Here is a 968,920-nt window from a genome sequence, read left to right on the forward strand (position 1 = left end):
GTGCTCTCAGCCGTGCCGAATGGCCCCGCACCGTACCAGGCTCTCGGCCGTGCCGGATGGCCCCACACCATGCCAGGCTCTTGGCCGTGCTGGATGGCATTGCACCGCGCCGGGCTCCCAGCCATACCGGATGGCATTGCACCGTGCCGGGCTCTGCGCCGTGCCCTCCCGGGGGAACGTGCACACTCCTTCCATCAAAACCGCTCTCTGGCTTTCATTAGTTGCCCGTTTGCTTCTCCTTTGGCCCGTGCTGAACTTTGCTCGTGGAGCTGGTGGGGGATTTCATTTCGCAGAGAAATCCATGCCATGTAGGTTTTCAAACGAGGCTTATTTTTACCTGATTGCTTTTTACCTTTTTTTTTTGGTTGTTTTGAAAAGGGCTTAAACTCAGCCTTTTTAATATGTGGTAGAACAAGTATTAACAGGGATCCTCGAGTACTTATGTGTTTCCGTGAAACAGGATTTGATTGCAAGCGATTTTCCCAGGCTGCTGCCCCGGTAGGGATGTGCGCACAGCCTGCCGGGTGGGCAGAGAGGCAACGGACGAGGGCTTGGAAAGACGACTACGACAGAAGGGCCTCATCCTGCACATCCTCCGTGCCTGCTCTGAATTTCTATTTGCCGGTAGAAACAACTGTAAGTTTTGTTTCCGACTGTTCACTTCTCATCCTAATTTTAATGCTGTTGTAGTCACACCTGCAGTCACCGAGTAGCCGCCTTGCCCAGCTGCCGGTTCCTATACGGTGAAATCCCTTTGCAGGAGCCTGGCTGAAGGCAGAGCTCAGCAAATCCGCTTTGGCTGAAGTATTTATTTTTGTACTACGCTGCAACGCCCCGGTCCCGCGGCGTCGGGGAGCCTCCGGGGACCGGCTGGGCTGAGCCGCGCCGGCAGCTCGCGCCGGGGAGCAGCGCGGGAACGGCCCCGGCGGCCTCGGCAGCGCGGCTCGGCGCGGGGCGGCCGCCGGGCCAGCGCCTTCGCCGGGCGAATCGGCAACTGCAGCAGGGCGAGAGAGGGGGGAATCGGGGCCGGTCCCGTTTGGCGGCGCGCCGTGCCGTGCCGGGCAGCCGTGCTGGGCGCTCAGGCCGGCAGCGCAGACCCGGTTACGGCCGCGCGCTCTCCCTTCTGTGCTTTTTAAGACCGACGTAACGTCTTTAGGGGAGCACAAAAGCCTTGGGATTGTTTTTAACTGCCTCTGTGCTGCTCGGGGCGGTCTCGCCGGGGGCGAGCTGGCCCGCCGCGGCAGCAGAAGGCCCCCTGCACCAGGCGCGTCCCGGCTAGGGCCTCAGCAGCACCCCACCGCCGTTGTCCTTCCTAGTTGCCCCGTCCCGGATGGCGGAGATGCTGCGGTAAAAGCTGGCGTCCCGCAGCAACGACTGCGCTCTGCGGTGCGAGAGGGCCGCCCGGGAGGCGGCCAGGGAGGGCTCGCCCCGGCGCTGCGCCCGCTCGCCCAACTTTCCCGGCGCGCCCGGGGGCGGGAGGTGGCCGCGGCGAGCGGGCGGCAGCGGGTCGCCCTGGCCCCGGCGTGTCCCGGTGGCCACGAGCCCGGGGACGGCGGGTGCACGGGGACGGACCGTCCCCTCCCCAGGGCTGCCGGAGCGCTGCAGCTCGCTGCTGACATTTCCCACGAGCTGCGGTTGCTTTTGCCGCCGCTCCTGCGCCCCGAGCGGCGGCCGGGGTGGGCTGTGCAGGCCCCCGCGCCCCGAGCAGCCCTGGGCGGGGGGATAAAGCGTGCGGCAAAGCCCCTGCAGGTCTGCGTGCTGCGCGGCCCCGGCGCCCGGGCGGCTGGAGAGTGCTGTTCCCGCTCTCCGGAGGCATTCCCGCGGTTGCAGCGGGGTCGCCGTCGGGCTCATCTCTCCCTCTGCTTCCGTGCTGATGGGTCTGGAATAAAGCTGGCCCCGTGCGGCGGCTTCCCGGCAGGGCAGGCGTCGAGGAGGCTCTAGCAGCTGCCCGTTTTCCCGTGCGGCTCGTCCTGGGCGCGCGGGCAGCGCCGGCCCTTGCCGGGCGCTGGGGCCGCCGCGCTTTATTCGTTCATTCATTCGAATAAAAGCACTCAGGGCCCTCTCTGCATGAACAAGGAACAGCCCAAACTGTTTTAAGGCAGGAAGAAAGCTGATGAGGCCACGGCTAAACGAGTGGTCATGATCTGACTTTGCCGACGGGGGGCACGAGGCGAAGAGCAGCCCGCTCGGGGTATGTGCTGGAGTCCTTTCGAGGCTGTCAGAGCTGAAAATTTGTCTTGCGAGATGAGCACCGTCGTCGCAGGCGGGCTGCAGCGGGCTCGCGGGAGCCGGGAGCCGGTCCCGGGAGCGCCGGGTGCCGGCCGGGGCAGCCACCGCGCGCCCGCCGCCGCTCTCCCTGCCGGCCGCAGCCAGGCACGAGCTTTCTGCTTTCCTTTTTGGGAAATCCCGACGGTTTTGCTTTTCTTGGCATCCTCCCAGCCCCTCGCCGGCATGGCCGCGATAGCGGCGCGGGCCTGGAGCTCCCTGGCTCGCTGCCGCCGCGGAGCGGGGCTGGCGGACGGGGCTGGGGAAGGCCCCCTACGCGGAGCCGCTCCTTTAGCCTTTCGGCTAACTCGCGCCAGGGCAGGGCTTTGCATCTCTGCGGATTATCAGCAGCGGCTTCGCGCCCCGGTCCCGCAACGCCGCTTAGCGCCAGATGTGCAGCGGGGCCTCTCGGGCGCCCAGATGTGCTGTCCCCAGCCCTACTTTTTTCGCCTTATGACCAGCAGCTTTCAATTATACAGCGCGCGGCGGCACTCAGCCGCGCTGTCTGCCAGGGGCTGCAATTTAAATGAGTCGTCGCAGGCTCTTATGTCATGTTGACGAACACCCTCCCCGGAAAGGAGCCGTTCGCACGCGATGAGCCGCTCGGCTCCCGCCGGACAGGAGCTCCCGCTCTGCCCCGAGGGGCCGTTCGGGGGCTCGAGAAACGGCGTTTCCCACCCTTCGGGGAGACCTTACATATACACCTGGCGGTCCAACGCTGGGGAGCAAACAGCCCCAACGGCATGCGCTTATCATCTACTCTGTAGATCTTGGGATTTTTAAACAGATCTGGGGAATTTTCAGCACGTCTCGAGATTTTGGGGCCTGATTTTGCCACTCGGCGTTTTGGAGACAGTATGTCGTTGCCGATCTCGCCGTTGGCTGCAGCAGGTCTCCTCTCCGCAGGGCTGCTTGGGTTTGGGCTGGGCTGGGGTTTGGGCCGGGCTGTTTGCGTGCAGGGGCCGGGCTCGCCGGCGCGCTCCTGTTCCAGCTCCTGCTCCTGCCCCTGCCCCAGCTCCTGCTCCTGCCCCTGCTCCTGCTCCTGCCCCTGCCCCTGCCCCTGCCCCAGCTCCTGCTCCTGCCCCAGCTCCTGCCCCTGCTCCAGCTCCTGCCCCTGCCCCTGCCCCTGCCCCAGCCCCTGCCCCTGCCCCTGCCCCTGCCCCTGCCCCTGCCCCTGCTCCTGCCCCTGCCCCTGCCCCTGCCCCTGCTCCTGCCCCTGCCCCTGCCCCTGCCCCTGCCCCTGCCCCTGCTCCTGCTCCTGCTCCTGCCCCTGCCCCTGCCCCTGCCCCTGCTCCTGCCCCTGCTCCTGCCCCTGCCCCTGCCCCTGCCCCTGCTCCTGCCCTGCCCCTGCCCCTGCCCCTGCCCCTGCTCCTGCCCCTGCCCCTGCCCCTGCCCCTGCCCCTGCCCCTGCTCCTGCCCCTGCCCCTGCCCCTGCCCCTGCTCCTGCTCCTGCCCTGCCCCTGCCCCTGCTCCTGCCCCTGCCCCTGCCCCTGCCCCTGCCCCTGCCCCTGCCCCTGCCCCTGCTCCTGCCCCTGCCCCTGCCCCTGCCCCTGCCCCTGCTCCTGCTCCTGCCCCTGCCCCTGCCCCTGCCCCTGCTCCTGCCCCTGCCCCTGCCCCTGCCCCTGCTCCTGCCCCTGCTCCTGCCCCTGCCCCTGCCCCTGCCCCTGCTCCTGCCCTGCCCCTGCCCCTGCCCCTGCCCCTGCTCCTGCCCCTGCTCCTGCCCCTGCCCCTGCCCCTGCCCCTGCTCCTGCCCCTGCCCCTGCCCCTGCCCCTGCTCCTGCTCCTGCCCTGCCCCTGCCCCTGCTCCTGCCCCTGCCCCTGCCCCTGCTCCTGCTCCTGCCCTGCCCCTGCCCCTGCCCCTGCCCCTGCTCCTGCCCCTGCTCCTGCCCCTGCCCCTGCCCCTGCCCCTGCTCCTGCCCTGCCCCTGCCCCTGCCCCTGCCCCTGCTCCTGCCCCTGCTCCTGCCCCTGCCCCTGCCCCTGCCCCTGCTCCTGCCCCTGCCCCTGCCCCTGCCCCTGCTCCTGCTCCTGCCCTGCCCCTGCCCCTGCTCCTGCCCCTGCCCCTGCCCCTGCTCCTGCTCCTGCCCTGCCCCTGCCCCTGCTCCTGCCCCTGCCCCTGCCCCTGCCCCTGCTCCTGCCCCTGCTCCTGCCCCTGCCCCTGCCCCTGCCCCTGCCCCTGCCCCTGCTCCTGCTCCTGCCCCTGCCCCTGCCCCTGCCCCTGCCCCTGCCCCTGCTCCTGCTCCTGCCCCTGCCCCTGCCCCTGCCCCTGCTCCTGCTCCTGCCCCTGCCCCTGCCCCTGCCCCTGCCCCTGCCCCTGCCCCTGCCCCTGCCCCTGCCCCTGCTCCTGCCCCTGCCCCTGCCCCTGCCCCTGCCCCTGCTCCTGCTCCTGCCCCTGCCCCTGCCCCTGCCCCTGCCCCTGCCCCTGCCCCTGCTCCGCCGGCCGCCCAGGTTTGTCTCGGACTCGCTGCCCGCCGCTCAGGGCAAAGCCCTTGGACGCGACGCTGTGGATCTGCAGCGTTGCTGGGGTCGCTCGGACGGCGGGCTTAAGGCAGCAGCGAGTTTGGCCCTGCGTTTGCGCATGAGAAGCAGGAGCGGGGTAATCTGTTTATGGTTTTACAGTGAATGTTAATCTTGGATTTGGTGGCTCTTCCCGGGGGCTGAGCTGGGGCGCTGCAGACTGCTTCTGCCCCCTGCTCTGGAAGCGTCGGAGCTGGGTTTTTTTCTTAAAGAGCAAGTCTAGTGTGTTTATAAATAAGTGTGAAACCTGGAACGGAGCCATCTGTGGAGCCCTTTGGAGAGGAAATAGCGGTGTTTTCTGAACGGGCTTGCAGCGGGTCCATGGCGTTTGGCCCGCGGCGGCGCGGCCGGCCCGGCTCCGGCCCGGCATGCCCAGGGCGGGGGCTCCGGCCGCGGCGCGGGCGGCAGCGGGGCCGAGCTGAGCGTCGCCAGCTGAGGCGAGAGGCCACGCTGCGCCCCCGCCTGCTCTGCAGGGCTGCAAAAAGAAGATTTTAAAAATCCCCCAAACAAAAAAATAATTAAAAAAAAAAAAGAGAAAGAAAAAGCCCTTGAAGGGGGGGTTTCCAAGAATGTTTTTAGATGAAAGTGGTTCCCAAAAACGTTTTCTATGGAAACCCAGGTGTCCTGTCTGTGCACAGGGACGCCCGAGGAGGCTCCGGCTCGGCCGCCTCGTCCCCCGGCCGCGCCGGGATCCCGCCGCTCCGCCCACGATGCTCTTCCCAGATGGTGATTTTTTTTTTTTCCTTTCTCTTTTTTCCTCTTTCGCAGGAGGGCCGGGGGGGCCGCGGCGCCGCCGAGGGCCGTGCCGCGATGCCGTGCCGCGGCCGCCCCGGCCGGTGCCCGTGACGCCCGGCTGGCCCCCCGCGCCTCCCCAGCATGACGAGCCTCTTCCGGCGGAGCAGCAGCGGCGGCTCCCGCGGCGGCTCCGCGGCGCCCGAGCTCAACAACAGCCGGCCCGGCCGGCAGGTCCGGCGCCTGGAGTTCAACCAGGCCATGGAGGACTTCAGCACCATGTTCCCGCGCATGGACTACGACATCATCGAGTGCGTGCTGCGGGCCAACCGCGGCGCCGTCGACGCCACCATCGACCAGCTCCTGCAGATGAGCCTGGACGGCGGCGACGGCGACGACAGCTCCGACTCGGAGGACAGCATCCCCCCGGAGGTGAGTCCCCGGGCTGCGGGGGGCCCGGGATGCAGCCCGGGATGCTCTCCTGTCGTGGGTGTTTGAAAAGCGCTCGCTCCCGTGGGGAACGCGCACGCCTACGGGATACGGTGGCTGACACCAAAGGCTGCTGATGCATGCAGCCGCGGGATTGCTTTTAGCTAGCGCTGGCTTTGACCTTCGTGATGCACGCTGAATTCGGAGGGCGTCTCCGTGCCGCCCCTTGCGTCTTGCAGCGTCCGGTGGGGCGGTTCGCCCCGTCCCCGGGCGCGCGGGAGCAGCAGCAGCAGGGGAGCAAACCTGCCTGCTTGCGGCTTTGAGGTGCAGGCGCTGGGGCGTCCGATCCCGCGGGCGTGCAGGACGCAGCCTGGCCGGTTGGCCCGGGGGGTGGTGGAGGCTGAGCCCGACCGCTTTCCTCCCGTCCTGGCCCCCGAGGGCTGGGCGAGCGCAGGGTGCCGGCGGCGCCGTGCCGTGCTGTGCCGTGCCGTGCTGGCACCCTGCTCCTGCTTTGCACCGGGAGGTTTTGCCCCATCTCTCCTTGCAGCTGCATTTGGCAAATGGCTCCCCGGTTCGCTCTCACCCCGTCTTTCCCATCGCCCAGATCCTGGAGCGGACGCTGGAGCCGGACAGCTCGGACGAGGAGCCGCCTCCCGTGTACTCCCCTCCGGCCCACGAGGCGCCGGCGCTGGGCAGCCGCCCGGCCCCCGCGCCGCCCGCCCCGCCGCCCAGGTGAGCGCCCGGAGCCGCGGCCGCCGGCGCCGGCGTCGTGCCGAATGCCCGACCCAGCCTCGCGCCGGCCGGGCCGCGCAAACGGGCTGTCGCTGAGCCTGACCCGGCCTCTCCGAGGGGCGTCTGGTGTCGCTGAATTAGGGCCGGGCGAGACGAAGCCAAGGGAGATGAATGAAGCTCGCAGCTGGCTGCAAAATGCCGGCGGGGCGCTGGGAAGCCGACAGCTGCGGGGCCGGGGAGCCGCTCGCGGGCCGAGGGGAACGGCAAAAATCAGCGAGCGGAGCCGGGGGAGCGGCAGCCGCCTCTCGAAAACCCCAGGTGGCTTCTTCGGCGGAGCCGCGGCTGCCCGACCTCGCAGAGGGCCGGTGGATCGAGGGCCCAGCTGGGGACCGGCGGCGGGAAGGGGGCGTCTGCAGGCCCGGGCCGGCGCCGGGGGCTCGCCGCCTCGTTTCCTTGCCTCGTCAGCGTGGCGAGCCTTGGAGAGCTGCTCCCGCCCCGAGCGGGGCGTAGGGGCGTAGGGGCCCGCTCGCGGCGGGCGCCGGCCGCAGCATCCCGCCGGCCGGCAGCGAGCGGCTGCCCCTGCCGCCTGGCAAGCCCATGCTGCGGTGTTAGAGCGCCCGCGCTGCAAAAGGGAGAGGCGAGGGAAAGCCTGGCCTTCCCGGCTGCGGAGGAAGGCTCGGAAAGCCATTCCCAGAGAGTGGGGACTAAGGAGAAAAGCCCGTCACTCTGGTGGCTTGACGCTGACTCGGTGGGTCTCTGGAGGCAGAAGCGATGTCTCGGTTCCCGGGACGAGGCCCGGGATCCCGGGGAGCTGGGCGCCTCGTGCCGCGGGTGCCGGCGGGGTTTCGCTCCGGCCGACGGCGGCTGCCTGCGCTTGCCCCGCAGGACGGAGGCGCCCGGCGGCGCCCAGCCCCGGGGCCGCTACCGCAACTGGAACCCGCCGCTGTTGGGCAACCTGCCGGAGGACTTCCTGCGCATCCTGCCGCGGCCGCCCGCCGGCGCCCAGGTGAGCGCCGCGCCGCCCGGCCTGCGGGCTCTGCAGGGCCTGGCGCTGCGCCCGGCGCGTCCCGCGGGGCCCCCAGCCCGCCCGGAGCGGGGCCCCCGCGCTCGCCTCTTCCCTCCCTTTTTGGCTCCGGAGCAGGCTGCCACGTTTCCAGGAAGGACTGCCGGGAAGCTCAGCTTCGCCGGCTCTATTACCTTTCTGGGAACAGGAGCGTGGCCAATTCCTTCGGGCTTCGGCGGGGGGAGAGCAGCAGCTCTCCTTTCCTCTCCTGCTGCTTGCACGCTTTTGCTTTCTGTGGCTCGCCGAGAGCAGCTAAGGAGGCACATGGATATCGCCATGCAGGGACTGCTGCTGCCCGGCGCGGCTCTGCTCCGCTCGGCCGCGGAGGGAGCCGGCGGCCGGGGCGCTTCTGGGTGGGGGGATAAGAGCAGGGATTTGGCTGGGGGAGACCTTCCTGCCCGGCCTCGCCGACAGGCTTAGCCCCGGCCTTTCCATGTGAAGCATTTGCAAGGCGAAGCGGGGTCCCCAGCTGTGCCACGCCGGCTCCCAGCTGAAACAGCCTCCGCTCCCGGCTGGAAATACCCTTGCGCTGCTGACTCTCGCCACGGCCCGCGGGCCGAGCCGGCGGGAGCTGGGCCGCGGCGCGGGGCTCCCCACCGAGCCGCCCGCCGCGGCCCGACGCCTCCTGTGCCTGGCTCCGTGCAGGGCTCCCGCGGCGGGCGGCCGGCGGTGCCGCGCGGCCTCGGCCCCCGGGGCCAGGGCGCCCTGGAGCAGGAGCGGCGGTGGAAGCAGTACCTGGAAGACGAGCGGATCGCGCTCTTCCTGCAGAACGAGGAGTTCATGAAGGAGCTCCAGAGGAACCGCGATTTCCTCCTCGCCCTGGAGAGAGGTGCGAAGCCCCGCGGGGAACCTCGGTCGGGGCTTGGCGGGGGCGCGCGTCCCGCCGCGGTGCTGCCCGGGGCGCCGCGGGAAGGCTCGGGGCGCTGCCGAACCGCGAGCCACCCGCTGCTTCCCCTTCGCTTCCCCAGCTCTCCGCAGCGGGGGCGTTTGTCCTCCCCGGAGCGCGCCGGAGGCTGGGAAAGCCGCTCCGCAGAGCAAGGGTTGAGGTTGCCTAGCCGCCGAGCGGAGGACGGCTACGCGGCGGGCAGCCCGGCACGTCGCTCTCGGGGCTGCACCCTCGCGCTCGGCGATTCCCGAAGCCTCCCCCCAGCTCCCTGCCCTGCCGCAGGCCCCGTCGCCCTGCCGCTGCCCGTGCCCCCAGGGCTGGCGGAGAGCAGCGCAGGGCGCACGCCGCCGCCGGGAGCCGATCCAGCGGGCTTTTTCTTTTCCAGATCGGTTGAAATATGAGTCAAAAAAGTCCAAGTCGACCAGCGCTGCCGTCAGCAACGATTTTGGTTTCTCCTCCGTAACGCCAGGTAACTGTCGAGATGCGCGTGAGCGTCGGGCCGCCAGGGCTGGCGTGCCGAGGGCTCTGCCGGCGGCCGGGCGACCTGCGCCGTGCCCGAGGCAGCGGCGGCCCCGCAGCTTCCCGGCTCGCAGCTCCGGCGGGAGGGAACCGAGCGGATTTTTGCCTGTCGCAAAGAGCCCGCGAAGCGAGCGGGAGCGGGGCTGAGCGACGGTGCCCGCGTGCGACGGCGATGCACGCCGCCGCGGGGCAGCCCCCCTGCCCTGCCCTGCGCCGCCGCGGGCGCTGCCCGGGGGCAGCTGGGGACGGGGACGGGCCCCGTCCCCGGAGGAACAAAGCCCGCCCTTGTCTGGGCCCGAGCGGGGCAGAACGGCCGTTTCTCAGTAATCCCGCTTCAGGCCGGCAGCGCGCGAGCGGCTGCCCGGGGACAGGGTTTGAGCTGGCGTTTCGAGGGTGCCGGCCCCGGGGAGGGGGCACGGCCGAGGGCGGCGCGATGGCGAGGTCTGCCCCAGCCGCTGCAACGCCCAAACTCTCCCCGCTCCTAACGAGGTGGCCCTGCCGCCGCTGGTAACGAAGCCGCTCCGGGGCAGGAGCTGATAGCCAGCGGCGCGCTGCAATTAGTGCAATTAGGGCTGGGCTCGTGCTGTCCGTGCTGCTTGGCTGGCGCTGGATTTGGGTCACGGACGTGGTTTGTCCACCCGCCGGCCTCGGGCGCGTGCCGCTGACCACCCGGGTATTTGCCTCGCAGGCGACGTGGCCCCCGCGGGAACCGGCGAGGCCGGCACCGCCGTGTCGGACGATGCCTTGTTCAGAGACAAGCTGAAGCACATGGGGAAATGTGAGTTGCTTCTGGGGCGCCGGGGACGCCGGGGGCTTTGGGCCCCGCTCGGCGCTGTTGGCCCGCCCTCGCGCCCGTGCGTTTCGTGGCGTGGATCCCCAAGGCACGCGGTGGTGGGAGCAGGGGAATTTCTGGGCCATGTTTGTTTGGCCCCTGGAAGAGGGGGCAGAAGGAGCTCGCTGCAACTCCTCCTTTCCTAACCCTCTCCTCCGAGCACGTGGCGGCCGGGGAGAAGATTTGGGATTAGTTGTGGTGGGGAATGTCATGGAAATCGTAGGGAATGGGTAAAAGCATGAGTGCTCCGCTCCAGGGGCTGACGGTCCGTGTTGGTCCCCGGAGCTAGCTGGCTGTGCCTGCAAGCGTTTCGCACCGCGATGCTCTTGGGTGTCGCAGGGCCGTGTGCGGGGCTGGGGGCTTGCTGGCGGCCAGGGCAGCCCTGGCGCCTCCCCTCGGGACGGGCCGCCGGGGCGAGACCTTCATCCCCTGCTTCCTTCCAGCAACGCGCAAGAAGCTGTTCGAGCTCGCCAGAGCGTTCTCCGAGAAGACGAAGATGAGGAAGTCGAGAAGAAAACATTTGTTGAAGCACCAGGTGTATCCTCGAGCGGGATCCTTGCCATCTGCCCCCGGCAGCAGCAGAGCGGGGATCCTGGCGGGAGGGAGCAGCCGTGGCCCGAGCAGCTGGAAATCCCTGTTATCATGAGACCGAAGGCTCTGCTCTCCCCCGAATCCCCCCTGACGGTGCCAGGGATGGTCTCCCCGAATCCCCCCTGATGGTGCCGGGGATGGTCTCCCCGAATCCCCCCCGACAGTGCCAGGGATGCTCTCCCCAGATTCCCCCGACAGTGCTGGGGATGCTCTCCCCGAATCCCCCCCGATGGTGCCAGGGATGCTCTCCCTGAATGCCCCCCGACAGTGCTGGGGATGCTCTCCCCGAATCCCCCCAATGGTGCCGGGATGCTCTCCCCAAATTCCCCCCGACGGTGCTGGGGGTGTTCTCCCCTCATTCCCCCGCTGATGTTGCCCTCCAAGGCACCTGCTCAGCCCTGGGGAGCTGCTGGTGGGGCAGTGGGTCATGCAGGATGATTTATGGTGTTGCGGCCCCATCCCAGTCCCCCAACTGATTTTCCTTAGCGGAGCTGTAGGCTGGGGACAGCAGCTTCCACAGCAAATCTCCTCGATGACGTGGAGGGACACTCGTGCGGTAAGAAACCCCCAGCGGGGCTGAGCCGGCCATGTGCTGGGGTGCTGCCGCCGGCGGGAGCGAGCGGGATCCCGTCGGGTCCGATCCGGGCTGGTGCTTGCCCTGAGCACCTGGGGGGTGGCCCAGGCACAACCGCGTGGCGGGGACGAAGGGACACCGCCGTGGGCCAAAACCGCCTTCCAGTCTTCCCAGGTGCATCCATGCAGGGAGCTCCCCCTTCCCCATCCATGCGGTATTTTCCGCTGGGATGAGGGATGTCCTGCCGGGGGCGCGGGTGGCTTCGGTGGCGTGTGCCTCTGAGCCCGCTCGGTGGCCTCCTGCCTTTCAGACGAAGATGTCCAGGCGCGGCGGCAGCAGCTCCGGGAGGAGGAGGAGCCGCCGAAGGACGGGCAGTAAAGGGTGAGCGAACTCCGCTCCGGGAGCGCGCGGGCTGCCCCGTTCGCCTGTGCTGCCGATGTCCCGCGTGCCACCGCCGGGTTGTCCTGGTGGCCACCGCGAGGCAGCTCTGACAGAGCCCGCTCTTCTTCCCCGCCATCCGGCCTCTCTCCTAGGTGCCGGAGCCGGGGTTTATTGCTGGAACAGAACGTGTAAAAGGCTTAACAAGAAGATGGCTGAAAAGTGCAAAAAAAAAAAAAAAGTACCTGACTACAAATAACCCAGATTTTGGCTGTTCCCCTGCTGCTGCTGAACGCCGCTGAAGTACAAGGACCGAAGCGAGGCACAATGTTTTCTTCCCAGAGGTTTGGAAACAACTTTTCCTGTCTAGCAAATCAGCCAGAAACCCCCCAAACCTAGCAGCTGGTCCGAGTCACTGCGGCAGAGCTGGTGGATCTCGGATTCGGGAACAGCGGCCGGTGCCTCCTGCTCTCTCGATCCAAGCGGCGTTACAGGAAGGATGAAGATCAGCCATGCTAACGAGGATGCGTTCGAGCGCGGGATCCTGCTTGGCTGGAGCATTCCCGAACATATCTTTGTAGTGATCTGATATAACTTACTCTGCGCACGCAGGAAAAAAACACACGGAAAGGAGAACCTAAAAAAACACTTATTGCTATGAGTAACAAGCAGAGATTCAGAGCAGGTAATAGTCAGAATAATATAAATTGTTGTTTATAAGAGGAAAGGCCTTCTTTTCCTAGGCGTTTCACTTTGAATTAAACCTTTGCCTTTGGCATTGCTAAACTGCCTTGAAGTATGGACGCTCCTCGGGTCGGCGGCGGCAGGGAGGCAGAGGGGTTCGCTTGCTGCCTGCGCGGTCCCCGCCGCCGGGTTTGCCGCCTGCGCGGGGACGGCTGCGGCACGAGGGAGCACAGCCCGGCGCGGAGGCGAGCAGGGGCGCCCGGAAAAAGGCGCCTGAGTCCCTGCCGGCCTGAGAGGTGCGGTCGGGCTGGAGATAACGCCGCAAGCGTGCTCCTTCCCCGCACAACCGCGGCGTGACGAGTGCTACGTCGGAAATCGGTCCCGCCGGCACGTTTTCTCCTCCGCTCTCGGTGCGACCTGTTCGAGGGGAAGGCAGGTTTCGCCATGCCGCGTGGCGGCTCCGGTGAGCCGGTGCGCGCGGTGCACGGCTGAGCCGCCAGCGCGGCAGGCACGCGCACACGGGCGCTCGCCACGGGGTCCGGGAGCCCTGCCACGTCTCGGCTTCTCAAACGCAAACCCGCGGACGACCCACCCGTCCCAACTCCTCCGGCGGCGGTGTCCGACGCGGTTCTTCGCCAGGGCGGCGAGAGGAGCGTCCCCGAGGCCGGGCCGCCCGGCTGGAAGGAGACGGGCGTGCTGCCGGCTGGGCACCGCGCTCGCCGGGGCCGGGGCGCTGCGCTGCAATGCGCTGCAACGCGCGGGACGAGGCTGGGATTCGGGCAGGGTGTCCGTCTGTCCGTCCGTCCGCGTGCAGCGTGCACGTGCGCGTGTGCACATACAAAGTGGCTGCCGTTGCTCCCTCCCCATCCGAAGCAGCTCGCTGCGTATTTGGAAGAAAACCAAGCGTGGAATTGGATCTGCTTGTAAATGCTCCCGCGGGCTTAGCTCTCGGCTGCGTTTCCGCGCATGCAGAAGCACCGGCAGGCAGCCGAGCGGGAGCCCTGGCTCTCGCGGGCGGGCAGCTCTGCTCGCCCCGGCAGAGCAGGGCTTTTACGGGCCGGTCGGCTCCGGAGGCGGCCCGAGCCGTCCAGGCCAGCGTGGGTGAATCCGCCTGGGCTCGCGGGGTTGGGCAGCAGCTCCTCTCTCCCATCTCCAGTCTTCACCTTCGTTGAGGCGTCCCCTCCAAGCCGCCTTCGTGCCCGAGCCCTGGTTACGCCTCGCCTTTCGCTGTCCTTAGCCGCGAGGAGGCTGCGGCTGAGCGTGGCCGCGCGGGTCGGCGCGGGCTGGCGACGTGCTGGCTCGCTGGCTCGCGCCTCCCGGCACCCCGCCGGGCAAAACCCCAGCCTGGGCGCTCGCAGCCTTTCGGGCGCCGACCCCCTGCAGCCCTTTCCAAGCGTCTCGGAGGCACGAGGTGTCGCTTTAATGCGGGGTGAAGAGCGATTGGTTTTATTTCCCTTTTTTTTTTTTTTTTAAATCGGGTCTAACGAGTAGAAAGGGCACTAACACAGGCTTGGAAGCCAAAATGCGTTTCTTCTATAAAAATGTACAACTCTCAGTGACGTTTGTACCACTTCTTTACAAAACAGTTTAAAAAGAGCAGGACAGAAAGAAAACTGCTGTGACGTTTGTGAGTGTTGCTATTTTAGAATTTATTACCATAAGTGATTTTTTTTCTTAAAGACGTTTAATAGTAATTCGTATAATAAAGTCTTGTTGTTACTCTTAACACCGTGGTTTGTTCTGCCTTTTTGCTGCCGTTTCTTGTCTTTGCCGAGGGAAAGCGAGCAATGCCGGGGGGGGACGGGGTCTCCCTTCGCGCCAGCTCCGCCAGCTGCCGCCCCGCTAGCATCTGGAGGACGCGAGCGCTGGGAAGAGCCGCGCGCTGCCGAGCTCCTTCTTCCCACCAGGACCGATTTTGGGAGAAGCTTTTCGGCCGCCCTCGCCCGGTGGGCTTCGCCGCCGGGGCCGCGTCCCCTCGGGGAGCGCGAACTGTGCGAGCTCACAGCGCCTGCGCGGCCCTGCTTTTGGGGAAAAAAACCTGCCTTTGAGGGAAGAACGGCAAAGGCAAAGTGCTGCGGCTTCCCCGCTCCCTCCTGCGAGCGAGGAGGCTCTGGGGGCCGGCCGGGGGTGTGCGTTCGCTCCCTGCTGCTCCATGCTCCACCGCGCAGCCACCGCCCCACCGGCAGCCCGGCTCCTTCGCCGTGTCTCCTTGGCATGGAGATACCTTCTTATAAGGAATTATTTCTGAAACGCGGGCGATGGATCTCCAGCGCGTTGCGTCGCGTCGCTGCGCCGGTGGGATCCCTCCGGCTGGATGCCCGAAGCATCGGCAACGGGGGAGCAGTTAAAGTCTGGCAGTTTGTAGGAATCGCTTCCTGGGGCTGGTCTCAGCATCTCTGCTGCGCCCGTGCGGAGCGCCGGCCCGGCGCTGGAGAGCCGGCTTGAAACGCCGGCGTGCACCGGCCCTGCGGCGTCCCTCGGGTCGGCTCCTTCGCTCCAAACCCGGCCTTTTCTTTCCAAAACATGCGCTGAAAAACAGCAGCTGAGAAAAGCCTCGGGCTGAAAACTGCTTGGTCAGCTGAGGATGAACGTGTTGGAGGTGTTTCGGCCTGGCCTCCCGTACCCATTTGCTGTCTCCAGCGGAAACGTACTGCCCCCTTCCTCTGTAACTCAGGGAGGTGGAAAAAAGTGAATGCATTTTTTTTTTAATCAACTCGTTCCCAGTCTAAGGGCTAGGTCTAACGAGCCCACGTTACTCGTTGGGACGTGCTTCTTAGAAGTCAGGTTCAGGGAAACGGCGGAGCTGGGGGGAGGCTGTTTACACAGAACGAATAACCTTGCTGTCGGTGTTGGATTTCATAAAACGTGTCAAAAAGCGCCGGCTCGGGCTGGACACTGTCTGCTGCCACCTCCCGGGCTGTCGGGGCAGGATGTGGCCGGCGTGGGGCTGGCCGCAGCGGTTGTCCCCTGCTCTGTCGCTGAGGCCGGGAGCCGTGCCGCTGTCCCGGAGCCGTTCCTCTATGGAGGCCAGTCTGGCTCCAGGGAGGGAGCCACGGGCTTGGGGGCTGCGATGGCTGTGGGGTCATGGTGGCCACAGAACCATGGTGGTTATGGTGACCTCAGGGCCGTGGTGGCCTCAGGGCCATGGTGCTTGTGGTGGCTGTGGTGGCCCCAGGGCCATGGTGCTTGTGGTGACCATGGTGACCTCAGGGCCATGGTGGCTGTGGTGGCTGTGGTGGCTGTGGTGGCTGCAGGGCCATGGTGCCTATGGTGGCCTCAGGGCCATGGTGCTTGTGGTGGCTGCGGTGGCCCCAGGGCCATGGTACTTGTGGTGGCCATGGTGACCCCAGGGCCATGGTGGCTGTGGTAGCTGTGGTGGCTGTGGTGGCTGCAGGGCCATGGTGCCTATGGTGGCCCCAGGGCCATGGTGGCTGTGGTGGCCGTGGTGGCCCCAGGGCCATGGTGGCTGTGGTGGCCATGGTGGCTGCAGGACTGTGGTGCTCGCGGTGGCCGGGGCTGCGGGGGCAGGCGGAGGGGCTGCGCTCCCCCGGGAGCCAGGGCGCGGGCCCGCCCGTGCCAGTGCCGGGGGGCGGCGGTGCGGTGGGGCCGGGCCGCGGCCATGGCGGCAGCGAAACCTCGGGCACGGGCCGCCGGGCCGAGATCGGGCATCCACCGCCCCCGCCTCCGCTCGGCCATCGGCTACGGCTGCCTGGCTGGGCCCTCCTCCTCGTCGGCGGTCTATCGGCTCTTGGCTGCGCGTCCTGGCGGCCGCTCGTTCGAGGGCTCGGTAATCGGCTGGAGCCGAGTATTTCCGCTTCCGGGCGAGAGGGCGAGCGGTTGCTGCGGAGCGGCCGTTGCTAGGGGAGGCCTGGCCGGGTCCGGCCGCCGCCGCCATGGCGGGGAACCGCACGCAGAAGATCGGGAGCGTGTTCAGCCGGTACCGGGCGCGCGGGGAGGCCGCCGGGGGGTGCGGGGCCGCGCCGGGCGGGCGGGCCGGGGCCCTGGGGGCCGCTGAGCGCCGCGCTCTCCGCCGGCAGGACGCGCAACCTGCTCCGCGTGGGCCTGGTGCCGAAGCCGCTGTGGTTCGACGTCTACGCCGCCTTCCCCCCGCTCAGGGAGCCCGTCTACCGCACGCCGCGGCCTCGCTACGGCAAGGTGAAGGACGTCGTCCCGCCCGTCTTCTACCCGGAGGACGAAGTCCGCGCGTGAGTTTCGGCTCTGCCGCCCCGGAGGGCCCCGCGGCGGCGCCCGAGCTCTGTCTTCCCCCCCCCGGCGTGGCGGAGCAGCCTGGGCTGGTCCTCGGGCGCTGCACGTTCCCCTGGTTTCCCTTTTCACGTTGCTTCTTTGGTCTTGTATATGTACACGCACAAATGTGGCCCTGGGAGGAAATACAGCAGCCTTTAACAGCCCCTGACCCTTGGAGCAACATTTTCGCGCTTGTTTCTGTCACGGTGGAACTGCGTTGTGCAGCTTTACAGTGTTGTCTTGAGTGTATTTGCAGTCACTAGCAGATATACAAAAAGCTTCTTTGCAGTAGAAAACTCTGGCCCCTGCAAATGGCTTTTGGACACAGAACTCCTATAAACCACTTTGTGTGGCTAGGATGGGCTGAGTTAACCTTTCTGTGAAGAGGGTATAATGGTCCTGTGGGTTGCAGGTGGGTGGTAAAGATTAACTAGAATTTATTAAAATAATTTAAAAATGCTGGGATGAAAAACTCTGTATAATATGAAGCATAATGGGAGAAAGTGAACTAATTATTTTAATACTTTCAGTTGTAGCCAAATGAACCTACTGTGATGCTGGTTAAATACTCAAAAACATATTATTTTTTGATGGGATGAAAAGCTACAGTGTTTTGTGTTTTGAATAGGAGGTTTTATAGAGTTTATGGGAATGGTCCAAGACCTTTTGACCTGTCACAATCAAACTTCAAATCCACTTGTCAGAGGTGAGATTTATTCATGATTAAACTGGAAATACTTGTGATGCTTGTCCCTTTCTCTGCTGAAGTCAATGAACCAAAAGATTATTTATAAAAGTAAGCATGCATTCTTCAAATCTAGGTTTGTTGAGAAATTCAATCAATTGAAGGAAGAAGGAAAAATCGAAGAGGACAAATTGTTTGAAGAAACAGGAAAAGCTCTTCTAGCCAAAGGGATAATTTTACAGAGAAGAGGAACAGAAAGAGTAAGTATTAAATATTGAGGAAAATTAATTGGCCTGTGAAGTCATAAAGTTTCGTTTCTAGGTCCTTAATATCAAATGCATCCAAATTCCTATCATGATAGTGAAGTGTGTGATAGTCATAATAAAAATGTCTTTGCTATGCCAAGTAAACTCTTCTCTCAGTTCTGAATGGGACCGGCCAAGGTTAAGGCTCTTTTGGGAGAGAAAAAGAACCACTTGTGTTGCTGATGAATGATTCTCAATATTCAGTGCTTTGAACCCAACCATTGGTGTAGGCATATAAACCATTTGGAAATCTGTCTACGTGTTATTATATATGTGTTACCTATGTAACATGGAGGTAAATCAGAACCTCTACTTACCCTAAGTTAACTGACATATTTTTCCACCCCTCTTTAATAGTTAAATACTCCTAGTGCATTTTTACCAGTTGATATGTGTTTGTTCGCTAACCTTGATCCTGAACTGGAAATTTTTGAAGGAAAAAAACCTGCACTTCATAAAAAGCAGCAGTATTGAAATAAGGTTTGTAATTTGTGTTTATTTTGTTATATTTTTGTCAAGAAAATAACTATGTAAAAGAACTGTCCAAAGTGTCCTGCCACTGGTGGAACGTGCTGCTTTCTGGTTTTACTAGTGTGAAACAGAGGAAATGGCTTCTGGGTATATGCAGTCTAGTTCCTTGTTGTTTCAGACAATTGTTCTGTGACGCTTTGTCATAAAATGGGGTAAAAGAATGAACCTCAGACACTTCTGCCCTCTCCGATAGGTAATTGTAGGATATAGCTGCTTTATAAAAGTTCAAAGATTCTAACTATCATGTCTAATTAAGAACTGTTTCATCTAAGAATGTCGACTGTTTAGTTTAAACACCATCAAAAAGTAGGGAGAAGAGCTAGTTATAAAAACCACAGTTCTAAACTTTGCTGGCTCAATTCATTTGTTAATCTATCCTGTAATGCACTGTCCGTTCTCCTCCTCATCCAAGTAGTCCTGGACTGAGCATCAATAGCATTTTTCCTCTATTAAAGAGGCTGAAGAGGAACAGAAATTGGTTCTGGTTGAAGTATACTAACTGAAGAAAGAGTGTGGAAAGATGAGATCACTAACATTCTTTCATCTTTTTAGCTGGACGTCAGCAGTCTTATTTTCTATTTCTTGCCCTGGTGAAAGCTTGAGAGTCTGTATCTTTGTAATACTCTAGGCATGAGTTGCTGACAGGCAAATCTGTCAGCTTTTTTGGATGTGCAAACTGGAGCTGTTGCTTTCTATTGCTCTCTTTAATCAAGCTTTGTCAGAAATCCTTTGCAACCCTGCTTTTTTGGTGACCATCTGCCTTTAACTATAGGTAGCACAACCCGGTCATCAGGATACTGAAACCAGAGATTCTGTATTACGCATGCAACTTCAAACCGTGTTGGAGGAGATGCAGGAAAAGAAGCAAGATCAAGAGGAGCAGCAGCCTGAATTGACTGAAACACAGAAGGAAAATCCCTTACCATCCTAACAAGCTGTGCTACTGTCTTGGTGCATACTGCAACTTAATGTTACATGTCTGTGGCATTCAATGGCTCAGGAGCCAGTATTTCTTTCTGCACATCCCTATGACTCGGAGGCATTTACAGAAGAGGGGTATGCTTCAGTTACCCTGCTCTAGTGCCTTCTTTGGTCTTGTGTGTGAGACACATTCTTGTTATTCCATCCTCCCATTTGTAAAATGAGAAATAATCCTTTCCTCTGAGGTTTGAGTGCCATTTCAAATCATGAGATGGAAAGTTTGACACATACTAGTGGAAAATTAAACATTTTCTTTAAAACTTGAACTTCTGTGTCTTCAGGTGTGTTATTTGCAGTAGTAAAGAACAGTCCTGCTGTTGAAATGGCATATACTGTTTGCCTGATACATAGTAGCAGCTGTCTAAAGTGACTCTGAAAATGTCATCTTTTTATAGCTAATCGAGAAGAGTTGCTATTTATATACTTAGTATGCTCTTTCCCTTCCAGCATTTGCTTAAATTCACAAGATGGTAAAGTATAACAGCACCAGATAATTTGGGTCTTTGCAGTCTTTCAGTGACTCTCGATGAAATCAGTGACCTCAGCAGTGTAAAAGATATATTCAAGCTGGAGGTTGAAGAGAAAGTTGAGCGCTGTTGCAGAAATAGTGGCTGAGACTTTGGCATAGCACAACTTCAGGAAGTAGCAATCAATGTTGTTGCACTTCAGAGGTGATTAGAATTCCATTCTTCCCATGTCTGTAAACTCTAGTGCCTAGCTTATTTTTTTATTAAGGAGTTTGTTTTTGGGCTAAATGAAAAACAATTACTGTTCTGGAAAAAAAAGAAAGGTTTAAGTCATGTCAAGCAAATCATCTCTTCTTTGTCTGGCCCTTCCCCCAAAAGGAAGGGGCAAGATTTCCTTTTTGTTTCATACCTGCCTCCTGGACATTCTCCACAGCTCAGTTTTGTGCTGGTACTGCACATAAATGGTGCACACATACTGTCTTATGAATATGTATTATATGGCAGTTAAAAGGGTAACTTTAAAATGCCCAGGATTTGTTTTTGTATGGCGTGATTCACCTCTTGATATCAATGTAATTACAGTAGAATTATTTGGTTATTCTTGGAAGGTCAAACTTCATTAGAATTACAGAGTAGGATTAGGAATAAAGTGCAAGATTTTATTACAAAGAGCAAGAAAACCTGAACCCCTATTTAACTTAGCACTTCTGTAGTTGTAACCACTAGAGGATCTTTTTCTAAAGCTCCCACTGGTGGCACATATACTTGTCTGTGCAAGGTTCTTCCAAGTGGTGAATGAATACTGTCCGAATTGCTAAATAGATACAGAGAGGCCCATACAGAGGTGAATAGCGGATGCACCCATCTCCGATATCCAAGCAAACCAGCTCTGGGAACTGTTGTCCTAGGTCAATGGTGGGAGAAATTCTAGTGTGAATGATGTGGTGAGGAAGTAAAATCGATTAAAATGGGTTTCAATCTGAAACAGGATTGGAGAGAAGAGACATATGTAATAACTGAAAGTAAAACATAGAGTATGTACTTTAATCATCTGTAGCCCACCCTAGAATGAGGTTTTTGGATCACCACGTTCTTCTGTTTGCATTAAGACAGCTAGAGGCAAGCTGCCCTCATTAGAAAAATGCTGGCAGCTGTGATTAAATTTCTGTGTGCCCAGTTTTCTTGCTGGGGCCAAATGATTCTTGCTAGCCTGACAGAAGAGTGACTGACAGTTCCATGTCTCTTGCACTGCAGCACTGTGTCCTTCCTTTTAGTGGGTTTTAGAGGCATATTTTATTTCGAGTATCCTATTCCAAGTTTATTACTGTTGATGAAGTTTCTAGCTTGCCAAAGGTTGTAAGTGGAAGTGCTTTAAAATGAAAAATAGTGCTATGAGGTCAAATGTAATAACATATGAGAGATTTCTTAGTCACTTCATTCCCAGCTTGGTGGTCTCCTCTATTTGTTGTCACTTCTCTAGAAAATTGCCAAAATTACAAAAAGAGCCTTTGCTGCTTACCTACTACAGTTAGGTTCTTCCTTGCATCTTTACTGAGCAGCTTTGCTATGTCATCCTCTAGTGTTCTAAAGCACGTTGAGCAATAGCATCCGAAACGTGAAATACAGAATAGATTGTGGCCTTGCTGTCTGCCCTGGGTGAGTTCCAGGGCCAAACAGACAAGAGAATAGCTTGAGAGTCAGAATTGATATTCTCTTTTATCTTACATTTGGAAAAGTTACTAGAAGCTGCTCCCCCAGGCAGAGTATTCTCAGCTGAGCAAGCCGTTTGGGGAGGGAATTTGGGCTCTTTCGTGTTCCCTGCCCTGCCTGGCTTCCCTTTCCTCTGTGCTTTCTTGCAGTGCTGAGCTGCTAGTGTTTGCCCTGTGTGTGCAGTTGCAGTCTAAGGGGCAAGAGTAAGAGACCCGCTATGTTTTTCCTTCCCTTTATATGGCTAAATAATGGCTGTGACTGTTGCGTTTTAAAGTTTTCATGTCCACATGTCAGAAGGCGTATTACAACTTGTTTCTGTAGTGAGTCTGCACATAGCCCAAACTTGGTATGCTTTGTAATCACGAAAGGTACAAAGAAACTTTGATTTATGCAGTAGCCGTATAACTTGGCTGTCAGATTTGAGAGTGAAGCTGTATTTCACACTTTGCTGTACTTCTCTTTAAGTAGCTGTAGACTTACAGCTGTATAATTCATTGATGTGTGTGCGTGCTGTTACTCTGAAGCAGGTAAATGGTCCAATTAGCTGGAAACATTGGAAATAGGTAAGTGAGTGTATGCTTTCATTCAGCCAGCCAGCAGGGATGATAAAGGAGACTGGTCACACTCACATGGTGTAAATCAGAAAATTATTTCTGGGGAGCATGGAGGGTAGAGGCTTTGGAGTCTCAAGCAGGTTGTTGGCTGACGTCAGTGCTGAAGGAGCTTCCAGGCAAGTAGTTCTAGACAGACAAGTAGTTAGTGATATCTCTGTGCTGTGAATAGGTAACAGGGAACTAAGAGTTCAGCTGTTAGTAAAGGATATGAAGTTAAGTTTTCGGTGCAATTAGGGGAAAATACAATTAAGATCAGAATTCTGTGGTTTTGGATACTCCCCATTTGATGGTTATATTTGCTGGGCTGGGATGGAAATGCCAATCACTGTTACCTTAGGGTAACTCAACTATTTTAATTAAAAGGTTCTGAGCAAAAGCCTGAGGTGAGCTATTTATTATTTATCAAGCATTTACCTTCCAGTGTTAGCAAAAGGTCAGTAGCTTTGCAGGGGAGGGCTCATTGGGGAGCGTAGTGGAAAAGATACACGATCAATCACTTCTGCCCTGATTTTGTGTGTATGCAGGTCACTACCGATAATTATTTTGGCTTTCAGTATTCTTCCACTAAACATGCAATGAGCATGTGTCCCTCGTTGAGATACATTTCCACAAAAACAAACACAGCCTTGTGATTACGGTTAATAATGAGATATTGATTGTTAGCAAATGTCAGTGCGGTTGCTTTTCCGTGCTTGCAGCGCTCTCCTGGCTTTTACCCACTAGATGGAGTCATCGCGTTTCTACTGTACCTTCCCTCTTCCCCAGATTCAGAGGCTCAGCTGCGCTCTGTCAGCTATTACCAATTTTTAAGGTCATTGAGTCCTCGATGGAAGTTCTTGACAAAATAAGGGTCTGAAAGAGTGAAATCTTCGTGAGTCTTTTCTGTCTCTCATCATCCTATAGCACACACTTAAAAAGCAGTGTGCTTTACTGTCTTTTGCATGCCTGTGGGTTGAAGTATGCCGTGAAGATGCTGTCTCTTGCAAGTAGTGCCTTTATTTGTATTTTCTGCCCTGTACTGCAAGGCTGGAGGGTCTGACTGATGCCAAGCAATATGAAAAATGTGTGCAACAGTAACATTGACCTTGCCTTTTTCCTGCAGTCTGATACTACTGTGGAAAGAAGTCCAAATTTTCACCAAGAATCTTTGAAAAGAAATCCAAGTTTCCTCTAGGAACAAATGGGATATATGGCTGAGCACAAAAGAAAGTGGGGATGGGAAAGAGAGAATACCAGTATACTAGTAAGGCACAGACCTGCTAAGAAGCTGACCTTCATTCCCTTATCTCCTTAGGGAGATATCTGCCACCTACCAACTATGGTGTGCTGAGAAAGGCAAATGCTTCTCCTGCTTTTTGCAGGCAAGAGAAGCAGATGTGACCTTGTCATTTGCCCTCTGCCTTCACAGGGCAAATCATGCATTCAGGTAATTTCCTTATGCCTGGGCAAACCTGTCTTCTGGTATTGTAACACTTGTTAGTGACTGGAGCAGAGCTTTTGCTGTCTCGCAATCCTACCCCCTGTTACAGAGCAGCTGTATGACCTTTGTTGGGCTAAATTGCTGACCTCTTTCCTCTTGGAAGATGAGTGGTGTGTGTGTGCGTAGCAGTTCCTCTCTCTGATTGCCAAGCTATTTTTAAGTGACAATAAATGCCAAAGTATCAGTTACAAGGTTCCTTACTCCTTGAGGCATCAAAGCAGAAGACAATTGAAGGCAATAAGGAACCCCTTCTGCTTCTCTGAAAGTCAGGCTAAAGGTTTTTCAAGGCTAGTTCCTAAAATTGTGGGCCCCACCTGAACATTTTAGGGTGAAGAATTCGCCTTAGTCTCGCAGCAGATCCCATTGTAGAGTCTAGAAGTATAGATTCACAAAGTCCACTGCTTTTATTGCCTGATCTTGACATCTGTACTTTGGACCTGATGCCCGGGTTGTTAGTTTGCCATTAGAGCGTTAGCAGTGAAATCATCTATTCAGCTATGCTGCAGTTGCAGTATTTGTAGTGCTGAGAGAGGAAACTCCTGCCTTTGCCTGCTGTGTGTTTGTAAATTCAGTGCGTCTGCTATTCAGGACAGCTTCTGACCTCGGACAATGGCATCTCATTTAGCAATGTGTTACAAGCACGTCCAACTCTGGGGCTTTTCAGATAAATCACTGAAGAGACAGCAAACTATGCTGGTATGTTGGTGCGGGAGATAATGGGAAAGAAACTTCCTGAAGATGTTATAATGTTACTTAGATCAGTACTTTACTGAACAGTATCAGTACCTGAGAGGGCTTGTGTAGAGGAGATGTTCCACTGAAATGAATGTCTCTAGTCACAGCATTAAGGGCAGTAGGATTGAGCCCTCAATTGGGGTACTTTCTGAATCAGGCAGTCGAGCCCTGAAGGTGATTTACAAGCAGTTCAGCAGCCTGCCCAAAGCTGCGCGTGGGGCTGGCGGCAGGGGCAAGGCTGCTGAAGCCTCAGGATCTGATCCCCGGCTCCACGCTGCACAGAGCTGGGCTCTGTTAGCGCTTGGGCATGCGTTACCGAGCAGTAACGCATCTCGAACTACGCTGTTAGTCACACACTAGAAGATTAACTGCTATTACATGTTGAGGGCGAGGGAAATAAGGATTATAGGATCAGGTCTTACACTGGGAGCAGCCAAAATAATTCACCAGCTTTGCCAGAAAACCAGGTGATCTGACCCTGCCAATACCAAGCTTTATAGAGAATCAGTAATAAAGCATTTCACATTTTAAAAATGTAGCTCTAAGTAAGATACTAAAATGTTGGAAGTATTCTGTGATTAGCCTCTGTGTTTCCACTTGCGATGCTGGAACTGAGCTGAATGTCTTCCAGAGGAAGATAGCTTTGTGTAACGCTCAGACATTGTTTTTAGATAGTCTAAATACACAGCAGAGTCCTCGGAGTGTTGTTGCTGCTTCTCCCTTTCTCTCTTCTCCCACCCTTGCCCGCGCACACACACACGCAAGCATTTACTTCAAAGCCTCTGGGAAATTGTTTTCGCAGGGGCCTTTCTTCCTTCCCCCCGTTTTAAGCTTTGGAATGTTCTGGAAAACGGCATCTGTTAGTATCTTAGCTTGAATTTATTGTGTTTTCATACTTCCCTTATTATACGATACCTGATAAAAGAAATGCTGAGATCTATCAAGGAGGATGATGGCCTTTGTAACCCAGGTACGAGACAGCCTCATTGCTTGGTACTTAAATCAAGGCAATAGCCTTCTTTGCATCACCTGAATTTAGAAAGGTTTTATTTGTGTAAATTGCTGGCTCTCCTAGAGGAACAGGGTTTGGTTCTGCTTTCTTTGGGAATAGCACGTTGTGATTAGGTTCTGCAGCTGCAATTCTTTAGGACTGTTAGGGAAGCTAGACAGACAAGCTGGTCATTTTACACTCATTTGTCAGGAAAATGTATGCGGCATCAGAGCAGGTCTTTAAGGCACTATCTACTCAGGGAAAGCTGCAGGTTTCTGTGTGTTGAATTTCCACATTGGGGAGGAAAATGTCACACAAGTGGCTCTGCTAAACCTGTGCTTTCAAGGAGGATTTTGCAAAAATTCTGTGGCATCAGTTCGCTACCACCTTCCTAGTTTTGTTTTTAAATGAATAATTTTTTAACAGCGGGGTTGGGATTGGCCCTCTTTTAGCATTTTGGTTCTGCAGTACCAGAAATAAAAAGAATTCCCTACCCACCAGTTCTCAGGTGAATAAAATGCAGGACAATAATTCTGGGCAGGGCAGGAGGGAGTCGTTGAGGAGCAGACCAAGAGTCATAGCATCCCTGGAAGAAGAGCAAGATCTCAGTTGTAAGCTCAGGATGAAAAAGCTGGCTGTTGCTTTCCCTCATATGTCGGTAAGTCTTAAATACTTCCAGGACCTGACCCAATCCTTGTTCTATTTTTAGATCAGTTCATCCAACTACTGACAGTTTGGATAAGCAACTGGTTTGGGCCTGGGTGGCCAAGGAAGCTTAGAAGGCAGAGCCACAAAGAGAGCCCAGCTGCAGAGCTAGACACGGTGTCTGTCCCACTGGGCACTGGAGTTGCATTTTTGGCTGCAGGCAAAAGGAGCGGGTACCTGCCAGTTTTGCCCAGTGAGAAGATTGTTGCTTTGCAGTTTGGTGGGTAACAGACAGCAATCTGCTCCCATGAAATCAGATTCACCGTGGGGTGTCCTGAGACACCATGTAGCCTTCAGGCCCCATTTAAATCTGCCAAAAAAAGCACAGAAAGGACATAAGTAGATGCAAGGCCCTGGCAATGCATGCTCTGCTCCAGGCTGACTTTCACTCCAAGGTTACTGCACAGTAACTGGAGTCCTTTAAAGCGGGTAGCCTTTATCAAGGAATTTTCCAGGGAGAATTTTTTTTCCTCCTTGTCTTTATTTTAATGAAGAGGGCTTTGATAATCGTTCAAAAAAGGGTAGGTTGTATTATGCCCCCGTTTAAAGGAAGCTTGTTCGGTCTAGACTTTGAGGACAGATGCTCCAGAGCATGAGAGCTTTACTGGCCGAGACTGATGTGTGCTGTTGACACAGCCCTAAGTAAACCTCTGAGACCTGTCCCAGCAGGCATCCGCCTCGTGTTAAAAGCTGGGCTGGACTCTCTGGGGCAGTCGCTTTCTTTGCCTGCTTCCCTTGAGCAGGGATTTGAAATCTTCCTGGGGCATGCCAATGCTCCGAGGATGTCCCCTACTGCTTTGAAACACTGAGCACCAGAAATATTTTGGAGGGTACCCACAGGAACTGAGGCGGCTCAGCTGTCCTTGTCTCTGTCTGTCTCTCTGTGCTGCTGCTTGTATGCATATTCCAAGCTCATTCTGATGTGCACTAATGCTATTATCCTCCAGAAATTGAAATCAAGTCTGAACCTATAATGTTTCACTGGGAGGGAATTGGGGTTATATATTCCTGTGTACAGCAGCATTCTATTTCAGTCATAGCATTTAATTATGATTGGTGTGTTAGTGCCCACCAGAGCATAACAAATTGTCATTATGTTATTCTGCTGAGTCTAATTTAATTGGCAAGTTGTCACAAAAGCAATTATCCATCATTTATTTTGTTGCCATAACCACATCTTGGAGAGCACCTGCTGTCTGAAGTGGAAAGGCTCTGCAGTCTCTTGGTCCTGGATTTCTTCCACTTGTCTGACACAAAGACACCATTTCCTCCTCTTATTTAAAAATATGTCCCTCATTTCCTATTGTGGGCTCATGTGCAAAGTTGGAAATGCCAAAGGAAATTCACTGGGCAGGTAGTGACCTGTTGGAGCAGCTCAGCATCCTGTTTATTCACCTTTAAAAGAGGTTTCCCAGCAGAGACCCGCTCGCTGTGGCGCGCGGAGGCTGTTTGCCTAGCAAGTCACCCGTGTGCAGAGGCAGGTTGTGGGACAGCAGCGTGGACGGCTGGAGGCCAGCGCAACACGCTGCTTTACCTTCGCTAATGACCTGGCTTGAGTTTGACCTTGAGCTTAACTTCTCTATAAGTCAGTTTTCACCTTTCTGTTAAGCAGGTACAAAAACGCTTATCTTATTCTCAAGAGTTATGTGAGGCTTTTATGGGAATTGCTTTGGGTGGCTGCTTGGAGATTCTCAGATGAAAGACACTTTCTTCTGCACAAAATGTTGCCGTAAACTGCTAGAACTAATGCATCTCAATCTGGCTAAGCAAGAAAATGCGCCCTGTGTGGTCATTTACGCTAGCAAAAGGTGGATATAGAAGATTAGCAGATCTGAGAGTTGCTCTAAACTCGCATGCCAGAGTGGGAGCATGAGGTGAGTTTCAGTCGGGACTCAGCAGGGAGAGCCTATGACACCCCCATGGAGGCGTGAGGGGAATCGAGCTGGAATTGTTAGTGTGGCAGTCGTGATGCTCGAGGCTGCGCTGTTGGGTCTCGACAGCAGCATCCGCAGGAGGAGCACATGCAGGTTTCTCCCATCGGGTCAGGCGCAGGAGATGCGAGGAAGTGAGTCATCCTGGGGAAAACAATTAATCTGCTCAACAGCGAGAGTGCTGTGTGGCACTGCAGCGGGGGACCCAGCGTCCGCATGGAGCCCGAGGGAAAGACATAAATTATAGAGGCTTGTCCCTTTCGGAGGATTCAGAACCAGCTCTGTGTTGTGTCTGTAAGTTATGGTCTGATGAATAAGTCATGGGCCCTGACTATCTCTTCACTTCTGAAAAGTCAAAATGAAATAATGAGAGAAAGGAAAGTTTGAAGATTCGAGATTCTTGGCCTACCTTGTAAATAAAATACTCAGCTTTTTGCAAACCGTTTTTGGGCAAAAAGGAAAAAAATCACTGGGGGTTTATTTCAGTGTTTAAATATACAAAGTCCTTCCTATTGAAGGATGGTAGGAATGTGTATGGAGAAGTTCAAAGAAGTAGAAAGGATACGTGGAGCTTTTCCCTGGGAGGTTGATCCAGCCAGACCCTCTAGTCCTAGCGCTGTCGTCGTTTAGCCAGCACGCGATGAAGTTGCGAATGCAGTTGAGGTAAAGAACAAATGTCTCATGGTGTTTGTTGTCCTTTTTGGCCTTCTCGGACCGCTGCATGGGCCATGGGGACCTCGCTGTTCCTGCACCCGTAGATGTGCTCACATCAGTAGGGTTGCTCCTAGCAAAGCACAGAGAGAAGGCAAAAAGGGACGCTGCCTGCGCCCTGCCCTTTCTGCGGCATGTCTGAGGACCTGGGCTGCTTCCAGGCCAGCCGGGCTGGGTGATTCGGGAGCTGCACGTGCCAGGATGTAGCTCTGCTCCCTGCCTGCACGTCATATAGCAGGCTGGAGTCTGAAATTTGCTAGAAATCATCATCCAATCTGCTGCGATGCAAGTCGGGTGCTTTTTAATAAGCAAGTTTCTGATAACTTATCTGGGTTCCCATAAAGATTAGGAAGCTGGCAAGTGAAGATTAGTGGTTTCTTATAATCTAGCAGGCAAAGCAATATAAGACTTCCAGAGGCCAACCCAAAATTGCAGATTTTCTCCTTCCTGAGACAGCACATGGCTTTTAAGCTATTAACTTTTTGGATTTTGGAGAGGGCATCCCAAAATTCTGCAAAGCTAACACAGCCTTGAAGGAACTTGAGGCCTGTGCCTCATTGTGATAAATGAATGAATAAATGAAAATCTGTTTTGATGTCTGTATTTCTTTCAGTTACTCCCCTCTCCACCCTGTCTGTAATCTCTTCCCCTCTGGTAGTTCTGATTAGCTGCTAATGAGGAAAGATGATTTTTGTAGTTAAAACACAGAGAGAGGGTTTTGTTCCTAGTTCTGCTGCAGATTCTGAACAGTTTATTTTTCCCTTCTCTGCCTTGGTTTCCCCACCTGTAAACCAAGATACTATTTAAGATAGACATTGTAAAGTTAAATTAATCAGTATTTGCAAAGCAATTTGCTTCAAAGGTAGCTTACAACTACTTAAAAAGAAAGGTTAAAACTGAGTAATCTTAACTTTTTCTTACCCTTGTACCTTCTGTGATTGAAGTCTAGAGCTGGCTGTGTTTCATTTCGCCAGCAATGAAAAACCTGCCATTTGTCAAGCTCTTCACCTCTCCTCGCATTTGCAAAAAGAGCGTTTGAAGGTTTGTAAGGTGTCCTGATGTCACTCATATGTATTACCAGCCACTTACCAGGTTTTCCTCCAGTAATGGAAGTTATAATCAAAAGCCGAGGTTTTCAGAGGGACATGCATCCCATCAGCTGGCTATATCTATGTGCAGCAACTGTGCGCGTGGGCATCTGTGCAACCCGCTCCTGCAGGAGGGGAGAATTACATGCGGAAGAGAATTGGATGGTGACAGTTTTATCTGTCAGTGTATTTTAAGGCGGAGGTTAGGAGAGGGAGAGGAGAGAGACTGTTGATGACATCCAGACTTCCCTTGCCATCTCTTTCAAAAGATGAGTAAAATTTGCTGTCTTTCCAGGCTGGAATTAATCAAGGGCATAATCTGCAGAAATTCTGTGTGAACATCACAGGTCTGACTCAGCCCCGGGGGCAGGTTTACTGGAGGCAGACTATTATCAGAGGAATGTTTTTGGCCACATCTATTTGGAGAAGGTTGCATGGCTCTTGCAAAAGGTAGTGAACACCTGAGAGTGAGAGCAGGGACCAGTGGAGTCAGGGCTTCTGGATTTGGGACTGCTGCTTCATGAAAGCAGGTCACAGGTCCTTCCTGAATCAATGTGATATAAGAAAACAAAGGCTCAAGGAGTTAAAGTCTCCAAAGCGTTCTGAGTGTCTCAAGTGGTAGAAGTAGTAAGTCTGACAAAACAGTTTTAGAATGTATGATTTGAATTAAAATCTTGGTTTCTCCTTTCTTTGCTTTTTTTTGGATTGTGGGGCAGGGAAAAGAGAGCAGCCTTTGTCTGATGAGAATCGCTGTGCCTACGCAGAAGGCTATAGCGCGTGTGCTGGAGTGACAGCCTAGTACTTCCGCAGTTGTTGTTCGTGAGAGACAAAGATGAGAGAACTGGTTCCTTTGGTTTTAAGTTGGAAGCTCAAGCCAGTGTTCTGTGGTAACAATTTTGAACAATTTGGGTCTCAGTCCTGTTTTCTTTGCCACAAAGGGGACATTGGTGGGTGGAATGAGAGGAGAGCCTCTCTGCAGACAGTAATGTGTCTTGACAGGCCGGTTCTACTGTTGCTGAGCTGGAAAAATTTGATTATAGAAAATGCACACTCTCCATCCCCAAATTGCATTTCCTTTTTATATCAGAAGAGCTCATAATAATAATGGGCCAAGAATTGTCAGTCACTGACTAGACACTGTTCAGTGCAGCAGGGCTGAGATCTGAACTGGGACCCATGGTCATTACCAGAATGTAAATTGTGTTTTGATGACACCTTTTGCCCCATTATTTTAGCGCTCTCTACAATTTCAGAGCAGCCCCCGGTAGTCAATATTATATAGCGGTGAAACTGAGGCACAGGGAGAACAAGTGACTCACTCAAACTGTGACTCAAACTGCAGAGTGGGAGCAAAACCCAGGAGTTTGCCTGTAATGGTAATGCTGCAGCATAATTACGGCATGTGAGCCGGGTTTCAAACCTGGAACGAAGACCTGAGGAATTCTTCTCTGCAAATACAGTTTGCCAACTCTTTTCTACTGAGTACAGCATATTCAAACAGTATCATTGTCATCCAAGAGCACCAGGAGATCTTAGTAAAGAAGTAAGTGGAGCCAATGAGAGATTTTTCCTTTTTTACTGAGCTAGGTGACAGTTAGGATGATTAGGAGTTAGATTAGGAACGGCCATCTGCTCATTTGTCTCTGTATTATGGGTGTTATGCATGCAAGCACTTACTAATCTCTTCCTTGCTTTGTCCTGACTGTACCTAGAAAGACAGTCACCACTGCATCCTTTTGCAAGGTGGAGAAAAAAAAGAAAAAGGAATCTTCTCATGCAAGTTTAGGGGGAGGGAATAAAGCTAATTTGAATAAACTAATTTCTTTTTCCTATTGAGTGACTCAGGCTAGAATTCCCCAGCTACCTACCCTGGAAAATTACCAGCTTCCTGCACACATGCAGAACTTACACAATCCGGCATCGGCGCTGAATGCTGCAAAGCTAGCTGGGCTCTGTCCACGCCGCCCGGTCTGTGATGAAACACAGAGCACCCCCTCTTTCCCCGCACGGCTGAGCACCACCAGGAGCTCAAAGAGGCAGCTGTGGGGATGTCGTGAGCAGCTAGCATTACTGTAAATGAGGTCATGGCAGCACAGCGTGCCTTCATCCCGCTCATTGTCTGCACAAGGGCCTGGCTGAGTCATCTCCTGCCACGAGGTGTTTGGAACAAACAGTGCTGCTTTTTGGGAGAGCAAGCGCAGGGGGTAAGAAGAGGTTGGAGATTTCGTTTAGAGTTCAGCAACAGCTGCCACAGAGGCACATCTTGGCCCCTCTGCCCTAGAGGGGACAAAGCTGATGCAGCCTGTAAAGCAGGTGGAGGATGAGTGTGGAGAGACTTCAGCATTCGGGGAGCCCCCACGTTGCGATGCGCTGCGCAGGAACCGTCTGCCCTGCAGCACATCCACCGACCAGCTGCACTGGGCGGCCAGCAAGGGAGGGGAGTTGTGTCCAGCCCTCACTGCCCCAGAAAGGAGCTACGAGCACTAAGGAGAGAGTGGACTGTCGGAGCTGCCAGACTGCTGCGGAGCAGGCGGAGGAGGAGGGGCTGAAGTGACTTTTCCAAGATCATGTGAAAGATCAGTGGCTGAGCTGCAAAGAGAGCAAGGAGAACCCAGCCCACTGGCCCGTCCGGAGTTTTCTACTCTGGATACACCTACATATTCCCAACAAACATCCCGCAATGGCACTTGTATGCACAAGTGCAGATGATTGTCCCACTGGGACATACATATAAATGATTGCGCATGTGATTTGGCTTGTTTTATACGTTGCGCTTCTGGCCACATCACTAGGTCTGCTTCAGTGTCGCTGAGCTGTGACTCAGATGGAGGCCCTGTATTCCAGCGTCTGGGAGAGCTAGGGAACTGCGGCGTAGCTGCGGCGGTGCCTGGAGTGGGAGGCAGGGTTTTGCTGTTAGGCTATGGGAGTTCGAACTGTACTTCCACAATTTCCCGTGGTGCTGCTGAGCTTATCTCTCTGATGCCCCTTTTCAGACATCCTGGTACAGGGCTGCTCTTGCAGGCTGTGCCAGGAGTCCCAGCGAGAAGCTTTAGAGCAGCACTTGACACAGGGCTGTTTTGCCACGTTTCTCTGCCTGGCCCAGTGTGGCTCTTCCAGAGGCACTGCAGCATTTGCGCTTAAATCACTTCTAGTCAGCTGGTTCATTTACAAACAGTTCAGTTCTCTAGTGCTGACAAAGCTTTAGTGCCAAATTTCCATTCCCTACCTTGCTTTTCTCTCTTTTTGGCTCTGTTTCAGGTTTGGATCACTTCATATTGCCTCATTCATGCCTGCCATTGTACCAGCTGTCTCCTGAACCCAAACTCCCTGTCCTGAAGGTAAGCAAATACACACACATGCGGTCTAGGTTGTGTATTGGCACAGACCTCTTGCCAGCTTGATCCATTGCCACGTATTCAAATCCACCGTCCCAGATTCCATTCATTTGTTTCTGAAAATCTTGCCAGCAGATGGTAAAGGTTTAGAAGTTAGCACTCAAGGAGTTAATGAACGTGATCAGATTCACTCAAATGTATGACTTGGCGCATGTTTACACCCAGAGTACTTTACTAGTATAGGAAAGCTAAAATCCTATACCAGCAAAACTCTTCCTCCAGATGCAATGTCCTGGCAAAAACAGCTCTTCTCCATGAATGCAGACGCACACGCAAACAAAACAAGCCATACGAGTAGAAGCACAGTTTTGCTGCTATCGGAATGTCAGCAGTAACTTCTGCTTGGCCCCACTCTGCTGAGGAGGAATCATGGCTGATATAGACATGCCAACAGAAGCCTGAAGTATAGTATAAAGTACCTAGGTTATTTTTGCTTTGTGGCTTATCCACATTGTAAAGTGGGTGCTTCCAATGTCTTCAGATTGGAGCTCGTGCAATTTAAAAACCAAACAAAGAAGAGCAGAACAGAAGTCCCTTTGTTCCTCCCTTTTTAAGAGCATTTGAAGTATTTACAGATTTACAGGTGTCTAGGATTTTTCTCCATTGGAATGTGCCCGGTAGCTGAGTGCCAACATCTGTAAGCTTTTACAGCTCTATAAAGAAACAATCAGATTTCAACCCCTGTTTGTCAGTTATCTGGCATGACTAGAAATGATTAGGCTCACATCCTAGTCACAGGGCTAGGCTGTCCCTTCTAATAGTTGTGATTTGCGTCAAGCACAGTGGTGCTTAAGGAATGGTGCACATCTGGTTTGGTGGTACCCAGAGTGAGAAAATCTGTGACAGGTCCGTTCTCTCTGGGTCACAGATTCAGATACAGTCTGTGTGGATAGTGCTCAAAGGTCAGCAAAAGCTTTGGCTTGTATAGAAATGTGCTTGGTGGCCTCCGTCCAGTCCCATTATGGAGAGGTCTGCATGGCCAAAATCATTGGCACCGATTGCCTGTCTTGTTAGTAGCATTGGCAGGGAGGCCGTAGGCTGAGGAGCGGACTCAGTGCCATATCTCTCAGACGACTGATCACAGAGAACAGGGGCAGAGCTAGTTTTTCAAGGGACCCTTTGCATGCTCCAAATATGAAGCTGCTAGAGGCATTACAACAGCTCTCTGCAAGTTAAATAGAATACAGGAGAGAAGTAAGTATGTAAATGTATTGTCCTGTAAATTTAGGTCTCAACTCAAACCAGTAGTTCCTGTTACCTTGTTCCCTGTCTCTAGCCTGGAGAAGCTGAGTGCCTGCTAGGGATGGGTGATACTGAATCACATCCGTACTCTATCTTGGGAAGCATGATCACCAATGATTCAAGCCACTTCATTTTGGCAACAGGAACCAAACTCAAACCCGGCTATAAAGACAGGTCAGAGATATGCAGAGTTATTATACCCTTCTGAAGGGAAATTCCTTGTTCAGCATTACAAACAAAGACTGCACCAAAGCTAGGGAGCAAACAACATCCCTGGATAGTGCTATCATCACATTTAGAAAGTCCTATATGCCTTACCTTCCCCACCAATTTAGAATCCACAGGAAAGTTTAGGAAAGTGCTTAGTGTCATTCTAGATGTTGTCTCAGAGCTTTCTTGGGATAGGATTAGAGTGCAAGGTATATTTGAACCATGTCATTTGGAATGGAGATACTTTTGCGGTGTTCATCAGTGACTCACGTGATCTCACTTGGAAAGCTGAATACTGTCTCCCTAGCTCCCTCAGGCTTTGTTCTTTGTGTACTATGTGATCTGCAGTGTCCCAGAGAAGCCTCGCTCTCTTGATAGTTCACAGATGCAAATTTGGTTTTTGATAGAGTTAGGTTCTGAGGCACTGAAGCGCTTTGGCCAAAAACATTCGGCCTTCCTCACAGAACTCACCAGTCCTCCAGGACCCCTTTCTATCCCCAGAGCACTTATTTCAATGTATTCTATTTTCATTTACCTCTCAGTGCCATTTCTGCTTCTCCCACCAATTTAGTCCCTACAATAAGAGCAGGAGAAATGGAGCTCCAAGCAAAGCGTTCTCTTTTGCTTTCTTCTTGCGTTGTTTTTGTCTTTTATTATTTCTGTTCCCCCTTTGCCCTTTGGCTGGCATCCACAGAAGGACCACAAGGAGAGGAGTAATAGAGACATAGCTATCCTGGGGCAAAGAAATGCTGTTTAATTTAGATGATGGGTCTTAATGCAGCCTCACAGCCAACTCACGCAGGTGCTGGGCATGTGAATGAAAAACACGCTCAAAACTATGGCAATGCCAGCCAGATATTTGTGCAACTGATTTATTAGTGAAATTCCTCAGGATGGAGGGGGGATCACGAAGCTGCCGAGTGTGATAAATAACTCATTGTAATGTATTATTTAGAAAATTATAATGAAAAGCAGAAAATATATGGAAGGGAGCAGACAAATACATTCCCTAGTTGGCAAGTTATTGACTAGTTAGAGCCAGGAAACAGATATTTAGGAGAGTTTGGGAATTTCCATGGCTTCCCCTATGAATAAATCACAGATCTGTAGACATATTTATTGGGTGTCCTGCTGCTGTATTTGATTCCAGGGGACAAAATTACTCCAAGTTGGTAAGAGGCTAGCAAGCTCCTCAGTTCTTGGTTGCTGGTTTGAGTACAGCCTGTCTGAAAGTTGTATTCAGCTGCTAGCTGTTGTGAAATGAGTTTGCTGGTTCCCTGCTTTTCCAACCACTAGGACAGTTGTCTCACTCAGGTCACCCCTAAACCTAACACTGATGAATAGTCTCAGCAGAGACCCCAGTGCCTGCAAATAGACTGTTAAAGGTGGAGTTGCAGCTGACTGATAGGGAAATTTGCACTGCTTCTTTCTTATGAGGAGATTTCATCTACCTGGACTGTCAGTCCCACACTGAGGGGGAGCATTTCTTTATAAAGCCATATTAACTAACCCTGCAGTTACATCAAACAAGGAAGGATGGAGATGGAGAAAGGAGTGTGTACACATGAGAGGCAATAGCATCAAACAAAGTCTAGAACAGGGACTAAAATATGGACTTCCTCTATTTCTCTTAGGTTCTCCTTTACTGTGAATGTTAAAGGGACTTTGCTGTAAGGGATATTCTAATGAAAACTGAAATTTGTGTATAATATTCCAGAGATTTTTTGGAGATATGAAAGGTCATGCATTTCATTGCAAGCAAGATTGGAAGGTTATTTTTCAAAAAGCTTTTTCTTGGAAAAAGTGAATTGCAAGAAGCATTTGCAATTCCCCAGGAAAGTGAGGAAAGAACCCTTTTGTTAGCTTTTTTTGCGTGGAGCTGCCTCAGCGTGTCATAACCTCAGCTAGCGTTAAGACTAAACATTCATTCTTATAAAGTCCAAAGACAAACTATCGAATCATAGAGACAGGATGATTAAAGACTGCAAGATTTAGGGAGTCCTGCTGTACCGTGTAATCCTACTTGCCCTGCATCAGAGCAGGTTTGTTTTCTTATTAATTATTAGTTAGCATCAGTTTATTAGAATGAGTGGGTTGGTGGATTTTGGCCCTGCATATTCCCACTGCAGTCTAACTGAAAGTTGCAGGGGAAAGCTTTCCAGTGAAGCTCTGCACAGTGTAGAAAAGGACAAGCTCAGTTTTTTATACCCAGATGTTTGCCCATGAAAGATTTTTTTTTTCATGTAAATGGCATTAGCTTGTGCAAAAGGTGGGCTAGTAGAAAGATATTTTTCATGCACTTCTGGGACGCACATCAGTTTGAAATGACAAAAGGTCAGTTTTCCTCTTAGCATTTCTGCCGTTCTGGGGCTGGGATGCCACTAGAAGACTAAAACTAACAAGTTCACGTTCCACCTTTCTCTTCCCACTACAACAAACATCTCATTGAAGTATATATAAACCCTGTAAGACAAACACAGAAGCAATTTATTTTTCTATAACCTCTTTTTCATTCCAGTTACAAGTTCTATGCAGATTCACCCATTACAGCTCCATGACTGCTCTAAGAGGGGGTGTGAATATTACTTTTTTTAATCTGAGAAAAAGGACATGGTCCTATTACATCTTTTACCTGTGACCACAGAATAAAACAGTGGCACAGTGGGGACGAGAACTCAAATCTCGCTCCTTGTCTGGCTGTAACCTTGTGTAACCAGCAGGACAGCAGCCTTGCCCTGCTGCGGCCATCATCCACTCTCTCTTTCCCAGACCACACAGAACACAGCCTTAGATTTCCGTCCTCCTTTCTCCTTCAGTGTGACAGTCAGAAAGGATATGGTTACAAACTGTTGTGTTATGCACAATAAGCTGGGCAGGCAAGCTTTTGCATGCCTGGCTCATAACATTCATAAATTGGTACCTATCTGAGGCATTTGTGTGGGCATATGTTTGAGTGTGAGAAAACAGAAGATTTAATTTCTCTTATGGCTCAATAAAGTTTTACCAAATAACCAGCCAATTTGCTATTTCACTTCCAAGCCTAGCTCAGCATAATTCCCTAGCTACTTTCTTGTGGGCAGAGCAGACTCTGCCTCAGGAGAAAAGCAGCTGTGGCTGGAGCCTGTGCCGAACAGGCCACGGCCGCCTGGCCACTCGCGCCTGCCCGCCAGATATTGGCAGCTGGGCATGGGGCTGCGGTCCCGGAGCAGAGCCGGTGGCACCAGGGGGTGCTGCGCACTTGCAGCTCGGCTGGCCACCGCTCCCGGGGCTGGGCCACAGACACTGCTGATGTGAAAATGGAAATAACAAGACAAGCTTTTTTTTTTTTTTTTTTTTTTGCTTGCTCCCTAGTCATATCCTGGGGATGATGAAGATGTTATTAGGGTGATGTTTCCCTTAGCAACTCAGAACGCGCTCTCTGCTCCTTGCTGTAGAGATTTTTAAACTTCTGTTATCTTGTGGGGAAAAATATGTCCTTGTGTTTGTGACCGCTGCCTGCAAACCTGAGGCCTCAGTCAGGGCTGTTGTCTGATGAAGATCCCTCTGCTAGAAACAGCCTCATCAGAGCCCACTGTTTTGAAAGCACATGGACAGCTCCAGCCCTTCCCAGTGCTAACGAAGGGACAGGGCAGCCCAAACAGCCCACAGCTGGGCTTCTCCTTGTGGGATGCTGTGTTAGCAGGTTGTAGGAAAAGAGGTGATGCTGAACCCCTCTGGGCATCAACCAAAGAGGGAAAGGCTCTGTGCAGGGTCCCCTGCCTTGTGCCTCCCACGTTTTCTCTTCACATGGAGATACCAGTGAGGTCTTCCAGGTCAAGGAAGGGAAGCGAGGCCTGCAGTGAGGAAGCAAGAAGGAGCCACATGTCTTGGGATTTTTATATACTCCCAAATGTCGTCTGTGACGTGAAGCCTTCTGCACAGCTGTCCGTTTCACGTGAATACTTAGTGTTGGCAGGGATGCCACATGGCGTAACAGAAGAGCTGCCAGCCTGTGAGATGGAGAGAAGCTGCCTTAACCCTTTCCCCAGTGCAGGCAGCCCTGTTACTTTGGTGTTGCTTTTTCAGTACTTTCCAGTGTTTAAAGCCCCTTCTGTGCTTACAGCGCCCTAAGCATGCTGAAACTATACCCGCTTGGTCTGGCTTGTGCATACAGCTGCTACTTTGCTGTCAGCCATGTCTCTCATTTCTGCAGCTTGTGGCTGGTTGAAGTCTCTCAGGAACCCATCGCAGGGCCTGATCCAAATCTCTTGAAGCCCAAGGGAAGCGTTGATGTTGTTTCCAGTCATGCAAATAGGCAATGAAACCAGGAGATGGTTTTGCAGTTCACGATGCTCTTAAAAAAGCAAGGCCAATAGTTGCTTTTGGAGTAATCGGGAGGAGAAACGAGGACAAGGAGAGCCTGGGATTAATGACTGACTTCTCTGCCAAGCAGAGGCGCTGAGTCAGACAGGAGCATGTGCGTGTGGCTACTTCTTCAGCAGCCACAGAGGATCTCAGAGTCTGTCCCTGCCCCAGTGCTAGGCCCAGCACAGCCCACTCGCAGCCATGAGGAGGGGTTATGCTGGCAGTCAGCAACAGCAGCATCATAAAGTGTTCACGAGCAGAGGCTGGTGGTGAGACTGCAGAGACAGCAGGCAGAGATGATGAGGAAGAGGAGGAGGATGTAGCGTGGCTTCAGACTTCACGTGGGGCTGAGAACCAGGGTCTCTTGCATTGCAGCCCCAGCGATGAGCTGCCCTTGCACTCCATTCCTGCCCCTCTGGCTTGCTTAGACGTCATTAGCAACAGCACCGTTAGGTCGAGTTACCCTACAGCAGTTTTTGATGTCCCCTTTGTGCTCACTTCAAAGCTTAGGGAAATGCTGCTGCATCAGTTGCATCAGTTGCCGCTGTGCTGGCACTTCCCTGCCTTTGGAAGGACGGGGAGGGGGGAAGGATTTGTCTGTTCCAGCCTCTTGCCAGTTTAAGGTACAGCCTTCTGGTAGAAGGACTGACAAACAGACAGTTCAGTCTCTATGAAACTATCAATCTAATCATCTCTTCCCTTCCCTCTCTCCCTAGGTCTCCGATGATTGTGCCCGCAAAAAATTGCTTATGCATTTTTATAGCCTCTGAAGTCTTGATTTGTAGGCACAGACACATAAGTGCTATACAATTAACCCACACTGTTTGCCCTGTGCAGTAATTTGGCAGTGCAAGATCAGAGGCTACTGATGAAAATTAACCATTTGTGGTTGGAATCATTAAGCCCTCACAACTGCACACTGGCAAAATGCCTCCCTCTGTCCCTGCTGCGTGTGCCTGTTGTCTGTCCAGCAGCCCTATCCAAAGAGCTGTATTTAACTCCCTTACTCTCCAGGCCAGTCCCTTTCTCTTCAACCCTGCTGCAAATTCACGTTCAGCCTTAGGCATCTCATTTAGTAGGGGAAGAAAATGATATTGAAGTGCTTAAGGATGAGGGAAAGTCTTTTGCTTCCTGCCAGGTCCATGCAGTGAAATTTGCAGGAAAGCCCCTAGCCAGTTCCCACTGTAGGGCTGAGATGTGCGAATTGCACCCGGTGGAAGAGAAAAGAAGAAGAAATCCAGCTGACATTGACCTTCCTGTTGAGTGAGCGTGGCTCCCTTTAAATCCAGGTGGACTTTCAGAGAGAGGTAAACATGAGAGCACGTCTCATTATTTTTTGAACTCCTTTCAAATTATTTTTTTCCTCTCATACAAAAGCAGAGTTTAATAAACCGGAGAAGAATAGACTAAAACTTTTCCAGCAAGGTTACCTCAGCTTATATATACCATGAAGGCAGATAGCCCCTTGATTTCTGCCTTTCTCTTGAAGGGTTTGGGACACTGGAGTGAGAGAGAGGAGGTCTGTTTTCAGTTCAGCTTCCAACTCTGCTACCAAGGTCTTTTGTGAGATTAGGTAAGTCGCTTATTTTCTCTGGTCTTCAGTAGGTAATAGCAATTTAGCCTCTGCTTCGCTCTTCCCAGGAAGACAATAAAGATTTATTAAAATAATGGCAGTAATGCTCGGTAGTGTTAGATGCTGGAATTATGACAGTAACAGAGTGGATATAGCCATAACCTTCAGAACTAAGGGAAAGAGCAGGCTGGACAAAATGCAGTTATTCGCTATCATCCCCTGCATGTAGTACAAACAATTTTGTGTTAAGTTTCTTCTTGCTTCCTGTTGCATCCAGGAGCAGAAGTGATGGCACACAAAAGGCAGCTGCTCATAGAAGTAAAGATGGCAAAGCATGCTTTGGCTTTTGAAAGCCAAAACTGCACCCAGGTTTGATCAGACTTTCATCTACCAGATTTTTTTTCCAAAAATCTAGATGACATCGGCAACTCTCCCTCCAAGCTAGGCCCTGTTCTAGATCCGAAAGTACCTAGGACTGGATTTATGAGAGCATAAATGCATGCTATTCATGTTCCTTGGTGATTTTACTGGCTGCCTATCTGTCTGCAGTAACCTCTTCTTTCTATTTGTGATCTGCTGTGAGCTTATGTTTTTTTATTCAGTTTAAACTGTCAGAGGCTATGGGTGAAGTTCAAGCGTAGCTCAAGAGGTGCAGGTCGGATTGTTCAGTTGCTTAAACTGAGTGCAAATCACTGAGATGATCAATAAGGTAGCATCGCTTGGACAGGTGTGGGACCGCGGCTGTGTGCACAGAATGAGCATAACTGACTGGCAGCAGAGAGAACAGGGGAGGGAGCGTACTGCAGGAAGTGTGAGGAAACTTTTCACCTAATGGAAAAATGCTTTCAGTCTGCCACGGGCAACCAAGGGCAAAAGCTGGACAGGGGGATGTTCTCCTTGCTCCCATCTTCATCAGCAGCCTCAGCCATCAGAGCCCAGCCCCTTCTAGCTGCACCGCATGCTCCGCGTTAGGAGCCTGTGTGGGCAGAGACCAGCCAGTTGCACGTGTGAAACAAGTGATCCAGCGAGCGCCACTTTTGCTGCACTGAATGCTGCTGAGCAGCGTTCAAGGGCAAAGCATGGATCACAAACTCCTGGGAGGAGATGATACTAGTCGTCTCTCAAACCGTCATCCGAGGCAGAATGAGGAATGATCTTCTTATATCAAGGTATTTTTTCACCTTGTGCTGATGGAAATGCAGCCTGTGGGGAAGATGGGAGGTCCCATGTGTGGGTCCCAGGGCTCTGACCGAGGAAGGGTGTGGGGCAAAGCAAAAAGAGGGAGCAGGCCTCAGAAAGAGCAGGAGAATGAGGAGTCTGCCAGGGCTGAGCCACAAGCCACAGGCCCCCCGACGCGAGCCTGCTCCCTTGGGAACGGATGTTCTCCTGTCCCTCCCCTGCCCCAGCCATGGCTGTCTGCCCGAGCTCGCTGGGTTATATTGGTCTGCGGAAAAGGGGAGCTGTAGGAAAGCTGAGAGTGATTTAATAGTGGATAAGTATGGAAAAAAGAAATGTGAATGAGTTTGGGCTGGGGTTCAGGATCACCAGCAGCATGCCTATGGCAAGACTTGTGTTCAAAGTGGAGGAATATTGGTGGGATACACTGGTTTAATGAGCATTTTCCCTGTGGTGAGTCACACCCAGGGGAAACTCAAGACATAAAAACCCCTTTCTGGTGTGGAAAATAATGGCTGTCAAGATTTGGCCTAAGGCGTCTGTCTGCCTAGTTCTGATATTATTGGTGGAATTAATGGGAAGTCAACAGGAACCCATCGCAGAAATCCAGTGTATTTCAGGACTGCTTTTGGTACTTTGAGCAGAGGGATGTTTTCTGGTTCAGGTGCTGCACTAGGATTAGACGATCTGAGTTCAGTTTTTGGCTGCACCATGGGCTTCCTGTGTGACTTTGGCAAGCTACTTAATCTCTTGGGTTTCAGTCAGCTTCCCCTCTCAGAGGGATGTTCAGAGGCTGCATCACTAACGCATTTTACACCCTTAGCTAAAATGGTAATATTAGACCTGGGCAGACAGAGGGACTGAAAGAAATAAATAAACCCATCCTTACAAATTTTCTGTGGACCATGGAAGTGCCACCTTAGGTCAGCAGGCATCCAAGAACATTTCTACTTCACTAGAGTGTAAAATACATTTCACCTTGAAAGAAGTAGGTGCTGGGTTTAAACAACGAACTTTCAGCTGATGACAAGCGCAGTACTTCAAAGTTCTCCTTTTGACTTGGATGCCATCCTATCAAAATGATCTGTGGATTACCACCAGTTGGGTTTATCGGCAGCAAAGATAATGTAGGTGTTTTCAGTTGTACAGCGGAAGAAAAGATAAGGGGAAGGAAGAGCTGGGAGAGAACTTGACTGAGTGACTAAGATAAATTTACTGTACTACAGGAAATCGAAATGTGAAATAAAGATCTCAAACAACTGAAATATTTAAAAAGATATAGAAGTTAGGTGCACGTGACAGCCATTCTGAGCAAGGCAGCTCCCGGCAGGATGGTCCTTTATCAATCCATCACCCAGCTGGACTGAATATTATAAAAGATAATAGGGTGGAGAAAGAATTGAAATAGAAACTAACCATTAAAGGAAACTGAATGACAGGTTCTCGGTACAAAATAGGATTATAATTAGCAGGAAGGGACAGAAAGTTTTCCTCTTTCTGCTGCTGTTTGTTTTTCTTTCTATCTCAGTCAAGATTGTCTCGGGGTGGAGAAACAATCACTGTTATTGAGGTGAGCTGTGTTTTTCCCAAGATTTGGGACTCAAGATTGGGTCAAATCCCAAGATTCGTCTCTCCAAGACATCTTTTCACAGCCCTTGCGGGAGCACAGCTGCAGACAGCGAGCAGGAACAAGGGCTGTGCCTGCCCCCTCCCTGCCCTGCCTGGGGGGCCGTGGCAGCAGGAGGGAGCTTGCTGCCCACGGCAGGTTTATCCTACCATCTCTCCTTTGGTCTCTGCTGAGCAGTTCCTGATGGCTTTTCCGTGTTGGTTGCAGTGTTGAAGCCAGCTGTGGTGGAGCTTATCTCACCCTGAGACTGTGACACAGCACTCTTCTTGTGGTTAAGGGCTAGCTATCAACCAGGAAAGCCACCTGCAGTCCAGGACTGGGGAAACATGTGCTCCACATCTGGCCAGGTCTTTGGGATAGCCTCTCATGTACTAAACTGGCCCTCTGGGCTCGGTGTCCTCAGGTTCTAGCTCACCTTCCCTGCTAGTTTTCCCTCCCTTAACTCATCTCCTCCCACTACCCCAAGGTGCAGATGAGCAAACCCTCACTGCCATCACTGTGCTAGCACAGCGTCTGCAGACCGTTGTCCTGTTCCCTCCAGGTACGCGTTTTATACCTTCTTCCAAGCCCTTTGAATGGCTTGTCCAGTATGACCTCTTCACAGCAGAGACTGTTTATTTGTACAGCACTTTGCTCCCTAGACATGATCAGATAGATATAATAAATAATAACCATTATGGAATCTCACAAGGGTGGTCAAAGCGTGGGGAGTGGCTCAGACTTTTAGTATGTATTAGTACCCGTGAATTTTAGATGTTAGCAAGCAGTGTTGAAAGGAAACCACACTTATTCAACTTCAATATGTAGCTTTACCAACTGGCTGTAATATCTAAAGAATAGGTACCTTTGCCACATGTAAAAATTCCATTGACTGAGCACTAATCAAGTCAGACAAAGCTTGATATATTCCTATGGGCCATCTGCTGCCATCTAGATCGGTTTTAATTTTCTACTGTGCTGATTGTCAGATGTTTGCAAACTTTCATATTCAGCCTTTCCTTTTTGTTGCTGCCTCACAATCCCGCTCTCCTTTCACATGGCTTTCACAGGCTCTAAAACCCACTGGAAGGAGGAAATCCAGGCTCTCTCCCGTATCATCTCCTGGGAGGGAAGACAAATTTGTCCGGGCTGAGATCCAGTTTGCCTTTCCAAGGATATCTGTGGTATCCTTCCACATATAGTTTTTGTGACCATTGTGGTCCTAATGGCGTTTTTGCCCTTTCTTTGGGATTGTCTCCTTAGTGCTACAGCTGCTTCTCAATGTACTTCATGTGTGGCTTTACAGTAGGGCCCATCAGTACGGCAGCTTTAAAACGGTATATATGCTTTTGCAATTTCTTGGCATAAGCAATGGTTTCTTGGTCTCCATCTCTTGCTGCTAACAATTCTTTATTTTCTCATCGCAGGACCTCAAAAATTATGACCAAGACAGGCAGCCCACCCTCCTTGGGACATCTGGGATGATTTGAAGAGTAAGTTACATGATCTTAATGTCATAGCAAACTCTGCTCCCTTTCATTTCTGGAGGGAATTTCCATTCCAATACCAGCTTGTTCTTTCTCATTCAAGTACATTATAAAATCTTCATGAACTTCAGCTGGACCAAGATTATGTTCTGTTTCTTTAAAATATCCTTCAAAATATAAATGCCAAGGTGAAAACATTTTAGAATGTTTTTTTCTTTTGGCCCTTTTAATTTTGAAGCAGTGATAGTAATGCTGTTCATACTATTAAATTCAATATTTAGAATTTTGAAATTGTAGTATAAATAAAAGAGTTCATGAAACATTTTTAGTTTCAGTGAGAATAGATTTGGTGGATCTAAATGCTGGGAGCTGAAAAACTGTGCTCATACATGAGAAGCCTGAAAGTGAAATTGTCTAGAAAGAATAATGAAGCTCATGAGTGAAAGGGAATAGGAGGAGACAATGGGCTTACAATGTTGGGAAAGAAATCATCATAATTTGATTGTGTTTAGTAATCCGAGATGTAATTAATAACACGAGAAGGGACATTTGAAAAAAATATATATTATGTCTGTTTTGAAACTGGCTGTCTCTGCATTTATTGGACATAATGTTTACCCTAAAGCCAGTAGGAGACTGAATTCAGGCTCCTGATTCTGCCTCTACATCTGATTTGTTCAGTAACCCAAGGCAGACTCAATACTTCATCTTCCTGGAGCTCTACTTCCAGTGAGAATGTTGAAACTAAAGAGTTTGGAGGATTTTTAGACAGATTAGTTAAAGAAGACTAGGTCAATCCATGAATTTAAACTAAGCCGGTCACTGGGGTATCAGCCTATCTAACAATATAAAAAGAATTGTTTGAATACAAAAACATCCATCTGTCTGCCACTGTTACAGAGCCTAGCAGGTCATCATGCAAAATGCTTAAATTGGATCGTTTTGGAGATGAGACAACCTAAAAATGTCCAAGATAGAAGAAATTGATACATCATTATTTCTTGTTATCTTCCTCACTGAAATTACCCTACGTGTTGGAATATGGTTGAAGAATGAAGTATCAGTATAAATGCACTGAGGGAACTGGAGCCTTTCAAGCCATGCTGTTGAGCTGCCTGATAGCCTTTATACTTCAGAAATTAGGCAAACAGAGCTAGCATGCTGATCCAACATATTAATTGTTTGTTAACCTTTGCGTAACCTTTAGAAAATCTTTGGATGTGTGAATTCAAAGCCCAGAGTACACTTAGTGACTCCCGGGATACAAAGCAGCGTTCACTTGGGGTTAAGATCCTCAGACTGGAGGAAGAGTGAGGGATGCATACCAAATGTGGCTTATGTACACATCCTGGCAAAAATAGCCCTCTGTAAGTGACAGGCGCTGGAGAGTTTGATCGGAGCAGGAAGTGGTAGCATTCATGACCAGCCTGAAAGAGGAGTAACCTGCATGCTGACAGGTTTCTGCAGTGAAATCCTGTAGGTGTTCTGTATTTCCCATGCTGCAGCCCTCCTTCCTTCACTGCAGAGTGTATAGTTTTTCTGTTTTGCGGCTTCCATTCGCCCAGGCTCGTGGAGCCAAATCTCCTGTTTGCATGAATAGATGTAGATGGAAGGATTTTGGTGGAACTGCATAGCTTTCTGCCAGCTGACTATCTGGCCCAGGCTATGCAAGCTTCTCTGCTCTAGTCAGCAGTTACAACGGCCAAGTTCTGCCCCAGTGCTAAATGAGCCAGTCACTGCAAAAGATGTGTGTGAGCTACACTGGAATAGTAAATAGCCATTAACGTAGGGAGCAAGGGTCAGTCCCCAAATCCTAAGCTTTGATTTACACTTGGGTGGGTGTTTCCCCATAATGATTTGTTCACTTCTACTTCCCAAGTAGAGTCAGGAAGCTTTACATGCAGGTGCATCGCCCTCTCCATTAGTCTGGGTGGCCCTTGGCTGTCTCACAATGAGTAACTTTGTTCTGAGCTTCCTGGCACATAGGGGGCAAGCAGGGGAGCTGGCAAAACTACAGCGTGCTCTCATTGTTGGGGCTGTCGCTGCCTGCACGCACCAGAAATGACATGGTAGGAGCCTTGTGCCTGCACGTCTTCTCCCCTCTGGCTTGCAGGGCCCTGAGTTGGTGACGGTCTGGCAGTAGAGAGGGTCTGTTATGCCTTTGCTGGCAGGGTTGTCTGGGAGGTCCTTGGGATGATTTCTGTAACTGAGGAGCTGGAGGTCATTCACTCTGTGAAATTACATCTTACATTTGTTTAATGCCTTCTGAAGCTCACGAATAGCTTCATTTAAACAGCAGACAGCTTCGTTACTGACAGAAAGGAAGAAAGGAGCGTATAAAAAAAAATCTGCCAGGGCAAACTCACTTTTGCCCCCTTAGTCCTCTTTCTATTGCATGATCTTTTTCCCTCCTATGCCTTGCCTGGGCTGTCCAGGAGTGCTAGTTTTCAAGAGACAGCAAATGCTGTACAGCAAACAGCAGACAAAGCCTCTGCCCCAGTGAGCTCACAGTTGAAGAAAGTCCTTAGAAAGTGGATGCAACTAACCAAACGCTTGTTTTTTCTGCTCCCTTCCATCACGTTAGAGGCAATCAAAGCTCTGTGCCGCCACCAGATTGCCTTGTCCGTTCCAATGATCTTTAACTCCATTTTTTACTGAGCAATCAGAAGCACTTTCTCTTCGTCCAGGTGGTCTTTTCCCATTTTACTCTTTCCAGTCCCAGGACCCAGTGCAGTCACATCTCATCATGCCTTTTCTCAAGCCATTTGTACATCCTGCTTTTTCTGTTGCCGTCAATTTAGTCACAGCCTCTCTTCCTTGTTCCACTCTCTTCCATGCTAACCACAAGTTATTTGGGAATGAAACTCAGCCTTTAGAGCCCTGGTGAATGCAAATGCAAATCCCCTGCATCCTGCAGTGTGGCTTTCTAAACATGTGCCTGTCAGCTTTGTAGGAATCAGCCGTTGCCTGATATAAAAAGGGATAGAATTCTACCCCAGTTTGCACTCAGTGCCAGTCCCAGCTCAGCTTGCATGTGGATAGGAGAGAGGACAAGGAAGCCTGATAGTTGCCAATTCATAAAAGAATGATGCCGGCCTCAGTCCCTTGGAAGTTTGCCTCAGATGGGGCTAAACGAGCACCACTGGCATGGAAGGGAGGCAGGCAGGGAGACACAAGATGGGGCAACTGACTGATTCCTAGTTCTTGAATGATAGGTTTTAACAAACTATTTAAAATCCTTTTACTCTCAGAAGCCAGTGCTGAGGGGTTTGCACTGAGGCATATTTGAGAGAGAGAAGAACAGACAGCTGTAAGCCCCAGTGCAGAGTCATGCTTCTTAGTCCCTCTCGTCAGAGAACATCTCACCTGGTTCTTCCAGTGGTTTAGCTGCAGCACGGAGCGCATAGAACGGAGGCGTTCCAGCTCTTTCCAGATGTGGCCCTTCCCATTTTCCGGGGGACTCAATCCCTTTAAAAGGCTTCGCCTACAAGGACTGTTTCAAAGCAGATAGATACCAATGTGGGTTTTTAGTCATCTTAGAAGAGAGCTATTGGCTCCTGGGGGAGTAAAGATTGAAAACTGCTGATATAGAGTGATACTGCCCTCCTGAAGGCTGAATGTATTATTGTGAAGGACAGTATCCTTTGCCCATTCAGGCTCTGACCCTCCCAGTTCACCATGTTGTGCGTCTTCCTGTTCTTTCCTGGTTTTCTCTGGGCAACAAATCCCTGGGTGTCTCGTCCCCCACACTGAAGGTTTTCTCTGCTCCAGAGAGTCTTTCCTGCTGGTCTCTGGATGCAAGTCTGTCCCTCCCGATAAGGCAGTCCCGAGCTGCCGCAGCCCATTGCTCTCCAAGCTCCAGTCCCTTCCCGCAGGCTATTCCTCGGCTTTGACCTTTTCTGCCACCCTCCCGCCGCCAAGACCACTCTCAGCTTCCACCCAGTTCAGCTCATCTAAGGCTCAAGTGCTAATTTTGTTCACGCTGCAACTCTGGTGCTGCGAGGAGGTGAGCTGATCACTCGAGGACTGACAGCCTTTCCACTGCCCACGCGTGTGGAGGACAGGCACGTCTTCCGCTGCGCCCCGGGAGCGGCTCGCCAGTGTCTCAGGTTAGTGTGGCAGAAGGAGCCCTGTCGCGTGCCCCGCCAGCCCTAGCAGCAGCAGCAGGGTATCGCAGCATCTTTGGAGGCACTGCAGCATGCATCAGGCTCTGCTGTGTGCTCACCCACACCTGGGCAAGCTCGCCTTCACCCTCACTTAACCAGGCAGGGAGGGCATACTTATTAAGCCTTTCATTGCAGTAGCAAAGGGCCTGGGCTGCAGCATTTGCCCCTAAACTTAGCTAGAATACTTCTTGACCATCAGGGGAATTCGGATCTCAAGTGTTGAGATCCATGCTAACACAACATCTTTTTTTGTCCTTAGCTTACTCAGATTTCAACTTGGACTAAAAATCATGCAGCAGTAGATTTTAAAATACAGGATCATCTTTACTATGTAAAGAAAAAAAGAAAAATAGAAAAAAGAAAAATAAAAGTAAAAAAGAAAAATAAATTATATGGAAATATGAAGTCGTTTAATAGAAGTCCTGCTTTTTTCAGGTACACCAAGCACCAATTGAAAAAAATACTTTAACCATGTGATTAAATGTAAGCTTGCTCTTAAGTTTGTTGCTGTTCAGCAAAGCAGTCTAGCATGCGTTGAAGTACTTTGCTGAACTGGGCTTTTGTGATGTTTCTGATTTTCCCTGGGCAGAGGAATTAAACTGGAGTTGGCGTCACCTATTAATAAGGCAGCAAGTATCCGAGGCAGTACTTCTGCAATGCAACAGAGCTCATCATTTTTCTGTATATGAGCAATTAGGCTGTACCAGGAGGCCTATGTCTTTATATCATCACCTAATGACAGTGCAGAAGTATGCAGGGGAAGGAGAGGGAAAAAAAAATCACATCCATATTTAATTGGCAAAGTTATCACCTTCACTTCAGAGCCCTAACTTACAGCATTTCTGGCCAATTTCCAAGTCAGTTCCGTTTCCCCAGACTGGAAAGCAAGTAAAATGTCCTTATATTATACTTCTGCAACAAAATACCATTTTAAAGCTTGTGAACATGCTCACAACTGCAGTAAGTAACAAATAGTCTCTTTTCTTTGCAGCATACAAGAATACCTTTGAGTTGTTAGATCCCTTTTATTTTTTTAAGGAAATTGTTTGTGTTGTTATTATTATACAGCCCCACACTTGCCTGTCAGATTAAATTTTTTATTGCACTAAAACAAAAAGCCATCTGGAGCTCACTGCATTCTGCTATCAGTATCGGAGAGCAGCAGCATGTCCCTTCTCTAAACCTGGTGTTTTTATTGCTCCCAAGGTCTTTTTTTTTTTATTCACCACTTGCTTGTTTTCATCCTTGTGTCCCCTAAGTCCCTCTAATTCTTGATTGTGTTTCTTGGGTCTCAGCGCCTTTACGGTAGGTTTCCAGTCCCTTGGCCATGCATTTCTTGGGGTGGCAGCATAACTGGAAAGCGAAGCACAATATGGGCTGTCAGCTTTTGTTAAGCATTTGAGGAAATCCATTGCTATTTCAGATGACTGTATATGTTCAGTCAAATACCTCATTTACCAAGTTCTTCATTTTGTTTTGTAAGCCCTGAGGTCCTTCTTTACGTTTTCAACACTTTGCTCAGGCCCCAGGTTTTAACTGAAGCTATTTATCTTTTTCTCCCTTTCTCTCCTCCCTCTTCAACTAGGAGCTAAACGAAAGGCATGTAATGGAGAATGGCTGGATTGTCAGGTTTCATAAAGTACCTTAGGAATCCGTAGCTGCTTTAAAGTGTCTGTGTCAGCTCTGCTCTGCCTTCCATAACCGAACTAACAAGGTATCTCGAGGATAAACTGGTTGAGTATTTGCAGCATAAACAGGTGGCTAAGAAATGGTGTTGAGTAGGTAGTGCCAGGCCCTTTGCCTTAAGGACTTGAGTTTGAAAGCACAGAAGCAGGAGATGGGTTTGGGCAGCCTTGATGTGGGTGAGTGGCTAAGGCACAAACGAATGTGCAAGACTGAGCCCCGCAACTTTCTTGGACAAATCTGCAGCTTTTCTGGGCTTCAGCTTCCCAGTATGTGACAAGAAGGGAGCGTTTTCCAAATGCTTCTGTTAATCCAAAGAGGATCAGCTATTCAGTTACATTTTGATGGTGCCAAACTTGTCTTCAGAAAGCATAGGCTGCGCGCTGAGAACACTTGTTTACTTCCTCGCAGTGGGAGAAGTGTTTGGGGACGTTCCAGGGACAAAGCAGTATTAACGCGCGGCATGCCTCATGTTCCTCCCAACATCTAATAGGGAGCTGCTGGGCAGTTTGCCACTCTGTACCCCCACAGAAATCTGAAGCTTGGGCAGTTTCATCCCACAGGTGCCTGGGATAAAGGTTAATGATGAAGGACAGCAGCTGCGTTTATACCTGAAGGACCATCCAAAGATCCAGTGAAAGAACCAGTGCAGCCGAGTATTCTTTCATTTCTGTCCCTGTCCCTTCTGCTTTGACACACAAGGCTGCCAACACTTGGACACACCATGAGTAACCAAGAGAAATGTGCTTTTGCAGGAACGGCCTTAACTCTGTCCCTGAATGTCCCTTCAGAGTCACAAGTAGCCATAGTTCCCCTGCTACTTCCAGCCGGGCTAGAACAACTGCTTTGCACTCCTGCGGCGGGGTTCGGAGCATGGGAAGGGCAAAGGCCCTCCTTGGGAGAGGACAGGCCTCCTGCTTTGCCAGCCAACACCACTGGAGAGAAGCTGACGCCACCTTGCCGTTTGTCCTAGGCTTATGAGATGCACGGGGTCATGTTCCAGCCGTGCTCCTCTCCAGGGGTAAGTACAAATATTTTTTTAGCATGCTCTCCCACCAAGCTCCTCCCCTTCTTCCATTGCCAGCGTCCCCTCCTCGGATTTGAAGTATTTGAAGTCTCCTTCTGACTGTTGACCTTGAGTCTGTATCAAATGTGATAACAGATACCCTGAGGTAAGTGTTGTTACTTTTACTGTGAGGAAACAGAAACCAAGGTGGGAGGAAGAGGTTAGACCACCCCAGGTAGATGACATTGTGAATGACCACAAAAAGCCCTACCAGAAAATAGAGACCCTTCACGTTTACCTCGTTTTAAGTTTGCACCGTTCCATAGCAGAGGATATTACTTTACCATCTGTGTTCTGATGAGACAGAGAAAGAAGAAAAGACAGAAAAAGGAAAGGAAAAATATCAATAACTTCTGTCTCCTAAAACCCAGTAACTAGCCTTTGACACTTCTCTGCCACTTCATCTTCACAAAGCCCTGGCTCTCTGAAGATTAATTGATGTAGGCCACTCAACCTATTTTCAAATCCCTTTCAGTTACCATTTAAAACCTTCTGATTTATTTTTTTTGATAAAGTCACCAAGGCTTTTTATGGATTCTCAAATGATTGTCCAGCCTGACAAATTGGATTCTTAAAGCTGATTCTTTAAAGAAAAGGATGTGGTTTGACAAGACAAGAAACAGCTCATCTTTGAGACAGGAGGATAAATAAAAAAAAAAAATCCCCATTCTTCGATTTCAGTGTTACTCAATGGGTGTCTCACTCGTCACTGATAATCTTATCTGTCTATGATAGGTAGGGCCCGGGACAAAGGGGCCCTGACCAGGCTGGAGGGCTGATACGCCTCTGATTAATAGAACTGTCCAATGCACGCAGAGCCTTTGGGAAGGTGATTAATGCCATTTGATACGAACTCTGACCCCCTCCGCCTTGCAAACAACGTGCCCCTCCGCCTTGCAAACAACGTGCTGGGAAGCAAAAGGGGCACCTTCTGCCTCCTGTGACAGATTGATTCCTGCCTCCCTTTTTGTGTGCATGTTGGAACTGGCAGGGTTGTGGCAACTCCGTGGTCACCTCTGACTTGTACTGAGGTTTTTAAGGTCGTATTGCTCCTGAGTGCTTCAGTTGATGTTTCTGATGTAATTTTTATTGTCAATGCTCAAACCCGGCTTTCTGCTAGAGTCCAAATACCCAGCATCTTGCCTCAGGCTTTGCAAATGGCTAAACAACATTTGCCTCTAGCTTAGTGGTGGGGCAGAGAAGCTTGCACTTTGCCCTGGAGCCTAAGTAATGCATTTCTGAACTTTATGAACCCAAACAAGGATTCTCCTACAAGATTTATTTGCATACACGATTGGAAATTACTCTCCTACACCCCTATGAATGCAGATGTCCTTTTGGATGTGCCAGAATAAAACTTGCGTGTGGAAATTTCGTCAGGGTTGTTGCATCTCAAAGAGCAGTTGTATTAAAGCAAGGACCACTGGGAAAGCAGCAAGGGCAGCATCATTCATAACATCACTGCTTAATTAATGCTGTCTGTTCTGACCACTGGCACTCCACAGGTCTTGCTGGAGAGAGCTTGCACTAGAAGAACCTCATCTTGTGACATGAGTTGAGGCTGCTCCGTTCCTCACAGAATTGCTTGGTGCTTGGTGAACAAGGAGATTAAGAACCACCTAAAAGAGACCCAAGTTATGTCTGCATTGCTGTTAGAGGTACAGCTGCAGCAGTGTTAATATAGCAGAGCTGAGCTGATAATAATGAAACCCCAGCAACACATCTTTCAGCAAGTCATGGTTGCGTTGCTGTTCGTACCTAAGCTAAGCAACATAATCTGCTTCAAGGGTGTCAGGGACAGCAGTCCTATCTCTGACTGCACTGTCCACTTGCAATAGCCTGGAGAAAGGAGAAAGACATCTCATGAAAATCCCATGAACTATTTTGTTTGGCCAACAACTTTTCAAATTCTGGTTTTCTTTGCTGTACAGTAGGAGTCCAAGGTCAGGAATGGAAGCTCTTGTGGGGGAACAGGCCATAGTATGTGTTATGCAGTGCGAAGTGAGCTCTTAAGAGTCCCCTGAGGGATGAAGATGCAGGAGGCAGTGTGCGGAGAGGGACAGAACTATGAAGCTGACAGAGGCAAAGAAATAAAAAGAGCAGAAAGAGAAATAAAAGGGGCTACCTTTGCTAAAATGAGTAGTAATTGTTGGTGCCTAGCTAGAGACCTGTCTGAGAGGGCCTGGTTGCCCTTTGAAAAGCAGGCCCTCTAAAATGTGTGCAGTTAGATCGCAGACACAGAAGCACTTCACTGCATGAGTCACTTCAGAAAATTAGTATTGTTACTAGCTCTGTAATGATCTGGGAGCAATATTAGATCATGGTGCTGTTTTGACATGAAGATACTGGCCCCTGCCAGTGAGTAGCTCAGAAATAAGCCGCAAGAGTTTCCTTCTTTTATCTTCAAAGCGTGTGTGAGATACAGGCCAGTGGGAAATGCTGCCCATACAGCGCGTTGGGGGAACCAAGCGATTCAACGTTTACGAAGAGCAGTGCCTAACTTTTCCAGAACCCGGGAGTATTTCTCTAGAAAATTAGAGCTGCTGTATGCAAATCTATGTCATGCTGAGAGCCCAAGCAGCAGTTAGCCCTGCCTGTCCCTGAATTACCTCCAGTGCATACTTGCAAAAAAGACGAGGGAGATGGCTCCCAGGCAGAGCACCCCCTCGCAGCTAGTGGAGGCTGCACTGACATTGCTTCTTCTCTACCTGAAGGTATAGCTCAGTGGTACTTGAAACTCTCAGCTGAGACAGGCACCAAGGAGCCGCTTGGCTCAGGCTGTGCCCAGCTTGAAGGACCCAGATGGGTCCTTCAAGACCACAGTGGGCTTCAGTGGCAGGTTTGCATGGAATCGCACTTCTGACTTTTTAGCGTAGGCTGCAGGGAGAAAAACAGAGATGAGGAAAGAGGAACTTAGAGCTTCAGTGCTGCATTCTAGTCAGGAATCAGAGTATTTGGTCCTTCTAGGCAGGACAAGATATAATCTCTTTCTATTTAAATAATATTTTCATAGTTGATTTTTACTTTTCTTTTTTTAATTGCCTACCTCTACTTTGAAAATCTCACGCCTAGCAGTTGCTCTCAGTAACGGAAATACATCATAACTCCTACTTGTTCCTTATATTGTATGACTCCAGATGATACTTTATATCTTACTATGATTATTTATTATGATGTTCAGTTTAGTTCTGTAGCACAGGGAGATCATTAACCTCTTCTGCAGTAAAGAGAACTCTCCATGTTGTTTTCAAAGCCATTAAGACTTTGAAAACTCCTCTGTTTTTCCTTTCTTTTTTTTTTTTAAACTAGAAAACCTACAGGGCTGCAGAATAAAATGCTGACACAGGTCAGCTAATGCAGAAGGAGCACAAACCCTCCCGCTGTGTCTTACTGAACTGCAAACGGAGCTTCAGAATAAGGAACAAGTCATTTGCTTGTTAGAAAACACACTCATGTGCTGGGGGTCTGGAAGCAGATTTCAGGGATGCTGATTTGTGCCTATGGCCTGATTTTTTATTGTTGTCCACTTGTCAACCAGGCATTTTGTGACTTCTTGGAGAAAGAAGTTAAACAGGCAGTGCACTGGCTAAGTTCAGTGGGAAATCTTATTTACGGATGGCTCCAGTCCTTCACTTGTATCATCAGTCAATTCAGAGGCAGGGACTGAGATTTCAGGGACACTGAGGCAACTGACAAAGAAGCTAGTGTCTATTTTTATGGGAACTCTGATACTTAATGGTCCCAAGTACTAAAAAAGGAGGATTCATACCATACTTTACTGACAGGCAGCCACACCACAGGGGAAAGGTGGTCCCAGGGGTGACGAGGAATGAGAAATCCCAACCGGGGGTGTCTTAAGAAAAGAAGCGTCCTGAAGCTGTGACTGTTCAGGCTGAGCAGAGGTAACAAGTGGTGGAGGCCCCTCTGTGTGCTGATCTGCGGAGGTTAACAGTTGCTTTGGCACAGTCAATACACTTCAAAGTAAATTCTCTTACTCTTCAAATAAAGCCTATAAAAGGCCTCCCAGGCTATTGTCCTTTTCCCCTGTAATCTCAGGACCCTACTATTAGCTGCATTGTTTCGGGTGCTTTTTTCTGCTGGGTTTACACGGCATTGTGCCTGCCTTGGTGAGAGTGAGGAATGTCTTTTACAGATTACTGCTTTCAGCAGCTGCATATGGTCACTTAACATCTATTTATGGCCCTCTAATACTATCCACAGATGCTGTTTGTGGTTGCTGGGTCTGCACATAGTACAAATGGGGAGAACCTCTTGATTTTCCATGGCTGGCTAAGGTTTCAGCTCAGATATGTTTAATTGCTGGACACGCAGTTCAGCCCACTGGGAGATTTAATTTGTTGTATGGGGAATTAATCTGTAGAAGATGGAAACAGATGCTCTGTCTCCCACCCAGCCAGGTAGCTCCAAGAGATATGTGTTCACTCTGGAGACTGCATTTTGCTCAGGATTGAGATGTGATCCTGATTAAAATACTGTCTGTGGTAATGCTGGTAGAAGAGATACTCACTTCTTACAAAGTCACCTTGCTTCCAAAGTCCATGTTGTGTTCCTTTTCACCCCAAAGATTCAGAAATAAGATGTTCCCGATCTCCATGTAACCACAGGCTACTTTAATGCGATGGCTGATGGTAATAAAGCCTTTGTAGATGTCCCTGTTTTTTGGAAGCATATCGTGCTGACCATATGGCTGGGGAATACGGAGGCTACATTCATGATGGGATGCTAATGAATTGGTAACTTTATCTGATCTGTCTGTACTTCTCAAAAACAAGAAAATGCTGTTCATTAATTCTTGTTAAAGTGCCATCATAAAGAGAAAAGCATCTCTATAAAAAAAATTGCTGCAATTTCTTATTATTCTCTTTCAGAGTCTTCCAGATCAAATTTTCTCCGTTTGCAAACCAGGAGATGATTTTCCTAATGGCTGTAACTACATTGCTCATATTCTGGCTGCACAGACCTGCTCCTATATAGCTGCAGTACATCTGGGAGGAGGTACGTATTTGCTTTTGGACAAAGTGAACATTGTGACTTGAGGGAGTAGTGAGAAGAATTAGGTGCTGTTTTCACACAGCCACTTTCCCAAAAGTAGCTGCAGCTCCACGTACGTGCTTGCAGCAGTGTCCCAAAGAGCTTTCTCAGCTGTGGAGTACTGCCTGAGAATGAACCTTCATAGCCCACAGAAACATTATTGGTTCTATTTAACAGATTAAGGTGTTGGGGTCCAAAAGAAGCTGAAGAATTAGTCTACATGTGGGAACAGAACCCAAATCTCCTGACACTCACCTGCAGCTTTCTGGTCACAAGACCAGAACGTCTGTCATCTCAAGGTTAAGCAGGCAGACCCTTTTAGAGGAGTTTGATGGTAAGCAGATGAATAATAATTATGGCATATTAATCTTATCTGCAGAGCATCCATAACTCTTTCAGTGGTTCATATGGTCCAATGTTTCTGGCCTGATCAGAAATCACCATTGGCTCCTTTCTCATCATATGAGCTTTCCTCTTTTCTCATCATATGTTGCCCAGGTGAGCTGGATAGAAATGTCTGCAACTGTGAAATACAAATTGTTGTAAACAGCAGTCCGCTGACCTGTCGGTCGAGTAACTCATGAGGGATGCAGTGCTTTGCTTTAGTGTTGGTATGCTGACATTGTCTTCCATTGAGCTACAAGGAAGTTTAGCTGTAGGTTATTCACCATAACGTTGAGAAAGCTCCAGGCTAGTGAGGGCCGCAGAACTGTTCTGCTCAGGCCTTCAGTCCCAGTTATTTTACCCACTGCATCAAACTGCTGTTTTTGGTACTGCCTCACAGAGAGTGAAGCTCACAGAAGGCACTGCTCACACTGCTCTCTCTCAGTGGATTTTCGCTAGTAGAAGTTATGCTAGATTTTCGGAGAACAGAGTGCATCCCACCATTGGCAAATATTACTCTGGTGCCACAAAGACATCCTACATACTTTAATTAAAATGCTGGCAGGGGTATATTTCTGGTTGATGAATTTCATTAATCTGAGTTTTAAAAGAAGTAATGCTGAGAAATGTGGAACCTGAATGCCCCCCTTCCGTTTTCCCAAAGAATCTTTAAGCACTAGCTCCTAGAGGGGCATCAGAGATACAGACCAGCGGAGAGGCTGGGAGGGGGGAAGATGAAGGAGGAGGGTATGTATGCATGTGTATTTTGGGGCTTTTTAGAAGGAAAGATCATGAGTTTGAGTTTTGAAAGAAAACTAGGCCAAAAAATGCAGTAGATAGTTTCTAAAAGGATGATTCAAGCAGCTTTGATATGGATATGTTCCCTTGCAAAGACACAGCACTGGAGAAGCTCTTTATCAGTGTCAAATTATGACAAACGACATTGGGGGAAAGTCACAGGGCTGCAGAACATTGTCGCAGCTGCAACACCTTGGAAATTATACAGGTATCTTTACTGTTCCATGCCTTGGGGTTCCATTCTGGCCTTAATTAATCACAGAGAAAAAGGATTGTCTTTTCTCCTGTTCTTTTTAAGTTCTTTTTATAGCACGATAAATGAGGGAGGGAAGACGAGGAAGAGGAAAATTGCGTGTGGACAAATTTGGGCAAGATAATACCCTATCCTTGGCTTGTACACAAAGACATTATTGCCTTGCTGACAAAAGTCATTAGAAAATGTAGGGCCTGCCCTCGTGTCAAGTAGAATGCCGTGTAAAAGGAAAATTGAGGGGAATGCGTGAGCGTGGGGGGAGAGAAAGAGGAGAGGGGAAGCAGCAGCAATCAAACAAGGGCAATAAAAGCCGGGGACATTTCCTGCAGTGTGTTGCTGGAGGCCATATATGGTACAAACCAGCATGACTGATTAAAAAAAAAAAAGTGTGTGTGTGGGGGGGAATCAAGCCAGAGTTTCTTAACAGTACCTCCAGTCTCTTTTTTAAGAGTTCCCTTGAAGACTTGTCTATATAAATGTTGAATTATATGGTTCTTTGACTCTTTACTAGAAATTGCTCTGAATTACTTTTTTTATATAATCTGTTTCATTTCCAGCATTCTGCCGTATCTCACAGAGGAATATCTGTAGCTGTCAACTGGCACATTCTTCTGTTGCTAGACTGCTGTGCTGTGTCTTCTAATAAAGTTGCCCTCTGTTCCACCACAGGGCAGTAATCTGTAATGAAAATTTTATATGAGTGGTTAGGAAATGGAGTTTGAATCTGGGTTTCAAGTATGATTTTCATAATACTCTAGGCATATATGCACACAATGTTTGGGGATTTAGAAATAAAAGGGATCGTTTCACGACGACTCTGTTTTCTTTAAACCTCTTCTTGATAGGATCATTGGAAATATTTGCAGCTTTGATCTCACCCCTTGTAAGCCTCCCCTGGTTATATTATAAATTTGGAACTTGGAACAATTGTCAAAAAGGCCACTGGACCTTTTCAGAGGCCGTTGGTCAGAGAGGAGATCACGTTAAAATTTTCTGCTTCTATGGTATTTCTTGCTTCCTCTAGATGCGAAATCCGCGAATGCCTATGCGACATGTCATTTATTGTATTATCAGTATAAGCCTTCTTGTATACATTCAGTCCTTTAATGTGGCAGTATCTCTGTCTAAAGAACGCCTCCTTATAATGTTTGCAGAGCTAGTAGTGGCGTAGACACTCGGGAAGCTGAAGCTGTTAGCAGAGCGGGGTGTCAGTCCAGCTCTCCTTGCAGTGCACGGGGAAGGTCGGGGAGCTTGCACGCCTCTTTCAGCTCGGGTCCTTGCAGGAACTGCAAGGATCTACTCTCACCTCTTAGAGGGAGGAATCTGCCTCATCTGATCATGCCCAGTGATAGGGTAAGTGACCTCGCTGAGCTTAGGTACGACGTGGCCATTAAATTCGGACATCGTGTTGTCACAGCAGTAACTGAGCCCCTTTGGGGGCTGAAATTGCGTAGGTGGGGAATGGTGCCCCTGTTTCGCAGAAGGGAAAACTGAAGCACAGAGGAATTACATGCCTTGCCTGTGATCATACCAGATGATGGAGGTGTGACCGCCCCCCCCATCTCCATGCCCCAGCCCAAGCCTTAGACACAGAGCTGTCCGTTAGCCAGCCTCTGCCTAATGAGAGCCCTCCTAATGAAGGGCCTCAGAGTTTCCCTACACCCCCAAACTCCTCGCAATTCAGATTCCTGTGTGTTGCCCACCGATGTGCAAGTGCACTCTCTCTGCATACCAGTAGGTGCCTCTGCAGTCGGTGGGAATTAAGAAGCACGCAGAGGGAATGGCTCGGTCGCTGCGTTTTATGTTTGCAAGGGTGCTGTGGGGCAGGCAGGGATTGTTTTACCCCAGATACCTGAGACAGATGTACCATCTCTCCCAAATGATATTGCTTCTCTTCGCCCTGAACACATAATACACACAGCACAATTCATAGGCCACTTAGAGCATTTCACCGAGCACTAAAGGACTAAAGTTATTTCATTTTCTTGGCCTTGTTTTTGAGGTATGAAATCTACTCAGCCTTTGTCAGATGATGGCAACCCCGCTAAATCCCAGAGCTCTAGCCTGATGGTGTAACTTTAATTACTTGGCGGTGCAGTTGTCGCTCTCATGGAAACTGCGGGTATAAGGTTACAGGCGTTTAACGTTCTCTGACAAAGGCGTCTCTAGAAGAAAGCACCAGAGCTTTCCGCCTTCCCCCTCCCATGTCCGCATTTAACTCTTCTGTAAGGTTCTTTAAACATCCTCCACCGGAGCTAGGGCCTTGCCTGGGACGTTTCCTAGGATGTTTCTGCGACGTTTCTGTTTTCCTGAGTGTGTGTTTTTGTAAACGAGGCGAGTCGGTGCGTTCCCTAGGCCTGAGCTCTGCCCCTGCGTTTCCAGGGTGCGATGAAGGATCCATCGCTCAAGATGTCCCACCGCCGGCCTCCTTCCCGACGGAGGCAGCAGGCTCCCAGAGCGATCTGCAGTGAGAGGGTGCTGTTTCACGGCGTTGGTGGCACTTGAATGGTGAAGGGCCTTTCATTGCCCTTACTGATTTTGGCTCGTCCTCAGTACGTCCCGGTTCTGGTTTAACCCAGTGTAGCATTTCTGATGTTCTCGTGGCCCATGAAGACAGCTTCTGCGATTTGCTTCACTGAGTCGTCGTTGTTGGCGCCAAGGGTTTGTGTGTGCGCGTCGACGCGCTGAGATCTGTACTGCCACTGCGCTGATGTTTTCGGTGGGATGTACAAAGCAGAAGCGCTCGGGAAATTGAAGGATTTTGACCCGCTTACCTGTGCCCCCGCCGCACAGGGCAGCCGCGGTGGCGGCGGAAGGGGTTGTGCGTGCGTTTTGCGTGAGCTGAGCAGAAGGAGGTCCTGCGCCGGGCGCCACGGGGGCTTTGGTGCATCTACAGCGACTAACTTTCTTTCCTTCTTAGTCTTAAGTGCCCTCCTCTGTACTTGGTCTTTGTTGTTAACGCAAGTTACTGGACTACCAGCCTCCTGTGAGGCTCCCACAGCAGCAGACGAAGCAAGCCAAAAAAATAATAACCCCCAGAATGGCTCATTTTCTTCCTCGATCCCAGAACAAATAGAAGAAATATTTGAAAAGCGGCTGCAACAGCAGCAGCAGCAGTGGAACAGATGGTGCTTTTTTTTGGTAGCACTATTCCTCTCAGAGGTTTTTCCGCCGCTGCCTCTGCGCAGGCTCCGTCCCTTTCCAAGCTCTCCCCGCGGTAAGTGTGACTGGTGCCGCCGCGGATCTTATGGATATTGATTCCATCTCGCAAACATGTGTCGCAGCCGAGGGAGTTCGCCCTGCCGACCTTCACCGGCCTGCTGCTGGGAGCCGCTGACGTCCGAGCGGCGGGCCGGCAGGGAACACGTTTGCTGGTCTCGTTTCACGGAGGAAACTTTGCAGATGAAGGCGGTTGCCGGCAGCATCACGTAAAGCAGACGGCTGCAGCCTTTCGGGCAGGGGACCCTCCCGGACGCAGGGCCGGCGCAGAGGGCCGCGGCTCTGCTCCCGGGGCCGGGGTTTTGCTTAGACGTGGGGGAGCCGGGGGTGAAAGGGGGCGTCCCAGCGGCCCCGGTGGGGTCTGGCAGGATGGAAAAACCTTTGTCTGCAGGTGGTGAACGTCTCCCCGACGGCGGCCGGGGCAAAGCTGGGGCTCCTGGGCCGATCCCAGAGCAGAGCAAGGCGCCGTTTCCTGCCTGAAGAATAAAATTCAGCGCCGTGGTGGGGTGCCGCGGGCAGGCAGGAAAGTTAGCCGGGGCGCTTCGGTCGCGTCCTCCGGTGCCGGCACCTCGCTGCCAGGTCGCCGGCCGCCCGGCAGCGCGCCGCACCGCACCGGGCCTGCCACGTGCCAGGGCCTGGCGGGAAAGCGGCCCCGGCCGGCCGGCGAAATCCCGCCCCGCGCCGGGAGGGAGAAGGGCGCCGCGCGGCGCGGGGACGCGAGTCGCTGGGCTCGCAGGTCTCTGCTCTTGTCGCCGGACACGACGGGGGGGTGAACGTGCAATGAGGTAGCGCAATAAATACGGCGGAAATGTCCTCTCCGCTCGTCTGTGATGATCCCTGTCTTCCCCCTCTCCCGTACGGCGTTTTTCTTGTTGTTGTTGTTGTTGTTGTTATTATTGTAATTATTCTACGAAAACCAATTAAATCCCACAAGACGGAAACACAGATGGTATTTTCCTCGCTCGACTCCGGCTCCTGCCAGAAGCCCAGCAGAGCCCGGGGCCGGCGCGGAGCCTGGGGCCGGCCTGGAGGTTCCCGGCGGCGCTCGGCGGGCGCCTCGCCGCTGCGCCCGTGGCGCCAGCCCGCCGGCGTCCAGCCCTTTCGGGCTTTCGGGCTTGCTGTTCCGGTTTGGCCCGTCTGTGCCCAGCGCACCGCTTTGGGCCGCTCCAGGGCTGATCGATGATGTTCAACGTGCAGTTTACAGAGATTGACTTGAGGACGCATTTAAAATTGGGGCGTTTTAGCCGTAGGTGGCAATTTCTGGGGCGCAGCAGGAGCGTTTGGTTGTTCAGAGCGCTGGCATTTTGCACAGGGGAAATAACCCGTAGGAGCGGGGGGGGGGGCCCGCTGCAGCCCCCTCTTTCCCTAAGCTGTTGACCTTCCCTACCCTGCGGCCCAGCTACCGACGCGTGCGTGTTGGGGGGGGGGGGCGATGCTATTTAAATCCCGGTGAGAGCCCGTGATGGACGGCAGGGTTTGGGGCGCTGGGGACCCGCCGCCGAGCCGTCCTGGCAGTCCTCGGCTGCTTTCCTCTCGTCCCCCAGCCTTACGGTCCCGCTGTGATCTGTTCATCTTTCCTAAAGCAAGGCGACCGGGGTACGGGCGTTACGCGTGCACACGATGCGCGCGCGCGGAGGGACTCATGAAATTGCTGTTTTATCTCGGTCGGCTCGTGCTGCGAGCGCCGGTAATAAGAGCTGGCAGCTTTGAAATAGCTGAGCCAGGTCGATCCGGACTGTGAATGCCGCAATCACGGGGGCGTCGGGGCCGTGGCACCGAATACGGTGACTTTCCAGTTTATGGTCCGGAGCCTTCTACCTAGCGATGTGAAGGACAGCGGAATCCGAAGAGTTTTGGCGTCCAGGGCCGCGTACGCAGCCAGCGCTCCCGCGCACTTGTCGGCGTAAAAATCAATTCAGCCGTAAATGAGAAAAAGAAACTCCGCGGCCGGGGTCGTTGAAGGCCAACAGCCGGACGGCGCGCGGCGGCCCCGCGCTTCGCCCCTCCGCTTCGCCCCTCCGCCGCCTGCAACGGACAGATCCGGCCCCAAATTCAACCCCTCTGTGTGTTCCTTAGGAGGGGAAGGAAATCCTTGTAATTGCCTCTATTCCGGGGAGAAATTATTTCCCTTCTTCCCCTTTATCTAATTGTTCTACTAAGACTTTGCTCGGTTTTGTATAATTAAAAGGCCTGAAAACAGCTTGTTTCATATATGGAAAAGGAGCACAGCATATGGTGGTGCCAGAGCTGTTCATAAATATGAAGGGTTTTATGCTTACAAAAAGACAAGAAAGTGGGCGCGCGCTGCTGGACCCGTGGCGGGGCCCGGCCGCCCCGCGCCGGGGGCGCGCGCCCACAGCTGCGTGCTTGCGCTAAACCTTTAATGCCCTCGCGGGGGGGCGGGGGGGGGGGGAAAGAAAGAAATAATTTATTTGCCTCAGCAGCGCGATGCACGCGCGCCGCCGGCCGCGCTCCCGGCCCTCGGCCAAGGGGAAACTGAGGCAGGACGGGCCGCGCAGCTCGGTCGCGGCGGGCTGCGGTGGCTGGGAGAGCTCCTGGGGCCGGCGGGACGCCGGGCTGACGCGCTGCGGCGGGGCCCTGCTTGCGTCTGAACTAGCACAGGTGAAAAAATAAGGACTTATTTCCCTTTCGCAGGCCTTGGTTAGCAGTCACGTGCGTGTTCCCGGCACCTTCGTCTGCAAGAGGAGGGCGGTTTCCCGTGCTGGATGCTGCAAAAGCGGCACCGGGAGGGGGTGGCTGCTTTGGGGGGGTCCCATGCGCTAACTTATACCTATTTTGGTGGAACAAGACCCTTCCCACCGAGAGGGCTGCCTGGGCTATGGCCAGCCCGGCGCGCGGGGCATCCCGGCGGGTGCTTTCCGTGCCCAGATCGCGGGAATGGCGCGGTCGTTCCCGGTGCTCCCTGGCCCGGCCGCCCTGGGGACGCGTTCGGAGACGAGACGTGACGTCGCCGTGAGCTCGTCCCCCGGCGCGGACGCCGCGGTTTTACAGACGTTACTGCTGAAGGGCGTAACGAGGGAAGGCGCCCCAAGCTGGCGGCCCCGGGGCTCGCCCGGGTTTCGCTTGAGCAGCGCGTTAACCTGGTGCTTGTATTCGTTCACCGCTTACAACGCCTCCGCGGCTGTCGGGCTGCCCGCAAGTTTTGGGCCGTGCAAAAGGCTCGAGACACATAATTGCCTCCTCAATTGCCTCCGTTACGGCCCGGCCAAACCAGCCCCGCCGCCGCGGCCAAACCGCTTGCAGGGTGTCCAGCGACGGTGCCGCGCTAGATGCCTGTAGCTCCTCGAGGCCGGCGGCGCCGGGGTCCGGGCTCGCCCGCCGCTCCGTCGGGCGTCCGGCGGCGAACCCCTGCCGCGGGGCCTGGGAAACGCGCTCGCGGCCAGGCCGAGGCCAGCGTCCGCCCGCGCCTGCCGCACGAAACCAAACGCTCCGCCTGGGGCACCTGCCACGGCCTGCTTCTTGCGGCCCTGGGAGGGGAGCGGGGCGCCCAGACGCCGGGGTGAGGGGCGCCCCCGCGCCAGCCAGCCGGCACAGCGCCGCGAGAGAATACCCAGAGGAAAGGGGAAGGAGAAAGGAAAAAAAAAAAAGGCTCTTCCCTAAGCCTTTGCAAAGCCACAAATAATGCACTCCGGGGCTGAACAACCGGGATGAAAAATAATTGCTCTCCTATTTTTCTCCAGCTTTTCTTATCAATGACTTTATCACCTTTGGTTTTATTTTACACCTTATTTAGACTTTACTGTAATCCCAGCTATTTCACCACTGACACCTCCTTAATACCCTGTCTAACGGCGCTGACACCTCTGGCTAATGCCCAGGCCCTTACCCAGCGCAGCGCGGCGCCGGCGCGAGGAGAAGCGCTCTGGGCTCCGGCTCAGCCAGAGCAGGGGGCCGGGGCAGCCTTGCCCGCCGGCGGTGCCGTGTCCGGAGTCGCTCCAAGGGAGCCTTTTCCCGGCGGGTCCTGCATGCAGCGGGGGCCGGGGCCTCCTGGGCCAGCTCCCGCCTTTGCCCTGGCCAGAGAGCTGCTAAGGAGCCCTCCAAACCGCCTCTTTTTTGGGTCGGGAGGAGACCGAGGCGCAGAAATCAGGGCTGAACGCCCTCTGCTCGGCTCCTGCTGCCCGGGGAGGCGGGCGGCCGTCGCCCCGAGAGCGGGGGGAGCCTTCCTCCACCTTCACTTCCCCAAGCCCTCGGTCGCCCCTTTTTTAGCTGTTTTTGCTGCGGCGCCGGTGCTTCCCTCGGCGGGGGCTCTGCGCCTTCCCCGCGAGCCGCCGGCAGCGCCGGGCAGCAGCGCCGCTGCCCCACCGCGGAAACTCGCCCCCTTGTCCCCTCGCCGAGCTGTAACGGGTTTGGCGGGGCTGGAGCTCCTTGGCAGGCAGCGCGTTGCAACCCCAGCACTAGAGATAACGCAGCGATACGCTTTTTTTAAAATTATTTTGCTCTGATCTCTGAGCCTAAAGACTATTGCTACATTACCTAGATTTAACTACCCATTACACAAACTGTATCTCCAAAGCAAGGGATATGGCAGCTTTATTATAAGTTTATTACATGCTAATTCAAGCAAATAAATTTGCTCCAGCTGTGGAGCAAAGGAGATTAATAACCTCGAAGATCACTTCGCTGCTTTGATGAGTTTCTTGAACAGAGTAGAGTATATTTAGGAAGAGCAACTAGATTAGTCAAAAAACCCCTTTAATTATTAGTGACACTGTGCAAACTGCTTCCTATGAGTGGAATACCAACTACTTAACTCCCTGACCTTATTATTCAAATAAACACTTCTTATTATAGCAACATGACTTGCTCGTCAACACATCAACTCAGCTGCCTGGGTGGTGGCGGTGGCCGTCCCGCTGTGTCAGCACACAGCATACGGACTGCATTAAGAGCCTAATAGCCTTAAAGGTGCAGGCGCCGCTTCGCAGCCGTCCCGCCGGGGCCTGCGGCGCGGCACGGCGCGGCGAGCAGAGCGGGCGGTCGGGCCGCGCGGGCTCCGGGCCCCGGTGCTTCCTGCCGGGTTTTTGTTCCGAAGCCGGTTCAGGTTTGCTGAGAGCAGGGACTATCCGAATGTACCTGTCGTTACTGACGTTTTAATGCCTTCTCCAGCGCGTGGGGCCGTGAACCGCAGCGCTGGTAGGGGCGCTGGGGCTGCGGCTCGACCGGCCCGAGCTCCTTATGGCCCCCGTTTGCTAGCAAACCACGGCAACCCGAGCGCGGCCGGAGGAGCCGCTGCCGTCTCGCTGGCCGCGCGCGGTGCTGGCGCTGGCCACGCTCGTGTGCCCCCTCTTGCAGGCTAAATTAAAAAGAAAGCGGGGAAGAGAGGCTGCCAAAGACCCCGAGCCAGGGGGTCCCGTGCTGCTGCCGCCTGCCACGAGGGTCCTATTTGTGATCGTGTGTCAGGGCCTGGATAAAAGAGGGCTCAAATGGCATCTGCTGGCCGTGCACGGTGGTTAAGCCGCCCCGGCGCAGCGTGGCGTTTCGTGCCCTTGGACCGCGCCGGCCGTCCCGGACGCGGCTGCGGGGCCGGCGGAGCGGCGAGGCCACAAAGCTCCGACCTGGGCTGCGTCACCAGGCCCTTTGCTTAATTTTCTCTGCGGCGATCCTGTTTTATCCCCCCGAGCGCTGCCTGGAGCGGGGCAAGAGGTGGCCGGGGGACCCGGGCGCCACCGTGGGATAAAGGTCCCTGAGCGGCGACCGAAACGGGCGTCCGGCGCCTGCGGCCCCTTTCCGCAGCAAAGCCGAAGGGCGAGAATATTCTCCTGCCCTTGTGCGGCTGGCTTTGTGCGCGGCCCAGCTCCCTCTGCCCCAAAAGGCAACCCGTCTGCCTCCCAACAGTTTCTATTATATGTAGCGCGAGCAAAAAAATGATGTGTTAAATACAGGCCAGGCTGAGGCTCTGAATCAAATCAATTCTTTTTTGATTCCCTGAGCTTTTGAATTTTCAGCCCTGCCGAAGAATTGTTAGCAAAAGAATAGGGCTGAAGGAGCAATCCTTTCGGATCACTATTGACTCAATTATTTTGCCTCTTGATTTTCTATGAAGCGGGCGGCAAAGCGGCGCCGATATGCTGATTGCTAATGGCAGCGCATTGTGCAATACCTCGGCGTGCAAAGCCTTCGTCTTTGTCCTCGTCTTCGGCTGCGTTTGGGACCTCGTTTTATTTTGATTGATGCAAACTGCGATGCACGGAAGGACGAGCCGAGCCGGCTTTTACCCGGCGGCTGCAGGGATGCACCCGGCGGCTGGTTTTGCAGCGAAGGGTTGCACGTTGCCGCCTGGTCTGGGTTGCATCAGTGGCCTTACGCGGCCCGAGCCGCTGGCGTGCGCACTCGCGCGCTGTTCCCGCACCGCCGCCGGTCGCTGCGGCGCCGAGAGCGCGCGCCGATCCCGAGTCGCGGCCGCCCGTGCCGACAGCTGCCGCGCGCTGCCGGCGGCCCGGGCGCGCGGGGGCCTTGCATTGCCAGGGCCGGGTCCGGGACGGGCTGAGCGGCGTTGTGGGCGCCAAGGCCGCCGCGCGCGAGCAGCAATCCCGCGAGAGCGCGGGGACGCGGAGGTGAGCGCGGGCGCTCCTCCGCTTGCTTTCTTCCACCTCTTACAACTACACACCTGACGCACGGCTTGGAAATGACAGACTGGGGACCTTTTTTTCCTAAAATACGCCTGTGCTGTGCAAGACTCGAAACGTTCCCGGCGGCAGAGACGGCGCAGCAGCGGGCGATCGCGGAGGACGAAGGCGCAGCGCCGGCGCCTGCAGCAGGGGCGCCGGCCCCGCGCCGGCTGCGCTTGCCGCCTGCTGCCTCGCGGCTGGCTTGCCCCGGTTGTGCCCCGTCCACGGGGCCCCTTCTCAAAGCTGTCAGGCGCTGCAAGCGCAGTCGGTCACCGGAAAGGAGAAACACTTTTCTTCAGGCCGAAGCTGAGCAAACCGGCTTTTGGCGGCTCGGGACCGGGCAGGGAGCTCGGCCCCAGCCCTGCGCGCGCGCCGGCCGCCGCTGCCAGCGGGGGGACGGGACACGCTGTAAGCGACGAGTTCGTAATTGCTCCGGTCTCTCTGCAGCTGCGTCTGGGGGGCCAGGGCGGGGGGGTCACGCGGTTAATACACGCTTCAGTCTTCATCGCCTCTTTAACTAGCTTTTAATCAGTACTGACTGCCGAGCCGGAGCGGCGGCACGGGCCCCTCGCCCGCTCCCGGGCGAGTGACGCGCAGTATGTGACGGCACTCGGCGCCGGGCCGGAGGCCGAGGCCGCGCGCGGGCCGCCCGCTCTCGCCGCTCCGCAGCACCCGGCCGCCCGCCGCGCTGGCGGCTCGCCGGGTGTGCCGCATCTGGCGCCGCGGGCCATCCCGCTGGGGAGCCCTAAGGTGCTGCCAGGCGGAAGTCCTGTCCCGCCAATATGTGGCTCTGAGGCCGCGACAGTCCTCATGCGTTTGTGATCTGCGTCGCCGAGGGCCTCGGGTTGTCTCAGAGCGCCACGATTTGGCCCAAGAGGCGCCTTTTTCCCTTTCTAGCTAATTTCTTAATAGATAAGCAGATAACAAGCTCCGAAAATCCGTGATACTAACATATATTAAAAAAAGAGAGGGGGAGAGAATCCTTATGGTGCTCTTACCACAAGACACAAGGCAAAACAAACAAAAAAAAAATCTGCGAAAAGCTGATACAAACAGCTCCGGCGCGGCAGGAAGATGTGTTTACAGCCACGTCTGGCAGCACGAGGGAAGGCGCCTGGCTGCCCGCCGCAGATGGCTCTTCCGGCGCTCCTTCGGCTTTGCACGAGCAACCCCCCCCCCGCTGGCACCCCCTCACTGCTCTGGGGTTTGGGCCACCCCTCGCTGGCAGCGCGGGAACCAGGCACCAGCAGCGCGGGAACCAGGTGCCAGCAGTGTGGGAACCGGGCACCAACAACGTGGGAACGAGGCACCGACAGCGTGGGAACCGGGCGCTAGCAGCACAGGAACCGGGCACCAACAGTGTGGGAACTGGGCACCAGCAGCATGGGACCCAGCCACTGGCAGCACGGGAACCGGGCACCGGCAGTGCGGGAACCGGGCACCGACAGTGTGGGAACTGGGCACCGACAGCACGGGAACTGGGTGCCAGCAGCGCGGGAACCGGGTGTCAGCAGCGTGGGAACTGGGCACCGACAGCGCGGGAACCGGGTTCCAGCAGTGTGGGAGCCAGGCACTGACAGTGCAGGAACCGGGCGCCGACAGCGCAGGAACCGGGTGCCAGCAGCGTGGGAACCGGGCACCGACAGCGTGGGAACCGGGTGTCAGCAGCGTGGAAACTGGGCACCAGCAGCGCGGGAACCGGGTGCCGGCAGCGTGGGAACCGGGCACCGACAGGGTGGGAGCCGGGTGTCAGCAGCGTGGGAACCGGGCACCGACAGGGTGGGAACCGGGTGCCGGCAGCGTGGAAACTGGGCACCAGCAGCGCGGGAACCGGGTGCCAGCAGCGTGGGAACCAGGCACCGACAGCGTGGGAACCGGGTGTCAGCAGCGTGGAAACTGGGCACCAGCAGCGTGGGAACCGGGTGTCAGCAGCGTGGAAACTGGGCACCAGCAGCGCGGGAACCGGGTGCCGGCAGTGTGGGAACCAGGCACTGACAGCGCGGGAACCGGGCGCCAGCAGCGCGGGAACCGGGCACCAGCAGCGTGGGAACCGGGCACCAGCAGCGCAGGAACCGGGCACCAGCAGCGCGGGAACCGGGCACCAGCAGCGCGGGAACCGGGTGCCAGCAGCGCCTGTTCCCCCGGGCAGGGCCACGGGAACCCCCCCGGGACAGCTCACCTTGACACTGAAGCACAAGCTCGCGCTGTTCCCCCGCTCTGGCCCGTGTCTTTCCGGCCGTGCGGCGGAAGTCGGGCTCTCGCCCCGCAGCAGGGTGTCGGGCCGGGCCGCGGCGCGCGGGTCTCCTTTCAGCCGTCCCACCGCCGCGAGGAGAGCGCACGGAGCCCCGGCACGGCCCTGCCCGCTCCCGCTGGCCAGACGGGCTTTCACATGCACTGGAAAGAAACTTTAATTTTCTTTTTGTTCTCCCTGCACACAAGAAATTACCGGGAAGCGGATTCAAGTGCCAGACACCGGCCCTGACCTGTGGGAGTCTGAGCCGCGGCTAATTACAGCCGGCTGCAATGGAGGTAAATAGCGGGGAAATCAGGCTTCGACTGATTTGAAAATGAAGTCAAGTATCGGTGCCCTTTGCAAATAGCTAATGAATTACAATCTCTCTCACTACCCAGGCGCTGACTTCACATTGCAACCAACCAAAAAAAAAAAAAAAACCCACAGCCCAGGCGCCCTTGAAAGCTAAAGCCGTGTATGACGCTTCGTGTCTTACGCTACTTGAAATAGCTGCGGGCAGCACAGCAGACAGGGTTGGGGGGGGGGTGCCATTTGCATTGTAAGCACGGACTCAGATTTAGGGCGCTGGGTGGTGCTGCCGGGGCGGCGGGTGTCAACGTGCTGCCGAGCAAATGCACTGCGAAACACGCTCCCGTTTGCTGGGCTTTCTTACGAAGGGGGAGGCCCTCGTAACGAACGGAAGTGCTTGAGCGCTGGTGAAGAACGGCTGGCTGGGCTGCTGCAGCCGCATGGCGGTGCGGGGGGCTGACCCGGCGCCCCGGTGTCCCAGCGTCCTGGTGTCCCAGCACCCCAGAGTCCTGGCGGCAGGGAGTCCCGGTGTCCAGGCTCCCGGCGCCCCGGCGCCCCGCTGCCCCGCGCCGGCTGGGCTGGGCCGCCGCGACGCCCGGGCACGGCCCCGTTACGCCGAAACCCCGCCGGTACCGCTCAGCCGTAAACGTTAATGACAGGAGGAGCGCGTGGTAACTCACCTTTATATCCCTCGTTTTCGTTCTCGGGGCACTAATTTGACAAGGAAGGGAAACGTTTGCTTACTTTACAAGCCGGGTTTTGGCTGCTGGGTGATTTCAGTAGCTGGGAGGCGAACGCAAACGCTCGGTTTGGGTTTGGCCCGCAGGCGCTCAGCGCCGCGGCGGATCCCAGCCTCCCGCCGCACCACCGCAGTCCGGCCGGCTCCTGCAGCCCGCGCCGCGCAAGCCTCTTCCACCGGCAGCAAACGGGACTTCCTAAACTATTTTCGTTTGGTTTCCTAATCTGATTTTTCCCTCGGGGCTTCGCTTATCATCAATCCCATTAAGGGCTTGAAGCGTTGACTGCTTGCCAGCGCCGAGCCGGCCGCCAGCGCCGCCGGCCCCTCCGCGCGCAGCCGCCCCGGCCAGCCGCCGAACGGGGAGCCACCGGCGGGGACTGACACCGGGCAGGCAGCGCCCCGCCGCCGCCCCGACCTGCAGCGCCGGCGGGGCAGCCGGGACCCCGAACACCCAGGCGAGTGCTGCTGTCACGCGGAGGCTTGCGTCTGTTTTTATAACTAAAAAAATAAAACACATACATACACACACACATATCCCATGCGTGTTGTGTGTTTGTATGCATTATTTTTGTGTGTGTATGTATATATATAACATACATAATATATCATTATATATGTGCATATATGTATATGTGCATGTGTGTGTGTGTATGTATGCATATGTATGTGTGGTGTATTTTTGTGCATATATTATATATATATTATTTCATATATTAAATATATATAATGATGCTATATAATACATTATATATATATAAAACATACATATATATGTGCGCTCGTGTATGTGCGCGCGCGCGCGCGTGCGTGAATACCACCAATGCCTGTTGGGGTCGGTGGCAGCTCTCCAGGCAGCCGGGTGTTGGCCGGCCGGTGCCCAGCGCAGCCCCCGCGGCCCGGCCGGCACCGCCGTGTGCCGCGGGCGCTGCTGTGGCTGTTGCAGACCCCAGCGCCACCCTGGGTACAATCTCATGACCATTTGAGATAAAAAGAAGGGGAGAGGGGGAAAACAAAAAAAAAAAAAAAGAAGGAGGGGGATTGAAACCTGGTGCTGCAGCACCAGAGCCGTGGCACGGGGGGCAGGGGGTGTTGGCCCACTCAGGACTCAGGTTTTGTTTTATTTTTCAATTAACCTTCCCCCCGGCCGCTCCCCCGACGGCCCATCGGACGGTGGCCAAAGCCCGGGGCCGGTGCCAGCGCTCCGGCCGGCTCCCGCGGCGGCCTGGCTCCCGCGCGCCGCCTCCGTCGGCTTGGCCGCCGCAGCTGGCGCTCTTCCTCCCCGGCCTCCTCCTCGTCCGCCGCCGCCGCCGCGCATCGCGCCTGCCCGGCCAGGAGCTGGGCGAGGGCGACGCTGCCTTCCTTGGCGGCTGCCTTGCCCCGGGGACGCGGTGGCGGCCGGCGCCGCGGCAAAGTGCCGGGAAGCAACGGTTCGCCCGCCCCCAAAGAAAGGGACTGCGCGGCTCTGTTCAAAACAGTTTATTGTTTTTTTTTTTTTTTTTTGTCAGACAAACACATTGATTTCTGGACCACAGTAGAGGATGGAAACCTTTCACAAACTTATTTATTTGAAAATACAAATATAAAATTATACTTTCCACATCTGTGATGTGAGAGACCCCCATCCACATAGTATTTTACAACAGGGCTTCAGAAAGCCATACACAGAGACCTGAAAGATGCTTGATATATATAGATACATATATATATGTATATATATAAAAAAAAAAGTCACTACCAAAGTTCTCATCAGTTCATACTAAAGTATAAAAGGAAGGGCTAGGCCTGCCACTGTGCCAGAGTTTATGTAGGTACGTTTATGACCACCCGCAATGCTAGACCCGCACTCTAGTACTGATGGAGCTGGGACCGTGTACGACACAGGACGACGCAGACTCGCTACCTACTACGGTCACGGCGACACAGAGCGATCCCGCGCGGCGCTACGCGTATGTACAGAGCTCGGCTTCCCCTAGCCGGGCGCCTCCTGCTTCTCGGCTTCCTGCTCGGGTTTGGGCACTGATCTGAAGCGAGACCCGCTCAGGACAGCACGTTCTGACTGCTCGGGAACCGTGAGCCGATCTACTCTCGCCAACGACTTGGTTCAGTTTTTGGTGAATTGTGTTACAGTATTAAAGTATTGCTTAGCTTACAGAACCTCCTGACGTAGCGTCCGCAGGCAGAAACGGGCTGGAGCCAGATTCGGTACGTATGAAACTCTACAGCGCAGGCAGGCAGCCCGCCGTCGGCCAGCGCGCCTGCAGCGCTCGCTGTCTCTTACGCTTGCGCTAACTTTTGCTCGCTGTTTGAACTATTTTGCTTAAAAAACAAAACAAAACAAAACACTGGAAAAAAAAATGCAGAAAGTTCCACCCAAGAGACATTTCCATAGCATAAAAGACAGCTATGAGTTAGTGTTTTCTTTGTAAACAGTTTCATATGCAATATCATACATAACCATGGCTGGCCTTCAGTAAAAATGTAGTAAACTATATTGCTTTATTATTGATTATGTTGCATTGAGTGAATGGCAAAAACGAAACAGGAAGGTAACTGTGGCTGAAGTCACTAGCCCTCATTCACACTCAAGATGAAAACAGCATTACAGGTTTTATAGCAGGTGAGGGAAGAAGAAAATCTGAACACCTTTCAGGTCATTATTACCAACAATCACCCGATGATTCACCTAGTCTAGCGAGGTGCGCGACGTGCACCGGCGGCACGCCGCTGCGCGACGAAAGAAACAAACTGACAGCAAGAGAGCCATGCTACCTTAAAGTCCAAGCTACAAATTCAACTTAAAATGAACATTTATGAAGTAGAAGAAACAAAAAAGGACAGATCAGGCTTCATCTTAATCAAGCCAATCACCAATGACTTTTTTTTCGTTGTTTGAAGCGGGGGAGGGTAGTTACCCGGTCATCTAAATTCTTCTGGATTTCTACAATTCCTGCCAAAATTTACGCTGTGTTTAGCAATCAAAATTGTCCCACCGCCTCGGCGGCACGGTAACGCGGCCGGAAACCTGCCGCCCCGGCGCGGCCCAGGCTTTGGGGCAGGGCTGGAGGTGCTTTTGGTGCCCATGTCGCACAACTAGATAGAAATCTGTCTGTCTGTCTGTCTGTCTGTCTCTCTCTTTTTGGTCGCTCCAGGGGTAGCGGGTCTATATGAGATACCAGGAAAGAAAAGGGCAATAGCCGTCCAATCTGTGCGTTCTCTCACTGTGCTTGACTAAAATAAAGATGTAGCTGAACCTTTGTGCTGAAAATTTATAAAAAACCCCCAAACAAACAAACAAACAAACAAAACCCCCTCTGAAATGGAGTTCTAGATGAGCGGGGGACTAAAGTGAACCTTAGTCTAGGTAGCCACATCGAAAACATATCGGATTCCACGACATTTGTGCTATGGGCCACTGGGACTTTTCAAAAGGTATATAAACATCTAAAACATATTCACACAGATTAGCAATTTCTTCTGAGCATTCTTAAAAAAATATTTTTTTTCTCTTAGTAAAATCGTTTTAATATACCGTGCCTCCCTCTTTTAAAAAATAAATTAAAAAAATCCAGTTTTGCATATCTAGCATTAGCATTTAAGGTAGTATGGCACATCCCCTTTTCAAAGTCAAGGGTGGGGATCTACAAAATGCCTTAAGAGTTTGCCAGCATTTTTAACAATGTGAGACCTTTGGTTAGTTGAAACCGCATCAGATCAGCAAAAAAGAAGAAAACAAGAGAAAGGAAAAAAAAAAGAAAAAGAAAAAGAAAAAAGGAAGAGAAAGAAAAGGAAAACCTTCCCAAAATTATTAGCATTTTTTTTTTCTTAAATAAGAGAAAGTTCTATCCTTACTGGTCCTAAATCTGAATAACTACATCTAAATTTTTAACCTTAATTACGATACACCTACCAATATGTACTAGAAGAGGAGGAGAGAAAGAGGGGGGGAAAGTCACTACACTAGCATCAGGACAGCACTCTTACAAGATAGCCATTTTATACACTATTAACATACAACAATGATCAACAAAGAATAGTCTATGAGGTGATCGGGAATGGAGAGGAAAACCAACTGGTAGTACAGTACATCATCAACATTGACAAAATAGCAATAAAAAATTCCCTGACTTATACATTGACTTTCAGGGAATTTGGTTTGTTGTTTTTTTTAGTTTTTATTTTTTAAAGAATCGTTTTATTTATTTTATTACTTGATCAAGTCTCAATATTTAAAAAGCGTCCAGCATTTTGCTTAAACCTGGTTGTTCTGAAATAAGAAAAAAACCTAAAATATTACACAAAAAAGCATGATTCTTTTTTAAAAACAAGAAAAACAAGGTTTTCTCCTTTCCGTTAGCAGTATGGTGCCTTGTTTTTGTTAAAGATGCCTTGCTCTACCTTGTCTATTGAATGTCTACATTAGTCTACTTGTTAGTAAAATTTACAAAAATAGGAGTGCAGCAGCTCTTTTTAACAAATGTCGCATTCAGTGTCTTATACTGGCTGTACCTAAAGTACCAAATTTATAAACGTAACAATTTAAAAAAATATTAATAAAACTTGTCAATATTACGTTAAAAAAAGAAGAAATATATCCACACTACAGTATGTTCTTAATGCCACCTACCATGTTGTACTTCTATTTTGCTGTTGCAGGCCTATTTACCAATATTAAAAAAATTAAATTAAAAAATATCCTTCATAAGTTTCCTCCCCCAACAGAGGACCATATATATAACAGCCAAATATTAAACATGTGCAAATAGGAAACTGTCAGTTTTTCCCCTACCAGTCACAGTGCAATGATGTTTTATACTTTATTTTTTTAAAATTCTGTTTACAACTACAATAAATTAAAATCTTCCATTGCTTCTAGGGTGATACTTGTAGCACTGAGGTATTCCCAAAAACAAAGTTGCTTTCCTAATTTGTTAATACAGAAAATAATGGATAAAAAAGGTAACAATGCAAGCTTTAAAACCGCTCTTCCTACAGCACGTTAAACACCGAAGAGGGACCTCTTCCTGCCAGAGCTTTGTAGGATGCACAGAGCAGCTGAAATGACTGGACAGCAAGTTGATCTAATTTAAAATAACAACTAAAAAAAAAAAAGTGTGCTTTGAACTTTAAATGCGTTAAATATTAAAACCGTAGCTTCTTTTTCAGTCTTGGGAAAAGCAGTTCTTAAATTAAAAATATAACTAGACTGTTACTTTTTAAGCTGTGCACATATGACTAGATAATATGCTGGTATGACGCTAGGACAGTTCGAAGGTCTAACACACCTACAGAGCAAGCTAAACAGTGTTAATCTAACTCCTATGGGCCAGCTCTGGCAGTTGATCTAAAAGTTTAAAACTTTAATTTTTTTCTTCCATTTTAATAGCGAAACTGCCTTAGACTGACTCCATCACAAAAATAGTTTGTATTTCTCTTTCTTAATAGTTTATATGTAGTTAATGGAATTGTATTTACAGTATTTTTTTCAGAATTCACAATTTCAAAAAACCTTATATCACCTCTTTCAACAAAAAAAAGCACTTATAGAAAAAGGACCCACAAAATTTTGCAGTCCTTACCTTATTGCCGAAAATAGATATAATCAGGTTAACAAAGACATCACAAACGAAAAGACCGGCTAGAGAACCTGCTACTCAAGTACGCGCTCGGCTCCCAGACACGCAAACTAGAGCCTTCCCGTCAGCCCGCCCGCTGCACCGCGCCACCGCCAATTCAGTGTGTGCCTCCACCCGCCAGGTTTACCGCTGCAGAATTGGTACCAAAAGGCTGAGAATCGCGTTACCATCTCAGCATCCTTTAAGCAACAACAACTACATAAAACAAAAGGAAAAAGGGGGGTGGGGGTGGGGGTGGGGGGAGAAAAAGAAAGAAAACTCTTAATATAAACAGTTATACTATGGTTAGGCTCTTCCTAGATACACAAAGAATCAGAACTACATGACTACGAGACTATGTCAAAACGCTACGAAAAAACGTGATTTGAATAGGTTTAAAAAGGGGAGGGGGGGGGAACCCATCAAGAAAATAAAACGAACAAGAAATGGATTCTATGTACATACTTTAAAAGCTGTTGTTTTTATAGTACAGCAGATTCATGAGATGATGAGAGAGATTTGCAACAACCTAAGTCCGTAGAGTGCCACCTCCAGTCCGCGTGATGGGGGATGATGTCGCGCTCCGAGTCCGACGGCGTCACCCAAGCGTGGGACCGCTCAGAAGCTTCGCCCTGCCTTGCCCGGACATCCCGACAGACCCTGCGGGGGCACAGCCACACACAGCACGCACAGGAGAGAAGGAGCCGTTGAGGTGCGCCGCGCGGACCCTGCCGCCGCCGGCCGGCCCCGACCCCGCGCGCGCCCCTGCCTCGGGGCCGGCGCTCGGCAGCCCGGCACCGCGCCAGGGGAAGGGGGTCGGGGGCCGGCCGGGCCGGCCTGCCCCCCCCCCCCCGGCCCCGTCGGGGTTTTCGCCCTGGGGCCGTTCGGGCACAACGAAACGCGGCGCCCTAGGTCAAAGGGGGAAGCCCCCGAGGCGCCCGCTGGCCCACCGGCCGCCGAGGCCTCGGTTCTCTCTTGCCCGCGGAAGGCCCTGGAGGGCGGGCGCTGCTTTTTGGGGGAAAGGGGCGGTTTCCGGCGCCGCCGCGGGGCCCCCCCGTAAGCCGACGGGCGCCGTCGCGGGCTGCAGCCCGGGGCCGCCGCGGGGCGCGCTGCCACGCCGAAAACTGGCCCTCGAGGGTCCGATAATAAGGCTCCTTTCCTCCTCTCAAAATCTGTTTTAGTTAGTAATGAGCAACGTTAGAAGCGCTTTCTGTTTTTAAGTCATTAATGGTCTGAGCGCTAACGCTGGCCAGTGAACGACGGCTACAGTTTGATGCGTTGCGGGAGGGGTAAAACGATTATAACGTATTCGCCTGGGGAGCGCCGCCGCGCCGGCCCGCCGGTCCCCCAGCGCGCGCGGATACGCGCCAGCGGGAACGAGCCTTACAGCAAGGGTGCTTACGCCTTTTTTTTTTTTTTTCCTCTTTTCTTTCCCATAAAAAAATTCCTTGGTGGACCGAATCAATTCGCGCAACAGTTTCAGGTAACCTTGTGCGTACATTGGGAGATGAAGAGTAAATACTGAAGTTTTATCCACCAGTATTTACATATAAATCTCTTTCTCTACAGTTTAAAGCCTCCAAATGTTTTCCGTAAGTACTGGCCAGCTCCCAGCCCCACAACTAACTGTAATTCCCATTTCATACGCTGGTTTTGAATGTAAAACCAACGGGCCACTGATCAGGTAGCGCTGAGCTAAAGGCCGGGAAATACAGTTTGTCGTGCGCGTTACGGTTGCCTGCACGGCGAAAGAGCTCAGGCGGCGAGCCCGCGCGACTCAACGGGCAGAGCTCTGGATTTCCATCTCCTGACTTTTCTCACCTACGCTATTCGCAGTGTAAGAGTATTTGTTTGCAGAGATGAATATGCCAAAGGCCAAAAAAAAAAAAAAAATTTAAACATTTAATTAACTTGAGCTTAGTTCAAAGGGTAGGAAACTGGCAGCGATCCAAGGATGCATTACTCAGGTAATGTCTTTAATTTAATTTGCTTAGGTTTAATTTTTTTTTAATCTTGATAATTGCTCTATGGTTACTAGTTACAATGTTATCTTTTAGCTTTAATATTTGGTACAGCACTTAATTAAGAATGATGGTTTTCTCTGCAATAAAGCAGTGGGGCTCGTCTATTTTTAGCTCGCTGCACTCGCAGCGAATCGATAACCCTCACGGTGATGCTGTCAACGGACGCCTGTTTGTTTCCCCAAAGGTTTCGGGGATCTCCGTTGTTTCTGGGGGGCTTTTCAGCCTCCCACGAGGCTGAACACAGAGAGCTGACTTGGCGAGGTGTTAGCTCCTGATCTGCTCTCCAGTTTCCAACCCCTGAGATTGATTTAAATAAAATAAATCACAAAAAGGAATGATTAAAGGCCAAGGAAAGACGAAATGAAGAATAAAAACTGTTCACTTAAAGTAAATATAAGGGAAATGGTAGTTTAGCACAAAGTACAAATGGTATATACTGTAATACCTCCAAGTGAGATGGCAACCAACCATGTGTAACGTTTCAATGGTATCCATTTGTAAAAGCCGTTGCAATCAAAGGTCCCTAAAATTGTACAATTGTTAAGTTCATCAGTGCGCTATACATGGGAACAGATGATTATTAATTTTGGCAAGAAATTATCAAAGGACTTGAAAGACTGTGTTGCCAGCATGAATATGTATTTCGGAAAGCTGTTCTGGTCACTAATGACTCGAGGGGCTGAACTCGACGGTTACCTTTCCGAGACCGTCATCTTCTCGTTCCCCCAGTTCCAAAAATAAACTTTGGGTTTTCCTTTTTTATTTTTAAATCAGGGTTAGTAAATGGAGAGTGTTAAATGCGTGTGTGTGTGTGTTTGTGCGTCTGTGTGTGTGTGTAAAAAAGGCTACTGGATTCTTTACAGTTATTGGGGGACAGGAGAAATTAAGAGGCTGCCAATCTGCGTGTCAAACACAAAGTAATTCTTTGAAGAAACGTTAGTGCAGACAAATCAGGATACCACGAATTGCATCTTGTGTCTTATTACTTGAAAAATCAAGATGTCACTGCGGTCAGAGAGCGCAAGTTTTCAAGAACAAACAGGGCTTTTTCTTTAGGTAAAAATGGAAGGAAGGGGTGTTTCAAGTGGTGATAGATGGCAGTTTAAATTGATGCAGCTCTTAGCAGAATTTCACACCAGGATTGATCCAAAGGCTCTCAAGGCATGTAGGTGACCTTATGAGGGAACCACGAGTTCAAACAGGAGGGCACAAATGGAAGGCAGAAGATTTTTCTAGGCTTTTTGGGGGGAGGGGTGTGCTCATTTTTTACACCATAAACATAACGTAATTCAGTTTCGGGAACTTTGTCTGCACTCCCAGCTTACCCCCAACTCATCCAATTTGGTCAAAGTACGATATCCTCTATTTAGTCTGAGGACTCGTAGGGGCGTTCTCTGTGCTTTGACATGTCTAATTTACAGGAGGAGAAAACAAACAATTTCTCATTCTCGCATTAAAAAAAGGAGAAGAGCCCTTTAGGTTGCTGGTTTTCCGTTTCAGAGACTGACAGCCACTACAGAGGTTCAACCACATTCATGCTAACGCACACAGGTAAAACAACACAATCTGAGAAACAGCATGCAGTTTGGTTAAGCAAATCGCCATCGCCCATAATTAGTTAGATTACAGAACCACGTAGCATTAAAGAAATATTTTTCCAGTGACTTGACAACAAAAGGGAAGTGACTTACTTGCGACCTGCAAATTTTAAGGACCGTTGGCAGTACAGTGACTGGCCAGGAGTTATGCACGAGTTGGGCAAACGAGGACAGCTCATGCTAACTTCCACCCGCCGATGCCCCCTGAACCCGGGGGCTGCGCGCAGCGGGGCGGGCTGCGTCCCGCCGGCCGGCCGAGCCCTCGGAGCGGGCGGCTCGGCCGGCGCAAGCCCCTCGCTATTCAGTACGGCCTTTTGCGACACGTCAAGTCCGGACCGCAGCGGGAGGCGGCACGCCAGCGTTTGCAGCGCGGTTTGCGATGCAAGCGGCAGCGAGGGCGACCGAGCGCGCCGTCGGGAAAGCGGCCGGTTAGCGAGGCGGGCAGGTTAGGCCCAGCGGCGGGGCTGAGGGGCGCTCCGCACCGCGCTCGTTCGCAGCAACAACGCAACGCACCCTCAGCCTCCGAGAGACGACATGCAACGGGGAGCCGCGTGCCGGGCAGCGGGCTCGCGCGCGCGCCGGTACTCACCGCGATGCCGTGGCCGAAGCCGGAGCCGGGCTGCGGGCTGGCGGCGCTTATGTAGTTGCCCACGCCGGAGTCCTGGCTGGCCGTGCCGTAGAGGTCCGCGACGGGCCCCGGGCTGTTGGCCCCGGGGAATCCTCCTGGCCGCGCTGGGGTGGAGCCTGCCGGGGAAGCGGGTGCGCCAAAATTCGGTTGAGCACTGTAGCTATTCAAGACTGGTGTGCAGAGAATAAAGCTGGGTATGAGGCCGGACGCCTGGCATGCACCGTTATTACAAAGCCAAACACTAGAATAAACAGCCTAGGCCCAACTTCTAACACTTAACCAAGGCCATGCGATAGGAGAGCAAGGACTCAATAATAGTCAGCCCGGACTACTACGAAGCTTAGAGCTCCAAAAATATATATATGGATATATATAAAAAAAAAAACAATCATTCAACACACTACTGCAACCAGAGACTGTAGGTGCTCGTTTTCACCAAATTATCACAAAATATAATAGATATTTTTCAACATCTGACTTGATGCTCATGCAGTAGTAACAAGTTCTCTAGGTCTGGGCACGCCGAGACAGCATTCACATCCCATGCAAACTACAAAGGAACTAGTTTGAGACTACACATTGTGGTAATATTGATATTAAAATGTTGACAGCAAATAAATAACTTCAGTCACATCTAGAAAAAATTGGTTTTGGATCCATTCGAAACTTTTGAAAAAAAACCCGCCCTTTTAAATCAGTAAGCTGTAGAAATATTTCAATAGCTGTTTTATTTTTTTTCCCTTTAAATGATATGGAATGGAACAGTTTGGATTTTTTTTTTTTTTAATATGACCAAGGAGAGTGTTGTTTTATTTAATTTTTTTCCCTTTTTATTTGGAGAGCGAAGACCTACCTTCGTCTCCAAAACCATGCTTGGGACATCAACCAAAATTAAACAAATAAATAAAGATCAAAAGCAAAAAGAACTCCAGAGGGTGTATGACGACTCACCTCCTAACGTGGAAGTAAAAGAAAACTTAATTTTTTTCCTCTCTTTTTATGGCTTTTTTTTTTGAGACAGAAAAACAATGTAAATAAGAATGAGACTAGAGAATAAATTTAGATATTAAAGCATGTTAGATGATCAGGCTTCTGGCATTTCTCACAGTCACACTCGGATGTAAAACTCATGAGTAAAAGGTCTCGATGCAAAAGAGGAGTTAGCAGACTAGGATGGAAATGGCTTGCTGGAGCTGGGAGCTAAACCCTGCAGGGTCCCGGCCACCCGCACCCCCGGGCCCCCGCCGGCCGGGCAAAGCCCTCCTGACCTGCCACGGCTGCTGCCACCCCACGGTCCAAGCCCCAGCCGAGATTTTATTTTTCCCCCTCGTCTTTTCCTCTGGATTCAGCTTCCCACGTAGCTCCGTCACGCGCTAAAAGGGGTCGGCGACACTGGCCAGCCTGAGCGGACGGAGGTGCTGGGGCAGAAGATCAGCCCGAGGACAGCCCCGCTGCCGGGGGACGCGGGGGGCCACCCCGTCTCCTTCCCTCCTGCCCTGCCCGAGCACAGAGACGTATTTTTCAAACGAACGAACCAACTAGCCCAAAAAGTCAAAACGGCAACTGTTGCCTCTGCGCTGACAGGAGAGTAAATTTTATAAAGTAAATGATTTCATGGGGCTCTAAACCGGTAGCAGGGAAAGTAAGTAGGTCATCTAAGCAAGCAAGTTAAAAGAAATAAGGTATGAAAGAGTAAACAGATTATTTTGGAATTCACTGGCAAACAAAGCACCTTTTTTTTATTATTAAAGATAAAATGTCAAGATAACATTTGGCCTTCTCACTCATGAAGAAAAATATCCTGCTGAGATGTTCAAAAGCCCTTTATTACTGTAAGCTAGCACCTCTTTTCTCTTTCTTTTTTTTCCTCCTAGTTCAATAAAATAGATATGGGTTTTACTGCCGTGTCACAAAGAAAACCCAGCTCACCCATTTGAGCAAATCCACCAGCCTCTAAGAGGGACATGACAGCCAAGAACCTGCCCTAAATCGTCAGTTTTTGCCAAGAATGGCGCAGGACCTTAGGCAAGGAGGATGTCAGGACACGTGTTTTAGACGCCGAAATGCAGAGGGCAAGAAAAACCCCAAATCATAACAATAATGTGCAGAAGTGATTCCCCCAAAATACACAGCTCTCACCGAGAAATGCATGAAAGATTTAATTAAAAAAAAAAAAACGCTCAGGTGTAAGGCCAAACTCATCCCCGCTGCTGCCCACCGAAGGCAACAGCAGCACCAGCCACGGCCGTTGCATCTCCCAGACGGCTGCAAACGCTGGCTTTCACAGCCAAAACAGCTGCTTACTCCAGCATCCTTCTGACTGCGGGTATGTAACGAAAGGACAAGGTCATTTCCTATCTGCTGATCACCAGTTTAATGCTACTCATGATGGGAGAGAAACGTGCCTCCTGCGAGCATGCCCACTGACCAACCACCCTGCAAATACTCTGCCCAGGTCCGGGACGCTCGGGCACAGATACCAATAAACAAAATAGAAAAGCTCTCCTGATTACGGGGAGATCAAACACTTCTCATCTGTTAATGATTCATTCAAGCTACGATGCACTGCTAAGTACTCTTCCTCTTACAGTGTCTGTACCTACACTCACCTAGAGCTAGAAACAGTTTTAAGATGACTTTGAACCACCACGAAAGGGACCTCAAATGACTTGGAATTCCAACGCGCAAAAACGTGATGCATTTTGAAATACCTGGAAATAAATTTGTTTAACATAAACATGTGAATAATCTCAGGCTAAACTGAAGCAGGAAAAACAAAAATCCTCCAGACACTGGATACTGTCTCAATCCACAAAAATAAGTAAGACTTGCTGGAGTGACATAACTTTATTGCAAAGTTCCTGTTGTCAGCTCAGTAACCTGAGCAAGCAGAAGCCCTCCAAGAACTGCCGTCGCCAGGAGCTGCAGGCATCGGAAAGCACTCCGATTAACACCTTCCAGTTGGAAAAGAATCTGAAACTTCCACAGCTACTTACAATCTGTGGTCAAAACTGGAAATAATTAGGGGAAGGAGAATTTGGGAAGCATACTGCTGAAAAACCAGCTGGGGATTATATTGTCCAAGGAGAGGGGAATGAACCACCTCAAGTTTTTTGAGGTCAGGTAAAGGAGATCTGGAGCAATGGCTTATCCATGCTTCCTCCCTGGTCATGGCAGAGGTACCAGCAGAGCTGGTGCCAGCTCCCGCAACTATGCTTTGCCAGAAGGACCAAGTCTAAAGATCCAGTGTTGCTAGTGGGTCAGCAGAGCCCTCTCCTCCCCTTTTGAGGCCCTCCAGTACGCAGGGAGTCTCGTTAGTCAAAGTACCCATTTGCAGCATGCACTGAAAGGTTCAGGTCCAATTTACCAACCAATTGCACAGGAAACCATCCTGCACAGGACATTTCCACAGCTCTAAGCTTCAGCTCAGTACCTCCAACTTCAGGGTTTCTTCTAGACGTGATTTACAATCCCAAGTGACACCAGGGAGCCTTCCAATAGACAAGGTCAGGAGAGATGCGGAAAAGATTAGATGCATCTGCAAGTCAATGCTAACCCACTTTCATCCGCTTCAGGCCCAAGTATCCCCCACCCTCCAGACAGGCCTACGGAAATAAAAAACGGCAGCCCACGGAGGTGGCAGTGAAGGGAACAAAGCATTTTAATTCTGTGGGCGCTCCACTTTGAATTTGCTGTGCTTTTTCTTACGGAAAAGACTCCGAGCCCTCAGATCCGGGGCTTTCCCTCGGTAGGCGAACGCTGGCCTGCTGGCCAGGGGCGCGGGCAGCCGGCGGCAAGGGCCTGGCAGCGCGGTGCCGGCTGCTTTCCGCCCGCGCGCGCCGCAGGACGAGCGATGAGCCCAGCGCAAGGCAAGGGCGGGAGCTGAGAGCCCCTGGGCACGCCGCCACCGCGGGAGAGCCGAGCGGGGTTTTCTCGCCGGCGCGGGCCAGCTGGGCCGAGCAGAGCCGGGAGCCGCCGTGCGCGGCGGGCACAGACCTACTGGAAGAGCCAAGAGAAAAAACAAACATCGTCTCCATCTTCCGGAAGTGATGGGAAGAGACAGAAACAGCATTGCCGACAAGGCTGGAAAGGGGTTAAAGGAGCCTCCGACTTGGTGCCTCGCCACCAGCGACGGTCGACGTTGGGTACGCGCAGCAGTCGGGCTTCACTCTTTCTGTGCGCCGGGTAGGCGAAAGACAGGATTTGCTCCTGGAAAAGCTCCACTGGTCGCTAACGCGGCCGAAAGCTCTGGAACAAGCCCCTTCAGCCTGGCAGTCACAGGCTTTCCTGAAGTCCAGATAAAGCACTATTTTTGAAACAAGCAAAAAAAAAAAAAAGTACAAACAAAGAGTGATGGATGCCTTTTAGGAGGCTGCTTTTAAACTGCGGTCATAAGGGCTGGGGGCCGAGGGGTCTATCGGTAAGAGAAGATGTAATCTTCAGTCTAACTGGGCGGTGGATCGAGCTCGCTGTCACAGACGGCCCGTTCAGCCCCGGCGGACGCAACGCAAGTCCGCGTCTCCCGTCGCTGCTGGGGATGGCAGCCCCTCACCGGGGCGCCCGGCCGCGGAGCTCGCGCTCGGCGCGGGCCTGGGGCCGCCCCAGCCCCGCGGGATCACCTGCGGCAAACGCGCTCAGAACGAACGGTTTGGCCGGCGAGCCTGCAGCTCCGAGCTGTGACGTTAATTCATATGGCCTCCTTATCTGCACAGAAAGTTACACTGGCTTAGTTAAAGGGGGTGAATTTAAGCAGATTTAGACAAATCGTTTCCCGCCCATGCCTCGACAAGCTTATTTCTTTGTCGCGTAAATTACTGACTAGGAATCCTTTTGAGCCAAGCCAAAATAAGCCATTCTTACACTGGGATAAGGAGCATCCGTACTGGGCTTGGCAGCCTCCGCGAACAAATTCCATTTAAGCAAGCGCTGCTCGTCTAAGCAAAGCTTATCTGTGAGCGCGGCGGCCCCATCCACGCGCTGCGCGGACCTGGATACGGCCCCGGGGCAAGGCAGCGCCGGCCGAGGCGAGCGGGGCTGGTCCTGCTCGGCCGCGGATGCTCGGGGCTCCCGCTCAGCGTCGCGTCCAGGACCCGGCGCTGGGGCTTGGGGAGACGCTGTCCTTCAGCGGCAGCGTAACACGGGCTCCAGCTGCACCGCCAAGTCGGAGATGCCCACAGTACGTTTCAGAACAGTAAAAGGGGGGGAAGCATTTTGGTGAAGCTGCCCCGCCGCAGGACGCGGTCTCCGCGCCCCAGGGCTGTGCGGGGTCTGCAGGGAGCCGAAGTCTTTCGTGGCTGCTATTCACCGGGGACGGCTGCGTTCCTGCAGCGCCGCCGGCCGCAGCATCACCTGCGCGCGGGGTTTGTCTCTGGGATGCACTGGGTGCAACCAAAACACAAACTTGCTACACCGGCAGCCGGGGACACAGCGGGGTGGGGGGACCGCTCCGCACGGGGCAGCGGCACGAGCCAGCTCATCGAGGGCTTTCTCCCCAAAACTGCCCTGTTCACACAGGGTCCGCTCACATTTTAATCCAGCGTTCAACAAGAAAAGTCACCACTGACAGCTAAACTCTTTCGATAAACTCTTGAGAAATTTCTACGTTGCGACTCATTATGACTTTTGCCTTAGTATATGGGTGTGTTACACTAACGAGGGCTCAACCGCCTCTCTGGGAGGGCAGAGCGGGCAGCTGGGTAAAGAGCAACAAGCTGGGCACTTAAATCCCACCCAAATAAGCTCAATTCAACAAGAGAAAGAGGGAGGGGAAGGGAGCAAAAATGGAAGGCTTTTGACATTACCGTCCCCGCAGGAAAGCCTGCACGATACCCGACCGGTGATCCGCCTGCCCGGGGCTTTTGGGTTCTGCGGAAGTGAATTACACGTGATGACAAAATAACGCTCAAGCACCACCAAAACACCTCGTACTGCAACGCAAACGGACACGGCGGGACACGGACCGAGGCGTAAGACAGGTGTCGAACGGATGCCTCTCTCGGCATACAGTCCACATTTAACATCCGGGAACAGCTCTCCCTGGCCCAGGTGAGACCCCCTGGCACCAAAAACGAGAACTAAAAATACATGCAAAGCAAGAGAAGTTCCCCAAAGTGATTAACATCCTTAGCATTTAATGTCCTGGGGATAAGTTAACTCAGGACTTGATCCAAAGCCTGTGATAAAAGAGTTAATGCTTTATCCATGCAGACGTGTCCCTGGTATCCGCACCGGACCGGCAGGAACGCCCGAGCCGGGGCGGACGGAGCAGGGACCCGGCGCCCACCAGCCCCCGCGGGCTGCGGACGGGGCCCTGGCAAGAGCCGACGTCCCGGCCTGACGTTCGGGGTTAGAGCAACGTCGCCCAAAGGAGCGGGGCTCCGCGCGCCGGGACACAAACCTCGCGCTTCCCGCGGCGGGACGAAGCGCTGCACCAACCCGGGCTCTTGGCCGGGAGCTGCCGGCCGCCGCGGCAAGCGGGGGCGCTTGGCAAATCAGGTCAGCAGGTCATTTTTTCGAGCAGACCCAATGTGAGAGGCTTTAAAAAAAAATAAAAAATAAAAACCCACCCCCCCCAAACAGGCAGGAGCCCCGAGGGGAAGGGACCGAGCGCGCCGGCGCGGCTGGGGGGGGGGGGGAACGTTCCCAGCACCCGCAAACCTGCCGCTTTCCCACGTTACAACCGGCTCCCAAGCGAAGCGGGCGCCAGCCTCATCCCTGCTTCCGGGGGAGACGCGCCGAAGGCGAAGCCAGGCCCGGCGCGGCGCCCCAGCACGACGGTCCCCTCGTCGCTCCCCGCGCGTGAGCGGCCGGCCGGCGCCCTGCGAACCCAGCGGTACGAGGAGCTGGAGGAAAACAAAGCCAAGCGAGCCAGCCGGAGAGCGGCTGCCCTCCCTCCGCGCTCCACGGCTGCTCCGAACGCAGCTGCTTCTGCTCCGACATTTCCTTCTCGTTTCACGCCAAGCATTTTCCACCGGTTTTTCCTGTTCCGGGGCCGGTCATCTACCGCACGCCTTTTCGCCAAGGCCCCCTCGCTCCTGCTCTCTCCCGTCAACCCCGGCGGTGGCTTCCCGCACACACAAGCTTTTCCACAACTTGTTGCTCCCGCGCTCTCATTTCTGGATGACTATCTCATCTGCCATAAACAGCCACGCACAATTTGGCAGGCATTTCTACCATCAATGTTTATGATAATAACTACACGTGCTTGAAAGCAGCAGGAAATTTTCAATATAACTATCATTAAGACAAAATGCTTTAAATCAAAGCCATTACCCACTACCCAGACTCAAAGCTCACAAGATTAGGCTGCTTTTTATCTTTATGAAAAATTCATACAACATGCTGCAAACATCTTCCAGCTCGAAGGAGTCAATGATATACGAACGTTTAGCGCTGCCGATGCAGACGGGGAGGGCGCCGGCAGGGCGATGCCCGCGCCAGGGGGACGCCGCTTGGACAGCGGCAGGCAGACCTGGCACAGACAAGCCGGAGAGGGGAGAGCGCGTGGTTCCCCGAGCCCGGCCGCGGGGACGGTGGCAGGTACACGCGTGCTGTGGCCTCTCCTCTTTGCATGACTTGCTCAACGCGTGCAGTTCGGAGCTCGGGTCCCAGCGAGCCAAACCGGGGCAGGGAACCGAACCACCCCCAAGCTTGGGGGCGTTGGGTCTGAGGTTCTCCCGAGTCCTGCTTCCAGCTACCGAGAAAAAGGAGGAGACAGAAATAGGTGTGTTTGCTATTTCTATAGGGGATGCAAAAGGTTGGCCATCTCCATTTTTCAGTGCCATCCAGAAAGCCTTCTACAGGGGTCTTGGCCAGTGCTGAGTTGCCTTCCTGCCACAGGCCAGATATGCCCCAAATCTCTGCTTTCGTGGCAACCCACTTATAACTACCGCAGGGGACATTACGACATAGCCGTGGCTACTGGTGCACCTAAGGTCGCTCCATTCCCGATTTCTTTGGGATCTCACGTGTCCCGAAGCCTGAGCGCTATGCTATCAGCTGCTCCTGAGCATGCACGGCTGCAAGGCCAGCACTCAGTACGCTGCAGAGACTTTAAAAAACAGCTACAGTATGGGCTATGGTAAAACTTCAGCACCATATACAAAGCTGAAGCCATTAGCGCACAGAGCCGTACAAACATGACTAGCCAGCACTGCACCCATTTTACAGAGACCCTGACTAATTCTTTGAGCACTCAGAGCTGAAGCTAGTGGGAGCTTGTGCCCTGCTTTTCAGAGATGCCGACAGCCAAGATGCGATTTACCCGTGACTCTACGCACAAATTAATGGCAGTCTGAAATAAGATGTCAGTGCTCCTGATCCGTGGTTGCCTGTTCAGGCTACAGGAGCGCACAGACACTGGATTGAGAATTAAATGCGAACTTTCTGGCTCTTTTGTCATATACCACCCACTGCATACAGGTGCAGCTAGCGGTACAGGCGTGCTCGTTCGTGCTTGGGCTGACCCATCAGAAGCATTACCTTCCTGCAGCTTTTACACACAATATTGTTTTATGTCTGAGGCAAACTGCACCCTGCACACTTCAAATGCAGATCAATGCTCACACTAAAAAAAGTCTCAAAAATAACGAGCTGGAAGCACGCGGATATTCTGGAGACTAACGATGTACAAAGAGCTCCCAAGTAACTGAGGCAGAAAGCGTGAGAGATCCCAGAAAAACGAGTAACCCCACAAGTGTCACAATTAGAGGCTCCATTTAGTAAATCTCTTGTGGAGACCTGCACAGTGCAGCACTTAAATCTTGTTCTTTCTGAGCAGACTTAAAAAGCAAACACCCCCCTGGAAGAAGCCTATGGCAGACAGTTCCTCTATGAGTAATAACAGCTGAAGACATTTTTCTTATGTCAACACGTTCAATCCTGACTCTGGGGGGGAAAAAAAGCATCACCAAACGGCAATCATCCTGCCTTCGTGTCACCCCAACACGGCTCCGTAACGGGGAGCAGCCGGACAGAGGCAGGTCGGGGGAAGCAGCTGTCCCTCCCTGCAGCTGTATTGGCCCTGCAGGGGAAAAAAAATTAAAATTAAACAACTGTCAGGCTCATCAGTTAAATAAGTAGTGATGAGACCAAGAGACAGCGAGAGCAGCTCTCTGCTGTAACAAGGTACTATTTGTATGTTATTTTCCATCTGCAGTCACACTTTAAAAGGTTGTTCCGTCTCTGCAGCCCCTTCGGAAATGGCTTCACACATCACAATATCGCAAGGATAACGACAAAAAGCAGCGGGTGGCGAGCAGGTTCCTCAGCTCAGCAATCACAGCTGCGCTCTGCAGCGCTTCGGAGGGAAGGGACGCCTCACCTCCGTCCTTGCAGGGCTGGCGCCCGAGACCGGGCTCCGGTTTGGTGACAATTATTAGCACTTGTCAGGGCCGCATCGAGGAGCGATCCAAGCTGTTACAAACCAAGCTGGACACGTCCGTGTGATAATTACAGCTGCGATCTCGGGGCAACTGCTCCTGTCGCAGTCCCCGCGCCTCCCCTTTTTGCTACAGCGCGGGGACTCCTCCTTGTGCTCTGCTATCAATGCTAACGCCGAGCAGCTGGCACGCGTGCAAAAAGCGCGGACAACTTCCGAGGTGCATTAGAGCAACAGAGAGCCAGAGCTGGGCGGTTTCCACAACTCGGGTAAGCTAAAGATTCAACTGGCCCAGGTGTCTTTAAACCACCACCGCCCCTGCCATGCAGGCTGCAAGCACGTCGGCAGCACCTGCTCCCGCTACGCAACGCGGGCGGCTCGTCTGAAGCATCCGCCGCGTCAGGAAGCTGCAGATGGGCGCTGATTTGCCGAAAGAGACACAGATTTCACCGCGTTCAAGCCCGCCAAGTCCTGCAGTTACATACCAGCAAAAACATGCTTTTTCCGGCTTAGGTGCAATTTTTTGCAAACGATCAGTATTTATTGCCTAATCACATTTGCCGTATTGCGAGTTAACGGTGTCACTCTCGCATCAGGGCAGAGTGCTACACGGAGGCCACACAAAGCTCCACTTGTAGGAGCTGCAATCAGGGAGCCAGCTCTTGTCACAGCCTTACAAAAGGATTTCCTCTCGAGCGGCTCATCTTTAATCATTATAAAAGCACAGAAGTTTAATCCATTTTTGATGTAAGCGCTAATAGCTTTGTGTCCTTGAAGTTCAAAGTGGTCTTCGTGCATGTCGCTAATTAGCCGAGCAAGCAGCCATTCAGCTCCCTCTCATGTTTCTAATTAGATCCTTAACAACAAACAAATGTCGACCTTACAAAGGCTGTGCTACGTTTCCCTCCATTAGTTAAACAGTTTGGGAGGGATGTAGCTTCCATTTCTCTGCAATCGTCCCCCCTTCCCCAGCGCCCCCCACACCAACCTCCTCCATCTCACACTGGCACCTTCCCTTATCTCCACAATGGACAACGCGACCTGCTTGCGATACAGCTGAGCGCCACGCTGGGAGACCCCAGGCGCATGGTGCCTCAGCCGTTCTGCACGTGGGAGACAGCCCCACGTTTGCAGCCGGGAGGCCCCGTACGGGACAAGGAGCCGGCCAGGAGAAGCTGCAGATTGTATACAGAGTGCTCCTACCAAATCCAAGGAGCCTTTGAAAGCCCATCAGTCATGTTGTCACTCGAGGATTTTGTGCAAGGGAAATTCCCTACTGGATGCCTCTGTTGCCAATTGGAAGAGTTCAACCTTATCAATATTATTTTCCAAAAGTGCTAAGTGCTCACAGGTGCCTTCGACAGCCACGGGGAGTGTTTCAGTTGGCCAACTGAAAGCTAACTCAAAGCATTAAGAGCTGTTGAGCATTGAGTTGGCCAGCTCAAAGCATGGAGAGCCCAACCTCAATACTGAAGCTACATCAGTGTCCATGCTCTGCCTCTGAACTGTTCCTCCCTCCGAGCCACCAACGCTCATTAGCAAAGTTGCAACAAGCAAACAGGTAAATAAATCCTATCCCCTCAGACATCTTCCTCACAGGTTTCTCTGACATTTTAACTGGTTTTGAAGTTAACTTAAAATCTAATGTATTCTAATTTATATACTTCATATTAAACACTTCGGCTTATCTTCTGTCACTCTTTTTTCACTCAATGTATGTAACATACTGAACTGTAGCCATTTCAGCAGAAATATATCTTAATGCGTTCAGATTTTTCAAGCAAACTCTTTGGCCAACTCTTTGCTGTTGTGCAGCACGTGATGCCGCGGCATCCCCCAACCCATGGCCTGGTGGCCCCGCACCGGAGACCACACTGTCAAATGTCCCATGCCTCCCTGCACACTCCCCCAGCGAGCATCAGACTAGCCAGAAAAAACACGAGAGATTTCTGTATCAGGATGGATGGACCCCTGCAAACATCTGCCTGCGGGAACCGCTCGGCACAGGGGCTGCTGAGGGCACCTGGTGCTTTGCAGGATCTGACCCCCGTGCTGCACTTCGTGAACGTGTCTGCACGTTAAGCCTTAACGGCTATTACCATCCTTCCAACTGGCCAAAGCTTGGGATTCTGTGCCGACACAAAACTCTACTATTTTTTCTATTTAAAGTGAAGGCAGAGCTAAGCTCTCCGGCATCTTCACCTCTTGCTGAGCAATAAGAAATCTGTTGCTACTTTTACCGTGGGCAACCACATCTGCATTAATTGTTTACCACAGCCTGGACAGGTCTTTTATTAATATTAATGAGTAAGAGGGAACAAAGGGCCCCTTTATTTTTAGCCTACTCTAATTGCGTAGTAATTACTCATCTACAAAACAAATGAGCCGAACTCCATTGCCATGGCAACAGAAACTCCGGCCTCCCACTGTAACGCATTAACTGGCTATCACTCCTGTTAATTTTAAATTGAAGCCTTTTGTACAATAACAGACAATAGAAGAGGAAAATTAAAACAAAAGCAGGTCTTTGTTTCGCTGCATATTTTAAGCCGCCAGAGCGGCGGGGGCACTGCCCAGGTGGGACCCGGGTCCCACGGCTGCGCGGGACGAGGTGCTCGCGGGCTACAGCCAGCCCTCTAGACCCCTCGCGCCCGGCTTTCGGGGCGAGAACCGCCCGGTGCGGGACAGCCCGCTGCCCCAGCGGTTTGCCCAGGACACAGGTGTTAGCGCTTCAACCCGCGCTGCCGGTCAGCCCGAGCGGGGCTCTGCACGCCTTCGCCTGGCACGGCCACCGAGGAGCCGCCCCTGCCCTCCCGGCCCGTCTCGGGCGAGCGGCTCCGAACGCGCAGCCCAGCGGCTGGAAGGAGAGAGCAGCCCTGTCCTGCCCGAGCAGACCTCGGGCACGAGTGTCGGGGCTGCGCGTCCCCGCGGGAGCTGCTCACGCGGACGCTGCCCCGGCACAACCGTCCCGCTCGCTCGCCAGGCTCCCGCCAGCGAAAAACGACGGCACGCACGGCCAGGCAGCGGTGCTGGGCTTTGCGCTGTAACGCCCACAAACGAAAACGTGAGCTCACCGAGGAAGGCACAAGCTGCTGGTGTCTAACAGTCGCTGCTCCACCGTTAACAGCCACTATTTTTCACAGGGGTGTCTTTACAGAGCCCCAAAGCAGCTTGCACACGGCCACAGAGCCCTCCACAGCCCAAAGCTCTGGGTTTTGCTCTCTGCCTTTAATGATCAGGAAATACTGTTAAAAAGACCCAGCTGTATGAATTTATTATTTTTAACTAGCTCAAGTTGATGCACCTGAAGAGCAATTTTGAATTCCCTGGCTATTCCTAATCCACCATGCTCCTCCAGCTAATACGAAGCCAGATGCATGCTAACATCTGCTGTAATGAAAGATGCCACTGTCTCTTTTCAATCTCAGATAGCAGAAAGAGGAAAAAAAAACAGCTGTAATTATGTATTTACTTCTAAAGCATTTTGGGATAGAATCAGCATGAAAATACTCACAATAGTATGTCTGTAAAATATGCGCTGCATCGCATTTAGTGGTTGCTGCGCTAATGGGGAACAGCCTGCTCTTGCTGCCAGACAGGGAAGCTGCTCCTGGAGCGCAGTGAGCACGGCACGCTTTAGCGATTAAAATGCATGAGACGGGCTCCTGTGCTTAAGTATATTATTGCGCTAGATACCTCACGCTGAAGGCCCTGGTTTAAAACTTTGCAATGACTCGCCTGCACCTTGTGCGAAATAAAGTTTAATTACAACAACCAAGAGCTCTGTCCCTCACCTTCCACAGGGGAAAGAGAACACCAAACGGTGGTAATCCAGGGCTTTGCTAGGCTGGAGCACGCCCTGCCTGGCAGCGGCCGCGCCGCCCCTCGCACGGGTCTGCAGCCCGCTGGAAGGCCAACGCAGAGCAAGCCTGCGCGCCGTCACCGCCTGCCACGTGCCCCGAGAGGCCCCTGGGAAGCCCGAACGGTCGCCGTGCAAGAGTGTTTTCCCATTGAAAATAATTCCACTGATTGAAAAGACTATTAGAAGTTAGCTACTAAATTCATTAAAGATTAACTTATACTGTACTTAAGTCTGTACTTCAGAGGTGGTCACTAATTGCACTGGAGATGATTTATCAAGTGCACAAGATTTTCTATTACAAAATTATTGACTGAGGCTGATGAATTTTAACCACAACAGACTTCAACCAGGAGCCCTGCAAAACGACGGCAGCTGTGGTCAAGGCCTAACAACAGCAGCGCCAAGTTGTTTTAAACGTACTGAATTTTTTTATATGACACAGTGGGAAGTTCAGTCCCTCAAAGACTTAAAAAAACACAAAATGGCATCCTACAGTAAAATAAGATTAACAGGTACGGCGTGCAGCCCGAGTTCTGGAAAGCACGTCTGTGTGTGCCTTTCCGTAAGGGGTCTGAAACTACCTTGGCTCAACATACGACCTTGCAACCGTAACAGAACTGATGCCACTTTCATTTCTGCGATACTCTCAAACGCAGCCTTCCTCTACCACGAAGATAAGCAAAGGATAAAATCTTACGCAGCCACGAAGGTTTTGATGTGTCAAGGGCGCGGAGCGCCCGTCGCCAGCCTCCGCCACCTAATTACTGGCTGTTCCAGCAGAGTGAGAAATCGCAGCCTGCTTGCTTCTCCCAAGTGGTCCACTTGTTAGGTTCAGGCTTTTGAGACTACATCGCTTAGATTAAATTTTATGTACTTTTATATAGTAAAATAAAAGAAGGAGAGCAATTCCATCTGAGCTGCTGTGCCACGAGGGAGTCCTCTCAATGGGCCGTATAAATCCCAAATTGGTTCATCACTGGATCTTTGAAATGTTTCTCCTTACGACAGTTCTCTGCTGATGCAGGCTGCTCTCCTTCCACACGCACAGACCAACCGTCGTCCCACTTTTTATGGCTGTAATTTGCTAACGCTATGGGTGCTTAATGACAAGATTAAATTTTTAGAGCACCTTCTTTAAGTGTAAAACAAGGATTCCTAAACCCCATGCAATTTGTCGCTCTGCTAACTTTTAGATACATCCTTCTCTTCATCATATGCCTTGCACATTAAACAGTGGGTCCCCCCGTCTCCTTGGCAGAGATTGAGATCGAAGGGGGAAGTTATTCTCCCCCTTGATGCATAAGTGTTTCAGCTCCTCAGTAGCAATAAGGCAAGTAATAGGGGTGGCTCGAACTGCCTTGCACAGGCGTGCGTCCTGTCACCTCCATCCAGGCAGTTGTTGGGTTGATTTACTTTATGTTCTATTAGAGGTAAGGAGCGGATACAAATTCTTAATTACATTTTGAAAGCCCATTCTGGATATTTTATTTCCTTTGAAAGCGCTTGCTGAAATGAGTGCATTAAAGACTGCCTTGAGTATACCCAGCGGCGTAGGACCGTGCTCCAAGCCAAGCACACGCAGCTCGCAGGGGACAGCCTGGCCGCACGGGCAGGGAGGCCGAGCGGGTGCCCGTGACGTACAGCATCCTTTCTACTCCCAGCAGGATATTTTCTGACCAACAACAAACTAAAACAAACAAACAACAGCTTAATCCAGGATCTCAGCTGCCGTCTATTAAATTTGCTGACTACAGCTTCCTTTGTAGAAGAAATTTAGAAGTTCAGCGCACAAAACAGGACACAAGAAGCAAAGCCATTCGTTGGCTCAGTGGCGAAGACGATGAACTTGTCTTGGAACTCCTAATGCTGACATCTATGAAACGTTAAATCTTAATTTAAAAATGTTCCCTTAAGCTCAGTGACATGGCAATGACTACAAACCACCACTAGCTCAGAGTCTCTGTTGCATCACAAGATTTAAGGTTTATCACCTAAAAACAATTGCTTTATGTCTCAGGCCCGCCTGTGGGAAGCTGTTTCACACACATGGTATTATTTAGATATCCGATGGAGTGATCGGCGTACAGCACAACTGGTTTCAAAGTGCTAACGATGATTCTATGGGCTAATATGGACGCGTAACAGGCTGATGAAGAAACCATGATTGTAAAATGATTTTTAAAAGATCTTAAATTCTTTTTAAATACAAAATAAAAATAATAGAATATAGTTATAGTCAGTGTTTTAATTCCTAAGGGGGTTAATTTGAAAAAAAAATATGGTAAATTTACTCTCAACAGAACAGCATGTGCGGGTTCTTGTAACGGAAGGATGTAGGTTACCTACAGCCATGGTCAATTTAAACTTCCAGGTAATGGGATTTAACAAATACGATACTATGGATCCAAGCCTTTAGCAGCTCTCTGCTTTATCGATAGCCCTACGCTTTCATTCAAGCCAGCGCTATGCTTTTAACTGCCACGCTACTTCCAGTGGATGATACCTGTAATATCAACTCACCAATGCATGTTCTACGACTACATCTACTGCTACCAGTACGACTACTACAGTGCATGCATTTAGTTCAGTCCCACAGATACATACACTCTAAGAACAGGCAAGGGGAGATGTGAAATGTTTTACGGGACGACAGGTGTTTCGTTTTTTTTAAGTAAGGGAAATTAATAAAAACATCAAAAGAAAGAAAGTGTACAAAAAAATAGAGACATTTCTCGAGAGTTGATATGAGTCGTTTCTTGAACCGTTTCGTCTGAACAAGCAAAAAACATGCAACCAGCTGCTACTAACAAGAAGCTGGACACGGAGAGAGGATTAATAGGTGTGGACAAACCTTCCCGCTGAGGGCGCTCAGAAGAGTGTTTGAGAGGAGGTGTGCACGTCCGAGTGTAAGAGAGGCCGGAAAGTATGCCTCAGAGACACCCTCTCTCACAGCAGCCCCAACCAAGCAAGAGAGAAAACAACAGAACATAACTGCTCACACTCACCATCAAGGTCAGTAGCTCGCGTTACTGGGTGGGTTAGAGCTGGCAAGTATAAAGTGCAGTAAGGGGTTGTCGGGGGCTGCCGACTCAAAGGCAGCAGTGGCGGCCGGCGCGCCGAATGCAGCGGGGCCGGCGAGCGGGAGCAGCTCTCGCGCCGGACCACGTCCCGCCGCCCCGGGGCCTCGGGCCGGCGGCGGCACCGCTCTTGGCGGCGCCCGGCAGCGGGCTCTGATTAGCATCGCTTTTGTCTCCGGACATCAGGGAGGAATAGGTGATGGCAACGGGTTGGAAACTGGAAACATCTAAGACATGTCGATAAACCAAAGAAGAAGGGGGGAGGAAAAAAAAAACCACCACAACCCCCTTTCCTGCCAAATTTGCACTTTCCTTCCAAATTAATCTCTCCCATATCAAATGCAACATAAAAATGTCCCCTTACCCCCATGATTTTCTTTTAAAAAAAGCATTTACGAGACAAAAAATGTTTTACACTTAAAATATGCCAGGTGAATTTAAAAGAAACGTGACATTGATAGTGAAGTTGTCTAGGAGGAGCTTGCAGCATTCAGGCTTTTCAGTTTGCTCATTTGCCATGGCTCAGGTCCCAATTCATTAAAAAAAAATACAAGAATGGATGAGGTTGTCAAAACCAGCTGAGGGATTCGGCAGCACAGTTCCACTTGACGTGAACGGATGTGGCCAAATCCCCTAGTCAGCTCCGAAAAACCTCCGCTACTGCCTCTTCATTGGGATGTTGATTGGGCATGTGATTTATAAAGAGCAGCATCAACGCACTTACCCTGCCGGCGCGGGGAAGGCTAAGCTCAGCGTGAATTTATGAATGACACTGAACGCAAGCGGAGGGAAAAAATGTCCCTTTTTGCCGATTACAGGAGACAGCTGATGGGGACGTGTTGGACATGAAGAGGCTCCCGCTTTCTGCAAGGACCAGGATGGGCACCGGCACCCGGCCGGAGCAGAGGCTCGCGGGTGCGCCCAGCCCAGCCGCGAGCACGGACGCCGGCGCTTCGCTTTAGCCTCCAGGGCCGCTGCTCACGGCGAGGACGCGGGGCGAGAGCGTGCGAGGCAGGGGCTGTGCAGAGGAGGAGGTCGGTTCTGGGTGACCTGGTGGTGACGGAGCTCTGCGTTATCCGCAGCGGGGCGGCGGGACGCTCCTGCCGGGGTGGCTCCTGCCTCTTCCCGGCTGACGGGGGAAAGGCGCCCATGAGCGCCAGCGTGAAGAAGGGCTCTGCAAATTTGCAAAAAGGGGGGGGAAAAAAACCCAACCAAAACCAAGAAAAAAACCCAACCATTTTTCTTGTAATGAATCGGGCCCGCACACGGTAACGCAAGACTGCTCGTACTCTCCTGCTCCTGAGTACAATTCACTACCATTGCTGGATGGAAGCGGCAAACCCAGGATGTCCCTTCCCCAAACTGCCCTCGGATGGAAATGGCTGTACGTGAACCACCGTCGTTCACCGAGCGGGTCTCACGGCGGATGCCAGCGGTCCCGCCGCACGCACTCTGACGAACCCACCTTCCTCCTTGAGATCTCGTGGCCAGGGGTGGGGCAGGACTGTTTTGATTCGGTTTTGGGGTTTTTGCCAGTTTTGTGCACACAGGCAATTTTGAGGCTTGAAAGACATTTCCAAACACCATACTGCTCTTTAAACTTGCCAGAAAGGGTGTTGTTAATTTAGGGTTAGGTTTAGTTTCGTATTGCAAGTTCAAATAAAAAACGAAAACGAAAAAACAAAACAAAACAGGAAACCCAACAAAAGAAAAACCAAGAAACACTCAAATTAAAGACAAATGATTTTCAGGCACAGAATTGATCAATGCTCAGTTCAGTTGTAATGGGCACCAAAAGCACTCCGATTAAAAAAATAATAATAACCAGGGAAGCAACGTTAATCCAGCCAAACCCTCTGTGCCTTGCCAAGGGGCAACTCACCAGGTCTGTTTGCACGTAAAACACAACCTGAAGGGCAAAACAGGAGGAAAAGGCAGAAACAATGAAGTCCGTTTTCCCCAAATCATATGCAAAATCAATCTCTGTTTTCTTTCGTTTTGTATTTTTTTAATTATTAGTCATTTATTTTCCTCTGTTCAGGGGGCAGTAAGAAAAGACGGGAGATTGGGCGTCCCCACAACCAGTCTGGCAAGTCACCCCTTAGGCGCTCTCTACATGCCACAAAACGAAACTGGTACAGAGAGTCCTTTGTAGCCTGCAAGCAGTGCCAGTTTGCATGGAACGGAGTTCTCCCGAGGTCTTGCTTTGGCCTCCACGGCGTCAGGCTCACGCTCGAGACGCCCTTGGGCCTGCGCCCTCCTCTTAACCTGCTCCTCGGTGACCGAGTCAGCCCCGTCCCAGAAGAGCCTCGTTACCCCGCTGGGAGACCCAGGAAGGTCCCCGAGAAACCTCCCCCCTCGGACCGCGTCATGAGTGAGCTGGAAGCCGGCCGCCGGCGGGTCCCCGGCAGGCGAGGGCGCGCGGGCGTCTGCTGTGCGCGGCGGCCAGCGAGAGCGGGGCGTCCTCGCTGCCGGCGCCCCCGCGCCGCTCGCCTCCCCGTCCCGCGGCCGCCGGCTCCTCCGGGCTCTCGGCCCCGGCAGGGCTGCTGCTGGCGGTCGCCAAGGCACAGCAGAGGCGGGGGGGCGCCGGGCGGGCGCCGCCGGGTGAGCAGCTCACTGATGACCGTGCCCCACACTTCATTACCTAGGCAAAGCGCTAATTCGCCGTGTTTATCTAAATTTAAAACCTGAGGTAGCAACGGTAATTGGTAACAATTTATTTATTTCCCTTAAGGGGAAAAAAATAAAAGTCCGCAGAAGGACAGGAAGAAAAGCTTTAACGTTTCTCATGAAAACTGGGCCAGCGTTTGCAGGAGGTGACGGAAGCAGTCGCCCGAGCAGCAGACGCGCCGCTTTAAACGCCGGCAGGCAACCAGAAGCGACGCGCTGCTCCCGGGCCCGCAGCGGCACGTGGGTCCGGCCGCGCGCCGGGGCAGCCGGCTCCTTTGCAGGGGAAGGGCTTTTTTGGAAGGGGGAACAGCAGGAGCGCCCGCCACGGGGCCGCTGGCGAGGGCCGGGCCGGGCTGAGCTCGCGGCCCGGCGGGACGGGCGCCAATCGAAGGGGCTCCGGCCGCGGCGCACGGGAGCGGGCGCTGCCTCGTCCCCCCCTGCAAACTTTCCATGAGAAACGAAAACTTTTTTTCAAAAGTACACTTTTTTTTTTGGGGGGGGAGGGGGGTTGTCCTTTATAACCTCGAATTTAAACCAAAGGAACGAGTAAACCAACGTAATAAAGGAATAAATAAAGAAACAAATCAGAAAAGCTACCCTGGTTTTGGCCGTTCTCGTGCCAATCTCCTGCAAGGTGCTCCGGGCCTCACGGCCTCTGCTTGTAGTTTGGGTTTGGTTTGGTTCTGCGATTTGTTTCGCTTTGTTTTCAGGTCCCCAGGATAATAAGTGTGAGGAAAATCAGAGAAATGATGGAGAGCTGCAGCCACACAGAGTACCGACAGAGCTTTTACCTGACCCTGCACTGTGAGGGTTTGCTCTTCCGCGGGCCCCCCTACCTGATCCTCTTGCTGCCGCCACGGCTGCCGCTGCTACTGGTCCATAAGCCGCTGCCGGAAAACCTGGCCGTGGAGAAAAGGAGAAGGGTGAAGAAGGAATCCAGCGGGCACCGCGAGGCCCTGCGGGGCGCCGGGCTCTCCCCCAGGGCGGCCGGACCCGACTCGCCGTGCCGGCAAGCGGCCTCCTTTCCGGGGCCGAGCCCGGGCCAGGCGGGTGCCCTTGGTGGTCGCTGGTGGCGGCTCTTGGCCCAAACCCCCTCGCAGGGGATTTACACGGCAGCGGGGACCGCTGATGGCCTTTTGGCCCGTGCATCTGGCCGCTGCAAGTTGTTAAATGCAAGCTACTAGGGCGAACAAATTCACAGGGAAACTCGCAGTGCTCAGCTTACGTCTTCTTACGTTCAAATGCTTAGGGTCAGATCGCTTTCGCACAACAATGAGTGAATTTTGTTCTTTGCTTATTTGCAAGTGATAATGACGTGCTGATCTACAGACATAGCAGTAATGGAAAACAGGAGAAGGTCCTCATGTCAAGATCACAGATTTGCTGGGATCAAGCAGAAAAAAAACTCACTGGAATGTAATTTAAAAAAAAAGAGAAAGAAAGAAAAAAGCTTTTGAAAGCAAAACAGCCTCAGATCAAGGAAGTCTAAGAAATACACCCTGCTAGAGGGGGATTGAGATGTTACAGATACACGAAATGCTGCTAGCAAGATTTCAGATTTCGTTTCTTTACTTAATTAATATTAAAAAGTTATCTGCCAGAGGCTCTGACTTTAAATATATATTTTAAGAGGGCAGTGGCAAGGTCCAGGTATCAACAAGAACGCAAAATACCCTTGCTGCAAAGTCAACAAAACACTCAGAGGATTCCTGGGCTTTGAGGAGCTCTGACTGTTGCTGGTATTAGAAAGGACAAACTCTGGGGTAGTCACTACCACGGTACCTGCCCCTTGAGCATGCTCCGGGACTTTGATCACAGCTGCTTTGCAATGCTGAAGAACCACAGAAAAACAACTGAGACAACAGGAAAGCGAAAACAGACTAGAGAAACGGAGACAGAAAGAGATCCCGAGAAGTCAGCAGACTACAAGCCCACTACCTCTAGTGCTACCATCTGAGCTACAGGTCATCTACCAGGGGGAAAATAAACAAAGAACAACTAGGCTAGACTTGAAGCTACTTAAAACATCAATTAAAAAAAGACATACTTGCATTTAAATATGGTAATAGGGCTGTTGGGGGGAAAAAAAAAAGTCTAGGTAAATGTATGCACAGCTACCTCGGGCTACCATCTGATCCTGCGCCCAACGCACAGCACCCACGCGCAGCACACCAAACCCAACTGTGACTGAACGCCAGTTCAGAATCTGTTTGTTCTTACTATGTGGCTGAACGGTTACAATCGCTGAGAAGTGAGATGCAGGGGGGGAAGACCATCCAGATTGGTGGAAATTACAATCAAATATCCAAACTCCAAATTTACTCCATCTGGTGATGGAGATGGGAGCTTAGGTCAGCCTCCCTCTGATACACAGACAGGGGCTGCAATATTCTGCAGAGTCTGAGAACACCTTGGTACTAGACAGCCAAACTGACCTTCACCTTGCTGGGAAAGCATCTGTAGGTCTTGGGGCGAGACTCTGGGGCTTCACTTTCTTGCAGACATGCCTAAGCCAAACCTTGATCTCAGACCACTTGGGATGGAGCTGTCTTGCTTTTCAGCTCAGGAGCACCTAAAGCACCCTAAAGCTCCTCCTCCTATCTCTCCCTACAATGGTGCACATCCCACTCGGACATCCTGGGAGCAGCATCCTTAGCAGCTCCCTGTCACGTTCAGGACCAGCTGGCCACCAGCAAACCTGCCAGCTGGAGGCTTTGGGGGCTCCCTAAACCATTCACGAGGGCTCAGAGGAGCTGTTGATATTCCAAAGCATAAAATGCCTCTGCCAAAACCAATCAAATACCCTTCAAATCACCAAACCTCCCCTGAAAGCAGCATAAAAAGCAGGGCTGGAAAGTTTGTTTCTCTTGTTCAGCTGCCAGGGACTCTCAGTATCTATTTGAAATGCAGGACAAAAAGTTTTGTCATGCAAAAGAAAAATGAAATAACAAGGGTGGAGAAGGCAATCCATAGAAAGAGCCTGAACAAAAGATGTATTGTTGCATTCCAGAGTGCACTTTGGACAGATGTGTGAAAAATTAATCCCTCCACCGCCAAAGAAAGCTTTTATCCTAATTCTCAGAGAAAAGCATCTGTATGACACGGCACTCCAGACAACTCAAGTGTAGTCAGGTCTGCTCGCATTCTGCCAAGGAAAGGTGCTATCAGCGAGGTACAACTGTCAGCAGAGGAAGACTGGTATCAGCACGTGTGCATGGCGGTAACGGTTGCAGAAGTGGGAGAGGGAAGCAGTGATTGATTATCAACATTGGGAAAACCTGCTTCCCCATACAGACTCACAGGCCGGCTCCATCACCAGAGGATCCCTAAATCAATCCAACACACTGAGAGTAATCAATCCCACACTCTGAAATTACATTTGCCAGGCACCACATCAATCAGCTCGCTCAACTGAAAACAAATTTGCCACTCATCACACTGCTGAACACATTAATGCTATCCAGCATGCAAGAACGGTGCTCTCTTAGTTCTGTACTGATGAAGCTCTTTGCACCCGTGCATCTCAGGAGTGCCCTGCTGCCAACACCCTCTCCATTTCCAAGATGGGATAAAACAGGGCACCGAGAAGCCCGGTGATTCGGGGAAGATCATGTGAAGCATCTGCAGAGCCACGGATGGAACCGGGCTCTCGCACGTTCGGGTCTCGAGCCCCACCACTAAATCTCTGTAATTCCCTTAGGACTAATCCTACAGTATTATTTAAGTACTTTTGGTCACCCTCTGCTATGAATAATCTTCCACTGTCTATAAACTTCTAAATCAGTTAAAAACTTAAAGAACGTGATCTACAGTGACAGCGCAATAACTAATATTGACCCCATCCTGTGTCTTACAAGAAACTTCTGCCTTTCTCATCCTCTTGCCTGTGACGTCCCATCACTTCATCAACATACGAGAGCTGAGGCACGTGCAGCTCATTAGCACCGAGGAAAACCTCCGCAGGGGCTTCTGCGTGTTTCCGTGGCCCCAGAGCCGCTGGCCGGCCCCGCACGCCGCACCGGCGAGCGCGCGTCTGCGTTTCAGCAGCGCCAGAAACTTCCCCCGGCCCCAGGGTTTCCAAGAGCACGAAAGACCGCCGAGGGGACGCAGGCGGCGGCGAGCCCCCTCCGTCCTGCGCCGGCCCGCAGGAGGCTGGCGCGGCGCGCCGGCAGCGCCTCCCGGCCAGGGGCTGCGTCGCCTGGGGGGCGCGGGCCGGGCAGGAGGGCTCAGCGGCGGAGCCCGGGCTGTGACGGGCCAGACCCCAGACCCACCTCTCCCCAGGCCTTCCCTGGGCAACGTCTGGGGAGCGCAGGCTGCTCCGGCAAGGCTCTGGCGGTCCAGACCCTCCGGGGACCCAGGGCTCTCCGCGCCAGGAGGGCTGGAGAGAGCCTGCGCCGCGCCGGCGTTTTGTTAAAAGGCTGCCTCGGAGGCGACCGCCCCGGCGCGGGCGCTTGGGAGTCAACGGGAGCCACCGACTCAGAAGCCCACTTCCGGCCCTCCGACTAGCAGCTATTCTACAACAGAGGTTTGGCGCGGGGCTCGCGGCGCCCCAGAGGGCCCCGGGGCCTCGGGTCCGGGTCACGCTGCCTTACTGCCGGCAAGAGCCGGAGCCGGCATTGGCCGTCCAGTTTTCCACAGATAACGTTCTCCCGCACCAACAGCCTCCCCCCGAGCGCGGAAGCGGCCTCGCGCGAGCCGAGCCGGACCCCTCCGTCTCCAACGCAAACCCCGCGAGCGGCCGTTCCCTCCCACGCAAAACCGAGCCCGGGAGCGGCCGGGGCCGAGAGCCGCGGCCGCGGGGCCGGAGCAGGCGGCTGAACCCGGCCGCGCGTAGGGGGCTGGGGGTCTCCGCGCCCCCGAGTCACCAGCCCAGGGCTCGGTCTCGCAGGTTTTCTGGCCGCCTGTATGGGAAATCGCTAAGGAGGGCCGCTGTCCCCCGGTGTTTCGCGCCCCGGAGGGAGCCACGCCGCCGCCCTCCAGAAAACGCTCGGAAAACAGCAGCCAAACCACCAAGGAGTCACGAAGATCACGGAATTAAGTTCTTAAATCAAAAAGCATCTCCCAGAGAACGCCCGCTGCTTCCTGAGGCTGGAGCTTTAAACGCCAGCAATGAGCTCGGGGATTTACGACGAGAAGAAAAGCAGAAGCTAAGAGTCTCGCATCCTCTCCCGACTCCAGCACTGGCCTTCGGAAGAGCAACCACCATTAGGAGACACGCCTAACGGAGAGTGGGAAAGTCACCATGAAGCTAAGCCTGGCAAACAAAATAATTTCTCCTAGTTTACTGATGCTTGGCATCCCCGGGCCGGCAGGAGCAGGGGTGGGCGTCGGGGCCGCGGTTACATCCCCCGCCGCACCCGAGGACGCCCTGAATCTCCCACCGCTGTTCCCAGCAGCGGCTCTTTAGGAGGCTCGCTTGGTCTCCTAGGAAAAAAAAAAAAAACAACTGTGAAGTCTAGAATATAAAATTGCCAGTAGGTTGAACGGGAAGAAGAGAGGGGGAAACCGATATCCTCTTTTCAAACAGCGTTACCGGGAGCTTTGATCAGCCCAGAAAAGCTTTGCGAGGCTCACAGCTGTCATTTCAAATGGGTTCGTGCTTGCATTATTCTTTCCATTAGGCAGTGTTATCCTCTTTGTAGGATCTTTAGGCTTCATTTCAAAAGTATCAGAGACTCAAAACCATGAAGCAGAAGAGTCCAGTAGCCTTTTTCTCGCTCACTTTTCTTTTTTTTTTTTTTTTTGGAAGGCAGGCAGGCGTGGGTCCAATTTACTGGACAAAAATGCAGTCTTTAATGGTGAGCACGCATATGGGAAAGCTCCCGTGCAAGACAATCCCTTTATGTTTAATACCTTTATCTTTCAGCCCTCTCTGTCTCAGTCTCCCCCCTCGCTTTCTATAAAGAAAACATGAATGAGAAAGGAAAAAAAAAACCCTAACATTTCAAATTTTAAACAAACAACTAAAATGCCCAGCATTTAGAGAAGAAAATAATACCCAGAGAAATCAAACTTCATCTAAAATTGGTGAAAGAGCTGCGTTCTGCCGGAGCACTCACAGTACGTGTTCGTGTTTTAGTGGTAACTCGCTTGCTTGGGTTTGCAGGGAGGTGGAGGTGGAGGTGGAGGTGGAGGTGGAGGTGAGGTTCTCCCGACGCCCAGCAAGACGCCCCGCGGGGAGGCCGCCTGGTCCCGCTCCCAGCGCCGGGCGCTCCCCACCACTGGACCCGCTCGGCTGGCGCAGGCGCCGCGCAACAGCAAACGCAGGGAACAAACAAGCTACAGGGCAGACGGCCGCCGAAATGGGAAATTCGTTTCCTAAGCTTCTGATCAATTCTATTAACACTTTTAACATCTTCCAGTCTGCTCGGAGCTCTTTATTGTGACAGCCACATTAAGTGTTTCCCTTTGTCTTTAAATGCTGTGTTACATCAAGCTTATTAAAATCTATTTCACCAGGTCAGAAAATTAGCGAACTTCAGATCCAGCACATCATGCATAATGGAAACCTCATTAAACAGCCCACTGCCTTATTCCAGGCACAGTCATCGGCTGTTTAACATGTACCATGCGTGGCCAGACTTTGGAGGAAAATTCTCACCGTCAGACAGCCGTAACGCACTTCACACGGGACGCGTGTTTGCAGATGGATGTTATTATGAACAAATATTTCTGCTTTGGAATTTCAACAAAACAATACAATCCAAATATAGTTAATTTAAAATTTGGCACTTCCACTTTATGTACAGTAAACGACCCATTTTTCAGCTGTTTACCACTCAGGCCGCGGCTTTTAAAATGAGAATGATGCACTTTTGTCCAGTAATTACTTTATGCATCAGTGAGACAAAGCTTTGTTTGTCTCCAAATTACCGTTCTGTGTCTTCTCGAGTGTAATAGCCCTTTGCCATTATTTCACCATACAGAAAACTGGCAAACTTCTCAAAGGCAAACGGTTCATTCTAAGAAAAATATTTATTAAAAAAAAAAACAAGCAGAAACGGGCAGAATTTTTTTTAACCCTATTTAGAAACTGCTCATATCCTATAGGAGCTTTAAGGCGTTCACTATAATTCTCAAACGTGTCCTAGGAAAAACTATGCCTTCCGCCTCCAGCACTCTCACTCAATATGTAATTTGGATTCTCCCTAATTTAGCAGCCGGTGAAACACAGAGAATTATGAGCTTCAAATGAATGCAGCTGAGGTGGAGGAAAGAGAATCGTTACTAAATCACTTTCTAAAAGCAAGTAATTCTGTTTAGTACTAAGTTGCTCACTCCGATGGAAGCGTTTCTCGTTTTAAAGCCCAAAGCCAAACAACTACCACCGACATTCAATAAACAAGGTATGTATTGAGGAAATGACCGTTGCGGGGGCTGACTACCGGCGCAGTCGCTGTACCCCGGCCTGGCAGGCAGCGCGGCAGCGCCGGCCTGCGGTCCCGGCTGCTGAGCGAACAAGGGCAGGTTACGCGGCAGAGCGTTAAGGCATATATTTCAAGTTCAGCAAAGTGGCACTGATTTGCTTCAGGCCTCATTTCAGTTGCTTCGGTGGTATAGAAAATGAGCTATTTCGTTTAAGCAGCTTGCTTAAATTTTTATGAATGATCTCAACTCGCTGGGTAAGTATTATTAAAAGACAGATCCTCAACTAGGAGCAAAGGCATAAAAGGAACTCGTATCTGGAAGCTGCAGCTAGAAAAATTCAACAGAGACAAAAGGCAGCTCTGGAAAAGAGAAGATAATTAATCACAGGACAAGGTTATCAAAGGACAGTAAACTCTCCACATCCTAGATGTTTCTAAGTTTGGAGTGAAATGCCTTTCCAAAAAACCACGCTTCACCGCAACGTACAGACCTCAACGGAGCCCGCGGGCAGAGACGGGGAACCTGCGCTCCTCCGCGGCAGGACCTGCCCCCGTCTACTCCACAACGCCCCTTACAGGAAAGGTCGGAGGAGAGCACTGTGACGCTGACCCTAAAGCCCTTCGGGGTGGCACTGGAGGGACGGCCGCTTCTGCGCCAAGGAGGACTTGGCAGCTACTTAAAACTTAATTGCGCAGCTTGAAATCCTACTAGTGACTGTGACTGAAAAACATTCACGTTTCAATGTTTTTGTGCATAAAGACGACTAATCTCCAGAAGCTTTTTGTTTCTTTTTGCACCCTCCCCCTTCAATTTTTAATAGCTTTACAGTTAAAAATCGTATTTACAGAGGCACTTGCAGGCTAACCATTGCACTTTGGCTATTTCAGACCCTGCAGGATTTCTTCCAGCAGAACTGGCGTTACCAGACCACATTATTCTTTGCATAGGGTAATCCATGTTTTCTTCCATATTTGCGTGTTTGCGTTATGCCTCTTTACTCTTGTGAGCAATTATTGTGGTTTACGTTTCCCAGTCACTGCAGCTGTGGCCAGTTCCCAGCAAGGATCAGTTAGGAGCTCTTTCTCTGCAGCATCGCTCAGAAACCCAGAGAGCTCACGAGAGACCATGACAGTGGCAGGGTTGGGTTTTTTTCCCTTTTCCGTCCTCCCTGTCCCTCTAGGATCACTCATTTTCAGGGCAACAACCCTGACTATTTAAAGCTCGTCACAAGCTCCATGCCGCGGATCAGCGGGCAGCTAGGAACAGGAGGACAACCAGCATTTGAGAACTTCAACGTTCAAGATGTTCTTATTGCTCACGCAGCTATTCGGGGCATCAGCTCAGAAGACCGCAATGAAGGAGCTGTGAGCTGCCCGGGGCAACCTTAACGGAAACCGCACACGCATCGAGGCTGTTGCATCGACGCGGCGAGAGGATGGGGGAACGGCGTTTTTACCAGCCAATCTCAGCTGCCAGGGAAATTGGTGGAAGCTGCACCACTCATTTAGATCAGCAGCTCATCGGTTGAAAATTCCACCCAAAATCTAATACTCAGGATATTATTGTAAGGGGCAGGGGAAAAATGAGAGATGAAAGAGGAGACTTATGCAGTTCTTTCCTGCAACATAAGAGAAGTAGCTTGCCTAAAAGGCAAAGCTGCATGAGCTCTGCCTGCGCTCAGGGAACAGCTCCGGATGAGATTTTTCCTGCATCAAAACAAAAGCTCTATCGTCTAAGCAGAACTTGACGGAGTACCTTCTGGTTGGAAATGTATAGGCTTTGCAATATCAATCCTCAGTTTGTTGACGACAGTTTCAGCTGCCCCTCACTCCGGGGATGCAACTGCAGCGCGAACGGCCCCTCTTCCGCCTGCCTTCTGCCAGCAAAAGAAACCCAAACTCTTAATCTTAAAACAGGTCCAGGCTTTATTGTTTGTTTTCACTGATGGAAACTGAAACTGAGAGGTTTGAAGAGTGATAATTAAGGTTGTTCTAGCAGATTTAATATGCACTTTGTAAAACATTTTATGCCATGCAGATGCAGCTAATGTGTTTTAGGTGAATAAAGGCATGCAGCGCAGGGATGATTAGAACAGATTTTAAGCAGTTAAGAAAGGGTTAGAGGAAGGAGCGAGAAACAGTTCCAACTTCGATCAGCATCTCTTACTGTGACGAGCTTAACTAACTGAATAGACAATTTTAAATATTTTTTTGCATTTCCTCCCGGTTTTGCAGCTGCCAGCAAATTCTCCTTCCTTCTTAACGTTAAGTTTGATAATAAGGTATCATGACCAGACGAACTTTGCTCCCATTACCAAATGTTATATATAAGCCTAGTCTTTTAAGGACTTGCCTGTTATTTATACTAACTTCGTTACTCCCTCCTGGCAGAGCAGCCGCCATGCGCAGGTAGCGCTTCCATTTTAAAACCTCCTTCCATCAGCAGAGCAGCTCAGCTGGGTGCTGTGGTTCATGAGAAGCTGGCTCAGGGTCCTTGAAGTGCCACGCACGTCCCGTCTGCAGGCAGACCTTGGCTGATACAGCCTGGCAGAATTACAGCTAAGTCCTGGGCGGGAAGCTAGTCTACGCGCTTCCCAGCGAGCTGAACGCGCTCCCAGACCTGCTCTACTGCGCTCAGCACGTTGCAGCGCGTCGCCTGCATCTGCCGGGGCTGGCAGCAGCACAGCTCACCGCGCGCACAGCCGCCAGCTCTGCGGCGTGCTCACGTTACAAACACCCTCCTTCCCTGCCAGCCCCACGGCGCTTCCCTTAGGAAGTTACTCGCTAGATAAAGGAGGGGGAAACCACGAGCGAGAGACCTGCAGGAACAAAGCCAGCCCTGCAGCTGTGTAATATTTGCTGGGAGTCCTAAATGAGAGGTCGATGAACTTCCTTCCTTACCTCACCTCCATCTTTCAGACACTAGGAAAGAGAAGCCTTAAGTACAGCGTTATTAGTACAGTCGCCCTTGTCTTTGGTATCAGCTCCTGTTCTTGAGTCAGAAAATAACTACTGAACTCACTAGGCAAGCCTCACAAATAGTCACTTTTACCTAAGAATCCCTTTTTGCCCAGAATGAACGGCCTACAAGCGAGCAGTTTGTGACTGGTAAGAGGCAAGAAATTAAATTAAGCCTTACAGATTAAAAAAAAGTTGGTTTAAGTGCTCTCATAGTAATGAAAAACATTAGTTTGGACTTTGAACTCATCTTGTTTTGCATTTCCACAGCACCCGGCACTGCATGACCCAAGACTGGGCTTCTCCGAGTGACTACACAGTATCATTATTAATAAGCAAGTGTATATCTCTGAGCTCTGGAAAGTTCATGAAAATATTTGTTTTTCCCACCTCTCCCCATATGCAAGGGCTTTAATAAGCTTTAACAAACATACAAGCAAACAAACCCTTAATCAAAAAAAATTGAAATTCCTGAGCTGGAGGCTTCTGAGCAACTTGACAACCCCCAGCCATCCAGGTAACGACGGAAGAACGTACACCGGGAGATAAACAAGGCGATGGCAACTTCCACCCTCCCCAGGCGCAGTCAGCGGCCCCCGTCCCGCCGCGGCCGCCAGCCCTCCAACGCAACAGGGTTACTGGATTTTCCTTTCCACTTCCAAAGAGCAGAAACAGATCCCCGCACGTCAGTGCTGGAGAGTTTGCAACAAGGGTTTCTAACACGTTTACGGGTTTGAGGCTGAAGCCCGCTTCATATTAACAACTGCGTTGTCTTCTTTTTTTAACTTTTGCTGCAAACACACCTCACAGGCAACCTTCCGTCTGCAGGCTCTTCAAACACTGGGTCACACACTTTGCGCATTGGTTGTTTTATTCTTTTATTAAATTGTCATTGGTACTGGTTATTTGGTGCGTCCAAACCAAAATATTAGAACTGCAAGCTAAGAGAGCAGCAACACAGCATATCCGTTGTAAACAATTTATTATTATTTTCTACCTCAGTTACTTACAGGAAAAAAGTCATAAAAAAGAAAAAAAGAAAAGCACAGATGGACTATTTACAAAAAATGAGAAAATTCACAATAGCCGAAATGTTTGCAAATCATGCACACTAAGACAAAGTTCACAAAAGCAAAGCAATTCATAGCAAAAAAACCCAAACAAAATAATAAGAAGCCATACAGATTAAAAAAAAGCTATCGCCTGCAGAAAAGTAAAAAGAAAACTAACCAATTATTACATCAAGCATCTTTAATGAAATGAACAGCATAGCCGTGTATTGTAGCGCCTTTGACACTGACATTTTAAACAAGTGGATTAACAAACATTAAAATGCATTACAGTTCTACTGTAAGCATGCAATTTACTTCTCACAAACTTATAAAATGGGTAGAAGCACTTAAAGAACCCAGAATTTAAATACAATGTGTGCTTTTTACCCGCCGGTGCAGAACCGGGTCTGTTTAAAAACAAAGCCAATGGGCAGAGGCGAAGTGGAGCGGGCCGGAGCGCTGCCGCTCGGCCGCGGCTTCAGCTAGCAGCTACAAGCTCGTCCCTCTGGCCAAAATTTACACAATTGGCCCATGATTTGCAAGCAAAGTACGGAAGCAAAAGCGACTGCAGCAGCCGGGCGCCGGAAAGCATCGGCTGCCGGGCGAGGGACGGGGCGGCCGAGGCCCCGGGCAGGGGCGCGCTCGGGTGCCGCTCGCCGAGGCCCCCGCCGCCGCCCGGGGCAGAGCTCCATGATTACGTCCGCCCCGGCCAGCGCCGCCGAGACGAGGCAAACGGGGCGCGCGGAGCCCGGGCGGCCGCCGGCGGGGCCGCCCCCGGCGCGGGGCCGCTCTGCTTTCGGGCCGCGGAGCTCGAAGCCTGCTCTGCCCGGCCGTCCCAGCGACGGGCCGCTAGCCTCGCTGCCCCGCAAGTACCATTTTTACTACTACTGCACGTCCACACGTTAAAAAGCGCCAGCACGCCGCTTCGGGGCTGCTTACGGGGACCCAGTCATCATTTTTGCTTCCTGAGTAAAAGTCATTTCTAAAAAGTTTGTGAGAAGTCATGCCTCCAGGACGCCCCTGACCCCCATCCGTGTAAGTTACATTCCAAGTGGGCATTAAAACTCATAACAAAGCAGAGGAAAAAAATTAAAAAGGAAAAAATAAAAAGCAAACTCAAAGCAGTGAGGATATGGAGCCTTTAAAAAAAAATAAAAATAAAATAAAAAGTCCAGTCAATCAAACCAGCCAGTAAGAGCAGCATTTTTTCAGTGGACATTGATATTAAACATGGACCACCCAGGCTTTTTCTGTCTCTCTCTCTCTCTCATTAGCACTGTAGTAAACCCCGATTAATTTGTTATGCATCTTTAAGAACTAGTTGATAAAAATTATGTCTTGTGAAATCGGCAAATAGTCTGCAAAGTGAAATAAGAACAGAAATTAATAGATTAAACTGAAAAGATAAGTCCCAGAAATTAAAAAAAAACGACACAGAAAGGGAGTGATTGCAATTAAAAAAAAAAAAAAAGAAAGAAAGAAAGGAAAAAGGGCTGTGCACTGAGCTGTAAACGCCTAGAGGAAAAACGTAACTTGGTGGCAGAAGGCAGGAGAGCGGCCGGAGCGACGAGGGCGTCCCGTGCCGTGCGCGGGGTCCGGCGCAGCCGCGGGCCAGGAGCCGGCCCCGGCGCCCGCCTCGCCCAGCCGCAGCCCCAAAACGCGGCGGGGGGGGGGGGGGGTCACGACACCACCGGCACCCTGTCGCTGTCACCCCAGCACGGCCCAATTTGGCCCGGCGCGCAATTTCTTTCTTTTTTTTTTTTTTTTCTTTTTTCCCCCCTGCACACGAGAGGCGGGAAGGGGCTGCGCGACCCCGGCGGTTCCCGCTCCGCCGGCGCCGGCTCCTCCCGCCCCGGCCCCGCTAGAGCACAACGGGGGCCGGGGTCTCCCACGGGCGGCGGGCCGGGGCTCTGCCTCTTCTGCCAAGAGAGCGCGGGCTGGGCGGCAGGCGGCCCCGGGCGCCCTCCCGGGCAGCGCCGCGCGCTCCACGGCGTCCCGAAGGCCGGCGGCGGCGGCGAGGGGGCAGGAGCGGGCCGGGCGCCAAGGAAGGAGCATGTTCTTTCAGTGGGGGCGGAAGGGACAAGGGGGCAGAGCGTGAGGCCAGGCAAAGCCCAGCAGCACTGGAGAGGACTTTCATCAGCTCTCCTTCAGAGCCCAATTTTCGAGCCGGCCGTCAGTGCGGCAGGCACGGTGGGTGCCTGCAATTAAGCGCACCTGCTTTTTAGAGGTGACAATTCACTTTGATTTTCTTTGGTGTTTTCAAGCGCGGCAAGAGACTGAAAATAACTAGCAGATAACTGGGAGGCCTGTTTTGAAAAAACCAGGCCCTTAATAAAAATATATACGATGAAGGCTAGACGGCATCTCTGCGTTTAACTGGTAGACGTTTCCTTCTTAGACATGTTTATAATTAAAGTCATCTAAGCTCTGCCAATTTTCATCATTTAGCTTATCAGAGCTGTCTGTCGTTTAGCTGCCTTCACGCAGACCAACCGGCAGAAGGAATCCCGAGAAGCTGGGAGGAAAGCGCCGAGACGACACGCAAACACCCTCGCGCCGTCTCCTCACGTTCAAGCCTTGCTGGCCCTGGCGAGTGCTAGCGCGCGGGAGGGCATGCCCGCGTTTGACGGACTCGCCTACCTGAAGGAGGTTTTAGAAACACTACGTATGCGCTCAATAGCTAGGGTTTCAGGCCAATTCGGTGGAGAGGGGTGACAAGACTTGTAATTACGCTTTGCAAGCCAGGGCTGCTTCCTCCAGGAAAGCGGAGCTCCTCGGGGCAGCAGGAGGAAGCTTGCACACGGCGAGGGGTACAGCTCTCTCCCCTTTATGCCGAAATTACTGCTTGCTGCCGGAGAGGCATGGGGGAAGCAACGCCGGGGCCCGGCCCCAGGGCGGTCCGTGCCGGCGCCCCGGGGCGCTCTCCGCGCCGCGGGGCCCTTCCGCTGGCCTGCCCACCGGACCGCGCCGCAGGAGCCGAGGTCTCTCCTCATTAATTTTCCACGGGTAGGTGTCGCAGGGCTGCCGGAGGGTTAAACAGGCTGGGTAAAGGCAGCACGTGGCGACTGCAGGGCAACGGAGGTGACTCCCTCCTCCAGCTAGCAGGAGGTGGTGCCACCAAGGAGGTGGCTGTCCTACCACGAGTAGCACATTCACCCTCCGCTACCCAGCTGGCCAAAACCCGAGCGACACCAGAGTCCAGATTTTGGCCTGCAAGGGGCATCTGCCGCCAGGGGCAGGAGGAAGACGGTGCTGAGCGCCGGGTGCTGCTCGGCACGCATGTGGCCGGGGCAGCCAAAGCAGCTCCACCTGCAGCCCCAGCATCCTGGGCAAGACAGCGCTTGTTTTATTTATTTGTATGTTCTTACAAGGATTTAGCTCAGTTTGAGAGCGTGGTGGCACAGGTGGGAAAGAGGTAGATGAGTTCGAAATGGAGCCTTAACATCTATAAAGTTTAGTGATTAAAAAAAAAAAAAAATCTCACCCCACTGCTTCCCTCCCTGACATCAGTCCTGCAGAAACCAGTTCTGAAGAAACTACAGTGCCGGGACATTATTCCGTCTTATGGATGTTAATAATATGCACCCAATCTGTGCTTCATCCTAATCATCCGGTGTTTAATATGAGGATGCGTCTTTGGCCCAGCGTGCCGGAGCGACAGTCAAGCACTGCTCCGCGTTCTCTAATCCATCCCAAAGGACCTGCCCCGTAAGGTGCTTGTTTCTCCTTCACTGCTAAGCTGCTGCCCCTCTTCTGTGCCTGTAGCGTGTTCAGTAAGGAGATGGTTTAACTCAGTTTCTTAATTAACCTGAGCAAAGCTGTGTTTCCACCGTTCCCTTTCTAGGCAATTAAAGAAGGCAGCACAGGACGGAGGAACTGTTCGTGCGTGACCCAAGTGACAAGCACACTAATGAATTTAACGTATAGCACAGAGAAATTTTCTTGCCACGGTATCCAGGTGGGCTTTCGCTATTAGTAAGCAATAAACACAGCAGTCATAACTCGGCCTGTTAGAGCTCCCTGAGAAATCCTAAGGTGAAACAAAAAGCAGCTCTCTCTCCTGCACAACTTCAGTTCGGAGCAGCCTCACCATAAAGCCAACGGCAGCGAGACCTAGCGCCAGGGACGGCCCCTGGAAAGCGCCTGGGGCGCCGCTGAAAAAGGCTTTTCATGATCCACGCTGCGCCGCGCAGAAAGGCAGCCGGCTCCCGCGCCCGGGCAATTACGGCCGGCGGCGGAAGAACTTTCAGGGAAGGGAAATCACTAAATGCAGCAAAAGCCTGACAACCACGCCAAGAAAAGGGAGGAAAAAACTAAGCAGAACCGAATGATCGACACACTGTTAGAAGCTACTCGCTATAGAGGACACCAAAGACATCTGTAGAGAATACATGAATGTTGGACTTTTTACCCCCAAACTGCGCTTCTAATGAATATAAACTTACCAGAGAATAATATGTGAACGTGTGTGTGAGCCTCTGTGTGCGCGCGTGCGTGTGTCTGTGTGCATGTATACTTATCTAGTATATATATAAAAGAAAAAAAAACCCATCAAAGGGAGGGTAATAGCTCTTAAGTTATTTCTGTTGCTTTATGTTTTAATTTAAGAACTTTGTTTTCAAATAACCAGTACCAATTTACACATTAATAAAAATATATTAAAAATATGTATCTCTACATATTTATTCTTTCTTAAAAATAGTCAAAAAAAAGTTGTTGTGTGAGATGCTCCCTGTAGACTTTCCTGTCTCAACTTGCAGCTAAGTTTTTTTTAAAAATAAGGGAAAAAATAAAGAAGGAAAGAAGGGGGGAAAAAGTAAATCTGCAAATGAAATGTACATACCTGGGAATTGATAGCTGTAACTTGGGGCAAATCCAGGATATCCTCGGCCATACGTTGCAACAAAATTTGGGTAACCTTGATCACAGAAACGTAAAAATAAAATAAAATAGTAAAATAAAATAAAAGAGAGAAAGAGAGAGAGAGAGAGAGAGAGAAGTTTGAAGATTAGTAAGGGTTTTTTGTTTGATTTTAAATATAATGCAAAATTACATGGAGGATGGCTGAAACTCGATTTTACAGAAGCTACTGAAAAACAAGATTTACTCTCCTCATGCAAAACCACAGCAACATTTCATTATCAGCCTGAATAGAAACATCTAGAGATAGCCTGCTTTCCTGACCGCTTGCCTGCCTGGCGTGGTGCACGAGACCTGCCGCACACATAATTAACATGCACTTTGGTATCTGCAGCCCAAGGACTGTGCATACTTTTTAGCTGGAAGAGTAAATGCCAAATGCTAAGGCTAAACACATAACACAGGTTTGCTCTGACATTTGGAGAGCTTACAATGAATGTACTTTGCTTCAGAGCTATTGACAGTTGGAGATTAAGGTAGTAGTAATTCTTTATCCCAGGAGTGTGAAGGACAACAGTTAACACATCAAAGAGTTAGAGGCAGCAATAGCAATGAGCCAGAGTCAAAGAGCTTCTAATTTTTCAAGAAAGTAAAACTCAGACATGAGAACCGTTTCCTAAAGCAATTTCTAGGATACACACAGAAACACATCCAACCTCAGGCAGCTTTTGAAGTTTTATTGTGAGAAAAATACCATTCAAGACCATTCTGTTCACAAAAGTGCCTGAGTAATTGCATTAAGTAGCAACAGTGCCCACCTTAAGGTAGTGAATAGAAGTAAAAAACGATGTTGCTAAGAGGGCAAGGCCGTTCTGACGAGGGTGGACGCTCGAACGAGGCTGGGCTACGGCCACGAGTGCAGGTCTGCTCCAGCCCGCTCCCACCTGCAGCTAGCCCAGCCCAGCACGCAACCCACATGGGCGCCAGTGGGCTGCAAGAGGGCCACGAGCAAACATCTCATGAACATAGCTACCACCGCTCGCTTGCCTAACCAGCAGGTGCTCGGCCAAGAGTCGTACCGCGTTATGTAGTACACGTCTTGCCATGCACAGACCTATTGGTGCTCTTTGAGAGCCACGACAGGTGGGTGGGAGCTCCTCGGGAGGAGCACCCGCCCTGCAGCCTCCTGGAGCCAACAGCTGGCCATTCATGGGACCCTGGAAAGGATCCACGATCTTCAACACGCAGTGTTATACCCAGGGGGCATAGGGCATGGCCCATCAGAGACTCAGAGATTAAAAAACAGGTTCACTTCCAGCTGACTGTTCCAAGTGATTTTGCATTAAAATATGTACCAGTTCTATCTAGGCAACATCAAAATGTCTCCGAAAACCATTAAACATGCAAAGGCAGAGAGATAATTTTCTGCCATTTAGATAGAGAGGACTTCATTATCTCTTTGCAAGCATCTCTTGTCCGGTCCCTTGCTCAAATTGATGTTTAACAGTGAAGACCAGGCCGAGGAAGAGAGATTTTACTCTTATGGAAGAATTGAGGTTTGCTTACTTGCTAGAGGCCGAGCTAGGTAGGGTTTGTCAGCACTGCTGTGACAGGGCTACACGCATTGTCCATCTTTCACTTCTCGGCCCTGGTGCAGAACCCCCTCCTCCTCAGGCCCCACTAGGGCTGGGTCTTCTGGGACCGAATGCTGTTCTTTACCCTGTGGAGATCCCCTGAAATTGGACCCTCCCTCATGCTCCTCAGAGCCTGCTCGCTCACTTTGCTTAAAAACCGGAACTGCCCGTTCCCATCGCAATGCGATAAATGCCACAAAGCGTTGCCTTTGCGCATCAGCGCTCAACGGGCTGTCCCGATATCTTTTGGAAAATAACTCTCTGGACCAAAAAACTATCATAAAAAGTTTGTTCTCACTCCTTCTGAAGTCAACAGAAACCTCTGCAGTGACTATAATGGCAACTGGACTGGAACTTGAGCACATTTTTAACAGCTGAGTGACTCTTCCTGAAGTCTTATATCTCTGCTTTTATTTAGCCCTTAAAATACTAATACACTGTGTACAATTATTTTTGTGCCACAGCAAGTCCCTCCATTTCTGACTAGATTTATATACACATATAACTTACTATCATTCACAATCTAAAACAGGAAGATAAAAAATGCTCAGATGAATTTGGATTACTGGATTAAACAGCGTCCGGGAAGAGCGGGCCGGCAACGCCAGCGCAGGAGGCCGCGGCTCCGAGCGGCCATGCACACGCGCCGGCCAGTCCTTGCATATTTATGGCACAGCTGGATTCCCTCAGAAATTAATCACTTCTGTCATTAAATCAGATCTTTCACAGGTAAGCTTTACAAGACTTTTTTCCTTTTTTTTTTTTCTAAAACAACAGTATTGATAAATGGATTGTTTGCTAAGTAAGTAGCGCCATTAACACCACCGTGAACCTCGCGATGAAAAATCACTGAGCAGCGCCCAGCCACAGACACCCTCCTCGGCGCGCTCCCCGGCAAAGCCCGCGTGCCCGGCGCAGCCGAGCGCACAGGGGCTAATCCCCATCGCCCAGCGCTCAGCGCTCCCTCGGTCGGGCAGATGAAATCATAAATTTATAATACAACATTACTTCAATTTTCCTCTTCATTTGCTGCTGCAGTGCCCAGCTCTGCTCTAACGAGTCCAAGCCCGACCTGCACAGGGGAAACTGGCTGGCTGAATATCAATAGCACATTAACACCATGCCCGTGCGGATGCTTCATCAAGCCAAATTACGGCCATGCTGACCTACCCACCGTTTCCATTAGGTGCCATTCTCATCCTGCGTTGGGCGATGAACTATTTATTTGCTTCAGTACTCCTCGCAAATGATCGATCTCTCTAATTAGCTCTTGCTGCTAAACTAAAAATCAAAGTTTTGACTGGATTACCTCCCTCGAAGTGAGACCCTCCTGACCATGGAAGTGCAAACTTAAACCAACGGCAAAACTGCTTTCACCAACCACTTTTACTGAGCTCCCTACCGCACCGAAGAGAGCAGGACCTACACGTGCCACCTCGCCGACCGGGCGAGTCGCTGGCCGGGAGCGCAGCGCAGTGGAAACCTTGCCGAGACCCACACTCGCACCCGGCCAGATCCTCGCCCGGGCTGGAGCCTCCCGGGGCCGCGCTGGCCAGGAACGGGCAGTGCAGATGCACAGCACTGCCACATATCGCACCTTCACTTACAGTTTATTTAAGGGTATCACAACATGACCAGTATTAAAGTCCGTCATGGTGAGGGAACCGCTACAGGCGTTTTCCAAAAGGCAGAGCGGGGCGAACCACGCGGTCTGTATGCCTCGGGTGGGACGTTCCTCTCTCCGCCTGACAGCGCTGCTTGGAGACCGAATGCCCTGGCTGACCTTTCCCCAAGCGCCTCTGCTCTGTGCAGGCCCAGCGAGCCGGGAGCATCCGTACCGATCTGCCCTTCCTCTGTTACACCCGGGGGAAACCGGGGCCTCTAGCAAGAGAGCTGCTTGCCAGGGCACACGCAGAAAAGCTCTGGAAAGTCTCCTGCCCAAGCAGGCCTCCTGCCTCTGCTCTATCGGGATGAACGCCTCCATAGAGAGAAACGGCTTCTCTGCTCCACGAGGAGGAAGAGTCAACAGCCACAGAATCAGGCCATGGAAACGACTTTTAATTTTTAAGTAAGTTTTGGCCTGCAGGATGGTAGTTCGAGACAAACAAACCTCATGGTTAATATGTGAACACACTAAGCATGCCAGGGCCTGCAGATCTCTGCCCTAAAATTTAATTGAAATGTTCCAATCAATACGAGCAAATTATGGTCTCCCGATGCACCTCGGAGCAAGGAGCTCCAGGTTCTTTGCGATGACAGACGCTCTGACCTTTTCCCAAAGCTCAGTCCCATGCTACAAAAAAATATGTTCAGGGTATTTCAAAAGAAACTGGCTGTGATGTTGACATAAGAACCCACAGCACCAGGGAGTGCAGAGCAAAGAGCATCTCCCACAGGCACACAGGGGTGATCACATACGAGGGAGCAACCACAGAGAAGAAAAAACATCTGCTGTAAAAGTTTCTCCCTGGGTCAAAAAAAATTGATCTCTCGCTTACATCAAGGGAATTAAAAAGTTAAGCTACAAATGACTGCAGCTGCCTTCATCAGGGCGAAGGCGACGCGGGGTGCTGCCAGAGCAGCCCAGGATGGTTCTGCGTGTTCTGCAAGACTCCCAGGAAGCGTGTGTCTAGAAAAGGTTCCCCTTCCCTAATTCTGCCTCAGAGGCAGCTACTACTCTATCAAACAGAGTCTGATGGAAAAAAGGAATGACTTTCTTTGAAGGGCACTAGCTTCTTTTATGCATGAGTTCAGCCTACTAGATTGAACGTGTGCAGTAATGCAGAGCCCCGGTCTGGCTTGTGCAATGATATAAGAAGCCTGCTAGAGACTTACAGAAATTTCGTGCTTATATCAGACATTACTTCAGCAGTCTCGGGGTATAAGCTTTATGGGCTGAGCTCTCCTATCTCTGGAGAGGTCTGCAAGTTAAAAAGGGCCCAGCTTTATTATTAAACACCTGCATGTCTAAGATGCCCATCACTGAATGAAGTGAGTGCTGCAGGGCCCCAGCTCAGAGCAGTCAGTGCAGCAGTCACCTCCCAAACCCGATGTGACTGCCAGGACCGCCGCTCTGGCGGCTGCACCCTCCCAAACATACGGGGTGGCTTCAGATGGGAGAGCCAGAGAGCCAGAGAAGACCTGCTGTTAATGCTGCCCCTTGGTTACTTCTTTCCTTTTCTCTCGTTTTTCAAGTTTTCGGGATTAGCTACCAGGAGTGAAGCCTCTGGGTGCATTGCAAGTCTTAGGGCAATTGAACAACGGTTCCTATTCAGCTGAAAATGTGTGCGTTCCCTGCTGGGAGAGACACGGTTCCCATTCACAGGCATTCATGGTGCCGGAGAGGATGCCGAAGAGTCTCACCGCTCCTTCCTGTGAAGTGGGTTGCTAGGGAGAAAGAGATCGTTGGAACTGAAATCATTCCAGCTTGTTCTTTATGCAGAGTGGCTAATTAATGTTCCTAATCTCCCCTGAGAACGTGCACTTTCCATCAGCAGACAGCGACTGAGACAGCCCAGAAGCAGTCCTGGCAAAAGGCTCAGTCTGCCTGCGCTCTTGGAGTCACAAAATCCTTTTCAGAAGAACACTTTAATTTTGTTCCAATCAACCAAATCATCACAGAACGCAGCTGTCGATGTACCTTTAGACCCCGGTTGCTGCGGGATCCTCGGGGAGGCTATGATTAATGAAAAAGACCAACTTCCTTAATAGCTTTGGAGGAAGTCACTCTCCACTCTTTCCTTTGGGTTGTCTGGTGCGTTCTTGCTTCTGATTTCCTCCTCTGCCGGCGAACAGCATCTGGAGAAGGTGACCTTGAAAAAGGGCTTCTGGAAACAGGTATAAAAATCTTTCAAGAGCAGCTCCAATTCACTCCGTTTCAGCCCAGCTAAATAGCTAAACGAGTAACGGGGTGATTCTGACAGAGGCCTCTTGGGATCTTAACAAAATATTCGGCTACTTCAGAATCTCCCTCCGGCAATATGTTACTTTGTACGCCTCATTGTTTGATGGGTTAATTATGCCCTTCTCCCTCCCAGGGACAGGGCCTCACTGCTGCGCCGTTGCCAGGGCTGGGGAAGGAAAGATGCTGGCTCCACGCTGAGACTTTGCTGATGTGCCCAGTTTCCAGCCTTGAAGTGAACCCTTACAGGCAACCTTTGAAAACGGGGATTTATAATGGCCATTCAGACAGCCTTGGACTTGTGTGTTGTAATTTTGTTATTCAGCACTTAATTATTTAACACGGTGCCACTGTAGCAAGCAGGAACTTGGAAGATGAAAAAAACAGCCAGAGCAGATAATTAAGCATCTGGCCTTCAACACGAATCAATCATTAATTCTGAGCAAGTCGCTCTGATTTGAAATCTAGTAAGATCACGTTAAGAGTGAAAACCAGTGGAACAGAACCAGTTTGGCTGACCTAACGAAGGCAGGCACCGCCACGCCTGATGGATACCTGCGTAGCAAGAAAACCATTTGCCAACACACACCAACATCGCTTGCTTCCCGCAGGAACGGGTACGCTCGCTGAGACGTCCTTTCGTTACTTCTTAAAGTTTAAAACAACCTTCTTCCAAAGAGGCAGTCCCAGTGAGAACCCATCATGGGACGTCTGCGGGCTGAATCCTCCTCTGAGGTCCCGGGGTGGACCCTGGCTCTGCAAATTTCTCTCCACCTTTATTGCTCTTCGCTCCACCGAGAGCCAGACGGTACAGTCAGTGTTTGCAGTGCTGAGCAGAAGAGGGGTTTTGCCCTTGGTCCTTTTGCCTGAACCAGGGCTCCACACTCTCTGCTCTGCAAGCGGCTGCCTTGCACGAGTAGTTAGCAAGGCTGCACACAACCAGCTCCCAGAAACCAGAACTTAAGACACCACAAGAATAAGGAAAAAATAAATAAGGAAAAAATATATGCTCAAGCACACTGAGAATATACAAGTGATAGAATAACAGACTTCTTAGAACAAGCTGAATATTTTAACCCTAAAATGTAACCTCCAAACGCTACAGGGAGGGTTGGGGGAGAGAAAACGATGGGACAGAAAAATAGATGATCAGCTGAAATAACTGAATTATAACATCCCAGAAATGGATTGCTCCAGCCACATGAACAGCATTACTATTAATTCAGAGATAAAGCAAACATGGCAGGAAAGTTTTCCCCATCAAAGTACGTCGCCTGAAGTCAGACACCTCAGTGTAACAGCCTGATTTTCATAGGAACTAAATACTCTGACCTTACGCTGAATTCAGAAAGCCTTGCGGGTCTTTCAGCCTCTCCAGCAGTAAAGCTGCTTATGGATCTGCTCTGCCGAGCTCAGTAGTACTACGGATGCAGCTTTCAAGGCTTGTTTTTGTGCTCAGCTTCTCGGAGCATCTAAACTTTAGAAAATTTCATCTTCAAAAACTTAAGTGTGTCTTGCTTACGAAGCACTAAATGAAAAGGCTTGCTGGTGCAGTCGATGTTTTACTCTTTCCACGGATGGATTTGCCAGAGATTATGACTTTCTCTTGACAGCAAAGTCCAACACTCTCTTCACGGGCTGGTCCCAGCAGAGCTAAAGATGCCCCGTGACGTACCTACCGGCTGGCTCCATGCAGAAGCGGCCTGCAACAGTGTCTGAGGACCTTCTGCCCCTCCCTCCTTCTGCTAAAGGCAGCAAGTGTCAACATTTCTCTTATTCTCTTCTGACTGGGATATACAACAACCAGTGTTCCCCCGGTGACTATTCCTAACGCCGATATTCAGCAGCCCAACTGTTCAAAAATCAGGAGTCAGGCCCTCCAAAAGTCACTGGCTTGGCCTAAATACCTTGACTTCTGTTTTTAACAACAATTCACCACAAATGGTATCAGTCTTGTTCTGTCTTTGGCTTTGGGGACTTTAAAATGACCAATTCCAAGCTTGCCCCATCACCAGAGCCTGGGCGGGAGGTGGGACCGGCGAGGAGATGCAAAGTCAGCCGGGAGGAGAGCGCAGCAGGCTCACCTTGGGCAGGCCTGGGCGAGGACACCGGAGGAGCCGGCGGTGTTAACACCCCTCTCCTGCTGATGGGTGTATTCCAGGGAACAGCTCCGGTGGGAAGACAGGAAAGAGGGAAAAGGCTCCGGACTGCAGACACAGCCCAACTGCTCCGCCACGGGGCTCTGACATCCCCGACCCCTCTCCTCAATCGCCAACCCGCCTTCCCAGGGACAGAGCATTCAAAGCACCCAGCAAAGGCCACTTCCTAAGGACCCCAGGCTAGGACAGGCTTATTTCTGCCTGGGAACACCTCCAAAGACCCTCTCGTCCATGCACGCTTCACAGACACGGCAGGTGACAACCACGAGATAGCCCACTACCGCAAAGGGAGCAGGTAGCTGAAAACACATGAAGTTTATAAAATCATGTTGGCAATGGGTTAGCAGCATTTTGGCTTGGCAAATCTGAGGACAGCGTATCAAGAGGCTGTCAGATTATACAGAAAGAACTATCTAGGCTGAAACAAATGAGAACCAATTATAACTAAACAGACCTCACGCACAAATGGAACTTTGCGATTAAGTATCATTTATCCCATTTAATTAGTATTTTCTGGACACAATACTCCGGACTAAAATACTGTTCCATCTCCTTGAAACGCGTAATTATTGTTGCGACCTATACTGTTACGCATCTCCCTGCTTTCTCCATCTTGCATGCCATTTAAGAACCAGCAAGATTTTCAATTATCTATGCCGAACTGTCAAAGATACCTTTAAAAGAAGGGGAATAATGTGTGACTCAATTCCTCTAAAAAAGGGGAGAGATCATTTTTAGTCAGAATGAACACACTGCATCTTTCATCATTCTATTTTTGTGAGTAAAACAGGCTATTTAAGACAACCATTTAAATGCAAATTTTTATATTCCAGGAAGGGAGGGAGTTAATCATTTACCACAGACAGGATTATTTTCCCCTTTCCACCCCTGCTTAAGTTTTAGACTCGCACCCACACAAGCGCAGAGCTTTGCTCACCACTATGCCTTAAGCGTTCACAAACGAGGGAGACAGACAACACAGGAGCTGCTCGCTCCGCAGCCGTGGCCATTGCACACTTACCCAACATTCCCATCCCTAGCATAAAAGCGTCCATGGTATAGGGTAATCCACGTGCCCTTCCTCTCGTCCCTGGTGGAAACATCACTTCTTTAGGTTGTGCTTTCTTACATTCTACCTATTGAGCAGAAACATGTACAAATGAGATGCAAATGAATTCCATGTAAATGTCAAATGCAGAACTGAGCTAGTTAAGGGGGGAGTTTTATTTTTAGCATTTTCCTCCCCACTCCACCTCCCCCGAAAGGTGAATTTTAAGAATAGTGTAAACGGATTTAAAAGAGTAAATGTGTATGTCTCTTTAAACACACATAGCAAAAAACACCGTAAAGATGACAAAAATGCCGATTTAAGAAGTTGCTGCGTTCCTGAAAGGAAAACCTGGGCTGTGTTTACTCTCAATGATACTTTGCGGGCGTGGGATGAATGGAGGAAAGTCCTCAGCACAGCTCTATTACAATCGATAACAGAAAACGACTCTTGGTGATCATTACATAAAGCTCCTTTTAAAATAGGAATAAAGAATCAATATTTCTACCCAGCAGAAAATTTCTGCAAACCCTACTAACAAATGATCTGCATTCTTTCACTCCCAGGTACTCCTGCTGCCTTTTGAAGTTTCTTAATGCCATTTTAATCCCGTTACAAGGCTCCAGCCAGCGCTCTGAGAGACCTTACCACCACGCGCCTAACCGGCAGCACAGGACAGCACCTGCAACCCGCGCAGCGCGGGCCCGGCCCGCGGCCCGGAGAGGCCCAACCTCCCTGTACGGCGCTGCTTCGCAGGCTCCTTCTAGATGGGAAATGGGAAAAATAAAGCAGTTTTCCATGCTCGGCAGGTCTGGCCCTTCCCTGTTCCCTCGTGCCCCCTCCTGCACTAACTGCAGGCGAGAGCCGTGCTCAGGAGCCCGGCTGGACCAAGCTAAAAGTGTCCCAGCCCAGCCCACCTCTACGTCTCTACACCTTCATCCTCATCCTCAGCAAAAGGCAAACGGTGCAGACACGTTGCAGCCCTGCACGCATCGAGATCCGCTGGTCTGACGGCAAAGGTCTCGGCTGAACCTGGAGGCCTGGGCTGGATGCCCCCACGCTGGTTCCCCGGCTCCTCGTCCTCGTTGCGTGTCCCCTTCCCTCCCGGGCCTTCTCTGCCCAGGCTAGATCGAGGACAGAAACGCACCAAGGCCGGGGCCGTGTTCCCTGGGTTACACATTGGCACGGTGCACGCGGCCCTGCTGCCCTCTCTGTGCTCATGCGAAACGCACCCCGGACCCTGGCCGCGGGCTGGCCGGGGAGGTGGGCTGGCCGTGGCCGTGGCCGTGGGCGATCCGCGATGTCGGGCTGCCCGGAGCAGGGCAACCCCTTGTGCCTGACCCGCCGCTGGCGCAGCAGGCAAGGACGGGGTGCTCCCGGCGTGCAAATGGGCAATGGCACCAGCCCAAGGCAGGCAGGGAGGATAATATGGCTAAACGTCTCTGCTCCTAATAGCCCGATCAGTGACTGTGTACTCGCTGTCTTAGGAAAACCAACCGCCTGTTCCTAGGCAACCTGATCAGTAAAAATTTCAGGTTTATACAATTTCCATTTAGGTAACATAAAGGTTAACTGACTGTAATGGGAGTATTTTAAACAAAACCACCTACTCCTCCCCTTTCTGCTGCAAACCTCATGGCAGACCGTATTTACTTAGCTCGCTCGCAACACTTCCCCAAGCTACAATGCTCAGATACAGCCAGTGTTGTCAAAACACGCACTTCTCGCAAACAAACTGCCAGAATCTAATGAAGTTTGGAGTCAAATTCTTCAACAGTTCAACTTCTGTTACTGTTTTGCCAAGTGTTTGGGTCATTACAGGAATTAACGGGAGAAGGGCTGAGAGGAAAGAGCGAGCCGGAAGGATTTGCTTCTGGGGTCTGCGGGTTTACACCACGCAGAGCGAGGAGACCTAGGCGGTGCCTCCGCAGACCCCGCTGGCTCCTCGGCTGCGCCACGAGCGACCTGGCCAGCGCGCCCGGGGGCTGCCATGGGAAGGCACATGTGCAAAATCCCAGCCGGGGCTCCCTGTCTTCCACCCTGCCCTCCCGCTTTGCATGCACGCACACACACACGCTTGTGCTCACCCGCGTGCACACAATCTCACACGCACACGTGCAGCTGCTAGCTCATAACGCCGCAGGCTGCATTACTGAGAGAGACCCAGTGCCTGACTGTTCATTAAAATAAAGAGAGAAGGAAAAGGAAACAGAAATCTTCCCACCGATGATTTCAGCGAGCACTAACTTGTCCTGAGGGCACCAAGGCACATGCCAAGGGGCCAAGGGAACTGAGGGCACAGCACGGTGGAGGCATGAAGGCTGAGCAGGAACACCTGCGTGCAATGCTCAGGTCCATCATGGATGGGGATGGGATGCCCACGCGGCCCCGGGACACCTGCGCGCAATGCTCAGCTCCGTCACGGATGGGGATCAGGATGGGACATCCACGCAGCCTCAGGGCAGGAGGGAGCTCCTGCCCTCCAGTCCGCTTCCTTGTCCCACAGGAGAAGCAACTCAGCCCATGTCCTTCCTGGCAAATGCTTTCTATGCCGCTTATACAGCCCTCCAGGCATCTGTCCAGCAGGGCCCTGTAAAATCACTACCGTGGAGCACTGCAACCACCACACGAGAGCAGGGGCTGCGGGGAGAGCCGCGCGGGGGGCGACGGCGGTACGCGACGGCATGGAAACCCCCTCCAGCCCCTGCAAGGGCTGACTCGTGCCTCAGGGCAGGGAAATAAGCTTTGGGAAGACATTGAAAACATCAAAGGGCCTGTACTAAGCAATTGTGAAACTCGAGCGTAAGCGCTACTATCATCGACCAAACCTCCCAGCGCGTTGGCCGGGAGCTCTAAGCCCAATTGCAGACGGTCGGCGTTCAGGCTAATTGCGTTCTGCGCCCTGCTGCCCCTGCCCTCGCCAAAACCGCCGTGCCCCCGAGGACAACACGCTGCAAGCCCAGCAGCCTGGCGCTACTTCCCTTCGTCTCCTTAAACTCCTTCAAGAAGCATGCGCCTTAAATGAGCTAGAGCCGCCGAAGAGAACCGCCGGCCTCCCTGATGACTGCCTCCCGCACCAGACAAAGCCATTAAGCGATATTCTCTGAATCTTTCCTTTGCTTATTTTTAATCAGAGGGAGATGTTTACCAGGAGTATGCCACTCGACAAATCAGAGCCATCACCAGAAGTGTATCGTTTCATTTCTCAACATTTGCTTCAAGTCCGGCACTGCTCCAAATGCCACGGAGCCATTGGTCACACCTCAGAGCCACCTTCCCTGCAAACACTCGCAATGATAAAAAGCCTCTGGCCCACTCCATGGACAATTAACAGGAAAATGAAGTTTGGATTAGCACCCTTAGAAACAATAACCCAGTAATTAGCTTCTGCAACCACAGAACAGACTACCGCTGCTCTCTGAAAGGCTAGCTTAATTTACGATTTTCACAGCACACAGGGATATAAAGAGAATGGTAGTGAGCTGCAAAGACGTTTTAACTCAGATTTAAAGGGGAAGAAAAAGCCACCAGTAGGAAAGAAAAATAATTCCTAAGCCTTTGTAAACAAATATACCCCATATGGAGAGCTCAAGTATTCTCCCTGATGCAGGAGAGAGGCACCCTCGGCGCGAGGGACCGGCAGCGGCCCCGGGCGCAGAGCCGCAGGGCCGCGCTGCTGTCCTCGGGGCGGCTGCCTGCCCCGGCCCGGGCTGCAGGCACGCGCTCCGGCGTGATTTTGCAGCGGATCTGGGCCCCGCACGACGTGCGAGCGGCCGGGCGCCGGAGGGGAGGCCCACGAAAGCCTGGTGACCGCAGGCAGCGGGAGGCGTTGGGGACAGCACGCGGCGCCGCGTCCTGGGGCCCCCGTCCACGCGGCACATGGGCGAGGGTGTTTCACATCTGGAGAGGGTTCACATCTGGATCGAAGAGTTTCTGCTCGGGGCTACCCCAAACCGCCCCCCGAGCCCGCTGACACGCAGAAACCTGGCTCTCCCATGCACTTTTCAGTTCAGCATTTCTTAATAATTTCCTTTTTTTAACAGCTCCCCTCTATGAGTGATGTTCTTCAGTTTCAGCTGCCCAACAAAGAAAGTTTTAACTCTAAGACTGAAAAAAAAAGGCAGGGAAACTAAAATTCACTATTTTTGTTTAGTCTAGTTTTGAGAATTAACATTACACTGGGGTATTCTTGGTCAGGACAAGCAGTCAGACCCACGAGAACGCGGATGGGCGAGATGGGGAGTGAAAAGCCTCTTATGCCCAGCGCAACAAAACAGGCTGTCAGCTCTCAGCACCAGGACGTTTCAAAAAAACATGGCTAACAGCTTTCCAGGGAAACCAGAGCTATTTTGAGGGAAGCAGAGTGCTCACATATTCACAATGCACAAAAACCTATTTTACCACCTAAAGACAAGGCAACTTTGTCTTGCCAGCAAAGTGCAATTCACAGCTAGTTGAGATTAGATTACTTTGGAGACTCCATGTCATTCATGCAATCGCAAGCCAAACCTATTGCTCCTGGAACAGAGAAATCTACAGTCACCTACGAATGCTGCAAAGCCAAGACTACACCAGGAAACAGAAGAAAGGTTAAAGCTTATAAAAAAGAGGCATCAGATCTTTCACAAAGCCGGGGCATGGAGAATGGGATAAGAGGTTGCTTACACTTGCTCAGGCTGCAAGAGATTTTGGGGAAGTCAGCAACCGGGGGAAGAGCAGAGCAGGCTGCCAGATTTCCTCTGGATTCATCAGTTCAGTTGGTCCCCAAAACACTTAACAGCTCCCAGCACTGGGCAGCTCCTCTTGCTCGTTCTGCTCAGGGGGGCAACGCTAGCCTGTCTGGAGAGCCCGGCTAGCAGGGTTATCGCTGCACATCTCACAATCCATATCGCTTAAAGCATGTTCAAGATCAACATCATAGGAACGCATTCAAGTTGCACGAGGTCTGCAGTCCTCTTCAGCTGACAGATGAGTCTTCCAGAGCTGTCTCACCTTGCAGTCTTCATGCTTCTACCTAGCACCACAAGTTCTGGAGAAAATCTGACTACCCAGCACTGTCCTTCACAGGGTCCTAACACCTTCACCCCTGCAGCAAGCCCTCTGCGGAGGGCAGCTGGCACCATGACCACCAGCCTCTCCACACTGCAGTCCCCAGCAGCGGCCACATACGCTCCTCCAGAGCCACTAGCGATGCATCAGCCCCCAGCTCTACAAGCTGGTAAAGTAAACCTAAAACAGGAAACAATAAGCAGCAATTTCCTGTGACTTGTTGACAGCCACGTCCCCACAGTCAGAAACATTTAAGAGCCTTAGCGCCTGCCGGCCCCATTTGTGACGACAAGTCAATTTTGGTAGGCCCTAGAGACATGTAAAATGAAGGAACGTCCCTGCTCCGAGGAGCTTGCCAGGGACTCCAGGCAGGTGCTGGAGCTGGAGTTGCTGCATTTAATGACTGGCTACTGGAATTGCTTTTTGACTCCCTGGGTGCTTGTTCTGAGTGTGAAGTGAGGGCTAGTGCCCGTAAGGAGGCCTGGAGGGGTCAGGGAACTGCAAAGTGTTATGAGCATGTGAGCTTTGCGGATTTTGGACAAAACAAATCAAAGCACGTTTACGGCACGAAAATGAGCTGCTCACAGGGAGAAGGGTGATTTCTGGACTCAGATCAAGCACTTGTCCAGAAGCCAATCTCCCATGTCCTGTAATTTTCCTCGTTGTCCCCTGCCATGCCTTCTGGGCAAGCCAAAGCCACATGTCAGGTTTAGCCCTATGGCCGGTCCCTGAGCCAGAAGGCTTGCACGCAGCGAGGGCAGGCTCAGCCGGCAGAGCCTCCCTGCAGGCGTCTGCTCCAGCATCAGCTGCCTGCAGCCCAGGCGCGCGGTGGGCATTGCCCCGCGCGGGGGCCGAACGCTCGCTCTGCCTTGCGCGGTGGCCAGCTGCCGATGAACCAGGGCTTCTTCAAAACGCCCGTGCGAGGCGGGGGCTGCGCTGGCCGCACGCCTTGTCTCACCAGCCTCGGAGGCTGCTGGTCTCGTGGCCCTCCTGCTTTCTGCACGTGCTGCGGGCTGAGCTGGCCTTCCAGAACGGAGGTGCCTTAGGCTAGGAAGCATTCGGGGCCGCGACATGCGCCACCTCGAAAACGCGATGAAACAGCGAAGGCTGTCAATGTGGGGGGGGCTGGAAGAGTGCTGATCCACTAAAAAAAAAAAAAAAACCACAAAATCCCACCACGGAGAGCAAACCAGAACTCCAGGCACTATACAACATAAAAGCCAGTTTTAAAACATCCTAATGTTTTTGTCAGCCGCTCCGCCGTCCAACTGGAGACTCAACTGTGTGCGAGAGCAGCGGGCTCAGGCCTGGCTCCCTCCAGCGGTCGGGCACTTGTCACGCTGTACCTACCGCCTGAGCAACACCACCGCAGCACAGCCCGAAAGGAAATCAACTACTCCATCACCCCGTTATTTTCCAGCTATTTTGGGGCACCCCGCGCCGAGCAGCCTGCCTGTGTAAGCAGAACAACATCCCCGGGACAGTTTGTTTGGGCGCTATGAATCTGCCCCCGGTGTTCGGCGAGAATCTTTGCCTCCCACACAAACCCCGAGTTTCCTTTCTGAAACACCTCGCCGGCATTCCCCTTCCGCTCCCCCACCGCTCGGCTAACATCCCATTTGACATTCTAAGCTTTGCGGATGGCAGCAGCGGCAGCGCGGGTGGGCTAAAAATAACCCGCAAGGGAGCGGGGCGGCTAGAAATAGCTGGCGAACGACGGCGGCCCCGTACCCTTTCCTCCCCCTGCGCTTTGGGAAACGGCAGCGCTCAGGAGACGAGAAGGAAGGAGCTCAACGCCGCGAGCCGGAGCCGGCGGAGCCGCAGCTGCAACCGCCGCTCGGCCAGCGCAGCCGGGGACGGCGCGGCTGCGGCGCGGGCGCCCGAGACCCGCGCTAGAGCGGGGCACGTTAAAACCAAGGTGGAAGCGGTCGGGTCGGGACCCGCCGAACCCGACGCGCACCGAGCCGCGCGGCACCGCCGGCCGTCTGCACCAGCACGCTGTCGCACAGGCGTGCAGCAGCCTCCTCGCTCCCGCCCGCGTTGGGGAATTAGTCTGCAGCCACATCAGCAACACGATGAGTCAGTCCCAAGACAGGATCACGTCTCACCTCCTCCCTCGTGGGCTGCTTTTAAAATTAGCGCTGCAAAAGGAATGACAAGAAGAGACTACTCAAAGCATCGCGGCACTTGGATCGGGCACCGAGTAGGCACAGAGGGCCGGGAAGAATATATTTTAATTATCCACGACAACCAAACGGTAGCAGCCCACACACCTTCCTCCGCTCTCTGTGATGTTCCTTGCGGGTTTTGGCCCCGTCCCATGCTCCGTGCTCCCTGCACTACTATTACCTTGCCACGTCGCCTTCCATCGGAGAAGAAATCCTCCGCACGGCTCTCGCAGCCAGGCCTCTCCTCGGGGGCTGCGCGAAGAGCGGGGCAGGGTCCGCACAGCAGAACCGCAGACAACGCGCGGTTCGGGCTGCGGACAGGGAGAGGCAGCTGGGGCTCGGCCCCGCTCGCGCCCGGGGGCGAGCGTCCCGCGGGCACGCGGCCTCAGCGGCGATGGCCCCCGGAGGCCGGCGCCGTGCTGCCCTGCTGTCCCAGGCCAAGAGCCCGCAGGGTGAGCCTTAGAGACAGGAACCGTCACCGGGGGAGACGCAGGGGCCGTTTGGGGCCCCCTCAGGGAGCCCGGTCTCTCTGGGCGAGGTTGCACCGTGGCATCTGAGGAGGGACGGCACCGCCGGCAGCGCTCGGCCCTGCCTGCGGCCACCGCAGCCCCAGGGCTGGGCGCTTGGGCCGTAGCTGCCCGGCCGCTCCGCGCTCCCGCCGCGGCACGCCGAGCAACGCAGCCCGGCCCTGCGGCTCCCTGGCCGGCTCCCGGCACGCGCCGCCGCACCGCGCCAGGGCCATCGCGGGCGGCGCTCGCTCAGCCGGCCGGAGAACGGGCCGGGCTGCGAAGGCAAACCCGGGGCGGGAAGCACCCGACCACGCACACCCGGCCCTGCACGAGCGGGTAGGAAACCTTGGAGCGCAGCGCTGCCGCTTCTCCTCCTCCACTGACAAGTCTTCCCTACATCTGTACTTACAGTGTTCATAATTTACTGCTGGATGGTTTTTTTTCCAGGGTGGGGGTGTTTGGGTTTATTTTGTTTGAAGTAAAGCGATGAATCAGATTAATCAGCATTTAGCAACTACAGGAGGGAATGAAGTCTCCCCCACAGTCCACATTTATTTCACGCTATGTAGCACTGGTAGCAAGAAGGAAACTGCGGAAGCAGAACTGGCTGGAAGAGGAGACCGAGGAAGCAGGCAGCCGCCCGGGGCGGCGCGAGGCCGAGCCCGCGTCTCCCATGGGAGCCGGGCAGACCGATCCCTGCTGGGGAAGGCGGGAACTGCCCCGGCCCAGCCCTGACATCGCAGCAAAGAGTTTGCCAAAGGGATTGTTACTTTTATTTCAGACGCATATTGCAGTGAGGAACAATATGAAGGATATTATTTCAGTGCCCTGGGAAAAATTAGCAAGTCAAATATTGAATCAGGCCTCCAGCATATGCCAAGGAGATTGCTTTGATCTTATCCACACTAAAAGCTCTATTATTGAATTTAAAGTCTGTGAACACATATCAGACCAATATACAATGCATATCTGAATACACATTTGAGAAGCAAAGGATGTTTTGACAAAAGGAAAAAGAATATTTTAGCTGAAAATATCAAAGTTATTGCATCAATTGAAATACAAATACCCTTTTTCCTCTGGCTCAGTGGCTTTACTGACAGGGCAACCCATAACCTGGGGGGAGACTGTAACTTAGGGGAAACTTCAAGACAGGTCTGACTCCTGGCTCAGGCGCGGGGCGGACGAGCGGAGAGGCAGGGAGTGCGGCTTGGCGGCAGAGACCGCGACTTCCCGGCGACACTGTCAGCACAGGCAGCAGCAATGTAGGAGCAGCATTTGGGCTCAGGTGCACAGGCAGCTTCACCAGAATAGCTATTTTGGGAACATTTAGTCTGTAATAGCTATTCCAGCCCATTGCCCTTCTGATAACCCTTAAAGCAGCCATTCAGTGGAGAGCCACAGGGTGGGTGGGAGCCGGAGGGTTTCTCCAAGGCTGGCCAAGAAGCTGGGTAGCTTGACTGAGGCCGTCTTCAGCCCTCTGCTTCCCGCACCAAACTCCTGCTCCCCGGCGACTGCCTGACCCCGGAGAGACAGCCCCTACGGACGCGGGGAAGGACAGACGTCCTACCTGCTGTCAGGAGGGGGCCAACACGGGCCATGCCCGAAGCTCAGCACGCTCAGCCGCAAACTGAGCCATCAGACACACCGTGTCTACTACCACCGTGGAAAACTTTTATGGAAAACTTTCCCCCAAGGCCCACCCAGGCGCAGCATGTTTCTGCAGCAAAGGGAGAGATGTCACTTCCACCGACACGCATTTTGGGAAGAAAACTTACCATTTTATTATTGATTTCGTGGAAATGAATTTCACAGACTTTTTCCACCACGTCTTCATTTTCAAAAGTTACGAAGCCAAATCCTAGTTAATAAAGAAAAAAAAGGAGGGAGGAGAGGAAAATATTAACTATGTTAAACAAATTTCATTTTAATAAAGCATTATTTAGGCAGTTTGGATTTTTGAGAACTTTCATAACAATATGCACGTGTAAATACAGCTGCTTTCTATGGAGCCGTTGCTGAACCTATCATAGACTAACGGAGGGAAGAAACGTTGTCTCAGAGAAAATTCATAAGGTTCTGTTATAGTCCTTCCATAGGATTTAATGGAGAATTAAAACCTCCTCATAGATTTTTTGATCCATCCTAAAGAATTTAATGGATAGTTACATCCCTGCTACACGACGGCTCAGAAACTACAGTGAGGCTATATTTTCTTTTATATATTACAGGTTTCTAAGAGTCATCTGTGCAAAACCCAATTATATTTCTATGGAGCTGTATCGATTTTATCTCTTGTTTAATTCCGTGGGACTTCTCCATCAGGGCTGACTCATTACGTGCCCAAAAAAGTTTCAGGGCGAGAGGGAACGCTCGCCCCTTGCCTGCGCGCGCCGCAGCCAGCCCGCCGCTCAGCCCAGAGCCGGAGGCGGCTCTTTGTCCCTTTCTTCCTGAATTACTTCCTCTAATACCTCATCAGGACATCCTGAGGCCTTTAAGAAACTATTAAGTTTAAGGCCTCTGATCTCATCGCTCCTCTCTCGGCCGCCGCTGCTTCAAAGGGGCGGCGGACCTGGGCTGCTGTCAGGCCGGCTGCTGCACGCCGCCTTTGCTCGGCCGGGTCCACCCGCTTGCAGAGACGCCGCGCTGAGACCCACCACCGCTGCGCACGTTCATCTTCCCTACTTGTTTCTTTAAAAGAAAATAAAATCACGCTAACCAACAAAAACCAACCTAACGTGCTACACTCCCGGCAAAGGCTTGATGAATAAACATCAACATAAAGCTAATGAAATCCTAACAACGTAACAACAGAATGAGCTTCACCCCCAGCTCCAGCTCCGCGCCGAAGCCTCTGCCGGCCTCGAACCCCGGCACAACCAGCCGTGCCGTTTCCGCCGCGCAGCGCCGCGCAGCCAGCCGAGAACCGGGGTGCCGGAGCGCCGCGCGCCCTTCGCGTCCCACCCAGACGACGCGGGAAGGAAGGCCGCGAACTCACGCTGCCTGGCTCTACTTTATGCAGCCGCTTTTGCCCCGCAACCGTCTCGCCCCTCGCGCACAGCTCCCGCACGCCCGAGCCCGCTGCGGGAGCCGCTCGTCTCCGCTGACCGCACGCCGCAGCCGAGGCCGCCGGCAGCGGCCCAGGGCTCCCGGCGAGGCCGCGGCGGCTCGTCCAGCAGCGCACGGGACGCGCAGCCGTGCCGAACGCTTCCCTCCCTCTGCGGGCCCTCCTTTCGGGGGGGCACAACACTCGGCACGGCCTCTAAATCTCCTGCAAGGCAGGACACATGCCCCGGCCCTACATCACACGGGAACCCAAGCTCCGAACGCGACCGTGCTTGGCACTGCAAGCACGTAGCAGCCTGCCCCGTTCTACCTACCCTCGGCCTCGTCTTCGCCCTCTAAACTGCTCCATCTAACTGCGCCTCCAACAGACCTGCAGGTAACGCTGCAGGCTTTGTGGCCAGCCGGCTGCAGAGGGCATCCCGGGCGCCCGGCAGCGCCGTCCGCCCTGCCGGCCGGTTTCACCCGCGCCGGCTGCGAGCGGCTCCTCTCCGGACAGACGGCCGCCGCCGCCCTGCGCCGCCTCCCCAGCGCGGGGGCCGCCACCCCAGGCCGCACCTTAACCCAAACGAGCGAGAGGAAAAAACCCAGGAAAGCTGACCGGTAATGGGCCTTTTTTTGTTCCACTTTCCAAATATCAGATTCCAACTTGCAATAGCTGCGCAGGCAAAAAAATATTGCTGCACGCGTGCCCTTACTAGTCAGCGTAATGAACACCCGCTCATTTCTGGCTTATCGAAACTGGAGAAACCTTCCTGGGCTGAAGAGACAATTATTTCTTACGAGGGGTACTAAGAGTCGACCAAAAAAAAGGGTCCTCGGAAAGCGTAAGAAGAAGATTAACACAAAACAAAGAAGGCTGTTTAAAATGTGACATAAATAGGATTCCGGTTGTCAAGGAGCACACGTTTTAAAATGAAATTATACTGCATCCTTCTGAATGAAGCTATTATTGGAAGCTAACAAGCTCTATTTAAGAGATAAGCATTTAACAGAGTCAAACGGTTGGTCTTTTTATTCAAATGAATAAAACTGAATATTCATTTGAATAATCTTTTCTGTAAAAGAAAAGACAAAGAGGGGAAAAAATAAAATAAGAGGCGAGCAGATGCCCCCCGACGAGAGGCTCTGAGCCGAGCGTGACCGCTTAAGGAAGCCGAGACGTGTATTCGCGACCTTCAGGTGAAAAAGCCCTCCTTTAGCACCTGCTCCAAAAAAGGCGTCGTTCCGGCCTGCCCGCCGGCCGGCGAGCGGACGAGGCCAAGCGCGGCAGGAGGCCCCCGGGGCCGGGCTGCGCTGCTCCGAGGCCGGGGGAGCGGCTGCAGCCGGCGGCCCCCCCGCGCCACCTCCCTCCGCCCCGCTCCGTCCCCTAACTAGAACAGCACTAACAACAAAAGCGAAATAGTCTAATGGCCTGCTAAAACATCTGGGAGTCGAACACCAGAGGACCCAGCTACCTGCAGCTTCTAAAACAAGTTGAAGGTACTTGGTACAACTGCAGCTCGGATTACTCTTCCCGGCTGCCCGCACGGCAGAACTGTGCTTTTTGAATAAGGAATCACAGAAGGGGACTTTTTCACCAGGAAACACATACGAGGGCATTATTCACAGCAGCCGGCAAGATCTGGTGAAATCTACTCCTTAGGGAAAAGCAGGATACCCTCAAGCATCCAAAGCACCCCGAGCTCCCCTGGAAACGTTTCCAATACACCTGCAAACGCCAGCCCAGGATGCCTGACGGCTGAGGGCCCTCGACACGTCCTCCGACGCTCCTCCATTACGCTGAAAAGCCTCCTCTGACCCAGACCCTTGTCGGGCCAAGAAAGCTGCACAGACCTGGGGGTCGAAGGCTCTGCGCAGCACGACAAGAGCTCTTCTGCAGCACTTTCTACCACGGTAACCCAGAAATAAGAGAAACACTGTTCAGAGTCAGTAACCAAAGGCGTAACAAGATTTAAAGCAATTTAAAAAATCGTTAGAAACCATAAATAATAAGAAGCCATACTAAAGACACCAAATGTCAAAGCTCCTGTGTTCTGCATTTTGTTTTTTCACACTCGAATCAGCTACATTTCGCACCTTTGTCATCAGTTGAGAGGTTTTATGTCAACTTCGGTAAAATATAGCTGAGATGACGACACCATCGCTATGAAATATATCTGCTTTCTCTTGTTCGTTGGCAGCAACTTTTGCTCCGCCAGGATTTCATCTGTGCGTAGAGCTACGTGCGTGACAGGTCTGTTTGCACGCGCAGAGGACGTCACTCAGCAGCAGCACTACGTGAAAGCAGCTTAGTGCATTAAAGGTCTTGGTCTCTCAAGTCCGTACGCGCAGTGAAGCAAGCGCAACAAGGTGATTACGTCCTGTGCCAGGACGTACAACCAGGCTAATGCGGGGGTTCAGCTCCCAGAGGGCTCTGACGGACAAACTGATGCAGGGGGAGCCTTGCCCCGTTGGGCGTCACCACCCCTCCGGTGGTCAGGACAGCACGTGTGCCTGCACCCCTGGCGCTGAAGCACAGCCCAGCATCCCAACAGCACCCTGCCTCTGCCCGGCTCAGAGCGAGACCACGCGCTGCAGGAGAAGCAGCGTGGCCAGGTCCAGGTCCTGGTCGGCGGTCCTCTGGTGGCCACCCTGATCCCCCTGGCCCCGGGGCACAAGCCACGAGCCCAGGCCACGGCTACCCAGCGACCCCGGCTCGGCTGACGGATGTCAGTAGCCACCTTGATCCCGCTGGAGCAGCACAGCATCATAACAAGGATATATTAGTTCAGACTGCATTCTCCTTCCGGGTTACGTCTTGGTACCTGATCTTCTCGTTTGTGCTTGCTTTATGCCTCTTCTTTTTTCCCCTATATTTAAGTTACTTACGCTTTGAAACACAAAAACCTCCAGTCCTGCTGTGGCATTATTTATGCACCTGCTTTCTTGTTTACACCCATAGTTTTGGCAGCTGGTTGCTGTAAACTGTAATAAAATGCCTTTCAAAAAGTTTAAAAAAAAAAAAAAGAAGAAATGTGACCAGACAAGCCAGGCATAATAATATTAAAGCCCCTGTCAATTAATTTTTCCTCTTCTTGATAAATGAGCCCCATTCCATTCATTAATAACGAGGGAAGAAACAAGAAAAGTTGACACTAGTTTAATTTATTTTCTCAACTTGCCTGGTCATATTTCTCCCTGTTGCAAAGCTTTCTGGTGCTGCTGGGAATTGCAAGTGGCTCCCACACAGTCGATGCATAGATTGGTGTGAATCAATACAGTTCTACTTTATTCACACATCCCTTGTAATCAGAAGGGAAAAAGTTACTTAGTAAGCTATCTAGCATCTGAGTCTGTCAAGTCACCTTATAATAATAGCAAACCTGCACGGGAGGGGCAGGAGGGGAACTCGGAAACCAGGTCTCGTAATTGCTGTCACCAAATCCTGTGTTTGTAGACAAACGGGCAGAACCGATGGACGGGCCAGGGCATTTTAACTGCTAGGACAGCAAATCAGGGAGGTTTCCCACTCCTTAAATCCTGTTAAGGTAATTCAAATCGTTATGCTGAGAGCCAGGAATAGGCACTCTGGGGTTTAATCCTGCCTCTGGGAACAGAGTTGTTTGTTCAAACACGAACCCAACAGTCAGGACTCCCAAAACTTAGCCCCAACTTTGCCACTTTCTTACTTTCTGTCTTTGGACAAGTTGCTTAAGTCTTTCTTGCGCTCCAGTTCCTGCTTTTCTTCTCCCACAGATTTCTATTACTGTCCAGCAAATCTGTTCCTATGACGCCTTCACCTGAGGTACTGGACCTTTCTCCATTAAAGCTATCAGAAGTGTTCAGATAAAAGCTGTCCATTCGGATTTGTTAGCTCCCGTTATTTCTCTTTCCTGTGCTACAAATACACAAAAAAGAGAGGCTTTTATTTCCGAAGAAGTCACTCTCCCTAGATTCACAGCCACCTGCACACACCACGGACCAGCCTGGGACCGGGTGGTTACTCCCCGGTGTTCCCAGGATTTCTGAAGCTCCAAGATCATCCCCACTGTCCATGACCGCCACGGCCCCACATCCTGGTGCAAGTGGCAACCTCACCCTAGGAGTTGCTCACGCTTCCGCCACCACGCACGTCGAGCTACTCGGCCAGGTGCACACCAGGCTTTCGATCACACACAACCTCGTGCAACCGCTTGCAAGGTGAACGCCTGCTCGCCTCTCCCTGCAGAAAGCCATACCCCAGCATCAGCTGAGGCTAGCATGCACGGCTGGGACAGAGAGAAGGACGATAATGAGGAGAGAGCTGGGAAGAGAAATCTGGTGACTTTGGTAGAAAAGATGAATCCGCTGTTATCTGCAACCTAATGGAAGCTGGAGCCTCCAACCAAGATCAAACCAATATCCATGGCAAAATGGCAGCTCTCAGTCACTGACGCTCCAAGACGAGATCCCTTCACGTCCTGACAAGCAGTAATGTCCATGCACCTCGCCTATCCATCAATCAATAGAGATAAATATGTAGTGAGAGACGCGCACGCTCCTCAAATTTTATCTCTAACACACACACACATCCACTTTCACCCCTCCTCCTCTGTCTCGAACGTAATCCCGGTATGGGGACGTATGCCTGGAATACTGATGATCATACTCCACGGCGCACCGTGCTCGGCCGAGAACAAAACCTCATCCCATGCTAGTGAGAGCCAGCCTGGGAGCAGGGTGACCGGAAGAGTTAGAAGGAGAAAGAGAAGGTTAACACCTCTGATCTAGGGTAGAAAATACCATCCTCATTTAAGCGTAAAGTGTGCTCTCTGGCAGCGCTTCTGTGAATGATGCTCATCAAGTCAGATGATTAGCCTGCAGATCCGTTTGGTGTTTACGTGCATCTTGGGTTGGGTAAGGAAAATAGTCAGGTTCCCATGACAGACATAGGCAGGTATTACTGCTGTTTAAAGTGTCAATATATACTCCATGACATGAGAGTAAATTCTCAAAATTAAATCAGCAGGCAACTGCCTTAGATCAAAACCTCCACACAAGGTGCTAGTGTTTCAATACTAGCGAGGCGGGAGAGCAAAGAGCTGAGGTCAGCCACGCAGCTGGATAAAGGGCACCAGCACGAGATTTCTGTGCTTTTCCTTGGCAAACTGCAAGGCGCAAGTTCCTCACTCTGTCCTCCCCACGGCTACGTGGCATTTGCAAAGGGAGCATCGGTCAAAGAAAGCCACCGGAGAAGGTGAAACCACAGCACCAGGTAGCAGTTCGCCTGTTTAAATATGGGCAAAATCAATTCAAACTGGTTTGGGGAGTTATTTTCTGTGAAGGAAGGACAAAGGGTATAGGGACTTGTCCTTCTCCCAGAGGACACATTCTGGCCACGGTGACCAAGCTGGGGGAGCTGGAGGTGCCAGCTCGCTGAGGTGTAACGCCCTACTGACCACCTCATGGGGAAGCACGGTGCGAGGGCGGATGAGCACATCAATCCTTCCTCACAGCAAGCAAAGACCAAAAGCGAGCGTAGTGATCACAAGTCCTTACCAGCTTCTGTTCCGATCACTAGACAAACTCCTCTGCTTTCCGAAGACCTCTGAGAAACACAAACACCCTGGCAAACCTGGGCTGGCTTTGTGCTGTTTTCTCCCTATTCAACCAGCCCATGCGGAGGCAACGCGAAGCAAGCAAGGATGCCTGCTCCAGCCAAATTCCTCCCTGTCCCACGAGTTCATTGGGATCTGCTCCTGCAGCTAAGCAGTTTCCACTAAAATCTATTCATGGCACACGGTGTGAAAGGGGACACTTCATTTCATGTTACAGCCATGCTAATGTAAGTGGTACCTGAACTTTTCATAATAAATTTTTCATAACAACAAATCTTCATTAAAATTTTATTCTATTAACATTCTGAAATCAAACCAAAATGCTGAGTACATAATGACTAAAACGCACACCACACAGCAACTTAATAAATGCCAGTTTTATCATACTGTTAATTAGCAGAAACCATTAATTATTCACAGATCGCTCACAAGCATTAACGGTGACCTAAGAAAAACTGCATGTACGTGTGCTACACTCATGTTTGCGTTTTTCTGCTTCTGAATTTTCGACACAGGAAGTCTCAAAATTCTCTCCTGATTCTGTTTCTCTCTAGGTTGGAGGCAGCATGTTTAAATGGTCACCTTTTTGTCAGAGGCTTGAGAATTAATGCATCAGTCTGATATATGAGCTACTGAAAGAGGAAGATACCTCAGTCAGTGTTTGCTTTTTGGCCAGTATTTAACTCCGGCTCCTCAGAAACATTTGGGAGCAGACCCATCACACCTTTCATTCATCACACCTTTGCATTGCACCTTTTCCTTCAGGTGAGGATTTTCTAGTTCTCTTATTAAAGTATACATGTAAGATGGCAGGGGGGAAGCTTGATATAAACTAATGGATTTATTTTTGCCATCAAAAATGAAAACCCCAAATGCTTGCAAAATCCACCTACCCTGTCTACAACCGGAGTGTGAACTGTGCATTTCAGGTGTGTGTGCTTGTTTCCGTTCACGAGCAGGTCCTGCAACATGCAAAGTCAAGGACAAATTTGAACACCATGAAAATGCTCCCCCTTCCCAGTAGGCACCGGCCATGCCCAGCCCTGCTGCCGGGCAAGGGGAGTTTGCTCGGGGCGCAGTTGGTGCCCCACAGCGCAGCCAGGGAGGGTCACGCACCCCGAGAACCGCTCAGCTTTGCCAAGGACAACCCAAGGGGACTCTCCCTATCTTACAGATAAAACTGAGGCACAGACATCGTCGTGGGTGACGATGTTTCAGAGCACCTTGGTAGGAATGATGTTTTCTGCTTTCCAGCCTCTTTAACGTCTAACCAACTTCCTTGCCTAGGCTCCTGCAGGGCCTGCTCCCGCAGGCGCCACAGCCCTTACCTCTGCGGCAGCTTTTGCAAGAAACCTAAGCAAACTTTCATTAGAGCTCATACAAGTCTTGCCACCTTCGCTACAGCCAGGACATGCCTGGACAGGCAGTGAGCCCAGGGCAGAGCCCAAGCGTCCCCGTATCCCACCTGGGAGCCAGCAGCACGGTGGCGGTGGGGCTCCGTGGCGAGAGCCGCGAGAAGCGGCTCGGGGAGAAGGTGCCTCTCCCAGCGAGCCCCGGGACGAAAGGCCGTCGCTCCCCAGGTTTCCGTTCACCGGGGTAGACTCCCTCATTAGAAAATGAAGTTGCTCCCTAACTCGACAGCAGTAGCCGCTGCACGCTGCGCTGGAAAGTCCTGCCATTTTTATCTGTTTGCCTACAGGCGTCAAATACTCTCTGCCTGTCAATTCTTCTACAGTTTATTACCAAATTTCTAAAATATTACATTTTTTATTATATTCAAATTCACTTTATTGCATTTGACAATACAGATAATCACATACCATATGCTCTAATGTTTTGAAACCAATGCATGTTGACAGCAGTTTTTATTCATGATGCATAATTCTATCCACGGCTAACAAAAGGCGATGCAGCGCCAAGCTTGGTGCTAAGGTTTTGTTGTTGGGTTTTTTTTTTCCCTTTTCTTCATTTTAACAACAGATTTATAATAGTGGAAGGAAAGATGTTTTGCTTTCAGTTGAACAGGAAACGGGCTGAAAAGATGGGCTTATCAAAGAGCTGTCCTCAAAACATTAATAACTGCTGGGGGTTGGTTATTGTAATTACTTGCATCTGAGTCTTGCTGCTACGAGGCGTAAGGAAGCACAACAGCTCATCCCCGCACGAGGGCAGGGCTGGGCTGGCAGGGGGCACTGAGGCTGGTTCTCCACGCTCCTGCGCAGCTTCCGGTGGGGTTTTGGCCATGGTTGCTCATCTATAAAACTGAGACTAACTCCTACTCCTCCTCCTCCTCAGGGAGATGCTGTGAAGATAAATGTGCCTACATCTTTAAGGTCCTGCAAGCACAGTGAGCACAAGCTCCTAACTCAAATGATGACGGTGAGTAGCTCAGAGGTAGGGCAAGAAGAAGGAGCTCAGGTGTGAAAGACAAACCCTGCACCCAAGCTCAGAAACAGCCCGGGTTGAGCGCCAGGAGGCCAGCAGACCTCCTACGGTATTGCACCAGCTGCTGGCATGCTTTCTTGGTGACCTCTGTCAGGGTTTACCAGTTCCAATGAACTTCAGTGAAAATCTCTGCATCAGGCCTTTGGCCTTCATAAAGAGAGAGCTCTGCTGAAAAACAAACCAGTATTTATCACTTGTTTACCAGTGGTGACCATACTCCCTTCCCCCGATGACTTAGTCTCGTGATGCCCATCTGAATGCACCACCTCAAAACTCCCCAGGTGACGTGACTTGCGGTGGCAGCGATGACGGACCACCAGAGCAAGCTAGCCACCGCTCCAGCGAGCGGGGCCGTACGCATGCACGCACGCACGCGGCATTCGCCTCTGAGGCGAACACAGCGCTCTGTCACCAAACAGCGAACATGATTTACAGATTACCTGAAAGCTCAGGAGTCTCCCTTACATGTTGCTCCTAACTCTGCTTTCCTACCCGCTGCTGAAACCCGCCACGAGCAGCTGCCCACCCACCAAGCCCCGTCACCTCGGGAGGTGACGAGGAAGAGAGCACCCAATAACGTGGCCAAAGGAATTGGGGGCTCATAGCTCCGTGCAGAGCTACGGGCTAAGATTCCTTTTTCATATTTTAACCAGCAAAAATTCAAAATAAATTACACTCTTTGCATGTCCTCAAGCAGTTTCGCACCTTGCAGAATGAAAGGAAGAATGATATTTAAATCAACAGCAGTAAACGACATGACACCTCTCACTCTGAGAAGCACTTGTGGGAAGTATTTCAGCAAATGTGCAATATTCCTCCACTGCTAGCAGCTGATTAAAAAGACCTTTCAAGATTGTCTTTCATACGAAATACAAACCACCCCCAATGCCCGTACGAAGCCAAGAGAGGGCCTAGACTCTCCAGCAAAGTCAGCGCTCAGTTCCCGGCGTTAGCTGCAGCGCAGCACTAATGTCTCCAAACCATTCGCACTGGCTTCGGGGAGAAGGGTGCCAGGTACTCGGGTCTTACCACCACCTCACAAATCCCTAGGACAGCCCTAGGGACTGGGACCACCTCGGGCACTCTTGTAGGGGTGTCCACCCTTTGCTCCCTCCACAACAGAGCTGCAGTAGCACCTCGTGCTGGGGACCCATGGTGGGACGCCGGCATCTCTGACTCCCACGGGTCGCCCTCCCGCCAGCCCTCCTCTCCTCCCAGCCGCGCTCGCTCGAACGGCTCTCCTCCGACCTACCGCACCGCACTGCCCGACGCGCAGGAATGAGATCCGGCTCCAAAGCGGGTCCACAGATCACGCAGCAGGGAGAAGCAGGAGCCAGGTGCCTCCAGAGCAAGGCACGTACCCAGGACCCCCTTCTCTGCCGACACTTAGGGCTCTTCTCCAAGCTCCGATTTCTCCTCAAGTGCCGTCTGTATGGCTCTATTTTCCCAACACTATGTGGGATTAGGGACAGTGCCAGTATTGGCAGAAAGCAGCTCCGTGACTGTCCTCCCTGCTCTGCCAAGTATTGATGCAGCTTTGAAAACGGCTACATCCTTTAATCCTTCCCTTCACTCCCTCAGCCCTCACCAAGGAGCCTGTACACAAATTACACAAAAACAGTTTAGCTGAGGCCCTCCTTAAATGGCTGGGATTGGTTCTGAAACGATAACCAGAGACAGTGACAGGGAGAGGGACGAGAAAGCGGGTTGCAATCAACCTGAAAGCGGCACCTGGAGCCGCAGCTCCCTCCGCACTTCTGCCCTACGAGCGGTTTGCTTCCCCGGTCCAACGAGCCCTGCAGCAGCAGCGGCTGCGCCGGAGCAGGCTCTCTTTGAAACGCTGCTTCCTTACAAACCGTTATCAAACAGAGGCAAGCGGAGGCTTCCTTGGCACGGAGGTTTCCTGGATCAGTCGAGACTATGGCGAGCTCACCCATGCACTTCAGACAGCAGCGGCAGGTTTCTGAAGTGTTCGAGCCCTGAGCAACCTGGCCATTGATCCATTCACAAATGCCATTACAGTCACATCTGCGTGCAGGAGGCAACTGCTGCCCTCAGACTTGATATTTCATCACAGAAAAGCCTTCCATTTAGTTACTTCCTAACAGGGTCCATAAAGCAACCTCACTGCCAAGACACAAAGCAGTTGTGGGTGTGTTTGCATACATATATATACACACCCCTCTCTATACAAGCATACATACATACATATTTATATATAAAAAACGAAGGCCGGTATTGCTATCCTTGCCTTGTCCCATTGGATTAAGAAGCTGCACAACACCCAGCACTGAATAACGCAGTAGGCAGTAGGCTCCTGTGCTGCTCAGCTGTTGGAAACGACATTGCAATATCCTCCCTGATTAACTCTTTTCAACGGAAAAACACCTCAAATCTCTTCAAGATACTGGGCAACACGAGCAGAGCTGAAATACAGCCTCATCCAGCAGAATGAGGAGAGGAAATGCTTGATCTAAAGAGGCATCAAGAGAAAAGCTCTTTCCAACTAAAAAGAAAGCCAGACAACGGTTATTTAGTACATTTATCTCGTATTTCTAGGCCAGCTGGGCCAAATCTCTGTTGAACATCACAAAAAGAAAGAAACAAAGAAAGTTAGCAGATGCCACCACTTTCTCTCTACAGGCTGCAGCAGATGCGTCCATGTTGCGTTGACATTGTACGTGTACAACTCGCCTGCTGGCGCTCTTTCTGGGCCAAGAGACAACAAGTCCCAACCCAGAAGTTAAGCTAATATTCAGCACTGATGCTGCAACGCAGGCCGAGGGGCTGCTGCACGTGCAGAGGAACCCTCCACCAGATACAGCCGCTGCCTGCCCCTTCAAGCCTTGGAGCAAGCTGCTGGGTCGGGCTCTGCTCTCGCAGCTCCCGAGTCCCGACATACACGTGTCAATACAGCACGCTGGTCCCTCAGATATTTAAAAGACTTTGCAAGCCACAGCTTTTCTGCAGCAACACATCAGCAGGGCACGTGCCAGAAGCATGCCATTCAAAGAAAGCTCTTAGCCGATGCTCAAACCCTGCCGATTTGAACAAGATGGGAAATTAAACACCGGTTGGGGCCTCGGTTCTTATCATGTCTCCCTTCTCTCCTTGACTCAGGGCTTGCGAAAAGCACAAGCCGCATGCACAGCTGAAGTGACAGGCTGGAAAAGCCACTCGTCCCTCTCCCTGCCGTGACCATCCGGACCTCCGCAGGCCACGGCCACCGAGCACCCACAGCGAAAACGCCTGCCCAGTCGCTGCGAGCTAAAGGCACGTCGAGACGCAGGAAACGCTCAATTCCTTATTAAACTGCTTGACAGCTGGGAGAGAAGAAAATCAAGCAAACCCCAACTCCCAACTCACAGTGTTCAGGCAACAGATTCAACAACGTGAAAGATGGCAACGTGGTGCAAACCAAACAGGATGCTATGTCTCAATTAAGCTGTAATGACCTGCTCGGAGGTCTTTATTAGTCAGGTAATGATCATTTAAGAGGAGGTTACTATCTTGAGCCAAGGGCACCTGATACTGTTACTGAACTTGTTAAAACCTGCCAAGCAAGTCATTATTTCTAACGTTATTTCTTTTTCTCTGAGCGCAGCTTTCTGCCTCTCTCCGTGTGGGGCTTAGCTGTACATGAGAGAAAGTGGCAATCGCATGGGCTTGGCCACCCGTCCTGGACGGGCTGAATTCAGCGCTCGCACCACAAACAGACTGAACACGAGATGAACACACCACTAAAGGCATGCCTGAAAAAGCTTGGACTTCACCAGGCCCACAGGGACACAAAGCAGGACAGGACAAGCAAGAGTCGGTGGGTGTCCATGACGTGAGTCGTAGCCAGTGTCCTCTCAGACACCGCTTGACGCTGTGCACAACTTACGTCCTGCGCGGACTGCCAGCATTTCGGTACGAGGAGAGGCGCTCCGACAGCAGCGCATGCGCAGCGCACCAGCCTGCGAGGACTTTGCAGAGCTCCAGCTGTGAAGCACGGGCTCTGCGGCCGGGCACGGGCTTCCTGGCGAGCGATGGAGCCGGCGCACAGCACAGCCCCGTGCTCAGCGGCAGCTCGGCGGCTTGTTCGCAGCTCCAGCACAGGGCTCCGGCGTGCAGCCGCTGGGCACCACCAAACAGCTGACTGCCCGAGAGCGAACAAGGGAAGAGCGGGAGAAGGAGGGTACTGACAGCAATAAAATCCTTCATCCTTATGCACGAGAGGAAGTTTTGAGGAATTTTACCAGTGCACCTGGTGAAAAAAGACAGTTTTCAAACATTTGAGAAGGGGAAGAGAGAGGCAGGGACAAGGCCAGCAACCCTTTCTAAACGTCTCCCCAAGCCAAGAGCGGTTGGGTAGAGAGGCTGCAGTGAAGCTCATGGCAGAGCCATTGGTGGCTTGGAGGAGGAGGAGATTTCACCCTCGATACACAAGAAATGGTGGGAATGGTTCAGTGGGGACTACCAGAGCTCTGGAGGTGCAAATGGAATGGATGGAAGGCAAACGGGAAGCAGAGAGGCAAACAGCAAAGTCGACAGACTTCATCATCTTGCGAAGAGTAGGTATCAAACAGGACAAGGGACGCAGGGCTAGTCAGCGTGGCCGAAGAAAGGAGGAAGAGCTCCTGCACGCCCTCCAGACGCATGGTTTGTCATTTCTCAGCAATGCTGTGCGAGTGTCTCGCAGCCGTGACAATTCACTACAAAACGTGCCCACGGGCCAGTTGTCACTTGCTGCTTCTGTGCTAATGCCGCACGGCCCGAGAGCTGCCACCTGCCCCCTGGTCTCCTCCGAGTGCCGGAGAGCTCTGTGCAGAAGCTGCCACCTCCACTCCGAGTCTCCCTGGGAGGAAGCCATGGGCTGCCGGGCTGCCACGGCATGAGCCTCTGTTTTAACTGGGAGCATCACCACCAAGAGACTCCAAAAACTGGATATGTATTTTGATGGAGATGTCTCAGCGTTTGCGACCATGCTTAATGCGAACCCAGCCCGAACGGGCCCAAGCTGGCGGGCACCCGCCAGGCTCGCGGGAGGCGACGCTTCAGAAGCGGTTCACGTGGTTCACTCAATTCCGCTGCTCCTCAACAGGGATTTAATGGTTTACCTAAAGCAGCAATTCCGCATTCCACCTTGAAAAGGGATACGCTGGCCACCATCAAAGCATTTCCCTAATTGCCCCAGTTATGTCCTCCAGCAAAATAACCGTTAATCCCCTATATCCCCCTTATCCATCCTTCAGGCCTGCAAAAGCTCACAAAAGGGGGGGATAAAAAAGAAGAAAAAGAAGCCATACAGCTACTCTGTGATGTTAGCCAGAACCATCACCATGCAAACAGAGCACCTCTGCGACTCTCCCGGCGCAGAGCACCGTCCCTGGGGCGATCCCGGACACCCGGAGAGCGGCAGCTCTGCCCGCAGAGGAGCTTCTGGCGGTGCGACAAAGCCAACGGCAGCTTTCAGCTGAGCAGAAACAGGACCCACCTTCCCCAGTTCTGTGCCTCGCCACAGCCGTGACAGGGGAGAGGACCTGGCGCAGAGGCCCAGGCGCTCCTGGCCAGCAAGGAGTTAAGGCAGCTACATTTCACCGTAACCCGGCGTGGACAATATTATGAATGACACAAGCAAGCTGCCAGCCCAGGAACTCATTACTGTCAAGGTACAACATGGCTGTCTGCCAGGCCCCCAGCTTTCACACTCGCTATGCCAGAACATCCACACACAATTTAATTGCATTATAATTTCAAAAGTGCTTTTCAAACTGGAAAAAGGCATTCACTGATTAACCAGCGAAGAGCAAAATTGTTTATGAAATTGAATACAAAAAGCTACAGAAATGTAATTGGGTCGTTCTAGCACCTAATTTTCAAGCCATTTTCCCACTTATTTAATCACGAGACACAAAAGGAACTAGTGAATTGACTTCATACTAATTAGATTACTCCCCGCGATACTCTAGGCCTATATTCCAACTGGTTGATAGCGCTGTTTTAAAATGAAACAAAAAATGTAGCAACAGCTTGTCTGGGGCCATAACGCATTTGTTTCCCATCAACCCTCTCTTACAGGAGGGCCATAAAATCCAGGCCAAATTCTCCCTAACCTGCCATAGCTAGTCACCCAGAAACTGCAAACTTTCCCGTAAAGGAACGAGGAACGTTTGCCAAACTGTTACAGATGTTCCCTCATGCACAGCTAAATTGGGGCTGAAAACCTCAAGCTGCTGTGAGCCGCCGCGCTGCCCCAGTGCAGCGGCCGGGCTGAGCGGGAGAAGGCAGGTCCCGGCTGCGCGTCTGCAGGGCACCTCCACCTGGCGCCATGAGGCTCTCCCCAAACAGCTGCCCTGCAAGGCACCTCGCGCTGGTGCACATGCGCGTCCTGGGGCTGCCCTGCGAGCTGGGGTCCCTGGGGAGTGACCTGCTTTCGGCCCAGATCAGTAGAAGACCTGAAGATGTTGCAGACGACGGAGGAGGAGAAGCTGCCCAAGCTGGCCGAGACACACTGCGCTCAACCATACTGGGCGCTGAGGTCCCCAGAGGAGGAAAGAGCAAGTTAACGGTGGAGTGAAGAAATTAAAACCGCCACTGGCAAAAGTGGGTCTCAGCAGAGGTACCCCTCCGTGGCTTTTAGGTTGCTCCCAGTGATAGGTGTAGAAAAATGCCAAAACACTGAGCGCGCTTAGCTCCAGCTCCTCAAGGACAGAGTCTAGTGAAGGGCGAGAAAGTCCCTCTTAAAGCTGTCACAACATAAGCTGCCAAAAAGCACTAGTCAGATGTAAAAATGCAGCGTGAGGTGTAATTACTTGTTCAGAAGTGGCCAGAAAATGTTAGCAAGCTTGACGGCAACAACCCGAAGGAGTGATGGGGGACGCTGTGCGCAAAGGGACATTTTGCACCTGATCTCACCACCCCAGGCATGCTGTGAGCACCACGTGCCGGCAGGACCACGTTCAGACGCACAAACTCTAGCCAGGTCCAGGCCTGGTTCCCCGCGCCCCCCTGTTCCCTGCATAAATCAGCCGTCCTCAGTGGCAACACCCACTGCATCCCTCAAATTACACTCAGGGACTAACAGGAGCTCTCAAAATTATGCCAGAGAGCCAGGGGACGGGCAATGGAAAGCTGCAGCTAACTCTGGACTAGGAAGCACGAGCAGGAGATCTGGAGCAACCCTTTCTGTACCCAGGTGGCACCCGTGTGACCTGAGACCAACGTGTGATGGGCTGGGGGAGAAACCGGTCCTGAAAAAAGGAATTAGAGGAGAGAGATGGCCTAGATGAGGTTTTAAATGAACTCTTAAGTCCTTGTGCATAAACTGTATGAGCTACACCCTGGCTTTTCAGTTCCCTTTTCAGGACAGCTATACACTTGTGAACTTCAACAAACCTAGTAGGAGCTGTAGACAGCTTAATTTATTTTATTTTAAATCAAGTAATTAAACAGAAATGCCTCGCTGAACCACTTCCTTCCGTTTACTTAAGACCAGTACTTTTGAAACTACGTGTATATATACAAATATACTCCTTCACAGCTTAAGATGGCAGAAGTTTCTTTAAACATATCCAAGAACCATTCTGTACCTGATACAATCTGTTCAGAGCTTTTTCACTAATTTTAAACTTTATTAGGTGCAACATAATTGATTACATAATCAAATGTAGAATGTACATTATCAAGATATTGTAGCAATTCACAGGCCATTTAATCAGCATATCTGGGACTGTGCCAAAATGAATTAGCTTGCATTAAATTTCAAGTACATATTATTGGTTGTATTTGTCTCTATGTTTAAGCAGGCTTTTGCTCTTACAAAAGAAATCTGAAATCCTTCAATTACAGAAATAGATTATAAAATACAGGGAAATGGAATTTCCCTCTGAATAGGTGGTGTGCGTTGCTACGAAGCCAGACAATAAAGGAGCAACCACCGGTGGGACAGTGCTCCCTTGCACAGTACTGTGCTCCACAGCTACTGGCCACCTCCCTTCACGGACTCTAATGTCATCTTTCTATTTAAAAGCCATGCCAGTGCATAGGTCACCGAACTCGCGGGAGCTGTGGGGACCTGTGCCTCGCTTCGGGAGGCAGGAGGGACCACGGCCACCGCACTTCCCCAGCACGGACCCACTGTGCCACGGGTCAGTGAGGCTCCAGCCTCAAAGGCCACGTCACCTGCCATCTTGCAAAACCGAGGAACTACCAAAAACGTGCCTGAAACCCCAGAAAGGGCAATCGCCCTTACACCGCAGCCTTGCCAGTGATGCCTACCAACTTGAAAATGAGCATACCCTGGCCACTGCCGTTCCCCATGCGCCGGTACAGAGCCTGGTGACTTCCATCCTACCCGGAAACGAGTCTCCGCAGGAGCAAGACGCCGAGGCCACGATCAAGGAGCAGCCGGGCACCAGCCCTGCTTCAGTCCCGTGTCAGCTGGGCTGTCCAGCTCCCCCCGAACGAAAGGCGGGAACGCGGCGAGAAAGGGATTTCTGCTGCTCTGCACTCGATGTAACGAGCGGAGGAAAAACAAGAGGCAGCTCCTCGCCGCAGCAACCAGCTCCCCCACTAACAGCCCACCACTGACACCTACTTCTTTCCAGAGCACAAGTCAAACCAAGAAACTTTTCATTGTTCTTGCCTCCGAAATTTAATTACTACCACCTGAGAGGCTCGGCAGCTGCAAGAGGCGCCCCAGAGAAATGACGTGTCTACAGAACGGCGTTCGCACAGGGAGATTTTTCAAACAGCTGAGACACTGCCGTCAAGGTGACTCCTGCGTACTCGGTTAGGGCAAACAGCACGGAGACAGGCGCGGGGCTGCAGGGAAGACAGATTCCTGTATCCCGCTGTGCAGGGCAAAACAGGAGCCCCCGCAAGAGGAAAAGCAGAAATCTGCTTTGAGAAAGCGTCACTTCACAAATCACCGCTGTAGTCAGCCTTCGGGGGGAGTTGGCTGGGCAGTCTAAGTCCTGGAGAAGGTTATAGTTTTTCCTCCCAGCAAGCAGCAGACGTAACACAAAATGAAGGACGCTTTCCTAGGAACATGTAGGCAGCATCTTAGTTCTCTCGTTAATACATAAACATCAGCTAAGATAAATGAGGAGGCAAAAGGCCATACTTTACCACGGGGCAACCTCCAGAAACGGAGTATCGTAATACAGCTAGCAGCTGTCACTGCAATCCTAAAGCAGAGCACCCATTTAGGACAGTATTTCTGTGGAAGACGTCCCCTCCCGATCCTGCATTACCCATCAAAAAAAGAGGAAGAGAAGAAATACCAACAAGAGGCTGGTTCAGCCCAGAACATCGCAGCTTTTAATAGCCCAGTATTCAGCTGAACCACTGCATGCACTGCTAATATGAAGCTCTCGTGAATACGCACAGGAGAGCACGGTCCACAGACCGCCCCTCCGCAAGGGACCCTCACTGCAAAAAGTCCTCTATCTCTGTTCATCCATTTTGTGCAGCTGTAGTTTATGTGCTACATTTGCATCTCAGTTCTGGGTTACCTGGTCCAAACGTCGTTGCATGCAAAAACTGATGAAATAACCAGCAGCACATTTTCTTAAAGGTCTGCATTCTAGACGGACCTTGTACCCCTCTTGGGTCGCATCCCAAAACTTCTGCAAGCTTTGGTAGCGAAGGTCAGCGTGGACTCTCAGCTGCCCTGCTGTCTATATATCATAATGTGAAGGAAAAAAGAATTAGGCACCAAAACCCAAAAAACTATTCAAGGAATTGAATAAATACTGACTAGGGTCAAGGGAAACAACAGCAAAAATGAGAAGCTTGGCCTCAGGTTAAAGCAACACCTTTGAATTGCGCAATACGACCCCCTTCAGGCTACAGCTTCAACAACGTACAACGTTCCTGTGCATTATTAATATCCTTGGCCAAGACTTTGTCCCTACTGCTTACGCACCAAATCAGGATTTGCCTAAGCAAACAACATATACCACTGCGAGAAAGAGTGTCTGCCTCGGACAGATGCTTTGAGTATATGCACCATTTGTTCCCCTGGATGCACAAGTGAAAAGCCAACTATTTGCTGAGCTGTTCCTGGAAACTGGATCCCACCGCTGAAGGGAAGTCAGCACTGGGCAATCTGGCCGAGGGGGCAGGCCACGGCATCGCCGCGGCCCCCCGAACAACTGCAGTGCACAACGCAGGCCCACAGGCATCCTGGCAAACGCTGAAATACCCAAAATAAATTTGGGTTAAAAACCAAATAAAAATCCAAACACCTCTGGTGTACAGTCTCTAGGAAAGCTCAAATCAGAAGAAATACGGAGGTGACAGGGGGGGAATTCATCCTTTTTTAATATAAGCTTGAAGACGGTGCTTAATTGTTCAGGCAAAGAGAGAGATGACATCAATTCCTTCAGTACATAAATGCTTATCAGAGCAAACAGGTTCAGGTTTAGCACGCACTTCAAGCAAATGATGAATCACATTAGGATAATCACTTCCTTAGATATATATTTTTAGAATTGGAGTATGGTGGGGGGAAGACCCACATCAATTACATTAACACCATTTAAAAACCCATGTCAGCTTTTACTCTGACAACGTGAGAATCGCCTGTAGATTTAAGTGATAGGGACTTGTCCCAAAGGCACCTTTAATGTACATTAACGCGTAAGCGGGCTGTGCGGAAGAGGTGGATTTCCTCTGCAGCTGTCAGCCAGCGCGAGGAGTGACGTTTCATCACTGCACCGCGCTGAAAGCGCAGGCATCTCTGCGGGGCGACCATCCGCTGAGAGCCGAGATGAACGTGACTACGACGGAGCGAGACGCGTCAGCGAAGCAGGCAGGATCGCTCCTCAGCACTTACGGTAACAGCGCTCACCTCTTTACTCCTGCGCACACAGGCAGCCCTGTGTTTCCCTTTTCTCTTCCCGGAGCGATGCCTGTATCAAAAGGAGATACACTTTCTGAAAGAGCCTGCGGTCAATTCCCAGGGCCCTTTATCGCACAAAGCCGGGGTTTGATTTCAATGGTAGTACACTTTTTTTAAAGGCACTGCATAAAGAAGAAATCTTCAGTCACTGGACATAGACTCTTTTCTTCCCCAGCAAGCCAGGGCACAGCCCAGGGCGGGCGCGCGAAGGCCTGCAAGGGGCACCTTGCACCCCAGGGGAACAAAGGCCACACACACAGCCCCCCGGCAGGACCGACGAACAGCCAGCAATACTCCACAGCACACGCACTCATCGAATTCAAACCCTGCCTGTTCCCCGAGCCTGGAAAACACGCTCCTCCACCGAGTCAACGCAGCAGAAACGCAACTTCACGCAGGTATTTTTTTAAAGACGGCGACAAGAGGAGGAGCGGTTGGGGCCGCGCGCTCTGGGGACCCCGTCCCGGCTGCTCGGCCGGCGGCGCGCTCCGCAAGGGTTTCAGTCCCACGCAGGATTTGGCGGCTGCGAGGCCTCCCCGGGACCCTGCTCCCGCCGGGAGCCCGGCCTGCTGCTGCGGGCGCCTCCGAGCCTCGCGGCCGCCCGGCGCTCAGGACCCTTCCTGCACCCTCCCCAGAGCGACGAGCTCCCCTCCCCGCCGGGGCGGCAGCGCTCTCTACCCGCTGGACCCACCGCCCAGCCCTTCTCGCTCCGGCTGCGGGACAGGAGGGAGCAGGCGCCCGTGACTCCCGCTACCGCGCTGCCTGACGCAGCGCCGGCACGGCGGTTCCCGCGCTCACACCCTGCACGCGCGCAGCCCCCAAGCCCACCCAGAGCTCTACGGCCTCCTCCCCCTTCCAAATGGGGACCACCAGCTCAGTCGGTGTGATGATAGCTTCAGCCCGGAGAGGTCACGAATTGCAGGTAGTGGGGGCTGGGGGGGCAGCGCACACTTTTAAGAGGGCATATATGTTTTTATACGCGGCAGAGACGCAGCCCTCCTGACACCCGATCTCATGGACATTCAAAGCCAGTACCTAGCTCCTGAGGAAAGCCAAGTTCACACTTTAGGCAGAACTGTTTTTAAGCCTCCGCTCACCCTCTTCCGTCCTCCCTGCTTTCCCTTGTCCCACCGGCAGGACGCTGCACCTCGGAGAGGAAGCGAGCGCGAGGCTCAGGGCCGCGGCGGCGCGCTCACGGCACGAACCGCGACCGCGCTGTCCCGCCGGCATGCAGCCAGGCTCCGGGCACTGGCTCAAGCCAGCGCGTCACCTTTGCCTACCTGAGCTGCGCTCTGCTAAACGGCGGCTGCTTTGTGCTGTTTCTGCTGTCCGTCCTGCAGAACGGGCACGGACGGGGCGCGCGCACACCCCTTCGGCCTCGCCGGAGAAAGCGGCTAATCCATTTGCTGGAAACCTTTGCTGGTATTACAGATCTTCTGCTGAAGTGACCAGAGTAAACCTAACATATCTTAATCTTTTTTTTTTTGACAGCTGGGAGCTAGGCATAAAAAAATTGGACGGTGTATTTTGGGAGCACTGCTGGAGAGATCCCATTGTTCTTTGCTGCATCAATAAAACCAGTTTTGCTGTTTGATAGTATAAAGTGTTGGCGAACCAGATGCAACAAAGAAGCAGAATCACTCTGGGAAAGAAATCTTTAATAGGGACCACACAGAGCTGAGCAGCTCTATAAAACAGATCTGCTGGCAGCAGAATAAGAAAACAAGGCTCTGAGATGGGAACACGGCAGGCATGAAATCCAGAGCCTTTGCTAATCATCACCTCTATAATTTTGATATGCTTCTAACACTCCTCAGATACGGTGGGATGTTTCACTTCCCCTGCAGCTGCTTTTAGAGACCACACGCTGATAGGCAAGGCAGAAATCGGTGCTCTTTGCTGAGCACCCTACCTCAAATAATCACCATTTTGATGGCTCCGGACCATCACAAGCAGCTATTCCCTCCTAAGAGTTGCTCCCTTTGCCTTCGCTCGCTCCCGGCGCTGCTCCGAGTGCAGCCAGAAGCCGAGGGCGAGCATCACCCGCGGAGGGAGGCTCTAAGCCCCGGGGACCAGACCCCCAGCAAGGGCCAAGGGCACAGTGACCCTCGAACGCCTTCCCGCCAGAGGTGCCCAAGAAGAGCCACCAAGCTACTTTTTCACCGCCTGTGACCTCCCGCTCCAGCCCCAGCTCACCCAGAAGCAATCCCCAGCTGCGCAGGCCAAGCTGCGCTTTACTGAAAGACTCTTCTCCTCCTTCTATTTTTGGTGACATTGTTTTATGGATTTCCTCACACGCTCAACCTTTGTTCAAACCACTGGGGAAAACTCTGCAATCTTTACACTTGAAAGCAAACCTGCCACCAACCGCAGTCACCGGCGGTGGAAAAGGTGAACTAATCACACCGCTCCCCAAAGCGTTTTCGCAGCCCACAGCCTGGGCGCTGCCGGCCCCGACCTCGAGCCGCAGCCCGCTGCGTTTCCACTCGCCGCGCTCGCATCCGGCCCGCCGGACCCCCTTCTCGCCCACCGCGGGAGCAAACCTCTCCAGCGCCGGGGCGCGAGGCCACGGACCCGACGACGGGCACCGAACGGGAGCGGCGCGGGGAGGCACGCGGGGCGCTGCCGCGCAGGCAGAGCAGTCACGTCAGCATACGCTTTGCTTCCCGGCTTTCCAAACCGGCAAAGAAATCGCCCTCGGAGGAGCGGTGTTTCTGTGGTGACCTTTTCCCAGGGTGTCCGGCGCGCTCCAGAACGAAGCCGTGGCAGGATCTCCCCGCAACCTCGGGGTGTTTCGAACGTGGCTGTTTAATTACCACTGCAAAAGCTGGGGAGGCGGTTCAGGGTTTGGCCTCTGCTGGTGTTATTTTGTTTTAGGTTTTTTCAAACAATTCTGAAGAGCAGAAAAATAGAGCAACTGATAAAGCCTGACATCACGAAGGAGGCTCACGATGCTGTTTCCAGCAACCAGCTCAGTGTCTGCGGCATTCAAAGCTTCAACCGCTGCTCTAGGACTTCTTGGCAAGTTTAAATCCAATTTTGTACAGGGTAAAATAATCTACAGCGTGCAGGTATTTGCATACACACGCACACAGAGACTCGTAACAGTTCATAACGCAGCTCAAGCACAGTGAAAATACACTGGCGAGGTTTCACGGAGACACGCGCCCTGGCCTTTCGCGGCGTTCGGTAGCAAACACCAGACCCCGGCGCCGCGAGCTGGCAGCACTGTGCACTGGTTATCCTCGCGGCGCCCTGACGAGGGACCGAAACGTCCTTCTGCAGAAGGGGCACCTGCATAAAAGGCCAAAGACTTGCAGCACCTTTGGATTTGAATTGAGCCCTTGCCTAGAGGGAACAGCCCCAGACCTATGAGAACAGGAACCGCTATTAAAGAGATTATTATTGCCAGATGTAAAGTGGAATAATTAGCTAGAGCATGTAAAATGTGCTATGTTTGTGAAAAGCTGTAATGAGCTATGGTCACCGTACGTTGAGTTTTTATGTGTTACTGACTTAACAGTAAGTCGGTTTACATTAGGTAGGAATCAAACTTCATAGTTTCCAGACAAGACCGCTCAAAACAAAAGCATTTTGTTCCCTCTCTTCCTTTCTGCAGACTTACATTTGCTCAAGGATGTTACTGTGTCACAGCATTGTGTTATGAAGACCAAGGGTTTCCTCAAACTAAGTTCTTGTCACTTCGAAGTCGAGCTGAAGTTTAGAAACGCAGATCCTGCTGCTGCCTCAGCAACGTCCAGGCAGAGAGCCCAAAACTGCCATCTCCAAACCCGCTTCTCCTCCAGGAGCCTACGTTCGTACTGCAGCTCGAAGCACAACCAGGCAGCTTCTGGGGCACCGCGCATACAAAAGCTGCCTGTCTCACTAATTAAACCAGGGCTGCCCCAGCACTGGGGACACACGTGGAGAGACGAGCCAAACCGGAGCAGGACCATCCAACGCTGGATGGACAGAGCCGCCAACCGGCCTCACCCCGCCATCACCCCCCCGTGACCTTGGGCACCTCCAGCGACGCGGGACCCTCACTTCCCACCCAGAAAGGGAGGGCGGCATTTGTAAGGCTGCATCCGGATGAAAGGAGCTATGGGACAGATGGAGGAAAAAAAAAATAAACTAAGAAAAGCGTTGCAGCTCTGCGAGGCACGCTACAAAAGCCTTACTGCCAGTCAGCGGGAGCAGGCTACTTACAGCTGAGGATCATTAACTGTATTTAAGAAGTTTGACGTTCTCTAACAATCTCCGTCATTTCAGAGCGCTGGCCTCCCCCGACAGCCGGCTGATAAGCGGCGCGGCGGTGCTGAGCAGCGGTAATCGCACGCCGGTTCTGCGGCCTGCGCCCGCGCCGCGTCCCCCGGCCGGCCGCACTGCACGCGGTACGCGCCCCCTCGCAGGGCTGCGCGGCCAGGAACAATGCCCCCGTTTTCAACAAAATTAATCACCACACCCCCAAAACGTGCAAATTCCAACCTACTGCTGGAAGATATTAAAATGCCAAGTGAAGTGAAGCATCTCTCTTTTGAAACGCTCACGTGCGTCACTTATTTTTCTTAGCTGCACCAGTTGCCGGGCTATTAAGGACGAGGGGAGGGGAGGGGGCGCGCAGGGACGGTGCCGGCGACGGTGGACGGTGGCCTGCTCCTCCCCGCCGCTCTCCACCCGGCCTCTCCACGGGGGCTGCGGCTCCCGGCGCTGGGAACTGCCTGCTCGTCCCGAGGCCGCGCAGCGATTCGGCTCCCCTGCCCCGCTGCAGCCTCGGGCGCCCGCCACCGTCGGAGGGAGGAGGCCTCACCGGGACGGCAGGTCCCCTGCTCCTCTGCCACGAGCTGCGCGAAGGCTCCTGGAGCCAGGAGCAACGAGGCGCGCCTGATCCCCCCCAGCTCCAAGTTTATCAGCTTGAGAGACACGTCCAAGCAAGCAAGCACAGATAACGTGGTGCCGATTGCTATCGCCAGGAACGTGAAGCTCTTGTGATGTGACACATCTAACATATGGTTTTTAAGACTTAATGTTTTTGAGCCACTACATGATGCCATTGTCATTTCAGTCTGGCAAGAGTGACATCCACCTGACTGCACGCTCGTGTCAATCCCAGCCAACCGCTCCATCGCTTGCCAGAGAGCGCAGGCCTCAAAGGCAACGCCGCCGCCCCCCGCGCTCCTGCGCGCTTCCCGCTCGAGGCAAGCGTCTAACATCATTTCCTTCCTTCAGGGGCCGTGTGGTCGGGAACTGCGTAAAAAAAAAATAAAAGCTACTGACTGTTCTGACTATTTCAACATCTCCTGAGCCCGCTTGATGTTCCCGCCGCTCTGCCAGACCCTGTGCAACCTCGGACGCCTCCCCCAGCGCCGCCAACGCGGACATGCGAAGCCAGAGAGGGCTGCAGGCCCGCGCCGGGCGGCAGACCCGGCCACGCCGCGGTGGGGGCAAGGGCCGAGCGCGCCACCCAGCCCCCCGTCACCGGCGAGCCCCGGCTCCACGGTCCGGGCGGGGAAGGCGGGCCGCCGGCGGAGACCTGCCACCTGCCTGTCCCGTGCCTGCCAGGGAGATGAAAAGGGGTCTTTGGGCTCTTGGCTGTCACTCTAACATGTCCCCCGGCACTAGTTTTACTGCACCATGCTGGAGGATGAAAGGCAGAGGCCAACGGTCCTCTGCGTTGGATGGAAATTATCGCTTCCACCTGAGCATCACATTGTTTCTCCTCATTTAATAACATCTGGCACTTGCAAACTGCTTTAAAATCATTTAAGGAGCTCTGAGCAGCTGGCAAGGACATCGCTATCAATCACACCACACAGATGAGGCAAACTGAGGCACGCAGACACCAGGAGACCGGCCACAGGCGCTCCGCGCATCGGCAGCAAAGCAAAACCAGACCCTCACTCAGGCTTCCTTTTGGCTGGGCTGGAATATGAAAGCAAAGCGCCAGAAAGGGGGACACAAGGGATTTCGTGTGAGCCATCACATAGCACTTGCTAACTGGCTGCATTTTGACTTCAAACGTCAGACCCCGGCCATCAGGAATTTGCTGTGCCCGTGCAAGCCGTCCACCGGAGGAATCTGAAAGCCACCAGCAACGTTAGGTTCGGGTTTAAATTTCAGCCAGCCTGAGGATCCTGCCCAAGACTGGTCTGGTAGTGCAATTTTTTATTTTTTTTTGGAATGCAAGTTTTAGGCTTTGATTTGCAGCATAACCTTCGCAGAGGGGAAACAAGAGCTCTCCTCCCAAGCGCCAGGATCGGAGACAGCCCAGAGCCGCGGCCCATCTAGACGCGGGGACGTTTCTCGTGGCTACAAAGTGCCCTTTACGGGTCCTTTCAGCCGGCGTCCCAAGAGGAGGAGGAAGGCCAGGTCTGGAGAGCGCTCAGCCCCTTGGGCCTCTGGGCCTGGCGGGCAGGACGCGGCGGGCAGGACGCGGCGGGCAGGACGCGGCGGGCAGGACGCGGCCGGCAGGACGCGGCGGGCAGGACGCGGCGGGCAGGACGCGGCGGGCCGGCCGAAGCTCCTTCAACGCGGGGCTGGAGCGCGGCCGGCCAGGCTCGGCTCTGCCCCAGGCGGCGGCGGCGCGGCCCAGCCTCCCGCCCGGCGCCCGAAGTTTCAGGGCCACCAAGGCCGGCAGGACGGCCGGCGGCTCCCGCCTCACCCCGCCGCAAACGCGGTGCCTTTTACAATTATCTTTTGCCCACCAGCAACACGCGCACAAGAGCTGCCTTTCTCCTAGTCAATAATGGAAACTCTCAACGGATCAGGAACGGAGAAACTTTCAGCGCGTTTCAAAGCAAAGCTGGGGAGCGAGGGGGGAAACAGTCACGTATTTCTGGCATTTTTGGCAAGTGGTGTTGGTAATTTTTCCATCCTCAATGCAAGAATAAAAGGGATTTTTTTTTTTAATAAATTGCACCTACGAGGTACGTATTTTTTTCCTCCCCAAAACCTTCCTCCGCAGAAGACCTTTCCAACCTGACCTGAATCTGACCAGAAAAGCGGAAGGAAGTCGTTACCTTCAGCAACAGCCGAAGGTCAATGTTTTCTTCATCCCCACGCGCGTACCCAAACGTACACAAATAGATGCCCGTCCTCGCGGCGGCTCTCGCCCCGGCCTGCAGACCCTGCCTGCTCCGGCCGGGTGCCCCCGGCTCCGGCCCCCTCGCGCCTTCCCCGGGGCACAACCGCAGCGCTGCGAAGAGCGGCAGGGACCTGCCCGCCCTGGCGGCCAAAGCGCTGAAACGAACCGTTCGCCTAAAGACACGCCGCAGCCGCTACGTTTCGTTCTCCAGGGATACTGCCGACGCGGAGGGAGAGCCGCGGCGGGGCGGCGCGGCGCCCCCCAAGCCCCCGGGCGCCGCGCAGGGACGCCCGGCCGCTCACTCCGGCCGGAAACGACCCCCTCGCCGGGGCAGGTGCTCGCAGGCGTCCTGGACGAGAGGACCGGTCCCCTCAGTTTTTTCCGCCCTTCTGCCAGGTTCAGCGTTCCCTAGGCGGCTCCTCAGGGGCGCCCGGACCGTGCCCGCCCCGCAGGACGCCCGCCGGGGGTTTCGCGGGGGCAGAAGGGCCAGCGTCGCAGCGGAAACCCCCGGCGCCCCTGCAAGGTCTGCTTTGGGAGCAAAATGAGGAAATTGAGCTGTTTCCCCCCCGGCAGAGTGCTCCACCCGTGCAGTAGCCCGCCGCCACCGTCCCCCCACCGCTCGCAGTCACCAGCCTGAGACTTCGCAGGAGCTAATTTGCCGCTCAAGGCCGACATTAGCAATGCCTGTCTCTCAACTAATCAGCAGACAATTAGCTGGCAGAATTCAGGATGAAGCCGCAGACGAAGAGCAAACCGTCAGCCACTAAATTCCATCCTCAAATAATGAGACTTTATTTTAATTTCACAGTGATAATACTGCACAGCATCCCCTCCCCTTATTTACCCCCAGGAACTAACATTAGCATTAAAAAAAAATTCCCGCAACCTGCTTTCACCTATTCCTACATATCATTCATCATTTAATTTGAGAATTAAGCTCTGTTAATGGACGCAAACTATCATTTTGAGCATGCAGGCAGTGTTAATATTTGAATAAGCTAACAACAACAACAAAACATAGAGGACTAATACATGCACGGTCATTCTTTCTAATAGGAAGGATTCAGTTTTAATTTTCACAGAATATTAAAACAAAATTTTAATTAGCACTTGCACTAGTGCCTCCCTAATAAGTAATTGCAAGGGGAACTCCATTGTGCAGGAATATGCTCCACAATGGAAAGAGAAAGAAAAACTTCCCCCAGTTAAGTAGCTTAATCACCGAAGTGCTTTGAGGTGGTTTCTTTTTCTTTTTTTTTTTCCCATTGTATCCTTCTCACACTTTGCAAAGAGGTTGTCAGAGACATTTAGTCATAATCATTTCTCTGGAAAATGAAAAGTGAGCTTGACAAATACGAGTGAGATCAGAAAACGGGAAAAAAAAGGAAAGAAAAAAAATCCCTGTCAATATATGAAAGACAACCTGTTCCTTCCCAGTGACCCAAAACGCCAAGGTTTGCCACTTTAAAAAATAGAAAAGGGAACAATCTCCAAGGAACAGCTTGTACGCAGCTGAGACCAGGGCCATCTCCATTGTGTTTTTCTTTAACAGCGAATCAAGCCTCTTGTGCACTTTTGCTACGAAGGGGAATTCAAGGCAAAACAAAACAAAAAAGGCAAAGAAGGTTAAATATGTAGGTGCAGCCCCACCCCGGGTAAGCCCACACCTGCCACCGAGGTCAGTGCTCCCGCAGCAGCAGCGGCGGCGAGCCGCGCCGCGCACGGCGCGTTGGCTCGGCTTTGTACAACATTGCTCCAGGACATCTCCCTCTCCCCCTTATTTTATCTGGGCAAACGGAGGGGTATCAGCCGCTCATCCCTCTTTCCCAGGTCTTGCAGCTTTCTCTGCAGTCCAAGGGAAGTGGACAACTCAACACATCTGAAAACCAGTACCTAGATATAATCATCTTATCTCCAGCCTTGGCAGAGCCTGCAGCCCTGAGCTAGCTCCAGCTGGGCACCACCCCGTCGAGCTGTCTGCTTCCCAAAGGGCCCGAAGCTTCTCCGAAGCAGAACTAACCCCTCGGAGACGCTGGAGCGCCCAGCAGAGCAACAAGAGAATCAGGCCCTGTATGTAGAAGAGCATCCCTTTAGCATTAATTTAGCATATCTGAGGAAAAAAGGAGGAGAACCGAGGTCCCACCCAACCTCTTTTCCAGATCATACAAGGTAACGGGGAAAAAGGTTTAAAAATAATCACTAAGCGTTCTAATTCTAATTAACAAAATCTCACCAGGACTGAGAGGGGGGAAAGCAATTATACAAAATCTGTGTTGACACAGTCCTGTGATTACAGGTTTAGCTATCAAATGCATGCACCGACTAGAAATCTCTCCTCTCCTTTGCATCCCTTTTCCAAAGCGAGACCTTAGAAGCATACAAAACTAAACGGGGAGTTAAGGTAAGACATAAAAATTTTGTCAGCTAGACCCAACTTCTCTTCTAGGTTGCCTGTCCTCAGCAAACACTGACGAAAGACAACCCAACACCCAGCGATCGCTCACACAGGACAGAGCAACTGGGGATTTTACCCCTCTCGCCGCTGCACACCTCCATCGTGACATTATGCAAGCCATATTATGTTTCCCAGGCTTCCAGTCTCTACATAGGATGTAAACTACTTAATCCTTGCAGTACTTCTGAAAACGAAGGCATCTCTGTATGTAAGCGTCCTGAATTGAATACTCAGCTTTCAAATGCAATAGAGAAAAGCTACGAAATCCATCCATTAACTTGGCAAATAGAAGCCAGGAGGAAAAGGACCGAGCACTTGGCCTGCTGAAAAACAGGTCCCTTTTCAGTGCCTCAAGTTGAGCATCCTAAAAATCATACACAGCTTCCGAAAAGCCTCGGCTGGCAGCCGCTCCCGAGGCAGGAGTGGTCATCGAAAGCCGGCACGCTGCGCTAGAAACAGCATTTTTCTGCCTGCCTCCTAACGTTCGAGAGGAGGAGGCAGAACGCCAGAGGCGGCAACAACAGATCCGCAGAAAGGGACCAAAACAGCACGACAGCCCCAAACCTTTGCCTGAAAACAACGCGGGGCCACGGCTCGCTCGCCGCCCAGGTCTGGCGTGGCAGCACCCGACCGCTGCTCTTCTCCCCGGAGCAGCCGCCAGGGCCCCGGCAGAGCCGCTCGCTGGGCCACGCAGCGAACAGCGAACCCGAGCCGGGCTCCGAGAAGCCGGCCCAAAATCCTACCCTGTGCAAAAGCGTGTTTCCGTGTGGGTGACGAAGCACAGCAGCTCATCCAGCTCCGGGCCAACCACACGCACGCCCCTCGCCCAGGGGGCCTGCGCCCGTACATGTGACCAGCGGCCTTCTTTCATATGTTTTTCTCCCTTTGTTTATTTTTTCACTTTTTAGTCAGTAGGCCCCAGTGTTTACAGCTCACTACACCACAAATCCTTATTTCATGTCACCCACTGGCCCAAGCTGTCCCCACTCACTGTTTCTCGGAGACAAGTTAATAAGATGGAAGGCTCCCGAGAGGCCTCGAGCCAGCGAACATTATCACTTGGAAGCAAGGCAGAAATACTGACACATCGGAAATGACTTCAAGCCTATTAATTACCCTTTCTTCTCTGGCAGATCTTCGAGAGAGAGCTTGACAAATTGAAAGGCAGGCCAGATCATCCCCCCCGGCCCAGAAAAAGCCCCCGTCACACTAACAAAAGCAGCCCCCCACTCCCCAAAATCCCTCTTTATTATCAATTAATTCATCAAAAATTAGCTGCAACAGAGACTGGCTGTTAGTGACAGATCTGCCCTTTTCCTTTGTTTCCCATTTCCCTGGGGACAAAGGCGGCGGGATGGTGTTTGCTACCGCACAGCAGTGCGGCGCCGGGCGGCTGGGCTGGGGGAGCCAGCACCGGAGCATCCTGCTGCCGCCGAGCACCCTGCCATCCCGCCATCGATCGCGGGCGCTGCACAGCACCTGCGCCTGCACCTAGACGGCAGGACTCGGTCCGGAGCTTCCCATCACTCAGGGTCGATAATCTCCATTAATATAATCAGACCTGGTACCCGGGATGCACTTCAATACCTTGGTGAATACCCCTCAGCCCGTTTTTCCCCTCCCTCCAAACACATTTTAAAATCCTTGCTGGTATAATTGGTCCTAATTATTCTAAGCATTAGATATTAAATGCATTCCTACATGCAATGCGGCTTCAACTATGGGCTTTCAGCAAAGTCTATTGTATAAATAAATGATTGGATTTCTTATTCAAGACCTTCAGATTTGACAGTATTAATTTTGATGCAAAGTAGACACACAAGTCTAGATAAAGTCACTACCTCCCACTATGGCTTTATTTTTAAGGTTATTTTCATAATATCTGGTTTAAAAATAACTGTAAAATAACTTGAACAAAATCTTTAAGCCATTACCTAGAAAACTATCATTAAATCATTTGTTCATTTTTATTAGTATCATTGTAATTAAAGAGAATCATATTTCAAAAATATATCTTCAGCAGCACTTATCAAAACCCATCCCTGCAGCCTATCAATTAGTATTACAATAACCTCACTCCCTTGTTGCCTTTGCTATTAGCATTTTGATTGAATGTCTGTTGAAAAGTGACTGGTAACAGAAGATTGTGTTCAGAAAGTAATGTTTCTTTATTCGCTTTCATTGAAGCTTGTCTAGTTGTCTCCAGTTCCTACTCAAAAGAGACAAGACAGTTCCAAAAGCAGTAATTTTGATGCAGGATTATTTTTTTTCTTCTCTGTGAGGTGAGATAGATTGGGTTAGGCTGGACACAAACGCTATGAAATCACTTGACAGCAGATTTGGGGTCTTCTATTGGCTCTGACCTAAACATACTCTAACCCACGCAAACTACTGGCAAGTTGTCAGTGCTGAAACGGCCCATAAACGTGCCCCCATGAGCTAGCAAAACCGGTACTACAGGTCTTTGCTAATGACCTTTCAAGAGGCTCAATAATAATAATAATTAATAATGCATGAACTACTCCAGGAAGTTTTTGTCTACATTTTTTACTAATAGTAGTGAATGTAAAAGGCAACAATTTATGCTCTCACCCTTTGCACGTTGGAAGCGTGTCACCACAACTCGGGGAGAGCGAAGTTCTGCCACGTAATGAAGCCCTCTAACAAAGGAGAGATCTGTAACAACGTCGTTAGGAGGGGAAATGGATGCACTCTGCAAGTACCATGAATTATAAAGACAAGAGTTCATTAAATCCACTGTATTAAAATAAAAATGACCTGCCATGTCAGACAGTTCTATTTACTGATATTCCCACTGCTGATGCCTTTCCACTGACAAATTGCATTCGGCAGGCACGACAAACAGTTATCCAAAAACATTTCAATTACTTGAACACGCCGGAAACTTGCAAGCAACGCCGTGCTGCCGCGTAAAAACACCACGCGCCCGAGGTTCGCTTCTCCGGCTTCGAGGGGGACGCGAGCAAAGCCCTCCACCGAGCCCCGGCCGCCACCGCAGCAACGGGCAGGTCAGCAGGGGGGAAACAGAGAAACGCTCCCGTATCATCACTAGCGCTCGGGCACGGCTGGCATCGGCCCTAAATAAAGTACCTGCCCCCCCAAAACGCGCTGCGGCGGCGGGCAGGAGGGTGCCGCCAGACGCCCAGCCCGGCCGCCGCAGCCCTCACCCTCCTCCGGCGGCTCCCGGAGGGCTCTCCCGTCTCCCTTCTCCTCCGTCCGCCTTTCTCCTCTGGCAGTCAGCCAAGAGTGTGCAATGGTGTCAGGTAGCAATTTCATTTTAAAAATGCTCTTATCAAAGATTTAAGGTGAAAGATAAAAAGAGCATACTAAATCATCATAAAGGAAACACTGTATGAGGCATAGTATTTTACAAATCAAAACAGTTATCAAAATGAAAAGGTATGAATATAAAAACAAATGGAGCCAGCACTCAGGAAAGAAGGGGAGGGTGTTCTCCAGATTAAGGAAAAATTGATCAGATTTCAGGTTTTCTTAGGCAATAGTCCCCGAAAGACCGCTAGGAACTGGAGCAGCAACATTCGCATTGGCATTTTAAAACAGAAAGAAAACGCCAGGTACGTCTACATGTAACCACGTACGTGCGATACACACCCGCCCCATACCCAAACACACATTTATTCATGTGCCTTTTCATATAGATAGATCTATAAATACAGATATGTATTTTTCATACCATTACCCACAGTTGTTGGGTGCTTTTATCAAAGTCATCTGACCTGGAAAGCATCTGTTGTTAATACCACTGTTTTATTATTTATCAAATCCATTTCTTCATCCCATGAGTAATGTGGTCCCTGCAGCTGCTCGCCGCCGGCGCAGCCGGGCCGGGCTCCGCGCTGCCGCCCGCTGCGCTGCCCCCGAGGCCGGGCTCGGGCACTGCGCGGGCTGCCGCGTCGCGAAACGAAGCCACGCGAAAACCTGTGGCACCTGCGGGAAGGGACCGCGGCCTCGCCGGGCAACAGACCCCCCCCTTCTGTCATCTGGCGTTTCCATTTTGCTGCCGGTACAGGGAACGTCCAGAGGCGGGAGGAAAACAAATGCTTTTACTTTACCGGTTTGCTTTGCAGGCGACAGGAACGGCGGGGCGCAGCGGGCGCCCGGGGCCGGCGCAGCTTGGCGTCGGCTCCCACAGCCGGAGCTCGCCGGCGGCCCGACAGCGAAAGGCTCTCATCTGCACCAGACGCTAGCCGTGAACTCGGTCGGACCGAGCAGCGCCGGCACGCCGGCCGACGCGCAGCCGACCCGGCCTCTGCCTCCTCCGGCGGGGAGCGGCGCCCCGGCCCGCGCTCTGCACGGGGACGGGGAAGGCAGAGCTGGAAAAACTGGCAAAAGCCAAGCCCACCTCTAACTCTTGCAGCTGATGCTAACTCATCAGTACCTGCCTTAAGCTGAGAGCGGTATTCGTTGCTACAATTGCACCTAAAACGCATCCTCCTGCCAGGCTTCTTCCTCCGTCCCCGGCCCCCGTTGGGAGCGAGCTACGTGCGTGTGACGGGCGCGCTGGGCGAGGAGCAAGGGTTTCCTTAGCAGAGCCTTGTTGCCATTGAAGTCAATGGCAGAAGTCTCAAATGACCTATACTGGGGCAGGCAATAGCCCCATTAAGAGTAAATATGGAAAGCTGGTCCTGCAGTTCACGTGCAAGTCTTGGAGTCAGACCTGGGCTCTGTTCTCCGCTCTGCCAGGAGCCTCCGGCAAGTCAATTAACCTTCCCCTGCCCCTATCTCCCTACAACTTATCGACTTCACAGGGACGGTGCAAGGCTTAATTCACTACACGCTTGCAAAGCGCTTTGAAACCACTCGATGGGAAGCTCCATAGGCTAAGTATTATTACATCTGTTTGCTCTTGGTCTTCTTCCACAGCAGAAAAATGAGGAAATAAATTGTTAGCATTGATAGTGTTTTAAAACGGAGAACAATCTGCAAAGTATTACACCAGTTTAAGGTGCTCCTTCTGGTCCAGGAAACATCCAATAAATTAAAAAAAAAAAAAAAAAGCCCAAACTCCAAACCAGCCAACCTGCAATTTTTTGGAAGAAACAGTTTAACTTATTTATTTTATCAGATCCAGCAAAAAAAGTGCCAGATGTTCTTACTTCAGCTTACATATAAAAATATATAGTATAAGCAAAATCACTCCTTGCCAGCACGTATTAATCAACCTAATTAGAGAAACCGTGAGTCAAAACTCAGCACTTTGAGAAAAAGAATTATATGTCCAGAGTACAGGTAACAGGACGCTGATGAGAAACTGCATAAACCACAAAAGCTACCTCTAACTTAGTTTGTGAAACAAATCATCTGGCGTTGCTCTTTACACCTGGTCCACTGCAAGAGGCCGTGTCTAACGGGCGCGAAAACTGGATTAGAGATATTGGGGAAAGCAAGTTCAAAGGGTCTCACCTGAAGGGAGGGAAGAAGGGGGAGATGAATCAGGAAGAATCACTGCTTTTCAGAGACTCTCTGTTCTTCCCCTGTCGCTAACTGTTGATGGGGAGGTGAACGCACAGGATTTCATGGAAAATAGCATCAACGCTTTGCCTTTAGGCCCAGAAGTAGAAAGGAACCAGCTGAAGAAAGGGGCAAGGCTGAGCTCATACAGAGCCCAGCGCTGAGCCTTTTTCCCTGCAACAAAGCAGGAGTCAGAAGCGAAGCTGCCAGCTCATCCCGGCAACGGGAGTCGCAGCTCTCCCGAAGGAATCTGGAATCCAATCCCAGGAAGTTGGCTCCAGCTCTAGTTTGGGGCTTTCAATTTGCACCCTCTTTGGGGGAAAAATCCCTGAAACGCAGGATACAAGGATGCAACCATGTCTCCGGGGAGGAGAGCATCCGCCTCCTGCAGAGCTCTGCGCACGGAGCAGGCAGGACCAACCCTTCAGCGCAGGATGCCTCAAAGCCCGCTGGCGGGCAGCCCCGCGGGGCGGCAGAGCGCGCTGATCCTCGCTCGGAGGAGAGACCCAGACACTGTTATTGCAGTACATGTTTTACATAGCTGAGCTAGTAATTTTAACAGCTTCTGATTTGCTAATACAGGAGGACAGATTAGGTGAAACGTATCTGTGCAAGAGCTGTAAACCGTTAATTGTAGGGTAGCAACGTTCCCATTTACACACCCCACTTCCAAGCCCCCTTTCAGCAGCCGAGTCACGAGAAGCTTCTACCTCCCGGAGAACAATCCTGGAAGCAATTTCTGCTCCCCAAACACAGACCGGGCCCCCGGTTCAGCGACGCACCCGAACACATACACCGAAGCCCGTACAGCAGGAGCACGTGCCTGCCCAGCCGCACCCTAGGGCCCAGAGCAGCCTCCCCGCTCTCCCCCAAGTGCCGCTGCTCGGCGAGGCAGCGGTGCCGGGGTGACCCAAGGGGCCTGGCTGCAGCGGGCAGAGCGGCAGCGCGGCCGGGGGCTCCGGCGCGAGCTTTGCCCTGCGCTGCCAGCGTTATTTGGGTAACCCACAGTTCTGCTGAATCTGATCTGCGGGGCAGGGGACGTGCTGCCTGTTTGTTTAAACAGATCACCAGGTGGCTCCACACATGGCAATGACCTTGTAAAATCAAAGGCTGCAGTACCCCTTCAGCAGCTTTTGGGTGTCGGACAGGAGCGGCGTACCGGGGGCAGAGGTGATTTACTCCGCGCGCTGCACGGGGCCGGCAAGGCAAACTCACCTGCTTTCCGCGAGCGACCGCACGCGACTAGGGCTCAGCCTCTCTCAGCCTTTTCTCGCTGCTTACAATTTCCTCCTCATATTCAGTAAAAGCAGAAGTGCTCTAAAAGCTTTATTATAAAAAATAGCAAAGATAAAACGCAGATATAAAATAAATAAACCGCACCACTCACTACGCATATTTGAGAGGACTTATCCGATAGGCTTTGTCTTTAAGTAACCCCCCCCCCGGGGAAAGAAAACAACACACGAGGGAGTGAGAACAGCGCAGTATGTTTCAATATTTTCACATTACGCTTTTCGGCATGGGCACGCTGTGAATAGCTGCCTATTTTCTCAAGGTCACTATGCTGATTTTAATTCTGCTCATTGTATTAAGACTGCCCGTCTATGTAAATGTTGCATTTTGTTCTCCTCCTGTTTCTGGCCTTTCCTCAATTAACATTTTCAAGTGGTCCCACAGGACTTGAAGAACTACCTGCTAATCACTTTGCTCTTGCATTCTGGGAAGCAAAGGTTTTTGGTTTCATCAGCTGACTGAGTTTATTCATAAGCAAGAACTTATTCACGGCATTTAGGGTTTCCTTCTGTTCACAGATCATCAGGATTTTTGCTAATTTATCTGTCACTCAAAGTAGCTGCTCAGTAATAGCAACAAAGATGGCAAGCTCAACTCATGCTACAATGACCTGCCTTCTCAAAGCAGCCTCAGCCGTGAAGATTATGTTGTCTCTCTCCAATATCAGCATTCGTTCTAGCAGAGCTCAAGCACACTGACTATCTGCAAATGCAACAGAAACTTTATCATGATAAAAAAAAAAAAAGTCTTAAATATTTGCACAACTTGCTTCAAGTTTCCTGAAGAACCTTTCAAAGAGATGAGAAAGGCTACGCTGATTTACTTTGGGCTCTCCAGGACAACGGCAGTCTAATTACAATTACATTGATACCACTCAGTACAGAGTGAAGAGGAAGATTTTTCTGTTTAAGACAGTGGCTACCACGGAAGTTGTAAGGGAAGGCAGCGCCCAGCTCTCTGCTAGCAGTCTTGCCTACTTCTAGCCCTGGCTTGCCGAGCAGACACCTGCGAGACCCGCACTGCAGTTTCCCATCTCTCCGGGGCTCTGCTTTCCCACCCACGGCATCCAGGACGCGGCCACCTGCGTTCGGGAGCGTGTGACACCGCTCTGCCCCCGTGGCCTGCGCGGCGCGACGGACGCCAGGGCCGCCCGCCCTTCGCCTGGGCCCGCCCCGGGCAGAGGGAGCGCGGCCAGGACTGAACGATTCAGGCAGCCTCTCCTCTTGTTACTGCCTGTGTTAAGGCTAATCGAAGGGAGGCTAGATGAATTAAGGAGGTCGAAAAGGCCTGGCCGTGTACGGCTCTCCCTCTGGGGAGACAACTAGATAATTTGTTCATACATCTTCGCTATAAAGACAAGAGTTTTACAAATCTACTGTCCTTTACTATATACTTTTAAGTTGATATTTGCCTTCAAGTCTGTGTAGCTAGCGACTTCCAAACTAATTGCTGGGCTTCGTTTGCAACCTTTACTTGGGGTTGGAGGGATTTTTTTTTCTTATTATTATTGCATTTGTTTGTTTAACAAGAAAATAAAAATGTCAAGCCACCTCGCGAGCGCTGCTGGCAAGCCGATTCTCTCCCCGCCTTCGGAGAAGGCATTTGCACACAGCTATTCCTGAGGTGCGGGCTGGCCGGTGCAGCTGTTCTTTCCTTCTCCTCCTCTGGATGCAATTTTCATTACTGGTATAAAATTAAGCAATAAGGTATGACAGACAGTACATGGCTGGGCAATTATTCCAAGCCTCAGGTGGCGTTATGCAGCATGAGGCTGGGGGCAGAATGACTCTAACCACCCGAGACGTTCAATAATCGCCTTGAAAAGCGCGGCCAGGAGCCTTATTTGCTATTCTGAAACAGCGTCTACTGGGATGCCGGACTCATACTGCCTTGAACGCATTTATTTTTACACTTCACGTAAGGTGCCCTGCTGCAGCAGCAACAGGCCCCGGCCAGGAAATTAAAAGACAAGGGAGATGGATCCAAGAAGCGGCAACTCGCTCTCCCTTTCTGTTTTGTGTTTATTAACGCAGAGCCAGGGAGCAGCGGCAGGCGCGCCGGGCCGGGGCGGCGGGCACGGCCTCGGCAGGAGCCCCCGCGGCGGTGGCAGGGCCCCGGGGCAAAGGCTGATGCCACGCGGAGGGTGGCGGGCCGCGGACGCCTGCCCGCGGGAGCCGGCCTCCAGCCAGGACCGCCGGCTGCAGCGGCTCCCGCTCCCAGCTTCCTTCCGCCTGGGATGGAGCCGAACCCACGGCACAAAGCAGAGACGCGATCATTACTTTTCGGCGCGGCAGCAGTTAATGTGCATTATGACATGAACATTTATAAATGAGGAGGCAATACTGAAAACGTACATATATAAAATATTAATATGGCCCATGTCAGAACTGCAATCTGAATAGGTATGAACGACAGCATTATAGCTCAGCCATCGCTACTTTCCCTGATGGGTCTGTAAATGGTAAACAATATTAAGTAATGAATCTTCAGAGCCCTCATCTCAAGTTTTAAAGCAAATATTTGCTTAAAACTCTATTAAAAAAAAAAAAAAAAAACCTGTCTGCCACTACTCTTCCCTCGGCTCTTGTGCAGAAGATAAACACGCCGTGCCTCTACGCAGCGCGGGTTGAAGTCTCTCTCAGTGTCGCAGAACCTACATCCCTAGGACGAACGGCACTAGCTGGGGAGCGCGCGTCAGGGAGAGCCCGAGCGCCTCTCTCCAAACAACTGCGCTCTCTCCGGTCCCATTTAGGAAGTGATAAAATTGACAGGGGAATAAAAGCTAGTTTCAACTATGAAAGCAATAATAATAATAGCACCTCCATTCATATCTTATGTCATACTTTTCATGCAAAGCCCTTGAAGCACTTTATGCAATAAAAAAATATCACCACTACATTTGTGGATGCTTTTCCAAAATCCTGTGGGTCAAACGTGGCCAGGCAGGAGCTCTCCTTTTAGCCCCGTCCACTCTAACAGCAAAGCTATGCACACAGACTGCAAGGTCCTTCCTAAGCTCTCCTCAAAGCGCACAGTACTATCGGCAGGTTGCTGCCAAGAAAAGCTACACTGAAAATGACCAAATTAGGCAATTATTTCTATATATTTTAAATTCTCTTTTTTCAAAACTGCCTGGGGATCTATTTTTAAATGCACATGACCTTGCTTTATTTGAGACAGACAGCAATAAACAAATAATTGCAGCGATTCTTAATTATATTTATAGCTCATCTATAAAAATGTCAATTAAAACTTCAGAAGTCAACTACAAAACTGAGTTTCTGGCAGTGGGACGGAAAACAAAAGGCTATTTTTCTCCCAAGAAAAGCATCATCCTTAGCTGAGGCATAGATGATATCTTAGTAACAACATCACTCCCGTCTCTTCCAACAAACAGGACGATTAATGCCAACCACTTCTACCTGGACAATTACTTTTATGTACTGAAATCTGCTAGATGGGGAGAGGGCAAACGTCAAGGCACGGCCCTCACCTTCTTCCTTACACAGGAAAAGGTGGGAAGGGAGTCGCAGACGTTACGCTCCCACGTGCGTCTGCTGAGGTCTCGGTGATACTAGCAAGCAGCACTACAGAGAGCCAAGTCATACCTAAGTCACAGTTAAGCCTCTGCCACAATAAATGCCTGCCTTCTGGAGATGTTTTAACCCCTAACACATAGGATGCATGATGTTTGCAGACAGCCTGGCTTTCTTTAATTTTGTTTAGTTTTCAGGTTAAAGAAGCCCAAGTCACATGCTGTCACCTCCCTCCTCTCTCCCCTTGCCCTTGCTAGCCATGTCAGAGAGTTAATTGATATGAAAACAACTCTGGGGGCTGTATGGCTTTGAAAAAACATATAGCACTATGTTTAATACCAGCAATCACAACTAGGGAGAATCAGTTGTTCAAAATCTTTATTTTCCTTTGTGCACGTTCGACATGTGGGACTGGTGCAATATATGCAGTAGGCGGGGAGCGGACAAGCACAGCCCAGAACAGGTAGATGGCGGTGGAGAATATTTAAGGCAGCGATCAAGAGCATCGCATCACATTAACCAACCAATATATCACCTTCTCTTGACTAATCTCTACCTCCACGCTTAACAGTTGCAGAAAGAAAGGGGAGTTGCCCAACAAATTTATCAGGAAAAAATTCACTCCACTGCATTTTCCGTTCCACTAAATTTAAACAGCTTGGGAAGAGCAGAGCCCACTCCTGCACTCTCTGGTTCAGACACCTTTCATCTAACACTTCTTTCCTTCCTTCCTCCTCCTACGCAGCCAGCCGCATGCAGCAGTCCTCCACAGCTTTGATGGATACAGCAAACAAGCCTCCCGCTGCTGGGACTTGGGGGCTTGCCCAGCATGGGGACACGCACAAGGGCCACCCCTTGTGGGGTGGGGAAGCCACCCCACCCAGCACCGTCCGTCTGATTTGCCAGGCTGCAAATTGGTATGCCTTCTGGAGCTCCCTTACATAATGAAGTTAGAAGGACATCATCATCTTGCAAGGCTCCCTCCAACCCCAAAGATCAATAACTAATGCTGAACTCAAGATTTTATCTGGAGCTTGCAAGGGTAACAAAATAGCACCACCCTCTTATTTTTTTTTCATCTGCTAAACCCTTTCAAGACTGACCCGCTAATTTTCAGCTCTATGAAATTTTAGGCTGTAAAGGGATGCAAGTGATCTTCCAGAATGCTTAAGAGGACTTCTGTGTTTTCTTCCCCTGTGCAGAAGTACAGAGCAGTGTACAGAAATAGACGACTAGCAATATTTTCTTTCCAGTAAGAAATTACTTCCCTACGGGATTTTTGCCTTCTCTGCATGCGTTCATTGGGCGCCCACTACCACAGCTAAATGACCAGGCTAAAAGGAGAACTGTTGCGAGACAATACTGCATCCCAGTACACCTAGGGATTGTTTTACCTACAGTACTTCAAAAGCTAACCACATCTTCAATTAAGCACTCACAGATTTTGTGGCCTCCCATTAATATGGCCAGGCAGATAGGGATGAAATGGAATAGCTCTGAATCTTATTTTCATTAGAAAACATCTAGGAATTGCTTGTCATTTAAAAAGAAAGGGCGGGGGGAAGCACCAGCACAGGCAACAGTGGTTAGCTAATGACCTTTTTAATGCTGCAAATGAATATGTGGCCAATTGACAAGGGATTAAGTTTTATTTTGGGTGGAGTTTTAAAGCCTTCCCAAGGTATTAATAGCCCTGCTCAACACTGAGCAGCTTTGAAAATGCCTCTTACTATGTATGGCTGGTGGAATCTCTGTATTTCAATTCACAAATCCACGCTGTTCAAGGGCTGCACGTGTAGACAAGCTGCACCACATCAGAATATACACATGAACAACACACACATGCCAGAATTATGTCAACAAATATTTTCAATTTGCTGCAATGAAATTTATCTCCCCTCCTAGCAGTAGTGAGTGAATTTTAATATTTTTCCTTTCCCTTGCCTACGTTGATTAGTCTAGGCATCTACTAACTAGAATAACCTCAGTGGATATTTTATCTGCCATTGCTCTTTCCCTTGGCTGATTTGAAGACACAGATTGTAACTCGCAAGTGGTTTTAAGAATTGCCATTAACGCTGTTGCTGCACACTACTGCATTTTAAACATGTTTCCAAATCCAATCTAAATGTCACCATTTGTAAAATCTGGGGTCATTTTATAAACCATCAATGCAGCAGAACTGTCCTGGTCACAACAACCTACTACACGGTTTATTAGCCTAATTAGCCATAGCTACCTGTAAAAAGGGGGGGGAAATGTTTGAAAAGACTTGATAAAAATATCAAACATGAAGATGATTCTCTACCTTTCATTTTACGCTACATTTGTTTTTCCTTCCACCTTTACTTGGCAGGTCTAGAGATCCAGAGCTCTGAATTTCTCGCCTCTTTGGTGCTGCTCCCGAAGCACTACCCTGCATCATTCGAACGCTTCACCCGTGCAGAGGCATTTTGACTAATCCTGGATGAATAAGCAACAGTCATCATCACTCAACTAACAAAAGGGTAAGCCTGTTTTCTGGGAAACAGCCTCATAAACATCGCTGGTCTTCTAAGGTGCCGAGCACCTCCTGAAAATTGCTGGAGCCTCCTCCATCTAACTCTGGATGGCACAAGCAAGAGGGATATACCCAGTTCCCAACACCCAACAGACCCAGGTCCAGAGCCTAATTCAAGTGGAGCAACGGAGGCCCAAATAACGTCATTCCTATCTAACAGCACTTGGAGTCTGTACTTTCAGCCTTTCGGACTCTTCACTGTAGTTCCTCAACCGTTAGATCTCTTCCAGCTGCTTACACAAGGATGCCAACGTGAAGAGAAACGTTATGGAGCACATGGAGCAAAAGTAGACTATAAAAAACTTAGCCAATAAAATAATTCACGTAATTGCTGGAAAACAAGGAACACTGGTTGCCTCTCATCTTCAACATAAATTGAGCGACAAAGATCCTTTGTGGAAGAAACAAAGGGTTTCACAGAAGCTAAGGCGCCCACTCCATCTGCTGCCCTCAACTTCAGGCATCATGGAACTTTTCTTCGGAAAGATGTTTCGAGAGAATCCATCCTCTACGGGCTTATCTCTCGGGGTCACAGTGGGTAGCGCAGGCTGCCCAGCACACTCTTCCACCTTCCCCTACGAGCACATAAAAAGAGCTGAAGCAGAGCTGTGAAAGCACAGATCAGCACTAGCACAGAGCACAAACATAAATGTTTCCCAGTGCCCTCATGTCTTGGAAAGTGCTTACAGCAGCACAGTGCCACATGGGGGACAAAGCAAGGATCACCTTGAGGTCTGTACAGAAGAGCGAGTGTCTTGCTTGCAGGAAACAAAGAAAGGGCTAACATACCACTGCTCTATTTTTGATGCCCCTATACAGTCTCTTCTCCCCCCGTCCACCTGGAGCCACCTTTGGCTCCAGCCTCCTGTGCTCTTGGATCGAGTGGCACAGACCACGCTTCCCGGGCTAACAGAGCAGGTTCCTCTCTGTGCAGTCTCAGAGGCAGGAACCTGCAGGTCAGGAACCTCCAGAGTTCGGTTGCAAAAGCCTTGAAAGGGCAGAGAACAGAGTCCCTCTGAACACCGGGATGCATTTCCAGCCTCCACCGCATGCTGCATAAACTCACCAGGTTAAGAGGCAGTTTAAGAGAAGAAAACAAAGAACACAAACAGAAGCAGGCAGAGGACTCACTGAAGCACATACCCAGTGGCCAAGTCTTGAGTGTGAGCCTTGTGGGAGACTCAGTCCTGCGGCTCTCCTGAAGCCAGGCCAGAGGGGAAACGCAAGCCCCTTGTTGTGTCCAACACACACGGACTGTGTAACCCAGCTCTTAAACGCAACAAACAGAACACCAAGACCTTGGCTGGAGAAGAGTATTTACGGCCTCTTTAAGGGTGGTTGGAAAGAAAAGGGCTGGAAATTTGCCAGTGATAAGAGGACATTGTCAGGAGTTGAACTTTCTAAACTCTCTAAGTTTTGAACACTTGGTTCCCATTAGAAAACCGATGGGCACTGGCTGTTCAATTGCTTCCTTGGCTTGGAAGACTCTTATCCTTCCAAGCAAGACTTTTGCTCACTGCTGCTGAATTTTTCTGGGTCCTATGATCCTCGACTTTAGAAAGGAATCAGTGGCTGGGAGGGAACGTTGTCCTGGAGGCTTGCCCGATTCATCCAGCCATCGGCACTAAGTTACTTGTTGAGGCAAATGTCAGACCAGTGAATACTTCAGACAGAGACAGTCATGAGTTCAAGTCTTTTGATTCTGCCATGGAGACAGAAGGCAGGGTACCATGGCAAGGGCTGGTACTCCGAGCTGGGCAGCTCTTCCCTCTCCAACCTCTAGTGCTTGCGCCATCTCCTGACTTCACTTAGGACCCCCTACGCATTTTGGCAGCCTCCCTAAACAAATGGGCTATATATACTACTCCAGGAAGCTGTCACACTGTGGCCAAGACAATAACTGCATCGATCAAGCGAGCCCCCCCAAAGAGTAAAAGTGTGCCCGCTTAAGTGCCTGGAGCGAGAAGGGCAGACGGAAGAAACCTCCAAGCTATATTTCCAGGCTGCCACATGGGGACAGAAGCCACATGCTGTAGCTGGCTTTCTACACTGCCTCCTAACATGTGCCATACTAAAGTGGGGAGATGGTAGCATAAACTCAGCCTCATACAGAGAGGACAGAAGAGGGTCGCAGAGACTGTCCACGCTGCAGTTATCTGTGCCACTTGGAAACTCCAGGTACTTATAGCCCCACCAAGCTAAACGGCAGTGCTACCAGACTGGGATCTGCCTGGGAGCTCAGCATCTCTGCTGCAGCTGCAGTGTGAACGAGTTCACCGAGAGACAGAAGCACATCATTTATTTCCACTGAAATGAATGACCATAACATTGAAAATAATCCTCAGCTTATTTTCACAGAACTGCACAAGCAATAATGAAACCTTATCTCTGTTGTGAAATATATGGAGGGAAACTCCCCTTCTGGAGATCCTGCTTCTTTCTGAGATACCATTATCAGAGGAGTAGAAGTCCTGAGCTTCAAGACACCAGCATGCTTGAAACCCCAATGCTGGGAAAGCATTCTTGCAGGACACCATGAGCACAGGTCACCCCTATTTTACTGCTGAGGAAACTGGAGATCTAATTGCTGTGTTTTCCCCAAAGTCTGGAATGCAAAGGGTGGTTAGAAATCTGGAGCTTCTGGCTCCAGATTCATTCACCTTGCTGGATCACATACATAGCCTACAGGAAAATTAATAAAGTGAGAAAACTGGCTTTTAACCCCCACGTCCTGAGGCTTTAGAGGATTACATTTAGCATACATTCAAGACAATCTGTGTAGCACACAGGTCTTGCAAGCAAGCAAACGTACTGTACCCAAGATAAATGATTGTTAGACAAGACACTTATGGTCAGACAGCAAAGTGCTGGCATAACTGCCCACCATTTTTTACAGCTGTACAAAGAAATAAGGAAACAACTGCTCACTGTAGCCATGATTTGTGATGGCATGTGGATTAACACTAAACTAGGAGCAAATAGCACCAAAATTCCTGCCAACCTCTACAATCCCCAACCTCCAAATTTAGCTTTGGTCTAGAGACTCCTTTCCAGCGGCACCAAGCAACTGTTTGCACTCGCACAGCTTCCCATACCATCCACAGTAACAAGATTTTAAGACCTTAAGTTTCTAGTGTCTCAACTTAACTGGCCTTACGCCCAGCTTAATCCAATGCTACCCAATTTAGCACAAACTCTGCATGTATCCTGTAAGATGTGTGTGGATTGACAGAAGTTCAACCTTTGGTCCTTGTACCTTCTTCCCAGGCAAATTGAGCAGCTTTGCTGTTCTGCACATTTCCTACTGCACTGGCTGCCTCTCCCTGGTCCACAGGCCCCTGAACTCGCTGCCTAGCCCCCGCCCCGGGGAGCTGCGAGCGGAAACCTGCAGCCAGCGGCCGAAGGGCAGCTCCAGCTCCACACTTACCCGCAGATCAGGAGGGTGAGAATCCAGGGACTGGTCACGGCTTGTTGCAGGACAAGGCACTTTGCCTGCCTGCAAGCCAAGCACGTGCACAGCTTCTCTTCACTGAAGTAGGGGCAAGCTGTACACACCTTTCCTCCAGGCTCCCTCTCCTGCCTAGATGGTGAACTCTTTGGCGACAGGGATTTTTCTATGGCCGCTTACCGCAACGCAATTTTGGTCTCGCCTGGGAGCCCTATAAACGAGCATGCTACTAATAAAGTATCACAATGCTTTTGGCACAGAGAGGAATAGGATGGAGATCACAGCACGGCTGAGGTTCCCATCTCACAACCCCCCCCCCCCCCCCCCAATCCACTCAGGTAATTCACACTTGGTCTTATTTGCTGCAACCTTAGGTAAAAATTATTCCAGTTGAACCAGCAGCCACCTGTTGACTGGAGGGGTCAGGCCCCACAGGCTCTCCAGGAAAGCCACTGGGCAAGGAAACGTCTCAATTATAACGTTAAGTCACTGCCTCAAAAGCATGACAATCTTTCAAAAACCCTGAAAAACAAAGCCCTGAACCTGGCACCCCACAAAGTGCTGTCAGTATTGCCATACCTCAACCAGTCACAACAATGCCTGGCATTTGCACAGCGCCTACCACAACAGGACTCCTCATCTGTGATGGGGCTCTCTGGAGTTACAGCACTACAAAGGATCGTCTTCATCTGCCCCCATGAGCCGTGCAGACGCAGGGGCTCCGGCCGCGAGCACAAAGCTCGCATACACATGTGGACATGAACGTGTCCCCTGTATGTTTACATGTTTGCGAGCCCACAGAAACCAACTGGCACCTGAGCCACTGAGCCTGTGCGGTGTAAAAGGAGAAGAGTCTTGCTGGTCCCCAAGGGCCAGGGGGTATCTCGGAGCAGTTCTGGTATCTAACACGCAGCCTCAGGAAGAAGCCACGTGTGCAGGTGCCCAGTGGGCTGAAGGCTCATGCTGCAGGGCTGAGGCTGGCCCATTCGGATGCGCGTCCAGCGGGACCAGCTGTAGAAACACAGAGACCTCTGATGTTTTCTTTCAATTCTAATTCGGGTCTCTTCCCACAGCCTCACCTCACACCAGCTCCCTGTGCTTTACTATCTCCAGGGACACCACAGAGCCTAACAGGGATCCTCCCAAAGTTACGTCATCAGACTGACCAGAAGAGTCATCTCCAGTAAGATACTCCACATCATGTGTGGCACTTGGTGCCAAACAGCCCTTCCTCTGCAGCACGTGCAGGACACAGGGAGCTGTCTCAAATCCAGATGTTCTCCTAATTTAGCACCGCTGAACTTAGCCACACAGGTCACTGTGTCGACACGTGCTCACCGTACAGAAGCTTTTATAAAATGTGATGTGTGAGCTCCAGTTCTCTCTTACCTCTATGCCTGTTGGTAGTCTTGTCAAACATAAGCATGGCATCCTCTACCTGCAAGACAGAAGAGGGGAAACGCAGGCTTTAACACACCAGCTGCACAGTTCACAGAGACACAAACACACAGGATTGGGAAGGAGAAACAGAGGCACGAGCAGTCTCAACTCAGGTACAAACGATTCATCAAATCTCCTCTCTTCTTCTTGGAGTCAGTTCCTGCTTTTGGAAATCTGCTGCTTTCAACACACATCCTAGCTGGCATTTGATCGTAAAGCAGAAAAGTGAACTTAAGAAGTTTGTTGTCCTAAAAAGCCAAACATCTAAGCAGCTTTTCCAGCTCTCATCTGTCCCTCGCCAGCCCCCATCTCAGCCTTCTTCCCTTTTGTAGTGAGATAAGGAAGGGCCAAGAGAGGAACTGTGGATGCAAATCAAACCCATGCCTTGCCTTCTCCAAATGAGAGTCACTGTCTTGGCTGAGAATTAGGAGGTTTCAAGAAGTATGAGCAGGGCAAGATCTGGTCAGCCAAGAAAGGTATTCAGAGTTTTCAAAAGGCCTTTTGAAAAGCTAGAGGAAGAGGGGAGAGGGAGGAGGGAGAAAGTTTAATTCGCATCAGGCTTGGCATTTCCACTTCAGAAGAGAGAGATGACTGATGCAACGTACTGAAGTGCAACCAAATTGCTTTCAACTTTCATTACTATTTGCATGATTTATTCCACCTCCATTTAATCTGTGCAACCACACCTAAAATTTTACACTTATTTCAGAAGGATGCTGTAACTGGGGTTTATTTGTCAGCGTTATCACATTTTAAACTGCTGCTCAGAGCCTGCAGGAGCTGAGGCAGGCCGGTCCCGCGCGCTGCAGGCAACGTCCTGCACAATCTTTCTGCAAAAGTTGTAGACTTTCTATTGCTTGTTTTAAACTAGGGCTTGATGAAAACCTGCATCACCGCTGAATTGTGGCAGATATTGGGGGAAGGAGGAAGAACTTTGAAGAAAAGCTTTTATTCTGTAAATTCTGTTTTTGTAAATTCTGATTCTGTTTACTCTGTAAAGGATTCCACTGGTTGTTTGGGGATGTTTTTTGTTCTTTGCTTGTTTATATTTTTTTTTCAGTAATTTCTACAAGATTTTCATTTTCTTGTTTTCTGGATTCTGGAAGAAGTGCTGCATGGAAAAGTGGGAACACTTTAGTAGCAGTGCCAGCTTCTGCTAGCTTAATATGATTCTGGAATTGCAGCAGTATTTGAAAGCCTCCAGCTGGTTAAAATTCATGGTTCAGGGAGTATAGTCTGACTGCAGTCCTCTTATGCAGGGGGCACACATTCAGCACACTTTTGTGCCAAATTACAGTCCCATTCTTGGCTGGGCAGACACATATATTGGGGTAGGTAGTAAAAAAACCCAACTTCAGCTTCTCTTAACTACTGTATTAAAATATGTTCCAGGATATAGTAAAAAAAATATAGTGCAACAAAACCTTACACTAGACCTAGACTCATTTGAAAACCTATCTGGTTAACTTGTTCCTACCTTTCTTTAGTCAAAGCGGTTTGCAAAATGTTTTAGCAACGGCCCGAGATGGAGGAGAATAATATGCCTCCCTAATTCTGTTTAATCCTTAATATCCATCTCAAATGAGACTTAAAGACGCTGACGTAATGAAAAATACAAACTAAATTAAGCACAGAGTCATTTGTCCTGCTGTCTTTCTTCACTTCAAGGAGGAAAACTCACAGGTCTGAGTAACAGCAGAAGGCAGATAAGGACGAAGCTACCCTTTACCTTCCCACCACCACTTTTTTCTGCTCTGGGGTTACATTTGCACAGTAATGTTTACTTTTCATTCTCATAGGTCTTGGCCTCACCGGAACCAAAAATCCCACGATACACCTAATGCCATTTCCTAGAGCATCATAACTCCCTCTCAACCTCAGTCCACGCAAGTGTGCTGACCACCCTTGCATCCCCATGCTCATCAGTCTGCTCCAGAGGTTTTCCAGTGCAATTCTTCCACCATAAACTCCTTGCCTCAAATCCCATACTAGGGCCAGAGGAGACCAGGAAGGTCTCGGATGCATCGTGGTGCAAACACGGCCACGCTGGGGAAGTTCTCTGCCCTAACTCATAGGCTGCAGCTGTGAACAGTCTCACCAGCTACATCCGCGCTGAAAAGGTACATCACTGCAAAATGACACCTCCTCCTGGAAGGTTATGAATTACCGGGGACTTTGAAAAGCCGGGTTTTATTACTTCTAGGGGGAGAGGAGAAATAAGACGATGCATGACAAGACTCTAATCTCTTTTTGCTTTAGCATGGTTGTGTCTCATCCAGAAGCCTTCCAGCAGGCGGAAACCTGAACTGCTGCTGTTTAAAACCCTTTCTCAGGCTCAGCTATGGCTTGCAGCAGCAACACCACAGGTTTTAACCTCTTATGCAGCCTCATCACACTCCTCCAGGCAGAGAACGGACAGGTCCTGGCCCTGGATGGGGACTCTGGACGTCTGGTACAGTGCCAGGTTATATGGGGACCTGCAGCTTGGTTCACCTCTCTCACCTCTACAACATGATGTGCCTTCTCACCCATCAGATGCAGGTCCTCTGGGCAAAAAGAGCTTTGTACCTTGTGTACTAAGGCCCTGCTCCACTGGGATGATGATCTTGGCAGAGATCTTTTTAATGCAAATAAATTCTTATTAGCAGTTACAAACCAAGTCTGCATGGGCTAATCCAGGAGATTTCCATCACGCTGGCTGCAACCCAGTACACTGCAGATACCCCCCAGAGATGGGTGCTTTATTCCTCCAAGGAGGGATATCTACTTCTGGGACCCGGACCAGGCACGCAGCTCTATAGGAGAGGGCCAGTCCCACAAGTTCAAATCTGAAAACCTGAAAGCAGTGGAGGAAGCAGGCCTCTGCAGCTGAGTTTCAGATTTGGACCAAACATTCCTTTAAAGAAAAAACATAATCAGTGGGGTGTTCTTTAAGCCAGCTGGTGCCCTTTCAATAACGTCTAATTGGTTATCTTTTCTGTTTCCTAAGGTCAGAACATTTTATCTCCGTCTCTGCCCTTTCTGAGTTTACCCCACCCTGCGTTATTTTTTAGGGCAGCCATTGTAACAGAAGAATAGTCTCTTTCCTCCATAGTCCAGTGACACAATGAGACTTCTCGAAACCTCCTGAATAGATAAAGTGCAATGGCTAAAGAAAAATTCTATTAACGCCTTGCAAAATAAAACATCTGAGAGCTGGTTAGACAAGCAAGAGGAGAAAATCAATATGGAGAGGGCAGTGTGCTTAGAAAAACTTTTCACTAGTTGCAAAAAGGTGGCAAGGGTATGGGAAGGAGGGGGAGAAAGAAACTTATTAATTCAGAAAACCCATCAATGGTATGGAAATCTGGCAGAACAGCAAGAACTGAAACTAGAAGAATTTGAATATACAAAGGGCTGAATAGAATGAAAAAAACCACACTGCCTCACACACACAGCTCGTTTCTCACGGTTCTCTGTGAATCAAACACAAGCGGCTTGTTCAAGTTTTCATCAGGGAGAAATAAGGGACACAGTCAAGGTAACCGGCAGTAAACCCTATAGTAAGCAAATTGATCCCTTAAAAAAAAAAAAAGATGAAACTCAAGTAGATTTAGTAGCTGTGACTGTCCACAAGTTAACCCCTTCCTTCATGATGAGGGTCCTTTGTTTGCCCAGTGTATTAAAGATGGTCGGACAGCAAGTTTTCCAGCTTTCCCCTAAAAATATGCAACTAATACCATGCTTACAAAAAAGGAGAGTTTTATCCAGGGGGAAGAAATAGGACCGGAAGATGCAATCTCTCCTCCTAGTTTTGGCTGTGCTACTGCTTCTCCACTACAGCCAGGACCAGTCAGTCACCTATTGTACAGCATCAGGCAAACCAACAGACCTCAAATGCACTTTTTAATGACAGAAAAACACTACCCCCCATATTACTGAGAGGGAAGTTAGCGCAGGAAGCTTTACCCAACAGGAAGATCATCCACCCATGCTAATGTGCAGGGACCTTACAAGGATCAGGCAGAGTTTCAGGTTCACCTGCATCAGCTAGGAAGTGCTGCTGAAGACCAGAGTAACTACACTTCCTGCAGCATTCGCGTGAACAGCAGCTTCACCTTCCCATCAGTGCTGTAAGCGCGCGGGGTCAGCGCAGAGCTGTTCTGCCCACTCTCAAATACCAATGTCGGATAAGTCTGCTGCACCCCAGGCAAGCACCTCCGGAGCTGCAGCTCAAACCGCACAGACTCAAGGTTTTAGCAGCAAGTCCTGAGCTCAGCCCCGGGACCAGCTACGAGGGCAGCCCCCTCTGCGCAGCCCCCTCTGTTCCCTCTGCGCATGTGAAAAAAACATAGCAAAGAACTAGAGAAGTCGAGCCACCAAACACAAAGCAACATCGCACCTGGCCTGTGTGGGACCCTCGTTAAACTCTATGAATCGAGCCTAGAAATTGCCCAGTCTAACCACTGCCCCAGCTCTCTCACGGGCTTCCACTGAGAACGACGTTATTCCGTCATTCAGCTCTGAACAGTTTGGGAGAGCAAATGGAAATCCCATTGCTTGATCAACGAACAGAAGCAAAAACCAAACCAGTACAAAACCAATTCAAGTCATCAAGAGATCAAAAAGTGCAGCCATCCGGTGCCTGCTGAACGATGGCGGTGGAAACGAAGCCTCCGGCTTGCAGTGGACAGGTCGGTGCGTGCCAGAGCCGGCACCGGAGCAACACCTGCACGGGGAGGTGGGAGAGGGGCCTGACGCAGAGCGAGGGAAGAGGGGCGAGGGCGGCCACGAGCCCCACGGCAGAGGCCTCCCGCTGCTGAGCGGCAGCCCCGTGCCCCAAGGTGCCTCGCGAGCCAGAAGATGTAGATATATTGTCCAACCCAGTAGGGCTCAACACTGAAGCTTAAAGAAGCTGATTAATCCAAACTAATTAAGAGCATCAAATGAGAGAACGTTACAAAATGAACAAAGTCTTAGCACTTAAGGAAAAGGGAGGGGAGGGGGGAAAAAAAAAAGACTTGCCAGATAATACCAGTAACAAACGGACATGTCTTAAGTCCATACGACTTCTCCCCAGTTCCAGCACATATGCACACCCAACTCAGACCCCGAACAAAACTAAAATTAGGTTCTTACATAAAGCCTAAGTAACGAGTTTTCGTTGATTTCATTTTTTTTCAATCCACTAGGGGCTGTAAGAAAAGGAAGACATATGCCATTTCTTTAATCACTGCCCAGAAGGAGGAATAGGGGAAAAGAGGAGGAAAGAAAAAAAAAACTGGAGGAGCCAAAGGCTTTCATAATGCTAACAGTTCCCAGGGTTATTTAAAATATGCCCAATCTGTTCACAAAAGGATCCACAGAGATAAATGTACTTGATTTTTTTCAACTTTAATGGAGACATATATTTAAAGCAACAAAACCAGGATGACCTAAATAAAATGACTATTAATTGTACTTGGAAAGGCCCTGAATTTAATGCAACTGGTCTAACCCAGTACAAGAATGCACCATATTCTCCATTCATTCCTCCCACTTTCTTCTTAAGGGTTTTTAACTCCTCTCTTTTTCCACGGGGCAGGCCTGAGCAGTCAGAGAAGATCAAACTTAGTGCTGGCCTATCACTACTCAAACCTTAACGAAAGACCTTCTACACAGGCAAGAAGCAAATCAATAAGACTCAGAGACAGGAATTTCAAAACCGTTCTCCACAGGTGCTTCCACTGAAATCAAGGAAAACCTAGCTAGAAAGCTGAGCTGACCAAAACAGGGTATTTTCTGGAAAACTTCATGCTCAGTCTTTTATTTCTACAATCTGGATTTACATCCCAACTCAGCTGAAATCAAGCAAAAAGCACAACCAGTTTCATGGGAGCCCAAGGGAAATCCTGCAGCACCTCTTCAGTATGGGACAGCTGGGCACAAAGCCATCAGGAAAGCCCTGGAACGGACAACCGGAGCGAAGATACAGGATAACCCCTCCCTTAAAGGGAACAGTTTGGGGAATAAGGAAGGAAATACAAATATGGGTCCAACAGCCCCCCCTTGATTTCCCAGGCTGCCAGGTGGAGGCAGTTTGGGCACCCCTTCCCCTGCTTGCATTGCTTCTTGTGTCCTTCCCAAAGGGAAGCAAGAGACAAACGACCATGCTTGCCTCCATGCCTAGCTGTCCCCGTGCCTCTCGCCCCAAGCGTTGAGTGCTGATGCCCCAAATTATTTATCTCCAAGTCTTCCTCCTCCTTTCCAGGGAAGGTTGCAACGACTCCCACAAGGGGACCACTCCAGCACCCGGAGATGTGCACGCTCGAAGGCATCGTGATACTGGCCAAGGCACGGTCACCATCTGCAGACACCGTGAAGCTGGTGATTCACAGAAGACTTCCCTGTCTCCCGCCCTGCTGCCAAGCGCCCTGCTGCCCTCTGGCCGAGCCACGCGTGCAGGATGGGCATGTGCACCCATGCAGGAGCACGGGCTGTTTGTACAGACTGGAAACCCACGGAAATGATGTAAATGCAGCTTATGAAGTGGACATTTATTTCCAGGGTCTCGGCATGCACACACAGGAATAACAGCCACTATTTCAAATTTCCAAGTTTGTTTTTTTTCCATGTAAATCAAGTTCACTCATTCAGTAAAACCTTCGTGAGCAAACTGCCCGCTTGCATAACCCTCCCTAATGAGCACACAGCACTCTTTCTTCTTCACATTCCTTCTCATCAAGTCCAGGAAAGTTTGCCCTGATTCAAAACCCGAGTTTCTGACGCATCCAGCCCAGGTCAAGCACTCGCAAGCACGTCTCCCCTCCAGCTGCCTTCAGCCCGAGCCCGCTGCCGGATCGAGACGGGGGCCGGGGGAAGGAGGGGCTGCTTAGTGCAAACACTGCCGATCACATTGAGGGCCATGTTTTTCATCTGTTCAAGGGACAGAAGAAATAGGCCAGACAAATGAAATACCGCGCTATAATCTAATGCTTTGGCAATTCAGATTAGGTCCTACAAAAAAAGAAATTAAACAAGGATGACATTCAACAATACACATCTGGGTTGTGTTTCTGCCCTCTGTTTCTCGATTCGTAAACTTTACAGATCTATCAAATCTTCAGCTCTTCCTAGAAAAGTGTGCTGGATATTCTGGCCTAGTTCCTCAAATTATTTATACACACTGCATAACTCCTACAATATTTTGCTTTCTGAAGCAGAAAAACCTCTTATTTGCTAGTAAACTGTCAGGTGCTATTATTTTGAATACTCCTGTGAAATCTAAGAGCCAGCAACATGCTCCTGCAGATTTGCAACCTCCTCCCCTGCAGAAATTAAGATGAATGCACATAGCATGCCAGATAGTTAGGAAAAAAAAAAAACGTTCCCCATACCAGGCCTCTGGGTTTGATTACAAGGGAATTAAACAAAGCAACAAATATTTTAACCTTTTCCCCTCGTTCTGTCATGAACGCCTTACCCTCCTCCCCAATGCAGCTCCTTCCCCTTTCTTAACGGGCATGAAGTGCCATTCACTGATTACCGAGATGCCTTCAAAGCCAAGCCAGGTCTAACTCTTCAGTTCAGCCATCTGTGGCCTCGAGCCTAAATTTGACAACAGGGCTCAGACCTTCCTCCGATCACACCTCCATGCACTGTAGCGGACCTTGGTGCAACAGCTACGCCAGGGTAACCCAAAATCACAGGGCACCTTTTGGGGGGTTCGCTTTCTGCTGGCCTGGCTCCCTGAACCAGCTCAGCAACGGGTTGCATGAGCCGGGCTGGCACGCGGGAACGGTAAGAGCACACGGCCAGGACACAGAGCCAGGCTCGGGGGCCACTGCTTTTGGTAGCAACGAGCCAACGAACCACAGACTCTACAAAGTCTGCAGAAGCAGGCCCTGCCCTTTAGAGGCACGTCACTGCTCAGTCCCTTCCCGTCTCAGCCCACCACATCGTGATGGTTAAAGAACCATGTCCTGGCCCAGCACAAATAAACTCACCAAACTCCAGAACGTGGCCAAACCCCAGTTTCCATACACTCCTACTACGCTGAGGGCACTACTTGAGGACCCACCATGATAGCTAGCACCTTGGCCGATGCTCCAGGGAGCGAACTGGAGACCTCCAGGGCTAAAAGCATGAAATGCTACACCTTCACTAGCTAGCCACAGCTCCCTGGCTGAGTGGCAGCAGATCCACATCCTGCGCAGATCGGGCACAGGACGTGTAACACCCCTGGGAGTTAGCGACATACCAGCAGGTCCCTCAATGAGCGCTTCCCAGTGCATCACAATGATGACTCACCAACCAAGGGCTAACATGTTATGCTCCACGATAATAATCAATGCCATACTGTGCAAGAACAAATTCCAGGGCTAGTAATTTTTCCCCCCAGCAGTCAAGTCTTTAAAAAGTCTTCTCTAGCAATTATAGTTAATAAAACTACAATTTTATTCACACACACATATCATTGTAACTAATTTTGCTCCATCAGGGCTGAAATTAAAACAGTCATTCAATCACGTTAATCTCAGGGCTCGCTCACCAGCCGCGACATGGCAGAGAGTATCGCAAATGCTTGCCAAAAAGCACAGTGGCTACCCTTGGACTTCAAAATGCTCTAGCAAAAAGCCAACATGTTACTCAACGCTTAGTCTACCAAGGGAGATGTAAGAATGACTAATGCTCTCCAGAAATAACAGAGTTTTCCACAGCAGGACAAATTAAAGATGACTCCATAGAGACAATTTCTCACACATTCTTTCTTTGGCATTAATAACGTGAAGCATTGATGAAAATAAGGCAGTTTGCCACACTCAGATCAAGTTATAGACTACACAAGGGCTCTCAGAGTTTTCCTTTGACCTGCTCTCTTGTCTGAGAACTTGCCTTGTCTTCATTAGATTTCCCCCACGCATCAGCTAACACCGCCAAGGAACACCTCTGCCACCACCAAGTGGGAGGACAAGGGTCTTGCAAAAAAAATTCGGAAACATAAAGGTAGTTCTGTCTTTGGCGTGGCGGGCTGCTGTGCCGCTACCTAACCAGCAGCAGGGAAGGCAATGAAAACAGGTAAGGAAAACAGGTGAGGCCAGTGCCAGTGAGATGGAGGAAAGTCAGCCCGGGTCGGCAGCAGTCTCGCTCTCCATTGGGCAGAAGGGACGCGTGACAAACTCCGGGGACCCGTCCCCAGAAGGTATGACACACCCCGCCACGATACACCACCAGGGAATGAGGCAGGACGAGTCCCCGCGAGAAAAAGGAATGCAGAGCAAACCACCCCAGCAAACAGTCATTAACAGCTCATTAATTCACACAAGCACTGGCAGTTACTTTCTCCAGACAAAGCGGTCCTTATCTCCCAGAACTGAGTGTAGCATCAGGTACTTCAGGGATGCCTTTCACAATGGAAATTAAGCTGAGGACAACAGCAACCAAGAAAGCATAGTAAAACCATCATAGTGTTATCCTCTCCTTGGCTTCAGGGCATGTGTGTGTTTGCTGTGCTTTTACGCGGAGACGGTAGAGCCTGCCTCAATCCCAGCAAAGCAAGCCTTGGGCCTGGTCTGATCTCCTCTGCAGTCACGTTCTGGGGCCAGGTCTAATTGCCCAGAACAATTTATGCCCGCCAGCACATGGGCAGCTGTCCCCTGGGTCTCCTTAGCTTGATGGAAAATAGGTCCGTTGCTGCATTTTTGAGACAAAATAATAGAGTTTGAGGAGCTGACACTGAGACCGTATCTCCGGGAGCTCTCTGGAGGCAGTGAGATGTACCAAATCCTCTCCCAGGCGAGCACTTGTGCAGCTAGTAGGGGCCCCACAGCTGCTTTACCACCCCATGGCAGGTCTTTGCTCCGAGATGCTGACGGAAAATGGCAAAGATGACTGACAGCACCCACCTCCCCCGCAGCAGGAACCACTGCCTCCAATTCATGCAGTCACTAGCAACAAACACGTCCAGGAGACAGCGATAAGAACAGTTTGCTTCATGCTGTGCTACTTGCAGCCCTGCACGGATGGGGATGGGCACCGACAAGCTTAGAGTTTGGCTGCAGAAGAGAGTGGCATCTTACCCTGAGGACGAGCACAGCAGTTAAGGGATGCGCAGCACTCGGTGACACTGCCCGCTGCCCTAAATGCTCACGGACTCGGTTATCTTTAAGGACAGCCTCAGGTCCAGAGTGCGGCACCACTCAGGACTTCCTACGTGCTCAAAACATGCTCTGGATAGCAACAGAGATAACACATGCTGTATAAATAAAGCAAACGCAGTCTGGACGACCTCTTTTCATACATCTGCACACCCCGTACCGAGCTGCCCACCAAAGGCAGTATCCGAGCACCACGGCATTTCTATGGTAATTACTCTCACAAGACCCCGATGAAGCCCCATTACCTCCAGTATCAGACAGAGAGACCAATGCACCCTTGCTGCAGCATGAAATCGCGTGCAGTCGAGCAGCTCCTGCGGCAGCGAACACCAAGGGAACGGCCGCCCCGTGCCGACGCAGACCCTCGCCCACGTCTGGCCCAGCGGATGTGCCAAGCCAGGTAAAACCACGCCTGCACTGCTGGGCTTCTGCCTAGGGGCAAGATTCAAGGCAAGGACAACACACGCTGTTACTCCAGCTCAGCAAAGGTCCATCCATAGGGACAAGCAGAAGAGGACGGAGGTGTTTGGGTGAGCAGGGGACTGACCCCGCTCTCCCCCGGGCAAGTCCCTTTCCGCAGGACCCCGGAGGAGCCCACGCAGCAGCAGGAATCACACCCCGCTCCTGAGATCGGCTCTTTGCTTTAACAGCGGACAAGCTAACGTAAGACATGAAGGACACAAAACAGACATCCACACTTGTTTCTTGAAGCACACTGATCTAGTGCCACACAATACACGTTTACACGAAGCCGTAGCATTTGGTTAACAAAGCGAGCGTGCGAACTCGAGCAGCGCTCCCGTCCGCGCTTCTGCCAGCAACCTGCGCCACAAACTCCTGCCGTGATCAAAGCTGGTCCGTGCTGCAGTATGAGACAGGGAGCAACTGACCAACTTTAAAACATATGTCATCAGCTAAAAACACTTCAGTTTGTATTAAAAAGTGTGAAAAGGGGCATATTCTGATCTCCTTCAACCAGAGGCTGCTATTAAATTGCGGGGCTTCTGCTCGTGCCTTTCGCTGGAGAGGCAAAGTACAGGCCCTCGTTGCAGACGCTGGCCGGAGAGCCTCCAAACCCCCCAGACCTTTAGCTCACTCTGCCTCAAAACAGCTTTGTGTTTTACCCATCTCACAGACAAGGAAGAGGGTGGGACTAGAAGAGAAAGTAAGGTACAGATGTTTTAAGGGACCCGTATGTGGTCCCAGAGCCAACCACGCTCCTTGAAACCTTAACCTTGCTCCTCTGCTGCGATCAGAGGACCTGTTCCTCACGTGCTTGCTTTTCTGTCTCTTTATTCAAGTCTCCCTGTGCACATCTATGCGCACATGCTCGTGCACACACACACACTCATGCATTATTTTCTACTAATTTCCCCAATAACTGAGTAACTTTTCACAAGTATTTCCCCTTTTTCTCCTGAGTTCCACAAATGAATGAAGAACCCAAACTCCATCCGCTCTGCTCCCAGCCCCTTCCCCTCAATACCTACCTGCCTACAGGAGTTGCTACCAATTACAAACATGAGGCAAACTATATATTTTTAGTTTTATATATATGTGAATGTATATACACACACAATTTTACAATGTTCTTTTCTGGCCTTCACGCGTGATCCAGTAGGGTTTACATTCTTGAGCTTCTCCAGCTGAAACATAGGTGCACTTACTCTTCTGAAAGCAAACGCTGAGAGTTAAACATAATCACATCACTCTGTGAACTGAAGCTTAAATATATCGAATATCACAAGGGTCATAGCAGAACCACAAGAGCAGACAACGCTGAAGCTCCTCTCAGCTCCGTTCTTCAGTCGGATGCTCTCAAAGACTCAGCCCAACTACCCCCACCTCCCCGCCAGCATTCAAAAGTTTTCCCACACCATTAAATATCCCGAAAGGCGCCATGGCAAGGGAAGGGAAGTTTTCCTCTCTCCCTGCAACTGAGGCGAGGCCACCATGGGGGTACCGGCAGAACATTGCTCCTTCAGCACTTTCGCCAGCCAGGTGCGAGGCAGTTTGTGATTTTACTTTCACGGAACATTAGCTGCCGTCAGCAGGAATAATTCTTCCTCCTGCCACAGTGCTCGTTTGCATATTAACGCTGCAAAGTTGCAATCTGTTTTCCTTTCCAAACAATACTTAAGACGCACTGCCTATTAGGCCTGGTCTGCACAGCCTTTGCAGACCGCTGCATTGTCACGCCGCAGCCTGGTGGGGAGGTCGCGCTGCTAAAGGGTAGTTCTGGTGAGCGTGCACGTACGGAGACGGGCACAGAGCTGTAACGCCTACGCGGCCTTCCCAGCCGAGACAGCTATCTATAGGGGTGTGTGCTGCTGTACGCTGACACAACTGCACCCACTTAAGGGATACTGGCCCACTTTAACTACACCGCGCCTTTTAAGCGGCATCACTTGTTTGTCAATATGCAACGCTCCCCAGTCAATAATCTCTCTAGATGGGCTTTAGCTATACTGAACACCACCACTACTTGGAAAGCCAACAGCTCCAACATTTGTCCTCCTTTCCGGGCTGCAGGAACAAGGGCATCAGCATTTAGTTTAATTTCAGCATCATTTCAAACTCTGCCCATCTCTGTTTGCTGTTCCTGCAGCAACGGGAAGCGGCTCCCAGGACGAGAGGGCACAAGGCGCTTTCCACCCTGAGCGTAACTCAGGTTTTACACTTCTGCGGTCAGCTGAAGGCTGGCCCCCCGCTCGAGCGGCTCAGCCGTCCCCTCCTCACCCGCCCCGTCCCCTGGGCTCGCTCGCGGGCAGGCAGAGAAGAAGGAGGAGACCGAGTCGTGCGCGCTGCAGCCCGCGCAGCCCGGCCCCTCGGCCACCCCAGCTGCAGCTGGGCCAGCAGCTCTCGGCGTCTCACCGCTGGCCCCGAGCAACACGCGGCTCCTTGGCACGGGAATTAGACTTAGGCAGTTATTTTTAAGATATGGCAGGCACCTTTCGATCCAGTTTTTCCCGCAGTACAGGGAGGGGGAAAAGGGGCCGCCAGCAGCTCTAAAGAGACAGAGGGGCGACCCACGGACGCGACGCCGCGGGCCGTGCAGCCTCCTCGCAGCCCCCGCCGGACGCGCGGGAGCTCGAGTCAGCGCCTCGGCCGCGCCAGCGCCAGCCGCCGGGCCTGCCCGCAGCCGGGCCCAGCCTCCTCCGGGCGCCGTGCCCGCAGCGAACAGCGCTACAACCTGCCGCAGCCCAGGAGGAGCTCAAAACATTTGTGGAGCGCTTGCAGGTCTTGGGACGAAGCGTGCTACACAAAGCATGAACTCTTTTCTCTCCAAACCCTGCGTTTTCCCAACCGACGCAACAAGAAAGCCCGAGCGGCTGGTTCGTTTACTACAAACGAACATCCCCAACAACGAGATGCAGAGAGAGCACTAAGAGCCGCAGGCCTGAAAGAGATCATCGGAAATCTCTCTGAAGGTCAGGTAAAGCAGAGCACGAGCACCGACTTCTTCAGGAAAGGTCCCTGATACATGGAGACTACTATTACGTGGGGCTCAATTTTAAGCACGCAGTTTAAGTCCAATTAAGTCCTTCCAAAACGTGTTTTTTGAAGGCGACAACGGCATTTTCACTCTTTCCTGGGTCTGCAGATTTTTAAGCACTTTCTGGAATCCAGGCTTAAGGCACCTACTGGTCAACACACAATTAGTAACGTGTTAATGCTGGGACTGTCTTATCATATTACTTTAAGCAGAAAAGAACAAGTTCCCGTTCACCCGGTCACAAGACCTCCAGAGAAAGGAAACTAGCCACGTGCATCGCCAGCACGCTGGAGAGCGTTAAAGCACAGAACTTTCCTAGCCGCTAAATGAACCGTACAATCAGTCCATACAGAAAACCAGCATGGAATCCTGCTTGTTATAAAGAAAGTATCTTGAGAAACATCATATTCACAAGAAATCAGGGTTTTTTCTTTTATTTTCTTTTTTTTTTTCCCAGATGCCTTTGCACTACAATCCTAATGTAGGACAGACACAGGTAAATAGATCTGATTAAGAGACATCCCGAGCAGAGTGACAGGATGGAGCTTAAAGAGTTTCCTACTGCCCTTTTGTAAATACTTGCTGAATAAGTGTGAAGATAAGACAAGTATTACATTACTATGTTTCCTGATGCATGAAGGGCTTTTTTATTGCCCAGAGTTTAAAAAAAAAAAAAGAAAGAAAGAAAAGAAAAGAAAGAAAGAAAGAAAAGAAAAAGAAAAAAAAGAACAATTGCCACAGTCAGCTTCAGAAAAAGGCTCAGCTGCAAAATGAAACAGTGTAGTTTATTAGCAAAGAAAAACTCATCTAAGTTTCCCTTCACTGTAATGAAAAAAGTTTCATTTTATTTCCTGCTAGATCCTTTTGCCTTTTATTGTTCTTTTCATATACTGACTTGCATATTAAAAAATATTTTTCCAGGGCTATTTCTTCTGAGTAGAATTCTCTCCTCCCTTCTCCCTCCGCGCCCAAATCAAACAGGGCTTTTATCTTCACGTTCGTGGTTTTGATTTTTTTTAATTTATGGAAAAAACACCCAGAATCCAGATGCTCGCTGTAACAAGCCTTGCAAGCTGCTGCACTGGACAAAGGTGCTCAGTTCACTGCTCTCGACTCTAAGGCCAATCTTCATGGTAAACAGGATGAGAACTGTGCTCAGACCAAACTTATTACACTCAAAAAAGCCGATATGCCCACAGTCACAAATTAGTGACAAAAAGGGGAGAGAGAACACAAGTCCCTGGATTTGCTCCAAAAGACAAGAGCTCTGCCCAGCTCCTACACAGCCAGGGCTGGGAGCACGAATCCTCCTCGACTTACAACCCAGTTCACCTTCCTAAATCACCGTCGCATGTACCCCCCCCCCCCCCCAATAAAGACAGGGAAAATACAACTGGAGCGCTAGCTCTGATTTCTATTGTTGGGGGGTTTAGACTCATCCTTTAACTCTTTTAAAATACGCCAGAGAGTCCTTGATTAGAGGCCAGAGACCGTCTGTGGGAATGCATCTTTTTAATCTGTTCGCCACAGAAGAACATCATTACCGGTAACCTTTGGTGGTAATCACTAACACCGATTGCTCATCAATAACGCACCACCCAGCGCGCTCTCCGCCCCAAGTGCTTGGCAAGAGGAGAAGCGCTGGGCCTGAAACGCAGTCTGGTCGCTCCAGACCTCGGACGCGCGCTGCAGCCTAGCCCCATCTCATTTGAGCTCAATCACAGACCTCAGATTGGAACAACAGTCTGCTCTGTCTAGATGGATTTTTAAAGAAGTACCTTGATTTTACTCCCTTCAACTCCACCCCTTCCCTCTCGCTGGGCAGACTTCGGAGTCTGCTGTAATAAATTCTGGGAAAGGCAATCCACCCAGAGCAGGCCATTAAGGCTGAATACAGCATTAAAAAGAAAGCAATTAGCGATAGGGCCGAGGTATGCCAGGGATCCTGCAGCACCCAAACCTCCGGCTGCCCCTTTCAGCACGCCCCTAGGGCCCTGCTGTCTCGAGAGAGGTTTAATGCCCGCAACCTACAGTTCCTGGTGGGTAAACTGAGTTTTGCACATCTCAGCAACGCAAGCTCTCAGCCTCACCTAGTCGTCTGACAATAAGCTTCAGCTGTATTTTTTTTAACTACCCTTGGACAGCACAGGGATTGCAGGCATAATCATGACATCTAGATTTCTTAAACCGCGTTATCACTATTTTAAACCCTACTGCAGAAAATACAATGTTTTCTGCTGCGAGACTTCTGTTTGTTTAATAGCAAGTTGAAGGTACTCAGCCTCCTGCAGGCACTGAGATCAAAATGATGTGTGTGAAAAAGGAAGCATTTTCTTTCCGTTTATAAGTAGAAATTAAAAGACGACCCTCCTCCAGCCTTATTACCCACAGAAGGGGTCTCAAGGTGCCGGCAGAGGGCTAACGTCAGGTGCAGACACAAAACGGTCGAACAGCGCCGCACACGTGAACGTGGCGGAGGAGCATCCTACCGCGGGCTGCCAAAGACAGAGGGCTGCCGGCGCCATGGGCAGAGACACCCTCTCCTCAGGGCAAGGAAACCCTTAAAAAACCAAGCGGCTTCTGGCTACGGAGATAACGGCTGTTAACAGGTGCGCTTCCACGGCGGGTCCTCCCGGGGGCCGCGGGGTGCTTTGCGGTCCCCTTCCCGACCGCGCACGGGTGACCGTCGGTCCCCGCCGGGGCCAGCGGAGGAACAAGCCCAGCGCCTCCGCTGAAGCGCCGCTCCGCTGCCAACACCGGGCACCTGTTTCCTGAAGCGCAAACCTACAGAATTACCAGTTTTGCGCCTTGCTGCTATTCGCTTGTTAAAAGGACGGCTTAACTCTTGCTGTTGGCCAAAACAGGCTGTATTTACCAGAGTTTTCCAAAGGTGCCACCTCCATCTGGGTGCGCCTGGGCGCGGGCGGCCGCCCCAGCCCTCGCGGCGCGGTGCATCGGCCCCAGCGCACCGCTTCGCGGGCTGCCGGCGGCTGCTCCCCGAGGCCTGACGGACGGAGCCGGCCCTCCCCGCGCCTTCGGCGGGATGCGACAGCTGTTTCAGCGGCCGGCTATTTCCAAAAGCACCACTCGGAGCCAAACACCTGAGCAAAGCCAAGCCCCGCCGCTGAACCAGGCGGCCCAGGGACCGAGTCAGAGCTACTCCCCGGCTTGTCAAAACAATTAAGCCATGTAAGAGGTTAGAAGCATAGATGTGAAATAAAATCGGTATAGTAATGAGATTGTGCTGACACTGACTGGTTTAAATCAGTCGCCCTCAGCCCCCACCGCATTAAGGCAGGGAAGGGGAAAAGGAGAGCAGCGCTCCACACCTAATTGCAGAGACGTGCATATAATTGCGCGCTGCTAGGAAAACAGCACTGAGAAGGAAGTTCCCACCTTTTCATCCCCTCTTGTCTTTTAAGGCCTGAAGAAAAGGAGCCCCTCCCGCGGCACCCTCTGCGGCGCCCAACAGCGAGCTGCCTTGCAAAATTTTGTTTTAAACCTCCTGGCTTCAAACGCTTTTTTCTTGTCCAAAAGCTATTTGAATGGATTATGTCCCAGTGATGAATCTCTCCTAGAAACGCTACAAGAGACTCTTGAATCACGGCAAACAGGCTCTGTAAATCAAACAAACTGCAAAAACGGGCAGAGAGAGGATTCTGGTGTTAAGAGTAAGGTGACAGGTCCCCACATCAATTCCAGATGACTGACAAGATGTCCTTCTGATACACGTATGTATTTTTTAACTTCGCTTCACTGGCTACGCTTTATTATGCCGAAATAACACAAGATACAATAATTAAGCTCCGATCTCGGTGGATTGTTCACAATGATAATTCCACCTTTGTAATTCAGCTCCCAATAAACCCCCTTTGTTCTGTCTTATTACACAGATTCTGGTATCATTCAAGTATATTAACTGTAGCCTATTACTGTCACACAAAAATGCTCCCTGAGCCATAGCAAAAGGCTCCCCAGACAAAACTTTATGTCATGTTAATCCAAGCTTTAATAACTGTGAGGATATATAACTGTATTCTAATTGTGCTTTGTGTTTCTGCATACAAAAAACACAAGATATCAAAAGTGACAGAGGCAGCTTTCTTCAAACAAAGCACCAACTCCTCATTCTGGATGTCGGCGCGTCTGCGGCACAGAAAAGCGTTTTCATTTAGAGCAGCGGGTTGAAAAAAGGTTCACACCAAATCACGGCTCACACCAAAATCCAGTCTCGGGCACGGAGGGAAAACTGGGCTGGCGGTGCTAAGTGCTGCGGCTGCTATTGCACAGAAATTAATGCTCTCTAAAATAGCACTTAAACGAGGATAATCAGTATTATGGAAATTGTACATATTTAATTCTTGAGTGTCTGCTGAAAACATTACATGATAAAGGACTGTAGTAAAGCAGAGCATTCATTTTGTAACCAATGCTTTGAAAGAGGAGGGAAAAAAAGAAAGATAAATAACCTGGAAATAACCACCCGAAAGGTTCGCAGATTTATTAACAGCGTGTTTTCAAACAGCAGTGCAAGCTAGGAAACGCTTTAAGGAAAGGTGAAAGGCTCTGTGCCATCCCCGGCGGGCTGAGGGTCCGTGCCGGGTTCCGCTTGCGCGTCTGCTAACCCCGTTTTAGTGCCTTGAGAAATGAGATTTATACCCCTCCAGAAGTAAGGGTACAGTGCTGATCTCGCAACTAAACCCACAGTTGACTAAAAGAAGTGGGCAGGTTTTAACCTTGCTCTTCTAACTGTAGGACACCGGCCCTATTAACCAGCCATTTTCTCTTTTAATATATTAAGTGCAAAGCTAAACCAAAAGGAAAAAAAGGACACCCCCCCCCCCCCAAAAAAAAAAAAAAAAAAAGGAGTGGAGGAGGAAACGGAGACAGAGCAGTGACTCGTTCCAGGTCAGGGGACAAACCAGGGCCAGAAGTAAAACCTGGTCTGCTGCTGTCGTGCCACGTCTGGAAGGCGGTCGCTGAACGCTGAGCATCTCTGCGGGTCTGCCCGCAGCCCTTCGGGTGCGGAGCGGCTGGAAACGCTTCTCCCCCCCCGCACACAACTTACAGAACTTGCGAGACACTCCTCGTTTTCTCTTCCTCGTTACGCCTATTTTTTTGACCATTTCTGTAACTCTTATCATATCAGCAGCTCACTTTGCTACTCCCTTCCTCTAGCGCTGCGCGCCAAGGGCTCCGGAGACCTCCCTAGAGGAACTTCTACAATGATTAGCCAAAACGCTACCAAAACGCAAGGAAACGTGAAGGTTTCCCCTTCCGGACACTAACCACGCACCCCGAGGGCTTTCCCAGCTCTTTAGTGTCAGGAGAAAATAGCTAATAGAATAAACGTTTTCCGTTATTTGCTTGTAACTGATTTATAACCCTTAATTACCAGGAAGGGCCACGTTGCAATGTCACACAGCCAGACCCGAACGGGAAGCCAGGGCAGGAGGAGCTCTGCCAGGCCCCGCGCGGCACCCCAGCCGCTCCCCGGCCGGACGCGCGGGCCCCTCCGTCGCCACCTCCGCAGGCTTTCTAGAGCTACGCGCCGGGCCCCAAGGGAGACCGTCAGGATCAAAAACACATCTGCCTCGAGTGTCAGAAACTCAAAAACAGCTCCTTAAACTCCCCAGACTCTAATTAGCTGGAAACTTCCAAACGCTTCCTGGAGTGAGCCCAACAGGTACAAAAAATTGTACATTTTAGTGACAGAAGGTTCTGTTTATTCATGTGAATTAACCTTAGACAAACTTGGAAAACTTCACTGGATGTGTTAAAAACCACATATATATAAAGATTAACTGAGGGAGGGGACTCGGGCAGGGGAACTGCTCCAGCGCTGGCGTTTTAACCTCTTCCAGGCAACACCGGCACTGGAGGACGGGCAGGCAGGGCTGAGCTCCGAGCCCAGTTAGGCTTTGCGAGGACGAACGCTCGGCCGCCCGGCCAGGCTACGAGCGCACATCGGCGAGGCTGACGGAGAGGCGTTTTCTGCGGCGGCGGCTCTGAGCCGCTCCCACGGAGCGTTTTCCTTCCCAGGGGGCTGGGGGGGAGCTGCCGGGTCTCCCCGACTGGGTCAACCTCTCCAGCCGCTAAGACTCAGCCGCCAACGACTGTGTTTCACTCGGCCAACAGCAACCGACAAAAGCATTAAATCCCGCGCTGCGTTTGCGGGGGCCGGTTCGGGGCGCGGGCGCCCACCCCGGCACAGAGCCACCACATCGCACAGCCCCTTAGCTGCTTTTATCAGGAAATTAGAGGAAAAAACAGTGAAGCTCAAATAGCAAGGGAGAGTGAGTTAGACAAACTGACCATGTTCTTCCATGGAAACCATCAAAAAACCCCCAAAACTAATACCCTTGCAAAGTTATCTTGCTCTCTCCCATTCCCCGCTTTGCATGGACTCTGACACTCCCCAATCTACTGCTGCCAAATCAGAAGATGCCTTTAAAAAGCCACAAAATTTTAAAAATAATATAGTTGAGGATTTAATTAGCTCTCTGACCCTAGAGCCTTTTGGTTTCACATTTTGAGGCTTCTTCCCTAAACACGTGATGAACAAAAATGAACAGTCTTGTGTAAATCACAAGACTCCAGAAACTGGAGTATGGGGAGGGGGGGGAGGAGGAGGAGAGAAGGGAGGAAACACTCAACAGCCTGAAATTCTTGATAAATTGTGAAATTTGGCAGCACCCATCTGACAATGTTTATATTTTCCCCCCAAAGTTGTACTATGCAAATCATTAGATCAAAAGAGTTGTCTTTGGCAGACACAGGTTCTGCTCTGTGTCCCCCTTCTCCCTGACACACCATATGGACCTTTCCTAATGAAATATATTTTGGGAGGGATATTAAACTAGCTCAGCACTGGTCTAAACACCGCCTTTCTGGAAGTCAACAACTAAAAACATCATGCATTTTGGAACTATCACTTTTGATTTACAAGCCCTTAAAAGCACAGACAGTGAGCACAGATTAACACACCAAATAAAGGCTTACTGATATAAAACATATATACTATCTAAAAATTAAAATTACGACTATTCTTCCAAAATGCATTATAATAGCACGCTATTTAAAAAGCCCAGTGAAATCAGGAAAACTGGCTTGAATAGGTCCAATATAGACGAGATCACAGGAGAAGAAGAAATTTATTGAAAAGTGAAAGGGCTTCTTGTTCTGCAGCAAGGACAGGAAGGGCAGTTCCACGGCTTGCAACCTCCGCAGAACATAGGTACAGTGCAAAGACGCGGCAGGCTGTAAGAGCTGTACGGTTGCAGGAGGTTATTCAGGGAGCTAACGCGTGTGTCAGGAGCCTGCAGCTGATGGAGGTGCCAGGACCAGGGCGCGCACCGTGGGGCTCGCAGGACTTTGCCCCCACGGGAGAAAAGGCTAGCCAAGATTTTGTACCTATTCTCTGCTCTTCAGGGATGATCCAGAGCGGGTGCAAACCAGCAGTGCCCGTTACAGCGCGGGAGCGCTGGCCTCCAACGCACGCCGCAGGGCCTTGTGCCAGGCAGCGGCGAGGGCTCCCACCAGCGTGTGCCCAGCCCTCTCCAGGAAGGCACTGCTCGCCCACACACAAAAGGCTAAAGGAGAGTCTTTATAGTAGAATGACCAAATCATCCATCCATGAGCCTACACAGGCTCCCTTGGGATTTCTATCGACTTAAAGGAAATCTGCCAGTAATCCAATCAGCAGCAGCAAGGCAGGAGCCTCTGCTGCAGAACAAATCTTTTAAGGAGCAAAGTGCTTTTATTTTGCGGAAAAGATCTGCGTCAAGTTGCCTTTAGTTTCGTATTTCTTCTCTCCCTCTTCTTTCTTCCTCCTCCAGCAAGAGGCAGGATGGACAGGCACTATCTAAAAAAATCTTGCAGCGTAATGTCAAGATCGATATGTTGACCTAACAAGTAATGCCAGCTTTAGTAGTGTCTTAATGATGTGATCATTATCTTCTTACCTGAAGTAGAGCAGCGGGTGCCAGCAGGAAGACTTAAGGCTATTCAGTGCAAAAGACCACAAATACTTGCCCATATGTACAAAGGTACTTTTTGCAATTGGTGTCTCAGGGAAAAAAAAAACCTTGCTACCCGTACTCTCAAACATTCATAGTGGGCTCAATTAACCAAGCACAGCAGAAGACATGCCACTGTCTTGGAAGAGTGGCTGCTTCCCTCTGGGTAGCGTAGCTTTAGAGACTTCCGGTCATTGGTACTAAAGGTCTCCCGTTCACTTTAGCATGCTGAGAGATGGCTAGAAACTCATGAGACATGCAGAAGAAGGCAGAGAAAGAAATGCTGCTAGTTTGGAGACCTCTCTCTCAGACTTGGTTTGTTATCGCTTGACTGAATATAACTGCATTTCATGAGCCTGGTGGATTTGCTCTGTCTTATGTTCTATTCACGTATGAAACACTCAACATTTCTGTTAAAACACAGAGACACACTGTAAAACTTGCCTTGTCTGGCTGCTGTGCCTAAGATAACTAGAAAGACTCACGGTTTCCAAAAGCATTGGTTTTTGCAGAGAAAAAGGAGACTCGGTCAGCTTTTTAAAGCTTTTCACTTTGCCCTCACAAACATTACAGACTACGTGCTCTTTTCACATGCCCTTTCTGGGCGTTGGTGGCATCCACCACGTGGATACGCTACCTTGGCACAGCACTATCGTCCCGTGGACAAAGACACGAGCAGTTTGAGCACCCAGACACGCACCTGGGAGCGAAGAGGCCCAGAAACGACAAGAATTAAATGAGAACCCTGAGAAAGGAGCTTCGCAGCTCTGCAAAAAGCAAACCAACGAGAACTCAACCAACGACACTTCTTACAGAAATGCTGACAATTCAAACTATCCTTGACCACGGGAATATCCTCCTGCGGCAAATGCCTTCATTTCTTAAGTAACAGCTGAAGAAAGAAACAAAACAAAAGACACAGTCAACATCAGCAGAGATTCCTTCCCATCGCCACCCTACAAACTCACACCACTCATGCTGCTTTGCCCACAAGTTGAACGAGCTTGAAACAGTGAAGCTTGTAACTGACACTTGAACGTTCGCTCTGCCTTCAGAGGGACTCAGTTATTGCCACCAGCCTCCCAACGCACGGTGCGCCTGGTAAGACAATACATGCAAACAATCTACAGATTAGCAGGAACGCAGCAATCTCTCTGTAGATTAATAAATTATACCAAAACACCCCTCAAAACAAACCGAAGACCGTGTGCCCTTCTTGAAAACAGTAAGTTAGAAGAAAACCCATTTTCCACAAGTAGCTCTGCCTGGCCATCAGAAATAGCAGAGTGCGCAATAACACATAAACATTAAAGCAGACCCAAAAGTTAGCTTTCAGACTGCTGTGATTTGTCTATCTCCAGAGACAGACAGAGAAGAGATGCCACTAAGACAATGCATACTTAAACAGATTTCAAGACTGAAATGTGTGATTTTTGGTCTAATTCCAAAAAACGTTAGCTAGCGTGAAACATCTCTTTCAGTTGTCTGCATTGGATCTCCCTGGACAGCGCTAGATAAAGAGGCAATTCATCATTCAGCTGAAGGTTGTGTGCAATGTATTATCTGCCTTGCACAAAGATCGGCGCGGTTTGCGCGAGCCCCGCGTTGCGCAGAATGACCTCCAGCCTCCATTTTGAGGTGCCATAGCAACATGGAATTAACACAGAAAACTGTTAAATGAATAATTTACTGATTTCATAAGAACCTGTCTTGCAATTTATAGTTCTATTATCTTTTATATCCATGTCTTAACTCCTTTTGTAAAAAGGCTGCAATCAAGCTAAATAACATTTGAAAGATCTAATAAGCCTACGCAAGCTCCCCGCTTGTTGTCGTGTTCACGGTGGGCAGTTTGCTCCGGCCGGCCGAGGCCACCTTCCAGCACGGCACCGGCAGGTCATGGGGAATAGCTTTGCATCCATCCCCTCCCCTCCCCTCCCTTCAAGAGAAATGTTTTTCCCTTCCTCACTATTCAGGCCCAATCAAGAGAGAACCAAGGAGCATTCAGGAGTATTATGTGGCAGAAGTATCTCCATCTTCAATCTCCCAATTGTCATTTTAAATCTGCAGCAAGAGAAGGGGAATGGAGGCAGCTCAGATAAGTACAGCTGCAATGACAATTGGGGTATAAAATGTATTTGAAAAGCCTTCTCAAACACTATCAGAGATGCTCTTCTAGCGACTCAACCACATCTTGTCACTCAGACTCAATTTAAAAGATATTTCTAAAGACAATACAATGAGAGACTTATTTTCAGACTTATTTATTTGGGTGGAATAGGTTGGATTATTTTTGTTATATGCTCTTCAGCAGAACGGATATCTCCATTCGATATACATTACAAGTCACAGATGAGTTTCAGAGATGCTGCAGGCTGCAACTTTCCAGGCTTTCACACCAAGAAGATTCAACAGTTTAAAGAACTGGATACAGCAGCCCCATGAGATTCCCCTAACCAAACATGCCCAGAGAGCTAGGACAGCTTTCCTTTGATTGCTTTGTTTTTCAGTTTCTATTCCTACTGGAGAGCTACTCTTGGGGTTTAAAAATTAAAAACAGCACAGCTACTAAAAACAACGTTTCTGAAGTAGGTGGAGATTTTCAACAGGAGATTCAAATGACAACTTCCAGTGGGGATGAAGTCCAAACCTGTCTGGGGGAAAACAAACCAACCCATCCCAGAAGCTGGCATCATCTGCAACCCCTTAAAACTTGCTCTGAATGGTCACTATGCAACAGCACAGCGTGGTCAAAGCATGACCTTCCCCTATGGCACTGGCGTGGAGCTTGGTGACCAGTGTACTGCACTGAGACCTGCACCATGAACACCGTCTCCCACGAGGGCACGGTCATCTGAGAGGGACAGGATAGCACAATACTACTTTTTTGGTATTTATGGTCTGAAACAAAAACAATGAAATAATTCTCTCTCATCACACACGGGCTCTGGATGACTTTTTAAAGTGAGATGGAACAAACAGGGCAACTGCTGCTGCTGTAACGTTGCGCAGGCTTTTCTTGGGCTGGCTTCTCAACTCCAGGACGCTCATGAGCGCTCAGTAAAACAGAAAAAACCCCAAACCATATGTAGAGAAGGGTTTAAGTGGAAAAGATTCACCTCAGTATGATAACATGTAGAAGACTAAAAAGCCAGATTGTATAACAAAACCAAACATGCAATTCTGCCCCTGACGGATTCCTTCGTTTTCTAACAAACAGTATAATGTCACACTGCTTGTGGGAAAAGAAAAAGGGTCAGAGGAAGGGCTGGGGAAACAACCTGCAAAAATACGAAACACGGTTATAAAAACCGGGTAAAAAACTTTCAAAATGCTGACCTGGGACAGTAAAGTCCTGCTTGCAGACATCATTACAAATCACATTAAACCAATCTTGCAAGCATTTCACCCCAGGGTCTGAAGGCAGGTTTAAGGAGCGGCAAGCAGAGAGCATTTGCTGCACGACTTGGAGATAAGATTTTCAAAGCCACCTCGGACAGAGAGGCGCCCAGCGTCCCATGGAGCTGCGGCTGAACAAAACCAGCATTAAACGGCCATGAATACATTTAGGTGGGAAATTAGGAGAGCTCAGAGCAGAAAGGTGTCAAACAGGCTCTCAACAGTAATAGAGAGGGTAAAAAAGTAAGAACTTTTAGGGCAGTACTCAACCGAGTATTGAAAAGGCCACAGGATGAGGTTGCCTAAGGTGGCATGAAACTCCGCTCAGGAAGCCCCTTCCAGGACGCTGTTCCCAAAAGCCCAGGCTAAAACACTGTCGGCAAGGGACCATCAAGGGTTATGAAGTAAATACAATACACTGACATAAGGAGTGATAATCGTTTAAAAAAAAATTCAGCACATTCAGAAGATACACACACGTGCATATATATAAAAATATATAAAAAGCAATAGCAAAAAAACAGAACTGCTTTGAGCAGCACTGAATGTACCTTGCTTTGTTATTTTTATTAACATAGTTGGGAGTGAAAAGCAAAATTTGTCAGATTCCAAGAACCAGGAATAGGAAGGAAAGAAGCAGTTCTGTTTCAAATCTCCACTGCTTTCACTGTTTATTGTTCCCCCGTCTCTGTTGCTGCCTCAAACACAGCTGGACAATAGCAAACAAAGGCCTGTTAAATCCTGCTCTTAGCACTCTATTCCCCAAATACCCATCGCCTCCAAGAGAGCGGGGATAAAAGCGAGGAGTTTGACCTGACCAGGTTGGCGGTGCAGTCGCCTCCCCGCCTCCCCCGCCGTGTAAAAGAATACCAGGAAAGCAGACACATCGGAAGAGAAATCTGGAAAACGACTACAACAACAAAATGAAACCCAAGACCTAAAAGCTGTCTCCACTCGAGTAAAGTCCCTCGCCCGGCCCTGACCGCACAGGGCTAGCGCTGGGCACGGCGCAGCTCGCGCACCGGCAGCCAGCGTCAGGCCACGGCAGAAACGCGCCACGGCAGGCAAACGGGGCTTGAGGGGATTCAGCGGCGCCACGGGACCGCGCTGCTGGGCGCTGCACAACCGCTAACTGCCTCACCCGCTACGCCTGCACCGCTGGCAGGTCTGCCCTGTCCCCGCAGTCCCAAAGCAGCCACCCCCTGGGCGCTAACCGTTGCCCAAAAACGTCCACAATTACTCAGAAAAGAAGCAGTTCGTTTAGGAATGGTTTCAGATCTTCCTAAGACAATAAAATATGGATCTGACTTCAATTATTTTCTAAGAAAGTCATGCGGCGGCACAGCAAACATGAGAAAAAACTTCTGCAAGAATCCCAACAGGCGCACGACGAGGGACGCAAGGGTGCTGCTGTGCGCGGAGGCACGCACGCGCTACCAGGAACGCCCTTCACCGCCACACAGCCGCCCACGCGCCTTCCTGCTGCTTGCTTGAAACACCTCCAAGATTAGGAGCAGTTCTGGTTCACGTTCAGCAGAGGATAAACCGCTAGCCCGTTCCCAGAACGGCTCCACCATGGCCCTGGGTTGGCCGTGACAGAGACAGCGCCAGGCAGCATTGATTACATGCTACGAGCCAGTTCTGCGTCCCCCTTTCCCTCGAATCGATACGAACTCTTCAGACACCCTCTCTGGAAGAGCCGCCATCCCTCCTTGGCTGCTAAAAGGATGCGGAGCACTTCAATGAAACCAAGAGGACAGATCTCTGCTATTACCGACTAACCTAAAGGTTAAGACATGCTGTTATATTGTTCACAGTACATGCCCAACTGTTCTGCTTTTATAGCTCCTTCCAGGAGCTGCTAACTGCCAGCCTCAACCTCGTTGAACGCCACCTTGGAGGACACAGGTAGGGCCACAGGTGGTCCATGCGGCGCTGCAGATGAAAACATGCAACGCTTGCAAAAGGCCAGGCTGCCCAAGGGGCTGCCCACGAGCCCAGCATGGTGCTGTCACCCACTCTCAGACCCACACGGACAGGACCGCTCCAGCCACAGACACGTATCCCGGCCTGCAGCACGCCCAGGTGTTCACTGGCCAACACGGATAAGTCACCCCTAGAAAAACGTAGACATCTTTGCAATTATTCTGAGAAGCACCAGCGCACGCAGCGCATGTTGAGGAGAGTGGCCTCTGCAGCTCAGCCCCTCTTCACGCTGCCGGTGCTCGTGGAGGTGCCTGCACCCTCACACGACACCCCACACCAGCGCCCCATCCTTTCCCTTCCAGCCCCCTCCGCTCTTCCCTCCCGCCCCGCAGTGGTGATGCTGGGCCTGACCTGTACAGAACAGTAACAGCGCTCCCCTTTCTTCCCAAGCTTTTACTGAATCACTAGTGCAGCAAAAGGAATTAGAACAAAAGGTTAAATTAACAACTTGGCCAAGGTGACTGCCTTCAGTTTCCGATGGGTTTTAGACAGCCTTTCTGAACACTTCAGGTTGAGCAAGACTTGTGCAATAGCCCACAGCACCTAGACTGGTATTTGTACCACCATCCATGACGATGCTATTTAGCCTACTGTGCTTTCCAAGCAAGTGCTCTCTTTTTAGGGTGAAGGACAGGACAGGACAACCAGATTAAACTGTCTCCTTCCACCTTTCCAAGAGCCTACTCCAGTCCTCAAAGAGAAAGCTCTTATTGCTGCGGTACAAGGCTTTTTATTAGCGTTCTTTTTTAAAAAGTGATTCCAGGGTAACTACTTGTACATTTGATCGTGGCCGTTCTCAAAGCAGAGGCACAAAGCCAATCACACATTAAAAGACGACCCATTTCTGATCAGCAGCGTCAAGTACTTGTGAGCAGAAACTGTCTCATTTGCAGTCAGCATCCTACAGACCTGCCAGATCTCACATCCACTAACAACAATTTGCATCTGGACGAAGTTATACACCACTGGAAAAAAGTCTGGGGCTGACTGTATGGATCACTTAACCTGCAGACTCCACGCTTACCCTCCTGAGCCCAAGCAAGTGTTCACCGAAACATGCTTTGTACCCGCAGCGTGGGGGGTCACCCGGTGCACAGCCAGGAGAACCCCGGGAAAAACTCGGGATGTAGAGCACAGTTTGGAGGACGATACTGCAGTAATAGTCCAAAACATGCTATACAAGAGAGGTACTGCAGAAACGGGAGGAATTACTGTAAATGACTGCACTGGATTTTAAAAGAGTGGGCGTATGTGTGTGTGTATACACATATACACGTATAATGGAATACTTTCATTTAAAAAGTTTCTTTTCAAAAATGAATTTATTGCTGCTTTGATTCAATTCAAGAAGCTCCAGAACATCTACATGCTAATCAAAACAAGATTTAGGGGTTTATAATCTTTGGAGAAGCAGAAGAGGGAGGAAAAGAGAATGATATGCTATGGGCCAGGACTGTATTTCATATGAAGCATGGTACAGTTTGGCTCATACCGTTCTTGGTCCACAAAGCACTTACCAAAGTCACCCACTTCATATAGCACCTAGATGCAGCTGCTGGGCCCTGAACCCTGCTTGAAAATCCCCTCGCTTAGACCAACGCACGCGCTCCGCTTTGAGAAACGTCTCTCCTGACGCTTGGACAAGAAGCGGCAGCTCAAGACCAGCACATGAAGAGCACCATCCAGCCACGCACCCGCTCATCCTTGACCTTCCTCAGTTTGCAGTCGCAACGCACAAGGTAGTAGGTCTGCTATCTGCAGCCCAGAAACGTACAGCTGTATTTCTTGCAGGAATAGCACCAGAGATGGAGAGGGCTCCTCATTAGTTGCTCTTCTTGCGCCAACAAAATAACTTGCCGCACTATGTAATGGTTGAAAAGAAGATGCAAATCACAGTATATAGCCCTATATGTTTCTGAGTAGCAAACGATTCCAGTTTGTTTGACAACTGCTCCTTAAGATGCAGCTAAACTGCCCTTTTGTGCCAATTAAAGACTCACCAGAACAGAGTCTGAACATACACTATTGTTTAATAAAAAAATAAATTAAAGAAGAAACAATTTTGCTTCCTTTTTTTAAAATATAAACATCTTCCTAAGGATTCTTGTGACAGGTTGTTTTTTAGTTCATTAACACTCTCAAACAATAACCATGATAAAGGACAGTTGCTTCTCTAGGCATTTCAGAAAATGATCCTCCTTTCAGAGGCCCAAAATACACATTGCAAACATTTCTCAACAAACAAGGTTTTCTAAATAAAGCATTGCTTCTAGGTTAGGTGCTAATACTCTGGAAATCAAAAAAAGACAAAGCAACCCACACAGCCCAATTCTTCCAACCATTCAGTGAAGAAAAAAAATCTACTAAAAGTGAGGTGGGAGTTTTGTGTGGGGTTTGGATTTTTTAATTATTTTTCCTTTTCACACAACTCGGGTGAAGGTGCTATATCAAAAGCCCAGCATATTTAAAACAATCAAAAAATATAACCACAGCAACCCTGGAAGAAAAAACAGAACAAAACAACCCAAGACCCAAAACATCACAGCCTCTTTGCAGAGCAGCAGAAATGGATGCATTGCAGCGCTGCCTCCACGCAGGGGTTCTCAGATGAAGCAAATTTAAGTGTCTTTGACGCACTGAAATACTGTACGCCTTGTCATGAGCACAGCTGATGATGCTGATAGTGTTTTTCTGCTTCCAGTTTGTATGAGGTTATTTCCATTCCTTTTATTTTTTTAAATTGTTTCATTATATTTGTATAAAACATGTTAAGGGCTGTGGAAAAACAAAAGCAAGAACAAAAACAATTCAAAACCCTCAAAATCTTCTTCTGGAATAAAACAGGAAGAGAGAGAGAGAGAGAGAGAGAGAGAGCGCGCGCGCGAGAGAGAGAGAGAAAGAGCGCGCGCGCGCTCAGCAGAGAAGCTGTCCAGGGCTCAGCTTTTGGCATAGCTGGAATTACCAAATGAAGACTCTTCTCCTCCACCTTCCCTTCTCCCCTGTCCCTACCTTAGAGGCCTCCACAGATGCCACCAGATCCTTTCTGCTTCCTGGTGGGGCTACTTGGCCTCACACTCACGCTCGGCAGGAGTCACCTCGCCCAGGATGTGGCACCAGCCTCCCTTGAGGACCACCACTGCGCCTGCGCTGCCAAAGGGACAGCGTGGTGCCGGTTTCTTTCCCTGAAGCCTTTCTTCAAGATGGATAGGAGCAGAAAGCTACGTGTGGGCGATTATATAGGGTGGTTTTCGATTCTTCCCTCTCTGCTAGCAGAGGGCACACTGGTAGCAAGAGCAGTGGCTATGGATACTGTCTGGTTGCATCAAGAGAGGAGCGTGGAAGAGAAACCTGGAGTGAGCTCTTCCCTTGCCCAAAAGGGCAAAAATGAAAAAAAAAAGAGGAAAATAGGCTTGTGTGAGAAGACCCTATCTATTCACGAGATTCCAGTCCAAACCGCGTCCCTCGAGCTATGGCAGCAGCCCCTCGAAGCTCAGCTGGCTCACCAGCTTCCACACCAAAACCAGCTTTGAGCTGGCAGCAACCCGTCCCGGGGACTGCTGGTGCTTCCGGGCAGGCCCACCAACGCAAAGCCAGCAAACCAAAGGGAGGAATTCTTTCCCTTCCCGTAACTGTGGTCCAAAATTATGAAAAACCTTTTCCTGTTTCCAAACACAGGTACTTTCCCAGGTGCCTGCCTCCAGCATGAGTCTGTACGCCAGCCCAAACCAGCGCACTGTGCACACGTTCACGTGGCCACACCACGTCCAAGGCGTTCCTCTGTGCCCTTAAACAACGGCTCATTTCGAGTTTCAGCTGCCTGCAGGCTGTGGAGCTTTGGTTCAGTGTAAGTCCATAGGGTGTTTTTATTTATATATACTTATTTTGTGTATGTATATTTTTTCCCCTTTAAAGAAAATAATTCCCGCTGGCCCACAGATAAAAGTGCCCCATCTCAGCAAATGTTTCTTTTGCTGTCAATGAATTTTACTTATGGAAATGGTTTAAAGCTGGACATATTCCATACAGAAGCTAACCAGAAGCATTTGTTTCTCAAGTAAATGTCTCAATTGGGACAGGCTATATATAAAATATTTTTAAAAGAAAAAAAAATCCTTTCTTAGTCATGCAAGTCAAACGCTATAAAACAGGAATAAAATTTAAGTGTGGAAGTCACGGGAACTCACCATGGGAAGGGACATCTTGCATCTTACAGTCCTTTGCTGTCTCTTAAGCAGCAGCGTGTGTGTTGTCCCTTTCACTTACTGATAGTTTGAAACTCAATTTCAACATCCAGGCTAAATCTACTAATTACCATCTTACTCCCTTTTGCTCTTTGTTGACGCTGCTCCTTGGTCAGATAATTGTCCTTCTGGTGCTGAACCCCAATATGCCGAAAGAGAGGCCTCATCCTACTTGGTTTTACTAGACTAAAAATTCTTTTTTTCTCTCATTTCCTCCAATCTTCTTCACAGCCCTTTCCTGCAACTCTTCCATTAGGATTCATTTCTCTTAACCACAGGTGATAAGAAGTGAAGTCCTGTGCAAAGGCTTCAGGGCTCCCCTTCCTTTACCAGAAATGCCCGGAGAGGTGCACCTTAGGACAGTGTTTGCTCTTGACTGCAATACATCAGCGGGTCCTGCTCCCCTTCAAACTCAAATCCTTCTCATAAGCTTCCTTCCTAAGGCCAATTTTGTTCATGAGTCCCTTACAGTGTTTTATTCTATTAATTTATCCCATTTTACTATTTCAGTCTTCATTCCTCACTGTCACCTCTAACTGGCCCTGTGAGATAGGCTGCTCCTCTGTACCAACAGTGCTCTGCCACGGTGAGTCACCAGCAAAGGCCATCGGTACAGTCCCGGTTTTCCTCGCAAGCCTACTGCTGACTCGACCACGAACGCCGGAGGAACCGGCAGCCGCTGCAGGGCCCTGCACACTTCCCAAAAATACTGCTTTCCTAAAAATACTGATTTTAATTTATTTGAAAATAAAGAAACGTGCCTCTGAATTTGGCACTCTCCCTAGAAAACTTGCAGCTTGACCACTGCTCTGCAGTACGAGCCCTAAGAGCTGGAAAGCAAAGTCCAACAGTGCAATGTGAGTGAAATGCAAAATGCAACCAAAGAAACTCAATAACGTAAAATAAAATTATCAAGCTTTTGGATTTAATCCAAACTTAATAGCACAGAAGGAAGCGAATGTTGAACTTGTGGATTTTTAACCTCAAGTGCCTGTTTAATTTTAAAAACAGCTGCTGGCTACATATTTATGCGCTACACTTTCACACAACACGCACATCGCCTGCAAAAGTTTCATGCCTTGGAATAAGAATCAGACGTAACCAGCTACCACAGTAACGAAGACGACCTTGCAAAGCCTCGGCTCCTGCCTTCCCAGCCAGGGAAACGCTCCCGGGGGACCCCCGGCCTCACGCCCAGCTCGCCCCAGCCTGCTCCCTGCACGCGGCCTCTGGGAGAGCGAGAGCTCGGGCGGGCGGGCGGTGGTCCGGACGCCCTCGCCCCAACATCCCATTCCACAGCACACAAGCGAGGGACCCTCCAAGGAGGAGCGGCCACGCAAAGCACGGGCAACCTCTTAACCCTTCCCTGCCCTTCTTCGGAGGCACGGGCACACAAAGCATCGCCTGGAGAAAAACTATGCTCCAAAACAGGTCATCTATTCTGTTCCGTTGTTATTTGCAGCTAAGTATAATGGAAAAAATTGACTGTTTGCTTGGTGCAATAGGGCATGACTCTGTTTACACAGAAATAATAGCTAAACAGTGATGGATTCTAAATCTCCATTACAGTGAAAGATTTGAAGGAGTAAAGCAGTTTGAAAAATAATTGGTTTTCTTGTTTAGTTTTTAAAAGCCTTTACACATTGCCAAATTGAGAAGACTCCTCAACTTACTCTGTTTTTCTTTCTTGGAGAGCTGGGGGCATTATATTGACAAAAGGAATAACAACCACCTCAACCTACATACGGAAAAAGAAAGGCCTTTGACCTTCGCTGTTAAGCCAGAAGGTCAAGGGTTGACAATCCTGGGAGATGCAGGAGGACAGTTCACAGACACCTCTGCACTGCTTCGAAGCAGCAGCAGGGACAGGGAACCTTCCCGAGTACAGAAACTCCTGCTCGAGAGTGAAAAGGCGCTTCTCGGTCGTGCTGAAACAGGCAAGGCAAGGCTGGAATGAAAACGCAAGCCAAAAAGCGCATGCGTGCACACGCACGCTCGCTCCCCGGCACGAGCCCAGCCTCAGGAATCCCAGCCTCCTGCGTTCCCTTGGAGCTGCAAGGCACAAGGTAATAAACACGGCTTAGCACTCAGCTTTGGGGTTTTGCTGTTGTGGGGTTTTTTTCTGTTTTTTGGGGGGTTGGAGCTTTTGGGGAGTGAAACAAGCAATTACTAGAGCAAACAGGAAACTCTTTCCCTGCCCAAGTTTTCAAGGAAAAGAGCAGAGATTTAAGGATATTCACTGAGGGAAAGTAATCTGTATGTTCTGATAGGCTGAGGTCCACACTCTCTATCCCCCATGCTTCTTGCAGAATTAGAAACTGAGGCAGGAAGCAGAAAGACCACTCGAGGTGCTCCATAACCACCCGGCTGACACGGCAACATCTCCAGCGACATCCAACTGTGCGATCCAACCTCCGAGCCAGCTACCAAACCACAGCCTCAATAAAACTTCAATCTGAAAAATCTGAGCTTTCAGAACTTGCTGAAAGAAACCTCTATTACTGACTTTCATTAACCACTGACCTCACCCAAAGTGAGTTATGAAATAAAAGTGTTATTGCCCTGGGGTAGCAGAAATCTCTTCATTGCTCAGACGCAGGAGAAGCAGGCTCAAGAGTCATAAGGATTCCCAGAGCTCCTCTCTTGCAGCAAAATGAGAGCCTGTGCTAGAAACAGCCTTAATGCTTCAGCTGCCCTTTCCGCCTGCTTTCTGCTGTGCTACGTCCACACCAGACCCCCCCGGATAACAGCAGCAGCTCTGGAGCGGGCTTCCGGTGGGGACAGTTTTCTTCTGCTACCCTCCTCTTCTTCCCAAGGCAGGAGGGACCCCCCGCTCCTCTCCCCAAGCCTGGCGCTCCCCAGCCAAGCCGCCGGAGGAGGCAGCAGAAGTCCATCTGTCCTGACGGAAGAGGTGCACCGAGCTGGCTAGAAACTTTCAGAGACAGAAGATGATGACATGCATAGTTGGGGCCAATCTAAAAAGCAAGCATTTCCAACACCTTCCGTTTTAAAGCCAGGCTGAAAAACCAGCATTGGCTAACTGGAAATAATGTAATAATAACAGGAATAAACACGCAGGAGTTCTCTCTAATGGGAAAAAGGCAGACACTTCTGAGCTCAGAGCCCCCTAGGATGCTGCTGAATATTTTAAAAACTAAAAGGAGCGGGCAGAAATTTCAGCGTTTTCCGAAGGCAAAGACCTTTCCCCTACCCCTGAATTCCTTTGAGGCAGCTCTTTAAATTATTTAGCAGCGCAGTGATTATGTTTGGTGCTGGAGGAGAACGTGACACCCACAGAGCGGGATGTGGGAGAAACCTGCTGGTGACATTTGCAGCATCTATGTGGAATATTTTACAGCTCCAAAGCTCGCCTGTTTGAAATCTCCCGTCTCTGGCAACAATGGGCCCAGGAGCTCCCCCCACGGCTTTAGGTCGTATTTACATACAAAAGAGCAGCTGCTGTGCAGCTATTATGCTACAAACTTTTCAGCGGTGACCCATGGCGGTTTGGAGAGGGGAGGTTAGCAGCAAGTGTAAAGAACCTATTGAGACCCCATCAATTTTTCAGGAATTCGCAGGCCTTGGCCTTCACAAAGCCTGGCGGGGGGGAAGGAGGGAGAAGAGAATCCCAGCGCCATGGAGAGTCGCCCCCGCAGCAGTCCTTTCCCCTTCGCACAGTTTTGTCAAAACAGAGAAATGAATAGAGGCTGATCTGAACTCATCTTGTTCCTTAATTAGAAGGAAAATATCCTGGGTTTCTGATTGAAATGACAAGCAGCCCTTCTCCAAGAGAACCGGCTCGAGCCTACTAGCACACCACATACACGCGCACGCACACACGCAAAAAGAAGTTTCTCTCTGCGGTCCAATTTCCGGAAATTTATTCCGGTTGTAAACCATTAGGTGCCAATTTTTCAAACCAACCTTACGATTCAATAGCACTGGCTGCCTAATAGACTCTGAAAATCTTTTACTGGCTCGCAGCTGAGCAAATGTTATCTAAAAACATCTTAATAAGGCTCTTACTATTCTTCCACCTCTCTGCTTATTACAGGGGAGACAATTTAAGGGAACATAACCCAGGTGGCTGGGGAAAGAGCAGAAGAAACCCTGGCCAGGAGGTGACCTTCCCCAAGAACCGCATGGAGTGAGCGTGACCAGCCAGTCTCCTCTGGTCAGCCCCACCAGCGGCCGCCGACACGCAGCCTTTCGACGCCGGTTCAATCACAGGTACTGACCACCCTTGCTTCGCAGAGCCCCCATGCCCAACTCTTCCCTTTCCATAAATATTTGCTCAAGGGAAGGGGTACGGACTTGGAAGACTCCTGTGACAAGCGTTAACATTTCTCTGACTCTGAACACTTTGGGACAACGACCATCTTTCTGCTCCCAGCCTGGGCAGCAGCACTTCACACAGAAAAGCCGTGTGTGGTCCCTGGCAAGGGTTCAGGGACACTTGCACCATAAAACTTAACAAGGAGAGAAAAAAATTAACACAAAAGTTAACAAAGGATGTTAACTACAAGTCAACACTCCTGAAATTTCAAGCAGCTAAGCAGTATTTTCTTCTACTCTCAGAGGGATGGGAGGAATAGCAAGCAAAACTTGAAATCATCTTTGTATTCATTGGTTGCTCATTTTCAGGAATGCAGTAATTTTTTTAAGCCAAGGCAAGATTGTTTATCTATGTGAGCACAGGTTTGCCCTGTTGAGTAGTTCTTCCTGGTCTACATCACTTCATCAACTCCTACAGCATACGGAACGGAAGTTGATCCTTTGTATGCTCCACTAAAGAGGGGGAAGGATCGGGAGAGAAATTTCAACGACTTCCAATGCCTAGAAGGAAAAACGTGCTGCAAAACAGGAACCTGGTGTTTTACAAGTCAGAAGAGCAGAAGACTAATCTGGCAGCGGAGAGGGGGTAGCTCAGGCTGCTGCCGAGCGGCCGCTCAAGTAGAAAGCTGGCGGCACACCTATGCACACCAGGACAAACTGCTGCTCTCACACGGCTCCCTGCCCTGGAAAAGGGCACTTCGGCGAGGCCAGCACTGCCATACTTGGCTGTTAGTGCAGCCAGAGCCTCCACCCAGGGAGGCCACGTAACGTGACCAACACGGGAAAAGCCATTGCTAACAATACCCAAATGCAGACAAGGCCTATGGTGCCCCCTGCGCACCATGACCTCCCAGGGGGTCCTGCTCCCTGGTTCTTACCAAAGGGCTGGGAAAACAAACAGTTTCTCTGCGGCATGGAAAGAGGTCTGGAGATGGGTCCCTCTGTCCCTCCCCATTACTGCCCTCTGCCACCCCCCCCCCCAAAAAAAAAAACCCAGAAACATTTTTCCCTGCTCATTCCTTTGCATTACAAGGCGTCTGCCCTGAGGGCGTCTGGCTTATCTGTCAACCAGCCGACCACTGGAGCACAGCACCCACGTCCCCCTCAGCTGCTGAGGCACGTGATCCTGTGATACTGCTGTGCGATGGGGCACATTTTGCAAAGGAGGAGCTGTGGCATGGAGCAACTCGGGCTCTGGCTCCCGTCGAGAGCGGCTCACCTCGGGGACGGCGGCAACAATGCCTCTGCCACAGCCTTGGTCCTCAGCGTTCAGCCGCCAGCATGGCCATGGGGCAGCCGCTCAACTCCTGCAAGTTACTGCTCAACTCCCAGAAATTACAGCCCGGTGAATTAAAGAAAACCAAAATCAGCAGCATTTTAATCTTAATATTCCTGTCTGTATACATCAGCAGCTCAAGATCATGCTGGGGGCGAGTGCTTGATCGGGACACTGAACATTGGTTCCTCGCCACTGACCACATCTCCTCTCCCCAGTCCTCTCCTCTGAGGGGCAGGTTAGCTGAAAGGTCCCTCTAAGGTTTCAGTGGGCTGCTGTCTAGGAAAGTTGAAGCAGCATTGTATACAACAGTCACATTACCCAGGCTGAGAAGCTAGTAAGCAATGACCCTTGGTTAACTGAAAGGCCTATGCTCAGGATGGAGGAAAAAGATCTAATATCCTATCTTCACATATCTGAAAATGCAGATTATACATCTAATACACCTCATGATTTTTCTAGCTATCCCTGGGGCAGTCCAATAGCGTGCATCTTCCCAATATTTTTATCGTTAATAAAAAAGCAAATATCTTATTGGATCCCTTTAAGAATTCCTGCACACAACTTAAGGAAATAAATATCTCATTCCAAAATCTACCCCTAGGCTCACCCTATCCTCCTATACTTTGCATGTAATTTATATTTAATTGCCTCTGAAAACAATGCCATGAGGGTCAGAGAAGGGTTTTGCCTTCTTTTGTAAGAAGCTCTTGTGGTTTTACAGAATGGCGCACACACACAACCATGAAAACGCAGCAGCCAGAAGTTCTCAAATTTGTTCTTACATAAATGAAACGGTTGAATGCTTTTTGAAGAATGCTCTGAGAGAAGAAAGCGTGCTCACCAAGCTTTAAGCTCTGAACCAAGTTTTATAAACCAGGATCTAAAGCCCCAAAGCAAAAAAAAAAAAAAAATTAGGCTTATAATGTTAATGCTGACAGATTTACCTTCCATTTTAATAGAACATCTCTGTACTTCAGCACAGAGAGAGCTGCACGCTATAATCAACACTTGCACAATATCCACTTGACTGTGTGAATATCCCGACTCTGCTTGTACGAGCAGCTTATAGGAATTACAAAGGCTGAGCCAGCGAGGAGAGAAAGGATTAGCGGAGGGCCACAGTTCATTCTACTTCTGCATAAACAAAATATGACCTTGATTAAATTAATAATCAAAACTTAACATTCCCATTAAACTGCTGCCGGAGAGCAGCACAGGCCAGAGAGATAACCACCCATGCTCCTCCAGCCCCAGTGGACAAATGGACACCCTTAGGCTTTCCATCTCAAAAACGCCTAAACAACTGCTTAGCAGGATTAATTTTTAATAACTCAGCACTTTGTTTTTATGTACTTATTAAAATTTAAGACACCAAGTCACTGACCCCTGTAATTTTTCAATTGTTCAAACCATGAAGTCTGGGTTGGCTAATTACGCCTGAACAGCTGTTGGAGACGACCTTGTGATCAGTGGGGAAAAGTGATGCAACACTATCAGTTTCCTAAGACCCACCATGGTTCCTCTCCCCTCCACCTCCTCTTACCATTTTAAATAAGTTCATGAGTTAATTACACAGAATAATTCAGAGGGTTATTTCAGCAGACAAACCCTCTTGATAGTCTAATAAATGACAACCACAGTTACATGCATTTGGGATACTTGCAAACTTCACTTTCACTGACATCATGAAAAATTCAGTATTCATGTGCCAGCCCTCCTCTAAAAAGCAAAAAAGAGGAGGAAAAAAAAAAAGCTAAAAAAGGGGAAAAAAAGAAGAAAAAAAAGACTAGAGGAGTCAACAGCACCCAGATGCAAACCTTCACAATGGAAACACAGGGTCACCGTGGCTATTAGCACCTACTTCGGTCCCTGAGGAAGAATCTCCTGAATTTGGGAAGGGTAAAAATAAAAGCCAAGACTGTGCCGATGGATGACCCAGCAGAAACTGAAGAAATCCCTGTAACAACAGCTGTAGTGATTGAAGTGTCTGGTAAACAGTCAAAAATTCTCTAGAGATATCAGTCTCCAGCAGTTTCTGGACAGACTTTTAGGAAGGAGGAGAAAACAATTCCTAGAAAAACAACTAGCAGAAATTCTCAGTCTTCAGGCAGAGGGAACAAATCTTCAAAATGAGGTGAAAACTAGAAGGAGGGGCAAAGAAGAAAGGTAATTATTATATGTATAAATAAAAAGCTTTGCATCTATTTACCATGGCTGCCTGGGGATAAATGAAGAGCAACATGAGAACACTTGGTGCAGATTGCTTCCCAGCAGCGCCTTGCCAGGAAGGTCAGGATCCCTTCCCTGATCCGCTGGCATAATTCCAGCCACCTCTGCTAATGCTTGTCTATAATCGAGGGGAGATTTACACACCTATTTTTCTTCTATATCAGAAAATCTTCCTGTTGGACAGACCAGGGCTCAGACACCTTACGGAGCCACTGGCAGACTGTGGGATTTTAAGCTGCCACGTGGGACGGGTCACTCCACTGCTGCTGCGACGGAGCTGTGCCCCTCCGCACCCACTCCCAGTGCCGCCTTGTCCCCCCAAGCCAGCACTGCCAGCCTGGTCTGCCATCCAGCCAGGATGGTCTCCTGATGCTCACCTTGGCTTCCTAGCCAAGACCAGGAAACATTACCGGATTTTAAAAAGCTAAGTTTCGGTCAGCATACTTATTCTAGCTGACGGTGCACCATCCCTGTCCTCTTCCAGCAGCTGTACCCCAAAAACATTCACACCAGCACACACCAAATCTCAATAGCTCCCAGTTGAAACACTACTTAACTGCAAAAAAAATTAGATACCAGACCCACACAACAGCCATTAGGAGCCTTCATGCTCCTGGGAGACCTAAACACGCCTCTGAATCTGCATATTCCTCCATGAAAGACACTATAACTGCACAAGGCAACTGAATTAGGCTGCTATAGTTGTCTAAAAGCAAACAGGAGCACTACGGTTGCCCAGCACCTGGCCCCAGAGCACTCTGAATTCATGAATGTTTCCTACTACCCACAAACAGGACACATCAAAAAAAAACAAAAAACAAAAAACAAAACACTAAGAGCTTGAAAGTGATGGTTTCTAGAGCAATCAGCAGCAAAGCATTACGAAAGCTAGCATGAGGGACGGCCAATTTGAGAGAGAGCAGGGAGAAGGAGGACAACTCTGACTCAGACGCAGGACACAAGAAAACAGAGTGCTGCATTTCTTGCAAACGCTTGCTGCCTGCTAGTCTTTCCAAAACTGGCAGCAGCTGACAAGAAAATAAACTACATGCTGTTAGAAACATGCACAGAATAATTAAGGTAAACTGGACTTCCTTCGGAAAGACGAAATAAAACATTGCATTTGCACCACAAAGCACATTCTTATATACATTCCAAGACTATTATTTCACAGCAAAACTTTTGCTGGAGAAAGCATACAAGAAACTGGGGTTTTCTCTGTTTAAATTACTCCCACATACTGGTATCTGTGTACTTAGTAGCTGAACTTATTCAAATGATGAGAACACCAAATGGGGACTTAATAGACAACTGCTGCAATCAGTAGCCCAAGCAATCGACTGAAGTTTTCCACTGAACCACACAAGAAAAATTACTTACTGCATGGAGATTTTGAAAAATACATTTCCTCTTTTGCCGACAGCCGTGTTTATAAACTTACAGAAGCACTGAAAAGGCCGTAGGGTTTGTTTTCGCCAAAAACAGCAATAGTCAACAGAGACACCATATTTCAGCATCATGAGCTCTCACAGGTTTCTATTAAAATATGAATTTTCTATTATTACATACAATTTATAACTACATATTATATAAACACACATACGCATTGCTACACACACACGCACCATGGTGAAACCAGTGCTCTCGAAAGCCCAGCGGTGGAGCGGCTTAGATGCCCTTTTGTGAACTCTTTACTGAGGTCAGTTGGAACGAAGAGAGTGGGCTTTCCTTTCCAGCTTTGTTTTCTTTCTTTCTTTCTTTCTTTTTTTTTTTAAAGCAACGCAATAGCAGATGTTGTGCTGATGGTATTAAACAGTACTGAGTAGTTCAACCACGCACAAACAACAGCAGCTTTTCGCAGTTCATTACGCTGCCGGATCTGCACATGTGCATGTGTGCTGCTTCAGATCCAGTCTCCACATCTGTCATTGATGAGCCTGTGTGTTTATATTGGAACAAATGTATGCAATTTTTATTGTATTATTTCAAATGTGCCTTGTTTAAAAGATGATATCCTTCCAGGTGGGTGGACTCTTCTATTCCTCGTTGTCCTGCATACAAATACACATGGGGGGCGGGGGAAGTGCATCCATCGCCTTCGCCTGGGTTGCTCCGAGAGCAGCTGCGCAGGAAGCAGCATGTACATGTGTCTTTATAGTGCCCTGCAACTCGGGCTATGGTTTCAGATCCTCTTGTGAGCAAGGAACTGCTGTTGACTGGCAGGGGTATGCACTTCCTTCTCCCCTTGATTAAGTGCACTGGTCTCCTCTGCACCACCATATTGTACTGAGGTTAAAAGATGAGCCCTTTGAGGTCCAGACCATCTCCTCGCTGGGAGGAGTAAGATTTGTATCACAGTTTATATAAAGCTGAGCATAAAACATGAATGCTACTTATGGTCATGGGATCCTTAAGGAATTCACAGATACATAAGATATACTTAAATTTTAGGATGATGAACCTAAGAGAAAGGTTGTGTGAAGTTTGGCGAGGGGGGACTGAGATGAAGCTACAGTCAGAAAAAGCTAATTTTATTGAACCTGAATTTGTCAGTTATTTCCAAGTACCTCCAATAAAACATGAGCTGCTTTCTTAACCTCTCAGAGTTAAGAGAAACCACAGGCGTCCCGTGGAAATCCTTCTCATCATTCTTGGCCACTTTCTCCTCCACTAGAACCTTTTCCTTCTGTCCAGGCATGGCAAAGTGGGCCTCAGCGTCCCTCTCTGCTTAGCCAGCAACTTCCATGATGCAAGTCTCTATCTGTTGGGAAAAACCTCCAATCATGCCACTACCCTAAAACAAAAAAGGCTGTCATCGAGATCACTGATATGCTGACTTGCTCCAGAGATTGCTCTCCTTCTCTGGCATCAACTAACCGGCCACACAGTAGCTGCTGGGAGCGCTCTCCCCCTTTTGCAGTCTTCATCACCACAGGATGGCTACTGGTCTGGAAGGTTAAGCGTTTTCCAGAGATCAGCCACCTGGATCAGCACCGGTTTCTTTTCACAGGGTTAACTGATGGATTGCAGTTGCAAAACAGAGGGACTTTTTCAGAGATGCTGAGGCCACATATGTAAAACATGCCAGGCGAGGAGAGAAATCAGTGGCACACACGTAGGCTCACATTTGCCCTGAACACAAGGCTGACCAGCCCAAGGAACCTAACTCAAAGTTTCTGGTGCAAGCAGGACTCTGAGCCCAAATCTTCAGAGTCCACCAAGTGCCACCCCAGTGACACCACATGCTGGGGGCAAGCCTTGGATCTCCAGCTGGCCTGCAGACCAGGTGACCTTAGCGTGCAATTTCACGTCCCATCCTGGGGCATTCCTCCCAGACTGCATCTCCTCTACAATTTGAGCACCACCGTATGTTTAACGGTGCTACTCAAAATGCCAGAGATGTCTGCAGTCTCCAGAGATACCCAGTGAATGTGTGCTCAGCCTCACGTAGAGGTCACAAGATGGGGAAGCCCCATTTAATGGGCTGTTAAGGAAGAGATGAGAGAGAGAGAAGTTAGTAGTTTCTTTTTGAAAATAAAACAGTCAAAAATCAAAGCAGCTAGGTTGAAGTCTAAACTCAAAGCAAATGAGGCTGAGCAAACAGCAGCAAGGGGAGCACCTCTGTTGCCCAGAGAGGACAGCACTGACCCAAGGGCTCAAAGTCCAGTTCTCACCCCCTACAACAGCCAGTAGAGAGGTCAGAATCAAAACTCCTTTCCCAAAGCAGGGAAAGTTAAAGCAGTGATACCAGACAGAGCATGTATGGCCCCTGGTCACCTCTGCTGTCTCTCAGTCACGCCAGGGCTGTCACGGAAAGGGCTGGGGCGACCATGAAGCTCTGCCTGCTGATGAGCGAGACAAAATCCAAGCTACGAGATAAGCAAAAGGCTCCTAAAGGCACTTATATTCAATCTCCCAACGACTGGCTGAGTGACAGCAAAGTACAAGTCAGAGACTAACCTGAAATCGGACTGCTAGCTATAAGGACAAAATCCAGCATTCATTGAAGCATACTAGACAACTATGATTTCAAACAGCCACAATGAGGAGAAGGGTCAGTATGTAAAAGATGTCTCTGTGCCCCAGCCTGCATCACGATACTCCCACAGAAAAACTGACTCAAGTTCGGATGCTGCTCTGAACATTTTTTCTTCTCCCAGCATCCTACCTGACACGTGACAAAGTTAAGCTCCTGGCTAGTGCTGCTACCAGGCACAGATTTGCATACAAGTCAGAACGAAGCAGGAAGCAGACTTGAACACAGCTCTGTTGGCTCTGCAGCACCAAAGGCAGGAAAGCTCTTTTATTTGCTTTAGGAAAACTAGACAGATGTGACTCAGAGGAAACAGTTGCCAAATTTTGGCTGGTGGCGAACCCCACACACGCCAGCAAACCTGCAGCCAACAGCCAGAGCAGTAAGTAGCAGGGGCAGCGACCCAGCCTCTGGCTGCCCTCCAGTGACATTCACGACGAGATAGCTCTGCAGAGCCCCGGAGACCGGGACACACAGACATCCAAGCACCAGTCCTTAGAACAGGAAAAAAAGATCCACACCCTTCACATACCTGCACTACTTGGGCAAGGAAGAGCATTTCTATTATTATAAAGGATAATTTGCCAGTCTACTTAGGCTGGGCTGAGTTGCTAACCTTGCTCTAACACGGTGCCACCCCTGCAAAGGTGTGCTGAACTAACTCAGCCTTTCCACCCTTGCTTTTCTGAACGCAAGTCACCTTTGGAGAGTCTACACTTAAGAGAGGAGAGAGCCAGAAAGCCTCATTCTCCCCCTCTGCCTGATTCAAAGCACTTCAGCATAAGACAAAAAGCCCTCTTCTCAGCAGTCTAAAGAGCAAATAACAAAGGCTGCTTGGGTGCCAGAAAGAAACACATTATCCAGAAAAAGGACTAGGATGTCATTGTGCAGAAATCTCAAATACCTGCTCCAGGCTTGCAAATCCCAAACCTTTGAGATCCATTTCAAAACAATATTTTATCAAAAACAATGATGCTTTTACCTGAGGCCTCTAAGCTGAACTTAATTTTTATTTCCAAGATGCTGCTCAGTACCTGTTGCAACAGGGATGCATTCAGCTATCTGGAAAGGAAAACTCTCACGTAACTACATGCCCTTGGGAATTTGGGTGTCGCAAAATACACTTACAACAACTAAGTTGCAAAATACATTGCAAGACCCAAAGTACTACTCCGTCTACCCACAGTTAGTATCCAATCATGCCAGTACCTAAATACTTCATAATCTGCAATGCATGTACCCCTATGGCAAGGGCAGCAACACTTCAACCACATTTTACAGACGGGAAACTGAAGCAGAGAAGAAGTAAGTGACATGTTCAAAGTCCCAAAGAAAATCTGTAACCAGGCTGGGACTTGAATCCAAATATTTTTTTTAAACTTCCAGGCACTTCTGAGCTCTCATCCTGCCCTTGGGACCATTCCTCTTATCATCTGCACAAGTGAGGACAAACAAGCAAATACATTTCTTTCTTTGAGGCCATCTAACAATGATGCATTACTCCCCAAAGAACGCTTCCCAACCTTGAAATGACCAAAAAGCTCCTTACAAGATGCCTTCACATACTTGTTCTTTCCTCCATTTATTCTGCTGAAAAGCTGTATTTAAAAGATTTTTTTTTAAATGCACTTGAAGACGACAGCTTAACTGTCAAAGGGATCAAGAGCAAAAGCTCCTGCACCTCCATTAAACTAACTGCTCAACGATTCTGGCAATCTGCTCTGAGGACTCCTGACAAGGGGGCACACATAAAACACTCAATCCCATATGCTTTTAAATCACCCAGAAGCAGCATGTTTCTGTGACACTCCTCCTCATCCTCTACTAACTAGATTTAAGTGGTACTTCCATAGTAAGAGTGATTATCACTAAAGTTTTAATGAGTTGCCATCTGTACCCTGCACTTCATAAATGGAGAGCGTTCCACTACCATGCTGTCCAGGAACATAAAACGTGGCGACAAAGCATTACAAGGTGATCTAAAATAATTCTTTCCTTCCCTCAAAATTAATGGCTTTAACTTGGCAAAGAGACACACAGCAGAGGAGCAAATGAGGACCACATTTTGAGCCCTAGAAAATATATAAGAATGCTTTAATTAGCATCATCAAGACTCATGGCTCTTATTTGGCTGGATGTGAACTTCAAAATAAAATTATTAAGTATCAGGAAACATGATAAATCGAGTATTCCATCTGAGACGGAAACCAGAGTTACCAGAATATGCTCAGCAAACTGGCTACGGAAAATGTAGTAACTATGTCGATAAAAGCCTCTCAATTTTACGGACAACAAAAGCCTACTCTTTTTTCCCTAGAAAGTTCACAAAGTCATATATCACCCAGGCTGGCGTATTTACTCTTGAAGTATCTAAACTGTTGCAGCTGTCCCAAAGGATTTAGAAAACTAAGAGCCGACAAAGAATTTTTCATTAACAAGTTGGAGAGGAGAAATCAATGGTCCCCGGTGTCACGTCGCTTCCCTGGGCCGGCGGGGGAGATGGGGGAAGAGAAACGCAAACAACACCCAGCCGCGGGCCGGTGGCGAAGCCGTGGCGCGCATCCCCTTCTCCTGCTCAGGCCGGCTCGCCGCTGCTCGGCGCCGCAACTGTGCCCCAGGAATCACCTACCTGCCCACGGAGGAGCGCAACAGCTTTGTATGTTTATTCGCACTTTTGCATAGGCACACTGCTGACGGGGGGACACTGGTGAAGGAACGCCCAGCAGTGGCGTTTTCCTTCCAAGAGAGCCGGCCCCAATCGGTCTGGAGAAAGGGCCGGGGAGGCTTTAAACCTCCTCTACATTCAGCCCACGGCTGCCTCCATGGAGGCTGCTGCAGCCTCCCGAGATTGCCCAGACTCTCCTACGGGCGCATCCACGGAGATGACGGCCAGGTCATCTGCTGTGCAATGACACGTGAGCAGGACAGCACAAGGCAGGGGTCTGTGCGGGGTCCCTGGCCGAGCGGGGGCTCCCGGAGGTGGCAGAGTGGCCGGAGCTTGCCAGAGCTGGTGAGGCGCAGGCACGTCGCATCAGTGGGTGACGTCTCTTCAGGTGATTCTTACTACCGTTATTTACTGACAACCAACACAGACATAAATATCCTACCGTAGCCTTCAGACAGCAGAAACTGTCTCATTACCTATTCAAATCAAAACAAACACCCTCCTGGCCCAGGCACCTTGGCCCGTCGCACTGCTGGTACAACCCGAGCTGGCGGTGCCAAGGAAGCCCCGGACAGCCTGGCGCTGAGCGGGCACCACAGCAGCCTCCCCAACGCCGCGCTCTCCTGCGCGCGCTGGTTTGCCAGCGGCTGAGAGATGAAACTGGGGCAGTTTAACGAAGGCCAAGAAGGGAGCAGGAGCAGAGCTCCCAGTTCACCTCACTGTATCAATGCAAAAAACCAAATATAACATCCTCCCCAAACAGAAGGGTAATGTTTTACATCCCCTTTGCACAGATGCCAATAACAACATGAGACAGAAGGCCAGAGAGATTCAAACTCCTTATGATCTACAAATGAAGGCTGCAACCCAGTCTATATGCAATAAATATAAAACGACACTCCTGCTAGTTTCAAAGGCTTTGCTCATTTGAAAGACATCCCCTCTGCTCCTCAAGAGGGAAATTGGGAGGGGGGGGCAGCGTTAAATCTCTTCACAAGCTTTTAAAACCAACCAATATACAATTGCCAATTAACGCTTGCCATAGAAGTAGTTCTTGCTTTCTAGGAAACTACTATTTCTATAAAGGAGAACTCCAAACCAAAACTCTCATGTTTTATTCTATTTCAGCAATCCAACTAGAGCAGGAGCTCTGGAAGCTTTACACTGAAGACAAGCAGCGCTCCAGATGTACTCATCACTGCACCATGCCCCCTATTTATTTTAATGGGGTAGAGCTTGCTTAACATTCGCCTCTCTAAGCCAGCCCTGTGGCACTGCAATAAAGCCGAGACGAGACTGTTCCCGCTTCCGCACCAGGAAGACAGACGGTCTCTTTCTTCACCATTTGGCCAGCCAGGCTTGCACGAGGGGCTCATCCCACCTTTCATTTCGGAAAACACAAGTAGCAATAGCAGAGATGAGGACAAATGGGATAAAAGCAGAGGACTGAACTTGTAGAGGAAATACTGGGGGGAGCCCAAACTCTTCAGTCAGTCCTCTGTTAGGATTACATAAAACTTGCTGAGTGTTAATATATGCTGCCTCCATTCTCTAAACAGCTTATGAACACTATAATTTTCTTCGCTAAAATACTGTTGTAATAGCACCAATCCCCCCTTCTAATTATAGACGTCTCTTATTCATGATAATCTTTATACAATTAAGCCCACTTAAAAGAATAACTGATTAAATAAAAAAGTGTTTAAATAACACACAAGGTTGTGATGCAAAATGTCAAAAGCTCAAAAAATTGAAAACTAGGGCAGAAATTCTACCCCTAAATGCAGAGTAGTGAGTGAAAGAGCAGACCAAACTTTCACACCTGCACTGGCAGCTCAAGGTTGAAACGTTAATATAAAAACCACTCTCCATTAACAAACAAGAAAAACCCCTCACCTGCCCTTATACGAAAAGGGCACAGAAAGACGTAATCGCCTCTCAATACGCTCTTTGGAATAAAACCAGTTGGTTTTAGTTCAAGTGCAAAAAGCTCCCACACAAAACGCTACTGAAACTTCATGTCTAATTTAGGTAAAGGGTCCTCTAGGTAAGAGTATATTTAGGCAGAAAGTCAACATTTGCTGGGAAGGCTGGAGTGTCCCTGAACCGCTCTGCAAACAAACGCGGATGCTGCAACTGCCCGGGCCCAGAGCCACCGGCCCCAGGGAAGGTGACGGGAGCCGGCTCCGAGGGGACCATCACGCCTTCCTGCCCTCGCTTTGCCACTCCCCCCCCGCGCTTTCCCTCCCTCCACGGGCATCTCTCCTCTTGTTCCCAAACAGGAAAACTCCAGTTTTGCTCAGGTACTAGATTCATCCTCTTTACTCAAACCCCTCCTTAAAAGCCTCTTTTATTCTCATTGGTGCTCGCTTTTATCAGTACAAATGTCATCCATCAAAACTTTATAGTACTTCGCTGATTATTTCCATTGCAGAAGTACCAGATATAGATCAGAACTGAATGTGCAAGTGACTGAACACCAAAAAGATCATCCCTGCCTGGTAGGTCCTAGAATTAAACTGATTATAAATATCTAGATTATAAACAGAATAGTCCTCAGTGCTGGCTGGACAGAATCTCAAAGGAAAGAGCCCCCAGACACATCCCTTTTTCGAAAATATAGATTAAAAAACCACAACCTTGTCCTGGGGCCCCATATAATTAAGACTTAATTAGATTACGTTTCAGCCAGAAGCAGATATTTAGTTTGGAGCCATCGTTTTCTATAAGCAGAGGTTTGCGATGAAAGCAGCGGCACAGGTTTGGTTTTAGGAACGCAAAAGCTCGTGAGCATAAATTCTCCCAAATATTCTCTAATTTAGAGCAGGAAGCTGGAAATAGATCAGGGAGGGGCAAAGCCTCACCGTTAAGAACAGCCTGTCCGTGCAACGCGCCGACCTGCCCGCCCTGGTCCGCGCCTGGGCTAGCGAAGCGGCGAGCCGGCGTCCCTGCCGACGAGCAGGGCAGGACGGCCGCTGCTTTACCGCGGCAGGCGAGCGCAGCTAACGACCCCTCGCCCGTTAACGCCGGGCGTGCGCTGGCGAGCGGGTCGCAGCTCGGGGACGGCTTGTACTCCCTCTCCAAAGCGGGCGCTCCGCCGGGCCGCGGTCTTGCCCGGAAAGGGGTGCACTACCCCTCCCCGCCCCGCTCGGCGGGGACGCGGGGACCCTGCCCCGAGGCGGCTCCCGGGCCGGGCTGCACCGCCGCTCCGCGCTCGCCGACACCAGACGGAGACGCCGGCGCACCGGGCTCCTGCTGCGGATCGTCTTCCCAGGCCTCCACGTTCCACCAGGCCCAGCGCCTTCCAGTCGTTCCTGCTTTCCTTCCTTCCCGACGTTGCTTAATCGGGAGCGAAGCCACCCAGGTCTCCGCCGTTACCTTCCGTCTATAAATCGGAGGCCTGGGCTGCAATCGACGGGCGGCAATTACCCGCCTGTTTACATGGCGCCTCCTTCAGCCGCCAGCACGAGGCCGCCCACGCGTTCGCCGGGCATCTCGCAGCGCGAGCAGAAAGGAAAGAGGCAGCCGCGTTGCTCGAGCCGCGGGGGCCGAGCTGCCAGCGCGGACGCTCTGAGCCACGAGGCTGCAGGTGCCGGGCGCGCGTCGTCCCCGAGGCCGCTCGCGGAGAGGCAGGCTGCCACCGCCGCCGAGGGCCTGCACTCGGCACAGGCCCGGAAGAGGCTGGGGGAAAGCAAGGAAGCGCCATCCTCAAAGTCAAACTGCGAGCGCCCGGCGCTCCCCGTCCCGCGTGAGCCAGCGAGGATATTTAAGCACCCAGAACCTCCCGAGCTCTGCCCAGCGCCTGCGCATGAACGCATGTATATATATGTATATATATAAAAGGTGCAACCGCAGACAGGCTGCGCCATTCGCTGGGGGAGAGCAACGCTTATAAACAGACAGATCTATTTTTAAGTTGACCATCACTTAACGCAGTCAAACTTCCCACCCCTCTGCTCCGCCGCAGTCCAAACCCGTGCTCAGCTCTCCGCTCCTACGGCGGGGCATACAGCGCCGGACGCTGGAAGCGGAGCCGACTCGCCACGCGGGTGAACACCTCTGCCTTAACGGTGCGCTCCGCAGCGCTACGCCCTCGCACCGTTCCCTCAGCCGCGAGCTCTTCGCTGAGCTTCGGCTTGCGAAGCCCCAGGAGCAGGCAGCGCTGGGCCCGCTGCGCACGGGGACGCCGCGCGAGGACCGGTTCCTTCCTCCGCGCCAGCTCCCTTGCCTGCTGCCCACCAGCTTAGCCACGGGGAGGCTCGGATTTATTCTTTGCTAGAACTACACGTACGAGGGATTCCCCCCCCTCATTGCATATTGTAACTAATATTATATAAAACTGGAAAGAAATTCAACTACAGCTTTTATTTACCATTGTGCATATGGGCTGGTGGCTATGGCAGGCTACCAAGTCTGCTGCTAGGCTGGCCAAGTTTGCTTTTATTACTTCACTACTAACGTGCGCCTCGCTTAAGAATTAGGCCCCGCTTCCACCGCCAGTCACGGGGGGGACTGTGGCAATGGGGACGGCAGGGCTGCGTTGCTTTGCCAGTCCCGCTGGGTCCCGCTTTGGGAGGGCCGGGGGAGGCCCAGAGAAGGGCCCAGCGTCACTGCTGAGTTACTGCTCTCCAGCCGGGAGCCGTTTCTTCACAGAAGTTTCATCTTCTGTGATCAAACCGCAATAGCGCCCAAAGCAGCAGGCACAGGAGAGGCCACGTCCCAGGCGCGGGGCTGCACAGAAACACCAGCGCAGCACCCCGAAGAGCCTCGCGCTAGGAACAGCGGCCTGGAAAGAGCAGTGGAAGAGCGCTGCCAGCAAGCTCACGGCCTCAGCCTTCACCTGAAACAGGTCAGACGAAACCCCGCGATCACAGCAGACAACTCGGAAAACCAGAGCCCGGGACTGCTCCGTTTCCAACTGAAGCCCCTTACTCGGAGAGCAAGGCTGACCCACAGCAGGTAACCCGAGTCTCCCCAGGAGACTTGGGGGCATCGGCGAGTCTGGCAGCACCGGCCCCCTCTCGGGGGAACGCACAAGCGGCTGAAAAGCTCAGATACGAGGGGCCAGGCAACACGTTGAAGACCCAAAGAGAAGAGGCGTTTTCTAGCAGCCCGTTCAGAAAGGGGGGGACACATCAGCTTCGCCCCGGTGGGAAGGGAGCCTACGTCTCTGCAGCAGCCCCGGCACTTCCAAACTCACGCTAGTAAGCGACGTTTCCCCACTTTGCAGAGTGCAATGTTTCCCACTTCCTAAGGTTGCCGTACTTATTGGCTTGTGCACACTAAAAACAAACAAACCAACCAACCCCTCCCCGCTCCCCCAAAGACTGAACTGTTGGTTACGTTTTTAAGCCAAGTTGTTCCTCGCTGCATTGTTATGACCTTCCCTCCTTCCCCTCCCAGTCATGAGCCATAGGAATTAAATTGATTCAGTCTATCAGTGTTCTGCATCTAAGTGATTAAATTCAGCCACTAGAAAAATCTGTTTTGTGCTGCATCTGAGAAACAGAAGCCCTGTCACCGGCTCCGACGCTCCTGGCCTTGGAGGCAGGCAGACGGCAGCACGCCGAGGAGAGGGACAGAAGGTAAAACACAGGCTGGGTCACTGCGGCGTTATCATATGTGTAAGCTTCCCTTTTTTTTTTTTTTTCCCCCTTTTCTTCTTTTAAGCTGGCTCAGTCACCAGATGCACCCTTAAGAGCAGCTCCCCGGTGAGAGGCCCGGCCCAGACCCACGGGAGGGAAGCGCTCCCCCGGCCAGCCCCAGCGCAGCACCGGGCACCTCGGCGCTCTCGACCTGCCCGCGACCAGTGAATTATTGATTCCCGGACAGATGCTTTGAGGAGCAGAGCGAGACGGCCACGCTGGCACGTAGGGCAGCTCCCCTCCTCGGGACAGTCTGTCTCTCGCACACGCAAACACAGACCAGTACTAGTGCTGATTTATCCGGCCTGATGACCGGCCAGCATTCCTGGGAAACAGATGCCATGCTCTCCAGGCAAATTCCAGCCTCTAACAACCAGCTGACCATCTATTTTAAGCTGTTCAGCTGGGATTTTACTTCGGGACATCCAAGCCGAGAGGAGCATTCTTCCTCCTTCCCTTCCTTCTATACGGCAATTATGTAAGAGTTGGAAGATGAGCCACGTTTGCAGAGCTGCCGCCTTCAAATAACAAGCCATAAGGGAGGAGACGGACCCAGTGGGTCTGAGAAGGAGGAACTGGGGAGGCAGGAGTGCGAGTTGGAGGCATCTGCGTAAGCGCCAGGTGATCCACCGAACAGAGCAGGGGAGCAGGGGAGGTCCCAGCTCTGCCCCCGCTGCCTGGCGTGCGCTTTCCACCCCGCCGCACGTCCCCTTCTCCAGCTGCCGCCCGTGGGTGATCCCCACCTGCCTGCGAAACGAAACGGCACCGGGCTGCTCCCCGCACCGCAGAGGACCTGACCCCTTCTGTTTCAGAAATTTAGTAAGAGAAGGAACGCGCTGAAATAGCTGCCTGCGCAGTCGGCACCCTCCCCAAGTTCGCCGCTTCCTGCATCTGTGGGATTTCTGGCACAACCCGAGCTCCGACCTCCCCTGACCCTGCCCGACTGCATCAAAGGGCCTCAGCGAAATAGGTCACTCCTCGCAGCGGGGGGGAAAGTTCAGAGGCAGCTAAGAGACTTACGGGCTGCCTTAATCATCAGCACCCCCCTCCGCCACCTCTGCCGGCAGAGAGGGAAAAAAGATCCCCACAGTGGCAGAGACAAAACGCTATGTGGGAGCTGAATTTTAACCAGTACAAAGTCTAAGAATACATCTGGAATCACACATGCAAATTCTCCATTTCTAAAAATAAATGTCTCTGCTGTATATTATTCTCCAGAGCAAAAGAGATGTGCTAATATTAATTGAAGCTTTTTGTTTCTTTCGTTTTATTTTATTTCTACTCAAGATCAGAGCTAGTAAATTACTTTTTAAGAAATCACACAGATAAATTATTTAGATAATTTAAAGCATTATATACTTAAATTAATATTGCTTATAACAAACTACCAATCTGCCCCAGGCAACCCACATTACCAACAGCTTTGCTTTATTTTTGAGGCCAACATTCCTGCTTTGGAATCAAACGCCCTTCACCTCACCTCTGCAAAATGCCACAGCCTCTTTCTTCACATGCTTTTGCAAGGTTTAGGACTAGCAAACCCGCCGTGGGCCAGACCCCCAAGCCCCCGTCCTTCAGCAATGCACTCAATGCTGATTTACATAAAGAGAAGCTGTTGCCGTATTCTCCCCACCGGTTCCTTAGAGGAAGCTTACAGACTTAATTCCCTCTTTACGTTTGCTTGTTCGAGTTCCAGCTGCTATCTCTCTCCCTAATGTCTCTTAGGGTGGTTTTTTTAATTACTCTTCCATGCCATCTGCACATTCTTTGCCAGGTCCTCTTTCCAAGATCTTAGGTCTACCTCCTGCAACCCCTTTCATTAAGGGCATTTTCTTCCTCTCCTTCCGCCTAACATCGCCGCTGCCTAACATCTGCGTGCCAGCACTTCTTGCCATGTGTCCGCAGGCGGCACAGCTCTGCTGATGTCCCGCGACCATACCCGCAAGAGGCAGGGAGCACGAGGACAGACAGTACAAAGCAAATGGGAAGTCAGGCTGGGCGTGGAGCATCTCATTCATGAGCATTACGCACTTGGCTTAACGACAATTTCACATTACACATACTGTCCTTGAGACTGTCATAAAAGATTAAGGAATATAAAAACAAACTGCTTAATTGCAGGCAGGTGTGCAAACCCATGCCCTCCCCCTGCACCTCATGCTCTTCGGAAATACCTTTTAAGACAAAAATCCTGGGAGAGGTTATATAAGGGAGAGACGCGAGGTGGAGCATCCGTGGCTGCGCGTGCACGACGCAGAGATGCAGACGCCACGGCACCAAGAAGGTCCGGGCTCCACCGGAGGACGAGAGGGATCCCCATCCCCGCACCGACAGCGAGCAGAGAGCCAGCTTTCGTGAAGAGCTCTCCCTCTACTCCCCAAGAAGTCACGGTGTGTTGCTGGTCCCTACCCCATCCCTGTTCCAGTACTATGGAAAAGTCAAGAAAGATTCAGCTGACAGCGCCCAGATTTAACAAAACGCACCGTGCCCCAGACCCGGCAGGCGGTGCAAGGGGAATTTCACCCACACTAGAAGGAAATAGCTAACAGCACAACTGCTGCGGGCCATGCCAGAGCACACAAAGTACATACTGAGCCAGCACGTGGCTAAAAGTTAGCCAGGTTGTTCCATGGCAGAAAAGCAAGCTCATTTGGAGAAGGTCTACGTTCCTTTAGATGTTATATAGCCTGAAAAAAGGGGCATGCTTTTTCTGTAAAGCTGTGCTCATCTTTTTTACACTGCAACACGTAAAGAGACATCGCTCTTCCACTCTGCTTAAAGATCATCTTTTCCACTACCAAGATGACAGACTGGAATCGCCGTCAAGGCACACGGGAGAAATCAGTTTCCTCCCGTAGTACTAAGCTGCAGAAAAGGAATTCACCCACAGACATAGCTGATATACTGCTGTGAATTAATTCAGGCCAATATCCTTCTAGTTTAACTACACATCTCTGAAGAAGACAAGATGGATCAGTTACTATTTGGACAGCACTTTGAAAATGTAAAGTGCTATATAAGTACTATTATTACTAGCAGGCTGTCGAGGATGTCTCCTACATGTACCATCTGGGAAAAACAACTACTTTAAACGGTCTGTTTGAAAAAGTCCCAAGAGCAGTTAACGTTTTCCAAATATGCTCCCCATTGGCCACAGATGATGCAAGATGGTCAAGCTCCTTTTCCCAATTCACTGTAGCTCCTAGGAATCTGGGGAAGGGTTAAAGCCCAAAACGTTAACAACTTCCATACCCTGGCTACCGAAGACCCTTCGTGTCCAGCCAGCATTGAGCACCGTGCCAGCCAAAAGGATTCAATCACACGGGAGGCAAACATTTCCCTTTACAAACCACTGACACCATCACACACCATTTCTCTCTCTTCAGCCTGATGTTCGGTTTAAACTGGATGATTTGTTCTGCATTAATATTTCAGTAGTGCTATACGCAAATGAATGGATTTTTTCCTGGGCTGTAAGCAAACAAGCAGGCTCGTTCAGGATACCGCACGAGTGACTGCTGCCGTGCCCGAGCACGCGAACGTGGCTGCCTCACTACTCAGCTCCTGTTTGCAGAGGCCACGATAGTACAGAGGAGAATGGGACTTGAAAGACGACAGACAGACCTTTCATTCAGCAGGAACAGCTTTTTCCAGCCATACACCACTCAAAGTGTCCAATTCGCAGCTCGTGTAAATCAGCGCAGCTCTTGGGACTGCTGACGTCCGGATTACACTCATTCACACACTGTGGGTGTAAATCAGCACAGTTCCTCTCATTTCAAGGAGTTTTGCCAGTTAACAGCCACAAACAATCTGTCTGGAATCATCAATTACCTCCAATTCTTTTATTTTAAGAGCACTTCCCTTATCACTAAAGGCCATGGCAAAATTGTACTACACATTTGCATTTTACACAGTGTTATTCCTGTGATAGGGCTACACCGTCCCTTATGCAAAAGTTAGCCTGTTCTATCTCCACAATCCTACTCCAGTTTGATTTACACCACGTAAGGGGAGCTTAAAACCAAGCCTCTGGTCCCAAAAGAAGCATTACCTCAGACTTTTTCACCTTCGTTAAGTTTTACGGCATAAATTTGTAAGTCGAGGAATAGTGTATAAACCTACCCATTTAAATAGAAAAGCAGGAATGGAAAATATGACCTACAAATCAGCAGAACAAAGCCGCTTACGTTGCACCAGGAACCCATTTCCTAATTATTGATGAACAAGAAGCAGTTCTGGATTACAGAGGTTTTCATTTATCTTCCTCAGCTGTTTTGGGGATAGCAAATAGTCAACAATTGCTACTTCTTTACTTTAGAAATGCCACCACAAACGGCAAGGGTTTTTACAGACTAGTCTGTTGACGACACTAAGGTATTTAAGGCAGTGGCACTCGAGAGGTTAGCTTGCCAACCCAAACCAAGTCCTTAGTGCATCAAGCCTCACACTTTGCATCTGGCAGCTGACAACAGCCGTGGTGGCAGAGCAAGGAAAAGAGCCTGTAGAAACCCAAACCGATTCCAGCTCTTTGCGCTCTCCTGTGTCTGACCCAGTTAGTCAGTAGTGTCGCAGTCGCTCATTAACCTATTCCTGAATTCCGTTTTGCATCTGAAACGATGGAAATGTTGAGGTTGTAATTAATGTCCTGACCAAGCCTGGTCATTTGCACCATTAAGCCTCTCTGGGCAATAACAGTCTCCCTAACTTATCAAAAGGAGGGTAAAACATGCTATGTGATGTGCTTGAACACATCAAACAGTGGCAAAGGAGAGGCCGTCTTCCTGCAGATATGATCCTAATTGCTGATTTTTGCTTTGATAATAAAAACCTGGCACACATCCTGCGCCAGTCTCCAGGAAAAGCAAGCTGAACTCTTCACTGAAATAAATGCTTTAGCCCCATTCCCTCTCCCCAAAAAGCTCCTTTTCCGGACAGACCCCGCTGCTCCAGGACAGGCAGCTTCAGGGCCGGGGACACAAGGCGGCAGCGGGGAGGCTCTTCCTGCGAGAGGCGTCAATCCCGACAGCGCGGCTGCCGTGACCGATGCCCAGCAACTTGCAGCTTCAAAAGACAAGGTCACATTCCTGGCAGTCAGAAACCCAAGACAGAGCAATGTTTATGTTGATTCACTTGCTTTCGCGATCGCGGAGTATTTAATCTTTGCAGCTCTCTCTTTGACACAACGGGCTCCTCCGGAGCCATCACAGCCTTTAGAGTCTATCAAGTAAATGAATCCAGATTTCATAAGCAGCCGGAGCCGCTCACTCCCACATTGCTGGCTATTGATAGCTCACTCCCATCTTAGCAGGCAGGCTTTCAAAGCTCCAAACAGGAATAAAAATTTCAAGTGACCAGTTAAGTATACAAGTACAACGGAAGCTTGATGGACCCAGCAGCCCACCCAGAACTGCAGCACTTGGAGCCGGCAGGGACGTGGGCGCAGCGTGCAGGGGGACCACGGCGGGGGACCACCACAGCCCCTTAAACAGAAGGCACGCTTTATCTTTCCTTCTCTCTCCTTTCTTTCTTCCAATTCAAGAATCTGTTGCTGGGCTCGGAAGTGACACAACCTAGGCTTTACAAGATATTTTCACTTTCTCAAAGTCAAAATACAGTCAGAAGGTCAAACGAAATACAGTTTTCCAAAGCACCTAACTGACTTTGTACACTTCAGAGCATAAATCTAATTGAAGATGACGAAAGGGGAGGGGGAAAATCAATAGTTGCTACTTCTAGAATTTGACTGCAGTTCTCCTCTCTGTCTGATCGTTTCCAGAAAATACAGGGTGGGAAGGAGGAGGATTTCAAAATGTCCATAAATGCTAGAATTTGTCTTAAACAAACCTCTGGTTCAAGCTGCCATGAACTCAAGATCGGTATCTACTCTGTATTATCAGACAAGGTCTGACTTTTGATCCTTCCCTTTTATTTTCTTTTTTAACAGTTTATTTTTGAAGGAGGACTATATATAACAGGGCCTCCTCCATTTCCAGAAAAGTAAACAAAACCTTTGCAAGGAGGATCAGGGATGAAGGAACAAAGGCAGCTAGACTAAACTGTACAAAGGTGAATTTATCTGTCATTATTTGATATCACAATAGCACTGTGACGTTGATCAAGGTCAGGGCAAGGTGCTGTACACAGACAAGCTCACTCCCTCTCTCTCCGAAAGGCCTGCAGTTACGGCAGCAGGGAGAAAGCATCAGTCACAGACCGCAGGTGGGGAGCTGAACAAGACCAAGAGTTACACAGCAAGTCTGCCACACCCACTAAGCGACTCCCAAACCTTGGTCCCAGGCATCAACCACAGCTCCACCTTCCTCCTCAATTCATCTGACAGACCCCATCAGCTCAAACCATCATTTTTCCTTGGCACAAACTCACCTGAAGCCTCCCGCTGCTGGCAGCGCAAAGTGCCAAAAGGCTTCGCCCCAGGGCAGATGGCAACCGAGGCACCAAGGAGGACCTCAGCAGCGTAACACAAACACCCAAGTGCAAAGACACTAAATAAGGTCTTTGGGGAGGATCGGGGGGGGGGGGGAGGAGAAGGCATCTCTAGGACTTCAGCAAGGATCTTGCCATCCTGGGATAGTTTCAGCCAGGCCTGACTATTTAACATGGAACTTTCTTGCTTGGGCTAAGAGTGGCCCTCAGTCCTTGGCGAAGACTGAGGTCCCTGTGAGACTTTATGCACGTTTATGAGTCTCAGGGTAGCTGTACGGCAAATTCTCTGTGTGCAGACAAGCTTTTAAACACAAAAAATACCAGGTGGGGAACTCTTAAAACCAGAGCAGGAGAACCCTAGGAAAGCCCTCAGCTACTGCCAGAGCTGGACCTTGTCCAGAGCGTTCAGGAATAGGAAATTAAACAGAGAGGAGAGAGAGGCCAACAATTTCTTTAGCCTAGTGGGGACAGGAGCAAGCATGATAAATATTTAAGTTCCTGCTTATTAGGAAATGCTTGGCAAATAACGTGAAGCCTGAAGGGGATGTTAAAGAGAAGTATGTTCAGTATTATGGGAAAGTTAATGAGAAACTGTAACCATTATGTATGTATCATATATGGAAAACTAGGTAAGACCCCTATAGACCATTACATACTGCATGAAACTTTACAGACACTGTAATGCATTATTTTTAATGATTCCCTTGCCTACTTCAGGCCCTAGAAACCAAGAAGAACTTGCCTAGTTTCCTGGTGGTATTTTAGCAATGATACCTTGTCTGCTGTTAGGATCCTGGTTTATTTTAATGAGGAATAATTGGGTTACTTTCCACAACGCTGATATGAAACGAATAGAAATTCTGAGAAAGTCGCGTGCTGTGTTGCAGTGCTCTTTGCATCCTCCACCTTCCAGAGGGTTACTTCCCCTGGCAAACAATTTATCTATAAATATACCAGCAGAAACATTGGCACTTCTGCTAGTTCAAGTTTGCATTGTCATCAACCATCTCTAGGGAGAGCCCGGCCACAGAAATAACCAGCTGCAACATCACAACGATTGCCCCTGCAGGAGATGTATATAATGAAAATTGAAAGCTGCAGGATGAACTTCTTACATACTTGTCCTTTTGGTTTATTCATCAGAAATAATTATCTGTGCTTGCATTCACAGGAGCACATACTTTATGATGTACATTAAAATTTAATGGATTTTTAATAATACTCTAACTACAGCAGGAGCGGAAAAAAAGAACAACATTAAACCATGTGTGTTGGGTAAACGGTACTGAGCAAACATCAACAACATGTAACTAGTTTAGGAACAGTGAGGATGGGGAAAAGGAATTGGGATTTTCAGAAGGATATCTGAAAATCCTAGTGTTCTTCAAGTCTTAAGGTTTAGCTTAAAATCACTCCTAGTCATAACAGAAAAGGGTCTTCACACAAAATGAGTAAGCGTGAATTTCAGGAACCTGCAATTGAGACCCGAACTCCCTAACTCAGTTACTCCACCTGCAAAATAGAGAGAAGAAATACAAATGTACCTCACAATAGCGTCATGAGAATGTGTCTGGCATCCTGACTGCCATTATGCCAATTAAAGTACTTTCAGTATTTTAAGAAAGTATTAATGTCTATTATTATTAAATTATTCCTCCAGCAGAAGAGACTGACACTCTGAACGCTTTCCTCAGAAGCTACTATACAGAAAACGACTGCAAAGCATCACCGTGTCACCACTACTCGGACTGACATCTATTTATAGACTAAGAAATTATATATGTGGTGTCCCCACCAACAGTGGCACATCTTCATTCAGGCATGAGTCACCTATTCATAAGCATGTTTCCAAAAATAAATTCTATTTACAAGAATTAAATCCCACATGCTCAGGAGAAAATGTCTCCCCCGCCAAAAAGTCAGACTACCGAACAATAGCAAATACGCCCTGGAGCCTTCAGCCGGCAGGTCTTCATGTTTCGTAAAAGCACGCTGAGACTGGAAACGTTTAAGATGTAAAAACGAAGACGGTCGTATGTTCTCATTACAAACCGCTGCCAAGGTCACCAGAGTGCTACCGTCCAAAAGGAAATATCCAGAACATTTTTGGCAACGCGTGCTTTGTAGAAATAGCAAGTATAGCGCAGTTATTAGAGAGAACACAGTAAGTGCCAAGTAATCCCAGAAAATGTACTGTTAAATAGAGGGTTCAAACCACAAAGCTGTTGATAGGGAACGTTAAAAATGTCAGCGTGGCTGAAAGACATTCACCAGTGGTGACTGTCAAGTAGCAAGCTACTGTGCAGCAGATGCAAAAAAAAAAAAAAAAAAAAAAAAATTAGGGGTACTTGGGTAATGGTACCAACATTACAGTTGTTGATACAAATTATATCCAGAGAGCAAAGAAATAAATGGATAAATAAATAAATAATGCAAAAATGGAACAAGTTCAAACTTCTTTTATAGTAATAGTCTCCAGTTGAGCATAATCACCAAAGCTATAGTGATAAGATTGCCAAAACTAGACAAACATCTGTGAGATGAATTCATCTCAGAGGGGAAGCCAACAGCTTGTTATCATTAAAGAGGCAATGCTCTCTCTGCGTTTGAACTGCAGGCCGCCTTGTTACTGCGTTTGCTGAGGCAATTGCACCAGATGTTGGCAGCTATCTTCAGATGGATGACAAGCACCTGCTGTTGGGGAAATTAAATGCTCATCGGCCTTCTCTCCTTCAGGCGAGGGTGGGCCAGAGGGGAAGAGGGGGAGTGGTGATGGCTGACCCTCTGAAATAAACCTATTTATGCAAAGTGACAGTAAGTGCTGGTTTGCCAAGCAGAGAAACAGAGTGGAAATTCATTGGATATCTTCCATGGCCCCCGGTGAAATCTGCTCCTCACCCTCCCCGGCCTGACAATTAACACGGCACCGCTCTGAACTTGCTAAACCGCTCCGAGTAACAGAGTCAATGGAGGGACCTTCTCCCAAAAAGCCACCACCCACACAGCGCCTTCCCTGGGAAGGGAGCACGGCTGCAGCGGGCCCGCGCCGGCGCCGCTCCCAGCACGCGCGACCGTGAGGCCGCCGACCCCAAACCCCTCCGATCGAGGCCGTATAATGCCGGTGTTAAAATAAGGAGCTGCTCCAAGCGGAATCGTGCACACCCGGTCACTGATTAGAAATCGAAGCCCCGGGACTGGGACCCGCGTGTCGTCTCAGGCGGGCGCGCACACGCAGGGCTCTTCGGCTCAGAGCAGCAGTCCCCAGGATCAGGGGGAACGGTGCAGGTCAGGATGGGCGCTGTAACTCATTTTGAAAACAGAAATACATAACTCCTTTGCTGACAGACTTGCTAGTTTTCCGTCTTCCATGACAAGAAAAACTGCACGTTGTGAACTGATTTTAACATTAGCAATCTTTTCATTTAGCAATCTTTTCATTGCAAAATGTCCAATACTCTTATTTCTTTGAGCTTCCAAAGAAATGACATTACGGCTGAGACAGCCCACGATACATTCTGCCATCAACGCCAGTCAGAGCCGTATCACTGTTTCAAAAACATTTTGCCCTGGACAATAAATTGAAAACACCATTGTTAACTGCTATTTATACAAAACCTCTCGCGAACATCCCTGACGGAGACAAACATTTGTTTGATCTAAAGTGACCACATGCATTTTAGGTATCCTTCAGATTAAGAGGCAGTTAATCCTCATTCTGCTTGGATTATCTTAATTGGCTCTTCATTTGAGCTACTTTGCCCTTGTCCCCATTTCTGAAGATATATTTATACACACATATACTGCGCCACACACATGTTACAAGCACACAGGTCTCTCCCTCTCAGCACTGGCACCTATTACACAATAGCATATGATTGTCAAGAGGCCTAAAATCGAACAACTTGCCACGTGTGGCTACCGCTCCAGTTCTACCAAAGCGCCTCCAGACACATTTTTTCCTGGAAAAACGAATACTAAATTCCCGTAATAGAGGTCTACATATGTTAGATGGATGTCAAACGAATGTCATATTCTACCTCTGCACAATTAGTGCAAGTTTAATTAAACCCATCATACCTCAATACTGCATGTGTGCATAAAGCTCAGTTGTTTCACCTCTAGGACAGGAAATGGAAAATCATGGAAATAAAAAGGCAATAAAAAAAAGCAAGCATACAAACAAAATAAGTACCACCAGGCTTTGCACAGAACTCTCCATTTCTTCAGAGAGCTGAAAACAAGTTTTCCATCAGAAAAGTGCAACAGGTTTTTAAAATCAAGCTGCAGATCAAACCAGGCACGTTGTTAACATTTGGCAGGAGGATGAAAGAGAGGCCTGACCAGCCCCACTGCACGGCGGTGGGCTGCCGCGCGCCCGCGGGGCTCGGGAGCTCGGCGCGCCGAGCCGCACGCCTGGGCACGGGCTCGCGGCAGGAAAACCGAGTCTCCCAGGCCGCGAGCGACTGCCCGGACGCCTCCCGCCCTTGCCCCCGCCGCCTTCTGCGTGCAGGCCCTTGAACAGGTTAGGAACGAAAGATTACGGCCATTCCTTTCCACATGGAAAACATCTTATTACACCTCTACCTCTTTCCAATAACGTGTGCTCTTTTCCACGTTTGGAAGAGCTTATACGAAGTTCCTCATAGGAATTTTTAAAAGCCCTTTTCTTAGGTGCTCAGACTCAAGGCTGCATTTCAAAAAATCCTCACGTTTCTCATTGCGTCACCAGATACTGGTGTATTTATTATGCCATATGACAACACTGTGACCAAATGCACACTCCCTAATCAAATGTTTTAACTCACTCATGTTATCTGATGAGCCGCCCAGATTTGCTAGCGGTATATTGCAAGCTTCAGTTAAACCATACAAAGTTTAAAATAATTGCTATTTTTTCTTTTATGAACTGATGTTAAAACATGATTTTTCCCAAGGTAAAGCTTTAGCCCCCCCCAGTTGTAGCTACTCAAAGAACACAAGTAACGTTCTGGACCTGGGTTATCACTTACATGGATGCCAGGGACAGTGTCTCCAGATCAAAATAGCTTCCTAGAGAGTCTAAGAAAACTGCACTTCAAGACAATTACTAAAATGGAATTGGATGCAATTTCACAGAATATGCTAGAAATAGCTGTCAAGGAAAGTTTTAGGTCACTCCTATTGCTGCAGTTTAATATCCCTGTCTCTGGCCTGACTGAAGCTCGCTGGGACAGAGACCATCCTGCTGCTGCTGTTTGCACAGCAGTCAGCCCCGCAGGCCCTGCTCCGTAGCAGGACTCTCAGGTAGTGCCACAGCACAACAGAAACCATCATTTGCTTCCAGCGCTCCAGAGGAGTTTGCAAAAGCCTCAACTCCACAACAAGACCATCTCAAACCCATCCATCCCCACTGAGGCACGATCCAAAACCATTCCAGAGATACTTGGAAGATGTTACCCAAAATGATTATCATAGGTTTGATGCATGGTTCATTGGTTTGGTATATGAAAAAGTAGGGGAGAGAAGGAGAAAGCAAAATCCACTTGTATTTAGTCTCAGGTCATTCTTTAAGTAGCATTACATTCTTACGGGTTTGAATCAGCTGTAAAACTGATAGATAGACACTGCAAACATGCATTCACATGCAGACTCTTTAATTACAGTGTAGACACTGTTGGAGGAAGAAGCATGAACGTGTTCCTTCACTTCTTTCCCCCCTAACAGCCCCTCGTTAGTCACTGATTTCATTTGGGCTCCTGGTGTACTTCCAGGTCACCAATGGTGTATCGTATGCTTTGCAAGTTCAGGATCAAAACTGCCCCCCTACTATTACCAGCATATACAAGACAGAATATAGGACACCAGCCACGACTTCATGCAAAATAAATAAATAAATAAATAAATATGTACATTAAAAAATATATTTTAATGTCTTAAAAAATACATTTTAAAGAACAGATGCAGGCCCTGCCCCTCCTGCTTTTAGGAGCAGAGGATGCTTACGTTGCTACCGCGGCAGTTAGGTCACATGCTCAACCAGAGCTGTTGAGCCTGGACACCCGACCTCGCTCAGGAGCTGCTATCGCAGAGCTTGGTCTCAGCTAATTTCTGTTGCTACCAGGGTGTTTTTTGCAGTCTCCATCAAGTCCACACTGACGAAGGCTGCTAGTGACATGAGTGCTGGCATATTTACATTTCCCGTGCCCTTCAGAGCTCACTAAGTAAGAAAGGCAAGGAAACGTAAGGCAAGATACAATGGCTTGCCCAAAGTCAGACAGCAAGCGGGTGGCACAGCGGGAAACCCAAGACAGATGTTCTGGGCCCCCACGCTCCACCACAGCTACCTAATCTCACACCAGTTACAGTTCTCCAGCACAAAAGCTTCCTTGCCATTTCATTTAACCAGAATGAAAAAAGGAAATAAAGTAATCCTTTAAACTTCTGCAGAGTTCTGATACAGCCTTCTTGCCCACAAATCCTGCCTTAACATTTCCTCTTTTCATAAAACCCAGGTAGAAACCAACATCTAATTTATAACAAAACCACTTCCACAAACCATGTGTCTTATTACAGACCACCTAAAAACTGACTTCCTGTGTACAAGTTTTCATTGAGAGAATGAAAACACTGACTTCTTAAGCAATGACTGAGTTTCTTGGTTTATTAAAAAAAAAAAAAAAAAGAGCATGCGTGGGAGGGAGAAGATATAATTAAAAAAAAATGCTTTAGGCCATGAGGGACCACTGTATCCCAGATCCCTTTGTCACAACCCCAAGTAAAAATTTAAAGGAATACTCATTACCCTTTAGAAAATCATGGACTTAATATTCAGGTTGGGAAATCCAGAAAAACTGGAAATTTAAAGCTTACGCAAAGGACAGAGGCAGCAATATGAAAAAGACTGAATGCTGTTCTGTAAATTGTAACAGAACAGCCCATACAAATTGTCTTTCATTATCCCAAACTGATCAGAAGCTGCAAACAATGACATATTTGTCCACTGCTCATTCTAAGGAGTTGCAATAATTCACAGTAAGCAGTCTCTCCCAAGGTACACCCAGGTATCTTAAACAGAAAGAAGAATATAATGAACTAAAGGCTATTTTGTATCAGGCCTACAGCTCATAACTGCTTTTGAAGTGAGTTGTGAGGTTAGCAGTAGTTTAAAAAAGAAAAAAAGTCCACACATTCTCTGTTTTATGGCATATTAAAATATTCCTGGAACTCAGGCTACTGCATACTAGAATGTAAACAAAGTCCAGATCTGTCCCTTTATTTCATAAAATCTAACCAATTCACAAATATTGAAACTGGAAATACAGTACTGAAAAACGTAAAAAGCTAACTTGTCAAATCAAAACTCGACTTTTCTGCAAAGCAAATACCTTAAGAATAGATCATCCATGTATCCTATTGACCGTTAAATCTACATATCAATGTCCAATAGATGTAACAATACAACTCAAACTGTATGCCAAGACTAAATTAACTAAGCTTTCACTTTCATAAAGCAAAATTCCTTGCACCTACTGACTCTGGCCTCAGCCACAGCTCCACGCAGACTTCCAAATCCCCCTGAAATGAACCCATGGAGAGAAAACCACCTTTTCTCATGCTAACAACTCTATTGTAACGGCTTCAGAGGCCATACCCAAGGTCTCAGGGAAAAGTAAACCGCTGGAGTGCTTAATACTCCAACGGTACATTAACTCGTTCGCACCCAGACAGCCTTGCCAAACAAGGAGGAGATTTCTCTCCTGCTTTCTTGATTTATATTTTCGCAGCTGTCAGGGAGAGAAGCATGTAGGAAGCCAGTTATGTAAAGCACTCGATTAGGCTAAAGTCCTTAGTGTAGATCACTCCTCCGTCCTTCCTCCCCCTCCCATCACAGTTAAACACAAAAAGCAGTGGGACTTTCTTGTCTCTTACTCACAAAAGATTTTTTTCTGTGGGTTAAACTGGTCATTATTTGCATTGCCGCCCTTGATCTAATGCATGATACTGTACAGCCGAAGATGGAAAGTCTGATTGTTTGTTACTTGCAGCCTCGCTGCTTTCAGCTTTACTTTTCTTGCAACACAGCATTAAGGCTCTGCTAAGATATGCCTGAAGCAAGGACAAGGTTTGAGAAGTTACTCTCCTCTCACTTGGTTAACTAGACAATAAACCATCATTACAGAAGAAAGATATGAGAAAATTGCAATCTTTCAAAAGCACAACAGTTTTGCAGGAAAAACATCAGAAGCAAAACATTATTTATTATTCCACTGGTCTGTTTTGCTTCTCACAGGAAATAACAAACAACTGTATAAAACATTTCAGATCCCAAAAGGTAATTCACAAATCCTGTCTTGTTTCAAGTTTTGGAAATTTTAAAAGCCGTTCTTGAGGAAACGGCATATTCCAATCAAAGTTGAAACACGTCTACCATTTTTTCTGAGAGACCTTGTGCAAGCCAGAACAGAAAATAAAATTAATGCATACTGCTCTGTTCCCATCTCATCTGAAAGTTAAAATAAAAAGAAACTACACAGTCCCCTCCTGCAAAAGTCATTTTAGGATTGCCGTGAAAAAATAGAATACAAGAGCAAATGCTCCCACTTCAATATTTTTAAAACAGCTAAAACAGGTGGGGCTACCAAGATTAGCACTTTTTTTCTAGCAGTTTAAAACAACAATACGTAAAATATTTCACAAAAATATTTCGCTTATTTCCATGAGGTTTTTTTTTTTTTTTCAAAATAAAGTATAACAGTATTCTCTTCCACACAAGAAAATATGGATTTTCTAAAAGACCAGTCCTATCTGGACTGATCTAATAGTTCAAGACAACTAAAACCTACCTTTAATATAACTGTTCCCTTTGTCCTGGTAACATAGCCTGAAAATACACAGTAGCCTTTTCATGCATGGGAAAAGACTGTTCCCATAAAGACTGATTACGGTATTTCAGTAAGAAGATTTTTACACAGTTCTCTTTCAATAACTAGGTCCAACAGTGTATCTGGAGCCCAATCACATTAATATATCAATTAATGACCAAACACAACCTTTTACATTTGTAAGCTCAGGTGGTCTCGCTGACCTACATCTCGAGATTGGCTTGCACCATGCCAAAGCAGCTTGAATTCAAACCAACTTTCTCAGAGGTAACTAGTAGCTTGGGTATCAAAAGGGTTAAAATACCATGTCAAACAACAAGTCCTGGCTCTAAACCAGAAGGGACATGGGAACCAGGGCAGCTGAGTTATAAAGGCCTTATTGTAGCAGCCCACTGGATTGGAAATGACTTGTAGGCCTAATGAAACAAAACTTTGGCAGTAAAACAGAATGAAAGGAATGAGACAATAAAAGACAGGAACAAAGGGAGCAGAGTTGTTTCAGCTTAGAAAAATAAGCTCACTTTGTTGTTGGGAAAAGCCAAAGCCGATTAGGATAAACCAATGACTAGGCATAAGTCTTCCAAACTAATTACACAGTTCGCCATGTGAAGTATAATTGCAAGTCGCAAAATAAGGACTACATTACTTTCACAGGAGCTCTATAAAGGGAGCAGTACCTAGTAAAAATCTGAACCCTAAGAAGTCCCTTATCATCAGTTGCTTGCAGCTTAAAAGGGGCAGAACATGCATGTCCCCAGAAATGCAATTCATTAACTTTTAGGGGCTTTCTTCTGCTAATCACTATGCTCTAAGTGAGGCTTCAAGAGGCTGTTGCCTTTTTTTTTTTTTTTTTTTTTAAAATGATACCAGAAGCCTTAAATATACCAGCACATCCTCATCTCAAGAGGACAACGACCGAAGTCGGACTGCAGCCTTCTAGGGGAAGGCACCAAGCCACTTACACTCAGAAAAGCAGGGAACAGGTAGATAACAGCCACAGGGCTGTTCTCATTTAGGCCAAGTCCTGCCTGTAGGCAAGCGTATCCGAAAGGGAAGGAGACAGGAGGGAAGGAAGCTCCGCCAAAGCAGCGGCTCCCGCGCTGCCAGGAGAAGGGGCTGCTCTGCGCCGGCAGCTCCTCGGCCACGCGGCGGTGCCCGAAGGCAGCAGCCATCCTGCATCCGCACGGCTATCTCACCGCTGTTAGCGGCGTCTCAGCTAAATTCTTGTAAAACCTGGTCTTCGTAGACAGCTTTTCACACATCAGCACGAGGGCAGCGCTACAGACCCCGGATTAGTGAACGCTGCGGGTGAATGCGTTTTTGTTTGCAAAAACGTTTGAAACAGCTTTTACTGAAATAACAGAAGATCACAGAAACACCTATTAGAATATTAGGAGGAGGTAGTAAAACAGCAGCTTCTTTCTCATCTGGTTTTAAAGGTCTGGGTTGGTGGGTTGGGGTTTGTTTGGTTGGATTTTTGCTAACTTACCACCGCTCTGGTAAATCGGACAGCTGGTTTCAGGGAGCCGAGCTCGGCTCAGCTCCTCCGGGAAGCTCGGCCGTTGGCACGCTCGGTCCCAGCCCGCGGCTGCCGGGGACTCCGACGGGACAGGAGCTTCCCTGGGGGACAGCTGGGATACCCCAGCCCGCCCCGAGCGGTTCCTGGGCTCCCGCGCGACCCCATCTCTGGTAACGGGCTGGTTGCAGGGAGCGACGCTGTGACTTTCTCTTCCCCCTCCCTGCCGCACGGGCAGCCTGCTGGCCCAGCTCCTTACGTGGGTCGCGCTCGCCGAGCCGGCCCGAAACGACCGGCGCGGGGAGCCTCAGCCCCGAACGCTCGCCCAGATGCGCCGCCGGCCCGGCCTTGGGCCCGCGCCGCCCTTATCTGCGCGTCTCGCCGGGCGGCTGCCCGCGCGCGGGCGCCACGTGCTTGGTCTGCCGGGGCCTCGGAAGGGCCCCCGCCTCGGCCCCCGGCCCCTTCCCTCCTCCCGCTTGCAGGCAGCATGGCCTTATCTTGCTACAGCCTAACTTCGTTGCGGGGGAGGCTTCAATTAGCAATTTATGTCCACATATTCAGCGTTACCAACTCCAAGGATTCAAAAATCATGAGGCTTTTAACTACAACATTTTTGGCTCATTCTGCTGAGCCTTTTCATTTTATTCAGGTAATTTTTTCCAGTTTTCCTCTGCAGCTTATGGCAACTAGGGACTACCCTTCTTTGCTAAATGAAAGCTACGAGTCTTAGACATCCCAGGCTTTACAGAAAGAAAAAGTAATCGGTATCAGAAATTTCATGATAAAAGTCTCAGGAGCTATCATTACCACATATCCTGGCGTTGTACCTGGCAGGCATGTGCACTGGTGAAGTCAGGGAAGAGAGTTTATTAATGCACTTTTAATTGGAGAAAAGTTTTCTGACATTTACTTTTCAGAAAGAAGCGGTTTCAAATTCAACACTTTAGGCCCTTTCCTGCCAACTCCATTTAAATTAGTGAGTCAGCTTGGCCCAAAACCTGATAGCTGTTCTAACCACCTAGTGTATTTTGAGCGCTACCTCAAGTTACCAAAACAACCTCCCCTGGTTGCAAAGCTCCTCTCTGCAGCAAGTACGAACAGGATTTCGAGAATCACATCACTAGTGAAGCAATTTTTTCCACTCCAATAAGCAAGCTCAACATTTCAAAGAGCACGTCACCTGAGATGTTCTTATCAAACATGGGCGGCTCCTCTGGATTTTGATTATATAATGCCATTTTATTTATTTTAAGGAAGTGCTAAGCTAATTCAAACCTTGCCAATCTATCGTGATGCATTGCTTGCATTGCAGTGGCTTCACTTGAGAGGGAGGCTTGCGTGCTAAGCGTCGTACAGACGCTTCGCCAGAGACCCTGCCGCACGGAGCCTGCAAGCTCAACACATGAGGCAAGGAAAGGTCAACGATGGGAACAGCCACGGAGAGGGAAGCAAATCCTGCAAGGCTCACAGCAGACCAGGGCCTGTCTGGGGTGACTCTATCTGGATGCAGCATCCCACCTGCTGCAGTGCATTAATGAGCCTTTTAATTTAGGTGGACCGAGCTCACAGTTCCTAGGGACGTTAACTAGCTCTGCATCTTCTTGCAACCAGAACCTTGGGCAGCATCACCTCAAAACACCCCCTTAACTGGGCAGCTTCAGGTGATAAACAGTAACGCGCAGCAGAGGGAACCTAACTGCCTGCACGCAAGGTCGAGCAGCAAGTCACAGCGACAGAACCAAGATGCCTCTTCTCCAAAACGCCTCTGACTTCATCGAACTCTCATCTCCTTTTCACAGGCTGGAACAGGGAAGCATGAAGCAGGGATGCGACTGGAAAAGGCCACTGCCAGCACAGTGGCCAAGTCCTGTGAATCCTGTGTCCTGCAATTGCTGAGCTCTAACTACGGGACCACACAGCCTCAATAGGATGGACTCCAGTGCCAGAGGAATGGGTTTAAGCCTTGATCCCGACTTGTGCAGTTATTTTCAGGGCTTTAACTTTTAGCTTTCAATTTAAGATACTTGATAAAGCATTTGATTTCCCAGAATTGTTGCTTTTTGAAAGTCATACATTTTTTAAGCTGTCTCAAGAAAGGCAACAACACAAAAGCAGAAACTGAAGCATCCCAAATCACTAGTCACTACTGAAAAACGCAGCCCAGTGGTCTGCATTCTCAGAGACTGTAAAATTGCAAGCATGAAACCACCAGATGGTAAAATTAAAAAGACTATATTAAGAGAGTATCCAGACAATATGCAAAGCGCATATACTGAAACTGTTATTAACTTCAAAAATACAGGTTAGAGGAGTTCTGCAATTAGAAGCAACTACAGAAGAAATATCCAAAAGCTCATGTAATCCTTTAATAAAAGGCTCAGCAGGCTGTAAACATCCTGCCGGAATCGAAGATTATTATTGAAAATAAAATGGATGGTTTGCAAAACAACTATCAATCCAACACAGGAACAATTTATAAACTCCCCTCCTCAGCTCTCAACAAAACAGTGCCTGACCCAGCTTTTTCAGGGCCAGATAAAAGAAACGCAAACTAACTACAAGGACTGGGAGCTGCTTTGCTTTCGGATATCCTGCTGCGTCCTCATGCAACCATGCATCTAAATCATCAATTAACGCACTACAAAAGACAGGAATTCAGTGCATGGAGCACCGAAGGCTCAGCGCCTGTCAGGAGCACTGGGGCCCCAGGCTCTGCCCTGCGCTCCCTTCCCTGTCTCCAGCTGACCAGCCCATCCTTGCAGCTCACACCCCAGGAAGCCAACCCACAACTCATTAGCAACACAGGTTCTGGCTCTGCTGTTTCCCGCAGACAGTGAAGCACAAGCTAAGTCAGGTCCTCACATCTCTTCTGCCAAAGGCACGCACACACTGGGGCACCCAGCAACTCTTCCAAAGAGTTCTCTCTTCCAGAGAACATAAAGCTGGCATGACCCAACTGTGTCTTCAAGATCTCGTTTGAAATGGCTTCCACTCCATGCAAAAGCAGATTCGAAAGACAGCACAGTCGAGTGGGATCGGCCAAACCTGCCAAAGAGCGCTGGCAAACTACTGCGGACTTTGGGAAGAACAAAGCACTTGGGGAAGGCGCTGTAATGCTGCAACTAGTCAAGTTAGAAAAAAGTAACAGTTCTTCTGGTGGTAAAAGGTTATACACTTGTCCCTGAACCCTGATGCCACCCACCCTCTGTAGTTTTAAGATGACGATGTTCTCTTCCTTACTGCTCCGTGAACAGCTCCTGCCAACAAAACCAAGCAGAACAGAGAGCAGACTGCCTTGAGCCAAAGCAAACAGTCCAGCACAAAAGTACAATAAACAAGATTCAGGGGGAAGAGGGGGAAGAGATGCTTCCTCTTTCAGTCTGAGGGACCGCCATAAGAGACGCGGTAGAAAGCGGCCAGAAAGCAGTAGATTTTTCAGCTAAGTCTCCGGTGCCACTGCCACCACGGAAGGGGCTACCGCGAACTGCTCTTAAAGCATATAGCTCTACAAGCTCCTCACCTCTTCGGGCTTCTGACAAAGCACCCAGAAGTCCAGGGGACCCAAAGTCCCCCAGAGCTGCTTCTACTCGACGGACCCAACCCTTCAACAGGGCCCTGAGGACTGTGCACTCCCTGGAGGTCGGTGGCACAAAGCTCCAGCCAGATACTCAGCTGTGTGGTTTAAGTAATTCATTTCATCATTGAAAGAATATTCTGGCAAGGTTCAGATTTCCTTCAAACAGTACTAAATCGTTCCATAAACTTGTCTGTAATTTCAGGATTCTACATATATTTCTAAAGGATCTTGCTTAAGGATTTTTTTAATAAGAAATTAAATGGATATTCTAGTGACTTCCATATTACTCTTGCTATTCACATGCTTCCTTTAGGCCTTTTTCACAACTTAATGAGCTCTCTCAAATATGTATATATGATCCTTTCACCACCGGAATCAGGGGAAAACAGAAGGCTGATTTTATGGAGTAGACAACTATGTAATCATTCAGCTAGGGGTGAAATTCTTCCTAAAGATACACAAATCCAACTCCCAATGTTGTTTTTTTTTAATTATAGTAAACAGTGCCAGTGCTGTACACATACACATGCAACAAACAGAAAGGGAATTCCAGAAGTGATTTAAATAGTTTTTTTAAAAATTACACTGAAAGGCAGAAACTTTGGCCTCTTTGGAGCACAGGCCTCGCTGCACTTTTGTTTTTCAAAACGCACAAGAAAGAAAGAAAGAAAAAATTCAAAATATGTACTGCTCACTTGGGCAGGAACTTACCTTGCCAAATTGTTCAAAGTATTGCTTTACGTCTTCCACTACTGTATTAGCCGATAATCCACCTACAAATATTTTCTTTGTTCTTGTGACCATCTGTAAGAAATTACAAGACAAGTATACGATTTAACCAGATTATTTCAAACAATATTTGGAAAAAAGAAATATTTTTCAGATGCCATCCCTAACCCAGTTAATGAGAATATTTCTTTACAAAAGCAATTCAGATTCTATTTGATTAGATACTTTTTTCTTTGTCTTGTTTTAATTTGAGAAATGGCTGAGTAAAGGCACTCAATAACAACTCTAGCCCCCGGATATTTTTTTTTAATAAATGATTTTTATTGTGCTTCTCAATGCAAATATAAGTTTAAAAAAAAAAGTCTAAGTGTAGTATCGTCATAGCTGCTGTCTCAAAAAGACAGGCCGTTTCCCCCCCTCCCTGCTTTGTTTTTTAATCCTAGAGAAGTGCATGCTCTTCAGTAGACAAAAGATAATTATATCAAACCTAAGTGACGTGTTATTAGGTTTCCATGGGTTGGTTTAAAAAGAACTTGCACAGTTTCTTTTAAAATAATCAAATGACGTAAGACAGCAACAGCTACACATGTAGTCCTCTGGCTGCCGCAAACCCCGTTACCACTGCAATGCCCACAGCATTGGTGCTCAGCAGGGCACAGCCAGCCCCCGGCCGAATCCCGGGGCTCTCCATGGCCCCTACGGACCACGTGGCTTTTCTTGCTGACCCTGATCCCCCCCCCCCCCCCCCCCCAAGTTTGGTCTACACAAGGCAAAAGGGAAGGTGCCAGGCTCCTTATAGAGCACGTACTTGCAGATACCCCAGAGCTGCCCCGGCAGACAGGACCTGGCCGGCACCCTGAGCAGCTGAAACCTCAGCGGGAAGGCTAGTGGCTTTGGTAGGCCAATCCCAAACTACTCAGAGGCTTACAGGCCACCTCAGACCAAGTGCAGATCCAGGACAACACCGTTAACCTGCTCCCGGCAACAGAAAAGGCCACTCTACCATATGCTTGAAGAGGGAAACGCTCCAGCTGACAACAGGCAAAACTCTTAGGACTGGAGAAAACATCCAGCCAACTATCCCACCACTCACAGACATTTCAAAGTCTGCGTCGCGTGTTAACTCAAGAAACCAACGGAAACACGCCAATAGGAAAGTCACGTATTAAGACACTCAATTTTGTTTTCTGTATGACAAACCAGTTGAAGCAGTCAGCTTACAAAGACTGAAGTGAAAAAACGCCCCATAACCTGACAACAAGGAATAGCTTGGCCAGTAAACGCTGAACCAGTAAAGAGGAAACACCACCGGACAGTCGGCTGGAGAAACCGCTCAGACCAGATACAAGGGCCTGGACTGTTCTCACCTTTTTTTCTTTTTTTCTTTTTTAAAGACTAGATAGGCTGTGTGACAGCTGCTGAAGCTTACGGAGGCGCAGCCGAGCGCCCCGTCCGCGCGAGGACGGAGGTGGCCAGGGCCGCGCTGCCCAAGCTGCGCCTGCCCAGCGGGGCCCCGCTGCACGCCGGGAGCCGCACGGCAAGCCGTGCTGCGCGGCTAAGGGCGACGTCTTCTCAGCACGGAGGCACTGAACAAAAAGCCTGGAGTGGCCCCAAATTCTCTCAGCGCAGAACAAATTAAACATCGCTCCAGTCTCCACTGCCATTCAAATTAGCTAGGACAGATATTTCCCTCAATCCGCCCCCTAACCATGCTTTATAGAGCTTCCCTTTATTTTTTTTTTTAAGTTAGAAAGAAAAGAAAAGAACAGGAAAAAAAAGTGTAAAAATTCAATTATTTTTTCCTGGCTGCAATCTAAGACTCTGAAATTGAAGCCCAAGCATATATTTTCCTGTAGAAAATTGTCATTTACAAATAAAGAATTGGCTAAAGCCGACTTGTAACTAAAGGATTTAGCAGGGCTGTCAAGAGCCCTCTGCCTGCCAGCATCTGATTTAAGATCAGGCCAAGCTTCTGTTGTCATACAAAAGAGGGAAGAAAGCAATTATTCTGAAGCAATATTTGAAATTATCATCATTTTTATATTTGACCAAGAAAAAAAAAAAAAAGAAAGCGAGAGCTACTTCTTTTAGAAACAAGATTGAAGGTTAAAAAAAAGGACTACTTTGTTTCAATAGCTTAAGTCAAAGAAAATATTGGTAATGACAAGCCAATTCACAACATTTTAATACCTAGAGATGTGTTGTGGGCTTGGAAATGGTTTCAGAAATCAGCTCTTTGGTACAGAAGAGAGGCACAAAATTAAGCCTGCTTTTGCAGTCTGCGTTTTCCTGACGAGTTGGTTCAATCGCTTTGTTACACGCGCTCCCGTCCGCAAAAGAACACGGGTCGCTCGTAGCCTCAGCGGGTCTTCCCATCCCGACGCGCTCAAGGCCGAAACTTCGCCGTCCTCCTTTCGCCCGCAGCGCGAGGGACCGACGCGGTGGGAGGCCGCGAGCTTGTTTTTACCTTTTCCCCTCGCTGCGCCCACCCAGTCCGCGAACGCGAGCGGCACGGCGACGCGGCCGCAGCAAACGAAGCCTTCCTGGAGAAGGGAAGGGCCCCCGCCGCGGGCACGGGGGACAAGCCGACCAACAAGCCACCAAGCCCCGGGGTTGTCCCTCGGCTCTGACAGACCCTCGTTCTCCTGAAACCTCTGCTCTAACCTGCACATCCTCCCCCGTTAGCCAAACGGGCGAGTTCTGAGGCAAAACTTCGTCGGGACGCAAACAGCCGAGCACCAGGGTCCCGGCCTGCGAGCGGGGCCGCGGCGCCCCGAGGCAGCCCGGCCGGCGGGCGCCGGCGCTCGCACCCGCAGCTCGGAGCCGAAACTCCCTCCAAGGACGCGAGCGGGGGGAGCCAACAGGATCCAAACAAAATCAAACAAACTCACTCACTAACTCGGAGTTTGACTACATCAGAGACGCTTTCTGTAGAGACTCACCAATAAAAGAGATTTTAAAGCAGGCTGAATCGCCACAAACTGTTAGATCCACCTAAGGGTTCAAAAAACAAAACACAACACAAAAAACCCACCCACACTAGACCGCTAACTAGACTGTCCCTAAAACCCCCTGCTAAGGGCTGCAGGGCACCTAGCAGAGAGCCGGCTACACGCAGCTGCTCCTCACACTCGTGGCCCCAGCCTGAAGGACCTCTTCCTGTCTCATGTCATCGTCTTCACCACCCCCGCCCCAAACCTATGCTTCCTTCTGGGCCAAAACACAAAGGGTTAAAAAGTATTCAGTCAAGGACATTGAATGACATTGTTTACTAAACTTTAAAGATTACAAGTGATCAGAGGCATCCAGAACAGAGCCCCCTGAGAACTTCTGCTTGTCAAAACTAAAGGTTTTTTAATGGTGACTTCTCATTTCCTCGGGGAAAACAAGTTAGCACATCTTTAACCAAAAAAAAGTATGTAAATATCTAAGAAAAACATTCTTTGTCATCATTTTGCACCTACTATCAAAGTCCCAACAAAAACAAAAACAGTTCCCAACCTGAAGTCCCTCCAGTGAAAGTCACCGAGTAGCTTTATCACCTCCTGTGTGTAAACTTCGAATCTACTTCCTGGAGGCTGCTGGGGGCACTCTCAAAAAGAGCTGCCTTAAGCAACTAAGAGCTCGGCCACCTAGACAATAGCTCCATCTGCGATTTGCCTGGGGTGGGGAATGATCGTGTTTGACTAAGGGGAGGTTATTTGTGTGTATCAATCACAAATCCCTGTTTTACCAATGACTCCCAGAGGTCTAGGTCATTCAGAGGCCTCAATACTTCTGAATTCATGTCTTTGGTTTTAATTTGCAGATCATTCACTATTGCAGGACTGCATAACATCTAGATACTAAATGTTTTAGGAGCCTTTGTATACCGAAGGTGCCTCTCTCTAGCTGTAGTAGGAATCAACGGGAGAGTTAGAGCTAACACTGTTTTAAAGTCCGTTAATTGCAAGTACCTGCAGAATTGCTTTGTTTGTATACTGTGTTAGTGTTGCAGTTAATCAAAACACATGTGACTACTACTGCGAAGAGTCATTCAAGGTTACAATCTCTTTATTGGCTTGGCTTTCGAGAAATACATTTGCCTTTGCATTCTGAAGCTGAGTAAATTGCAGTTAGTGCAGAAGTTGGAAAAAATACTGTGCTTTAGCAAGGCATTTTCTGGTTTTATGCTTTTTTTTTTTTTTGGCAAGGTTAACGTTGCAATCACATTGGTTTGGGGCATATCAGGTAAATCTTCTCTAAACAATAGACTGAAACAAAAATCTTACCTCCCTCACCACGAGCTAAAACTAATTGACTAACATGTAAAATGAGGGAATTGTAGCTTTGCAAAGTTAGAGCCTCCAGTTCAGTGTCCTTTAACTTTGCATATCTACACCAATTTTGTTCTTAGATTTCCTGTTTCCTCCCCCCCTCAATGAAACTGCCTTATTATCCCTATTATCATGCTTATTAAAAAATAAAGGGGATTTTAAGGTGATGAACGACTGCACAATTCTAACAATTCCAAAAGCACAAGCCACAAGCATCTACCAATATGTTCAGATAAGACAAGCCCAGTTTAACACAGGGGTTACTTATTTGACTTCAATAATAATGCTTTTAAATGTCATTTCTCTGCCACTCTTAAAACAAAAGGGGGGGACTGTATAATCTCATTCCCCCTACAGCCGTAGCGAAGGGCTCCTGGTGCAGGAGGCTGGGATCGCTGGGAAGATGGGCGCTTACATCCAGCTAGCACAGAGAGGAGACTTAACTGTGCCACTGAATTTAAACACTTCCTGTGGCAGAGTAAAATGCTCGTGCTTTGAAACTGGGTTGCCTACAAACGCAGGCCTCTTAAGAGTTAAAAATGACCTGCCCAAAAGCAGATGGGAGCTGAGCCAGAAATGATGGGAGTATTCTGTAGCCTGTTTGCTATGTCATCTTTCCTTGAAATGGGATTACTTTCTCCATGAACACGTTTTCAGCTTGGGAACTCAAGCACTTCCTAACGTAACGTCACAGCGCTCAAGCGACAAGCTGCCAAGCCCATGGTGTCTCCTGAGGTGCGGTGGGGAAGGCTGGGCCAGCAAGGTCAGGCTCAGCCCCCTGAAGGAAGAGCGCCATCAGGCCAACGCTCACAAGGGCAGAAATTGCCTTCTTCTGGAAAGCAAGAGGCAAAGAAAGATGCTGAAGCAAACCAGCAGATACAAAGCTCAAAAAATGCTCTGGAAACTGGTGTTACAAACCCAGCTCGGTGAGAGCCTGTGGGGAGTTTATTAAGGCTTTTCAACCTAAACATTTCAATATGGTGGAAGTGGACTAGAGCACTAGCGGTGAATCTGCATCACAAATTGCCAAAATTAGCATTAATTTCAAATGAAACTAATTATGCATTTATAACTGTTTTCCAGAGCACCTTCTTGTATTAGACAGCATATGTGTGGGCACATGCGTATTATAGCTTGCTCACCTAATCTGCAGTTTGACATTTCATCACTTCTAACATATCCACCTTCTAAATAGGTTTATAATTGGAAAAATCATCTGTTGCATACACGCTGAACTGCATTTTATACCCCATTGTCTTGCATGTTCAAACTATACCACTACCTTTAATTAAAAACAGTAATATATAGGAATATAGGAAATGATCTTGTTAAATAAATTTCTAGTCTTCTTCGGTAGAACCAAATCATAAGCAAGAATTCTCAATTTTTTTTGCCTCCATGGTCCTCATAGCAAGTTCTAAAAGGCTATTAAAAAACAAAATAGAACACTGAAAAGCCCACTACAAAAAAGGCAACATTCACTGAAAGCTGCTAAGTTTTCTCCATTCTCAAAGTAAGAGAACAGCAGACTAACCATCCCCTTCCTCAGTACTACTATATGGTTGACAAACGATAGCTTTTTTTGCTGAGCACTGCGTACCACTACCTAGCAAATATTAGAGTCTCAAGCTTCCACACAGCAAGAGAAACTCAGTCCTGTGCAGAGAGGCAGCACATGGCCTGACATGCCACATACAACATGCTTATGCATTCAAAACAGGATTTAAGCAAGACTTAAATGGTGCAAATACCTTATGCCTGGCCTCTGCGTCAGCTAATGTCATCCTATGAAAACTGACTCAAGCCACAGAAAGGTACGCGGGGATGAAAGAGTTCTTCAATCCAAGCAACGGCCATGGATTCAAAGCTGGGAAAATCAGTTCCATTGATTTCTGCAGACAACGCGAATGGATTGCATTCATAAACGAAACTTAACTTTTTTTTTTTAAACTTTGGGATTGTTTCTTTTTTTCTGATGACGATTGTATCAGCAGGAGGCAGAATAAGCAAAGTTCAACTTTTATATGATAAATTGAACTGACAGCACTAGCCAGAGGCATCCTCGGAGTTTCACAAGCAAATCTGGCCTGGGGTCCAGCAGTGCACTGCCTGGTCATCTTCCCGACTATCACTCAACCTCAGCTCCCTCACTTGCCACCCCTCAAGAAGACAAGCCTTCTGTTTACCCACAGGTAGGACGGGAGCAGTGGCAGCCCGTCAGGGGTCACAGCTGTCCTTTAGGAAGGGCTGTTCCCAGAAGAAGGGCTTGCTCTCCACAATGAAGCATCCTTAAGCCTTCTGTTAAGCATGCTTCACAACATCCACTGTATCTCAGCTACAGCAGCATGTTTTGGTGCATGACCATGAAGAGCTCCCTTCATGGGAGATCTGGTCTCCTGAAAATTAGCTCCAGCTGTGAGAGCTCAGCATTTTTTGAGCAAAATCTGGCTTCAAGCTTCAAATCAAAAGATACAGTAAAATTCACCAGAGTCAGACTTCACACCCTCTAGAGAACAGGAATAGATCACAGCCCTATAGTCTTGCTAAAATCAGTGATATTATATCCCTTAGGGCTGCTCTCTACTACCCTGCTCCAGTTAACTCTTTTATGAGTTAACAGAAGCAACATATAGAGGCAGGAAGAGGGGAACAGAGAGAAAAATCTATTTAAATTCTCTTGGTTACTTCAGCTCCTCAAGCGCTGCACGGTAAAGAAGGCAACTCTAAATATTCCTCTGAGTACAGACAACTTATCTAACATGCCAGCCTGGTGACTGCTCAACAATGCTTAAAAACTGCATTAAAACTTTAAATGGAGATAATTATTTCGAGAGCAATATATCTCAGGACCACAAATGGATATCAGTGTCCAGTAGGACTACATACTAGGGAAAAGATTTTTGCAGTAACGTATGCATGTAATTTAGGGACAAAGGTCCGAGAGGGAAGCAACTAAGACTGCGTTCCTAAGCCCATAGGCTGCTTGCAAAACTTTACCTTGTACAGGCAAAAACAGAGAGAGAGATGGCTCTTTGCCACAGAGACCTCACATGCAAAGATACAGCAGGAATATTTGGTGGGAACACAGCATTAACCGACCGTTATCAAGGTCCATCAATGCCATTATTTATACTATACTATCTTCCAGAAATAAACGTTATCTGCCATATCCCAAAAAACAACCAGAAAACCTACGTCCTCCAACAAGACATACAATTGTAAGAGAGCCAGTTTACAAGGGCGTGTTCACAGCGGATTTGGAAATAAGGCTCTACAAGTGCAGGAAGCAGCCTTTCAGGTAGGGGGACTAAAGTAGGCCAAATTGGGAAACCGAACTAAGCAGCTTTCCAGAACATACCCAAGTCCTCAGCTTGCATTTGGAACAATACATGTCGGAGGTAACACAGCTACCAGCACTCTCAACTTTACCAGACACAGGAGGGGCATGCAGGAAGACAGACACTGCATGGGAGCTGGATACGGCAGCAAATAGCACTTTCTTCTGACAAGCAGTGGGCTGCGCCCTCAACTCAGACTGAACTGTTGTAGATCTGCCGAAAGCAGCAATTTGCATAGGACTTCAACAATCAAGAGCAGCTGAAGACCTGCCCCAGAGGGCGGCTGTCTATTTGGTGATGACCACAAAGGCCAATAACTCCAAAGCTGTGTGCCTCGAGTTACAGTCCAAAAATCCCAACTGAGGCATTTAAATGGCCTAATTTTTCCAGGTCCTGCAGCTCCCATCGACTCCAAACCCTCAGCCAAGAGTCCTCCCAATATTTTTGTGATTTGAGTCATACCAACCCAATTAAAATCTATAAATCTCTTACAGCAAAAGCACTAGGCAGAATTGAATATGTATCTTTGATTGTTGCCATATTTGCATACAGCTGCAGCAGCTCGCTGCCCAAAGCCCCGCCAGCTCCCAGGCTCTGCCGGCACACGGGAAATGCTCGCACTGGCCAGTCTCAAGCCCTTCCTGAGGATGAGAGCCAAACAGCTCATGGAAGTGTAGGCAGACTGAGACATGTTCAACCAAGAGCTGCTACCTACTCACAGGTGGGTTGTTTAAGCCCGTAAAAGTCACACTGCCACATCACAGCCGGCAGATGCGAGCCAAAAATCGGATCTTGCAGAGCACTCTTCCATCAGTGGATACTGCTGCTGGGCAAACTGTCACAGAGCAAGGTGTTGCAACCCATCAACTGATTTGCAGGGACACAATCTCATTTTACTGGCAACAACTATCACTTTTCTTTCTTTCGCTGCCCCACGCTTACCACCAAGGTTAAGAACATACACAAGCAGTTATGCTGTTTGGAAAGCCATGCCTTTTAGCATGCAAGCAGCTTGCTCTGTCAACATGCCCAAAAGCACCTGGTTCTGCAGCTAGAATGGCTTTTATGGGGCTGTCAGTGAACCACTCTTTAAGCATGCGCTTACAAAAAAAGAGAAGGAAGAAATATATTTGGAGGTTTAACACAGTCTTTAACAAAATCCAATAGCACATTCCAATTCAGAGACAAAGAAGAGCTCACATTCTTTAAGAGTTTATAAATTCTTCCAGCTCCAAACACTGAGGTCACACCAAAAAACAAAGTTTGTTGCCTCTATGGTGCAGAGAGCAGACACAATTTAAATACTTCTAAGTTAGCATCAACTGATTTTTCATGATAACCCTGAGAAATCAGTGATGAGAGCTCTCTGTTAAGATTCTAGATAACGTTCTGCTAAAACAAGAAAGATTCATAAGAAGGAAAAAGGCATGTGTAAAGCAATTTACCTCTCTCCCAATGTACTCCAGATGATTTCTCAGGAAAAAAAAAAAAAAGGAAAACTTTAACCCTTAGCCTTGATTAATTTCATCTACATAATACAGATGCACATGGCAATCAGTTACTGATGAGCAAGTTTTGCTTCATTTGCTGAGTCAAGCTAATGTCTATGCAACACACTGCTTTGCTTTTTCACAGAGGTGATCTTTTCCTCTGATGCAAGACCACTGAAATCTTGCAAAATGTCCAGGTTTGCTTATTACTCCTGTGGAAATACTTTCACAGTTTTATGAAATGTTATATTTTCTTTTATCCTCTTCCCTATGCCCCCCTCAGGCCCCCACCACATATGGGTTGGTGAATTGCAAAAATTACACTAGTGCCGCTTTCTTCCCCTAGAAGAGGGATTTTTCCCTTGCCAGGAAGGGAACCCACCAGCCATCATAAAAGCAACATGTTTGTCGCTCTAAAGCGGATCAAATAACCCTTGACTAGAAATAAGAGGGCCCCGAGGAGCAGCATCAAGAACGAAGAGCGGAAGACAAGAAAAAAAGCATTCATAGTTTTTCCAAAGTAAGGCAGCACCTTACAGCTGCAAGAGCTCTGTCTCCCCTTTGTGATGTTTTCTCAGTTTACTGACCACGGGGCAAGTCATTTTAGTCTCTGTAGGGCTGATACATTAGAGTCTTGGGAGAAACTCAGCTAGAATCTGCAGGGCTCAGCACTTAAGCATACATTTTAACTCACAGCATTTGTGGAAGCCTCATTAGGTTGAGTACGTTGCACAGTCGAGTGCTATGTGCCTTGATTTCCACGAAAAGAAGAACAAGAATATATCCCCCCCTATTCACTGCAGCCTGTGAGGCTTCACTCATTAAACATCTAACCCGCTGAAAGCCTGATTTGAAGATGCTGAAAAAGTGCAAGACATTGTTACTAACATAATTGTTGTTATTAAAGGAGGAATAAAAAATATTATTCCTAGCCAGGAAGGTCATACCAAACTACCAAGCAAGAGATAAATCAGCCAAGGGCTCCAAAAAAAGACATTATTTCTTCTTTACTCCAACATCTTAATGTGCATGACTTTTTTTTGTGCTGCAAATATATTTCTATAAATCCTCCTCTATAGAAAGCTTTGCTTTCAGAGGGGGAAAAGTAGCAGATAAAATACGACCCATCAAAATGAACTCAAGTCTCTAGTAACATAACTAAATGTGTAATGTTACAGATGTTTTATAGCCAGGATGTCGGTTCCATTTAGATCATTTTTACAAATCCAGCAAGAAATATCTCCCCAATGCTGGAAACCACGCTAACAGGTCTTGGGCCAATTGTTTATCGAAACAAAGACGCAGTCCGGGAACAACAATCACCACTGACCAAAACTTGCAGGGCTCATTTCTCAGCTTTATATCATCAAGTCCAAAAGCTAGCAGAAGACGCCAGCCTGAGAGATGAGCTAGTTTTCAGACACAGGGGCAAGAAAGGGGGTCAGTGTGAGAAAAGAGTGACAAGGGAGTAGGGATGGATTACCAGTAAAAACAAAACTAAAGCAGGAAAGACTGAGGGCAATTGCTAAGCCATTAAGAGTATAGGAGAAGAGCATGTAGCTGCAGTCAAATAATTATCCCCTGCCTCTGCTTACGCTGCACAGCTGTTGTCTCTTCCAGGCTCTGGTCCCCTGGGAGTATCTCTGAGCAATCCGGTTGTAGTTGACAGGAGACCAAATAAATGGAGCCACCTCGTTTTTACAGGGTACTCCTCTTCCTCAGTAAGTCATTATTGCTGCACGGCTGGAAACCAGAGCACTGGTGCTGTGAACTGCCCAGGGGGAGAGCAGGACTCTAATCTTCCAATACCAGGCAGACCCACTTTTTCCTAAGACCCCCTCCAACACCCCTAGCACTTTCAAGTGCCAGCCACCCCATCTGATACCAAATACAGTCCCCCATGTGCTTGAACTGCTTCCGCCGGCACTGTGTCAATTCTGCCCATGAAGGGCTTTCAGTCCCTTAGGTCCTATTGCCCCTCAGCAGGGCCCAAACCACCTTCACACTGCTGGGTCCTACAGCCAGAACACCCCAAAGCCTCAGGAGAACTCAAGGCAAAAAGCAGCCCTTTTTCCAAGAGTAAGTAGATCCAGCTCCAGCTTTGCCACGGAAGAACAAAGAAAAATCAGGGAAGCTTGATCTGTTTCAAACTTAAGTTTATCCAGTTCAGTGACGGTGGCAGAATTTAAATGGCTCATTTGTGCACAGTATGTTCAGCCCAGAAGCTAAGATACCTCCTTCATTCATTAGACTACAGAAACCAATGCTCTTCTGCTACTACCACCACTGAAAGAAACAGACTGCTGGCTTCTGCACCCGTGAGTCCTGCTGAAACGAAGGAGCAACAGGCAGAAACAATGTGACAACACTTTCGAGGTCTGGTACATCCTATATGCTCCACCAGCGCGCTCACGTACACCAGCACCCAGAGAGAAGAGCATGACTTAGGCACAGCTGGAAGAGGTTTTACTCTACAGCTGCCTCTTCCTGAGCACAAACCCATCAGCTACCTCTAACATATGTCTGGGTACACAAATGGAAATCATTAGTGCACCACATTAATAGCTATTATATTACATGCACACACATTGTCTGTGCACATGCTGCCTACCCAGGCTGAAGGCACACACTGACTGACATATAGTTTTATTTTCAAAGCCCATTAGCAAGTGGTACCCAACACTGAAAGATTTATTACCCAGAATGATAACTGCTACATGCCACTTCTTTTGTTAATTGCAACTAGCTCTGCCTTCAGAAGGGTAGGAGTCTAATAAATCAGTTATCTCCAGGAAGAATTTATTTAAAGTTGTTAACATTGTAAACCCAAGTACTTGGCAAGAGATTCTAAAAAAATGGATGTTTATACATTAGCATTTGGATGGCAGAACATACAGCATGACTCAGCGCCCAGACTTTTTAAAGAGACCATCTTTATGCAAGAGCTTGATGGGTTCTACGAGATTTTTGTCTGTTAGAACAGGCCAACCCTTTCACTTAGTTCTGACCTCCCGTGATGGGGGGTGTATGGACAATCGGAGTACCACACCCCAGGCAGTGAATTTACAACATGTGAACTTTCCACAGACGCTCAGGGCAGGGCTCCTCTCCTCCAACTTTTCTCTATCAAGAAACAAGTTGCTCAGCCTCAGCCAGTCATTCATGCTTTCTACACCCCCTGGAAAGAAAGACACCTCTGGAGGATGGCGGCATCCTGAGACAGGCGAGAGAGGTGAGGACGGCTCACCCTTCTTGTACTTGTCTCACTCCATGGACTACAGAAGGAGCTCAGATATCTAGCTTAGGGTTGACATTGCACATGCAGACAGTTGAAGCTGTAGGAAACAGTCCATCTATTCCCCTCAGTTGCTCTGCCTGGACAGGGGGCCCCATCACGCTCACCCTACTCAGAGCATCATCGCAGTGGACACTGCAGAGCATCTGTCATGCTGCCAGCTCACAAGCTGCTTTACCACACATCAAGCTCGAGGTGTAGGTGGACCAAAGCAAAAGCGTTGGGCAAAAGCAAGAGGGAACTAACCCTGACCCAACTTCAAGCATATGTAATTAAGTTCTGGTTCACTTGCAGCCGTCCAGTGGACACAGCAAGGCACGTTGCGAGCTCTGTACTGTTAACCAGGGGTGGCAACCATGGTATATTTGATCCTCAGGATGGCCCTGTCATAACTCCCTGTCCTTAAGCGTGGATACGGGGAAAAGAAATACACAGCATGGAGGAGAAGACCCTAGCACAAAAGGCAGAGAGCCGGCGTGCTGGACCACAGTTCACAAAGACTCCCTGCTCTCTCTCGGCCAAGCCCAAAAGCCCACGACAACGTACAAACAATCTCAGCATCTCACCAGGCAACACCTCCAAGGCTGAGCACAGCAGACTGCAGGGGGGCTCTCTAGAGAGAGACGCATTCTCCTACCTCGTTATAAGGGAAACAAGAACGCGTTCCCTGCAAATCACGATATCAAAACCACAGAGATTTTTGCCCTGTGCCTCTCTCTTCTCAAACGTAAGACTCTCCTTTTTCCAAATCTCACAAAATGTGGCACAGGGAGTGAATTAAAAGTAAACTGCTGTCCTGTTGACAGTCTTGTCACTTCTCTTCCTCCCTAGAGCTACAAGACCTGCAGCGCTCCAAGGAATCACTGAATTGTGGCATTTCAGTCACTAGCTTAGACTCTGATCTGCTGCAGGATAAGAGCAGGGGCTGCTGGGCTCTCCTTTCCCCACCGAGGATCCGCAGCACAGTGTTGTGCTATATACAGATGGCTTAATGGCTCCCAGAGCAACGGCTGCTACCATGAAGGAACTCATTATTACCCAATTTATATCACCAACAGGTCACTAATAATTATGTTACTGAAAATAAGCAATTGGCTGGAAACACACTCCTCCTCTGTTTTCACCAGCATGAGAACTCCACCACTGTCAAAGACTATCACAGCTCAATACACTAACAGACTTGAAAGTACCTAGTTCATTACAATCCTGTGCCAGAAATCTTGCATAAAAAGGCCAAGTCACTGAGATGACTGGATTTCCAGGTCTGACAGAACATGAAAAGCTGGGCCAACATCCCATGAACAGCCACTTGTGTAGTCTGACTTGGGCCAAATACGAACGCCATAACATCTACCCATTAGTTGATAGGTGGGAATTGAACCGAAGACTTCTAAAGCTAGCTCCTTCAATTTGAGTCTAAATTCTGTCGCAGGAGAAGAGATACAGATGATACAGTCCAGGGAGGAAATCACCAAGCCCTTGCCAGCAGATACTTGTCAATAGGCGGATGTGCTGTTGGCACCGGTGCAACTCACCTCAGCTTCAAGTCCCATGTTGCACGCAAATTGAATATCACTGTTCAACTCTCTGCAATGTGGTGGTAGGTTTCATTTCTAACCAGAGGAGAAATCCCAAGGTACGGAAGTATGCTGGCTGTTTTAAAACGAAGCTAGAAGCTCCGTGCCTAGCTCTGACTATGTGAGCCAAAAAAATACTCTAATATTAATAAGAAATAAACTGTGAATCATGTGAGCATCTGCACAGCACACGCATCACCCCTGTGCAACAATATGGTCCATATAGGCCAATAACAAAACATTTCAGGGAGGTTTAAAACCCACCCCCCCAGTCTCTTTTCTTGAAAAGGATATAAAATACATAAATGAGCTTTCCAGACTGAATTAATGCAGGGAAGACATTTTCCTTTTAAATGAAGGATAACACCATCAAAATAAGAAGGTCCTCAAAAGGTCATCCGTCACAAGCTGCAGCCCCAGCCACGTGAAGCTAGTAGTGAGTCGGACTCTATTCCCTCCCACCCTCCAAAAGGACTTAAAGCCCAAAGGCCACACTGGAGAATTCTGGGGTAGCAAGAAATCTGCCCTGCCACTTTTGATGGTGATTTGCTACCCACTTTTATGAACTCTGGTGTGCCAGTCTTTCTAGTTCTCAAGCTCTGCCCTGAAGGCAAATACACTGCCAGCTGTGGCAAGGTTTTGATGGATCTTCTCCTGGAAGAAGGGGAAAGGAAAAAGGAAGGGGTTGCAGATTTGAAAATTTCAGGTTATACATTCAGTTCAAGTTCAGCAATCCTTCATCCACTGTTAAATCACAGACCACATGCTGAGAGTTAAAGACTTATATAGGACTCCAGGGACTAATCGAGGAATGATTTCAGCTTCTAACTGTGCTCTAACCAGGCACTTAGGATGCAAAGCACAAGTTTGTGATACTATTGTATACTGCATCAAAATGACTTTTGGATACATTTCTGCAAATAACTAATAAGGAAAAAAACCATGACCCTGGCATTTAATGTAATTCTTCCCCTCCATCCCCCATTCTTATATTCACATGTGACAAACAGCTTCTGTCTTCAATTAGGTCTACTTTATGCATGCATCAGGCCCCCAAAATAGGAAAGCTTTTACACAACAACAGATTATCTAATGTGCACATATTTTGCAAAAGAGTACTTTCAAAATACCTAGCCACAGAGAAAAAAAAGCATTCCATTCAGTAAGTGAGAAAAGGGAGGAAGAAAAAGCCACACACATAAAAGCAGCAAAAAAAGAAACTGAATGCATTTTTATATTAAGCAATCAAGTGCTGTCACACATTGAAAACACAAAGCATTGGAAGTTTAAGTGGGCATACACTAAGGGCCTTACCATGGGACACACTTTTTCAGCAATACAGAAAGCACTCCCTTATCAACGCACCACAGTAAGAAGCAGGATCTCTGCCTATTTAAAAAAAATCCAGAGAAATAACTTCTCTTGACAGCCTGACAGCTGACATTCTTAACTGAAAAAGCTATGTGCCAAGAATTATCAGGCCTGGCTTTTCTCTCCCTGATAGATGACAGAGCGAAAAACAACAACGGCCACACACATCTCATAAATCACAACTTTTATTGAATGCCTCGCCACATAATAGCAACAGTCAAACTGAATAAAGACGCTTTTCAGTGCTCATCTGTAAAATACTAGGGGAGAATAGAGATCATTTCTAGCACTAACAGCATATCCCAGCGAGAGCAGGTATTAATATCAGTGTTGTGGTATTTCTTATCCAGCTACCTAAAAAGTTTAAATTTTTAAATCTTTGTTTTTCTTTCAGTATTCTTTTTTTTTTTTTTGATTAAAAAAAAAAAGGCAGAAGAGAGAAATAGAAGGAAAAAAACTAAAAGCTTTGAATAGGTAAACAGAGAAGGTCCTATTGCTGATAGTAACGTCTTGTACTGAGAAATGAAGTCTGGCCTTGAGTACAAAGTGAGTCCACAGAGACACAACCACTTGTTGCAGAAACTGCTACCACGTGCCCAGGTTCTTCTGTCTGGAAGCACGAGGAACCTACCTACAGACTTTTAGGGACTGGAAAAAGATAGGTGAAGAGAGAATATGGGCATGCCAGATTAGGAGGAAGTGAAGGTCATGGCCCTAATCAACAAAAATTAACATGATCTCCCAAGACAATGGAGGTTAGACTGAAACAACAGTAAGAAGAGTGGGAATGAAGATGAATCCTAGATGGATCGGGAAAGGCGAAGGGGGAAGTAAAGGATAATCTAAAACAGAAACTTGAATCCGACAAGCCGTGATTTAAGGAGAGCAGCCCCCGGACCACCGTACCAGTCTGCAAAAAGCAAAGTCCTTCGGACTACGATGGGGTGACTCCCAAGTAGGACATGTGCTCTCCTACTGCATTGAAGACAAGAGATCTCCAGGTCCCAGAAGACAGTTTCTGGGCTTTCTGGAAGATAAGCAGCTTGTTTAATGGCTCTTTCTATAAAGATAAGGGCTAGAGTAGGTCAAATTTCTCTCTGGCAAAACACTCTGGGTTCAATGTTTGTTGCTGTTTTTGTTTTAAGAATTTTTTTTATTTTTTACTAGAAATTTTATAGGAAAGTAACAATAAAAAAAAAAACTTAATAATGCTTTGAAGGAGGAGGAAGGGAGGAGGATGTTTAATTTCTGCAAGCAGCTGCAGGTTAAATACACTTCAGCCGCCCCCTCCGTTTGGGATTTTCCTTGCAGATGACAGCTGACCAGCAGCTTGCCTGGCAACATTGGAAGGAGGACAAACCACCAACAAGATGAAAGGACACAGTTAAAGCTAACTCCATTTCAAAAACCTAGGCACACTGGTTACAGCAGCCCTTTACAATATGCACAAAATAGTTCAAGGTTTAAAGATATGAGATACTGGTGATTTTTTTTTATTATTATTTTAAATATCAGCTGTGAAGTGTCAGCTTCTAGAGCAGTTTAATCTCACTTTCCAGCAACAGCTTGATTCTTAAAGTTTCCATATTTGCCGGTCAAAGCACCTTATCAGCAAACTGCAAAGACTAACTTTCTTACACAGTATACTGCCCCTGTAGGGGCACCAAGAGCCCAGCTGGCTGAATGTATCAACTACCAGCAAAAACATCCGGCAACACAAGAACACAGTGACATTAGCACAATCTGATTATTCTCGATATATCACAGATAGTTATTATTAACAGTACTAATATCTACTTCTTTCACTTTTCAATAGTCACTCCAGACTTCACCAGGAGAGTTGTGCTACTGCTTCTGCTCTCCAGGGGTGGGAAACAACAGTGACATTAGCACCAGGCTACATTTCATAAATAGGATGCCGCTTCCATGAATTCAGGTGTTCCTATAATATCACATGCAAAAGATTTAAAAAAAAAATTTAAAAAAAAGCTACTGTTCATCTGAATAGTCTAGGGCACTTAACTTTTCGATTTCAAGAAAATCCTAAAAACACATTTTAATTTCCCCTATAATAGGAAAATTTCTAATATAATTTTCCAGTACATAAACCAAAGAAAGCAGAGGGGCATATGTATATTAAATCAATTACCAAAACTTCCCTTCACCCAAGCTAATTAAAATTTCATGTGAGTCATACCAATAATAGCATAGAAGATCACATATATTCAAAGTCTAATGACAAAATAAAATACAACGGGATCCTGGTCTGCCACTCTATTGCTACATGACAAATACCAAAAATAGACACCTAGCTCTTACTGAAATTCAAGTCAGTGCAAGTTTGACACCTAACGCCTTTGAAACTTTAAACTTGAGCATAATTTCAGAGCATCCAAACCCCCTAGACTAAAGAGCCTACAATTCTCACCACAATGATCCTCCAAACACCCGTGGCCAGATTTATGCAAGTATTTGATCTGCAGGTAAATCAGGCTCCAGGTCTCTCAAGTCTTGTTTTCTTTCTTGTACCAGCATTTAAGTGGCTCGCATACACACAAGCACAAAATATTTTCAAATAGGTAAAAGCCTGACAAGAGTCCGCTCAAGGCTTTGCAGGAACAGGAAGAATCAGCTTGGACAGACAATCACTGTGAGGCTTTCCTGTCTTCTCCCCCTTACCACATGAGAACACCACTTTGACATTTGCAAGGGTCTGGCGCGCTTGTTGAAACCTGACTTATTTGAAAGTGTCATGAGATCCATCAGGCTTGTAAGGAAGTCACAAGGTTACTTCGAGGAGAGGAGGCAACGCAAGGTCAGACAAGGCCAAGACAAAGAAATGGAGCTCTCAGGTCAGATAAGCCTGTGCTCAGCCACCACCCCGCCGCCTGCCTACCGCTACCAGACAGGTATTTCATTTATGTATTAGTACTGTCATATCACGCGGGAAAGAGCACACCAAGCACTAAGTGACATCAGTGTCTGTTAACTAGGGCTCACCAGAAATGAGAAAGCCTTAAGCTTGACCAACGGTCTTCCAGGATGAAAATGTTTATAAAGGCGGCAACCATCAACTATTTGCCATGTCCACAGGGTTTAAGAGTATGAGAAAAACATTACCTGAACCTGCAGGACAGTAGATTTAACTTGGATACAAGGGAAAACTTGTTAAATTATAAGGTGACTCAAAGAGACTGGGAAACCACTCTGATTTCAAGTCTCTGAGAACAAGTTACACAACTACCTGTTGGTTTGACCTTGTTATAACTGATCCTACCATTTCTGCGACTTCTGAAACAAGCGTTCAGCACAAAACGACTCAGAACATCCCCCACTGGCAAGACAGCAGCAAAAGCTAGGAAGGAGCTGTGCCTTTGCTCTTCCCATGCACGAGTGCTCCGCAGCTCTAGCTGCGGTTTCCCACCACCTGCAGGCTCCTGGTGCTCTGCAGCCTTTCAGCTTGGGAAAGCTGCTTAGTCCAACGTGGTCTCAGAGTCATGTTGCTCTCCGTGGAATCCCAACCAGGTCAAGTTTAAGGCGCCCCAGACCAGGCTAATTGAAGAAAGTTTGAATGAAAACTATCCGTACAACACTAGTCCCATTCATAAGTGAAGGCATTCAATCCCAAGAAATACCATATCTTCTACACAAAATAAGACCAGTCTCTCCTTACAGTTTAAAAGGTTTTCAGCATGGGATGTCCTAGCACATCATAACTCCTTACCTCTGAGACTCTTACAACCTGGTGCTAAGCAAATGGTGGACATCTGGCTTTGCTCCTGATGTATCTGTCAGGCTTCAACACAGGGCACAAACTAAAAGACCAGTTTTTCTCCTGCATGTCAGCTTTATTTGGTGCACCACTGCCCCACGGCGAATTCTGTAAGCTGCCTGGAGAGTCTTCAGCTGGGACTCGGAACAAATTCTGTTTTTTTTCAAACCAGAGGCCCTAACCTCAAATGTTATTAAGTGCAAAACCCTTTCTATGTCTGCTTCCAATATTATCTTTTTCAGAAAACAGAACGAGCATATGTTCTTGAGGCTTTCACCCACACAGTGGGTGGGTGCTAAAAACAAACATCTATGCAAGATGGGTACCAAACGAGTCTAAGCACCTAAGGTGAACTTTTTTTAAAAAGACTCCAGGATTAGTGGAATTAGGCCAGTACCACAGTTAACGAGACAACTTCCAGGCTAAATCGGAGCTCAAATTCCCAAGTGAGCTTGTTTTCCCTACACGGGTCTCCTGAAGATACAGATTCTGCTTTATGCCTGGTTGCAACACTCTGACATTGCTAATGCAGCACTGCTACGAACATAATGACAGTGCCGTACCCCAGCAGTAACTGCGTTTCAATCGCAGGTAGAAACAATTCATGCAAGTTATGAAGCACGCTGGAAGATTTGCAAAGAGATGCTGTGAGAAGTGCTTTTATTCCTTTCCAAAGGAGCGCAAGAAGGCAAAGGAAGGGGGTGGGGTTTTTGCTTCCAATATCCATCTGCTCCTGCTGCTGTTCTGCATGTAAAAATCGCACTTCTGAATTTGTGACATCCTGCTTGGTTGCTGTGGAAATAGCTACGCCGTCACAAGCAAAGGCCAGTTCCTTCAGCTTGGGAATAAGCAGTAATAAAGCTAACGTGTTCACTTAAGTGTTGCTCTTAAATAAACAAACAACCAAAAAGCCTAGATAAGAGGGGAAAAAAATTAGAGAGAATATGATGACTAGAGCAGATTTGCCTATAAACCAAATGTTTTCAAAGTTTCCCAGTAAGGCATTAGCATCTTTTTAATCTGCACTTTTTTTTTTATTTTGTTCCATTAAAAACTGTAAAATCCAAAATTTATGAAAATTCAAACATGTTTCTGTTCACTAAGCATGTAGCCATAAACATCAGCATGTATTTTATTATTTCTAATCTGCTTCATGGGACAGAGACACGTACTTGACTAAGTGCTGCGTCATTCTTTCTATGTGAGGGCCCCATTACCACGCTATACTTATTTGCAAGTCAAATTTTGATGCCACTATTTGAATACATTTTCAATCTCAAAACAAAAAACAAACAAAACAAAAATCAAAAAAAAAAATCCCCCAAAAATCCACAGTAGCTTGGGCTGTCCACAGCTAACTCAACCCGACAGCCACAGCACTGATGCCTGCCAGGGCTGATTGACTGGTTGGATATATTTAGGGACAGGAGAGAGAGAAAGGGGGAAGGGAATAGTTGTGTTACTGAACTCAAGTACATTGCTGGTAACCAAAAATAACAAATACTGATTCAGCTACATCACTCAGAACTGATTCAGCTACAACATTTAGAACCCAGCTAATGGAGAGTTTACTACCACAAGGGCTGCGCCAGAAAAGATGTGTAACACATTTAGAAGAGCAATTAAGGAGACTGGGTGCTGGGCTTAAACACATACACAATGAAATAATCATTTCCCCTTTGCATACATCCTCTGAAATTGCCTAAAGAAAGAAGAAAGTGCAAAATTTGAAAGTCAAAAGTTTTCTTCTTTTTTTGGTAAAAGACAAAAGATTATTATATATGCAGGTATAGATAAACAGTATGTTTTTATATGCATGTGCATACATATATTTTGCATATATGTATTTTGCATACATATTTATATACACAAAAACATATATTTATAGTCAGACACCCTTTCTCTCTCTCTCTTAATTCTCATCCTTGTTCAAAACACTTATTTTGAGAAGGAAAGTGCCACCAGCTTAGGGAAGAGACTCTCTAGCGTTAAAGGACAACCAGCAAAGGGTGTTTGAAGAGCTGGATTCAATCTTTTCTGCCCCTTCTCTGAAGCGCTAAGCTAAACTGCAGAGAGTGAACTGTATTTACACATGTCAAACAAAAACACACACAGAGAAGATATTCCTGATGCATCTTCAGCTGGAAGGGAGGGGAAAACAGCGTTTGTTAGTTCCCTCCGCTGAGCTCGGCAAGCAGGCGGAACCGCGCGGCAGCGCTCCCCGCAGGGGGCCCCGGCGGCGCCCCCCGGCCGCCCCAGCGGCCCCCCGGCCGCGCGCTCCCCGCAGGGGGCCCCGGCGGCCCCCCGGCCGCGCGATCCCCGCAGGGGGCCCCGGTGCTCCCGCGCCCGCCCTGGCAGCGCCCCCCGGCCGCGCGCTCCCCGCAGGGGGCCCCGGCAGCGCCCCCCGGCCGCCCCAGCGGCCCCCCGGCCGCGCGCTCCCCGCAGGGGGCCCCGGCGGCCCCCCAGCAATGCCACAAACCCCAAGCCAGCCCCGCAGCCCGACGGGGACGCGCAGCCGTCCGCCACGGCCCTGCCCGCTGGGTCCCCTGGGCTGTCCAGCCCAGCGCTAGAAAGCCCTGGCAAAGCGGCACACCGAGCTCTGCGGTTCGCTCTTGCTGACAGCGCGGTCCAAAAGCAGGCAGCCAGCTTTAACCCGCAGACAGGCAAGCTGAAAAAGCAAGAACCGAGAGAGATTATTTGACTACCTGCCCCAGAGCACAGGGAGGTCCAGGGGCGCCGAGGCCAAGCACCCTGGTCCAGTCGCGCGCTTTACCAGTAAGGCAACACACCTTTTCCAGAACGACACACACATACGGAGAACGTAAAAGAAACACCTTTTCTACTTCACATAAGAGGTGTGCAGTTCTCAAAAATTAAGCCCAGCCAAAAAATGCATGCCAGCTTATTAGGAACATTTTCAAAACACTGATAAAACCTTTAAATTTAAAGATTTTGCTTAAGGAAAAGAACCTTTAAATGTAAGCAGAATCAGGCACCAGAATCTTAATTTATCACTTAGATGCCATCTGTGGATTGTGTTCCTTGAAGTAATTGTTGAATTTGAAAATGCACTGCTGCTTTACAAAGTTTCTGCCAGCCTTGCTACCATTTAATTAAATTTCTGCACTTAACTTTGATTGCACTGGAAGCACTGCTGGTTGCTGCCGATTGAGTCCCTTAGCCACCTGCTGTTAGATCTAACCATGTTTCCACAGTTATATCAAAAAAATTTTTTTTAGTCTCGTCTTTTTCTCAGTCTTCACAAAAAGGAAATGTAATAATAGTAATTAAAAAAAAAAAAAACAATGATTCTAGCATGCTAATGCCATAAATACCCAGTATGTAAAGCAGCAGCAACTTTTATGCCTCCCAGCAAAGGCTAATGTTTTTCCCTTTTTGTTTTACACTACAAAACAAGTGTCTGGATGTGATGGATTAATATGTTGCATTTTGCTTAAATAAACCAAGCTTCCTGCGCCTCCTCATTATATTTTTATACATCTCTTGTATTTACATCTACAGATAGAGGCAAACATACTAGTAATTTACATACATTTTACACACACAAATAAAAATCAGTTGTTATTCTGTCCTTAACTCACAGCACAGTCTGGGAAATAAAACTTCAATTAAGTTGTCAGTTTAGCAGAATAAAGACCCCTAAAAGCCTACACACGCCACCGAGGACGGGGCCGCCCCGGCAGCCTGCCGGCACGGGGACGGACACAAGGCGCCCCAGCTACACACCAGCCAGAGGTAAAGGTGATTATTTAAGTGTGTTTAACTGGTCTGCATTCACCCCAGAAGAGAAAAAAACTGCAGGAAAGAGTACGCTTGCTCATTTTCCTCGGCTACGACCGTTGCTGGGCCGGTCTCTCACCCCTTCCTACTTTCATATTTGTTATAGCAACAGGAGGGATAAAACTGTCAATGATGTGGAAGTACAAAAATGTGTTTCACTTACTAGTGCTATTAAAAAAAAAAATTTAAAGCCAACAAGAACAAGCCAGTGTTTATGTAGGGTCTACGATTAAGGGCATTTCACTGGTGAGCCAAGAAGGGGCCAGGAAACTAACCAAAACCGGTTTCCCGGACTTCGCTAGGCCAAAGAGCAAGTCATTTAGATATTTGATTTATTATTATAATCTTTCATAGATGGTTGTGAAATATTTATTAGCAACCTGTGGGGCTGACTAGCACTGCTCCAAGAAAAATACAGATTTAGGCAATTTCCTAAAATATGTGTTCTACAACTCGAGAGGCTGGAATAACTCTTTCAAACCAATATAAGGCATCATAAGGTTTTATGATGCATTTTACAGAAAATTACAATTGCATAATTAAGTCTCAATAGCAACTCTCCAGTTGCTACCTCTGATTAAGTCCACACAGCTAATTTGGTGCTGACGAACGGAGCCGGACTGCCTTCTCCATAGCCGCAGCTCTGCCGCGCAGGGAGCGCTCAGAAGGACGGAGGGTGCCCACAACGCATTCAGCCCAGGGCTTGCATGAGGACGGTGGAGAGAGATTCCAGCTCACGCTCATGGGGCAAGAAGGGAACGGGGAGGATAACAAAGTCGTATTTTCCCTTCCACAAGGCTGAGGCCATCTTGGATCTCTCCTACCTATGCATTTATACAGTCCCATTCTTCTTCCCAGCTTCACAGCATCGAAGGCTGCTATCAATCTCAGCAGTGAGGAGAGAGTTTGTCCTTGGGAAAACTTTGTTCCCGTAACCCCAATCTGAATTTATCCATCATTTTTTATAGTCTGCTGTGCCCAAAGCCAGCATGAGGCCAGGGCTTTCCTGGGGGAGCCAAACCAGGAGCTCGCCCTTGGCGCAGGCAAGAGTTGCACCTTTCAACTCCCACCTAATCCTGTGCAGCCAGCATGGTTGGGACACAGCAGCTTTCACTGCTCCCAGTAACAACAGATAGGGTTCACATTTAGGCCTAGAGGTTTCTTCAGTCCTCATGGCCAGGTAGCCCTTCACATAGGGAGTGATCAGGGATAGGCTTTGAGTCTGGCTCTGGGCTCGTGCCAAACTCACTCCTCTAGACCTGCAGAGAGTAGCCTAAATGTCTTCTCTGCTGTGCCTTCCCAAGTAACCTGCCTGATTTACACGTTGGCTACCCAGGTCAGATTTCATTAGCTTCGTTTTGGACAAGAACGTGCTCTAACAGACCTGCTTTAAAACCCCTGAATATAGGGAACTTTATCCTGTTTGGGCAAACCCCTTCAATTATGTTAGCACAGCACCCAACACAGTTAGCTCCACTGCCTGATGCCAAGTCTGGCAGAGGCTTCGGGGTCAATCACATTACAAGGAGGTAGAGGAAAAGAGAAGACACTCTTGCTCTTCAGTTCTGCCCTAAATTAACTTTTAATATGGAACAGAATGTCACATTGGCTTCTCCCCATAATCTAAAAATTTCTCCTTATGCAGCAGCAGTAAGTAGGGTTTTTAAAAATTAAATAGAGCTAAAAACTATGCAAGGGTATATTTCATGACCATAAAAAAGCATTTAAAATGTAGAGTTAAAAAGGTGTTTCAAGTGTTTTCATCAAAGTAGGGGAAAATGGAAGAAAAGTAGGATTAAAAAACCTTCAAAATCAGCTTCATGAGTCAGAGCAGGCAGAGACCTTTTTGCTAATATGAGAGTCCTGGATTTAAATCCAGTCAGCATTGCACCAGTTTGTTGAGACTAACACAGCAATTATCAGTTATACTCTGCTCCTATGATGCAGTTTTTTTCTGCTATATTTGCCTGCTCTTTCACCCTCTGAGGCAGTGATTCCCTTCTAAAAGCAAGCATGCAGGTCAAGGCCTTCAGATACTAACATCCAACAAGACAATGATGCAAAAAACAAACAAACAAAAAAAGCAAAATGACTTGGAAAGCTCAATCCAGTCGTTAGCATGCTCATGTTCACCTCATCATAAAAACCCTCCTAACCCAAACTGCTGGGTTTTAGAATATGTCACAATAGTATTTTTCACTAATGGATGCGCACAACCAAGGATTAAAGCTGCCACTTTCAAGAGCAACAAGGCCTGTAGGCAAGAAACTTGCTCCTTCCTTTTTGAAAAGAAATACGTCAGCCTCAGGGAAGTGTCAGTCTAGAACTTTTCAATCACCAGCCTATTGTTATTTAATAAATAATTATAATAATATTTCAGACTAAGCATTTTGGTAATGGTAGTGCTCAAACTGCTCAGGAGCGTTCAGGGAGGGGAACATTAACGATGACCCTTACCTGCTGCTTTGCACGGTCACCATCTGCAGCCCTCAGTGCACAGTCAAAATTTAATCTGACGTTTCTTTGCAGTTCAGTTTTATTTTTAAGCCCATTTCCTAACAGTACAAGTTAAGAGTGTTTCAAAACAGAGCATTTGCTGTTACCAAAGTTAGAGCACAGCCATGCAAAAACCGCAGAGCGTGCTTGGAAAGGATGCTGCGGGCAGCAACTGGGGTCACTTTAGGATTGTTTAGAGGCCTTCTCTATTCCAGCAGGAGGTTCTTTTCTGTCATTTGGCCACACTATAGTGACAAAATACATGGAGAACAGCAACGAGGGTATCCTGCCAGCTCTGCAAGGGAACGCTCAAATTGAGCCCCTGCAGACAAATCGGGGAATTTTCTCGCAGTGGAGGCTGCAGCAACATTTGTGTCTAACTCAACTACACGTTAGGAGAAGAAACCTCTTGCCTGGCCTCGTTCCTCTGGGCAGGTTTCAGTTACCGAAATGCCAAAAACCTACTGGCAGGAGCGTGACTGCAGAGAGCAAGTGCTTTGCGAGGGGCGATGAACGAGTGCAAAGCACAGAGCCTTGTACTGGTGCTGTGTGGACGCTGCCTTGGTGGAGTCCCCAGTGCAGATGTATTTTCCACATACTCCAGCCCAGGGTGTGATGCAGTTGCATCAATGCAGCCCTACTGCAAAAACAGCAGCAGAAAATCCTTTAAGTTTTGACAGGACTTGACTGTCTGCCAACTAGTAGCTGGGGAACAGCAGGTTTGGATGAGGCTGCGCTCACCCCTCCGAACAGGAAAAGGCCTAGGATCCCAAGTGTCATTTGTTGCGTACCACCGGGGCATGGGCACACGTGCGGGGACATTTCGCAAACACACACCTACACAAGTTCAGATTCTAAGCAACAGCACAGCACATTGCATTTAACATTAAGTGGCTCACGTTCGAGTACTAAGTGCTTCCAGATTTAAATAACCAGAGAACTCCTGCAGGCTTGTACAATCCCACTGTAGATAGCAGTGGGACAGTCTTCCTTTATACGAGAGAGCCGATGGAAAACATGTGTGCTACCTGCTTCAATAAAGAGATTAAGACTAAGCAAAATTAGCAATTGCATAAAGAAAAGCAACTTCATTACACTTCTCAGATATCCTGTTTAGTAAAACATTTGGAATTATTTTCCCCTCAAAATACCTTTCCCCTTCTAATCTTGATTTTGTTTAAAAAAAAAAAAAAAAACATGGAAGACTAATCAGCATGATCCGATACCTGGAAATTTTCAGCAAAAGAAACCTCTGGGTTCTGATCACAAGCCTTCACAGTCAGCTTGGCTGCCGTTCGGTGGAATTCCACAGATGTAATAGCATTTGCTAAAGGCTAAAACATCAAATGACACATCATGCTGCTACTCAACAGTGCCCTGTAGTGCTTCTTCCCTCCATTATTTTCACTTAGGGAACCACAAAGTCTATTTTCCTATGTTTTTGCAACAGCTCTTACAAAAAAAAATATATACAAACACACACGTATATATTTTATATGTATATGTATACACACGCATACCCCCACCCACCCACCCTTGAGCTCACCATGTTTTAATCAAATCCTTCTGGGCATCTCAGATCTTTACCATCAAACCTCTAGCTGAGCATCCAATAGTAAATCAAGCAGAGCAAGCACCAGTTTAGCTCTCACCTTAAATCAACAGGATGTAACAACAAAAATAGCCTGGTTTGGTTGCCTGAAGCAAGTAAAGCATCCACGTCACAATTAGACAGTACTAGCAACATATGCAAATCAACATATATTACCCACGTGGACTTTCCTTCCCTTAGGTAGGGCAAAGGGCAGCTGAACAGTGCTGAAATGCAAATCACCCAGAGCAGAGTTTGGGACACGGAGGAGACATAAGGACTTGGCACCTGCATGCATTCCAGTCTGACTAGTTGCAAACTAAGACAACACTCAAGAACGCGCATGAAGAAGCCTTTATTTAAAAAAAAAAAAAAAATCTGTTCTTTTTAGTTTAATAATAGGAATGATGCAATTATGAAAAGGTGCCAGGATAGCCCCCGGCCCAAAATACTGTTCAAACGACACAGAAGCTAGAGAGGAGAAAGCAGAATTGCTCCGATCGCTCCTGGAGAACAGCGTGGAGCGAGTCCAGCAGCCACTTGGCCTTTTTGAGAAAAAAGGCAACACAGACACTAACATACACTGAAGATGCACTGGAAACAGAAGAGCTCAGTTGTGCTAGCTGCTTACAAAGAAACTCCATGAGACAACAGCAATCAGACCCCACACGTCCCTGCAGCATAACCCAAGGCCACAAGGATGTTCTGAGCTCAGACAAAGTAATGTAACGTCAAATGTCTCCACTCCCAGTTAATTGATTAAACGGAGAGTTATCTATGGTTTCAAAAGATTCTATAGCCTAGATTTCTTCATTAGAAAGAGGCTACCAAACTACCATGTAGGGATGGAATAAGAACCTGAACAGACTATGATGAACTCTCCACTGCTTCGAAAGAAATCAAATAAAATTTGCAGCAGGAGGGCTGTCCAAGGAAATTGTGAATCAGGAATACTTCATGTATTAAGTATAAGGGTAACCATAATTTTTGACCTACACTATAATGAATTTGCAAATGACTAGTAAAACACAAAATGGGAAGAGAGAGCCTCAATCGACTGCTAATCTTTACTAAATAACTATATTTACATATAAATGTAAACATACATACAAATTTACATTGATAAAAAGTTTTTGACAATGCAACTGTAAAGCCATGTCATTCCTTTTTAAAGATTCAAATTCCTTTTTAAAGACCGAATATTGTAGCACATCTAATACAAACATTGGAAAAATCACTTGGCACAGAACATCATTCATTGGAAATTAACACATACTTTTCCTCCTCTATAAGTCATCTGCATATTGAGACATGCAGCTAAATCAGCTAAAGCACAGATCTAATTAAAGAACCTAGAAACTGATTGAACTAAGTAACATATCAAGGGTTGGTTTTTCCCCCTTCATTTTTTTATTTTTTTAAGAAAGATCTGGCCTGAACTCTTACCAGTCCCACATATGCTAGAATTAGTCTCTTCCTTTCTGTCAGATGGAAACTATGTCTGCAAATTGTCAAACGGAACTCATGCTCGAGACGAACAAAATGCAGCTGCCTTAATCTGTTAGATTATATTCTGCGCTTTCCATTATCTGGAGACAAATTGCAGGTGTAGTGCTCTTCAGGGCCAGACACTAAGACATAAAATAGAAATACAAGTGGTTAAACTGAAAAAAGTTACATATCTCTTCCTTTAAGCCAGGTGTGATGACCTGGGAGTTTCTCTGATGGTCTGACGGGAGCACACCACGAGACCATGGCTCTGAAACATCACCGCTAGCTCGCTCCACCTCCTCCCTCTTCTGCATTCCAGGCTTTACAAAACTGTAACTGAATAGAGGTCTTCCCCCTGTGTGCTTCCATGCTTCAGTCTAGACTTCGCCAACACTTACCTTAGCAGAAGTGCTAAATAAAATTCCATGCACGCTGGCCTCATCTTAAAAATAAAATAAAATAAAATTTTGGACCAAATTGCCCAACTTAAAGAACCACCTGTTCCCCCATCAATAAATGCCTGGGGAGTAATTTCAGCTCTAACTTGGACTGAGGGTAGCAAGAACGAAGATACGATCAGCCCATGCCTAGTCTTATGGAAAGAGGCCAACCTTAGAAGACCAGATACTGTGGGGGAGATCAGAGGTAGGACCCGAAACACAGGAGGTTCACGCACTCTGCAGGAAACAGCAACAACTCATTAGAAACGTAATCAGGAAAACAATCTAGTGGCACCAGCCATAGAGCACACATCTTCCCTGCAATGTTAGCTCAGGTTTCTATACGTACAAAGGAGGCTAGGCGGCCTTGCTTGCAGGGAGACAAAAAAGGGAAGCGTAGAGATTGGCACCCACATTCTGCTTTCACCCACTTGGCAGGGTGAAGCACCAAGCACTGTTAACTTTTCAGCACCTTCACACAATTCCCATCCTGTACCAAGACACACAATCTTCCATCCCTATTAGGGAGCCAAAGAGCATCTCAGCCTCTTGCACAGCACAAGAGTGGGGGGATATGCTTGCAAGGAGTCTTTGCAACACCCCCAGAAGCTCAGCAGCAGCAGCACAAGCTTTGTAACTGAAGTCAATGCAGTGTCAGCTCATCCCACAAAGACTCAGTTTACCCAGGCACCAATCACCTGATGTAACCCTCCAGCAAAGACATATTCCTCAAGGGAAAATTCACCAATCTGCTGCAGGCATTCAAGCCATCACCAACAAGGACTGCCATAAGAGGCAAGGCGTTAGGTCATTTTCATTTTAGAACATTAACTACCAAATAACAAATATATTTGTTACAGCATCAGTTTGTTATGAAGGATGGGAAATAAATAATTAAGCAACTCTTCTTTGATAGCTACAAACAGTCCATCTCCACCATCCTCTCCCCTGCTTCTGCGCTAGAAGCGCCCCGGGCAGGAGGGGCGAAGGGCGGCGCGGAGGCAAGCCGCAGCCCAGCAGCCCCCGCTCCGGCCCGCTGCCGCTCGTGCTCCGCAGCGCCGGGCTCCTGCACAGAGCCCAGGGAAAAACACTTATGGTTTATTGCCTCTCTTTTTCTCATTTAGAAACTTTTGATTCATCTGTTTAGACTGGGCTTAACACAAAGGCTTACGACGCTGGCGGTTAAGGTCAGACGCACTTTAACACCACATATTGCAATTTTAAAACATGTTGATGCTGCTCTGAAATAACATTTTACACTTGCATCCTAATCATCATGATGGCTTCTGACAAGTTTTAAATACAATAGCATTAACTGCAATTAATTCATTTGAAATTGATGTGGATGTTGCAAGCACTTCAGCGAGATCTCCACTGCAATTCACCACTCATTACCGTACCGTTATTTTTTAAGTGTTATCCATAAAGCAAGCTGCCAGTGCACTTGCATTCAGGTGACAGAGGGAACAATAAATTAGCACAAAAATTAAGCAGAGGGAGGAGGGCGAGCTACCGTAGCCCGCCGTCTAAGTTTTGATACTCCTAATCTCTTCCCGCTGCCGCGGAAGGAGAGCGCAGGCGGCCCCGGCCGCTGCCGAGCCCAGCGCCGCCCGGCCCTCGCCCCGGCCTCCCTCAGCAGCAGACGGAAAATAGACAGTTTTTTCCAACGCAGCCATTAAAAAAAGCCAGCATATCCGGAAAGTAAGGCACAAATAAAGCATATCAGACCAGTAAATATGGCCCACAGCAGCACTCCTCCTCGGGCCAAAAAAAAAGTATTTCGTGCAGTTAACAGCCATTTTTAGAGCATTAATGACCTCAGCTGAAAACGCACTGGTCATTAACAACACGTTTTAAGGGGATTAACGACCATCAGAACATATAAGTTACTTAAACTAAAGTAGTTCCATATGGTTAATTTATAATTTCCGAGGTATGAATCAGGCAGCAAGCTCTGATGGTCCCCAGGTAAGGGGTGCGAGGGGGCGAGCCCCCCGGCCCCCGCGGAGCTGGCCTCGCCGCAAGAGCCGCCGGCGGAACAATTCCACCTCTCAGCTTGCCGGCTAAACTGCAAACAAAACTGAACCAAAAAACAGGAAGATAAATTTGCTTATGATTAAACAAATGTGTTTTCAGCTTTCGGCAAAACTTAAAGAAAAAAATGAAAAATTTTATTTTGGGTCAATTCACAACATATTGTTCTAACTCTCAACAGAAATGCACTGCTTTTTATTTCCAGATCATTTAACCCCTTTTTAACCTTTTTCTTTTAGGCCTACTTTTAAATCTGGAAGAGCCTTTCCAGAAAAAGAAAAATAAGTTGGAAGTTTGTTTTAGGAAATATCAACATTGTGACCTCAAATTCAACTCAAATTTATGTCTGGTCTCCTAAGTTCCTCTTCCCACCCTTTTGGAGATGTCATTTGTGGAAAAAAATTCACCCAAGTGTACCTGCAGGTTTTTCTAGGTACCCCAGGAGCAGGATTTCGGTGCCATTTTGAATATCCAAACTTCTGCCAACAAGGAACGGCAAGGCAAGCCCACGCGACAGAAGCCACCTCGAACCACCGATGTATTATATAAACCAGAATATAATAGTGCTTACGAGCAACCCAACAAAATAAAATACTCTGCCTGGTTGAGGTCAGCATTGAATGCCAACCCCATCAGAGGCAAGAATAAAATCCGGATTTCCACTGCCTCCCTACACCAAATGCAGACAGCACACTGCAAGCGTATCTGGCTATGCCCAGCAGCGCCTCCAGGCACACCAGTCTTTGATTGCAATCTGAAAAGTCCCTGTCTGATAGTCCAGAAGGGAATGATTTACTAAACAGGCAATAAGGGAGACCCGGAGCTGAGAAGGATCTTATGCCGATGACAGTGCTTCAGCCCAAATGAGCCTTAGTATCTGCTGCTGCCCAGCTGGCAGATGCCTAACATACTGATGTGCACAGATGGAGGGGGAAAGTGGCTGCTTACTGCAGAAGCAGTTTGCAGCCAACATTCATGTGTCTGTGTTAGGAAATTTATACAAATAGATAGCTCCCACCCAGGTCGATCCCTGAGCAGCGGCTAGCTGTGCGGGCAGGCAGATCTGCTGAGCGGCAGCGGTTCAAGGGACACCAGGAAAACACTACTCTGAGCAATGCCTTGCACCAGACCTAACTGGGACAGAGATGTACCAACGCCTCAGAGATCAGTCCAAACTCAGGACTTCAAGATACGCAATACAGACTAGTGTGACCTGCTGATGTATAAGATACTAAAGAGCATTAAACTTGTACTAGACAAAATAAACAAATCTCAAACCAGAATCACAACTTTAAAGATTGAACCATCGTGCGTTTGTAAGCAGCCTAATGAAAATACTGAACGTGGGCACATGCCTACCCACTGGAAGATGGGGGAACAAACATACTTGAAAAGTAAAGAAAATCGAACTTCTCTTCATTGCAAGACAAAAGCCATTTAAACAACAAATATATTGCTAAATACACACTCCCTAGAACCAAAAGTCATTAAAAATGAAAGCATTCTTTCACCTCTCAAAAACTTTCAGGGAAATTTTTAAAAGTTCACTTCATTGTCGTAAAACAACAGCTGCATCACACTGACACTTTACAACTTGTACAACTCTGCAAAGGACCAACAGGTTTGAATCTTAAATTCATACCATAATACACTTAAATTCTGAATAGCTGAATTTTTGCAGTTTGTAAAGTTCATCTCTGGGACAAAGAAACACATCTTTCTTTGCTGAATTTCCTAATACCTCTCTCCCCACCATCCCAGGGCACCCATATGGGATTCAAATCAAAAGGCTATCCAGTGGGTTTACCTGAAGCAAAGACTTCTTCAGCAATCAAAGAGAGATCCAAATAAAGTTTTGAAACTTCAGAAACTTTCAGACTACAGCAATCTTATTTCAGAACCCAGGGGTGGGATTTCCAAGGCAACCACCATCTCCCTAACTTCTTCACCCCATCGAGCAGACACTGAGCCTGACCTCGATGCCCCTGGAGAACCCACCTGAGATGGCCCTGAATGAGGTGTGAATGATGTGAAGCCTCCTCCAACATAAACACTGATCAAGGAAAGCTTCCTGGATGTTTCTAGGCCTAGTTTTTATTCCAGTCTGCTCAAACATTAAAATCTGTTTTAACTTTTTTTTTTTTTTTTGGGGGGGGGGGGGGGGGCAGGGGGAGCAGAAAGTCCAAGATCAAAGAAAGGAAGAAATTCAAACTCAGTTTAGTTTAGCTTAAATCTCTGCTTCACTAAGGTCTGGACTAAGTATTTTTAGGGGAAAAAGAAGATCTAATCTCTTCCCAAGGTCATTTTAAGTTTTCCATACCAGCAAGAGAAGAAGAATTTGAATGTGCCAATGTATTTCGTGTTCAATTGGGCAGGTAAACAAAAATAAAAAACAACACAACTAAAGGGCAAATAAAGTGCCTCTTTCGCCTGTTAAATGGGAGTACAGGACGTCCATGTCCCAACAAGGTGTTGTGCCAACATCCCTTAGAGCTACATCAAATATAATTTTCAAACCAATTAGCTCAAAAAGCATCAACACCAAAGCAATGCCTTCCACATTCTAATTACTAGGCCATCCTATTCAAATCTTAATGAGAGAAGAGACAAAGACAGTATATGTATTGGGGTCTACTTCAAGAATTCTTTTTCTTTTAGCAAACAGATCCTCTTTTGTTCTGGTTAAACACCAATTACTCCGTTCTCTCTAACATGCAAATCAGCTGAAAATAGGGCATGATGTATCTCGATCCTGCACCACTACAAGTTTGAATGAAGGGGGAAAATAAAGCAACCCTCTAGGGGTTTTCAATTCCAAGTACTTTGTACTCTGATAAAGCGCTTTTCAAAGAGCTTTTTGTATTATCTACAGCAGTTCCCATAAGCAGCGATTTTGCCATTATGCCAAAAGAAATAGCACATTTAAGGTGTACAATATAAGCAAGGAAAGTAAAAGTAGCCAACAAAGCTGTTTACATGTAGCTTTTAGTTGTTACGTCCCCACTGCAAACAGCACAACTCTGGAGCATTATGAGTATTACCACACCTAGGGAAATAGTTATAGCAGAAAGGAAAATAAATGAAAAGAGTCAGAACCCAGATTCGCAACACATTGTTTTGTACTAGCTGGAGCATCATGAAAAGATGCGGCACTGACAGCCCTGAAAAGGGGAGCCCTTTCTGGACAGGTAAAGCACAGACTGTAGGGTCAGCCACGTCCTTTGCTCTTCTGTCTGCTCGTCATACTTGAACGTGCTGGTATCAACCATTCTGCTTACCTTCGATCATAAAAGTTTTAAGATAAGTCTCCATTATTTTGGAGCGCGTTCATTTACCACACTTGTTGGCTTCAGCAGAGTTTAAAGGGAACTGCTGATGTTGTCAAGTCTCTTCAGCAGCACAAGGAAGGCTCCGTCCTCTCCCGGCTGCAACCTCCAGCAGCAGCAGCCAGGCCTGCGGTCAGGCTGAGGACTCCCTTTGGAACTGGGCTCACATCTTCTGTCAGTGCTGTAGTTATTTCCTAATTGATAGCTACACTTAAAGAAGTTAGAAAAGACTTCCTATTTCTTTGTAAACACTTTAAGCAGTATCAATAACAACTTAGGCAATGTTATATACAGACACACACGCACAGTTCTGTATAGAAAGATACATTTTTAAAATTGGAAAGTTATAGCTCTCTTTAAGAGGACTTGAGCTCCGGCTCTGCTATTGAGTTTAGGAGTACAAGCTGTGCCACACAAAGCACCCCTGAAGTGAGCAGGGATTTGAAGGTGCAAATTTCTTCCCCTGCAAAAAAGTCCCGAGTCTCCAGTTAGGGAACGGAAAGGGAGAAAAGGGAGGGGAAAGGGTCTCTATTTTGCACAACGCATTTTACAAAATGCATCACAAGGCAACGGTTGTACCATATTCCCAGTTTAGAAAGAAAGGGTATAAAGTATTTTGACCCTAAACAATCTCCTTACATTTTAAAGGCTGACTCTCCTTGCTCAAGCTGTCAGTAAAAATCCTCAAAGTCATGGACACAGGGGGCCAAAGCATCAGAGGAGGAAGCAGCGGCTTTCACCGATTACCCCACACCATGCCCTTTGTGGTGTGACTTGGTTACACAGAACACAACCACATAACTAAATTTAAAAATGCATTAGAAGGGGAAGAAACATGCCATTAAAAAAAACTTGCTAAAGAGCAAACAAATTGAGAGTCAACTCTTTCTGATCTACTTGGCCTGAATACTTCTATCCCAGCTGCTACGAGACAAAAGGCAATCATCAAAACCTCTTGGCGTGCTTCTAAGTCCCTGGTGCACCTTTTCAAATACTAGATAGCACAGTTTATCCAAAAGGATGAGCAGGTACATACAGTTACGTGCCTGTATGAAAACATATACACAGATGTGTCTGTACATGTATCATATACAAATGAATCTACATTAAAAAATATTATATGGTCAGCCCTGTGGTCAGTAACAGGATACAGAATTTTTTGGCTAAGGTTAAGATAGCTACTAAGTGCAGTTTGCACTACAAAAATAATTTTATAATTGAATATTCTATATAACATCGTAACTGAAGTTATATAATGCAGCGTACATATATTAACATAAATTACATATATTAATACATACAATGTTATGCACACACACAACCAGCGCTACTGTTTATACACACCACTCGTTTCAAGAAGAGGGACCCTAGAGTATTTCTCAGTTATAAATTCAGCCAAAAAACACAGCGTATGAGCCTTTTCTGCCAAACATTATAGACAATCTTCCAAAAAAGTTTTAGTCTTTTTAGTCTGCTTTGTTGGCCTTTAATATATTTTTTGATTTATGTCATTTTGAACAGTTTTTCCCTTCTGCAGCTCTGTAGAGAAAAAAGCATTCTTCTGATTCCAGATTCAGGATTTCTTTAAAGACACACCAAAAGTAATAAATCTGAAATGTCATGCTGCTACTGTATCACACACGAGAGAGAAGTATTACAGCATGCATTGACTATAGCTTCCAAGCAAAAAATGTATTAAGTAACAGTGTTTTCTTACATTATATGTTCTTTTTATTGCCTGAAGAGCACATTTCCTCAAGCTTTCACACAGATATTCTTCATACACCAATATTTTACACGTGCAGCAAGTTGCTAAGGCTCAGGATCTCTCCCACTGCCTTCTCTCCATGCAAATAAGTGATACAACCTCAGGGGAAAGACTTGATTTAGGAAGCCCCAACAGCTATGTGCTTCTCCTTATCTTTTCACGGTTGCGCCTACAGCCACAGCCAACATCAGCTCTCCAGCATGCTATTCCTTGTACAGTTTCTACCTCAAACTCACTGCAACTTCACAAGTCCAAGACAGAACGTGGGAGAAGAAAGGCATACTATTAATATCTTTTCAACAGGAATGAAAACTAACCTGCCATTTATGCTTCTACATATTACTAGTATAAAAAGGCCAGTTTCTTGCAGATAATTATCATGCCTGTCCAAACCTGAACATAGATGTAATAGTGTCACTTTAAAGCTGTCTTATTTTTCTGAACAGAGCACAGCATGCTGGTACGAACAAGCTTTTACAGTATATGCACACTATAGATCAAGTGGGACAACTTTCTAGTTGAGAAAACTTGGACATTGTGAGATGAAGACCTGACCAAATGCACGAGCAGCTCCAAAGCTTATAAAACTATCCTGGGCTTAAAGCAAGACACGCATTTAAACACTTCTAAGTCAGTAAATTCTCTGCAAACCAAACCTTTTCTCTTTTTTCCAAGGGAAGCAGCTCTCTTAGCTATCACCTGCCCTGGCAGCAGGGTAACATGGTCAAATGCTGAGTAGCACGTATGACGTACAAGTTTCAGAGCTAGAGTCTGTGTCAAAAATCAACTGCATGCAACTATAGTACCCTTCATTTAGGTCAAAATGAAAGGGGAAGGAGAGTAGCCTGAGAGAAGCCTGAAAATGGAGGAGAAAATGAGCAATAAACAATGTAATGTAATAAAAATGGCAGTTAGTCTAGTAAGTACATAGATATCAGACTTATTTCAGTTTACTACTGAGAACTAAGGATAACTGCAGGGCACTGTAGAAGGTTCATTCCTTTGCATTAATTGCTGTTAGAGTCATGGCTTAGTATTTCCTACCAGCCTCAGCTTGCTCTAATTTACTTGGACCAGGATACGAGAGAGAGAGAGAGAGAGACAGAGAGAGCGCGCGCACAAGCAAGAGTGAGAGAATGCTTTCAATGATTATTTGAGAGACTATGTCAGAAGGTATTAATGTTCTGCAAGACACAAAGCCACTCCTGCAAGCATCCTACTTTCTACAGGACATGCACCTAACAACATAACTTTGATACGGACACAATGACGTCTGAGAAGAGCCATCTTCCACCCACCACAGCTAAAGACGTTCCCACTTCTGGGCAGGAGATGCACAAGTCACCTTTCACGGAAACGCAAACAAGCATACGTTCAAGAGAATGCCTGCAGAGAGCCTGCAGAATGCGGTACCTGTGCCCCACGTTACACGGTTCTACGCCCATAGTTTCCCACTGTTCTTGAAAACATGCACAAATTTGTGCATACCTACACACAAGCAAAAATAGCCAAGTTCTGGATACAACCAACAGACTCCACTGCTCACACTCTCCCTGTGGCTAGGTGCCAATGAAGTCAATGCAACTTTTGCGACTGTATCAGAAGCAAGGTTGGAGCCCTCCAGAAACACGATAGGCAGCAGCACTTGCTACCTCACCATTACTGTTGTTCACTGGAGGCTCATAAGAAAAGCATTCCTGCTTTTAGAAATAGCTTTGCAGAACCAGCAATGAAGTCTCTGACACAGGTCCAGAATACATAAAGAAAACAATGACAGGCCCCAACAAGCGTTTTAATAAAAAAATAATAAAAATAAAAAAGCAGAAACAACCTCAATACACCCAACAACAAACAAACCACATGCACAAGAAAAGCAGATTCCCGAAAATCATATTTAGACAGAGGTAATCATAGCATGCCTGCCTTCAAAAGTGACTGACATCCATCAAGTCTCTCCATGTTCCAGGAGAGGAAGCACAGGACCTAAATGCCCCAGACACACAAATACTAAATGACCTGCCAGGGGGAGGGGGGAACAAAGGAGAGAGTCAACTAAACGTTAATCATAAGTTATGAATACTGAATACAATATGTAAGAGTTGATAGTGCTGTTTTCAAACCTGTGTTGCCAGACTCTGGTAATAGTCTCATTACCAAATAACTGAAAAAACAAAGTTTTGTTGTCATCTCCCTTTCCTCTGAGATTAATCCTGCTGGCACTAGCATACCTGCCTCCCAGGAGGAGGACGGTTTGGTGTATGGTTTTATTTGCCTCAGTTTTCTGCATAACAAGAACCCCCCGAACACAAGTCAGTGCCATGCATTTACAGCTGTGTCAGTGTGGGGCAACCCAGTTCTTCATGTTGCCTCCTACAGAACTTGGGGAAAGAAAAAACACTTCACGTTCTTACATACAACTTCATTTCTATGTTAATGTACCTAGTTATACAGGTTACTACCGAATAACTGCATTATAAATATATTTACCTACCCATAAAGCATTAAGAATCAGGCAAGCACCAAAACAGCTTACCTAAATAAAAAGGGCAAGTAAAAGCTTTTACAAAGCCATAAAAAAAAAGTCCAACTCCACACGGAAGTACAAGTTTGCTACCTCGAGACTAGAATTACAATGCACATTCATTTTATATCCTTTTACATGAATGATATCTCTGAAATGCTCTGTGATGTTAAATAACACAGCTGCACATTTTAATGAGCAATAGCAACAGGGAAAAGCTGTAAAGGAAGCAAAAAGTAAAGAGAGGGCAACATGCGATTTTTCAAGTGAAAGTTAGTGAAATGAAACAGCAATGAAGTAAGCATTATACAGGGAAATCAGTCAAGATGGTAGGGTCTTCTAAGGTAAAAAAGCTCTGGGAGAACAAGGCAACAAATGAAGCAGATTCAGTCACTGGTCGGTAAAACTAAGCGGTTTTTTGAACTTTCAGTAAAGGAAGATGCCCTGGTTAGAGGGCTGGATTCTGAAAAGCCAGAGTTTGGTCACAGACCTCCTGGGTGACCTTGGGCAAATTTCTTCACCTTTCCTTGATTTCAGCTCTCCTTCCTGTAGTCAGAGATAATGTCAATTCCTTTCTCCCAAACATTTACTGCCAATTCCATTTACCTTCAAAAATCTCTTCACCTCTGTACATGAGCAAATAGCAACGTCCCATGCCTGGAAGCTGATACATAGCAGGCAAAAAGGGAATGAAAAGGCAACATTTCATAGGGCAAAAATGAGCCTGAAGTTTCATTTTAGGGAGCTTATGACAAACACAGACTTTAAACAAAATATTCTACCAATAAGTCATCCAATAATTTATGTCAGTGCTCAGCACTATTACAGGGTTGCAGACTCATTAATGCTCTCATTTACAGTATATAGTTCCCGCACTGCTTACTCCCTGCAAGGAGCTGGAAACTCCAGCATCCGCCCTCTAAAGTTATTATTCAACAAATGAGTACTATATTTAGAACTTTTTCCATGAAGTAGCAGTATCCAAGGGCCGTTGAGACAAGAGGCATTCAAAGGTTAAACGAGCCTGTCAGACACTCCCCCCCGCCCCAAGGTTCTGTATGCAGGTTATATTTCAGAGTAATTTCTTATACATGCCTTTTAGTTTTATAAAGTCTCTTTGATCCAAGGAATGAGATACTGCACCAAAAATTATCCTCTCTGGTGCCTATACTTGAGTAGCCACCTTACAATTACAGGAGCACATACACATAATTACCTTGACTTAATTTTAAAAGGCTTTGCTAGCAAAGATGAATTCAGTGCATTAAACAATCATGAAAAACTCCACACAGAACCGTACTTCTTCTTCTCTCAGCTACTTAGGTCAATACTTCAGCTTCTCAAACTGCTCTGAGCAGCACATTTTTCATTCTCTGATTTTGTTCATGTTTTAAGAAACAACTGTTAGATCACGTAGAGATTTAGATTTTATTCTCTGCAAGGAAGTGTGGCCTAGCTACCGAAATCTCTTAGCTCCACTGGAGCTGCATGTAGTCTTCAGGAAATTAAAACTGTCTCCACCACCAGTCGTCAGCAGGGTTTAAAAACAGGGACTTTCAGCTCTTTAACACAATACCCTATCACTTGAGCTAAAAGAGCAGCATGACTAAACGGCAGTAGGAGTATGCTGCTGTCCATGTACAGAAGCCACGTGGGAGGAAGGGTATAACACAACACGTTTCAGAAGTGCGTTACAAGGACAGTTTCTCTGTGCATCGTTTCTCTATCTCCTTCTGCCTTCAAAAAGATAAGACCTTGGTACTTTTCTTCCAGAGGTAACGTAAGACTTGAAGTGTCCTATCAAAGTGTATTTTGCATGCTACAACAACCAACATAAAGACTTATAAAAATTCAAGACAAATGCATAAATGTGCAACAACAGTTGTGGTCTGTTAAATTAAAATAACAGATAGAAGCAGTCTGGTCACATTAATAAAAAATATCTACCTTGTTAAGCAGACCAAGCTAAAAAGGGAGTCCGGCCCAATCGGTAACTTCAGTGTCTTAAATTTTTGATCAAGTTTCCTCCCAAGCTCTTATGAAACATGACCAGCAGGGTTGGAAGACTCAGCATCCAAGGACAAAGAATCAGCAGGCATGTAAGCACCAATATTTGTGTAACGTATGTCATGTTCACAGCCACAATGAAATCATTGTCTTCCAAGGGGTTTGGCATGTTTGGAGCATTTGTTTGTTATTTCTGGAGATGCAGGGTGCAAAGTAGTTAAAAATAAAGAGGTCACCACATGCAAAATTAATCTTTAACTGCCTACACTGCTTTACGTGACTTGTACGGATTATAGTGCGCTCCCCAAGCTGAGAGCACCTTTGTTAACGAACAATTCCCCCAGAGGTGGTGGAGGGTAGACCCCTAATAAAAGTCAGCTGGCGAGTTTTATCAGCTTTCGCTACTCCCAGTGACTACTGGTTCAGTGATTTCGAGTGGCAGGCACGCTGCCCCCGCACACTTGTTGCGCGGCGAGCATGAGGATGGGTACGCTCTAGGAGATTTCACAAACTCTGGCACGTGTGGTGTTGCTTGAGTGGCAGACAAGACAAAAAAGTCCTACCCCACTTCACAGCCTTGCCAAAATTCACGTTTAAAATGGAAGAAATGGAGTCTTGAATGAATCTCATTCCTCGTTCAAGGAGAGCGCAGAGGTGAGTCTTCAAATATAAACTGTGCAAATTGTGGCAAGTAGAGTTGACAAATGCTTAACAATACGTTATGTGCAACATGGCTTTAAAATGCATGTTGCATACATAATCCAGCCCTGAAGAAGAGCAAAAAGATGCACACTGTGGATGTACAGCTTCTTCCTTCAATAGCAATGGACTGTTGCTTATTTCCTAGCTTTTGGCAAAGAAGAAACTTCACGATTGGCAACTAAGGTGCATCATAAAAATTTAATCCAAAAAGTAAACCCATACTTGGCATCTCAGAGGAAGAGGAGAAGCTATTAAGAGTCTAGCTCTGAGATTCGTGACTTGTCAGATAAATTCACAGCAGACAGTCTAAAGAACCCTCTTACAAGTAGGTATTATAAACATATGTTAATATAAACATAGAAGCCTGTTGTTACTCTAGGAGGCCATCCATGCATTGCTTCTGGCAGTTTTGCACAAGTCACAGCACCGTGTCTCAGTTTACCTGTCTGTAAAATAGGAACAGCACCTTCCTAGCTCCCGGCCTGTGCTGACGATTCCCATTTCTAAAAGCACTTGTGAATCAGGACAATTCTCTTTATGTCACCATCCTGTGCCGAATGAGACGAAGCAGATAACCACTGCAACATTCAGTATTTCAAAGCAGCCTCCCGACAGACCCAACAGCTCAAAACTCTGATTTTTCTCTGGTACAAGGACTACGGATACAGCTACCCACTTCGTTCACTAAAAAGTGCCTAAACCACGTCAGCTGTATGTGAAGTGGCGCACTGCACTCCAGACAACTGCCAGGGTAACAAACTGTCACCTAGGTGACAAAATAATGACCCTTCTGTGGAGCTCTTGCAGCGTCTCCTGGCCATAATTGGACACTGCTGTTCAAAATGCTAAGTGTGGGAGGGAATGAGATGGCATGATCATGGATTTGGAAAGGCTGCAAGCTAACCTTTGGCTCAGCAGGCTAAAACGGACTGCCGTGCAATGCTGTACTCGAGAGATCATGAGCAGGGCTGGGCTGAGGCTGGCTGTACCACAGGCCTGCAAAGCGCTGGGCAGCACGGGATCACACAAACAGGCCAGGGATTGCCTCTGAACGGTCTCAGTCACTAACTCAGCTTCCTTTTACATGAAAGGGTAATGCTACTAATTGACACACCTCTTATTGTTGTCATTAAAACACACTGAAAACATTAAAAATGAGACACCCGCTAGGTACTTATCCTGCTCTGTATAACACTGCTCACATATTTAGCACCTTGTAAGCATTACATCCACCTGGGAATAGCCTACACCAGCACCAAAATAACAGGAACAAGGCTATGTCTAAACATAACAGCAGAAGGGAGGGAGGGAGGCAGGGGGCAGAAAATCTGAAGAAAGCAAAAGGAGCCTTTGAACTCCAAAGTTTCTAATTTTCCAACATATAGTCCTCTAAAGATAGCATAGTAGCATACTAGTTTGCATAAAGGTAACTACATTGATTTCCATCTAAACAACGGATGGCTGTGCCAGTCCAGCACCAGCCTGAAGCTGCCACTAAAGGGAATAAAAGAATAAGCATTCCTTAAAAGCAGTAGCATCTCCCTGCCTGTGGCAAGTAGGGGTGTATCAGACACCAACAGGTTGAACAAAATTGAGCCGCTCGCATTCATGAAAGCAAAGGCAAATAGGGCTGTCACAAATCCACAAAGATGAAAGTAGCGGAGACGTAAGTTACAGCCCAGTCTTTGGCTGCCCAGAATCTCACGTCTCCGGCCCCAAAGGCAGGAAGAGCCACAAGACAGAAGGAAGCTGGCTTAAGTTAATGGATTCTAATTCACAGTATAACAAACAGCGATAAGACTTCACAGTTGTCGTTACTGAATGAGCTTTACAAACATTTCTGTTTGTAAAAAAAATGGGAAAATGAGTTTTCCCCAGGAATAAGCACTTTCAATGAAGAACTCAAGATGCAGTGCTCTTCTCCGAAGAGGTGGCCACAGACTGCCAGAAACAAGGAATAAGGCCACCAGGTCTTGCACAGGTAACAACTTGCAGCTGCAAAGTCATTCCAAACACCTCCGGCTCGGGGAAGAGTTACAACCAACCTTCCTGCTGTTTGCGAAGCTCGACAGAATAAGCTTATCAGCTGCATAAGACTTCCCCGATGCAATGAGAGGAAGAAAATGCAGTATACGATTCACCTAGTTGAAAGAATCGGGTTTAGTTCCAGGTTGGCTGCTCCAGCAGACTCACTACATCTCTGCGTCAAGTATGTCTTCATGTCAAGCCTATTAGATTGGTTGTAACTATTTAAAGTGTTCAAATACATTTGTTAAAACAATGTAATGCACACACTTGAACCCCTGCTTTCTACAGAACCAGATCCCTGCGAGCAGCCGGTGCCTGAACTCCTGTCACACTTCATTAGAGTTAACTGAAGAAGATAAGCAACCTCACTGTAATGCCGACAGCCTGGTCAAGTGGGCTAGGAATGCTGTCCTCATCTGAGAAAGAGCAAGCTTTGGATGAGAGACAAAATGAAAGCCCGTGAATCTAAGTTTAGGCTCATTAACTTGGAATGCAGCAGAGCAGCTATCGCGCCGGACGCGGCCAGCCTGCCTCAGACAGCGCGGGACAGCCAAGAGCTTCCACCCGGCCCTGCAGCACAGCCTGGCCTCGTGCCAGCTGTGGCAAAGAGTCATGTCACGTAAGGAGGAAGTGGAAGAGCGGGAAGAAGGAAAGTGGAAAGTAATAAAACAACAGATAATAAAAATATTACAGAAAAAAAAACCCCACTCTCCATGGCTTCACTGAATGGGACACAAGAAGGCCCTTCCTTTTCCCAACCTTTTGCTGCTCATCACAATTCCATAATGAATGCTAGATAAAGGCAAAGCAAGATCATCTGCTCAGTGGAAATACCGTAATTCAGGGCCAGGAAAGGCCTAGGAAAAATCTGACACCAAAAAAAAAAAAAAAAAACCCACACACACACACCCCACACATACCACCCACACACCACACTAAGAACACTCATCTCTATTCCTCTTGGCTTACTCCTGTACATCAACTTCTAAACAGCCAGGAATAGTTTCCATTGTGTTTCCCCATAAATTCTGCTTTGATCATTCAGATGAACATTTGTTGCCTTTCCCCTGAAACAAGAATAAACTTTTCCGTCGGTGCTCATACCAAACCCAAACGTCTGACAAATGAAGGCACTGAACAGAAAATATTTACATAACCAGGAGCAGGTATGGTTCCTTGCAGCCATCGGGGTAATGCAATAACAGGAGTTACATCAGAAACTTAAGGCGACGGCAAGCTATAGCTTGAAATAAGCCATGGAAGCCCAATGTAACTCAAGATGAAATGGAAATTGTGCTCTAAGTGGTTTAACCAAGATTAAAATGGCAAAGGAAAAAAAAAAAAAAAGCATTGCTCAGCTCATCTTGCAACTCTCTTTTCAAGTCCCATCACATCTGCCCTGGCACAGTTGTACATACCACTAGACAGGCTCAAGCCAGGTGAGCAAAGGCAAGATAAAAGCAGATGCAAGAGAAAAAAAGTGTAAGTATATAAAAACTTCCTGTGTTCAGGTCAAGCGAAGATCAGATACAACGCTGGGAGGACTGCTCTTCTTTCTACAATAAAGGGATATTTCCATGATTAACATTTAAGAAGAATGGTTTGCTTGTTAGGAGATGAAAAAAAGGTTGGATCCTTTTGATCTTTCTTTTTACCCTCCTTGATAGAAAATTTAAGTCATTTTCCTTGGTGAACTTGTGGCATTTCTAGCTGTTAGCATACAAACGCACATCCTCAATAGGACTACATAAGATCCCAGGTGGGACAGAGGAGAAAGACACTATGATACTCAATGCTTCTAAACAAGGTTGTAGATAATTATAATAATCATGTATACCTTGGTGCCTTGCTTTTCCTGTTCTCTTCAAATAACATTTCCTGTGGCTATTGGCAAGTTTTTGTTTTGTTCTTCTGTGATTACCTAGAAGGTCCCCTCTTTCCAAAAGGCAAAGCTGGAGACTGTAATCACTAATATCTAATCCATGAGCCAATCCAATAAAAGATAATGGGAAAAAAAAAAAAAAGCACTGAAGAGGCGAGGGGGAAGCACAGGAATCTGACAATGCTCCTATCAGTGTTACCAGCAGGCTAAAGAACAGCCTCTGAAGGATGTCGTTTCTTTTCTCTCATTATCGTCATGGACATTTGCACACCCAAATCTTACATTAGCCAATAAGAAAACCCAAGCACAACAGCAGAACAGCTCTAATTAACTGTCTTTGCACACCACTGTCCCTATCACCAGGGGGTCTCGGTGCATGACTTGGCAGTACAAGAACTGTTATTAGCAAGCAGAGCATAGGAGAGCAGGAGAGCAGAAGTCTCCAAACCATTTACTCAGAAAAGCTCCAGAGTAAACTATGCATAGCATGAACAAGTGGGTTATCACTTGGTACCTATAATGCTACTAAATGAAGGATAAGAGACAGGCTTATACAGATTTGCTGCCTACCTCCTGTGACAATTTAGTAAACATTAGGACATTTACATTTAGCAAATCAGCATCTTAATTCTAACCAGAACAGGTGTTATAGCCTGTAAGCACCCTCTTATAGCCTTTCTGAAGTCTTAGTTCTTCATGCCGTGCTCTCTGCAAGCGCTGAGGCAGAAGTTTGTGGATTTGGTATTTAGAAGGTGTGGCTGTGTAAAAGGTTAAGTAACCTTTCTAATCACAGCTGTGGTAAAGTGCATACCCACATGCGGTCACCACAGACTAGGTGATGTTCTGCAGGTTCACAACACCTCCTTGCTGCCAGTCATTCATTCATACATCGAAGCTCTTAATTTCTAAAGAGGTATCGTTCAAAAAAAACTAAGCACCTGCCTCAGTTTTATTTTGAGGCGCCAAGAAGAAGGAGATTTACTGAAGCAGACAAACCTATTTATTCAAAAAAACCCACTATTTTCTTAACCTTGGACTTGAATGGAAGGTTTGACTCCTGGGAAGTCTATGAAAACACCACATACAGACACCAGTGCTGCAACTAACTTCGGAGAGCAATAGTTAGAAAGAGGCCATGCTCAGATGGAAAGCCACAGTTCTGAATCACTTTTTCATGCAAACCCCTGCAGTTAACTACTGAAATACAGACCTCTCCATCGTCTCTGGATTCTTTATGGTACCAAAGACTTAGCTTTCACACAGCCCAGGCGGCAGAGTTAGCCAAGTCCCCGAAGCCCCAGAAATCTAATTAGATAGAATAAAAGTCATAAAAGCCTCAAAATACTCCAGCAAAGGAATTTTGGAAGAACTGCAGTAAAAGAAATGCTGCATAACCTTTTGGACTCAAATCAGATATCTAAAATTGGATTTATTTCTTATTTTTAATGACCATTAGTTGGAAAGCCCAACATACAACAGGAGGAAAGAGAAGCACATTTCCAGAACGTTGCCAGAGTAAAAACTTTCATTACACAATTAATAGACAACAGTCAAATTACAAGGATGCTAATGTATGCCAGGAGGCTAAATTTCTGTTAAAAATAAAAACAAACAAACAAAAAACCCCCCCACAAACACATACCACACACACTTCACTGCAGCACTCAGACTGACTTGCAAATTTGATTAAAATTTTCCTAGTCTTTGCTTTCTAGACAAGGACTCAGGTTTTACAATCACAAAGGGACAGTTGTGCCCTGAGTTGTCAGCAAGGGGGTTGGTGGTTTGAGAGTGGCATTTCCCACAAGCTGCTCTACCAGCCAACCTCCCCGCCAAGGTCATCTCTGCCATCCAGACTCCCCATGAGTTCTTCCTCAACTCACCCTGTCCCCTCAGCGTGTTCTGGGGAGGGAAACACATGGGATGAGAATCCCAAATGCCTGGGGCCAAGGAGCAGGGGTCAAACGCCTGTTCCTGCTGCAGGTACTTTTGCTTCTCTACAGCTATTAAAGAACTGCGCCTTGCCTCGAAGCCAGGGCCATTCCTCCCAAATGATTATATAGGAGCCAGATCAGGGCTAACTGGTAATCAAAACAAGATGGTGGCAGTGCCTGAAGATACTAGTTAAAATGGTTTAATTATCTTCCAAATTTAGGTTTACAGAGGAAACCTGACTTTCAGTTCCTCTAGAGACCCCCAACACCTTCTTTAGAAGCCAGAAAATGATCTTCTACACCTACTGACCCCATCCTTTACTCATTTAAGCAAAGGCAGATTTTTTTCTCCCTACATTTCTAACAGGAAACAAGCCAACGGGGTTCTCCTTCACCCCCTTCCCCGAGGGCCAGAACCTCCCAAAGCATGCAGGAGGGAAAGCCGAGCATGCAGCAGGGCTGCTCACAGGGTGTCTGGGCTTTCTGTTTGGAGGGGAGTTACTATCTCAGATCAGCAGTTAATGTAGGCTTTCCTGCTGGTGAAGGATTGGCTCAGATGTTCATTACTTTATAGCCAATTAATGAACCAGGATTTACAGGGACATAAAATTCACAAGGAAACTTAACAGAAAAACCAAATACTGTGTAAATTTACATCCAATATGTTTGGAACATGTCAATAAAATATTTATCATTACATTGTGCCTCTCCCAACTGTTGTGTTTTCCTCTTGGCAGAGGTTAAAATGACTCCCCCTCACCATCCTGTGTATGTGTATATATATATATATATATATATATATATATATATATATGATAGACACGCTTTCAGAACTGACTGCCAGTGGGAAACAGCAAATTTGGTTCAAGAGCATACTCTTTAAAGTATAACTTTCGGACAAAATTCAGATTAGATTAGGAGAGCAAATATAAGTGTTTAATCTTCTCTTGCAATTCTTGATAGCGTTCCTTTAGGAAGAAGAGAAATGCACTGCAAATCACTTTTGCTCATAAGTGTTAACTGAAAACAATTCAGGACATGAAAACCTGGCAGGTGAAATCTGAATCCATCTTAATAGTAATAAAAATATGTATCAAACCACCTGTACCTCTGTATGGCATTTTGGGTTGGGATAGTAACATTCACAATAGCTTGCCACCTGACTGATAAAACACACCCAAAGAGAGAAGGAATAGCAGAAGGAAGAGGACATACACACAGCATCACACTCAGAACACTAACCTTATTCGGTAAAACATTCCTTAAAATAGCTTGGAACCACCACGTATGCATTTGTATGCCAATTACTAAAATATACACACACACACACACACACAGAGTATATACACGCATGCACAAAAATATCTATCATTTATGCAAAGCCTTTTACCCCAAAGGATTCCATTTGCTCCTCAAAGCGAGTCCTGGTACCTCTGCAGTCCAATCGGATCTGATCTGCACCATCACCTCCAGAGCACAACACAACCATGGCTTTAATGGTAAGCCAAACAACCAGAACAGTGAAGGAAAAGAAGAGGAGGAGGAGGAGGAGGAATTTTAGGCAGGCAGAGTATTTTATTGATAAAGTAAAATTCAGACTTCTTTTCAGTGCAAGGACCAGGGAACCTCAGAAGGCTGGTAGTCCACATCTTATCCCAGCACCTCAGCAGCACCTGAATAAATATCCCTTAGTTGTCTCCTCTGGCTAATGTCATCGGAAAACAGAAAAAAGAAAACAGAAAGCAAAATCAACCTCTTTCACCCTCAGCGTTTTGCAGACTCACTTTGGCTGCAGTAAGAGACAGATCCATTCTTCTAATTTACTTCTCTTAAATAACACTTATGCCTCTCCTCCTCCCTCACAAGTGCCCCGTTCAGAAGGAATTCCCCTTGTGGGCTTAAAAAAAAGAATAAAAAAAAAAATTGCCTGATACAACTTGAACCTAATTTTCTTTGGGTAATTTTCCTGAAAGAAAATAGTAATAACGATATGGGAGGGTCTTGCTGAGGTTAACCACTAATGCAGTAAAATAAGACAGAAGGCAAATGGTATAAATCCACTCTGAATTCCGATCAGAAACTGGGGAGTTATTAACCGTCAAACAGCCTGGGGCAGTTACGCTGCTCCTTCCCTTTTTTTCAGCCACTACCATAAGCAAGCTACAAGCTTTACTATTCCACATATGGCCTCAAATATATATGTAACAAATCCTGAAAAAATGAGAGGCAGATAAGCAGTCTTAGTCCAGTGCTAAGGGGTTAAAACGACCTCAAATCATGAAGTCTAGTATATTTAATCTTTGAAACCAGACACGTTAAAAAAAGTCACTATCGATCAGCCCTTCATGCCAGCAGCCCTCCTGTCACAGCGGAGGTGCCTTGCTCCAGAGCAAAACCAACGATCAGACTGATCTATGGAAGGGGAGGAGAGAACTGCTTATGGAGACTTAATATATAAAAGTCAACAAATGAGCAACATCATCCCAGCTTTCATGAGAGAAAAGAAAATATTAGTTTTATAGGGTGGGTAGGAAGATCAGCTTCAATCCCTTCCAACTCGTATTGGTTGGGCTCAGATCTCCGCTGTTAACAAATGGGCAGTAAGCCATACCCTGGCAGCACAAGTCTCCAGCACAGACTGCTGCCATGCAAAAAAGCTAGAGGAAGAAGAGTGCATTACACACTGCTACAGCCACTGAAGAAAGGAGAAAATGAGAGAGAGGAGACTCTTTGCACCAAGCCTAAAAATAAGTTCTCAGTGGCCCTGCCACTGAGCTCTGGTGTTTTCATTAGCTAGCTTTTCTAAAGAAGGTGCTAAAGTTGCTCCTCACGTTTCATTAAAACAAGCTCAAGAGGTTCCCTTCGGAGTTGGCCTTCATGCTGCAACATGTTTAACCATATTCCTCTTCCAGATCTGGGAAGGAAACTTTTCCTCTTTTGGACTACACAGCTTGTGCATCAAGGAACATCCTTAAACAGGTAGGCCGGATCCTAAAGCTTGGGCTACAAAGAGTTTAGACACCACTTGCCTACCGTGCGCTTCATTATGTATCAGCACAGTCAACATCTCAGCAAAGACCTTGTCTTTCCTGGCTCCTTGAATGAGGGCTCCAAATCCCAAGGTCACTGTTGTTTATGTTTTGGCAAATATCCACATTTCCCAGCAAACCAAGAGTTCAGAAAACATTCAGTTCAAGCCCAACCGTGCTGCAAGGAGCATCCATTCTTAAACAAGGCAAAAGCCATAAAAAAAACAGCATGCAGAAGAGATGTTATTTGCTTAACATCATACATAAACAAATGGCAAATCTTAGCATCAATGCAGGTCTCCCTCCTCCCAAGAGCTACCCTTAAGCACTGTTGCGCTAAGCTTGTAGGTCTGGGAGTTACTTTTTATTTTTCGTATGTTCCAAAACTGAGAATTTCTTGCAGGGTCCTGATTGTTAAGGGGCAGAGCCTCTGAACTTTTTAAGCAGAGAGTCACATTTGAAACTTCACAGGTTGAGCTTCCAAAATTACTGCCACTTGAAAAGTTTTCCCATAGTCTTTAGCAACTCCGAAGGGTCCTGTGGCACTAGAAGCTACCCTCAGCCCAGAGGGCAGCCAGGCAGCCTCCCCTTCCACTGCCTTACCAGCATCGCAGCACAACTTCAGGGGACTGCCTCCATGAAGGGAAAGTGCATCTCCCCCTCAGCGAAGGGCTCTGTATTTGCTCTCTTTCCTGAGACTCAGCAGGAGCGATTGCTCCTAATAACGAGCGCTTGCCCCTACTCTTCCCGAGACCTGACTCTTTAGTGAAATACTTAGCTATATCAACAGCACTACACAAATGCAAGCAGAACGGGCCGGTATCTAAGGTCACCACCTCAGAGGGTACCAATGTGCCCTTGGATCTCTCAGAGGGATCAGAAAGGGAAAGAAACAATGAAAAGGAATTCTCAGCACCTGCAAAAGGGAACGCATCTTATTTCCAGTAGCAATCCTGCTGGCTCGAGAAACAAGCTTCCATCTGTAGGATGGCAGCTGCAAAGCAACACTTCAGGATGCAAAGGAATGACAGCGATGGCATCAAAATTACCTTGTCCCATAAACTTTAAACTATGTTGGGGAGGAGACTGGAAGGACAGAAAACAACATTAACATACACTCAGATTCATTTTTCATAGAAAGAAAGCTTCGTCTCCCCTCAACATCACCCAAATATATCAAAGTGATGGAAATTGTATTATGATAGATAGATCAGTCACTATGATATATATGTTTATCGTGCAAGCAGCTAATTACAAACATTCCTTTCCCTACCTTTCCTTAGTTTCCATTCCTGGATCAACCACCAGACCCCTCTAAACCTGAAATGACATTCAGCAGGTGACCTCAAAAAAACCAGGTGAACCACACATGACTTCTTTCCATCCCAGTATTTCCATACATCTGGAAACCGTGGGTCTTTATTGCAACATTTTTAAAACTCCCAGCCATTTCCCTGCATTATGGATTAAGTTGCCTGCATTATTTTCCTTTGGCACAAACGGAATTCAAGTTGCATGCGTGTCAAAAGGCGTTTAAAGACACTTTCATCATCACTGTTATTTTCCTCATGTTATGGCAGCATCTACCGAGGTCCTGAGGAAATCAGGGCCTTACCATATTAAAGCACTGCGAGACTCCCTGCTCCAAAAAGCTCACAACCAGAGCAGACAAGATGAACAGAGACAGGAAAGAACTGGAGGCACCAAGCGGACACATGACAAGCCCAAACTCACGCAAAGTAAGGAAGTGAGTACAGGTTCCCAGTGTGGCAGGCTGACCATTGAACCCTGCTGCCTTTCTCATTTAAGCTCAGCTTTGATAGTCAAGCCTTCATTGCAGAGTAGTCTGAAATCCCCTGGTATCTGAGGTGCTGTACACAAAGTAAAGGCTCGAAAGTGAAAAGTGAGACATAGCTATTAATACACACACACAAGACCCCATGCTATAGCAGCTACTCCATTTGAGAGGGGAGAACAAGCCACATGTTTGTTTCGCTGTCAGAAAGTTTCAGCAGAAAGCATGTCAGTAAACTGTATGACCTCACACAGTTATCACAGCCAAGTTTTCCCAAGGATCTGAAAATCCCTACCAAACATACAGAACTACAAACATACCCCAATATTTTTTCCTCTTATTTGCTAACTTGCATTCAGAGTATCTAAAATCTTGAATCTGGACAGCTCAAGGTAATGGGCAGCAGAACACATTTTTAATTGTCTAAAATTCAGCCTTGTTCAATAACAACGTGAAATAACTGCTGCCTTCTACCCTGCCCAGTACCCTTGCAAATGGAGTTTGAGTGACCTAATGTTTTCTCTCAAGGGATGGGTAAGGCCCAGCCAGAAACACCAGCTGGAAACTTCAAAGACACCAAAGACAAAATAGTTTCCAAAAGAGAATTTCTGCACTGACTTCAGGACTTCGCTATTACTGCAGCAATCAAGTGGAAGATCCCAGATCCCAGCCCCACTAACCTGTGCACACGATTCAAATAGAGTGAACTCAGTATTCATTTTCATTACTAATTTTATACTGCTTCCTATACACAAAGATCTCAATGTCTTTTGACCCGCTGAAAGCATGGAAAGGGACATGGAAAAAGAAGAAAACTGAAACATCTGGAGTGGAAGCATGTGGAAGCATGCCAATTGTTCCTGCCATTCTCCGAGAGGAGAATAGAGAATGGGAAGAGGGCTATTGCATGCTTAATTTGTCATATTAAGACAACTGAACCATCTACCCCTGCCCCCTTTTTTTGTTTTTGTTCAGCTCTAACCCAAATTTGAGGCTTCAAAGAAGTTTCATATTATACACATACACACATGTGCATTGATCCATTTCTGCAAGAAACCATTCCTGGTTTCTGCCATGTACTAGCATATTTCAGCTTTAACTGTCCGTGTTGGATTTTTAGCAAATCTTGTTATGGATCATAAATTTAAACTCGAGGGGGAGGGACAGAAGGTGGTTTGTTTGAACTCAGTCACAACACTGGTCTCAGACTCCTGCAGCAGTAACTTCCAGCCTGTCCCTCTTTAAGCAAAGAGCAGGTCTTTGGTTTCAGATTGACTATTCTTGAACTTCAAAGTATTTGCTTCCTGTAATATTCAGTAACAGATCTGAAAAGAAAACAAGAGACCCCTGAACCATTTTCAGTATGTCTTCCATAGTTTTCATTAGCTCAAGTCAGTAAGAAACAATAAAGTCTAGTTAACAGAACTCGCGTTTCAACGTCAGGCATTCATATTTAAATATGGCTCTGTCACTGATTCACTGGTCCAGCAGCTTCTGTGCTCTGGATTTCTGTATCTGTGAAATGGGGCAATCATCTTTCCCAATGGATGATTAACAGATTGCATGTTGCTTTCAAAATTAAGGCTATAAGTGTACACTCACCATGTCTTAATTCCCCCCACCCCAATTATTCTAGTTTTCACAGCATCACTGCACAGAGTCCACCCTAGCAACAAGTATAATTCTGATTGTTTTCAACTAGGCTGTATCTTTGAGGCAAAGCAAGGAGAATCACTGCCTCATAAGACAAAACTTCTGACTCCAAACACACCTTTTCTTGTGCTTTTGTAATGACCACAGGAGAGAGGCTGAGACCATCAGTGTACCGAAGTCCCCATGTTCTAGGACACTTATTCTTCAATAGTTTAATAAACACTGGCATATGTACATGGCTGCAACTCTGGCCTAGGAACTTGTAGTCAAAGCTGCATTTCTTCAGTCCTCAATCAGCAAACAGGTTATCTAAAGTTGTAGCAGACTCCCTGCTAGACGGAACACCAACATCACATTTTATCAACTAAATCTGAAGTTCCAAATAAAAATGCTCACACCATCACCAATTATTTCCCGACTGACATGACTTCACACAAGGCAGGTTGCCTTAGCCAAGACCTCAGCTGGGACACCAAAGAACTTGATCCTACTTGCCTAGCAGGACTTCTCCCTATAGATTAATTTACCAAATTCCCCAGGTGATTCTTGAGAGGTCTGAAACAACCTGGGGGGGGGGGGGGGATCACTAAACACAGCATCTTTATTTACCTTTCCGGTGTTTGTTCATCCCTTCCCCAAGAGGGCTAACAACGGTCCAAAACCAAGAAATAAAGACTACAGCATTCCTCGCACGTGGAAAGCGAGACTGAAAGCAAGAGGGGAAAGACAGAACAAGACAGCACGAGCTCAGAACAGGCAAAATTGTCACCGAAGTCACTGTAGCACCTGGACTAATCTCCTCCTGGGCCCCCCAAATAATCACTGCCCCATGAGATCAACCTTTTTCTATCTTCGAGACTCGCCTAAAAGAAATTTTGTTTGGCAGATAAGCCGTTACTCAGACCTACAACAAGTAAACTCCTTTTTAGAGGGAGAGACAAGAAGAACAAGAACATTTGTATTATCTGCATGGCTTTCTCCCTTTTTTCAACTGTAGTCTTCCTCCCTCCTCTCTCCCCTCCTTCCAAATCAGCAGAAAAAATTAAAATCATGGCTTTGCATAAGGTTTCTCCTTCACTAAGCAGAAGGAGCAAACCTTCCCTCCAGAGCTTGCAATGAAAATTCAAGTTGTAAAAAAAAAAAAAAAAAAAAAAAAAAAAAAACCAGCACTATTCATTATGTGTCTCTGCCACACACCCTCCACAAAAACAAAGCCTCAAAGGGCACTCAAAGGAAAGCCTCCACCCCCTTCACTAGCCCAGCAACTCCTCCGTCACCAGCCTGGACGGCAGCGCGCCCCGCGAGTTATGACCTGGGAGCAGGCAGGCCCGGTGGCAGAGCTGTCTCCGGCTCTCGAGCTCCCTCTCCCCACAAACCCCACTCCGGGGCCGCGCGTCCGGCCAGGGCCGGCACCCCTACCCCATGGGGACTGCGGCCGCTGCAGAGGCTGCTCCAAATCCACGCAGCACACCCAGGGCTACCCGCCCCTGGCGCGAGGGCTCCAGGGAGGTGACCCACAAGGAGCCAGCTCCCACCAGCTCCATGGAGCCCTCGAGCACAATCCCTGGACTTTCTCGGCTGTTTTTGTTTTAATTTTTATTTTAAGAGGAAACATTCATGGTAAGTATATTGCTCTCAATCACAATAGGAAAAGACTCCAACTGGCAGGAAACCAAGAACTGCAATGTTAAAAAACACCACCACCACTAGTTTTGGCAGCTAAGTACACCCACATCACGGGCTGGAAGACAAGAAAATTTCACTGGGACTCAGGAGTCCTGGATCCTTCTCTCACCTGATGAGCTTCAAACAACCTTCGGTGAGCCACTTCATTTCCCACTTGTTCACCTGCACAGAGGCAAAACTTCCTTCATTGCGCAACTCGGGACAGGCTCTCCGCAGCCTCGGGCGCCTCCAGGGACGAGCACGAGGCAAGCGAGCGAGGGCAGCAGAAGCCCGCTGCAGGGTGGCACCGGCCGCGCGTGCAGTTGTGCCTCAGGAAAGCTGGGGGCTTCCCCCTCAGCAACCGCTGGAGGCCAGCCTTACCCCCACGCAGGAGGGCGGGCAGCCCCACCAGCGCCCACGTGAAACAGCACTGGCCGGGTTCACCTCCTTGTACCACCCGCAGCTGAAATGCCACCCTTCCTGTAGGCAACGGTCCGATATAAACTGTAAGATTAACTGAACAGCTATCCAAGAAAGTCTGCTTTAAATAATCCAGATGGAAGCTGGTGCAGGTGACAAATTAAGAAGAATAATCTTTTTGTGACATGCACAGAAAATGCCCATATACCTTTCTTTCACACCCCTCTGCATGTGCATGCACACACACACACACAGAGCTTAATTTCTAATTTTTCAGGAACAGGGCCAAACTTGACAGAGACACACCAAAATCGGAGCCCTGATAAAACAAGGACTCAATAGGTAGCCTTGAAAGAAAGCCATGTTATTCAGGTGGATCGGCCCCAAATGGCCATTTTTAAGCTGCGGAAATAGAAAGACACCTGAAAAGAGCTGATAATTGTCCTCCAGAACTCAAAACACCACTACAGTTGAAAGAAATTCAACCACTGCAGCAGAATAATCACCAGCCCCCAGTTAAATTGTTATTCTCCTCCCCCACAACATGCAGGCTAATTGCCCCCACAAGAGCGTTTACCAGACGCATGTATTTGGCAAGTCAGCAAGCAGCCTTGCTCCAGGTCGTTAGCTCTCCTCTTCCGACATGTTTGGAAAGATTCTCTTACTCATTTCCGTGCACATCCTGCCCAAGCCCAGATCTCTTCTCCCGGCATGTTCCGCTATCTGACTTCATCGTCACATCATCTTGAAAAAGAATTTGCAGACACGTTTTACAGGTTATTTCCACTTGGAGAAAAAGCAAGTTGGAATGGGTAGGAAAAGAGTGGCATCTTGTGCCTCTCTCCCTGTTCAGGGGATGGGGCAAATTCTCATTCAAAACGGCTTAATTCATTTTAAACCACTGCGATCGCTTCCCCCAGGACATACTGGGCAAGTCTGTATTCCAGCTGAAGCGTCATTCAAAAGGGGATGTGCACGCTTAGCACCGTCCGGGGAAGGCCCCCATCTCGCAGTGCGAAAACCCTCTGCACCTTCAGGTTGCAAGCAGCACAGCTGAGGACTAATCTTGGCAGGAGTTGTACCTACTTCTGTCACTGATGGCTTTGGACAAAAGACAGAAAAACAGCAGAGAATTTCTGTGACAAAGGTCCCAATCCATCAAAGCAACAGAAGCTTAAGCACATGGCTGGACTGGAACAGCTCAAGGGCTCAACTTACACACATACAGAAACCGTGGCAAAACTGGGAACTGTTTTACATCGTGGGGAGGAGCGTTAACAGTAGATCCGCTTCCAGCAGAAGTTTTATTATTTGTCAGTATCAGACTGAGTCCAACATCCAAAAAGCGTATTTAAATAAAATGAATGGACTGTGAGAAAATAGTAATTCAAATGCTATTTTAAATAAGCTTAAGTACCTATGTAAAGATTTCAAGACTCCATCACGACACTATCCAACAGAGACAAGGGAACAAACGTTAATCTAACACAAGATGTATGCACAGTATAAATCTCTCAATTCATTGTGCAGAGACAATAACATCTTCCCACAGCTTATACTTGTATTTAAAATTCATTTATGTAAATTACAATAGCACACACATGATAAAGTTGTTAGAGCAGAATGTGCCCTTTACTCAAAACAAAGGGACCAAAGAAAAAAAGGCATTTTTAATAATAATATCTGTATCTAGCTCAACTTAAAGTATATATTCTCAGTCACGCACTTTTAGTTTTCCCCATTTATTATGAAGCCAAAGGCAACAAACTGCTACTATGGAAGCAATGACGAAATCATCATTTCCAAAAAAAAAAAAAAGGGGGGGGGGGAGGGGGCATTAAGCAGGCAGTCAAGTTTGACGAACAGTGAGAAGGAGGGCGAAGCCCATGATAACATGATCTTGGTATGAAGAGTTATAGCACTGAAGAGAGACAGTAGAAAGAGTTTAGAGTCTTCCCATAAGAAGAAACATTAAGAGAGACATTCTGTTTATGAAAAAAATATTTTTAAACTAATGTATTGCCCACCTTGTGGTTAGAATCCTTGCAGGAATTCGAGAGGGAAGAAGGGAGTTTATTGTGGGAGACTTCATTCAATTGCGTTTAAAAATGAAAAAGCACCAAGCTCTGGAGACAATGCCAAGTTATATCTGGTTCCAATGAATCTCTAACTCTGAACTCTGAAGTAAGATATTAACTTAGAACACACTCATCCACAAAAAATCAGAAATAGAAGCATTGCGCAATTAGGCCAGGTTCTCACTGGCTAATGATGTCCGAATACAGGCAGGACACTGATTCCAGCCACTTTAGCAATTAATTCTTCCTTTAAAGCCATAAAAGCTGGCTTGTAAGGAAACAGAAGCCACTCACTGATATGTGCGTTTAGCAGCCCACAGTAGCTTTGCAGAAGAAGCTGACAGCCTCATATGGAAACGAAGCCGCTTTCAGGAAAACCCAGCAGGATCCAGTAAACCTCACCGCTGTTTCGGAAGAGACAGCGTGCATATGCAACTACTCACACCAAAGTTTTTCCACTGCAGACCAAATCAGCAAGAGTTGCTATTTACATTAAAAAGCAACTCTTACAATATTTTATCCACGTGAAACTGCTTCCCTTCAAATTGCTATTTCAATTACTCTGCATATAGTCATGCCCCAAACACAAATGAAAATCACCAAATCAATGTCCATGAAGCAGTAGCATTTTATGTCTATTGGTACCGGGAGCACAGGCGGCAAGTGAAAGAACACTAGCCACGCTTTTTTCTAAAGTCAAATCTCTCTATAGAACAAGGAACATGCATGTACACCCAGTCATGCAATACCTTCTCTTCCTCCCACCGTTACTCCAAAGACAGACTGGCACGGGGCAGATTAATAACAACAATTACGCTCACCAGATGCTAAGGAGACACGTCTCTGAGTCACTCGACAGGCTCAAAGACGAAAACGTTTCCCGAAGTACCAGCTGAGGGAACGTAATCAGAACTACAAGTACAAGAAGAACTGGCACTGCAGGGAAGGGCAAATACTGCACCTAGTTAGAACACAATGTTAATTTTTCAATGTAGAATTAAAATATAAAGTTATACTTTTCATTCTCAGAGAGATTTTCAGAAAGATTTTTTTCTTTTCTCAAACCATAAAAGTAGCTGTACAGGTTTCAAAAAGTCAAAAACTGCTCCAGTTTTGGCTCCACGTTCTCAGCTCCCTCCCCCATCTTAACACAAAAAGCACAAAGAAGAGTGAAAGGCAGTGGGGGAACAATACATTTTGCAATATTTTATCATCAAAAATAATTTGGATTAGAATAGTTTTCATGGAAGCTCTCAAGCAGCCTTATCAAATGTGACATTTCAGCCCAGATTTCTCAAAAGCACTTCACAACAGAATCCTTGAGAAGAGTGATTAATCGTTACTCTATCCATTTAACAGATAAGAAACTGAGGCATTGAGGTCTTCATCCAGAAAGCATACAGAAAGACGGAACGACACAGAAAACATTCAGGGAGATTCTTTCCCATGGAAACACCGTATCACCAACCAGGCAGCAGCTTCCACGTGGTTAAGCTGTTGCACTCAGTGCTTGCCACGAGCTGATCCTAAAGTTTTCACAACTGTATGAAAATATACACTTCTAGCCTTTTAAAATAAAAATCTGTATGCATTTACACCTCTCTCTCATGCAAGCGCTGTAAGAACACCACAAGCGGTACAAGACTCAGGGAATCCTCTGTGGCACTTCCAGTCTGGAAAGGCACGGAAGCAATTTTTGTTTCATTCTGCTGAGGAATTCTATTCATTTTTGGGAAAGTATTCAAAATATCTGCTTTAAAATTTGGCAAAATGTGCTATCTCTGGGGCTTTTCTTCCTCCTACACCTTAATTCATACTACCCGAGTCACTTCCACTACTTGACTCAAAGCACAGCGGTGTGCTAACCGCCCTCCGCCAGCATGGAGCGCTGATACCGCTCGCCCTGCTACGAGGTGGCTGCAGACGCTCAGGGTTACACCAAACTACATCCAGATCCTCTCTCAGCCTCAACACACGTGCTGGTAATCCCACATCTCTCCCCACTTCCCCTGCCAGCTTCTGACAACAAATATCTGTTTAAACCTAAAACCGGAAGCCCTAAGTGTGACTAACTGAAGGGCTGTACCAAAGCAAACACGCTGGAAAGATTTATGACAAAGGGTTGCTGGACTTCTTCCCAGTATGGGGAATAAAAAGGTCAAGTAGATATTTGATTTCTGCTAGGAGATATCAAGCTTTGCACTGTCCCCCACCAGCCGTGCACATGGACACCCACCATGTTCCCCAAGTAGCCTGAACAGCAACTGAATCAGAACAGAGAAGCTATAGTATTAAAAGAAAACAAAAAAAAGAAAAGAAAATCCCAACTTGTCTATCTCCTGCAAGTGCTGGAAGAGATTTGTTTAGCACAGCATGCATCAGGATACATGTGCCCACATGAATGCCTGAATTAGAAAAATTAAGCATTCATATGCATACCCATCTATTCCTAATACATTTTCCTTCACTGATTACATATTTCAAATGAAGGCAACAGAGGGAAGAAAAACTTAGAGAAAAATTAATCAATCAGCTACTTGAACCTTTTTACGCTTTCACAAATAATCAAGTAATGGTGGCAAAGTATCGTAGAGCATTTTCCCCATCACATGAAGGCAGAAGTATTCAACTCCGCATCATGATGAGCCGAGAAAGGTTGCATCGCAGGGCAAGCTCCCCAACTTAGAGTTGGTTCATGTGAAAGCTACAACAGCAGGGAGCAAACGGAATAGCTTAAAGTCACGTTAAAAACTGTGTTTTCATATACGCACACAGGTACACCCTTAAAAAAAGAAAGAAAAATAAAAAATACAAGCTTTTTTTAGCACTGAACATCCACCCACGGTAACAGGTTACTCTGGCCCAGAGAGCATACAAGCCAGCCCAGAAAGCTGCCTGTGTACACCTATGTACAGGCTCTTCTAAGACAGTTTCTTTTAACACAACCCCCTTTTTCAGTCTCGGATGCTGGGCTGAAGGGTGAATAGAAGACAACCCACTAGCAAGCAAGTGGAGAAGCTCCAGGGAACTATGACTTCTTGTTTGTTATTTGTTCACATCCCCAGGGTGAGATCCCACACCACCAGAGCTCCAACCCTCCTCCTCTGCAAGTCAAGCCATTCCCTGCACAGCACTGTTAAGTTAGCCAAGAAAATAACAAGCCACACATGCTGTTTTATGGAAGCTGCTGCTACATGATGCAGCAGAGATGGGATAACTTGCATCAGTATATTAAAGTGGACTTTGTTATGGCATAAGTTGACTTAACGTGGCATTAATGGTTATGGAAAATACTCCCTCCCCCAAAGACAAGAGAGGCTGATCAGACCAAATAGAGCTTTGTTTGTAATGCTGCTTATTTCACTTAAAGCCTTATTACAGTATCATAGTGTTGTTTTGCTTTCAGAGAGAGGGATGTCTTTACAGCATTAAAAAGATCTTGTGTTTAATTAAATTAGCTGCACCTGTATATATTATGTGCAATAAATCAACTATAATTTGCTACCATAGGTGGCTATTAATCTTCCCTGCATTATTTATTGCTCAGCAGCATTAGTACGAAGGCTCTTCCAGGATACAGTAAGAAATAGCAGTTTAGGGACCAAAAGCTATAACTCATTTCCCTTTCCCTCTCCCTTTTTCATTGATGTCAATCTAGTTCTTGTACACTTGAACAGGAATATGTAAGTGATTCTGGCATCCATTGTGTGTGTGTATACATATAAATATATATACACAATAAAATTAATGAACACAGTGTTCTGCACTCATGACTTCTACTTGCAGACATCTACTAGGAAAGAGACACAGCCCAAAACGTTCAGGACTTTTTTTAAAATTTATGCACTTAAGTCTTGCTCTTTCAGGTTATGCAGAGAAATAATGCACTAGTACTGCAGCTATGCCACGTACCTTCTCTGAAGACAGTTTAGAGACCTATTCACATAGGGATCACAGACTGCAATCCACCACTTCAGCAAACAGCAACAGCTGGCTTTTTTACCATCACTTTATTTTTATTTTATTTTTTTTTTTGGACACAGAGGCATACTGCTGAATTTTGCACAATATGGCTCACAGTCAAGATCATGACAGCAGTATCAGTTTTGATTCATAATTTACTTGTAACCACAGAGTTCAGGAAGGAATTGTTAAATACTGTCTCTGGTGTACAAGGTAGCAAGGATAATACTTACTTATATTTGCAAAAGAAATTAGACATACCAGTCCCTCCCACTTCTTTTCCCCCCCACCTAGCTACTGTTCCCCCTTCCTAGTATAAACCATCATTTGAAGTAGTAAAAATAGATCAAGAACCTAGGAGATTAACACCCAGAGCACAGAATCCTCTACCTGTAAGTTCAGCCTACTACCAACGTGTTTTCAGGAAGCAGTCTGCACATACTGCTCTCCGTTCTTCATATTTTTGTTTTTAAACAGCTGCTACACTGCACCGATGTTCACAATACATTAAATACTTTCCTTGCAATATTTTTCACAACAGCTTTAACTGGCATGAGAATGTTACGCAACAGCTAATGTTAGAGAAGCTGTCTCACTGAAGGCAGGCAGAAGTATTTTGAGCGTTTGGGGTTGCTGGTAAATCACAAGTGCGCTCTAAACATACACATCCTGTGGTTTCTATTTGACTCCTAGACTTGGTCTGAAAGAATCACATTTCAGTTTCCACTCCCCTCTGCAAATCTGTGTATGTGTATGCATGTGTATATATATATTTATATATAATGTGTGTGTGTATATATATATACACACACACATATATCTACATACTTTTTTCTAAATGAAAACGATAGCTGGCATTGACATAATCAGAGCTAGGGCTTTCAGAAAAATGCCAGACATCAGGAAACATACAGGACATTAGTGACAATCCCAGCAGGAGTGGAGAATTACTGCAAAACCACCTACTTACGGAGGTCGGCATGAGGAAAAAGCACTGGCATCCTGAATCACACAGCCCTTTAGCTTTCAAAAATACTGCTGCTCTGCCTCCACAGACCTGCCTGTCTTTACTACACGCAAGAGATCAAAAAGAAACAATGAAGATTAATATCCTGAACTTCATTTTAAATAATTAAAACCTCAATATAATATAAAACGACTTTTAGAAATAAGCAAACTACATTTCAGAAAATTCAGTCCAGCTAATAAAACTATGCTTGCAGAGAGCAGGACTCCAACCAGGAGGAGCCAGAGACGGCCAGCTGCGAAGTTCAAAAACTTGTATCTCGTGTCTCTTCTATCTCACCTTCGACATCAGCTTTATCACGCTCGCCACAGAGCTGATCTTCTCTAATTGGGCCTCTGTTCTCCCACACAGCCCCACGAGCTCCATTCATGGATAAAAACAGCCAACTCCTCTCGTAAGCTCCGTCTCTGCCCTCCTGCCTCCCTCCCCCCATCGTTTTTCCAAAACTGTCTCTGAAACTAGCAAAGAAAACACATGTGAAAAGCTCCAGGCTGGTGGTGGAGTAGGAAGTACAGGCGGTGGAGAGTTCAGAGAAGAGGAATGAACTCCGCGGCATGCAGACCACAGAGCCTTGGAGAGAGAGCACGCTACAGTAAGAGAACTATTAATAAAGAGAAAAATTAAAAGGACATTCAGGAGTATTATGAGCCAGATTGGAAATTTTGGCACCGGATGGGGCTCAGGGAGTCCTGACATTAAACCCGAAAGAGATTATGTAACATAAGCTGTCCAGTCATCATCTGTTCCTCTGGTTTTGTTTTAAAGCGGCAGCGTGGCTAACAACTGACTCCAGCGTGAAGCTGGGGCTGGGAACTATTAACTTGGTGTCCATCTGCATTCCCGAGACTCTCACAACCGCCACCCTCTTTGTGCACTTTGAAACACACAAGCTGTATTATTCCCCTTTCTCCACTGCAAGATCCGCTAACACCACATTTTATACAGCAAGTGACCAAAAAACACACGTGCAGGGCTGAAGTTGGTTCTGTTCCTGCCATTTAAACCCTGCTTGCAAATCCCTGCAGTTAGCGCGGGGAAGAGCGAACCCATTTCTCCATCTCAGAAGCATGCGCTTTCCTGCGCACAGCGTCACTTCCAATCCAGATGAACAAAATGAAAAACCCTCATTATTTCTGCAGAATGCTTCAGCCAAGACAATGTGCTCAGCTCCTCCACCTGTAAAGCAAAGCAAGGGGAGTTTAAGTGGCTTTGCCCTGCTCTCCTCAACCAAGATGACCTACACTACAAGAGAAAGGCATGCCCACAGGATAGTGGGGTGTTTGTCAAAAAAGCTCCTACTCCCATTTCTTCATGGTCCGGGATCAACTGCTGTTCTGCACCTAGTCGTTAGAAAAAAACAGTCAGCCATCATCACCTCTTGCCCCTCTTTACGCCTCAGTCTGGTAAGACTCAGTACAGTCAGGAAACGAAGACAGGCTGATGGACACCGGAAGGTTTGCTGAAACGGAGATACAGCTTTATTAGGAGACAAAAAGAAGAAAGTAGGGAGGCAGGAAGGGGAGAAAGGTAAGCACGCAGACATTTTGAGCGGCCTCTGCTTCATTTTAAATACAAGCTGCAAAATTTTAAACACACAAAAAACACTTCCCCTAACTGAACAGACAAGTGGGCAAGAAAAACATTTTGAAGCACATCTTTAAAATAAAAAAATACAAATAAAGAGCAACTATTGCACGTGTTCAGACTAAGTTCTGCAGGCTGACGTAGTCAGGCAACTGCTGAAGACGGCACTAACTTGAGGCAAGCGCCGAGGAATTCTGCACTAACTCCCGACACGCCTCCCCTTCCTCCTACCTCGACCGCCAAGCCCTGACCTCAGCGTCTGGTTTTGGCGGGAAAGGTCAGCGGTATAATAGCTTCTGTTCATCAAGCCCGAATACCAATAACTTCGTCACCTCAGAGAATTGAGGGTACGGGAGCTCAAAACCCACCTGATTGGTTATGTCAAACTTTGGAAGACTCTACCCAAATCCTTGCGGAGCAGCAGAAAACAAAAGTGGTCTCAGCATGAGCAGGGAACAGAGACTTGATTATCTGCAATTAGCGAATCGATGATTCTCTAAGACACTGATTTAGGCCAGCACTTCTTATTAGCAACAGTCAAGGAAAGCACAAGGGCAAACTGCATCAGAGCTGAGCCCAGCTCCCAAATACTTCCTCCTTTAAAAATTCATATATAATTTTGCAAGTACTCAAATATATATATGCACAGCAGCATCACTTAGATTAGCCTGCCAGGTACAAACTGAACCCAACCATCAGTTAGGTGGCCTTAGTCACTACCACCATGGAAACAAGTAATTTTATTATTTTGCTCCTAATATATTGGTATCTCCAGTGGTTTAGATGTTAACAGCCTGTTCTTGCAGATGCATGCACATTTGAGTAACTTTGCTCATGTTACACATCTGCACCCTTACTATAGTGAGGAAAAGGCCTAATGCAAAGCTTAGTGAAGTCCCTGGGAAGATACCCACTGATTTTGGATTAGGTCCTTCTGTTTTTAAATATATGATCTAATTTTGTCTTGTAACATTACACAAGAACACAGCTGTATATTTAATCCAAGAGTTAAATCATTAATTTGCAAATTACAATTGGGTAATACTCCCTATTAATCATGCCATTACATGGGTTATGCTCATTTTACCAAGAAGTTTAAACACAACAGGTCTCGCTCAAAAAGCTTACAAATTAAACCATTAAGTCCATTTGAGATCAGGCATAAAGATAGGTATGGTGTAAAATATACAACAGCAGACAGCTTGAATATACATTTTACTTTCATTTGTCTGAGATGCTTGTGCCAAGAATCCACTTGTGTCTGCTCCTCACCCTGTTTCAATACAATTAGGGAGAAAAAATTGTTTTTAAAATGATTAAAAGCATAACACTGCCCAGTGTCACGTACCCTCCAATAATCTTCAATTTGTGCGACTGTTTTTGAAACCGTATCAGAGTAGTTTTAACACTCACAGCATGTATTTTTGGTTTACTAATCCTTATGCTTCCAGGGGGGCTGCTGGAAGAAAAAAAAAAGTAACCTAATTATTTTAAAATAAAAACAAACAAACAAAAATCTCCATGTAGATATTTTAAGTAAGAATCAGACAGGCCTGAACCCTGCTGGAGAACAGCAAGAAAAGTTCTGATTTATACCCTAACGTGATAAAATTAAAAAGGCTGAGATGAATGTCAACACTGTTACTTAACAGGCTTTATACATAAACACCTCAAGAACAATGCAGCAATTTAAAAACCACTTCCAACAACTCTGTTGCAGACCCAGCAGGCCACGCCACGCTGTGCAGAAAGTTGCTCAGTTATGCTTTCACAGAGACAAAAGGACGGGCGTCTTAATTCCTCCCCCTTCACAAGCCTAGATAAATTCCAGCCCTGAAGTACAGGAAATTAAAATAGAATAATAAACTAAGAAATGCTTCAATCGGAGGAGGAAATCCCGATTCAGAGGCTCGTGCCCTGCAAAGAGTTAAAAGGGAGTCTGTGTGCCTGCACCAATAAGAAAGTGCCTCCCCGAATCCTCCCCCAGCCTGAAGGGCCCTGCTGATTTTAGCACAGCTGCTACCTGCAGCCACATCCCCTTGGTAGCAACGCACAAGGGGAAAGTGCAATTTTGAGCTTCTCTTTTCATCTCTATGGTGACAAAAAGCTCTGCAGAGGGAAATCAGGGTGCCTTCCACTCAAAAGGTTTCTCATTTTCAATGACTGCCTTTCACAATATTTTAATTAAATCTCTGGTGGGGAAGCTTTTTAAAAAAATTTTTTTTTTGCAGCTTGTGGGGCTCATTGACAATAACAGCTATGGTTTAAAAAAAAAAAAAAAAGAGGGGAAAAATGTAGTTTAAGCATTTTTAAAATAGAACAATTCTGTGGCTGAAGACGTAAAAATAAATATACCAGCTGCAAAGTTGTACAAACCAGCATGCAGAGGGGCTGAAAAGTCTTTCGATAATAAAAATGTTCCATACAGCAACACGTCGCACTCGTATTTGAGCAGAAGTTAAAGGATCGCACAGGAAGGCGCCGTTTGAACAGGCGGCTGAGCACAGCCCAGCCACGATAAGGGCATCAACGGGAAGGCGTATTTTAGAGGAGCCCCTTTGTTCACTGCGAAGCAGTAACGCCATGGCGCGGTACGCGGCAAGTCAGGAGACACAGTAACACGTTGGACTGACGGCGTTTGAAGACTGCAGTTTAAAAGCAAGGTCAGGGGATTTATCTCCGTTTTTGAAAACCTCAGTTCACCGCTACCAACAAACACGGAGACACCCATATTCTCAAAGGAAGGGGCAATTCCCTTTCACGAACCTGCGCGCAATGGCGCTCAAGGAGCGCACGCACAAAAGGCTTCCAATTTTTCCACAAAAATAACTAATCAGGACTTTCTCCCAGCAGGAAATTCTGGAGAAACAGGTATGCCTACCATCCCTATGCCTCAGACCCATCCTTCTTCCAAGAGCCCAACCTGCAGCTCTCTTCCCCCAGTGGGTCACCCTAGCCCACGCCAGCTGGGGACACAGGCAGCAGCAGAGCAGAGCAGAGCAGCAGAGCTGGCACCCGGCTGCTGCGGCACCCAGTGCCCCGCCAGCGGCTGCGGCCCTCGGAGGCGGCAGGGCTAGCCCGGGCCCTGCAGCGGGCCGGCCACCCTTCCTCGCTGCGGGCACCGAGCCACGGAGCAGGAGTTTGCCGCTGTCTTCGCCAGACAGGCAGCCCCCACCACCAGGAGCTCCCAGTGGAGGCAAAAGCAGGCAAGGGCTGCTCCCCAGGTCCAAGAGTCAAGGCTTCCTAACACAGCCTAACGGAAAAGTGTGTTTAATGCAAAAGTGATGGAAACGCTGAATACATACTAGAAAGTTAGTATTAAAAAAACCCACATACACACACAGAAGATGAAAGAGGTAGAACATTACAAGAGCAGTTTGGGAGACTGTGGTTATGGAGGACAGTTTAAAAAAAAAGGTCCTGAAAAACTGTCATTAGAAACCTCACACACCAAAATATTTCTCTAGGACACTTGTTTTAATAGCAAGGGAGAAGCAGTTTAACATGCTAAAGATGCACAGTGCAGAAAACAGATGACTCTGCAGTTAAAGTCATGTACAGCACCAAGAAATCCAAGAGTGTTAACAAACGTAAAACTCTGGGCAAAGCACTTCACCTCCCATCCAAGTTCTCTTGTATAATGTGGAGATAATACCACATCTTTACCTGATATAATTACTGAAATAAATTCGTCCTGCCAGGTATGGTGAACTCCTTAGAAAGCAGGCTCTATGACAGTGCAAAGTTTTCAAATAAGAGACAAATCAGGACAAACACGTCACCAATTTTTTTTTAAAGTTTAACAGTCTGGTAAAGTGAAAAGCAAAGTCTAACTAGACATGGCACATGAAATATTTTCATCTCTTTAAAACAAGAATTTAGGCACGGGGATGACACAATAGTCTAACATTCAAGCCCAGATCCCCTGAATCCCAGACCAGTGCCTTTGTCATCACACTCAATAGAAAACACAGGTTATTCAGCCAGGCTGGCTACTTATCCAGCATTCCCGCTTGTTCGCTAGAAATTGCTATTCTAGGAGCTACCCAGTCTTTAACAACTTCTGGACTAGTCTGCATTTGATTTCAGGGCAAAAGCCAAGCCAAGAGGGAGACCCCACAAGGAACTCCTCCCTCAAATTCTCCGTTCATTTTTTAAGGCTGTCTCAAAGATGAAAACAAAATGTTTTAGCGCTCACAGGGGCTAAATATCTGGAGTTCCAAAACGAAACACAACCTCCTTCCAAAGCCACTGAGAGCCAGAAGTATGTTCTTTAAAATAAAAATGCTGGGGGGAGCGGGGAGGCAGTCATTCAGGACCAAAAGTTTCTTTTAAGCTGACAGAAACAGAACTGCCTATTTTTCATGTAAATTATTATTATTATTTTTTTAATCATAATCACTGCTTCAAGTCCAACTACCCCTCTATGTAAAACCTTTCCACATACATATTTTCCTGGGGGAAAAAAGGCTTATCCCCACAAAGGAGTATGAAATAAATTGCTTTACTGAAGGTTAATAATATCCTGTCGCCGTGGTAAAAGACTCAATTACAAAACCTTCAGAAGAGCTCCCAAGGAACTCATCTGCCTGCAGTGACAGAGGCTTAAATAGCCAAAATACACAGAAAGGCTAAGCACTTTCCAAAAGAGAGTGAAAGGGGAAAAAGATGGGGGGGGGGGAGGTTAAGTAAAAAAACCTCAGAATTGGACACTCAAGGTTATTAAAAAAGCAAACAAAAAAACCCCAACCCCAAACACATACACACACAACCACAATTCTTCTCTGCACACACAATTCTCTATAATCTCAGCAAGAATTATGGCCTAGGGAGACCAGCACTAATTTTAGTATCAGATTTATTATGCAGCAGGGAGCAGAAATCAGTCAGGCCCGTCTCTCACTCCTAATGGGCAGAACTAGATCACGCTCCGGGAAGGCTCCACTGAAGAATAGCTTAGGCCTGGCGAAAAACAAAGCCCCTGGGGCTCTCCCGAAGCACAAACACACTGCGTTCTTAGAAGCCACAATAAAACACAATGATACTCCTCATTTCTACGGCTCTGCCTGCCAGAGGATCCCAAAGCACATGAATTAAAGCTTGCAGCATGCCTGACAGAGGAGCCTGCAGCGCTGAGGGACGACAGTAAGGTCTTTTGGAGATTTGGGTTGGGAGCCAGAAGCACAGACTATAATTTTTCCTTCTCTATAGACTTGCCATATCGACAAGCTCGCTGCGTATAGAAAGCACCTGTCCTACCTCGCAGGGGCAGCAGTCTGCTCAGAGCGCGCGAGGTGCTCAGGACTACCGCGGCCGCGGCCATACGAGCGGCGTTTTACGGCTATGGAAACGGACACGGAGGTGAAGAGCGCCTCAGAATCAAGCATGGAGCTGCGACTCGCACTAGCTACCGCACGGCACCGTACTGCCAAACTCCTCAGCACCCAAATTCACCAGGAGCACACCCTAATGGGGCGAGCCCCCCCCAAACTGGCATGCCTTCCCCAGGAACTAAATCAAACCATGGTGAAAAGCTGTACTCTTTGCTTCCCTTTTTTGCCCCATCCTATTACAGTAGTTGACGGCAGGTTTTGAAGCATTAGGCGAGCATCAGATAGGTGCGCTACGCTCAAGTAGCTCTTCTAGGCACTTGCCCCTTCATCTTAAACGTTTTAGCCTGCCCCCCCCCATCTGTCTGTGTCCCCCTCAGACTCTGAAGGCCACTAGCATCATCCTTCGGATGCTGCGAATGCCCTGTGAAACCAGGCCTATTTGGAACAACTGTTTCCATTAAGCCACTATTAGCTACAAAAACCCTTCGCAGAGGGTTTTCATGACTGAATCATGCCTGTCTCAGCTCAGAACGATCCCAGTGATGCAACAGCATGGCAATCTTTGCACAAAGCTTTCGTCACCTTGTGGGGACTGAAGAAAATGCAGAGTTACTCACACAACAGAGAGGACACACACTGACCATGGCACAACGCAGACATCAGCTTCTCTAACCCCATGTCTCCTCGCACCACAAACAGGAAAGCCTGAAAATGCTCAGCACTGCAGGTGTAGCTTCCAAATTCCTGGAGAGAGGAACTACCTAAAGCAGCAGCAGTGGGTTTGGGATCACCCTCTTCTGACACACAAGCTATTTTCACTGTTTTGAATATTTCAGAACACATGAGCAGCACTTCTGTTTTCCACATCCATAAAACAAGGCCGATGACAATCACTTACCTCATCTCCATGCGATAAGAGTAAGGGTCAGATTTAAACCAGTTTAAGTCATTTCAGCACTTGAATCATTTATGAAAACAATATGCTGATGTCTTCAGAAACCTACGTCCCACAGACTTTCAACTACGTTTCGAGTAAAGCTTTTCCAAGAACTAGTTTTGTACTGGCATCTTGCTAACTAAAGATGAAGACCAGAAACTTTCAAAACATCACTATCGCATTTGGATTTTAAGTGGAAGACAGGCAGGTAGGTGTCTCTGAAAACCTCATTACCTTCTTCTTTGTGCATCTAGGCACTTCACTGTTTTCCATTTTTGCTTTAAATATGGCCTTAAGTGTATTAGGCAATTAAGAGCTTTGCCTTGACCTGCTCTAATGGAAGTCAGTGGTTAATTCCTGCTGACTTCAATGAAAGCACAGACAATCAACAAAGTATTTTAGAAAACTCCACCAGCAAGGTACACAGTCAGTTATGGTTTTCACCTGGTCCTAACTCAGTGCTAAAGTAGATTTAGAAGTTTTGGATTCTCCTGCATCTGTTTTCCTCCTTCAGAATAGCTGTACTTTGGCCTCCAAATTTCATAAATAAATAGATAAATAAAAACGTACGACCAGTTTCACGTTCAACAAGCGACTCCCCTACCCAAAAATCTGCTCATCCACAAATCCATTATCTTCTTCACCTTAAGGCCCAAACTCTGCATCTATTGTTTGTTAAGAGACATCAGGACTCCTGGCTTCTATCTCATTTCTTCCACTGACTCTCTGAGTAACCCTGAGCAACTGATTTCAATGAAAATTGTTTGAGTTAGAAATTGACTTCAGGCATTTAACACACCTGCCAGAAAAGCATGAAAAGCAAAAGAGCAAGGGGCAGAAAAGACAGCAAGCAGACCCTAGCAATGCTGACCTTGATCAAATTAACTCAAACCATCTAAGCCTGTGCCAGTTTTGGGATTGCCAACCTCAATGCAAGATACTCAAGCCCTGCATATACTGCTACACCTATCACTCCAGCCACCAAACAGCAGAACATCGCTCACAGAACACTTCTTAGGGCAGAGAAGACCTAGAAGCCTCCTTACAAAACGGGCACCAGTTTACAGTTCAGGAATGCCACATTAGATTTAGTCACTCAATCATACCTGCTGTGTAAGTTCTCCTTCCACAGAGCAACACCGTATCATCTACACAACCCTCTAAAGTGCCCAACAAGGACACCAAAGTCTACTAGTTAATACCGTGACACAGCCAAGCACCAGGAAAAGTCTGGCATAAAACAATCAAATTACCTCTTTCTCCCTCTGCCTCTTTACAGATCAGAGCACATTTTCACCTGCATAACCGGCACCAACAATCAGGCCAAGCAATTCAGAACCTTCTCTCTGGTCTCTGTTCCACCTCAAGCGGCGCTTGGCAGCACCCATTTGTCTGCCTTGATCCACGATCTCCAGTTCTAGGGAACTCAAGACAAAGAGGTGCTGTTATTCTCCTCTCAGCTGGAGGAAATTTAAAACATTTCAAGGAAACAAAGGGAGACACCCTCCACAGATGAAGGACTGCACCTGTCAAGACACCTACAAACATTAAGAAACAGCAAAATTGCCTTTGATCATCTCCACATAAGATACTTAACTCTTGTTAACCATGTTTCTTCAATTGTAGGCTAGAGAAAATAAAGGTTATGTTCTCTGCAAGGACACTTGCCTCTTCCTCCCCCCACCCCCTTTTTCTTTTGCCATCATTTTCAAAAGAATTGACACTTCATTTAACTTTCCACATGTTGCAAGACATCAGGATTATGTAGCATCAGCTGAATAAAGCTCTGCACACACTCCCATCAGCTTCACGTATTCAGATGACAGTGATGGGGGCTATAAAAGCATGAAGACAGATTATCACAGCTTATATCTGCAATTATAGTTCCAATAAGGTTTCTTCATGGTTCTTCAGCATTAAAGCTTTTGGACTGGTAGCTACATTTTTTATTCTATATTTTGTATTTTCTCTATTGGCATACACACACTTTTGACTGAGAGGGAAAAGAAACAGCCCTACTAAAATATCCGCTGGAGACACCTACAAAACAGAGGCCCAGAAATCTAAACTGGCCTCTAATTAACCAGAACACCAACAAAATCAAAGCCATGCTCACAGAATTTGGGGGGAATCTTCACTACAGAGGACTTTCAACTACCATTTTATTTCATCTGGAAAATTAATGATACAGAAGATGTGACCAGATTAAAATATATACATCTACATCTCGCATAAGAGGACCACAACTCCCTCTTCATACATAAATTGCTGGGCACATCGCATGCATAACCTGCGGCTTTGATCATAGTTCATGGTATTAGGCGACTCAGGAATTTAAAGCATAAAGATATCATAGCAGCAGACTCTCTCCAGCTCCTTTTCACCACCATCCACCCACCCCTGGGATCCTGGCCCGACTACGCCAGGAAATCCCCGCTCTGCAGGCAGAGGGGGAACAGACGCATACAATTATGATGCAACTCATCTCCGGCGCTGCGCTTCTCCGTGGAAGCACGTCAGGACACACTCCTTATTTGCGTAAAACGGAACCACCGCAGTCATCCCTCCAAACTCCAACAGGGAGAAACGACAGGCCACACAGAGAGAAATGGGCACGGTCTTGCAGCACAAAGACGAAAGCCAGGTCCCAGGAGCTGGATCACAGGGGTGGCGGAGCGTCCGGCATGGCTGAGCGCCCAGCCCTGCGAGGAAAAGCAGAGCCAACGCTATCTGGAGGCAGCGGGCCTCTAGGACACCTGCAGTTCAGCATGCTTCCTCCTCTCCTCTCGTTACTGAGGGCACCAGGATCATCCCTGCATTGCAACGCACTGCTGAGCTCATTTAAATCTACTGCCAGTCTCCCCCCAGCCTTTCAGCGCTATTCACACCAGCCCTTCACCCCACCCCCAAGCTAGTTTGTAACTACCATGTGACAGGCATTAGCCATAATTCATACCACAAACTACCTTTCACATGCTGTGGCCCAGCATCCTTATCTCATTTCCCCCCTCCCCAAAGCCTCACCCCACTGCAGTTATTAGGAAACCCTAGCATGCAGCAAGACTTCAGGATGCAGCAGTGACAACCTCCACCATACACTAAAGCACTGGCACTCTCGAGCCTCGGCCTCCTCTGAACTTTTCAATCAGAAGTCAGTTAAAACGAAAAACCTCAATTTAATCCCTCAAACAGGAATCACGTAAGCCTGAGTTAAATGCTGCTTCACTTCACACGCTTCCTTTCCAACATGGAGGGCTGTCGTCAACATCTTCAAAACAGAGAAGACCGTTTACCTTGTGGGTACCAAACCTGGAATCAGGAAACGGCTCTGTTTTCTGCCATGCTGAGATACTTCGGATAACCCCTTTGCACCCTTTTTCCTCCAATCATTCACCTCTTTAGGCTACGAGGCAGTCTCCCCCTCAGTATCAGGCCCACCATAAAGTATCAGGGCCTTATCTCATTTGGGTTCCCATGAAAGACAAATCCTCTCCACTGAGCGCTAAGCTGTGCTTACCTTAGCAGTCAAACCCAACGAAATAGTGGTCGTGAGACATTATCATTACTGCACAGACAGCACAGAAAGTCGTGCAAGGGGCTGTTTCACCAAGGACAGTTTGAACAGGGTGGAATTCAACATTTAGATATGCCGTATATTCAGCAGGCCACCCATCCAGGGCCAGAGTTACGACGTTGATCTGTGAAAGTGACTGGGGAGGAAGGTGAGCTGTCTGGTACAAAAAACACCAGTCAAATGAGGGGAAGGGTTGGGGAGGAATAGAGAGAGAGAGAGAGAGAGAGAGAGAAGTCTATAGTATAGACTTTAGGGAGGGGAGGGAGCAGGATGGATAAGGAAGCCACAGCCATGAGGAGATCAACATCTTTCACTGCAGTTGGCTCAGCCGGGCTGGTTCGGGACTGGCATGAGAAATCTGGAGGGATCTTCAGGACACCGCAGAGACGATACAGTATCATTCAACAACATGACAAAATTAGCAGCAACCAAAGGGTGGTGTGTTAGCCCCAGTGTCCTCAGCAAATTCCTATTGTACTTTACATCTCAACAGCAACTTCAGATTTCTTGTCAGTTTTCTGTTCCTTTCCACAATTCACTGAGCACAAAGTGTTGCTACAGGCTTTGTAGGTCTGCCAAATACAACACCAGAAGTACCCACATTTCACCAGCAAATGAACATCTTTTATGCTCATCTACAACACTTTGCAGTCCTTTGGCAAAAGGATAAATGCTCTGTATATGTATAAGGCCTACTGTTACAGCTCAGATGCGAACACGGAACAGCAACTGCATGTCTCTGAACATAAATGATTGATAACGTGACCAAATGGAAAGCTATACAGAAATTTCGTTCTTTTAGTAGGCGCTCCAGAAATCACTAGCAACGTCCCCTTCAGCAGCAGCTTTTCCTGCTAGCGCAGCCAACAGAGCACCTTCCGCTACTGCTGGAGACTTGCTACTGACAAGCTGCTGCCGCAAATCAGGCCTCTGACTTGAGCGGTACCTCTCGGTCCAGTGGCATTTACAGATGCTTGGGACGAACACTCAACTCCTTCTTACAACCTCTTTACGCACTACATCAAATCGTCCTTCAAGAAAATTCCTGAGCAATGTTTATACAGCAATTGCTATAAAGACCTCTATTAACTCTCTGTCTAGTGGGCATTCTGTTTCCGTCAGCATTCAAGGAGCTGAAAGTCTTACTGGCACTTCACAGTCCCTATTTTGAATACAACATCAAATCTTCAGAGCACTTCAGGCTGTGCTCCTCACCTTTCTCTTTGATGCAAAACTGACCCATAGAACAATGTAAAGACGAACTCAGAGTCAGGAATACTAAAACACAAAGGAAAATAACAGAACATAGGTCTGAGGATATTTTAGAAGGAAGCAGCAAATCTTATTAACACAAGCAGCAGAGGAGGAAATTTAAGGTTGTCACCTGAGATTTTAGGTTTCAACATTTCACAGCCTCTGGGCAAAGCCAGTATTCCCAGTGACCTGGGCCTGAACCACAAAGACTGGAGCTGCACCAGAACTCAGCCCAAGGTGTCAGCCACCTGGATCCAACGGAAGAAGCACAAAGGCCTTGCTCTGGCTGCGTCTTACAGTTATGAGACACACACAGAGGAAAACAAAACCAATAAGACTTAACAACTTCAAACCCTGGGAACTACTTAATTCACTAGATATTAGTTTCTCTCCCCCACCCCACCATTTTCCCTCCCACCTGCCAGGCCACCTCATTACTGTCACTCTGCATCAGTTCTTGCTACAGTAGTTTTCTTGGACCTTTGCCCCTTTAGTCAGCTTGAAACCTCTTCCCTATTGTACATCAGAGTCAATGGGAAACTAATGCAAGTCCTTGCTGGGGGAGGGAAGGGCGGAGGGAACGATGCTTTCTGGTGCTGTCAATGCTTCTTCTCCTTCACCCTTCTTGCCACACACACTTCACCAACATATTATGAAGCCTTGTTCACGTTTAACTTTACTTGCTGAGGTCTCAAACTGTTCACCATCTGTAAAATTGCATAAATCTTAGCATGGCAGGGTCCTTGCTTTATAATAGGTTCCCAAAGTACAGTCTTAATACTTAACTGCAGATGTCCTAGAAGGAAGAATAACTGAGTAGGAGAGAAACAATTCCCAGCATCCTTAAAACTTCCTCTGCACTCAAAAAATAACGGAGACATCTTCAATAGGAGAGCAGCAAAATGCCAAAGTTTAGAGGTAACTTATTAATACTGCATGTTGATCTGACTACAAAGATTCATGTAAACTTCAGAATTACTCAACAAATCACCATTTCTACGGTAGTAATGTCTTAGAAACCTAAGCCACACTGAACACTACTCACGTAGTTTACAGAATTATTTCAGTGACTAAGGCAAACAGAATGCGTGATTGTAGGGCTAAAGACTAAATTAAGCTCAGTCAATGACTTTTTAAAAAAGTCGGATGCTACGCTGACCCAGCTTCATGCCGGCAATTGCTTTTTTTTCAGGAAAGAGCAGACTAATATTTTCTTGTGAGAGAGATCCTCTGGTAGAAGGGAAAAAAAGAGAGATGAAACTGGCTATCTCTGAAAAAGAAGTGATGGAACTGACCATATACAAAGTACTGTCAAATACACAAAGTAATCTTTTAATCTTTTTCTGCTACAGGCTCCGCAGTTCAACAAAGCATTTAATAATGTGCTTTTAGTCCATCCTGATTCAGCAAAGCACTTACCCACATGCTTATGCCAACTTAAGTATATGCTTAAGTGCTTTTGCACAATAGGGACAGAGAGGATTCGGACCCTGCAGATGAACCATTTTCAGAAACAAGCCAATTTTTTCCCCCTAAGATGACTGGCTCTATTTACAGCTTCCCCTCCCTTTACAGCATGGTCCAAAATGTGTTTAAAGAGAACACTCAAATACAATTGAAAAGTCAAATAAATATTAGGAATAGCAAAGACATTTGCATATGACTTAATGAAACAGAAGAGTTGTTCTTTTTCCTTCTCAACATATACTTTGATCTACACACACATCACGTTATCCTGTTTCAATAGTTCTCCTCTAAAAATAAGTCACAAGTTCCCTTAATGCTTTGGATTTCACAACATTTATGAGACTATCACCAGAGTCAACAGGCTAAAAAAAGAATCCATTAGCATTAACTGGCCTGTCACTGGCAGTGACAAATAAATGAATTTGATGGTTTTAGATCAGTCATTAGTAGACCTACCCCCGGGCTGATAAAGGCTCAGCACTTTGCAGACGAGATGTACTCAATCTGGAGGCAGAGAGGAGAGTACAACGGTTTTAGCATGCTGCTCTTCTTTCATTCCCCTGATCGCCCCCATTTCAGACCCCTTCCTGCCATATCCAGGCAGCTAGATCTTGGTGCAGGAATGTTACCTTATAGACACCATTTAAAAAAAAAAAAAAATCCAACAATACAGAAAAGCATGGAGAATGAAGACTCTCTTTAAAAAGCAAAACAAAACAACAACAAATCACACAAGCCAAGTGATGTTTAATTTTAATTTTTAGTTAGCACTGAATCAAAGGGAAGGAAACTACATTAGACACAGGAGTATTCTTAACATGAAAGATGTCCTTAGGAATTGATAATGCAAAGACATACATTTTACACAAGTGCAAGATGGTCTCTGGGGATCAAGGACAATGTGAACAATCTACCTCAGTGGTTGAGGAGAAGAAACAAATCTTTACATCTCAAGAAAATAAAAATAAATAAAACAACAAAAATCCGGCTCCACTCCCGCTTCTGACAAAGCTCACTATACTCCAGAACGCTTTGCACAGCCACGTTATCCTCTGACTGCCTGAATTAAGGAGCAGGGATCATGTCCTGCCTCAAACAGATCGCAGAGAGCAAGATGCTGAAACCAAGAATAATGGGTTTTAAAACCCTGATCCTTTACTGTCTGAGAAGACCTGGATTTACTAGGCAAGACAGTATGAAATTCATCAACTTTTGCATTTGACTGTCCGCTGCCAAAGGGAGACAAATTCTAAGAGTGGGTTACCCAGGACAAAGAATCCAAACACCAGCCATCAACTGCAAAAAGAAGTCCTGAATGCCATCTGGGAGGGACTTCATATTACTCCTCATGTAGGAGATACACATACACACATAGAAATATATATGCCCAATATCAAGGGCAGGAAATACTTCCTCTCTCACCACTTTCCAGACCTGTAAATGCAGAGGAATAAGAAAAGGGGAAAAAAATCATAGGGAAAAAGTCTGACTTCGCTGCTCTTTAAAGGCTGGTGGGGAAGGAAGAGCGGCAGGAAAGGAAGAATCCTGAGTTCTGCCAGCATGTTCAGTTCACATTCTTTTCAAAAGACTTCAAAGTCTATCCTGTACTTAAAATAAGATAGGAAGTAGTGGGACTAACCTGGAGGAGTTTAGAGGTAGAAGCAGAGGAGGAAACAAACAAGAGAATTCTTGATTTTCAAGGTCCTCATTTGCTTTCAGATAAAAGAGCTGTCTGTTACTCTAGCTCAGGTTTATCAGATATCCAAGGGACTCGAGACACCCCACACACAGTTAACTTAATTGGAATCAGACATCCAGATCCACTGGTCAGCTTTAGAAAAATATCCCAGGTTAGCCTGTGTGTTATTCCAAGAGGGCATGCCCTCCTCTTACTGCTCTGGAATAGCCACCTTCAGGTGGATTTAATAATGAGCATCTCAAAAGAAAAAGAGTTGCTGATGCCCCCTTTTTTCCCCAAGAGGAAGGAACAGATGCGTGCATCTGTACCTCTTCAGTCCATGCCCCCAGCCAGACAAGAAGGCAGCTAGTTCCACAGACCAGGTATCAACGGTTTGCAGATAGACTAACTGGCGGGAGCACAGAGATGCTAGAACTAGTTATCAGTTCTGCACTGCCCTCTGTTTAAATAAAACACATGCAACAAAAACACTGGTGTTCAGCATCACCATTTCCCTATCAGACAAAAGGCTTCCCCCTCACCAAACAAAATCCTTTCGCTATTTGTAATAGATGGTCACCAGAATACTGTATCCAAATCATGTAGATTAGATCCCAAACTAAAATAGGCAGTCTTGAGAACAATGACCTCTGCTCTGGGTCGTCAGCAGACATAACACTGGACATCCAGCACCCAGTGCACAATCCGCTGCCATCCAAGCTACGGGAGCAGCTCCACCAGCTAGCAGCAGTACTTGGCTTGCCCTTTTTATTGAATACCTGCTAAAGAGGAAGCATACAGACTACAGTCACAGGTCACATACACAATGCTGCTGAATGCCACTGAACGCTACGGCAAGTAGTTCCCGACTGTTGACTTGCCGGAGCAATTCCCATCCATGTGCATTATAGCCCTGTAGAAAATGCTGGCAAGAACAAGCTCTTCGGTCCCATCCTGCAGGAACTTGAGCAAAAAAAACAAACAACCCTGTGGTAGCCTCATTAACTGTAAGCTTAGACTGAAGTTTTACCTGCCTGTGTTTCATACATTGCTTTGCACAAAAAGGCATCTAAATTTCTATGTCATTAAGTCACACAAATATATTTTTGTGGCAAAGGAGCTTTTTTAAGGACTGAGGCTGTTACGTTTCTGCTTTTAAGATTTTTTTTTAACAATAGTTCTCAAGAGAAAAAAAAACACTTACATTTGAAAATATCTAATGAACATGCTAAATTCAATAAGGCTTTTCCAACTTAGTATAGGGGGTGATGTCAGAACTGATAGGCTGCACATTAAAAACTTAAATTACTGTAATCTTCAATATTCAAAAGGGAAGACAAAACTTTTTTCCCCCCCACCATCATGTCACTGCTGCTTTTTAAGGATTTTTATGCCAGCAAAGCTATAAATGATCAACTATTACAGAGCTCCTTCCAGCATTTGGAAGTGAGGTAGATATTTATCAAGCAACGGCAGCTGCGAGAATGCTTATGTATATTCTTTTCATCTCACTGTTAGCCATATACTAGAGCCTCAACAAGTCAAACCCCTGCAGCAAATTTCCTAAAACAATGGTTTCAAGTTATCCTAGACTTCATAAGAAGAGCAGGATTATACATCACAGTGTAATCTACTGGAGGCAATCACATAGGATTTTCTGCTAGGGTCATTCTTAAAAAAAAAAAAAATTAATAATAATCAGGGAAGAATTCTCTTCTGTTACAACCTGCCGCTTCTTGTCAGTAACCGATTTGCATCATCAGAGAGGTGTCAAATCCTGAAGACGCAGTTTAAAAGCCTGAAAGAAAGCATTTTACTGGGATTCAGTTTGAAAGGGGGAAGACTAGCCAATTTAAAAAAAAAAAAAAGCATAATCAGAAAGGGAGAAGGAATAGACACAAACTACTCTGCACACACAAATAAGCGAGCATGACTCCAGAGATCACAGCAAGCGTGTGACCCGGCAGTCGACGAGCGCAGCCCAAGAACTAGCAGCGCGGAGCTCTGGCTGGCAGAGCCGCTGCTCACGAAAGAGTTAAGCGAGCCGAGGCAGGTCAAAAGGCCTCCCGAAGGAAGGGGCTCGAGCAAAGCACTGCCAGGAGGTCTGTGGGAATGACAAGGGGGAACGTTCCCGCAGACCAGCTTCCACCTCGGCACTCAGTTACAGCCATCGGGGTAGAAAGCCAGGAAGACCACAGGAAAAAAAAAAGTTCAATCCACGTTTTGCTAGACATACCAGGAAGGAAGACTACCTAGGAAAAAAAACTCCTTACACCTAGAGAGAGACAGAGATATTTCATTATATCCCATTAATCTCCACAGGCCCAAGCATGAGCTAGCTAATTGGACTAAAGTACAGTCACATTTTAACACTGAACATCCACTATTCAGCTGGGACAAATGAACAACTAAAGTCCAAAACCTTAATTCATTATTTAATAAAAAAACAGAAAACAAAAAAAAAATCCAGATTATAAAACGCAAGAAAGAATAATATAGCATAACTGATATAAAATCTGTTCTTTATTGCATCTGATTTTCTCCAATTTTGTTTTAAGCTCCTTTCATTCTTAAGACTTTTTTTTCCAGCAGCAAAAAAACCCCACTCCACAGAAACCCCAGCACCTTAGAAAGCACAAGCGAGTGACGAGCAGAAACAGTCACCGCGCTGACCTCTCCGGAGAGAGCGAGCTCCTGCTCGGAGCGAAATCCAACCTACGTCCCAGGATTCGCCCCACACATGAAAGACCTCTGTTACCAAACTCCCTCCCCCCTCCCTCCCCGCCCAAAGTACTACTTGGAGAAAAACAAAATCCTCTTTGTAAAAGTGACCTGATTTTGCATTCCTTAACATGAAAATTAACACATTAATATCTACAGCATAAGACTTGCTCCATTTTTTTTATTGTTTTAAAAGAAATCGTATGGGACAGTTTAACAGCTCCGTTGATAAGCATTATAAACTTTTACAAATAACACAGAGATACAGGTAACTGGTAACTGAAGACAATTTAAAATTCAAATAAGCCTTTTAAAAGTGTGTTGGAAAAGGAATATCAATCACAGTGCAAGATTGTCTCCATACTTTAATTATGAAACCATTCAAAATTTTGGTAACTTTAAAAAAGTATCTGATGGTACAGACAGCATTAATCCAACCACATAATCCAGAAACCCAAAACCCTACAAACTCTTGGCTTAGCACAGACGCAAGCCAGCAGCCACCTCATTATTTACTAATTGGTTATTAGATATGTCCTATGAAAACAAGGACCCCTAAATTCTTAACTATCTTAGTTTGGTTTAAAATTCTGCAGGTAGGCTATTGGATTTTGGGGGGAGGGGGGAGTTTTTTGTTTTGTTTTTTTAAAGAAATCACTAGCCCCTCTCCTGCTATATGCATAGGGCTCCTAAATTACACACTGTTTTTCCTGGATGCATGTTTTACACAGTAAAGTTATAGTTCCACGCACTATTAAATTGCTTGCTCCCATAAGGAACTACATAAAATAAAATTAAGTTAAATTTGTTCAGGTAGTCTCATGCCATCAAATTTCAACCACGGTTCCCTATTTGCTTGCATCCACAACTTTGCATTTCTTTCCACTTTTTACAAGAATGCAGAAGCAACCCAAGATTATTATAACGTATACAACAAATGGTATATACCAGCTAAAAAAGTTCTTCCAATAGACTCTCAGAAACAAATAAAAAGAGACGAAAGTCAATAACTAAAGGGTTTTTTCAGCCTTTGGCTTTCAAAAAAAATCAAATACAACTAACTGCTCGTTTGGATTTGAAAATCGATCTGCTGTTTTTGTTACGCACAGTTCTGAAGAGCAACAGCCATTTCTATTCCATAAACAGGTCCTGCAGAAGGAAGGGCACCTAGCAGTATTTCAGAGTGAGCATGCAGACAGAAGTTTCTCTGCACACGGCTTAAGTGTCTGTCTCAATGTGGAAACCGGCCACACTATAACAAGAGCTCCATGGAAGAAGGTCACTTATCCAACCAGCCTGATCGGATAAGAGACTTAAAGCTCATTGTTTCACTGTTCTTGCAAAAGAATACCCTGTGGCCTGAAGAGTTCAGAGCTTCATCAGAAACTTGCTATCCAATGCTTATTAGTCTCCAAACACATCTCAGAAGTTATACAAAAGAAAACTTGCAAACAATGAAGGCAGAGATATATTCCCATCCATCACAACCACAGAACTGAAAGCTCAGCTCAAAACAAGCCTGAAGTCTGTGCTTAATCCAAACACTCCTCATAAACTCCATGCAAAACATATCGCGTAAAAGAGTAAAACAAATGCAAGTAATGCAGCGACAATCTCCCACTAGAACTACAGAAGTCTCTGCTTTTCAGCCAGTCACCACTGACCGAGACTCTGCAAGGAGATGGTTAAACTGGAGACACGTAATATCACACAAAGCAGCTCTCCTGTAGTTTCACAGCCATACGCTGATACCCTTAAGACGCCATGCACTCCGGCTTTAAAAGCTTTCATTGCCAATTCCCTGTTTGAAACCTGAACTGCCTGGCAACAATGATTCTCTGTGTGCCTAAAATCCTATTATCGATCCTCCTACTTACCTTAGGCTGTGCTCGCCGGGGAAATGCAACTTTAGGGTCAATCTGAGGAAAAAGAAAAGGGAAATCAACAAGATAGCTTTTGTTGGGTTTTTTTTGTTCGTTTGTTTTTTTTAAATCACTGAATTATTAATCTCTCATTTCTCAGGCTTGTAATTCAGCACACTAGGTCATCTAAAACTACTCTGGAAGTGATGGACCACAGACTGAGGTTAGTCTAGGGGCTTTCTGATGGTGGAGAGGGGTCTCGTCTGTACACTACCTACATTATCATCAGGGCTGCACTCTCCCTTGGTACACAGGAAGCTTTCTACTCGTCTCCGGGTGCTGCCTCTACAACCAAAACTGCACGTTAAACGTTATCTGCATACTCTGAAGGCTGCACAGAAAGACGGCCGGCATTCTTGATCAAGATCTTAACCTGCTGGTTTTGACACCTGTGCCTTCAGTTGGGTTTTGGGTTACTTTGGTTTTGTTTTATTTCATTTTTGTTTTTTCTACTTTCTTTTATCAACTCTGACTAGCAACACTACACAAAGAAGAAATACAAAACACTAAGAGCCAAATCATTTACATTTCAATTAATTATAAAAAATACCCGGTTAGAAGGACTGCAAGATTATCCTCCATAACAACATCCCTAATTGATCTTGGATACAGTTCTCTGAAAGAATTTAGGTGGGCAATGAAAGATTATTAAAGGGTTTTGTGGGGAGAGGAGAGAGAGAGCAAAAATGAAGAAAATATGCAGGTATTTTAAACCAGAAGAAATAGAGTTCCTAAAAAAGAAAAAAAAGTTCTTCCACCACAGGAGTCCCCTAAAGTATACTTGAAGTATGCTACCATAGAGACAAAAAGGAAGAAAAAGCATCTCTTGTTTTATCCCGTGCTACCTTATTTTAAGATGCAGCACCGACTTCCATTTCACTGCGCAAATCAAAAAGCGTGTCCACTCTGCAATTCAAAATGCTAATTTTGAAATTTTAGAAACAACTTCCACACGGGCCATCTTTAAAAAGCAACTGTGTTCTGCCATTCAAAAAAAAAAAAAATCACTTAAAAGCAAAAAGACACCACCAGAGGTGAATGGCTAGATATAAATAAAAATCATAGCTTATAAACAAATGCTGGTCTTAAATCGTCATCATTAAAAAGATTGTAATAAAATGTTCCCATGCTGCTGATTTCATCTTTTTCATCAGCATTTGCACAGACATGTTCTAAATAAAGAGTCTGGGAAGGGATGTTTTAAAGGACTAAAATCTACCGCAACTGTGACACTTCCAGCTTCTTTACCTATTTAACAAACTTCCACCCTGATCATTTTAAGGTATGCCTAGAAGTAGAGGCCTTCTTTCCTAATTTGGGTTTCTTTTTTGTTGTTTTATTTCCCCTCAAGATAACCCTGATCAGGAAAAGGAGATGTTTCCATCAGGTACTGTTATTCCTGTGGTGATGTTACTGATGGACAACCACGAGACAACCTTTAACTAGCAGTTTTACTCAATTAACGTGTCAAAATTGCAAACAGCACAGTCATTTGACGTGCAACTGATTAATTAGTCTACATTAGATACAAATGTAGTATTTTTAAGACATTCCTGAGAAATGAGTGATTAGATGCCACTTTTTGTTCAAAAAGCATAAAAAGTCAATTTTTTTTTTTATCTAGAAAGCTAACCTTTTCATAGAGATTAACATTATCTACAAATATATTCCGCACTGACTAGACATTTGTCTACCAGGGAAATACAACAGGTATGGATTTTCCAGTGAGATTCCCAAAGGTAGAGGCAAATATGCTACATTCGCTTTCAAAGTGAAAGTTTTCTCAATAAAGCAGAATAAACTCCAGCCCCACTAGAATGACATTACCGCAGAAACCCACTAACAAAAAGCTGGAAGAGCCATTAAATTCTAAAGCGAAATACTCATATCTGAAGGTCAGTTAAAAGACCAAGGGATCCTTTGCATCACAGCAACAGCACTTCTTAAGTAACTGAATTTTCCTTCACAAAAACTTTTGGGTAAACATCATTAGCGTTTTAAGGTGAACACAAGCAATTAGCATGGCAGATCCATACCTTTTGCATATCCCTGTCAACTATTTAAACAACAACAAAAAAAAAACTTCTACGAAAAAAAAATGAGTTAGTTAGGTACAATTCTACTTACTGTATCTACAAGTCCTCTAGGAAATGACTATAATACTATTTCTGATATGAATGGCCATTACCTAAACAAAGCTTTTAACGTAACTGTAAACAAGAGCGACGTTTCCATGCCAATACCCAACCGATCTGCCTCCTGCGCTGAACGTTGAAACAGAGTCAAATGCTATGTTATACTAAAGAACAGTTACTATAATATGTCTACAAGTAAATGGCTGAAAGGAAACCTGGCTACTTTCATGTTTTACTTTTAAGCTGTATTACTGATTCTAAGCTCGATTTCTTTTTCATTGACGCAGTCATTATCACACAATCAAAACTGGGGCAAATTTGTCCTGGTCTGGCTTTTCACCCTTCCCCCAGTAAAGACCAAATTAACACACTGCAGGGACCAAACTGTGATAAAGGGAAAAGCTGGGGGAGGCCCTCACTATTGTCAGAAATACAACTGGGTGTCCTCCTATGATTTTTTTTTTTAAACTCTCATTCAAAATACTGCTTGCCTTTGTTCCTCTTATCTAAATTTATCTTTAAAAACACACAGAGAATATAGCTGTACACGAAAAGTGTGGTGAGTTTAATCTCAGGAGCACAGTTGAATCAGTTATCTTATCATATCTGATTAAACCTAAAATCAAATTATTAAGGAATGTGAAAGCATGGGCTACGTGTTCAGACAAGCCCAGCAGAATTTGTAGGTTGAATTAAAACACTAGATTCCACCTGCTTCCACAAAGGCTTTGGGTTTTTTGTTTTCATAGAAATTACATTAAAAATGATACACTCATGTTTGCTTCCTGCCTCTTCAATTCTTCATTTAACTATATACATCTCATACACACAGGCACACACAAAATGTACCAGCATTAAGAAAGGATTCCTCCAAACACTGTTCTCACGTTAAAACAAAACATTTAGGCTCCAGAACACATACTATAAAAGACAGTTACAGCAACGAACACATTCGATACGGTCAGCAGAAGCTCTCTGCCAGACAGTTAAACCGATACGATCCTTCCCTTCCCAAAACACGACCCCCTTCATGAAGACCGATCAGTACCAAAGCAATAATGACCTCTACCAGTGTCCTTCCCCCACCTCCAGGTTTGCTGAGGCTTAAAATTGAAACAAAGTGAGGGACACGCACACACAAACTTCATCCTTTGGCACGGCCTTGACCGCAGAGATAAAAACAGGCCCTAGTGCTACACGCACACGCTTAGATACCTATTGTTTGACCCAATACTGAAAACGCAACATCGGGTCAAGGGGTTAATTTACATGGCAAATAAATAAATTAATAGCAGAAACATAACATTCATCAAAAATGGATCTGCTGGATCTCTTTAGCATTTTCCTCATATTATCGACTGGAGACCGAACGCGGCAAAAAGCTTTGCAGAAACAAACTGACAATTCGGGAGTCGGGCTTCTGTAGCACCTCCGCTCTCCGGCTCTCACAGAGCTGTCCGTAAGGTAACGCGTGTATTTCTTAAAACCCCCTCCTAGCCTTACGGGTGAGGGGATTCTCTCCAAAAAAAAGACTTAGGGAGGTTTCACTAGAGGAAGCTTTCAGGACTCGAGGTTAAGTCATTGCTACCTCGAAACGCACACAACGCCACAAAAAAATGAAAAACAACAAAAAAAAGCAAATAAGAAGTTCCCTGCGGAAAGCATTCTGCAGTGTAACACCAAAAAAGTTATGTTTTACTCTACGATTTTTTCAATGTCACAGCTCAATAAAACATAAGGTTGGGGGAGGAGCCATTGCTGGATACGGGTAAAACAGGATTTAAAAAAGTTACGGCTTTTTATAAATTAAAAGTGAACTCCGGGGGGGGGGGGGGGAGGGAGAAAAAAACAACAACCACCACCACCTCCAAGCAAATTGCCATTTCAATGACAGCCTGACACGGCCGGCCGGGGGGAACGCGCAGCAGCGGGGGAAGCGACGGGAAGGGGACGGTGCCTTTAAACGCGCCGGTCCCCGCCGGAGGGCTGCGGGGAAGGAGGGCGGCCGCGGGCAGCCCCACGCGCGACCTACCGTCTTGGAGTCCAGCTCGTGGTGGGGCTGCGCCAGCACTTTGTCCACGCTGGCCGGATCCGCGAACGTCACGAAGCCGAAGCCTCTGCGAGGAGACAAAGGACAGGGAGATGGGGCGGCGGGGGGGGGGGGCAGAAATGATAAGAACTAGGACAGGAGAAGTCATAAAAATAAAGGCAGTTTCCTCCTTTTCGCGTGTGTGTGGTCCGTCCCCCCCCCCCACGGACACTCCCCCCCCCCCAGGACACCCGCGGCTCGGCGGGAGGGCACCGCGCCGGCCGCTTTGTCTGGCGGGGGACGCGGCGGCCGCCAGGCAGCGGGGCAGGGTCACCTCGCCGGGGGCCGCCGGTGCCCCGCGGCGCCTCGGCCGGGCCGGGCCGGGCCGGGCCGGGCCGGGCCGGGTCGGGTCGGGTCGGACCGGCGGCGACCGCCGAAGTTGGGCTGCGGCGGCGGGCGGTTTACCTGGAGCGCTTGGTGGTGGGGTCCCTCATGACCATACATTCTCGGATTTCGCCGAATTTGCTAAAATAGTCTCTAAGGCTGTCTGCGGAGAGAGGGAGAGAGCAGGAGAGAGGGGCAGGAAGCGGCGCGGGGGGCGCGGGGCGGCGGCGGCCGGGGAAGGGGGGGGGGGGGCGCGGGCAGGGCCCCGCCGCGGCGGGACGGGCCCGCGCGGGGCGGGACGCGCGTGGGGGCCCGCGCGGGGCGGGGAGGACGGGGCGGCGGGCGGGTGGGAGGCCGCGGCCGGGCCCTCCTTACCTGGTGAGGTTTGCCAGCTGAGGCCGCCGATGAACATCTTGCTGGAAGGAGAGAAGGGAGCGGAGTTGAGCGCCGGTGTGGGATCGGCCATTTTGACGGGGCACCTCACGGCGGCGCGGAGGGGAGCGGAGCGGAGCGCGGCGCGGCGCGGCCCGCCCGGGGGAAGGAGCGGGGGGGGGGGGGACCCGGCGGCCCGGCCCGGCCCCGCGCCCCCCGCCCTGCCCGCCGACTTACCCGGGGTCGTGCTGCGCGTCGCCGGCGCTCCCCGAGGTAGCCTGGCTCCCGTCCGCCTCCATGGCCGCGCGGAGCCCACAGTGATCCCGCGCCGCGCCGAGCGAGAGCCCCTGGAGAGACCCCCCACCCGCCCCCCCGCGCGCCGCTCCGGCTTGTTTTTCCTCCTTTCTCCTTTTTTTTTTTTTTTTTTCCTCCTCTCTCTCTCTCTCCCCGTCCCTTCCCCCCCCTCCTCCCGCTGCTACCGGAGGATCTCACTGGAGAGAGGCGCTGGGGAAGCAGCCAGATCCGTCACACGTGGGATCGGCTTAGCTCAGCGCCGCTCCGCGCCGCGCCGCTCCTTCCCTCCCTCCCCCCGCCACCATCCTCTCCTCCCTCCATCCCGCTCCCTCCTCGCCGCCCCCCGCCCCCACCCACCGGGGCGGCGCCTGGCCCCGGCCACGGCCGCGACGTCAGCGCCGCGCGCGCGCCCCCGCCCCGCCCCGCCCCGCCCCGCCGGCACCGCGCGCGCTCGGGGCGCGGGGGGGGAAGGGGGAGGGGGGGCTGCCGCGCCGCACCGGCACCGGCACCGGTACCGGTACCGGTACTGCTGGGCGGGCACCGAACCGGCACCGGTACCGGCACCTCTGGGCGGGCACCGCACCGGCACCGGTACCGACACTGCTGGGCGGGCACCGAACCGGACCGGTACCGGCACCGCTGGGCGGGCACCGCACCGGCACCGGCACCGGTACCGACACCGCTGGGCGGGCACCGAACCGGCACCGGTACCGGCACCGCTGGGCGGGCACCGCACCGGCACCGGTACCGGCACCGCTGGGCGGGCACCGAACCGGCACCGGTACCGACACTGCTGGGCGGGCACCGAACCGGACTGGCACCGGTACCGGCACCGCTGGGCGGGCACCGAACCGGACCGGCACCGCTGGGCGGGCACCGCACCGGTACTGGCACTGCTGGGCGGGCACCGCACCGGCACCGGTACCGGCACTGCTGGGCGGGCACCGAACCGGACCGGCACCGCTGGGCGGGCACCGCACCGGCACCGGTACCGGCACTGCTGGGCGAGCACCGAACCGGACCGGCACCGCTGGGTGGGCACTGAACCGAACCGGCACCGGTACCGGCACCGCTGGGCGGGCACTGCACCGGACCGGCACCGGCACCGGCACTGCTGGGCGGGCACTGGACCGGGACCGGACCGGCACTGCTAGGCGGGTACTGCTGGGTGGGCACCGGACCAGTACTGGACCAGCACTGCTGGGCGGGCACTGAACCAGCACTGGCACTGCTGGGCCGGCACCGGACTGGTACTGGACCAGCACCGCTGGGCGGTTACCGCTGGGTGGGCACCGAACTGGTACCGCACTGGTACCGGCACTGGCACTGCTGGGTGGGCACCGGACCGATACCAGCACCGCTGGGCAGGCACCGGAGCGGTACTGGACCAGCACTGCTGGTGGGCACCAAACCAGCACCGGCACTGTTGGTGGGCACTGCTGGGCGGGCACCGGACTGGTACCGGCACTGTTGGGCAGGCACTGACACTGGCACCGGCACCAGCACCGGCACCACTGGGTGGGCACTGGACCGGCACCAGCACTGGCACCACTGTATGGGCACTGGACCGGCACCGGCACTCGCACTGCCGGCACCGCTGGGCACCCAGCGCCGGGCACCAGCAGGCGGGCGACACGGGGCGGGCAGCGCCGGGCACGCGCAGCTGAGGCACCGGGCACAGCCGGGCACACCGCGGCGGGCGTGCAGCGCCGGGCGGGCAGAGCAGCCGGGCACACCGCGGCGGGCGTGCAGCACCGGGCGGGCAGAGCGGGCAGAGCGGCCGGGCACACCGCGGCGGGCGTGCAGCACCGGGCGGGCAGAGCGGCCGGGCACACCGCGGCGGGCGTGCAGCACCGGGCCGGCAGAGCGGGCAGAGCGGCCGGGCACACCGCGGCGGGCGTGCAGCGCCGGGCGGGCAGAGAGCTAGCAGGGGTGGCCGCCCGCGCCGGCGCTGCTGCCCTAGCTGCGTAAGGTCACAGCGATCGGTGCCGCCCAAATTAAGAGGTGCTTAGCGCGAAGGCCGGCTGCCCGCCCCGCGGGCCGGCCGGCGCCTGGGGGCCAGAGCAGCGGGACCGCCGCGCGCCCGCCCGGCCCGGGAGCCTCGCAGCACGGGCTTCTCTCGCCCCTCTCAGCCTCCCCCAGGCCTTAGCTGCTTTTCGGAATAATCGCGGGGAAATGACTAGTCAGAAATCCGGTTCTTAAGCTGCTTCGGGCTTCAGCCCGGCTGACCGTGGCGCAGGATTTCGGAGGGCCCCCGGAAGGACGCATCGCGGGAAAGCGCCGCTGCCGGACGGCCGGGCTTCAGCGAGCTGATCGCAGCTGAGACAAACGTCTGGATTTCTACATACGGGGGGGGGGGGGGGGCGGGGATCCCTTGGTACCGTCGCATCAGTGACAAGAGCAGGTCGAATGGGTTTTGCGAGACTTTGCCGGCACTTTTCCCTCTCCGCCCGTCCCGGCGCCGTGGCCCGGCGCGGCGCAGCGTGGCCGCCGAGGAGCCCGCGCGCGCTCGCCTCCCCCCGCCGCCACGTGGGAGCTGCAGCCTTCACATCCACTTTCTACCCGTTGGTGAAACCATCCGTCGTCCTGCCGCGGTCCTCGCCGGCAACGCGGAGCCCGGCCTACGCGGCGGGGAGGAAGGCAATGCCAAAATACCCTTCGCTATTGCTAATAACTCGCATTGGCTTAATCCTCAAATAACACCAGTGATGGCCTATGCGCCGGGGGGAGCGACGGCTCTCGGGGGCGAGTCGGGCGCCCAGCGCGCCGGCGAGAGCAGCCCGGGCCGAGCCCCGGGCGACGGCCGCGGCGCGGGTGCTCCTGCGGGCGCCAGCCCGGCTTCCTCCCGCCGCTTTCCTGGCCCGGGAGAACAACCGTTTGCTTCTGTCTCGCGCGCCACAGGCAGGAGGGTTTGGGGCTTTTTTTTGTTTTTTTTTTCTTTTCATCAGCAAATCTGTGCTTGGTTGACTGCTTAGTCCCAAGTGCTGCACCAGAGAGGAGCGAGGGTGCAGGGCTGTCAGCGAGCGGGGTTCCCCCCGCGCGCTAGTACAAGTTTGGGGCTACGTTCGGAGGAACAAGCCCCAGCGCGGAGCAGGCAGAGAGGGGAAACGCTCGGCGAGGGCTCGGGACGCCCGCGTGTCCCTCCCCGGGCCGTCCGCGGCCAGCAAAACCCCGGGAAGGCGGCGCTTGGCCGCGTCCCAGCGAGCGGAGCCCCCAAGCGCCTCGCCGCGCCGGCTCTCAGGGCGAGCTGGTAGCTGCAACCGGCGGCTGGCACCAGGGCGCGATGCTCGTTCCCGCGGCGCGTGGGGCTGCGCAGCCGGCCCCGGCCCGGCCCCGCGCCGCCCGCTGCGGACCTTCTCCGGCAGGGTCCGTCCACCATCCCACCAGCAGCATCGCCCGCAAGAGTCGCGTTGCTCTAAGCGCTCAGGAGAGAAAAAGAGCACTTCCGTGCTCGCCTAGGGCTGGCAAGCCCTATACAAACCCTGTACCTCCCCTGTGTAGGAACCCGTGAGACTTCTACCATGATCAGTAGACAGCGTCGGTCCCCGAAGATCGTGTTTCAGCCCTAATCCCCAGCCATTTTCCCAGCCCAGGGGGAGGTTACAGACTTGCCCTTCGCTCTCCTCCTCGCTGACCTCTGATGTTCATGCTAAGACGCTGAACTCCCGCCAGACTTCAGGAAGGAGCTAATGACCTGTGAAGCTGACTGCCACAACCGCTGGCCGGCGGTGACTGTCTCCCTGGCTGCACAATTAACAGCTGGAGTGTTCATTCCAGTAACGAGGGAAGTTACTGCTCGTGATGTGAACCAAACCGAATTCTAGATGGTGCCACTGCAGGGAGCTGAACGCAGGGAAGGTCCACGTCTGGCCACGTCCTCCTGCAGCACCTGCTTCGCATTAGCAGGTTTTGGTCTTGCCGATTCCCCCTTGACGTAGGCCACCGTCAACCCCATTTCACAGACTGGAAAGTGAGATGCACAGTTTAAAGTCAATGTTTGTAGGAGGCCTAAGTAACTCGTGACCCTACATCTCACCGAAAATGGAGCAGAGAGCTGAGAGCCCAAGCGATTCTGAAATAAATAGCTCTTGGGCTCCTAAACCCACTAGGCACCAAGTAGGGAAGCTGGCAGCTGAGGTCTGCATCTCCCGAGCCCCGGTCGTGTGCCCGCTCCATTAGGGCGTCTTGTCTGCTACGGGCAGCGATGTTGCATGCATCTCACTTGCGCTGCCTGGAGAACGAGAGTTCATCTATCTAGTGCAGGAGAAATCTGCATTTATGTTTTGTATGCTCTATAAATTCAGTGTCATAATAAAAAGGGGCTAAATCTTTACTGAATAATTCATTTTCATGCATAAGGAAGAAATAATGACTTACATTATATTCCATCTATCATTTAGTAAGTTCTTGAGATTGATCGGCTGGTGGGTTTCAGAAATCCCTGATCACCAACTCCGCGCCGTGGACTGGCCTGCCTGTTACCCAGATGTGGCTTCACCTGACAAACATTATTTAGATAGCATTACTGAGGGACAACACACCGGGGAGCTGCCAGGAAATCAAAGATCGTTTAAAATGCAGAATGTGTCATTCCAAACAATTGGTCTGGTTGATGTAGCTCTGCCTTCGGTGCTACCCTCCGTGTCTGCAACAGTCTGCATGGGCAGCGTACGCTGCGCCAGCCCGGTCTCGGCGAAGACACGGCCGCGAGGGCGCAGGAGGCCTGGGGGGGCTGAGGTGGCAGCAGCCGTGCACCGGCGTGGCCAGCCGGCCAGAGCGGCCCGCCGGCGGCAGCGCGGCCCAAGGCTTTCCAAGAGTTCCCAGCACGCCGAATGGAGGAAAGACTTTGAAGTGCACAGCAGCCGACAGCGTTACTGCAATACTTGCAGGCAAATTTTTAAGAGAGTATAGACTTAAGGAGTTAGGCTTTTTTTTTTTTTTTTAGCTTATCCATTTTTTAATATGCAACTGCAGTTTAAGTAGTTTAATCTTCCCAGGTTCCTTGTTACCAGCAGCTAAATCACGTGCAATGAAATCACAAAATCCAGCAGCATGAATTCTACCCTCACATGGGGTTTGCGCGTAGCCGAGCTGCGACCCGGCCCCTTGCTGAGAGCCGGCCCGGTGCACGGCCAGGGAAAAAGCCAAACAAAAGCCACTTGAGTTGGGCTGTGGACAGAGGAGTTGTTTAAAAACACAGTGGCCAGTTCCTCAAGTGAAATAAGCTCCCCGTAACTCTAGCGGAGCGACGCCAGCTCGTGCCCGGTGCCGGTACGGCTCTGGACGCCTTGGGTGGATGCTGAGGTTTTTCTCTGGGGACGTTCTGGATCTGCATGGAGCCATTTCAGCATCTTGCTAATAAAGACATTACACTGACCTTATTAAAAATATCAGGATTTTCGTCTTAATTGAGAAAATGACATTTTTCAACTGTTTCAAAAGAAGACTCAAAAACAAACGTTATCAGGCCCATCTTTTAGATGATAAGGGAGGGGGAAAAAAAAAAGGCTCTGTGAGGAAAGATTTCAAAGCCTGCTTTGTTTTCATCAGCTTTGAAATCAACAGACAGCCCTGAAAATTTTGTTTTTCAGAACTACAGTGTTTAATGCTATTTACTACTTCCAGGCAATTCTATATATATATATATATATATACACACCAAAAAAACCAACCAGACCTCTTTAAACAAATCCTCCTGCTTTTTTCAGATGTGTCATTTCTCCTGCGGGGAGGATTGCAGGATACAGATCAATTAAGTTAAAAACAAAACCAAAAAGGGGAAGAGAGGCCGGGAGAGCAGAGGTGGCTGCTGTGGTTTGGAGCTGCTCAGCTGGCCCTGCTCGAGCGGGCTAAGGTGAGCATCTCGCAGGCGCCTTTCATCCAAATAGTAATTTAAAGGAGGGTTTCAGGTAAGAGTTTTTCAGTTGCCTTCACTCAGCTCTGCCGGTGTCCAGAGGCTGCCGCCGGCCACCTCGCGCGGGACGGGCTGGGCGGTCGGGGATCACCGCCGAACTGCAGCAGCTCGCCTGCCCGAGTCATGCGGTCACGGCTGCCGCGTCGCGGGGAGATGCACTTTTTGGCCCACAAATATTTGTGGCTAGGGTTATGCCAGGAATGTGATTTCCTTCACTACCCGATTAGTGGTTAGCAAAGGCCTTTGAGATCCTCTGAAAAACTGTGTTCCAGAAGTCCAAGCTCATATTATTAGCTACGAATCTCCTCCTATAAATAATTCCCAGAGGTAGATCAATGCTACAACTGAGTCAGTGGATTCATTGGAATCATTTCTTCTGTTACTCTGGGATTTTTTTTTTCCCCTGTTGCTACTAATGAATTATGATGATAAAACTACCCTGGAACACCCCTAAAATAAAGATAAACAGCGTGTATTATCAGAGACCGGGGATATGCCCGGCATCGACGATGTGTTACCTTCTCTGTGGCACATTTGTTTTCCCCTACAGACAGTAAAGAAAAAGAAGGGAGGCACAGTAAATGGATGGTCTGGATGCAACACAGCATTAATTCCCTGACCTTCTGCGTTGAGTGACTAAGAATCTCAATCTCAATTATTCCTTTCGTGATGGAATCTGAAATAGACACAGCAAGTTCGACATTCTTGCTCAAAACCAAGAACGGCAGAATGAAACGAGCCGGCCCAATCATTCGGTACTGAAACCACGTTCATTATCAACTTCACGTCACTCAAAAAAATTGACTACAGGAGAAAGCAAGAGCATCCAAGGAGAATTACTGCAAAACGGGTGCATGCGATAGCTGTATAAACACAGACAAGCATTTATATACGCATAAACGTTTAAAATTCACGAGTCTGGAGCTGAATTGGGGGTAGGAGAAACAAGCCGCTCCCTAGAGGGCATCATCAGTATAAATTTCCAACAGGCAGATCAAAGGAGATGCAAAACAGCCGGAAAGGTCCGTAGCCCAGAGCGACCCTCTGTCCGCTGGCGGGGATCCTGCAATTACGGGCGATCGGCTCCGCTAACGAGGGCTGGCCGGGGGGAGAGCCCCTAACGAGGTCCAGACGGGCCCCGCGAAGTGGCCGGGCTGCGAGGGGAGACCGTGGGTGGTGGGGCCCGAGGCAAAGGGAACCCTTAATTCAGCTCTCTGCAGATAACCTCTGTTTCATTACTTTTATGGAGATAGTTTAGCAGTAAAAACAGGAGCGACTCCAAATTTGAAAGGAACACGGAATTTTGCTACAGAAAACATCACCGTCCCCAAGAAGGAGCGAGGTAAACGATACCGTTTCTGACTTCAAGTTATTCAGCGGCTTTATTTCGCTGTTGAAGTTTTTCTCCTGGGGAAGCAGGGAGGGATTCAGACCCCGCGAGAGCCAAGGCTGCATGGGGCCTCAGGAGAACCGAGCTACACAGGACACCTCCTCGTCCAGAGGCGGGTGCGGTGAGGCGCGCAGCTCTGCCGGACGGCGCCGCGGGAGGCCGTGCGCCCGCGCGAGCCCGTCCCGGCGGCGGCGTCCTCGCCGCCTCGGGCCCGAGCTCGCCCGCGTCGGCTCGCCCGGCTGAGCGAGGGCAGGCGCTGCCCCGGCCCCTCGTCCCCTTCCGACATCAGGAGCATCCCTGCGCCTCCGGCACACTGGGGAGCGACAAAGGCATCGATTTCTGGTGCTTCCCTGCTGCCTTCGGAGAGCTAACGAGTTCGTTTAATTCTCTCCAGTTAATCAGGTAATTCTTGCTGCTGATCGGGCCCGTACCCTGACCGTTGCGTGCACTTCAAGGGAAACGCCAGCAAGAGAGCTGCCCTGAAGTCAGGCTATCGCCGCACGTCCTCGGCGGGCATCGAACTGCCACGGTTACACCGGCAGTTTGTGTTGGCTCCGGAGCAACCCCTCGCGCGCGCCACTTGGAGGGCGTTTTCCTGCAGCTCGAAAGCACGGATTAAAAACAACAACAACAAACAACAACAAAACCCAAAAAACCCCCTCAGCCCAACTGCCAAACTGCGCAGCAGGCTGCGTCTCAGCCGCGCGCGGGCCCGGCCCCGGCCCCGCAGCCTCCGGCCGCGTCCGAGAGCCCGGCGCCGCGCCTCGGCAAGCAGCGGGCCTGCCGGACCCGGCTGCGACTAGGGTCGAACGCCGCCATTCGATTCGACCCGCGTCGTTCCGGCGGCGCGGATCGGATCGGGGGCGGCAGAGAGCCCGGACGGCGGCCGTCCCGTCCCACCTCCAGACGTCCCGCGCCCTCCGCACGGCTGGCGAGCAGACCCGTCCCGGCGGGAGACGTCCGGCCGCTCCGGCCTGCCGCGGGGCGAAACCAGCCCTCCGAGAAACGCCCTGCCGCCGGGGACGGCCACGCTTCGTCACGCCAGCCCGTTGGGCCCTCCCCTCATTCCTGTTAAAAATGCCCCGTCTTCAAAACATCCTCCTTCTTCAGATTTAAGACATGGGACGCTCGGCCCGTCAAGGTGCCGGCCTCCCGGCCCGACCTCCGGGCTCGGCCCACGTTAAGCCCTGCGCGCCCGGGCAGAGGTTGGCGCCGGAGCTGCGCCCACCCCCTGCTCCTCTTCTCTGGCTCGCCGCGGCGGCGGAGGGCGGCTGCCAAGGCGCCCACCTGCCACCCGCCCCGGCGTTTCCGGGGACGAGAAGCACAGGCTGCTGGCGAGGGGAGCCGCGGCGGCCCCCGGAGCAGCGCTTCCCCGGGAGCCACGTCTCTCCTACGGCTCCATGGAATGAAAGAGCAGAGGGAAGTCACTCTCAAGGAAGTGCAGCTCTGCTGCAGTAATTCCCACGTAAACATAACTAAGCAGCGAACGTACTCGGCCCTTCTTGGCCAGAGCGCAGCTGGAGTTTTCATCAGTGTGAGGATCAAGTTACAGAAAGAGTTTGAACAGGTTTTTGTCAGAAAAGTAAGGCCTATAAAAGAGGTTCTGGGTGACAAAATCCACAGCAACGGTCCCCTTGCTCCTCCTGAGCCCGAAGAGAAACTTCGGGTCCTTCACGGCTCTTTCTCCATCACCGTCCACCTGCCACACGAAGGCTTAATGTCCTGCCGGGGGTGGCGCAAAGCCGGGTTAAAACCGACGGACGGTCTTTGCCGGTCCGCTTTCCTGCTGCTGCCGCTGCCGCCCTCCAGAGCAGCCGAGGCGGCGGCCGGGGAAGGGACCAAGGTCCCCGAGGGGCCTTCCCGGCTCCCCCCGCCCCGCGGGCTCCGGCGCCCGGCTCGGCAGGGAAACAGCAGCCTTAAGGCGAGATCGTCGCCGTGTTCCGACCGAGGCCGCCGCAGCCGCGGGCCAGCGCTGCAAACGCGCACGTGCTGAAGCGCCAGCGATTCGAAACCGGAGCGGCCGCGGGACCGCGCGTGCAAGCCTCGCCGGCCTGGTTCACGCCTGGCTAGCCCGGGGCTCGCGCGCACCGACGCCGGCGCTCGGAGGCGGGGAGGCGCGCGCGTTTTCGGTAGGTGGGTTTCGCACAGGCACAATTACAAGCGTGCGCTATTTACCCTTGCGGACTGGCTACGGCTCAGCAGAGTCGCGCGGCTCTGGAGCGGGGCGCGCTTTCGCGGTGATACGCAGAGCCTTTCCCAGCGGCCCTGGGCGTGGAGTCATGTTCTAAAAATGCTCTGTTTTTTCTTTTCTCTTTGTTTGAAGGCGATGCCCAGCCTTTGAAGTTCCAAGGAAAGAACTTGAACAATGTGACCTTTCAGGCTTCGATACTGGACGACAAACAAAAAGAATCCAGATGACAAACCCTTTAAAAATACCCTTGGCTATTATTTAGCGAGCGGAGAAAGGAAATAGGGATGACATGTTTTGCTTGGATGCCGAGACGAACAGCAGGCCTCTACGCTAGCTTTAAAATACCGGTGGGGTGCTCGGAGTCGCGGGGCTGCGTGACCTGGAGCCTGCGGGTCCTGCGCCAGCAGCTCGGTCCGGGGCTTCAGCGGAGCCGGTACGCTTTGCTTGAGCGGGCTCCTGACGGTGCCGGGCGCTTACCTGGCCCTTGGGAGCATCTGGGGTCACCGAACGGGAGTCTTGGTCGCCCTGGGGAGGCCCGCCAGGGTGCCCAGATGCCGTGCTTTGGTCTTCTGCTTATCAGGAGACTCTTTCAAGGAAGGGAAAACACTTGGGAAAGTTAGGCAATACTGAACTGGAACGGGCAGAGCGTCCTGGGCTGGTCGGTCCCGGCTGGGGCCGTTGCAGTAATGCATCATCCCGGCTCCGCTGCCCTGGTGACGTGTGAGGGTGATGCATCACCAGCGCAGCACTGCTCCAGTGATGCTTGGCTCCCGTCACTTAGCGTCAGCCTCCTACCATCCACACCTCCACCAGCAAGAACATGCTCGGGACAGCCAGTACATTTTAATTGATTATTTGAAAAACTTTTGGAAACTTGCACTATCTATTCTCCAGCTCGGCTTTCTTTCTTTCTTTTTGGGTACCCAGCTAGGGTCAGCAATCTTGTTGTGAGAGCTTGGGAGAACAGCTCTCACTCCTCGAGATGGCTCTGCAGGCTTCGCTGGGTCACCCTCTTTATGAAGGTGAGAATGATTTGGGGAATAGACTGAAGTCAGTGGAAACCCCCAGGCTTTCTTTACATTTTGCACTGGGTACGCTGGCAGCCCAGCTGCGTTACGGTTCCAGTTTATCCGAAGCACAAGTCCTGCATGGACTGCGGCCCCACAAACTTCCTCAGCCCTCCAAGCCCGCCAAGCGAAGCTTAAAGCCAAGATTCAGAAATATTTCCAAGCCTATGGCTAACTTATCCTCAGATGCCTCTCTTGAACTCCTCCACCCTTGTCGTGCAGTAGACGGACCCCTGGTCCCGCTCTTTCGGCTGTATTTCTGCTCTGAAAGACCCTGAATAAACACGGATTGCACTGGACAGGCCCAGTCCGGCTGCCTCGCTCTTGGGGAGCGAATCCCAGCCCGGCTCCATCCTGCCGGAAGCACCTCCGTGGCCAGTGCGAAGGAAGCGTTACGGACACCGAGGTGTCTCTGCCAGCTGCCCACGGGACTGCTGCAAAAAAACGTCATCTGGGCAAACAGGCAACAACAAAGCTATTCAGTAGACTACTTTAAATTTAATCTGGCTGGAAAGTCTGACTGGAAAGATTAATCACAGCAGCCCTATCCCACTGTTTTGGAGACAAACGTCTGAACTTCCCCTTCAAGCGTCACCTCCTTCGGCGTGTCGCTGGCTAGCGTAGCTACCGACCCAGCAAGGCACCCGAGGCCTTTCGCTGGGGGAGGGAAGGGTGGTTTGCTGCATTTGAGTCACCTCTGGGGCGGCTAAAGGAATAAATATGGAGGCCAAATGTCTATAAAAACCTAAAGAGAGATGTTTCACGAGGTGTTTGTTTTTTTCTTAAATCCATTTGGCTTTCATTTTAGTACAGTAGCTTCTATAAGACCAGCTGTGGGCCACGCTCCCCATCGCGCTGGAGGATGCGCGGATGGAGGAAAAGCAATGCAGGAGCTGCCACCGGAGACAAGAAGACGTCTCCACGCAGCCCCGCACCCTGTCCGGGAATGGCGGCGGCACCAAGCGCTTCGGCAGGCAGCCAAGAAGTAATGCTGGACGTAGCAGCAAACAATTCCTCACCGTCAATGAAGAAGCTCTGGTGCTTTAGTGCTTGCGTCCCTGGCAAATCTGTTGTCTGGTTACGACTGTCCAAATATTCCCAAGCGATGCAGAGCCGACCCTTCCAAATATACAGAATAGATGTGGATCAGGAAGGCGAGGTTATATCTGACCCCTTTCTGCCATGGGGCTGTAGCTCAGGACCAAGCACGAGCAGTCCCGAAGCCAGATTCACCGTACGGTCAAACCACAGCTGGGGAAAAAGCCCCAGAAACACGGCGCGGCGGGGAGGAAGGGGCTCGAGGGGCCGCAGACCTCGCTGCTCTTTCGGCTGCTGCCTCAAGCGTTGGGGGACGCTGGACAAGTCGCAGCTCCCCCTGCCACCTCCCCTCCTCCCTTTTGCTTCGACCTTTATTCTTACTTTGGGGTTATCGCCTACTGCGCAGCCGAGCGCCTGGCAAAACAGGGCTTCTGCGGTGGAAAGAGGAGCAGTACGGCTCGGCCCCTTCCAGGCCGGCAGGGCTCCGCGCCTCTGCCTGGCACCAGCGCGGTCAAGGTCCCCAAGTCGCTAGGAGTCCCCCGAAGGAGCAGGTGACGGGCAATAACAATTACCAAAGCTTTAAAGACCTTTAAAGGTCTTTTCTTTTTTTGAAAACACGCAGAAGTTTTAAAAACTTTTTTCTCCCCTCCCTACGTCGCCGCAGTTCATCACGGCTGTAACGCTGCTGGCTCGAATCAATACGGGGACAACGTTTAGCTGTTGCATATCAACAACAAAAAAAAAAATAAATAAAACAACAACACAAACTTAGCTGAGAAAGGAATACGAAGGCAAACTCAATTACTGTTTCATCTGGCGTTACTGTAGCTTTGCTGCTTTTTGTCAGGGACTTCTTCCAGGCCAAATCGGAGAGATTATCTTGTCTGGATGTTATGAAGTAGCTAATCCCTTCCGCAAGGGCAGGAGAGCCAAAGGCCTCACGTTGGGCCAGGAGAAGGGTGAGTACGGAGAGGAACCGCCGCCACCAGCGGCCGGGGCAGCCTCTCGCGAGGGCTTTGCCGAGCCCGCGTCTCTGCCAGAGGGACGGATGTCCCCACGATAACCTGAAAGTTTTCCCCTTTCCCAGCGCGGGAGGGAGCGGAGCCCACGGACATCCCGGCCGGCCCCGGGCCACGGAGGGCGCTCGGCCGTGCCCAGGGCCAGCAGCTCCCCGCCGGCAGCGCTGCGATTCTGCTTTCCCTCTCCGTTGTTGCTTGCGGGGAACCAAAGGGAAAAGGTATTTTTAGCAAAGGAAAAGGCCGCTGTTTAATGTCACTGTGCTAAATGAGTTAGCTCAGCTCCAGCTCTCCCAGCGGCAAACATCTCGCCTGCACCCGGCGAGCGGCCGCTGCGCTGTCTGCCGCCGGCCAGCTCCGCTCGCAGGAGGGCCGAGAGCATCCCGGCAGCCCCCGGCCTCCTGCCCTCCCCGCGCGGATAGCCACGACCGGCTCGACACCTCCTTCCGGGCAAAATGTCCCCACAAAACGGAGCGGGTTTGAGCCCGCTGCGCAGGGAGCGGAGGCGGAAACTGCTGTTCCTGCCTGCTGCACTGCGTTGCCTCCCGGGGCCCCAACCCCTGGGCAAGCCGCCCGTGCAATGCCCCGAAAAGCCCCCAACCCATGCAACGCCCTTGCAATGCCCCAAAAGGCCCCCAACCCATGCAACGCCCGTGCAATGCCCCAAAAGGCCCCCAACCCATGCAATGACCTTGCAATGCCCCAAAAGGCCCCCAACCCATGCAATGACCTCACATCACCCCGAAAGGCCCCTGACCCATGCGGTGGTGGGAAGCCCAGCTGCCGAGCACGCGGGAGACCCCTCGAGAAGCCGCACCGGGGAAACCGGCCCATGAACACAGTCTTCATGAGATTTTAGGGGGCATATAAACAACTCCAAGCCTGTTGCTTCCAGGAAAGACAAAGTCTTATTTTCATGTGAGAACGGCTACGTTTCATCACTGCAAACTCAAACGAAACAAAGATAAACTTGTCTTAAATTGAAATTCATCAAGGTCTGAGCTACCCAGGGCACGGCGTTTATGAGCCTTCAGCGCGGGGGGAGAGCTCTCGTGCAGCCCTCGTGCAGCCCCAGCCCCAGGACGAAACGAGCTCGTCGCCCCTCTTCCATCATGACAGCAGGGAGAGAAAACAAATATTTCACTTGCCCATCCAACACCCTCCCGCCTGCGCCAAACCCACAAACTCGGGCAAAAAAATGTGCAGAGCTCGGGGAAACGCAAAAGGCCGCTCAGCTGGGAAAGCTGACCATCTACCCGGCGCTGCCTATATACAAAACACATATATTTTTTATGGTAAGTACTTCTTTTCAGCAGCAAGCAGTGCCTCTGTAAAAACCAAAAATGATTTTGCTATTCCAGCATCAGGAAATCTGCAAGTCAAAGGTGAGGGAACGACTGCACCGAGCAGCCAATATTAAAAAATCACAATCTGGCAGACGGCGGCAGCCCGCCACTCCTGGATTGCCAATCATTTTTATACCTCTGCGCTTTAAATAGCAATAATGTGTTGAATGTGAAATTGGCTGTGCTGATGCGGTTTGCTTCGCGCTATTAAAATACAAGCGTCGGGACACATATTACACGTTTTGCGATTCTTCAGAGACGTCGTAGGGGAAAAAATACAAACTCAGATAGAAATTTATGGGGGGAATTAAGAGATGTGGGGGGGAGACCTGGACGAGCAGGGCTCTCAACGAGCACGCGCGGAAGACCGGGGGGCACGGCGGGGACACACCGTTTAGCTCCTCTGCGCGCGCCCAGGAAAGAGGTCGCTATCGCAAAGTCACAGGAGCGCGCGGGGCGACGGCGACGGTTCCCCATCACGGTCATTCCCGTCGTTTTGCTCCGGCTTGGCCCATTCCAGCCCAACCCTCGGCCAAACTCCTGAGCCCCTGTTTTGGGGTTAGACCCCTCCTGTGCTTTCCTGCAGCGTTTTCCCGTTACAGAGACGGAAGCACCCCCAAAAGGGGGGTCGGGAGCATCACACCCGTCTCAGGGAGGCGCAGAGCAGTTCAGTGACGGACCTAGGCTCCCGCGGCCCCGAGCGCAAGGCGTAGCAGCGCTCCTCTCGCCCCCTTCGTGAGGGCAGCCAGCCGGCCTTGCTGGGACGTCCCCTGCCCGGCACCTTGCTGTGCCTCTGCACAGGAGCGGTTTTCCTCCTGGATCACTACGCGCTCTGACAGCCACATAACTCTTTTTGGCTGAATAGATCCCTTAATCTGTGATTTTAAAGTCATATATAGATACATGTACACATATGTAGCCACATATAATGCATAATTGTATAAAAAAGTACCGAAGCCATTGCTGTGTAAACACTAAACTCCTGAAAGAGGAAAAAAACCTGATGTGTTCACAGCGTTATTTCTGTCCATCTAAAAAGCCACAGCTGGATTCATTCATCTCCCCCCTCGTTTCTGCTCCCCCCCAACACCCCTCTCCTCCGCGGACGCAGCGATGGCCCTTGCTCGGCCACCTCCCCGGCGCCAAGCCCCTGCAAAGGCTTTCAAGAACAGGACGCTCCCAGCACAGACCTGCACAGAGCGTGGGCCCAGGGTGAACAAAATAAGAAAACCACCAGCCTTTAACGTTCTTAAGATTCGTTTTTTCAGAGCGTCGTCCAGGGACCTGGCCGAAGCTGGGTCCCCGCGGGGCAGGCGCTGCACGAAGCGGCCGCGGGGACGGAGGGTTTTGCCCTCCTGAACACCGCAGGAGGGAGAGCGGAGCAGCCTGCGGCAGGAGCGGCGGGGGGATATCGGGACATGCGTTTCACAGGAGGGGCACAAAGCAAAGAGATTTAAGGTCCTGTCATGTTCAAAAATTTTATTAGTCTTTCTGCTGCAGTTATAGATCTGATTTTATTATTATTTTTTAAGAGAATAGGCCTACCAGTAAAGTTCTCATAATAAAAGGTGCCAGAATGGAATAAAACCTGCAGTATCTCTGTTCATCACGCTCATGGACCCCATCGTGTTTAACCAAGGTCACAGAGAAGCAGCCCTCGAACCCGTGTTGCTCCAGGCCCTTCACTCTTCAGTAGCTCCCAGCGCCCTCCCACCGTCTCAATGGCACACCGTAACTATTTTTTCTTTACTGTGCTCTTTAACTTCACAGGACTTTGTTAGTGGCAACAAGAAGTGACTTCACCTTGAACGGCAGCTTTTTACGTGCATCCTTCGGCACGCTATCGCCCACCCACGAGACCAGCAGCAGAACGGACAGACCGCAAACCCAGACAGCCAGAGAGCACAATGTAATCAAAATAAAAAGGCTGAGAGAATTAACTTAAAAATGTTAAATGAGAAGAACAAAGACTTTAGACGTGAGCTGGAAGATGAATGGCCCTGGGAGGAGAAGGCAGCCGGGGCGGTCGGATGCAAAGGCGCTGTGTTTACAGCGGTTAGAGGCGCAGAGGAGATGGCGAGCGAGATATTGATTTGATAAGCAGATGAGCTGAAACCCTGAATGCATTGGAGATGCCGATAGGAGAAAAAGAGGGAGATGGAGAGACAGGGGAACGCCAGAGAAACAGCTGTGTACACTGAGATGCATGAGATGTTATGGAAAATAGAAGGTCATCATGATCCATGAAATTCTCAAAAGGAAGAGGAGCCGTGGAGATGGCGGGGCGACGGCAGGTGTTTCCACGCCAAGACTCTGATGGAACCGTAATTACAGGGAGACGGAGCATCCTGCCTGGGCACGGCAACTCGGAGACAAAACGACCCCCGGCCAGACCCGTCTGAGCAGCACCTGGAAAAGGCTGCAGGAAAGTCACAAGCGCTCAGCCCTTCCACGCGCAGCGGCCAGGCCAGGGGAAGGAAGCGGGCACCGCCGCGCGAAGAACACCAGCCACGAGGCCAAGCCGTGCGTCTGCGCGCAGCCCTCGCTCCGGCTACGGCCGGCGGCTCACAGAGCCCCGCAAAGCCCCGAGCGGGCTTTCTCCCCGTTCTCAACACACGGGGGTGGGATTTCCAAGGGGCAGGGGGGCAACTGCTGCCTCGCAGCTCCTTCGCAAGCCTCTGCCGAGGGGTCCTTTGCAAGGGGTCTCCCACGAGGTCAAAACACGAGGGAGCGGCGCTGCGTTTGCCACCGCTCTGGAGCCCGCCGCCTTCGGGCGGGGGAGCCGGCAGGCGGGTTGCCCGTCGCTCTCCAGACCTCCTTGCGCGCCTCAGCCCTCCCCTTCCCCCGGGGATTCTCCGCTTCTTCCTCCCTGAATGACAAGAATGAGTTTGAAGTATTTGTCAGGTCTTAAAAAATAAAGTGAAATTACAGTTATGATACATTGCACCTTTAGCTTGCCAAAAGGCTCCTGTCTGTGCCAGAGTAATGATATAAGCTCAGGTTGCAATCAGCCTCTAAAATATAAATGGGCCTGGATAAATATGAAAATGAGGTTTGAGTTTATTGCTAATTAAGCAAAACAAGAACCGCACTATATCTGCAGCATCTGAAGAGGAACGTTTCCTCCTGCCGCATCCACGCTTGTCAGGCTGTTGCCTCCTTAAAAAGTGCACTGAACCGCGTCTTCCCGGGCCCACGCGCAGAAGTGCGTGTTTCAGTGCTGCACAAGGGGCTCCCTTCGTTTTGGCTGGGGAAAAAGAAAAAAATAAATGTATTTGACTTGGCGGCAGGGGGAAACACTTGCTTCTCAGCGCCGCGGCAGCTCTGCTCTGGAAGGCGGCCACCGTCGAGAAACCCCCCGGCAACTCAAGGGTCGGTCCCCGCAAGGGGAGAGCGGCGCTTTTCCTTTATCGCCGCAAGCCCCGACACCGCGTAGGGGCAAATGCGGACAAGCAGGGAGAGAAGGGGGCCCGCGCGGCGGGGGACAGTCGGCGCATGTAAGTCAAGCTCCTATAGACTCATCCTATGGCTCCGGATTATATTTCTTCCGCCAAGGACAGCGAGCCCGATGAGCCGCGCGCCAGAAACCACCCAAAGCTGCGGCGCGGCTCCGCTTAGGCTGGAGTGCCACCTGCTGCCCCGCGCGCTCCAGCCGCGGCCCCGTCCGTCCGTCCATCCGTGCGTCTGTCCGGCTGGGGCGCCTCTGCTGAACCCGCGGGAAGCACCCGACACCTGAACCCGAGGAGGCTCCAGGGCTGGAGGAGGAGGCTCCTCCGAAGGAGGAAGGTGACCCGTGGCGGGTCGAAGCCGGGACCCGGACTGCCATAAAGGGCGGTCCCCCGCCGCGCTGGCCCCGCTCGGCCCGGGCGGGCTCCCGGCGCGAGGCTTCGGGGCAGGGGCCACGCACTGCTCCCGGTGGCGGCTCTTGGGTCACAGAATCGCAGAATGGTTTAGGTTGGAAGGGACCTCTGGAGATCATCGAGTCCAACCTCCCTGCTCAAGCAGGGTCCTCTAGAGCACATTGCCCAGGATCACATCCAGGCGGGTTTTGAATATCTCCAGCGAAGGAGACTCCACCACCTCTCTGGGCAGCCTGTGCCAGTGCTCTGTCACCCTCACAGGGAAGAAGTTTTTTCTCAGGTTCAGGGTCAACCGAAGGAGCGAAGCTGGCGCGCGTTCGTCTAAGAGACGCTGCGTGTCTAGAAAAGGCAGAGCGGGGCGTCAAGGGGGACGCGGTGCAGAGCCGCGCGCGCACAGGGAGCCACAAAGCCCCCGGAAACGGCCGCTGGGAGCCGAGCGCGGCAGCAGCGGACGAGTCCGTGAACTTGCCACCTGGACGGACGAGCCAGGCCGGGGGCCGCTCCTCGCCTTCCCGCGGGAGCCGAAGGCTGGATGGTCCCGGGGTGGCTCCAGGCAATTTAGCAAACAAACAGAAGTACGTTTTTCACCCACGCGCCGTGAAGTCGCGGCACCTATCGCTACCGGATGTTGCGGAGGCCAAAGGGGTAACGCCAGGTCGCCGAAGGCCGTTGTGTGGGGCTGCCGCAGGCCCTGGCCCGGCGGGGAGGCGCCGGCGCCGCTCGCTCGCTCGGGGCCCAGCCGCCCCTCCGGCCCCAGGCCCACCTAGACTTCCCGTCCCGCGGCCGCTCGCATCCAGGCTTTCTAGTGACGGCGCCGAGACGCGGACGGGACATATTCGTGTGCCTCAGTAGTGATAAAATCAAGTGGAAACCTTTTTTTTGTTGTTTTAAATAGAAAGCAAGCTGCCCGTGAAGTTGGCCCCCTGAAGCTGAGGAGCCGGGCGGGTCGCCGCCGCGCCGGGCTGCACACGCAGCGTTCCCGTGCCGGCGTCGGACGGGGGCTCCCCGCGGCTCCGTCCGCTCTCGAAGCCCCTTCTCGCTCCTCCCCTCCGCGCGCACGGGGGGAGCTGCGGAGCCAAGGGAAAACCGTCCCGGTGCCGTGCCCGAGGAGGGGCCCCAGCGCCCCCAGAGCCAGAGCACGGCCGCGGAGCAGGGAGGCCGCCGGAGAGCCGCCCCCGTCCCCAAAAGGGCCGAGCCCGGGGCTGCTGGCGGAGCAGAGCCAGAGCTCGCCTCGCGGCCGGGAAGCGATGCAGACGGAAGTTATAAATTAGGCATCCCCAGAGGCCTCGCTCGTTTTGCCCATAATAAAGTTACCGCTTTTCAAAGGGGGAAGCCCCTCTGACCGGCTTCGGCTGAGTGGACCCCGCGGGCCGGCTCAGCTCCGACGCAGCCCGCTCGCCCCCAGGGTCGCGGCGCCGGCCGGGGCGGCACAGCCCCTTCCAGACCCACGGCCGCGCCGCATCCCAGAGCGCGGGGAGGACGCGACCGCGACTCTCCTCTTCCGTCCTCCCTTGCTCCTCTGCTGACCTCTGCCTTTTTCCCTGCTCTTTTGCAGCAGGCCATATTCACCTCTTCCCCATTCCAGCCAGGCCGTTTCCCCTTGTCCCTATGAAAAGGGACCCCCACTCCTTTCCCTCCTTCCTCCCTCTCCCTGCTTCACTGCTCCAAGATTTAGGATGCCAGTGAGAAGCCAAGTGTTTTTTCTGTTAAAGCAGCCAAAGCTGCTTTGTACCTGGGAAATCAGGATACAGCCACCCCACCTCGTGGGCTGCTGAGCAGGAGCTGCCCACCAGCAAACTGGCCTCCAATAGCTCACAGAACAATTTCCAGGATAATAATTTCTGCAACACAGCTGTGGAAGCTCATAACACCCATACAGGCTGAGACTTTTCTTTTTTCCATGAAAAGAAAAGGGATGCCTATTTGGTGACTGCCAACACCACCTGATTTTGGTTAATCTCACTCTAGGATGTTCCATCTATTACAGCTTATAAAAAACACAGCCTGCAGCGCCAACAGGGAAAGGAGCTTCTCCCATACCGTACAGGCGGAAGAAAACAAGGGACGCAGAGCAAGTGCAGGAGAAGGTTCCCACACCAAGCTGCCAGTAGCTGCTGGAGATTGCTAACTTTGGCAAACCACCCCAAAACAAGGGAAAACACAGCCATGAAGGCGAGTTACTAACCTTCATCAGGAACAAGGACAGGAACACCTTCATCCCCTGGCACAGGGGGCACCACCCCAGCCACTTTCAAGCTTTATTGCTTCATCCTCCCGTGCCCTGGCAAGGCTGCAGCTAGAGAAAGCTGCAACAGTTCTCTCCTTCATGCATATCAACAACTGACAATTTCTAGTCCTCTATCCCACCATAAAGCACGTAAGGCTTCCTAGAGTAGAAAAAAGCTTTAGGAACACATTCACAAACATAAGCAAACATTTCTGGACGTGGCGCAGGCACCTGCATAAAGCTGCCATTGGAGTGCAGAGCTCTTCATCTTCTCTTCACCTTACATCTCCAGCTTGGCTCATATTCCAGATGCTGGCAGCAGAGAACTAACCAGATCACTGCCCTAGGGCTGAAATGCAATCCCTCACCAAGAGATTAGCTCCGAACAGAACAGGTTTAACTAGGGGAAGACATCACCTAGCAGAGGTGTTACCTGGCAAGGCACTGTTGATCTGCTGAAGCACTCAAGTCAGAGTTGATGACCAGACAACCTCCTCCCAGCTCCAGGGTAGCTCTTTTTCCTCCCCTTAGTCAGAAACTCTGTCCAGGAAGAGACCGCTGGCAGACCTGTTGAAGCGGCAAATCCAAACAGCCTGCCTGGAACTCCAGTAGAGCACCTCTGTGCACAGATAACTTGAGCGCTACACACGGCACCAAAGTGCTATAGATTTCAGTAGCGCGTGACCCGGAGTGCAAGAACTTTGCTGTCAAATTTTCACCTGGGAGATCTCACCTGATGGTGAATGCCATCTCTCAGAGGCTGCAAGGATTGAGAAACCCTGTGAACAGAAACCACTTTTCTTGGCATGAGCAGAGGCAAGAGAAACGGACATTTCTGAATTTCTTCGCCTCCAACCCACTGCCCTCCCATCAAAAACCTGGATGTGTTAAGCTACATCTACTTCTTGCCTAAGCTGCACAGAGTTGTAGTCCAGAGCATCCAAAAGTTGTCAGTAATTCTACAGTGAATACAAGGAATTGACTCTAATCCTTGAGATTGGGAAGATGGACAACTGTATCAATGAAAAACTGTGTTCCCATGTGTATATGTCTCAAGACCATAGAGGCAGTACTTTGAGTTTGGCACACTTCTATTCTGTGCAACCCTAGAGGAGTCAGTCTGTCCCAGGCCGTAGTTGCTTTTTCATCCACAGAGTGAGGATATGTCCTACTGCAAGAATAAGCTTTCCTAGTTTCAAGGTGCTCCAATACTAGGGTAAGGACTCCCAAATTTCACTTTTAAACACATGAATATGACAGCAGAGCAATTTCCTGAGGTTACAAGGTAAATTAATTTCAAACAAAACAGTCTCAACAGCCTTGAGTAGCAGTGCTTAGACTAAGGGTTTATAATAAGTAACTCATCTTAAGAATAAATCCAGTTTTCAGCTCTTCCACCAAATTTGAAGTAAAAGAAACCCAAGGAGTTTTGAAGCTTGACCTTTCTGCATCTGTTGAAAAGCCATCAGGATCTTATCTCACCTGCTTACCCCACTGAGCTCCCTTCCCAACCCTACATCACAAGAGATCTGGAAATGAAGGCTCTTAGTCATCACAGTTTGATTAAGACGGCTTAAAATTCGAGCTTTAATTGAAATGGAAAGAAACATTCCAAGAGGATATATGTTTTATAGATTTAACTGAGTTACCAAATTTAGCTTCCATTGGACATTATTGCAAACATGGACATTAAATCATAAGCGCCGAATAGGAGAGAACTCAAAAAAAAAAAAAGGATATAACCATACCATATTGGAAGGGATCGGACCAAATGCTTTTGTAGGCAACTATCCAGACGTGTGGTACACTGACATGTTAGCTCACAAGATGTAAAGACATCCCTGAAATCACCTGAAAAACTTTTTGGGGGACTGACTACGTCAACATTTTCCCGGCAAGCGTCTTCTCTGCCAGCAATAAATCCCAGCTCAATACACATCTAAAATGATATACGTTAGAGGGGCATGTGTTTAATAGTATTAAGTCAGTTTAAATTACTTGAGCAAAGTTTTAAATTCCATATGACAGATATCTAAAAAGGAGCAAAAAAAATTGAGAGAGAACACCACTGCAATATTAATGCCAAATTGTTAATTTTCTTTTGAAAACAGATCTGTACAGCAACATTGCAAAGAATGCAGTGATCACAATTCAAACCAGACAGCAATCTAAGGGAATGCTAATCCTGTATACAGCAGAGCAGAAACACTCCCACATTCGGATGCTCCAAATATGTCAGCTATCCTAACGCACTCCAAACCAGTTCTACCTACATAGGACATTTTGGTGTGAAAAAGTTTCTGTAAAGTTCCCTTTGTTTCCAGTGTTTTTCTTGTACAAAATATTACAATGATATTTTTTATATATATTTACAGACTTGCACAGCTAGAAAAATACAAATTACAATTGGGCTTGGCAATCAGTTCTTTTCTTTAAATATATGATTTGGAACACAGATTTCAGAGCAATAACTGTAGTGGTAACATATCCTGCGCTTTAAGCATCTGCACAGAGCAGCTTTCTTCCTTAAGCAGATCAAGCCTAGAAAACATGACTGCAGTGAGACATGTGCCACAGTAAGTGCAATGAATGCAATTCATCTACCTCCTGGCATCAGGAAGATCCCAGATGAACGCAGTTTGTGCAGGCTGGTGGCACAATATAGAGAAATCCATAAACTGAACATTAAATTCCTTAACATCCATTGGTTTCTTAGGCAGAGCCTGTTAGAAAAGGACAGTCAATGTAACTTTTAAGAAAAGCAGACACTGAGTTCATGGGGTATTATACATATTGAACAGACATGCAACCACAGTTAACATTTCAGGGGCATTTGCTAGCGTCAAGCAAGCCCCAAGGTTTTAAGGTTTTTTTCCATTCTATTTTGAGAAGAGGTCAGGGAGAATTTTTTTTGCTTTAAAGCTACAGTATCTTTCATTATGGCTTTTAACACCCCGCCTTTCACTGAGATGAGGTATGTGTTTCTAGTGAAGTGGTAACAGTTGAGCAAAACAAGTTTCAATGGACCGCAAAACTCTGTACACAGGTGTAAACAGTTCTTCCCAAAAGGGGTTGCCAAACCAAATTGTAACAGTGCAAAAAAAAAAAAAAGGGGGGATTTGTTTTGTTAGAAAAAGTTGTCGAGGCATCTCGGACATTGCTAGTAGCTGTCAATCCACTGAGCAAATCCTCTTTCCACCAGAGCTCTGTTTATCGACACCACCTAAAGGGAAGGTTGGAAAGAGAGAGGTGAACAAACCACTAGCCAGAAACATCACCAAGCTCTTAAATCACAGAGGGTGCATAAACTCAAACTGTGATTGAAAAAACTAAAGTCAGCATACACACCTCATCTCCCATCATACTCCACAACTGTATCAGCGGCAGACCAGTTGCACTGTCATAATTTGTGACCTGGAAACACAGAAGAGCATTAGGGTGCAGCAATCCTGATCCGAGCCATGCCAGATACAAGCTGGCACCATTCACTGTGTATCAGATACTTGATACATGAACTTATGTGCAGGCCACAGCGCTCAGCACACCACTGGAAACGTACTGCTGCCACCACGCAGCTGGGACGCTTTGTTAGTAAGTTTGCTCTCTTCCCTCAAATCTCTACCACGGCTAGAACTAGAGATGCTCTTGAGCACTGGATTGAACCAAAGGAAGCTATGGAGATTGACTGTCACAAATGCCATCAGGTTCCCACTTGCTTCAGTTAGCTTATGTGGATTGCTCCAGCCACTGTCAGAGGCATTTCAAAGAGGTTAAGAACATTAACGTTAATAACCTCTTTTGTTAAGATCGGGCACCTTGTGTGGAAGTCTCTCGGATACTAGCAGAAGTCCTGCTTCTCCCTTTCGTCAGCAAGGGGCCACATCTTGGATGTCAGCATTGCAATTGCCCTGGAGACTGAGAAGCTGTGCAAGGCCAGGTGAATACACTATCCGCTGGACAACCTCACTCCATTTTGTGCCTTGCAAGCCCATTCAGCCCTCCTCTCTCCCTGCCCCCATCACCTAGCAAAACAGTATTGCCCTATTTTGTGCATTCCTTGGAGCCACACGCAGCCATGAGTGGCGGTGACACCACACAAAAACAACTCACAGCCTATTCTCTGCGCTGAGATTTCTCTACAGGAACTCTGCCCAGCAACTGGGCTGAGAGGCCCTGGCTTTGTTTCTGATTTTAACATGAACAGTATGCTGGGAGGCAGAGAAGATAACGATTACAGTAAAATCAGTAAGGCTTTTCCAGACATCTCATGTACCTGTGCCAGTAGTGCTGTCCCTCTGGTCATCTCGCTAACAGCTGCATCAGCTTCTGATGAAAAATGATCCTCGTCTTTGGAGAGAAAAGAATAGCAGAAAACAAATGAGACATTCACAGGCTTTAAAGGCCAGAAGGGACTATTAAGCTAATCTTGTCTGACCTTCTACATAAGTTAGGCCAGAGAACCCTCACCCACTGTTGCTGTAGGCGTTTGCAGAAACCAGTTTATTAAGCTGAAGATCACACAAGTATTACGCCTGCTGTGTTGCTGAAGGGAAAGGATGAAGCGCTTTTTAAAGCTGCTAGCTAAGTTAATGTGAACATAAGTGGCTGATGAATTAGAAGGCTCCAGAGACACAAGAGTATTCTTCTGCAGTACCTTTGAGCTTCCATCAATATTTTGATCCTTAATAAGCTAAGTTCTGGGGCCCCAAGACTTTGCTGACCCTGCACAGAGTACAATCCTGTAAACAGAACTCAAAAGAATTTGTTCCACAGGCCGGCTGGCACCTGAACAGCGCCAAACATGCTCTAAGTGTTGGCAGCTCACGTCTCTCAGCTTGAGCAGCACAGAGGGGTCCTGTTGCTAAGTCCACATGTAACGCTGCAGGAAATCCTTGTGTTCCAGCCAGCAGAATTACAATCTATACTGTGAAGATGAGACAGGACACGAGTGTTTTCATTTTCAAGGGAAGTTGCTTATTTCCAATCAAATAGCTGCAAAATAAAGTTTCTCCTTTGTCCTCTCCACCCTGACACCATCTCTGGAAGCAAGTAAACTCCTTACACCTCCATAAATACTGAAGGAGGTCAATTACCTCACGCAAAACACTGAACTCTGCTAGGAACAGCTTACATTTTGCCATCCATCTACAGTTTTGGCAGGGGCTGCATCAACTGAAGTCCTATCAGCCCCACAAGTTCGAGTGATGAAATCTAGCTTCATCCCTAGTTCCTACAACCCACCCCTTCAGCACCCAGAAGGGCAGCTTTTTAGACATAAATACAGCAAGTATCTTTAACAGCACCAGGAAAAAAAAAAAAAATAGGAAGCCTTCCTAGGCAGTGACTGAGTTTTCCAGTGCTTGCAGGGCAGTTTTTAGAATACAAGACCGTACACAGTCATTTCAGCAGGACAATGTCCGATGTTTGTTTAGCAGATTAAAGACTGTGTTTGCATCTGTTTATTTACAGATGCTCAACAACAGAAGGCAGAATAGTTACAGCTACAGTATACAGTTCAGTTATATCCTGACAGTTCTGCTAACTTGCTGTTTAGGAGAACAAAATTAATTTTCTCTTCTAGGCAGGAAAAAGTCTGGACATTTATCATCTCCCCCCCTCCCCTCCCAAGTCAAACTGGTTGTGCCATGCTAGCACATACAGAAGAATAAAGCGCATTTTTTCCAGTCCTTGCTCTAGTCACCCGAGAGGCTGAACTTGCAATGGGAGGGAGAAAGTTTAGGCAGAATCATTGCTTGTACACAGCTGGCATCCATTTGAACCAGCGGGAGGAGGAACGGCAACAGTATGCCTTGAAAGCTCCATTACCTGGAAGTGGCACCACGTTGTCTAGCAAAACTTCTGCTCCTTGGAAAGGTAGTGTTACAAAATCAGACCTTAAAGAGAAGGGAATCAACCTGAATAAGAATATAGCTTTAAAATTACTTCTGTATTCTCTAACATTGATTAATCAGTTGGCCTAAAAGGAATTAAGTTTTAAATTGATAACTGTCAAAAATCAGTCAATTTTTTCAACAGTCTAAGCAGCAGCAATAAATTTTGTGATTAGCACGCCACATTGAATTGGGCTCAAAGTAAAGATCACTTCCATAATGGAAGATGTGCTTCTTTTCTCCCACCTGTAGGGCACTCCAGCTGGGACAATCAAGTACTTGTGGGCCTGTATAAGATAACCCTCATTCAACATGTCTAGCCAACAGGTGCTCAGGCACAGGGAATGTGAGTTTTAGTTTTTCCAGGAGCCAGCAATAACTACTCCTCTGGACCTCCTGAAGGCTTCCTTTTGCTCAGCTTCCACACTGAAGTGGCTGAAATTGCAGTCCCTCACCCCTCTCCCTCAAAAAAGCCATGCAAGAGCTTGCTACGTTCCTGAGGAATCCACACCCACTGTTGGGGCAAACCATTCCACTGATTCCACTTCATCTCAGTGCTGAAAATCCCGTGAGCAATTCAAACGATATGGCCGCCTATGATGTAGGCTCAAGCTAGATACAGCCTCAGGCCATGAAAGAGGAGCTGGAGACCTGATTTGTCTGAGTGTGTCAATTTTCACTCTCTCGTATCCTCCATAGTCCACATATCTGATCTCCACTTCACTGCTCTCTTTGAAGTAGCCAACAACTTGCGCTCTCCACCACGCCCCATCCAGACCTGGAGCCGCACAGATAACACCAACTGCAAAGCACAAGAGAAGAGAGAAGAAAGGTTCAGCATTAGGGGTTTTCTAGAAGTCAGCACTTCAAGTATTGGCAGTGCTGCACAATTATCTACTGAGAATTAACAGCATTTCTTATGCTGCTTCCATCTCCTCTCAACAATTCCCTCCCCTTGGGCTCTCATCAGAAGGCTGCCACTCGTGCAATTTACTGCTCTATCCACGTCTCCCGTTCCCTTCCAGCCTTTGGTCACTAACAGTGAGGTCTGTGACAAGGAAAGCGTGCGATAATAGCCCCCTCCATATGAAGGGCCCTCCACTTCATGCTGTGTCCAAACAATGACACTACGGAGATTCAGGAATAGCTCTGCACTGTTCGTTAGTAAAAATACATCAGACGCTTAGTTGGTTAGAAATAGTCCGAGTTAGACTTAGTTGCATATTGAATTCAGAACGAGATAAGTGGCCCGGAAGGTATTCCGGGGATGAGTGGCATAACAGAAAGTAAATAAATAAATATAAAAAACAAAAAAATCCAAGTGAAATGCCACATTCTCATACACTGGGAAAATTCCAAGGCCTAACTTGAGGAAGTCCCTCAAGTGAGCAATTTGTGAGCAGCTAAATTACTTGCCTTCTACAGGTGTTGGCAGGGTTGGGATTCCAGGTTGAGAGTAGCAGACATACATCTGCTGGTCCAGGCTACGCAGGACATGGAAAGTGGGGTGCGTATGCTGCTGTACAAACATGTGCCCTGCATTGACTTGGTTAACCACGATCACTTCTACAGTGACTCCATCTGGTAGCATCAGCTGTCATAAGGAAGAGAGATTCTCATTAGCATCGATTGCTCAAACTAGACATACATATCTTCCTGGGTTCCACCAGCAAATCCTGAGGCTTACAGCCACGGATGGGAAAACCCTGGCACTCTAGGATTATGTACTTCCAAAAGGCTGCTTTGAATCAGGATGAGGAAAAGTACTCAGTGTTGCTCTACGTTCTTCTAATGGACATCAGATTTGGAGAAGGGCTCATCTTGTACACAAACAGGCTATAAGCACAGAGCAAACTTATTTACCCAAAAGAACGGAGAGCAATAACGCAGCTCAAGTCATGCTGCGCTATCTCCACAGCGCAACCTGAGATCCCCTGCCCTCAGGGTTTCTTACATCAAGGTAATCTTGGCAGAGGCTGTTCAAATTAAGATTTTGTCACAGAGGTCTCTTATTTTGAAGATGATTTTCCCTGGCCACCAGAGAGCCACTGTGTTGGGTAACTTCACAGAACTTAAGGCATTGTCTGCTCAGAACACATCTAAAAGGCCTTTAGTTTCACAGCACAAACTCAGTTTTCCAGAAAAGCCCGATTTAGCATCCGTGATGAGTTATACGCACAGTTACTTCACAGATTCTGATGCACAATGCAAGTAAAGGAGTGTTTCTAAATACCTGGAAAGCAAAAGCAGCATAAAAACTCTTCTGGGAAACAATGACACAGAAACCTCCTCTAAGTGCAATTAAATACCTTAAAGTAGTAAAACATTGAGAAGACTAGTTCCAGGATTTCGGGGCAATAGTGGCAATGAAAACTGATCACAGTGACATTTTGATCACCCAGCAAGTGGGCCTTAAGCAGAGCGGGTAGGCAATCCACACAACTGCAGCCTGAAGCCTTGCTTCCTCAGGCAAATGCATCTGCCTACAGGCAAAAACCTACTAGGCCAGATGTGCAACTACAAGAAACTAACCCAGGCCTGGTGGAGCATTCTGCTACAATTTCCAGCTCAGGCAGAAAGGAAACAGTAACAGAACAGTAGGTGGATAAAGTCTGATCTGCAGCAGTTGCACATAAGCTGGGCAACAGATAGCCACACAAATCAAAAGACTGTTTCTGAGGGAATCTACGAACCAGCATGCTCCTACTGGAAGAGGGCCACATGAATACAGCCTGCCATGACGACAGTGACCAACAATAGCCTTCCACTCCAACATCAGCATAGCCAGCAAGCTGGGACTCACCCAGGAAGTCATAGGGAGGGAATGAAGCGTCAGTGATGGGGGAGGTGGAGCATATATGTTGGTGAGACTGAGTTCTTTGAACTTCTTACCAATCAGACTCAGTGCCTTGTCTACATGATGCTGGGATCCTGGAAGACAGAAGTCTATTAGAGAAAGTGCTGCACAGACATGCTAGGGACACGTACACACCTCCTAAAAGGAGCAACATAGCTACCAGAAGCATTCTGGGCTATATCAACAATTCAGAAGTTTTAAATTGTTACCGACCATGTAATCTGATGATGGGACCCACATACGCAATTCAGGCTGACAGCCCCCAGTTTCAACAGCTGTAGCATCTGGTATGAACCCATTTAATTGACTGCACTGATATTTTTCAGCCACATTTAGTCTAACAGCCTCCTCAGTTCACATTAGCAGAAGATGTGCCACCAGGTTCCATTTGATATAATATCCCACAGCCCCTGAAGTGATCCTGCAAAGTGTTAGTTAAACTAAACCAATTGCGGAAGTTAAAAATTCACTCTAACCTCCAGTATAGAGGGGTCACATGCCAGGACATAGTAACGGTAGATGCCAAATCACCTATAACGGCACTGTCCTCGAGCAGAAGAGTTTTTTAAAGCAATGGACTCTGCGCCACTAAACCTGTTTAAATTCCTTGCCCACCTAATTAAGAGCCCCCAAGCTGGATATCAGACCATGAACACAGAGACATCTCACTTACCTTCTATATGGCAAATCTGGAAGTCCTGGGTATAAGGTAGTGTTGAGATATAAATTTTGGCACCAGATGTTTGCTTCAAGAAGCTCACGTACCTTCCTTGTTTGCCAATCAAGCGGCCAACTAAGTGCTTTATCAAAGAGAGAAGAAAGCAACAGTTAGGAAGAGAAATGCAGATCTAACACCGCTATTTCCACACTCCCTTCTCTTGTAGGGCATAGGGTCAGGCAGAATACACAAAAGGCAACACTGGACCAGTGCAGAGTTCGACTGGTCTGTAATAAATCAAGGTAGATACAGGTCAGTAAGCCCCACTTATTTTTATACATCCATGTAATGAACGTAACAAAAATACCACGGGACAAGCCAGGCCTGGTGAAAGTTATTGTCCTCCTACAGTCAGTGAAGTCGCATCCTCTTTGAATCCGCCCCTGCCCCCCTTTTTCAAACCATGCTACATGTATCTTTCATTTAAAATATAAAATATAAAGTCTTCTCACTTTAAACACAGGCTAACTAGATTATAGAATAGGACTAGACGAATTCACAGGAGAGGAAAGCGGGCTATTATGCCTGTTAAACTAGAGAGCCCCTGGACTGTTCTGCGCAGGATGACAGACATCTCTGTTGTCCCTTATACTCTTCCACTGGCACCTGCCACCACTACTGTCAGAGACCAAATACCAAGGCAGAAGTGCCGGGTCCAAGTCAGTATGGATAATCCTACCCGATTCAAAGCCAGCTACTTCAGGGAAACAGTGACAGCCCATCTTCACTAACCAGCGAAACATACTCTCTTCTACTGCAGATCTGCTTCCTTAGGCCTGTGTTTTACTGTCCCATCAAAGTGTTTGCTACATGTCTTCACCAGGTGCAGAGCATCCAAGCACTCAAGGCAGCATGCTCATCCTGCTGGGAGCTGGTATCTTATGTCAGCAGCTGCCAACATTCAGGTCTGCTCAGGAGCAGAACTCCCAAGAGCAGTGTTGTGCATGGCAGTCATGCGTGATTTCACACATACAAAATAGGGAAGAACGGATGAATATAGACAGTCTTAAAAATAGGTTCTCTCTCAACCCAATAGAAAGCCCACTACAAAGAAAAGAGGTGCAGTAGCTCCACAGAACAGCTCAGATCAGCATTCAGCCTGTGAACAGGGGTTCAGACAGGCAGTTGAAACATAACCCTCCTATGTAGGAGGAAAGAAGAATAAAAGTCACCCGCTCTTAGCACCTCTGCACTCTCAGGGCCTTCTGAACACTTTCAGAGCATCTAAGACACTGGGGTAGAAGATAAAGGGAAACGATGAGCTTAACGGCCGACGTGACCCTGGGCACAGCCTTTACAGACCTCTTGTTTACAGGTGTGTACAGGCTCTTCACTCCTGCCGAGTTCTAACGGGAGATAAAAGCTTAAGTCTTTGCTGATCTGCTTGGAATGGCACTGAGACAGTAGCAGATTGCAAGAACCAGAAGATTGCTACGTAGGGCAGGGCAGGAAGCGTGACCGGGCAGACAGCTGGTTACCTTTGGAACCTCTATTTCCCAGATAGTGAGCTCAGACTTGCTGGATTCTCCTCCTGCCTTAGAGTTCGGGTGAGTCTCTGTCTTCCCCAGGGCACAGCCGCTGTCCACAGAATCCATACTATTTACATCCGAACCTACAAAACACATGCACATCACAGCATTCAAACAATCTGCAGAGTCAATCCAGCTACTAGACACAAGGCCAAGAAAATACCTCACTTCATAGAAAGGCTAGGTTGAGCTTTGCCTACGCATTCACACAGGACCTTTCTATGTTACAGGTCCAGTATCTAGCTGTATTTCAGACAGTAAAGCCCTGTCACACACAGCCTACTTAAAGTTTCCTTTTGTTCCCGAAGAAAAATTTGAACAACAGAAGAAGCCTGAATTCAGCAGGAGACCCTCAAACATGATGACACCTTACACAGCAGCAGAGATAGGACTCTAAAAGCCAAAGTTACCACAGAAGGGAATGCTAGCATCATGCTATGCTAACATCAACACCGAGCTGCCTGCTGCTCTAGCTCAGATATTTTGCATTTCCCCCATGGTTTGAACAGGGCTCTTCACATGGAGCTCAGCATGCAGGGAAGGACATGCAACCTCTTCATCAGGTTCCTGTACTGACATCACTTTCCCGCCTCAATAGGGGCTGCACAGCAACACAGAAACCCCTAAGTGTGAGGCGTGCCCACTACTAGCGAGGATTAGGGATTGCCTCTTGCCCAAATTTCTCATATGCCTCAAGAAGCAAGGTGCCAGAGCTGAGCTACACTTTGTTCTCAAACCAGCAGCCAATATCAGGAACATTCCTACCTGGGAAAGGCAAGAACTTCAACAGTTTCCTTCCTAGATCTAAGATTTAGTTGGTGCATCACAAGGCTGATCCTTCCCCCAGATTAATCAGCAGGAGCATGAAGATCCTTACTTGCTCGTAAGTATTCAGACCGTCCAGTGCAAGACCAAAAAGACAAATGATCTCAACAGCTGCTTTACGTTTGCCACACCTGAACCAGTCACACAGCATAGACACTTCGAAAGTCAAAGGCCGACAGTAGAGCTGTTTGCCCTAGACTTTCTAAGCAAGGAGGAAGATTTAAATCTCACAGCCAGGGCGTAAAGGACAGCTGTGGGACGTCTTTCCCAACACAGTCACATTCACAACTTTCCCTGCTATCTGTCCTCTCCCTACCCTTCAGCTATCTTTGGACAGAGCACTTTCAGTCCTGGTCATCAGACAGGCTCCACAACACATTCTTACATCTCCCCATCATACCAGCATTCACAAGGCAAACCCATTTTATTCCTTTATTTACTATCACTAGTGAGATCGTTTTGTGGAGTTAATCCTAAATACTTGGTAACTCCAATCCTCATGTTTTATAAGAGGCATTCCCCCTAGCTTTGTAGCAAAAGACATCCTGTCATTAAGAGCTGTTGGCACCACAGGGTCCCATAAAGGATGTTAATATCCATCTCCAAGGTCACACGGGTCAATATTCATTCATACAGCTTTGTATTCTGCCAGGCACACACTATGCAGCATCTAGAAGGCAAAAGCAATGCAACAAGACAGACGGAGGAAGTCCATGAACATTGTTCCCTGGTGGGGTTTCTTGGCATGCACCTACCCTTCCAAGCAAAAAGCCTTCTGGGTTATTGGTCTGCAACCAACTGATTTTATCACAATTCATCGGAGCACTTCCCCGATTCATGCAGCAGCATCTCCAAAACCTGCCCTACAGCCTCCCTTCAGCAGCAGCCCATAAGCAGAGGTAAGAACCCAGTGCCTACCAGGGGCTGCCTGAACTGAAGCAGAAGCGATTTGCTTTAGCAGGTCTCAACCCAGCAAGGTGTTCAACGGCCTGACCTTCATCCTGACATGCTCCATTTCACTACACTACTCAAGCACACAGTTAACTTTAGACAAGCATTGTGCTGAAAGGGGCCAGACTGTTCACTCCCTTTTGACATATCCTGAAGATCATCTAGCTAGCACTGGATCCTACAGAGATGGGAATTCTGACAGTAAATGCTTGGATCAGTTATATCCACCTGAACATGAAGGGCAAGGATTCATATACTGGGGGAAGTTTAACATAAGGAGGATTCATCTGATTATAGCACTGCGAATCAGAGGTGTTACAGACATAAAAACCCTTGCTCACCATGTTTTTGTAGGAGGCTTCTCATATCCCTTACCTCCTGAATGATCTCCATCTGTCTCTGTTGTCCAGTTACTGTCGTGACGCAAGTCTGGACTGTCTTCTTTCAGCATCCCATTACTGTATGGCACTTTACTGTCTTCAGGTAGCTTCGGGGTGTGAGGCTTTTCGCTTGGTACTGAGCTCTGCTCAGCAGATGTGTCTTGGGTTGCAGATGTGCTCAGTGAGTCCGAATGCTGGCCTGATGTGACAGACAGCATTGTGTTTTGCAATGGATCCTCAACGCTTGTCCCATCTTCGGACGCACATGTGCTGCACCCAGAGTCCTCCATAACCACATGTGACTCTCCCAGGGACCCTCCGTGGTTTGCAATAGGAGTCCGACCAACTCCTGGGGACTCACTGTGTACACAGTTCTTTACCTGACGCTCTTTTGGGTCTCCCTGAACTGGGCTGGATAAACGGCCGTGTGTTAAACAGCTGGAATATGTCACACACTGATCATGTTCCTCTGCTTGCAGGGATGTAGATACCACTGCACCACTCTTGGCAGCAACATGCTCATCCCCTCCCCTAGGTTCCACTGCAAGCATCTGATCAGAAGCAGCAATGCTTGCCCTCTCCAGAGGCGTCTCAGCTCGGCTGGCTGCAGCTTGACAGATCCGACTGGACACGTCACTTACAGAACCAGACAGCACTTCCTCGGTTGCTGCCAAAATGACCTTGGAAATGATCTGTATTGCTACTTGCTCAATTTTCTCAACTTCTTCCTTGTCTAAACTCACTCCTCCAATCCTCTCTCTTTCCAATTCATCTCCTTTTGGCTGTGCGTCCTCCTCCTGACACACAGGCACAGTACTGTCAATTGACTCAGACCTTTCTTCTTCCTTGGACTGCTCCAAGCAGGCAGACTTCATACAACTATCTGATAACATCCCAACTACAGAATCCCTGTGACCTGATACAGCTTCTTCAACTTCACTATTGAGAAAGGCTAGTGGGGTACTGGCTTCCTTCTCCAATCCCAAATGGAGGGCTGTCACAGAGCCAGTATCTGATAGCACAGTTTCTGGCATCTGGCTTTCCTTAGGGGATTTAAATGAAGAATCACTTGACTGCTCTGCATTGCTGACCTCCTCCACGACTCCCGAAGACTCTTGTGTTAGTGTCACCGATGCTGATGGCCACTGACCTTCGGTTGCACTAGAGCTGGAATCCTGCTTAGGGCTGATCACAGCACTGATGTGACACTTCGCACTCTTCGAGACCAAAGGGAGAGAGACACAAGCAGGGACACTGCTTTCATCTTGAGAGCCTATTCTTTCCAGTTTTTCACTGTCGTCCTCAAGGGTGCTGGACTGAATGGTTGTTATTGCTGGGGCTGGAAGGTCCTGCGAGAAATCTAGCCTCTCGTGAGTCTGATGCATAAGAGAGGGCGTCATCGACCCTGCTGACAGCACGGAGGTCGAGGTTTCATTCTCTGGGTGTTCCTCTTCTGAGGAGAGAGGCAGTCCTTGAGGAGCATGTGCTTCTGTTCGAGGTGATGAACCATTCACAGGCAGCTCTACCTGCTGCTCTTCCGTGATGGCTATTGCTCGCCTGTCATGATTGTTTCCATGCTCCTTTTTACGGGAAAAAAACCACCACCAGCCAAGAAGTGCCAGCACTCCAGGTAAGGCATATGGGAAGAAAGTGCGGAAACGTAAAGCCATTTTACAGAGCCTCAGCAACTACACCTAGAAGGGGGAACAGAAAGAGAAAGTGTTAAAATAGTGAAGTCAACAGAAAGGCTAAAACTTCACAGATGCCTCAAGCTATTTCTAACAGTGTGGACAAGCTTGTTTTCCAGCCACTGTTTAAATTTGCATCTCTGCTCTACCAGCAGCCCATAGAACAAGACCCCTACCTAGGATACCCAGACATCTCACTGTTACACTTATCTGGGCAAACAGTTTCACCTCCCTTCTCCTTTCTCCCCTTTATAGGTCAATACTATACACATGGATCGCGTCCAGCACTGCAAGTTTCTCCAAAGTCAGACTGGGTCCACAGTACAGCTGTACTACAAACATTCAAAGACTCAGATCTGATGTGCAGCGGGTCTCCTCCAGTTCTCAGTTTAAAAGGTAGCATCACATTCCTGAAGCAATGTTTTATAGACTGACAATGCTTATCTCTAAAATTTATCACCTCACGAAAGAAAAAATACTTCTGCACATGTTCTCACCCACAGTTTTACAAGAGGCTGGTGCCAGAATGACACTGGAATCTGCAGTTCATTATGAGCAAAGCAGCAACACGTAGCTACTCCATTTACTTTTATGCACACACTGAAGTAATTCATAAGCAAAGAGGGACCGCAGCCTCATGAAACAAGTGTCTCCCAATAACCAGAAGTCCCCCTCAGACATTTCACTCTCCATGGGAAGCCCAACATCGGAATAAGGACTCTTTTCCCTACGTAGCCATTAACACTGCAGGATAGGTACACATTAAAAACCAAGGGACAAAGAGCCCAGCATTTGCTGACATGGTATTCTCAGAGCTCACACATCTTTCCATCCTATACAGTAATCAATGGATTTGCAAGCTAAGCAGACTAGCAATAAGATCAGCGTCAACTTTCCCATCTACCTGCAGTTTGGTTTCTGCTTAAAGGACATAGCTGTATAACGGGAGGACTGAAGCTGTAAATCAGGTGACAGCAATAACAAAAGCAAGTTACTTTCCTTGGAGAAACTAACCCCCAATACAATGGGCATTATAAGACTAGCTGGGTATGACCACCACATCCCACAGAGGCCTCCGTGGGCAAGAGAATTACACTGCCCTGTTGTGGAAAGATGTCAACATATACCACTAAGAGAAGGCTTTGCAGGATTGGCTCCTAAGCACAGATGCCTGGGACATGCATGAAACCTGACCTCGATGGTTAAGTGGCTGAGACTGAGGAACAAGATTTGCAAGCTTTTATGTGGATACATGGACTGACTTAAAAACGGGAAGGCCTGCAGTTGAAGATAACTTCCAAAAAATTTGGGCTACAAAGCAGCGTGCCAAGGATTAGAGGAACATCCTGTGCTTTCAGATGCAGCTACTGGATACAAGCAAACCCTCTGAAGGATGATTTCAGGGCCTTGTGAAGCACAAAACGGCTGGCTCAAATGTCTTCTGAAACAGCCACTCAAAGATGCCTAAACGACAGGTTTCAAAGTCAGGACTGCAAGAGCAGCAATCGTTTGGTCACTGAGCCAAGAAGTAAATGAGAGAGTTGTGCGTTTCTAGGGCTAACGAAGACAGAGCAAGTACTTGAACCCAAAGCCTGGAACCAATAACTCCAGAGAAGACATGAACTCTCTTTAGGATTCAAATCAGTTTCTAAAGCAGTTTAGGAAGAAACATCCCTTTAAGGCCTCTCCACTCCTCAACTTCAAGTTACTTGCATTTCCCTGTACCTTTACACATCTGATACTGGCAGTGCCAAACAAGATTTGCTTTGCAGACCACTTGTCTGTTCCACTACGGAAGTTCATATTCCTCCTCAAAGTCTGATCGCTCCTCATCAGCTTTCTCATATGCCCTATCAAGCAAACCCCCCTCTACAGTTGAGCCCAGCCTGATACACTAGGCTGATTCTAGCTAGACACCTCCAAACATACTCCCCCTTTTCAAACTCTCATCCTCATAGTGAATCTCCTTTAAGCGGCACTGAACAGCTTAAGAATAAATGCATGCACACAAGGAAGTCAGTTCTCCTGCATGCTGAATTCTGTGCTGCAGCAACTGTTTACATTTCAAAAAGACACCACCCCCATCAAAGTAAGAGGTCGCCAGGCCTTTTACTGCTGACTGGTAAGTCAGCACATGGGTGCTTTAGTAAGGTGCTAGTGAAAAAGCTAAAGACTTCTCCCGTCTCTAGGGGGCAAACCTTTTTAACCTTGTTAGAAGAATCCCTACAGCTCATTTTGTGAACCCTTTCAGCAGGAATCAGCCTGTCATTCCAACTGAAGGGGAATCAAGGTTCAGTACTTAGGAGGGAAGAAATCAGAGACATACTGTTTGCCTAGTGAAATGCTATTTTAGTTACTTCAATTTCACAATACATTAGAGGGAGAACAAGCAAAGCACCTTCTCGTGCCTCTAATGCCAAGGGAACTCCGGCTGGGTTTGAGCTGCCCACAGCTTGCAAGAGCACACTATTCCTGATCCAGTGCATTACAGTGAGCAGCAAGATGACCTTGAAGTTTGCTTACACTGATCTAAATTACAGCCTTGATACCATCATTAACAGGACAGGCAGGAAGAGATAATTTAGTCAGGACTGCGCTAGCAAAAGACATCACTCAAGATATGGAGGTTGCATGCTGTTTTGAACCAACTACTGATAAATGGAGACTCTCTTGCCTTCGAACGGCTGACTAAAGTCACAGCAACAAAGAGCTGTTAACATGCAGTAGTTGCCTGGGAGCACAGCATCCTGAATTGGTGGCTGCAGCCTATTACACACCCTTCTGGAAAAATACTGTGAATTTCAGGAGTGTATCTGCCCATCTGCACAGGGAATACCACTAAAGGAGGCAACAGTCAGACCTGCCCTGACTGCTTCAGAAATGGTTCCTTCTAGTCAAGTTTAGGGCACACACAACAGCAGGGCATGGTGTAAAGACTTGGGCTGCATTTTTTGAATAGAGAGGACAAAGCCCTCCAGGCCTCAACATGCCACATCATTCACCAGCACTGCTCACCCCTGGAGAGTAGTGCTTATGCTATGATCAGAATCCAGGGCATAGGCACATTTTTAAGTGATACCCTATTCAGCATGTTAATTGCAGTTTCAGTCTTTTCTTAAAGAGGGTTCTGTGGGTTTTTTAGGCACTGAAGCAGCTTAGGAGCATGCTTTCATGTCTATAAATAGACCAGTAAGCAATATGGCAGAATGCTTTGCCTCTTCTCCACATCAGGATGGTGCTTGCATAAAGGCAGATACCATTATGAATCAGTTCCAATGCATTAACAAGTGTCTAGAGCATGCAAATGGCTAAAGCATTTCCTGCTCTTAGACTGCTCAGGGCATTTGCTCCTGTTGCTCCCTGGAAACAGGCTACCGAGGAAGTATTGCACAGGGGATTTTCAGAGATGCTAGGCCCCTGCTGCCTACACAGCCTTGGGTACCTTGGAGCCTGAGCCAATGCTCTGCTTGTAGCCTTTTCTTCCCTCCAGGCCTAGATGGATCCACTCCCTGTCCAGGCTGCCAGTTACATTAAGCAGAGCAGCAAATGTAAACTGACACAAGGAGCTTTTAAATTCCAGCTGACTTACAAATCTGGACCTGCAAGAGTGCGCACTCCCCACGGTCAGCCCACAAGCTGCTCCGCTGCTGAGGCTGCTACAGGTAAAGGGAGCCTTTCCCTGTCTCAGTGGGGCCAACTTCTAACCTCATACTCCTGGTTTTGACAAAAATCCTTAATAATCCTAATCCAATTTCTTCCTGAAGAAGCTGAAGAGCTCTCTGCAATTCAGCTCAGTACACTGCCAAGACAGACAGTTTTTGCTGGCCAGTGGACCTGTAAGGGCAGCCCACGATACGGCCAAGAAATGAATTTCATGCTTCCTGCCTTGACTTCCAAATCCTCTTGTGCCACACAGCAGTTAGGAAACAGTACCGAACATGAACAAAAGGACACATTCACTTTTTTTTTTTATTTGAATTGTGACCAAGTTCCACTTTTTCCTTCAGCTGCAGTTATTGGCCTCTTTAGTAGGCTTTTTACTTCATGTTGAGTGAAACCAACACCTTTTCCTCTCTCAGCCTCCTAGAGATGAGTCTTAGTGTTTAGAAGAGACAGGAACTGTGCTCCAATACCCTATAATACAGTGATCTTTGTCTAGCAGAAGCAGCCTGGATGGAGATCCTGTTATTTAGAAGCCCAGCTCCAGCTCTGTTCCACATCTAAGTTTACTAGGATGACAGCTGTGACCCCTCTGACTTTTGAGAGTTGGATGCTGCTTCTTTTGTTCTAAAAAGTGTGTGAACCCATCCCTGCCCGGACGCTGCTAGACACTCATGTCCCAGCTGTAGTCACCCACTTACAAACCTAATTTGAGTTATAAGAGGCAGGGTTGACATGCCTTTCCTTAACAAGGATCTGCACTGGAACACAAAGCTAAACAGTTATCCAGGTCCCGAGAACAACCTCACTGCAAAGTATTTACATTTTCACTGAGCGGGAATTAAAGCAAAACACAACGTGCCTGACAATGCTTATACACTACAGACTTCTCCAAACAGGCGTCAAGACTTTTTCCAATGAATGACAAAAATAAAGATTGTTTTTAGGAGATAGCAAAGTCATGGAAATGGGAACCACCCACTGGAAAAGAGTATTATCTATTTCCTTTTTAGAAGCATAATATTTCTTATACAAGAGAAGACAATCAAGTCAGTCTGTGGACTATGCTTAGTCTGTCTCGACCGGAAAAAACTTGTGTTATCAAAGCAAGCACTCTGACCACAGTTCCCAAATACAACTCCTCATGAAAACTAGGGCCCTGAGAAGAGTTGATTACATATTAGCTGGGGGGATTAAAAAAAGCATGCCCCCCTTCAAGCTCAAACGGCACATCAAGTCTCAGATATTTTAATATTCACTCAAGATCTCTCACCCCCAGCCATATCCCCACTATCCCACAACTTTGAGCTAGCTCAGACTCCAATCTTGCTTCCTTGTTGTCTACTGCAGAGTCCTAAGAACTGAGGCAAGTAAATGAATGGCAAGAACAGAGACTAGAAAACTTTCTTGCTCACTCCCAAGTCAGATTGACAACAGACATGATTTAAGAAAAACAGAAACATCTCCAGAATACCATGAATGAGATATTTATACAGTTCTGCACAGGAAATTACAGTCTGCATTTACTGGACAGTCACATCCAATTTCTTCTAAAAATCCAAGTCACTTCCAAATTGCTTTATACAATCAGGTAACAGGCTCACTGCTGAAGATAAACTTAGGGTTAGTGGTAACATCTGAATTCTTCCTTAAACTAAGATTTAGCATTTCAAAAGAACAATTCTGTGCAGTAACTCAGATTTTTTTTTTAAACTTGGTAAATGGAAAGGATGAAGTTCGCACATTCCTAAGACAAAAGGTTCACATTTATGCCATACAATACAATGGCACATTGTGAACCACTGCTAGTGCTCATCTGCTGTCCGCTCAAGTTTGTTATAATTAATGCAGAACCACCCCACAAGCTGTCTCACAGGCATACCACAAACTCAAATTAAAGTAGCTCACATAAGTCCATTCCCAACAAGCTTAAGCTTCCATGATTAAACAGACAGCCCTATTATTACCCGATTCTCTATGAAGTTGCACCAACTGTACAAACAATAGTCCCACACAGTTCTGCAGTGCAGGAAGATAGTAGCACGATGCCCTACAGAGGGACAGGCCTATCCCGAAAAAAACTGTTTAGTCTGCCAGGCTTTAAGCATCATTTCAAACACTAAGATAATTTAAGATCGAGAACCTCACTCTCACAGCGGGGATTGCTGGTTTAGCCGACTGCTCCTTGTGGAGCTAGTTTAATTTGATGCTTTTAATTTGGCTAGTTTTAGCAAGAGCTGCATTACACTATTGGTGACCACGTTAAATGGGAATTCCACATCCCTCCTCCTGTCAACTAGAAAAGGAAAACAAGGCACTCGTTCCGCACAAAATGCCAGCAGACATCTTAAAAGCTCTGGGTTGGCTAGGTGACAGCTAACACCAACAAACACCTCCTTAAATAAACACGATAGAATTCGGTGGCCTGATTTTAGCATACTGGCCACAACGCCACTTTTGATGTGATGCCCATTTTGATGTGATGGCCCATTTTTAACCTGCTCAACTGAGTGGTGCCACAAGAAAGGCTGCAACATGCAGTACATACTTCTCTCTCATTTCTACTGTAAGAGAGCTCCTAAAGCCCACACCCACTTTCCAAAGCAGTTAAGAGCAACAAAAACCTCTCTCCATTACTAATTTGACAGCCAGTTGAGGAGTGCAGGGGCAATGGGATCATTTAAACACACGGGGGAAGAAAGCCTGGGATTTTCCCATCAGCAGCAGAGCAGAAAATGGCAACTCGTCAAGTCACATGGCCTTAAACACTGCCAAACTGGATGGAGCCTTGCCCTACAATCTTTGCACTCCAGAGGCAGGAGGAGTCAACCAGGAAAGTGCAACAATTCCAGAGGCTTCAGACTCGGGTCTATTAGCTTGCAAAAGCCAGAACCAGCGTGAAGCGCTGGATGCTCCAGTCCTGTTCCCCAGCATGCAGATCCCATGTGCTCCTGCACCAAAAATAGAAGTGAGCTAGCACAGAGCTCACACACTGTATGCACTTGCACTGCGCCACTGACCACTTCCACTTCCTGCTGGCATTTCAGGAATCTGGTCTAAATGTCACACCTTATGTCAAGGCAGGGCTGCAGAGCTGCGGCTAGGACAGACTTTTTCAACTTGCTCAGTAATCCCCACATTAGATCAGGACGAGATTAAGACATCAAGGGGAGAGTAGGGGACAGCTCTCCAAAACCATATTCTGACTTGACTAACATAAAATTCCCAGTAAGGACCGGGAGGCGAGTACAGTAAGAGTGAAAGGTAGTGAAAGGTGTATTTGCCTACCTTAGAAAATCTGAAGACAAACTCATTCCGCTTGTTTGCATTAGGGTCCCAGAGCAGTGTTTTAAGCCACCTTGTTTCTCCGGCCAGGACAAACAATCCTTCAGTATACACATCCTTATAAGGTTAGAAATGTTCGCAGCACGAGGTTCACAGACAAGCCAGATAACTCATTCTTAAGGTCCAAAAGGAGAGTTCAGTAAGCATTCACTCCAAACGCTTTTCAGAGCTTTCTATACTCAACAAGAAGATCCGTTCTGTGGGTAAAGCCGCTTCAAAGCTTTAGAAGGAGAGAGACAAGGACCATTCCTAAGGAACCAAGCCCCCAGCAGCCCCATACTCTGCAGCACCGGCAGTCCCCACCTCACAATGCTCCCCTTCCATGAAGGCACCCTGAGAAGTTATGCTTCAAGACCCTCGAGGTACAGGAAAAATCTTAGGCTGGAACTGAAGACTGTCTGAAGGGTCACAGAGCAAGCGAGCAGCTAAATTGGAAGTTCAGCTTCCACAGCAAGGCCGGGATGCCTCCCTACAAACCCTATAGTTAGTGATACAGCACTCGGGAAATAAATACTATCTGGGTGAAAGAGAACTGGACAAGGCTGGCACAGTTAAACTAAATGGGACCACGTGGACTCTTAAAATTTTCCATGCTAAAAATAGCTAGTAGCACATGCTCTGCCTTTTAAGAGGCATAAGAACAGCAGTTGACAAAAATCTAAAGGACTAGAGGCCTTACCAGCAAGATTAGGAAAAGAGAAATTACCGCAAAGAAACATGCATGAGAAGACCTACCAGCACTTGCCCCACGTTCAGCAAAAGCCAGGTACGCCTACCCTAGAGGACTAGGGTCTCACGAGAGAGACCATTCAGATCAGCCTCTTCACCTTCCCAGGAGGTAGAAAGCCCACAGAGGGGCTACTCATCTCTTCCATTTCCTCCTGGGAAACCTCTTAACCTTCAGACTCAAACCCCTCATTGTCCCCCAAAGAGGTCTCCTACCCCAGGCAAGAGCACATGACAAAGACCTCACAGGATGGATCTATGAAACCACAATGGTCTGCGGTGTCCCTGAGTTGCAACCCCTTGCCTCAAATCTTCCTTTTGAATGCCAGGGTGTCAATCAGCTCAGCCACAGGATCTTGCAGCATTTACGATCCCTGTCTTTCCCACCCTTTTCTTCCAGCATATCCTGCTGTACCACAATCAGAACATCACCCTTGTCATCAAGAGGTGACAGCTCAAAACACATGACTCAGTATCTACAAACATCCAAGGACAGGGAAGAGCCAGGTAAGTAAGATCTCAAACTGGAGGGGACTTATTTTAAGGAGAAGTGAACAGATTAAGTTTCTCTGTAGTTAACTAATTAAGTTCAGAGTTCTGCAGTAATTCCTGCTTCAAACACCAGTATCAAAAGACAAGAAGAGCAAGAGATGCTCCTTAAGCAGTACCGCCTTTTCAAAGCCCAGTTAACGTGGGCTACACAACTCACAAAGCAGTCATGTCTACGGATGAAAATAAGTAATAAAACCACTCCACATCCTTAAAATATTTAAGAATTGATAGTACTATTTGATGAAGGATAAATTACAACATAAGCAAAAAAACTGAAGGAGCTGGTTGTTGCACACACCAAACCAGAGCTCTGGAACAAGAAACACTACCAGGACCAGGCCGCCTCTTATCTCCAAGATAAAAACTGCTTTCAGAGTAATCAGCTTTAGTGATGTTCCTACAACAACTCCCTCCCTTCCTTTGCAGCTGAAGCTGCTATGCTGACGGCCCAGGCTTTATTAATATTTCATTTAAAAGTCTCTGCTCCTCTGCACTTTCTCCCACTCAGGTGCTCAGGACAGGTCCAGCAGAGCTCCAGAGCTACAACAGTATCACTCTCAAGCCAAAGCAGGAGGACCCAGAACAGTTCATATTTACACACTTGAAAATAGAGGTTTACAATAAAAGCATCAGCCTAGACAAAGTACAGCTTTTCTGCATATGTCCTTCTGAAACTACCAAGAAACTCGCACACATGCAAACACCCCTTACTACCCGCACTGCTGCACGGATTAAGGCAAGACCCTGAGCTGACCATTCCTGCTGCACAATAAGTCACAGGTTACACTTTGCAATTAACATTAACCCTATCAGCTTATCAACCTCCTTCCTGCACTTTATATCTTATTACCTTCCTGTTCCAATTGTTTCATTATTTAGCTTCCTCAACCAAGCTAACATCTCCCCATGAATCCTCTACTACAGAGAAAGGTAAGATACCTTTCTAGAAAAGCCGTGAGAAATTTATCCGAGATACTGAATCAAACTTCAGAAACAGCTTCTGTACTGTTTCATCAATACTTTCTTTGCTATTCCTCAAAATTTGGTGGATTTGTTTGCCAGTTTTGGAGTCTGCTCCAGAAACAGAGCCAGACAAAGAGTTCTACTGCTTCAGATTAGCCAGGAAAGGTTAACAAACGAGCTGGAGGCCACATGACCTTTTCATTCTCATCCTACTTAAAACTGCAGAGAAAGTCCTCGGATTCAGACTAATCCTCTCAGTGCACAGGTATCCCTGTCTGGGGAATGAGCAGCACTTCTCACAGCCAAGGGGCTTAAATACCAGTTGTTGCTTCTCCTTCAAAGATCCCCAACCAATGGATCCACACAAACATAACTCCCTCCTCACCTGCCAGGTACCTGCTGGGACTTGTCTTGCACACACTGAGCTGCAACCAGCATGGTTGCTTCAGCTGTGCCCTGTCCCTTACTGTGTTCCTCAAGTTACTACCCAGAGGTTTGGTGGATTATTTCCCCCCCTCACCCCCCCCACACCGTCTCTCTCAAAAAATCTCTTTCCTCCCTGACACACCCACCAGTCCAGACTTAACTTTTAAAAAGTGTCTTGCATTAAAGAGGAAAGAGAACTGGTCCTCTACAACACAGGCAAAGCAGCTTTTATTACCTTTATAATCTACCACAGTGCTGCAAACCTTTTCCAAAAATCCAGATTTTATCGTCTTTCTTTCTTTCTGCATTTTCACCCAGCTTGGAGAATGAGACAAATCACTTTCCAGAATTTCAGAACAAATACATCTTATGCTTTTTGTGTTTGCTTCTACACTGATGAAACAAAAGCAGCCTTTGCTACTGGAGACATTGTCTGAACTTAGGTCCACTAAACACAGCTTATAAATGAAAATTTTAAAAAGCAACTAAATCAAATGCCTGGCATCTGCTTCAGTTTCCACAAAATATGCATTCACAACACCCAAAAGCAGAGACTAAACTAACCAAAGGCTTCCAATATACTCCGCCCACAACGCAAAAACAGAGATCTGAATTTTCAAGGAGAAAGAATAGTGAGGTTTACATCACAACACTGATACTGCTGTAAGAGAGAGTGAGAAAAGAGGCAGTGTTGAGACCAAACAGGTATCCAGAGAACAGCATCAAGACCTACTCACTAGAAGGTTTACTGTGCACAGCAATGAGACCTTGATAAACAGCTTCTCAAAACAAAAGCTGGACTAGACAAATAGAAAAGCTAAAAGCAGTGTTGTTCAGTTGAAATCTTCGCGCACAGAGCCTGGCTTGCTAAGAATAAACTGCAGGAGTGCAGAGAGAGGAAGGCTATCGGGCATCTGTGAAAAAAGCACTCTATATTCATCTACGCTAGGAAGGAACAGCAAAGGTTTCACCAAGAGACATTTGAACTGAACAAGGAGGAAGATAACTCGTATGCGCTAACAAGCTCACTACAAGAGGTTATACAACATACTTGAGACCTAATCAGAGAGCGACAGGCTTCACTTTGATCTGTATTACAGTAGTACCTACAAGCCCTCGCCCAAATTACGCTAGGGGCTGTTCTCATACACAGAAAGGCTTCCCCCAACAAAGACTGCAGGCTGCCTCCTTTCCTCTGCTTTTGGCAACCCTATTTCAAAAGCAAAGTTAAAAGTCTTTCAAAAGCACAGATTAAGTGAGCTTCCTACAGTCACACTGAGTTGGAGGCATCACAGGGAACAGAAAATAGGTCTTCTGGCTACAGACAGGAGCCCATCCTTTTCACCTGGCAGTAAACAGTATAGTAAGTTACATTCAGCTTGGAATATTTTAGGGAAATGATGTGTGAATTTCTTTCCTGCACCCATGAACACCACAAAATTCTTCCTAACCCTGAATTTCAGTAGGAAACGGAACACAAGTCCAAGCTCACTACAAAAGAGACTCTTCTTTAAGGAAGGGCAAAACTGCAGGATCACAGCACTGAATTTTACAGGGATGCATACTCCAATCTTTGTTCCAGAGACTTCAAATTACCAATTCACAGATTTATCCCCATGCAAAGCTAAGGCCCCCAACAGAAGAGGCACATGGAGATCATAAGCTTTTGCCAGGAACTGGTGCTATTTATACACATGGAGTCAAACCCAGCCACAGCACATGGTAAATTTCTCATCCTCATTGCCAGGTGGCAGCAGAGGTCAAAGGCAATTTCACCAGGACCTCTTCAGGTCTACAAGCAGTGATTTGTCAGCTGAAGGTGTATTTAAAGTGACCTTTTTCTGAAATAACTCTGCCAATAGTGATGTACAGATCCCATAAATTAATAGTCAGCTTCCAGCTAGTGTATAAAATGCAGCAGCAAAGTTGCACAGAACTCCTGCAGGGGACAATTAATAAGTAGAGCAGCTGAACACAGACTGCAAAGCAATGAGTTACATGCAAACCTATCACCTTCTGGGATCCCTGCGAAAAGCAAACTCAATAGCCTTAACTTCCAGGAAATATTAAGCACCTGCTGAATAAAACAGCTCCTTACAAGTATTTCAAACTGGCTGCCTGAAGTTACACTTCACAAAGTTTAACCAGGCCATTTGCGTGAAGAGTTCCACACGAGCACTGTAGTTAGAAATCACAGTTTAAAGAAGGCCAGCCATTAGATCTCAAACATTAAATAACTGAAAGTAATTCATGTTTTTTAATTACTTCTAGATGTTGCGGAGGGCACCTGGGGATACCAAGCCTGATTTTATTACAGTCTCCATGGACATTAGAAATACCTTAAATAAATTGCTCACATTAGTTAAGCGCACATGGAAGATGAGCGCTATAGATAAGTAGGGTATGTTGCTTTAAAAGCATTACGCTCTTCAGATAACTCTACTACTGCAAAAACTAGACTTGTTTCAAATATCCCAAAAGACAGCCTGCAACATTTTTGAAATGAGCACAAGAGTCTCAGTGTAGCAAGTCACCTGCTTCTGGCTCTGAACAGCTTTGGCTGCAATCCTCAACAACCAGACTCCTCTCATAGTTAACTCCTATGAGGACCTGCAGGAATTAGGAACCTATGTAGCATGATGGATCTGAACTACAGGTGCCTTCATCTCACACTGTGGCTGGCAAGGGGAATTCCTGTTGTCTAACTTCAGGCTTTGGGGAACGCCTAGGTTAAAGCCCAGGCTTTCTAGGCAGTTGATGAAAGAGGATAGAGACAGACTTTCAACGTAGCTATCCCAAAGCACCTCCAGGTAGCTTTAAGATGGAACATGGATCCTCGGCCAGGTATCGAAACTTGGTGCGACTACAGAGAGCACACCTAAATAAGCAGCAGCTACAAGAACACACAAAACCTGGGTTCCTACAGCCCTCTCATGCAGCTCCTCCAGAGTCTAATGATATCCTTGGACAGCCTCTTCCAGGATTTTGTTTCACGTCTGGCAGAGCAAACAATCATTGGCCCCATTGGGCAAGGTACTGTACCACCACAGTGAGGTTGGCGTGCCCAACTCCCCCAAGCCTTGCTGTCTCATGAGAGCTTCTAGAAGTCCTTGGAGAGCTCAAAGGAGCACTGGAAACAGAAGCTGTGGGACTGTCAGGTGAGTGGTACAGAAAGTTATGTAATGAAAAGGTGGGTTCTAGTAAGCTTACAGCATAACTTGAGTTCTACAGGTTTCTTGCTCCTTTTAACTTACTAAAGAGTTTTAATTTTCTTCAGCATTAGGTGAGCACTTACATGTAAGCCAATTAATCAAGAATAAAACTGTGTAATCAAGACACATATAGTGAAACTGCACTATCCTTTTTTTCAGGCTACATCATATGTACATTAAGATTACTGGATGAAAGGCACATTAGGTCAGCTGAAGGCTACAGAGTATTTCACCCATTACGCAGGTAGCTCATTAAAGAATGAGGAGGTTAAGTGATCTGAGCAGGGTCACACAGTGACCCATTGGCAGAGGAGCCAATGCCACTCAGCTCCCTTGCTCTGACAGCTCCAATCCACGTGCTACCGAGGAAAAGTCACACACCCCTTACAAGCAGTTGTGCTGCACTCCAGCAAGTCACGTGCTCTTCCTTGGCTATACTGCACCCAGACATACGGCTGTAACTCAGTAGATCATTCACAGGCACAAAGCAAACAGGAGAAAAGTAAAGTTACCTTCTCCTGCTACCACTTTCCCCAGCAACAAGCCACTTCCTTTCACCTGAGACAAAGTCCACAGCAATTCTGATAACACCCAGCAGGTGTAGGCACAACAGCCAACCTTACGAAGGCAGCACACGAGCCTAGAAACGCAGAAAGTCAGAATTACTTCCATCCGATGGCCCCTTACTTTTCCTTGCCATGTGGATCGTGGCAGCGTGCAGCTTCAGTTGCTGTTTCCTATCACTGCAGATCACCTGCCATGAAAAGGATGCCCTTAGCGAGATGCCTACTCATTCTGCCCTGCCACAGCTGCAGCTTCATATTATGCTTTACCAGGTTGCCACAAAGACCTTAGAAAGCCAGACCCAGACCAAGCTGCCCAACCCCGGCACACAAGTAGCTTAGACTTGTTTCCCTCAAGGAAAAAATAAAGAGCAAAACAACAAAACTTCTTCCAGAAGGGCAAGGACAGTAGGATATTACTTCCTGAGGAGAAATGCAATTTAATTCCTACAGCCTTGACTACACACCACGCTATACACTGCCATAAAGACCAAAAAAACAAAAAAGGCCAATACACGAGAAGTTTGTCAATACCAGCTTGACGGGGCCTTACCCGACTATGAGTGAGTTTTATCGCACCGCAGACAACGCGAGACATCCCCACCGGTAGCACCCAGCCTGCGGCGCTCCGCTCGCCCCCTGCTTTCCTCTCCGAGCCGCCGCCGCCGCCGGGGGTGACCCGCGGGCCGGCCGGCCCCGAGCGCGCCGCCCCTGACCTTGGCCCGCCGCGGTCACCGGCGCGGCCTGGCTGCCGGCGGGAGCCCCGCGCCGCCCGGCCCGGCCCGGCCCGCTCCGCTCCGCCCCGACCTGGCTGAGGGAGCGGCCGCCAGGCCCGCGCCGCGCCGCGGAGGCCTCCCGCCGGGGCGGCCTGGCGGCTGACAGGCCCAGGGAGGGGGCTGAGGACGGGGGGGGGGGGGGGGGGTGCGGTACTTACAGTGCGTGCGGCGCGGCGCTCCCCCTCCCCCGCGCCGGTGCCCGGTGCCCGGCGCCAGTCCCGCTCCCGCCCGCCCCCCGCCCGCCGCGGGCCGCGCCGTCCCCACGTGCCGCCCGGCCGGGCCCCGCCGCGCACTGGCGCCTCCGACCTGCACCGGCGCCCGCCCCGCCCCGCCCCGCCCGGCCCCGCCCCGCCCGGCCCCGCGCGCCCCGCCCCGCCCACTCTCGCGAGAGCTCCTCGCCGCGCGAGACCCGCCCGCGCGCCTGCGCACGCCCCTCTGTCCCCTCCCCCCCCCAACCGTCAGCGCAGCGGCCGTTACGCGCGCGAGGGCCTCGGCGGCCGCCGGCATGGCGGCGCCCCCCCCACCCCGCGGCGCCTGCGGAGGGGTAGGACCTGCTGCGCCTCCCGCTGCCGCCGGGCTTTCGGTGGCTGACTTCCCTCCTTCAGAGAGCGCGGAGTCGGGCGCCTTTGTCAGCCCTGCCCCCCGCCGGGACTGTGCGGCTCTCCTCAGCCCCACAGCCGCAGCCTGTGACCGTCCCCTCATGGGGCTCGGCGCTGGCCACGGCCCCCAGGCCGTTCAGACGCGTAGTCAGATCTCTGCTAGGAGGCAAAGTGTTAGCCACGTGCTGCCCGGCGCCCAGCTGATGAGGAGGTGTTAAATAGTAAGCCGTCGGGTAAGGCAGCAGCTATGCCAGGCCGAGTCTCTGCTACCACGGCTGAACCGGATTGACAAATGAAAATCCATGTTCAGCGAGGTAATTGCTTGGAGGCAGTAGTGCTCGTTGGGTTTAATGAGGGTTATGTTTTCATTTCATTGCTAAACACTTAACTACATTTCCCCCCAGAGCTTTTTACATCCCACCGTGAGCATTTTGCATCCCTAAGAGAAATACGGTGTGTAAATGACTGTTGTGTCCCAAGGAATCTTGGAGGATTTGGGGAGGGGAAGCGCAGCTGAAAAGCGCCCAGGAGCGGTGTGCAGGGCCCGGTTCTGCCCCTCGCTCTGAGGGTTGCTTGCAGGACAGTTCTGGGCAAGTCACTTGGAGCAGAGTGCGAGAAGTGGTGGTCGTTACTCTAAGGAGCTTGGGAGTTTGCACTGCGGACTGGTATGGAAGAGGAAAAGGATATAGGGTGCGGCCTGAGCAATCTGAGCCGCGGCCATGCCTTCACCATGCCGACCTTAATGGTGAAGCGTTGTTAATTTCTGTGTTAATAAAACTGTTAACACCCAGAACAGGAGGAGCGTGGCCTCCATGCCAAGTCTTTGTGGGAAGAGCAGTTTGGGAGTGGTGAAGCCTCTCTCCAAATAATCCAGCACAGTTGCATGGAAAGGCAAGGAGTCACGGGAATCAGTTTTTTTTCTACGATGCTTCTCTTTTCCATGCAGCCTAGCAAAGTTTTTGCTCCTGCTGCAAACCAGAGGGCACCTGCTGCATCTGGGCACTGAGATGTACTCTGGGGAAACCGCTTTACTTGCACCCATTTGGCATTTGTTTCTATGTTGTGAGAAGAGAAAACTGGTTTCGGTTCGTCACTGGAGCCTTCTTGGTAGCAGAGGTGGCTCTGGATTTCCCAAGGGGATGACTCAAGCAGCTTTTTATCATTTTGATACTCAGTGGCAAAGTCAGAGGGAAGAAATAGGCAAGGGAGAGATGGCTCATGCAAGCATGCTTTGGGGAAGAAGAGGTAGCAGGGGACAGCAGAGAAAGAAGTGAGGACTCGGCCATTAAAACAGAGTAATTCCTGCTGATAACCAGCAGGAGCTGCAGCAGTATGTGAAAGCCTCAATCGTCATCCTTAGAGTCTGCGTACCTGTGAGAGCCTGTTTGTCATCTTCGTCTGATAGCAACAAATTGCTCAAAATTAGCCTCCTTTCTCCAGTAACCAAGGTTTCATGCTACATAACTTCTTTCAGTTCTTATATTGCCCAGCTGTAAACAGCATGCTATAATAAAAGTTAAGTAAATGATGCAGGAAATCTACTGTTGTGAACACTTTAACAATCGGATATCAAGGTAGTTTTATTGGCCTTACTAACCAGTTACTGGTTACTAGTAACTGGAATTAAAACTGCTCAGTTGTTCATTTACATGTGTATGCAGCAGGCAGTTAGTACGTTTGACAGTGTAAATGAGTAACTTAGAAAAAAAAAATCACAAAATAGTGTCTGAGTGGGATTGTCTTCCCAAATTACTCATTTGTATAAGTATTTTTCTATGAAAAGTTCCTGGTTTGCCTAAATCATTTTCTTTTGTTTAGAGCAGTCATAAATTAGAAACATCAGTTAACAGATGGTAAAATGCATAACGTGTGAAGTGGAAAAAAAAAAGCCAGCAACGCTAAGACTTTGCCCTTTTAATATATTTAATCTGAAAATCTCAGAAGATTGTATAAGAATTCCTGTCAAGTGACTGCAATCCTTAACTGAGTGAGGCAATTCAGGTATTGAGATGTTAAGAGATTTATCCAAGGTCACGAAGACAATCTGTGTCAGCCACAAGAAGTGACTGTAAACATTTTAAGTTCTTGGGGCAAGGACGATATCTTACCCTGCATGGATTGCATAGCCTAGTGGAGCGCTTATCTTAGTTGAAGTCTGTAAGCTTTACTATAGTGAAACGAAAAAATAAAATTCTGTTGAGTAATACGGAAGTCATAACTAAAAGTCAAATAAAACAAACTGCTAATAGAATGAATAACTGCCTCTGTGGCTGATAAGTCACATTTTTCATGCAGAAACAGTACATGTTTCTGAGTTTTCGATGAGTGGGAAAATGTTCTAGGTGGCTTGTTAAATTTTAGTGATGTTTCTGGTAAGAAAAATTGGCCCCATACAAGGAAAAAGGGATTAGTGAAACCAAGAAAAGAACAGATAAGTTATGTCAGCATCCTCAAGGCTAATTTATTCTTGCTTTTTTTACCTATGCCTTTGTTGTAAATCACGGGTATACCCATTAACATCTCAGACAGAACTGGAAAATTAAAGCCAACAGAAGCATATTTGCTGAGTTGCTTTGCAGGGTATGTGATCCAAGCGTCAGAGTGATACAGCAGGTTCCCTTCTCTTAGCCCAAGCTTGGTTTCGCCTGTCTGTAAGTGGGTCATTGCTCCAAATGCTGCAGTGCAGAAGAGTCCCACTCCCACAGCCACGACAGACCCCTCATCTCCATGCAAAAGGCAGAGAGCTACCATGGGTGAGAGGGTGTATCACTTCTGAGCGCCATGCCTGTCTCTGTACAGGAGTTCCTCGGAGTAGTGCAGCCATGTGGGCACTGTACTTGATGAAGGGAATAGCAGTAATTTTCCCTCTTTCAGGAATTGTATGAGACCAGGAACTAGAAACAAGGATGGGCCTGGCTGTGCGGAGGAGCAGAGAAGAATAAGACCTGGAGAACAGATCCAGTGCAGCTTTCGGAGGGACAGAATGCACAGAGCGGGGTGATGGCCCCTTTTCACCTTTGGGTGAGCTGCGTCTCACGTGAGTAAGTCAATATTCAACAGCACATACTTTTGCTGTTTGAGCCCTACTGCACTGAGGCGTTAGATGCTATATGTTCTGGGTAAATTAAGAGGTTCCTTCCCTCACTTTGTTGTCCTGCCCCTGCCACCTCAGTGGCCTCCTTGTGTTTGTATTTTGGAGACTTGGAGCTTTTGTATGTTTTGTATTGCTCTGAACCAGCCTCTTCTTTGCCTTAGTGTTGCTGTCTCTGCCCTGTCTCCAGCCCACGTTCAGTCATGTCTGTTTACAGATAGTTGGGTGGGTCTCTCACACTGCACAGAACTGTTCCTTGCCTTCTCATTGCATGTGCTAGCTGCTGTGAGGAGAACTGAAAAGCCCTTTCTTTTACTTGCTCGACGCTGTGCTAAATGCACTCCAGGCCTCTTTCTGAGAATGACTGAGCTCTAGTAGGGGTAGGGAGCAGTTAATAAACTGCCCTTGGAGGGTTTTCTCCACCAAGGAAAGGAAAAAAAAAATTCCATGGCTGCTACTGTAAGGAGCGGGGGAAGCACAGCCAGCAAGTGGAGGAGCTTCAAAGAAAGCAAATTAGAGCAAAGGCAATGGAGCCCAGCAGAGCTAAGGCAAAGGTAGTCACTGCACCGTGGCCTGGAGTCTTATGGCCATACCTTAAACATAAGTAGCCTTTGGCAACTGAGTCAGTAAACCAGAGCTTGGAAAAGTCAATCCCAGTTAGGCCTTTTCCTGATAGCTCTCTTCTGGACCCAGCCATTTGATTTTTCCTGTGTTTTCGAAGGCTGTGGAGGAGGTCTGGATGCCCAATTCTTGTTCATCTCAGGAAATCTGTTCTATAGGGTATCCAGATCTCCTAGCCGGATCTAACGCTCTAAATACATTAACCAGGAGGTAAAAGCAGCCTAACAGATCGTGCTAGCTTTTCTGAAGGGCAGTCTGCTACGAGGAAAAAAAAAATTAAATTACAATTTAATAGTTCAGTGGGAGTTTCTTTAGCACGTTGCTAGACTTACTCTTTCCTATTTATAGCCCTATCATTTGAATATCCCCAGGGAGACAATCATCAGACTTTTCTTCATTATTGCTTTGAAGAACAAACCTGTACTTGTTTTAACAAGTCACATCACAGGAGACGTTATTCTACACTCTCCACCCACACAACCCTGGGATTTATTTTCATTTGAGGACTCGTTAAACATACCAGCAGTCAACCGAAGAAACCAACGTTGCAAGGCACATAGGATTCACCACCTATAAATCATGAACTTTACTTGTGGGAAAGGAACGTACTTGCTTTGAAATGGAATGGTCACTAGTACTCTTCATGGCTACAAGAGCTTGGCTTTAGCTTTTAGTTCTGTGACTCTGAGTGACTAATCATAGTGCCATTACATCCGTTTAAGTTCACGTGCTTTCTCTCTACCTTTCCTATACAGATGAGTCTAAGAAAAAATAAAGAAAATAAAAAGCAAAAGCGTTTGATAGCCACTCAAGTGGCAAACGTGCAGTAGAATTCAGTCCTACGGTAGGACCAAATTTCACCTCATATTACATATTACGAGTGTTTTTATCTGGAGCAGCAGTTAACCCACAACAACATTTGGTCACGTTAACAGATGGTTCCAAGCCATTCTGGGATTAGCCAGCAAAGACTAGGACGTTTTTCCTCTCACCCCTGCTTCCTCACAGCAACTTATTGTGAAAGACAGGCTAGCTATTTCCCTTATCATCTGATGCATTTTCTTAGGCCAGTTGCCCACAGCTAGGAAGCAGACTGGGATGAGGCTAATCCTAGCAGTGACATTGAACGTCTGAGGCATCAAATGCATCATAATATTTGTGCCATAGTTTCCCCTAGCAATAGCATTCCACCTGCCTCAGAAAAGGGCTTTTGGCTTTAATGTTGTGACTATTTCTTTGCAGTTTTTTCAGTGTGTATAAGGAAGTCTCACATTTTCATCAAAATTATTTTCATCTGACCCACCCACGTATGAGCTTTGCCTTTGTCTCACTTGGGTGCAGCAAGCCTCTGTATTTTCCAATTATCTGGACTAATACTGTGGTTACTGTAGAGAGCAGGAAAAGTCTGCTTTATCTGGGGAGGAAGTGCAGATCTTGCCTTCTTTTGGCTAGGTACCAAACAAGAAAATCCAAAAGCCTCCCCTCAAAAATAGTTTCAGAAACTGCTACTCTTCCATTCATACAATCCCTGTCTACTGGCAAGAGAAATGTTAACAGTGAATCAGCTGGTCCCTGTTTCAAGGGCGTATACATATGTACATACATACGTACGTGTGTGTGTGTATGTATTTTCAACTGAGCAGGCCCAGTAGTGTTTAGTATGCAGAAACAATAAGATGTCTCAGAAGAAGTCAGTGCAGTCTCACTTTAATGTGTTTTTACATCTTTTTAGGATTCACAAAGCCAGAATATAAGTACTTACACATTTTAAATAGGAAAGTAATATATTCCCTAAAAGAAAAATAATTTGATTAATCAAGTTTGTCATAAAAGTGGCCTCTGATAGTTGAAACTTCAAGCTTCTAAGCTAAAAAAGCCCAAATAGACAAATTATACTGAAATCTTCTTTAAAGACCAAGCAGCTGTTTTATTAAAATATTAAATTTACATTTTAAAAAGAAATATTCTGATTATTTCAATTATGATAATCTTATGGAAGTGACATGAAATTCATGACAATAGGCATTATTCTGCCTTTGGATAACTGCGTACAGAATTTGGCCAATCAAGCTTTGCCATTATCTAGAAATGTGCAAGATCACATACAGAGAAAAAAACATTGTGGAAAGACAAATCCAAGATACTGGATTTCAACTTGATTCTGATTTTTCCCAGAGACAGCAGGTTTTCACGTCTGGGACTAGGATGGGATCCAAAGCCTGCTGTGATGAGGCCCTTGGTTTAGACCCAAAGAACCAATCCAAATCTTACTGTTCCAAGAAACAGAAAAAGGATTTGAGAAAATACCAACTTTATCCCAGAACACAACAAGTGAATGACCTTCAAACAACTTGGAGCAGGTTGAATTTACATTTTACTTCAAAAAAAAAAAAAAAAAAAAAAGGAAAGTACATACATGAGGGGAAAAATGGGGTGAACAACAATTATCTGAGTTTTCTACCGTATTCACCTACAGTTACCAACTGCGTTTGAATCAGCAGGGCTCTTGCCAGCTGTCGCACACTTGCTTACAATATGAACAGGATTGTGTATCAAGGAAACATTTTCAAAGTTGAGGCCCAAATGGAAATAGTAAGATATCATACACAGTGTAAGTTTATAATACACAGCTTTTTTTTTTTTAAATGACATAATGCAACAGCAGGAAGGAGAAGTAGTAGTTAACAGTTACTAACACTAGAATAATCAAATTTGTATGTTATACATATACAGCAACTAACTGCTTTACAAAAAAGCAAAATAATACAATATATTGTCACATGTATTTACAGTGTAGTAAATATACTTTTCTGTCAAATTTTACACAAAAAGTATTTACAGGTGAATATACTGCATTAAAAAAAATTGTGGGACCAACACTAAAAGTGACTTTCTGTGGTAAGTTTGTTGCATAACAATAAGACGTGCTTCATTACATTTGAAAAAAAAAAAAATTAACCTTAGAATGAAACAGAAAAAGCCCTAAAACCTACAACCCAGTTAGGAATAGAGCACTGGAACGCTCCTAAATGCTCAGTCCACGATACTTATTTGAAATGTTTCCTGTTCTTGGAAACCTCATGCACATTAAAGCAGAAACATTGGCATAATTAACAGGTAGGTTATGCACTATTCAAATACTATTGAATTATCTTTAAGTCAGGGAAAATACAAACACAAACAAAACGTTAATCATCTTTACAGTACTTTAACTGTAGTTAGTGCGTAATGGATAACACGGTCTAAAACAGGTTCTAAAACAGGGGTGTCAAACATACAGTCCCCATGATGTATTTATATGGTCCACATGTTAAAAATCAGATTTTTCTGAATCTAAGTTTTCATTTCAAAATGCACAGATTCCATGGCTGCAGAGCTAATCTTCAAAAAGTGACTAGAGTAACCACTGCAATAATGAGTGTCCTAGTCTGCCCTAGCCTGCCTCAGCCTGCCTGCAACAATGACTCGAAGCTCTGAACTCTTATGTCTCCTGTTTGTTAGCTCAGATTTCAAGCCCATTGATCCTGAAGCATTATCACCAGCAACTAACTGCTGATTACTACACAAATGGAGTACCAGGATGAGGAGAGAACCAAAGCAGACTGGACTGGGAATGGAGAGTGGTGCTCACAGGAACGAAACAAGAGAAGGATAGAGAAGATTCAAAGCAGGAAAAGGTAACAAATGAAGGAGAATGTGAGAAAGAAAACAAAAAAGGCAAAATAATAGCTAATAATAGGCTATTATATGGGGCAGGCTTTCTGAGTGAAGAATGTGACTGTAAGGCACTGAACAGCCAATTACTAATAAAAGTTTAGTCATTAAAGAAAGGCCATGTTTTTTCCCTTTAAGAACAAGCTTCCTAACTACTGATACTGGAGATTACCTTGCTCTGGGTAGTTGAGCGTACATGGTCCTGAATATAAACCTTGGCCACAGGCTGTTTATTACACACAAAATTCAGCTCTCTTCTCCTAATGTGTTTGACACCCCTGCTCTAAAAAGTTCAGGTCCTCTCACTGAACCATGCAGTGAAAACAGTAAATGACACCCTTCCCCCCCCGCCCCTTCCAAGCAATAGAAAAAATGAGTTTTGTTGACTTGCTTTATGAAGGTATCAGCTTTGGTCAGCTAGGACTGAGAGCTTGGAGTAGTTCTAGTTATCACATGAAAGAATGTTAATCGCTGTCTGTTTTGCTTTCACATTACACATTTCAAAGAACTTATTAATTTCAATTTGGGGACATCTTTATAATTTTATAGAGGTAATCCAAAATATTGAAAAATATTGAGATGCACTCAGTCCAAACAAAACTGATTGGGTAGTTAATCTGAATTTATTTATTAAGAAAATCTGCTCATAGGTTTTAGTTATTTGCTTCTCCTATCTTTTTCTAACAGCAAATTACCTTTATGGGAGGTTCTTTTTTAAACTTCCTGTCGACAGTGAGAACAAATTTTCAGACTTCTACAATTCACTGTCTTAAGCAAAACTGAAAGGGCTGGAATTAGCTTGATTCAATATGATCAAGTGCAAACTGACAATGATATTAGAATTGGCTATTACACAGCTGATGAATGGGATGAGAAGGGTTTCTAAATCAGCGACTCCTAAAGTTATAAATGCATAGCAGCTTAGAACATGGCACGAGTCACTGCTCTATTCCTAAATTCAGTTCTAGCCTCATAATCTATTTCATAGATTTGTAGCAATTGAGTAACCACATTTCTACCGCAGTTCCTGCACAATCAAGAATAAAAAAGTTTGTTTAATTGCACAAGTCTTCATATTTTCCAATATACCTATTTCAAGATTAATTCTAAGTTTTCCTCTTGTTTTGGCAAACTATTTGCATATTAAGTTTGTGTTCATAGTTTTTCCAGGACTGTAAACAAATTAAAAAAAAAATTAAATTGTTATTTTATGAATCAATACAGTAAAGGCATTTTTTATTTACATAAACATGTTACATTGTTACTATGTGGATAAATGTGAATTATGTGCTATATCAATAAAATCTGAACACTTAATTGTACCATTCTCTAAATAATTTAGCTGTGGAGTTTGATTTACTGAAAGCCACTAATAAAATTGCACTGTAGGATTTTTTTTTTATTTATATAGTGGATAAACTTTTTTCCTTTAAAGCCACTTAAGGAGTGTTAATTTCTACCATACAACAGGGATCTGAAACTAGGAAGTTTAACTGTTCTTTAGCAGTAGATACACTTAGCCCTAAAATGAGCACCCAGATGACAGGCCCTTTTGTCAGAATTTATATTTATCTCTGAGATTAAATGTTCTGCACATTTTTAGTCCATAAAGGTAGTATCTGCAGCACGTAGTGCTACATCTTTACATGTCATTCAACATAGCAGCATATTATCACAGTCATCCATTGTTAATATACTACTGTAGTTGACAAGTCTTTCACAGTGATAGCAATTTCAGTTTCTTATAACCCCCAAACATTAACCCTTGCAAACTAAAACCCCTTGAAAGTTCTGCAAGATAGATTTGACTGCTATTGTCTATACTGATACCAGAAATTGCACTGCAAACATTCAAACGTAACCTGGATTTGACAAAAGTGTCAGTTATCTTGAAATTCATGTACCTTAAGTGAAGATTACTGTTTTTAGATCATTGCTTGGGCAGCACAGAAGCAGCTTTGCCAAACACAGAATCACAGAATGGCCAAGGTTGGAAGGGACCTCGGAGATCATCTAGTCCAACCCCCCTGCTCAAGCAGGGTCCTCTAGAGCACATTGCCCAGGATCACATCCAGGCGGGTTTTGAATATCTCCAGCGAAGGAGACTCCACTACCTCTCTGGGCAGCCTGTTGCAGTGCTCTGTCACCCTCACAGGGAAGAAGTTTTTCCTCATGTTCAGATGGAACTTCCTGTGTTTCAGTTTGTGCCCGTTGCCTCTTGTCCTGTCGCTGGGCAACACTGAAAAGAGTTCTCCCAGAGTTGGAAGTTACTTCACAAAATTTCCCCCTCCCTACCCCAATAGTTATTCTGCCAGGAATTTCTTGAAGGTGCATATTGTAGGGAAGGGTAAAACTAAAAGTGTATGCTAAATGGAAAAAAGAAGCAATAAATTTTCAACACTGCTACAATAACAGTAGAGTCAGTTCTTGATGATTTTCTTTCCACTATACAACCTTTTTTAGTGCAGTTAAAAGTACAGCAAAAAATCAAATTTGCTTTGGAAAAAAGCCAGTTTGTCCAGTCTGGTCCATATACAGTCCAAGTATGTGAAGCTATGGTGTGGGGAATGAAGAGACTCACGTGGCCTCCTTGTCCTCTTAAATTTATTGCTAATTACTGGCAACTTAATCTAATCAACCATTTCTGGTTAAGCTCATTGTACTGCGGCTATCATAAGTTTAAGTATGGTAAAAAAAAGTCCACAGCTAAAAATCTTACAGGTTTGAATTAAAACCAGGATTATAACAACTTCCCCTGGCTCATAAAGCCACTACCTTGAAAGGTGTGCAAACAGGATTAAGTATTAACACTTTCCTTTACAGAAGAAACAAACAAGGCATAAAACAGACGCAGGGTAGAACTGTCTACAAGAAATGGCTTTCGTATTTGGACATGATACGGTACTGCAGCGTTCCAGAACTCCTCGCTTTCCTCGGCTACAAGGTCCGTCAGCACCTAGAAACTGTTCTGTCGATGGTTCTGAAACACTGGCTCAAATCAAACAGAAGAAAAGAAAAGAAGGCATTAAAATTCAGGCAATGTTTCAAGAGTTGATCATCTGGCAACATGGCTGACAGGATGGGAACATTAAAAATTAAGTGCAGCATCACGACTGGTGGAGGGCCCTTTGCAAAAGCCCGCATGTCAGTCAGTCTCCAAAAAGAAAAAAAAAAAAGAAAGAAAGAAAGAAAGAAAAGCTTCACACAATCTTTTTAATGCTATGACGTTTGAAACTGCCGGCGCTTCGCTGCTTTTGCACTTGGCTTGCGGAGCCGTGGCGCATCCTCCCGCTGTTGGAGTGTCCGGTGGTGGGCGAGAGCTCCACGTTCTCCTTGTCAATCCCTGAGGGAACACACAGAGCAGAGCGTCACCGGCCACCCTGGCCCGGCCTGGCACCCCACGCCCGGCTCTTCCCGCCCGGCCCGGCCCCTGTGGCAGCACGACCACGGAGGTGCCGCCGACTCTGCAGCAGGGTAACGCCTAGGGAATAAACCACCCGGAAGAAGAGGCGGGATTGCATACTCGGCAATATTTACAAGCGGCTGCTCAGAAACACAATGTGTCCTAACGCGACTGTCACTAATGCGGCCCTGTCCTGGAAGGTGGTTCAGAGGTGTCCTTGTAACTGGCGTATACAATGGCAGCTCTCCTAAAATTATGAGTTGCACGTATTTTTAAAATAAGATGCCAGACAAAATCTCTGTTGATGTCTCACAAATGAAACGTGTGGTACAGCTATTTTGCCTGTGTAATATGAAAAATCACTTTTTTAAGGGTCAGAGGTGTGAGCCTGTATTGGGTGGAAGCACAGATCTTGAGGAGAGGAAACACATCCAGGTGCCCATCTGTGATCCATACGCATCCACACGCCTGAGGATCTGTGCACTTGTCTGCACATAACTTACCAAATTTCATCATGACTTATTAAAATAACTTCTGTAACAAAACTGCTGATCGAATTTGATGTTAGTTTAATTTGCATCCAAGATTAAAAGACAAAATAATTTGGTTTATGGGCACTGGCTGACATTTGAATCCACAACACTTTCCCATGACAGATGAAAATATATAGGGGTATGAACTGTTTACTCAATTCATCTAGTCACCTCCTAAACAGATAACAAAAACTTTATTTGATATAGGAAACAGCATATGCATTTGTGAATAAAAAGGGGATAGCCAATATGACTTAGATGGATGACCTATGGAGACATGCTGAGTGGCTTTGTGCTTGGAACATTGCTAAATTTTATTTTCAGAATGTATTTTTTTTTTTTTTAAAGATTCTGTAAAGGGGGATTATCTGTTTACTTCAGCCAATGTACATTAAGGATCTGAAGATATATTTACCTCTTCCATCTTTCCTTTTTTTGTTAGTTTTCCCTACAGTCTCAGTTGAGCAGCACCATTAAAATTAAGTGCTAACAATACCATATTCGCAGGGGTTCCAGCTATTCCAAATCGCATTGTATTACTGCCTGACACACAGGGCCATCTGGAGAGAAATGTGTATGTTTAAGATGAATATTTAACTATTTTCCAAAAAAAATTTTCTGCTCTGAAAAACGCTGAGGAATGTCACGTTCTCTTGCTCATACCACGTTTAGTACACCTTTCACCAAAATGTAAAAGCAGCTAATACACAAACATTTTTGGAAATAGTTGCTAAGCACATGCAGACCGGTTTGTTTGAACTTCTCATCTATCGCGTGTTCCACGGCACATCCTGGGCCACAAATCCCATGCGCTGACTAGAGCCGTGGGATTATGCCTGCAGTTGAATCATACTGTTCAGTTAATATATACATATTGCCACTATAAATGAATAACATTAATATACATAATAACAGGAAAAAAAAATCACTCAAAATATGACAGGAACTGCCCTAGTAACACATGGGCCAGTGAGATTCAGGGGTCTCCAATTTATGAGGTGGGTGGGAGCCTTCAGCTTTGGCAGCTGCTGTGGCACCTCTGCAGCTGACAGCAGCATCAGCGCCCGTCCCCATGGACGCGGGCTCCTCGCTCACAGGCGCTCATGCCAAAACGCTCTTGGCAGAATCTACATGGGTACAAGAAAATAAAATACTCTCGCCATTATCCTAAAACGCAGTACTTCTGAATTACAAGCAAGGCAACACTAGGAACAAAGCTTGGACAAAATTTGCATTATCACTTTTCTAGCCTGCTCTTTGATAGCACCTTTTGTGAAAAAGGGTTTCTCAGCCAGCCAAGAAAGTCTTGTTCTATAAACTGCTAAGAAATAACCAGAGATCTGTACTGAGCAGTCTATAAAGTTACAGCACATTTGAACAAAGGGCACAGATGTTCACAGTCGAACTCCAGGCACCCACGGGGGGAAGCCCATCTCTGAACAGCAGGTGGAAAGAGAGCACTACTGGGCGGCCAGGAGCTCAGCAGAGGCACCTAACTTTGATGACCTGACCTGTCTTTGGAGGAGACCCCTCCCCTCCCTTCCAATAGATACTATCACTGCAGAGCCCTTACAGTCACAGGTTCTTGCCCTAACAAGGCATCAACAATCAGAGAGGGTGAAACGTTGCTGTCAGGATCCACTTCTTGTTTCCAGTTGAGCTACACGTGTAATTACAACCATATGCAACAACAATGCAAGAGTTTGATTTAACTCCTCTCAGAGCCCAAGCTGTGCTGGGATATTAGCACATTTGGTTTGGCCTGGGGACGACCCTCTGGCTTAAGGCCTGCAGATGACTGGCTATAGGAGATAAATGTTAACCCAGTAGATACAGGGTTTCCCTCCATCCTCAAAACATTCACACCAGTATCTGTACTCAGAGATCACTGAAAACACTGAATGAAAGTCTCTCTCCCAGAGCCCTGTTTGGCTCTAGTTTTGAGAGCATCCACTGAACAAACTAAAAAGTTGAATTCAAGTCTCTTCTGCCCTTTGCATTCCTTGAGAGGGAGAACTGACAGACTGAACATCTGCCTAAACTACAGGCTTCTTCCAGGCAAAAACGTGTGGCTGGCATTAAACAGGGGGATGGCTGTGCAAGGAAGGCTCCTGCTCGAACCTGCAGAATTTTGTTTTGACGGCAGAAGCCGATTCTTGCCATCAGAGAAGATTTTTGGTATACAAGTACCAACTCCCCCTCAATACTGAAATCCCTGCTCACAAACAGAAAGGTCAGAACAAGTACATAATATACAAGTCAATAATACTGAGAGGACTCTGCCTCGCTGCTAGCAGGAACAGGAAATGAAAGGTTTGTTTTACATACATCAGAAGCAGGACTGATGCAGGCTATCACTTGAAGAGTTAAATGTCAAAGTGTAGACACCAACTACAATGATTGAAATCCTGGCAAATCAAGATTAAAAAAAGGATCAACAATTAAATTTTAACAAGGAGAATTACAGAAACTGTTTTCTAAGGCTGTTAACAGGAAACATGCACAGAACGGCCGAGTCTGGAAATCTTTACAAGAACTGCCCTCGCACAGGCACAGCTCCACCAAACAGAGGCAGGAGGAGGCTCGTAGAGCGCAAGGCGAGGATGAAACCAGACAGCATTTATACCCAGGCGTACGCACCTTCCTAAGAAGCATGAGATGTTCCCTGCAGGACAAGGTAACTGTTAGTAGGGTGTGCTAAAAGAATCACAGCAAACAACCCTCAAAAGTGAACTGCGTTTGTGTAAACTTCACACTGGCATGACGACAACACGTGAAGGCTTTGGGTTACAACATCTTAGGGCACGGCCAGTCATTTGAAGATATACAAGCTGAAACTTCTGTTTAACGCAGATGTGCTTCCAGTCGTTACTTTTATACTGATGCCACTTGGACGTAATCGCTCCTGTACCACTGCCTCAGAGAAACAGAGCTTCTGCCACGTTACTTCTGCAACAAAACGAGTATATTCGCTGCAGGCTTATTAACACTCTCCCTGCTTATGTAAATGTGCGGCACTGGAGTGAACAGTGTAAGGAAAAATATTTTACTGGGAGAGGCTAAGAGCATAATCAACAGCAAAATTTAGGATGTATAACAGTGAATAAAGAGGTTTAGGCAAAATCCTACTATATCTCCCACAGATTTTTGTCTCATTCATATAAGAAATTCATTCTCATTTGCATCAGCAAGAACAGGGAATACTCTTTACTGTTTCACACAGTTACAGGGACAGTTTCTAAACTGCAGCCGGAAGCTGGCTCTGGGCTACGTTGTCCTTCCCCTCCCTGTGAGGGTGTGAGCTTACAAAACCCCAGCTACGAGGAGAAGAGGAAGCAACCCACAGGCGGGAGCAACAAAAGGCTTCTGCAGCTTTTTCTGACATCTCCATATAGAAGCAGAAATCAAATGACGATGATGAATATCCATGTTTTTGAGCCTCCATCTGCTACAATTTAGTCCAACAAACTCACATGTCTGCGTTCTGCTGGTGCCTGACAGATGTTAAAGCTGACTTCTTATGAACCAAAAGAGCTCAGATGAAATAAATTCTATGCTTTAGCTTAATACTTGCAGCAGAAAAGCTTCCTATACCAAACTGCCCATTCTCTATTACCATATTTTTCTTATTCTTAAGGATGCGACTTTCTTTGCCTGCTATATCGTCACATATTAACATTAGCATCACACAAGAGATGCAACAGCTTAGCACGTATACTGAAGCCATTCCCGTGTTTAAAGGATTAATAAATTACTTCTCATGCCACAAGCCCAACCCTAAAGCAGATCAAGCAGAATCTCGTGCAAATATGATGAAAACAGAGTGTACCTTGATGAGGAAGCTGCATGAAAACTGCAGATTTAGAGCAAGGCAGAGAAGCTTCACAGACACAGAATGAGAGAAAAAAATGTAAGTGAATAATGTCCATGACAAGGGGAAGGGGAGGGAGGGGAGAAGAGATGACGACAGACAAAACATTTGTAAACAATGATTTTGCCTAGTTCTGTATCCGGAAGCAAGAAGTGGATTTTTTCCACATATCTGCAACTTTATATATTTGTTACCATAATAATAAAAAAAGAACTCACTTGGATGAAACTGTTTCTTTACCTCAATGTGCTAAAATAACTCAGCACTGCTAAACACTTGATTTGCTTGTTCAGTGGTTCTCAGATCAGAGTAAGTGGATCACCCGCCTGCAGCCCTTGCTAGTAACCGCAGCTGCCTCGCTCTTTCAAGAAACCTGTGATTCGCCTTTACTTCATGTTCTACAACTCTTTCAGTGATAATTTTTTTTCTTGGTAGATTGTTGGGCTTTCACTACTTATGCTCTCACTCTTGTCAATACGGAGAGGAAAGACCAGGCAAGCGTGCGCAGCAATGATAATGCCACCATATCACTAGGCACAATACAAAGTGGCCAGAGAAGACTGATTAAATTTTTAATACAATTACACAGCTTAAAAAGCAAAGTTTGTTCTATGCAAAATTGTACTGGCTAATATGACAGCTTAAACTAGTGAAAACTGTATGTTGACTAAAGCCAAACAACGTAGTGACAGTGGGATGGAAGTGCCAAATGCAAAGCTCCTTCTTGTAGCCTGGTCCACAGTTTGAGAAAGCTGGAGAGCCCTGAGCGAATCTCCAATCTTCTTTCTGTTCAGACTGCTAGAATGAGGTGAGGACACTCAAGGAATTAAGCGAGACACTAATAAGCAATAAGAGATAAAGGGAAAATGCCACTTAGATTAAGCATTCAGCACTGGCTTTCCTAAAGTAGCAACCACTTCAGGCTGCGTCACGTTTAGATACACAGCGTGAAACAGCGACGACGGCTCATCGTTGCGCAGCTGCCTTCAGAAGACCTGTCTTGGTAAAGACACCTTCAGCTTGGTTATACAAAAATGGAATCATTAGTAATTTTTTGCCTATATGCAATTTACAGTGTATATCTGTTTTCTTAATAGATGACTAAGTCAAATGGGATACTTCATTATGCACTTTAAATGTTAAGAAATAAGTTTTAAAAGATTTAAACGCATCTCCTGCATCAAATAATTATCTGCCAAAATTCTTATCAGTGAGGTTTCAGAGGAATAAGCTCCACATATAAGTTTAATAAAAGTACTTAAAGAGAAATAACATCTAATAATTTAAAATATTAGCCTGTAAAATAACGCACAGTCAAAAGTGACAAACCTGCAAACCTGCTTTCTAGATTTTAGAGGAATTCAAGTCTATCCAAATAAGCAGTTTTCATAGGCTGAAACTTTTGAAAAAAAATCCCACATCTAGAAAGACAGGTGCTAAGATTATTTGGAAATTATGCCTGCTTGTTAATCAACAGCTAAATACACTTCTTTCTTTCATATGAACGTCTTGTGATAACAAAGTCTTCCCTTCCTAATCACCTGGCCTTTGTAACGGTCTTTTAAATTTATGTTTCCATTCAGTATATGCCTGCAGCGGCATGAACGCATTATTACAGATCCACGAATATCCTGAATCATTTAGCAAGGTCACTAGCTCTCCTCTGTTTCCCGAGATGGGACTTTTGATCAGCACTTGATAAAGTGGGGCTGTCCGTGGAGTATTTGCAAGACATTTTCAACGAGCTGTCTTAATTCCTTCCTCTTGGCTAAACAAAGGAGGAAGGAATAGAAAGTGAAGGAGGAAAAAAAGCCACTTGCACAGCATGCTTGTTTTCTCCAGGAGGGGGCCTCATCCTGCAGCATCACTTCATCCTTGGGAAAAGCTGTCAGAGCTGCCACAGATGCTACATGCACAATGGAAAGATAGATGCCCATAATGTACTTATTCTCACACTGACAGCAGGCGCTACTTTATTTTCTTCTCTTTTCTATTTTTTAAAACTCTTTAATTTTATCTACCCCTTTGTTCTAATATCACAGACAATTTTTAGCTGTACAATGAGTTGAGAAAATTTCATTTAAACCACTTTTTTTAATATATAACCTTGGATCTTATCTGTACCTGCACTCTATTAGGGGTAGTTGTTACAGAAATATTTCTACATACTGCCACTCAAAAATATAACGAGATTGCTATAATTAAATTGCAACTACTTGCAACTGCTGCTTTATCGCATCACTGACAAACATTTACTGAATGACTACAAAAGCTAACGTCACTTTTAAAATACATCGGTAAAAAAGGCTATGTAACAAGAAAAATCGAATTCCTGTTATATACCTATTTATAACAAATAATTGATGTTGTAAAATGTTAAATAAAATAGCAATCTTTAAAACTTATTCAAACTCATTTTTCACCTGTTCTTACTGCTCAAATACAATGGGATACTTAAATGCAGCCAGTAAGCCTGTTTCAGGCCAAAATTCTTTTGTTATTTATTCCCAGGCAGGAATGCATAACACGGAAACAGTACCAAGACCATAAAGGTCTCTGTAAGGATAAAACGTGCTTTTAATAAAGTAGCAGAGAGAGGCATGACTGTGGAAGACATGCTTCACACTTCATCTCCTCACTTGGGACAACACTACTTAATATAATAAATCATTTTGACTTGGCAGAACGCAGAGAAGTGAATCCTGCTTCGAGTATACTTAGACTGACAGACTTCTTACAATATAATCCTAGAACTGAGCATCAGTATATCAACAAGGTGATCTAACCAAATTGAAACTATTTCAGTTGGCTTCTCAGAGTCTGAAAAATACTTAAATAAAGTTGTAGTCACTTTTCACTGCATTGAAAAAAAAAAAAAAAAAAAACAAAGAATACCACTGTTCCCAGAGCATTCAAACAACACAGAACAATGTCTCATCCTTGCCTGTTGAATACTCACTATATTCGACAAAAATTAGGCATAGCGTCTGTGAGCTGTGATGATTTGGAACACCAGATTTCTTGAGCAGAGCTTAAGTACTGCTAAGTCAAGCTTATTTGGGGGCTGGGAGAAGCTAGGCAACAAGAGAGTCAAAAAGCCCTACCATAAAAACCACGTTTATTAGATCTAAATGCAAGTGGTTACTAACCTTCCCTCAAGGCTAGAAATAAAATAAAGAAGTTGTTTACTATTTTTAGTGTTCAGAACTACTGTAGTTAAAATACCATATAAGAAATATCATACAGCATAATTCTTATGACAAAGAGCAGCAAAGAATTTCCTCGATGTATAAGCCAGTAATCCAAAATCACTTCAGAAAGTATCTTCATAGAAGATTTCTTTGACATACATTCTGTTTTCTTCCTACATTTCATTTCCCCTAGCTTATGCTCCATATACTATAGTGGATACTTTTTGCTTGCTCTCATTTCTCACAAAAACCTAAGCTGTTAAATTTAACCTCTGCATCTCCCTGCAATTCCCATCTCCCCAGGCCAGACAAGATATTCCATGTTTCTATTCAGTCTTTTCCTGCTTTCGATAACTGTTTTTTCCTGAACGCCTTCATTTTATCACCAGCGTATTTTTGGTAACACAGTGCTCTGAACTGACCCAGTATTCCTTATGTATCTACAGGAATGCTTTTCTTCTTCAGGGAGGACTATGACCTCCTTATGGTGCTGCCCGTGTAAGTGTACTGGACTTGAAACAGTCAGCTGAAACTGAATCAGCCCCTACACTCTCTTCCACTGAACAGAGTTCTGGATTATTTCTCCTAATGTGTGCTAGCTTGTAGTACCCAAACAGATATTATTCTCACTGCAAAATACCATGATTATACATTTATATTTATTAATCTTCTAGGATCCACTGCTGCATATGTTCCATATTAAGATGCAGCTGTTGTTCATTCTGATGCACTTACTGTTATCTCCTTCATGCATAACAACTTGGAAGACAGCTTTTGTGATGGACAAAATCCAACATCTGAAATACCAGTGTAACAGCTTAGTCAACAATTTAGTATTCATTTGACTCAAGAACGCAATGATGCTTGATGCATAAATACACCCAAAAAGTCAACAAGACTGAGTATTTGGCTAAAGAAACACTAAATTCAGTACATTCCCCTTACCTATGTAATATCAGAACAGCTACTGACCTGGGGAGTGCTGGGACGTTGCGAGCGAGGTCATGGAATTGGAAAGGTTAAGGTTAGCAGTAATGCTAAGCTGGCTCTGCACTGCAGGAGGATACGGAGATGTGGGTGTCAGGAGAGATTCTTCACTGGTTTCCTCATCAATTCCAGGCAAATACGTGTCAATCAAGGCATCAAGAAACTTTACTATGAGCTCAGCATAGTCTGGGATCTGTGTTTGCTGTGGGTAGGAGGAGAAAAAAAGATTGGTTCTTTTCTTTCTACTTTTCTGTCATTATGAGCTTTGTCCCAGAATTATTCTAATATAAACTGGTTTTGCCTGTAAACTTTGAAAAGCATTTGATGTGAATATCTGTAAAAGTCTGATTTGGGGTCTTTTCCAGATTAATCTAAATGTACACGTTAAAGATGACTTGTAGTTGTAGTTGCAATCACACTAGGAACTACTGAAGTCAGAAAAGAGGAGCAGTTTTATTCACAGGGTGAACAGCCCCAGCTTAGCTGAAGCTCACAAGTTACGAAAAGCATTAGCTGTAGCCCCAAAGCCTAACGTCCAGAGCACCACCTGCTCTGGTCACCTAGTCCTTGTCACAATGAGTAGAGGGAACAAATGGCAGTACAGATGGACTGATTTGTTCTGTTTTAATATAAAATTTATCCTTATGGAATTATCGGTTTTATCAATTCCATAATCCTGTAAACTCTAAGATTATATATAAAGATTTTCTGAATGATACTGTATGTCCAGGACCATTAAGTGAACTCGGAAGCACTGAAAAGGTGCATTTACCCACCTGACAACTTTGATAATGTGACAGTAGTTACCATCATATTTTTAGTATTCCTTTTACAGAGTCAATCAAAATCTCTGATGCAGGCTAGAAAACTATTTATTGTTTTAACCACAAAAGAGAGCCTTAGATGACTAGCTTGCTCATATCAATACTATATTTTAACATTTATTTGCATCTTTACTGGGGCACCACGGTACTTTATACAAAGAGCAAAGGTAAAACATTGATAAACTTACATACAGAATATCATTCTTACCTTAGAAAATGGGCCAGCAAACCTCCATAACCCATTAAACCCAAAACCTGCAACAAAAAATTGAATGTTACCACAAAAACACAAGTCTCATAATTGACAGAAAACAACTAGAAATCACACACGGTAGGTCACCTGGATTTATTTAAGCATGGAAAAAAAAGTATTTTGATTTGGGGATGCAAGCATGATCAACTTTCTGAAATGAGACAACTGAATGACACTATATTTTATCCAAAACATGTATAAGGCAAAAATGATGGCATTTTAATTTGCCTATGAGATACATCAGTTGTAATAAACCTAAAAAAAACCTCAGAACTGTCATGCAAGAAATCCTTGGTGATATTTTAGATGGAAAATTCAGCATATGAACACACATCTCACTTCAAAAATTCTGTCAATGTTTACAAGTCTCTCTGAACTATCATCTGTTTCTTATGGATGTTCCCAGAAAGTCTTTGGTTAACAGGTTTTAAGTGTTATTTGAAATTGGAGCCTGGGCACTCTAAAAAAAAAAAGTTACCCTGCGGAATTTACGAATAACACCAGATAATTAAATCAACCCCTAAATTACAAGCCTAACTTAAAGCTTCATTTATCACCACCATTCGTGTTTTGTACTTCCCTTAACTTGATTAGTGGAAACAGAACGCTGAATTTCAACTTCTTTTCTACTGTTTACTCATGTGGATGATGTTATACTTCAATTTTTGATGTGCAGCTGCAGCAGGAGTCTTAACATTCATGTTAATAGCTGCTTAATATATGAATACTTTTCATTACTAGGATTTATAAAATCAGAGAGATTCCACATAACAAAGCGATTATTTTATTAAGGCAGCAATAATTCTGACACTTTTTTATTAGTAAATCTAACATGGAATACAGCAGCTTAAAAAAAAGGAAGGTATTTACTTTGTAGATAAGAAGTTTGGTATTGGGGTGGAGACTCTTCATGGTAGACAACACTCTGAACAATCCCATGAATTGGATTCAACAAATTTGGATCCTGGCACAGTGATAAAAGGGTATTGATCTTGGAATCCAATAAATTATGCCTAAAAAAAAGGAGCAGTGGTTTATTTGTGTTCATTAAATTAAACAAAGCTGTAGTTCACACCTGACTTTAACGAACTGCTATTAAGGTCGGATTTTCAAAAGCTCCCTGTAATTTTAGGAGCAGAATACAATTCAGTAAGGACTCTTAAGACAGCAAAGAACTGTAAGAACATAACCCATGAAAGCATTCTCTTTACCTAGCGCTGTAAGTCGCAAATATTTTAGTTATTTTCAACTGAAAAATTATCACTAGATACTTGCACATTTAAAGCTGGAATTTCAAAGCAGCTTCATAAACTTGGGGTGTACTTGAACTCATTTGAAAAAACACACCTTTAAACATACTATATTACTAGAATATGTAATTCCCATAACATTTGATAGTCAGTCTAAATATACACAGAAAGGACAGAACAACATATGGTAACTGCACTCCATGATTCAGCTGCAAAAAAGCATGGGTGGTATTGGGTAGTATTAATACAGGCAGTTCAAGTATCCTCTGAGACCTCATGAGCTTGGAAGAATTCCCATAACGGGCAAGAGCAGTCTAGTCAAGGCTTCCTAATATACTTTTTGAATACAAACCCCAGCTACCTAAAATCGTGATTTCAATGACTCACAGAACTTGTCTGAACTTTGAGTATTATTTTATAAAGCCAGAAAAAGCTGGTACTCTTTCTAAATCAGGCATAGGTCAGCTTAAAAAATCTACTCAAATTAACATCTGATAGCTGGCGCTTTACTGACATGCACCAACTACATTGCAAATACTGCTTTTAACTGATACCTAAAGAAATACATTCATAGACTATCCTGAACTGCACTTTAAATCAGTTTTCATATTCATCTGCAGTACTATTAAAAAAAACAGGTCTGACTGGGGAGAAAGGCTATATTGGCTTGTGTAGAAACTATATGGACACATTAAAATGTAATTTGTTTCTCTGCAGTCCCAAATAACTGCTAATGCCATGCTAAATTGCTAGACTAGACTAACGGCAGCAACGACAATGAAAGGTTTAGGAAGAAATCGATGGCTGAGGACAGGCACCCTAGCAACAGCAGTACAGAGTTCTCCCACACTCTGCCAACCTGCCTAAAAATCTGACATTGAAGAGTACTTTGGAGTACCATCTGTAGCAGTGATATCTGAGGATGCTTGTTCTACTAAGAACATTAAATTCATTTAACATAGGGAAAAGGATAATTCTCAAATTGCTACAGATATTTATCTCTACAAGCCAAGGATAGATTTCAGCTACTAACCAACAAATTAATAATTACCTAGTACAATTTTATTCAGCTGCAGAGATCTTTTTAAGCAAGGACCAAGTACAGAATCATCATATAAAAAGAGTTTTAGATACTTACACAACAGGAAAGACCTTTGGGAAGACAACACTGGCTTCTGCTAAATACTCGTAAAGAATTCGCTGGTCAAATTCATCAGTAGTGTACTTCACTAACGTTGCCTGTTACAATGCAAAGGACGAGATCAGCATGCTTCTAATTGAATTTGAGAAGTTACAGGGTTTTTTTTGTTTGTTTTTTGTGTGTTTTTTTGCTGTTTTTGTTGTTGTAGTTTAAGGTTTTACGATCTCCAGACTGCAGAAAAGCAGCACTATGAAAGATTATGTCGTGTTTGGACATGGAGTCAGAGTATTTTATGTGTAGGTGAGAAACAAAAATAGTTGGTGACAGTTTTTATTTTAGCAAATATTTTGTGCAACTGAGTCTTGAATTATTTCAGGAATGGGAACTATTGGTATAACTTAAGAAAGCACTATCATACGGGAAGCTTTATTACCAGTAGCTAAACTTTAAACTGAATTATGCTGGAATTCCAACAATTTTCATTTCTTAACTTTTTAAATACCATATATAACATCCTCTTATTATATAAAATTAGTTTCTGTTATCTCTCCCCCAGGAAAAGGGGACAACTGTAGGACATGTTCCACAGAAAAATACAGAATAATAAAAGTTCAGTATTTGCTCTTACAGATTTTGTGATTCATCCCTAAAAGTGATTCCTAGAAAGTTTGAAGAATGGCAAGAGAAGAATACCATTGCACATCACATACTGATTCTGATCCATGTGAATTTAGATATACTGTAAAGAACGCGTGCTTCTTTTGAAGATAAAAGATCATCAGAAAATAATGCATTATAATATGCAGAAAGTAGGCTTACAAGAACTGTAAGCAGGAGTGCTTGAATTTTTGGGTCAGTCAGAACTTCTTCATCTAGGAGGACATTTGATTCAGAAACAGAAACTTTTCGTAGATGTGGGTGTTGCTGCGGTGATATTCTCTGGGTTTCTGCCAGATAGAAAAAGAACAACTCATCCAAAGTGCAATAAACCAAAACCAAAATAGAATTAGTTCTTGCACAACAACTTCAGTCATACATAAGCTTCAGAGTTCACCAGTCTTTTCATAAAGTGTAAAAGCAACAATGATGCTGTAATACTAGTAGTGCTAGATTGTCACATGGGATGTATTATTAGATGGTAAGCAATAACCCCAATTTCCCATTCAGTGAAATACAGGCCCAGGGGTGATAATTAACATGTTCAGGGTCAGGCAGCAGACCAATATCAGACACACCAGAACCCCCTGGTCTTGCATTGCAATTGGGGGTGGGGGCACAGGAAGCAGATGGGGGAGAAGATGAAGAGAGGCATTCTAGGCGTTAGGTCATATTGCATCTCGTGCAAAAATCTGCACATAGGGCTTAGTCACTTATAGAAAGCCAAATTTCATTTCTTTCATTTCACTCCTGTTTGCTGTAATTTATAGCTGCCCCTTATTCTGGATCTGCAAACTGAGCAAACTCTAATTCAAATCTCAATTGCCAGTGATACAGAAGACTGCACTCTCCAGATGCCGTTAAGAAAGATACTTATCCCTTACCTCGTAGTAACCCAGGCAAATAAACATTGAATTTAGAAATAATCCTTTGTATATATATATACAAGGCATTTATGATCAGCATTATTCTTAAAATGTGAGTCCTGTTTCTCACCCATTTCATAATCATTTTCGGCTACTCTCCTCATTTTGGGGGGCGTTGTGATTCCAGATTCCATGTCTTGCCTTTTAGGAGCCTTTGTGTCCGATATCAAATGGTCAAAACTTTTCCTTGTACCTAAAAACAATTTATCAGGAAATTAAAAAACATTGAAGCTAAATCCATACTGTAAGTGTTTCTGATTTGCAGGATGTGTATTTTTCTGGCTAAGTTATCTACAACATATTGATAGGAATCTGGGGACATTTTCACCATTCTCAGTGGTGGTAGAGAAAATACAGTCACACCATGCCGCTCTCCATCGCAGTTTCCAAAATGCTTCACAATACATATGAGTATAGCATGCAATTTATTCAAATATGTAAGCTATGGGCATGCTATGGTTTCCTCGGTAAACACGTTACATTGAATAAACATGCCAAAATGTGATTACTGAAAAGGAAGCAGTAATAGGATTGTGATGAGAGAAGTGCCTCCGTTCTTCCATATATAACATACAGTGTAAAAGTGTAACCATAAGTTATGTTAAACAAGTCATCTTGTCTCTCCAATATTAAGATTTTGCTTGCAACCCTGATGCATTGAGAAGCCATGAATAAAAATTAGATTGCTTCCAAAACTTCTAAAATGTTTTGGAACCATCTCTTCTAACATAAGCTAAGGTATTCAACTTACTGGCTTTGCTGTAAGAGGGCTGCTGGCAAAGAATTAGTACTGTGACTCTTTAACATCTGGAATATCTTTTTTTTTTTTTTTGTCACTTCAACATGCGCATTTTGAGTGTCATGCTCCTCCCCTTTCTCTGATCAAAAGAACTGAATTTGCTCTTTAATTGTACTGTGTTCTGTAATTTGTATTTTATAGAAACTGCATACATTCCTTTGAATTAGGAATAGGCACTTAAAGTCAGAACAAATGTAAGAATTATTTTTCTCCAGTAACACTTCCTGGGATTTTCTGTAGACAAGTTAGCAAATTAGGTATCTTAACAACCTAGAAGCTTTTTAGTGTTGGCTTGTGAAGGCTGCCCCATATCCAAACTCATGGATTTTCGTGTTCGAGGGCTTATCTGTCCCACTGTCGGGTAACTGGCAGCCAGATGTCTTTCTGACCCCTTTGGTGATGACCATGGTTGATTTTCCTTTAGTGTCCTGAAAGGGCAGAGAAATTAAATTGAGAAAACCCTTAAAACTGTGCAAATTTAGGCATAAATTTTTCAACTAATCAAAGTATCCTTTATTAAAAATATCTTTCCTAACAGAATATTCTCTCAGAAATACATATTAGGAAAGAGCAACTACTTTGCTTACAAAAATGTTCAAGCAGGTGAAAACTAACAATCCGATATAAACGAAATGCAAAAGAGAACTCAAACAACGAAACAGAACAGATGCAAATCAATCTATGAGGCAAGATGAACAACATTTAATTACCAGCTACTCCATACTGGATGCAAAAAAAATAGACTAATGAGAAAATCAGGCTCTCCGTGTCACTTACAGGTTGATTCCCTAGCTTATCTCTGTGGCTGTTTATAGATAGGCTATCAGATGTCAATATTTTCTAATGAAAGGCAATAAGTGATTACTTAGTATTGGCCTTGAGGCCCTTAAAAGGGCAAAGAGAATTTGGGTTTTAACATATAGATGAAAAATAGGGTGAAAAAGTCTTGTGGAAAGAGGTCAGCAAAAAGCTTAAGAACCATCAGACCAGTTAAGCTCTGAAATAGCTTTATGGATCTCAAAATGAAGTCTACAGGAATTGGCTACCCAAATTTCCCTGTGACTCTTGAGCACAGTATAAGTAGCATATTGGTTTGGAGCACTAACATGCAGCTGTATGTTAATTTATGGTTATGAACATGGGTTCTAGTTTTCAACATACCACAGGTTACCTTTAGATAACTTAAAGGAAACAGACATTAAAATTTGGATAACTTATCTAAAAGTGAAATAACTGACCTATAGCTAGTGTCACTGTGATGTATGGGATATGTATCCATAGGAACATTTTCCATTGAAACATCTGTCAACAAGAGAGACTTCCTATGCTTTAGGCTGCAGCGACTTCGAACTTCCTCAGATACTGTCAGCAAAGCTAAAAATTCAAAGAAAGCTAACATAAGTTTTCCAAGACAGAAACACAGTGAAGAATGCAAACAATACTCCATCAATTGGAATTTTTTGCTTAATACAAAAGTCTCTTGAAATGTAACCATAGCTTACTGAAACGTATATATTAAAAACAGGTGATTAAAAAAAAGTTTTATTTCCCAACCAGTTAGAATTACTGGTTTAAACATTCTCCCTCATATGGTCAAAATTTCCTATTTCTAGACAACTAGAAATTTGAATGCTTTAAGGCACACACTTAAGTATTTAATCCAAAAAACCCTCAGCCTCCCTGAAGTATTTTCAAAGTTGCACGGTAGCTCATGTGCTGAGCTCACTCAGCTGGTAAGCCTTCAGTACGCAATGAGCTTCTGCTGATGCACCCCAGCCTAACCCAGGCTCTTGTTTGTCTTCAATACAAGTGACGTTGATGTACAACGCTGGTAAAATTTTATCAGCCTAAAACCACAAATGATTCCCACAATACCCCATTCCTTTTCAGTTAGCACAAGTTTAAATGTATGTTGCTTTTTTTTTTTTTTTTTTTTTTTAAATTTTACCTGCTAGGTAAGCCACACTTTGGGTGTTCACCTCAAACTTGTCACAATTCCTATGTTTGTTAACCAGGGCTAGTAGTGTATGTAAAATCCTTACAGTTCTTGCTACAGTAGTAGGAGAAGGATGCCTGTACCCTAAGAAATGAGGTTAAGAAACCAAATACTGTGTTTAATTTTGGAATGAATATTTATGAAGCATTAATATTTTTAAAATACTTAAAATATTTTTCAGTATGTTCTCAGGAAACTTTATAGAGAGGGCATGCAAGCAACACTAATAGAAACTGCACATTCAAGAAAATATTTTTTATGTCCCTCCTCCAAAAATCACATCATTTCAAATGTCTGTGCTTATATCTATTTTCTCACAAATCAATCTCCTATAATAAACAGAAAGCCTGAATACAGTCAAACACATGGAGAAAGAAAGCATTCTTAAAGAAGGAAGTGAAGAACAGCAGCAAATGCAGTCACGCATCCCATGACAGTTCAGCTGCACTAAAAACCTTGGTAGGACTTTTATAAAGGGACTGTGGCAAAGTCCTTTAGTCAAAGGACGTTTAATTTTGTATCTACTCTGCAATCCAAGCAGCTGGAATAAATTTCTTAAAATCAACCACATAATTTTTCCTTCCTTTATCCTTGGGCTTGTTTTTGTTTCTGAATTAAGAGTGTGACATGTAAAATGAAAAGAAAAACGTGCTCTTACCTTTCAGAAGGTGTCCCACTAGCGCAAAATTAAAGTTGGAGTTGAAATTTAGCCCAACAAAGTGATCCATCTGCTTACAGTGCCATTCCAGTGGTCTCCTGATCTCCATAAACACCTCTTCTGGGCTCTGACCCAGGCAAAATAAAATATAAGAGTATCTCATTGAAAGTTAGTTATACCTCAAATTTTTGAAAAGTGACAAAATATAATAATTTTAAGAGTTTACCTGAAAAAAACAAATACAGTCTTGACTAGAACATACCTATATATTTATGTTCTAGTTTGGAACAAATACCACAAGCTTCATCTCTACATTGCGGTTTTACTTTTGATGTTACTCAAATGAGACTTATTTGCAATGCAATTTCCAGTTTTAGTTGTGTAACTAGTGATCATGAGGACAAAGAATGTTCTTCCCTTTTAACAGATCTAATTACTTACATAAGCTAAGGTTTAATCACAGCTGATTACTAACAGAGGACTTGTTTACCTTATCATTGAATACCCGAAGGCTATCCAAGGTATGCAAATTCTGTTCAAGTAGCGCTGTACCTGCTGAATACAGGTTTACTTCGTCTAGCTGAAGTACTGCCATAGCTACCCAAAAGAGGGCCTTGTGCATAGGAGAGTCCTAGAAAGCAAAAGAAAATATCATGATTTCATTTTCATGTCAGCTCCTATAACTGAAAGAGAAATAGTACACTAATACATGGTTTTGTATATGCCATACGTTACTATCCTTCTTGTAACAAGTTCTCTCCTCAAATACATCCAACCTGAGAACAAAATGAATGTTCCTATGAACCTGTAGTCTTGATGCACTTCACAAGTGAAAGTTCAAGGTAAATCAATTTCTTTTTTTTTTTAAACCATTGCTTCTCTCTTATACCCCTTCCCTGGCTCACAAATACATCAGATGCATATTGCACTGCGCCAGACTGAACAATAATGCCTCTTTCATTACCAATTTGAGCACACATGAAAATAGATTGCAATTCTGCATATATAGCTCGCTGGCAATTTCATCTCTAAATCTGAAAATGTATGCAGAAAGAGCTGGCATTCAACAAATCCTGGACCCTTTCTTTACTAACAGTAGATGCATAACGCTCTTCATTGTAACACTCTCTACAAAACACTATATACGGAAATAATGTGCGATACTAACAGTGGAAGACCAGGATGGCTTGTAAAGGACAATTAAGTCAGCCAGCTGCATTTCCAGGGTAAGCTCATGGTATACTAATAGGAGGGAAAGAAAGCATCAGAAGTTCAAGCAGCATATCACAGCTGTTACCACTGGGACTCACTGTTAGTTTTAAAATGCTACAATGCTATCCAGATGGCTCAGACAGCACTGTCTATGCAAAGTTATCAAGGAAAGGGCAAAACAGAGTGAAATCAAGAAGATTAACAAACTGTGCTTAAATTTCTTGGCTATGTGAATAAAAGCCAAACAGGCATATTAAACAAGCCTTTCAAATGCCCTTGCCAAGAATACCAAAGTTACTTTCTTTTTTGAGCACATTTGAAAATACAGTAACAAATGGGAAGCTGCCGACTCAACCGTGCTCTCTAAAAATCCCTTTCAAGAACTTGGCCCTTCTTTTAAACGTACTGGGTCCTTTTAGCTGTGTGTGACAATACAATTCCACAAGGAAATTTCAAGCTGTTTCATAATGGTGTGCCTACTGGTATGCTGCTATGCTTCAAGTTAAGCACTTGAAAGTAATATACAGATGGCTAAATTATTTTCAAATCAGATGAGACTAACATTTATTACAAGCCATGATCCGAAAGGCATATATTAGCAGTCATACATTTGAAAGCCACGACCAAAGAGTTTTGGGGAGGAATGAAGGCAGACTGTGGTATGGTCTTTGCCTACGTGGCTACTGCCCAGTTTGACGAAGCAGAACGGTACGTTCTAAAGCATTTTTAAAGCTTTTGCAGAAGTCTCACATTCAAGCTTCTATGACATATTTCCCATACGTAGGACTTTAGAGCATGAGTCGTGGCAGTGAAGTGTGAACTTTGGATACCACATCACTAATTTATATTTTTTGAGGTGACACCCATAATTATAATTTTAATTTATAAAAATTGTTCCCTGTTTACTCTAAAGAACAGTTGTTTACCTTATTAAGAAGAGGCTGCAGCTTGGTGAGTGCTATAACCGTAGCTTCTATTAGAACTTGGCTGTTGTAATTATCAGGGCCTTTTAAACAGCTCTCAAGTCCCTTTTTGTAGAAAAAGTAATAATAAGAAATAGAATCCATAATTAGATTTTGCTTTGTAAAAAGAACATCAAAGTTCTAAACAGTAAGTGTAGCTCTCAATTAGTTTACAAGGCCTGAACTCATTTTAAATGCATTCTCAAGGAGTTTTACCAATTAAGATACAGAGAGAAGTGATATGTGTACTGTTGAAAATAATTGCACAATGTATATTAAAAAAGTGAGGGGTGAGGGTGCAGGACAGGATGTAAGTAGTAGAGAATAGCTCTCCTACAATTTAGACACTATTCAATTAAATTTTCTGTCTATAAAACTCAAATGAAATACTTAAAGGAAACATCTTTAGCACACTGTTCACCTGCTATGTAAGATAACCTTCTTGGTCTGCTCTTTATTGCATTTATTTTTAACGCATTACATTATGAACTTCCTTAAAAAGGAAGCTGTAAACAATGCAGATGCAGCTAAGTGTCTTAACATTTCTCATTTACTCAAATGCTGACTTTTCTGGATCAATCTTAGTGTCTCAAATTTTAAGCTCAACGTTGACAAATACTACTTTTATTCTAGAAGCAGCAGCACTGATGAAACTTACTGCCGCCAAATTGATTTAAAGTAAAAAGCTAGGGCTCCAAAAACTAAATTTCCTATTAGGTAGCTTTGTGTAAGAATACATGGGAAGAACGTACTTGTCCTCAAATTATTCCGAGTTCTACATTTCATGGTAAGATAAACATTTTTAGTTATTTTATGAGTCACAAAGGAAAACAGACATAGACCCATATACCTTGCTAAGAATTCGGATTATTTGTTTTATTTGTCCATGAGACACACGTTTACTTATACAGCCAAAGACAACAAGTGCTCTTGGCTGCAGGGATGGATTATATTGGAATGCAAACCTGTGAAGAAACAAAGTACACTATATTAAACAAACACACAACAAACAGGCTGTATAATAAAAAGGTGAGAATTGTAAGCGTGCTGCACAGGCAGGTAGGGTTTACGTTTTGTGATCTACAACGTACTTTTGAGCTAGCTCAGTCCACTGGTCCAGCCACTTGCACGTTGGAATATCTCTCATACAAGCCTAAGAAGAATTACATTGTTAGAATACACGCAACATTAAGACAAAGTATTTTTTAAATTTAGAACGTGCAGTTATTTTAGCTCTCCTAAGTCAGTTGCTTAAATATTTATTACCACATCACGGGAGGTACATCTCACACTTTCATGCAGGCAAACAGCATAGTAAGTAATGCCATTCAACCCTAAGGGAAATTTCCTTTGTTTTGAACTACATACCTCCATGATCTCCAACAAAGCTTCAGTAACTGTTTCCAGCGAAGTCAGTGCGAAAGTCTCCCTTTCGTAGGAACCGGGTGAAAATGACCTATCTCGGTAGCTGGATCGGAAGGCAATGACTGCTGCTGATTTCACTTTGCTGATTCCAAACAGCAAATAAAATTTGGGCAGAGAGAACTCGGTCAAACTCAGCCTTAACACTTGCTTGGTCTCCTCTGTTGGATACATTTTTTTTTTTACATATTAGAATTAACGCACTGAAATTCAATTCACATTTAAACACCGCTAAGCTCACCCTCCCATGAAAACAAAAGGAGATAATCATCCTATATATCATTTTGTGCATTCCAGTACTGTTTTCTTTGCTACTTGTCTCCACACGTGCCACAAGAACCGTGGGCTACTGCACAGACTGCTGCACCTGCAGGCACCAGGAATGTGCATTGCTAAAACAGGTAGAAAGGAATTTGATTAAAGAGGTGGTTCTATGAGGTTTCTCCTCAAATTGGTTCCCAAAACGGAAACCTGGAGAGTTCCTGGCTTGAAACACCAACAGTACTGGGAGCTCAAACTGCAATCAAATTCTGTTTTTGGCTCTGTCACTAAAGTGAAGAAAGCCATTTAAATCAGAGGAAAATACAGAGCTGAGCACTTGGGAAAATGTAGGTCCTGCTACTAGCGCTGAATATTTTTACAAATCTGAACTTTCATTTCATTTCAGTGTACTTCAAATTCATTGTTTAAATAGGAAGGCTTGCCTTTCTCTCTGGGGCTCATGGCAAAGCTTGTTTATTTTTTATTTTTTTAAATAGTGAGTGAGAGAGTGAGTGTGTGTGTGTTTCTCTTTAGTCACATGCAGATGCTCTCTCGTTCTCTCTCTCTCTCTCTAAAATGAGCCTTCAGATATTAAAAAAACAAAATTACATAAACATTTAAATATTTCTGCACAAAATCTAGCCTGGTTTTACACTGTACTTCTGTGATAACAAACAACAGCTATATATTCACTAATATAGGCGTTTCAATTTTAATTATTTTACAACCGCTAAAATACAGCAATATGCAAAATACCTGCTTTAACAGTATAGTTTCACAACTGCCTTATGTAAGTGATATTTTTGTTATCACATTATGCAACCATTCAAAAGAGGTACATCAGCCAGTTTTAGCACAACTATTTTCTCCTTTATCTGCATTACAGATACTCATTGATACTTCCTCCTTCCCTTTTTCAGAAACCAGTTATATAAACAATTTTAATTATGCACCTGCTCTTAACCAGATAGTCATATTTTAACTCCATGCTATCTATTCTATTCATCTATTCTAGCTTATATTCTTATTCTGGTGCAAGCTGAATAGCAACACGGTATTTTCAAACTTTCAAAAAGATTTCCTAACATCACTGAAAATTAATCTTCACCACTCACAGAATGCTTCTAGTTAATTGCTAAGGCTTACTAAACCTCTCCCTTCGTTTCAGTTACTCATCTCAGCAGCTGTTTTATCGTTTTATATGCTGCAAAGCAATAGGTTATTCCAGAACTGTTACGGTAAAGGGTAAATATTTCAACTCATTTATATTTTTTAACTTTTGGTAATCACAGGCACACAGGTTGCCATCAACATTTTTCCACCAAGCTAAAAATCAATCCCAAAGCAACTCTGGCCTTGTCTATCCTAGTCTACATTAGGATTTTTTATCTTCAGTGTCAACCTGAAAAGATATCTTAGTCCCATTAGTGGTGCGATATACAATGACTTCATGAAAGTGAGGAAAAGACACCTCAAATATTTCTTAAAACAAACTAAAGCAGCAATCATCTTAATGTAATATCTGACAAAAACTTACCACTAAAGTGAAGCTGTGAACAAGTGCACAGAGAATGGATGATGTTGATAACCAGACCATGAGTGGAAGCTCTGAGAGAAAGGGGACCAGTAGCCACCAATAAAGTGACCACATGGAAGAGGTAGGGGAGATGTGCCGCCACATCCAGAGAATTGTTAAAGGAGAGCATCAGCATGTAACGTGCTAGAATAGCAATATCATCCCACATTAGGTGCTGCTCTAACGTAGGAGTTGGAGACAAACAGGTCTTGTCGATTATTTTACACATCCTTCCAATTACCTGAAAGAGAGCAACCATTTATTTTAATCAAATGAAGAGCAGAGCTAAAAACTTCAGTCAAAAGCCATTATAATTTAACACTGGAATTATTCTGTTGCTAGGAACACATTTTATAACGCTTGTTGCATTATTGCCTGTACTTAGTTATCAGAAAGCAGTGACACGTTATCATCTCAGGTAAAATTACTATATAGGGGAAATCAAGCCAAAGAGGCACTCACTTTGCTCGAAACCAATTTCACATTTCCAGAAGCAAGAGCTACAGCTGTGTCTGCCATAACCTCAGCTTTTATGGATCCTAACCCTCCTGTGGCACTAGTTTTGATGAAACTGTCCAGCACTACATCAAGCAGATCTGTTATCTGTTAGAGAAAAAAATTGTTAATAACAGTTACACTAACTTCATTTTTCTGCAGTAATCAGCTTTTTGAATAAGCAATCATTCATTTTTAGCTGCAGATATATAACTAGCATAAACTAAAGCATGTTATAATGATTTGTTATCCTTTTGGAAAAAAAAAAAAAGTCTAGTTTAAATAGTAGAAGCATAAAGATTAATTCTATCAGAATTTACTCCAAATTGAAATGCATGCTTCACAACTGTGGAGAAGCTGAAATTTGGGTTGTATTATTTCTATTTTATTTTCCATTTTAAATTGGAACTATTCATAAAGTACCGGTCCTAATAACAAGAAACTGAATTTGAAGGGGGAACCCCAACCCCATACTTCCAAGAAATAACAAGATCTTATCAATCAATATTTTGCTTAGAGGACTAGCCATGCATGAGTACAGCTACCAATAAACATGTTCCTTATCAGGTACAAAAAACCCCACATATTTAATATATGCAGTTAAGAATCAAAGCTGAGTAAGTACACAGAGAACTATCTGAATGTGATATGTGGGCTAAGATTAGTTCTATTTCAGTACAATTCAAATTCAGCTTTCATTTCATTGTTATGTGCATAAACTTGGTTGAAATTCTGGTCAACTAAGCCAATGATAAAATTCCCACCAACTTCTGTGGAATATTTCATCCTCTACTTTCATGTTCTCCACATTTAACTGTTAATATACTTTCATACTGGATATGGCAATCAAATTGCTCTCAGCATCATTCAAGTTTGCAAAATTCATTGATTTATTAGTCTAAGTGGACCAAGCAAAAAAATGAGCTCATGCATTCATTTGAGAATATCCCCACATTCTCCAAAAGTAATTTTGCAATGCTGGGCTGTATCAGTTTAGAGAACATGATAGGGGGGGAAAAAAAAAAAAGGTATGATAACAAAGTTGATAAGAAGCTTGTGAGCAAGCATGGTCATAGCAAGTAAAGCAGGTCTCATTTCTCTGGAAATTTCCTTCATGAATTGCAGCTTTATTTTCTTTTCTTTGGGAGCAGAATGGATAGAAATTGGTAAAAGTGTTAATTTTAAGTTAATGATCAGCAGGACAAGGCTTGACATTCTATTAATTTTATCCAAATGTTTCTGTTTTAAAAGTTCAAACAGCAAAACAGAAAAGTTCTTTCATGCCATAAACCTAACATACCTCTGAATGCACAAGTACTTTGTTCTTTCGATTCAATACCCATGCATTCAGGGGTCTTGATGAAATATTTATGACTAATATCAAAGACTTTCAATGTTCAAATCTCAGTAGGGGCCAGAAACATGTTCCTAAAAGCCAGAGTTGAGTAATTAATCATTTTATAAAGTATTTTATAGAAAAGAAACTTACACTCTTCTCTCCACACCACTAATATACTTTGGTCCTGTCAAGATCCATTTTATTTTTAAGTGATTAAAAACACTATAATTTGCTGCTGGCAAATAAATTGCAATAAATTATGGAGAATCTGTACCTGTCCAAGACTTCCCCATATCTTAGCTTGAATGGAAGGATACATCTGCTTTTCATTTATAGTCATTGTTATAAGCTTATCAAGGATAGCAGTGACTCGCTGGCGCTTGGCATCATCATTGTGTTTACAGAATCGGACTAGATTTGATAACCAGGGAGTCATGTACTCCAGACAAAGATGTTTCAGTTCAATACCTGAAATAAAAATTCACTTTGTAACACAAAACCAGCACTGGTTTCTATTTATATGCAAATAATTATTTGCAAGCACTTTTCATTTCAATTTCATTGTCTAAAATAATTACTATCTAAAAATGGGTGAATGCAAGTTGGTGGAACACCTGATCAAATACCACTGGGCAATCAGACAAGCTTCAGAAGGAACGTACTCTAATAATGACATCCAAGAAACTTCTGTAGGAATCCAGAAAGGAGACTTGACATTTTAATATCCTATTAAGAGGTGAGAGGTAAAGATGTGTAAACTCAGTATTAGACAGGACTTAAGATATTTTTCTTTTTTTTATTTTTCTTTTTTTTCCCCCTTTTCTTTTCTTTTTTCTTTTTTAAACTCTTGAGAATGTATTCTATACCGCTTTCTACACTAAAGTTGAGGTTGTTTTATGCCTGGAAAACAGGACAACTAAAATAATGCAACAGAACCAGGTTTACAATTAAAAGAGACAGAAATAATCTGAAAGGATTAATATCAGTGTGACTGAAAAGTCTTGCAGCTCTCATGTATGCATCTTCTAGAGTCCAAAACTGTCACTATAACGGACAGACTGAGTATTGTTCTGCAAAATTTCTGGTGAATTAACAACCACCTGATATGGATCTATCCAAAGTACATACTGTACAAAACTATCAACTGCCATATGAAACAAATAGCTTGTATTGTGATCTCTCTGAATTAACCTACTCATTCCAAACCATTGAGATGTCTAGTGAAGCTTGTTCCAACATTCATTTTGAAATTAAAAAGACGGATTTTTTTTAAATCTAGTTCATCAGATATGAAAGGGCATATTCAAATGTGCCAGTGAAGCAATGTTTTTGCTCCAACAGGTTCTAGTCCATTTCATGATACTGCTGGGCTTCAGAGTATTATACAACTTGGTTATTAAGAAACAAATGAACAATCTTGAAAACCCATCTAAACCTGCTCTAGAAAACATTTGCAATTTAACCTTACTGTGACTCAGTAACATTAGATAGCTTAATTAACAAAGACAGACAGCTACCAACTTAACGCTTTTCAAATTCATGGTTAGCACTAAGGAATACTAGTGTTACTTACTAGATTTGCTAAATCCAGAAATACACTCTTCCAAGAACTCTAAGGTAAGGTGTGGCTCATTAGCTGCAAGAGTTTTACTAATAGACACAATAAAGAGGGTGTTGTTGGCAGGAATACACAGACCTGAAGTTTCCAGTAACTGGCCCTCAATCTTTAAATTGAAAGTACAGGTTAAGGCACACAGAAGATTATAGGCAGCAGACCTGAAACAAAGCAGACAATGCGACTTGTAATACTTTTTTCATATGTCTTAAACTATTGGCGTCACACTAAAACATCACAGCAGCGATGCCAGCATTTTAAACATCAAATCAATATTGCTATATAAGGGACTATACTTAAACCCTGAACTTTTTCCCTGCACCCATTAAGGGTCAGAGAAAACAGCATTTGCAGAGGTTACTCCTCCACTTGTTTTAAGTGATCTCTGATGAGGTTAAAGAATACGGTTGAAGGACTCTGTACTGGACTTGTCAGAGCGGCATTCAGGCTTGGGAAAGTCTAAGTATTTCTAAGTGCACCTGAGCTGCTGGGAGAGAACTAGCCAAGGGCCCCAACGCTTCCACCGAGCCAATATCCATTTTGAGATGGTCCTTTCTGACAGGAGCCTGTCCTGTTCTAGGATATACAGCTCCCAAGGTATTCAGCAAGAAGTTCAACCCTATGAAAATCAAACCTGCCTAACAACCATATGTTGCAAAGAATAAGTATTTTTCTTTATAACTAGAAATTAAACTTCCTAAATCCCTTCAGTTATTCAGACGACACGAATGTTTTTCTTTAGCTACAGAAAAGCTGATCTCTTCAGAAAAATCTTAGACTTATTAAAAAGTACGTTTTAAGTTTGTGGAGCTGTGATGAAAGAAAAAATTGTTTTGCTCAAGAGAGATTTGTTACTCTCAAGAAAAACTTGGAAAGAATTCACATTTTTGACCAAAATTGGTATTAATTTAAAAGATCTGTACCGCAAACTGGGGTCTGAACTTCCCAGGTTGAGCAGTGCTATGTTCAGTAGTGTTCCAGGAACATCCTTAGGGCGAATTTTAGTATGCTGCGGGATGGAGTCCGGTTGCGACAACTCCCACCGTGTCCGTATATGAATGATGGACCGAACAATGGCTTCACACTCCTGATGCATGAAAGTCAGTGGCGTGCCTTGGTTGGCAATGGTCAAGGTAAACTGGTTCTCATCAACAAGACATATTTCCTCAATTTCTGAGGCATAGTAAATATCGTTTAAAAATACTGTTTGTCCCAGGACTCTTGTTCGTTCTGCTGATGTCACCTGCACAGCTGTAGATCCAACCTTAAAAAGAGAACAGAAGAATGTTTCAGCACCATTGGTTAACAACACAAAGAGAGAGGAAAAAAAGTTTGACACTTCTATTTTAGAAAGTTAAACATAAGAAACCATAACAAATGTTACACTTCCTAAAGTGGACATACTAATAAGTTGGGATTTCTCCTCAAAAACCTTAGAGAGAAGAATTAAGAGACAGTAAAATCATATTCAAACCCTTATCAAAATATAACAATTCACTAGGAACAGAGTTAAAGAGACCTTACTTTAATAGAAACTTTGGTGTCTTTGTGAGCCAGTTTGAGAGCGTTGTGAAACACTTTCAAGTCCTCCTCCAAAGCCAAGGTTGCTGCTGGGAGTTTCTGCTGGTCATGTTCAATGTGCTCTGCCAATTTCCCTGGAGAGTCTATGAAAATAAGTCTTTTGCTTCCTTTTAAACCTGTCAGGAGCCTTTCATGGTATTTGGTGTATTCTCTGACCCAAGAATTGCAGTTATAAATAAAAACTGCTGAGACATTTTCATAAGCAAAGCCTGGAAAAACTACAAACCATTTAGAAAGAAAGTCTGTTTTAAAACGATTACTGGGGCCAGCGTGTGTGAGGTCCACTACAATTTCATATGGCTTTGCATAGTATGGCTTCAGAGTTAGCAGGACATGGTATATCAGTAAATCCCCATTGATCTGACCAGTCTTGAATCTGTAAGAAAAGAGGAAAGACATTGTTCACTTGTTACACCCACATCACAAATATTTGAGTGGTATGTTAAATGTACTATTATACTAAAACAGATTGATCTTTAACAAAATCCTAAAAATGCCATAAATCCAAAACAATGACATTGGACTAGCACTAAAAGCATAAAAGCATATGTTATTATTCTGTCATGGCTCATCTGTCATAGTGGGCGTTAAACTTGGTTAGAGGGCCAACTTCGATACAGATTCAATTCACGTTCATTTTGAAGTGCCATGCAAGCCACCATATAGCAATCTCCAGACAGGAGATTTATTAACAGGAGGTTTATTCAGCTTCTCAATCAAAGGCAAAAAATAAAATCCATGCTGGAGACCAACAGCGCATCAATCAAATCAAAACTGGATTACAAGAAAAGAATTAAGAGTCTCTTTAAAAATAAAAGTAAAATACTATAGCCCTTCAAACTCCAACTTAGTCACCCTTCTAGGGATTCAAGTTACATCTATTTTTATACGCGGAAAAAGCCATTTATTTCAGTAGCCTTGTCCTAACTAAGCATCCACACACAAAAAAAGTCATCTCAAAGGATCTCCTACTCATTCTATTTGCTACAGACTGCATTCCAATGCTTGGTTGAGCGTTTCTAAGAACGGCCCTCTGTGTAGGACAGAGGATGTGCCTATGAACGACCTCTCCCAGAAAAACATTCAGGTAATCTACAAAGATTAAGAACTTTTTGTTCTTATTTAATGATGCTCTGAATTTTATGAGATTGGACATAGGATGTGCCTAAACCAACCAAGTTTCCAGAGATAGCATAGCAGGTAAAATTCAACTGGGAAGAATTAATTAAAAAAAAAAAAAACACACACTCAACAGTAGCTTGTGAACACCTAAAGTACTTCTAAACACCTATAACTGCTTCAAATGAACACCACCTTAAGTCTTTCAAGCAAACCAACAGACTATGAAAAGAGCTAATATATACTTGAAGAATACAGGTAGTTTTGATTGCAGTGGAACTCTGCTCTTGATAACCCTGGAGGAAAACCACCTGAGCACAGGATAACGAGCGAAACAAATTTCATAAATGTAGAATACTCGTCTGCCTAAGAGACCTTTTTTTTTCCTCTGTTACTTCCTGTTGCTCCGAGAGCTAATTTGGGCAAGCTGGTGTTTTTCCCCTCTAACATGTCATGGTATGGTTGTTACAAAAAGGAAGTGTGTCATCTCTGTGGTTTTAAGCTCTCCACTTAGAGTAAACGACATATAATTTCAGTTACAGATTTGTTTAAAAAAAATACCAGCATCGTCTAAGTTTATTTGCTTTACATTAATGGTCGCATCCTGACAGCAAATATATACACAAAGAAATCTTCTTGTTAAAGTAGTAAAAATCTGCAGCACCACTTTTATTTTGACTACAGCTTGACAAGGTAAGTGAACATTTTTCTTCTCCTATTTTAAGTTAAATTTCAAAAGTTTCTTAGATTTTGTAGAAAGTTATATGCAAAGGTGTTTTTACAATAGTTCAAGTAACTCAAATACACTAATCTATGACAGTAGCAATAGATAAAAATATTATCATATATTTAAGGAAGCTAACATAACATTTGTATTTTTAGTAATGTTAAAGATTTTTCACAAACAGACTCCAAAAAAAGAAGTAACAGTGACAGTCACTACTTAGCTCCGCTGCTCCTATGCACTGCTGATCTTACTGCGCAGTGACAGAAGACCCTGTCAATACCTATGCACAAAGGGTTGAGCTGGGAAGAACAGCTCTTTAACGATCAGATTTTTTCCTCTGATAATTTTAAGTGAAGCCCTTAACATCATCAGTTTGTTTATTTTTAAGAAAAGCACATCTGGTGTGGAATACTACAATTAACAGTGGACTTACTGTACTCTTGGAGGGAGCAGGCAGAAACCCAGTTGCAGCTCTTGGGCAGTAACATTAGATGTTGGAGTGCATATGTACTGTACTGGCAAATGAATCTCAATTTAAAAAATTCCAGTCCATGCCATACAGAAAATTTCTGAAATGTTCCCCCCCCCCCCCCAAAAAAAAAAAGTTTGACCTTTGTTGCCTTTTGTTTTTTTTTGTTTTTTTGTTTTTTTTTCCAAGTATGCTACAAGGCTACAAGTATGCTACAACCTGCACCACATAAAGATAAAAATTCTACCTGGGCTGTAGTTGATTACCAAGACTGTTTCTAGTTCAAACTTAAAGATGAGATTCCTCTCAGAACTGAGCCTAGTTTTAACTTCATAGGTAAACTGAAAAGTAAAAGATACATATTTCTTCTGCTGTTCCTTTGTCATGTGAGCAGGCAGCCCCACATGTTTATCTTTGGTTACATATCAGGCATATCACTGGAGGATTTGCTGGAGGATTTTGGCAATATGGCCTGCCGCTCAGATTTTGCAAAGATAGGCTAGATCACCTTTCTGATTTCTGAGTGAAGTTCTTTGGTAGGCATGCTAACTTTTCACTGTGACAAAAAGCAACGTTATCTAGCATATTTCAAGATTACCTAAACTTAAAGTAATACCTTTGGAAAGAAACGTATTTGTGAAAATAGCACTTTTACTACTGGTCATTCTTTATAGTATTTATATTTGAACAAGATATAATACGTAACACTTGAAATCAACTTTTCATTCTATTAACACAGACAGGTGAAAAAGACATTTGAGGGCACAATACACCCTAAGCTCTGAAGGTGCCTCACTTGCGCAAACTTGAAGCGGCAGCTTTGGAAGTGGTTCACTACTTGCCTAATCTGTCACTATTATTTTAAAGTTATTACCTTTGCATCAGAGTGACCAAAAGATCAGTTTCCTGTCCTCCAGGCAGATTCTATGGGTAAAGATTATGGTACAAACTTGCATAATCCAACAATGGAAAATGGAACACGCTAATGCTAATACCATCGGCATAATCTCAGAAGTTTTAACAAAAACACAGTCTTTGAAGTGTATCTGTGAGAAAACTCTGTGAGAAGTACATCTGTGATATACTGCCCGCTGGCTCTATATCCTACAATAAAGCAGAATAATTAGAGGAGAAAGTTGTTGCTAGGCATTTATGAAATACTCCAGACAGCTACACTAACAATAAGAAATGTAACCAGTTAAAGTAAGCTACTGCTGTCACTTAGAGGAATATTTTGTAAATTTTACATAGGTTTCTCCCTTCACTGCGTAAAAGCAGAAGTGATGAAGTTAAAGACGCAATATGGTTAGCTTTAAAGAGAAGGAACTACAACAGTCTGCATCTACATTTACACATCACTGAGTACTTCACAGGAAACACTTTCCTGCCTCTGCTTCCCTCCATGTTCTCTTTTAATCTTCGTATATTTTCTATGAGCCTCATATTGTCAGAGGTTAGCAGTCTCAGAGATGACGTTCCAGACCACCTACTTTTTATAGCACTCCAAACAGCTGAACTCTTCCCACGTCCACTAAACATGTCCAGTTACAACACATATCTGTCCATCGAAAGAGCTGTCTACTATCCCCTGAGAAGTCTGACTCAAACCTCTAAGATCTAGAATTTACTAAACTAATGCTATAATTTATATTTTGCAGGCAACTAAACAGGAAGACGAAGACAATGAGACACAGAAAACAACATTTTGCTTTCTTTGCTGTTGTAATCTTTTCTTTCTGTTTGCATATAAGTGCAAATCATACCGATTATCCCAGGGTTATAAACGACAGCTGGAATTCTACCAGCCCAAACCCAAGTGGAAGCCTGAACACAACTGAAGCTAACACAAACTCGCCTTTAAGCACCAATTTCAACAGTAAAACAATGACTACTTTTGAAATGCAGCCAGCCGCCTCTCAGTCCTCGTCTTCAACAATGGCCCCAAATCCTCCAACATTTTCTCCTGCTAGAAGTGCCGTTTCTGCCAATGGAGGACCTAGGAATACCACCAAACTTAAGACTACTACAACAAAAGAAACCTGTGAAGACAACAAGCATCTTATACTAATTTGCTTCATTGTAATAGCAGTACTCATTCTTATTTGCACCTTCTTATTTCTGTCAACAGTCGTAATAGCAAACAAGATGTCCTATCTCAAAAAAACTAAACAAGGAAAACGTATGCCCAGGAGCAACGGTGATTTTCTGGCTACTAACAGCTTATGGCCGACTGCAGCAGGAACATGGCAGAGGATGCCCAAGGAGGCAATTGGAACTGACTTGATAATGGAAGACTTGATATCAGAGAGAGATGCCATAATGCAAAGCAGAACTGAAGATGGAACTACTCAGAAACTCACTAAGAAAACAGCTAATGAACAGGAAAACAATGAACCAAAGTCACATGAAAGCATTTTAACCAATTTTGTAGTTGAGATTTAAAATCGTATTCAGGTAAAAACTCAGCTTTTACCTTTTTACCTCATTTATATGAGGCAAAAATTCAGCTTTCAAGTAACAATATGAATTGTAACACACGAAAACTAAGTTCAGATCTTACATAGGGTTTTTCGTTTTATGATAACAGGAATGTTGCAGCATCTTGTAGTTCTAGAAGGGAGTAAGATTGTTTTTGAGTAGCTTTTAGAAATAGTGTCAAGATTGGTCCTACTCCTTTGACCAGAAATTATGGTTGAAGGAGCTGAACAGGGTAAAATAACAGGACAGAAAATTGCCTATTCTCAAATATCATTAGGGGTAAAAAGGAAAGGACTGTTAGTCTAGTAGACATACCACGCCACAAAGTGCTACATAGGGGTACCCAAGGGGCTATTTTAACAGAAGCATAATGCAGTCACTCTTATTTGCTGCGGTTACTGAATCAGGAACTAGCGTGTCTCAAAATGCCCTTTCAGTTTTTTTCCTATTAAAAAGGTCTAACCAGCTTAACTGCTCTCAATCTGGTTCAAAAGCAACCATATATACTGTGCTTTGAGTCCATGCATGGATATACGTTTGTTACGATATGTTAAAACATAAGAATTCTTTCAGTTTGTTATCACCAATAAACTAACAACATAAGTTCACATAAACTTACGTTATTTAAAAACTTATTTCTCTAATTCATAATATTCCCCCCAAAATTATTATGGAAGACACACTTAAAAGATTGTATCTCTACAACACTTGCTGCAAGTCAAAAAATGTTTTCTCTGTTGATCAGAGGTGATTTCTTACATCATGGGTCCATCCATATGGAAACACACTCCACTTTATCCTAATACAATCAATTAGAACCTGCTGAAAATTTCTTCAAGAACTACCACAACTTTTAGCTACTTTATTCTGCTAGAGACTTTCCCGTATTTCCGAGATTTCTGTTTCAATACAAATAAAGGACAAAAATGTAAGGATCCGCTCTTCCACTTGTGTACTTTTTGTTAAGTGTGTACCTTGCTAAAGATTTTCTTTTCCCAGAAATATAGCTATTATGCATTAAGCAACCTCTATGCAATCACAGCAAGAAGCTTGAAAATAGCTAAGCATCCCAAGCTAGGAGAAGGGCTTCTACTACCTACATGCTACAAATGGCAACCTCTGTTCCCAGACCTTGTAAGCAAAATGCCAATGTTATTAATTAAAGAGTATAGTTAAAAACACAAAACACCAGGAGTGTTCTCCCTGCTTGTAGGTGTGCTCTATCATCCATAATATCGTCCAGATAAAATTGTGTCAAAATGTCCATTTTTCTGGGGAAAAAAAAATCAAATAAGGATAAGGGAGCAAAGGCTTGCATTGAGGAAAGTTTTCTCAAAGCTGAAAGCGAACAGAAGTACATGCAGAGAAGCATATTCCCCACCACCGTCCCATACACACAGGCTACTTCTTGGGTTAAAGAAGATCAGTTGTAGCATGGTTACAAGCGTTAAAATAGCATGATGACAAAGTTCAAATATCCTGAAATATTTTTGACACATGAAGTGGTTGTAAAAGTCTGAAAGAATAACTAAATCCCCAGTTTATCTCCCATTACCTGCCCATTCAGGTAAGCTTATGGGTGAAGTAAAGAAGCAACAGAGAAGCAAGAAGACAGTATCAGGAAAACAGAGAGGGGCAAAATCTCAAAATAAAATGCAACTGCCTAGGTCAAAGACAGTTGGCGCAGTAAAGAAGATAAAATTGGAAGAAGGTTGCAAGCCCAGGTCAGAACTGGGAGTCATTAGAAAGCAAGTTTAGCGGAGACGAAAAATAAAAACCAGATTAGGAAGGGTTTGGGATGAAATTACAGGAAGAACCCCAAGAATCTACGTAATCAGCCTATGTATTCAGAATTTCAGGCTGGAAGGGAGATGGGGCAATAGAACAGGCAGATGGGGCAGGAGACTAGGTCAGGCATTTCTAAAACATAAGCGGAAACAATAGGAGAATAACAGGGGGAAAACTGACAGATCAGCGACGCAGTCTAGTATTTGGAGACTATCACAGAACATCTTGCCTTTCCTGCAAGAAAGAGAGCTAAAGGCTGGGGGATGTTGCATCATAGTTACCTTTTTCTTCCAAAAAAAAAAAAAAAAATCGTGAGCACATCAGGCAACAGCAGAGGCAGCACAAACACTAGAAAGGAATCTGAGAGTGTAGATGGGGGAATGTGACCTGGAATAAAACTGCCCATGGCTAGGAAGACAACAGAACTCAAAAAGGAGAATGACTCTGTAAGCAGAAATAGGCAGCCTGCATACAGGAACACAAGTTGTTAGTGAGCAGCAAACAGAAGTGGTAAAAACATCAGTGTCATGAAAAAGGCAGGCAGGGAAAGAGTCATGATCATGTCAATGGAAGGAAGAAAAAAGGGGAAAGAAAAGGAAACAGTGAGAAAGGCAGCAACGGTGACAAAAGATAGGTAGAGGCTGAGAGGTCTAAAAAGAACGTGGATAAAATGAAGGACTCAAACAAGAAACTGAGTTATAATGTGAATGTGGGATCAGGATTTGTGTTTGCTGCAGGACTGGGGAGAGGCTGAAAAGGACAGAACTAATGAAGCCAGAAACATGACAATAGGTACTTGGTACTGACAGGACACACTTGCAACACGCTGTGAGAACACATTTGTGGAGGCTTCTTTTGCCAGGCAGCCCGTCTAGACAAAAATACTTACGGAGACAAACGAAAGCAGTTAGGGATGCACTACCAAAAGGTATGGATAAAGACAGACGGCGGGAAAAGAGCTGCTCAGAGAGCACAGTCCTCCAGTAATGGTTTCAGCAGCTACCAAAGTTGCCCAAATAGAAAAATAATATGAGGCATAGGGGGCTGGCAAAGAGTGAACTCTGTAGCTATCTGCCATTTAATGTAACCAGGCAAATGAAGATGCACAAGCAAGCCAGCCAAGCATCCTGCGATCAGATAGCTTTCTGTGACTCACTGTAACAAAGCTAAGCTTGCTTTTTGCTAGTAATCCTGACAGCTCATCAAAACCATCACTGAAATTACATCTGTAAAATTCAAATCCAATCCAAACCTACATAGTTATAGCTACTTCTATGTAAATCAAAAATTATGTTCAACAAAGACAGGCAAACAGGCATTTATTAATTTCTACATGCTTGGCACATGCCAGACAAAAACCACAAACATTTAAATGTTTGAGTTTTATAAAAACAACAGCACTGAAAAGTCTGCTCTTAAAGCATGCCACCACCTCTGAGCTAAAATTCTTAGTCATCTCCCCAGTCTTGACACTTCCTGCAGCAAGCTTTGGTAAACTTCCTCCTTAGTTACAAAAACCCTACTTTAACATCAGACAAGCCATTTTAAAGCTGCTTGACTTTTAGCACACGGTCTGTCTTCCTTAGGCTTCAAATGAAAAAGGCGATACAGTGTTTGCTTATCAGAAGATAAACGTGCAGGTAAGAAGCAACTTCAGCACGGAAAGGTTTAATATTTGTATTAGTATTTGTTTTGAAATAGAACTGCATTATAAAACTTGTATACAGTGTTTTCTACGTAACTACTTTATGGTGCACTCAAAGCTCAAGCAGAATATCTGTACCGTCCATGCATTACCGAACACATTTCATTGCTAAGATGTTGCCACTGTGAACCATCATGAACTCTACACGTAAGTATTATCTGAATATATTTTGAAAGGAGGGGAACAGAAGAAAATGAAACGGAAACATTTCTACCTGTTATGAACCTAACAGTTTAGATCCTAACGTTCTCAGAAGCATTAATTTACTACTTATATGCATTTACATTGTTGCATCTGAAATTTTTAGCATATTTTTAAAACCACAAAGATTTATGTATATCAATTTTCCAGAGACAGTTTCACATAACTAGCAGTATAGTAACTAATGATTTAGCTCAAACTGCATGAAACTAGCTTCAGATAAAAAACATACTATGTAGTGGACATATTTTACATCACTTTTCTCATACTGAGATATGCAGAGACTTGGGGGAAAAAAAAATCTGTTCTGTTCCAGCAAGTTAACATGAAAAAAAAAAATCTCTTTCATTACAAAAAAATCATTCCATGTACAGGAATTTGTTTATAAAAAGTGTAATATTAGAATGCAGTTCAACTACAGCAGCAGTAGCTGGAAACTTTTTTAAGAATTATTATGCTCTAAGCCTTAACTGCAAAAGGGAGGCGAGAACAGGAAATAAAGTTTAAAAGAACTGTAAAGACCTTTTCACCTAGGCCTCCGCTTGGCTCCCTCGTAGAGGATCTCCTCTACTCTTGTGACAACCCTTGGGCAATACTGCTGCGACAGTGCCTCGTGTTTTGTTTTAAGTGCATTACCATTTACATGACTGCTAAAAGCTCATACTTTGAATCGCTCTCAGGATTTCTCTCCTAAGGCCCGTTTCTGGTGAGGTGGGGGCAGGGGGGAAGGTGACATTCTCTCCAACAACGTCACTTAAGTAGAAGCCTTAATGATCAATAATGTTGTAGATGTACCTGATATTTGTAAAGCCGGTAGCAAATCTGATGTTAATACAAATAGTAACAGGTGTGAAGTTTTAAACAATTGAGTCTAATCTTATTTTTACTATAACAACATTAATATAAAATTGTTGGGGGGGGGGGAGGATCAGTAAAGTGTAACAATAAAAATACAGTTTAGAGCTCTAACATACAAATTAATTTGTTCTCTTTTATGTCTGCTGAAGAGGAGGACGTATTTAAATAGGCTGCGAGAAAATGGTCAGCAACCAAGTAACACTGGTTCTCTTCTGTGGAGAAATCTGGAGGTCATTTTCTACAGAAATACCTCCAAATGTTTCCATCAATGAAGGAAAAGCATATGCCAGTACCAGGAGTCCAATGGGACACAAAGTTCATGTATATCAGTCGCCAGCAACTGTATCCAGCTTGCACACAGCTCAAATTATACCTCAAATCCCCGAAACACCCAGAGAACCCATCGATGGAAGCTGGATTGCAGCGCTGTTAATTGGCACAATTTTGATTAATATGATATTTGCTATTACTATTATTCTTCTATGGAAATGCTGCAAAACGCCACGTCTAGTTGATTCAAACTGGGCAGGCCGTTCTCCATTTGCAGACGGAGACACGCCAGATGTCTTTGTGGAATCTGACCAGGCTACCAAACGTTCCTCGATTTTATCTATGCTGCCTTGGAAATTCAGGCAAGATATGCACTTACCAGATTATTCTTTTGCATCAGAGAAACCATCCAATTGCACTACAAACAATAAAGACAGCCAATCGTCTGCCACAGGAGAAGACCACTCGGTTTCAGTAGTGACCAGTATTTCAGTTTCCAATACAAATGCATCTCCGTCTCCCATCTCAGAAGGGGTAAGCTGTGCATGTGACTCATGTCCTCATCCAGCTCCTTCACCTGAATCCCATGACCTGCCGCCCCCACCTGACTGGCTCAGGGAACCATCTGAGAGTCACTGTCTGGGTCTCGGCGAATATCAGGAATTGCACTCAGAAACACAGGAACAATTTCCCCCACTTCCTGAGTTAGCTGTTCAAGAGAGTCATGAATCACTGCCGCAGCTGCCACTGCCAGAACATCCTCTGTAGAGTGACCAAACTGCATTCCAACGTACTTCACGTTTCTCTTAAATGGAGTATTCTTTAAATAACTCAATAAAAGAGAAGTTGATGCAGGCAAGAACTGTGAGACCACATCACAGGCAGTTCCTCAGCATTTCTTAACTTCAGCTTTCACAAAGAGAACAACTTGTTTCTGCCTGAAGCAAATGATTTCGAAATACAATATGGATGGAGCCCACCGCACCTAATGATACCTTGTGATTCCAGATTTTAGAGACTACAGAGAACAGTATAAACACCTGTGTATGTCTGTATATACATTATATATAAAATATACACGCATAGACATTGAGCTTCAAGAAGCAGAGCACAGCTTGAGAGAGGAAATCAGCTTCTAAAATTGTTTGCTCTACTAGACTCTATAACTAAATGCAATAAATTCATTTTTTTCAGAATGTCTTTCACAAGTCAATTTTAATAAAGCTTTCTAATTCAAAGAGGTATTGGTAACCTGTATACTTAAAGCACAACTGAATACTTGCTTACGTACAAAACTTAAAATTAAAAACAAAATTTGTGTGTCTTGGCACACATACATGTTGTCTATCATTCATACAAAGGTCTATTTTCTGCGTATGACTGGATAACAACTTGGCAACAATGGAGTGCAGGTGTTTAAAGCAAATCCCCATTACAGTTATCAGTTGTTTTGTATTAACAGCAATGAGATTTCCTTTATTGCCAAAAAATATATATACCATTGCCAAAATCTCCAGTCACTTCACACTATTTTTTGGTAACGCAGAGAACCGTCAAGTAAAAACATAACATAAATAGTGGACGCTCAAAAGCCGACATGGCTCCAAACACACAAAGAACAACTATAAAAAGGCTTTATATATATAAAAAAAGCTAGATACTTTGATTTTTGTGGACAAAATACAAACAATTTGTGGAACACCCAGGCACATGATTAGCTGTGCACATTTACTAATTTATTCCTCCGAAGCAGTACATTTAGAATGCACTTAATCTTATTAATATAAACTTTAAATTGATGTTGCCTGTATGCTAGATTCCTTTCAACTCAAGATGTCTGACTAAGGTTTTTACAGGTTCCTTTCTTGGCCCTGAGTATAAGTGAAGCTCAGGATTCTGCCTAAAATCGCGCATTTTGATAAAGTAACTTTTTGGGTAGTTGGAGAGTAGTTTCAGAGATCAATTAAAATCAAAATATTTTACAAGTATTTGAATGTTCGGATTCATAGGAAGAAGCTGCTAGATGCCGAGGCTAGCTTTCCATGACATCGCTGCAAAACGGCCAAGAGCTTGTAATTTTGAGCTCTTTGGGGCAGGGAATGTATTTGTGAATGGTGCACAGAGCGCTTGGTTGCACATAAAACAACAACAAACTTCAAAATCTTTAAATTACCACTGAAAATTAAAGCCATTAGGTTGTACATATGCATTGTATGCTGCTGTGCATACAACAGGCATAGGAAAAGATAGTTACAGCTGCTTCTTATCACTTATGTAAGATGCATGAAAGCGTGTCCCTGAAAAATCACATTTGTTACTTAAAGAATTTTTTACAGCATTATAAACCATACCCACTCTTACCATATTGTGTGGAGAAATTCAGGTAAATATTTCCCACAGAAATCTGTAAAACCCTACAAACTGAGCTGTATTTTATCTGACAATACAGTGACAGCCTGATCTGAGGAGCAGAAAACTGAACATTTTTAAATTGTAAAAAGACACTCCAGCAGTGTAGATTAAGAAGGTTCAGGATAGGAAGCCTAAATTAATATTAACCATTATTACAAGAGCATGGATTAAATGAAAGTTCAAAAAGAAGATAACTTAAATGACTTTTTAAATAGGATCACTTAAAGGGAATCATAGGTTAAGCTAAGATAGTCTACAAAAATTCCACTTGACACTCTTTGCACAGGCAAACTTACATGCTATATTTTGATGCAGTAACGTATCTAAAAAGTGTTCAGAGGAGTTAACTAATTCAAATTACAAAATCCAACTATTTTATTGAATAGGCATGCCTTGCCATAAATTTGAGTCAGCACCAACGACAGCTCTGCAGTCCTTCGATGTAGTGCAGATCAGGTGGTTGCAGAGCCCCAGCTAGCAGCAATACGATGCAGCTGAAGAGGCAAGCACAATCCACAGACAGCAACTGTAGCTACTCTCTAGAACAAGACGACCTCTAAGCTTAAATCTTTCATAGAAACGATGTACTGATATTGCAGAAGAGACTACGGTAAGTTCGTTTTTGTTTTTCATCACAAAAACCTACTACAAAATAAGAGACAGTAATAAGATCAAAATTATTAGTTAACGACAGACGCTTGCACCAGAGATTTGCTGCAGTGTCAGAGATTTCTTACTAACATTAATTCAGCTTTCAAACATGTATTACCAGTTTTGAGAATGTAATTAACACTATAATAAGAAAAAACAATGTGCATGTTGGCATGAGAATGGAATTTGGGTTTCAAAATCCTTAACAATTTAAGATGCATTTTAACCAATTCTATTTAAGCAAATAGTGTGCATGTATGGGGGGGGGACTGCTACGTTACTGCAGAGATTTGTAAAGCAGATCCAGTTGACAGCCATTTTTTCATCCAGTATAAAAGAACACATTATTCCAAATATAATATAGGCTTGAAATCACTAAAAACAAGAAGCAGACATTGTATAACATTTGGAAGAGACTTGCCTTTTCGGAAGAAAGCCCTCATTTGAGCTTGAGGGGGAAAGCGAGATGAAAAAACAAGTCTCATTCTGCCAGACAACATGACAGTCTATGAAGGGATGCTTTGTAAAGTCTCTCTTGAACAATTATAAAAAGGACTATGCTACAAAGGGGTTTATTGATATTTTAACTTAATTTCTCCTGCAAGTAGTCAGTGCAAAGACAACCCTTATAAATAAATAAAATATATTATATGGATTTAAAGGGTGTCATTTTGGTATATTTATTTTCAGGCAACAATGGAACACCAGATACTGAAAACATCTACCTGTCTGCTGGCTCTTCTGTTTTTCATACCCACTGTTCTGGGTATTTGTCCTTCTAATTGTACATGCTCAGGAAACAACAGGAATGTGGACTGTTCAGGCAGAAACTTAACTATACTGCCACATGGACTTCAAGACAACATTACATATTTAAATCTGTCCTTTAACCAATTTATAGATCTTGATCATCAGCTGACTAGATTTACCAATTTGAGGACCCTGGATATTTCAAATAATTGGCTCAAGAATGTTCCTGCTCATCTACCCAAGTCATTATGGGAATTATATGCCATAAATAACAATATTAAAGTTCTTCAGAAACTTGACACAGCTTACCAGTGGAATCTTAAAGTGCTTGATGTTTCCAGGAATATGGTGGAAAGAGCTGTTCTGATCAACAACACACTGAGCAGTCTCAAGTTTCTCAATCTCAGTAGCAACAAACTTTGGACAGTTCCAACCAATATGCCCTACAACATAGAGACGGTGGATCTATCCAACAACTTCTTGTCACAGATACTTCCAGGAACGCTGCTGAGACTACAACACCTTACAAGCCTTTACCTGCACAACAACAAGTTCACATACATTCCTGACAAAGCTTTTGACCAACTCTTTCAGCTACAAGTAGTAACACTATATAACAACCCGTGGTCCTGCAGCGACAAACAAAATATCCCTTATTTGCTTAAATGGGTGCAGGGAACAGCTGCCAATGTCATAGGGGCTCCCTGTGCTAACGAGACCGTGCTTTGGATGAACGCCACACCAACTTCAGCTGCTCCCACAGTTACAGAGTCTAACCTCACGATTAAAGGAATGAAGGCAGCAGACAGAACTACTTCGCCGATGGCAACCGAACCAAGTCCAGTGACAAAAACGCATAAACAATTCAAAGCTAAGGAAGTTACTTTAACTGCTACCTTAAGCCAAACTGTACTGTTTACAAGCACAGACCGACCACTACTCCTCTATCCAGAAGATCTGACCACCAGGAAAGTGAGCTTGCATGAAGCAGCAGCCACACGTACAATCTACATTAAAGATTCGACTGAGGTGAACTCGAGCGTGGTTCGTTCGACAGAATCATCCACCACCACTCCTATGACTCTGAGCATTACCAGTGGAATGCCAACAAACTACTCTAAAATGCCTCAAAGCACAACTGCTACCTTAAGGAAAGAGGAATCTACTACAAATATTTTGAATACTCATGTGCCCTCCAAAGCACATATCTGTGAGATACATTTGTTTCATGTTATAATGCTTAATGCAGTGGTAATGTTTATTGGTTAAGGGCTTGTAGTCTTGTGAAGTTTATTCCTGTGATACATAGCTGGAGTAAAGACACCCAGGTCAATTAATGAATGAAGATACAAGAAATTCAAAGTTCTGACTCTGATCTAAAGAGAATAACAGTTCTTCAAGAAGTGCACACTAATGTCTTGATACTAAGCTGCTACTTATTTTAATATGTCTTAATTGAGTGAAACTAACCTATGATTTTGTTTTTAAAAATGTGCTTATTTTGTATTTAAATTTTTAATTTTACTTGCACAGAATAAAACATCAGAATTTTACGTACTCATTTTATGTATGGTTTTGTCATTAAACATCTGGAAAAAACAGAAGGCCTGTATCATATCTGCATCGTTTTGCTTGACTTGCCAATCAGCAATTCTTGTAATATAGTAGCACAGATCCTTTTTAAGTTATGACGACATGCAAAAGGAAGGGGGGGGAAAAAAAATTGAACCTAATTGTTTCACTTACCAGAAGTTATTCCTGGGGAAATGGCTAGCATGTATATCTATGTTTGCTTCATATGTATTAAGTACTTTAAATATGAAGAACAGTTTTAAATTTAGAAATTAAATATGATAATGCCATGATGTCTACTAGGAGGGGCTAAAAGGAGAAGACAACATGGTCTAACTTTGGCATGGCGAAAGTGATAGGGGCTGATTTCTCTTTTTGCTCTGTCTTGACTTGGAAGCTGCAGGCAAGCTATTTCTCGCTCTCCATACTTCAAAAAAAAAGATAAAAGTAGAGAAAAAACACAAGATGTTCAATGCCATGACACTCCTGGACAACAAAGAGCTTATCTACACAAATTAACGAAATGAACTGCCTTAAATCGAATATTTCAAGTTGCATACAAAAATCTGAAATAATTATTTCATTATGCTTAAAAGAATATCACAGCTTGGCAGGATTGTATTAAACTACTACTTTCTGAACAGCAGAATGAAACATCAGCCAATTTCTAATGCAAATTATGTAACATAAGTCAGTTATGTAATTGGTTGACAAGCTAACTGTAATTTAAACAATCCTTGAAGTGGCCTTGTGACTTAAAAAAAAAAAAAAAAATTAACATAATCCATGGCATTGAACATGCCCAAATCATTGTCTTATAAGGATGAGCATGAATGTTATTTTCCTTGATATCTGCACCATCAATGAGTAGAAATAGTTGCACGCATGGTTCTGTCCACTCTAGCACAATAATCTAAATTATGCAGCAAAGGTACTTGATATACTACAGGTAAAGTTTTGCAAACAGCATGAAATGAAAACTGAAGAAAAAGTTCACTGAAAAAACTTAAGAATTATTCACTTAGTATTACAAACCTTTATTAAATGTTTTCCATTCATTTCAGGCCATTTAATTTCCAGCTGTTGTAGCATGAAGGCGCTACAAAACCCAGAAAACCTCGCCACTGAGACTGGAGTCCTCTACCTATTTCTCCTAGGTGTTAATGAGGGCTGTCAACCATTTACAACTACTAGTATCAGAGAAATCACAACTTTCCAATTGTGAACAATATTTCTACAACCAGAAATGTATTTTAATTTCTAACAGGAAAGTAAATGTTACACAATGAATTTGTACAGTTATTTCATTGGCATTTAAGTCAAAATAAAGTTAAGTTTGTATTGAATCGAATTAGTGGTAGTGCTTCATTTCAAATATGCATGGCTACCATATACTCTTGGGGATAGGGAACATCACTGACTAGAAACTGTTTTAATATACAGACCTATCTTAAACAGGTATCTGGTTAATTTTTGTATCTTATGGGAAAAAATTATTGCATAATCAAGTTATATTATCTGGATACTCGCATCTTCTCCAATATTGTTTATTAATAAACTGATGAGATTATGGTAATATAGACCCTACTCTTCCTACCCTTTAGAACTTGCAAACACCTAAAGCATATGCCTACTCACTTCAAAAAAGACAGCTCTCTCACACTTTCTCTCAATAAAATAAAATAAAAAGTCACTTTAGGCAGACAAGTACTAGTTATCCAAGTCAAAGTTTAGACAACCTAGACCATAAGCAACATATACATGGTACCTTCACTGGCCTGTGGAAGCGCATTACAGAAAGGGGCTACCATGCTGACTGAAAAAGATGTCTCATTGCACAGACTCCATCTATTATTTTCCCAGATTAAATAATCTGACATGAACTGGTAAATTCCACCAACTAGGATCAGTACTAAAAAAGTGTCACTGCCTGCTTCAGTCTCTTTGGACAGCCAGTGTATTTGCTAAGCATTAACTCATTATAAGACAGTATCAACCTACTCACCATTTTCAGAATTAGGTATTTCCTAGAATTACCTCACTCATATGATTTTATCCTACCCAGTTTACAGCAGCTTAGTTGCAAGATAAGATAGAGACCACTAAATGAGGTGCTAGGGCTAAAATACCTTGAATATATTATTATATTATGTTGAATTATATTATATTGAGGGAATTATGTGAAATACTACATGTACCTTTGCTGTACAATTCAGTACATGATGCCAAATCCTACTGGATGCAAAGAAGAGTCTTCATGGAATCACCTCTAAAATGCTTCGAGTACGCCTCCCTTACAACAAGGCTATTCAGAGAACAGTGAACGCTGTCTACAAAAAACTCTCTTTTTCAGAAGTTGTTCAGGACAAAATTGCAATTTCCCATACTGGATGATTTGCTACCTGGACTTCAAAGTCTTATGTGTGCTGATAAAAGCCTGGAAGTGGAAATGGGTTTCTGGGGTTTTTTCAAAATGCACTTACAAGATAGCATATACTCATAAGGTATACGGGAAGACATGACTGGGAGGAAACCAAAATTCACAGGCAGGTATGAAAGCAAGATGGCACTGCCTCTCAAATTCTAGGGCTACGCTCTCTATCCACAACTTGCCCAAGTTAGGTGCAAGCTAGAGGGCTTCATAGTCAGACTGCTTTCAGTAAAGCAGGTTTCCTTGCATTTAGGTTTCCTTGTATTTTTCTTGAATACCAACGAGTTGATAACAGAGTGGTGAGTAGGCAGGCAAACGTAGGAGTCATGTACTGTTCGTTGCTTGGCAACGGTGCAGTCACATTGAAATAAAACTGATAGGCATGGATGTGAACGCTACAGAATCAGTTTGTTTAAAACAAACATGCTGGTCATTGAGCCTGAGTCAACTGTTAAAGGATTTATCCTCAGAGAAATTATTTTTTCCAAAATATCTATTTAACACTACAGTATATATATATATATATATATATATATATTTATCTTTTTTTAATGGTGTTACCTTGTATGTGTTAATGGCTTACCCCAAAAAGGTATAGCATACCTTGTAATAGAAATATGTTTGCTTTTAAAAAGTTATAATTGCCATGGGGTAGTTGTGGCCTGAAGCAATAACTCAGAGGTGTGAATTCCCATGTTTTCTATTAATTTGTTTGGGACATTAGCTTTAAAACTTAATGGCAATACTTTAGGGTCAATATTTATTGACTCATTGATCATCTTTGTAAGAGAGCAGGGATTAAGGAAGAAAATTGGCTTTGAAAGTCAGGTTGTTGCCCAGGAAACAAAATGCAGAGAGAAATGACAGAAGAGATTAAATTCCATAACACAAGGAGGATATAAACTGATCCAGATACATCAGTAAAATGACTCAACGATGCCCTAGCAACTAGATCTCAAACTAAGCCTGCTGCAAGCCCTCAAACATACTGGCAGCTCCAATCTAAACAGTCTTTTCACATTGCACAGCTTAAAAAAGCACATCTGGCTTTGAATCACAGGACAAACAGCCCAAATAAGCACTACTTTGCCATGCTCCTTTTAGGAGAAAAGATCCCAGAATATCATTTCAGAAAACAGGCCAACCCGTTAAGTTTGAAAAAGTATTTCTTCTCATGGAAGAAAGTTGAAGAATTACATAATTACTGAGGATAAATTAACAACAGGGGAGGTAAAAGGAAGTAATATTTGAACTGGTAACAAGGCTTATGTCAAAGTGCAACTATATTTAGTTAAGCATCCTGTAGCTGGATAAAATTTACAGAAATCTGTCCCTTGCTCCCACTATATGGAAAGGAGGAGTGCATATCTGACTTGTACCATGGTTTAGCAGCAATTTTTCGTCTTCCTTTGAAAAATCGAGATTTGCGTTCATCCAAAATCCTTGGCGCACAGTTTATAAGGCTATTCTATTTAAGGCAGCTTCTCAAATGAAGTTGCCAGGTAACTTGGTCAATGACTAAAACTTTAGAATTTACATAGAGTTCAGTATCACAACACTAGGGAAAGTGTTTCCATCCCTGTAAGACTTCAGAACTGTATAGAACCATAAGAGATCAGAGGTGTTTTTGGAGCTCATTCTTGTTTATAGTCCTTTTCTTATTCCAAGGGTACCCCTCCACAGTGGATAGTTTGCCAACTTTTGAACCCACCAGCTAGGGGAGAAGTGGGGATGGGACATAGGGATAACAAAGCAGCATTAGAAAAAGAGCACAGCAAACTTCCACAAACGCTTGCCCCCAACTTCTCTCAGGTGGCCAGTTACAAGAAAGGATCCTTTTGTGCTGTTTAAACGATGTTCAAGCTTTTTTATTCTTTTTCAGCCACCCATTCCTTTCTGCCGAATTCAACAATTTTTAAGCGTCAGTTACTAAATAAAAGCTCACAGCTGTCCGTGCTACTTCGTCAAGGAAAACAAGTAGAAATGCAGAGTTACACAAACAATAGATATTTTAAATTTTCATAGTGACACAAAGGGAATTAAAACCATAGTAGTGACACATGTGGAATTAAAGAGTTGCTATTCTAGGAATTCTATACTGCCTGAACAGCTACTACTTAAGCCAAGAAAATTCAGAAAGATGAAATGAGCTATTTTGGACAAGTCAGAAGATGAAGAAATATTTGTCTTTATCATTTTCTTCTGAAGTTGTGTTATATTACTGTGTGATCAGCTACTAGTAAGCTGATAATTAAAAAGTATTTGGCAGTGTTTTCTATATAAAGTTCTCCCCCTTTTTCAACTCAGACATAGAAACAGAAATTTAACTTACAAATATACCTATTGTCTCAATAAGCAAATTCTACCTCTTTGTGGACAAGCTTCACAGCCAAATTCCAATATACACATCCATGACAGAGCCAGACTATGAAACTATAGTTACAGTCAATAGCTGACACAATAAACAAGTGGCATACTGCTTTATCATATTAGCTTTATTCGGGCCCATTACTGACTTGCCCAGACCTGTCAAGGTTTACTGGCAAACATCTGTGTATTCACATCCTGAGTTGGCAGCTTTGTCCAACAAACATAACATACCTAAAAACATAATCAGTATTTAATGATGCTAAATATTACATACTTTCCCAGAAAAGGAAGCAAGGAGAAAAGCTGAACAATCTGCAAATAAATGGTGCAAAGATATCGGCCATAAAAATCTAACAGTTCTCATCAGTAGCCCTTACACATAGCTAGGAAAAGTAAATTCAACTGCACTTGATTAGATATTCTGCAGTGTTAAGCCTCATAAGGAAGAGCTATTATCACTTTCATGGTCTGGCTACATGAGTTGGCTACCAGGAGCCAAATCACAGGATGAATTAAGAGTATAAGGTAATCTCCTGTTCTCTCACCCCAGGTAAACATGAAGCTCCCTTCATACCCAAGGGAGGAGACTCCTAACTTCAGTGCTTGCGGTCACAGAAGCTCCTCTGACAAAACGGGGTGCAGAGTACTAACTTACAACAAAGTTAGAAAGGTAGGTCAATTTTCTCCATTTAAGAAACGCTGCTACTATCCAAAGTCTGTCAGGGAGACCACTGAATAAAAAAAATCCAACCCTAAACTTCAACACTTTCTGTGAAAAGGTGCAATTTTATTCCAGCACATTTCCATATATCCTCCCATCTGCGGTCAGTTCTTTCAGCTGACGGTATGCTTGACTCATGACAAGTAGTAAGCAGTACATATACTTTAAAGTGAATGATACTGTAGTCCATTTCAACGACAGATTATATATTTTGGTCAACATATCATCAACTTCATTCTTGGATTCGTTTATTACTCCTGGACATAAATAATCAAGACCAAAAGCGTGGTTAAACTATTCCCTAGCCTTTCTTTGGATAGCAGTGTTTGACTGTGGGAGAACTGCACGTTTCTCTAATTAAATATAAATCAAGAAATATTCATAGGTATCTTACACAGCTATTACACATTAACTTTAGGCAGTTATCTCATCTTCAGTAAACAAGGAACAATTCTAAACAACTGTTTAAGGCTTAAACTCTTTTGCCTCCTTTTTATGTATTCTGCTGCATAGAATTGGAGATATGGACCTCATAGTGCTGAAGGGACAGCGTTATTACATGTAAGACCATACTTCTCCAAATGCCCGCAAAACACGCGCTAATACTTGCTTTGCTTTTCGTCACCAATATTCTAACAGCGCACTTAAAACATTACTGCACCTTGGACTAGCTAACAGTGAAATACCAAGGTTTCAAATGCCAAAACAAAAGTAAAATAACCATTAGTATGACCAATTTACATAAACTGCTTGCAGGTCTCAGCTCCAAATATTGAAATAGCTTGTGAAATCTATATAACAACATATTTTTGCTAGGATCACTTCCACATGGACTCCTTATCACAGAATGGTTTACGTTGGAAGGGACCTCTGGAGATCATCGAGTCCAACCCCCCTGCTCAAGCAGGGTCCTCTAGAGCACATTGCCCAGGATCACATCCAGGCGGGTTTTGAATATCTCCAGCGAAGGAGACTCCACTACCTCTCTGGGCAGCCTGTTGCAGTGCTCTGTCACCCTCACAGGGAAGAAGTTTTTTCTCAGGTTTAGATGGAGCTTCCTGTGGTTCAGTTTCTGCCCGTTGCCTCTTGTCCTGTTATCAAGTCAGAATCACTATGCCTCTTAACTTCCTTCCTGATACAACACTGCTATTAAGTCAGACTGTGGATAATCTTACTTTTCTGATTTATTAAAAAAAAAAAAAAAAGAAAGGTAAGCGCTCAAGCATCTATCACATACTTTTGTATCAAGTTATTTCCAGAAATTCTTTCTTTATATGTGAAATGATTTGTTCTTACTCTGCAAATGAAAAAAAACACATTGCATGTCAAGACTTCACAGAATATATAAGGATGCCCTGGATCACTGCCAAACAGAGTAAACTTTGGGAAGATGGGTTATTGCTATCATTGGCATTTGCATGCCTGATTTCTTGCCTGAACAGGACAAGATAATAACATGCACGTTTTACTTTAATTGGCATGAAATACAACTGACTGAACTGAACTGGAGGAAGAAGAATGTGATGGGCAAACTGGTTTTTTTTAGGGGGGTGGGGGAGGAGTTTTGTTTGCTTGTTTGTTTGTTTTTAAGAGAATTTAAGACAATATCTTCTCTAATTTTGTGTACAGAGCAGACTTAAACCCAAGGGCTCTTTCCTCAAAGGAAAAGAGGCAGCACAGAGAACAATTCTGCAATCCTGCCACAGGCTTCCCTTGGGGACACTTCTGTCAGTTGGTCCTGCAGGTTCATGAGCTATGAGCCACGCACCAAAGGGAAGTGCATGTGTGTGCCTTTACAACATCCCCCCTTTGCATTCCCCTCCCACGGCCCCCTTTTTTTCAGGGCTACGGTAAATCACTCCTCAGCATGCTCACACAGGAGCAATGGCACCTTTTATGTTGAATGCCTTTTGTCTAGAGTACATGAATTTAGTTTAGCACAGATGCTTTAAATAATCCTTTCCCAAAGGCTTCCTACTGCTGCTGTGTAACTGGCTTTCAAAGAATAACAATCCAGGTCAGAGAAAAAAAAAGCACCAGTTCACTCTGAAGAGAGCTGACTTCTGCAGAACTAATGAACATCGCTTGTCTCATTAAACTCCCAAAGTCCTTCTGTTGAACATGTAAAAGATGCCACACTTACCCAAGTACAGACTGAAATACCATCATCCTACTCCAAATTAAGCTATCAAGCACTCAGAGTTGCCTTCAGTATCTACTTGAGCTCCCTGTGCATCTCACCAGAAGAGAGGGAGAAGAAATTGCATTTAAACAGTCTCAATTTGTAATAAACTATGCAAGGATACAACAGCAGTTTTAAATATACTTCTATAGAAAGTATATTTAGTTAGTAGGGGTTTTTTTAGTAATAAACTACATATATTAATAGTTTTGTTGCTCATTCAACATCACTCTTCCGAAAGAAGGGGAGGACCACCCCCCCGCCATATGTTTGCCTTAGAAAAAGGTCAGGTATCGTCCCAACAGGAAGTGTTCCTGAAAGTATATTTTCTATTCTTTTCATTAAAGAAGCAAAGCAAAACAAAAAAAAATTCTTGTGATGTATACTCGCATGAGTCTCAGAGAAACAGTTTCTGAAACGAATTATTATTACTTTGACAGAATTCAGGGCAGGAATGGAAACACAGGCGGGAGCAGGGAGAAGAAATGACTCCAGCTGATCCTTCTCATTTGTGATAGAAGTCTGACAACTCTCCGAGCTTATTTCATTACAACAGTGAACAAACAGAACAACTGGGAGAAAACTTGAGTTTCCAAACATCCCTTTTTATTTCTGAATTTTAATAACCAGTCTTTTCTAATGACAGCAGTACAACTAATTTAGAAGGGGTCTGAATATGATACATCATATATAATTTTAAAACAGTTGAATGTCAGAATTGAAAAAGTATGTTGTCTAAAACAGTCAGCATGCTTTTAAAAAAAAACATTTATTTAAACTGATACATGCTGTCCATGAACACATACCCTTTTTTTAGCTATATGTTAAAATTTATATTAAGCCTATGCGGAAATCAACTTTTGCAAAATGCATCATCCAAGGATACGTAAATTTAAGTGTTCACACACTTAGTCACCCACCTACGCCACGCAACATTTAAAAACATACCTTTAGTTAAACTTTTGTAACTTTGTATGCAATTTAGTTTCAGGAATCTCTAGGAAAAAATGAGATTATAAACAAATGGAGTACTTTAAGACAGGCAAACTAGTTTCAGTGTCAGCACTACATACACTCTCTCACTGTCAGACTCTGTATCCCAGTTGAGTCTTTGAGGCATTAGCCTTCTAGCAAGCATAAATAGTGTTGAAACTTAAGTTTCAATAAATCTGTTCCTAGCGTAGACTTACACCGAACACTCAAACATCCCAGTAAAGTCATTCCACAAGTCTCACACTGCTCATTGTTTTATGAAAACTGTTAGATATGCAAATGTGTTTCTTTGAACATAAAATTGTTTCAGTTTTGGTTCAACAACTTATTACTGATTTTCCAAAAGAAAATTTACATAAACTAACCCTCTTTTTAACTTTTTTTTGGTGAAATGTGAAAAATACACAAGATAATTTAATTTAATGCAAGTCAATTACTGTCAGGAACTCATAAGGCCACTTAATACTGCAAGTTGAAGTTTCATTTAAGATTTTGTAAAGACCCATTTCAGCCAGCCCAATAGGCCCAAAGGTGACTCAAAGACCTTAAAGAGAACAGGAAAGTGTGGTACTGTTTTTAAAGACAGAGAACCAGGACACAAGGTATGTGGTGCTACCCATCTGGTTTCCCTCCACTCCATCCAGTGAGCCAAGAGTGTCGAAAGTGAAGAAAAGGAGTCAAGTCAAACGAAGGCAATTTCCCAAGTTTTTCCCAAATAAAAGGAGGTGGAAGCTAAAGGTTGATTTGTATAAGTGTTTTCTCATATAGTTTCTATTTCAGAGCTATAAATCACTGGAAAAAAGTTTATGCAAAGCAGATAAGTTTTTTTTTCTTATGTAAGGAAAATTTCTTCATGCTACTTAGTCACTGTTCCTTTGATCGGCCTGGGCTTATGCATGCTTTAAGCACAGAAATGACAAGAAGCACAGGCCTTTTGCTTTCACTGCTACAAAAGCTCTCATTTCCAAATGGTAACAGTCATATTAAGCTTTCATTTTACTTCCACTTCTGGACTTCATTATCCCTGAAGTCTTCCTAAAAGCGATGTAAGAGTTTGAGAACTTTCACAGCAACAAATTTAATAGAATTTAAGCATTTCCTCCTTACATTACCTGCTTGACAGCAAGGGGTTTTGGTTGTTTCCTCACCTTTCCCTTTTTTTTTTTTTTTTTAAGCACAGAAAAACTCCTCTGACATGACTGAACAAAATTCCAGAAGGAAGAAACAGTTTAGAATTTACTTTGCCTTCCACATTGATATTGAACAGAAGTTCATTTTGTTTGTTGCTGTGAAAATCAAAAACGTAACATGAGAAATACGAGCAGACATACTCATTTGTTGGATTTCTAACTGTATCATGCTTAGGAATCCATATTTAAGCAGCAGAACTCAACTATAAAGTCAGAGGTTATACTCGTAAAGGTTCTTCAAAGCTTGCTGTTTATTTTGGCCTTCAACCTGAATTTGGAATAAGGCATGGTTATTACCCAGTGGTAAAATACTAAATAAATTGTCCAATTCTGAAAGTTGCTGTCTATTTGAAAACTGCCTATTTGAAAATGAATATTTCTGAGGGGGGATACGACAAAAGTCATATGGTATAAGAGAGCACAAATTTTCTAGGAAAGTAAGTTTGCAACTCAATCTACAATATAGTAAAAAAAAAGCACAACTGGAAGTGCTGAAAAATTATGAGAATAAAAAAATGTAGGGATTTAAAATTTTATTTAATTGAATAAAAAAATCTTAAATACACTTTGGATAAGTTTTCCTTTAGAAGTAAGTAAATTCCAAGAATGCCTTGATTACAAACATGTATTGACTAATTATGTAAATCATTCAATACAAACAGAAGCTGCTGCTGGAGAAGTGGTGTGCTCTGCCTGTTTTCATACAAACTCAGAGGCACTGCAGAAAGTGCGCCACTGATGACACCTCCTCAGCTCACAGCAATGCTTTAAACTGGAAGAGGCACTGCCAACAAAACTGCCACCACTGGCCCCCCAGCAGCACTGCCACTAGCAGCAAGGAGCACGCTGTGGACAGCCGCGCTTGCCCTACCATCTAGAGTTCCCCTCCCAGCGTTACCCCAACAAGCAGCTCAAACATGAGCCCCTAAGCGCAACCATTCCTACCCATGCTACGAACAAGCATGCCATCAGCAAGAGTCCCACAAGCAAGCACCCCACTGGTGCCAGCAGCAGCCCCACCAGCATCCCAGACACATCCCACCAGCAGCAGAAGCCCCACGTGAAGTCCACAGCAGTGGTGCCACCAGCACGAGCTCAGCTGTTGCCAGCTGCACCAGCAACGGCCCCATTGGCAATAGCAGCAAAAGCAACACCAAGAGTCCCACTGGCACAAAAAGCATCGGCAAGAATCCCACCGCTGTGAACCCCAACACACCCACAAGATCTACTAGCACCAGTAAACGCCTCATTGACAACTTGACCTTCACTACCCCAGCCAGTGCCAGTGAGAACTCCCCAGTCCTCAGCGGCACCACCACCACGCATCCTGCGGATCCCCAAACCAGCAGTCCCGCTGCCCCCATCCCACACCTCACCAGCAACACCACTACCAACAGCAAAAGCACAATCAACACAGTGTACAGAAAAGGTACAACAGCTCTATTCTGCCTTCATTGCACTTATCACTTGGTTGTGAGCACAATCAGTATTCCTTTTTTAAAGAAGCCTGAGAATGACGTCTACTACTGAGCGTAATTATGGATACTGTTTTGAACATGCTGTCTTCACTCCATGGATTTTATAGTCCAATTACTTAATAACTAGATTTAAATACCTGGTTTAAATTATATACTTACTGCAATTGCAGCCTTGCTTTATTTCAATCAAATACAATTTTTTTTTTTTTTTTTTTTTTTGAACAGAGGTACCTCTGACTTAGACTGTAATATGACTAATATTAAACTCTGGGATAACCTTCAGAAATTTTTCAGTAGTGCAGCATATGTTACTCATTATCATGAATGATTTAACTTTCAGAGTAGGGAAGACTTAAAGCTTTCAGTGTTGCCTGATTGAAAAAACATGGTCTTTTGCAAAGCTTGTACTTCACACTTCTGCATTTGCTTTCCTTATCACTTTGCTTTCCTTATCACTTCAGCGATACACACACCTCGAACACTTTCAAAATCATGGAATTATTTTCTTAGAATACGTTAGTAAAACTGAAGCAATACCACGCTGTTGACTATGTATGAAACTTCTAAACATTTGTATTACTCTTGAAAAAGAGATATGGGGATTTCTGAGAAGTTTTAACTCCTGTTTTAGTTTGTTGCTCATTTTATATTTCAGGAAAAGACGAGAGTAAGGTCATTGACAAAGTCTTAAAATAATGTGACATAGATTTAGTTAACTTATATACTGAAAAACAATAAAATTCTTAAAAACTTCAGGTATGTTTCTGCAGGCACTCACAAACTACTGGGTGGAAAAACGATGGAAGTTCTGATCTAGAAAATATATCAATTCAAAAATACTCTATCACCAAAATTTAAGAAATAAGTTATTCTCAGATTCTTGTAAAGAAGTTGGTGTCCCTTTCTTAGATACACCTGATACTTTTGATTTTACATGTTTATTTTAGGTGAGGTGAAAGTTTCTTACCGCCGAGCAATGTAGTAGAAAACAGGATTGCCAGCTTTCGATGTCCCAGCTTGGTAGAAAATATTTAACGTTTTCAGTGCTTTGAACTCCTCTTTTTCATGTACCTGATGCCTAAAAAGCGGTACATTGATATTAACTTTTCACAAGCAACTTGACAAATAAAATCTCTTTACTTATATCTTTAGACAAAAGTATGAATAAGTTTACACAACTCCGAACCTTTTTAAACTATACAAATTACTGCTTTTTCAGGTTTTCAATTTAATTTTTGATACATAAATTAAAATCTTCTACTCAAAAACATAAAAGGTATTTGTAGAGCCAGCTTTTTAAACTCCACTTCAGAATGAAAGCTAGAATCTTAGCTACTTATAATACCTGACATGCCAAAGTCTGAAAAACCACAAGGCATTTTTCCCTTCACAATAATCTCATTACCTTGTCATAAATTCTTCAAATTTGGAACTAGTGAGATTTAAACTGGACCAATGGGTGTCTGCCACAGGTTTGTGCTCCGGAGGACCCAGATAGGCAAGAAGAGTAGCCATTTTGTCAAAAGGTCTTCTTCCAACAGCCTTGTGGTCCCTAGAAACAGCATATTACTTAAAAGATAAGTCTTTCTTCACTCAGCGTTTTTGATTTTTGTCCAACACCTTTTCTGTACCTTGAATATGCTAACTTTTTTTTTTTTCAAGCAAATTGTGTTCACTGAAGAAATGAGAAAAATGTGTTACACACGTAACAAAGATGTGACAGACACTGACATACAATTTTATGCTTGCACAAACGGTTGGCAGCAAAGAGGGCAACAGTATTATGCACATTTCCCAACAACAGGTTGTCAGTAAGACAAAAAAGCTTCCAAAGGTGAGATTTTCAGCCATGACATTCTTCTCAGTAACTGCTACAAAAGCATTTGAAAGTATTTGAGAATATTAATTTCCCATCTGCAACTCCCTTCTCCATAGCACTTCCAAAATCTTACCTGTTGCTGGAAAGGTACTGGCCAATTTTCTCCTGATTGTTCCACAGTAGTCGGTGCAGAGCAAGCACGTTGCCATCACTGATGAAAGACAGGCTGTGGTTGACAGTGTCGCTAGCTGGGCAATCAGATGCAATATCAAGGAAAAACCTGAAGTTGAAAACCAGTTATTCCCGTAAGCATGGAAGGGAAGGGAAAGCAGCTGAGTAGTGTTAATGCAAGTTAAAAGGCTATAAAGCATACTTTCTGCTTACTCGTTACACATGATAAAGACTTTTTGCCTAAGTTTCCAAAGCGCCTACCTTCGTGCCGCATCAAAATTACTTTTGACAAAATCATTAAAAGGCCGCATGTGTTCTTCTTTCGTAAAGAGGACGTGGTTGGCAATGCTCTGAAGTATCTAAATAACAGAAAGACAGATAAAGCCATGTATAAGTTTAATGTATCAACTGTTATGGTTGCCAGTGTAACTTCATCGTCAAAAATACCCACTTTAATTTATTGTGAAACCTCAAAACAAAGAGAAGCCATACAAACCAACAAATACAGAATACTTTCATGACACTTCCAAAACATTTTCTTCTATGGAACTATTAGAAATAAGTTCACTTATTTAAGAACTTTAATCAAGTTTACAACAGGAAAAGAAGCAGTCTTTCAAATACACTATTTAGTCCTACTATTTCTTCTGGAAACGATACAGACATATCTAAAGGCAGTAGCATATGCATACATAAAGGAAATTATAATTTCTCAACATTTAAGATGGGTAACATACACAGGCCACAAAGGTTACACACCATCATTAAGCTTTCATTTATTTATTTATTAGCAGGAAAATGTACTAAATGACACAAACCTAGAGATTAAGGACAACAAAAATGACTTCTTTAGAGTATGAATTTTTAGTATGAATTTTTAATCAGTGTCTGGCTACAAAAATTCTCACTATTCAAGAAGTAATGTTCGTTTCTTAATTTATTTTTAAGTAAGGTTAGAAGCTCAAGTGAAAGATGCCAGGAAGCATTCTGTTCTTTTACACCCAATTTGGAAAAATGTTTCTTCCATACAGACCTTTCCCCGTGATAGACTGTTGTGAGCGATAACATTCTTTTGATGTATAATCATTGCATAGAAATTACAGTTTAAATAAACAGTCTTTGCTACAAATAACTACAAGTTGAACTACATTTTCTCGTAACTATTCAATCAATGAAAGAAATCAAATCAGATAGAACACCTGGTATGACCAAATAAAAAATATATGCTGATTCACCTTTGACATCAGTTTCAACCCCCTTTCAATTCTTGGTGGAGGCTTTTTGTCTAAAATCCCTGCCTCGTAAGGGGAGACGATGGCAGGGTTGATGAACCGCAGGAACATAGCGCTTCCGACCGCTCCAATGCTGTTCTGAGGAAACCGCTGGCTAACAACCTATAAAGTTGAGAATTATAAAGAAATATTTTTGCATTAAAGAAAGGAGAAGAAAAGTTGAAAAAAAGTCTTGTATGTAGTGCAGTTTTAAGCACTCTTTCCACACCACTCAAGATCAATATATTTGGGTAGGATTTTCCTGACTTGATAGGTCTTGCATCACACAAAAATCAGGAAAGAGAGGCAAAAAAGAGGAGGAGGGGGCTGGGGGGGTGCTACTAGACACTGTCTAATTTTACTTCAGCTTTATATAAACTTTCTTGTTAGCGTGAAATTACTACGACAGTGGTCATACAAAGCCAAGCAAGTACGTTTCAAAGTTATTGACCACTTAATTCCCGGACCCTACCATTTAAAGCAAAACGGACAAGTGCCACGTGTTTGTACTCAGGCATGCATATTCTTCCAATCAAACACAGGCAAATCCTTTCAGTTTCTCTGCTCTTTTACTTGCATGCTTACAATTTCACTATTACTCACAAGAGCCTCTCCAAAAATAAAGTTTATGCTGTAAAGCTTCAGGAGTTATTTAAATTTGAGGGAAGGTGATATTTGGAGAAATACTCTTCAGACCTATCGTATCTCAAAAGGTTTGGCAAAGGTGGCAAGACAGCACGATCCAGAGCTGAGTGGAAAAATTTTGCTTGGCCAGTGTTCTCTGCCTGTAAATATGCTGCCTAAAATCGCCTAACAGGAATTTGCGAAAAGAACTACACGTTTAAGATAATTATTCTTTGCTAGCTAAAATAAAAAAAAAAAGTATTCTTTGAAACTATTTAAAAAACAAACACCTCCCCCCCAAACACACACACACCTACCACACACTCCCGGCTTTTCAGCAAAACAATTTCTTGTTAGGAAATCAACTATGTATTATAACTTCCAATTAAGAGGACAGTTTATCCACTAAATATCACCCAGCTGATTTTTCAAAAAATCTGAAGTTCCTTGGCGGGCAGGCAGGGATGTTATTCTCATTTTTAAATATTCTACATGCGGTTCTGTAAAGATTCAATATCAACATGTGCATCTTTGTGCAAGTAATGAGTCAGATTCTACCTTTCTCAAAATAAGCTTATCAGGTTTTATATTCCAGGAGTTACTTTAGTTAAAAAAAAATTTAAGAAAACAAACCTCATCTTACTAAAACGCTGTAAAACCTCACTAGAGCAATCTCAAATCATACTGAAATTCTTCTGAAAACAGATAAAGCTATTAGCACATATAGAATATATCATGAAACACTTTGTTTCAATAGCAACTTCATTTACAGTTACCTTGTAATTACTGATAACATTTTCTTGTAAAATATTAGTTTGCACAATGATTTTGCATTTAAACATGATTACTATTCTGCTCAGTTACAGCAAAAAGGGAGCATTTAATAAAAGTCTAAATTTCTATTCTGCCTCTGTTTTATTCAGCGTATTCATACATTGCATTTTGAGGTCATTGTCAAAAGAAAAGGATAAATCTTAACTCTGTCAACTTATATATAAAAGTAAACAATATTACTATGCTGATAACCTAAACTTTTTTTTTCCTCTTACACAATAAGTTACTTAAAATGGGAAATCTGCTTGTCTTATCTTAGTAAACAAATACAAATACTGAATTTTATTGCATAGTCACAAGGCAAACAAAGGAAAACATGTCAGAAGCAAGACATATAAGCCTCTATTTCTCCCGATAACCCATATGTGTTAAATTGTCCTCCTCCCAAGATGCAGGCTGCAGTCAAGTTATCTACCAAAGTGTTAAAACAACTGAACAGACTCATTTTTCCCAAAACCAAGGAAAACATTTTCCTTCCGCATTTTTTTTGTTCCATTTGAAGATGGTGGCAAAGGTAGAAGAATCAGAATATTAAATACTGAGCAGTAAGGTTAAACATATCTTTCGGTTTACTCAAATAGGCACACAGAGAATATTTTTAAATATAACTTAATTCCAGTGTTAATTGAAATGGAAGCTATTTTGTGCCAGAATTAGTAGAATGATTTTACAGTGAAGGTCAAATAGACTGAAGTGAAGATGTTTTGAACAAACAGCAAAAGATTTCTGTTGTGCTTGGAAAGAAATGGCTAATAAAAAGGTCTCCAAACTTACTGATTTTTTGTTTTCCTTTTTTTCTTTTACGGTAGCTTTATTCAGTAGAGAGTGGCAAGTTGCCTACAGAACAGAGATGAGCACAAACAAGTCACAGCACCAACTACATACAGCAACAAAAAACCAATGTTGACTTGTACATAAATTACACAGTAAAATGTAACAAACAACCAACAGAAAATGAAATATATAAACTAAAGACTGATGATGGAGTTTTTATTCCACACGTTCTTTTTATTAAATCTTATTTACAAAGCACTAAATACAAAACAAGCAAATGTTGCATTTCAATCATTTCTACTATTTCTGGCTAGGTTAAAAGTCAAACCACATTAACGTGCTCATGGCATACAATATTGGGCATTAAATGGTACATTCAGCTTTCAAATGTATTTCACCATCCCCAAATAATTTTAATGGTTGAAATATTAAATGTTACACCTTTGAAATACACATTACTTTTAAAATAAATTTAGAGTTTCAAATCTTCCCAATGTTTCTCTGTGTGTCCTTCAATTTAGTTAGATCTGAGAGTCATCATGGTTTTTGTTACTTTGATAGCTAAACACTGCCATAAAACACTTCTGTGGAAAAAGGAAGAAAAAAAAGCCAGTAGGTCTACACCCAATTTATTATAGATTTCCTAATCAAGACATCTGACTTGATTGCCTCCATTTCTGAATTTCATTTCAGTGCAAAGGGACCCATCAAGAAGCATCACTCTCCCACATTTCACGTCAGGATTTGACCAAAGCTGATACAGCACATCAGCCTCGTCTCCTGCTCCCCCTCTACAGAAGGGGATTTTGCCCTTGAAGCTCAATCCCACATCTTTCATATTAGCTGAAACAGTAAATTAGCATCACTAAAAAAACCCTATACCAGTCAGAACTTGGAGCTGCATCAATCGAAAGGTGGCAGTATTCAGCAGGCTGAGAGCAAACACACACCAGCAGTTCAAATAAACTCTGAGTACCACACAAAAGAGAACTGGAAGAGAATTTCTACAACTTAAGAATGTGACAGAGTGAAGAGCAACAAGCATTAACAACAAGCAGTAAAAAAAATGCCCTAAGTTAAAATTACAGAGTTTGAATTTGTGTAAGAACTAGTAATATTTAAACAATGGTACACCTGCTAAAATTGACTCTGTCTTCTAGAGAGAAACACAGTTAATCTCTGAAGTAGCCTTATACATGCTCTATTTATTAGGCTAATATACTTAAAACTAGTCAAATTCCCACCCCTATTTATTAAGATGTGTTTGCGTGTGTCCTTAGGAAAAGGTCAGCACCATTTCTTTGTATGAGGCACTTGAATCATGTTTTCTTGACCTCCTAACACCACTGCGGAACATACTACCTGCAAATGAGCAAGAGTGAATCTGGCACAGTAACTAGAGCACCAGAACTTACTTGCATAACGTTTCCACAAGAAAATAGCTCCGTTCTGGTTAAAAACAAACACCAGCCAGTGTAGACCCCAATATCCAACTAAATACATCACCAGCTGCTTCTCCGTGACACTGCTACATTAATTGAAACTAGTCACAAACCATTTATAGAAGGCACCTGGTCAGTATTGTTCGCACACACTGACTTTAGGACTCCTCTTACAAGCATTAAAAAAAAAAAGGGGGGGGGGGGGCAAAATTCAGTCTTGTTTACCATTACACCATTGTTTGGGATGGAAGGCAGCCCATTAACTTATATAAGTTCCTTAATTAGTTCTCATGATAAAAATAGACTAATATATACAAAATATTCAGATTTTAATTGCACTCTCTCAGATAAAAGCAGCCTTGGCCAGACGTTCAAAACTCTCTAGAATATGAATGTACAGAACGAATTATTACACTATCTGTGATGTACAAAACATTTGTAACATGGTACTAGAAACAGTCAAAGCAGTAAGAGTTGAAGCAGAATATCAGCCTGTTGAAAGATTCAAATAAATTCAGATTCAATTGTCTGATTAAAACTTAAAAAGTAAATTAAAAAACTCAAATTTTACAGTTAATTCCATGTGTATATTTGGCAAAGTCCAGTAAGGCATTTGGTTTCATGAACAAACTACCCTTGTTACTAAAGCAGTATGAAACAAAAATAAAAATGCTAAGTGTTGCTATGCTTCCTGAGAAGAACCTTTGACCACAGCCTTTGGTGTATACCTGTTTTAATAATTCCATTTAATGTAGAAATTAAAAACAATTTGCAGAGAAACGACTTTTAGCAAATTATCTCCGAAATGGAAATAAGTCTGATATATTCTAGTAACAACACATAAAAGCTGTCCTAGGAAAAGATGTGGTACAAAGTAACAGCAAATAGCCAAAGTAATAATGAAGGTTTTAGATGACCTTTTTCAACAGACAACACTTCAATACACTCCCAGTCAACATCTGCGAGACTGACTGTTGAACTTGAAGGAAACCAGCTTGCCCTCCTCATTTTCCAATTCCACTAAAATACCTTGGATACAGCCTCCCTATAACCATTGTCATAAAGAGAAACCGATGACTTTACAAGCCAGCTACACAAACCGTGACAGTGAGAACAAAAGCACAGAATTGGCATGCCTAATGCTTTCCAGCAACTCACAGCAACCATCCAAGGTTCGCAACAAGCACAACATCTGAATCAATGTTTTTTAATTCCAAGTTCTGAAAATCACAGCAGTTGCATTTATTAATACAGTGTTCACTATAAAAAATATACTGCATATAATTTTTATTAGTCATAATTAGTAATAATTATTACTAGTAATAGAATTACAGTTTTGCTTCACTGTAATTTAAGACAAGGATGCTTTCATTTTCTACAGCGATCTCCGTATGCAACTAAGCATGATAACTTCTGTGCCTTCCTTCCAAACAACAGCTCTGACCATCCAATTTCCCTGTTTTACTTTAGGCCCTGAGATACAAGTCCCTGCTTGAGAGGCCAAAAATAACTCTTCCAGAACACTTAACTGAGCCCATAGCTCACAGTCTCTGCTCCACCTAGCTCTTCTGCAACAGCCTTCTCCAAAAGGACTGAAAGCCTATACTTCCTGCGAAGCCTGAGGGCAGGAGGAACATGCCCCACTAGAGTTTTTAGCACCAGCTAAACACAGCAGAGGAACACACAGCAAAGAAGAGAGCTCTGCAAGCACACCGTGCTCAGCAACCTGCTGCTGAGCTGCTCCAGAGAAGAAGGACCAGGGCTGAGCACAGGAGGTCAGGTATGGAGGCTGGGAAGTGCAGGTACTTGGATAGGAAGATACTGCAACAGAGAATTTTTTCCACCGAGGACAGTGCACTACTCGGGAAGGTCTTCTCCCTTTCAGTATTATCTGTAGATGGCAGCAGAAAAAGCAAGGAAGAGGGTGGTCTCAGTTTGGTGACTTTCTTCCGCAAGCCTTGTGTGAGAGCACAGAGCTTCAGCCACAAGTGAAGAAGTCAGCCTTTCTAACTTGCCTCTTGTAAATATATTTATGCCTCTATGTAAATATATTTAACTATGTATCTTGCAGGTTCTCTTCCTTTTATTTATTTGATTAATTTCTGCTGAACATGGCCTTAATACTCCATGTTTGCAAAATGTTTCATCCCTCATTTGACCAAAGCAGAGCAGCCGCTGGCATATGATAAAATACTTTCAGGCATGTGGCAGGAGATGGGCAGCCCTTCAGTGCTTCCATCAACATGTATAGCCTTTATCAGCAGAAAGGTATTTCACTTTATAAACTAAAAGGTGTACCTGCTTTCATTCTACTTCTCAGCTACAAAAGGTTCATCTAAAAAGTACGGAGCATCTGTAGCATCCCAGTCACAAGGCTAATGACATTTATTAAATCATATGCCAGTGGACATTCCTCCCAGTACTATAAGTTAATGGCTTTCCTTACAACTGCCCCAGCAAGCTAGAGAACCCTGCTTTCAGAAAACGATTACAAGACATGACAGTGTGAGATAAGAACGAAGCCTGAATGACGGAGTGTCTTGACTTATCTGGTTTACGGAAGCACACACAACCACAAATCTATTTCTCGACTGAATACAGCCAATAGCATTTCGGATATGTACTTCCTTCCGTTATACTCGCTTTAATTCTTACTTTCTAAAATTTAGGAATCATAACTACTGTGGTCCTATTTTAGTCCATATAGGTCTTCTTCTGTGAGCACCTTATATTCTTTTTAACATACTTTTCTATGGAAAATTTAAACTATGAGATTGTGTCCACCTGTACACTTGGAGAAGTGACCTGAATAATTACTCTTACAGACTATTTTTGGAAAAATTACTTCAGAGATAAATACTCTTGAAGTAACTCTATCGTTATGCAGAGAATAACAATTATTTAAAATCAGCAACTGCACAAGTAGTATTTTATTCACAGAGTTAGCGTTCATCAAGGATGTGACCTATAAGACTTCTGGATAATGCATTGCCTTTACATAGGACCAATTAAATTAGAAGTAAGAAGTAAACACGTATACTGCTTTTACATTCAAAACGTTAGTTCTGCATCTCTCAACCCAGCAGTGATGATTTTCTTTTTGCTGTCTTCCCCATAAAGGAGCCATATGATAAACTGAGAAAAGCAACTACAACCATTATATCCACAGTTAATTTAGTCTCCCAGAGATGCTAAAGCACTGAGATTCTTGCTGTCTTATGAGTTCTGATTTCTCAGCTGTGATTCAAATCTTTATAAAATAAGTCATCTCCTGACTGCCAACCTAAATCCTACAACACAGTTAAGCCCATAAGCTTAGATTCTGTTGTTTAAAGACTGTTTTCTGACTTTTGTTAAGATACGCCCATTATACTCCCATTACTGGACCAAGCTCCAAACTGCCAAAGCAGTAAAACCAAAACCAAAAGTTTGATTTTTATAATTATTTTTAACAAAAAAATTAGGATCTGAAGATCAAAAAAAAAAAATCAGGCTCTGAACCCTCCATTCAGGCATACCTGGTACAAACAATGGCACACACTGCGAAGTTGTGGTGGGAATTCCAAAGAAGAATTAATGATTGCATGAAAAAATTTTTCTGTCATTTGCAAAAGACTCCGCTGGTTCTCTTCAAGGCTTTCTGTAGGCTCCAGCCTGAAACAGATCCATAAGTATATGACCAGCATTCAAGTAAACCTTATTAGTTGCAATTGTATGCTCAGTGGTAACGCCCAGGGGTGAATAGGAATCCTATAGCTATATTAATGCTATTTTACAGAAAAGATTCCATCAATATTTTTAACTATGTAATACACTATGTATAGCTTTAAAATTTAGTAACAAACAGTTATAAATGGGATTCTTGCACATCATTCCATCCAAAGACATATACACATACTCCAAGAGGTTTGCACTACCAGTTTGATGATGTTTTCTCCAAAAGCAGTTTTTGAAGTAGAGACAGATGTTTGAGAGTTAAAGTTTTAAAATGGAAGCCTATCTTTTGGTAAGGGTACTTAAAAGAACATGGAAAACTTTTTCAGAGTTAAAGAGAGAATTCAAAGTGAGAGAAGAACAGCTACTAAATCCAAGCCTTCAAGAGACATGAGAGAAATTAAGGCAAAAAATTTACACGCAACATACATGCAGTCCCTCTTTCTTCTGTAACTAATTCAATGACCCAAAGCAGATGCTCTTGGCTACTACTGGAAATCCCTGTGTTTGCAGCCTACAAAGATGTATGAAGTAGCAAGCAGGAGAAGAGGTACAGCAAGGACTTTCTCTCTCTCCCTCTTACTCTCTCAGGGCTTAAAGTAGGTAGACATGCAGCAGAATTCAGCTCACTGAGTTCTTGTGTTGTACAGCTCTGTACAATTCTCCCTGGCTATAAGGCCTAAAGGTACAATGAATGTGTCTAGCCGAGAGAGGAGTGGAAGAGTATGAAACTGAGAAAACACATCTGCATCAAGGAAAAAGGCATCCTATATCTAAGATGACTGGGAGACAAGTTTATAAATAAATGCATGTCCTCCCCCCTTGTAACTCAAACCTTGTAGGATCCACCTCAAAGCTAACATGCTGCCATTCTGAGGAGGTGATCACCGTCCTTAATAAAGGCTCCAAAAGCTTCTGCAAATACGTAGCACCATATACCTATGAAGAAAAAAAAAAATCAGAATATGTGGCCAGATTAAAATAGCCATCCATAGAAATACTCTGAAATTTTAGATGCATTATCAGAACCAAAACCACTTGATTTGTCAGATCTCTAAAATTAGTGCTTCCATATTATAGTCTCACTTCTGGAACATAACTGCGTCAACTGCTATACGTACTGTAGAACATAGATGTTTGCATTTTTATTAATTTTCAATTACAATTCAGAGAAAATTAAGTCACTTTAAAATTTTGTATTGATCTCTGTAATAATCATACAGGACTCTTGCTTAGAGAAGACTGGCTCAGCTCCCCATCTTTGTTTGCATAGCACTACAAAACATTTTAAACTGGAATGGAAGCCTAAACAAGACCTCAGAACTTGTCCTACCGTCATTAAATTGCCCATTACATAAAAACCATCAGAAACAGTCTTCCAGCTGGTACTACCCCCAGCATCATGTATATAACTAAGTCAAAAGCTTAAATAGTATTACTATGACTTAATATTATTTAGGATAGGGTCTTAAAAATAACAAATTTTTATGGATATTTAGGTGCTTGTATCAACTAAGTGATGTTTTCCACATATCTAGTAATCTTCAAAAAATTTTTCTATCTTGCAAACTTTTGTCACTGCAATCAATTTTCTTTACAATAAAGAACACACATATCAGGCAGGCTGAAACATTCATCACTGTGGGAACTTTCAAGAGGACTTCAACTGCAAGCTTGAACCTAACTAGTTCAGTTATGGAGTCTTGGCAAAAAGTTAATCCCAGGAAGATCTGTAATCTTTCAGTTGGGTCTGAGCGTAAGAGATAGACAAAAATTTCCTCCAACTTAAAAAAAATTAAAAGTAAAACTCCCTACACTGCCAAAAGTTGACTGTGAGAGCTGAGATTAACTTAAACTGAGTCTCAAAGGGAACTCTGTACTATTTTCATGTAATCCAACCACTCAAGTACTTAACACCACAGGATTTGGTAGTTTCATATTTTTGTATTACTATATTTTTCGGTAATTTAAGTGACCTGTAGCAGAGATAAAGATTAGGTAACATACCTTAAAACAGAAAGTCATTATTTTACTGGCTAAGCTATTTCCTCGGAAGAGTGTCTGCATGGAATCTGCTAGTTCAACTTCCTTTGAAAACATATTCCAAAGTAGCTGGTAGAGTAAGTGCCGGGAATCAAAGAGCGTGACCAGGACACGAGCTAGCTCATCCTTAAAGAAAATAATGAACTGTTAGTCTGACTAGCAGCGTGTCAGAGTAACCAAGAGAAAAAGAATTAGGACAAACCACCAAGCAGCTTGTGCTAATGAACACTTTAAATTTGCTATGAAGTCTTGCATGTGAATATCAAATTAAGCATGCATAATCTATTTCTAAATCGTTAAAAATTCTTTAAAATAGCAAATCTTTGCTATCTTTCTGTCTAAAATCCCTCTCATGATATCAATTATAGAAATTTTTAGTGGTTAATCCAGATAGATAAGCAGGTATTATGCTGTATAACAAAACTCAATTCATCTTACTAGAAAATCTTTTAGAGAATCTTTTAGAGAATAGTCCTATTTACCTGCATTACAGCACACAAAGTCTGTAATAAGAAAAACACCACCTAAAACAAATGCATTCATTATGATACCTGTAGATAAAATTACTCCTACACATTAACTAAAAATTTATTATCAAGCTGTAGTTTATAATCAAGATTTCAGACAATTAGATTCAGTACACTTTTAGGGAACACACCAAAGGCGGCTAGCTACTACAAAGAGCAGGTGCAAACCCTCTTTAGCAGGCTGTTGTTACACCTTAATGTTTGCAATGATTTTCATTTCAGGTCTTAATATTTTCAGAGATGTACGAAATAAAATGCACCTGATGTTTAAAAACCGCGCAGAAATAGAAGCATGAATCAACTTACCCACTGAGAACAAGGCACCACATTGGCTAAAGCCATAGCAATAGGAAGCTCCCCCTGATCACCCATCATTGTAACCAGCTCCACCAATCTCTCAAACCGATCTGCTAGCACAGTTTCTGCTAATGTATCAAATTCTGTTCCCTGCTGCAGAATTTTAGTGAGGACTTCCATGAATGTAGCTCTTGTCTGGAGATCTTTATGATAGCCCAAGCCTGATTAAAAAAACCCAGAACTACTAAGGAAAATGTAAACATAGATTGAAGACAAATGTCTTCATTATGTATTCATTTATACACAGTTATCTCTAATTACTTTACCTATTGAGTGCATAAGGCCACTGTCCACATTTGCATTGAGCAAGTTTGACATAGCAAGAACAGTGCAGTGCCGCAGCGAAGCCAGTCTTCGAGACATACCACGTTTCCTGCCACCTGTTTGTGCGCTTTCATCTTCAACTTCACTACAGTCATTTAGAAGGTTCATAAACAGAGTGAAATATCTAAAAACAAAACAAAACAAAAAACCCCATCCTTGGATAAGTAAAAGGGGTTCTACAAAAGCAACAATCTTTGATTTACCTGCAGCAGAAAACAGACCATATGCTTCCCCCAATATATGTCATTCCTGCCATGCGTCTTTTTTGTAGCATACTTTTTCAAAGAACCGGCCCTAAAAGTTGCATACGAAGTTTCTCAGATCAAGCAAGTGAATTGCACAGGTGTACCTTTCCAGACAGGCATCTTGAAAAATATTTCAAGTTTCAAGGACAAAAATCTAAAATCTAAACAACCTAATTCCATGAATTAAGCATAAAACTATGTTGAAAGGAAACAAAGCCAAATTTAATAATTGTTTTCCAAATGAAAATGTTTCCATAAACCTATAAGGTAGAGGATTTGTGAAATGAGATGATGAGAGGTAACTTCTAGTTAGATAATAAAATTAGTTCTGCTAGAAGAAAAAAGATACTTTGTAATAAGAGTCATATGGTGCATCTACTTTTGAGTTATTGTATAGGAGAAAGTCAAAAGTGACTGTTTACTTAAGAAATAACTGGGATTTGGCTTCCATCAACTCAACACCATCTCCCTCTTCAGGTTGCAGGGGAAGCCCAGCAAGAAGAGAAACCACTGCTTCCATACTTGCTTGGTCCAAGTCTCTGAAATGAAAATTTTAAGCTGTGAATGAGTTAGGCAGAATTAGTCTCTTCTTCCTCTTGTCAATTCTCCCTCCCAGTACTGCATGTCTTTTCCATATACACTTAACTGCAGGTGAGAAGAATCTTTACCAGAGTAACTTTTTTAAAAAGTTGTGTCCATCAGGAAAATAGCTATCACGTTCTGTGGTACAGCCGTAATCAAGTACATCGATTATGGACAACAAACAAAACCCAAAATGGTCAGTTGAAAAAGCAAAACAAAACAAAAAAATCAGCAAGTACAACTTCAAGGCTATAATCTTAGCTGATTTTATTATTCAGAATGCACCATATGAAGACAGAGGTCTAGCAAATAAAACGTGTATAATCCTAATGTTAAATCAGAAAAGTTATTAAAAGAATTAACAAAAAACAGTAGTTCTTCAAACAAACAAACAAAAGAAACCCACAAAACCTCTGTTAAGACTGCGCTTAAAATGTAATTGCGATGCTGCTCTCCAAATCTTACCTTTTAATTTCTGTCTTTTCCCTAAATATAATACCACTAAAGAAGTCCACACAATGCTGATATGTGGATATCTAATGACATCTGAAACACTCTTAGCAACTTTAGAAACAGTTTAATAGTATCCTTTCTAACCTTGTCAGGCATTTTACATCTTCATCCGTTGCTTGATTAGATGTTCCCATAACCCAGTCTGTCAAATATTCCACCATTTTGTTCCTGTTTATAAAAATAATATATATATAGAGAGAGAGAGAGAGAGAGAAATATATACAGACACACAAAAACAGATACAGCTTTTTTTCTCCAATCTCCTGTCCCAAAACATCAGAACACACCCAGTACCGTTGGCATGATTCTTAACTATTACAAATTTAGTTGAAGAACTATTTAAAGAACCACACGCTGAAGACTGTACAATAAAATTAACTGAGTTAAAGTAATACATCAGTCTATTCCACATACATTAAATTTTTACATGCATTTAGTATCCTCATAGTCAAAATGAAGTTTTAATGCAGCGCTAAGGTCTACATTATTAAACTTGAAGAAAAAAAAGAATAAAGAAGGGATCCTGCATGAGATGATTTTTAGCTTTTTTTTTTTTTTTTTTTTTTTTAAAACATGTAACCATCACTCAAAACAAAAATCGCACCTGTCCCTATTATAGTATCCTAGAAGTTTTATAATGTAACACTTACCTAAACTTCATTTCTTGGCAAAATGACAGGTCATCTCTCCTCTCCATCATTACTTCTACTAACTGACAGAGCTTAGTTTTTATTTGAATTGCATGTACCAAATTTCCAAGTACACGCACATATCTGTGAAGAAAAAAGCAAAAACATTAAATAAATACTTCATACTGTACAAAACAAACCCCATACATCTGACAAATCTTTCCAGTTTCATGTCACAGCCTACACACTGGACAACACAGCAGACTTGCAAAACTGGTTAGTGAATGTTTCAGGCTAATTTTTTCCCAAGTGAGCAAGCCAGCCTTTAAGTTAGCTGAAGACTAGTACAAAATTTCTTCTCGCCAAGGAAGTTCTCTGCTGTTAGTATAAAGTTGAACAGCAATCTCTGCTTCAGCTGGTCCCTATCCACCAAACACTCATGTACAGAAAAGAAACCAGGAACGCTTCCAGGCATGGGGATGAGCCATGGAACGATTAGTTCTTAAGAAAATAAGTCACTCCCTGTCAGTGTAATTTATGCCATAGCACAGATAATTTCCATGATTACTGCAGTTGTCAGAACTGTAAGAGTGAGGATCAGACAATCAACATTTTTCTCCACAGACTCAAGGAGAACAGATATAAACTAGAAGGGTCTACCTCACTCCTTAAATGTATTACTTTGCATAGGAAGGTCTACCAGGATTTCTTACCTAACCAGATTCAGCATCATTGTCTCAATACTAGCTTGTCCAAGATGTTCTGAACTCCCTTCTGTATGATTATCGAGCAAATTCTTCATTATAGCAATGGTTTGCTCTACAAATTGTGTGTTGGTCTCAGTTAACAAAACCTACAGGAAAAAAGTTTCTGGTCTTAATTCTTTACACATAAAAAGGTGTATTTGTCAAATATTTCTAAAACTGTAGCGTTTCAAAATCTAATAGACAAGCATTTTCCTAGCGTTATCTAGTAAGATTTCCAATACATAATCAGGATTTAATGTCTCAGTACTACCACCAGTCATAATGATTTTGAGAGCATTTTCACAGATTCTGTACTCTGACAGTAATATGTACAATCACTCAATGCTTTTAACTGCATTAAATTAAATCTGGAATCATAAACACAATAATTTTATGATGCATGCTGTCAAATATCATCATAATTTTGGCAAGTTCTTGTACGAAATACAAACCAGCATCAATTTCAGTTACTTATGTGAAAGATAAGACTGATGCTTTTTATTAAATACAAACATGAAAGAATACATCAACACTTTACCTGCCCTTGAGAATCAAAAAACTTGCTGATGGTGTTCTTCAATTTGTTAAACAGCATTGGATAAAGTGCTGGACTCAGTTCCAAGCCCACTAGATCTTTAATATTAGTCCGTATTTGAAGTCCCACTTTCTCATGGTTACAGACCATCAGAGTCAATAACCGATCTATGAATTTGCTCACAGGAGTGTCTGTGTTTCCCTCAGTGGACACCATAGATATCATGGAGCCCTTACGCTCATTGACTGGGCCCATAGGTGGACTGTAGGTTGCTAATCCCGCATTGCTACGATGCTGTAGGCACACTCCTCCAAGAGCACATAAAAACCCTGTCATGTTGATCCACTCCTGAAGAGAATCAGTGTCAGACAAGTCTATGGAGCCACCCCCGCTAACATGCGACATTCGTCTCTTAACAATTGTCTTATGAAGACTTTCAGTAACCTGAAAAAGAATGATCCAAGATGAAATCTCTTCAATTAAACACAAATAATGGAGAGAGATCAGAATTTAAAGTATTCTGAAATGCAGTCCTGTCATTTAAAATTCACAGCCAGGTTCCCCCAAAAAACTTTACCAGTCTCAAGAATTTTTTTTTTTTAAGATTTGCATTTAAGTACAGTTTATTGTCGCAGTATAAACAGAAATGTATCCAGAGGCCCTATTTTTAGAGAAGCCAAAAAAGCAGGGCAAAAAAGGAACTGTAGTGGGTTGTCCAGTCCATTCACTGCTCTGAAGCAGGATGAAGGAAGTTTAAGACATGATAGCCAGCAGCTTGTCTAAAATTTTCCAGTGAAAGGGATGTCAATTTCCTCAGGAGTATTCCAGAGGTCTTACTATTCTTTACTCAACTTCCTCTTACGTCTTAAGCTCTGCCTCCACCTGCCTTAAAGCACATTAAGCCAAATCATTTTTTTGATCTATCATAGGCATGGAAGACAGCTGACTACCAATATTTTTCTGGAGACTACCAATATCTTTCTGGAATACTTTTATGGAGTTAAGTCCTCCTACAATTCCCCTTTCTCCAGATTAAAGCTCATTTTCTCAAAATGAATAAGCTTAAATGGTTACTTTGAATTTCTAAAGGTATGAACCTAAGGAAAAAAATTCATAATCACCTGCCCATCTTCCATTTTGGTCTTTGGATAATTGAGGATTAGTTTTGTAGCTTGTTCCCATTTTGCATGTGTATCCTCCCAGGCCTAAAATAAGATATATCGACATTTACCTTCAAAACTACTTGTAAGAACAGTATTTTCTGCTTTCAAAAAAATACAGATGAAACGTATTTAGATTCAGAAGAAAGATTACCTCTGTGTTGCCCGCAGTTGGATGTTCAATGCGTCTCAATAAAGCCATCACTCTTTTCTGAAGAGCTGCTCTCCCTACAAAGAAGCACAGAACGTTTATCCAACAGTTCCTGAAAAACACCTCCATCAAAAGAATGAGATCTTTGAAAGTAATTATTAAACTAGCAAGAGGAGCATACCCCTTTTAAAGTGTCTAGAATATACTTCTTGTTACACTCAAGAATCCTCATGAATATACTCATTCAAATTCTGTATTCTTTCCAGCAATTCCCACGACTAAAATATTTCAGTGAAAGTAGGAGTAAAAATCAAATCATCTCTCTTAACTTTTTTAAGAGAATGCAAACCCAAATAATAGTTGGATTAAAAAGGCAGAAAGAAGTTTTCCAGACTCATTATTCTTACCTGTTGACATCATATTGCTAACAGATGCAAATTCCATGAAAGTGTTGTAGTTTGGCAAAAAATTATGAACCGAGACTTCATCTACTCCACATCTGATATCTGCTTCCTCACAGAGGTGACGGAAACAGGACATTGCAACAAGGACTGCCTCAATATCAGGGCTCCACAAAAACATGTATAGGGCGACTTCCAATTTTGTTTGGGCTTGGCGACAAATAGGCGTTCCACTGCATCCTGCTGCACTTTCCTTGGGAAATAGAGATTTACAAATTTGGTAATATTGCTTATGAATATGGCAGTTTTCTTAAAATTCAGCCTTACCCATATCCTCCTTTAACTGTGCTTTTACTCCAGTAGAAACAAGCAATCCCAACCAAGATCAAAAATCTATTGTATGTACTGTTGCACAAACACAGTGGCTAAGAGACTGCCCCCTTTTGAATGGTTGAGACAGCGAGTAAAGGAAGTAATTATACCTACCTTTTTTTGGCCGTTTTCATTTCCTGCTAACACTTTAACCTGATTTGTAATAGTATTAGCATAGGACTGGGAGAAAAATATTTCTTCTTACCCATAAATACCCAGTGTGTGTTGTTGATCAGTCACGTGTTTCTGCCATAGTTTTATGCTGATACAAACATACTTCTAGGAAGTGTGAATAATGTTTATAATATATGAAGCTCTTCAAAAGATAACTTTGTACTTAGGAAACTCTTATTGCTACTTGAAAAGTGTACATCAAAAAACAAAATGAAGATTTTGGCTCATGAAAGATATCCTGAATATCCTGTTCATTTTTTCCTGCAACTAAAATAAAATAGCAACACTAGAGCTGAAAAACATGTCTGTCAAAGCATGTATTTTACTAAAATGATTGATTTGTGATCTTTCACAGTATATTCAAACTGCACATGATACTTAAATTTCAGATTTATTAACAATAGACAAACGCATAGATACGCTATTTGTGATCCTAAGAAAAAGATTCACGAACATTTTAACTTGAAAAGGGTGCAAGTTTTTCAAGTCTGAAACATCGTAATTAACCAGCACATTAGATAGATACATTATGTAGGACACAGCTGATTACTGACTAAAAAGAACACTAGCACATGAAAGCTTGCATAAAGCATTCTCTTCCCAAGAAATAATTAATTTTATTTTAAAAAATTACTCCTAAAGTGATTAAATTTCTACTAGCACATAGATTTTTTTCTGCACACCTTAAATAGTATTATTATCATGTTACTTACTATCGAAGAATTTCCTTTCCCTTTCCTGAGTGTAGCTCCTGTAGCACAACGTATCATCTCTTCGTGGTCAAGAGATATTTGACTAGTTCCACCTCCAGAGACATCATAAAGGAAGAGAAAATGACAGGAACTCCTATCTGATTGCTATAAGGAGAGGGAAGAAAAATAGTAAATCACTTTTTTTTTTTTTTTTAAAGGGTAAAAAGGATAGATTTCAGAAAGCATACTCATAAAGGTAAAAAGCTCTTCAACATTTACACAATACCTTTTGTGTCTGCACTCAGACAGCTTTGTAAAGTTACATTCATTAATGGTAGCTTCTTACCCTCCTCTAACGCAGTCGGCTCCAGGCTGGAAGAAGGAATTTAGAAGGCACAGGCATGTACCGGTTTAAGATACAAAGGAAATAAAGACAGTATTGAAAGGGAATCTAATCCTTGTTTTTTATATAAGTGAGTATCGCTACATTACTATTACAAGGTAGAAACAGGAGATTTTTTTTTTCCCCCCTGGATGACTGAAGCGGAGTGAAAAGAAACAGAGCTATATTAAGCACAATAGATGTAGAAAAAAGAGCTGGCTGGTAGTAGAAAATGAAAAATATCAAACTCTAAGATAGTAATTTATACAATAATAGTTTATCTTGGAACAAAATTTCCCCCGAAGAAAAGAAAGCAGCATTCCGAGTCATGAAAAATATGAAATAGGAGGAGATATGCAAGGAGATATGAAAAAATTTCACCTTGCAGTAAGCCCAAAATGATGCCTTTTCCTCCTTGTTAATTCTCTTCCCTGAACCCTTTATTTCACTCCTGAAAGCCCCCTATAGGCTTCTTGTTTTTACTCCACAGAATATACAACAATATCATTATAATTTAAATGTAATTAAATCTAAAGAAGTTAAGCTCAGCAATACTGTACATTCTATTCTATACATTTTACATTTAACCAGAAAAGCAGGAAAGGAGACTGTGAAGTAGAACTCTAATAACAGGTACTATCTTTTTCTTATCTTGATGTAAACCATCATCCTCTAAGCACTGAGAGGGAAGAGATTTAAAAAAAATAAAATAAAATAAAAACAACTGTTACTCCTCAGCTGGAAGCAGAACGATCATATTAAGTGGAGTCTCTACTTGAAGGAGAGTTGATTTTCACTTAAAGACCAGATGTAAAAGTTTTCCTGAATTCACAGAAAGACTGAATGCCTGAGGTGTTCAGCTGCAATTTGTGAGACCATATTTTACAATTTTATATTAAATACGGATACCAGAGGAAAAAGTCTATTACTCAGCATCAAGACAGACAGAGAGTATTCTCAATTATTAACCCAGCTACCATATTAAAAAGAAAAGAAAAAAAGTCATTCAAAAGGAACAAAACATTTTTAAGCACTTAAGCATGCTATGTAATGCATGCAAGGCAGTACCTTTCTAATGTTAGCATAGCTACTTTCAGATCAGATACTAGAAAAAATAAAGCGTTTCTGGTTTTCTCCAAGTCTTTAATTCAAAAAGTAATATGGCAAGTCTGGTTTTAATTCTAGCAAGCATCTCAAAAAATAGGATTAGAATGTGTTTGGCTTAGAAAAAGTTTCTTGAGATTATCAGAAAGAAGCAAGTCAGAATTCAAGGAGTCATATGAACATGAGATATAAACAAAAGAAATTTTATTTCATTCATGAGGATGTATATTTTTATCATTACCATCTTCCCCTTTTTCTCACCTTGTAGAACATTTTCCCTCTGTATTAAGGCAATCAGTAATAGGTATCAGATACCAGTTGTTCAGAAATAATTTTGAGGATTTTTGCAAAACATACACTTCCTGAGCAAGGAGAACCAAGTAAAACAAGCTGTGCAGTTGGGGATGGGGGGGGGGAACGACACACATACACACACTAAACCTAACTTAAGTTAACCATTCTAATCAAGGGTGCTTCACACAAAGCATTTTCTCTTAACAGCCAGGAAATAAAAAAAAAAAAAAAAAAAAGAAGAAACTATAGGTGTAGCTATTAGATCTCCTTCTGTCATAAAAATAACCTGCTGTAAATTGCTGTAAATAAAGGGAGTGATGAAATAGATACCAACTGATTCTAATAATCTTAATAGATAGGTGTTAACATTTACTTACTTTGTTCTTTAGAAGAAACTTATTCCTACAAATGAGAATTTCTCTCAGCCACTTGAGGATTTCTGTACTGCTGAGCATCTGATGACTAGTTAGTTTCTTGCAGATATAAAAAAGCATTTGTGAACTGCAGCAAAATAAAATTCAGCATTAGCTTTATCATCCAATAACATAAAACTTTTGTAAATGATATCACTATATTTTACATAAAAATAGGCAATTAGTATGAATATCCTACACATATATACTAGTGTCATCTTTTTAAATGTATAATAGATATAATATAGGTGTGTACTTTAAATGACAAAGCCCCTCTGACCCTTCCCACCGCCCAACTGGCCTTTTTAGTTCCCTAAAGGAAGTTAAGCAATTTGGGTACTTGTTAGAAGTCCAGACTCCAGGGCTGTCGATTCAGAAGTCCTCCATTTATCCACAGAACAGATACAGCACAGACAGTGGCAGTACAAGTTTACCTACACTGCTCTGACAACGTGTTTCAACTCTGTTCTGGAAGGAACACATCTAGGGATGTTCCTCCTTCATATCCATTCAGGCCTCACACTCTCTGTTAAAACTGCCAAAGGGTCCAAATTAGTGTCAATTTTAATGGGTTTTTCCCCCAGCCCGAACAGACCACAAACTCATTTCAACTATGAGAAATTATAGTGATGAGTTTCAGTTATTGCCCATCTAGGTAGGACTCTGCCCCAAACTATTCCGTAACAAGCCTCTTCAGCCATATTTTGCAGTCATGCAGGCCAATTTGTTGATGCTGTTAAGAGTGTTCCTCCTAGACATTAATTCCCTGTCTTCTAAAAGAAATACCTGTACCAGTTCAGATGAAATCACCAAATTGTTTTTTACAATACTTTAGCTCATACAGTTCTTAATTCTAAGTTCAAAGACTCCTACTTTTTGCTTTCAGCTTTTTGTGTAATTCTGACTTTTTTGGAACTCTATTCACCTCAGTATTCTCCAAAAAATGAACTGCAAAAGCTGCTGTGAAGTTATATAAAGCAAGATGACTTTAACCAATAAAAATTCTTAAAATACACAGGAAAGACAAAGGAGACCCACAGGTCAGGGCAAACACCTAGCTTCCTTTAGGTGAGGGCTTCAGAGTCAAGATTAGCAAATCCACACTTCTAGAATTACTTCGCATCATCCTCCCTCAGACCCCATAGAAGAAGAAAAAATTTAAACAGATAGCAAGCATTTGAATGGGGGAAAAAAAACTTCTAACTTTTAAAACTAATAATCACTGCTACATCTTAACAGCAGACCGAAGAAAGTCACTGAGAAAGTCAACAAGATGTTTGTTATGATATTTTTCACTTCAAATGGTACAAGATATCTTTGTCATGAGTGCACATAAATAATTTTGACTGCAGATTCATGCTGATGGTGCACAGCTTTCCCAAAATATTCACAGCTATTTCAAAAGAAACGACAAAGAAGAACAACTATTTTTCTTAATTACAAAAGTTAGCTTACATACCTAATTTCCCAGAACGTTTCTATAGGAGCATCAGGATTCCACAAGTCGATGCTGTCTAATTGGTGAAGAACTAGCAAGGCCTAAATTCAAAACAAAATAGAATTTCACTTAAAAGATAGAAATTCGAAAAGTACTTCAGAAGAGGCAGCAAAATAGGTGCAATCATATATTTAATTACATTTTTTTAAAAATATTTTTTTAAAAAATATAAAAATGTATATAGAGTTGTGTATTCATATGTGTACATATATAAAATTGTACATAAAACAGGAGTTTATGGTTAATCCAAATCAAAAGTACTTGTTTAGTTTTTATTACATATTTACAATCCAGAACAAGAAGATTTATCTTGTATTTCCATGCAAATCCATACACAACATTTAAAAAAAAAAAAAAAGTTTGGCTTTAATACTGAATGACCCAACTGCGAAAAAATTAATGCAAGCAGTCCTACAAATACAAATTTATAGTGACAACAACAAAATATCTGTAGTTCAGCTCTCTGCCAAATCAGGACAGGCAAATAAACCTGCTCTTTGGAACCATCTACATTAGCAAAAACTGTATTGTAAAAATTGGTTCTGACCATACCTAACAGCATACTGGTGAAATATGGCCCAAAAACTTAACCTCTGCTTTCTATTTAACTAGATTAACTAAAAGTGTTCAATAACCAACTACTTTTAGATTAGCTGAATACAGTTTTAAAAAGAATTACAGATCTGATAAAAAAAAAAAAAAGGTCAAAGGCTATAAACAAAAAGAAAATTACCAGTGAGAAATCATTAACCTAGCCATAATTATAATAAGTCTTCAAGTGCAGAGTTTAGCCTTAATTATACCAAGGAATTATAGCAAACAAAATCTCTCAAGTTAGCCATTAGTTGAAGATGTCTGACACGCAGGCAAAGAAATCTAATGACTTTGGTGAAAGTAAAAGTTAAAGACAGAAATGAGTAAAGTTTTAGCTTTTTTTTCAAGAAATTCCAAAAAAGCAAAATTTGTAACTGTTAAGGTTGTGATGAGATTTCAATACTGTTAAAAATATCATTTAAAAAAAATAAGCGTAGCTGGAGAGCAACATGGGTAAGTAGTTATTATTTCAGGTTGGTTTGTCATTTAAACAAATACTCTAGAGAATAATTTCTTTAGTAACCTATTAGCTAAAAAATAGCACGAGAGGCCAGATCCTCAGCTAGTAAAGTGAATAATCAGATCCATAAGTGATCAAGAACCGAACTGTACACCCACAAGAAATTACATAATTACAGCAAGCCAAAACTCTTCCATCTCTACGCTCCTGTCATTGACAGTAAGGGTGTCACCACTTTACATAAACTTCCCCCGAGGCTTTCACACTAAATAGGATCACTCTTATAGAAGAAATACTCCTGTATTCTACTATTAAAAGTATTTTTAAAAATGCATTTCATATATGGATATGTATCTCCCTATATTGATGCCATTTATGGCAATTCTGGTTGATACAACTTTGACACAAAAGCCTTAGTTTAACTACTAAGATTCAACCATTCATGGAAAGCCTTACTGCATAAGGGTCTAATTAACCCATTTTTCACACTATCTGTGAACTCTTCACCTAAAATATGAAAGAGTTCATTGAGTACATATGCTACAGTGCACTTTTTAGCATGGGAATCTCTAATCTAAAGGTGGTAGGATAATATAACTAGCTATCCATCATGGATACTATATCAAAAAAACCAAACAAACAAAATAAAAAAAAAACCCACACCACTGTTCCCTGCCATTACGTACAAGGAGAGGCTAAAGCTTGCTTCATTATAAATGAAGCTCTCTGGAGACCCACCGCAGCAAAAAAACCACAAATGTTTACAACTAAACTGGCAAAGTCAGAGAATTAGTAACATGGCATGGAAAGGCTGGAAGTCAGAAGCAACTCTGGTGACTTTTCAGCTTCTGCAGTCAAAGCAAGCAGGAGGAAGATTTCAGTAGCCTTAAAGTATCCTATCCAACCCTCTCACACATATATCTTCTCTCTCATCCACCACATAATACAGGACCAGACACTACATCAGGTGTTTTGGTCACCGCCATTCAGAAAACAGAAAAGAGAAGGGGCAAGCTTAATGGTGATCTCTGCAAAGATGTAACAGAGGATCTGTCAAACTGGATTTGTTCAATACCAACAAAGAACAAACTCTTCTAAGAGGTGCAGGATAGTCACAGTGGCAATATGAACTGCTGCCTTTTCAAAATCTTCTTACAGGCTTCTCCTGTAAAACTTTCAATGTAGGAGACATTTAGAAAAAGATCAATGGAAGCTAAACACTAAGACACAGAACTTCACAGCTAATCAATACTTTAGAGCTTCTTGATTTGTCTGCCTCAGCCTGTGAACTAATCATTTGGCACGCAGAACATTTATTGCTTACCTCCATGGCTTCTTGTGCTATATCTGGCATGCTGGATTGTGGAACAAGTTGTACAAGGCCTGTAATCAATTCAGCAGTGCTCCCTTGCGTCTCAGGCCCTTGCTTCCTTGGATTCTAAATAGTAAAACGGAAAGCAAATTTAGAAAGTAAAACTTTTTAATAATAGGCCATGTCACTGATCACTAAAGCAGTTGTGCCATCAATATTCCTGTAATTAAGCAAAGCGGATTTCTGGATCTTTAACAGAGCACCTATTTTTTTCTTAAGCTATGATGATCCTTTCTTGTGTATCATACCCTTGACCCATTAAAATATTTAAAAATTAAAAATAAACAAACTAGACAAAAAGGAAAAATGTTTAGCACTGACTGATTAGATCTTAGTACTACCCAATGCAACACTGCATATCACATGCTCTCCATACATACACGTTTGTCAGATTCGGTAGACACTTAGTTTACTTCTGCTGCTTCACATCAGAGTTGAAATATAGAAGATTTGTAAAGCCCCAGAAGAATATTTATGAAAAACAGAACATTCATTTCAGCATGAATTCAACAGAACATTACACCTGTTAAATTATGGTTCCCTTTTCACATAACCCCAACAAATCTTCAGCAATTTTTTTTTTTTTTTTAAAAGTATGGTTGCCTAATCTTTCCTTTTATTCAACATAGTAGAAGATATTAACACAAGTTTAGGGAGAAACTAATAAAGATCTAAGAGAGCATCTGTCTTTCTACTCATGAAAGTATTACCCAAATCTTTTTTTTCCCCCCTCATTATAGTTTTCTTCTTGTTCTATTCCCCTCTCCTTTTTTTTTTTTTTTTTTTTCCTCTTCAGAGTTAGGGAGCTTTATACTCCTTTTAATTGTGTTGTGCTGGGTCTCTAGAACTCCTTACAGTTTCTTCTTTTTGTTATCTTTCTCCTTCTGCAGTACAGAACCATTAAAACTAGAAAAGAGAATCAGTAGGGAAGTATCCTACATGCCAGGTTTACTTTTTTTTTTTTTTTAATAGTTTTATTTTGGTACTTCTACAAAGTGAAATTTAAGGTCTTTACTGCTTGAGTATCAAAGTTAACAAAAGTTTTAAAGCATTTTCACAAATAAATTTTACTATCTGAATCAATAATATGGTATACTTACACAGAGCAAAAGCTTTGGATCGGCATGGATCAGTTTTACCAAGGACAACAGCAAGAACTTGTAGCTTCTGGTTTCCAAATCTGTAGGTTTTTCTTTAAATTTAAGGCTTGTCATTTTCTCTTTAAATGTGAGACTCTAATAGGAGGAAAAAAACACAATAATTGTCAATGAGGTACTCTATGTAGTGAGTTGTGATTAAACATTTTAGAACTGTATTGCTTATATAATCTATAATCGATGAAAAGTTAAAGAAAGAGGTATAATAAATTCACTGAAGTAAAAATCACGCTGCCTTCTACTTAAAAAAACTTTTAAATACACATATGTTATCATTTTGTTATATCTTTAAAGTTTACTTGAGAAATCTTTTAGTCACTGAGATGCACGTGGAAGAATTTGCATAAGACAAATTGTGGCAAAATAAAAACAGAAAAAAACACTAGTAAGAATTTTCTTTAGCTGCTTCGAAACAAACAGAAACAAATGGTTCCAAGTAAGCTGGAATACATGAGTATGTTTGGAAAAATTTCCCAAAGGCAAAACATTTTCATTTTCTGCCACAATCACAGTTGGAATGACAGTATTTTCATCCATACGACCTCTGAAAAGTGCACCTTTCAGCTTTCGCAAGGTGACACTATCATTAATGCGACACACAGTGCACCACAAAAGAGTTAGCTTCATTTGAAAAATTAGTAAGTTACCTCCGTACCATTCAGCCTCCTCATCTGGAATGGAGGACATTTCAAGGTATGTATTTAGAATTCACATAAGGTATTCTGAATTGATCAAATGTGAAAAAGCGTGAATTAAATCATATTCTACCACTGCTGTTCACACAGTGGAATCCAGCTACCACTACTACCAAAACATTTAACAAAGAGCCATACATGGCGTTGGCTGTGAACAAGCATACACGGATGCTACCTGTTACGAGGGTTTCAAAAACTGAGTTTATGCTTCAGTGCTACAGTGTGCACAGCCTGCCAAAGTGAGCATCTCTGTTGTACGGCATTCAACTGTAGTTTCATCTCAACAAAAAGAAATTGGACATATGCTAATGTCTGTGATGATAAAGACTACTTTTTTTTTTTTTTAAACATACACATATAACATGCGTTTGCATTAATTGGTCCCCAGTATGTCCTATGACAGATTTCAGCTCCCTCCAATAAGTTCAGACAATTTATATATTCATCAACTTTATCCTATATCATCAGGAATTAAGTTTGTATTTTTGCTTACTGCTACCAAAATAACTAAGAGACAGTAACTTTGACAGAAAAAAAGTGCTGCTGCGGGTATTCAACACAAGACAGAATACAACTTTCCTTAGAAACTCAAGTGAACAGTAACGTGAACTCGTTTTCATTTTCAATATACAAACATGCAAGTTCTGAACAAAAAAATAAACTAGCGTGAAATCATCCTCAAGGTAACTGAAGTGTAAGTATGACATTGTATAGTTAAAATCTACAATAAATGCTACAACCTCATACTATTTTGCTAGCAAACTTACAGCGTGAAAATATACAGAATAAAATCTACCACTTAATAAGCATCTGGTCAAGAAATTGGTGCTACACTGGTAGAGGTAACTAATTCTGTGCAAAATCTTAGTTTTATGCAATTAAGGGAATTCTGAAAACAGGCACAGGGCAAAAAGAAGCTGATTAGTTTGTGTGAAGTAAATAAATTGCTTCACAGAAACTAAAGACTAACAAAAGACAGAGACATGACTGCTCTCTGCAATTACATCAAGGGGATAAACACTGGTTTGAAGATAACATACAACATTGGCACAAGAATAAAGGTGGATAAGTTGGACATATGCAAGTTTAGGCTGGAAATTAGAAAACAATTCTAACCATCAGAGCAGGGAGATTCTAGAAGAGCACCATGATGGAGAAGTAGGGGGCAGAAAGAAAAGAAGAGAACCAACAAAAAGCCTTTACTCTTAAGCAGCAGCTCAGTTGGCTTGTGAAAGGGGTCATGCTGCAATTGCCAAGAACAGCACTGGACACGCAGACCCAGAGAGGTCTCTTCCAGGCCTATATTCTTATGTAAAACATGCTACCTTTTGTATCCGAGATGAAGTGTTGTGACTGCAGTGGTAACTATGCACAGAAAAGTCAGAGCAATGAAAGGCTTTTCTGCGGTAGTTACAAGGGGTCATACTTACAGCAACAGAGGCCCACTGCCATGCAAAACAGTGACTGGTTGGCATCTGACCATGAGAGCGACAGCAGCCAATAAGAACAGAAAATAAGAAGCAGAAGACAAAGCACCACCAATCAATGTCAGAGTTGCCATTACAACACCCTTGCTATTTTCTCAACAGATGAATATATATACTTAAAAAGCAAGTTAAACATGATGTAGCTTTCAACTAAGGATATTTTGCTCATGTTCTTTCATATGAGAAGCCCAACAGGAATATTTTCATGTATTGTTGCCAGTCTTCTTCTAAAATAAATATCCATCACATTTGGAAGCTACAATTCAGAAAATCAGCAACTTAACTTGACATATCGCAAGTCCTACATGGAAAGTTTAGAAGAAAGGCAACACAGTTGTGTATAAACTTACGAAAAAAAAAAAGCGCATCTGGATGAACCACAACTTTGAATTTACCCAAGATTTCTCCTAAGATCAAGAGTATTGATTTTATTTCATAATGCTTGGGGAAAAAAAAAAATTCATTATTTTGATGCTGCTGCCAAGGCCAAACAGTCAACTTGCTCAACAGAAAGCAAGCAGGACAAATTAAAAAAAAAAAAAAAAAAAGAAACAATCATGCCAATCATTGGTAAAAGTACTGCAGTTACGAAAAACTACCCTAGCATACAAAAATATGATTTTTTTTTCAGATTCAACAAAAATGGATCTATCACCTAGCTATTTATACAACAAGATAGCTTCAAATGGAAAACTAGCCATAGAGGACAGTTACAGAAGTAATACTATGTTGCCCCTTTAAAAGGGGCATGAAAACTAAGAAACATACATCACCAACTGACTATGAACAGTTAGTCAATATACCAAAAACTGCAAGGTTTACAGAGCATGTATGGCTCTCTGTTGCTTTTTGTATTGCAATGTTCCCCCCCCCCCCCCTAGTTTCCAGGCTAAAGTTAATGAATAAAAAAGCAGGAATGGAATGGTGACACAGAAAAAGCAACAGGTTTGTGTTTTAACAGCTTCTGTACGTGTCTTACCGGTGTCATGCGAATTGCTGGATGTGCCCCACAACCTTGAATAGCTTTATGAAGCGTCTCACTAAACATGCTGCGAAGCTCCATGGAATGACAGTACACAGCATCAATCTTGGGCCACCAGTCCAATGCAGACTAGAATTAAAAGGTAGTAATGCTCAAGCAGTAAATTGGATATGCATGAGTGACATTATGATTTATTTTTAAATCTGTAACAGTCACAAAAGCTGTAATATAATTAACTACCTTTAAAAATAGGAATAGCTGACAACATTGCAGTTTTGTTAATTTTTCATTCTAATCATAAAATTGGTGATATTTAGATGAGTTATAACAAAAGCAATACTTTCAAGTTAGATGCTTACTATATCACACCTCTTTATGAGCAACCACAAACTCTGAAACCATGACTACAGGAAAGCGTGGCAGACTTTAGGATACAGAAAGCTTATAAGCAATACTTCAAAACAAACATTTAATATGTGCTCAATTTCTTGTGACACACTGAAGAAAATAGAGTTTTGATATTGTAAATGCTTCATATCTCTGAAATACTGTATCACACAACAAATTAAATATAATAAAGCACAGCACCAATTCTGAAAACGTACAAAATAACAGCAACAGAATTATACTTAAAATAATTTCACTATTTCTGCTCCAGATATATCATCATATCTTAGAGTGGCATGTTCCCCCCTATTTGTCAAAACAACTAATACTTTTTTTTTTTTTTTAAACGTAGTATTCTCATTACAATGTTGAGATAAATGAAATATAAGAGCTTATGTAAATCAAGTAAGGTTGGTTGCTCATTATTGAGGAAGCCAAACCTCACTGACCAATTCTATGTTCACGGTGAACAGGAAAGCATTTCTGAACAGTACAAAGTCATATTTCAATGATACAAGAAAGTAACAAATTTAAGATGAACAGTTGCACAAACTCTCAAATGAAATTCTGGCACTCGGCGTTTACAACTATTTTATACTATTTGAATTCACACTGGATCAAATCTCTGGGCAAAACCATAAAGCCAACTCTCCCCCTTAGTTTCCAGGTCAATATACTAGAAGAAGTAGCAGAAGGTGATATAACTATGCATGACTTGACCTTGTGCAATTTCTCATGTAGCAGTAAAGCAATACACAAAACCAAAGAACATAAAATTTTTTGCTATCCTATATTATAGGGTGCTGAAATTTTATACTGGAATATAAGCTCTCAGACTGGTAATCTAACTGGAAGACAGAGCGAACAAAAATTTGAATGCCCTTCTTAGTAAGAAGCAACTCTTGCTGCATGGATATAAGTAACAAGATTTGGTCTACTATTTAAATTCTGTTTACTAACCAGATATTGATCTGAAGACAAATCACAGACTTCTTAAATATTTTCAGAACTTACATTTGTGATTATTCGGTGGAGCGAGTTTACCAGTACATAATGAAACGTCGATGGGGAATTCTGTGCCAAGCAGATCTACAATGAAAACAATACATAAAAGCCACTTAGGAACACATTTTTCTTTGACATCTCTCATATCACGTTGAATAATGCATTGGAGCTTTCTTAAATTGACAAAATTGTCAAATATAAACATAAGAATGTCCAATCAGCTAAGATTAGATTTATAAAAGCATGCAGAGTTATTACTAAAGAATACTTATAAGGTTGAAGTTATTTGTGAATTTTCAGTTGTTGTTGGCATCACATCTTTGATAATTCACAGGCCATCAATAGTATGTGGAGAACATGACTTACTGGTAAGCAGCGCTCTCACCTTAAAGTGTTGGTTGTTGCGAGGGTTTATTCGGAAGCAGGAAACTAAACAGTCAATCATAAGGTCTACATCTGCATTTTGATTGCCTCTTGAGAAAGGTTTGCTTGGATTAAACAGCAAATTCTATACATAAAAAATAGATACAAAGATTATTCTTGTCTACTTTCAATACTTCACAGGAGGGAAAAAAAAAGGAGAAAGAAGCTGCTCTTAAAGTTATAATTTTTAGCTATCTCTAACAATATTTAGTACTTAAACCCTAAACGCTCAATTCATATTCCTTTTAATTCTTACTAAATAAATCAATCACTACTTCTAAAAAACCCTTTTTGATATAGGCTCGTATTTTAATGTGCACTACCTCTAACAAAAAGTATTTTTAATATGTGGACAAAAAAAAAACCCCACAAATGGAAGACTATCCCCATTTGCCTTTTAACTCACTCATTTGCCATAGAGCTCTCACCAGGTTGGACCACCACTCATCTCAGCACCCAAGGAGAAAGCAGCATTTACAAAGTAAGAGATTCAGACACTACAGCTTAGGGATAGCAAGTGACAGAAGTGTTGAAGTGGTTAAAAAAATTACCCAGTGCCATTTCAGCCATGAAACGCTGAGTGAAGAACAGAACGCAGAACTTCAGGAGAAAGAAAGCAAGACATAAGCAAAAATAGCAAGGGAGTGAAACAGGGAATGAAACAACTGAGTTGATTTTCTGCTGAAATTAGGAAAAAAATAAAAATTCTCCACTGAAAAAACACTATGATACTTAATTAAGAATAAATACATTTTTCCCCAATATTTTAAAATTCAAATGTCTTCATTGTAATTAGAAAACTAAGAATTTTTTACCTTAAGATCTACTACCATGGACTGCACTAGTAGGAAAATGACAGAATTATCTTCCCAGTTGATGTAGGTAGATGCTTTGCACAGTTTAACACAAGCAATAGCAGCACTTTCAGTCAGCTGTCTGCTCCCACTATGGCCTGCAAGGGCTTTCCTGAGATTGTCCAGGAACAGTTTCTGCAGAATTCAAATCAAGAATAGTTATAACCAGAGGTTTGGTAATCATTGCTCAGTTTTTAGTGCCTTAAGTATTAAAAACAAACAACACTGCACTTTCTGACCAGAAGTCAGGGATACCGGGGTTGCAGAAAGCAACCTGAGTTCATGCATCATTTTGGAGAAACATTATGTTTATTAGATATTCATTTTGGACCTGCTAGGGCAATCTGGATGCCACAAAAATAAATGATTGTTTATGCTTTAACATAATGTTCGCAGCCACATCGAATTCTGTATCTGCTGCAGGTACTGCAGTTATGGAACACAGCACAAACATTGCCAAACTGCAGGATGGTACAATACAGCCAGCTAGAAGCAATGCTAAACTTGCTGCCAGCAGAGGCAGAGGGTGCACAACACTGGGATTCAAATCTCCAGCGAGAGGTACAAGTTCTGAAATAGCATTTGCTTGGGAGATACAGCTTGTATGAATTATTGACAGTGAAAGAAAAAAGGTTAGGCTAGAACTTAAAAAGGGTGCAGAAATCTACATATGGAAATATATTGCACTTCTTAAGGTAGAAAATGACATAACAAAACATACCTTAAATACAGATGAGCAAGATGAGCACCCTTTAAAATTCAAATATGTTTCAGATTCAAATATTTTTCTTTTCTTACCTTGTTCATTTTAGTTTCTTCTACAACATCCTTTGCTATATCTTGGATTATCTCTGGGCACAGGACTAGGAGTATGATTTGCAGAGGCCAAACTGCTGCTTTACGTTTTGTGCTTTCAGCAAAGCCATCCACTAAGTCAAACAACTTCTCTGCACAATCTGCATAAAACATAACCAAGTTTATAACCAATTTTAATTATGAAGAAGTGAAGAATACGTATAAAAGAGCAGAGGCATAGCTCTACCTAAACAGAAGAAGGTTCTGTTTTGCATGCTATTGACATGAATAAAATGGGCTATAACCCAGTTAGAGCTATGATTTATCTTGGTTTATCTTGCGGGGGGGGGAGGGGGAGGGGGAGGGGGAGGGAAGTATCATCTCTTTTTGACTAGAGACAAATATAGGCGCTTTACTTTAAACCAATTTTAAACACATATTTAAGAGTTAGCATCTTTTGAGCTGTATTTCCTTGTTTTGTGAACCAAAAATGAATCTCTCTAAAAACTGAGTCAGGAGAGAAGAGACTTCAGTATGTACCTGCCTGCCCAGGCAAAGGTTGACAGAAATATGTTTCTTGTTACACAGGTTGCACAAGAAGGAGGGAGGACACAAAAAGCAAGTGAACGTGAGGCTCTTTTAGGAAAAAACCCACACTACTAAACGGGGGTGGAGGGGAACACACCAAGTCTTAAACACTAAGTCATTTGTTATGCCTTACCAGCCATATCAGTCTGCGGTGTTTGATATAGCTTTGTGAATTCATCAGGATAGTTTTCCACCCAATTCCAAAATGCCTGCAGATAACACAACAAATCTTTACATGCCACAGCTTAGAAAAAAGTACTTCCTGTATCACATGGAAGCGCAAGAGATCCCACTCCTGCTTCTAGACTTAATGACTCAATATTCATTGCAAAACATATATGCTTTGAAGGGATCCACCAACATATATTTTACACAAAACTATTAAATTACAGCAATTCCAAAATTAAAGATAGCTTGTAAATAAACAATGAAGCAGAAGAGAAATAATAAAATACTTGCCTTTTCAAGACTGTTGATAACAGCTAACTGCGCTACTTTTTTTAGGGCTTTAAACTTGAATACTGTCTCTGTAAAGGTAAAACATTTCTGTATTTGAAAGAGAAACTTGGTTCTAAAAAGCAACATAGAACATTTACAGAAGACATCTGAGGTGCAAAGCCATTTTTACACCAATACCTTTATGCTAATGACATTTAAAAAATAGTTGGACAATCATATATATGAATATTTGGAGTAAAATACAGCAATAGAAAGAAATACATATCAACACCTCATCTTTAGCCATATTTAAATATTTCAATACACAAGTTCACATCATACCTTGCAAGAGTCGTTTTAGTTTTGAACAATCCACACTGATGTACTGTAAAAGTTCAATATCATGAACATCAGCATTATCTTCTGAACATACAGTCAGTTCCTGTAATCTAAAAATATGCAAAGTAAAGTAACTTCTCAGTGAGACAATGTCAGATCAGTATGGTAAGCATGATTCTAAACATCTGAATAGCAGGGGAATATTATAGGATCTCCCCATATAATAACATATCATCTCCTCACATGAACATCTCCAGGTTTAGAAATGAAAGACAGACCCTGAACGATTAAGAGCTATTGTTACAATATTTTTATTCCATCCTCACCTTGAAAATGAATCGAGACCACAATGGTGAATCTAACAGGAAACCAATACCATCTGACGACACTCTGTTCCTATCAAGATTTGCCCAAATCCTTCTGTTATTTACTAATTGCAGCTGTTATCAATGTCACCTTTCCATCTAAATATTAAACTCGTGGAATCATGACACCTTTTGATTACTGCCCCTTTAACAACAAGTCTTGCCCCATGCTGATTTCTCAAGAGCGAAGTAATGGCTGATGGTACTTAATACTGTTGTGAGCTACAACCGCTCTTGGTAAGCTAAAGAAGCTCCCGTTTTTCCTGGTCTAAAGAAACAGAATCAACTTTAATAATACCAATCTAAGCACTATGGTACACTTTCATGCTTTGTATTAAATTATTTACTAAACATCTCATCAGACTCTTAGCTACTAATAACTAAATCACATGTTCTCACAAACTAAGATTGCCATGACTTGTTCCAAAGCTACAGATGTGTACTTGACATGGAATGTGATTTCTAGTACTACACACAAAAGCTGCTCTTCATTTCTTCAACGCTGGGGAAACTTAACAGCCCACGCTGGGAATGGGAAGGTCCCCACTGCTGTGCTTTTCGTGCCAAAAATCCCCCAGCTGCTGTACAAGGCCTAGAAATATGCCTAAACAGGAAGCACAGGTCAAAAGATCAGCAATGCTAACTGTCAGCAAGCTGACCCCTGTGGAGATTAGCAACAATTGGTCAAACATTTAACTATTTCTGTACAAGCCATCTTGAAGCAGAAAACAGGACGGGGTAAAAAACATAGCGTTCCAGTTCAAAGTGATGGTAAAAGACGGGTTTTGTAGTTTGAGAACTAGATTGTACTACAGACACATGAGTAAGTACTAGACTTAGTTCAAGGACTAGATTCAAAGACCATCAAAAAAAGTTCAATTGAAAACTACTTCCTATAAAAGGAGCAAAAGAAATTGTTTCCTTTTTCATAAGCAACTAGATAATATCAACTTATTGACTATATGCTCGCTGCCAAGTCTCTGTTCTTGAAACAGAAGTTATTAAAAGCTCTTTAAATGTCTTTGAAACACTTGAAATTGAATAATTTCAGTCTGATTTCTAAAATGCAAATATTTTCCAAAAACGTTGGAATGGAAGCATATTCACATTATAAGGAGTATATATAAATCCTTTTTTCAACTAAATTCACACATTCATTGCTATTTGACCACAGAAGTTGGTTTAAGATTCAATTCCATAGAATTAGGAATGATGTTAGCTGTAACAATGTGCAATAAGAGATAAGTCACTTCAAGCAACTTTTTCAAAAAGCATATCAGCAATAAGAAGCGTAATATAAGATTCTAGCGGACTGGCAAACACTGAAGCGTTGGAACGACCTGGAACAGGGGAAAAAGAACAAAGAATAGATGGTAACACTGGGCCTGTCTCTCGATAGCGTAAAAGACAAAGTTATTTTTAGGGTAATATGGTGCGAAACTCAAGCAGTTGGAAGACAAATGAGTCTTTTCCAAAGACTAACAAACAGTGCTCGAGTTCAGCTGTTTTGCTCCCCTCAGGCGTAAGACAGACTTAATGTAATAGCCTGCAAGCAGGAAAAATTAGGAAGGAAAATAGTCTTTGCGGCTCCAACAGAACTGCAGATGATTAGAAAATTTACATTCTAATGTAAATGGATATAAGTATATAAAAACGGATATAAGTCATTATTTTCAGCACCCTTTTTTCTCCAAAACATCTTGCACCCACAAGAACTCATTCCACTTTGGAATACAGCAATATACTTCTGAGTTATTAGTTTCACTCTAGAACAGCATTTGACTTATAAAAGCAGATCAGAAAGCCAACGCAATATATATAGCACACAAAATATGCTGACAGGAATCGAGAATGGATACAGAACAGATACATTTTATAACCTGAAATTTAAGCAAAATTTTGAAAGACAGTTTCATTTAAGATTTGTTTAAACACCTTGTAAATAGTTAACACTTCTGAGACGTGAAAGACTACAATTCACGCAGATGTTGCAGACCCCAGTATTTGTTAGGTTTCCTAACGCACTGGCCAAGCTAGGCTACTAAAGTACTTACCTGGTGGAAATGCGGCTGAACACAGCATTAAAATTATTGCAGCTAAGAGAAAAAAGAACTCCAGAGGCCGAATTGCGTAGTTCAGCTGCATGCTGGTTCCCTTCACGGTAAGTGTGGATGAAGTGGCAGATTTCTGGCAGCAACTGTTTTACCAGCATAGTCTCATCTAGTCGCATGGTATCCTTCGGTTGCTAAAAATAAACGTTCAACATTTCATGAATTTCATTTTGTAGGTTTAGAAGCAAAAAAAAAGGAGTGTCTAGCCATTAGTATCATAGGACCCGAATCTAAACTTCGAATTCTGCCTGCGGGCTACCACTGACCATAGTGTAAGCAGTCCACATAGAAAAGGCTTCTTTTCATTTTGACAATAACCTGTCTCATTCCCACAATTTTACATTTTCAGGTTAGCCTCCAAAACATGTAGGATAATAAGCTGATCAATACCATCAAGTTTCAAGCAAAATATCAAACCCTTTTTTGAAATAAAATAGTGAGGACTGTATCCTGCTGATCTACATAAAACATCAGCAGTAGAGCATTAAGCGATCGTTATTTGAATGGAAGCTCAAAGGGCGAAGACCCACCCTTGCTTCTCTTTTGGACAGCGTTCTTACCACTGTATTTTGATAGCAAATATTTAAAAAATGACCCGAAAAAAAGGTGATTCTCCTTTGCTCTTGACTAGGATTGTGCTATATGAGTCAAAAGTGGCTCAACTTTCCTGCAGAATAAAAATCCAATTTTTGCCAATTTGCACAGCATGAGACATAAGGAAGCTATTTACAAAAGAATTTGAAGTGAAACTTTGCTCTACTAAGAGCAAGTTTTAACAGAAGGGTCAACATTAAAGCTTGCTAAAATTCTACCAATGAATTTACCTTAGGGAATTGGGAAGTTTCAGAGACTCCCACTTAGTTGACCTGAGTCCTGTTGCCATGAGAACTTGGTGAAACATTGAGCAAGAACAGCGAGCAAGAAATACGCCTGAAGATATCACAGAACACAACGCTCTTTGTATAGAACTTTGGCTCAGTCTTATTAAATGTATACTGGCTCATGTTGCTCTCATTTGAATTGAGAAAGCAAGAAGCACTCAGCTCAATTACAGGCTTTTCAAATATCATCATGTATCAGAAAAAACACTGATGTTGCAAGAAACAAAATATTTTTAAAAGAAAAAATTTTGTAAGTTCAACAGGTTTTTTGACTCACTGAATCAAATACAGAAGTAATACCAAAAAGAGGTATTAACTTTATCTTAAAAAGTTGAAACTACTCTGCAAAATGTATTTACCTGGATCTTTTCTGAATTTAGAAGAATTCAATTATTCAGGCTGTTTTAGTACTGTAATATAAGATCTGCTGCTTGACAAACCTAACCGTAATATGTTCATTACCTTATAAAGAAAGAACCTTCAAAAACAGTTGCAGGGAAACAGCAAAGAGCTTAGATGATTTCATGACATTCATCCAGGAATAAAGCTTTAAAAAAAAAATCCCTTTCTTGTTAAAGGAATAAACCAGAGATTTACAAATTTTGCTCACAGTGAAGTTTGGCTTTGCAATTTTACAGTTTAGCACAGTAAGTTGTACAACCGTTTACATCCCAAAGGTAAAAGCAAACCGCTTTTCAGCACAGCTCTGATTGGAAACCTCAGGATTGGACTCCCAATGGAAGTTTGGACATGGTTAACTAATGTAAACTAGGAAACACCTGCAAAAGTAATCTTTAGAATAATGATAGCAAAGTTTCTGCTGTACATAAAATTACATGAAACTGAAATAACATTACATCACCAAATGAAAAATCACAAGAAGTCTTAAGAAAAATTGACATTGTCTGCAGAAACTTTAGTAATATAACATTTAAATACTTGTACTGAATTATTTGCTACTTTTAACATGATGAACTATCCTTTACTTTTTTTGTGAGATGAAAATATTTTCAAACATCTGTTCAAAAAAATAGAGAGTAAAATATGCCACAAGCATTCAAAGTTTGTAAAAATCTGACGCTTGGTAACCGAATCCAGCTCTTTGTGTTTGTGTCCCTCCTTACTTCAGTTCACATATGCGTAGATTTGAGAATAATTCTTTAAAAAGAATTACAGAGAAATGTACCAAGTAAATCATTGTTTATAACTCCACAAATCAGCTGAGTATCGGGAAGGGAAATCCAAAAGTTACTTGAATCTACTCAGTTGAAAAAAGGTTTCTAATTATTATTACTAAAATTATTATCACTGATTTTAGGCAGGAAAGAAAATGCTCAACAAATCCCTTAGTCATCATAAACATTAACCTCTTGTATTTATAGGAAGTTTAGGGGTTTTTAAAAATTAACATTAATCTTACTTTTCTCTAAGCCAGATGAGTTTTAACTTTAACAGCAGTAATAATAGATACACTAGCATTTGACTTGCACTAACTCATTTGATTCCAACTCAGCAATTGCTTATGCAAGACGACTCACCCCTGCCAGACATTTTTCCAGTGTATCCAAGATAATCAGCTGAGATAAATATAAGTTCTTTTCAGCAGTTTCACCAAATATTCTCTAGAAGAAGAAAGGATACAGATTCATCTGAGGCGCAAAAATTTAACTTGTAACACATTACAGTAATGTAGTAGAGCGGTACAATAAGTTATGGCTCCTTTATTACTCTTGCTTTAAGTTTAGAAATAAAAGTAGTAAATATTAGATTAAAATACAAATTAAAACCTAATCACTGAAGTGAAAAAATTTCTTTACCAGTCTGCAACGCCAAATCTAATAAGGAACAAGCAGTACTACAAAATAAGACTGGAGGTACACTGCAGCTCCTGACCTTCATCTGACCTACAATTTATTCAGAAATGAAGGTTATACCTTCTCAGGAACTATTTTAGTATCAATGACTGCTGACTTTTTCCAATTATGTATGTCACTGCCAACACCTTACTTAATAGAACTGATGTTACCATAAACGCATGCCTACAGACTTGTTCAAGTGCTGCAAAACTTAGCACAGACCACAGGAAGAAACACAGGAGACCCTCCAAGCAGATGCCACGCTTCAGACAGAGGCTGTAGGCAGAACTCCATCAGGCAGTTAAGCTAGCACCCAATTTTATCATCAACAACAGTGACTAGTTCCAACAATATTAAGACTGAGATAGCAAAACAAAGCAGAAAAGAGTTGGCCAAAAATATACCGCCTGCACAGGGAACACAATGCAGAAGTCACCCAAAAGAAGTTCTATTTAAGACCACCTGAGAGGTGAGTTCAACTAATTGTAAGTTTTAGCAGAGCACAAACCCTCCAGATTTTTCTTCTGAACACAAGACTATTATGACTAGTCTATTGGTTTGTTCTGTTCTTTTCTCCCCCCACCCCAAGGAATCTTTTAAAAATATTGCTGACTTATATAGCAGCTCTCTCCATCAACCATAGAAAAAGTTAAGTCTTGCTCCTCAGTGCAAAGCAAACAGGGCCATTTTTATTGACATTTTTAACTAGGTCTTTCCTCATGAAATCTGCACATTGTATACAGAAATTTGTTTTAACTGTACAGACAGTCTTCTCATTTCAGACAATCATCTTAAGCATCACCACATTCTTTCATGTTTATAGAGTTTAATTAAAATAAATTCTCTCTCAAAAAGGATTACAAGTAACTTTAACCAGTCAAAATCCATAACAGGAGGGCAGCATTTTTTGTTTTCCAATTTGATCAGTCCTTCATAGCATTACAGCAGACCTCCATCTCCATAAAACTGACATCTAAAGTAGTTCACTGCAAACTGTCACTATCTTGACAAAACCATAAAAATAAATATAGCTAGAGTTTGGCCAGTTCTATTACTTGTTTCTGGAGATTCCAAATGATCAAAAATCACATGGTATCAAGAAGGAATGAACTCAACTTTTCTGTGACAAATCTAAAATCAGATCTTCCATGAAAAATCAAACTGTATCTTACTGCTCTTAAAAGACTCCTAAACTTCCCATTTACCCAACGTGATGGCAATGACCATGACTTAATGGCAATGGTGACTCTTCTAGAGCGGGTACTCTACGGACATCTGTAACCAGGTTTTTTTTCCTTCTAGGTTTCTTCTCTTTGCTTCCCCTGAAATCTATTTTACTTGACAATTTTAGTGATGCTGATGAGTCTATAAATATTTTGTTGGATTTCAGGAATTATTTTATGATTCCCCTTGAGTCACTTCAGAAAAGCAGCACGCAGAAGGAAACAATCTAAGACACTTGGCTCTAAAGATCTCTTTGGGAACTAACAGATAGATCTTGAATATCATTCCTTCATATCAGTGTACTGTCCTCCAGTATCATCATTAAGAACCAGTTTCATAAAAGGCTGAGAGCCATATCAAACACAAAATGGGAAAGACGTGTAGCACACCCATCATCTTTCATTCATTTTTTCTTACTGACTTGCAAGGTATCCCTTTGGAGGTACAAGTCTATACCGGTGGCATTAGACAAGAAATTGTTTTCAAAGCTTTTTCTTACATGGGCCTGACTGAAATTCATCTGGCTGTTAAAATACAAATATACATGAGAGAGCAGCTAGCAGTTGACTGGAAATACAAATACTAAAGCATCAAAACAGTCCAAAAAATACAAACTTCCTAAGTTTTAAATGCTTGTGCTTCCTTTTCCCAAAAGAGCTCCTAGCAGGTTGTGCAGGAGAGAGAAGAAAACACTCCTAACGCTGCTGCTCAACAGCTACTTTGCCCAGCCGCATTCCTCCTGTAACAACTTTGCTAGCATCGTTTCCTGAGCTAACTGGAATGCTTTTTCATGCTACGGAAAACACCCTCCCTCACCTCCCAGTAATCACTGCTTCTTACTGGTTTGCACAGCGGACCCCTAAAAATCACTCAGAGACTGAACGCAGTATTAGGTGCCTTTATGTACCCTCTCCTCAGTGAGCCACATACATTTCTAGCTACAGACTGTTCCCATGAATAACACAGAGGATTCCCCTTAATCACGACCTTTCTTTGGATTTCTCTGCCACAACTGTCTTATCAGCTTCGTATGTAACAGCTCAATGCTTTTGGTAAACATAATTACACATGAAGTGAAAACAGCAAATTTAAGTGTAAAAAGCATGCAACTATTGGACTCATGTTTCAAATTACTTTCTGCAGGGCTTAAATAATAGGAGTAAATAATATTTTGAAAATATCCAACAATCTAAAATAGAAAACTTACCATGTTATTAACATTTTTTAAGATATTGGTGAGACCACTTATAACCAGGGAAAACTTGTACTTGGAAATGTTTATGAGACATTCCTTGTTGTGTTCTGTGCTGACTTTGGTGTGGGTGTTCTGCTGGCCAGCTTTTATAGGAAGCTACAAAAGAGATAAGTATTGTAAACTTTTTTATATTAAGATTTACATCTTTAAGGACAGTTTCAAAATATTTTGAGATGCCAGAGACGACTTTATAAAAAAACACTCCATAAAAAACAACTACAAACACACTCTGACTATTTCACTTTATCTGTATTTATCTTTATACTAGAGATAACCGTAAAACAAAATACTGAAGCTCATCTATTGCTTTTTCCTCAGTTGAACCCAAACTTCTATTTTGTGATAATGTGCTTATAAATCAAAGGTCAAAGTAATCAAAAGGAACAGAAACTCAGTAAGATGCAAGTAACACAGAATCCTGCAAAAAAAGTTTCCTTTCCTGCAGAAGCTGACTAGTTACATACCAAAACTCTTCACAAGGCCAATACCTGCAAGCTACAAGCCACGCTGGGGAACTGAGAGAGGCTGTCACACAGTAACTCACAAAGTGGGGTGAGCAGGGGTCCCAGGAACGTCCTCCTACTCCCTCCAGGCAAAACTGGTCAACAGGGACAACCGAGCCCCAGGATGAACCAGCTGTGACAGCCTTAGCAGTCTCTGCTAGATCCCTTCTGCTTATCGAGAAATCCCTGGACAGGCAAAGTCACACTGTCAGTCACTTGATGAAGCCTCAGACACACTTTGAGCGCTCGTGAACTACGCACAACTTGCGAGCTCCATGTTAGGCACCCTTGCTCAACATCCTGTGGTGAAAACTAGACTTCAAATACAGCTCTTCCAGAAAAGGTAAGATTCAGCATAAATGGACAAAATTGAGATGTTAATCCTAATCCTACTATGTCAACACTAGACGCTTTGTTTCATGCTGTACTCAACTTCAAGGGTCACAAACTCATCACTTTCCTAGTGCAGTCACTTCCCTTGCGTGTAGATGGCAGGAGTCAGTCAGTTAGAAGCTATCACACGAAAAAGTGAAAAGTAGTTCTTTGTAAAAATTTGTTTTACTGAGGATTGACCTTTTTAAAAAGCTACTAAATATGGGACAAAAAAAGGAATCACTTCTGTCATCTCTTCTTTATAAAGCACGTCATTTACCTTTTAAAGCACAACTCAGGAATTCCCCATCTATACAAATTTCAATTAAGAAGTGTTACTACTAGTTTTAACTGATTTTGACTAGCATTATCTACAAACAGACATTGTGAAAGACGGATAGCTCAAAGATGAATGCCACACATATTTCTGCACTGTGAAGGGAATCTTACAAAAAAAAAAAATTAAGAGCAGTTAAAGGAAGAATTCCAAGGAATTAACATTAGCTTTACCACTCCAGCATGCTTACAGGGCTTTGGTCAACATTTTATTCAGTTGTAGCATCTTACCAGTTATATTAAAAAGTACATTTACCTTAATTGAATAAACAAGATACTGAGTTTCCTTTGGCTTATTAAACAAAAAAACGAAGCCAGTTATCAAAAACTGTCTTCAATATAGAAAAAACTTACAGAGAAGACTTGGGCCACCATAACGCTGACAATTATATTGCAGATTTTTGTTGTTCTGGGAGAGGGCAAAAGAGGTAAATGAGAGAAAATAATGGAACTACCGAACCCAAGGAATCCCTCATCTCTTCATAAACCCAAGCCTTCTCCCATCTCAGACCTCTCAGAACTAAGCTGTGGTATCAGCTTCCATCATGAATTAAAAAGCTTTCTGTACAAGCAAGAATTCTGGATGAGGGGAACAGAAAAGTGTTTGGTATTTGTGGTATGATTCTCTCATTGAAAGAAAACTGAAAATAATTAGGTTTCACAGAGCTATCTAGAACATAAACACACTGACTTACCGCAAGTCTAGCATAAAACTTCAGTATTGTTGTGGGTTTTTTTTCTTTTTTTTAGCCTGCTGCTGGTATTTAGGAGTCTTTGCCTAACTAACAAGGACAACATCAGGAAAGAGTTACTAAAGTATCTTTCCTAAAAAAAAAAAAAAAAAAAAAAAAAAAAAAAAGAGCACGCATCTCAACTTACTTCCAGTGAAGAAAAAAATGTTTTTTTTAAACCATGAATCAGTTTGATGAACAGTTTCAGAATACCACAATTCCCACATATCACAAAGAAAAATCAAGCTTTCATTATGCTGTTTTATTCTTGACTAAGTACGTTATTCTGCAATACACAATCAAGTATTTTGCTGAAATCAGATAAAAAGAATCATCAAAAGCATATAATGTAGTTTTCCTGTTAATAAAATAACTGGTCTAGCTCAAAAGGGTTAAAAACCCATGAAGCTCTCATGAAGGCTAAATTCTATTAATATATACTGCTGAAATCAGTCGAGTTCAACATGATACTCCTAGTTTCACAAATTCCCCTGTAAAGAGTTCAGGATTAATACTTTTGGGCTCAGTCTTGTCTTCAAAAACAGTTCTCCCTGAATTTTCCAACAGTTTCATTAAGTTTTTTGATACTACACACGGTACAAATATTGATCCTGATTTCTCCAATTAACATAAGAAAAGACAGTAAGCAAGTAGCATTGTGTAACAGAACATCACTCTCACCTTTATAACAACATAAGCAAGTCAGACAAAAATAATTCTAACATCCAGAAGAAAGTTCTCTCACTGCAAACTTAAAATAGCTATTGTTTAATAGCTATTGTATTGTTCACAGTACAGAAATTATAGCAGATCTATATTTGGCAATAGAACTTCAAAGGTTAAGAGAAATTTCTCACTGCAGCTATCACTTTGCAATATTTCACTGCTCAAATCAGATTTAATTTTCTTAATCTAATTCCTGAAGGTTTTCAAATAATACAAGTATTAACCATTGTTTCCTTAAAAGGAAAACTGGTGAAAATTTTAGAGAGTTCTTAAAGATCACACTATGCACTGCTCGTTTTTTGAGACTATTGCCTTTACTAAGTGATGTGGACAACCTCCGAGCAACTTCCGGGAAAAAAAAAAAAAAAGCCATGTTTTCAGCTGCATGCAATTTTTTATAAAAACTTAAAACATTACAAAACTTTAATTTCAGATTTCTGTTAGTTTAATATACTAACCACATAGTTAGAATCACAGAAAAGTCGAGGTTGGAAGAGCTCTGGAGACCATACGGTCCAACCTTCCGTTGAAAGCAGGGCTGTAGATTAGGTTACCCAGGGCATTGCCAAGCCTGGAATACTTACAGCAAAGGACATTCCACCATTTCCCTGGGCAACCTATCGCAAAGTTTAATTGCACTCATGGTGCATTGACATTTTTTTTCTTATATCTAGATGGAATTTCCCCTGAAGCAATCCTGCACCTGTTGGCTCTTGTCCTCTCACGACACATCCTTGTGAAGAGAGACCTCCGTCTTCTCTATCATTATTTTTTACTTATTAGAAGATTGCCTAGTCAGCTCTCTAGGCTGAGCAAACACAGCTCTTTCAACCTTTCTTCATACATCAAGTGCTCCAACACTCTAACCATCTCAGAGGCCTTTTGCTGGGCTCTTTCCAATTTCTCAGCCTCTCTGTTGAACTGCTGGGGGGGGTGGGGGGGGGGCAAAACTAGATACACTATTACAGGCATGCCCTCACCAGTGCCTGATAAAGCATAATAACCACAGGACTTGATCTTCTGTCTATAGACTTGGTGATGCAACCCAGGACACAGTTTGCCTTCATCACTGCAAGGTGCACTCCGGACTCGCATTCAGCTGGCGGCCCAACAGGACTCCCAGGGCCTTTCCAGCAGAGCTAGACCCCACACATTCAGATCCCAGCCTTTACAGCTCTCTCGGATTATTCCATCTCAGATACAGGTTTTTATATCTATCTTTCTCAAGCCTCATGCAGTTCTTATTGGTCCAGCCCTCCAGACAGTTGAGGTCTCCCTGTAAGGTCGGGCTACCCTCCAGTTTACCTACTTTCCTCCCAGGTTGGTGACGGCACATTCCATCCTGCCATCCAGTTAAATTACCGTCACCATTCATGAACATCTCTGTCAACCACTTAACATTACTGTCTTCGTTGGTAAAAATTTAGAGGTCCACATTTAAAAATGTTAGATTTATGAATTGTATTAAAAATCCAAACTCGGAACGTTTTTTCCCCAACAATAAGTTTCACTGTATCGCTAAATGCAGTCTACTTTATATTGACATTTTTCATTTGTAGGGAAATGGACCTCTTTGTGCTATCCAGCTTTTATGCCCAAAGGTAATTTCCTCTCCATAAAAATTGTGGTTTGGGTTGGGTTTTAAATATCTGTTCTTTAGGGTACCAAAGGTTGTGCTCACACTGGAAATTTGCTATTTTTCTCCTCAGAGGATGGTTAACTCTTAAGTCAAAAATGACTAAACTGCCACACTAGATTATACTGAGGACCCATTTAGTACATTACCTTGTCTCCAACAGTGGACAGCAGCAAATGGTTCTAGAGAACAACAAGCAATCCTTTCTTTCAATTCAGACAGTGGCTCACGGATTTCCTGCACTAAGTGTGGCATCCAGAGAACCACATTAAAAGACATCACCAGATCTACCCTTCAGAAGAACGGCTAATGCTTTTGGCCTGCACAACATTCTACAGCAACAAGTTCCAAAGGGTAATTAAGGTAATTTTCACTTCATTTGGTAATTGACTTGCAAGTTTTCAGATTGCAATGCTTTAAAACAGTTTGATGTATTTCAGTGTGCCCATTTTAAAACTGGAAAAAGCAGAACAAATAGCATTTATGACTCAGGCTTTATTTTCATTCTTAGATGTTATTTTTACAATACATTTTCAGAAGTCATTAGTCAGTGGAAGATAGAAACATTTAATTAAAAATTTCAGTATTACTAGTACTTTTTATTTGAATTTTCAAGTCTCCATGCTGACAGCGGCAGAAAAGCTCAATAGCACTGCGTGACAAATTACTTCACAAGTGCCTCTCAAAGAAATTGTGCCATAGATCTAGTTCTGCATGCTTCCATGCTATAGGAACATCATTTTACATATTTTTTTGGAGCTTCCTGCCACAACAGCCACTGCAACAAGGTCACCTAGAAATAAAACTGCTTTTTATACTACCATTTAAAGTAGGAAGCTGTATAAAAAGTAATTATTAACATTGAATTTTCTTTTATATTTCTCAGCTATTTCCTTTGTGTACTCTGACACGATGAAGCATTTTATGTACCCTAACCAAATGCAGTGCCAGTGCTGAGTGACTAAAAGACAATTTAACTTTTACACAGATATCTACCAATCTAAACACTTCAAAAAAAAAAAAACCCTTTATGTTCATTACTGTCAATTTCATTTTAGAAAAAAAAGACCGACTCAATAGGTTTCCCATATTGCTTTAAATTATAAAAAGAAACTAAAGCTCAAAGTTTAAATAAGCCTGGAGCTTCAAGCTATGAACACAGGCATCATTTTGAACTCATCTGACTTTAGCAAAGGGATAGTCTCTACCACACAGTTCAACTATTTTCACTACTGAACTAGGAAGTTATGGTCAACATCCTTATACCTATAACTACACAGACGCAGCTATAATCCACATATCATCCAGTGATACAGTGTCTTTAATCCAGTTTGATTAAATCAGGTTAAGGTGTCAGACAAGCTAGAGAGGACAGGAAACAATGGCATTTTGGTCTATACTTTGTTTTATCTTATTCAGCAGGCAAGGAGAAAATGTAGACGAAACCTGGAATCTTTCCATTCAAACTTTCAAGTTTTGAATCTTTTAAGATCAATTGAAAAAGAACCTTTCTGCAAGGGACAAGGAAACGCCACTAAGCAGCTGAGTCAGACAGTTGCAATAATACAGTACAAGGCCTAGCGTATCCTCAATACAAAATACAAGACACCTTGTGCATTCTGCTAAAATAACTAGAAAAACAAAACTGTTAAAATGAAGAACCTTTGAATCCATCAGCTTACATTTGTATCCATGCAAGCTTCCTAATTGTTAAAACACATCATTTGACCACATAGAGAAGTTACATCACCTTTGTTTCCAGAAATGCATTTCTGACTTCAATTTAGGAAGCACTGTTGATCTATTTGTAATTTCTCCCAAATCTGCTATTGATACTTGTCCTGAAAGCCAATGATTCTCACAAGGAATATTAAATGCAAAGAGGTAACCAATTATTATTAGTGGGAGAAAAGGAACAGCCGGATTCTACCATATCATTAGAGTATCTTCATTTCCAAAAAGCATGTGATAACCGATAAGCCTTAGAAATATTAGAGATCTGAACCACCTACCCTCAGGAAAACAAGATTGTTAAAACCAGTCCAGCTAAGTCAGTCACCGTTAAACAAAAATAACTATCCAAAAGATATAAATTCCTCTAATAGGGTGCTGAAGTAATATGACACTCTTCAGTCTTTGATAAACGTGAATTAAAAGCTTCAGAAAAGTATTTTTTAAGAAAAAACTGCAGTCAGGTCAACTCATAGACAAACAGCAGAATCAAAGCACACGGTCAACTGCTAGCATCTTAAAAATATTCCTGAAACAGTTTTTCAAAAGCTTTTTCAACATCCCCACAGTCTAGCATATGCTAACTCACTGAAGCCTCTATGCATTAATATGGCATAAATTATTAACCATTCTACAATGGTGCCTGATAGCTTCAAATCATCTAGCCATCATTTTGTGTCTCCAATGGTATCCGCAAAGTCTGCAGTACTGCTGGAGAGAGAAAACCCCAATGCTGCTTTCCCAAAGCCTTCCCATGCCTAATCACTCTTACCTCTCTGTTTCTGCACAGAAACGTGTTTCAGTCTTTTCAGAGCTGTGTGGCAATAACTTTGCCAATTTAAATTGGAAAAAAAGCAACAAAGTACTTGTTTATTTCAGAAGAAAAAGAAAAAAGATTTAACATACATACTTAACAAGACTATTATAGTAAGATTATAAAAACTGGCTTTAGAACTTTAGATTAAGCGTTACTGTAGAATTCCATAGCTGTTTAAAAAGTGAGAAGCAGCGTGGTATCTGACAGCATGCAAGACTGCAGTATCTTTAGGTGTGGCCTCACTTTACAGACTGATGTGCCTTTATTAAAAAAGCAGTTAAAGTATCCTTCACCAATCATAAATGTCACTTATGAAGGAATAGTTGGCATCTTTTCCACGTGTGTTGGGGAAGTACTAGCATTTTTTCAGGTATCCTCTAGTGTGATGCAAAACGGCATAATCTTTTGCTAAACTTACACAGACACTGATTTGAAATTAACAACAGTAATAGCCCTGAATATTTCTAGGATACTTCACTCAGTCCATTGAGAAAGGTTGTCATTAAGCCATGGATTTGTCTTTGTAACTGATAAACACAAAGTTTAATCATCTCTCTTTCACAAAAGATTGTCTTTAAAATCCTTATTTTCAGAGGTTGTAAAGTACACGTTGTACAAGTGTAAAGTACTTCAAACAAAAGTCACAATTTCAACTTTTCTGTGCAAGACAACTTTGCAGAACTTTAGGAATTCAAAATTTCACAGATCCACATGGCCTGCTGCAGGTTCACAACTACAGTCATTTAAATCACTACTCTGACAAATCTGTTAATAGAGAAAACAATCACTGTCCAACTGCATACAGGTACACTACAATTCAGCATGTTCAAGATTCAACTTCAAAGCCCTGGCAAAGACCACAGAGCCCTCTCACTGCCTCTACCACCTCCACCTCATGAAGGGACACGAGATTTAAATCAACTTTGGCAAGGGGAAGGTGACAGGCTATTCCAGGTGATTCACCTCAGGGAAGGAAATTCTCAGCTTGTCTGTCACTGGCTCATCATCTTTAGTAAGTAGTTTGAGATGTCTGAAAGCACCTGGGGCTTGTACATTTTATTCAAATTCAGAAGTAACAAATATAACATCTAGAAGAAAAAATAAATAAATAAAATACTCTAATGCTATCCTTAACAGCATAGACACATACCTAACTTTTCCCTTTCAAATCATTTTTTGGAACTCCCCAAGTAGACAGTAATGCAGAGATGTACTGGAGAGAGATAGAAAGTTTACACAGCACCATTCCTTCCTCAGCATCTGTATTGTCAGAACCAGTTACGTATCTCCAAAACCAGTTACGTATCTCCAAAACCAACAGGCATCTTTCCCCCAACTATAAACATGCACTGCACCACCTTTGGAAAAGATATTATTTAGTGAAAGAACCTCACAATTAAGCCTTTCAAAGAACTCTGAACTCTGAAAATATTTTTCATATGTTGCTCTAAAAAAAGCATTTTTAAAAAGTTAACTAAAAATTTGTACTGCGAACAAACTAATATTTACCTGTACTGTTAATACAGACTGTTGTGTTCAGTAAGGAAGGATCATCATAGCGTTTCAATGCTTTCCAGCAGCTCACTAATGAACTCGGGCAACACTCGTTGCATGTGGACCATTCTTTTACCTGTTCTTTAGGATACCTATCTGTGTGCAGTACAGCATTTTGAGCTGAAATATATTAGCATGTACGTTATTTTAGAAAAAATAGGACCTAAGCTGCTTCAGGCTTATGATAGAGAAAAATGAAATAGCATACTTTGTGTTTAGAGTAGTGTTACAGTCTGTTTTGGTTCCTGGCTCCTGTGGAAATCCATTTCAGACCGAGATTAGCTGTGAAAAAGAGTTTTTTATTCTGCACAGATTAGCCTTACCTTTACAGCAAAAGATTCCATTCCATTAGAGGAGCACAGTCATCAGAGCTCACAAACTACTTTAAAATATGTACTTATTCCTACTACTGTTTTTTTAAACAAGCTGAGATGAAAAACAGCAATGAAAAATACAAAGCTAGCATTTGCAGTCAGTGCTTTTTCAGGTCTCTGATTCTGTATAGATTTCAAATGCTGCAGAGGGAAGGAAGAGGAGGAGGGAATATTTGCTTTAATTTAATGCCTTTTTATGAAATTAAGAATGGAACGTTCCTTGTGGCTTTCAATTTTTACAAAAGCTTTCTTAACTGAAAGCAATCATATCTCATAAACTATAAATGGGGAGTCTAAACCATAATTCACATAATAAAGGGCTTCTTTCTTTAAAGCATATCATAATCACTTAAGCCACCACAAGTTTATACAGGATTAATACCTTTTATTGTATCTGATAGTCTTTACTACGGTCTAGATTTAAATGGTTTATGTAGTAAGGCTTCTGTGAGTATGCTTAGAAGAACTATTTCACTACTGTACCAGCCTTCTCATGATTTCAGCTGTAGCACTTATGTTTAAAAATCCCATAAAAATAAAATACATAAAATAAGGGAACATTTCCACAGGAAAAAAAACCACAGTTATTTTACAGAGATCTGATTATATCTGAATATTCTGCTTAACCACTGCAGATTATTTAAGAGATGGGCATGTTTTAGCCAATGAAGGTATTTAAAACTAGAAAATTTTGAACAATAGATCATATAAACCTAAAACTGCAGATATCTTAAGAGCTACCTCGGGCCTTAGCGACCAAACTCAAATCCACCTAAACAACCAGAAAAAATTTCAACCAAAGTAAAAATTCAGCTAATTCAAAATAATTAAACGTTCAACAAAGTAATAGAGGCTTAGCTAGAAGGCACAGCTTACCAAACTAAGCCTTTAACAACTCCCCAACATAAGCTAATTACAAAGGGAGTAAGAGATGATGCTGAATAGGAAAGCACTCTGGCTGATACTCAGAATTTTGCTAAAACAGCTACTACAACACAATTATATTTAGATCATTAAAAGTTTCAAAAATTATCATAATTAGCACTACACAGAAAATCAGTAAAGAGATTTTGCATGTGCTATATAAGAAGTGTGATCTAGTCTCACATGTATGGTCAATAGCTTCCTTCTGCATCAGCTGAAACCTTCAAGCAGTCTTCAAGGGTAGCTCAGAGAAGAGTGCACTGCAGTAGCTGAAGTCTCAGAAGTGAGTGCAGCTGAGCAAGACTGGCACTATATTTGAAAAATTTATTCAGTAAGCCAGCCATTGGTTAATTTATGAAACTGTGCTTGCCAGTCATTTTAAGCCCAGAGAATCATACATACAAAAGCAAAAAATTTCAGTTAAAGCAGCATTTATAACAATAAACAAGAGTAGACAAGAACAGACTGGTTTGCACTGAATTTTGTTGTTTTCAATACAGATTAGCATCCTCCCAGTTTGTTGTTTCATCTGTCTTAAAATGAATTCAAGCACTTAGCAAATGAATGGAAAGCCTGTCTACATCTATAAATTTCAGTGAAAGATGGTTACATTTTCTTCCTTTCTAAAGGAAGAAAACTTCAAAATGTCTATGTCCTCTCCCCCGCAGAAAAACCCAACCCAAAACAAACATGAGCTCTCCTTCTTTATTCAAATATAGACATGATATAATATGTAGCAGCAGTCTAGATCCCTCAGTGCTGAAACAAAAGGTCCTGCATTTAGAAGGGCAGGCACACTATGCACAACCACAAAAATGCATTATCACCACTATAATAACGTGCAGTATATTGAGTATATTTGTATGAAGTATCAACTCGATTTTGAAGTGAACATCTAAAATATAAGAAGTAGATAACCTATCAAATAGCCACGTGACCACCCAATAATAACATAAAAGACATTACAAAATAAAATTAAGGAGTTACAGGAAACAAATAAGCACCATCATTGATAGATAACACACTAAGTAGCAGCATAAGAGTGTCACAATAACCTGGCCTTTGGGAATTCAGTTAAGAACAGTCACCTTTCCACCCTGAAGATCACTGTCAGACTAGGCAAGGCAGAGGAAACAATGCATCAAAAGCAAACAAATCTGAGAACCTGAAGCTGAAATTAATAAATGAAAGTAAAAACTTTTTACAAAAAAGTAGAGATCAGTAGCTCATCCTTGCATGTTTCATCCACCAGACGATACAACATAAAGAAAACTACTTTCCACTGGTTAAATACAAACGTTTAATAAATGGACTAAAATATTGTAAATAGCACCTATCATGCAAACTACACTGAGTTCAATAGTCAATACTGTATTTGATATGTATTTTGCCTGCAACTCCAATGTTTAGCAAAAATCAGAACAGCCAGTGTTCTATCAAAACAGAAAAGGCGATCTCCTCTATACCTATCTGTAATTATTCCATGAAGTGTATAGGAAAATACTTCTGTTTAAAAAGCTCAAGTTCTTAACTCCTAACAGATGTTGGCAAGCCCAATTCTACAATACACATAACAAAGCAAACGACAAAGCCTAGAGCCGTTTAACACCAGTACACAAAGAAACATTTTCTTGCATTACTGGGAGCATGATCACTACCATGCCTTTTAAGCTTATGGAAAAAACGATCTACGACTCAAGATAAGGGAAGAGAGAGGGGAAGAAGTTAACTATGCAAATATCATGCCTAACATGTATTGGAAAAATCTTCATCACTTTTAATGTAAAAAGGAGAAAGTTTTGCATTTACCTTTTTTAAATAAACAGTATTTACAGCAGAGTTAAAATGAATGCAAAACAGATCAGCTTATTTTTATTCAACCAGGCTACAACCTTTCTGCGGGCTGTTAAAAATCAAACGTCACTAAGGGGGACACGATCACGTCAGGTGAACAAAAGCCTGTCTGTATAACCAGCTTAATATTTTTGATAGTGATTACACTGAGCAAGGTCTCACAGAGCCGTGTCTCCTGTGCCACAAAGGATCTACTCAGAGCACAGCGAAATGAGACTGACAACACAGAAACAGATCACTCAACCTAAACCGAGCCCTCGCTTACACATCAGGGAAGCCTCTTGGAAGTCAGAGCGCACAGTCTAAGCGCTGAGCTTAGCCCCACTGGGAAAGTCATGTCACCTCATGCCAACGAGCAGCTCCCGCATGTGGATCAGACAAACGCAAAGACCAAGGCCCAGAAGCCTCCCTTCTTTCCGTTCAGAAAACCCTCAGTGAAAACCCTTCTCCAAACCATAAGCACTGACTTTTATTCGCAGAATTAAACTGCTAGCACTCCAGGAACCCAGAGCCTCCCTCAGGCCGTACGGGCCGGCGCTCGGCGCAGCTCCCGGCGGACAGCCGGCTCCGCGGCGGGCAACCCGGCGGCAGGGCCTGCCCCAGCCTGGCGCAGCCCCCCTCCCACCGACTCCCGAGCTGTAGCCCCCCCCCCCCGCCCCTCTCTTCGGATGAGCAGCAGGGCGGAAAGCGACGCGGCGAATTTCCTAGGAGCGACGAGGAGAAGCAGACCCCCTTCGGGAAGGGGAACGAGCCGTCTGAGCCCCGCTGCGAGGCGGGGAGCGAAAAGCCACCGCGCTCGGAGCGCTCTGGCGCGGAAGGGGCCGCCGCCGCGCCCCCCCCCCTCACCCCACCCCGACCCCGGCGGGAGCATCAGGTCGGCGCGAAGGGAGGCGAGCGGCGAGCAGCGCCCGGCCCCACCCAGCGGCGGCGGGAGGGGGCGCGGCTGCCCTCGCTGCCCGGCACGGCCGCCGCCGGGGCGCAGGGCGGCAGGAGGCGTCCCCAGCCCTCGCCTCCGGCCCCGGCGGCGCAGGCCCCGCGGGGAGCGGCTCGCCCCAGCCCGCGCCTGTGGTGGGGCGGGAGGGGGGGGTGGGAAGGGAGGGGGGGGCGCCGGCCTCCCCCTCCCCCGCCGCTGCCGGCGCCGCCGCCCGCCTCCTCACAGCCGCCCCCGCTACCTGCTCGTCGAAGCGGTTCACCACGGCCTGCACCCACTCCACCGGCTTGTGGGCCGCCATGTCCCCCCGCCCGCCCGGCCGGGCAGGGGGGCGGGTCCCCGCGGCGAGGGCGGCAGGCGAGGAGCGCGGCGAGGCCGGCCGGTCTCCGTATCGCTGCCCAGCTCCGCGGCCTCAGCTGCCCGCGGCCATCAGCGCCCAGGCGCCGCCATGACACCACACCGGAAGCGGGCGCCCAGGCCGCCCCCACCCGTCCGAGCAGCAGCGCCGCGGCCGCCCGCGGCAGGGGGAGCGCCCAGACAGAGGCGGCGGCGGCGGGCGGCGCCTGCGCGGCCGCCGCGACGCCACTGCGCCTGCGCGCCCCCCCCCCCCGCCGGCGCCGCGACTGCGCCTGCGCCGCGGAGCGCGCTGGCGGGGCCTCGCGGGAGCGCGCGCGGCGGTGGCGGCGGGCGGCCCTGGGGGGCCTGTGCCGCCGCTCTGCCGGCCGGGGGAGGCCCCGGCCTTGCAGCAGAGAGGACGCGGTGCTGCACGCAGCTCCCCGCCCGGGGATAATCGCGTAAAGGGCCTGTCTGGGCGGTTCGTTTCCTTGCGGGAACACAGGGGGGCATCTGGGGCTGCGCACAGGCAAACCGGCGAGCGACAGTCTGCCCCTCAGCCCTACCATGCGTAAATGTTTACTGCTGCTTACCTGCAAAGCCAGGGGGGAGAGGCAAAAAGCCCTAGTGAGGTAAAAAACAAAACAAGAAGTTTTTGTAAACTTCTCTTCAAAATACAAGGATGCTGTAAAACTTTCCTTTGAAATTAATTACCCAGTAAATTACAGTAAAGGAAATGTCTGCCCTTGGACCACAGATTATGAAGGAATCTTTCACCTCTGAAAACTTGAGGGATGCTTTCAGTCCCAAGCTTCAACAGGATTTTACCGGATGATTTTCACCTTCTCTTGGCAAAAAGACATGACGGTTGCCAGATGTTTACCTACTTTATTTAAAACAGTGCCATTTCAAAGCCACTGTGCTTGACAGAGATTACCTACAATTTGGATGTTATATACAGACTGAAACGTATAGCTGTTAATCTTTTAAAGTAATAAAAAAGGTTATCCTTTAATAAATTAGCTTATTTGGGTTTAGCAGCCTTTGTTACATCGGAGGACTTCACTACAGAACTCTAGCAGTCACTAAAAATACACAATGCAGCGCACACAAACGCTTTCCAAACCGGTTACACAGTACCCAGCCTATTGCTTACTCTTTGTGACTCAGAAAAGTAGGATATGTGGATAACAAGACAAACAAACATCCACTTCCAGTTTCCTTCTTAGGAATGTTAATTTGTTTTCCTTCTGTGTAGACAGCAGCACAAAATAATGACTTTTCATGCTAGAGTCAATTTAAAATCTTGTAAATAAAGCTGAAATTGATCTAGGATCCCTTGAATGTAAGTTTTAAAACGCATAGTGAAGAACTGGAGAACAAAACGGACTTTCTTTCTTTATGTTTTACCTCCAGGTCCGGATTTCCTCAGTCCACGTCCAGAAACTAGTTTTGTATGTTTGTCTGAAGCATAATTAATGCAGTGACTAGATGGACTATCATAAAGCATCTTTTTAAAGATAACATTTCAAATGTGAATATAGCAAACTTTCTAATCCATCCTGCTGTAATCCGCAAATCTGTAAGTCTCACAGGAGAAAAGGAAACGGGGAAGGAGTCTAGTTCACTTCTCATCCAAGCCAGAATCGCTCTGAAGTAGTATGCATTACTTCTCTTTCAAAGTTTAAACTTAGGAGTTTGATGTTGCCAAATCCCGATCACAATAGATGGAATTTAATCAGGCCTTTCACTAAGGTGCAGGTAATATATTCTGACGTATCATAAAAATAAAGCTATGCCTGTCAAAATAGCGTACTGTATGACAAGGTAGTCTCAATTTCTGTCTAATCCCACTTCTTCAGTCAAACGTGCAACATGTACTACCCTCCACAGATTTCTGAAACATGAATTTGAATTAGTAGACTGAACTAAAAAGTTCTATCAATTAAGCAGAGAGTTGTCTTAATCTGCATGACACAGATAACATTACATTGTAAGATTCTCTCCTTTGATTTAATTTGTGCATTTTTTTCATATGTATGATTGGATTCAACATTTAAAGTAAAATAAACCAGATCTGAAACCAGCTGAACCAGTCCTGCTTTCGTTTCCAGCATCTCAATCTGGAAAAACACTGTGTTTACTCTAAAGCACTGAAAATAAAAGCTATCTGATACTGCACATTAGGTTGACTAAAAAGAATGGAATATGGACAATTCAGCTGCTGAAGTAAGGACAGGTCTCATTTTCCTTTTAGACATTATGGAAGAAAAACTCAAAACATTTGAAAAATACTAAAGCAGGCTGTGTAAAATTAGGTATTCAATTTGTGTAAACATATTTCTTAAACATTCCTGTGTCTGTGATGTAAATAACTTAAGAGTAATAACACCAGGAAAAACAGGTTAGTGTGTAATAAAAACACAGCTGAGCCTAAAGTAAGGCACTGTGGTAAAATGTGCAGTTACAAGAGTCATCCAATCCTACCTTTTTCTAACCTTGTCTGCCTACTGTTTACACCAGTATGGGTATGGGACTATTACTCTGCCCAGTAGGGGCCTTGATTTAACTTAGAGATTGTTGCAAATATCATAAGACATACTAATTATCTTAGTAGCAATATCATATGTGTTCTTGAGGTAACTTTACCTGTAAATAATGAACACTGAAATTCCTGTAATTTAGAGTTACAATATGAACAATTACTTTGCATACTAGTAATGAATTCAGAAACTTACTTTGTGTCTAATATTTCAAGAGGCAAATGTTTTATACAAAGATGAAAATCAATTGCAAATATTTTATTTAAGAAAAAACAATTAATAGGCTGAAAAATAAGCAGCAGTTTTCTGTCTCTACACCTTGTGGTACTATCTTTCAGGAAATGCAAAAAGCATTCTGATTTTTACAAACTATGAAGTCTAATATTGGGCTGTTAAGTGCACTGCATTTTGTATTATTCATTTACTGTGTACAATAAACTAGCTGTGGTGTAAAGGCTATTGATTCCTTTGCATTAGAGTGCATTATAATGGTCAGCAAGAATATGTTTCACAAAGATTTTAAAAATAAATGTTGCGTTACATTCTGGAGAAGACTTCTAATGTGTTGGTTTTATATATATTTATATCCACAACACACCTACATGGTATGTATATTTGCTTAATTACTGAAATCTTAACTGTCTTGGATGGAGAATCAAGCTGGTCAGTGGAACTTTTCTAATCATATTTTATATGTCTGAGCACAGAGAAAGTCTCTGCCAATAACAACAACAACAGAAGAGCAGTGTGTATCACTGTATCCATTTTATAAACATTCATTCTTCTTGCCAACATTCCTGTTGAATAGGTAAATGGTTACTTCAAACTCTGGAAAATAGGATAAGGTTAGAGGTCTGTTCTCAGAGATTCCCAGCTCCTGCTGACTTTTATTCCATGTATAGGTATGCCGGGTATCTGAAAACAGCCAATACCAAGTTTCCTGAGATCACAAAGCAGAGACGGGTTCGCTGTACTTACATGCCCAGGAACTCTCTGGACTGACAGAAATGGACTTGTCATGAAGAGTCTAAGAGAAAAAACGAACACAAAACATCTGTTGGATTCAGTGGAGCAAAGATATTATCTAGAATTGTTTATTAACTTATGATAAAACACCCTGCAAGGGCTTGAGCTCATCTGTGCTCATACTCAGTGACTCCTCAGCAGTCCCTGCTGCTGGCAGAGAAGTAGGAGCAGTAGCACTTGGCAGAGGGGCAGTGACAAACAGCTGGAAATGATAACACTGCGGCCAGCCCTGCTCTGTCTGGGAGGGGACTCCCTTACTGTTTGAAACATCACCCTTGAAACCAGTGCAAAACTTTACGAAGTGAGGCATTACTCAAGCAATAGCTGTATGTTCCCTTCCAGCTCTGTCAGCTGAAGTTGGGATCATTTCACTGCTCACCCTTAACCAACACCTGCCACTGGGAGGGATGGCATGAACGCTCCCTAATCCACACGCAGGCAAAATCAGCCACCTTTAGCTCATCCTCACCTTCCTTAGCGGCTTAAACTTGGCTCAGCTTGCTGATTACAGGGTCTACACTTGATTTCTCCTCCAGTAGAGCAATATGGATAAACAACTGCAGATGAGATTGCCTTTGAGAACTGCCAGAGCTGTTCATACACCCTGCTGTCCATAGCCTGAGCCTGGGCAGAGGTAGCAGGAGCTAGCTCAGACATTTTACAAAAGTTTGGATCAAGCTTTACATTTAAACTGATTTTTTCTTGTTTCTTTTTTTTAACATCAGCTGACAGACTTTTCTCCATTAATTTGCCATGTCAAATCAAAAAGCCACAAAAGTTTCAGGTGGCCACCCTGCCATTTCCACTTCCATTTCCGTAACTGTTCGTACAGCATCTTTGTAACTGATCCTGTGTCCCAAGTGACAGCTATCAGTATTCAGGAGTTATAAGAATTTTCAGGAATTTAAAATGCGAATCATCTTTCAGAGATACTCTAGGTAAGAACATAGAACAGCTAATCACATCAGACCAATTATCCATTTTCCCCACCAAGCTTGTAGCTATGCTTACATAGTGTGTGTACATCAAACAAAAGTACAAGTTGAGCAATCCTTCCCCGACATACCTTTCCAAATTCCCAGCAGACAGTCATTCAGGGATTGCCGGAGGCAGAGCCAATTTTGCTGGGCTCTTCTTTCACAGATTTGTCAAATCCCTCTTTGAACTGTTTATATATTTGACCTCTACGTATCCCATAGCAATCAAGCAAGAATAACATCCTCCTACAGCAGTAAAGCCACAATCTTCATAGGAATCTCTACATTCTGCCAAAATCTAAACAATAATCATTCATTTTGGGGGCAGGAAAGGGCTTCAGCTTACTGATACGCATATGAAAAACATGTCTCAAAAAGCCAGAAAGAAATCAAGGGCGATAAGATTAGCTGAGAGAAAAGCATCTTGGGAACCCTTGACTTCAGTAAGAAAAAGATAGGATATTTCTTCCCCTCAAAATTTACTAAAAACAAACTGCGTTTCTTCCTGTTTCTGTCTCCCCACCCCCCCCCCCAAGCAAATCTGTTCCTTAAAAGAAATCATAATTTTCTATGGTCTTCTCTGATTTTAGGCAGGGGAAGCTTTAGAGATTGAAAGGTGATGTCGGAAAATTTCATAGTGTTTCCCCTAAACTTTTTGGAAAATTCCGATCACTATTTGGTCAAGATTTATCTTTCCCTATGCTCTCTGCTTCCTTTTAATTGTTTCCTCTTCTTACTAGGCTTAGAACAAACTGCTTTAAGATCCACTGTCCTAAAAAAATGACTTATTATCCCAGAAAAAGAATCCCCACACAAGGAGGGACAGAGGAGTACAAAGAGCAGCAAGGTAATTTTAGTACTGAAGGGAAAGTGGCATGGGCCTCTGAAGAGTTACTACAATTCCAAATGGCATGACTGAAAGCTGCCTTAGCTTTTATCTTTATCTTTTCCTTTTTTTCTACTTTGTATTTTCAACTTAAATTATTTACTTATTAACCTCTCCTCTTCTTTTGACCCTACTCACTGCAGTCTTTGTTCCATACTTCTATTTCTCCTCTTAATTCCTCCCATCTCACTTTCTGTTTTCGACCAGCACTTGTCAAACATTCCAACAAAAGCTCAAAGATGCTAAGTGATACTTTTTGATTTCTATTTCTCTGTTTTGGTCCAGAAACCTACCATCACTTTCAAAAGCATTATTCTGTAAGGCATACGTTTGGTGTGAACTCCTGACAAATGGAGTATGGCACTGGAGGAGATGTGCCAAATCCGTGACCAGCGGCATAAATATTTTCATACTGTTCTTAGGTGAAGCAAAACAAACAAACTTAAATTAAATGAGGAAGGAAGGGAGGAAGGAACAGATCTGCCAAGTTTTGAAAAGAGGTGATTTAATATCTCTAAGCTACAAGCCCCTTAAACATGGATTTTAATCTAAGAGTTGGCAGGCTCCCAGTGAAAGCTGTACAGCCTGTTTGGCAATGCTACAGCTCCTTCTTCATTTTGACACTTGATTCTTTCACCCTTTTTGCATAAGGTATTATAATCTTATGAGGACTGCTCCAACAGGTTTGTCCATTAGAGGGCATTAGAGGCCGCTGAAATCCCTGAAGTTTGCTTTAACTAGAGGAAAGGAAAATAGTTCTTTTTATTTTTGTCTGATAAGTTGTGGTTTTCGTATCCTTTCTATGCTATTCACCTTATCACCTTATCCAAAATGTGCTAGATGGATTTCAAAATAAGAAGAAACTTTTTCTAACAGATTAGACCATGGATTTGCTATATCATTCCGTGCCTCCTACTTTCTCCCTGACTGAACTAGGATCTGTTTAAATATGAACAGAGCAAGCAAATAAACTAACTAAATTATGATAATCACAGAATGATGAGTTATGCTGTAGAGAAGATAAGAGAGTCTACACAAAATATTCACACTGGAACTTTTTATCCCAGAAAGTCTATTCAGCACAGGGGCAGCACAGATTTAGCTAGCATAATTAAAGCTGTGGCAAATTATTTCACACAGTCAGTTTATAAATACTGCAGTTTGAAGGCAAATAATTCCTGTCGTAGTAGAAATCTCATCTGGATGGCAAAACACCAGGAGTTTAGTCTGTGACACTTTCGTCTGATATGAAGAAGTGCTACATTCTCAAGACATTGTAGTAAGAGCCCAAATATTCTAAAGGAAATTAATGCAGCAGAGTATTTTCTGAAATTGATGTTCATGCCATGAATTGTAAATGGATATAGATATATTAACTTAGGGCCTGCCATTTTGCTTTAGAGGGATAAAACACAAGCTGTTTGTCAAATTTCAATTAAAGACTGTTTATCACAATGATTCCCAATGTGTATGCTTATGTTCTAAAAACTTCACAGGAATGAGATCATTTTGTGTATCTACTTCTTTCCCGAGCAAGCAATGCCTTTCCCCGATATTACAGTTACTTGCAGAGGTTATATTACTTAAGTATCAAAAAATAATATTTTAATTGTTCTGGATGGACTAATCAGGTCTGCCTAGACCATCACAATGCCCCAAAGGATAATTCAAGGTTATCTCTTCCTCTTCCTGAAATTCCATTTCCTTACTTGTTTATCATACAACTGGGGTCAAAACAAGGGGAGATTTTACAGGAAAGGAAGACCAAATAGACCTTGTGACTTCAGTACTGACTGATATTTTCTGGCTTCTTCTGTGGATGATCTCATAGAAAGCGGCAGGACTCTTATTCATAGAAAGAAAGCTGGAGGTCTGGAACATCATTTGGATCAGACCAGCAGAGACAAAAAGGCAGAAGGAGCTGCAGGCTACTCATTAGCACTCTGTGCTCTTTCACTGCAAGGTGTCCTCATTAGATTCTATCTTTCAGGCAAAGTGATTATGCTTTACTTCCTAATTACATTGAAACAATTAAGCATTATTTTTCTCCTTTAAAGCAAATCAAGACTATTTTAAAGAGACCAGCTGTACTACTGCAAAGGTGCAGATTAACTCCTCACAGTGGATGCTCCTATAAATAGCACAAACGCTATCTCCTTCTCTTGGTTGTGCTGTATTAATTATTTTTTATGTATGTTCTTAATCTATATTTGTATCTCATATCACTTGTGTCTTACTGCAGCTTGGGACAGCTGCCTCTAGCCAAAGCTTTGGAGTGGTAGCAGTTCTACGACTAGCGCTTGGATAACATAGTTCCTGTAATAGGGAGTTAATAGGGCTATTTCAACCTCTGCCCACAAATAGAGTGTGTAGCTGGATGCTACACGTTCCCCTTTCAGCCTGCTTACAGACTTCACCTTCTTCTGTATTCTGCAGTGTGTGCTCTGCACACTGCATGCACTAGGAGCAATGCCCTTTCTGGGCAATGCCTCATCCTTACATCAGAATGCAGGATTCTTAGTAACATCATATTAGAGTGGCTTGAGTACTCTTCTTCATAAAGCTTTCCAGTACTTGTGATCAGACTGTACATATACATGTAGAATACAGGTGATCTAAATGAAGTAAGGCTGTGCCAAAGGCTACTCCCACCCAAACAAACCTGCTCAAGGGGTCTCATACAAATGCCCATTACTCAGGTGAACTGTGAAATTAAAATTAGTCTTGACTTGCTCAAGGACCCAATAAAATACTGGGCTTGACACTTTTTTCCCCTCATACTATATAAAATTTCCACTAACTTCAGGGGAATTATTCCTCATTTAGATCCACTGAGTTGAGATTATAATCATATCGTCTCAGAGCCACAATTTGCATTCAGTAACACCTGCACATCACTAAAGCACATCTGTCTTCACACAGCGTCCAAGGTCTAAGCTCTATTGACCATATAGTATTCACATCACACTCCTGCTCAGTTCAGTAATGACAAAATGATTGGTATCAGACACATATTTTCTTCCACAGATATGAGTCAATGGTTTAGCAAAGATCTGAATAAGTTCACAGTTGATCTATTTGTAGTGTTATTTTAGTTTACTTTAAACAGTCAGCAGGTAAAAATGCCACTGGATCACCCCATTCACCAAAGAGAGACTTCTTTTCCTTCTCCATCTTCTTAAACAATCAGGTGTACAACAGAGGCTGTAGGGAGAAGCAGGAGAAAGTGTCTGGTGGAAAGATAAGTCTTTAAGACCTGGGAAGATCTCAAGACTGGGATTTTGTTTCCTGTTTCTTAAATATTTTTTTGTAAGCCTGAGGTTAGCTTGTATGAGTTTATGAATATAAAGTCTCTCCGTTACTGAACAATTTTTACCAACTGCTGCTCTATTTCCTTCCAACGAGTCATGCTACTAGCCTACGCTGCCCTATTTAATTTCTACTGCTGCTTAACCCGCATGAGTTGTTCTAAAATTAAAGAAAAAAAAAAGAGCTTATTTGAAATACACATCAAACAGCTTGAACTGATGATGTATTGCACTGCCCTCTGGATACAACATACGCTAGTTTGCTGGGCTTCCAAATAATGCTGAACAGCACAGAGTCCTCAGATGCAGTGTTGTAGAGGTACTGTTAAATGGAGCTGAAAATTGAGAGTGAAGCTTGCTGTAGATTACCTCTAGGACAGTGAAGTAACAATATTACTATCTGAAAATCCATAAAGAGAAACATTAGGAAGAGGAAAAATAGGAAGGTAACTTTTAACTCAACTGAAATTAATTAGAATTGAGGGTGATCCTTTACCTGGACGGTAGATGATAAATGGATATTTGTTAAATTTACAGATATTTGCTAAGCAACCAGCGATTCTATTTTTGCTACTGTCTTTGAAGGCATTGCTGTATTTGTCACTGCTTGTGCAATGCTTTTATCAATGGCAACTTGCAACCTGATTGGGAATAATGTCAAGACCTCAATCTAAAATAATAATAAACTGCCAATCTGCTGTCTATTGGTAAAGTCCTTTAAACCTACTTTAGTGGACTCTAGGAAGCAAAGTAGAGGCCTATGGGATCACTTTCCACCATCTTTTCTTTTTCATAGATAAAGTCACTAAGAAAAAAGATAGCAGAAAGGATCTACTGGACATGGTGAGGGCTGTTTCCTGCTCCTGAGAATACTCGGCCTCTAATTATTCTTAACTCTTAAAGCAGCAGCACACTTGGCACTGTGAAGGACCTCAAAGCCACAGTGCTGTAATGAACACTGTTTACACATGCATTTTCCTGGTATGCCCTTAGGTATTCAAACATAGGTCCAGTTTTGTGTGCATGTGTGTGTTTTTTTTTAATTATTTGGCCACATGGACAATGGGAACACTGGAGAATCAAACTGCTGGCCACCAGTAGCTATTGTTGCCCTAAATCTGGACCTGACCCTGACCCTGTAAGGAGCAGGGCACTCATTAATCTAATTTGCAAATATGCTCTTTTTTTTTTTTTTGTATTATGAGGGCAATCTTGGAGTACTTCAGGTCCACAAATTTCCTACTAAATATCATCATGTGACTTAAAAGCAACAATGAAACAGAGACGCCACCTCTGCCTTGCTTGTAATTACAACAGAGATTGAGAAACAGGAAGAAAACATTCCAGAGCTGCAAAGAGCAGGGAAAAATGCCAAGCTCTTTTCAGAGTATGTAGTTTGACAGGAAAAACCAGCTCCAGAAGAAAGGAGAGAGAAAGCAAGAAGGAAAAAATATTTCCTTGCTCAGTCAGAAAGGAAAGGCGATGAAGTCTCCAACCCCTTCTTCTGATACACCCAGGAAGCACATGAGCTTCCCCCACCCAGGTCAATTCTGTAATGGATTTACTCTTAAAATACTTTGTTGCATTAAGCTGGCAGAATTAGAGTGGTCAATCCATCTTCTCCTCCCATGTACAGAAAAGTTATACTGGTATAAAAATTCATTCCTCTTCTAGAAAGCAAAAATATTACGCAGTCCTGTGCACTTTTACAGCAGTATAGCTCTGTCTTTATCAGCGCTTTCATAGGCGTATGGATTTAAGTAAAAAAAAGAAAGATTTACATCCTTTCCTGACATAATCATGCCAGTACAAGCTTCAAATATAGACCAAAAGAGTACTGAAAGAGCTGTTTTGTGGAGTAGAGGACTTTAACACATTAGCATTGAAAAGATTCCAATTGCAGTTTAAAGATGAGAAGATTCACAGACATAAATTGGGCATAAGTAAGCTTCTGTCTCCCCAGCTTCCACGTGGCAGCTTTATCACACGTACAACACAGTTGCGAAACATACCTTTTTACTGTACAACGTGTTGTTTGCATTGCAGTAGCTTATGGGCACTGAGACCAGGATCCTTTTATGCTAGGTCAGATTAAAAAGAAATCCGTCCCCTTGCAATCTTATAAAATAAAAGAGGCAAAAGTTGAAAGGGCAAACAGAAGCACTGAAAGTTGAAATGACTAATTCATTGCTCATACTGCAGGTCAGTAACACAGCCATGAGTACAATGTTGGTCTCCTGACTCCCAGTTCAATACCTTTCCTGTTAGTCTCTTCATCAGATCCTCACAGAGCAGCTTAATTGTCTCTAGAAGAATGTAGGCTTGGAACTTAGCAGTATAAGTGAAGATAAACACTAATTACAGTTTAATCACTTCTAATTTGGACAATATAGCATCAAAAGTGACTTTATCCATTTTCTATTTACTGCTATATGAGAGGAGGTACTACAGCATCAAGACCTATCCTGATATTATCATATTACCTGGCAACACCAGCAAACTACTTTTTGGAGTCAACATCTTACAAAGTAATGCAAAGATGTTGTGTCATGATAGGGTGATATGATGGAACAAAATGGCAAATCAAGAAGTGGTTCTTGAATTGGAAGGAATTTTCAGAAAAGCCAGTGTAAGAGCACTCGCTACTTTGAGGACTCTTCACAATGAGTAACTTCAGCTGTTTGAGCAGCAGTTTTATTCCTCAGGGGAAAAAAAGAAATCATGGAACGATTCCAGGACTGCAAGTTTCCTTTCTGTATCCTATTTCTTCCCGTCTTCCTTCCTTCCTCTCTTTCACTCATGACAGGCCAGAAGAGACAGAGACTGAATTCATGCAGTAGCTCCAGTTTTTATAGGTCTACGCTATATCCAGCAAAACAGAGGCCTTTCTGTTGGCTGATACATCTTCATTGTAATTGAGGGTATAATTGCAGGAAGGCTGTAACATGCATTGCAATAGTAATCATAAACCATTAGATGTTTTCAGTATTACATAACCAGGGCAAGTGGCACAAGAATATGTTGGGCAAACCGGAGCTTGCTGCAAAGGCTTCAGCACATGCTTTCTGCCTGAGCAGTGAGCTGGCATCTTGTACCACCCATGCTGACATCGTTTCATTGTCACTGGTATCCAAATGCCTTGGCTTAAAACTGTCTTGTGCATGCCTACTATCCAACACTGCTATCAGCCTGCTAACTGCACTGTAAACTGAGTGTGGTGACACAGGATGTTTATACCACATGCTGTTGCATCCATGCACGACCAGGCCTTATCACATGATGCTATGACATAGCATTATACGCTGATTCTGTCATATGAGCTGCAGAACAAACACTGCTCAGATGAAAGAAAACTGCTTTCTCTGTCTGGTAAAGCTGCAGCATAGTGAAGGAGTCCTCTCCTCTTGCAGGGGCTGGTATTCTGGATATCTCTAAGACTGGTGGACTCGTTCATTATCTTCAAAAATTTCCCCATGCTATTTACATCAGAGGAGAGGAAGGACAACCTTGCGATTAAAATACTGGACTTACATTATGTTACTGAATTAGAACATGTACGTGCCTCCTATTTGCATCTGAACATGGGCTTAAAGTTCAGGTCTTGCAAGAATACTTCCTCTTTCCTGTGCCTTTATTTAATAACAGTCTTTTCCATTTCAAAACTCTAGTAAACAGCCCATTCACAAAATGGTAGAGGCAGCATACAGCTGCTGGCAGACAGGATGTTCAGCCATAATTATATTTGTTCTGCAGCCAATAAGTCCATCTGTAGTTCTGAGCATGTAAAACTCATCCTCCCTGTTTATGGTTATCAAAATGATGTCTAGCAAAAAGCTAAATGGCGCTCCTCCAAAATCCTACTTTGCTTTAGTGGGGAATCTACTGCTATTGTCAAGACTTATCTATACCTTATCTACATAACTTGTGAGTTCAGGAGAGATATAATGAACATAACAGCTAGAAATCTCTTCAGTCCCTTTTGAGAAACATTTATACACAGTGTAAGTTGACAGGTACTAGTCAAACTTGACAGATACTAGCCAAACTTGCAGTTAGACCTGTATACATACTGCTCACTATCCTGCTTGCACCAGCAACCAGTTAAGTACTAACAGCAAAACTGAGCTTTTACTTTTCATGTTACAGAGGCTGCCAGAATAATGGAGCACATAATTACATCCAGCCACTCGTTAGTACTCAAATTACAAAACTGAATCTCTGCGCCAGGCCTTCAGGAAGTAAGAGATGGAAGGACTCTCACAAATAACATGCAATTACATTACTGCAGAGAGCAGATACTTCCCTTAAAAGCAGTCAAATGATTGAAGTGACCCCATCCGGTTGATCACAGAACCAGACAGGACATTTCAGTGGAGAAAAAAATAACAAAGGAAGTAAATTACAACAATCACAGTTTTGTTGCCTCTGTATCCACATCTGTTCAGAAATTGATATAATGAAACAAAACTTTTAGTGTGTAACAGTTAAACAGTATAAATGTGCCTGTCTTACTGGAGCTTATTCCTTTAATTCACAGGAATGAGCTGTACTGACATAAGGTACTTTTATATGATTACAGCTCCATTTGCACGAGGAGTCTGTATTGTTATAATTATGTCTACTTCCCAGACTGTTTTACTTACAACCATAGAAAGCTGTCTGTAGACTAGCACTAAGATTTACATAGATCTAGCTAAACTGTCAAATGACAGGCAGAAATCTGGACACTGCTCAAGTGCCACATTACAGAAATTTGGATAAAGCAGAGATCTGATGGGGGAGCCAGAACTAAAGAAGATGGCATTACTGAAAGGCTCAATATGGCTAGCTTTTCCTAAAATTATACTAGTTTGTGTCTGTAGAAGTGGTATTACCATCTACGGGCATTTTCTAGGCAAAGAGCTCTACAGGTAGCCTGCAGAACACAATGTTTCTAAGAAAGAATAAAACTTATGGTAAGAAAGTAGCTCAGCTAACCCCTTTCTATGAAGTAAAGCTTTTTCTAAACGCTTTCTAAACACCTGGTTTTTACCTCTGGCTATTCATGGACCTTTGCTCCTTTGTCTGGAATCTTTGCTGCTTATGTCTCTTTCCTTCATTTTTCTTCAGCTTTTGAATTTCACCCCAATTCTTTGTTCTTCAGTGCACCTATTCTCACTGCTTCCCTTTTCAGACTGCAAAGACACAGGCAAATTGCACTGATGGACATTCTTGCAGCTGTGAAAATGAGTAACAACCTCCTGCAAAAAAAGCTGTGCTAAGATATCAGGGTCATGTCTGATAATGAACTTCCCCAAATCATTGCCAGATTGTGTACAAAATCTTATTTGTCTAACCTTGTCCAATTCCTGTTCTCCTAACTTGTATTTCCTTCTGTTTTCTCTGTCATGTTTTGATTCAAGATTATAAGCTCTTTAGGGGAATCTGCTTGCCTGGAGAACTTCTGCCCTCCGATCTGCAGATGCGTCAGTGGCAATATCCTAAAAGCGATGCAAAGTATACACGTTTCCTAAGAAAGAAATTTGGCTGTAGGGTATTGTTTTCATTTGCCTTAATATCTCTTTGCCTCTATGCTACTATTTATTCAAGGTCATTCTAACATATTTACTTTAAAACCTTTTTATACTACTCAGTGTGCATACGCTAGGCAAACATGCACTTTCTCAGTATAACATAAAAGGCTACAGCGCATTCTTTTACCTACGACTTTGCAATATTTTCAACAAACTATCAAAACTGGGGGCTAGAAGAAATCTTAAGAAATTATCTTGTCCATCCTCCAGCTTCAAAGAATCTCCATTCCAGTCTGTAATTCTCCAATATGCTGACTTTTTCTGTTTTTCCTTTATTTTATTGATCTGCTTTAGAGAATGCAGATATTTCATATAATGTACTTTCTCCTGTCTTATTCTATCCCTTTCACTTTTGTAATTAATTTCACACTTGCTCTTCTATACATTGAGCTTGTTAAGAACACCCTTCATACAATTGTTTTTCCTTCTTTGCAGAGGGAAACATTGCTAGTCCAATGCCAAAATGCAAAACTTCACAAAAAGCAAAAAATATTCTTCTTATTCTAAACACGTTCAGCCATTTACTACTGACTATATCCTAGGATAGCATAAATCACCACATTTTGTGTGGATGTTAACTCTGATTACCCACTGTTGAAATCTACACATCTCTGTATGGCAACAGAAATAGAGAATGTGGTGTGTTTTTTTTTTATTTCTGGAAATGCACTTTTTTGTATGTGTAGAGAACGTTAATGACAGATGCTCAACTATGCCAGTTATGGAACACATGCCCTTTTCTGGAGCATGCCACCTTCCAGTACTAAGGAGACCAGGATTTTATTCTTAGTTCTTTGTAAGAGAACTCAGAGAGCAGTATGTGTTTTAAGGTATTTTACATTTAGGCATATAGCATCCTACTTAGTATCTGATGCAAAAAATGCCCATATTTAGGGCAGGTAGGGATTTGCCTCACAGCTCTACTGAGTCAGAGATTTGTGAAACCTGTGTAACTGGTAGGATTCTGATGACATCAGCTGGGAGGGCTTGTAAAACAGAAGAGAATCATTCCAGTGCCCCATGGAAGTTGTCTGATGTTCAAGAATACCGGTGGATTAAGACAGTGACAAGTTGTGACGGTACTGAATAATTAACAACACAGTTTTTGGAATGAAACCACACGATGCCAGACTGCTTATTCTGATTCACTAAATCATCACAGGACACACTGACCCTGAAGCACAGTCCAGCATCAGTAGTACCAGCTAAAAGAAACATCATTGACTTCAGAGAAGCTACTGTTGGTTTCTGCTGCATTATCCCAGGTCAGACATCACAAAAAAATAATGGATGCTATTTCATATTTACACAAAAGTGTATGGGACTGAAAAGGCTCAATATTCCTTGCTATCTTGTTGATCTGTTATGTTCCGTGTCAGATTGTTCATAGCTCTTATTCTGAGTCATTATGCAACTGGTCTTGCATCAACTTTCCAGTAATAGCCCTGTTTTTGGGCTAATGCATCATCTCATCAAGCAGAAGGGAATACACATCCTCTTTGCATTTGCAGAGGCAGCACTTCTGCTCTGTAGGGTTCAGCTTGCTACCAACTGAGCAGGCATTCAGCTCTGCTGGCTTGTATGTGTATTAACTACTCCTAGGCCCTTTTTTTTCAGGACAGTATATGCTGCTGAGGAGCATATACTCTTCTCTGCCTCAGAAGAGTGCAAGGTCTGTGACTCCACACCAAGTTCGAGCAAGATCTGAAGCAGGAACCTCCTGAACTTCAAGAGACAGGTTCTGGTTCCTCATCACCCTGCCTTGCCTGCCTGCCCTATGTCCCTCAGCCCTAGCTTCTCACCCTAAACAGGCTCTGGCTGGAATATTTAACTGCGCAGTACTTATCAGGAGCAGGGAACAAAAAGCAGGACAGAAGAATAAGCAGTCTAACAAAGGTTATTTTAAATCTGGCAGACAGGACTTTTTGCAGACCAAAACATCAGCTGGTTAGATCATCCTCCTCCAAATCAAAATGAAATAAATGTTCTCACAAGGTGGCTCTGTCTCTTTTCACAGCACTGCAGTGCTGAGTGTTGTTTGATCAGCACAACTAGTCAGACCTTGGCTCTCTGAAGATGAAAGACAAATTAGGAATCTGGCATCTTTGTGAAGGAAGGGGAGCAGGTTTGCAAAACAAACAAACAAATGGAGAGCGCTGAAGTATAGCTCTCAGCAGCCAAACAAGAGTGAAGCCATGTCTGCCTGCAGTCTGCAGCTGCGCCGGCAAAGGGAAGGGGGCCAAGAGGCATCATCGCTCAAACAGCTTCTGGGCTGCCTGCCTGTGCTGCTTTGGGGAGGGAGGAGATGGCAGAAGAGAGATGTATACTGAAGCTTTGAACGCCTTTTTTATATATTCAACAGGAATCAGGCCAGGACCAGACCTCTGTTGAAGCTGTATCGAGCATTGGCAGGAATTTGTGCTGAGGACTGTTTCTGCGTTCAGTTAAATTGTACATTCTGATTGCCAAAGAGGACTGTCCCTGTCCTCCTCTTGCATATTACCCATATGTCACCAGGTCTGATTTTCTCTGGCTTAATGCTTCGTGTCTTAATTTATACCATTCCCTCATGCTCAGATTTATACCATTCCCTCATGGTACATTTTGCTCAGATGTAGGAGGCTTCTAAAACTTACAGGGTAGAAAAAAACCTGACCTACAAAATAATTCAATTATATAATTTGTAATTCTCCTAAGACTTAGCATCCCACTATCTCAAAGCACAATGTAACCATTCCAGAATTGAGCTGTTTTTATTTAAGTTTGTTTTAAGGCTTGTCCAAATTCACCTAAGAAGCCTATAGAAAAGCTAGGAAGAGAAGATAGCTCTTCTGACTCTAGCTTCCGTGCTTTGGCCACAGGATCTTGTGTCCTCTCTGGTTTTAATGAAATCAATCAAAGTGAAGTTTTTAACCCTGATTCAAATGAGAGACTTGGCATCTTGCACCAGTGTAAATAATCAGCTATAATTACAGAGCAGAGCAGGGGAATTCAAACCAAAGGAATACAAAACAGCTCAGTAACATTTTTCACTGTAGAGTGGAAAAGACTGTCATTTCAAATCACATGGAAACATTGCAGACTGAACGCCTGAGCCGGCCAGGCATTATGCTCCTCCTGCAAGGAGCCTGAATGCCTTCAAACGCATTGAAGTTAATGGCAGCTGAGTTCAGAGAAAGCACAGGCTGAAGAGGAGCACATAGAACTAGTATGCTGTGGAAAGGTTTTAAATAAAAGGGAGTGAAACAGCTGTGTAATAGATGTTAGTAATTTTTGAGATTATGCTGTCATATATTAGGGTGGGGATACAATGAACTCAAGGTTGGCTTAATTTCTGCATTGTTGGAATTGTTCCTGAGCTGTGTAGTCTGTCTTATCAGATAGAGTCACCCTTTAGGATGCTAAAATACCATGAATAAATAGAGATTATAACTTGCTATTCAACTGAGCCTTCAATCTACTCTCATGTATGCTGTAATAGCAGGCTCAGACTCCAGCAGGAGAGGGTCCCATTCTGTAAAATCATGCAGAGAGAGAGTGAATTTCTGTCTCAAACTGTTTAAAATATAAACAGCCATAAGAAAATTGAGTAGCTTGCCCTACTCATACAGTATATCTAAAAAAACAATATAAATCCTCTGACCTGCAGCTTGGCACCACATCTTATAGCTCATCACTAAAACTTCTTGGACCAACAGACCACTGTCGACACTAAAATGTCTTGCTCATTCACAGCATATGCACACTGAGCTGACAGCACTTTTTCTGTTTAATATGATTCTTGGGCCTCAGTCTACCATCAGTCAGTGGAAGGAGGAACTACTGCTCTACTTCGCATTCTCAAAACATTCCTCTCAAAATTTTTTTCAGTTAATTAAAATATGCAATATACCGCTAACAGAGAAGTCCTGTTTCTTAATATATCTCACGTGCTGCACTAGAGCTAGAGTATTCTTTACCAGTTACATGGTAAGATTTGGTCCTTTTGTATATTCCCTCTCAGGTCGTCAAAGCACTTTAGAAAAGAGAATCTTCTTTGCACTCCTGGAAGACAAATTGTAATGTCTTCTCCTATTTTAGATGCTCAGAAAGGTCAAAAAAACACCTGGATCCTGGCTCTTACTCCCATTTACCATATTTGCTTTTGTAAACAAACAAACAAACCAAAAAACAGACATTGTTCCACAACTGCCCAATTCTCTTGCCTCTGATAATAAGACTATCAGTGACTGTTTATTGTAACAGTGCACTCCATTGTCAGGAAGTTTTTCCATTTATTTCTGGTACCTCTGTGACTCCTCCGGGATGGACCTGGGCAGTGTCGCTTTATGAACTGCTCTCAGCACGTAGGTTTGAGCCTCTTCACACATTCCGGCGATGTCGCTTTTACGGCCTGAGAGGTCTCCTGCATAATAAAGAAAGAGGAATGGAAATGAGCACACAAGAATAAAAATATAGACTGCTTGCTTAACTGACTATTGTCTCGAAGTGAGAAAGGCTGGTGTAAAGTGGCATTAAGGCAGGTACAAGTCCTTTTAGTGAATAATCCCAGTACAAAGCTTTCAGTTCACCTTCAGTTCAGATAAGATACAGGGATGAGCAGGAACAGGCTAGAAGAAAACAAATAATATGTGCATCTGTGGGGAAGTATCACAGACCAAAAAAGATCTTGCAGGGCTCTGGAAGTGGATGGCACACAAAAAAATCACACAGGCTGGAAACTGGATTGGCTTCTGATATGTTCCATCAGGAGAGGTAAGCTGAAACGCAGTCTCCAAGAGAGCTCAGATTTCTAAATCAACCTGATTTTCCAGTGAGGATGACTTGCTTTCTCTGTACTACCAAGGACCCTTTTCTACTACCATTGTTTAGGACAGTTTAAGCTCAAATCTCTCAGTATGACCTTCAGCTATCTGAGATAACAGCTCTTGTAACTTCAGTGGGTAAATTTAGCACAGATTTATCTGAAAGCAGCTCCCTTACAAAGTACCCATGTATTACAAAGAAGGAATGTTTCTAACCCTAAAAAGAATAAGCCCAAACTGCTGTCTCTCCTTATTCCAGTGCAACAAACCTTCATGAAAACACTGAATTCACCACACGCGTTAGGCCATCTGCTCTATTTATTATACCACAAAGATGTGGTCCAAAAATGATAAAATCCCTAAGAGACCGAAAGAACGCAAGGAAAAAATTAATCTAGTTTATCTCTGATATTCCATCTCTGCAATTTTTCCACAACACGCCATTTCAGCAGGCCTTTACAGATTAACCCCTTAGGTATCAGACTCCCATCCATTTATAACATCTATGGAAAACAAATTCTATTTTTCACAACAAGCAATGGTGGATAAGCTACAGAGCAATGGGGGAAAAGGGGACAGGGAAACAACAACTGAGAACTATAAGAAGGGGAGGCAGTCTAGTCTAGTGTATGAGGTGCCTGTGGGAGAAATAGAAGATTATGCTCCTGGCTGCACCATGATGACCCTGGGAAAGTGGCCTCATCTCCCTGTTTCCCCTCCCAGCCGTTATTTGTCTTGTCTATTTGGACTGCAAACTCTTCAGGGCCAAAAGTCCCACACTAAACAGCTCAGCTGTGCCAATATGGAGTCACCTGCCTTGCAGTCACCAGGCAAATAACCACATGTACGTGAAATGAAATAACATCTGAAACTGTGCCATGCACAGTGGCATTTCACTACAAGGAATACACAGTAACAAGGGTAGCAGGAAGAGGTTGAGAGGGGCAAAGACTGCTTTGAGATTTTTTTTGAATGTTTGCAGTACATAGCCTCATACACAAGGCCGCATACACTCTTAACTGTTTGTTGCAGGACTGGGGGTGGTAACGGGGTGTTGCTTTTTTACACATCAAGGTTTTCCAACCCTTTAACTTATGAGGTGGTCACTTGGACCACCTTCACTTTCTGCTGTACTTTAGAGCTACTTAACCACTGCTTGAGAAGTATATTAACCTACTCTTTATGCCTAAAAGTTTTCCAATAGAGTTTAAGGAATTTATTCTCCCAATTCCCAAAGTAATGCAATGAGCATTAAGCACACACCTCACAGTGCTTCTTTAAATATTTTTTTGTTAGAGTCAGACCTTTAGTACATTCTCTTACAGTTCAATAATCCACCCTTCTTTACATTCTTTCCTTTTTAGGAAGGTTACCACTAAGGCCTGAATTCTCCGTTCTCCAGAATGGAAAATGATGAGTCTGAAGCCAAATTACATGCGACTTTCATTTAAAAGCTTTTCAGGCTTTTTAGTAGCTTTCCAAAATCCAGTTCAGAGATCCCAAAGTCCTACTTACCAGCAGGGATCAGGCCCTGTCTCTTCTAGTTGATGCTGATAATCTTTTGATTTGAAGAACGACCCTGAGCAGAGGCTTGTTTGTCAGAGTTCAGGAAGGCATATATCTTGCACAGTTTTCTTCTTGTTAATAAATCAATACATTTCTAGACAACACAAAATTCAGACAAAGGTCTTCCATGCCATTAACTGGGTATTTCACAACTTTCCTATGTTATCCTCTGATTTTACTAGAGCTTGACAGTAAGCAGGGAAATTTGAACAGAGTAACTCATTGATTCTCCAGTTCCTACAGAATCTAAACTTTCATTATGTCTGGCTTCCCCTTAAAACTGTTCTGTATGTTATAAACAAAAATAAATGTGAATACAGTTCTATTTCTGTAATCATTTAATATTTAAATGTCTGTTACGCAGGCATAAATAGGTATAAAACAGAACAGTAAAGGAGAAAAGAAGAGGTTGACTTGGGTCTGGCTAGATGATTGGACAACACTAGAAAAAGACATATATATATTTATATATATATATATATATATATATAATATATGTATACATACACACACAGATATATGTAATTAATAGTGTTTATACTTAAATCTATTGGTGACAAACTGTAGTGTTATCCACCTAACCTGCTGTTGTCTACTCTACTGCTCATCATTCTAGCACAAGTTTTTGGGGGATTGTTCCTCTCTTCTCAAGAGGGAGATCTGGTCCTAGCGTTTCCTTCTTCTCATTACTTCTCAATGCAAAGGGCCATGCTAGGCCTCTGCATCCCCTCCATCTGCTTACACAAATTAACAAAAGCCCTTCCAAAACCCCAGGGCTTACCGGGTCCTTTCCCCACATGGTCTCTATCTCCGGCAGCAGGAGAGGTTCAAGCTTTCACTACCGCGGGCTCCTAGAATCACCAGTCAGTCAATGCTGAGTCTTCTAGTACGTACTTTGGCAATAATGGCTGCTAATCTATTTTGGGACTCTAACAGCACTTTCTTCTCTCTGACCAACACAACTTTTCTGTTGTTCACCATTCTCTTCACAGCAATCCATTTTTCTCTTCCATCCTCTTTGCTCTCTCTCCCATTCTTCCATTCTGCTCTTTTCTTTCCACCTTCTCTTTTGCCTTCACAAACTCATGCTGAACTTTTTCAATCACAAGGAGACTACTCAAAACAAATAGGAGCTTGTGAATTACTAACAGTGTAGACTATAAATGGCATATTTTTTAATTATAGCCAAACCACCAAGATGCATGCAGTATTGCACAGTAGCACTATTGCTACTCTGATCTTACTGTCATTGGCCGAAATTGTTCCCTCAGCTATCATTTGTCATGACTACTTGATGGAATGGAAACAGTAAAGAGGAGGGACACAGCTTGCACGTGACTGAAAAAGCCTCATGTGTTATTCTAGGACATTGCTATATACTTAATTCCCATTGCTGATCTAACTCCAGAGGCCTGTCTATACAATCCAAACGGTGACACCTAACAGAAACTGATAACCTCAGTGGTGCCTGAACAGAAAGCTTGTGCAAGTCATCCCAACAAACTGAATGGGAATCCACAGAGTTTCTGTACAGAAACTGTGACTTAAATCTAATGGTGATCTATAGATTCACAAGTAGGAGTCAAAAATCAAAATGAATGGCCTTCCAGTGGTGAAAGCCTTAGCGCAGAAAGGCATAGCAATGGAAATCAAGCACAGTAAGCACACTGCTGGGAGTCTTGCAAGTAGCTAGAAGATAGGAAATGCGTAAAGGAAACACTCAGGCTCATCTACCAACTCTGGATAACATTACAAATGCACGCAAAGAAAAACTAGCACTATTCTATGCAATTTCTATCAAAGCAGCACAGTCCCCTATTTGCAATGCACCCGGACTTCAGATGGCTTGTCTAGTTTGTTCTAATAACTAAGTGAATAAGTCAAAAAGAACTCAGCAAGGCTGATTAAGAGAAATACATATAACACATCAATAAAAAAAATTCAAAGATGGAAACATAAATGCAATGTGTGTACCTAGATTCACTACATCAGTATGCAAGAACGTTAAGTAAGCAGATCCTGGTGCTTCAACAGTCTAGGGAAAAGCCATGTAACCTGAATCTCAGGAAATACTTTCAAGGCAGGCAGACAACAAAAAAGTCCTCTTTCATTTATGAAAGCTTACTGCAGTCTGTAATGTCTTGATGGAGAAAGATGGCAATGAGTTTATTAGCTTCCCAGCTGAACAGTACTGTGCAGACTTGGCAGCTGCGTCCACAAAGGACGATAATGGAAAACACATAAATCAGCCTTGAGTCATCGCACAGTCTTACAGGCCCTTGTAACATGTGACCGTGTGGGGTATGCAGTCTGGTGCCACCCTTGACTCCAGAACTATGCCTCTCCAAAAGGCACAAAAATTATCTGAAAAATAGTCCAGCTTGGTTCGCTTAGAAGGAAAATAAACATGACAAAGGCTCAGAGGAAGAGAAGTGTGGATTCTTTATCTCTTCAAGTTTTGAGTGTTTTTTAAAAAGGATGTGTTTACTGGCCAGAATGGTTCAGTCGGTAGCCTGCAGACAGCACTCAGCTTTCATCCTCTTCTGCTCTGCCTTCAGACATGTGGCAACATCCATTACAGTGAGGCATACAGGGAGAAGGGCTTGGTAATGTCTCCAGAGCAGTCTATGAAGCCAGTTTCTAATAGGCCTGCAAAAAGCCTGGGAATTTATATATCACAATTTGCCACTGTGTCCTTAAGATACAGAACGTGGATTGGCAAGTTCAGAGATTGGCATTTGGACTCCAGTGTTGTAAGGGCTGAGCAACAATATAACTCCTAAAATTCCTCACTGTTTGAAGATGCATTAGATTAAATTATATTCCTGTGTTACATAAAGACCAGACTAAAAGATCTAATTATCTCTTCTGGCCCCCAAATCTACTATATTAAGTGTGCAGAAAGCACACTGAGGAAGAAAGACCATCTATTGAAGCGTTACTTACAGAAATAATAGATTGCCAAATACTTTGTTTCTTTTAAGAAAGCTATCAAGAAATCCAGTAACACGGTACAAAACTGTGCAACTTGTCTGTTCTCTTGTCCTGGAGGATATAGCAGCCCCTCAAGGTAAGCAAACAGAACAGAGCCTTATTCTACCTGCATGTGAGGCTCAGGCCTGCAGGAGAAATCTTATGAAATGAGTCACCTCAGCTATGAGATGGCCTGGTGCAAACATTCACAACTTATGAGTAACTCCAAAGCAGCGTTTCACAATGTTAACTGGCTACTAATATTCCTCGTTAGAGGGAGTTGTTGACGGGTTAGCTGAAGATAGCTGTTTAGGACTTTTCTATCTGCAGCCAAAAGAGAACTGATAGAGCAGGAATAGGAAAGTACAATGACAATTCAGTGCTAAGATGTGCTAAGAGAATATTATATAAACCAGATTTAATAAACGTGAAGTGAGTCATGGCAGTGCTTGGACCTCCATACAGATACTCAAACCTCCTTCCTGCTCCTTGCATTGACATTGCCCCACCCCACGATTTCAATAATGCTTCACTGGCCTTGCTTACGTAAGGGCAATTTCTGGATATCGCTACTGCAGAATAGCTAATCCTTACAGCTATTTCAGTGTAATTACCCTGTGAGGCCACTGCTTTGGAATAAAATCATAGTTATTCTATAATATCTGCAGTCAATTATCTTGCTATCTGCTTTTTGGAAGTACAATGAGAGACCAAGGAAGGAGTCATCTAGTCTCAGAACAAGGGCAGAATTCAGATATACATAAGGAGGAAAAAAGAGGAAAAGTAAGGGAACAGAAAGGAGAATATATAGATGTTGATTCAAAATCATGCAGTGAATGAGGTAGCCTTAGGGTCTCTTTCTCCCTGAGCAGTTTATGGACAACCCCAATAACTTCAATAGAAAATTCAAAACTTTACCATAAGCCAGATCTTGCTGGATTTAGACACTAAACTATACAGTAATATGAAAAAACATCAGAAGAGTAAGATGCTCTCCTGAGATTTTCCAGTCCCTGGTTGGGAAAAACAAAATCAAGTGCACATGCCACTATCATGCATCCATTCCACAACAGTCATAGGAGCTTAAACACATTTTTTGTGTTTGCAGTCCCATGATTAACAGACATCAAGGATGTCACAACCTGGCTAACCGATAATGAAGACAGTATCTGTCTAACTCACTGAGGCAGGAATGTTAACTGCTGCTTGCTGGATACTTAAGCAACAAAAGATCATTCCTTATCCTGCCTGAGAACTATGCAGTTTATCAGCACGACCTCATTACATCCCTGGGACAGCAGCTATGAAAAGCCTCCTGACTGCAATATTGAGGGAGTCACTACGATTCTCATCTATACTGTGAACACTCATGTTTTGGGGGATCTAGATACAATAAATTTAGTTCCTTAATACAATTAAAACATGACTCATCTGTTGGCATAGACAGGACTGAGAGATGTTGCTAAAGCAGGCTATGACTGCAGGCACCACCGCGATGGCCCCGCAGTCCAATCTTGCTACGGCGTTGCCATGTACCGTTGTCCCCTCAAACGCAGCTACAGCGTGGTTTTTCCTTGGAGCACAAGCAGGAACAGGCTATATTTTAAGCAAGTCCAGGAGGGTTTTTTTTTTTTTCCACAAACGGGCTGTTGTCAGATCGCGTGCTCTAATCCTTGGCAGGAACGTACGTTGCTTTTCGGAGGGCGGACGGGGCCCAGCTTCCTGGGCAGAGAGAGGCCGAGCGCGCCGGGGAGCCCCGAGGCACCAAGCGGGAGCCGACGGCGAGGATCGGCTATCCCGAACCGAGCGACGCCGCGCCGGGCTGCGGAGCGCTGGAAAGCACCAGGGCTGCAGGGTGAGACGAGACTAACAGTACAGCCGGGGGATAAAAATTAAATCAACAGGAAAAGCTCAGAAGGACAGAGCACTGAGGACAAGGCACAGGGTCCGCTGTAAGGCGCCCCGAGGACTGTTGGCGTCACCGCCAAAGGTCCCGAAAGGGAAGAAAAAAATCCAAGTGCGCCAGGGAAAGGCCAGGCTTAAGAACGCCTGTGCGGTGACAGGAATTACAAAAGGGGAACGAAAGGGCCCCGCACGCGGGGACACGAAGCGCGGGGTTTGGTTTTAAGCCGAGGAATTCCCGCTCTGCTCGTGAGGGCGGCGCAGAAACGCGGCGGCGGCGGCGGCACCCGCGCCTCAGGGAGCGCCGCCCGCGCAGCAGGCCGCGGAGAGCGGGAGCTGAGCGCGGAGGCCCCGCGGCGGCACCCGGCTCCCCCGGCGGCCGTCCGGCCGTCCCCGGCGGCCAGGCGAGGCGAGGCGAGGCGAGGCGAGGCGAGGCGAGGCGAGGCGAGGGCGGACCGCGGCCGCTTCCCGCCTCCCGCGCGCGGGGCGAGGCCGCCGCCTCCCCGCCTCCGCGCTACACCCGGCGCCGCGGCGGCCATTTTGTCCCAGTCCCTGCGTCTCCGGCGAGCGGCGGTCGTTCTCGCTCCGTTGCGCCCGGTCGTTCTGCACATCCCGCTCTGTGCCCGAGCCGGTCCGAGGGGCGGCTCCGTAGATGGCCAGCTTTCCTCTGAATGTCAACGAGAAGCTCATCGGTAAGGGGCGGCCGCCGGGCTTGGGGCGCGCCCGGGGTGGGCGGCGGGACGCTGGCTGCCGTGGCGCTGCGCTGAGGGCAATTATCGTTAAATCGATAAAGTTATTTGCTGAAGCTGTTTGCGATCCGGGCTTGGCGGCAGCTGTGGCGCGCCCGGGCGCCTGCCTGCGTGGGGCGGCTTCCCGCAGCCCCTGAGGCCCGGAGAGCGGCGTCCTGCCGCCGGGCTGCTGGGGGAGGGACGCGCGGCTGCCGCGGCAGGCGGCCCCCCCCCCCCCCCCCGAGTTAATTTGATGTAGCCTCAGCCGCCTTCGGAAGAACCTCGGTCCTTCGGGATTTTAAAAAGGAGGCGGCTGTCGATTACGCAGCCTGGTTTAAAATAATTAAAAAGCATCGTTCAGCAAAAGGTTTCCTTTGGCAGAGGCTGTTTTCTTCCGCTCGTGGGTGAAAATCTCGCGAAATAGCTTTTGTGCGAGGCTGCTCCTTGCCCAGCGAGTGCGCCCTTCTGCCCAGCCTTAAAAATGCGCACGTGCCGCGTGGCTGTAGCACAGAGCGGGGGGGGGGGGGGACGAGCGAGCTGCCATGGCGGCGGCGGGGCCGGGCCGAGCCCGGAGCTCGCGGCGGGCGGCAGCAGCCCATCCCGGCCCGGCCGCGCCGCTGCTACAGCGCTCCGCAGCTGTAAAGAAGTCGATATTCACCGTGAATTTGCACCTGAGTGACTATACCCAACGCGTGCCTGTGACTTCTGAAGATAAGCTTCCTGAAAAGCACTGACACGCTCTCCTTAAACCTGAACCTCCCGCTTGAGCTGTGGAGAGAAAATGTTCTGTATCCTGTCACAGTATAACGCAGGGGAAAAAAAACAACCTAATCTGATCGCACAGAGCTAACTTGTTTCCTAGGATTGTCGCTTAAATTGTTTTTGTGAGGGAGGGGCAGGATACTAAAGCATGTATGTCTATTCACGTTTTTCTCTTAAGTGTTTAAAGGTTAAGAAAAAAATCACTACTGGGCAGCTTATTCACTGAACTCTGAAGTATGAGGTGCAGCCGGAGCATAATTCTACTGCTGTCTCTAGAGCTATAGTTAGAATCATTTAAATAATAGCTGGTCTCAGTAAACTCTTAATTGATTCAGTTGTGTTTCTGGCATCAAGATGTGATATTACTTACATGACAACAAGGAAACTTTAACACTAATCTATTTCTCTTTAGTGACGATCTCTTTTGCAGCTGAGGCTTACTGTTTTCATCAGTTATATAGTGACAATAAGACACTTCCTTCCCCCCCCCAGTTTAAATGTCGCATGAAATAAAAGCAAAACATTTAAGTAAGAAAGTGCCTAGTTCCTTTGCAAGATTTTAAAATATGCTGAGTTCAATTTCTTTTTAATGGAATTTCCTCTTTGTTTTCTTTTTAGCTCGGTCACGTACTGTAGGTGAACTCTTAGCCCCAACTTCTCCTTTTGACAAGAAGTGTGGACGTGAAAACTGGACTGTTGCATTTGCTCCTGATGGCTCATACTTTGCTTGGTCACAAGGGCATCGCATAGTGAAGCTGGTTCCCTGGTCTCAGTGCCTTAATAACTTGTAAGATAAAACCATACAGTTTTTAATTAATCTGAAAAACTTAAGAATTTCAAAATAGGAGATAGTAGATTAAAAGTCATGTTTAGGCTTTTTTGGCTTTGATGTCTTTAGGAAAAACTAGCGTTATTTAATTCCTTAACCTAAAGTATGAGCTTCTTGTCTTCTTAGAGGATTCTGTGGCCAGCAAGGGAAACAACTGGATTGTAACCTCACAAATGCTATTGAGGAGTGATTTATTTATTAATTCAGGTGTTCTAAAATAAGAGGAGGTTAGAATGAAAAGGAAGCTTAAAGACTGAAGCAGATTTGGACTTTTTAGTTTCCTATCAGAAATAACTATTTGGTGTTAACTTCTAGGAATTTATTTAAAGACAAAGCTGTTTCCTTATTATTCTTTTTAGAAGAGCAGCTAAGTTCCAAAAGGCACACTTCATTTTCACTTGTAGATACATTTTAATGAAGTTAGTTACCACGGTTGCATCTTTGTAGCTAGGTAGTTACATTGCCCCTTACAGCAAATCTGCTTGCTCTCTCTTTGTGGCGGTAGCTTAGTTGGTTTTCCTGTGCTGGCTTTAGTATCTCTTCCCAGTTTTTAATGCATGTAGGTGAATTTCAGGGAACCTCTTGCTCATTTAGAGGGAAGTCTTGGAATTTTTGGTAATTAATTTTCTCTATAAATGCTTCCGAAATGTTGTTTTTCAAAGTAGGTTAAGTTAATATATTGCTCCCTACAAAGGTAAAAACATACATGAAATTTATTGTATTATATAGGAAGGTTCCAGGGGTTAATAATTCTTCTGACAGTTGTGAGAAAACTGCTTTTATAAATTGAATGTAAAAATGCTTCATTATGGGCTTCCAAAACGTATGTCATGCCAACCCATGTATTTCTTTACATCTTAAAAAAGACCTTTTTATATTCTGAACATTTTGTGATATACAACTACTTATTTTTATATTAAAAGATACCCTTTATTTTTTGTTTGTTTTACAGCTTGTTGCGTGGCACAAAGAATGGGGCAAATTCAATCAGTACAAGACTTTCGAGACAGAACAGTGATAGCGGTCAGAAAAATAAGCCTTGCGAACATATAATAGACTGTGGTGATATAGTCTGGAGTCTTGCTTTTGGGTCGTCAGTGCCTGAAAAGCAGAGCCGCTGCGTGAATATAGAATGGCATCGTTTCAAATTTGGGCAAGACCAGCTTCTGCTTGCCACAGGCTTGAACAATGGCCGCATCAAGATATGGGATGTATATACAGGTAGAGTGTGCGAGGGGAAGTTTGCGTTTCAGTATCACCTTATGTAGTATTAACATCATTAATGCATAGAATAAATTGCTTACAGAATTTTAATTGGGAATTGAACCTGAATGCAAGTTAAGTAATCTAAAAATAGTATGAACTCCTGCAACTAGAAGTGCTCAAATACTGCTTGAAGAAGGAACAGGCTCAGGTCATACTCTTAAGATATAACTGATGGAAAATAAAGCTTTGTTGCTGCAAAATGGTTAAGTATGTGATTGACTTCTGGTACATCAGTTGCTTACTCTAATGTTCTCCTGGATCATAGTTTTAAGATACTTTCAAATTAAGGAAACTTTCAAAACGGGAGGTTGCTTTCAGTTCTTGAGTATGAGGAAGAATTTATGTTGATGAGAACCTTTATTTTTTTAAAGGTAAATACCGTTCAAGTGATAAGGGACAGAATCTGAAACTAGGGAATCCCATAAGTTAGCTGGTGGCACGTTTGGGAGAAAACTTCAGCTTTTAAAAATGAAACTAATGACTACTGAGTAATTTGTCATTTTATCTTATAAATTGAAGCTCAGAATGCAGGTGTGTATCAAAAGACAAGTCTTGCTTGCTTCTTTTTGTAAGGCATTTGATCCTAGTCTATAAATTTGTGTAAAAAGTTTCTGGCTCTGTAGGAAATGGCTCTTCAGTGCAGAAGAGTCTAAAAAGACACACACATGCATTTTTACTGTATGAAGGATTGTTACAAATAATATTTGTCTTTATATGTTCTGTATTCTGCCTTTGCTCAAAATTTCTTGTGATTTCTTTTTGACTTTAGTTTTTCCATAAGGAATTTAATTGGAATAACAGGCTGCTCTATAATCCTTCATTTTAAACTGTGATGTTTTCACATAACAGGAAAACTCCTCCTTAACCTGATGGACCACACAGAAGTTGTTAGAGATTTAACCTTTGCTCCAGATGGCAGCCTGATTTTAGTGTCTGCGTCAAGAGACAAAACACTGAGAGTGTGGGACCTGAAAGATGATGGTATGCATTTAAGTAGTTCATCTGTTGTAATACCTAGGAGAAATATGAGCATACACTCCTACAGTGGTTGTTATAAACTCAGTTGGGTCTAGATTTATTTATAAACTGACTTTATTAGTTACTTGCTCCCTATGTTCCTTTGAAATACTTTCTCTGTATGTACCCTAAAAGTACAGGTTGACAATGGGTTAAGAGTGTATGAACTAACCTTTTTGAACAGGGAGATAGGATTTGGAGGCTCCATGACAGGTAACTTTTTATTTGAGCGCAGAACAACACTGCAAGATGTCATTTGGAAAAGAGTATGACATTTCATAAAGGAAAAACTAATTGGAAAAGCTGTTCCTATTGGATTAGGAATCTTTAACCAATTCTTATGGAAATTTCTTTCTCTTTAGGAAATATGATGAAAGTATTAAGAGGACACCAGAACTGGGTATATGGCTGTGCATTCTCTCCAGACTCTTCCATTCTCTGTTCTGTTGGAGCTAGCAAAGCAGTATGTGTCAGAGTTTCTTGTTCATTAAATCTACTGAATTGTGTGCATAATCATTTTAAATCTAAGTAACATTAAGCTTGTGCTCGGTGTCATGAACCTCTAATGTTTTATGATGATGTAAAAGTGCATGAAATGAAACTAGCAAATGGTGCATTGAGACACTGATTTATGAATTGAACTTGCACTGCTTTTAGTTGAAGAAACTTTAAGCATTCCTTGAGAAGTAGTTCTGCACATGTATATAGTATAAAAACGAAGATGACTAAAGCTTCCAGTGTTAAAAGATACTTAACGTATAAAACTATTTTGCTATTGATTTTATCCTTTCTATTTCCTGCTCAATGAAAAGGACTTTTCAAAGTCTGAGCCAGTCATGGTATCTCCTGCTGAATAAAAATGTTTCTACATGTTCTCCAATACAAATGGCACTCTTGTGCCTAAAGATCTAGAATGAAGAACAGCATACTGGTTTTGTTTTCGTCTGTATTCTAGTGTCCTGCTAGAGAACTGAAAGCAGTGCAGGTAAAGCACATATACAATAAGCTGCTTTTCTTGGCACTGAAGAGTCGGTGTAAAGTAGAACAGGGAATTCAGTCTAGTTACAATTTTTTTTTGGGTAGTTTAAAAGTCTAGTGGTGCTGAATAAAAAACACAATGTCAGCATTGAATACTACTTTGTAAGGATGACTGTTCAAATGCATTTTATACATTAGAGTAAGTTATCAGTGCAGATCTAAAAGAGAATAGTTGAGGTCTGGGTTTTGTTTTCTCTTTAAATAGAGCAGATGTGGATGTATACATTGATATCTTTAGGCTTTGTGTTTTCCATAAGCTTCTTGCTTTCCCTGTCACAGGTGGTGGCAGCAATATTGGTGTGATTGAGGTTAAGCTGGCACCACTCACACAGGAGCACAATGGTGTTAGCTGGGCAGAAAGAGTGGCATCTCTGGCTACCAGGCTGGGGGCGAACTTTACCATAGGATGAAGTAACCTTGCATTCGACTGCAAGGTGTACTGTACGTACGCAGGTGCTGGTTGATGTCCACTTTCTGCTTTTTCTTTCTTTCTTTTATTTTTTTTTTTTTTAATTTTCACAGCAGTGAAACACACTGACTCCTAAAACTTAGTTTCCAGTTTTATGGAATGTTGGGGTCTTCCTGGTGAAATAGATCAACATTCATAACTGATTGTAAAATGGTTCAGTTTTAGGAAGTATGTGAGGCACTAAGGCTGTGTTTGCTTTGGTCAAACATATATATTTACCCAAGATGTCAGTATTTAATCAGTGCAGTAAAACTGAGTTGGGGATAAATCAAGGACCCTAATGAGCTCTTTTAGGGACATAGTATTTTATGCCAAAACACTTACATTTTCTGTAAAATCATGCTGCAGTACATAGCTGTTTCCTGTTAAGTTATTCTGCAGACTTCATTTTCATTACATAACATAAAGCTGCATGTAAAATCCCAGAACACCATTATCTTTTATCAATTTTTATAATACAATATGCAATAAGCTGGGTAAATTTTAATATTAATGGATGTCTTATTGTTGACTTGATTTAAAATGCATAAATACTTTCCAATAATGTGGTTATACTTCCCTGTTGTTTTGCCAAAGACATAACTTTTGGCTGTGAAAATTCTCTTTGCTTGCAGTATCTGTTTCTCTTCCTAGGCTGACGTTGGTGATCCAAGCCAATTGTAAACAAGTGATCTTAAAGGGGATGCCACTGGAGTAACAATATGTTAACCTTACATTTTCTGTCTGTATATTTCTTAAAATTTTGGTAGTTACTGAAAAGAGGGGACTGTAGCATTTAACCCTATTTATTTCTGCATATTTTAATAAAATAGTTTTGTAATACACAAATTTCATTAAGCTACATTTTTTTAAATTGTGTTGCCTTTATCTTATATTTTGGCTTATTTTGTTAATAACATTTAACAAACTTGGAGTTAGAACTTGCATGTCTGCTTTAATTATTTTTTTAAACTTGATTTTAATCCGAGTATGACACTGAGCATATTCCTTAATTGTAGTAATTTATAATACCTAATTTTAATATTATCCTAAATAAGACTAGCAGCTATACTTTAAAAAAAAAAAAAAGTAAATGCTTCATTGCATCTCTGAGCAGAGCTATAACATTAGCTTTTTTAATTGCAGGTTTTTCTCTGGGATATGGATAAATACTCCATGATACGGAAACTAGAAGGACATCACAATGATGTTGTAGCCTGTGAGTTTTCTCCTGATGGAGCTTTACTGGCTACTGCATCTTACGATACTCGAGTTTATGTCTGGGATCCACATATTGGAGTTATTCTTATGGAATTTGGGTAAGTAAAGTAGTCAAATGTGGGCGCTTTTTCTCCTAGAATGAAGAGAACCACTTAAAATTAATGAGTTTATATAATTAACTGACAACTAGAATTGGGAATATCTCGGTAGCGGGTGATGGAAACACCAAAGCGGCAGAACAGTGGAGGTTGTTCTCTCTGACAATTTGAAGCACTAGTATTTTCAAGTGTACTAATTTAAGCATCTTCAATAAAGCTCAAGTCTTAAGTACTACAAAAGATACTGTAGTTCAACCTCCACTTCTGATTAGCGTTAAATGTTAAATCTATTTTTTCTTCTTCACCTTTGCTAGTCATGGCAAAAGGAAACTCTTCCATAGTTCTTAAATATTATGCTGTTAGCTATATGTCTGTCTATCTCCAGGCATCTGTTTCCCCCTCCTACTCCAATATTTGCTGGAGGAGCAAATGACCGATGGGTCAGATCTGTATCTTTTAGTCACGATGGATTACATATTGCAAGTCTTGCTGATGATAAGTAAGTATGAGGAAAGATTTGTTACACTACTTCAATTCTTCCTAAATGACATCAACTAAGTCGCTCCCACTCCCCCCCCCCCCCAAACTAAGAAATTACTTAACGATGAGCTTGGTAAAAGTAGATGAGTTGTCTGATATGTGCCAGTGTGCATTCTGAACACAGATAAAGAGTTGTGTATAGTGTAGCTGATATGAATAACCTAAGTGTGTAACAAATAAAACAGAAAAATAGGGCTTGTAAACAGTGAAAAGTGTAAATGGAGCTAATGATGCAGTTAGGTCTTTTGTATCACTTTAGATTCCAAAGTTAAATGAAAGTTGCTCTGTGATCTGGTATTTAACTTCTGCTAATGCTGCAAATCATATGTTGAGGAACCATATTTTAGAAGGTGAAGAATGGTTTCTCAAGATGACAGCATGGGTATTAAACTATCAAAAGGAGTTTTTAGGGTTTATTTCATTTTAATCAAAATGAGCACTGTTAAGATTGTCTAGCAGATGCGTCACTAAAAGATCAGCTAACAACCTGTAGTTCTGATTATTGCTTCCTGCTGTTGAAGGCAGCCTTTTACTTCAATTTACACAATTAGGATTGCTGAAGATGTGCAGGTCATCTGTTAGGAATGAAGTTGCAGCGTTTCAGGCCAAATCTGAAATGCTGTGTATGCATACTAAAGTGTTTATTAAATTCCCTGAATTCTGCTTCAGACCACTTCGTTTTCTCTAATGCTGTGCAATAACTTGCAGAATTAATGGCTACTCTCATAACTTATCACTTAACTCTTCCCTTTTCAGAATGGTGAGGTTCTGGAGAATTGATGAAGATTACCCTGTACAAGTTGCACCTTTGAACAATGGGCTCTGCTGTACCTTTTCTACTGATGGCAGTGTTCTAGCTGCAGGGCAAGTATACATTTGAACTTCTTTCCTAAAATGTTAATACAATACAAGCCTTGAAAAGTTGGCTAAAAGTTCTAAAAAAAAAAAAAAAAAAAACAAAAAAAAACACCAAATCTTAATTGTGACTTGCTACTTGATGTTTTGGAATTTGTTTTACCTCTGATATTTGTTTAAACATTCCTGGAATAGCAGTAAAGTCTAGAAGCTGATAAACTCCTTTCTTATCATTGAGGAATAAATAAAATTATATTTTTTGGAAGAATTGGAAGAACCCAGTAGATAATCAAAGGAAGTTATTCTGCCTTAGGTGGTACACCAAATAGCTGTTGGAAGATCTGCTCAGGCCTGTTGCGTAGACAATCAGTACCATATGGTACCATAATTATTCTAACAAGTTGCTATTATTGTGCTGCTGTAGCTTAAGAGAATAACTGGCGTCTAGTGTAAATTAGTCTGGGATCAGCTAGAATTAAGCAACAGGCAGTTCAAAGCATACTCCCCCTAACTAGCAAATGTACACGAGAATTTATAGTAGATTGAAATCATTCAGGTGGAGTAATTTGCTTTTTTTTTTTTGTTCTGTTTGAGCAGGACACAGGATGGAAGTGTATATTTCTGGGCAACTCCAAAACAAGTTTCCAGTCTCCAACACCTGTGTCGAATGGCAATTCGAAGAGTGATGCCAACCAGCCTAGTCAAGAACTTGCCAGTCCCATCAAAAGTGGTGGAGTTCCTTTGTTACCAGATTTAAATACAAATACAAGGCGGTTGGGGAGGGGGGGAGGGGAAGGGCAGAGGCTGGCAGGTGGCCCAGCTGCTGAAACTGGCTAAATACTTTAAAGAATCCTCAAACTTTTGCAGCCTTTAAGCTTAAAGCTCTACAGGTTTTCAAGAGCTATTTAAATGGATAACCTAAATACTATTTTGTCAAAATGCCTGACAAGTTTTTAATATTTATAGAAAACACAGTAGAAGTATTCCTGATGTTCTCAACTTTCTAAGATATAACTGTGAAAACATGTACATACATAGACATAAGCTGCTATGTGTTATCAATGTACCTTTAAAAATTGCTTTTTTGATTTTTAATGTGTATCATGTATATATTGCTTTTGTAGAGCCATCAGATGCATCTGTGCTGTAAAGTGGAAGGATAGCTATTATTCTGGGACACTGAGTTAGAAAAAATATTGACTTAAGGAAGCTTAACTGCTCTGTATGTATGTACATTGGTTGGGATTCAGGAAACTGATACAGATGTGAATTCATGTTAGTTTATTTCATGAAAAGGTACAGCTTAGCTTTTTAGAGCAATGTATGGTGAAGGGAAGTAGGCTGAGGTAAGGGATGGATTATATCTAATGTAAATCCAAGAATGTTGCCTTGGTCAGCTAAAAAAAGGTTTAAGTTTTGTATCAACAAAAAGGTTAAGTTTCAGTATTGGGCAGTGTTAAAGAAATACTTCCTGACACTTCTAAAATCTAACTACTGTATTGTTGCCTGATACTATGTCTGTAAAGAGAGACACGTTTACAGACTCAGTTTATTGTTCTTTGACCCTATAATATCTCTTCGGGGGTGATTATTGATTATTGGCCAAAGATAAGCAAAATACTTGGTTTTGCCTTCTGTTATTTATCTGTACCTGCAGATACAAAGAATGTATGCATTGCATAAAATGCCTGATTATATATATTTTTGTTGAATTTTTTGTATTAAAAACTTGTATAAAAATCTTTTCTGATACCATGTCTTGTGACCAATTTATCGACACCTCTGTGCATGCAAGTAACAATTCTAGAGGGAATCCACTGTGACAGGGCTCTGTCTACTTCTCCATTTTAGAACCACAGTATATTGCATGTAACTGTCTAGTTCTCCATTTTAGAACCACAGTATATTGCATGTAATTAAGAGTATACTGCAAGATTCTGAACTATAATAAGGAGCTCAGAACTCATAAGATACTCTGATGCTAGACTTCAGCATGCTGATGTTGAGTGGAGATGAGCAACATAATCCCTGCTAAATCCCTGCTGATGTTAGCAGATCAGCACTTATGAATAATTATAAACAGGTGGAAAAAATATCATTTCACCCTGTCAACATTTAGGAATATTTTGTTTGGCATTAGAAATACCGCTGAAGAGCTCCTTTTATTAACATACAACATTAACCCTATTTGAAACTAATTGCTATTCCCTCCCCCAATCATGAAATAACACCTGTGTATGTGGACATATACATGCTGTTTGAAGGGCAAGTTACTGTATAAAACATTTTAGTTACTGTGATTCTGTTTGTATTCAAAGAGTTGCTCAGAGTTTAGTCCACTGTCAATGCTATTCCCTAGATGGTAGTAGCTCCGCACGCTATTAGGAGAAGAGTAGATGACAGTTGAATGGAGGAAACAAAAGTCAAATGGCAAAGAGAAAAAAGTTGAGGGTAATGAGAGTGGAAATCTAGAGAAGTAAATTAAGGAAGTTAGAAGTTACTGCTATATGCTTCCATACATTTTAGGAGTAAAACATTTTTACTAGAACAGTAGAAGGCAACTCAAGTGTGTTCTGCTTGGCAGTTTATTTCAGAGGTAAAGATTAAAAGGAGGAAGACTTGGCTTACAGAGTATATGCTAAATACAAAATATGTTTTAGTTCTTGTGTCTTAACTAATCTAAGAGTTTGCATAGATGTGCAGAGATAGCAATTAGTAGGAAATAAAAATGATTCAAATATAGAAGAAAAATCAACTAAGACAATACTTTCAAAGCATCTGAGTGACACTACCTTCCCCTCTTGCCCAGCTTATCTACAGCTCTAACAAGATAAACAAATATTTACTCCTAAATGTTATTGCTGCTTGTTAATCAGTTACTGAAAGCTGCCGTCATTCTAAGCAGCGACTACTGGACATTTCTATCTATTTCAAAACTTGTTCCCTTTAATACTACTCAGAACCTGAAGATTTGGAGGATGCAGGACAGGAGGGATAATCCAGCTAGAATGCAGGCTCTAGATTAAAAAAAATGCTATTTGTTGACAATAGCTGTGAAACTTATCATTTATACTGGTATAAAGTAGTATATTAGCTCTTGACATTGACAAAACAACTGTACAAGACTTGGGACAACACAAACAAGCCCTCTCATAAGACACCCTTACAATTTATGACTACTGAACATTACAGAAATATCTGCTCAATAGTATCTATGGTGAGCTAATTACAGGCTCAGAGTCAAACAAGCATGAGCACAATATTTCGAGGATTGTTCTAAAAAGCTTGACATTTTCATGCCAGATATCCATGCTTGATTACATTCATATACCCTAAATGAAAAAAAACAAACTAGTGGCTTGATTGTTGTGCCAGAATTGCAGTCCAAGGGATCCAGTTCAGATATACATATTTTCAGTGAAATCAGAAGCGGCCCTAGAAATGTAGTCTTGTGGCGTAAACAGCCTTAAACATAGTCTGATCCAGCGCTAAACGTAGCCTGATCCAGCGCTAAAAACTCATAAAACATATGATCTGGCTGTCTACCTCCTGCAAATCAGTATTCTGTTAAAGTGGTGCTATGCAAGTGAAAAGCTGTTTAAGCCAGTTTTCAGGGGTCATAGAGCAGAAAAGGCATAAGAGGCCAAGCTGTATGAAAGCATATTTAGTTTGGGTATATATACACATAGGCACAGGTTAAACTTGTGTCTTAAAGAGGCAATCAACAGAGAGAACTTGAAAAGATAACTATCCTTGGATTTTTGCCCTGCTTCTCACCTCTGTAGCTCCTGTTTACTTAGGCATTTATGTACCTAGCCCTTTCTGAAAGAGAAAAGTTTCATAAAATCTCTTCTCCTTTGAGAAGGGGAAAAAAGGTTCTGTTCTTTCTTTGGGGAACGTGGAGCTCCTTGCTCCAAAGCAGTCAGATGAATCCTTTTACGCAAAGCCTCTTCATAGACTGGAGATAAAGACTCCAGCAAACGCAGAAAACGTCTGATGAAACTTACTGTAGGGTGCTGCTTGAGATCATCGAATCATTAGTATTTACAAAGGTCAAAAGCATATGGTGGTGCTCGTGTTCTCCTGCTCCTTGCATGGTAAAGGATATTGAAAATAGAGTTCTGACTGCAAAACACATCCATGGTTGCCACAGGCTGTGGCTGCCCTAGATTAAGATGCTCTGCATCATGTATAAATAGAACCTTGCGCTTTACTCCCTCACTCTTTCAAAGTACTGTTTTGGTAAAGCCATTCTTCGTCACACCAAACATTACATAAGGCATATGATGTAGCAGGCAGGGATTCTGCAGCTTGAAATCAGAAGACCCAAATTCTCTTCCTCACATGGCCACTGGCCTTTTATAAATTAACCATTTTACAGAATTGCCAAGCACCCCAATTTCTCTGTGGGTGACAGATATGAGAAATGCTGCAGCCAGTCTTCAGATGAAGGCTGCAGATCCTCTCAGATCTCCAAAGATTTTGCTTAGAGATGAGAAGTAACAGCCCTCTAACTGGGTGCTAACTTTGATTCTCAGGCACACTGAAAGCATTTTAAGCATTTTAGAGACTTGAGTATCTTGGAATGAAAATGTATTTTTCTGCTTCAGTAGTCTGTCTCATTGGGGGAGCAGAAACGGCAGGTTCATTTTCTGTTTGTGTCCTTGTTTTCTTGGGTGAAAACCAAAGCCTTTGAGAAGGCAGAAGGAATTCTACTACTAAAAAGATTGTAAGTACCTTTAAAAAACCCAACCAATTAATCTAGTAAATACTAATACTCTTTAATATTAGTACTACTAATAATACTAATACTAGTGAATACTAAAAAGGCTGTAAATATCCCTACTGCTCTGTATCTATACTGCTACACCACTGTCAAGCCACAACGCTTACATGTCAGACTCACAGTGAAAGAGAAACAGCGTACTATTCCAGCATATTTGCAGCGTAGCTTGCTTTATTCACACATGTACAAAAGAACAGAGACAATCCCTAGTAACATGCAAGTAAACTCTTCTAGAAAGCTCAGCCCAGACACCAAGGCCTAATTTCCAGGAAGCTTTGCCCAAACACTGTTTCCAAACATCATAAATCAGCTTCCTGCTTTCTAAGGAATACTACAGAACAAAGCCAACAGGACAGAATTTCCTTAAGAACTAAAACCTTGCTTGCAAGGAAATGGAAAGTGTATGTGTTGTCCTGCTACTTAATGACTCATGCTGTAGCAGCATTTTTCAGAGGAAAACTGTACCAAAACAAAGCAAGTGCATTCTCCTTTTTTTCCCCTCCCTCCTGTGTTCTAAATATATGTATCATTAGCAAGGCTTTTGATATTGCCCAGTTGAAGGACGAACAGGAAAGTTTCGTGCCCCCAAATGCATATGAATTAGAGCAAGGCACAACCCACCTCAACTTGCACACGAGTGAAGAATAGCAACAAGGCATGAAGTTTTCTGCCAGGGAGCTTTCTAATTTACACACATGTGCTCCATCTAAATGGAGAGTCAGGTGGATCAGCTAGAGCATTGTGTGCTCCATTCTGCAGCCTCTGCTGGGAAGTTTGTCCCAAGACAGTATTAGCACTTCCCATTGGAGATTCCTAACCAGAAAGCAAACTGCTACTAATATCACAACATCAGCAAGAATTAAGAAGGTGGATGTAGACAGCTGTGATTTTAAAGTATGTATTTAATAGCTCTGCCTGACAAAGGAAATTATTATTTTACAACCTTGGAACAACATGCAGCTAGAAAGTGTGCCAGGGCCATTAGCAGCGTGAGTGTACAGGCTGGAACAGAGGGAATAAACTGCACACCTGGAATGTTGAGAAGCATGGAGACACTCTGTAGATTTATGTATGTTTTGCTGGTGTCACTCTGCTGTAAACAGTCTGATCTTGCTGAAAAACAGCTCATAAAGAGAAGTGCTAAACTGAGCAAAGTAGCACCTTTGTGTTCTAGGTGTGCTGTTTAGAATTGACCAGTGAACCAAGAGCTAGGGTCAAAGGCTTCCACAAAGCAGTTTGGTGACTCATTATGATCTGCAGGAACAGGAGATTTTATAGGAGTTGGGGGGACCCCAGAATGAACAACAGGAAAAAAAAAAATCCAGATTTTGTCAATAAAAGGTAGGAGGAATATCATATAAGTCATATGTCCAAGTAGTTGAAATCTCTTTTCTCTTGGGCAAGATGAGTGAAGAGCAAAGAACTTAAAGAATTAAATTTGATCATATGGCCCATACCTGAAGCATCAGGACTCCTGTGTTTTCTGTCCCTTTCTAGCTGAGCTGGACTGGAAGGCATCACTGGGTTGGCAGGTCAGAGACCAGAATTAACGTGGTTGATTATCAATATTTGTCCCTGTATGACTTTGGGACATTATCTAAAGCCTGAACTCCTGACACAATGAGCAACCTCAGCTTCAACTCATGTCAAGTCGAGTTCTGCACCATTCTGGAAACTGAACACTTCATCTCTCCACCCCTCTGTTCCCAATCTGCAAACTAGCCTTTGAGCCTCTTGTCTGCTCAGAATGCAAACTGCAGAGAAAGGATTGTTTATTATAAGACAGGCATTGCTAACAAAAACACAACCCCCCGCCCCAATAAACAACTGAAAGAGACCTTGCACCCTCTACAAACATTTCTGTTCGCCTCTGCTTCTCACACCTGCAACCTTGAAAAGATGCTGCCCCAGTGTACTACTGTGGAACACTTCAAGAATAACACTTGCATGCCTTTTTACATATTAACAAGCTTGAGCCTAGATGGTTCAGTGCCACACAGCTCTCTATAAATCACACCCAATTCCTAAAACAACTCATGAAAGAGAGAAGAAACTTAAGTGATATGTTCCCACTTTGTTGCACTGACTAGGATGAAAGTCTTTATGGAAGAGATGCCTGCATGCTTCCGTAAGAATCAACACCCAAAGATATTTCTAGAATTCCTGACTTTGTCATCAGGTTTTACAGGAACGCAACAGCTTTCCCAAATAACCCATCTGTAAACAAATTTATTGCAAACTAAACCTCAAAGAACAGAAGAGGCAGCTACTGCACGTTCCTGAGTGCCATGTGAAAGTGCTGTGTCTCTCTGTACCCATGCAAAATTTACATACAGTGTCTAAACGATAGGTAACGACAAGTAGCCACATACTATTGCATGTAAATTTTGCTATTAGTTTCATATAATATTGTTTAACATGAATCACTACTTGAAAAATCATTTCAGAGAAGGAAAAAAGTTTTTTTTTTCTCCTTTCAAATTTGAAGCCTCATGCTTGTAAGGAAATTCTTCCCACTTCTCTAATTTGTTTTCTACAGGAAAACAAACAAAAAACCCTTTTCAGTGCCGGACCCACTCTTATCACTGTTATGATCTCCAAATGGCTCCCTGAGGCTACTTTTAAAAAGGTGTCAGATGTAAGATCTTCAATGGGATGAACTGGTTGCTGGGGCCAAGCAGAGCTGTGCCTAGAACTGTTCAGTCATGTAGAAATATATTCTGCATGGCAAAAAAAGCAGTATTACTAGCCATTCAGGTATTCCTGTTGTGCCTGTAATTAACGCCTATAAAGTATTTTGCAATACCTTACTGAAGTGTACTCTGAATATTAAAGAAAAATCAATTAAGTTAACAGGAACTGAGTAGAGGGCGCAGGAAGCAGAGCTAATTCTGCAATATGCTGACACACTGTTTCCGTTATCCAGCAATTGCAAGCACTGCCGCCCGAGCAAGGGGTAGGCAGCAAAGAGAATTAACAGGAAAAAGGGATGATGCAATCATTTACAAAATTTCCTGACGGGAGCAGAAATATAAAGCAATAAAAGACAGAAAGATATAAACAAATAACGGAGAATCACTAGGTAATAGCAAATGTCAAACTTAAACAAGAAAGTATGATAGCGACACAGACACAAAAGACAGATGGTAGTCAAAATGGGAAAAAGGAAGGTGGACATTTCTAAGAAAACACACTGAGGAGGAACTCAGTAACTTACTGTTGTGCTGGGCACTATGAAAACTTGTATCTTGCTGCTCTCCCCAAGGGTAGCTGCCTGACTCTGCTAGGCTAAGGGATTTCCATGCATGCAGTGCAGTTATTCAGCTAAACCCTTCTACTCTGGATTTTCTCCTACTCTGAGGATATTTCTGTTCCTAGTCTAGCAGCTGCCAAGCTAGTGCCATTCAGCCTCATCACAGTCCAGGAGTAAAGCCTAGATTGCATTTTTTGTTTTATCTTTTAGTTTATGACTTTTAAGAAATCTGCACACCAGTTTCTACGTGTTTAAAAAGATACTGCCTGCTTCAAATCCATGAATAAAAGCTGCCATATAAGCGTTTTCTGCAACAAAAACATGGACTCAGCAGGAAGTCCGTTGACCAAAAGTACACAGACTCCTCGTTTCCCTGAAACTAGAATTTTGCTACTAATAAATTTCAACTAGGCCAGAATTACAGCTGTTACCTTGCTGAATCTTGCAACTCTAGTAGGCACAAATAAACACTGAATTACAGTTCAGCTACTTGTTGTACAGCTTATTAATTTGGAGTTTCACAAACACACACAATTCTCTAAATGCTCAGAAAACTTGCCCAAGACACCCTGGACTGCTTCCCTCACCTTCACCAATTCTGAACACACTGTCACAGCTATTCCAAAAGTAAATCACCTCCATGAAGTCTCAGCCTGCTTCTCCTAACTCTACCAGCATCTGCTATTTTGTTTTAATGTTCTCTCCGGGACCTCAAGAATAATTTTAGAGCAGGTACAAAAGCTACCTCATTAGTAATAGTATTTATAACTATTTAAATGTCTACAAGCCTGCTCTGATGCAGAGGCATACCACAAGGCGAGCCTCACAACTGATTGATCCACAACATCCTCCTGGAGTTTCTAGTTCTGAGCATTGTAAAAACCTAAGCCCATCAAAATGGCCAGGCATACCGTTTGTCTCAGGGACACGGAAATAACTTCTTAAAGCACAGCACCTCATTCATAGGCTACCAGGGAGAGGGACACTGCATTCCCAAGAAGTTTAGCAGGGCTCAGCTGCTTTTTCCAGATATGCCTAAACATTAAAGACATTTATATCTGCATTGCATAGCTCTGGAAAAAAAGTGGTACCTCTGGGAACTTTTCTAGACTAGCACTGTGTGATTAACTCCGGACAGCTCATGCTAGCACATCAGGGAAGACACCTCACTAGCTGAAATAGAAACTGCATGTGGCATTGTGACTTGAGGACATTAAACCCAGTTAAGAAGCACCAGGACAGATGAGCTACAAAGCTGCTGATGCTCCTTATAGCACAGAGAGACTCAGGGGCCTTTGGGTAATCCTCAGTTATACTCTGCAGAGAGAGGTTCCACACTTTTCTAAGAAGCTAAGGGGAAAAAAACCCCACTCATCTGCCCCCAAAGCATATTTATCCTCCCTTCAGTTTGCTCATAGCAGCACTTTCTAAAGGGCCTGGATGTCTGAGCAACCCAGGTTTGGAGACCAAAGCTACTAAATCACTTTGATATTACCATTTCCAGAAGCACAAGAGACACACAAATGACTTACAGGCAGGGGAGCTGCAGCAGGCAGCCTGGTCTGGGGGATCACTGAACACCAGTACACAGCCAGCAGAGAAGCAGTGCTTGTGGGGAAGGGCACAAGGTAGAACATGTCCCAGAAGACCTCTTCCCTTAAGAGGGCCCAAGAAGAAGTTAGGAACTGAGAAAATAAGGGACAGCACTTGGACTTAACTGCAATTAAGCCTATCCCAGGCTGATATCAATTCCCTCCCAGCTGTTCTTAAGTAACAGCAGCCGATCAATTAAGAGGAGACAAAGTAAAGGCAATTCAAGCTAACCATGAAGCCCCTCCTGTTTTCCAGCAGCAGACTAGCCCTGGGGGCAGTAGGCCTCCCTCTGGAGCGCAGCTGCCTAGCTGGGGAGCGCTGCAGCAGTCTGGACAGACAGATGCTGTTACAGCCCAGCCTTTGATAAGGAACTGAGACTCTTTGAGAGTAACTACGGAGGGGAAGCAGGATGGCACGTGTCAGACAATGTACTTCTCTTGCTTCCAAAGTAAACGCCATGCTCTGCTGCCCTGGAAAAATCTGTGCTTTAACTGCCAAAGTCTCTTTTACACAAGCACTAAAATTACGAGGTTAGATTCTCTTGGTGTAAATATCAAGGAGCTAAGCAGATTTTCATCTGAAAATCTAGTGCTAAACAGCTCTCTGCTAGCTCCATCTCCTCAAGGCACCCTGTTTAGCTTTAAGACAAGGAGCAGAAGAAGGAGTTCCTAAAGATGTATGGAGCATTTGCCAAATGGTCCCCGGTGATTGCCCGCTTCCGACTGCCTAGCCTCTGCACACAGAAGCAGGCCCTCAGTGGCTGCCTGTGGGCACCAGAAAAAGATCAAAGCTCTGCTTCAGAAAGTAGCAAGTCCTAGGGAAAACTGCAACTCCAGTTAGAAGGAAGATATTTTTCTGGAAATACTCTGAAAACAATATTTATCTTCCACATTCACATATGGTGGTTTAGTTGAATCACTTGGGGAGAGACCGAAGAACACTGCTGAGTCTTTTGTGTAATTTATTTTTTAATATTGAACCTGAATGAAGTCTTCCATTAGAACAATTCAGAAACAGGGTGGATTAATCCCATGACCTCTTTTCCTTACATATTACAAAATTCTCATAAAGTATAGAGGTTATATAAGATCCCATGGGAAATCTGGTAAAGGTGTCAGACAGACAATGGTTATACAAGTAATGACTTCAGCTTACAACTACCCGAGTAAGGCAAATGGGATTTACGTGTGATGCTGGTTTCCGCACAGGAATAATTTTGCTTTACAAACACCACTCTATACAGCACATAAATCCAGATGCAATAGGCTATTTCAGAACAACTTTAATTATTCATGTACTAGAATGAAAGGAAAGCCAGTGTAAACTCGAGATAAGTAATCAGTAACTTTGTTTAAGTTATCATAACAAAAATATTAGTTATCAGCAAAGTTATGCCCTGTATAGCTGAATTCCAGCGAGAAGTTCTAGGACAAATCTTACTAATTTCTAATGTAGATATAAAGACCCTGAATGCTCACCTTTATTCCAGATGGCTGAGTTCTGTGTTGTATGAAAGAGAAAAATAGTCATTTATGGGTAGTTATATCAGAGTTGCTAGGCTGGGGCTCCATGACAGACTCATAATCCCACCTCTCTGACCTCATTTCTTAGTTTACACAAACATTACAGATAGTTCAGTTTGTCTGCACACTACATGATTAACTTTTCCCCACATAATGGGAGTGCACTTCACATTTCTTCAGACATCTCAGTGACAACACAACATTAACTTGTGTATGTGCAGTTAATGGTGGCTTTCCATTCACACGTAGAATAGCTACACTTTCTGCCTGCATGTTTCTCTGTGTACACGGAAATAAGATAATGAAAGAAGAAAAACCTGCAGAGTGAAGTCTTCTTAATGGAGCCCTTTGTGTATGTAAATCTGCCTTCCTTGGTGTTTCTAAGCTGAGCACAAAATGATAGCTATTTTCTAGTGGTAGCTAAGAAAGACAGAAGCATAGGACTGGGCATAGTTATGAAAGTGCTAGGATATTTTTGCCATGTAATGCATAGAAGTGAAGGCAGAAATTAGTTTTAGGCACACTTCCTCTTTCCCCTCCCAGTCAGCAACATAAGGTTTGATGAGATAGTCAAATACAGCATATTTAAGTCAATAAAGCTCTGCGTTCTCCTGTAAAGTCTGTGAAGTATCCCCAAACTGCTGCTGAGTGTCTTGGCCGGGAAGACAAACCATAACTGAAAGAGACTGGGCAGGTAAAGATCTGGGGGATGAAATTCATTTTGAGTACAAAGCTGTTCTAGGGTCAAATGAAGAATTAGTTTAGAAGCTGGACATTAGTTTAGAAGTAACATCTTGGCTAACATCTTCCCCAAGCTGTCCCTGAAGACAGCATTTTCCAGCAAAAATTAATATCCTATATAATTTTGAACTCTCCTTAAAATCCTACATGCTTTTCTCCCTCTATGGACACAGGTAAACACCGAGATAGTTGATTTACAAAAGGAACAGACTTCCTATTGAGGGACTTTACAGCTTCCTATTAATTTTGTATTGAAAAATGGTGAAAGACTTTGCTAACTCACAGACTTTATTTTAGTGCTTTCTGGAGCTTGTATGAAGCCATGGAAGGATTGTATTGAAAGAAGGTATTGTGGTTGGGTCACGACAGTAAAAGTCAGGAGATCTTTGATTTATTAAACCTCCAAGAGTCTTCATGTAAGAATGAGAACTGTAAGGGATACATGCCCTCCAGACTAACATCAGGTGCCACCATTCACGACCATCTGTGAAGATTTAAGTGCCAATGACTTACTTTATTCTTTCTTTTGGAAAGAAAAGTATATCTTTGCTGTACTTAAGACTTTCTTATTCAAAAAGGAGTTTTTAGTTAACATGGCTCACCACAGTTGGTTTGGATCCTGGCATGTGAGAGGACAGTATCTTTCTGAACTTCAGCTCCATTGGCTAAATATCCCTGCTTATCTCTGTACCAGCCTTAAATTAGAAAGAGCGCTAGTTGCTAAAGTTGGTCCATAGAGGGCAGAAACTAATAGTGAATAATATCCTGAGGGATGCTTTGTCTCTTTTGTAAGTGCAGATATGGAATAAGTCTTGGTTTTTGTTACAATAGAACACCTATTCTACATTTCATCTCTAGGGAAGAAAAGGAGACCTGCTCTCTGGCTAATTGAGTAACATTCCTACTATCAAAGACTTATGAAACTGAACTCTTAAAAACAAAACAAATTCGTTGCTACAACATATGAAGTGAGATACCAGCAAAAGAATACATTTTTGTGCATTACGAATCATTTAAAACTGGCAGTAACTAATATTTCAAAGCCACAGTGGTTTCAGAATCTAAACTGAATTGGGAAAGAACAGGTCTATTTACATTCAGGCTGGGATTACTCAAAATGAATGATAATAGGATTGTTGCATTTTAAATCCACTTTAGAAAACATCCTCTTTCTAAAATAAAATGTATTTCTGAGTCCAGTCCCTGAACCAGTAAGGCCTTGAGTATAATTTTCAGTCTGGCAAAAATTACAGTAATGTGGTATGAGTAAAACACATGCATACATTTTTTTTTAAACCCAGACAGGTCATAGCTCAAATTACAATTGGGCACTGACGCTCTGAGTTTAGCTGCTATATCTGAGCTGTATGATGCTGAAGAAGTTAGAGTGAGGAGAGCTAAGGCAGAAATTATTATTGCATTGCCAGTGCTCAGAATTTTTGTAATTGTGAAGTATAAGAAGAGAGTTATGGATGAACTGCTACTTTGGAAAGAAACTCCGACTGAGGGCTCAAAGAGTAGACCTGGCCTATGTCCCACTGAAATGAATAGTGTTAGTCATGGAAGCGTGCCCTGCGGATCCCATTCATCATGATGAACAAATGTGTTTTATGCTGCTATAAATTATGATATACTGTGTAGAATCATGCTCCCAAAAAAGGGAGCATTTTTAAGGAGGCATACTAGAAACAATAATCAAAGACAGGAGTTTAGGATGATTTAAAGCTGGGAGAAGAAAGCTGTCACTGTGTGTTTCTGACAGACACAGGAAACTTCTCCTTACCTTCTACCCCTGTAAAATCTGAACCGCCAGATTTATTTGTGCTTTCTCCCATCCATAATCTTCCTAAATCTTGTCCACTCTGCAGAAAAATCTATTTTTTTCGCATGCCAAATGGTCTCTGCCTTGAATGATTTCCCCTTTAATCTTTTGAAAGCAAAAGGGCAGAAATACCTGCTCTGATGGATACTACTCAATTTAAAAGCACCACTCACTAAGACTGCATTTTTATTACTCTGATCAGAAGTTCAGTACAGATAAGGTTAACCGGAGAAACAGCCATGCAACTAAACAGAAGATATGAGTTCCTTTTTATTTTGTCAACAAATGTCAGAGTTTAAGAGATAAATGGCTAAATACTAATTAAGCAAACAGGCTAGAAACAGACTCAGATGTATCCTTTAAAGGTGAATTACAAAGGAAGATTACATATTTATACTGTATAATTTACTGCTCTATTAGGATAAGAGATTTTTCTGCTTCTTTTTATGACATTTTTATTATTATTTTAATTATGTGAGGCCATAAAAATCACTTTGTGTTATGTATATATGGCAACCAACAAAGTCCAACCGAAAAGCTCATAAGCTTAGTACCTGAGATCACGTTAACTGATCCTTGTGGAAACAGGTTTCCTTTTAATTATACAAATATAATTAAACCACTAAAATTATATTGATACTACTTCCTTTTCTGTCACCTCTTGATCCAAAAGACAAGGAACTCTTTGGGGAGACTATCTCAACCTCCTTTCAAAGGTAAAACCTCAACTCAGAAAAAGTATTTTGTACCAGAATAAATACCCAGATGGGGAAATTAATTGCTGAGCACTATTCTCAGTGTAATTTCAAATTTTACTGTGCATCTGCACAGCTTCCCTGTGTAGACTAGCTACCAGGGTATGTTTTGGTGGTCCTATTAATTATTGACTAGCTGCTCGTGGTCACAGTAGAAGAAACGTGTCTAGAGGAAAGAAATATTGCTTCATCTAAATTGCATTAGGTGAAAGAAAAAAAAAAATCCAAGGTCCACTGCAGATAAGAGGAGTGAGAAGACTTAGTTTAGAAAGAACTTTGATCCTGATGTGGCACGTCACAAGACTGAAATATCTGTTTGCTGCTGTCCCAGTTCAGAGAGCTGTTCCATTTCTCGTTAGGCCATTGGCATTTCTAAAATAAGGATCCCGCCAGGACTGGGGGAGCTGAGAAATTGCCCCTCTGTGTATGAGTCTCAGGAACATGTCTGCAAAACAGCAAGACATCCTAGAAGAGCTATGGGCCACCTAACAGGCTTCTAATGTGCTAAGTAATTGTCCTGATATCCACTCCAAAGGCACAGTTCATTTAGGCCAATTAATCAAGTGAAAATACTACAGTTGGAACACTGGAGACAGAAAAGGGAATTAGGTGGGTGCACATTTTTCTGTTTTTGCTATAAATCAGCAATCAGCGCTAGATCTGCCCTGCCATTTGCTTATGCTGTTTCTCTGACTTCAGTGTCATTACAGAAGGAGATTGTCATCTATTGTCTAGAGAACCCACTTCTGAATACACTTCGGCACAACATCATGAATGAAAACCTAGCTTAACAGAGTACAAAGTGACAGGAAGCTGAAGAAGGACTGGACAGATCCTAATGAGTCCTATCAATACCAAAGAAAGATTTCCAGTAAAGAAAGGGAAGTCTGATACGTTGATTCTTCTCTGAGATGGGTAAGTGTGGGGAAGAATGCCTCTATCCATGCATGTCTGAGTGTAATTCAACAATGGTGCTACCTTGCTGAGCAGTGAGATGTATTTCCTGAGACTTTCCTGAGCCTAGGAAGGGCTTGGTACTTGTGATATAATGGGCACGGCAGTCCTGCTTCAAGAGAGAAAACAACTACGTGGGCATTTACTGTGGTGTCCCAGTGGATGGTGCAATGACCACTTGGATTCACAAGGTTAATTTCCTGTGTTCATTGACCCATGAGACCTTAGAGAAGCTGGAAATGGCCTGCTTATAGGCTTGTGTTTGGTGAAGAAACAGCCAAGACATGCATTGCGTCTTCTAATGTGACTCTCTTGTGATAGAGGTAAGGTCTGAGTCACTCAGTATCAGCTAAAGTCCTGCCCTGGCTTAATACTCACCACTGCCATGGAATACACATCGTACAGACATCCTTGTACTTGGCAAGGAAGTGTCTCTTTACAGCTAATCTGCATAATCAGACCAGGAGGGCTTGACCTAAACAAAACTGCCACTGTCCAGAGAAGGGTACGCAAGCCAGATCATGAGCTCTTTTGGCAATGGACTCCGGAGAAATGAATTCAAGCTATCCATCTGTGTGGATACAGAACTTGTTTAAACTGCCCTTGTCCTACGCAGTTTTTTGCCCAAGAAAGCAATTACCATTAAAACTAAGCCACTACCAGACCCCAGATTCCACTCAACCGAAATCTTTATATACAGTTGGGAAGATGCTTTGTGCAATGTGATGTGTAGAAAATGGTTTCTTCTTTTTGATATCAGTTCTGTCTAGTAATGCACAAGAAATGTGGTGGTGTGGAGGATTTTTAGTTTCATTTTTTCCTGAATCTGTAATAGTTCTCAGCTTCAACAGCAGATGCTATTACCTACTTATCATTCAGAAATAACCCACTGTTTTGAATAACAAATTATCTCAAATCATGGGTCAATCAAAATGTAAGTCAGTAGCATGTATGGAGAAATGTAAGGATAATAGCCTTCAGGATGTTTATAGAAATCTGTAAATGTTTGAATTATCTGTACTAGTACAATATAGTAGCATCCAAGCTTTTAACAAACACGTCTCTAGGCCAAAGAATTACTAATCTAAATAGACGAGACAGAGCTGTGAAGAACAGAAAATGTTACCCTTAATTTACAAACAAATAAATGAGGCACAGAAAGGGGAGTCCAAGGTAAACTTTGTCCTACTTTAGAATACAACTTTCATGTCTGATGTGGTAAGACAGTACCTTCTGCATTTGCCTGTCTTATATCTCAGAACAAATATCAAATGTCAATATAGTTCTTTAAAGTCAGTCTACAGAGACACTCTGGAGATCTTACTCCACTCATTGCAGATGCTGCTTTGCTGCTGGCTTGATTTTCTCCACTCTTTCAAAACAGATTACTGATAACTCTTGTGATTTATACCAAGCATTGGCATTCTTAAAAACTCAACCGCTAGAGTAAAATGATCTCAGATGAGTCTCATCTCAGAGAAAGGGGAGCAAAACTGTATTTTATTTCTAGAGAAAAGGTTGAGAACAAGACCTCTAATTATTTCTATACCAAAAGCAAGAGGACTACCCTGGAGCATGTTATTTTTAAGGCCACAAGCTTTTTAAAGATATGCTTAGTATTTTATATTCACCCTCACACTTCAAATGTGTAGGGCTGGTAGTCATACACACCAGCCCTGATCCTGGGTGTACCCTGATGAGTTTTTACATTCACATATGACCTTGGTTGTGGTTTGTTTAACTTCTGAGAAACTGGGAATTGTTTCTAATTTTTGCTCTACCCTATTGTCAAAAAAAAAAAAAAAAAAAGTGTGTGGGAGGAAGAAGAAACCCCGTCAAAAAAAAAAGTCAATTAAAAAAATTGTTATAACAAATTTCTGAGGATTTGTCTTCTAACCAAGACAGAGTCCTTTCTGGGTATGCAGTGCTCTCTACTGGGTGATACATGCTATTGCTGTCACCTAGCTCAAAATGGAAATATCCTCTCCTATAGAAACTGAGGTAGCCACTGTCTTCCAAATATATCACTTGGCTAATAATTCTGAAAAGATGGTGATCTCTGTGTTGTCAAGCTTCAAGTTGCCACCTGTTTGACAACTACAGAAATTGCCTGCAAACAAGAGAAATACAGCAAAAATACAGCATTCTGTTATTAGCAAATGTTTGCTATTCTCCTTCATCAGATGTGCTTGGTGTCAACTGCCAAGAGACTAGAAAGCAACAGATCCTGGAGTGTATTCCTGGCTCCTGCAAGCGTTTACTGATTACTGTGTGTTACTGAGTAATGCTTAATTTTTCAATAGTTGCAATGATTATAATACAGGCTTTCCTCAAAAGGTATTGTGAGACTAAATTGAGAGCAAAGGGATTGCCATACAGATGAGATGAAGGGATAGATAGTCCAGTCTCTTACGCAGTCTGAAGACATGAGAGAAAGGGAGGCCTGCGAGGGAGCATGAGAAGGTCCAGTCAACTCCTATCCTGGTGGCTTTTCAGTAACTACAAAGGTGTTGACATTAACATTGCTACAAGACCCTTTGGTTCCTCTGCACCACTACCTATCTTTGACTATAACCCGAGGCAGTGAATTTCTGGATGGGGAAGGTGGGGGTGTCAGCTCTAAGGTTCCCTAAGCAAGCGTATCTGCTGACCTCCGCATAGTCCTGGAAGAAGGTCCTGGCGGTCACTGGTGGCCTCTCCGTGTTTATTCATGAAGGCAGAGGCCCTGAGGTCAGAGTGGAGGAAGTAGCTCTTTAACAGATAATAAAATCACCAAGGTGTGTTTACACTGGGATTTGCAGTTTGCCCTGGCTTAGGAGGTGAGAGTCTTGCAGCAGCTCCCCTCTGCACTGTAACAGCCAAATGCATCCCACTGCAAATAGGATTTGTCAGCTCTAGAGAGAGAAAAACAAACTATGTGGGATTTTCTGACCCATTAGTGTCCTGGCTTCTTGTAGGTGGCTTGTGTACATTTGTAAATGGCAGCGTATGGTATGAAAGGGGTTCTGCCAAGGTTAGGAGACAAACTTCTTGCTTGTTTTCTTTCCCCTGCTTTAACTTGGAAAGCACCAACACATGAAACACAAGCAGTCCCAGAAAACAAAATAACTGCGAGTCTTCAATTCTTTCTTTTCCTGACTATGCACCTCTGTCAGCTTCTTCAGGACACCTCTCTTGCAGAAACACTCCTTCTTAGACTACAGCTGAGCTGGGCCACATGTGAACTGCTGCCCTCTGAGAAGAGGAGGAAGGAAATCACACATTATGTACAGCTTTCTAGGCCTCTCTTGATGAACTTTGTGTATGAATCATCAGAGTATGACAGCAGCCTGATGGGGACTAGAGACTGGCATCTGTCAAAACTTGGTTTCCTCTTTCTGAAGTTGCTCATCGACATCTGTAAGCAATATTTTTATGGGCCTGCAAACAATTATGCTTTTGTTTGGTGGAGCTATATTGGAAGAACCCTTTTGCTGGAAAGTGTCAGGACAGTCCAATTAAAGCTGCTTACTTTCATCACTTCTGGGAAAGAACTGTCTGGGTCCTGGCTTAAGGAAGAGTGGAAAAACTGTCCTTCCAGCAAGTTTTGAGGAATTGCTTTCTGAAATTGTCCCAAACACAATGAATCCATCAGTCATCACTTTATAGCTTTCCAGCTTCATAAAGACTTTGTTCCTCAGTCAAATACAGAGGAAATTTTGTTAAAGAATTGAGGTTTTGCTGCAGCTTTCACATGTCTTATTGTTCTGTGTTGTTCACCGCCCCCAGTCTCAGCCTTGCAAATAAAATATCTTTCCCTGCTATAAAGTTAGCAGTTCCTTTTCCAGAGAGTCAGCTGTTGGAAAGATGGATTTAAGAGTGGGACACAGGTAACTTTGGATTCCACTTCCATCTCTGCAATCATCTTCCTGTTTTATGTGGCTGTAACTTCTTGTTGCCTCAGTTCCTAATCCTATCTCATTATCTTATATATGAACTGTTAATTACATGCATTCAAACATCTGAAAAGTGACATGAAGGTACATTAAACATCATTAAATAAAAACAAGATGTGTTCTTTATTGTCTTCTTTTGGGACCCATGGAGTCATGCTTGTAAAGCTTATTTTATTCTTCTTCTTTCTGAAGTTATGAAGAATTTGCTTGTTTTTTGTTATTAAAGTGAAAGCTGAGGTTTATGTAAAACCACATGACTCCAGGAAATGGGGCTTTTAAGTGAAAATACCATAAGACTAACTGTAAGATTATGAGATCAGGCAATATTTTACAGATGTGTGTGAAGGGCTGAGTTACTAAGGCAACAAGGGCCAGATCTGTAGATCAAGAATATATCTTATATTTAGACACCATCCATCTTTGTATCATTAGGGTAGGTTTCCAGGAGCAGCTCTAGGAATAATGTTTTTGCTGCTCTTTAAAGGATACCATGACTTGGATCTTGATATCAAACCCTTTCCAGGGATGAGCAACTGGAATTCAGCCAGGAAAGTGGCTGTCGGGGGGAGAAGGGTATGTTTGCTTTCATCAAAAAAGGTGAATTTTTTTTTTAGTGGTCAGTAATGTCACCACCTCTTTCACATCTTATCTGAAGGAAAACAGGCACTTTTCTGATCTGATCTAATGCTGGAATGCCTGCGCTGAACGTAGCTGTGATCAGAATTGGGTAGAGGACCTCTCTCTACCAGCATAGCATGGCAAAAAACCAAAGAGAAATCACCATCTTTTTGTTCAGAATCATCGTCTCTCCGCGGTACTTGTATTCCTTAGAGGTACTGCACTCCAGTACAGCCCTAAGCAGCCTATCTTTGCTGTTCATACAAGATACCTTGGCCAGGCTTTTAACTCCCAGAGGCCTAAAATGGAAGAATTACCCACATGAATCATTAGGACTATATTTTCAAATGCATTTTTTTCTAATATGGAAAGTGTAGTATGGATGTGTACAGCTGTTTACCAGACCTACAGACATGGGGCTACTATGGTACAGCTCTCATAAGGAAGTAATAATAGGAAACACCAGCAGTATAAGTTGGCCAATGTAAAATAGAGGTGGTATGAATACAGAGTCACTTGGACTACCTGTGCCAATGATGTTGTGTTCTGTTCAATAATTATCTCACTTACACATGGGAACCAAGGGCTTCTTCCTCAGGCTCAGGACAAAGCAACGTCAGGCTTGCAACATCACACCCATCATTTATCTCTTAGAAGTCTCCTTAAGGACATGTATTTAGGAAGGGTTATAACTGGGTGGTGCTTATGGTCAGGAAAGACATTCCAGGAACAGCAGGTATGAAATCAGATAACTAGCCCACATGTAATCAAAGGACTATTTTTAGGCAGAGGCCTAAACCGGAAGTTTAATACTGGGTCTTTTAGGGCTTGTTACTATTTTTAAGATGAAGACAGTTAAGTGAGCTCTGCATGAGTTTATGCAGGCACATGAAATACCTGAGGGTGCTGAAGTGACCTTTTCAGTGGAGCGTAAAGGCTAAAATTAGCGAGGGCATGGGAGAACATTTAGGAAAATGTATTACAGTGGTATTTACAGAGGGAGGGGCCTTCGAAGACTTGCATGACATGCACTGAAAGTCAGGGCAAATGGTGCCTGAGCACCGATTATGCCTTTGATATTCCCAGCTTTTATCTACTTCTGTATGTAGAATGACTATAATAGCCTCATTAAAAAGGCATCTGAGCACCACCCACTTCTGCATCATGGTATCTTTGGGAGACAAGGAAGTTCTAGAGTATGTTTGAAGCATAGAGAAGTTGAGGAACTTGCCCAAAGACACACATGAAAGTTGTGTCAAATCAGAGATGTAAATATAGATTTCCTATGTCACTGACTACTACTTTTGTTACAGAGGTGCGTACTCCTTCCTCCCCCGCAAAAAAAGAGGTTGGCTGCTAGTAACAACAAGCCAGAGTTTTAATAATGCCTTACTTTTTTAGCAAATGTGCTGATTACTTAGTAACTCTTAATTTATTAATTGAGGAACAGAACTAATGGGACCTGTTAGGGTACCTAATCTATTGGTAAAATTTTAAGCTCTGTGTAAGATAATGCTCCTCTGCTTTCCTTAGCCTTTTAATTGAGAACTAACATTGATCACCCCACATTTTTTAGTTAGAACTTTTGTTTCTGTTCTTCTGTTCAGTACTCACTTCTTGGATCAGAAAGACGTGATGTGGCTGCCAGAGGTCAATTTCTTTAAATAAAAATGTAATCCAGATTAGCACAGGATTAGACAGTACAAAATCTCCTGATGGCTAAGCAGAGTCAGTGGCAAAACTGCCCTAAAGTTTAGTTTGCAATAAAATACCTGGCCTCTTCTTTGCTGATGGGTTATTTTGCTTTTAACTAGCTAGTGACCCCGGGCCAGCTAAAAGGATGTGCTGAATGTACCCACAGGATTCTAGCAGCCAAGACTGAGTTACAGTTCAATGCCTGCTTTGCAAATCAGCTCAAGAGTACAGATGCGCCCTGAGGTGCTGAGCCATACAAAAAAAATCTTTTTCTTGGGTGCCAAAAGGGTAGCTGAGCATGCTGGGAAATCTAACCCTATAAAGCTGGCATCACTATTTTCGTCACTACTGTTTGTATTCAGCATACTTTCTGGTCACAATGGCCAACTTCTGGTATTGTGGCAAAAGATCAGATCTTATCTGTGTTTGAGGAAATCGTAAGGGAATTCTCAGTACGTACAGAAGGCCAAGTCCAGAGTTATGCTGAGCCAGTGACTTCCATAGGAGCCAAATCTCCCTCAGGATTTGCCTCAACACATATGTAAAGCTCCCTGATTTTAGGGTCTCCTTATTGGGACGTTTTGTTCTCACAAAGTGCCTCTCCTATGGCTTATTTGTTTTTCCCTATTTATTTATACCTCCTCTGAAATCACTCCTAGCAGCAGGAGCTATTTTAACTGTCCCTGTGCTTTTGATAGAAGAGGTAGGAATGTTTGACTTATACTGAGACTCAGCAGAAGCACCAGGTCAAGGAAGGTGTTCAGGGCTTTACATTACGATGGATTAAGGGCTTGTAGTCTGTCTCCTGGGAGAAACCCCCTAGTGCGGTGCCAGCATAGTTACTACCTCAGCTCACAAGCTGTTCTGGCTCAGTCACCCTGTCCTTGCCTATGTGTGATATCACCTCCTTTACTGTGGACTCTTCTGAGTGCAACGGGCTGGAGCCTGGACTCCTAGTCCTGGGCGAACCCAGCTACAGCGCAGAAAGTGGGGCCTCGTGCAATGTGTCTTCCCCACCACGGACACAGAGAGCGTGTTACACTCCGGGATCCTAATGGAGGGTGCCATAGGCCCCTATTGCTGGAGAAGGGAGGGATGCTGAAAAGGACTGGAGGCTCTGTCCTCAAGATAAGCACCCATTGTGGCAGCTGAATGACATATCTGCCTGCTAGAAACAGACTTCAGACAAACCCATTGAGTATTGAGTGAGCTTACAGCTGGCCGCCAGCCTGAAATAACTTCAAAGCTCTGAGCTGGGCCCAACATCCTCTTCCTCTGAGCTCTCACAACACCTGTGCTTAGGCAATAGCCCTCATCAAGAGCCGAAGGCAAGGCTGTGCCAGGAACATCAAGGTCAACTTCTACTGGCAACGGTGCCTTTGAGAAAAGTGGGATATCACTTATGTAGGACATTAACAATGATTTTAGAATAACTGTGTTTCAAAAAAAGATAATAAAATAACTTCAAAAAATAGGAAACAAAGAAGGGAAAGTTCTGAAATCAGAGTGCTCCAAAACAGAATATGCTGCAGCATGGGACTGCAGTGGTAAGACTCAAACCACTCAGACAGACACCTCAAGAAATATTTCATCGGGACATGAAAGTGACTAACCCTTAAGAAATGGTTACAGCATATTGTGGATGGTCTAAGGTCACACCTCAGAGTATGTTACCTTCACCTTTTGGTTATCAGTGGGGATCAGATAGGGTAAGGCAGTATTCCCTTCAGCATGATTGGTGCAAATCACCTGGTATGCATCTTATTTCATCATGTCCACAACAGGAAAAACTATCCTCTCCCAAGCAGTGCTGAGAAGAAAGTAAGCTTGACAATGATTATACAATAAGTTGCTAAGTCCACTGTTGATTTACAGGCTGGATGTTTTCCTTATATTTTCTCCATCTTAATCTCCCTGGAGTCTCCTGCTCTGAGGTTGTTAGATATATATAAAACACTGTATGTGTTTTTACACATATACTGCAAATGTTTTTGGGCAAGACTCATTTGCTTATTCTGGATCTGTCGCTATCTATATTCCCTAGTGACTCGAACAGTGGGAAGGCAGTCCCCGACTGAGGCTCCTAGAGCAAAAACATGAATGCATAGCATAATGAAGAAAAGAATATTTAGGTTCAGGAATAATAGGTCCTCAGCAGATGCCAGAGGCTTGTTTATGTGGAGGGGTTGGATGTGGGGAGAGCAGCTTGCATTTGCCTACACTGTAAGCATTCTTTGTGTATGAAACAGTACTTGGACACCAGTGGCAAGAGGACAGGAAGCAGAAGTCTGACTCTCCTCTTGTTTATGCTGCTGTTACTCCTGTTTTTGCAAGAGGGCTGCTCTTGATTTGTACATATTTAAAGAAAGTAGGTCCTTTATCTGTATCTTGCACGTGGCTCAGTTAAAGCGCAGAGAGGAATCTCTGGGTTATATTTTATAAAATTCATGGATGGAAGGGTAGAGGGACCACATAATATAAGGGGGTGAAATCCACCCTCACCCTGCAGCCACATGTGTACATCTTCATGGAAACTCTCCCTGGCTGCATAACTCCCTTTCCTGAAGAAGGCAGCCTCAGACACCCGGAACACCAGCGTGTTAAGTTAATCTAATGAAAATAACTGTCTCCCAGCAGGATTACATTTTTTCATTTCCTGCAATTGTCTGCAGTTCCTGTTTGGGGAGCACGCACAACCACACAACGCTGCCCTGCGACCAGCCACACCAGTGACTCACTTCCTGCCCCAGCAGTGACACAGCCCTGCTCCGATGCTGCTCCCAGCACCGGGACAGATGCTGGAACGATGCAAAGGCCAGATGCGCTTGCCGCCCGCTCGCATCCTGGCAGCCACCTGGCTCGCCTGGCTGCAGAGGGCACCAAAGCATTGGGAAGAAATCTCACCCTGGCCAAGGCAAATGCCTGTCTTCTTACTGGGGGCTGGGGGGCAAGGGACAAAGCCCAGCCCCTGCCTGCTGCATAGTTTCCAGTTATATCTATGGAGTGTATATGGGAATACCCTAAATCCTATTATGAAATACTTTTGCTGCTTCAGGACCATCTGGCAATGCTGATAGTGTGCTAGAGAGGCTGTGGTATGACAAAGAGAGAATATGCCACTGTGTGAGGGAGGAAAGAGGGGGATTTACAGCACCGAGGAACTTGGTTCTTCTGGTATTTTTTCATGTCAAGGCACAGGGGATGTGTCTAAAAGCAGTGTATGCTGCTTTTCTCCAAGACAGCTGATGAAGCTTCAGCAGCTGCAGGTGAGCTACGGCCTTTATGCTCAGGAAGGTGGAATTCAGGGGTGCAGAGATGAGTAAGGGCTGTTCACCTCCAAAGCAACAGTAACGCTGACAAACGTAACCTACTATAGCTTTGACACACTTAGGTCCCTGATTTTGACATAGCAATGAACAAAAGCTCTCATAAAATTTGCAAGGATGTACCAGGGGTTGGGGGCCCACATTCACCACTTTGCAGAACACATACCGAAGTTGCAGTGAAAATGGTACATTGTCCTCTGTCTACTTAAAGTCATCAAGAGACTAAATACAAATAAAAGAAAACTGAAGATAAAGCAAGGCTAAAACTAAAATGTCGAGTGTTCAGATTGTGATGCCCTGCATCTCTAAAATTCCCACGTTACTGAAATCTTCCATTCTCCAGGGTATTTTGGATTTTGCATCTTCCCCACCTAGTCATAGCCCTTATTTGTAAAGTTACAAAAGATTCCACCATATAGCTTATACCAGTGTAGCACTAACTTATACTGACATACTTGTCTTTCTTTCTAGACTATAACACCAGCCTAAAGGCATGTCTATGAAAATACATTATCCTTGCTTGATCAAGTTATCACTGCATGACACCTTTTGTGCTGTATTTACACTGTATAGGTTAAATGGGTTAGTCTGTGCTCATATACCATCAGTCTACAAGCATCCAGTGAATGTTTCAGACCACAGTTAAAAAGCAGCATCTTCTCTGTTCTCCCCCATTTTCCAGGGTTTAGGTTTCCACAGAGCTATTTTTTTAGCTTCTAATAAAGTGGATGTGTCTGTGTCTCTGGCTTACTGGAAGATGCTTTTCATGCATCACAGGGAGAATGGGTTATAGAACTGCATTTGGTTTTGGCAGAAAAGCAATAGTTTAGAGACAAGTCAATTGAGGACCTTCTGAAAGACTTCAAGAAACACTGGTTCAAGCTCATAAGGAATAGGAAATAAGCGCTACTCTTATCTGCAACTTCATTGATTCATCTTTAGCTGCTTCCATAGATAGCTAGCATTTGTTCTGCAACTACTGTTACTGTGGAGAATTGTTTATACTCAGTACATTTTAACCCCAGCATCTTTAAATATCCCTATGAAGTGTGAAAATTGTTGAAACATTTACTCGCAAATTCCAAGTGGGAGATAGCTAAGCTCCCAGCCTTGAATATCCCAAAGTTGTCAATACTTCAACTCTTCATCTGAGTTTAGCAGATGAGACCCTTCATTACCAGTGACAGAAAAGGACTGTTTTTTCCCTTATGAGTTCATCCTCTACTCCTTTTGTGACATCATACAGAATATTGAGCTAAGTAACCTGATAAACTTTCGGGTTTTGTATTTTAGATTTGGTTTTTTGCACCTTTAAATCAATAAGGGCTCCATTGTTGCTACAGATAAGTAGCCATTTGGGGTTTCTTGAGTGCAAACTGTAGATAAGGTGACTGTCTCCCGGAGGCTTTTGTTCTCTCTTTTTGCTTGTGGTTTTTTGTTTCTCCCCCTCTTCATGTAAAATAGGGATAGCACTGGCTGAAAGTTCACTATGAGGTTGTTCTTCACGCATGGGAAAGTAGAGTGATCACAAGTCATTCCACAAGTGGTTGTGGAATCTGTACTACCCTTGGGACTCCCAGAGCTTGAATTTGCAAGTCTCACTTGCATATGTGAGCTGGCATGCACACACATTGCAATATCGCAGCCTTTTCCCCTTGCAGAGCAGGTTAAAGGCTGGGCAGATTGTTAAATAGCTAATGTTTCTCTGTTAAAGACGTCTGTGATGCAGAATCTGGGAAGCAGGATTCTTGCATGGACGCAACTCTGTATCAGCCCTGGAAAACATTGATTTGTGAGCTTACAGCAAGATAAATGGGAATAGAGTCCTTCATCGTTTACACGCTGAGGTAAATAAACAGAGAGCCTAGGATTTTTTTGTTCTAGGATTTTATCCTGGAACAAGGTTAACAGGGATTCAATTTCTGTTATAACAATGGAATAACAGTGCAAGCTGGAGAGAAAGTTTTGCCAAGAAATAAAGGATTCATCCAACAAGTTCTGATTCCTACTATTCAGCTGTGTACAGGTCACTGCACCTCCTCAGCTCCCTGCGCTCTAAAATGCAGGCTGATATTTATTTACTTGCCCTAACATGGTATCAGCTGACTCAGTGAACACTAAAAGAGTGCCAAGAGCATTATTTCTGTAGTTTAGACACAGCAAGTAGAATCTTTCTACTGAATCATATATATCACAACCCAGGTCAAGTAGATTTGATGCCTGTCCAAGCACTTATTTAGTTTTCCTTTGCCAAGTAGTTTTAGAATCACAAAAATCGAGCAAAGACATGACCTACAAACAATTGTTCTATGTGCATACAAAAGCTGGAGTAAGAGTCAGACTATGTTGCATTGCTTTTCATCTGAGTTTTTGCAGCTCTTGGGAACAGAAGGGAACTATTCTAACCACCCAGCACAATCTCCTGGACAGCCCATGTCAGAGCCCTCTCCTGTGACTCCCTGACTGCATTCCTGTGTTTCGCCATTGTGATCCCAAGCAATAATCATATGGAAGCACCCACAGTCAAGTGGGGAATGAGCCAGCCCAGCCTATTTTCTGATTTTCGGGGTGGACAGTTCCTTGTATCACTTCACACTTCCAGAGCGTATCTCAGAGGATGTGAACCCAGGCTCCCAGGTGAAACAGTTGGGTTCCACTTTCAGCTCTGCCAGTAACCCACAACATGAAGATGAATGACCAGCTTTCCTTCCTTTCTTTCCTGGGTTCTGCAAGGCTTTGAACAGCACTTGTCTCTTAACTCTGTTTGGTGCCTAGCCTAATAAGGCCTCTAAAAAGTTACTCTAAATAGGAGTCATTGTGATAAATTACTCCTCATTAGCTAATCAACCTTCTCAATAACATTGTGAAAGATGTAGTTAAATAAGTTTTATCAGCCCCAGTTTACAAACAGATCAAGAGATTACCCGTGAGATATGCTCAAAGCTACATACCATAAACAGTCAGAAAGAAAGCCCACACTAGATTTCTTTCCTAATGCCACGCTGTGATCTCCAGAGAGTGCATCACCTCTAAAATCAGTTCTTATCATCAGGGCCTCAGGCTCTTGCAAGAGTTCTCTCTTTTCCTCATCCTCCTGTTTCACAGATTCAATTTCTTTAAAACATGCTGGAAGAGGCAGTCCTAGTACTTGAACTGTACTTGACCGTGAAGGATCCACTCTAGTCTGCAGGGAACTGCTTCACGTACTAAACCTGCTTTGCACCGTGGTACAACATACAGTGGGCATGATGTCAAATCACAGTCACCTCCCGCTACTCAGGGATATATAAGCTCTCTAAGCATCCCACCCCCCCCCCCCCCCAATTCTGGTGGTTTAATTGAGCACTAATGATAATCAGTTACTTGTAAGCATCTGAGTTGAAAATTCTCATAGTTTGCTGAGCTTTTGTTTTCCACAGGAGTAAGTGCATAGGGCTCCACACCCTGTTATTTTCCAGTGTCTGTTTTCCATACTGCTTGAATTTCCATCCTTCCTCCCCACCACACCTGCCACAGAGGAAACACCAAATATGCCTGTGTATCTTTTTTTGCCTGCAATATGTTAACTTAATTCAACAGGGCATATTGATTCCTGAGTAGTGTGTAAAGTAAAGGAACAGATCTCCTGGAGAATCTAGAGCTGAGGTGATGGACCTCTCAGGCAGTGTTTCCCCTATATCACGCAAGTAGGATAGAGTTTTTCACCTCTCCTGGGGGGGGGGGGGGGGGGGGGGGGGGGGGGGGAAGAAGGCTGTCTTAACATGTTTGTAACTGTGGCTGCATCCTAGAAAGCAAAAAACCCTAAGAGGTATTTACTATTTCTGTATCTTCTGGTATTCTTATTACTTGTCATCATGGTATCTTTTTGATCTGCATGTGATTGGCTTTCAAAGTATATGTATATATACCTGCTAAGTGCCTATTAAAACGAAAGGGTTAAATAAAAATACCCTGTGCAGCAGGTGCACACTGGGATGACTTTGCTAAGTGTTGTGCTTCTCCATTATTTACAGGCTTGTACTGTCTGCTCGCAGCAGGAATGCCTTACATAAGATTAAAGGAAGCAACAAAGCAAGAAGAAAGTCAGGCCTCCCTGGCAGCACAATTTGCATGTCTTTCTAATATGCTGTATTATCTGCCTCACAGAAGAGTGATTGCCCCTGCAAAAGATGAAACAAATCACTCCTTTATTAAGCATTTTTATCTCGGGGGGGGGGGGGGGGGAGGGAGGGAGGGGTTGTTGTGCTTCCAGTAATGGAAGGCTGTACCATTCTAACTGCATCCATTTAGTGAAAAATGCATTTACATATACCTAGAGCCTTAGACACTTAGAAATACTCTATAGGGAAGATAAAGCCCTAACATCTATGCAGCTACCCCATGTGTTGCAATCCATAAAACTACATGGTTGTTTTTCATTTGCTCATGTTGTGGGCAAAGCCCTGTATACTTATTTTCTGCTTTCTATACTGTCCTTTTTCTTCTTATGTCAGTTTGTGCAGACTGTAAGAGCCTGGATAACTCAAGGAACAGGTAGAAGAGGGGTGAGCCACTCATTTTCAGTTTACCTCTGAATCATCGTGTGGCCTAAGATAATTAGATGGGCTCTACATAAACATTTCAGATATGTCAAGTAATTTTGTGAGCAACTATGATTTGGATTTTGTGGTTAACTTCATGCTCCAAATGAAGCTTTTCTTACTGGTAGGACATTTTTGAGAACTTTTCTTGTGTGTCTAATCAATCGTGAGTTCATGCTACAGCTTGGCACTTTTATCGCAAGATTATTTTCCCCAGACATGTAGGGATATTATCTCCAACATCTCTACTCTTCCATCAGATTTGCTTGAAATCAACAAACAGGTTATTTGGGATTCACACAAGCTTCCTTGATCTAGCTAGTATCTTCATAGGGAGAGGCAGTGCACCGTGTGGAAGAGTAGTTCAGGGGTCTCTGACACGTCCTCCAACACAGAGTGCACCTCTTACCCATATGTTCTCATGCAATTAGACAGCTGGCAATTTGGACTGAGAACTGTCTGTATGTATGACTAACGTAACCAGAAGCCAAGCTTGACTAGTCTCTCTACATATCACTGCAAGAGAAAAAAACTAATAGCAATAAGTCTAGACTACTAAACTGGGTTGAACTTCTTTGACCTCATCACAGTAACAGCGGTTAACAAGGCTAAATGTCTCCTGTCATAGCTTATTCCCAGCTTTCCCTGCACTGCTGTACTAAGCAAAGCAGCCTGTTTGTTTTTCTAGCACAAGCTGACCTTCTGTGCAGTCAATATCTAAAACACATTGTCTGAGGAGAGGTAGTTCATGGTGTTGAATTATGCAATTATATGAGTGCACTCAAGCATTTAGCAATGCAGACTACATCCATGCCTGCTGACTAGTTGTGATTTTCAGATATATTGGAACCGGCATGTCCTGAAACGTGAATTCTTTGCAGATGGCTGTATCTGTTCAACATAAAGCTGCAGGCAAAACTCCACTCTGATATTCCGAACAGCTCTCCCGCTGCATAGCTCTGGGGCATGTAAGAGAGCAAAAGATGTGAGCAGAAAGACATTTACAGCTCCAGTTCTGTTGTTTTCCAGATGCGCCAACCTTGATAAGTGGAGCTGGACAAATTTCTGTCATGACTCTCCTGCCTGTGAAACTTTCTCAGTTTAAAGGGCATGGAGAGGTTAAGATGTAGAGAAAGCACTGAGAGCATTGGCTAAAATTCCTAGCAACCCAGCACAGGTGAACAACCCATGCTATTTTGAAGATATATGGGAGAGCCAACAATTGGTGCAACTTCTCAGTCTCTAAAGAAATATAGCTGCCTAACAGAAACATAGAACTAAAAAGGACCACGTGGATTCTCCCATAGCTCAAACACCTACATAAAATTAACACCAAGACCAACATCCTGATTATTCTTCATGGAAACACTTATACTTCTCTGTCTTTGGTGTGAAGGTTACTAGAGATAAAGCCTCTCATTTCGATATCTCAGATTTCCTATTTTAAAGGTGAACTGTTTAAAGTAAATTACTGTTTTGTTGTTTGAGGAGGGGTTGTCTTTTTGGCTTCATATTTTGGGAAAAGATAGGGAATACTACTGAGCTATACTTTCGAGTTTTGCAGAGTCCTCCAAACTCAGAGATGGTGCAGAACTACAGAGCTAGCAGGTTGAAACAGAAAAGAAAGGGTTTCATGGATGGGTGGGAGCTGGAGACATTCTGTTTCAAACGGCTATGACTGCAGTCCCATCAAGGAAGACGAAACAACATAGAGCACTTAGATCTAACATTTTAAGTTCTGACTTTATTTATGTTAATGGATATTTGCAGTAATTCCATTAGACTAATGGAATTATTTCTTATTATAACACTGTAATGGCTAAAATCTGACCTATTGAAAAGGGTTCTGGGAAGGATGGATAGGGACCACATCTACCTTATTCCTCCTTATAAATTTAAATCCTAAATGCTCTATACAGTTTAAACAGGTATGTCAGACAGAGGAAGCATTATCATCTCTATTTCATGGGAGAGGCAAAGGATTAGATGATTTGCCCAGGGCTATACTTTCTGAAAGAGACAGGAATTGAACTGGACTGGCCCAGTCTTAATGTCTCAACCACAGGGTTATCTTTCCCTTCCTCGAAATCATTTCTAAAATCATGATTATCTAGACTGGAAGCCAAAATAATGGAAATATGCACTCCTAGTAAACCACAAGCTACAGAAATGGGCTCTTTTCTTGCACTGCCTGAAAAGAGTTTCAGAATATTTCCCTTGCTCCTTCAGGGCATAAAGAGGTATTCTGGCTTGAAGAGAAGACAGATTTACCATGATGAATCTGTTGTTTTTGAAAGCAACCTTCAATTTTTATTGAATTGGACTTTTCCATGGGAAAAAAACACAACATGCTGCTTCATGCCAACGTCTCCTTTCCCTATAGCTATTACTCGACTCAGAGGGAAGAGGGGGATTATTTTGAGCAAAGAATAAATATAAAACTTTGAAAGAAAGCATTGAGTGGTAGAAACATCAGCATCTAAGATGTGAGAGATACCATGCCAATCCATTGGTTCTTTAGAGTCCAGATAGCTGACTTATTTGATTCCTTGTACTCAGCTACTTCACTTTCATAGCTTAGTGGTTTCGCTTTGAGTTACTCTGGTTGTGTTGGTAAATTACATGAAGAGGGCTGCTGCAAACATGTTGCATTAGTGTAATGCAAGTGACCAAAAACTACAAAAGCTGGCAACTCCATAGACTGTTTGGGAAGCTATAGCTGTAAAAAGAGTTGAGAATAAAAAGGAAGGAAATGGAGAGAAGAGGTATGCAGATAGCTATTGTAAGACTGGTGTCTCTCTACTGCAGTCAGAAACAAATTCCTCCCTGTTTTTTTAAGATAGCTTTGCAAAGAGGATGTGCTAGTACTACTTCCTGACACTGGGGTTTGTTATCTGTGAGTATGACGAGAGACAGCATTCCAGGCAAAGGCCTGTGTAAACTGGCTGTTATCCCCACATACAAACAAATCCAGCTTTCCAGTTGCCTCTTTATGATGTGCAAGCTAAGAAAAAAGTTTCCCTCCCTCCTTTCCTTCAGGAGAACGTCCAAGTTCCTAAAGGATCTGCCACATGGGAGACAGAGAAGGGCTTATTTTCTCAAGATAATTATTTTCTATGCGTTTTTAATTTTTTTTGCCATCATAGAGATTTGCATCTCCCCTGTTAGTATGCACAGAAAATACAGTTCAGGGCACTGATTTCAGGACCTGCAGTTAGAACTCCTGCCTTCTCAGTCAGAAGCTGTTAATCATCTGCTATTTAGCGATAGGTAGGTCACTCATCCTCACAGCCTCTGCTCCTCCATCTTCAGAACCTAACCAGGAGCTAACTGAAGTCAAAAGGAGTTTCTCCCCTTGTTTGAGTTGGGCCTACATATTCATAGTTACCTACAGATGCACTGGAAAGATTAGCGTCTGTATAATCCTGTGGAAGTATAAAGTTTTCTGTACTAGCTTTTTCGACTTGCTCTTTTCTTCTGATGAAAATAACCCAGTTTAGCGTACAGAGGGATCATTCCAATGGCAAAAGCTGGGTTTCTTGCAGCTGTTTTCCCCGAATAGAGTGAGACTACCCAGACTGAGAAAACATACTGTAGCAGGCTCTGGTTTAGCAAAAGACTTAATTATTGACTGTTGTAGCACTTAAATATGGTCTTTAAATTAACTCTGCTCATGTAACATCCTGAATAAAAACCACTTTCCTGCACTGGGACCTCTGACCCTATTTTGATCCAGTGCTGAGGCCTCATCAGACAGAATTCCCCCATCAGAAAACAGTGGGGACTTTTACCTGGTGATCAGCAGAACCAGGCAGTAACCAGGGCCAGCTGACTATTTCTCAGCTTGTTGAATTCTTCAAGTTCAGCGTGAGAGCAGAGGTAAAGAAACTTGGCTGCTGGATCAGGAACATCGTTCCTCTGATGTGCTTTAAAACTAAGCTCAAATACGAGGGAAAGTGCTGAGGGTTTACTTTGTCCTTTCCTGTACAATTGTCTGCCATGAATGCAAACAGCTTCCTATTTGGTGCTGTGGAGTGAGAGCCAGAATTTCAAAACCTTGGCTCAGCTCCCGCTAGCATTCATGTTCTGCTTATCTCGCTTCCGGGGCAAACCATTTCCAGAGAGAGTGTTACTGAGAAAGTCAATGACTGTGATGGAATCTGAGGAAGAGGAGTCAGTCAAAAACTAAAAGACTGAATTTAAATGCTAACAAGCACCGGGCATGACCATTCTCTCTCCAGAAGTTATCAGCAAAGTTAAAGCATGTCTTTGTGCAGAACTGGGGCAGCTGAGCCCTACCATACTACCAGCTACTGACAGAAATAGGGTAGTGAGACTGGCTGTTTCCTAGCACCTTTCTCTGTAAAGAGATTTTTTGAAAAATTAGAGCACTGCCACCCATCCTAGGTGTCTGTACGAACCCTGTCAGCAGGCTATGCTGTGTTCTACTCTGCTGGGAACCAGGCAGAAGGGGACTGCAGCAAGGAGAATGCAGTGGGAATCTGATGAGCCCACACTGGACATGGACCAGAGCTGCAGAACTCAGCTCAGGAATAACAGTCTGACCACTGCAAAATGAGAGTCTGTTCAGAGCTGGATTTCTAAATCATCTTGTTGTATGTACTCTGGTTCAGTGAGACACAGAAGCATATCTTCAAGCCTGACTTTAGCAGGACAACTTGTGCTTAAAAGCCTTGGCTGAGTCAGAGGCAGTAACAGGAGCTATTTTGTAATGCTGCACATCCTGCTTTTACACTCCAGGACTTCAGATAGCCTAGTTCAAACCCATCCTGCCTCCCCAAAACGCTCCACAGCACTAGAGCAGAAGGACCATACAGCACTTAAAGATCAACCATAAGTATAACTGATTAACAGTCTGCTAGCACCTGTTGCAGAGAAAGGATATATGAGATAACAAATTAGTAAAAGGCGTCAGCACAAACAGCAGTGGCTCAAAGGATTTTTGGCACCAAAAAGCTAGGGATCAAAAAGGCCTTCTGTATATATGGTTTTGAATTGCCTCTATCTGTTGGAAATTCTTTATTCTGCAAGACTTTATTCCAACTGTCATGATTACATAGTTAGGAATATCATAAATGATAATCACAGAACAAGAATGAAGAGCATTTATACCATGGTAAGCTTTAAAACGAGATGTTAATGTAAAAATTATCTTCTCAGATTTTACAGAGATTTTTAATGTGAAAATCTCTCTATGTGTTGGGTTTGAGCACAACGCAAAATATGTAGTCCACTATTTTCTGTAGCATCATCAGAAAACCATTCAGCTGCATGTACATTTATGCTTTGTGAGTAGCCTAGGCAGGGGCTATTTACTTTGAGAAGTTAAGTACGTGTATGAAGTCCTGGGTCTTTACACTAGCTGAGAAAAATGTTTCTATTTAAAGGAAGCTTTGCATAATCTTGCACAGCAAGTTTGGGCTGTCTTATTACTTCTTGCACTCATGCTAACGTAGCTGGTTAATTCACGGATGCAGTAAGCGGCCCAAAGACAGTATGACTACCATAATCCAGAGCCTGGACTGTATGCAGACTTCAAGCAGGGACTTGGGAAGTACATGCCCTTAAAGGTGACTTTCAAAAGTAAAATAAAAAAAAGTTATGAATACTTTTTTGCTGAGAACTGAGGTGCACAGAAATGACCCAAAGGGATTTTAAGGATGTATCTTTTTACTCCTCTTTTACCTGACAAAATCTTGTTTGATCAAAATTGTTTACTATATATAGACACACCATCACTTAAAAGACACTGGTACAAACGTCTAGTAACTATCCATACCCTAACGGCAAGGGAGTATCATTTTGTGAATACAAACAGTACCTTACCGGGATCTCTTCATGCTACCTTTGGCAGGGTAACAAATAATCTGCAGCTCCCAAGGGCTCACAAATCAGGACACAAACCTCTTCCATGTCAAGAATATGGCCTACAAGTCAAAGAATCTGCCTGGTTCCCAACAAAGAATAAATGGGGAAGTTCTCTTCTTTGCCTTCTAGTTCATGAATGATTATGTGAACTCAAAGTCACATCTTCAAGCTTCTTTCTATGATGCAAAGGACCACAAACATGCATTATTATTTTTCTTTCTCTAAATGAAAACCCAAATTCTTCAACATTTTGCTTCCTGGAGCTAGGGGACATAAAATCAAGCTCTGTAAGATTCAAACTTGGTCTCTCCCTCCAGTTTTCCTTTTTTAATGCTATGGTGTGGTGGATGCTCTCTGATGGCTTCCATGTGCCTTTCAGTATTTTCCTGCTTACGCTTGAATCTCAATCTGTTGCCTACCCTGAGACCTGACCCAGTTTTATACAACGTGGTGCACAGAATGCTTGTTCCCCAATGACCATCAACTGTGTGCCCTGCACACAGTTTATATTGCAGCTTTCAGCATCTGGATAGCAGATATTAGAATGCCATACAGAAGGCAAGGAAGGGGTTAAGTTTTTTAGTTAGTCTGAAAAACGGGGTGTCACTGAGTCAGAATTAAAGTGAGAATGAATCTAAACTACAGCTGTTTAGGACATACGGTATTTCCTATACGTCTCCCTTTGCCTCTTCCCTTTAAAAATCTCTCTTTCGCCGATACATATTACATTTATTATACTGTTATATAGAATTATCAACTAAGAATATTCAAGTAACGTCATAAAATCTGCTAGGATGAGAAACTAAGTTTCTCACTGTAAATATGTTTCTCCACCAAACAACTTGGCACTACAGAAATCCTTGTGAATGAAGAAATGCCAGACTCTAATCAGGACGCAGCAGGAATGGGACTTACAGTCTTATATATGCACTTATACTCTCTCAGTCCTCCCCTGGATGAAGAGAATGCCCTAATACACAAGGCATCTTGGACATCAGAGGGCTGATTATTCGATATTTTATGAAGAGGAAGGATGTAAAGGGAAATAGCCTGAATTTTCATGGTACTGTGGGGAAAGGAAGACAATCTGGAGGCCTAATCCAAAATTTACTGACTGGGAAGACACTGATTTCAAAGGACTTTGAATTGGAAGGGACAAAAGATCTATGTTTGCTTTTCTTTCTGTCGATTAATTCTCAGCTCATCAAGAGCCACAATGATTGACAGGTGAATAAAGTGTCATTTTGTTATCACTGTAATAACTTACAGCTGAGCCAGTTTTTGTGGGAGACAGGCTTGAGTTTTTAAATATTCATAATAATGTTGCAAGTTTTCTTTAGACTATCTGCAGGCTTTTGATAGAACTGGTTTCCAAGAGCCTGATTCAGCAAGCAGGAGCATGCTGTGAGGCCATTAGGTACATCTGTACATGCAGGCAGTGCTTGCAGAATTCCACCTCCTATAAAAGAAACCTGGCAGGTGATGCCAATTAGATGCATTTGGGCTGATCCTCCATTAGTATAAAGTTGACCCACTTTGTTTCACACTCACTGAAACTAACTAATTAGATAGGTGAGTTATGCTATGCCTTCAGCTACACAGCACTATAGGTTAAAACAAACAAAACATACTTTAATCAAAGCTATTTACTGGAATATTCAAAATATCCAAACATTACTTTAATGAATATATATATATATATGTATATATTGCTTATGCTATAGGAGTTATTCTTCCCTATCTCAGCTATTAGAGAGCTGTGAAAGCCAGATCCTTCCATGTCTATCTACTGTGGGGTTCTTGCAGCTCTTCTAAAACACAGGTTTTGGTCTATTGTGACTCTCCCCAGAGACCTCTGCATAACTGAGAGCTAGAAGACACATGCACCAGAGTGCTTAGGGAAAAGACACTTTGGGGGTGTTATCACCGGTGGAAAATGACAATAGCTCCGATAGCGTCCCACCAGTCACAGTAGCGGGACACAGCTATGTCAGATATGCAGAGGAATCTTGGGAAAAACAAGATGGATGTTGGATCCGGTGGTCTCTGTGGTCCTGCTCCTCCCATGGCAGGGAATGTGGATTAATCAGCAGGCCCAGCTGATCTCAGCACAGCTTTGCTACTAGGTACGTGATGAGAGACATAATGAATTGTTTGAGAAATGCAAGAGGCCACCCCACTTTTGAGGCACTGCACAAGCAGATGTAGAAGCAGCACTGCAAAACTAAAAGCAAGACCTCCCATAGACCAGTATGAGAACTGCTGATGAAAATCTCTGTCCACAAAGACAGGGCTGCATTAGGAAAAGTTTGTTGTTTTTTTTTTTTTCTTTTGTCAGTATAACTGGGCTCAGGTCAGAGTTTTGCTGGTAGAAGTATAGCACACAGGTGTGAGGAACTTGTTAGTTTTTCCAATCAACATAAAGTATACCACCAAAACACTGAAGTGCAGAACAAGCCTCACTCAGGGTGTCCACAACAGAATCTGGCCTTGGGTCCATTCTACAGGCCTGTCACATCAGATGACTCCAAGAGTATATGGTATAACGTGAGCAGATGTTTAACCTGTCCAACTCCCTTTCCTTTACTTAAAACAACAACAAGCAAGGGCTTGGGGGAAAGGAAGCTAACAGTCACCTGAGATAACAGCTCTGAGAAAAGTAACCATGGACTTTGGGCCTTTTTCCACACAGACGAAAGAGGGGCTGCTGTGATGTAGTTCCATAATGTGCTAATGACTGAAGTACTGGCAAAAACAATTAAAACCTTCAGCAGTGTTTGAGCCTCAGGGCTGTGATCTCCTTATGCAATACACTTGACAAAGCCCTCTTGTGGAACATGAGCAGGCTTTTTCCACCACCGCATACTCCTCTCCCTTCCCCCCCCCCCTTGCCAGACTGGGAGTTATTGGGGGATTCCCCCCCCCCCCACCCCACTCTTATGAAATTGAGCCAAATAATATGCCTATTTTGCTAGAGATAAAGCAAACCTGGGGGAGCTTTGCTTGCAGGAATAGGCGTGACTGTCTGAGGGGACTAGCAGTAGCTCACCTGCAGCAGTGCTTTGAGGTAAAGCTGCCTAATTATTTTGATTATCCCATGTTGTTTTGTTAACCAAATATTTGTCTTTCTGCCTCACACACACAACTAACACCAATATACAAATTGCTCAACGGGATTATGCCAGCATGAGTCAATCTTGGGTGTGTTTATCCATGGAGAGACATAAGCCTGTGTTTCTAGAAGCGGGTGTATCTTATTCTCGTTAGACCTATGAACATATTCTGCCAACAAAATTTGTCACTTTTCACTTGGCACGTTTACTGCTAATACAAGCATTGCAGACTGGCAGGCCTCCAAGTGGGGTGGGGGATAAGTCCTCTGCGGCTATCATTATTTAGTATTTATATTACAACAGAATTTAGAGGCTTCTAGCTGAGATTCAGGCCTTGCTGTGAAAGGCACTTCCTGCCCCAAGCAGTTTATAGTCTAAACAGAAGAGACTAGTGATAAACAGCAGGGAAAAGGCAGTATTATTGCAACACAGTAAATGTTAAAGAAAGCCTACCAAAAATGAGATTTTTCTAAAAATAAATATTGACATCTTTTTAATTTATTTTATAGACTATTAAAATTTGTCTTTTCAAGCTTTCTTAATCCTTAAAGCTTTTGTTTGCTGTAACAGCAGAGATTCTTGCTTACTCACATGACTCCAGGAGGTGAGGTCTTTTAAGATCGACACATCATCTCAATGGTCCTTCTTCTAGGCCTGCTTCAAAATTCCTTTCTTCTGGCCTGCCTACACAAAACATTGGCCACAGCTAAGCAGCTAGTTTCTTACATCCTCCCATTTGAGGAGCAAGAATTGTTTCTCTTGTATTGCGCAAGCACAACAGTTTTCCCCTTACCCATGCAAATATTTTTAAGAATAGTAGCAGTTTTTAATTTTCGTTCTCCTCCTCCATTATTCTGAGTCTACAATTCAAAGTTTCCTTTTTCTATTCAAGGTCTCATTGGTAAATGCTATTACCAATATTGAGAATTTGCTGTTCCATCCCTGATTTCTGACTCAAACATCTTAACTTGCAGAAGACCCTATTAAATTCCTGGGTTCTCTGATGACAGGTGATACAAAGGAGGGAAAAATAAGCTGATAGAAAGAAGTGGGTGTTTTGCCTGCCCAACTGGGCCTCTAATGTAATTAGTGCATTAAGCTCACAAAAGGGGCAGCTGTGCAGAAAAAGAGAAAAAAAAAGCTGGTCTGAAAAAGTGGAAGTGGACCTATCCTACCATTTTCTTAAAGGTACAGGACCAAATCTTAAACGGATACAAAATGGTTTGGCTCAATTGCAGGCAATGGAGACACTTAAGCTGAGAAAAACAGGAAGAATTTGTTCTGTGGCCACCGTCTCACCATCTTCACTTTCTCTGTATATCCTAAAAAGAATATCCAGTAGCATGTCTAAAAATAGGACTGAAGTTTCTCAACTTCACAGTAGACAAGTATGCCAAAACTACTGTGTACTATTGTGCTGTGCTGAAATGAGAAAGGAATACTCATACTGTCTGTGTAGGAGGAAGCCTTTGAGGGGAAGATCATCGATAATAAAGGCCTCTTTTATCTGAAACACCTAACATTTCAGCTCTTCAAATCCCAACAGTGCATTTTCTTAAAACAGGTTTCTATTATCTGTGTTAAACACATCAAATTGAGTAATTCAGTATCATCATCTAAATTCAGTGTTGTGATAGCTGAATGAAATTGGGGCAAGCTAGCTAAAAAGGTAATAGAAGCCTTTCTTAAAAGCAGCATGTGAAATGCATCAGTGCTTTTCTTTCTTTGAGGAGGAAAGAAAAAAAAGAAAAAAAAAAGTCTCTGCTTTTCTCCAGTGTGCTTATGTTACTGAGCTGAAGACTCTTGATATGGTCTATAGGGCAGGACTTGCTAGAGGCGATTAGTGAGATTAGGGCTTTATTATGGTAGTTAGCAAAGGAAAATCCTTGTCCCGGAGAACTTAGTCTCTGTGGACAAGGTGGGGGAGGGGGGAGGGAATCCTTTCAATTCTTAGATCAGTGGCTGAAGCAAGCATTTAGCAGTTCTCTCTGACCTGGTTTAGGCGTTCAACAGTCTATTGTTGTTTTCAAAACTATTGTTTTTCTACATGCAAAAAAGGCTACTGCATTCTTCCCATCTGAATGACATATACCATGTGCTTGTGGCTCCTCCGACTCAGGAAAAAAAAAAATTGTTTTCCTCTAGAGAATGCAGTTCTTAGCTCTACTACACACACAGTACAACCAAGAAAAGTTCTAACAAGTGTGTGTCAATAAATGTATGTATGATACATGGCATAAAAATGTTATTTTCCTAAATCTCTGGGCAAAACACAGCTCATTCAGAGTGCTCATAGGGCAGCTCTAGCACTGACCAACCACTGTATTTCTCTCTTCAAGCCCTCTGAGAAAGCAATGTGTTGTTAGCACCTTTTTTATAGACAACTGAGATTCCAGACAAATTATCCAAGACCACACGTGAAGTCTGTGGTGAAACAGGAACCTGAGCTCGGTTGCCAATAGACATGCTTTCCTCCCATTTTTTTCTGTATTTTTATTTTCAGCGCAAAGACTATGACAAATCACAACAGGGTCAACATGGTAGAATATTTGCATTGTCTATACAAGGTGCAAGATGTGGGGAAATACTGCTCAGTAGGCTCAAGAAGCAAACGGAGTTGAAATCATTTTTTTCCCCCCTTGCTCTGAGTTGCGTTCTCCAATACACAGTCTCAAAACTGGCCTCACATAAAACACAGTGTGTATAAGAAATTAACTGAAGGCCCCAAAATATGCGTGTGTGTGTGAACAGGGGGATGGAATTTGCATCCCACCATGTAAGTAGTATATGGGGATGCTCTGTTATGACTCCTTTTGTGGGGCTGGAATAAGGGATACGCTCCTGTGGAATACTGCTGGCTACATCCATGAAATTAGGAAAATTACACTCCCTCTCCCCCTCCATCTTCACAAACATCTGCTCCTGGTATCTCAATATCGTGTCTCTTCAGTGCTCACCCTGTATGACGCAGGCTGCAACTCTGTGGGACACCCAAGGTTGCAGTCCTGTGCTAACAACTGTGGGGTTCACCTCGGCATGAGACAATGGTTTCCCTGTGGTTTAGTGTGTGTAGCTCTGTGCCTCTCCTTTCACCCTTGCTACTGGAGTCAAAATAGCCAGCCAGTAAGAGAATAGCTCACTTGTGTGTTATCTGCTTCCACAGTGAATGTGACAGCCTCATGAACACGTGAGCAATGCTGAGTAGGAACATGAACGCAGGGAGCTTGCAGAATGTTTAGTCAGCACATTTTTCCATTTCAGCCTGGAGAGTAGTCTCGTATGCCGGGGGCTGGAATGCTGCCCGCTTATGGTAGCCAGTTAATTAGGCCGACACTCCGCATGTGATACACCACCCCTCGTTGAGAATGCCAAATGTCTTGTGATGCACAGTCCACTCTTTTCCTAGTTTGCTTTCTTATGCAACAAACCTGGTTTGTCCTCTATTAGCAAATGAATGTTCCCAGGTAGATAGATAGAGGATGTCTACGAGAATAATATCCCTGTAATAATATTTGCCCATTCCACAGTCACCTGCATTTGAGGACTTCAGTGTGGCAGACTATCAGAAATTTGCAGTGATCCTGGGGGGAAAAAGGGGGGATTGCAGATCTTTTTATAAGGTTGGGAAAATGGAGGTAATAATAAGTAAAACAAGTAAGTGACTTTCCCGAAACCACAGAACTCATTAGTTGGCAAACTAAGTAAACCCTAAACCAAGGAAGGCCTTACAACGTGTATGAAATTTACAGTATGTGAATAACAACAATGAAATAAAATACTTTGCTTGATCTACGTGCTTAAGGAAATTACAAAACAGCATATGGCCCTCTACTTGGGGCACGTGCAGCCAAACTAACATGGATACCAGTATCCATCTAACCATGAGAAAGCAGCTCAGTGTCAACTAATTTACCCTGCTCCAGTGGAGACCAGTTACACTGTACATATGCCTCATATCCCGTAATCATATTTCCCCCACTTTTTTGCATAAAACTCACTTCTGTGAGTTTGTGTGTATTGCCACATGTGGCTTAGATGTCATTTTTTGACTTTAAAACCTGGTATCAATTCAGCCCTAATTAAGCAGTTGCTCTTCTGCTGTCAGCAGCATGCAACTGAATTGTCTTTCTGAATCCTTTGCTGCAGATAAGTAAATCTGGTAACAGTTAGGAAATGTATTATTAGTGCATTGACATCTCATACAGTGTGCTAATAAACTGCAGTTCAGGGTGACTATCAGGATATAAAATCAAATGCATCTATAATGTAGTTACCTGTAGCTTTTTTTTTTTTTCCTGATGTTTCTGTTGTGAAATTTGAAGCCACTGAGGTTCCAGGATACCATAATAAAGTTCCTTCCTCTTCATGATACGAATGAACCCACATGACTACTGCACTGCAGTGTTTATATTCACTAAAAGATGTTTATAATAATGCCCACTTCACATACTAGACCTGCACTTATTCTTTACTGAGTAAGTGTTTATGTCAAATAAGACACATAGCATCGATTTATAGGACATTTGGGAAAGGCTATTTTAGACAAACTCTCCACAGACCCTAATAAGCAACTCAGATAAGGCTAATTCTTGGTTTGTTTCGGTGTAATTCCACAGACATCACTAGTATTGGTTAAACTGTAACTCTCGGATTTCACGCCACACCACAGGCAGGTCTGGCCTTCCCGCAGCCGGCTGCCCCATTAGGACAGGCGCCCTGCGAGGGCAGGGAAACAGCACCGCCCTTTCCACACGGGTTTTAACCCACGTCCGGGCCCCAGCTGCCTCTGCCCCCTGTGCAGGCATGGGGACGGGCTCACCTCGCTGCGCTGCGCTCTGCTCCCTCCAGGGCCGGGCCCACACAGCTCCCTTGCGGCCTCACACCTCCCCGGGGGCGGCCGCAGCGGGGCTGACTGCTGGGGGGCCGAGCTGCAAGTCTCGACATGGCGGGGGCCATGGGGGCTGGGGGCGGTGGTAACAAAGCTGTGGCGGGTGCTGAGGGAGCAGTGCTGGCAAGGCTGTGGCAGGCACTGAGGGTGGCAAGGCTAGAGCAGGTGCTGTGGTGGGCGCTGAAGGAGGGGGCACTGAGGGGCTGTGACAGGCACTGAGAGAGGGGCGCTAACGAGGCCACAGTGGGTGCAGAGGGGGGTGGTGGCGAGGCTGTGGCAGGGGCTGAAGGAGCCTCCTGCGGGCGCTGAGGGGCTGTGGCGGGTGCTGAGGGAGGGGGCGCTAACGAGGCTGTGGCGGGTGCTGAAGGGCGGGCGCTGAGGGAGGGGCGCTAACGAGGCTGTGGCGGGTGCTGAAGGGCGGGCGCTGAGGGAGGGGGTGGTGGCGAGGCTGTGGCGGGCACTGAGGGAGGGGGCGCTAACGAGGCTGTGGCGGGCGCTGAGGGGGGCGGTGGCGAAGCTGTGGCGGGTGCTGAGGGAGGGGCACTAATGAGGCTGCGGTGGGTGCTGAAGGGCGGGCGCTGAGGGGGGCGGTGGCGAGGCTGTGGCGGGTGCTGAGGGAGGGGCACTAATGAGGCTGCGGTGGGTGCTGAAGGGCGGGCGCTGAGGGGGGCGGTGGCGAGGCTGTGGCGGGTGCTGAGGGAGGGGCACTAATGAGGCTGCGGTGGGTGCTGAAGGGCGGGCGCTGAGGGGGGCGGTGGCGAGGCTGTGGCGGGTGCTGAGGGAGGGGCACTAATGAGGCTGCGGTGGGTGCTGAAGGGCGGGCGCTGAGGGGGGCGGTGGCGAGGCTGTGGCGGGTGCTGAGGGAGGGGCACTAATGAGGCTGCGGTGGGTGCTGAAGGGCGGGCGCTGAGGGGGGCGGTGGCGAGGCTGTGGTGGGTGCTGAGGGAGGGGCACTAATGAGGCTGCGGTGGGTGCTGAAGGGCGGGCGCTGAGGGGGGCGGTGGCGAGGCTGTGGCGGGTGCTGAGGGAGGGGCACTAATGAGGCTGTGGCGGGCGCTGAGGGAGGGGGCGCTAACGAGGCTGTGGCGGGCGCTGAGGGAGGGGGCGCTAACGAGGCTGTGGCGGGCGCTGAGGGGCCGAGGCGGGCGGCTGCGGCAGGCTCTGAGGGGGACCCGGGCGGGCGCTGAGGGGGCGTGCGGAGGAGCCGCCCGCGCCCCCTCGCGGAGCGCCCGCCGCCTGCGCGGGGCGGCCGCGCCCGCGGTGGCTCGCCGGCGTGCATGTTAATGCGCGGCAACTGCTCGGGGAGGCGGAGCGGAGCGAACCGCCGCCCGCCCGCTCGCCTGCCTTCCCCCTCTTCCCCCCCCGCCGCCGCCGCCTCTCCTCGCCGGCCTCCCTGATGCCGAGGAATGGATAGAGCGGCTGCCCTGCGAGCCGCCGGCATGCTGGAGAGGAAGGAGCGGAGCGGCGGCGAGGCGGCGGCCCGGGCGGGCGCGGCGGGGCCGGGGCCGGCCGTGCGGGGCTTGCCGGCCGTGCGGAGCACGCTGCAGCAGTGCGGGCTGCTCCAGGACCTCATCGACATCTCGCTGTCCAACCTGCGCGGGCTGCGCACGAAGTGCGCCGCGTCCAACGACCTCACGCAGCAGGAGATCCGCACCCTAGAGGTACGGGGCCCGGCAGCCGCGGCTCGAGGCCTGCCCCCCGCCGCCGGGGCCTGCCCGCCCCCTCCCCGCCCGGCCCCGGCGCCCTCTCCCCTCAGCAGCGGCAGCGGGAAGCGCCGCCGGGCCGCGCCGCCTCGCCGGTGCGTGGCCCCTTCCTCCGCCGCGGGGAGCGGGAGGGAGGCCCCCCGCCGCCCTGTCAGCCGGGGTCGCCTGGGCCCGGCCCTCTCGGGGCATCCGCGGCCCCAGATCCTTGCCCTGCAACACGGCCCCGAAGCGGCGCCCTGCGGAGGGGGTTGAGGTGAAGGGGGGGGGCGCCCGAGAAGGGGCAGGCCCGTGGGGAGGGCCTGGGGCCCGCATCCCGCGGCTGGCGGGCAAATTTGGGGTGCGGCAGGGCTGTCGGAGGAGTCTGCATTGAGGGAGAGCTGCATTTGCCTCGCGTGTCCGTGCCCGCTGCCCCCCATCCGGCTGCGCAGCCCCGGCGCTGCTGGCCAGTGGCTGGTCTCTGCGTTTCATCCTCTGCAGAGGTGGATGCGAGGCAGGGCAGAGAGCAGAGATGAGCGCAGGCTCCCTGGCAGGAGCTGGGACACTGCATCTGTTGTCCACAGACAGCTGGAGATACCTTCTCCCACTGGTCCTGCTCTTTGGTGTTTGCTTCTAATGGCTCCTGCCCTGTACTTCCAGGCCTGTCTTTCTATTCCTGGCTCAGTTTCACTGATCTAATTTGATCCTCCTTTTTGCTCCGTCGGGGTGGCTGACAGCAGCACCACAGCCCAGGCTGGAGAGATGTTCCGCTGCTTAGAGAGGTTGTAGGAAACTCCTGATGCACAGAGCATGATGCTTTCAAACAAGGACCAAGTCTGTACAGACACACTCAAGTCTGCCTAAGTATTGAGAAGGAGAATTTGGATTTGTTTTTGTTTGCTTCTTCTGACCTTTAGAAACTGAAATAACATTTTCTTTTACCTTGTATGCAGGTGATATTGCTCTAAGTATGGTAGACAACTCCTAACCCTCATCCTTGACCAGAAGTTTCATATAAAGGCTAATGGCCCTTTTCTCTAGTGCGATAGTAGGGGCTGTAGAGCTAGACCATCAGACCTTTAAGAAGAAGCATCATTACAACAGAATAACTGTAACAAACAGATATTCTGTGAAATCATCACATGAGAAATTTGGAAAAAAAAAACCTGTAAAAACAATAGGTGGTAGCTCTTGGCACAATCTCTTAGAAACCTGTCATTTTTCCTTCTCCCTTCCCCTGCATTTTTTTTAACTGATAGTACTCTTTTCTTCCTCTTGCCACCTCCAAATAGCCTTCAAAAAGTAAGAGAAAACACTGCTATTCTTTATAAAACAACATTTGTGCAGACTTTTTGCAATCCTAGTAACTGCTTTTTCAATACCCAAACAATAACAATCAGCATCATTTTGGAAAATCATCAGTAGTACTTTGCTCGTGGCCCATTCTAAAAGGAAATCTTTATTTACAAGGGATAAAGGCGTGCTATGGTCTTCCGATTCTTCTTAAGGCAACAAAAACTTTCTAGTGATAGTTGTCTAGTCTATGCACACATTCTTCTTAAACATTTAACTGCGTAAACAAATGGGTGCCACATTCACTGGTGGTGAAATATTTCTCTCTGATGCACTGTCTGCTATATGATTTCTCTGGGAATTCAACCAAATGCTAAATCTTTGCCAACATGTGAAGCTACAGGCATGAGGATGGACTTGATGGACTCTGCCCTTTACTCTGTTTGGTTACCTCTACCAAAATATGTGCTGTCAAGGAGTCTTGAGCTCAACAACTGTCTGTGTCTGAAGTAGATTTGTCTACAGCCACAGAGCAGAGAATTAAACCGTAGGAGATGAGGGTCTGTGTTTACTTCTGTAAGTTGTAATTTCCCAGAGAGACGCCCAGACTGCGGTAGGCTGCATTGCTATCTCGAATAGCAGGTGGTCTGCCTGTGGCACTACACAACGCAACTATTGTGCCTTGGTTAGCGTGACAGAAATGCATGCATGTTTGGTCATAGACATTTGCATATCAGATCAAGTTGGCACAGACAGATGCTCCAGTATTGCACAGATCCAGTGCTACTGGTGATCTGACTGCAGTGCAGTTATTGCACAGACTGTAGGTAAGTCCTCACTAGTCCGTAATTTTAACCAAAAGCTTGGACTTTGAAGTCTGAAGATTTCTAATGTCTGCTGCCATTCTCTGGGTGGCCTTGACGAGTCACTGAATGACTTTGTGGATCGTGGTTAGTGGCTACTAGTGGTATGGTTGCTGGGCCTGCAAGCCCCATCTGTACTTCAGATTTGAATCCATAAGTGTTTTTTGTTCTTGTGTGGAAACTTTTTCATGGAAAAAGAGTTATGAAAAAACTTAGCTGAAACAGTATAACATAAACTGTAGCAAAGCCACAAGGATATGATAAAACATGAGATAGATACAAGAAGCAAACTGGAAACAGGAAGTACTAGTTTAGGAAGAGAGGGGACTTGACCTTGGAAGTTGAAGTAGGCCACTACTCAGTAGGCTCCTGAGGCCAAATATGAGGCTGCATGTATGTGTTCTGAAGGCAGTCCAATATATTAGGTCAAAAGTCAGCCCTTTTTTTTTTTTTTTTTTTTTTAATTTGAAGGAACAAAAAAGTGGGGGAGTGTCCATGATGCACTTTCTTTATAGCTCATAGGTTTGCAAAAGTTTTGTGATGCCTAGTTTTTGGTGTCAGCACTGTGAACCTACAGGTGGAGGGATACCTCCTTGAAGGGAAACTTATATCTCAGTGAGCCATAGGCATTCTGACTGCCTGTGTGTGAGGGTGAATACTGTCAGGTGTACATGGCTGTTTAAACTTTAGAGCAACACAGATCAGACTGCAGTGTGTGCTGTTTACCACTTCTAGTCCCACAGTTAGCAAAGCCCTGAAGTAAAGTTCTGAAAGCAGTTTTAGACACTAAACACCAGTGAAAATTAATCTTAATTTCTGTGTTATTTTATTTTTACCTTAAACTACTAGTTGGTCCTTTTGGTACCTCTTCCTTCTGAGTCTGTTCACAACTCGATGTATATATTACAATATACATCGCATGATTCATAGTATGCGTGTTTCAAAGTCAAGAACATCAACCTAAGCAAAGGTAATTCAGTGTCTGCTTATGTTCCTTCCAATTTATTGAAATGCATTCTGCTTAAGTGTGTGTATATGCTCTTCCCAAACTAAAGCACATGGTGGATAAGGATGTCAAACTGGGACTTTGATAAGTAAAAATAAGCATATATACTCATTTTAGCTCTAATGATTGCAGGGAGAACTTTCTGTAATGCAGAAAGAAGAGGAGGGAATACAGGCCTGTGGGAATTGCTTGCAAATAACTTGCTGAGGGTAGATATGTTACATGAGCTGGCCCTGTTTCATGTGTAGTAAGGCTGTTTCTTAGAAGGGTAGGGAGTTTCCCTGCAATGCAAAGTAGACTCTGTTAGTTTGGTTATTAACAGAGCAGGTTCTCTGATACCACAAGGTCTTGTATTTTTTAATTTTTATATGTTCTGCTGAATAAGTGCTTGAGTGTTTTTCTTTTTACCCAGCATTTCAGTATATGGCTTACTTTCAGTTCTGTCATAGCAGGTTTACTCACTTCTCAAGTAGGCTTCAAAATTGAAATGGAAAATAATGGTAATCTTAAACCATACCTCAGAGAGAAAAAACGTCTTGCGGTGTGGCGAGCACCAATACTCCTCCATGCATCCTTGGAAAGAAGCAACTCTTGACAGTTTTTAACTCTATCCCTATGCTAATCCCTTGCACAACTTGTAAATTGTCTTAGCACAGTTATAAGCATGCTATTTTTAGCCATACTTCTTTATGAAAGTGGTAACTCTCTGGATCTGTGTCTCTGGCTAGGAAGCTGATAACAGAACAAGACTTGGCAATCTGTAGCAAGGCACATGAAACCTCTAACATTATAGCTCAAGCCAGTCTGTTGAGATAAAGAAGAGAATATAGTCTTATGTGTTGGTTGCAAGTTCTTTTGGTTTCCCAGTCTCTTCTGCTGAAGACAGCATAGCTGGTTTTATAAACTGCAGGAATTGCCAGACTAAGCAGGGCACTTTTTCCAACGTTAATTGCCACAAAGATGAAGCAGGACCAAGCTGAACTGACCTCTAAAGTGTATTTAGATTGCCAAAGTATTTTTTCTACCTTAGTTTTTACATCATGAGAGCTAACTGTTTCTGGCAAGGAAGCAGCTTCCAAACTGGTTATGATGGCTCTGTCAGGGTGGGGCTGTAGTACGCATCGCTAAGATCTGCCAGTTTTTAAAAAAAAAAAAAAAAATCTTCATTGCATTTTGACTAGAATACCTCTGTGACTAGAGACACTCTTGGCCTAGTGTGCAAAGATCACTTTGACCTCTTCCTCAGGGCTACCTTCTGTTCAGCACCCCTGGAAAGCATGATGTGATATCGAAAAGCCTGACTCCAGCTGTGCTGTGTCACAGACAAGTCTACAACTCCACAAATCACCCTTTCGAACTGGCTGAATGATACCTGTGAATTAAATATGTTTGAACTTGCATTGACAGATCCTGATGTATTTGGCAATTTTTCTATAAAAAGCTTATCTCTTAACAAGCAATCTCAAAACAGAAGCAAATGCTTTGAAAATGAGGGACAATGAGGGGAGCATAAGAGGAGAGGAAGAAGAATTGCAGTAGTCCAAACTTGCACACTGGAAGTTGGGCATGTGGTATACACAAAGGGAAGACTGTATTATTTGTAAGTTGTAAGCAGTAAGAGTAATGAATTTTTCAGGCCAAACTGCAACCTGTAGCCACATGTTTGTGAGACTTGCTCAGCTGAAGACTTCCTTTTCCAACAGGTCTTATGTAAGAGATTTTCTTCTTCTCCTATTTCATCTTACTTTTTGCATACATGCAGCATACCTGTTTTTCCTCAAAGGTATCTGTCTTTTTTTTTGTAAGACGTTCTTTTTTCCTAAGTTTGTGCACTTACTTGTATAAGATACACTTCCAAAGAGAATCTGTTTGACTTGGTAATAATACATAGTTCTGCTTCCTTCCAAGTTTGTAGACTTCTTTATCATAATGTGTCTTTGTATGTGATCAGAATTCGCACATCATAGTGGAATTTAGCTTATCTCCTACTACTGATTTTATATAAATGTTTGCATAAGAAGTCAGCAGCAATATTTTAACTTACCTGGAGTTTCCAGGACAAGCTCTGATGAGTAGGTTATCATCAACGTGAAGATATGAATGAAAAGGGCCTCGCCTCACTTTTCTGTCAAGGTTTGTATGTGCTTCTCTTCTTGGATTGGATTCTGTGATGCACTAATTAGGAAGTGAGAAAAGAAGCATCAGAATAAGGCTTTACGCTGCCTTTGTCCCTCTGAGACTGCTTGTGTGGCCACCCAGTTCTGTTAAAACATAATTATTCCTGTTCGTCTTCATGCAGAGACAGCTTGGGAACCCTTTACAGCAAATGAGCTCTGATAAAGAAGTTCTGCGATGCCTGGAGTTGAGACTTCTGTACGTGCGTGTCCACATGCACTAACAGGAACCCACAATCTGTCGTGCCAGACAAGCCTCAGTCTCCACATATGAATTCTGATGTATTTGCATGTTCAGAATTGATCTAATCAGTCAAGTAGCCTGACTCGAACTTCAGCTGTAGCTAGCTAAACACATTGCTAAACCAGGCTTGCACAGATACCACCTGAGCAGAGCTTGGTCTGCTACTCAAGTTCAAAGGCTAGCTAGTAACTGCATTTTACCCAAGGAAAACCCCTGTTAATGTTACAGCTGCATGCTGATGACAAATTTACAGATATGAGTCAGCTATGGTAGTACACAAATTTATCACCTGTTGTAGCTCATAAATAGGAACACCTAACAAAAAGAAATCATGTGACATGAAATTATTTAGGGAATAGTTATGCATAAAAAATTACTTCCAACATAGACAATGTAATCTTTCAGATGCTTGAGACAAAACCTTCGCTCTTCCTTTCCAGCTAAGATTTCCCATCCTTATTTTCAGCCAATAGGGATATTTTCTTTTACTAAAAGAAAAATTGTGATGAAATAGCACTTGGCTGCCTCTTATTGTTTTCAGAGTTGGGGTATGTGTTGGTTAGATTAGTGCTATACTAAAAGTCACAGAATGATGTGTAGGTGACACCACCCAGAGATACTGACTCAGACATCCCTTAGAGAGCTCCCTCCCTGCTTTTTTCTCTCTCCTGTGGAGTAATCCCACACAACCTACTGCTACCAGCAGCACAGTGGCTCAGTTGCCATGGCTAGCAAACCGAGGAACAGAGGCTCCTTGAGTCTGGAAACACACCTGCTCCAGGAAGAATGAGTAGCCCATCTACTGTCTCTACCAGAATTTAACTTCTGGGAAGTTATATGTAGAAGTATCCTGGGCACTTTTACTCAGGCTCTTGGTGGGAGTTTGAATGTAGTCAGAGACTAGCTCTGAACAATTAAGAAACAGTTTGGCATTCTGACTTGACTCTGACTGCATCTGTGCTGTGCTTGACACAGCTTGGGTGAGGGCAGACAGTAGGTTGTAGTCCATTCCACCTGAATTTAGGACAGGATCAGTCCAAGTTAAACTAGAGCAACTCCCTAATGCTGATGGGTGGGAAGATAACTGAGAGCCACCGAAGTACACAGGTGGTCAGATGCATCTCTTGCCTTGAGGGGAGACTGAGCTACAGGGACTGCACATGAATGGAAGACACAAAGGTCATTGGGCATATGAACAGGAGCTTGAGACTGTTCAACTAGCGACGTGAACCTACACTGTGATGCTTTTAATTGCTGTCAAAGTTAAGGGGTTATGCAAGTACACAGCAGCTGAGGAGCTGGCTAGTGTTTTTGCTGCCAAGAAGTGAGTGCTTAAAAAGAGAGGGGAGGAGAGAATAAGAAGAGATACTACATGGAAATAGCTTGCAGCTGGCTGCAAAAGTATGCAAGTTTAGCCTAGCAGTGGGATTGCTATGTTCAACATATTAGGAAAAGCACCTGATGGCAGAAAGGATTTAGTTTTACTACAGAAAAGACTCAGTTGAACAGGACTCAAAGCCGGAACATTTACTTGCTTTGACTTTGTTTGAGCCCTGCCAGGTGTTATTCAGGGTATTGTTAGCAATATCTAAAAAAAAATCACTTGTGCTTCCGGCAAATTAAAGTGATGGTAGGTAAAAGCAACCAGCTTGTCAATAGAAATCTCCCCTCCTAAACATGAGCTGCAAATTTTGTAGCCTGACTAGCAAACTCTTTTGGCTGGTCAAAATCGATTCAGGGAAGGGGTGTGCAGCAGATGGTACATGCAGAATATGTGGTTAGGTGGCTGTGACTCAAATACACTTTCCCATGCTTTAATGGACGAGAGGAAAAAACAGTTTCCTGTTTTTAGCAGTGATTTTCCTAAAAGGAGAAAATAAGGAGTTTAATGTCTCTCTTTTTTCAGGTTATGTGGGAGGAGATTGTTGCTGGGGACAGTGTTGAGGGCTGGGGGCTGAACCCTGTTGCAGGCCCATGGCTTTCTCTGTCTAGTTGCAGAACTCTCAGAACAAAACTGGTAACTCCTGCTCATTGGCTTAATTTTTGTTGTGTGCATGTCATCTTCTGCCCCGTCTGCTTAGATGAAGAAGGATGCCCTGGCCCATCACAGTGCAAACCAAGCCACAGACCAGGATATCCTAGTTTTAAATTCCAGCAGGGAAGACCTAACTTGATACTCTTCATTTTAAAGGACTGATTCTAGATCGTCCACGACTCATCACTGGGGCTACCATGTGTTTGCATGTGTCTATAGGGAAATGTTAGTTTGCCCTAAGTTAGGGCAGTGACTATCCAGAAAATAGTCAAACAATAGCTCTTCTTAAGTCAGTGTAAATGGAGTTACAAATATCCTCTGCACAACCCCTTAGCTATTTGCTAGTATAACTTAGAGAACAGTTGCAATGAAGCAGCTTCCCGCCCATTCTTTGTATGCTTTCAGGGCTGTGAAGGCAGGATTGGACCTAATGCCTCCATCTTACCCTTTTAAATTTGGCTTTAAAGTTAAATATAGCTATCTGTTCTCCTGGGAAAATATTCTAAATTGAAAACAAGAACAGAGGCCAGGTCCCCATCATTCCTTCTCTGCCTAGAGATGGAGCCTAATTTGTACTCTGTCTGCATCTCTGGGAAGCAGAGAAGAGTCACAGGACACTTAATCAGTGGAATAAGGAATTATGCTTTGACCAGCGGCTGTAGAGTGCATTTCATAAGATGATCGTAAGTTATTCCAAATGGAATAGTTCTAATAACAAAAACTGAGATCCACTTCAGCGCATAATTAACATGATAGCTGAGGGATCTTGCTAGGATGCAGGAGATGCAGGCTCTGGTCCTGTCTGATCTGACACTGCCAAAACAGGTAATTGACCACAGTCCTCAGAAAGCAGCCGAGAGCCGGAGAGTCCAGGCAGTTTGCTATCCCTTGGGTTTGCACCCCTGAAACTCTTAAGCAGCCCTTTGTGAGTAAGTTTAAAAGGGCAAGCAACCACTTTCCTGCCCAGTTCTGGTCTCATTATTTGCTTCCAGAAGATGGGTTTGTTGATTTATCAAAGAACTTTCACTTCTGTTTGAAGCAGTCTAAATTTAGAAAGGAAATCTTGAGCTTCTCATTGCTGCTGTGTGTGTAGGCTATTACTGAGGTTTGCAGATACCAGTGTGAGGTTTTATTTTTAGTTATTAGTGATGCTGAATATACTGGAAAGAAGACAGACTTAATATTTTTCTAGATTGACAGCTTTAACCAGGAGTAGCCACTAAAAGATATTAGATAGTTGAGGGATTCAAACATATATGTCACTACAGTTGGAAGATGTGTGTCAGTGTCCTTATGCTGTTATCATCCTCAAGAAGAACCTCTACGCACCTGTTTCCCTAACCATTCTTAAAACAGAATTTTTTGTAACTCTTCATCTTCCAGAGCAGTGTTTTCTTCTTTTTATTTGTTAGTAAATTAGAGGAGTTAATCCCAATTTAATGGGCAGTTGCATAGCTCCACTGAAATAATCAGAAGTAGTATGTTTTTGTTGCTTAAAGCTTCAAGGAAAAGAGAAACCATTTTAGACTAAACTTTCCATGGAAGACTCCTGACTTTCAGATGTCTCCCTTTTAAAAAAACTGTTCATCTGCCAAGCAAAACATTTCAATTTACAGGCATTTTTGTCCTTCTGACCAAAACTGAAACTTTCCACAGAGTAAAACACTTCTTATGAAGACTTCTAACTTTAACTTTTCCACAATTTCTATACAGACAGCTCTGAGTGCTTTCAGACCAGTACCAACAGTAGTATTATGCTGTCTTAGTGCAGCTGTGGACCTAACCCCCTTCACCGCAGAAGGTAGTGATTTCTGAAATCCATATCCATGTTTTTTTCAATCCTTGTTTTAAGAAAAAAAACTGACTAAAATGCACAGTTTTGTTTTTTTTTTTTTTTTTGTGAAACTGATGCAGTTGGGGCAGCAATTTCCATAGGTTTTCAACCTGCTCCCTTTGGAAAAAGGTTGCTTTCTCTCTCCTTGCTCTCAAACACAAGAGTGTCTGTAAGCTCTTTGGAAGAGGGAGGAGGTGATGTTGTTGAAGTAAGTCAAGATGAGCATGAACACCAAAGACATTTAGCATTTGCTCACGCAACTAATCTGAGAGAAATCCCAAAGTAGATGTCAAAGGGCTTGTCTTGTATTAAGCCAGTGTATTGTGTGTGTTAAAACTGGCTTGATCTTGCTTTGTGGGTGAAACTTAATATTCACAGAACCACTGACTGACTGCTGCAGACCTGGTTTAATCACTATTGTATCGATGGCATTTTGTATGGTTATAATAAGGCAGAGCTTCTATGGGACACCTCTCAGTGCATCCAAAATTCCTAGGCCACTTGCAGTCAAGGATAGTGACTGCAATCTGGAATCTGTGGAAACTAAGCCTGTAAGCCCGGGTCTTTAGTTAATGCACTTAAACACTGGCTGGGTTTGTGCTGAGGCACCGTTTGTAGAAAATACAATTCTATTTTGGGGGAAGATTTTTTTTTATAATGGTGTTGAACGCATCTTTGTAACAGTAATTACCTGTTTGCATCTAACTAAATGGCCTTATTAGTTATCATTTGCCAGTCTATAACTGGAGACATAGCTAACTTAACAAGAGCCAAGTCCTTCTACTGAAGGAACACTAATATTCAGTTTTTGATCCTTATGGAACCAAAATCTACAACAACATCCTGCTGCTAAGGCATGCTTCAGTTCCGCTGATGTGCTCTTTCCTTATTTTTTTTCCACTATGTTATTCAAATTGCCTTGGTTGCTAAGAATAACTTTTCTTAGTTTGTGGTCTGAGGCTAAGAGCTTTGAAGTTAATGGACTCCTCACAAGGTAAGACTTCAAATTAAAGGTATCAGGATCTGTCCATTAATTTGAGAAATGAGTATTTTGGCAGCAGGAACCCTCCAGTGATGCAGCACTGCTCTCAGCTGAAGTCCACTGTAGCATTAGAACGCTCCTTACAGCTCCTCTGCAGTCTGAGTCAAATTGCCTTTCCCGTGTCCTGTAGTGAGGGTCAGATTCTGCCCTTAACGCTTCACTAACGTCTTCTTGGGGTGGTCTTATGAACACTCATGCCAAGAAGGGTGAGCTGAGAGAGACCTGACATCTGGCTTTGAGGGAGCCAGTTTTCCATGGCAGCACTAGGAAGAGAATGCAGAGCTGGTAACTACCAGATGCATTTCTTTTAGAGCCATGTACAGAAATTGCTTTAATCATTGCTGTGACAGTCAATTTTGTGGTGAAGTATAGCAACTAAAAGCTGTTTGGAACAGGAAGTGAGGAAGGCTGAGGAGAGAAAGCAGCAACCAATGCCAATGGGTCTGTTGTCTCTGTGGTGACATGCCCAGTTCTGGAGAAACTCCAAAACATGATGACCACTTACTGTTGCGGATGCTTTTGCCTGGAGTTCAGGGTTAACATACTGCTGATGTACAGGTCTTTGAGGAAAGGAGGGATTTGAAATGCCTATTACCTGCCTAGCTTCAGAGGCCAGTTTTTCTTAACCCTGACTTCACCGATTTCAGCATCTGAAGTTCTGACGTAGGCTCTGTGTTGCAGGGTGAGGGTAAAGGCAGACCCTTTCTCAGATAGGCTGGAAGGGTCCATGGTGCGGCAGAGTGAAGCCTGCGACAGAGTCCTCCCAAACACCTGGAGCTCATGCTAGGGCATTGTTCTCAGTGTAGAGACTGTACTGCTATGCATCAGAAGAGCTTTGAGCAGACCACTGGGGAAGCTCACAGATGCACCCATGCTTGTTTCTGTGCCTTTTCATTAAGCTAACTCAGCCAGGGCTAGCTAAATCCTTCTACTAGGGTTAAGCTGCACCCTCTTGCCTGTTCCCTTAATGCAAAAAGGCTGCTGGTTCTTAATCTTTCCCAGGTGGGGCTCTAAGTTTACCCTCAGCCTAATGAATTCTGCTTGTTTCTGTAGTGGGTGCATCACACCCCTTGACTGCCTCTACCCTGCAGCATCTTCCCAGCTGCTTAGCTTTCTGCCTTATCACAAGGCTTTGTCCTCTGGCTTAAACATTGTAGACAACCTCTTTGAGGCCCCAGAGAGATATCCTGACTCAGCAATTTTCCACAGTTCTGGCTTGATCTTCCCTGCAACTATAAAACCAAGGTGGGGGGGAGGGAAGGGGGAAACAGATGAGGAAACACATGATCTGATCCCTATCTCCCTCCTTCACTGTTCAAGAGTCCTGTACATAAATAGGCTGGCTCAGCCTTTTTTTTTTTTTTTTTTTTTTGTCTTCCTGTGTTCCTAAGAAGAGCAGCCTCATGCAAGGTCTCTTCCCTACCACAAATGGTCCTTTTATATTGCAGAGATGGAAGCCTCCATATTCAGACTGCATCCTGCAGGGGTGGTTAGCAGCACAGTCTTTCCTGACAAAGCATCTATGGGTGGGGACAGTATCAGCAAGCACCGCAAGTCTCTGCATTGCTAGAATTCTTCTAAATGCTGAGCTTGACCTTCAGCCACTTACTGCAAGTAATTGAGACTCTAAAATTTATCTGGCCTCAAAATTTTGCAGCAGAGGATGTGGGGAAAACCAGAGAGCCACCCTGATAGGTGAGGGGTTTTGAAGTTTATTAGCGAAAATGGCTAGTTTCCTTGGGAAAGAGATGTGAGAATTCTAAGCAGCCCTGGTACCCCCTGTTCTTGCAGTACTGGGAAATTAAAACAGTCCAAAGCACCTTCTGTTCACAGTATTCCATAATATGGTTTCCATGCTGCTGTGCAGATAGCTGCCAAGTTTTCTAAGGATAGGCCTTTTTAAAATGCATGACCTTCTTGTCCTTAACTGATAGGCATTTGGTAGGACTGGAAACTCTCCCTACTGGAAAAGGTACTTGTTAAGTTACCCTGTGCAGTAGTAGTTGCGAGACCCACCACAGAGAGGGTTGGGTTTTGCAGTGGTTTATTTTCAAAGTGTAAGATAGTCTAGTAACACCTTCCTTAAGGAAGGACTACATGCACCAGAACCCCTTGTAACTGACTGCAGATAGACTGGGGAACATGGCATAACTTTGCTGTTTTCTCATGTAGCTATGCCAGAGTCATGTTTAATTGCTTTGAAAGCCTGTCTATAAGCAATAGATTCCCTTACCACTGCTGGGATAGACAAGCTCAGAAACTAAGTTGAACCTTCACTTCTGCAACTGCTGGAAAAGTTACTATTGTCTTTGTTCTTCTGAGGTTGCAAAACAATGGGGAGAACTGAGCACAGGATGACCTTTTACAGCTTAAAAATCTAAGGCCAAGTGAAAGGTGGGTGGAAAGAGGCAGGCTGATCTAATGGTCAGTGTCCCAGCTCAGAACAGTTGGTTCAGTTCTTATGATATTTCCAGGTCACTTGGGGAAGTGCTGGGATACGGAAAAGTTATTTGTAAACAAAGAACAATGGCACTTTATACTCTCAGAGCACCCGTCCTTCAGCCATGGCACTGGTAACAGGACATATGCTTTTACTCAAGAAGATAGAAAAGCCTCAAGGTCAGTAACTGTGAGGTGTTTTGCTGTTTTTAAACTAGAGGGTTCAAGTCCTTTTCAGGTATACATGCACTTGAAATAGAACTTACTTGCTGTGGTTAAGAGTCTGACCCCCAAAGTAGGGAGCACTTCCTGTTTGGTCTCTGATAATTTGGGGATCACAGTGTCCCTCCTGTTTTGTTGCAGTTACACACACAGTAGCTAACTTCACTTCCAAGTGAATGACTTTGGGGGAAAACAAACAAACAAACAAAAAATCTTCCCTTGCTGACTGTTGTCCACTTGAAGGGCTGTCTGCCAAATCTATCTAGGAATGGTATGGTTGAGGACCTGCCAAATTTTGGTTTTAATATCATTTAACGTTGCTTTCATTTTCCACTTTTGTTTTGTCCTTGACTGCTGGGGGCATGAGGAAGGTTGTTAGCAGCACATCCTCAGAAGAAACCTGTTTCCAGGTGCTGGAAAATTGGGCTGTAATTATGCATTTGTGTCTCAGGAAGGGATGATTTAGGTATTCCACCTTCTAGCATGGGTTAGTATAGGAAAGTGTTATGCTTCTGAGTGTCTGCACTGCTTTTAAGTATCCAGTATTATATTGGAGCAGTTTCTGTTCAACTTTCTGCAGTCAGACCAATCCCTATGTTTAACATAACTTCATGCTGCTACAAAAGCACCACATCAAAGCCACTCAGATGTGAGAATGAAGGGAAAAAAGTACTCCCTTAAGAGAATACTCCTTTAATGGTATTGCAAAGCTGAAGTTTACTAGTATTGGACACCAAATACTGTACTCATTAATAGGCTGTTAAGACGATTGCTACCAGTCTTCTATATGGCCCTTTTATTCTAAAAAGGGCTGCCAGTTCTATTTCACTCATGCAGTTCCTGACTTTGCCTGCTGCTGATCACTACAAGATGCAGTAAAAAAAAAAAAAAAAAAAAAAAAAAGAAACTTTCCAATCTGGTTGCCTAAGAGGTTAGGTACTTACTCTACAGATGTCCAAAGGTGGTTTATGCCACTCTTGAGGATAGCTAGTACTCTTGCTGTCACTTCAAATGCCTAAAGGCAGAATGAAGGAATTACCTCTAGAACAGCCAGCATTGGACGGGTAGAGATTGCCACAACTCAGCACAGATGAGGGTACCTTTTTCTAAGTTAGTCTCATGTTTTGATGAGCTACCACTTGTCATCTGCCCTTTACACACTCGTCATATCATTATCTGTTCTTTTAGAGGCCAATTTAATTAGATCTTCTTTCAGTAGGTTTTAATCAAGTGTTATGGGGTTACTCATAAGTTATTTACAGCCGTATCACTTGATGGAACACTTGGTCCTCTAAAGCCATCACATAAGTCAAGTGACATATCTGTAGCAAACAATACAGCTGTCTTTATCTTAGGACCTCACTTGTGTTCCTTGGGGTTATCCAGTTGACATTAGAGGCATGTCAGGTTATGCGAGCCCATTTTCCTTTACAGTAATAGAAACTGAATGTGACTGTACTGAGAACACCACAGTTGAGGCAGTGTAAAACTAGGGTAAGAGCTGAATTTAGCTGTTGTCTCTGCTGGCTCAGTTCTTTTATAACTGCCTTTCAAGGCTGAAAGCCCAGAATAGCATGGCTCAGACCCTCACTTAAAGCTCTTTCCACAGAAGTGCTGTTTGCATGGTCTTCAGACTTAGTCTGATATAAGTGCTTTTTGCAGGGGAAAGGTAGTAAGAGACAGCACTCAGAAGACAAAGGATAAATTGAGAAAGTGGATATTTTTAGACAACAGAAAGATTCTTTCTATGCCTATTGATGGAAGCCAGAACCAGGAACTGTTAAAGATGACTACTTTAACTCTTTTGGAAATGATGTCCTATCCAAGTCTTGTACAGGCATATGAGAGATGCATGATCAGGTGAACTTGTAAACTTATAGCTCAAAAAAATAAATGTTGATGTTTATTAACTACATTAGTAAGTTGTTACACACATTGCTCTGACTCATCCTATCAAGTTTCCTAGCTCATTTGAATAACCTCTGGATGGCCCATAATACGAACAGATTAATCTGTACCAAGCTGAAGCCTGCTATAATAGTGCATTATTGTATCACTTTTCCATAGTGATCAGGGGCTGATTCAGAGTGCAAACAAATTTCTTCTTACTTCAGTAGGCTTTGATTTAAGGTCAACACAAATGTTATTAGTATATTCATATGAATGTTTAAGTTTGATTCAGTTCAGGACAGGGAAAGTGATTAGTGTTACATTTACCAACTAGATAACACTGGTCCAAATCCACAACCCTTCCCTCCCTTAGATGAGGACTGTTCCTACTTGGTGTCTATCAGAGAAAGGCAGCTGTTTACTAAAGACTTCCTGGGTTTTGACCCAATTCACTATTTTTCTCCTGCAGTAAAAATGGTATCTGCGTGGTGTTTTTGCTTTAAGATTACAAATATGCACATTAGAAGCTGTGCGCTAATATGGTTCTTTCAGAATAAATATAGAGTCAAGGTCCCTGAAGAGATGAATCCTGTGCATCTGATCTATGAAAGTTGATGCAGAAGTTGTCCGGACTTGCAGTTGCACAACCAAATGCAAGATTTGATGTAGTTATCTTGCACAATATTTAAACTGCATTTAAAGGGGAGCACACTAATTGCTGGAGTCTTATTTACAGCTATTCTGCCATTGCTGGTTTCTAACCTATAACAACTTTTAATCATCAACACTACATTGCAACTTACTAACTCCCCACACCCAACTGCATAAGGATAGAAAACTGCTCAAGTTTACGAAAGGGCTTTTAACTTGCTTTGCTTGCATTACATATGGGACCAATACCACACTAAATTGGCATAATACCTTGACAGTGGTAGTACATCAGAGCTGTTTCACTTTCCAAAGTCTGTATCTTACTCTTGACCTTCCTCTATAGTTTTCTTGTTTGTTCTTCTTTTTATGTCAGCTTTGCTGCTCCAAGTCTTTCAGTCCCTTCATAGCATCCAGAACCAATGCTTGGGTTTCTTCCTTTCAAACCATACTTGCAGCAAGAGATTTCTTGCCTGTGCTATCACAGTGCTCTGTTATTGCTGCTCGTGATCTAAATAGCAGTCACTGTTTTGTGCAAAAATTTCATTTGTTCACACCTAGCTTTAAAACTTCTGCCACTAAAATGGTTACAAGAATGCTTTAAAGTCCTCTTACTCTTAAGGTCCTTAGAAAATAGTCAACTGTGCCAACCACATAAGCCAAGCATATGGTTTCCATTGGGCAAAAATCCTATCTTGTCTTGCATTATTCAAAAGGTGAAGTGTTTGAGGGTGTATGAAGGTCTCTGGGGTTCTCCTCTGGACTGGGAATGGACAATTTTGTTTATGGAATGGACAATTAATAAAAGCTTAATCAAGGAAAAATAAGTAGGAAGAACATCACAAAACAGTTTTGTAGTAATGGTTTTTAGGCCTGTTCGGCTAGACAGTGAGGATTTAGGCAATACTTTGTTACTGAACACATTCTGTTTTTTTTTTTTTTTTTTTTTTTAAAATCTCCACTAAGATTAAATGAATACCTGCAGATGAAGAAGTTTTTGCTTGCCAGGGATTGGGTTCAGTGCTGTCTATGTAGATGGCTGTTCTAATCAGCTGTATACCTCCATCTTCTGTACGTGCTGTAGCTGATAATTCAATTTCTGACATTTAATGTTCTCTTCTAGCAATAGTTCAGTACTTGTGCCATCATTGCAGTTCTGTCCCTTTATAAGAGCCTGAACCTTTTGCTAAGGCTCACGATCAAGTTTATTAGTATAGTTAAGAATCACAAATTATGTGCAGCAAAATGACTTTACCATTATTCAAGCCATACATCCTTTCAGTGGGTAAGTGCAGATGTTTGACTTTCAGGACTTTAAGAAATAGTATTCAGGGAGGTCCTGGAAGTCTCCCAAGACCAACAGACAGTGTAACAGGTCATTGTATCTCCTTGGAGATAGTCAGTTGTCATGAGCTTTTTGTGAAGGAAAATACTAACTTATAATCTTATTGTGTGGATATACTGAACGGGCCAGCATGTTTTGAAAGGCTCCTCAGAATGAACAATTGGGTTGAGAAGTTGTGTACTTTACAGTTCCCCCCTGCAGTAAGAGAGAAGACTGCCTACACTCAACCCATGCCCTTTATCCTTCCCTCATTCCCCAGAAGGGCCACAGCCAAGAAGGGAGGCTTTTTATGTTCAAGTGAAAGCTGAACACTTTATAGTCTCAGTTAATAGGTGCACTGCTTTCAGTTCCTTTTCATGAGAGCATTTTTACTCGCTGCATTTGTTCCAACACAGCGCTTAAAGTCTCTCTTAGTAAGTAGCTAGTGTAGACACATTTCAGAGAAACTGCTTGCTGTCCTGATGTTATTTAGTATTTGGGAGACAAGACAAAGGTGGAAGTTGGGACAACAAGGAATTTTATTAGTGCATTAATTCCTGCACAGCAATGGCTGTGACAGGTGGCATGTTCCCAAGACAAGCAGAGCCTTAGTATTGCTTATCTGGATCAGATGTCTGAAGCAAACTCCTGACAGGTTACCTGCTAGCCTCAAGGTTCAAGCTCGAGTGAAACTACACAGTGGTTTTATAGCCTAGTCCCTTCTTTTAAAGCTGCTCTCCACAACTATCACTTATTTTCTTAGTTCCTGCAGGCTGTGATCTCTCCTTTGTGCAGTCTAACCCCAAAGGCTTTTCTTCTGTCCTTCTCCCACTGCTATATTTGCTGGTTTCATATAGATCACCACTGGTCTGAAGTTTGTGCAGCTGCTAGCAGAGTATTTGCCTTTGCAGCAGAAGGCAGGTTGCTCCATGTCAGTGCTGCAGTCTGTCTTTTCCCTTCCCCCAGACTATTATTATTTATGCAACATGATCTAACCCTGAATGGCTGGGAGCCGATGGTCCAGAGTTCATTTCCAGTTGTTATTGCAGTGCAGAGTCAGTCTAGTTAGAGGTACTCATTTCCAGCACAGAACAGATACCCTTTGAAAGCATAAACAGACTTGAGATCAGTTTTACTTAGCTGAAACACTTGTTGTATGAAACAAACAGGAAAAGCAAAATACAGTCCATGTACTGTAAGGGTCTGGTTCAATAGTCAGCCTTACTAAACTAAGCAGGGTCCCTTCCAGTGGAAGGGAGATACGAGGAGCACTGAGCTCTGAAATAGTAGTGAGAGTTTCTCTTTAGTCTCCAGACACGTATTGAGAACGGATTTTAGCTTTGCCTCGATACGCATTTGAACTCCTGAGTTCGGGCATACCTAAATAAAAAACGTGCAGAAGTATCTTGCTGGGTTGGGAGTCAGACTTCAGTGGCCCTAGTTGTCTTTAATGAGCTGAACAATTACACCTGTTGTCACAACCCTCTCTTGGTATGTGACTGTAGCTGCTCTGGAGTTCAGTCAGCATAGCTACCACTCACCCAACTAGTGATCTTAACTGCAGTGTTTTTTTTTCTCCTTATTATCTAGGATACTATTAGAAATCCTTCACAGACAAGATCACCTGAGGCTCTGGCTTTGAAGGCAGGCAAGTTCAGACGTTGTTGGTGTGGACTCTTAGACTAGAGATTAAGAGGCTGAACAAGGTCAATCACTACTCACAAACTATGAAACTTGGGGCATGAGAGTACCATCTTTCCTGTTTATACAGCCCTAACAACAGTGATTTGATTGTAACCTTAGCTAGCGCGGGAGCACTTAAGTGGCAAGGGTGATCAGCTACTTGCAGTAAAGCCTCCCTAAATTGTACTTGTCTGCATGTTAGTACAATAGTTTGAGATTTGAGACTGAACAGATACTTTGTACTGCTCCATAACTGTACTTGGAGATGAGACTACCTTGTGATAACTCACTCCTGTTGCCCTGTTCCAGGTAGTAATAATCTGTATGTTGCTCTGGGAAACAAATGGTCAGAAGACTCCTTGGAACCAATGTCATGAGAGGCTGTTAAGTTTAAAGCCAAAGTTTAATAGGGCAGCAGAGCATGTGAGTAGGGAAGGGCTGCCTCTGAGCTGGGCAAACGGGTCACACAGGTTTCCAGACACCTGGTCAGATGAAATCAGAGCACCAATGCTGCAGTAGCTAGATGGACTCAAGTAGGAGCAGCACTAATACTTGGTAAGATCAAAGGTTAGCAGAGTTTGAGGCTCCATCAAGTGCTCCAGTGTTTAAGCTTTGTTTAGCAAAAACCAGTCAGAAGTAGCCATTAATTTAAGTTCTTTGCAGTTAATTAAGTTCCTCCTACAAAGGACCACTGATGTCATTAAGAGTGCAGTTCCTAACCCAAGATTAGCAGCTTCATTTTGGGTCCTTACTGGAGTCTTTCCTTGCTTTAGGGAGACACCAGTTTGGATACTGTGCTCTAACCACTTCTGCCCTATTTAGGGAACAGAGGTCACATCCTGCTTTGTCTCCGTACAGGAATAAGGACCCCTATTCTTCCTGTTATCTCACTCTTTCTGTTCATCCCCCTGCAGAACAGCAGGAAGATAGGAAGGAAACTACAAAACTCATTCAACACAAAGTCACAGAAACCCAGCAACTGAGTAGCAGTCTTAGAGTAATTTGGTAGAGTTTATACACACAGTTCACCTCAGTAACTTTAAGACAAAAAAGTCAGGAAAAAAAGCAGCAAACAATACCTTTTGCAACACCATTCTTCCTCTTCATGGCAACTCTCACTCATCTTGCGCTAAGCCTAGACTTCTTCTCCCCCCCCCCCCCCCAAATCCTTCATTCTCATTACAACAACACTGTCTCATTCAGAGAGAGAGTCCTGAGGTTTTAGAGAGGACCTTCTACCCATAATCCACCACAGGCAAAACCTTTCCTCTGTTTTTGGGTGATTGCCTGTCCAGAATGCTAGTCAGGTGTTCTCCCTTGTTCCTAATTGCATAGAGGTAAATTTCTCAAATCCTGTAAAAACACAAGTTCCTAAGTTTCACAAATCTTTAGCTTTTTGCAAACAATAGAGTTAAGTATATTCCTCTGCTCCCCTCTAGACTAGGAAATCAGGAGTGTTTTGGAGAAGTGGTTCCTGAACTGGGATACTTCAGGCATTAGTTGAGTTTCTCTGTTTAGTGTGCTGTAGGATAGTTGTGAGATGAGCTTACTGTTACAGTGAGACTTGGTTTGGGGATACTTACCTGAGGGAGGGTATATCCTAGATCTAATGGGCTAGGCTCTGTCCCCTTGCATTGTCTTCCCACTCATAAGTCAAATACACTTCACAGAAGCTTGGCTGCAACTGTAATGTTGCTGGTTTTGAGGCAGCAGGAAGGCTACCCTGAGAACACATGGACTTGCAGAAAGAGAGGGAGGAGGAAGGATAGGCTGTATGGGTTTGTTTGCTTTCTGAGAGGGAAAGACAGCTGGCCAGGGAAGCAAACTCAGCATCATGCCCACTTACTAATGACATCCAGTGCTAGGGGAAAGGAAAAACTCATGCAATCTATTGACTCCATCTTGTGAATTATTTCAGAAGCCCTCTCCAGAGCTGAGCTGTGGATCACCAGCTCTCTAGCAAATGAATCTCAGCTATGCTGCCAGAGAAGATTTTTTCATTCCTGTATTTCCTGCTTTGGCTTTGCCCCAATGCTTTGTACAGAGAGTTCAGGAAGCTTACTGTAAAACTGATGAGCAAACTTAAAATCTCTGATCCCAACTGCATGGCAAAACATACCAAGGTTTTTCTTTTTTCTTCTGAAAATCTGAAATAAGGAGACTTGCTTGTAGCTCAAAAGCATTTTGCACAGAAGGGTTTTTAGTGTGTTTTGTTCTTTTTGACAATCCCAAACTATAATCTCATAGCAGCTTTTTCAAATAAAGCTGATCTGCTGTTTTAAAAGATACTCTCAGAGAATGTGGCAAGTTGCCACATTCCAGTTAAGCAATTTCCTATAGTTCACTTTTTTTTAAGTGCTTTTTTCTGCCATCTCCCTTTTCTATTTTCACTGCAAGAAGCAAAAAACCATCACAACACTGAACCCCCAGCCCCACCCCTGCCTAATACTTATACACTGGAGGTGATTGCTCTTTGGAAAATCATGGAAGGTTGATGTTTATTGATGGCATGCTCGTGCTATTGTATTTTGATTCACTGTGTAGTGTAAATATCTTCTGATTGTAAACATCTTCTGAGCTCCTAAAAACAAATGTTAATATGGAGTGGTAGGGAAGATTTGAAATAGACTATGTTGTAAATAAAAATATTATCTTTTAACACTTGTTTTTTCTTTCTGAATGAGTTACTATTTTAGAAAACAGTTATATTGCAGGTCCCAAAGTTTCCGTAGCTGTATACCTCTTAATTGTCCCAGAGCAAAGTGTTATTGATGTATAAACAACTGCACGATGGATAAAAGAGATGTACAGATATGGAGAATCCACTCCCAGGAGTTGAAGTTTGTCTAGCTATGTGACACTGAGTTATTCTTAGACTTATAATAGTTGGCAGTACAAACATCTACAAAAAGAAATAAAAGTTTTTATGTGAATTGTTTTTTTCTCTTTCCCTTTTTTACATGGCTCCTCCCCAATTCTTCTCTAAGGATATTCAGATGGATTCAAAGAATCCACTGCTTTTTGCTGAGAAGTTTCTGTAGAAGTAGCTCTGGTAGCAATAGCTTGGAACAAACTCGATTTGCCCTTATCATGAGAACAGAACCTGCAGCCTTGGCACTAGTGATTGTAACATACATGGCAAACCCTTTTTAAGAACTGTGGCTTTTTTTAGAAACTATCTTTTCTTTCATGTGAATAGATTTGCTTTTGTTTCCTGCAGTAGACCTTGAAAGCCACTCAGCAATGGAATCCTTGGGAATCCTGCCCCTACAGATTTCATCCTATGATAGGGGAACGAACATGTAGTTGTTCAACCACGTCCACGACAGCAGCACTGTATCTGATGCCCTGCCACTGTTTAAGGTAGAAAGGCTTGCTTAAAAGGCCATGCTCTTTCTCACTGAAGCAGGGGGTAGCAGTAACTGCATTGCTGGGTTCAGTGGGTGGATATATGTCCTGAGAAATCTGGTTTTGGTAGGTGCTTTTAAGAACTCAGCCATCTACTGAGTAATCGGAATGGAAGAAGGGCAGGCAAGTCCTCAAAGTAGTGAGAAATGCTGTAGTTTCCTATTTTTGGGTAACTGTGCTCAGTCTTCTCCCTTTCTCTTAGCAATCGGAGAGACCTGTTGGGTGCTTCCTTTTCTGATATGCACACTTATTTCTGTTTTGTGTTTTTGGTATTTTTCCATATGTTTTGCCCAGTTTAGCCTGAAGAGCCCGTGTTGCTGATGGTGCTCTTTTCTCCCTTTGCTCTTAATGGTGACCAGTATCGCCATCTCTGTGCAGCCTTTCTTCAGAGTGCTTGGTGACATCGGGATTTGAAGAGGCATGTCTCTCTGTGACAGAGGCTGTGGACAACGGGCTGGTGGCTATGGGAAAAGGATGTACAAAAACAGAGGACTTACCCTGTCACCAGCTCCCACAGTCCTATTGCAAGTCTCATGATATGTGGTCATTGGCTTATATGAGAATTTCAGCTTTCATTTAAAAATGTTTCTAGCCTTGTGGTTTGAAAAGAAGAAGTTGAAATTGGGACCCATTGTACTGTAAGGGTCAAAAAATTTACTTTTTTCCCGGGGTGAGTTTTTACTTTGTTTTCCAGTTTTGCAATGATAGGCAGTGGCAATATTGTAGAGATGAGATTCAGCATGCAGGATTTTTGCAGTCAGTCTGTGAAAATAGACTCCAGAACATGAAACACTACCCTGCTGACCAGCTTCGCTGGCTAAACTGCTTGTACTGAGCTCGCAACCGCCTGTGTTTCTAACCTAACCAAGGGCAGGGCTCTAATGCCAGCCCAGACAAGGCATTGTTTGGGTAACAGGCAACACAAGCAGGACCTAATCCAGCATTCTTGGAAATCAGTGAAAGCTTCCGATAATTTCAGTATTCTTTGGATCAGGTCACAGCTGGAAAGCTAATAATAGTCTGCCGTTCATTATTTGCCCGTTCAAGAGTATACTGTAAACAATCAATTTGTAAATTCCCTTTGCCAAAACACAAGAGAAACAAAGCTATAGAGAAAGAGGGTGGAGGTAGAGAGTTTTCCCTAACTTAAGATTTTTGGATTCAGAGGCTGGATACTCAAGAAAGGCTGCTGATACTTAGGGGACCCTGCTATTTTGTTTGCTCATCATGTGGTGGCTGAGCAGGGTGGAAGTTCTGTGTCTGTGGAGAACGTGGGAACAGCTGACCTTTGGAAGGAAAGCTGATGTATTCTAGCTTTCAAACTACTATGTGAGCCAAACTTTAGTAAAGCCCTCTGTGGGCACAAGCTTAATGCCTGTAAGATAGATATTAAGCTATCTACCTGCAGCACTACTGAATCCCTCAAACATTTATAGGCCTTCACCATGTTTCTGGCCTTGATACTCTGGAAGAGTGCTGTAGCAGTGTTTCGTATCACATGTAGCAGGAGGTGTAGCAGAGTACCAATGGCATTTAGCATCTTTCATTGTACAAGTGTGGGATCTGCGTTTTCAAAAACATCCTAGGAAAGTCAGTATTTTCAATAATGCCTAACTTAATGAGGTTTCTTTTGAAAAGCTCAAGATGAAATACTGTAAATCAGGAGTCTGAAAAAACACAAGTGATCTTTGCAGAAATGTGAAGAGTTCATTGGCTGCAGTGAAAAATCTCAAAGCTTAAGGAATGACTTTGTATCCAGCACTGAGAATCATCAGTTCACAGGCAGAGAAATACAACATAGAATCTCTTTGTCTCCCCCCCCCCCCCTTCCTTAGGAGGAGGGTATTTCCATTACAAAATAGCATACAGACTTGTAACAATGGCTTTTTATTTTCTCCTAAGCAGGCGTGTTTTTTTCTCTTTTCTGATCGCTCTCAATCAGCAGTGTCCTTGCTCTGATGCAGTCATCTAAGCAAGAGATCAAGCAGAAATCCTGAACCCTAGAGGCTGCTGAACTTACTCATCAGTGAATAATCAGAAGTGTTACTTTAAGATGAAAGTGATAATTAAGCATACATATTGCAGAGGAGGAGACAAAGAAGAGGAGTAGTAGGAATAATAATATTTCCTAAGGAGAATGTGGAGCGCGAAAGGTGAAAGATGCAAAAACTACAAATGCTTTTACAAAAAGTACTGTGGACTTGATTCTGATCTATACAGCAGCATCTTTCTATTGCTTTAAGGCTTCTTTATACACCCCTCTAATGATTTGAAGCCTGATTCGCTTTGTCAAAGGCTCTCTTATTCCAAATCAAAACTTCAGAAAGTATAGCGGTAGTAAGCTAGATTTTGCTTTTTTAAATATCAGTATAATTACGGTAGCGTAACTGGTTTTGGGGACACAGTTGTATCGGTCTGAAGTTCCCCAAGACTACATAATGTGTTTCCTGTTCAGGAGGCAAAACAAATTCTTATTCAGAGACACTGTATTTATACAGAAAGTGGCCAGGAAATGAGCTGGTGGTTGAGTAGGCTCCTGTCAATCCAAAAAGCAAACTCTTGAGCCTATGTCCTAAGTGAGCAACCTACGCATGAGATTTTCAGAAGTAATGTCCAGGACTTCAGAATTTTTGGCACTGAACTCAGAATTTCTCACTGATGGAAAACTGCATTAACACAAAATTGTCAAGTGACATTGCCTACCTGCATCGTTTTGAGTTTCCTGTAACTTTTTTTGATTAAAGCAGCAAACCTCTTGTTTAAGCCAAGCCTTTAACCTCTTGACCAGGCACAGGGACAGATGTGCTGTGTGCAGTTTCTGTGGAAATTCACCAAAGTAGTAGAGATTGTATCTGGTCTAAAAGATCTGAAAGACAGAAATCTTGGAGGTTGTGGTCTTTGTACACATGTATACAATCATTTTTCAAGTGTTGATCAAAATCTTTCCAGGCTGTTTATGTGATGCCAGTTGCTGTTGCAGTACTGTTTGTTGTACGGCCAAGTGTTGTATGTCAGTCTCTTGGGCATTTTTCTTCATGTAAATATTACTGGGTCAGCAACTATATTTACCTCCACTTTCTAAGTGTGCATTTAAACAGAGTTTAAATGAATTTCTCATAGTCAGAGAAGAAGAGTGTTTTTTGTGGAGTGGGAATCTGGCTGCAGGTGTCTCTGCTATAAACATGATATTTGAACTTAAAACTGATTGAAACCCCATTTGGTTGCTGTAGGCAAATGTTAACTGGTAAGACAGCGCCCCAATGAGATTTTTGGACAAATAAATATGAGCAGTGTCACAGCAACCTTCTCACACCATATCTATGACAAGAGAAATGTGGCCCCTGTGCTTGCTAAAATAGCTCTATTCTTTCTCGAAGGAAAGCTAGTAATTTGGAGCATTTCACAGGGCAAGGTTTCATAGGCAAAATTTCCCAAAGCTGCAGAGACACAAGTGTCTTCAGCTATAAAATCTGGAACCTGCTCCTACGTAGACTTAAAATTTTTCTGTATAAACCTCTTTCCCTAATTCCACTCCAGCAGCACTTTGGGGAAATGTGTATATGCCAGAAGGAGGAGGAGGAGATGGCACTCTTGAAATGCTCAGATAGTTGAGTCAAAGGAGCAAAGAGTTTTATTGTGTTTCCTTTGCTTGGTCTGTTAGTAAGTCCAAGTGCTCCAGAGAACAGGATGCTAATCTGTCTCTTTCCCCAGCCAGTGCCTGAGGAAGCGCAAGAGACAGGAATTGTGAGTTAATATTTTATTCTACTGAGGTAACAAAAATAGAAATGTATGAGGCCAAAGTGACAAGGATGGGAAGGTAAGGGGAAGAGAAATGTGATAAAACCTTTGGGACTAATCCCTAAGGAGAGCATCCTGGGCAGTAAATTGCTCCGTTAAAGGAGCTGAGTTCCTTCGGAGTCATCTCAGGACAGAGTACTGGGAACATCCAGGACAGACATACAAGGTACGGTCTCTTGGTCCCTCGCTCTCTCTGGTGAGAGCTGTGGGTATTCAGTACCCTGCAGGATGAGGCTTGCAATGAGGAGGAAAGGGAAGAGCAAGAATATGACGGGGGCCGTAGAATTAGTCATTCCCTTCCTGACCTTGCTGAAGGAAATGTCAGGCTTTATATTTTTTGCTGCAAATTTACTCCTTTATTTGCACTGGAAGTTTGCAATGCACAGGATTTATTTTTTTTTTTTTTATTCTCACCTCTCCCACTGTAACATTGAATATACTTAAGGGTTATTTTACAGATGTGTGAGAAGGAGTAGTGCCATCATAAAAATGATAGAGAATGTTATCTTTAAAGGCACTTTAAGTTCAGAATTTTACAAAGACTTCCATGGATTGTAACTTTTTTCCCCCTCTCCTCTCCCTTTCTCCTAAAAATGAACTGGCGTTTCCTCTCCAAATTATGAACCATTTGTAATGTTTCTCCCTGTCACTTGCTGCTTTCTGGCTGCAGTCATTGTAAAACTGGCAGGGGGAATGGGATGGTTGTTTTCTTTCTGGGAGGAGAGATACAATGGACTTGCCAAGAGAATGAACAATTCTAGTTACAGGGAGAAGCATAGTGTTGGTATAGTAGAAGCATAGTATCTTTGGGCTGCATTCACCTTTGTGTAACTTAATGAGCTACAGCAGAGAAGTTGAACAGGTAAATCTTTATCTGAGCTACTTTGAGAGGCTGGTGTTACGTTTTTGTTTTATCAAGTGTACCTTGGTTGTACACTTTACTGCTGTCTTGCACTGAGTCTTGTTTTGCAGGCTTTGTTTAGCAATGCATTGAGAAACTATTTCCTTTTATAAGCAATAAGCAAAACCAAAAGTCCATAAGCCAACCCAGACACCCAGGCAGAACAAAGAGTCTATCAGATGTTTCTGTGCTGTAGCTGCTGCAGGTAAGGCTGGGATGGACACTCCAGGCACAGATCCTCAGGTGATGTAAGTTAGCGCAGCTCCCTCACTGTAGCATGGTGCAACCTGCAGAGCTGTGCACTCAAAATGTTGCCATCTCTAACAGCTCTTATTCCCATCCTTGCAAAAGTCCCGATTTCCTCTACTTTTTAGAAGCTCTATAGAAGTTAATGCTGCCATGATCTAGTGGTTAGATCAGAAGACTGAAAACTACGTCTTTCATGACCTGTTTTTAGAACTGCTCCTTGATTTTGTGCAAATCATTTATAATCCTTCTTCCTCTTACTTTCTTATTTTTAATAAGGTGTTACTGTATGGGGTCTTGTGAGTATGTTAACATTCATAAGGTATTTTTAGCGTTCCGAACAGCAGCACTGTTCTGCAAGCTGTCCTTTTTGCAAGGGGACTGTGCCTGTGGTTTTGCATAGTGGGAGTCTCCATACCTGTGCCTTTCATTGCACTTGTATAATTTGTAGAGATGTGAATGTGAAACGGGCACAAGGAAACAAGTAGTCTGTTGAGGCAGCAGCAGAACCAGAACTGGAATGCAGGTCATGTATGTTGGACAAGGAGTCCTGCTTGCTCAACTGTACTTCCTTGCTGAATGAGTCAATCTGGTACAAGTATGTGAATGTGAATTCCACAGACTGCAAGTCAGTGTCTACCATGCATACAAGCTCCTTTTCTCAGGTACCGTCTCAAATAAATAAATATCTGCTAACAGATATTTCTTTGTAGTGTTTTATCTGATAGCTTCACCTTCCCCCTTGTGTCTGCAGATCCCTGGCAGAGCTGAGACTTGAACCCATGTTTTGTGATACTCTGTGCCTCTGCTCCTTACCTCTGTGCACTGTCCCCAGCATGGACCAGGCAGACCACAAAGCTACTTCTGCATAATGATTTTTTGGCCTTACTCTTATCTCCTCTAGTTGAGCACTTTGTCCTTGTCTTTTTCTTTGCGGCTGCTCTGGCCCTAGATGAGCTTTCAGGCTCAACAGCTCTCTGATCACAAACCGTACAGATCTGCTTTAATTAGATTCTGCTAATTAAGGAGAAGATGCTGGTTGGAGAGTCCAACCAGCATTTCTACCACGTTTGTGTTTGCCATTTCAGTGTTTTTTCTGTTACTCTGGTATCCAGGTGCCTGATCAGCTCTCCACTCATCTTTCCAAAACCCTGTCAAAGAAGGTCTGTTCTTACAGCTATTTCAAAGATGAGAACCTGAGGCAGAGCAGATGGTGACAACTGTGTCTCAGAAGGGCCAAATAATTACCCTCATAGCTGGGCTGCACTTATAAAGTGAACCACTGTAAGTCCCTTGCACCAATTGAGTCAGAAAGATGTTAGTTCGTTAATTTGTTGGGCCAGCCATCTGCACAGGGGTGTTCTGAGCTCTTGTTCAAATCACAAGTTCTTCCCCCGCTCTCTGCTTTCATACTTCAAAGCAAGCAGCCTAGCATAAAGCATAGCTTGCTCTATAAAAATGAAGTACTAGCTCTTTCCTTTGCATGGACGAGCTCTGTTGCACCTTTTTTTCTTTTTCAGTTCAGATGACTTTGAAAAAAGTGTCCTGAAGTACACTCACATTGCTGCTGGTCTTTGAGTGGTTGTGGAGATCTTTATCAGTTTCTCACATGCTTTCTGAGCATGACTTGAGATACTTAAATTTGGCAAGTCAGATTCTGACCTTTTTGTGTTCTCTTCATTGCTCAAGTTGCTCAAGATTTTTTTATTTTTGGTCTAACTTAGGCCTTTTCTATATAATAGCACTGGAGAAAATACATAGGAGTCAGCTAAAGGTGTGGAGGGCATCCACTTTCACTGAGTGCCTTTCAGATGACTCATCTTACTTCCCCCAGAGTCCACATGCATAAAGCCTGAGATCAGGACTTTTGTCTTCTGTTTCACAAGATAGAAATGCAGGTAGAATGCTATATCAGATACTGACCCAGCAAGTCCAGTGTCCTGCTGCCAGCAGTAGCTATTGTGTGATGCTTCAAAGCGTGCACCCTTGCCCTCTGGGTCCTGTTCTTGGCAGGAGGTTAATAGAGCAGTTCCTTCCTGATTAATTCCTGTCTGAAGGAAGATAGATGATTTGCATTTCTCTTAGCCACATGTAAGAGCTGGGTCATACATTGATCTCGTCCTTCTAAAACTTCAGCGAGCAGCCTGTTAAACTGCAAGGCACTAAGTGGTTGTAGGCTTGGAAGTACTGGTGTAAGCTTGTATTTATCATCTTCTCAAGTGCTGCCAGACTCTGAGATTTCCTCTCCAGGGATAGGGAAGCATATTCTGCTTTTGAACATGTGCTTGATTCATTGATTAAGTAATAACAATTGTCTGTTTTGGATGTGGCAAAAAAACTCTTCTAAATCTGGCATCTGATAGGTTTCAAGTCCTCAAGAAAAGTCCTAGGCATCAGTGAGCAGAACATTATAGGTTTGGGGGAGAAAATGTGAAAACATGAGATCTGGTTGGCAAATCCGTGACTGAATAAAACTCAGTCTCAGACTGTTGATATTCTGAAGGATATTGGGTAGTACTTTGGTATAGTAGAATCCCTACCAGAGCCCCTCTTGCTGTCCTCAAATTGTTTAATGTATCATTTCCATTCTGTGCCTCAGTTTCCTGTTTCTTTATACTGAATGCTTGCTGTATTTGTAGGGCGTTCCAAGATCTGTGACAAGAAACATAGCTGACAACAAACTCTGAGAGACAGTTGATCCCAAATTTGACGCATGAAACTTAATTTCGTTGGTTAGGGGCCATAACTTGTTATCTGCCTTGCTTTTCTTTTATCGTTCTCTGACAAATTAAATTAGAATGTAATTTCTGATCGATTAGCCAGAGGTCAGAAATATTTGGGGTTGCAGTTTGAACACTGAATTCTTCTGAATCATGCTTGCAATATCTCCTTGCTTGCTGGGAATTCCTGAATTTTGCACTACCACATCAGTGAACCAGTTTTACAAGATGCCATTGCTTTGTTGTGCCATATCTGCAGCAGTTCAATTGAAAAACTGTGTGTGTGTGTGTGAGAGAGAGAGAGAGAGAGAGAGAGAGAGAGTGAGACTGTGTGAGATTTTGTTTGCAGTCATCAAAACTCCCAACTGTTAGTTGGAGGTCATGAGTACAGGTAAAGTTGCATCTCAGGAGGCCTGGCTGGTTATTTTGTGTAAATAAGTAAAAAAGTACAAGTTTGGCTGTTTTTTCGTAAACATTCTGGGCCTGTTTCTCACATATGTTGTAAAGGGATATTAATGCAAAAATGCTGTAAGAAGGAGGTGAATGTTCATCCAGGACCATACCTTGCAACATGTATAATTCTTACAGCAAATGAGAACTGGGTCCTGGCTATCAGCTGCACCAGACAGAGAGAACAAGGGCTCTAATGGAGTACATCTTTTAAGTAGTAATGTGCTCCAGCTACGTCATATCCTCTCTCTGCTTTTGTTCTTTCCCATTTTTGTGGATTTAAAGTAGCTGGAATATCACTGCTTCTGTTGTGGGGTTTGCCATTTGTGATGTGTAGGATGTGCTGTTTGGCAACCAGGCAGTGAGAAGTTTACTATTGGATTTATCTCTCTGTCTAGTTTGTGGTTGGAGACCTGTATGTTGTTTGTGGGTTTTTTATGTGCGTCACTGAGCCCAGCAGTTTTATTATATTCTCAGAAAAGGGTTTTGCAACAGCTCAGCTATTAAAGCCAAACCATGTAGTTTAGTTAAAAGTCTGGGCAGGAAATAACATAATGAGATTCATCCTAGGGGAGAAGTGTGGCGTATCTTGGGTGGGAAGGGAATGCAGATATCCTATTTATAGGAACAGGGGAAAACAACTTTGGATTTGAAGAGTAAATGCAAAGGACTTAGCATGGGAAAACCAGACTTGGCAATCTAAGATACTCAGATCCTTGCTGTCAGACTACTTTTCCATTTTTAAGTATTATGTCTTTGCTATATCCCAGTGAAGAAGAAAAGTTTGAAACTGAAATCTGTGTTGCATTGTCTTCTTGCAGTGTCTTTTTAGGAGTTTATGCTATGGACGAGCCTCATTAAGTGCAAATACTTGAAGCCCTATTATTTTATGCAGTACAAAAATAGTTGAAACAGCACCTACTCCAGGGAGTTTGTGCAGTCCAAACAGGCCGAGACACATGCAGCATGGGAGAGGAAATGGATTATTTAACTTGTTCAAGGTCATGCAACAGGTCAGCAGCAGAGCTGGGAGTGGAGTCCAGCTCCATTGCCTTACCCATTAAATGGGATGCTTCTGGTGTTGCATTCAAACTGATGAGGAGAGCTTTTGTGGAGAAGGCAACAATAGCGGCTCTTAGTGCCTCCAGAACAGCCTACCTCAAAGCAGAATACTGTCCTCCTACTGCCATTGCAGAGATTGTAATAGGATTATGTGGGGCCATACATTTTTATGGATAGTTTCTTTTACTTATATTGTGATTTCTGTTTGTAAACAGATGTTAAGTCTGTTCTGCCTTTCACCGTTGTATTGGAGCAGAGATTCCCAAACCTTTTCTTGCCACTGTCAACACTTGCAGTTCCCTACTTTGTACTGGGTCATGTGCTACTTTTAAGGGATTTGCATATCATTAGTGCTACATATAACTAAGCTTGCGACTGTAGCTTTAGAGAATATGCTGACATCTTGTCCTTCCTTCCAGGAAAATAAAGCTTGCTTTATAGGAGGTCCTGCACTGAAATAGCAGATTACAATCAGATGGAGGAACTGAGCTGTTTCTTTTACACATAGGCCTATCACAGCTGGCTGTACCTGTGCAGACAACCTCTCTTCTTTCCCTAGGTGCTCAGCAACTTGAGGTATGCCAGGAATGGGGAAGGGGTAAGAAGCAGTAACCAGCAGGGACCTGGGGGAAGAAGCAGTAACATACCAGAGCACCTTGGGAATTCAGCATACTCTGTCTTCCAAACGTGCAGCTGAGTTGTTTGCCCTTGGCTGTGTTTTGTAGTTGCAGTATGTATATCAAAGCAAAGTGCATATAGTCATTGAGCGTTACTTGGAATGGCCTCCAGAAAAGGGAAGGTTTGGGGTGATTTCTGTCTTCCCTCCCATCTCCGCAACATATCTACTGCACAGCCTCCTGTAGTGCTTTTAACTTCTATAGGCTGAGCTTTTGGCATACTGGGGGCTCTAGCTAGTCGCCAAACTTCCTGCAGCCTTCTCTTTGTGTCCCTTATTAGGAGACCTTCCCTCTCTATTCATACCAATTCTTCTTTCTTCCTGTTGCTTCCATTCTCGCTCTGTGCTCCTTGCTAACCTCACTTCTAGCCTGTGGGCTGCCAAGACCCCTTCCTCTTTGAGAAGGAAAAATGTACTCCCTTCATTTCTCCTGTCAGGATTTTGGCTATCCTATCTTTACCCATGCCAAAGTCCCGCTTTCTCATTCTACTCTTTTCCTCCCTAGTATATATTGAAGGAAGAAGTCAGGCTGCAAACATGGTACATTTGTATGCAATGAGAACAGAACCAAGTACCTTGAGTGGAATGAATGTCTGATGATGAGAAAGTGGGTCTTGTTGAACAGGTTTGTTACAACAGATGGGCAGAATCACAGTTGAAATCCATGAGAGTGTTCAGTCTGAACTGTAGAGCAGTTTCTTTAACTGTAGGATACAATATTTCTGGCTCCTCTCCCTAATAAATGGGAGTTACCCCAGGATGTGCACAGTTTTATTTTTAAGTGCTTGGGAGAGCTGTATAGTAGCAATGCATCTAGTGCAGTCCAGCCAGCTGTACTGTGTCAGAATGTATACAATACAAAGCCAAGCATGAGCTAGGGGGAAGGTACAGCAGTGAGCAGCAGAGAAAATTGAAACCAAGCAGTTAGCAGGAAAATATTTTGAAATTGCATTTTCAAGCTCATTTCTGACTTTACTATGATTTTATTGAGTGGGAGAGCTCCCTGGATAGGCTGTTATGGGCAGATGGGTATGACAATGAGAAAGCAGAAGGTCATGACTAAGTCAACCAGCAAACTGCCTCGTGTATGCCGTCTGTCTGCATTGAGCTAACTCTGAAAGAATAGAGCATGCCTAGACCAGAGACATCTTATTTAGGGGTATGTACAACTACACAGTAAAATACAGCTGAAATCAAGGTTAAGAGAATGGTTACAGGCAGAACAAGTTGCAGCACTGACCAAAAGTCATTTAGTCACACTAGCATATGGTGCTATGATGAGGGAGTGAGATGACTTGTCTCTAATTGGTGCAGAGTGAAGGCAGAGGACCGTGGCTGCCCAGGCCCCTGCTGAGCCAGGCTCCAGCCGAGTTGGAACTCAGCTGGCTTCAGTGGTCCCTGCTGCCTGCAGGGACCTGCCCCACGCTCTTCTGGAGCATTGGGTCTGACTAGAGAAAGCAAGCAAAGGGTGGAAAAAAGGAAGTGCTACCATCTCTTTTTATAAAAAGAGGTACCGAGACTAAGAAAGATTGAGTGGGATTTCCAAGGTAATTTCTGTTATTTGTAATGTCTTATGCTCCAAAGTCATGTTAGGAAGTTATGGTTAGAAGGTTCCTCTGGTTTCAGCTGGGTGGTCATACAGTAAATGCAAAGCAGTGCCTGAGTCTTCTAGGACACAGCAGTCCTTTCAGTGCACAGTTGCCTCTCCTAAGAGTAATATTGCTTTGCCTGCCTCTATGCAATGCATGAAGTATCTGAGTAACTCTTTGATTGCATCAGTCCACTTTTTAATAAATCTCAAACTTTATAGCATTGCTTTCTAAATTCAGAAGTGTGTGGGCAGAGACAAACCTTGCTGTTGTACCTGGTAGTTGTGAGTAGACAGATTGCTCATAAAACAAAACCCTCAGCTAACTTTACAGGAAAGCGCAGGTTAGAAATGCATTATCAACAGCTGCTTGCTTCCTTCATTATACAGAACTTATGGTTCTGCTGCTAGAATGCAGCCAACCTCCAGGAAACCTTCAGTGTAGTGTTTTGGTTGGGCGCTGCTGCCACTGCTTGTCTTCCACGGACTTCAGCTGCAACTGCTGTGCGAGTGATCTGTATGCTTCTTCCATTCCCATGGGAATAGTTCAGTTTGGAAGTTGAAGCCACAAACATCCAGCTGGATGTGCAAACTCCCAACACTGAGGTAGGACCATATCAGTCAAATATTGCTGCAATCTGTTGCCATCCCAAGCAGGACCTTCAGGGCTTTTCCTACACTTGACTACCACTACTTGTGGCCATGCAAAAGCTGAGGCCTATGGTGGCTTGATTCCCAAGATGTTATGACTGAAGCTAGAAACGCTATCCCATCAGCTATTTTTAAAGAATAGTAGTAGTATTAGCAGTATAATAACTTACAGGGTGCATAGGAGGAAATGATCTGATTTTTTTTCCTGCATGTAACTTTGAGATTGTGTGTACAAGTCAGTAGAACATCATTCAGATGTGTTAACCAAAAATATTTGAGCAGAAACTTGAGAGAGATTATAGTGAACAAAGAATCTGTGTTTGTTTTTTCCTTTTTCATTTTGTAGTCTGATCCTGTCCCAAACGCTGAAATTCTCAGTTGACTAAGGACATGTTTTGGTTTGTAAAACATGGATCAGCTAACTTGCTTTGAGGCACTGTTTTGTTAAGCTTAAGTTTGCCCCATGGGAATGTGTGACATAGTGAGAAACCCTTTGAGGATTTTTCTTTTTGTTGATAAGCAAGCATAATGCACAAATAATATTCCTTCTTGTGGTTTTGTTTTTCTATGCCTGAAGTGACAATTTCTGCGTAGTGCTTTTGGCATTAGATGGTCAGGTGATAAAAGCTTTAGTTTTTCTTCTTTTAAGATCATTGTTTTTATTGTTGGCTTTGTAACAGAAATGCCTATCAGTTAGTGTGTCTCAGGGTCTTTGAGTACCATTGGCTGTTCCTGCCTCACTGAGCTTCTAGTCGAAATGAAGATCAGATGTAAAAGGATATAACAAACATGGGAGAAATGGATGAGAGGACAGGGGGTCCTGTGGGTTAGACTAGCAATACCACAATATCCAGAATGAGGTTGCATATATATATATATATATGTATTGCTTTTAAACTGAATGTAATTAATTGTTTCAAATGGTTTGGTTGCCCTTTCATATTTTGGCACCAAACCCAACCACTGCAGAGAACTTTTGTTGATATGGGTTTAAAGAAGGGGCCTGCAGGGATAGACCCTGCAGGGTCCTGCCTTCTGCTGAAACCTTACAGAATAAAGATGCTCAGTGTAAGGGAACTGCTTCACTGTACGAATTTCCCTGAGTGCTTGCAAGAGTATGTCATTGTTAAATCATGAAAGAGCCCCACTCACCAACCGGCATCCCGTTTTGCTAGGTATTGTACAAACATTGCCCAGAAAGATGACCTATCCGAGAGAATTTAACTATTTGCTTTCTGGATCCCAACAGGTGAAACTGATTGACTACATCCACAGACAACGGCAGTGTAAGCTGAGCGTGCCCCTGAATGACAGGACAGCAGAGCTCAACAGCTACCCAAGATTCAATGACTGGTTAGACATTGTCAATGTGAGGAAAGAAGTTGTACAGGTAAGGGGAAGATAGCCCTCAGAACAGAGCCTTCCTGCCATTTCAAATCTGACCTTCCCAGCTGCGTGCTGGGTATAAATGTAGTTTCCTGAACTTACTTTCAGGCAAGGTAGGAGTGTGTGGGTATGAGTGTGGACCTTTGGTGGAGAGGGTGCTTCCTCTCTCCCAGAAGCAGCCATCACACAAAGGTAGTGGTGAAATACTCCCTTCCCTTTGTTCTCCTCCCAGAGTCAGTAGAGATCTTATAATAGCATGTGAAGTAAAGCTTCACACCTATTCCTCAGTATGAAACAGCAATCCGGCATTACCAAGACCTTCTCTCCTTCTGCCTGCTAGGTCCAAAAATGCCACCATAACTCATTCACTTACTAGGTTTTAGATCATAGTAAAACTGTACCATACTATCTTCTCTGTCCAGCACTAGCCCAAAAAGGGACCTGGAGTTAGAATTTTTACGCTGATGTACCGAACAAATGGACTAAAAAGTTAAGAGCTGTGAAAGCCTAAGAGTTTTCTTATTTCTGAAAAGTGTATGCCATAATTATAAATCAGTGAAGATCCAAAGACAGCTAGTGGCACTTCCTCTCTCTAAACTTAAGCCGACATAAGAGTGGTCAGAGTTTACAAGTTTGGCCCAAACTGATGGTTCAGAAACTCTAAGCGCACACAGCAATCAGATTACAAAAACGAATGGATTGTGCCCAGTATGCCCAGTAGTGCTCAGGTGGGAAGCTGTGGTCTGGATTTGGAGTGGGTGGAAGTCTTTGATCAGAAACAAATTGGTTTTCATTACATCTTCCCTGACTTGTGAGTAAAGTCTCTGGTTCAGACTGGTATCAAAAGAGCATTGCATCAGTATAAAAGGATGGAATGAATAACTCCCTTTGGTGTTCTGTGCGGTTGCAGGCACCAGATGTTCATGCTCGTAGACCGAGGCTCCTTCTGATCTTTACAAATTTTTTTTATGGTTTAATTCTTAACATGCAAATCACTCCTGACCACTGCAAGACTCTTTACTGCACAAAATAATCCGACTTCTGCTGGAATCAGAAGTAACCAGATAAACCAAGGAAGGCCTCCAGCTCCTCTTTCTGACACACTTTTAAAAGAAGAACCTGAGATAATGTCCATGTTTAGGTGGTTACTAGGAACTCCAGGATTGCAGGGCACTGACATCAGATTGTTCCCTGGGGTCTGGACTGTGCATGACTTATCCATGCTGTTCTGTACTGGGTGACTAGTCAGTTCAGTGTAACATTAATGGCAATGTAAGTAGTCCACTGATAGCTAAACAAAGCAGAAAGGGCTTTTTGCATTCTTTTTCCCGTTTTTGGCTCTGCAGACCAGGTCCCAGTGTTCTCTTTCAGTTTCCTTTGATCTTTACACAAGCAGAGATTTTCCTTAACTTCAGCAGGAATCTGCTTGTAAAAAGACTAAGTGAAAAATTCAGCACATTTCCATGGATATTATTCCAGATTGATGCTGATGGTGACTAAGTAGATTCTGGTGAAGTGGGATGAGTTCAAGATTGAATTTTCCTTTTATTTACTAATATTTATATTGAATATGATGCCTTTAAATGGAGATTGCCTTCCAGTCTAGCTAGGGTTTAGGTAGTACAGCTAGAGGTGCAGGGATGACAAGGAGAGAACGGAACAGCAGCCTGTTTTTTGGCCAAACTGCCAGGCTCCCAGCTATTGTTGGTTTCTAGGGTTACTGGAATTGCCTGAGCTTAAAAGAATGTCTTTGTAGCTCTTTTTGAAATCCTTTGTGATGCCTGCAGGACTGGGGGCAGGGAAGAGGTAGAGATGAGTGGAGAAGGGGGAAGGGAGGTGGACAGTTCAAACCACATCCTGCTAATTCAGGGAGCAAACACTGTCCAGTCCATCCTTCCATTTGTGTGGTTCACCCTAAAAAGGGTGAACAAATTCGTATCTGGTCTAAGTCTGGAAGAGAATGCTTTCTAACTGTTTATTATTTTTATTCATGCGCTCTTACTACTCTCTTCCGAGCAATGACCAGTGTAATAAACTTATGTTCCTTCTGTTCCCAGAGTCAGAAATATGAGAGGTGTAAAAAGCATTTATTTAAATTCCTCTGTGATCCCAAATGTATGGTTATATTTGTAAGTTGTGCTTCCATTTCATGCAGCTGCAGACAGCTTCTGTAGCATTTAGATTAGCTGTACAGGAGAACTGCAACACACACTGGGTCTTCAAAATGAATTTTGAGTAGGCCATGCAGGAACAGGCTCTAATTTGTGAGAAATGGAAATAGGTGGACTAATAAAACAATTGATGTGAAGAGCAATTGAATTTGTAGTTCTTTCATTGATTCTTTGTCCTGTTGTTTCTCTACTTAGAAAAGAGCAATGCAGCCACTGTTGGTTTTTTGTGGCATGGATGACAGCAGGGTATCTGAGTGCAGACAGTACAGGGGAGATGTTTGTCTGTGATGAGTTGTCTGCCAGAAATGTTACACGTATCATGGGATCATTCCTGCGATAGCTCAGATTTCATACAGCATGTGAGCACATTTCAGCTGAATGCTTTGAAAATGGAAATCACTGACAGAAGGAGCTTTAATAGGTTAACTATTAAGAAATATATAATGGTTGCCCTTAGCTGTGCATGCCCTGTGGCATGACTGCGGAGCGAGGTGGTGGTGGTTTAAAGAGATGGCTCAGTAGGTGGACAATGAAAATTGGGACACTTGGGTCCAATACCTGGTTCTACTGCTGGCATACAAGATAACCTTGGGGAATGACTTCATCTCTCTGAGGTGCTGTTAGTTCCTCTATAAAACTGAAATAATCACCCTAGGTTTCCTTCCTAACACTTCTAAAGAGTGCTACAGGGAGAGGGAAAACCCTACAAATGTTGTAATAAGATTTTGATGTTACGTACAAACCCTTCTCATCTGTGAGACTTTTAGGCTCTGAAACTAATTGGAGAAGTTGTCAAATACTTGTAGAGTCTGTGAGAACTTTCTTCCTGCATGATCCTCGGAGGCCTCCAGATGCAGCAGAGCCCTGCCCTGGCCAGCTCTGGGGGCTAGACAGAAACAGCAGGTACAAAACAGGAGGCGAGTACCGGTGAAAGGCTCTCCTGTGGCCTATGTCAGGGACAGGTGAAGTCGGGTGAAAGGCCTGAAGTCATGTATCGTTCCTTTTTTAAATGGTTCTGATTCCCTTTGCATCTCTAGAGTTGCTAGAATGAACATTTCAAGACTGTGCTAGTCTGTGACAGAACACCTTGGAGAAACAGCCTAACTGCAAGGAGTTCTTTAGTTCAACAATCAGAGAAACAATACTCTTTTTATCTCTGTCTCTGTCTCTGCCTTCCTCCCTCCCTCCTCCCTCTCCTCTCCCCCTTGCCCGCTCCCAAATAAAGCTGCCATGCAGGGAAGCAACAGAAGCTCCCAGGCTCTCCTGTCAGAAATAGAGCACCGGCTTTAATTTAGAATATCTGCTGACTCCTCTAGTCCAGAGTGAAGCCTATTTTTTACTCAGTGACTTGCTCCAGACATTGTGAAGCTTGAAAGCTCTCACTGTTACAATTGCTGTCTTGTTGTTGGGCTCCTTTCTTTCTGTGAAAAAACTATATTTAAAACAAGAATAATGATTGCTTGTAAAATCCTTTAGTTCTGGAAGAGATTATAGTAATAACAATGCACTGTTTATGGCGTTGGGCAACAGCTAAAACTCCTGTGAACATGGATAACAGTCAGCCAGTCATGCTGCGAAGAGTGAAAGGGCTGTTCTGTGTGGACCTAGCAGACCTGGAGGTAGGTGGTGAATACAAGCTTCTGGTTTGTGATCCTGTTTGCTCTCTGTGAATATACATTCTGAGGGGTAAGGAAACTTTGAATCCCCCCACCCCTTGCTATTTCTTTTTCTTTGTTATTATGCCTCTAATCAGCTACCACACAGATTTTTATCATAGTAAACAGGGGTTAACGTGGAACAAGTTCTGCTTTGGAGGTGGACTAATATTGTTCTGTAATTTTCTTTTTAAGTATTTTCTAGGAAATGATAGAGTCCTTGTTTTTGGCTAGGAGTTCTGGAGATGAATTAGCACTGTGTATGTGTAGCTCATTACAGAAAATGATGCATAACTACTTTAAAAATGTAGTGGACTGAAACTAGGAAAGGAGATACTTGAAATGAGAACTGTAAAAAGTGGGACAAGGGACTGTGCAGACAGGGAGATACATTTAAGCTATGTTGTGGTCTCCAAAGGCTGAAAGTTGCTCTGAAAATGTACCTAGGAAAATACTGCTCTGGATTGCCGTTCTCCTTCTGACAACTGGGGTCAACACTTGAGGGAGGGGTGGGAGGGAGCACTGTCCCCACTCAGGCTAATTGAAGGGGTCTCTTGCAGGTCTAGGGTACTTGGTTCTGGGCTTGGGACTTCTCTACCAAAAAAAAAAAAAAGGAGGAGTAAAAAAATTCCATTGGTTTATTTTCTCTAGTGTAGAAAAAGATTCCTCTCAGCCTTTATCCTTGTTCTTTCCAGAAACTTCACTATTTGTTCTCACATATAATTTGTCACCATCTTAAAAAGTAATTTAAGAACATAGTCATCTCCTTATCATCTTCTGAAACATGTCTAAACTAGCCTTGCTCTTTGCGAAGCAGGGGTTCCAGTCAGTCAAGTTTGGAAAGCTGTTTTTAGTGTAGATAACTGTCATGCACAGGGCGGGGCAAATCCTGTCCTAGTGATTGTTGGCTGTAAGCAGAGCTTTGCCAGCACCGGGCCTGTTTGGGATGAAACAATGCACCCATGTCAGGGCTGGCTTATGGCAGTTCTGCCTGAGGAATATATGTGACTCCCAGGGTATAGATTTTTTTCTTAGTAACTCCTGTTTGCTTGTGAAACTGATCCGGTTCCCCATTTAGCGTTTATGCCACAGGTGGAGAGCTGTGAGGCTGGGTGCTTCTGTGCCTTTTCTTGCAAGTAATCAGGAGTGGTTCGTAGCACTTGGCACACTGTGGAGCAGAGCAGTAAGGGAGGTGCTTGAGTAGGAATCCTCTGTTACGAGTCTTCCACTGCTCCTATGGAAGTCTGTGGAGGATGGGGCATTGGCACAGGATTGATAATATTAGACCAAGCCAGATGGTTTGACTTGCTCGGACTGTGATCTAGCTTGTAGCAGATCATGCTGATCAGTTCTTGGAGGCACTATGTAGCATTTATGTGCATGCATCCTTACTTTGGTTGGAGGGATGGAAGGGACAGATCTGCCTAAGCCTATTGGGTTTCCACAGATGTATCCTCTCAACTTCTTCTGCCAGGATATCTATATGAACAGACTATGAGGACTATGGCCGTTTGTGGGAGATTTCCATGGGTCTGGCAACAGAAGCTCTGACTGGACTGCTAGATAGCAGAAATCCTGAATGTGCTAATTATGTATATGCAAATTAACTCTGTCCTGCAGGATTCCTGTGCCTGAAACTCACCAGGTTCCAGCTGAGGGCCCCTCCCAAGGATAAACAGCTCTCAGAAAATATTAATGTCTCTCTCTTACTGCCAGGCTCCTGGGTTCACTTCCTTTGCCATGGGGGCCAGGTGCCCCTTGCAGCCTTGCTCACTGTGAGTTGTTTGTGCCATGAGTTCAGCATGAGGCTCATGCTACCCCTCAGCATCTGCAGTGAAGCTCTTCAAACGCGGCATCTGCCGCTCCACAAAAAGGCAACAGGTAAAAGCAGCTATCCTGTCCACCAAGAGCAGTCTGAATGGGATTCCCCTGAAGACGGTCAGCTCCTCTCCATCCCACCTGTTGTGTGGGGTTGCAGTTAAGAGCAGTAGGGTATGCCTGCTGTATCCATCCAGCAATACAGACCTAAGAACAGCCAGGCTCTAGTAGTTACTTCCTTTTTCCCCTCTGACAGCATGGCTTATTTTGGTATGAGTAAGAACAAATTGAACTGAATCCCTCGGAGAATTCAGAACTCATTCCAGGCAGGGATTCAGTTGTCACCATCTTGGAAAGGATATGCCATTATTGAAAATATGTCTGATGTTTCAGTACTTGTTATTAGGATACCATCACACTAAAATGCATGGATAAGAAACTTCCCAGCACCCTTTTTTTGTGTACAGTAAGCTACTTCCCTATGCATGATTTCTCACACTATTAAAAAAAAATGCATAATTCCATGATCTGAGAGTCACTGTTAAGCTCTTTTGTAAGTACCTTGCTCCTGAAACATACAGGCCACAGTCCCTCAGGTCATTTCTTATTTCACTGTCGTTTGCAACTCAGCCAAGGGATTTTTAGCTCCATACATGAGGAATATCTGCATGTATGCTGAGAGGTAAAGCAGAGTAGAGGGAGATGCTATACAAAACCTTACCCTGTATACACTCAAGGCTTAATGTAAGCTATAAATTTCGTGTGAGAGGCTTTCCGTAATGCCCATAAACTCTCCAGAAATCTGATAATACAAGGATTTTTCAGTACCTTCACTGGACTCTAGAAAGCCAGAGCAGAATAAAAACTAGCAGGCACAAGATGTTCTTAAACACATCCTTACATGCTTTGCTTAGAGCTATCAACAGGAAATTAAGCACCTTATGTAAGGGGCTTTCTTTTCTAGCATCTGCTTCTTTATGGGAGGATGACTGGTGAGGATATTGATTTAAGAGGAGGCGTGTGGGGCCCTGGCAACTGTCTGGCTTTATAAGAACAGCCATGTCTACTAGGATGAGGGGCAGGTCAGACTTATTTTACTGAGCACTAGCAGTAGCATCAGCTCTGTAGGCTTATCTGCAGGAAGGAATCTTTACCAAAAATATCCCATCCAGTGTGCTAGATAGCAGCATTTTTGCCTTGTTTCAAGGATTTAAGTTGGACACCAGACAAGATTAAAGCCCTTCTTACACTACCATGAACTCTTCTCCATGGCTAATTCAGAGTAACCTTTGGATGACTGCCTGAATACTCTGTGGTTTACTTTTCTCACTTCTAAACATGCATGCTGTGAAGTGCACAGTCTCCATGTCTGATAAGCAGGTGGGTTTTATAGGGAAGTCCTTTCACCTGTTCTAAGAAGGAATGATTTCCTGGTTTGAGTTTTTTAGCATCATTTCTGCTGAGCAATGTGCGGTGAGTAAGGCTTTAGGTTTTGTTGGCAGCTGCTGAAATATTGAAAGGTTCTGTCTCCTACTCTTTTTTTAAAATCTGACCTTATTATTGCTGCGGTATCTGCATATCCTGCCACCTGCCACGTCATTCTGTAGTCAAGGCAGGGTGTACCCAAGGAGATGGTACTTAGCTTGGCTGTAATGCAAGCCTTTAAACTGCATTGTTTTAAAGCCACAGTACTCAAGAAGAAGCAGGTAGAGAGAGGTCTGTTGGACCCATGTTTCTCACCATCAGTGCTGAAGATAGGGAGTAACTGCCTTGCAAGTGCCCAGAATTGCACTACATTGAGAAGGTTGGAGCCCTCCACATGGTCCCCTGAGATGGACACGGACAGGGAGGTTTGCAGGGAACATTCTTCTCCCCAGTGCAGCAGCTGAGCAAGAGCACCAGCCACAACTGAGCCAGTTTTAAGAGCTGTCTTGAACTAGTGACCCTCATCATTATCACATTGGCCTGGGGGCTAACACAAAGGTGAATTATATCAAGCTAATCTTGCAGGGATCAGGTTGACCAGTTTTATATTAAGCCACCACATATGTGCAGCACATGAGTGGCTGTTCAAAGAAAGCCTCTTACTTCCCCTCCCTCCCCCTCTTTGGAGGCTTATTTCTTTTGTCGCGTGTCATGGGGGCTGGCAGCAGGTTCAGAAAGTCTGAGCTCTTCCAGCTCAAGGTCACTGGGATTGTTTAAATATAATCTCCTTTTCTGTACTTATACTTTCCTACAACTTGCTATTCTGTCTTTCTAAAATTGAACTATGTGCAGACCCAGGAAGGAGGCAAGCTGGCAGCAGGTTGGACCCTTTGTCAGTGTGCGCGTTGCGTGAGATCATGCAAGGGCTGCAGAGTAAAGTCAGCAGTGAAGAGCTGGAGCTGCCCTTTGCTGTTCAGCTACGCCTGGTGTGAGCCATTAAAGCTTTTCGTAGCAGGCCGTACGTTGAGTTGGGTAAAACACAGACCTGCTTAAGCAAGTGAAACCAGTCTGCTTAGGGACAACCAAGCCTAAGCCCTCCGTAGAGGCAGAATTGTGTCCTGCAAATGAGTGAGACTAAGGAAAAAATGTCCTGACGCTTCTGAAAAGCTCAACAGTTTGGAACTTTTTGTAATTTATTTTTTCTTAAAGTGTTTTCAGGGTTTTTCTCTGCGACCAGGAAGGCTTAAATTAAAGTGAAAGCTGGGGATTCCTGGTTACAGGAGTTTGAACTTAAAAATGAGAAAAGCACTAAATACTGTCAGACTTGCAAGAACAGGCAATCCTAGAGTTTAACCATCAGGTTGCCATGGGACAAAGATGAGAGCTTAATTCTGTTGGGTAAATGTAGATTTGCGTGTGCTCACCTCTGGGAATGTGAGAAGGGCCTGTGAAGCTCTGAATGCTCCTGTGCAGGAGCATTCCTGTCCAGGCCCCCTCAGTGAATATTGCCCCCTCGGTCATCCTCAGGCATCTGCACTGTTGCGAGCTCAAGAATTTTGTGCTTGTGAGTTGTCCCCTGGGTGTGCTGACTCTGCGTGCTGTTATAGTCAGGAACTAAGCCTGGATGCCATTCCACATACCCCATACAGTAGGGGATGGGAATTCCCTGATTAAGCTTTGTCTACACTAGCCCAACCAGGAGAGCTAATTTAGCATAAGTTAAAATAGTCCATACTGCCTCATTGATATAGCTTGAAGCACACAGTCAGTATATAGTTATTTTTTCAGTATACAGGCCTCCACTGACGACTGACTGTACAGGTACAAGACTCTTGTGAAAGGTACAGTGGTCCCTGCTCTAGGTAACTGCTGTACTTCACCCTTCTTCTTGTAAAAGGTGAGCAGATAGAAGAGAATCTAACTGTATCTTAGCTACTTCACTAGACACACTTGCAGAACAAACTAATTTCCTACTTTTTTCTGATGCCTATGCATTTCCAAAAAAATTCTTTTATTAGGATTTGGTTTACTGACTCCTGTGATCTCTAAGCTGGACTGAAAGAACCTTTTTCAGTATCTGATCCCACACCACACAAAGCATTGTGGCTCACTAACATTTCTGCCAGCCTAAATCTTGGTTTGATACCCCCAATCGTTACCTGAAGCAGTAACACTACAGATCAGTGGTGCTTGTCTATTCTAGGACCTGCCACAGAGAAGGCAATGAAGAACCCAGATCCCCAGCTGTGCTGTAACAGCCTGTCCCAGCTGCCCCTGCAGTCCAGATGCTTGCGCTCCCATTTAAGCCTGGGCGAGCGAGCCTGGCTGGGGCTGAGGTGCGTTGCATTCCCAAGGAAACCTTCGTCTCTTTCACTTTACTGACTCACTTTTCTAATAGCTCTAATAAGTTACCAGTTACACTGGTGCTGGGCAAAGGATAGGGAAGTTGTGGTGATACTGAGTAACGTGACTTGATAGCTTATGCTGGGATCTGGAATGACAGTGTTACTTAGAGCAGCAGCTAAGTCATCTGGGTTGTTTTCTTAGTGGGGAGTGGTGGTAGGGAAATGTTTCAAGATAATTCAGGAATGACATAGCTGCAATCCTGGTTGTTATAAAACTATGTAAAAGTAACATCTACATGAAATGGGATAAATAACTTTGTGAGGGACACTGGCTTTCCCACATGCTTAAGGGAAGCATAAACTTCCATGCTTCAAAGCACAAGGGCGCCAGTGGCAGTTTAGCAGGCGCTTTTCTATATTATGCTATAACGAGTGTTTTGGGGAGCACGTAGGTGAAGGCACTAGAAGGACATCAGTGGCTGACTCCTTACCCCTGTGAACACTGGCTAACCCAGCATACACTCCTACATTTTGGAGTCACATCACGCTTGCCCCACGGCTGTTTGTCCCCCCAGTGACTGTCCCTTTTAGAGCTTCTTGTGTTGATTTCTGAAGCTGCCTGCCTGCACCTTAGTGCTGCCTGTGTGATGCTGCTGAAGGAAGATGCCTCAGTGAGCTGCTAGTCTGTGTGCGCTGGAGAGGAATTCAGAGCATGGTGGGGAAAGAACTACCTATAAGTTAGATTTGATTTAATTTGATTGTTATCAGCCCAGTTTTGGCTGGGGCTTTTTGCAAGCCAACTTGCGCTGGCTTCGTGCTGGAAAATGTCAGCTCTGGATTTTAGGATGATTAGCTCAAACTTAAGGTGTTTAACACTGAGATGCCTAAATTAGGGCAGGTTATTTCTCTCTCTCAATCACTTTGGAGGTATGATGTAATTTAACTGTGTGTGCTCAATATAACTATTTGAGCATTTCAGAATGTTTGAGATCAAGTTACCTCTATGAAAGCAACCAAATCAGTTTTGATTCATCTCTTCATTTTAGGAACCAGACTTACTTCTATCCCCAGAGAATATTTCTATTTGAATAAAATCATTGCAGTTTCAACCTAGATAATCTGAATTCCTGGATTTTTCTTTGTCCTTTTGGAGTGTGTAATATCAGGTTAGGAATCCCAGGAGAGCAGAATTCACACTGCATTTTCACTGGAATCTTAGCAGTTCCTGCTTTTTATACAAGTGGAAGTCATTCAAGAACAAGCTTTCTTGGGGAGATTCAGTTATTCCTGCGTCTTGGAGGTGCAGATGTAAAGGAAAATGAATGATAATTGCCGGTACTTCCAACCTCAGATGGGGTATCTGTACTATTATTATTCTACTAATATCAATTCTAAAATAAAAAGAAAATTTACGACAATTTCTCTGAACTCTGGCTCTGTAGAACTACTTTGTGTTTACTGAGCCTTTAAATTCTTGGCCTCTCTTTGAGTCAGCTGCATTTTGTGTTTTATCCTGAGAATGCATGTGACCAAAGATGCAGGATGCATTGCTTAGACTTTACTCCTGGCCTTTCTTGCTTTATTATTTTTCTTTTCTCCATGATAACAGTCACTTAAAAAGGAAACTACATGATTACTGTTTGTGTTACCTCATGCAAAGCTCCAAAGGTTGGGTCTGTTTCTAGCACTGTCACAGTTGAAATTAAAGCCATGAGTCAAGTCTTAAAGGCATGAGTTTGTATGAAGATAGATGTGATCTTTAAAGGACATCCAGCAGCACTCTTTCAAATTTGATTTATAGCCTTTTAGGGTTTGAAGGGCGTTCTAAATATCTGTAGGATCTCAAGCTTTTTATTGTCAGAGTGAGACATGCTTTAGAGTTTCCCCTTAAAATAAAAGCCTAAAAAACTCTATTACATAGCATGATTCTGGGAGTTGGAACTTTAGGAAAGAGGCCAAATATTGTGAAATTTGTGATCTCATTCTGAGAGTAGGCAGCAGTGAGGTTTGTTTAGGCAAAACTTTCAGGGAAATTCCTGGGTATCTGGGCTAAGTATCCTGGTTTTGTTTATCATTTACAAGGGCTGCAAACGTGCAATGGAAACATTTGAATGGGGGAGGAGGGAAGCAACACCCCTCTACTTTGTATCTGGAAATACCAGATCATTTCATGCTTTTTAGTCTCCTATATCCTTTGTGTCTGTCTGATTTAAACCTTATCGTTTTTGGGACTTTGGCATATGAAGTAGTACATGGAGTTCTGCACAAATATCTTTCTAAGCAAGATATGGGTAAGGCAGGTTCTCTAGTGGAGAAAAGAATTGCTTGAGGAAGAAGCGCTTTGTCAAAACATTTCATTTTGTTAATGAAAGAAGCTATTTTCCTCACTGTTTTTGCTTTTCATTTCCCTACTGAAAAGCTTAAAGTCTTTATATGACTTTTTTCAGTTTTCCTATCAGTTTTGTTTTATGATTGTTATTTTTAATGAAAAAGTTTAACATTCATTAGTAACTTCAAAAAATACTGGGTGTAAGCTTTCCCCTTCAATTACCTCTAATCCTAACTTAGTACTGGAGATCGACCGTAACGTGCCCGTGGTACAGAGCACATTCTAGTGTACACCAGCTCTCTCCTGGTGTAGGGAGGTGAGAGCAGCTGTTAGGCCCTGCTGTCATCTGCTGCACAGTCACTGCTGACCCAGTGACCCTTAAGAGAGAAGCACTACCAAAATGAGTAAATCATGAGTCAGACTAGGCAGCAAGACAGTGGCACTGCTTAAAATACATCAGAACAATGAATGGCAGTCTGTTATATATACATATGTGTGTGTGTGTGTGTGTGCGTGTGTGCGCGCGCGTGTGCGTGTGCGCATATATTTATACATACATATATATATAGATACATAGATATATAAAGTATGTATGATCTTATTTTTCTGCAGAGAATACCAGAGGAGCTAACCTTAGATGCCTTACTAGAAATGAATGAGTCAAAGGTGAAGGAAACCATGAAGAGATGTGGTGCCAGAGATGAGGAGTGCTCCAGACTCAATGGGGCACTGAGCTGCTTAAGGAAGGTGACTGAATCAGGTACCAACTACCTTGTTGTATGGGATTCATTTCTCAGTAACTCAGCCCCCCATCCTGTTTCCTTTTATATGAGACAATCTGCAAAAACCTCTGGAAAGTGTCATTAGCTATATTCTGTAACCTGTATTTGGTTATGGCTCTTGTATAAACATGAAGTTGCAGTGATCAAATGCATCTAGAGCTGTGGATGGGATCTGGTTTTAACAGCGTGTTCAGCTGTTGAAATAATTGTATATAGAAATATCCCTCCGGCTCAACAAAGTTATTCCTTATTCCATGTTCAGAGTTGGGTCTGATGCTCGTTCATCCTCTATCATTCAGTACCTATATCCTTGCCCTAATAAATTGAACCTGATTTCTCATAATCTCCTCCCCAAATATTGTCAACTCAGAGAGAAGGTGTAATTATGTTTTCCCTGACTTTGCTCAGAAGACTTGAGTATTTTTCATTTCGATGCCTTGGAAAGACAAAAATTTCCACTGTCAACCCTTTAGCACTGCATAGCTTATAGAATGCCAATTGATTCACTCCTGTTTAAAAACCACTTGCCACCTGCTGTTTTTGCTCTGGCTGCTAGAATCAATAGAATCATTAGCCAAATACCAATAGCAGATAGAAGAACTAGAAAGAACTCTGATTTACCTTGAAATTGTAGAAAGAAGGGAATTGTGTAATTAGAAATGTGCATATTCAGCATGCACGTGGATCTGAACAAGTTATTTTAGAAGATAAACTCTAGATTCTCAGAATGCTGTTTTACCATCATCCCCCCCATCCACCTCCCCAGGCTGTTTTTAAAGGCATTGTAAATTCTGCTTGTATGAGAGTGTTTCTCACAGCATAGTGGTACTAATGTGCATCAGATCTTTCTTTGTAGAAGTTATCAATCTGTCACTGAAAGGTGATGCTTCCTGTTGGTATTATAACAGTTCATACCACCCACAAATCATAAAGACTAGTTAATGGAAAAACCAGGAAAATAGCTCAATTTCATATTTCCTTTTTGTAATCTTTCTGTTTTGGGCTATCAGATATTTTCCAGCTGTACTGTGGCAAAGCCAGTCATTGTTCAGGAGGCATGGCATTCGCTTATTACAAAAAAATGGCATCTGATTCAAGTTTAAGTAAATATATTATTGTTTGTCTCCCTTCCTTTAAAAAATGTTTTATGTTTTGAGAGGTACGATTACTATTTTTAAAACTAGGTGTATGTTCAACCACTGACTGTCAGTATGACCTCAGGGCCTGAAGCCTTGACGTTTCACATTGCTTTTTTTAAGTGATTAAGGACATACTTAAAATTAAGCTAAACAGTTATCCTGCTGAGTTATGCCTCTGAAATTATCCCAATCATGTATATGTTCCTGCTCTACTGTTTGCAGGCATCTGTACATGTTTTTCCCTTTTATACCCAGAATTGGTGTGCCAACGTTACTGGCTACAGTGGCCATTCTGAACTACAGTGATAAGCATTGTAGAGGTTGGTGCTGGGCTCCACCAATGATCCAGCATGATGTTTTGGTTCCTTTTTGTCCAGCTCTCTGTCCCTGGTAAAGCTCCAGTTAACACAGTCTGAACAAATACAGCAATTCTGTGCTGAGCACTGCTGCTCAGCAGTCTCTAATTGAACAGCCGTGCCCCAGTACTCCAGGCATCGGGTAAGTTCTGGGCAATGGTTACATGTCAAAGAGAGAAGTGTACAAGTCAGTGCCCAGCATCTCCTAGACACCCTTTTCCCACGCACCACCCATTCAATCAATGGCCTTTCTCAGTTCCATAAGGTGGTATTTAGAAATTTGGTTGGCTAATAAAGTTTACTTTCCTGACCAAGGACCGGTCTAAAAATAGACAGGATAACAGGTTGGATGTACAGATTTATCTAAATGAGTTGGCAGCAAAACCCCATAGACTTGCAGTGGGATGTAGGTGCCTGTTTCATGCCCTTAATGTATATACCACACTCTTCAATAGGGCCCCAATCTAGTAAAACTGACCCCATCATAGAATGTGGGACCTGATTTTAGCTTTTGAAATACATGGCTACAGATAGAAAAGAAGGGTGATTAATGCCCTCATTTTAAAGGTAACTTAGCTCATGGCTTAGAAGGGTCCTAGGGGAGGAGAAACAATTACTTGGCTAGGCACAAAGGAGAGAAAAAACCCACCTCACAGCCTAGCACTGCATCATGGAGTGTGTGTATATATGGTGACTTTTCTCACTAACACTGCTGTGGTTGATGAACAGGTGGGGAGTTAAAAGATGATGTGCTGATGAATCTTCCTGAGGCACGCCGAGAGAGCAGCTCTGTAAACCCGACAGAACCCCCCTGCTCCTCTGCACCTACGTGGACTCCCACTGCATTGCACCTTCCCAAGGGCAGCAGCCAGCAGGCACGTTCTGCATCAGTATCCACAGTCCCATCTTCAGATTCTCTTGCTTCAAGTCATGGACCCTCTGTCTATGCAGATAACCTCCTGGACCCTTTTGCTTTCCCTGCACACAGTGGAAGGTTAGCAGCAAGGACTCCTCATAGCATCACTATAACTCCACCAACCACTCCTCAAGCCAAGAGACGACATAAGTTGAAGCCACCACGGACTCCGCCTCCCCCTTGTCGGAAGGTTTTTCAACTGCTACCTAATTTTCCAACCCTCACAAGGAGCAAGTCTCATGAATCACAGTTGGGAAACAGGATAGATGAAATTCCTCCAATAAAGTAAGCATGATGCTTCCTCCTTCCCTATGCGCATTGGTGGGCTATGTTCATACCGAAAGGTACTTACTGCTCCAGTTTAGCTTTCATATAAAAGAGCTGATGTCTACTTGCCTGGTCATGGTTTCGCTGTAGTCTAAGAACCTATATCAGCACAATGTTCTAGGATAGCCACAGAGCCTACTCAACTCAAAATGGAGTTGAGATTTTGGGTGTGAGCATTAAGAACAAAGCGCTTTGCTTTTGATGCTGTGGTACTGTACTGCTTGCTGATGAGCATGAAGGAGTTCATTATAAAGGTGTTGCCCTGTGAGCAGCGTATTATTGTTATACACTGTGTATGCATATGAGTTGTGTACTAAACCCGGCAAATTGCTAGACCTCTAAATGCAACAAGTAAGCAGTTTCCATTTAGGAATGGGTGAAAAGGGTGACCTTGAACTGAAAAGACCTGTGGTCATATGGTCAATACACAGCTTTGTTTTGAAATTCAGTGAAAAGAAACAGGTCCTGCTGTGATCCAGCTTCCACTGAATAAGTCTGATTGATAGGAAGAGCAAAATATAGCAGTTCCTTGATTCAGACACTTCCGTGGAGCCTTCCAGTGGACGGGAGTGCCCAGCTCCATTAACAGTTCTGGTCTGCAAGCCAAAATTCTCGTACACTGTTGTATGCTCCATTCAGCCTGGAGCTAGAATTCTACCCCGCAAAGCCTAGTAGTGCTTGTAGACAGGGAAATATACTGGCTATGCAGTGACTTCAGGAGCCTGTGCAAAAACAGAGATGTTTGTAAATCTGACATCGAAGGCTGCAGGAAAGAGTTTCTGCTCTAACAAAGTCTGTATCCTGTCACATGAATATGAATGTCTAAAAAAAATTTTTTTTTTTTGTCCTGTAGGTTCGGTAAGAGATTTTTACAGGGCTATCTTCATTTCATTGCCTGAGAGGGAGGAACCCGTCCTTGTCAATTATCTGCAGCATGATCATCTTCTCTGCAACCTTTGGAGGTCCTCAACAGGGCTTGTATCCCAGAGTTCCTGTTAACTTTAACAGGAGCTTGGCCTGTTGGAGAGCTGCAGGATCCTTACAGGGTCCTTGTTTGTGCTGGTAGTTCTTCAGATGACTAAAGCAACAGAAAGTAATACAGATATTTTGAGTATTAGAGCAGGGTTTTGTTTTTTGTTTTGGTTGTAATTGATTGTCTATGACATCAGACAGCTGATTGTGTCTCTTAGTACTAGAAATACTGTAACTTTATTTCTTTGGATATCCAACGCTCAATTTCTTTGCATAATGAAATTACATGGTCGCATACAACCTTTGGAGAGACACTTCAGCATGTGCGTTAATGGGAAGACTTCTTCTGAAGTTTGTGGGACTAGTCATATATTTAAGGGGTTGCAGCACTAGGACTTGTGCTTTTGTGCAGGTAATATATCAGCATTAGTGTTTTAGCTCTCCTGACATGATTATGCACGTCTGTCTCATAGACACAGAACCTGTAACCCTGAAGCTAACGGAGAGAGCTTTGGGCTCACTGAAACCTCCTCACCTGCCTCTTAAGTATAAAAAACTATAAGGACATTATAGCACCACCTGTATATTTAATGTCCTTTACAACAAAAATCCCAGGAATTACTTGCAGAAATTAATAAATATAAAGACAAAAAAAAAAAAAGAAAATGTAAAAAGAAACCTGAGCATTTTTCTGTGGAGAGTAACAGAATTTATATAAGAAATAAAAAAGGCATAAAAAGAAATTCAAATGAAAATTAGTCCCATTCATTTCTATTCTCTCTCTTAAATTCATTAGGATTCTTCAGTAGGGGTTTAGGAATGTTAACTGATGTTAATATGATTAATTCAGTGTAGGTTTGGATAGCCAAACTACATCAGTTTCATGCAAATATATTCCTTTGAAAAACAACTAGTTATTACAGCCTACGCTAAGATGCAGAAGACCACAGATGCCTTAGAAAGTTCACTGTAATCGTGATAAAAAAAGAATCTGGTGCCATCTATGGTCAAAGATGGGGACAGGCTTTTTGTAAGCAGTGGCAGTGTCCAGCCTTGAAGCTGTGTTAGTGCCCGTAGATTGGGTCTTCTCCAGTTTTGCAATATGGCTATAGATTTAATACAGGAAATATACCATAAGACTTCCTAAAAACTCTCAAATACTAAGATTCTGGTATAACTACTGGAGCACTGGACTAAGATTTTGGAGTCTAGATCTCCTTTTCTACATTTATTGGCCTGCTAAGTGATCCCACACAAATCTTTGTATTCTTTTGGGTCCCACTGGCTCTGTCTATAAAATGGAGATAATACAATTCTCATCGTAAAAGAATACTTTGAAATCAATTGACATTGCCTGAAAACTGGGTGATAGTATTGGTGATAAACCAATTTGGAGTAAACAACTGTCTGACTTTCAGCTTTTAAAGTCTGCTCTCTTAAATGGGCATCTGATCACATTTGATGAGAAGCATCAGTTTACCTTCTTTTTTGTAAGCTTCTTTCCTGATTCCTTGGCCACATATTCACTCTGCCTTTAAAACTATTCTATAATATATGACTACAGCTGTTCTGACTTGTGAATCTAGTTTATCAAAAATTAACTCTTTTTCTAAAAGCAAGTCTCAGTACTGCATTTAGTTTCCTTGAAGAGTAACAGATTGAGAAATAGAAATACCTATTGGGAGCACTGGTTTAAAACCCATTTGGTCAAGCTTTTTGTTTTTGGAATGGCTACATCCCTGAGAAGAGGAGACCTTCAGTAACCTGTAAATTTTCTTCTTTTTGTTTTATGTTTAACAAAAAGAAGGGGGAATTCTAATTCCATCACCAAATCTTATCTTACATTACTTCTATATAAAAGCAAATAAAAGAGCAGTATCTGATGGCTTTATAGCAGAAGGCAAACCAACGTCAGCTGTGCTACTAGCAGTGTCATAGCTACTAGTCCTTAGAAACAAAATGATCACTATTATAGCTGTCTCCACTGGTAAACACACTTGTGCCTAATGCTTCCCTAATATATCCTTTTGTTCTCCATCAGAACTCTCCCAAGGATCCCCTCAGATGGTACGAAGAGATTTTGGCTTAGCTGTAACACACAGGTAAGCAGCGTGTGCTGTGTGAGACACGAAAGAAACAAATGGGTCAGACTAGGACTCTACCCTATTTTGTGCTGTTCAGAGTAGTGATGACTAAGATGGGCTTGAAGCTAGGTGGGGTGCCTCATTTGTGAAGTGCAGCTTTAATTTCATATTTTAGCTTCATTTGTTTTTAACATGCTGCTGATGTGTCCAGCACCTGTAATCCTTTTTTTTTTTTTTTACAAAGCCAGTTGACTGGGATTCTGTGATGAGCAGTGTATCAGCGGTAGCAGGGTTTTGTACGGGGGTCATGTCCAGGGTGATAGGACTAAGTCTATCAAATGTGTAACAATGCCTTTCCCGAAATGCTTTCACTGATACAGATGAAAGGGAAGCTACTCCTCCCTGTGTGGAAAGGGCAAATATATCCCTTTTTCTTCCTTGCAACTGCCTGAATCCCCATTCCCAAATCTCAACCAACTGGCTCCCCAACCAGTTCTAACACCAACCTATTGGTTTACTTTAATTTTCTGGTAAATGGGATAACGCTCCTCCCCACAAGCACTGCCACACACACACACACACACACACACACACACAAAACTGTTTCAGTTGTACAGAAACATTCAGGTGCATTTAAGCCACACAACATGACTTGTCCTGCTGACCTGAAGATGGATACTAGCAGCTGATTAGCAGCACACGTACAGGCTGCATCTGTACTTGGAGTGTGTCCTGGCTGCTCCCTTTCAGAGCACTTGCTTATTTCATGAGGTGACGATCACTTCCAATTTGAGCTTGTTTTATGAAAAGAAGAGATCTTCTGTCACTCAGGTATGTTTGACTGCATAAAGCTTCAGATCTGTAATTGCTGTCTTGCTGATGTGCAGCTTTAAGGACCTTCTAGAGATGTTTGTTCACACACAGCCAGTCTCCATAGTCAGAATCACCTCTGAGCACCTTTCAGACTTTTTGCAAGAGCTGAGGGGCTAGCAGGAGGCCAGAGTTGGTGCCAGCCTTCTTGAAGTTGCTCTAGATTAGAAAAGCAAGAAGTTTTTTTCAAAATACTGCTTACTTTTCTTAGAAAGGGATAGGCTATAGCCTGTCTGTAGCTAACTAAAAGCTGTACCTTTTCTGTCGACACTAATTAATGTCATTTCCCCCTCTTCTGCTTAGGTTCTCCACAAAGTCTTGGTTATCTCAGATTTGCCAAGTCTGTCAGAAAAGCATGATGTTCGGGGTGAAGTGTAAGTACTGCAGGTGAGCACACAGAGATGATCTTTTACAGAAGAACTTTACATTTGATTCATTAAAGTTTGCCATTACCAAATATATTTCTTGATGCGATAACACTTAACAGAGGCATAATTTTTTCAGTCGGCTTCTGAAATGGCAATGGGATGCATCAGCATGACTTGTACTTAGGTTGGAAGGCTGACATATGGAGGAACCCAATTCACTTAACTGCCACAAGCTTCCTACCTGATCATGGGCAAGTCTTTTAGTGGGAGTTGGATACCTAACTAGCTATGAGGATTTCAGTTTTTGATTCTTATGAGGATTTCAGTTTTTGATTCTCTAACTGGATTGTCTATCCATAGCATTAAGATTTTTAGCAGTCTTCTGTCTCACCATAGGGATCAGTGAAGGAAACTATATTAAAAATAAATCAGATGCTAAGACACGTATCTGTTTTTAATTAGCCTAGTGACATAGATAATAGGGTTCTTGACTTGAATGCACAGGCCTGCAGTGGGGCCCTAGAGCTTTCCAGACCTCTGAGATTAGCATGAGCACAACAAATGAAGGCTAGGCTTCCTCTTTTGGGGAATGAACAAGTTGCTGTTTAATGTGTAATCTTTCTCTTTCAGGTTAAAGTGTCATAACAAATGTACTAAAGAGGCACCTGCTTGTAGAATATCCTTCCTTCCCAGTAAGCAGCCTGCAAAATCTTAGTACTTACAACATAATTGATGGTACCACAATAATAAGTCTGATTAAAGCTTTTTTCTCCTCCTCTCTTCTTTCACCTGTTTTTCAGTAACAAAAATAAGGAGGACAGAGTCTGTCCCTTCTGACATCAATAACCCGGTAGACAGACCGACAGAACCGCAGTTTGGAACTCTTCCCAAAGCACTAACTAAAAAGGTACTTGGTGACTGAAGTGACTGTTTACATTTACAGACTGAAGTCTGTAAATGACTAAGGAGCTACCATAAGGAGAGATGGCCAGCAGTACCTTGCTGGCTGGAGCAAGAACTGCACTGTTACTAACATGCTGGCATGTGAGCCTTCACTTTGCAAAGAGACTTTGACACATGATGTTTTCTCCATGTAAAAAAGGGTTTCCAGCCCCTGCTCACTTACAAAAAATACGCTATATTTCTTTTCTATGTTTAATAAATATTGAGGATAATTTTTAAATTTTTTACTTATTTTCTCACCAGTGACTTTAATTGCTTTGCAGGAGCATCCACCAGCAATAAATCATCTGGACTCCAGCAGTAACCCCTCCTCTACAACCTCTTCCACACCATCTTCCCCAGCACCTTTTCCGTCTTCCAACCCTCCTAGTGCAACACCTCCCCCAAACCCATCTCCTATGGGCCAGAGGGATGGACGGTTTAACTTCCCAGGTAAACCTATATTTTTCAGGAGAACTGCCAACATCAGAAAGGCCTCTCTATGCAAGAAGAGGCTGATCAAGACTTCCTAGGTAGTGGTAGGTTTCTGAATACATGGTTGCATCTTATGCAAGGTGTGAAGTTGAATCAACTATCTGATAAAAGAAAAGAGTCTGTTCTTACATATTTTAAGTGGTATCAACAATAAAAGGTACCTTTCCAGAAGACAACTTACTGAAGAGTGCTAGCACCTTTCTTACATGATCTGATCTTTCTGTTTTCTCCTTTTTAATGATATACTCCACCATTTTCTCAATATGTTGCAAAGTGCATGCTGCTTGCCATATTTGGTCACCAGTGGCTTTAAATCATGAGCAAGTTGACTGCTAGAGCAAAACATGGAAAAGGAGAACTGAGATAAGTCACTTTGCCAGTCCCTTCCAAAGATAACGATCAACTAACATTCATTTTTAAACATTTGTCATGCAACTAAGGTGGAAAAGAATTTACCCTACACACTTTACACATTGAGGATGTAAATGTGCTGCCCTTACCAAAGTCGATGGAGGCAAGGATCCCTGACAAGGGCAAAGACTTACATAGTGAGAATAAATTTAGTTCCTTCTACCTGGAAATTAAGTCACATGTTGCTCAACAGCTGCCCCGTCTAGCCTTTGACATTGCTATATTTTTTACAACAAGCCTTTGATCTGTGAGTGAAAGTCACTATTTTAGCCCACTCCAGTGGAGCAGAATCAGTGCCTCAGTTCAGTATAAGAATTCTGCTGAACCCACTTTATTTCACTGAATATTTATAGTACAGCCTAATAAAAAATGCTTGAAGATGGCTCATGAGTTTCAGCCTCTCAGGATGCATGTCTGAAAAGCTGAAACTGAAGGCAAGGGAGAGCACTGAAGCACCAGAAAGACCCTTACCAGGGCCTTTTGGCAACCCTAGGTTCTCTAAACTTGCTTCTACCATTTGAAGTCTGAATGCATTTTTTGTTCCACCAGGCTATTTGCTTATCGGTAGTATAGCTTTCATTTGATGTTTGTGTATCATCTTAGTCTTCCAAAAATGCATGTGCTGAAATTCCCCCCCCTCAAGCAAGCTGATAATCTACTAATCTGTTTCCCAACAGAGAGTTGGGACTAATTCATTGAATGCGTGGGGGGCACTTGCTGATGATCCTCTAATTTGTTCTTTTTTTCCTGGATTTTTTTTTTTTTTGCTGTCCGCTCCTCTTCCCTCCCCCCCTTTTTTTTTCTTGGAAAAGCTGCCTACTACATTCAGCATAGACAACAATTTATCTTCCCAGGTGAGTTCATTGTTTTAATTCTACTAACCAGCCTACGCTGCTTTTTTGTAACTTGTATAACTTGTGCTTGTTTGCTAAACTTGTTTTTAAACTTCTGCATGCTGCCTGAGAATGATGATTCTGCTTTTCAAACAAAAACATATCTAAAACAAAGCTTTCTCTTATCTCAACATATAAAGGGTAACAATTCAGACTTCTCTCTCCTAATATGAGGTGGTACATCCTTATGTACTAGGATGAAACTCCTACTATTCAGTTATATAACAGCAGATTTCTGCTATGAGCTTCTATACACAACCACGTTCTTCCCTTAAAAAGTTAGCTTTCCTGCCTCTACAAGGTCATATTACTTAGCTAGTACAAATGGCCGCTCTTTCATTTCAGGAATGCTGAGCTAACTTATATAAACTGAAATTCTTGCCTATGGGATTTAAGAATGATGCAACTCTATTAATTTAGACAGTTAGAAGCCCTATGAAAATGCATTTAAAGCAGCAGGCTTCATGCTTTCAATGTGAACTCCTAAAAAACTGCCAGTAGAGGTGTGAATCTTTTTAGAAATTTCACATATGTGGATTTGCAGGTACAAACTCTTTTTCTTCAGTCACTGATCATGAATCCTTGGAAGCAGCTTGTTTCTCACTTGAGATCTGGTGATGGAGAATGTAACGTACAGAGTATTTACTCTGAATTTTGAACAGATTTGCAACCCAAGCTGAACTTCCTGTGCACTGGTGATGCCAGTCACACCAGATACAGTTTTAATACATGACCTGCAGCATAGATGCTGTCCCAGTTCTGTGAGAATTTAAATATTTCTCATTGTCTAAGGCAATTTAAAGGGGCGTGAGCAGATTACAGACAAGGACTGATCTTGCAAGATGTTACAGATAAGTCAGTGAATGGGAAAGAGATGGGGCTTGGTCAATACACAGGCATGTAAGTACTGTGAAAGACAAGCATAGTTCTACATGAATAACGATATAAAATCCTATAGTCTGTAATTCAGTTTACTTTGCAATTCCTGAATAAGAAGCAAATAATCTTTATTGCAAGTGTTAAAACTTCAGATTATACTTCAGGGAGTAAAGTATAAAACATATATATCAGATTTTTTTGTTTTCTCAGAAATTCCCAGTCCTGCACAAGTAGCACAGCATCCAGAAACAGCTGAAGACACTAAGTAAGTATTATTTTTAATTCTTTTATTTGCATAGCATTTAGCTGATAGTCTTCAGATCACTGCATGAAAGCAGTATGTTTTGACCAAAACCAAGTAGCCGGCTGAACTGATCATCTGAAGACTTGAGTGTTAATTAGTCAGCCGGTGTGATTCTGGTATTGCCAGTTTTGTAAAGCTAAATGTGATATTTGAGTCAAGTAAGAAAGAAGTCTGTGCATTTAATATCTGGTTATGCTTGTGTGCAACTTCCCCAGATCAGAATTGTCCAATGAAATAGAAATTACAAGTTTTTACAATTTAAAGAGCATGGCAAACTTAGCTGCAAGCAAACATCTTTTTAAGGATCTGAATTGTAGGATATGCAAAAATTTTTAGCCTACATTGCTTGCACTCACAATTGGTTGACCTGCTGTAGGCCTTTCAGCAGTAGGAATATGAGTATCCGTTACTGGAATAGACTAACAGTGTAGCATACCACTGCCAAATCAATTCCTGTCACTTCACTGTTGAAAGCCACTTCAAAAATCTTTTGTCCTTCATTTTGCAAAGTAAGCTTAGAGAGTCCTTATCTGTTAAGCACAGCAGCCATTGTATTTTTCTCTGACTTACTGTGTTGCTATCGATATCTGTTTGCTTTCTGTTACTTCTTTGCACTCCACTGATGGTGTATGTGGCAGCCCACTTTTCTAACGTAGCTAGATATGCAAGTGTTATTTTTACTGTAAACTTATCTTCTCTTGTTAGTGCTGATGATCAGCCAGACACAGATGGAGTTCATTGTGAAGCAGAGGTAGGTTTTCTGGTTTACCCTTTTGTACAATCACAAATTCCATGCTGAAAGTGCAATACAAAAAGTCGTGGCCCTGAAATTATGAGTGTAGATTAGCTATGCCTTACCTTAGTCCCACCAGACTGTTTGTACTGCAAAGATCAACTGAAATTTCATGATATCTGAAGCTAGGTTGAAACAAAGAAGTACTTTTAACAATTAACCTTTTCTAATTGGGCTAAGATGATACTTTTTAAACTTCTAGCTCGCTCAGTTTGGCGCAGCCATTTTTAACATTACAAGAGGTAGACCTGTTGTTGCAGTTAGGAGGTCTACCTCAGCTCTGCAAGTAACACGTGTGCATGTGCTTATGCTTTGCCTAAGAAAAGCATTTTGTAGCTTTCCACAAGACTGTTCACGCTGCAAGTTGAACATGTGCTTAGGCGCTGCTGGACTCAAACCCTGAAATGGGTTGCTGTTAGGATGAGTGAATCAAGAGAGGTGGATTCTATGACTTCAGCAGAAATTACTGGATTTTGAATCAAGCACAAAAGAAGAATTTTAATAATCTCAGAAGAAATGTGCTTGAAGAATGAAGAGGCCCTTGACTCTTCCTTTTAAAGTGATCTATAGTTCCCTCACCCACCCACACGTGTTTAAGGCCAAATCCTGAGAGATGCTGAGCCCCTAGATGTCAGTGCTCGTTCTACAAGTTTAGCTCTACATGGGATAAAGCCTTTCTTGTCTTCAGCTGCATGCAGTGACATACATAATACATGCATAATATACGTCTTTTAGCCTTCCAAGATAACTTTATCATATGAGGCATATTCCTGAAGCAGTAGTCAAACACATACATCCAACGCATTACAGTCCTTCTCTCAAAACAACCTTTGCTGTTGGCTTGTAGGCTGATCCTGCCCCTCAGATAGGACTCTAACATATTTTTCCCTCCTGTTATTTGCAAACAGGTGGAAGAACCAGAGACAAACAAATCAGAACCTGAAGATGATGAGGATGAGGTGGAAGACTTGCCAAACAGACGGCCACACTTGCAAGGGATGATCTATCGCAAACCTAGCCAGACCAGTGTGTACCTGCAAGAGTGGGACATTCCCTTTGAACAGATTGAGCTGGGGGATCCTATTGGCCAAGGACGATGGGGGAAGGTTTACAAAGGAAAATGGCATGGAGAAGTGGCAATCAGGCTGTTGGAGATAGATGGGAACAATCAGGATCATCTCAAGCTCTTTAAAAAGGAAGTGATGAATTACAGGCAGACCCGACATGAGAACGTGGTACTTTTCATGGGAGCATGCATGAACCCTCCTCATCTAGCAATCATTACCAGGTAAGGACATAATGTCTTCTCTCATTATTGCTGTATATAAACCTCTCACTGCAGTCAGGAGATGGCAGACACGAGTGCAGTCTAAGTTGAAACAGAAGCCTACTGTAGACTACAGAAAGAGCAGACTCACCAATGAACCCCTACCGAAGCGCATCCCCCCCCTCCCCCAAAAAAATAAAAAAAAAAGAGTGGGAAAAACATGGGTTCAAGGGTTTGTACAGGCTGCATGCCTTAGTTTGGACCCCTGCCTGAACTAGAGAAATGAAAAGCCATGTGCTGCTAGTAGTGTTCTTGAGCATCTGTCCCTTTCCGTATTGCCTGGGTTAGACTGAGGCGTTGAGATAGTAATAAAACTACCCTGGCCCTCACAGAGACAGTTCATACAGAGCATTTCTGAGAACTTCACCCAGAGGAAGCCTGACAGTCCTTCCCCAAAGGGATGCCAGCTCTCCTAAGAGAGCCTTGTGCATCTGGCTGTAACCATGGCAGAGCAGATGCTCTTTGTACTTGCAGGGCTGTTGGCTTGTTTAGTTTAGGCTTTCTGGGTCTTGGACCATGAACCGCAGGACTGTTCTGTGCTTACTGGAAAAACCATATGCCATAAACTGACAAAACAAACAGAAAACAACAACCCGTCCACACACACACACACACACTTGGAAGTTGGTCAGAGGGTCAGATACTAGAAGTGGAATAGACACAGCCACCATAGAAGATAACCTTGTTGTAACCATGTTGCTTTTGCACTTTCTTTCTACAAGATCTCTTTCCTCCTTTTAGGGAGTAACTAATATTTTTAGCAATTTCCTTTTATTTCTGAATTGGGAGGAGGGGGAAGGGGTGAGAGAGGCAGGCAGGCAGTCCTAACAGGTGAAAAAATCTGTAGCAGGCTCCTTTTCTGTCATTCAGTTCAGCACAGTAGCAATAAAGCAATATGTGGGAGGGTGATAATGCAAATTATCACCGTGAGGCCTTCCCCTATTTGAGGTCATTGCCTCTCCAGGATATACACAAGTTTTTCGGAGTTTCTATTCCCTCTGAAGCCAGTTTGTTCTAGGAGGTTTCCCATTGGGGTTTCTTGCCCTTCTATTATGTCACATGCTAAAACAACTCTATGTATGAAGGTATTTTGAGAAGGTAGGGAGAAATAGGCAAGACTGAGGGAAGCCTCTAGAATAACTGACACAAAACAAACCCAAATAAATTATTTTTAGAGGAGAGAAGAAGAAGGGGGGAAAAAAAATTAGAGGCTGTAAACACACTGTAAAGCAGCCTGCCCCACACCAGAACAGAGCAGCACTGCTAATGCTAGCATCACAGAATAGGTAGTAACTGTCGCCAGCATCTCTGGCCTTTCCAGGTAAGTTCCGTTCTGCTCCGTTTGCCATTCACTAGCATCAGGACACTGAAGTACCCCGTCCTTTTCCCCACCCCCCAGTCACAGACAAAGCCACATGTGGCTAATTAGAGCCAACTCATCCTACAGCTCTTACTGCAGCAGAAGGTTGGCGTGACAAATGCAGCACTAAAGACGTTTTGGGTTTGGGCCCTCTCTTGCAGCTGAGCCTCTTGCCTTGCTATGCTCACACCAATTGTGGATTGCCTTGCAGATTTTAAAGCCAGCGTACAAGATTTAAGCCAGGGTAAAGCCATTAATCTCTTACATCCTGTTGCATTCAGAAAGCCATTCCTCTCCCAGGGAAGCAGATGCTTGAAAGCGGAACACTGCTAGCATCAGCTCCAAGGGCTGTGAGAGTATCTGCCTGCATTGCCTTTCTGTTCCTCTTGGGGGACGCTTGCTGATTAGGCAAAAGCGTTACCATTTTTCTCCTCTCTTCTGTTTTCAGTATTAGCATCATTTGGCTTCCAAGTAACAGCTTTCAGATGTTCACGTGCAGGCTGAACTGAACTAAGGCTGAGAGCAATTTTCTCATGGTCTAGCAAGGAGGTACTTAGTCATTTCTAGGTGCCGATTCCAAAATCGGTTTCCTGTTTAAGTCCCTAGTAGCACTGCAGGCAGAATCTGGTGCTCAGCTTTGAAAACTGGACTTCAGTAGTAAGAACAGCATAATGAGAAGTGGGCCTCTGAAGAAATACATCAGCATTTGTTACATATCCTTGAACACCTTTTTTCTGACAAGACGACACCTGTACATGTGTACACTCACACACAGAGCTGTAAATCAATTAAAGTTCTTTAAAAGGGCACTTTTTAGCAGTGGGAAGAGGGATGGGATTCCACCAACGTGACAAGAAAACAAATTGAACATTCAGTGTTAAATTTATTTCCCTCCAGTATTTTAAAGACATTTTTCAAGATTCTTGTTCCTCTTTCCTGTAGCTTCTGCAAAGGAAGGACCCTCCATTCATTTGTAAGGGACCCCAAGATATCCCTGGATATTAATAAAACCAGGCAGATAGCACAGGAGATCATTAAGGTAAGAGTATGTTATGCTAACAGAGGAGGCATCTGCTTTCTGGGCATTGCCTTAGCTGTACAGCTGGAGGGGGTCTGTAAGTCCCAACAGCCCAACAAGGCGTTGTAGCAGGAGAAATGTGAAGTGGGCTGAAAGAACAGTGCTAATTTAGTGGGCAGTAAGCTAAGGGGCTGTAGGGATCAGAAATAGGCCTTCTTGCTTGTCAGTAAGGGGCTGGGGATGGAGAATTTAGATAGAAGGAACCATAAAGAAGCGCATGCAGGACAGATTACCTTCCCGGTTTCTGCTGTGTATAACTAACTGCCACTAAGTTAACATATTCTGAATTAGAGGCCATTTTCTCCCTTATTTGCACAGCATTTTCTGTACTCGCTTTAAATATTGCTCAACTAAAATAGCATCTTCAAAGCCGCTGTTTCCTCTTTGGGCAGAAACACTATGAGTTTAGTTCAGTACTGAACAAGCTTGTGTCAGTGGTTCATTGTTCTTATATGTGCAGACTTCCTAGGAACTGCGAGTTCTACAGCCACTTAAGGGTCCCCCTCTCAGCCTTCCCGCAGCCCTACTATGCAGAGGATGAAAAACAAGTCAGAGGTTAAGCATTAAACTAAGACCTGCTTCCTTGCAGGCTTCCCTTGCACCCTGCATAAATCAGACAGCTGCTGTGTCTCCACTTGCAAGTGATGACTTATGCACAAGTAATGAGGGTAAACTTATGAAAGCAATCTAAAAGCAAGGCACACCCAGAGTTAGAGGAGGGGGAAAAAAATATTACATCTCTGCAAATAAACTTTTTTCCAGGGCATGGGGTATCTTCATGCAAAAGGGATTGTACATAAGGATCTGAAATCCAAGAATGTTTTCTATGACAATGGGAAAGTTGTGATCACTGACTTTGGATTATTTGGAATTTCGGGTGTCGTTCAGGAAGGAAGGTAAGTGGAGATTTCAATGCCTGGTCCACTTCTAGAGTAAGTAGTGAACAAAGAGGTGACGTTGTTTTGATGCATTGCACAGTGCAAGTGAGGAATGTCAATTGGTTTAGTATATACACACATTTTGGAACATGCACTTTTCATTAAAACAGAGTCCACCTTACACTTCCAGTAGCATAGGGCTAGAAAGTTATGGATGGACTAAGGCTCACAACACAGAACAAAGATGACTTTAAGCCCAAAAATGAACTGGAGAGTCAGGCCAAGATGTACATGTTGTTTAATATGACAAGAAACTTGGAAAGAAATGTCAGCGAAAACATCCGAGTACCTAAAGTCAAAGTATTAGGTGAGGCACAGATATGGGCCCTGTGCTGTTTTGAGCTTGAAGTAGTTTTCCAGTACCACTTCTTTTTCTTGAACTCAGGAGAGAGAATGAATTGAAGCTGCCTCATGACTGGTTATGCTACCTGGCCCCTGAAATCGTTCGTGAGATGGCCCCTGGGAAAGATGAAGATAGGCTGCCTTTCTCCAAAGCTGCAGATATCTATGCTTTTGGGTAAGACACAGCCAAGAGTGCCATGGTAGCTTGCTAAATTAGAATTTGTTTACAGACCTGAGCTTTGCAAGTTGCTGGTGGTCTTCTCACAGACTCAAGATTCTAGCTAGCATGCTTTTTCCTTACCAACTGAAGAAGATGTGGGCATGACAGTTTGACAGAAGGGTGAGCGGGGTGGAAGGGGTTTGCTGCACAGCCTTATGCACCTGCCAGAGCTTATCTGAAGCAATTGCAACTGTGTCAGGGTTTTCTGTCTTCCTCTTAAGAGCAGGCCAAGCCTTGATATGTCTGTTGATGTTTCAGGACTGTGTGGTATGAGCTCCAAGCAAGAGAATGGCCTTTCAAGAACCAGCCTGCAGAGGCGCTTATTTGGCAAATTGGGAGTGGCGAAGGTGTGAAACAAGTCCTTGCAACAGTTAGTTTGGGGAAAGAAGTCAATGTAAGTACCTCAGTGGCAGAATCTTTACAGATAGCTGTTTACCAGGGAGCTGGGAAAAAGGGAGCTGCTTAAAGAGAAGGTTTATCTTACTGCAACAGGAAAAAGAGCAAGAGAGAGAGCATATTAGAACTAGATACCAGATTAGATACCAAGCCTCTGCCCACAACTATCATAGAGAAGGGGACATCCACAAGTACCTGGGATATTTATCAATAAGAATGTCAAAGACTTTTTTTTAAGTAAGGATCCCTAGCTGGGCTCCCATTAATCGGAGTGCTCAAGCAGTTGCTTCGTCTGAACAGTTAACCTGTGAATTAACTGGAGATAAAAAAATCCACAAATATCCTTTGCAGGAAATTCTCTCAGCATGCTGGTCGTTTGAACTCAGTGAGAGACCTAGCTTCACCGTCCTTATGGATATGCTTGAAAAACTGCCAAAATTGAATCGTCGGCTCTCCCACCCAGGGCACTTCTGGAAATCTGCAGAGTAAGTATCTGCTACTACTTAGAATGCTTCTCCTACTCAGAATTTGCTAAATGATCATTTCTGTCCTTTATTTTGCCTTTCTGGCAGCTGTCAGACCTCTGATGAGAGAGTAATAGTGTGCTGTTCTACTTTTCTAGTTACTAGGAGATTATGCAATAAAATGTGCACACACTTCAAACAGTTGGATTTCTACTTCAGCATAGTCCCCTCCCTCTTTCAATAAGTTATTTGCCTGGCTGCATGTTTGGTTTCCAAGGGAAAATCTACCAGCACTGGAAATGGCCTGCACTGACCCCAAAGTAGTTAGAATTTCCCCTGCGACTGAGCAAGGAAAGGGCCAGAGAGCATGCCACAGTTTGCCTTTGAACCTGAACTACCAAATTACAGAAGAATCTTAAGCTTGCAACCTTCTTCAAGGAGCATGCTAGAAAAAGAAGAAAACCCTCCTCCTCTTTAAGGAGGATGGAAAAATGCCCAGTTCGCACAGGCAGATAAATAAATGCAGTCTTATTGCTGATGCAGAATAATTGGTTTTGGAGAAAAAAAATAAGTGGTAATTATCTTCAGAATCTCTAAATTGCTTGATACACACAGTACACTAAATTGACAGCTAGGAGCAAACTGCAGAGTTTGGACTGAATCTAAGTTGGAGTCGCGTCAAGATTTGGACCAAATAAAGATAAATACTGAAATGTGAGCTTAAATTCTTGTCAGTTCACAATACTTTCAAGTCAGATTCTTTGCTGCAATTATGGAAGAAAGTTTTCATAAGATCAAGAATTTATAAACTGTCAAAACTGGAAGAGATCCCTTAAAGATATCTGGCTGATGCAACCTGTGACATCTGTGATGATAGATCGGACCAGGATATAAAATGCATTCTAGTTCAGATTGCATTAACATGAAGCCACAGGGCCTAACACTTTCAGTCTCCGTTCTCATGGATAGCCTGTCAGTCTCTCAGTCAAAGATGATTCCCACTTTTACTTCTGCTCAGATCGGCAGAAGTCTCTCTATTGACTAAAGTGGAAGTAAAATAGATACAATCTTGGAGCCTAGAGATTTGAAACCCACATCCCATTCCAGGCCAGTTTTAGGTCAGCTGTCTGGTCTCCACTGCTGACATCCTGTGCTCCTGAGGAGCCTCCTATTTACATCTGTTAGTGAGCTTGGGCCTTCAAGTCCCAGCATAGGAAAGCTGGTCTAGTTTCAGGGACACCTTAATATTTCCTTTAGTCACAAGGTTATATTTTGGTGAATTCACTATTTTTTTTTTCCTTAAAAAACAAAATCTGTGAGAAACCGGACACATTTGCAGCTAGTGCACATTCACCAAGTAGTTTTCTCAGTATTTATTTTCATCAACCAAACCTCTAATGTTTGTTTTCTCTTCTCTCTCCTTTTTGATGTTTAATCTACCCCTTTCATTCCCATAACGCTTCATGATCTTCCTGCAATATCTTACCATAACTACCCAAATACTTGTGTTTACTTGTATGGCAACTGTCACGGCATTTTGTGCTTTAGCAGGTTTGGTTTGTTTGGAGCTTTGGTTGAAAGTTTCACCTTTTGTCTCTTGTGCAATTTCCCTAACACTAGTACTAAATCCTTAATACATTATGATATTTAATAATTTCAAAATGGCAAATGCTTCTCTAAAGACCATGGCACCGTCATTATACAAAAAGGCATTACTATCAACAAAAGATTCAATATTTACTATCCAGTCACTCATAAACAGATCTGTGATTTTGTTCCCTGCACTGGACGGGTGTATATGCAACTCACAGCACTCCTTTTAAAAAGGATACATCAAAAAGGAGAGATGTAAAGTATTCTTACATTTGACAGTAGTTATTTGCCTCATCAATTATTGCTTCTATGTTGTGGCATACAGTTGAGAGACAAGGTATCTCTCTGCACCCTGAACGCTTATTACTTTAGGAGAACCATCATAGCTACAGTGTCAGTCCTTGTGATTTCAATTTTCAGGATTAACATAAATAAAACCTGAAGAGAAACCAGCAAAGATAGAGCTAAAAGTGTAGCTGTATGCAATTGCTCCTCCTTACCTGTTTTTCAGTTGTAATTTAAGAGAAACATTTAATTTTTTCCTTCTTCTGGCTTAAAGCATTTTGAACATAAATCTTTCATGCATGTTGTGGGGTTAGAGAGCAAGTGATGCTACTACGCTCAGAGCAATTAGAAGGAAATCAGTACCCATAAAATCTGGTCCAGCACAATAATGAGACTAAACAAGATCAAATGTAAGAATAAAACATGAATGTTACAGTGACCTTTTGACACCAACCTATAGGCTGCAAAATGTGATGATCATCAAGGTTCTGTCATTTTCATCATTGACGAGTAATCGAGTCCTGCCTGCATCCTTTAGCTTAGGAACAGGCAAAAGCACCTAATGGTGACTGTTGGCAAGAAGAGGTACAAGCAACAGGTTTAGGAATGAGTCTGAGTGGTGAAACATGTCTCCGCAGTGAGAGGTTAAGACAGGGCTGTGCTGCAGGGCCCTGCCTGGTCCTGCGTTCCCAGGGGTATGCAGCCTGGCTTTGAAAAGGTGCAGGATCTGCCAACTGAGGTGGTTTTGAAGAAACCAAAAACATGCCCTGGCTCTTCCCCTGAGCACGCTTATTCCACATAACCCATGCGTTTCAACCATGTTTCTGGACACAGTTTGCACTGGCCATATCTGTAGCAGCTACCTTGAGTACGTGCTTTTCAGTTCCTTAAGTCATTCAGCCTCATTTGTGGCTTTTTTTTTTTTTTTTTAAACTAATCCTCCACTCTCTCAAAGGAGGGCGATTGAATTTAAGTTGTCCTCAAAACATAACACAACAGTTCTTTTGCTAGGAGATTTGTATAACATGGCAGAGTCCTCTTGGAAATATTTTTTCCTTGCTACGGAAACACAGTATACTCCAACACCAGTGTCCTGTATGGCAACACTTTCACACCCTCATTTCTCTATACAATAAGAGCCATTTGTGTTGGACTGTTAACTCTGACAACGGTTTTGGGATCTTTTCACCTACCTAACTAGACGCTACAGAGCAGGCAGAGCCCAGACTGCCTACACTTTGCCCTGCAGAAAAATCACACTATTGCACTGTCCTCTAACATCACACTGGAAATTAACTTGAAGTAATGCTTCCCATTTGGGCCATCAGTGCATGAGAATGCTCAATTCCAGAGTAATTTGCCAGGTAGTTATTTTGGATTAGTGTTTCCATAGGGAATTATTCTTGAACAGCTTGTGGAACTGTGGAATCGTGTCTAACGTAGCAGCTACCCTGATTATTTTCCCTACGTAGACAGACACCCTTCCCTCTGCCTGTGGGGCATGTAAATCTGCATACATTAATACTTCACCCTTCTTGCATGCTTTGAGCAGAGAAATATTTTAACTGTCAGTGTTCATTATCAATGTTGACAGCTGAATTAGTACCCATTGAAATGAAAGGGCAGGCAACTCAGTTGTTGTTCACCCCCTGCAAACACATCCCCTCTGACAAATCCTTCGAGAAACATTGCACTAACCCCATGCTTTATTTTGGTGTAAGCTTTGTAATATGTAGTTCTCAAAAGCTTGCTTTAAATAACTGAAAACTAACTCTCACGGTGTCTTTTTCCCTTCCCTCCCATATTTCTTTGTAGGTTGTAGCTACTGGTGCAGTAATGGGCTCCACCTTGCATGCTTCCATGTGTTGTATCCTAATCGGCAACTTGGACAATCACCTTCCATTTAAAACAAACAAACAAAAAAACCCACCAAAACCAAACCAAATTAACCCATGGACGTAATCAACACTTTATCAGAATTCTCCTTTTCTGCCTTTTTCTGCTTGGTGTGGGCTGTTAGCTTGAATAACAACAACTGTCTGCAAGAAGTTACTGTCTAACAACACGGCCATCTTTCACTTCTGAAGCATTTCAGCAGGCTGTAACTTCTTCCTGGAAACGTTCTAGTAACCTGCTCTCTAACTAGCAGGGTGCAAACAACAGTGCCGCACGTGTCCCGCCCAGCAGTTTGGGGGTTTTGTTGAAACTGTTATGACTGTGTATGTCCTGCAAGTCTCGTGTAGCAGAGGGTACAGTTTCTAGTTGTTGTCTGAGGTTATGCCTGTCATCCTTAGTGCTAGACGGTGGCTTGTGACTGAAGATAAAAGGTGCATTCCCTGGGCACAGCTGATAACTGAGCACACAACTTGAACTGCAAACCAACAGAAGTTAAGGGCCAGATTATGCCAGATCTCTCTTGCTCTTGGGACCAGAGCCAGCATTACATTGAAGCCAGTGGCAATTTTGTTGGGGGCTGGATGAAGCATCAAATGACTCGTGTGAAGAGAAGGATGGTCCTTGCTCTGCTTGGGGCAAGCTGTAGTCCCTAAGCCTACCTGGGGCCAGGCTGCCAGCGCTGCTCCAAAGTCAGAGTTGCAGCAGTCAGGACAATAGGCTTGGTCCACACGGGTCAGCCAGGATCAGCTGCAGTGCTGTTTAAGAGGAATTAAGCAAGAGCTCCTTTCTGTTCCTTTTTCTCCCTTCCTTGCAAATCCAACTATTTGTGTTTTATGATTTGCTTTTGTTTGCCTCCTCTGTTCAACAAAATGCCTGACCTGGCATTAGGGGCTTTGCAGAATTGTACCTAGCCCAGCAAATATGTGCCTTTTTATGACAGGTCTTTTTTCATTTGTTAATGATTCATAATTTTGAAAAATACCTTGTTTCAGGAGTGAAAGGATGGGGACAGAGGAGGGTGAGCAACAAAAACCAGAGAGTTTTTTTTTTTTTAAAACTATTTTCAGTGAGGACAAATACACCCATACTCATTCCCTCAGAAACTCAGGTGCCTGCATGCTACAATGAAAAGTCTCCTGCCGGAGCTCACATTCAGGCTGTCTGTCTTGCCATCACCTGAGTGCATGTATGTAGAAAGGCAGTTTGCAAGTGAAAGTGTTTCTAGCTATGCTAACTTTATCTTAAAAAAAATACATCTTTATGCACTTGCTACAGTCTGTGAAGAGGAGCAATTTTTTTTAAAAAACAATTAATATATCTTGTCAAAATGCTCCTTTCCCTTAAAGAAATTCTGTAAGTCATTTTTTCCTTCCCTTCTACGCCAAGGGAACCCAGTGCCCATTGAAAACAGCTGTCAGGCATCTGACCCACTGTAGGCATTTATGAAAATCTCTGGTTTTCCAGGCTTTACTTCTCCAATTTGAAGCAAATCAGATTTGTGCTGTGTGTTTCCAGTGATGAGGTTAGCATGAATAAGTTCACTGTGTTGCGTGGTTACTTAAACCTCTTTGCAAGATGATATGAAGTTGTATGAGATCAGAATCTAACCCATTTTATTTCTTTTTGTAGGACTCTAGCTTTGTAAAAGGAATTAAAAATAATTCTTTCCCTCTCCCTTCTCCTCTCCCTCCCTGCTCTTTTCAGCATTAACAGTAGCAAAGTTGTCCTGCGTTTTGAAAGATTTGGCTTGGGAATCCTGGAACCAAGTAATCAAAAGATATAGCATGGTGTGTAGTTGTCTTGTGATAACGTTGTCTACCTTCTACTTACACAAAGCATCAGAAACCTTCACAGAATCTTCCAAGCTATGAAACTGGTGCAGCCACACGACCGTCAGTTCAGTCCTGTGTTGTTTGCAAAGTCTGAATTCTGCCGGAGCACCAGCAGCTACTTAAAGAATGTTTACATTATACTTGTGTGAACTATATTTTTTTAAGCATAATAAAACATGAATCAAGTTTAACTACAGCCATTCAAACAGCACTGGAAAAAAAACCAAACCAACTTTCTAGTTCCTTCTTGTATTTATGGTATAAATAGGAGCTATCTTCTGCCTCCAAAGGATTTGTTTTCAATAAGACAAGTGGAACAGGTTCGCTTCAGAATGGCTGTGTATCCAGTGTAAGGGAATGGAGTTATCAACTGCATTTTTCTTTCAGTAAGGTAAAAATTAATCTATTGCATTGTGATGTGGCCAAACTAATCACTGAGCTCTGATTTGCTTCAGAGGGGTTGGTCTAAGCTCTGGGTTACCTCAGTTTAAGTTACACTGGTGCAAATCTGCTTCTGATAGTAGAGTTTGTTATCACATAGGCTAGATTTCAGTTAAAAGACAGCATCAAGGCCTCTTCTACACAGAAATCACAATAAATGCTGCTTGCTCTCATATAGTCCAGTAGCAGGATTAAGACAGTAACCAATGACTGGCCTTTAGGGGAAGGAGAAAAAAAAAAAAGTAGCTTTTAAATGAGGAACTGCCTTAAATTCTCTTTTGGCCCCAAGAGGGAGCAGTACCTGCAGAGTGATGCCTTAACAGCTTCACTCTGTAAACTGAAGGCACCTTCTGCTCCTGTTGGCTTTGCTGGAGCTAAGCCTGAAAAGTCACGCCAATGGCTTCTTACACCTCAGGATGAAGAAATGCAGCTTGCTTCCTTGGGGAGGTCATGTATGCTGCTCTGTGCCCTGCTGACTGCTCAGGCTAGGCCAAAGAGGATTCCTGAAGAGCTTGGGCGTTTCTTTAAACCCTCAGCACGTAAGTGAGGGGCTTGGAGGTGCAGGTGGCTTGGAGGCTTACTTGTCACCCATGCCAGGTCAGGCCAGAAAGTAGTTAACTCCCTGCCCTTACATTTCTGCAGCAGCCTTCCCTTAAAACTCCTCCCAACTCAGGCAGGTTTGAGCACAAAGAGGGTTTAGGAGTGAACTCTACCAAATAGGAGCTGGTGAAACCAAAAGAAGTCACCCTGGGCAAGGACAGCTAGGGAGGTGGAAAGGCAAAGGGATGCTTTAGGAGCCTTCAGCCATGGAGGGATGACAGCACGCTCTGTGCTGGTTTGGGAATGGTGCTGGATTTAGCAGAAGCCCAAGGCAGCCAAATAAGAGAAGAAACAATCTGCTATTTGAGCTTTTTTTTTTTTTTAAAAAAAAAAAAAAAAGAGGGCCAAATCATCTGTTGCACATGTGCTGCTAAGACTAGTTTTAGTTTTGTGCACAGGAAGGAATGTTAGATCCCAGGTGCCGAATTCTTCTTCTGAAGTTTCGGGCACATCAAATCCCAGTCCCCTAAATTAGCAGCATTTCTAGAAATAAAACACTGACCAGCAAGACTAGACTCTTGCTGCCCCAGCCAGCATTTCACTTGTGGAGAAAACATTTTTTCAGAGCTGCAGGAGAAGGAAGAGAGACAAGTTGGGGGTGGGGGGGGACAGCCATAACAAATCTGTTTTCTGTTAAATAAGGTCCTCATGTGCAGAACTTGTTAAGATATTCACTCATTTCCCCCACCTCCACACACATACGCTTACCAGCTCCTATAAGTTTGCAAACTGTTAGTTCTCCCCAGGAAGAAAAAAGGGGCAGGGGGGAACTGTTTTAGTCTTAAATTTTTTAAAACAAGGAACGACCAAAACCTTGCAACTAGGAAAGTAACATCTTGGTGACTTGACTCACCCCAACAGCTCAGACTTGTTTCAAAGGTTAATTTTAAGACTTCAGTCTGATACGCAGGTTAGAAGGGCTGCATCCGATTACACAGCGAAGGCAACAGAGGCATCATCCCACTTGCAAATCAAACAGCAAATGGCAAGCAGTGCAAGGAAGGCTCCTTCACGCCTCCCATTCCCATTGCTCTGCCATCTCCAGCAAGCCAGGGCAGCAGAGGGACCCTAGTTATACAACGAACACTGAGATTCCTTCTGTCCTTATACTATTTTATTTTGTTGAGATAGTTCATCAGGACTCCCTAGGAGTCACTGAATTTCATTTCTCCAAAGGTGCTACTTCACAGTACTAGCACATTACGGTGAAAGGTGTAGTAGGGGTTTGTAGTTTACAAGGCTTTGAAACAAGGTTCATAGAAAAAAGAGCTCTGAAGTTCTCCAAGGCAAGCAGAGCAGTAAGCACTCAGTTCAGCTGCTTACGGTGGCCAATTTTCAGAGCAAAATTAAGTGACAAAAAAATTCTTGAGTTCTGTTGGGCAGAAAACTTAACTCCTACTATACATACAAGTCAACAGGTTTTTTTTTTTTTTTTTTTTTTTTTTTACAATTATTGTACTAGAATGACTTTTTAAATGCATCTCAAACAAAAATATATATATATATTCGTTTGGTGGTGGCCCAGTGTGGCACTGCAATACTCTTAATATCCTCCCTCTCCCACCACTTCATTTTACTAAGCAAATAAGACCCTTCCAAGTATACCTGTGTGTTTAACCTATGCCTCTTGGGTCTTACTACTGTTTGTTCTCTCACAATAAGATTCAAGTTGTGTCAGCAGTTTTAAGCAGAATTTGTTTTCCTTGCAAGTACTGCTTAAATAGCGATAGCACAATACAAGCTCAAAGCAGGGAGAAACGTGCTTCGTAGCACGTGTAGCAACGGTAGACAGAAACCTCCATTGGCTTCACTATGCGTTTTGCCTTAGAGAGAGGAAAACAAACAAACAAACCAAAAAACCAAAAACATCTGGTACTTAGAGCAAACCATTGCTTTGTAGCCTTCAGCTCTGAACAGCCTGTTAGCTGCTTCTGCATTCAAGGGTGGCAGCAGCAACCCTTGGTGTGCTCCTCACTATTTATTTCTGCCATCTGCATTCCCTAAAGCTGGGACACCCAAAACTTCTCAGTGTGCGACTCCACAGCTTAGCGAGACAGAGCGTTTCCTTGCTTCTTCATCAGCATTAACATCACTGTGACAAGTGTAACGCTGACAAAGCAATATATTCTTAAACTTTTTCTGTCAGATGGCTGGCTAGGAGGAGGGGAGCCAGCACTAGAGGAGCAGCCAGCTAAAAGAAAGGGGGAGAGGAGAGGGAATCTAGCACCGTTTGTCCTTCCCACCACTGCCCTCAGGTGGGATTCAAACACTGTCTGCAAAGACTGTTTCCAGGCACAGAGCTGTGCTGGCACCTCTGCTTTTAGGCAGAGCTTCCCCATCTGTTTCAGCAGGGCCTTTTGCTTAAAACCTGAGGTCCTACATGCGGTGCTTTAAAGCATGTTGAACTGCAGTGGGAGAACCCGATCCCTGCGCCCCAGCTGCGCGGCACCGAGCCCACCGCACCTCGGCCCGGCTGCTAGTGCTCTGGAGTTGCACCCTGTGCTCTGTCCGAGGTGCGGGAAGGGTTCAAAACCTGGCTTTAATCATGAGATTTGAGATTCTAATTCAACCTTATCTTGGTTCTGTGTTTAACTGCTCTAAAATTGCTCTTTTAAAAGCAAAACCCAGCCACCTAGATCCAGTATTTTAAAGGAGGGACTGATTCTTGTTTCTGGGCATGATTATTCTCTGGTGTAAGTCAGCTGCTGTTAAGACACATGGAAATCGAGTGACACCAGTGGCGTTGTACTTTTGTGAAGAGTCAAGGTCTCTTATTAAGGCATTGCAAACCAAGTGGGGGTCATTACACTGCATTGTTTTATGATCACTTGTACTATCTCCTCTTGCAGAGATGTGAAGGAGTGAATAGCATGGTAAGCCTGCATCATTTTAGACTTGTAAATGTGAACCTGGCTGTACGATGCTGCTACAATAGCCACACGTCAGTAGTGAATGTAAATGGAGTCTGTAATATGGTGAAAATGGACACGTTTTCTTTTCAAATGTGATGTAAACTTTGTACAGTAAATTTTTTTTATATTTTCTATCAACTGAGTGTCTTCCAGAATTGCTATTAAATTAAAAATTGTTAGTATTAACAAAGGTTTCTGTATTAGTTTATGCAACTGATGCAAAAAAAAAAAAAAAAAAGAAAGAAAAAGGAAAAACAAGTGCACTCTATGCTAATGAAGTTCTGGATATGTAGGAACCTTTTCAGTGAATAAATCTTTGCTCTGGATAAGGCAAATGTTACAGAATTGTGGTTTGACGCACACTCACACCATGCCCTTACTTGTAGCCAAATTAAAATATGAGCAGATTTCCATAGTGACCCACTAATATTTCACACACTACAGAACATTGTCCTGGAGGAGTCTCAACTCACTGAAGAGTTATATATCATACAGTAGCTTATACTGAAGCAAAGCTTAGAAGTCTCTCCCTCCCCCCACCAAAGACTTAAAAGTAGTGTTGGGTACTAGAAAGTTTACAAGGAAGAATCAAAAAAGAAAAAGGCACTTGCTGCACCATCTCTCACCTAGTTGGTGTTCAACCTCTAAAGGAAAGAGAAAAGGATGACCTGACTCCCCGATAAACATGCCTTTCTCCAAGTAATGGGAGATGGTCCCTGTGGTTTAGAGTTAGGAATTGAAGACAGTGTATTTGAAAGCCTGGAGGATGTAGGAAGAGTGTATGAAGGAGTAGCAGATGGACAGAGATGACTACCCTATCATGGTGTGTCAGCTGATGTGCAGCTCGTTAGCTCTGTTATCACTTTCACTCTTGTTCTTCGTCCCCTTCCTCCCTGCCCTTCCCTTTTCTTGAACAGAGAAACAAGCAAGTTTCCTGTGAGGTTTCCCCTGCCACATTCAAGAGTCCAATGAACGCTGGGAAGGGCTGGTCTTTGAGATGTGAATAACCATGGCATCTGGTGGGCTCAGGCCTGCCCTGTCCGCAGCTGGACCGCACCGTGCTGACCCGGCTTCCCGGGGTGGCCAGGCTGGGGGGGGGGGGGGGGGAGGGCAGGGAAGCCAGCAGCAGCCCCCGCAGACTGGGTGCAGGAGCCACTTTCCCCATGAGCATAGTCGCGGGGGGCCAGCAGCACGGAGAGGTCAGGCAGCCTCCTCCTATGGGGCTGGACCAAGCCCTGAGCAGCCCAGTCCAGCCTCAAGGCTGGCCCCACTTTGAGCGGGAGGCTGGTCCAGCCGAGCTCCTGACATCCTTTCCAATGCGAGTTATCCTATGACCTGAAGCCTGCTGCCACCCCTTGCATGGGGCTGCTGGAGTGACCTGGCCTGGGGAGGCAGCCTGGTCCCACCTGGAGCCGCAGGAGCCAGCGCTGTGCCGACTGACAACAGCAACCCACCAGTCCCTGCAAACAGCCGTTTCTCGCTGCTGGTCGCACAAAAGCTACCTCAGATGCACTTATATCATCACAGATACCAGCAGCAACACCCATCCTTGCAAGCTCAGTTAAGTAATAAGTTTCTTCCCACACATTAGAGTATCCCACTTACTGGCATTACTCCTGGTGGCCTTTGTGATGACACGCCAATTATTGGGACAGGAAGCACTCTCCAAATGAGTGACAGGTAGGCATTTTGGACGTGCCATTCCCTGCAGCAGAAAGGACAAGTCTTTGTTTCTCTGTTATTGTAATACTCCAAAAACCCAGCTAGGATTAGTGCTCATGCTGCAACTTCAACTTACCTCCAGCTTGATCCATAACCCCCTTAGATATGTTTGTAAACCTCAGTAAGCAATCTAGTCACTCAACACTTGACATATTTTACAGCCCAAATTATTTGCAAAACTGTAGTGATTAACAGCTCCAACTGTCCACCTCTGTCAGTTTTCTGAGGTGCTGCTGGAGCGATAGAGGAGAGGAGAGGATGCTTTAAGCTATCCCTTCAAGGAAATGAAAAAAACATTTCAGGTTCTGGCATGATTTTCTAAAGACCATACTAAAGATGAAACAGAAAGCTCTGGCCAGAAAAATACACTTTGCTTGCAAAAGGCTTGACGTTTTCTTGTGGCGTTGTTTATATTACCAATTCTTTTCTCATGGGCAAACGCAAACCTCTAGGAAGACAACCTAGAGCCAGCAGTCAAGGACACATACTGAACTGTATTTTAGCATCCAAAACAGAAGCACAGCGAATGCCATCAGTGTAGTCTTAAAGAGACTAGATGCAGCTGATTTAAATGATCACCCCTAGACTAAGGCCAGAGCTTTAAAGAAGCAGACCTGCTCAAGTAGAACGTTATAAATACCTTTACAGCCTAACAGGTCTCACTTCCACCTCTTGGCCTTCCAGTTAGAATTTAATCTTTCAATATTTTATTGCTTTAAGTAAATAGGACTTGTGTGGAAAGTCTTGCAACATTCATCATATTCTACACTTGCAACATAAGTATAACATTTGCAAGCATAAGTATGTCAGACTAATAATAATAATAAACACACAGAACTAGATACTGACAAGATCGTAACCTTGCAAAGCCAGTTAGTTCTAGCAGCACAGACATCCAGGCTAGAGGGAGATGGTTGTTCACAAAAAAATCCTTGATATGTCTTCACAACATATTTTGATGAGAAAGTGGCTTACACTTACGCTGCTCTAGATTTTCCACAGCAGCTTTCAGCTACTGAGGGAGTCCCACAGTGTGGGATAGGAGCTATCAGGAGACTATGCTCAAGTGTGTTTGATATTTCTGGATTTCAGTTAAAATTAATTGATCTTTTATCTTCCCTGTCCCCCTTCTAATAACAAGTTCAGCATGAACTTTCAGTGTGGAACTTGCCAATCTCCTCAGGCAGACATTGCCTTGCACTTCAACCCGCGATTCGAGAAGGGCGGCTATATTGTTTGCAACTCCCTTGAAAAAGATCATTGGGGAAAGGAAGAGAGAACATAAGAAATGCCTTTTACTAAAGGTCGACTCTTTGAGATTCTGATTTTGATTACCCCACATAGTGAATTAGATTATTAAAAAAATACAAACAGAAAAATTAAGTTCATGGGAACCCTTCCAATAATACAAGTGAGGTCAATAGCTATTTACTTTTATATTTGATCTCTTGTCCTTTAGACACTTGTGCCCGTATTTAGTGATATGCAAACAAGAATCTTAATCTCAGTGCGATTATTTGCGTATATTGAGGTGCACACACACATACAGGGTTAAGTCACATAGGCAAAGTTGAGTTAATTTGGTTTATGTTGATCGAAATTTTCAACAGCGTAGCGTCCATTTATTGTGGCTTACTACAACAGGGAATGATGGCTTCTTCTTATTCATTCCACTACATACATACACACACTGCTCACTCCTCTTTCTAATGGGACATCAACAAAATGGTTTACAATTTGTGAATGTTTGTACCCAAAAAGGTCTTATTCTGACAGAAGGACTGCTATTTGTTATGCAGGTGGCTGTTAACGGGAAGCACTTTTTAGAGTTCAGGATTCCCTTTACCAGAGTGGATACAACTACAGTGTCTGAGAACATGGATTTGGAGCTCATCAGTTTTGAGGTTGTAAGAACTAAGTCCTTATATTCAGTCTTCCCCAGCAAGGCAGAGAAAAGCCCCGAGACAGCAGCACCTTCAAAGAAACCAAGCCTTCCCTGGGAGTCTGGGCACCTCTCTGCTTCTCTAGCCAGGTCTAGGGCTAGAGCTGCAGCAGCGAGCAGAGAGGTAGCAAGTTATAGAGTGCTTTTTCCTTACTAGCCTGCTGGGTACTGAGAGCACATCATCTAGCAGCGTTTCCTTGAAGGAGCTGGCCATAACCAAATCCAAAGGAAGTGTCAATTGACTCCTAAAAAACTCTGAATTCAGTGGGAATTAAGGACACACCTCCTTTCAGGAAACACTGATGGGGCCCCTGGCTCCCAGATTTCATTATTCCAAAAAAATATTTCACTGGAGTGGGTGAAATAGAAGAACTATATTGAATGCTCACTGAGGGGAGGAGGGAGTAAAAATGAACAAAAAAACCCGCATCCCATCATCCCTTTCAACTACAAAGTTCAGAAAGGAGAAGAACCAGACTTAGGGATAAAAGAAGTCTAAGCTGTTTCCAAGGAATATCAGAAACTAAGCCCATGCAGCTATTTGCTGCGTTTCCAGACACTGAGCTGGAAGGATTCTTGATTATTTCCCATATCCCATATTTTCTTCATCTGAAGAGGCACATGTGGCCATTACGCCAGTCTATGAGCTAGTGCTATTGAAGCAGAGAGCATAGTGTGTATGTACAGGGTACGGTACATCTGTGCTCATAAAGGAGAACAACCCAGTACATGTTAAATACCCTTCTCTGAATTGGGCAAGAGTAAGTAACTATCATGATAGAAGGTCCTGTTTCTAGAAATCCTATTGCAATAAAGCAGGTTTTGAAATAATGTACTCAAAGGGTGACAAAAATCTCACATTTAGTTCATATAAGAAAAATAATTATTAGAAACTATGATGCTTTTGTCTATAGACTATGCTATTCCTTATAGGCTTCTTTTAAGTAGTTCAAAGGGCCTGAATTAATAAGTCAGTCTGATTTGCTCTCTTTGCATAATATTAGGTTGAATCATTGACATCCTTCCACAAATGGGATTGTAAGCATTTGTGTTTTTTTTCAGGAATGGTTCATTTTGTTTCCTCTTAGAAGTCAAACTTGAGAGGCCTTCAGCTAGAAGACAGCTGGCAAATTATTTCTTCACGTTGTATAAAAGGTTACTGTAAGAGGCTGTTCAGTTTTTCTGTTGTGCTACTCAGCTTCTTGCAACAAATGGCAAGAAGCATGTCAGTGGCATTAAATTGAAAGAATATGGAGAAGAGAACCCAGATCTAGGCTTTCTTTACAAGTTGCTGGAAGTTTATGATGCCTCATGCACGATTTCTTTCCTGTGATTTTATTGCCTCCTCGTGGCTACTTTTGTTAACTACAGATATTTTTTTCCCTTCCAGGTCCTTGCAAGCCTCCCTCCTGGACCAATGTATGATGCAAGTTTAAGAGATGTTGAATCTATGCGAAATTTTCCCTCCTGAACATGATGGGCCATGATATTTAGTGATTTAGAAACCCCATCATTTGGTTTTCTTGAAGCATTAGACTATGCTGAGAGCAAGTTTAGTCTAGCTCAGTATTTTAGGACTGCTAAAAAAAGTTAAAACATAGTAATAATTAATTATGCAAGACCAAGACATCAGGCCTGGAACCAACCCATAGGTGAGACCTAGCATGAGAACATGGTCAGCATCTTCAGCTCAAGTTGAAAATAAAAGGTAGCAAAATTAGGTAAATAGACAAGTGCTCTTTTAAACTCTAATCGAGAAAACTATTATCTGGAAGATGGATGTTTTTCAGGTTACACAATCTGTAACTTCTGAAGAGATCATTCAGTGAGGATGTCCAAAAAGAGTTTGATGTTTAGTTTTTAAAGACATCACATAATGAACTTCAAAAATGATTATCTTAATATCATGCTATTGGAAGCTCTTCCCTTTCTCAGCTCAGGAGTCATTACAAGCAGGAAAAAAAAAAAACCCAAGGAGCAGAACAGCAACATTCACACAGCCTATTAGAACTGCATTTAAGCGTATGAACTATGATTTACAGAATTTTTAAATGCATTTCCATTGAAGCTATGCATGCTTCTCCCAGCTGCCTGTTCAGTTGCAAAATCGCTTTTCTTCCTAGCCAAATCTTACCATCTCATCTGGACCATTCCACATGATTACTTAAGTCTTTCTCAGTTTGTTTTGGGAAGGAATCCTGAAGGGAAACCTCTTTGAAGCATTGAAAGATTAGCTCAAGAGGAATGTCAGGGCACAGAGCTTTCAGAGAACAAATAGACTTCCACGGGTGGCAGATTCCCCTATAGTCAAAGGCAAGCATAGATTTTGCTTATCTAAATACAGTCCAATTGGCATGTTTTTTTCTTTCCCTTTTAGAAACAGGCTTGTCTCTAAGTTAGTTCAGTAGCTTTTTTTTAAGACTATGGTATGAACTGAGATTTACCTGGCATTTTCTGAATGCATAAAGAAATAAGAAACAAGTGTCTCAAGTCAACTCTCATTGTTTATCTCATTTCTAGACAAAGTTCTCGGCTGCAAAGACATCTGGAGCTCCACTGTCTGCTTAGTGGTGTCATTTATACTTAACATCTAAGTCTGCATATGAATGTTACGTGTTACATAGCCCCTTTTTGTGAAGCACAGGCAAAACATCACACAATTCCTTTTGTTCTTGACTGTGAGGAGGGGGGGGAAAAAAAATTACCACAAGATTTTTCTCTCAGTCCGAGATATTTTAAAGGGTTTGAACTCGTCTGTGGTATTAAACATTTCATTGATTTGAGGTATTAAATCCCTTAGATTTTTATTTGGGAAAATAAATGGCTAATATACTCTTAACACCTAAGCCCATTTTCTTTCCTTGTAGACTATACCATACTCAGTTTCACTTCCTGGAGAAATTTATCCAACAAAAAACATCACCATATCAGGGACGATTCCACCCAGTGCTGAGCAGTAAGGAGCAGCAATACCCTTTGTATTTACACTGTCATCAGATTTAGACTCCCCAGATTAGCAAAAGAAATAATTGCTGGCAAAAGTCTCCTTTGCCATCAACATACGACCATAAAAGCAGAAGCTGATGAAGGTTCATTTCTGCTTTCCCTGCATGCCCCCTCCTGCCCACTTACCTGATGTTCCTTGGAACTTAAGGACCTTCCCCCATCTTTGCTCCTCCACCCTACCAGCACCTGCAGTTTGGCCAGCGTAATGCAGATCGGCTCAGTCTGTGGATAAGTCTGAGCTAGCTTCCTCCTATTTCAGAGAGGACGGTTCCATTAACTTCAGAAAGGGGCGGTAGTGCCACAGGCTCCCTTCCGATATCAGCACCCCACATTACACTTTTGCAAGTTCCATCGCTTCCAAGCGGCGTAGGAGGCACCCCAGCACGCTGGTCCTGCACCACAAACTTCAGCGCAGCTCTGTCTGCGTGGAGCTGGGCATCTGCCAAGGCTCCTTGCTGGAGCTGCTGAGAGCACCTAGGGTCTCCCAGACAGCAGATCCAGCCACAACATTTTCACCTACGGATTGGGGGGAAGAAGTTCTGCCAGTGTAGATGCAGCCTGCTTTGCTGCCCTTAACAGAAGTGACACTATGGTGTGTTAATTAATCCCAGAATATTATACCTCTGCCAAACAGCTTTATACTGAAAACAACAGCAGCATTGTGCTATCCTGTAGGGAGAAGGTCAGGGAATTTTAAAGAGCACAATTTTACATTTCATCCATTTTATCCAAATCTTTCATGTGTGAACAATGAAAAAGCTTTCGATAAGCTAAACTTTGTTGTTTTCCCATACAAAATAAGAAATAATGAATTATATCCTCTATTAAACTTGAAGGGCAAGGGGTTTTGTTTTGTTTTAATTTAAAACGGCAGACCCAAAGCATTTCTATCAAGTATGAACCAGAACTGTCTGGTATTTGCCTGGTTGTAGTCGCATCCAAGTAATTTGGTTGTCTGAAGCACCAACAGCTTCTTATCTACCTGAAGCAAGATGCATCTTCTCATGTAGAAGAGTATCTAATCTAGCACTAAGCCAGCTAGCAAATAGGGAAAAACAAGAAGTATTTGTCTCTGTAGAAAAGAGGTTCCCTTTCCAAGTTCACGTCTCAGGTCAAGGGGCCTTTTTATACTAGCCAATTTTATTTGCAGAGTGGTTCAAGTCAACTTGCAGAGAGACATGCAGCACATGGCAGTACTGCACAGTGGCACCCTTATGAACCTAGGTCCCCCTGCCATCTTCTGTCAGAAGCAAGTCCTCATTTTCATCAAAATAACTGTATAATTCCTTTCACTTTTTGCATCCTCTTATTACTGTTATTCCCATCAAGGTATTACAGCAAGCACTGGTTTTACTTGCTTTGATATGAGAGTTTTGTGTCTTTCTGGCTTTAGATTTCATGTCAATCTGAAGGCAGGTGACGACATTGCACTTCATGTATACCTAAGGTTTAGAGAGAAAGTCATCATCCCCAACACCTCGCTGAACAGCTCGTGCGGGAAGGAGGAGCACACACTCCCCAGCAAAATGCCACTCTCCCGGGGCAGAGCCTCACAGTAAGCAAAGCCATTTTACATTATGGCTTTCTGCACCAGCTGACCCAGGCAAATCCCTGGCATAGCTTGTCACCAAGACCCATCAGAGAAGAACTATTCTAGCCCGTTTTGATGCTTTCAGATGACATTCACTTTTCTAACCTGGAGGTCAGCCTTAGAGAGGTGGGCAGTTACGATGGGAAAGGTTGAAAAGCCTAGGAGCCAAGCAGTTAAGAGTCCGCAGTCATTTGTTCAACCAAGACAGCAGGTGGTACCTGTTGGTACACTAATCAAGACAAGGACCAGAACTCATCATGCTTCAGGAAACTACCAGTGCGTTTTCTGAGATGAGGCAAGAGTCTCCAACACTTTACAAACATTAACGTTTTGCTCTTCGTTCATGTCGAACCCTGCAGGAGGCAGGGTCAGCAAAGCAATCAGAAGTCATAACTGCTCTAGTAACAGTTGGTAATTGCCACGCTAACTACTGCGGATCACGGTCTGCTAAGCCTTATCTCAGACCCACTAGACGAGACAAGCACTGCTGAATCACTTATCTTATAGAGCTGGAAAGCAAAGGCTGAGGTCAATGACTTTCTCTGCTACTGCACAACAAAACAGCAAGAGCTACATGCAAAAGCTATAGCCCTCCAACACAAACCAGCACTCCTTAGTGCATTACCCCAGCAGAAAAAACAGTAGATTTACAAGAGCAGTTTTAGAGACTTGACAAATATGGAGGTTTGCATTTACTGCCCATTTCTTGATGTCTATTAAAACTTCACTTCCCCCATCCGAAAGATTTGCTGTGGCATTTCCCACTGTTCTTCCCCTTTTTTTCCAAAGATTTGGATCTACCGTGATGCCTCAGTGCTTCAAGGTGGCCACAAACGGACAACACCAGTTTGATTACAAGCATCAGATTCCTAATCTGCAGCAGATTGATACACTTGAGGTTTGCAGAGATGTTACTCTGGCCCAGGTTCATGTTTAGAGACAAGATGCTGTGCACTGCTTAACAAGTCATTACGTATCACAGTAAGACATTACTCAATGTTGGTGGCTATCCAGGAAGTTTGGCAAATCACATTCTTACGAAAACTTAAATCAACGTGTCAAAAAAAATCAAACCTATCTTCTACTGAAAGCCTAAAAATACATTTTAGCCTATGATTTGCACAATATAGTATACAACTTCATTTATACATTCTTTCTGCTTAGATCATATTACTTGATTTTTAAGAGCCTTTACAATATTTCTTTTTCAATGATATTTCTTTCAATAGTCTAGACTGTACTTACTCTAAAGGAGAACAAAAGCTTTTTCAAAGTAATCAATGCTCTCATCTCAATAGAGGCAAATTCAAGCACAAAGAGAGACCGTTCATAGCTGCAGATGGCTATAGTATAACACTCAACTGCATTTTAAACCTTAAAACTAGAGGGGACCGTTTTTACCAGCTTTACTGGACAATCCCAACTGTTCAACACTCCTCACAGCACAGATATAACATTTCAGTCCAAGCATGGAACTACATCGGCCAAGTCCCTAGAGACAGCACCAGACAGCAACCCACAAAACATAGATCCAAACACAGCCAGCTGAGCCGAGATCTGGGAGAGCCTGACACAACACATCACGTTTCCAGCCCTCCCTGGACACAGCCTGCTCCTGCCCCTGAAAGGCAGCCGTTCAGGCCCACTTCTCCAGGCCTAACCCCGGCTTCCCAGCACCGACACTGGGGCAGGCCAGCCAACCTGCCCACCAAGACCTCCCTGCATTTCAGAGCACACATTCAGAGAGGACGCTCTCTCTACACAACAATAATACAACACACCAATAATGAAAAAAGAAAAAAAAAAGCCTCTCCCCTACCTGGATTCACACCACCGTCCTTGTCCCAGAGCCCCTCCATCCACAAGCCTTGCACCCCACTCCACTCCCTGCCCAGCCTCTTCGGCTGCCCAGCCCCCTGGGGCACAGCTGTTCCCCATCACCCTACCTGGTGGTGGCTCATCAGGCCCAGCTGGCTGACACAGCTGCCCTCCCAGGCAGGCTGCACGCCAGCAAGGGAGAAACACAGCCAGCCTGGGCAGCTACTACAGCTGGAGGCACTTAAGATTACTCCAGCTGCTACCGTAAGGCAAGGCTTGAACCGCTGTCAGCTCTGAGCTATGCAGTAGGTACGAATGCACCATATCCATACATCACTGCCTTTGCTAGCTAACAACTGCTTAATTCATTCCAATAAAATTTTGTGGCGCCTCTGGAATGTACAAATATTGCTACTGATACAAAAATAAAGATTGATGAAAAACTGCAATGAAAATTATCATGTTTTATCAACTTTCTCCCTTTTCTATCAGGTTTGTAAGATCAGTGCTAATTTGTTACACAGCAGCTACAAGTCTCTACAAAGTCCACATTACAGCCAGGATATATACTGCTTTCTGTCTGCTTGTTTGCTTGCTATTACTTTTTATTTGTGTTGTTGTAGTGTACACAAACGCAGAAGCATTCTCAGTCACAAAGACCTTATAACCTAAGTAATAAGAGTTGAGATGCATGAATGAGCCATTTGATAGGCTATAGTAATGCAACCATGCTCTCAGCCCACAACAAACATGAGGCAGTGTATGTATGAACTTAAAGCTCAAGGAAAGAGGCTTAAGTTAATGGATATTACCTAACAACAGGTTAGAAAGTACATACAGACTCTGTTACTGTGATCCATGTTAGATCAGCTGTTAAATCTCAGGAACACATTCACGTGTCTGAGCCCCATGGTTTCATGGGATATAGGGAAGCAACTGATATATCTACACTGCAAACCCAGTGACATATCAAACTAGCATGCGGACTGCTAACTCTCTGTGGCAACTTGTAGCTCAGCTGGATCAGCTCACTCTGTGCATCTGAGAGGCCAAGGAATCTTACCAATTATTAACAAGTGACTAGAGAACTGGAGTAAGCAAAAGACCTGCTTTTCAGTGGCTTGGCATTGAGCCTGTTTTGAAGGCTGAATTCCATCAGCCATGTCAGCTGGGCATTAATGAAACAACTAATCAATTGCTTCAGAAAGTGTTTAATCTGTAATTTAAAATTAGGTCCCCAAATCAGCAAGGTGCATAATCACTTCTATAAACTTTTAGCCGAAAACAGTTCCTCTGTGGCTAACAGAATTCCTTAAGTGCTTAAACTTAGGCGTATGCTTACTACATACTTTACTGACTCAGGGCTGTAACTAACACTTCAATAAATGCACAGCAGGCTGTTTGATCATCTTTAAGGTTTTAAAAGAGATACTCTGCATCTGGCTTCTTAAATGAAGTTTTGGTTTTCATCTTGGAATACAGTAATTATCTACTGACTATCATCTGCACTTTATCTTCCCCATTTATTTCTGTAGAAAAAGCAATTATACACAGCTTCAGATCAGTGCTGCAACTGAAATTAACTGAAGATTGAGACCAGTTTCAATAAATTCACAATGAGTTAGAACAGATCTTTGCTTTTCTTTAATCCTTTCTTTTAACTGCCTTCTTACCTCTCTGTCAGGGGGAAATTCCTGCAATGGTGGAATTAAGTTCCACAGTAAAACTTGCCTCATCAACTTAGAATGTATCACTGGAAAGTCATGCAGCTTCTGAGCTGATACATAAATACATTTTCCTCTTACTCTAACTTGTCCGTGTTCCTGTGAAGGAACAAATGTTCTTGCTTTCCTAGCTGGTAGCTCTCAATGGTGTCTCATGTCTTCAGGACATGGCACTATCTGAGGACACCCCAGTCTGTCCTCAACTTGGTATAAACAGCACAATTTTTTTTTCTTGATTTTCCCACCCTCCAAATGCAAGTGAAATATGGTTCCTTAATAATAGTGCAAGTGAGCACTTACAAAGAATTATGGTAATACTTCAAAATAAGTGATTACTTTGGAGAAGAGTTACCTGAGATACAAAGAAAGGATCCTGATATGGAAAATCACCTACTAAGTCATGTGCATGGAAAATGGGATGTGCTGTGATACACCCCTCCAAAAGGCAAGAAGCATATTAGCACTTTGAAGTCTGGAACTTATTTCTTCTGTTTCCTACACTCATGGGACTCATTTGAAGTCCAGAGCACAACGAAAACACAACTTGGCTCCCAAAGGAGAGCTTTCTTAATGGAAAGTGAAATTACTTTGTTCTATTTCCATCCCACCTCAAAAACTAGTATCAAAGAACATCAATAGAACATAGCAGAAAGTAACACTCACAGCATATACTAGGTGACCTGCTCCATACCTGCAAAGGACCTGCTCTTTCCATTACTGCCTTTGTGTCTGTTGTCCGACACTTCCTGTTCTCTGACATCACTGCTCAAATTCTGCAAAACTATGCTGTATTTTTGGTCTTATGCTTAAGGCTGTCCTGAAGTACACGAAACACACTGCATATACACAACACTGTTGACTTTTGAGTCTCAACTCTGTTTTCATTAGATTCCAGCTCCTGGAGACAAGGGGTGACAGGAAAATCTCACATTTAGCTTTTTTAAATATGAATATATAACCCTGGTAGTTTTAAAGATCAAACTAGATGTTGTGACATAACTAGAAGGCATAAAAAGAGCCAAAGGCAAAATGCAAGTAGGGCAAAATGTATTGCTGTTATTACCATTTATATTCTTGTAGTTTGCAAACCAGTCCCTCAGTCCACGGGCCAGACTCACACGTCTCTGCCAATAACAATTATGCATAACTTATCTTAGGTGGACTGTGCAACTCCTCGAGATGGAAGGAGTGTTTGCTTATGGAAGGAATGCTCATTGGAGCCCAAACCCACTCCACTGAACCCTGAGAACTTACCTACCCCCACTTTGTGTAGGCTGAAGCCAATAGCACAAAGAGGTACATTTAATCCATACAGACTTGTTTGTCTCAATATAAAGGCATCATTTATTAAGAAACAAATCAACTAAGTCAGAGCACAGAATACAAACATAAAAAGTGCTTATAATTTTTCTGACCTCATTGCCATGGGCTCTGTAACAGCAACAATTCAGGTCAAAGTGCTGAATCACATAAAGCAGAACTCATAACTGCTGCCTCCTCATAGGTATGCATTTGAAGTGTACGCAGCAGGTATTTCTACTTTGGAGCCATTATATAATGATCTCATTGACAAACATTACTTCAAATTCAACAACTTGTGTGACCGCACATTTCCAAGAAACACAATCATCCATTACTCGCTTTAAAGTAAAGAGAAGATAGGCACTAAAACAATTGATATAAATAAATCCAAGTAGATAAACAGTCCATTTCACAAAAATATTTGCATTCTAACTCATATAGTAAAAAATTCTAAATTTTCCTTATGAGGTTTTATTTTGTATTTACAAAAAATGTTAAATTTTTACTAGTCTGGAATTTAAAAAAAAATTGCATCTTCACTATAGAGATAATAATAAAAATCTATTAAAAGAAATCTGAAAATAAATAGCAACAAAAGTTAAATTTATTATTTTTCTTAATTAAGGCTAAGGTTTAAAGGCCAAATCCTACCATCAGATACATGTGTATGACTTGCCATGAATCAGAAGGAGGATTTGGCCCCTTCCTTTTCGAAAATAACAACAAATGTGCAAGAACTGTCTAAAACGTTGTTTGCTGATTTGCTCGAGGACTGATGGATTGCAAGGCTCTTACATCTCTTTTGACTTCATGTGGAAACACAGCCCCAAATATATCTTCATGGTATCGCTTTTGGCACTGCAAAAAAAGAAACCAAAGCAACTAAATAAATCCTGCTAGCTCCTCCTTATAGAATGGTAACCTATGGACCTAAAGGTCTTTTGTACTCATGACTGATTCAGTGACAGTGATCTTTTGTTACTATATAAAAGGAGTGGACTTTTGTTACTGTCAATAAAGGAACCTATCAAAATCCCAGATACACACGATCCAGGACAAGTTCTGATAAAACAAGGGTCCTAAAAGGCAAGCTGACCCAGCGCTGTGTTTTCAGTTATGTGCCCACTCATTTCTTAAACTCACTTTCCTCCTCCTCTGGTACTACAAAGTCTCAAATTCTTGATATTCCAGTCGCACTGCAAAGCTAATGTCCAGGATCCAAGAGGAGACATTGGACAAAATGGTAGGTGTTCGGGAGAGGAACATGACATGTCACTCACACACCCTAACCAAACAGAAACTATGCATTTTAATAATCATGGTGGGTGGACAAAGCTGGTCACTTAAGCTTTTTTCTTCTGCGTGCTGCTGGAATGAAGCTTATCATAGCCCACAGGATCTTGACTTTTAAGTCTTCTGTAACCCATGCTGGAGTACTCTTTGAATGAAAAGAATGCCTTGCACATCACAGCATACCTTTAGCTGGAAGATATATTCCTCTGCCTGCTGCTCAGTAAGGTTCAGTTTACTTGCAAGCATCCCCTTCAAAGTCTGAGCAACATCCCTGGCCATTCGTACGTCTCCACAGACATACAGATGCCCTTCTTCCTTATGCAAGAGGCTGTACACTTTGGATTCCAACTTGCTTTGAAGAATGTCTTGAACATAGACCTTAGAAACAGAAAAAAGGATCATTAGACAAGGTCTCTTTAATGCTACCTTGACTAATTGATATTCTAAATATGATGTGAGCCTACATACTTAGGCTCTAATTGCCCTAACTATTCCAGCTGTGTTTTGCACTACAGCAGAGGAGGGGAGAAATGTCCTCATGCTACGTTTAGAAGCCTCAGATTTGGAGGCTGGATCACTCTCTTGGTTGAACTAGAACAGAACTAAGGCTGTTCTTTTTTAGAATCAGTTGCCACTGCCAAAGACGCCTACCTTGCCAGGACAGGAGGACAGCTAAAAAGAGGCTAGCTTAGGCACTGTTGCTTTCTCTAATCAAGGTTTTTGCTAGCAGAAGAAATTTCCAGGGTCAGTGTGTCATTGAAATGGTGACAAGTGGCCACAGTAAACTCATTTCTAACTCCTAGTCTAATCATATCCCATGAAATGTAACGTTTCTGAAAATGTTATACCTTCTAGTTTCAAAGGCTGTTTGCACTTAAAGGTTTAATTATATGTCTGTTATGCCTCTCTATATAGCAGTAAGGGTTTTTTTATATATAGCTTGCTCATATTGAAGCGCACACTGAGATTCTCCTTTGTTTTGAAGGAATGAGGTCTTCTGCTACTTGTTCACAATACACTGAAGCAAAATGCTAACAATTTTTTAAGAAAAATTTTAAAGAGTGTCCAAATCTTAACTTGAGAGACCATTCCCAAAGGAGCCCATCCCTGAAGAACAGAGGAACCAGCCTTACTTTAGCTTGGCCAGGCTGCCTGGAGTAAGCTGTGTAGACCTCTTTCAGGACTCCTTTCCTCTTCATTTCCTGCATTTCTTCTTTGTAGATGTGATCCATGTCTGGCTGCCGGCAGCCAAACAATAATGTCATGTCACCACCTTTGATTCCTGAAACGAACATTGGAAAGTTGCTTTTTCTTTCCTAGTAAGGTCTATTATCTCTTATTACTATCCTGTTACAGGGCCCCATTGTCTCAGCAACTGCTATTTTCTAATTAGCCTTCCCCACTGAACATCTTCGGATGAGTGTGTGTGTGCATGTGTGACAGTTTCTGATTTAAGGGCCTGCAGTAGGACTGAACTTGCCTGGAACCTCAGAGAACCATGTGGAATCTCCTGCTGGAGCACATCCCCAAACAAACTGACACAAAGAAGCCAAAGCACCACCTCTCTCTACTGTAGCAGTCACTGAAGATACAGTATTTAAAAGGACACAGATAGGCTTCTTCCTCCAACCGACAGAATGGTTCAAGGCTACCAGAATGGTCTCAAGGTGGGTGGAGTTATTAGCTGTTTGAGTGCAGTGTTCAACCAGTCTTGGGATGACAAATCACCACATGGTTTACTTCAGTAATATTTCTGGGTGTCTTTTTCTGTAGAGATTTTGTTCTGGAGGACTAGGAATGTCTTCTGTTGCTGGGTTAAGCATGGCCTCCCCCTTGTGCCCATCCCCATTGTACCTTTCTTTTCCAAGTCATAGAGACGCTGCTGCCAGAAACCTCTGAATGGAGCAATTCCTGTTCCCGGACCAATCAGAAGGCATGGCTTGGTTGGCTCCCTTGGGAGCTGGAATCCATTAGCACTAACATACAAAAACATGTACAACTAAGAATGAATCTATTCCTACAAAGCTGGCGATTGTCTACTGCCCTGAATCTCCTCCTGTTATGCTAAAATACATTAAAGGTAAATTTGGCTTGAAGGGATCACCTCCTCCCTTTGCCCATCTTTTTCGCAGTCTGTCTAGAAGACCATGCTGCGCGGCAGCAGATATAGAAGCAACTCTCATGGGAAACTGAGCAAACATTTCTGAACAGATTTAGCAGTATTGAACAAATTCCTTCATTAGAATTCAATAAAATTTCAATTATTTTCCTGAAAATATTCACAGGAATTAATTTCAGGAAAGGTTAGGTAAAAAAAAATCCATGAATTTACACAGAGGGTAAATATTTGTATGAAGATTGTTAGTCAAGGTTTACCTGAGGCTTCTTTGAAATGATATGGCATAGATATGGGGGGAGAAGAGAAATACCGTACTGCGCTGCAGAGCCAAAATACTCACAGCAAAGAGTTTATGACTGACTTGTCAGTGTCAGTTGCCTGAATGATTTTGAACAGTACGGCCTAGGTGACTTTGCTTACTGTTCCCTTAGTTTTAGTTGCTCTGAAGAGGATATGCCAAGACCAATTGCCATGTGGATATAATCCTTCCAAAATTTTCTAATGATTTATGATTTTACTCAATATCAGACATGGTAAACCATCTCATCTCTGGAAGACAGAGTTCCCACTCCTCTCAAACTCAGATATTCCAAACTGCAATCACCAGTCACTTGAAAATCATATGCAAACAACCAAAAAAGGCTAAAGAAGGTGAACTAAGAACTGCTGGCATTTTTTTTTTGCTGTCATACACTCACCTGCGTACAAAGCATGGGACTCTTTCATTGAGAGCTATTGTATTCAGCCATGTACTGCAAACTCCATGGTGCAAAGGCCCTTGACCATCTGATCAGAGAAAAACAAACACATTTGTGAGTATGGAAAAGCTCTCCTTTTTTTTAAGAAAAACACAGTTTATACTTAAAATTGGGATGTTTAAATAAGTGGATATCTACTAAAGATTTATAAAACAAGGGTACCCTGATGAAGCTGCAGGATTTTAAAAAATCCTGATACAGTCTGAACAGCTGCAATGCTGTACACTATTCTGCATGTGGAATAATATCACAGAACAAACTTTTCTTTACAGATATTCTTTATGGCATATGGTAGAAAAAGTTTTTACTGAACCTCAATGCAGCCTAAACACTGTTTAATTAAGAGATAAATGAAAGTAACAATGCATTACCTCTTGTCTTGTAGTTGACCACTGCAACTGTCAGATGAATCTCTCCGGGTGTCATGTCACAGGAAGAACTAACAGAATAGTACCTGGGTTTCAGAAGTGGCAGCTGAGTCAGTAAGAAAGATGTTGAGATCTCAGCAGAAGGAAACTCCTCCAGGACCTCCAGGATGTTAGGGCTGTTGTAAAACTTCCATTTATTGTATTCTTCTGTGTTCTAAAAGCCAAAGGCCACCATTACAATGTTACCAGGACATGTTGAGTTCAGGAGAACAGGGGTGTTTGAAATGCCACTTATAAAATAAGATTCCTACTTTACATTTAATTAAACATGCAGTAAACTGCAGATCAACATAGAATTCTCAAAACATTGCCTAGACCAATACTGGGATTTCCTAAGAAATTGTTTAATTTTTGGAAACCGAAATGTAAAAACAGCCTCTATAATTTCTCTAAAATAGTAACTGCTACAGGGAGGTTGTCAAAACTAAAGAAGTATCTGTTTCTCAGCACCCTGCTACGCGATATCCACAAAATCGTAGGATCCCTAGGTCCTGATAACTACTGAGCACTTACTGAACCCAGCAGGAGAGGCAAGCCCTTACCACATCTAGGAGTCTTTGGTTACTTAAACCTACATCCCTCCTACTCTTGTAGTACCAAATTGTCTGCAACAGATGTCTACCAGCTTCCCTCTACCCCCTCCACCTGCAAACAGTAAGGTCTTTTAGTCATTTATCATCGGAAACCACCACGGCACAGGCAAGAGAAATAGGCAGGCAAACTGACCCACCCAGAACCACACAGGAAATATCAGATCATAAGAAATCTCTTGATTCCCATGCCTGAATTGAACTACACCACTATCCTTTCTCTCACTGAAGTTGGTTTTAAAGTGCACAGAACATGCAATAGAGGGACAAGAATCAAGCATCGTCATTACAGAAACTTCGAGAGTTTCTGCTACACAGTAAAAGGGCATCAGATGGCCTCTAATTTTCCCAGTACATAGATGTCTTTTAGCATAAATCTAGCCCTAACACTTACATGACATAAGACTTCCAGTCTCTCTTTGTCTCCTTCCTCTGTCACCAGCTGGGAGAGTTTTTTTAGCAGTTGTTGAGAGGGTGGAGTAGTGATATCAAGCAAGTATGTCAAAGCTTGGGAAAGCGTGCATGCTGGAATTTTTTTGTCGCTTGCCCAGTAGCCACCTGGAAATGAGGGAAATAACACTTGGCAATTCCCAAGACATTGGACAGCTGTAAGGCTTCACAAAACTCAGTGTCCTTTAAAATATAACTTCAGAGTACACACATGAAGGTCTAGACCACAGGGCACTACTGAAAAGAGTATCTGCGAAGAAAATTAATCTAAAAACTCAGTGATCAGACTGTGTAGTCTCCCTAAACCTGAAAGAGAAATCTGCCTGTTAAAAAGCTTAAGGTGAGGTTTCAAATTTTTTGTAAGTGGAGGATCTGACACAGAGAATTGCATGATAACAAAACAACAGTTTTAAACAAAGAGAATGAAGGAAGTCATCCTTCCTGCATGACAGAAGCCTATGATTTAGCAGGTTGCTGCTACTAAGATGTGGGAGAAAGTCATAACCTGGAAATCTATTTTAGGACTTTGATTTCAATAGCAAACTCTAGTAATTAATTTAATTGCAGTCAATAGCCAAGCTAGCAATTACATTACAAACAGTGTCTACCCAGGATAACTCCACCAGCACTGATGAAGTTACCACAGACCGCCAGAGCGTGCAAAATCAGAATGTAGGATTAGAAGAGCAACTAAAAGCATCAATTAAAATCCTATTAAAACAAAATGCAAAGATAACAGAATCAACTTCCGTCTAGAATAATTTGGAAGAATGTCTGAAAAATCTGTCAATTATCTGTTATTTTCTCTGAAGAGAACCAACTCACCATTAGTGCAGGTTTCAAGTCTGATAGCCTGATCAGCTGGTGGGGCATCTTTGACATGCGCAATGAGGCCACAGACCAGTTCTGGCTGGTTGCCTGGGAAAATCCCAACATGTTCTCCAGGCAGATAGTGCACTTCCTGATTAGTTTCACAGGAAAGCTCAATCAGAATGGTAACACGACTGGATTTAAAAAAGAGAAACCAGATAGGTCTTGGTTACATCAACAGGATTTCCCTTAAACTGTGCAGAAAAGGAATAAAACTGAAACGACAGTTGGCAAGGATTGTTTGTGTTCATTACCAAATTATCAGACCAGTTTAGTAATTCATGGAGACTTAATTGAACAATAGTCTAGATATGTGATGTATTTGTATCAAAACAAATAAGATGCTGAGGTGCTTCTTGATCAGTCCAGTATAGAATAAATTTGCCTGTTATCAGCCAATGAAAGGAAGTGCAGCTCTGCTGAAGACTGAACAGTTCACATCATAAACCAGCTCAGGGGACCTCCAGTAAGGAGACTGTATTTAGAAAAGGGATCAAAGAGACTTACTGGAGGATGCTGGAGAGCCATTCATGAAGGCTATTTCTAAGGAGGATGTTGTAACTGATTATCATTTTGTGTTTGTGTACTGTCTTGTCTCAGCTTGCTTTGCAGTATGACTGCAAGCAATACAGCACCTTCTTGCACTGTATCTCTTCCTTTCTTTTTGTCTAGAAAATTTTGTTTCTAAATGAAGCAAACATTTGCTTAGCATGTAGCATACCAAGAAAGAGAGAGGGACCACACACCTGACTTTCCACATTTGGAAGCTATCAAAGGGCCATATTCACAAAGGTATTTAGTTCCCTACACTCCCAGAGGCTCCACTGGGAAGTAAGGCATCTAAATAGGAGCTAGGATACTATGTATTTTTGTGTTCTTGTGATAACGATTTACTTCTAATGGTGGTACCAAATTCAAATATATTTCTCTATAACTACAGGGAGAAGGTGTTCATACCCGGGGAATTCAGTTACTTTAAGATTTTAGTAAAACGTAGTATTGTAATATTCAAGAGAATGAGGTACAATACCTGGATTTTAAACTCTGCAGATTCTGCCGGAATTTCAGCTTCATGGGAATTACATCCTTTCCGTGAATGTCTGCAAGTGCTGTTGAGAAATAAGGACACGACTCATGGCAATTTTGTGATTGCATTTGTTTAGAAAGTCTTCATGTATATGCAGAAAACAACTGAAATATGTTTGCCCTAGAACATACAGCGCTTTTAGTCAGTTATGTGTCCTAGACAGAAAATAAATATGCTGTAACGATTGCACACTTTTCCTGACTAAATGTAGTTCATTCCAGTCTTTGCTATTCTTCTGAGGCTGCCAAAACATCTGCCAGTTCTGGTGCTTTGATGTTACCGCACTGGAAGAGATAATGAATTATTCCATGTAAATCTATGACTTTTTTCTCCCACCACTGTACTTCATTTTTATATGAAGTCTACAACATAGCACTGTAGCAGGGCCATGCCACTCTTGGACAACCTTTACAATTTAGACCTATCCGAAATAAATGGACAGAGGATGTGGGAGATGGGTGGCAATACCTTTAGTCAAGTCCATGGTTTGAGAGTCATATACTATCCTGTAATTCTTAGGATACCAGTTTTCATCTGAAGTATATATCCCAGGCAACTGAATACTGTTTTTCCCACGGATGTTGAAAATGTCACAGGCAGTCTAGAAAGAAGAAAAATTAAAGGTTATTAATGGTAAAAAAAATATTCTTAGCATTGTATTTTGTCATTTTGCTGATATTCGTTAACGCTATGCTTATTTCCATAAAAATAGTAATGACACCAGGATGAGGAGTTAGAGCTAATTATGGTCTCGTTTAATCCTAATAGGGAGATTCCAATTTCAATGATTGCTATTATTTATTGATTCAGTTGACATCAGTGATGTTAGAGGGGTTCAGTAAAGTTCTACTTTTATACCAGTTTATCCAGAAAACTGATCCACTTAGAAAAATTCTGATGTCTGATGCTACTGTCCTTGCTCTTATGGGGCATCCTACTATCCAAGAGGTTGCATGAACCTTTATGTGAAGATAATAGAAAAGGGACCCAGTTCACTCTTCAACTTAAGGAAGCAGTAGAAGTGAGGGGAGTTCAAAATTCAAATCTAAATCCACATGTTAATTTTGCCAATGGCTTTTTTTCTCTGAAATGGATTGAAATAAAATGAGTAAGTTCAATTTTGTGAGGTATTTAAAATCATTTTTTCTATTTTATGGGATGCTACTCACGACTGAAATAAATGAATGAATGAATGAATATGCAAGCTAACTATTTACAGTCACCTTGAATGCACTGACTGCCCAGCTGCGAAAAGCTTCTTCCTGCCCATTGAGTTCATCTCCTTCACCTATTGGAGTGAGCTGAGAAGCCCCTAGCTGGGTCAGTTTTTGGTCAATGGCATGAGCAAAGGCACAGAACTCTGGATACATGGTGGACCCCAAACCAAACACAGCATATCTGCAGAAGGAGATATAAACAAGTTTGGGGAAAGACAACATTAACAGACCACAATGCTATGCTAAATGAAAGGCAGAAGGACTCATCGCATGCAAACAAATAACCAAGTATTTTTACCTAATTTTTTTTCTCAGCAATTTCAGGGTCAACAAGGAGTTCTTCAATGTCTGTATAAAAATTCATAAAATATTTAAGATTAGAAAAATACCCTTTGGCTTATTTAAAACAGAAGCGAGACCCTGATTCATATCCTATTCAAGTGCATGGGACAAACGAAAGGGTGGTCTTCGGTCTCAGTGGTTTTTGAACTGAGTCTTAGATATGCTTCTAAGTTCAATATTACCTTTCCATTATTTGGAGAATCTCCATTTCCAAAAGTGCTGGTAACCACTAAAAGAAGAGTTTCTTTTTCCAGGTCACAGATTTTGTACTCATCCATGCACAGAATCTGGAAGATACCAAGCTCATGAGAAATTGCTAGGGGACATAACTAAGAACTAGCATTAGATATCTGTGTGACTGTCAGAACACTGTTTACCAAATCTATGAGGCATTGTGCTAGATCAGTAAAAAATCAAACTTCTAGCAAGCTATTTTTGCTGGAAATTCAAAACTTCAAGTGAAGGTTTACAGAATGAAGGAACTTGCAGTAGCTGATAACACTAGCCAACCTTTGCTCTCCACTTAGTGTGGACGATTTATACTTTCTTACCTTAGTGTCGAAGGCACAGTTGAACAAGCTGCACAGAGCGTTGGCTAGTGTTTCAGATTTTCCAGTCTCTGTTGCATAGATCACAGTGACCTTGGATCTGGCTGCCATTGTTTTTCGCATGAGTGAAGATGCAAAGAGTACAGCCCTGAAGAAAAAATAAAAAACTAAACATGTATCATTTTGAATATAGCTACCAGTAATTCAGATTGATTCACAAAGAAGCTAGGAAAGGCTGATCTTGAGCATGGCTTTTCCTTGGAAGATTCTTTAGAAGAAATACACTGGAGAGAGTCCTGATTAAGAACCTCAGTTATGAATATTACCTAACTGTGGACACGTGAGTCTGTGATTCAGACAATTCAAGTAATCCCTATTACAAAAATTACTCCAAAAATTTGGAACAGCAGCATCACAAGAACAGAGTAGTTGGACAAAAGTACTAAGTCTTTTATTTGAACACTTACTTTGCCAAGATGCTAAGCTTTATTTCTTTTTTCTTTGGCCTCCGGGTCTCATTATGCCAGAGATGTGTTTTCCAAGCATCCACCTTTAAAAAAAAAAAAAAAAAGGTAAGTTTCAGGTATGAAATGTAAAATAATACACAATTTGTTTATCTGTGAGAGGGCTAGATTCAATCCCATCTGTACATATGACCTGCTGCCTGCTGTGAATCCTGTTCTCTACTGACTGCATAAATACAGGATCAGTCTCTGTGTAGCACTACACTGCATTTTAATTACAGCTTGAGAATTCAACAAAACTTAACCTCCCACAGTATAATAGAAATTGCCTACTATTTATGAATCTATCAGTGAATTTTTTTTTTGCAGGCACCATGACTGACAGGGAGGAACATGGGCTTTTAATTCAGACTTTCCAAGTCCCATACTATCATCCGCACTGCTGAAGTTGTCTGCTAAAATCACCTTTTTAATGACATGTACCTGGTAATAAAAGAAGGGAGTGAGGACATAGTTCAACATCTCCTGGTGGAACACAGGAGTGATGCTCCCTGACATAGGAGGCACAAGCCACACCCAGTCAGCTGGGCAGCCTCCTCGCACACGGTACTCATTCTGCATGTATTTCATGAAGGACTCGGCAGCAGAGTGGTGATCCATGATAGTAACATTTTGTTTCTAGAAGAATTGCAAAAAGAAAGGCAAATTAAAATGCCCCTTCTGCTTTTTTCCCCGATATAGTTAAAGTAATCTTTGCTTTGATTGATACCTGGATGATTTTAAACAGTTCTGGGAAATCTTTATTATCAGCAGCTATTATACAGATACTGTTCTATATGGACCTTTGACTTGGTTTGCGTTCATTTTAAATCCTTTTTTTTTTTTTTTTTTTTTTTAACATCAGCATCTTTTGTCAGCGTTTTACCTCTCCAGCATTAGGAGAGCATGCTAAAATGCCTCTGATTAATTTTTACCTGTCTCTCATATTCTTAACGATAGCTTAAATAGCCGTTGTAAAATGAAAGCTTTTAACGCAATGGCTTTCCATAGATTTTGACACATGGACAGATGTGTTGAAAGAATTAATAATCTTGCCCTTAACTTCCTTTTCTCTCTTTTTCTCCATCTTTTGCCCACACATCAGATTTTTATCAGGCAACAATATGAGATAGGGATTCCTACACTTTCCCAAGTGTAAATTAGGAGTAACTCTACTGAGTTACATTGATAGCCTCCTATGAATTGAATGTTGCTTTGGCACTATATTGGTATCAAACTGGTATAAGTGAAAGGAAAAGAGGGCCCACAATGTTCAGTGTCTCTCCAAGCTCATTGACTTACTTGGAAGCTATGAAGCACAGCCACATTAATCTCTACAACAGCTCGGTCTTTCCATAATGATGAAAGTTTGTTTGTTTCCAGTCCCATTCTTCTTCCTACCTCCTACACATGAAAAAAAGAGAGAGGAAGAAAAGCAAACTTAATAAGCAGAACTTTGACCTGCGATTTCTCCATCTTATTGAAATAATACACAAGAAAAAGTATCAAGAAATGGGGGCGGGTCAATCCTATGCTGGGGAAGTGATGGCAGCAGAAACAGTTGGTGTCAGAGGTGAGCTTAAATCATGGAGTTCTGGTTCTGGAGGCTATCCCAGTGTGGTGAAAGGGAGGGAATCTCTCCTGGGCTAAACAGTTTGAAAGCAGCAGTGGCTGGTAATAAGTAATCATTATTAATTTGGACTGGTGAGTGCTCAAGACCTGCAGCTATGAACCAGGACTCCACTGCCATGTCACCAGAAGACTGGGTCTGATATCAATACACCTGTGAGAAATATATCGACAGAGCCCAAAAGTCCTGAATCAGCAGGACTCAGGGTGAAACTGGGGAAGGATTCCCTTTAGCATAGCATTATTTATTTCTTTTACAGTTGTGGTTTCACCTTTCTGGACAGGTATTTGGAAAAGATACTGTCAGAACACTGTAAAACCAGTCATGCGATCTGGCATAGTCATAATCTTGGCAGCCATTCAGGATGTCCCACAGTAGTCAGGCTATGGTGTCAGATCAGCAGATCAGCACTGAAGTGTTAGTGTGAAGTAACTACAGCAGCCATCCCAGTAAACACTGATACAGCTTCTTTCAAAAATGCTCCACCCAGCAAGTCCATTCCCTTCTTGGATCTACACAGTCCGACTTTAGAAGATTACCTTCAGGATATTGTACCGCTGCACATCACAGAAGTCTCGCACTCCTATCTCTGTCCCCATGTACCAGCCATTGAAAGGACACGCTGTAAATTCCAGGCCTCCCACCTCAAGAAGCATGTTGGCAACAGCAGGAAGTGCATACCACTTCAGATCTAACTCCTTAAACCATTCATACCTGTTAAAGAAGCATTTTGATTTATTAGTTTATATATCTCTTCCTCCTGTAGGCAACAACCACAACAGTTCAGGAAGAGCAAGACTACTATCTGTACTATCTGTAGGTGGAATGACCCATGGAGCATGGTCTGAAAAAGCTCATAATAAAGTTTTCATATGAAATGTGGAAATTAGGAATTATCCATTAAAGAAATGGCAGAACAGCATTACAGAGTTCCACAATCTGCAGGGCCACTCCCAAAGCAATCATGAAGAAAGAAATAAAGAGAGAAAGGCAACAAATATTTTGTTATGAATGCAGCCACTAGTAAACATTATTGTACAAACTGAAATTATACAAAGAGGTAGCTGATAACAAGACAGGGTGGGAAACACATGAAACACCTAACAACCAGATTGTTAGCCAGGGCAAATCAGCATGACACTGCATCATCACTGAGCTGACCTTGAACACTTGCATTTGAAGCTGAATGTTGATGATTTTGCTTTGAAATACACATACTTAAATCTTCTGATGAATCCAAACCATGATGATTACAAGACTCACATTTTACAAGTGGATTACATTGGCATAATGCACTGTGGGTTTTTTTTTGATTCTGAATACGATTGAAATGGAGATTAGAAAAAAGAGATTTCCAACAAAAATGCTGTTGGCTTCCTTAATTTAAATCTCCTTTTGTTGCTCTAACAGGCATTTTATGTTTCAGGACAATTTACCATAATTTCATCCTTACAAAGAACTCACAGGCACAGGCTAATAAACCCAGCCTCATATTAGTGTAGTAGCCAAGGTGAGGCAGAGGCAAAAATGCAATTATCTAAATCTTGCGTGCTTACTTTGGATGCTCCATTGGCACTTCAAGGATAATTTCTGGCGGGAAATCAAATATTTCTGGGTCTTGGCCGTTTGCTTGGAGAATGAGTGGAACTACATCAAAGCGGCCATATTTCGGCTTCCACCCAAGCTCAATGCACAACTGTAAGTAAAGAAAGTAGATTTTGGTTTTTTAGGGTTTTTTTTCTCCCTGGATTTGAACACAAAAGAATGTTAACCCTTTAAAAGGTGTTGAGGTAATTCCTCAGTGGTAAAGACTGTCTTTCTGCATTAAAACAATGCCAAGACAAATCCAAGTACTGATTGTGTCCCCAACTTAAAGGGAGGATTAGATAAATTTTACAGCACCAATCATTGCCTTGGAAAGGGCCACAAGAAAACCTTCCCTTGCTCTGACATGCAGAGGAGCATTTCATATCAGGATTGTAAGACATTGTTGCTTCAGCCTGCACCTAGAACCTGTAGGACCAAACATTCCATTCATTCTTTATCCCCATACTTCCCTCGCACTCTGCATAAACACATAAGAAAAATAACTAAATGAAAGACAAATAGATTAGACACGATGAAAAGCAATTATGACTCTGTATTTGGAACTGTACCTGTGTGAACTCCACACTGGCAGGGTCTCCTACGATAGACCCATCTGGCATTTGATACCCTGCATATCGAATGAGCTGGCTGTTCCAAACACGGAAATCATGTTTCCCATCAGTCCTCTGGGGGAAGACAGTGATGGCTGATCTGCCCAGAGAGACAATCGAATCCCATTAAATAACAGCACATCAAACACATTCAAATTATTAACACATAAGTTGTTACTCACAGCAGTTATTTTATATTTCTAAAATAAACACCAGTAGAAATAAAATCATTCACTCTCTCCACCTAGCTCCCAGAATCTCCGCATTATCTCTTTTCCCCAGGGATTACAAAAGTTTTTACAGCACCAGCCATGAAATTTACAAACTTTCAAAATGATTGATGGTAGATATGAGAGGAACATATAAGTACCAGGAGAAATACGAGTAGAAACAAGCAGTCTAAATATTTAGATATATCATTTCAGACCTTTTGTGGAGTTTTGAATCCAGATCTGGACCTGATTTTTGGTGTTTAAAATTCAAATGAAATAAAAGAGGCCTACCTAATATTTCCATTGTTTGTAGCATACTGAATATGACGACAGATATGATCAAACATTTCCTTGGCTGTTTTACAATCACGTGCATCAAACACCTATATATTTCCAAAAGAACAGCAGAGAAGGAAATTGATTTTGGAACACTAATGTAAGATCATTATTTTTCTAAAATGTTTTTTAAATCAAGATTAGGGAAAACACTGAAACGAAAAATCAGGATTTTTCTATTTAATTTTAGCTCCACTACGAAAGATTAATTGTAATTGTTCCTAGACGTACTATTTTCACATGCAACAATTCAACAAGGCACAAGAAATGCACCTAGTTCCATGGCTTAGTTGATTTCTGCAGTACGCTTGTAAATATTTTAATTCAACTACGGAGTAGAGAATTAGAAAAAAAAAGTTGATTTTATAGGTACAAGAGGGACTAGCCCTCAGTTGATGCAATTTGGCATAATTTTACAGAAGTCAAAGACTTTCTTCAGACTTATCTGAAGTCAGACAGTAGATGATAATTTGGCCCATAATTTCTAGACCCATAGGTTACCTGTAGATTGGACCACTGGATTCTTCCAATGCATCTTGGAGCATTCCTCCAGGCCTGTTTGGTAGCAAAGATCAGTTCATCCTTTGTCAGATGGTAGGTTCCTGTTGTTTCTATCTCTTTGGTCACTGTTTCCAGTCGGGCCAGCTGTTCTTCTATTTTTAACCTGTTGAACAGGAAACAGTCATGAAAAGAAACAATGAGAATTTCATTACCTAGAATTGATTTGATTTGCAGACATATTTATTATGTTCTGGGTGAAGAAGAGCATGGGCTGCTTAAGCCATAAAGTTTTTGACAGCAAGGCACCCTTTTTCATCAGAAGACTTTCAGTTATACAGTTGATTTTGTCTGACAGAATACAGCTAGAGCAAATTTCCAGGGCAAGGGCTGGTATCTTTGTAGATAGGTAGATTTGGCAAGTTTGGATATACACTGAGAAACTTGTCCCTGTTTTAAACCTATACTTTCTGCATGTGAAACAGCTCCATGTAAAATACTCTGTCCTTTGTGAAAACATGCATTACCTCCTGAAGTCAGCACTGTGTTTCACTGCGTTTCAGATGTGAGAAGTCACCATCACCTCCTTCCCATCTGCCCTCTACTGCACCACTCTTTAGTCCCCAAAGCATAGCAGTTATCTATTGTGACAATCCAGGTTACAACATTTTTTATCAAAAAGCGATCGGTATTCAAGGTAAAGGGCATGAGTTAAGTTGACAGGACTCTGACTGAGCTCAGATGAGGAAAGCTTTCTCTGGCTTCAGAATTTAGGAATTGTCCTTTCTGAGTGCAAATAACAGAGCTCGCTAGCCTAATGAAGAATCAAACACACTAGAAATTTATGCAGTGACACCGTCCTTTCACTACCCAATGTATACATGCACTGATCACAAGCTCTTCTGTGTAAATTTTCAGCTTACATTTGGATATTCTAGGTTCATTTGTTAAAAACTGCCAAATTACAGGCAAATGAAAAGTAGAGAGCAGCTTAGCTTCAGCCCAAAAGTAGGAAGTGGAGAGGTGAAGAGAGGATTATAGTGACTGTCCTCTAAAAGTTCTATTATTTTTATGGGGCATAGCTCTTCTGAGCAAAGTAAGTAGATTTCCACACCAGAAAGGAGGTGCTGAGCAACTCCTTTGTCAAAGAAGCCAACCTCTAAAATTCTTTACTTTGATAACACAGAATGAAGACAAAACACTAGGAAATATTTATCACAGCACAGACAAAAATTGTTTTGTCGGCTAACAGACAGAATGAGAATAGTCTGCACTGTCTGAGAGTTTTCATATTTTCAGCAAGATGAAAGATCAAGGGCAAGCATGTAAGATAGTGTAAATCAATGTGATCAAATAGCCAAGTAGTGAGGTCACCCTGAGCAGAAACAGAGAGATGTGCAAATGTAATGCTCTGGCAAGTGAGTGGCCAGTGTGTAAGACAGGGATTTTCAGAAAGATTCAGCAGGAAGAAAGCTTTGTAGAATAGTTAAAAGTGTCTAAAGAAGTTGCCATTGTGTGGCACAGTCCCTCTGAAAGTCTGGTAATATGTTATAATGGAATGAGCAGACACTTAATTGTTTTGAAAATCTGGTTACTTGAAAACTTGACCTGCAAACTCTTGGACCCAAATTCTATTTCACGTGTCAGAACGCATAAAGACACTGACAACATATTCTTCATTAGAATGATGTAATTTAGAAGGGAATAAAATCCATCAGCTCACACCTGGCCCATGGCAGCGGAAGCAACTCTTGTACTCTGTCTCATAGTCTTATATACCTATGCTGTTAGCAATGAGAACTTAAATTATCAATGGCAAAAGTACATTTTCTGTATTAGTAACTGAGAAAGAGCCATGTTCTGCAGGCATTTATGCATATTATGTATTTTACTTCCCAAAGCAATCCCATTCAAATCAATGGACTCCTCCTGACAACAAAGTTCTGCACTTCATTCATCTGGCCCTACCTAACACAAGGGTAGAATCAAATTGAAAATCAATGGCCCTAACAGGAAAGAGAATAAATTCAGAAAAGTAACTTAAGATTTAATGATGCAATGAAATCCTAAAAGCTCTTGTCTTTAAGTATGACTTTAGATCATTATGAACTGCTTGGTGATATGAAACTTCATTAATTCTTGACAGCTGCAAAGATCTTTTCTGATGTCACAACATACATACTTTCATGAAGCATAAAAAGGAAAGCTCTTATAAAATTATTTGTAAATTTTAATCATTTTTCATAAAACTGGACATGGGCTATCTTTAAAAGAAAAAAAATTGTAAATTCATCAAAAACACCAGTAAAGGTAACAATAGGACCTTACAGACTCCTCTAAGGCTTGCTAAATACCCAAGTCCACTCAGCTGCAGTTGACTTCAGCAGGAGTCAGTCTGTTATTTAGGTCAAATCATTATTCTTTATAAAACCCTACTGACCCTGAGCTGATTTGAGGCAGAACCAGATGTTCTTGTTTCCCTGCAACAAGATCTCTCTGCTCCATCTCCATTTTTGTGAAAAAACAAACATCTTTTCTGAAGCTAAGGAATCCTTCTCAGCATATCCAGTAAGCTTAGGCTGATGATAGCATAGAAAAAGGTTGAGAAGCAAGAGACTGGCCTTCCAAACTTTGGCCAAAACCTTGAAAGTCAGTAACTTTAAGAAAGTTATAAATTCTAGGTATTGTTATTTGTGTACTACCCTTGATCGAAAACAAAGAACAGAAGAACACAGAGAAAAGATAATTGGAAGAGCACAAATTAAAAGTATTATCCACAGTATCCAGACGTCTAAGACTGACCTAAGTGGGTGCTAATCCCATTAATATCTAATTCTAAGAAAATAGAAAGTAACATTCTATAAGAAAGAGAGTCCTAGTCAAGCTGCTTATTATAATATATCCCATTCAGGAGGGATGGGACAGAGGCACACACTGTACAGAGTCTGTTCTTGTATTCCCCAAACCTGGGATTAGTAGACACAGCATGTGAAGTACAGTAATAGTTCTAATCACCTTTTCTAATAGTCCTTATCCATTTTTTGACAGCATGCTATGTAATGGGATAGCTGCTGATAGCTGTGAAGAAAGCAGGCTCTCTAGGCTCATAGACAGGTAGAGGACTTCCGTATCAAAAATGAAGCTAAGGTTGCCTTACTCTTTAAATGAACTGTAGTACTGCTTGACAAAGTCTATTGCCTGAGGTAAAAGCTCTGCTGGCGAAACTGGCCCATCTCTAGTGCCTCTCACCAGGCCTTTGGGAGTCATGAGTGCCCCTTGGCAAGCTTTGGTCCGGCAATTGATAACCTGAAATACGAGAAAATGTGGAAAAGCAATGTTACACTCTGTGTCTTTTCAAAGTTATGAAAAATCACAGTTCAGGTTTCCATATCTTACCTCCTTTGCTGTCAGGTGTAACGTGTCAAGAAAGCTGGTTCCATTTTCCAAGTTTCTTATTTTCACATGTCTTGGAAATCTTGATACTTGGTTTGAAGCTTTGATACCATTTTGTGAGAGTTTCTGGACAGAGAAAAGATAAAAATACACACTATCTTTGGATTTATTAAATATTTTAAAACTTCATTTTTAGTTTTATTTGGCCATTAAACTCTACGAATTAAATTAAAAATTAAGAACAAGGTGTAAACCTCATTTTCTCCAACATGAATATTTATTCATCTGAGTACAGAACTACTGACCTGATCTACAGTTTGATACAAAATGGGCAAAAATAAGTATTTTTGTACTAAGCAAATAATACGGTCCACTGCAAATCACCTCTTTAATTTCAGTGGGGCCTCTTAACATAATAGTCATAGTCTCAGGAAAGGTTTCCTAACCTCTTGTTGTAACCACAGTTACTCTTGGTTTTAGAACTGAGTACAACCTCTGTGAACTACTAGTATCAAACAATGAAGTTAGAAAGACACATTTCTCCCATCACCGACCTCTGCTGAAGTTATGATAGGCGGCATCTCTATCTTCTTCTTGCTCAGATCGTGTAATTTGGCATCATCTTTTGCTAAGCTTTAAAAGACAGGAAGGCAATTCAGTATAACACAACATACTCAGGTTTTATTTGTTAGCTTTAGCTGCAGCAGCAGCAGGGAGATGCCCAATATTGTCTCTGAAAGGTATTCTGACTCAATAAGCTAACCGTTCTCAGTAAGGTGAGGGGTGGAGCAGACTAGAAGTTGATCGTAAAACTGCAACCATCCTTTCCTGATCACTATGTGGGAAGGAATACAACAGAGAGGCCCTGGAACGGTAAAGGCTGAGTTTAATTGCTGTAAGCTAAACAAAGCACATCCATACAGTCATGACCTCGTCACAAGCTATGCAAAGCTTAAGCAAAGAGGCTGAAATCTTCTGGGAAATAAATATGTGGAAATTTCAGCTAGGTCCAATCTCCAGTTAATTAAGCAAATAGCATTATTTTATATTAATTTCCTCTGTTTCCTGCATTAAGTCTGACTTTATGAACTCTTACTTTTTACTTTGCATATGAGGTTTTAGAAGATGTTCCAAAACACCAAGACGCCCCCAAATCATGAACTCCACAACAAAACCCTTAGCTTGGGGATGGCAATGGTGTTTTTAGCTAGAAAAGAGGATATGATAGTCCATTTCCACCAGTCAGTTTCACATCTCTTCACATTTGAATCTAAACTATTCTGAGTAATGAGAGTAAAGGCTAGGGAATGGGGAGAGAAATAAACTATATACAATAGAGGGCTGAAATAAGTAACAGCCTCTGAGAAATTTAAGATGCATGTGCAATTTACTTTATCCAATGTCTTATATAAACTGTATCACAGAAATACTTTACCAGTTTAATTACAGCATTAATAATCACTTTGCTAATTTTTACAGCATACACATACTTCCTAAGTCATACCATACACGAAACCATTACAGCACATCAATTAAATTGAGAGCTATAAAAGATAAAGCATGATGATTTATTTCCTCAGTGATTGTATAACTCTGATATAAAAGCTTAAATATACCTTACCCAAGTCAATGCCACCCTGTGACCCCAGAGGACAACTGTTTTTGTCTTAAAATTACTGCTTTGGAAACATGTTACTAATTTCTCCAGAACCTCAAGGCACTTAGTATCTTTCCTTTTTCAATGAAGGAGAAAATATGAAACCATTAAAGAACAAAGATCTTACCCATGGACCTTCATATTTTTCTCCACGTTATTATTGATATCCTTCTCTTCAGCAGACTGGTTCTTGGCAGCATGAGGTTTGAATACAAACTGCCACGGGCACAACATTTTGTGTACCTTATTTACGATTTTACTTCACAGTGCTGAAATCTTGTTTTATGTGATGTGAGAACACTCCTGAGGAAGAAAAAAAACAAGGTCAGTTTTTTTTTTACTAGGAAGGTAACTGCCTTTAACAGGACTCAGAAACTCACCAGATTAACTGACTTGATCTTAACTTCCTGTGATTAAAAATGAAAATTACTGGAATCTCAGAGTAACGATACTAAAGTTAATCTTTTTCTCTCTCAGTCTAACACTGCAGCCATGCTTAGTCTAAACTACTGGCAAGAGGATTTCAAATGTCCCCATAAAATAACAAATATCAGTATCAGGAAAATACATGCATGCTTAAGCAACTTGAAATTTGTTTAAGCTCTCTGTATTTCAAAAGTTTATTCAATGTTATTAGATGCGCTGGTAATTTACATCACTATATTTTTGCGTGGAAAAGGGATGTAAAATCTTACTGTTCTTTGCATAGGAAAGATTTCCATCAAAAAAACCTATTGCTTTATAAATTAAACCAAATCACTTTGCAAGATATTCAAGTTTGCCAGACCCAAATGCAATTTTGAGATTCTAAATTCTGTTCCAAACTTGGATGTAAGAATCTTCCATGTGTTCTCTATTGGTAAAAATATACATAGCATATATATATATAAGAATGTAACGTATACATTTATATAAGACTGTAAAAAGTTGGCTAGTATTCATCTGAACATAGATTTTCTGCTAATTTCTGATCCTAAAACAAATTTTTTGCTCAAGGGAGAGTGTGCTAGGAGAAAAACAGCAAACTAGTAAGTTGCTAGGTAAAGTAGAATTAGCCTGAGTTTATACCTGTTTCATAACACAAAACAAAAAACTGATGTTGCCAAAAAAATTGAGGACAGAGGAAAGAAAGAAAATATACTTTGTTACATATTCCTGATGTAAATTAAGTATTATTTTATTATTTATATTACTCTTTCAATAAAAGCCCCAGTCATGTACTGAGTTCGCAACATCCTATCTGCTGTAAAATCAGACAGGAAAAGAAAGGAATGCAACTATCTGTGCAGAAATTTGAAATGTTTTAGAACTTGTTCTTTAATCCAGGTAAGAGAAATAGCATGTAATAAGCATTTCTCCACAGTTACATTGCAATGTGCCTATATATGTGCCTATATATTCTTTTAAAGTATATGGAAATAAAGAGAAAAGGAGAGGAGACGGAGAGAGGGGGGAAAAAAGGAAAGAGAAAGGACAGAAAGAAAGACAGGAAGAAGGGCAGAAAGACAGACAGAACGAAAAGAGAGCAAGAGAGATAGAAAGAAAAACAAAACAAAAAGAAAGAAAAAAGAAAAAGCAAGAAAGAGAAGGGTGACAGATACAGCTCAGTGCAATCTGATGAATTGATGAAACGCATTCTTTACTCATTTCTTTTTTCCATTCACAGGTAATCAGAGTAAGAATGTGCTTGTTTTCTATGTTCTTCATAACAGTAATTCAAAGAACATTTACAATATTACTTATTACATGCAATAAACCTTTAAAGGAGAATAAAATTTTCAGGGCAGCACGACAGTTTGGAAATAAAGCAGGGGACTGATTCCAAAACTTTGCTCCTAGTAAGGAAAAAAATACAGTGTGCCATAAAATTATTTCACTTGCAAGCTGCAGTAAATGACTGGCAAGTTGAACATTTAAACATAGTGCTGTCTTACCGTGCTTTTGTGAAAATGTTTTCTAAATCTGCTAGGAGATGGTCTCTTCTGCCAAAGTTCCTTTCCTTTAATCTCTCCTGCTCTGTATCTCTCCTGTGAGGCAGAAGCGTTTTATAGTCCAGGATTATGTATGCAAAATATCAGAGTAAGACTACGTGTGGATAAGGCACTAAAGGGGAAACCCTGAATGTCCAGTATTTTCTTTCAGAATGACAGGGTGTAGCTGATGGGCTGCTATGGTATTACATAACACACTATGACTGAAGGCAGAGTTGTGACTAGTTCGTGCTGTTATTAGCATCCCTTCCTTCTTGCACGGTGTGCTGTAATCTTGATTTCTAAATGAGCTTGATGATAAGGAAGGTATATCATATCGAAAAGTTTTTGCAGCCTTTTAGGTAACATTAAAATAAATCATTTCCTGAGAGAGCTCTTACAGACTAAATTAGACCATTCTCCTACAGAGTAAACCAGCTGTTCTAGAAAGAGTGTGAGTCTATGACTTCTATAACATCTACAGAAATCTCGTTAGGTTTTACAGAACCATATGGCTTTAGGATCTGGACCAGTAAAGCATTTAAAAAGATGCTTATAACTAAGCACAGCTATTCTAAATTTAAAATAAATAATTACTTGGCAAGATGCTATTTCCTTATTTTTTGATCAAATTTTAAAGGAACTTTCTCAATAGAGCATTTTTAGAATTCCTTCCTTTCCAGTCCTGCTTATTTTAGCTGTTGCTGCCTATGAGATTTCACCCTTTGTGCATTTCCAGCCTACTAGAAAAACTAGAAAGAATCTCGGTATCTCACTGAAAGTATAAAATATTCCCATATTGTTGTATGTGTGAATGTGAGAAGGACAGCTAGATGTTGGAGATGGGATTACTGAGCTGATTTTCAATTTTATACAGTGCAGACATTTATATGTTACAAAATTAGGCTTCTAACTGAGGTCTGAAAGACACAAGTAACGCAGCAGCCAACAGTGGCGTGCAGTATAAAGTGCTGCCAGGGAACTGCCAAATCAGAAATGCTGTGTGTGTGTGTGCGCGTGTGTGCCAGTACAGGCTCAAGGATTTTGACCTGAACTATTTGTTCATGTATACTATGCATGACTGAATAACTCTATTTTAAGGGAACCAAATGTTTAGATCTGTTTTCAAATTAAAGACAAGTCTTAAAAGTGCTGACTAATACAGGGCAAAAATCATTACAATGATAACTAGAAATAAGTGTTTATCATGGGTCTACTGGAAGATACAAGGCTACAAGAAGAGAAACAAGGAGGTATGCATTCTCTTTTCATCTGTCACTGTTTTACCCAACAAGCTTGGGCAAGGCAGTTTTTCTTTCTGAGTTTCAGTTTCTCTATTTAAAAATGAATATTAAGTGCCTGTGTAAAGCAGTCTTGGAGGTGAACTGAGTTATGTGTACCTGTGTGTTTACTTCCCACCCAGAGTAGCTTGAGATGAATCTCTTGAAAAACAGACCTCAGTTTTCTGCAGCTTGAGCATACTTCTCTTTGACTGTATCATGCCCATGCTTCTTTGCATTCACTGTTCATGAATATTCACAGTCAGAATCTTTTACGTGATGCCCTTCTTCCCACTGGAATTTTCTCTCGACATCCCTGTGCTTTAAATATTCCAAACATCTAATCAGGAGGCAGAAAGGATATGTGAGTTGGCTGATCCAATGCCACGTCTCAGATGTCTACTTCACTTCTGAACAATGAAGAGGAGAAACATCTTTCATCTTGACCTGGTCAGGTGATTGCTTAATCATTCCCGTTCTTCAAGCAGGATCTGTTCTTTAACTCACTGAAATCAATGATAAAACTCCCTCTGTATCATCAGAACAAGAGAGGGCCATTTATTTCTTAGGTGGAGCCAGAGATTAACTAAACAAGCTCAATGTGCACTCCTTCCACAAATATTGTCCCTCAGAAAGCCAGTTCCACACAGATTCCCTTTTTTGCACAGCCGCTTCAGCCTCTGCCATATCAAAATGCAAGAACTAGTTTCTTTTCTTGCATTAACTTTGATGAAAGAGGTGACCTTTCAGAGCAGAACATCTGACGTATTCAATGGCATTCCACGCATGCTGCAACTTTCAAATTTTGTTTTGCTTCTAGAAACGTGATGGCTTGTAGCCTCAACAACAGGTTTTCTACTATTCCATTCAAAATTAAGCTGCATGATTTGACTGACTGTAATATTCTGCATCAACACAATAAGTTGTAGTCTTAAAAATTGTTTTAAAAATAACCTATGTTTGTAAGGCTGCTCCTCCGAGATCAGGCAACCTTGAGTCTTAAGACAACTGTAACACTGAGGCAAAGCTGATGATAACAAGACCTGATTTGGCTAACATCATGTAACCCCAAAGAGATAATTTTCAGTTGTCTAAACTTCTCCTAAAATATGAGGGATTTTCTTCTAATTCCCTTTGTCTTATCTAATCTAACGCTTTGAGATTTCTCTATGATGTTCTTTCAGATATGCTCCATACAATACCACAAATTAGAAACGCAACACTGCAGGCACCTATAATCACTAGTCACCTTAGAAGATTTGTTAAGACTTCACATGCTCATCCTGTGACAAGGATGAAGTATTCTATTTGCACTTACAAACTGATGGCTCGGTTCTTTATGCGCTTCCTCTTCCTGAGGAATCATGTACTCTGCTTTCTGGTCTACCCTGTTTGACTAACTTCACTGGCTGAACAGGAAATTTGGTACCAGTAAAACAGAACCATTAAAGAAGGATTGGAAAGGATCTCCACACGGCACCTGGTCCATCTTCCTGTCCCCTAGCAAGATCAGCTGAAACTAAGCTATTCTTGAAAAACAAGTACAAGTCAGTACGAAGGGCAAAACTCACAGCAGAAAAGCTGCCTAATAACCTGAGATGGGAGCCGAAAGAGTAAGACAAGTCAGAGGGGAGTCGGATCATAAAAGACCACTTCAATCAAGGAAATGACTCTTACTTTTCAATAAAACGCTCATTACATCTTTTGCACTTGACCACACTGTAATACAAATGGCTTAATCCATTTGGCCCATTAAGAACATCCATTCACTTTCTCTTCCTTTTCTGGTCATAACTTCTGTCTTCTATCCTTGCTATGACATTTCATTCACATTTTCCAGCTTACTGTCATCTGACCGTAGAAGACACTATTTTCCTGGCAACCCTTTGCTGTTTATTACATACTAAAAAAAAGTTATTTTAGGACAAGTATTGTCCCATTGTTTGTTCAGCATCCAGTGCCTGGTACAATGAGGCAGTGAGCCACAGGAAAGCATCCCTGCACTTTTTCAACTGAGGCAAATAAATATATGAATAAGGACATGGTGTGGGTTTGTGTCATAGACTGTGTGCCAGATCACCCTGGGATAGTGCCTACAAGTCTCAGTTTGCTAGTAGCTTTGCACTTCTTGTCCAAAAATGTTTCCTGTAAAAGAAAAATGTTTTTTAGTTCCCCAGTTCTTCTACTAGACACCAAATGCACTGGGCATAGAAGAGAAAGCCTGTGATACACGGGTTTTAAGGAATCCGAGAGCTGTACGATGAGAGCTTTTCAACAGTTTTAAGTGACTCACCTCTTCTGTTGTTCTTGGTTTCCTCTGCTTGATAACCTTCCTTGGGTATGTTTTAGAGTCATAGTACTTAACGCTCTTCTGGGTGGGGTATGGTGGAAATGTCCTCTACTACTAGATGGAGATAGAAACAGTAACAATGTCTTACACAAATGTATATGCATGTTATGCTCAGAGAATTGCACAGTAACATAGACTAGAGATTTCCATTTTCTTATCCTCTATTTTATTCTACTAATTTAAGTGACCAATGGGTATATGCAAAATGAAACTGCTAACTGTATGCAAGACTTTATCAAATTTGCTGGATTTAATTTAGAAGGTGAAAAAATGCAGGAATAATTCTTAAAAACACTTTCTTTCTTTATGACATCCCACCCTTAACCACAAAAAAGCTGACCCATGACAGCCAGCTCCCAGACACTGTATGCTCTGAAATGAAGATTTAGGCAAGACTACAAAAGAGCTTCTCACCAATTCTTCCCTGCTTTTGTGCTCTGGAACTGCAATAGATTGACTGAAGCTTCCTTGCAGTACTAGTTTCTAACAAACACAGAAATGTATAATGAGCAACACTAATGAGTACTGCTTAAAAGGTGCTCCCAAGCATCCCCTCCTATTGACTGTTAATCATCATCTTTTACACTGGTTTAGACTGGATTTTCATTTCCCAAAGAAAATCCCCTTATATTTTGCAAGTTAGCAATACTAGTTTTTTGGTTTAATGTTTTGCTTGCTTACTGTATCTTTAAGGACAATCCATACCATTTCAAAGGATTTCAATGTATTTGCTATTAAGTGTAGCACCCACATCACTGGCTTCTTCATTATTTTGAAATGTTCCTTACAAAGTAGGGGTAACAACTTTGCATCAAAAGTTAAATCAATGACTCAGGTCTAGCCACTCCAAAATATGCAAGGGAGGTAGGATCCCAAGTCTACTCTCTGGCCTCATTTTTAGTTTCTGCCAATTTAAGGTATCACAAAAGCAACTGTTTAGGGTGAAAAGCATGATGTTCCGCTGGTCCACTCAGTTTGATGACATCTGCAAAGTTGATGAGGGGGCACTCCATCGCCTCCTACCAGGTCATTGATAAAGATGTTCAACAGGACAGGTCACAGGATAGACCCCTGTGGCACAAATCTATTGCCTGCGTTCATTTTTAATTCCTGACAGTTTAAGCTATCCTAAAAGCAGCATTTTGTGATGTGAACATTGGAGGGTGAAAATGAAAGTGAAAGAGAGTATTACATTTACAATGCTATGGCAGTAAACCTATCCCTTCCTGTTTGCAAGCTGTAAGACTCTGAAATGCAGTAATAACATAAAATCCCTTCGTCAGTCATCTTTTTCAAAATTCCCATGTATGCGTATTACAAACATCACTGAGGAAGTAAAGGAGGGAAAAAGTAATCAGACAGTCAACAGTCAGTATTTTCGTGCCTGGATGCACTGTTTCTCAAGCAGAAGTGACTTATGAAATATACTGACTAACGGGCAGGATCCTCAGCCAGAACCACAGCAGTAAAGGCTAAGCATCAGCAGATTAAAGCAAAAAAGTAAAATAGTAATTGAAAACCTGCAGTCTGCATGTGGCTGCAATGACTTGGGTTCTGTGCATGCTGGGCTGTGTCCTATACTCCTTGACTAATTTCATTATATTTAGACTCTTAAAGATTTCTCTATTTGGAATAAAAGGAAAAAATGGTATTTGACTGGGGCCCAAGAGTGCAACAGGGCTTCTTGTCTCTGGTCCTGCAATTCATGCTTCTCAAAAACAGCTGTAACGAAAAGAAAGGTGACACTAAGATCACACTCTGCAAAAAATTTTTTCGCTTGAGAACAGAACAGTGAACTAAAGAATTGCAGATGTGCTTAGATACTGTAAAAGCACGATCTGAGGAAGTAAATTCGCTCTACGTTAACAGAGCACTGTTTGATATCAGCAGAATATAGAATTTCTAACCAGTTTCAAATGATACAAGAGATTTAAATACTAGTTTTCAAACAAAAAATCAGTGTTGAAATTAATAATAAAATACTGAAGTATAAAAGTAACTTTAGTTCTAGAAAGTTAAAAATACCTAAAACAAAATGAAATAGAAGCTAAAATTCAGCCTGAGAAACCACAAGTACCACTTTTATGTGCATAAGAACGTTCTGTATTTCTGTGCTGTTTTCCATCCAAAGATATTAAATTTTTTTAAATGTATGTAATAACTTTAATCTCACAACACCGTCCCTAACCATAATGTGAGGGAAAGGAGTGCCAAAAGTTATTATTTTTTCTTATGGGAATATGCTATAAAAATCATGAGAACAGTGCACTTGATAAAAATTGCTCTGAAAACTGTGAAGTTAATAAAGAACGATATAGTTTTGGAGCCTGATTTAGCCACTCCATAAAATTCCTGAGCAGGGTTATAATTCTGTTATTATGGAGGCTGGATCACGTTCTTCAGTTTTACAGGACACACCGAATAAATATTTAAAGTTGGTCAGGGTAATGGCAAGTGCTCTTAACCCATTGTTTAAAACATGACTGCTTGGTTTTTACCTTTCTCCATGACTTTCTGCTAAATGACTGATTTCATGTGCTTACATTAGATTTACTGTAATTGCAGATTACTGCTTTGCATGAAATACGAAAAGAGGATCTTTCTTCAGTTTAATGAGGTCTCAAGATGGTTATTATTAAGCCAATTCAGAAGTCTACTGAAATCCTCAAAACCTCAAGTCTACTTCTGCCACATTCTGTTTTGGAAGCATATGCATGATTTAAAAATGTTGAAAATCATGATTTTACTTGGTGCTGAAATGCATAATATACATTCAGGATAAGCTTAGACGCAAACAAAAGGAAGAATGCGCCATCCTGGATTAAGGAAGCAGGAGGTAAACGATTAATAATCTTACCTGTAGGAGAAAATAATCAGAAAACATGCTTTCAAGTCTGTTTTTTCTCTCAACAGAATGCTTTCATTTTCATTCCCTTTGGTGACTGTAGACTCACTGTGAGCATAGGCAATGACAATATTCATGGTGGTCTCTTTTTCTTTCTCCTTTGGGGGTTGGGCTGAGGTCTTCAGACTCCCTCTGGAGCTCAGATCAACTGGTGAGCATTTTTCCTCTGCTAAAGCATCACTCATCTTCCTGCCAGCCTTTGGTTTAAAATTTTCCTTCAACTGTAAAATTTTCCTCATCCTTCTCTCGTACTGGCTCCAGAGCCTATGCATCCCACTCTTCTCAGTTGCTCTCAACCTCCTTATCTCCATACCCACGTGCTTTCCTGACTGGCAAGTTAATACTGTGTGCTGCTGTGCACATTTTTAACAGATACCCATCTCTGTTTATTTGACTTTGGTCAACTAAAATTGGCCTTAGGCACAAGTTTAGACATAGGTTAAATTTCATCTCCAAAGCCAAGTGTTTGCATCCACTGTACTATCGCACCCCAGACAGAAAATATGAGCTCTGAAGAACACAGACCAATTGCCTCATCCAGAGAAGGATGGAGCATCATTCAGTTCTGTATTTCTACACTGAGGAAAGATCATGAAGCTCAATTAGAAGAGGACAATATCAGGAGAAAATAGGGCATATTCACAAATCACTTTATCTTTGAAGGTGTATTGTTTCCTTATTTATGCCACTAAACCACATGCCTTCTTTGTGGAGCAACTGTGAGACAATTTTCTTCCACAAAAAATCCTGTGATATTGCCTGGCTAAAGAATACCAAACTGAATTCACAAGACAACACTCATGATCAAAACAGAGGGCTCTCTCCTGCTGACATCTTTACAATGTTTGGAGCAGTTGCAACTCCTGGAGCAGTTGATCTGCTTAGAGCAGACAAAGAATCATTGAGCATCTCGCTCACTTGCTCTCAAAAATCTAAAAAGGCACCTCTAAATGCTCCATATCAAATACAAAAAAAAAAAACCTGTTTCAAACTATTTGAGCTGCATATTTACCACATCTTTCATTCTATCAACCCTGAATAGCCATGTTTATACCCAAATCTCTGGAATTTTTCTCTCCCTAATTGATTTCTTCTGAATAACCAAGAGGGAACTTTTCTCAAAACCTGCCTAATATTTCTATGTCAATACTGTCCCAGCCTGCTTCTCTATCTGATAAGAAACAGGATTAAAATTGTGGGTAGACCAAGAACATTTTCCAGCTCTAGAAATGCTAACCGTCATTCTGCCAACTACGTTACTAATCCACCTTTTGCACTCAGCCTAGCTGTAGCTTTGCATTATCACTAAAGCCACAAATAAGCCTTCTCTTATGAGGCAATATTCTAGAAAACTTCAGATCTGGCAATGTCTGAGGACAACTCTGTATAGCCTCATTTTTAGTAGCGGACAGTCCCTTCTCACAGACTGCCTGTCCAACCTAAAGCACTTCTTTTTACAACAACTAACATTTCTTTAGGGACAATTTCAATTTGACAGACTTAACTTTATCAGGAGTATTTTAAAAATTTCTTAGTTTTGGGGATGGTCTATCATGAACCATGATATGATCTCCATATAAAGACCGTTAGGGAGGTATTTGCTACACAAACATTTCAAATATGTCAGCTGAATGATGCAAAGAAAAAGTTATCTGCTCTCTCACATCCTGGAATGCAAGTTTTTCTTTGATTCCTGGGGTCCAAATATACTTGCCAATACCTACTTCTAAGAGCCAGTGTGAAAAATTTCATAGAAACTGGTATATCTGTTCTTTGTAAAATAGCTTCTACATTCAGTTTTATTTAGTCCATTGGGAATCTGTCCTTTTTTTCCTGATCAGAACTACTAGTGAGGCCTTCCCGACTCAACCACCTAGTAAATCACAGGCTTCTTTTTTTTGCACGCACAAGCGTCAAACTGGTCAGCGTGGCTTAGCTGCTGAATCCTACACAAAATCATGGGTTTCATCTTTGTACCTTCAGCTGCCTCACAATGTTCCCTGGATGGAGAAAGGGGTTTTCACAGGCAATTTTATGACTGCCTGAATTACCTTATATTTATGAGCCTTTTACTGGCAGAATATTTTATGAGTTTCTGCAAAGCACTACAGTTAGCCCAGTCTTGCCTAACACTACGCAATTTTCAGTATGTTTGCCAAAATTACATCATATTTTTAAACAATGCAGTCAGAGTGAAATTACCTGCTCTCTGTTAATGTCGGACACAAAGCTACTGTTAGAGGGTTTGCAGTAATGAGGTAGGGTAATGGCAGGGCGGTTAGATCTCCCTTACTAGCAGCTCCTTCCCTTTCACTGCTAAAAAAGATTGCTTCCATGGCAAATTCTTCAGCTTCCTCAATGTATTGCTGGTCTCTTTTCATCGATTTTGAGCTACAAGTTCTGCTAAATACACATAAATTGAAGCACTGACAACTTGCCCTGTGAGTCTCCAGTGGGTATTCCAGAAAGACAGTTCCGGCAGATCTGCTGCCAGTGCCAATTCATGGAGTAAATCTTTGGACTGACTCAGGAAACTTGGTCCCTTATCACAGATCTAGATAAATACTTTAGTCTGAAATTATATTTTCACTATATCGTCTATGTGATTTTTCTGGTTTGCTGATCATCCACTAATTATATGAATTAGAGAAATATTCATCCTAAATTGTCAATCAGTGGGAAACAAGCAATGTCTTTTACTTGCAAGCTCCCATTCAGGCAATGCAGTTAAAATGGGATCCTTGCTTGATTCCTGAATGCTTTGTCACTTCGTTACATACAAAAGCTGCTTTTTAAGAGCATGTTCATATAGAGATTATTTTCACACATATTCTGACTCAAGTTCTCCACAGCTGAATTACACAAACGTTTCCTCAATAGGAACTGCCTACTAGCAAAACTTACACGTAGGTAAACTTCAGGCAGCTGCTGAATTATGGTGAATTGAATAGTGCCGAGACTTATGGAATATTTCTCAAAACGTAACTCCAATGACTGAAAAGAAGTCAGTAAATAAACTTATATGATACCTTGGATTACAGGAAAACTCAAGTTAGAAGGGAATTTAGGAGTTCATCTAGACCAACCTCCTGCTCTAAGCAGAGTGAGCTGTGAGGTTAGACCAGGTTGCTCAGGGCTTGATCCAGTGTGGTCTTGAAAATCTCAAAGGACTGCACATCCTGTCTCATGGGGAAAAAGTTTTTCATTACACCCAGTATGAATGTCTCACTTCAACTTCTCCCCATTGCTTATCACCTTCCCACCATGCACCACTGTGAAAAGCCTGGCTTCGCCTCCTTGATAACCTCCTCAAAGGTACTAGGAGGCTGCTATTAGGCCCCCAGGTCGTCTTTTCTCCAGGTGGAACAAGCCCAGGTCCCTTAGCCTCTCCTCATGGGGCATGTGCCCCAGACCATCATGGTGGCCGTCCACTGAACTCACTCTCATTTACCAATGTCCTTCTTTTATTGGGGACCCAAACTGGATATAGTATTCTAGATGAAGTCTAATAAGTGCTGAGTAGAAGGGGATAATCACCTTCCTTGATCTAGTGGCTCTACTCCTCTTAGCACATCCCAGGATGCTCTTGGCCTTCTTTGCTGCCAGGATACACTGCTGACTCCTGTTCAGCTTGCTGTCTTCCAAGAACCCTGGGTCCTTTAAAGCAGAACAGCTCGCTAGGCAGTTAGTCCCCAGACTGTACTGCTGCTGCAGGTTATTCCTTCCAAGATGCAGAACTTGGGTTAAGTTTCGTGTTTCTGTTAGCCCATTTCTTCAGCTGTTCAAGTCCTCTGAATGGCAGCCTTTTCCTTGAGCATAACCACTAGTCCACTCAGTTTGATGACATCTGCAAAGTCGATGAGGGGGCACTCCATCGCCTCCTACCAGGTCATTGATAAAGATGTTCAATAGGACATGTCACAGGATAGACCCCTGTGGCACAAATCTATTGTCTGCGTTCATTTTTGATTCCTGACAGTTTAAGCTACCCTAAAAGCAGCAGTTCAGGGTGAAAAGTATGATGTTACATTTGCCATTTCCTGATCTGGACAGTGTAAAATGGCATGCCAGTTCCTAACAGGGAAGACAGTAGAAAATTTTGTGATGTGAACACTGGAGGGTGAAAATGAAACTGAAGGAGAGCATTAAATTTGCAGTGCTATGACAGTAAACCCATCCCTTCCTGTCTGCAAGCTGTAAGGCGTAGCCCAAATTCTGAAATGCAGTAATAACAAAATCTTGACTCGCTACTGATCTCCAAGTACAGTATGTGCCATTAACTACTCTGCACCCAGTCATCTAACTGGTGTTTTACCCATCTACTTGTTGATTCAAGCACAGTCTAATAATCTAACTGGGACACATGTTTTCGGCAGAGCATCTACACGGTTGTAATATATGCGCGCAAAGCTATAGTGCACTGCTCCAGAAAATCTATGCAAAATCTTTCCAATCCATTCAGTGATCGCTCTTGGGAAAAGTTTCCCAAAACAATGTGGGGTTTCCCCAGGTACGGTGCGCCTCCTTTTAGTATCATGCATGACACAGCACTGCCGAGGCAACGAAGAACTTTGAGTTCTGCATCTTCTTTCACAATTGGACAAGAGACCTGGTAACTCATATTGACATTGCCGACTTCAATCATAACATTCTAATATCAGTATTGTCCAATTTTATCACAAAAGAAGTCATCATGGGTCAGCTAAAAGGAGTATAATGTCTAATCGATTAGAGAGCTATGCAGAATACATTAGTTAGTAGTTGCACGGCACTTTGAGATCCCAGTATGAAGTAACTATAAATTGTGATATTAAACCTTGAAGCCTTTATTCAGCTGTACTAGTAAAATTCTGACTACTGTAATTTCTGTAAAATACATACCAATACCCAAATGTACAAGACAATATTTGTCTCAGAGATCTTAACGCTATATGAACACAAGCAGGTGGAGAAAGTTATGCAGTTGAGCTTACCTCCACTTTTTATAAAGCACAAATAGGGGAAAAGAGATAAATTAAGCACTAAGGCCAAGACGCCTAAAGAGCATTAAGCATCAAACATGAGGAAGCACAGTTAAAACTCTGTGCTGAAATTACCCTTGCTGCAGTAGTTAGCTGCCTAATAGCCATAATGACATTAGAGTCTCCTCTCCACCCCTCCCCCCCCCACAATGTAGTAAAAGATATGGATATTCATATCTAACCTACATATATCCTAACCTACTTTAAGATTTCCAGGCTGGGGACATTTTTTAGCTTGTTTTTGGTTTGGCCATCAAATAAAAATACTGACTATTCACACAACTTTGGACTACACTGGCAGAAAGGATGGTCTTTGATGCTACATTTGTAAGGGGGAACACCACCTGGGAATTAGAAAGATCAATACTGAAAAATAGAAAAATAACAGATGTGGAAGAACCTAGGTTGATCTAAAGTAAGGTCAGACTCTAGAAAGTTACAGACTGAATAATGAAGGGGGCTAAGTCATAGGGTTTCATCTATAATAAGCAGTCCTAGCAATAACATCAAAGGACTGTTACAGATTAATTAGCAGGTAGTACTATTATCCACAACAATTTTCACCTCTATTTCCAAAAGGATAGGATAAAATATAGTTTAAGTACTTCATCTAGCTATTGCAGGAGGTGGATATTGGAGCACTGCCACTCAGAGCACAAGGAGCTGATGCGGACTGTGTACTTCACTGTTTACAAGGCTTACAGCTTCCTGAGTGACAGAAAGAAGAGCAAGACTTTTGGTTGAGAGCAGGACAACCAGCTGTTCTTGCCTCATCTTGTGTTTTTGTGAGGATCAGTTTTGGTTTAGCCCTCAGTCATGAGAGGGAGTGTAAAGGGGAATTTTCTGTGATTTTAGAACACTTTCCATAAAGTTAAAGCAGCTCAAGATAGCTGCATGACCAACCCTAGCTACACCAGAAAGGTATTTCCTCTTCTCATACACCATCTTGGCCAGAATTAAGTCTTAAGGACTACCAGTATGAATACTCAGACTTAATTAACATCTGAGGATTCTCCAAAACATGTTGTTCATCCTCCTGGTTGTGCATTTGGGCATCGCTATATCTCAGTGCTTGTAGTTAATTATGTGCATTACTCAGGTAAATGACAAAAAACAACACCATCCCAGCATGGGATACATCACCAAAAACATAAATTATGTATTAGCAAATCTTACTGTGCAGATAGTGATTTATGGACCTTCCCATGTAATCCAAGTGGACAAAACAGAACATGAAACAGAATTCCAGAGAAGTGATCTTATTTGTCACAGGTTATATAGCAGCACAGTGAAATGCGTAAGATTTAACAGCAAGCATAACTTTTAAGGTCTCTCAAGTTAAGTACCTAAAAACTACCTGAGAATTACTTTTGAAAATCTCAGTCATAAAACCACAACCTCCTCTATGAGATACTTCCAGTTTATAGAGGATAACTTCTACAGAATTCTTCAGAGAGAGAAATCTCAAAGACTCAATAGGTGTTTCTACAGTCTATAACATAAATGGGAATTAAAGGTATCCTTTGGTGACATATAAAAAGAAGAAAACATAGAAAATGAAAGAGAGCAGCATTTGCAGTTGTGCAACCGTGGAAAACCAAATGCTCTATTTTTAGGCATGAAAAATCAATCCTCACATCAGTGTGTAGCAGGGAGGTGTCTCTAACAAATACGGTCATTGCTGTGCCTGCCATCATGATGTAATATTTTCCAGACTACTAACTTCTGTTTGTTTGTTTCGAAACACAGTGTTTTCCTTGTTCCTTGTTTCATAGCATCTGAGATACAATTGACTTTCTTTTGATAAAATGACCACCAAGAAAATGAAAGTAAAACTGAGAAAAATCCCTGATCCTGTGTGCTGTTACCAAACACAGAACATAAGTCAACCTAATCAGGTGCAAGAGTTTATTATCAATTTTACATCTTTTAAAATCCACTTTTAAAATCCATTCTATACAATAGCAGGAAATATTAACACACCACTGTTTTTACATTTCTTTCAAGAACATAGGATACCAATGACTGTGCAAAGAGTAAGCTGTAAAAGGACATAATGACCACCAGATTTTAAACAGATGAAGTTGAACCACAGCAGAAAGAAGCACACAGGTAATGAGGGAGTTCAACCTGATGGTGTGGGGTGGCAGCTGGAAAAGATTATTTTATGTGAGATAGTGAAGCATCCAAACAAAGCTTGCGCAGATACCACTGATTCAAAAATTAAGCTAATCCCTTTCAAAATGGATTAATGTAGAATAAAGGCAAGTAATTTTGGAGAAAAAATAACCACAAGCAAATAAAAATGTATTGAGTGTTGCTGCAAGGCACTTTCTCTCTCTAAAATTCCAATTATGCCTAAATTTTCATGTACAGGCATGCTAAAAAGTCCAAATCGTTTTCAATGACATTTTGGTGTGCACATAACTCTTAAGGACCTTGGCTGAACTGATCTGCTCAAAAGGCACCCAGGTTGATGGCAACTGAACCAGGAACTTAAGCCACCAAACTCCTAGGTCAGAAGAGTAAACAGCAGGTACAGAATTCTCCTCTTTATACTCTATTACCTTATTTAAATGTGCAAGATTACTCACTTTAAGTGTGCAGTGTGAGGGACCTCTCAGACTACTGATAAAACGCATATGCTGTTAAGCTCTTTACTGCAAATGACAAATGTCTCACTCAGCTTACGAACTTTTAAGAACTATTTTAAAATATGAGCAAACACAGCTATGAAGGAAACAGAAAATATTCTTCAAAGAACAGTTTTTTTTGTTTTTTGTTTTTAAAAGAAGTTCATGTGTCTGCCCAGATCAATCACAAGCTGAAAGGAGTACTTGATGACTATTGTGTATTTCAGTTAACACTATTTCATAAAACCTGGCTTGACAGAAGTATAAGATAAATTAAATCAAATAATACAAAAGTTGAAAGATGCACTAGCTGGCTTACGCTCAAGAATAAATATCCTGCCTCTGAACAGTAGGAAAGACTACACTAAAGCAACTGACCAAGTAGGCAGGGGATCAGTGTAAAGCCATTTTCATGTGTTATCGGCTCACTTTAGAGCACAGTTCTCAACATCAAAGAGGCTGCCCACACATTGTAAATAAACACTTGCTATTTTGGATGACGCCAAGGGACACTGCATTGTGGAGGATAAAGTTCTAAAGACTCTTTCTTACATTTCAAGGTCAAGGACTCTGATACTGAATGAATATTATGATACTGAGCATCTGGGACTCACAACCCCTGCACTGCCTGTTCAGTTTGCATCTTATCAGAGCTTTATATGAAGGCATGCTTTGCAATGCCAAGTTAAAAGCTACTCACAAATAAGGAACTTTTTCCCTTAGTGAAGATTACACTGAATATTATTTGTTTCTTTCGAATATAATGTGCACCTGTGTGCCTGTTCCCTGTAGTACCACAGTAAAGATCACTTCCTCATGGCATTTGAAAATGGGCCAGACACCTTAAATGTTTCATCTAGTATGAAATTCTTCAGATCATTTGTGGAAAGCAATGTCTGAGACGTAATGAACCAAGTGAAAAAGAGTTTACAAAATGCTGAAGCTGAAGAATAATTTAAAGAATATTCAACTATGGATAAATGATGCGAAGCAAAACCTGGCTTGGGACAGAAGTATTCTGTTCAGTACTCACAGGTCTCAAGTAACTTGCAGAGGCAAGAGTGAATTGAAATCAGTAGCATCTCTGGCATAAGACTGAGACAAGAAATATATACATATCTTTAACCACAGAGAAGCAGAATATCTTCCTGTAGTTATATCAGTCAAATTTCCAACTTTTTCCATACCCAAACCTGATATTAACAAATTAAAAAAAGGAAAGACTTTCACTACACAGAAAGCTTCTATGTGAGGCTCTGAGGTTGGTAATAACAAAAGCAGACCTTCTAATGTTTGTCTGTGGGCTTAAGAATAGGAACCCATAATACACCTCACTAATCGTAACACATCAACTAACTCACCAGTAAACTGTCATTATTCCAGTCTTTCCAGGTATGTCACTGCCATATTTGTAATGCACTGATGACTTGCCTAAGTTTCAGCTTTAGGCTCACAACGTTTTTTTTATTTTTATATATATATATAAAAAGAAATCACAGCACCAAATGTGGCTACTAGATACTAGCAAATCTTGAGTTCTATCCTTAGACTTAACCTTGATAAGTTTGTAAACCTGAGCTAATGTCTACGTTTCTCATTTTCCATAGCTGAAATATGATCTACATAATCAGTTTCTCCATACTTTGAGAATTAAAAGCATGATCCCAATCTACTAAACTTTCAGCTGCCTATTAAGTCTTTCAATTGTCTTTTCTGTTGTCCTAACGTTTGTCTAGCATAACAAGACTTCTGTGAAACAAATGACAGTTGTCAGTACACCACCTTTGAACTGTTAATTACATTCAGCAGTTAAGATGTATTATTCAACTATTTCAACTATTGCATGTCTGTATCAATAGTCCATTAGTGACCAGAATTAGCATAACGTATAACTACAGAAATGGGTTCCTCATTTCAGTAAAAAGAAACCAACTCCTATAAATAGAATAAGCTTACGCCTTTTTACATAGGACAGTATTATCCTATGTGTTATATACCGTGATTACTCTTGCAAAATTAATGAGGAAAAAACCTCATACTGCTCATTAAACTGTTGATGCCACAGTCTCTTATCTCCTTTTACTTAATTTGCACCCATCTTTTTTTTTTTTCAGAAATTCTGGATGATTGAATAAGAAAACATAGATGCACCAGTGTGTTTGGTATTATATTTTCTTTGCAGCCACCATCAGGAGATTTTGAAGGGGACTGACCAGTGAAATATTCCCACAGGAGCAGCAGGAATAGAGCTGCGTTTGCGATTGGGTAAGTCTTTTCTACAGTGGGCACTTGGTCCTGTTACAGCCATTGTGACAGCTTATCACTAGCACAGCGGCATTAACAAAACACCAAATGCAGACAGGTACATTGATATATTGTATCAGTGTTTTCTCAGCTTGCAACTGGGTCAAGCTCTGCTGGTGCAGAGACACTTCGCCTATGACTTGTAGGGCTTACACCGGTACCACTATGTCACAGCCAGCTGCTAGTAGTGATAAGTGAGAAAAAACTTCTAATTTAGAACAGACTCTGCTTTTTAATGAAATGTAAAGTAGGAGTAGTGGAAAGTAGATCTGACTACAGGGAGTTTCTTTGTCTTAGCTGGGTGCCTTGTCTACCAGACTACAGAATCAGAACAGTTCTTCCATTCTTTTACTATGAACGTTTTCTTTCCACAGCTCCACCGTCAGCAGCAGATAGACTCTCCAACAAGCCATGACTGCAGTTTGGTTATCTGAAAGAAGCTTACCTGAGAATGCAGGAGTTTGAATCTCCTCACACTGCCTCACACAGTGTGAGCGCTCTAATATAGTAGTCTAATGATTAGAGAGGTGAGCACAGCACCACCATGACTATCTTCTTTAAGGCTGAATTTCACATAAGAAGTGGCTTTATTCTACTTGAGAAATGCCCAGTCTCAGAAGCGTGTGTTATATATGCCCTGAGCGATCCCACCTGATTGAAGCTTTCAGTGGAACAGAGAACAGGTTTTGAGTCTCAGCAAGGCTGGGCGGAAGAGAGGCACAAAGTTGCCCAAACTAAGGTGATTCTGTGGAATGTGATGAAAAGAACTCAATTTACTGCAGGAACTTTCAGGTCAAACAGGACACACCTGGTAAATTAGGGCATCTCCAGGATTACATGACTTCAGTCCAAAATTTTTATCCAGAAAACTTCTACTCAGAAGTGTCTAAGCTCTGCCTAAATCCTATTTTAGAGTTCAGGTTCTCATCTACAGCTAGACTAATACAACACTTTTGGCCTCAAATTATGTTGCCAAAGAACAGAATTAGTACTATCTTGAAAGCAGGAAAGCCTCAGCTATGCCAGCTGAGCGACTCTTCAGTCTTATTATTAGAGAAACACGTCCGCTTCAGACATCAGGGTAAGTTTCACTATTACAAGGAAGTAAATAGCTGTTTGCACCACATTTCCCCACTGCCAAGAAAATTATCTGCTCCATAACAGAGTAAATAAAGTTATCTGCACATTACATTTCCATTCTACTAAAAGGTGTGTTATTCTGAAAAATCAGACTATATTTGTATAAAAAATGACTCAGACATCGCATCATGCCCTACAACTGAATCACTACTGTCAAAATACTTAGTCATGATATCCCCTGACTCAACAACCATGTTCCCTTCTGCATCCTAGTAAGGACCGCACGCTCTACCAATTTCCGAAGACTAAAATTCACAGATCCTGCTCCTGCCATATGAGTTACATCTACCTACTGTCACACCTCTGGTTTGATGTTCCCACATCTCAATTGGTACCTCAGACTTTGGAGCTGCAGACATGTCATGGTTACACCTTCCAGCTCCTTGGTGCTTTTCCTGTCAAGCTATCCATAAATTAAACAACAGGCATGTAAGAATTATTTACATACATATAATTATCCTATTAAGTAATTGAATAAAACATTATATCTCACGTTACGTAAAGCTGGACAATTATAGCAATGGAGCCTGTTGAGCACATCGCATTCAGAGTTCAGGAAACAGCATGTTTTCACACACTTATTCCTATTGAGGCTTGATGTTTTCACTATAGCACTGATATAAAGCTATTAGTGCATCTCCGTACCCCAGACAAAATATATATAGCAGAACAGGAGTATAATATTGCTCATTTCTTGATTTATAATATTGTCTGTTCTTGATTGAAAGTAGCACATTCCAATATCTACCATCAAATCTGTTTAAGCTTTTTTATTAAAGCATTCTGTTTTCTATTGTTTATTGTAAAGTATGTTTACAATAACTATGTTTCTATGTTACTGTAAACTGCCAAGGCTGACATTTTCCATGCTTTACCTTGCATCAAATTACTCTGGAAAGTTTAAACCAAAATGGTTGCACTTTCCAAAAATGTATTTAAGGAGAAAGCAAAATGTGTTTCACCCCATATAAAGAAAAACATACACCAACTTTGTTGAGAAGCTCTATCGCATTCATGCTTTGTATCTGAAACTAAACAGAAGAGCGGCCCTAGCATAAGCCCTTAGTATGGTTTGATGTTCCTATAAACATCAGAAAAGGATCTGAGGAAGAGAAGGAAGTGGTAGGGGGACTAGATGAGAGAAAGAATCAAGGAAGATGTAGAACAAGAGCGATAAAAACTGAGGGAATGTAAGATGACGTGAAAGATGCAGGACTAGAAAGAGGAACAGTAGCAGGGGATGGCAGAGAAAGAAATAACAGAGGCAAGAATTCTTGAAGAGGAGGGGTTAAGATGAGCAGAGAAAAGGAAACTGTTTAACACAACACTTTATGGTATAAAGTTTCATATATGGCCCCAATTTCTTTTATAGCACTTATCTGAAATTCTTCTTGACTACCTAAACTTATTTTTGCTTCTTTGAAATGAAAGAGAAAATCTGGAGCCTAGACGAGAGCTGTGTATAGCACTGGAGTCATATTTTGGGAGGTGAGGAAGCTCAACAAATTCAAAGTAGCAGAAACAAATGAACCCAACCCTCAAATCTTTAGGACTTGAGATGCGCATTAGCAGCATGCACTGCCACCTGGAGGCTGACAGTTCCAACTACAGATAAACAGAAAGGTCACATTTCAAAAGGAAACTCTTTTCCCCCCAATTAATTTAATTTAAGATAGCTAGTTTCTCTTTAGCTTCAGATTATCCTAGCTAGTTTTAAGATAGCTAGTATTGCTTCTGAGTTTTCCCTGTTGGAAATCTATTAGGGCAGTGAAAAGAGGCTCTTTTTAAAAAGGACATGGACACCCATTTTTAAAGGACATTACATGTTGCAAAAAACTGTGATGGCATCTACATTTGTTCAACACTGCACATGTCAGTGATCATATCAGTGAGTGCCTGTAACCTGGCTGAATAGTGTCCCTTTCCATGGGAGCTTAGAGGTCAGGGTCACAGGGGACAGGTACCCACCTTTAAATAAAAAAGGATGACTGGTAGTTCAAGCACAAACCTACGGAGTAGAACAAAGGGATGCCTGTAGCAGGGACAGGCATGACATAAGCCTAACCAATCTTACTATCAACAGGAGTGGAAATACTGTGGTTCAAGTCTCATATGAGCTTACAACCCTCATGACCTCCGTTCAGTAGCTTATGCATCTTGTCTTTCCTCCAATCAAACTTCCCTTTCACTCTATGGTCCTGATGGAGGACAGTCTGATGTCAACAGACTGACATACCCTAATTGAGAACATTATTCGAACATGATCTTAAATCCACTGATACTTATGCAGAAGAACCAAATAAACAACTTGACATAACAAGTGTATCAAATATTATTATGATATGCTGGATCCAGGCCTAACAATATAAGGTACTCCACAATCAAGCAAAGAGTAATTTGCTCTGACCCTCAGTGAGATTTTGTCAATTTTGCAGCCTTTCAGTATAGATCTTTATGCTTAGATACTAGTTAAGTTCTCTTAGATGAGACTGTAATTCATCAGATATGAATGGCAAACAGGGCACTATTTAGTATTTGTTAATGACTTGCATTGCACTACATTATGTGCAGGAAGGCTTCCCGAGAAGCTCTCTGTGCTCCTCAAATCTTTGGGAAGTTTGGGCCTTAAGCTAAGGTTTGTGATTATACATGGCAATACTTTGAACCTAGACTGTACCTTGTTATCTACAACCTCAAACAGCTTCAGAAATAGTAATTTAGCTTCATGACGTCCCAATGAGATATAAGTTATTATACTTGTATTATCTAGGGGAAAACTGCAGGCAATATCTATACTGTAACACTGGGCTTATTTGCTGGTAAGTTTTCTAAGGATGTATACCAGTGACATTTTTGTCTTCATCCTTCCTCTTCTACTTCTGGTCTTTATACTGTGTAAAAGAAAAAAAACCACACACACAAATAATTGATTAATGGTGGTAAAAAGTGAATAACTAAAAACAACAACTAATACTTACACAGAGTCACATGTGTACTCATGATTCACACAAAATTACTTTTACTTCCTTTAAGTTAGACTGAAATCTGATAGGCTTTCCCTCTATTGATATAAAATACTGGATACGCAATTGCTTCTTGATGGACACTAAATCTGGGCCTCTTCTCGCTTATACCATTGGAAAATTTTTAGTTCAGCATAGTAGACTACAGTCTCTGCTGCAAAATCAGAATGAGGCTTTTCATAATTCCAGGAAGAATAAAAACAGATTCAGGCATAGACAGTTATTTACTAGGCCGTAACTGCTAGGATTTTGCTACCACTAAAGTTCTATAGATCTATGACTAATCTGTGTTTGTTCTTGTTATAATTCTCATTTTGATTTCGTGGACTGGCAGAGAGATAGACTTTACAATCGTTTAATAAAATCAAATCAGAAACACTTAGAAGCAGCTGAACTTTTGACTTGTTTCATTATATGCTGAAAAATTCATGTTAACAAACTATGCTCCCCAGCCAAAGTTAAATCTAAGGAAATCCAGGTGACTCTCAGCTGCATAATGGAACATAAGCAATCTTAATTCTTTTATCTAAGAATCTGGTTTATCTTTCAAGCCACTTTTCTTCTGCTAGTATGATTTGTTGATGGGGCCTTTCCAGCAGGAACTTGAGGGATATCTTTCAGCAGTATGTTAGTAAGGAGGCAGTTCCACTGGGCGATAACTATGACAGGAGCAAAATGATTGCTACAATTTTGCCACTATGTTGTTTAACCCTGATCTGCACAGCTCAGGCAAAACCTGAGAAAAGAGCATTCTGGGAATTTATGTAAACTGATTAACAGAGGATAAGTTGCTGTTTGGAAAGGAACTGATAGCTGTCAGTGAGCTGTGGCTTTAAAATATTGTGGCTTTTTCTCTATAATAATCGAGCTATACTAGCCACCACTGTTGAATCTTTGTTTCCCGATTTACACAGAGACCAACTTACAGCATAGCACCATTGATTCTCATACAAGTTAGCGTATATAAGTAGTGTATCAACAACACTATCTCGATCATAAATCCCTAGTGCCTAGATATTTCCTTTACCCCCACTCTTCAATGCCCAGGACAGTACAACAGTTCGCTGCTCCTAACTTGCTTTCCAATGTTTTCTTCTTCAATTTGAACTGAGCAAGAGCAAAATTTAGCACTATAGGAGGCATTTGCTTACTTTATTCATGACCCAGTCAGCATCTTCAATGGCTCTTTTAATAATCTGCTGGATTCGCTCAGGATTGTCTTCATCCCCATGAACTTTGAAACTCTGCAACATTTGATCAAAGTGTTACACTTATTAGCCAACTTAACGCAACAGCTGTCAAAACAAGGATCAGTTTTAAACCCCAAAGTAAATATTTGATAAAAACAAACTTTGGATCTGAAAAGGTAACAATGTACATTGTAGCAACCTGGCTGTGCTATTTTCATAATAAGTCTGGGTGAGTAATTTCATACTAAGTACTTCACCCTTTTCATTCATCACCACAGGATCAAATAGCAAAGAGTGCTAAGATGAACACAGACTCCTGAGAGCTTCAGTTCAGCACAAACAGGATCTATTCTTACTTAGAAAAGCATCAAAGTACATGTATAAACTTAAGCATGTTACATCCTAATAAATAAAACCCTGAATAGCAAAGTTTTCTTGAAATTACGCCTAGAACAATGAAACTAAAAAAGACACAGACAGGACAACAGATATAATCAAAGGCATGAAATTACTTCCATATGAACTATTAGATAACATTTACTCAGCTTGAAAAAAAAAAACAACACAACCACTGACAAGGAACCAATCTACAATACCATGAAAGACATGTAAGTGAATAAGGAATGACTGTTCCCTCTCTTGACAAAACACAAGAACTAGAGATGGAAGCAAATGAAAAAACATGGTAGCAGATTCAAAGCAAACAAAAAGAAGAGCTCCTTCACACACTCCCAGTATAATCCTTTGAATATCATTCAGGTTTCAAGTTTGCAGAAGAGTAATTTTTTCAGTGCCAGCAGTTATACAAAGTTGGTGCAAACAGCTGGAGAAACGAAAGAACATTACAAATTACACCATCCCGTTCTCACCTGTCTGATTGCATGTCTGTAATGCTGACGAATGTTCTCTTCGGGAAGTTGCTTACAGCATCGAAGCAGGTAACGATATAACTGTAAAGAACTCTGAACTAATTCAGCATTTGGTAGTGGAGCCATTACCGTGTTATTTAGCTGTTAAAAATAAAATCAGGAAACCAAATTTTATTAACAAGACAGAAATAAAACTGAAAAATAATTTTACAATAATGAAAATGGGGCCAGTAAGTTAAAATTTAGCAGCATAACTTGAAGAAAACACAATATGAAATGGATCAGAATCTGGGTAGTTCATGGAAAGATGGGGTTAGCTGGCATTGATCAAGGTATAAAAATTAAAGTGTACAGTTCATTCAAAGATCATTTTTTGATGGTAGTATTTAAGGTGTGTTTCAATTTATTTTTTCCAGTTTAAAAAGAAACTTAGTCCCATAGTATAAGCCACTAGCAATATTCAAAACAGTATCACAGCTAGAGAGAGTTGTCTCTTCTCTGAGCCTTAATCTTTACACTCATGCATACTTCCAGTGCTTTCGGTGAGTGTTCATAAGGGTCCATCCACACGGTTACTTTGCAAAATTAGGACTCTCATAATTGCTATGAATGGCCTTGAATTTCAACAATATTTCCTAGCATTGCTATTATCTCAAGAGCACCATATGAACTGGCTTGCAAATTTCAGGCTTTAACTCAAGATAATATTTATAAATACAGAAGAAGATATGCAAAAATAATGAGAACTCTGAAATTTTCCATTTAAAGTAACAACAACAGAAAAAGAACAAATCTAGCAAGTTTCACCTCCACAACTATACATATATATTGTAACAGTTAAGTCCATCCAAGCTATATAATGTGCTAATCAAATGCCGTAAACGAGTTGTCATTTAACAGATGGTTACCATCTGCAGAGAACTAAATTAACATTTGGAAAAAAGTACTTTTACCTCATTACTCTTAAGAATAAAGGTAATACATAAGTAACTGAATAATAAAGTAGGTGTATGGTATTATTTTAGCACCTGTTCTGATACTTACTCATCATTTGGAATATTTTCTCTCTTTTTCTTCTTTTAAATAATTTAAATTTTGGCAAAATTTATTTCTGAGTAGAACACCACAGTAACTGTGTCATGCCTGGACTGCTTAGGCTCCAGATGATGCATTTACGCTTTTAATCTGAAATTAATTGTTTCTCTCGGACTGCACTAGCTACAGCTAGGTTTAACGACACTGCCAAACAACCAACTCCAGTTTCCCAGCAGCGCAGCAACAGCTCCATCTTCTCTTACTCTGCTCTCTTCTCTGCCACCAGGGACAGACTAGCCCAGGGCCATAGCTCCTTGAATGGTAGCATCGCCCTAACTGCGTGACTGACAAGGGGTCTCTTTGGGGTAAGTCTCTGAAGCACTTCATGTAAAAAATGGAATATGCAATTACTCCATGCAGCCATAGCCTGGACACCCCTGTGATTAAAAGCACAGGATGAATATTCATAGCATGTCTCATAATATAAAGCCTATATTGCAGTTCAATATTCATACACAGACATTGACAGAAATAAAACGATCCCTTCCAGTGTTCCCTCTTCATAGCACTGGAGGCCTCATATCATACACAGTGAATGCAACAATTCTTACTTTTAGCAGGAGTATCATGGAGTAACCCATCTATCTCTACAGAAGTCAAGAGAAATGTAGGAGATTTTAAATAACCCAGAGGAAATCAGATCTGGGGTCTGGTGGTCTGAACAGAGGGCAGTAGTACCAAAAAATTCTGCTACTTTTTTGAGTAACTGAACAAGGGGAAAATGTCTCTCAGGTAACTATTTCAGCTTAGGGCTTTACATTAAAACAAATTTTTAATTCCAGCTAGAAGATCACTGGCAGATCCTACAGGTCTCAGAGCCACAGGACTGTGTATTCCTGCTGTTCTGCTAACAAAACAGGTATTCAACTCGTTCAGCCAACTTCAAATATCAAATGGCCTCACTGTATCAGTTTAATTATGAAGTTCTTCTGCCAGGATTTTCAAACTTGTGGATGTGTCCCCTTATGACTTCTTCTCTACCCTTGTCTCCTGCTCCATGGAACAGATCTCTTAACTTTGCCATGCTGACAGGAATTACAGATGTAAATTCATCTTTAGGGGATGATTTTTATGCTAGAGTCATATTTTTATTAATTTAACCACATTATGGTCCCATATCATCTGTCAAAAAGAATAAACATGACAGTAACCTACTCACATTCTTTTCATGCGAATCAAGAATGATAATGTGACAGAGGAAAAGTGAATGTGATTAGAAGAGTAACACTAACTAGTTAGTGGTCTGTGTAGGACACAGTATCAGATTTGGTAGACCCTCTCTGCTGAAATTTCTAAAGCTAATACATAAACTATCATACATCTGGATTTCCCTACATTCTTTTACTTTTAAGGGTCCAGCTGGACCCTTAGTTTGGTTGGGTTGCAAGATGTCCAGAACCCCCAGATAGGCCCTCTGCGCGCACACACACAGATCAACGGCCCTGCTCACTTACCATGCCTCACGTAAGTGAAATTTTAGATATTAAACATGCAGACCTGGGCAGAAATACAGCAACCTTTAAATATGTTTCTCTCTACATCGATTAACAGGTAAATTCTGTAGCTAGAAAGAAATAAATATTATTTAGCCAATGCTAAAAATGAAATTAAAGTCTTATGGGTTCCCTATGGGAGAGAGGGACAAGGGAAGAGAAAAAAGGGGAAGGAGACAAAAAATAATTAGTGATCTGTCCCCGGGAATCCAAGCGTTCAGGCCAATCCTAATTGGAAAACATACTGGAAATACATAACATCATGGATTTGTCAGCATAAAACAAAACATCACACATAATGGACAATGATACCTTTATAAAAAAATGCTAATCTATGTAAAAGAGGAAGAGGTGCCTGAAATAGTAAAAGCGTTCTCTTCTAGAGGATACAGTTTTCTCTTCATCTGCTATGGAATTTAGTATTTCTCAAGCTTCTTGAAACATAACAAAGTAAAAGCTCTAGGCCAATAATGTTAGTAGACATTTTAAAATTATATTTCTAAGCATCTAGTCTATGCAAATACACACAGAACTTTTTGCAATGAGGAAACTTTTCACTATGCACCTATAAAATGCCCATCTTAATCAGATAGGTACTACTGTAATCCATGTTTTCAGCAAAATGGGATTTCATCTCAGTGTATAGTTGTATAGGTATAAATTAGCATATCTCTACAGCAATAACAAGCTACACTGCTTTATAGTAGCAAAGGAGCTGACTGAAAAATCTTTAAAGCACAAGTATCTATTCAAGTATGACTCTTCTGCGAATAAAATTAAAACAACTATCTGAAAAACAGAGAGTGAGCTTTATTCTGGAGGTATGGGTTTCTACCATGCCACTTTACTCATGGTACAAAGCCACAGTATAAGGTCATATCTGAGCACCTCATGGTATTGCTTTTTCTGTTCATTACTGAAAGAAGGGGTGAAATCTATGCTATATCGATTTAAACAAAAGACAGATTCAAGAAAAGTAACATCCTGTAAAATGAGAGCTGTTCCTGTGGCAGAGCATCTTGTCTAGAAGAAATGTGTGAGAAACAAGTGCTTTGAAACATTAGCAGTATTACGCCTATTGGACCTGTGCCCACGTTCTTCAGTGAGGGATCCAGGCCTTACCACGGTAGGTACTGCATGTCTGTATGTATATACATACACACATTTTTATATATACACCTATAAGTGAAAAAGTTCATGCCACAAAGAACTTACAGGGCAGACTAATGACAAGTCATGAGATGAGGCAGATGAGCCAAACAGGTGGGATTGGAATGGGGAGGAGGTGACAGTAACATGAGCATGTTTTTGTGTAGCCTAATAGAGCACACAATATAGCTCACCACCTGCTTAGCTGATATCAACAGGCAACTTTTCTAACACTTTTCTTTTTTTTTTTAAAAGGACCTGAAGAAACACAGTGAATCACAGCTGATGACAGTCATTATGGAAGCCCCTAAGATAGGCTCTGATGACAATTTAGAAGAAAAACCCTTTCTAGCTTCCAAGGGAAAATGACTGTTCTTAAAGAGTATACAAAAAGGTTATTCTCACATGAGCTGATAAGGTAAAATATCAAAACTAATTCAATAAGTTTAAAAACCATAAACCTTTGAAGAACATATGTCAGGATCCCTTTCCTGCTTATTTATACAATCTCAGCTTTGCTTGCATCTGAAATGGGCTCTGTGTAGTTCATTTGTGACTTTAGTCAACATTACTTTAGGCACCACTCAATGTGCCTTTTTGGATCCTGGGGCTTAATGCTTCTCCTTATGTCACCTGAGGATTGAACTCCAGCATGACTACGATTGGAGATGAGAAGGGAGGCAAGATGTTGAGTTACCCTCTATGTATTCTGACACCTGGAACGCATCAGTGCAACGGACAGAACCTGGCTCTGCTACAGCACCTAAACATTTATAGCTGCTCACTGTAGCTCCAGAGATTTAAAGGACACATGGACAACAGGCTGGCTTGTCAGAGAACAAAATAGTGCAGGAAGACAATTGGAGGCCTGTCAAAAATAGCCTGGAGCACAGGAACTACTGTATACACATTGCTGCAATTTAACTTGCAATATAACTGCAAGGTGATATCACTTATGACTCCAGCCGGGGTAAATCAATCACAGTATTTCAGTTACATCATACAGAACTCCTCTGTAACTGCAAATCAACATAGCCTACTTTACAGTGGAGTAAATCACCTGAGTGGATAAGTACTTGTTTACCCAACTGATTTTTCTGAAAAAAATTAGCTTTGACTGTAATAGTGCTCCTACAGTCCTATCAATAGTCAAGGCTTTAATGTGGCAAGAGCTGAATTTAAAAAACAAAGCCCTCTTCCCAAAAGTATTAGAGTATAAAGATTTAGGATAAGAGCTGCTCAGAAACAAATGCCGATCACACTGAGCAACTCTCTAGTAAGAAAATACCCCCAAAGGCTCACAAATCTAGGTTACAGTGGCTTTTTTTATAATTCCGTTGGAACTTCATTACCAATATGCCACATATTTTTTGACTGCAACGAGTTGAAGGATCAGTGTATGTTGCCATTTCCCCTACATCTTTTATTAATGCTATGGTGGGTTAAAAAAAAAAATTGTGGACCCCATGCTATTTAGAGATTAACATCACTGTAATGGCTTTGGACTGGCTCCAACTTCCCATTGGAGCTAATACAGTGCAGCCTGCCAATTACCTGCAAAAGATTCAGCTCGCTAGCTTCTTAATTAATCATAGGAAAATGACTGTTTACTCAGGTGATATCAGAAAGTACACAAAGAATGTTCCCAAGATGGAACTTCCTTTATTCAGAAGTAGCTGATGTTGACTGGTAATTCCTAAGCACCACCTTCTCTTGTACAGCTAGTAAAGAAGAGATCCCTTTTATGCTTCTCACATTTATAGAAAAATAATCCTAGAGAACAATATGGTACTATCAGTAAATAGGTACAATCCTGCTGTGTCCACTTGCAGCTGGTATCACAATTTTTTGAAAATATGCATTCACTGGCTACGCAACATGATTGAGTGGATTTGACTGGATGTGCTATTACAACCGTGACCTCTCCTGGGCATAAAAATCTTAATTATTTGGCCCCTGGATTCTGTCATCCTAACCTTTGCTCTGCCAGTTATCCCCTGCTCCCACAATTGACATGTCACAATGAAGATAAAACTGCACAGACCTCTGACAGTTCAGCGATAGGTCAGTAAAATTCATTCACCCTGAAGAGTCACATCTTGCTCTAGTATCTGGAATAGACCAGTAGTTTAGTGCACTATTGCATTTTGAGCTTCCTAGGGTGTCTGCTTTTGAATATTTGACATCTTCTATCAGTAAGAGAGAGGAGGTAAGACTTTTCAAGGATCCCTCCTGAGAATTATTCACAGCCAAAATATCATTTCCATTAGGTTTCACAACTGATTAGAAAACTTTCTTCCATCATAAAGGCAGTAAGTTAGCTCTATTCTGCTGTTGCAATCTTTCCATTCTGCTTACTTGATCCCAATTCTGTTCTCTCATATTTGTTTAATAAAAGCCATCCACCCTCACATACAACAGGATTTGAATACTGTCCTAAAAAATACATATGGAAGAAAGATGTTACAAAAATTCAGAAATATAGATCAAGAGCTTAATTTTCAAAATGGCTTTAGTCTACTACATTTGTTAGCTCACTTCAAGTGCGCGAGATGTGCTAATTATAGCTTTAGCCTGAAAAGATCAGATCAAAATACAGATCAGAACTCCCGCAGGCTCAGGAACGTTCATCCCTTGTTTTCTTCCAATTCAAATTTTTTCTTTAAAATATCATTTTCTCTTTACAGTGAAACCCATACTGGACATCAGCTCCATACATATTTTGGTCTGCATTCGTTTCACTTTGGCATCTGAGTATACTGTCAATAGTCTGTAGAAAGATCTCTACATTCCCATAACATACAGACCAAATCACTCCCTGCCCTTCTCTCCACTGAATACAAAAGTGGAGTAGGACAACCAAAGGTAAAATACAGACACTGCAATTACAAGTCTAAATTAAGTAGGATGATTCCAAGACTGTCTTGCATATTTTGAGAACATAAACATAACAAACAAGCTCATTCCAGAGCAGATTTCAGTAGCAATCTGTCTCACTTACTTGCTTTCCAAGCATTGAAGGTCTCACTTGTTTTTCACCCCAAATTAAACTCTCTGAAATAAGCTTCAGCAGGCAAGCTCTAGTGGTTTATGATTTCCTCTAAAAAGAAGCTGTTATAATGGTGGCATATACAGGCTGAATTTGAGAATCCAACTGCAAATATCTTCCAAATATAATCTTTCTGTAACATTCTTACTTTTACTTTACTGCAAAAATCTGTCTATTGAGTTTACTGATTATACTACAGTCACCTTGTTGCCTGATGCTTGAAAGCGTGGCAGTAGTTTGCACTTGCCATGAAAAAACCCTTTCTGACAGTGCATCCGGTGTCTCCAGCTTGCACATCGTCCCTTGCAACCTGAGGAACACTCTTCAGCTCCTGAGTTTGGAGACAGGTCTTGAATGTTGAGCAATTTGAGAGTAAGCTGTTAACTTATCTAAGGACTTGCTGCTCCATAGGCAGTAGACATACTCAGTGCTAGTCAGTTTACCCTGAGACTATTGTTTTGATATACCGTTATTATGAAAAAAGACAAGCTAATCAGAAAAAGGTTTGTAATGATAAAAATGGAAATAAAAGTGCAGATAGAAAAATAACAACGTGTAATAAAATATACCTGAGAATCAATTATTTTCCTAATTGCTATAGGAAGTTCAATCCTACAGCTTCTCCTTCAACAGTAAGAGTGGAGGGCATGATTGTGGCATATACCTTCTCCTCCACGCTTGATATCACTCCCAGTACTAAGTTCCTTCCTTGATTTCTCAAGTTTTTCTTTTTTTAGTTTATCAGGTACCCATTAAATAGAAGGAACCTTCAAAGTACATTCTAGTAACCTACTTCAATTTCTTCCTAGCACTCAGTTCAATGATATCATTGTATAGCCCTTCTGTGTGTCAGTGAAAATGCCAACGACAGATGAAAATCGGCTTGGACAAAGCTTGTTTTGTTATGTAAATGTCATTGCTTTGCTTTCCTGCTTAGGAAATTTAGTTCTACCTGACACCTGGATCTTTCCCCCCTGCTACGTAACTGGAAGTTGCAGAGTTCAGCTGGTGCTATCTTTTTAGTCAACACATTTTTGGGTTGCCAACTTACATATTTATTTTAAGAAATATTTACCATATAAAATCATGCTAAATTTACCCCCTTCCGTTTGCTCCTGGCATTTAGTACTTCAGATGACAAAGGTCAGACCAAGTAACATTCCTGACACAAACTGATAGTTCAAGAGATCCTGTCAAACACCATTCAATTTATAGAGATGCTATCTCTGTTTTAAGAAAGAAAACCATTGACAAGGACTTCATTTTTCAACCAAAATCTAGATTTACCTTTTCATAACCAGAAGTCAAAAAAAACACAGTAACATTATACACTTTGCCTTTCTTTGGCAGCCTTAAGTTTTTTACCATACAAAATTACACAAGGAAAGCAAGACCTTTTCCATTAAGTTTGGATGTCCTCTCTGAGCCTGACTATATTTCTGTTTGTTGCTCTGTAAATTTTATTCTACATTTGAAAGCGACCTGCCTGAATTGATGCAGTTATAAAAGAAAAAAATGAAAATAAACAAAACCAGCTACATGGCATGCCAGAAATACAGTAAAAGAGTCCATGTTAGTGTTCCAGTGATTGTCAAGATGTTTCATCTGTCAACCATTTAAAGCTCGATTGATCAAGTCACTTTTCTAAAGAGGCCTTCTCAAGTCTGTCACAAAAATTACTGGAACACAAGGATTACTCTTTAGAGGTGTTGCACCTACAGCCTTATATCTAGCTCTTTTGTGTATTTCTGAATCTCCTGTTACCACACCTGAGCATCTCTCACTGTCTAACATACTGATTAGAACATCTGTGAGACATGGTACTGCTTTCATAAATGGGGAAACGAGGCACAGATTAAATGACTAGACCAGACTCATATAGGATGTCTGTGGCCCTAACCTCTGTCCTTCCTTTTCTTCTGCCCTCACTGACCCTGAGATATTCAGCTAGGTTTTTGCTTGGAACCCAAATGGCAGCATTTTGAGTTGGGAAATGCACATACAAGAGTATCTGAAGCCACTTTACTTATTTGCTGTGCCCGAGAGCACATGACCTAGTATGGGCAGCATCACTAATGCGTCCAGCAGAAAAACGAAGACGTTCCACATATTATAGAAAGGGGCAACAGGGAAATAACTGTGCCTTGCAGAAAAGCGCTTGAGACACGCTGCTTCTCTGGACTTCTCTAATGCTAGGGGTTGGCATTCATCATTACTATACAATTAAACTAGTTGCCACACTGATTACATGACACTTCCATTCTTAAAATAATCTAGTCTCCTGTGAGTACAGTGTCTGAAAATACTAAAGCAGTCCAATAATCACAAGAAAAGTGTGTATTTGAAAATAAGAGATAACTGCACAAAATCCCCAGCTTAATTTTCTTTTTTCATTGTCAGCATTTTTAATTTCTCCATACAGGAAAGAGCATTTATCTCCCATGTAATGTACACACACAGACTAATAATCATTGACAATAATGGACCTAATCCATAGCCCTGAATGTAGACAGAGCTGAGATGTGCATACTAGATCTGAAGTTAATCTTTTCTAAAATGATAAAACAGAATACTTGTGAAATATTAAAACTCCCTAATATTTAATGAAAAACATTTATCAAAGGAAAAATCCGCTATAGTAGTAAGTCCTAATTTTTAACTGATAAACTCACATGTAGATGCAGGATGAAGAGTTTCATTTGCATATGTGATAAAGCACTACTATCACTGACCGTGACTTACCACTGAGTGAACAGTTTCACAAGTGAGTAAAACGTGAAAAGCATTGGTGCAACTAGACAAAATGATCTCTCAGTCTATGTGGCAGATTAAAATATGTCCAGGATCTACATGGCCCATGAATCTATACTTATTCTTTGAACTCACTGCAAAAAAATGGAACTGCATTTGACTTGTTACTACTTAAAAAGACCTACATTCCTGAATGTTCTGTATCATCCACTATAGAAATCTAAAACGGATGCAAGTTGATCTGAACCTAAACTCATCTACACGCATGGATTTTTTTCAGCTTCATCCTTAGCTGGTAAAAAATTGGTATAGCTCAACTGATCTAAAGACTCGATCCTGTATTTCACATATTCCTGCTAAATACAGTCTGAGGCAGATCGCAATGCACTCTGGGACTAGGGCCAGTTTCTTGAGTTGTTTCTAGGCTTTGATGTGTAAACTCATCCGTCATTGTGCTCTAAGTAAATCAAGTGCTGCAATAGATTTCCTGTCACAAAAGCAGAGACCCCTCATGTTTTGGGAACGTATAGGACAGCTTACCTCAGCATAAAAAACCTCTGCTATGGGAGAGAGCAGGAAACCAGAGTCAAATGAACAAATTAATATGGAATGGTTAAACTGATCTATGGAATTGAAAATATTGCAGAGATTCTGGGGGAAAACATAAAAGATATTATGCTAAATAGTGATTTTTCACTATGGATAATTAGGGATTTTTTCATAGGAAAATGATGAGCTGATGAATCTGAAGTGTGTGACAAACATTTACACTGATGAACCTCAGAAAAATCCCTTCCCAAAGTATTGAACTTCCTAATGGATTTGAAAATTGAAAGTTCTAGTTATTGGTTTTTTTATAAGCATCTAACTTCCCAATGTTTGCAATACCATTAACAAGCTGTGTACAGCATCGTAACTTCAATGCTCTTTACCTTCTTGCAGGTGTCTGGCACTTCAGTGACACATGACAGTTCACCACAATTAACACTAACAGTCACCGCACCACATACTAGCCACTGATACCTGATAACAGGACTCAGAACTATGCAAAGAACTGAAAGGCCTTTTTTCTTCATATCATTGCTATAAGTAAGTTGTGGCAGCCATTGTTTATTGTGTAAGTTTGAAATAACATTTGGTAAGTTTGTTGAGTCTAGATTAAGTTCTTCCACATTAGTCATTCTTTTAACATCAGTGGAAGTTTTGCTCATTTTAGGATCACCAAACCTGCAATACTATCATCATCAACTTCAGGTACACATTTCATCTTTCTGTGCCTCAGTCTGCAACTGTAAAGTAAAGCTAATTATAAGTACTATGTGTTGAATTGTGAGTTTCAGTAAGATTTCAGAAATGCTTTAAGAACCTCCTACTAAAAATTTAACTAGATGGAAGAGTTGTACAGAGTCTTGTAACAGCAATGCACTTGATCCTGCATTGGACCCTGATGCTATCTCAATTTCTCTCTAAACCTTCATCCAGCTTCCTTATCAATAAGAGTGTTCTTATGATCTGGAATATTACAATATCATCTGAAGTAGTCTTTCCCTGGTTTCATACTTTCCCTCTTCTAACCTTTCTGGGACTTTCTGGAGCTGCCTCCAAAATTCAGGTTCTGCTGAATATTTCCTCAACAATCCTTCTCTTCAAAATCCCATACATAGATTCAAATACCTTTGCAGTAGTCTGTCCTCTGAATTATGAATTCTTATGTTTCTGCCTAACGACCAACTCCGCATCAGCTAGGTATCCCCACCTTTTTCCTGCCGTGAGAAACTACAGAATAAGTCACTGCATAGAAATGTCAAAGAGCTAACACAAAATAATGCAAGGAAAATGCATTCTAGTATCATACTGTGGGTCTCGATGAGCTGTTAAAAACAAGGATAAAATCTAGAACCTTCAGAACTAACTCCATCTCCTTGGTTATCTAGGAGAAAGGCTTAGCTCTTACGTCAAACCATAACAGATTCAAACTTCAATTTGGCCCAGTCATGACATGGGAATAGCTGCTAGCATACATTAACATTGCCCCTTTCTCTTCTACAAACTGATTCCTTCATGTGGTGAAGGAGAAGTCCTATCATCTGGATAAAATGTAAAACCCCAAGCTAACTGAATTTTTTCATACAGCCAACAAACACAGCCCATAGACATAATCAAACTGAAATTATTTACAACATGGCATTATGAACCATGACAGCACAAGAAAGCCAGTCACTGAATCCACCAGACTGAACGGTATCAGGCATAATTCCTCACTCTTACTAATGTGTCAAGATCTGTGTGTGTCAGTCAGAAGAGCAAGTGTTTCTAATCATTGTTCTTTGCTATCTATTAACAGGCTCTGCCAGTGGTCAATCTGCCCTCAGTTTTATAGGGACGGAAGCAAGATGGCCACAGAGCAGAAATGTGGTTCTGGGCTACCTACCTGGCTGGAAGACCATGGAAATAGACTGCAATTTCAGAAGTGCTTGAGAGTGGAGATTCAAATAAGAGCTTCTTTTGCATCATGAGATTTCCCATACATAAAGCAAAAAAGAAAAATATAGTTAACAGATTTTTATCATGTTGGTTAAGACTATCAACTGTGGTGACTGAAATCATTCACACATTCAGCAGGAATGAGATGGAGAAGGTCGAGGGTCTTGTGCTTCTTCTTTCTGGGCTCAGTAGTTTCCACTTTGAGTCACAATAGGCCTGTCCCAATGTGAAACAAAGCTCTAAAACACTTCCATTGTTTGTAATAAAAGACTTGCCTGCCCTTGACATTCTTGTAATCTTTTTTCCCAGCTTGGAATGGTGATAGCAATAAAGGAGAAAAGGAAAAAAGAGTGTATAAAACTACTGGCAGCAAAAGCAGAGAAGTATAGCAGAGCAAAAAAGCTGATTTCTTTCGCTTTCTTGGGACAGGGTGATATCACCGTCAGGGCTGGAAGGGAGTGCTGAGAAGGCACCGTATAGTGGTCTGAATTCACAATCAGTTGCCACTGGAAAGACTTCAATTGATCTGAGTAAGGCTCCATGTTCAAAGCACAAGGAAAAAAGAAGCCAAAGATATCTCAGCATTTCCTCCTATTCTTTTTCCAAACAGCAAATAACACCAAATCACTTTTCCTCAGAACAGTTTCCTTCTATTGCTATAACAGCATGACTTGCATTACCTATCTTCTATCATTCTTTGTAATAGAAAACTCTTTACTCCTCCCACTGAAATTCCCCCAATTTGCTAAAATTCCACTTTAGTTCCCCACGGCGACTGTCTCCCAGCTACATCTTTCCTGTCCTGCTTCACTGGAAATCTAGCACAGGACATGGAAAACCCAATGAGTGTTTTGGGAACTCAACCAATTTAATCAGAAACCTTCTTATGACTGGACCCAGTATCAGGTTTTCAAGCAGTGGCACAACAGACCCCAACAATGGGTAAGGTTAAATTCTGCACTTGCATGCCTCTTGACATCAGATTTTGCATAGTTATTACTGCTAATTTGACCCTTACTTTGCACAAAAACGACCATCAAGCATAGTAATAATTTACACTACTACCTATTGTTCTAAAAACACCCCCCACACAAATCCCATAAATGTTACTGTTTTTATTTGCCGAGATTATTGTTCTTTCACTAAAAATCCCTCAACCTCACAAAATATGGCTGTAACCCTGACTCTAGTAACGTACATCTCTTTCTGATAACCTAAATATCACACAGAACGCACCAACCAAACTTTCTAAACCAAGAACTGTTGAGTTAGAAATAAAATAATTCACTAATTGTGCTTTTCTGGAATGGATGACTGTATAATGTTCTAATTGGAAAGCTGAAATCACATTTGCATTTAGATAAAGGCTGTTTAAAAAAAGAGACAAGTATAAAAGCAGACACTGAGACTATTGTAAATGACTATGCTATGCAGAGAAATACCATGTTTCTGATAATGATATTCAGATAGTGAAGCAAAGGATGACCAAAGCCAATTAATCTTGCACTCTGCATTAGCAAGCTTGTCAATTGACCCAGTGTATAGCTGTACTCATGATACTGGTATGACACTATGCCCCTGGTCTCAGATGTTTTTTCCACTACTGTGACTGTTTTTCAAGCAAATCTCTACAGTTCAACAATTAGGATCTCAGTCCCTCCAGGCTAGAGTCAAATGGGCTACAGAAGCTGGGCTTCAGAAACTGAAAGTGCTAGTTAAAGGGCCACAAGAATTATCTTAACTGTCATTGTTTATAGTCTCCCCCAATACACATTTCTTTGTGGGCTAGAGATGTGTTTTCTTACTACTCCACAATACTAGTCTTGGTACTGGTTCTTTAGAAGTCTCCCGTATTTATATGATTCCCTATCCTAGGGAAACTTCACAACCTTTAACATACTGATTTTATGGTACCTTTGTAAACTAACACAGCACTATCATGCCCATTTCAACAATGAGGAACTGAGAGAGGCCTGGATTCCTTCCACTTAATTTGGGCACTTCACTGATGCACAACGAGTTTGGGACACTGTCTTGGCAGCTCATGCTGTAATCAGGCGAGAGAGATACTTACCCCTGCAGGGCAAACATCCCTAAAGTGAGGAATACCAACCACTAAGTAATTTTTAGCAGAACAGAGCTGAGCTCCCACAGACTATCCCAGCATTCAGGTCACTCAATCGTCTTTCTTGGTAAACTTACCTTTACAATCAGGTTCTTTGCTGGAGAATCTATCTCCATTATCATATCACACAAAACAGAAGTTAGATGGGACTGAAACTGGATTTGGGGGTGACAGAACCGCTTGACACTATTTTGTACTACTAACTCTATATCACTGAAGCTACCTATGGATCCTGCAGTTGATGCTACTGCTTGCAGCTAGCCTCTGGTTCCTGCTTCAGATTCTGCTCAAGAATAAGTTCAACAACAAAAAGAAAGAAAATCCTACCATCTCCCTGAGTGTAAGTTACTGTTTGGACTGAATCATAAAAATGGCTGAGAAGCACACAGTCGATCCTGCAAATTAGCGGCTGAGCAAACAAACCCTATTAAAAAAACTAATGAAAGAAACAAACGTAAAGCACCAATTGAGCAATATTAACTGTGTTTGGAATACTCCCAGTAGTATAAGCACTCACATAAGGGCAGAGAAGTGATCTGTTTTTTCAAAAGTATGTGTGATTTTAATTATCTCAGGAACTGGGTGCTCATTTGAAGTTTCATTTAATCATTCAACTTGAAAATCTGGCATCTGTACAGTTATCTGTGGTGCCAAAATTATTTGTCCTTCTTGAAAAATAAGTCTAAATGTCTTGTAAAAGATTCTGAAAGAAAAAAGAAATCACTATGGGACCTACTATTACAAACTCAGAGGCAAGCTCTGTAACCTGACTCATCGTGCCTTCATCGGGCCCACTGGCTTGAGCATGAATAAAGATTCCAAGAGTGTTATTTGTGTAAAATGAGATGCTAAAGTTTTCTGCACAGAGAAACAAGCACATTAGCAAAATAAGAATGAAGACTGAAGTCTCTTGAAACTTATTTAACCACAAAACATCTTGGTTCAGGTTCGGCTACTGGTCCAGGAAGACACTTGAGTGGACTGTTACTACTCAGTAGGATTCTCGTTCTCTTTTGCCTTAAACCTCCCATCCAGGTTTCATGGGCTCCTAGATGGTAACTGCAGGAAAGGCCTATGACTCTGGACTCAGACTTGTTACATACGTTTACAACCCACTGCAGCAGAGCAGCAGACTTTTCTGTTTCAGAGTAGTAACCGCCACCTTCTTTGGTTATTACCCTGTGCAACATATCTTTATCCCACAGTAGGTCACAGGAGGCTGAATAGTGCACGATGTTCAAGGCCAGCTCTACGGGTTCTGCTGCCCTAGGCTAACCAGCAAACATCCGTCCCTACCAAGCCACACTTGCTCATAGAGCTACTGAATGTTTCGCTGCCCTAGGCAATAGCCTGCCCTGCAAATATACCCTTCCCTGTGTATGGGTGAGTATGTATAATGCTGAAGCCACATTTTAATAAACACATCTCTCCAGCACGCTAGATTTTTATTAGAATCTGCTGTTTTGACATGATCATTTCTGATGAGCTGTGGCCCGTCATTATTGTGGATTCTGTCCTTTCTAAGAATGATCTGTAATGTTCTACTGCATGAATGATGATAGCCATTCTTGCTCTGCTCACTTCTATTTTTATTCTCCTAAGCTTAATGCTTTGCTTGATGCATAAGGCAGAGAAGCAATGTCAAATGACACATTGCCACAACAGCACATTTTAGATACTCAATCCTGCAATGTAAAGTTAGCATTACACAACATCAGTAGAGCATATGGGAGATTAAGAACTGGCTAACTGACAGATCTCAAAGATCTGTTTGTTGATAGGGAATCATCACTGACCAGACACACCTCAAGCAGTTCTGCAGGCACCAGCATTAGGCCTATTACTCTTCAACACTCAGCAGTGGTCTCCCAGTAAACATAACATTGTAATTGCCACAGTTTGCAGATGACAAAGATCATCTACAGAATGATGGTAATCAGAATGATGGTAAATTTCTGGATACACTAGAACCATTCAAAACTATACTTTAACGTGTCTAAACAAATACACAGTGTGCAGGTTATACCAACACAATAAGGAACTATACCCTAGAAGGGAAAAGAGACCTGGAGAGCGAACAACCAACTGAACATAGTTCCCAGTGAGCTGCTGTAAAAAAAGTGATCCCTAAAAGAACTTTACCTCTGTAAGCAAAATGAAGCTCCATTTAATTTTGTATGCCTACATAAAAAAGAAAAAAGCATTAAGGCACTTTTTGCCCCCTTTCTTAAAGTGAAAGTCTTAGAGTTCAGTTAGAGTTAGCTTAGAGTTAGCTTATTAAAAAATGCGTGTGGTGATATGATTAGAATGCATATGTACCTTCACATGAAGGAATACTGAAAATTAAAAGGCTCTAATTTAGAAGAGAAAAGCAAAACCAGAATCAATGGCCAAAAGCTGAAGCCAGATAAAATTTGAATGATAGAACTGCCACGCTTCTCCAACGATGAAAATGAAATAGGGGACACTATCAAAGAGTGAACAGTGCCATCCCTCTCCCGATGTCTTCAAATCATGCCCCTTTGTGCAGTATGTTGTAGTGCAGGGGTACCCAACATTTGCAGTAGGGCAAACCAGCTACCCTTAAGCACTGGAAGCCAAACATCCCAGTCACATCACGTGATCAGACCCAGCGCACTGCAGTTACTCTTTTTAGGCAACGATTATTTCCTAGAAGCATCAGTATCATCATACATGCGCTACTCAATCCACATTCATAACAGAGTCCTTTGACTATTCCCATTTCTTGCATTTGCCACTACCAAAACAATTCCTGCAACCCATTCTCAGGAGATTTTCTAAAGCAAAGTAAACTGACCTGATGAAGTGTCCTTGTGACAGCACCCTGTTCTTGGCTATCAGTATTCCAAAGGACCCACTTTCCCTTCATCTTGTTGGCACCCAGTGTAACAGGAAGGGTTTTGGGTCCTTGGCTGCCACTATCTTAACAATTCATCCAGCCCTCAACCTGTCACAGAAAGCCCATCGTGAAAGACAAAATGGAGAGTGCTTCAAGCAGATGAATTGCCCTGGCAAGCAGCATGCAGCCTGTGAGCTGTAAGGCACAGATGTGTCAGTCCAGTACAAGTTGTCTGATTTGCCTTAATACAGAGGGTCCTGGACGAAGTTTTAATAGCACGCTATACAGAGAGTCAGACTCTGGCCTTAAACCCTGTAAATACAGGAAGGTGCTGAACAAAGAACCGAGCACATCTGGCAGCATCGCATGCTTGCGGCGCATAAGAGATCCGTCTTTTCAGGCTTTGAGAAGGAGAGTTTTCTTACAGATTAAACTTTTTTTTGTAATTTGTATTCGTACTCACTTTATGATCTCTTTACTACTGATATAGTGTAAAGCAGCTTTAAGGTAACTGGAAATCTGACTTACAACATGCTTTTGTCAGGGTATTGAGTGAAAGCTTAAAAGATGCTTTATGGCAGAGGAAAATTGAATATAGACTTAAATCAATAAGCTTAGAAAAGGCACAAATGAGTTCTGTTTTGGCTATAACAGAATATGAAATTCTTTTCATGATGAAGCCCACTTACACAAATTATCCAAACAAAGCCATGGTGCAAATGTTTTATCTTACACTACACTGCGGTGTCACAAAGCAAAGCTATGTAATACATCAGACAGCAAACAAGACAGACTTTCGCAATTTAACACCAGTGAAATAACATGCTTCTCACACTAAGGCCTGATTACCCTTTCTGTTTTGGTTAATTGATGAGCATGCCTAGATAGATTAGAGAAATATTCCTTGTAGCATGCTCACCAAATGCCATATTCAGACAGCAGTGTGAGAATAGATAAGACTCTCCCTGCTTTAGGTGCAATTCAAACTTCTCTTACTTTTCTGCTGACTCACAAAGAAAATTCTGAAAGGCATAGCCTCATAAAAACTTTATCTTCCCACCTGTCAACTGCTCAGTTCAAGTACTATCAACATAAATATTGTTCTTACTGATGAAATCTAAGTTTATCTTTGAGATCATGTCTGAATGTGAACGGAGTTATACCTTGGTGCCATCAGCTTTAAAACAAAACTTCCCGTTCATTCATTTTTCTTGCAGATACTGTATTTTGAAATAGTTCCAGTGCTCAGTTCCAGTTTAGCTATAGCAGCTTAGTAGTTCCTCCCACTACTTTATGGTAGTTAGTATACTAACTTTCTGGCAGTAATTACAGGTTTAAATCACTTTTTTTTTTTTTTTAAAAAAAACCTCAGTATTAGGCACAATACTACCACAAATTTTGTTAAAACAACAAAAAGATATCCAGTTAACAACAAAGCACGGAAGTTCTTTTGAAGGGTGCAATCAAAGACAGCATGTGTTTACTTAACATCAAGGTCTACTGCTTCATGATTTTATAAACTGTGGGTCATATGAGCACAGGAAGAAGCACCTTACAATAGGGCATCAAGAACTAGCAAGTCTTACACAAAGTAAGAGACCAGTGAGCACAGGTTTCTCAACAATGAGGAAAACAAAGGACTTGGGAACAAATCTGCATAAGGATGTAAAAATAAATCAAAACCACATCCAGCAGCCTTGGCCATCACATCACTAAGACGCTGTTATTTTGACCAATTCTGTTTCCCTACCCTACTTGGCTTACTAATGATTTTCTGACACTGAACACCCTCCTCGGTAACTCTCACACCTCACTGACATCTGTCTGTGTTCTTGGATAAGGACGTCAGCTCTAGCAACTAAAACTATAGCCCCAGATCTGAGGGCAAAAACAGAGCTGCTTAGAGTAAGGGATTGTGGTAGTGCTCTTTGTCTTTGTATTTCCAGTAACTGATACACCATAATTTGTATTTTTTCTTCTACCTTGCTCCTTATGAGCTTGTAATAGGAAGAGAGAAATACTTGACCGTCTGCTAAAAAAACAGACCCAAGACTTCATCCTCAAATACCACAACATTCAGTGACAGAAGTCAGCAAACAAGGAAAGTTCTGCCTCCTTCCTATTTTTCCTCACTATGCTACTCAATAAAAGCATTACTGCTACCAAATCTTATTTGTGCTGTAATAAAAAGATCTACAGGCTAAGCAAAATGGCCAACACTGATCTTATGGGCCTTTTGTGGGACTCCTGAATGCCAGGTATTTGCCTTCAAAGTGAGTTTTTCTTCAGAAATCACAGTAATACTATGTTAGGAAGCAGACAGACCAAGGTATTCTGGCTTAGGCTGGATGATGCAGTCTGCATTATTTTCTGAGTAAATACAGTACCACCACAGGAAAAAAAAAAAAAAGCCTGTCTTTGCCCCAAGGAACATACAAAATTCAGTACTTTCCTCAAATTAATATGGTAAGACAGATAAGGGAACACAAGGAGAAAACAATAGAAGCAGACAACACTAGCATTCCTCAGCCATAGTAATCCTTTTCAGTAATTTGTGCAAAGCGGTCACCAACCAGATAACAGATTTAGTAAAGCTGTATTATGGATACATATTTATTCCTGGGTTTCCATAGGACTCATGGAACTTCTTGTTGTGGGCTGTGTATCTGTCTGTGTACTGCTTTAAACACACCGGTATAGTAAGTAGCCCCTTGCATGACTCCTTAATCCAGGCCATGAATTATCCAACCTCTGACAGAGATGCTGTTCATAAGAGTGGGAGGAAAAGAACAAAAAGGAACATCAGCATTTCCGTTCATGATAAAGTACTGCTTTTGTAAACACACACATGAAAAACCACACACCACACCACCCTTCTTGACATTTAGAGGTATTTAGATTCAGGTTTCTAGTTAATAAGTGGTGAAGAAACGTTATGTCGAGACATAACCTACAAATGGATTTGGTGTTCAGGCTTCCCCAGGAAGTGGGCTAGGTAGCCATTCTATATCCTTTCCTTTCAGAGAGGATATAAGAAACTGCACTGTTAAAAAAAATTGGACATAAAATTCTGTTGCTTCCATAAGAAGTGCATACGTAAGTGGTATGACAATACCATGTGTTAAGTCATACCACTTACAATCTGTGCAAACAAACATTTATTTAGTGGCACAACAGTTTGAAACTGCAAGAAAATACCAAGAAAATAAAGGACAATAGCATCTCCTTCCATCTTTAATCCATCTCAGTGTCATGTCTGGGGTAAATAAGACAGATACTTACAGTTTATTTCCAGGATCTTGTCAGTCTATATCAGAATTCATATCATTTTAATGCAAGTTTTCATCACAGAATAACATCATATCAGATTAATCCTCTAGAAACAGAATAAGGAAAAACAGCCATGCTGTTTTTTCGACTGCAGTCAGAGGTAGTTAAAAAAATCCCTTTCACTAACAGTTTTTCAAGCTAAAATTGCTTAACTAAGTTAAGGTATGATAGTAGCATAAAGTCAATATGTGTAAAAACAGATCATTAGTTAGAGAGTATGAATACTTGGCTAACTCCATGCTTCCTGCTACAGCTAGCTCACAAGAATTCAGTTTTATGCAGGACTGTCAGTTACAGCAATTTGATCCTCCTTAAAAGTGTTCTGAAAACACTAGAATGGGCCTAGCTTTTTTCCTTCGGTGAACACTTCCTCTCAGTACAGAGGGGACTGCCTCGGCAGAGTCAAATATGATAGCCCTTATGAGCTCTGAGCTGTGGTTCTTAATGAAGCTTTTTCATTATTAACTGAAATAATTCACTGTTACATTTTTAATCATGGCTTCCCCTATGTCCTTTGCCAGCCTATTTTGTCATGCTTCCTGACTCTATTCGGGAAGGACTGAAAAAGATTAAAGTTTATTTTCATTTTATAGGCTCACTTTGCTCATGCAATCCTGCTTTATCAGTTTTTAATGAAAAAGTTAAAAAACAAACACACATGTAATTCAAATAGTTACCTACCACTTAGGCCAAAAAGGGCCTACTTGGGAAAATGAGAGTACAAAAGTTGAAGGTAAAGAGATTTGATTCTGGAAAAGTAAAAGGAAATCACTATGACCCACATTGTTGACTAAAGAACAATATATTTTTATTTTGTTGTATTTCTTTAAACCAAGAATACCTAAAACATGCCCCTTGGCATTCCGTCAGTGCCAAGAACATAGTCTAGGAGGGAATAAATCTAGAGTACAACAGAGCTTTCCAGTATAACCTCTCACTTTGTTGATCCATTCTGGCACGTCCTTCTCAGTCCTAGCTATACACACATAATCCCCAGAATAATCTTGACTGAACTTGTACAATGTCCTGGCATCCACAGTTCATCCTGTAATCATCCTTCCCAATTTATATTACCCTTTACAGCAGCATCAAGAACAACTTGCTGTCTCATTATCTCAAGTCTACACCTGCTGCAGTTTAACAACATCCAATCCTTTGCCCTCAATCCAAGTAATAATCTGAGCCAAAACCTTCCCTGGTGTAAAACCTGCCTGTGGCAGCGTTATACCATGGGTGAATTTGACCCACTGTGTCTTGGGCAGAGTACATGCCTGTTCACGGGGGAGATGTTTATAAGCAGCAGTATTACATTTAAGTCTAGGAGTCTTTAGCCTCTTAAAGGGGATTTCAGCTTGCACAGTTCACTAATCAGGGATTGTTACCATATCAACAGTTAATCACGTGAACAGATGTCCACCACATCTTAGGAACATTTGTGAGGTCTTAAAGTCATATCTTGAGTTTCCTGAAAAATTTTACTGTCACTACGGCCACAAAGAGAATCCGTTCTGAAAGAAAACAAAGAAAGTCTGGCTAGCAGCAAGCTTATCAAAAAGATCCTAGTCCTGCAACTGTTTTGAGACAGGACCCTTGTCCCGGAACGCAACTGTTGGCTGCACTGGGATTCTGTTAAAGAAAGCTGCCCAAAGCCAACTAGTGCAAGACTTGCACATTCTCCCTGCTCTGGAGGGTGAAGGAACTATACCTCTCCCATTCCTTCAGGAAACCATTTTCCTCTACATACTGTAAGATATTTTTATTTTAGAAAGTTGTAAGATTCTCTTAACATGAAAAGAAAAATCTCGAAGGAACTCCATAACTCATGAAATGAGTACCTGGCTCCAGAAAGGGCTGTTTAACAATTGATTCCAGTGCTTCATGATTTGATTCCATAGAAAAGAGGGAAGTGATGAAAGCTATGGCTTAGTGGTAGCAGATGTTAGGGTAATGTATTTAAATTACAGGCCTACATGTTGTTTGAGCAGATGATTAAATGTGTTGTCTGCATTAGCTCAATCCTTGCTGCTTTCTCTCCTATTGTCATTTAATATAGGCTTCCACAAGGAAAACAGAAGCGGGAAAAGGACAGTTTTGCAAATTCCAAACAGGTTTACAGAGACTACTAACAGGTCAGACATCCAGCACCATCAACAGGCTGGCATGTTTCCACCGACTTTAACAAACCTACAGTGATTTATGCCAATAGAGGATCTGGCCTAATGGGAGCAGAAGTCTTTGTGGTGCTAAAAGAGCACCTGCTCATCCCAGCCCACCCTGTGTAGAAGTAGACCCTTTGTCATTTATTTTCATGGTAGAGTCATGGAATTGGTTTAGATGAGAATAGAAAGCAAATACCGAGAATTTCCCAGTTAGTAATGTTATTTCCCTTCCAGTTCCCTCCTTCACACCATCTAGATTTAAATTACCAGTCAGAACAGTAAGATAAGCGACACAGTATTCAGGGGAAAAAAATTACAGGTTAAGAACTCTGTAGCTACTGCTTAAAACAGATGATGATAATCAGCTCATGATTAGTAAATAATACAGCATTACGCAGTGATATAGTATATGTAATATTAGCTATATTACATTGCAGCTTTTCCAAACAAAAGATTATATTATCTCTTTCCAACTTAATATCATCTGACCGTAAGATCAGAATGCTGGAATAGACTCATTTCACTTGTCCCAGCATCTTGTAAGGACTTTGAGCAAGACAGGGTTTTATCCTACTTCTACCATTAGTCTCAAAAAATTCAAGCAGTCTATTAAGTGCTCCTTACCAAGTAGGGACCTTCCAAATACAGAACTTAAATTAGTTACCTAGTCAAACCAAATATCTTTAGCCCTACTTTCCAGAAAAGAGACAGTGACAGAAAGATCAAATATTATACTTAAGCTTGCACATAACATCAATAGCAGAACCAAAAATAGATGCTGGATATCCTGTTAATCAGGCTAAAGTTTTATCAACTGGAACATGATTTCTTCAAGTTTCCAAAAATTTTTCTTTTGGATATTTGTCATTGAGCCAGAATGATATAGAAGAAAAACACTTCATGAAGTTCTGCAGGATACTTGTTTTTGGAGGTACAGAGTTTGCTTTTAACTGATCAGTTGCAACGCACCAACTATCTTGAATAACCAAGTTATATCTCTGGCTGAGATAAAGCGAGGAAAACAGTTTATATCCTATTGTCTAATTATTAAGTTCAAGATCAACGCTCTTGATCCAAGCGTTGAGCTCAAAGCTCTTGCTGTGATAGGTTAAAATGAACATTGTGAGCTTTGGGAAAAGTGGGAGTCACATCTTTATTCATGGGTACTAAAGTTCGTTTTTATCCTTTGCAAAGGCAGAGTTCTTAGTGTACCACTGCACGGATCCATTGCGATACACTGACACAGCAACAGAATCAAATATCTCATTTTGCTAGACCTAGACCACAGATGCACAAACACAGTCCTTGCCTCTCGCATCTCTAAATTGAGCGAGAAAACATAGCTGAGAAGAAATAGCGCTCCAGGAAATGAAGTGGCTTGTGCAAAGTCATGCAATGAGTTAATAGCAGAGCTAGGAATAGAAACTGTACTTTGATTCTCAAACTAGCACAATTCCTTTTATAAGATACTATTAATAGTCTCTTACACAGTGATTCATAGTAGTATCCCTAATTCAAAGGGGATACCCTTAGCTTTTAAAAACTGTGTCCTAATTCCTTTCACTGTATGTTAGCAAAGCCAGATTCATTACCCATTATAAAGAATTTTTATTAATGATTTTGACTGAATGGTTCTGGGGGTTCAAGTACTTCCTTAAAGCGTTTGGGTGTTGATACAGAATGCTATTAGATTCTTCTCCCTTTGCAGCAAATAGAGCATTATCAACACCTGTCGAAGTAATAGTTCTTCAGTCTGGCAAAACCGCTTGATGGAAAGAGAGCTGCCTGAATTTTCACCTATGATTCAGATTTGTTTACATTTGTGAAACCTCAGAAAAAAAGGGGATAAACGCTTCAGTTCAATTGAAGTCATGTTGCTAACCTCCAGTGCTAATTAACTAAATTATGCTGAATTAATTTGATGTAATTATTGGGGATGGCGCAAAGACAGCAGCCCAGAGAAAGTCTGAGACTGGAAGAACAGAAGTCTTAACAACACAAAAAATTCCATAAATAGCATCCTTTTTTGCCAAAATGAGTCAAATACATAAAATGAGTTCATTACAGTCATGTGGCTTCACTCAATCCTCCAAACTACCCCGATGCCCAGACAAATAGCTGTGAAATCCAGCAAACAAACTAGAATTAAAACACATCACAATGAATTTGATACAGCTCTCAGTACAAGTGTCTTTTCCCATCCTATCATCTAAACAATACAGATTTAATAACATATTTGAGAGCCACAACGCTTTTCCTTTAACTAAAGATATTAATTAAGAACATGTTTTTGTTAGCGTTGTGTCAGTTGGGGTTTTTTTTGATGAAAAATCTGGAGAATGCTTATGGAGTCTTTTCAGTCGATATGCAGTTTTAATCTAGTATTTTCAGACTTATTCAGTTTTAAAAAAACAAACAAACCAACTATAAAACAAGCATCCCTCTTTCCTTCCCCATTTAATGTTTGAGATTTACTTTGAAAAAGCACATCAAAATTGAAATCTTTTGCTATGAAAAGACACAAAGTTTACTGAGGTGTTTTTAATTTTCCTCATCAACTTAAGAAAAAGTTAAGTGTTGGGAAGTGATTTAAATTTGAAGACAGGCAGAAAGAAGAATAGGAAATTTTAAGCAAATCAGTGCTTTCAGTGCCACCAGAATCTCTTCATGACTCTCCTCTCTAACAAATACTGCAGCCAAGTCAAAGACCTCAGCCTCTTACTACTCAGGTTAAAAGCTGTTGTCAGCAGCATGTCTCTTTTCCCATTTGGGAACTTGTCTATCTTGAGCACACAGCTCACCACATACCAGTTTCACGTATAAAGCCTGTAGCAAGTATTTCATTGTCATGTTTCTATCAAACTGCACTGGGTTTATGGATTTCACTTTCACACAATGGGTGGGTTATTTTACTGTTGTTTTTAAAAAAAAAAAAGATTTTAGATTACCACATCACTATATTAAATTTTATAGCTCCGGAGGGCTGGTTATATTTAACCATGAACAATTTGGTGTCTCTAGCTTCAGCTGAAATGTTTGATTTACATCTATCATAATCCAATAAATATATGAGCTTCCAAACTTCTATTGCATTTTTATTATCCTTGGTGGTAAGATAAAAAAATATTACCTCTAACATCACCAATTACTTCTGAGGAAAGATTAAGTGCTCAACTGTATGAAATGAATAGTATTTTTCTAATTTGATAAGTAGGTGCTGCTAGTACTCCTACAGATCATATCCACATTAAGAGTTCTGCTGATTTGCAAACACAGAAATTTAAATAAGTTCTAAAAGATCAACTATCAGCCTCGTCACTCCAAAGTGAGTTGTATTACAGGCATAATTTATGCATTGGATTTCAATAGGTCATTCTCTGCCCAGTCCTGATAAGGCAAAAAAGTCCATTTTCCATGGGGAAGCTGCTAATATATTTTCTGAAGAACCAAACTGACTGTCTTACATAATATATTTAATTATTTGAGAAAAGACTACATTTTAAAGTAAATTTAATAATCATTTAATGTGGGTGAAGTCTATTTTATATGGAGAACTACTGAACATTTTCTCTATGCCTATTTATATGTTACAGTGTACATACTTTGTTCTGTTAATGGCTTGCCCAGTTGAGACTAGTTTGATATCACCCATCTATTTCATACCAAGACCAAAAAATATTTTTCTGCTTTGTGTCAGTACTTTTGTTGTGCTTCTGCTGTTGCTTTAAGAACGAAAATTCTGCATACGACCTCCAATCTCTTATTTCATCTATCAGTAAGGCTACATACTGGAAATGACATCACAGAATTCTGAAAACAATGAAGACTGGCTTCCAGGCTGTTCTGAGTATCACCATCAAAATCCAGCTTTGAGTTGTATTCTGACTTTCCTCCGCCCTCCAACAAAAGTCTTGCCTAAGAACAAATACATTAAATCAGTAGTAGTCTAAGGCTTATGGATCTTCCTTGCACACTCCCATTCTACCGCTCCCTCTAAAACTTATGCTATTGCCAGTTAAATCAGCAATTATATACATACATTGTTCTGTTCATTGTTCTATTAGTACTGTAATGTTATGGCTGATGCACTTTTGTTATAACAACTCCAATGCTAATTATGATGATTATATAGTTCTGGGTTGCAATAACGTCTACAATACCTACTAATGAACAGCTCTCCATTTTATTATGCGCTGTTAAAATATAGAACAAAATTCCAGGGAAACTTGAATTAAATTGGGATCTGGCTCATCTCACCTAGTACAAATTTAGAACAACCTCATTAATTTTAAATACAGAAGTGTAATGAATTGCAATATGCCTGCCTTCTCTAAATCACTTTTTCCCCCTCAGTACAGTCACTAAAAAACAGTGCCTCGTAGTGTCTAGTTCAAGGAAGGCTCATTCTGCAGAATTTTGAGACCGAGTGTACTGCTGATCCTCTCAGCAGCTGTTCTACTGTGTTTACCAGAAGATGCCTCATTTCACACCTGGATATGAGAACAATTTGCATAATAGTGACTTTGCAAGTGTGACATTGTCATTGTGTCATTTCTTTAAAGCATACTTAAATTAGAGCTCTCCCTGATATATTCCAGCTGTCAAAGTTATTTCTATATTTCTGGCACACATTGAAATGAAAATGCTTTGTTATCTTATAGTTTAAAAATCTCTTGCTGAACACTGAATTGTAATGTGTGGTTCTCAAAACTAATCTGACTGTTGTCAAAAAAAACAATTTGAGGGAGTAACTAATCAAGGTTTTATAGAGCTGTATATCCCAATAGAAAACCATGATATTTGGTAACACTAAGTTACACAGGAAACAGTTTAACTCTGAAGTACAGTAAAGATAAGGAGAAAGTAGAGAAGTAATTAAAAAGCCTGAGCCAAAGCCCCTCAGGAGGAAGAAAAAAAGACTATTTGTATACTTTTATATACTGTGTGTATGTACAATATATGCTGCCACATACACAACATAAGAATCTGGAATACTAGTATTGGATTGGTACTGTAATTTGACTTGGACTTGATTTTTCTGCCTTGGTTTCTCTAGACAAATGCTTAATCATACAACTGTAAAGATAACATTAAAGTCACATGTTCAAATTCTCAACTGGTGTAAACCAACCTATTTCTATTGACTGTCATTGAACTAAAGATTTATTTTTGCTGGCAACCTGAAAAATTGTGCCTATGTTTTGTGACACCAGTGGAGTTTCTCCAGAGTTATACTAGAGTTAACAGAAAAAAGTTATTCAAGACAATAATTTGTTATAGAGGAACAACATTCCTGCCATACAAGAGCCTTGTAAGGATTAATTTGTGTTTTAAAACACTTCCAGTATATGAGCACTGTATCATATTAGTTCTCCAAATGCCTTCTACTGGTTGACTACCATTTAAGACATTACACAAAGCACCTGAAAAATATTTTTTCATATCTTTCCACTGTGGTTCAAGCCAATTTTGCTAGATCTGGTTCACAAGTTTTATACAACTTTTCCCAGTTATTTCCACTCCTTTCTGCTTAGTTAGGTGACTTTCTTTCCCTTTTTTCCTGGAAGAAAAATCAAAACAAATAAAAATCTCATCTAGTAAGGTACAACTCCTACAAAATGTATTCAAAAATAAGAGAACAAACCATCCAATTTCTGCATATGAAGCTGTCACAGAAAACTCTTGGAATTCTACACTTTGATTACAGACCCAGAAAGAAATATATATTTCCAGTATTAGCAAATTCAGCCATCATGCCAATGATTTGGCTTCAGCCAACAGACTGAAAAAAAGCTGAGCCATTTTGCACTATATCAATTTTAGCTTTGGTAATTTAATAACATTTTGAGAAGTAAAACCCACTAATGAATACTCTCTACATCAAGGCAGCATACATCAACAGATATATCGGAGAACTAGTCAATGAGAATATGGCATTTAGGCCAATTCCTGCAAATGACTGGGTTAAGGCTGAGAGAGCTGAGTTAGCAAAGACGATCGTTTGAATTATTTCAGCCAAAATAAGTCAAGCTGGGGAGCAATCAACCAGTTCAGCTTTAAGATCTGAAGAGGAGGTGGAAAAGGATCAAAGGAAAGACAGGTGACAAGACCTGCAACAAGGTGGAGGGAAGGATGGATAATAACTTTTTTAGCCAGCACAGAAGGAACTAGAGGAACAGTATGTGGTCTAAGATATTCTAAAACTACTTCACATCAACCTGCAATATAAAGGGTGTTTGTGTAAATGAGAAGTTAATCAGCTTTTCCCTGACACCGGCCCACGCCTCCATCTAGAATTCCCTCTTCTCACACCCTCAACCCTGCTTTTCATTCTGTCGTCACTGACTTGATTTTCCCTTTCATGGATTTTTGCTTGAAAAAGCATCACTGCCTTGATTGTCTATTTTCAGCCTACATTTAAGAAAACCCTTTAGTTCCATTTGTAGCCACATCCTGTCTCTGCTTCCCCCTCTTTTTGTTCCTAAATATAAGGCTGATGCAATTTGATGTGACACAACAAAATAGCACGTTTGCAACAGCAGAAACTTTCTCTCAACAGCAGTAATTAAAGGGAGTAGATGAGATATTGCCGAAATCTGTGTTTATTTAGCCTGAGGGGAGAAGGGGGAGAGAGAAAGCTTAAAGAGAACTTAAAGAGGAATGTTGAAGTGTGTGAAGAACATGAAGTTTGTCCACGAGTGCCTTTTTACATGCTTCCTTTTTCCAATAGGAAATGATAGCTCAAAACAATTTAATCAATTCAAAAAGATAAGAGGAGAGATTTCTTTAGATGATATTCTTAACTAGTGAAAAAAATCACTTAACATATTTCCTTGAATTATAAATAGTACCAAGACACACTTGTGGTTACACATGAGAAGGCAAGGTCATTGAATCTCAAACTTCAGTTTCAGGCATTCACAAATTGAGTAGAATCAGACTGAGATCTCATTGATTACAGGGAAATTGTGCTTAAATATCTTTAAAGTTTTGTATTGATATGCATATCAGATATGTACTCACCTTCATCTACAGCACAAGTTTTTGTTAATTGCCAAAGACAGGACTTCAGAAGCGGTGGACCAGGGCTCTGAAGGGAATAACTTCACCAGGATTCATATAGTGAGTTAGAATCAGGCTTCTAAAGAAACTTATAATTTGTTGTGATTGACTCTGCTGCACGGATCCACTGCATATACTTGAAGCAGAACGAGATACCACCAGCTTCCTGCACTGTATTTCCTTATGGATGACATCGACAGAAGACCAGGGGACAGGACATGGATCTGTATTTGTGGTGGTGAGTCCTGACATGCACTGAACATGAAAGTGTTCCAAGCACAGTGTAATGAGGCAGAGTAATAATACACAGACCTCATTTCTTCCATAGAATGGAGTCCTCCGAGCATAGGCAGTCAATGAAAAAAGTTGTGATTACAGAGGTAGGGAAGACAGCAGGTTTTTATAGAATATTGCCATAGGTTTTATAGTAAAAATCCCTAAAATTCAGTTTTAAGAGGAACAGCCCTCAGATCTTAGAGCTTATGGACCTCATCCCTGCACAGCCTAATAAATTTAAGGGAATACCCAGAACATCTGAAAGTCGAGGGTTATTCTTGTTTTTAGAAAGTCACTTTAGCTTACTCAATCCATTTGAAGAAGTCACATACAGGTACTGATAGAAGTTCCATAAGGTACAAGATTTAACAGACACTACATGCTTTAAAATGAAACTTCTTTTTCTCAAGAGAATCTTCTTTCACTTCTTTGTTTACTTTAGTCTATTCTTCTAAATCCATCTGTGATTGACACTACCACTCTGCTTAAAACTGGCAGACCACATTCTGAGCAGGCTCATTTCCATCTTAACACAGATGACATCAAGGATAGGGCAGGCCAGAAAAAAAAAAAAATCAGTTTGCATATTATGCTTCAGTTTTTATAGGCTGAATTACTATTCAAAGCCGTCAAAATGGCAACCCATATGCGAGTGCCTGCCATTGGCATTAGAGGGATACACCATCATAACCATAACATAACTAGTTATCAAAGATTTGATTAATATTAATCTGATATTTCAAGAGCAGAAATAGTTTCCTTTCCAACAAGGATTTGGCTTTGACAAATCAAAGATACAGCTCTCGCGAACCAAAGAGGAAAGACATCATCTTGTCTTCATCCCTATCAGCAAGGCTCTCTTGGCAGAAAATACTTAGCACCCATGCCAAATATTCTGCTTAATAACTTAGCCAGGTGCAGATGCTGGCTATGTAATTTGTTCTACCTTCTTTGTTCTACAAGCCAGAATATTGTTCCTACAGCTTTTGGAAAAAAAAAGCAAGGGTATGAAGAGCTCCTTGCATGTTTTCATTGGTGCAAGAGTATCAATTGTTTAAAGACACCCTTAGAAAAATGGAATTTGTCAACAACAACATGTGCAACTACTCAGTACAGCAGCAGAGAGCTGTGTCCAGAGGATCCTAAAGTTCTGCTAAAACAAGGTCAGAAACACAGCAGTCTTCCATTTCCAGACTCCTATCAAGGGGCTGCCTCCCTGCAGTAGCTTACCAGATACAAACAAGCATGCTGGATTTCATGTACTGCAAGGTATCTGTATAGCCCAGCTGCCCCAGTTTACAGCCCATGCTTCCTAGTTTACAGTATGGAAAGCAGGCAAGTCTGCTCCTGTGAACAGCCCTAATAAACAGTAAAGATTATTTTAAGTCTCCTGCTATGTTATTACAGCATCTGAAATTCAAGCAACTGTTGTGCTAAATGACAGCACCAGGAACACCATCCCGTGTCATTAACAATAATGGGAGAAATTTTGATCTGCAAGTTCTCATTCCTCTGGCTTCTCTACTGTTGTGGTTAAGACACTGTGTTGATTCTTGAGTCGTTCTATTCTCAATCCAATACAACACACACTGCACGAGCAGATTCCCTCCACCACACTAAGATTGCTTATCCAGTTGCAATCCTGATTAAAAGTATCTGTCAAAATATTGTTACCTTTGGTATCTTTATAGACAATTTACAGGAAGTGTTCTGATAGAGCATACATCAACAGGATTGGGGTGAATACAAAATGCCACTTAGAAATCACACCTGAGACATGTACAGCCACAACAAATCTGCATCCACTTCGTTTTACTGTTTAGTTGTGCAGGGATGAGGGGAGAGAGAACACTTACAGCCTTCAGAGCAGAACTTCAACTATCTTCACAGATTAGGTCTATCAAAGTCCAACAGTAAGCAAGAGACCTGCAGAGAAGAACCAATTGGTCATTAACTGTTCCTCCCCAACTTACTACTTAACATACTATCAACTAAGTGCAGAGAAGCCTATCTACAGCACAACTCTATCACATTCACTTTCATCTAACTAGTTACTTTACATGTGAATTCATGATTTTGAGAACAATATTATTGCTTTCAATAACCTACTCTGAAAACAAATATACACTACAAAAATTACAAATAGAGAGCAACTTCAAAGTCTGCAGTGGAACTGAGCCTTCAAACTTTGCTGTTAAATATTTTCTCATCTGCAAAAACTGTTAACTATTTTAAATAGCGGTTTCTAACATTTAGAACTTTGTACAAATAACAGTTTCACTGGAATTACGTATTTGTCAGAGGAGAGCATTGCTCTGGAAAAAGCATTCCCCCACTTCAGGGCAATGCAGTAACTTCTGATAAAAATCTAGGTAGCATTAGGCCTTGACGGTTACTTGGCATTCCATTCCCCCTGCCATGAAAAGCTGCATGGGAAGTGGTACCACCAGCTCAGAACATCTAGTACACTGCTGCAGGAAGGAGGGCAGGGAGTAACTTCTTGAACAACACCCTAGTTGTACTACCAAGCTAAGTTTTTAGAAGTCAGCTCCCAGAAGGCTGCAGAAAAAAAGAAATTACTTCCTTGAGAATTTTAACTGAAATCAAATGATGCACAAAGTGGAACTGTTTTTTACAGTTCTAGCAGGCAAAAATCATCTGGGACAATCTTCCTTTTTTATAGTATTCTTATTAACACATTTTAACAGCATGCCACATGTTGCTTCAGAGTTGCACCTTGTTGTATTTTCTGGATGATTCACGTCTGGCCCTAACAGGAAAAAAAAATAATCAGGCCTCTTTTTTCCACCTGCCTGTATTATTTACAATAGCTTATTCCCAGGTTTTTGACAGGGCAAAGCATAACACAAAGGGTTTTGACCCATAGCAAGGGACATTTATCCCACACATGAAACTTCTGTGCAATCAAATATTTGACTGCACAGTGAGTAAAGTGAATCAAGTAGGGTTGACTTCAGAGAATTGGTCTAATTCCCCTATTTGTAACTTGATTAGAAGTTTGTTGAAATCAATAGATTGGATTGCACTGACTATCCAATGATCTCTGGATCATGTCTCATCTCAGATCATCTGGTACCTCATAGAAATCTTCAGAAACAGCTTGAAACAAAAGCCCAGGAAGACAACGATGACAAAAATCTGAACTGATCCATTATGCCTTCCTTTGAAGGATGTAAATGTAGTTCAGAATTTTGCCTTAAAATTGTCAAAGAATTACAAACTTACAAATCAAGGATAACTCTTATCACAGGTGAAACCTTGGATTTTTTTCAGGTACTAATTATGTCAGAACTTGGCCACATTATGGGTGACCACAGGTTGGGATGTTCAGTCTGATTTTTGACATTTATGTACTGCTAATAACCTTCTGAAGGCATAGTTACATAAAGAAGGCAGGCTCCTAGATTTAAGCATTCAAAATTGCATTTTAGCTATGGTTCATAAGAATTGCATAAAGCAGCTAAGGCCTATATTTTTTTGCAAGTTCTCTGAGGTAAAGCCTTTGCCATCCATCCACACAGCTAACATTGTCACCCAAGTTCTCAATCTCCATCTGAAAATGTACTCACCGCCCTTTTCTCTGCACTTAGTCTTGCCCTATTGTTCATCTACACCGTAAAAGGTTTTTCTAAACTGTTGCTTCAACTGTGTCAGCCTTCTCTTTGCTTTCCCTTCACCATCTTTTCCTTCTATCACATAAATAAGCTATTTGACGTCAAGTTCCTGATAGCCTATTCTCTCCCTACTTATCTCTGACACCGAGTTGTCAAATTCTGCCTCTAACCAGCCTATAACACTAACTTCCAGTATTTACTTGTAAAATTTTTTTTAAATGTACTATCTGTGTCTTGATGCCTCAAGAATTAAGAGGTAATTGTTAAAATAAAATTAAGTTTAAAAAGCTTAATTTTCCTCTTTCCCAGAATAATCACCTTAAACGCCCTGATTACAGCACACTACAAAACACCCAGTAAGACTGCATGAATCTAGGTGCTGTCATATCAAGACGCACACAGGAAAAATTCCCATAGGAGGATGGAAAAGAAGAAACCAGAAGATCAGATTCAGCTTTAGTAAAACCCAGTCCTGAGACCACTGAAGCATTCTAGCTTTGGCACAAGAATTCAGTACTGAGAGCCACCTTATGTTATTTTCATCTATCATCTGAATTTTCTTTTCTGAATGGCAGAAAAGACTTTTAATATCTATCCTAGATCAGTCCTGCAGAAAAAAATCTATTATTTAGAATCATTAATTAACATTTTATGGATATACCTGCTGCAAGTTACCCCACTAGGATATTTATGATGCCCTTTCAGAAGTACATTGTCCTTTGCTGTTAACATGTGGCTAATATAATAGCCAAAGAGCAACGTAATTAACTCCTCCATAGGCTGAAATTTAAACCAGTAATTACTTCTATAATTCACTTAGCAGAGCATCAGTCACCTTTGCTCAGAAAGCTTTCCAAATCTATTCAAAATACACCCAATTTAGCTTTGAGAACATGACCAAATAGTATCTGTTGCTGTATTTCATTGTTTAATGACAAAAACTGCTTAAGGTTTAATTTGAATTTGTACTTTGAAAGTAGGAAAAGGCCTTTGAAAAGGACAATTAATTCTTGTCAAACTTAAGGTTCCTTTACATTGTATAAAGAAGTACTGCTGTAAATTTGAATTACATTCTTAACATGTTTACTAGCTGGTATAAATCAGTTAAAGCCAATAATCTCCAGCTTGCTGTGCTTTTTATACCACCTAAAAGCCCAGTATCTTCTCTTTATCCCAGAACACAAAGCTGATCTACCCAATCACCAAGTCTTATATTTTTATATATATATATATTTTTTTTTTTATATAAGATCCTGATAATATTTCTGGATAGCCAACCATCAGTAACTTCAAAGGCTACAGCTCAGAACTCTTCTATGGTACTATAACAATTACTATCTGCTACTGTAACTCTTCTCCCCAATACCAAGCTCTTAAGTACCCCTGAAACTGTTCAAGAAAACATGAGCTTGCTTTCCATTTGTATGTGCATACTTCTAAGCAACATTGGAGCACATGTTCACACCTATTTAGGGATGAACAAAGTCTTTCTATATTGCTGCTCAATTTCTTATTTATCATTCAATTTCTTATTTATCATTCAATTTCAAACATCCTTGCCATATCCCAAAGGATCAGAAAAATACTAGAACAATAGTATATATTTAAGTATTTTCATAAATGGTGATTAAAGTGTAATTTGTCACATTTAAGAAGGCAGATGTCTGCTGTTTTTAAACACTAAAAAGTTAGATACCAAAAAGTTTAAAATGAAGAAATGGGTAGGAAAAATGACCAGGATTACACACACTCGACTCTTCTACTACAGCATAGAAATATAAAATTCTGATCCAAAGCCAGATAAATATTTTCATAGCAATCTGACAAGAAAGCTTCCTCATTTGATCACAATGAAAGAGTTAATATCTGTGACCCAAATATGGAGACCTATTTTAAACTTGCTGAAAATTGCTTTTTAATCCTAGCTCTCGAGGATTTCCTTTGAAACCATCTGCTGTGCAAACTGGGTACTCTTTTCCTGTATATATGTGGGATTACTATAATATGGATTCTTTTGTGTAACTTAATACTTTTTAGCATATTAAAAAAATATTAGTTGAGTTTTTTTTCTTTTCTGATTTCAGCCACATACCAGAAGATGACCATAAAAGTCAGTCATAAGTTCATGGCAAAAGCTGACACCTATATTTATCTTATACTGCAGTATTTACATTGAAACTCAAATCTTAATATACTTAGTCTGATGTAACATGGGATTTAAGCAAACATTTATGAGTTATTTAAGTAATGTTACTTATACACAAGCTTAAAATTAAGCTGAAGTATTTTCCTGGATGGGAATGGATTTCAGCATGTGCTTTCCCAACTAAGGTATAGTTTGGATACTGAAGACAGAATTAATATGCATGATAAGCAAAGACTGAAAAAGATTTCCAGCTATCTTCTCAAATCTGTTGTTCAGCCTTTCTATTTATTTGCTATGAACTTCTATTGAGTTGGATTTTTCTAATACAAATGTTGAAGGAAAGTGACATTTAAAGCCATATTCATAAGTAAACTGAATTTTACGATTGGTACATGCAACCATAAGTACCTTAGCAATCAACCCAATACAAAAATAAACAATGTACTGCTTATCAGAATAACCACAGTCAGAATGATTGAAATAAACATCCAGCAAGATGCATTTACAATCAGTTTATTGTACTGCTCCATAAAGTCAAAAAACAAAATCAAGATAAATAGCGAACACATTCAGCACGAAATACATTAAAATATGATTTGCCTGCAAACATGCTGAGAATAGGAAGATAAGGAAGTAACTTCCTTAATTTTAAACATTATGTGAGGTGGTACTAGCCTGTCAGAAGAGAGCCAAACCCAAACCTGTGAACTTCCTAAGCTGCAAAAAACACACTTCTGAGGAACATAGAGTATGGATTTTGTGCTAGCAGCCCTCAGAGACCTCATTCACACTGCTCCATTTCATAATGAGTCAACTAACTTATACAAGTGAATGGCAATACAAAATCCCACACCCAAATACTCCGTTCTTAACTGAAAAAAAGAACTCCATATCCCCTAAGTTTTCCCAAACGAGCAATCAGAGTTAGAAATGACTGATATACAGGAGAGATCTATACATGCTGATGTTGGAAGAATGTGGAGAGAAGAAAAAAATCCAAGCAAATCACTTTGTTTCAGCAATAACAGATGTTGGAGCACCATCCTGCAGACATGTTACTTTTAATACAAAATGGCTTATGAAGTGACTGAGGGGGTGGGGACAGAATCAATGCCCAATTACCCAGTTATTTCAGTGTTTCCGTTTTAATGAGGTTCCTGTATCATTTTGGCCTTCTAATTTTCCTTCTCTGATAATCACATGAAATTTAACTTTGTCTCAGGCACCAGTGAAAAGAGAATCAGCTGTAAAAAAAAATTCTAAAACTGCCGCTAACAGGTTCTTAAGAATGATATGTCATGCTGTCATTTACTTCTGTGGAAACCCAAAGCTATTCACAAGATCCTATGGCCCTACTTGGGATTAGACTAGCGTAACCAAGAACAAATTCAAGTCCTGTTACATCTGCTTAGATAGCCAATGGATAATAAAAGGCTGTAACAATGCTATTGCACTTGCAGATATATCAGTGCTGAAGGAAGGGGGAAAATGCATGAATAGATTAAAGTCATCTTTCTTTGGCAAAGGGATGAACTAACCGAAGCCTGGTCCACACTCCAGCTGAGGAGCAGCCTGCTAGATTGCATGCGCAGTTCACATTACCAATACAACACTACAGCTTCTTTCCACTTTCTTAAACCTGATAATGATGTTGAGGAGCTGGAGAGACACCAGGGATGTAAGCGGTGCCAGTGTTGTAGCTGCAGAGTGAAAAATGCAGCTGATGCCTGCTTAGCTTTCACCCCTTCCCCCCAGCAAATTATGTCTCCATATACAGCACAGAAAACAAAGACAAACCACAAATACACACGTGCATAAATCTATAGAGTGAAATAGAGAAACAATGCTGCCAAGCATGGCAGCAGAAGTTCAGTCTGAGAGGGCTCAGTAGGCACTTAATGGACAGAGCTGTCATTGATAACCATCCACACTCCCTACTTCTACAGAACAGTAATCTAAGAAATGCCCAACTTCTCATCAGAAGTAAGTCCGCTTCTCAGCTTACCTGAGGCAGATATGAAAAATTACATGCTGTATAGGTCCTCTCAAGGATCTGCTGAGCAGGACAGCACTACAGAGCAAAATTAGGCTTGTCCAATATTGAGACAAAAGAGCTGTCTCTTCTTGATCAAATAGATTGGTATGCAGAGCTGCAATAGTGGCTTCTGAATTGCAGCTATCATCTCAGATGGGGTTTCTCTTAAGATTGCACACTACTCTTTAATGCCATAGGTTGCTACTATGCCAACCACAGTCTTATTTACAGAATGTTTACATTCCACTTTCCTTTAGGCTGAAGTGCTTTGAATAACATTAAGATCACAAGGGAGAATAAAACTCACTGACAAGCTATAGGACGCCTGGAATTTTAACACTGCTACATTTAAGACATAGTGCCATCATAGTGGTTTCAGGGATACAGATATGTTGATGGCCATAAAAAACAAGTTTATGCACCAACTACAAACCAACTGTTGCAATTTCAGAGTCCCTTATCTTTTGGATGACACACCATTCTCTTTGGCGTAATTATTTTTGAGGAAAGTTTGATTAGCTATGCGTCATATGGTCTCTCATTAGTACTTTGCGAAATCTTTAAGCAAAGGCAATTAGCACTGCAAAAGGAGCTGTCCAAAGCTACCACACAGTTCCTCATGCTCACGCATACACCTGCAAGTTTTCAATAGCTGCCATGTGAAAGGCCTATTTTAAAACAACATCGCCCCAAATACTCTTCCCCCCCCCCCCCAACCAGATACACTCCCCACCCCTAATGCAGTCCCGGGTGTTCACAAAACAGCTTTCTTACAACTGACTTGTCCACCTATGCCATGAAAATGAGTGATACATAACTAATTGGTAGAAGTCTCCAGAGGGGTGTATTGCTGCTAGTTATCTTGATATGATAAATCCATATCCAGGAAGATAAGTTGGATGAACAGCAGAAAAGCTTTAGTTCTAGTAGGCAAGAAATTAATCTGGAAAGGAAACCCTTGAAGGGACACTAGCAAGTCATAAAGCATGGTTTGGGAAAGCATTAATAGTCTTAAGATAGAAAATGTCAATCAGCATTAGGCTCTCTATTTTTCACCTTCGTGAAAGACCGATGAAAACATTTTGCCATTTAAACTTATTATGAATAAAAACAATCTTCAAATAGTATTTTCATTTTTGAATCTACTACTTTTAGTTTTCAAATCCCCTTCCACTGAGTCCAAAGAAAATAGAAGTATTCAGATATTCACAGATCTTTAGAATGTTATTCATGTTTCTGGAAAGATTTTGCATTGGGTTTTTCTGATTAATTTCATCCATCCCTACACATATTGCTCAAACCATTAAGTGAGATAGGTACTCTATTCACTATAACCATTTTTGCCAGACAAAATAGAGAAACTGAGGAAAGCTCCTCACTGCTTATACAACACAATGCTTACAACATTAACAGTTAACTTATGTTACTGTGAGACTTGAGACTTGTGTTTTTTGCTCCCATGTACACATAATGAAATATTAATTTTCTGCAAGAAAACATCTGATTTCCAATACAGGATTCTGTGAAGTGACAGCATAACTAATGAATTCTCAAAGTGTATCTCACAGGGATAATTTCTTCATCAGCACAGTTTGCTTAAAACAAATTACAGTTCCCTGGATTTTCAGAAACAAAGCACTGCAATATATTCTGAGAAAAGACGGATGTTTTAGTTAACATAGCTCATGCTATACCTGCTACTATGTTCTCCTAGTAGTCCTGAACATTGATAGGGACCCTTCTGAGGCCATCAGGAAATTAAACACCCAAAGCTATCTCATTCAGATGGAAAAATATCAGCAAGGGCTCTTAAACTAACAAAATTCTCCATGTACAACATAATGATCATTGTCCATCTAACTGAAGAAAAACAGACCTTCTAGTCACCTGAAATACTAATTCCCAGCTCACGTGTAAATGAAGATTTCCTAACCATTTGCCTTTTCTTAGCGAGCAGATTTGAATCAAGAGAGCAAATAGGTTGCGTGACATGTAAAAAAAAAATCAGATGCCAAATTAAGTAGGAGACTATATTTGCAAATGTGTTTACTCAACATAGAACTGAGAGTTGTAAAGTATGTGATTACTGTCAGAGATTTGTCCTCACTGAGGAACTACAGCCAAATAACAGCTTCACACAATACATACTAGATATTATCTTGATACTAGTCATATGATACAGAAAACAAGGGAATCAACAGCATCTGGCAGCAATAGCAGTTCAACAAACTTATTCAAAATGTTATAGACTGCATAGGGCTATAGTCACATAGGCTTTACTAAGACACATTAATCAGCTTCCTTGGGAGTTCGGCCCATGCACCACAGTATTTTACATCCTAATCTTCTACACACAAGCCCAAGGTTGCCCAGATGCTCTGCTGGGGTCAAAGAATCAAAATGTATGTTAATCCACGGCAAAAATAACCAGCATCAGTTAATAACTCTGGCACTTGATTCATTGGCTCCGACAAAAACGTAACAGGCTCAGACAAGCAGCATTGGTACAAACATCCATTGCACAAATTCACAAAAGTTAGACAAAGCACACGTTAAATGTTTTGTATTTTCAAGTCAGCCGAAAAGTGCTGTGAGAGTTCTAAACATGGTGTTGGGTCGAGATGCCCAGTCCAAGATGATTCAAACAGATTCTGTGCGCAAAGACTGCATCTACTTTGAAAATATTCTAAAGCTTTTCATGAGTAAACAGAATAAAGCAACTAATATTGCAAGACTGTATTTGTACTTCAGTTTGCGCTACTATTACACAGGTGATATATGACAGGATCATTTTCCCAAAGGAATGCTCTTATGCTGCAGTCTGTCCTTTACATTGATACAGTGCAATATCAAGCACAAGGTTGTCCCACAATTAGCCTTTCAAGGTAAATCGTACTATATGCCCCTATTCCTATGGCCTGCATGCTGCCAAGAATACGGCCCACAGACTTCTCAGAACGTTAACTGCTAAATCACTGCATTAGTGCGAGATAATGCTGGTTTTAGGAGAGTGTTCTTACAAGTTTGGGCATCTGCCATACATACAGATGATTCTAGCCTCTTTAATGCTATATGTTATTATTTTTACCTCATGAGCCTTCTTATGCGTGCCTAATGATTACATTGAAACATGCAAGCACAGTGCCTTACTATTATGTCAAGAATAAATTACTACAAGTGATGTATCTGTATATACATAAAGTAGTAGTTGGTTTGAATGTTTTCGTCTACCCCTTCCTGAAACAAGCCATATTTATTTGTTGGATCTACCTGAAGGCTATCTTCATTATCAGTCAAACCCTTCAGGAAGAAGGTGACTCCAAAGCTGCTATTCTGTACACGGTACTCATGGTTACGAGGCAGTAACACACAAAAAATACCTTATTTGGCCAAGTTTAATGCAGAAGACGCACTCCTTGATTCTGATCTTATCTAACCCTACATAAATATTAAGTAATTCCATTTAAATGAAGGGTGACAAAGACTCTTGGTTCTTACCTTGAGCCCACTCACATTAACCTTCCTTTAACACAGTGTTCTTATTAGCCTAAGAAATGAAAAGATTTAAAACAGTAAAAGATTTGCTTATGATTAAGCCCACTAACTTTAGTCAATTTCTGTACTGTAAATAGAGATACTTTGGTGTAAGTATTTGCAAACTGTTTTTTGTCATCTCTTTTTGGTTTTCAAAGAACAGAAGGGGCTTCTTGGGAAGGAAAAAGTCCTAAAAGTTTTGAGATGCCTAAGGAAGAACCTACTTTTACACATCTCTCCAAGATTTTCACACATGCTACCGTGATCTGGTACAGAGATGAAACTGACTAAGAAAACTGACTAATGTAATTGCATTGTTGTTTAGAAATAAAATGAAGCAAGCAATTTTTTTTTTTAAAAAGAGAAACCTTGATCTTTAAGCTATTTCTGTTGTAACATAGTTGAAGAAACTTGCTTCTGAAAGAGTCCAAAAACAAAGAACCCATGGAGGTCATTTTGAAAGAAGCCATGCCAACTTACATGAACAGAGGATTTGGCCTAATAAAGTCCATTTCAAACTAACATTAGGGACCAAAACCTACCATCAGAAATACTAGATATAAGTCTGGAGTAAATATGAAAACTTCACATTTGTGATATCTAATAAGCACAGGCTCTAAGTCACATTAGCTACAACATATCTTCTATGCAACAATCTTAAGTTATTTGGCATTACATGATCTTAGTGTACTGCAGTACAATTCTGAAGATAGAGCAAAATGTTGTCCTGAATCAGGAGATAAGTTTGTTTTCTATTACTTTCCAGAGGTCTTGATCCCATATACATTCGTATCTTGACTCTGCATGACAAATAAAGTAAGATTGACAAGATGACAAGAAATAATCACTACTCCGTAGCTCAGTGAAAAATGGTCTATTTAAGTTGCATTCTCCAGATTGCCCTGCTGTAACAGATAGGTGTGCTTCTTGTAGAGATGTCAGTTTCAAAATTATTTGGTTTTAACTGTTTCCATTATGCACTGTTCTTTTTTGATACTGAATGTATATGATCTATTATACAACTCCAAGAACTCTGACATGGTAAGGGTGAAGGGTTTGAGCTACTATACTAGAAAAGATTAGTCATTACACAAAAAAGCACTAAGAAGCTATCTAAACTTGAAATAAAAAAAGAACAGGTTGGACTTTGTGTTATCATTTTACTGCTACAGCAAAAAAAAAAAAAGAAACAAAACAGAGTTTAATGGCCTAGAAGTTTAATCTCCTACCCAGTATTTCACTAAATCAGATCTGTGGAATATAGGGTCATAATATATCTATTCTGACATAGCAGTTTTTTGCACTCACTTTGCACTGGTGTAATTGAACACAGAACAAGAGATAATCATGACTACTAGTGATGATATTGCCAACAAAATGTTTAGCAAGAGGCATACACAGAAGTATACAATCAATTCAGATGAATTCAATTGTTTTGTTCAATATATTGTCACTGGAATCAATGCCAGAACAAAAGCTAGCCCTAAGATAACCAGAGCAAGAAGTCAGGTCTCTGAAAGATGGTATTTCCAATAATACCACCACAGCAGTAGTATTTTCTATTTTACTAGAATCTAAAAATCTAGAAAATTCAACATATCATACCTCTTCTTCTTCCCTTCCCTCCACCAAAAAAAAAAATTAAAAAAACCCACTGAATAAGAAGTGTTGGAGAAACATTAAGAGCTAGGATATTATACTTATTGTATCTATTTCAGTTTGAAGGAAAAGACAGTAACCTATCCTTCTCTTCCTACTCCATAAAACGTTATTTAGGGATACCGCACAGACATAAGTGGTATGTGGCAGTGCTTTCAATTCTCCACTTTCTAGGGAAGATAAGTTGTGGAGCTATTTTAAGAAGGTCTCTCATTCACAAAGGTCTCCAATTCAGTCTTCAGAGAGAGATGATTTTCTTGCTGTTTCAAGATCTTTGCTGGCATGACATTTGCTTCAGAGGGAGTTCATTTGCTGCTCCAATATCAAAATGGAGCAAACACAGCTGCCAGGAGAGGGATGAAAGGAAATGCTGGTGAAAGAGCAGCAGGGTCTTTTCTGGTGCAAAGAAACAGAGCAGAGAATTGCAGAACTGTCACTTTCTCCAAAAAGCCACAGGAGATAAAAGACCTCCCCTCTACCTCCTGCAACTGGTGTTCAGCAGCAAGAAGGGAAATAAGACAGAATAAGAGCTCGATAAATAAACAATTAGGCCCAATTCTTTAAACAAATTATGATAAATCCACTTTAAGCATCTGAGCGCTCCCATTTAGAGTCAAGCTCATGCTTAAGCTCTGTGGTGAGCAAAGGATTCAGTAACTCCTCCAGAAGAGTCAAAAGAAAACACTTCTGGCTAGAAAGCACTGGAGGTTACACAGTTCAGTGTTTTGGAATTAAGCCTTTGGGATGAAATCAAGCCCCACTGCTAATCATGATCTTTGTACTCGTATATACAATTTATTGCATACACTTGGGACAAAGCCATCAACTGCAACATGACAACCACAAAAATGACACTAAGAGCTGCAAACAGGGCTGACAGTCCAGCAAATCAACATAAGCATGTGTAGACTCTGATCTCTAACATCAGAGACGTGCACTAAGATGTTATCTTAGCTAACACCATCTGTCACTTTTATCAGTTGTCCCCCACCCCATATCTCGTTCACATCTGTACAGTTTTAGTCAAATAAGTATACACTCCATCTTTTTACCAAATCTCTCAAGAAGTGGCAGAGTTCCCTCACAGCTGCTTTAGAGAACAAAGTGAGGGTCATCTTAGTAAATGCGTCTTATTAAGACTAACTTTATTCTAGATCATTCACTTGTTTTAACAACTTGATATTTCTTCACTTCCTCATTAATACATTGCCCACCTTCTCACTAGTACATTTCCCAGAGATTTGTCCCTCATTCGACAATATGAGCAGAACCCTGTCTTCTTAGATGAAGGTATATTGGTATCTTCACAATATCTTCATTCCTAAACAGAGTTATGACAAAGTATTCCCCTCTCCCCGCTTCTTTACTGCATTTTATTAATAGATGAATTGATTTCTTTGCGGTTTTGTAGAGAAAAAAGTTCTTAAAGATTAAAACTAAAGTTATTGTTCCTAAAGAAAAGGACTAGTACATATCAACAGAAATTTTAATCCTGTAGATATTTTGTGTTTATTAGTGTTTACTCTTATACATTAAGATCACCAATTAGAACAATTTTTCTGACTAACCAAAACCCCTCAAATTAACATGCATTAACATAATGCTGTGTTTATGATATTTTATTAGCTTCAGTAGGATTTCTGAATAAAATATTATCGGGGTGTTACAGATTACTGAGGAATGCATCTGCAGAGTTGTGTACTGAGGTATGTGTGGGCTTGTCAAACACCCACATGGTAAATTATCAGTAGTGCTGCTCAGAGTATCCCTTTTTTGGATCAAAGGCAAAAATCTATACAAGCATTTCATTATGCTTTGTTCCATTTAATGTTATTTTTGCATTCATGGGTCACAAGAAAAATTACATGCATAAGTGCTGAAGGACATTCATGTACAATACTCAGCCATAACACTAAGACGACTTATTCTAACATTTGAATTCTTGCTTTCACAGCTAGTTCTTACGGTACAAGAAAAGAAGAAGTCTATGCCTGGAACTGAAGTATAACACTTTACATAGTACAATAAGATACCCTCTTTTGTAAAGAACTTTAAGGCTGCTGAGGAGTATCAAAGAAATAGAATAGGCTGATTACACATTGTCTTCTACCGCTTACCCTTGTGCGGAGCGCTGTCAAAAAGATTATACCTCTGCAATGCAAGCGGCAAATTCAAAGGGAGAATAAAAGGGTCAGAAAAGCGTCAGAAAAAAAGATGACTGAACTTGATGTAGCAGATTTTCATTAAGGGACAAGGCTGTGCCTGTATTACTAGTGTACAATATTTACTTTTAAATGTAGTTTTTAAATGGGTTTAGCTAAGAGTGTCTGACAAATCTAGATATACTAGTGTTCAGTGATACTCAGCAGTTTTGCTATGGCTTTACAGCACCCTTGCTGTGAATAAAATCGTAAGAGACAGATGCATGTCCCCATGAATAACTGCCTTCGCCAGTAAGAGATTAGAATTGATCTGTCATGTTTCATCAGCAGCAGTCACCAATCACATATCTCCATGCATCACTGGAGATGACAAATTAGTTGCAATCAAGCTGGGCTTTGGCAGGATCTGGAACAGTGTTTCTACTCGCCCAGTTCAAATTACTATAGTTAGATTTTGCCAGCTTACTCACCAAGCAGCTCAGAATCAATCGGACTACTCACAAAGCGATCTTGCTCAAAGTTATATAAGCCAGCTCCGTAATGAGCTCCCCTCAGCAGGCTTGTGCTTCCTGTACCAAGGCATTAAATAAAAAAGCAGCACTGACTTACAACAATACACGATGAATTCACTCTGCCGCCCTGTTGTAAGTAAGATTGATTCATATAACAGGTCACACTTATTTCAAGCAATAGGTTTTCCTCAGTACAGACCTGAGACAAAACAAAAAGTCTATTAGAAATTACAAGTCTGCAAGTTTCACTTTTCCTCAACATTCTTTTAAAAGCTCTTTCCTTAAACATATCCCAGTATGAATCAGCGTGGATCTTGTTCCCCTTACCTTTCATAGTATTAAGTGCCTAAAAAGCAGCTGAACTGACAAAGCTAAGCTTCACAGCATGACACAGACCAAGGACACCAATTAAAGGGTTTATAAACCCAATACAGAAGGAAGATATACTTGCTCGGGTGGGTCTTTCAACGCTGGCATCTGACATGCCTCCATATGGAGGCCTAAGATAAGTGCATCCCTTCAGCTGCCATCTCAGTCTTTCGCCTAACTGAAAAGACCTGGCTCTACTTCAAAGAGCAAATAAAAGAGAGATAAGGTTGTACAAGACACAACCAAACTTCACTAGTGAAGTAACTTTTAATCAAATAGAAACAAACCCCAAAGATGTGGGTCCCAGTTTTTACTTCTAGCTTATAGACATGGAAATTGGAAAGCATGACTTGTAGTAGTGCAGCTAGCAGAAGAATCGGTGGAAGTGCCAAGACTGCAATCTTGTTCTCCTCTCTTCTGCTCTTACTGCAGAAAGCTGATCGACAGCTCAGACAGAACTGGCATGTAGCTGCACTGAAATACAATGGCTTCTGCACTCTGTCAAAAGTGCTAATAACCCTTTTAGAGTATTTCTACAACAAGATACTTATAATATAACTGAAAAAAAAAAGGTCACCAAGGATCTGATTCACTGAAACTGATAGGAAAAAAGTCTTATGATAATCAACAGGAAGTCAGTAACTTTAGACACGTAAACAAGTGGGTGGGCGGGGAGACAAACTCTTATGCTGATATAGTTTAGGCAACTAGCCCCACTCACCAAATAACAGACCCAGCAGTTGTTCAAGACCACTTGGTGGCAATATATAAATAAGCATCCAGACTGAAGGCTGTGTGAGCTGGAGGAACTGGTTACCCTTTTTTCCTTTTTTAATCTTTATGAAGTGCTTTGACACCTACTAAGAATAATCTCTGTCCAAAAGCTAGAAGCTTTTGGTGGTAATCATGAGGAAAAAAGCAAATTAACAATACAAGACTTACGAAAAGTGCAGCTCTGGTATTACTTCACTTTTTCTGAAGTCTAGTATTTTTCATGAATAATGCAGACAACATTAATGACATCAGAATGCATCATGTGATACTTGCAATGCAAAGCTACACATACGTAATACATCCTCAGCTACAAAGATGCGGAGACTCCTGCAGCAAGCGATGCAGTACGTCTCTTCACTATTTAACTATAAGGAGCCTACAGAGATTAGGCTCCTAAATGAGTCAAAACTGTACATGCTTACTTCTCAATAAACTAAAACTCTTGTAATGACTGCTTATGCTAGCAAAAAGGTTGGCTTTTTCCACATCACTGATCATTGAGTTTATGACCATATATTCAAGTATAGGCCAGTGGCAATAACTACTACTTTCCCCTTCCTTCCCACCATAGCATCTGAGGATTGACTTCCACTAAATATGCTAGTAGAAACTCATCCTCTGCTGTAAATCCATTGATTAAAGAAGTGTGATCCAATTAACTTAGTAGTGTACCTAACAAAAAATTAATACAGACTTCTTCAGACTTGAAAAATACCACTGAAATATTCATCTGCAAATGTATTTAGAGTCCAAGTTTCCACACAACAATGCTTATTAAGCACTTGCAAAAAGTCTTTTCAAGTAGTAGAACTGAGCAATAACAGAGCAGGAAAAAGTTCATACTGGAAATGCATGGGAGAATTTTAAGAGTCCTCCATTCCTCACACCACTTTCCTATGCCCAGGCCCACTCAATTTACCCTGTATCTACTTCCTTCTGTTGTCCCATACTTACTTTCCAGAGTCTGAGGGGAAGTAGAGACCCAAAAGTATCCTTGATACATGCCCATATTAAAATTCACATTCACAGTTTGTTAACAACATCAATTAAAACTTTTAATAGGCTTTTAGAAATACAAGATTAAATATTCTCTCCCTTCTTTCAATAGGCAATACTATAAATGGCTTTAATGCCAAATCTACTTTTTTTTTTTTAAAATGAAACTGTGACATTATAGCAACTCCACCATAATTCCAGTTTGGATTATTAGCTAACAACGTTTGCAAAACACCATTAAAATAGTCTTAACAAGGAATCGTAACTTATTTCCAGCAACACTCTTAAAGAATAGACAAAAAGTATCCAAAATCCATTCTTAAAACTTGATGCAAAATGCTTGATCTTTTAGAAACTGCAACAGACTTTCATATTAAACTATAATCCCCTTTCCTCCATCCTTTTTGAAAAGTCCAGTGATTTCATTGACTTTTCAGAGACACGCAGAAGAGGCAGATTACAGGAGTTGATACAGGACCATAAGGGATCTGCTGGCAGAACTTCAGCAGCATAACTGTACCACCATATTTCTGTCTGAACAGGGAAAATAATCTTCAGTCAACCTCAACCTGCCCATAACAGTGATACCTGTAAATTCACTTTTAGTCATTTATCCTTTAGAACTGCTTACTTAATTTAATCACAGAATTAAAAAAAAAAAATTTAGAACACTCAGTTAACAAGTTTCTGTGAAGTAAAGCCACCCATTAGACATGATTAACATTCACACAAACTCTGAAGTGTTAAAACAATCAAATTTTTAGTATTTTAAGAGAACATTCATGCTTTAAAGAACCACATTGCATTTCCCAAGCATGTAGATTAACAGAATAACAACCAACACTAAGAAATAGTGTACCATGCTCCTAGGTTACCATGTACCTCACGTTTTAAAGGCAACTTCTGAGTGCACTAGTAAGTACGCTGCAGTAGGCCTTGAGGAGAAAAAAAAAAACAAACTTAGTTAAAGGGGAGTTGGCTACCATATGTGTTACTAGCTATCTGCTGAAGAGCCCCAAAACATTTCTTCTTGAGCTAAGGGAGAGAAGCTGTTTTTAAAGCATGACACTGTTTCCTACCTGCTTCACAAGCCTACTTGCAGAGCTCAGGCCCTCACTGCCAGTGCTCTGCAGCCTCCCCAGCCTTGCTTGCTTCAAGCCAGCTCCACTTTCTGGTTTTCAAAACACAAAAACCACCTGTAAAGACCAGGCCCTGCTTTTAAAGGCCATTCACGATCCTGCCAACTGAGCTGGGCGAGTTTCTTTTGTGAAAGTCGGCGTTTTGCAATCACCTTCCTCAGGAGAGCAGGGCGACAACAAAGCCATCTACCTCACACCACTGAGCTCCTCTTGCCTCGCTCGGCCTCGGCGGGCAGAGGGCAGGCCAGCGCCGGGGCCAGAGCAGCTCGCAGGGCCCCACCGCCGCCTCGGGGGCGGCCGGTCGCCCCAGAGGGCAGCGGGCGGGCACGGAGCCTCAGCGCCCCCGCCTCAGCGCCCCCGCCTCAGCGCCCCCGCGCCCGCTCGCCTTCCCGCCGCGCCCGCAGTGACCTCCGCGCCCCGCCGCGTCCTCACCTCACCCCGCCCCGGGAGCTCCATTGGCCCCGCCTCCCGCTCATCAGCCCGCTCCCCGCCGCCCATTGGCTAGCCGCGCACCTGCGGCGGGGCGCATCGGCGACTTCCCCGTCCGTCACAGACCGCCTCGCGCTGCCATTTGAAGAATAACGGCTTTTTAACGTCTGCACCTGCGGATCACTCGTGAGGAGAGCTGTCAATCACCCCGCTTCCTCACCTCCGAGTACTATTGGCCCAGTAACCCCTTTTTGGGCTTTCGTTTCTCCTCATTGGCTAACTGGATCGGATAGGGCGCTGTGATTGGGCAAAAAGCAGGACTGGGGGAGGGACCCAATTTAGGGGGCGAGCCAATTGGCCAGTCGGCTGGAGCGGCACCACGTGATTGGTAAGAGAGGTGAAGAAGGCGGGGCCAGCCGAGGTGAGGGTTGTATGAGGTGAGGGAATCTCGCGGGGTCTCGCCAGCGCTGGGCGCGGAGGCGCGCGGTGATTGGGCGGCGGGGGTCAAGTGGGCGGGACCGAGTCAGGGAGTCTCTGCAGCGGCCGAGTCCTATGGGCCGGGCGCGCTGGGTCCCGCTCGGTGATTGGGTGGGGGCGGCTCTCGCGGAGCCTGGCGGGCCGGGCGCGATTGGCTGCGGGCGGGTGTCGGGCGCGCGCCCCGCATGGGGGCGGGGGGGGCCGGCGGGGGGAGGGCAGGCCGGGTGCGCGTGCCCGCTGTGCGCTGCGCGCTGGGGCTCCGTGAGGAGGTGAGTGGCGGCGGCGGCGGCGGCGGGTCGGGCGGCCGAGGCGGCGGCGGCGGCGGCGGCCGGGGGGCGGAGCGGCGCTGCGCGGCGGGGGCCTGAGAGCCCCCCCACCACCACCCTCTGCCCCGCCGCACGCACGCACGCACGCACGCAGCGGAGACCCCCTCCCCCCACCCGGCCCCGGTCCTTCCCCGCCCCGCCGCAGGGGGGGCTGCAGCCGCCCGCGCCCCCCGCAGAGCCGCCGCCGCCGCCGCCGCCGCCGGCGCTGGGTCAGGCTGTCAGGGCGCCGCCGCCGCCGCCGCGGGCGGGGGCCGGGGCGCCGCCGCCGTCCCCGCGCCGCTCCCCATCGCATCCTCCCCCTCGCCCCTCTTTCTTCTCCCTCCCCGCGCTCCTTCCTGTCATTCATTTGTCACTTTCCCCGCTCCCATTCCCCCCGCACCTCCGTCTCCCTCGCTCTCCTCTGGGCTTTCTTTTTTTTTCCCCCCCCCCCCTTCCCTTCCCCGTCCCTTTCCCTTCCTCCGTCTATTTTTATCTTCTTTTCATTCTCTTCTGCCCTCCCCCTGCTTGTCCTCGTCCTGCTCTCCTCGCTCCTGCCCTCCCTCCTCACTTTCTCTGGGTGCTTGTGTGTGTTTCAGGCCTTCCAGGAAAAGTTGCAAACTGCAAGTTCTTTGCTATATTCGAGGGAGCAGGTGCATAAAGGAGGGAGCTATGTAGGAGGTGCCTGGGCTCTCTGGGGCGGTCGTGAGGAGATCCAGGGTGAGGATGTGGGAATGGAAGGGGTAGACTTGTCAGTCCTCTCAGGGTATTCCAGGGCAGAGACTTCCAGTCCTCCTTCTGGAGGCAAGGGGGATTGATCCCTGTATTTCCAAAAAAAAAAAAAAAAAAAGGTGTGAAACGAGACCCAACCCAGTTGCCCAAGGATGGAGTTTCAGTAGCCAACCACAGCTGGACTCTTGGGGGACAGGGGGTTTTGTGCACGCTGGCTCGTACACACATGAAGAGGTTCTCCAAATTTTTTGGCTTCGTGAGGCGATAAGGCCGGTTGAGCTCAATGATTTTAAAGGTGGGCCGTGTATGATGAAACCCAACTTCTTTTAAAGTGTAGCAAATTTCATTTTTATGGCCAAATGACAGCTTGACCCAGTTGTTATCCAATCAAAGGGCATTTTTTTGAATGTCTCTTTGTGGCACAACAGCCAACGCAAAAATGATGGCGGCTTACAATGGCGGTACGTCTGCAGCAGCAGCAGGTCACCACCACCACCATCACCACCACCTTCCTCACCTCCCTCCTCCTCACCTCCATCACCACCACCACCCTCAACATCACTTGCATCCAGGCTCTGCAGCTGCGGTACATCCCGTACAGCAGCATGCCTCTTCGGCAGCTGCGGCCGCAGCAGCTGCGGCCGCGGCCGCAGCAATGTTAAACCCAGGGCAGCAGCAGCCATATTTCCCATCACCGGCACCGGGTCAGGCCCCTGGACCAGCTGCAGCAGCCCCAGCTCAGGTGCAAGCTGCAGCAGCTGCTGCAGTTAAAGCGCACCATCATCAGCACTCACAACATCCACAACAGCAACTGGATATTGAGCCGGACAGACCTATTGGATATGGAGCCTTTGGTGTTGTCTGGTGAGTAAAGAAAAAAACTGATCCAATTTTTTCCTTTTCATTTTTTACCAAATCATAATTCATTCTTGTTTTTGTCATTTGAATCAGGGTACAAGAAAGCTGCTTACTACAGATTTTTTTAACTGGTTCTTGTCTGTTAGCAAGTTGGCTTCACTTGTTTTGGTGGCCATAACAAGGTGTAGAGTGGTGAACGACAGCCTCCTACTAACAGGCCCCACCGTCAGTCTCTTCTGAGACAAATGCAACGTGTTTACGTGCCTCCTATAATTTATATTAGAGGATGTATTCTGCATAGCTAAGCTGTATTTTAAATTTCAGGTTAACAGATGAGCATTAGAATATATGTTTTGACTTGATGTACGAGGTAGAAATTGAAAGCATATCAAAACACCTTTCTTCAGTCATCTGCCAGGATCTTTCTCTAGGAGACTGTTTGACCTGCGGTAGCAGACTATATGCTACTTAAAACAGCAATACCTGAACTTTGCTCTCTTCTCATAAAAGTAAACGTTTTTTCTGTCTTACTGTAGTCCTGCCCACAGTTCTACTGTTCCCCCAGCTACTATTTCAGAGGATTTTGGTCAGTAAAACATAATATTTTCTACTATATTTATTGACCACCTCAATTTCATGTATTTAATTATTATCCCTCAGTTTCACTGAGGCAAAATCAGCATGATTTTTGTTTTTTTTATAAACTGTATTCCGATTTGCTATATTCTGTAATGTTCATTAGAAACATGAAAGATGCCTTAGTCTTGTTTTTGAGAACAAGCATACTGCAGCAAACTTCCCGTATCACCAAGTTTAGAGTATATAACTGTGATGTGTCCCTGCAGAACTTTCCACAGTATTCATGTATAAGCTTCTGTGTTGCTTAAGGAGTTTTGCTGTCTGTAATTAAATTTTACTGAGATAGAAGTAATACATGACTGGAGTTGCAGGCTGTACCAGCATACAGTGGCAAAGTGCTTTATTTACAGTAGGGGCCTAAGAAAGAACAAGATGTGTTATTCCTTCCCCCCGCTCTTAAAATTGGTAATTCATAACGTATCAGACCAATGTTTGTAATAAAATCATATTTTTAAGAAGATGGAACAAATGGCATGAGCTAGGCATAGGTTAATGTTATAGTTGATCTTGTGTTCCTTAATTCAGAACGCGTAGGAAGTTAATTGAAATGCTAAGTTTTCAAAGTCAGATATGTGACGTTTTCCATCTAGTGCTGCTGTGTTCTTGTATGGTACAGTACAAAAGAGTAAATATAAAAGAATGAAAACTGAATTCTGCAGTAAATATATATCTAAAGACTATTTCCATCTGTTCGTATATTTATTTCCTGATCAAGTGTGTATCTTTTAAATTGTAATTCTTCCAGGCTTGGTTTAATTCAGGCTATTATGTAAGGTCAGACCTTGTTATCATTTGGTACAAGTATTTTGTTTACTGGTATGTATTTCCTAGGTCTCTGCTTTCTATTTTATTTGGAAGAAAAAAAAGGTGCAGAGAGATCTGCTTTCATAATATTCAGTAGAATAAAAGGTGAAGCTTACATATTTAAATTTATCACCATTAAGAATGCTGAGAAGAAAAAGGAACAGTTCTTTGGGTAGAAGAAAGGTGTAAATTCGTGCGCTAGACTGACATGAGGTACAGCGGTGCCAAAAGTTTCCGCTGATCCTGAGACCTGATTGTAGAACTGCAGTCACACAAACGCAAGTTGCCGCTAGTGGGACTATGCTTGCAAAGTTGTAACTACAGCTTTTATTTCAAGATAACTAAATAAAGGGAGGGGGGGGCTAGATAAAATAAAAGCGGAAGTTTGGAGATCAGCTCTTCTTTGGTATAGTTATACATCTGACTGAAAGCATAATTGGTTGAAATTTAGTTCCCCTTTTGCTCACATATATTTGAATTAAGTGGTCACTGTTAGGCTTTTGTGTTTAATATTAACTTCTGGAGGTGAATGAAGATTGAATTTTAAGAATCTGGGTAAGCAAGAATTAAACTGAATTTTAGATTTCATTGAAAACATGAAAGAATTCCTGCGTGATTTTATTTAAGCCATATGAAATAATTGAAATGAACATGTATTCCATTATTTATAGGTTAAGTTAATTTAAATATGGAAAATGTGTACTTTGGTACAAGCGTAACATAAAATTTTTAATAAAATAAGACCTAAACTAATTGTAAGTAAGGCCTCTGTTCCACCTTGCTTATCTGCATCTCTTTCTGAGCATGTATTGGTACTATTAAATGACTGGAAAGTTCATATATGGATTTCTGAGGGAAATTGATGTTATTCGACAGATAGAGGAAACATTTGATGAAGTAATCTTTCATCTTACCACTCTGATTTGTCATTGAATTGTCTAGGAAGATGCAACTTATCATAACTGCAGCTGTGTCTAGCTAGTCAAGTAAGTTTTCAGTAGGGAGTGGTGTTGAGTTTCCCATTAGCTTGCTGGTAAAGATTTTGACTTGGCGTTTGAATTAGCATTTGTCATTCGTTCATTTGGCTGGTGCTTTATGATGTTTTGGTGTGGCTAATGTGCTGCTGTAGTTTTTCACTCATGAGGAGCCAAAGCATCATGCTTCAGCATTTTTGTTATTAACTCGTGCAGGCTTGTATTGCCGCCACTCTTATTTGTATACACAAGCTGTATCCTTGTTTATCTAGTCACCATTACATTTTAAATCAACTATCCTTGGTATGTTATCTCCTTTGACTACATGTGGATTTTGAAATGAGTTTAACCCCACTGGGAAAGTAGAAAAGAATCTCTTGAACAGTCAGGATTGAATTGCTGTATTTTTCAGTTTTCATATTTTAAAACAGAATGAAGATGTGCATACTGTTGCAATATCAGGGTGTTTGGTGTTTCTGAGCTGTGGTAAAAGTGGGGGGAAAAAGCTGCTGAAGCAGGAAAAGATGTATAGGTACCTTGTCCCAGGCTCTGCAGAGCTGCTTAACTGAATTCTAGTTTGGCAAATTACCAAGAAACAAGTTGTTTATTTAATTTGCTGAAAAGCGAGCAGTTTGCTCTTTAACTGTTCACTATTAACACATTTTTAAAAAGTATTGAAGGAAATCCAGATTTTATTTTCAGTGAAAATTCTGTTTGTGCCTTGTGTTTCAAAACTTGCATGTGAAATTTGGAAATCTTATGTATATTCTAAGAATATAGAAGGAGCTGTCCTTTGCAAGGGTGCTCCCTGATTTGCTGGGGAGACATGCTACTGCCATCTGGTGGGATTCCTTAAAAAAAAAAAAAGTTAAAAAAAATCCAGTGAACATACTATGGCTCATAAGTTTGGGAGTGAGGGGTAAAAAATTATAGCTCTGCAAGAAGAATGGAGAGGAGCTCATGCCGTTTTCAGGAAAGATTTCTAGATCGGTGAAGAGGAACTGCAACTTCTGTGTAGGTAGATAGGGAATAATTACTTTTGCTACTGGTTCAAGCTGTTGATGCTGCTGTTTAAGATTCTACCAAAATGTCTGTTGGTTGCGATACATCCACTTCCCTGGGCTAAGAAACTCTGTAAGGTGTGTGGGGATTGTGTTTGTCTCGTATGTGTCTCTAATTCTGAAAAGTAACTGTGGTTCATCAAAGGCTGTGAAATAAAGCAATCTGCTTTTTTCCTTTTTAAAAGTAATGTTATAAGACAACTCAGTGGCAAATGTGTTATAAATGGCAATAGACAAAAGTATGTAACGTCTTTTAAAAAAAAAAGTCCTAATTTGCACAAATTTAAGCTGCAGTGTCGTTTTCAAGGTATCTGCTTCTAGTACTTTTTATTCAGAAAGTCAGATAGCAGAATAACGTTCCAAAGAGTTTAGCTGTTGATTTTGAGATAGGACGTTATGTACAGGCTACGGTAACTTTTGAAGGCAGAAACAATTTCATCTAAAGTTACAGTTGATTCCTGGCCTTCAGAGGCCTGAAATCACTAAAGTAAATGTTGAAAGTGTTAAAGTAAAAGCTGAAAGAAATATTGCATACAATTGATCATTGTGTGGACCCTAGAACTATTTTAAGTGGCTTGCATCACTGTACTGATACCAAGCACAACAGCAGGAAATATGTTTCTAGGGTAAACCGATAATCTCCTAACTGTTACTCTAAAGGAACTTCTCATGCTGAGCAAGCATGCAGTGTAGAGCGTTTGTTTTGGATAAAGCTGCTAGAGTGTTTATTAGGAAAAAAAAGAAGAGGTCACAGGTTCAAAAACACATGAATAATTGCAGGATGAGTTCCCCTTTTGAGGCCAGATATTAATGGGAATCAGGATGATGTTTTGCTTGGTTAATGCAACTCCAAGATATATAAGTCTAGTCTAGTAAGCATAGCAACGTTAGAAATGGTTGAGTTATTCCAATTTTGTTTTATGAAACCTTTTAAACATCTTAGTATGAGAGGTTTTTTTTCCTAATCTAAAACTGTTTTTATCATGATATTTTTCCAACCCTTCAAAACTTGCCTGTTAGAAAAGGAAGACATTTTAATGTGTTTTTTTCCCTCCTGTTAGCATACAAGTTTTTCTTCCTGAAAATAGTGGAGGTCAGTACTTGAACTATTAGGGAAACTGTCTAGTGTTAATTAACATTTAGGTGGATGTTTATTTGCTTTGCTTTGAAGTATTTCGTCTGCCATTTTGCAGTAATCTGTAATGACTTTTTTTAATATTGATCCAAAAACAATACAAAAGAAGTCTAAAGTTTACCCTGGAATTTACATTGTGGTTGAGCATAAAATAGAGAGCTGTAAGCAGGAAGCGATATCTCTGGTAGAAGGAGCAGAATATCCACCCAAAATTGGATAAAGAGGCTCTGGAAGTAGTAATCCATGCCAATAATGTTATCTGCAGAGAGGATCCCTACGAAACGTTCAAGCCAAACAAATCCAAGACAAATCCAGAGAGCCTTTTAAAGTACTGATATTACAGCTGACTAAGATGTGGCAACAGTACTAATCAAGAGGATCACTCAGGGGTTTTGTAAAGGCAGAAAGCCATCTACAACATGATGCATTGGCATATTGAATTTAGTATATTAAAATTTGCTTTTAGTAATGGGCTATAAAACTGTTTAAAATTACTAAATGGTAAGAAATAGTATAAAAAATTCCTTCAAACATATTTGGAGTGCTTGGCTGTCGGTATTGAGTGTTATATTTAGCATTGCTGATGATCTTCACTCATCTAGGTAAATTATGAAACTGTTCCATTCAAATAGTGCATCTACTTTGTCTACATAAGGACTATAATAGAAAAATGTAAATGGAAATTTCCAGTTAGAAAAGATTAGCACTATTTAGTTCTTTCTAGTCCCAATATGCAAACATTTTCCATTAGAAGCTGTGACTGTTACAAATGTCGTAACAATTTCCTGACTTCTTATAGATGGCTTTTTTTTTTTTTTTTAAATAATGTGACTTTTACTTGTTTGCCTGGGTAGAGTCTCTTTGCTGCTAGGAGGTGGTTTTGAATGGGTTGTGGATGCTGGATGGAACCGTTTCAGATAGAAGCACTGTATTAAATACTTGTTTTTCTGGTGTTCCCATTTTTGAGTCATACTTCACTGAGTTTTTGTGTCATCTGGGGCATTTGATGCAGATAAGCAGGGCTTTCCTAAGTGAGATATTAAGTCATTTTGATCCAGTTGTTTCTTGGAGTAAACCACGAGGATGCCTAAGGCAAAAGAGGCAATACTGGCAATGGGCACATGACAGAGCAGTGAGTGCATTGTATTTCACGCTCACCATCATGGTTTAAGAATCTGCAGGTGAATATCTTTAACTGGTGTGTCAGTATTTTTTAAAAGATTGCTTTATCTGAATTGGATTCTAACTTTTTAATATTTTTTTTTATTTGTTAGGAAATGTAGTGGAACAGTGACTTTACCCAGTTTTTTGTATAGGACATTTTGAAATTTTACGTTAAAATTTTTTTCGTTTCAAATTTCCTGAAAAGAAAAATTCTGTTAACATTTGAATGACTGTTCCCCAACAGTGTTGAATTAAATGAAATGCATATAATAACTCTTCGCATTTAAATTAGACCTTAGGAGCTAAGCGAAATAGTATCTAAGTAAGATAGTAGATTGTTTATTGTCTTGTAAGGTAATGCAAGAATGAAGGAATATGGATGACTTTTTTTTCTCAAAGTCGGGATAGGATCATTTTGAATAAGTTAGTTCACTGTAAATTATGCAAAGGTCAGCACTTCACAGCTGACTTCAAATGTATTTGTTCGATTGCAACACCTGCAAATCTTGATGTTGTTTGTATCCATATGCAACTGCATGTTGACAGTGCACAGTACAGTTAGATCATGGTAGCACTGAGTAATTTGTTCTTTTCTCTGAGTTCTGCAAATGTTAGAGCCGAACAGCTTGTAACTGGATCTACCATCTAATTTTGATTTTTCAGAACACATTTCAAACGTTCTTTTCCCCTTTCCCCTATGTACTCTTTTCACTTCTTTGTAGGACAGTGTTTCAGTTGTCAGTTTCACCAGTCAGAGAATACAAATGCCTGTGGTGTTTGTGAAAAGATCAAGGCACAAGTGTGCATATCAGTGGTCTGCGATCAAATGGAGCGGTAAATAAAGCCAGGTAACAAATTTGTGTGTTGTACGTGGCTGCCTGATGTGACTAAGCTGTGTTGCAGAGGGAGCGAACCGCTTGATTTCTTGAGGGAACGATGGGATTGAAAGTGAAAATTGCTTTGGGGAGGTAAAGGAGAAGGAAGCCTTTGGGATATATTTGAAGTGGTTTTTGATTACTTGTAATGGTTAGATCTGGGTCTCATTTTCTTTAATTCACTGCAAAGTTCCACCTTCTGGTGTGGAATATGTAACAGACAAACTCAGCTTTTCACGAGAGAGAAGTTAGCTCAAAGTTATACAGAGCTTACTTAAACTGAATTTGTGTTTATTAGCTGAATAAAAATTTGATAATAGTAGTTTATAATTTTAAAATGCAATATTTAAACCTTTTTCCATAAAGAACGGTGGCTCAAATATTAGAAAATAAGAAAATTGAAAAGTTGGCTTATTCTGCAAAACAAAACGTAGATGGATGAGTTTGTGATGGAGGGAGAGGTTTGGGGGAATAATATTGGATTTTAGGTCAAATTATATCTGCAGGCTCCTGTATGTAAGTAGATCCATCTGTTTCATATTTGGGGGTTAGCTTTTGAAGCTCTATTTGTCTGAGTTGTTTATAGGCAAATACCGAACAGCAGTTTGACTCTTAGCTTTTGTGCACCAACAAGATATAGCTCCCCGGTTTTTTATACAGAAGTTTTCATTACTGGAGCATCGTATTCTTTTGATTTTTTTAAGAAGAAAAGTTGTTGCAATGGAGCAATTGATTACTTGAGCATTTCTTAGATAAAAATTCGTCACCCTTCTGTATTGTTGACTGATGGACCCTTTAAATTGAAGTAGAACACAGAGAATGTTACATGATCCGATAATAATTTAGTTGGGTGAAGTGTGCAACTGTATTCTGACATTTAATCAATTTACATTTGTATTCTGCTTGGCCAAACAAAGTTCCCCGTTTTGAATATTTGGCGTCCACCTTTATAACCATTTCAGTGCTATCAGTGGCCTAGTATCAACTGTATTGTCATGTAGTACTTTGGTGTAAGTTCTACTGAAGCAATGTCAGTTACTTGCAAGTGGCAGTTTTAAGTTTAAACTAGTAATTGTGGTTCAAGTTTGTTGAAATAAATAGTTTATTTTATTGAAGTTTGAGGATATTAGATTCTTGACTTCTATGTTATATGTTCAAATCTACGCACGTGTAGTTATATAGCCATACAGATTGGTGCATTTGAGTTTTGTCAGAAGTTGGGTATACGTTTGCAGTGTTTAGATTTCTGTTAGTCCGATTTCTGTGCTCATTCATTAACTCCGAAGATTTTCTGAGAACAGAACTAGCTACTTCGTTTAATTCTTTAGAAAATAGAAGTCCTTAGAATGGAGACTAAGATGATACATTGATTCAAAAATAAATGGGCAATTTAGTTTTCAAAACCCTTCTGGAATGTGAAAAGTAATGTAAAAGGTACATCCATGGTAAATCCATGTGAGGATTTGTACTCACAACAGCTTCTAGGGGGTCTACTGAAAACCCACTTATTTCTAATTGAAAGACTCCTGTATAAAGAAACTAGGCTCAGTTACTACAGTTTCCTCTGTGACCTGGAGAATTTAAGAATAAGCACCTGACTAAAGATTAGGTTACAAATATTATTGCAACAGTCACCTATCTGAAAATGTTTGGATTTTGTTTCTGAAATTCTAGTATGTAGTATTCCTGGTATTATTACTTAATAGTTGATGTCCATTTCACATTTCTGTAATAGATCATGTAATGACTGTAGTCAATGGCTATGTTCTATATTGTTTAGCACTAAATATTTACAATAGTATAATTACTTTCTGTAAACAAATTATAGTCTTAGTTTTCTGAAAAGTAGCTTGTATTTGTATTGACTAAACTAGCGAATGGACTCACAAGCATTAACGTAAACTCTTGGGCTTAGAGTTGTATAAATGCCCTTCCATGCTACCAGTTCCGGGAAACAAGAGGATATGGTAGCGTGAGTCCCAGAGACGGACAGGAAATGAAGCCTGCAGAGTGGTGTTTCTGGAAGAAGAGTCTTGGGATGAGGATGGATGTCTGGAAATACAGCAGGGATGGAACAGGAGAATCTCACTGCACATGAAATATCCCATTGGCCAGGGTGACAACTGTGTTTTGCATCTGTCAATGATAAGATTTCTCAAAGATGACAGTTATCTTGTCTGGGTTGGAATAGTGCAAATTGGTTTATAAACCCAGGAACAAGCTGTGTAGCTCCTGAAGTTGTCTAATGTGGATGTGCTCAGCTGTCTACAAACATTTATGTGCAGCAGATGTAGACAAAGTCCCAGTGTTATAATTTGAAAGTACATCACATAGTAGGGGCTGCAAGTTTTGCTTTATTGTGAGTCAAACCAACTATTACGTTCAATTTTGTAAAGTAGACCCCTGAGTGAGATAGTAGATGCTTATCTGAATTCGAAAGTGGCTTATGACAGGCAGTACGAGTGTGTATGTAAAGGATAGAGGCTTATGTGGTTGATGCATTTATTTATTGATAATAATATTTAACCGTAATAAGCAGCAGCAAGCAAAAAAGTGAATGCAAGTGGGGGTGAATAGAATAAGTCGTGAATGGAGTAGTAGCTAAAGCTAGTATAAACCATAGCAGTTATCTGCTATCTAAATACAGAGAAGTTATAAAAATTAATATTGCAACAGTTTTTAAAAATAATAAAGGTAACATATCTTCTTTAAAATATGTTTTTTCACTACTTTGTTCTGACAGTTCCCTTTCCTGTCTTCCACCCCTTTTCCTTATTTTCTGGTGTTGTCTGTGGTATTTTGTATGAAGCATAGCTTATTAGCAGCATGCTTAAATAAAGACAACAGCATTTAGATACGAGGACTAAAATACAGAAGATTAACACTGCTCCTCTTTGGAAATGCTGGAGCTCTCTCCATAGTCACTACATTCTAGGAGTAACCTGGAAAAGAGTGAAGTCATCTACTTTAGAGAACTGTGTAGCGTTCTTTAGTATGTCGTATAAGCCATCATGGAAGCCTGTTGAAATCCTTAGGGCTTTCTTTAGTCCCCTCCTTCCGAATCCTGTGCTGATACACTAGGTAACATATGTTAGCAGATTGCTTTTAATATATGACAAACCAGTTAATTTAGCCAGCTTATCGCGTAGTACCTCATTTAGTCTACTGTAGATACTGTTTGGTGAGTTTATAGATGATAACTTCCCATCTTTAATAGACACTGATTTGGTAGTGAAGTAAATATAAAGGCATATGCTGTACAATTCCTTTGCTAAACTGATACCTCTAGAGCGGACAAATGAGACTGGGCTACAGACTGGCCTCTAGATGTAAAATATCCACAAATGCTTGTTTTCCAGGCATTTGCATCACAGAACTGAATAGCTTTTACTGAATTCTCCAACTCGTATATGTCCAGAAGTGCCTTAATCTGGCCAAAATATTAATGTATTAAAATCATCAAGGTATGGTCGCTTTTAATAGTGGATATATATTGTAGTAGTACATTGGTATTCTTGATTATCTGTACATTTCTCTAGCTTTCAGAGTTCTGTAATTTTGCTGTATATTGCCAATTGGGAGATGCTCTAATCATAGAAAAAAATAATAATAGTTTCCACTGAATTCAGTTATGTAATGTGTGAGCACATGCAACTTGATGCAAGTGCAATATTGAAGTGCCTGAGTGCATGCAACTTGATAGAAGTACAAGTAGGAGACTAGACAAACTCCATTAGGTGACTACTACATTTTACAAAAATGCATTGCTATTTAATACACTAAAATACATGCTTTAAGGAGCTTGTAAGCAACCGAACAAATATAAATATTCATAGAAGTCTCATTATTTAAAATAAAGACTTGGTTTCTCTTTGTACTGACATGTAGCTTTAAAGTCAGAATGCTAGAGCAATCTGGACTTCATTCAAACTATATCTTTTTACTTTTGTTATGAGTGAGTGATGGATGAATAAAGGTAGACTTATGTCAGCCTTGATATTAAATAGCTTTCATGACTATGTTGACTTTGGAACATAGCCGTGTACGGTGTTTAAAAGCGCTCAGTGAGAGCTTGAGCTTTAATCGTGAAGGCAGTAACAGAATCAGTGTGTCCTGGTAGTATCTTTAATTTCCTGCTGTATTTTTTTTTTCCCTGTAAAGGCTTGGGAGCATGTATGAGTGAGTGAAATGTTTATGCTGCTTAAGACATGGTTTATAACACCAGAATGGTGATAGCAGGATCATTTTATAGGATATTTATTCTGATACATTATCTTCTGTTATTTCACTAATTTTTTTTTTTTTAGAACATGCTATTATGATATTTCTACATAACTGGAAAACAAATGAGTTCAGAGCCTTGTATTCAAGAACTCTTGCAGGAAGTTTTGTAGAAATTAAAATATAATGGGATCTCAGGAATCCTTGGACTCTACAACATCATTTTTTCCCTCCAATCACTTTCATATCCAAATACATTTTAAAGCTGCAAAGTAATGTTCTCCAGAGAAATTGGTGTTTTGGTTCCTTGTCATTTTGGAATGGTGGTATTCCAAGTTTTAATTCTAAACCTATTCCAGGTTTTACAGTAATATTTTTCTTCGTTATTCTGGCACCACCAGGCGGTGCTCTTATAGTTTCTTCATTTTGCAAGCTAAATGTACTTTGAGAATAGAATCTCTGCTCAACGGGAACAATAAAACTGAGGTTGCTAATGAACTAATGGTCAAGTAGTTATTCTGGCCTTGATCTAAATTACTATTTTTTTTCTGAAAGGCATTCACTTTCCCTTCTCTCTTGAAAGTGTATATAGGGTCTTTTTTTTTTTTTTTTCCAGTAACACATTTTAGTATTCTGTTTAATATTAGTACTTGTAACTATTTTAGTCAGTGATACTTTTTAAATCGTAAAGCTTATTTCCTAAAGGTTACCTTTGTCATCTGATTTTAAATGTGCTCTGAGTCACATAGAAATGTCTAAATCTTTCTTTTGTTTATCTTTGATAATATCAGTGTTTATCTCTGTAATCTTAGCTTCTTTTTCTGAAGGAAAATTCTCTAAAGGTTCCTTCAAAAATAACAGTTGGAGACCAAAATATAAATCAAGATTCAAAAATCTGATTTCAGAAAAAGAAAATGCGTGTGTATTTCTTTAACATAAATATAATTTTAAGCAATCAGTTCCATGTGATAATAACTGAACTTCCAAATCTAGATCAGCAAGTTTCTGTGGTATTCAGTTAAAATCGTATCTCAAATAAGTTATAGCATGCAGGTTTATGTTTCCAGATTTTTTCAGATGGAATTTGTGTTTTATAATGAGTTAAGTCAGCTGAAGAGACGGAGATAAAATTGTGCCTCAAAACAGAAAGAAGATCTCGTGCAACGACTATAGCATAGCTGAGGGTGATCTCTCAAATAAGGCTTTCTTTTCATATTCCAAAATAAACATGAGAAAAAGATACTTGATCTAAAATTCAAATGAAGAAGCAGAAACACTGAATTTAACGATTCAAATTATAATCAGATTTGCTACAGTTCTAATTAAAGTGTGATTTGCTTTTACTTGTCCTTGGAACAACTCTCCCATTTGGTACTGTGGCAGACTCACCATTAGAAAAGATTTTAAATTTTTCCAAATAGACCAATATTTCAGTGATTTAAATGGTATACATGGGAGACCTGTAGAGAAAGGAGGTAGATTTGTCTACAAATAGTCAAAAGTTATTCCATAAAAGTAGTAGCAGTTTTCAGGAACGAGCAGTCTTTTTCATGTGAAGTAGTCGCTAAGATCGATGCTAACGCTCTGCAGATGAGACCTGAAAGCCTATCTAGTTGTAGGTTAGGAAGGAGAGCGTCTTGCATGTAGTCTCAGTCAGTGAACTTTGTTTCATTGAAAACCATTTTATTTTCCTTTTAACTCTTTAGGTTCCTAATTAGTAGATTAAGGTTTATTACTGTTACAAGGGATACAGGAAAAGTTGTATCATAGTCCATTTTGAACCCTTTTCGTTAATGTAGTGCACTTTTATCTGGAGTAGAAGTTCGCACCCCACCAATTTCTGAGAAATGTCTTTCCTTCTGACAGTAGCAGAGTACCTCCAGCTCCCTCCTGCACACCCACACCCCCTTCACCCCCCCCCCCACACACTTTGTTTTTAAAGACCTTTGACAACCAATATGTGTTTATTTGAAAGCAGGGAATAACAGTTTCCCCCACTCAGAGATTATATAGTAAGCAGAACAAAAGTATTTAAAAAGGGCTTGTTCTCTTATAGCAATATAATTTTTCTTTGGGTGTTTCTGTGAAATTCTTGCTAGCTCACTTGCTTCAAATCTCTGACGGGGAGGCAGGTTATCTTGCAGGTTAGCTCTACGGCAGAAGGAAGAGAAGCTAGCAGTTATTTCCAGACTGCTTGCAATCTGTCTTTCTTAATTTCCTAAATTCCTAGGCAAGCACTTTTAGATAAAATAAGCGAGAGAATTTTCTGAATGTCTTCATCTTCATATCCTTTCCCCATGTACCTTTGAAATCCTCTGGACCAGACTTCCTCCTTGATGTTGATTTGTAGCTTATGGGTATGTTGATGAAGCGAAATTATCCTTTTTGTTATTCTGACTGACTGAAGGGATGTGGATCAAATAGATAATTGGAAAGACATGCCATATTCATAAAATGAATAGAGATAAATGTAATACTGCCCAAGGTTACAAAGGTTAAACTGTACTGGGAACTTAGCTTCCAAGCATGTTTTGACTTCAATAGCTGTTGCAACTGGCTTGAGTTGTGGCTAATGAGTTAGAGAAGTGCATCTGCAAACTGACTGTTAACTCATCATATACCTCTGCAGTTTTCAAAACATACATATTCCAAAATAAACAAAGTTTCAAAATATACATATTAATAAGTGTCATTATTTTCTAATAAATTGTTGGGGCAGCAATAGATAACAAATAGTCACATATTTCTATTTTACTGCATGATTTTATGATTCTGGATTTAATGAAAACTGCAGATCTGGCAGGATGTTAACATGAACTCTGGAAAGATTTGTCTGAGTAGCTGAGGGGGGGAAAAGTCCTGACGATATTTGTAAAATATATTTCAAAAAACAGATGCAGACATGCTCAAACTTGCTTGTTATCCAGCCTTGTAATAGATCTTTCAAAATGCAGTTAGGTATCTGTTACACTTCTTCAGTGTGAAATTTTGTTCTTTATTAGGGAATTTGGAAAAGCAAAGAATAGTCAAAACAATACAAGAAAAATTGAGATGGATATGGAACTGGAAGCTTTAGCAAAAATGACCCAGGTAACACCATTTAAAGAACAGTTGAATTAAGTAAACAGGCAAAAATGAATTTTTATTTATTTAAATTGAAAAGTCTAAATAAAATCAAGCTGAAATAATTTAACATTAGAAAATATTTCTATGTGTAATACATCTTATAGTAGGGTTTGGGCTCATAACATTGGTATAAAGTTTTGTTTTCTATTTTTTTAAAAAAGTGAGCAGTCTTGCAGACCAAAGTTAGTATTTTTTGAGTCACGATTCCTATTTTAATTGCAAGGATGTATCCAGATCAAACAGGATTATGCGCAGGTTGATAGTGGCATCTTGGAAAATAAACATCTATCAATAGTTTTGTTAACAGCACATGTCCTCTAAAACATCATTATGGATACTGATCTTATTACCATGATGTGCTGTTAAAGGAAAATGGAATTCAGTGGTTTGTTTTTTCTTGTAGTCCAGCCTATGTAAATTTGAAAAAAATTGTTGGCACGCAGTGTTGAATCAAGCAAAGGAACATGCTGTTAAAGTGAAATAGAGTGACTAATAACGAGTGTCTACCTTATTTTTGCATCCAATTTCAAATTGTTGGGGAGAGAACTTCCGATATAATAATTGCTGTTAATTTAAATACTCGTAAAAAATAAAAATTCCTTTTGCTGTTTTGAACTGACCTGATCAATTCACTGTGGCTGTCTGTGGCTTTTCCTGTTTTTTTTTTTTCCTACGATATCACCTCTTGCTTGTTTACAGGTATAATAAAATAAATAGTTGTTTTGAAAAGTGCAGTTTTAACCTGGGAGCTGAGTTTGGTTAAGGACACAGTTTCACAGCCGTGGTGGTGGCAGCCCGTTCTCTGTGCCTGATTCGTGTGGCTGCGTCCCACATTGTTAGTCTTTTTGACTAGAATTTTGGTTCAGAAGTAAATATTCACATCATGACATGGAACAAAAGGGTGTGAAATTAAGACCTGCTTTAATTATTTTGGGGGTTAAATCTAAAATGCATTAAAAATTGCCATTTATGATCTGACAGAGCAAGCTAGACATTTATCTTCTCGATTTGGATCCAGTGTTTCTTGAAAGGAAGTCTTACTGCGCGTGTCCTGTGTCAATGCCTGAAGTACAGATATTCTGCATATTAGCAGTCTTTATGCATAATTATTTTAATAGCAATTCATTGACCAAATGAATTAATTCCAGTGGCTGAGTCAGAGTTCTGTCTAGCAGCTAAAGTAAAAGCAATTTTTTAATGGTGAACTGGAAAGTATCTTTTATTTGTCTGTGAAGTTATTAAAGGTAACCCTGAGAGAGTGAAGTGCTTTCCTGATGAGTTGCATATTTGTTCATTGATTGTATTTGAAAAGTCGGGATAAAGTTCTTGCATTGTGCTCCCGCCGGCTGGGCAGAGCCTCCCAAGCGCGAAAGCTGAGCTGCTTTCCCCTCGCCCCGGCGGAAGGCGAAGAGCACGTGCCTGCATTGGGCTTTGCTTGCTTTCCGCTTTCTGAAGCAGTTTGTTGAAGGAAAGTGAGTGAATGTTGACAGAATCGGGACCAGCCTTGACCTACTTGTGGCTTTTTCTCTGATCTGTGTCTGGGGCACGTCATGTTAACAGTTTTAGGCTATTGTTTACTCATCTAAAGCTTTGTCTAATGAAAATGTTAAGCGCTGACAGATGTTTGGCAATTTGAATATTAAATGTGTATATCATCACTCCCACAGTTATTCCCAAGAAGGTTTTGTCACCTATTGTAAGACCCAGTAAAGGGAATCCTACAATAGTTTTTATTTCATAGCGAATTATTATTTAAGCTTTGGGTTAAGAGCCTTTTTGTTTGGTTGATTGTTTTTTAGAGCCATTGATTTAATTCCGAGAGTCTGTATTTCACTTTAGGATGTCCAAGGCTTTGGGCTGACTCAGAGTAGAGAAACAGATATTGGGATTTTCAGGTCAGTTCGTGGACATCATTTAAAATTAAATATAGTATTAAAACTAGTAAATGAGTAAGGGTAAAACTAGGTAAATGGGTAAAACTAGGGTAAGGTTAGACAGGAGCCCTGCAGCTCTGACTTTTGTGCTTCTCGGATAAAACTGTGAAACTGAAACTGCTATGTAGGTTGTGAATTTTTTTTGTTTATAATGATTCAGGTTTAAAACAAAGGAAGAAATGCAGTTCCCATGTAATTATTTTAGTATTTTAAACAACTATGTAAAATTTCTCGTTGTGGATAAGTTTGAAAAGAAAAGAAAAAGAAAAAGAAACTTTTTTTTTACCTCCCTTAATGTAATGTTAGTGAGGAAAAAACATGTTTGTATTGTTTCATCATTTTCCCACTGTAAGGAAAACACAAAATAATCTCTGTGCCTCGTTGTAGTAGTTTAATTACTCTGTTCTGTAAATTCAACTGCTTTCCTGCCATTTACACAGTTTTCAGGTATGGGACAAACAAAATTATGTTTTAGCCTGACTATGCAGCTAAATATTGTGTGCACAGATACTTAAAGTTTTAAAGTTAATCACGTTTAAATTTTTCTTTGTTTTGAAGAGGTTTTTTTTTTTCCTGAATTGAACTATTGAGGCTTAATGATGTATTATACTAATAATCTGAGAGTTTTTGTGCGTGCCTTGCAACAGTTACAATCAAAAGTGGGAGGAACGGGAATGTGGATTCAGTAGTGAACTGTTCAGACTTTGTGTTTCTGAAATGTTAAAATTTGTTAAAGGTAATGAAGCGTTGGTGCATTTTTCTGATTTGCCGTTTCACGAAAGTTTATCCTTTCGTTTTTGTAACGGAAGTGTTATGAGTCCTGTAGATGATGACCACATACCACTGAAGCGGTGCTGCCTTCTTGCGTGGGCAGTCTGCTCCAGGGTCTGCTTTTCGTGTTTGTTTATCGGGCACCAGCAGCATGAAATTAGCCGGGCTGGTTGTTTTTTGCTATGGTGGCAAGTCTTGCAGACCTTTACTAATAAAATAAAAAGCAGAACTTCTGAGGAGCGTGTGGGGGCTCCGTCCTGCCAGCAGCGCCAGCCCTCGGAGAGGGACTGGCGACAAGGCCTTTCCGTAAACCTTTGAACTTCGCTGCCTTATTACGCCGTTTGTAACTTAAAGCTAGTGAGTTTAATTGCTGGCCAGTGAGCATATCACACCTTCAGGCCGTGTTCAAATCTATTAAATTAATACTTAAAGATGATATAATATATATTTGGGAAGGATGAGGTGAAAGGAGCAAGACCACTCTAAGTAACACTCTCTTATTTGTGAATGTCAGTGAAAGAAATAGCTGTGTGACATGTTCTGTTTGGCGATAGAAAATAAACTGCACAGCAGCATCCAGACAGAGCTGGAGTAAAGTATCTTTCATTTGATGCCTGAAGAACATTTGTATTTTATATTTTAATCTCTTAAGGTTTTATGGTTGAGGAGATCACAGATTAATCTGTTTGTGATTCATCATTATAATTAATTACTCAATTCTACTTCCATCTAAAAATATTATCCTAGAAAAGGAAACAAACGAAAAGTAAGCATTAGAGACTGACACAAATCAGTCATCAGTGTTTTGCCAGTGATAATTGTTTTATTGCTGTACTATTATGTGATTGTTAAACTTTTAGGTATACTTGCTATTCAAAAAATTCTCTCTCTGGAAGCCAGATGTTCATTGGGTTTAACAAATCAGCGGAAGAGGTATGCTTTTGCTTCAGATAAACATTTGATAAAATAGTATGACAGTGATGCTGTCCTGTCTTGCAAAAGAAATAATTATTTGTTTGTAGAGAGTGGTGGTCATATGCTTTATCACCGTTGGGAAGGGGGTCATGTTAAGTCCTATTGAAGTGTTACACAGGTAGAAAGTTAAGTTTAGGGACAAGACTGACTGCTAAATACACAATATCAAGCAGTTATTTAAAAAAAAAACAGTAATAAATTGTAAGTTGTGTCAAATCATATCAAAATAATTTTCTACTTTTTACTTCTCTTGCTGCTTTTTCTTGCCGAGCGAAAGTGTTTTTCTACAAGTAGTGAAAGATTATTTCATTCTTTTAAACTTTGAAGTTATTTTATGCTCTTTCCTTTCTTCATCCTTTTCTTTCCCATGTTTGTTTTCTGTTATCCTTCATCTTTGTATGTGTCCACATACCTTCTTTGCAGGAAATAATGTGGTCTTTGTGTTTGTATTTTCTCTTTGCCTTGTTGTCTTCTTTCTTTCATTGTTCCTTTTGCCATTTCTTGCACACTGGGTTAAGAATCCCGTCAGGCAGGGGCTCTGTGTCCGAGGTGCCTCTGCTGGAGAATGGTGACATAAGGGTTTCAGTCTCGGAAGGCACACCTTTTATCAAGCAGTCCAAGATGTTAATTTGGAGACCACAGGAGAGGTTAGGCATTCAAATCAGTTTGATAATGTTATTTTTCTTCCTTTGGTAGAAGGGAAGCATTGTTAGCTTTAACCATAATATCTGTTGTAATATTCAGTCACTTAAATGCTGAATGTTTCAGAATATTGTTTATTGATGATTGCAGCACTGCAGAGAATATTGGCTTAAATCAGGGTAGACAAGGACTTAATTTACCTGAAAATTCAGATTTATTCTACACATTTGGCAGTATGTCTCTTATTTGACTAATGAGCTAGATGATCTCTCATAGCATCAAAAGAAGATGAAAAATTGCATCAGTTACATATTCTGCCCATCAGAAACATGAAAGAATTTTAAGACATCTTGGATCACTGTCTCAGCAGGCTGTTAATTCAAAGATACTATTTACCTGTCTATTTTAAGCTGTCACTCTAATGTCTTAATATTTCTGAAATTGCCTTTTGAATCCAATGAAAAGGAGTGGCTATGGCTGTAGTGTAACAGGGACGAGTTATGATTTTGATGTAGCTGGGACTGCCCAGGGAGTAGGAGGAATTTTGCAGACATGTGAGACCCGATGATATGTGGCATCGGCTCCTTCACTTCCCTGGCCCATGGCTTCCTTTGCAAGGTTGAGGATCTTTTTTCTTTTAAATCTTTACAAGCATATATTAAAAAAAATCTCCTTCCACTTGCCAAAAATATCCCCCAACCCTAAAGTATTTTCTAGTCTTTTGTGTTGTCCTGGCTATAGGCTTATAGAAATAAAAAGATTGTTGCAGAAAATAATTTCTGGCAATGGGAATGGAAGGGTGAGTCGCCACTAATAAATATTCTGTGTTGTAAACTTTATAATTAATGATAGGAAGGAAATGTTTGTACACAGTTTATACAATTCATAAAATTAAAAAGTACTGTCAACCTCATACAACAAATGTGTCAAAATTTTCAGGCTTAATATTTAACCACCAGATACAACTGTTTCTTGTGCACAGAGCATGGGTTTATAATCACATCGGACTGAATTACTGGCATTTGAAATATCTGTTGCAGGCATTGGTTTGAATACTCTGCTGAGTTTGGTATGCTGGCAAACAGCCAAACAGTTTTGAAACATTTCAATGGCTGAATGTGATGGCTTTAATGTGGAAGATCGATTATTGAGATGTTAATTGAGATGAGGTGTGATGCTGGTTCACAGTGATTATGGCTCTAGGTTCATTGGAGCAAGGAGGAAAGGAGGAGGGGTTTGGGGGTTAGTTTTTCCCCCTTCCAGGGAAGAGGGTGGTAGGGAGGAAGAGAGGTGCAAGGGAAACCTTACTGTGGAAGTTGGGATGCTGTGGATTATTGCTGGAAACCAAATATCTGACTATCTAGAGGATATGACCAGAGACTTGATTAATCTACTTTTCCTTGGATGTATGAAGGGTATTCTAGGAACTGTGCCAAAGCCTCGAGGCTTATTGGATGCCAAGAAGAAGGTTTCTCATTTGGGTTTTGTTTGGTTGGCTAGTGGGAATGGGAATGGAGGTCAGTGATTTGGGCCAGGAGTGTAGCAGTTCAGGTTATTGAGCTATATGTTTAAAAAAGAAAACAGTATGAAAAAGCAGAGATCTATCTCTTTGTTAGGCATGATATTTATTTATTGGTCACATAGACCTTACAGAGCTATGCCATGGACTGAAAGAAAGAATTGCTTTTAAGGAATGGAAAAAAAGTCAGAATAAATGTCCTGTATCATGTAATAACTTACAATAGCTGTGGTTCATGTAGGCAGTTAGGAAGTAAATAAAAAGGCCTCAAGCATAGCCAGAAAAATTTGTGTAAATGGGAGAATAAATTTGATTTGGAAAGCAGTTTCAATTTTAAGCCTCCATGAAGGAAGACAAATTAAACATTTTAAAAGATATTAACCATAACAGTATCCCTTTAATTTTCTATCCTTTCTTTTAAGTGAGATACTCTGAATCAATTCTTGTTCAAGGAGACAGATTTCTTGCAGTAATCAGTTTTGCTTTTAGCTCTGATTTTGAAAGAATAAGTGATAATGGTGCACGTGCTTGAGGGTGTGATTAGAACACAACATTAAAAGGCTTTTTAGGACATCTACAGTTGAAAAAGGAGCTCTGGAGAGGTCTGCATTTGGCAGCTGAGCAAGATGTGAATAAAGCTTACCTTTGAAGTGTAGCATGAAGAACAAGCTGCTTAACCCTTTCATATGAAATATTTTTTGGTGAAGGTTAAATCTAGGTGTTTTCTTCAGACTCATCTTAAAGTTATCCATTAAATCTATTACCTAACACTCAGTCTTTTCCTTCCCCAAATGAATCCTGTGCCTTAAAAGAGACCACCTGTCAAGGCTATATATTAGAAAGACTTGTCTATTTGGAGTACCTTACTGTGCAGGTTTTTTGGAGTACAAACATTGCAGTGTTTTTGGAGTACCTTGCGTTATTCTGTAAGGTAAGTTAAGGCAATTTAATGAAGTGCTGAGAACTCCTATTTATAGTACGTTAGTTATGTTGTCTTCTGATGATTTTCTTTTAAAGGAACTGATCTCTTCAGTGTTTTTGAACACATATCCAGGAATTTGTGTTTGACCACTGGTTTATAAAAGTTATTTCACTTGCCTAAATTTCAGGAGAATATTTAGCTGGTAGAATGTAATTTTGTAGGTCCTAGATGTCTACAACTGTAAGAAGTTTTTACTTTTGTCTGTGAACGCATTCACCCGACTTTTATCAGTCTGCTTTTTTCTCCAAACAAGTTCCTGTCAATGTAACTTTAAGCGATCAGTTGCGTGAATGGGGCATGAAACTGATGCAAGAATCCTGAAGCTGACTTTCAAAGAAGGAGGATAAAACAGGGGAGAAACGTTTTGTTAATGAACTGTCACTTCTCGGTGGAGTACTGCTCTTGAGACTTAATGCAAAATAATTGGGGCACGTTGCATTGTGAGTAATTGACAACAGCTGAACCACAGTGGACAGTTACAGGGAAATTCTTCTTCACTATATTTCGTGACACCTCCTCTGCCCAGTGCTGAAAGAGTTGTCAGAATAAATCAATAAAACCAGCCTTACAGAGTTAACATAGACCTGCCTTGCCTTGTTAATATGGCCAACAGGCACTTGACGTCATTCTCCTCCCCATATTATTGTGTGTAATATGGTCTTTGTTAAGCAGCAAAATAATGAACACGTTTTATCTTCATGAACTACAAATGTATCTTGAAGAATATAAGACTAAATGTTATTTCCATAATTGCAAAATATTCATGATATGGCTCTTTTTGAATATTCTCATATAAAATATATGAACAATGTTTTTATAAACATTTAATATTGCTTAATACTTCCTTGTACATGTGATGATTTGAAATTGCAGCTTAAAAATCTTTGTTGCTGTCCTGTAAATTGGCATTGCTAGCATGGGATTTGTTTTCACAATTGGATCAGGGTCTCCAGAGGATACAGCTTCCAGGGTTTGTAAACACTAAAATTGTGCTTTCAATCTCACAAGTTTAAAAAAAATTCTTACAATGAAAAAATTAAGAAATAAAAGAAAGTCTGTAAGATGGTATTTCTGACTATATCAGATAAATGTTATGAATGCCTCTGCAATATACTCAGACATGCATGTGTACTTAAACATTTGTATTTAAGGATAATTAATATTGTGCTTCAGTATTTTCCTTAAAACATCGAGTGACTGAATGTTGACACTGAGTTCTCCTACAAGGATTGTTTTGGAGAATTAAAAAAACAAATACACAACTGCTCTAACACTTTGCCATTTATATAAAATTCAGCAAAAATTTCTTAACAAAAACTGGTTGGTAGCGAACATTGAATAGCCCGTCTAATAGTGCTTCCTGGTAGACAGCCATCTGTGTTCAGCTTTAGCATCTCATGTTCAGTTGCCAGTTGCAATTGGCAGTTTGACTTGAGAAGAATTTTCACCAGAATTTCCACTCTATGGACCTTGCTAGCTTATGTTAACAGGCAGATGCTTTAAGTCTAATATCATCCTTAATGTGATTTTAATTTTTCTAAAGCTTTGGCTAGTTTTGGTTTTACCTGATCCATACAGAGACACAGCTCATGCATGCATTGTATGTTAGTTAAAATGTAACAGGTGAGCTGAGGGTGGGAGAGGAGGAACACTGGCATTTATTAAAACACACAAAACTTCTAGTTTCACTCAAAAAGGGAGTTTCACTGTATCCAATTTTATTATAAATGGCTTTTATTATATGTTTAACAAATCTTTCTTTTAAAACAGATTTTAAAAGAAAAGCTGTTTTTTTACTAAAACCCACTAGCTTCACATGAATAATGCCTGCGAAGATAATTTCTTATCTTTTTGCCAGAACTTTCGCCAGTACTTTGCTATTTACATTTATTCTTGTTGACTAGCAACTTCAGCTGCTCTCTAACTTTTTTCCAAGCTTCATCACTACTGTAATAAAAACCATTTGCATGCTAAGTAATGTTTTGTTATCAAATGTTTAGATAATTTTCCTTTTTAATTGATAACAGCAATTACGGTATTCTGTCTTGAGCTTTAGAGTCCAAAAGAAAACAAAAATATGTATTTTTTTCCTCTTACAGTAGTTTTCACCTACTAGAATAAATATTTGAGTGTTGGAGAAAGTTTTGTTATGCAAAAGAAAACTTTTTTTTTTTTAAGAGATCAAGTGTAACTATGTAATTATGGGACAAATGTAATTATGGGACAAATGTCTATACAAAAGTTATTTACCAACTTTGTTGTTGTTGTTAAAGCTAACAACTAAAAACATAATTTTACAATTTGCAAACTTCCACTGTGAACCCAGAGGGAGAATACCTACTTTAGTGATGTAGTTCTGTATCACCATAAAAAGAATCAGAAATAGATTTTTTTTTTTTAGGTGTCTGCTATAACCATTCATAAATCAACCACTCTGCTGTTTTTCTTGTATATCTTTAGTAAACAGCAGCTTTCAAAATATTTTCCTGTTTTTCCTCTACTGTTTTTTGTAGTTTACATGTGAACACTGCTACGCCTCTTGCCCTTTTTGAAAGTCATTACTGTGTTTGCTTTTCTTACTTTCTGGTATCTTCACTTCATTAGCTGAGAGTTAGCTTTCATGAGACGTTCCCAAGACCTCCAATAACATATTGCACTTCTCAAAAGAGATCTGATAGCTATCCGTAATCTCAAATTTTATGAATAATACAATATATATGGACCTGTAAATGAATAACTAATAGTAAATACCACTCTACAGAGTAAACATAACCACTTGCTTCTTCATCCTTGTTTTACCCTGACTTGTTTTTAAACTAGAGCAATCCCTGTAGGGTATGTACACTGTTACTTATTTTATTCATAACTGTGTACGTAGCACAGTGTGGGCTCAATTTCGATTGGGTCTTTAGGGCACCACTTTAGCTCAATGGCCAAAAAAAAAAAAATTAACACTTCCCTATATCTGTGTTTTTGAGAAACAGGTCTTATATCATACATATAACCATAAAAATTCCTTTACTTTAGCTGTAGGGCTACAGTATGCGATTATCAAAAGCCAGTAAAGCAAACTGCTTCCTTATGTTGCAAAGTCATATTTTGTAAGAGTAAAACATGCATCCCAGAGAAAGCAATGGTTATTGTGTTTTCCTGTGGTAGTTATGCTGTTACATACTCTGTTAGATCTGTTGCTCTGTTAGATCTGTTGAGCTCTTACCCCTGACTGGCATTGCACTATCTGCATAGTTCCTTATTGCTTTTATACTGACTAGTCCTGGATGTCTTTGCTGTGAAATTAAATCTAAGCCAAATCTAAGTTTTGCTCAACTATCTTTTCCAGTTTGCTTTTACGTCATCTCTCTTAAAATACAGAATGTTTGTATTCTACTGTTAATATTTCATTTTAGCATCTTTGAAGTATTGCCAGCTTGAGACCACTGCATAGCAATAGTGCCCTGAAAATCATTAACAGCCCGTCAGTGTTTTAAATATCTCCAAAAAATAAACAGCTATTCTATTTTGATAATCCTTTTTTTCCATGCCTGCTGGTATGCTAAAATTTCATGCATCTTTACTGACTTTCACTCCATGTATTCTTTCAAATTCTGTTAGAACCAGGTTAATCTTCTGTGCTGCAACTACTAGGAGCTCTTTGTGGGCAATGATTTGCACTGGGCATGCAACCAGATTTTGTGCCCGTGAACTGCTGGTGAGAATAGGTGGGCACACTTCGTAGAAGCGTTGGTATGCTTCAGTGCCTTCCACGTGTCTGTCTTAAGGGCCCTGATTAGCTACTTAGAGTGATCAGATATTTATTATCCTACTTGCAAACTCAATCAGCAGTTTTCCCACACCACCCTCTGAAAACATTCTTTCATTATCTTGTTCCTGTGTAATAATTGCCATGGAGTAGTCACAAACTTCTGCCAGTTGAAACCGTAGAACAATGTGTATGCATTGACCTGGCTTCGGAGAAAGAAAAAGTAACTCTTGGCATAATCTCTACCTTGAAAATTTGCCATCAAAATGGTAGAGAGTTCCTAGAGGCTTGTAATGGGTAATTGAAAAACCTAAATACCTGCAAAGATTCTTTGAAATAATTTGAATTGTCTCTGAAAACATTTTAACTAGAGGCCTGGATTATATCGTTAATCTTTTCTGCAGTTCTACTGCTCTTTAGAATTTTATTATTTCAGGAATGATTAGCCTATAATGTAAATAGCTGCATAACATAAAGCTACAGTTCATATAAACATCTTTTTTTTTTAATATATTTTGTCAGACTTTTCTTATGTAGTTCTTAAATATAATAAGACATGAATATTTATGTCATGTATAATCAGCAAGAAAAGTTTTCTTATGGTGAGGAGAATGGCCCTGCTACACAGGGCACTGACCTGGAATTTAGGAGATCAGATCTTCATTTCTGGCTGTGTTCACAAGCTTCCAGCATGACTGAGGGCCTGGTTTCATGCTGCACCTAATCTGGTGTAATTGTGAACTGCTACCAGAAAATTGCGCTGTCTTGCACTCTGCCCCTGCCGTGTGCTCGCACAGCTTCCCTTGTGTCAGCTCGAGAGATCATGTGGCTTTAGGATGACTTCATTCAGCTCACTGCGTGTTTAATACTGAATCTTTCTGTACGAGATTACTTTGCTTAACTGACTCACCTTGCAGACAGCTGATAACTGTCTGAAATAGCAGTGAAATGGCAGGAACCAGCAAGGGGGGAGCAGGACTGCCCCTTCCAGCAGCAGCTTGCAGTTGGGTAAGACAGTATAGCGTGAAGCCACACCATCAATAAATCACTTGGACAACTACATCCTTATCTGCCAGGACTGTTGTAAGGATAAAAACCTTCTACTTGGGATACTGTTGTATCTGGTGGTCTAAAGAGACAGGCAAAACAAGGGCTTGTGTGCCTGAAAGCTTCTCTGTTTCACTAGAACAAACCAGAGTAAGAAAGCAAAAATACTGGTTGTTCTAGTGAAAAATATTACCTGTAAAGTCAGCCTGATCTTTAATGATGCAGTACTGAATTTGTGCTGTAAAAGAAAACGTGTATACATTCTGGTACATTTGACTTTCCTTTAAAGAAAAGAGAAAGCACAACTAAAAGCTTAGTGTGCTAAGCGGTACAAACGTAGCATAACATCAATTTATAGGAGAAATTCTGCCTTCCAAAATAGCATCTCATTGTTGTTTTGTGCTGTTGGAACCTCCGGTTCAAAAGAAGGCAATTTGAAACAAAAGTTTTAATTTCATCAAGAATGCAATTTTGAATGTTTTGCATTTTTTAATACTATAAACTATGAAGGAGTGATTAAATAATTCACCCTAAAAATAAAATAAATAGCTATTTATTTTTTTCTAGAGCAAGATTAAACAATCTTAAATCTTCTCCTGGATTACAGCTCATTCATTTAAAGCTCTTTGTTGAAGTAAATTGAAAGATGATGAACTGTACTATGAATGTCTAAAGAACTCCTCCTGCTATATGTCTTAAACTGCTGCTGCTATATGTCTTAAACTGCAAGTTTATATGCCAGGAAAAACAGCTGAGTGATTTCTTCCCCCTTTCCCTTACCTTGTTTTCTCTAAATTTCTTTAAATTTAAATTATTTCATTTCTGAAAGGAGGTTCTGTGACAAGGATTCCCAGAATAGTTGTTCTTGCTGTGTAATAGGCAGTTTTAGATTAGCGAATACAGGACTAGATATGCAAGAATTAAACAAGAGGTCTTGTACATGCCTTGATTCAACTTTATTCAACTTTCAACTTGATTAAATATTTGATGAAGGATTTCATAAAATTTGGGGAAAAGATGAAAAACAGGTGATAAATAGGTGATTTTCAAAAGGAACATTTTGGTTACTTGTTGAGCATTCAAATATATATATGTTTGATAGTTTTTTTGACAAGAGCCAAAGTATTACTGTCCAAGTTATTTGTTTACACCTAATTTAACAAAAATAATGATCTTCCAAAAATCATAGACATATGTATGATATTTATTGACTGTCAGCACACAGGAGTTCCGTAAATACATTTTATATTCCAGTAGTTCTCTAAATTGTAGTAGAAAAGGGTATATGCTTTTTGTAGCTCCCTTACATAATTTCTAACAGAGTAGAGGAAATCTAATATCCCTGTGGGAACATGGAAGAAAAAGGAGTACTAGGAAAATACGTATATTAATGTGCCTGAGAGTGTTGGAGGTGGGTGATCAGCGCTGTCTAACCAGCCAGCTGCCAGGAGGCCCTGCCGCGCGGAGGCCTGTGTGTTTGATCCATAGATGGAGTTTGATTTCTTGACTTCTGTGCTAGTGGGGGTCATTGTAACAAGTAAAAGTAGTAGCCTGGAAACTGTTAATAACTTGGAGCATGGTTTCATGTTTTGCCTAGTAAGTAGACATGCAGCGCTCTCCTGAAAGGGACTGTCTTTTGATTTATGAGTCTCTCTTATTTGCTACAACAAACTGGAGATAGTCATGATTTTTCCAGTGGCTGAATCATGAAGTCAATTTAGTTAAGGGGAAATTAATATAAATATTGTCACTGGAGACATGACTATTACTGACTGAAAAGCTAATAAAGTAACAAAGGGAAAGCATCTTCCAAGAAACTTTTTTGAATTTTACAAAATGTTTAGTTTGGGAATTTTTCAACATAATATTTTACCATTATTATGTAGGTAAAGTCTGAGTGAAAAGAGGAGATAACCAAAAGATGTTAACATGCCGTAAGCAAAAAGAGAAGGTCGCAACCTCAGTTGTACTTGATGAACGTGTAGCCAGGCAGCCAGCTCTTGGAGCAGTAGCAGAATACTTGTGTGAGCAGAAGTTAATTGTACTGAGGAACTTGTGATTGGTTTTAAAGCAAAATGTCTGACTCTGTTAAATACTATTAAATGCACCTTTTCCCCATGCTTTGTACAGTATAATAAAGAATCCTAAATGATTGGGTGTTCTCATAGTAGCATCTGGAGTCATATAATTCTTAAAGACCTGGTTAAAGCTAAACTAGCTCTTTTATGATTTTTTTTTTTTTACTCCAAATTATATTTAATAATTTGATTTTTGCCCCATACCTATATATCATTTTTGTTAAGTAAGTTATTTTTGGTTTAAATCTTCTTAGTCTCTTGTCTCTTTATCCCCAGCTACAATTGATGCTTAATAAGTGAAACCTTTGCAGACTCCAGTAGCAGCTTGAAAGAGCACCCCATTGACTGTGTGCTGAGTGATGGATAGGTTCCCTGCCTGCTGCTCACTTTACTGCCAGCTTCACCTAGGGTGTAATATCCTCACAAAGCAGAGCAGGGAATTGAAATGTGTGCTTCTGAGAACAGCAGTGAGTAAAGCTGCCTTTCTAGTGTTCTCTCAATTAGCTCCTAGGAGACCTTCATGCTTTTCTAGTTTCTCTTGGGAATATGTGACCTGATAGCATATTGCTATAAATAATTATTTTACTAGTATCAAGGTAGGTACTGTATACAAATACCAAGCAATTTTTTCAGCATTTTTATTGGATTCAGCAAAAACCAGATTTTCAGGCAAGAAAGGCTTTTTTTTTTTGGCTTTTTTTTTTTTTCTTTTTATACTGTCTTGATATTTCCACTCTAATGCATTACTTTGATTTTTGGTTTCATGCTGCCCTGTGAAGTGAATTTGCCAGTGAGTGGTATAAAGCTCACAAGTCAGGGCAAGGGTGTCTAACTTAAAAACAAAATTTAGTATGTTCCTACATATGTGTGGTTGTGTTTGCTAAACTGAAGAGCTGTGGTGCCCTGGCGGTGCAGAGTGCTATCATTTTTCTCAGATGGGGCTCAGCAGCTGAAGAGGCTTGGGAATCATCGCTCTAAACTTTTAAGCGTATACATTCAGTCAGAAAGAGATGAATGCAATATCTATTTCATATTTTTGGAGAGAGAAGATGAGTTATTAAGATGTTATTCTGTTTCTCTTTTTGCTTTGTCATTGTAAAATTATGGCATTGTAATCAAGTTATTGTTTGTATAAGCAACTCTTATACGTGAATAGAAAGTATTTTTAGGCATTCAGTCATTACTTTCCTATCCATATAATCTTTTTAAGATGAACATTTTGATTTTAAAATATTTTTTCTCTAATTGTATTTTTTTTAATAAAGGAAGTAGTAAAGACATTAGGCAAAGTACAAACTTAATACTAATAGAACTAATTTTGTAGTTTGTATTATTGTTCATGACTGATCTAAATTAAAATTCTCATAGGCAACTCTAAACAGCCTCTCAACTTTTTGCAGAGGAGTTATAAACTTACTTAATTGTGGATGGTTAACTTTCATATCCTAAAATTTATTTTCAATCTGAACTAATTTCTGCAAATGCTGGCTGTTAGATTCTTCTGTTTGCATGCAACTTGCGTAATTTTGTAGTAGTACAGCTGAACTTTATATCTAATGTTTCTCTGTATTTTAACATTTCCATAATTTGGGATAGTGTGAGAGGAATACTTCCGTTCTTTTAAAATAATTTATAGAATTTCACATTTTGAAGACATTTCAGATTACTATTCTAAAACTGGATTTTGCTATTCCATTTTAATATTTTATTAGAATCAGGAGTGACTATTTCAATGTCCAAATTAATTAAACACTTTTTGAGGTCTTCTGATAACTTTCATCTGTATGGAGGCATGGCACTGTCTGAAGCGTATACATGAGTGTGGATTTTAGCTTTCAACTGTTTGACTCTAGGCAAATGAAAATATTAGTTTTTCCTTTGAATTTGTTTTATTACATAGGATTATGTAAATAGACTTGTTACTGTAAAAAATTAGGTGTTTGTTTAGCATATGTGTTAAATGCACAATATACTTAATATTCAAATAATTTATGCAAAGTTTAGTTTAGAAAGTAACTGATCATTAAGACAGAGAGACATTTTGAACAGGGTCATTTTCACTGGAGATAACGAATAGCTCTGAAGGCAGCTTCCGTTATCTCCACTGTCTGAGGTTCATTAGCTAATACAGATGGGATAACCAGTGTGCTGCAGCACCAGAAGAGCTCAGCCTAGCGAGCCTTTCAGCAACAAAGAAATAAAAGCATTCCTCTGTAACAGGCTTCAGCACTTATCTCTGTTCTCTGGTACTGTTTGTGCTGAACCAAAGCAGCTGCTACCCTGAGTTAAGAGAGAACAAACTCAACATGGCGTGAAATTACTGCACTTCCATTCACATTCATTAGAGTTATATTGTTACCAGCTACAAGCATGACTGGTCTTTGCATGAATAATAACATGAAATGCTACTTTGTGAGTTTTACCTTGAAACATTAACAAGATACAATGCAAACTTTGAAACCCGATGTGGTATTGCTCTATCTGATTATAGTATTGTAGTATTCGTCTTGTCAAACGCTGGAGCAATATTTATACTCGCATAATTTGGAAAAAAGCAGATAGGAAGTTTCTAAAAGGAAATATGGCTAAGAACTTGGCTATTAAAAACAACCTCTGGAGGTCTCAAGTGTAGGTTCCCAAAGCTGTGTTCTTACTACTCAAATGTGCAATGCCTGAGACATTTGTCACGGGCTGGGAGCAGGACCATTATTCAAATGCACCAGTACAAAACAGGTTATTCCCCCTTGTTCAATTAGAAATGAACCAGCAAGCAACTGGAAACTTGTTTTGGTATTTATTCCTCTTCCAGCAGGGAGGTTCAGTTTCATCCTGCCTACTGATAGGCTGAATTCAGAAAGAGCTCTTCAGCCTGCTTTGAATTCAGTGGCTTCTTGTCAGTGCTGCTGCAGCAGTGGATCCTGAATATTGCTGAAAATATGCTGTGTGCATAGTTGCTAGTGGGCCTCCTTTTTATCTCAGTGCACTCAACTCCGTGGAGCTTTTTATCTAAAAAGTCTTCAGGACATTATTAGTAAGGAAACACCTGGAGAACAGACAGTACATGCTTTGTCAATCAGCAGTCTAGAAGAACTTTCCCAACAGGTTTTGCTGATACAATCTTTTGGTTCTTATGAGTCCCTTAGCCCAAAACTGATGCCAGACTAGGGTGGTTTTATTTTTTTAGTAATGCAGTTTTGATTGATTGGTTGACTATTTGTTGTTCAAGCACGTTTTCAGTTTCTCCTATCTACTTCACTTATATATGGGAATTGTATTGCATGCCTGATCTGTTTATAAAATTTTATTATATCAAAAATATCAGAATCATTTCTGGTTTTGATGTGTTATTTGCTTATTAACAGGTATGGGATGGGTTATTCTTCCATAACTAATCAAACTGGTAACTTTCTGTTGTGATGGTACTCAAATTTAGAAGCTGATTGCTGTAGGTACAGCCTAAATGTAAAAGTAGGAGTCCCTATCATAAAGCTTACCAACTAAAAACAACAGGAAGAGTGGTCAACAGAACACAAGTTATCTGTTACTAGTTTCATGGAAATTGGGGTACTCATGCTGTAGGTAGTGGATGTGGTGCCTAGTTTCAGATGGCGAGATTTTTATCGGTCATGGAAGACAGCATTACTTGTTTACATGTCTGTCTCTACAAATGTAGTTGTTGGTAACTTCTCCTGATTGTTTTACCTCTACCTGTTTTAGTTCATATTATTATGTTTTCTTTTCCTCTGTAGGAAATTTAGTAGCAGTACTTGGTATTCACTTCGACTACCTTTAATAAAGACCGAAACAAAGCTGATTAAAGTATTGTGAATTCAGATTTTTTTGCAGTGAAGAGGTTAATAGGGATACTGCAACTTAATTGTCTCCATTAGTAGTGCCATTCAAACAGAGCAGAGATGATTTGAAGACATAATTAAGCGATGAACTTGGTGATACTTCCTTGGAACTACCACTATAGGTCTGTTGTTGATACCTGCTGTATAAGTAGGAAGGTAGTTTAGCTGCAGGTGGATCAGGAAAGAAGAAATTGGAATTGTGGCATAAAAATGAAGTGACTGATTTATGATGGAACATGAGAAAAGCCCATACTGATTTCTTATGTTAAATATTGTTACACTTCCCCAACTATAAATCATTCTTACATGTTTAGGGTGCTGAATGTCAAATATAGTAATGTAATTTAAATAAATAGAGTCTTTAGGGAGTATGATGTGTAGCTCTACCTTCCAAGAGTTAAATAAATAAAAATTATGTACAAGGAAAAAGGATAACTATAACCCTCACTATATACATTACATCGTATCTGCCCTTGTATATGTAAGGGTTACATGTGCACTTCAAAAATAATTCATTTATAAAGTAGTAATTTAGCAAAAGTTGAAATTTCAGTAATTAAAAATTGATGGATGACTTGTAACAAAGCTTAAAACAGCCACAGTGGATTAAATAAAATATCTAGGGTGGTGGTTGTAGATGTCTACGATAGCATCAGAGGTTACCATTTGTCTGTCTTGCCCTGGACAGCTATCAGTTTTGTTGGATTTTTTTTATTATTATTATCAGATGTTTCCAGAATGAGAATATTTTGGGGAGAGAAATAGGATGTGCAAGTAGAAAGAACTTCTTCACTTCGGTTTTCTCCCATTACACAAGAAGCTTTTTCCAGTGCATAAGTAAACTTAGAGGAGCTTTTCCACAATATAATTTAGTCTTTCTTGTACTCATAACTGAAATAATGCTTAATAGTTGTCATTAGTGCTCTGCCATTAAGCATACAGATTTCTGTTTGTATCTGATGCTCCATTTTCTAGTCGTTTAAGAAGTCAGTCCAAAACTAGGAAGAGTTGAGTGCATGGCACTGATAGATGTGTTTGTGAATGTTAGTGATAGAGATGAGAAGCTTATGTAATTTGAGGTAAAAAAAAGAAAAAAAAAGAAAAAAAAAAGAAAACCTATTAAATCTGTAAAGCTGCAGCTAATACTTCTTCAATGAAATAAACCTACATACAAATTGCCATTGATTTTTCTTTTTACGCTGTTTTACTGTTGTGCCCACCCCTCCACCCCCCCCCCCCCAAGATATGTGATCCATGGTGATTTGTTTAGGCTTTCTGTGGAGCAAGTCATATATGTTTGCTGTACTACTTTATTACAGATAATGGAAACTGTGGCAATTAACTCTTTCAAGTATCTATCTGGATTTTAAGCACTGTTCTACTCTGTTTTAAACAGACTGAAACAACTTTAGAGAAGTTCATTTATTTAATGTGCAAAATAGTGGTTGTATTTATTTACAGAAAGTTCTTTTGCTGTGGTTGCTTCTATCTGCAGTAGTGAAAGGCAGGTGAACGTGTTTTTAGATTGCTTATGTGTCTTTTAAGGAAAGACAACAAAACAACAACGCGCATTGTGATTTTTCTGCCCCTTATTCAAAGATAGTTGTAGAGCATCTCCTTAATATGCTATAATATTACATAATATAAAAAGAACATGAAATGTTATTGTTACTACTTTAAATTGAATTTTTCATAGCCAGATCTGTTGTTTAACTATTGTTTTAACTGCACTATTGAATATAATACAGCTGAGGAAGGTGCTTGTGGACCGCGTAGATATTTTTCAGTCATTTGTGAGGAACTTTCAAATTGTCTACGGTCTCAGGTCTGCGTTTGTGTGATACTTAAGGGCAACATCGATGTGATGCATTACTAGTATTTCTTCTGTAGCTGTGAACATCCTATGGATAGCAGTGTTTTGATGCATATGTGCAGTGGTCAGCAATAGTGTCAAAACTACAAAGAAAAAGAAATGTAGCAATTCAGTAGCATCTGCAGTATACTTGGTAAAGTTTTTTTTTTAAACATAACTTTGCATATTAGTTATTATAGCAAGGATATATCTGTTTAAATCCCAGGAATCACCAGCTTTTCAAATGTGGTATAATAAATTTGAGTTTTCTTTTACAGGTTAGAGGGTTGTGGCTTTTATTTTTAACACTAGTAAAAACTTGCTGGGGACCAGCAATGCTACCTTATAAAGAAGGAAGAATACCGCTAATTAGCTGATCAGTGGTGCTTGACCTTGTGTACAGTAGGAGCTCTCAGCTCATGCTGGGATCAAATTTATATGAATTTGTGAGCCGCTGCCTTGTGCCGGCCCTGCTCTGTGTCATTCAGAATCCACCTCTACTATAATCCTACAGCTACAGGCAGACTAAAGTGTTGTGCACTTCCAATGCCTACTACCTTGTTTGCAAATAGACTCAGTGAGGTTAACCATAATCTGTGAGTGAAGTTGCTATACAGTGTGAGAAAGGATGCTTCAGTCTGGCCAGTGGTGAGTACTGATTTGTATTAACAGTGGATCTTCTGTAGCTCTTCGTTTTGATTTCCTTTCTTGCTAATTTAAGTAAGAGTCAGAAGTCCTGAGCAAAATAGGAAGCAGATTGTGAACTTAGAAGATCTTTTCAGAGTCTTTTCAGTGCTGTGATTCCCAGCATAGAAATAGCCTGGCAGCAACTTTCCCGGGTCACCAACCTCTTCCTCCCCCTCCCCCCCCAATATAAAATATAAATATTTTGAGGCAATTAACAGGAAGCTTTCTAGCTGGGTGTGTCAAGGTAGTTCTCCTTTGACTCCCAACCACTCCTATCAGCAGCAGCTTCTGAGTTTTTGGACTGAATTGTTTTGTATTTTGATGACAGACATGGTATTTGGAGGTCTGAGGTGATTACCTCATCTTAATTTTTTATTTAGATATTTAAAACAGCATGGACCTAGGACAAAAGAAGAAGCCTTTAGTGCCATCTGTATGGCAGTCCCGTGATAGATAGGGAAGCCAGCAACTTTTTAAGGACGAATGTAGTCATCAGGGTGCATAGTTGGATGTCGATTCCTATATGGTTATAGTATAGCACTCAGAAGAAAGTTACTTTAGTTAGTCCAATAAAAATATGCAAAAAAAAAAAAATTGAAGGGTTCACAATGACTGAAGATCCTGAAACCCTGTTTTGTAGTGAGATTTGAGAAACCTTGCCTTAAAAGTCATGACTGGGATTGAGGCACCAGAATCTCCTTGCTCTAGTTTTGTGGTTCTTATTCTATTTTCAGAACCTAATTAAGTTAAAATACTTGCCATATGCAAAGGACCTTATAATTTCTGAACTACGATAGCTGTATCCCATAAACTCTTTGAGAGGAAGATAGATAGAATCTGTTTTGCATTTGTGCAAACTTAGATACCGTGTGGTGTTACTTCTCCAGACTTAAGGTGTTAGTGATAGATCAAGTAATAGCACTATACCTACCTGTGTTGTTGCAGAACGGAATTATTAAACTTTTTGCCCTTTTAAGGAGGAAGAAGGAAGGAATAGATCTGACGAAATCAGCTTTATGTAGCTGAAGAAATATTTTACTTTTAATAAGATCTTTTTGGAGGTGAAAAAAATGTTTATGGTCACACATGCTCCTTGGCTTAAGCTGTTGATCCAACTTTGAGCTATAGTATATGTTAGGGGCAGGCAATATATTCACTAATGTGTATGTGTCCAGCCAGTTGAAAGCTACCAAAGTTGACTGGGTATGTGTACATGTACTCTCGTCAAAGAATGATTACACTGCATTTAATACAGAGTCTATAGTACAGTGCACTTAAAACTCCCTTTGCTTGATACTTTTTTTTCCCTAGAAGTGACTGCACATTGTTTTAACTCACCTTCTAAGTTGAGAATGATCAGAACTCTTAAATATTCTTTTCTAATATAGAAAAGTTGTCTAACAGTAGTATATGATGTTGTGAATCTTTTATTCTGTAGGTCAGTAACAGATCCACGAGATGGAAAGAGAGTTGCACTCAAAAAGATGCCCAACGTCTTCCAAAATTTGGTCTCTTGTAAAAGGGTCTTCCGGGAGTTGAAGATGTTGTGTTTTTTTAAGCATGACAATGTAAGTAATTTTGAAGTATTTAGTAAAGCCTAACTGTAAAACAGTACAAGCTGTGATGTAAGAAATTTTTTTGTTTAAGATATAGAATGTCTAAAATGCTTTAGAAGCTCTTTAATTTTACAGTTGTCAGATTTCCTAGAGGGTCAGACATTACTGTTGCAAACAGTGTGAAAAATGTAATAGTTGATTAAAGAATCTAAGGATATTCATACTTTCACTTCCAAAACAGTTTCAAGTAGGTAGACGATGCACTTCAGCCTAATCATATTTTAGGCTTTAGATAAATTTCAGTCAGCAAACAGCTATGCCAGCTGGAGATGCTTTTGCTTCCAGGCTGTTTCTTGCTCCCATCTTCCTCTCCCCTTTGTTGGAGTTTATTGCTGTCTCAGTTCTTCTAGCAGAGTGGTTGTGCAAACATTCCCAAACCTGCTCCAGGTAAATCAGCTAGGTTAAGTTAAACTGTTTAAAAATGATTTGAGTTGACCCAAACGACTGTATCTGAAGCAAATTAAAAAGCACTTGGAGAAACTGTTCCACGAATGCAATCGTGGATGTGGTAACCTCTCTCATTGGCGAGCAGTGATGAGCAGCTTGGGAATACTGACTTCCTGATCGAGTAGCACTAGCAGAAGAGAATACTCGTTTTAGGACCTTATTTCATTGCTTTTTCTCCTTTTTCTAAATTCTTCTTTTTTATCTGCAGGTATCATATTCTAAAAAAAGATTTTATTTGTGGTTAAGAACTGGATTCAGAAAAACATTATTAGTGGGAGCACAAAAGAGACTGACTGCCTTGCAAACTAGTAACTAGATTGCAAAGAATTCTGCCCTTCCCAATCCTTGGGAATCAAATTCCAGGACAAGGTTTCTTTTGAGCTGATATCTTAAGCTGCTTCTCACCAGGGCCTTCATTATGGGAAAGATTTGAGCGAGGACGAAAATTAAATAAGCGGTTCTTAACTGCTTAAAGCAGTCAGAAGTGGAGAACTGATAACGATTGATGTGTGTGTCCATCTCCCAAATGTCATAAATATTCCTAGGACAGGATCTAAAGGACTACACCGAAGTGGTATTTTTTTCCTGTGAATGGATGTGAATTCTGTGCTGCTGCTTTTCTAGCTTTTTGCTCTGCGGAAAGAATTTAAGTGACTATCTGAGTTTCTCATTTGGAATGTGAACAGCTTTGGGGGGGGGTTTTTTGTTTGTTTGTTCTTGAAATTTCCATGTTGAAGTAGTATATCACAGAAGCATTAAAGATGAATGGCAGTACAAAATGTAAAGTCTTTTGCTTCTGAGTTTTTTTGTTAGAATCACTTATTTCAAATATTTATGATTAAATGTATTTATGTTTGAAATAAAACAATTTTATTAGATAGATAGACTTATGCTTTTAAGCCAGCACTTGAACATTTGGGAAAACTTTCTTGAATTAAAACTGAATGTGCAGAGCATCTGACTTCGTGGACTACTAAATGCTCATGTATGGTAGGATAGAAAGAACCAAGCTCTTTTTTAAAATAAAAAAAAAAAAATGCAGTCTGATTTTCTTTCTACAAGGGATTTGTCTTTGATTGGGGTATATCTTGATCTTGTATGGTGTTCCCTAGGTACTCTCTGCCCTCGACATACTCCAGCCTCCACACATTGACTATTTTGAAGAAATGTATCCTAAATATAAAATAGAGCATCTTAATTGAGGTAGGTGTGATTTTCATTAGCTTAGAAACTGTAAGTAGTTGGTGGAGTCTGTGTAAGAGAACTGGAAAAACTCTGAGCCTGTATCTGAACAGTTTTATTCACGGAAGTGAATCTGCACTTGCAAGAACTCTTAGTGTTAGCGTTGGAGGTGAATGGTGCAGGATGAATATGAAACTTTGAATACAGGAGAGCCAAAAAGTGCAGTGCATTGCAATGTTTACCAAAGGTACTCCTTTCCTATTGATGATTCCCCTAAAATATTTTTCTGGAAACGATTTCAACAATTTATATTCCTTTCAGTTATTAGTACCTTAAAATACTTTCTGATGCTTTTAGGGAGTGTTCCTGTTGCATAATTTGAAATCATGACTTTTCAGGGATGCTTCAGCAAATTCATTAGGTTGCAGCTTTTCTCGTTCAGCCTCTATGTTGATCAAGAAAATAGATTTCACAGTGATGTAAACATCACTTAATGTAGCACTGATAAAAAGGTACATGCTGTATATGGGTAAACGTATTAAAAAGTTGAATTCTGTACTACATAGCTGCATGTGAGAACATCATGTTTTGTGGGGTTTTTTTTTCCTTTTTCTATCTTTACTTGGGTTGTCTTGTATCTTGGGGTTGGGAATTTCTGCATTTATAAATGCTAAAAATTTAGGTAACTCATTCAGCTGAGTAGTGCTCATACTGATTCTAGCAGGAAGATGAGTTCTGTGGCTTAAAATAGATTGTATTAATACTCTGTTCCTTAAGTTTCTTTTCCTAGAAACTTATTCTGTAATGCTATGAGTACAGACTTTTATGGTACAGAAAGGCTGTCTGCCTAGATTAATCCCACTATCTGCTCTCTTTTTTATGCTATTATAAATATTTAACATGCTAACATCTACTTTTTGAGATGTTTTGAAAGTTGATCACTAGTTAGAGCTAACAAAAAATGAACTTGATATTAGCATTAAATGAGATTATTTGGTATATTTTCTAATATAGTTATGTAGAATAAAAGCTCTTCATTTAAATCCTGCCCATAACTCTCTTAAAATTATCTGCAGAGTTTTATAAACTGTTCAGATATTTTTGCATGCTGTTAGTAACAGAAAATCCTACGTAGACTTAAGTAAAAACGATATTTTAGAGAGTAGATAATAAACTATCCTAACACATTGACATTTCCATTACCAAATTAGTGTTTCAGGACAGGGATCTGCTATACAGCTGAGACCAGCTAATAGGCTTCTGTTTTCTATGAAAAACCACAAAAGCAAACACTGAAAATAAAACTATTGCTGAATTGTTGAAAGCAGACACTTGAATCATAGCATGTTCAGGTATGTGTCCTCACATTATGCAGTTGCCCCTTTTACAGTTTTGGTTCTATTATCTTTCCAGCTTATAATTTACAAGTAAAAACTTCCCCTGGCCAAAAAACAAAATTAATAACAAAATCTCTTTGTAGATCAGGCCAAGCATAATGAAATGTCTGTTACAACCTTATTTAAGACAGCCACCGATCAATTTTCATCCCAAAATACATATTTATACATGCAAGAGCACATAAAGTCTTTTGATTGAGGAGGTAGGTTTATTATCTAAATTTATACAAAAAAACCCTGTTTTTACACAACAGTAACTCAGACCTGAGTACTTTTTTCTGCTACCTGAATATATAATAGCAGTTATAATGAAAAAGATTAATGCACTGTCCCACAGATGTCCATCATGTGTTCTCCTAATTCTACAAGTGTCTTTATTATATTGATGTCAGTTTTCAGCAAAGCTGCCTGAAGTTTGAGTACATCAACTTGTTCTGATGGTTAGACTTTGGAAGGTTCTTTTTTTTTTAATTACTGATGGAACTTAGCTGTTTTTTTTTGCTTGACCCACTTTACAGAAAAATTTAATGGGCTGAAAATTGTCACTCTTTATTTTTAGATAAACTGAACTTTATGAAATATGGTTTGATCTACTTATAATACCTTGAATTGATTGCTGAAGAAAGTAAGTTTGTTATGAAGTCGGTGATTCTTATCCCAGTACAGGCTGATTTGCTGATTGACAGTCAAACAAATTTATTGGTTGAAAAGATTTAGTGAACTATATGATGCTTTTTCATGTGAACATTAGATAAAGCTCCCATAGCTTTCCTTTGATATTTCTTTTATGTGAATAGCAGCATCTGAGACAATCTTCATAAAGTGGATTTTGGTTATCTGCACTAGTTCAATGCCCTCATTTTATAATAAGTCCTATGAGTTATAAACCAGATCTAGGTTAAGGATTACGCCTTCTGTGTGATTGTACAATCAAGAATATTTAAATGGGATAGGCTTATTTTTATTAGCGTAGCTACTGCCAAATTCCTGTTTCCTTCGTGGTTAACTGATTTAAAGACGTTCTGACTAATATTCTATAAGCTTTTTTTTTTTTTATTTGAATTTCTTGAATATCGTATTGGATACAGGAAACTGTTTGCCCTCTGGTCTCCTCTCTCCTTTTTGTTGAAATAATTTCAGTATAGATGCAGTAGGTGTACTTACAATCCTTATATTCATTAGAAGAATGAATGAATAGGTGTTTCAATTTATATGTTCTTTTTTTAATTGTACGTGCCTCTACTTACTGTAATGTAAGTAGAACTTATTTCAGATTCTTTTGAAGAAAATCAGGTAGTTATAGTTCATATTTGTAGGACCTAGTTGTGAAAAGTTCTTATTTTGAAAGATTTGGCAGATCCACTAGTATAGTTCCTAAAGATATCATACTGGTATTCCATTTTTACAATAAAGAATGTTGATCAAACAGTGATAAAATTTTAAAGGCTATGAGTTGGCATTGCTTGATTTCCTTAATTCATTCTAAGGAGTTGGAGTGTCCTTTCTGAAAAAGTAAAATTTAGTAAAAGATGACTAAAATGATATGGATAATGCATTGTAAATAACTGAAACTCTACCAGTTCATCTAATGTTTCATAGGTACTAATAAGAATTGCACAGTGTATTTTGTAAAGAGAACTCATTACAACACTGACCGAAAACTTAGATGAGAAATGAAAAGACCTGTTAGGAAACTGGTGAATAGAAGAAGATTAATCTAATGAGAATTTATTTTAGAACATAAATTCTTTGCAAACTTTCAAATTGAGGTATAATTGGAATTTATTATAAAGTTTGGAATTGAGAGTCTTTGTGACCATTTAACATATTATATGGGAATAGATATTTTTACTGGTATCACCTAATTCAAAAATGAGTAGAAGATGGGACATATAGTGTTCCACATGTTTTGCATGTATTGTCTCAAGACAGACATTGGTAGTGTATTATAGATTTTTTTTCTGTTGCTGTATATATTATACATTAGTAGAAAATTAAAATGTGTGATTGATTTTGCACAATTCTCCCTAGTGGGCATTTTTAGGAAAAAATACACTTGGAATTTTCTGTAAAGTTACTTTGCATGTTTTTCTAAGCTAGAAGTGCTGCTAGATTTCTTAATTATCAATACACTTTTTCTCCCCAAGAACACATTTTAGTTCTTGTTCTGATTTTTTGCTTTTGCATAAAGCTCCAGGTCAGGAGTGCAAACTTCATGATATTCCTCTGTTTTACAACCTGTTGCCCCAGCCAAATGCTAAGCCCTGTTTACCAGCACCACCAGTATAGTTTTAAATACCGTTAGAATCTGGTTTTGGATGTTCAGAACACATCATTAAGCTGAAGGTCAAGGCATATCCCAGCAACCATCAACATTCAGAGCAGAAATACAGTCCCTGATATAGAAGCTTTGATGTTTTGGTTCTGTGATATGCCTATGTTCCGAGGTAGACAGACCTAGCTTTAAAGCATGTCAGTTGTAACTGTAAATAGTAGCTCACTGATTTATCTAGGGCATCTAAAAAGCACTTCACTGCACAGATCCATATCTGTTAATTCTTTATTGCACTAATGTATAGCAGTCTTTTTTTTCAGTGGCCATTTCAGTAGTCTAGATTTACACGATTTTCTTCAGTTGATTGTAACTGGAGAAATGCATCTTCTCTTTCTTAAGAACTATCTTAAGAACTATTTTTTATAGCAACTTTTGGAAAACTTTTTCTATTGAAGTAAGTATTAGAAGCAGCTGAAAAAGCCTAACGTGTCAGTCTTGCATACTGACTTGAAAAGATTTGGACACCATTAAAAGTAAAACTTGCAGCAACTCTTTCCCACTGATTTTGTTAAGAAGTGACAGAATTGTTTTCTGACATATTATGGAGCAAATTGGTCCTTTCATAGGATGGACGAGGGTTGACACAAACAAAGGAAGATCTGGTTCCTCTACCTAGTAAAAGAGACAATGATAAGACTGTTGAGGTGCTGAGAACAGCATGCTTAGGCTTCCTGTTCTTTCACAGTATCCTTAGAAAGGGTTTCTTTTTTTTTGTTTTAAGTAGATTTCTGAATTATCTTTGTGACAAGTTCTTCTGGGCCAACATACAGAAGAACTGAACAGGGACATCAAGGAATATGAGGTTTAGGACGTTCTGTAGAAGCCTATGGGTTGCCACTTTGCAGCTATGACTGCAGCAGTTTATATTCTGGGCGAATCAGGTACGGAGGAGAATTGCAGCTCACATTTGGGAATTGTTGTGAGCAGAATAGCATGATGTGCTTTCTACAGATAATGAATGCTTGGTGTTATTGTTGTCAAACCAGTAAACTGTATGAGAGTGAGTCCTAGATGACTGCTTGAGTGAACTGCCTACCAAAATGGCTCTATTCTCTCTATAGTATGATGGTCTTTTGCTTTGGGTTAAAAATTTGCTTTATTGAGCAGTGAAGTTGTAATTCCTTTATCACAATATTTGCAAAATCTAGTTGGATAATGTTACCTGGAACTGAAAATAGAATTCTTATAGTCTGTTTTATCTAAGTGCAAGTACATCCCCCAACCCAGAAATTTAGTGTCTTAAATTAGGCAAAAGTATAAATGGATGCCATATAAGCTTGTGCGGAAGGGGTTTTGTTGGTAAGAGGCCTGCTCTATAGCGTGACATTGGTTCACAGTCCCTTTTTACAGTGGAAGTATATCTAAAGGCCAGTTCAAAAGGCTATACAGCATTACTAGCTAACAGCTTGGAGTTGTTCAAAAAAATGAATAGACTGTCAATTCAAAACTGTCTGTTCCATGTAATTTTCATTTAGTAAGAGAACAAGCTACTTGTGGAATATGATATACTGTATCTAAGGATATTGATATTATGATGATTTTCCCTGATATGCATCGAGATGAAATTATTTCTATCTAGAAGACTGTGAACACAAGGAGAAATACCAGGAATGTTTTTAAGCTGAATATTATGTATTGTTAGCTGTTACCTTCAAAGTAGAATCTGCTAGCCATATGTGCCTGGCAGTGAATAATTCCGTAAAAATAGACGGAGATTTTCCCCCTACTTTAAACCTTTTATGGTTACTCAATAAACTATCTTAAATCCTAACTTAAGGATTGTGATCTGATTGTTGAACTAAATAAAATGACATTATGAAAGAAAGTTTTGAAATATTAACTTTGAATAGGAAGTCTTTATAGTATTTGTTGGCATTTGGTGTGTTGCGTCTCTTTAAATCTGTTTAAAAGCTATTTCTAGAATTAAGTTCTCAGTAGTGGTTAGTCATTCAAATATCCACAGGACTACTGCTCGTCAATTTGCACCATTTTTTTCCTACTCATAGAAGTATTTAATAATTTTATTGCATCTATCCATAAGCACTGTAAAACATCAAAACTGTGATCTGCAAGAACTGCCTCGTAGCACAAACATTTGACATATTTCCCATGTGAAGATCAAGTTCAGTTAATCTTGGGCCTAAATAATTAAATAACTAAGGGAATTTTGATATGGATGCTGAAGAAGTGTAATTTATTTTTGTATTCTGCAAACTGTGTCCTGTCATCCCTTTCTTCCCCGTACCTCCAGGGCATGATTCTTCAGTCACCATTCCACTCGTTAAGGAGATTTCCAACGAGTGTTTTTCACTCATACCAGAGAGCCTGTAAGTCTTACTATTGCTAACCACAGTATACAGCCAAGAATGTGTGTCAGAGCAAGGCTGGATGATCTTGCAGGTGTGATATGCCAGACCATATTTGTGTTTCCTAAAATAGTGGTTACAGAACATTCAAGCTTCATTTTGCAAATGCATAGATACAAATATTTGGATATGAATATTACTAATTTTATTGTTTGCAGTACGAATTATTAAGCTGCAGGTGATCAATAGCAATGCTACTCACTTGGAGCTGATTGATGACATGGTACTGTTGTGAAAGGCTGGGAACTCCAGCTCCTGCTGACTTTTGAGACTGAGCAGGAATGGGGATAGGGGAGCTGCTGCCTCCAGCTGAAATCTGTTGAAAGGCTGAGTTTTCTCTGTATTAGAAACTCGGCAAGAACTTGATGCCCTTACCTTACACAGAAGTATGATTCAGACTGAGTTGCAGTATTTTTATCCAGATATGAAAAAATGTCTATTTTTCTGCCTCTGAAACCCAGCCTCTCCAAACAGCTTCTGCTACTGCTTGTCGGTAGCCTTTGACATGTGCCATAGATTGCCATTTCTGCCTTGCATAACAGAGGTGATTCCACAGCAAATACACTTATTTATGTTAGTAATTTCACATATAAGAGAAAATGGCATCATATTTTAAACATAAACGTGAGTTTAGACAAGTACTAGATTCAGTAAATTTTTTGAATTTTCCTTAAACTACTCTTACGTGGACCTTTTACATATTTTTGGTGGGGGGGAGAAGCAGTTCATGATTTGAACATTTATATGAAACAAGGATGTTAGAGAAATATTTTTACCAGGAAGCTATTGTATCTGTAAAGAGTTAGAAGAGAATAGCGATGGCATAAAAAACTTATGGTATCATGCAAATGCTTGCTTCCCTTCCTCCTTTAGAATCCTGCTAGCCCATCTACCACAGAACTTGTCCACAAAATGCTGGCCTCTTCCCAGAAAAAAATGTCTGTAGAGCTGAGTTATGAAGGATGCAGAGGCATAATTAAGAATGGTCTGATTCATTGTAAGAATAAAGTATGCTTTGTGATGGAGTATTCCTTTTTTTCGAATTTGCTTGTCACTTTGTAAAATTTACCAATTCAGCAGGTCTCCCAGTCAACAAGAGCAAGTGAGGTTCTATTGTGCTGTGCATTTGCCTTGATAATTACTCTGAAGCAAATTGGTACATTTGTAGTTCTAATTTTATACAGCTACTTAACTAATTAGTGCTGTCAGCAGCAATTTTTATCTGGTAGTAATGTTCAGTGTAGCTACATATTACAGCTCCAGTGACCACCTCATGGCCAGCATGTTTTACGTATCAATTTAAAAAAGAAAAATGCAGATACTTATTTGAATAGTTGGTTGAAATCCCATAAGTTTAGATTAGTCTCTTTTGGTTGGTTGGTTGGCTGAGGGTTTTTGGGTTTGGTTTGGTTTTTTGTTAAACACTTATTGTACTGGCCAGAGTAAAGTCATTGACCCACTTGTGCACCAGCTGTTTAAGAAACTGCCACATTTGTAAAAGGCAGGAGCATCAAGCAAGTGCTGCTTTCACTCTTGTTTAGAGACCCTCATTAAATTATCTAGAGACAATAATCAGATAGCTGCTGTTCAAGTTAATGGCACCTCTGAGCCCCTGTCAAGAGAGCTTTATTTAATGCGCAACAGACCTGGAGTGGTGCAGGTGCCATTTCAGGCCCTCATTTAATTTAAGCTGCTTTAGTTGGCATGGCAACTAGTTGAGACATCTGGGAGACATTATGCTAGGGATTGAGATTTAGGAGGATTTGTGGCGTAGCAAAACAGAAATCTTATAATAAAGTGCAGCGCATTGCTTTGGGATTTTTGAATATTTTACATTAAAAATGAAATTTAAAGATAAGTTGCCATAAGGTAAAAAACAAATTTAAAAAGACTAGCATAAATATTTAAGAAGGTCTTTGTGAAAGGAAAAGAAAAATTAGAAGACTAAAATTTATGAAGCTACAGGGTTGTTTTTTTTTTTTTTTCTTTATGAAGAAATGTTCATATCCTTTATGGATACAATTCTGAATTGGGTTTTTTTAAGTCAAAAATTGGCAGTGTTTAATTTATAAAATGATTTTTTGCATGGTGAGCCCAGTGCAGATGAACAATGTGGCTGAATTTTTTAAGAACAGGTTTGGTTTGTAGAGCAACAGATGGAAGAAGAATGTTCATTCGGGTAGGGAAGAAAGATGTAAGGTTTCTCTAGGTCATTATACATGCAACTTGACCTGTGCTGATCAATTATTAGTTGATAGTGGTAAGAACAAGTAGCTTCTGCTGAAGCTGGCTTGCTACCATGTTACTAAGAGATAAATATCTTAACTGAGGTCAGGATTTGCTATAATATTTCAGACTTTGTATGTAACAGAGCCGGTTATAAAATGCATTGAAGCAGCTGATAGACTCCTTCAGGATAATGATGAGATTTTAAAAAGAGAACCAAACCCTCACTGTTGACCTAATTAGCTTCCCATTGGCTTCAGAGAGAAGGTAAAAATGGAGTACTCTTGAAAATACCATCACAACTTAGATGAGTTCATGAAGTTACCAGAGCTTGTTCACGGTAAATATGGAGCGCAAGTAAAACAGAAGCACATAACTTTCTCATATAAAACAAAATCCTGGTTCTTTCTGTGGAGTAACAGGCAAACTTGTATGCACTTCAGCGTTTATGTAGCACCTAGTCTGAGGAGGATGCTGAGCTGTTACTGATTCTTACAGATGATCAGTTTGTATATTTGGAAGGCTAGGAGAGCTAACTGCTACTTTACCTTGAACTGTGAATGGATGCGGTATACCAAGGAGGACACTAGATTGGGACCCAGGAGACAGAGTTTTATTTCCAACTCTGTCCTTGACCGTTTGTATGATGTTGACAGGGTTGCACCACCTCTCTATCTCAATTTTGTCTCAATTTTAAACATTGCAGGGCTTGATGTGTCTCAATGTTTAATGCCTAATTCAGGAATCTCAGTGGGATGTTTAAGGCATTGCTATAAAGTAAAAGTTCAATTAACGTACTACCAGTGTTTTGCCCTCTCCAGCCAGGAGTGCTATAAACACAGCAAATCAGAAATTTCTTTTCCCTTTCAAATAGGACTGCTAACAAGTAGCTTTGTAAGCATGTAGTATTTCTTAACTCTCTTATCGAGTTTGTTTGACTTTAAAAGTTTTAAAAGTTTGGTTTTTAAAGCGTTTGCAAAGTTCTCAACATTGTAAGTTCAACCCTTATTGAAAGTCAAGATGTTATGATTTTGCTTCAAACTCCGTTCTGAACAGTAGGTTGAAAATCAAAACTTATTTAGCAATGTTGTTCATGAATGAAATAGAATACAGCACAGCTTCTCTACAACTCTGTAGGCTCTTCATTGCGAAGAGCAGTAAAAACAGCTCCTCACTGAACCGAGCTGTACAACTCAAAGGCAGCGTGTCTGTAGTATCCTAAATATTTTAATGATTTTTTTGCAAGTGTTTTGTTATTGCAACGTATTCAGGGAATTGAAATCACGATACTGACTTTGTGGGTTAAGGTATGCTTCTTGTTTCAAAAATGGAGAAATATGGAAAACTCATTACATTGTTAGTATTTTTAGTGCTTCCTAAATAAGCTCAATACCTTTCTTAACCTACACCTTATTTCAGTATAAGCCAGAGCGTATACAACTTTTCGCATCTTCAACTGTTTGTGTAAATTATCAGTGAGCATGACTCTTGCTGTGTTCCACATGTGTGTTTGTACATCAAATAGTGGGTTTTAGTAGTTTTTTTTCCCCTGCAGATAGGAGGGTTTTTTTTCTTCACCTATTATAACTCAGAAGAGGTTTTATGACCAGGATTTGTATGTGTGTGCGCTTGATGCTTGAAAAGGTAAAAGAATGGGTACCGGGGTAGGTTTAGGGAGGTATATGTATTTATAAGATTCTGCATCACTGGTCACGTAGCAACCTGTGAGATTTTCACTGGTGTTGCAGTTGCCAGTTTTTCTGGTTAAAACATGTTCATATATGTCCACTCTGAAAACGCTACGTGAGTTGCCTGTAATTTGCGGCTTTCAGTTCTTATGGGAGAAAAAATCTAAAGATTTCAAAATATCATTAATTATATTAAGTATTTCATTTTCTTTTCTGAGTTTTAATTTGACTTTGGAATAACTTTGTAACAAATACATTAATGCAAATGCTACTTTATTGAGTAATTTGTTTTCTTTCACAACCCAGTTTTTATTTTCATTCTTGTAAGAGTCTAGAAACTTGACCTGTTTTGTGAAGAAGCTTTATTCTTTGTTACTCTATACCTCTGACTTGTAAGAGCTCAAATTCCTATGAGCTAGCATAAATGTTACAAGAGATTATATGATGGACTTTCTGCTTTTGCCTTAACTAATAAATTGAAGATATGTTGTCACTGAATTGATGCAGAGTGACCTCCATAAGATTATCGTCTCTCCTCAGCCACTCAGCTCGGATCATGTCAAAGTTTTTCTTTACCAGATTTTAAGAGGTAATTTTTTTCTTTTAATGTTAATGAAAATTATGCTATATTTTTCTCTCTTTCTCAATGTTTATTCTGAAGACATCCTCACCTTGAATAAGTTTCCTGTGGAAACTTAATCTTTTGTTTAATGTTATGAATGAATAGAAAGCATTAATTATTCTTAAGTGTATAGCAGCCCTGCTGCCTTCCATCGTAGTACATGGATAAAGATGGCAATACTTAACACTGTAGCTGCAGAGGCTTTTTTTTTTAAAGGCCTGCTGGATTCTGGAAGTTAGGGAGGGGATGTGTGTATTTTAACAGTCCTCTGATGTATGTGGAATCAAGGTATGGAAAGGATACCTAGATTGAGCCAAATTGATAATTTTTTTTTTGGTCCACGTGGAAACCATTTTATCCAAGCAATGAGCTAGGTTATTGTGCTTGACTTTTGAATGTCTGGTCATTGTTAGTCCAGTTGATTTCTATTAGTTTTACTTGAGATTTTCATTGGAATAAGCTGCAAATAAACAGTCAATATTATCTGGTAGTAAATAAATGCTAGATTACATTTAAAGAGCAAAGCAAAGAAATCTAAAATCCAGAATTAGTATTGGTTACTGCTAGTACCTGTTGTGCTACAGAAAAGATTTATGCACACGGTATTTATGCCTCTGTGATTATTGAGTTTATGATGGTTGAGGGAGCACTCAAAACTCTTAATTTCTATCAAATTGGCAATATAAAGCTGTCAGTTGACGTTTGTTCAAGAGTTATGTCAATTTTTGCTTGCATTCCATTTGCCCAGGCACTTGACCTGAGATCTGAGTGTTGCCCATCTTAATGATATTATTTATTTTCTTTATGCAATTCTATTTGAAGTATGGTCATTTTTCCATTTTCCATGCTTTGTCTATTACTGTAATTCATGAGCATAAACAACTTCCTGTTGGTATACTTCTTCTTTTTTAGTTAGGTGCTTCTATATCACTTTCATTTAAAAAAAAAAAAAAAAAATCAGAATTTTGTCTTCAGGAACTACAGAAGCACACAGGAAGCATTGGTTATATCTTTCTTTCTTAACCATGTAAAATTTAGAAACATCTCTAATCGCTGCGATCAGATGTCCTGAGTTCCTTAGTTCTAGCTTTGAATTTTACACCAGTAAAATTAAGAAAAGAGCTTAGGCTTTACTATAACTTGGGCCTATATTCTTTTAGCCCCTTTTTTAAACCTGCTGCTCGATCATGATTTAAAAAAAAAAAAAGGGAGGAGGAGGTGAAATATGCAAACTAGGTTTGATTTTAATCTGAGTTTACTCATCTCTTAAGAACAATTTTTAACTAGGAAATTTTTAAGTCAAATTTTAGTGCCGTAGAAGTTAACATTGTTACTGGGAAAGACAGAGAGCAGCAGGAGCTATATGTTGGTATTGCAGCATCATGATTACCTGAGCATCCTTGGCCTAACCAGGGAGCAAAATATGCGTTTCTTTTTATGTGTGTGTGTATATATATATATATTTATATATGTCTCTGTGTGTGTATATGTATGTCTAGTCTGTATACTCCAAAAATTTTATGCTAGAGACTTGAAATTAGAATTGTTTAAAAATGAGCAAATGGGGAAGTCTTTGCTGACCCAGAATTTCAAGACCTTCCAGGAAAATGTTGTCAGCCTTAAACTTTTTTTTAAGCAGGGGGGGAAAAGTATTTATTTTAATTTCATTTAATATTTCAGGTCTGAAATATCTACATTCTGCTGGCATTTTACATCGAGACATTAAACCAGGGAACCTACTTGTGAACAGCAACTGTGTTCTTAAGGTGCTACTTAAATTTATTGAAAATGTACATATGTATATGCTGTTCATTATAAATCAGATGTTACTTTATTTTTTAAACAAAAACATTTAATATGATTTTTTCCTATAAAGTCATTTTAAAATAAAGCATGCCACAGATTCTTTCAAAATTATAAATGAAACAAGCATCTTTCTCTTCCCTCTTCTTCCTACCTCTCCCCAAATCTATGGAAACAAGATACAAGTTTTTTTTTCTGTGTGACCTGAGTGAGAACTGTTGTGCCCTCAGCAGTTTGGAAAGGCAGGCAGTTTCTTGAGGTACTGCAGTGTTAGTCTTCAGTGTGCTAGTCAATGTAAAGGCAATGTAAAATGTTCAAGACTTTTCCGTTAATTTCTTAGGCATTTGAAATTTTCGAGGGCTTAGACCTATTGTGTAGTAATCCCAGTTATTAATAAATTAAGCTTTGTTTACACCAATTTGCTAAACATTCTAATTCCGAAAATTTTGGCCTATGTCTTCTTAAGCCTTGTGGTTTAAGAAAAAAAAATACGCACAAATCTATAATGACAGAAGGCTGAATCTTTCTGTAACTTTTTGAGACCCATTATGAGCAAATGAAATGTGGCTCGGGATGAAACAGTCTGAACCTAGAGGTTGTCAATATATATATGTTTTTATTACAAATTTGTTTAGGAATTTAAAATCTTTTTGGTTATTAATACTGTAATGGCAGCTGAATATGCTGTGATTTCAAATAAAATTGTAGAAATTTTAAGTGGATGTGGAATAAAATAGCATAACTTCTTCCTTTTCCCCTTTCCCTTTGCTTATGCGGTTACAGCAGATTAACTGCTTCATTTAAATGCTGGTTTGGAATTTCCTGCTTTGTTACCAAAAGGTTACCTATTTGAAATGTATTAAGTGTTTTGGTTATTTTAATTTTTTTATTTACCTTCTCAATTTAGATTTGTGATTTTGGATTGGCCAGGGTGGAAGAACTAGATGAATCTCGTCATATGACTCAGGAAGTTGTCACTCAGTATTATCGAGCTCCGGAAATCCTGATGGGCAGCCGTCACTACAGCAATGCTATTGACATCTGGTCTGTAGGCTGTATCTTTGCAGAATTACTTGGGCGAAGAATATTGTTTCAGGCACAGAGTCCCATTCAGCAGGTATAATTAAATTTCCCTTTAAAAGTCATTTGTTGCATAGTTTCATGAAGTCAGTTATACGTGTTGAATCTCAAACTTGCTTTTGTTTTGCTTGGTTTACACACTGGCAAAAACAAGCTGTTTTGAAACACTGAAATAATTGTTTCCAAACAGTATTAAAGGTAGTGGTTATTAAAATTCGGATCTGAAATGTGTATTTTTTTGTAATCCCTCATAATGCATTGCAGTAGCAAAGTCTACTATAGCATTTTATTGAGATAAGGTGAGGGTGATGTTACAAGCTTGTTCTCAGTTATAAGTAATGTGAGAAAGTAGTTAAGTGTCTATCAATATATGACTGGAGATACAATATTGACCCTTGAACTACTTAAAACGTCATTTGGTAGTACTGGTCAGACTACTTCATTTTAGCAATGTTTGAGTACATAAGAAAATATTCAATATTTTTGTATATTGTGTAGTTATTGCCAGGTATAAAAACATCAAATAGACCAGAATATATCATCACCGTTAAACTGACATAATATACATATATCTCTGATAGACTTGAAGTAGTTTTTGCAGTGAGTTCCAAAATGACATCTGCAGTAACGTATTAGGGAAGGATGCATTTATCTAAGAGATGGAACAAGATGCACTGTCATAAAAATGCTTATTTTCTTGAATCTTTGTAGTATTAATTCATTTACAGATTAGAAATTATGTAGTGGTAAAATTGTGAGACTATTGCATTGACTGGCAAGAAATAAAACGCATTCCAAATTTTCGTTAAAGGTGACATTCCAATCATTCCAAACTCTATACTTTTCTTGTCTGTTTTTGCACATAGTATTTTCATGGATTTGGGAGACATTATTTACTTTAGAATGCTATTTTAAACATTCATATATTTAAAATGTTGTTGTGGGGGTGTGGGGTTATTGTGTGTGTATGTGTATATATTTCTATACACATACACTTTTTTTTTTCAATGCTATGTCCTGTCTAGTGGTACCTATCCTGTCACCACAGTAGTATTTCCATGGGAAGGACATACTAATCACTCTAGAGAGCACTGGTATGTTATAGGATCACAAAATATGTCTTTATTTTACCCTTGTGAAGAGACTGCAGAGGAGAAAAGCAGTTAATGCAATCATAACAACGAGCTAAATTTGACAGCTATTGCATTCTAGTCTGAAAAGTATTTATGATCCCCTTTGCTCTAATCTTTGATCTTTCATTGCATTCCAATAAGCTATACACATATGTGGTTTTAATAGTCTTGGCCGTCTTACTTGAAATTTAAAGTGCAAAGACATTCGTCAGATAACTGGAGTAGCATTACGTATTTTTGTATGATGTTCACTTCATGTGACTCTTCAACTGAATAAAGTTACATAACTGTTGAGGGTTCCTGGATCTCTTATAATCTGTATGCAGAAGAATGGTGTTAGTAGTAATCGCTATATATACTTTAATTATCTTTTGGGAAATTCAGTATTCTTCAAAGGTGAATAGTGTCTGTATAAGTGCTTTGGGCTAGACAGTATTACAGTCTATTCCTCGTACCTGTGCTGAGCCTCTCACTGTAGACTGTGTGCTAGAGATGATTCTGCCATTCACCCAGTGGAGTTAACTAGGCCAGCAAAAACTCTCTGACGTGGGTATAGCCATCCTCACACTGAAGTTTTCCTGGAAGGAGTAAGGGAAGAGATTGTTTTAAAACAAACTGTACTGGAACTTTTAACTTAAATGCGTGATAAGGAAAGATAATAAAACTTTGCATTATAAAACAGTTTGGAAATGGTGACTTTGATATTTTAAACTTTGGTAAGTAGCATGTAGAAAGCAGTGAAGATACCTAAGTTGGCTACTGAAGTTACCTTAGCTACCTTTTGGTAAGGATTTTATGGAATCTGTTACAAAAAGAAATTATATAATCAGAAACACTTTCAAATACAGTATTTCCTGATGTCTCTGATTTTTGTTTTTTATCAATACTATTTAGAATAGGTAGCATTTTTGCATATTATCTATTTTTATTTAAAAATACATCTTTAAAGGTGCAAATACAAGTTAATTTTAGATATACTTCCAGAAATATTTAATTGAGTCTAATTTTGTCTTTTAGTGCATCTGTGGTGTAGGATGGGTGACCTTTCACTTGTTGACTGTGGGAGCAAATGTCTTTCTCTGTTCACTTTAAAGAATAGTCTATATAACTGTTAGGTAAAAGGCAGGTGGTAGTACCATGCTAAATTTTAACCACCTTCCTAGGTTCGGCAGTTCCTCTAGTCTGTATCCTATTTTTCTGATTATTATTTAATCCTCCTTAAGATAACAATTCATATGCCTGAGACAATCAGCAAAATCCATTCAGAAGGATCAGTGTGCCAGGAGGGAAGGAGAATCCGGCAAATACTGCCAGCCTAGGGGTAGCTGTTTCTCATGAGGTGTAGCAAGTATATGAGGTTGCATTTCTGGTGAAATTTTGTAGCCTGTGTTTGATATGTCAGCACAGATGCATGCACAGAGAAAATAACCAACACAAATACCACTTGTAGCTCTGGTATGAGTGTTTTGTAGGTACCTCCATTGCAGAGGGCAGATAAAGACCATGAACTCATTTGAAATCTGTTCCTAAAAGATCATTGGATTTTTAATCTGTTTGTAACTTTTGTGGATGCAAATCAAGGGCACAGAAAAGAACATCTGATATATGTCCATATTCTGAAAAATTTTATGTGGTTGAAAGAGGAAAATTATAAATATCAAAATTTGGGAAATAATAAGTAGTTCTTGGAGCAACTGTTTGTAAACTGCAGTGTACTGTTGAAAATGGTAGGGTTGCCTCAGTATGAACTGAGGACGCGAACTATCATTTGAGCATTAGAATTGCTACTGGTTGGTTTTGCTTCTCCTCCTTGTTAGCGTAAATACATATTTTACAGATGCAAAAGCCTTAAGGTTTAGGATATTTTTTTCCTGTCTAGTTTTCCATCTGCTTACAAGTGCAAGTGTTTTGCTGACACTCTTCTATGAAGTATCCATAGTCATGGCCCACGTGTTAGCAGGGTAAATGAGAGGACGTAACCTCAAAGTTATGAAGTTGCATGTACATTGAGGAACCTTTCAGACTGGTATTTCTGCTGAAGAGTGGGAAAAGAGGAAGAGAACATGCCAATTGAAGAGTAAAATGGTTTGATGTGTAAACAGTAATCACCTTTCACTATTTTATACCAACAGTCGAAGTGAGTGATTTTCATGCATTCAGGTCTGCGTGCTGATGACAATAGATGCGCTCTCGGAGGAAAGCTATGTGATTGCTCATTAGCTCAAGTGGATAGTGGTCAGGGGGGAACGCTTGGAACTTGGGTGCTGATCTCACCACTGCCTCTGTAGATTTATTTTTTAATTTTGTTTGACTTCTCGAGGATATGTTTTGTTTTGTTTTAATTGACTGTAGGAGTATATATGCACACATGCTTGTAGAAATGAAGTAAGAGCTTATGTGTTGCTTTACAAAACTAAAAATATGGACAAAATGTAATTTCATTTAAAGTTGATACAAGTTTTAACCACAGCATCATTTTTGCTCTTTTTTAGGTAACTTTCATATTCCTCACCAGCATCGCTTCTTTTCCTTTCTTTGGTGCTGAATATATATATATATATATATATATATATATATATTTTTTTTTTTTTTTCACATCCATTCTGAATTGTCATTTCAATACCTTGGCATTATTTCTTCATGTCAGCCATATTACAAATGAGGTTAATTATCATTCTAATTATATCTGTATGATTTACAAAGGTGACATGCATTGAACACACACAACTTAAATACTTAATGATGTACATTTAATTAATTTAATTTGGAAAAAAAAATTGGAAAATCCTCCTAATGATGCTTGCTTTTTTTTTTTAATTTCATTTCTATAAAATGGTTAAAGTGTCTCGTACTCCCGCTCAAATTAATATCTCAAACTTTGCTATTGGAATTTTAATTATGTTTGTACTGTAGTTCTGTGATTTTTTTTTTTATCCTTTTACAGTTTTATTTCTGCTGATGGCAAAACATTTTATGTAAAATAGTAGTTGACCTGCTTTGGGGATCATTTTGTGTGATATATTGGGATGCAATGCTGACATGCAGTTGAGAATTTTTAGTTTTTAGAATGAATAACACAATGGTACTTAAGAATTTTTGTAATGATGTAAAATCTACTTTTAAAATTGCAACAGATCATTTTATTAAACCAGTAAAGAAAAAAACTCCCAAACTTAAAAGTCAACTTCTGCTAGGACTTTTACAGTTAAGTTGCAAATGTGTGCATTTACTATTTATTAAATGTATAGGTTAATGTTCTTTAGCTTTGTTATCCGTAAAATAGTGTTTTCGATTTTTTGAACTTCTTTAACTTAAGAATCTGTTGTTGTAGTGAAGAATATTATTATGTCTAACATCTGAAATATCTATATTCTATACCTACAGTTGGATTTGATCACAGACCTGTTGGGAACACCGTCACTGGAAGCTATGAGGACGGCTTGTGAAGGCGCCAAGGCACATATACTCAGGGGTCCTCATAAACAGGTATAGCATGATATTAATCTCCTGGCCTTCTTTACACTTGGTCAATACTATCTATCCTTCAGTTAGCATTCATAAATTAGGATTTCCTCTGGGCAGGATTCTGCTGCCATGTCATCACTGTTTTACATCTTGGTTAAATTCTCAGGCCAGAAAAAAATTCATTGATATGGCATTTATATCATATGTATGTTTATAAGTATTTTATTTGAACATTTAATTTCACAGTTATCTGTAACTGTAAACTGAATCAAGCTTACCAAAGGTTGGTTTTTTTGTTGCAGTGGCACTGCTAAAGGTATAGTTATGCAAACTAGTACTGAGGCAAAGCAGTTTATTGCTGGTAAAGTGCATTTCTGGCTCTGTCTCATATATATTGCTCGACTTACTGATACAAGTGAAAATCATCTTCTTTTTTTTTTTTTTAAAGAGAGACAGTTATTTTAAAAGATTTAAAAGATGATATTTATTTTAAGTGATAATGCTAGCGAGAGACATAAGTGAAAATTGACAGTACAGTTCAGAAAGCTCCAGAGAGACTCCTGTATTGATAGTATCAAGAGTATTAGAAGTTAAAAGTCTGTGTAGAATTAATGCAGTTCTGGAAATCCTGTGGATCCATGCAAATTTAGTATAAAGTCTAACTTTATCAGTGGGTATTGTCCCATAAATATGCTAGCTTTGTTATATTTTCGGTAAAATATTTCAGTTGTTGCTGTCAGCAGGCTAGTATATTTTTCCATCTCAGCACTAATTAATCATACACACTAGTGGAGCTCCCTGTTTAATTCTTCCTGCCCTAATGGCTCTTCCCAACACCTGCATTCACTAGCTAATAAGAATGCTATTTGAATTTTCATGGGAGGAGAACAAAGGGGTAGAGGGGTGTGTGGGGGGTTTTTTTTTAATAATAAAAATTTTAGGAGTAGTAGGTTCAGATAGTAACACGCTCCCTACGATGAACTTTGTTTGCAGCAGCGCCTGGCCTAAAATCTGTGGGCTCTTTTGTTTGACTGTTTTTTTTATTTGGTTGTTTAACAGGATTGTAGTTTTGTGAATTTAAGCACTGGCCTTAGCGCACCTTTTATCAAGTAGCAAAAACTTTTTCAACTGCGTTATTGATGCATTTTCAGGAAGATTACAGTGAAAGAGAATTGAAACTTTATTTTCCATTAATCAAGTTGAATACCTTTACAAATATTTGGGACACTTATTTTATATTCTTCTATTTTCTATGCATAGATTTGAGAATGGGAATAATGTAAATAGGAAAACATGGTGCTTTATTTTGGAATCTTACAGTGTTATGGCTTTAAAGAAAAAAAGTCTTTGGAGCCCATTCCAGAGTTTCCAGGATATGGCTAATGCTTTAAAATAAATGACATAAAATTAAAGTAAGACTTTTTTTGGTTGTTACTGTTTTTTGTTTTTGTAAACTTCAGGCAGTATTTCTTCCAACATCTTAGGAATCCTGGGGGGAAGAAAGGAGATATCTGTTTGCATTTTACTATCTTAGTGTTAACATCTATTTTCAGAGTCAAAGGAGACTTTCAGGCTAAAGAATATGTGAAGTTAAGTTATCAAATAGCAACTTAATATATTAAGTAAAGTCTTGTTAGAATGTTATCTGCTTGTCAAACTAGCAGGGCCTGACTATATTGCTGGGATTGGAAAAGAGGTTGACCTCATACTTGAAGCTGCATAATCAATCTGCTTTACAGCACTTACTGCTAAGGAGATTTGTGCTTGCCTTCAGATTCCTGGCTCTAAGGAAGGTTACGTGCTCATATTCCCAGCAAGTGCCAGCTATAGCCAGTTATTAAAATCTGCTTTATCTTGGGTATTTGTCCCACAATATTTTTTCACTCTCAGCTAAAACTGGAAACTTGTAGAACAGATAGGTTCTTGTGCTTTTGTGTGTGTGAGCAAGATGAGGAAATACAGAAGGAAAAGTATCTGCAAAGCTATTTTTTTGTGTAGTCAAAATACTATGGGCCTAAGCAGAGTATTGCAGTGCTACTGCTAGTGGTGTGCGTTTCTTCTGGGAGCTTATCAACTTCTGGGTTGTTCTTACTTTTTTAATATGCAGTTCAGGCCTCAGTACCTCACTGCAAAACAAGGTGGAGCTCGCTGAACCCTCCCTTTCCCCCATCCCCCATTCCTTCAAGCTATTCTAGTTGGCCTATTTATTTCTATCTAAAACTCTCTGTGCCTGAAGGTCATTTTAATTGTACTAGATGTCACTTTCAGTTAGATATGGATTGGCTGGGAAAAGAAAAACAAAATAATCCATAATTTGGCAGTGATTGAGATCAGAAAAATGAAATACTGGAAATGATGTGGATAATCAAACCACCTCTGAGCAGCTACAGTTTAAAGTGGTATATACAAATATATAAATAAAAATTCTATAGAAAAATGGACCCAGCATTTGCAATAAATATTAAAAATAAATACTTAAGAATTTCACAACAGGTAATTTTGTTGAAAGTTGCAGACCCTTCAAGAGGCTTCAGAAGTTCCAGGCAAAAAATAGTATAATGTTTGGGAAATATTTGGGGATTAAGAAGCACTAGGTTTTATTACTTGTGTGCCATATGACTTAAATGTAACATGGAAATTATAATGACTTCCCTGCTAAAAGTACTGAAATATACTTACTAAGGTGCAAGCTTATGCATTGAAGACCTGTTCCGGTCTCATCCAGCCCTCTTTTTTATGATTATAATTGAAGGGAGCGCTACAAAATTTGTTACTAATTCTGTTATCATGGTTACAGGGAACTGTTTAAAACCTCTTCAGCATCTGTTACATCAGTAGCTCACCAAGAATTTAAAATTTGTTGATTTTGTAACTCAGCAATAACTGATGACTTTGGCTATTGGTATTATGAAATCAGTTTATATGAAGAAGAGAGAGAGAACATTGTACCTCATTGTCGGTTTGTACTGTGGTCGCAGCAGTGATTATTCTGTAGTAAATGTTGTGTTTAAAGTATAGATTTGTGCAAGGATTACATCTCAACTAAGGAAAAAATAACCAGTTAACCGTGTATTAGAATTGCTGAGTTTAGTAGTAATGATTATAATCTTATTGGAAAGTGGTAGGTAGTACACATCGGTTTTAGCAGGATATTTGTCCTTTAACTATAAAGTAATGCATGCTATGACATTATTTTCTTACTGACTGATCTGACATGACAACTATTTGTACTTTTCTTTCTTATGTTCCCTTGTAGCCATCCCTTCCTGTCCTATATACACTTTCCAGTCAAGCTACACATGAAGCAGTTCATCTCCTTTGCAGGATGTTGGTCTTTGATCCAGTAAGTATGATTTAAAATAAATCTAATACCTTTTGATTTACGAAATGTTTTGTTGTCTGTTACTTAAATGAATATTGTGGGTAAGGACTGTTTTAACTGATTTTCTTCTAGACTGCGTTTTAGTACTTTTAGTTCTGTAAAGGACATAAGAGTCATCTTATATTTGGTTAATGAGTTTTCCTCTGGAATGGGGATTTCATGTTTAAAATCAAGTGGTCTTTTGAAGAAAGATACAATGGAGTAAGAGAGATGAGGGTGTTCATGAATCATTCCATCTTCTCCTAGCTAGGTGTAGGTAGCAAGCCATCAGATACTTTGATGCGGTTCTAATTAGAGACGTGTGGGTGTGCATGGTCTTTCAACACACAAAAAAAATTCCTGTGCATCTACACAATTGCATAATGGGATCTTTTTTCCAGCATGTGTCCGTTTTTATAATAGAAATTCGCTGCTGTGGATTTTGGATTTCATCTCTTGGCCTTATTGTACAAAATTGTCTTTGGAAAACCTGATACCTGAATTAGTCCTCGCAGTTATTTCATCTTAACAGTAGAATCCCTAACATTTCAAATAAAGAATAGGCAAATTGACTGAGCTGCAAAGGACAAAGCTTATAGCTGATGAAATTTTCAGGAGGAGATATCTTTTGATATTGAAAAAAATCTTTAGACTGCTTTACTTCACGGAAAAGTTGAATAATAACTTTTGTGTAAACAAAATTAATTTTTTCCTTTTTAATTCTGATGCCCTTCAGAATACTAGTATCTTCAAGTCACATTGAAATGAATATGGTTTTATTGTGATTTGATTTTTTTTTTTTTTTTTTTTTAAAGAATCAGGACAACCCTTTAGAACAGGTGATTTTTATTTCAGGAGGGAAGATAACATCTAAAAATATCCTGAGAATTAGAACTCTTGGGTTCTAATTCAAGCTTTGTCACTACTTTTTGCTTTGGAACTTTGAGCAAGTAAACTTTTTCTGTGTGCGTTTAATTCACCTATAGCAAAGGATTTTATTGTACCTCAGATCTTCAATAGTGCTTCTATCAGCTATACTTTAGAAGCAGATAGTATTCTTCTTTTTAGACAGGATGGTATTGGACATATGGAAAGACTGAGTACTTTTATTAAGAAGGTCTCATTAACATGGAAATAGACTTCATAATTTAATCCATTGCTCTGACCAGCACCTTTTCTGCACTTCCTTCACCACTGTTTTTCTGAAACTTGATGTGTAAGGTATTCCTAAGAACTCCTGATGCTATATCCTGAGTTATCCTGTCCTCAGTTAGGCTTAAATTTGTATTTTATTTTAGATAAGTACTTAAGGATGCATTAAAATGTTTTGCAGAATATGGACCTACAAAATACTGTATTTGCTAACATTAAAATTCTTGATGTTTGTTTTTATTATTATAGCATTCATAATATTAAGGTTATCTGGAAAAAGTAGTTACTGTAAAGCATTTTTCAAAAAATCACATGAGAAGCATTTTCTATCATTAGCTATTGTACTAAAAGGTCAATGTCATTTTAGCTTTGGTACTTATTTTTAAGTAAAATGTTCCCCCTAGTGGTAAAGTGATTGCAAAGCAAAAGCATTTCTAAGAACTATTTCTTCAGGTGGTTTGGGATTTATAAAACAGTTGAGAATAAATTGATGAGTAAGTATTCTTTAGACTGTTTCAGTGCTTTTGAAAATGTCTTTTTTGTTTTTGTTTTTTTTTTTTTAATGCAATATTTCAGTCCAAAAGAATATCTGCTAAGGATGCCTTAGCTCACCCCTATCTTGATGAAGGGCGGTTGCGATACCACACTTGTATGTGTAAATGTTGTTTTTCCACGTCTACTGGAAGAGTTTATACCAGTGATTTTGAACCCATTACTAATCCCAAATTTGATGACACTTTTGAAAAGAACCTCAGTTCTGTTCGGCAAGTTAAAGGTAAGTAGTGGTTAACCTTTGCATTTGGGTTTATCTTGCTACTCCATCCTTGCTTGTAGCCATTTGGGAGCCTATTGATTTCTAACCTTAATAGGGTTCATTTCTGGTGCCAGTATTCCCCATGCTACTCTCTCTTGTGCTGGTAAGGAAAGGGAAATCACTATCATACCCCTTTGGGGTTGGAGATGTTACCATGATAATTATCCTGCAGAAGAAGTCGGCATCACCAGCAAGTAACAGAAGCTGAGTAGTGTCATAGTTCTCCCACTTAGTTTTATCTAATCTATCACAGTCTGTTCATATTGGTATATCCATGTCAAGTGCCTTTGAAGCAGCTGCTGTCATAAGCCCTGTTGCTGATGCCACTCTGTGATTCTGGCAGTAATATAAAATACTCACTCTGAGCCTTGACACACCATCATGAGGAAAAATCAGTCTAGATGCCTGGAAGAGGAAACTACTAGTGTAGATGGTTACTAAATACTAGTAGTTACGTTATGGCACTGGAGATATGGAGTCTGATTCCATCATAGCAAACAAGCCATAAAATAGGCTTTATTTCTTTTAAAATCAGATCCAATTAGGATAGCATTCCTTTTATGAGAGCAGCACAGTATTAGAATACTGGTAGGGATTTAGGTTCTATTTGGTGGCAACGTTAACTAGACAAAAAGGAGCGAGTGAGCTATATGTTCTGAGACAGGAGAAATGTGTTATCTCATCAGTTTGCAACAGATGATTCCATCGTGCAGGAACAAATGCTCTATGATGTTGCCATGATAGCAGGACTTATTTTAGATATATATGGAACTTAGAATTCTGAAATTCACATTTATCGTTTCCACAGTTTCACATAACATCATTTTCTTTTTATCCTGTTACTCTTTCCGTTTCCCTTCTCTCTTTGTCCATCGCTTTTTAGTGAGTTACATAGCTCTGCTGTTTTCTGTAATCTTTTGTTCCAAAAACTGCCATGAAGGATTGCTGACAACAATGCAAATTCAAGCACGTTGCCTCTAACTTACTGTCCAAGTGTATGGAGCTCTGTTCTGGCATTCGTTGCTGCTGCATATAGAAGTGCAGCCTCTTCCAGACCTCCTAGGCTCCATTTTTCTCTGTGTGCTTGTGTGGGTCTCTACAAAAAGATGTTTTGTTTAGCAGCTGCACATAGAGTTCCTCTTTCCTTAGCAAAATTTACTTTTTGGTTTTAACCTTTTCAAGTGGCAGTTTTGTACTTGATTCATGAATTCAGTTGCTACCACCAAACTGGACTAAGCATTTAGACTGGATACATTTTTTTTTTTTTTCCTTTCATCTCATATGCCACTGATGAATAACAGAACTGTATTCTCAATATTTGCAATTCAAGTTCAAGTTGAGAATTCTTTGTCTTTCAAGGATTTATATCCTAAAATTCTTAGAATTTAATCTGTAATTGATTATCATCAATTTAGTATTATAGTAGTGATTGGAGGTTTATTTTACATATGTTTAGTTCAATGTGCATATAAAAGTTTCCTGTGAATTTAAGGTATGAGACTGAATGTGTCAGATTAGATTAAGGGAAACCGGAGTTCTTTTATCCTTATTAAAATATACCTTCAGTGAAGGAAACTATTTTCCTCCACTCTAGATTGCTTTTTACTGAAGCAAAAAGTGTTGATCTGCATAGTATGGTGTTTTTATCTTTCTCATATACAGAAATAATTCATCAGTTCATTTTGGAACAGCAGAAAGGAAACAGAGTGCCTCTCTGCATCAACCCTCAGTCTGCTGCTTTTAAGAGCTTTATTAGGTAACTGTATGTAATCACATCTGATATTAATTCATATTTATTAGTAGTACAGAATTCACACATTCAAAATGTTTCTATATTTTATGTGTATAAAAGTAGGGAAGACCCATAGGTAACTGCTGCAAAGAATACTTTAAGCATAATGTGTGATTACATTTACAAGTACTTTTTTGAAGGTAAAGATGAATTTAAGTAAAATGTGCAAAAATTTCAAGTAATATTTTTGAAAATACATGAAAGTACAAAAATCAGCCTGTAAAAATTAAATTGATAAATTGACAAGTTGAATTCTCGTTGTAAAACTGCGTTGTGAAAACATTAAAATGGATGGCAATGATAGGTGAGAAATCATCGAAAATATAGATGAAGTGTATTGAAGTATTCGTTGTCAGTGTTGTTGACTGTTGGTTTGGGGGGTTCGTTTGCTTTGAAATCTTTGCTTACTGGTCAAGCCTTAACTTTCTTGTCTATTAGCTATTGCAAATGAACACTGATTTTCTGTGTCTCTTGCATTCTAGTTCCACAGTTGCTCAACCATCTGAGATGCCGCCATCTCCACTGGTTTGGGAATAAAGTGGAAGATAATATACTACTGAAGATGTAATGTAGCTTTCCACTGGAGTCTGGGATTTGCAATTCTGGAGGTTAATCATGCTTGTACTGTAATTTTACTAATGAAGTTTTAAATTAACAACCACTACTTGTACAATAATATGAATAATATTTAGAAATGTACTAGACTTTTAATCTTGTAAAGTGGTTGTGCTTTTAGAAGAAAATATTTTACCCAGAGTTGCACGTGTTTTATGAATTCTAGTGCAGCTGTGATGGCTCAGCTCAGAACAAACAGAATTGAACCAAATTTGGGAAGGTTTATTGTTCTTTTTTTTTTTTTTTTTTAAATTGAAGTGAGATTGTACAAAAAGATAGACATACGTTTTGATATTGAGCCATTCCTGAAGATTTTGGGTTTTCTAAAACTAAGGAATACAGAAAACTTGACTGCGACCAATCATGAAGTCACATCAGATGACAGTTTCCACATTAAGTGGATGTGTCACCTGATGATCAAATCCTATAAATAGCTTCTCACTAGAGCTGTGATGGTGATGTGTGCTGTTCTAAAATCAAATGTTGTGAGTAGAGAGAATGAGTTTGTGACTAGGAGAGACTAAACTTCTGTTTCCTTACCCAGTATAAATATATATATATATTTAATCTATTTTTATTAGAAGTTTTTCTGCTCTTTCTTACATAAAACTCCCCAGCATGCATCTTCTATGTGTGTAAATAATTCCATTTATGGGCTAATTTCAGAGATCCCTGACATCATTGCTGTATAGAGAGAAACTAGCTTGCACATTTTAGGTCTGTGAAATTTTGTGAGAACTTTTTCCTGCACTGGACAGTTGAGAAAAAAAAGAAAAAAGAAAAGGAGAAAAAAAAGCACATAGGGAATTATGTTAATTGTGTTCGTGTCTTTAGGCAAAGCTGTGGAAGTCTTGAAATGTCACAGTAGTAAATAACTTTTATTACTTTTTGGCTAATTCTTTTTCTGTTGGAACACTGAATTCTGTGCATATGTATATATGAACACAAATTGAAGGCCTCTACCTCCTGGAGTATACAACTTGGTTTGTTTACCTCCACATGATTTTTTTTTTTTTTTTTTTTTTTTTTTAAGTTCAGTGTGGAGACTTGAAACTTGAATGTCCCTTCCAACTTTTATATTTAAAACAAGACTAGAAAATTGAAGACTGTTTTTCACCTGTACAAAGAAATACTAAAGGGTGGTCTTAAAATTTGAGCATTGGTCTGGAGAAAAACCGTGGTGTTTGTTATGGACAATTAACTGTTAAAGTTATTGTAAGTTATCTGTATTTAGCAGAGTATTTTCAACAAGAGTGATCTGAGCTGAAATTGGAGACTATTAGTAAGTTATGTTTGGAAGTTTTAACTTCAATGAAGTAATTATTTGCTGTGAAAGAGACAAACATTGAATTACTGAACAAAGATGGTGCAATATCTTTGTTTTTTATGAGGCTCCTGAGAATAAAACCAACTGAAGCATTTCAATTCACTTGAATGAGAAACGTGTTTGATTAAAAGAGCCCAAGAAGACACTGGTATGAAAGGTAAAATCTCAGAGGTTGGTCAGTTAATGTGGCACACTTGCTGGTCACTTTGTAAAATGTAGATTTGAAGTACAGTGGTGAAAACATTAAATGTGACATTTGAAAAAGAAGTGGTGTTATCTTTATTTCCTTCCTGATCTCCCACCTTTATTTAAGAATCACTTGTTACAATCTTGACTGAATAATGTCTGAAAGAATACAAGTAAAAAGAGTTTACAACATCTTGTTTTGGGCATGATTTTGATTTTTACATGTGCACACACATACATGCTTATGTATACATGTATCTATTTTTTAATGAAATATATATTTAATCTCTAAGCTTGATCCTGAATAAAGGCAAAACTTGCAGATGAAATCAAGACAAGAAACTGACTTGCACTTTACAGGGAGTTTGAAAGACATCCATTCAACTGTAGATTGTACTTAATTTGCAGAGCTCGTGTAATTTTTTTCATTGTGTATGCCTTCGTGGTTTTCTATACTACTAATGCAAAGGATGCATCATTCAGCAGTGTTGTAACAATATGGATGAAAAAAAGTTCATATGTTTTATAGATACGACTCTCTTAAAGATCAAACAAATTGAACTATCAAGTTAAAGCTTCAAGACTTTACAAGAAATAAACTGATATAAGGGGAAGGACAATCTTTTTAGCATGGGTTCTCTTCCAAGTGCTAGCATGAATATTGTTTGTGACTCTCATATACATACCTCTTCTTCAAAGACTTCATACTATTTTGAGCTAAATTTTACTATCTTTTAGAACTGGTGATGGTGATGTCATTATTGTTTCATCGTTGTCTATTACTGAATTGGTTTTCATTAGTTCACTGCCATTTTTTGGTCTGCTCATTTGATTCTCTTTCAGCATAAGACTACAGTACAAATAGAGAGTTTTTGTTGCATCTTCTCGTTTTGACACATAGCTTTGTAAATGTATTAGCACACAGTAATACAACTAGCAAAGTCTACTTTGTGCATTAGTGCATTTTTGGAGCTAATTGCCAGAGTTCCATCGGTTAATCTCATTCATAAACATGTGAAGAATAAAATGTCTTTTGGACATTTACCTCTCAGGGTGTTTTGATATAGATGTGGGCAAGGCACTTTGCAGAACGTGTGTGTGTAATTAAAATTAGATGTGCACATATATAAAAACCATAACTGTAGTCTTTGCTGTATTTTACATTTTTTGATGTAAGTTAACTACAATGGAAGTGAGAGCTCATAAGAGCTGTCTCTGACAAAGATACTTTGTTTGTAAGGTGAACGCACATGTGTATATGCCTTACGCTTAAGGTGATCTAAAATGTGAGGTCATATGAGAGGCTTCTGTCTTCCTCAGTAAGGTTAAAATCTAGCTTGCAGTGTAGACAGCAGTTTTCAGAGTTGCATTTTAATCATTTCTAAGCTTTGCTGATAACAATGTGAAGTGAATTAAAACTTATCATTACTCATCTGTAAGCTCTCTAAATATAGTTTCTGCATCTCCTTTTATTAATTGTGCCTTGACCAGAGTACAGAAGTAGGGAATGCAAAAAAGAGCTTTTTAAAATTAAACACAAGTTTTCAAAAAACATCCAAATGTTAGAAGGCCTAATCTCTCTAGGTGTATAACTTGAAGGTGATGCAATGGAACTAAACAAGATTAGCTATGGAAAAGTCAGTTGCCAGAATCCATTTCCTGATGTGTATGGAGAAATATCTCTGACTGATTTATATCAACTTATAAAATTACAAAGTTTTTTTTTTTCTGCTGCCAATGTATTAGTCCTGTATTCGGGAGACCTACATCCTGAGAAAGCATTTACAGCACATTGGTTAAATAATGTTATTTAACTAATTATCTGTACTAGACTTTTTGTTGTTCCTGTGGCTTCTGTTCATTTGATGAAATACAACTTCTTGACATAATAAAGAGGTAAGCCTTTAGAAACACCTCGAGCAACAGATGCAGCTGTGTTTCACACTGGGGTGGATGAAGTTGGAGGTTAGTGAAACACCTGACTGACCAGGCTCGTTTAATGCTTCCTAATATCATTTTTTGTCACAGTGATTTCTGTGTGTATGCCCATGCAGAGGCTGCAGATTGTGTCTTGAGAAACATGCAAAGTACATAATTGACTAATGTGGTCTCGAAGTCACAGTGTTATTAAACACATATTGCATTGAAATTCTGGCCTTGTTAAGATTAACAGAAACAGGATTTCATTTCAAATGGCTCAAATCCTCAGTGGATATAAATCACCACATTTTCCTTTAGGGGCTTGTGCCATCAGATATGGCTCAGTGTTACAGAGGAACCTGGGGAGAATATACTTACAAATTAAAGGTTCCTAAAGTTAAGTTAAGCATTTCAGTGAAGACACTGGCACAGTTTTGGATAAATAACATCTGCAGAACAGAATTGAAATCTGCATTCCCATTTGACCTGCTAGGAGTGTATGAATACTCAGCAGATTGAATAGATGGTTTTGATATGTACTTGGTAGCAATTTTACCAATCTTCTTATTTTATCCTTTATTTATATTAGTAGTAGAATATCTTAAGATTCTTGGATTCTTTGTTCTTTATATATATATATATATATATATATATATTTAATTCTTCTGTCACTCGATAGAAAATTCTGTGCATTATAATTGTATAATCCTGCTCACATATGACTTTTTTTCTTTTAAGCTGTTTGCAACATTGATAAATGAAGGAAACTGGAATCCTAGCAGATAATTGAAATATAGCCTGGGTCTACACCTTGGACAACTTGTGCGCTCAGTTAGGGATGCAATCAGACCCACTCAGTTATCTGATATACAGTAACTTGATTTGGTGACTTTTTAAGCTCTGTGATGAAGATAGAAGCATCAATGGAAGACATGTTAGTACTAATAAACAAATTTTTTTTTACATTGATCCTTAGTCTGTTTAAATACTGAAAAAGCTTGATCCTTAGCCTTGATATGTAAATCTCATAGCCTTACCATCTGTAGAAGATAGTCCAGTCTGTCAGAAACTGTTGTGCAAGAGGCGGTTAGTTGCTGGAATACCTTTTTTGCTAGCTACAGTACTCAGCCAAGAAACGTGGAAGAAATGAGTACAAACGATGGGAAAACATGATAACATTTTAAAGTATAACTAGCAGGTTAGCTGCTGCTGAGAAGTGTCTAGACGAAATGCTTTTCAGTATCTCAGGCTTAAATGATTTAGGAAGATATGTTCCATAGCAAGTCAGACACTTTGCTTGCTTTTGTTCTGTTTTTTAAGTTACTTTGAAATTCAGGCATATGCTTGTATATTTGCATTATTTCATAAGCAAACAGCTATAAATTCATTTGTTGTATTGCTAGAGGCTGCTTTGAATGGGGAACCCAAGATCTAAATTGTATGTCTTCCTTCTTCCTCCCTCAATGTTTTAATGTCTTTAAAATAGTCCTTCAGCAGTACGGCGAGGCCAGGGCCACAGAAGCCAGGGTCTGTGCAGAGGACGCAGAGCCGCTGCGCGCAGGGTTGACGGGAGTCGGGAGGGGCATGTCGGGAGTGTTGCAGCTATGGCTGCTCTGACTCGCCTCCTGGAGTGGGTCTTCGCTGTGTACTTTCTCTCTCATATTCCTATCACGTTAATGATAGATCTGCAAGCTCTTCTGCCTGGAGCTGGTATCTATCCGGAGAGCGTAAGTAGCTGTTGATGAGAAGCTGCTCAGATCTCAGTTAGATTGTGATTTGTTTGTATGCAGCTCTGTACAAAAGCTGTAGCGACTGGTAGGTAAAAGGGATTTTGGAGCACGAGGGACATAGTTCTGTGCAAAGGTTTTGAATAGCAGTAATTTCATATGTATCTCTCAGCTTGATTTAATTGATCCTGTGTTTTTGGGTTTTTTTTTTGGGGGGGGGGGGGAATCTAGCATGTAAAGAGACATAAAGAAAAAAATGTAGTAAATTTCCTAAAATAAAATAGTACTAAAAAAAAAAACACTTCTCTATCTGCACTGTGACTTATATTTTCTTCTGCAGTCATTCATTTGGGAGTAGAATAAACTTGATTTACTGGTATATGTAGCGGCCATGAGTTTGGGGGTTTTTTTGTTGTTGTTTTTTGTTTTTTTTTTTTAAAGCAGATTTCTAAATCAAATGTATGCACGTTACTCCTTTCGATTTGAATGCCTACATTAAGAGGAGCAAGCAAGAAAAATCCCTGATAAATTTATAGTGTGGATGATGATTTTCCCAGTGTAGTATGATTTTTTTCAGGTAGAGGAAAGCAGACTGGAACAATAAAATTCATATGCATAGGAATGTGCCATGCTGCACTATCTGTCACATACAGTTTCTAGAAATGTGACTCCGTAACCATCCTTGTAATTCAGTGCTCCTGAATTTGGCTCATACTCCCACCAAAAATGTGAAAAGGAATTGTTACCAAAATCTAAGACCAGGCATATCCAAATGTATTAATAAAAATATTCAGTTTGCTGATTTTTGGTTAAAAGTATGTAAGACAGTAAATATAATAAATAGTCACAACAATAGATGGATAGATCCCAGTCAGTTCAACTCGTCATCAGAATGAGATCAGCCATAACTTTCTACTAGCTTTACGTTTAGTGAATTTGATTTTTGCCATCCAATCCAATTATTGCATTATAGAAACCATTTTTAATTAATAGTTAACTAGCAAATCTCAATGCATATCTTTCAGTTCAAAGTCCAACTTAAAGCCATGCTGGAATTTACATTTCTATCATGGAAACAGATTGTGACTCACTAGGCCCAAATTCTTACATCAAGCTCTTCAAGCTGCAGTAGGTAGCCATGTATTCTGAGTCTAACAATGCACTCACCTGAGTGAGCAAGGCACCAAACTCCTCTTGATTTAGTGAGACCTGGCTGGGGTTGCTTCCATAAGTCACACTACCTGGTTAGATACTACAAGTGCCTAAAAATATTTGCAAAATTGAGCCCACCTGTTCTGGCAATAAGAGGGTCAGAAAGAGTAAAATAAAAGAATTCTTCCTTTATTCACTAATCTCAAGGGGTGGATTTTTTTGTGGGGTTTTTTTTTTTGGTAGAAAATGACAGTTCAGGAAAACTGCCTGTAACATAAATTTAATATATACTTGAAGAAAAGGATTCATCACATGGAAGACTTCAGGAATTTAATCCCAGTTAAGACAAAATTGCACTAAGATTTTGCACTTGTGTACTGAGATGAGATCACATGGTTTCTCCCACTGCTATGACAGACTTCATCCAAAAAGCACCTAAGGTTCTGGGTGTGGTTTTTTTTTGTTTTTTTTTTTTTTTTTGCCTCCATTGCAGTTGATATTCAGTGTATTAATCTGTTATTTTGTTCTTTTCCTTAAGCTGACGGAGTTGTTACAGTGGTATGCAGTCACCTTCAGAGATCCAATGATGATGCAGCCCCCTGAGTGGTTTAAGTCGTTTATATTTTGCGAAGCCTTCTTACAAATGCCTTTCTTTCCCATTGCAGCATATGCCTTCTTAAAAGGTTGGTATAAAAGTGGAAGAACAGTATGTCATGTGCAGCATTTCTGCAGAACATTTGCTTTCTGTATAGCAAAGAAAGTTTATTCAGCAGTCTTGAGCAATTAGAGGGACACACCATGCAGGGTACTATTTTCTTGCAAGTTTTATCTGAGAAAGCAGCATAGAATAAAAGCCATCAGAAATAAAAACTGTAACTGCAGGCCCTTTTCAACTGCAGTCATTTATGTGTAACCAGCACCAACATCTGGCAAGCTACCAACATAGACAAAGTTCTGGGTCAAGTCTGTGTACTTATTTTGTTATTTTAAAACTTTTGTGATTGCGGCATCATTCTAAATTTCTAAGTTAGATCCTAATTTTCCTGGGTTGCTACTGGTATTAACGCTTCTACCACTTATTTACTATGACTATAAGTCAGCCTGTCACAGATTTAACTGTTAATGTTCTGTTAATTTAAAAGCTACTGAATTATATTTCTTTTCAAAAATATTTCAATATTGCTTCATTTTTGCCTCAATACAGGTGGCTGCAAATGGATAAGGACTCCTGCAATTATCTACTCCAGCCATGTAGCTACAACTTTGTTTGCTATCCTTGCTCATATCCTGTTTCATGATTTCTCAGAATCTGAGCATTTGGGTCCTCAGACACAACACGAACGCCTAATTCTCTTATCTGTATATGCACCATATTTGCTGATTCCAATTCTGATTCTCTTTACCATGCTGTACAGCCGCCAATACAACCACGTGGAGAAAAGGAAAAAGAAGTAAGTCAGCTATAAAAAATTTTAAGTGCAGCACTCATTACTTCTTTATTAGAGCCTATGCTGACCTAGTCCTCTGGGACAAATATCAGTCTAATACTGTCAACTCCCACAGCTCTTACCAGAGCATCAGACTCCTGTAAGAAAAGTTTGAATTGGCTCGAGCTTACAGCTCTACTCTAATCAGAAACAGCTTTGGTGGCAGCCTCTATTAGCAATTCCATGTGGTATCTGTGTGTACACAGCTCCAGGGGCCTAGCTCCTCTTGCACTGTCAACCTTGTGTGGCACATCTATATTAGGAAAATAAACCTTTACCACAGTGGTACGTAACTGTATGATGGAGGGCGGAATTGCATCTGATACTTGTTCTTCATTCAGCTAGTCTTTTTCCAAGATGACTGCTATAAAGTCCCTTAAGTAAGAAAACTATCTTCTAAGAAGACATTGTGCAAACTCTGTAAGCGATTATACACAACTTTGCAAAGCTATGCTTTTGAAGTATTTCCATATAACAATCCTTAACTTTTCCACCCCTTCCAAAAAGCCAAATCTCACCTTGCTTTCCTCAACTCAAATTTTGATTAACTGTAAATGTCTGGTCAGTGAAATATATGCCAAAAAGTCTAGATCTCTGAATGCTTAAAGTTAACTTAGTTTGACAATGAGGCACACTTCTCCCCAGAGGATTTTGAAGAACTTCAACAATTGTAAACAAGCATTTGTAAGCTACTTGCTTCCAATGAAATCACTTTTAGTATGAAAATAAATAACTAAATGTATCTGAACTAGCCTTTCATTTAAACTTCTTATGACTAAAAGGAACTTAAAATGACCACGAGATCTTACCTAGTCCATACAGTAAATGTTGCATTAGACTTTGAAATTACAGTAAATAAAACCTACCATCTGCTAGATTTTTTTTTCCCCTCAATCTGATCTGTAAGAATCAACCTTAGAGATTTGTGTACAATTTACAGCTCAAAGAATAGGCTTTTCAGTCACTGCCTATGTGTTTCCAGACTTCATCGGTGTGTAATTTAAAACTTCTACAGTCTTTGAAAGGCCAACATTTCCATATTTGGTTGCCCAAAGACAGGCATAAAATGCATCCATTGGCACTTCACCATAAGGCTTGATTTTTAATATCAAATGTGAAGTCCTTTCAGCATTGTAAAATATGGGCATTTTATTTTTAAATGTCACATTCATATTTATAGTTTATATATACACCCCTTGTTTTACAGTACCCTTGGAACAGTTTGTCTCATCAATTTGAAGTTAATGTTCAGAAAAATATTCTACTCTAATATTACTAGCTGTATGGACGTTGCACCTCAGATGTAATTTAATCTGAATTCTATGTTTTCTACTTTTTTCATTTGTAATTAATCAACTGTTGCTCAATTTTCCTTGTTTTCTTTTTAAATGGATAGAAAAGGAAAATCTGATCAATACAGATAAAATTACTGCTGCTTCTCTCTGTTGTGTGTTGTCTTTATAAACATGAAAATATTATACGTAGGAAATTCTCCATTATGATTATGCAGAGTTGTAAACTCTTAAGAGCAGAAATAAACTTAGCAGAAGCAGTAATTCTGAGATTCCCCAGAAGGTCTGAAAACAATAATTTATTTCCTGATTTATTTAAAAGAGTTGCACACTTCAAAAAGTGAGAAACATAACATAGCAACAGTAGCGTTAATTCAATTGTAATCTGAATTTGAACTACTGACTGTACAAACATTTTATAAAACTACAGGACAGAACTGTCTTTATTTACATCTGTTAGAAAGCTTTCCTTATTGCCACTTTTAGTGTAAATTCAAATTGTATTAAAAAACATTTTCATTTGTACAAGCCATCTGTTAATTCATATACAATGAAAAATTGCATATTTTTGAAAGCCTCAGGATCCTGGAATGGTCAAGTTCCCAGGTCAGTATGCTGTTTATCTTAAAATCCTTTATTTTTGAAAAATGAATTGGTCAATGAATTCATGCTGGTCAGCTTCTATTTTACATAGTGTCTCATACTCTATTCGGTATCTGAAAGAGAAAAAATGGTTACAAGCTACATTCAGCTCCTGTTATTTAGATGATTTAGTTCTATCTTCATGGGTCTGTTGTGAAGGAAATCTAGGCTAAGCGCATAAGTAATTTTTAAAGCAGTGGCTACATCAGTTAGACACTGCAGTTCTGAAGTACCTACAAAAATCCAAACAGCACTGTATTACAGTTTTATTAAGTTTCTTAGCTGCATGATCTCGTGCCCCCTCTATTTAGCCACAAAAACATTAGAAATGAGGCTTCCTGCAAGAGTGGTAGACAGGGCCTTAAGTTAAGCATAGAATTATGCTGCTGCATTATTCATACATGCCTTGTATGGGAGGATACACCTTAGCTGCAGGTGGACTGTTTGAACAAGCTTAGAGACTTTCCTCCTTCAGGCAAGCACAGATGATAAGACTGAGTATACAGTCTACATAATTGAGCTGAGTTTGTCATGTATGATATACTACTTTCATTTCAAAATATTAAATCAATGCCCAAAAAACTATATTTAATATAAAACTTACCTTTCCAACTGCATCTTTTTCTCAGCTATTAAAGCCTGAAGTTGCTGTTCCTGAGCTTCTCTTTGCTTAGCTATAGACTTCAGCAAATTTCGTGCACCAATGGCCTGTCAAAACAGGATTTGCAGTGACGTAGTTGTATCAGGAGCTTTTTTTTTTTTTTTAAAACCACTTTTGTTACTATTAGATTGATTTTGAAGTGTTTCAGCCGTGCTAACAATAGAAGAGGATATCATGTTGATACTGAATGTTTAGTGGAACAGGCAGACAGCCCTGTAGCAGTTGTGCAGATTAAGGCATTTGAGGCTTCCTTCAAACTTCAAGTGTTCATAACACGCTGACAGGAAAGCCACTGACTCTTCTGGAAATACAATCTGATCATTGGTGACTAGTACTACAGATAGACAAGCTCTGGTTATAATTTTTTCCCCAGAACAAATGATGAAAAAGCAACTACCTACAATTTTGCTAGTTGTTCATTTTTATTTTCGCAATAATAGGGGGGAAAAAAGTCTTAGTGACGCATAGAAATACGCCAAGAAAGTTTCAGAGGTAGTTACAGAGATATATATTGATTTGGTCTTTGGACAGCCCTTTCTTCCTCCTCGTGGATCCTCTCATGAACTAAGTTCAAATGGTAGAAATATTGATCAGAAAACATTTTCTGTTTACATGCAATATACTGATAAGCTGCAACAGTAGCACTATTAAATGCAGGAGTAATGTCACACTCCAGGTGTGCTTATAAAATTTTTCCAGTTGTTAATGTCAGTTTTTTGTAGCCCCTATGCTTTCATACCAGACAGGCAGGGAGATGTTAACTACCATGGAAAATATCTGCATGATGCTGACAGAAAATTATTGTTTATACTGTAAAAGTAGGAAGGAAGGGAGCTGGTTTTTCATGCATTGTACAGGGCAGGGTATGTTACAAGCCAGTAATTAATTGCGCAGTACCTTCATCTTCTCACTTTCAGCAGCTTTTGCTAGTTGATCAACAAGTTCAATTAAGCTACCCACTATTTTTTGAAATTCTACTACTTCTGCAAAGAAAAAAAAAAAGTCAAGTAATATCCATCAAAATAACACCAAATAAGACTAATATGTGTACTATAGGCTTTGAATTTCAGCCGTGACTTCTTAGTCCTTTCAGTTTACTGTAAATAGGTGCACTTTAAGATTTTCCTTCACAACAGGTAGGATATAAAAGGGGAACAAAAAAGAGAGAAGCCCATAAACGTTAACGGGATTCATCACCGTCCTTTACGCCACGGAGTCCGCTTCCTTAATTTTTTCGTCACTTCAAGGCATTTTTCCGATCCGTCTATTCAAGGAATGGTTATTCGAAGCTGCGGAGCCCCCGCACGGCCCCGCTAAGCGACACCTGCTAACAAACCGCTCCCGAGGGGCCGCGCGGGCTCTCGGGCGCGGCGCGGCGCCCCGGCGGAGCGGCACTTACTGTCCACGAAGGCGCCGCACTCCTCGCGGAGCTGCGCCGTCTGCTCGGCCACGCCGGGCTCCAGCACGCGAAGCTTGTTCAGCTCGTCGAAATGCAGCCCGGCTTGCCCCAGGGCGTCGCGGGCCATGCCGCCCCCGCTGCCGCTCCCAGGCGCGCTCCGCAGCAAGCCGGCACCGCAGCGAGCGCCTTCCCCGCCGGCGGCCCGTCCCGTCCCTCCCGCCGCCCCCGTCACCTGGCAGCGCCCCTCCGCACCGCGGCTGCCACGGCGACAGGGGGGACGGTACTGCAGTCGCGGGGCCCTACCCGGCACGCCGGGAGCTGTAGTCCCAGCCTCCCGCCGAGCCCGCGGCACGTCGGGAGCTGTAGTCCCGGCGGCGGGGAGCGTTTCCGGGTTGCCGGCGCGCGGAGGAAATGAGCTCAGCCGAGGGGCCGCGGGGGGGTGAGCGCTCGAGGCGGCGGGTCCGCGGGGGAGGGCACGGCGGAGCCGGGAGGCGCGGGGGGCGGCGGCGGCGGCGGCCGGAGGCCTGGCGCGGCGGGGCTGAGCCTGCGGGCGCGGGAGCGCGGCGCTGCCGGCCGAGCGGGGCTGAGGAAGAGTGCGGTCAGGTATCGTCCCAGCATCCCGGTGGGCGGTGAGAGACGGCTAGGGGAGAACTCCTGCTCACATGAGTATTTAGCTTCTAGGGTGACCTTGTTATTTGCCTTGCCAGATGTAAAACTGAGACCCCGAGAGGAAACATTCTGCCGCTGTGGTGCTGTCGCCCTTGCTGACCAAGGAATAGAGGCCAGGTGCGTGGACTCGAGTAATTCAGCACCCGGAAACTTTGTCTCTGGAAACGTTGCCCTCCATCTGTATGTGAAACTTCGGGGCACGCAGGAAACCTCCTTTTTCTCCGCTGTTCTGACACTGACGTGCTCATGCCACCTTCCTTTCTGACTCCACTAAACCTTCTCTATCCATAACCTTTCTTGTGCTGCTCAGCTCTGTGCAGACTTCAGCAAGGATCGGGGTCATGCTTCTGTCCCATCATGATGGGCTTGGCAGAGCCTGGGAGTGTCCAAAACTACTAAGACCATTTTGTCTAGTCCAGAAATTAGACAGAAAGTGTGCCACTTTAGAAGTGATTCTGTTCAAGTTTTTTTTTTCTCCTCTTGAGCTGTTAACGTTATTTCTTTTTATGGAAGTCCTCAACTGGGACCATTTCCTGATAGGGTGTCTGAACTGCCGTGTTATTGTTCTGCAGTTCTCCATCTGCTTCCCACAAAAGGCAGGAAGGAAAGGACGTAGAAAATTTTCTCTTGCGTTAATGGGTGTAATTAAAGGTCAAATTACTGTTTGCAGCAAAAGCCTCCTAGCTTGCTAGTTAATAAACATGTTACAGTAATAGTATTTGCTCCTACTTGGATAGGCTGGATAGAGAATTTTGCTATCCATTAGAAAGACATTAAAGAGCTCTGTTTGGGTCTGGAGTTATTTCTTTTGTTGCATGATCAATCTGGCTATCTTTAAAAACATGCTTTTGTTTTAAAGAGAGATCGCTATGGGCTAAAACAAGACAGGACATCTGTAACAAATTTGTAGAAATAGAGGTATAACTTAGGTCTACCAAAGGTCTTAACTGAAACAATAAGTATAGTTGCTTCTAGTCTTGATTTACTTATTTGTAAAAGATTATAGTAAACACCTATGTCTAGTAAGGAGGAATTGTGTTATGTGCAATGTGTTTGGAGAAGTTCTGGTCAATTTCTCCATAGCTTTTAGCTCTTCTGGGTAATAAACTTCTTATAGCACCATAATCGCATGCACAGTTTTTGTTTGTTGCTGGCTGCTTACCAGTTTGAAATTACTTTTCTAGCCTAGTTCATTTGTAACATGCAGTTGCCTTTGACTTATATTTGTCAATGGACGACTTGTCTAAAATGATGTGCTCAGAAAAAAAAATTGGCTTGTTCAGATGTAGAAGTAAATTTACTATTGTGTTCTAGGATGATTAGTTGAAAGTAAAGAGTGTTGACAGCTAGTGGGAGTTCCAGCATTTATAGACAAACTGATCTCTCTTGGCACTAAAATTGTTAACATTGGTTTGTGTCTTTGTGACCTGCAAAGTTTTTGTATTGTTTGTTGTTTAATAGATCTTTTTTGTAGTGCTTCCTTAATTAGAATAACATTATGTTAGATATCGTTCTAAGTTCAGTAGCTATTCAAATCTCTGGCAATTTTAAGATACCATCTGTAGCTGCTAAGTAATTTGCTGCACCAGATGGATGGAGAGATGTGGGTTTTTTCCATGCTGAAAGCTGAGGTGGGGTGAGAAGGAAGAGGGATGTGGGAAGAATAGCAATACAGTTAACAGGTTATTATATTTATTTATAAAAGGTCACTCATGTACCACGGGCACAGAACAGAGAAGCGAACAGACGCTTGTAGTCTGAAATAGATAAACAGACAAAAGCATAGTGAGAGGGGAAAAGCCAGCAAAATGTTTCTGAGGCCAACAGTTATTAAAAGAAGGCTAGCTGAGAAACCCGTACTTGTACTTTTCCAGTTAAAGAACCTGAGATCTGGCCTGTTAAACTGAGTTTTGTTCTCCTTTTGTTTGTTTGTTTGTTTCCATTCTAAGCTTCTCTTGGATGGAAAGATAAGTATAGTGAGACTGGGGAGAGGAAGGAAGTTGTGAATGTCTTAGCTGGCTTTTCCGTGAGGCAAATATTCCAAAGACTGGACGTATTTTTTAAATAGAAAAATTAGTATTATATTGACTGCTTGGCATTCCAGGACAGAGGAAAAAGAGTTTTGAATGAAGGATGTACCAGGAAATAGAGCATTATGGCCCAGCATTTTAGTGTCGAGGCACTTGAAAGAGAGGCAGCTGAAACCTCTGTAAATGTCTCCAGTTAAAAAAAAAATTCATATAAACCCCAGCTGGAGACATTGCAGAAAGCTCTTCCATTGTGTTTTAGATTTGCACAAGAAAAAGTTACATTATTTTGGGAAGTTGGGAGGGAGCCAAATTCTAACTATTATTTAAACTTGTACAGGATTGGATGGTGATTGTTATATTGACTGAGGACTAAACAAAAGGAAGTCCAGAAAAGTTTTACTTGCCTCGCTAACAGTAATGCAGCCATAACTTAACAGTATGGTGCTGAACAATCATTATATTGCTGTGTAAGTTGTTTGAAAAACACTTACGTCTTGTTTTGTCAGAATTTGTGCAGATGTGTCCTTAAGAATCTACTGAATACATTTCTTCTTTAATGTGGGTTTCCTGTTTTTGTTTTAAATGGTAATTCCAGGCTTCTGTATTGATCTTTATACGTTTCTGTTTCAAGGGTCCAGTGGGTTACGACTGTTTTTGCCTTGCACTCCTCATCTCGTGACTTGTGACTCTTCACCAATCACGGCGGAATCCATCAAGCCCACGCTCTGCAGGGTTGTCATCTATCTACAGAAGGAGATGTCAGGGGACACATGTCTAACCACCCTTTGTCCAGCTGCAGGATCCAAGCCCAAAACTAGCAACTTCAAAGGGGGCAACCTTGGTAACAAATATGTGCGACTAAATGTTGGGGGTTCCTTATATTATACTACGGTTCAAGTACTGACCAGGCATGACACAATGTTGAAGGCTATGTTCAGTGGCAGAATGGAAGTGCTCACAGACAAGGAAGGTAAGGGGAATGTCTTTTGATGTGGAGAATTTTGTAAAACAATAGTTTTTGTAGACTATGCTGAGTGAAGGGTATAAGGAAAAACGTATTCGGAAAGTAATTTGGAACATTAGGCACCCAGCTCCCATTGGCTCTAGCAAGCCTCCGTGCCTTATGAAAATGTGCTCTTTTGTTACTAAAATTAACTAGAGGAGGGACTAGTTCTCTTTGCTACAATCCCAGCTGGTACACAGATTGCTGACGTTATCAAGACTGAACATACGGCACATGGGTTGTCATTTATTGGGTGATATATAGTGGTGTCAATCAAAACTGGGGGTGGGGGGACATTCAGTTTTCATCTTTCAAACTCAACAGCCTTGCTTGCTATGTTGAGGATTCTGGGTTTTTTTCCCCTCCTAATAGTATGTTCCACTTGTTGCTGACAATACATATCCATGTTGTGACAGTATTTAGTCACCAGTCAAGTATTATGTCGCCTCATGCTGGACATTGATTCCTGGCATTATAAAAATAAAAATCCATAATAAATTATAGAGAACAGAACAAGTAAGAAGACTGATGTCAGCAATGCCTATGAATGCTTCTGTTTTCCTCTCTTTACTATCCCATAGCAAAATGATACCTTAGGAATGAGGCTTGTAGCACTGTGGAGAAGAGATTGAGAGAGGATGGCAAGTATTTAACCTCTTGGTGTTTCAGAATATTCATCTGTGAAAGCTCTTCCACATGCTGAGACTGCATCAATTTAAACTTGATGCATAACAGTGTTTTTACTTAAACTGACACAACTTCTTTGTGTGCATATCACTTAAACCAAATTCCTCTTGAGTACGCTGGTTTGTATATGACTAAATCAGTTTAGCCCAGCAATTTTGTGTAAGAGCCTTAGCCTGAAGAGAGGACAGGGTTAGTGTTCTGACAGCCACAGCTGGAGAATCTAGTAGTGGTTTAGTCTACTTTTCTTATAATGTCCTCTGCACCTGGGTCCCCAAATACCATTTTTTTCCTGCCTTCCACATTATGGAAGAGAGTTTGTCACTGTACTAAGTCCTCTGCTTGCGTGTGTCCTGCATTGCTATTGTTTGCCAGCAAGTCAGACATCCTGTTTCCTAGTCAATGTGCCCTCAGGGATGTTTTAGAATCAGAAAAACGTTCATCTACTACTCCTTCCTGTGCTGCTTCCACTTTCCACTCTCTCCTGATCTGTCTGTGTTCTTTACTCGTATTCGGAGACCGGAACAGTGTTTTTCCCACACTGTGTTTTCTGGGCTATTCTATGTTTTGGCATCCCTGGAATACTTTTCTTTTTGTTAACTCTGAACAACAGTAGAAGATGGTTGGGAGGCTGACAAATTTTTCTAGGTAGGCCACAGAACTTAGCCCCAATTCACTTGTTGCAAATATTTGCAAATTCCTTCTTATACTTTTCCCTTAGCTTTCTTAGTAATAGATTTCTAAGTTTCAAGTGCCCAGCATTACACTGCAGCAGCACTTGATACATTTATTCCCATACAAACACAGCAAAACCCTATTTTGCTGGGAATATGGCAAGCCTCTAAATGAAACAAGCAGCTTGCCTAACAATAAGCTTTTTTTTAAGGTTTGAATTGCTCGGTCAGTCAGTCAAATAGAACTCTAAAAATGCAAACTGGTGATTTCTTATAGTAGTTAAGAAGATCCATTCCTAATAAATAAAGGATCAAACACAGAAAATGATTTTAGTCAGGCAGCACATGGACTGATCAGTAGATACAGTGCAGCCAGGTTCCTGCAGGGATTTTAATGTCTCTTGAGAGAAAGCTGGGTATTTTTAGTTTTTTTTTCTAACTGTGTTTTTCTTTTGGGGTGCTGAAAAGTAGATTTCCAAAGAATAGAAAAGAAGCAGAAAAGAGTAGAGAAGTCTTCCAAAAGTACATTTCCAAAGAGGAAAGTAGATCGCCAGAAGAGCAATTCCCCTGTCATTTTCTGTTCTGTAACCAACTTCAATTTGCTCAAAGTCAGTAAAGACTTTCACTGAATGAAATGGGAAACAGATCATACGCAGTTTCAGGGAAGTTTCAGTAGGCTTCTTATCAGCTTATGAAACTTGAATGCAGTTTCCATGTTTAACCTCTCTGAAAAGCTGTTGTTTGCCTCCCACTGTTGAGGTGATTGAAATGTTGTGATGGTTACTTTTCAGGCTGGATCCTTATAGACCGTTGTGGGAAGCACTTTGGAACAATTTTAAACTATCTCCGAGATGACACAATTGCGCTTCCAAAACACAGACAGGAGATCAAAGAGTTGATGGCAGAAGCCAAATATTATCTTATTCAGGGCTTAGTAGACATGTGCCAAGCAGCCCTGCAGGTAAGAAATAGAAGTAGCCTGTAGTTATTGGCAGGCGTTTTGCTTATAAATATGACTTAGGATGACTTCAAAGAGTGTTTCATGGTCTTAGATGTACATCAAGTCTTAGGCGCACAAGGTAGCCTGGAAAGAAAATGAGACAGCAGTGAGATAAGTTGTTAAGATCTTATCAAGTACATTTATCAAAGCCGTGGTTTTCCTTGCTGTATGTGGACACTCGAGATTCTGTGATGCTTTGTGTAAGAGAGATTTAGTTTATGCTCTCACAGGAAATGTTCTCAGACCTATTCAATATTGTGGAACAGCCTTTCAGGGCAAAGGGGCCTGTGTTCTCAAGGGGTCTAGTGTAATTACTGATGTGGTTGCATTATCAAGGCAGCTATTTCTTTGTAAGAAGAGAGAAAGATGGTCCAGAAGTTAAATTATATTAATCTAGAACATGAAAGGCTCAGGTTCAAGTTCCTTTCATTTCAGAGATGTCTTGTATGATGATGGGTAAATCATTTTCCTTTGAGCTACCATTCTCTTGCCCAGCTGCCTGCTGCAGAATGGGGATAACAGGACTTTTTCTACTTCACAAGAATGCCAGAAGATGAATAAAGAAGAGATTATGTTCAGAACCAGTCGTATAAATAGAGGGACTGTTTCTTTTATATTTGTATATTTTTTTAATTTAGGAAATAGTGAATTTTGAGTTCCTTTTATGTGAAAAGAAATGAAAAACTGAAATTTAAAGGAAATTCGTTGAATAAACATGATTATTTTGAACACAGATGTTTTAAAAGACCTCATAGCATTTGCCTAAAATTCCGCCAAATTATATCACTTCTATTGGATAATAATAGATAAGCGGATAATGTTGATAAGCAGAATGGGTTGCAAACTTTGAAAATATGGTAATTTTTTTCCACGTTTGACTCTTAATGTAGAAAGAGGAAGGTCTACATGGTGAGCACTGATTACTTTAAGGATTTTTATTTGTATCATCTTACTAGCTCTGTTTGTAAATATATAAGCCCATAAGTAGCTTTATTCACTGCACTACTCCGTATGTGTTCAGGTTCAGCTGACTGAAATCACTTTGTTTGGCTGACTTTCTTACAAGGTTAGCCCAGATATGTATTATTTATATATATATAAAACTTATTATTAATCTTAAGATTGTGAAAAGAATGTTTCTGAAGGGATAAAACTTAGTAATTAACAAATACCTCACATTCAACATACTTCTTGTAGCCACTGAAAGAAGTGCAAAGCTACACTGACAATTTTTCTGCTGGTTTTGAATTTAAAACCTTTCTTCTAAAAACAAAATGTTCCAAGGCTTTCCCATTAGCTATTGAGCTTTCCTTAATTTGCTACATGAGGAATCTGGAGTCACAGACTGTACTTCAAGCTATTGTTGGTTGCTTTTGTACCACAAGGGGAAGAAGTCCATTTCAGTGACATACTGTTCTTCTTGCCAAATGTTCAGTTCATAGTGGCTGATCTTATATTCTGCAGTGTTTTGAGTTATTTAAAACTTGTGCAAACTCTTACTATCCTTTTCTCCAAAAAAGGCTGGAATAATAAACCCACTTAAACCAAGCATGACTTGAGCTCAGAGTCTTTGCTATAGCTAAGAAGGACATCCCCTTGCATCCCAATATTTCAATTATTGCTGCCTTCTGGGAATAAGAAGCCTCTCTGCTGTATTTCTGGGTTAGAGATCAAGGTAATGCTGTGTAGTTACTATAGCAACGTAGGGCTCTTCCTTTGCATCACAGGGTTTGGGAACATGGCGGGAGGTTTTGGAGAAGAGAGCAGCAGCAGATGTTAGTTTCATCATTTATATCCCTTGGGTTTTTTTATTTCCTCTCCCTCTTATTTCTTTAAAACAGGACAAGAAAGACTTGTATGAACCTGTCTGTAACATCCCTATCATCACATCTCCAAAAGAAGAAGAGAGACTCATAGAATCATCAATGAAAGTAACTGCTTTTCTAGAACTATCTAGTGAGAAACTGAATTTCTGCTTAATGTATTCAAACACAGAACTTACCTTTTCTGTTTTTTTTTCCCCCTCTCCTCTCCCAATAGCCTGTTGTTAAGCTGCTTTATAATAGAAGCAACAACAAATACTCTTACACCAGGTATGTCAATTTTCTCTGCACCGTAATGGAAAAATTACCCTTTGACTACGGGAGGGGAGGAAAATGTAACATGGTCTACCTTCCTGTAGCTTGCAACTGCGCTGTTCTATGGATTTGAGTGCAGTTTTTTTTGATGTGAATCTAAGTTGGGAGGAGGGAGAGGAGACAGACAAATCACTTCTGTTGAAGTCTAGCATACAGTTCAGTTGTGCTAGAGAAGGGAGGTATATGTGAGAAAGAGAGTCAAGGGATACGAGACAAGAATGATGAAGCTATTAATACTGGCTGAAACCAGATCTAACTTAGGTAACGCAGTGCAAACTGGTAACCTTGAGTGTAGCCTTCTCAATTCAAAGACAATGCAGCCATGATACCTATCTCTTGATTCTTCACTTTTAATCTTGGTTCTTCATATATCTCCACCAGCACTCTTTTACCCTGACCTACAGCAGTTCTTGATATTCCAGGTCCCCCAATGCCTCTAAATGAATTAATTATTTGGCTACCACAGAAATTTACTGGCTTTTTCCTGTATAAGAAAACATTATTTGGATTTTGTGGTGTAACTATCATGATCCCTTTGTCAAGATGCTACTAGAATGGCTCTGGATTTTCCCAAACCAGTCACTGAAGCAATGTGAATAATCCTTTATGCTATTTACAGTCCTCAGTTTCAGCTGACATGCAATCTTGGAAGCTCTTCTCTCTGTCTTTGTCTAGACAAACTGACTGTGTATCTGTCAGAAAGATGGATTCTAGCAATAATGAGATTTCAGGTAGTCAGCAAATGCTAACTTGAGGGAGTTCTTCAGCAAACTGCATTCTGTATCTGCCACTTGTATTGTACTTGTGCCTGTGTTACCTTTAGTTTATGGCAGTGATGCTAAAGCAAGCACAGGATAGCATTAGTCACCCTGGGTCTGGAAATGTTAACATGCTAGTAATGACAGCAACAGAACTCTAGAGGTTGATACCAGGAAGTGTTTGTGTCCAGCTAGCTTTAGGTTTATAATTATTCCTTGAACATGAATCTTCATGCCTTGATGGTGTTTAAACGAGGCATCTTTGTTTAAAATTCCACACTGGCTGCTAGTAAGCAAAGACTTTTTCCTTCTGTTCTTCCTTATCAACAGTGTAAAAGCAGCTTTTTCATTTACTTTGTCAGTGTGGTCTAATAGCATAAAGGAACAAAGACTGCTCAATTTCTTCGTCCCCGCCCCAGTTCTGCCTCTTGATAGAGCCTTAGATTTGTCACTGGCTGAATCCTAGATTGTTTTATCAAATGATTCTTGAGAGCTGAAATTTTTGTCCAACTCTACATCATGCTTTTTTGATTTAGATCTGACCAGAAATACTTCTCAGACTAAATATTTTACATAAAGCCTGATTGGCTGTTCTTATTAGCAGTGTCTTGATTCGCAAGTACATCATACCCTTCCTGGACCACTTGCAAAAGTTAAGATATTACATACCAAAAAATGATGTTATGCCTCTGGGTGGATTCTTAGCAGCAAGGTGTGAACCTCAACCTTCTGGATCTAAGCATAAGGAGTTTTACTGCTAAAACTAGTAAGACTGGGTTTGTTGTCAAGGGAATAATATTTTCACAGACTTCCACATACCCACACATAATTTCGCGTCCATCTATAAAAGGAGACAGAAATAGGTATAGAGTACGTACTTCTGATACAGCTGCATCCAAGCTAATACTAGAGGAGTAAGGTTTTAGGGTTTTTAGTTGGTCAAATTGGACAGTGGTGGTGTTATTTAAGTAATGTATTTTAAATTTAAAGAGTAGCTTTCTGATAGCTTTACTTGATTTTAAAGCTGTAACACTATAAATATTTTTTTCTCAAGAACACTTGAATCTTTCTTTGAAAAGTAGTTAAGATCCTGCATCTTGGCTGTCAATAAAACTTAGTTCCCTAAATTATGCGTTCACCCTGGAAATCGGCATATGGTATCATTAGTCTGTGTGCAGAACACCTTGCTTTTTAGTTAGCTTTTTAACATGCACCAACTCTTTAGACTTTTGCTGTTACTAAACCTAAACAGAACTGCAGTTAGCATATGATTTAATTGTCTTGAGCATCGGTCAAGAGGTAGTTGTAGATCGTTGATGTAATGATTTGCTGTCGTTATTAATTATCTAACTTGGCCTCTAAAGTCTGATACGTTTGCTCATGGGGATCAGACCATCTTATTTTTATCTCAAGTTGGCGATTACCCTCTTTATTTTTATTTTTTGGCAGCATATAGCAATGAGTCACTACTTGTATTCTGCAGTTAGATCCACGCTTAGAACTGTGGTGGAATAGACGTTAATTCGGTAGATGGCCAGTTGCAAAACTACAAAAACCTTTTTCTTTCTGTTTCAGTAATTCAGATGACAACTTACTGAAGAATATAGAACTGTTTGACAAACTTTCTCTCCGATTCAATGGCAGAGTTCTCTTCATTAAAGATGTTATAGGGGATGAAATCTGCTGCTGGTCTTTCTATGGACAGGGTCGGAAACTTGCTGAAGTCTGTTGTACCTCTATAGTGTATGCCACAGAGAAGAAGCAAACCAAGGTATTGGAGTTTGTCCTACCTGTCTCTTATGGTTAGAGGAAAAACAAATCCCTGAATCACAGAATAGCTGAGGTTGGAAGGGACCTCTGGACATCATTTGGTCCACCCCCTGCTCAAGCAAGGTCAGCTAGAGCAGGTTGCACAAGGCCACGTCAAGTTGGGTTTTGAATATCTCCAAGGATGGTCTTCCTGCCTCTGATTTTGCACAAGTTACCTAAAGACTTGCTTTCAAACACTGCATCTTAAAGGGATGAGAGTTACATGCATGAAAATATGATAATAATTAGCATGATAAATCTAGAGAGTGTCCCTAACTTCAGGAGGTACAACTGGTTTGCACTGGTACAGGTATGCTTATCAGGATCTAACATTTGTATTTACAAATCAGAAATAATCGTATTCCATTCTAGAACAATTTAAAAGAAGAGGTAGGGGATCTGGCAGTTGGAGTAATGCTGTAGTAGGGATTAGACTGCTTTGCTCATCTTTCCCTTTTACAATTGTTTTACTCCTTTTACTGTGAATCAAATTTACATGTGTGTGTGTTCCAGTCATGTTATCCTGTACTGATCAGGAAAAGGACATGTGCTGTTTTTTTGTAGGTTGAATTCCCAGAGGCACGAATATATGAGGAAACACTAAATGTTTTACTTTATGAAACACCACGAGTTCCTGATAATTCTCTGCTGGAAGCAACAAGTAGGAGCCGAAGCCAGGCCTCTCACAGTGAGGATGATGAGGGTTTTGAACTTCGTGATCGAGTGCGCCGAATCCATGTGAAGAGATACAGCACCTATGATGACCGGCAGCTGGGCCACTAGCTTGTCAGCAGAGGAGAAAGGGTTTACTTTGAAGGCCTGTACAGATATTCTTTGAGTGAGATCCAGAAGTAGGGAGGGATAAGTTGGACTCTGGACTAACCTTCCTCTGGCTTCTTGGCTCCTTAAAGAAGCTAAAGGGCATTTGTCCACACAAAGTAACACTAATGGACAAAGGCTTTGAGAAATTGACGTGACTGACATGTCAATTTTGCACCACATGCTTTAAATAGAGACTGACCCCTTTGTTTGCCACACAAGGAGTTGAATCTTGAATACTGCTTCTGACAGTTCATGATTGCTCTTTCATATCTAATGATTTGCCAGTTATCTTATTTCCTGTGAGAAAGTACTGTTTTTCCTGGATAAGATGGTGTGATTTGAAAATCTTTTTCCAGACAGCTGCTCTTTCAGAGTTTTGTGTAACGGATCTTCCAGTTTTTAAATCAAGATGTTAAAGGGGGAGGGGGAGAGAAACTGAACATGGATACTTTTAGCAAACACTACATCCCGATAACCCATGGAGGAAATGGTTAGCTATGCAATAGCTAAATCTAAATAGTCAAATACAGTGCACATGTGATTTCTCCCACTTCTTTCCCCCAGTGCACATACAAAAGTTTTTTTCAAGGTAGCTGTCTTTAGAACTCGATAAAAAACTATAGTCTTCCAAAAAAGTAAGAGTCAAGTCATCAAAAACATTCCTTTTGTATAAAAATGAGAATGTTAACATTATTTTGAATAAATATGTAATAACTTGACCTGGGAGATGGAGAAATAGGTGTGGTGAAAGAGGAAACTTCTACAATTAAGAAAACTTCAGGAATAGATTGTGGCAGGGTTGCCATCCTTTAGGGTTGTGATGGTGTAATCCTTTTTATATAAACAGTGGCAATTTGGGGAAATAGTTTTGCATTAGTTTCCTCTTGTGGCCCAAAAGTGCTATTTGATATTAGATTTCCCAAGCTAGATGGGGTGGGGGGGGGGGAAGTGCAGTGACTGGTGAAGCACAGACTAAACGTTTTTTTAATGCTAAATAATGTTCATGCCCTGAAGGGTGAATTTAAGTTCTGTGCTCTGAATCCCTTCTAGAGCATGTAAGTTGAAGTGGAGAGATAAGAATAGTCATAGAAATCTTGTTATAGCATGAAATAGCAAAATGCCTTGGACATAGAAGAGAGGTGGTTTATACTTAAACTGAAATATCAGCTTTGTTATTCTGAGTGTTTGGCCTGGTGCTAATTGTAAAAGGACCTTTTAGAAGGCTGGTGTCCAACCTGTTCTCCAAACTAGGTCTCTGGAGAGAGTTTTGCGTTTCATATGGAAAAGTTATTAATGTATTTTTAAAAGTTGGATTGTATCTTTCAGTTCTAGGCTGCAGATTCAAATGTTACCACTGTCATAAATGGTTATTACTTGATGGTTGCTCATTGGCACCTATAGATACGTAATACCAGTGGAGCCTGCTTTGTAACTGCTTTTATGTCCGTATATTGTAAATGAACAGAGGAAGCTTCAGGTTCCAGGATGTTTGGGCTTGAAATCCTTCAGTTAGTGCCAAATTTATGTGCAGGTCTTAAACCAAATTACTGCAGAAGCCTGACAAGAAAATAAGCCTAGATTATTATTGTCAAGTCATTAACTAAAATTAAAATGGCAGATGTTTTAGCAGTAATGGATGCTTGCAGAGGAGGGAACAGAACAGTGAATTTCCACTAGGTTAGGCTTTTGGAAATGAGATTGAGGCCTGTTAAGAAAGCACTAATAGCTGTTAACTTCCAGTTTTTATTGCATAGCCAGGCCTCTGTATATGGAGGGTTTTCACTTAGTTCTCCTCACATCGAGGAAGTAGCATTGCCACAGTAATGTACCTGCCTTTTTGTGAAAGGCATCTTTAAAACACTAATAACCAATAGCCTCTTTTCTTTGATAATGCTTTCTGCAAGTTCTTGTTTTTCAGATGGTTTTGCTATCGTGCCAGTGAAAATACAGCTGCTGAGATTAGCTTTGACAACTTTTTTCTTTTGTTTTGTTTTAATTCCACTAGTGTGTAATGTGGGTATTTTTTTGCTGATACTGTTTAAATTACATTGTGGTGAGTGCTTTGACGCTACCAAGAGAGGCTGCAGTCTTTCAGTCTTTTTGCTGTGCTTAATAGCTTCAATTTATTGTCTTGTATTTTGTTTCATCCTGTGACAAATAAGACTGTCATGTAAAATTCATATGTGTGCCACTTCTATTTCTTGGCAAATGATTTATATTAACTTTTCTTACTACTATCAAAGTGATTGTTAGCAGATTTAGTAAATGATGTTGGCAGCCTTGCAAAACTGTTTAAAGCAGTTATAAACAGAAAAATGCCATTATCTTTACATATCTTTTCTCTGGGAAGCACAGGTGTGGGAAGGAGTGCATATGAGAGGATGAGTGTCAGATCAGTGTGCTGGTCCAGAGGCTTTCATTCAGTGGTTGGATTCTGTATTCCCAGGATTCCTTAATGAAATTGATTCAAATGGTGAATCACAATGCTATAAGCAGCAGAGAAAAGCTTGTGTTTTGGTTTAGTTAGTTTTCTTTTTCCTGTCTCCTATAGTAAGCAAGCATTATTACTTTCTGTTTTGAATTTAGATTAAATTAAATTAATCTCTGTAAAGAGACTGTTCTGAGAACCATGTGGGGTTGTCAGAACCTTTTAAAAATTGCAAAGTAACTTATTAATATTTGTAGAATATAGAATATCAGTACAAACTGTAAGCAGTTACGGATGTTTTTACAACATATCTAGATATCCTTTTTACTTCACCTTTGTGAAGGGGATCCCCATCCATTCTCCCTGCTCTTCTCCAAAATATTACCAGTCACAAAACATCTTTTAGATTAAGATATGACTAAAACTGGAATGATTCTAAATAATATTTGGTCATTGCAGACAGAGCACCCTGTCAGTCTGCATGCTTCACTCAGAGTAATGATCTAATTATATAAACACTGAAATTTTGTCTATGCAAAAGACATTCCAAAATCATGGTCTTGGTGTTCTTAGTTCTGACAAATTTTTTCAAGATACGGTTGAAAAGACCCTAGCTAAGTACCTGTGGTTGGATTAGATTAGCAGTCCCTATAGTTCCCTCTACTGGTGCACAGACAGAGATGATAAAACGCCAGGAAATGCTCTGTGAGTGTATTCTGGGATGTGTGCTATTATAAAGACCTGCACACTGCTAAATGATTGTAGTATTAGACATCCACTTCCTAGGTAGGGTTGCTATATTCATACATTGCTGGTAAAATCTGGGTTATTTCTTACCTGAGTGGTTACATACTTGGCATTTTACATGAAATCTCAGTAAATCTAAATGTAGACATGGATGCTGCCACCACTTACACAATTCACAGGTTAAACATTTTTCTAATACAAGGGGTAGAATACATTCTCTTAAAAAAAAAACCCTGCTCGTCTGAAATTGGTCTAATACAAAATGTTAATTGTGTGATATTTTCACCAAAACCATGACATGTTGATTGTATAGTCTAACTACCAGGTTCTGATAATTTTAAATACTGTAGTTTTGACATAACTTATGCTTTGTATTCTTACCTTAATCCTCCTTCACTTAATTAAGGGATATAACTTGTTTTGACAAGAATACATTCTAGAACATACTTTTTACAACCTGGTGTGATAGAGAATAAGTGAAACACTGAAAAGGATAATGCAGCTTTGAAGTGCAGTCTTCACTTATTTTGTAGTAAGCTGTCCGCTTTTAGAGAGAGTGAACAACTGTGCTTGCTAAGAATCTTCTCTGCTGTCTTTAAATATCACAAATGATCCCTATTAAGACAATATAGATTTATAATTATACGCATTTATGTCTGCAAATTATGAGACTTGTCATAACTTCCTACAGAGACCATCACCAGTAGATGTGTTTACCGATGTGCCTGTGAATTTAAAGTAGCCTTTAGGAAGAAGAAACGCCTCTTTGCCTCATTTGTAAAGTATGAATTTTAACTACATCAGCTAGCATTCATTAGCTGGTGGAGCTTCTTTTGAAACCTTACTGTCCTCTTCAGTCTTGACTTCAAGTGAACTTGATGCATTCACATCTTACATTAGCAGGCTGAGAGAATGAGTGGAAAACATCAGCTGACATCTATACACAAGCACTTTAATAAAGGGTTGCATGTTTCTGTAATGGGGTCCTAACATACTGCAAAACAACCTCAGTCTTTACAGAGAGAAGGAGACTTGGTGCCTTGAGTGAATGTCTTACATTAAACAGCTCTTCAGTATCAGTGTTAATTGGGCAATAATGTCAAAAGAGATAGCACTGCAGGGTAGCAGCCTCCAAGTGCTTGATAAATGCCGAGACAAAACTAAATGTTTAACCTTCACCTTGGCATTTAGGTTTTGGAACAGGAGGTATCTATCCTATTGTAACATTCCATTGTGCTGACTTTTCCTCTCCTGCACTGCATAGTTAAAAATAAAATAAATAACCCAGACTAGAATTGCATTGGAGGGACTGATATTATGTTGTAATTGAAAAACTGCATTCTGCTTGGAACAGGTAATACTGTGTTTTTGTTTAGATTTTTTTTCTGGACTTTTTTTTTAATTTTCAGACAAAATTCACTCCTAGAAATATTGATGAAGTATAGCTTAACTGAATGTGTCTAGCACAATTAGATTATATCCTCTGACAATCCTTGGCATTAAATCTATACAGCCGGATTTCATACCACCCATTCTGTTAGGAGAACCGGGGTTATATCAAGAGATGAGGGGACATGAGTTCCAATTTCAGCTTCGCCACTAACTTGGAGACATCGAGCAAATCAGTTGTCCTGTATGTGCATAACTTTCCTGATTTGCAATAAAATGGGGGGGGGGGGGTAAGACCCTCCCCTACCTCAGAGGCGTGTTGAGGCTTAAACTGTGCAATAATAATAAAACACTTTGGATTTCTGTACTCTTTTGTATCCAGAGGGTAGTACATATGCTTGCCATTCCTGTTTTAACTGACATTCTATGATCAGCTGTTTTCTGATAGCATCAGGCTTTTGTTTTATTTTTATGTCTAACTTTTAATGGCAGTAACCATATTAACCATTGAATAAAGTGTTTCCTCTGTCTTTTATCAGAGTGTTGAATGGAAATGAAACACTAATTTTAATAAACAGTTATATTTTATATCTTCTGTGGGTTTTTTTCTCTCCATCAGAAATTTTAATTGCCTCACAATGGTTTCTTAAAGTATATACTTTTGTTTTGCACTGTACTTGAGATCCTCACCAAGTACTTAGGATGCCTGAAATACTGTATCAGCAAATGGCTTTGTATTATGTGGAGCTCTTACTACCTTTCATCCATCCCTGGAAATGCAGGCTATAATTCTGTAGGAGATACCACCGTGTTTATAGGTGTACCGCAGATAACTAGTTTTGGCTTTCTCTGGGCTTTACTTCCTAATAAGAGCTTTCTCTGGGCTTTACTTCCTAATAAGAATCACAGAGAATTTTGACCTTGCATTAAGAAAATTTCTGTTACCACAGAGGTAACCTAACTTGCGCTTGGAAAGTCTTTAACCTTGCTTGACTGATGCAGCAATCTAGCAGGGAATTAGATCCAGAGATTTAGTCTGTGTTCTGCAGTAGATGTGCTTTGAGCTAGCCAACACAATCTTATCAACTGTCTATTCTATTTAGTTGTTTTCTTTGCTGCTGTTACCACCCTTTTTCTTAGCTGTCTAAGTCAAGATTTGTAGTTAACATCTTGAAGCGAGGAAATGATCCTTCTTTCTATTGTCTGCAGGCTGTATTGGTTACAGTTGCAGAGTTGCTACTTCTAAAGTCATGACACCCATTGTGTGGGGTAGACTGATGAAATAATTGCAAAAAATGACCTATTTCCATAGCTAAATTGCAGTAGAGGGAAAAATAAAAGTAATGTTAGTATTTTTATTCTGCTGTGAGTGACAACCACAGAAATAATATTCCACAAAGTATCTGAATGTTTTTGAAAATATTACATAATCTTTCTGCTTGGAAAGGCGAGAAACTTCTCTGTAACCTGTGTTTTCAAGGGCATACCAGCTACTGCTTCCTACAGTTGTCTTGTTGAGAATTGGTTTACCTGTAAGGTAGGTAGGTGTTACTACCCTGGCTCTATGATGTATTAGCGCCTGTAGAAACTGAATCTGTTTTTCCTCATCTTGGTAGGACTTTTTGTCCTTGCAACTGGGTAATATGCTTTAGTCTATTAACTGCCTCTTTCAGATTTGCATAGTTATTCCATCTAGCCGGTGTGGCTCCCTTTCTTCTTTTTCCTTTTTTGCCTGCCCTAAAGGAGCTCTATCTCATTTTCAGTGTGGTCAAGATCCTTCTGCTTGCCATCTCTTCTTTTTTTCTATGGAATTCTCCCTTTGCCTGGATGTTACTGTGGCATGTTCTTTCCTGTGCAGCCACAACTATTGTTAGGATTTTCAGTAGCAGCTACAGGACTTAACTGACAGCGAGCTCTGGTTTGTTAAACAGCCTGAATACTGCTACTAAATGAATGATCTTGCCTATATCCTTCTCTGCTTTGTAAAGAATAGCTTAAAACACCTCATGGGCACTCCTTGTGGTTTTGCAATTAAAATACTGTAGCTCTGCCAAGACCAAAAAGTGAAATTACCTGTGAGTATGCAAGTATGCTGTTTACTCTTTTAGCATTATATTGAAAAATAAGGGATTAAGCTCTAGAAAAAGCAGATTAATACATGTAACTGACCTGATGCTTCAACCACCTTCTCTTCTCTAGAGATGTCGGTGTGCAGCTCCAGCAGTCCTAGAGATGTACTGAACTTCCCTGCGACCTCTGTCTTGGGGAGACTCTTTCAGGACCAGCTTCCTCACTTGCCCCTTTGGTAAGGGGGTGGGAGGCGGGGTTCAGCGACAACGGCTCGGTACGAGGTGAAGTGTACCAGAAGCGTCGGAAAGGGGAGCTGCGGGGCAGGCTTGCTGCGAGCAGGCACCACCAGGGCCCTCGCCCAGCGGTGGAGCCCCTCAGGAAGCCTGGCGGGAGCCCGGGGGTCCGCGCGTTACTTCCGCGCTGCCTCAATGGGGGGGAGTGGGGGGGGGCAGGGGGTGTCCGCAGGCTGCCTCAGCGCTGGGAGCCCCGCGTTACCTCAGGGGTGGGGGGCGCGTTACCTCAGCGCTGAGGGGCGCGCGCCGCCTCGGCGGAGTGGGGGGCGCGTTACCTCAGCGCTGAGGGGCGCGCGCCGCCTCGGCGGGCGGGGTGGGGGGCGCGTTACCTCAGCGCTGAGGGGCGCGCGCCGCCTCGGCGGGCGGGGTGGGGGGCGCGTTACCTCAGCGCTGAGGGGCGCGCGCCGCCTCGGCGGGCGGGGTGGGGGGCGCGTTACCTCAGCGCTGAGGGGCGCGCGCCGCCTCGGCGGGCGGGGTGGGGGGCGCGTTACCTCAGCGCTGAGGGGCGCGCGCCGCCTCGGCGGGGTGGGGGGCGCGTTACCTCAGCGCTGAGGGGGGCGTCGCCTCGGCAGGGTGGGGGGGGGGGGAGGCCGCGTTACCTCAGCGCTGGGTCCGCGCGCCGCCTCGGCGGAGTGGGGGGCGCGGTACCTCAGCGCTGGGGGGTGCGCGCCGCCTAGGCGGGGTGGGGGGGGGGGCGCGTTACCTCAGCGCTGGGTCCGCGCGCCGCCTAGGCGGGGTGGGGGGGGGGGGCGCGTTACCTCAGCGCTGGGTCCGCGCGCCGCCTCGGCGCTGAGCGCGGCGGTCCCGCCGCCTCGGTCTGGCCGGGCGGCCGCAGCGGCTCGTCGGTTCCCCCCTTCGCCATCCCCTCAGGGCGGCGGCCGCGGTGCAGCGCGGTTGCCATGGGCCCCCTCCGCGCCCGGTGTGGCGGCGGCAGGTGCGGTGCGGCCCGGCCCGCCCCCGCTGCCGCCCGCGGGAGGGCCGGGCGGCCTGACGTCAGCGGCAGCCGCGGAAGATGGCCGCGGAGCGGCGCGGTGTGCCGCAGCCTCGCCGCGCTCGGCCGAGCGGCGCGGAGCCTTCGCTCCGGCGGCGCTGCGGCAGCGGCGCGGGCGGGCGGCCCTGAGCGCGGGGGCACGGCGCGGCGGGCGGCCCCGCTCCCCGCTCCGCCATGAGCTGCTCGGCGGACGCCGTGAAGGAGAAACTGCTGTGGAACGTGAAGAAGGAGGTGAGGAGGGACGGGGCCGGCCCGCCGCGGCGGCTCCCCCCCGCCCCCGCAGACCCCGCTCCCGGGCGCGGCCGGGGCCCGGGGCTGCGCCGCCCCGCGGAGGGACGGGGCGCCGCTGCGAGGCGAGGCGGGCACAGCGCCGCGCTCCCGCGGCCCCTCCGCGAGGCGGAGGCTCCCCCGCGGCGCCGGGCTCGGGGTCCCTTCCCCGGTAAGGGCGCCGGGGCCTCGGCTCCGTCCTGCTCGCCCTCCCGCCAGGCAGGGGGCTGGGCGCAGCCTCTCTGATGCCGGAGCAGCCTCGTAACGAAAAACTAAGCCTTCTGCGTGATGAATTTGTTTAATCTCTTCTGCAATAGGGCTGATTCTTAAGAGTTTGCCTGGAGTAAATAATATAAAGCTTTGGCCAGATTGAATTAAAGTCTAATTTCCCTTCAGGAGGCAATGAATGAGAAGTGGAGGATTTGTTCAGCCACAACTGTTTAACCCTTTCTGTGCTTGTTACTGTAGCAAATTGTATCCTTCTCTGATAGGAAAAAAAATATTAAGGATCTTCCCATCTAAGTTGTTGAAGTTGACATTATAACACTGTTCCAAAAATATGTCAGTAGTGTTGTGGGGTTGGCCAAAGAGACCCTGGGAGAGGAGATGCTTGTCTCTGCGGGCTCATTCTTTACTCAATCCCTGTAGCAGGTGATAGTCGTGGTGATCTGCTGAAGTAAGTCTGTAGTGAGCTAATAGTTCTAGCTCTCTTCTCCTGGGACTGTTTCTTTTATTCCTAGATTCTTACTAACTTTCCCTCAGCTATGAGTTTGAGAGGAGGAAGGAGGAAAATCAGTGATAAGAAGGTGAGCCTGAAGATACTTGTTTGTGAAGTGAATTAGCTTCCAAATGTCAGAGCCCTGTTTTCTGATGGAAAGAAATAGCTATTTCCTTTCTGATCAGGCTATCAGCCAGCAAGGCAGTAGGAGATCACTTTCTTTGGTTTGCTACAGCCCCGGAAATCTGAAGTCCCTTGCAGCCAAGCTTTTGGACTACTTGGTGTGTGTGAGTGCAGGTGCTCTTTACACTTGCAAAATTCCTTAACCCTCCTTTGAAAGAGGTGGAGCTTTTGAATATCGTGAGGGCTTTTTTTCCCCCCACTCTTGTGCATATGTCATTATCTTTAAAATATCATTTGTGGTGTTCATGTTTCTCATTGTCAACATCCTTCTCTTAATATTGTGGTCTTACTTGCACAACTTGCACCTGAAAAGTTGTGAATGGAGTTCTACTCAAAATTCCTGTAACGTAAGGGTCCTTGCATGGCCAATAGCAAGGTAGCATTTAACAGGAGGCTGTTACAGACCATTTTAGGAATCTGAGAAGGTATATGTTACTTCTGTGTTCAGTGATGGATGGTGGAAGTTGATGAATTACCAAATTGAACTCTAATTTGATTTAGTAAATTAAATGCAGAAACAAACGCAAATTCTCCATACCAAGCTCTAGTAGAATCATCATTAGTCAAAAAAGAAATATACAATTTTCTGTGTAGAGCTGTGAAATATTGCTTTCTTAGCTCACTGTGTCCTGTACACAGAAACTATGCTCTTGAAACAGACTGGACTCTTTAGGCCCATCGCCAGGCTGGCCAGAACCAGTTGCCTTATTTGGAGCTGCAAGAAATTTTGTTAGTAAAATAACTTATCTGTAGAGAGAGTTCCTCCTTGACCCCTTGCAAGATAGGCTGCCCTAAAGCTTAAGCCTCTAGTTGCATAAGCTAGCAAAATTAGAGACTTAACAGTTGAAGAGAGTGTCAGCTAGTATAAAACACAGGACAAGCTGCACAGGAGTCAGCTACTCTTCTCAGCTGTATTTAGCTAAGTTGGCATATAAAGGATGCTGGTTAGCAGCACGTCCAACATGATTTGCACCAAGTCTTCCCTACAAGCCTGAACTCCTCTTATGCTCCTCTTACTAAATAAAGACATAGTTGGCAGGCTAGAGCAAATTATGTCAATGCTCTTGCTGCGAATGAGAAATAGAAAAGACTGGTCTTGATGAGCTAGTAGATGTGTCTAATCCGTGAACCACAGCTTCCACTGGGATAGCATAGCATAGCAGTTATTTGTAGTTTGCAAAGGTGTTAAATTGAGTAAAACTGGATGTGGACCAAACTCTTCTGTTGTTGGGATAGTAGTTGCACCTAACCAAGCTTGTACCTATAATTCAGCTTAGTTTTTATGCTGATTTTCATTTGTGCCTCATGCAAATTGTGCTGGTAAAATGTAGTCCAGATGTCCTGCTTTTATATCTTTCCAAGTTGAAAAAAACTTATAATCTTGTATTAGAATTTTGAAGTTAATGAGAGCTGAGTCTGCCTGGGCCTCTAAGCTAGCTTTTATTTCTCTTCAATCAATAATCTCTGCTGAAGAGTTTAAACCTTACCTGGTGGTGTCATCAACAGAATTGTCTCTGGTCATGTGGTGCTAATACCTGTGCTTTCAACAGTACGCTGACAAAGTGGAGAGGAAGGCTGGGTTAGTTTGTCTCAGTCCCCTTTAAGCAGCAGTGTGCTATTTGCGTGCTGAGGCAATGTGACAAAGTGATGTCAATACAGGCACGGAACTGAGTTCAGTTCTTGGATAACTGCTTACCTACTGTGCCTGAACAGGGATGATGGTGTTTGACCACGCTTACAGTGGGACTAGTAATACTTCAGTCTTTACAAAGAATGCTGTTCATTACCTGTCAGGATGTGTTCCAGAGTTCCTGCTGCGCTTTGCCTCTGGATGGACTGACTGGCTGTTTAACACAGAGCTACCGAAGCAAGGCCCTGTCTGAGACCTCTCTAACAGCAAACTCTTTGCGGTCCCTGCCAAGGTGTGCTTGGAGGAGGTGCTTGTTGGTCTAAGTGTACGCTGGTCTAAGAGCAAAGTCTTGAACACACTCCAGATGAAAGTGCCAGCTCAATGAGAGTGGCCATCTCTCTCCAGTACAATCAACTATCCTATTTTGCATTTGTGTGGCATTCAAAATATAACAGCTACGTGTAGCTACCTGTTCTTTCATAAGAGCTAAGCGGGGATGTAATGCATATCCATCATAGCACTAAAAATTTTTTTCAAAAACCCCAAAAACCTAATCGTCCTTCTGTCCCTTCCCCTTACCGTGCATTCACCTCACAGCTGGGGAAATCAGAAGTGGCAAGACAAGAAGGTTCATTAAAGATCACATGAAAAGTTGCTGCTTACAGCCAAGGTTCCTGAGCCTGAATCTGGTGTCCTAATATTTGTCAGAGATGAAACTGGAGTTTGTCAGATGTTTCACTCAATGTCAGTTGAATGGAAGTATCAGTGTAGAGATAGACACATAAAGAACAGTGTGAATGTGAAATTGTAGAACCACGTCCTAGAACAACCCAACACCTTTCTGCACTGCATTGAACAGGTATTGTTCACCTCTCTCATGTGCTAAAGGCTACATTTTGATGCAGCTATGGACTTGCCGCTTCATTTAGAAATTTTAGCTTAAAATAAGAGCTTTGGGCCAAAAATGGCATAAGGTTTGATTTAGAAGGGTGCACACTTGCTCTCCTAGGTTAATATGTTTACATAAATACATACATAAATTGGAGAAATGTTTTCCTGACCTAAATATTGCAATATTGAGCTAATGCGTGAAAGTGAAAATGAAATTGATTTTCATGATTCAAGCCAGCTTGAATTGAGGAGAATAAATAGTGTATATATATATTTAAAATCTCAGGTTAATTTGTCTTTAAAATGTCTAAAATGTTTTTAACTGGACTGTAGCTTTTAAATTACTTGAATAGCACTTGAGTTATCCATACTTTCGGTATGGCCTAGGTTTTTGTTTTGCCTTTGATTTGATTTTATTTCTCCAAATCCTTATAAATGCTCTTTTGGAGGATTTATATTGACTTGGCTTTTTTGGATTGCCCAGAGCTTTCCATTCTAAAATAATCGTGATAGCTTTTTCATGATTGTTTATATGTTGAGGTAACGCCTCTTGCCCTGACTTATAGCCTGTACACTATACAGACTTATAATAGGGGACCCAGTCTCTTGTGCTCATGTTAAGACAAATGGTATTGAGAGGAAATCAGAGACACTGAAATTGAGGTTTTCTTTTTAAACAGTCAATGGAATCAGAAATTGAATACAAATCTTTAATATACAAACCACCAGGTTATGCTGCCCTTAAAAACAGTAAATAACTTTTTCTTGTAGAATTTTAAGCCTCAGTTATTTTTTGTGCTAATTTTCATGCAGCCGTTTATGCCTGCCTGTTTGTCTTTTTGTGCTGATTTTCTTCCTCTAAAAACTTGTGACTAGCCCATATCCATATATATTCTCAAAGCTGTCATTCCCTTCCCTTGTCCTTTAAACCCAAGCTCTTCCTTCTGTTGCGTTATTTTCACATAGCCTCAATATCTAATGGAGTTCAGAGTAAGTGTATTCTTTTTGTATGTTGTTTGCACCAAACCTATTACAACTCAATTGTCTTTGTAAAATACAAAATGGTACCCTGAAAGCCACTTGGTGCAAAGTGTTGTTATTATTTTGCCTCCTTTCCCCCAGCAAAACCTTTTATGTGTTTCTTTTGGGATTATTTAATGCTGTTTGCTTTTTCTCAGATGAGCTTTCTGTTCCCACTGGTAAAGAATGTATTTTGTTGATCCTAATAGAAGGGAGGGCATGTAATGTGTTTTGAAAATTTGGCTCTACTGGGATTCATGCCGAGGCTGCTTGTAAGTTCACATTTCAAACATTTCTCTCTCTCTGCAGGAAAATCTGTTGTGACAGGTAGGCTCATAAAACAGGCTTTTCTCTAGCCATTTCCTTTTTCCTACTGAAATGGAGGTTTTTTGCCATTTCTGGATTTAAACACAGCACTCTTTCTAGCTGTGAAACAATTGGGGTAGCAATAACCTTAGCAGCTTTCACCATGAAAGATTTCAGAGCACTCATAAATGGAATTGCTGGTCCTTAAATGCAACCACCTCTGGGTAGAAATATGGTATTTATTTAACTGTTTGTATTGACACCAGCCAGTTCTTCCTCAAGAATAACAAAGATGCTGTGCAGCTAGAGCGATCAATAAATGGGATGAACAGTAACAATACAAGCTAAAGAAGGCAAGGATGTTGGGCATAAAGTTTCCTCCTTTGAGGAAAAATGCCGTGGGTTTTAACTGTGGTCCTGATTATTCTAGTATTTTATGTGCCATGTTCTTTGCCTCCAATTGTGCATTCTTTGCCTCCAGTTGTACATTGTCCTAGTGGTGAGCACCCCAGCATGATGAAGTGATGGGGAAAGCACTGTAACCTGTATTTTGAAAAAGTGTTGCTGATTTGAAAAGTAATTCCTAAGCCTAAAGATTGCAGATAATAATATTGAGGTGTGCTGGGTCAGCCATAATCAGAAACCCATCTTTGTGATAGTTTAGCAAAACTGTGGTAAGACAAATCCTATCTGTCTCTGCTCCTTGGGGCAGACCAGTAGCTCAGAGCTGGGAGATGTAAAGGTGATACCTGTAGGTGTCTTCTAGCCCTATGCCTGTGTATAAAATAGTATACAATTGGTGCATGATTCTTCTTAGTAGTCTTTCATTTTCTTGGTCTCATACACTGTCAAGTTCCTGCAAAATTGGAGTTTCTTTCCATTTTTAAAGCTTCCTTATAACAGGACTTACGAAATGAAACATAGAGGCATTTCTCTTGTGTTTCTTTTTGGTGAAATGTATTATTAAATAATCCATATCTTTTGACTTAAGTCAAAATCCATATCTTTTGACTTAATCCATATCTTTTGACTTAAGTTTGGTTTAGGAAAAGGTTAGATCAGCAAGCCATTACAGTGCTGTGCAAATGTACAACAGCTTTGGTCCAAGGAGCTTACCTTGCTTTACAGATGGATAATTCTGCCACCAGAATATTCTACACCCCCGAATGCCAAGATTTTTACTCAGGTAGGCAGACCTTTCTCTGTCTTTGCTCTCTAATGACTGGTAATCTTGGTGCCCTCAGAGTCTGTTACCTTCTCCAGGGAGAGCAGAATGTCTTCGGAGTCCATCACTGGGCTCTGTTAAAGCTTTGTGTGGTTCCCTTGGAGCATTGCTACTCCTGGTTCGTGAATGGAGAGACTGAAACACAGAAGCAGCTTGCTAGATGCTTCTACCACCTGGCAAGTATAAATCAGCCGCCTAGTTAAGATGAGTGGATACTGTATTGATTTTACAAATAAAGCACAGAGAATGGAGGTGATGTTTCCAAGGCAACAGAGGGAATCTGTCACACCTGGGAATGGAACCTCAATAGCCTGTTTCCCACTTGAGCAGGTTTATCTCCAGGTGCCTCTCTGTCTGTTGACAGTGCTGCCTCTGGCCAGAGGAGGCAACCCTTTATCTCTTGCAATAAATGCAGTGTGTTCGAAGCAGTTCAGTAGATTTAACAGGTTTCTTTGCCAGTGCAGGTGGATGGATTAAGGTGGGGAGTTGTTGTTTCTTTTAATGAGACTAATTTACAGTTTGGTCAGGTTCACTAGTATTTGCCTGTAGGTGTTAGCGTAGGTTTATGCTCAGAAGGCTTCATTTACAAGTGCTTCCCCAGAGCAGGCAGCAGGGCCACTGACAGCATAATTCCCTACACAGAAAACATACCAGATTGTAAAAATTATTAGAAAAAAAAAATTCCCCATCAAACTTGTGTTCCATTTTATCAGTAGCAGTTTGATTTCATTCCTTGCCTGGAGCATCCCTGAATTACATGGCAGTGAGGAATGATGTGGGATTGGCGAACACTGCATTCTAGCTTTTGAATCTTCACATTTACCATCAATGTCCTGAAAGTGGTTTCTGTTAACATTCACTAACTCCCCAGATAATGTGCAAAGATTGTTTTGTATTTGGTGGCAGCTGTGATCAGAGACTGATTGCTTGCCTGGTCTATTCTGTTTAGCTCCTGAGGTCCTGGATTCAAAATCTAGTTGACAGGCTGGCCATATGGTGCTGCTGTATAAAAGCAGGGTTGACTATTACATCTGAAACCTTTTTCTTTCTAATTTGTGATGCAGTTTAGGTTTTGCGTCCTTGAGGTGAAGGAGTGGGGTCTAAATGAACAACTGTAATAAAAATATAAGTGAGGGATGCCTGGAAAATGTGCGGTAGAGTAGGGTATTGGCCTCTGAGCTAGAGAGTTCTTCTTCCTAGTATATAACTCTTCTTCCTCCTCATAGTCAGGAATTGGGTTCCTCTTACTGCTCTCTGGAGAGTTGTATCTGAAATCACAATCTGCAATCCTGTTTACTTAATGGCACCTGAATTCATGTCTATGAACTTGAGTCATGTGTGCATGACTTACCCTTGTGCTGCTCTCTAGTGCTTCCTTTTCTGCCCACATTAACGCTAGCAGTAGTCAGAGATACCTTTTCCCTTTGGTAAGTCAGACCTTTCATTTAATAGCTTAAATATGATTTTCAAAAACATTTTTTCATCCAAGTGAAATCAGAACAGTCTGCAAAGGTTAGGTCATTGTTGTTGTCCTTGTTTCACATATGGGTTAGCTGAGGCATGGAGATGAGTTGGCTTGGAGGTAGCTGATGGCACTGTCTCTTTACTTCCTACTACAAGCTCTGTTTGCCGGAATGTACTGTCTCCCATCTGTGAAAATGCAGGTGAGGTTCTGAGCTGGAATTTAAATAGACAGCTGCACAGCTGTCCTGTCCCATTCCCTTTGCTGAGCTGTGGTCTATCTAGTTGCTATTATCTAGATGATTTCAAACTTCTAAATGAAGTTTGGAGCAAGTTTTGTGGTGTTCTTGCCAAGGCAAACAGACATTAAACTTGTAAGTCAATAATGATTTGAATAAAAATGTGCAAAGGGGACTGTTGGTTAAACAGGATAATTCAGGTGCTTTCTCTGTGAGATGCCACCCATGAGTCCTTCTCACACCATTGCTTCTTTTTTGACATCCTCTCACTCTGTCACTTTCCACTGCTTTACTGTGAAGTCCAAAGTCTTATAGCCGTGTCAGAAATGCCATAGCAAATAAACAAATAACCTTGTTGATAATTGATATTGTCAAGCCTAAGTATGCAAACAGCAATGAGCCAGGTTTTATAAAGAGCAAAAGACTTGCTTTAAAGTACTCAGATATAAAATCTGGTTTTGAAGTCTCTTGCATACATTTGCTTTTTTTCCCAAGGTTTTTTTTTTGCAACCTAGAGTGCTCCTTTTAAAAAGTCCAGATTCTTGGATTACTTCGATCCAGAATTTGGGGCTCTAAGCAGAACTCCACATGTTGAAAGGCTTGTGCAGCAAATGTGTCAGCTGGAGATATTGCTTCAGCCTGCTGCTGGGAATAGGAGTAGGGGTGGGGTGTGTGTAGGAATTGGCATGGAAGCCTCAGAACGATCGGCAGGGGAAGGCATGCTTGATTGCAACCTCTAAAATTGACCTTGCAAATGAGCTTGTTGGAGGAGGAAGCCCTTCAAAAAACCTTTGTAGGCAGTTGCCGCCTCCTCATCCCAGCAGTGCAAATGCAGAGCCCAGCTGTTGATCAGGTGTTGCACCTGTAGCTCCCACTGGTTCCAGTGCTGAATGGGAAGGCTTAAAACCTTTGGACCTGTCGACACTATAATGAAGTGGTAACTCAGCTGGCTTTAATCTATCTCTCTCAGGTATCAGATGCAGCCTAATGAGAGCTCAGTGCACAACAGCCAGGTGTACTGCGAAGCATCAAGTGAGGTGGTCAGTTGCTGGCCTCCTGGGTTTGAAATCCTAGTCTCTGCTGTAGGCTAGCTTGCACTAGCTGATCAGCTTGCACTGGTACTCAGGTTAGACTGGGTTGATATACAGGCCATCTTGTTGAGCTTGTTGGTAAAGAGCTGCCTGTGGAAAGGGAATGATTACTGACCAGACAATTCTCTTACCCTATTTGTTGGACTCCAGGACTGCTGTCCAAATTATTTTCAAGCTTTTAAAAAAAAAAAAAGTGTATATGTGTTGGCAGAAGAGAGCATCTTGTTAAGTCTCCTGCCACAGTAGTACTTTCAGATATTGAAAATCATGTGGCTTTTATTTAAGCAGTGTTTCTTAACCCTGTAATTACAGCTTACAAATAAGAAAAGCCAAAAATGATTGTGGGTTTGTATCTGGAAAAGCAAGTGCTCTACGGCTAAGAAGGAGTGAGTGTTTGATAAATGAGTTGGTTGAGGCAAATAGGTTTCATCTGGCATCAGGCTAAGGAAGCCATTGGGCAGGGGAGAAATAAGCAAGCGAATGAATGGAGAGTAGCTGCTGCCTCTCTTTAAGAGCCTAATTGTAAGATTTGTCTGTTTTCTTCCTTAATTTTAGAAGGTTATCTGTATTGAATTCTCTCTGGAGCTTGACACATCAGCCTTGAAACTGGAGAGGAGCTTTGCTTTCAATCAATAAGAACTGTGATAGATATAGGTATAATTTGATCGACTGTCATTGTTAAATTGTGTCTAGAAGCTTGGACTGGAGGCACTATCTTCTATATAGGCACTATATTATTTTTGTATGGAGTCTGACACAACAGAGCCTTGAGAACATCATTGCAATTACTGTAGCATCTAAAGCCCCAATTAGTAAAGACATCCATCTACTAACAATGTTCATTTTGGGTTGCATATCTGTAAGTATGACCAATATGAGGTGTGACTATTTCCAGAGATATTCCGTCTTATCACTTCATTTAAAATTGAGCAAAATGCCTGCTTCTAACGGATGTAGATGAGAAAACAGCAAAGGAGGCTCTGTGGTGGTATGTTTATAGGTCTTCCGTCTGGTTTACCAGATTGGCACAAGTAAAACTGATCATGAGTTCTTTGAAAATTACTTTTCTTTTCTGCTTTGACCCACTCACACAGAGATAAAGCATCAGGAAGTATTTGTGTGACTGGCTGCGAAATGTCACTGCCTTGCACTTCCCTGTAAGACGTTTGTAGTGGGTCTGATCTCGGGTTCTTTTTCCTCAAGAAATGGGAGACAGGTCCCTGTAAAGCTGTCTCTTGGGGTGGTGTGTGCCTGAGTAGCTTAGGAATTCTTTGTACTTGAAAAAGAGCAGAGTGCCACAGGTGGAAAGAGCACGTGGCAATGCATAATCTTGTTTAATGAGCAGAATTAACCACAGAAGAAGGCAAGGGATGCATTATATAAAAGAGCTTGTATAGCCCTTTGGAACTTGTACTGAGGAAGTTCTCCAGAGGCAATTCTGGGAGCTCTGAAATAATTCAGCCTTTTTGGGGGCCCACTACAAATAGACCCTTTTTTTTTAATTCTCCCAATGGTTCCCTCATCCCATGAAAATATACGTAGTTTTGTCCTCCTTCCTTTCCTTTCTTGGATGCTTTTGTCCTTCCCTCCCTGCAAGTAGTGACTTATGTGAGTTGTCGGTCTTCTGGTGGTGAGGAAAGGGCAGGCAAAGGTTGAAACTGAAACTCTCAAGTGCTGAGCTAGTTTGTGTTAGTATCTTACAATCACTTCTTTTTACTTCTTTATTTTAGGTAAAGCAGATCATGGAAGAAGCTGTCACCCGGAAATTTGTGCATGAAGACAGCAGTCACATCATCGCCTTATGTGGTAAATGGCACACCATAGAGCTAATACTATGTAATCTGAGTTTTCTTATAGAATTGTTTTTGTTCTGCTGTCACAGATGAATTCAGGGATTTTAATATTACAAAAAATATGGCGCTCAGGCCCGTGCCACCTTTTCTTTACGTTTGCTGCTTCCGTGTGTACATTGCAAGTAAGAAAGCAACTCTTGTTATAATGGCATTATCCAAGTAAGTGCCAAGCCAAAACAACAAGGAAATATGTTAGGAAGCAGTTGTAGGTTAAAAATACACATATTTGGAGATATGTGGATATTAAGCTACAACCCAGAAAGAAACTGGCAAAAGATCAAGTTTTCACAGCCATGGATTAAAGTCTGACAGCTCCCTTCCAGCTTTAAGTCATTTGTTCTGTAAGTTGTCGCACTCTACTTGAAGAATAAGGTGTTTCATTTTGAGTAAAGGTGGCAGAATCCAGCCCAAAGAGTCATTGAAAGAACTGTTGTTTTTTTCTTTTCCCTTTTTTTTTTTTTTCTTTCAGAGATACTATGGAAACCTCAGGAATTTTTCTAGCCAGCATCATCCCACTGGCTAATTGGCATATTTCAGATCTTCAGAACACTTCTCTGCTGTTGACTGTGAACTGAATGCTGTATTAGGTTAATGGGGTATCTATGCAGAGGTTGATGGTCTAGGCTTTGACATTGTGGACGTTCTTGTATATTTTTTTAATGTAATCAGGGAGCCATTATATTGATGGCTGTTTCTCATGACTGTATTTTGGAAGATATGATACAAAAAATTAGCAAGAAAACACAACTTTGAAGATAGTCATATACCAAAGGTAGCCGGTGTTTCAGAACTCTGTTCAAGGATCAAAGTCTGAATAAATTCCAAAATGTGGCCATTGTCTGCCTAGTCTCTACAGATTTAGGCTGAGGTGTGTGTTGTGATGATGGAGTGGAGCAAGTGTGATCTAATGCAGGATTCTCAGAAGAGCTGAGCTTCTGACAATTCATACCAAAGCACTCCTTTGGAGACTTAGCCACTTCATTTAGGTGGCTAAAAAGGAACTGCTGAATGTTGGTCCAACAGTTTTGTAATCCAGTCCATAATTTACTGGCGATAATAAAAATTTAACGCTATTCATCACACTTTGGCATAAAGAAAAAATAAAGAAAAAGGGAGAAATATCACAGCAAGACACTGCTGAGAATTAATGCTATATATAATTGTAAAGGTGTATTAATCTGTGAATTCTTGGCTGCTTTTTCTTGATACTTCAAATCTAAGACATAACTGGGACTTATGCTTGAAAATAATTGGAGATTAGCCATCTAAACAGTTCTGGATTTCGCAAAATGCAGGATTTGCAGTCAAACGTACCCTGTTATGTATCAATAATAGTAGAGAGGTTAAGAGTGGAAGTTAGATTTGTCTTTGAAGACAAATGGACCGTTTAGAGAAATAAGTATTGACACATGTTGCTGAAAGCAAAATTCTGAGAATAGTAACCTTTTCCATTCAAATTTCCACCTGCTCTGCTGTGCTTGTTTATTAACGTATGCTAGACTAATGTTACGCTGGGGTGCCTGGTATTTCTAAGATATCTTTTACTTGCAGCTTAGGTGAACGTATTTATCCCTATATACTCTGCAGGAATGCAAGGCTTGGCTGTGTTCTCTGGCTAATGCCTTATTGCTATGAATATAGACTGTAGTTTCCTTTGCCTCCTTCCCAAACTCAACTCACTTTAATACCCAGGTTTTCTAAGTCATCAATATGAGCTGAATGCTAAAGTTCTCTAAGACTGAGGGCTCCGAAAGCTCATCTACAGGGTTTACATCTATACGTTTTTTTCCTTTCATAGTGAATTAGTGAGGATTTTACTTTCTAGGATGTAGCTTTTTTGATGGCATAAATCCTATGCAGGATATAGGGAACTAAGAAATAGAAGAACCTGAATATAGTAACATCAGTTCTCAAGTAGCTTTGGTGTTTAGGGATGTTGCTTCTGTGATTGGTATGTCACGTTTGCACAGAGCTCTCCTAGGTGTATGTTAGAAGAATTTTTTGGATGATAATAAGTCTCTCTCTAGTATCAATTTGTGTTTGAAGGAAGAAATCCCTAATTTTCTGTGCAGATGACCAAGTTTTGTTACGTGTACACTCTGCTACTGTTTTCTGCCTTTAGGTTGTGATTATGTGAAATACTCTCTTTTCTCCTCTGTATAGTATAAATATACACTGAGGAAAATAGCAACTGAGGAAAATGGATTTGAGATAGGAACAGGAGAAGAAACCCTGGTTCTGTGGCCTTGCTACAGGCTGCCTATTTGATCAGCTCTTAGATGGACAGCTCTTAGTGTTGTTGTGTGCCTATTTGTCTTTGAAATTGTGTTCTGTAAGACAGGTTGCTTCTGGCTGAGGCTCTCCTCTGCGTGCAGTTCTCTTCCCTCTCCCACCCCAGTTACATGTGCCTCTTCAAGAGGTTTTTCCCCATCTATTTAAAATTAGCTTGGCTGAGTACATGAGTCACTTTCAGTGAATCTTCATTATAAATATAGAATTCTTATGAATCATCTTACTTTCGTGCAAGGCTGAGCTTTGCAAAAGTCTCTTAAATGCATAGTAGTTGATTTTCAGGCCCTATCTGCATCAGTAACTGAAATTTTCCTAGCTCTCCTAGGTCCTAAATAACTACAGGTACCACTAGGAATTAACTAGTGGGTACTGCTTTTCCCACATCCTTATGTACCTCTTTGTTACAGCACATAGGGTTTGTAAGTACAAGAAACACCAAGGATGAGATGGCAGAGGCAGTCTTCGCTGTACAGCCCCATGGAGAAGTGCATGCTCTAACTGACCTTCTAAGCTCTAACTGACCTTAGGTAGTTCATCTGTTAAAGCAGTCTCAGCAGGAGGAAGTTATTCCTGTAGGATTACTTCAAGGTTTTGAGTCTGAATGGTTTTCCTCATAGCCTTGAAATGTGTATCCATAGTCCTGGATTTGACCCATACAAAGCAGCTGGCCAGAACAGCAGCTCGTGTTGTGTAGGGTTCAGTTGCAAATCTGAGTCCGGAGGAGCTTATATAAGATTTGACTCTATGGAGATATGTTAGCATCCAGTTGGTAGGAGGTTCCTTTTCCTTCTCCAGTGTCACCCTAATAAAACTATGGAAATGATGTCTGTTAAGACAGGAGGCAGAGGCTCAGCACAACCTCTCTGACAAGCTGAGCATGGAGTGATATGCTGCACGAAGCAGTGAGCTCACCTTTGTAAAGTCCTAAAGGAAAAGACAGTCTCAGGACCCAAAACAGCTCCCTGTCACCTTTACTGACCCCTGTAGAATAACTCCTCTGTGCAGGTCAGTCCAGTTTTATTCTACGTTAGTGGGAGAGATTTGTTGTAGCCATGATGACTCTTCATAATCTATAGTCTTTTCCTGTGTGGTCTAAGAGGAGTAAAACAGTGTTGATGTTCTTATCCTTGTGAGGAGAAAAAAATGAATGTAGATGTTTTTGTATTTGTTCTCAACCCAGTTTATAACCTAGTTATGTTCCAGTTACTCTTTTATCCTATCTGATTTCTAAATTTCTAAAAGCTTTAGTTCTGTGACTCAGAGCCACAGCAGTTCACTTTGTACTGTGTGTAATGTGGCTAATTTGTGCCACTTAAAGTGGAGCAAAGCCTGCCAACTAGCTGCAAAGTCCTTCTGAATTATGTTGGGGAGGGAGAGAGAAGTCAATGATGCTAGCTCTAAGAGTTTGCTTTCTTTTACTCTGCTCACAGAGCTTAAATGGGGAGTGGCAGGCAGGGGGAATGAGTCAAAATGGGAAAATATAAGTGTGTTTTTGCAGCTGAATTAAGAAAACATTCCTTCTGGAGCAAGAACCATCTCATATGTCTGTTAGAACCGAGCTAGTTGAACTCTGAAAAGCCTCAAGAACGAAATGCACTAGAAAGCCCATGGATGTTTTTGTGCAAATGTATTTTCACTGGTAGCATGGCGCTCTCTGTACATGGGTTTGGGGTGGATGTGTTTGTATAAGGCCTTTACTATTTTTTACAACATAGGCCATCAAATGGGCCTAGAGAGAAGTATGAGACTGATATAGAACTGCTGTAAGCGTATGTATTTTTAGCAGCATTTTAAAGAAGAATGGGAGAGAATGCAGTGTGCTCTGTAACCAAGACCTCAAGTCTCTTTTGATCTTTGCTAGGAACAGAGACCTTTAAAATACTTATTCTAGCTTAAAAAGCTTGTTTTTATATAGGGTATTCAATTTACAGTGCATCAGTTGACAGGAAACCTGTTCAGTTGATAATGCTGATGCTTCTACTTCATCACGCAGTTAGAGATTTCATTCAGCTGTCTTATTTCTTCGTCTATTAGCTTCCGAAGAACGGTCCTGAGCAGATAAGATTTGGCTAAATTAGCAAACGTAATCTTTGAACTTTGGTTCATTTCTTGCTGGGCTTTCCTCCCTTTTGGAGCTATCCTCCTTCTGCAGTAGGATACTTTAATGTTAGGAGATCAACTGGGGGACAAATGACCTTGGACGTATATTCATTTCCATTTTAATACATTTGAAGGCTGAGGCTCAATCTCTCTCTTAGCAGCAATACTGCTGCAGAGCAAGCTAAAGTGATGTTTTATTACTAGACTACTTCAGATATGCTGCTTTTATAACATTTGTTTTATTTTTTGGGGGGGGAGGGGAACCACACTGAGCTGGTGAGTGATCACACTGACATATGTGATTTACAGCATATATGGAGGCAATCCTTAAGGACCTTGCTCAAGCAGCATTCCCAGCAGAGATCATGAGTGTATATGGGGAGATGAGCACGAGATCTGGATTTTAGATGGTGGTAGTGTGGTTAAGTGCACATTGAAATGGGCTTTGCATCAGCATTGTTGACCAGTTCTCAGCTGAGACAGGGTTGTTGGACTCCTCTCCTTCACAGTGTTGGAATGGAATGGTGCCTGCTTATGTGTGGAAAGATCAGGTTCTGTGCTGTCAAAAGACTGTCAATGTTTTTTTGAGAGTCTTTTGACAACATTTTTTTGAGCTGAAATCTTCTTTGATTAGAAATTGTGTGCGAGACTTACCTGCACCAAACCTTGGAATCAGGAGGATGTGGGTGGCTTTTGGTTTAGTTGAAAGAGAACTCAGCTCATACTTCTACAGAAGAAAGCAAAGCATCACTGGTGTCACCTATGACACCTGTGCACAGGAGAAAGACATATCTATCTTGCAGGCGTTCTTGGGAACACTGTTTTTTTTTTTAACCATATCCCATCCCAACCTGGTGGCAAGAGCGCTTTGGAGGAAGTCTAGAAACTGGCTTGAGGGTGGAAAGGAGATTTATTCTCTTGTTTCTGCTCCAATCACATGAAGAAAAGACTTCAGAAAGGTGGTAGAAGCTTCCAGCTAATTTTGGGGGGTTGGGGGTGAGGAATACTCTTGCAGCTTAAAAGGACTCGTCCCCTGGGGACATACGGCTTCCTAAAGCTTCTCTAGTGCCTCCAGCATGTTTATTGGATAAAAAGTCTGAGTGGTCCTTCCCTCTGCTGCTGTTTGTAACAAGTCCCTGGAACTTGATTTCTGTCTTACCTATTAAGCCTGTTCCCTATGCATGCAGTGCTGTCGGTATATGACTTAGGAATGCTACTCAGAGCCTGGCTGTGTGTATTTAGTAGCTTCTGGGGGGAAAGGTTGCTCATGGTGGGGGAGCCCTCTCCCCTTTGGAGGGAAAAATTGTTATAGTAGTTCTTTCTTCTTGCTATGTCCGTTCTAATTTGCTCAAGCTTTTGGTGACTGCCTTACATGAGAGAACAAAACAGCACTTTCTATCTCCCAAATAGCTGTTAATTCATTAACTCCTACCCCTGTGCCCCCGTGTTGTGGGCTCCTCAAACCTAGACTAACCCTTAGACAAGTTCAAATGTGGCTTAGAGTATTCCTGGCATTGCAGAGCCCTTGCCTAATAGCCCATTTTTCGCTGGGCTACAGGTTGCTGTTGGGTGAATTTCACCCATGTTGTGTTGTCAGTCAAAGGTATACTGAAATAGTGCAGGCTTTGTTGATATTCATAATAGTGGACATGTGTTTTTGTTAGGAGCTGGATGTGGATGTTTTCTGCCTGGGTTAACTGGTGCTGTTTCCTTAGTAACAATAGCTGACAGTGTATTACGTATGGACCATGCCTTACTTGTTCAGCTGCATGCCTTCTCTGCAAGCCAGGAAAAATGCTGTGCCTCTTTCTCTATCCTTTATTTCACGAGCTTCCCAAAAGTTTGGGTGGGTGGTGCTGTTGTCACCAGAAATTCTAGCTGTGCCATTTGAGGGAAAAGGCAGGGGGGAAGGAAGATTTTCTTGTATTTATCTTTGCAGTTGTAATCTGATGCAAATTTACCAGTTGCAGTAATCAGCAAGCAGGGTTTTCCAGTTCAGGGTATTACATTTCCTGTGTTTGTCCATAAACTGCCTGCAGTTTTGTTAAACCTTTTTCTCCATGGTTGCCCATCTTGAGATCTGACAGTAACATGCTACAATAACCAAAGGATTAAACAACTGTTTAATTTAGCAAAACATAATGGAACATACAGCAAACATAATGAAATATGTCCTGTTTGTGAATTAATCCAAAGACAAACATTAGGGTTTGAATCCTCAGATTGAGGTAAGACTGTCTTGAGGAAATTGAAAAGCTTTTGAGTATTAGCAGAGTAAAGGAGTGTGGTTGAGTTTGCTGCTCTGCTAAGAGGCCTTCTATCAGTACAAAGCGTTAGTTGTGCCTTTGTTTCTTCATGTAAGATGGGAATGATAAATACCTACTTTAAAGGGGTTTTGCTATTATCTGTCAACAGAGGCTTGTGGACTGCTTTGAGATATTCAGGGTGGAGGAGCTAGTTGTGTGTCTAATTAAAATCTGATGCTTGTAGGATAGTTTGTCTTGCCCTCTGTGTGGAACCTGCTTCCCTTTTTTTTCTTGGCTAAATGTGTGATTGGATAACTTGGTTGTTACCCAGGCATCTCCTTTAAAAATGATTTCTCTCTCCCTGTCCTAGCTCACACTTTCTTCTGCCTAAACCATTAGGTGATGCATCTTCAGGTAATGACCTACATAGTAACCCACAAACTGTGCTAGTAATACTTTGCCCTTTTTCTAACTTTCCATCTGAGACTCTCAAGCCACTTTGTACAACTTATGTCTAAAGCTTTGCAACACTCTGCTAAAGCAGATAAGAGTTTTCTTTGTCTTAGGGGTGAAGAAACTGAGGTATAGGTAAACAGAGCTTGGCGCAGAGTCAATTGTGTTAGAAGCAGCAGCAGCAGTAAGAGGTAAGATTTCCTCTGCGTTTGATTCCTTCTCACCATGCTTTGCCTACTGGGTCTATACTGTACTATACAAAAATATAGCCCTGTTTTCCAGAGTTCTGCGCTATACAGCGGTCCTAAAGTAGCTCTAGGATTACAGTAATGTTCTTTAGACATCTGATATCTTGAACAGCAGAAATCCCTGATTTCTTATATACTTACTCTTCTTAGAAAAAAAACCAGAAGTTTTTATCCCAAAACAAGTGTCAGCCTGTGATAATGAGACATCTTTTCAGACATATAGCATAAGTGTTCTGAATGTTGTTGTTTGTCCTCAAAGGCATGTAACTCATGTCATGAAACTCACAGGGCTAGCTTTTTCAAAGCAATCTCTCCTATGTTTTGTCCATTCAAGATCTTCCACTGGCTCACTTTTTAGTATTTCTTCTCTTCCTTTTTTTAATGTGGAAACATACCAGATTAGGGCTAGCTTTACTCCAGGTGTACAAAGCTAACTCAAAGTGTGCTTAAGAACAACATCTTTCTCTTTTCCCTCCTCCCTGCCCCCCCCCCCCGGGGGGGGGGGCGAAAGGAAAGAAAAGAAAAGCCTTTCAGACACTTTCAATCTCATCTTTGAAACCAGCATTTTAATGTCATTCAAAGAGCTGCATCTCGTTTCCAGCAAACGTATTTAATGTGAGTATAATGAGTCTCATCAACCAAGGGGTCTTTTTAAGGTGTTTAATTTTTTTTTTTTTTTTCAGGAAGCTGAGTCTGTATGAGCAAAAAGCTATGCATCTTAAACATGCTGTTAGTTTGTCACCAGAAAATTGGAGCCTAGAATTGCTGGTGACTTTTGAAATAATGCATTTATGACAAACCAGAGAGAGGCCTTTCCTCAGGTCACCAAGCTTGAGGAAGTTTGTGTGAACAAAGGTTGACATAATGTATAATATATACTGATGTACAAGCAAAATATTGGAGAGCTCAGCCACAGACTGGAAAAACCTTGCTTCCACTTTCTCTAGGTACTGTATAGCTAAATCACCTGTTTGACTAGTAGATAAGTGGAGATTTATTACCCTGGCCTCTGTTCCATTACCTTTGTGGCATTTGTTTAATGCACTTCATATTTTGCTTGTTTACTGCATTTGCAGAGCTGTAATAACTGCCCCGAATTGCTCAAACTCTCCTAGCTCCATTTGTATGTATTATTCATCAGAGGAGAAAAAAGAAAGGTATGTGTGTGGAAGACCTTCTGTTGGAAAAGACATTTAAAGTAAGCAATATATATGGTGTTTACTTCATGCTTGATGGATGGGTTACGTTGCCAGAAGGGCACTGCTCCAGTAACAAAATTAATTAAATGTAGAGTGTATTTTTAATCTATCTTACTTTTAAAAGTAAATTGATAACTACCTGGGCTGAAAACAAACTTTATCCAGACAGTATCTCCCTCAGTGAAGCTAACAATGTATTGTTCTGATTGGTGTAATTATTGTTTAAGTGTAGCAAGGGTGCTGAAAAAACAAAACCAGCATTGTACAAATTATTCAACACTTGCTGTGGTTTTTTTTAGGGAAATATGAACTTTGAATTGACTTGCAATGATAATATTGTTTATAGGATTTGACTGTGCTTGGCCTGACTTGTAATTTAAAGGTGTTTTCATATTGTTTGAAATTAGTCTCATTAGTTTGTTCACTTTGAATAAATATTTGGAGCGTTTTAAATATACGGATTCTAAACTCTCATGCTGTAAAATAATTGCCCTAAACTTCAGGTGGATTATTGAGAGCTGGAGAAAATGTGCCGGAATCAAAATGTACATCATTTAGATGTAAATACAGTTTGCCTGCTTGTCAAAATAAATGTAGTTATTGCATTTTAGGGGAAAGTTAGCAGTAAATACAAGTAAAAATGATAACTTAGTCACTATTAAACACACAGAACTTGGCTTTTCAATGAGATTTTTATTCAAATTAGAGATGGGTCGAACTACTTGAAAAGCTATTTTTTGCCTGAATAATAAATTTTCTACCAGTAATCAAACCCATTCATTAAAAACTACAGAATCCCTTTGTGGTTCAATTGAAAAGGCCAATTCTGATTTTAAGTTGTAGAATGGTATTTAATGCTGCACTTGAGGCTTCTTTTAAAACCCTCTTTGAGGGTTACAGGATTACAGGTTTGCTTTGCACTAGCCTCTGAGACTTGTTCCTTTGGATGGGAGTGTGAAAGAGAGGGTTGGGAGTTTCCATCTTTGTTCCTGGGTATTGTGCTGTCGGACCTTGTTCAGAATCTCTCTGAGTTTGCACAGGAGCTCTGTTGGAGGAGACTGCACTGGGACATGGGTGGGCTTGTTGCATGGGCCTTATCTATTCCTTTTCCCCAATGTTAGTGCTTGGTGCTGATTTCCCTTTTGAGTTCCTTATGCTGGAGGAAAGGCAGCAGCTGCAGCACGTATATTCCTAGTAGCTGTGCCTGCTGCATGTTTGTTGAATGGCAGAGCCAAAATAATCAATATGATACAGCTCACTGCTCAGAGTACTGAAGTCCGACCAAGTGAATTGCAGCCCCTGAATGGCTTCAGGAGGCACCTCATCCCTGTGGGACAAGAACTACTCACAGTGTTATGTGTCATTATCCTTCCCAGTGTGCTCCTGGCTTCACCTTTGCTGTGCTGCTGTGTAAAATATATTATATTGCAACAGAGAGCCAAATTTCTTCGCCTGAGTGCTGATAGAAAGAGTTGCACGAAAGTAGCTGTGTTCAGTGCACTGCAGGAAGAAGCTTTATTTGGTCTAGAGAGCCTCAGAGTTTTTCACCACATGTTCCTAAGCACTCTCAGGACATCTTCTTTTGTGAACTGTCTGTCTGCCAGTAACAATGCAGTTCTTCCTGAGCAACTGAACTTGAACTCAGGAGAACCTGGCCCACTTATCAGCCTGGAGGATGCAATGAGTTTTGGTCCAATGCTTCAAACAGATTTCCCTGGTTATATCATACTACTAAGGTTTTCTGCTGTCAGGGAAAGGAAGGCCTCTAGATCCAAGTGCCTCTTTGAATTGCATCATTTATTCCTGTTCATGCTGAGATCCCAGTCCTTTCTGTTCAGATTGATTATGATGACACAGATGCTGGAATTTGTTATAGTCTTGCCTCTCCCAAAGAAAGTCTTAAGGGAGGAGAGGCTTATTCAAAATGCATGCTCACCCCAAAAGAGTTTGGGCTGTGCACATAGGCTGTTTGCTGAACTTTAGTATCAAAGATGAAGTCAAACTATGAATTTGTGGCTCCAGAGCTCCATGCTGTTACCTTATTTAATGAAGAATTCCAAGTATATGGAGCTGTATGTTCATATGAGAATCTCAGCTTTTATTTGAAAAGAGAAGGTTTATAGCCTTCAAGGCTATAGAGAACCATTGGGATTTTTTTTTAATTTGATGCAAGTGTGACCTAGCCACTTATAAACCAGAAAGCAAATAAACTGAACTCAAATTCTTAAAACATTATTGCTGTTCCCTCAAATTGTGTAGCAAAGCTTCTATCTTCTTGTTGTTTACTTGACATTTTGAGGCTGGATTTGTGCTGTTCCTTGCTGCTTCCAGTTATTAATATTACTCAATTTATCCACCTCATATAGGTCTGACATCAGCTGCAGTTCTGGTGGCCTCAGTCCTTCACTTCAGGGGCCTTTGGAAATCTTTATCTTTTTTTACCTCAGTACCTTTTAATTGTCTTTGCCTTCCAAATCTGTTCTAAATCTGTATTTTATCTAGATCAGGCTTACAGACCGGAAAACTTTCCCCCCTTAAACAGAAGTGGTAAATTTGCTATTTCTGAATGCTAAGTTATTGTTCCAACTTGATAGATCTGTAGAAAATACTTGCTGTAGACCTGCAGTTTCATATGCTGGTCCATTCCAAATTCTGTGTGCAGAGAAGAGGAAAGGAGAGCCTATCTGATGAGAAGAAACTAGAGAGGTTGGCTTGCTCAGCCTAGCAAGCAAGCCTGTCCTCTTGATTTAACTGCATTAACCTTGGGTTTTGTTGTTTCCATTTCCATACCTCTGTTTCATTATACATATTGCTTTTCTTCTCTTAGTAACTGAAGAAAATTACTATTCTTACTGGATAATGCTGTATTTAAATATCACAGATCTAAAACAAGAAAAACAAAATCCATGTCATGATCTGTCCAGTAATGCATTTGGAAAGGCAATACAGTTTGAAAACAGATTGCAGAGACAGACCTGAATGTTGAATGAAGGGGTAGCTGTGACTACATTTAGTCATATATGCATCCCTTTAAACAAAAGAAGGAAGTGATCACTGCTCTGGTGGGAGCTTATGATATAATGAATTCATATTAGTAATCAGTCCTTGAAACAGCGTTATTTCTCTACTGCGTAATACATTGGAAAGATGGCCTAAGCCCTTTGAGCTGACATCTACCATCCCAAAGTAAACAGACACTTGCCTGATCAAGAATTGAGTTCTGACTTGCCCTACTGCCAGTTCAGTCTTCTCTGGTTCTTCAGTGGCTTTTTCTCTTAAAAAATCTAGCTGTGCATTTCTTCATAAATGCTTCCTATCAGACAAGGGAGAAGCACGTTTCTTCAGACAAGAAATGCCATGTTTAGCTGTGTAAGTGCTCCACACCATAATACTATTAAAGAAGTTCCTGAGTTCAAGAAATACTTGTAAATTGAACTTCAGAAGTGTTCTGAACTGTAACAGGTCATTTACACAAGATAGATAAAAGGTATTAAACTTCACGTGTGGGAATACCTTTTGAAATGCAACATGTATAAAGTACTCTTTTCTCTTTGGTGAAAAATTCAGTGACCAAGCTGCACTATTTAGTAGCTGTGTAGAACAAATACTGCCCAAAGGGAGCGCAGTAGCTCTGCTTTTTTGAAGATGTCCACCGCTAACACCGTTAACTTTGATTTCTGTCTGTGGTAGAAACATCTTAGAGTGGGAGATGCACTTTAAATGGCTTATCTTGACACATTAAAGAAAAGACAAACCTTTTGCTTGACATCCATTTTAATTTTGCTTTATGCAGGTTTGCTTTAAGCCCATTCCCTTAGGCTGAGAAAGGTTGCTTCTGTAGTTATATGTGTTACAATGAATTTTTTCAAGTTGGTAAGACTCTAGCTGTTACGGATCTTTCCAGTCTTTTGCTCAGTTAGTCCTCCTTCTTTATCAAGAGAAGAAACTGCTTCTTCTCTGTAAAGTTTGTTTCCCCAGTTCCTATACAAGTGCTTCTCTACTATTTCTCCCCTCCTTACTATACCTACTGACATTGCCTCTGGGGTATTTGCAAAAAGCCAGTGTTATTTTGTTATTACAGCATTTTGAAGAATTGTGGGTTTAATTTTTTGTTTGTTATGCATGATGCTCTTCCAAGAAAGTCCAACTCAGTTTAAATCTTTAAATTCCCTTAATTAAATATTGTAATAGCTGGCAAAGTTGCAACAGAATAGGTGGAGAGATGGCATGGAAACAATTAAATCAATAACAAAAGAGAGCCCATGCAGATAAGGTGATTCAGAGGAAAAAATGTCGTAACGATTCCTTTAGCTAGATAGCTGTCGATATTGTGTGGTATGGTTAAACTTTTGCACAGGCAGAGCAACATTCAGTTGCTGCTTGTGCCATATGTTTGAATACCCTCATTTTTCCTCTTGCACAGAGCAGATGATTTTGAGAAGTTAGGGGAGAACAACTGGATGCGGTATGGCTCTCTTTTTAATTTGGACAAACAATAGTAAAGGCAGAGAGGCCTGAGATACCAGGTTTGCTTTTGCCTGGACGTGAATGTGTATTCACCCTGTGATCACTCTGTGTGCCATTGATGAGGCTGCTTGAAGTGTGGGAAGAGTTGCCTGCAAAATCTTTAACAGACTTTGTATACTGTAGCAGAGGGAACTGAGTGAGGAGCTGAATGGGGTGAAGAAGGCCATGAGGCAGCTTTACAGTGGTATGCATGCACCTAACCAGCTTTGCAGAATGTGTGCTTTGCTTTGTGAATTTTTTTCAGCTCTGTAGGCATAACGTGGCAGGTAGTAGCTGAATGCTAACATAATTCTTCTCAGTATAATTTCTCTCGTATGCTGATCTAAGATGAGGAGTAGCTCCTTCAGCTTCTCTGCATTTCCTTCAGTGTGACAAGGCTAGAATATGCTCTTGATTCTGAGTGGGTTATTGTAATGTCAGAGCTGGACTTCAGACTGAGGATGAAAATGGCCTTTTCTGTGAAATAATCTTTAACTGGTTGCTGTTGAACAATTTTGTATTCTTCTTGAAGTAGAGCAATAAGAACACTCCTATCTTGCCTGTTATAATCTGTAGACATAACACATACAGTATTCCAGTGGTCCCAATCAGGATACTGTGAACTGTAATCTGTGAACTTGATGCCAGTGATATTAGACTGTGTGGTGGTTTTTGAGGTGTGAGACCAGAAGTCATGTGGCTTTTCTTTCAGAGAAATTTTATGAAGAAGTTTTTTTCTTATTTAAAGGAGTTGCTGACCTGGTGCAATAAGCATGTTTGAATTGTTAATGCCTGGTCTGTCCTGTCAGGCAATATCTCATGTTGTGTGTTCTGCTGTTGCTTTCAAGTTCCTAGAGTGCCTGGGTAGAGCAGAACTGCATGAGCATTTATTGCCCTCCCGAGGAAAGAGGAGGAAAAATATCACAAACAAATGCTTTTGAAATTGCTATGCTTTAGGCTTTACTTTCTCACTCAGGAGGAGACCTGACATGGAGGTCCTACATCTGTCCATTGCAGTTTCCTTTTGCATAGCCCTGGAGCACCTAGGCTTGGATAATTGTCAGTGTAAGATGCTTTCTTCTTAGAGAATAAGTAGAGGGAAAATGTTAGCTGGTACAGCTCTGTATCAGTCAATGACTACTCACAGTGAAAGGCCTGGCAAATTTTGAGAAGCAGAATGGTTCCCAGATCTTTTTACAGCGTACAGTTGATCTGCAAAACACGTTTGTTAATTAAGATTGCACTTTCTGTCAAACAATTTAACAGTTACTTTCCAGCTTTGATTAGGTGCCACCTCAGCTTTGCAAAGCAGGTGAGTATTCCACCCATTTTGGAGATGGCAAAAAATAGGAAAGCAATTGTATGGCTGCATTTTCTGCAGCACATCACCAAGTACTTAGCCTGAGACTAGTTAAGTGCCGAAGTTTCAGGGTCTGTGTGAATTTTGGTAGAAATACAGTCAAATATCTTCAACTGAAGTCTTGCAGAATGTCTCTATCAAAGCCAGCAGTGGAAAGCCAGGAAGCCTTTGAATGTTAATCTGGCTGGTGATCCCTTATGACCAGATATTTGGGGTGTTTCTGGGAGAGCTTGCTTGAGTTGCAGGAGTGCCTTTGCTAGTGCTAGTTAGTATTCTAAGGTGCTTACATACGTAAGGGTTAACAACAAAATGTGCTTAGCGGTGGGACTGTTTTCTTTATTGCTTTTATGATGACTTGTTATCCCCTTTTGCACAAAGTTAATTGTGTTTGAAAGAGAAGACCTAATTAGGAACCAATGACTGTATGATTCTGGAGCTTGTGTTCTGTTTTTTCTCATTCAGGACCTGAAATCCGAGCAATTATCAGAGTCGCCCAACGTCACGATTGTCTGCCCCAAGCAATGAAAAATCATGAGTCAGAAATTTTTCCTTCATGGCCCTAAATCACAAGACTGGATTAAAGTTCATGACAGTAAAATAAAATCAACTATGAGGAAAAAGAAAATCTATTTCTTAAATGGTGAGATTCTTATCCTATGGCATGCCTCAAGATGGTAAGGCTTTCAGAAGAATGTCAAAAATCCACAGACTCGCAGTAAAATTATGGAATGCAGCAATGTGGGAAGCTCCTCTTTGCTTGTTTTTAAGGTGAGAAATAAGTTCCTGATAGAAATCCTTTCTGTCCCTCCTGTTTAAAATATATCAACAAAATATTTACAGAAGTTCAGTGAAAGGCACAGGAAATTGATTTGGAGCTAGTCTGGACCACCTTTTTGAAGGTTCTGAATGTCAAGAGAACAAGCTGTTCCCGTCAATTTCAGTGGGAGTTGCAGGCCTTCCTCTGAAAATCAGGCTCATGAGATGCTTTATGCTTTGGGTTTTTTAGATGACTCTTCCTTGAGGCTTCTAAATGCGCCATGCTCCTAAGGTCTGATAAAAATGTAAAAGGTCCATTTCCTTCTTTCTTTTTTTTTTTTTTTTTTAGCTCACAGAAATGTAACTTTTGTGGAAATAGATGTAAATAATCATTGTCCAGTCAGGCATTTTATTATTTTCATTCTTTTGGCTTTTTAACCTTGGCATTTTGTATTTTAAAAATGCACTTAATTAACTACAGAAATTAAGGTCCCTTGTAAACATAATATGAACCTCCTCATATTGCTACTCCTTTTTGGAAACAAATGAAACATTTTCAGTGATGAACAATGCTTATACAATAATTTACAGAGAGTTTTCCTCACTTCATAAACACATCAGTCCAAAGAGAGTACCAGAGATTATTGTAATTGGAGAAGAGGCAAATTTTCTTTTTAACACAAGTTTAAAAGCTTTTTGATTGCATGCCAAAGGTAACTGCTTTTAAGTAATGAGCAGGGTGTTATAGAGGGGAGGGAAAAAAAAAGACAGTGAATATTAGCTCTGGTGTGAAATCTGAAACAGCTTGTGAACTGCATGTGTTTTTAGCGTGAGAACTGAAATACAATCTCCCATGCTTTTTAGAGCACTCTGCTAAACATTTTACTTTAGCCTTGGGCCATCAAATTGCATCATACTCAATTATTTAGAGAAACCTCTGTTATTTTGATTTACCCTTAATAGCGTTTAATGGAAATGCTTCCATTTTCTGAAGGGTATTGAGATCCTTGTAGCTTAATGGCCAAAATTTTAAAGAGGAGCAGTAACCAGCTTCCCACGCTGATGCTTCCCTGCAAGAGCTATCTTTAGAAGTGAGAATCATCCATTTAGATATCTCTTATCCCAGGGTTTTATTGAAAAGATGATGTCTGCATCCAGGGTATGTGGCAGAGCAAAACACAGGCCGTTTGAGTCCAGGTCAGCTTACACATTTAACCACAGAGCCTTGGACATTCACTTCCCACTAACTGCCTCTGGGTTTTACCCTGCTGCCGGGTGAGAAAAGTACTTTCTCCAGATACTGATCCAAAACATCCAGTTTAATTATAGGTAGAATTTTAAAATTAAATTGCTCTTCTATAATAATGTCTTCAGCATTTATTCAACAGTGAATCTCCTTTGAAATGAAACCTCCCAGTGTGAAACAAAATTTTTTTTCCAGTAGTCACTGAGTGCAAATTTATTGATGGACTAAAGGACCCTTCCTTTCCACTCTTGTAGTGAAAAAGTGTTGCCAGCAGGTCAAGGGAGGTGATTCTCCCCTTCTCTTCAGCACTGATGAGACCTCATCTGAAGTACTATGTCCAGTTCTGGGCTTTCCAGTACATGAAAGACATGGACATGAGTCCAGCAAAGGAGGATGATTAAGAGACTGCTGGAGCATCTGTCATATGAGAAGAAGCTGAGGTAGCCGGGATTATTTAACCTCAGGAAGAGAAGGCTCAGGGGGAGATCTTAACTATGTATATAAATACTTGGTGGGGAGGGGGCATGAGCAAAGGAAATGGGGCCAGACTCTTTTGAGTGGTACCCAGTGAAAGAACAAGGGGCAATGGGCACTATTTGAAATACAGATACTCCACAATGAGGCCCTTAGGAAGGATAACATATCTATGGCTTAGGCGATGCAAACATTAAGTTCTTGACTTCTAATTGTGGTAGTGGTGGGGTTTTTTTGTTTTTGTTTGTTTGTTTGTTTTTTCTTCCTGACAGCTCTTAGATATTAGGAGTTTGTGACCTTTGACTGTGGAGTTTGAACCCTTTTCAGAAAGGAGTCTCCTGATCAAACAAAAGGTTAAGACTAAGCAAAGGAAGTTGAACTATATTTAGGAGTGTGAATGCCTGGAAGATTGTGTGATGGGTAAATAATGGGGATCAGTGTTTATAGTTTCTAACAGCGGGATTGTGGGGAAGGGATAACAGAAGCTTGTTAGTTTAAATAGGAGGTTCTTGAAGCAGTGCAGTATGATTATTTTGAAAGGGCTTGAAGACTTTCTTAGTGTGTTCTAGTCAACATGTCTAGGCATATGATGCTCCAAACCATTTGTAGTTAGACTGGTGGATGCTACCACATCCAAAAAGAGGCTTACAGTCTAGCCTTGAAATGCCCCTGAGTGGATTGGCTAGCATTTGGGTCTGTGTTTGGTTGCTGGCAGAATTGTAAACACTGTGAATGGCGAGTCACACGTTATGTTTGGGCCTCCAGTGCTGCTGCTGTGAGGATTGACGCTCATCCTGTTCATTTGTGAGGCTACAGTGTTCAAAGTTCAGCAGTGGCTGGGCCGTACAGATCTGGCAGAGTAGTAGTTGGTTGAGGCTGACCTTTCTCTGTGTCTGCCTTTGACTGTTGGTGGAAAATCTTGGACAGAGACAAAGAGGGAGCTTAACCGTTTGCTTCATTCACACTTGGTATGCAGTCCTGCAGCCTGAAGGTGGGAAGAGTGTTATTTTCCACTTGTCGGGGGACAAGACCAGTCACAGGCTAAGGGCCTTTGGTACTAGCTGTATACAAACTGAGACCAGCCTAAGCCCTAGACAGTTTACAGTCTATGTCACTGCCTCCACAGAGAACTGACTCCCTGTCTCTTTCTTTTCCCTGAGGTCTTGTGTGGACTCAGCCTTAGTGCAAGACCTGAGACAGACATGGGGAAGAATGAAGCATCTTTGCATTCAGTATGTTCCAGAGCCTGTAGTTATAAATGGGCTCAGTGTTTGCCCAGGATTAATTCTTCTTGCTGAACAATGTTGTATGCATGCAAGAGGCTTCTTTACTCAGCTTTTCTAAGTGGTCAATTATTTTCATAATTCTGCATTACCGTCACTTAGCAGCAGCTTTTTCTTAGTCACAGCTGGCAGTCCCATGTGTGAGCAGGTCAACTCTATTAAAGAGATCATTCCCTTCTTGTGCACTGTACTGTTTCATGACTGTTTATTATCATGCAAAAGACTTCTCAAGGCACTTTCTAAACCAAAAAGAACAAGGAGAAAGAGTGCAGAACTTTATCCACTAGGCAAAATGGAATTGGTTATTAAAGTAGCCAGATTTCAACGGTTGCTACCCTGTGGCCAAAATTAAGTGATGAAATTGGCCAGAAGTCATCCGAAATGGATCCTTAGGATCCCAAGCTTGCAAGATGCTTGTTATTCTACAATAAAAGAATGCTTTCTCCCTGGAGAGACATATCATTATCAGGAATCAAGAGACTTCAGCAGCAAAAGGGCCTATCATATTATATTGAGGGAGGAGATCAGAGTAACAAGTGTTATAGTTACAAAGGTTACATTATAGTTTTTAAAGGTTATAGTTGCACAGAGAAGGATGGCATTCCCTAGTCCTTAGGGAGGGATGTTGATTCATTGTTTGGCAACAGAACTTGGGAATCATGTCTTTGATTTCTTGCAGTGCTACAGCTTTCCTGGGTGTCTTGGGTCAATTCATCTTGCTTCTCTTTTCCAGCCCCTGCCCTCCTTCCCAAAAATCATACTACGAAGGAACATATGAGGGACTGTGGCATGTTCAGATGCTATAGCCATGGGGCTGTTTGAGTACCTGAAATAGCTAGTAAATACCATTTAACATCCTGGATGAATTAACAATTTGAATGAATTGCAATTGACTTTTCTTGGGATTTTCCTAACCTTGAAAATTAACTAAGCATCATTTCAATAACTTGTCTTCCTCCTTGTTCCTGTGGGCTTGACTGTAATGTGCTTGGTCTTCAGTTGGTTGGGTTGGGATATCTTTCCAGTGGAGAGAAATCCAAAGAGAGGATCCAGAAAATAATTGCAGTCTCAGAATGTATTCACAAGTCTAGCAGTGTGTCTGATGATTTGGGCATTGGACAAGTGATTTAGAAACCTCTCCTCTCCTCAGAAGTTAGCTGTGTATTACCTATAAATTACTTCATACCTCTGTGGCTTTGTTTCATTTCCTTTTCGTTAATTTGTCTGATCTGTTTAGACTGTAGAATGGCATGTACTTGTACTAAGTATCTTCATCATAGCCAGTATAATAAAGCATCTATCTTGAGTGTAAACACCCTATGTTGTTGTAATGCAAATGTCATCTAATAACAGAGCTTCAAACTATTGACCTCTTAGCTACAGATAACTGGTAAGGTGCATAGGCCTGGAGGTGAAAGTTTGTATTACCATGAAAGATGGATGCGCATCTGTCTTGGGTGCCGATTGTTGTCTCACTTTTGCTAGTGGAACTTTTCAATCAAGTATTCCAATTATCTTTGGGGGTTTCATGGCTTGTACCGTTTATAGCCTAGGCAGGCACAGTCTGTGAGAAAGCAAGAGCTGGTTGTTGAATCTGGCTTGGATGTGTGGAAAATGGTTGTAATATCTGTTGAGCTTGGCAGGGTGTAGCAAGGCCTACTTATTTTTTTATGAAGGGCTTTGGAGAGTCTCAGGTGAAAGGCACCTCTTAAAGGGTAAGCCAGAAGCATTTTTAAGGGTATGTTTTCTGCAGAAAGTCATGCCTTTTGATGGGCCCTGATAAATAGTAAGGCTATTTTGCTTTCTCTTGTAGTTGCTGTCTGAGTTACTCAGAGGTTTAATAAAAGGATATATTTTGGTGAGAATAAAAGTAAAGCCTAAACTCACTGCTATGTTCCTCTAGTTCAATGCTAGTATAACTTCATGGAAGCAATGGCTTCACTGGACTTGGAATAGGTAAAATTTAGAAAAGCAAGGAGAAAAATTGGGAATTAAAAATTCCAAAATCATAACAGGCTGCTTTTCACTAACTCTTTTTGCTTTGCTTTGATTTCCCCCTCCCCCCCCCCCCCACCATATTTGTGTTTTCTATTGAGTCCTTTTTATAAGTTCTTCAGGGCACAAATGGCCTCGCACTAGGTAGTTGTACAGGGCCTAGTACTATGCGGTCCTGATCTCAGCTACAGCCTTTTTATGCTGCGGTGCAATGAAAATACTCAGTGTTCTTCTACTACCTCTCACCTTGATGTTTTTCTTTGCATGGATTCCAACTGATGTGCTACCTTCATGCTTAAACAAACACTAATAAAAGTAGGAGCAGCTTTAAAGGTCTTCCTTGTGCAGCTTGAAATGAAAACAAAATTATACATGAGAAAAGTTTGCCTTCCTAACTGATTTAATATTGGGCATCTTCTCAACTGACCAGTCAGAGTAAGAGCTACAGCGGACGTACAGTGCCTTTCATACTCCCTCGCTAAGGTACCTCTTTCTCAGCAGTGCTGATAATGTTTTAATATAGCAATGATGGGGCCCTTCTAAGTAGGAAAGTTTAATAAATATATCAGACTAACAGTGAAGCCCCAAGCTTCTAATGTCCACAACCTTGTGGTGAAACAAAATATGAACGTTTGCTAGAAAAAAGTACTGAAGTCATGCATTGGCAATGGAAGCTACACATCAGCACAGATGACTTTATGCATGCAGCTATTAAGGGATGCCCAGTAATAAAGCATGGGTAGTACTTAACTGATGAGATTTGGCATAGGCTTTAGCTTGAGGTTGTAATTATAGAGAAGGTATTTAATTGGACTTTCCTTATTAGGCTCTTGATTCCTACTCTTATATGCTGCAAAGCAATTTATTTTTGTCTTTGTACTAAGGGTACTTTATCTATCTAGCTGACCTGTGAACGCTTTCATCCCATAGGTTTGTGTGCTTAATCCTAAATTTTCAACCAAAGAAATTACCATTGAAGGGAAACAACATCTGGTCCTTTTGGAACTACAGGAATATGTAAAGAAGAAACCTTAACAGTTCTCAAGTTCTTGTTACTCCCTTTGGCTGGAGGTCAAAGAGGCCAATGTGATCTGGACGACAAGTTTCTATTGCTTTTAATTGGGATTGAGTTTCTCAATCTTTGTGCTGTGTTTGGGAAAATCTCACCCCTATTTTTAAATGCACATTTGTATAAGAATTTATTTCAAATTTTGTCTTTTAATGAAGAATATCCACTAATATATGCAAGATAAACAGATCTGATGATGAAAATATCCATTGAAGTATCTTACTGAGATCTGTGAGATGAGCAATCAGAGCACTGAATTAGGGATCTGGGAGATTTTGGTTTAGTTTTAAGCTCTGCTTCAGATTTACGAGGTGACCTTTGAGGAAATTGCTTCCTTTCTGTGCTTTCATATTGCTGAAATTACATATCCTGGGTGCCTTTGATAAGCTGCCCAATTAGCTTGTAAGCTCTTTAACACAAGTACGGTCTGTTACCATATGTGAGTTCATGGTTTATTTCTTCTACTAGTAACAACTAAGAACCTCACTCAGTTCAAGAACTTCATGTGCATGTATGGAACAAGTACAGAACAAAAAAAATTATCTGTCCTAGAAAGCTAGTAAGGATGTAAACCCTGTTACAGTGTCGTACCAATGGCCTCATAAAGTGAAGTAAAGCGAAAAGGGATTAAATTAGCTTCAGTTTTCAATGCTGTTTGGCCTTTTGGGCATAGGGGACTGGAGTCACCGTTTAGTCTCTAAGGGTGTAACCCCCCCCCCGGCTCCTCTTGAAAATTAAGAAAAAATTGCAGGTTATCTTTGTCATTCATACCTCGTGCTATGATATTTAAATCACAGCACTAGAGGTCTGAAGAAAGCATTAGTTCAAGATGACCCACTTCTAGTGCTTTTTTGTTCTGACATGTGGAGGAATCCTCTAATCTCAGTTATGCTGGTCGTTGCAGGCTTGCGTGTGATGAATGATGTACTGAAGATCCGATGAGGCTGGTGGAAGTGAGATATTAGGCTGTAACAGAGCTCTTCCCTCGTTATCCTTGTGTAGTGTCCTTTGAGCCTGCCTGGTTTTGTCATGTGAAGTCCCTTGTTTGCATTGCAGCTACATCTGGAGAGTCTGTAATCGTTGGCATTTGGAGATAGGATGTTAAATGGGGATTGAGATTTATGCACACACTTCCTTTTCAGGCTCTTCCTCTTCTATAAAATACACACAGCAGTACCCTTTGGACAAAGGAGCAAATTTGGATATCTCCTCTGCAGTCATTTGGTTCCCAGCTAGTATACAGGTACAGCTGTGTATCTTACCTTTTCAGTATGCATTTCTCAATGACTTGGCATGCTATAGCTTGCTGATGAGATTGGTTTCAAGCTGGGCAGATCTGTGATTAGCTAGGTAAAGCAACAACAGCTGGAGATTGTGAACATCTGATTACTTGTCTTTATTTTCCTCCTCTTTTCACTCATTCTTATTTTCCACAGTTCAACCTCATGAATTCTATTCCCTGCATGCAGTTTCCATAAAAACAAGGTATTAACTTCAGTGGTTTTTCCTGTCTAAAGAAAACTTCATCTGCTTAATAAATCTCATAAACAATCCTTCCACAGGCCTTCTTTTTTCTGCTTACCAGCCTTCTAGCCCCATCCCTAGAGCTCTCTTATTGCACACTCCATTAAGCCATGTCAAGATTTTGAGAAAGGCAAAAATGGAGAAAACTGCAGCTGTTCCTCTGACCCTGCAAGAAGTAGCCTTTCTGAAATTATAAAAATATGGCATTTTTCTAAGCTTGCTGGGGACAGTGATTATTTGGACTGTAAATCAATAACCATATCTGCACTTAATTAAATGCAGCAGTGGATACTGTAGGGGATGTTGCTCAAAACTGACTGGAATTAATGAGTTTTTAGATTGACTGCTGTCAGCTGAGTGATACAAGGGAATTACCTGAAGTGGTTAAACTGAAGGTTTCATTAGCTGTGTTAATTCATTCCAAGTGCAGTGCTGCACCTGCAGCCTGGACATAATGAAGGTCTGCATCTTTCTGTGGTCAATTTTTATATGTATATATTTTTGTAACTGTAGTGACTGGAGGCAGGCTTAAGATCACATTATGTTATGCTCAAAAAGTCCACAGTAATTATTTATCTGTATTCATGAAGACATATAAATAAAAGAGTCTATGTACGTGCGTACCCACAAGATTATCTGTTGATGTCTCTGTGATGTTACCAGTTCCTCCAAATCTTCATCTTTCCCCCCCCCCGTGTCTTTTAAGAGTGTCAGATTCCAAAAAGGGAAAAATGCTTCCTATTCTTTAAAATAAATACCTTCATTTTCCTGTTGCAAAGATTCTTCTAACTATATCGCCTGAAATGTTCCTCCTCTTGTCTTTTTAGGCAGCAATCTGAGCTCTGTTTTCTCCAGCCTGTTCCTTCAGGGGGATTATCTATTTTTGGTTTCTTAAAAATAAAGAAAAGCATGTTTGCATAAGCTTGATTTACCTAACTCTCCAGCCCTCTTCCCCCCAAAAGGTTCTCTGTCAACATAAAAAAAAATTTTTTTTTTTTTTTGCCTTGGCTCTACCATGGATTCTTGAAATTGTCTTCATTGCATAGTGGTTGGGTTTTATGTGTGTATCTCTAAATGTAGTTGTAAGACATAATCTGTATTGATTTTCACTGATTGAAAATGTATGCTTATGCAATACAGAAATGGAAATGGGGAATGGAAGTGTGTGTGTGCACGATATCCTTTTGTGTATTCAGTTAACGTTTCTTGTCATTTCTGACACCATGCACTAGAACAACAGGAAGAGGGTATATTGCATTCAAGGTATAAATGAGTTCAGTTTGTTTCCACCTGTTCCTACAAGATGAATGCCAAGAACTTGCCACACAAACAATTGATTTAAATCCAAGAGCTGGCCAAGAAACAATGTTAATTCCCTTGCAAATTAACAGAATGCAAGAAGTGTAAGCAGCCTAATTGCAAAGCAATGGATTTGTGGAGGCCTTCCTGCACATAAAAGGAGAGATTTTCTGGGGGAGAAGTGGAGGTTTTCAGGAAGAAGAGTTTGAAAATGCTGATTTATTTCACTACAAAGAGTGAATTTTTTGCTGTTTCAATTAAAGGCTATTAGGCTATTTTTTGTGATTGATTTAAACTACAAAAGGAGGAAAGGAAATCAAATACTTGTGTGGTGTCTGCTCCTATAGAATCTGGGCATGCCTGCGGAGCTGTTACCACAGTTTCATAGTCTTAACTCAATAAAAGCCTCTCTCTATTTGAAAGCTAATTCAGATCAAGTCAGGTGTGAATTTAAAGCTCTTCTGGAACTCAATTAGTCCTCTGAAATAATTCCATTGTATAGAGGACTCCTAGAATAAAAGCTGGAGAAAGACAGTACTGTTAGCCTCCATCTATGGTTGAGGTAGAGGAGAATGAAGTGACTTGAAGGTCACACAAGTAGCAATTGGGACTAGAACTTGGATAGAGATCTCAGGACAGCTTACAGATAGAACTGGACGTGCTGCATTAACCTCTCCTGTTGAACATATATTTTGAGAACTGGCAATCCAGTGGCTAATTCCAGTGTCTTTTCTCCTTGCAAATTACCACTACACGTGTATTACAGTCAGTTAGGTACTGATGTCACACCAAGTTCTTGTGATGAGAAATGTCACAATGGAATAATTACATATTGGGGCTTTAGGGACAGTCACTGTGGAAATTACCCTCCCTGGCAGCTGCCACATTTATTAAAAATTAAAACTGTGCCTGCTGTGCTTTTCACTAAATTTGTTTCATTAATATTTTATTGTCTTAAAGAAAGGAAAAAAAAAAAAAGATAGCGTTAAGGGGAGAGAGCCTGTTTCCTAAGCAACAGCAATACACTTCTTTGCAGTTATTTTTAAAGGCAGGTCGCTTCATTTAAGATTCAGAACCAATTATTACTGCATTGCTTCAGGCATTCAGAATGCTTCTTTTATTTTTTTCCATTTTCTTTATTTTTAATTGAAAGACAGAGCAAGACACTAGGTGGGTTAAGAGTTTTCATGATGGTTGCTAGACAGGATCTACGGCTGTGCCATGAAGAACATCCCCATGCTGTCATCACTCTTTGTTCTTCCCATGCTGCTCTGCTTAGCCTTGCAAAACCCCATGGGCATCCAAACAGTGCTCGCCCCCGCTGCTGCTTCTGTAGCAGATACACAGATGCTCCTTCCTCCTTTGAGTAGAAACAGCCTTGCTTGCAGAGATGCCATCAGCACTGAGCTACCATTTGTGCCAGACCACAGGCAAACAGGCATTGCCTTTGCCACCTACGGATGCCCTTTGATTGCAGCAGATGTTTCCTGGTATAAGCTGATTGCTGAGAGGGGTGAAGTAGGGATGTGTCTGTTTTTCCTGGTCCTTCTTTCAGGGAATAGTGCTGCCCATATGCTTTTGCACGTAATATGGGTGTAATGCAAGGGGGTGGTTGCCTTCTGAGTCAGTAGTTCTGGTAGGCCGATATCCCAGTGTGGGAGCTAGTGGCAAGACTTGCTGCCCAGTAGCCTTGTTTGATGCAATCAAGCTCGTGTCCTAGAGATACAGAGTAAGTCTGCAAAAGCTGAGACCATTTGCACTGTTTCTTTGTTGCTACGCAGTATCCCAGTAGGTCTTTGGTTTTTGCTTCTCCTGGACTAGGATTCTTCTAGGTTCAGCCTCAAACAGGGCCCTCCTGCAAACAGCAATAAGGAATGCTGAGTTCTTCCAGTGTAGTTCAGGTTTAGCTCCACCAAAGCCCTAATCATAGAGAGGTTATTGGTGTTCTCTTCTTTGGGATATGATGGCTTGGGGAAGGAAGAGAGAAACGCAATGATTTCTTGTCCCACAAAAGTAAAAGGCTAAAGAGTAAGCCTTAAGTCAGTGTCCTATTAGAAATAAAGTAATAGTCTAATGAGCAAGAATATCATCATATAGCTCACTGTACTTTCCACTCTGACATGCTCCTTGGCCAGTAAACAGCAAGGATGGAAATATAAACAGGAAGGTGGCATGATTTGCGCTGTGCTCGTATGTGTAGGGAAGGGGATAAGAAGCCTGCACAGCTGTTACTGGGAACTTACTGCATGAGGTGGGGGCACTGGAAACACGCTCGTAATGGTGGATCTCAACCTCTCTTTGCAGTCCTTTGGTCTGTCTGTGATGGCTGTAAAACTATCTTGTCCTTTCCCTCCAGAGCTCTGTCCCTAATATGGACTAGTTCCTTCTTTCTAACTCCTGTATTCAGCTGCTTCCTCTTTCCATCTCACTGTTGTCTGCCTTGCTTTCATGCTTCTCACAGGCTTTTGCTTCTATCTGTGGACCTCCACTCAGCTGAGCCATTTATCAGAGCTGTGAGTGGAGGGGATAGGGGTTACAAATGAATGACAATTCAAGTATTCTTCCTAGCTAGTGTGCCATGCTGCTTTTTTCTGGTTCAAAAAGTTCTTTATGAAGATGCTTGCTTTTTAAATCATCCTGTCTCTTCCTGCTTTGTTTCCAGATACATCTGCTTACAGATAAAATGCTGATAAGGGCCTTGATCCTCTACAAATTCCAATTTTCATATTTATTTCTTGTCAAGCATGTTCTGAGGAGACTGGAGGAAGGGTAGCACAGTTGGAAAAAAAACTAAAAATTTTGAGATGGTCTGTTAGTGCATTAAAAAGGGGATAGGCATGGGACTAAATATTTACTTGGTTCCTGATGGGAAGTCACTTAAGTATTCGATAATGCTGTTCCCTCACTGCAAAAAGTGGGGTAAACTTAAACTTATTTTCTTCAACCTTTTATCTGTCTTGAACTGTGTGCGTGTTTGACCATGTTTCAGCACGTGTTTATACAGTGCTTGATGCAATGGTACCCTACTCTTATACAGAAGGTAATAACCAGTATTTTTAAATTTTAAATCTATGTATCCTTTTGAAGAGCAGTTTGTCAGTGCAGTTTAAAGTGAAATTGGAGGTGGAGGGTAGTGAGCTGCTATCTGTGGGATCACAGAGGAAGATGAATGGCACTTTTTTCAGAGAAGCAGTAGCTATAAAGTGTAAAAAAAAAAAAAGTGTAAAAGCAAGGATTAGGATGGAGAAGAGGAAAGAATGGTGTAATCTCCATTTTACAGAGCATGAATTCAGGCTATAGAATTACAACATTTGTTTGCTCACTCAGGTTGGTCATATCTCAATAAAAACTGTTCAAAATGAACAATCTAAAAATCCCCAAACCACCAGTCTTGAACTCCACTGTTACTCTGCTATTTTATAGGAAAACTGAGTCCTTCCATGGAAAGTCTATCTTCTCTCAGATTGTATCCAATGTTACTTAGCTTAAAAACATCTGCCTTCACACTTGAAAACAAAACAGTGGTATGGTTATCCTGCAATACATCTCCCATTTATTTTTTTTAGTGCTGTTTTCCACACTCTAAAAGCAAATGGTTGTGCTTTCAGAACATGCATTAGGTTAATTTGTATAGTTAGGGATATGTGTTAACAGGAAACCAGAGATTTCTTTTTTTCCAGAGTGATAAGATACAAAATGTGAAGTTATTAATGCGTCATAAATGCTCCTCTTAATGTTTTTGTTCATTCAGCAGGTAATTCTTCAGTCTTGCCGAACAAAGACATAGGGCAGCAGTGCTGAAAATGAAGGGGACGTTTTTACTAAGGCTGCTCAGTGCAGGCAGATCCTGTGATTCCTCCTGACTCCTATAGCTTCTAGACTAACTAAATGCAGGAGGTGTTTCTACATGCCATTAAGTCTTGCCTGGGACTGAGTTAGGTTTCAGGGACTGAATAGCGAAGAAAGGTCTGTTTCAGATGCAAGCTTTCTTGAGCCATGGTATTGGAGGCCATTAAGCACAATAAGGAGGGGAGAGTCTTCAGAAAATGCTCAGTACCTGACAGGACCATGCTTAAAGCACAGCAAAATGTAGCTTTCTTTTCTGTTAGTTGCCAAAAGTTAAGAGGGTTGCAATGTATATCAGAGCAGATAGAATGCTATTTGTTACTTGCAATGAAAATTTAATGTGGCAATGTTAACTGCAGTTTACCACAGGAATGCCTGCTATCATTAAACACAGGAGAGCATTGCTCAAATACTGAACTCAAACTCCTCTATGAAGGGTGGCCTGCCTGAATAGATTTCAGTGAGAGTGCACACCCTGCAGACAATGTTTTTTGTTTTTTTTTTTTTCCTATGAGTGAATAGGTCTGTTTCCCTTCATACCTTTAAATGGACAGTGTTGACTGGATGAATCATCTGCAATTTAGATTTACAAACTGGTAGAGGGGGAAGGCTTGTTTTTGATTTTGTTTTCATTCCATGATATTGTCCTGTTTCTTTCTCCTGCAGTAGTTTACGTGAGAACTGGTTAGATTTCTTGGATGTTGAGTTCAGAAAACCTATGTGAGAGGATGGGGTGGGTCTTCAGTGCAGTTTATCTCCTAAATCTGGTGGAGTTTGCACCAAACATTTCAGAAGAAGTTAAACAGAACCTGGGGATACAGATGTGGGATAATATGTCCTCATCCTGACCCCTTAAATGGCAGGAGATTGATTTTAATCATAAGCCATAGCTGGAAAATAGCTGACCCCATTCTATGTATGAAATTGGTACAGGTCCAGCTGTTTGTAATTGTGTGTGAGGTGACAGTGCCAGAGTAACTGAGAAAGGTGTGAATATGCAGACAGCCTGAAGCAACTGCAAGCTGTGAACTGCTCATCAGTTAAGGGTGAACTGAAACGTCCAGTGGTGACATTTAATATCAGTGTTGTTAAACCATTTGTTCCTCATGTGAGAGAAGAGAGGGAGGATTGAGTGGGCTGATGTTAACATCTCCTGTCTCATCTGTTTTCACTAGGAAGAAAATGTGTCTTTCGCATAATCTAGGTGAGAGGAAGGCATCAGCATTTTCCCAGTACTGAGAAAAGCTTATTTTTTCAGCCAGCTGTCTTGCTGTTGTGTTTGATGCATGTTCCCTTCTATTAAAACATAATAAACCAATCAGTCTTCCCTCCTCCACCCAGCCACCTTTCATTCCACTCTCCTCATTAAGATTTGTTTTGGAGCTCAGGAGGCTGGGGCGGGGGAAAACCTCCTAGCTGGGTTCAGATGCTTGTGGGTTATATCTGTTCTGAAGAAAATGTTACTCTATCTTTGATTCTTATTCCTTTTTCTCCTCCTCCAACCTTCTAATTTCTCTTTTATTAGTCACTAAGTAAGTGGGGCACTCATTAATGAGAGATCTGCAGGCAACAGTACTCCAGAAGCTCTTTGTGGTTTTTGTCTTGAATGTGCCTTTTTAAACAGTGAAATACATTATGAAAGCAGCTTTAGGTCTCCTGAACTGTAGTCATGCCTATCCTGTAGGTTTCCATATATCCTATAGTCTCATTGTATCTGAGTTCCTTCACTAAATGTCCCTGTCGTCTTGGTTAAAATGCTATACATGGTTCATGCTTTTTTCTTTGTACTCTTCCCCTTGCCAAAGGAGAATGGAATACGTAATAAGGGTGGGAGGGTGTGGTTGGTATAATTTTTCAGTATTTTTACACCTATTCCCAGTGAGAGGTGGCATGATGAAAGACTCTCCCTTCCATTTAGGACATGAAGAATTAGTACTTAATATTTTACTGATCAGAAATAAAAGGATGATTTGTTCTCCCCTGCTTTTGCAAGTCAAGATACTGCATGGCCCCTAGATAGATTAGATTATACACAGCAATTGTCTGCACATCAGTAGTTGGTAAAATATGGCAACTTTTAACATTCTAAATTCAGAGACTGGTTCAGGTTTGAATCTGAACTCTGTATAGTTTAAATGAGATGCCTTCTTGCCTGTGTCATTCTTCATAGACAAGTGTTAAAATTCCTACAAGATGATTTTAAGAAAGAGTAGTAAATAACAGTGGTGTGACCTCCAGTTAGTCCTTTTCATTGCAATGACCAGACTATACAGAAAAATACAAGTGGGAGCAATGGGTGTGGCAACTCCCCAAGATAAGCAGAAGCCTCTGCTTAAGAGAGGTCATCAGTAAAAGAAGATTTCTGGTTCGTTGTTTCTTGAATTTGGGAACCTGGTTCTACCACAAGAAGTTTTTGCCTTTGGCTTCATTTTGAGTAGAATCAGGAATTCTTTCACACTGGATATGCATAAAATGGGAGTGCAAATCCTGGAAGATACTTCAGTCCTTTGATTCATTTGTGAACTGACATTATCTGTAAATTTCAAGGTGCTTTGTTGCAGATTGGATACATACTTGTATAATCTGATTTTGAGACTTGGTGTCTCTCTCCGTCTTTCTCTCTCGCCCCCTCTTTTCTGTTTCCAGACCTGATCAGTGAGTGTCAGCAGATGGCGTTCAGAAAAAAAAAACAAACGAACAGCAGCGCCCATAACTTTATCTCCTTCCCTTTCTTACAGGTGTTGTGGAAGCATGTCTCCTGCATATGCTGAAACGCAGGGCTGCTGGCTTCTTGCGGACTGACAAGGTAGCTGCACTGTTCACCAAAATTGGCAAGACGTATGCAATAGCTGGAGACATATGCAAGAAAGTGCAGGAACTGCAGCAGCAGGTGGAAAGCAGGTGAGGCTGAAGTCTGTTTATCAGCAAAATTCATACAATGAATGTGTGCAGTATGGAGGGGATACAGGAACTGCTTGGAAAACGGACAGTATTTTTGGCTGAATTTTTTAAAACTTTGACTGCTTGGTGTCTGTCTGTCAGAAACTGTAAGGAAGAACAGTTCTGTGACTGATTTCATCAAGCTGACTGTTAATGAAGGGGCAGAGGTTGCAAATTGAGTCTTTAGTGTTTTATTTTGCTTCTTATAGTGTAAAGGATCAGGGTCTCCAGTCCATACAAAGCAACAAAAGTGAGTAATAACTGGCCAGGTTAGATAGTATCACTTGCTGAACCAGTAAAAGAAGATTTGATTGTAGGTATTATCATAGACATAGTTAAATTAATGGAGACAATGAATGATAGGAGGAAGGATGAAGTTAAGAGGAGATCAACAGTGAGAGACTGATTATAGGAAAGCAATTAAATACATGCTGAACTTAAGCACAGCTGAATTCATTTTGGATTCAAGGATATGAGATTGCTGAAAGTCCTAAAATTCTTGCTAGCACTGACCAAGTAAATGACAAGTAAGTGCAAGTAAAAACTTTTCATGTGGTTCTGCTAACTGAATCACAGCGCGTGAACTTGTGGGATGAGTGTCTTGTACTGTAAACTCAGTCAGGGCAGGAGCACTTTTTCTTCTGTTTGTACAGAATGTAGCCCAGCAGGGCTGCTAAGCCTTAAGAAGCCTTTGTACCTTGCAGTAACTTTTGGCCTCTTGATTAGCTTGCTGCATCGAGGGCCTTGTCAAAGTAAATGTGACTTCACATTTGTGTTGTATTGAAGTATTTAGTTATTGACATTTGTTTAAATTAGCACTTACGTTTCTGTGTAATTTTCTAGTACTTATCTTTATTAAGCTTCTTTTAATTATCAAAATTTTATGTAGTTTTAACAGGCAAATACCTATTTTTGATTTTTTTTTTTTTTTAATTGTGTGCCAACTGATTTAGTCTGGGGCTTTATTAACATTAGTTAAATATTGGGAAGAAGGATGCTTTCTACTGAAAATTTACCAGCTTTGTCCCTCAATTAAGAGCCCACCTGAACCCTATTCTAAACATCAGAGACCTTTGGCTGTATCCTCTAATAAAGCAGAGCAGATGAACTTAAATTCTTTGATTTCCATTTGGGAAACGTTGTGCATTTTTCAACTATTACCAACCACAAGTGCTGCAGAAGGTATTCAAAGCAAAGAGAGTCTATTAGGAGATACTGCAGGGGGCAGACTCATGTCACTGAATGTATAAAATCAGGCAAAATCGCTGTAGCAATCTAATTATTCCTGAGGCTCTGGCTTAGGAAAGCCTCTGTTTAGGATACAAATAAACACGTTCAAATTCCTCTGATGTCAGTGTTGTTGTGTGTATTTCTTGAACTGGGATTATTGCTGCATGTGTGTGTTGCCTTGCAGGGGTCTGTCATGGCCTAATGGAAGACTAGGGGCTGTGTAAATGCAGAGCAGAAATACAGGCTTCACTCAGGACTGCGCCCAATGATTGTATTTTGTCCTTATAATCAAATACTTCTGTAACAGGGGTCCTGAGTGCTGTCAGAGAACAGGATCATTTGAGAGCATGAATTTTCTACAGTAGATTAGTTTGTTGAAGAGTTCAGGGTTACTCTTCTCATTACAACAAAACTGAACTTTCTTTTCTTCTATTTTAAGGGGCAAATTTGCTGGGAAAGAGACTAAGAAGGTTAGTTTTTCACTGCCTGCCCCATGCAGTGAGATGGAGAGCCAAAGCTAACCTTCAGGATTGTGCAGAAGTAGGAAGTTCTCTCAGAGCTCAGCTCTATAGCGTGCGTTTCCCCTGCACCTGTGTTACATTAGCTGATGCAGGAGTATGGACCCATCACAAGGTGCTGTCACGGGCTAAGGCAGGGCTGGCACAACTTCACCCTGGTGATATGCCATAGATATGTGCACTGTATAGAAGGAGAGGACATGGGACAGTGCCCACCACTGCTGTCGCAGTAGATTGTGTGTAGCTGGTATCAGCTTTTAAAATTGTGCATTTGCGACTTGTTGCTGCATGTTACGTATTCTATATATGACAGCGTTGTCATCTTGTCTTTCATAACTAATGCCGCAGGCAAAACTAGCAGGGAGGGAGGAAGGGGGAACGCAAGCTCGCATGTCAGCTCCTTTGCTAGGCAGCAGGAAAAAGCAACCATTTTCCTTTCTGTGGGTCACCTTTTAGAAACTGGAAAGCTCTAGACAGCACATTCAACTCCAAAAATCAGTTCCTGATTCCAAATCTATTTAGATCATTAATTATTTTAACAACGACAATCAGTAATTTGGCTTGTAACCAGATAACAATTTTTTTTTCCTGGATCAACAGTTTCTAGGGTGAATTTTTTTTTTGGATTCATGATCAAACGATTCATGATTTTTTTGATTCATGATTGAATCCAGGCTAGTACTGACATGGTGTCTGGTGGTGACCATGTTAGTAGTGCACAAATATCTGGGTCAGAAAAGTTGGTAATAGGCTGCAAAGCAATGAATGTGTCATGGGCTGGTCCCATGACACTCAGTGCCACCACAGAAGTGAAGGGAACATTGCCATCTATGAAAATATATTTTGACCACCAGTATCCAGTGGATGAGAGGTGGATGTTCCCCATGGCAGGACATTCAGCATGGAGAAGAGCAAGTGTGATCTCCTAAGAAGGCACAAAACTGCTTCCTGGCATGATGCAAATGGCAGCTTCAACTACATGAAGTTGTGCTGTAGCATGGCAGGAAGCATAGCATATTGGGGTCTACAAAGAAAAATACTAGGCTGTGCATGTGGCAAAACACTTTCCCAAAGCATGCCAGAGAGATACCATGCCACTGTCCGTTACCTCCCTTGGCAGTTCTTGTTTCTTACTTATAATCACCCCTTGAAGAGGGCATCTTCAAGGTAACACGCACAGGAGTGTAAAACAAGACTGCTCTTTGCTTAATAATACAAGAAATGCGCAGGTTTAGGTAAAAGTATGTACAAATGTGTGTGCATTCCTCTACCTTAGCTTCCTTGCTACTTTTGCATAATTGGGAGGCTGGATTCATGCTCCCTGGAGGTTATCTAGGCTCATTTTCAAGCTCATGGCTTATGTTTTGACCTTTGAGTCCTTCCTCTTTGCTGTGACCATGGTTAGTCTTGCAGCTGGAATGTCTTCACCCACTGCTATTCAAATAGATGCCTCAGATATCCATAACGTCTCACCTTAGGTTTTGTGCCACCACAGTTGCCTTGTTTTACTTCTGGTGATATTCCAATTCCCTAGTGCCCTACAAGCAAGTTAGAGGCAATAACTTCTGTCAAGCATATCTGAATTTCTGTTGTCTGGACTGAATACAGCTATTACAGTTAAACTGCTCTCTATTGTATCTAGTCTCCAAGAAACAAGTGCACAGCCTCAGTAAGCAGTGGCCTTCAAATGATACAGCAGTTTTTGTGGCAACAACTGTTAGCCCCTGCAAAAACATTTTTGTTATAAATCAATTTCCCAGATTATCTCTCTGATTAACAAATGAGTTGCACTGACTTTCCTTTGCCTACGTTTTTGCACGATTCTGCAGCATCTGTGTGTGTGACTTCTTTTACAAGGTTAGCTTTGGCTTGTATCTGTTAAAGAAAGCCAGAAAATGCAAGAGATGGAACGTGGTTACATATGTAAGAGCTTGACTGATAATTTTTAGAATAGATGTGGAATTTACTGGAGAATTTTGAGAATGCAGTTTTTATAGATTACAGCCTTGAGTCCTACAAGTTGAGGATTATTCTGTGGATGCACCCACATTAGCAATTTAGTCTGCAGAAAGGTTTCTTGTGTGAATTTGCCTTGCTTCTGTTTTCATAGTTTTGCAGAGTGTGTTCAGGTGCAGCACACATAGAGCTGAAATATTTTCCCTTCTGGTGGAACCAAGGTTAACATTACACATACTGGGGTGCCATGCAAGGCCCTCCAACCCCCCCCCCCCATTTGCAATGTAGATGAAAGGTCCTCTGGCAGTTAGTACTCTGTGCATGTGGAGCACATACTTGGAATTACTGTGAACATTGTTGCTGGTGAAGATACCATGTGGAGTACAGCACTAGAACCACAACCGATCACAGCAAATTGAAGCCTGTTTCTCTCTTTGTACCACATAGTTGGTGTACCCTGCAGTTTGAGTTTGCAGCTGTAAGGGCTTCCATGGTATTTTTTGTTCTGTGGTCTGGAGCTGGTGAGAAGCTTCCCATGGCGTTAGCACCTTGCAGTCAGCTATTATAAGGAAAGCAGTATGTCTGTCACATCTGAATTTTTCAGATTCTGTCCAGCCTGAAAAGTATTCAGTATGCTACGAGGACACTGAGAAACTGCCTTAACCATTTCACTGCTGTAGGCAGAGAAGAAAGACTCATGCTCCCATGAACAGATATCATTGGACTCACTGGGGTCAAGTAGATTTGCTTGGCAGCAGATAACTGTGAAGAAAGGAATGACAATTTCATGCATGGTTCAGACACCACTTTGCTGAACAGTCCCTGCATTCTTGTTTACAGTTGCACTTACAGTTGCTGGCTTATACTGTAGGAACATACAGGCTGTAAGCAAGCTCCCAGATGGCTTTGGATGCTCAATTACTGTAGTTCTAGATTCTCAGCTTGATACTACTTGTCTCTTAGTTGTCTTGTTTGCATGCTGTAGGTGGTAAGAGATAGGATCTCACTGCCAAGCACTAGCGCAGAATGTCCTGTAGATATACATGGTGCTTTACAGAGAGAATCAAGTTGGGCCTGTGCCCAAGGACTGCCAGATGATCATGTAAGAGGAGCTCCCTGGAACAGCTCTGCCTGTGTTGTCTCAAATTCTACTCCATGCTTCTGGTCTCAGTGGAAATATCTCATGCTGGAGCAGCTGTGTTCTCCCCAAGACTGTGGCTAGCTTCAGCTCAGATATACAAGAGAAAGCTGGGAGATGAGAATCTTCTTATCCTCCCTTCAGATTTCCCAGCTAAGTGTGAAGCATTATTTTATGAGAAACAAACTTCAGCTCCTCAGGTGCAACTTATTTTCTGTCACACTTTGCATTCTGCTGTGTTTTTATTCTTTTGGAGGCCCATGGTCTAAGATGGCTTTTCTGCCTATGCATTTCAGTCTTAGTAGATGGGAGTTTGGGAGGAGCTCATATGTTGGGCTTTTCCTAAAGTTCCAAAAGTGACAAGATAGTTTTGGCTGTCTTAGTAGGTGGCTACCTAACCTGAGATACCTAATATATGCCTGTTCTTTTGTTTGCTTGCTTGTTGTTGAGATGGTTAGCATCTGTCTGTGAATTAGATGGTCTGTACAGATGTACTGGATTCATGACCCAGAACTGAGCCATTCTAAATCGTTAGCTGGAGCCCTGATTTTCAGAATATCTCTGATGATGGGCTCCAACTCAGATGTCTCAGTGGTGTTGAGGCTACAGTAAGTAATAGAGATAGCTAGTATACAGATATACTTTTGTCAGATACATGCTGTGTATTCCAACACCTCTACATGCAGTCTTTCACTGGAGGTGTTCCTGTGAGAAGAGAGTCTGAACTCTGATAATTTTCACTTTATCTCCTTTTGCAGGAAAAATCAGCCAAATGGGCAAGAATTCCTCAAGAGGCAGGGATCCACCACAAGCAAAATGCCTGCCCTGTCACCTCAGGCTATCAAACACATATGGGTGCGAACAGCCTTGATTGAGAAAGTCCTCGACAAAATTGTGCAGTATATTGTTGATAACTGCAGGTAAGGAAAGAGCCAAGAGCACAGAGAATTGTTGGACCAATACGTTCAGGTTTCTGCAACAGAGTTTCATCAAAAGTTGTCTGCAAATTTAAGTGATATTGAATAGATCTGGTAGGAGGAAAAACAGTTAGTCATTTACAAAAAAAAAAAGTACATCTGTTTTGAATCATTGAGAGTGTTTCAGTGTTAACAGTCATACTGCTTTCCATAAATCAGCTAAAAAGGAAAAATTACCTTGCAGTTTATTAAAGCCTTTTCTTAACTTATTTTTTCTAGAGTAGGCAAAATACTAAACGATGCTACCATAAAGGGTAATGCATTCAGAAGCATGTGAAGCCCTGAGCCTTTACGCTCTCTTAGGCACTTAATTCCACTTAATCTCAGTAGATATTAGGTGCATACATTCTAATGGGACTTAGACCTCAGAAACTTAGTCTTCTAATAGATCACAAGTACTTAAGTCACTTACATTCATTTGAAAACAGTCCTTTGGAACTGTAGCTAGTCAGGAAAGAAGGTGCCCCTTGTAGCTGAAAGGAGGGGAGAAGAGGTTAGAACAGAAAGAGCTAAGGGCATAAAACCTTAGGGTTGTGCAGAAAGCTTCTTTGAATCCTGTTTCCTTTTTGGAAACAAAAGCCTTGTGTAAAGTGATTCTTCTCTTGCAAGGCCAGAGAAGAGCTTCAGTGCTTTATGGATATAATCCACAGGGACTCTCTAAGAGGAAAAGTCAAGTCCTCTCTATTCTATCATCACTTCCTACTGTTCAGCATTAGTTTTGTTTTCCTAAGAGGTTCTTCTTAACTGCCCTTTGTGCCTTTCTGCCTTCCCATAACTGATAAAGAAGAATTAGGGAGCGCATTGGGGACAATTTCCCACAAGAAGGAAAAGGTAGAAATCCAGAAGTTTGGTTTGGACTGGTCACAGAAAAGAAAAAGAGAATGGAAGAAAGGTCTCTGTGGTGTTCAAAAAACTGTTCCTCTGGGATATCTAACCTCAACTTGTTTAAAGAGCTGTGTGTAGAAGAGACAGCGAGAAGGATGGCTGTGTCCCATAGATACAGTTAATGAAGGAAATGCCCAGTGTATCACTATATGTGCTGATACGTGGATACAAGGATTTTTAAATTTCTTTTTCCACATAATCCAGCTGGAGACATGACAAGAGTTAGGTCTCAATTACTGTGTATTCATTACAATGAATTACTATGTATTCATTACTATGTATTGTAGATGTTCATTTTACTGGCTTCTCCATCCAAGCAAATGAGTTAGGACCAGGTCCTTAATTGTAGTTTGAGAACCTGACTTTCACTGCATAAAACATACCTCTTCAAATGGCTTGTTCTCATGCATTTTTGTGACATTATTGCTTCAATGCTCCATGTTGAAGTCCTTCAGCCCTTCTGTTCTTTAGGAAGAGAAGATGGTTTAGAGTTTGAGCCCCATCTAGTGGAAGAGGATAACGACAGATCAAGAAATTTGAGTGTTTGATTTTTGGCTCTGTGTTTTTTGTAAGTCAGCTTTGCCTGCTGTGGTGGGAAGGCTTTGGGGTCATTACAAGAGCTATTATTTGTAGTAGTTCATTGTTCTTGACAGTGTTTCAAGAATATTCCTCACAAATGGAAGAGATGTTTAAAAACGTGTGGATCTCTTGGTCTCTATGGAAAACTGGAAAATTGCTTGCAGAGATCTATTGTTTGTCTCCATATTGCATTAGTGCCCAAAGCCCCAAATCAAATATAGTGAGTAAACACATTTAGCAAAAGGCAAGCTCCTGCCTCTGAAGAGCTCAGTGTCAAAAATAGATGAGACAGAATGCACATACTAAGATAAAGTGACTTGCCTGAGATTACACAGTTGATCAGTGGCAGAATATGGATCAAAAGTAGAGGAGGTGGTCATTTGGTCATTTTATTAGGTATAGAAGTGTGGATTGTAGATTTGTTGAACTAGTTGTGGCGAAGCGCTGCAAAGATGATTAAGGACTTCTCACTTTCCATGCAAACCCAGCACAACTTTTCTTCTTCGGAGATCAGTACGTGAACCAGTCAGGCTCCATTAGAAAATACTTTTAGAAGAGATGCATGCATTGGTGATTTCCAGGTAATCCTATCATCTGCTTTTTCTCTACCTGTCAAGTTCAAGCAACATGAGGATTTTGGATCTCTTTGTTCCCATCTCTGGTGGTTTAGGTACCCAGTTTTGTTATATTGTGTGCGAGAAAGCGTATTTGATAATCACAGCTAAATGCTATTGCTGGAATTTGTACTGTATTAAAACTGAAATTAAAACCAAGCTTGGAAAATACGTTCTGCTTCAGCTTAGAAAATACCTTCTGCTTCAGCTTGTACACAGCGCTACAGATGTACAATCTAGATTTGAATTTCAGCCTTGGTAAAACTCTTAAGCCCTTAAACTCTTAAATCTTCCCTTTATACAGGTAAGTCAACTGTCTGAATTTGCTCTTGAAATGAGCGTTTGGCCTCAGTTTTTATTATGTTGCAAGTCTGACCTGGAATATCACTTCAGTAGTCATGCTTACCTCCTGCTTACACAATTGACTTCCACTGGACTACCAGGGGGGACAGCTGAAAATGCTGAAGGAATAATTATCAGGTTAACAGAGAAAGCCGCATGTATAGCTTCTCTCCCCTTACCTCTTTTGCCTTCTTACTTTCTGGTAAGCAAATGGTAATATGTCATATTTTCGAAGTTAACATACTCATGCTACTAGAAGATATAACAGGTTTTATAAATAACAGCTCGTGCTCTTAACTGGGCTCTAATCTTTTATTCCTAGTAAATATTATGAAAAAGAAGCTTTACTGGCAGATCCTGTTTGTGGCCCGATACTGGCTTCTCTCTTAGGTAAGTTCTTGCAGTGTTACTTCTTGTTATGCTGAAGAAATTGTTTCTTGAAATGTTTTGTGTTAGGACAGTGTTAAGAAAGATGACTTTTACCTGTGTATCATATAGTTTGACCATGTATAATAGAGCAATACAGGAGATTTGGGAGGGATTTTTATAAGAAAAATGGAGACCAATGATTTGTTTTTATTATTAATTATTGGTTAGATTAGAGAACAGAATGGAGATGTTTTTTACAGAATGCTTGCTAGCTGTGGAGTTTACAACTGCAAGTTGGAAGTTGGTATGGTATTGTATTCTCTAGCAATATTTTATACAGTCCTAGATAACAGGACCTGATATGTTATAATGTATTCTCTTTATGGAATGATCAGTAAGGGACCATTAATGTTCTCGTGATTTGAGAAGAAAATCTCACTATCAGTACTTGGCCTGCAGGATAGCAGTAGGTATATTTGCAAACAGACCTAAAAGGTTTCATTCCTGGACTGTGTTCTTAGTTGGACCATGTGCACTGGAATACACCAAGCTAAAAACAGCTGATCACTACTGGACGGACCCTTCAGCAGATGAGCTTGTTCAGCGACACCGGATTCATGGAGTTCATGGCCGTCAAGACTCACCTTCAAAGCGCCCAGCCCTGGGAGTAGGTATTTGCTGTGTAGCTATTTCTTAGCTACAGGTGCAGATTGACAATAGAAACAACCCCGGAGGGAGGAGATCTGAATTTAGAACATCCTTTCTTTTCTCTTCTGTAATGTGTCCTTGGCACATATTAGAAGTTCCTTTAGGCCCACCCATCCTCTTTATCCCTATTTAGAGAAATTTGAGATCCAGGACTAAATTCTGTGTCTTTTGACACTTGTGCATTGACCAGGTAGTTCACAAGAAATTATGGGCTGCCTCAGCCAGAGGTAAAGAGCCCAAGTCATTTTCTGCAAGGTCTCTTGGCTCCAGAAAGAAGGTCCTCTATGGAGATTGGTCTAAGTGAAATTGTTCCTGTTTTATTGGCCTATTGTCATTCTAGTCCTACCTGATCTGTCTTGAGAGTGACTGCTTTTGTGTATATCTGTGTGTGCTAGATCCGGAAACGGCATTCAAGTGGGAGCACATCAGAGGATCGCTTTGCTGCTTCAGCAAGAGAATATGTGGAGTCTTTACACCAGAATTCCCGAACGCACCTCTTGTATGGGAAAAACAATGTCTTGGTCCAGCCAGTAAGTACACTGAGTGTCAGGTCAATATACACAGCTGAGGCCTGACTGTGGTTTGAGAAGACAGTGGTATAGGTAAGATTCTAAATTAAGTTTATCAAGTACTGGCTCAGTGTCTCATCCTCAGGACCGTGCTACCTTCTCACTTGACTTCAGAATCCAGAGGTAGATTAAGATGGGATGAATGCTTTTATTGCCTAACCAATGTGAACTACGGAGTGGACTTATAGTTAGGGGTAGACATACTGAACTTTATTTCATAAACCCCGTGACTGTACTGTTTTTTTTTTGCCTCTAACAGCTATATTAATAGCAGTGTTTCTGGTGATAAGGTTTCCCTCAGCAGTTCCTAGATTATGCACTGCTCTGGAACATTTGGGGCATAGAGAGGCTAGAACACGAACGTTATAGTTACCCCCTTTGCCCTCTGAGACCTTGCTCTCATGCTTCCTGTAAGTCTTAATAAAAATTAAGTTACAAAAGCAAAACTCTTACTGCCTGTTTGTGGGAGGCTGTGGTTGCATCCTGTCTGCTAGGAGGGCATCATGTAATCCTGAAGGGAACTGAATCGATACTCACAGAAACCTGTGTTGTCTGGCTATTAGCAGAACAGGGTAGGCAGTAATGCGCATGGTGGACCAGGTTTCCCCTGCCTTTTTCTGCTGTTGTATATGTGATTGGGTATGACCCTCTTTCCTAAATTTGTGAATGAGGCTTCATCTTCACTGCCAAAAAGGTTCAAAGATCTTATTGTAAGATCTACTGAGAACAAAGTTGATAGCTTTCACTTGAGTGTAAGTTACTCAATTTGTCTTTAAAGAGGGCTTTTACTTCCCTATAGTTATGTGAACAAACCTCAGTGGCCTATCACTATTTGTAAGTCATGCTAAATCCTGTTAGCTGCATTCATTTGAAAATAGGTTTCTTGCACAACTTAAAGGCACAGTTGATGGAGGTGTGAAGGACCTGGAAGTCAAAATATGATTAGACCAATAAAAATAGGAAGTCTGGCATATACTGATTACAGTCAAACCTATTCGGCAGATGGAGTGCGCAACATTGAGGGAACTTGAAGATCTTGGAACTAGATGAATCATCAAAGGGTTTATAACAATAGGAGGGAATCACCTTGTCTTTCTGTGTGTTGTTTCTGTGAACAGAAAGATGATTTGGAAGCAATTCCTGGGTATCTCTCCCTTCATCAGTCAGCAGATAGTTTGACATTAAAATGGACTCCAAATCAGCTGATGAATGGAACCCTTGGCGATTCAGAGCTGGAGAAAAGGTAGCCGTTCCTTTTGGGAAAAGATGGGAAGCGTTTTCAGTGTTATTTCTTGTATCCTTGGCAATATGACATAAGTGTAACAAGACTGATTTAACTGAAGGGCTACTGAATAATACAGAAGTTGATGTCAGGCAGTTTGGGTTCTCTTCCTGTTTTACCGTGGATGAAGTGACCTTCCCAGGTCCTGTAATGCATTTTGTGTTAAAATGACAGGCTAGGAAAGAAGTGTAGGTGTAACCAAGACCCAGATGCAAAGCCCTCAGTGGAATTTAAATATATAATCACTGGAATTGAGGGGCATGAATTGGGACCTTTGGATCTTAGCCACTGTGATAAAACATGAAATTAAGTAACATGGTAACCCTCAAAAAGTGATCCCTGCAATGTCATTCTTTCTCATTAGATCAGTTATTCATCTAATCTAGCATTCTGCTTCAGTGGAAAGGCAGGTGAAGCCTTGTACCAGGCAGGTATGACCTCTCCTCAGGGAATGCATCCTTCAGCCCCAGAACAGTGCTCTCCAATGCTTAATTCACCCCTAGTCTTTTTTTTAAAAGTTCATCTGTATTTTTTTATAGAACTTTAATGAAGCCCTCAACCCTTGGATTTAGTGATGAATCCGGTCAAGGTTGTTCTCAGAAGGGTTGAGAGCTGCTTCCAGTATTTCATCTGTGTAAGCCTGGGCTCCAATGGATTTACATGCTGTTATCCATAAATTGCATATGGAAGATGAAACAGAACCTGGCTGTCCTGAATCCCAGCTACAAGGCCATCACGAATTCTGTGCCTTAGGCATTTTAACCTTAGCCAGAACATTGTTGTAACCTGGATGAGGGGGCAGGGGAAGGGAAGGGAAGGGAGGGAGGGGAGGGAGAAAGAGATTATGAAAAGGCTCGTGCCAGCTGTATCCACTGTGGAAAACTAGTTCCTTTCCCTTTTACTTCACTGTTAATTTCCCTTAATTGGCCAAATTTAATAAGCAGTTATTAACTTAGCAGAGTCTCTTTACTGGGTGCTTAGAATCATAAGCACTCCTGAATGTGGGGGGAAAAAAAAAAACTCCTGCACTTTTTTCCTTCCCTATTAGTGTTTACTGGGACTACGCGTTAATAGTGCCACTCAGCCAGATCGTCTGCATCCACTGCCATCAACAACGTAAGCATAAACCTTCTTCTCATGGGGGTGCCCCCAAGACCCCATTTCTGCCAGGTGAATGTTATTGCTGCTGATGCTGCTACTGTTTTATATGGGGTCTGTTAGGGGTTTATTGCAAAGGCAGCAGACTATTCTTCTTCAGATGTCTTCACTGAAAGACCTAGTAAGGACTTCTCTGCATAATACTGCTCCAGTTGTCTCTTGCTTTCTATGTTCAGTACGGCCCCGGGCCTGGCTTTTTTTTTTTTTTTTTCTGAAGCATCTAATATACTTCTGGGAAACTGTCAACAAGCAGAAATCAAACACAGATGCTTTGGATCTATAACAATGAGCCTCCACCAAATTACCACTACATGAAAAGGGAAGGAGGAAAAAAAATGAGGTCCATCAGCCAGGTCTGCAGTGGTATCATCAACTTGTAGAAAGGGACTGAGCAACCCTCCATTACAACAGAGTCTTGCCCTGCTCATTTGGTGTAAGTTGTAGGTGCTCAGGAGCTTTGAAAAATCAGGCCTCTGACCTCTGAATTCTGACTAACTCTTTCTGCTTAATGTAGGGAGAGGGATCTGGAACAAAATGTCTCTCCCACTGTTTTCCTCACCACAGGCTTTAAATCAAAATCACGGAGCAAAGACAGTGAACAGAAATTTTATCTGGAATCAGATCTGAATTACAGCATGTCCCCAGTTGGACTAAAAGACAGTTTGAACTAAGCGCCTGTTTTAAAAGACAGTCTATACATATTGCTTTAAAATATGTAAGCAGGAGAGCCTGAAGATCTCTGAAGAAACAGATCTCCCTTCCTCCCTCAATTACTTGTGTGTTCTCACTTTTAACTAGTTCTACCATGCCAGCTGAGACAGATGGAGATGAGCGTTAAAACCTGGAATCCTAGCTGGTAGAGGATGACGACTGCAACATTAGCTCAGGTCCATTTGCCTCACTTGGATCAGCTTCCCTATGACACTTTGTGTCTGTGCAGTATGTCACTGACTGGACAGATGTGTCACCAGTCCGCTTACGACAGTTCCTTAGAGAAAAGGGAATTAGATGGCAGAGGGATGTAATGTGACAGCCTTTGCTGTACTGCACTGAGGAGGCTGTTTCAGAAACAGGTGCCAGACATGCACACATTATTTTTGTTGTTTGCCCAAGACAACAGCCACTTGATGTTCTTGCCACAGCACCTCGCTACCAGACTGGAACTGACAAAACCATGCTATGAAACACATCCTGCTTTTGAAAGATCTCCCCTTCACTCAGATGGCTGTAGATGGCAGAGGGGTGTAAAGATCACAGGTAAAACTTTCAAAAGCACTCTGGTGAGTTATGTTTTTCATTCATTCACTTTTGGAAAAGGCAATTAAGAACCTAATTCACTTATGTGCTTTTGAAAATTACACTCAACATGCAGATTACTATGCTTAAAAGTACATCCAGAGCCCACAGTGGGTTTCCTTATTTGTGCTTATTTTCTAGTGACTGTGAAGGTGGATGAAAAGAATTTACAACAGGGAATATGACTTGTTGATTCTTACAAGAATAAAGCTCATTGCCTCTGACTATATCCATTAGATTAGGTTTTATTCTAAATTGTGTGTCCTCTGTCAATTTATGTCATATGCCAGAGACTTAGTGTCTTCCTCCTTTATTATTTATTATATTAATATTCATAATCACTTTAAATGTTTCTGCATGAGGACTGTCATAGTTTGTTCATATCTGAGCTTTTTTAAGACTAAAGGACTGAGGTCATCCCTAGATTACCCTGTGATTTACAACGCTTTTTTATCTGCTTAGAGACAGTAACAAATAAAACTTAATTTGTAAGGTAAAAGCAACAGAGATTCTGATGTAACAGCGTGGACTCTCCTTGTCCTCCTTTACAGCAGAAAGCAGAGGGACATTAGTCTTGGTGAGTCAGGATGGAACTCAGAGACCTCCACTGCACTTCCCACAAGGAGGTCACCTCCTCGCATTCCTTTCCTGTCTGGAAAATGGCCTTCTGCCTCGCGGACAGCTGGAACCACCACTTTGGTCCCAACAGGGCAAGGTACTGCCTTTGCTGATGAGCTGCTCGGGGTAGGGCTGATCTTACTGTCTTTGTGGAACAGTATCCTGCCATGCCAGGAACTACTATAAAGCAGCTGGAAATCAAGGTGGGAGGAAAAATAACTCTATTTAGTCCAACTTGACTGTTGTAGAGACAGTCTATAAAAATTGTTTATAGCTTTATTGCTGTATTGAGCTGTGAACTTCAGTCTCTTACGGTATCAGAATATGCATCTAAATGATAGGAACTGAGCCTCAAATGCACTGGGTCATACATGTTATCAGAGACTTGGGTTATTAAAGGAGCTGGTGACAAATTGCCATGGATTTCAAGAAAATGTTGTGTTTCAACTGCACAGAAAAATTGCATTAAGTACACCTAATCCACCTTGCATGTCTGATGCTGTAGGGTGTGTTGGCTTGCTGTTGTAGTGCTGATTTCTCCCATCGCCCTCTGCCAGCATTTAAAGTTTAGTTTTAAGATGCCAAAGGTCTAAAGCCCTTAGTTTGTTCTGCTCTATTTCTATTATTCTTTGGTAGCTGAATGTATGGGATCATTATTTTCCATAGGGTAAAGTATTTCCAAAGCTTCGAAAACGGAACAGCAACAAATCAGTGGACCTAGAGGAAGTGCCAGTTGAAGACAGTGCTACAGACTATGTGTTCAGAATTATCTATCCAGGACACAAGCATGATAACAGTAAGTGCTTTTGTTCTGCTTTGTTACAAAAAAACAACTAAGAAAACCTTGAAGTGATATCCTGGGAAATAAGATAAAAAACAAGCCAGGTTTTTGTAGAAAAAAATCTGCCAAATTTCATTGCTGGATAACTGTGATCAACAGGTACAGCTTACTATAGGTTTCCTTAATGCAGTAAAACTTTTGTTATCTTAGTGGAAATGGAGTGGAGGGGGGAATCTTATTTGCATTTACTCTGTGTTTTGCAGAGGAAGTTTTCAAAATACTCCCCTGGGCTTGCAAACTGAGACCAAAAGCAAAAAGATTGTGTTTGACTAGCCAAGAGCAGTTTTGCTCACAAGTGAGGATAGTTTTTATTGGCCATGCTGCTTGCTCATAATGTTGCTATTAGAAAAAAAAAAAAAAAAAACATAAAACTGGACTCTTAAAGTACCCTGAGAACTCCCTGGACTGAGTTTTCCTGGCTTGGAAGCAAGAACTTAACAATGGATAAATAAAGGAAACTAAATGAATTCCCAAGTACCAAACCACCTCATGTCATCAGTGAATCTAAATTTCTTACATGCGAGAAGGCATTTGAGCTAGTTCTCAAACAGCATGTTCAGTTTTATTCCCCTTGGCAAATAAGCAAGTAAGAATTTACCAGGCAGATCAGGCCCTAAAGTTTACACAGGATTTGGCTTGACTGTTCATATTGGGACTTACTGCAGCTGAAAGAGCAGAAAATCTCAGCTAAACCCTTCTTACCCCAGGGACTGAACCACAGTGGTGGCCATGCTTTATAAGGGCCTCTGAATTTGCACAGGTAAGTTCTCTTTCGTGCGTGCACACATGCACACAAACACACGTACCCCCCCAGCAAAAGCATGTTTGCCATTTGCCTAGGCCAAGGGGACCGCAGATTCTGTGAGCGTACTCGGCACAGACCTGCCTGTGGAGTGTAAGACATAGCTGGCTTCTGCCTTATGCTTCCTTAGGCGTAGGCCTGTACTATGCATGTTTGCAGTGCCAGACAGAGCTGAGGACCAGACTGTTTCCTGCTCAGATGCATCTGGCACAGGTTATCAGAGTGGAAAATAGGCCACAGCATTGATTTGAGCATGGTGAAGGAGGGAAGCTAGTTGGAGACTTGAATTCCCATGGAGTTTTGCTTAAAAGCATACTCGCCTACCGCAGGCTGGCCCTGGGACCTTTCTCCGTTGTCATGACATGACATCTGTGCACCGGGAATACAGCCCATGCACAGTCAAAAGCTGGCCTGTGTTTGGGTGGAGCATGTTTTTTCTGTAAGAAACTCATCTTTCCTACTCACTCACACAGGAGCTTATGCCCTCAAGAAGAAGGCAGGATTCAACCCCTTTTGATTTTGCTGAACGTGTCCTTTTGAGCTTTCCCGCAGAACCAAGTTCTCTCTTCTTATGCTCCTCTTTCACTATTTTCTTTGAGCAGTAACTATTAACTACCACCACTTAGCTGCCAGCCGCTCTGCCTCTGTTGACGATGACGAGGAGGAGGAAGATAAGCTACACGCAATGCTATCAATGATCTGCTCTCGGAACCTCACAGCTCCTAATAGGATGAAAGGTTTTTATCCTCCTCCCGCTGTGTCCCAGAGCTCTGTTGCAGCTCGTTCCACTGATGCATACAACAGTGTTGGCATTATTACAGGGCAAAACATTTCACTTCCACCTTGAGATTAGGGGACTTAGTTGAATGCGCAGAGAGGCTGGGAATATGCTCACAACCCACAGAAAGTGGAAACAGCAACATCTTCCCTCTCCTTTGAGTGTCTGTGCTGCTGAACAAACAAACCTTCTCTCCTTCCAGATCATTCCTGTCCCCACCTTCATAAAAGGTTATAAATACTAGATGTTCACAGAGGAGAGTGAGGGACTGTAACAGGCCTTTGTATTCTTCCTCCTTGAATTATGTGTACAGTTTAACAGACTGGAGAGAGCAGTCTTATACAGGAAAAGGTCAGAGGTGCACTGTTACAGCAATAGTACACTGTGCTGGGCAAAGTCAGGAACGGAGCATGCCTGTGTGGACAGAACAGGGAGGACAGAAGTGTAGTGAATGTAATATGAGCCCTGGGATGGTGCAAGTGTGCATGCTTCCACACCCCGGATAACTCTACGATGGACTAGCAGAGTGCGGAAAAGATAGTACGGAGGCCAATGTTGTGTGGTCAGGTGCTTTCATTGCACCTCTTGTATTCATAGGCTAGGTGGGTTTCAGATGATCAGCTGCAAGATTCTCTGTTCTCTGAAAATGTATCATCTCATTCTTTTCCTGAAGCCATTCATAACAGATGTATTAAGTTGCCACTCTCAAGACGTGGATTAATTAGCAAGCATTCAGGATCTAATAGTGTAGTTGTGGAGACTGCTAAGTACTCCCTTCCTCAAAGGAGGAAGCTGAATGGTGTATAAAATAATCCATTCAGTGTTACAAAACCCTTGTGGATAGCTGGTATTTTAAGAATTGCAGTTGATTAGAAGACAGGCAGGAGATGTCCAGGTCTGTCCACTACTTCAGCTGAAATCCCTCCCTCCTCCAGGCTTACCAGTTACTGCAGTTTCCATACCAACAGACTCTTGGCCTCGATATCTTTTGAGTGAATGTGACAGATCTGGCATGCTTCTGTTATAATCAAAGAGCAGCTTCTGCTTCTTCCTGATAACTGGAGTGTAGCAGTAAGATCAGAAAGTTCTCTGTATACCAACAGGCTCTAAAGTAGCTGTCAGGAATTGGACATCTGCAGAGGAAATAAGGAGAAGAGCTACTGCTTACAAGTTTGTTTCTTTGTCTGTATTTTTCATTCATTTCATTGCTTTAGCATGAATGTGGTTTTTCTGGTGCTTCTGTTCCCCAGTATCTCAAATCTGCGAAAACACAATGTATCTTGAATCAAGATAAGACACTCCCATACCTTGAAATAGCACAACAGGGAGTTTAGTTCCAAATGGATGTTATCTCTGTTCTGGTGAAACTGGCTGTAGGAGAGAAAAGTTGCCCTGCATCTGTTTAGTGCTTAAGTTCTGTTCAGATAGGATTTGAACATGTGTTTAGTGATCCTTCTAATTTCTCATAGGTTGCCCACACACTTATTCCAATATACTAACCTCTAACTGATAAAGCCTAGCCCAAGTTAATAAAGAGTTCTTGGAAGTTATGGATGAGAGGAAATTCAGAAATGCAGTCTTTCCCATGAAGAAAGGTACTGTTTCAGGAAGTTCCTGTATGTCTTAAGTGATCATGTCTTATGTGGATGATAACAGAAAAGGAGGAGGTCTAACACTGCCACATATACAAGTATAAGGGTAATGCTGTGATCTAAAATATAACAAATACGATTCAGTCTTTAGCCAGGTGATGGAAATGTTAAATCATCCTACCAGAGCAGCTGTCGGATATCTGGCTTATTTTTTTTATCTTAAGGTAACAGTATAGTTAGGATTATGTCTGCTATTTGAGTAGTGATTCTTGCTGGTGAACTAGATCGGATTGGCTGTTACCTGTCCAGCAACATCCTTTTTAAATAATGACAACACTGTTGTAGAAGGTTTGCTAGCTATTTGCTTTTACATTTTGCAACATGCTTGACTTTTGCATGTAGCTGAAGTTAACAGATAACACCACTACAATTAAATAAAAGATGCTGTTCACTCTAATTCTTCACTAATTCAGGTACCTTTCATCTGAATCTTTAGGTTCTGTGGGGTTCTTTCCTTGTTTCTTTAAAACAAAATCTAAACAAAACTGAAAAACCCACTTTTTTTGTCTGTAGAGGGGAGGCAAAACATAATGATTTAAAAATGTTTGTCCAATGGTTTTTATTTGAACCAAATGAGAAGCTGTAATAAATACTGGGTCATTCAGCTCCTTCCTGAAGAATTAAGGTGAAGAGCATTTTTGCATCACACTTTGTTTTGTGAAGTGAAACACACATGACTGCTTCCGCATGAGCCTGTGCTTTTTCTGTTAACAAATGTTCTTATTCCACTCCTTCCTCACCTATGCCCACTTTCCGATAGGCGCTACTAAAATGCTTTATGCTACCTTAATTTAAAATGCATGAGATGGTTTGGATTTCCCCCTACCACCCAACTTACCTATGTTTTAAAAGCACGGCCCAGGGGACTGAATTTTGCTTACAAATGTTAATTCAGTGACATCCAATATTATGGCATTTGCCTTAATTTTAATCATGGGTGAGCTGAAAGGCCAGTTATTTATTATAAAACAAAAACCCAAAAGCTCAGATGCCAGCTGTGAAGGGTGAAGAGCTGAAGCCAAGCTTTCTAAAGGCAACTGGTGTTTTGGGGGTGCCTTACTGAAACAGATTAAAAAGCAAATAGATTAGATGAAGCAGGCATAACTCGAGAAGCTGCATTGTACTGTTGGATCACATCTTCCTCCAGAGTATCCTACTTTTACAAACATACTGCTGACTTCAGTAGGACTTGAAATATCCTTCTCTGCTAAATGTTTTAGGATCTGGTTCCAAGTAAGCATCTAAAGAAGCATCTTCTGAAAATAATGGAGTCAATTTTACTTAATTTCTTTTATGCTAAACTTTCACTCTAGCTGGACTAGCAGTTAAATGGCTGCTCTAGGAACTGCAAAGTGAAATTCTAAGACCTGTATTAAACAGAAGGTCAGGTTAGATGATCTCTTTTGGCCATAAACAGCATTACACAAGAACCTGTTTTAATTGTCATTACAGCACCCTTTTCTCTGTTCTCTTGGAACATAATCTGGGCTGTGCATGGGGAAGAAAGGAGAAAATCATGAAGAGATTTGGCTAAGTGGCCATGCACAACATGATGTGCTGAGAGCAATATTTCTGAGGTAACTAGGACTGTGCTCTCCCCTTTTGGGAATCAGGGTTTAGAGCCTGCTGAGAAGTAAAGCATGAAGCCATCAGGATGCATAGAAGGAAGAGGGGGAAGGAAGAAAAAAAGTTGATGGCCTGCTGTTTTTCTTTCTCCAGACACCAGTGAAATGATAGAGATGCAAGGCTTTGGGGCAAACTTGCTTTCATGGCAGCTGGAGCATTGTAGCCAAGGCTCCTCGTGTCTCTCCTGCTCAACAGGCAGCTCTCCATATGATATACCCAACTGTTGCAACTGCATCCATGATAGGTAAGCAAGCTGTGCAGACAGCTTACCTGGGAAGCTTTGTGCATGCCACAGTTAAAAGCCAGGGAGGATTTACTAGTTGCAGCACCAGAGACAAAGAATAGCAATTTTCAAATAGTACCTCAAGACAAAAAAAATGGAGTTATACAGGGAAAAATTGAGTTTATTGAAAAAGCCATTACCCTATTCTCCCATCCCTTCTGCTCTCAAGTCACACTTTGATAGAAAAATTGCAACCCTTTCTTTTGTCTAGTTTAATACAATTCAGTTCTGGAAGCAGTTTATTTGATGATAACAGCAAGTCATTAACAATTACAATGAAAGGCAACAACTCATCTAGTTTAACAAGGACCTTTACAATATACCTGTAGCAGTTGTAGCTAAACGCATAAGATGAACATGATTTGGGCCAAAATTCTGGTGGGAAAATGCTTTTGAAAGTATAATTTTCCATTATTGTTGTCCTTTAGCTAAATAAAACTTGGCAAAAAGAAAGAATTGTTATGTATGGATCATATGGATTAGGCATACAATTCCTAATGACCTTTGTTTATGTGAACTTTCATGTTAATGTATCTCCACAGAACTCCATTAAAGATGTTGTGTGAAAGCATGAAGAGACAAATAGTTTCCAGAGCCTTTTATGGATGTAAGTGAAGCTTCTTTTATGCAACTCTTGTGGTACCTGTATGCTTATCTAAACATGGGTATCAGGCCAAGTTTTGGTATCAGGCCATGTTTGTTTTAGAAAGCAGCCCAAACCCAAATTTATTGTTGGCTGTTATCTTTACCAAGTGAGTCATATGACTGATCATGACCCAGGTATTGTAACTTCATAATTCCAGTATTTGTGGCTTTTACATAAGCAACTGAGGCATACTGAAGGTACAATGTAATTGTATGTTGCAATGTAATACTCTACTTCGTTTTTCTTGTCTGTGTAAGATTAAATTAATCTTTGGCTCCATTGTAATTCTTCCTTTTTATACAGTACAAATGCAAGCTTACTTCACATAGGAATATTAGTGGCAGGTTTAAAATGTCATAGCTTCATCTTCACAAAGGGGCTGTTAGTATTATGTAGACTGCTGACTTATAAAGTCTTACCTCCTCCTTTCCCCAACCACAGGGCTTGCTTACTGCCGCCATTTGTCAACAGTACGAACACATCTATCTGCGCTTGTGAACCACACTATTATTCCACCTGACAAACCAGCCAGTGCTTCAGGAGGCCTGACTAAAGAGGTCTGGAGCAAGTATCAGAAGGACAAGAAGGTAAATAAGAGAATACCTTTATGAGCATTAAACAAGCTCCAACATGCTGTTGTAGCAAGCACAGTATTTCTTAGAATGGACACTATGAATCATTAATGGTGCTATCTAGGCTTTCTGGGATGATCTCTAGTGAAAATGAGTCTGTTCTTACAGTCTCTTTTCTTTTGCTTCTCTCATGATGGCAAAGATATCAATTAACATCAAAGCAAATGGTCTCATGGTGACTCTAATCTATGCAAAATTAGATGATTTTCATGGGAGATATTACAGCTTTCCATATGAGACTGGATTTGAATTAGGGCCTTAAAGCCATACCTCAAGTTATGAAAGTTATTTAGTGCCCTGGGTGCATTTCAGTGTCTTTTTACTTGGAATTAAGTGTATATGATTATGCCTGAGGAAAATAAAAATGTATTGCCTTCACATACCTCTTTCTCCTGACTGCTGTAGAATTACAAGGAACTGGAATTACTAAGAAGAGTTTACTATGGTGGGGTACAGCATGAGATTCGAAAGGAGGTATGGCCATTCTTGTTAGGCCACTATAAATTCGGCATGGCCAAAAAGGAAATGGACCAGGTAAGTTCAACTTTCCGGAGACGTGAGTTACATCTGCAGGGTCGGTTTTGTTTTGCTAAATAGCAGGTGTTAGTATTTATTATTAGTTAATATTCCTAAGGGAAAATGCTACTGAAAACAAGTGACACAGTAGCTGGGTATGTAGCTTAGTAGATGGGGTACGAATCCCTTGCTGCTTATCATCTCTTAAAATCATTAAAAGGAGATTCTTTACTAAGTCAGGACATCTGCATTTAGTCTCCAGCTGTGACATGCTTGCCCTGAGAAAATCCTGTTCTCCCATATTCTTCATCTATAAAATGGGGGTGGTGACATTTGGATAGTAGTTTAAGTAATTTCTCTTTTATGTGTACTGACTGAGTTATATTTAAACGCTCTTTGAAATACTACTCTATGTGGTACCACGTTTGCATGTTTGGACTTCTGTTGGAGCTATTTGAACAGCCCAGATGTATCTTCTGAAGTGCACTAGGAGTTACTGTCTGGAGGCTAAAAATACCCAAAGGAAGGCTTGGATTGTAAGTTCATTAGGCTTTTCCTAGACATATATAAGATGTGCATCTTCAACACACAAGATGCAGTCTCAGATGAGCCATTTTTCCTCTTAATATCTCCCATGCTGCTGCTAACAGTAATCAATAAATAATTTTCTATGTTATGTCACAGCCCTATTTCACAGAGTTGGAAATTTGACTTTAAGTATATAGTGTTCATTAATGAAGCCATAATTTGCCTATCTACCAGTTAGGTTAATATTATTTACCTTTACTAATCTGTTTATAGCAATACCAACCTTTTATTTCTTTGCTGTGTGTTTTCATTTGTTGTAATTACTGGGGAAAAGCCTTGATAATAAACCAGACCAGTAACAAACAGATAAAGCCAGATATGGAGAGACGCTGGGCAAAACAGGGCAAACAATCATGCCTTCGCTCAGCAAAGCTTACGGAACAGAAACTGGATGTAGACCTAAGCCAGACTATGAGGAAAAAACACAGCAATACTCCTGTTCCTTACTCCCATATGCTTTCCTTAAGCATCTACTAGGCTAGAGGAGCCTTTACCTGATCCAATATAGCTGTTCTTATGACTGCTCTGTGGCATTTTTATCACAGTACTGAGCCTAAGCTAATACATTACCCTTAAGTGAAGCTTAATAGGCCCAGGCACATACGGTAATGCAGCTTTAGAGCTGACTTATATGCAGAGCAAGAACTTAAGCGTAGACCTACTATGATGAGCAGATCAGGTAGTGCCAACATTGGTTTAGGTCTGCTGCAGTCCTTGGGCTCATATGTACTGGGAACGCCAGTCTGCTATTAGATACCCTAACGTTACTGCTAGTCTCACTCCTTAATTGTTGAGGAGAGGGAAATTCTCCTTATCAGAGTCTTAGGGCTACAGCAGGACACTGCTGGATTTGTATGTCAATAAAACATTGCTTTTGACTGACATTAAGAATTGCCCAAAAGTTTGCTGAACTGTCTAGAGCAGTAATGAGGGTTGCCCTGAAATGCAATTAACTCGTTAATCTGCTCTCCTGTTTGTGTTATTGCCAGGGAGGTAGCACTCATGCAGTGGCTGATCTTGTTCTGGAACAGACTAAATGGATGAGGAGTGGTTTGTATATCAATACGAGAACGTTTGGCATTTGCTAACTCCCAATTATTTTATATCCCAAGGGGCCTATGAGCAGCTGCAGATCACAAAGGCAGTCTGGCTTAAAGCCTTCCAGTTGAAAAGTTTCGCTTCCAAACCATGGGCACTTTCTAAGCATTTTTCTTGCTAAGGCAATTTGTCTTGTTTTTCTTCACACTAATCTTCATAAAACAGTTCTGAGCACAGATGGAGAAATACACCCCTTTAACTGTTCAAACTGGGTCACAGTCCAATTTCTTCACCTTTAATCCAGTTACCTTTGGTTTAGATGTTTCCTTCCTTAATGTCTAATCTGAATATAAGGTGTATAGCAAGAAAGTTCCACTGAGCACTCCTTAGGCAGCTTCCTGCCCTCCAAAGATGTCAGCACTAGAAGAACACCACTTCTGAAACCACCTAAGGTGCTCCTTATCTCCTGAAGGCCAGGCAAACTGCCTGAGAGAAGTGAATCCAGATATTCAGCCAGGCTGATACACTGCCATAGCCCTGCTGGGAGGCATGTCTGTTCTAGAGAAGTACTTGTCTCACCATCCCTTTTCTGCATACAGTACAAGAACAGACAAGAAGTGCTTCTAGAGCACGGTGTGGACTTTTTCCTTAACTCTTATTGCCTTGGTGAAAAAGGGAGGACCCTTTGAAACACTTCTATAAAGTTAATTCAGAACTTCAGCAGCAGTAATCGAGCTAAACTGCAGCACCTCCTGATGCAGTGTGAATTTATTACATTTGCATTTGGTTCTCCGTTCATTATTCTTTTTTTTTTTTAAACTCATGTTTCCAAAAAAATATTGGCTAATATTGGCTAAGCTCTTAATAATATTAAGAGCTTTCTTGCTATAGACTGCATTTTACTGTCTCTGTTCTCCCCAGGTATACGAACCACCAGATTTATGATCCACATAGAGAAATAGATAGTCTGGAACGAGACACTTAGAGCAGGAGATCTGGAGCCACAAATCATGGATTCTAGCCCCAGCTTCAAAGGGCACGCATATATATACATCTAGAACATAAGAGATCTGGCAAGAAGAGAAAACTTGAGTCTATTTGTACAATAGGAATTACACTAAATTAGGAAAGACATGTTGCAGGGTATAAAACAACTGATCTGCAGAATACTAGCTCCTGTAGGCTATTTTTCCCTTGGTTTGTACCATACCAACACACGGGTGTTCCCAGCCTTGCCTGGAGTTCCTATGAGCTACTCAGCACCAATAGTAAATAACAGTAATAACTGACTCCTTAAAGAAATAGGCTGTTGGACTCTAAATAAAGCTTCCTATTGAATGTAAGTCTACTAAATGAACAAGATGAGAACAGTCATGACATTAGCATGTATGGCAAACTTCTAATGTCTTTAACTGAAGTCAACCTGGATGATTTATCGTCTTTGCCTTCTGATGATATTTTTGCAGTCATCCATCAGTATCTAGGGCACTCCCGAACATGGCTGTCCTCCAGCCTTCCACTAACTGTTGTATTTTGTGATTTATGATTCCACAGCTACCTTAAATGACAAATAGCCTGCAGCTTTTAGCATGAATGCTCTGGTAGCAACTCCAGCCAGCAGAGTCCAGAGCCTGGAGCCAGCTCACAAGTGTGGTTTCTCTTCAGCTCTTGACAAGTGACAGAGCGCTAAAATTACTACATGTCTCTTAATAGCCCAAAGGGGTTTTCTGTGTCTGTCTTTCAACAGAAGAAGCCAGCAGTGGCAAAAATCTATTATATTGCTATGGGAACCAGAGTGGTTCCCCCAGCATCTGGCTATGTGCAGTGCAGCCATAAGACTGGGTATGTGAGCTGGTATTTCTGTTGTTTAGGAGTCTTTTCCAGCATCTAATCGTGTACAGGCTGATGTCTATAAACATATGACTTGTAATTCATTACAGGGACTTATGTTAGAGGTGGAAAAGAGAAGGAGTTGGGAAGAAAGTTTAATGACTTTTAAATTTAAAGGAACTTAAAAGGCTTATTCCTTATTTAAAGGAATAAACCAGTTAGAGCTAGCTATTGTTCCATCAGATTGCATCTGACTCCTATGTGAGTTTTCACAAGGAAGCCACTAACATCTTTTGTTCTTTTCTGAACAATGGCGAAGTGCTGCTGATAACATATATACAAAGCTATATGAATCTTTTCTGCCCTCTACAGTGATAACTTATTCCCTGCAATCAATGTCCAACTGTCCCTTTCTTTGCAACATCTTATTCTTCCAGTCGCTGCATTTTCCAGTCACAGTGATTTCTGCTCTAGCAAGAGGGCTTCAAGTTCCTTCAGGTTTCTGGTTTGAGCCATTACACTTGTTTTATTCCTCCCTCTCCTGGCTTCCATACATCTTTTAATGCCATCTCTCAGGGAGGACCAGTATTTCAGTATGTCTGTCTGTCTGCAGGTGGATGAAGACATTGCCCTCCGGTATCAGAAGGTCATGGCTGAGTGGAAAGCCTGTGAGATCATTGTAAAGCAGCGAGAGAAAGAATCTCATTCTGCCACGTTGGCAAAATTTTCATCAGGCAGCAGCATTGATAGCCATGTCCAGCGACTGATTCACAGGGACTCCACCATCAGCAACGATGTAAGTGCTCCATTCCCATTCACTGGTACAAGGCAGTGTGGGAGGCTTAGTATTTACCCAGGCACAGCCCAGGGAAGCAGAGACTTAGGTTAGAAGTAGACACAGCTCCATCAGTCTGGAGCTACTTGATTCTTCCTGTAGAGAATTTGGATCTGTAGCCTCTCAATAACATATCTAAAAATGAGCCTGTATTTTGCATAATCTATAGGCGTTCTTAACTAGGACCTGTCTAAGGAGCTTTAAGGTTCACCAACTACAGAAGATCCTTCTCTCAATAGCAATATAGCTTCATAGACCTCTTATTTGTAGGTCATTTATTCAAATCTAGCATAGAGCAAAAGACTGCCACCATTAAAGCGTATTTTTGTTTCTGTCCTGTCTGTGATTGAGAGGTTGGGGTGCTCTTATTTTGGAAGAGGGGACCTTTGTCAATTTAGGGCAAGATGTTAAGCATTAGACAGTCTATAGATTATAGTCATATGGTTGGACAAAAGATTTGATGTGCGGGGATTGGTATCTCCGTTGCCAAAAAAGTTTCTGGCCATTCATTACTTATGCAGACTTTGGACAGTTAGCCAACTAATTTCACTAAGGCAACAGAAAATACAACTTGCAATAGTTCAGTAAAGATGTCTTAGCAAGAGAAGAGGAAAAGCAGTTGCACAGTGCAAAGAACATGAAGGCCAGTCTTGACTTTAATCACCAGCTGCTGAACTGGATTGTCTGAGGTATGTTGGCCCCTTTCAAAGGTATCTTTCAATGACCAGATGTTCTTAGATCTGGTGTTGCAGGTAGGGAAGCCTGGCTGCTTTCCAAGGTACTTTTAATTGAAAACTGTGAAAGGAGGAGACATCATCATAGGAGACTGTTATAAGCCTGTAAAATGGTATTATTTTTAGACTTAAGGTTTCATTGTAAAGGTTGGGGAGCTCCCAACTGTTTGCATGTGGGGAAACTCTGTTAATCAGTGGTCTTGTGCACTGAAGTAACGTAGTCACTTCTCTTTCACGGTTGGAGGTTTCTTTCCTAAATTAATGTCTCCTGTTTCTTCTCCTGTTTCTTCTTCCTCCCCTGCTTTCTTTGAACATCCCCTTCCCCCCAGGTCTTTATATCTGTAGATGAAATGGACTCAGCAGAGCAAGACTCAAAAGGTCGGGATGAGCCCACTTTCACTGTGGTGTCTGTAGACACACCAGCAGCAGTAGCTGCCGTAGAGCAGCAGTCTGTAGAGTTTGACTCTCCTGATTCTGGGCTGCCGTCCTCTCGGAACTACTCTGTGGCCTCAGGCATCCTGTCCAGTATCGATGACGGGCAGAGCGTCTCCTTTGAAGACGGGGCTGAAGAAGCAGCTAGCACTGACTTGGAAAGAACTGATGTAGACACACCACACGTGCAGAAAGCCAAGTCAGTTGTACTGAAGTCTCAGGATTCTGTATCTGAAGAGCAGTTGTGTTCCCAAGTGGACTATTTAATGGATGTTGCTTCTGTCTGTGCTGCATCCTACACAGTAGGTCATGACATATGTATTGTCATCTCTCTTGCAGAGCACTGTTTTTCTAGCAGATTTGCGCTTTTTCCGATAGGATTTAATGAAACACAATCCCAAACTAGAACTGCAGGCAGTAGGAGGATAACTGAGGATCTTTGCATCCAAATCTGTTTATCTGGATTTTGAGCTAAACTGGAAATGAGACAGCAGGAAAATTTTGGGCCTTTTTTGAGTGGGAAGGCAAGGAGAAGAATGTGAGTACAGTTCTAGTAGCTAAAAATTTCCAAAGTAAGGAGGGGGACACCACTTGTAAGAGTTTGTCATTTAATTCAAGTTGAAACCTCCATTTAATCGAATTGAACCAGAACACTAAATCTAGATCCAAGACTCCATGGTCTCTATGATTACCACTGCTGTCAACAGATCAGTAATTGGGTCTTTGCTTCTAGTTCTCTGCGGGAGTTGTTCCACTGTTAATAACACTTTGCAAAGAGAACAAACTTGGAACATTTACCAGTAAAACATATGCATTTTACCTGGGGTTTTTGACAGTAGTTAAGGAGTTCAGTGCTCTCATACATCTACAGTATAACTGTACATATGTACTGAAGTACTATAGCACTGCTGTACTGGAAAATCAGGTACAGTTAGTTTAAACAAATCCCTACTGTGCTACATGTGATTAATGCAAGTTTATATTTTAGAACAGATTCACCATTTGGTCACAATTTATTTCATGAATATAGTAAAGCTATTTCTAGTTTGCTGGTGGATATTCTCTTGTTAGTGCCATCAAGGTAGACATTGGGCTGGAATCTACTTGCAGTTGTGGAGGGAGTAAAAAGACATGATCACTGCTCTGGCTACATGCTCTCTGCTGGTGATAAAATTCTCTAAAAATGTTTCAGTATACTTCACAAAAGATGTAGCAGACTGCCTCCTATTTCAACTGTGTTTTAAGAAGCATCTTTTGTTTGAACAGCAGATCTGACTTAAACTTTTCTCTTCTAGATAGAATTATTGGACACTGTTGCCTTAAATTTGCACAGAATTGATAAAGATGTCCAGAGATGTGATCGGAATTACTGGTATTTTACTGCTGATAATCTGGAGAAACTCCGAAATGTCATGTGCAGGTAATATAGCTTGTAAAACAAACGTTTCACACTTCTGTCATAATCTGCAAACTATAACGTAGAAATAATAATCTACGTAAAAGTTCTCATGTCAGGGCGAGAGAGAAAAGGCAATTAAAAACGAACTGTCAAGAAGAAGGAACAGATACTATGGTAGGGTAGACAGTATGGTAGGTTTTCCAAGGTTTGGAATGTAGACTTGAGAGATTCTACTTCAGGAGACAGACTCCATCAGTCACCTTGAGCTATTCTCTTAATGTACTGTTAGCTGTGGTTTCCTACTCATGAAGATAATATATCTGTGTTCTAATGGGGTGCTAGAAAGATGACAATTAATACTTGTGAGGTGCTCAGAGGTAGTGTTGTGGGACATCTGCTAAGTAGGCAGAAAGGTACATCTTCAGATCAGAATTGGCAACATCTTTGTCCACTGGGACCAGCTGGAATCAATAAAAGACTAGTTTCACTTTTAGGAATACAAATTGCCATGATGGCTGTTCAACACTTAAAGCAGAAAGTTCCATAGACTTTGCCACTTGGAAAAGATACCAAGATTCCACTTGGAAAAAAAAAAAACAGGGTATCTTTTAAAAATCTGGGCCTCTGTTCCATAGATGAAGTGGTATGCTGTCCTTAGCTTGTTTTTTTCCCCCCACAAACTATTGATATCCAAGCTGTGTGTGTAAAATGTTCCTCTCTAGCCAAGCAGAAAACAATACATGGCTGAGACACCTCTGGAATTTGAAGAGGCACAAAGTTCTGAGAGATACCTACAGTAGCTGCTTAAAATTTCAACTCACATAATCATATTAGACTTCAATACAATATTTAGCTTTAGAGGAACAGGAAGAAAAAAGTTCAGCATTAGTTAACTCATACTGTAAGTACTGTAAGTAGACAGTTGACAGCATTCTTTTTACTCCTTCCACAACCCACGAAGAGCCTATAACAAGAGTTACATTACAAGAGACATTCCTGCCTGAAGTGCTGCTCTGTGCTCCTGGTGGATTGTTTACAGGGCCTTTAGGAATTATCATTAAAAAAACTCACCTGAAATACTTTTGCACCACTGTATAGGAAGATTTGCATCGTCCAAGTTCTCTGGACTTTTAAGCTTATTTTCTGCTTACTCTAGGACAAAACATTTAAAAGCTTCCAAAAGGAGCTAGATTTTAGATGCAAGACAAACTTAAATTTTTGAGGCACGCATGCAGCAGGATGGTTTTTAATATTAAGCATCCTGTTGTCTCTTCCGTTTTCTTCTTTCTGCAGTTATGTTTGGGAGCACCTAGAAGTTGGTTATGTTCAAGGCATGTGTGATCTCCTGGCTCCTCTGATGGTTATACTTGACAATGGTAGGAAAGCTTTTCTTTTGGAATGCTTTGACATCTTTAGGGAAGGTCTTTTTTGGAAAAACTTTTTCCGAATAAGTTGTATTTGTTACACCAAAGCTATCTTACCAGGAAAGACAAACCTGCAGCTCTTGATTCATGCTTGCTTTACATGTGACTGTTGCTGAAGTGGCTAACAGTAGTATCTCAGGGATTCCCTGCTTGCTCACTGACTTCGGGGTTAAATTTTACTAAATTTTCAAAGTAGCTATGTTCCCACAGTTGCTGAAGCTGTAAACTCAACCTCAAGCTGGATTATTTTGAAATATAGCTAGTAAGAGAAGGTCCAGAGTCAGCTTACCGTGTTCTGGTTCATCTAAATACTGGTGATGGGGTAGGGAATAGCAAAGGGAAAAACCTGTTTTTCCCTTGCCCTGCAGTACATTACTTTATCAAGGAAGTCCCATGTTTTGCAACACTGAAGCGTTCTGCATTGTATCTGCAGATCAACTGGCTTACAGCTGCTTCAGCCACCTCATGAAGAGAATGAGCCAGAACTTCCCCAATGGAGGTGCTATGGACACACACTTTGCCAACATGCGATCCCTAATCCAAGTGAGTCTTTTTGAACCTTTTTTGAGAGAAGATGAGGTTGTGACAGAGGCTTAGAACTAGCTTCATGCCACAGGGAAGGGCAGAAACTTCAGTTACTGGGATAATACACAATTACTGTGTATTAGAGCAGTTCAGTTCATCATGACAGACAAAAACCTCCAAACCTTCTACCTCCACTAACCAGCTACACAACATAATGACTCGCATTTACGACTCAGTCCAGCTCCAACTGAAGTCAATGGGAAACAGCAGTAAGATCCAGTCTTACATAGCTCTTTGGTAGAGGAAATACAGATTTTTGTGGCACAAACTTAATTTCTTATGGCCTCAAACAGACCACAGCTATATTTGTGTTCATGCAGGATGCTTGCTGAAGGGTTTTTTGGATGGATTTAAGATCTAGACATTCCAGAGACCACCAGACAACTGCACAAGACTAGAATAAAGAAGGATGAGAACACTCAGGGATAGCCATTATTTCTAGACTTCTGGCTGGACTGACTTATTTGCATGAAGCTGAGTAACTCACTTGACTGTAAGAGACAGATATGTGGTCTCTCCATTCTCATCTGGAAAATAAAATCAAACCCATTTAGAGGGTGTGCTTGCACTGGTGTTCACAACCACACATGATACATCTGAGCTCAGTCACTTTTTTTATGCAGCTGACTTCAAATACAGAGGACTGAAAATTATGGTCTTTTCAGATGTAGAAACAGTTCAACAAAACAAGTGTCAGATCTACTTACTTTGTAAGTACTTTTTTTTTTTTTCTGTGCAGCTATAATGGTCTGGCTACCATACTTAAAAGCACAACTTTCTAGAGCAAGGGCATGGACTTATTAAGGGTTAAATTCCAGTAGACTGCTTGACACTGCTCCTTATCTTGCTGACGGGTATCTTCAGCCAGCTGAAATGCAATACCTACTAACTGCTGTTACATTATACCACTTGGAAAGTATCTATGTAATAATAATTACAATGCAAGAAGAGTTTAACAGCGCTTCCAGGTAGTTGTACGAGTTTAATTATTATTTGAAATGAGTGCAATTTGGAAGTTTTTGTGTGTGATTATCAGTTGCTGATGAAGTAGGATTCTAATCCTGCAATTGCGTTTATGTGAGTAAATCCCTTTGTATCTAACATCCCATCACCACCTCTTAGTTTGTGTGACAAGAGGAGTCAGATTTGATATAAAAGGAGGAATATGGATACTGGTCCTGGGCAGTTTAAAACCAACCCTTTGTTCATGCTACAAGACGTTTTTCTATGTATCAGTCTTGGAGACTTGGAGATCTTTTGATGCATATAAAAGGGGGTTATAGCTATATGCAAAATATGAGTACTTTGTCCAAGAATCTCTAGATTAGGCTGTCACTCTCTTTTTTTTATAGGGTCAGTTGTAAAATTAACCTCTTAGCTGGAAAATTATTCAAAAGTTCGTGTTACAATAACAAGTGTAGTTTTGGGCATGATATGCAATATTTTTTTCATATTGTCCATTGATCATATCTCCAGGTCCACGGGACAAAATTCTTTGTCTGTGTTATGCCATTCACATGAATAGATGTAAGAATGAAGAGTCATTGCTTTGTTGAGTGCTGAAGTAACCACAGGAGGGAGAGGTCTCAATCTGTGCCATCCATTGCTAGGAGTATACACAGAGTAAAACAATACAGTTCTCAAATTCAGAGCTGTCTGTTCAGAGCTGTGCTCCATATACTGCTAGCAGTCTCTTTTAATTATTCACTTGTCATTAACCTGTGGTTAATGGCCAGTCCAAACACAGTCCTGTTTGGTGTGACAAATCAGACATATAGTTGATGGTTTAATTCTATTTCTTTGTCAAGGACTTTGGTTTTTATGGGTAGCCTATTAAGAAGCAATGAAAACAGAGGTCAGTTAAATGCAGAAGATGGCCAGCATGACAAATGCAAGCAGCACAAAGAGCTGCAATGTTGCTGTTGAATAGCAAGACTGTAGGAGGATGCCAACACTAAGAAGTGCTTTTCCACCAGCCCTTAGGATAACATCTGTGAGGAGTGACTACAGATGTACTTCCACATTGTAGGAGATCCATCAGACAGTTGGCAAGTAATTTTTCAGTTTTAGAGTTTTTACATGTTGCAGTGTAGAACTGTACTACCACTCACTAGAATTACAAACTTACCATAAAAAAGTCTTTCTCCTTCCTTTCTCCACGTAAATTGATTTCAGTCTTGCACCCTAGCCCCCTAGTTGCAATCTGAGAGTAGAGCTGGGTGGGAAGATGAAAATCTGCTGCCTGTTGAAAATCATTAGGATCTATAACTTGTTACTTGGAGCTTTAAAGTCACAGTTCAGATTGCTATACCTGCACAGCAGTAGCCCTTCACCTCACCAGTCTGTGTCAGGGCACCCACACCACAGGCATTTTGCAAATGCCAGATTTGTGCTAAGCAACTGCTCTGACTAACCACAGGATGAAGTGATGAAGGAGCAGCATGGAAGTCTGCCAGCCTCCAACATCTTTGATTTGGCTACTCTCAGACAAGATACTGACATCTGATGTTTTTCATTTTAGATTCTAGACTCGGAGCTTTTTGAACTGATGCACCAGAATGGAGATTACACTCATTTTTACTTCTGCTATCGCTGGTTCCTGCTTGACTTTAAAAGAGGTAATAATGTTCTATGCCTATAATTTAGAGTTGTGCAAAACTGAACAGCTCTGTTTTGGTTTAAATGTCTGGATGGTGAGTAGTAGCTAGGGCTCACACAGTCTGTAGATAAGAAAACTAATGCAACTCTCAAGGATGAACTGGCACGGGAATGAAGTCAAAGCTTAGAAAGGACAGTGATCAACTTTGGATCATGTTCTTGAGCAAAAAGGCATTTGTACTGAGCAGAAACTTGGCTTCAGCTACATTTTCAGGAATATATAAACAGCCACTTGGATACAAGGAGCAGCTCAGCAACAGCTCAGGAGCTGTTGTGTTTTGCTGAATGCTGTACTCTTGGTTATATACTGTGGAAGCACCTGGGATCTCAGGATCCCTGCCCCCCCCCCCCCCAATATATTTAATAGAAGCAATTGCTTGTAATCATTGGTTAAAGTGTTTCTGGAAAGAGACCCAAGTTGCTACCTGGCAGGTCAGTGGCTCCTCTGAAATACAGATCAATTTGCCAGAACATTTAAAGAAATCCCTCTCAAAACACCTGAAGGCACAAAGGTGATAGAGGGAGAAAATTTGCTAGGAATTTGCTAGGAACAAAACTGTGCTATCACACAGGGAGGGGGGTGAAGGAATTGGGACTGGATCATAAATCTTCTACCTACTCCTCCATTGCAAATTTCCTGTCCCCCATATCCCGATCCCCTGGACCTCGCTGTCAAAGACTGTGCAGAAGATGAACCTAGAGGGATCAAAAAGGCCTAGCTTCCACGGGCAATATCTGAATTGCAGCATGTGTAAGTGTAATCTATACACATCCTCTATACAATTAACTGTTTGCAACTAAAACTAGCACAGCCTTTGCCCTCATAGGTTCACTGTAAAGCCAAGAAGGAGCCCTAGAAATGCATTCAGATTTGCAGCCTGTCCTGTAGCACTAACTAGGATAAAGGGGCCTGCCTGTGCTGCTATCACATGTTCATTACAGTTTAGACATCTTCTCTGGGGTCAGGTGTAAACACTATACCTACATTCTCTCTTGATTTTCCTTTAAACTTAATTCTGTTGCCATACTTGCACAAGTAAGTGCAAAGATTTGGCCTGGAGGAGAAGGGGAGAGGAAAAGGCAGCATTGTCAAGCGTTATTCGTTTCTGCAGAAGGCTTTTAAGACATTAGCTAGAGGGGGGGAAATGGTCAATATGAATAATCAGATGCTCTTGTAATGTTTATTCCCATTCAGAATTGTTGTACGAGGATGTATTTACAGTGTGGGAAGTTATTTGGGCAGCAAAGCACATCTCTTCAGAACATTTTGTCCTTTTCATTGCCTTAGCACTTGTGGAGGTTTATCGAGAGATTATCCGTGATAACAACATGGACTTCACTGATATCATCAAGTTTTTTAATGGTAAGAAACTTTTAAGAAAGTCATTTTGATAAAAGGCAGATAACCAGAGTTTGCTTTTTTTCTCCTTACTATGACAAACTGCCTGCAGTTTTGCAGTTCTTGCTCTCATGACATAGATCAGTAGGCACCAGTCATCCAGGTGCTGCCGGACAAGCCCCTGGTCATCTCTTACTCCTTCAGTCACGTTGCCTTCCACATAAGTGAAGAGCCCCGATTTTCACCTTCTTCCTGAATGTCTGACTTGGCACATACAAAGAGCAATGTTTTGAGAGCTACGTAGACCACAGAAGATGGTAGATTTTTCAGTGTCAGTAGTAATTTTTACCACAAAACAAGCTCTAGTCCTTCTTGTAGTTATTACTTGTTTCTCAGGCAATCCAGCAATAGTCCCTTGCCTTGAGGGACGTCTCTTGATCAAGTTGGGTTCTGCAGCTTTACATTTTTGAGAGCCCAGGACAGCGGTTCACAAACATGTGGATACAGAACCCTCTATTCCTGTTCTCTGATTGTAGGGCGCTGGGATTTTCTGCAGCGTAAGAACTGAAACCAGAAGGATTGGATATTGATGCCAAGACCTATAGACCTATATCGTTAAGGGATTCATTAATTTATTCTGTCTTTAATTCTACAAGCCTATACCCCTGCAATGCTTTTGGATTGCTTCTAATGTAGCATTATTTACTTAGTGTAACGTTAATGCTAGGGCAGAAAAGTTGCTGAAGCTGACAGTTAAGAATGTTTGTCTGTGTCTTTTAGAAATGGCAGAGCATCATAATGCCCAGGAAATTCTGAGGATAGCAAGAGACCTTGTCTACAAAGTGCAGACACTGATTGAAAATAAGTGATAATGCGCAGACTGTCATTGTGGCCTTGTTGTGAGCTATGGGATGAAGCATTTCTTGCACTGTAACTTCAAAATGTTGTTTTAATTGCATCTTCCATGTAATGTAATAAATATTTAAAAGATTTGTAATAGACTTTTAAAAACAGAACTTTTCCTTCACCAGATTGTGTTTGATAGTCCTTGCTATACTCACTTTGTATTTCAAGACAAAATCTTTTTGCATTCTCTTATTTCCCTCTATCTAGAAGACTGTCTACCTACGCATTTGTGATATTAAAAAGGGGAGATTTGACATATTGGAACATTCATATTTTGACTTACTGCACCTCTAATAGTCTGGATGCACACTTTGTGCTCTGTCAGAACTTTCCATAGACTTGAGGCCTGATCCAATACTCACTCAAGTGCTGCAAGCACTGAATTGGGTCCTTAGACAAGCATGTTTGTGGACTCAATGGCTACGCTTTGAAAATGGAAGAGAATGCATATGCAGCTCCTGCTGTGAAAACAATGGGACTTGTATTCACCACAGTATTTAGCAGTACTTAAGGTTACCAACTGGTAAATAGCCTTATACTGAATAGCATGGTTAACATAAGCAGTGATGGCCTGGCAACACTGGCTAAGAGCATTAGCCAGTCTTCACCGGCTCGCTCATATTGTTCAGTCTTTATGGCCTACATGTGCCAGTCATACCTTCATTTTACTTTGCAAGATTACTCTGCATGTATTCCCACATGACAAGATCTGCCTAAAATTGTTCAGGTTAACAAAGTTTAGCACACAGAAACTGGTTCCTTGCTCATGTTATCAGCTCTCACGCTCTGCGTCTCTGCAGAGTCCCATGAAGTTCAGTGTCAAGTTACAGACCGGACACTGCAGAGCCTCACCTCCTCCTGTTTATTCATTGCACCCTACTAGCTGCCACCTCCCCTCTCTGCAGAGCTTCAGGACAGTGGGGGGGGGGGGGGGAGGTCTTTGTCCTTCCTGTGAGGACTGCCCTTGGAAGCCTGAGGACAGAAGCTAGGCTGTCACTAATTTTGCAAGTAGGTATTTGCACTTGTCAGATTAAGCAATTTAAATTGTTGCATAGGATCCGAGCCATTTTGCTGTAATACGATGCTGTTTTGTAGAGCCATCCACACACCTCATGGAGATCTTTGTTTTCCTAGTGGGCCACGCTTCAAGTAGCAGTGTAAGTTTTACCTGTCCTCTATAAAGAGCAAAGGTGACTTGAAGTAGCTAGAGCTCTGCCCTGGTGCTTTAAACATGCCTACTGCTATGCTAGCACTTCATCACACTGTATAAAATTATCAGATATACTCTTAAAACCATACATAACCCAGGAAAAGTAGTTAAGTGAGACTGTACCTCTGTAGTGGGAGGGGCACGGAATGACCAGTCTTTCTGCTGATGGGTTTAATCAGTACATTTCATAGCTAGTCATGTGACCCGTGCCCCTAAAAACCTAGGGACTTAGTTTAAGCACTTTACAGTATCTGCCATTAGAACCTTAGTGATTAAAAAAGAAGAAAGCCAAAAATGAGTTTAAAATCTGATTTTTTTTTGTTTTGTTTCGTCTTTTTTTTAATCCTTCAGTCAAGGCAACTCTGAATGTTTGTAAGAAGTTCACATGAACTTTCTAAGAAGCTCAGCGTGAACTTAGGAAGTCAGATTTTACCTAAAAGGGGTGTAGGGAATCAAATGGTTCTGTCTGGCGACTGAAATACTCGTAGGATGTAGTTGCTTTAGTAACTCTGGTCTTGTTATTACAAAATTAGCAAGATGATTTTCTTGCTCTTTGCACTAGGTGTGTACTGCCTTTGGCCGTGGCGGGGTGGGGTGGTCCTCATGATGAGCATTACTTGCACAAGCAAAAGGAAGACTTGGTCCTAGAAAGCCTAGCGATGCTTAGATCTTTCACTAGGATTGCAGTAAACTAAAAAGGGGTAAATAATCGGCCAAAAGGAGAAAAGAATAAAGTGCTTTTCAGCTTAATAGTCAAGTCAAGCCCTTTAATTTGTCTCTTAAAATTTGGGGGCGGGTAAGAATAAATAAATAAATGAATTAAATTAAGCCTTCTGTCTTCCTTTCCACACTGGCAGGTTTCATTTGGGTACTGGTCCTAAAGCCTGTACCTCAGCACATCGCTGTAGGCACACAGCCCCCCCCACTTGCTGTTGGGAGCCAGATGCCATCAGAAACGAGCCTTTTGTGCTCTAGGCTCACGAACATCACAGTCGTGAACCAAAAGTGAGACCAGATGAGCCCACTCAGTTCTGTAAAAGGTGGTGTGTAGGAGGCTGTGTAGAAGGAAACCCCCTTTCTGCGCATAACTTAGTGCTAAAATAAAAACAGTGGGAGTTACAGAAGGAAAAAAGTTATAATAAACGCTACCCCCCCCCCCAACCACAATGTCCAAGAGCTTGGGTGTGCTCAGGATTAAGAGCCAAGAAGTTGTACCGCAGGCATGCTGACAGTCTGAACCTGTTATTAGTTATAGCTCTGTGTATCTGTGTCCAGCTTTTATAGGCCAGTGCATGGTTGCTGAAAGGTCTCAAAAGTGCTTCAGTCTGTGTATCCGTTTGTTCACTTGAAGGGTGAAATAGTATTTTCAAAAAAAAAAAATCACAAAAGCAAGAAAATCCTCCAACTCACAGAGCCTGAGAAAGTGATGTTAAAAAAAAATTAAAAAAAAAAGTAAAGCTAAAATAAAGCTGCACTATTTTTCTTTGATATGTTGGGAATGTACTATACAATTCTTTACTCTGTTTAAAAACAAAAAACAAACCTCTGCGAACTGTTGTATTTGTTATGACGCCATTCTGTCTAATTGTATTTTATGAATATTGTGTATTGCCTTATTTATTTTTGTCAGGAACAGACTATTTATTGCTCAGATATTTATGTTTAAATGTAACATATGAATAAACATTGTCAAGGCATTCTGTGGCACGCTCTGAAACATATTTCTTTCCCACCAGGTTAATTTCAGAGGCAGAACAGGGGCCCTAAGGACAGGGCTGTCTGAGAGGAAAGTGTGATATGTAATTAAAGTTTCGCTGACTCACATACATGGGCTATTGTACTAAGCAGTATTCTTAAAGTAAGTAAGTAGGTCATCACCAACTAGACTGTAAAAGGCCCTTGGATGATTTGAAGCACAGACTGAAATTATATGCAGTGCCTATCTAAGAGCACCCATTGCCACACACTGAGCCCGCTGCCAGTTCAGGCTTGGGGAATGAGTGGGAGCAGAAGTAGGCCTATGACAAGCGTTAAAAGATAAAAAGTTTCATCCTACAATTTTAGGCCTGATCGTGCTGCAGTTAACATTAAAGCTAGCAGAGCTGTTGGGCTTCCAAGACCGAGCCTCCTCCATCACTAACAAGCCCCCTTGAAGCAGCTTAAAAATTTTCCTGCTGCTTCAGTTCCCTCTTCCAACAGTCGCCTCCTGCTCACCTGCTCGTTTGTCCACTGAAGTCAGTTTTTGCCTTGGTCACAGTTCCATGTTTTTTTTAGGCAACCCTTGTTCATGCTTGTGATGGCGAGCTCCATTTAGCGATGGGTCCCAAGAGAGTTGCTGGAACATTTTTCACTGGTGACTGTTACAGCTGTTTTGTAAAAAAAAAGACCAAGCCCTTTCTGAAGTGTAATTGGTGACACATTGGCTCCAATACTCTGCCACCACCACTGTGTCCTCTGCCATCATCTTCCTGCTTGTGCTGCTGTGGGGCCCGGGGGGAGGGGGGGTGGTCACATAGGTGCTACACCTAGAATTACGTACTGGATTTTGTTGCTACAGGACCTTCTTCCATATTAGCCCCCCCCCCCCCAATTGTCCCCAAAGCTGCAGAGTCCCTGCAGCACCAGGAATTTATTTCAGCCAAACACAGCAGCTGAGTGAAATTTCATCACCTTGACAGGCTCGCTGCTGCCTACTGCTAGGAAGAAAAACAACAATATCCCCACTGCTTCCTGACCCCACTTTCTGTAACCAGGCGGTAGCTCAAACAGCCTGTTTGGTTTAGTTTCATTTGCTTTTTCCATGCTACCATTAGATTTGCCAAACATAGCAACCTTGGCCCTTACACTTTAAGACATATATTACAGCATCCTATTGATCTGTCCAAGGCCTTTCTTCCATTTTTCAGAAACCGCTACCTCACCGAGCATTGCTTTCCAGTTTCCCAAAGCGATGACTGAAAAAAAAAAAAAAAAATCACATTGTGAGTCTAATATTTGGTAGTGAATTATTCACCCATCTCCAGCTTTGCTTTACTCTTCATTTCTGGCTATTTTCTGACAATGCAAAAAAATAAAAATAAAAAGCCTGAGCACCCTTGCTCATGCATGCTCTGGCCAAGACTGTCCACCGTCTCTCCCTGCACGTGGCATCTCGCTGCCTTGCCAGGCAGTGGGGCAGCCTGGGGGCCCCCATGAACGCTGGGCTGGGAGCCCCCACCCGCAGGGGCTGCAGCGCCCAGGCAGGGGCCACCCCATACTGGCAGCCGCCGCTAGATGAGGCTCTCAGCCTGAGGAAGCGAGATGGCATTTTTTTCAGCCTGTGTGTTCGTTTATGAAGGATCCCCTCCTCCCCCCCCCCCCCAATTCGTCATTAACAGCTCAGAAAAGAAAAGTCTGCGCAAGCTGCCAACCTGCGGGGGGGGTGGGGTCAGGGTGGGTGTTCAAAGGCTTCATGACTAATCACGCTCCAGAAGTCTTTCCAGCTCTAAAATTTGCCCTTTTTTGATGCCCAGGTGGTTGTCAGACAAGTGCTTCATATTACTGATATTGAGAGTCTGGCACATCACCTTGCACAAGCAGAGCCACAGACACACTAAAAGGCTGCAAGCCTCAAGCCCTATCTCTAAGCCACTTTTGCAGCTAACATTTCCCCTCTGCATCTTATTCGAATAAGTTCTTTTTTTAAATTCCTGGAAGTAATACTGAAAGCTATGAACTCTGCACCGATAAAAGAAAGAGCCGACTGCTTTGCCTTGCAGAACAGCTTGATGCGGAAGCGCGCACGCATACACAGACACAAAGGGAGTACAATCAAGACAGTATAGTCATGGCATTATTACATGAAAAAAGAGAGAGACTGGTCAAAATATTTCCAGGACTGGAAAGCCTGTTTTCAACATAAAGGAGTTTTGTTTTGGTTTTTTGTATGCATGCTTAAACATAACAACACTTGCAACAGCTCAATGACCTTTCTAACAAAGTTACTAGATCTGGAGACATAAAATACTGTTGTGTTTTCGGTGGGGTTTTTTGGTTGTTGGGTGTTTTTTTTTTTTTTTTTTTTGCTTCTGTCAAGAGACAAATTCTGCCACCTTACAACCTGAAGGTCACGTTGTACTTCCCTCTGCCCAACAGTAACATTGAAATATGCTTTGTATGTCTCAGATTGAAACGTCTGTCTCCTTAATCCAGTCATGCATGTTTGCAAAGCCTGCACCAGCTTACTGACCACAGTGTGATCCTACTGGCAGCCTCCAAAGCAATGGCCAAAACAAATAACTTTTGAGGACTGGAGAAAGCAGAAAGTTCCCATCTAAGGCACCTCTACCCAGATATCATGCAACTTGGCAACGCAATCCCTTGCTGTTCTTCAACTTAAAAATATGCAATTTTAACAAAAGCTGATATCTGCCCAGGTGTAACTGAGGCAGCAGCAGACAGTAAAGCTGAGCAATCAGTGGCGCTAGCATGAGCTCGATTCTGAGTGTATTTGCCCTTTCTGCTTATAAAGCCAGTTTCCCTTTTCAGAACATACTGTCTTTGGATCTAGGGTAAGTTTTGACTAAAGAATAAATACCCAGATGAACAATATCTTACATGTCAAGAGCATAGATAAAAGAGAGGACAGGTCATTTCCATACCAATGAGAGCAAATTACTGGACTATCTTGACTACTTAATAGCATCTAATTAACCAAATCCAATGTAAGCATCTCCTGAGGCTGACAAGGCAGGCTGAGAATAGTGTAACAATATTTTAGCAAAAAAGCCTTTGTTAGCGGTTTGGAAATCAAATGAGGCATAATTAACAGTGTTTCAGAAGCCCGTAGGCAGGGATCGGAGGGTGGCAAGGAAGCTGACGATACCCCGAATCCTGTTGAAAATTCAAGAGGCATACTTTGACCTACAGATTTACTGTTCAGATGCTGATGCAAAATGATGACATGCCTGGGACAGGGTGGGGCAGGACACCCATGAAATCCCTTCTTATCTAAAAGCTTAGCGAGTCTGAAATACTCACCAGCATCCAACGACTGCAAATGTCAGCGGACCTGGCTGAAACCCTGTGAAGACTCCAGCTCCATCATGCTCCAGCTGGTCAGGACCAAAGAGCCAGCTCAGCTTCAGTTTTTCTCCGTGGCTTTGGGAGGAGATGTAGGAGTGCTCAGAGCCGGGGAGGGGGAGGAAGGCCTGATCAGTCGTACTGCAGAAGCATTTCGGTGGGGCTCACACCCTTCATGGCACAAAGGGAGAGGGGAGCCTAGATGCTGCCTGACCTGCAGCACAAAAGAAGAAAGCAAATGCAAGCAGTGATAAATTGTGTCCTAACAGATCTGGAAGTACAAACATTGGTAATGAGCATTACAGATGTTGGCTGCACCTCCCCATCCCTTAATGCTAGCCCCAACAGACAACTGTGCCTGCAATAAGCGGTCACACCAAAAATACATTCACACACATGCACAATTAACCCAAAACAGCCTGTCTGATATTAGACTGTGTCCGCGCCAGTGATCAGGCATGGAGTAGCTGTGATCCTGGTCTTGAATCCCCACAGGGTACTGGTGTTAGGGGGATGCAGGGACAGGCTTTGCACTCGGTTAAAAGCCCCAGCTGCCTTTCTTGGTGGGAAGGATGGCAAGGCTGGGGCTGCCACCAGCATGACCTCCTCTACGAGCCCCTCGCAGGCAACAGGCCCACGTCCAGCACACGATGCCCTGTTTTCGGCCCAGATGCCCTCCCCAGCTGGCTGGACCCTACAGATAGTCCAAATTCTCCAGCGTAGGGCTGTGCAAAAAGGGCCAAAAAAAAGCTTCTGGGATGAGTCCTGCAGCAAGGGTCCGATTCTGCTCTTTTTAGACAAAGCAGTTTTTGGACTCCTCAGCCTTCATGTCTTGCTACAGCAGAGCTGTCCACACCCCAGTTCTTCTGTAGTGGATTTCATTTCCTGTTTTGCATCAGCAGAGTGAATCAGGGTCCTATTTGCTTGCAGTAGTATTGTGCAAAATCTCCCTGTCTGACCCAAGACCCTTTTGACATGTCCAGTGCTGGGGACAGAGTCTGTGGCTTAAAGCAGGGTCTGGTCCTAGGAAGGAGCCTTCCTTGGGGACAGGGTTCCCACTGCAACATCCCTCCTGTGTTGAGACCTCTTCCCCCTCTCCCCTGGGCTCCACACCATGGGCTAATACCAGGCATGGCTGTCACCGGGCAGCAAAAAGGCTGCAGCACCTCTGGGAGGCACCATGTGAGCAGCAAGCCAAATGCTCCATGGCCTTGAGCTGCAGGGCCACCGCCTCCGCATGCCCAGCTCTGTGCGGGAAGGCAGCCACCAGTCTGCAAGGACCGCAGCACCCCATGATCTGTGACAGCTCAGGGAGCTGCACAGGGGAGCCGGCACACGCTGCACACCCTCCTGCATAGCTGATTTTTAAGCAGTTTATATACACGGAGGAGGAGGGGGGGAATGGCACAGCATCGCACCTGCAGCCAATTGCACGGCTGCTTGGTGCATTCAACTGGTCTACACTTTTTTTTATCAATTCATTCAGGAAGGAAGTTGCGGGCACAGTAAGTGCAAGACTGGGCTGGTGACACAAAACTTCTCCCCCATGATTTCAGTAGACTACAATATGCAGGGGGACAGGTATAGACGTGGGTATCCTGCCAGAGTTACCTGAATCATTACTTTACTCACTGTATCGCAGCTTTGCCTTCACTGCAGAGGAACTGCACTTGAGGTAAGAAGCCCAGTGCACAGGAGCCCTCTCCCATGCGTGGTGCGCAGCCAGGCTGGAAGCAGCTTAGAGCTGCGCTAGAAGCAGCCACGTGCACAGTGGGCGAGCGCAGCCACGGAGAGACGCCAGGCTCACCTGGGAGGGCTCTGGTGTGTCCTGTTGCCTGACGCTCTCCTGGGTCTCTGCTGGGTGAAGCCTGAAGGGAATGGCAAAGGGCAAGCAAGGCCCTTCTTCCCCATGCCAGCTCTCTGCAGAAACTGTGGCTTGCTTAGCTTTGTGATCAGTCTGCACACGGGTGTCTTCCTCGCCGGGAGAATAGGGTGCATCATGCAAATGCTCCAGTGGAAAGGCCTTCATTTAGCCTGCAAAATTCACTCTGTCTATAGCCACACAACAGCCCAGCTGTTCCGGGGAAATGGCTGGAGAAGGACCTGCTTTCCCACTGTCGTGCAGCAGAGGAGGGGAGGTGGGGGAACGGTTTAAGGACTGAGATGCCAATGTCTGTGCCATGGTCCTTTGGTAGCTCATTCAGGGTTAGTCCAGCTGCAATGAACAGACGTGGTCCCTGTGTGAGCACAGATATGCTGACTGAACCACGTCCCGGCCCCGATGCCCGGTGGCTGCATGCAGTGCCCAAAGCCCAGCCACATGCAGGACTCAGGGGGTGCCCATCGTCACTGGAAGCAAAAGAAACCCACGTCTGCTGCTGGAGCCGATGCCCACAGCCTGAGGGCAGGCTGTGGATGCCTGCAGGCAGTGGTGTGAGTGTCCACAATGTGCTAACCCTACCAGCAGGTGACTTCCTATCAGCCTCCTTGAACACACACAGCAGTGCTGGAACTGAGGCACCAGGTGCAACAAGAGGGAAATTGCACATGTGTCCATCTGCCCCCATGCGCTCCCGGAGGGGTAGAGAACATGGAGGTACAGGTGTATGTCTGCTTGCCTCGTGCTGTGCTGCGCACGGCCATCCTCTGGCATTCATTTGTGCAGAAGCACTGAGCACTCACAGGGCAGAGCCTACATGCTGGCTTACCTGGGTCTGAGTCCGTATATGCGAAAACCAGGAAGCAGATTTTCTGAAATCCTGAGACATCCAACTTTACAATCTGTAGAAGAGAGCATTCAAATCTGAGTTAGATGAAGAAGGTTTAGCCAGACTTCACTTCCAATTGCTTATCTTTTAGGCATGGGCCTTGCAAAGGTTCTCTCTGGGGAGCAGCCCCGTCTGAGAGGAACGTTTGCAGACTCGATGCTGGTCTGGCTAGCGAAGGGCGACGACCCTGTCACACCAGTGCGGTGCAGGCTCAGCAGTGCCCTTTGACTGCACAGGCCTTTTGGCTGCAGAGAGTTACAGTGGATGTGGGGTGGGAATCCTCACCTGACACAAATGGTCACAGTATTATGTTGATGAACGTCAAAGACTATTTAGGGACCTGGCTGGTCCAACTCGGACTGTCCCCACAGCATCCCACAGCAGAAACACTGGCAAGTGCTGCAGTTTGCTAGCAAGGCTCTGGCTTGCTTCTTCCTGGCTGATAGGGAGAGAAGGTTTGGTTATGGTTCATAATCATCGCACAAATAGGAAGAATGAGGTAAATGTTAATAACAGGTAGACAGCATGAAGAAAAGACCCACCTGTTAATACTTGCTAGAACAACTTTCCCTGAAATTCCTGATGAGAAATGGTCTAGCTTCTGACAATCAGCATGTTCCTCTGGGACAAGGCTTACTGGCCAAGGGGCACATCTGGAGCCTTTTGAAGTCATAATTTCTGGGGCTTTGCCCAGGAAGAACTCAAAATCCTTCACAGGCTAAGCAGAGTCCATCAGTCAGCAGGTGCTTGAGGTCTACTGCGAGCATAAAACCCCAATCTAGAAGTGCAGCTCCTACTAGACACAGGTATTTTAATGACTGAGTTGTAGTCCCCGGCCCAAACAAAGATGAATAATGGTAACAAGGGAATCTGGGGATGTGAACTGTGAACCTAAAAAATGAGCTTATTTGTATCATTAGCATCCAATCCAAAGCCAACAGAGCAAAGGCACCTTGCAGAGCTCTCCCAGTGGTACTGACATCAACAGCAGAACACCTATGTTTGCGCTTTCTACAGGTACTACATCTTAATCTTCTCTAAAGAATGCCAAGAAATTAAAGATGCTTTGCTTACAAATGTTCAAGTAATGTCTATTTTCTCAGTTTTGATAAATTCTGGAGTTTGGAAAGAATGCTTGCTTTCCCCTCCTGAGAGTGGTATCGCAAAGATTGATCTTGAAACACATTAAGGTAGCTACAGCATTTACTCTGGTGAGCAGTTCCAGACTTACTGATCAATAACGCATATTTGGAGAGCAAGCTATGGCCACAGCATTGCCCTTTTAATTGGAAAATTATAAATAAAGTGAAATATCTGCATGCAAAGCACGAGGATGAAAATGCAGAATCCTGTTTCAGATTTCAGTGCATGTTTATTTCAGTTTTATATTTATTTCAGGCAAGTGCTTATTACATGGATATTATTCATGTTGGATACCTAAATTCTGGAGCATGAAGAGCCAGTATAATACAGCTGAATAGTAAAAATACAATATGTACAAAATTAGTTGTTTTTTCACATAGCAGATGTATCCAAACACATAAAAATCTTTACAGTCTATGTTTTTCAATATTTCATATTTCAATAAATTGATAACACAGTGACAAGTCCTCACTGTAAACAAAGACTGCATTTGCCCAGTGTGATTGTTTTCTGATTTGTTGGCTTTCCTGTGATGTGCAATAGGAGGCAATTAGGTTTCCAGGGCTTTCAATCAGTGGCAAGCATTGGAAGCAACTTTGCACTTACAATCAACATCTTCATCTAAACATTCCTAATGCAAAGATCTCAAAGACGATAAAGGTAAATACTTTTAGCCACAAGGGTGCTCGCATTTTATGACAGAAGTGGGAGGGACCTCTCTAAAAAAGTCCTAACAACAGGGATGGGATGGTATTCCACTCCTACCACAAGTCCTCATCTAGCAAAACAATGAAGCTTGTGCTTAACTGTCAGCAAAGAAATAATTCAGTGAACTCAGTTAATACTTTATTTCTTACTCTGTGAAAAAATTCTCTGTTGGATCAGATTCTTAAGGCGTTTCTGTAAGGCATTCATACTAGTTTTACTGATCTGAAAGTGTACAGACCCAATCCTGAAATCGTTCCTCATGCAAGATGTCTCATCAGTGATTGCACCTGGCAGAATGAGGCCTGAGCACACGGTGTATTTTCAACTTTTTGTTTTGAACAGCACTATGTTAGGCAGCCTTATAGACAGAACTGACAGTTTGTGGCCTTTCAGAACATAAAACACATGCAATGAAGTAACTACAAATCAGAAAGGTAAAAATCACAGTACAGAAGTGGGGAATGGAAGGGAGTTTTGGATGTTTCCCTGGAAGCGGATTCTCACGTGACGGCGTCTTTCACGCTGGGGAACAATGGACTGCTCTGTGTCACGCTCCTTCAAAACTCAAGTTCATTTTCTCAGCATAAAGAAATGGGTCAAATAAATGGACCTTATTCTGATTTACAGTAGAACCATGTAACACCTCTATGGGAGCAAAATGGCATCCCATGGTAGGTATAAATTCCAATTATAATAAAGCACCTTCATACTGCACTAGCAATGCAGAACAGCAGGGCAAATAGTTAAGAACAGGTCTGTAGTTTTTTTTACAAACTGTTGCAGAACCCTTAAATTAGGAGAAAGATCAATGGATCTACAACACCACAAGGAAACATCCAAATGAAACACTCTCCAAGGTTGCAGTCCTCTGCTGCTGCGTTTATGCTGGTATTTTGGTAATTCAAGTTCTGGATTATTACTTTTAAACACTATATAACAGAAAAGAAGGATGCCATTAATGTGAAATAACTCTAAATATAAAGTATTTGTAAAATACAATCTTTTTCTTAACTCTAAATGTCTGTTCTTAACAGCTGGTATTCTGGCTGAAGAAGAAAAAAATCTAAAAGTAGTGTTATACTTTAATCTGTTCTAAATGATAACAAAGGATGGAAAATAGGACAAAAGTATTACATTTTTCTTTTCAGAATTTCAATGTCTTTTAGAAAAAAAAAATGAAATGAACAACTGTTTCCTCAAGAAAAAATACATGCAAAGTCCTAGGAGCCTCACCTAAATGGTGTTAGGCAGCTAGGCACCTCCACTTCCATTTCCAAGAGAATTAAGGCATTCAGGTCTCAGTTCAGCAAAGTCACAAGTGTAATTAAGCTTAAGCATGTGCCTAAAACTCATTGGGACTAAATATTTGTTGCTTAGATAAACAGAAATGGATTGATGAATCTGGGCCTTAAGGTCTGATCCCAAGTCCTTGAGGAGACAGAAAAAAAATCCCAATCTCTCATGGATTTGGAGGAGGTATTTAGACACTTTGCAAGATCAGGCTGCCTCTACACCTAGCTAAGAAATGTTTACCTTTATTCAATATGCTTTTCAATACACATCACAGAAAGCAAGGGAGGGATCAAACAAACATCAAATGCATCTTCACACCAGGCAAATTAAGTCTTCTCCCAAGGCCCTCCCTCCCTCCCTCCCAAAATCGCACACATGACGCCTTCAAATGCCCCTTGTCCCCACCCAACCCCCAACCCAAAACAATTTTCACACTTTTTTTAAATGCAAAAATTCACTCAGGATGCAAACCAGTCCAAAAGAGACACAGGCTACATACAAAAATCGGAGACACAATAAAGTCTTTGCTTGAATTTCTATACGTATATAAACAGGCGTGCATACAGACAATCACACCAATATTGACAAAAGCAGCAATAGAGTCTCACCTCCATCTAAACCACTCAAAGGCATTTTTTTTTGTTTCTTTTATTCTTTTGTTACAGAAGGCCACTTTTAATTAACCAAAAAGGATAAAAGACAAGTAGTCCAACACCAGAATGCAATAGCCGGCCTAATCTTTGGACCTACTATCTTTCTAGCACAATATTAAACTAAATACAAATTTTTTGTTGGTTCATTTCCTACCTGGATAAATTGTGTAGAATTTTAAAGAGCAGAAGCCACGGCAGAGGGAACATCACATCTGTCAAGCTGTATAGCAGGTAAAGAAAGCAAAATAAAATTCATCCTTTCCTGCTTTTTTGGGCCTGATCCTGCTTTCACTGAAGGCAGCGGTAACATTCCCATGAATCTGAATGATGCAGGACGGAACCCTGAATAACCGTAATTATTTACTACTGATTTTCCCTTTTTTGCCTTACAGAGTGTTTGCTCCCAAATCAACCCAGCTAACGAACAAAACAAAAATAAACCTAGCACTGCTCTGGAAGAGCTCAGTGTTATTCCTAGTGACTATTTCCCTTCAAGGAAGAAGTAATGCTCTTCAACTTTTAGATTTCAGGACAGATTAATAACTTGGAGGCCTTCAGATTCCACCAGCTGTGTGTGGTTTTGTTCAGCTTCCTTCATCACCAAAGTCTTACCACAGAGAATTTAATACCTGAACTATGCTTTCATTGGACATCCAGCATTTAACCAGAACACAGAGATATACACACACACATATACACACACACGCATAAAAAGAGGCCTGACCGCAACATTTTGGCTTCAGATCTGATCTTCCCCAAAGGTGAAAGGTGTTTAGATCTGAGGTTTCAGTTGGGTCCTGCTGTTTTATCTTTACACAGGCACACATATTATGTGGGCATGCACAAACACCCATCCTCGTGTCCTCCTTTAGGAATTGCAGACACACTCACACATGCACAAACAGAGCATATAGCTATATCGCCAGCGCTGTCCCCAACCTTTTGTTTTGAAGTCAATGGAAGCATTCAGCTTATGCTTCAATTATTACAGCTCTGGAGGTATCTCCTTGTTACTGTTAAAAGGCCTCTACTTTACCGCCTTTGGATACATCAGACTCCCACACAATGGGAATTTGAAAGTAAAGGATGGGGTCCAAACTGGCAAAACACAGGTTCTTTATCCAGCAGGGCTGTTCTGTACACGCACACTGGGAAGAGTTTAAAGGAACAGCCTGTAAACAACAGTGATACTGACCCAATTGATAATAAGGGCCTGAGAAAGCCCTTCTTATTGGAGCTGTCCTGTTCCCTGCTTGGGCTTATTGTGTTGCTCATCAGCTCTGTCTTACATGGAAATTAAGCAGCCAAAGATTGAGCAAAGTGGATATTCTCACATATCTCTGCTGACCACAGAAAAGTGAGAAATCCTTCTCCTATTGCAGATTATTTTCCCACTCCCAGAATCAAGCCCCTCACAGCTTAATTACTTCAGGGGTATATCATTCTTGTATGCAACTCACAAATAACGTATGTGATTCCTTCTCTGAGGGTAATCTTCATAAAAGCATGTAATTATTATTAATGATTATCTTTGTTTTAATACAGCAAAATGTACAAGATAGATTTTTGGTCAAAACCATCTTTCCCATCCACCTTAATCTGTTTCATACGGAGGCTGGGAGAAACAGACGTGCCCTATGCACTAGCAATTGCTGAGTGTCCTTGCCTTTCTCTCTTTGCAAATCAAATGCCAGCAGAAAAATTGACTTGTTTGAAAGGAAGGTTAAAAGCAAAGATTCGGTTTAGCCTCATATAAAAATGATTTATCACTGTTTTACAGGTGCAGTTTGCAAGACTTTTTAAACTTTGGAAACTTGAATGCATGTAAAAAATTGCACTCCTCATACTCCAATCTGAAGTGTATTAAGGGCTACAGCCCCAACAGTGCAAGTGACACTGCTCAAGTGTGCAGACTGAGCTCTTGAGGAGCCCAGCTTTACTGGGCACAGCAGCCTGCTCCATGCCATCAATTGCAGCATGGGTCCCTAAATCTTGAAGTCTCTTCTCAGTCTTTCCTGAGATCAATATAGGTTTTGCCTGAGAAAGGTATGAGTCAAGACTTCAAGATATGGCCCTCAGTGGCTGAGAGCCAACTGAATATATTAGCTCATCTCACAAGCTCTGAATGCATGAAACCAAGGAAAGCTTTTCTACGCGTGGTCTGATTCTACCATCCATGTTTGTGCCAAGTAGACATGCGCAATGCCTTGACTTCCACCAGCTCTCTAACACGAGTGAGCGCTTCTCAAATAAGGGTGGCAGAATTGAGCCAATTATGAGATTCTGCAAAACTGGAATGTTTTTTGCAGTCAAGACAACCCCTCAGCCTGTACAGGATGGATGTATAATACTAAGTATGCTTTTTGAAAACACCTAGTGAACTAGGAATTTAAAAATTCCTACTGTTTGCTTGTCTGATATCATGTAAAAATTATTAGAATTACTCTTCCTAGACTTGATTTGTCTTTTTTAAACTTTTCCCTTTCCCCTGTCCTCCACACCTGTTTTGCTTTGATTAGTTTTTAAGATCCTGAGCAATCTGAGGATTACAAAAAAACAACAGCCAGTCTACCTAGGACCACAGCAAGTGCTTTAACAGCAAGAAGCCATGTTGTCTGCAACTGATGTAAATGTTGGTTAATTCACAACACAGAGAAGAGAATTTTAGAAATAATAGGGCTAATCCACCAAACTCTGACATCTTGTTTTAGACATCTACCGTAGGAGAGCAAAGCATATACAGAATGCAATCAACCACAAACACACACAAACATACACACAAGGAGGTCTGACCCACAATGTTTTGGATCTGATTCAAGTATGAGCAACTGCAGAGAATGGTAGAAAATTAGGTTTTATGGACAGTTACTTTAACTTCCTAAATTAAACTAAGGAGGTTCTGTCTAATTTATGTCAATGAGGTCAGGAATATATCCCCACATCTAAAGTGTCAACCGTAAGAACTCTTTTCAGGATAATTGTAAAATAACAATTTGTTTTTATTCCTATATGTCTGCATTTAGATGGAATTTATTTATTTGGCAGGTGAAAATTAGAAATTAGCTTAAAAAAAAGAACTGGAAATGACTGACCTTCAGATTGCTCTTTCTCAGTAGCCAGCTCTGGAGCTCATCTACACTTACAGGGTTAGCTGGTTGGTCCACAGCCGTAGAGGTTCTCTGGGAAACTCTCTAGTGTAGACACAGCTTATACAAGCAAAACAGTTCTTCTGCTAGGATAGTGCAATCCAGTTCCCCAAAGGGAATAAGCTATGAAAGCAAAAGAATATTTTTCCATATAACTGCTGTCATCCTAGGGTTTCTGTTCATGTAGCTCTGTTGGTGTATTTTTGCAATTCTAACAAACAAGAGTGTTGACAAAAATTTTTAGTATTGATCAAGCCTCTAAGCATGTTCTACGCTATCTATAGTGTTGTATGCCCCATGGCTAGCGTACAGGCTGCACAGTCAGGAAACAGCATTGTAGATGACTGACCTGAAGCCTGCTGAATCAGCGGAAGCATTTCCACTAACTTACACAGGTTCTGAATCAGGCTTGAAAGGACAGCAGTTTCCCAAATTACTACACAGAAAACCCATTTCCTATTTTCTCTGTGGCATGGTTACCCACAACTAATATTATTCAACAACAGAAGAGATTTCTTATAAACTTTGTATTTATTGATTTTTTGGGACAAATTAGATCTTCTGAATCCCAAAGTGTACATATATATATATATTTATATATAGCTTTCTCCATAGGGAAAACACATATATCAAAGGAGGAGAGACATTTCTAAAGTGCCCCTTGTTATACAGTACTGAACATGATTTCTAAGAGCATTAGAGTAAATCTGAAGTTTCTGTGTAGGAATGACAGGCGAGAAAAAGAGAGCTGCGGTTTGTTCTTTTCCCCACAGAAGAAAGCTTGCCGATTTAAAAAAACAAACAAAAACAAAGAAATGCTTCTGGTCACCATGGAGAATGCAGGTGAGAACAAGGACGATCCGGGACATTTAGACCAGTTTACTGGCTTGCCAAATGGGACAAGCCTTTCTTCAGATGAAGCGTGACACCGATGAAGGAGTTCAGACTATATTATCCAACTTCAAAGGGGAGAAAAAGTAGCAACGAAAGAGAACTTATCCATGGGTACTATTAGTGACATTGTTACCTTTAAATCATAAATAAAGTAGTAAAAGATTAAGAGGTCAGCAGGATCACGTGTCCATACAGTAAAGGCCAGTAAAAAATCGACAAGAAAACTTGTACCAAATGAAATAGGAACTCTTCTCCTGACCTCTTATATATTTTACCGTGGAGAACACGTGGAGAAGGTACTCCACATTTTAGGAACAACTGTATGTCTGTGTCACTACTACTACATGCAAAACCACATGTAAAAAGAGCAGGATAAACTTGCACGTGCTGTAACCGTAACTCCCTGTCAACACCTGCAAAAAGGAATGGGTTCAGGGCGTGCTCTCAAACACCACTCTCTGGTGCTCCTCAGCAACTATGTAGTATCACTTGCTGTTGTGCCCAGCTGGGCTTTTTCTCTTTTAACAAGCTTAGCCATTGTTGGCTAGAAAAGAGGCTTCCTGCCTTAGTTCTGTTATTCTGTAGGGATCTGTGAGCTGGAACAGCGAAGAAGAAAGGTAGAAGGCTGTTTCCTCTTCCTGTCTAACACAGCTACAGGAAACAAAGCCACGCTGTTTCTCCTAAGAAGGCAGATGACCCTGCTGCAAATACTCAGTGCTTTCAAGAGTTTCTGAAGAATAACTGTCCTGATATCTAATGCTGATGTCCAGTAGTAACAGTCAAAGGCTCCCACTTGCATGCAAAACCTCTTTGAGAAAGCACCTGAATGTACAAAGGAAGCAATAAACCTCTAGTGATTCTGTATTCCCCTGCAACATTAACAGTATGCTAGAAATGAGAAAGAACAATCTGTAGAAACGTGGTTTAAAGACAAGAAATCCCTTAAAGATTTGTCCATTCTACTACAGAAACTGTGCTAGCAACATGGGCAAGAGCTTCCTGGATTAATATGAATGTAAGGGAAAAAGTGTTAACTACTGAGTAGCCCAGGCCTTTATAAATATGGATTTAATGTAGTTCTTAGCCATGACTACTCAGAAGGCAAAATCATACTTGATCTCTGTTTGCAGTAATTCCTGTCTCCAGCACAGTTTCAACCACAGTTTGGACGGTTTAAAATTGGCAAGCTTTTTTAATTAAACTTATGCCACTGTTTACAGCAGTCCATAATGAGGCAAAAATCCTGGTGGAGTCAGCAGGCATTTATCACATAGACTACAGATTAAGTTTTCCCACAGAAGATTTCAATCAAAAGCTAGATTGAGACAGCTAGCACAACGAAAGTGGTCCCATGACTGCTCAACCCCATCTTACCTCCTCCTCTGAAATGGTGTCATTTCCAAACTGTAACTGGTCAGATGCTAGCAGGGACCATCCTCTTATCCTGACCCAAGGAAAATGTCCACTGGCTACAGCAAGAATTTTGCCTGCGTTAGGACTGCAGCTTTTGTTTTTAAAAAAAGAGGAAGATGGAAAAGAGATCATTAATAGTAGTACTACACACAAAATAGTGCAAGGAACATAAGAGAGATCATTAATTGCAGTACTACATGTATGATGGTGCAAGGAACAGAATATTCAGTCAACAATGAAACATGTCCTAAGCAACCAACCTGCCAGACAGGCTGGCAAATACCAGCAGAGACAAATAATATCCCTCATCTTGTAACTCAGTGGGAGTTTGCCATTAACTGGAGATCTGACCTAACTTTCAGAAAAGACGGAACAGGACAGTTACTCAGTATGTGGGGTTGTTCTTTGGTGCCACGTTTCACTGTAGTCTGTAAGACAAACTGTCAAGTTATTGATACTGATCTCATGGAATTTACTGTTATCCTATACAAAACTAGATTTGCTTTCTTTTCCCCCAAAATAAAAAGGCTGTCAAAATTGCTTGCACTTTGTAGCATATCACATGCACTTTTATCCTTTTTCTAATCTACTGACTACTCCACACTAAAACATGGTCAGTTAAGGAACAAAGAAAAGAAACCCCTTCAGCAGATCAACTTAATTTCTGTTGGGCTTGTCCCAGGTTCCCTTCTCAGACCCGATAAATACACTGCAAGTTGCTAGTTCAGAATAACTGCCCCTGTCAAAACAAAACCAAAAACCTGGGAGTTTGGGACTGGCAAGAAGAATCCTAAAACTGGGAGTGCCATTAACAGAATTCTGCAAAATCAACTATTGCATTAGCACAACCAAATCCAAGCAAAAACAACCCCAAATCCCATCAAACAAA

General features: G+C 43.3%; 18 protein-coding genes and 4 long non-coding RNA genes across 83 annotated transcripts; 14 read left to right on the plus strand and 8 right to left on the minus strand.

Moving 5' to 3' along the window:
- Positions 1 to 5,549: 5,549 nt before the first annotated feature.
- CUEDC1 (CUE domain containing 1) lies at positions 5,550 to 13,926 on the plus strand. Its single transcript, XM_068909482.1, has 10 exons — positions 5,550 to 5,944; positions 6,546 to 6,673; positions 7,559 to 7,679; positions 8,382 to 8,565; positions 9,008 to 9,091; positions 9,830 to 9,919; positions 10,417 to 10,510; positions 11,062 to 11,120; positions 11,449 to 11,519; positions 11,672 to 13,926. The coding sequence occupies exons 1-9, from the start codon at positions 5,657 to 5,659 to the stop codon at positions 11,514 to 11,516; spliced, it is 1,116 nt and encodes a 371-aa protein (XP_068765583.1). The 5' UTR covers positions 5,550 to 5,656; the 3' UTR covers positions 11,517 to 11,519; positions 11,672 to 13,926.
- A 2,044-nt stretch (positions 13,927 to 15,970) lies between these two features.
- MRPS23 (mitochondrial ribosomal protein S23) lies at positions 15,971 to 19,213 on the plus strand. 2 transcript variants are annotated; one of them, XM_068909483.1, is made up of 5 exons: positions 15,971 to 16,137; positions 16,238 to 16,405; positions 17,074 to 17,151; positions 17,267 to 17,390; positions 18,739 to 19,213. In XM_068909483.1, the coding sequence occupies exons 1-5, from the start codon at positions 16,094 to 16,096 to the stop codon at positions 18,895 to 18,897; spliced, it is 573 nt and encodes a 190-aa protein (XP_068765584.1). In that variant the 5' UTR covers positions 15,971 to 16,093; the 3' UTR covers positions 18,898 to 19,213. The 2 variants fall into 2 exon arrangements, with proteins under 2 accessions (XP_068765584.1, XP_068765586.1); XM_068909485.1 differs by lacking the exon at positions 18,739 to 19,213 and adding an exon at positions 17,793 to 17,989 and having other exon boundaries at positions 15,975 to 16,137.
- Positions 19,214 to 31,721: 12,508 nt separating this feature from the next.
- Positions 31,722 to 56,637, plus strand: LOC104154143 (uncharacterized). The gene is made up of 5 exons (XR_696389.2): positions 31,722 to 32,717; positions 44,353 to 44,418; positions 51,017 to 51,282; positions 56,217 to 56,343; positions 56,557 to 56,637. It is a non-coding gene; the product is annotated as an uncharacterized lncRNA (long non-coding RNA).
- Positions 56,290 to 343,197, minus strand: MSI2 (musashi RNA binding protein 2). 22 transcript variants are annotated; one of them, XM_068909324.1, is made up of 16 exons: positions 342,794 to 343,195; positions 342,560 to 342,600; positions 342,266 to 342,347; positions 341,804 to 341,888; positions 337,592 to 337,633; positions 254,339 to 254,431; positions 181,735 to 181,783; positions 142,034 to 142,102; positions 134,277 to 134,359; positions 124,746 to 124,860; positions 116,014 to 116,088; positions 101,841 to 101,864; positions 100,630 to 100,692; positions 80,767 to 80,921; positions 79,025 to 79,102; positions 77,003 to 77,215 (listed from the first exon to the last, which is right to left on the minus strand). In XM_068909324.1, the coding sequence occupies exons 1-15, from the start codon at positions 342,853 to 342,855 to the stop codon at positions 79,061 to 79,063; spliced, it is 1,080 nt and encodes a 359-aa protein (XP_068765425.1). In that variant the 5' UTR covers positions 342,856 to 343,195; the 3' UTR covers positions 77,003 to 77,215; positions 79,025 to 79,060. The 22 variants fall into 22 exon arrangements, with proteins under 22 accessions (XP_068765436.1, XP_068765425.1, XP_068765418.1 ...); XM_068909317.1 differs by having other exon boundaries at positions 80,767 to 80,975; XM_068909313.1 differs by having other exon boundaries at positions 80,767 to 80,975; positions 100,585 to 100,692.
- A 21,260-nt stretch (positions 343,198 to 364,457) lies between these two features.
- On the minus strand, positions 364,458 to 392,286 carry AKAP1 (A-kinase anchoring protein 1). 4 transcript variants are annotated; one of them, XM_068910197.1, is made up of 11 exons: positions 392,268 to 392,286; positions 376,046 to 377,744; positions 373,844 to 373,977; positions 372,321 to 372,447; positions 371,594 to 371,721; positions 370,207 to 370,384; positions 369,442 to 369,592; positions 368,726 to 368,793; positions 367,173 to 367,246; positions 366,248 to 366,313; positions 364,458 to 366,122 (listed from the first exon to the last, which is right to left on the minus strand). In XM_068910197.1, the coding sequence occupies exons 2-11, from the start codon at positions 377,718 to 377,720 to the stop codon at positions 366,060 to 366,062; spliced, it is 2,664 nt and encodes an 887-aa protein (XP_068766298.1). In that variant the 5' UTR covers positions 377,721 to 377,744; positions 392,268 to 392,286; the 3' UTR covers positions 364,458 to 366,059. The 4 variants fall into 4 exon arrangements, with proteins under 4 accessions (XP_068766298.1, XP_068766296.1, XP_009688694.2 ...); XM_068910195.1 differs by lacking the exon at positions 392,268 to 392,286 and adding an exon at positions 392,120 to 392,196; XM_009690399.2 differs by lacking the exon at positions 392,268 to 392,286 and adding an exon at positions 391,739 to 391,866.
- A 90-nt stretch (positions 392,287 to 392,376) lies between these two features.
- LOC104154149 (uncharacterized) lies at positions 392,377 to 399,949 on the plus strand. Of its 3 annotated transcripts, none has more exons than XR_011134927.1 (4): positions 392,414 to 392,874; positions 395,435 to 395,601; positions 398,448 to 398,632; positions 399,774 to 399,949. It is a non-coding gene; the product is annotated as an uncharacterized lncRNA (long non-coding RNA). The 3 variants fall into 3 exon arrangements; XR_011134928.1 differs by having other exon boundaries at positions 395,435 to 395,597; XR_696391.2 differs by lacking the exon at positions 398,448 to 398,632 and having other exon boundaries at positions 392,377 to 392,874.
- On the minus strand, positions 398,629 to 598,010 carry NF1 (neurofibromin 1). Of its 9 annotated transcripts, none has more exons than XM_068910198.1 (60): positions 597,902 to 598,010; positions 531,785 to 531,902; positions 516,706 to 516,754; positions 500,315 to 500,458; positions 497,566 to 497,649; positions 495,090 to 495,280; positions 492,674 to 492,780; positions 492,353 to 492,420; positions 492,027 to 492,102; positions 491,309 to 491,466; positions 490,472 to 490,645; positions 489,619 to 489,741; positions 489,243 to 489,317; positions 487,839 to 487,970; positions 484,621 to 484,755; positions 483,473 to 483,586; positions 481,056 to 481,135; positions 479,561 to 479,684; positions 477,425 to 477,568; positions 476,172 to 476,418; positions 475,768 to 475,841; positions 475,575 to 475,658; positions 474,457 to 474,897; positions 473,886 to 474,025; positions 473,194 to 473,316; positions 472,628 to 472,711; positions 471,871 to 471,987; positions 471,146 to 471,327; positions 470,829 to 471,040; positions 469,960 to 470,121; positions 468,788 to 468,891; positions 467,757 to 467,892; positions 462,797 to 462,859; positions 460,529 to 460,687; positions 459,555 to 459,652; positions 459,256 to 459,402; positions 458,709 to 458,855; positions 458,271 to 458,381; positions 430,882 to 431,314; positions 430,281 to 430,621; positions 429,316 to 429,518; positions 428,017 to 428,210; positions 426,371 to 426,511; positions 425,870 to 426,149; positions 424,018 to 424,232; positions 423,741 to 423,802; positions 423,500 to 423,614; positions 422,614 to 422,715; positions 420,966 to 421,106; positions 420,476 to 420,602; positions 419,770 to 419,901; positions 419,060 to 419,195; positions 418,092 to 418,249; positions 417,093 to 417,215; positions 416,259 to 416,386; positions 415,437 to 415,537; positions 413,919 to 414,061; positions 413,004 to 413,050; positions 411,957 to 412,173; positions 398,629 to 403,329 (listed from the first exon to the last, which is right to left on the minus strand). In XM_068910198.1, exons 1-60 carry the CDS (start codon positions 597,939 to 597,941, stop codon positions 403,187 to 403,189), a joined length of 8,649 nt encoding a protein of 2,882 aa, XP_068766299.1. In that variant the 5' UTR covers positions 597,942 to 598,010; the 3' UTR covers positions 398,629 to 403,186. The 9 variants fall into 9 exon arrangements, with proteins under 9 accessions (XP_068766299.1, XP_068766301.1, XP_068766304.1 ...); XM_068910200.1 differs by having other exon boundaries at positions 429,439 to 429,518; positions 597,902 to 598,006; XM_068910203.1 differs by lacking the exon at positions 490,472 to 490,645 and having other exon boundaries at positions 597,902 to 598,006.
- On the plus strand, positions 432,614 to 435,836 carry EVI2A (ecotropic viral integration site 2A). The gene is made up of 2 exons (XM_009690403.2): positions 432,614 to 432,750; positions 434,912 to 435,836. The coding sequence occupies exon 2, from the start codon at positions 434,937 to 434,939 to the stop codon at positions 435,693 to 435,695; it is 759 nt and encodes a 252-aa protein (XP_009688698.2). The 5' UTR covers positions 432,614 to 432,750; positions 434,912 to 434,936; the 3' UTR covers positions 435,696 to 435,836.
- Positions 439,004 to 442,118, plus strand: EVI2B (ecotropic viral integration site 2B). 2 transcript variants are annotated; one of them, XM_068910315.1, is made up of 3 exons: positions 439,019 to 439,159; positions 439,247 to 439,371; positions 440,433 to 442,118. In XM_068910315.1, the coding sequence occupies exon 3, from the start codon at positions 440,464 to 440,466 to the stop codon at positions 441,319 to 441,321; it is 858 nt and encodes a 285-aa protein (XP_068766416.1). In that variant the 5' UTR covers positions 439,019 to 439,159; positions 439,247 to 439,371; positions 440,433 to 440,463; the 3' UTR covers positions 441,322 to 442,118. The 2 variants fall into 2 exon arrangements, with proteins under 2 accessions (XP_009688697.1, XP_068766416.1); XM_009690402.2 differs by lacking the exon at positions 439,247 to 439,371 and having other exon boundaries at positions 439,004 to 439,159; positions 440,433 to 442,115.
- Positions 443,387 to 447,284, plus strand: OMG (oligodendrocyte myelin glycoprotein). Its single transcript, XM_009690401.2, has 2 exons — positions 443,387 to 443,575; positions 444,307 to 447,284. The coding sequence occupies exon 2, from the start codon at positions 444,313 to 444,315 to the stop codon at positions 445,633 to 445,635; it is 1,323 nt and encodes a 440-aa protein (XP_009688696.2). The 5' UTR covers positions 443,387 to 443,575; positions 444,307 to 444,312; the 3' UTR covers positions 445,636 to 447,284.
- WSB1 (WD repeat and SOCS box containing 1) lies at positions 539,170 to 549,297 on the plus strand. The gene is made up of 9 exons (XM_068910208.1): positions 539,170 to 539,435; positions 540,852 to 541,020; positions 542,015 to 542,283; positions 543,178 to 543,309; positions 543,708 to 543,808; positions 545,978 to 546,150; positions 546,536 to 546,649; positions 547,447 to 547,554; positions 548,143 to 549,297. The coding sequence occupies exons 1-9, from the start codon at positions 539,396 to 539,398 to the stop codon at positions 548,300 to 548,302; spliced, it is 1,266 nt and encodes a 421-aa protein (XP_068766309.1). The 5' UTR covers positions 539,170 to 539,395; the 3' UTR covers positions 548,303 to 549,297.
- On the plus strand, positions 592,283 to 667,528 carry KSR1 (kinase suppressor of ras 1). Its single transcript, XM_068910209.1, has 20 exons — positions 592,283 to 592,677; positions 628,142 to 628,282; positions 640,634 to 640,781; positions 643,028 to 643,499; positions 644,395 to 644,399; positions 646,555 to 646,615; positions 647,771 to 647,854; positions 648,466 to 648,527; positions 648,636 to 648,742; positions 649,062 to 649,230; positions 650,496 to 650,537; positions 651,666 to 651,720; positions 652,465 to 652,510; positions 653,461 to 653,840; positions 656,182 to 656,278; positions 657,080 to 657,213; positions 657,641 to 657,772; positions 658,076 to 658,211; positions 658,565 to 658,698; positions 664,156 to 667,528. Exons 1-20 carry the CDS (start codon positions 592,423 to 592,425, stop codon positions 664,232 to 664,234), a joined length of 2,739 nt encoding a protein of 912 aa, XP_068766310.1. The 5' UTR covers positions 592,283 to 592,422; the 3' UTR covers positions 664,235 to 667,528.
- A 3,550-nt stretch (positions 667,529 to 671,078) lies between these two features.
- LGALS9 (galectin 9) lies at positions 671,079 to 678,400 on the plus strand (the record flags this gene model as incomplete). The annotated part of the gene is given in 3 exon segments (XM_068910576.1): positions 671,079 to 671,301; positions 671,534 to 671,862; positions 673,291 to 678,400. Coding segments are annotated over 3 exon segments (633 nt in total), but the record flags the coding sequence as incomplete, so codon positions are not given.
- A 2,963-nt stretch (positions 678,401 to 681,363) lies between these two features.
- NOS2 (nitric oxide synthase 2) lies at positions 681,364 to 715,134 on the minus strand. 11 transcript variants are annotated; one of them, XM_068909296.1, is made up of 31 exons: positions 708,591 to 708,789; positions 707,485 to 707,553; positions 707,014 to 707,124; positions 705,168 to 705,226; positions 703,405 to 705,060; positions 701,598 to 701,773; positions 700,368 to 700,446; positions 699,817 to 699,939; positions 699,578 to 699,726; positions 696,424 to 696,586; positions 695,878 to 695,969; positions 695,333 to 695,474; positions 694,733 to 694,872; positions 693,716 to 693,890; positions 692,849 to 692,950; positions 691,991 to 692,185; positions 691,511 to 691,593; positions 691,047 to 691,191; positions 690,678 to 690,782; positions 690,452 to 690,501; positions 690,160 to 690,334; positions 689,405 to 689,537; positions 688,880 to 688,958; positions 687,805 to 687,983; positions 686,924 to 687,087; positions 685,883 to 686,093; positions 685,452 to 685,539; positions 684,489 to 684,610; positions 683,768 to 683,916; positions 682,818 to 683,012; positions 681,364 to 682,199 (listed from the first exon to the last, which is right to left on the minus strand). In XM_068909296.1, the coding sequence occupies exons 6-31, from the start codon at positions 701,702 to 701,704 to the stop codon at positions 682,083 to 682,085; spliced, it is 3,462 nt and encodes a 1,153-aa protein (XP_068765397.1). In that variant the 5' UTR covers positions 701,705 to 701,773; positions 703,405 to 705,060; positions 705,168 to 705,226; positions 707,014 to 707,124; positions 707,485 to 707,553; positions 708,591 to 708,789; the 3' UTR covers positions 681,364 to 682,082. The 11 variants fall into 11 exon arrangements, with proteins under 11 accessions (XP_068765397.1, XP_068765396.1, XP_068765394.1 ...); XM_068909295.1 differs by having other exon boundaries at positions 705,168 to 706,865; XM_068909293.1 differs by having other exon boundaries at positions 703,405 to 703,497; positions 704,897 to 706,865.
- A 1,756-nt stretch (positions 715,135 to 716,890) lies between these two features.
- Positions 716,891 to 775,433, minus strand: LYRM9 (LYR motif containing 9). Of its 3 annotated transcripts, XM_068909299.1 has the most exons (7): positions 775,102 to 775,326; positions 774,890 to 774,981; positions 771,769 to 771,870; positions 726,156 to 726,296; positions 725,248 to 725,340; positions 723,916 to 723,964; positions 716,891 to 717,146 (listed from the first exon to the last, which is right to left on the minus strand). In XM_068909299.1, exons 1-6 carry the CDS (start codon positions 775,133 to 775,135, stop codon positions 723,947 to 723,949), a joined length of 480 nt encoding a protein of 159 aa, XP_068765400.1. In that variant the 5' UTR covers positions 775,136 to 775,326; the 3' UTR covers positions 716,891 to 717,146; positions 723,916 to 723,946. The 3 variants fall into 3 exon arrangements, with proteins under 3 accessions (XP_068765400.1, XP_068765403.1, XP_068765401.1); XM_068909302.1 differs by lacking the exons at positions 774,890 to 774,981; positions 775,102 to 775,326 and adding an exon at positions 775,382 to 775,433 and having other exon boundaries at positions 716,891 to 723,964; XM_068909300.1 differs by lacking the exons at positions 716,891 to 717,146; positions 723,916 to 723,964; positions 725,248 to 725,340; positions 726,156 to 726,296 and adding exons at positions 727,203 to 727,627; positions 738,124 to 738,194 and having other exon boundaries at positions 775,102 to 775,333.
- A 618-nt stretch (positions 775,434 to 776,051) lies between these two features.
- Positions 776,052 to 840,889, plus strand: NLK (nemo like kinase). Of its 4 annotated transcripts, none has more exons than XM_068909941.1 (12): positions 776,052 to 776,124; positions 777,318 to 777,753; positions 813,286 to 813,415; positions 815,023 to 815,078; positions 825,587 to 825,693; positions 827,407 to 827,492; positions 828,437 to 828,646; positions 833,127 to 833,228; positions 836,464 to 836,550; positions 838,297 to 838,495; positions 840,197 to 840,290; positions 840,809 to 840,889. In XM_068909941.1, exons 2-12 carry the CDS (start codon positions 777,329 to 777,331, stop codon positions 840,861 to 840,863), a joined length of 1,551 nt encoding a protein of 516 aa, XP_068766042.1. In that variant the 5' UTR covers positions 776,052 to 776,124; positions 777,318 to 777,328; the 3' UTR covers positions 840,864 to 840,889. The 4 variants fall into 4 exon arrangements, with proteins under 4 accessions (XP_068766042.1, XP_068766041.1, XP_009688716.1 ...); XM_068909940.1 differs by lacking the exon at positions 776,052 to 776,124 and adding an exon at positions 776,763 to 776,877; XM_009690421.2 differs by lacking the exon at positions 776,052 to 776,124 and having other exon boundaries at positions 777,155 to 777,753; positions 840,197 to 840,296.
- A 5,023-nt stretch (positions 840,890 to 845,912) lies between these two features.
- Positions 845,913 to 850,179, plus strand: TMEM97 (transmembrane protein 97). Its single transcript, XM_009690422.2, has 3 exons — positions 845,913 to 846,101; positions 847,792 to 847,936; positions 848,458 to 850,179. Exons 1-3 carry the CDS (start codon positions 845,979 to 845,981, stop codon positions 848,706 to 848,708), a joined length of 519 nt encoding a protein of 172 aa, XP_009688717.1. The 5' UTR covers positions 845,913 to 845,978; the 3' UTR covers positions 848,709 to 850,179.
- A 132-nt stretch (positions 850,180 to 850,311) lies between these two features.
- Positions 850,312 to 852,946, minus strand: IFT20 (intraflagellar transport 20). The gene is made up of 4 exons (XM_068909401.1): positions 852,735 to 852,946; positions 852,233 to 852,318; positions 851,279 to 851,382; positions 850,312 to 850,748 (listed from the first exon to the last, which is right to left on the minus strand). The coding sequence occupies exons 1-4, from the start codon at positions 852,859 to 852,861 to the stop codon at positions 850,667 to 850,669; spliced, it is 399 nt and encodes a 132-aa protein (XP_068765502.1). The 5' UTR covers positions 852,862 to 852,946; the 3' UTR covers positions 850,312 to 850,666.
- Positions 852,947 to 855,078: 2,132 nt separating this feature from the next.
- On the minus strand, positions 855,079 to 872,172 carry LOC138061141 (uncharacterized). 2 transcript variants are annotated; one of them, XR_011134778.1, is made up of 3 exons: positions 872,007 to 872,172; positions 871,055 to 871,268; positions 855,079 to 858,878 (listed from the first exon to the last, which is right to left on the minus strand). It is a non-coding gene; the product is annotated as an uncharacterized lncRNA (long non-coding RNA). The 2 variants fall into 2 exon arrangements; XR_011134779.1 differs by having other exon boundaries at positions 871,055 to 871,185; positions 872,007 to 872,171.
- Positions 856,016 to 869,473, plus strand: TNFAIP1 (TNF alpha induced protein 1). The gene is made up of 6 exons (XM_009690423.2): positions 856,016 to 856,403; positions 858,586 to 858,755; positions 860,636 to 860,725; positions 860,835 to 860,887; positions 863,266 to 863,461; positions 864,064 to 869,473. The coding sequence occupies exons 1-6, from the start codon at positions 856,016 to 856,018 to the stop codon at positions 864,280 to 864,282; spliced, it is 1,116 nt and encodes a 371-aa protein (XP_009688718.2). The 3' UTR covers positions 864,283 to 869,473.
- Positions 872,173 to 872,359: 187 nt separating the features above from the next.
- On the plus strand, positions 872,360 to 952,649 carry SGSM2 (small G protein signaling modulator 2). Of its 10 annotated transcripts, none has more exons than XM_068909889.1 (24): positions 872,360 to 872,470; positions 883,001 to 883,076; positions 913,758 to 913,920; positions 919,560 to 919,721; positions 922,521 to 922,588; positions 923,089 to 923,234; positions 923,671 to 923,805; positions 924,963 to 925,087; positions 926,175 to 926,242; positions 928,132 to 928,295; positions 928,865 to 928,994; positions 930,444 to 930,578; positions 933,991 to 934,141; positions 934,723 to 934,787; positions 935,268 to 935,413; positions 935,864 to 935,992; positions 940,044 to 940,226; positions 941,329 to 941,733; positions 942,727 to 942,851; positions 944,124 to 944,206; positions 944,688 to 944,797; positions 947,361 to 947,457; positions 948,693 to 948,860; positions 949,617 to 952,649. In XM_068909889.1, the coding sequence occupies exons 1-24, from the start codon at positions 872,414 to 872,416 to the stop codon at positions 949,703 to 949,705; spliced, it is 3,180 nt and encodes a 1,059-aa protein (XP_068765990.1). In that variant the 5' UTR covers positions 872,360 to 872,413; the 3' UTR covers positions 949,706 to 952,649. The 10 variants fall into 10 exon arrangements, with proteins under 10 accessions (XP_068765990.1, XP_068765995.1, XP_068765993.1 ...); XM_068909894.1 differs by having other exon boundaries at positions 948,786 to 948,860; XM_068909892.1 differs by having other exon boundaries at positions 930,468 to 930,578.
- LOC138061196 (uncharacterized) lies at positions 948,871 to 959,202 on the minus strand. Its single transcript, XR_011134823.1, has 6 exons — positions 959,067 to 959,202; positions 958,722 to 958,794; positions 955,972 to 956,227; positions 953,797 to 953,906; positions 953,167 to 953,318; positions 948,871 to 949,400 (listed from the first exon to the last, which is right to left on the minus strand). It is a non-coding gene; the product is annotated as an uncharacterized lncRNA (long non-coding RNA).
- Between the last annotated feature and the right edge of the window lie 9,718 nt (positions 959,203 to 968,920).

Source organism: Struthio camelus, chromosome 16, assembly GCF_040807025.1.
Source record: "Struthio camelus isolate bStrCam1 chromosome 16, bStrCam1.hap1, whole genome shotgun sequence".
Taxonomy (NCBI): domain Eukaryota; kingdom Metazoa; phylum Chordata; class Aves; order Struthioniformes; family Struthionidae; genus Struthio; species Struthio camelus.

Coding starts and splice junctions, on each gene's coding strand:
- TNFAIP1 (XM_009690423.2), top strand. CDS start 856,016: ATGGTAATTCCAGGCTTCTGTATTGATCTTTATACGTTTCTGTTTCAA. Junction 856,404..858,585: donor AGTGCTCACAGACAAGGAAG/GTAAGGGGAATG, acceptor GTTACTTTTCAG/GCTGGATCCTTATAGACCGT. Junction 858,756..860,635: donor TGTGCCAAGCAGCCCTGCAG/GTAAGAAATAGA, acceptor TCTTTAAAACAG/GACAAGAAAGACTTGTATGA.
- WSB1 (XM_068910208.1), top strand. CDS start 539,396: ATGGCCAGCTTTCCTCTGAATGTCAACGAGAAGCTCATCG. Junction 543,809..545,977: donor CTGTTGGAGCTAGCAAAGCA/GTATGTGTCAGA, acceptor TTTTAATTGCAG/GTTTTTCTCTGGGATATGGA. Junction 547,555..548,142: donor GGCAGTGTTCTAGCTGCAGG/GCAAGTATACAT, acceptor CTGTTTGAGCAG/GACACAGGATGGAAGTGTAT.
- EVI2A (XM_009690403.2), top strand. CDS start 434,937: ATGAGACACAGAAAACAACATTTTGCTTTCTTTGCTGTTGTAATCTTT.
- SGSM2 (XM_068909889.1), top strand. CDS start 872,414: ATGAGCTGCTCGGCGGACGCCGTGAAGGAGAAACTGCTGTGGAACGTG. Junction 926,243..928,131: donor CATCCACTGCCATCAACAAC/GTAAGCATAAAC, acceptor CCTCCTTTACAG/CAGAAAGCAGAGGGACATTA. Junction 934,788..935,267: donor TTCCAGAGCCTTTTATGGAT/GTAAGTGAAGCT, acceptor CCCCAACCACAG/GGCTTGCTTACTGCCGCCAT.
- NOS2 (XM_068909291.1), bottom strand. CDS start 701,704: ATGTTGTGCCCGTGGCAGTTTGTATTCAAACCTCATGCTGCCAAGAAC. Junction 690,502..690,677: donor ATTCTCCAAATAATGGAAAG/GTAATATTGAAC, acceptor ATTTTTATACAG/ACATTGAAGAACTCCTTGTT. Junction 683,917..684,488: donor CTATGACTTGGAAAAGAAAG/GTACAATGGGGA, acceptor TGTTCGTTTCAG/GAATCAAAGGTGGTGACATG.
- EVI2B (XM_009690402.2), top strand. CDS start 440,464: ATGGTCAGCAACCAAGTAACACTGGTTCTCTTCTGTGGAGAAATCTGG.
- NF1 (XM_068910198.1), bottom strand. CDS start 597,941: ATGATAACCTACTCATCAGAGCTTGTCCTGGAAACTCCAG. Junction 472,712..473,193: donor TGCCAAGAAATGAAGTTTAG/GTAAGTGTTACA, acceptor TTTTATAAACAG/GAACAAAATGGTGGAATATT. Junction 418,250..419,059: donor CACAGTGACACTAGCTATAG/GTCAGTTATTTC, acceptor CTGCCCTTTCAG/GACACTAAAGGAAAATCAAC.
- KSR1 (XM_068910209.1), top strand. CDS start 592,423: ATGGATAGAGCGGCTGCCCTGCGAGCCGCCGGCATGCTGGAGAGGAAG. Junction 592,678..628,141: donor AGGAGATCCGCACCCTAGAG/GTACGGGGCCCG, acceptor GGATCCCAACAG/GTGAAACTGATTGACTACAT. Junction 657,773..658,075: donor GCAGATATCTATGCTTTTGG/GTAAGACACAGC, acceptor TTGATGTTTCAG/GACTGTGTGGTATGAGCTCC.
- TMEM97 (XM_009690422.2), top strand. CDS start 845,979: ATGGCTGCTCTGACTCGCCTCCTGGAGTGGGTCTTCGCTGTGTACTTT. Junction 846,102..847,791: donor CTGGTATCTATCCGGAGAGC/GTAAGTAGCTGT, acceptor CTTTTCCTTAAG/CTGACGGAGTTGTTACAGTG. Junction 847,937..848,457: donor AGCATATGCCTTCTTAAAAG/GTTGGTATAAAA, acceptor GCCTCAATACAG/GTGGCTGCAAATGGATAAGG.
- MRPS23 (XM_068909483.1), top strand. CDS start 16,094: ATGGCGGGGAACCGCACGCAGAAGATCGGGAGCGTGTTCAGCCG. Junction 16,138..16,237: donor ATCGGGAGCGTGTTCAGCCG/GTACCGGGCGCG, acceptor CTCCGCCGGCAG/GACGCGCAACCTGCTCCGCG. Junction 16,406..17,073: donor CCGGAGGACGAAGTCCGCGC/GTGAGTTTCGGC, acceptor TGTTTTGAATAG/GAGGTTTTATAGAGTTTATG.
- CUEDC1 (XM_068909482.1), top strand. CDS start 5,657: ATGACGAGCCTCTTCCGGCGGAGCAGCAGCGGCGGCTCCCGCGGCGGC. Junction 5,945..6,545: donor AGGACAGCATCCCCCCGGAG/GTGAGTCCCCGG, acceptor CCCATCGCCCAG/ATCCTGGAGCGGACGCTGGA. Junction 9,920..10,416: donor GCTGAAGCACATGGGGAAAT/GTGAGTTGCTTC, acceptor GCTTCCTTCCAG/CAACGCGCAAGAAGCTGTTC.
- OMG (XM_009690401.2), top strand. CDS start 444,313: ATGGAACACCAGATACTGAAAACATCTACCTGTCTGCTGGCTCTTCTG.
- IFT20 (XM_068909401.1), bottom strand. CDS start 852,861: ATGGCCCGCGACGCCCTGGGGCAAGCCGGGCTGCATTTCGACGAGCTG. Junction 852,319..852,734: donor GTGCGGCGCCTTCGTGGACA/GTAAGTGCCGCT, acceptor TTTTCTTTGCAG/AAGTAGTAGAATTTCAAAAA. Junction 851,383..852,232: donor CTGAAAGTGAGAAGATGAAG/GTACTGCGCAAT, acceptor CTGTTTTGACAG/GCCATTGGTGCACGAAATTT.
- LYRM9 (XM_068909299.1), bottom strand. CDS start 775,135: ATGGCTTTGTTGTCGCCCTGCTCTCCTGAGGAAG. Junction 774,982..775,101: donor GCCCTGCTCTCCTGAGGAAG/GTGATTGCAAAA, acceptor TTTGAAAACCAG/AAAGTGGAGCTGGCTTGAAG. Junction 771,871..774,889: donor CAAGTAGGCTTGTGAAGCAG/GTAGGAAACAGT, acceptor GTTTTGTCTCAG/GTCTGTACTGAGGAAAACCT.
- NLK (XM_009690420.2), top strand. CDS start 777,296: ATGTCTCTTTGTGGCACAACAGCCAACGCAAAAATGATGGCGGCTTAC. Junction 813,416..815,022: donor GTTTTTTTAAGCATGACAAT/GTAAGTAATTTT, acceptor GGTGTTCCCTAG/GTACTCTCTGCCCTCGACAT. Junction 815,079..825,586: donor ATTGACTATTTTGAAGAAAT/GTATCCTAAATA, acceptor AATAAATTGAAG/ATATGTTGTCACTGAATTGA.
- AKAP1 (XM_068910197.1), bottom strand. CDS start 377,720: ATGGCTTTACGTTTCCGCACTTTCTTCCCATATGCCTTACCTGGAGTG. Junction 371,722..372,320: donor CCAGATTTGCCATATAGAAG/GTAAGTGAGATG, acceptor TCTGTCTTCCAG/GATCCCAGCATCATGTAGAC. Junction 368,794..369,441: donor GACACACTCAGACAAATCAG/GTCTCCAGCTCC, acceptor CTTCTCTTTAAG/GTCTGATTTTGTAACACTAC.
- MSI2 (XM_068909315.1), bottom strand. CDS start 342,855: ATGGAGGCGGACGGGAGCCAGGCTACCTCGGGGAGCGCCGGCGACGCG. Junction 254,432..337,591: donor CCCGGCGAGCACAGCCTAAG/GTAAGTAGGAGG, acceptor AATTTCTTACAG/ATGGTCACAAGAACAAAGAA. Junction 100,693..101,840: donor ATTACCATATTTAAATGCAA/GTATGTCTTTTT, acceptor CTCCACGGCCAG/GTTTTCCGGCAGCGGCTTAT.